The 1,153,433-nt window shown below is 34.6% G+C and overlaps 3 protein-coding genes, 1 long non-coding RNA gene and 3 pseudogenes across 9 annotated transcripts; 5 read left to right on the top strand and 2 right to left on the bottom strand.

Moving 5' to 3' along the window:
• Nucleotides 1-80,378: 80,378 nt before the first annotated feature.
• Nucleotides 80,379-110,943, bottom strand: RASSF9 (Ras association domain family member 9). The gene is made up of 2 exons (XM_019434720.2): nucleotides 110,593-110,943; nucleotides 80,379-83,840 (listed from the first exon to the last, which is right to left on the bottom strand). The coding sequence occupies exons 1-2, from the start codon at nucleotides 110,637-110,639 to the stop codon at nucleotides 82,580-82,582; spliced, it is 1,308 nt and encodes a 435-aa protein (XP_019290265.1). The 5' UTR covers nucleotides 110,640-110,943; the 3' UTR covers nucleotides 80,379-82,579.
• Nucleotides 110,944-138,399: 27,456 nt separating this feature from the next.
• Nucleotides 138,400-150,208, top strand: NTS (neurotensin). Its single transcript, XM_019434732.2, has 4 exons — nucleotides 138,400-138,578; nucleotides 140,836-140,897; nucleotides 147,029-147,253; nucleotides 149,858-150,208. The coding sequence occupies exons 1-4, from the start codon at nucleotides 138,497-138,499 to the stop codon at nucleotides 150,008-150,010; spliced, it is 522 nt and encodes a 173-aa protein (XP_019290277.1). The 5' UTR covers nucleotides 138,400-138,496; the 3' UTR covers nucleotides 150,011-150,208.
• Nucleotides 150,209-205,656: 55,448 nt separating this feature from the next.
• On the top strand, nucleotides 205,657-206,035 carry LOC109258124 (protein cornichon homolog 1-like; annotated as a pseudogene).
• A 29,599-nt stretch (nucleotides 206,036-235,634) lies between these two features.
• MGAT4C (MGAT4 family member C) lies at nucleotides 235,635-964,965 on the bottom strand. Of its 5 annotated transcripts, XM_053894595.1 has the most exons (10): nucleotides 964,656-964,965; nucleotides 878,954-878,999; nucleotides 877,056-877,088; nucleotides 629,945-630,055; nucleotides 553,984-554,044; nucleotides 283,637-283,686; nucleotides 266,897-266,982; nucleotides 247,522-247,674; nucleotides 242,129-242,276; nucleotides 235,635-238,900 (listed from the first exon to the last, which is right to left on the bottom strand). In XM_053894595.1, exons 8-10 carry the CDS (start codon nucleotides 247,666-247,668, stop codon nucleotides 237,759-237,761), a joined length of 1,437 nt encoding a protein of 478 aa, XP_053750570.1. In that variant the 5' UTR covers nucleotides 247,669-247,674; nucleotides 266,897-266,982; nucleotides 283,637-283,686; nucleotides 553,984-554,044; nucleotides 629,945-630,055; nucleotides 877,056-877,088; nucleotides 878,954-878,999; nucleotides 964,656-964,965; the 3' UTR covers nucleotides 235,635-237,758. The 5 variants fall into 5 exon arrangements, with proteins under 5 accessions (XP_053750570.1, XP_053750571.1, XP_053750572.1 ...); XM_053894596.1 differs by lacking the exon at nucleotides 878,954-878,999; XM_053894597.1 differs by lacking the exons at nucleotides 266,897-266,982; nucleotides 283,637-283,686.
• LOC109259531 (uncharacterized) lies at nucleotides 898,583-931,650 on the top strand. 2 transcript variants are annotated; one of them, XR_002076690.2, is made up of 4 exons: nucleotides 898,583-898,746; nucleotides 903,087-903,141; nucleotides 927,850-927,951; nucleotides 931,433-931,650. It is a non-coding gene; the product is annotated as an uncharacterized LOC109259531 (long non-coding RNA). The 2 variants fall into 2 exon arrangements; XR_008419400.1 differs by lacking the exon at nucleotides 898,583-898,746 and adding an exon at nucleotides 902,133-902,196.
• A 42,603-nt stretch (nucleotides 964,966-1,007,568) lies between the features above and the next one.
• LOC128775232 (U2 spliceosomal RNA) lies at nucleotides 1,007,569-1,007,781 on the top strand (annotated as a pseudogene).
• A 26,865-nt stretch (nucleotides 1,007,782-1,034,646) lies between these two features.
• LOC128775116 (U4 spliceosomal RNA) lies at nucleotides 1,034,647-1,034,711 on the top strand (annotated as a pseudogene).
• Nucleotides 1,034,712-1,153,433: the final 118,722 nt, after the last annotated feature.

Raw genomic sequence — 1,153,433 nt, 5'->3', positions numbered from 1 at the left:
TTCCTTCTTAAAGAGTTTTAACTAACTTAGGTTAAAATTGAAAAAAAAATAAATTAATTAATTAAAAGAAAGAACTGTGTATTATTTTAGACGTGGTCTTATAAGTACAAGGTAAAGCAAAACTCTTGCCTGTATTTCTGGACTCTGTATCCATGTTAGTGAGGAATTTTTGTTGGCATCTTCAGTATATCATTGACACTGTATTTGCAGTTGATCAAAACACTTTGTCTTTCCTATATTTACTCTTATTTAGTTGCATGATTACAATATTGGTCTTGTAAAGTTTTTGTTTCATTTTTTAATAACTTGTTCTTTTACTTTACCTTTCAACTTTATTTTTATATTACATTTCACCTTTTCAGATTTTTCCTTTAAAGTTTTAACCACCTAGGATTGTCTTGCGATCTTTCCAATTTTGTATGTCATCATTATTCCTAGTGTTTTCTCATCAATAAATTTTAATGGTCATGTTATCTGTATCCAACTCTACTTGTGGCTATGTATCTGGGAGGTGAAACAGAACTTTCTCATAGATTTAACACTGTTGGGATCTGGCCATCAAGTTCACCTGAGTATTTTATTGTCAAAAATAGCTTGAACTCACTATGTGTTGAAGACAGCTGCAAGAACTCTGTGTTGCTTTACTTAATCATCATAACAACCTCAGATAAATAATGTTATCATCCCTATTTTGCAGATTAGAAAACTGAGTCACAGAGTTTATGGAACTCTCCCAAAGTCATACCGTAGTGAGTAGCTGAACCAAGATTTTAACCAAAGCAGATTGCCTCCAGAGCCTGTGAACCTTACTTCTCATCATTTTCTCTTACCAGTCATGCCTGCAAGAATATGAGACAGTCTCTCAAAAGGCCATATTGACACTGAAGTGTCATTGGAATTGTGGAACCCGAGTCTGAATCACTAGCATTGTCACTATTTTCCCAATTGATTATAGTTAGCCATGACTGCAAAGAAATGAGTAGAGATGTATCAATATTCACTAAACCATGTGCTGTTGCTTTAAGCCTGAAAGGGACCCATAGGACATTCCAGTTACAGACTTACCTTTTATCATCACCTAACTTTTAGCTGCACTGCTCATACAAGAACCTCCATTCTATTGTAATCTGGATAATCCAAATTTATTATATAAAATCTTAAGCCAAGTCTATGATCTTGTTTTGGTTACAACTCTGATACAAATATTTGCTTCACCATTTCAGGTCCAAGGTTTCCTTGCCCTCTTTCCTACTATTTCTGCTCCCTGGAGATCTGCCTCACAATTCTGCTCATATATTTCTTAAATTAAGAACTCCCACTAGTCAAGGGGGTTCTTCCTTTCATGTCACGTTTGTCCCAGCTGGTGAAATTCCCTTCACCTTCCACTTCCACAAGTAAAAGAAATTTTAACTAGGGCTGTTATGCTTAGCAGTAATTACCAATACTGTGTTTTCAAGGACCCAGAAAGAATATGTACTCAGGCTTCTCAAAATCTGATTTTATCAAGGCGTTGACAATGAAATAAAGAGAAAAATAAATTGGGGTCATCAAAACTGAATGGCAACACATCTGAAGACCTGTATATTGAAATACTGCCTATTATGAGCTGTCTTCATCTATTTTGATATGTGTTCTGTTCTCTTCTTCTATCTCCAAATACAATCATATAGTTAGAGCTTGTGTTGGTTAAAATTCAGTTGGTAAAAGCATCAGAAACTCAACTGAAATCAGCTCAGAAAAAAAGGAAAGATTACTACCCTGCTTAAGAAACCCAGAACGACAAGAAAGCCAGAGACTGTGCTAAAACTAAAACAATTAGAGAACCCAATGCCACCATAACCCAGTGTTTCTCTTTCTCACATTTCCTCCTTCTCTCTTTTTCTTTTTTCTTTTTTACTGTGGGTTGGCTTTATCCTATCAAAGCTTTAAGGTATTGGAGGCTTGAACTTGGCAGCTCTAAGATCTCATTCATTTCACCGTCAGAGATTAACTGCCCCTTTTTTCTTTAATTATAAAAATCCTTGGGGAGGGGGGCGGTGGGGAAATGCTGATTGACCTAACCTAAGACTATGTCCATTCTTGTGGATAATGGGTTGGGTTTGCATGATGAAAATTTCCCAACACTACCTCAGAATGGAGTCGAGAAAGAGCTATTCCCACCATAAAGGGGGGAGAGTTGTTTCCTGGGATAAAGGAGAGTTTTTCAACAGACATTTGTTGACCAATGCCTGCACTCTTGCCTCTATTGCTTTGTTTTCTTCTCCTAGTCCACAGTTATGCAGAGGTTCCTCCTTTATGCTATATTCTCTATACGGACATGAGAAGAAACAATGCTTTCCAACTCTCGACTTTATCTGCAAAATAGTCATCTTACAACCATAAAGATCTTTGCACTAACTATCTTTTGCTCAAGTCCCAAAGAACTCATTCTTTCCATTTTTCACCGAGCTCATAATGTTCATAGGCAAATAAAATCCCTGCCAGGAAACCATCCATGGCTACTTATAACCTACCCAGATACACCTAAATATTCAAAATAGATATATCTTAGGCTCTGGCTTTGGAATTTTTACTATGTAAAATTAAAAGATTATGTAGCATTCCCATACATTAAAATTTCAGTTTGAAGAATGTGAAAAGGATTAGGTATAAATCACATAATCAGTCAAGTATATGAATCACCTGTGTTGCTTAGTTAGTTCAAATGAAATTAAGATTGAAGTTATTTCAAAAAGTTAATTACTTTTAAGTAAACCCAAGACCATGGGTTACACCCCTAACTCTTACAGCTGGTCAAAATATCACGGATGGAAAATAGATACGATTCAAGTTCTTCAACTCCACAAAAAGGAAAGCAATAGAAAGCTTTCTTTGATATATTAAAATCCCTGTTCTCAACGTCATTTTCTCTACACATTGTAACTTACTGTGAGTTATGATGCATGTCATAAATGTTTCATACTAACAAGAACTACAGTATCAAAATTTGTAATTCCCTTTTCAGTAACTTTAGGTGGATCTAAGTTTATCCCATACTATTATACATTATTCTCATTTATGTCTTTCCAATATTCATCCTTGAATGGGACAGAAGCTAGTGACCTTGCAGTGAACACGTAGAATTAAAACCACTGAAGTATGGGGCGCCTGGGTGATCTCAGTTGGTTGAGCTTCCGACTTTGGCTCAGGTCATGATCCCGAGGTTTATGAGTTTGAGCCCCGTGTCCGGCTTTGTGCTGACAGCTCAGAGCCTGGAGCCTGCTTCAGATTCTGAGTGTGTGTGTGTGTCTCTTTCTCTCTACCCCTCCTCTGCTCACACTCTGTGTGTGTCTCTCTCAAAAACAAATAAACATTAAAAATATTTTTAAAAAACACTGAAATATATTTAGTAGGGACGGGCATGACCATTGCATCTGAGAAAGCACATTGTGAAAAGTAGCAAAATGTGAAGCAGGGAGACAGTTTGTAGGATGCTGTAGTAATTCTGCAAACAGATGATGAAGGTAAGACCAGAGACAGCAGAAAGTTAATTAAAAAATAATTAAAAGGTAATACAAGTTCAAAAGTAGATTGAGTAGATACAACACAAGGCACATAGCCAGGCCACTTTAAAAATCACTCAGAGAAGTTCACTTCAGATTAATAAGAAATTAATTGTTAACCATACAGTTACCCCATGCAGGACGCTTTTGCGAACACTGCTGATATTGTTACAAACAAAACATTAAAATTTCCTGCTTTATTGAAGTTTACATTCCAGGTGGGACTGTAAAGAAAACAGACAATAGTAATAAAATGCAACATGTACTACATTTGCTACTGATAAATACTACAGGAAGTAATATCAAAGGAAAGCGGTAGAGGTATCTGAGAGCTGAAAATGTGGATATTACCAAAAAAAAGACCTCACTGAGAAAGTGGTTTTGAAATTAAAGTCCTGAAGGAAGCAAAGGAACCAAGCAAGAACACAGGAAAGAGAATTTCTGGCAAAGGAAATATCTCTGTGCAAGACAGTGGTGTTTCCTGGGCAGTGTGACTGGAGTGAAGGAGATGAAAACAGAAGACGAGGTCAAAGATACATGGGAGTTTCCGGGTCCAGGCCACACAGGGCCTTGTAAATAAATCCTGGTACAACTTGGGTTTTTATTCACAATAAAAGGGTAAGGCATTGTAATTATTTGAACACAGAGGTAGCATGATCTGACTTACTATTAATGGGATTACTCTGGCTGTTGTATTGACTTATAGGAGGAAAGAAAGACAAGGGTGGAAGAAGGCTCATCAAATAGGAAGCCATTGGAATAATCCAGGTGAGGGATGATGGTGGATTAGATCAGGCAGACAGCACTGGGATGATAAGAAGTGGGTAGATTCTGAATAATCTTTGAAGGTAAACTTAATAGGATTTGCTGATGGACCAAATAAAGGGACAAGGTAAAGAGATGGATAAAGAACTCTACCAAGGATTTTGGATTTAGCAATTGGAAAACAGAAGTAGGGGGCATCATTCAGCCCACTATAAATAAGCATCATCTGTAATGTGAAAGTCAAACAAATCATTTCTGAAAAATATACTGGAATTATTAAACTACACGTATCAGACAGTATTATTCAGAATCTATGAAGAATATGATTAACAAAGAAAAGTTAATGAGATCTGGATGTAGAATATGATACTTATAACACTAACTGATTTTTTTCCTCTTAACTGTGACATAATCAGCAGATCATTTACCTTGCCTTTGCTGTTTAGGCTATGGATAGAAATGTGACTGAAAGGAATTATTATTATTTTCTCAGGAGGCTACATTAATTTATGTACAGGTAAAAATGTTATAAAATTTACAGAGAAAAATAAAATATTTTATTAATATTGTATATTACATAATATTATAGAATATTCATCTGCTTTGCAACCCAGCAATTGCACTATTATATATTTACCCAGAGGATCCAAAAATACAGATTCAAAGGGGTAATGCACCCCAATGTTTATAGCAGCACTATCGACAATAGCCAAACTGTGGAGAGAGCCCAAATGTCCATCAACTGATGAATGGATAAAGAAAATGTGGTATACATATACAATGGAATATTAATTAACCATCAAAAAGAATGATCTTGCCATTTTCAACGACATGGATGGAACAAGAATGTATTTCACTTAGCATACTAAGTGAAATAAGTCAGATAAAGACAAATACCATATGATTTCACTCTTATGTGGAATTTAAGAAACAAAATGGTGAACATATGGGAAGGGGGCAAAAGACAGAAAGGGAAACAAACCATGAGAGACTCTTAGAGAACAAAGTGAGGGATGATGGAGGGAGGTGGGTGGAGATGGGCTAGATGGGTGATGGGGATTAAGGAGGGCACTTGTTGGGATGAGCACGAGATGTTGGATGTAAGTGATGAATCACTGAATTCTACTCCATTTAGCAATATTGCACTGTATGTTAACTAGCTACAAATTAAATTAAAAAAAAAAAAAACTTTTTTTCAGGGCACCTGGGTGGTTCAGTCTGTTGAGCATCTTACTTTGACTCAGGTCTTGATCTCACAGTTCATGGGTTTGAGCCCCATGTCGGGCTCTGTGCCTAACAGCTCAGAGCCTGGAGCCTGCTTCAGATTCTGTGTCTCTCTCTCTCTCTGCCCCTTCCCCACTCACGCTCTGTCTGTCTCTCTAAAAACTAAATAAACATTAAAATTAAAGAAAAAAACAACAACAAACTTTTTTTCTTAGCACAGTCTTTTTTTAATCTCTCATATAACCACAATTTTTAAACACCATTTTCTACAGTGTCAATATAATTTAGTCTTCCTTCTAGTTAGCTCATCAAATTTTGTGTTTTATAGATTGAGAATTTAGAAAAATTTCTTTGTGATTTTAACCACCAGAGGTTTTTTTTTTTTTTTAATTTTTTTTAACGTTTATTTATTTTTGAGACAGAGAGAGACAGAGCATGAACGGGGGAGGGGCACAGAGAGAGAGAGACCCAGAATCGGAAGCAGGCTCCAGGCTCCAAGCCATCAACCCAGAGACCAACGTGGGGCTCGAACTCATGGACCGCAAGATCGTGACCTGAGCCGAAGTCGGACGCTCAACCGACTGAGCCACCCAGGCGCCCCACACCAGAGGTTTTAAATTCCACTATGATATAATAAAATAGTTTTCACATTTTGAAACTCTGCTGATATTTTTTATTTTGTTTTTCAGTGTCTGACTTTCCACTATAATACTTCCTCTTTGTTATAGTTAAATTTCAGCAAGATCAATAATTCTGAAAACAAAGATTGCAAAAATTTAATCTGAAATTAGGGCCTGTCCACGAGCACTTCAAACGCACACTTAAATCATCTTGTGTTGCATTGACCTACTCAATTTTGTAAACAAATTACTCACATACTATGTATTCTGAATTATTGACAAATGTGTGGGAGTTTTAATCACTGAAATACTTGTTTCTTCAGGCTGTTTGCTACATTGGTGTCAGTTTTACACATCATTTTGTCTGAAACTGCTAGATAAAATGTGTTAGATGCTCCCTGTACATAAAACTTGAGGCTACACATATGGATGTATTCAGGATTTGTAGTGCTGCTGTGAATCTGTACCTACCCTACAAACAGAGTCATTCTGATAAGTCCCACTTTGTACAAATCCCTTTAAAAAATAGGGTGCTCATATAATTGTGTTTGCTGCTTACGTGCATATATTCCTGACAAGAGAGAATTTCTATTTTTGCAAGGCTTTGGGACACTTAAAATCTGCCGCTTAATATTTTGTACATATAATGACAAGAAGAGTTTTTCACAGACTGGTTCTGATTCTGGTTCTTTATATTCCAAAGCTGTTTCTTCTTCCACTACCCACATAAACCTGGTAGTAGAATATATAAAGCATACTCATATTGCAATATTACCTCTGGCTTACACCTTTGTGAGTCAATGTGATGAGTGAGAGAAGTCTTTCTGAAGGCCATTCTAACTGTAGCTAGCAATAACTTAATTATACACAGAAGCGACTATAAATCAAATAATAGTATACTACTGAACCAATTAACTAACAATTCAACTCAATTTCCCTTTATCCAGATCCAAAAAACTGCCTGTGACCGCTCCAAAGCCAACTATCAAAAGGGAGGTGTGTCAAAGACAAGGTCAAAATAATATTATGCAGGAAACTGTAAGTATATTATGCATCAGATACACTAAAATATAATTGTAATACATAAAAAAATGTGAGTTTACACGCAGGTGAACTCACCATTTGTAGCACTACTATGGGTTTATGCCCTATAAATTAGAAATTGTGAAATAATTCCGTAAAAAATGGGGAAAATTTGGTATACTTATAATTGTAGTACTTAGCATATAAAAAGTATTAAATTATGATTAAGTTTGGCCCTACATCTCATGATGCCAGGTGAATTTTACATGCCCAATTTGTATTCAGATAAAGTATAAAACTATAAATGTTACAACATGACATCTTTTCACAACATGTGGCATCCTCGATATTAAACTCAAATGTCATTCTCTTCTTATTCCTAAATAGCATCAGAATCTAAATGAAATCCTTGTACCAGAACATATTTCAACCTATTTTTAGTAATTTGGTGAAAATGAATTTAAATATTTATGAAGGTAGAATTTATTTTTAAGTATGTTTTTCACAGGCCTCTTTTATAAAACCAGAGTTTATAGGAAGATGTCAATCAAGGATCGTAATTTTATTCACTGCTATTTATTAAACCTTAAGCAGAACTATTTTCTATAAAAGGATGTTTTGTATTACGGTCAATTGCCAAGTGAGATAAACTGACTTAAAAATTCCCAGTCATTTCTGTTTCTTGTTGTGGGTATAATATCAGAATTCAATCAAGGAACTCCCCTTTACTCAAAGCAAGCAGTCTGGAGCTTGACCCCTTTCCTTTTGAAGTTCAACATTATTATAATATCTATGATGAGATTAGAAGTCTTGACAGAGGTCAGCTTGCAAATATGGACAGCAGGTACTCATGAAGGGGAATTCACTGAAAAGGTGGAAACATATGGATTGTTGACCTAGGCTCAAAATCAATTCATAGAACACTGTGTGGTTGAGACCAGATCCCCCTTCTGACCTAGCCATGCTGGCACTATATTTTCGTCAGGTGAATGGCTATGTATGTATTTAAACATGTAAAGTTTTTGAAATTGAAATGTTGTTTTAGACGCTTAGTTCTTCTTTATCCTGGAGTAACCATTGCCAATCATAGAATGGGGCATAGGAGGAGGGAGAACTTTTCTAACCTACTATGACCCAGTCTTAGAGATTACAGACCAGCAAATAGAAAGATTATCTAGTTCTCTATAGGTTTACTTGTTCTAAGTGTGTAGTTCTCACTGTATAGCTATAATCACAGGACAATAGGATTCTCTGACAACTTATGAGGGCTTTATGGCTTTCTATCTTCCAGAAACAACAATCAATTGTTGTCTCAAAGCAAGAAAAAAGAATACAGGTGAGGAAATAAAGCCATTCTCTCCTCCTGGGAATTGGAGTTGGTATGATTTAATTTGAATGATCTCATATTGTTTTATTCTAAGCTGAAGAAGTATAGAACCTGATAAGTAGCCAGATGGGTATCTGAAGGTTGGTATATTTAACTGTTGTATTTAAATGATTTCTACATCATTGTTCATTAATTAATGAATACTAATATGAATTAAATTTATAAGCCATCATGAAATGACATAGACTGTGGATGAGATTATCCAGAGAGTGCGTGACATGAGAAGAGTCAAAGATGATCACCTCGTGAACACCAAATTTCAAGAGCCTGCTAATTAAACTGAGAAGGGGTAGATAGAGAAAGAGATCAAACTGTAAGAGAAATTCTGACAATAGAGTGATGGAATTTTGAGAAGGAGAAAGTAGCCCCATTGGCTGGATTTGACACCTAGAAACCCAAAGCCACTGGGGATTTGTGAAGAGAGTATGATGAAGTGTTAAGGATTGACATCCAGAATAGAGTGAATGTGGGATGGAAGTTAGAGATGAGGGAAAGTGGCAGTAATTTGGTCCCTGAAATGAAAGAGAGATGCATACTGATATATATAATGTATAATATGTATGTATGTATATAGAATAGTTATATTAAAAAAAATCTTTAGAGTTGAAAAGATCTGAGATTGACACTTGGACCTGATACTTATTTTGCTGGATGACTTTGGGTTGCTTCAGTGTTATGATTTCTTAAATAGAGACATTAATGCTTTTTTTTGCAAAGTGCTTTAGGGAATAAATTGAATGCCATGTATATATACTTTAGCCAATTATAAGTACTTAATAAATGGTAGCTATTGATACTATTAAAAAGTATCAATTGATACTATTGATACTAGCTTAGATCATCCTTCTTTCTAATGAATTTAATTATTATTAATAATTATATTACTCAAGATTATGATAATGATACTAATAATAAGGGCTAGGAGAGGCTATCTCTACTAATTAGGTGGCTAACTGATGGGTAACTTGATGGCAAACATGAAAATTAGTTAACTTGAACATTAAGGAATTTATTGGAAGAGTGTGTTGTGTAACTTGCAAAATTAAATTTCAAAACTAGATGCTGGGGCACCTGGGTGACTCAGTCAGTGAAGCGTCCAACTCTTGATTTTGGCTCAGGTCATGATCTCAACAGTCGCGAGATCAAGCCATGCATCAGGCTCTGAGCTTGGTGTGGAGCCTGCTTAAGATTATCTCTCTCCCTCTCCCTCTGACCCTGCTCTGTCTCTAAAACAAACAAACAAACACATGCACACAAACTGGGTGCTGAGATCAAGCAGGAGTTCCAGGAAGCAAGACATAGTCAAGATGCCAAAGAGTTGTCACAGAAGCCGTCTGCTCAGGACATTGCAGATTGGTCAGACTGCTAGAAATTCCCTGACACCTCCCCACACCCGCTGCTATAGTTCTGCATTGCCAATGCTGCCACTACTGCTACTCTAGGGCTGTTCAACCTCAGTACTATAGACATTCTGGACCAAACTTTGATCCGGAGGCTTTATGGTAAATTGAATGATGCTCAGCGGCATCTCTGATTGTTACTCATTAAGTGTTGATATCACTTCTTGAGCCTTGACATCAAAAATTTCTCCAGATTTTATGGAAGGACCCCAGTTGAAAACCGCTGTGCTTTGCAAATATCTCTAAAAGTAACTTTACTCTTTCAAAATTCAAACATGGAACAAGGCATTCACTTCATTATACTTGGGTCATTACCCCCAGAAGCTGAAAGGAAAAATAATATTGCTTCAATTTAATTTTCCATATATGGGATACCTGACTCCCACTTTAGATTCCCCTGTTACATATGAATTGTGCTAAAATATTGCTCCACAAAAACAGCAAATATCCATAGAGTCTCCTATGTGCCAGATATTATGCTAGGCCCATTTACTGTGATTTATAATCTTTACAACAACACTTTAAGGCAAATACTGTTAGAATTATTTTATTGAGGCACAAAATGATGTTTTAAAGACTTTACATCAAGTGTGACATCGCTCAGCTGAAAATCGAGTTTGTCTGATGCAGATGTTCATTATCTTCTATCATATCAAATTCAACTGCAGTTTATAACAATCCCACCTCAAGTTGCTATCTTTCTTTAAATTTTTCTTACTACTTAGAGCACATGGTTTTTAATTATATTAAAACTGTAACATCTCCATTATGGAGATGCTTCCATATGGTGTTTACTGTAGCACATAATCACAGGATTATTTTGACTTATTACCTCTATTTAATAAACCAAAGACACTGCCTGTATTTCTCATTCCAAATTTCCTTTCTACTGTCTCTCAAGTTAAAGTTGTTTTAGTGTCATGAATTAAAAAAAAAAAAAATCAGGTCTGAAAAATCCTTGGAAATGTTTTTTAAGATAGCATCTAGGTAAAAAAAATTAATTCTAAGTTTTCTTTTTATGTTAGAGAGTTCATTTTTACTTCCTAATTATGCATAACCTTGCCAACTCAGAATTTCTCTTTCAAACCAGTAACCTAGAATCAGTCAAGTTGAATAAATCCCAATATAGAAGCATGCAGCCTACACAATTAGAATATCTTGAGGACACTGCCCAATTGGTCCATGTGTTTTTGTCTATGATGACCCTTAGTCCGGCAGGATTTATCTGTATAAACATAGTTGAATGAGGGGTGCCTGTGTGGCTCAGTTGGTTGAGCGTCTGACTTCAGCTCAGATCATGATCTTGCGGCCCGTGGGTTTGAGCCCCACATGGGCCTCTGTGCTGACAGCTCGGAGCCTGGAGCCTGCTTCAGCTTCTGTCTCTCTCTCTGCCCCTTGACTGCGTGCCCTCTGGTCTCTCTCTCTCTCTCTCTCTCTCTCTCTGTCTCAAAAATAAATAAACACTAAAAAATGTTTAAATAAAAAAATAATAAACATAGTTGAATGGTCCTTTTTTGACCACTTATTTTTCTCCTACTGGGTAATCTCTGTGGATACGTTACTGTCTTAGTCCATATGACAAGATATCACAGGCAGTGTGTAATAAACAAGCATGTATTTCTCACAGTTCTGGAAGGTAGGAGTTCCAAGATCAAGGAAACAACAGACTCAGTGTCTGGGGAAAGCTTGCCACCTGGTTTATAAATAGCCTTCTTTTGCACGTGCCTTAACATAGCAGAAGGAGGAAGGGATCTCTCTGGGGTCTCTTTTGTAAGGGTACTAAAACCATTCAGGAAGGCTCACCCTTATGACCTAATCACTTCCCACCTTCTAATACTATCACGGTGGGGCTTAGGATTTTAACATATGAACATTCAATATAAACATTCAGGGCGTTGCATTTACTTTCCTTTGTATTTAATCCTCTCCACATATATATATTCATTAATTGAATCTTATTTTTTCCTTAAATTTTTGAGTCACTTATAGGTGTTTGGCTTCCACAAATATAAACTGCCCCACACAAACATGCAAAAATTGCCAAATATTTAATACAGTTTTGTTTTCAATAAATGTTTTTGACTGCACACCCATGTACTTGCCAGAAACGTTACAGGATCCATCATGGATAATGATCATTTTTGGACTTACAAGTCTGTTGCTGTTATTATGACCCAAATCTTTCCATTCTCTGGTGAATATCATGTTTTTGGAGTTTTATCTTTCAGCATGAAATGTAGATAAGAAGAATGGGAGAGGCCGGCAACAGAAAGAGGCTTAATCTCAATGGATTTCGCTCTCTTTCCCACAACATATCCATATCAGCCAAGGTGCCAGAAACTAAGGGTAGCATAACAATATTAATAGCCATCTTTAACTGAGTGTATACCAGGTTACAGGTACTGAGCAACATGCTATATATAGGCCTTATTCATTTATTACTCAAAACTGTTAGGATACCAATTTACTTTATTCCCTTTCTGTAGCTGAGGAATTTGAGTTATGATAAAATTGAATATTAGTAGTAGATCAGTACCAGGGCTACATTCTCACTGTTCCTTTCTAGTTCATGCATTTAGTTTACATTCTTGTTACAGCAGTGTTGTGTAGGAGACAGTTAACAAGTGGTTGGTAGTATGATTCGGACTAAAGGAACAAAAGGAGTTCAGATAAGTGACATCTCAGTAAGAATTCATTTATGAATATAATGTATGTACATGTATATGTATTTGACAAACGTGAATAACACTTGTTCTTCTAAGCCTTTTACAAGCATGAACTCATTTAGTGCTTATATTAGTGTTCTGAAGAAGGTTCAATTATTCTCATCATTTGAGAGGTGAGGAAAGTGAGACAGAGAACATAATAGCTTTCCTAAGTCACATTGCTAGTAAGTGGCAGAACTGGAGTTCCAAACTAGGTGATCTGGCTTCTATGGTCTTGCCCTTAATTCATTAATATTCTGTGCTGGTAGGAATAGGAGCCCCATATATTTTCACATCCTCACCTCTTTCTATACCCAGTCCCTTGCCTATCAGTTTTTCCTTCTCTACTTGATGTTCTCCATCAACTTACAAATGCTATATATCTTTAGAAAAATTTTAAAAAATCACATTACGCCCATTCCCTTCTTTTTATTTTTTGCAAATGCTGCCCTATTTCCCTATAGTAAAGCTCCTATAAAGCATTTATCTATAACTAATTAGTGTCAGTCTGTCTTCTTCCATTTCTTTCTGAACCCATTTCAGATCTTCAACCCCAGTACTCCATCAGAACTGCAGTTACCAGCATCACCATTGACTTTTGTATTAGTCAATCTAGAGATGAATTTAGTCCTCTTCTTTTTTGACTCATTAACAGTTTTTATTACTTAAAAAACATTATTTTTCACATTTTCTTTCAGGGAACTACTGTTACTTGTTTTTCCACTTAACTTTCTGGCAGCTATATCTTAGTCCATTTTTCTGATCCCTCCATATTCCCCCCAACCTCTAGGCAGTAGGATGTCCCAGGGCTCAGTCTTTGGACCTCTTCTCCTTATATTTATCTTCTTTTGCTTATATTTACTCCCCATGTTGTCTGATCTAGTCCCATAGTCTACTAAGGTCTATATACAGATTACTCCCACCTTTTATTTCCCACCCATACTTCTTCCTTGAATTGCAAACATAGGCATTCAACTGTTTATTTTACATCTGCACTTGAATGTCTAATGAGCATCTCAAATATAACAGGTTCAAAACTGAGTTTCTGTTCCTTCCCCGACCCCCAAAACCCTATTCCTACTTCCACTCTCTCACAGACAACATTCTCCCTCCACCTCAATTCCCAAATCTCCAGTGGTTACCTGCTCTACTGGCAGTTGTCATTTCAGCATGTGGAAACGTCATCATTCTTTGTCTGATTACTTTATCGCCTATCCCACAGAATATCTTCTTTGCCTCAAAATATAGCCATAAATTCATTGCTCTTTCTGGCCTCCCACTTCCACACTGATCCATATGGGTTTTGCAAACTTCCTGATTGTGTCTCTACTTCTTGCCACTCTAGTCTGTTTTCCACACAGAAATTGGAGTTATCCTTTCAAAACATAGTTAGATCCTCTGCCACAATTCTTCCATTGGTATTTGCACTCGTTACAAATAAAAGTCTAAACTCCTATAGGTTTCTAGGTCCTACTTGCCTTCTTTGACCACTTCTCCTATGACTCTCCATCTGGTTCTCTCTCTTCTTCCCACACTGACTTCCCTTGCTCTTCCTCGAACACTTCAGACATTCTCCGACAGCAGAGCCCATGTACCTGCTGTTTCTTCAAGTGAAACAACTATATCTGCCCATGTCACTTACTCTCTCACCTCCTTCACGTCTTTACTCAACTACTGTGTCTTCAGTGACACCTTTCATAACAACCCAGTCAAACATTCCAATCCTTCCTTACCTCTGGGTCCTATTGTGTCCTTTGCCTGCATTATTTTTCTCCTTAAGGATTATTACCAGTGAACATATTATATTTTTACTTTCTTTTTAAATCATCATATGGAATACTAAAAGGACATCAAGGATTAATCTTTAATTAAATTCATCATTGTGCTTCAATCAAGGATATTTGTAAGAGACATTGGCCACCCTATGGATGTTTGGCATTGAAAAATACAGTAGCTGCCAATATAATTTCAGGCCACTGTCTTCATTCATGCTTAAGTATCAGCCTACCATTGCGTTTGTACTATCAGTGCAAATGTCAATACAAAGAAAAAGGCAAAAGTGTGTATGCATGTATTTTTATTCATCTTACATTATATCTTTCCTCACAGTCAAATAATTAAGGTAATTTTTTATAAGAATGTTTGGCAAGAACTCTGCCATTCAAATCTTTTTCAGTACTAACTGTTGCTTTGTTGGTCTCTTCAGTGTATAGTCCTTTTAAAGCCTGCATATCATTCTGGAAATATAAATATAAAATAATGCCATAGGCAAGATCATGAGGCAAATGAGATATTCCTCTAAGTGAATGCAAATGTATTCATGAAGAAAGTAACATCTGTACCAGGAAATCATAGCTGAGGTCAGAACTTTCAGTGGGAAATTTCTTAATGGCTCTTTCACTATTCAGAGAATAATCTTTTCAAAGTCTGATCATATTTGCAAGTATAGAGGCCTTCTGCCTGAGAAAAAATTTAATAAGAATTTATTTATTTATTTTATTTATTTTTTTTTTTAATTTTTTTTTTTTAACGTTTATTTATTTTTGAGACAGAGAGAGACAGAGCATGAACAGGGGAGGAGCAGAGAGAAAGGGAGACACAGAATCTGAAACAGGCTCCAGGCTCTGAGCTGTCAGCACAGAGCCCGATGCGGGGCTCGAACCCACGGACCATGAGATCATGACCTGAGCCGAAGTCGGACACTCAACCGACCAAGCCACCCAGGCGCCTCTTTTTTTTTTTTTTTAAATTTTTTTTTTTAACGTTTATTTATTTTTGAGACAGAGAGAGACAGAGCAATAAGAATTTAAAAAAGAAAAATGTGTTTCTTTCCTGTGGAAATAAAATTACTTAAATTGTCATTTAAATTAGGAGTCTCAACAGTAGCACTATTTGGACTCCACATTGGTGGAGGGAGGAGGCCTGCCTATACCTTGCAAGATGTTTACCAGGTACCTTTGGTCTCTACCCACTAGGTGCCAGTAGCAAATCCCCTTAGTAGCGACAATCTGTTTATTTTAAACTTGTTCAGTCATTTTAATATTCTATCTGCAAATTCGAAGGGGCTTTTAATGACAGGCTAGTGAATCTTGAACAAGGAGGGAAAATAATGTAACTGAATTGTTAGATATGCCAGTGAACTAATTAAAGTTCACTGAGTGCCTACAGCATGCCTGACAATGCTACAATTTGGTGGTTTACAGGTTGTGTCATAAATGACCTTCTTTAATATGCCATCACCATTAACAGCATCATTATGCTTGGCTAATACATGAGGAAATGGAAGCCCACAAAATGTTATGGCTTGATCGACGATACACGGTTGGTAAGTAGTGGGGAGAAATTTAGACTAGTTTTGTTTGACCTAAAGCCCATGCTATTTCTTTTACAGCAAGATTCTACAAGCACTAGAGAGTCTCTTGAACTTTTGAGTGAAAATGACATGATCAGAACCACACCTTAAGAAAATAAATTTAACAGTGGCTGACATGGGAAGTTTTTTCGTTTTTGTTTTGTTTTGTTTTGTTTGTTTTGTTTTGTTTTGTTTTGTTTTGTTTTGTTTTAAAGGAGAGTCTGGAGGTGTTAAGGTAGGCCAAATCAAGAATGATGAAATCCTTGTATCTGAATGAAAATAGTAGCTGGAAGTTGAAAAGGAAGAAATAGAGAAGAGATATTATGGAGAGAGAATTGACAGGACAGGGTAATTGAATATTGGGGAAAGACAATAGATGAGTTCAAGATGATTAGGGATTTTCTGACAATTTGACTTGAAAGAATATATGTGTAGTTTTTCAAATATGAACTATTTCTAAGGAAGATGTTAAAGTCAGTTTTGGACATCCTGAAGTGCCAAATGAAGAAAGAGGGCTCTGGGTGATGGTTTAAAGTGTAATACTGGGAAAGGGAAAAAAAATTGAATTTGAGTTATAAATGTGAGAATAGTCTGCAATCGTTCTGCAATAGAACCATGAGATTCTGAAGGGTAGGAGTTGAAGTGAAGTGAGAAGAATTATGAACAGATTCTTGGGAAATGTTTACATTTAAGTGGAAAGAATTTTAAAAAAAGAATATGGATGCAAAAATAAAGAGCGAGTAGAAAAGTAGAAAGGGAAACAGGTTTTTATGAAATGAAAATCATCAGTTGCAAACATGGTAAATATTTTTAAGTAGCATATGACATACAATGTGAGTGCTATACCCATATCCCCTCACGTTAACCGGATTAGTACATGGCTGTTCAAATTCCAGCTCTCAGCACCTGTGTTACTTTGCCTGAGAACTTAAACTGGCTTGCTCACACTGGAGGTTAATCAGAGAATTTTCTGTCAACCCCAGCAGGCCTCAACCAATGAATGAGACTTAGTGAGTAAGTACTCCACTCCCTTGTGCCCTGAAGAGGATAACTGAGTCACACCTTCTACACTGATGATGGCAGTTTCCCAGCATGGGTACATTTAAGTTATTCCCAGGAGAAACTTGCCTGATAACAAAGCTTTATTGCCTGTCTTCTCTTACCATTGTCCTGGTCGTGTTTCCTGGAATCATTTACGAAACAAACCTCTTGTGTCCTTAAACTCAAATCTGCCTCAGGATATTCTTCTGGAAGAATTCAAATGAAAGCAGAACATGACAAATGATAAAGGACACTGGTCTCAGGGACAGAACAGTCATTGCTGACTTTAGGAGCAGCCTTAACAGGTGAGTGGCAGATAAATTTGGTATAAGAAAACTCTGAATGAAAGAATGCTTGGACATACCAGGTAAGTGGAGGTGATGTAGAGGGAAGTTGAGAGAAGGATTTGATCTTGGTCTGAGTCTGGAGTGAGTTTGATCCTTCTTCCTCTGACTAGAGTGTGGTGAAGGGGTTGTTGAGGATCTGGAAGAATCATGAACTCTGGAGTGAAATTCAGTCAATTCTTATTGCTGCCAAGGATAACATGATAAACCATCGATCAAGGTTAAAAATACCTTAAGACAGTATCAAGCAACCAAGAGAGCATTTTTGTTTGTTTTGTTTTGTTTTTCACTCAGAGAGACAAACCTGCATTGGAATCCTGGCCTTACCTCACTGGGTGGCCATGTACATGATATTTAACGTCTCTCGCCATATTTTCTACATCTGTGAAATGGAGATAATAAGATTCATTAATCAAGGATCCATAGATGAAATGCACATGTAGAACTGCCTGGCACATAGTAAATAGTAAATATGAGCTGTTACCCCATCTGAGGGACACAATCCAGTTAAAAGTTGACGCATGAGCTCAGAGTGGCAATATTCAGCTTGGTGTTATGTACCTTAAAAAAAATTAGAATGTTAGTCTCTATTACAGACATCTTGAGATAAAAATATACCAATTTGTTCCAAGTTTTTCCTTTCCCAGGGGTTTTAACAGACTCACAGGTCCTATTTTGATAACCTACTGCATTTGTCTCGGCATGCACTTAAAAAAGTAACAAAAATAAGGGTTCTTCAGCCTCAGCTTTGTAGATGTTTTACATGGGTATTATTTTTCAGACAATGAATGGTATCTGATTATTCTGGGAAAATCAGATTTGACTTGGGGTTTCCTCTTTGGCTTTTATTTACAAATCAAAACAATGTGCTAAATAGCAAGTTGAAAAGAATTTTTCAAGCACATTGTTACGTCTCCAGAGGAAGAAGCTATAACCTCAAATAAACTTCCTGTTCTTAATACATATTCTAATTTCTAAAAAAAATTTCTCTCTTAAAAGTAGATTTGACTTTATATGCTTTAACATTATTTTTGTTATTAGAATTCATTAGTTGTGGATTACAGCAAAAATTATTTTACTATTATGTCTGTAGCTATGAATCCTGTGAGTGTTCTGGCTACTCTATCTCCTAAACAGCAAGGAAGAGAAATAGTCACATGATCATTACACTTCAGACTTTACAGAGGTCAGTCACTCTTAGTCAACACTAACAGGGAGGAAGCAAAATGTATGACTGTCAGCTATGATGCATCTGGCCTCTGAATAGAAATATCTGGTATTCTTACAGACTGCAAGTTTCTTATCTTGATAAATCCAAATTAAGGTAAATTTCAATGCAGAAAAAAATTGAAAGGTTATCAGAAAGCATTTTGACTGCATGGAATTGCACATGGAATTTTATAAAAATATGCAAAGAAAGCTTTTGTTTTGGCAATCATAATAAATAGGAATTTATACCCTTCTGTTCATTTCAGTTATTCAACAATTACTTATTGAAACTTACTATGTCATATGTTCTATATTGGGTACAAAAGACAAAAAATGAATACCTCACAGTGCCTTTCTCTCAAGGATTTAACTATCCAAAGAGACAATTAACCAGTCTATTTCCCCCTTATGAATGTAAATTATAAAAATGGATTTTCATTAGCCAGGAATTTACTCAGCATTAAAAATATATATATTTTTCTTTCTCTGTTTATGTGACTTCAGAATTTTGGCACCAATCTAGGTTCTGGATTTAGCCATCATCATGTGTAGCCCAGACAATAATTACTAAAATAACCTCCTGGTGGATATCTCCACCAGAATAATTCTAGACATTGTAAACTTAATGTTCTCTCCAAAGCTCTAACCTCAAGTTTTCTACTCAATTCATCAGTGTTCTCAGGTCCTAAACATATGAATCATTATCCTTTTTTTAACCTCCCTAATCTAACACATCAGCCAATATGCCAGTTCTGACTACTTCTCATTTCTGCCATTTAACTAGTCCAAACACTATAATTTCTCACCTTGGTTTCTACATAGCCTCACAACTGATCTCTTAGTTTCCACTCCCACACCTATGTCTGCTGAGGAACTGGAGTAACTTCTAGATCATGTAAATTGGTCATATCCCACAAAACATGATTTATATAATTTGCCTTAACTTCTTCCACCTCTAACCTGCTTTAAACACTTCAGTGGCTTCTATCACAATTAGAATAAAATGTAAACTCCTTACAACATCCCATCCCAATATCTATGACCTCACTCATTTCTTAATTTTATACTCTTTCAGTTGTTTACTGTGCCCCCCAACCTTACTCTTAACAATGACACTGATTTTTTTCTTTTCAAAATACAAGTCTTTTTAGCTACAATTTTTTCTCGAAGTACTGCTTTAGCTGCACTCCATCTATTTTTGTATGTTTTATTTTCATTTTCAATCATCTTAAAGTATCTTCTAATTTCCCTTGTGATTTCTTCTTTGACCCATTGGTTATTTGGGAGTGGGTTGGTCTAATTTCCACATATTTGTGACCTTGCCAAATTTCCTTCTTTGACTGATTTCTAACATCATTTTATTATGCTTAAATAACATGCTTTGTAAAATTTCTACCCATTTAAATTGATGGAGACTTGTTTTACATAATCTGGAGAATGTCCCCTGTTCAATTGCAAAGAAATTATGCCTTTTGTTGAATGGAATGTTCTATAGATGTCTACCAAGTCTAGTAGTTTATGGTGCTGTTCAAGTCCTATTTTTCCTTGTGGATCTTCTTTCTGATTATTTTCACTACTGAAAGTGGGGTATTGAAAATTCAAGCTATTATTAAATTTTCTATTTGTTCTTTTAATTCTGTAAGTTCTAGTTTCATGTATTTTAGGGGTCTTTGGTTAATAATTGTTAGTAATAATTTTTGTCTTAAAATATAGATTCCCAGAAATACATTTTTCACTTTTCAACCCCCCTGTGGACATCTATTCTGTCAGCTTTTCCTTTTAAGTTTACTGGTCAACTTGTTTGCCCCAATTTTCATTGCTGCCCCAGGCAGCTACAATGGTAAAGAATTGCCCCTAATTGTTTTCCTAAATGCCCAAAGGGAAAGCTGTTCATCCTAGGTGAGGTCTGAATTAAGTCAAATGGACACATGTCCTATTATTGAAATTTTCCAGGCAACTTCAGACAGGTCAATAGTGACAATTCTCTGGAAATGAGACTTTGGAGGGATTCCAATCCTATTCTTTCCTCTCTACTTGATGCTAGTTTGCTTCTGTTTACTATGATTGTGCACCTGTGGTTTCCAAGGCTACTAGAGAGCTAGGGAAAGGGGATGGGAATAGGGCAAGTTACAAGCACCACACGATTTGTTGAACTTACCTAGATTTAGCCATTTATCCTGAATAAATAAATGTCCTTAGATTGTTGCAGGCTTTTGGTTAGCTTCCAGAGCTCCAAAAATGTTGACTTTGACAGTTTTTACAAGTGCTTTCATTACATGAGTAGACTAATTCTGTGTCCCATCTTAACACAAATAGAAGTTCAGCTTTCATCTCCTCTTGCTTGTTGAACAGAAAGAACTGTACCATGATCTAAGCAGTTTTCATATATGGTCCATCTCAGAAACATGAAGCCATCGTTAATGTTTGACCAAAAAAGGAAAAAATTATCAAGCCTATGAAAAGGTTCAAAGCAGAGGAATTTATCTCTCTAGTCAGGGTAAGATTGACCCCAGTGAAAGAGAGAACATACATTAATTGAAAGCCATTTTTATTTTTTAAATTTTTTTACATTTATTTTTTCATTTTATTAAAATTTTGTAATGTTTATTTTTTAATTTATTTTTTAATACGAAATTTATTGGCAAATTCGTTTCCATACAACACCCAGTGCTCATCCCAACAGGTGCCCTCCTCAATGCCCATCACCCACCCTGCCCTCCCTCCAACCCCCCATCAACCCTCAGTTTATTCTCAGTTTTTAAGAGTCTCTTATGGTTTGGCTCTCTCCCTCTCTAACTTTTTTTCTTTTTTCCATCCCATTTTTAAAAAGAAAAGTGTAATTTGAAAAGACAACAACATGTTCCGTCAAGGAACAGTTGATAAATGGCATCAGGATACTGCTGAGAGGCACAATTGGAGTTCATGATTGTCCAAGTACAGACCGTTACATGAGATCCTTTAACTGTTCAACTTTCTCTGGACATAGATGGGTTATCCTTATTTATAGCTTTTTAAATTAATTTGTACAATAATGAAATCCACAGGCACCTGGGTGGCTCGGTCGGGTAAGTGCTTGACTTCAGCTCAGGTCATGATCTCATGGTTTGTGAATTCGAGCCCCGCATCAGGCTCTGTGCTAACAGCTCAGAGCCTGGAGCCTGCTTCAGATTCTGTGTCTCCCTCTCTCTCTGCCCCTCCCCCACTCATGCTCTCTGTCTCTCTCTCTCTCTCTCTCTCTCTCTCTCTCTCTCACAAAACTGAATAAATAGTAAAAAAACGAAAAAAAAAAAAAAGAAAGAAAACCAGGAGGCACAAGGATAAAGAATGGAATAGACACTATTTACGTTCAAACTTCATCTCTTGGGTCAACACTCTAAATGCCCATACTGAAGAGGACAGACTTTAGAAAGATACAAATCCCCACGATCTCACGGTCTGTGAGTTCGAGCCCCGCGTTGGGCTCTGGGCTGATGGCTCAGAGCCTGGAGCCTGTTTCCGATTTTCTGTGTCTCCCTCTCTCTCTGCCCCTCCCCCGTTCATGCTCTGTCTCTCTCTGTCTCAAAAATAAATAAATGTTAAAAAAAAAATAAAAAAGAAAGATACAAATCCTAATTCAAATTCTACCTCCTTTACTTAATAGTTATGTGATATTAACCAAGTTACTTACTATTTGGAAACCTCACTTTTCCCTTTTGTAAAATGTAGAGTTTATGAGACATAAACAAAATAATCTGTGTAAAGTTCTTAGCTCACTTCCTAATTCATAATGAGTACTACATGAATGGCAGCTGTAATTAGTGTATTGTCTATAGTAAGTGTCTGTGCACATAAATTAGGAGTTCTTCTAATTCAATAGTTTTCATGATAATATAATTTAAAATAAGATCTAGTCCACATGTGAATGAATCATATACAACTTGATAATAGTTAATGTATATGATACAATTACTAAGTGAGCATTATGAAACCACAGTTCTATCATTCCCACTTTTCTGTGTTATTGGAGAAAACAATCCAGTTTTTTTAAAACGAGAGACTGATAATTTTGTTCATTATCTTGCTGCTTTATTACTCTTGTCTCATGTCCCCATGATAAGTCTGAATTGTTTTCTAACACAGCATAATGTTTTTCCTCCTTTTTTATATTATGCTTGTTTTTGTTTGTTATTAGATCAAGTATACTACCCCGGGAGAGTCTTGCCATCATTCACTTTGACTTCTGTATCATTCTTCATTCAAACTCAAATATGTAGTTTACATCTGCAGCATTGTTATTGCTGTAGTTCTTTCTTTCCTAACAGCAACAATGATAACATCACTACCGTTCATGGAAGATTCACTATGACCTAAGTACAGTCTCAGGGATAGTAATAGCAATATACAATATTTATTTAGAAAGATCCAATCTCTGGGGCGCCTGGGTGGCTCAGTCTGTTGAGCTTCCAACTTTGGCTCAGGTCATGATCTCACAGTCTGTGAGTTCAAGCCCCATGTCGGGCTCTGTGCTGACAGCTCAGAGCCTGGAGACTGCTTCAGATTCTGTGTCTGCCTCTCTCTCTGACCCTCCCCCCGTTCATGCTCTGTCTCTCTCTGTCTCAAAAATAAATAAACATTGAAAAAAATTAAAAAAAAAGAAAGATCCTATCTCACTGATTTTGGAAACAAATATATTAAGGGATTATTATTCTTATTTTATGAATGAGAATACTGATATTCAGAAAAATATAGAGGTCAATGATTGGACAGCTTCAATTTGAATTTTTCCTTTTAGTTCCAAATACAAGTTCTTTCAACTTACCGTATAGCTACTTCCCATAAACACATCCAAAAAGATTCTTCTTGCAATCATAACTGTTACAAAGATCTTCAGTGATGTTGAAGTGACATTATAATTTACTCTTAAATGTAAAAAAATAAATAGTTTTAAAATAAGTGTTATCTCTAGGATTGTCCTGCATTACTCAGAACTCCGTTCTCGTTGATTAATTCTTCCTTTCTCCCCTCAAGCATATCTTGCCTTTCCTACCTTGTTCCTTTACCCACCGCATCTGATGTTAAATATACTTAATGATTTTATGGTCGTTATCATATAAATTATGCTATATTTCCCTCTCATGTTTTTTGTTGTTTTATAAGTTCTCAAATCACCCTGTGTCAGTTAATATGGTCACACACACAATACACACACACACACACACACACACACACACACACACACGAGAAACACTACTGAACAAACCACCTGTAAACTGAATGAGTTAAAAAATATTTTATTTTCCCACAGTATGGGGGTTAACTGAAGGTAAGCAGACTTGGCTACATTTTGTGGCACTAATCTGTCTTCCTTCTACTGCAATAGTTGATTTGCTGGGCATGTTTTTGTTGTGATAATAATTCACAAGAGAGGGACCTCAATGCTGTCAGCACTTTTTAAACCTTTGCTTCTATCATTTCTACTAAAATTCTGTTAGCTAAAGCAAGTCACATGGCTGAGTCCATGAGAATAAGAGTGAGGCAAGAAAATAATTTTAGACAGGATTTAATATACCACCAGCCAGAAAGGTATTATATATTTCTATAAGGTACCCTAAATGGTCTGAGTCTTGGACAAATATGTAGACTGTATAGTTGGCATTTCATTTCCATATATGAATGATACCTGACATACAAGTCAGGGCCAATTCATCTCTGTCATAGTCCAGGAAGAGGCATCACCACAAAACTTACCATCAGCCTCACCTATCGAGAGCGAAATAATGTTAATTAAAAAAAAATTTTAAAAGAGACATAATTTTCAGATAATTTAGTCTTCCTCCCTACAATTAATGATGAAAGAAGATAGATATAACTCATTAACATAGTATTCTTCTTTCTTGTTTACCACACAAATAAATCAATCATCTTCCTCCAGTCCACACTTCTTGGGTGGGTCTGATATAAAGAGTGGTTAGTTTATTGGAAATGCATAGATGGGGTAAGATAATATAATTTAGTTGAAGATAATTTAATTTAACTTATCAGTCATCGGGGCACCTGGGTGGCTCAGTCAGCTTGGCCTCTGACTTCGGCTCAGGTCATGATCTCACAGCTTGTTAGTAGGAGCCCCACTTCGGGCTCTGTGCCGACAGCTCAGGGCCTGGAGCCTGCTTCAGATTCTATGTTTCCCTCTCTCTCTCCGCCCCTCCCCTATTTGCAATCTGTCTCTCTCTCTCAAATAAATAAACATTAAAAAAATTTTTTAATAAAAAAATAAATTGTCAGTCATCAAATTTCTCATGTTATTTCCAAAGTACCTCTTTAATAGTGCTCTACGTGTTTCCTAACTATATTACATTTTCTGTCCCCAAATAATTCTCACTTCCATATGTTCTGCCCATAAGGAACTGCAAAAAAGTAGCAAAATAAGGCAAGGTGATAAATTGTGACTAATAGAAACTTTATGGTGATAATTTGACTTAAGATAAAGTTTAAATTGTGTTTACAAAACCGATAAAGCCAAAGCTTTTTCTTTTGAGATACATATATTTTTTTCTAAATTTATTTGGCCTAGAATAAATTTAGGGGACTGTGCTTTTACAAGACAACAGTTATTTATAGTTTATTCTTAGGGACATATAAGACTACAATCATCCAATTATTTATATATTCCTAGATACATATACATTCATCTTGAAAACATATATGTACAGATTTTATGACTCAGTAGTTTTACATGTCCTTCATATGCTAAATATGCCAATAACACATACACCAAAAGCATAACCATTAATAACCTTATGAATGTATAATTTATTTATTTATTTATTTTTTAATTTTTTTTTAAACGTTTATTTATTTTTGAGACAGAGAGAGACAGAGCATGAACGGGGGAGGGGCAGAGAGAGAGGGAGACACAGAATCGGAAGTAGGCTCCAGGCTCTGAGCCATCAACCCAGAGCTCGACACGGGGCTCGAACTCATGGACCGCGAGATCGTGACCTGAGCTGAAGTCAGACGCTTAACCGACTGAGCCACCCAGGCGCCCCTGAAAGTATAATTTAAATAACTTTATAAATAGTCACTCTTCCACTTGCCAGTATCTCTTAAAAATACGTAATTATCAGATTGATGCTATAGTAACTGTCATTGTTACTAGTGGCAACCAAGGAAAATAATCTTGCAGTTCAGCAATTAAAAAAGGCTCATAATAAAAATTGGAAAAAAATCTTCTAAGATTACTTCTAACAATATTATGAAAGACAGCAGAGAGGACATTTTGGAAATGTACAAATCTTGTGTCAGTTTGTTAACATGGTTCTAAGGCTAGTTTTAATTTTCCCAAAGAAGCTGAGCCAGAATAATTAATAGGTTCTAATTATTATCTAGATGTAGTTGTTGATTCATTATTTACATTATTTACATCATTTGAAGCAAGGTTGTATAACTTCTGATGATTTATTTAATTTTTAAAGGATGTGTGCTTCTCTTACAGTAGGAATACTTATAATTTGGGAATATTTTTAATGCTGAACACAAATTATATCTTTGATTTAAAGCTGCAGTTTATTTTGAAGAACATATAAGAAACTAACGAACAAAATTTTGTTTTTTAAATTATCTTAATTTAATGAAAACATAAAGAAACTTACTTGTTCAATTTCTAGATTCACTATTTTAAATTTTTAAATACTTTCAAAAATACAACAAGAGTCTGACACTTGCCTATCTATAGGCTAAAAAATCAATAGTGACTCATTGTTGTCATAGTCACTGTGTGTGTGTGTATGTGTATGTGTCTGTGTGTTCATAGATGAATTAGAAGAGGGCAATATTGAAGACATATATTCATCCAATTGTCCTTAGTTGAGTTATTTGCAAAGGTGGCAAAATTTAATTTAAATTAAGTTTGAATTCTTGACTGTCCCTGTAAATGTAGCCCAAAGATTGTATTATGATGCATTCTTAAAACAAAAATTATTGTGTGTACCAGTAATTCTCTGTCACAAGCCCAGCAAATCAGTTTGGGGACTAGAAATAGCCAATCCCTTTCAGACCATCAAAGAATTTACAAAGGTTGAAAAGACTGAAGATTCATCAGTGTGTCACAAATAGCTATCATTCAGGCATTGAAGGAGTATCTGTCAAAAGCTTTCAGATGATTTTTTAAAAGAAACTAGTTAATTTCCAGCACTGAAAGAAAATGAAAAGGGGAGGGGCTTCCAAAAGAGAAAGTACACATAAAATCCTGGAATTAAAAAAAAAAAAACTTTTATTTTTTTAAGTCATCTCTACACTCAAACTCACAACCTAGAGATCGAGAGTCACATGCGCCAGCCAGGTGTTCCTGGAATTTTTTTGATATGCTGGAAGATGATAGTCAATTTTCAACATGCAGATAATTTCAAGATCATGAACAAAGACTATGAGCGGCAGTCATCTGATGTTGTGCATACGTGTAGCAGTGACTCAGAAGATGATTTAGACTGAATAAGGAAGAGATTTAAATTTATGATATTAAAAATGAAAATGGTCTGTGGTTATATGGAAACAAATACTCTGCTGTAGTTGTTGTTTTAAATGTTTATATTTAATGTAGTGCTTTTTTTTTTTTCCACTGAGCTTCCAGGAAATAGCTGATGTCTTAAAATTGATAGCGTTTGCAAATTGAGGAAACATGGTACTTATACTTCACAAAGCAAAATACCAGCAAAATCACATCATATTTGTAAATGCTCTTTCTAAAAGGATTGAAATCACATTTGTTATCTTGCAAAGGCAGAAATTTTTCATATGATTCTGTTTGATCCATTCATTTGTATAGAAAAATTTGTATCACAGATAAAGCATATGTGAACTTCATCTTCATCTAATTATGACAACATCAGTAACATATTTTCTTTTCCTATTTCTTCCTATACACCCCTCGGGTTATAAGGTTTATAGTAATCTCTTTTACTTTATATTTCTTATTGTACTAACAGGGCAACATACAGCTATTCCCGGGCTTCTCAACCTCAGCACTAACAAATATGGGTCCCATAATTGTGGAAGGCTCTCCTGTGCATTGTAACATAGTTAGCAACATCTCTGGCCTCTACCCACTAGATGTCAGTAGCAAACTCCCCTTTTCCCAGTTGTGATAACCCAGAGTACCTCTAGATACTGCCAAATGTTCTCTGAAGAGTAAAGTCACTTTAGCTGAGAACCATGAATCTATTTTAGTACTTAAGTGACTTAAAAGTTAACATATAGACCTATGACTCAAACCCTTATAGCTGATGTGATCTTGGGCCTCGTTTGTTAACCTCTGAAATGTAAATAATACATTTCTTGGACAATCGTTTAGAATTACATGGAATAATACATGTTTTAGAGTAAACAATTTATACTTTTTACTGTAAAGATTTGAAAGTAGTATCTAGAGACAAAAGGAAAAGAGATTATATTACAATGTGTTTATGTATTATGATTTCAGCTCAAAAGTTTTGAAAATAATTTGTTATATCTTATAGAACCATTATCAGCATATTTTCTTCCTGCACCTCCTGTTCTTTTCATACATTTCCTTAGACCTAATACTTTGTAGGTATACAGAACATGTGACCACCTTCTTTGTTATAGTTCCTCATGTAATTAAGTAGAACTCAAGTCATACTTCACACTTACTATAATTATACTCAATTATGTGTGTTATTTTATGCTTTTATTATACACCCCACTACTCTTTTAACCTGATTTATTTCTCTTCATGCCTTGGCCTCCAAATTTTTTGCCGTTTGTTTACTTTAATAGAGAACTAGGCACTGGGAGTGATATCCATTTGGCTGTATCTTAGCTTTTATTGATCGATATACCTTAAGCCTATCCAAGTTCCTAGTCTCCTCTGTCCTAATTATTAGCCAACTTTTGGTGGTCTGGTTTGACTCAGGTGGTCTGGAAAGAATGGAAGCAGGAACAACTATTCAGAGATGGTTTCAGTAATCTATAAGAATAATGACAGTGTGGGGCTCCTGGGTGTCTCAGTTGGTTGAGTGTTTGACTTCGGTTCAGGTCATCATCTCACTGCTCATGAGTTCAAGCCTTGCGTTGGGCTCTGGGCCATCGCTCAGAGCCTGGAGCCTGCTTCGGATTCCGTGTCTCCTTCTTTCTCTGCCCCTCTCCTGCGCGCTCTCTCTCTCTCTCAAAAAAATAAACATTTAAAAAATTAAAAAAAAAAGAACGATAGTGCAATAAAGAAGAGATCACATGGATGCAAATCTGATTGGATGCTCGTGAGGAACAAGATGGTGGCACCAGAGGTAATTGATGGTTTGTAGGACATCTATAACTTGTTAAATTAGGAAATAATGGGGGGAAAGAATAGCCAGAAATGATGAGGTGTTGAGTTTTGAGCAAGCTAAGTTTGAGGATTAAGTAGAAATTCCAGGCCCAAATATGTAGTACACACTTGGAATAGACATACATACCATCTAGAACTTAGAGAGTTTTTACCCAAAGCTAAACATTTAACATATATATATATATATATATATATATATATATATATATATATTTGCGTATATATATATTTGCGTATATATATATTTGTGTATATATATATTTGCGTATATATATTTGCGTGTATATATATATATTTGCGTATATATATACATCTACATATGTATATACACAGTATATATACACACACGCACACACATATATGTGTGTATATATTTATATATGCACATATGTAAATATCTAAATACATGTTGTGTGCATACACATATGTATGTATGCATATACACATGTGTTAATGCTTTAAGATGGATTCAAAAGATCAAATCCTCAGGCACTGAAATTATTAGTATCATATAAGTCTTCTCAGCCCTATGAATTTTAACGTCTTGAATAAATGAATGTTACTTGTGAAAAAAATCAGCCATTATATGATTGCTAATGGCAAGAAGATGACAATACACTCTTAGCACATATTACTACGGTTCACAGACCATGACTTTGTGACAGCTGTATAATTTTAGTGAAATTATGAAGTAGAACAAAGCCTTTAATGTTGGAAGAAAATGCTTCAAAATCTTTGTCTTCAAAAGTCTTTGAACTAAAAGACTTTCTGTAATAACACAGTTGCTACTGGTGAACACCTTTTTTCAGATGTGTGTGTGTGTGTGTGTGTGTGTGTGTGTGTGTGTGTGTGTGTGTGTAGTAGGAGGAGCTGCCATATATTTCCTCACTCACATTAATTTCTAACTTCATTTATACTAGCATAGCTAGTTAGATCTAAATGGATGACCAGAACTTGCTTCTTCTTTCATACCTCCCAAAAGTTAATTCTAAGAATTTAACTAAAATTTCTGATCTTTCTACAAAAGTTAAAATCAATCCTTTACATAGTTTTCCTTCCATTGGTCTCTTTCGCTAATTTGATTAGAGATTATGAAAAAGACCAACACAAATGTTTGAACCAATACTTATATTTGATGATCTAACACAATGAAGCTTCTAACTTCATAAGGATAATGAGCTAGCTGTCAATCAAGAGCAAAGAAGATGATACTTTGAATTATTTTAAATTAAAAGACATTTGTTAGTACCATACGTATAGCTTCTTTTTACATAATGTAATTGTACAGTTTGTGAATTAATACTATGGAAAATCTACTAATGTAATATAAAATTACTGTATATAGTTGTAATAGACAGACGTGCATGTATACACACATGAAAAACTCAGAGTACTCGTTGGGTAATAATAAAAATGTTTATAAACCTCATAGTCCCTTTGAGTCGGTCTATCAGGGAGGTTTTTTTCCCTTGCTCTGGATATAAAGTAGGACATTTCCATGATTTTTGGTTTAATCTTAAATAAGGAAAAGTTCTGCTATTACTTTAACTCATAATCTTGGCCTCAGTTCAAGTGTTAAAAGTGTCCAGTCTTATGTCACAATGCAAACTTTGAACATGCTTAAAGTTAAAACCACTCTCACCCAGAAGCAGTTTCTGCTAATGGAAACAAAAGAAGGGAGATAAGGTACTTCTTTTATTTTTTTCTTAGTTTAAGCTTCCATTGTTCTTCTGCCTGATTTACTTCAATTTCTGACTTTTCTGGAGACAAACCAAGAGAACAGCTAAAAAGCATGAGGATAAAAGTTCTTACTGTACTCACAGTGTTTGTAAAATGGCTTCATGCTCTCTGAGTCAGGTAAATGTTCTAAACTGAAAGGTTTCATCGATCATCTTCCCTCCCCCCCCCCACCCCGGCCTCACTTTTTATTTTATTTAAAATGGCAAGTTAATGTAATTGTATATATACTTATAGATATTCCAACTATCTTTTCTTTACCAATAGTACTTTTTTCTACCTCTTACTTTTTTGTACAAGCACATTCACCTTCTACCAAATTGGAAGCGCTTGAAATTCATCCTTATTTTTTTCATCCTTCTTCCTATGCATAGCAAATGTGTCTGTAAATTAAATAACAACAAAATTTAACTGTTGCATTGTTATCCCTAAGTACTCTCTATAAGTTCTAGGCTACGATTGTTCTAGGTTGTGATTCATTTTCTTGAATACTTTATTGTTCCTATCACTAGATAGAAACTAGAAACATTTTAGTGGATTTTCTGTAAAATGATGAATTTTCTTTCTAATGGATGTCCCCTATCAACATCACAGAGTATAATTGCCAGGATCTCATCACTCTTCCAAATGGTTGTTTTGAGCAAAATTGAAAATGATTAGGAGCCAGCTCTCTCATATAACTCATATCTAGTCAGTGGAAAACACCCATTTCCCCCACTATTCTGGGAATGAGCTCTACCAAAATGGGTCAGTACATTTCTGCCTTCCAGATGTTTCTACGCATAAGCAAGTCACTAGTTCACTGTGTCCTTATAATTGCAGCAGATCTGTATCAAGTGTTGTAACACTGAAGCTCTGCTGCCTTGACCTGCTGCAAAGAGGTCAGAATTTCCACCACTAGATTCTCTGCAAGGAGAGAGTCATCATAGCCCAGACATCTCCAAAGAATTCCTCCTCACATATCCTCTCTCCATTTCCACTGTATTGGTTCTGTGACTGGTACCTTTGATGTGGATGACAGATGGAGAGTGGTGAAGCAAGCCCTTTGCCTTCCTTCTGGAAATGTGTTTCATGTTCTGACTTGTAATATGATATATGAAATCTCTTATAACTTAGTGTGTCACTCAATATTTCTAACCCAACATCCTGCTTCACTGAAGCAATGACTAATTGACACCAAGGCAAGACATGTACCTTATAATAGAGGAGATTATCTCTGCAGAATCTAAGAAAAAAGTTCCTACAAATACCTCACTCTCTGAACTTAAGAAAATATCTGAACTTCTCTCATGAGTAGTTTATGGCAGTAAAAATATCTGTTAAAATATGAACACAGAAATTATCTGCAATAATAATATAAAGAGTAATTGTTATCCACAAAATCTTGCGTTAGATTTCTTTTGCATATTATTCATCAGTAATTGAAAGAACAATGTTTTGGGGCACCTGGGTGGCTCAGTCGGTTAAGCGAATAAGCGTCTGACGTCAGCTCAGGTCATGATCATGATCTTGTGGTTCACGAGTTTGAGCCTCGCATCGGGTTCTGGGCTGACAGCTCGGAACCTGGAGCCTGCTTCGGATTCTGTGTGTCCCTCTCTCTCTGCCCCTTTCCTACTTGTGCTCCGTCTCTGTCTCTCAAAAATGAATAAACATTAAAAAGAAAACAAAAAGAAAACACATTGTTTTAAAATGGTTAAAATGGGATCCTAGGTGGCTCAGTCAGTTAAAGCATCTGACTCTTGATTTTGGCTCAGGTGATGATCTCACATTTCATGGGATTGAGCCATGTACTGGGCTCCATGCTCACAGTATGGAGCCTTCTTGGAATCCTCTCTTTCCCTCTCTCTCTGCCCTCGCCTGCTTTTGTGCTCTCTCTCTCTCGTTCTCTCTCTTTTGCTCAAAACTAAATAAGCTTTAAAAAAATAAAGTAATAAAATAAAATAGTTAAAACAGTTAAAACACTCAGTTTAGATTGGGGCAAGAGAATCCTAGAATATTCAAAGTTGAGAGCAATGTCTCTGTCACTACCATAAGGTAGGATATCTCTCTAAAAAGCTCAGAATTAACCATCTGCAGCATGAGAGCACTCTTAGGAGGGCATGAAAGCAGAAAGAACAATAGAAAATATGATGGACACAGTAAATTTCACTGAGGTTAATCTCTTCTGTTTTAATGAAAGACAAGATTATAAGCAAAGTTTTCTTATAAAACACTTTTTATCATAAAATTATTTCTAACATGGACAACTCCATTATATTCAAGATATTCTCTATTAAATAACAGTATGAGAATTATTTTAGGGTATCCACCAGATATATATCCACTAGAAAACTATATTAATATACAACTTATATATAATCTCTATATCTATCTGTAATATGTGTTTCCCAAATCCCCAAAGTGAACTCATTAGGTAATTTAGCCTAACATTTATAATAACAATTAAAAGTCCTAATGTCTTAACAAAGCACAGTTTATAGCTCACTCATGTAGATTATTATGGCTTTACTTCACACAGCTATTCAGGGACCCCAGCTTCTTTCTTCTAATGACTCCACCATTCCATAGGGTTATTAAATCTTGCATTGAATTAGATTGGGATCTTCTGTATCTTGCTGGCAGAAGAGGGAAGAGAGAGAGTAAAGATGGAAAGAAATATTTAAGGAACTATGTCTAGATGGTGTACATGAATTCTATCCACATCCGATTAGCCATCGCTTGGTCACATGAATGTAGCCTTCTTCTGTTCCCAAGAAGAACATGATATTAGGTTTAGTAAACACATACTATTATACCTGCCATATTGAACATTGACCTCATTCTTTGCAAAAACAGTAAATTAATCATTAGAAAATAATTATTTAGAAACTGTTTCATAACTATGTCCTGGTTGTCACAGGCTGCAGTCAAGTTGTCAGTTGAGCTGCATTCTCATCTTGTGGCTCAACTGGGGAAGAATCTACCTCCAAGCTCTTTCATGGTGATGACAGAATTTATTTCCTTGCTTCTGTATGGTTAAGGGCCCTGCTGTTTTTGGCTATTGGTTGGACAGTGCTCTCAGATTCTGGAGGCTGCCCATAGTTCCTGGAAAACACTCCTAGTTCCTTGCCTGTGAGCTTCTCCAACATGGCTGCAAGAAGAGTCTCCAGCTCCAGTCTGCTAACCTGGAATGTTATACACATAATGTAATCACAACAGTAACATCTTTACACACTTCCTATGTAACATAATGGAGTCATGGGAATGGCATATTCTCACTTTTGCTACATTCTATTGTGATAAGAATGTCACTAGCCCTGCCCACTTTCAAGATGAGGGAATTACATAAAGATATGAACTCCAGGAGGGGAAAATCACTGGGAGATCACATTAGGTTCTGCTGCCACAATATGACTTGAATGATTAAAAGGTTATAAGATCTGAAAGAATCAAATAAATGGAGCCAGAAAAAAAATGTGTGTATATGTACTTAGCAGTTTTTGAGTTATGGGATTAAATATTTTTCCATTTTCCTGCATTCCATAGTTTCTGTTATGTGATTACATTATTTTTTAATAAAAAGTAACTACATTTAAAAACTTTACCAAAAGCAGAGCACTGGGGTGACTCAGTCGGTAAGCATCAGACTCTTGGTTTCGGCTTAAGTCATGATCTTGTGGTTTGTGGATTGGAGCCCTGTACCAGGCTCTGTGCTGACAGTGCAGAACCTGCTTGAGATTCTCTCTCTCTCTCTCTCTCTCTCTCTCCCTCTCTCCCTCTCTCTCTCTCTCTCTCTCTGCCCCTCTTCCCAGCTCCATCTTTCTCTCACAAAATAAATGAATAGACCTTCAAAATTTTTTTTCACCAAAGAGAAAGTATAATATTGTCACTCTACCAAAAAACCCGGTTCTTTCAAAGGTTACCACTGATCTTTAAATTATAAATACAGAGTGCTTCGTTGTTGTTGTTGTTGTTTTTCAGTTAAATCTGCAATATTAATATTTTTAACTGCTCTCCCAAGTCTCTGAAATACTTTTCCTCTAAACTTCCTTGGTGTTGTTTGATTCTGATTATCCAGTCATTCTCCAAACTTTCTTATCATAACTAGCACATTTTTATCTCTGACACTCTCAGTGAGGTACTGATTAAGGCTATATCTCTGATCACCTACCCTTGTCTCTCATTTATCTGTAGTAATCATATTCTCTCATCTGTTTCAATCATCAGTTCAATACAAATGACTCTTAAAACACTGTTTCCAGTAACTATATCCATCTGAAATTCCATACCTTTTTTAACTTCTATGTGAAAGTGTTTTTCTTTTAATTTAATGTTATGACTAGATATTTGTACCACATATCTTGCCACTGTGTCAAACTCTACAAAATAAAAGTCAGAATTTCTATCATACTAGCTCTTACTACCAAATTACTTATGTTTAATGGTGCCATCATTCTCTCATGCATTCAATAATTTGCATATATCAGTCTGTCTTCTTTTATTCTTTTATTATTTTATGTCTGGAGCCTAGTTACTACGCAGGATACAAAAACCACATGAACTTTGAGCCTTACTGTAAGGGAAGAATTTGGCAATTAACCAGACATGGAAGAACAAATGATAAGTTCCCTGGAATGGAATGAAAAGCATCCTAAGGATGTACATATATATCTAATAGGACACTAATAGGAAGGATCAGAAGATGCCTCTGAAGTCAATCTGGATATCTTAGGAGAAAGGACCACTGAATTTGGTTTTGAACTTTGTTAGTCTATCAGAAAAAAAGAAAAGGTGTGGGAAAAGAAAGAGCTTCCCTGATGGAAGGAATAATATTTATATAGAGACATGAAATCACTTGAGCAGAAAACATTCTTGACTTAATTACTACTCCTCTGTTTCTTCCCAAAGTCAATTGTCATAGAGTCCTTCACTCCACCTTCAGAATGTTCCTCCCACTTTTCATTTCCTTTGCCACCATTTGGTTTATACTTTCATTACCTTAATTACCTTCTAAAATTACTTTAATTACCTCCTAAAAGCCCTATCTCCAAATACAGTCACATTGGGGATTAAGACTTCAACATATAGGGCACCTGGGTGGCTCAGTTGGTTAAGCGTCTGACTTCAGCTCAGGCCATGATTTCATGGTTCATGAGTTCAAGCCCCACGTCAGTCTCTGTGCTGACAGCTCAGAGCCCGGAGCCTGCTTCAGATTCTGTGTCTCCCTCTCTCTCTGCCCCTCCTCTGCTCATACTCTGTCTCTCAAAAAATGAATAAATGTTAGAAAAAACAACAATAAATAAAATGAAATGACTCCTGAATACTTCTGTTGTTTATTACCTGCCCAGTCAATGGTATTCTGTTACAGCAACCTAAACAGTCTAAGAATGATTCTGAAGCTTAGTTGGAAGAGTAAAGGGTAAAATATCCAAGGACATTTTGAAATGAAAAATATAAGAATTATTTGTCCTAACATGTTAAATCATAAAATATTATTTTAAAAATATTACCAGATTAAGAATAGACACAAGGACCAAGCATTACCATATTCCAGTACTCACCAGGTCTCCTATGTCTAGTTCTTCCCCTTTTAATTAGTTAATATCTCTGGTTACTGCTTTACTAAAAAGTATAAATTCCTGGCTTAAATAAGATATAACTTGATTTCCTAATTTAGGTAAAAAAATTGGATGGGAAATTCAGGGCTCTTATGGCACCTCCACATTCATTAGGATTTGAATAGCTTCTTTCTAGGCCTCAACAAGCAGTTGAGTGCCTGCCAGCCTCAACTGGCAGTTCCCTTCTAACATTCCAGGCTGGCTATTCTAGCCGTTTCCTTCACATCCTCATTTCAACCGTGGAGGAGGGGAAAAAGTGATGAGGGTACTTATACATATTATTTATGCTCATATCCCATTGATTCAAAAATAAACACATGGTTAAGTTCAGCTGAAGAATTAGTCTTTAATTAGGCAGACAGCAATGTGCACAACTGAAAATTTATTTGTTGCAACAGAAGAAAAGATCAGCTGTTAGTGGTTGCAAACAGTTTTTGCTGAACTCTGCCCATTTAACCATTCAAATATATATGTGCACCTTCTTCCTACCTAAGAACAATTTTAAACTCTCCCCATAGGAAAATAATCCCAAAGCCCTACCCAGTCCTTTTATTAAGTTAAAAGTTTATTTTAAACTTCTCAAGTGGGTAAAAATGCTTACATATTTTACTCTAAATATTAGTGAACTTATAGGGAAACACATTCTCAAACTTGAAGAAAGAAAATTAGGATAGTTGAGTATTTTGAGAAAATCATTTGATATATGTATTATGAATCCCCAAACTTCAGATACTTTTACCTAATATAATCAATGATCTAGTTGCAGATTGTTTTATTAAAAAAAAATGTTTAATGATAATTTGGGATTAATATAAATACCCAAGAAAAGATAAATGATTACATAAACTATGAAACATCTACTCAGTGGAGCATTATACAGTCTTAGAAATCATACTTAAAGACAGTTTTTAATAAACATACCATATTAATTAATAGAGGAAAATATTAGGATGAAAAATTGCACATCTATTAATTTCTCTATAACTAATAGGTAGAAATCTATACATACAAAATTTTATGTTCTATGTGATAATCTCATTGGACCCATTGAGTTTTATTTCAGAACTTTTTCATCTTCCCCAAGTGATTGTTAATATTTTTCTGAGGGTTTCTGAAGGTGTAGAATGCTTAGAACAGGTCCCTCACATTTTCCCTCCAAACCCCCTTGGTGGGTGTCATGCTGACTTTGTTGGAAATGATGCTTATAAAATCATCTCTCTCCTGGACCCAGCTAAACAGCTGGGCCTTAAAGGGGACAATAGTCACTTTTTTTTTTTTTTCCATTCTGTTCCAAGAAGAGAAGACAGGACCTTCCTTTGAACTGAATGACTTACATCTGCTTCTCATCATAAAGTTAAGATGGTCTGCCTTTCCCAGCAGGAATATTTACATCTCCATACTACATATTATAGAGACCAGAATAAACTTTCACCTGCTGTTAAAGATGGAAAGATAGTAGATTGTTTTTTTATTAATTTCAGATGAATATTTATCACCTACTAATTAGTAAATACTACTTTAACTGAATGTGCTCAGCTAATTCTCTGCAAAGCACTCTGAGGGATAGAAAAATAAAAGTTAGGATCCTGTCTTTAAATAATTAAACGGATGAGACTGACATATAATTATGCCTAGTGAAAAATGCAAACAATATGTAATTAGTTGCTAAATTGCATGGTATAGAATATAACTGTAATAAAAGAAGAGGTTAGACAGGATAATTTCTAAGGACCTTGACAGCCCTTAATGTTGGGCTCTTGCCATTGGTATACAGATACTTCAAGGGATTGAAATGACTTAAATAGTTTGAGCATCCCATGCTAATAGAACCATAATTTTCTAAATTTTATGTTTCAAAATGGAATTTCCTTCCAGACTTTTTCCTTTAAAGTGACATTTATGGAAATCCAATTGATTATCCTTATCTTTTGATGTACAGTGTGCAGAATCCATGGTGATTTTGATCATATGTTAATGCAACAAGGCCCATCATCTCATATACCAACCACTGCCTACCATTTGTAAGTTGAGAATTACTATCCATATTTCACAATTGTTGAAAATAAATCCAGGGAGTTAAGATAGTTTGCCTGATCATACCATTGGTGATGTAAGAAACTGACAGAAGTTCCCAGAGCACTCAGGAAATGTCAGAGAATAGAAACTGGGTTGAGTGGGGACAGGGAGTGTGAAAGTTTGTTTTCAAATAGAAAACATTACTTTGAAGAGTAGCATAAGTATACCAGAAATAAATCTAAGTTTGGAGAAGCAGGAAAAAAATGTCTCATATTGAACTTAAGAATGGAAAACCAACAAGGAGGAGAAATTTATGTTAAAGAACCAAAGCACAATAAAAGATAAGTCTACTAAGAAGCCATAAACGACTGTAGCAGGGCTCATTGAATTTCTGCCCATGTATTTTCTCTCTATCCCCATTTATCACCACTTCTATTCCCATATACTCTGGTCAAAAATGAGCATTTTTACATGTTATGCGAATTACAAATTCTTTTCATGCTGAGTCATTGTACCTGATCTTTTTTGTCCAATTACTATCCTAGTTATAACTATGCACAGTGTATTCCTATCATAGAAGGATGATGTCATGAAAAGGCAATGTCAGGTTAAAAGAAAGAATTCTTACAAATTAAGAATATAATTACAGGGCACGTGGGTGGCTTAGTCAGATGAGTGTCCAACTCTTGATTTCAGCCCCAGGGTCATAGGATCGGGCCCCACATTAGATTCTGTGCTGAGCATGGAGCCTGCTTAGGATTCTTCCTCTCTCTCTTCCTCTCTCTCTCTCTCTCTCTCTCTCTCAATTCCTCTGCCCCTCTCCCCTACTTGCACTCTTTCTCTCTCTCTCTCTCTAAAAACAAAAGAATGCAATTACATAAAATTTTTTAAAATAAAGCGAATCTTAATTCTTACCCATATAACTGCTATTGCATTCTGCCTCAAAGGAACAAAGGGACATTGTCCAGAAAAACCTGAATTTCTAAGCGAAAAGATCTCCTGAGTACCCAGTAGATTCTGAAATCTAACCCTGGGGAAAATGAAAAGACTAAAAGCTCCAGAGAGAGAAAGAGCAATTCAAAAAGTGATAATCAAGGTTTTGTGAATGGGAAAGATATAAGGTTTCTGATCTACTAGAAATCAGTGAAATGATGCCTTTAGAGTAGTGAAAGAAAATGACTTGCAACCTAAAATTCTCTACCCAGTCTAGCTATCAATTTAGGAGGAGACTATAACAAAAGCAGTTTCAAATGTATAAATTATTTTAAGATAAAATATGACTTGTATAAACAGATGAAATCAAAGATTTCATTTCACCCATTAATGATGTTAAAACCAGGTCAAAGGAGAACATGAATATATATGTAATAGGAATGCTAAAATTAATTTTCAATTATGAAAAATGTTAATGCTTATAGCAATATTAAGTTATGTTTGAGATTATCTTTTCTCCAAGGCAAATCAATTGTATCTCTACCCGGTACATGGAAACTCATTTGCATTACCGTGGAGATGATCATTTGAATGACTATCGGGTTTGTACACCTTGGCTTGTACCTCTACACAATTACAGAACAGTTTAGTCAATGGGAAGATTATCAGAGGAACATACTCCTCTAGATCAGGCAATCCCTGAAGGGTTTGCTGGATAATGTCCAGAACTCCACGTATCAAGGACACTTGGTAATTTTTTGGTCCATTTCCATGTCTGTGACATTTTTTCTGACATGAGAGAGAGCTCTCATTTTAAATTCTCAAGCAGTTAGGAAGCTATTTGAAATAGGATATTTAACAAAACAAGGAGTAACCCAAAAAAGAATAATATGATGTTTCTAGAAAATAGGTGATCTGTCCAGATCTGTTGTTCCATTGCTACAGAAGAGCAGAAAAGCTCCAGGATAACATCTAAGAATCAATCACAGGAGGTAATTTTTCAGAAAGAGCAACATGAAAAATTTTACAGTGAAATTATATATTATCTATATGTAATATAATTTGAGATCAGTATTCCCATGCTTTGACAGATCTGTTAGTGCATTTAGAAGAAAAATAGCACTAAATACGTAGAAAATTAGACAAATGAAAAATGCAATTGTTAATGCCAGGAAAAACTATTTAGTCATAATGTCAGAAACTATTTAGTCAAAGCTATTTTATATGAAAATAAAAATAAATATAATACAATGCTTGGGTGGATAATAAACCACATTTATATATCATAATAAAATAAGTAATGTCTATTAATTTAATGCATACTTATGATACTACTACATTGGGTTAATGGATGGTAGAGGAAGGTGCTTGAAATAAGAAGTCTAAATCATCACTTACTATAACAGGAAATGAATAGGCGATGTCTAAATTAAGTAGATCAGGAAATAAAACTTTAAGAATATTACTTTCAAAATAATGTTATTTTAAAATACTTGAAAAAAGTGAATGAAATGTTTGAAAATAATTGTCTGTGGAAAGAAGGTCTAGGTTGAACTGAGAATTGAAAAGTGTGCTCTTAGTTTTCATTAAAAGTCTTAATTTTATTTTATTTTTCAATTATATGCATTTATATTGGCTTTTTTTTTATGTTTGCTTATTTATTTTGAGAGAGTGAGCATGAACAGGGGTGGGGCAGAGACAGAATCCTAATCAGGCTCCATGCTGTCAGCGCAGAGCCCCATGCAGGGCTCCAATTCACGAACCATGAGATCATGACCTGAGCTGACATGCAGTCAGATGCTTAACTGACTGAGCCACCCAGGCACCCTATATTGACAAAAATTTTTTAAAATAGTTCCAAGAAAAATGAATACAAATGTAACTAACTACATAGTGTGTGTGTAGTAGAAGCAGGATTTGATATATGTGGATGAAGCTGGGAAATTATTCTTGGTTGAGGTAATATTTGGTTTGGTACCTACAGTGAGATTCAGCATTTCCGTGATAGAAAAGAGAAACAACGGCTTTTTAGTAGAGAAAATATTATGTGAACTGATCTCTACCATTCAAATAAGTAATTATATTGAGTTATGAAGATAACTGTGAATATAATTTCATATTCAATTATCTCTGACATTTCCAGACTACTTACATAAAATTTAAATCTATATGCAATAAAATGCATAAAGGCTATATACTTTAAATTGTATCCTTGTTTATGTCGATTAGATTTGTCCATGTCTTTGCTTTTCTGATGTTCTAATATTTTAACTTGCATTGTTCAGGAGAGAACACAAAGAATGAAGAATGAATTACATGTGGATTGACATAAAGAACTTTCACATTCTAGTATGGAAAACAAGTCTTTAATATATGCAAGCATATATTTTCTTATAAGCAGATGTTGACATTAGAAAATAACAAGTAATTGAGCACAGATGGTGTGCTTGGCAAAGTAAAAATGTTTAAAGGAGTGTTAGCACTTAGCAGAAAGAACAGATTTCCTTTTCAGTTAGGATTCTTTCAGCATTAAGTATTCCAGATTTCTTTCTCACTAATGGCTCTTTGCAAAGGGAATGTTAGAGCTAGTATGAGAATAATATTATACTAAACATTAATGATAGTTATAAAAGTGATTTTTATTCCAAAACAACCTTAAAAGAACAATGCTATATAGCTTAAGTGCACATGCTAATTAACATTATATTACATATGACTTGCATTTATATTTTCTATATCTTTTGTCTGCAATTTTTATTTTAGTGATATGAATAACATTCATTTCTCTTAGTCATTGAGTAAATTCAGTCTAAGCTTGCTATGGTGATAGCTTAAAATTTCTGATAATTGCAGGGAATTAACCAGCAGCAGAACAAAATAGTGTCTTCTTTCTCTTATTAATATTTCCTGTTGAAAGTATGTCTAACTACCTAACCAAAATATTAATGGTGATAATTGAGGGAGAAAATGATGGAAAAAGTAGTCTTAGTTTGACCTACGAGACAGATAATGGTTTCAAATTAGCATTCTGTATTGCAAAATAATGTTAATTATCATTTTTAAACATAATACCAAGACATCCACACCATGTTCAAAGCATTGACTAAAAGTGTTAAAAGTTACATTTGAAGTTTTTTTTCTCTTTACAATGGAAGAGAAAAGGCAGACTATATTTCAAATTTCTGAGCTGTACCCAATTTTTCTATGTTCAGTTGAGAAAGAACTTGAATTATTTTGTCCCCCAAAGGCATGTCTTCCACACAAAGATTTTCCCATTGACTTCAAAGTAGGAGCCACAGGAGTGCATATTAACATTGAAACAGATGAAAAACAGATTCAAGTTTTGAATGAGCATGGCAAATTGAAAGGCAGCTAGTAGAAATAATCAGCAGATCAGTCAGGCTGACAGACCATTTGAATCTCTATTATATTAAAGTCAAATGAAGAGGATGAACATAATTTTTGCTATGAATGTGGAAAATTTCAGACAGTGGAAATGCACATCCATAAGACAGGGCAAAGAAGGAAGCATTTAACTCCTTAGATGCAATAAAATTTTACTATGATTAATGAAACAAGCAGGATAGTTCTCACATTTCATGCTAAATCTCAGAATACAAAGGATTTTGGTGCCCTAACAGTTCTTAATCATTCCCAGAGAACTTTGTAAATAATAATGAGCCTAGAAAAGTTAGATAACCCAGGTACTCCCCTCCTGAGTAGAAGTTACTTTTTTAGAGAAGGATGTGTCTCCTATAAATCTCTTAAGAAGCAAGAGGATAGCATGGAAGATTTATTTTGGGGAGCGTTGATTCAAATTCTTTCTACATATTTCAAAATTTTCTTTTAACTCTAGGGTAAAGGATTACTGATTAACTTGATTCATCAAATATTTATTGAACATGTTAAAAGAGTAATCTAGTTGCTGCAGAATAATCAGTGGGAAAGTCCCATGCAAAAGTTTCGAAGCCATTATAATGCAGGCGAACAGAAAGTGTGCCATTGGCAAAACAAAAATTTTGAAAAATTCCAAAAAATAAAATAAAATAAAAGCTAATGGAATTAAACAAATTCTTAAATCAGAACAGAGGAATCTACATTTGGAGGCCCCCAGGAGTAAACAAGGGATTTCCCACAAGGGAGGTTTAGATAAGCTCCACATTCAATACCAACAAAAAACAGTTGCAGAAATAGCAATCATTAAAGTGTTCATTAAAGAACTCCATTCTAAATGCTTGTAGTCCTTCTTTTCCACAATGCCATGCAAACAGAAAAGTTATTTATGCGATATAGATGATAGAGCAATGTGGCTCAATCCCCTCTGGCAGTACTCAACCATGGTGGCACATTAAGCTAAGAGAGGGAGCCTTCACAAAGTACTAGTTCTTAGGGTGGACTCCTCAGACATTCTGATTCAATTAGTCTCCACAGGACTCGGTGTCAGTATTTTTAATCAAACTTCCCAGGTAGAAATTGTTTACAGTTTGGTGACTGGTGAATCCCCAGCATCTAAAACAATTCCTCATACACAGTAGGAACTCAGCAAATGTTTGCAGAGTGAATGAACAAATGAATGAAAATCAGATTGCTTTTGGAAGGAAATACCAACAACTCGATAGTTGTATATAATTGAAAGATAAGGTCACAGTTCTAAAGGAAAAAAAGAAGTAACCCTAGAATTTTATACACAATTGAATTATCAATAAAATGTGAAAAAAAAGTAAACGCTCTGAAATCTGCATACACAATTTACTACCAAAGCAAACTAAATGAAAATATGGCTCAGGGCCATGCTCTGGGCAAATAAAAAAGAAATCCAAGTAGAGCACAGGATTTAAGAAGTAGCATTTGAGTACACCACAGATGTAACAAATAAAATCTGAAATAATTAAAAAGAGAACCCAGTAGACTGTGCCTCTTGGAAGATTCTCATTACTGCAGGAAATTTCTTTAAGATCACATTTCCTTTATTTGATCTGCAATCACACGATTGGTTTTATAACACATAATTTTATAAATAAAATTTAAATGCCAGTTATTACATTTGAGTTTTCTAATCAAGCCACAAATACTTAAGAAAATTACCAAAATAAAATGTAATTGTTAATAACTGTGGCATAATAAGAAATATATTTGATTTTGGTCCCTGGTTCTTGGCGTAGAGCTCCTTAAACCATTGGAATTTTCTGAGTAATGGAAAGATTTTGTAAATCATAAGAAGCCTTATTTGATCACGTTTGAGGTGACTTAGGATGGGGTCCTTCAACAGCCTCAGGATAGTACTGGTCACCAGAAATACCAAGTGATAGGTGGAGTGGGACTTTCAGCCCCACCCACGACGTCCAGAAAGAGGGGCTGGAGATTAAACTCTATAAAAACTGTTGAAGAGTGAGATTTGATGGGCTTCCAAATTGGTGAACACATTCACAGGCCGGCAGGCCAAAGCACCCAACTCCACGTGGGGAGAAGCTCTTGTCTTGGGACCCTTGATGACCTCCCGCATGTGCCTCTTCATGTGGCTATTCATTTGTATCCTTTATAAGAAACCAGGAAGTGGAGTGCGGTGTCATTCTGAGTTCTGTGAGCCATTCCAGCATATCAAACCATGGGATAAATTGTGGGAACCCCTGATTTGGAGTGAATTTCTAGCAGCACTTCAGTCAGAAGGACAGGGACCAGGAATGGACAAAGGCATCGGAAGTGGGGAGCAGAATGTGTGACTGAGTCTTTATTGTGGTGTCTGCACCGACTCTCGGTGGTGTCAGAATTGAATGGAACACTCGGTTGCCATCAGAAGAATCAGAGAATTGGTTGTTGGTTTTAGAACAATAACTTTATAAATTTTAAGGTAAGAAAAAGTGGAATATTAAAAAAAACAGAGTGGAGGTGTTAGAAAAGATAAATGTAGTAATAACACTATATTTTACATTAGGGAGTTAACACATAGTTAAAATTGACTTATCGTAGAATATGGGTGTAAATACAGTATTTAAAATCATGGGATGCCTGGGTGGCTCAAACGGTTAAGTGTATGACTTCGGCTCAGGTCATAATCTCATGCATAATCTCACAGTTCGTGAGTTCAAGTCCCATATTGGGCTCTGGACTGACATTGTGGAGGCTGCTTGGGATTTTCTCTGTCCCTCTTTCTCTGCCCCTCACCCACTTGTGCTTTTTCTCTCTCTGTCAAAATAAATAAACTTTAAAAAAAAAAACCATCATGGACACTGCCACAGAAAACCAAATATAAAAATAACTGTACCCTGAGTTTGTGGCGGGAAGGACAGTGAAAGTGTGCCAGTTGCTGGCAGCCAGTAGACAGACATAAAGTGTTGAAACATAGGTGTATAATATAGAAATATAAATATAACATTTAAGGTTATATGGGCAATTATAAAAATAACAAAAGTGGAAACATTTCTTGTTAAAAGTAATAACCTCGGGGCACCCAAGTGGCTCAGTCCAAGTGTCGGGACTCTTGATTTCAGCTCAGGTCATGATCTCACAGTTAGTGGGTTCAAGCCCCATGTCAGCATGACCCTGCTTGGGATTTTCGCTCTCTCTCCCTCTCTGCCCCTCTCCCATTCTCGTCTCTCTTTTTCTCTCTCTCTCTCTCTCAAAATAAATAAACTTTTTTTAAAAAAGTAATATCCTCTACCAAGTTGCAAGATCAGAGAGATTATTTTTGTTAAATATTCCTATGTCTTATTTTTACTTTTTACATGTATCACTTTTATAATTCAAATGATTAATTTGAAGTACTCTATGAATTGCAAAAGAAAGCACCGATATCTATAATAACAGACAGTCCAGAAAAATATCTAATTCTTACTATTTTATGATTATGCTTTGTAAAATGCACATACTTGAAAATATGTGCACCAAGCTATGTGTGTGTGTGTGTTCAAATTTCATTACATTATAAATGCTTTGCATTTTACACTTATTATTTATTAAAGAACTCTCTGTTTACTCCTCGTTAAGGTAGTGCCTACCTATTCAATTTTACAGGTAGATACTTTGATCTGCTTTTTTTCAAATATGTTGGAGAAGATAAAATGTATTAAAACCTTTTGGATTCTGTTCTAATTCTTCCACACAAATGCTTTCTTTGGATTATAGAATTATTCATAGAACATTGTGTAGTATAATGTTACAGATTCTGGAACTATTTCTCATTTAGAATTTATTTCTCTGCATTTAATGTTTTTTTTTTTCTATTTTGTGACTGTCTTAAAATTATAGTTTTAAGAAAGTTACATAGTGTATCATTAAATTAATCAAGGGCCATCAGTGTGGTACAGTGAGTTACTAAGAGGGCTTTAAAAGCTACTTAAAACTTGATTAATTTTGATTTATAATGCATCTCAATCAAATAGAGTAGCTGAAGCACTAACTGTCATGACTAAAGTATGAAAAACTAAGGGGGAATAAGTTTGGAAAGTTCTTTGGAAAATACAATGTGTTCCCATATGCACATCCACATGAGCCCTTGTCTCTGTGAAAGTGTATGTGAGCTCTAATGGGTAATTAGTGGGGTATCAGGAAACTCACTCCAATATGAGTTTATGAGGATGGTCTCGGATTCAGAAGTTGCTCTTCAACAAAAGGATCTTTGCTTCTAAAACAGACTTTTTAAGAATAAAAAATAAAGGACTAAAAATTTTTTAAAACAAAGGGGGTGCCTGGGTGGCTCAGTCGGTTGGACGTCTGACCTTGGCTCAGGTCATGATCTCACCATTTGTGGGTTTGAGTCCCACATCAGGCTCTGTGCTGACAGCTCAGAGCCTGGAGACTGCTTCAGATTCTGTCTGCCCCTCTCTCTGCCCCTCCCCTGCTCGCACTGTCTCTCTCTCTCTCTCTCTGTCAAAAATAAATAAACATTAAAAAAAAATTAAAAAGAAAAGAATATGAGAAAAATGTGTTGAGAAAAAACAAGGTAAATTTATAAATAAATTAAAACAGAACTAATTATGCACAAAAATGATATGAATGAGTTTACTTAGGCTGTTTGGTTATCTCTCAGTGGTAATAGTTCTTTAATCTGGGAAGTCGATGTGTTTATCAACTATGTTTTTTTAAGCTATAGCTTTCTTAGGTAAATTGCAGAAGTCTTATAGATTCCCTTTGCAGCTTAATCTCTATCCATTTATCCTATAACTTGAACTTGCTGCTGACTTCCTCAGTCCTACTTTTAAATGCATTTCTGCACACTTTTTTTTTCCTTTTTCCCATAATTTCATGTTTACCGAGCCCTCCATGAACTGTTATTTTCATTACTGTAGCTCTTTTTTTCCCCTCCAAATAGCTTTTGATTTTTCTGTTCAGGCATGTTCGTGCTACCATTATTTCCTAGGGCTATGTGATCACTTCAAATCTGCTTTTTAAATTTTGTTTCTGACTTCTGACTATATTCTTGGGAAGTTTCATTTACTTCCTCTAGGAAACCCTGTAGATAAAGGGTTGTACAGTCAACAGATTGTCACAACATCACATTGCCATCCCAGAACACAATATAAACATTCTCTTGATAATTCCTGGCTTTCTTTAAAGCATCCACTGAAAAAAAAAACCTGAAAAATTGTCAAGCATCTGACCCTCCCTAGAGCAATAAAACCTTTGGACTCTCTTTGTCTAGTGTATATAAGCATCTCCATTTAACACATTTTTTCTATTTTTTATTAATATGAAATTTATTGTCAAATTGGTTTCCATACAATACCCAGTGCTCATCCCAACAGGTGTCCTCCTCAATACCCATCACCCACCCTCCCCTTCCTCCCACCCCACCATCAACCCTCAGATTGTTCTCAATTTTTAAGAGTCTCTTATGGTTTGGCTCCCTCAACACATGTTAAAACCTCATAGCACAAGGTCTGATGTAGAAGAGGTTCCTTTGGGGATCTTGAAAACTATCTTGCTTAATAACTATTTATCAAAAGCTTTTTGTTCTGTTATTTTCATTATGAAAAAAAGATATTCATGAGTTGCTAAACAATCTTTGGATGCTTTCTCAGCTCATGTTAACTGAAGCTATGAAATAGTGTTAGGTGCACCTGCCATATTATATTTAGTGATTTAGAAAAATAAACAAAACAATAAAATTAAAAACAATTCCAAGGATCTTATCAATGACCTTGGTTGACCAAATATGACCAAAATGATGTGATCTAAATACAATAGTTGTTTCTATTGGGTTTTCAGGGGGACCCACCACCAGCTACACACACACACACACACACACACACACACACACACACACACACAACATATACACACACACACACAACACACACACACACACAATACACACACACACACAACACACACACAGGCTTGCAAACTTCTCCTTTTGAGTTGCAACTCTTACATGACTCAGTTTGGAGAGTATAGTTATAGCAAATTTAACAAAAATATATTCAGTCAGAGTTCTAAGTTATGCCTATGGTCAAATCAATAAAGTAACTTTTAAATTCAACTGCTTGAATTTCACTACAGTGCAGTGTGGGCTTTTAATACCACATGTGAAAAAATAGACAAAACCCAGGAGATGAAAAAAAAAAGTACACTATTTGAAGATTCTTATACTGTGTGTAAAATGGAATGTCTTGTAAAGTTAAGTGTGCCTCTAACCGTACACAGACAGATGAAAGTGTTTGTCCCTACAAAACTTATACACAAATGCTCATAGCAAGTTTATCTGTAAAAGTCAAAACCTGAAAACCACCAAATGTCCTTTAGCAAGTGAAGTAATCAGTAGACTGCGCTATATTCATACAGTGAATACTACTTAGGAGAAAAATAGGGGGCTCCGGGGTAGCTTAGTTGGTTAACTGTCTGACTCTTGATTTCAGCTCAGGTCTATATATCAGGGTCATGAGTTTAAGACTCTGAAGCTCAAGAGTCAGAAACTCAAGAGTCCAAAGCTCAACTGACTGAGGCACCCAGACACCCTTAAAATTTTTCTTTCTTTCTTTCTTTCTTTCTTTCTTTCTTTCTTTCTTTCTTTCTTTCTTTCTTTCTTTCTTTCTTTTCTTCTTTCTCTTTCTTTCCTTCCTTCCTTCCTTCCTCCCTTCCTTCCTTCCTTCCTTCCTCCCTCTCTTTCTTTCCTTCTCTCCCTTCCTTCCTTCCTTCTTTCCTCCCTCCCTGCCTCCCTCTTCTTTCTTTCTTTCTTTCTTTCTTTCTTTCTTTCTTTCTTTCTTTCTTTCCTTTCTTTCCTTCTTGTAGGCTTCACGCCCAGCAGGGAGCTCAGTGTGGGGCTTTAAGTCAAGACCCTGAGATCAAGACCTGGGCTGAGATCAAGAGTTTCATGCTTAACCAACTAAGCCACCCAGGGACCCTGATTTGAATATTTTAATATCACTGATATTAAATGGATCCATTTGATGGATGTTGAGGTAAAGGAAGGAGAAGTGAGAGATGAATAAGTTAGTAGCAAACTTATCTCTTTATTATACCAAAATGTGAACATTCAAGCAAGATGTGTATCAGTGAAATTAAAGTTGTAAAAAAGATAACAACAAAACCACAACTTTTCTTCCTTTTTTTTAAGGTGAGTGAACCATAGGCCAATAAAAATAATCATTGTATATATAAAAGATAAACGGGGGAAAAATCTTTTGGTTTTTCATTCAATAATAAATTCTTCCAACAATAATTCCATAAGAATAACAACAAGTTGTTTGTAATATCTTAGTTAGTGGTTAGATACAATGTTTGATCTTCCTGGATATGAAGAAATTCATAAGGAAAGTACATGCTCCATATCTCATTTTCTTGAAGATAATTTCAGAAAATGGTAGTAACACATAGTGAATAAATAATTAAATTATATTTCTCTCAAGCATTCACAAAATGCTAATTTCAAAATGACAAGTGTATTATGAAGTATGTATTAGAAATGTTTTAATTAGTATAGTACATTTATCTTGTGGAGAATGAAATTTAATTTTATCTTATTGTTCTGTTTTGAAGAGCACTTAAAATTCTAAATTTGCTAAATTACCTAAATCATTTTCTTAATAAAAATGAATCACCTCCTATTACCAAGATAATAAAAGAGCTATCATTCATTATTACATATGATAATGAGGCCGTCTGAAATGTTTGACTGATATAAATTGGTACTTTCATCCTTTATAAAATTAGTACAAAATCCAAAAAATTTATACACCATCTCAAAAGTTACAGCTCTTAATACCCACCTTTATTAAGTTAGAGCATTTTTTATGTTTGATAATTTTGTTAGGTGTATCCTAATTCTTTAAACAGGTAATTAGGCCTAAGAATGATTTAGTAAAAGCATCTTAATTACATATTAGAATATTAAATTTAAAAAGTCCACTTTTGCTTTTGGAAATTTTTTAAAAGACACAAAATCATTATTGTAATATTCATATGTTTATTTCACTAAAACTCCTATTGTGTACAAATAATCAGCAAAACAGCTTTTTTGCCATTATTTAATATTTCCATTTATCATGATGGCAGCAAAATATCTTCTCTCAATTTTCAACTTCTTTCTTCTTTAGTAATATTCTCCTTACTTCCTGACTCTTGTTACTTGAAAAAAAAAATCTATTTGTTTTAGCTACTGTGTATAGGTCTGACAAACAAAATCCCCATACAGGCACTATTGTAACACCAAAACAATAGAGACAATCATAGCAAAGGATTGAATTTAGTGAAAAGTAATAAACATTACTTAGTGTCAACATATGTATGTCGAATGGAAGTGTCAAGATAACCCAATTTTGTTTACTTGACTCTTTAGAAGTTAGCCTATTGGTGTTTATTTTGTTTTTATTGTCTTCTTCATAGAACTTACATTCCAGAGTGCAAAAATGCTAAATGTCTGATAATATTTTCCATTTACCTATGAACCTTTCCAACAGCTTACAGTAAAATGTATGTAACTTTTACCTTCTTGTCTAAATATGATATTCTTGTTTGGCATAGAGTCATTCTAAAACCCCAAAGGCCAAGTATAGACTTTAAAATGAAGAGAAAAATCTAGCTTTGCAAAAAAGGAAACCGACTTTCTAAAGGGAAATTTTAAAAGACTGTGAAAAAAATAATAGTCATAAATTATGAGGCTGAGGATAAACTAATCGTAGCAAAATGTGGCAGGAGAAAATGTCTCAGGTTCCTGACATGATCTCTTAAAATAGTAAGTCTACGTAACTTACCTTATCAAACACGTTGAATACAATGCTACACATGGAAACTAAAAAATAATCAGTGTGAAATATTGGTTTGGAATCTGATAAACTTATTTTTCAAAATCTCCTCAAAATGTCCTTGTATTTAAAAGATACTCTTTTGGGGCGCCCGGGTGGCTCAGTCGGTTAGGTGTCCGACTTCGGCTCAAGTCATGATCTCATGGTTTGTGGGTTCGAGCCCCACGTTGGGCTCTGTGCTGACAACTCAGAGCCTGCAGCCTGCTTCAGATTCTATGTCTCCCTCTCTCTCTGCCCCTCCCCTGCTTGTGCTCTGACTCTTTCTCTCTCTCAAAAATAAATAAACATTAAAAAAAAGATAAAAGGTACCCTCTTTAGTTTTTCTGATACAACTTGAAATGAACACAACTGCAGAGAGGGCAGCTGAAGGAACTCAGAGAAATTGATGAGATAAATACTTCCAACATGGTGGCATGGACCTACCCAAACCTTTATTTGGGAAAAGGCTTATGCCAGCACAAAGGCTAAATGGTGTGTCAGACACAGGTTCAGGGGAAAAAAAAAAAAAAAAAAAAAAAAAAATATATATATATATATATATATATTTATATTTATATATATAATATAAACATATTATATTATATATTATATATATAATATAGAAAAATTTATATATATATATATATATATTTTTGTTGTTGTTGTTGTTGTTGTTGTTCCTAAAGGAGGGAACAAAATAAGTTTAATCCATGAATTTTAAAAAGTGGTATATAAACATGATTTATAATTTGGAAACAGAATCTGAGACTCAAGTTTTCTGCCTAAGAATATATGAGAATCAATTCACAGAAGTCCTGATGGATTGCTAGAACCATCAAACTTATCTTCAGTAATTGCTAATTACTGAATTAGTAATTACTGAAGCAGAGAGCCCAATGTGGAGCTTGAACTCACTAACTGTGAGATCGTGCTCTCAGCCAACGCTGGAATCTTAACCAACTGAACCACCCAGCCACCCAAGAGGAGAGTTCTTTAAAGCAGAGGTGAATACAGGCAAGTTGTTTCAGCTAACAGTTCTATGAAAGTGGGAAACCAGACTTTCCCACTCAAACATAGTACTTCCAAAAAAGGCAAAGAATAAGCCAGGCAGACATACCCAAAGATCGGGTGTAGGGCCTCAGGCTCATATCCTTTTAGTCTCTTCAATCAGATTAGTACCTCTTCTCCTCTGAGTAGGACTGAAAGGCAAAAGAACCATCCAGGAAAATCTCTCCACATTGAAACGAGAGGCTTGAGCATGAAGCATTCTCCCCTAACAGAACACTTAAGGTGTGTAGTCTGTCTGTTCTTCCAGAAGGAGCTACTGCTAAAGATAACGAGAAAGCTCTATTATTTTTCCTTGTCCAACCTTTAAATACGTCTCTCTCTCTCTCTCTCTCTCTCTCTGTGTGTGTGTGTGTGTGTTTGAAAGAGCAACTCTGTGTGATAGAACAAAGATTCCTTCCTTTTTGGCAGTGTTCTGGAGTGGAATACTTCCTGTTTTCCACACTAGAGCTAAGAACAGACCAAAGAAGTTAAGATTTTGATGAGAATAGGCTAAATCTTGCTGCTCGAATAAATCAGTAGAGTATGGCAAAGAAAGAATTAATGTTAGCAAGAGAATTGTTCATCCTAGAGTTGTTTCATTCTGATGGTAGAACAGGATTTTTTCCTTGACTTCAGCACTACCTTCTGAGCATAAAATATGAAGAAACTGATATTTTTTTCTCAGCTTGATAGTAGAGGGAGTGGGGGTATAAGCAGAAGACTGAGAGTCTGCCTCAGAGGATGATTGGGCTGGGGATATCCTCTCTTTCCGAACTTCCAAGGTATAGTTAGGTGGTTTGTATTTACGTCTGCAAAATACCCTCTCATCTTAAAAAAAAAAAAAAAGTCAAGTCCACTCCGTCTTATTTCATATATATATATATGAAATATTCATGAATATTCATATTTCATGAATATTCATGAATATTCCATATTTCATGAATATTCATATTTCACGAATATTCATGAAATATACATGAATATATATATATATAATTTTTTTTTCCCTGAACCTGTGTTTGACACACCATTTAGCCTTTGTGCTGGCATAAGCCTTTTCCCAAATAAAGGTTTGGGTAGGTCCATGCCACCATGTTGGAAGTATTTATCTCATCAATTTCTTTGAGTTCCTTCAGCTGCCCTCTCTGCAGTTGTGTTCATTTCAAGTTGTATCAGAAAAACTAAAGAGGGTACCTTTTATCTTTTTTTTAATGTTTATTTATTTTTGAGAGAGAGAGAGAGAGAGTCAGAGCACAAGCAGGGGAGGGGCAGAGAGAGAGGGAGACATAGAATCTGAAGCAGGCTGCAGGCTCTGAGTTGTCAGCACAGAGCCCAACGTGGGGCTCGAACCCACAAACCATGAGATCATGACTTGAGCCGAAGTCGGACACCTAACCGACTGAGCCACCCGGGCGCCCCAAAAGAGTATCTTTTAAATACAAGGACATTTTGAGGAGATTTTGAAAAATAAGTTTATCAGATTCCAAACCAATATTTCACACTGATTATTTTTTAGTTTCCATGTGTAGCATTGTATTCAACGTGTTTGATAAGGTAAGTTACGTAGACTGTTACTATTTTAAGAGATCATGTCAGGAACCTGAGACATTTTCTCCTGCCACATTTTGCTACGATTAGTTTATCCTCAGCCTCATAATTTATGACTATTATTTTTTTCACAGTCTTTTAAAATTTCCCTTTAGAAAGTCGGTTTCCTTTTTTGTAAAGCAAGATTTTTCTCTTCATTTTAAAATCTATACTTGGCCTTTGGGGTTTTAGAATGACTCTATGTCAAACAAGAATATCATATTTAGACAAGAAAGTAAAAGTTACATACATTTTACTGTAAGCTGTTGGAAAGGTTCATAGGTAAATGGAAAATATTATCAGACATTTAGCATTTTTGCACTCTGGAATGTAAGTTCTATGAAGAAGACAATAAAAACAAAATAAACCCAATAGGCTAACTTCTAAAGAGTCAAGTAAACAAAATTGGGTTATCTTGACACTTCCATTCGACATACATATGTCGACACTAAGTAATGTTTATTACTTTTCACTAAATTCAATCCTTTGCTATGATTGTCTCTATTGTTTTGGTGTTACAATAGTGCCTGTATGGGGATTTTGTTTGTCAGACCTATACACAGTAGCTAAAACAAATAGAATTTTTTTTTTTCAAGTAACAAGAGTCAGGAAGTAGGGAGTTGAGGTCGTGCAACGGCTTAAGGAAATCATCAAAGACAAGACTCACACTGGCTTCCTGACCTGCCATCCTTAGTATGTAATTTTGGACATTGCTCCTCTTCTGGAAACATTTTACGCGGAAAAAAGAGCAAAAGATAAGGCAGTTCATTCTTTCCTACCAAGGGACTTTACTTATAACTTTGGCTAGAACACAGCAACCCCCAGTGAAACTATTTTTAGCTGTGTGCTTTCACCAAATAAAAGCAGGGCTCTCTTAGTAAGAATATAACATAGCCACCATCATATTGCTTCTTGACAAAAATAAGTTACAACAGGGGCACCTGGGTGGCTCCATTGGTTAGGTGTCCAGCTTTGGCTCTAGTGATGATCTCGTGGTTCATGGGTTTGAACCCAGTGTTGGGCTGTGTTCTGACAGCCAGGAGCCTGGAGCCTGCCTCAGATTCTGTGCTTCCCTCTCTCTCTCTCTCGGCCCCTTCCCCAGTTATGCACTCTCTCTCTCTCTCTCTCTCAAAAATAAATAAATAAACATTAAAAAAAATAGGTTAGAACACATTATAATGTTGTAAGGGTTTTCAAAATTCAGAATGCTCAAGATTTATCTAGAAAGTTTATTGAAGATGTAGCAGTCAAGTTCTCAAAAAGAGAGACTCTTATTCAGTAAGATAGAGCAGGGTCCAGAATTTTATATTTTAAATTATCTTCACAATCCATTCTGATACAGATCGTTCATGGATTATTCTTTGAGAAATACAGATAAACTGTAGTAAAGTTCTTTGCAGATCGTGTCCATTATCATTAGCAGAGTTCAAAGATCATTGATGGTTTACTTTATTTGAACTTTGTTTCTACTTCCCATAATTGTATTCTTTTACTCCCTCCCAATATGTTCTGTCTTGTCTCTTTCTCTTTTTTTTACATTTGAGACTATCTGATTCTTGCCTTTGTAATCCTTGCCATTTCTAAAAAATAACAATAATGATTAAGTGAACTTAATAATTATTTTTCTAAGTCACAGTCAGTCTAGAAACTATTACATACTTTTGGGAATACACTTGGTATCTATTACTTAAGGTAATTTTTCAGACTTTGAATATAAATTCAAAGATGGTAATGTTTTGAGTATTTTTTAAGTTAGATATTATATAAGCATCAAGTCCTCAGAATTCCTGGTGAAACAAGTGTCCTTTACTGTCTATCTCCTGTCTTAGGTTTTGGTACTAATTTCAGAAAATATCTTGGCCTTTCATTGAATAAATGCGGTCCACATTAAAGGAAGCAAAGGGGTTTAGAAGTTGTAAATTACTAAGCAGTTCCTCCCTCCTTGCTTACATTCAGTGATATGCTATAGAAGGCTCTTGTCAGGTAGTGAAGCCAATTGTTAGTGTCTATTTCTAGTTCCATGTTCAGTGACATCAAGTTGGTTGTTCGAAATTGGCCTTGGTAGGTATGTTTTATACCAGAGAAATCAGCAAATGCTACAAATTAGGCTTATGTTTTGCTTTGCTTTTACTAGAACATTACTGTCAATAAAATTACTCATCTTTCCTCACCTTCAACCCCTTAGGAGTTTGAGTCTTGCTTCACACAACTAAGAAGGCAAGCAGAAGGAAGGGAGGAAGAGAAAAGGGGAAGGAAGGGAAGAGAATAAAGGAGAAGGGAAAGATAAGGAAAGAAGAGGAGGAAAAGAAGGGGAGGAAAGGAAAGGAAGGTGAGAGGAAGGTGGGAACAAGGAAAGGGTAAGACTTTAGTGAAATCGGCAAAAATGTGGACCTGTCTTGTTTTCAATTTCATTCAAAATTTAAAAACAAACAACCAGAAAAGCAAACCAATTGGAGTATGAAGATCTCAAATACAATCTTTCTTAATAAAATAAATATTTTAAATATTATTTTCAGTGGAATAACAAGTTTCTACAAAAAGTTCTTGGTTACATTAAAATTGTTTTACTCATCCTTCTCCAAATAAAGAATCTAGGCATTTTTGAAGGATGGGATGAGCCATAGGAAAGGCTGGCATCGAATTTCTCTAGAACAAAGTGAGTCATATAAATGATTTACTATGTTCTGTAAGATACAGATCATAGGTTGCTGAGATCATCACAGTGGAAAATATTGATTTGCTTATAAGAAAGTAGAAAGTCAGAACTGAGTCAACCCTCAAAGAACACTAGAGCATGATGCCCTATAAAATCCTACAAAGACAAGCTGCATTGTTATGCAGCCTCCACACAGTCTGGTTTTGCAAGATGCCCTGGACTGATGCATAGAGTCAGTCATCCTCAAATCAACACTGTATATTAATAGTGAAGAAATAATTTTGTAATTACTTTTGTTTGTGTCGGTTCCATGGAATCCTCAAGGCAAATTGCATAGTGCAATTTGATGAACTACTAAAGTAGGATGAACTACTAAATTAGCACCTCAAAGATAACAGTCCATAAGCTATTGATAAGTGGCATGCAATACATGCACTGTGGTTAAAATTTTGTATTCTGTAAGTCAATCTAAATAAATATGGCACACACTACGCAACAGACTTGAAAAAAAGGATTTCAACAAGGATATGAATTTGGGGAAGACAGATATACCAAAGAGACATTGTAAAAAATAGAGTCACCATTCCTTCCAAAATAATACTATGGTATTGATTATTAAAGTGTATTCTCCTTAGGATGTCCAAATGGATTAATTGCAATATTAGTCAATAATTTAAAAATAACAGAAGGATTGAAGTAGATATTTCATAAAAAGATAAGGCAGTCATAAGAATCTATTAGCTGTGCATACATACACATTAAATGATCTTATTTAATTCTAGTTGTTGTTTTTTTTTTATGTAAATCTGTCTCAGTGTATGTCTGGTTCCATCTACTTTCATCTGAACACCACACCTATACCTCTGTCAGCTTTGTACCTGTCCTTGGTTAGTGTGAAATCAGCCCTTTTTTTAAAATTTCTCTACTTCAGGTTAGGTTTCTGACAAGTGAATATTTGATACAAATGAGATTAGGTGTGGACCTAAGACTCACATATTATCCCTAGAACTCTTTCTACCTACTCACCCTATTTCTCTCTGTTTTGGTCATATTCTCTTGCTCCATTTGGTAGGGAAAATGGACACTGCCAGCACTTAGCATATTTCCTGCACTGGGAATTCAAAAGCAAAGGAGTAATATTTAGCCATCCTAGCAAAGAAAGAATGTCCCCGCCTACTTTAAATCATGTGCCCATCTTTGAAAACAATCACTGTGAACAGGACTAGAGTTAGTCTAAAGGCCTAAATGAGGGCCTAAATCAGGCTCCTCTTACATCTAGGAGTGGTTTGGATGATATGATTGACAGCCTCACATTATCATGAGAAATGGAAATTTAAATATTCCCCAAAGAGGGATGTGTAGGGGGTGGACCAAATCAGGAAATGTTCACTATTGCATGTAGCAAAATAGGCAGATTTGATTTCTGGTAATTTTTGCCTTCCCCACAAAAGTAAGGAGAATTTTAAAAGTTTTCTCCTATTCACACAGGAATAGCTGAACGTATATAGCATTTCCAGCTTGCAAAGTGTTCAAAGATATCATCATATTTGCTTCAGGCAGTTTAAGGTTTTTGTCACTTATAGTGGAGAGACAGAATTCACAAGGGTGTAGTGGACATAATTTTTCACATTTAATTTAATTAAGTGTAATTATAATTATTCCAAATGAAATATCTGGGATTTAGAGATGTTTGCCCAGTACTCAAGGTGAATAAGAATTCTCTTTCAGAATTTGAGATCAAAATTTATGTTTTTCTTTTCTTTGTTTTTAAATCTTGATGTAAATCTTTTAAATCTTTGAAGCATGTCCAATTGTGATTTCACTGCCCTATTTATTAATTTATATTTATTTTAATCCCTATATTATCATTAGCCTGTCTTTTGAGAGCAATCATGCCCCAAGGCAGGTAAGAATCCAAGTGTTGTATTTATTTCAAGGAATAGTTATAAACTACCTTTTGAGGAATTAGAGACAGTGACTCCATTTGCACTATAAGACTTCCTTGTTCTTTTTTTTTTTTTTTCTCTTTCTTTTTTGAGAAAGAGAAAGAGAGGGAAGGAGAGGCAGAGAGAGAGGGTGAGAGTGAATCCAAGTAAGCTCCGTGCTGTCAGCGCAGAGCCTGGCATGGGGATTGATCTCACAAAACCTGAGATCATGACCTGAGTCAAAATCAAAAGTCCAAGGCTTACCCGACTGAGCCACCCAGGCATCCAGCCCTGCAACTTACTTGTTCTTGATTAATTTTCTAATTTGATTCAAAAGAAATAGAAAGTCACAACACTGTTAGGTGAACATATTGCTCAATTTTCTGTTCATTTTTTGGAAGAAAATCAGAATGCCATTAGCCCAAGACTTTATTCAACAAAGCTAGGAATAAGAATGCTCAGTAGGAGCATAGAGTCCTGAAGAAGGAAAGAGGAATTTTACAGAACTTTAGTAAGAAGGGTTATACAAAATTGAGCTGATCTGGGGAATAGTTGATCAAAATCAGTTCTGGAATAGGGCAAAACTTTTCTGCAGATTAGCAGTTATTTGTTGGTCAGTTAAAATTTATCAAGTATGATGACGAGGCAGATTAGGGGCTAAGGCCATGCATAAATAGGTTGAGAGGAAACAGCTTTGGCAGCAAGGACAAATGCCACAGTGGAAACGTATCAGTCTTTCAAGGTCCTTTACAATTCTTTTCTAGTTTATGGAAGTATGGACTCCTCTCCACATACTTGTGTTTGGGTAACATTGTCTAGATTGCATATGAATAAAATTCTATTAATGCAGATCCTTATTTATTAACAAGGAGCTCTAGCTTTTAGGATTCTTTTTAAAAAACTAAGTTATTGCACTTAATCTGATCAAAGTCTAAAACCTAACCAAACCAAAGCAAAGAATTAAAAACCTTTTTTTTTAAATTCTTTGTCACTTAAAAATAATTAAATATGCACTTGATAACTTTGATCTGTGTTCTAATGTAACCTACAACTGGATAATAAATGAGTGTGTACAGCTTGCTTAATATATGAATGTAATATAATATATAATGTAATTTGATAGTTAAAAGGATGAATTAATATCATAATTTGTTGCTAATTCATCTGAAACCTATGTTACCTTTCAAATACATTATTTGGAAACTAGTATCAATAATTCCATTCAGTGGACATGGTATAATAGGGATCCAGAAAATATATGATAGTTGAATAACGTTCGTTTTGGAAATTCATTTTCTAATAATATATCACTGCAGTCCTGTCCATAGTACAATATGCTCAACTGATTTATAGTGTGCTTTCTTGTATAATAGGATCAGGGTAATACACAGATGATATTTCATTACATGAGCCTAATTTGAAACTACTGATTGCTTTATTTAACAATTTAATGAAAATATGCCCAATCTGTTAGATATTTAAGTGTATTAACATGGTGACAAAACAGGTTTAACCAATATTTAAAGGTTCTCAGTCATCACCACGAAACAACATGGAAGGAAAAGCAAAGAAACCAAGAGATATCCATCTATGCAGTGTATACATTAGACCAACTTATCTTTGGGTCAGACTGGTTTTGAAAGCAGAGTGTTTGTATGAATAATAAATACAGTCACCACAACAGAGAACCTCTCTGTTATGAGAATAACAAAAAATTAAAATATTTCAGTTATCTCATTTTTCCCACATTGGACTGAGAAGCATAAATATTTTACGTTGTTAATATTTCATTGTAATGCATACTTTAAACACCTTTTTTAGACAAACATTAATATAATACTTAGTACCATTGCACCTATAATGCATAGAAAACCATTTCTGTAATTCCAGTAATTAAGGTTTACTCAAACACAACTGTCTGCCATTGGATTAGATTTAAAAATCTACAGTAAAATTATCTGAAGTAGTAAGTTTGGGACCAAATAGTCAATTCCTCCTATGAGTGAACTTAAATGTTTCTTCTTTTCTGGCTGAGAGTCTCCCAGGAATAAATGCAGCAGATGAGTAACATTAATTGCTTCATCCAAAAAATAAAAATTTAATATGTGTCAAAGCCACAGGATACCCTAGCACACAGCCTTTCCTGTCCTGCAGAAACCCAGTGGCATTAACCTCTTGCCTGTCCATGGGTAGAATTCCACAGTGGTTATCCATACAGATTCTAGAAATAGCTACCTGGATTCAAACACCGACTCTGACACTCCCTGCCTTGAAGACTTTAGACAAATCTCTTGAAGTATCTACCTTAGTGTACTTACCTCCCAAAAGACAGAAATGAGAGGGGAAAAAAACCTACCTCATAGCATTACAGAAATGGTTAAATAGTGGCATATATGCAAAACTTTCTAAAACAGTACCTGGTTCATATTATGAACTGTGTTGTGTTCATATTGCTTATCCCCATCCTAGGTGCCCAGAGCATCTTTCTTTGAAGGGAGTCTTTTAAATAAAGTTTAAGGCATCAGCCTAAATCAGAGACAAAAAATGTGGGTGACTAATGACTAACTTGACAATCTCAAAGAAGTAGACTTAGCAAGTGTAGTGATTCCCATCAAAACCCAACCTTCCAGGAGCTCGCAAGGAGACAACAATTAAGGACCAGATTTTTATTTTCTTGCTCTTTTTCCTCTTTCCCAACTATTTTTAGAGTATTCTATGGGTCCACTTTCAATGTCTAGTATCAGACCTTAGTCTTCTCCAAGCAAACACAGCTGACTCTTGACCAATGCGGGGATTATGTGTTCTGACCCCCCTTGCAGTTGAAAATCCACATACAACTTTTCACTCCCTCTGAAGCTAAACTACTAGTAGCCTATGGTTGGCCAGAAGCTTTAGTGATAACATAAACAGCCAACTAACACATATTTTATTTGTTATATGTATTATATACTGTATTCTTACAATAAAGTAAACTAAACAAAATGGTATTAAGAAAATCATAAGAGAAAATACATTTACAGCACAGTGCTATGTTTTTTTTTTTTTTTAAATCATGTGTAAGTGCCCTATGCAGTCCAAACCTGTGTTGTTTAAGGGTCAACTGTACTCAGAAAGTATTTAAATCTTGAAAGTAATTTTAGTTATCACTCTACAGATAAAATAACTCAATTTAAAATGATTAATTGGTTTTGAGTCATACAATTAATCATAATAGTTAATCCCATATTAGAATCAACTAGTCTTCTGATACCATTTCATACCCTCTTCCCTGTTCTAAGGTTTTGAATAGTAAAACTCAGAGATTCAAATATTTCCATTTGGAATCCTACTATATCAAACCAGTCAAGGATACATTCAGTAAAAAAAAGTGAAATGTGTGAGCTATGGAATATGAAAGAAATTACTACTAGAAACTACCATACTTTCCAAGTTGAAAGCAGAGGGTAAGACTTCTAATCCAAATGCCTAAGAATAATTCATATTCTGAAGTCATCAGAACATGTTTTCCTAAGTAAATTATGTTTGCTCCTTTGATGTTCTCTCAGTGTCAATGGTACCATCCTCTCAATGTGAATGGCGATCTGGGGCTTTATTCTAGATTTTACCTTCTCTCTTGTCCCTATAACTTTGCAAGAATCCCAATGGTTATACTTCAGACTCCCTCTCCATCTCCTCCTTACCCCCTTCCTTCCAAAATCTCTGCATTACCTCAAGCTGTCACCAGCTTTGTGTGGATTGTCTCCTGGCCTCTCTTCTCAATCATCTTGTATCAAAGGCAGGGAATTCCAAATAGAATGAAATATAAAGGTCTTATATATGTGACCCAATACACATATCCACCCGTATTTCTTTCTTTTTTTTTTTTTTAGTGTATGTGTTTATTTTGAGAGAGAAAGAGAGAGAGCATATGTGCATGAGAAGGGGAGGAGCAGAGAGAAAGGGACAGAAAGAGAAACCCAAGCAGGCTCCACACTGTCAGCATGGAGCCCGCTGTGAGACTCAAACTCACGAACCATGAGATCAGGACCTGAGCCAAAACCAAGAGCTGGACACAACTGACTGAGCCACCCAGGCCGCCCTCTTTTTTTTTTTTTTTTTTTTTTTTTCATTTTATTTATTTGAGAGAGAGAAAGAGTGTGTAGGGGAGAGGAGTAGAGGGAGAGAGAGAGAGAATCTTAGTCTCCACATTCAGTATGGAGCTCAGCACAGGGCTGGATCCCATGACCCTGGGTTCATGACCTGAGCCAAAATTGAGTCAGATGCTCAACCAACTGAGCCACCCAGGTGTCCCTCCACCCCTATTTCTTACTATTTGTCACCAGCACCCTGCCTTCTTCACTGTAGCCCTTTACAACTTCTTGTTGTACTCTGGCAGTGCTAAAATTCTCTCATGTTTCCATGCCCTTTTCTTTCTCTTCCTCTTCATTCCTTAAGATTCAAATATTTTCTCCTCTGAAATTGCATATTCTGCATTAGCCACTGGGATAATTATTGTTTTATTCTTGTTTTCTGCTCAGATCCCTTTCTTTACTTCTCACAAGAAAGAGAAAGACGGATGGCCCCAAGTTGGCCAGTCACAATATCCCACTTGACCAACAATGGTTATTGGTCTAGAATGAATTTAGCTTGTCCAATCAGAGTCCCTTTCTGCTGACATTTTTCTTTTGTATTAACAAGGAAACTATTTTTTCTGGCACATATGACAGGAACCATGTGAACCTAGGTCAGACAGCGCCCATATTCTTCATCACATGAAAAAGCCTGTCCATAGGGTATAGAATGATGTCAAGTAGAAAGAAAACACAGATGGAAAGATAGTATTGGCAGAGTTGAATTCCTCTCTAAACCCTGAGGTGCCCAGAGATACCAGGGTTGCTATAGAACTTCCACTGTGAGAGCTTCTCCTTTAACTTCCCAACATAGTTACTTTTTTTTTTTTCTACAAGCGAGTTGCATTTCTGTCCTTGCAACCAGAGTCCTAATAACACTGCCCACCTTGGACCACATGCTATCAGAGCACTTTTGTTTTCTGTTTTATTGTATTTGCTTATTTTATTCCCCAAAAAAAGACTGAAAACTGTGGGGGAGGAGGAAGGGAGACGATGGTGCCTCATATCTGATTCTACAAAATATTAACACAATAAGTAATACATAATAATTAAATAAATATTTCAACAGATGACTTAGAAAAGCTTTTAAAAGAAAGCAATTTAAACATTACATATAATTATAAATTTTGAAATAATAATTTTTTGTAAATATTTAACTTTTTCCTCATAATAATATTATGAATTATAGTATTTGATTACAGTGCATAAAGCCCAATGTAATCATTTTGCAAATGGAGTATATAGGTCCCAAATGATGAAATTTTACCCAGATCACATGGTATCTGACCATCTTCTCAACCTTACACTGGCAAAAGAACCAAAAAAAAAAAAAAAGAAAAGGAATATCCAAGTAAAAGTAATTCAGTAAATTGCATAAAATTACTTCATCATCTTTATTAATGTCATTGCTTCCATTTATTTATAGATTCTATTATTTATATTTATTGTTTCTGCTTTTAACAATGCTTCTGCTTTTAGCAATGATCCCAGGAATTAAAATTCTAACCACTATAAAAAAATAGATATCTTTCTCTTTTATACACTTACGTTTGTCCCACATAAAGTAAATCAAGTGATGAAGAGAGTGAGTCTTTCAATATGACACTCCAGGATACATAAATGATTCTTTAGTTTTTGACATTTACCCTAGTTATATACTATGAGCACCATCCATTGAAACATTTTAAAGATTTTTTTTCCTTTATTAGAAATAAACAGTGAACACTGATGTGAATCAGCCTTACAATAGTTTCTATGGGCAGTTCAGAGTACTTAGTGAAAAATGAAATCGTTCAAAAATACGTGTAAATACTTTAAAGTTATAAAGAATTCTAAATCATATGAAGAGTATGTGAAATTTAAAAAGGTAACATTCAGGGGTTTTTTGAGTAAAAATATTTTTTATTAAAAAACATCTAGTTTAAGCTGTTTTTATGAAAATTCCATCGGCAAAATTAAGGATTAATTTCATCTACTATATTTAGCATCTGCAAAAAACAATAGCAACAACAACAAAAAAATCCCCTCTTTATTTAACTCATATACCACGTATAATTTTTCAATAAAAAGTTCACGATAACATCAAAGCATATCCTGTTTGATTAGTCCTTATTTCCTCCATTTCTATCACCTACAGTTAACCATCATTTCTCAGCTGAATTATTTCTTAACTAGTCACTGTGTTTTACTGTCTGATATACCCCACATCCAGCTTTCTGTTATACATACAGTATCATAGGGATCCTATAAAAAGTAGCTTAGATTTCGTCCCTCCTATGTCTTCTTGGCTTAAAGAAACTGTAGCCTGTATGATGACCTATCATGGCTGCACAATCTAGCAGTTACCTCTCAGATTCCCATGACGCTCTTCACCATCTTCCAACTACCCACTCTTCCTGACTGTTCTGTGAACACATCCGGCATCCCATAATTCAGGGGATGTACTCTCTCTTCTCTCCAAAATGCTCTGCGACCTGTAATATATCCACCTTGCTTATTTACTTCCGTCAAGTCCTTACGCAAATGTCACATGTTCAAAGACCTTGACTGACCATCATATATATTAGCCACACTCTTGTAACGTGCTCTACTAGCTCATGGCAAGTATCACCAGCTAATATGTTGAAAGTTCATTTGTTTATTTTCCATCTCCATTTGCTACAATATAAACTGCATGAGGGCAGGGACATTGTTTCGTTCACTGCCATATCCCCAGAAACAAATGAGGGCTCAAAACTATCTACTGAATGAGATAATAAATAAATGAAATAATAAATGAATGGAATAGTAACATCTATACTCTATACTGAAACATTTAAGAATATCTGTAAGTGCTTCTATTGCCATTACTTCAATCATTCTCATTTCAAAGTTTGCTGTTTTTATTCTAAATAATTTCGACAAATTGTACCATTGGAGTCAGATGTGTGACTTTAAAGTAAATATGACACATATTTGTATTTTTTCCATTACCAAGTAATAGAAAGTGTGTCCTTTCCAATTTGAACTATCAGCCGAGACCACTTTATTTATAGCCTTGTGAGAGCTTCTGAGGGAGGGGATCTAGCTCACCAGGTTGATGACCCACAGAAACGGTGAAGTAATAAACTTGTATTGTTTTTAGGCTGTTAAGTTTTGAGACAATTTGTTCTCCTGCAATCAATAACTAATAAGATGAAGTAAATTTTGCATGAATTTATTTGTGCACAGAACTTGAAAGATACATTTTTTCCTAGTGTTTCCTAAACACTATTTATTTATTTATTTACTTACTTATTTACTTATTTATTTATTAAATTTTTCATTGCAGGAATTTATCATTAGCAAAGGACAGTTTCTTCCAAAATAAATTTTTCTTAACCCTCACAGCCATCATCACTCAGATCTAAGAATAATCAAAGCTTTTTGAAAACATTTTTCTTTTTTTCAGTAGAGGAGATGTTAGATAAATCATTCCATCACATATTACATGTAAAGGTTACATATTCCTTTGAGTTATTTTCTGTGGTCAGTTGGTTTTCCACATAATCTATTTCATTGTTTCTAAAAGAAATTGCTTATCTGTGGAACTTTCCATTTCCTATTTCTTCTAGAGCATTTTTGATTGTTTATTTTGTTTTTGGGCTTGCCATATCATTGGGATTAGGCTTTGCCTACAGGATCTCTCACCTAAGTTTATGTTCACTTTTTTTTTCTTTCTGACTCACCATTGTTTTCCTTTGATTTACCGGAATTTTTTTTTCTCAGAGTGATATATTAACTTTTTTGTTTTACTTGATGTAATTAAGACCTTATATTCCAAACAACAAAAACAACAACATCAACAAAAACAAGCCACTAGACCACTAAGACTTTACATAATGTGATACTTCCATGAAGTCACCTTAGCATATTCATATTAAAACACAATCTGGGGCGCCTGGGTGGCACAGTCGGTTAAGCGTCCGACTTCTGCCAGGTCACGATCTCGCACTCCGTGAGTTCGAGCCCCGCGTCAGGCTCTGGGCTGATGGCTCGGAGCCTGGAGCCTGTTTCCGATTCTGTGTCTCCCTCTCTCTCTGCCCCTCCCCCGTTCATGATCTGTCTCTCTCTGTCCCAAAAATAAATTAAAAAACGTTGAAAAAAAAAAAAATTAAAAAAAAAAATAGAAAAAAAAATAAATAAATAAAACACAATAGTAGGTCATTTGTAAAAACATGAAACTCAAGAGGAGCTTTTCTATGGAGAAAAAGAACAGACTGGAATTGAAGCTAATAGAATTTAGAAGTCACAAAATAAGCATCATTGACCCAGAACTTCTGTATCTAAACCTCCATGAAAGAAGTGGGTGGTCAATATTTTGACTAGAAAGAGCTCATGGGATCAAGTAAAATACACTCAGTTTTCAACAGATGAGGTTTGAAAACGGAGTCCTCAGATTTTAAGATAGTCTCATGCTAGAAATAAAGCAATTATTGTGCCTCTTCTTCCTACTGGTGTGTTACATTTCTATATAATTAAAGTTTTGCTGTTACCTGGAGGAATACCCTTCATCTCATTAAATTCCTGAAAGAAAACTACCATATTTCTTTCCTCCCATGACTTAGTGATATGTCTCCATGTATAACTATACCCTGGAGCGTAATTATGTGTCTTCAATATAATGCAAGTCAAACTATTAATTATTTGTCCTTGGAAGTCCTTACTTTCAGGTATAAGAAAATAAGAGAGAAAAAAACAACAGAATGAATTTTCAATCCTGAACAACAAAATAACAAGTTATTTTCTACACAGGAACTAGCCCCCAATTTAGCAGATATGTTCTATTTAAATGATTAACATCCTGATTTCATGCATGTTCAAGTATTAGTTTGAGCCAAGTGAGACTGCAAAGTTCTTAAGTAAAAAATGGTTTAATAGCAGTAATTTTATATTGCTGAACCTAGCAGAATACTTGATTTCCAATTATTCTTTTAAGAAACATTAGCCTACATTTGGGTTATCATTCACTTGAAAGGAATATTTGTTTCCCACATTGTTTTTAAAACACCTTGAACACGTTTGTGTAAGAAGAGATTTCATCTTTTCCAAGCTTAATTATAATCATATTTTTCAGCATATGTCTAGACTTGAGGCAACATAATATTATATATAACACCAACTAGACTGCCTCTTGACCGAGGGGTGCGCCTGCAGCTGACACAGGCCCATATTTGTGTTCAGCTGTCTATGATTTTCTATAAGAACATGATTCAGCCTTTTACCAGGACTGAGCTTCTCTTGTGATCAGTGGAACATTTGGCCAACTTGATTTTTTATTTCATTTTTTTTATTACAGATATAGCATATTCTCACTGTGGAGAACTGGAATATATAATTGGATCAAATGAAAAAATTAAAACAAGTTTTTACCTAGAACACCTCTGTTACTATTCTGATGTATGTTCTTCTAGTTTTTCCCCTATATTTACATAAATCAATATAGGTGAATGCATTATTTATTTGTGTGTGTGTGTATGTGTGTGTGTAGTTGCATAGAAAAAAATGGATGGTTGATGGACATACCTTATGTTAACATGCTCTTTTATGAATTCTTAGTACTGTAATATCTATCTTTTGCTCCTCTGCATCTATGAACATTTTGGGGCAAACACTAACCTATTAACAATTGCCCCCTTATTTTAGAAATATGAACATCTGTATATCCCTTTGAATCTAGTATGCAAATGTGTTCTTCAACTCATGTAAAATCAAATGTAATGGAAACAAAGCTTTATCTACTGAGTTCAAGGCAAAATAAAATTAGCTGACTACTTAATAAAGTAAAATTAGAAAAAATTAAAGATTCTGGGCTAAATTACTTCTCAATGACTATGAGAAAATAATTGCTAAAACTACATTTTAATTTGGATTAGAGAAGACGCTGTTACCTAAAATGTTTCATAAAATGCTATGTCAGTTGGTCTTTTTAGGTGTAACCGAGAAGAAAGGAGTTTAGTAACTAGGTAAGTTTGGACATAGGTATCTTAAGTAAAGGAGTTTATTTGTCATGGTTGTTTCTTAGTGTGTATTTCTTTTGTTCTTAATACAGACTCTCTAGCTCATTTTCTTCTTTTTTTAAGTTTATTTATTTAGTTTTGAGAGAGAGAATGAGAATAAGCGGGGGAGGAGCAGAGAGAGACGGAGAGAGACAGAATCCCAAGCAGGCTCCACACTGTCAGCGTGGAGCCCAATGCAGGGCTCAAACTAACACACCACAAGATCATGTCCTGAGCTGAAATTGAGAGTTGGACGCTCTCCCAACTGAGCCACCCAGACACCCCAGACTCTCTAGATCCTTTAATATGCAAATGCATACTGCAAATGTCCAGTAATGGAAAGTAGGATGCAATAATTCCCCCAAACTTTTGGCCAAGGAACTTCTCCACTCCCTATATTTAGAAAATCTGACTAGTCCTTCAGTGAAAAATTCTTAACATTCTTTTTGTATGCTTGGCACATTCTTTTTTGTAGCTTCTATTTAGTTGTCTGTCTAAGTTGTACTGTTAACCTTATGCAAATTTTCTAACATGATAACCTCATATGACTAAACTCTTAAATTCAGTAACCTTTACTCATTAGTCCCCAAGGTATTTCAACATCAATTTCTACTGCTCAATCTTCAACTCTGAGATTTTCTTTTATCACCTCTTCTGTCCCACCTCTCTCACTTCTCTCCTTGATTTGAACAAATTTCCAATCACTAAACATCACAGTCCATATTTCAATGTACTTCTTTCTTCTTTCTTCCACCTTGGGTTTGTTTATCAATATAATCAATTGGAACTCTTTAAAAAATGTGTATTTATTTTGAGAGAAAGAGCATACGGTATGTGGGGGAGGGGGGGCAGGGAGACAAAGAGGGAGAGAGAGACAATCCCAAGCAGGCTCCATGCTGTTAGCACAAAGCCAGACAAGGAGCTGGATCTCATGGACTGTGAGATATTGACCTGAGCCAAATCAAGATTGGCTTAGCCAACTGAGCCATCCAAGTGCCCCTGGAACTCTTTTAAAAGTCATTGTAATGAACAGCCTAGATTTAAGGCCACTGGTTTGTGTATTTTCTCCTAGTTACAGCAACAAGTTTTTCAATTCTAACAATGCCTTAAAATCAGCAAGTCAGAATATTGTATCTTTTTTTTTTAATATTTATTTTTGAGAGAGAGTGTGTGCATGTGAGCAGAGGAGAGACAGAGAGAGAGGAGAGACAGGATCTGAAGCAGGCTCTGCATGCTGTCAGTGCAGAGCCTAATGAGGGGTTCAAACTCACCAACTCCAAGATCATGACCTGAGCAGAAGTGACTGAGAACACTGAAATGACTGAGAATCTTTTATCTTTTACCTGTTCTTGATTGTACTGGATCTCAATTGATCTACAATTTTGTATAGCTTTTGTTTCCTTCCTCAACCATGACTCAAGTTTTCAAACACTTTCTTACACATAATATTGGTGAACATCTCTCATATCTTTTCCTGTATATTCCCAACTGCAGCCACCCTTAAGCGCCTCATCGCCTCCTGCCTACGCTTTTGCAATAGCGTCTATGCAGTATACCCTTCACAGTAATAATCTCAAAAATTTTTTGGTCATGTTATTGCCAATTTATTGCCTATTCAAATCAAATATAAACAAATGAGATACTTTTTAAAATCGCTTTTCCCAAGTGCGTTTCCTTTAGCCAGACTAGACTCCACCGATCTCTTGCTTAGTCATTAATCTTCTTATTCCTTTGCTTATGCCTTTTCTCTCTAGTTATAACTTTCCAAGTCTTTCAGGATCCAGAATGAGATTTTTGACTCATGCATTTAGTTTCAAATCTGACATTTTTGTTGTTGTTGTTATCTGTAAGGTTGAGATAATATCTCTCAGGGCTGTGAAACTGAAATGAGACAATGATTGTAAAGTCTCTTGCTAAATCTAGATCCTCAAAATGTTAGCTTCCTTTCCTAACTGATTTTCCTTCCCATATCGGCCTTCTTTAAATTTCTGTTATGTTTCCATTAAAATCATCATTTGATTCCTCAGTAAGCTCTTAGGAGGCTGCACCCCTGCCTTGAGTACTTCTTTTGTATCCACCAAAGTACTTAACATGTATTACATTCATTGTTAGGATCATCTAATATTTGTTGAATGGATTTTGCTAAAGAAATTATGAAATCTTCTACTGAAGTACAAATCAAAATCTTGCAAGTTTCAATTGTGAAGAATCTCATGGGAACTCTTAATATGTACGTTAAAAAAAAGCCACCTAACTTTTAGTATTTAAAAAGAAAACACAAAAGGAAGGAAGAAGGAAGGAAGGAAGGAAGGAAGGAAGGAAAGAGAGAGGGAGGGAAGGAAGGATTAAAATCTTATTTTTGAAAAGCAAAATATGTATACAGTTTAATACAAGATACTGACATGAGAAAGTCAAAACTCTGGTTTTATTCTCTGCCTACATTAACCATATGGTAATATTGGGAGGAAAATACTCTGGTGTGCCCTAGTTTTAATATCTCTAAAATGTAGGTAAATTCTCTTTTAACTGTCTTTCATGTGAGTTATGGTGATAGGACAATATCAAATACAGAGAAATCTTAAGGCTTTTGTAAAATTTCAAAGAACTACTATACATAAAATGAGATCATCATTGTATATACCATAAATATTGTATAGATGTGTTTCTTCCCAGATTTCTAATATTTGCTTGATTCTTATGATTTCTTATTAGTCATAGTTTTATGTTTACATATCATTCATGACACATGATATGATCTACTTTCCTCACCTGCCTCCCTTGCTGAATGTGCTACCTCAAGTTGAGGCTCAGCCAAGTTCGGCTTCTTCACCCACCCCTAGGGTTGTATGCATTAAGTTTCAGACTGTGTCTTTATTATGATTAGAGTACAGTAAACTCTCAATTATCTGTGATAATGGGTTACTTGGAGAGCCTAAATAAACAAATTGCTTTGGGGATCTGTCACCTTGAGTAAACTCTCTGATCCCTTGGGAGTGGCAGAAAGGGTAGGGTAGGAGAGGCAGGCCACCTGAGTCCTCACAGGGACCAGAAGCTGCAGAGGGTAGCTTCACAGGTAACTTCTGCAATGTCCCTGGGTCATTCCTTCTCATGGATGAAAAACCTGACAAAAGTCAGAGCCTCCAGCAGCAAACATTTGTTCAGTGGATGAATAAATGAGATTTACTTGGTGAGGCTTCATGAACGTGAAATAAATAAATACATTTCACAGAAGAAATATGGTAGTAATTCATACTCTTCACTAAGGAGACATTTATCAGAGACATTTATCATTTATCATTTATCAGAGACAATTGTCTCTGAATTTGAGACATTTATCTCAGGCGGTCTATCAAATATAGTGACTGCAATAGGGCAACAAACAACAATGAAGCATTTTAAAACCAATGCTAGGGGGGCCTGGGTGGCTCAGTCAGTTAAGCATGGGACTTTGGCTCAGGTCATGATTTCACCATTCCCGAGTTTGAGCCCCCCCACCCCAAAAGAAAATGACACTAAAGTAAATATTCTTAGAAAATTAGAATTGGAACGCCAAGAGCTACATTAATGCAAAGACTGTGAGGAAGTCCCTTTCCTAGAGACAATATGTGGAAGAAAAGAAAAGGACACTTGTGAGTTCAGAGGCCCGAATCTCAGTCACAATTCCATTATTAACTATTTATAAACCTTCAATTGTCTGGGGCTCTGTTTACTCTTTTATAAGATAAGACATTTGGAGCATACGATCTCTTAAGTTTGTTTCAGACCCCAACTGTACTAAGACGATGATTAAAGAAAGATGGGATTTTTGAGAAATACGTGGATGCCAGAAGGCAGTGGTATTTGGAAACATTGAATATGAGGATTTAGTAGAGTGGGGAATCTAGGAGATCTTGAGGGTTCCAATTTGGATAGCAGATACCCAGGTAACAGTTTTAGAGACATTAGATCACTGTTACCTCCCTCAAAAAGCAGGCAAAATGAGGAGAAAGCAGCAACCAAGGTGATTCACATGTTTGACAATTAAGCACTGATTGCCTGGGAGAGCTATAAACATTTTTTTTTCTGTCTCTGACTTGTGTGTTCTTGTTCCACCATTCTAGAAATTCCCCTGGCATAATGCATAAAAACTCATTACTCACTTAGTATGGAGAAAGCATACACTCTTCAAGCCTCATTTAATCTGTATTTACAAGGAATGATGACTACTAAGCAGGGGCTTGAATTATGATTGTGAGATAGTGGGGTAAAGCATAAAGTAGTGACCACCCATGATCTCAGGTAATGGTGATAGTATGTGCACTAAGGTGCAGACAAAGGCTTACACAGCCAGTTTCAGCTGAGCTTCATGGTGACAAAGGCCCACCTGAAATGCTATAAAAGTCTACATGGAATGGCACGTGATGGCATGAAGGCTTTAATCTTATCACACACTCCGATTCCATTGTCTACAAAAAGCTCCTTGTTTATTTGTATGTATATGACAAGTGTGAAATATTTTAAGTTCAAAATAAGTAGATAATTTTAACTCTTAATAGCCATTTGATAATTTTTCATTCTCACTCATTGTAATTAATATTTGGTTTATATGTAATAGTCATGTGATTTTTCCCCTATGGTATTTTTTATCCCTTTTATCTCCATTACATCTAAAAAATTTTAAGATTTATTTATTTATTTATTTATTTATTTATTTATTGTTTTATTTATTTATTTTAAGAGAGAGAAAGAAAGAGAGCAAGGGGGGATCAGAGAGAGAGGAAGACAGAGAGAATTCCAAGCAGGCTCTGTACTGTCACTGCAGAGCCCCATTTGGGGCTCCATCTCACAAACTGTGAGATCATGACCTGAGCTGAGATCAAGAACTGGATACTTAATCAACTGAGACACCCAGGTGCCCCATCTCCAACATATGAACTGCTAAAACAATATTTTTAAAACTTTGACATCGAGAAGAAGGTCAGGTTTGGTCTCTATCCAATTATATCACACCCACTGTGTAATTCCTTCCAGGCCAAAGTTCACTCACAAATTGTCTTTTCTCTAGCTCAACTAAAGCAAAGTAAATTTAGAGGAAGATGCTTCATTTGGAAATTGGGATCTTGATAATGCCATTCTTGATGTTATCTGTTATAAAATATTTGTTATAAAATAAAATGTACTATACTTACAATAATGCATATTTGCTCAATATGTTTTTAAAAAATTTTTAATGTTTTATTATTTGTCTTTGAGAGACAGAGAGAAAGAGAGTGAGAGAGAGAGAACAGGGGAGGTACAGAAAGAGAGAGAGACAGAATCCAAAGCAGGATCCAGGCTCTGAGCTGTCAGCACAGAGCCTGATGCGGGGCTCGAACTCACAAGCTGTGCCTGAGCCGAAGTCAGACGCTTAACTGACTGGGTCACCCAGGCACCCCAGAAGTGTATCATTTTTTTTTAATTTTTTTTTAACGTTTATTGATTTTTGAGACAGAGAGAGACAGAGCATGAACGGGGGAGGGGCAGAGAGAGGGAGACACAGAGTCTGAAACAGGCTCCAGGCTCCGAGTTGTCAGCACAGGGCCCGACACGGGGCTCGAACTCACGGACTGCGAGATCATGACCTGAGCGAAGTCGGACGCTTAACCGACTGAGCCACCCAGGCGCCCCAGAAGTGTATCATTTTTAATACACAATCCATCTTCTTGGCATTTTGGAGGAAAAGAGTATAAGTCACATCAAAAATAGTTGCCATACTCTTATGACAATAGTAGTCCCACAATAGCCTAATTTCTTCTATCATTTTCACCTCCGATTAAGAACTATCTAGAAATGAAACAATAACCCTCTGTCCTTGGGCACCCACAGTCTCTAGAGCTGACTTTTAATAAGTTTCCAATTTCAGATTGCCTTTGGCTTGGGACCCTAGAACCTTTTACATCTTTTTCAAAGCCAATGACCTCTCTTGGTCATCTTGAGAATGCTTGCTCTTCACATCCTTTTATTTTAGCTTGATGAAATCTTTAGTCACCAGGTCTACTAGAATCCATAAACCACACTCAAATGGCGTTGCTTTAGAATGATTTGGGTAGCTATTTGAAAACACAAAAGATGGGGCCACATTCCTGACCTCCTTGATCACATTCTCCAGGGTGAAATTCAGGAATCTGTCTTTTAAATAGCACTCTTTGTGATTCTGTTGTGGAGACAGGTTTGGGAACTACCACAGAAAGACTCATGGCTCAGGATGGCCTCACATGTAAATATCCAGCCCAAGGACATTTTCCTTTGTGATCTGTCCTCTTTTTAGCTGACAACTGTACATTTCACTGGATGGACTCAGGAGTGGGTAGTGTTGTTGGATGCTGATATAGCCTACTTGTTCATTTTTGTGCCCTTTGTCCTTAAGGTAATTTAGTTTTTGGTCAATGATCTATACTTGAAAAGCAGAAAAATCATTAGCAATGGCTATACCAAATATCTGCACATAACCAGGGGAGAGTGACTCATGAAAATTTCACATACATAAAAGGTAATGTTGAGAAGCATTTTAAAATCTTAGTTTCAATTCTAAAAAGGTATAAAACTTTTTCCACTCTCTTGTCTGAAGTATGACAAACGCTACTTAGAGTGGGGGGAAAAACCTTTAAAAATAGGACTTGGAATGGAAAAACCTTACTTTGAATATGTACCTGTATGAATGCCAGTGTATTTGTGCTGAATGATAGACACTATAATATGTACTTTCCAAGATACTTAAATTATAATAAGGAAAGAATGGATTTGCAGGAAGGGAAAGAGGTATGTTCATTTTGAATCTAGTTTGTAAGCATATTTTTCTCAAGAATAGAAGTTTCACTGTTATTTCATTACTTACAATAATAATAGTTAACATTTATAGAACAACTCTTACGTTCCAAAATCTGTGCTAGCCCTCTTGGCAAATACTACGTGCTAATCTCTGTTAGACACTTGGGCAATATAAAAATAAAACAGGTTATTTTCCTCTCCACCTCTATTTCCAGCATAGGGTTTCTGTTGTGGAAACACAAATGGTGTTCTCTTTTTCCTGGCCGTATATTGTTTAGCTAACATAAATGTGACTTTTTTTGTCTATCAAGGTCTGTGCTAATAATGCTATAGTCCCACCCTAAGTAATTTGGAAATAAATGAGATAAGAGTGAAAATGTTGGCAGAGACAGAGTTTTGAGTTTTAACTCCCTCTTTTGTTAGTGGGCTATTTCAATTTAACCATGTGTAAGCTTTACCAGAGATAAAGAGAATAAGACCAAGAACAATAAGCAAATATCTAGTATTTGTTACGTATGTACTAAACCATTGAATGCATTACCTTATATAATTCAAGCTGAGAAAAACTGTAAGGGTTATCTAATTTGATTTTTTAACTTTTTCTTGTCTCAAAAAACATATATAGTTGGGAATCTGACATTCTGGGATTCAAATGGTTTGCTTACAGCATTTAGGCTTCTAGTTCCCAGTTAGATCTTCTCATTACACATCACTCTCTAGCTGTTTGATGTTGTAAAAGGCTCTAAAGAGCCTTAGCAAAGACAGAAGAGGGATATCATAACACAGGAAATTTTTTTAATGTGTTTAAATTATAAAAGCTCTATGTAGGTTTTAAATTTTAATTCCAGTATACTTAACATACAGTGTTATATTAGTGTATAGTGTATTAGTGTATTAGTGTATAACATACAGTGTTATATAGTATAGTGATTCAACACCTTCTATATATTACTCAGTGCTCATCATGATCCCCTCTACCTGCTTCACCCATTCCCCCAACCCCGTCCCATCTGCACCTCCCTTCTGGTAACCATCACTTCACTTAACCTCTATAATTAAGAGTCTAAATATTCTATATTTTAAAATATATTTATAAATTTTTTTAACATTTATTTATTTTTGAGAAGAGAAAGAGAGAGGTAGGGGGAGGGGCAGAGAGAGGGAGACAGAGGATCTGAAGCAGGCTCCGTGATGTGAATGCAGACCCCGATGTGGGGCTCGAGCTTGCAAACTGAGATCATGACCTGGGCAGAAATCAAGAGTTGGCTGCTTAACTGACTGAGCCACCCAGATGTCCCTAAAATATACTTATAGTGAAAAGAAATATACTAAGCCCAAATTATCACTTTAATTAAAAACTCTCAGCAAAAATTATGCATTTCCATTTTCATATGTGTTTGCTCTTTGGTATGCATGGGTTTTTTAAAACATAGTTGAAGGGCATCTGGGTGGTTAAGTTTGTTAAGCATCTGACTCTTGGTTTCGGCTTAGGTCATAATCTCAAGATTCGTGAGTTTGAGCCCTGCATTGAGCTCTGTGCTGACAGTGTGGAGCCTGGTTGGGATTCTCTGTCCCTCTACCACTCACATATGCTCTCTCTCTCAAAATAAATAAATAAACTTAAAAAAAAAGTGCTCTGTATACATTTTAATTACTCTCTTTTAAACTGGATTACATTATGGTATAGTCTCATCAACATCAATATTTACAAATCTCTCGCCCAAATAATACCTCAGAACTTAACTAAATTCATGATCGTGCTTTTAATTTGCTGTTATACATAAAGCTAGATGAATACCTAAATGCATTTGTTTTCACAAATTCTGAAAGATTTTCTTTCATTTATGATGAATGATAAGAATACTAATTGAAAACTATAATAAGTGTGGATTGTTGATAGATGCCAATATTTCCAAATTACTTTCTAATGATTTATAGCCATCATCATAAGCAAATTTAGGTGACTATTTCATTTATTTTATGTTCCAAGTGGAAAATTCTTCAGTAATCTGAATGGTGGAACTGGTGCCTGGTATCAGCTTGAATCCTAATGATGTCAAGAAGCATAAGAAATAAATACCAGGAACCCTGATAGAAATCAGAGTCACTATGGGTAAATTTAGTAACTGTTGGTTCTTTAATCCTCTACCTTTTTGTTTTTCTTTCTGGCCATTGTCTGGAATCTCAAATAATAACTTCTGTAAGCAACATTCTCTTATCTCGGAAGAATAACTAGTGTTTGAATCTATTGTCAAACATCCCTATAGATAAGGATTAAACAATACTGAAGGGAAATATGCTTCCCTCCACTGACAATTTTTTTTGAACTTTGATTTAGTTGTAGCAGAAACTACAGAATAGTCATAATGAGACAGTGGTTTCAAACACTGATAACTTGATTAGTGCTTTCTCAAGCATCAGTACCTATGGAAGCATAATAACAAAGTTTTAAAATTCTTGAAATCAACTTGGGCTGGCTGAATTCCTGGCAAATGCAGATGGTGTCAATTATTACAAAAACAATCCTAAATTGGACTCCACCCTCATGTTTACCTCCTTTTTTTAGTGGAATGTTCTATGCATTTGTAGTCAATATGGTTCTTCTTTTATTTTTAAAATATAAAGGCTGTTTTATTTTAATAATCATCAAACTCCAATATTATTACCTTGTTTGTAACTAAGGACAATATCACCCTCTCCCAGAGGGGTTAATAAGGGTATTTTTGTTTGTTTGTCCCTATGTAGGGTTGGAGGCATGCTACTGACATCCAGCAGAAGGACACAGGGGTGCTAAATGTTCTGCAATTAATGAGTTGCATGCCAAAAACTCTGCTGCCAAAATGCCAAGAGAGCTAATGTTGAGGAACATTAACAGGTTAAGCATTTTTGAGAGCGTGCACAAGCAGGGGAGAGGCAGAGGGAGAGAGAGAGATAATCTTTTATTTTAATTTTTTATTTCTTTTTGAGAGAGAGAGAGGGAGAGAGACAGAGCATAAGCAGGGGAAGGGCAGAGACAGAGGGACACACAGAATCCAAAGCAGGCTCCAGGCTCTGAGCTGTCAACACAGAGCCTGACGTGGGGCTTGAACCCATGAACCATAAGATCATGACCTGAGAGGTAGTCATACACCAATGGAACCACCAGGCGCCCAAGAGAGGGAGAATCTTAAGCAGGCTCCATGCTTGGCATAGAACCTGATGCGCAGTAAATAATAGCAGGGAAGATTTACAATCAAATATTATTACATTAAAGTGGATTTCATTCTAGAAAGCAAGATATCAGGCCATAAAACCAGCCATCCAATATATAAATGAGGACACTTTTCATGACAAATTGAAACAGAGATGTATGAAACCTAATAAAAAGTTTTATTAGGTCTCATTTGCTAGGTATTCTTATGAAATAATACCTGATCTTAACTTGTGTAAGTTAGGTCAGTAATTATAACTCCAAATAATAGAAAATTTATTTTTAATATGTCATATAACATACTCAGAAAAAACAAACAATATCACATGAAAGGGTATAACTATTTCTTTTATTATTCTGGATTAGTTACATTTGAAGAAATTATATATACTTTATATTTGTCACATCAGATTTTTAAACCAATCAGGTAGTATAAAAAGAAATAGCCTAATATTTTAAAAAATCTATATCTAGATTAAAAGGTATTCCTTTTGTCACTAGAAAAATACATTCTAAACAAAATGATAATTCTACTTTGAAAAACTATAAAATGCAGCCACAGAAATATATTTTGTCATGCACAGTAGATATTTAAATAATATAAAAATAAAATTTTAATGCATTAGAATAGCTTCTACACACTGAATGGCCATTTATTTTTTATTTTTTGAATTAGAAAGAGAAAATAAAATAGATATTTCATCTAGGATATTTCAGGGTTTTTTGGTCTACTACTATATTCAGTTCTACAGAATATATTTTTGCCCTACATGCATACAATGCAGAGGAAAATACCATAATTTAACAATTTAAGGTCTTTTAAAAAGACAATAATTGCATTCCCTTAAATCAGTAACTGTGAATTAAAAATAAAGTTAAAAAAAACCCTGCCAATTTATTTTTTTTCATAATAACACAAAGACTTAGTGTCTCCCCTAAAGAATCTATAAGTCGGATTACTATTAATGCTTTGTCTGCTAAAATGCATATTTATATATAAAATGCATGACCATTATTTACCATGTTTTAGAAACAATTTTTAAAATGGTTGCAGCCTTCAAAATTTAGCATTTCAATGCAAAAATTCAGTATGGGCAAGGAGGTAAAGAGGTTGATTGGAGGGAGTATGGTTAACAAGATAGAAGATAAGGTGATAAAATGATAAAAAATACATTGGTAGGGGGAAGTCCATAAATAAATATAAGCTAAGCCATAATATATGTGCTCCTCTATGAAAAGTACATCTAAAATAGTTCTGGGCTCAGAAATCTCACAACTGATTGAACAGAATAAATGTTTCATAGAAGAAATAACATGTTAAAAAGACAAAATGGGTACAAAATGACAGATGGAGGGGAAAAGAGGCATTCCGAGGGGAAGGATGAACAAGGTACAGTCTATGAAAATCAAAGTTGTTCCATGAAGGAAGAATAGTCAGCTTTGGTTTGCTACTTCTTAGCTGCATACACCAATTTCATAGTTAACCTGTCAGGTTACTCAATAATTTATAAACACTTTGTTTTAAAGATTCTCTACATGATTAAAACATTAACGTTTCTATCAAGTTCTGTACTTATAATTCAGATTCTCAATTTAATAAAGAATAGTTCCGTCTCCAGAGATGAGGGCATTATAGTTTAGTATATTTATTTGTATTATTATTCTAAATTAGAGGTGCACCATGGTGAATCAGAAGCTCAGACACATTTGTATAACAAAAGAACAACTAGAAATTCTAAAGTGAATTTAAGTCAATGCTTCTGCTTTCTGACAAGAGTTTTTAACATAAATTATTGTAGAAATATAGAAGTGTAATTCTTAGACTGTATCACTGTGCTTAACTGTATATAAAAGCAGAATTCAAAGATTCTAAAATCTAGTCTAATACTATTTCTTATCAGAACTTCTTTTGAATTCAGACAATTAATTATATTATATAGCAGATAAGTAATGTTCTTTTTATTATTTTCTCACTGAACAGTAATCCAAAGAAGTGGCTTTCACTTTTGGAGAACAACATTGCAATTGGTTTATCATTGATAATGATCTTCTGAATTTAATCCCCAGTAGTGAACAATGAATATATCAGTAATTTGCCTCATTGCTGAATGATTTAATGGGATTTTTGGAAATTTCTCTTTCTCAGATGACTATTCAATGACCTGCTTTTTTTTTCCCTATTAAACCCGTATTAGCCTTATTACTTACTCTATTATCACTATATTTTCCCTGGAATGGAAATTCGTACTTTCTTTACCAGCCAACTTCAACTAAGGCCTTTAGCATTATCTTGGTGCAAGAAATGATAACACAGATGCTCCCCAAAAGTGAAATACTAAAATATTATATGTATCTTCCCAAAGATTGGTGAAAAGCCTGGAGGATGGAGTAATAAAAAAGTAGGCTAAGAAACTGAGTTAAACATGCACTACAGTAAGCTTGGGAATAAAAGGGAAGAAAAAAGAAATACTGGATCTTCACCAATATCCATATATTCAAACTAAGTAAGATAATGTTCTTACTTACATGTGCACTGACATATAGGAAAAGTGTCAGGTAAAGAAAAAATAAACTGCAATAGTATTTAACAGTACAATAAAACAGTAAACTAATTGTTTCAATATGATTACATCATGTGTTTACTAGCAAGAAGCAAAGAAGGGAGAGAGAGAGAAAAAAAAAAATCTTCCCACCTAAAAACCAGGTGAAACCAAACCTAGTCTCGTACTATAATGAGTGTCACTGAAGGAAGGATCTAAACAAGCCATTCAATTTGTTGGACATTTACCAGCAAACTTGGGGGAGGAGTGGGGTTAGAACTAGTCCTTTTTTTGTTTGTTTGCACCTTAGATGAAGTTCTACAAACAAAATCTGAATTCTAGTGTACTAGAATAAAAGATTTTTGTCCATGTGAGCTCCTCTCTGTAGGTTCAGAGACAAAATGCTAATACTTATGGCATATAGACCTCTATTTTACCCACACAAAGGACCCCAAGTTGCCTCTCTTCGACTTTTGCAGACAGGGCATAAAGAAACAGTACTGTGACCCTATGATTTTCTCGGTAACCCACATCATACCTCACTCACAAAACAAACCTGCACAGGTTATTTGTTTGATCAGATTTGCTTTGTCAGAGAAAGGCCATGCATATTTCAATTTTATTAATTTTAGGCTTTAGAAAAACTGCTATTGTAATGCAGCACTTGGCCCTCTCTCATCCAATCCATCCATCCACTGCCAGAATTTGCACATATCCCAAAGGCAGCCCTTCCCACCTCCTGTCCTCTAGGTCTAAACAAGTAGAGAGGTTCAGAAAGTGAACAGAGATGATGTACATTCTAAGCATCAATGAGAAAAACCAAGACTTGAATCAATACACTTACTATACAATAGCTTTCATGTACTTTACAGATTTAAAAATTCCGATGATAGCGCTTTGAAAAAATATAGTACAGCACATTTTAATTTTACTTGTTCACGTGTCCAGTTTCAATATACTGACTGCACTATTAAGAATTAATTTTGTTTGTATAAATCATTTCCTGCAGAAGCTATAAAATATTATAATTCCCATCAAATCATTTCTGTTATACACCTGCAAGCTATTTGTGTTGCATTCCTAATAAACAGCTCATCGTCTAAACTTGTAATCATGAGGTCACTTTGGAAATCTTAAGTCAAAAATAAACTTACAAATTTCTCTAGCTTTTATTAACTTCCGAATACTTAACATGAATTACATCATTTTTCGGAACGTGATGTTTAAAATAAGGTTTCCTATTAAACAACCGTGAACAACGTTGCAGTAGCTCAGAAAGAAGCCATTCAAATTACGTTGACAGAAGCAGCACGTCTCCTACAGCTGTTTCTGAGTCCTGACTATGGTTAGAGCTGATACCAGTGTCTGAGTCTGTGTCATTTGTATACAAGTTAAGTGCTCTCGGAGTAAGGGAAGGACCGTCCCCACCGCTGTTGGGGACCTCAGATTCCTTCCCTCTGTTTTCCTTCAGTTGGCATCCATCTTTGTTGTTAAGATGAAGTGAACTGAACTCCTTGGCCAGGAATTCATATTCTTTTGCTTTCATCTGAAGCAATGAGTCAGTGTATTTAATCTCCTTCTGGATGCCACTCAAGTGAGAGTGGATTTTCAAACCGGCTTTCATGCTTTTCTCCAAATCACACTTAACATTTTCTAAATTAGAGCTTTCAAGTTCACTCGCAGCTGCCCCTTCTGCATCTTCATTTATCTCTGTGCAAACACTTTTTGCCTCTTTTTCTATTTCAGCGGAAAGCTTATCAATGAGCATTCTGTAATATGCTAATTGCTCCTCCAGGTGTACAATTCCATCGCTTTCGGTCAGGTCGTCCGGAATCTGGTTTTCATCCGAATGCAAGTCCAGTTTTTGCTTGACTTCGCTGAAACTGGGCATTAAATATGCATCCTGGACATAATTTTCTCCATCATTTTCTACCCTATCGAGATGGAACTTCGCTTCACACTTCTCAATTTCCAGATCCAGCTCTTTCATTCTCTTGACTTGCTGATGAATAGTATGGTCCTGGGAAATAATCAGATGAACTAATGTCTCCATACTATCTCGATCATGGGACACAGTGTCCTGCTTAATTTTAGCCAGTTTCCGGAAAGTTTTTCTGACTATTCTCTTTTGTTTATCTGGCGGTAACGTCTTCATGTAATTTGCTGGACTGAGTTCCCACACTTTTTCTGTGTTTTGCACTAATTTGGCTTCTGCTGTTCGCCACAGTGGAACTGGAAGGAAAGCATCTGCTTTAACCAAAACAAATTGCATATTGGGCTGCTCCTCTCCCCAAGCTTTCCAAAGCTTCAGGATTCTAGTGAGTGGAGGAAGAGCCCGTTCTGAGCCTCTCCACTTTTCTATGATGCAGTAATCACTGGGCTTCCCCAGCAGAAATCGTTTCTCTCCCAATGTAGTCTCATGTTCCTCAAGCAAAGCCTGGATGACATCAGCAGAGGTGGTGCGTTTAGTTAGCCCACAGACAATCTTCTCTTCTTGGCAAACCCAAACCACAATTTCCTTCTCTTCTGAATCCATGTCTTTAGTGGGAGATCTGAAAGAAAAACAAAGTACATTATATTTCTGTCATCACCTGTGTAAACTCAGAAAGATGGTTTAACTTTAATACCCTTTCTAGATTTTATCCTTAATGAGAGATGCATTTGAGGCTGAGACTACATAAGAATCAGAAGTTTTACTGCAAGAAAAAAAATCAAGGAAAATATCGTAACTTCCTTTTATTTCTTAGTGGGCTCTGGAAAGAGCAGTTGTCGTCAAAGACAACTGAGGCCATTTTATCTATAGAAGCCAGAGGTGATATAACTATAATTAGAACTGCTAGAGTTAAAACAATAATCAAAGTATAAATGAATAAGGGAAGATAAAATAAGATAAGTTTTGTTGGAGCCTTGGGACTAAAGACCATGGAAACATAGCATAGGAAGGAATGGTGGGATGATGCTGAGGATCACAGAGTTAAAAACAGTCCATTATTGAAGCACGTGAGTGGCTCATTCAGTTAAGCATCTGACTTTTGATATCGACTCAGGTCATGATCCCGCAGCTCATGGGTTTGAGCCCCAGGTTGGGGTCTGCTCTGACAATGCAGAGCCTACTCTCTCCCTCTCTCTCTTCCCCTCCCCTGCTCTCTCCCTCTCTCTCTCTCTCAAAAATAAATAAACATTTTTTAAAAAGCCCATTATTGAAAATAGTCATTTTTTCATTCAACAAATGCTTATTATGTGCCAACCGTGTGCCAGACGTGTCTGAAAATACTAAAGCAGTACACAAAGGTGAGAACGGGTATAAATGTGTGATCAGTATAATAACAGGTAGTGGTAAATACTAGAAAGAAAATCAAACAGGATGAAGATATAGGGAATCATTTGGAAGAAAGAGAAGTCAATTTTATCCAGAGTATTAGGGAGATACTTCTCTAAGAAGATGACACTCGAACAAGGGCATACATTTTGAGAAGGCAATCAGAGACCTAAGGGAAGAATTCTAGAGTGAACAGAAGTGCAAATGCCACAAGGTACATTCTAGGGACAGAAAGAACAGGAAGGTAGTTGGAGGCTGAGGGTAGTAGAGTCAGGGGTTGTTGCTGGAGGGAAGGAAAGGTCAAGTGATAGGTGATGGGATCTAGCAGAAAGGCATACCCATTATGAGGAATTTGGGTTTTGTTCCAGTTTTAGTGAGAAGCCATGGGAAAATTTTAAGTGTAGGAGGGATATGATCAAATTTATGTTTTAAGTATATCTGGATTGTTTTTGGAATGGACTGTAAAGAAAAAAAGGAGCAAAAGCAGAGGCAGGAAGACTTAGTTGAAAGCCTAGTGCTGACATATAAGAAAGAGAGAAGAATTGCCTGGACTAGGGTTTTAGCTGCAGAGGTATTAGGATGTGGTCAGAGTTGGGACATACATACAAGTAAAGACTTGCTAATAATTTCTTTTGTAGCAAAGAGGGATGGGGAAAAATCAGTTTTCTGAAGAAAAAAAAAACACACAGTAAAAGAAGCAAGAAAGTTCCGTGCTTTGTAGGCTACACCTAGTAGAAAATTTCTGCGATGATATTTGCATCATGAGTGTAAATCAAATTGACCGTGTCTTTCATTATATCTATTTAAAAGAACGTTAAGAAAAGATGGTATAAAGTGAGTTATCATCCAAAATGATTTATGGAGACAAGATTTTTGAATAGAATTGGCTTGTTGTGAGTTATGTTACTTTATTTATGTAGCACCCTCAAAGCATATGACTCATGAGGCATGTATGGAAGAAATTTTCCCTGACTTCTAGAATCTTTTAACATTTAGAATTTACAGTATTTATGTTTTAATACCAATAGTAACTAATCCTACATTATTATCTTTATTGACTGTCCTGAGGTCATAAGATGAAGGAACAAATCACTGACACCAAATGACAAAGAGTCCCCAGTACAATTTAAATATCCAACTGTATCCAAATTATATAAACAAATATTCAAAAAATCATACTGGGCTATGATTGTTCTCTTATAAAGTATTTCACATTTAATGACCCAGCTTTGAATAATGTGATATTTGATAATATCTACAACTCATTTAATAATTTGAAGCAGTCAAAAAGTAGGTAGAATTTAGGATAACAGAATTGCTTTCATATTAAAATTAGTATAAAAACAGCACACAAATGCATTCTAAGCAAAAACAAATAATTACTCAAAGTAACTTGATACTAACTACTATCTGGGTCATGGGTCTACAGCACAAATTGCCTCTACATTAATCATTACCTTCATCTGTTTTGATCGTGTATATATAATACCCAAAATTAACAAACTTTGTTTTTTTTTACTTTATGAAGCTAGAAGTTCACTTACTAAAATGCATGATTTGAAAAGAAGTAAGGCACACTCCATGCACTTACTGTATGTTAAATTATAACTATTTCAGTATGTATTTTTTGTAAGTAATGGTAAAAATAACAAAATTGAGTAATTGTAATTATCTACCTTGTCAGATGACGTCAATAGCTATTACATTAAAACTAAGACTGTAGGGCATCTTTATTTTATTTTTTAGTGTTCATGGTTAAACTCTAAAAACAATCTTACTAAAAATAAGTAGCACTAATTATAACCATCAGTCAGAAAACATTTAATAAATAAAACTGTTCTAAACTCTTTGCATTTATCGAGTTATTTAATCCTTACAAATCTGTAGGTAGGTAATAATATTGTCACCATTTTACAGATAAAGAAACTGAAGCATAGGGGTTTTTAATGACTTATTTAGTCAGTTAGTGGTGCATTGAGAATTTAAACCCAAGCAAGAAAACAAGCTCTAGAGTACAGGTCTAACCTTGATATTATAAAAACAAGTTTATTGGTTTGATGGTTTTCTTTCTAAGATTTTTTTTAAGTAATCTCTACACCCAACATGGGGATCAAATTTACAACCCTAAGATAAAGAGTCACATGCTCTACTGACTAAGCCATCCAGGCACGTCTAGTTTGGTGATTTAGATATGTGGATTAAATTGGAAAAAAAAAATCATAAAATAAACTATTTTTTAAAGAAATGTATTATATAAATTTTCCAGAATGGAATGGAACAATGGAACTCTAATTTGCCGTTAGAACACTCAGTTGATCAAGGGAGGGCTTTTCCCAATGGCCAGCTATGGAGAAAAGTATGTAAGACTATGTTACCTTCTGCACTTTTTCCTTATTAAGCATGTCCCTACTCTGATGCAGTACTAAAGGATTTCTGACAGGTCTGGCCATCTCTGTTGGCTGACAAAACTCATATATATAAGTCCTTACTGTTGTCTTTGAATAGTCCCCATGTCCTGTTCCAGTTTTTGGATGGGAAGCATAAGTTCTGGGTCTCTAAGAAAGGATGACACATGACCTGTAAACTCTTCAGCCCTACACTACAGCTGTGAAGAAGACTGGGAAGCAGAGGTCAGGAAATCCTTTGGTATCCTACCAAGAATAAGAATGACGATGTACATGACAATTCCCCAATACAGCCACATCCACATCTACTCCGCATCCACATCTACTCCACATCCACATCTACTCCAGTTGGGATCTTTTTTTTCTTTTGGAAGGATGGAGTGTTTCTCTATTGTGGCCTCCCCTAGATATCCGCTAATTTTCAGCTCATGTGGATAACGTAACCCTTATGGTCATTTTGCACAATCAAAAAAGATCACATTATTTCCACATTATTAATTCCATATTATTAATTCCGCATTATTTCCACATATGAGAAAATTAGTGCCTTTGTGATAAGCTCACATTCTGACTGGTTCCAAACCTTGCTTTTTTGTCGTTTAATATTTATTTCTTTATTTGAGAGAGAGAGCAAGCAGGGTAGGGGCAAAGAGAGAGGAAGAGAGAGAATCTCAAGCAGGCTCTGTGCTGTCAGCACAGAGCCCAATGTGGGGCTCACTCTTATGACCATGAGCTCATGACCTGAGCTGAGATTAAAAGTCAGACACTTAACCAGTTGGGCTACCCACATAGTTATCTCTAAATATTTAGGGCCAGTTATCTCTAAATATTTTGAGGAATTTTTACAACCATTATTCAAACTTGATAATATTAAAAATTCTGCCTCTTGATTGAACACGTTTAAAAGTAATGACCAGTGAATTTCAGTAATAAACCTTCCATACCTAGCAGAAGATTCATCATGTTTAAATTCTACTTTTTAGCAGGCTTAAAGTATTTAAAATTACTGTATTTATTTTATAGTAGAGCTCCAATTGAATTTCTATCCATTTATTTGGCAAATATTAGCTGACACCTCCTCTGTGGTTAACACAATCATGGAAATGCAGATGACAAAAAGACATGTATAATTTCAAAGGCAGTATTCCTGGCTTATTGCGAGAAACAATGCTAGGGTTGGGAAGGGAATACTTGCCAGTTGTAGTTTTAAGATTATTATTTCATCAGTGGTTTCTAAATGCTAGCCTGATGGCACCCAGCATCAGGCCAATGTAATTTGCCAAAATATTTATAAAATAGATATTAATCAAAATTACACCAATTTAGGAGTCTTAAATAATCACTACCTTGTAGAAATAATTGTTTTCATTTGATCACATACTCAACAGACATAATCATGTGATATAAAGAACTTAATACTAGGACTAGAACTCTTAAAATATTCCCTTCCCAACTTTTGTGATTTCACCATCTAGTATAAGTAATGACAACTGCAAATACATATGCAACAAAAGGTTAAAAATACAAACTTAGACTAGAAAAACTGGTTTGTTAGCAATATAATGTCACAAACAGTTCTCACCTAGTGATTCAAATCTAGTAGTTGAGACATAATCTCCAATTTTAATGCAAAAGAAATACACAAGTAGCATGCCTAAGAGTGTTGTTTATTTGGTTTTACTTTGTTTCGTTTTAAAAAAAAAAAATTTTAACATTTATTTATTACTGAGAGACAGAGACAGAGCATGAGCATGGGAGGGGCAGAGAGAGGCGGAGACACAGAATCCAAAGCAGGCTCCAGGCTCTGAGCTGTCAAACAGAGCCCGACGCAGGGCTCGAACCCACAAACCACGAGATCATGACCTGAGCTGAAGTCGGACACTCAACTGACTGAGCCACCCAGGTGCCCCTGTATTGCTTTTGTATGTGTTTATTGGGGAAATAAGGGATAAAAATTTTACTGGACCTGAAACTTTACAGAGAACATACTATAACCACACAAAAAGTGAAAGGTAATAGAGCTTTAATTTATAAATGCCTTATCTCAATAATTCATTTCTATTTTCTATTTTTATCGCAGTGCTTTAGTTTCACTTATAAATAAACACATTGTCAATCTGATTAACAATATTTTTTTTCTTTTTCTTCTCAGCTCTCTATACTTTGCCCTTGCTCACTCAAAATTACTTAAGAGCACAAATTATTTTTTTTCATGTATATTGGAAATGTGTTTGTTAATATTTGGTATTTTTAAACCAACAAAGTTACTTTTACTTTAGGCATTTCTTGACTTGCAGCACCCTTGATTTTTAAGAACTCATGTGTACTGTAGACAGTAACATCATCCCAATCCTACAGATGAGGGAACTGAAACAAAGAGAAGTTAAGTTACTTGCCAAAACTCACAAAACTAGAAGGTAGAAGTGTTCTTTCCAACTCTGGCTTTTGATATTAACTTACGACTAATCCCTGAAAATAAATTATAATAGCCATTATGAATACCTACTCACAAATATTTTCCTATTTATGAACTGCTTACACTCTTAAAATTATTTTTAAATTAATTGCTTACAGCTCAATGCATTTTTCATATAAAATTAATTTTCCACCTAGTATAATCAAACTCCTGGCTTTATTATAAATATACATTTATAAATATAAATTTGCCTGCCTTCAAATCTGTAATTATTTCATTGACTTTCTAGGATAAAAGCAAGTATTGAGAGAGTCTTATGTATCTAAGTGTATAATATGAAAGGAGTAGTGACAAAGGGATTAATGGCAGATGGTAAGGTTAACATGGATGGAGGCTGCAGGAATGATTCTCTCTAGATAGTCTAGGAGGGAGTAACCAACAGGTGGACATCCAGATAAGAGGTTATATAAAAATACCATAACTGCAAGTGTATATTATTCATGTAGTTCAAATGGTTATAAACTGGGGTTTGCTTGGGTTATAGGATTTAAAATTTATAACTTTTAGATTACGTTGTAAAGTAAAAACATTTACTCAAAAATTGTACATGTATAAGAATAAAATAACTACTATGCTCACATTTAATAGACATCAATCTAAATTCTCCATTATTTTGATAAATGTTCACTCATACAAACTGTAAGAAGATATGAAATTCTATAAACCAGAATTTAGTCAGATCATGGCTTCAAAGTACAGTACTCAGTGGGGCATCTGGCTGGCCCAGTCAGAAGAGCATGTGACTCTTGACTCTTGATCTTGGGGTCATGAGTTCGAACCCCATGTTGGATGTAGAGATTACTAAAAAATATATAAATAAACTTCAAAGTATGGTGCTAAACATTCCTCATATCTTATTTTCAATGAAATTTCCTGAATAAATAATATAACCAGGAAGATGTAAATCAGTTATCATATTGTCACATGTATCAAGGTTATTTACATTATGGTATCCACTTTAAGGAAGCAAAACCAATGAATAAAAAAAAAAATTAAATGCCTTACATAAAGTAGTGAACCTCAAATTTTGCTTCTAATTAAAAACAGAAAGATCAATAAAAATTAAGGAATTGTACAATGAAATATATTTGAAAAATTGAATAAGATTATATTGTGTTTTGACTTGAACTCGTTGGTCTATTTCAAGAATGATTAATGAGAAATAGAGGAAAATGCTATTAATATCTAAATATCTAAGTGTCTGTGACTCCCATCAATACAGAACTGTTTCATGCAATCATCTTTTACTATGTTTTACTCACTGGAAACTGAATTAAAACTAAACTGAAATATCCAACAGATTGTACTACATATTCTAAATATATATTACACTATGTCTATAACTATGTAGTATACGTGACATTTCTTACTCGCATACTGTTTTTAATTATGTATTTTAATACTTTATTAAATATGATAATATTGCATATACCCCAAGATTCTCATGAAAATATTCTGTTTTCTCACTTATCACACCTCTGGTTAATTTATTTTAAACTAGGTAGAAAATTAGTTATTTATACAGAAGAAAATAACATTTACAGCATTTTATCACATGCTTCAAATTTTTTCCCTCTGAAACATTAATAACATTTATTTGTGAAGATGTGCAAAAAAGTGTAGTGGGAACAAATGGACCTGAAATTTTCAACTTATGATTTCATCTTAGCTATCACTAAGTCATTGTGAATTCCGAGAAATCATTTTTTTCTAATCCTCTGTACCCTTCACTGTAATACTGTAATATCCGACTCACATTTTTCACAAGGTTGCTACAAATATCACATAAGAGAATGAGTAAAAGAGCTTAGAGAATTGTGAAAAATGTACTGGGTAAATACAGGTTATTAAGCTAATAACAAAATTACTGTTATTATTTAATGCAGAGAGGGGCGTAGTGTTTTTAGTATGCTTATTCAACAATCTTACTGACCTTGCTATAGTAGTTAACAATATTATTTTACAAATACTTTCCAACCTGTCTAACAATATTTTTCCACCTGGTTCCACTTGTCAATTTTTTTTTGCATGTGTACTTCCAATATAACTGGCGAATAAGAAACATTTAAAAACATCATTAATATAATCTATAGCTCACAGATGATCCAAGAATGCTTTTAATCTTTCTCTCATTTTATAACTCTCTGATTTTGATTAAAATTGTGCTAATGAGTTGCACTACACTAAAATATATATATTATTCTGCAAGAATTTCATTATTCAGTATGTGCCTTTTTTGGGATATCACCAAAAAATTAAGATTTCTATGCTAAGTAAAATTCTTCAACAGCATGTATTAACTTCACTTACAGGTACTTTTCCATATTCACGCTGAAATAATAATTAAAATTAAATACTGGAATTCTGAATTCACTCTACTGTCAAACTGGAAATTAAAAATATTTCTCCATTGATAATTAATATTAACATCACAAAAATAATCATACAGAATTAAGATGAGTTGGCTTGTAATTACAAATGCAATATTCACACACTCAAGTGTTTCTTCAATATACTTCTATTGAGTAATTATGCACAAAGCATCAGAAAATAAATTGTCTAAATCAGGAAGTTTTAAGATAAAGAATTTACTAAGATATTACAATGCCAACTTGAAGATCTCAGAAAATATATATTTACTGACAAAAAATTCAGTATGAAAGCAGAGAAAAATGAAGATAAATGGATAAACTTTGGCCATTTTTTTAAGTTTATTTATTTTGAGAGAGAGAGAGAGAGAGAGAGAGAACGAGACGGGGAGGAGCAGAGAAACATGAAGAGAAATAGTCCCAAGGAGACACTGTGCTGTCAGCACAAAGCCCGATGCAGGGCTCGAGCTAACCAACTGTGAGATCATGACCTGAACTGAAACCTAGAGTCAGACACTTAAAAAACTCAGCCACCCAGGTGCCCCAAACTTTGGCCATCTTTATTCAGCTATCCAGAGGAAAAGGGCACTGAAGTTGAGGCACAGGAGAATAAATCAAAGAGTAACATTTATTCCTAGTACATAGTAGACATTAAACTTTAATTGAAATTTGACATCTAAAACTAATTAGGACTTGGGGCACCTGGGTGGCTCAGTTAGTGAACCTGTGCACTCTCTCTCTCTCAAAAATAAACATTTTTTAAAAATCAAAATAAACAAACAAAGAAATAAATAAATAGATACATAGATAGATATCTGGTCATTTGTGCCGATTGCTGAATACAAAGCAAACATTATGAATATTCCCTTCAAATTATCTCTTAAACCTCAAAACACATTTCTAATCCTCTATCAGAAGATAGAGGAGTTAATTTTATTATGATATCACTGTGAAGTTCCATGCCATATCAAGGAACACAACTGGAACTGATACAGTATGAATACATATGTCATTCATTTTTGTGTCCTCTATTCTGATAAATGAAATACAAATAGCAATACAGAAAGAAAAAAAAAGTTCCTGCAAGGAGATTCTGATCCAGGAGAAAGAAGATTTTAATGCCTCATAATAGATTTTTTTTATAGGTACTATGGATGAGTATGAAGTTATAAAAACCATTCTTAGGCAGTTCTTTTGCAAAACACCGTACCCAAATAAATTATAACTCTCACAGGGTATCAAGTCCCGTCCATTTAACTCTTCAACATGTAGCTCACTGTATGTGGCACTCATATTAAAAACACATCAGTAAATAACACATAGAGATAGAATAACCCAACAATGAAAGTTTCAGAAATGATGAATAGAAAAGAGAGCTACAAAACAATAATAAGAAAAGAAATTTGATTTCAGTATATTTATCTCAGGCTCAAGTCTGATAATACCTTGTAGGAATTCACATTTCTTTGAATTAAAGCATATAATTCATTAAAGAATAAAAATGGATGATGATAAAAAGCAAGTTTACCAAATTAAGTTCCATACCAAAGGTTATAAACTAATACTTGTGTTTACAAGCTTAACTCCATACCAATGATAAAATTTAAAATGCTGAGGATGCCATAAATAATCAATTTGGTTGCTGAATGTTTAAATTATAAGTCACAGGCTATTTTCAAAATAAAATATCATACTTTCAAATTTAATAGCATCTTTTCCCGATAATCAAAGTTATCACAGTACAACTATAACTAGTTTAGCTAATAAGTTACTTAGTTTTATCATTATTATGTTACAGAAAATTTTTATTTTGTATATGATTGGGCAGCTTTGTAATAAGAGTAAAGGAATGACCCAAACACAAACAGAAATCTAGAAACAAAATTGGGTAAAGATAAAGGCTTAAATGTATTTTTAAAAAGGGATGCTTGGGTGACTTTTGGCTCAGGTGATGGCTCCATGCTGGGTGTGGAACCTGCTTAAGATTTCCTCCCCCTCTCCCCCTCCTCCTCTCCCCCTCTCCCTCTCCCCCTCCTCCTCCCTCTTCATCTCCCCCTCCCTCTCCCTCTCCTTCTCCTTCTCCCTCTCTCCTTCTTCCTGTCCCCTGCATCCCTTCTTGCACAGGCTCCTGAGTACAAAATCTCTCTCAAAAGAAAAAAAGGTATTAAAAATAAAAAAGTTCTATATAAATTAACTGAATCCATACCAAGTTAGCTATCCTCCAAATAAGCTGTCCATTCTGAATTATGGTGTATGAGTTTTTATAACTTGCTTCAACATTCATTTGTCAATGAAACAGTAGTTTTAGCTAATGTGAATAAATGGGGAGGATAAAATGCAAGATAAGACGATCCTTATGTTCAGGAATTTGTCATATAGCTCAGAAGCAGCAAAGATATGCTTACAAAGAGAGATTTTGAAAATTCAAGATCATCTTAAACAATATTGAAAATCATGAGATACACTCTGAACAAATATGCTATGGAATTCCAAAACCTAAAAAAAAAAAAATAACAAAACTTAAATCCTATTTAATAAATAATAATAAAAACAGTAATTGACCTCAATGTTTTCAATATATTCTCCACTTCTATAACTCTTTGTAGAAAGTCCGAGTAAATAAAAGAGGTTCAAGAGATTTAATTTGAGCAATATGTTAATTTAGATCTTGTCCATAGGGGTGCTTGGCTGGCTCAGTTGGTGGAGCTTGCAGCTCTTGATCTTGGGGTCATGAGTTCAAGCCCTATTTTAGGGGTAGAGTTTACTTAAAAATAAATAAATAAAAATATTTAAGATTTATCTGTAAAGTAGACCTCACACTTTTTTTTTTAAGTATGTACCCAGTGTGGAGCCCAACAGGGGACGTGAAATCACAACACTGAGATCAAGAACTGAGCTGTGATCAAGAGTCAGATGTTCAACCCACTGAGCTACCTAGGTGCACCAAGAAGATCCTTTCAAATAGTAATTTCACATGATTTATGTGTGGACTTGGTAATTGAAGGACTTAAAAAAATAGTAGAGTGACTGGGGAGAGGTGGGTGTGTGTGAGAGGATACACTGGATAATAGCTCACTTTGTTGAATGCTTAGTACATGTCAGGCATTGCTGTAAGGGCTTTATATATATTAACTCAGTTAATTTTAATAACAACCCTACCATATGGGTGGTATTGTTAAATCTATTTTACAGATTAGGAAACTGAGGCACAGGAGGTTAAGGATACACGCAAACACACACACACACACACACACACACACACACACACACACACAGAAAAAAATCACTAGGTTTATGTTCTAATGCTAGTTTAGTTTTCTAGGAAGTAAGCCAAGCATACGGAGTAAGAAAAGCCCTCTACATAAAATAATTGCAGGGTAGCTATAATACATAATTCCCATAAACAGACAAAAGGGAAAGGAATGTGTAAAGAATGTGTATTGGAGACAATGGGGGTTAAGTAAACCAGGTTCATGGTTCGGATTCCGGAAATTGATTTAATCAAACTATAAATATTTAACATGTAGTATTTACCAGAAGAAATGTTGAGCAAATATCTAATCTCATTGGAAATTCTTATGCTTATTTCCCAGTGTTACCTGTGCCTGGCAAATAAGTTTCCTTGCTGATTTGTACTTTTCAGAGAAATATTTTATAACAAGAAAGCATATTCATTAAAGGAACATTGCTTAGCCTGAATATTTAGTTTAATGATAGTTGTGGTTCTGTCAACTTTTAACATGAGTTTTCCTGTGGGCAGCTAAGTCCATAATTGGTTTTGCCTACTTGGTGGAAGATATTTCCTGATGATCGTGACTCTTTTAGCTCGTATCTGCCGGCAGCCACTTACTCTTCCCTCTCTAAACGTATTCTGAAATGTGTTGGCATGGCACTAGAGACATGTAAGAATTTGAATTACCCAATAGGATAGCTGAAAACACAAGATGAGACCCTTTATCCCTGATTTCCACTTTCTGAACATAGTCTATAATAAAAGGTAATAGCACACAGCTTCCAAATAGAAGCTTCATCTGAAATAATCAGCCCTTCAGATTAGTTGCAAATAAATTACCTAAAGGGCAATAACAACTTTACAACGTGTAGAAATATGAACATACCAGGGCCGGTGATGCCATTTTGTTTTTAAAAAGGAGATACTTGAAAATATCGCTGATAAGAGAATTGTTCATCCATATCAAAAGCATCCTGAATCCGTTTACCTTCCCCAAACCTTAAATTTTAAATATGCTCCGAATTTCGCTGCCTCCACCTCCTCTAGAACTTTACTTCAGAATTTATCCCTTCTTATTTTTTTTTTTTTTTATCTTCTACCTTTTCCTCTGGCCCTTCTGACTATCCTGTCATGTTGTAACCACCCTCATTTTGGCCACATATTCCCACCACCTATCTTTTGTTCACAAACTCAAACAGGAATCCACAGTCACTTTCTCTAGCTCTTCACTTTTCAGTAATAGCAACCCACCATAAAGTGACTTCCGCCCCACCCACCCCCAACAGACACATTTCTTCTTAGGCTTATCGGAGATCTCCTAACTGTCAAACCCAGCAGCCATTTCCGGAACTGATCTGACTTGACCTCTTTGTAACATTATGCACCGTGACCTTTCCTTCCCCTTCTTGCAGCAATCCATCTATTGACTTCTGGATTCTACTCTCCAAGCTTCTTGCTTTTCCTTTCTAGCTTCTTCTTCTCAGATCCTGCATGGACTTTGCTTCCTCTTCATATTCAATAAATGTAGGTATCATGCAGGGGTGGCCACAGAGTCTTTGCAGCTCCTGCCATCAAGAGATGGAATCTATTTCTTCCTCCCCAAATGGACCTTGGGACTTGCTGTGGCCAAGTAGCATGTAGTAAAAACCATGCAGGCAAGTGCTGGATTCCTGGTCTCAGGAAGTCTTGGCGCTTCTGCTTTCTTCCTCCTGGAATACCAACTGCTGCTTGTTGAAAAAGCTTGAGATGAAAGACCATATGGAGAGAGAGAGCCAGTTGTCTCATCTGAACTTAGCCCTGGGCCAACCTGCTGCTCATTGAGAAAGCCCAGGTGAAACCCGCAGAAGAACCACCCCCAGTTCACCCACAGAATCAAGACATATAAATAAATAAATAAATAAATAAGTAAAAATTTAAAAATAACAAAAATAAAAATAAAAAATAATCCAGACAGTGGAAAAAAGGAGAGACGGAAACAAACCGCAAGAGACTCTTGATGATGCAGAACAAACTCTGGGTTGACAGAGGGAGGTGGCAGGGGAGGATGGGCTAGATGGGTGATGGGTATTAGAAAGGCACTAGCGACGAGCACTGGATACTGCATGTTAGTGATGAATCACTGAGTTCTACTCCTGAAACCAATATTGCATGATATGTTAACCAAAATTTAAATTAAAAAATATCTCCAAAGAAAAAAAGAATCAAGACAAATAGCAAGTTGTTTTCAGCCACTGATTTTTAGGATGTTTTATTATGCAATAGGTAATAGCTGATACAAATAAAATCCCCCAGGTTCCTGTGACTCATTTTTTGTCTCACTGTACACATTTTGTGGGTAGGTCTAATATTGTCCACAACCTTATCAGTCAATTGTATGCTAATAATCCCAAATCTAAATATTTTGCCCTTGAGCTGTGGATCCATATTCTCAACCTCCATTTTTCACGCTTACTTCATATTTATAGTGTATAATCCATAGGAAACTCGAATTTTACTGGTCAAAACTAATTCATCATCCTCTCCACTCATATTACAAACTATTATTCACCTTCTGATTCCCCACCCTACTGACTGTAATCACCATCCCACCACCTTTTCTCTCAAGCTTAAAAACTTGGATCTTTCTAGATTCTTTTCTTTTTTTTAATTTTCTTTTTTTATTTTTAAAAATTTACATCCAAATTAGTTAGCATATAGTGCAACAATGATTTCAGGAGGAGATTCCTTAGTGCCCCTTACCCATTTAGACCATCCCCCCTCCCACAACCCTCAGTTTGTTCTCCATATTTATGAGTCTCTTCTGTTCTGTCCCCCTCCCTGTTTTTATATTATTTTTGTTTCCCTTCCCTCAGATTCTTTTCTCTATCTCATCCCCCTTTAACAACCAGTCACTAAGTCTGTCTTATTCATTCTCCCAAATGTCTCACATATGCATATTTATGTCAATCACCACTGCTATGATTCAGATAACTCTGTTTCACAACGGATTACTATAGTAAGTTATTACATATTGTCTTACTACAAACTTTTGCCCACTTCACATTTGTGCTTCACAATATTGCCAGGCTGCCCTTTTTAAACTGTAAGTCTACCAGTATACCTTCCTTCATTAAAATCTTTAAATGGTTTCTAAGTCCTTTTTCAATTTCTCTATCTTCCTCTCCTTCTCCCCGTCTCTCCTGTCTCTGCCCTTCCCCCTCTCTCTCCTGCTCTCTCTCTCTCCTGCCTACTCCTAGGATTCCTTGCGTGATCAGATTCCCCCATATCATAGGCAAGCACTCTTTGATATGCATATTAATATGCACATAACTAGCTACCCCTAACTTCTCCCTGATCTCTCATAGTTGCAAGGGATGCCATATGTATCACCCTATGGATTTCTAGACTGGACTACATCTGCCATGGTTTTGTTTTCATTCTGAGATTTTCTATAACCTGTTTCCTTGCCTGAAGCTAACTCTTACTCTTCTTAAATGTCACTTTCACTAGGAAAATTCCCTTACCTTCTCTGAATAACCCCATTCCTGCCACCCCAGATGGAAATGGGTGCTCCTTCTTGATGTGTTCAGTAATAGCATTTTCTACCTTTCTTTTTTCTAGTTTGCCAGGTAGGTCCTGGACTGAATCATTCATCTTTGAAGCCTAAGTGCCTAACACAGTCGATGTTAAATGTTCTTTCTTTTGTTTTGGTTTGGTTTTATTTATTTATTTATTTATTTATTTATTTATTTATTTTTTATTATTTTGCAGCAGGGAAGTAGAAGTGTGTTTGGGGGAAGTAAACAAAAAGAAATTTTCAGTCAACTAGGGCCTGGTAGTTACAGTCGTCCCACCACCTATTTTTGTAAATAAAGTTTTGTTGGTATATAGTCATGCCCATTTAATTATATATTGTCCGTGGTTGTTTTCATACTACACTGATGGAGTTGAGTAGTTGGGATGGTGACATTATGGCCCCCAAAACCTAAAACATTGGTTATGTGGCCTTTACACAAAATGTTTTCCAACTCCTGACCTAGATGATTTACCTGCACCCAAAATCTAGATTTTATTTATCTAAATACTAAGACATTATTTAAACTCCCATATCTACATAATTCTACATATGACTCTCTAGGGGATATAAAGGTCAAAATAACCAAATCTTTAAACAGAAGAAATCTGTAATCCCTTAGAAGTGATGGCCATGCTTGGAAGTAATTTCAACTAAGGTGATAATTAAAGGATCACTAAAAGGATGGGCACTAAATGCTTCCTGGAGATTGAGTAGGTTTGACATAGGATTAGTCAGCTTGAAGGCCCTGACTGGGAAACCAATGTTTTGCCTTTCAAGCCCTGTTCCAGGTGCAGTATGCTCCATATTAATCAGTCCCATATAGATGTCAAGAGGCAGCAGAGTAGGCTGGATGAAAGGCTGCTTTCACAGTCCCAACTCAGGTGTGTTGTGTCCAAACACCAGGTGTTTGGAGGTGGAACATTTGCAAACACACAAATTACACCTTGAATTTTTTGCTCTTCATCCTGATGTTCTTCCCTTCCTAAAATTACGTTTGCCATTTTTTTCTGTTCTTTATGATCATACCACTATGTTCCCAGTTACCCAAGCCCAAATTTATAGTTATCATTGATTCTTTGTTTTTCACCCTGATATTGTCTACTGCCCTATCCACTCAGTGTTGAATTCGGAAAAATTCTGCCTCCAGGGGTGCCTGGGTGGCTCATTCGGTTAAGCATCCAGCTCTTGGTCTCAGCTCAGGTCCTGATCTAGCGGTTTGTGGGATTGAGCCCCACGTCGGGCTCTGCATTGACAACGTGGAGCCTGCTTGGGATTCTCTCTCTCCCCCTCACTCTCTGCCCCTCCCCTGCTCACTCTCTGTCTCTCAAAATAAATAAACTAATAAAAATAGTTAAAAAATTCTGCCTCCGTAGTGACTCTTTTAACAATAATCACTATCTGACATGTCTTGTTCATTGATTGTTTGTTTATTGCCTGCCTGTCCACCACTACACCATCAGTTCAAGAGCTGAGATCTTGATTATCTTTCTCACTATTTCATCCCTAACATCTAAAATAACATGTGGCACATATTATAAGGTAAATAAATATTTATCATTGAATATACTTTAAAACGCCTGCCTTGTACTTTAATAATTTATGTATGTCTGTGTACCTGCTAACCAGCAAATTCCTTAAAAGCATGATCCATATCTGATTCTTCTTTGTTCTTTCATCATGCCCCCCAAAACGTGTGGTTAATTTAATATTTATGAATTTTTAAAAATCATCAAATAACCATCATCTTGAGTCATCACAAAGCAAATATATGTAAGTAGTTGCCAAATCTGACAAAGCAGGATAGTTGATGAATGTTTTGTTTTTAGAAGCTAAGGCAGATAAGTAAGTAGTCTGGTAGTATGCTCAGACTTTGTAAGGTATCATATAACACACACTGTCATTTCACTTAATCCTGGAAACTATAATCACGTTAAGTTCTCCTAACTAAACGTAGAACCAGTAAAGATGATCAACATTTTGGGGCGCCTGGGTGGCTCAGTCGGTTAAGCGGCCGACTTTGGCTCAGGTCATGATCTCTCGGTCCGTGAGTTCGAGCCCCGCGTCGGGCTCTGTGCTGACAGCTCAGAGCCTGGAGCCTGTTTCAGATTCTGTGTCTCTCTCTGTCTGACTCTCCCCTGTTCATGCTCTGTCTCTCCTTGTCTCAAAAATAAATAAAACGTTAAAAGAAATTAAAAAAAAAAAAGATGATCAACATTTTTTTTAAAAAGTAACTTAGTCTAAATCTCATGCCTATTATTAATAGCTCTGGGAAGAAATTCTTTGACTTTCACTACTAGAATAGCCCAGGCAGTCAAGAAACCAAGGCTAATACATTGTGGCCCACTGCTAAAAAGTGCCTAACTTCCCACACTATTAAAAAGGATGGAACCTCAAACATCCACTATAGCCTCATAAGTACTTTTCCTAATTGTATACAACTATTTTCTTCATATGAGATTGTGGTTATTGTATGTCTACCCATGGATTTTCAATATCATCTTTCATGGCTTCTAGGCAAATGTAAGATCCTTACGTGCAGATCTGAGGGTGGGTATCCTCAGACTCTACTATGAAAGACCATGGTCTCCCCAAACTAATGCTCTGCTATTGGATCTTAAGTACCCTCAGTTAACCAATAGCTGCAGGGAATTTTTGGAAAGAAAAAAATCAGAGTAAATGAAGAGTAGAGTAACTAGAAGTATTTGAGGTGGCTGTAAAAAATCCTAGTCATTGGTTGAGAACAAGCATGTACTGTGCAGTGTATCAGGAAGGCGTGGCCACAAAACTCCTGTCAATTGTATACCATAATTAGTGAGCATAAAAACTTGCTAAAGTTGGACCACTATCGCATTAACAAAAATTTAAAATATTTACAAAGCAGAATAACTCAGTTTTATGAACTGATAAACTGACCAATGTAATATAATTATTAGATTGTAAATCTAATACTGCTATATAGACACATCCTTAATTTTTTTCTGTGCACTTCCTCAATTGTAAATGCTTTCTTTTTACCAATCCCACCAAGATTATGGATTCTTGCCAAACTGACCATATTTCTGTCTGCTTCTCGATCCTTATCTCTTGATTATCCTATCTTAGTCAGTCTTACCATTGTGTGATTCAGCCCCCTCCTACATCTTTTTACACATCTTACTGTGTTCCCTACTGTTGTCCAAGCCTGTCACCTAACTGTGGGAGTTTAATAAATGCTATCTAATTATGATGATGCTCCTTTTATTATTATTTTTTTTCCTCCATGCACTCCTCTTTTACTTACTTCTACTTAGAGGCAATCAAAAACATTTACTGAGCACCTAATGTACCAAGGAACAGCCTTCTTCCACTGCAAGCAAGTATACTCTCATCTTCTTAATTGCATCATAAAGATTGTGATTTTACCTACCCTGTCAAGGACAGTTTCCCATGGAAGGGTGATTTAAAAGAAAGTTCATGCTTGAGATATTTAACTACAGTACTGTTCTCTCAATTAGTTTAATCTCTTAGGAATTAGGTTGTGTCTTTGCATGTCTGGTACAATACCAAATGCAGAGTTTACCAATCCTAAAGAGCTAAAATAAAAAGATAGCTACTCTTAACATTCATATATTTGTTTTATTAAACTAAAACTTGTGCATATCAAATAGCAAACACTCAATAATTCTTAGATAGTATAATTTATAAAGTAATCCCATTTTTTTATAAGTGGAAATAAACACTTTTGAGCTTTACCATAAGGCAACATTTTGTGGTAGAGGTTATGTGGCAGTGCATCATGTTTTAGGTAAAATAAAATTATACACGCACAAAAAAAATCCTTCTTTTAATGCTGTTATTAAAAGTTATCTTTAAAAGGTAAAAGCAAGGCAAGAGAATTAAATTCTACTCTTCAGAGGACATTTTAGAATCATAGAAGTTTAGAAATTAAAAGGATTTAAAAATCTAACTCAATCTTTCATTTTATTAGACAAAGATAAGACAGAAATATTTAAATTATGTATCCTTTCTTTTTATGAAAACTTCTCAAAGACACATAAGGAAACATCCCTTAAACTATGGTATGTTACACATTGCAAAATCATTAATGGTATCACAATTTGGCTCTAAAGAAGTGTGAGGATTGAACCTAAAAGCTGTTCAAATTCAAATATTACATCAAGCTCTAAAAATAGTTTTCTTTTCTTTTTTTTTTTTTTTTTTTAAGCAGGTTTCATGCCCAGCATGGGGCCCAAACTCAGGACCCTGAGATCAAGAGTCAGACTAAACATCTGACTGAGTCATCAACTGAGCTACCCAGGTGCCCCGGCAAAGATAGTTTTGTACAACTTTAGTAAACTCATTTCTAATCATATTCAGTAATTTATAATATACTTATTTGTATCTAAGGAGGAAAAGACATCAGTGGTAATACAGAAGTTCTGAGTTGAGATTTCAAGGCCCAAAATATCATACCATGTGTAAATATTAAAAACTTAGAGATATAGTTCATAGCATTTCAATCCTACCGGCCTGAACAGGAGTGAATATTTACTGAGATTTCATTACTATCTTAGTACTGTGCTGTCTTTTAAATATAATCAGATTTAGTCTCACACTAGGTGGTTTAGGATTAACACTATTTTATTTATTTATCTATCTATTTATTTATTTATTTTTTTTTTAATTTTTTAATTTTCAATTTATTTTTCAATTGTTTTCAATTCAGATTGATTACTTTCTCACTTTTCAGATCTAGATTTTCTTTTTTTTTTAATATGAAATTTATTGTCAAATTGGTTTCCATACAACACCCACTGCTCATCCCAACAGGTGTCCTCTTCAGTGCCCATCACCCACCCTTTCCTCCCTCCTACTCCCCATCAACACTCAGTTTATTCTCAGCTTTTAAGAGTCTCTTATGGTTTGGCTCCCTCCCCTAAATTTTTTTTTCCTTCCCCTCCCCCATGGTCTTCTGTTAAGTTTCTCAGGATCCACATAAGAGTGAAAACATATGGTATCTGTCTTTCTCTGCCTGACTTATTTCACTTAGCATCACACTCTCCAGTTCCATCCACGTTGGTACAAAAGGCCATATTTCATTCTTTCTCATTGCCATGTAGTATTCCATTGTGTATATAAACCACAATTTCTTTATCCATTCATCAGTTGATGGACATTTAGGCTCTTTCCATAATTTGGCTATTGTTGAAAGTGCTGCTATAAACATTGGGGCACAAGTGCCCCTATGCATCAGTACTCCTGTATCCCTTGGGTAAATTCCTAGCAGTGCTATTACTGGGTCATAGGGTAGGTCTATTTTTAATTTTTTGAAGAACCTCTACACTGTTTTCCAGAGTGGCTGTACCAGTTTGCATTCCCACCAACAGTGCAAGAGGGTTCCCATTTCTCCACATCCTCTCCAGCATCTATAGTCTCCTGATTTGTTCATTTTGGCCACTCTGACTGGCGTGAGGTGGTATCTCAGTGTGGTTTTCATTTGTATTTCCCTGATAAGGAGCGACGTTGAGCATCTTTTCATGTGCCTGTTGGCCATCTGGATGTCTTCTTTAGAGAAGTGTCTATTCATGTTTTCTGCCCATTTCTTCACTGGATTATTTGTTTTTCAGGTGTGGAGTTTGGTGAGTTCTTTATAGTTTTTGGATACTAGCCCTTTGTCTGATAATGTCATTTGCAAAAATCTTTTCCCATTCTGTCAGTTGCCTTTGAGTTTTGTTGATTATTTTCTTTGCAGTGCAGAAGCTTTTTATCTTCATGAGGCCCCAATAGTTCATTTTTGCTTTTAATTCCCTTGCCCTTAGAGATATGTCAAGTAAGAAAATGCTGTGGCTGAGGTCAGAGAGGTTTTTTTCCTACTTTCTCCTCTAGGGTTTTGATGGTTTCCTGTCTCATATTCAGGTCCTTTGTCCATTTTGCGTTTATTTTTATGAATGGTGTAAGAAAGTGGTCTAGTTTCATTCTTATGCACGTTGCTGTCCAGTTCTCCCAGTACTATTTATTGAAGATGCTGTCTTTTTTCCATTGGATATTCTTTCCTGCTTTGTCAAAGATTAGTTGGCCATACTTTTGTGGGTCCAATTCTGGAGTCTCTATTCTATTCCATTTGTCTATGAATTAACACTGTTTTAGAGATGAGAAAACTAAGTCCTAAATGGGCCATACAGAATAATGGTTAGGTGCATGGATTCGAATCCTGTTTCTGCCACTTATTATTTGTTGCACTGCTCTGTGTCTTAATTGCCTCAAATGGAAAATAGGAAAAATAATAGTACCTTCTTCACAGCATTATTTTAAGTATTATGTAAACTACTCAGAACAGTGGCACATAGTGTTATAAGAAGAGCTAGCAAAGGTGGATTTACCCTGAAGCTAGCTAATGAAGCTTAAACATAAGTGCTGCCTCATTTGCATAGCTGTTTTCCCCAGAATAATCTTAGTAATACTTTACTTATAATTGTGTATTCTATTAAAGAGCAATCCTCCTCCAATTGCCAAACCTGGATTTTCCTTTGCATGCTATCATTATTGTTGTTCTTGCATTAAAAAGATTAAATATTTGCCCTAGGGCACACAATTAGTAATGGCAAATGGGAGATATAACCCAATGCCTACTGGAATCCTTCCTTCCTTCCTTTCTTCCCTTTTTCCCTCCCTCCCTTCCTTCCTTCCCTCCTTCCTTCTTCCCTCCCTTCCCTCCTTTCTTCCTTCTTCCCTTCCCTCCCTTCCCTCCTTCCTTCCTTCTTTTCTTCCCTTCCTCCCTCCCTTCTTTCTTTCTTTTGAGAAAGCACAAGCAGGAGGAAGGGCAGAGATTCAGGGAGAGAAAATCCCAAGCAGGTTCTAGGAGCCTGATTAGGGCTTGATCTCATGAAACCGAGAAATCATGACCTGAGTCCAAATCAAGAGTCAGATATTTAACCAACTGGGCCACTCAGGTGCCCCTGCTGGAATTCTTATTTTTCTGCCTAGTTCTAGAATTTTCCGTTTGTGTCATGAACTACAGTTTTCTCACACAAAGAGAATAAATCCTCATATCATGTAAGAAAACAAATAGTTCCCAATCATATTTTCCTGTTATCTCAAAAAGAGGAGGCAATGTTCCACACTTTGCAGTGATATCTATAATAGCCATTCACCATCATCTGCCAAACCTTACCCATATACATACATGGTTGCACTCAAGGAACATGAAGGGAAATAAGAGCGTTTCTTGAGAAGAATGACTTACCCTGCCACTTGGTTTGTTTTCTATCAGAAGCCTGGTAAAGTCTATTTGTCAAATAGGGCCATTCACCATTTGAAAGAGAGGAGCTGAGCCTAGGAGCAGGTATAATGAGAGGGCAACCTTGAATTTAAGGATTCATTCTTTAAGTTATCTATGCGTCCACTCAGTGAAAATGTACCGATGTACTCTGATCCAAGTACTGTATGGGGACCAGCTGTATTTGAAGAGTATATGTTGAATTCATTTATTCAATCAACAGATATTTGAGAACCTATTCACTGATTATCTAGGTCCCTGTTCTTACTGAGTATACTCAACAAGAATTTTTTATAGATCTCTTAAGTCACTTTATTCATAAAAACAGAGGGCATTCTAGCCTGCAGATATAAACCATTGAGGATAATTTCCCTTGTTTGTCAGAATATTTTATCCTCATTGATCATTCTTATTCTTAAAATATGTTGCTTATCACTGCTGAACATGTACCCAAGATTCTATTCTATCTACACGAAGTAATTACTTTGCCCTTGGGTGACCATTCACATTAATAATTTTTCTTAAATGATAATAAACAAATATGCAAATGTTGTCTAGAAGGTGTATTATTATAACAGGTTACACAGGAATGACAATCACAACCTATTTTTTTAAAAAAGGAAATGTTATATGTGTGTGTGTCTTTTGCCAAAAACATGTCTTTAAAAACTCCTAAGAAAACATACATTAAAGAATATTAGAGCACAGAAGCATGTTGAACAGTACAGGTAACATATTGCCTTGTTTCAGAAACCCAATATGCTAGAGACAAAGAAATTCCCTATCAAGGACTGGTATCGGCATACACCCGGAAGAGGTAAATATATGCCCCTCCTCAACTTTATTCTATTTTCAGAACTAAAATGAAAATAAGAGAGACACACTCTTGTGAATTTTTAGAACTATTATCAGATCTCCTGGAACTGCATACCAATCAAATAACAGCAAAACTTTCTGTAATGTGGTCCAGCTAATAAAGATGTTCTTTAAATCAAAATGTTAACCAGCTATAATTTTAAACATTTTTCTCAAAAAGTCCATTTAAGAACATTTCACCTTGACATGTTTCATGAATTGATGCAGTACATAATACAAGATCTTATCGAGGATTTTTAAGTTGGCTGATAGTTGTCTGAGCAACGATTCAAGATTTAACCTAGAGCTCAATTTCACTGCCTTCCCTGCTCTCGGTATATTTTTGCCAGGGATAAAGCATTCCAGTCATTGTTCCTAATGGGCTGTCTGTTGCCAACCAAGAACTACTTAAGTTACCAGGTATCATCAGGGGAAATCTCTTTCAGAAACTCCTGGGAACTAAAAAGGTGCACATACTCAAATACGTGGCATTTCTTAATCCAATTTCAGGAACATTTTAAGTGTTTATTTGAGGTTAGACAAAATAGTACGTGATAGCTTTCCATTCTGCTGAATTCACAAATAACCATACTTCTAATTTCAGAGAAAACATCCATCTTGCCAGCAACTTTTATCCTAACCACAAAACTTATTTCTTCCTTCTAATGAAACATCTGTGGCATTGTTACTACAATTAGAAAATTTAAAAGGTTAATTCTGATCATGAACAGCAAGATTTTCGACTGGCTCCATTTCTTTTATTTATATGAAAGGTAGAAATGAAAAGCATACAAAGTTTGTGTGCCAAAATATAATCATTTGTGATCATACATTATTCTCAAATTCCCAAGAGACTGTTGCCTCATTTTTTAAAAAATTTAAATGCTTCTTAAAATTTAGAAGAGATTATCTGGTGGGGTAGGATTAACTTGGTGTCCAAATCTATAAAATTATTTGTGTATTTATTTGGGTTTTAGATTTTACCCTTTATGAAGTATTCACTTTTATACAATACCTGCTGACCTCAGATGATGAGCACAGAACAAAACAGTAACAAGGTTTTTATAAGGTAATTTATAAAATTATATAAATAACTGTATTACCGATCCATAATAGGCCAGGCACTGTCCTATGCACAACACACAATGGTGATTACACAGATACGGCACTGCCCTCTCTAAGCTTTACAGTTTATATTTTCTATAAGATTTTCTGCCTCATGCTTTGAAAAGACAGAAAGAGAACAGATCCGGAAAAGTTCGATACAAAACTTTGCCAAAATTTCATGATCTCAAATTCCTGATATTTCTTCTAGTAATCTGTATTTTTTCCCTGCTGACAAAGATGCATTTATGGTCAAATTGTAGAAATTTTACTTGGAGAAATTTACTTGTAGAAATTATGTATCAGGAGATACACAAACACTGGAATTCTTCCTCTGCATTCTACAAGGAATTCTATACTATATATTTGAGGAATGGCTTATCAGATGAATGTTTTATCACCAATCACATTTGCTATCAAAGGATGAGTCACCTGTCATATAAGGAAAGATATTTAGTTCCTATATGTCCAAGTAAGATTATTTAAGCCATTATGGAATGCAGTAAACAAAATGATAGACTTAATCATGTAACTAAGTTTCACCTGTAGTTTCACCTTTGAAAAGGTTAAAAAAAAACAGAACAAAAAAACACAAAAATATCTCATCTATAGCAATACTGGACACTGAAAAAAAATATATATTTATTCTATCTCAAAACACCACATGGTTTATGTGCTGCTTAGTTTGAGATATCCATATTTTATCTTTCTGACCACTGCTGTGGCTTAAATTTCTCTTAAGGCTTGGAAAAATACAAATTCGTAACAGGAAACACTCAATTATTAGAGCAACTTACACATATCCTCACTATTACCGCTTTCATCAAAACATGTTCACAATAAAGCATCACCACTGGGAACACCATTCCATTTTCTCAGAGAAACCTGAAATGCTATTAAACTCCGCATTTTTTATTGTTCTCTCCATTTTTCTCACAGTTTTGTATAGAAAATATCATATTAAAAACTGTTACACACACCTCCCTGAATGAAAGCTAGTTTAATGGTAGAGGGTACAGTGGCAAAATTGAGATAGCGAAAGTGGACACACTTCCCTGGGCAAACTCTCAGGGGTGCACACAAGGTGATATTGAACTGTTATTTGGCTTACCATTGACAGAATTCTAGAATTAATAGTAATCAAAAGCAAAAACAAAAACACACACATGCAACAACCCTGAACTACACAGGTAGTTAGTATTCAGAAAGCATGCCAAAAACACAACTTGTTTTATAAAACCACGAACTTTTCCCCAAGTGATTTTTTATATATTTTGATCGCATTTAAACAAACATACTTCAAAAACAGTGCTACTGAATAATCACTTAAAAAGCAGGAAGACTTTCCGTTGGCAAGAGAAGCCTGGAATATTTTTTAATGCATTGACAGTGGGAAAATACAAACTTATTTTTAATAGCCATTACTAATATATATTTTTTAAATAATCAGACATATGTCTTTATTGTAACCTATAGTTTCACTAATTACCAGAAATGCCATATTTGTGACACATTACCAAATCATTAGCAACTAAAACTGGTTTAGAAAGTTTTGTAGTACTAATTATTGTTGCTTTAGTTTCTTCAGAAAACTTAATCAACTAAATCATCGATACATTTGGAATAAAAACAGGTAGATATTTAAGCTCAAAGTATGGAACTTTACTTTAAAACTGTATCACTATATATTACCATGCAGACACCTTAAAATAATTGTATCATTTCCTACCATGTAATTGTATGCTTTTAAGTTTACCCTAAGTAAATTATGACAAGTACAAACAGGCATGATGGAAAGAAGAGTTATCGAAAAGCCTTTATTCCAAAATAAATACATTTTAAAAGAGTAAAGCCCATGTCTAAAATGATCCTCAAATTGTTTTGGCATAAAAATGTAACATTTGAAGTGTTAATAAAATACTTAATAGGGCTGAAACACACATACTAACTCAGTGAAAATCTGTGTGTGTGTGTGTGTGTGAGAGAGAGAGAGACAGAGACAGAGACAGAGAAAAACAAAGAGAGAAATACATTTTTTTTACACATTTACACTATGGGCATTGCAGGCTTGAAATAGCAAAAAAAAATCAAACCAAAGTAAAATTCTAATAATGCAGACAAAGGAGGACAGCTGACTGAATCCTCCTTTGGTGCCTACAACCACCTAAAGTTCCCAAACATACTGGAAAGAATCAGTTCACAAAAAGTTTCTCTACAAAGTATTTTCACTTTGGGAACTTTCCAGGTTTCAGGAATGCCCCACTCAAAGGGGAGCCAAAGCATTGTTTCCGGATTGTATCTACAGCTGTGTTTTTCCTTCTACTTAGTGGCCAATAAATTCTAGTTCTATCTTCATCAAAAATTTAACCCTTCCTATAATATGCTAAAACTGTGTCTGAACCAAAATGAAACGTGCCTTCCCACTTCTCTCAAATATGCCCCGCAACACAAAGAGAGATTCTGATGATGCTAGTTGTGGAACCAGGACTGGTCAAAAGGGGAACAAAAAGAATATATATGTTTTTGTTTTTTGTTTTTTGTTTTTTTATTTTCAGTGATCCTTGAGGCCACTGAGATCCCCGTTACTGGAATAATAACCTCACCAGTTGAGTATAAATACAAAACCTTATTCCCTAGAGCTTTTCCCCCTAACAGTTTTCATCATAATCTAATTGCAACAAAACATAACACTTTCACACAGAAGCCCCCGAGGACACACACGCTGAACTTTACCTGTTTTTATGCCGAGTCTTCAGCAAATTTCTTCCAAAGGGAGCCATGGTCCCCCAGGCAAGCGAATAGCAAGGACCGTATCTCAGAGTTATCTGGGGTGGGGGGTGGAGATATCTGGATTTCGAATTGGAGGGAGGAGGGCTGGAAGCTTCCTCTTCACCTCCTCAGACGGTCCTGGCTTTCAGCTCATTAGCAGCAGGCTCAGAGAGTTGCTGGTAGTTGTGCAATTGCTGCCTGACTTTGAACTGCTGGATTGTTGTGGCTGCTGCACCTTTGGAGACCTGCCCAGCTTCAGCTTCGAAGAAGGCGTTTGGAAGCAGGAAAAGAAAGAGAGAGAGGAGAGAGAGAGAGAGGAAGGGAGGGGGGCTCTATTGTGTTCTGTAGTTATTTGCAGACTTGTTAAACTTTAAGAACTGCCAACCCCATGGGCATGGTAATACCCATGGAATGGGAATTTCACTCCCTTTGGAAACCCCCCTCCCCCGCTTTCCACACCCAACCACACAAGGTGAACTGAACACATATAAAAGGATTAAAAGTAAATACCCCCACCTCCCAACCAGCTCCAGTCTGTGAGAAGTAATCTGATCGTAGCAAGCAAGAGTGGGGGCCAAGAACTTTCTGTCTACCGATTCGACACAAAATTCCCCTGCCCAGAGGAGGGGGGGAGGGGGTTCAGGGCTCTAAAATGCGTGGAGGAGGAGCGAAGCCGGAGACTGGATCAAGGTGGACTCAGAGGAGCCCCCGAGTTCAAGATTCTAAGAGTTTCCCCCAACCCCACGCATCCACACTTTTCAAGTTCATTTTCCGAAAGTTGAAGGACCTAAAAGACCAAAGCGCTCCAGGGCTGATCACAGCACGGGCAGTCAGAACCAGACGGGATTTGGGGTGTTTACACCGACCCCTGCCGCATCTTTAACATTACTGAGATTTGGGGGCTGTGTGAGTTTGAAGGAAGAGCCAGCCAACTGTGTGCTCCTGCCTCTCAAGTAGTGAACTTGGAGGATTTCGTGGAACTTGAAGCGCGCAGTGAAGGTCTAGCGGTGAGAGGAGGCATCACCTGTTCCCACGCGAAATCGAACCCACGACCCGCGCAACCTGGCAGAGCTGGGCGAGTAGACGCGGGTGCGGGAGGCCAAGGTGCAGTGACCACCGAACTCCCTTGCGCCCGCCACGCCGCCGTGGGAAAGCGCCGTCCAAGGGCCAGGGCCCGCATAATTTCCCCAAGGACATCAACGCTAGGATTTCGGGCCCCCCACCAACTCCTTTCCTGCTGACCCTGGTCCGGCCCCATCACTTCCCCTCCTCCCACCAACGCCAGCTTGGCTTCCCAGGCTAGGGGAGGGAGCCAGGGAAAGGAAGTCTAAGGACTGTGGGTTCCGTCTGGCTCACACTTCAAGCTAGCGGATCTCTGGACCTTGGCAAAGAAGCAGGCATACACTTTCTTTGAATCCTCCTCACCCCCAACAACAGCAACCAAAAGTGATCTTAAATGTTTCTATAAGTTTTATATGCATTGATTTAGACAAGATGTCACAGAGCTCAAAAAAATCATTTCCCCCCCAATAGTTACTATCATAATTGCTCTCCAGTTCTCCATATTTTATATATTATATTTCTACATGTATACAAACACATATACATTTTATATGATGTTATTTTATTTTAAATTTGTTATGTATTTTTTATAATCGAACTTAAATATTATATATAAATTCCAATTGTTATAAATTAGAAAACATTACAACAGCTAATCCCTCAATTCAATGACTTTCTCTTCTATTACTGGAAGAATGGATAATTTTAAGAAAATATACTCATCTTTTATTTTATTTTTTGAAGTTTATTCATTTTTGAGAGAGAGAGACAGAGCATGAGCAGGGGAGGGGCAGAAAGAGAGAGAGACACAGACACACACAGAATCCAAAGCAGGCTCCAGGCTCTGAGCTATCAGGACAGAGCCCCAACTCACGAACCATGACATCATGACCAGAGCTGAAGTTGGAGGCTTAACTGACTGAGCCACCCAGGCACCCCAAAAATATACTCACCTTTTAAATGGATCTATGGTAGTGTTACCAGAGAAAGCCTTTAAACTACTAAAAGGAGAAGTGATATATTTTGTTTTATACATATATGTTACATACACACACACAAACACACACACTTTGTATACAACATAATCGAGTATGCATTAGTTTCAGTTTTTTATTTTATTTTACAAACACATCACAAAAACAATGATTTTAACTATTATGGATGATTGTCCAGTTGTTCTAAATTGTTCAAAATATAATCCCCTAAAGCTATACTGTTTACTTATTAATATAATGATTAATATAGTTACTGATTAATATAATGATTGCAGTCAATTTACAAAGAATTTTGCATTTACAAATATCTCTGTGTTTCCTGTAGTTTCGGTTCTCCACCCTTATTAACATTACTTGTATATACAGTTTTCATTTTTCATTAAGAGAGTTTTAATGGAACAAGAGGAAACAACATTACATCTTTATTAGCATAATCTTATGTTGAGTTTCAAGTTAGCACAGATGAATCTCATTTAGGATGTTATTATTCCTCACATAAAATATTCTATTAATACTATTATGACAAACCCTTTGATGGGTAAGAATTAAACACAAAGTCTTAATGTCCTTTAGATATTAGAAGCTGAAAGGAATAGAAAACATGGGCACTAATACTTAGATCGAAAAATAAGCAAGTAACAAATTAGAAAAAATAATAAAATCATGTTCTAAAATATGAACTTTACGGGCACTTGGGTGGCTCAGTCAGTTGAGTGTCCTGCTTCAGCTCAGGTCATGATCTCATGATCTCGTGGTTCATGGTTCGTGGGTTCAAACCCACACATTCACACATGGGCTAGATGCTGTCATCCTGTCAGTGCCCAGCCTGCTTCCGATCCTCTGTCTCCCTCTCTCTGCCCCTCCCCCACTTGTGCTCTCCCCAAAATAAATACATATTAAAAAATAAGGTAAAATAAAATAAAATATCAACTTTATAAGTAATCAGATATTATGTGGATAGATTGAAATGAGGTCTTATTTTGTACCCACCAAATTGCATGATTTTTAAAATGATGAGGCCCAACTCTGTCAGTATGATGGTCAGAGTGGACTACTCCTCATGAGTAGTGCAGATAGCCCTATTCCTTGTAGAAATGAATTTGGCTATATGTATCAATAACCTTCAAAATATTCGAAGTCCTCTATCCAAGTTTAATATCATATGAATTTTTCCCAAGGAAATAATCATTTTCATAAAAAACCTTATGCTTATTGACATTCATTTGACAACTAAATGATATATTGTTTACAAAATGTTGACACATAGTATTAGACAAAGTACTATTTTTTGTACATGGTAGAGAATAGTGTGAAAAATTATCTCAACTTGAAAATAAGGCAAACTAATGAAAGTGTATCCTTTCAGTGATATAGTGGAGCATTGTCTAAGAGTTCCTCCCAAAGATTCTGCAATTCTCTGGAATAACACATTTTTTTAAACTCACTATTTACTATTGATTGGGCCCAGACTCTGTGAGATTAGGTGTTAAATTGCTTTGTTTTGTTTTTAAAGGTATATTGCAAATGAATTTCGTTCAGGTTATGGTTTTATTGCCCTATAGGATATCAACCAATTTAATTTTTTTTTAATGTTTATTTTTGAAACAGAGACAAAGACAGAGCACTATCGGGGGGAGGGGCAAAGAGAGAGGGAGACAGAATCTGAAGCAGGCTCCAGGCTGTGAGCTGTCAGCACAGAGCCTGATATGGGGCTCGAACTTGTGAACTGGGAGATTACAACCTGAGGCAAAGTCAGCCCAACCTATTTTAATTTCAGCATATTTTTATTTTTATTCTTTAAATTTATTTATTTATTGTTGAGAGCAAGAGACCATGTGTGGAGGAGATGGGAAGAGGGAGAAAGAGAGAATCCCAAGTAGGCTCCATGCCCAGCAAGGACTCTTAGGCAGGACTTGATCCCATGACCCTGGGATCATGACCTAAGTGAGCTAAAACCAAGAGTCAAATGCTCAATTGACTGAGCCACCCAGGCACCCCATACATTTCAGGTTTTTTTGAAACTTATACTTTTAATAACTCTAAGCTTGCATAAGTTTTTTTTTCTGAACCAATATTAGTTTTCATAGAAGAAAGATGGTTACTTATCTCTGCAATCCCTACTTTTCTTAAAAGGTGTAATGTGTAAAAATGAGTTTTGATGGTAGAGAATAGAATAGTTAGAATGTCCTTGCACTCATCTATGAATATGAAGCTCAGGCAAAATAAAGAGCTATTACCTTACATATTTAGATTAACATATGAAAAATCAACAATGGAAGATGGTACATTATGTGTAACGAAAGAATGAATACTCTCCAATCAAAGGAAGATTATGTACTCTGTGGCTGAGTTGCTATCAATAGCTAAACAGTATGAGAATATGTATTCTGATGGAAAACGTGTTTTGAAAGAGCAAAGAAAGAAAGAAACGAAGAAACAGAAATTAAGTATGTCAACTCTTCGTCTAGTAAACCCAGCCTCTCTTTGTATTAGAAAGTTTTTTTAATTGAATTTTTCCCCAGTTGTATAGAGATAAAATTGGCATGCATCACTGTTTAAGTTTAAGGCATACAGCGGGATGGTTGGACTTATAGATATTGTGAAATAATTACCACAATAAGTCTAGTTACCATCCATCAACTCAATAGGTACAATAAGAAGAGAAAGCAAAAAAGAAAAATAAATATTTTTCCTTGTGATGAGAAGTTTGAGGAGTTACTCCCATAACAACTTTCATGTATATCATGCGGCAATGTTAACTAAAATCATCATGCTCTATTTTATATCCCTGATACCTATTTATCTTGTAACTGGAATTTTGTACCTCTTGACCACCTTTTTCCAATTCCCCCTTCCTCCACTGCCCCCCACCTCATTTCTCATAACCACATTCAAGGCTTTCTGTTATTATGTGAACTTGTCTGCCTTTTAGCTCTAGCACATATGATTTCATTTAAAGAGTAGTAGATATAGGGATTTAAAGGTCATAAGTTTTGAAGCTACGTCGACAGGGATCCAACTCATAGCTCTGCCACTTTCTGGTAAAGATCATGGATAAATTAATTAACTTAAGCCTCAATTTTCTGATCTCCAAAATGAAAAAAAAAATGATAATAATGCATTCTCATTTTCCATTAGATGCAAATTTAAAAGAATTTTTTTTCGAAAATACTGTTTTGTGCCAATGTGTTGTATTCTTATTACCAGAAATTTACTCTTCACATTTTAATGATTACTTTGGCTTACTGGTATAGTTATCATACACATCGGTGCTGGTAAGAGCCAGTTTTCCCCAGGGCCTGTATAAAAAAACAAAAACACAGTAAAGCTGAGATGCTAGATCTTGGCTTATACACAGATACTTAACTCTGAGCTCATTTGTCACCACTTACATGGTAATCTGTGAGGAAATAACACACTACATGGCTTGCTATAATCAGTTTATCTGATTTACTCAAAAGCCCATTCTCAACGGAAAAATAGATATGGAGCCTGTTTTGTTTTTGTTTTTGTTTTTGTTTTTGACAACTGAAGACTCAGAAATAACTAAAACTGACCAGAAGAGTAAAATCAGACCTGGAATGAGAATCTCTGGACTATCGAGACATGGCAAAGGGCACTCTACTCATTAGAGCATTGTTTATAGTGGAAGGTAGAAAACCACCCCCAAAAGTTAGTAGAGAATAAGTAGCTAAACTGAACTCCAGAGCCATTATTATTAATATAATTGTGATGGCTCCAATGAGTATCCATCTTCTGAATTTCCCTCCTGTCTTAGTTGTTCCTGATAATAGAAATCATGTTTAAAAATTGGAATGGATGTGACTTTTCTCACAAAATGTTTTGATTAATGGAGTTGGTGTTATGGGTTGTGAAATAACCTATCTAAAAGATTAGAAATAAGTATCTTGTGTAGTTTAGGAAAAGCCCAGAAGCAGAGATTCCATTTCATCCCTTGAGTTCTATATTCCTTTGCTTCTCCAGAAAAATTTAGAATGGCACTTCTAAGCTTTTGTAGGACTTATATAATAATGCGTCTAATTAGTCATCCAGCTTCAATAGGCAGCTCCAAGCTTTTAATTAATTAAACAGTATTTGAATAGCTGACTAGTTGGGTGTTGTCCAGATACCTGTGTCCTAAATAAAAGGCCAAATTTCTTCACTTACTAGCCTTGGCTTTTATTAACTCTAATGAGATAAAGTGACAAATCTGTATAAGGGTGGTTGCTACTGGAAACTGCTCAACTTCAAAGTGTTCAAAGTGTTGTGAAACACAGATACTTTAATAACATTAGATAGGTGCATGTCAACGTATGAACACCCTCAAATACACATTCACTTACTACACAAAATAATAGAATCATTATATCCTGTTGTAGTGCTTTGCACAAATCACTTTTATGCCTGACATCTCATAATTATAATCTGCTCAGTAAGAAGAACATACTATTTCAATTTTATAAATAAGTAAACCAAGGTTTGAGCCATGGGATAAACTGATTTCACTATTGCTCAAAACAAAGAACAGTTAAACTGGAATCAAAGATGATTTTAGAGTAGGTAAGAAACAGATCAACTCTGTTTCAAAGCTCTCATTATATAAATGAAGAATTTGAACCTCAGAAAAAAATGCTCTTGCTCATGAACATGTGTTAGCATAGAGTAGAACCAAGAATAGAACTTGTGGACTATGTTAGTAACTCAGATACAGGTTTTCAGTTAACATATAAAACAGAACAAGATAAAAATCTAGGGATTTTTGTAAGCAGACCTTACAATTCATCCATGCCAGGACTCATTTTTCTACTAAGGGAAAGGTTTTTGAGTTCAGAAGAGAATAAATGAATATCCAAATTTCACACTTCACACAGTAGTAGGCTTGAAAGACAATTCTCAGTGTTCTTTTTAAATTATATAACTGTATATACTCAGTCTCTTTGCAAGTATTTAAATAACATGGGTGTGAATTTCACAGGGCTAAATATCCTCTATTTCCAGTTTTACAAAGAAAGGAAATAGTTGTAATCCATTGATAAGAATTTTCATGAATTCATGAAACATTAGTACAATTAAAAAAAACAGTAAGTCTTATAAAGATATATGATGTGCAAACAAACTAGATATTTGTTCGTTAAATTTTAATGTGTCAAAGACTAATGATTTTAAAATTCATAACTCTCCTTTAACAAATATGGGATAGATAGGGAAAGAAAAGGTATTATCATGTTTCCAGTTGAGATATTAAGTTAAAATATTAGTTAAGATATTAAACCACTAGTTTAAGATATTAAACTACTTTAAGTATTAAGGCCAAGCAAAGGTTGATTCAGAGAATTGGTTACGAAGGTGTTGTAAAGAATGGAGAAACAGAAGCAGAATACCAAGAAGCTGCTGGCATATTTGTGCTGGAACCCATGAGCCAGCAATGACTTCTTAGGCACTAGAGAAACTTCTTTGACCTTCCACTCCTGTTAGAAATTCTGCTCTTTTCAAAAGCCCTGAAGTAGGTACTCCAACAGAGAAGGGCCAATATTTGCATGGTTCTTGGCTCCTCCTGCTTTTCGAACCTCTGCTAATATTTCTCAATGTTAGAATTTAAGGGTAAGTTGTCACTTAATCCTTTAGTTTGGCAAAGTGTCTCTGAAATACAGTTTGTGGACTTCTAACCCTGTTGACACAGGAGGAAACACAGAAGGATATGGAGCTGAGAATAATTAAATCATGCACAATTTGACATTTGGTAGTTTTGCAATATATTGTTATCTGGAAGATTACAATGACAAAAGACACACCTTGTATGTATGAACTAAGTGAGGATAAAACAATTCAGGACCGTGGTACATACTTCCAAAGGAGAGAGGCTGAATAAAGGCAAAGCTATTGGATATGTCTGATTATATGATTGATGTAAATTTAAAAATATAACAATGGGTGCTCAGAACTTGATAGTAGAAAACTTCTAGTTAATATTCCCTTCCCTCAGGAAAGGAATAAATGTACTAAGAGAATGAACTACTGCCATATGAGGTCATTCCTACTGATTTAGATCATGAGTCCTGGAATCAGACATATCTGAATTTGAATTTGGCCTCTGTTATTTAGTGGCTCTGTGATATTGGGGCATTGAGTTATTTCAACTCTCTGAACCTTATTTTCCTAACTAACCTCAAATGGATAGAATCCACACCTAATATTATTGTTGTGAAAATTGCAATAGGTTGCATACATAGTACACTTAATACTTGACCAAGTACATAGTACTTGACCAATAAAGGTTAGCTCGATCTCCTGCAGTTCCTGCCACCTTGAGTTTGTATGATTCAGTTTAAGATTATTATGTTAGAATGGATTGTTCCTATACAGAATTAAGATCACTAATTTTCTTTTCTTACCTCTTCAACTATTCACACACGAAAATGCTAGAATTATTACTTGTAAGGAATTAAAGTTGGTGATCAGTCTTCAGGTCTGACTAGGTTATAGATAGCATCAGTAAATATTAAAGATGAGTAAGCATTTTTACAGGGGAAATAATTTAAATATTCTTCAATATAGAGCACTTAAATATGTTACGAAGAATAATCATTTGTTGGTTTAAGACCATGGGGTTTACTTCAAATATTATTAATTCCAAAATAAAAATCTTATATCTGGTTTTCCCCTTTGATATGCATCATGTGAGAGATTAAAATTAATTTGTGGTAATTTGAAGTGAATATTGTGTAATAACAGATGCTAATGATTTTTTAAATGTTTGTTTATTTTGAGAGAGAGAGAGAGAGAGCACACACGCTAGTGGGAGAGGGGCAGAGAGAGAGGGAGAGAGAGAGAGAGAGTGCACACTAGTGGGAGAGGGGCAGAGAGAGAGGGAGAGAGAGAATCCCAGCAGGCTTCATACTGTCAGCTCTGAGCAAGCCCGATGTGGGGGTCCATCTCAGAAACCCTGAGATCACGACCTGAGCTGAAATCAAGGGCCAACACTCAACCGACTGAGCCACCCAGTCACCCTTAGATGTTAATGGTTTTTAACAAAGGTTAAAAATAGTTAAATTATTACTGTTGAAAAGATCCAAACATAATCTTAAATTTACCACTCATTACTTCTTACCATGTATTGTTCATGTTTTAAAAAACACATTGACTTGAAGCTAATTAATTATTTGATATAATAAATATGTATTGGATGACTAGAGTATTGGAAGCAACTGATATAAAACCTACTATTCAAAGATGGGAAGGCGCAGTTCCGGCTTTTAAAAAGCTTGACTAGAACAGGAAAAACAATTACAATATAAAGGATCATTGCTTGAATTGAGCTATTCAGAAAGTACAGTGGTGACATGGGAGGGAAGCAATTAAATCTATTAAGGATAGTTGAGAGAAATTTTAGTAAGTCTGAGAAGGAAGTATTAGTATTGCTATTTTATAGATTTGACAACAATAATGGTTTAAAATTATAATACAATTACTCTCCTCACCTTCGGATTTTTTTTCTTAATTGATACTTAATAAAATATGTATTAATTAGATTTAGGAATGTTTTATTTTTAAACTTATTAAAGGTTGTGTGAGTGCAAGTTTAATTCACTATACCAGCAGCCGCCTTTCCTCTGATATGGAGAGCATATTAGCTTCATATGTGTCAAAACACTAATACCAATTGTACCGTGTCCCCCCAAAATTAATATGTTGAAGCTCTGATCCCCAATGTGACTTAATCAAACATAGGGCATTAAGGAATTATCTAAATGAGGTTACATGAAGTCATAAGGGTGGGGCCTTAATCCCATAGGGCTAGTATCCTTATAAGAAGAGAAAGGGACACAGAGCTCTCTCTCACTGCAAGCACACACAGGAAAGTGTTATATGGACACAGAGAGAAGGTGGGAGTTTACAAGCCAGGATGAGAGTCCTCACCAGAACTGAATTTTCTGTAACATTGATTATGGACTTCTAGCCTCCAGAACCTTGAGAAAATGAATTTCTGTTGCTTGAACCACCCAGTCTGTGATATTTTGTTATGACAGTTCAACCAGACTAATATAACAATAACATGAAGCATATGAACTTGGACTAAGTTTCCTTTAGGAAGAACATCACAGTATCTTTTCCCCTTTGGGAAAAAGAAAGAAAAGCTACTTCCTGTTACTTCCTGTAATGTCAAATAGTATTCTGGGAGAAGAGGTGGATGAGTTGGCATCTGGATCTGGGAGCCTCCTGGGCTGTTCAGGGTTCTTGGTTCACACCTTCTTTTTGAGACTCAATGTTATAGACTTTCTCAGTGAATAAAAGTGCCATTCTGGACTGAAAGGGTACGAGAGTTGCTAAGAGTGATTCAAATTCAACTGTCAGGAAGTTTGCAGGTTGTATCCTCCTCACTAGAGTACTCTATGCAGCCTTGTAAGGGAAGACTCCTTGTGGAAAAGTTAGACACAGCTGCCATAGCTTTTCGAATTCTAGCTAAGTTTTTTAGTGTAGGTTAGGAAGAAATGTGTGATTCTCAAAGTTGCCTTTTCTACATTTTCAGGGATCTGAGCTTGTTTGCAGTGGGCATAGATCTGACTTTGTGGATCCAGTCTTTGAGGCCAAAACTTTGTGAGAGCAAGAGCAACACGGGCAGGTAAAAAGAGCTGCAAGTAAGCTATTCACGTTTTCAAAATTCCCTTCCCAGTATTCTATTAGCAGGTCTGCTTTGTTTTTATAGATGAAGAGGAGGGAAGTGAAGGAAAAGTAGCTGTATTAGATTTCATGATGAATATAGGCATTTACTCAAATGATTAATAGGAGATATATTGAGATGTCGTTCCACTGCTACCCCAATCTAGTGACTTAGATCTTATAGATTTTCATGTAAGTGTAGGAGAATGTTTAAATAAATGTCACCCCAATTACAGATAACTCCGTGAATATTAAAAATAAAAAGTTATATATATATATACAATTTGAAGAAATGATAGCAGTAATCACTTTCCTTCCAGTTACCCTATATATCAAGGATTGCTAAGGACAATGCCTGAGGTTGTTAAGCACGTGATACTAATGAATATAGTGGCCTGGATAGCTCTAGTGGATCATCACTATGCAGAATGTGGGTCCATTATTTCTATATTTTTTTATTTTTTTCAAGAGAATTCATGAAAATCTCGATTTTTAAAAAAGTTTTTATTTAAATTCCAGTTAGTTAAAATACATGTAATATTCATTTTGGTGTATAATATGGTGATTCAACACTTCCATACAACAACCGGTGCTCACCACAAGTGCACTCCTTAACCCCCATCACCCATTTAACCCACCCCCCTACTCACCTCCCCTCTGGTAACCATCAGTTTGTTCTCTACAGTTAAGAGTCTGTTTCTTGGGGGGCGCCTGGGTGGCTCAGTCGGTTAAGCATCTGACTTCGGCTCAGGTCATGATCTCACGGTCCGTGAGTTCGAGCCCCGCATCGGGCTTTGTGCTGACCTCTCAGAGCCTGGAGCCTGTTTCAGATCTGTGTCTCCCTCTCTCTCTACCCTTCCCCTGTTCATTCTCTGTCTCTCTCTGTCTCAAAAATAAATAAACGTTAAAAAAATTTAAAAAATAAAAAAAAGAAGATAACACAAAGAATGGGAAAACATTCCATGCTCACGGACTGGAAGAACAAATATTGGTAAAATGTCGATACTACCCAAAGCAATCTACACATTTAATTCAATCCTTATCAAAGTACCACCAGCATTTTTCACAGAGCTAGAACAAACAATCCTAAAATTTGTATGGAAACACAAAAGACTTCAAATAGCCGAAACAACCTTGGAAAAGCAAAGCAAAGCTGGAGGCATCATAATTCTGGACTTCAAGTTATATTACAAAGTAGTAGTGATCAAAAGAATATGGTACTAGCACAAGAATAGATACTTAGATCAATAGAATAGAAAACCCAGAAATGAAACCACAACTATACGGTCAATTAATCTTCAACAAAGCAGGAAAGAATATCCAATGAAATTTTAAAAAATAAGACATCTTACGGGGCGCCTGGATGGCTCAGTCAGTTAAGCATCCAGCTCCCGTTCTGGTCATGATCTTACGGTTCGTAGGTTTGAGCCCTGTGTCAGTCTCTGTGCTGACAGCTCAGAGCCTGGAGCCTGCTTTGGATTCTGTATCTCCCTCTCTCTCTGCCTCTTCCCAGCTCGTGCTCTGTCTCTCTGTCTCACGCTCAAAAATAAACATTAAATTTTTTTTTAATATGCCATGTTACCATATTAAATGCATGGCCAAAATTATTATTTTAAAGATTCTAAAGCCAAATACAATATTACTGAATGCAGAGACCAACCGGAGTGTTCCAGGTTGAGATCTTACTATAAATTAACAATAATCGATTAAGGAGAGCTATTCAAGGCCACCTGACAAACTTCACTGAAAGAAAATTAAATTCATTATTATATATAAAGAAATAAGGACTTAATCAAAGAGACATTAGCCAGCTACTGAAATGTAGAAAAGTAGAAAGAAATGACTTGCCCAAGCAATGTCAATACAAGTACCGCCCATCCCCAAAATCAATACATCAGATCTTGCTATAGTAGACTCTGTATAAAAATATAGCTGAGAGACTGAGCGTTTGGGTTTTTGAGCCAGACTCCATATATTTGCATCCTGCTACCATTTACTAGTTATTAAAGCTCTCTGTGCCTCAGTGTCTCTGTGTGAAAAACGAGGATTATTGTGATATGTATACATCAAAATGCTGTGAGAAAGTAACGACTTCATAAATATTGGCTATTATTCCTTTAAGGATGAAATATTAGATTACCAGAGCCTGGTGCCAGAAACCATTCTTATCATTGAATGGTCTTTGTGCTGATTTCATTCTCACAGAACAGTTCCTGATTATAATAGACGTGGTGTGCAGTGAAAGAATCCTTGGCTTGAGCATGTGAGAGCAAACACTATGGTAGTTAGAGACCTTAGAATAATTTAAGAATTGCTATTCTAATTAAAGTACTTTATTATCTGGTGAGTTCAGTTATTATGAATTAGTTGCCTAGAATTTTATTATATCTGGAACTAAGACATGATCCAGTTCTCTGGACCCTAAACCATGGCAAACTCACCAAGATAGATGCCAACCAAACCGAACTATTGGCATCTAGGGCTGTTAGAATATTCTTTTTTTTCATCAGTAGATTTTTATTTCAGATTTTGTCTTTGCAAACAGTGTAAAAGAACCTTCGCTCTTTTATTCACTGTTTAATCTCCAATCTTTAGCTCAGTGCTTGACAAAAAGTAAATTGTCAATAAACATAAATTGAATGTATTAACTAAAACTGAATGATTACTTGAAAAACAGATTCTTTATATCAGTTTGTTTGCTGTTTACATTTATCTAGTTTTGGTCAACATGTTACTTAGCGAGGTATTTCATTGATGGTCCCATTTAACTGAGTTCCAAATATTAAGTATTTTGCTGTGTTTTGTAATTGGAGCAGGCACTGAAGAGTGGAAGATGAGAACAGGAGAAAGGAAAAGGAACTAGCTTTTTGAGGTAATATCTTTCACTGGGTTGAGGATGAAGAATTGCAATAATGATGTGTGTGTGTGTGTGTGTGTGTGTGTGTGTGTGTGTGTACGCACACACACTGCCAGTTCTGGCCACAGCAGAGTCATGGACATCAGGTTTACTGTCCTGACATAAAAAATCAGCAAAATAGGATTAAATATAGAAAAGAACTCTAAGGAGGCTTTAGGAAAAGCACAGCATCTGACTATACTTCCTGAAGGATGGATAACTGGTGAGCTGAGTCCCTTGTTCGCCCTGGTTTTTCCTCTGAGCACTTCTCAAACCACAGCACCAGGAAGAAGGGCCCAAAAGGAAGACAGTAGCCTCGCTGGACAAAGCAAACAGTGGTCCCATTTTGGAACTGCTGAGGCTTCTGGGACTCTGTGGCACACGTTAGCAGAAGTGAGAGAGTTGCATAGAGAAAGAGTTTCAGAAATCTGCATATTTCAGACATTTGGCTAAACACAAAACAATGGTACAAGGCTTGACTCCACAGGCCCACCACAGAATAATTGTTGGAAGGATGAGGAAAGAACAGAGATTCTAGAATTAGCCAGGTGTTGGGAGAAATTTGATTTCCAAATCACTGGAGGTCACACTTTAAGAATAAGAATGGTGCCTGAAAGCAGTGGTGTCTCAAGTCTGGTCCTCAGAACAGCAGTGTCAGCATCATATGAAAACGTGTTAGAAATGCTCAATCTCTGCTCCAGCCCTATCTACTGAATCAGAAGCTCTGCAGATGGGATCCATCACTCTATATCAAATTAAAGTTCACAAGAAAACTAGAAAATATTTTTAAATGAATGGTAGGATACAAATTATCAAAATTAGTGGAAAAATAACTAAAACCATGATTTGATGGAAATTTATAGATTTAAGTGTTTATATTATAAAAGAAAAAAGTCTTGAACTCAATATTCTAAGCCTAACATTAAAGAAAAAAAAAAAGAAACAGAAAAGGAATAATCCAAGCCAAAAGTAAATAAAAGAAAATAATAATAAGACTGAAAATCAGTAAAATAAAGAACAAATAATGGAAAAAAATAACATAGCCAAAAGTTGGCCATTGAAAAGATAAATAACACTAAAAATTTTCTAACAAAATTGATCAAAAAAATAAAGAAAAGAAAAACACAAACAATGTCAGCAATGAAGAAGAGAATGTTGCTATACATCCTCCAGTCAATAGGAGATAATAAAGAAATACGAGCAGATATCTATGAATGCTTGATAATTTAGATAATACAGTAAAATTCATTGAAAGACATTAATCACCAGAACCAGAATAATCCAGCTGGGTTCTATATATGCATTTAAAAACAGAGATATACTTACTGAAGCAACATCTTAAACTAGTATTGTCATCAAACTAATATTGACAAATATTGTCAGAATTTGCAGACAATTTCTTAGCATGATCATGATGGAAGACAATTATTGAGATGTGTTAGTCTTAATATTTATGTTCATTTAAACTGTTGATTATCCATGTCTTAAATAATCTGTGGTACTCCTTCAGCCTCTTGCAAACTCACATGAAAGGACTTAAAATAAGCACCAGATGACCTTTCTGTTATCTCCCATGATTAGTTTTAGCTAAAGGATAGATTAGATAAGATAAATAGAACATATGAATAAGACTAGATTTGTTTTTTAAAAATTCAAAATTCCACCAGGCCAAAGTATTTTTACTGGTAGAGTCTAACGAATGATAAAACAAGAACACAACCTTATACAAACTTATTAGAATATAGAAGAACAAAAATAATTTCCCACCTCATTTTATAAGGCCTGAAAAACCTTAATACTAAAATTAGTCAAATATATTCCAAGAAAACAAACAAACTACAGACCACTATCTCTCATGAAAAGACATGGAAAAATCCTTTAAAAAGTACAAGGAAATTATATTCAATAATATATAAAAATATAATGAGAAGACATAGGAAGGTTTATCTCAGTAACAAAATGTTGATCTATTATTTTTAAAAAATCAGTACATATAATTCATTACATTAACAGAATGAACAAAATCCATATGATCTCTTAATAGATGTGAAAAAAGTGCTTGACAAAATTAAATACCCATTAATGATAAAAACTCTCAGCAAATTAGAAGAATAAGGAAAAACCTGCAATTAGCATAAAAGTTAATTGTGAAATATTGAACTCCTCTCACTTGATATCAAGAATAGGTTAAGTAATTCTGCTCTTGCCACTGTTGCTCAACATTGTACTAGAGATTCTAGCAAATTCAATTTGGGAGAAAAAGAACACAAAGAAGCAAATGACTTAAAGTTTAGAAGGAACACATAAAAATTACTTTAATGATAGATACTATGATTGTTTAAGAAAAACTAAAGAAATATACAAAAAAGCTAGTAGATCTAATAAGTGAATTTAGCATGATTGCGGGACACAATGACAAAATACAAATATCTATCTGGAGTCTATATGCTAACAATTAACAATTAGAAGATAAAATTTAACAAAACAGGCCACTAGTCTGAAAACTGCAAAACATTACTGAGAGAAGTTAAATTTAAAAAGACCCCCCCAAATAAATAAAAAGACCCAAATAAATGGAGAATATGCCATGTGGAAGACTCAATATTTCAAACATATCTATCATCCTCAATTTGGTCTCTAGATTTGCATCAAACCTGATCAAAACAAGGTTTTAAGATTTAAACAAAACCCAATTTTAAAATTGATGGGAAAGCACAGAACCTAAAGTAGCAAAAATGATTTGGCAGAAGACAAAGTTGAGGAATTCATACTTGTTGATTTCAAAGCTACTGTAAAGCCACAGTAATCAATAGAGTATGGCATTAGATTTCATCAAACCTTCACACTTTTGTTTATTGAAAGACATTCTTATAAAAATAACCAAGTTGCAAACCAGAATAAAGTATTTGCAATACCTATATATGCTCAAAAAAAAACAACAACCATATAACGTAGCAATAAAAAAGACAAGCAATCCAGTTAAACAATGGGTAAAGACCTGAAAAAATACTTCCCAAAGGAAAATATAAAAATGTTTACTATGCACATAAAAGAGTTCCACATCATTAGTCATCAAGGAAAAGCAAATTAAAATCAGACACCAATTTATACCCAACATAATGGCTAAAATTAAAAAAAAAAAAAGGCAACACCATATATTAGCAAGGATATTATTGGTGGAATTTTAAAATGGTACAACCACATGGGAAACTGGCAATTTATTTTTAAGTTAAGCACACGCCTACTCTATAACTCAGAACATCCATTCCAAGTATTTTATACAACAGCAATGAAAATATATGTCCAGGAAAATACTTAAACGTGAGTGTTCATAAGAGTTTTATTTCTAATGACTCCAAACTGGAAAAACGCAATATTCCTCTCATAGAGAATGTATAAACAAATTATAGTATATGTCTACAATAGAATAATAGCAATAAAGAGGTACAAACTGTTCATATGTGCAATAACATAGTTTGAAAAACATTACACTGAGAAATAGTAGACGCTCACAAAAAAGTACACAATGTTTGATTGCATTTACATGAAAATCAATAATAAGCAAAACTAAGTGTTTGCTTTTGGTATCAGAGGAATTCACTGAGAAAATTTTCAGGTGTGACAGAGATGATCTTCATCTTTAATAAGTTGTGAATTGCATAAATTCATTAACCTTTACACTTAAGATCTATGCCTTTCACTGTGTGTACATTATACCTCAATTAAAAAACAAGCCACAGAGGAACAAAAGTTATATATCGAATTACCATTAAAAGATCTGGCGAGGGTGGGTGATGGGTATTGAGGAGGGCACCTTTTGGGATGAGCACTGGGTGTTGTATGGAAACCAATTTGACAATAAATTTCATATATTAAAAAAAAAAAAAAAACACTAGGGGATTTTACATTAAAAATAAATAAATAAATACATAAAATTAAAAAAAAAAAGAATCTCTGAGATGGAGTCTAATGTAAGATCTCGTGAACAGATAATAGAATGATCTGAAAAGATTAACATATGTAAATGTCAAGTAGGAAGTTAGAGGACAGGGGAAATTATAAATGAGAGGAGTGTTTTTAGCTTAGAGTCAGATGCATAAGCTAACGTATTGAATGCTCGGTCCATACACACTTTGTGATATATGGTAACCGTATGTAATTACATTGCCATGTTTTAGACAGTAATTATTATTTTTATATTTACTGATGATGGAAAAGTTTCAGACAGTTAAAATTTAAAGACACTGCTCAACAGTTATTGGCATAAGACGTAAACCAAGACTAGCAAAATGGTGGATCTTGAGGTTGAATTCAGACATAGACATTTCAACTTGTCCTGTCAGGGAGCAAGATTTCTTGTCTCCTTCAAGGGTCCTTGTAGCTGGGGTAAGACTCAGATGGACATGAGACAGACTAACAGGAGAAAATCAAATTTAATAACGTACATACAGGGAATTCATACAGTATAGAAATCCCAAAGACAATCAGGCAAAATGAGGTATAGATGTCGTCTTGAACTAAGGAGAATGGGAGGGGGTCGGGAAAGGAATGTAATGCATAGGGCAATGAGAAGAACAGATGTTTGGTAATTAGATGTTTGCCTTGCCATACGGTTGTGTCACTCAGACAAAGTTTATTTCTGCTAATAACTCTTGTTCTGGGAAAGACCCCCAATTTAGATTCTTTTACATGGTTAAGGGAGGGGCAAAAGTTTCTGCTGAGCTCATAGTGTCTCAATTGCCTTCCGCTCAGAATACTATTCAGGCCAGAGTGGCCCACCTTGGCCCCTAGAGTTTGCTGAGTGTTGTGGAAAAGAAAATTGAACTAAATATTTTCATGTAAAGATTGTGACATTTCCATAAAAGTCTGAATTTCTGTGAAATGTTGAAAAATTGGAAGATTTGCCACTTGCGTCTATGTTTACATGTATATATGAAGAAAAATAATTTAAGCTCAGTTGCAAGTAGCTAACTCCCTTAAATAAGATTTTTTTTTAAATTTTTTAATGTTTATTTATTATTGAGAGAGAGAGAGAGACAGAGCATGAGCAGGAGAGGGGCAGAGAGAGGGGGAGACACAGAATCTGAAGCAGGCTCCAGGCTCTGAGCTGTCAGCACAGAGCCCAACGCGGGGCTTGAACTCACAGACCCCGAGATTATGACCTGAGCCAAAGTTGGTCGCTCAACCAACTGAGCCACCCAGGCGCCCCTCCCTTAAACAAGATTTAAGTGGGACATATTACCTGCCTGGTCCCTGTAGGCATTTGAGTGTGGGTCCTTGATTTATAACCATGGTTATCTGACATTAAGGCCAGAGAGGACATAGAAAACAAGGTGATGATATTATAACATAAGGGGGAGACAAAAGATCATATGAAGAGAGAATACATGATTTAGAAGCTAACAGATTTGTGTTTTCTGAAAGTTAGCAACAGAAACTGATAATGCCAAAAGCAAGACATTTCATACAGAAAAGGACAACAGGAGAGGACTTTCCAAAAGGAAAGCACGTGTTATAGTGACTAATACCCTTTGGATGTTTCTCAACTCGTTGTGGAAATGCTGTACTAATAATAGAGAAATTCACAGAAGATTAATTAATTTCTCAAAATAGCTTGACTGATGTTGGAGAATAACCTTTCTCTTAGCATAAGAAGTGAGGTTAGACTGAGCAGTCGTGACCAATGTGATGAAAGGTTGGAAGGTGGAGGGAATGTGTAACCCACTTAGAGTATCTAGGTCTGTATTTCCTTCCCTGTAAAATTAAAGTAGAATATAGCTGTTCCAAACAGCCCTTTTTCATTTCCTACATTCTTTGATTTAATGAGTGTGGATGGCATTCAAATATGCTCTAGTACCCCAAAGAGTGCTTTTCTGGTGTTTTTATTCTATACATACCAGTGCTTCCACCTAGAGTACAAAGTGGGAAATGTTCTCCTTCCCAGGCCCACTTGGACTCCCCTTGGGCTGTAAGTAACTTTGCTTTCTCCCTCATTCTTTGTTCATATTTTCTCATTCTCCACCCCAGTTTAAACAAGTCAATGCATGTAGAGCCCACTTAAGTTCTACATAGTCCTTATAACAGGAAAAAGGACGCTGACATAAAAAGTTTCTTTATTTGTTTAATATGCATAAAACACATCTAAGCCCAGAAAGGGAGAGAAAAAAGGCTAAACTGATGAATTACAATCAATTTGAAAATACAATACAATCTGACATTTTTAGTAAAATTTAGTAATGTACTTTTAAAGTTTAAAGTGTTAGCCTGTCTTTTACTTGGCATATTATTTTCTCCAACATGTTAATACCAGATATTCTTTAACTTGTACCTGGATCCAGTATTAATATTAGAAAGATTAGCTGTTGTAATAGAAAGCATTGTTTAGTCTCATCCAGGGTCTACTTAATAAATCCCCTTATCCTTATTTAAATTCTCTACCGCCTTTTCTATTGTTTTTTAACCTACACAATGGCAAAAAAAAAAAAAAAAAAAAATCACTCTGTGCATCTTCTTTCACAGTATGCTCTGTTACATGAAATCAGATTAACCTGATGACAGTGACTGTCATAGAGTAGGTTCTCAATAAATAAATTTCAGGTTTAATCATTAGATTACTCTGAAGCCTGGGGTATTGGTTATGGTGGCTATTTCTAGGCTCAGAAGGCTATCTTGTTCCCTCGAGACCTCTGCCTCTAACTACTTGACCTTACCTGCACTTTCTGCACAAATTGGCTCACCACACTGGAAAGAACAATATGTGCCTTTAGGACTACCATACTCTCAATTTTTTTAATTGTAATTTACAAAATGTCAATTATACTTTAAAATAATATTCAAGACTCCCTTGAAGAAAAGCATTCTCTCATACCACGTGGCTAGGAGTCTCTCCAAAAGCAATTTGCTTCCTGGGTTTCATTCTTTATAGATTGGAGAATGAATATGTCCTTGTGAGAGGTAAGGGAGAGATCACTACCCTAAAACCATCAGGGAGAGGTACTTAGAGTTGCATTAGTTTATTCATTCATTTAACAAACTAATTGCATTAGTTTAATTCATTCAATTAACAATATTTAATGAGTTACTACTAGGGAAAATCATTATTTTGTGTTGTGAAAATATAAGAAATAACACACACACACACAAAGATTATTATTGTTACTTACAAAAGACAAAATATTTTTTTTATTTTTTTTTTAACGTTTATTTATTTTTGAGACAGAGAGAGATAGAGCGTGAACGGGGGAGGGTCAGAGAGAGAGGGAGACACAGAATCTGAAACAGGCTCCAGGCTCTGAGCAGTCAGCACAGAGCCCGACGCGGGGCTCGAACCCACATACCGCGAGATCGTGACCTGAGCCGAAGTTGGCGATTAACCGACTGAGCCGCCCAGGCGCCACAAAAGACAAAATATTAATGGACAAATAAAGACTATAGAGATTGAATGGGGTAGCACTGGGATGGGTTTTAAAATGGAAGGTTGTATCATTAGCCAATTAACACCACAAAAAGGCTGCATTGCAAACCACCCTAAAACTCAGTTACTTAAAACAAATTGTTTAATCCCATTTTTATGTGAGTTAGATAAGGCGACTCAGCTTTAAGCTCAGGAAGCTCAGTTTAACTGCAGGTTTGCAGGACAGCTAGTTCAGCTTTGATTCATTTTTCTCCTCATTTGGGGACCATCCAAGAAAAGTTCTTCTTGTGGCAGTGGCAAAAGAGCAACGAGGCAAGCCCTATGCTGCAAACACGTTTCAAGTCTTTGTTTTCCTTTTGTCTGCTAACACGCCATTGACTAAAGAAAGCCTCATGGCCAAAGTCATGGTCAGAGAGTGGGAAAGAATATTCGACTCACTCTAGGAGGAAGCAGGGAATGAATATTTGCTAAACATTACAGTGTTCATTGAAAATCTTTGAGGAGAATGGTTGGTATGCTTGAGAAGGAGCCAGAGGCCAGTGTGCTTGACATGGACAGACAGAAGGGAAGAATGTTAGGGTATGACAGTAGAGAGGGAAACAGAGGCCCACTCGAGATGATCCAGACCACAGACAGAAATTTATTCTAAGCATAGTAGGAAACATTTACAGGATTTTAAGCAGAGGGTAACGAGAATATGTTTACATTAAGAAAAGAGAGAGAGAGAGAGAAAACACATTTCTGGCTACTGTGTGGTTACTTCATTGAAATAGATCAAGGCTGTCGGTGAGAACACTATCCTAGTGGCTCTTTTGGCAACTCAGGGGAGCACTGACGGCTTACACCTGCATGTGATAATGGAGTGAGGAAAAGCACTTGGATTCGGAATACATACTGGTGGTGGACCTACACCTCAGGAGGGTTTGATAGCTTGGAAATGATAGGGAGTGAGAAAAAATTATAAATAGCTTCTAGTTTTTGATGTGTGCAACCTAGTGAATAATGCTTCCAACAACTGAAATGGAGAACACTAGAGAAGAAGGATATTTTTAGAAAGGTGTTCGGAGGAATCAAAACTTGTTTTTGGAGGTAGGTTTGCTTAATAGTCTTCTAAGTAGGGCTGCTGAGGATGTGACAGAGTATATGATTTGGGTTGTCAGGGATGCAATTTGGGAGGTTGTTAGGGAATAGATAGAGTTCAAAGCAGTGAGACTCCTATCAGGATCACTCGGGAAAGAATCTAATTTGAAAAAATAGGACCAAGGAGTACTAATAACATAAACCATCATGTTCCAAATTCAGCACCTATTACCTTCTTAAGGTAAAGAAAGAAAAAGTGTTTCAGTAAATCTGCTCTTAGCAAATGGTAGCTCTAGTGCATCTGTTCTGTTTTGGGTATTACAGGTGCTACAGAAATTTTCTCAGACTTTGTAACATTTCAAAAAAAAGGTAAAATTTTTCTTTGAATAAAAATCCGTCCTAGTTTTTACTCTAGATTACATTCTAGTTTGTAAAACTAAGAAAAACAAAAGAAGAAAGTTGCTAGGGACATTTTTTTTTCTGTAATGTTTTCATTTTGATCTTACTCTAAATGGAAATTTATAAGACAATTATTTGAGCATTACACATGGGCTGTAGTGATTTTGTAAGCATCTCAATATTTTCTTTGATATGAGAAGATTATAAGTATGATCAATAGTAACTAGAATGTGGAGCATCCTTAGTTAAATATGGCAGCTCATTAACGTGTGGATTGTAGTCAAAGCTTGTGTTATAATTGGAGTTAAAGTTGCAAAATACGCTTGACTCCAAAATCCATCATCAGTTTTTCCAAGTTAATTACCTATAAAGATGCAAGAGTGGAGATAGGAAGAGCCAAAGGGAAATGAGCTTGGAATTTACAGAGATTATGGGCAAGGCATGGTTACACATAGATGAAGAAACTGGGCATTTGGTTTACATTTACCTAAGTCTCCAATGTCTGGGTTACATGCATTTCATGTGTAAGATAGTATATGTGGGTGTGGGTGTGTGCGTGCACATAACTGGATGTCTGGAAAATGGATTTTAATTGAATGGAAAAATCAATTGAGTTTACAAAGAGATTGACATCATTGTTTGTTCAGATGAATCAGAGTTACAGTTCCAACCAGAGGCTCATTTAGAGGAATGGAGTAAGCCCACAACTTATCGTAAGTAGTCAGCTGATGAGTGCACATGATCCCAGGGTGTTCTTCATAAATAATTTTTGAAAGTTGACTTTCCCATCTGGAGGGTGGGGGGGGGGGGGAGAATGACTAGAGAAAAAGTTGAGAAAACTGACTTAGTTGAAGGCTCACATCAAATATTAAGACTAGTGACAATAAAGGAGTTTTAAATTGAAATTAAAGTAGAGATGTGGCTGAAAGAGATGGTACAAATGGAAACATGGAAAAATATGTGAGAAATTTAAAATAATTACTATTTCAGTTCAATTTAGTAAATATATGTTGAATAGACTGTAAGCCTTGCAAGAATACAATGATGAATACTATCCTATCCTTCTAGAAGTTTATAGTCATAGAGGAGGAAAAATAATTTTCCCTCTACACTTCTAAGTTCTTGGCTAAGAAACCCTGTAATAAAAGACGGATTAACAGGAGAAAAACAAACAGAAGTTTAATAACATGCCTACCTCCTGTATACATGTGAGATATCCATGGGAGATAACTCACCCAAATGGCCAACCTACCACCTTAAATGCCATCTCCAGCTAAAGATATAAGACAATGTTGAGGCAGATGAGGGAGTCAGTTATGGAAGACTACCAAGAAAAGCACCATAAACAAGTGTAAGGCAGCTGTGCAGATTTAAGTCCTTCTCCACTGATAAGAGTTTCTAGAGAGTTTATCATCTTTATCTCTCTGGTACAGAGAGGGAGGCACCCTTACCAATGGAGATTTTCCTTATTAACACAAATATCTCTTACAAAAAGGTAACTTCTACATGTTTTCCAGAGCTTCTGTGTCTGCTGTTTCTTAAAAATAACCATTTCAAGAGACTCAATATGCCAAAGGGACATATTTTGGGGTGGCAAATTCTCTTCTCCTTCATGGTTTGTCACAAAGAGATGGGCATTTAGTAGAAACTGGGGAGAGTAGTAGATGAAACTAGTGTCAGAATTCAAACTCGGAAAAGTTTACTTTTATAAGGCTATAAAATACAGTCTTTTAAAAAATGAGAGATAGTGTCAGAAATGACAACACGGAGGTCAAAGGCAAGATGGGAGGCAGATTCCAGATGGTAGAAACACCACAGGGAAAGTTTTAGGTATTAAGGTATTAAAATCCTAGCGAGCTCAGGAAGCTGTTGATGAGGATAACAAAGCCTCCACAATTACAGGAAGAAATCATCTGGAACAGAAGAACTCATCAAGTTGTTTCTGAGCCTTCCCATCTCCAAATAAAATAAGTCTGTTCCAGACCACTCTTTCCAAATGCCAATGTTTCAGCCATTTCTGTGGACGGTTTTAAGTAATTACCTAATAACAATCTGACTTAATTCGCACTAGAAGCTCTGAAATCTACACAGGTAGGGATGTTGTGATCTACAGGTACCCAGAGAAACTTATTTAGTTGTGTAAATATACAAACCCCTTTAGAGTTAGCTACTTGTGGTGACCTCAAACTGGAAGGCCAATGCATCAAGACTATCAAAGGGTGATGTTCAAACTCCGTAAGTTATTTTAAGAGCTAAATAAATGTTAGCGGGATTTTGGGCAGAAAGCCTTTGAGTTAGAAACAATTAGGGCACCTAGGTGGCTCAGTCAGTTAAGTGTCCGTCTCTTGATATTGGCCTAGTTCATGAACTCACCATGAGATCATGGTGAGATGGAACCCTGTGTTGGGGTCTGTGCTGACAGTGCAGAGCCTGCTTGGGACTCACTCTCCGTGCCCTTCCCCTGCTCTCTCTCTCTCACTCTCTCTCAAAATAAATAAATAAACTTTAAAAAATAAAGTAAAAATAGTTTACCCATTTTTATAGGAAAACACCTCAAATCTTGCTTTAAAAGCATCTCTTGGGTACTTTCTATAATATTTTTTAAAGGCAAATATCTACACATAGCCTACTCTCTTAAATCATTTAATTGGCTTTTCTATTGCTTGAAGTCACCAGAGCTAAAAAAAAAAAAAAAAAAAAAAAAAAAAAAAAAAAAGGAAGGGGGTAATTAACAGATTTTTTAAAATATACAAATTAGAGATCAGATAAAGTTTATCTATATCATAATTTTACCACAAAAATTTACGTATCTTTTTTTCCTTTAGAAGAAAAATAGTTTCTAGCGTCTTATTTGATTTTGGATCATTTGACGTTAGTTAACACATTTTCCCTCAATTCTTTCAGATTTATTATATATTTAAAACAATTCTCACATTTACAGCTATATTCAAGTGATATTTTGTCAACATTCACTTGAGCTTTATTTATTAATCACATGAGGACAATAGGAATCGCACTTCCTTTTTACGAGTAGGCTGCTATCACACATTTTTTAAAGATTATTCTTTGTATTGGCAATCCAAAAGCAGATAAAACAACTAATTTAACTATCACGCAAAGAATAACAATATAAAGTTCCTTTATTTTTTTTAATCAAAGTGGCTTTAAGGGATTCTATCACTAAGATAATGAGAAGAAAGTAAATATAATCTTCAGAATTCTAATTAAGTGTAAATAAAAAAACCTTTTAAATTTCTGTTGCGCCCTCTTGTGGTAGGAAAGCAAATGTTTAGAAGTATACATTTCACATTTCTTTGCCAATTAATTACCCTTCATTGAAATTTTTTCAAGTGAGTCATGTTCAATATTGTGTTTTATGTTAAGTTCATAAAACAAACTAAAAGTAATAGAAATATCACCTATTGTTAAATTCCTGAACATTAAATTATATGAATGATTCCCTGCTATTTTAAATAATTACTAAATGTTTGGAATTTACCCTTTTTCTTAAGTTTAAAGTAAAATAGAGAAGTTACTATCATAGAATATACCGTAAAATATAAATCAACTCTCTATAGAGAATAATCCAGATTATTTTGTCTATCATTATTACATGATTGATATATTTAAAAAGTGAACAAGTCTCAGACACTTTTACCTTCAAATATTCACATTCCTAACAGCGTGCCATTTTCAGATCATTCCATGTATCTTGAAATACTTAATGCAAGAATAAAGCTTCACTTCAAAAGAGCAATTATTTTCCTGAGAACCTAGGAAATGAGCATCATTGTGGCTTACAAAGTAAGATGTGAAGACACTGTCTCAGAAATCTGACTTTGGTAGATGGTGGTTATTTAGGATTGTTTCCTTTCCAAAAGTACAATTTCACTTTTATAACAGGGAAAAAAAATATGCAATGGTGAAAAACAGTGAGAAGGGGTTATAAGAAGATTAGGATATAGCATCCAATGAATCCAAAAGGGGCAGAGCAATGCAGACAGAAAAATGAGTAAAGTATCAGAAAACATCAATCAGTGATATAATAATATGCATTTCCACCTATTAACGGACAAATAATTTACAGTTGGATTTCATAGACATGACATTGTTTTTCTAAGACGTTTAACCAAAATTCAACATACACAATTCAGTCATTCTCCCAGTTACTTAAAATAAAAACTTACAATGTGTTAGGAAATAATGTCCTATTCCTTAGAGCTACTAGTTTTTTTTTAATGTTTATTTTTATTTTTGACACAGAGAGAGACAGAGCATGAGCCAGAGAGGGGCAGAGAGAGGGGGAGACACAGGAGGCTCCCAGCTGTCAGCACAGAGCCGGACGCGGGGCTTGAACTCACGAGCCGTGAGATCATGACCTGAGCCAGAGCTGGACACTCAACCAACTGAGCTACCCAGGCGCCCCTAGTTTTTCTTTTTTAATTGTATTTTTTCTTAATCCCTATATCTTAACTGATTCTCTGATCATCTTCCAGTTTCTCCCTTTTTCTAGCATTCATTATCTAAAACCTATATTAGTCCCTAAATCACAAAACATTTGCTCACAAGTGTGGGTTATCAGAAAAGAACCCCAGGGGCGCCTGGGTGGCTCAGTCGGTTGAGCTTCCGACTTCGGCTCAGGTCATGACCTCACAGTTTGTGAGTTGGAGCCCCGCATCAGGCTCTGTGCTAACCGCTTGCTCAGAGCCTGGAGCCTGCTTCAGATTCTGTGTCTCCTTCTCTCTCTGCCCCTCCCCTGCTCACGCTTTGTCTCACTCTGTTTCTCAAAAATAAATCAATGTAAAAAAATTAAAAAAAAATCTTTTAAGAAAAGAACCCCAACTCCTTAAGCACTTCCAAGCCTTAAAAATAACTGATTTCATGTATTTATCCTGGAGATTGTATTTATATTAGAAATATCAGATCCCTTGCCTCACAAAATCAAGATAACAACTTCTTGGAGTCAGGAATGAGAGGAAATGGGGCAAAAGAGATCCTGTAAGTTTTTTTCCAGTATGCTCTATATGGAATTGCTTTAGAATGACTCCTGTGCGTCAGAATTCCGGAGCAATTAGGGAAGATGTCACTTTCATTTGAAGTTCAGAAGTGGGGGAGGAGAGTGGGGGGGACAAAGGAAAAGGGGAGGAGGAAGTGGAGAGAGGAGAGGAGGGGTAGAGACGAAGGAGGGCACATCCTGAAAAGATAATCCCTGTACTATCATGACATCATCCTTCTACATGTATATATAGGGAATGGCCAAAGCATCTCTCATAGTTCACTTTCAAAGTCAGCTGAAGGCAGAGGAAGAGCTAGAGAAAGCCCCTTTCAGAGCATCTGTGACGTTTATGGACTTGGCTTGCTAGAATGCTCAAGATGATGGCAGCAATGAAAATCCAGCTGGTATGCATGATACTTCTGGCTCTCAGCTCCTGGAGTCTGTGCTCAGGTAAGCGCAGCTGCATTTCACAATTCCCTGAAGTGATTTCTTTTTTCTTTTTTTTTACACTGTGCTGCTACTTATGTTAATGCAGCCGGGAAGAAGAGCTTCTCCTTTATTCTGTATTTGCTTTTTAGTGATAGAAACTGAATATATTCATTCTCTGTCTTTATGATTACAAAAACTGAAAGATTTCATTTCTCTTTTTAAATCTGCAAGGTAATAAAAAGATTTCAATGAAATCTTCATGCTCTCCCTTTGGAATGTGACCACCAGAGTAGGGAAAAAAAAATATGTAGAACTTAAATTAGGCTGGTCACTATCTGATGAGAAGTACAGAGGCAGTGCCTGTCAAAGTGCAAAACCATAGTTAGAATCCATTCCATTCAAAATGCTTTTTTCTCATCCTCAGTCATTCTCTTAGGAAGCAGTGGCTTCTCCCTCCCCAAAATTATTTTCTGAATGGTGTGTATATGTTAAGATACAAACAAAGTGAAAACTGATGTTTAATGAGTAAATGAATGAACCATTATTTATAGAAAATTATTTCTAAAAAACATATAAGTATTCCAAGTACTTTTTGAAAATACACTTTATATAGTCTATGTGACAAATAAACATCTTATTAATTTAATTTTCTGCATGCTGTTTAAGTTGATATAAAATGTAATTGGAAAATTGGCATGTTTACATTAATAAAAATTCTTTACCTATAGATTGTTTTGCATGTGATAATTGAGAGACCATGTACTGCTCAATATCTATCAATAACTTACCTTGAAAATAAGATTTAAATTTAAAACAGTAACATGAAATGTTGCAATATGTTCCAATTAATGTTTGAAAAATAATTGAATGATCACACCAAAGTGGAAAAAAAAGCATAGGGAATAAATGCAGTAAGATCATTTAACCTGTTTTATACTTTCATATTTTATAAATATGACATGAAATGTTTAATTCAAACTCCTGCTGATTTTATTTAAATTATGAAATTACATCTAGCAGAAGATATAAATGTTATTTCGAAAAATCTTTAATTTCTTTTGATCGCTAGAAAAGATCTTGAACTGACTTTGCAAAACATTTCCATGATATAAATAGCAAATTTTCTACAATTATGATTTTAGCTATTACAGGAGGTTAAAGGTATAGTGAGAGTGTATGAGGAAAACTGGGTTATTGATTAAACACTGTGTTCATTCAGTCTTAGAACTTCTTGATGTAATAAGCCAAAATTTGTAGGGAATTTGGTGTACATTTCTCATAAATGGCTAAAGGGATTTGTCATTCCTTTGAAAAACAGATTTGGCCTTGAACAAAGAGGAGAAAAAGATCTCTGGTGTAATTTAATTCCTAGATGCAATGTAAGAAGTGGTTCCTCTAAGTGTGACACTTCTTTTTAATAAAAGTGTGTAGTGCAAGGAAGATAGTCATTGTAGCCCCTGCTTTGTTTTATGACAGATCAGTGAGTATGAATTAAGTCATCTTGCGATGGTGTTCTATAACTTTATTTCTATTGCTTATATATAGTACTCTCTAAAGTTTTCCTCTCTGCAATATATTCATCAGTGGAAACTGGAATGGATATCCTAAAAAACGTCAGAAGTCCATTTTCAGCACAACTACACATGTACTGAAGGACAGCTCCACTTTTGCTTAACCAATTTGCTTAATAGCCTGTGATTAAATAGCTAAGTACATATTTCTGAATTCTTATTTAAAGTAGAAAAACGTATCTTTCAAAGTATGTTTTGTAAAACAGCATCTCATGTTGACTAAATCTCAGTATCTTTCTTATTCTAAAATTATCAGTAAACAATTCCTTTTGGTTTGTCTTGAAAAAGTCTGTTGCACACACCTTTTCATTATAGTGTGTTTAAAATATCAATATGCATATAGTCTATATATGTTAACTATTGCTGGCAAAAATTAACCAGCATTTTTGATGAAATCTCTATTATATGATATAATCAGCTTTTTTTTTAAATACTGAGATTCAGTGATTAAACAACTTCAATACATCAATAGTTCTCTTGGCATAAAATCATGTGTTTATTTTCTTATAAGTGCTTCTAATATTCTAGCTGCCGGTTAGCCCAGAATAAAACCATAATTATTTTTTGAATATTATTTTAAGGATAATAAATACATAGGAAAACAATAAGCCTCTAAGACTAGTTTTTTGGGATTAATCTAAAGTCTGTAGGTTACAATATAATTATCTATGATTATATAGTAAACATGTGGTTTTGATTTTACTCAGATTCAGAAGAGGAAATGAAAGCATTAGAAGCAGATTTATTGACCAATATGCATACATCAAAGGTAACTTTTTTTCTTTAACCAAGGATTGAAAAACCTGTAAGGTCTTATTATAAACACGGTGTCCTTTTCCTATAGTTAATAACTTCCCATCAAGACTGAAAAGTTCATAGAGAGGCATTTACTTTTTCAGAAAATTTTCCTTGAGTTCAAAAGAGCTAAGGGTGTTGATGTGACAGGGACAGAAATTATAGTGACTATCAATCAGTACATTGCAACTTTAATTAAGTAGTCACATATTGTTTATGTGGAGATGAAAATGTATTTAAAGGAATCCTGTTTCCATTCCTATCACATCGTGTATGGCAAAGGGTATGCCTCAAGTTAAGTGTATACATGAAAGCTAAGTGACATTTTAGCCTTTTTTGTTATATTGGCAAGAGTAAAATGGAGTTCTAAATTAAAATGAAAGTTCATGACAATTCATGAAAGAAATGTGGTAGAGCCTAAAGATCAATAGACTGGCAAACAGAAGCTTGGAGATCTGATCCTGCATCTGTGACTTATGAACCATCTGATCTTAAATAAGGGGGTTAGTTAACATCGCTTGCCTTTGCTTCCTTACTTTTAAGGGTTGGAGTTTATGATCTCACATTTACATCAAATCCATGCCTAGATTTACATTGTCCCTATAACAGAAGTGTCATCTACACCTGCTCATTGCTGTTACTGAACCAACTGAGACTTTGTATACCGGACCCTTTTATTCCTCTCTTGGGGTCTTGAAAACAAGGTGCCTAGATCCCAATCTGTACTTAGGAATAAAAAACAATTACAATATATGTGATTACCATGCTACCACACAGTGCTGATTTCCCCAGAGTGAGTCAATTAGTGGGTATCTAAAGGCAGAAATAGAGAACCGGGTTCTCAACCAAAAGATGTTTCTCAAAGAAAAATAAATTTTGAATTGAGGCAGACCCCTGGTTCAATTACTATTATAGCCCTAGGATATTAAGGCAGAGGATTCAACAGATGTTATAGTAAGAAAGTAAAAGCTCAGACGTTCTGTCTAATTTCTGAAGCAATACCCCAACTCAGGTCTTGTACTTCAGATTTCTCTTCCTTAACTGAGTGAGCACATTCCAGGTACAACAATCCCTATTATATTTGTAGAATTATGTGGTTATAAGGGGAAATAGTATTTGGGAGCGTGGGGGTATTATTATCGGAAATCTAACAAAGATACATTGTCAGCTATGATCCTTAAAAGACATTTGGGGAAAATTTAAGTGCATATATTTTCACCATTGCCCTGATCTACAAAAGCTGAATGGACTGAGACCAAATATTTTCTTAATTTTATAGCTTTCATATCAGGAATGATCAGATTTAGTTTAGTCATTAAACCTCAATAACCAAATAATAACCTTAAGACAATGGATCCTTTGTTGAATACTCAGTCAGAAGAACAATGGTGACAGTGATATCACCCCAAAAATAGGAAGACAGGTGAAGTCAATCGTCTATGTTTAAAAATGGGGAAGGTTAGGAAACAACTTAATTTCACAGTAGAGATGTTACCTCCATAATTCTAAATTTACACAGACACATCAAAGTCCTAAATAATCCCCGAAAGCTAGTATAGTTTCGAGAGTGCTAGCTACCTTGTGAAAATGTGAAAGTAGAGTTGTGATTCCTTCCCTAGAGTTGCAAGGGAAAAACAATCCCAATTTATGGAGTGGGTTAGTTTTTCTTTTAAAAAGAAATACATAAATGGGACGCCTGGGTGGCTCAGTCGGTTGAGCATCCTACTTCGGCTCAGGTCATGATCTCGCGGTTTGTGAGTTCGAGCCGAGCCCGCCTTGAGTTCTGTGTCTCCCTCTCTCTCTGCTCCTCCCCTGCTCATGCTCTGTCTCTCTCTCTCCTTCAAAAATAAAAATAATAATGATAATAATTAAAAAATAAATACATAAAAATACAGGCATAATAATTTTTTTCTCTTTTATTTAATCTTGGAATATGTCTCTAAACAGATCATGGAATGAAAATTGAATCCCATTGCCTCCTTTCAATTGAAATAAGCAAAATACAGTCTATAATGAGAAAGCACCAAGAAGCATAATTATTTCAATTTTGCTGTTAGGATGGGAACAAAAGCTCATTCCTTATGTTTTACAGAACTATTATCATCTCTTTCTCCTTGACTCAATTGATTTTTGGTGTGTGTAGCGTTCTATGCAAATGAAACCCCCAACTTACGAGCATTTTAACTAAACTACTCCATTTAAAAATTTAAGAGAATAATAATTGATATTGGTAGAACTAACTCCATTATGAACAGCTTCAGAAAGCTTCAGGTTTCTTCTTTCCATTTTAAAAATAAAGTATGTGAAGAATTTCATTTGTGAAGTAAAGCTATTTAGACATTAAAATATTAATGTGAAAATTTGCTTAAGCAACAGAAGGTTGAGAGAAGAGTCCAAAGCTTGAAAAGTGGAAGATATTTTTTTTTTTCTCACAATACGGTTCTCTTTATTACCAGTGCTAGTACTTTCCTATTGTTCTATTCAGAAAGAGAACCTGGTATAGGATGTTTTCTTCAGGATCTCAAAAAGCTGCTATAATGTTGTAATTTTCTATGATCAAATTTAATGCCTTGTATACAGTAGGAGTTTAATAAATATTTTTGAACTAACAGTGAGAATCTAGGATCCATTATTAACCGTCACATTTTGTATTCAACTATAAAACTTCAGAGCTTCACCACAGATGACTTTAATTATTTTCTGTTCTGTGAAATGCTTGAATTCACAATTTGCTGGACTTATCTGAGTTCAGTGTATTACAGGGGATAAGTCTTCGTCTTATGGATTAGCTCCTATTTAATTAGGTAACAAAAATTTGACCAGAATCTTATTTAGTATTAAAAAGTTAAAATCAAGTAATGGTAAGTAAGAACCACAAATATTCTCATTTTCCTTATCTTGAAAAGAAGAGATGATATTCTAAATTTCTTATCTACAGGCTTAGGTCTATTATAAACATTTGTATAAAATAATGTAATAAGTAGAATGTTTATTGTTAAAGAAAAATTATTCATGACACTAGCTAAACATAATAGGGAAGACTTTATTCAAGAGGAATTACTGAAATGGGAGTTTTGCAGAGACTGGGCTCAATTCCAAATACAACAATGGCAAGTGTGCCTTTATAGCCAAGAAGCAGAGTGGGGGTCAGTGGATGGAATAAGAGGAAACATTAAGGCTAGAAGGAGTCTTGCTAGAAGACACAAGATTGTGATATTAGGGCCAGAAATTTCATCAAGTATCTGATATTTGATCAGATATCTAGGGTGATCAGATACCATGGGTGAGGCATTTGCAGTAAACAGGCTCAGCAAGATTCTTGCTAAAACTGGGCTAAGTGGATTAAGGACTGAGCCTGAGGTTGGGACCTAGTCAAGAAGTGGACTTAGAAGAGCCTGATTCTAGGAAAGAGAGTCTTTACCATTTTTCTGAATGAAATGGTTGAGACCTTACACAAAATGTTCTCAAATACATGATGTCTATCTACTTACACATTCTTCAGTCAGTCATACTTTCTCAGCTGTGCTTTTAATGTGACTTTAAATAATCGTATTATTGAGTCATGTAGTGACTATTTTAACTAGCAGAAAGAAATGAGATGATTAATTCAGTTTCCTCAGAAAGAAAGAAAGAAAGAAAGAAGGAAAAGAAAGAATCAGATAACATTAGTCCTGACTGGACTTTATGAATAAAGCTTTCTGTGGTCAAATTAGTTTGGGAAACTCTTGACACTGCATTGACTCCATTAGAAAGTTACAATGAATATTTGCAAGTAAAAGGCTCTGAGGATACCTACGTTCAAGAAATCTTTACATTTCCTTTAAATTCAAGTTTTCCAATTTACTTGACAGTGGAACTCTTTTAAAAACAGTGAGTGCAGAACTAGTGTTCTAAGAAGTACACTTTAGAAAGCCCTCCATTAGGGGCTCAGTCAGTTAAGCATGGGACTCAGGCTCAGGTCATGATCTCATGGTTTCTCGCTGTCAGCTCAGAGCCTGGAGCCTGCTGCAGATTCTGTGTCTCCCTCTCTGTCTGCCCCTCCCCTGTGCTCACTCTGTCTCTCTCAAAAATAAATAAATATTTAAAAAATAAAAAGAAGAAGAAAATGTAAAATTAAGGTATTCCATTAATTGGTATAATATAAGGCATTGCTGCCAGGTAATGGAATGGAGCATGTTGTCTCTAAGTTTCCCATAGCAGAAAAGTTTAAGCAATGTCTGGAAAATCTTATTCAAGGAGCATAGTTGAAAGTATTTCCAAGCTGGTTAAAACCACTGTATATTACATTATTATATATCATAATAATATTTGTAAGTAAATATCTTTATACTCATATATTTGCATGTTCTTAGGATAAAAGCTTAATCAAAGGGTGTGCACATTTTCAATTTTAATGCAGTACATCCTTCAAAAAGTTATAACAATCTACACCCAGATGAACAAATATTTAGAAAAGGAAGTGTCTGTTTCTCCATGTCCCTATAACTACACCAACAAATGTACCTAGCCTTTGAAAGTCTTCTGAGCTGATGGTGGCCAAATTCTTTCCACATATTTCTTCTTTGATGAGTGATCTGTGACTTGTTTACTTATATCATTTATCCAAGGCTTAAAATTTTTATTTTTATTATTTTTTTAAATTTGTGGATTCAACAGTTTCTTTTTGAAGAGCTCTACCTGTGTTAAAGATATTAATATTTGTGGCAGCTTTTACCATATAGCTTGCTTCTGGTGTTAGTTCAGGCTGTTAATTTTCCAGAGATGTTTTACACATTTATGTGTTTAAAGTTATCCTTTACTTTGTGGATCATGGTTTGGATAGTTGCTTAATAATCTAGGTTTATAGAGTAAATTCTGTATAATTTACACATTATTTTATTTTTACTTATATTTAACCCATCTGCATATTGTTAGACTACTATATGTCAATAGAGTTATAAGTAGATGTAAGTCCAGGTTTCCTGATAGCCTACTGTCCCAAGGATTTCAAATGCAAACTTTGCTGTATGCTATAAACTCATTTGTACTTGGACTAATTTGGGGGATATTATATTTTCTTCTGTTGGGTTTAATGTTTACTCTTGTTTTATTAATTCTCTCCTTTGATTACTGAGTCTTTAAAATAAATTTCAATAACTGGTAGAGTAAGTTCCTCCTTATTACATTTTTAGTCTTCCAAATCTTCTTGCTTATGCTCACACATTCATACTTCCAAATTAACATTATAATTACTTTGCCAAATCCCCACCGCCAAATTCCAGTCTTCCCATATATTCCAAATTGGAACTTTGATTTGCAATTGCATTACAGTTGGGGAATAATTCAGAGAGAGTTGACATATGATAGTATTTTTATTGAATCTTCCCATCGTGGTTGTGTGGTCATTCACGTGTGTGTGTGTGTGTGTGTGTGTGTGTGTGTGTCTTTAAGAAAAATGTATGCTTTCCTTCATCTACGCCCTTTGCAATTTTTGTTATTTTTTCTTATTTCACATTTAGTTTCTCCTAAGTCCTTATGTTTCCTTGTTTATTACTATTGGCACACAGGAAAATTATTGATGAAAATAGTGGTTTCAGACCCTATCTTATTAGAAAAAAATAGTAATTCTAGAAAATATTATTATTTGCGAATAAATTGACCAGCTGTGTTGCTGTTTATGAGAATTATCAATGTATGGAATAGATTAGTGACCCTACATTATTGTAATTGTGCAAATCTATTAATATCATCATAGTCCATGCTCCATTAGACACTAAACTCTGGTAGAGATGGTGTTTTTAAAATCTTATCTGTGATGTATACATATATATTTACACATTTACACTCACTATTATTTCAAAATTTTTGCTTTGCTTATGTATGTGTGCCTGTGTATAACTGTATTACATTTTTAAAAAATAGCATGTATGAGGAATTGGCACTAATCAATTCTGTGATATAAAGTTACTAAACTAATAACAGTGTGTTTATTAGGCTGGAGTAACAATGAGGCCCTAAAATGTAATGGCTTCGCGCAATGGAAATTCATTTCTTATCCATATGATACAAGATTTAATTACCTACTTTTTAAAATTTTAAGTACCTGTTTTTTTTTCTATATTTCAGACCAATAAAGCAGGTGTTTCTTCTTGGAAAATGACCCTTCTAAATGTTTGCAGTTTTGTAAATAACCTGAACAGCCAAGCTGAGGAAACAGGGGAGCTTCAAGAAGACGAGCTTATTACAAGAAGGAAATTTCCCACTGCCTTAGACGGCTTTAGCTTGGAAGCGATGTTGACAATATACCAGCTCCAAAAAATCTGCCACAGCAGGGCCTTTCAACACTGGGAGGTAAAGCAAAAACAAAATATGAATATAATTATCGTTATACTAGTTAGCTCTCATTTGTACTGATTTTTTTTTTCACTGCGATCATTATCATAACAGGAAGACTTACAAATTTTAAAGAAGAATAAACCATGTGTTGAGGTTAACATTCCTTCAGATCTTCAAAGTGTCCTTCAAATATTTGGAGTTTGGCAAAATATTATTACTTCAGTCTTAAAAGGGGGGGGAGTAATATCCTAAGGCAGATTTGATCCACATGCTTTTATTGTGCTTAAATGAATGGCATACTCAGGCAATTTGTGGCGGTGGTGTGCCTACAAAATTTAAGGACTCAAAATGTGTTCTTAGAAACACAAAGTCATGTGTATTATCTATAAACAAACACAAAACATAAAACACAAAGTTTCGATTTGTATTTGAATATATTAAGCAGATAAAACTGGAAAAAATCCATATATGTATATATTCCTATTTCAGTTGAATACGTGGATTTCAGGCATCTTTAGCATCTAAATTAGGTCCACTAACAGCCAAGACAGCCAAATCCATTATACGCAACTACACTTAAGTAGTGGATGAGTCGGTTGTATTTAAGGCCATGCTAGTGATTTATTGCCTTTGGTTTTAGAATATTTGTTAGTTTGAAGGAGGGAAAGAGAAATGAAATGCTTTATTGTTTTATTTATTTTTAAATGTTTATTTATTTTTGAGAGAGAGAGACACAGAGTGAGTGGGAGACAGAATCTTTAAGGGGGCTCCAGGCTCTGAGCTGTCAGGACAGAGCCCTACGCCGGATTCAACCTCATGAAGGGTGAGATCAGACGTGAGTCAAAGTTGGATGTCCAACCAACTGAGCCACCCAGGTGCCGCAGAAATGAAAATGCTTTAAAGAAAAAAAAAAATTCCCAACAAAGGTGGGGAGGCACCTGGGTGGCTCAGGTGCTTGAGCCTCCGACTCTTGATTTTGGTTCATGTTTTGTGAGTTCTGAGTTTGAGCCCCATATTGGGCTCTGTGCTGATAACTCAGAGCCTGCTTGAGATTCTCTCTCTCTGCCTCTTCTTTTATCCTCGCTCTCTCTCTTGAATAAACATTTAAATAGGTAAGTAAATAAATAAATTTCCCAACAAGGAAACCATTTCTCTCATATTAATCTCTAAGAGAGATTTGCTTCATCTTTTATATTTTGGGTTAACACCAACATTGGGACAGTGAGGGTGTCTTTGCTGCTAATATAACAATCCCTATACACGACTATCACAAAAATACCTTGTGGAAAAGAAATGCAAGACAGAACTTCTAGAGTTTATTCTAACTTGCAGACAAAAAGATGTTTTCTAGATGAAAGACCAAAAAAGCTAGGTTTAATTTACTACTCATCTCTTAATTCTAATTCCAGCTAAATAACTTAGTCTTCAAAATATTGTTTAAGTCAATAAAACTTGGAAAATGCTAATTTTAACATAGGGAAATGTCAATTGTGTGCTATTTATCCAGGGATTAAAAACAACAACTCAATAAACTATTATACACACAAATCAGGTGCTCATAAGATTAGAACTTTTGCTATTTTAAATATCATTGAGTGATTTAAAACAAAAACTATAATATCATTCAGAACATACTACAAATTATAGATTATGTTCACAGACAAACATGCAATTAAGAAATTAGGTTGTCTAACGGTAGTTCGTTTTCCTTCTCTGAAACTGAATAGCTGTGGGTTGAAATAAAGTACTTGGTGATAGGATTCAGTTCATATGCATTAAAATTAAAAACTTAACCTCCTGTTAGTTTTTCTTATAATGACCCTAAAGTTTAGAGGATAATCACAAGTACAAATACAATTTTTATCTTGAACATTTTTTAAAATTTCATATAAATTATGTGCAAAATTCTGGGAAGATTTCTAAATATTTTCTGCTAGCTGAAATTTGTGAATCGCAACTCTACCAGAAAGAAGTGTTCAGAACTAATGTTAGAATGTGGCATATTTAATGAAATTTGGTAAGATTCTACATGGAGATGAACTCCCTAACGTTACTGAATCTGAATTTGCTTCTAATTATTAGGCACCACAATCTAAAGAGACCTTTACTGTTTCACATGTGTTAATTTCTACAACTAAGCTAAGCAGAGCAAACAATCCTCTCTCTGAGACTGAGAAATGGATCTTTGGAATGGCTTTCAAGACAAGTCAGTAATTAACTTCAAGAAATATAAAATCCTATTGCCTTTTAAGGCCAAACATGACTTACTGAATTCAAAACTCTATGTGTGTTGTGATTTATGATATATTTTCTTAACATTTTAGTCTCTCTATCATAAATTAAAGCCTGAAACATACTCAAAGATGTACTAGGTATGTTGCTTCAGTTGGAGGTATCAGTGTATGGCCTTGAACAGAGAATCGGAAAAACCACGTTCTCATCCCGTCTCAGTCAGTTGACAGTCATCTGTCCTTGGACAAAACATTTAATTGTTTTAAACCTCATATATCTTATCCATGTATGTCTTACTGTCTGAATAGCAAATGAGATGAAATGTAGCAAAATACCCTGAAAGACATGCCACATGTACGTTTGATTCATATTCTGCCTCTCTTGCAGTTAATTCAGGAGGATGTTCTTGATGCTGGAAATGACAAAAATGAAAAGGAAGAAGTTATAAAGAGAAAAATCCCTTACATTCTGAAACGTCAGCTATATGAGAATAAACCTAGAAGACCCTACATACTCAAAAGAGGTTCTTACTACTACTGAGACGATAAATATTTTATTTATATGTGATTGTGATTCATAATCCTTCACTTAAATATCAAGTTATACTTGTGTGGTAATGTGACAGTACACAACTATTGTGTCTCTTCTTACAATCGTGGTTTATTGGATGTGATTTTTCTGCATTAATATAAATTGGACTAAATGTTTTAAAATAAATCTAGATCTTGAGCATGATAATGTGTTGTGTATAATTGGAGTAGATATTAATTAAGTCACATAAAGAATGTGTTGTAATTTTGCAAAGCACTTAGTGGTTTGTTTAAACAGTCAAAATGTTGGACATTTAAAAAAAAAATTAACATTTATTCATTATTTTGGTAGAGACAGAGGGTGAGCGGGGGAGGGGTAGAGACAGAGGGAGACACAGAACCTGAAGCAGGCTCCAGGCTCTGGACTGACAGCACAGAGCCCGATGCGGGGCTCAAACTCACGCACCGTCAGATCATGACCTGAGCCGAAGTCGGACACTTAACTGACTGAACCACCCAGTCACCCCAAAATGTTCGACATTTTAAACCAAATTATGAAGGATTATAATGGAGTTCTATGGCAAAGTCTAACCTATACAGCATAAACCCAAAACAAAGTAATAGTACTTCTTTTATTATTTGTTATATATATATATATATATATATATATATATATATATATATATTTAATTGAGAGAACTACATGTTCTTTTCAAGACTCACATAACTCTCTCAGATATGGGGAAGGTAATAGTGATAAAATAGGATCATCTTAAAAGGATGATTAATGAACTATTGTTAATTATGCCTATCTTAATGAATGATCTTCAGCTGAATTTGTCTGTTAACTAAACTTAATGGCTAGTAAAAAGCAGTGATCCATCAGAACCATGTTTCTCTGAAAATGCACTTCCATTTAGAAGAGTTACCTTTACTGACTTCCGCCACACACACTTTGATACAGTAAATCATAACTTTAGTTTTAAATTCATTGAGGAATTTGTGTGACTATTGTTTTTTTCCAAGTAGAAAACATGTTTGAGCCAGAAGGAATACTTGAAATAATTCCTCATAAATTTCGTTTAAGACCATACTTATGGACTCATAAGCCCTCACGGTCTATACATTCTGCCAATAGCTGTGGGTTTTTAGGTTCTCACTCTTGTAAGTGTCTTGAAAGTCCTCTCCTCACAGGGCTGCAACCTAGTTCATAGTCATCCAAGAGGAAAAATATCAGGATTTAAGTTGTGGAATGAAGGAGGCTTCAGAACTTCATGTACCTTTGATAAGATTGCCTAGGCTAAACCCTCACTCAGTAGGATACAGCAACAGCCCGAGTCTCTGAGTTTTTCTGGTAAAACCATGACTTCTAATGACTGCTAGCCAACCATCTTTCACCATCTTATCAGCTTCAACATTAAAAAGTACCAAAGACACTGATCCTAAGATAAAATTTACTTCCCAGTAATTAAGAGTACTACTCTGGGGGAGCCTGGGTGGCTCAGTGTGTTAAGCATCTGACTTTGGTTCTGGTCATGATCTCACTGTTCAGTTTGTGAGGTTCAAGGCCCAAATCTGGCTCCCTGCTTTCAGCACAGAGCCTTCTTTAGATCCTCTGCCTCCCTCTCTCTTTGCCCTTCCCTGGTGCGAGTTCTCTCTCTCAAAAATAAATAAAGATTAAAAAAAAAAAAGAGTGCATACTCTTGAGTCAGGATGTCAGATTCAGCCCCACTATTCACTAATAACCTTGGACAACTTTAACCTCTGTTTCTTCAACTATAAAATATGAATAATAATTGGGTTTGGAGGGGGACAAAATGGTCTCATACACATAAAATGCTTAGAATGGAGCTTGGAATATATTTATAACACCCTATATTTAGCAGTTCTTCTGGCCACTTTCATATCATTTTTTTTCTTTCTCTTTCAAAAACTACAGAGCATAACACAATTTCATGTGAATCCTCTGTTTTCAGCAACTACTGATGTCTTAATTACTCGCTTCATCCAATATCCTTGAAGATTTCCACATACATGCACAAAAGCCATCCAATAATCTCCCTTCTTAGCTCCTGACATCTATACTTTCAGTAATAAACATTTTATCCGGAGATGCCTAGGAAGCTCAATCGGTTAAGTGTTGGACTCCTGATTTTGGCTCAGATCATGATCTCATAGCCTTGAGTTTGAGCCCCACACTGGGCTCCACGATGGGCTTCAAGCCTACTTAAGATTCTCTCTCTCTCCCTTTGTCCCTTCCCTGCTTTCTCTCTCTCTCTCTGTTTCTCTCTCTCTCTCTCAAATTAAAAAAAAATTAAAAAAAATTCTATCCTGTTCATCATCAATCACTTTATGGTCATGCCATAGAACTTTTACTACCAATACCTTCAACCTCTCCAAAATCTCAATTATAAGCATTCTACACTCTACACATCATCTTTTCACTCTAGTTCGTATAACCTAACACTCTCACTCTGACAAATCCATTATTTCAACTTCCTTCACTCTTAATACCTTTTGCTTATGGCCTTACTTTGCAATTTACTTGGCTTAGATTTTGTGAGCCAAAACTAAAATCACTGTCTTGAAACCCTCAACATCCTGATCTTCTATCCTATATGAGCCTTTGAAAACACCCAGCTAGAGACTACATGTAGATAGGAATGGTTAAGTTGAAGCCAATGGGATATTGAGTGGAAAAAAAGTGTGTTCAACTGGTGGGTCTTTTATAACTTAAACAGAAACTTCATTCCCTAAACTTTTTTCCTCATGTTTTATGTCTTGAATATGAATTGATTTTAGCCTCACAAATGAATATCATTTTCTTGAGGATGGCATTGATTGATAGAGCTTAATCCTTAAACAACTTTGTGTGGAAAAGCTGCCTCACCATCCGGGGCCAGCCATACTATTACTTGACAGAGAAATGCATTCTAACTTACTTAGGGCACTGTATTTTTTAACCTCGTTGATACAACATCTCAACCATTATTTTAATTTTTACGGCCGTTTCCAGGCCTTCTCATGGTTTATTTCTTCACAGCAATCAGATCTCTGCACTTATGTATATCCTGTCTTAAATAACCTTCATTCATGAGTCAATATCTCCACTTGCTCTATTTTTTTTTGAATATTTGAAAAAGAAAAAATAAAGTCAATGACAGCCATCACCTGGGACCTGGCCTTAGGTTTCTCCTGTTAAACACTAACAATTTCACTGAACTAAAACTTAAGACTGGGTCACTCTAACTGTGATGGCAAAAGACAATCAACAAGCTTACTCTGAGGAAATCATGTCAGAGCAAAACAAAAACAAGAGCACTATAAACCACAAAAATGATCAAACATCCTCCTTTACCACATAATTTGAGTGATCGCTGCTTCTTTAGCAACTATTGCATTAATTTTGCTCTGTTCTTCCACTTCCTGGATAAAAAGTATTATAATACCTAAGCAGAATTGCCCTTGCTTTTTGATAACACCCAAACCAGAGAAAACTATACTTCTGGAATATTCCCCAAAGCACTCAGCACAAGCCTAAGTCTTAAACCCTCTTATTGAGAGGCCACATGATTTCCCAAAGAATGAGATCTCCAGTATCAATAAACCTAACTTCATGTGAGTGTATTTCCAGTGGTCTTTGACTGGTGGACATCAGTACAACACATAACATAACTTGGAATTATATAGTCATTTATTTATTTACTTATTTATAGTATATCACTCTTACTAGAATGTGTAAGGCTCTGTGAGGACAAGGATTTTGTCTTCCTTATTCATCATTGAATTCCCAAGTTTGAGCACTAGACCTGGTAAGTATCAGCAAGGACTGGTTTCATGACTGAATAAATTAGCAACCAAAGGACTCTTTCTGTTATAACAATAGGGTTTAGACATAGTTTCTACAGATTTTGAAGTCCTAAATTAGAGATTACATTTCAGAAGGATGAGTTTGAGCTCAGGTATCTACAAGAGGTCCCTGGTCTTACATGAAGCAACAGTGAATCTGAGATGTTGAGGCTCACATTCACTTACAGTGGCAGTCTGGGGGGTATGTCTCTCATTTTTTTCCAATGCTGGTTTTCATAGAAATAGAAAAAAAAAATCACAGAAAACCACCCCCTTCCCTGCAATACCCAAAGAAATCCTAAGAAAGAACAAAGCTGAAGGCATCACACTTCCTGATTTCAAATTATGTTACAAATCTATAGTGATCAAAACACTATGGAACTGGCATAAAAACAGACACAGACCAACTGAACAAAATCAAGAGCTCAGAAATAAACCACGTGTAAAGGCAGAATAAGACCTATAAATACAGACAACAAACTGATGGTTGCCAGAAGAAAGGGCAGAGAAGGGATGGGCAAAATGGGTGAAGGGGAGTGGGAGATACAGGCTTCCAGTTATGGAATGAATAAATCATGTGAATAAAATGTACATCATAGAGAATATAGTTAATGATGTTGTAATAACATTGTATGGTAACAGATGGTAGCTACACTTGTGGGGAGCATAGCATAATGTATAGAGAAGTTGAATTCCTTTGTTGGACACCTGAAACTATGTAACATTGTGTGTCAACTATATTCAAATAAAAAATAAGTTAATAATAAATTAATTAATTTAAAAAACACAAATAAACCATGTGTATGCAATCAATTAATATTTGATAGGAAAGTCAAAACTACTCAATGGGAAAAGGATAGTCTCTTTAATAAATGGCACTGGGAAAATTAGATATTCACATGCAGAAGAATGAAAATGGATCCCTACCTTACACCACCCACCAAAAATTAACTCAAAATGGATTAAGACTTAAACATAAGACCTAAAACCATAGGTCTCTGAGAGAAAAACATAGGGAAAAATTTCCTTGACATTGGTCTTGGCAATGATATTTTGAATATGACACCAGAAGCATAAGAAACAAAAGCCAAAGCACAATAGTGAAATGTACCCAACTAAAAATCTTCTGCACAACAAAATAATAATCAAATGAAAGGTAACCTATTGAATGAGAGAACATATTTGTAAACCATATATCCAAAATATGAGAAACTCATTTAACAGAGTAGCCAAAATAACAAACAAAAACAAAACAAAACAAAACAGAACAAAACAAAACAAAAAAACAAACAAACAAAAAATCCCAAACCAAATAACCCAGTTAAAAATGGGACCTGAATAAATTTTGTTTTGCAAAGAAGGTATACAAATGGCCAACAGGTATGAATAAGTGCTCAACAACACTAATCATCAAGGGAATGCAAATCAAAACAATCGTGAGATATCACATCACGCATGTTAGGAGAGCTATTATCACAAACCCAAGAGATAAATGTTGCCAAGTGTGGAGAGAAAAGAATAACTTTATTCACTGATGATGGGAATGTAAACTGGTGCATCACTACAGAAAACAGTATATACCCAAATGAAACAAAACCGTTATCTTGAAAATATTCCTATGTTCACTGTGGCATTATTTTCAAAAGCCCAGGAATGGAAATAACATTAGTGTCTGCCAACAGATAAATAAAGAAAGAAAGAAAATGTGATGTGTGTGTGTGTGTGTGTCTGTATGTAATTTACTTTACTGTATATGTATTTTGTGTGTGTATATATATATGTGTGTGATTATATATATATATATATACACATGTATGTATATATATATGTGTATATATGTGTGTGTGTGTATACATATATATATATATAAAGAAATCTTGCTATGTGCAATAATATAAGTGTACCTTTTGTAAGACATTATGCTAAGTGAGATAAACCAGACAGAGGAAGACAAAACTGCATGGTATCACTTATATTTGGACTCTAAACAAAAACTGAACTCCTAGAAACAGAGTAGAAGAGTAGTTGCCAGAGGCTGGGCTGAAGGGGTGAAGGAAACAGGGAAAAGTTGGTAAAGGGTAAAAGCTTTCAGATGAATGAAGTCTGAGCATCTAATGTATAATATACGTAACAATGATAGTTGCTAACACAGCATTGTACCATTGAAATTCACTAAGAGAGCAGAACGTAAATGGTCTCATCAAAAAAAATTTTTTTAAGTAAATATGTGAAGTAATGGATGTGCCAACTAGCTTATCGGGGGAAATCCATTCACTATCTCAAATCACCATGTACAGTTTAATTATCTTTCAATTTTGTCAGTTTTATCTAAACACAGCTGAAGAAAGTAAATTCAGTCCTTGCCCCTCATGCCTTCGGAGTCTGAATGCTTTGAATCAAGCATAGATTTTAATGCAAATTATACTAAGAATTGCTATAATATATGAAATATCTGTTTCAAATATCTACTTTAGAAGTCATAATAATATTTATAAAATAAGTTACAAAATTAGAAGTCTTATTATGTTTCTGGGATTTCATTTGCATGTTCTCTTAGTGTAAATATATATTTAAAATATTATATAAATGGTACAATATTATATAAAAATATAAAAATACAATATTATTTAAAGGAAGATATTATTAACCCTATTTTACAAATGACAAAACTGATTCTGAGGGGACATTAAATGACCTGTCCAATTTTGAACTGAGGGTAAGTGACAGAATCAGGATTTAAACTCAAGTGTGCTTAACTCAAAGGCCCATAATCCTGTTGCTATACTCTTTTTTTTTTTTTTTAATTTTTTAATTTTTTTTTTTTCCAACATTTTTTATTTATTTTTGGGACAGAGAGAGACAGAGCATGAACGGGGGAGGGGCAGAGAGAGAGGGAGACACAGAATCGGAAACAGGCTCCAGGCTCCGAGCCATCAGCCCAGAGCCTGACGCGGGGCTCGAACTCACGGACCGCGAGATCGTGACCTGGCTGAAGTCGGACGCTTAACCGACTGCGCCACCCAGGCGCCCCCTGTTGCTATACTCTTGTTTACCCCAGCAAGAACCCACTATTGACAACATCCTTGGGTTTTAGATAGTGAGTTTCCACATTTGAAGTTTTATGTGAATATTGGCTAAAAAACAGTTAAAAACATTCTTCTGGTAGATGAAGAAAATGAACGCAATATTTCTGAAAAATTAGTTTCCAATTTTGTATTAATGTGCTAATTATGTACATTCTCAAATAAAACATTTCCGTTCATTCTAATTATTTTATTATATAATTATCAGTAATTGACAGATGAATCGTTTGAAAACTTAAATATTTTTTAATGTTTATTTATTTTTGAGAGAGACAGAATGGAGTGGATTAGGGGCAGAGAAAGAGGGAGACACAGAATCCGAAGCAGGCTCCAGGCTCTGAGCTGCCAGCACAGAACCTGACATGGGGCTCGAACTCAGGAGCTCTGAGATCCTGACATGAACCGAAGTCGAACGCTCAACCGACTGAGCCACCCAGGTGCCCCTGAAAACTTTTTAGAACATTACTCTTTCAAATACATTTGTTATATTATGCATAAATATTTCTTTCGCTGTTTTGCCTGCTGAATAAATGTTTTCTGTGCAAAATATAATCATTAAATGGCCATAGAGAAATGTCAACAAAATTCTAATCTGCATTTTAATACATGTACTATGAAAAGAATGGAAACCTTTTTGCCTTTCTAACGACTGGAAAGGTTAGCTATTATTCATTCCCACTTATTTGCCTATGAAAACAAAATTCAGCTTTTTACTTAGGGCCAGAAAATAAAGATCTTGAAAAGAAAAGCCATTTATTTTCCCCAAATGGAAGAACTTTTGTTGTACCAAAAATAACTTAAAAATTAAACTGTTTGATCCTTTACAAATTTTTTATTGCTTGTAAAACACAACAATTAGTATTATAAAAACATATCTCGGGGTTCCTGGGTGGCTCAGTGGGTTAAATATTCAACTTAAGCTCAGATCATGATCTCCTGGTTTGTGAGTTCAAGCCCCACACCAGGCTCTGTGATGACAGCATGGAGCCTGAAGCCTGCTTCAGATTCTGTGTCTCCCTCTCTGCCCCTCCCTGCTCTCTCTCTCTCTGTCTCTCCCTCTCTATCTCTTTCTCCCAAAAATGAAAAAAAAAAAAAAAAAAACATTAAATAAAAACCATGTCTCTTTCAGAATCTTGACATTTAAAAATGTACTAATGTTTTCAAAAACTTTATACCCTTACTTGATTTTATCTCCTGTTGAGATGTGCACTGCAAATAAGCCAACTTGATCCTTCTTAGAAACCAGATCGCTGGAGAATACATAAAGAAGAGGATTACCACTGGGTCCAATTAGCAAAGGGTGCCCTTCCTCACAGTGGGCACAGCTCTGTGCTCAGGTACATGGCTAGGTTAGCAGAATATCGTCAACTCTGTGGCCACCCATCCTCTCTTCCAGATCCTTGTGCAGGGCACATCTTGCTCAAATGTAGACACTGGCCATCCTGAAGGACTTGCTTGCCAATTCAAATATCAACTGGATATTAATTTGAGTCTTATTTTACACTAAAGGAGGAAAAAAATCCTGTACTGGAAGTCCAGCATTTACTGATTAATAAATATTAACTTACTGATTCATGATTGAAGTGACAAATTAGATTTTAAGAAAGAAAGTTAATTCCAAGTCTGTCTTTATGGTATAATTATTTGGGGAAGTCAGAATTAATTCTGGACAAAATTGCAATTGAACAATTTTCTTCTCTTTATCTTCTGCCACCATCTTTCATCATTTTTTCCTCCTCTGGGTAGCAATTTAAAATGAGTCACTCAGACCTGTTCATTGCCCCTTAGTAAATTTATTAGCAGGATTTCAATTAGTTTCTCTTGGAATCAAAGCTTACAGGGAAAAATATCATATTTTGAAATCATTCGTAGCAGCTATGGAAATATTAAAACACATTAGCCTCATTCATTCATTTAGTCTGCAAATGTTTCCTGAGCCTATGCCAGGTATTGGGGTGGGCACTGTGGATAAAATCTACGAATGGGCAGACTGAGTTTTCTCCACCAGGAGCTTACAAGCTCTTCTGCAAAGTCCCTCACCCTTCAGGTTCTGCTCTCTGTCCTTTCACTGATCCTGCATCATAAAAGCCCCAAATGAACTGTTCCCTCTGAAACAGCTTCTCCTCCTGTTGCAGAGGGGTTATGGGTACTGGTGATTACCATGTTCTCCTTGATTGGCTAGAGAGGCAGGTGATCTGTGACCACACCTGCCACACTTAGCTTCCCAGATATAATGAGGTATGAAATAGTGAAGTGACATGTTTTAGCACCCTCGTGTTAATTTATTACAAAAACTGGGATTAGAAACAAGGTCTCTTTGTTCCTCAGGTAGGCTCTTGACTAAGAAAGAACTTGCAAATAAAGCCAGTTCATTACAAACTTTCAAACTAGTCTGCTAGGTTGAGGTTACTTTGCAAGGAGAGCAGAAGCCCCAGTCTGGAGCAGGGAACTTGAGTGGATCTTCTCATTCCTGTGGATCACTGACACCAGATCGGTATTTCACAAATGAGAATTGGATTCTTCACCCAAGGTTCTATGACTCTACTGCAGATTTAGTAATTCAGAATTTTTGAGGGTGTTGATATATAATTTTTTTTAACTGAAGCATGATTGACACATAAGGTTCTATGGTTTCGGGTATATATCATAGCGATTCAATGCTTTTATATGTTACCAAATGATCTCCATGATAAGTGTACCAACCATCTGTCAGCATACAAAATTATTACAATATTATTGACTATATTCCTCATGTTCTACCTTACATCCCATGACTTATTTATTTTATAACTGGAAGTTTGTACTGGAAGTAGTTTCATTTTTAATAAGCTATCCAGATGATTTGGATACATAGTTAAATTTGAGAAACACCGCTGTTAGCCATTTTTAGAGATTTATTTCCACCTGATAATTTATTTGGTTTAATAGATTTTCTTTGTATCACGTTCCAGGCTAAATAATAATAAAAAAGAAATCAGTATTAACTCAGATAAGGAAACAGATGTAGAAAATTCTAGTTGTATTAAAATTTCCTTTCACGGTTAAAAAAAGATATGTGTCAAAGTACTAAAAATCTTTTTTTTTTTCTTTTCTTTTTTAAAAAATTTTAAGTTTATTTATTTATTTTGAGAGAGAGAGAGAAAGAGCAAGCATGAGTGGGGTAGAGGCAGAGAGAGAGGGAAAGAGAATTCCAAGCAGGCTTTGCACTATCAGTGCAGAGCCTGATGCAGGGCTTGAACTTATGAACTGTGAGATCATGACATGACCTGAGCCGTGATTGAGAGTCAGACGCTTAACCTACTGAGCCACCCAAGCACCCCCAAAATACCAAAAATCTTAAAATCACTAAATAAAGCTTTATTGTTACCCTCCATTAACATTCATAAATGAAATATGAAGAAGGAATGTTAACAGGAGACTTGTGTATTTTAACTCATCTCCCTTGATTTATTACTCCACAAAACTTTCATGCCACACTGAGATCGGAAATCTGCTTGGTGTCACATGTGGGGAAACTTTTCATTTAGTTATCAATTTTTCAGTTTTCCCCTGGAATGATTGTTGATGGCACAGAAATACTCCTGAAGCCAGTGGAACTTGATATAATGAAGCATTCAGACACTTCAGTTGACAGGATCAAAATAATACAAGGCTTTAAATTTTCACACACTGATAAAACTTAAAACTATAATGAAAATGAGCCTGAACTTGCCTTCTGCCCCAAATGTGTTTGAGTGTAAGAGCACATCTGAATAAACCACAGAGTCTATATATAGCATGACGCATGTTACACACTAGGATATAATCTGTTTCTCTCTAGCGTCATCTTCCCTCATTTTCTTTTTAATTTTATTTATTTATTTTTGAAAGAGACAGAGACAGTACAAGTGAGAGAGGGGCAGAGAAAGAGGGAGAGAGAGAATCTCTGACAGCGCAGAGCTTGATGCAGAGCTAGAATTCACAAAGCTGTGAAATCATGGTTTCAACTGAGCTGAAACCAAGAGTCAGATGCTTAATACACGGAGCCACCCAGGTGCCCCTATCTTCCCTCATTTTCACATTCTGTGCATTTACAGTGATTTTTTTTTCTCGTGTTCTTTGTTCCACACCTTTTCTTAGGCCATTTTTCTACCTACAGTTTACATCTACCCTTATCCAATTGATCATGCCCCATTCTTTTTTTTTTTTTTTTTTTAACTTTTATTTATTTTTGAGACAGAGAGAGACAGAGCATGAACGGGGGAGGGTCACAGAGAGAAGGAGACACAGAATCTGAAACAGGCTCCAGGCTCTGAGCTGTCAGCACAGAGCCCGACGCGGGGCTCGAACCCACGGACCGTGAGATATGACCTGAGCCGAGGTCGGACGCTTAACCGACTGAGCCACCCAGGCGCCCCTGCCCCATTCTTTTGAAACTAAGATGCTTTTTTCTTTCTTCCTGGAAGCTTTTTCTTTTTCCTTTCCTTTCCTTTCCTTTCCTTTCCTTTCCTTTCCTTTCCTTTCCTTTCCTTTCCCTGTCTTTTCTTTTCCTTTCTTCCCTTCTCTTCCCTTCCCTTCCCTTCCTTTCCCTTCCCCTCCCCTCCCCTCCTCTCCTCTCCTTTCCTTCCTTTCCTTTTTCTGAAGCGTTTTCTAACCTACCAGTTCACCACCCAGAGGTCAGTCAGGTCTTCTCCTGAACTGCTCTAATACTCCTTTATGTCCCTGTTGGCACATTCACCACTTATTATATAGCAATAGGCTGTATGTTTCTCTGAAAATTGTCCAAATGTCTTTAAGTTACATATTATGCCTTGCTCATCTCTCTGTCCCTTCACAGTTCCTCACACAGTTCTCGGCACACTAATGAAGATGTTTGTTGAGTGAGTAAATCACTGTCTAGCTAAGATAGATGACTGTCAATCATGGCAATCTCTAACCCTCAACCTACTTCTTTGTGGATAATCCTCTAGAAAGATGCCCTCTAGGGAAAACCAGATCTACCTCTTTCTAGACTCAACTGCAGGATTCGCTTTGGAGGGAAGGATTTTACCTATAGTAGCTCTCCAGTTCTTACTTCAGAATGGCCATGGAGCCCACCCGAAATCTGGAGTGCCATCAGCACCTTAAAGAACTAGTGGCTTTAGGGATTCGCCTGTAGCACTCAGTGTGGAGTGAGTAGCATATAAAGCAAAGTCCTTCTTGAAAGAGAGCAATCCTAGTTGTCGGAGATCCATCCAGGAAACATCTTAAGTTTAATATCTTCTTACAGAGTCCAGCTACCTTGGTCAACAAATTGATTGCCTCCACCTGTATCGTTACCCTGACAGGGACCAACACAAACCAGTTTTTCCCTATTTAAGTGCAGACTGTCTGTTCAGAAAATCTTGCAGTGCTTTGAAGCCTTTTGCAAATGATGCCATCTGATTTTTATCTTGTTTCAATTTAAATCACTTCAGACTTTTACAGGGCATTCAATATATGGATTTTCACTTTAAGAGAATTAAAACAAATACTGAAATACTATCAGTGGGAAATATAAGCTCAATGAACCTAAATAAGCGTTTTGGTGTTATTAGCAAGGTCCTGGGGAAAAATAAAGGGAGATAATTTAAGCCATTTCTTGCAATATTATTATTGGAACCTCTTGAAAGGAGGTGTAAAGCAACCTAATGGGCAGCTTCATTTACCCAGGCACCGCCTCATGAAAGACAAAGCATCTGACATTTACAAGAAGAGGCTTCATATCCCTCAGATTGCAATTCAGTGAGTGTAAAAATACCCTCAAAGTTGTGCTTGTGAAGCTAATTCCTGTTCGCTTAAGAACTTACCACTTCTCTAGTAGATAGACGCCTGCTGTTTAACTGTCTTCAAGGAAGCAATCTGACTCATTTGCCGTTCCTAACCAATTTTTAATCAAGAGAAAGCTGCCTACAGACAGAACAACTTAGAGATGTTCACTTTATTTCTTCCTGAAATGGCTTCCTGCTGCCTAAAATGTGCCAAAATGAAACTGATAAAGGGCTGACAAAATATTTTCATGAAATCTCTGGGAAACACTCACAGAGACACCAGAGCAGCATGGGTATCCAGAGAAACTGCACCATATTCAGCATAGTGATGTTAATAAAGGACTCTTGGGGATGGTAGCACCTAACCTGAGTCACTAAGAAGTTAAGAGCAGTGATGAAGGAAATGTTTAATGGAATCGGAGGCATAGAGAATATGGCCTCAAAAAGCCAAAAGTTTTCTAATTTGATCTACCATTTAGATTCCTGGTCATTAACCAAGATGGGACAGTGTTTCCCAGTGTGTGTGTGACTAGAACTTTTAATCCCCCAACAAAAAAGTTAGAAGATGTTGCATCATTCATTCCTGTCTTGGAAAGTTACAAAGCATACCAGAGTATTCAAGGCTCTGAGAAGTTCTGCAGCAGAGAAATTTGTTTAATTTTATTTGCCTACTGTTTCCCAAACTTCTTAGCAATAGAACCCTACTTTAACACTAATAGCCAAAACAACGTGAAGAGCATGCTGAGAAAGGGAATAAAATCTACATTTTCTTATATGGCTCATGCCTTGGGAGGACCAGTTTAATTTTATCTAGGTATATATAATGCTGCTTTCCTAAAAGCCTTTTAAAATGTTGAGGGATTTGGCAACAAGAAAGAGAATGGACTAGAACCACATTTATTAATACTATTGTTATTCAAGTATCCATAAGGGCATTTGGAAAGTACTGTATCCAAGACAGAATATGAAACTCATTAATTAGAGGAAACACTAAAACATTGTCAACTTTCAAAACGAAATAGGAAGGTAATAAAGGCTGAACTTCACCCTATTTTATTATCATAGGCACTCTCTCTCATTCCAATAGAAATCAGCTTAAAAGCCTAATTCCTCCATAATACTGTGTGCATTTGTCTGCATCAGATGGCAAGAGTGTTAGAGGTGAAGATTTGGAATGAACATATTTTAAATAGAAACTTTAAAAAACAAAACAAAATGGAACAAAACTTAGCTTGGAAAATTGTTAGAGTTATTCCAAACTAATTTTGTTTTCCACCAGCCACCGATGACCTTTTCATTTTAGTTCGGTGTTTTTTTTTTTTTTTTTTTTTCAGTCCTACTTTGAGAAATAACATAATATGTAAACATGCTGAGACCAGAGTCAGAATTTCTATGTATTCATGGACAAAGAACCAACATGTGTTTTGGACATTTATATGAACTACAAAGGAGCACAGCACCTTCAAAAACATCTATGATTGATGCTAGGAGACTATGGTGAATTTTATTTTGCCCCGTTCCCAGGACCAAAACAGTCTTTGAAATAAGTATGTATATAGTTCTATTTGGATCCTTCAGCCAGATGCCAAGATGAAAAGTATCCAGTAGATAGTTGTCTACTTCTTTGAAAAGAATCTCTTCATCTCTTTGTAATGGACCATACATCAACCAGGTCACCTCTATGCTTTTGACAATAGGTGATTTCTGAGAAACATTCTCACTGTACCTCTTATTGAAGCAATCAGCATGCTGCATCAATCCAGAGTTCTCAGTAATGATGCAGAGCCTGTGTTGCTCCATTATTTGTGACTAAAAGCTAAGGGAAAACAGTTCCCAGAAGCCCTCTGTCTCTGCAACAAGGTCACATTCATTAACTGGGGAAGGGGTAGAATTCTACATTCAGCTGAATGTTCTGGCCCATAAGTCAGAAAGTTTTCCATAAATATGTAAAAGAAAATAGCTTCTGTGATTTTATAAAGGAGTGGGAAAATTTATACCAATATGAGAATTGAGAAAAAAACCTTTTCTTCTTTCCAGAGCTCAATGACAGCAAGTGATGAAAGAATTCAATATTATAAAATAACCAAAGGAAATATCAACTTAATAGCAAAAGGAGAATTGAACGAAATATAAAGTTCAGTATACTTTGAAGTTTTGCTCTAAAATAAGGAAGGGTGATCCAAGTTTTACCTTTAGGTTGGGATGGCCTGAAAAATATTGTTAGTTGACACTGACTTTATTTATTTGATAGAAAAATACTTATGTGAAAACTGAAACATTATGAAAGTATTTTCATCCAAAGTTTAAACAGAATAAATTTTCAGTAAAAAAAAAAACCAACTGTTCAATTAATGTATAGATATTTATTGTATTTGCTCACTGAATTTTTCCAAAATATTTACATATAATACTATTTCCATAGGATATTAATTTTTTTTTTAAGTTTACTTGATAGAGGAAGCCCCATCAGGCCTAGTGTGGTCATTCCCTTCAAGACATTGCTAAAAACTTGTATGTGTCCTAGGACTATTCATCACATTGTAGGTTCAGTGAAACTCTACAGTTTTGATGCCTGGTCATAATTAAAAGTCACTTCCAATAAGCAATTATATCTCAAACCCAGATGTGAGCTCCAAAGAGATATACCTTGCAAAAGGTAGTTTTATAACCATCTAAGGTAATTAGGGTAAGGTTTCATAGAGACATGTTTAAGATATAAGAGATATAGAAAAACCCATTATGAATTTCCATTGACATGAAGGACCTCTCCTGGGGCAGGAAGAATATCATTATCAGCTACTAAATTTTGTCTACTATGAGGAATTAGAAACTTGGGAAACCACACCAAACACCAAACTGGTAACTCTTGTATGCTCTTCTGAGTCGGCCATAACTTCTTTAGGATTTGACTCCTCATTTTTTTTTTTTAACAATTTGTTTAATATTTATTTCATTTTTGATGAGAAAGAGAGACAGAGAGAGAGAGGGGTGGGGGTGCAGGGGGAGGTCTGAGAGAGACACACACAGAGAATCTGAAGCAGGCTCCAGGCTCTGAGCTTTTAGCACAGAGCCTGACATGGGGCTTGAACTCACAAACTGCAAGATCATGACCCGAGCCAAAGTTGGATGCTTAACCAACTGAGCCACACAGGCTCCTCTGACTCTTCATTTTTGACAAGCCTCTGGCCTGCTACTCTGAGAAAGTATTTAATTTTTTTTCACATTTATTCATTTTTTTAAACATAATTTATCATTTATTCATTTTTGAGAGACAGAGTGCTAGTGGGGGAGGGGTAGAGAAAGAGGGAGACACAGAATTCAAAGCAGGTTCCAGGCTCTGAGCTACTGAACCCATGAGCTGTGAGATCATGACTGAGCTGAGTCAGATGCCAACCAACTAAGCCAGCCAGGTGCCCCTGAAAAAATATCTTACACGAAGTTTAGAAAATGCTCTGACAAGTTAATTCACTATAGGATTCAGCACCACCCATGATATGCTGCTGTACAATGCCTTTCACCATGTGGAAAATATAAAATATAGAATTTCCTAAACATATTGAACCAGAGAACTCTCTTTATTGGGACATTTCTTGACAATGTCCATGCATACACATTTTGAAAAATATCCCCTGCACCTACACTAACCTAATTACTCCCTGAATCCATTGTATATACCAGGCATGGTTGCGGTACTAGGAATACAAGGAGAACAAGTTATCCAAGGTCACTACTTCGTGAAGTTTCTTTTCTAGACACAGGAACAAAGATAATGATAAATAAGAAAGCAAATAAACAGCAATAAAATTTAACTTAGTAAACTGGCTTACGAAGAAAAATAAAACAAAATGGCATGAAAATTATGGGGGCTACGTTAGGTTGGGTGATCAGATCCTCCAAAAGTATATGAAATGGTCACTTCCTGAGTTAAAATTTCAGATTTAAAACCCCCCATATACTTAGGTTGAATTTACAAATCTTTGTAAATCTTTCATAGAGATTTTGATGAATTTCTAAATGATAATACTTTTATTTTTTATGTGTAAACTCTTTACTGGGAAATATAATGCATAAACATGCATAAAATCCAAAGTACAGCTTCATAAATTATTAGAACACAAAATCTCATGTAATCATAACCTAGCAGAAGAAAGAGAACACTGCCAGAACCCCAGAATCGTGAGCAATGATCTACCCTTCTCTGAGGCAATCGCTGTCCCGACCCTTCTGGTAATCACCCTCACTTTTTGTTATATTTTTTTATCATCAAAGGATGTTTTGCTAACCCCTCTTTGTATCTTAGCTGTGCCTATCTTATATATGAAATCATGCACCACGTACTCATTCATGCTTTGCTTCTTTTACTCAACATTGATTTGCAAGAGGCATCTATGTTGTTGTACATGATTGTAGTTCATTTCCTTTTTTTGCTAAATGGAACTCACCACATACTATCCATTTTCCTCTTGATGGACTTTTGGATAGTTTTAATCTTTTGTTACTACAAGTAATGTGGCTATGAACATTTTTAAATGTGTTTCTTGATGTGCATAGTTACATATTCATCTAGACTGAAACATGTATCTAGGAGTGGGGTTGCTGGCTCTTAGATTATGCATTTCTTATATTTTCTAAAGAAAGTCACCTGCTTTCTAAAGGTGTCATACTAGGGCTCCTGAGTGGTTCTTAAGGCTCTGACTCTCAATTTCAGCTCAAGTCATGATCTCATGGTTTGTGAGATCAAGCCCCATATTGGGACCTGCACTGAAAAAGTGGAGCCTGCTTGAGATAGTCTCTCTCTCTCTCCCTCCCTCCCTCCCCCACTCACACTTTGGCTCTCTTTCAAACTAATTAAATAAACATTAAAAAAAAATAAAGATGTTGTAAGAATTTATAATCCCACCAGTGATATATGAAAATTCTTCTACATTTTTTTAAAGTTTATTTACTTATTTTGAGAGGGGGGAGGGAAGGGCAGAGAGAGAGGGGAGGGAAAGAGAATCCCAAGCAGGTTCTGTGCTGTCAGCACAGAGCCTGACTGGGGCTCAATCTCAGAAACCATGAGAACATGAACTGAGCTGAAATCGAGAGTTGGATGTTTAACCAACTAAGCCACCCAGGCAACCCTGAATATTCTACATTTTTACCAACACTTACTAATTGTCAGTCTACAATCTTAGTCATTCTCACTCATATACAGTTATATTGAATTTTAAAAAAATTTAATGTTTATGTATTTTTGAGATAGACAGAGACAGAGCTTGAGCAGGGGAGGGGCAGAGAGAGAGGGAGACACAGAATCTGAAACAGGCTCCAGGCTCTGAGCTGTCAGCACAGAGCCTGACATGGGGCGGGAACTTACCCACTGTGAGATCATGACCTGAGATGAAGTCGGACGCCCAACAAACTGAGCCACCCAGGCGCCCCTTGAAATTTGTTTTTAATTCACATTTCCCTAATGACTAACAAAATTGAATGCTTTTTCATATCTTTACTGGCTATTTAAATATCCTCATTTTGACACTTATCACCTAGAAATCAATAATATTTAAAAAAATCTCTTTTTACACTATTGCATGGTACTGTAAATATCTTTTAAGTAGAATTGCTGTGTCTTTCATTCTCATGATGGTATTTATAAAGAAATAGTTATTTTTAATTCTATTGTAGTCACATTTGTAAATATTTCCTTTATGATTAATCTTTCTAGTGTTTAAAAAATCATCTACTATCTTGTAAATTTTTCTGTAATTTTCTAAAATCTTTATTATTTTACCTTTTCTGGTTGGATCCCAAATCCATCTTGAGATGATTTTTGTGTAAATATGGAGAAAAGATAAATTTTCTTTTTTTTCCATTGGATACTCATTTTTCCAGCGTCACTTATTAAGGATAAGTCTTTACTCCCACCACTATTCCAAAGTGTCAAATTTATCAAGAATTGTGTTCCTTTATGCTTGGATAATAGTCTGGATTCTTTATTCATTTCCATTGGATAATTTTCTGTCCTTGAAGCAATAAATATACTTTCATAAGTAACTTTGTAATAGCTCATTAAACAAGTTTTCCTGCTTTTTATTTTCTTTCTAAAGACTGTTATTCTTAGAACTGTACATTCCATTGAAAATGTGGAATACGTATGTCAAGTACCACACACACACACACACACACACAAAACCTGTAAGAAGTTTTATAAAAATTGCATTAAATCTATAGATTACTTTGGGAAAAAGTAGCAACTTTATACTATTGAGTCTTCCAATCCATATACATGACTGGTCTTCCAATTCTTTTATCTAATTCTCCTTTAATCCTTTTCAATAATTTATTTTTAGAAATTTTTACATAGAGGGTGCACCTGGGTGCCTTAGTTGGTTAAACGGCTGACTTTGGCTCAGGCCATGATCTCAGAATTTGTGGATTCAAGCCCCTACATCAAGCTCTCTGCTGTCCTCACAGAGCGCGCTTCAGATCCTCTGTCCCACTCTCTCTCTGCCTCTCTCTCATTCATGCTCTCTCTTTCTCTCTCTCTTTCAAAAATAATAAAATTTAAAAAAAAGTTTTACATAGATGTCTTACAAAGTTTTGTTTAATTTATTCGTAAATACTTGATTGTAATTGCTCTCGTAAATAATAACTTATTGTTTTTCTACTTCATAGAAATATAATTTCTTTTGTAGCCTAATCTATTCAGGCCCTTTGTCCGTTTTTTTTTTTTTTTTTTTTTTTTTTTGTGTGTGTGTGTGTGTGTGTGTTTTTTTTTATTAGATGGTTTGCCTTTTGTGAGTTTAAATAGTTCAATATATATTCTGGATGTTATTGCCTTAGTAGATAGGTGATTTGCTAATATTTTTTCCTGCTCTGTGAGAAGCCTTTCTAATTTTAATGATGTCCTTTTATGCATAAAAAAATTTAATTTGACCAAGTCAATTTGTCTACTTTTATCTATACTTTTGGTATCACATTCAAGAAATCTTTGCCAAATCCAATGTCATGAAGACTTTCCATTGTTTTTCTTTCTTTTTTTTAAAGAATTTTATAGTTGCAGCTTTTATCTTTACATCTTTGATCCATTTTAAGCGAATTTTTGTATTTGGCATTAGGTAAGTGTCCAGCTTCATTTTTTTTTCATGTAGATATCCAGTTTTTCCTGTATGTATTTATTGAAAAGACTGTCCTCCCATTGAATGGTCTTGGCACGACTGTTAAAAATCATTTGGTTATCTATGTGATCATTCTTTTTTGGACTGTCTGTCCTATTACAATGGTCCATATGTCCCTCTTTATGCCAGTACCACACTAGTTTGAGTCCTATAGCCTTGAAGCAAGTTTTGAAATCAAGAAGCGTGCTTCCTCCAACTCTATTCTTTTTTATCAGGATTGTTTTGGCTATTCGGGATTCCTTTAAGTTCCATATGAATTTTAGTTTGGGATTTTATATTTCTGCCAAAAACTGTGTTGAGATTTCAGTAGGGTTTGCTTTGAATATGTAGGGTTGAACTTTGAACAATGTGGGGTTAGGGCACTGACTCTGCACATTTGAAAATCTTATTTTGTATGCTATATACTGTATTGTATACCATATTCTTACAATAAAGTAGGCTAGAGAAAAGAAAATGTTATTAACAAAACCATAAGGAAGATAAAATATATTTACAGTACTGTATTATATTCATAAAAATAAAACGGTGTATAAGTAGACCTGTACAGTTCAAACCCATATTGTTCAAAGGTCAACTGTAGATCATTTTGGGTAGCATTGATATCTTAGTAATATTAAGTCTTCCAGCCATGAAAACAGAAATATTTTCATTTATTTATGTCTTTAATTTCTTTCTGCAATGGTTTGTATTTTTTATCGTACAAGACTTCACCTCCTTGATTAAATTAATTCATATGTATCTAATAATATTTAATGCTATTGTATATAGAATTGTTTTTCTTAATTTCCTTCTTGGATGGTTCATTGTTAGTTTCTAAAAATGCAGGTGATTTTTGTGTGTTGATTTTGTACCCTGATATTTTGCTAAATTTGTTTACTAGTTCCAACAGTTTGTTTGTCTTGTGGAATCTTTAGAGTTTTATACATATTAGATCAAATTACTTGTAAAAGGATTGTGGACCCACAACCATTTACCCTGATTGTGTCTCCATTTTTCTTTAATACTTTTTATCACAGTTAGACTGGGTTAATATAAATATTTGCAGACAGTTTTAAAGGGATAATAAACAATTGAAAAGTAGTTGGAAGAATGTTGATAGAAGTGTGACCAAGCATCTAAATACATCTACTTTGTAGTTTAAGGGACTTATTATAGGTCAGATTCAAATCTTTGAACTCTCTGACCATGGAGTTCATCTGTGCTCCTCAGTTGACTATTGCTCTGAGTAATTGTGAATATTGGGGCTTACTTCATATGTATTCTGGTTGGTCTCCAAGACGCTCCTTTGTAATAATCCAAGATGAGTGAGGGGTGCCTCAATGATGCAATCAGTTGAGCATCCAACTCTTGATTTCAGCTCAGGTCATGATTTTATGGTTGTGGGATCAAGACCTATGTGGGGCTCCATGCTAACAGCACAGAGCCTACTTGAGATTCTCTCCCTCCCTCCTTCTGCCTCTCCCTGCTCGCACACACATGCATTCTCTCTCAAATAAATGAATTAGCTTAAAAAAATTAAAAAGATGAGTCAAAGGATAGGATATACTTCTAGATTTTTAGTTATTTTGGAAAATAGTCTTTCCTGATCTTACCAGAGTAGAGAAACTGTAAGTTATTCTAGTATTCTTGGTTATATCATTATATGTTCCATTTATTTTAAAATCATCATTGGTATAATTTTCTGTTGTGATTATGTATCTAGAAATAATTTCATAGTCAGGGGTATAAGGCAGATGGTTTTCTTACACATTTTATAATTTAAGGATGTGGAAGGAGGAAATATGAAACAAAAATAAATAAATAAATTACATGATCTTATTCTTGAATTAAAAGTAAATTTCAGAGAAGCACAGAAAATATGCATGACTATTTGCGAACAAAAGAAAATTTAGAGATTAATTTTTAACTATTTTTATTTTTTGCATTATATTGCCATCTAATGGTTATAAGTGGAATGAAAAGCAAAGCTTTTATTACACCTTGATGTCAGAAAGCTTTATCATAGTCAAGAAATACTGAACAGAGTCAAGAGATAAATATAATATCCACATTCTTTTTGGTAGATTATCTTAAAATTAATCAAAAAGTGGTTACATACTTGTATTTTGGTTTGAGAATGAATCAAGTTTAGTCCACACACATGTATATTTATGGATATGTTACTATATGATTAACCTTTAACTATTTATCATAAAACTGGATTTTTAGAATCTTGGCCAGATTCAGGACAGGGATAGATAAATAGATTAGAAGAGCTTGCAAATATTTCCTTCTTTAATACTACCATAATCATTTTGAGCGTACCATCATTTTTCAGAATAAAATGGAAACCCAGTTTCTTCTCCCTTCTTGTTTCTTGCATATATTTTAACGTTCTTTTCTTTTTTCTCTGTCCATCTGCTCACAGAGGTGGGCACTAGTTTGCTGCAAAGTAGGAGAGGAAATGGCTCAGAACCAGCAATGAATGTCACTCAGTTTCTGTTGAACTACTTACCTAAAGAGAAGTATACACTATTGTCATGAATGTTGATTTCTTTATCAAAACTATACTGTCTGGTACTTAAAAAGTGTATATGCCTCCTGTTCAATAATCCTACCTTTTGATGTTAAAAGAGTATTTTTCTCGTTGGTTATAAGGAGCCCCACCAGTTGAGAATCTCCCTGCTGGGCCACCAGAAATATGGTGCTAATACCAAACAGTGTCCCCTGTCCTGGAGTTTGTAAGCTCACGCAAACAGAAGGGTGTCATTTAATCTTGTCACATTGTGAACCAGCATTTCTTGTAACATTATAGGTAATACAATTTGAGTTGAATGTGTACTGAGCATAAATCACATGATATAACATGCATTTTAAAATAAAAGTATTGCTGTTTGCATCTTTATTTGCATGTTTTTCTCACATTTGAAATAAAAGTGAAGAGTTCCATTTAATGGGGTTTAATTGTACAAATTGCATTATAAAACCACAATCCTGGAGTTGCTCACTCCTTACTTAATAGTATGTCAGATTTGTATGTTATATGTACAATTCTCTGATGCTTGGAGCAGGTGGAAATTGTGGGAATTATGATATATTTAGAAACCTTGATAGATGTCCAGAGAATAATAGTTTGGTCTAACGTAAAAAGTCACTATTAAATAATCAAATAAGTATGGTTCAAAGAACAAATGAACTGATAAGGCTGTAGTGGCGAATGTCTATAAAAAGTTTCTTTCCCTCTATGAACACAAATAGGCAACCTAAGAAATTATCTTACTTTGTCCATTAGTGGAACATTTTTTTCTTTGGCACTTCAAGTGGCAGCATCCCTAATAGTCTACCCTGATTAATTCTCTACATATAACAACTAGTTACCAAAATTAGCTAAATAAATAAATAAGAGAGAGAGAGAGAGATTGATAAGTGTCCTGCTAAGAAGCATACAAAGAGAAAATTGTTAAAAGACCTTTAGGCTCTAAAGCTGTAATAGAAATAGATGTAGTGAGGCTTCTCATGTCTTTCTTAAAATCATATTGCAGGACCTTCCCCATTTACTGTATTCTGAACGCTGTTTAACAAGACAGACTACAGTATGCAATAAAGGAAGAAAAAAATTCGTATCTTTGACATGCAAGCTAGGCCCAGGGTCAGTGAGTTATTGCCAACGGAAACATGTAAGAGAGCATTTTGAGGCACATATTAGTGAAAGCCTTCTAAATTGAATGTGTAAGGACTACTGACACTAAGATAAAGTCTGATGGAAAATTCTATCAATACTTCTTCTAATAAGCTATACTAATAGAAAACTAGAATTTCAAGATGAAAACACTTTTAAGTAAAATACTAAATAAACATTTATGTTTATACTTATGGAACACTAATGACTACACATCAAAAACAATTCAGAACTAAATATTTCAGTGAAATAATAGGGTTTTTCTGGCTCTAAAGAAAGCTGACATTGCTCTACAAACAGCAAACTCATGATCTGTAGCAAAGTACAGTTAACTCTTGAACACTTGCAGGGGTTAAAGGCATTGGTTCCTCACACAGTCAAAAATTCACATGAGAATTTGACTCCCCCAAAACTTAGCAACTAATAGCACACTGTCAACCAGAAGCCTTATGTATACAGCATACCTTGTATCCTATATGTATTATATATACTGTGTTCTTACAATAAAGCATGCTAGTGAAAAGAAAATGTTAAGAAAATTGCAAGGAAGTGAAAATATATTTACAGTATGGTACCGGGTTTATTAAAGAAAATCTGTCTGTAAATGGACCTGTCCAGTTCCAGCCAGTGTTGTTTAAGGGTACTGCATTTGCATAAATTTTCTATTGCTGCTATAGCAAATTGCCACAAATTTAGAGGCTGCAAACAACATAAATTTATTCTCTTGTTGTTCTGAAGGCCAGAAGTCTGAAATCAGTTTTGCTAGCTGCTAAGTCAAGGCATCTGCAGGCTGGTTCCTTCTGGAAGCTCTGAGGTGAGAATCTCTTTCTTTGGCTCAGCTTCTAGTGGTTGCCTATATTCTTTGCTTGTAGCCCTGTAGCCCTTCCCTACATCTTCAAAGCTCATCACTCCAAACTCTGCACCCATCATCACATTGCCTTCTCCTCTGCTTTTTACTCATCCTGCCACCATCTTATGAGGATTATAATCACATTGGGTCTAGCCAGATAATACAGAATAGTCTCTCTATCACAAATCTTAATTTATTCCCATCTGCCTAGTCCCTCTTGCTATATAACATAACATACACAGGTTTTAGGGAATAGAATGTGGATATATTTGAGAACCATTAATCATCCAGCTACAGTCCATATGCAGCAGAAGTAGATAAATATGAATATTTATTTAGAGGGCAATGATTTGGGGGTCAGGTAGCAAATCAAATTCTGATAGAGGTATTTATGAAGATTGGTAATTATAAATATCAGTCTCCTATTCAAATATTCCAAATATCGAGTAATACATTATAAGCACTTACATTTTAGTAAATTTTTGTTCAGTTCTTACTCTATCTTATATTTCATATTTTATTATATCAAAATTAATTTAAAGCAGAAGTAAGAATTAAAATATATAGTTTTTCTATATTCTCACATATTTCTGCCATTTTCCTTTCAGGTAAATATGTTTTAATGGGTTTAGCATACTTTTCCTTTACTTTTATTGAAAATTCAAAACTCTAAATTATAAAGAAAGTAAGAATATGCTAGAGGGGAATAAAATTAGCAAGGAATGTAGGTAGATAGCTGTCTACATTGAAGGCAGTTATGGAAGCGTGTTTTTCACCACTAGGTGGTAATGTTAATCCACAGAATTGTAAAAAAATAGCTGTCCAAAGATTTCATTTCTTTTGGAAGTTTAGTGAACGTTTATTATTTTTGGATTAAATTTTTTAAAGTTTGTTTGTTTGCTTGTTTGTTTATTTTGAGAGGGAGAGAGAGAGAGAGAGAGAGAGAGATTGAAAGGAGAGGGGCAGAGGGAGAGAGAATCCCAAGCAGGCTCTATGTTGTCAGCAGAGGGCTTGATCCCAGGAACTGTGAGATCATGACCTGGGCTGAAACCAAGATTCAGACATACTGACTGAGTCACCCAGGTGCCACTGGACCAATTTTTACTGTAATGTTTAATTTTGTCAATCAGTGGTTTCTCACATAAACACTTTGCCAGTGCATTTCAATATCACATACACATATTTTACTTTATGTAGCCATGTTTTTAAAGTGCAAAAATACAGCAGTTTTAGGTAATATTTCTACAGGTTTTTTTTAAATTCTAACTTTTTGTTTTGAAGTATCATAAAGTTAGTGCAACCAAACTGCAATTATCCAGGCTCTTTCCCGTTGAAGATAGAGACAAGTATCAATACAAAAAAAATCAGTTTCAAAGAATAGTATTTTTATGCATAGATTTTTATGATGTTAAATCTTCATAATGTTAAACAACACCTATTTTGTTGTTCCAAATGGATATTTTTAAAATCATATAGTCAACCATATAACACATTTCTGTCATATTTTCATGACTTAAAAAAATTACAAGACCATTATCTACAATAAATCTTTCTGCTGCTGTTAGAATACAAATTCTCATACTTTCAAAGGATAAATTTTGACAAAAATGTCAGCAGAGCTGCATTTTCTAGGCCATAGTGAGTGTTACCATCTTTGCCAGAGGTAAATCTTATGCAAATACAATTAAAGGTACTTTTTCCTAATTAATTAAAATCTTTTTTTTTTTTTTTTTTACAAAGAGAATCCGAATATCCCTGATGGTAAAGGGTTGAACACCTGATCTGTAGTTCTAAAGGATTGTATTCATAGTGCCTTTATTTGTGTGCTAGAAGCAAATATAATTCCTTTCTGTGGGCGGGGGGTGGGGGGATAACATCATTGCAGGCCTCGAAACATATCTGAAAATTTCATATTCAATGCCTAACGTAGGCAGATCCTTGTAATGAAACCATCATAGATAGTTTAAAATAAATGTCCGGTATATGTTCAAGGAAATAATAAACAAGAGTGAGAAATGCAGCAGAGGTCTGTAAAAATAACCCACCGCAACAAACAAACAAACAAACGACTAGAATTCAAAGTACAATCCGTAAAATAAAGAACACAATGAGTGGTTTAGATAGATTAGAAAGAGCTTTAGAAAATATCAGCAACATTAAAGATAAGTCAGAAAAAATATGTAAAATGAAGTACTGGGAAACAAGAGCTTGAAAATTATAGAAAAGGGTAAAAAGAGACAGAGGGGATAAAGATGATGTGTCTAGATGTGTGCTTTAAGGGTTTTAGGAAGAAGGTCTTAGGAAAAGAGCAGAGTGAAAGGCACATGGTAGTGGTCAATATTGTTTCATGAGACTTGTATTTTCTTTGTGTATTTGAGACAATGTATAGTATTCTGGATCTTTACTTAAAGACAAAACAAAACTGAGAACTACTCTGTTAGATTAAGCCATTCACAGTAGCAGAGCTTAGCTCTTTCCTAAAGATATTAAGCTTTCATTCCCCTTGGCAGCAATTGCGCAGGAAGCATTTGTCAGTGGACCAAAGAGACTTCTAAAATTCTCTGACCATAATAAGGAAGTGGGTTATAACATCAAGAAGGCCCTTTGAATATCCCGAAAGTTTAAAATGGAATAAAATTTAAATGTTTCCTAGATTAGTTACTGCATGTGTAACAACTTCATCTTAATTACAATAATTTGTAATGTTGCTAAAGAGATCAGTTGTTATTTTAGCAGCAGAGTAGTTACCTTCAGATACTTCCATTGCACAGAGTTGTCATGTGATCTGGGTTGGGAGCTCCTGATAATCAGGAGGCTCAGTAAATAACAAAATCCAGCTTTTCAATGGTATCAGCTACTGGACTCCAAGTCAACCACTCCATCTAGAGTAAGTCATAAAATTATAGGTGTGGGTGATGAGGGAGCACAAGGCAAGCTGAGGGCAAAGCTAGCAACCCTCCTCCCCACCCCCTCACCTTCCCACCGCCTGCAGGTGTGATATTCCTCAGGCACTCCTGGCTGCCCAAGAACAAAGGAAAAGGAAGACAAATGGTTAGCTGATAGAGATCACAGTCATGCAGGACCTGAGTCTCCATCAGTTTATAAGTATCTTAGTAAATTACAAGACAAAAGGCAATTTTATCAATAACCTAATCTCCAGAAACCGATAGACTCAGCTTCCTGGAGCCCCAACATCTCCCTTCCATAGTGACATGGGGAACAAAGGCAATAAGGAAATGGCAGGTAAAATTACATTTTCTTTTAACCTGCAGCCCATTGACAAATACTTGAGGCAAATACAGAGTATAACACTTCTCCAGGAACCCCTTATTTTCTAACGTCTTACTAGAGGGAAACGACCTTAGCTTGACAATAGCAAGGCCTCAGGTATCCTAGGAAGTCTCTTAAGCATATCAAATTCCTTCTGGAGGCCTCCCTTTTGCCTTCCCCTCCCCCAACTTCACAGTGTATAACCAGTCACTCTTCACAACCCCAGTGCATCTCTTTCTGCCCATGGGTCCTGTCCCGTGCTTTAATAAAATCACTCTTTTTTGCACCAAAGACATCGTCAAGAATTCTTTCTTGGCCATCAGCTCTGAACCCTTAACACTCCAAAACCCCATCATGGGTTTTTCTCTGCATTGTGTGTTGCAGAGCTATGGGCATCCAATATTATCAAAGAGATAGAAGAGGTAAAAATTAAACTGTTCTTCAACAGAATTCCTTGACTTAGGCTAACCAACATCTCTTGCTGGTGGATCTACTTCCAGAAGTCACTCCTTGATATGTTCACACTGTTTAACATCCAGCCCCACTGTACCCACTTATCACACTTGGCAAAGGCACTAATGCCCCAGGTGTTTCTCCCTCCCTGATGCTTCCTTCAGCCAGAGACATTGCTGGCCCTACTTCTCCACATAAGATTCCATGCTCTACCCACTTCCTTTGTTTCTCCGGATGTCTGTCTATTTGTAACCGATCATTTTTGCTGCTACTTTCAGTCATTAGCCAAGTTCCTGAAGTCATTTCTAGACTTCTAGTTTGTTTTAATTTTTCATGGTTTTCTGAATTTTTCTATTTTTTATATATTCAATTTTGGGGTGAAGGTTTGATGTTTTCTTCTAGATTTATTCTGCTTAAATGTAAGCAAAATACCATATATTTTGCAATTTTATGATATTCTTTTTATATAAAGTATTGTCACTGCCCTCACTGGATAATGTGATTTTTGGATGTATGACTGCTTATGAATTGAAATTAATTTCTAAAAATGGCTGAGGAAACAAATGTCTCAGTCTTATATAAAATGAAGACAACAGTGTCCAGATTCAGGACAATTGTAAAATAGTGTATAAGGGCTTTGCCAACCACAATTCTATAAAACTATAGAATTTTTATGATTATAGTAACTATAAAAGTACTATTAGTATAAGTGTTGATTTGAGACTGGAATTAATAAAAAATAGCTTGTTGATTCAACACACATAGTTTATCTTCTTTGAAACTCTATGCTTTTTTTAGCTAGTCTCCAGTAGGATGACACAATGATATAGTAGCTGGAACATGTTACTTTACAGATGGAAAGTGAACTCAAGGAAATAATATGACTTGCCCATAAGTGGTAAGGACAGAATTGAATTCAGATCATTAAGCATTGGAACGGGGAGGGGCACTGAGGGACGACATAGTTCAGAAATCTAAGTAAGAATCCCAGATCTGCTATTTAGTAGTGTGACACTGAACTATTTTTCTCATTTGTAAAATTAAGATACCAATATTTCACATTCTTGTGTTGAGAATTTAACAACAGATGTAAGTTCAAAAACAGAAAGACAAACATACAGAAACCTAAAATATCGCAGTACATTGGGCCTTCAGTAAATTCTCTTCTCTTCTTTCCTCTCTCCCTCCTTTCTCCTTACTATTTAACTTATCTTGCATAGTATTACTATCCTGTTTGATGCACCACTATAATGGTAGAATATGTTAATTTTCTATGCTGAAACATTTTCTTTAGTGGTAAGGAATTTATTCTGAAGACTTTCATAAAAGAATTTGGACCAGGGGCACCTGGGTAGCTCAGTCAGTTAAGCCTCCAACTCTTGGTTTTGGCTTAGTTTATGATCTCAAGGGTTCATGGGTTAAGTCCCATATCGGGTTCTGCACTGACAGTGCAGAGCCTGCTTGGGATTCTGTCTCTCTCCCTCTCTCTCTGTTCCTCCCTTGCTTTCTCTCTCTCTCTCTCTCTCTCTCTCTCTCAAAACAAATAAGTAAACTTAAAAATTTTTATAAATTTTTAAAAACCTTGAATCAAACATTCTTAACTTAGATGGGTTTCCTTTTGCTGTGATCTGAATATGACCAAGCATTAAATTTTCTCAAGCGAAGGGAGCAAAATAATAACAACAATAATAATTTGAAGCAAAATCATGTAGTGAAGTAATTCTCTCACTGGCTTGACTGGTAGTGAACCTGTCAATTTTATGTTCTAGAAAGTTGTAGTAGTCCTTTTTGTGATGCTACATTTTATTTTAACAGCAAAATATGTTAAGTAAACACACTTTGTAAACTTATGTAAAAATGCATAAACATAGTATCTATTTATACAGAAATCAGTTCAGAGTTACTCCATTGTAACTCCAATGAGTTTATTATAAATTGGAACACTATTTTTATAGTTTAATACATCCCATGAGTCTTAGAATTAAAATCTGTGAGCAGAGAGGAACCCTATTGTTGATTTTCATTAGCATTCTAGTCATGTTAAAGCCAGATTTTAAAAATGTGCTGTGCAATATCCAACTCCATTATTTTACAGTCATTTTTGAGACCAAAAACGGTGTGGACACTATATAGCAGCCTCGTCTATTTTTTTTTTTAAACAGTCTTATTTTAGAAATAAACAATCGTAAATGAGAAAATTCTCATTTAAGCATTTGCACAAAGGCATAAAACAGATATTCAGGCCTGTGCTTCTTTGTTACTTCCATTTATCGTGACTATTGAAGAATTAAATATCTAAGGGTTCAAGATTGTGGCTAGTGCTGGCAGATACTGGGCACAGTGGTCATTAATGAGGTTTGACCGGGTAGCTCATCTCCTCACTGCTACCGGAGTATTGGCAGATACTGACTCACACCTGCCCCTCCCATAAAGACTTGTCTTTGGCCAAATAAGAGCTTCTTCACATGAGAGCACCATCATACCCAGGCGCCTGCAAACAATGACTAGTTGGCATGGGAGATATAAAGGGATCCAGAAAGACAGAGGCCAGGTGGCCACACTTGTCTCAAGGTGGGTCCAGTGCCCCGGTATAAGTTTTACTCCATATCTCCCAATGGAATCAAGCTGAAGCTAGTCTCCACTTGAAACCGTATCTTTGCTTAGCATTCTTTACGTGGCCTGGCCTGCTTTTCTCATTTTTTTCATGAGAACACTTTCCCGATCAATCACTTTCTCAAGGATTCTTGTCTTTGTGTCTAGGAAACCTAACCTAAAACAGTGAGTACCAGGAATCATTCCAAGAAGCAGTGTCTAAAGATGGTATTCTGGAAGTGAATCATAGGCTGGCCAGATGGTAATGAGAACTCTCTCACTGATGGTAGGTGGAATATCCTTAATGCCAAACATGCTATAATGATACAACTGATGAGACTTTCATTTGTGGTGATTTGGAGAAGATACAAAGTAAAAAAGATACACCAACTAGTGTAATATGTTTGATAATTTAATAGGTATGAAAGAAATAATAACTACAAGGATTATGTTCTTGGGTGGGTTTTGATAAATAGAAATGAAATGACAGATCAGATTTATCAATTAATTATTTAAATCAAATTTTGAGAGTCAAAGAACTTCCTTCAGTTCATTGAGGGAAATCTCCTGAAGTCAAAGAGGCCTCAAAAGTAACATGCATTTCATAAGCCACGGCTTGCCTATAGGATCTTTCCTAAGCTCTCTTCTGAATATCAAGTCCATAAATAAGCTAAAAACTTAGCAAGGTCTAACTGGGAAAATGCTCCTGAAGGAGGATAGGGATAAGGAGCTGCAGGATCTGGCTTAGAGTGAATAGGCCAGAACTGGAGGATATGCCTAGAAATGGCTCCTGAAGGTGCTGGAACAAAGGAGGGTGGACAAAATATAAAGCTGGATAAGAGCATTTATAATTATGTGGGACACTCTTGTGACTGAGAGTTGACATCCTGGCAAGGCCCCAGGTGTTGCTTCTAATCCGCTGCTCAAAAGGTTCTTGCAAGCACAGAAAAAGTGATGGCTCACAGCACAGTGGTCAGAACTGCCAGGGCAAATTAGGCAGTAAAAATGAAAAGGCTCAGAGCAGGGAACATGCTCGGATGAATGTTCCTCATCATGGTTCAGAGGAAGACATATATTTATTAAAGGAGTAAGGAATATTCTGGTGAGGGGGCAGAACATTCTAGAAGAATCCTTGAGAAGCTCAGGTTCAGTCGTTACCTATAATCTGAGGCTAATGGTAGAAGATGCTGTTACCATATCTAGGCTTGTGCATAGCAATTAAGATGAGAGGATTCAAGAAAAATAGAGGTCAGGTGGAATCTCTTAAATATCAGGGGAAAAAACTGGATGAAATTCTCATAATAATCAGCAGGTTTGGAGTGATTGTTAGAGGGGCACCTATGATGTCCTTATATGGCATATATATAGACTACATACACAATGTGTTCCTAAGGGAAGAATAATGCACAGCCAAAAAGATGTTACTTAAACTATATAATCAAAGGACATTCAAAAATGGATGAGCAAAACCTGAGGTAGGATTCTATAATAAAAACATTGTGATCCCATGCCTGGTTTCCAGACCTGAGTCAGTTATCAGACACAGTTACCAGAATCTGTCAATGGAACAAGAACCCTATAACAAATGGCAAGTGTATAGAGACCTTCCCATCCTTCCCCAGAGGGCCTCCAACCATTTACTCAGATCACTATATACCAGGAAAAGAGAAATGCCTGTCTTCTGAGGACGATTTGGCACAAGTTCTGATGTGATTATGTACTGACAGTATCCAAGGAACTATTATACTCTCCTTTGTTAGATAAGAGATGTATAGATATAGATGTATAGATAAGATGTATAGATAAGGGATGTATATAGAAGATATCTATAGATATCTATAGATATCTATATCTATATCATCTATATTTGTATATCTATATCTATATCTATATCTATATCTATAGGTATAGGTAGATAGATATAGACATAGATATATAATTGGCATCCTGGCCCAATACCATGTCACAGTGGGTCCAATAATTCCATAGAACTGCCTAGTAGTAATTTCCCAAATTGCCAAATGATAATTACAATGGATATACTTTATAGTTGGTATAATTATTACATTGGTTTCTTGCTCTATAGAGTACCAGTAAAGGTCAAGTGCAAACTCCTGAATGTGCAAACTCAGGCCAAAATGGCAAATCAAAAACAATATTGCATCCCAACAGGAATGGCACAGATTGGTACTACTCTCAGAATTATAAAGAATGCAAAGGTTATGGTTCTCATCATAACTCTCATTTAATTCACCAGTTAGGTATATGGGAGAACTGCATGGATTGTGACAGATAACAGTGAACAATCACAAACTCAACCAAGGAGTAGCCTCAGTTGCAACTACAGTGCTGGATGTGCTATCTTTATAGAACAGTCTCTGGCATATGTTATAAGGTTATTGATCTGGCAAATGTGTTCTTTTCAATACTCATCAGGAAGGACAATTAGAAATAGTTCACGTTCACTTGGAATGGGCAAAGTACTTATTCATGGTCTTGCTTTTGCGCTATGTAAATTCACCTAATTTCTGCCACAAAACAATCTAAAGGGTTACTAGCAATCTGTATAGTCCCTCAAATGTTAGATTTATTGAACTTGATGAGCAAAAAGTCACAAGTATTCCGTATGCCTTGGAAACACATGCATTTGAGAGAGTGGGAGATAAACTTATGAGAGACTTGAATCCACTACATCGGTAGAATTCTTAGGGTTCAGTGATCTGAACATTCTAGGACCTATTTTCTAAATGAAAAGGTGAATTATGGAGCCTTGGATCCTCTGCTTATAAGAGAGATGTGGAGTTACTGGTAGGACTATTCAGCTTTGGAGTAAGCATACTGCTTTGACCTACTTATCAGGTGTTGAGGAAAGCTAATAGATGTGAGTGGGGCCCTGAACAACAGAGGGGTTTGGTAGGAGGCTCAGAATGTTGTAAAGCAGCCTCACTACATCCACCATACAATAAGGCAGATCTCATGATGCTTAAAGTATCTGTGTTACAGAAAGTTGCCCCTGAAACCTCTGGCAAACTCCACTAGGAAAATGCATTGTGCACCCCTAGGTTGTTGGAGAAAGGCAGTTGAAGAAGGTCATTGAAAAGACATGGTCACCAGTAGACCTGTGAGCTGGCCCTGAGCAATCAAAGGCTCCTCACCTTTCCCTTGTCCTTGCAATGTGGGTTCTGCTTGCCTTTCCTGCCCCCAGAGGCTACTCCAAGGATAGAGCCTTGACATAGCGATGTAGTATTGAGAACACCTGCATGGTATATGTGACAGAACCCAGTTAAGACCTCTGTATAACCTTTGAAAATTTGGTTGGGTGGGAGAAAGAGTTCACTCATCTTGCTGCTGTCCAAGACAAGCCTTGTATGTAACTTCGCCTTGCTTAGTAAGACTGCCACCTACCAACCTGGACTGGCCTGCTTTGTTCTTTGGTTTCTCCCTGCCCTCTGAATATGGGGGTGGGTTTCGGATTATACTTGGGAAGCTCCCAAAGAGGTTACAAACCAACCGTTGATGAGCCAGTCAGGAGATTGAAGAAATGGGTCTTGGAAATGAGTCATCTGTGGATGAAATTGCCATCGATGTCTCTAGGTGGAGGGGCAGCCCATACAAGTCCCTTGCATGAGTTTCCTAGCCTTGGGAAAGGGGTATCCACAGGGCATATCCTGGGTTGCCAGCTACCTATATATGAGTAGGGGTGGTTCATACGTCAGATGTCTGTGGATTGCCACATGAGTATGCAGACATCCTGAAAAAGCTACTTTAAGTGATTTGTTTGAGAAACTGTGGCAAGGAAGAGAAACATGTGGCAGCTGTCGTGGTCTGGCCTCTACTCTGGGCAGTTCTGCTGGCCACCAGTGTCCAATTAGAAGTTGAGGCTCCAGTTAGAAAGTTAGAAGATTTGAAGCTAGAGAAGCACATGGGAGTGTCCACTACTCTGCCATTTTGGGAACTGGCAGACAAGGTGGGAGAACAGGATAATAAGTTAGAGACCTTAGTGTGCTGTTTACTAGGAGGGCAGAAGCTGCCTTCGATTAAGTTTCTGACACTTGTGAGAAAGCCTGATTAGGATGCTAGGGGGTGGAATCCCTAGGAAATTGATGAGAATAAAGAAGACTTATGGTACTTGGTGAAATAATGGACCAAATGCTTTATGCAAAGAAAAATTTTAAATAGGAATGACTCCAAACTTCTGGTAGAAAACTTGCATTTTTTCTCTGTCCTTTCAAGTTGTAGATCTTATTATTATTATTTTTTTTGAAATGTAAACACCCCAAGAGATAATCAAAACATTGGCCACAGAGACTTAAGAAAAAAGGTGTGTGTGTGTGTGTGTGTGTGGAGAGGCTTTTTAAAATATGGACTGCTGTAGATGTTCCCCTGTCTACTGAATTATAATGAACTCTTATCAGATCTTTAAACGTGGCCATTTTGTAGTCTTTTGTCATTTGCAGATAGTTATTGTCTCTGATGATTTGGCAAAAATACATTCCTTTGAAAGTCCTTCCTCTTTAAGGAGATTCATGAATTTGACAAGTATAGGTTTCTGATAACTAAGATCAGTTTGCTTTCATGTGGGAGAGACAATAGTGAACTTTTCAAGTGTTCCCCAAGGCTACCTGCAGAGCCCTACAGTATGTCTGGGATGGTAGCTGGGGACCTGTCATCGTTCACCTTCCCCACATCAATGATTACATTGATGATATAATATTAACATGTGAGGATTTGCCTCTGCACTGGGACACCCTGCAAGTTTTCTGGAGCATCTGTGAGGGAAAGGATGGGCAATGAACCCACGGAAAACTTAAGTCTCAGGCCTACCACAAGATTTTGGGTGTTTGGGAGTTGTCTGGACTCATGTTGTCCCCAAAGCTGTGATTGATAAGGTGCAAGACTCTCCTACCCCTGAGAATGTGAACGAGGTGAAAGGTTTTATAGGGACTTTAAAGTTTTGGAGGACTTTTATTCCCCAAATGGAATAGTGTTTCTGTCCCTTATGCTGTGTGATAAAGAAAGGGAACTTGTGGGACTGGGGATCAGAGCACCGAACTGCCTGCCTTTAAGAAGCAAAAATATTAGTGATGCTCTGGGCATCTCCTAAACAGGGCTACCATTTGAGGTGGAGTTGTCTGTGATTCTGGAAGGTGTGGGCCAAGCATCATGACAGAGACAACCAAAGGGACAAATGCCCTCAGGATTCTGAACCCAGCTCTGCAAGGTGGCAGAAATGCAACATACCCCCACAGAGCAACAGCTCCTAGAAGTGTACACAGAGATCCCCCAGGTAAAGGTTCTCATACAGCAGCCAGCGCAGCAGCCAGTGGGACAAACTGAGAGTGAACTGGCTTGTGATTACTCTTGAACCCTGGCCATTAACCATTTGCACAAACAGGCTGTTCTAAAGAGATTAACCAGATGGCTTGTACAATGGGAAGCCAAGGGGTGGATGATCATAAACGTCACCGTTAGTGGATTAGAGAAATGAGTGCTATGTGTGGACACTTTCATTGAATAGATAGTGATCAGGGGTCACATTTAAAAGGTCGTGATGTGGGCTGGGCAAAAGAACAGGACAATGAATGAAGGTTCCATCCCCTCTATAACCCATAAGCAGCAGGTTTAAAGAAATAAAAAAATGGACTATTAAAGCAGCAGATTAAATTATTAGCAGGTAAAACCACTTTGGCTTAGTAAACCAAAGTACTATCCCCAGCTTTAATATATAGTTTTTTTTTTTTTAAGTGTGATTATTTTTCCTTTTTAAAAATTTATTTTTAAAATTCCAGTATAATTCATATACAGTGTTATATTAATTTCAGGTATACAATATGATGTTTCAACAATTCTATACATTACTCAGTGCTCATTACAAGTGTACTCTTAATCCCCTTCACCTATCTCACACAGGCTTTAATATATTTAAATGACCAGCCAGTGGTGCCCCATATGCCAGATGGGCAACCCCTATTGATGCGCCCAACACCATAAACGTATGTAAGTTGTGGGAAACAGCCACTGTGCCAACTCTCACCATGGATCAACATGCTATGCTGCTGAGAACGCCAAGCCCCATCACACCGAGGAAGAGTTATTTACTGCAATTTTCAACGGGATGTCCCATTGAGTTGGAGGTTACTTTACACTGCTTGGTAAGGAGAAGCTACTCAATCTCCATTGGGATCCCATCATCCTAGTGCAAGTTGGACCTGCTAAAATATACTATACCTGGAATGGGACACACACCATTGAAAGAGGGAGAAGGTAGGGGTCTTGGTCAGATATACCTTGCCCCTGGTTCATCCCCTTGCATCTGAAAGTCAGCCAACATGTATGGTATGTATAACCAGGTTACGTTTCTAAAGCTGCATCCTCTTTTTCCTCAAGGCCACATAGGCACATTCTGCTTCTCCATTGGTATGATCATTTGGCTGCTATCTTTGTTCCTTCCACTGGCTTGAAGGATGTTATAACACATGCAAAGCTCATACTGAATTTACTCAACAAGCCTTCAATGATAGCCGACAAGGCCTGTCCTTACTAAACACTGAAATGTCTCTAATGAGAATAGCTATCTTCCAAAATAGGATGGCCTTAGACATTATTACTGTCTCACAAGGAGGCACCTATACTGTTATCCAAACAGAATGTTGTGTGTTCATACCTGATGAGCCAGCTGATGCATCATCTTTATTAAGTCACATAGGGATACAAGTCAACACTCTGAATGATCCCACCCCCAGCTTAAGGGACTTGATAAATCAGTGATTTAGATCATGGGCTCTTGAATAAAAAGTTGTCACTGATTTTGGAGTGACTGTCTCAATCTGTTTGTTTTTTTTTTTATCACATGTGTCTGTATTGTTGCTGTGGCATCTGTCTCTGATGTAGCTTGACACCTGAGAAAGGAGCTACCTCCATGCTAGTGAAATTATCAGGGCCCACTGCAGAAGAGAGGGGAGTGTGAGATCGCAAGAGCCAGTCACAAGTGGAAGAATATTGGGGAAGTCATTGAAAAGACATGTCAACCAGTGGACCTGGGAGCTGGGCCTGTGCAATCAGAGGCTCATCAACCCCTCCCCTGCTCCCCTGTCCTTGCAATGTGGGTTCTGCTTGCCTTTCTGGCTCCCAAATCTCCTCCCAGGATATAGACTTGAGAAAGTGATGTGGTATTGAGAATACCTGCACAGTATATGTGACTTGGCCCAGATAAAGCCTCCCTATAAACTCTTAAGATTTGGTGGACCTGTGCAGGGATCCATGTGTCTTGCCACTGCCCAAGGCAAGCTTTATATGTAAGTTCCCCTTGTTTATCGAAACTGCCAACTGCCATTGGAGCGGGCTGTCTCTATCTCTGCTCTCCCAGCCTTCTGAGTACAGGGACTAGTTTTAGATTACACCTGGGATGCTCCCAAGAGGGTTGCAAACCAGCAAAGCCCCAGGCCAAGTGCAGAAGGGAAATGTGCATCGCACAAATATCAGCCCCTTACGTGCTACTAGGTCCTGAGAGAGACAGAGCATCTAACCATGAGTTATCAACAGCCTATATGGCTATTGCTGCTCATTGTAAGCTGGACATTTTAAGACCCTCCAAATCAAAAGACACAAGTATCAACAAACTGCCATAAGCATTGTAAAGTAGATGTGATGTATCTGGGATCAGCTTTAAAAGATCTAGAGACATGGGGTGCCTAGAGGGCTCAGTCGGTTAAGACTCTGACTTCAGCTCAGGTCACGATCTCACAGTCTGTGAGTTCGAGCCCCACACTGAGCTCTCTGCTGTCAGCACAGAGCCTGCTTCAGATCCTCTGTCCCCCTCTCACTGCCCCCAACCCCCCTGCCCCCACTGGCACTCTCTTTCTCTCTCTCTCAAAAATAAGTAAACACTTAAAAATAAAAAAAAATAAATAAAATACAAGGTCTAGAGGGAATAAAACTTTACAAGGAAGTAGCCCAGACTCTCATATTGCCTACCACTCATGGCTATCATATGGTGTCGTGTCCCTGACAGGCATACGTTGATCCAAGAATCAAGGGTTGGTGTTCCTGCTCACGATTACATACAGTTGCCCATTCCTAATTTGTGGAATTTATGCTTTCCATTCCTGCTTAGGTATTTTTGGGTCAAGAAGTTCTGTTTCCAGAGGAAAGAATTCTTTCAACATGCAACCTAGTTAAGATTGGTACTAAATTTAAAGTTCTCTGTAACACTGGTAACTCTGGGTTCTTTGTGCCAGTACATCAGCAGGCAAACTTATGATACTGCCAGAGATAACTGAATCCATTTTATCAGGCAGTAGGGATGCATTTACTTAATAAATGTGCTCCATTGATATCCTGGGGCATCTCCTGATACTCACTTGTCCAGCATATTTTCAGTCACCATGAACTGAGAAGAATATCGTGATCACCTAGTCTGGTAGATGTGGTGGCCCAAAGGGGAAGGGGTATTTATTTATTTATTTTTAATTTTTATTTTAGAGAGGAAGAGAGAGAGAGTATGTGAGTGGGAGAGAGGGGCAGAGGGAGAGAGAATCTCAAGCAGGCTCCATGCTCGGCACAGAGCCCAACACAGGGCTAATCCCGTCAATCATGGATCATAATGGGATCATGACATGAGCCTAAAAGTAGCTGGATGCTCAACCAACTGAGCCACCCAGGCCCTTTGGGAAGGGGAATTTATAATAGAGGGTGGAAGAACTGGATAAAAATCAGTAACTAGTCTTGGGGCTGTGGATGACAATAAAATGGATAATTAATTCATACATTTAACATTTGGATACCCAATCTCATTTATTGGGCATTGAAAAGAAATTTAAAATATGGAGGTATGTTCACATGCAGCAGAAATGGATGGTGTATTTCAAATATCTCTTTGTCATTTCTCACCTGAGTTTATATAGATATATTACATGGTTCTTATCCAGATTATTGCTTCTGCTGTGATTTAATTGTCGCAGTGTAAAACTGAGTCTCTTCAGGTAATTAGTCATAACGATCATTTGTTTGTTTAGTTACTAAGGTAAACACTGCAGCTGCATATGTTGAAATTATAAAGTAAAATTCTGGATTTTATTTATTCACTATCATTTTGCACCACTAAACTCTAGTAATTATAATTTGCAGTTTTTAAATATAATGAGAATATGTTTTGTGGAAATTATAATTTAACAGAAAAAATACTGAGAACCTCATTGCTACAGTAAGCGTCTAAAAAAATAAAGTAAGGGCCTAGTTACATAAACAGTAATAACTAGAACAAATTTATTATTTTTTCTTTCCTGGGTGAGACATGGACATTTGAGCACTTCCTTTTCTTGATATGAACATAATTTAATGTGCATTTATAGTTTAAATGTCATTTCTTCATGTAATGAATTTCTATTGTTTAAAATTTCAAAGGGAGTTTATAGAGAGAATATAATGAAAATAGTGGCAATCATTCCAATTCAGAAGTATGCTGGCTTCAATTATCTACATTTTCAGAATAAATATATGGTAAAGGGACTCCGTTCCCTAATTTTATGTGAAACACAATGGTAAATTCTCTCAGAAAATTTAGGGAACAATGAGGTAGAATGCCACGATGCTATTTATTTCAAGAGTGCCCATCTTCCCTATCCATAACCCAGAACTACATCCCCTAGCCTCCCTTTGTTGACTGGATTCCTGTTGGACTTAGGTGATTAAAGCTACAAATAGCAATAATATTTTAACCCTCCGAAGGAGCGTTATAACCCTCCGAAGGGCTATTGGGAGCAGTATTTTGAGTTTTTGTCTGTATTTCTACTTGCACATTAACAAGTTGGAAAATATGCAGGAAAGGAGGTATGAAAATCTCTACAAAACTCTGTACTTTCTCTTCTATACATATATCATGACATTTAAGTGTCTGTTTCACTTATATGATTTTTATTGTCTTTTATATTTGTGAATAATATAATTATGTAGCTCTTTTGAAGATTTCACAAATACCATTGGCTTAAACAGAATGACACAGTATTATACATGTGGATACATTTTTACTTTCTAAAAAACATATACTTCGGAAATTATAAATTCCAAAAAATCTGCATTACCATCTTTTTATTTTTTTGTTCTTTATTTTTGACAGAGGGGTTGAGAGAGAGAAAGAGAGAGAGGAAGATGGGGAGGGGCAGAGAGAGAGGGAGACAGAAGATCCGAAGCAGGCTCTACACTGAAAGCAGAGAGCTTGATGTGGGGCTCAAACTCACAAACCGTGAGATCCTGACCTGACCTGAAGTCAGACTGAGCCACCCAGGTGCCTTTGCATTACCATTTTAAAAATTCATATCTACCCAGTCATTTCAACTAAAAATGAATACTGTATCATATTTTTAAATCTTTTTTTAAAAATGTTTATTTATTTTGAGGGAAAGAGAGACAAGAGGGTGAGAGGGGAGGGGCAGAGAGAGAGGGAGACACAGAATCCGAAGCAGGTTCTGGGCTCGGAGCTGTCAGCATAAAGCTCAATTCGGGGCTCAAACTCACAAACTGTGAGATCATGACCTGAGCTGAAACCAGACGCTTAACTGTCTGAGCCACCCAGGTGCCTCTCATATTTTTATATTTTTCTTTGATTTAAACATGATTGCTGAGACTCACTGTTTAAAGGAGTAACTTTAAACATGAGTTATTTTTGTCAGTGCTAAATTATGAAAAGTTGAGATTATCTTAAAATTGAAATCTGAACATGAACACCTTCATTTTTTTATATTTTTTAATGTCTATTTATTTTTCAGAGAGAGAGAGAGATAGAACGTGAATGGGGAAGGAGCAGATAGAGAGGCAGACACAGAATCTGAGGCAGGCTCCAGGCTCTGAGTTTCAGCACAGAGTCTGACTGGGGCTCGAACTTATTAAGTGCGAGATCATGACTTGAGCGGAAGTCGGAGAATTAACCGACTGAGCCACCCAGGCACCCCAACACATATACCTTTAAAGTAGGAGGGCACCTTTTGGGATGAGCACTGGGTGTTGTATGGAAACCAATTTGACAATAAATTTCATATTTGAAAAAAAAAAAAAAGTAGATGAAAGCCTTCATGCATGGAGTGCAGTTCTAAAGTCCTTTTAAATTGCTATTAAAATTTTTAAATATTATGAAAGAAAATGAGAAAACAATAGAGATTGCAGTATTCTTTATTAACATGGAGAGGGGCCCTCAGCCAAATAAATCTCTTTTGCTACATAGATCAAAAGTCAGATGCCTGGGTTTGAAATTCAGGTATTTAAAACAGAGTAAATATTAGTTTATGTCAAATTCACAACATTTAATCTAATTTTGTTCTTCTCATAAAGGAAATCCTTAATGATTAGGTATTTCAATTTACCGAGTTAAGAGAATCAACTTAAAGAAAAAACAACATAGAAATAAGCTTAGGTACTTTTGTTTTTAATCCATCTATCAAAAACAAGCTTCATTGAAATGAAGGAATCAAATTTATAAAGAAATATGTTCTGGGGGCGCCTGGGTGGCTTAGTTGGTTAAGCATCTGACTTCTGCTCAGTTATGACTTTGAGCCCCCTGTCAGGCTCTGTGCTGACTGCTCAGAGCCTGGAGCCTGCTTCAAATTCTGTGTCTCCCTCTCTCTGCCCCTCCCACCCTGCTGGTTCTCTCTCTCTCTCTCTCTCTCTCTCTCTCTCTCTCTCTCTCTCACTCTCTCCCTCTCTCTCTCTTTCAAAAATTAATAAAAACATTAAAAAGCATTTATGAAGAAATATGTTCTATATGGAAAACAAGTGTTACAGTGCAAATATTCAGCTTTCTGTTGATATACATTCAGAGTACAGATTTTCTTCTGGCATCATTTTGATACAAATTATGTAGGATTTACTAGATGCAGTAACAGTTGTTTCAAATTATATGCAAAGACATCCATAAAATCTTGAAGTCTGTATTATGACAAGGATTCATGTCTTTAGATGGTTAATAGGATATGAAAATTTATTGATAGCACAAACTTACATGTGCCATTTCAGTTACTTGTTTAGAACATTTAAAAAAAAGATTATTAATGGGGCACCTGAATGGCTCAGTCAGTTAAGCGGTGGACTCTTGATCTTGGCTCTCAGCTCATGATCTCGCAGTTCTTGAGATCAAGTCCCATGTTGAGCTCCACACCAACAGTGCTCGCAGCCTGCTTCAGATTTGGTGTCTCCCTCTCTCTCTGTCCCTCCCCTGCTCGCACTTACTCTCTTTCAAATAAATAAACTTGAAAAAAAAATTTAAAAACAAATAATTAAGAGGTAAGAGATAAGGTAGGAGATTAAAAAAAAAAGACGTTTTTAAAGGTGTAAAGATCTGAAAGTTCAGGTATAAAGGGAAATATTAAGTCAGTAGTAATTTTGATAGCAACATATGCCCACTATTAATATTTAGAGTCTCGAAGCAAAGCCCCCACTGTGTTTTCTTAACAACAAAGCAGCTGGTTCCAGGGCGGTAGTCATATCTTTGTTATGAAAATAAAACACCAAGATATTTGAATGATTTCTCATTAGAGATGCCCAATAAACATCTCACTGCTTTGCCTTGTTGTATTTTGAGTATTACTATTTTAAAATCTGATTTTGGATTGTAAAAAAAAAAAAATCTGTGGACATAAAATTATTGGGAGTGTGAGAGAGACAAGCAGACGCGGAACTCTGTCACAATACATTATGAGCCTGGTCTCTGTCAATAAATACTATGTGCACCTTTACTTATGCACCGGAACATATGTTTAAATTTGTGAGTGAAAAATTCTATCCATCACACCTATTTTCGACATTATCTTCTCACAACAATTGGGATGGATGTGACACAATTAGGACATTGTGAAGCCACAGTTGTCGTGATATATACTAAGTCTCTTGAAATATATTCTGGAAAATAATATGGTTGATATAACTTTAGACCCTGAAAATTCATTTAGTTAGGCTTGCCTTTTTATCTGACTTATGTATGTCACAGTGCATCATTTAGAATGTTTTAGGATTAAAACTTAACACTACAATTCAATGAAGATTTATACTCCTGCTTCCTGAAACTCTAACTTATTGCCTGAGACTAATGCAGTGAATAAAGAACAGAAATCATTCACATTTATGGGAAGCCATCAAAATACAAAGAAAAGACTACTGGCCTGGGAATTCCAAATATATCTCAAGTTTGGCCCTAAAAAAATTTTTTTTTCAGTCTACACAAATGCAAACTTCCTAATCCTTGCTTTTTTTTTTTTTTTTTTTTTTTTACTTTTTTAAAGGGTTAAGGAACATAAGCAATGAATTAATGTCACTTTACCTTCAACAAAATACATGTTATCTCAGGATAATTTTAGTCATGTAATCATATTAATATGAATACACAATTTATTAAATTATTTCCAAAAATTGAATATGGTCATTATGAAAATTATAAGAATTTTCTGTAAGAATTAGGTGTGTACAGTCTTCTTCAGCTTCCCTTTATCTAATGCAGGGAGCTAATTCAACTTTATATTACGTTCTTAACAAAAGCTAAACCAGTAAAGTAGAGACCATTTAAATGTTATTAAAACCTCACACAATATCCACTTTTATAAACATAATGAGAGCAGAGTTGTATTTTGAAATCATTTTTTCTTTATACTTCTGTGTGTATAGTTAATTGAAAAGCTAAGTAATATGGCTTCTCTAACTGTGTTTATTATTCCTTTACAAAATTGTTTTAGAAATTGTAGTTTCTTTGCTTTTCCATAAAAAATTTTCAAATCGGCTTGTCCATATCAGTAATAAAGTCCTACGGTATTTTCTTTTAAGATTTATATCTAAGTAGTTCATTTTTGGAGCTATTTTAAATTATATATACATATATATATATATACACACACACACATATATATATATATATGTATCCAGCTGTATGCTGCAAATATACATAGTTAATTTTGTGTATTAGTCTTGTATGATCTTTCATAAAATCATTTCCTTGTTTTAGGAGGTTTTGCTTTGTTTTTCAGAATCCTTAAAAATTTCACATAGACACTTATGTCCTCTGTGAACAGACAAGTAGTTTTAACTCTGCCTTTCCAACTATAGGTCTTTTATTTCCTTTTTTTGATTTATTGCAGTGATTAGAACCTCCAATAAAGGTTAAATGAAAGTTGTAAGAGGAATTCTTGTCTTATCCTTCACCATAAGAAGAAAGCTTTCAGATTTTTACTATAATTATGAGGTTTCCCGTATGTTTTCTTTAGATTTCCTTAATCAGGTTGAGGAAGTTCTTTCTCATCTATTCCTGGCTTAATGAAGTGTTTTTGTTTGTGTTTTTGTTTTTGTTTTAGCATGAAAGGATATTTATTTAAATATGTTTTCTGCAAGAATTGGTATAATCTCTTTTTTCCTTTCTCTTCACAACTAATAAGGTGATTACATTGACTAATTTTCAGATATTGGACCAGCTTTTCATTTCTGGAATAAATATTACTTGGTTGTAGTGACTTATTCATTTTAATATGCTTGATTTGATTTGCTAATATTTTGTTATGGGTGTTCATGAAGGATATTGTTCTCTAGTTTCCCTTGTATATGCTCTGTAAATGTCTCATTGTGTTATCAGGATCATAACGGCCTTGTTAAATGAGTTGGAAAATGTTCTCTCCTCTTCTATTTCCTTGAAGAGATTGTATAGAATCAATGTTGTTTCTTTCTCAATGGTTTAAAATAATTTGCCAGTGAAACCACTGGGGCCTAGAGATTTTTTTATTCCAGAAGATTTCAAACTATAAATTGAGCTACATTAAAATAATTGAATGTTATAGAATATTCAACTTATCTATTTTATTAGGGTAAATTTTGGTAACCTGTAGCTTTCAAAAATTGGCCCATATTCTCTAAATTGGTGAATTCCTTTGCAAGAAGTTGTTCATAATATTCTCTTGTTATCTTTTAACATCTGTGGGGTCTGCGCTGATAACCAGTCTTCCATTGTTGTTATTAGTGATTTGCTTGTGTGTGCATGTGTTTGTGTGTGTGTGTGTGTGTCTGTGTGTGTGTGCGTGCCTTTCTCTCTGTTATTCTTTTGGTTCGTTTGTTTGCTTGCTTCATTTCATTTTTGTCTTAGAAACTTAAAAAGATAAACAGAAAGTGTGTGTGATAGGAAAGGGCTCGTTCACACTTCCCCCATCTCTCCTTCCCCAGAGGTAGGTGTCCTGACCAGCTCACCTCCCATCCATTTTCAAATTTATATGTAAATAAAAGGTCAGGTTCGGGTTTGTTTCTTTTCATAACTGGAATCACGTAGGTATGATTCTTTGATGTGTTTGTGGGAGATGTTCCTAGCCCGGCACACTCCTTTTATCCATTATGTATTCCACAGAATTGGTGTCATTTGGATTGCTTCCTTCTGCTGTTATAAACATGGTCACTTTTGTGAATAAATTTGAGTACAAAGGCTGGAATTTGAGGGGGAGAGTCTGAGTTTGAGCTCCTGTTGATCTAGGTGAAGGTGTGTTGATTTGGCATCGAAGAGATGGCAGGCAGTATACAATGCCCTGGGCAGGAGAACCACTGGGCTGTGGATTTGGACTGAACAGGCCAGGGGCACTGTGTATAACACAGAAGCGGCTGCTTTCGCTCCTGGTTTAGTGGTCATGAGTTCCTTTAACTTTTGTTCTTGAAGGAAAAGAATTAACTTTTGGTTTCATGGATAATCTGTAATCTGTATTGTTACACGTCTTTGGGGGACCAAATTTAATTGAAGGTTAATATATGGCTTGCATCAACGAGATTAGAAAATTCATAGAAATTATTTAGGACAATGGTTCACATGTTATGAATGAATGCTAGCTTTAACTATTAACATACATTATTTATTTTATCCTGTAACAAGTCAGAAGTAAGTCACATGAAAAAAATATTACCATCCATATTTTATAAATGATAAATTTTGATTGCAGCGAAGTTAGAGAATGTGCTCAAGTTTAATTAACTTAGCTACTGAATGGTGGGAATAGGATTCAGAGGCAAGTAATATAACTCAAAATTCATGCTCTTTCAACTAAAGTAAATCTTTTAAAAAATTTAGAAATAAAGTACCTTTTCATTTCTTGATCTTAAAAGAACTGGAAATGTTCTATTGAGAAAATATAACAGTATTTTAATGTGTTCAGCTTGGTCTTTGACAATTCTATAAACTAATATGGTTCCATTGAAAACATGATACAGAGATTTTCCATTGCTCCCAGAAGTGTCCTCAAGTCCTTTCTAATCACTATCTCCTTCTCAAAAGCATTCATTTAATGGCTACTAACATCACATATTAGTTTTGCCTATTTTTGTACCTAATCTTCATGGAATCATACAGTATTCTTTGTTGTTGTTGTTGATTGGAATGTGGTGAAATCTGGCTTCTTTTATTCGCAGTAATATTTTCAGGTTCAATCCATATTATGTTTATCAGTAGTCCATTACTTTTAAAACTGCTGAGTAATATTGTATGGAATGTATATATGACTGTTTATTTATTGTGCTTTTGGTGTACATTTGGGTTGTTTCCAGTTTTTACCTATTTTGATTAGTATGCCAAGGATATTCTTGTATAAGTATTTTTGAGGACAGTTGTTTTCAATCTTACTGGTTGTATCTAGGAATAGAACCACCTATCATATGATAGATGTTTTTTTGATTGCATTTGCAGTGAGTAATCAAAAGATAAAATAATGTCTCTTTTTGGGACAAAAAGCAGGTGTGTCTACCACTTTCTAGAAAAGCAGTGGATTCCCTGGGCTTAGAGTTCGTCAGCTACTATACAAATCTACAACATGTATAGCTTCTATTTGGGTCCTTCTGTCATCCCTTGGGCTGTGGGAGACGGGAGAAACCAATGTGTACATGCTGATATTCATGCTATTTGTTGTTCTTTGGTCATACGACCCTTTATCTCTGAACCTGGAATCTCGGTCTTTCTGGCAGCATCTGTGAAACAGTAATTAGCAAAAGTCAGCTAAGTTATTTAGTTTGTAAGGAAGAGGAAATCAACTCTGAGCCTGGACAACATAAAATTTCAGAATTTAAACTTTTAAAATAGAAATAAATAATGTAGTTATTTCCAAATGTATATAATCTAATATACAATGTAACTATATATGTTACTTATATAATGTATAAATATAGATATAATGTATATAATCTAAAGGTATATAATGTAGTCATTTCTAAAGATGTTTACCTGAACAACAAGAATTCCCTGGATTCTTCCCTTCTGTCTCAGCAATCTAGGAAAACATTATGATAACTACTTTCTGGATAGGATAGTGGTTCAATGGACCACCTATTGCCTAAATATATACCCTAGAGAGTACTTTGAAGTTGAAAGGAAGTTGATAAGGCATTGGGTATCTCTACTACATACTTTGGCATGAAATATTTCTTATCTGTTTTAGTGGCTTCGGTTTCTTTTTCAAAGAGGCACGTAAGCAACTACTATGTAAGCAAATCCACTGACTTTATTAATATGGCCATAATTACAGCCTCATGTAGGTTTTACTCATGCTCAATAAGTCTAGTTTATTTTGTGATGGTAAGTTTAGCTAATCATAATCCTGAAACACAGACTATGGTTGCAGGTGGAAATCTTAAATGGTGCTTAAATTATTTCTATGAATTTTAAGTATGATTTGACAGAAAAATAAAAGGACAAAGTTTTTTCTCTGGTTCTTAAAATATGGTATGACCAGTAGCATTCTGAATGCAGACAGAATTTAGTTAAAAATATAAACCATAGGGGCGCCTGGATGGCTCAGTCGGTCGGGCGTCCGACTTCAGTTCAGGTCATGATCTCACAGTCCATGAGTTCGAGCCCCACGTCGGGCTCTGTGCTGACAGCTCAGAGCCTGGAGCCTACTTCAGATTCTGTGTCTCCCTCTTTCTCGGCCCCTCCCCTGCTCATGCTCTGTCTCCCTCTGTCTCAAAAATAAATAAAAACATTGAAAAAATTAAAAATATAAAACTATAAACCATAAAACTATTACAGAAAAGAGAGTTAATGGAGAGGATTCTATAAAAAGCATTGCATTAAATGATATAAGGCAGCCATTTTTTTATTGTGAAAATTAAATACTTAATATATTAGTTAAGATAATTCTTAAAACATGCTACTAAAATATTTTATAACATATTGATTAAATATTATGTATAAATTATTGAGGATGGATTTTAACGCTGAATGAAATTGCTTTGGTCAGAGAAATATTATTATTTTGAATATAGAATAAAATAAAGAGCAGTTTTTCATTTAATTCCAAAAAAGTTGACCCCTTTTAAAAAGTCTTCTTTTATATTATTTTTCAACTTAGTAGAAGTTTACCAGATGGAGTTCATTTTGTTAAAGACCAGCAGTAAACTTTAATTTGTGTTTGAGTAGGCTGCTTTATCTGCTAATTTACAGATATGATGGTATGAATGTCCACTATAGTCAGGGATTTATCATACAGAAGGAACTCCAAAAGAATAAGAGCTATACTACTAAAGATCACTTTCTGTCTGGGTATAGGCTGGTTCTTATACACGATCCTTTGAAACAAAATAAAGGATAATAGCATTTACTTTTCTCATGGATAGTTTCTCCACTATGTTTTATATACTTAGTTCACAGTGATTTTGAAGTCCTAAGTATTCCAGAAAGAAATCATTGCAGAGATTTTTCTGTAAATAAAGGTTCTTTGTGACTTGAAACTGTCTCATAAAACAAAATTCGTAAGCATCCTGTCTGTCCCATGAGCTTTTGTTCAGTTTAGATACCGAATGTGAGTATCGTTTTTATCTATATGCATAGCTTGCAATAATTTTTTTTTTAAAATAAGATTTTTAAAAATCAAGTTTGCCTCTAGATCATGTATCGTACTTCATATCTATCAGCCAAAGATACAGGCATACGATTGACAATATTTGTCTCGCTAATTTACTTAGTGGGCTTTCCATAATACCCGCCTGGGTTAGAAAACTATGGGAAAACAATTGAAATGGTCAGTTGCTCTAATGTGCTATCAGTGTCAATAAATCATAGCTAGTAATACTATTTCAATCTGTGTTAATTTCAGAAGCCATGAATTAACTGACTTTTGGTGATAGAATACAGAAGTTTTAAGATTAGTTACCAACACATGGGAGTTATGGGTACTACGCAAACAATACTCAATAGAAAGGTCTGGGTTTCAAGATTCAGAAATCTTAGAATTTATATTAGTGAAGTGTATAGCTTCAAGCAAACTTTCAGCCAACAACAGCGCTAGCAGGAATTTTATAGCAGAAGGAATAACAGGACCAATTCAGATTTATATTGTTGACTCACGGTTAAACTCAGTCTTTTCAAAGAAATTTTAAAATTGTGACCATCAAAATATAGTTACTTAATAAATATGGTTAGGGGCACCTGGGTGGCTCTGTCGGTTGAGCGTCCGAGTTTGGCTCAGGTGATGATCTCGTGGTCTGTGAGTTCGAGCCCCGCGTCTGGCTCTGTGCTGACAGCTCAGAGCCTGGAGCCTGTTGCAGATTCTGTGTCTCCGTCTCTCTATGACCCTCCCCGGTTCATGCTCTGTCTCTCTCTGTCTCAAAAATAAATAAATTTTAAGAGAAAAAAAATGTGTTTAATCATAAGTAAAACATTACATTAGGAAAACCACATATTACCTACCATTGCCCCACCATTACCACCTCCATAGCCCATTGATTTGGAACAAACTCTGATTTCTCAAACAGCTCTGGTGAAATCAGGGCATTGAAGAAATCCAACTCTTATCAGAAGTCAAGGAAAACAGGAAAGTAGCATCCTCTTTCATTGGTTTTCCTACGTTTTCATGCAAGGGTTCATAAATTATAATCTAAAGAATGTCTCTTCTAATGTTGTCCTCAAGGGGCAATGAGTGAAACTTTTACCCAAGAATTATTTGGTGAGGGAGAAATAACTATCGGTTTTTATTTAATAGCTTTATATAGCTTTCCAACAAGAATTATCACAGTCTCATGAATTCACCTATAAGGGAATAAAAAGGCAAGCTCAGGGAGGAGGAATATTTACCAAGTAAAAGTGGAAAATTCTGGCATGCAGAAAATATCTTGAACAATAAACTTATAAGAAAAAGTAGGCAGAACCATATAAAAATGGACGAGAGCCTTGTTTAACCATTTCAAAAACGAAGACACCTGAATGTGGAATATGTATCTATCTATCTATCTATCTATATCATCTGCAAGCTCATTAGTAGTCAGGGAAAATGAATCAAAACTATAGTGGGATTCTAATACACACTCACCAGAGTGGCAAGAGTTAGCAAGACTAACAATACCAAATGTTAGTAAGGATGAAGAATTTTTTTACATTGCTGGTGGTATGATAAATTTTGACAAACTGTGATAGTATCAACTAAATTTAATATATTCATAACCTATAATACAGTGATTCCAATCACAAGGGTATAATTAATAGAAATACCTACAAATGTGCACTGAAATACATCTTTACAAGATGTTAATATTAGCATTATTTATAGTAGCCCCAAACTGTAAACAATCTGAATGTTAGTTAAAGGTAGAATGGTAAGTAGTTTTTGGTATATTTCTTACAATGGAATACCATTTGACAATGAAACAAATACACTAATAAAGCACACAGCAACATGAAAGAATCTCCAACGTAATATTCCGTGAAAGACGCCAAACACATAAGATTATGTACTTGATTATTTTCATTTAGATAAAGATTATTTTCATTTAGATAAAGTTTAAAACCTAGCAAAGTTAATCCATGGGCTGTTAAACACGAAGACAGCAGTGATCTTTTAGGAAGAGGGTGAGGGTGTGATTAGAAGCTGTTACCAATTTGTCAAATTAACACTTGTTAAGGGGAGCACAGGGTGCCAGATGGTGACTTCAGACCACAAGAGAAATTGAAATAGAGAAGCTTATTTTTCACAGGCTCTGGAGGAATTTAAGGGGCCACAAAGAAGGGTTAAAGCAGAGTTGGGAACCTGGGACACATGCCTTTTTTAGGGTCCATGAATGGAGTTCTTTGGGGTTCCTGAGACAAGGCCAGATGGGTCAATCAGTTCAACTCATAAGAGTGGGTTTGGTAAGCCCTATTAGAGGTTCCTCTAATGGGCACCGAAAGGGAAGGCATTGGGAGGCAGATGCCACTGCTCATAACAAGGCTGTTGGGGTTATACGAGGAGCTTATGTTCACCTGTGACTCTGCAGGCTGCTATCTAGGGCATGCACTTGCATGAGGGGCTAGGGTCAGTTCAAGGTCCCCACAGGCTGCAGGGCCCCCCTAAATAGATGCAGAGCTATGCTGCCATACCATGAAACAGCTTACCTACACTCTTCATGGAGGGATATAGGACAGACTTCTGGGGCTTTGGTAAGGAGTGCTGTTCTTGGTTGGGAGGAATGATATTACGTGACTATGTTCACTTGGACAAAACTTATCCAACCATACACTTATGCTTTGTGCACCTTTCTGTACATATGTTCCACTTTGATTTTGTTAAAAAGTCACGTGAATTTATGAAGTATCGTAAGCCTATAGGTTTTTCAAAGTACAAAAAACACAATGCATTTTAAGTGGACCTAGTTAGGAGGTTGTTACAAACTGGATACTTTTTCCCCAGCTTTTATTTTTCATCAGTGAATGACTCATTCCTATTTTAACTAAAGCCTCCTTAACCTTGGTTTACTGAATAATTTAAATGAGTAAACGTGCTGAGGTTAGAGGCAGAATCTTTTTTTTTTCCTATAGAAAAGGAATTGACAAGTTTTCTGAATATTTCTAATGATCTACAAGAAAGCATAACTTCAAAAAACCTATGAGACTTGATGCAAGTGGGGTTTTCTAAGTCTTTTTTTTTTTTTTTTTTTTTTGCCTTCTTCAAAGTAGCCTCAGTCTTTGAAATAAGAATGAAGCTTTGTTTGGATCAGTCAGCAAGACACAAAGATGAACAATGCCTGGAACACCATTGTCCGGTCGATTTGAAATGAATCCCTTCAAGTTTGCTTGGTGTATCGTCCAGTGAGCTGGGTCATTGCAACACCTCTTTTTAAGCAGGATAAAGTGAAGAGTTGTATGAATAACTCCTAAACTCTTTCTAGCTCTGCTTCTATGTCAGATGAACCAGAATGAACATTCAGTTGGATGCCATGTCCTTAAAACCAGAAAGGCAGAAGTCTCAATCTAGAGAGAGAAATGGACTTTTTTTTTTTTTTTTTTTTTTTTTTTTTTTTTTTGCTAAGGAGGTGGAGGAATTTATCCCAGTACAGAAATGGTGAAGAAAGGTCACCCTACCTCCTCGTCTGGGTTTCAATGAGAGGAGACTTATGTGACAATTTTGTTATCAAGAGGAGACTTAAATAAAAACAGTTGGAAATATTTTGAATATTTGAATATTAGGAATTCAAATTAAAAATTCAAATATTTGAGTGTTTGAATATTAAAAAAGAGTACCTCAAATTTTGCCTCTAGGTTGATGTGGACTGATAAATGATTTGCTGGAATTGACTATGGTCGAAAGATGACCAAATAATTATGTGAGGAGGAGAGCATTTGATCAAACTCAGCTATACTTTTTCAATTTTGCCAACAGCTTTATTAAATTGAGTAAATTCAGTCCCAAACAGAGAAGGTCACATATACTTGGATCATATAACCTACTTTAGAGTCCCCACGGTATTTTTCATGAAGTTCTAATTCTTTGAAATATTATTGTGATCTCCCTGTCTCTCTCACACATACATCCAGACACAGTTTTACACATACTCTCACACACAAATTTACAAACACATAATTATGTTTTAATGCATTTGCATCTAATTTTCGTAATGGAGTAGGCCCAGGGCAGGCCTGCTCTACTCTTTCCTTTTGAAACAGTGTACGTTACTGATTGTACATATCCATATACTGATGGCAGTTACATTAAGCCCTATATAGCTACAATGTGATTAAACAGGTGTTGTGTTCACTCATCAGTATATATTGTGAGTAGCATAGTTTGTGCCATTGAAGAAGTAACTTGTAACTCCTTTTAGACTCAAGTAATGTCAGTTGCTAAAGGCAATTTTAGAAACCATAGAAAGTAGTTAAACTGGAGTTTTGGGTGATATGGTAAGGTATAATAAAATCTGTAAGGCCCTGATGATTTAACTTAACCTGCAAAGGCAGTGGCTCTGCAAAGCCACTCACCTGGCTTGACGAATAAACTTCAGAGAATATCTTCAAGGCCTGGGAACTCCTGCTATGCTTTGCTGGACATATATAAATTTATGCTTTTTTTCATAGTAAATTCTGCTGTAAAATTTATAAGTTGGAAATTCCTTTCTCAAGCTTCCAACTCAGTCCCTTGCCTACTTTATGTGATAAAATAAATTGAAAAATCCTGGGCTAAGCAAAGTCTAGCAAGCCTCTTTACTGCAGCACTTCTTAGAGCCGTCAATATACTAACAGGCATTATGAACTTCCGGGCAGAGTATATAGCATATAGCATTAGCTGAACTCACTTGACCACATAACTCTTCTGCAATGGGCTTCTTCCAACACTAGCGTGTGGTTGAACACATTTGGAAATTCAAGAGTCTATACAGTAATTAATTCAACAAAGATGTATTATACCCTACTATATATCAGGAGCTACTTGAGGTATTAGGGATATAGAAATGAGCAAGCTTTAAGTTAACGACTGGCTTGGAGATCACATTCTATGAGATGGGAGACAGAATAAAGAACTAAACAATAAATAATGATGGTAATGTTAGAAATCTATGGGACAGATACTATTTGCTGTGCCAAGAATAAGAAAGGTCTTTGGTCTGACACAGGGATCTCACAGCTTCTGCCAGCATCTGGGAAAGTGTAGCAGGTTAACATGTTTACTTGCTGGTGGAGTGAATCTCGGATCCTTTATAGTTCTTTACACTCTTCCACTGCTCCCTGGAGTGGACTGCTGTTGTTTGATAGTAGGGGCTAAGCCATTCCAATGGTAGAGGAGGGGGTTCTTGTGTCAAAACCTAGCCGTAGCATCCCTCCCCTCAACCCACCCCTTCCCCACTTTGGAAGACAAACTCTACATTGTATTTCTGGTCGGTTTTAGTCAGGAGAATTTCCTATCTCCCTCCTTCCCTAGGGGCAGTAGGTCACTGCTTGTTATTCCTGTTTTATCCTTGTTGGCCTTTCAGCCAGTGGAGTGAGATATATATATATATATATATGTATATATATACATATATATATATATATATCTCCTAACATAGAGGCAGCTTTGCTTCTACTCTTCTATGGAAAAAGTAGCTCTTTAACTAAGGCCTGAGGACAAGAGAGTTTGTGGCTTTCTTCCCAGGGTTAAGATTTTTGCATTTGAAAGAAGGTTCCTGGGAAGTGGGGAGGTTTTCTTTTCTGGAAACCCAGCAGCAATCACATCAGCAACACTAAACGGGCTCCCTCCCTTCCCTTACTCTACCCTTAATCTTTCTAGTGTACACTAATAAATGCTCAGGGAAAAGAGCTTGCAAGGTAGTGTAAACTTCTCTTAGATCTAGGTATCCTAGCTATTGAAAATTTTCTGTTTAGCGCAAAATTTATTAATTTTTTTAGCTGATTTCTTTCATGTACAATGTAGTCATCTCTTCCTCCCATGTTCTGCAGAAGGTTCAAGTGTCCATTTTTCATTTGGGAACCCCCTTTTCTTGGTTGCCTAACAATCTCTTCTTCCTGAAGTATTCATTAAAAGAGTGTGGTTTTTGTACATGATCCAGAGTCATCTCATTTTTCACACCTGAACTCGTTGCATACTTGGGTTGGTGCTCAGGCATGTTGGCAGGGCAGGATCAGAGGTGGTTTGGCAGTCATGGCTGTGGCCTGGGAGAAGTGAATGATTTAACCCAGAAGGCTTGGCACTGTCCTTCTGTGCTGCCACCAGCATTGTTCACTGCTCCTTCTCCAGGGCCATGCTACATGCTGGTGACACTGCTCACCACTGCTCTCATTTGCCAGCTTGCACATTACAGTATTTGATGAGTTGAAGACTCATTATGAGAACACCTTAGACCAATGTAATACCCTAAATGCTCTTGTTTTTCCAGAATACCTCATCCTTGCTTTCTTCTGTGTCAGCAGAATGGCTTATACTGGATCTTACCCCCTTCAGTATAGTGTATTTGGAGGTATATGAATTGGCCAATCATGAGTAGACCAGGACTCTATGGTCCCAGAACCATCATGAATGCAGATATTCTAGCATACTGTCCCAAAGAAGGATGGTGAGAATTACCCTTTTATCTTCTACCCTTTTCACTACCTCAGTAGAATGATTCATGTTTTGGTGAACTCATAGAACAACACACAGAAGAACTGGCTCAACTAATGGCTTGCAAAAAGCGTGTAAAGGAAGGGATTCTATCCAACAAGATCCTGTTTCAAAAAGCAGCCTTGGATATTTGATCAGAGTTACCTTAAAGAATGATTCAGGTTTAAATGTTCCCACATTTTTGCTTATGGAAAGACTACTTTCCTATGTTATACTGGGATAAAGAATTTAAATGGAATTATTTATGAAGTAATAAGAAAATGATTACCCCTGGGGTTGACAGGTTTGAACTTGCACTCCTTAGGGAACAATCATAATCCTCTGAATGATTGCATTCATTATTGGCTATCCTTAGTCCACTGGAAGTTTTTGTTTATAAGAACTTGTCAGGATCATTTTGATTTTATTGAAATGCCATCTAATTGTAAGTTAGCGGTAGACATGGGGTGATTCAAATACTGAGAATATGTAACTAACCTGTGGGAAACTTCATGGTTTTCCTCATCTAATATGTAGATGATTATATATGGATAACATTTACAAAAGTAAGAAAAGTGTGATTTTTTTCTATCTGATTTGAATATTATTCCTGTGTATGGCAGGAATGAGATTTCCCATATTTCTATCAGAGTTAATACTTGCTTTAATCCTTAAGCATAAGTGAATGTGACATAAAAATATGTGATGAACTACTTAATAATACATTTAAAGCCATTTTAAATGTGTTCATATATGCAAGACATTACTTACTAAGAAATTGATTATTATACTTAGCGTTCTAATCTGATGGTAAAGATATTCTCAGGAACTCACAGGTACTTTAGATTTTCAAAACTGAATGAGAGAACATTGCATAAGCATCCTGCTGTTCCTTTAGTGCAATACAATAAAAGTATGAAATTAAAAAAAAAATGAGAGCAACATTGTTTTGCAGTGTTCTACACAACATATAGTGTTTTAAATTCTGAGTGAATACATTTTATAATATTCATAAAGTAGGTACCTGTCTACAGAAACTTACATCTTTGTGATCAGAAATAGTGGCTTGAGATTCCAATTTATACCTCACTTCCCAAGGTATATACAGATCAGTTCCAACAAAATTAAAGCTATTTCCAAACATTTTAATGTAGAACTTAATTTTAAAAATATTTTAAGTGTTTAGTGAAGTAATACCTCTTTCAAGATAAGTATCTATCCGAGAAATAACAAGTGTTACTAAGGATGTGGAGAAAAAAGAACCTTTGTGCACTATTGGTGAGAATGCAACCTCACCAATGGTGGTGCACTGCAACCACTGTGGAAAATAGTATAGGTTCCTTAAAAATAGATATACCACATGATCCAGCAACTCCACTGCTGGGTATTTACCCAAAGAAAACAAAAACTAATTTGAAAAGATATATAAATCCCTATGTTTAATGCAGCATTATTTTATAATAGCTAAAATATAAAAGCAACCTAAATGTTGCTAAATTCAGCAGATGAATGGGCAAAGAAAATGTATACACACACCCACATGCCCACACACAATGAAATATTACTCAGGCATAAAAAGAATGAAATATTGCCATTTGTGACAACATGGATGGACTTAGGGGGTATCATGCTAAGTGAAATAAGTCAAAGAAATATCCCTTAAATGTAGAATCTAAAAAACAAAACAAATGAGCAAACCAAAAAACAGACAAAAAACTGGATACAATCTTATAAAAACACAGAACAAACTGGTGTTTGCCAAAGGAGAGGGGGGTGGAGAGTAGGTGAAAGAGGTGAAGGGGATTAAGAGATACAAACTTCCAGTTATAAAACAAAGTCACTGATGAGAAGTACAGCGTAAGAAATATAGTCAATAATAATGTAATAGCGTTGTAAGGTGACAGATGAAAACTATACTCTTCGTGGGAAACATGTAATGTATAGAATTGCTGATTCACTATGTTGTTCCCCTGGAAGAAACATAACTTTGTATGTCAACTATATTTAAATAAAAAAGTTGTGTCCATCAAGCCTAAAAAGATAATGGAAATTTATGTATAGAATATAATACTTTGTCTTTTGTGTATTAAATGAATTGCCTGAATAATATTGTAAATCAGGTGCTGTTATACTGAGATTGAACTGCAGCATATATTAACATTTTGTTTTTAGCATAACGTGGAAGTAATGTTTACTGGTTATACACTCTTTTTCCATCTACATATTTAATATCTACTATGTGGCAAGCACTGCAAAAAAAAATATAGATTAGCTAGAGCCTCTGCCCTGAAAGAGTGTATGCTGAGGAGACAGACAATGAAACTTTGTTGTAAAATCTAGGATAGAAATAAGTACAGGTACAGATGGCTATAAAGGAAGAAAGACAGAGGAAAGGAAAATTCAACTTTTTATTAACTAAGCTTTACACTAATTCATTGAATCCTTACATTGTCCAATTAACAAATTATTATATCAATTTTTACAAATGGGAAAAATGGAGTTCTTTAGTCTTAAAAAGAATAAAAAAAACTTACTCCAAGTCTGATGTCTAGTATGTTTTAATTTGGGTGAAATAAATCTACAAAAGGAGACTAAAAATTCTACAAAATCATCCAGATAGTATGCAATTTGATTAACTTTATAATGCATTGGTATTGTTGCTCTCTGAATAAACAACTTAAGGTCATTTGCAAAAGTGATATTCAATTTGTTTAAGCATTGGAATACATTATGTGTGCATTGTAGTTTTATTGACAAAACATTCTTTCCAAGCACTGGAAAGCTATTAACTTAAAGTCAATAAATGGAAGAGAGTTATAAGGTCATATAGGACCCACAAAAAATATGAATGTATGTATCATTTATCCTATCAAACATGAGGCTCTCTTACTGCTTATGCTTTATCTACCTCTGTTGTTTAAAATTAGTTATGTTTACCAGGATGATTTTGAGAAGGACCTTTGAAGAATGTGAGGCCCCTGATAATTTACCCTGAATGGGTCCCCTCTATTTTCTTGAAAACCCTTAAAGCAGTGAAATAAGGTTAAGATAAATATTCAGTGAGTAATTTTAAGAGAAAAAGTAAAGAACATACTTTTAAGAATGTGTATGGAAAACTGGGAAGGTCGGGGGATGAGTATCCATGGAAGTAGGAACTCCATTAACTCTGGAGACTTTCTTCTCACTTGGCTATAGTCTGTCATTGTCCATTCTGAGATCCAAACCCACAATTCTCAGAACAGTTGTGTAATACCAAGTGCCTTTGAAATTAGCAAAGACGAGATTATATTTAGCAGGTTTTAAAGAAAGGATAGTCTCACGGCTTTTTAATTATTTTGAAAATAGACTATACATGTTAACTCAATTTAAAAAAAAGCATTTCCTGAGGCACCTGGGTGACTCAGTCAGCTGAGCATCTGACTCTTGATTTTGGCTCAGGTCATGATCCCAGGGTTGTGGGATCTAGACCTACATTGGGCTCCACGCTGAGCATAGAGCCTATTCGGGATTCTCTGTCCCTCTCTCTTTGCCCCTCCCCCACTTGTTTCTCTCTCTCTCTCTCTCTCTCTCTCTCTCTCTCAAAATAAATAAATAAGCATTTTAAAAAATGCATTTCCTAATTCTAGAAAAGATAATATATACATTTTTCTAGAATTCCAATATGAAAGAATTTCTACTATTATTTGGATTAGAACACTTGACATTAAAATTAAAAATTACGACTAATAGAATCCTTTTGCTATCAAGTAGCTAAAAAGTAATTTTTATGTATACATTTTTTTCTATAACCTAATAACATAAAAATCTTGATAGGAGGATAATAAATAGGAAAATGGTGTCCCAGTTATGAGTCAAACACATAGAATTAAAAAAAAATTATTTGCAAGGAAATGAAAGCTAGAGAACACTGCACTAAAAACATAGTCCTTTCACTTTTGCCTGGTTTATAATCTGCATTACATTGTCATCTAGTGGTTAAAATGGGTATTAAAAATGAAAGTATAACACCTTGGTATCAGAGGCCAAGTATATAATTAAACACATAGGTTTACTAGAAGAGATAGGAATATAATGTGTGATGTTATTGTAAAGATTTTTTATTTATTTTGAGACAGAGAGAGGGGTGGAAGGGCAGAGAGAGGGAGAGAGAGAATCCTAGGCAGGCTCTGCAGCAACACAGAGCTCGATCGCACAAACCATGAGATCATGACCTGAACCGAAATTGAGTCAGACGCTTAACTGACTGAGCCATCCAGGTGCCCTGTGTGATGTTATTTTAAACCCAGGACCATAAATCATATTTTAAGGTTGGAGGGAGAAAGAAACCCTTGGAGACAAACTCAGTAGAGCTACAAGCAAGGACTCCAATCAGCCTATCGAGTGTTTCATAGTTAGTGATTCTTTCTTGGTGCTCAGTGCTTAGAGTCTATTCACAAGCTGCCTTCCCTTGTCTGGAAACATAGCTAGCTCCAGGCCAGGCCTACCCAGACTGAATAGAACTTTTAAAGGTGGTGATTCCACCTTAGGGCTTCATAGATTAGCTAACTCCATGAAAGCCTTACTTCTGGCAAAACAAAACACAACTGCTTACATTGGACTTTCCCAAGTTACTATGAAGTTGTACAGTACCACAGACCTCATCAAATATGTTAACAAGAGATATTCTTATTATAGTTAAACTTTGAATGATCTCCTTTCTAGGGAAAATTAGGAGGAAATAAGGAATTCTGGTGATCAAATTTCATTTTATTCGCCTTAAATTCATTTTTAAAGTGAAATCTTGTTTTATTTATATATATATATATATATATTTATTATTTTAATGTTTATTTCTTTGTTTTGAGAGAGAGTTCATGGAGGCAAGAAGGGGAGGGGCAGAGAAAGAGTGAGAGAAAGAATCCCAAGCCGGCTCTGCACTGTTAGCTCAGAGCCCGAGGCAGGGCTTAACCTCACCAACTGTGAGACCATGACCTGAGCCAAAATCAAGAGTCAGACGCTTAATTGTCTGAACCACCCAGCACCCCAAAGTTAAATCTTCTTTTAAAGAATAAAATTTTATATCAAGTATGTGAGAGGTCAAACATTGCTGAGCACAGTAATTTGTCAAATTTTGGTTGGATGTGGACCAACCAAAAAGCATATAATAAAAGTTAAATTCATAAAGAAATTCTTATTAGAAACACACTTGTATTTTCTTTCTGAAATTTGAAGTGAAATATGGCAGCTTAAATCGGATTAGTATTTTATTTCATTACTAATGGAAGTATCACTCTATCACATCTCTTTATTTATGAAATAAATATGAGGACTCAGGGCCAGAGGAAGGAAAGATGATACATATAATAAATTGAGAAATTCAGGACTATTCTGGGAAAACCAGGATGTATGGTAACGCTAAGAAGGGGTCACGCTGACACTTTCCTGAATATCCTTTTGGTCTTATATACAAGTTAGTTTTTTGAGACTGTGTTAACTATTACCAAGTGTTATATTGAACTAAACACTATGGTTTATTGTTTTCTGTACAGTAGTGTAATTTCCCCTTGTGTAAATGTATTTTTGGCTTTGTTGATAAATGGTTCATTTACTGGCCTCAACCATTAGTTAATAATCATTCTCAGCGCTGTAAAATCATTGAGAATAGACCATTTTACTCTGGAATATTAAAGCTGTTTTTTGGTTGTTTGTTTGTTTACCAAGGATCAGCACATTTAGGCCATCAATAACGAGACATGTGTACTTGAATACGGTGAATATTGGATGGTGAATGGTGAATCTTCCACATTTTCATGCTTCGTTGTTGTAATTTACTTGTTTTTCTTTGTTTAAACTTGTGTAGTTAAACCTCCTTGTGGTCTGGAATAGTAAGAAGAAAGCATTAAATCTGAGGATAATTGCAGGGAGATGCCAGGGAATGAGACTTTTAAGAGTGTGTGTGTGTGTGTGTGCACATACACACATTTCCTTTTGTCTTTCTCAGAATCAGGTGGCTTTTATCCCGTTTGCTAATTCTACCAAAGCATTTGCAGCCTCTTGGTCACCTCAGAGGTGCAGGGGTCCTAAATTCTTCCCTAATTTCTCTGATTGACCTCATTTGTTGGAGCAGGAAGACTCTAGGCTCTATTTTTTTTTTTTTTAATGTTTATTTATTTTTGAGAGAGAGATACAGAGACAGAGTGCAAACACGGGAGGGTAGAGAGAGAGGGAGACACAGAATCTGAAGCAGGCTTCAGGATCTGAGCCATCAGCACAGAGCCCAATGTGGGGCTTGAACTCATGAACCATGAGATCATGGCCTGAGCTGAAGTCAGACGTTTAACGGACTGAGCCACCCACGCACCCCTGGGCTCTATTTAATGAGTGGAGCTCTGAGGGCAATATGAGAGGAACAGGAGAAGATAAGTCTAATGTTTAAGTTAGTAGGATCTGAATCATCGGGCCATTTCTTTTCGACACGTGTTAAGAAAGTTTTAAAAAAATTTAGTTATGAAGACAGAATTAAGCTAGTCGTTCTGTTATTTCATGTAAGAATACGTAATTGGAATTTCTTAATAGAAATCTTAATAGAAAATCCATGTAGATATTTACTTTTTCTTCTGAAATACTAGTGATGCAATTTAACCTTCAATTTAAACTTTAAAATGATGCTAAAAATTCAGATTCAAGTTTGTCTGCCTCCATATCTCCTCAGGTCTGTTTCACTTCCAACAAAAACATCCATAGTTTCGCAAATGGTTAGTCCATGACTTGCAAGAAAAGTCACTAGCATTTTATGTAGGATTATTTAATAGTATTATCTAGACAAAAATGGTTTCGAGCTGGTTTACTCTTCATTAAGCACAATTACCTTTGTGAAGTCCGGTAAATAGTACTATTGATGTCAAACTACATCAGTGTTCTCACAGAAATTCTGAGTGGCATTGACCAAATGTTGCATGCTTTCACATTTTATTCTTTTATTTTCAAAATTTTAAAGGTTTACTTATTTTTCAGAGGGAGAGTGCAAGCGGGGGGTATGGGTAGAGAGAAGGGTGTACAGAGGATCCAAAACAGGTTCTTTGCTGACAGCAGTGAGCCTGATGGGGAGCTCAAACTCAGGAACCACGGGATCATGACCTGAGCTGAAGTCGGATGCTCAACCACCTGAGCCACCCAGGGACCCGCTTTTACATTTTGGTATGCTGTTTTTTTTGTTTGTTTTTTTTTTTTTTCAGGTTTCTGTTCTTTTTCTTTATTAATACTAAAATGGTTAAACTGGGAATGAAACAACTTTGTTTTACGTGATGCAATTGTTAATACTTATGCTTTTACTGTCTTAGGTAAATATGTCGTCACAGGATTAGAAAAGTTTCAGATACTTTTGTAAAAAATTCAGAACATCTGAACTGATAAAGGAAAAGTATATTCAAATGAAAATACTGGGAATAGGGGTCTTCAGGTCACTCATAGTAGGAGGTGTGAAATTTGACCACTAGATGGGGCACCTATTCCAAGTAATCTGTAATTGAACAGTCCTCAGGAGAGCTTCCTGTATCTTCTGGAAGTTCAGTCATTTTATTATTTTGAGTCAACTTTTACTTGTTTATTTCATAAAACATTTAATTAAGCATATTAGCTATTTCTTGTTATATTTTCCATCAATTTTACTCTCATATAGGAATGTTTTGATTTATATGCCCACATGATTTAAAGTAAAAGAATAGAAAGAACAGAATATTTTCTTCCCATTTCCGTTCATTACATTCTCTCACTTATCACCTTTAAAGTTATGCTTAAGACAAATGACAGTTTTTCTTTTTCTTTTTTTCTTTTGGGACAAATACAAGATACAGATGGTGAAAACAAATATTTATAAAAAGTATACACAATGCTTTTATGTTTCTTAGTCTTCACAATTTTGAAGGATTCTCAATTTGTTCCTTCAAATAAATGATAAACGGCAAGCACAAGTATAAAAACAGCAAGCAAGTAACAAACTATTTCACCATGTTACAGACTTCAAAAAATACAGGACCAAGATTTACAATAACTATTTGTGCTATCTAATGAAGAAACATCTAGAGCGTTAGTTTTTATGCATTTTATATATGTACACATTTCAATCAGTAAATGTGGACCACACAATCAGTATAATGACACTCTTTAGGGCACAATTATTAATATTTTTGATGAAATTAATTCCATGAACACATCTAGTAAAAAGTAGAGTTTTTCATCTAGTGTAACGGAAGTCTGATTTTTAGAAACCAGAGTCATAAAAAACAAACAAAAAACCAAATCTCTCTTCTGGAGGTCAAACAAGAGATCTAACTGGTAGGTAGTTCCGATGGGTTGTAATTTTTTAAAACTTGGACATAAGATTTAACTTTGTGTGAACAGTGGGGATTGCAATAATATTCTCTGAAAATTCTCTTTGGCTATGCAAACAAACAAGCATCAAATTTTCAATCAAACCAACCGGCAGAGAACTGAAAATATAGATTGTTCTCTTATTCGGTTTCATAGAAGAAACTAGATGAGCCATTTACACTAATATGGGAATTCCTTCTCAATAGCTTTAGTATTTTGTGCTGAAGCAATAGAACTAATATATGCATTATTTTTGCATTTTAGATCCTCAAGGTAAACTTTTAAAAAATTACTGAAGCAATTTGATACACTTACCAAAATATGATTTCAAGATTTGAGAAAATTCACAGAAGGCTGTTTGGATTATGTTTCGGCTTTTAAAAAGATCTAGTTCAATCAAGTGAAATCCTTGATATAATGTAGAGGAAACAGAAATGACACAAAAATGTTCATTTTTCAGTTTTTTTGTGTGTATAAGATATAACCCAAACCACAGGGAGCAAACTACATAAATAGACAATAAATGATGAGGCCCAATTCTCTCCTCAGCTAATGCTAATCATGCAAATATGAAACACAGTTGAAGATTAGGGACACACATCATTTATGATGTAAGATTGAAAAAGATTCTGAATCCACAGAAATTTTTTTTTCTTTTACTATTGCCCACATTATATTTGGAATAACCTCACTTGGAGAGGCTTTGTTGAGATGACAAAAAAAGCACAGAAATAGACCCATACGAAAATACCAAAGTCAATCTAAAAATCAGTTACACAAGTTCTCAAGGAGATCTTCCTGTTGCAAAATCTGATTTCGTGCTTACAGACCTTTCAAGCAGGTGTGGAATCATTGGTAGGTCAGACAAAATGATGATAGAATATAGGCGAAAGCACTTTGCCAGTGTCAAACCTTAAAAAATAGAAGCTATTATTTTGCTGTCATCTGTATTTCCTCATAGCAGTTCTCTTAAAGACCGCTATTCAGCATTCAGTTATTTACCAAAGAAATGATGTTAATCAACATCCTACCTGGCTGGAGGCAGGGAGCTGTGCTATGTTTACACATAATTGTTACTGTTTTTTTGAAATACATTTATGCCTAGTCTTTAATCTTTTTGTTTTCATCCGTGAGTGAAGCATATTATTTGTGAAGGACCAAGGTCAAGGATCTTGCAGTCATTCTATGATGAGGCCATGTCATTTATTCATTGCAAAAATTCAAGAAACTAGTTCTATTTCAGTCTATTTGAAGGGCATCTGGCTAGAGGTATATGTATAGAAATTGTTCTTCCAGCCTTCCAGTGGTTCTCTGACCACACACATGAATTCCAGGAGCAGCCAGAAAGGAATTAACAGTTTTGGAAGTTGAACAACAGCCCTTAAGAGATACTTTTAAGTATCCTGCAAATGTCAGTTTGCTACAAAGGATGAAGAAAATGGACCTTTATCCCAGTATCCTTCTTCTAAATTTAGCTAGAGATAGCTTTGTTGTGTCAAAGAAAACCATGAATTTTCCTTTTATTGCAGAGTTGAACGAGAAAGCAAAAAACCTATCAGTCACAAAAAGAATGAGTCCAGGCAGCTCACATGGCAACGATATAAACTGAAATCCTTCAGCTAAAGATTTCATCTGTTCAGGGGAGTGCAGATGGAACAAGGATTTTCAAGATAGTTTAAGATATTAGAGTGTGATAGGTGCCATCATTGTTTATTGCTTCTGTTGGTTTGTTTCCATGAAAATTTGGAAGCGCTTCATTTGGCTCAAATTATTTCCCTTGGATTATGTTTATCCAGTAAGAGATTCACTAACTACAGCAAAATTCACAATTCACCATTATGCCAAATTTATATAAGACTTAATTAAATTTTCAACTTTTTTGGATGTTTCATATCATGTAAGCTTCAGCAGTCAAATATACTCATGTCTCAAATTCATTTAACTTTGTTATGCATCAATCTTCTTTCTTCCAAGATAGAAATTATCATATATCATAATAATTCACATTGAGTACCTACAATTGGCTATACACTGTGAAGAGCTGAAATGTATATAAAAACAGAGTTCATTGATATTTTAAAACTTACTGGAAAACACCAAGTTATTTGACAGTTAAATAAGCAAAGATAATTCTATTTACTTGTCCAGTGAGTGTTGGCACTTACCAATTCATCTTCGAAAAATTTATCAGAACTAGTGCTTTTAAAGGCATATATGACTAAATTGAAACTTCTTTGAAAACTGATATGTATTCATTAAGGTTAAACACAAGTGGCAGTGGCATGAATATTTAATTTCACTAAGCTTAATTAACACCCAAACTAATTATTAGATGGTTCAATTGTATATAATCTTACAAAATCTTTACTTTGGCATACACCTATCCTCACATTTTGAAATAAGAAAGATACAAGTGAATGGGGCAGAGGACAGGGTTCAGTTACATTTGCTATGTCATTAAATCTCTGCTAACCATTGATTACAATATATGTAGACTCCATATCCAAACTATAGCCTTACTCTTCAAGTTCTACTTATAATATGGTAGAATAAAAACAAATTGCTCTATAATTTTGTTTAATTATAACCACTGATTCATAACCAAGTAATGAAAATTCTTAAGCAACCTGAAGAAATGAAAAGGGTAGAAAAATTTGGAAAATCTAGTGAAGACTAGAAGATGCACATTTTTTTTAAATTAATGTTCACTTATTTTTGAGACAGAGAGACTGAGAGAGAGTTGTGGAGGGGCAGAGAGAGAGGGAGACACAGAATCCGAAGTAGGCTCCAGGCTCTGAGCTGTCAGCACAGAATCCGATGTGGGGCTCAAACCCATGACTATGCGATCATGACCTGAGGGGAAGTCAGACGTTTAACTGACTGAGCCACCCACGCGCCCTGAAAATGTACACTTCTAAACAATTCTTTCAATTTCTTTAGATACACTAATGAAAGAAAGAAAAAAAAAGGAATCAAAAGTTTGGCAAGTTATTAAAGTTTTTGCTTTTCAGGCTTCAGGTTAGGTTTTTCTTCCCTTCCTTTACTGTCTCTGTTCCTCCTCCTTCTTCCTCTTTATTTTTGACATTTCTTCTCAGGAGATCCTGTAACTTTAAACCTTGGACATTAGATTGAATTTGAGGAGGAAAATCTATATACAACTTTAGTCTCAATTTATTTTACCAGTTTAGACAAATGGAGGAAACTTTATTCAAAAATTGCATTGAAACCATGATTTTAAACCTGACAGTGATCTTTGAATGAGTATTTTAAGTTGTACTATAGTTTCCCAGAGCAACTTCAGCTTGTCCCTCAATCCCCTTAAACATTTTGTCTGGTTTACTGCATTTTTCTATTTTTTGCTTTCTGAATTTGAATCAATATTTATTCTCTTTTAAGTTAACTCTCTTTAAAGTTAGCTGAAACAGTTTTGGCTTTGTTATTTTATGAAATTACTTTTATGTAGAATGTTGATGTTGATATATTAATTTTTAAATAAATCTTGTGCTTATTAAAGAATGAAAATTCATGGGGCACCTGGATGGCTCAGTCGGTTGAGTGACCTACTCTTGATGTTGGCTCAAGTCATGATCCCAGGTCGTGGGTTAGATTCCCACATTGGACTCTGTGCTGAGTGTGGAACCTTCTTAAGATTCTCTCTCTCTCTCTCTCTCTCTTTCTCTCTCTCTCTCCCTCTCTCTCTCTCTCTCTCTCTCTTTCTTGCCCTCTGCCTCTCTCCTCTGCTCATGCGTTCTTTCTCTAAAATAAAAAAAGAACAAAAGAAAGAAAGAAAGAAAGATCACTTCTAAACCTCTTGAAGTAAGAGCCAATATTTCACTCTTCTGTAAAACTGTAAAAATAGAATATCCTGATCTCCTTATTTTGTAGTTTTATTTTGATGATCGGGGAAAAATTGCTTAAAAACTGCAATTCAATATCAAAGTAGTGTTGCATTCAGTACCTTGATTAGGGTCTTATTTGGCTTGTTGTTTCTGTTATTTTATTTTGCTGACCATAGTGTATCACTCGCTAATCTCAGACTATTAATTCAGAATGAAAGCATAATATAACTGGAAAATATTTTCATCAGACATCTTTGCCCTATCCCCTCCTTTTACAGATTAAAGATAGTGAGAACCAAAGAAGAAATGACTTAGAACAAACATCCAGGACATCTCACTTTCGGAGAGAATTTGACAGAGGGAGGGGGGGCAGAATCTTAAGTCTGAATCTAACTTCACTACTAAGTACTGTGTCTTCCCTGGTAGAATAAGGATAACAATACTTCCCACGCAAAATTGTGGTTTGAATCGGCTGAGAGAAATAGATGAAAAGTCTAGAAAAAGGTTAGCGTAAGGCAAGCTCTCAGCAAATTAATCCTTCACCCCCATCTCCCTTCTTCTTTAAACTTCAAGGTAATTAGGATAATGATGATTGCTCTCTGTGCAGCCTAGAATCACATGGAGAATGAGGCACATTGTTCTATGTATGGGAATACTTTGCAAAGTGAGTCACAGGGAAAGTACTTTGAAGCCCATCCTGAATGAACTAGATGGACAACTTTTGGCAGTTGGAGCCCTTACGACATGAAGGGGCTCGTACTATAAACTCCTACTAAATTGAATTGCCAAAAAGGAATCATTTGATGTGAAAATAGGGTGTTGAAAGAATTCTCTCCTACCACTAGTTTGATCTATACTGAACCTCTAAGTATTTATTTATATAAGATATGACACTTTATTTTATAAAACTACACTTAGCTTAAAAGAAATCATTTTATTCACAAACCTTTCCGGGGTGGTATGCATTTTTTAATAAGGCAATACACTTGCCATCTATTTAAAGAACGGGGTCATAGTCACTTCAATGACTTTCTGACTATAAATTAGAAAACAATATTCTTTCTGTAATATATGTGCCACCAGGGCTAGAATTACAAATTGGGAGCAAGTAAGGAAATGGTTGTTGCTTCTCATTAGTATTCTAGTTCGGCTTCAGTCAGATTTACAAAGTGTGACCTATAGCATCTGGGTCCATCATTTCACAATCATTCTTGAGACTGTCAGCTGGATGGGCATTGTTTAGCAGCCTCAAAACACGGAGATCTTTATTGTCCTATTACAGAGAAGAGACAATTAAATGACAAAATAAATTCTTAAGAGCTCAGAAGAAATGTCTAACAGGAACATTAAACATCTTTGTTTTGTTGTTGTTATTCCCAGAGAGTGAGAAAAGTTAAGAAACTTTAACTGGGGAATGACCCTAGTGAACAGTGGGATTATATGATTAAGATTATATTCAGGAGAAATTTATACACATATAGTTTCATTCCTAATTTACAGTCATCATTCACCAAATAATTCCTCCAATATCTTCTTTTCTATGTCTTAATACCTCTGGAATATTTCATGTGCTTGTCTCTATACAAATTTCACTCTAAGGAGATTTCTATGCCAGATATAACAAAAATAGTTAAAGAAAACGGCAAAACACAGTCTCTTACTTCCTTGATTTTTTGTTAGCCCGACCTTGCTTACATGAACGTTCCTACTTCATACTATATATAGACAAATTGATATACACTTTTCATTGACCCTAAAATAATGGATTAACACAGGAGGTTTGGAGTTGGTAGCATTAAATGCAATTTTCAGCCCCAGTAGTCCATTAAAATCCTAACATTATTTTGTGATCATGGAGCTCGTGAAGTAAGAATTGATTACTCATTGTCAGAAATGATTCCCCATCATCAAACAGAGTAGTAAGACTGTGAGTTATGTCCAGTTTTATTCATTCTTTTTGTATACCTGACTGAGACATGTGGAAAACACAGCAGTAGGATATAGTTACAGCATGCCTAGAAACTTTTAAAACTGCAATTTATAAAAACCATCCAAAGACATTAAAAGATTTGTATAGGAAAAGAAGTTCTCGAGTCATTGAGCTTGATAAGCCCCAGATGGTATGTATCGGAAAAAAATGTGGAAGGTTTTCTAGAGTTAGTACAGTCCTGTGTAGCCTGTCACCTCATGACAAGTGTCAAATACTTTCCTTATGGTACTATCATACATTTTCTGTTCTAAATATCCCACCATATCTTTTGTTTCTGATACTTTCAGAATAAACTCAATATCTGAAATCAGATGTGACTGCTTTGACCATTTTAATGCAAATGTGTAATTGCTAAACCAACAGTTTAAATAACAAAAATAATTTACAAGGTTGAATAAAGTAAAATTGCATTGGGGGCCTGGGTGTCTCAGTTGGTTAAGTATCCGACTTCGGCTCAGATTTGTGAGTTTGAGCCCCCGCATCCAGCTCTGTGCTTTGTGCTGACAGCTCGGAGCCTGGAGCCTGCTTCATAGTCTGTGTCTCCCTCTCTCTCTCTGCCCCTCCCCTGCTCATGCTCTGTCTCTCTCTGTCTCAAAAATAAATAAAACATTAAAAAATTTTTTATAAGTAAAATTGCATTATGTAATTGCTTCGGTAATAAAGTATTAACAATAATTGAATATTGACTGTTTACTTTTTGGTCCTCACAAAAATTCAACACTATATTATTACTATTATTATATCTATTTTACAAATCATGTTGTCAAATAAGTAATAACTGTATTACAGGACTGAGTGGAGGAAGAAGTGAAAGATGACAGATTGTGTAAGTATATTCAACTAGGAATAAACTGCAAATTGCATTCATACATGATTTGTATGTCTTTGTCTTCAACTACATTTTATATAGGATGAAAATAAAGTGTTATTAATTTGATTAATCCCAATATATTTTATTTTTAAGGGAAATGAAATAACTTATCCATTAAAAAAAACCTTTATTTTTACTCAATTCACTAAAAACAAGCTATCATGTAATTAACTGAAAAATTGAATCAAAACACTTAGTTGTTTATATTAATATTGTGAGGTATTTACTTCTTAAGCTTTTATTCTTACCTCACAGAAAGACTGCACAAAAAACAAATATTTACTAGAGTTAAAACATTGGTCCTTTCCAATAGTAAAGTGTCTTATAAAAATACAATTAATATACAATTAACAAATTCTTTAAAACAGTTGTCCATATGTTAATAGTAATACTGATTTTGTATTGCCATTGGAAAAAAAGGGTTTTTTTTTGTTTCATGGGCTATCAACATCTTTCATTGATATATTTTTGTGTAATTCCAAATGGTTTCTGGAGGTTGTTACAAAATAAAAACCTAAATGTTTAAAGTGGAAGAATTGGATTTTGATATCTTGTGATTATTTGAAAAGCACAGATTGTTCCATGGCTTTTTTTCTTGTGGAATAAATACAACATTTTTGTATAGAAAAATATTCTTGTAGGATGACTCATGTATACTTAGTGGTTCTTAACCATTTGAGGGTCATGAAACTTGACAATATGATGAAAATAGAGACATTCTGTCCAGAAAACTTGCGCGTGCACACACACACACACACACACACACACTTTATTAGAAATTCTAGAAGTTTAAAGATCCATTAATAACTATACTTGGGTTTACCTTGATTCATAAACACCAAGTCAAAGACCATTGGATTTGATTCTCAACAAACCCTTGTGGTTGACAGACCAAGAGAGTATTGCCTATTAGCCCTGATATGCTCCCAGAATGTAACTATCAATGAAACATGTCCATCAAAATGATTTGAATAGGTATTACCAAAGTTCAAAGATTTGTAATGGTATAGATGATGCAGTATAGATCATGATCATTGAAATGGCAGAGAAGATCTTGCTTTACTGTGTAAGTGGGCTCTGGGACAGAAAATATGAAATTAAAATGTATGTTAAATCATGTAAGCTGTCAAACAAGCAATAAGTAAAACAAAAGGAAGTGGAATGGTAGGAGGGAATTGGCTTAAAATAAACGATGTATATTAAAAAAAAAGAATTGAAACTCATTGGAAAACTGCAGTTATGGATGAGAAAAATGGAAGCTTTTCTTTCCCACATTTGTAAGGAGGTGAATGATTAAGGAGGAAATAAGAATGGTTCTGCCTCCAAGCAAACTGAGTGGTTTTATTTACTGAACAGGTATGTGATTGTTCTGTAGTTCCAAATGCTAGTGATTGTGGGGATAGGAACTATTTGGAACATTATCCTTACTGACAAGATGCTTCCTGATTTTTGGATGGCATGTGTACAGGAGTGTTAAAGCAAGTAGATTTTGCCTAGTGTTAAAATGAAGAAATTAGAGTGAACCATGGGAAAACAAAAGAAAGTGCTTGGATATAACAAAGAAAAATTGAAAAAAAAAGCGTACTAGATGCATAATATTCATAATAATTGCCCCAATGTGATACTCCTAAAGTGCCAGTGTTTTCTGTAGTTCTCAGGTTATAACTGAGATTATAGTTTAGAAAAACCAAATAATCAGAAAAATAAAATCAGGCAGAGTAACATAAAAGAACGTCTGGTATTAATAATAGAAAAGCAGTATCACTATCATATGATGAAAATTGAGGAAAAGATAATAAAACTACAATGATTAGGTTGCATAATTATAAAAATGCCACACATAGATACAATTTACCCTTCTCTGTTGTACCTCTGACAAAATTCCTCATGGACATTTACTAATTTAACTCTCAAATATTTTATTTTGTGAAAATGTAAGACATAAGTATAATATATTTTCTGTATGGGTATGTAAAGTTTTAATGGTTACATTGGCCTTAGAATTATAAAATGCTGGTTATGGAGAGAATTTTCAAGATTTTTATACTGGGCATCATTCTATTTCAGGACCTTAGGCAACATCCTTCAAACTAGATTGTTATCTTGAATAAACTATGCTTTAACCATAAGGAAATCCAGGTGAAAGAAATTGATTAGATTAGGGCAAATATATTTACTGATAAAGACATCATTAACCATTTATGGAAGGTGATATACTGTTATCTGATATACATGCCAAAAATCTGCAGCTCCTAGGAAAACTATAATTATTTTTTCCCAACATTGTAGCTTGATCTTAAACTTTCACCTATTTTTTTCTTCTGACATTTGTAAGGTAAAGGAGAAACTATTATCAGCACCCATATATATTTTTTTCCTACAGAGTCATTCGTATGGATAAGTAGAATTACTTGCCACTTAGATAATGCAATTTGTTAAAAAAAAAACTCCACCCTGAGAAAGGTATCCCATCTGTGGCTTGATGCCTAAAATTCCTATTATTAGGCCCTTTTTTCAGGTAAAATAGTAAGACTGCAGGAAGCCCTTGAGAAATGCTAATAAACTATCACTGATCTTCCTCAGATTATTATGTAGAGCTTGGAGCCTTTTATTCTCTGTCAAATGTGGAGGTCACAAATTCTTCCTGGTATGTCAGATGAAAGCTCATGAAATGTGCATTAACCTCTGAAGACATATTTTTCACTCAATTAGAAAGAGTTGTTCAATGTTGCAAGAGAATTCTTCATAACATCTATTGCCTTTAACATTTCTTGTTGCTTTGTGCCATTATAAAAATCATAAACTTGGCAAAAGGTCACTGAACAAGTGAACAACAACCATTCTAAGATCTAGGGAAGGAGTAATTATGAATAAGTGTGATTTCTTGAAGTGAAAACTTGAATCTGAAACTGAACTTCTCCTATATTCTGAATGATTAGAACCTTCATCTATGTATTAAGTGAAACTCATTTAAAATTGACTAATTTTGTTCAATTGTTTGAGTCGTGGTTCATACCAAACCCACAGTTCTAAAATCATCAAATTAATCATGTTTTCACTTATGTGAATTGTTTCTGCGTTTAAAAGTAGACTTTCATAGAATATATCTATTTAATAAAGTTGCACAAGACTGTCTTATAAGTCTATGATAGAAAAGGGGGCACACCTAGACCACAGAGGACATTCACTAAATAGCTGATAAATAAATGATATTTAGTTGTGTGGAACAATTGAAAGGGTCAGTGTGGTGCCTGGTTTTCCTATTAGTCCCAAATTTTACATTATGGTTATATTACCTGAGATTGCATCCAATAGTTATAAAACATTCACTTTTATATTATCAGAAAACTAAATAACAATAATATTAAGATTAAAAAAGGGATATTCTATCATAGGCCATTCTCTTAACTATTCACTCATATTGACTCCTATCTGATTTGACCATCTTCTCTCACTTTCTCTTGTTTTTACTAGGCTTCTGTATGATGCTGCAGGTTTCTTTTCTTAAAACTGACATAACTTTTTCTATCACCCATCACCCATCGTTTACTACTATGGAACTTCTGGGTTGCATAAGGCTTCAGGGTATTTAATCAAGGTAGTCTTTTTCTTTGTTTATTAGTGAATTTATTTATTAGTCTTGGTAGACAGAGCATTAGATGCTGATGAAATAATTTTTGATTTGTGTTTCTTCTTTTATAATAACTAGGAATAAATCCTCAGACATTTTTGTTAAAACTTCTGGCATTTCAGATTCATAATCTATCAATCGAAGGTATTTAATTATAAATCCTTTGGTTTACGTGGTGTTTGACAAAAAACAGGTTTTGATTCATCTTAGAGGAAAATGTTTTTTCTCTTAAGTTAATAGGAAGCTTAAAGATTACATTGGCTGTCTTGAGACTATCAAATAACTATACAATATCTCCACACATTATGTTTTAAGTATATAAAATCCATAAACTTAAGCTTAATAACTGATATTTCTGGTAATACTTGCTAAGAGCAACTAAGTGACACGAATGTTCCTGAAACTCTAATTTTATGTAGATCAAATCTGAAAATCACGTGAGTCCAACATAAAAAATGAGCTCAGAGTGTTATTTAAGAAGCCTTTCCATTGAGAGAAAAAGCCAGTTCTTTTTACCTGGAGATTCTGTTCAGAAAAATTACATTTGAGAATAAGACAAAACATGAAAATGTGGTCTCAAAAACAAATGACTAGATTTGTTTTTACAAGTAAGTTTACTTAGATAGACATGTTTTCTCTTTAGCCAGACGGTATTGAGAATTTGTAAGCTGAGATTGACATAGGGAATTCCTGGGAACTATGTGTGAATGGATGTGTGAATGGGTGTGTGTGTGCATATAATTTATTTTAGTTATTACCTTTGCTCTTTTTGACTCAAACAGCCACCACAAAGGTATTTCACACTTTACAGGTATTTAAGTAAACACCTTATATCAAGTAACCTCAAGGTCTCTAAATATGTAGGGCAAGCCAGTGTGTTTTCTGTGTGTTGTCTAAAATTTGAAAATTTGACAAATACATTTTTAAGCACCCAGTTGCTGGAAAAAGAAGCACAAATACATTAGAGATTTAGATAGTATGGGCTGTGACTGCATGAGGAAAAAACATGTGTTGACATTTAAAAGATTTATGAAAAAATGTCTACTAGAAAAGTTGAAACAAAGCTTAACTAAGTGGTAGTTTTTCTCCCTCTTTGTTAAATAAATTTACTGAAGAAAGGAAAGTACTTCAGCTTACAAACAGCAGTGAATTGAAAAGCATTGCTATTTATGTTCTTGTATTTTAATAAGTTAAGATGATGGCACCATTAGATTTTATGTATTAGAATTAAGATCCTTACTTTCTAGGGGCGCCTGGGTGGCTCAGTCGGTTGGGCGGCCGACTTCAGCTCAGGTCATGATCTCACGGTCCGTGAGGGCTGTGAGTTCGAGCCCCGCGTTGGGCTCTCTGCTGACAGCTCAGAGCCTGGAGCCTGTTTCTGATTCTGTGTCTCCCTCTCTCTGACCCTCCCCTGTTCATGCTCTGTCTCTCTCTGTCTCAAAAATAAATAAATGTTAAAAAAAAAAAAGATCCTTACTTTCTAATTTATAAGATGTATATGTCCAGACCCATATTAAAAAAAAAAAGATTACTAATGCAGTTTTCCAGAATTTTTCTATAAAACTTCTAGTTTTCTGGAATTCCAGATTCCATAAGGCATGTATGGTCACTTCTATAAACTTGACAAAAGAATAGGAAGTTGGCTGGAGCTTCTATTTTTTCAATCCAACTATAAGAGTATTGAAATAATCTAAGGGGAGCCTGGGTGACTCAGTTCAGCCTCAGACTCTTGGTTTCGGATTCAGGTCATGATCTTCTGGTTCATAGGATCAAGCCTCACCTTGGGCTCCATACTGACACAGCATGGAGCCTGCTTGGGATTCTCTCTCTCTTTGTCTCTCTCTCTCTCTCTCTCTCTGCCCCTTTCCAGCTTGCACATGTTTTCTCTCTCTCTGTGTCTCTATCTCTCTCAAAATAAATAAATAAACTTGAAATAACCTAATAACCTAACAGGACCAGGAGTGACAAAGGAAAATCTACACTATCCACCTTGTCTCCTAATCTATGACCTTTCCAACTTGGGTAAATGATAAACTTTGGAATTTACCATTGCTCAATGATTCTTAATTGTACAGTTTTCCTAATTATGGATTCACATTAGAATCATTTAGGAAGAATTTCCTTTTTAAAATACTGATTCTTAGAAACTCTAAAAAAATTATGATACACTCTCTGAGAGTAGAGCTCAGGAATGGGTAAAATGTTTCCCTGGTGATGGTAACAAGCAGTCAGACTTAACTTTAGGGTTTCCTGCGTGGCTCAGTTGGTTAAGTGTCCAACTTCAGCTCAGGTCATGATCTCACAGTCTGTGAGTTCGAGCCCTGCCTTGGGCTTTCTGCTGATGGTTCGGAGTCTGGAGCCTGCTTCGGATTCTGTGTCTCTCTCTCTCTCTGCCCCTCCCCTGCTCATGCTCTGTCTCTCTCTGTCTAAAAAATAAATTAAAAAATTTTTAAAAAAGCCACAAAACTACTACTTTAGGGATGCCTGGGTGGCTCAGTCGGTTAAGTGTCCCAAGTTCAGCTCAGGTCATGATCTAACAGTTTGTGAGTTCCAGCCCCGCACTGGGCTCTGGGCTGATAGCCTAGAGCCTGGAGCCTGCTTTGGACTCTGTGTCTCCCTCTCTCTCTGCCCCTCCCCCCCTCATGCTCTGTCTCTCTGTCTCTCTCAAAAATAAACATTAAATTTTTTTAAAAAACCTACTTTAGATAAATATGAATAGAGAATAACAGAGTTTAAAGAGTTGGGTTTAGGATTTCACTTACCAGGTCAGAAGTTTGATTCATCTCTACTGTGTGAACTTGAAAAAATTACTTAACTCTAACCCTGAAATATCTCATCTGTGAAGTAAGAATTATAGTCATTGACAGAGTTTTAAGGGTTCAATACAGTGTTTCTAAAAAAAGTTCAGGCACCACCTGCATGAGTGTTAACTGAAATACATTAAAAATGCCAATTCGTAGACCCATCTCAGGTCTACTGTTAAGAATCTAGTAGCCTGGCATATGCATTTTGAATAAACTATCTAGGTGATTCTTTTACATAATGATTTGCGATAACCATCATTTTAATGTACCCATTAGAAGAATACCCATTACATATTAAGCACTTAATACATGTAAGTGCTAAGCTAATAAATGAAGCTTTAGAGTTTGTCAGTGTCTTATACTCTTTCTAATATATTAGCCGAGAAGTTAAAAATTCATTTAATCAACCAAAAATGTTATACACATATTGCCAAACCACCAATTTGCAGATTTAAGGTCTGATTTTAGTCTGGTGTTACAAAAGACCATCGTTTAATGCATTCATTCAAATTTACAACTTTTGGAGCCCTTTAATCTACCCGGAATCCATGAGTTTCATTTCTCTCTTAAATAACTAAAATTAGGAAAAAAAAAAAGAGTTACACTTCCAGGCTGTAAATGGTGTTCAGTGAAATACATTATAGAAGCAAGTATCTTAGATACTCAAGTTTTAAAAATTGAGAACAAATATTTCCCTTGAAGGGCTTATAATTATCTAAATTCATTTTAAAACGTTACATTATTTTTAATATAGTCATGTTTTCTAGATAGTCGTTTTATAGCCATATGCATTGTCAATATACTTTTATCATAACTAGGAGGTATTTAGAAACATAGACTTTTGAATTAGACCCAAAATAGGATCCCCTGTCTGCCACTTACTAGTTATATGACTTTGGACAGGTTTGTAAAACACAATTTCCCCATATGTTCTTAGGTTTAATAATAGTTCCTATCTCATATGACTGTTTTACATATTAAATAAAATAATGAAATGAACATGAAGTCTCATTGTGTCTCATAGTTGCGTAAAACATGTTGCTTACATGTGAGAGTTATTCTGGGTGCTGAACCTACGTTAAATAATCTGTAAATTGGAGAAGATTCATTTTTGTTTCCTCTTCTTATTAGCACAGATGTCTTTTCTTTGGAACTAAAACTAACTAAATAAACTAACTAAATCTCTTAATCTCACTCTGTGGCCTCCTCTTTTACCCTCCACTAAATATGAATTATTAACATCATGATTTCATCACTCAATTTTAAAGAAATATTATTAATTTACTAAAATTAATTAAGAGTTAATAGAGGGAACTGAATGTCTTTCCTAGGTCACTCTTTAATTAAATGGGATAAAATCCAATAATTCTTCTAGTGGTTTAGTTTGCATAATGACCAACATCTGATTTTTTATATTTTTATATCTCTCCAATAGATTAATAGGCAATTTCATTAAGGATGGAAGCAACTGGTGAATTCTGAATTATCTGGTAGACGCGAGTAATATAATAAATTCTATTAAATAATAAACTTGAATGTATTATGAAATTGACAAAATTTGTTTTTTTTTCTTGTGATCTGGAAATATAACCTAAATTATTGGGTCAAGTCACTGAAAGCCATTGAAGTGATTATGAATTAGGCACATTACTTAAAAATCCTCCTACACTACTTTAAAACCTGTGAATGCTTAGTGAGGATAATCTCACTATAACCCTACAATATATTTCTTGTTACTTTTATGTCTACATGGACATAACTGCCTTCATTCATTTCAATAAACTGTGCATTCATTTCAATAAACTATCTCTCCTGAATACACTATGAAGAAAATTAATGATTTAACTACTTGAACTTACCATACTTCGATTATTTCAAATTTGCAGTGCTTTTAAGATTCAGATATTAATTTTCTGTGAAATCAAATGGAGGAATTTTAAGAAATTTAAATAAAAATGATCAATGTTTTGCATTATATTCTATGTGGCAAGACCAATAAATTGACTAATTTAGAATGTTGACATGTTACATAAAGTTGATATTTAACTTACTAAAAATGTGTTTTTGAATCTAAACAGTGTCTACCTCTATGACTTCTAAAACCTGTGACTAAAAACGCAAAACCGATTGCATACTTATGAGATTAAAATATAATGAAGCAGTAGCCTGTTGTGTTAAGTAAAATTGTGCTTTTCAAAATCTAATATTGTGAGAGCAATTACAACAGTTGTTATTAAATTTACTAATGAAAATCAGAAAATGGTGAAAATTTTATATATTTATAATAAATTTAGTTATTCATAATGATAAAATTTACATTGACAGTAATATTTTAAGTATATTCATAAAAATACAGTAAATATTATCAAAATAACTTCGCAAATGTTACTTTCTTCTTCTAAAACAAAATATTACATGTTAGGGTCACACCGTATGAAGGGTATTTATGATTGCTATTTTCAGTCGTGCATCAGATCATTATTTATTAAGCACCTTTTTACCTGGTGGTATGCTGATTAATAATGTGTAGCTCCAGCTACATTAAATTGGTTTAGTCAACTGAGATGTTTACCAGAAAGAAATACTGCAAAACATCTTTTCACTTCTCAAAGATGGTCAGCTCAGTTTGCTTTATCTAGAAGGCACTTACATTTTTTTATCAGTTTTATAAAAAACACATGACTCAGATTCTTCATTACCCAACTTACTTTAGACATCTTGCTGTAACATCCCATGGAAGAGAAGAGTTTATCCATGTAGTAAAGTGGCAAACAAAATAGACCTTCGAGTCTAATCTGGAATTCTGATTTATTTGGTCAAGTAAGTAAAAACACTAAATTTGCACTTAGTCTTTTGACACTCTCATAAATTGCATTTTGATGTGCTTGAGTAAAATCTGAGGGATAGTACAGACTAAAAAGTTGAGTCATGATCATTTGTATCTCTGAGAGGAAAGGTAAGAACTTACTTAAGGCGAAATCATGAAGAAAACCTTTCCTTCTGAATCCTTCCAGCTTAGGTATGTAACACCACCTCTGCTGTGATTTTTACCTTCCCAGGGTGCTCAGCAAGTTCTCCTTAGAGAACTTATTTGAAAGGAGTACCTCATCACCAGTTGGAATTAAATTAGTGAGAGGCTGTTATCGTGGCTCATTTGATTATGACGTGATAGGATGGAGTATTTTGAGTGGATGTTTCTTGCCTGCTTTGACTGTGTTCAAGACTGGTTACAGTAAGTCAGCAGAAAGAGGGTAGAAATATACACTTGGGCTTATGGATTTAAGTGACTGTGTCTCCAACCTTTAAATTATAGATATTTCAAATACACACTTAAATCTTAGAAAACTTCTTCACTATTACTGACAAATTTCTCAAATGATTTTCCAATATAATTACTTCTCTTAATTGATTTTCAAGGACATTAATGAGGTCATGATTGATTACTAAATTATGGTGGATAAAGATTCCATATACAATAAACAAAGTTTTTGTGCCCAATTACATATGACTTAGAGCTTAAGAAATGGTGAACATTTGAGGTGAAAATTGCATTAATGGGACTTTTATATTTTTAATTTGGATATTTACTTCATATGAGAAAGTTTCTTTATTGTAATTCTATACAAAGCTAAGGTTATAGATATTTTCATTTAGGGAAAAAAAAAACATCATTCTTCCTATTAGCAGAAATCCATTGCCCTTTTGAAAATAACTGTCTTAGGTTGATTTATAAATCAAGGAAATGAGTTTTTGGGGAATCATCCTTCTTATGTTTATTCCTTAATTAAATAAATAGCAAAATTATTTGAATTATAATTCAAAAATATGTCCAATGTGGTATAAAAACATATAAAGGTGTAAACTCCCAATACCTTTTGTAATATTAATTGTTAAAGTGTAAAATGTAGTTTAAGTCCTTGTATTTATTTTGTAATAGGAGGGAATAACATTTAAAAAGATAGACAATGGTAAAGGAATCAAGATCACTATTTTAACTTTTTAGAAATGTACTCCACTTATGGATAAAGTAAACAGTGTGAAATAACAATGCTTAAGTGTGGCAGACTATCAGTATGTTTAAAACTAGGAGGGAAGGATAGATTATTTAAAGATAGGAAAATAGGATACGCCAAAGAGTGAAGCCAGTGTGAAGCATTTCATGGGGAAAAGTATGCATTTAATGTTTTAAGAACTGTTTTCAAAAAAGTTGGGGACATATTGCAGAGTAAGTTGAATAAGAAAATTGACTTAGATGAAATTACAATAAAAGCATTTTGTAAATGTTTGCTTTGTAATAGAATTTAAAACCTTGGGTATTGAAAGCGGGATTGCCATATATGTCTGTGCAGTACTTCAGATATTCTATATCCTTGGTAATAGATGGTGAAGTGAACAAGAAGGGAGAAGAGAAAAGTTCTTTACATTTCATCCAAAGCTTTGAGTACACATTAAATTAAATATTTTTTCAATAGTTAGCTTTCAATTATGAGTGCAAACTTTTTTTATGCATTGAGTTTTGATTATTTATGCATTAAAGTTGTATTTATCTGCAGCTAGGCAGAATGACTGTAAGTTACATTGGCTATGGTAGTTAAAGCTGTAATAACACATAGTATGTTGAAAGTATAGGCTAAGGTTTCGAATGCTGTTTATTCGTTGTCATTGTTCACCCTTAAACAATCATTAAATAAAATTATAATTTCCTACATATTAAATTTAATGAGTATATACCTTATAAAATTTTCATTTTAAAAGGAAAAAATATTGAGAATCTTATTAATGTATCTTTAATTCAGCCATTTAAAGAGATGGCTATTTAGTGTATTACTTTTCTTCCAAGAAGACATGAAATTTGAACATACTATATTTTTAATATGATTATATTTTTCTAGGAGCATAAAAATTTGACTCATTTTATCACTCTTATAATAAAATGAATTTTGGGGAAAATTTTTGAAGAGACTACCTAGGCAGTAAAATGGGAAGCTGGAACAATAGTTCAAATAAGAAACTACTTTGGTCTCAAAAATGTATGTTTTTCAGAATAGATGTTCATATCCAATTATCTAGAAAATGGCCTCAAATCTACATTTCAATTTCAATGTTAAAAATAGAACATTAATACATCTCAGAAGATTTTGGAATTAATGAAGGGAGTACTACTGTGGAGTTAAAACACAGTAACCAGGATGAGTAGATTAATGAGGTGGAAGAGACAAGAATTTGGGGAAAGTATGACCTTGTTTTCATCGTATTTATAGTTTAGAAAGAGAATGCTTTGCAACTTATATTTTAGACTTCAAATGTTAAGAAATTAAAATAAAATAAATTTAAACCCTAAATTCTAAAAGTGAAATCCTGTTTGGAGAGACATGGGATCCTCTAATAAACAAATAAACTTTTAAGAAATTTAGAGACTCTAAGAGGTTGTAAAAAAATTCGTAATGAATTATGATTTTTGAAGAATGTGATGTATAAAGTATTAAGGACATGTAACCAAAAGCCAGTTCAGAAGGGGGACAAAACCAGGAAGACAGTGTGTTAGGAAAACTAAAGCCAAGAATAAGCAGAGGTGTGGAAGTCACAAATAATACTAAGGATACACACACCTCTCAATCCTTTTCTCTGTCCTCTTACTCTCACAAGCATACAAATGCACTCAAATGGACATATATTCAAATATATACACACACAGTGATATCTACGGGTATACACACATACATATATGTATACATATAGGTGTACTCACACACACACAGACACACACACACCGATAGAGATCTATCTAGATGGAGATCCACATAACCATCTATGCAATGATGTGATAATTTTCAAACATTTTTTAAAAAGAGTTAAAAGCAAACAAAAAACAAAGAACAAGAACTAATCAAATTATGTTTCGTTATGACCTTCTTCCTTCTAACAAGAATAATCCTGAAATGAACAGAGAAGAAATTCAAAGCAGTAGAATTCTAAGCAATGTCATGGTAGACAAGGACGTATACTGCCTGTTTTCAAGTTTGAACATCTTAGCCCGGATAATTTATAAGCCAGTGCACTTAAAACTTTTACCAGTAATGGAAAAAATACCAAAGAACAGAAACTTGATATTAAAAAAAAAAAGATTCTGATAACTTCACCTCGAGTAAAATTTTAGAAATTACAAAAAGCCTTTTTTACTTAAATTTTCAAAATAAATGTCTCGATTTCTTAAAAATTAATGATCATTAATACAATGAGAATATTAAGAACAAAAGATACACATTTTGGATGAGGTTTCTAGAGTAATATAATAGAATGACAGGACTATCTTGATTTTAAGAAGGCATTTACATGATTGTACATGACATTTTTTGGACCATATACATATAAAAAGGTGGTCAGAATGAGATTTCAAGAAGATAATGGAATTTATGATATTGATCAGGACGATGGCCTCTGGTCGTGTTTTGAAGGGCCATATCTTTGCTTACATATATAATATGGCTAAAAAGAGAGGAAACATGTTTCTTGATTGATTAGTTTGTTATCTCATTTTCAGTTCTAACAGCCTACAAGGTAAAATTATTTCAGTTTTATAGATGTAGGTACTAAGATTCAAAAGGGTTAAATAACTTTCCTCATATCTGGAGGAAATCAGTAATTGCAAAACTGGATTTCAAACTCAGGTCTATGTGACCCTTCCATTGTATCTCCTGAGAGGAAAAAAAGGCACACATATCAAATTTGTGGTAACATAAAGCTGGGGAGCTATGTTAAAACCCTGAATGATGGAGTCAAGAGCAGGAAAGTATGAGACCATGGATCAGAAGAAACACTGAAATTTTCTTGAAATTAACATTAAAATTTAAAAGAAACATTCAAAGAATTGATTGAACATATACAAAATGGCAAATCATGTTTTTTCAGTAATAAATGTCATGAAGTTTGAAGGTGAGCTCTATTAGTCGATAGTATGGTGATAAAAATGAATGTAATCTTAAACTCTATTATGGAAATACTGAAAAGGCAAAGGAAGAGAATCACGCTCTTATCTTCATATGTTAAAGGGCACTGAGAGTAGTGTTTTCCATATTAATCCAGGGCACCACATTCTAAAGAACATGTTGACAAACTGGCAAATATTGTGCCATATGGACATTTAGAAGACCAAGTGCTTTCCCTTTCTTATAATTTGTAAATATTTGTTTTGTTTGTATGCCATTATTGTACATTATAGTCTTTCTATGATAGCTTTATGAAAAGTCCCAAAAACAATAGTTCAGTAAGAAATGGAATGTTCTAGTCTAATAAGTGTAGCTATATGAGAAAAGTAACTTTAAATGACACTTGGTTTCTAAATTATATTTTTATATCTGGAAAATATCTATGTTATAAAAGCTGATAGGTTTTTAGTGATACTTCAAAAGTGCTTCTATTAACACTTTCTATGTATTTTTATATCTAGACATGTTATTGCTGCTATAATGTGTATTTTCCAAAAATGTGTAATTTCCATATTTTTATTGTGCTTTTACAAATGCTTTTCTTTGATGTTCATAAATGCTGAAAAGGCTCCCTTAAGGAGAAGAATCTTAAATGTAAATAAACTTTTTAGTCAGTTCACAATAAACAAACTGAGACATTATTTAAGGTACATATTTTGTGCTTGAACCCTGTCAGCATCTTATTTACATAGCAAATAAATACCTCAACTGTCATGTTACATTCCAGTGTTTTTTCAATAGATATTTGTAACAAAGAAAATTATATATATATATATGTATGTGTGTATATATATATATATATATATGTATGTGTGTATATATATGTATATATATGTATATGTGCATATATATATACATGCATATATATACATATTTAAAAAACTGCCAAGAGAGACATTGATGAAACATTATGCTTAATAACAGATTGAATATGATTAAACCTAATAAGTGTCTTTTTGCTCTATGTCTCGGAGACAAGATTATAGGAGCCTTACTCAGAACTTTTAAATATAGGAAATGCAACATTGATTCAAGTGAAGAATGCTTGGTCAGATTATCTTTTTGAAAAAGAAAGGTTATTTGTCCCAGTATCCCTAATAGAGAATCTTTGTTTGTCCAAGTCTTTCCTTAAAAAGGTTGACCTCCACTTAATCTATAAAAAAACATAGACACATCCTTAGGTGATTGACCAGCTTATTAAAACCTGGGTTCTATAATGAAAAGATCAAGCTTAAGATAAAATGTAACCACTTTAAATCACATTTACATTTATAATTTTCTAGCAAATGTTCAATTTCACCCTCAGCAATATTTCTTGAAGCATTTTCCAGAAGTTGATATCAATGGCTGGTCTTTGGAAACACTCTCAGAACCTAGGCAGACTCCATGAAGTTTACAATCACTCCAAGGAGTCTGCCTAAGCTTTGATATTACATGTCTTTGTTGTGTACCTTTTATCATTAAAAGTAGAGAAAGTGATTATCTGTAATTTCTGAGATATATGTAGAATATTATACAACTAGCCAGTTAATGAACGAGGATGATAAAAGCCAATAAAACAGAATGTCTTTAAGTGTCTGGCAAATATCCTCCAAATCAAGGCAAAGATTATAGTTTAGTGGCAGTGTTCATTTTTTCGTATGACCTTAAGACTCAGTTGTGCAAGGAAATATTAATATTTATAGATTCACATTTTCTCTTTATTATACTATAGCTACTGGATGCAAAAAATACACAGTAGCTATTGTATCAATAAAAGAAAAAAAAATTCCCAATTTTTTATGAGTTTCTAATTTAATCAATTTGGATAGATTGAATAAAATGCTTTCTAATCTATAAAAACATATATATTTGGGTCTCTCCATAAATTTACCTGAAGTACTTTTCATATATTCACAGTAAACACCTTCATCTTTGCTGTTTGTCAAAAAATAGAGAGGATCCGACAAGCTCAGGGTATTCTGAACAACCAATGTCTTTACGATGCACTAAGGTGTCCTGAAATGCTTTGATAGGACACATGGTTTTAGCATAACTGTCCAGTCCCTTATAGTAATAGTTAGCAAAGTTTGTTCTCCATTTGCATATACAAGTGCATATACAAGAGCATCCTTTCGGGCACTTTTAGGTTTATTCCACAGAATGAAAATGTGACTTATGAAAGAATTATACTAGCTGTTTCAAGATAGCATAACTTATTATCTCAGACTCATGTAGAGGCGAACAGAAAGCATAATTTATGTGAGGAGCAATCTCTACATAAGGGAAAGAGCACTGTGGATATCAGAACATCCGATCTCTCGCTTTGGCTTTACTATGAACTAGCTGTGAATACAGAAAAGTTAACTGATTTCTTGGTTTCCTACTTTTCTCTTTTATAAGATGCCCATTTAAACTCTAAAAAAAGTATATGATAGATTACAACGATTTCAATTGTATGAATTTTAATACAAAACATATAAAATCAATTTCAAAAATTTTCTGCATACACTGAAAATGTAAGAATGAACTAACTATAGGCCTTCTCTAATTTCTTCTATTAAATGTAGGTACCCAATATAACTTGAAAATATCGAGCATAACTACTCTTTTTTGCAAAAGGGAAACTAGAAAAGACTGCTTCCCACAGAAAATTTATTAACAATAGGTGCTCAATTGTTTTTATACAATGAACAATGCCCCTTTTTATATAAATAATCATGGGAGAAATATTTTTAAGCCATTTTTTTTCTTTCCATAACCTCACCTACACATAAAATGTTGCTGTAAAGCCATCACTTCTATGAGGAGGTATTCATTGTAGATGCCTGGAAGTCTATGAAAATCTATGTTTACAAGAAAAAAAATTATCATTCTAACCAACTGCATATTCACACAGATGCTTAATAAGAGCTATCTGATGACATAATGAATTATCAATTCTTGAGGAAGTGCATACAGTTGGCAACTATTTTTTAAGACTCACCATCCAGCAAACTAAATTTTCTCATTTTGAATCCTTCATGTCACCTTTTTGACATTTAGTTGAAAATTTGGAACAAACACGATAACATTAAAAATATAAATGAAATTCACAACGCACTGATACCCAACTTCAGAAGTTAAAATAAACTCAAGTGTGTATTAGAGTAAAATTATGTTGACAATATGCAAATCAAAACTGCAAAAATGCTTAGGCTTTTCTTTTAAAATGTCTCATCCATTGCTTTCCCTCCAAAGGACAAAAGTAGCAAAAGAGGAAGGTAGCAAAAAAGGAAACAGGAAAGCCTGTTTTAGGAACTGGACATCTCGGTTTAATTGGCTAAAAAGTCCAAATGCTAATACTCCTAATAATCAGCCATTCCTTTTGTGTCTTGGTAACGTATATCCTTATACAATGTATATCAAATGGAATTTTTTGATTCACCTCTGACATTTCAAAGTTTCCATTTTTGAATTCCCCTAGTCTTAAGTAAGTAACACATTGTCTACTTTGTTTGAAATCTATAACATTTTCCCCAACATCTAGGGCTCCATGATGCAAAATGTCATTTTGCCGATCTTCTGTTCCAGTACTCACTTTAATTTTTTTAATTAAAATTGGATTTTCAAATATAATCACAAAGACGTCTCCTGCTGAAGGTGGTTTTCCCCAAAAGTACTCATCGACACTACTATAAGCCTTGCTTGCTTCATAATTTTCAAAAACATTCATGTTGGTATACAGATTTGCAGGAGGGTTATCGGGGATGTCAAATGACTCTTCTTCAAAATCATCATCCTTCAGCTTATTCTCAGTCCCTTTATATGATGAATAATAACCCATGTGCTGAAAGAGAGATGGTTTAAAACGGATCACATTTTTCTGAGCTAAAAGACCCCGAAAATGAGTCAGTAGCCAATCACAAGGCATTTCTTGATAAAACATTAATAAAAAGTGTGCCAAACGTGGGAGATCATGAGAATGATAAAGTTTTCCAATGTAGCCAAGCTTAGAGAACTCAAGAGTTACCCAGTAGGTTCCTTCAAGGGATGTAATGACTTTCTTGATGGCAGTTAAGAAATTTTTTGAACATCGAACATCATCTTCAAGCATTACATAATAGTCTGAAGTATTGGCACAAAAATTAAGCAGAAAAGCATAATCTACATTTTGCTTGGAACGAAATCTGACTCTGTCTTCTGGATCATTGTAATTTCTTTTAAGGCCATCCAGGATTGGGTAGTATTCCTCTGGAGCATGTATAACTACTAATCTTCCTGCAATAATATGGTGGGCAAATTTCTGTGTAATATCCTGGACTATGACCTCACGCCAGGATGAATTAAAGTCTGCTAGATGAACCACCACTGAAATTTCCTTCAGCTCTTCGTAGCTGGACTGCTCAAAAATTGACTTGATTGTCTCAAGTAAATAGTTTCCTTTTTTTCGTTTCACTGACGACAGTCCAATGGTAAGAAACCCTGAACAAAAGAATTCAGAAGGAAGACAAATTAAATGTGAAATAGGTTTTGAATAACAGAGACAAAACTCTTTTCCCCTTAGGCCTGCTACTGTATTAGGTAAATCTAGTAAATGATATGTATAGCATATTTTGTGATTAAAGTATTATGCTAAACATATAAAGCCTATGGTACTTAATACATAATTGATTTTTCTATGAAAAAAAATGTCTCTTAAGCACAATGACATGTGAGTGTTATTGCTGTAAACATTTGTTTATGAAATAAAAAATATGATTTAAGGTGTTTTACAGCTTAATGCTCTCATATATGCCCACTAAAGAAGATAGATGTTTGGATAATATCCACACTATTAAAAAATGCAAAAGGAGAAGGGAATTCACACTTAAGGATGACAAACTAGTCTCAAATGATAAAAAAGAAAATTAAGCCTAACTTATTCTTTTACACATCTTTACATTTTTCATAGAAAACATGGAACATTTTCATTTGTCTTTGATCACTGTCAGTATTTTGCACCAGAAAAATTAATAATTGGACTTCACAAGTTTATTTTGAAATTTACCTAGTATTTTAATTAGAATGCCAACAAAATTATAACTACTTTTTAAAAACTGAATTATTACTTAAATGTGTTGTACATTGTTCCAACACATGAATATCCCCGTTTTCCTTATTTTGAAACACAGTTTTACAGCAATTTTGTCTGGGGAAATTTTTATTCAGACACCTAAAATCTAAAATTAGAAACTGGATATTTGTAGAAAATAAAGTAAAAGCTGGTGAAATGGCAGTTTAGTTCTAATAAGTATGCATGTCTTTTTATTGAAATATTTTCACTTTTTAAACCTCTGATTCTCACCATGATTCAGAACTGAATAAAATTTCATAACCACTCTTTGGAAAATAGGAAAATGTTTATATTCACCAAAATCACTGTTTTTTTTTTTTAAGTTTATTTTAAGTTTTTGAGAGAGAGAGAGAGAGAGAGAGAGAGAGAGAATGGGGGAGGGGAAGACAGAAAAAGAGAGAACAAATCCCAAGCAGTCTCCTAGCTCTGTGCCAAGTCTGATGTAGGACTCAATCTACTAACCTGAGCTAAAATCAGGAGTCCAACGCTTAGCTGACAAGCCACGCAGGTGCCCTGAGATCACTGTTTTAATACAGACACCTGCTTCTTGTGACTTATACAATACTGAAAGAACCCTGTCCAAGAAAACTCTTTCTCACTAGTCTGTCAGAGAGGTAGACATGGACACATTTTGTTTAAATACCTGGATTTACCACACTAACTTCTTTTGAAAAATGAGTACATTCTCTGGTACCATTAAACTCAAGATACCAGCCTTTACTAATAGCTTTTACAGTAGTCAATGGTATCAGGTTACTTTCCATATAAAAGGCAGGAGTCTACGAACTGTACCCTTGAAATTATCTTGAAAATTTACCCTATGCAATTATCTTGAAAATTCCTAATAGTCTTTTGGGATAGCTTTGCACCTATCATCATTCCTACTTTATAGATGAGGAAACTAAATCACAGGGAGATGTGTTAACTGTGCAAAGTGTTAACACTTCGTGAGACGTAGGGTGCCAAGATCCCAAATGTGCTGCTTGTACCCTCTGTTTGTATCACCTCTTTGTATAAAGCAGCAGCATATGTGCCAACACACATTAGTAAACTGAGGATGGAGAGGGAGAATTAGTAATGTTTGCACAAAGGTAGTGTAACAGATGGAGATAAAAATAAACAGTGGCAAACTTACGCAATTAGAAGAAAGCTTAAGAGCAATCAACATTTGAAATGAAGGAATGAACGGAAGATCGTCCTAAAGAAACCTGCATTAAGTTACAAATTTTCTCAACCTGGTTATCACAGACTCACATGTACAAACATTTCTTAATGGGGAACTCAATTTCTGTGGTCTCCACAAGATCTGTTAAGAAATTCATGATATCACTTGTTTCCTTGATTCCACGAGTCATGTTTTTCAGAGACATTTTTAAAGCAGTTTGAATCCTACAATTGATGGCATCTTACAATTAAAATGATAATGTGTATTTTCTTGGTGGCACATTAATTAGATCATTATACTCTGTAGAGTCTATAGCGTCTTGAAATCCATGAAGTGTGTGTAGTATGTTACTTCTCAGATCCAAACTGCCTGTAGTGAGTTGAATAGTTTTTCTATTCAACCTCAGAATGTGACCTTACTTAAAAATTGAGGTTTTGCCGATGTAATTAGTGAAAGATCTTAAGATAAATCATATCAGATTGACAGTGGGTTCTAAATTCAATGACAGGTGTCCTTGAAGAAGAAGAGAGGACACAGACACAGAGCAAGAGAAGTTCATGTGGAGATGGGGGCTGGGATTACAGTTATGTCCCTACACGCCAAAGAACACCAAGAGTGACCAGAAGCTGAAAGAGGCAAGAAAAGATTTTCCCCTTAACTTTCAGAGGGAGAGTGACTCTGCCAGCACCTTGATTTTGAACATTTGGTCTCCAGAAACAGGAGAGAATAAATTTTTGTCATTTTAAACTACCTCGCTTGTGGTAATTTGGTATAGCACCTTGGGAAACTAAAACAATGACTTTCACTTTTTCAAAAGTGGTGGCAAGTCATAAAAACCAAAGCATTAGAGTTGCAAAATATATCAATATTGGGAATAGTTGTTTTTAAACTATACCTTTACAATTTTAAATAAAATTATTTTTCTCAGTCTTTCTACATGGTTCTACAATAAATTGTTTGAAAGTTTATATTATAATTAGTCATGTTAAAAAGTTTCTTTTTTTTATTATTATTCATGGATGGGATCAGTGAGTAACTGCAATTTGTGAAGAAACATTGAAATGTTTCCCAAAGAATATATTATATTAGTAAATAAAGCCCATAAAATTTTATTGCTCTACAAATGAAGCCGGTTGTCATTATTTTAAAACAAAAATATTTTATGTTCTATATTCTTGATTTAAAAGTGTAGGGATCATGGGCACCTACGTGGCTCAGTCGGCTAAGCCTCCGATCTCAGCTCAGGTCATGATCTCCTGGTTGGTGGGTTCGAGCCCCGCTTTGGGCTCTGCGCTGACAACTCAGAGCCTGAAGCCTGCTTCGGATTCTGTATCTCCCTCTTTCTCTGCTCCTCCCCCGCTCACTCTCTGTCTCTTTTTCCTTCAAAAATAGATAAACATTAAAAAAAAATTAAAAGTGTAGGGATACTTACGCTTTCTTTGTAAAGGTGTGGCAGCTAAGTAGCGATATGTGACATTGATGGCTCCTGAGAAATTGGATAAATCTTTGAAAGTATGCACATAGCGTTCTGAATTCAGCTGATGTGTGGATGTTTCCCTTATAAGCTGTTTATCTCCTTCCTGAATGCCAAGAAGGAGGAAGAGAAAATAAATATAATAGATGGTCATGGATTGAAGTTTCTCCTTAGGCAATGAATATATGGGGCTGATATATAACATGGTTATTATATAAATCTCAACTACTGGTACCACAAGCTGTAGATCATTATCTCTTACCTGAATTCTTACCCAAAGTCTCTGTTCCAGGCTCTCCTACTCTATTGCACTCTTTATATTCCTCTTCCATTTGCTTTTCTACAGCATACATTAATAATGGCATTTACTTGGCCAAAAAAAAAAAAATCTCCACATGAAAATTACCACTGCCTTTATGTTAAAATTCAAATTCATCACAATAATTCAATGGTCTTAAAAATTCATAATCATCGACTTTATAGTTCCATGTAAAACTAATTCTTACTAACCTTCCCATATTTGAGTCATATTAAGCTGTTTCTTCTTCTTCAAGCGTTGCTAAATAATATTACACAATATTTCTGTGTAATTCTTTCTGGATAATTTATTAATCAAGAAGTTTTAGTCAGTTACTTATATGGCCACTATAATCAGACTGTTAAGAATAGATAGCCATGGTCCTTGTGACATTGTGGTGTTTTTTTCAAATGTCTTCAAGATATCTTAATTAAGGTAACTTTGTACCAAGTCAAGGAAATCTCTTCAGACCTTGCATTAGTTTCTCTCACGATACATTTGCTCATTACGTGTGTGTGTGTGTGTGTGTGTGTGTGTGTGTGTGTGTCTGATATTCTGTTGCAGGTGAAGTCTAATCCTTTTATATTTAAGATGCCGATTATGTAATTGGTAATGGACTTATGTCATTCAATCTCTGGGCAAGTTTATTTAAAAATATATATTCATATTTAGTTTAAAATATACCCCATTAACCATTAATTGGTCCTCTTTTCTCCCTTCTTCAGTATAAGTTCAATAGTAGATTTTGATCAGCTAGTCACCAGTTGATCAAGTCTTTACTGATTATACATTATTAGCAAAATATCGACTTTTTTGACCTTTGTACATGGCTTACTACCATGGGTAGAATATATTTAAAGATAACCTATTTAGAAAGAATTTTGTTGTTTCTGGCAAGTTCCTACTGTACTGTGTGGTGTTATATAGATCTATTTCTACTATTCCATATAGAATGGCAAGTCAAGCCTGAGAAAGCCATTAAGAAAATAGAGAAAGTGAATGCATTAAAAACAAATTTGGTGCTCATATTATCTGCCTGTGCTCAATAAAACTTTAATTAAACCCTTGCTATAAAAAATTAGAAAGGATTCTAATATAGTTTTTACCTCATTTGGAACATTCACCAGTTTACATCAAGTCAAATGTGAATGGAGAAAGTGACTGACTCAAAATTTAAAATCAATGGCCAGACTGGAATTGTCTTAGAATAAACATTGAGAATGGCAGGCCATGACAGGGAAGAGCTTTCAATCTGATCGTTGCCAATTCAAGATCTATTCTAAATATCCTTCTGTATGTTCAATTATATTTATAAACCTATACTTGGTCTTTAATACTGTATTTTTATATTTTATATTGCCTTGATAATTGCAAAAAAATATTAATAATATATTTATAATATTTAAAATATTTATAATATATTTGCCATCTATAAGTTACAGGCTTTCAAAATATATGAAGTTATACCTTGAATTCTATATTGCTTATAAATATACTAATTGAATATCTACTTAATCCTGATTATTTCAATTTCATTATGAATAAATATGTTTATGTTTGTCTTTCTGAAAACCTATATAACATTATTAAAGTTTTAAAATCCACAAATTTAGGATTGCCAAAATGTAACTAAGGACTCAGTTCAGCATCAGCTACATTAATAGTAATGTAATAGTGCCCATTATCAATAGAGTCTAGAAGAAATGTCTATAAAAATCACAGCTATCACAACACTGAATTCATTTTACCATTCTGTTCTTATGTGATGTTACATTCTAAAGGCAGTGCAGGATATTGAATATTTCTTTAAGAATTCTATCTTGAATGTGTAAAAATCCAGACCTTTTCTGTGTTAAGATAGAGTACATTCATCCTGATTGAAGGACATAACAGAATATAAAATGAAATGGAACTTATATGAAAGCACTTTATTAAATTCTCAGGAACAAGCTTCTTTACACTTTTCAGCATAAATAAATAATGCAACTTTCACCTGAGTCAGCCTTGTTGGCTGCTTTCCAGAGGCATCTACCTGAACAGCTAGGCTCTCCCTGGATACCTTCTTTCTGTAGATACTATACTGTGGTGTATTTCTCAGTAATAAGACAAAGCTTTATGACAATCATTTTCTGGATAGGAATGCAATTCAATGGACTAGCTACAGACTAAGTATATACCCTAGTGGCTACTTTGAAGATGCTCACAGCCCAGAGGCTAAGTTGATTGGGCATGCAGTGTCTCTTCTACTTAGTTTGCCTTGGAATAGCATTTGTCTCTTACACTGAGCTTGGCTTCCTTTCCCAATGAAAGGCACATATGTCCCGAATATGTAAGCAATACATTAAACTGTTATATGCCCAGTATTTCAGGATACAAATGGATTTTCTAGCAAAAACACAGCAGAATACAATGTACTAAGTAACTCCAGAGATCTTTTACTTGCAATTGTTTATCTGTTTTCTCTGAATTGTGACTATTATTTCCCCCTGAAATGAGGCAGGAAAAAAAGATCTACTACTGTCTATGTTTAGAAAATTGTACACATTGTGGCATTCTAAAATAAAAAAATAAATAAATCAGATGATTTTATGAAAACTGAAATAAACACAGATAAAAGGGTCAAAGGGAGAAGTGTTAAGAAGAAACTACGTGTATACTAGTAGGTGGCTGGCTTTCCATGGATATTAAACACTTTTAGAAAAACAATATTAATGTAATTTTATATTAATTATTTAAAGAATGTTTAAATCTTTATGCATATTAGCTTTGGGATAAAAATTAGCTCCAAATGCAGTTTAGGTAAAAAATCATCTAGTAAATAGTGAGAAATTAAACTAATAAAAATACTGTCATTAAATTTTCAGTAAGGTTATGCTTATATTTAACCATCATTTTAATTCACTCTTTCCACTTTAATATAAGTATTTAAAAACAATATTTTTTTTTTAATTTGAGAGAGAGAGAGAGGGAGAGCATGAGCAGGGGAGAGGGGCAGAGGGAGAGAGAATCTTAAACAAGCTGCATGCTTAGCATGGAGCCGGACTCAGGGCTGTATCCCTTGACCCTGGGATCGTGACCTGAGCTAAAGAAAAGAGTTGGATGCTCAACTGACTGAGCTACCCAGACACCTTCAAATAATTTCAATTTTAAACTAAGGAGCAATCCCTTCTCTATACTTGGGCTGATTTGTGAATTTGACTAGATATATGCCTAATATAGCCAGAGAAAATTTCATCAAGAAAGTACTCTTTAGTAAGAGCTGCTTCATTAAATCATACCTTTTTACATTAGATGGCTGGGACTGAAGTGTAGATAGAAATGTGTAAAAGAGCATTAGTATTTGATCTTCTTATAGATATATACTCTACTAGTTCTTACACATTTTATAATGAATTTGAAGAGCTTTTAAATCAACAAAATAGAAGGATGCTTGCTGCATACAATGGTCTTTTTCTGTTTAAAATGAGACACTGCAATTGAGTTTGAAAGTGTCTCATAAATGCAGCAAATCATTAAATGCAATAGGTATCCTGTTAATACCATGTGTTTCATTTACAAGATGTGATTTACTGCTACCAGTAGACACAGATGTAAGAAATATTTTTTTATTACAAAATTAAATCACTTATCAAAAGCTCTTCTAATTAATTTATGATCTTTAATTTTATCCAGAAAAAAAATAGCTGGATCACATGGGTCTTGCTATATTGTCTTTAAGTCTTATAAAACTAATAATTAGGTTTAAAGAAAAATCAAAGTGCATATCATTAGTAAGTTTCTCCAATTTGCTATGGTTACCTAAATCATCCCTAGTCAAATTCTATGAACCTGTGGTGATTTCAGCCATTGTGAATTGTCTGTGGATAATAGAATGAAAGGTCCACAAGATCAAGACCTATACATGAATGTAAAAGGCATAGGCAGAACCAAAATCTAGGAATCTGGCAGAATTTCATCATCAAACAATGCTAAAGGAAGTAAAATGCTTTACACAAAACTTCCAAAGAATATCTGTACCAACTAAGATCAAATGATTAGGTTATAGGACATAGAATAGTATATGGCAAATCATGGGTAGTTAAAAAATCATGTTCAATTAATAAAACATTTTACTGGGAAATGCTTTTTGTTGTTATTGTCAGATTTTCTCTTGATAAGATATTAACTGAAACTTTCAGCATGCTTGCATAATGGAAAGTACTTTTTAGTCCTCTGTATGTCCAAAGATTTTGATTTTCTGAAATATGTGAACAGGAATAATAGTGTAAAGATTAGGACTTTTCCAGATAACTTAAGCTCAATTCAGAATGAAAGTGAATAAGCAATAATTACCTTCTTATTCTCATCAGACATGAAATGATGTGATACTTATAACAATAACAACTAATAGAACAAATTGAGTTCTCAGAATTAACCAGAGTAAGTCCTTTGTCCGTTTCTAGAATTTAATTAAAAGTTAATTTATATGCTATATTCTAATTTATCTTTTTTTAAACTACTGAATACTTTTCACATCATTGTTTCTAGTTCTTAAAGTTGTATGTTATTTTTCAGTGAATTTAAATATACAACATGGTGGCCATTTATGGCTATTCAAAATCAAATGAAGTGTCATATATGATAACAAAATAGCATAATTAGTATCATTAGTTAAAATGTAGAATTTTGAAAATTTTGAGAAGAAAATTGATAAAGGACTCATATCTTTAAGCAATTTTTAAAAATCTATATTTTTAAACTAAATCTCAAAATGGTTATATATACTATTAATTCAGCATGGTGATGATAGCTAATTTATTTATACAATATACATATTTGAACTACTATATACAGAATTAAAGAAAACATTGTGACATAAATCAAAATAATTATAATGCTGGTAATATATAATTAATACAAAAAGTAGCTTGATAGAAAACATAAATGTCATAGTTTTGCTCAAACTAAGGTTATGCCAGCAGCCTAGGATTGAAGTTATGTTACAATTGGACTAAGTCTAGTTTGACTTCAGCTTTATGTGTAACAACAAAAATAAAAAACCTCCAAAACTTACCAGAACATAGCTGTCTTCAATGTACAAGTTCATAAAGAGAAGGAAAATGACAAGAACTCCCAAAAATGACACTGTGGAACGTTTTCGCAGGCATCTCATTTTATCCAGTATTTCAAAAATATGCTTCATTTGATAAAATTTAAGCATTCTATACTGTGGAAAAGAGGCACAGAATTATTGACAATGAAATTTGGATGTAAATATTTCTTCATCATAGATATCAAAAACCAGGCCTTAATAAAATGTCAGCCTTCAAATGTTTGCACTGAAATTTTCCCATTTTCACACATACGACATTCACAGATTGTTAATATCTTAGCATGAGGTTAACGCACTAGCTTATATTGTGGAGTGGTTTGCTTGTTTGTTTTTCATGGATAGATTTTTAATATACCTAGAATTTATCTTTGTGTCTTTTATCATGTAATATAATAATTTCATTTCTTTATTTTTCATATGGAGAGCCAATGGTCTTCCACTTTCTGTGCACTGGTTGTAACTACTAGTTACATTACCAATCCTGACTTCAAGGGTGTGGGGAAGTGTAATCCCCCATGAACTGCGAAGTAAAGAAGAACGTTACTATTGTATACCATATTTATATCGAATCATCCATTCTTTTGATTTGTGATGCCACTTCTAGAATAAGGTCACTTTCTAATTTGCATTTCTAATTTGCATAGGTTGAAAATGTATTTACAGATCCATCATTTATAATTTTTTTTCCAATAAGGAAATACATAGCAATTTTGACCAAAACCTTCTAAGTGAAATTCTGTTATTCTGTAGATAAAACAGCATTATGTTTGTAAAAGACTTTTTTAAACTGTTTTTTAATGTTTTTTTTAAATTATTATTATTTTTGAGAGAGAGAGAGAGAGGATGAGAGAGGGAGGGAGGGGCAGAGAGTGAGCTAGACACAGAATCTGAAGCAAGCTCCAGGCTCTGAGCTGTCAGCACAGAGCCTGGCAGGGGGCTCAAACCCACAAACTGTGAGATCATGACCTGAGTCAAAGTCAGACTCCCAACTGACTGGGCCACCCAGGTGCCCCTGTAAAAGATTTTTATCTGGATTTTGAAAATCGGTGAAAATAAAAGAGATTGCAATCTAATCATACACCAAGAGACAAAATATTTTTAAATGTCAGACAAAATATTTTTAAATATGAAGACTTATCTATAGCATGAAATGTATGTATTCCCTCTAACTTAGCAGTTATACCTCTAAAAATCTTTTCAAAGACAATTGTATTTGTGAGTAAATGTTTAGCTGGTATTACAATGGTATTACAAGACAGTGATGTTTATAAAATGAGTTGGAAATGATCTGTAAGATGTTAACAACTGTTACCTTGGTATAGAAGAATTATCAAAAATTTTCAATCGTGTTTTTACTTTTTTCAATTTCTATACTTTCAAAGGTACATATATTCAGTGATATTTAAAAACTTACTTTTAATTTTCAAAATTCTCTATTGTCCGAAGGAAAAAAAAAAACCCTGCATTTTATTTTGGAGGCACAGCATAAACACACCAATTTTTTTTCAAGAAAAAAATTTAGAATGTTACACTTTATGGTGTGTTTTGGATGTTCTGAATTTGAAGGTTATAACTTATGTAAATGCTAAGTCAAGAGGAAGTATATTCTAATTCTATTCCTTTGAGACAAAGGCAAAATGTAAACAATGTGACCACAAATTGAATCTGTAAAGTTCAAATGTAAACAATTATATATAAAAAAATAAGAATATTTATTAAAATTTATTAAATACTAAATGCTGGGAATTACAGTTTGCATGGGTAACTCACTGATCTTTCATAACAATGCTAAGATTTTAATATTGCCATTAGTTTACAAATGAAAAAAAAAAGAAAAACCCCGGAGTTTTCTTGAGTGTCTCCATAAGGGATGAGTCCATTTTTTAAAACTTAAAATTGACCAGAGTCTGCTCTATGAACCACTAATGGTGTATCATTTAGTAATTAGGTTTCATATGATATATATATTTTTTATTTTTTTAATTAATTGATTAATTAATTTAGTTAGAGTACATACATGAGCAGGAAAGGGGCAGAGAGAGAGGGAGAGAGAGAAAACCCAAGCGCTCTCCATGCTGTCATACAAATGGCCAAATAGTACAGGAAAAGACACTCAACATTACTTACTGTAATGGAAATGTAAATAACAATCACAATGAGATATCACATCACATCTCTTTAAATGGTTATTATCAAAAGGCTAGATATAAGTACTGGTGAGGCTGTGGAGGAAAGAATCTTGTGCACTGTTGGTTGGATGTAAATTGTTGCTGCCACTATAGAAAAGAATGACATTTCCTCAAAAAGTTTAAAATAAAACTACCATATGATCCAGCAATTCCACTTCTGTGTATATATACGAAGGAAAGAAAATTACTATCTTGAAGAGATATCTGCACCTCCATGTGGACTGCAATATTATTCACAATAGCCAAGATATGAAAAAAAAAAACTAAATGTCTGTCAACAGATCAGTGAATAAAGGGAATGTGACATATACATATAGGTATGTGCATATATATACACATATACATATACATATATATGTATATGTATGTATATATATGTATATATATATATGTATATATATGTATATATATATATATATGTTGGTATATTATTCAGCCATAAAAAAGAAAGAAATCTTGCCATTTGTTACAACATGATTAGACCTTGAGGACATTATGCTAGGTGAAATGAGTCAGAGAAACAAAAATACTGTGTGATTTCACACACAGAATGTGAAAAGGCAAATACACAGAAACAGGGGTTTAGAATAGTGGTTGCCAGGGCCCGGGTGGGTGGGAGAAACAGGGAGATGTCAGTTGAAGGGTATAGACTCCAGTTATGAGTAAGTTCTGAGTATCTAATGTATTACATAGTGCCTGATAGTTAACAGTATGGTATGATATATTTGAAAGTTGCTAAGAAAGTAGGTCTTACATATTCTCACCACAGAAAACAAAAAGGTAATTATGTGAGGTGATGGAGGTGTTAACCTTATTATGGTAATCATTTTGTGATATATACATGTATCAAATCATCACATTGTATATTTTATACTTACAAATTATCTTATGTCAATTATATTTTAGTAAACCCAGGAGAAAATATAGAAAAGAAACCTCATGTTCATATGGCTTACTGGTGAATTTTACCAAATATTTTTCAGGAAAAAATAATACTAACTCTACACAAGCTCTTTCAGACAATAGATTTAAGAAAAATTGGTAGTGAAGGGGCGCCTAGGTGGCTCCATTGGTTAAGCGACCGACTTTGGCTCAGGTCATGATCTCGCAGTTTGTGAGATCTCGCAGTCAAGCCCTGCATTGGGCTCTCTGCTGACAGATCAGAGCCTGGAGACTACTTCAGATTCTATGTCTCCTCCTCTCTCTACCCCTCCTCTGCTCACACTCTGTGTTTCTCTGTCTCTCAATAATAAATAAACGTTAAAATATTTTTAAAAAATTATTAGTGAAGTATTCTTGACGCACAATGCTACATTAGTTTCAAGTGTACGACATAGTGATTTGAAAATTCTGTACATTACTCAGTCCTCCCTATGGTCAATGTAGTTGCCATCTGTTATTATAGTATTACTGACTATATTCCATATGCTGTACTTTCATATTTGTGACTTATTTATTACATGAATGGAAGTTTGTACATCTTAACCCCCTTCATTTGTAACCATCTTGTTCTCCGTTTTTAAGAATTTATTTGTTTTATTTTTTAGGTTCCACATAGAAGGATATCATATGGTATCCTTCTTTCTCTGACTTATTTTACATAGCATAACTCTTAATCCATCCATGTTGCTGCAAATGGCAAGATCTCATTTTTTTAAGCACAAGTAGTATTTCATTGCATGTGTGCATGTGTGCATGCATGTGTGTGTGTATAAATATATGCATATAGATAGAAGATACAGATATAGGTACAGATGATATAGATATAGATGATGGTATATAGATATAATATAGGTGATATAGATATAGATGATGATATATAGATATAATATAGATGATATAGATATAGATATAGATGTAGATGTAGATGTAGATGTAGATGTACCTTCTTTATTCGTTCATCTATTGTGGGACACTTGTGTTGCTTCCATATCTTGGCTATTGTAGCTAATGCTGCCACAAACATGGGGAAGCGTCTGTCTTTTCAAATTATTGTTTTATTTTATTTGAAAGTAATTTCAGTAGTGAAATTACTAGATCAAATGGTATTTCTATATTTAATTTTTTGAGAGAACTCCACACTATTTTCCATAGCGGTTGCACCAATTTACTTTCCCACCAGTGGTGCATGAGGGTTCCCTTTTCTCCACATCCTCACCAACACTTACTATTTGTTGTTTATGTTATGTTATGTTATGTTATGTTATGTTATGTTATGTTATTGTATTTATTTTAGTTTTTTTTTTTTTTTTTGAGAGAGACAGCATGAACACTGTAGAGGCAGAGAGAGAGGGAGAGAGAGGATTTCAAGCAGTACAGAGCCTGACATGGGGTCGAACTCATGAAACTATGAGATCATGACCTGAGCCAAAATCAAGAGTCAGACAATCAACCAACTGAGCCACCAAGTTGCCCCATCTATTTCTTGTCTTTTTTGATAGTAGCCATTTTGATTGGTGTGAAGTGATATCTCAGTGTGGTTTTGATTTGCATTTCCTTGATGATTAGTGATGTTGAGTATCTTTTCCAATTTAGACAATAGATTTGTGTCTGTTATTATTTTAACTCATTTTACAAATAATTTTATAAGAGCAAAAAATGATTATGAAAACAACTTCATTATAAATATAAGAATTTAAACATAGGTAACTCAAATGTTATTCTTAATTTTTTACAATTTGAAAGTGTATGTCCCCCAAGTATATGATCCTTCAAAAACTGCTCAACCATCATTCCTGAAGGAAGAACATATCCATCTTGTAAGCTCTGATTCCAAATTTCTAGTACATCTCAGATAGATATTGTTACTTCAGGTACCCTGCAACATCAATACTCAAGACTCTTGGAAAATTTGATGGTTCATAAGTTTGTTAAAGCAAGAACAACCTTCTTATTTGATTCATAATAACTGTAGAAACACTAATCTCATGTCTACATCATCTATATCTTTACAATTATTTTTGTTTACACACCTGCATTTGTGTGATGATAATCTTATCAAGTAAATTTTGTTGCAAACATCATAAGAAATGAATGAATACTGTTCCATACCTGTTTAGCAAAATAGAATCATTAGGCTTTTGTTGCATCATGTTGTGAGATGAAATCCTCTCTGTCTGAGGATGTTCTGAATGAAAATACCACATTTTCTTTATTCTTTATACATCTATCCTTTACTCAGCAATTCATATGAGTTTTTATACTATCAATTTTACCATTATCGTGTTGTCAAGAGTACCACTCATTTTGCATTCATCATCTGATTCATCTAATAATTATGAAGCAAATCTTTCTGTTTACATTTTTCTCCTTGTCATTATCAGAAAATGAAATGAAAATGAAAAACTCTGAATATTCAGCTGTGTTCAATGAAAGGTTAAATCCCCTGCAAAGATAGTGTCTTTAGATTTCATTTTTACCTACTTGAAAGATCATGCAACACTGCACAGCACAATAACAAGAGATTTAATGCACAGTATAGTGACTAGAGACACAATATGGTATTAAAATCATCAAACATGTTAAGAAACCAGGTTTTAATTATTCCCATCAGAACAAAGAAATGATCATTACATGGTATGATGGAGGTGTTATTACTATAATGACAATTATGTTACAATATATAAAGCTAGCAAATATACATGCTTATGGTTACACAGTATTATACATCAAATATATTTCAATAAAAATAAAGGTATACCAGAAAAAAAAAGCTAACAGTGCCTTTTGATGAGGAATAGTTTTTTTAATGTTGGTAAAGTTGAATTTATCATTTTTTTTATTGTAGTGCTTTTTTGTGTTCTAACAAACTATCACCTAATTCACATCATACACATATTTTCCTGTTTTCTTGTAGGAGCTTTATAGTTTTTGCTTTTAGGTTTAAGTCTACAAATGATCTCAAATGAATTTTGGCTCATGGTGTGGGGAAGAGGATGAGGTTCCTTTTTTATCCTATAGACTTCATTAGTTGCTCAAGTACCACTTGTAGAAAGAAAGACTATATTTGGTGCCTTTGCTGAAAATCAATTTGATATATGTGTGGTTATATATATTTGGTATATATATACATATATATGTATATATATATATATAAATCTATCTTTGGTATATTAATCTATTTGTCTATCTTTTTAAAAATTTTTTATGTTTATTTATTCATTTTGCAATAGACTGAGGGAGCAAGGTAGGGGGGCAGAGAAAGAGGGAGAAGGAGAATCCCAGGCAGGCTCTGCACTGTCAGTATGGTGCCCAAAGTGGGACTCGGAGTCATTAAATGTGAGATCATGACCTGAGCTGAAACCAAGAGTCAGATACTTAACGTGCTGAGCCACCCAGGTGCCCATCTATTTTTCTATCTTAATGCCAATACTAAATTATCCTAATTGGAACCTCATTAGTATGTCTTGAAATAACATAAGGTGAGTCCTTTATGTCACTCTTCTTTTCCACGATGTTTTTGGCTATTTCAGGTCCCTTGTATTTCTATGGAAATTTTATCATAATTGTCTATTTTGACAGAAAAAAACTAGTTAGAATTTATTAGGACCTAATGGGTCTGCAAATAAATAATCTTATAATCAATAAAAATTTCTACAAAAAGCAAGATGCATAAGATTTAAGAATTTGTTGGATGTACAGCTAAGTTATTGGGATCTAGAAATATACAACTGATATTTTAATATTGACACCTTGAGTCATGTGACCTTCTTAAACAGTCATAGCATCTGTAAGCAAAGGCAGTTTTAATGCTTATTTTTGAATCTATAAGCTATTACAATTTGTTGCTGCTGCTGCCTTATATATTTACTGGCAACAGCCTCCAGTATATTAAATAGAAGCAATGAAGTAGTGACAGTAAATTTGTTCTGATATTATAGGGATGCATGTTATCTCACTTAGGATGTTTCCCTCTATCCTTAAATTGTTGATATTTTTTACCATTAATAAATATTGGATTTTGCCAAATACTGCTCATCTGCTAAGTTGATCATATGGAAGTTTTTGTCTCCATTATTCTTTCAATATGATGGATTATATTGATTGATTAGAATTTAAACCAAATATAACCAAATATTAAATAATCATATATATATATGTGTGTGTGTGCGTGTGTGTGTGTGTGTGTGTGTAATTCCCTTTCTAATCATTATCCTCTTTGTTGACTTCTGCTATCAGAGTGCTTGTTTCAGAGAAGTCTCCAGTCTATGGCTAATTTTACCCCACTGCTAAGGCAATACTCTTCTGAGTACTCTATCTGACGCTCAATGTATTAATTTTTTTTCTATTCTAGATGAAGAAAACATGATTATTTCTGCCTTTGCATTCCAGAAACCATTCCAATTGTTTTTTTTTTCAGCGATTCCTTACCAGTGTTGGATAGTGTTCTCACACATATGCAGTAGGTGCTCAGCTACAGACATAAGGAAAACCCTTTGTAGATTTCTCAATCTCTCTCTCTCTCTCTCTCTCTCTCTCTCTCTCTCTCTCTCTCCAATTGTAGTCTCCATGCAGCTTTCTCCTCTCTGGTACTCTGCCTAGAAATTGTAGCCGTTTCAGAATCTCAAAATTCTCAACTACATCTCGTCACCTCAGGGAGACCACCTGTCTCATTGGGTTCTCTCCCCTGGTACTATAGTCTAGAAACTCTGAACAGTAAGCTGTGGCAATCACCTCAATTGTTTCCTTTGTATCATGAATCATACCCTTTTCTGCTTATTGTTCATGTGTATAAATTTGTTTCACACATTTAGTCTGGTTTTTCAGTTGTTTAAGGAGAGAAGGTAAATCTGCTCCCTATTTCTGCATTGTGGTCAGAAACATCTTGCTGGTTATAAAATTCCTTGCCTGTGCTTTCTTCCCTTTTTCTTGAGAAATATTATTGCATTATTGTCTTGCTTTTAATGTTACTTGGGACATCTAACGCCACCTGTTTTTCTTTCCATTATAAATGATTTGGCAAATGTAAAATGAGTTGGTTGTGTTGCCTACAGTTGTTAAATATTCTTTTTTATATTTAAGATGGAATCAGTTATGTCTTGAAGTTAACCATTCTTGAATAGCTTGAGGAAACTTTGACAAAAGGCAACACTGCACAGAACGATATCAGTATATCAATATATCTAATTTATTTAATACATTTAATTGTACATCTATTTTTTAAACACATGGAGAGAATATGGTGGAGGAATAGTGTGTAAATGCTATATATTCTGACAGTACAAGAAACTAACCAACTAAAAATGTGGGGAAAGAGAGGAAGGGGAAGTAGAATAAGCTCATCGATATCTACACTGTCTAGATAACAGGTGTGAGTCAAAGGCTATGATTTAAAACAGACAAAACAAGTATCAGAAGCTAAACTAAGGAAATGGGACTAACAGCATAATTAAAGGTATTAATAAAAGATAACCACAACAGAAAAATTTAAAAACTCCAAATAGCAAGTACCAAAAGAAATTAAAGAAAAATATATAAAAAATCTACCACATGGAGAAATATACTAAATATTCCATCATACAGAGAGGAAGTATACCATAAGACAACAGAGTTGAGACCAAACACATTAGTAGTATCAATAAATGCAAATGGGCTTAGCTCATTTATTTATTTATTTATTCATTATTTTTTTGAAGTTTATTTGAGAAAGAGAGAGAGAGAGAGAGCACGAGCAGGGGAGGGGCAGAGACAGAGGGAGAGAGAGAAAATCCCAAGCAGGCTCTGCACTGTCAGTGTGGAGCCCAATGTGGGGCTTGAACCCACAAACTATGAGAACATGACCTGAGCCGAAACCAAGAGTAGGATGCTTAACCAACTGAGCCACCCTGGGGCCCTAATTCATTTTTTAAAAGAAAAAGATTTTCAAACTGTTTTGCATGTGTGGATGCACACACATGTACAAATACACACAAACCTGAACTTTAAATTGTATAAAAGAAACATATTTAAAACAGTAATTCAAGAAGGCTAATGATCAAGGGATGAGCAAAGTATTTTAAGCAAGTTTAAATAATGAGAGCACAGTTTGACACCCTGTTATACAATGTGAGTGAATATAGGCCATAAAAGCATAAAACTACTATATTTGAGCCACGTTGTGATGCTAGATGACACAATTCTCTACAAAACATGAGCAAATAACACAACGAGCTACTTTGTAAATCTGAAACAAGAGAAGATTCTTAAGTCAAAACGTCTGATGTGAGGAGCCCATAAACATTCACAGAGCAAGACAGGTCAAGAGTCCAAAAACTGTCAAGCATGAGAGCAGACGTTTGTATAAATCAAGAACTCTCAGAAACATAAGCATATGTATATAGATCCACAAACACAGTGAGAGATAGCAATATTCTTCTCTCAGAATCTGACAGTTTAAATAGTCAAAAAAAATAGCAAAGACAGAGACTCTAAATAATCCAATGTTATCTCTTAATATTTAAATTTTGTGTGTGTGTTTTGGCCAACAAAGTATACATGGTATGTAGGGATTTTAAAGAATGTTTCCTGTCTGACCATAAATCAATGTAATACCAAATAATCCAACAAAGGAGGAGAAAGCATCTATGAAAGAGATGCTGCTGATGGCTTGGGTGGAAATGTGATGGCGGGAAGTAGAGAGATTTAAAAGCAAGGTAACTCCCAGATATCATAATAGCATTACTGGGTAGCCATTTTTAAGCCACAGATGCTCAACAACAGCATTAGTCTCTCAGGGTCCCAGTGTGAAAAAAAAAGGATGTTGGTACAAGTAACTAATAAAACTGAGTATCTATTGAAAATCACTAAATTGAACATGGCAAACCCAAGCTCACCATTGTTTACAAACAAAGTATTAAAAGAAAGTAAAAGGGCACCTGGGTGGCTCAGTCGGTTAAGTGTCCAACTTTGGTTCAGGTCATGATATTCTGGTTCATAGGTTTGAGCCCCGCATTGGGCTCTGTGCTGACAGCTGTCTGGAACCTGCTTCGGATTGTGTGTGTGTGTGTGTGTGTGTCTGCCCTTCCTCTGCTCCTGCTCTGCCTCTCTCTCTCTCAAACAAACAAACAAACAAAAAACAAAACAAAACAAAAACAACAAAAAAACAAAACAAACTCGGGGGGCGCCTGTGTGGCTCCGTCGGTTAAGCGGCCGACTTCAGCTCAGGTCATGATCTCGCGGTCCGTGAGTTCGAGCCCCGCGTCGGGCTCTGTGCTGACAGCTCAGAGCCTGGAGCCTGTTTCGGATTCTGTGTCTCCCTCTCTCTGACCCTCCCCTGTTCATGCTCTGTCTCTCTCTGTCTCAAAAATAAATAAACGTTAAAAAAAATTAAAAAAAAAAGAATATAAAAACTTGGTTTTGAAATTATTACACAGGTGAGCACATCCTGATAACATAGACTACACTAGCATGCTCCTGCTTAAAAACATCAGTCACACAAATGAAGACAGGTTATTTGAGCCGTATTTTGGTTCCATGTTCAAACATTGTTTTATTTGTGAGAAATTTTCCACATAGTCTTGGAATAATTTTAGAGAGGTAGAAAGTGTTTTTCAGAGGTCATGGTTGATTATTACAGATTAGGTTCATTTAGAAAAATGATAACTCCTATTATCATGGTTTGAGTGAATTATTTTTTCAGGATGATATATCATCATCTTTATATACCCTAAATGTCACAAGAGATTTATTTGCTGACAACATATGTTACAATATACTTTCTCTCTTGCATGTGTAATGGGACATGTTTAGTAGTTTTACTGCAAATGTTTCAAAACCAGCTTCTTTGTCAGAAATCTGTAATACAACACTGTTAATTGTGAATATAGTTATGGAAATAGGGATATATAAAATCCCTACTCCCCTGCTCCAAATGCAAGCAAAGTTGGCACATCTGGTTCAATAAGATTTCATTTTTTTTTTTTATTTAACGCAGAATCACAGCCTCTTTGGAAGACCCAGTGCTGAATGTTCACATATATGAAACTACTTCAAAGACATAACTATTTAAGAATCATTTTGATGTGACACTATACCAAATAATTCATTTTTTAATGGAAATAAATTATTTCACTCTTTCCTTTCATAAAGATTTTTATACATGGATATGTGGATAAATATATCACATATAAATTGTATATTATATATTCATGTATTTATATATAATTTTGAAATTATATAGTGTAGCATATATTCGTATACACTGATATACACATAATTATACACAAATAGAGCAATATTCACCAACAATGTAACTAATAAATCAGTGAGAAGGTACTATTTTTTTTCACTATTTAATACTAATCCTATCTGAATTTTGTCTTCTTAACTTTACAAACCATTCCCAAAGAGGATATAAGACATTACTAGTAATCTTTCCCTCCTATAATATTGTTCTTTCCCACCGTTCTGTCCAATCTTCTTTTCTTTACAACCTTTGGCATTATGTAACCTCTCTTACAACCACTTTCGGAGCAAAATTCAAACTTTAGATCATCAGCTAGGATTTCTACCTGAGTCTATTTCCAATTTTTGAATAATGATTTCCTGCTGATCACACAAACACAATGAATCTAAAACTACAAGATGATTTTCCATTCCAGCTTGCTCGTCCTTTTCATAGGGCTAGATTTCTAATCACCTACTCAAATCACCTCAAAAGTTTTTTGCCTCCGCTCTCCCAAACTCAGAAATATTCCCAGTTCAGTCTTGAGCCTTCAATCTCTCACCTGCCACAATTTCTCCCTGACATTCTCACAGCCATTATCAAAGTTCAGGTTAATACTTCCTTTAACTTTGGCAACAGAAATTGCTTATGCTAATGGTTTTTCCTACCAGCATGCCATTTGTCATTTGTTTATTAATTATCAGCCACTAAACAGGAAGCAGGACCTAGTTTTGGAAGTTTGGCTCCTCAGCTCCAAGTGAGAAGACCTAAGCTAGATGTCAGGATGTGTTTCCAGGTTGGGGGGGGCTTTCAAAAGATGACTGATGGGTGAGGTTAGGAGGAAAAACTAACAACAGGGCTCAGGTGTGCCGCAGGGCAGAAATCAAGAAAGCGGCCTGCAAATGATCTCAGTCATCTTAATGATAAAACAATGCGCTGAGGTAAACTGTGTCTGTAAGTAAAAGGACTGTGCTGCCCTCCCACTCTGCCCCCACTTCTCCTCCGTCTCCCCTCCCCTAACCCCCCTCCCCTCCGCCCTGCACAGATCTCAAAGAGTAGGTCCATTCGGATCCCAACATTCCCTGCCATCCTGGACCCCAAGTTTTATGTAGTGAAAAGTGTTTAGATGCCAATTTAGCCAGTCTGTTTCAGTTCTACTCTTTGCAAAAATGGGGGAAGGGGAACCTAATGGCTCTTAAAAAGTATTTTGATTTTCAAGTTCTGGAATTAGCTGCACTTTTATTTGTATTTTCATTTCCCGAGAAACGATACTTGGAAGACAGCCAAGGAACCCTTGGCAGGTAGAGGAGACAGAGAATCTGAACAATTCTTTTGGATCAAAACTACAATCTCTTCATCCAGTGTCCTATTTCCCCTCCCTACTCCTGAGGTAAAATAACCAAAGCTTGTTCTGTTTTGGAATAATGAAAGTAGTTTTATATTAAACGGAAACAAACTACTTTTCCTACAGGGAATAAAAAAATAGCTTGCATCTACTATGGTGGGAGTCTCATTGCTTTGGGTACTCTCTCCCGTTTCTGCCTCCGTACAAGCTGTGTGTTCTGCAGTCAGCAGAGAATCCATTGCAGGCCAACACCACCCTTCTTGACTATGTGAAAGATATCTCCTCTTTGAGGACACTGAAGTTTATATAAGTTGTGACTGTGTCCCAAATCACCTAACTGGAAGAAACACATTGCAAAGTTGCAACCACGGTGAAACTTAGATTGCTGGAGGAGCCTTAGCAATTGCTGCAGTAACTGGAGGAAGAAATATAAAACTTAAGCAGCTTCATGCAGATCATTTCAAGATGGCACCTCAGTGATCTGAGCTGCCAACTCCTGATGGCCTCCCTCTGACCTTTAGTGCAGTTAAAGTACTTTCTCCTAATGTTTTGCTTGTATACAGTTAAAATGCAAAGAAAGTAATCATAATTAAACACTACTGTTCCACTAGCTTTGAAGTTCTACAAGACTGACATTCTCTGGATTTTGTGTACATCACAGTGTGTGTGGTTGTAGGGAGACAACTCCACAGAAATGGCCTACATCCTTTCTCAGAGATGCAGCCCTGAAACGACTGTAACTACATTGAGTGCACGTGGAAGGATTGACAGTCTTCCAGACAGTCCAGAAAAAATGGCTAAAAAAACTGGATTTGCTTAGAAGTTAGGCAGATGAAAAACAAAAACACAACAAAACAAGGATCAAGCAAAACTGAATAATAACCCCTTCTTGAATGGGCTCCAGAATCTTTGATGAGCTGCAATCTGTGAATCAACTCAAATAGGACAATACCTTTTTAGACACAAATGTTCATACAGTGTATTGGAACTCTTCATTCTACCAATCTGGTGCTAACAAAGTTTTGTCACAGTGTTGAAGTCTTGTATCACCCAGCAATTTTAAAACTAGGATGATTGTTTTAATATCCTGGTTGAAACACAGGAAGATGGCTTGGTATTGCCAGGACTTCAACTTGCTTTGGCCTCAGGTTGTGGCTAGACCCAAGCTATGGAAACTAAAATTGTGTGCAAATGGGATAGTTCCAGCAGTAATATGAAATTTCCCTATACCAACATCAGCATCCCCGTGCCTAATGATAGCTCAAATGCAACAGATCTCTAAGAAAGCTTTGTTGGACCCTCCTTTAGAATCCAACATTGAGCAGAATCAGGCTTGTATTAGAGGTAAAGTTAAATGACATAGAAGTGAAAAGCAATCTGCATGTTAGTTTTGAAATCCCTACCATGGTGAGAGAAATTTCAGGATTGAACTGTTTACAAGCACAAAATGCCAAGAGGTGTGCCAAACTACTTTTTATTTCTCAAAGGCTTAACAATAAGTTGTTTTATCTGTGGGCATGATTTCCTACATAATTCCTTTCCTCCTTAAGCTTGGTATTTTCTGTGTATCAGTTTAAAAAAAGTAGTGTTGTTCACATTTTACTCTTCATGGATTTGCTCTCTTTTGTTACAAATTCCCACTTGGAATTTAATTTTAGGTCACCCAAAAGTTCCCTTCTGGCTGCAGATTTCCCTGAACCCCATTTTCAGTCAAAAATTGTTTTTTACTTTTTTGAACTCTTACCATTCTATCTATACATCTCTTAATTTACTTAAAATTTTCTGCTTCTTGATACTGTTTTTAGATGTCTTATTTCCCTTTGGATTCTGAGATTTTTATGTATAGATTTTTTTTGTAAAACCTTCTTATCATATCATGTTAGTACTTACAGAAGTGTTTTTTTTTTGTTATTGTTGTTTTGTTTTAAGAGAGCAAACAACTGCTATTGTGTGTGTGTGTGTGTGTGTGTGTGTGTGTGTGTGCGCGCGGGTGCATGGGAGTCGTGTTGTAGAAATCTTAAACTTGGAGCTATGGGAAAGCTACTGGCCCATGAATATTTGTATTTCTTTCCAACACCACCCTTAAACCTTGTCTAAGATCTCCCCTGCCATGACCCAGGCCTATAATGTAGACTGTAGGGTTTTTGTTTGTAAAAAATGCAAAACTTAACTTTATCCATTATCAAAGTACCATAGACTCTTTTTTGTTTGTTTTATAATTTAAGGAAAAAGTGAGGATAATACCAGTTGTTTGTGTTAGCATTTAGTGGGTTGAAATATTTTATAACTGAGATAAGTCAAAATCTATTACAATATTTAAGAAATGCAGCAGAAAAAGAATTAATGTTGACACTGTGAACATTTAGAAGACCACTAGAAAAACAGAGTAATTAGCTTGTGCCTGGAGAGCCTGAGACAGATGTAATCTGATCTAATATCAGAATTCAGATATAGTGCACAGTTTTAAAGGCCATATAATTTTGGGACTGATATTATTTGGATCTGTGGACCATCTGCTTATCTTTACTACATCATACATATGCATATATAGAGAGATAAAGATTATGTCATTATAACAAAATAAATATTATTTATTTCAAATCATTGCTCATGGACACAGATAAAGTATTAGATGCAGAAACACTTCATTATTTTTCTTCTTGGGAAGACACTGTGGAAATTTGTGTGCTAGTTTTCATCAACTCAGGAAAAATTGTCATTTATTAAAGAATTGATGCTGATGTGAAGTGACAAGTGAATTATTACACCACAGAGCTGTTTGCTTCAAGTGCATATGCTTGTGCATGTTATCACGAATTCTTCATGTTTCTAGAATGTTACTCAGACTATATACAACAAACCACAAAATGTTAATGAGTGTGGTTCTCTCTACAGCTCTTTAGGGTAAAACCAAACTTCCCCAGTGCAAATTATTCCATGACTGTAGAAGAGACTGAAAAAAAAAAAAAAAAGGAAGCCAAGGGGCACCTGAGTGGCTCAGTTGGTTAAGCATCTGACTTTTGGTTTCAGCTCAGGTCATGATCTCACAGTTTGTGAGTTCAAGCACTGCATGGGGCTCTGTGCTGACTATGTGCAGCCTGCTTGGGATTCTCTGTCTCCCTGTCTCTGTCTCTACCCCTCCCCCACTTGCACTTGCGCGCTCTCTCTCTCTCTCTCTCTCAAAATAAACATTATTAAAACAAAAGAAAAGAAAACAAACAAACAAACAAGGGAACTCATATCCCTACCCATCTAAATGAATGTGGCTACATCAATCTACTCCAAAGCACTAAGCTTTAATTTATATTTTATTTGATAGTCTATTTTTAAATCAACAAAATGAAAAAGTAAAATTATATTCTCCAAATCATATGGGCTTGTATCCAGCACTTAACCCCACATCAGGGAAAATCACAAAGTGAGTCTTGCCATCAACTGTTCATCTGTCTGACATGTGGCACTATATGTATCTGACTTGCTTGGCTTGCCTTTTTTAATGCTTGCCCAATTTGCTTTTCTACTTTGTGGAAGGCAGCACACACCCTCAGGGCAGTATTCGATACTTTCTGATGAAAAAAAAAGAATGTTGCTGACATAGCAAAAGCTTCAGGAAGTCACAAAAACGGGAAAGGTTTTATAAAACATGATTACCATTCCATTTTTTACAAAAAGCTCAGATATTGATGGAACAAATGTAATTGTATTTTAATTCAAGGTTGTTTTTTTTTTTTTTTTTTACAGTCCCAAGTTGTATGGTTCACTTGTAACTGTAGGTGGTAGCAAAGTGGAAAATTATAGAGGCTAGATTATTCCTTAGGGTTCACAGTGATAACCAGCAAGATTATTTTCTGGTTTACTTGAAGCAGATAGAAACACAGATAGAAAATGTATGGCATTGACAAGCAGGTTTCCTGTCATGGACTGTTAAAATAGTAAAACTTGAGATGAGGATTGGGAAGAAAGCATAGTCAGTTTTTTCAACACGGAAGCTAAGACAAGAAATGTTCTTTATTTACCAACTTCTCTTTTAGAATATCATTCTCTTACAGATCTCGAGTTTCCTTCCATTGAGCTAAAAAGGGCTAGCTGGTGTGGAATCAATAATAGCCAACACTGAGTACTTTAAAGTACTTGCAGGGTGCCTGGGTGGCTCAGTCGGTTAGGTGTCTGACTTCGTCTCAGGTCATGTTCTCAGGGTTTGTGGTTCAAGTCCCGCATCAGGCTCCGTGCTGACCGCTCAGAGCCTGGAGCCTGCTTCAGATTCTGTGTCTCCCTCTCTCTGGCCCTCCCCTGCTCACGCTCTGTCTCACTCTCTCTCCCAAAAATAAACATTAGTATGTGTGCTGCTGAAACGAGCACAAAAATAAATAACCATTAAAAAAAATTAAAGTACTTACTAAGTACTTTAGCAAGAATATAGGAGTTAGTGCTTAGGCAGATCATGATTATGAAAGCTGTTTTGAGTTGTGGTGGGGAAGAAAAAATGATGATGATGATGATGATGATAACCGACTCAGAGGGCTGTAAAATTTTGTTAAATCTTCCACAAAACTCATGGGGTAGATAAGAACATATTTCGTGATTATTCTCACATTACAAATAAAAAACCTAAAGATCGGATAGATTAAGTGATGTGCCCAGGGACCATATATAGCAAGGTGTGATACATAGGTGTGATAAAGGACGGGTCTTTCTGATTCTCTGACTTTTTATGCATTCCAGTCTACTCAGTTTATCAGAAAGCTCTACAAATGAGGTGCTTCTTGGGGAGCCTGGCTGGCTCAGTTGGTAGAACATGTGATTCTTGATCTCGGGTTTGCAAGTTGGAGCCCCACGTTGCATGTAGAGATTACTTAAACATAAAATCTTAAAAAAAAAATCTTAACCTTTTGATCATGACCTGAGCCAAAGTCAGATGCTTAACTGACTGAGCCACCCAGGTGCCCCAGGACTGTAGCATTTCCTTAGTTCTGATTCTGAATTTAAGAAACCAATAGGACTTAGGCATCCTCGTGTTGATTTTGAATCTGAGCGGTGAAACAGGACTTTGTATTAAATACTACAAAGCTTTTGCTATTTCATACCTTTGAATTTTCTGGAATCAAGAAATATGTTAATAAAACTACACCCAATGAATGCTCAAGTAGAATATATGATTCATTGTAGCCACTTAAAGCAGTAACTGAATTTTTCCATTCACAAACTGTGTATGCTTACGGATGGCCATAACATTTACATTGTTTGGTGTTTACAAGCATAATTGCCAGCAAATTTTGGCTTTTGGAGAGGTAGAGTTGAGTTGGGTAACTTACAGATTACTTCTGTGTCAACAATCTTGAAAAATGAAATTTTTTCTCTATCTTTAAAACTCTTCCTGAATGAAAATGTCCATTATAATTTGTCAATAAATCACCTCCACATATTCCGTTTTATCTAAGACCTATAAATGTTCTTATATGTTTACTATTCTAAAATACATCTAAAATTTTAACTTTGTAAAAATGCATATAGAAAACAGATTAAAGAGTTACAATGACATATTAATATTGGTTGTAGGTGTTTCATACAAGTATGAGTGATTGTTACTTCTTTATACTCCTCTGTATTTCCTAGTTTTCTGTAATAAACATAGAGAGCCTTTAAAACAACATATTTGTTTTAAAAAGCACCTCAAATTCTACATATAAAAATTTTTAAAAATTTTTAACGTTTATTCACACTTGAGAGAAAAGAGACAGAGCATGAGAGGGGGAGGGGCAGAGAGAGAGGGAGACACAAAATTCAAAGCAGACTCTAGGTCTCAGCTGTCATCACAGAGCCCCAGACGGGGCTCAAACTCACACACCATGAGATCATGACCTGAGCCAAAGTTGGATAATTAACTGACTGAGCCACCCAGGTGCTGCTATGTATAATATATGTTTAAAGTTATGCAAAAAAAAGTGAAGCAAAAATATGAGAAGGTATTATTTAGTCCTAAAGGTAAAAAATGTTTTCTGAGCTGAAGAATATTTAAATTCTTCTTTCTCTTTTTATGTTTTGTAAAATAACTGCTCATATATTAATTTTATGGAAGATAGTTTTCCTTTCTATAAACACTCTTCTAACTGTACTTCAATATCTAAATGGACAACTTAGGCCATAAAATTCTAATTCATAGAGCTAGATTGATACAAAATTTCAAGTTGACTAGCGGTGCTAATTCAGATACAGGAAAACAAATATCATCAACTATCCTACAGCCTGCTCTTGGTGAAATTGAAGCAGTCATTTCTGTAGTTAAATGTTCAAATGGAAAGCTGCAATGTCTGTGGCCTAGGGATACTGACAGCAATGGTATAATTGACATTTTTTAATGGATTTTAAAGTCTCAATTCTGTTCCTTCACTTTGTTATCAGAAATCTTAAAAAATTCTAATATATCAGTTTAATTTTTTTCAATTCCTAGACTCACAAGGCTATAATTAAATCTAGTAATATTAACAGTTGTATAACAATAGTAGTTCATTTGGGTTACCCTCAAATGGAAACAGAATCAAAACTTTGTCTTTTCCCTATGGTTACTGATTTCTTAAAAACAGTCAAGGGGTTTTAAAAAGAAATAAGTAAATTTAAATCTAGATTCATTACCAGTTCCTTAAATATAATTTTTATACCAACCTTTCAGTCTCTCTTCCTTTTCATTCTCCCATGGTAGGAATTACTTTATTGATTAGGAAGCTATGGCCTGAGTGCATAATGAAAATCTGTAATGAAAAACTCATTTGAGAAAGAAATTAATAATTTCAACAGTGAAATCCAATTTTCCTATGTTCATTCTTGTAATCTATTTTGCATTATTTCCCACATGTACTCCAAACATCACTGACTCATGGCATTGTGCAGATAATCGATTAAAATGAAAGAATTACATAAAATATGTTTCTTCAAGGCTAACCTCTGGCTCTTTTATATTAAAATAGTTATATTTCTATATTCAATAGCTAAAAATGTTATTAGAGAATTAAATACTTTTGCAAATACAATTATTGAATAATATTTATATATGTTGTTTTAGGAATTCTATAATTTATTGAGGAAAATAGACTATCAACTATGAACAAACACTAAAAAATCTACATTTTAGGGAAATGTATTTTATGATAGGCACCGTGCTATAGGACTTTCTACATTCACTGTCTATTTTCTTCCTGCAAGAACTTCAATAGGCAGAGACTATGATATCCATTTTTTAATCAAGAAAAAAGAGGCTTTAGGGAATGTTTAGCAAACTTGTCCAGGGTTGCATACTGGTTGAGATTCAAACCAAATGGCCATACTGACCCATAGTAGTGAAAGTATCATGATAAATTAGGAGAAATACTGCTTATAGTATCATAGATATGTCTGTAGTTGTGATAGCATGTATATGTCCTTAACTCTCATGGTTTTGCTAATATAAAATAAAAACTAATGCTACAATAAACAAAGTATCTAAGTCCTGTTCATAATGAGTGAGACAGAGAAACTATATTGCATTCATTTTCTTTAAATACACAATAATGAAAGAATGTATAAAAAATAGAAGCAGTAAACCACCATACCCCAAAGTTCCTACTAGAAATAACCATTCCTTCCATAACTTAATTTCCCAGGGCCTTTTCTACACATACACAGACATAGCACACACAGCTCTACTTAAAATAGCACAAATACACTGAACCATATTATGTGTACTGCTTTGTGTCTTTTTGTTTCTTAACATACGTTAGAAATCTTTTCTCATCAGTACAAATAGGGTTCTTTATTTTTTAAAATTATTGAACTGTAGGTCTAGCTGAAACACTTACTTATTGGGCCCTCTCCTAATAAATGTATCTGTAAGTCATTTCCAAATATTCCTTATTACAAAAAATTCAACAGCGATATAACAAAAATCTTGTAACATACCATTGCGCATAATTTTTGATATAATCCTATAAGTGAAATTGCTGGGTCAAAGGGTAGCTACATTTATGATATATACTGCCAACTCTCTTTAACCTTATAATATACCCCTGTGTATTAAACGTAACACTGTTAGAACTGGTTCTGTGTTTCTTGTCGGCATTTCAAATAGATCTTCCTGCCTCCCAATAAATTTAAGCAGATTTGAGAGATTGCTGTTGACAGCTTAGTTAAATAAGCTTTCTTAGCTCTTCCAATTTGTGTGTTTATAATTCTTCCAGAGCCAGAGACATTACTAAAAGGGGTCCTTTCCAATTAAAGTAACAACAATGCATTTATGTATGGTGCCATTTACTGAATAGGAGGTGATCTCCATAGAAAATACTCATGTTTCAATCTGCATTGAATTTGATTTCTTAAAATCATTATTAACCAGTTCTAAGTATATTACAAATAAATATGTCCATCTTCTTAAAAATAGTAATAAAACAGAGCTATAATAAACCGTTATTAGGAAACCCTCAGGAAATGAAGAATTTTTAACTTTGAAACTACCACACCTCGTAAGCAAACTGAACAGCAACATAACAGACAGTGAAAGAGGCTGCAAAAGGCATTTCCATAGATATTTTTCTATTGGCTCTTCCAATAACCAAGCATTAAAAGACTTTTCCTGTCTTCCATGTATCCTCAAATACAATGGCTAGTGACTAACTTAAAATATCCTGGCAAGAAGCATTATTTAAAGATAATTAGACATTTGTGTATTTTTTAATAATTTTATTATGAAAATTATACTTTAAAAATCACTAGTTTCTCATTTGTACTCCATTGGCTACTCTAATATTTAATTAATTACTTAGATCACATCATATAGTATAATATACTCTATTTCTTGTCAAGAATTTTTGGATGTTTTTTATATGAACTTCATATAATGAAAAACATTAATTGAGAACACAGGTCATTACAGACTGCACATTTTAACTGCTTTCTATCGGTTAAGAATGCTAGCCCAGTAATAAAATATTCTAGTCAATGGGAAATTATCCATTTCAGTGATTAGACAAAAACTTGAAATTTATGTGAATACATGTAACACTGAAACTATGTTAAACATAACAATATTTTATAATTCATAAAACAGTTTAGAATCTTTCAGATGCTCCAAAGCCATCAGTATAGCTCTTACTATAATTTTCCAGAGAATTTACCAATGATAAAATTTACTTCACTTTGCTAAGCTCATCTCTGAAATAACAATTTTACACTTTAATGTGCATATTCATCTTTTCCTAGAAAAATATTGTATATGTGCAGTAATATTTCATCAACATAAAATATATATAGTTAGTAATGGTCGGTAATCAGTATAACTTTTGATTTTACATATTCTCCATTGACCTGAGATATTTAGGTTTTCCAGTCTTTAAAAGCAAGGGTATCTAGTTCAGAAAATATCAAACACATGCCATTAAAAATGCTCCATCAACTGTTGTCTCTAAAGAATATCTTACATTCTTCAGATCCCTCTGTCACACTCCTCTGCAGTATTTTCTTAAAACAAATATGACCATGTCATTCTCAAGCATGAGACATTTCATAATTCCATTTGCTGGTGGTTCAAATTCTTTTGCATGTCATTAAGAACTCCTGTCACCTTCTTTTGCCTTAGTAGTTGACAGTATTCCACCTCTAACATCGTGGTTTTTTTTTAAGTTTATTTTATTTTGAGAAAGAGAGAGACTCCTAAGCAGGCTTTGTGCTATCAGCACGGAGCCTGACGTAGAGGCTGGATCTCACCACTGTGAGATCATGACCTGAACTGAAATCAAGAGTTGGACACTCAACCCAATGAGCCACCCAGGCACCCTCTTAACACCGTGTTCTATGTCTGCTCAAATGGTCCATGCTTCACACCACAGTAGCTCAAATTATGCTCCTTCTTTTAATTTTTTTTAATATTTATTTTTGAGAGAGAGACAGAGACAGAGTGTGTGGGGGAGATGGGGAGAGATAGAGGGAGACACAGAATCTGAAGCAGGCTCCAGGCTCTGAGCTGTCAGTACCGAGCCCGACATGGGGCTTGAACTCACAAACCATGAGATCATGATCTGAGCTGAAGTAGGACACTTAACCAACTGAGATACCCAGGCACCCCTATGCTCCTTTTTGAAGCATTGCCTGATTTCCCCCTAATAAACTATGGGCTCATTGGAGGCAAAGTATTTACTTTACTTAGGAAAATATATACCTCAGAGATGTTCCCCAAAATTTTTGAGTGGATTTTTAATTGATGAATTTATCATTCGAGAACACAGATAAAAGCATCTCTTCAATTAAAATCTAAGAAACCTTTAGTGGAACTTCAAAGAAAATGTTTCTAATTATAACACAGTATTTTACTAATTTGATTGCTATGTTGTATGCAAAAGTTTGATCCTGAGGGGAGATTCTAGGGATTGGGAGGAGGATTATTACATTAAGACAAAAAGCTTTAGTGAAGGAAATAAGAGGAAAAAAATGTCATATTATAGCTAAGATATGACCCAAGATCTCTCATTACACACCCTAATTTATCTATATATTAACTCTACATGTAATTATTGCAAACTTTTACCAGTGTAATTTTGATCATTCAAACTGGAGTACCAAGCACTGTGTTTTCAATTTTCTAATTATTGTCTGCAGCATTAAACATGGTAATAATCATCTGATTGGCACTTTAAAAGACTGAACTAATTAAAGACAAGAAGTAGTAAAATACCTGATGTTTTTTAAAGGACAATGGTACAAACATAAAAAGCAGACAATCTCCAAATTTACATATAACCAGCATATTGAGCTTTTAGTAGTGCTGGCTCTGTGTTAAGAATTTTATGTGCTATAATTCATCTAATTGTCACAGAAAACTTGTGAGATAGGCACCATTAATATCTTTGTCATTTTATACATGTGCGAACAAGTTTATTGAGGTTAAATAGCCGTCTTAAAGATATACAATCTGGAAGTGATGCAGATAGGGAACTCAAAGGCAGCTGATTTCAGAACCCAGGATCTTTTTTTTTTTTAATGTTTAGTTATTTGTTTTTGAGAGACACAGAGAGAGAAACAATAGGGGAAGGGTAGAGAGAGAAGGAGAGAGAGAATCCCAAGCAGGCTCCATGTTGTCAGTGCAGAGCCTGACACAGGGCTCAATCTCAGGACAGGAAGAGATCCTGACCTGAGCCAAAATCAAGAGTCAGACACTTAGCTGACTGAGCCACCCAGGGTGCCCCTGAGAACCCAGGATCTTAATCACAATATATTCCTCCTTCTTTGAATTTAGGATGAATGGAGTTTCCTGGTTATTTCAACATAGAATGGCATATCACAAAAATTTTATTTTGTACATTTTTGAGATTGGAGATTAATTTGGAAAAGGAAAAATGACTTAGAATGAGAAAATAGGCTTAATAAATTAGTCTCTAAATCCAGAGACATGGGGAAATTACTCTAAGTGGAATATTGACAATGGGTTGGTAATGGAGCAACCATTTTACTTGAGGGTATGCCTTTTGAAACCAAAGGAGCAGGAATGGGAAAATAAAGGAAATAAGGTCTATTAGTTATTGAAGATTATCTCTATTTTTATTGGAATAAGTAGATGTTTGAATATGAAGATTGTAAATACACAGGGAGATGGATCAATTGGATAAAAATCAAAGTTCCAGTGCAAATTGGATATTTTTCATTTTCTGAGAATTCTAAAAACATTGTAAAACCAGTCTGAGTAATCCAAAGCTTTTGTTCTGCATTAATAGGTCTTTCTATGAAGTAGTCTCTATTGTATGGTATAATTACTTTAAAATCATTGTGTTTTTTTGGTGATTTAATTTGAAAATGTTCATTGTTGGGGGCACCTGGGTGGCTCAGTCAGTTAAATGTCTGACTTCAGCTCAGGTCGTGATCTCACAGTTCGTGAGTTTAAGCCCCACATCGGGCTCTGTGCTGACACCTCAGAGTCTGGAGCCTGCTTTGGATTCTCTGACACCTCCCTGCTTGCACTCTGTCTCTTCTCAAAAATAAACATTAAAATATTAAAAAAAAAAGAAAATGTTGTTGTTATATCCAAAAAGTAATCTCTTCATATGATATACTTACTTATTTTCAGTACAGTCAAATTTTAGTAGCAGAATTACATTTTTAGAAGAAATCTTCAAAATCAGTTGAGTATTTTTATTCAGATAGTGGTATGTGAAGAATTACAACAATTTGGTTTTGGGGTATCCATTTCCTTGTGTTATATAACATTTGTTTGTTTTTTTAATTCTTCATTTATTAATTTGCCACGTTTTTTGTCCCTACTATGTATCTGGATAAAGCATGACGATGCAAATATGAATATAATATTTCCCACCAAGAAGCTTAGAGCCTCTTAATGGAGAATCTTAAATTCTGATTAAATATGAACTTACACTCTGCTTAATAGTATTTCTGCTTAGCAAAGCTATGGTTAGAAAAGAACAATACTGCTCTTACCCAAGGGAAACTGTAACCTCAACAAGTTAGACAACCAGTCAAGGTTTGCCTCTTGCATCTAAATGAGAGGTGATGTAGTCAAATATCAGCAAAGATGGAAAGCAGAAGGGAACTTCTTATCACAATCGTCACTGAAGTTACTCATGGAGTTACAGAGAGTCTTTTCTTCAAAATGTACATTTATTATTTTTCACAGCAAAATTGTTTTTTTTTAATTTTTTTTGTTTAGTTATTTCTGAGACAGAGAGAGACAGAGCATGAGTGGGGGAGGGGCAGAGAGAGAGGGAGACACAGAATCAGAAGCAGGCTCCGGGCTCTGAGCTGTCAGCACAGAGACCTACGCAGGGCTCGAGGTCACAAACTGGGAGATCGTGACCTGAGCCAAAGTCAGTCACTCAACTGACTGAGCCACCCAGGCGCCCCTCCACAGCAAAATTGTTAAGCCCATGTTCAGTATGCACCACCGTTCTGCTGGGGGTTAGAGAGACAGATGTATCACCAAGACAAAATTGTTTCTGCTCCACTACAGTATAGCATCTACAGAAACCAATTTCCAGAGCCCATCATCTCTGCCTGGTTGTACAGACATCTGTAATTTGGCATGTTCTAAATCAAATTCATTTCCGGTTCCTCTCCTCAACTCTGCCCACACGTGTTCTTGGGTCTATTTTCTTATTTTGTCTAATGACAAGACAATGCCTCTGCGCCGTTGCCTGAAGTAAAAATCTCAGCATCTTTCCTGACTCTTCCTCTGTTGTCCTCACTGATGACACACACCATCCCACATGCAGTATGTAATCAAGTTCAGTCAATTCCATCTCAGAAATGTCTCTGACATTTTCCTGTTTTTTCTTTTTTCTTTTTTTTTCTGACTCACTTCCTCCCTCTAGAGAAGATAAGCCCTGCAGAGTAAGAACTTGATCTGTTTTGTTCACTGCAGTATCCCTTGCTCCTAGAAGAGCTCCTGGCACATAGTAAGACTTCAACAAATGTTTGTTAAATGAGTATCTATTTCCAAAATAACATAACAACAATTAATATTTTTGGAGGATCATTATTCGCCAGGCACAGAGATATGTCCTTTGTAAATTTATGTATTTAATTTTTAAACTTACTCTAGAATAGATTGGCACAAAGAATTGATCGGTCTTAGGAGCCCTTGTTTGTAGCTACAGGGTTTTACTTAATTGCCCTGCCACAACCACTCATTCCTACAGTTCATCTTCCATACTGTTATTAGCATTATTTTTCTAAAGATTTATTACAATTCTATTTACCCACTTGAAACCTTTCAATGACTTATAACTTCTTGTCATTCCATGTTGGGTGTATTACAACTTGGCTACAGCCTACATTTCCACTCTATTTTTCAGGGTTCCATTCCAGGAACCAATATCATAGCTGAAGAGCCTACTTGCTTCCCAAATTATGCCACTCACTTTATCACGTGTGCCTTTGTTACTATTGTGGACTGTGCCCGCAATTACTTTCTCCCTGCCTGCTTAATTAACTTCTATTCATCTTTCAAACTCAATTCCAAATCTCCTCCTGCATCTAGTTGAAAGAGAGAATTTGGAAGCCAGATACATCTGAATTTTCATTCTGGACTGTCTACTTATGACTGTAATTTCAGGCAAGGTCTTAATCCTCAAGGTCTTTGCTGTAAAGTTAGCACATTAACACTTGATTTCAAGGGTTAGTTCTTTGATGAAATGAGATAACAAAGCAATTAGAACTTGGTACACACTCACAAAAAGTATATCAGATCAATGCCTTCTCCTGACATCATCAGTTGAATAGACTGCTCACATTAATTCCCATATCTATTTCAAAACTTACGGAAATTGTGTATTTTTAAATGTACAAATCTGTGTGCCAGGTACCAGGTGCCAGGGACCAAGTAGACTCTAAATAAGTAAATGCTGAATTTATTGATGATTCTAAGATAGAATCATATGTAATAAAAGTACTCTATACTTTCTTTAGCCAAATGTAATTTTTATGGATTATTTTTATTATTCTTCACTGGTAGTAATAAAGAGTTGATTCTGTGCTTACATAAGCTCTGTACGCCTTTTACATCAATAACAGCACATATTTTTATTTGTCCAGCCTTGGAGTCAAACATTGAATTAAATAGAATGACTCAATAGATTAGAAAAGGTCTCCAGCTCTATCAAGACTTGTCATAGTTTAAGGCAAATGTAAATGTCAATGTCAGGTCAAAAAAGACAGAATCAAAAAGTAGTGTGAGTCTTGGGGAAGAAAGGAGTACTACAAACGGGGCATAGCCAATTCAAAGTGTGGGGCTGACTCTGCCATCACAAATGAGAATTAGATGGAAATGTTGCTGTTACAATATGATTTTGGTTTGCTTTGTAAATAGTCTATTTAGGAACATACAAACTGCTATTCAACTACTTGGGGAGAGATCTGGACTGGTAAAACCATCAATCTTGTACTGTGTGAGCACACAATTGCTTTTCTGCAACTTGTGGCAATCACAATTTCCTGCTTTACAAAATGTCAGGAGGCTGGGTCCCAGGAAAAAAGAGGAAGTCAGAACTTGCTGAATATTTCTTGAAGATTATTAATTAATTTATTGTTTCTTTGGAATAATTTTCTTCAGGGAGGAGGGAACCACTTATCTAATTTAAAACTATTGTTCATGATATTAGTGATAACACTTTATTTACAGGTAATATGGAACCTTAAAAAAACAGCTGTATTGAAATTCAATCCTGGCTTAGAGTTTTCCTTTTATTCATTGCTGAATGAGTGTAAGTCTCATTAACATTAAAAAGAACTGTGAATGCCTAATGATTATGACATAGAACATGTCTAGGGGTTAATTTTAATTGCGTATAATTGTATTTGGATGAACAGTTTAGAAACAATCATTCAACAATAGTAACCACATTTCTTAATTACAAGTAGCAATTGACTTGGACAGACATTTGTTGTGCCTCTGACCCTATAAAAAGAGCACTCTGGAAATCTGAGTTTATGTCTTCCTATGTTGGAAATATCATCTTTCATGACCACAACTTGCAAAGGGAAAAAAGAAAGAGATGACAATAGCTTTAAGTCATTTGCTACTTTACAGAAAAGACAAAGGAGACTCAGATACTTAAACAATTTGCCCACATTCACTCAACTATTAAGTTATAGAGTAAAAATTGATATTTACGTTTGTACATTTTGAAATCCAGTGCTAAGTAATGAAAAGAAAAAATTTTGTGTGAACCATTTGTATCATATTTGTGTGTTGTGGTCTGAATGATGTGTCTACTCCAGATTCATATATTGAAAATCTAATGCCCAAATTGATGGTATTAAAAGGTAGGGCTTTTGGAAGGTGATTAGGTAAGAAAAGTGGAGCTCTCATGAATGGGATTAAGAGCCCTTATAAAAGAGGCCCAGAGAGCTAACTTGTTCCTTCCACCATGTAAGGATATGACTTGAAGTTTGCAACCCTGAAAAGGATCCTCACTTGCCCATACTGGCACTGTGATCGTGGACTTCTAGCCTCCAGAACTGCAAGAAATAAATGTCTGTTATTTATCAACTTTCCCATCTGTGGTATTTTGTTATAGCAGCCAGAATGGTCTAAGACATTGTGTCTGTAGATAGATACTGAAGTTGAAATCTCTTTGATTGTGGAATAAAAAGGATGTCAGTCTATGGCACAGATCTTCATTGGCTATTTGAGCTGAGGTTTATAACGTGTCTTAATACTTGTAAGTATTACTATCTGTACAGGTGGTCCTACACAGATAAAGCTTATTAAATGGAAAAGTTTTCTGGTATCGATGACCAAGAAACACTTGCTGAGAAATCTACGATGAACAAAGTTTTGGGTTGCTTATTTTCAAAATAAGGTTGAAGAGGTAAAACCAAAAATTGATTAGGTGTAATATATATCTATGCATTGTTTTCTAATAGAATACTAATTACATTATAATCTGGAAAAAAAAAAAACATTTGTCATTTACTAGGGTTCAAAGCATACTTTATTGAATGAGAATATTCAAGCTATGAAGAAGTGTGAAGATTATTAGCCCAACCATAACTTTATGCAGAAGAAAAAAAAATCAATACTAGAGAGTCCAAGTGACTGATTTATTTTTTTAAGTTTATTTATTTTGAGAGAGACATAGAGAGCATGAGTCGGGTATGGGAAGAGAGAGAGGTAGACAGAGAATCCCAAGCAGGCTTGACCCTATCAGCACAGAGCCCCATGCGGGGCTCAAACTCGCGAAATCCTGAGATTACGACCTGGAGCAGAAACCAAGAATTGAACGCTTAACTGACTGAGCTTCCCAGGCGTCCCCAAGTGACTGATTTAACTTGTTACTGATAGGACCGAGACTAGACTGAGGTTTCCTGATTGTCAATGTTATACAATTTGAAAGGGTTCGAATGACCTTAGAGTCTAAAATCATGGTGTTTCATGTTAGCCATTAAATTCAAAGTCACCAACTAAGGCATAAAACATGGATAATCAAATATGGGAGAAGTAGGACTTTCATGATACACTTAAGATTGATACCCTGTCTAAAATAGGTTTCACCATAATCAGTGGTTTTCCCCATGCTATAAACAATTGTGCTTTTTCTATTGAGTACCAAAAGTAATCCTTTGGGGTTTAGGCCTCAGTCATGAAATAACATACATTTTATACTCTAGAATCACACTCCTTTGGTGAGTAAGATGTTCATATGTAGGAGCTAAAAATAACTGAGGGAATAGTGACTTAAATCTCCCATTTCATTTTCAGGTTCACAGTGGGGTAGACCAAATGAAATGGTGAGCAAAACTGCCAGCATGCAAATGTATGTTAAAAGTTATTTCTGTTTCTCTCTTATTTCTCTCTCTCTCTCTGTTTTTTGCTGACTTTTTACGGTTTTATTTATTTTGAGTTAAATCTGCTTAAGATGTTCCTACACTTTAATGCATGAGAGCAAAATACTGCATAAATTTTTAAAGAGAGAGCAAGACTAGATTATGAATATGTATGAATATCAATATTCATACATTAATATCAATATGTATGAACATCAATAACAAAGCAACTTATCAATAGAAACAAGCTCACAACCCAGGAACTTCATGGCGACATCTGCAATAGTCAGTTAATGTAGGTTTCACAACAATAGCCATTGAAGGAAGAATCTAGGTTCTAACAGGATTGGCTTGGTCCATGCAATAAGTAAAATAATATATACATATATAATAGAGAGATAAATATCTAGATTTATTTTTAAATTAGAGTAGTAATAATGGGCTTTCATTATCACATGGCAACAATCCACTAGACCTGAATAATTGCTAATTCCATTTAGATAAGAAAGGTTCTTTCCAGTTTCCTGCAATCTCCTGTCTCCCTGATTTCTTAATATTTCATTTTATTTATTTAATTTTTTCCAATTTCTTAATATTTTAATATCGAACTGCATCACTCATTTATATTACCTATATGATTCTAGATATATGAGTATGCAACAGCTGATTCAGAAAGGGAGCTCAAGCTGAAAAAAATTTTTGGTATTTTTATCCTTAATAGTATGGTTATCTCTGAGATAGAGAGAGATGCAGTATACACACTTTAGCATTTTCCATCCTGTTAGAAAAGAGAAATAAAAATATCAGATGTGCCTTTCCTGGCTTAGTGTCATTAGATCTTTACTCAGCCAATCTTCTATTGAGTATTTTGATAATCAGAGAAAAGCATTCAGATTTCATTTTTTTTTAAATAATTTTTACAGTTTATTTTTGAGGGGAAGGGGAAGGGGGTGGGCAGACAGAGAGGAACCAGAGAATCCAAAGGAGGCTCTATGCTGTCAGCACAAAGCCTGATGTGGGGATTGAACCCATGAACCGGTGAGATCATGACCTGAGCTGAAGTTGGATGCTCAGCGGACTGAGTCACCCAGGCACCTCTACCATTCTGATTTCTATATTTGTCTGCCTATAAGGAAGAAATGTGCTCAAGTGATGCATTTTGGCTATTTCTGGTCTCTGTGAAAGTGAATTTTGATGGCATATCTGTGGTATGCTTAGTATTACTTGGCTATAGTGAGAGATTTTGCTGATTATGCATATGTGTGTGTGTGTGTGTGTGTGTGTGTATCTTGAATAATACTTATACTTCTTATTATAAATTAAGAAATGAGCAAAATTGTCCTTAATTTCAATGTCTTAGGTATTTTTTTTTAGTATGAACCTATCTCTTAGGTCTGTTATATCTAAGACACTGGTTACACCTAAGCATTTACAGGGTAAAGCCAATGTTACTAATGAATTTTAGAGGGCAGCGCTATTATTTCTAAATATGTCCTTCCAGATTTCTGGAGTATGTAGAACAAAGTTAAATTAATTGAAAGTGAGGCAATGAATTACTTTTACCTTATGTTTTTTGTGAATCTAGGTTGATTGGCTGACAAAATGTGACGAATTCTTTACCCGTCCTTGTACGTATTCCCTCTTCAGCATGACTTTGCAACGTCTCCCATCAAGAGGTGTAGTCTCTTTCCCACACATGAATGCCAGCTGAATTTTTAATATATTTTGGCTAAAAGAATGCTATAGAATTAATAGTGTGCAATTTTAAGCTTAGAACTCAGTAGGCCCTTCATGCTCCAACTCTCCCTCCTAGAACTCTTACTACCACAGAACAAGCCTGCCCTAGTTTTGCTTGAGGTGCAGAGACCACTCAGAAAAGGTTACTTTTTTTTGTTTCTGTGGCATTTTTCCATTATGAGAATAGAAGTTGTTCTTCAAGTAAGTCACTGTTCTTTTCCCTCATGACATAATTCCTCTAGTATATTGTGTATTTATAAAGCTTGAAATCCATAGACCATGGACACGCTTTCATTATTGTCAGTAACAGAGTCATTCTCAGCCTGATTATTTTATAATTACAAAATGGGCTTCCTCCTTTTCCAATACACATGCAAAAATATTGATCAATATTGAGGTATTTAATCTGTAAGGAAATATTTACTTCCTGGTTTTACGCAAAGCAGTAATTTCTATGGAATGTGGAAACATAGAAGCTGAGAATTTTAACTAAGAGACTGTTCATAAAGGTTTTCTCATTTTGGTTTGAGGTTGAAGGTTGAAGACTCTCGATGGTGTTGTGATAATGCTGCCCTTGGAAAGGGGAAGTTGCTCATAAATTTTATCATATTAAGATCAAAATTAAGACATTTTGAACTGAGAATGTTTCACTACTCTAACATTACATGAAGAAATAAAATCAAAAGTAACAAGATGACTGATCAGTTCCTGAGGAGTCCATATTTATTGGAAAGAACAGACAGTAATGTGGGATCACATATCTACTGTGATGAAAGAATTATGAAGGGCTAACTTTTTCTGTAGGCTGATAGTTCATACTGCAACGCACGACCGTGCACTAAAATATCTCACTGGAGACTGGCTAATCCCACTGTATTTGAATAGCATACCTTCTCCTGCTTCATACGTTGTTATTAACTCTTTGGCTGAGCCATAGGAAGTGGAGTAGTGGCAATAAACAGAAAGTGTTCTAAAAGGGCTCTACCTCTCAATTTAATTAAAAGGAAAAATGGGAACACTTGGATGGCTCAGTCGGTTAAGCATCACACTCTTGATTTCAGTTCAGGTCATGATCTCACTGTTCGTGAGATGGAGCCCTGTGTCAGCTCTGCACGGAGAGCCCAGATCTTCTTGGGTTTCTCTCTCTCTCTCTCTCTCTCTTTCACTCTTGCTCTCGCTCTTGCTCTCTGCCCCTACCCTTCTCTCTCAAATAAATAAACATTTTAAAAAAGGAAAAAGGAACCATATGCACTACAAATATTTGGGAAGACACAAATTACTGCTAATTCTAATTGTTCCTACATACTGTTGTAAAAATAAAAATTGAGAAAATAAAATAGCTTATGAAAATGAACTCAGTACTGATGGATTGGAATTTAGTTTGAAAATCTCCTCCTTCTTCCCTCAAAGGACAGCCTGTTATAAATAGAATTTTTTTGCAGTGATATTTTCACATCTTTTTTGAAAATACAGACAAGAAAATAACCATGTGGTACAGTTTAAGGTAAAATAAAAAGGATTTTATTGAAAAAAACACATAACACATAAACATAATGCTATTTTCTACAAGTAAATCTGGCTGATTTAAACCAGTGTGAAAGTGCCAGCCTCAAAAGGTAGTAAACAGAAATTTTTGAAATGTTTACACCAGAAAGTGCCACCAACAGTGACTTTATATATACATCTTTCACATGAATAAAGAAAAGAAAACACTTGTGTATGTGCATTGCCATTTTTAGCTCCCTTTTCCAGCTACCATATGGGTAACTTCATTAGAGAGCCTGAATGTGTATTTTATGAATTGCCCACTTGGTTAAACAGTAAGCATTAATGATAATTACAAGAATCTCAAAGGCTATAAAATTAATATCGTGCATTTGAAGAGTCTAAGAGATTAGAAGAGGAACACAAATTATGCTTCTTTTATTTTCTTCAAAGGCAGATTCAAACAAAAACTGTACTCTCTTTCTCTTGACAGGGTTTAATAATTTAGCAAGATTAATGTGATAAAGTCCTTGCTTCAGGAAAGAGAAAGAAGTAAAAGAAGCATATCAGAATGATGGAAGGGAAAGGTCAAAGTCTAGGAAGGAAAATAGCTTGAATTAAAGTTTTAACAGGTTTTTCTGCTAAATATTACCATTTACACTCTACCAAGTGTAAAGAATTAAGTATTAGCATCTTTATAGACCCACAACACTTGATTTTCTGCTTCAAGCCAGTATATTGAATCTTACAGCCAGAGTAAGCTTGTGATGAAAAGATAAATACAATTAAAATAAAATTATGTACAAACACATCTGTATATATATTTTTAAGTATCCTTGATCTGATATGAATAAAAAGGAAATCTGTAGAGACTCATATAAAAGTAAAAGCAGAAACCCTGAGAGGTAAGTCATCTCCAAAGCCAGCTTTCTAGGTGAGAACTTCTAGCAATTCTTAGAAAGCTTGAGCTTCCCTTTTGACTGTTTCATGAGGAACAGAGTGAAAAGCATAAAAGTCCCTTCTCCAGATAAAATGAGAAATAAACCTCATGGGGAAAATAATTCTGAAATGAAATCTTGTCCTAAGTGCTGGCTGGAGAGAAAAAACAAAGAATTAACAAGTTAGTCCTCATCACAGATCTGAAGTATGAACCCATGCTGTTTGTTGAGTTAAAAACCTAAAACAGAGCATTTAGCTGCCTCCTTGCCCCTGTCGGGGACTGGTAAAAGCAAGTACTGTACTTTAAGAATAGAACTCCAAATCTAGCCTTAAAGAATTCCCATCAATAATATTCCGCATACCTGAGATTGTATTCAAAAACAAAAACACACAAACAAAATAGGATTTTATAAGTGAAAACAACCAGGAACAACAGAGAGTACAATCAAAACCACAGATTAGAGGTTTGGCTTGAACATGAGAAAAAGAAAGAAGAGAATATTAAATCTGTAAAACCCTCTAATGGAATTTGTTAACACAAGGGTATAAAAAAAGAATAAAATGAGATTAATTACAAGTCACTAATGTAGATTAACACAGTGAATTGGTTATGGATTCAAAGAACGTGGCATTAAGAAATTTATGTGATGGGGGTACCTTGGTGGCTAGTCGGTCAAGCATCCAGCTCCAGATTTCAGGTCAGGTCATGATCTCATCGTTTAAGTTTGAGCCCCATCCCATGTCTGGCTTTGCACTTAGAGCACGAAGCCTGCTTGGGATTCTCTCTCTCTCCTTGTCTTTATGCCCTTCCCTGCCCTACCTTTCTTTTTCTTTCTTTCCTTCTTTCTTTCTTTTTTTCTTTCTTTCTTTCTTTCTCTCAAAATAAATAAACTTAAAAATAAAAAAAAACTATGAAATGATTTGGAAAAAAATTAAGAGACATAAAGAATAGAGAAAAATGGAAGCGGCCACATTAAAAGAGATAATGACTGAGTAATTCCAGAATTGCTGAAAAAAAAATCTCTGCTCGGATACTGTAGGGCTAATAAATTTGAAGTGTGATATATAAAAACTGTACCTAGATTCATCATAACTAGCTTCAGAACACCAAAGATCAAGAGATTTTAAAAGCAACCAGAGAAAAATAGCAAATTTCAGACACAGGTATAGCAATTAGGCAGAGAGTTGACTTTCCAATAATAAATAGACTCCAGAAAACAGTGGAATAAAACCTTAAATGGTGTCAGAAAAATTATTGACAATCTAGACTCACATTCCAGGGATATTAATTTACTATAATGAGAGCAAAATACAGGTACTTTCAGACAAAATAAAAAAAAACCTGAATCATGTTCACTAAGAGAAAATTGAAAGAACATATTTCACAAAGGGAGATAAAGTGGAAGTTCTGATAAGAAAGAATGGAGCGAAAAGAAAGTGAGAAATATGTGAGTAAATCCTCCATAATATTAATTTACAAAACTATAATAATAATTTCAACTTTTGGAATAATAGAGCAAAAATACATATAACATTAACACAAAAATCTGGATGGCTCATGAGAATTAAGATATTCTAAGATACTTGTATTTTAGGAAGGATTTAAAGATATTAATACACTCTGGAACATACCTTAATTGTGTTAGTTGTATACTGTAATTTTGTTCTATGACCTTTTTTTTTCTTCTAGTGTCAATATGTTTCCAAGTTTAATTCAAAATATCAAAATACATGCTTTGATAAACTCGTAAATTTCCAATAAACATCCTCTAGAGTTTTTACTGTGAAAGTAGTAGTATTGAAAGAATAAAATCTGCTTACATAAAATTAATGAGCAAATAGCTCCAATTTAGGCATGAGTTTGACTTTATGAAATAGCTTTGATAATATACAAAAAAAATGTAGCTCCTCAGATTTTTACTGTGAGTGACAGATAACCAATCTCACCTTAAGAGAGAAGCTGTCATAATCTGTCCTGTACAGAAAATGATGATACACTATAAAAAAGAAAGTCCAGTATTACTAATATATTCCTCTGGTTTATTATTAATAAAAGTAAAATAAACATATTCTAGATAATTTGTTATTTCCCATGCAGTTGCATTATGTTCATATTTATTAATATTTTCTAAATTGACAGAATATATACATATTTTAACTTTGTTGTATATCATAGCCTATCCCTTTACATTAAGTAAAATTATTTAAAAGTAGTTAAATGCTTGAAATATATATTATACAATATAAAGATATATATATATATACATATATATATATATATATATATCTTTTAACATTACAATTGCTTTTTTCAGGGTAGTAAATAAATTAGGTATATTTTATAGTATTTCATTTAAGCACAGGATTATTTGCCTTTTGAAAATAACTTCAGTCCATATTACCTAGCTTCACTTCACCTAAAAAGTGCACAGGGTACTTTGTTACGAATGTCTACATTACTGATTTTTCCATCATGTATAAAGGCTTACAATATTCAAGAGAATGTTTTTGCTATAACATTAGAAATTCATTGCCTGGAACACAGTTTGCTACTGCAGTTCGCCATACCATGTAACAAGGTTATTCAGAAGAAAACTGTGCAGCTATAAGAAAATGAGAACATGAAGAGAAGTCTCTAAAGATAATGTCTTTAAAAGTCATGTGGGCATTCTTTGAGCAAAGATATTTTGAGTAACAAATATGTTGTTATTTTGCATTACTTTTCTTGACTACACTTAAAAGTACTATTTATATACATTTTTTAAAAATTCAGTGCTTCTCTGGGCTATGTAGTTACTTCCAAGGAGACAATAATGTTATTTTCTGGAGTTTGAAAATTCATATGCTCTTAAAGCACAAATTCCTCTGTCTCGCCTGGTATCTCCATTAGTTTTTTGGGTTTTTCTTTTTTCATCTCTGTTTAGATGTTCTGTGCTCAATTACATACTCACCTTCACTGGGATATCTGTAGTTTTCCTCCATTTTTAATACTGTAGCTCTCACATATGGCAAGAATAGTTGCAATTCTAGATTGATCTTTTAAAGTTTATTTATCCATTTTGTGAGAGAGAGAGCATGTGCACCTGCCCGAGCGGGGGAGGGGCACAGAGAGAGGGAGATCTTATAGTCATGAGATCATGACCTGAGCCAAAATCAAGAGTTGGTCACTCTATGGACTGTGACATTCAGGTGTCCCACAGATTGATCTTTAAAATGGTAGTAGTCATTCTGATAATCTTATTTCAAATAAACTTATTTGTCAATATGGAGGTATTACCACTCAATCATTAGGGTCAGGCAGAAAGGAGGTGGCATTTAAAGAGGTCTCACTATAGGGGAGACTGTGTGGTTTAGTTGGTTAAGCGTCTGACTTCTGCTCAGGTCATGATCTCACGGTTAGTTCCAGCCCTAAATGGGGCTCTGTGCTGACAGCTCAGAGCCTGGAGCCTGTTTTGGATTCTGTGTCTCCCTCTGTCCCTCCTCTGCTCTTGCTTTCTCTCTTTCTCAAAAATAAATACACATTAACAAAAATTAAAAAAAAAAAGAGGCCTCACTACAGATTCCAAGAAATTTGCTCTGCAGAACACTGTAACAGTAAGTCAAGTTTTAACAAGCTTTTGGTATTTGGCCACAACACGGCATTTGGACTATGGACTTTATGTTTTTAAATTTATGGATGGAACACATTGATGATAGGAGTCCAGACACTAGAAGTGGTAATCAGATGATCAGGCAATTATGAAAGAACTGTATGTGTTTTGAAAATTGTATAACATCCTTCAAGACCTGGATGTCTTATAATGTCTTGTAATGATCTATGCCTTCTGACTGTTTCCACTTACTAGTGATCTGACCTTATATTTCAAGATAGATTTTAACAGATCTGATTTTTTCTACAGTAAGAACTGATGAATTTTCTGAAAGGCTGATTAACAAATGGAATCTGATGATGTAACCTTGTATGCAGATCACCAAATGGAAACTGAAACATACACTGAAAACACAAGACCTGGGCTTATTAGTGGTTTATAAGGATTATATTTGGCTGATAATTGCTCATATATTCTAAGGAAAAATATCCAGAGGTGTACCTGAGAAGAGATATACATGAAAAAAAATACTCAATTAAGTAAAGGGTAATTAAATAAAGATAATTTCTCTGAGTGTATTAAGTCATATGTTTTCTTTTTATAAATATTATTTTGATATAAAAATAATGTTATTACTATGAGAATTTATCCTATTTGATATTTAACATACTAGATGGCATTATTGATGTAACTTAAATTATAATATATATGAGTGATTTTCTTCTTTCTGAGGCATTATTATGAACAATAGTTAATTTTATATACTTCTGTTCTTTATTGTGATTAAATATTTTGAATCATGTTACAAATAATTTTGTTAGCACAGAAATTTCAAAGAATTAAAAAAAATTAGTTGATGGAATTATTTTATTATTCTTGACCATTTCCAATATTCAAGCTTCAAATATTTAATATAGATATTTAAATATTTAACATATAAATATACATTTTTAAATATATAATGTAATTATTCAGCCTGTCATAATAGCAAACTTCATTTCTGTGTAAAGTGAAAGCATATATTGGAAAAAATCTCAAGGTGAGGCTAATCAACTAAGCATTCTACAGGGAGATAGTAACCCTAAAAACAACTATAAACTTGTAATGGTTATGGAAGGATTTTCAAGACAACAAAATGTCATCAGATTAAAAATATCTGTATGTTGATTTTCTGAAAAAATTCAGAGTTCCTTGTTACTGATAAATATTTGAATACACACGCAACACATCCTAAATTTTTGGATAAATAAATTGCTTCAGTTACACAAATGTCAGCTATTACTATACTGCATGTTAAATAATAATAAATGTGTACTTTCTGTACTATTCCCAAGCAGTTTTCTTCATGGGCACAGGAGCAGCTCCAAGAGTCAAATCAACCACACAACATCACTCAGTGAAATTTACGGCAGATAAGGAACACAAAACATGAGGGAAAATGAAAGGCGGAAAAATTACCTTTCTCAAAAAAAAATCTATGCTCATCTGAATCTTAAATCATATATTCTTTTCCCTTCATATCATTCTTGATAGGAATCTTACAGAAAAAAAAAATTCGTTAAAAGTGACTGTGCTTCACTGTCAAGAAAAACCTATGGTCAGGGATATACTGAATTCCCAAAGCTTTCATCATTAATATTTTATGAGTCTCACTGATCTGTCCTATATAGAAGAAACATTTATCTTTCATTTGTGCAAGCATTGCCTGCTGAGGAATAGATTTCATCTGTAAGCTGGGTGGTGAAATGAAAACGGCAGCAAAAGTAAGAGGAAGCAAAGTGTTCACTTGATTTCTTTTACTAGAGTCTGGCTGCACTTTACTGGAGTTGCAGAGTCAGCCAAGCAAAGTGAAAGATCTTTGGGGAACTATGAAGAGTGTCAGTTCTGGGCCAGTATACTTTGTTCTGCCCATGTGAATGCCCATGTGTTAGTTGACTTCTAAAGGAAATGATTAGCCACGGTGACTTTTGTTGTTGTTATTATTGTAACTTAAACCTTTACAACAAAGTCTGGTGCCTACAGCATTTGGGAAATCATTTGCTCAGTCTTGAAAATTGTGTTCCTTATAGATGAGATGACTAAAAGGCAAATTGGTGATCTTCCAACCTTCAAAGTGAAAAAGCTAGATGTTTTCCCTCTCAGTAGTGTGTGGCTTGCCATGTAGGCTCACCTAGGACACTGGAGCTGAGAATTCCCTGTGGACATCCACAGAAAACATCGACAGAAAAGTCAAACAGAGAAGAGGGCCCAGAACACTCTGTCACAGTCAAAAAGCACATTGGACGTCGTCTATTAGGTTCACTTAGAGCACAGGTCCATCTAGAGTTACAGGAAGTGGAGTATGGTTCCCTCATGTGATTGAAAAGATAATCTCTGGAGAAATGTATGTAGTGTAAAATGTATGTAGGGAAAACAAGCAAACAAAAAAACCTCTGGTTTTGAATGAAACCAGGTTTCTCTGGTAGAAAATACACAATTCAAAGCTATATGAAACAACTGTGCTTCTTTTCTTCAGAGCTCTTACCTCAATTTTTAACTACATATTACCTAGTATGATTATTTAACATCTTTCTGATCTCTTAGAATAAAAATTAGACCCTGTTTATTTTGGTTCACAATTGTATCCCCAGAGTCTTATACACTGTTGGCAGGTAATAGGTGTTCAGTAAGTTTTTGTTAAAATATTTGCACATTTTTCATTTTCATCAGTGCCTGCTAGCATGTTTTACATCATAATCCTTAATAATGTTTTTGGTGAGAGTAATGATTTATTCAAACTGCAGCTACAAATTATAAATCTACATAAAGAACAATGTTAGAAATAAGTTGATAGTAATTAGCCTAAGATTAGTTTCTGGGGCACAAAGAGTTAACCATTTAGTTGAGGAATAAAGTATATGCGAACAATTATACATAATTTGAATTATTAGTGACAAGATATTAGCTCTAATTGTAAATAGGTACCAGACACATAGAAATGAAAATACATTCCTGATAAAGAGAACTCTATGAGTAAATACATTGGAGTGAAAAGGATATAAACCACAAATTTTAAAAGGCGTTGATAAGAATGAGAGTTTAGAATGTCCAAGAGAACACCACCTTATCTATAAGTGCCATCTAAACTTATTTCTCCCATTGGTTCGTCTGTTTAGATTCTGTAGCAGGAACACACATGATTCCCATGACCTGAAAGGATCAATGTTCAGCAGTCGTGATGATGTAATATTGCCAGAACTGTATGCAAGAGTTTCTTTTCTCAAACTCCAGCTGGTATATTGTTTTCATTCAAGCTTTCCCTGTGACTTAAGCATCTTTCTTTTTTTTATTCTCTTTTCTCTAAACTTCAGTTCTTCTCTCATTGCCCCTTTCCCCAGTCTGTTTGCCAAACTCCTTGGCATACTCATTCAGACTCTACAAATGGGAATGAAATAGATAGTCATTTGTAGAGAAAAGTAGCCATTTGTAGATACTCTCGAGTTGAGTAAAATTGTTGCTTAATAGTTATCCATCAAAGGATTTGCTATCCCAATGGTTTCAACAAATACTTTTTTTTTTCCATTAAAATTAATTCAAGCATTCTTCTGAATAATTTAAACTAATTCAGTACTCACTTAAGCCTTTGTTTGGCCAATAACTCACTAACTCTATTAAGCTACATCCATTTTAGTTAAATTTTGTGTAAATTTAAAAAAACAATATTATTCTAACCAAAAATATGCTGTATGTGAAATGGATAATCTATTTAAACCAGTAATATAACAACTAAAAGTTAAGAAAGCAAATACAACATGTCGATTGGGAAAATTTTCTGGATTTCCTAGATTTTAAAATCAAAGTAGCTTTCTTTAAAACTAATATCAAACTAATTAAATTTATATAATTATATAAAATATAAGTAATTATGTAATTATAATTATTCAACTCTAACAAAACATGTCTGAGTATCCAACTTAATATTTTGCTTATCTTTTAGATGTAAAAAAAACATATTCTGTTTTCATTTTCCCTCAAATTCTTTTTTTTTTTTTTTTTTTTTTTTTTTTCAACGTTTTTTATTTATTTTTGGGACAGAGAGAGACAGAGCATGAACGGGGGAGGGGCAGAGAGAGAGGGAGACACAGAATCGGAAACAGGCTCCAGGCTCCGAGCCATCAGCCCAGAGCCTGACGCGGGGCTCGAACTCACGGACCGCAAGATCGTGACCTGGCTGAAGTCGGACGCTTAACCGACTGCGCCACCCAGGCGCCCCACCTCAAATTCTTTCTAATTTCAATTTTATGAATGAACAGTGTTAAGTTTATACAAAGCATTTTCAAATGTATCCACATTTCCTAGGAATACGACTTGATTTAGAAAAATATAACACTGTACACAAACATTTTATTCATAACATATGCTGCTGCATTCCGTTTTCCTCAAAGATTGAGCATCCCCTATGTTCACACCATTCCTTTCTTTGTGGTCTACTCATCTCTCTGTTCACATGTTTGTTCAACCTTTTGTTGATTTCTCCTCCCTTCAGAAGGAACCATCATTTTCTTGAGGAGCTGGGTTGAGACAGTGTTTCCAATTTCCATTCTGCTGGTTGGAAACACGTCTGCTATGTTCTCTTGTGAGAGATAGATAGTCCATGCCATCTCATCCCTCCCTCCTAAAAGTTACATGCATGCTCTAAGGAGTAGACATAGGAAATTTAACCTCAGTCTGATGTGGTCTGTATAGTTGACAAAGGATACTCTACTTAGTCTTTGGTAGCCATAAATATTTACTTTCTTTTTTTTTTTGACACAAAACCACAGTATGAAACTTCAGTTTGAGCTACTTATAATGAACTAAAATGAGAAGGGTCTTTCTTCTTGCTCTTCCCTCTCTCATTTGTCCATCTCTGTGTGTTAAGAGCACTATCCTAGCAGCCCCTGACAGGACTATAACACTTGTAAAGTTATCACCTCACACTGTTTACCTTAAAATTCAAATCAACACATTGAAATTGCCCAAAGAAGTGGGAGCCATAAGTCTTACACAGAATGAAAACAGAAATAAAAGTGAAAAACAAGAGAATGGATACATGTCCTCTTTGTTCTCAAACAAGGTGGAGAGGGAAGCGTGCAAATAGGTTGCCCACTGTAATCATTTAATTAAGTATAAAATGAAATGAGGCCTACAGTTTCAGTTTTTATAAAGAAAATAGAAACTTCTGGATGTGACAGACCTATTTGTGGCACAAGGCCTCTCCATCAGGTTTTTGATACACAGAGGGAAACCTCTAGATAGATTGACCTCTTTTAAGTCATTTCAATAATAAAGAATTGCTTTTCCTTTATAGCATTTTTCAAGAGGCTCCATGTCTTTTCATTTATTTCATTAAACAAATAAAAAAAAAACTACTTAGGTAAAGTTCAAGCAACTTTCACAATTATAAATTATAAAGAAGCAGAAATGGTCTGTAAAGTCTAAAATCCATTCTGTTGCTCAACTACTCATGCAAAATGCCCATTATAAACTTGTGGCATTGTTGGAAATTTAATAACATCATAATACCATACTTATACAACCTCAAGAGTCCAATAAAATGGAAATAGTTCACTCATATAATTGTAACAAATCACGTAATGATAAAGTTCTATCCTAAAATTTAATTCTATCAAGTCTTGAATTGGGAAAATGTATAATCACCTAATTCATAGCTGTTAAAGTGAAAGAAAGATAATGCAAAATGATTTAAGAAAAGAGATGTGACAGGCCTACTTATTCCTGGAGGCTTTTCCATCAGATTTTTTGATACATAGAGGGAAGCCTTTAGGCAGAATGACCTCTTATAAGTTAAGACAGAAACATTTCTTGCTCAGATTCTGGATCTTCAGAATACTTATCTGAAGATTTCAGCCCAACAGAGGATTCATTTCTTGTTCCAGAAAGTGGTTTTGGGAGTGAAATCTTGGGTTTTGAAGGATGACAAGAAAATCCTTTGGTGGGTAGACATTTCTCAATGCTACTGGAGACTGAGGCTGGCCAAGAAAATCCCTCTGTAGAAAGTCATGACACAGGGAGAAAAGTACTTCATAAGCTTCCTGGAAGAAGGTTGGGGTAGGAAGGACGTTCTCCAGTCATCAATTCTCCCCACCGTACCATCTCTATATGGGCCTCCAGCTTGGTAATGGGGGACAGGTAGAAAGCCTGGGTCCGCTGTTTTAATTTCAAGTAAAGAGACGCATAGTGAAAATGCAAATTTCCAAAAGCATCTTATTAAGTGTTTAGCTAAGCCATTACATAATATCGTTGTCTGCACCTTAATTTTGTGTGACAAACAGCCTTCAGATACCTTGATCTGACACTAGCCCCTCCAGTAAGTACATGCCCTAGATGACAGCTCACAGAGCCACAGCAAATGTAAGTTCATAATGTGATACCCCAATGGTCCTGCACTTTCCAAGGCCTTCCCCAAGTGCCTTCCTTTGATAAACCCCTGCAAAACTTACCAAAACTCCAGTATTTTTTGCTTGAATTGACAAATCCAGCCTTTGCCTGGGAACCCCAAAGTACACTACCCACAAATCCTACCAAAGGAATATTCTCCCAATCCTGATGCACCCTCTGCCTGTACCGTTTCTTAACCTCCCTGGTAGCCCCTAGAAGTGTACCATGTATCTTCTCTAGGACCTCTGAGTAATAAACTTCTTTACTTCAATTCCCTTTTGTTTGTTTTGTTGTTGTTGTTGTTGTTGAGCCCTAGTTTACCATTTGATACCCCAGAGATCTACCTAACACATGAAAATTGAAAAAGGGCACAACACATCTTTAGTATTTTTTCCGCTAGATTTCATTTTTTTAATGCTTTTATTTATTTTTGAAAGAGAGAGTGGAAGTGGGGGAGGGTCAGAGAGAAAGGGTGACAGAGGATCTGAAGCAGTCTCTGTGCTAACAGCTTCGGAGATGACAGCAGCTAGCCAGATGCTGAGCTCGAACACACAAACTGTGAGATCATGACCAAAGCTGAAATCAAGAGCAGGACGCTCAACTGACTGAGCCACTCAGGTGCCCTGACTAGATTCCATTTTAAAGGATACTGGGCCATCTGTTCTATTGACTGAAGGCATGTAATATTATGAATCCTGCTGGTCCAGGTTCATGATCAAAAAAAAAAGGAGCGAACTTTCTTGCCATGCAGAGCAAGAGCAGGAGCAGAAGTAGAAAGGCCAGCTGGTCAACATAGATCCTGGATCTACGAGTCCTCTCAGCTGGACATGTTATTACTAATAACCCAGAGGACTCCCTGCCTTTTGCCAATGCCAAAATTGCATTACCTCTCTAAAATTTCAAATTTCACATCCACTTCTTCACATGGCCTCCTTCCTGCATGGCAATGCCTCGCTGCTCTTCAGACGGACCAAGGCCCCTGTCCTGGGGCCTGAGGGGGGCGGCTCCCTGCACCCCAACCCCATCGACAAGGCCAGCAGCATCCAGTCCCGGCCCCTGCCCTCACCTCCTAAGTTCACCTCCCAGGACTCGCCAGATGGGCAGTATGAGAACAGTGAGGGGGGCTGGATGGAGGATTATGACAGTTGATTTCGGTCTGCTGTGTGTGATCATTTCTCTTAAGTCATTGAAATTTCTCAGACCAACCTGTGCTGAGGCCACTAATGGCCAACTCATTATTTCTTTGTTGGCCAATTTTTTAAAATTATTAATTGACTTTATTATTAGAACTCAGCACAGAAATATACTCATGAATCAGATTGTTTATGGACCTTGTAGGAGATGACCCTCTAAGTGTGTTCTGACACGTATACCTTTGTGTGTTGTAATCATATTTTATTATTTTTCTAAAAACATCTTATGGAGAGATACACTTGGAAATCCCAGCTTATGTAAAAATATACAGAGAGAGAGTAACTCTTAACAACGATTTCCATCTATACAAATAAATATTATTAAGGGAAATTTCACCACAGACCATCAACTTGTACTAAAGTTGAAATTTAGGGAAAAAATATCCATTGGCAAATATCTTGATGTTTTCAAAAGAAAAGTTTGGTTGACTAGCTTTTTCCTCATGTTGATTCATTCTTTCAAACAAATATTTACTATATTTATTATTTACCAGGTACTTGCAAAGCATCAGAGAGAAAGAAAAAAATCCTATTCTTATAAAATTTACAATCTAGTCTAAGAAGACAAATAAAAATAGTCTCTCTGCCCCTCCCACACTTGTGCTCCCTCTCTCTCTCTCTCTAAAAATAAACTTTAAAAAAGAAAAAAGAAGTTATAACTTATTTCAAAACTGCAAAATAAGAACAAATCTTTGAAGTCAGAAAATGCAGAGATTAAAATTGAGGTTCCGAAGCTTCCTCAAAATCTTAATGACTGAACTGTATTAAGAAATGAAAAAGCAAACTAATTAACAACAACAACAACTCCTCTCCCAGGAGACTAATTGTAGAAGAAAAAAATAGTTTTGAGAGAGGAATAATAATGTTGCAAAACAGAGACATGAACCATAACTCTGAAGAGTAGAATACCTACAAAAAAAAAAAATCAAACCAAAGCTTAAAAAAAAAAAAAAGAATAATTTGGTCCTTAAAAATCTGCATCATTGTCCCTGATAAGAAAATATATAATATTTGGTCGATAATACAGGTTGGTCTGAGAAATTTCAATGACTTAAGAGAAATGATCACACACAGCAGACCAAAATTAACTGAAGTGGATGTGAAATTTGAAATTTTAGAGAGGTAATACAATTTTGGCATTTGGCAAAAGGCAGGGAATCCTCTGGGTTATTAGTAATAACATGTCCAGCTGGGCCGTTAATGGCCATTATTTTGCCAAAACTCATAGGAAAACATGTACCTAATTTGCTAATTCAAGAGAATGCTGGTGTTTCTAGACAAGGATGAAATCTAGACTGCCATGTATAATTTTACCATTTACTCTAAATTGTGCCTAAAGAGAGAGTTTACACCTTGTGTAATAATACAGATAGGCCCAAGGTAAAATTATAACATGATATTACTTTGTATACAGCGGTAGGCAATGAAGGGTGGCATGACAAGGCACTAAGACAGTAGGAAAGTGCACTCATATTAAATGCATTGTGAAAATATCACACAAGAAGCTTTTCAACTTTTGTAGGTTTGGGAAGTATCAAGGCATCATGGGAATATGTAGACATGGAAAAAATATAGCTCCAAAGGAAAGTCAAAGCTAAAAAAAGGCAATCTCTTTTAGGGGGAAAAATCAATAGTCACTATAAAGCAAAATCCAAAGGATCAAACAAGGCAGGAAAAATTAATAGAGATAGCCCCAACTGTGTTTTAAAGAATAATATAGCTACGTAAGCAGTTTGTAAGACATGCTTTACAATTGGCTTATAACAGTATCATTTAGGCCATAAAATATTTACTAACTTTACTTCTGGTTACCAACAGTAGTATTGGTAATTGTTAACAATTATATAGCTCTTGTGAGGGCTGCTGGGTTGTGCAACTCCAGGGAGCACATCCTATTTACATGTGAATGATTTTTCTTAGCATCAGGTGAGGTATTAGTTTTACTCTGAGCCCAAAGGCCCAAGAACCAGGAGAGCCAATAGTGTAAATCCTGGTCTGAGTACAAGAGAAGACCAATGTTCCAGCTCAAACTATCAGGCACAACAAATTCTCCCTTCCTCTGATTTTGTTTTATCCAGGCCATCAGCTGATTGGATGAGGCCCGCTGCATTGGAAAGAGCAATCTGCTTTACTCACTCTACCTATTCAAATGTTAATCTCATCTGGAAACATTCTCAAAGACACATCTAAAAATAATGTTTAGCCAAACATTTGGGCAACCTGTGATTCTATCAAGCTGACACAAAAAGTTAGCAATTACATCTTCATGTTACAGATCTAGTGACTAAAGAACAGAGTTAACTACATTGCATAAGTGAAACAGCTAATAATTATTGTAACCTGGATTTTAAAGCAGGGAGTCTGTCTTCATGATCATTACTTTTAACTAGGACACTATACTGTGTCTTCAAAATAAGACTTGTTGAATACCTTCAGTGTTTGGGGTACTATTCTTGGTTCTTGGAAATAGCAATTAACATAAAAACAAATCTCTTTTCTCATGTGCTTTCATTCCTATAAGGGTATTTAGACAATAAGTAACAGCTAATGCATAGGGTATCTATTCCGTGCCAACTGCTGTTCAAAAACCCTTTATAAATATTAGTGCATTCAGTCCTCACAACAGCCCCGTAAAAGATTTGCCATTATTATCCCTCATTTATAGACAATAGAACTGAGGACAAAAGAATTAAGTGACTTGCCCAAGGTACAGAGCTAGTAAACGGTGTTTCCCCTATGCTTAAATACTTTGTTACACTCTCTTATTTCTACTGCAACAGCACAAGCACTCATGTTACTAAACCAATTTTTATTTGTTAATTTTTAAAATAATTTTGTTAAGTTTATTTTGAGAGAGACAGAGAGAGCATGAGCTGGGGAGGGTCAGAGAGAAAGAGAGAGAGAGAGAATCCCAAGCTGGCTCTGCAGAGTCAGCACAGAGCCTGATGTGGGGCTTGAAATCACAAAACCATGAGATTTTGACCTAAGCAGATATCAAGGGTCAGGTGCTTAACTGACTGAGCCACTCAGGTGCCCCACTGAAGCAATTTTTAAGAAAAGACTTTATGAAGCAAAGACATTCAGAACTTTTCTACAAAATCCCATACTTCTCTTATTATGTTTTTTCTCCCTCCCCTACTTTTAAATGCACTAGGTCAGAGTAACACGTTTGTTCTCGTGGCTGTCCACAGAAAAGAGGAAGAGAAATGATATAAATAATAAAAATTAAAATAGTCAAATATGTTTGTGAGTGTACATAATGTGTCTCTACATATATTTATTTCTATGGGTCTTATGACTGATGGATAGACAGATACACACAGACTGCTACACGTATGTATACACATGAATGATGTCTTCTTTCTTACCTCATGTATTTTGAGCAACAAAGCAAAGGGTGGATGTTTGGATAGGTCAACAATTAGTTAGATGGGTTGATCAGATGGATTCATAGGTAGGAGGTAGGTAGATAAGTAGTGAGACTGAGAGAGGGAGAGAATTGCATATATTAATTAGTTGAATAAAGGAAATATACAACCAAGAGAACTGAAATTGAATTAGAAAAGAGAATATGGTGCCAGTATCTTATTTACTCTCTTTTTTTCTCATGGTAATGGATGCAGGAGAATTATCTACTTTCTTAGGTACTTACCCAGGTAGTTTTATTCTTTGGAGAAGGAAAATATCTGAGACTCCTTAACTTTGAGCTAAAGTTTCACATCATTAATAACATCACATTGAAACATCTGAGAAGAGTAGGAGTTATATTTCCATTCCTTTGTGCCATGTACACTTGAAAACAAGTGCATATGAAAGCATAAAAAAAATCAGTCAATTATTCAGTTTTTGAGGGCTCTGAAGGATCTCAAGAGATCCACATAGAGTACTCATCTTCTCAAACTACAACGCTGACATATTTAAAAGAATATGGATTATTCCACAAAGGACAGACTCCGAGTGCTTGTTGATTATTACATACCATTCAGTAACAGACACGGATAAACAAGTATTTTCAATAGGTACTTCTGCTAATGAAGTTCTTAGGATTTATGTAAGTCTAGTTGATTAGAAAATATTATTTTCAGAAGCAAGTTTTTAGTGCATTGAGATGTGTGCATTCAATCATCTGAATAAAACATTTACTTAAATAAAAATTTAACAGATACTCCAGAGCTCCTATTCCTTTTACTGCTTCAATCTAAAACCATGAAGGTGAGAGATACCTTCGTGGTTTTTGCGGTTTCTGAAAATAAGAATGTATATGTCTGTTCAATTCAAACTTCCAAATTATATTCCATAGTGGAGGTCTGTGTAAATCTATATCTTCTTTCTGGAAACTATTATATGATTCAGTAGAAGACAAAAGGTGATATTCTTGGTAATGAACATTAGTTCTTTAATTTTAAGGCTTAATTTAACATTTGTCTTTTTAAAATATAAATCCTCTTACCTGTTAATTTAATGACAAAGCACTTTAGATGAAATATCAGTGCTATTTATTGATTTATTTATTTGCAGACTGAAGAGTACCCAAAGGAAGTTGGGTGCGGTCTTATCAATTTGCCTGGTCTTAACCTGATTGTCTTACTGTCCTTAGTTTTTTACCCCGATTCTACCAATCTTTCTTCTGGCAAAATAGAAAGTCATGATTTTTAACATTTCTCCCAAAGGTTGCCTGCCTGAAAATGAGTTCAACTGACATGGAGATTTCACACTTAACTACTTAGGGGACTAGTTCTCAAACTTTTTTCTACCTCAACATATCTGAAAGATAGTACATAATTCTCTCAGTAATAGTGGCAAAGCAAGAGTTTCTTAAAAGGGTAAGCAGCACATCTCTGCAGGATGAGGTTAGTAAAACCCTGAGAAAAATATAACCTATACGTTGTCTTTATTCCCAATTTTTAAGTATAGAAGCTGTTTTTGAAATTTAAGCAAACACTTTAACTCATTAATATTTTAATAAATTATTCCTTTTCTTTTTTGATTTTTTTTTTTTAATTTTCCCAACAGGGCTCAAACTCACTATCTGAGATCAAGACCTGAGGTGATATCAAGAGATGGATGCCTAACCACCTGGGCTACCCAGGTGTCCCAAATCATTCATTTTCTTAGTCTGCTGGAAGCCAGAACTCAGAAGGTAAACCCCAATAAATAGAAGGGGTTTAATAAGGAAAATAAGAGGGGAAAAGCACTGATTTGTGCTAAGAAGGGGAGATTCATGTCAATACAGTGTATGAACAGGTAGAAAACCCTGGTAGACAGGAGTGGCTGTATATTAGGGATCTAGTCAAATCATGGCATAGAGATGGCACAAATATATATATAGATATATTTTACAATAAATAGGATTAGAATGAATTTACTCAAGGGAATAAAAGGACACAAAAAATAACGTTAGTATCTCTTATAAATGTAAAGGACTTGAGAGACTATCTCTCCTACTGTTCCATTTAAGAATTTTTCCTAATTATCACCACTAACAAGGCAAAGGTGAGGAAATCATAGTGGACTTGCTGAGAGTTCAGGTAGCAGTTTGAAATGATGAAGTATGAAAGTCAAAGGCAAAGGTCAAACTGTGACTAAAGAAAGGCACATTCAGCAGTCTCTTTAAACTCTCCAAGAATATCCAATGGTCATTAAATATTACTCTGTAGTTTTGTCTTGTCTGATGGGAAGCTGCAGATTAGAATGAAGTTTAGAATAAAAAGGCAGCAAGAAAAATGGTTCTTTTCTTGGAAATTTACCTGAAAACTATAGTATGAGTGAGATAGATGCTAGATAGATGGATAGATAGATAGATACACATACTTATATACACACACACATTATCCATCTCCCATACATGTTATTATATATATATATATATACTCATCAGCTTGCCTTCTCTCTCTCTCTCTCTCCACCACTTTTCTTGCTCTTCATTTTACTTTTTAGTTTTCTAGTTGATTTCCTACCTTATTCCCATCTAGCAGGCTCTGAAGCTCTTCCTGCTATGTTCTGTGACACTGGGTGGACACAGCTAAGACTTCACATGCTAGAGTCCTGGATTAGACTATTCCTCCAACCTTCCAGATGCTTCTTTACCAGGAGTGACTCACAGTGCCTGTGCCATATTGCCATGCCATGGTTTGAGCCCTGTTTTGGCAGGTGCTGTGCTGACTAGGCGTCTCTTCCTTACCTTAATGTGGGTTACAGCTCTTCACCTTCCTTTCTCTAATCCTCCAGTCTGCATGTTTTTTTTTTATTTTTTTTTATCTTTTTGCCACCTGCTGTATCTAAATATTCTGTAGCTAAAACTAAAGTTACTACTTTGCCTTGCTCAACCCAACTCCTTTCCTTTCACTCAGAGAGCAGTTATACTTGCTGTTACGGGTGAGTTATTTGGGTTAGTTTACCCCCCAGCAAATGACTCAGGTTTTTATCACACACTTATGTTTTTGTTTTTGTTTTTTATTTCCCTTTATGTTTTTGACTTCTCTATTTTATTTCGATTACCATGAAAAAGAAGCAACATATTTTCATGTTGTAAATGATCGAAAACAACATTTAAATGTTTGGAAATACATGAAGTGCTATTAAAACAGCAGCAGAAAAAGCTTGAAGGATTATCCCAATGTCTATGCCTCAGTCTGGTTGTAAAATCTTGTCAGGACACACACACACACACACACTTCAAATGTACTGTGAATTCAAATGGAGTCAAGATATTGTAACCAGAGTTTCATATCTATTTCTGTAATAGTGGTAGGGGGTTGGAGCTACATTTTTACTCAAAATTAGTAAGTATGAAGAAAAAGAAAGAGGTTTATTAACTAGAAGGAGAACATATTCAAATAAATATGTTGCCCCGTAAAGCTAGTTTCCCAGTGTGAGTGTGATTAAAAACACAATTATGGTTTTCCATTACTGTAAAGATGTTTGGGTAACAAAATTAAAGTCTTTAATTTTTAAAATAGGCCTATATTCTCAACATGGAGATATCTGGGTTTTCTTGAAAAAATTATATATATATATATATATATATATATATATATATATATATATATATCAAGGCTATAGTGTAGATATTTTCTAGGCATTCAACTTGAGATAAAGAAAAAATTAAAGGTGAATGATATTTAGTTGATGCAAATGGAAATCACCATTTTTTCTCTGCTATTCAAGGAAATATGGACAGAGGGGGTGTGTGCTATAATATAGCATAATTTCAGTACTCCATGTTGGAGAAAATATGTGTAGTTATTGTGGGTAAGAAAGCAGGGATAATGAAATATAAATAAAAAAAACATTTGAAATGTTTCTAGATGATGGATTATGTTCTAAAACCACATTCTAGTAACCTATAGACATTAAAGAACAACAATGAATCGGTTTTCATTGTTATTGATTTGTTGCCATGGTGACTTTTTTGATGATAGGAAGGCAGCAGAGTTAACATGATTTAAATTTTAGAGTCTGTGATCCAAACCAGGGATGAATTTTTATAGCACAGAAATTACAGACCTGATTTTAATCTCCTATACATACTACTTATTATATTTTTACATTTATTTTGATAGTTGGTTTTGTTCCCACAAAGTTACAAATTCACCGTAAATCCAGCTATCTGCAATATTCAGAAGATAGTGTTCATCTAGCACAACGGACAGCACAGGCGAATGATGACTAATACAGCCCCTGGAACCCAGTATGGAGAATATTTGTTATAGGAATTAAATAAAGTCTTGGGGTGACATCTCAGTGACACTGTGCACTATTGCCATGGATGCAACTTTTCAGCATTGAGACCTTGCTCAGTCGCTCAGTTACTGACAGGGCCAGAGAGACCATGCCGGTTTATAAAAGGAACGATTTAAAAAAATGGGGTTGGGACAAACAAGGCCAACTATGTTGAAATATCCCTGTGTTGTTCTAAAACATAACACACTGAGTGTGACTGGCTCTAGGCTCTGTCTCTTGGGACATGTGATACAGAGAGTTAGACAATTGAGATGCTTGCTTAAAATCTTTATTTAAAAAAAAAAGTCTACTTTGTGAAGCCTCCGTGTCACTGGAGAATAGAGACATTATATAGCTCATTACAGTTTGCAGAGTCTGTCTAGGGACCCCCTTGCCTAGTGGGAGCCCTTAGTAGCAGAATCCTTGGCAGGCATTTTTCAGCAGGGAAAGTATTTCTGTTAGAACCACTGTGAGTCATGCGTAGAAGCTTTATAAGAACCTTTTTTAGAGGTGTCACGGAGAGGACCACAGCACAGTATAATAAAAAAAGCACTGGACTGAGAACCAGACGGTTCTGCTTAATTCTAGCCAGGCCATTAAACTGTCCGTGTAACTGCAGGTTGACCTCAATTTCCTCATTTGCAGAATGAGGGCTTTGGACTAAACCATTTCTAAGGTCTTTTCCGAGACCCTCCAATTCTTTTCAGCATTACTTTACGTCTTTATTTTTCAAGAGGGATGATTCCTGTGACTAACTGGAAGGAAAGTAAAAGTTCTTACGAAAAAAGGAACTGGTAGGCAACAATTCACTTATCTTAAGATATTTCTTCAGAGACACTCTGGAGCATATCTTTTTGTCAAATATGAGATTTTCTTAAAAGAGATTTAGTAATAACACATATCAACCATAGTTTAGGAACCTTCCAAGAAAAGAAAAAAAAAAGCAGCACAGGCATAAATGGTAAGTGGTAAATTGTAAGTTTCAGTACAATATTACCAAAAGAAAAGTTTATTATAAGTACTATACTATTACACATGTTATAAAATATATATAAAACTTCTCCCTTCATAAGATACTTTTTTGGGGGGGCTTTGTTCATCACGAAAAACTAATGGTGTGGGAAAAATGAGGGCATTTACAAACCCAAAATGAATTTGAATCTTTCAGTGGCAAAATAATTTTAACATATTTTATCAATTTTACTCTCCAGGTTTTTACATTGTAGAGTACCATAGATTAAATGTTTGTGTCCCCTTAAAATTTTTGTCTTGAAACTTATCCCCTAATGTGATGATATTTGGAGGTGCGGGCTTTGGGAGATGATTGCATGATCAGAATCGAGCCATCGTGGATGGGATTAGTGCCCCTAAAAAAGACACCCCTAGAGAGCTTCTTTGCCCTTTCTACCACATGAGAACAATAAGATGGCCTTCTATCAACCAGGAAGTCAATGAATGAATTGAAGCTTCATGAAGGTCAATGAATCTGTTGGCAACTTGATCTTGGATCCCCAACCTCCAGAGAAATAAATGTTTGTTGCTTAAACCACTTAGTCTATATTTTGTTATGGCAGCCTGAGCTGACTGAGACAAAATTGGTACCAAGAAGTCGAGTAACAAATGCCTACAAGTGTGAGGGGTGCCTGGGTGGCTCAGTCAGTTAAGCGACTGGTGGTTTGGGCTCAGGTCATGGTTTTAACTCAGGATATGATCTCAAGATTTGGTGGGTTCAAGTCCTGTGTCCGGCTCTGCGTGGACAGTGTGGAGACTGGTTGGGTTTCTCTCTCCCTCTCTCTCTGCTCCTCCTGTACCCATACTGTCCTTGTCTCTCTCAAAAAACAAATATATTTTAACAACTTAAAAAAATTACCAATATCTAAAAGTGTGGAAGGGGCTTTGGTATTGTATAATAAGTAGAGTCAGAAAGAGTTTGAGGTGCCTGTTAGAAAAAGCCACTGCTGTAATGGTCCTTTAAAGGCGATGTTGGTGAGAGCTCAGGAAGAGAAGGGGAGAGCAGAAGAAAAAACCTTCATCTTCTTAGACTAAGAACAGTGAAATAGTTGTGAACAGAACTTTGAAGTCTCAGATGGAAATGAGGAACACGTTATTGGTACATGCACGGTGGCAGGGGCATGCATGGTGGTATGTGCTGGGGCCAAATGTGAGTGCATGAACAGTTGCAGGTGCCTGAGCTGTCTGCCAGGTGTGCACCTGTGTGGCTGCAGGGGCTGCAGGCTCAAGCGCAGTAGTGCAAGCCAGTGACAGGAGTCACATATGCTTATTTTCCATACGCATAACATGCAGACACAGCAGTAGGTTTAAACTGTGTGTGGGAATCACTCAAACATGATATGCACACGTGTCTGTGTTACACTAGGGTTCTTGGATTTTTTTTTAATTAAATTTTTGTTGTTCTTCCTCTCCCTGACCTGCCATTGGATTGTTAATTCTCAGGAAAATGTTTTTAAAACCCTATTTCTATGCGGCCCCTGGGTGGCTCAGTGGGTTTAACCACTAACTTCCACTCAGGTCATGATTTGGGGTTTGTGGGTTCAAACCTCCCATCAGGCTTGCTGCTGTCTATCGAGAGCCTGCTTCGGATCCTCTGTCCCTCCCTCTGTCTGGCCCTCCCCTGCTTGAGCTTTCTCTCTCAAAAATAAATAAAGTTTTATTTTTTTGTTCTTTTTGTTTATTTATTTTGAGAGAGAGAGAGAGAGCATGCAAGCCAGGGATGGGCAGAGAGAGAGCCAGAGAGAGAGAGAGAGAGAGAAAGAGAGAGAGAGAATCCCAAGCAGGTTCCGCACCATCAGCACAGAGCCTGTCAGGGGGCTCAAACCCATGAACCACGGGATCATGATCTGAGCTGAAGTCAGAGTTGGACACTTAACTAACTGAGCCACCCAGAATAAATAAACGTTTAAAAAAAAAGAAAAAGAAAATATTCTTATTGACCAAGTTTTCTACAGTTTTCTTTATTTTTACAAATATTTCTTCTCACAATCACAATATTATCATCTATTTAGGGTTAACCAAAATTTTGAATATATTCCCTGACCATTACCATTTCTCATACACACCATCTTCTGTCATAGGTGAAATTCTCTTATTCAATTTTCACCTGACTGGAGCAGATGTTCATGTAATTACCACATGGGAAACTTGTGAGTGATGTGCTTTCTAAATTCTTGAATATCATATTGTACTTACTTGTAGCCCAAAATATAAATGATGTATTGGCTGTGAGTAGATTCTAGTTTTGTAGTACTTTCTTCTCAATTGTCTGTAAATATTCTTCACTCTTTTCTAGATTCCAATATCCTGATAATTCTATCACCAGTCCATTTTTTTTTTTTTCTCCAGAGGAAAGGTTTATTTTATAGTTAAGTCCTTGGTGAACTCTTTGACCTTTAAACAATGATAATTTAGAGTATTCCTTAAAAACCCAAAGCCACAAATGTTTTCAGACTCTTCTTCCAGATCCATTAGTTAAATCACACTTTACTTTTTAAGAAAGTGGGCAGGAGAAGGCATAATTGGCATAGATTCCTGCTGCCTGTCTAGACTATTCCTAACATATATTTTTCTAATCTTAGTAGCCACAAGTGATTGTTTCATTTACCTTTGGAGAACAGAGATTCAGAGGAAAGCACAATTCAATGTGTTTACTTGTTGCAATAATTTATATAAGAAGTTAAACATATACATCCCTTTCTCTTTCCTGTAAAGTGTCACATAAAGTGCCAAGCCAAACAAGCAAACAATAAAAATATCAAATACAAAAAGGAAAGAACTTAAAATAAGCTCAAGTGCCCAGATCAGGGACCATTCTAATTCTCAGTCCTTAAATTGGAATATTTTATAAGAAAAAAAAATGTTGCCACAGATGTTTTTTAAAAAAGAGATTTAGTAGGAAGAAAAGAACAAAAGCAGTAGCCTTGAATAACAGCTACTTCCTAAGAACTGAGTAAATGAGGCAGAAACATAAAAACCATGTGTAATTGTAGAAATTTCTTAACATGAATATAGTGATGGGCTGTTAACCATTTTCCCCCCACTGGCTCCAGATATTAACATTGCTATGAGAATCCTCAGGATATTTTGTTTTATATGAAGCATTAATGCATTTCGAGATCACTAATCAAATGCAAAAGAAAGCAGAGCATAAAATGGCTAATCAGGCAGGAGGAACTTAAATATAAATGACAGTATCTAGAGACTAGCAGACCTTGTCCAGAAATGGCTGAAAGTCTTAGGCAAAAAATAAACAGCAAACTCAAAGAAATAATGAGAGCTCGAAACTCATAGCTTTACAATTGCTCTTTTTATGTGATTCCACTGCAAAGTGATTTAAATATAGAATTCGGGGAAAAAAATAAAGTAATATTCCTTGACACAAAGGTATATTTCTGTGTATCTCTTAACTGGTTGGAGAGCCCTTGAAGCGTATCATGATATTTCTAAGCTACCACAGAAATCTCACACAACCTGCAAAGTACCTGCCTCTGGCATTCACCAGACACACAAAGGCATTATGAGAGGGAAGCTAGACTTCCCTTTATCTAATAACAGCTCCCCAGAGAGGATCCCAAAGGCATGAAGGCAAACTCACTAGTATCACAGGAACAAGTAGAAATTGTCTTTCCTTTTCTCTTTTAACTCCATCCACTATAGCAAGAAGTAAGTACAGTTATCTTTGGCTCCACAAAAAAACCCTTGGCCCTCTAATTGCCTCTGATATATGACCAGATGAAAATACCTACACAATGAAAAGGGACCTTTGGTAGTTTCACTGCAGACCGTAATTCTCTCAAATAACTACACAACCACCTCACTCTCTTATATGTATATATATATATATATATATATATATATATATATATATATATATATATAAAAGTCGTGATTGTAGGCTACAAAAAAGAATTTAAAAACTGCTTTTTGTTTAAACTGACTTTTGATGTGTAAGAGCAAACATCACAGTATTGTATACGCCAGTATCAGCAAGTTTGAATAGGTAACAAAACACAGACAGCTTGGAAGTGGCTGGAGGAAGGATGGAAGTAAGTTATCATTATGCTATTCTTTTATTTACAGTAAGACCGAGGCCAAGAAAAGACGTGATTTAATTTCCCAGGAACATTATAATCGGTGGTCAAAAATACTGTAAAGGATGTGAAAATATATTGTTAACACTGAGGATTTGTATAACATGTATGCTCTTGAGAAATTTTTAGCACTAATTCATATAGATCCATTTCAACTAAGGTGTTGGTTAATTTTGCTTTTCATTTCATTTCATTTCCAAGTACACTCTCCATCTTAACCATTCTTCTCAAGGATCTGGCTGCATCTTCTTTGTACTACTTCTTCTTTGTATTTATCTTAACTGAATCTTTAATCCAAAGAATGATGGTAAGAACACATTTCCCAAGAGATATATGGTTGCTCCTTTAGCTCAACACATGAAGCTATGCTTCCTATCCTGTCTAAACCTCACGGAACCTTTGTACTAATGCTCTCATCTACCATATAATGTCAGAAGAAAATGTAGATGTCCTTCTTAGAAAGCTAACCCTGAGCTCTTTTGTACTTTTTCAAAACCTCACTTTTCCTATTATTAAATCTCTTCTGTTAAGTCTTATCAGTATGCCCCTTTCTACTGACTCTTTACACTCCATCATAGCACAACTAAAGTTCTCATACTTTTCAAATCTTCCTTTGGCTTTATGATTCTGCACAGGCAACATTTTCTTTCATTCAGCCTTCTATTTAACCCTTTCACAGTGTTTCCACAATCTCCTTTTCCTCTGTGACCGATTCCTGCAGTTTCTAATAAACATACTTTCTCAATGCCCATTCTTCTGTATTTCTCTAATTCATTTGATAGAATTGGCTGTATGGAAAACACAGAGATCTATTTAAAATTTTCTTTGCTTCTCAGAATTATTTACTTGGAGTTTACTACATGAAATCACATTGCTATGTCCTATAGATTATGCACAGCCTTTAATTGCAAGAAAACTGCAGTGTGTTGGTAATACACGATAAAGGGTATTTCATGTAGTACAGTGTAAGTAATTCTTGATTTATTAACAGTCTGGATTCAGCATCTCTCGTAGCAATGGATGCCGTTGAATACCTTCTGCTTCTTAAGTTTACTCTTGTCACAATTTCCAGAGTACTACTCTCTTAATACTCCTAATATATTATTAACCCCTCCCCTTTTAAGTTTATTTATTTTGAGAGAGAGAGAGAGAGAAGCAGGGAGGGGCAGAGAGAGAGAGGGAGAGAGAGAATCCCAAGCAGCTTTCATGCTTTGAGCATGCAGCCCTTTACTCAAACTGTGAATCATGACCTGTGACACTGAGTTGGGCACTTAACCTGCTGAACCACCCAGGGACACTTATCATCCCTTTTTAATCAATTTCACTAGTTTCTCTCCATCTTCTGCCACTTCATTTTGGCTGGTTAATGGTTCTAGATCTTTTCCTTTCCCGGCTCTCCTTAAGCAGGCTAGGTCACTATGATTACTTCAACTAGCATCTTGATCCTGATGACTTCTGTATCTCTCTATATCTCTCTCATCATCTCACACGCAGTGTTTTTCTACTCTATTAAGGTATCCTAGAATATATCCCAAACTGGACTTGTTCCTATCTGAAAATCAAAAAGGAGACCTATTTTTTTCCAAGTTCATTACTACTAACTTCTTAAGGCTCCTATAATTCATTTTCTGAAATAATATGATATTTATTTTTAAATTTAACTTTAAATATTTTGATAGGTAGTACATTCACATGATTCAAATTTAAAAAAGCACAAAATGGTATACCAGGAAAATTCCCCTTCATTATTTGTCTCCTAGCTACCCAATTTCTCTCCAAGGCAATAGCACTGTTGTTTCTAAAATTGTTACATGCTTATAGCAGCAAATAAGTATATACTCATGATTTTTTCTTTGCTTTTATTTTAACAAAATGGGAGCATGCTATACATATTTTTGTGCCATTTTTCTTTCACTCAGTGCACCCTGGAGATTGTTTTATATCACTCCACAAAGGGGTTTGTTTGTATTTTTTAAATGCATATAATTCTTTTATATAAATGTACCACATTTTATTCAACCAGTAACCCACTGAAAGACACTTAAGTGAGGTAAAATCTTTTATCATGTTGCGACAAATAATATTTCATATGTGATTTCTGTAAATACATTTAATAGGTAAATTTTTAGGGTTAGAATTGCTGAATATATCCAGGTGCAATTTGGGTAGAAGATGCTAAGTTGTCCTCCTAGAGAATCTTCCAATCTAAAATCACATCAGCAATGATTGAGAATACGTTTCCCCAGCAGCCTAACTGATAGAGCAAGAGAGCAAGTTTTTCAATCTCTGACAGTGTGTTTTGCAGAGTGTTTTTTTTTTTTTTATATAGTTTATTTATTTTGAGAGAGAGAGAAAGCACAAATGGAGAAGGGGCAGAGAAAGAGAGACAGAGAGAGATAGAGCAAAAGAATCCCAAGCAGGGCCCACACCACCAGAGCAGAGCCCAGTGCAGGGCTTGAAATCAGGAATCCCCAGATCATGACCTGAGCCGAAGTTGGATACTTAATGACTGAGTCATCCAGGCGCCCCCCCTTTTGTAATGTTTATTTATTTATTTTGAGACAGAGACAGAGAGAGAGCACAAGTGGGGAAGGGGCAGAGAGAGGGAAAGAGTGGTTTTTAATTTCATTTTTAGTTCCTTTCTAATTGATTTCTTATCACTTTCTCTTGTAATTCTTAAACAGATCTTATTCTACTCTATTGCATACAAATTTATGAACATCCAAACTGGCATATGGCCTCATATTTATTCCTTTCTAGTATCATCACCTGTGATTACCCTCCATAGGCCTTCCAGCCCTAGGCTTCTCCAAGGTATCACATCTTGTCATGAAATTTTCTATTTTCATGAAATTCCCTATTTGTGTTTTTGTTTCTCTCTCTATGAAATGACCTTATTAATTCCTCTTATTTACCTGGGAAGTATTTACTTATGCTGTCTGAATCTACTGCATAACCTCCTTAAATAAAGTCTTCTTGAATTCCTTTGACAAACTTAGTCACTGGTATTTCCTTACTTCCTTAATATACTGTGAATTTTATATTTCTTGCATACTCTTGAAATTATCCATCAATCTGACACCTCACTTTTAAACCTTGATGTTTCATATGATTTCAACATACTTATTAATTTCAAATTGTAAGGTACATAGGGTAGTGTCTACTTAAAGGTAATATAAAAAATGTTCAGTGAGGGGAATGAGGAAGAATAAAACAGGTAATTCATTGGTGTAGATTTGAGTTCAGTTAAATGCATGAATGGTGGAGGAACAAATGAATTGTGCAGTGTGATATGAACACAATCAAGAGAGAAGAAATGAAGTTGTAAAAATATACTAAGATAAACCTGAATACCAGCAAGCAAAAAGAATGGTAACATCAGCAAGACATGCTTTTCGTTCCAGGCAGTTGATGAGAAGATCAGTACATAAATTATTTTTAAATGCTTTCAAATAGGTGGAAGGGAAGCTTTTATGCAGAACAACTTTCCTCAGTTGAAAGTAAATAAGCTTGACAATGACTGTGTTTATCACAGCAAATACGAAATATGTGTTATATTAATATTGGTAGATGTGAATGTGTGCACAAACACATACATACAGGTATGGCTGTGTTATACACTGCCAAATAGTTTAAATACCAATGTAAAATACATATTTTTTTTGAAACTATTCACTCTGTGCATTGGCAGTTATTCCAATCCTTTTCATTCATTTTACTGTAAAAATAGGACTGTTACAAAGCTGCCTGTTCTACTGGATTTTTTAAAGAGAACATTTTCTTGAATATGATTTCTATAATTATCTTTCTTCCACCTTTCTTTTCTCCCCTTTGAGTAGGAAACCCTTGAAATTTGTTGTTGTTCAGTAAAATACACTATGCTTTTTGTCCCTATGGAAAACAGGGATTTGCTCATCTTATCAAGGCTCAATTCCTTCAGGTCTCTGAATCCCTTTATGTTTCCTTGTAAATTAAGCTGTAGATTAAAGGATTAGAGAACCAAGCATTTCCTTAGACAGAAGAGGAGAAGCCCAAGTCACCTGCTCACTGCCACAGCACTTAGCAAAAACTGTGATGGAAGAAAATGTTAGCTACATCCCCAGTATCATTTCCCCCTTCATCCTTAGTTTCAGAATTTCAAATTTGGTGGAGACAGGGAGGTGTAGTAGAAGTATGTCTAGATTTAAGAACAATGTGTTTCCTAGATTTGTATACGGATAGAAATAACACATTTTGAAGTTCTGACCAATGAGGTATAAGTGGAAGTTGCTAGGTGCAACTTTGGGGAAAGTTCTTTGAAGAGACTTAACAGCTAGCACATACTTTTTAAATAATAGAATAATGCCTGGAGTTCCAAGAGAAAACTTGAGACCATGAGGACAAATGTTCTCCTTCAAACAGGTTGGAGGGACATGCCATCCCTCTGTGTATATGCTCCCAGGGATGTTTAAAATCATTTGAAATTGTTTCCTGTGGTGTGGTTCTGAATATATATTTAATTTTTTCTGTCTTACTTTTGATTTTGAAAGAGTGATTTCTCTTTTTTAAGGTTCCTTATTGAAGCATATTTGACATACAATGTTACATTCATTTCAGGTGTACAACGTAGTGATTCAACAATTCTATATATAATGCAATGCTCACCACAACAAATGTAGTCACCATACGCTGTTATTATGATATTATTGACTATATTTCTACATTGTACTTTTCATCTCCCTGACTTACTTATTTTATGACTGGAAGTCTGTACCTGTTAATCACCTTCACCTATTTTGCCCATCCCTCCACATACCTCCCCTCTGGCAACCACGTTTCCTCTCTGTTTTTATGTGTTTGTGTTCATTTCTGTTGTTTGTTTTGTTTTGTTTTTTAGAGTCCACATACACGTGAAATCATATGGTATTTTTCTTTCTCTGATTGACTTATTTCACTTAGCATAGTAGCTTCCAGGTTCATCTATGTTGTCACAAATGGCAAGATATCATTCCTTTTTTTTATGGGTGAATGACATTCCATTGTATATACCACATCTTCTTTACCTATACATCTATCAAGGACACTTGTGTTGCTTCCATATCTTGGCTACTGTAAATAATATTCAAGAAATATAGAATCCTATATATCTTTTCTAATTAGTGTTTTTGTTATCTTTGGATAAATACCCAACAATGGAATTACTGGATCATAGGGTATATCTATTTTTAATTTTTTGAAGAACCTCTGTACTGTTTTCCATAGTGATTGATGCTTTACTCTACATTCTCACCAACACTTGTTATTTTTTGTCTTTTTGATACTAAGCATTGTGACTGGTGTGAGATGACATCTTATTGTATTTAGATTTGCATTTTCCTGATGATGAATGATGTGAATCTTTCGATGTGTCTGTTGGCCATCTGTATGTCTTTGGAAAAATGTATACTCAGGTCCTCTGTCCCTTTTTTAATTGGATTGTTTGGTTTTTGGTGTTGAATTAAGTTCTGTATATATATTTGGATATAACCCTGTATCAGATATATATTTGCAAAATATCTTCTCCTATTCAGTAGGTTGCCTTTTTGTTTTGATGTTGATTTCCTTTGCTGTGCAAAAGATTTTTAATTTGGTATAGTCCCAATAGTTTATTTTTGCTTTTGTTTCCCTTGCCAGAGGAGACATGTCTAGAAAAATGTTATTGAAGCAGATGTCAAAGACATTACTGCCTGTGTTTTCTTTTAGGAATTTTATGGTTTCAGGCCTTATATTTGAGTCTTTAATCCATTTTGGGTTTATTATTATGTATGGTATAAGAAAATGATTCAGTTTCATTCTTTTGCATGTAGCTGTCTAGTTTTCCCAACACCATTAATTGAAAAGAATACTTTTTAAGTGCTTATTGTAAAAATTTCCTTGGTCTCAAAGTCTTACCTGCAATTCTAATCCTTTAAACCAATTTTCTCTTATTGGCAACAATTTTTAGAGTTGTATATATAAGCACATGCATTATTTAGTAATGGTTCTAGATATGACCTATATAGCAATGTTTTATAAATATTTTCAGTTTCTTCTTTTTTTTTTTTTTTTTAGGAGGGAGAGGATAGGAAAGACCCTTTTCTATTTTTTCCAACCTATGAGCAATATTGAAATTAGCTAGTAATTTTTTTCCTCTTCTCTCCCTCTCTATACCATCTAATCTGAAGTGATGTCTTACTCCTTGTTAATTCCTGTAAGTCAATCATTAAGCTTATTCTGCTTTTCTTACATTATCTCCTTTGATTTTTGATAGTTGAATAAATATCTTGTTGAATAAATACTTCAATATATAAATATTGATAGTTGATAGTTGTATAAATACTTAAATATATGATTCCATTGTCTCTGGCCAAAAAAAAAAAAAAAAAAAAAAAAAAAAGTTGCTGTTAAATAGCTAATCACAAACTGTTTCCCTGATAATTAACATGATTATTTTGCCTGGATACCTTTAAAAAAATTTTTTTTTTCTTTAAAGCTCAGCAGTTTCTCTAGAACAAATCTCATTTCCAGCCATAATGGGTTGATTTTTCCAAGTACATGGCATGACCTGTCAATATATAGTTTTTTATATAAAACATTTTAAAAGTTGTATCTTTTGTATTTGTTCTACTCCATTACTTCCCACCACTCTGGATCTCTTATTCTTTGCTTATCTTTTATATATGTTCCTTCCTTCCTTCTTCCCCTTAGTTAACACAAAATAATCACCTTCCATTTTCTACCTCAATTGTTTACTGTTTGAATTCACTCTTGTGTTTCATCCGGTTTTATCTTCATTTGTGGCACTTTTTCTTCTATGGATAACTTTTTCCTTCCCAAATCTACTTTTTCTCCAATCAATTTGTCAGTTTTTCTAATTCTGATTTATGTTGTTCTTTTATATCCTATGTAATTTTCTTTAATATTGAGCCATTTGAAAAAATATGATTTTCTCTGCTCTGGAGTGATATTTTATTCTTTATTCCATTTTCACAAAACATCATAAAAATTTGACTAAGAATTCAGCACACTAGTTACTCTACAGTGTAGATTCTTCTACTTAAAGTCCAAATAATAGCTTTATGGTTCGTTCTCAGTGCCCACAAACAGCCTTCTGGAATATTAGTTTCTCTGTCTTCCTAGGTTCTTTGTCTTTGTAGTATCTTGGGCTTGTCTTAGTTCATCTTTTTCTATTCTTCTCATTTTATGCTCATCTTCAGGATTAGTATATATATATTAGTATATATATATATAGATAGATAGATAGATATATTAGTATATATATATTAGTATATATATATTAGTATATATATATAGATTAGTATATATATATTAGTACTAATATATTAGTGTGTGTGTATATATATATATATATATATACTACACCAGCCCTTATAAAACCAAACAAACCTTGGGCTTCCTTCCAAGTTCGAGTATATTACATTAACCACAGTTGATATCTTGTGCTTAGAATTTCATACTGTTGCAGCTTATTATGTGGATATTTAATTTAAAGGTTGTATTAAAGTAGCCATAGATAGAGGAAATTGTAAGAAAAAGTAGAATATATGTAAATTTTATAGAAAATAATTTGATTTGAATAAGTCATTTGTCAGAAAATCTCCATACTGATTTTAGAATAACAATGAAATTGTCATCATTATTGCAATACTGAATGCTATTATAATATATGCATTGTTTAATGTTTTCCACATACCTTCTAGATCTTACTCTTTTTAATACCACAGTGCACAAAATTTTATTATATTTTTAGTTTGTTTGATAGCAATTGTGTGCCATGAAGATAGTGCATTTTGGGAAGATGTCCATAAAAATGCATACTGAAAATCACAATAGGAATAAAGGGCATATGCCCTTGACACTTTACTTGCAATGGATCTAGACATTTCATTACATTTCTGTATTCAATTTATCAGAGACATGTAGTATTTAATAAGGAAAGAAACTAGATAGGTGTATTTAAGTACCTTTAATTCATTTAAAATTAGCTATTATTTTCATTATTAAGAGTAATTCATGTGAAGTAATTCAAACTATTTTCTACGACAATGGAAAACTCCAGGTACCTATTAAGTGAGAAATATTCTCTATTTTGAGCTGCGTGTACTATGTGTCATTACCACATCTAGCTTGAAAAGACCTTTCGCTTTTCAGCCAGCTAATGTTTCATTTCCAAGCTAATTCCAATTCGAATTTTAGTAAAATAGAGGGCAGCAACCTGTCATTTGACACCTATATCTGAATGGAAGAAACACCTGCCTGAGTTACATTTAGTATCAGTTAATAGACTCTTTTTCTACACTTCTCAAATGACTCTGTGTTTAGAAAACCATTTCTTAGGAGAAGCAGTTCCTGATTTAAGTCGTATTGTATGTAATATGTAAACTGTAATTTACAATGTCTACTAAGATATGAAAACATTCTCATGAAAAAGTTAAAAGGATTTCACTGTTTTGATCTCCATTCTCCTTTTACATGGGCTTCATCGTCTTTTTCTTTTCTAAATTTTAATACGAGGACATGAATATCATGGTTCTGTAGTTTCAAAGTAATGTGTTATTTTGTTCTTTCCTTGCTCTCAGTTATGAATCTGTCCAAAATGATTTGACCACATGCTATGAGAAAAGTTTTGATGCAACTACCTGGAAGTTTACATTAAGTTGGAATCATTGAAGCGTGTTTGATTGAGTGCCAGTGGGACAGGTTCTGGCACAGTCCTATATTGTCTCCATTTTGCACATTGTTTCATTTAGGTCTGCCTTGCCCTCACAGTCTGTGAATGGCCAGAAGGCAGAGACTATATATTAGATGATTTTGTGATTTCACTGTTTCTACTATGGTTTAAGGTGACAAATAAAGTGTTCAATCCTTCTTCACTTTCTCTCCTCTATAACTAATACCTCCACAGCTAATCCTTCTGATAGTTTTCTTATACATGTGCAAACATATGCAAACAAATATCTTATAAAACAATAAATGGGATATATATATATATATATTTTATATATTATACACACATATATGTCCGTTTGCAGATTTCTATCATTTTTTGCTTTTTTTAACCTTATGTATCTTATTTATTCTTTTGAACAGCTGCAAATTATTTCACATTTGCATGTATTCCATATATATATATATATTTATCATAAATACATATATGGACTAACTTTGTTTTTCCATATAAATAGCAATTTTCAGTAAATTACCTATCCTTTTATTAACCAAAATAATGCATACCTATGCTATGAAAAGTCAAATACTAAAATTTTGTATTCAGTAGCAGAAAACTTTCTCATTTAAAATGATTTATAGAATAGGGGTGCCTGGGTGGCTCAGTCGGTTAAGCATCCGACTTCGGCTTAGGTCATGAACTCAGCGTTCATGAGTTCTAGCCCCGCGTCTGGCTCTGTGCTGACAGCTCAGAGCCTGGAGCCTGTTTAGGATTCTGTATCTCCCTCTGTCTCCCTGCCCCTCCCCTGCTTGCACTCTGTCTCTGCCTCTCTCAAAAATAAATAAACATTAAAAAAATAATAAAATAAAATGATTTATAGAATAATCCAGCACTTACTGAAATTTTATCCCTTATAATAAATTATATTGTAGTTCATATGAGGGTTTATGTCTGAATTCTTTAATCACTTAAAAATGTTTCTATACTTGTGTCAATAATGAATTATTATATGGTATAAAAATATTTTTATGTTCTATACTTAGAGAAAATGTATAGAACTTTCCAACTTCCACAAGAAAGTGATGCCTTATCATTTTAAGACCTTTTCGTATCTGTCAGTAAAGATTGACATTTAAATTTTTATTTTATTTTTTTCATACAGGACTTGCATCTTTCTTTTGGGGCTTATTCTTAATGATCATGGTTTGGCTGAATCCCATAGGACTTTCTATTTGAAGGTTTTGTCATTCATTTCTAAAGAGTTTGCTATTTTGACTTTTCCATTCTCCTATTCAAACTAAGATTTTATTTAGAAGAGAATTTACCTTTGATTTTTTTTACTCTATAGATTTTTTTTTTAATGCCATCAAGTTCTAATTTTTGTAACTGGGTGTTTTTTCCAGAAAGTTTGAAGGTATGGTTTCTGCATTTCAAGATGAGTTGTGGCTTGATACATGGTTAATTTTCACAAATATTCCATGATATATTTTTTAATGTTCATTTTTTTTTGTTAAAGTTTTCTCTTTTTTGCCTTTTTGTTCTGCTGATTTATGAGGTCTGTTAAGTTTTTCTTCTAAACATGCTTTATCATTTACCAATTTCCCCTATCATTTCTATTAGTGCTTTCTCTCTACATTTTGAAGCTACATTTTTAAACACATAAAGCTGTTTATAACTGTAGCTTCTTGTACCTTTTATTCTATCAGATTTTATTGTTATGTCTTTTCTTTTCCAGTAATTTTCAATCTTTGGGTCATTTTATTTTATTAATTTCTCCAGAAAAATAGTGTAAGCCAGAACTTTTTTTTCTTCTTAGTTTATTTATTTATTTTGAAAGAGAGAGAGAGAGAGAGAGAGCACATGGGAGAGCTGAGAGACAGGGAGACCCAAGCAAACTCTGCACCATCAGCGCACAGCCTGACTTGGTACTAGAACTCACAAATCTTTGATAACATGAGCTAAACCTAAATCAAGAGCAAGACGCTCAACTTTAAACTTTAACTTTAAAATAGATCTTTCATGAAAATTCAAGGTTAATCAGTATCTATAGACCATTTCCCCCCAAAAATAAGAACTTACCCTGTTTCCTGCTCTCTACTGCTTACCACTCATTCCATGTTAAGATCATCCGTAACTTTTGTTAATTTAAAAAATATAATGTCACAACAATTATTTTGACATATACTGATCATTTTCTACTTTTGTTGCACCCCACTATTCCTTATGTGGAGTGTATATATATATTTTTAATAATTGGTAAACTCAAATGTGCATACATTTAAAGTTTTCTTATCACTAGGCTTATTTTTTATCCCAAGGCACCAGTTTAAGTAAGGCAAGAAACAATCGAGTTGCTTCCAGGAATACTTGGCCAAATAAAACTTTGGAGTTATTTCCACTTCTTTCTTTCCTGAGTTAAATATTAATAGGTGGGCGAGCAGAATAGTTGAATGTAAGTGGAGAATAGGTGGTGGGGAAGATAGACTATATACTTTTAAATATTTTTGACATATAGAAATCTAAGGTCATCCCCAAGATTTCTGCATCAAACTGTAAACTACTCAAGAAAAAAGAAGCTATGATTGTTGCTAATATAATGATAACTCTAACCTGGAAATACATTACTATTATTGTTAATTTTGTTCCATTAACTTGTCAACTGTGAAACAAAAATATTTTATATTCATTTTTATTTTTTATCAAGACACCTATTTCTTTTTTTCCTGTACCAGTTCATTAAAAATAATATTAACTGGGTATCTGCGGTAAATATTAACAATAATTGCATTCATTATAAATAATAAATATATAAATAAAATATATAATAAAATAATCGATACATAAATAAGACGTTTGCTACTACTCTGTCAGGCATGGTTGCTACCTAGTGAGGTAAGTGATGAGACTTTAAAAAGTTAATAAAGCCAGGCTTGAGTCATAGTTGAGAACATCACTGAAAAAAGCCCCATGAACATAGATCACTTACTATCACACTATTGGTTACACAGATGATGAATATTAATGGAGTTCAAAAGAGGGCAAGACCCTTTCCTTCCAGAGGGAAATCTAAACGGTACCTTAAAATACAACAATGAAGAGCAGGATGTCTTTCTATGTGGATGAACTGACATAGCAAAAGTAAAGAGATAGAAAATAGTTCAGAGATAGAAGGTAAATCCCAGTAATTCTGGTATAAAATTATGTTTTAACGTGATACCTTTCTAAATTTAGAGACAGCTAATTATGCATAGGTCTCCTTTGAGACACATAGTGTCACCTTGACTGCTCCAGTCAGGCTAAATCACAGTGGGTACTTCAAAACCATCTATTTAGGTAGTGAAAATTGCAGCACAGAAAAAGCTGCAGTTAGTCTATGGTGGTGCTGGTGTGAGAGAGGTGTAAGAGAGATGTGATTTAGTCTAAATCCTAGGAAAATAAATGGACCCCTGCTACTCTACCAACTGACTATGAATTTAATGAGAACATGTATGCACACAGCTTCAAAGACTGCATGCACATTATGAGTTTTAATCTCTTTGCACTAAAATTAATGAAATCACTGCCTTAAATCCCCAAGTTGAAGACCTCCTACTGAATTTCATATATCAAACAATCCTTTTCCAAAAACCTTTTCCTGATGAACACTTATCTTTCGAAAGAATGATGTTTCTTACTCAAAATATGTGTTGTCAAGCAGCCTAATTAATCATAAAATAACAGAGAAAAGAAACACAGGAATTAAAAAAATATTTAATGCCTTTTATTTCTCATTAAAATATTTAACCGTCACACTTCACTGGTGTAAAAACGATCAGTGGGAAAGGAGACAAATACTGATGCAAACTTGAATACTACAGTACAGAAAATAAAAGGCCATGCTTTTTGATGAGGAAATGGAATGGAGTATATATTTTTACTGTAACAACAAATTAAAACTTCCTTAAAGTTTAAGGGAGATGAAAGAGCCAAAGTTATGCAAGGAAGGTAGCATTAACTATTTTCCTAGTTGTCCCAAGTACTTGTATTTACCTTAAAAACATTACATTAACTTATTTAATATATGTTATTAAAGCCAAATTATTGATCTGGTTAAAAAAAACAGAAAATAGATTTACTTTTGTGAATTATTTTAAAAGCAATTTAAAAGTAACCATATTAAATTAAAAATTAATCTATGAAAATTTTCAATAGGCTAATGAGTTCGTATTAGGCCATCAAAGTGGTTTGGAAATGTATCTTCATTTCTCTGAATCCATTTATTTGACAAATAACTTAATAGGTGAAAATAGAACTCTCTAAGACAACATCATCTAACATAAAAAAAAAAAAAAAATGTAAGGTCTCCACAATGGAAAACAAAGTGAGAGATATCCAGATCCTTAACTATAGAGGACAAATTGATGGGTACCAGTGGAGGGGTGGCAGGGGAGGTGGGTTAAATAGGTAATGGGGATTAAGGCGGGCACGTGTGATGAGCATTCATTGTTGTATGGAAGTGTTGTACACCTGAAACTAATATTACACTATATGTTAGCTAACTGGAATTTAAATAAAAACTTTTAAAAAATGAGAGATATCATCTTAATATAGTTATTCTTAATTGTCTTACCCAACACTAATCTATTTTAAAGCAAAATGGCATTTTTTTTTCAATTTGAGGACTGCATTGTATTTCTTATGGATTTATTTTTTACCAATTTTTTCCCTTAAATTAGCTCTTTAAATTTAGTAATAGTATTTTTTTCATAATATGCAATAGTAAATAAGAAAGTTAGTACAAATGTGTGAGATTTTTGCATTTGCTTATCCTGGCTAAGAAGGGTAAATCTCTAAGTTGGAACTAATACAATGTTGTTTAATTTTTTTTTAATGTTTATTTATTTTTGAAAGACACAGAGAGACAGAGCATGAGTGAGGGAGGGGCAGAGAAAGAGAGGGAGACACAGAATCTGAAGCAAGCTCCAGGCTCTGAGCTGTCAGCAGAGCCTGATGTGGGGCTCGAACCCACAGACTGTGAGATCATGACCTGAGCTGAAGTCAGACACCCAACTGACCGAGCCACCTGGGCACCCCTAAAATGTGTTCTTTGAACTGAAAATATTCTGGCCATTAATGCAGATTTTTGTTTTATAAATATGGACATTGGATACCAAAACACTCAGATAATGTGTTAAGTTCAAAATTACATGGACAACCTGATATTTTTAAAGATCTTAAATGCTTCTGGACTGATTCAGACTTAATAAATGTTAGTTCTAACAGGACTCAAAGTTAGTGATATATGCTATCATCTCATCCAATTTTGCTACTAATATACCATGGAGAGAAGTAAACAATACAAATAGAATTAATTACCAAGGTCTTGATATGCTATTTTAATTTATATTCCCTTCTCATGAAAAAAACATCTGTGTAAATGTAGATGAAATGTGCTGTACTAAATAAATCACATTAAGGCAAATGATTCAGTCACATCAGTGTTGAAGGATGATGGATTTACACCGACTTGATATTTTATTTCTAATATCTGTGTTTTTTCCAAGTAGTCTCTCTTTGACCTAGAGAGATTGTTTTATATATTTGATTAATAATTTTGGATTTAGGGAATATTTTTCCCTCCTTCAATAAGATTTAAATTTATAGACTCTGGCAGGATCTTACTGAATTGCAAAGAATGTCTTAAAAAAAAAGTAATCTCAACACCAAAACCAAAACCAATAACAAAAAGCTTCCAAAATCACATTTGGCATATTATGGTATAGGAAAGGCATTATACATATGATTTCTCAACTTCTTAATAGACCTAATTAGCATGGATATTATTGGAAACAATATACCTGGGCTCCTGGGTGGCTCAGTCATTTAAGGGTCAACTCGTGATGCTCAGGTTATGATCTCACAGTTCATGGGATTGAGCCCTGCATTGGGCTTTGTGCTGTGTGGAGCCTGCTTGAGATTCTTTCTCTTCCTCTCTCTCTGCTCCTCCCCTGCTCTCTCTCTCTCTCTCTCAAAATAAATAAATAAACTTGAAATATTAAGAAGAGTAACATTTTGTCTTTCAAATAGCATATAATGATTAGGTAATATATTATGAAGCATTTACCTTGCATTTGCTGAAGAAGAGAATCATGGGAAAAAGTAGCAAGAAATAAATTTTTAAAAATTCCTCATTGTGTTTTCTTTCTTTTTTTTTTTTAATTTTTTACCATTTATTTATTTTTGAGACAGAGAGAGACAGAGCATGAACGGGGGAGGGTCAGAGAGAGGGAGACGCAGAATCTGAAACAGGCTCCAGGCTCTGAGCTATCAGCACACAGCCCGACGGGGGCTCGAACTCACGGACCGTGAGATCATGACCTGAGCCAAAGTCGGCCGCTTAACCGACTGAGCCACCCAAGTGCCCCCTCATTGTATTTTCTATATGCAAATAAAAAGGGAGGAACGATTGTTGTCCACTTACAACTCATGCCTTTACTTATTAATTATTATTTAATTATTTAATTCAATATTAAATTTATTTATCATTTAATTCAATGAGCTAAACTGAATATTTACTGTATATAGTAATATACTACTTCTGTGCCGAGGGAATGGTTGGCAGATAAAATTAAAATGGTAGAACATTCTTTCAAAATAAGTATCCTGTCCCAAACAGGTCATTGAAATATTTAATTTGTAAAAATACACACACAAATAATAATTAATTTATGCATTTAGTTTACAAATATATTTTGCCACTATTTTTACAAATATTTATTGAGTGTTTATATTGCAGCAGGTTTGGGGACTGATAGGCAAACAAACAAAATACAAAAGACCAAATAAACAAAAATCTAATATTGAATCTAAGTGGGAAATGATAGCTGTAGTCTCTAGCATCATCTTCAGAAAAGATTTTTAGCATTACATTCTTTCTGGTTTTATTTTTATTGTTTATTTCTTTTTATTTTTTAAAAGTGTATTTGTTTTTTTGAGACAGAGAGAGCAAAGGCACCCAAGTAGGGAGAACAGAGAAAGAGAGAATCTCAGGCAGGATACTCTATCAGTGCAGAGCCAAATGCTAGGCTCCAACTCACAAACCAACACCATGCACTTATCATGTATATCATACCTTCGAAATAGTTTTAAATTTCATGGATATTTATTTTTCTCAGTTTTGCAAAGTCTGTGTTGTGCTAGTTGTAAGTTTAGGCTTCACTGTTTTTTTGTTTTGTTTTGTTTGTTTTGTTTTGTTTTGACTGATTAGTCCTCTAATCTGGTATCTGATATCAATTCATTTCTCTTTGCTTTTTTTTTTTTAAGGAGCATTTTATCTCTTATGTTAAACTAGCATTCATTTGCTTTGAATGTGTTAATGGTAACCTTTTTTTCCCCTCTGAGTGACTTAAATGCTTGTGTAATTATTTCTACAGTGTGTTTAGCTATGTATTTATTTCTTTCAATGTTTGAAGAGGGTATCTCAGGAAAATTTGGTGTCATTTCAATATCTATTGTTGAGTTCAATTTCTTCCATTGCTCATGAAAAATAAACCTTTTCCTAAGTAAGATCATGCCCGATTTTGCACTGGAAGAAAATGTAGCGTTTACCATAGTGAAAATGCAGTGAAAATCAATACTCTTCAGAGATTGCGGAAGTAGAGGCAGCCCTTGACTTCTCCAGACGGCGGGCTGAGTCGTCATGAAAAATGAACGCTCTTCTTGTCACGTGTAAGGGCTCCAGATTTGCCTGTGTGAAGGTTTAACCGGAAACTTGAGCATTTTGCTTTGGTAACCAAAAAACGTTTTAAAAATGCTCATATCCTTAAAGATTTCACTTAATAAATAAGTGCGTCGTGGAATTGAGGAATTTACAGGACTTGATAGTCTAGCCCACATATTCCCATTAATTGAAAATTTAAAGTTCTAATTACATGACCCTTGTATTTCGAATATTCTAGTTGCAAGTATATTTACAAATCATATATACTGATGAATGCGGGAAATATTGAATAATTGGAGTTTAAGAATTCAATCCAGGATTTTTTTCTGAAGTAGACTCTTTGAACATCATTCCATGAAATTTTTATTTCTTTTTCTTATGTTTAAGGAAAAATAATTCAGATGATAATACAGATGTGATGATGGCATACAATTAGCACTATAGAAGAGTATAAATCTATGTTATTCTAAGCCAAATATGATGGAACAAAATGTAAAATTTATATTCTTAGTTTTTCGGTATGTATATTTTTAGCATAGATGATACAAAAGATGTAAATTTAAAAAAAGTTCTTTTTTAGGGGCCTAGATGGCTCAGTCAGTTAAATATCTGACTTCAGCTCAGGTCGTGATTTCACAGTTTGTGGGTTCAAACCTTGCATTGGGCTCTGTGCTGACAGCTCAGAGCCTGGAGCCTGCTTTAGATTCTGTGTCTCCCTCTCTCTCTGTCCCTCCCCTGCTCATGCTGATTCTCTCTCTCTTTTTCTCAAAAATAAATAAGCATTAAAAAAATCATTTTTTTTTCTTTTTTAGATTTTGTAATCTGTCTCTCCTCTTCTTAGATAACAAATATTGAATCACATTGCATTTATTTCTAGTTGTATTTATTATTGTTACTGATATTGCTAAATTACCTAAATTTTACCAAAAATTGCTGTTTAGTGACTCTATCACTATTTGTTATTCCTGGCAAAACCAACTGAAGTTGACAGATTTTTTTAATGAACTCATTAATGCAAATTGCATACTAGGGGATTTCCAATAAATTTATTAATAGAGAAACTACTTATTTTAAGTGACTAAAAATATTACACATCATTAAAATTACCTTATGTACCTTTGGATTTGGGAATTCTCTCAGATGTAATTGAGGAAATGCTGTTATGATTGGCTTATATTCAATAACTCTATTCTACACCAACCGAAATATAAAACGGTAAAAGTGGGAAGGAAATTAGCTGCTGATAGTTTATCTCTGTGTGCAAACTTTAAAATGTTTAACCCTCTGCAGTCGCTTGAACATCTCAGGTGGATAGTCTGCAACCACACAGATGACTGTACAGTGTTGTCTGACTCCTAAAGGAGGAGCTGAGAGCCGGTAGGGCCGCAAATCCACAGCAAGGGGCTCGGAGCAAAGTGTTGATTAATTTTACATCATCCAGAGCTTAAACTAGTCAAATACTCTTCCTATCTAATATCCTTCAAAAACACTAGTCATTAGACACTAGCACCTAATTTTTCTTATATGTATCTTCTTTTATTTTGTCTTGCAAGATAATTTTTAACAGAAAAATTTAACTCCTTTGTGGTATTTAGAGACATAGTGGTAAATGATATTGTATATTAATGTAATCTTTTCACAAAGAAATTTGTGACAATATAAAAATAATCATACTCTTATACTAGCTCTTATTTCTGAGAAATTTTCTTTAAAAGTCAAATGGAACAAAACAGCAATATACATGAAGATATTTATATCAATGTTATCTATAAGTTTAAAAAATTTAATTAACCTGAATTGTCTATTTTAAAGCAGATGGACTTTGTAAATAATGACACATCAGTATCATCATCATCATCATCATCATTATCCTTATTGTTTTCCATCTATTTTAAAGTGATGATAAAAACTATTTAGAAATAATGAAAAGTGCTTTTGGTATAATTTTAATTAGAACAAAGCATACTGCAAATGATATTCATTTATTTATTTATTTTTATTTCCACAAGCATTTATTACGTGGAATACATACTGAGCTGAGCTGTGTGCTGTGAACTGTGTGCTGAGCTGTCAGCACAGAGCCTGATGCGGGGCTCGAACTCAGGGACCGTGAGACCATTACCTGAGCCAAAGTCGGTCGCTCAACTGACTGAGCCACCCAGGCACCCCAACTTTATGGAGCTTTTAGATTTCATACTTTAATAGAATGCATATGAGAAACAAGTGGTCACTCTATGACTTAATTACAACAGTACTGAGCAAGCAGTACTGGGCACAGTGACAAGGTGATCTGAGCAATGTTGCAGGAGGTTCTTACTGGACCTAGGAGTAAACAGGGCGTTTGTACGATAAGTGTTAAACTGGAGAATGAATAAGAGGTAGCCAGATGAAGGAGTATGGAGAGACTGTTCCAGACAGAAGAAGAGTCATGGACAAAAGCCCAGTAACAGCAATAATTGCAAGAATTCGGAGAGCAGAAAGAAGTTTAGAGTAACTGCATGATAGAGAGCAAGGCAAGAGTGTGCTGCCTGACGCTGGAGTTAGATCAAGAAAGGTCTTTTAGACAAAGTGTAAGGAGTTTCAGATATAACTAATAGGAAGCAAAGTATCCTAAGTAACTATGTGCATTATGATTGCACTAATGCAATCTTATATCTACATTTGCATGAGAAAACCCAGTCTTTCGAACACATATTAAGTAATTTTTTAAAGTTTGTTCACTCCATGGTTTTAGGACATTAAACATTGAAAGAAATTCCAACAAATACCATTTTTTTTACAATGCAATCCCTAAACCTTATAGTCTATTTCTTCAGTTTTAATGAAACTTTTATCTAAAAATTATATATTTTATTACTATGTTATATTTATAAGAAAAGGTATGCTCATGGAAAATTTGAAAACTCGCAAGAAACCTTGAAATCAAACCTTTGTTTATAGAATTTTCAGGACTCATTCTAGGAGGTAAGAGTCATTGGTACACTGGTCTACTAAGAAATTGAGATATGTAGCCTTTCTGCATTGAGACTATTGTTCTTTTTCTAAGTGTACATCCTCTTTAAAATTTGAAGATGTTAGGGCACCTGGGTGGCTCAGTCATCTGAGCATGTGACTCTTGATTTTGGCTCAAGTCATGATCTCAGGTTCGTGAGTTTGAGTCTGTCTTCAGGCTCTCTGCTGTCAGCACTGAGCCTGCTTTGGATCCTCTGTTCCCCTCTCTGTGTGACCCTCCCTCATTCACACTCTCTCTCTCTCTCAAAAATAAATAAACATTATAAAAATTTGATGATGTTAAAGATACTTACCATTGAGGGATTTCAAACGAATTTTTTTAATTTATTGAGAATGTGCATACATATGCATGCATGCATGTGGGTGCAATGGGGGGGTCAGAAGGAGGAGAGAGAATTCCAAGCAGGCTCGACACTCAGCACAGAGCCTGATGTGGGGCTCGATCTCATAACTGTAAGATCATGACCTGAGCCGAAATCAGGAATCAGATGCTCAACTGACTCACTCAAGAGTCCCTAAATGTATTTTTTACTTGATTTAAAAATATAAGCAATACAACACTTTGCTTAAAGAAATACCAATTTTCTCCATAAATTTGATACAATGTCAAAGTAACTGTTATACTTTTTAAACCATAAAAAGTTTCTGATATTTATGGAGACTAATTTTATCTATTTTTATTTGAAAAGCAGTAATGTTGCCAAATTGCATTAAAAACTTTATTACACAGGTATAAAAATATAAACGTATCAGTAAACTAACTAGAAGTTAATGGCATTAGGACTGAAGAAAATGAAACAGAAATTTTTATAGTGTATCAAACATTTGTCTGGATTCTGTAATCGTATAAAAGAAAGGTTGCTATTTGTGGCTCTGTAAGTAAAATCAAATCTCATTCTCCTCATGTATTTGCAAAATGATTAACTGTTAATTTGTATAGGCAACACAAGACCATATAACAAGAATTTGGCTCTTTACATTTAAGGTTTATAAAGTCATATTTAAGTACTAGATTTTCACAAAGATGACAAAGACTTCTAACAGTCTCCTATATAATTATTTTTGAAAAAGAGATTTTAGAAATTCTTTAAAACAAAAGAACTAGAGATTAGTCTTCCTTAAATGTATGTGTTTCATTCCCTTTAAGATTAGTGGGAGTTATATGTGCACATTAAGGAAAGACTATAACCTAAGCCTCAATTTCAAACATTTTCTAAAAGCACATTTTGAAAGCTTAACTAGAGTGGCTACATGTTTTTCACCCACGCTTATGCTCAAACACTTCCAAGGGGACTGCACTTACGTTAAAAACCTAAAATCACAGAAGCATGTTATGTTAACCAAGTTCAATAAAAGACAACCACAAATGGAATGCAAAATATCTTTTCAATCTTTCTGTAATCACTTCTGAATGGGAAAGAGAGCCACCCGGGGCTGAAAGTATATTACCAGTCATTTCAGTAATGCAATTATTTCAAAAATATAACTACTGGAAAATGCTACTGACACAAAATATAAAATATATATGCACATACTGTACACACAGTATATACATACTGTGAATTTTATACTATAGAATTCACACTTTCAAGCATATGCATGGGTAAATATTGTTAAATATGATGGAAGAGTTAAGGTCTGCTGTGCATAACATCTACAGATTATTTACGCATGGGAAATCTCATGATCAAGGGTAGTAGTGAAGTGAGCTTCAGGATTATGGCAACATTCAGTTCTCTAGCTAAAATCTCTATCACCTTGAAAATATAAAAGACATTTTAAGATTCCCTAAGCAGTGCTATGCAATCTTTTCTCTTTCCTCTTTCTTTGTAACTTCCAGCATTTGTTGTTATTGTTACATTTAATGCTACAGATGTACTGAATGTCCTTGCAGAGGCCATCTTTCTAAAGAAAGAGTTGAAAATACCATGGACATCTTGGGAATGATCACCAGTGACAGCACTATCCCTTTCCTTATATACATTTGCAGGGAAGACTGTAATTGATTAGTTAGCCAATGTTATTTGTCTAACATCTATTAATTAAACTCTTACTATTAAATGCCTATTAATTAAATTCCTACTGTGCTAATCACTGAAGGCAATACAAAAAATTAGCTTTCATTACATGGTTTCTGCAATATACTATTTATTTGTAGCAAATAATATACATGAAACAAATACCAATTAGGGGTAAAGCTAGATCTTAAAGATGGTAAAGGCAACAAAAGTTTGAGAACTAGGAAAATGATTGTGTCCTGTAAATAGCCATAAAAGAATTCATGTACTTGATGGGTGTCCCCAAATAGGAGGAAACAAAATGAGCAATGATCTGAGAAAGGAATGAACATAGGATTTTTGAGTGACAATTGATCTGAGAAGGGAATGAACACAGGATTTTTGAGTGACAATTGATCTGAGAAAGGAATGAACATAGGATTTGTGAGTGACAATAGAGAGATCAGCCTTTTTAAAGCAAAGCATATGTTGGGGAGCATCCCATGGTGGGATGTAAGGAAAAGGGAAAGAATAAAAATGATTATGAAGGGACTTAAAATGTAGAGGTATCTGAGAGCAAGTAGGCAGCCATGGCATTGTGTGTTATAATCATCTAGAAATATAATAACAAATATAATTGAGTAGGGTGAGGTTACTCAAGAAAATCAAGAAGAAAGAAAATCAAGACCATGCATGATGCTGTAAGATCCTGACCCTGGTGGAATTAATGGTAATTTCCAAAGTATGGAAAATTTACACCCTTGATTGGCTGCTAACCAAATGATCTATCCATTTAGGTATCATTGAGCAAAATAAACTACTTTTTAAATTTTAATTTAGATCCACAAACATGATGAAATAAATCTATAAGAGTTTTCAGAAGAAATTTCAGGAAAGAACTTTTAAGGATTAGCAATTATTCTAGAGTGACTTAAGCAATATTGGTGTAGAAGTAATGTTGCCACAAACACTGGCAATTGTGTGGTACTTGTTTTGCTACCTGAGTGAATTATTACTCACAGGTACTCAAAAGAAAGTTGTTCTTTAGGCTAGGGGAGATTTGTAAAAAAAAAAAAAAAAAATTCTATGCTAAAATTTACACTTGAGGTTGAGAACTCTTTAGATAACATGGAAGAAATATTGCAGAATAAAAACACAAAAGTGGAAAAGGAAGTCAAGAATAAAACAAGGAGCAGAGCATGAAAGCCAAGAAAGCAATGAGGATTTTACTTAAGTTTGGAGACTCTGGGTATTGTGAAGATGTAAAGGAAGCAATAGAAAAGAGCTGCAAAGTATTGAACTAGAAGGGAAACCAGATTTAACCTGGTCTGTACCCAACTAATTGGGTGAGAGGGATAAAAGCAACTGCTCACCAGTAAACTTAGAAACCTCAACTACTTGTTTTCTAATTGCCCTATTTTCATTAAGATCTATCTACCACGCCACAAGATACAGAAATACATCTATGTTAGTTCAGATAATATATTAAAACAAACAAACAGGGAAGTAGGAGAGACATGAAAACTTCAGCGAACTCATCACTGAATCTCATGGAAAATGACATATCACTCCCTCACCATTCAAAACACAACAGGAACTTTAGTAGTTCAAGCACACTGTTGACTTTCAAACATGCTAGTTGGTTGGGAAGCATATGAGTTAGATTCTCACTATCTGCTTTGTGCCTGCCTGTTTTTCCTTTGAAGCCAATTAACAACAAAATTATCCAAGTTTTCTTTTTCTTTTTACTTGACAAACTCTTCTAATTATGTCTTCTACTCTTTTTATGTTTCAGTCTCCTCATTTTTTACTTATTCTATCTTTTAGTAATATTTCCTACTGTACCTCCCCCTTTTCTAGTCTCTCATATTGCCTCCGTTTCTTTTGATCTTCCTTGTTTTCAAAATTCAAAGAAGAGCTGACTGGTTGGGTCCGACACGGTGGCTCACTATAAAGTATGCCTGTTGGATTCTGATATCCCTCACAGATCAGTTAGTCATCTTATTGGTGTCAATTCTTCTTACTGTGGCCAGGGTGGAGAGGCCATATGTTATAGAACATGTCAAAAAAAATGTGTAAACTCTTCAACAGAGATCTTTGATCATGCCATGCAATGTGAGATTTATAAGAAAAATGCAGTTATAACAAGAACATCATATGACCCATCCAATACAGGCCCCTTTGATTTTATTCGAAATGAAACTACCATGTATTAGGCATTAATTATTTTTTTAGACAATGTTTCCTTTTAATTTATTTATCCTGCAAGAGTGCAAATGGGGCAGGGGCAGAGAGAGAGGGGGGAGAGAGACAATCCCAAGCAGACTCTGTGCCATTAACACAGACCTCGATGCAGGGCTCAAACTCATGAACCATGAGATCATGATCTGAGCCAAAATCAAGATTTGGAGGCTTAACTGACTGAGCCACCCAGAGCCCCCTAGACATTATGTTAAATGTTCAAATACATTATCTGTAATTTTTACGGCAATTCCTATGTCAGTTTATTTTATTTATCCCATATTAGAAATACAGAGATAGTTTTAGGATGGTTCCCTTATGTCCCCAAGGCAAAGCTAAGATTAGAAACCCCTATCTCTGACCCGAGAGGCCTACTTGTCCACTTTTCTCTCATTCCCCCCAGCCTCCACCTTCCCCTTCCTTTATCATGGTTTTAAAGACACTAGTAGAAGTTATGAAGCCTACTATCTACCCTAAGGAAATACTGTGATATTTGATGACAAGAAAACTACTGAGATTGATGAAGGTAGTTGGGAATAAGCAGACTTTATAAATCATCTTTGAGCCCACTCCAGAAGATAGCAGATAACCTCCCAGCATTCATTCATTTTACTGTTTGCTAACATTCTTGTTTAATGGAGAAAATGATACAACCAGAAAAAATCAGAAATGCCCACGGTAGCAATCTTAAAGATTTGGGGAATAGGTGACATTTCAGTAACATTTTGTAGATACCAATAGACAATGGGAGGGTGAGATATAAGTTTAGCATGTGTATGCCAAATTTCGAAGACAGTTGAAGACAAGCAAGTTAATAAATTAACCCAAAAAATATAAAAGGAGAGAAGGCTGCGTATGGCAACCTGGAGATAACTGTATTCAATGGATAAGAAAGAGGTGCCATAGATTAAGAATAAGGTGATTCAGGAGTGGGAGAAATGAGAATAGAAAATTTTAGGAACAACTGTAAATCATTTAGGTCAATACTTCAGATTTGGGGTAAAGCTAAGTTTGGTGTAATGATACAAATGTCTTGCATTTAAATATTTGTAAAAAAACAATAGTTACATAGCCTAGAAGAATGTTTATTTTTCAGTTTGTGTGAAAATAAAATGCTTGAATTTCAACTGATCATAAAAAGCATTAATAGTTGTTTTAAAAAAGGTAAATAAAACTTTAAGTAGTGTTAATTAATAGAGGTCACTATAATTATAGTCCTGATATTCTCAGTCATGATCACAGTCAATTTAGAATAATTAACGTGAGGTCCATTATTTCAAGAGGGGATGTAAATGAGATGTCATAATTTTTGGAAAGAGTAATGTTAGAAAGAGAATTAAAGAAATTGAAGATGTTTACTGGGGGAAAGAAGGCATAACAAGTGATATGATGACAGAATGGAGCAATGGTTTTCTAACATGGCATTTATTCAGTGCTTATTTACTGAGTACCTACCGTGTGAACCAAAGCTTGACCCTCAAGGATTCTAGAGTGATTCGTAAAATAAACATATTAACAACAGCACACACACAAAAGTAATATATTAATACATGTTATCAAAGAAAACAAGATAATGAGAAAATGAGTGACTAGAGCATAAGCCTACATTGACTATTGTGCTTAAAGCAAATGTTTCTGAGTAGGTGACATTTTGGATGACACTGAAACAATGAGAAGATACTGTTTTACTTTTCTAGGGATGTCATAACAAAATATCTAAGACTGGGTGGCTTAAAAAACATAATTCGGTTTCCTCACAGTTCTGGATGCTAGAAGTCCAAGATTAAGGTGTGGGCAATGTTGGTTTCCTCTGAGGCCTCTCTATTTGTCTTGTAGATGGCCATCTTCTCCCCATATTCCCACATGGTCTTCCCTCCATATGTGTTTGTGTCAGATTTTCTCTTCTTATAAGGACACCAATTATATTGGATAGAAGCTACCCTATAGGTCTCATATAACCTTAATTACCCCTTTAAAGGCTTTATCTCCCAATACAGTTACCTTCTCTGGTACTGGGATTAAAACATAGGAATTTTAGAGGGATACACTTCAACCCATAACAAGAGACATATGAACAATTGGGAAATAATATTCCAAGAAGTAAGAACATCTCTGAGAAAAGAATACATTTACCACATCAAAAGAATAGAAGAATGTTCTTGTGACCAAAGCATAGCAGGAAGAATGCCAGATAATGAGATTGAATTGGTAGCCAGTGATCAAATCACATAGGTCTTGAGAGGGCACAGTAAGGAGCTCACATTTCACTTTATTTATAGTGAAAAGCAAGTGTAGGAGTTAGAAGCCAAACATAATTTGAATTATGCATTAATGGTCCCTTTGGCTTCTCTGTTGACAGTAGAGTGTGGGGCAACAAAAAGAGCAAGGAGATTGTTGAGAAGCTGCTACCCTAAATAGCCCAGATAAAAGAAGATGCTGTCATAGACCAAGAAGCTGTAAACTTCCTGAGAACTGGCCATATTATGATTTTTTTTTTTTTAATTTTGGAAGTGTGGCCAGTGGGGCAGAAGATAGATTAGATGTTGGATAGGAAGGAAGTGGAGGAATTAAAAGTTGTCATTCAGTTTTGCCTCAGCTTTTAAATTGGAAACAGAAGAGGCATCCTGGATCACTGTAGAAAACTTAATAAGGACTAATGTGTAGACTATAGAAATTGACTTAATAAGAGTTTAAGAAAAATTTTCAGCTAAAATTGTGTAACACTACAGTGGGGTGTCTTATGAAAAAACAAGTATCTGTCACTTGAATTGAATAAATTAGCAAGGTGGGAAATTAGAAGAAAGCTAATCCTTTCTGATTTTAAGACTTTATGAGTGAAAGAAATCTTTCTAGGAATAATATTAGCAATGACCTACAGACTTATGGATATAAACATTTGTTGTGATTTAACCATCATAAGCTATTGATACCAGTGCTTTGGGGAACATCTCCAATGGATACATATCATCAATGCAATTGACTTTAAGAAGCTAGAAAATTTAATTTCTAAAATATATCATGGAAATAGTTTCAATTAAATCATTATAAAATCAATTTGTATTTTCTATTAGTGTAAGAAAAGTAAGCTTATTTATCCAAGTAATATTAATGGTATATTATTGAGAACTCAGAGACTCTATATATCATAATCTTATTTGAATCACTATTAAGAACTTGCACTATGTTGTGCCTCTGGCACCTTTAATTAATGAAGTTGGCTGAGAGAATCAAGCTTCATTGTGGCCCCAGAATGGAATGTTAGAGTTCCATCAGTACTTGAAGCTCAAGACTGCTTAGTGCAACTGTCATAAAATCTTGTATTATGACCACAGAGGAGTCTCTTTATCAAGCAGAATAGAAATACAGGATGTACTATAAACAACATCAGGGAATAAACAGTTTATTTTTATCTGGGGCATAAAAACAGAAACCAAAAATGCAATTTTTGACTGTCTTTTCAACTTGCACTCTATCTGGCTTATCAGAAGGTCCCTGTAGAACCAAACCCTAGCTACCTAGTGTGTCAAAAAAATATAATAATAATGCACATTTGTATTGGGGTCTTATCCTCTGTTTTGTTCTTTCTAGTTTTTCTCTCATGTTCTTTTGGATCGATTTTTTTTAATGTTTATTTATTTTTGAGAGAGAGAGAGATAGCATGAGTGGGAAAGGGGCAGAGAGAGAGAGGAAAACACAAATCTGAAGCAGGCTCCAGACTCTGAACTGTTCAGCACAGAGCCCCACACAGGTCTCGAACCCATGAACCATAAGATCATGACCTGAGCCAACGTGGGATGCTTAACTGACTGAGCCACACAGTGCTTCTGGATCAATTCTTAACTTAATGGCTGACAAACACTTGCTTTTCAATGGTGGTGGGTGGAGAGATGAGAAATTCAAGATAAAAGATATTGTACTGGAAGTGACCATAGAAAACAAACCTTCAGAATGGGATTCTAGAAATGAACTATGCACCAGCCAGGCAGCAATGTGGATCCCATTGGTGACAGTAAGTGAGCTGGAATTAACTCCTTCAGCAATAGCATCACATTTACTAAAATAACCTGAAGGTTAGATAGGGGTACAGTATGGGTACATCATGACACACAGATGTAGACAAGTTAGGTTGGATTTATTATATGAAATTGGAGAACTACACTTGACTGTGTTCCCCAAGGGATCTATAAAAAACTACTTTCAGCATAATAAGGAAATTATACGCGATGTGAATCAGTATTGTTGAGAAGCTCAGGATGTCTGATTTCTAAAAAACCAGGGCTAAGAGTATATTTCCCTAGTATCAGTGGGATTGATAGGATACCAGAATGGAAATGATCATATGGTGCTACTTATCCTTCAAAGATAGGGTGGACTTAACCACCATAATGGATATCATGGTCAGAATGGCAATCAAAGTACCTTGAACTACAGGAATCTGTGGTGATGTTTAATCAGCCATAATGACCATATAGTAGTGAGAGGGTTGAACAGATGTCTAGAGTAAGTTTGAATGATATAATTAGTAAAAATCACAAACTGACAAGTAGAGGGCAAACTTCAGCCACCAAAATGGAAATTTTGTAATTCTTTACCAATTTCTAGATCTAACAAGTTCGGGTAAGCAGGACCTATTGATTAAAGTAAAGGCTGCAAAGTTATCAGCAGTATACATGATCAATATTTTCACAATCACTTCCCAATGATTTCTAAATGTAGCTGTGCCAAGGAAAATACATAAATCTTTAAGGGATTTAAAAGTCATGTTTGTGTATACATGATTTCTGAGAAGTTTTCAATGGCCTGTCTTATTGTTCAAGATCCAGTAAGGAAGGAGACTAGACTATAATAGGTGAAAAGGCCTGGGAAAGTGATATGGGAGTGGGCACAGAGACTATGGATCTTCATGTGTGTCTTATGTTAGTGCCCATCAGAGAGAATCTACCTCAGAAGAGTTGCTTAGGAGGTATATGGACAAGGTAAACACATCTTGTGACTATCAGCCAACATTTTCCTTGACTACACAATGCTTTTACAATAGGCCCATGAAAAGCTTAGCCATAGAAACAGGGATGTGTGTGAGAGAGAAACACCAATATCATAGGCTGTTCAACAAGATGTGCCTTGTCACCAAGACACCGTTCATGTTGAATGCCAACACTGAGCTTCTTTTTAATCATGGTTAAAAAAAATGACATTTAGGGGCGCCTGGGTGGCTCAGTCGGTTAAACGTCCGACTTCGGCTCAGGTCACGATCTCGCGGTGCGTGAGTTCCAGCCCCGCGTCGGGCTCTGTGCTAATGGCTCAGAGCCTGGAGCCTGTTTCAGATTCTGTGTCTCCCTCTCTCTCTGCCCCTCCCCCGTTCATGCTCTGTCTCTCTCTGTCTCTAAAATAAATAAACGTTAAAAAAAAAATTTAAAAAAATGACATTTATAGACCAGGGGATCATGACATTAAAGTTAGATATAATTCTATAACAGATTGTTTAAAAGATGGTTAGTATAGACTTTGAAAAGAAGTACGGATCACTATAAACCTTCTTGGGCCATAAAAATGAAATCATACCAAATAAAACACAGTCCTTTATTTTGGTAAAATTATTAAAACAATATGTGACTGGAAGGCAATATAATTGTGTTACATGCCTCTGGGAGGAATATTTCTACCTGTTTTCCCCTATATCTTATGTAGATCCTAAATGACAATTTAGGAGTCAAAAAAGGGTGTATGATTTCAATAGATGAGTCATTTTTAGTAACAAAACTGGACTCATAATATCCTGAGAAATGTCTCTGAAAAATGTGGTGATTATGAAATAAGAAGTTCACACTAATCATAGGACCCAAAAAAGTCCAATTTACATGATGAAAAAGGAGTTGTATACTTTTGCTTTCTTCGAGTGATATAGACAAAACTAGAAATGAAATTTAATAGGGTAAATAAAAATGAACTTTAAAATTATAATTTTTCTTGAGAAAATAAAGAAACTTACTAAAATAAAAAAATCTTCATTTTATTTTGCCCTTATGTTAGTGATGCTTAATAGGAATGGGAGATAGGAATGGTCTAGGCACCCAGAGGAAAAGATCCACTTTCCAGAACAAAACTATCAAAGGATATTTTAGCCATACTGTATTTATTAACATATATTACTAAAATGTATTGAACAGGATTTACTCTACATCACCTTCCAAGAGCATTAACAAACCGATTTTTATGAAGCATTCCTATAAAAATGCGCTAGGACGGGAAAAATTATGTCCTAGAGAAATGTCAAAAAGCAATGTCATTTGAATAATACCACTATTAGTAGTATTATTTTTATTTGTATCTAATGATTCTGAGTGCTCACATTTTTTCAAATGCACGAGGATTTTGAGTGTGTTTGTTTGCATTTTATTTTATCAACAAAGAATCAATAAACTCTAATCCATGAACTCAGACTTACAACTAACTATATGTTATCTTTATAGAAAAAAAAGCAGATAAGAGACAATTGACTACATATTTATAAAAAAGTGAAATTATTTGTTAAAAGTAGGTTACATTTTAACCTATGTATACATAAACAATTGATCCTACTTAATTAATGGAGCCATCTACAACTTTGGGACAGAATTTCCCTCAAGGGTTATACAAATAATTAATTTTCACAATATTTTACAATTGTGATTGTAAACACCATGTTCAGAAATAAATGAATAATGCATTGGAGCATGCAAGACACTAATATAAATATGTTCTTTTTAAATTCTTTGTTGGCTAATTTTATTGAAGCTGCTCTGAAGTAATTTAAAAACAGGCAAAATAGCTACAATTTTAAAACTATGGTTGCTATTATAATTATGGAATGTTGAGATACCATGTCATTATTCATAGCTATTAGCAAATCAATACACATTTCCCCAAAGACAATATAATTGCAATAATTTGAAAACTGAAGTTTGTAAGTTATAAATTACGAAGACTTAATTAAATGCATTTATCTTTTTAAATGAATGCTTTTTATTAGCAAAAATACACATTTTACTATTTTTTTCATGAAAAAAATAATGAAAAATTCAGGGATTTAATCAGGGTCCTTTATAGGAACATGATCACTGTTTTTTTCATTTTTGCCATTTTTTTCTTTCAATATCCTAAGATGTAAAGTTTAATAAATTTTGTCATTGTTATTATCTTCATTTTTTATATTTTTATGGGACATCTTTATATTTTCTTTATGCTTTTTTTTATACTATTACAACTGTGCAAGAAGTTATACTTGAAGGGTTTAAAATTTATATGGCACTTTTTGTCTCATTTGAGTTATAACTAATTAAATAAGTAATTAATCCATAACATCTCTAAAGTAATGTGCAAGCATTTCATCTGAGTTAATTACATAAATTAAGAAAGTAAACATTATACTACAGAAATATAAACCGTGCAAGATGATCTAGTCAGATGGAAGTGGTTCCATTAACTTTGCAATTAATTTACTAGTAAATGCTATAAATAAAGTGTGTAAAAGATAAATAAACAAAACAATAAACAGGAAAAATGAAATAGTTGAAAGGTCTTTTGTGTGTGTGTGTATGTGTGTGTGTGTGTGTATAAATTTGCACAAAATGATAACACTGTTATTTAGAAACAGTTTCTTCATCATAGCTGTAACCTGAGAAAAGTTAGTATGTGTCTGATTTTTTAAAAAGTAATTGGCCAACCAGTATGTCAGTCTCCAGCCCCTTCAGGGACATAAGGAATTCTACTCTGAAAAGAAAGTCAATCTTTAACTTACCTCTCTCATACAGTAATATACACCTAAAGATATCCATCGTCCTTAGCATTCTCTTAACATCACTCTATGTAAATGAATTTTGGTAATATTCTATAATGAGAAATTCCTGATCTTCCAGCACCGCTGAAGTAACTGAAGCAGTGGAAAATACCCTGACATGATTTTAAAATATTCAAAAAGAAATGAAAAAAATGATTTCAACTAGACTATATTTTATGTTATCACTTTGTCGAGCGGGGACATGATGACTAGCTGTGAAAGTTTCAGATAAAACCAGCATAAGGTGGTATTCAGAGATGATACAGCATCAAAAGTTGTATAATTTGTGTCAACACAAACACATTTTAATTTTTTACATATTTCAAGTTAATTGCACAAAGAAAATGAGATTCATAATGACTTGAAAGCTTAATGAAAATATATTTGGGGGAAAGATGCCCCAGAAAGATTTCACTGTTGTTGGTTCAATCTAGGTAAGTCAGTGTTGTGGAATTATTAGGTCATTCATTCTACAAATATTATATTTTAATGTTTTTATTTATTTTTTCAGGAGAGAGAAACAGAGTATGAGGGCAGGAGGAGCAGAGAGAGAGACAGAATCTGAAATGGTCTCCAGGCTCTGAGCTGTCAGCACAGAACTGGATGTGGGGCTCCAACTCAAGAACTGTGAGATTGTGACCTGAGCCAAAGTCGGATGTAAAACCGACTGAGCCACCCACACACCCCTCATCCTACAAATATTTGATGACAACATCTCTCTATGTTAGGTTTATTATACGTGCTGAATAAAAGCAAAGAATTTTCCCTCATAGTAATTCCTTATTAAATTAGTATATTGTGTTTATTATCTTATTGAATGTTTGAAGCATACGATTTTATGAAATTTCTTGGTTAGTTTATTTAAAAACTGCAGAGGAAAGATAGTTGAACTACTTAATACAAAATTATTAGAAAGTCCCTTCATAGGTGCATTTTACATTTTTTAATATCATAATGAACAGAATGGAGTGAAAGAAGAGTTCCATTAATTATCCTTAAATTCCACATTGAGTCCCTCCCAAACTTATTTTCTATAACCCCACAGATAGAATGGCCAGAGCCACAGTAAAAATGAATCAAAAGAAACTGACTAGAAATCTTTTTCCAGGTCTCAGAGATCTAAAAGTGATTAAAGGATTAATCAAGAATCACTTTGACTATACATTCAATCACGAAATGTAAAAATATCAATAGTATATACTAGCATTTTCACTGATAAAATTTCAAATGCTGTGCTAGGGGCAGCAAAGATCAAGAAAATACAGAATCGGGGGGGGCACCTGGGTGGGTCAGTTGGTTAAATGTCCAACTTTGGCTCAGGTCATGATCTCACAGTTCATGAGTTCGAGCCCCACACTGAGGTCTGTGCTGACAGCTCAGAGCCTGGAGCCTGCTTTAGATTTCATGTTTCCCTCTCTCTGCCCCTCCCCCACTCATGCTCTGTCTCTCTTTCTCTCAAAAATAAATAAGCATTATTTTTTTTAATAAGAAAATACAGAATGAAAAAGCTATAGGAACATTGTAATTTAATGAATGGTGTAGTTCACATCCTAGAAGTTTTGGTAGAAGTAGAAATAATAAAATAAGTTTGGAGTATAATGAGTTTTTAAAATAATTTCCTATCTCAAGAAGCAACAGTATCAGTAAGAAATAGGTCTTAATCTGTCAAAGCACACAAAACAGTCCTAATTTGTAGAGGAAATGGTAATGACCAGTGGAACAGATGTGGCTCATAAACTTTGGGCTGCGTAACACTTTGTTCATTAGTTTTTGGGAAGAGTAGCCTCTGTGGTCTTATAGCAGATACACTATTCAAAAAGCTGAAAGATGTTGCTTTAGGCATAGATAGAATTTTGGAAGACTTACAGTTTCTACCTGGCATAGAGACAGGGTCATAAAAAATGTGGTATATTCCCCTTAGTGCAAAGTCTTTACCAGACATGAAGAAGACATAATACCAAGAGAAAATTACCTTTAAAAATGAAAGCATGTCTCTGGGACCATTCCTATTCTCCTTTAGGTTTTGAGGAAAAAATATGTATTCATTCTAAAAACTGGGAAAAGATGATATCCATAATTTCTACAAAAGAGAATGCAGATGTGACCAGAATGACGAATGGACTTAGCACAACCCACAACTCTCTGTTTCTATATGACAATTGTTCTTACTGGGAATATGGGCTGATTTCCAACTAAAACTCATGAACTACCTTACTTGGAATATTGAAGCCTGAGTATGTGTCTATGAAAGGGGTTGTGAGAACAAGATATCTGATGCAAATCTCACCAGAATCTCTGGAACACACATCAGATGTTAGAAATCATGCCAAGCAGGATGACTCCTATATCCACTAGAGGTAGACAACAACACCTACCAAGAATAAGTAGCATTTTGTTTGTGGCAGTTCTGGCTGCCAGAGAAGATGTCATAGCAAAAAATAAAACCTTCCTGTTTGAAGTGCTTTTGGTTCTTATCCATTCTTGCTGCATCTATGAATTGATGAGTTTTAACCAATAAAGTAACGATTCTCACTTTTCCTTTCTTAACCCATACAATGTGTTATAGAACAGCTCAATACATTAGATTACTTAGTAAGCAAAGATAAAGATAAATGACAGAAAAGAATAAGCAAACACGGTAAATTTACTAGATATATAATAATAAACAAACTACCCTGTTGGAAAAAAGATTCTTTCCGATGGAATAGAATTATTTCAGGGAAGAAATAGTCATTTTAGAAAACAACTAATTGTTTTCAAAAATATGATTAGAGGAGTGTTGGGGAAGATGGTGGCATAGGAGGACGCTGGGCTCACCACATCCTGCTGATCACTTAGATTCCAACCACACCTGCCTAAATAACCCAGAAAACCACCAGAAGACTAGCAGAAGGGATTCTCTGGAGCCAAGCATATATGAGAGGCCCACGAAAGAGGGTAGGAAGGGAGGAGAAGCAGCTACACGGACTGGCGGGAGGGAGCCGGGGCGGAGGGGCAGCCCGCCAGAAAAGAGGAGCCCCCGAGTCTGGCTTGCAAAAGCTGAGGGGCTATACGGAGTGTGTTTGGACAGCAAGCAGGACTTAACATCTGGAAGGTTATAAGTTAACAGCTTTGCTCAGAGAGCAGGAGGGCTGGAGGACAACGGGAGGGAGAGTTGTTGAGCCCCGGACAACAAGCGCAGCTTGGTGGGGAATAAAGGCGCTCACCAGCGCCATCTCCCTCACCCATCCCCCAGCCAAAATCCCAAAGGGAACCAGTTCCCATCAGGGAACTTGTTTGCACCGCGCAAACACCCAACGCTGTGCTTCTGTGGATCCATCCCTCCGGTGGGTCTGACTCCCTCCCGGTGCGTAGGACCCCCCTGAAGCAGATCTCTGAAGGAAAGTGACCTGAGCCTGCCCCTCCCGCCACTGTGCACCTTGCCTATTCACCCCAGCTAATATGCCAGATCCCCAGCACCACAAGCCTGGCAGTGTGCAAATAGCCCAGATGGGCCATGCCATCCCACAGTGAATCCCGCCCCAGGAGAGGGGAAGAGAAGGTACACACCAGTCTGACTGTGGCCCCAGTGGTGGGCTGGGGGCAGACATCAGGTCTGACTTCGGCCCCGCCCACCAATGCAAGTTATTCAAGACAGCGCAGGGGAAGTGCCCTGCAGTTCTGCACCACTCCAAGGACTATCCAAAATGATGAAACAGAAGAATTCCCCTCAAAAAAAGTCCAGGAAATAACGACAGCTAACGAATTGATCAAAAAGGATTTAAAGAATATAACAGAAAGTGAGTTTAGAATAATAGTCATAAAATTAATCGCTGGACTTGAAAACAGTATAAAGGACAGCAGAGAATCTATTGCGACAGAGATCAAGGGACTAAGGAACAGTCAGGAGGAGCTAAAAAATGCTATTAATGAGCTGCAAAATAAAATGGAGACGACCACAGCTCAGATTGAAGAGGCAGAGGAGAGAATAGGTGAACTAGAAGATAAAATTATGGAAAAAGAAGAAGCTGAGATAAAGAGAGATAAAAAAAAAATCCAGGGGTATGAGGGGAAAATTAGAGAACTAAGTGATGCACTGAAGAGAAATAATCTACGCATTCTTGGTATTCCAGAGGAGGAAGAGAGAGGGAAAGGTGCTGAAGGTGTACTTGAAGAAATAATAGCTGAGAACTTCCCTGATCTGGGGAAGGAAACAGGCACTGAAATCCAAGAGGCACAGAGAACTCCCTTCAGATGTAACTTGAATCGATCTTCTGCATGACATATCATAGTGAAACTGGCAAAATACAAGGATAAAGGGAAAATTCTGAAAGCAGCTAGGGATAAACGTGCTCTAACATATAAAGGGAGACTGATAAGACTAGTGACGGATCTCTCTACTGAAATTTGGCAGGCCAGAAAGGAATGGCAGGAAATCTTCAATGTGATGAAAAGAAAAAACATGCAGCTGAGAATACTCTTTCCAGAAAATCTGTCATTTAGAATAGACGGAGAGATAAAGGTCTTCCCAAACAAACAAAAACTGAAGGAATTCATCACCACTAAACCAGCCCTACAAGAGATCCTCAGGGGGATCCTGTGAGATAAAGTAGCAAAGACATCGCTACAAGCATGAAACCTACGGACATCACAATGACTCTAAACTCATATCTTTCTATAATAACACTGAATGTAAATGGACTAAATGCGCCAACCAAAAGACAGGGTATCAGAATGGATAAAAAACAAGACCCATCTATTTGCTGTCTACAAGAGATTCATTTTAGACCTGAGGACACTTTCAGATTGAAAGTGAGGGGATCGAGAACTATTTATCATGTTACTGGAAGTCAAAAGAAAGCTGGAGTAGCCGTACTTATATCAGACAAACTAGACTTTAAATTAAAGGCTGCAACGAGAGATGAAGAAGGGCATTATATAATAATCACAGGGTCTATCCATCAGGAAGAGCTAACAATTATAAATGTCTATGTGCCGAATATAGGAGCCCCAAATATATAAAACAATTACTCACAAACATAAGCATAAGCAAATGATAAGAATGTAATTGCAGGGGACTTGTACACTCCACTTACAGAAATGGATAGATCATCTAGACACACGGTCAATAAAGAAACAAGGGCTCTGAATGATACATTGGATCAGATGGACTTGACAGATATATTTAGAACTCTGCATCCCAAAGCAACAGAATATACTTTCTTCTCGAGTGCACATGGAACATTCTCCAAGATAGATCACATACTGGGTCACAGAACAGCCCTTCATAAGTATACAAGAATTGAAATCATACCATGCATACTTTCAGACCACAATACTATGAAGCTTGAAATCAACCATAGGAAAAATCTGGGAGACCTCCAAAAGCATGGAGGTTAAAGAACACCCTACTAAAGAATGAGTGGGTCAACCAGGCAATTAGAGAAGAAATTAAAAAATATATGGAAACAAACGAAAATGAAAATACAACAATCCAAATGCTTTGGGATGCAGCAAAGGCAGTCCTGAGAGGAAAATACATTGCAATCCAGGCCTATCTCAAGAAACAAGAAAAATCCCAAATACAAAATCTAACAGCACACCTAAAGGAAATAGAAGCAGAACAGCAAAGACAGCCTAAACCCAGAAAAAGAAGAGAAATAATAAATATCAGAGCAGAAATAAACCATATAGAATCTAAAAAAACTGTAGAGCAGATCAATGAAACCAAGAGTTGGTTTTTTGAAAAAATAAACAAAATTGATAAACCTCTAGCCAGGCTTCTCAAAAAGAAAAGGAAGATGACCCAAATAGATAAAATCATGAATGAAAATGGAATTATTACAACCAATCCCTCAGAGTTATAAGCAATTATCAGGGAATACTATGGAAAATTATATGCCAACAAACTGGACAACCTGGAAGAAATGGACAAATTCCTAAACACCCACACTCTTCCAAAACTCAATCAGGAGGAAATAGAAAGCTTGAACAGACCCATAACCAGCGAAGAAATGGAATCGGAAATCAAAAATCTCCCAACAAATAAGAGTCCAGGACCAGATGGCTGCCTAGGGGAGTTCTACCAGACGTTTAAAGCAGAGATAATACCTATCCTTCTCAAGCTGTTCCAAAAAATAGAAAGGGAAGGAAAACTTCCAGACTGATTCTATGAAGCCAGTATTACTTTGATTCCTAAACCAGACAGAGATCGAGTAATAAAGAGAACTACAGGCCAATATCCCTGATGAATATGGATGCAAAAATTCTCAATAAGATACTAGCAAATCAAATTCAACAGCATATAAAAAGAATTTTTCACCATGATCAAGTGGGATTTATTCCTGGGATGCAGGACTGGTTCAACATTTGCAAATCAATCAACGTGATACATCGCATTAATAAAAGAAAAGATAAGAACCATATGATCCTGTCAATTGATGCAGAAAAGGCATTTGACAAAATTCAGCATGCTTTCTTAATAAAAACCCTCGAGAAAGTCAGGATAGAAAGAACATACTTAAAGATCATAAAAGCCATTTATGAAAAGCCCACAGCTAACATCATCCTCAATGGGGAACAACTGAGAGCTTTTCCCCTGAGATCAGGAACACGACAGGGATGTCCACTCTCACTGCTGTTGTTTAACATAGTGTTGGAAGTTCTAGCATCAGCAATCAGACAACAAAAGGAAATCAAAGGCATTCAAATTGGCAAAGATGAAGTTAGGCTTTCACTTTTTGCAGATGGCATGATATTATACATGGAAAATCTGATAGACTCCACCAAAAGTCTGCTAGAACTGATACATGAATTTAGGAAAGTTGCAGGATACAAAATCAATGTACACAAATCAGTTGCATTTTTATACACTAATAATGAAGCAACAGAAAGACAAATAAAGAAACTGATCCCATTCACAATTGCACCAAGAAGCATAAAATACCTAGGGATAAATCTAACCAAAGATGTAAAAGATCTGTATGCTGAAAACTATAGAAAGCTTATGAAGGAAATTGAAGAAGATATAAAGAAATGGAAAGACATTCCGTACTCATGGGTTGGAAGAATAAATATTGTTAAAATGTCAATACTACCCAAAGGTATCTACACATTCAATGCAATCCCAATCAAAATTGCACCAACATTCTTCTCAAAGCTAGAACAAGCAATCCTAAAATTCATATGGAACCACAAAAGGCCCCGAATAGCCAAAGTAATTTTGAAGAAGAAGACCAAAGCAGGAGGCCTCACAATCCCAGACTTTAGCCTCTACTACAAAGCTGTCATCATCAAGACAGCATGGTATTGGCACAAAAACAGACACATAGACCAGTGGAATAGAATAGAAACCCCAGAACTGGACCCACAAATGTATGGCCAACTAATCTTTGACAAAGCAGGAAAGAACATCCAATGGAAAAAAGACAGTCTCTTTAACAAATGGTGCTGGGAGAACTGGACAGCAACATGCAGAAGATTGAAACTAGACCACTTTCTCACACCATTCACAAAAATAAACTCAAAATGGATAAAGGACCTGAATGTGAGACAGGAAACCATCAAAACCCTAGAGGAGAAAGCAGAAAAAGACCTCTCTGACCTCAGCCGTAGCAATTTCTTACTTGACACATCTCCAAAGGCAAGGGAATTAAAAGCAAAAATGAACTACTGGGACCTTATGAAGATAAAAAGCTTCTGCACAGTGAAGGAAACAACCAACAAAACTAAAAGGCAACCAATGGAATGGGAAAAGATATTTGCAAATGACATATCGGACAAAGGGCTAGTATCCAAAATCTATAAAGAGCTCACCAAACTCCACACCCAAAAAAAAAAAATAATAATAATAATCCAGTGAAGAAATGGGTGGAAAACATGAATAGACACTTCTCTAAAGAAGACACCTGGATGGCCAACAGGCACATGAAAAGATGCTCAACGTCGCTCCTTATCAGGGAAATACAAATCAAAACCACACTCAGATATCACCTCACACCAGTCAGAGTGGCTAAAATGAACAAATCAGGAGACTATAGATGCTGGAGAGGACGTGGGGGAACGGGAACCCTCTTGTACTGTTGGTGGGAATGCAAATTGGTGCAGCCAATCTGGAAACAGTGTGGAGGTTCCTCAAAAAATTAAAAATAGACCTACCCTATGACCCAGCAATAGCACTGCTAGAAATTTACCCAAGGGATACAGGAGTACTGATGCATAGGGGCACTTGTGCCCCAATGTTTATAGCAGCACTCTCAACAATAGCCAAATTATGTAAAGAGCCTAAATGTCCATCAACTGATGAATGGATAAAGAAATTGTGGTTTATATACACAATGGAGTACCACGTGGCAATGAGAAAGAATGAAATCTGGCCCTTTGTAGCAACGTGGATGGAACTGGAGAGTGTGATGCTAAGTGAAATAAGCCATACAGAGAAAGTCAGATACCATATGTTTTCATTCTTATGTGGATCCTGAGAAACTTAACAGAAAGCCATGGGGGGGGGGGGGTGGGAAGGAAAAAAAAAGAGGTTAGAGTGGGAGAGAGCCAAAGCATAAGAGACTCTTAAAAACTGAGAACAAACTGAGGGTTGACGGGGGGTGGGAGGGAGGGGAGGGTAGGTGATGGGTATTGAAGAGAGCATCTTTTGGGATGAGCACTGGGTGTTGTATGGAAACTAATTTGACAATAAGTTTCATATATTAAAAAAATATATGATTAGAGAGTACAATTACACCAAGAAACTTAGAGCTCATTTCAAGTTACAAACTAGAATCTTGAAATAGGAAAGAGTTTATACAGACAGAAAAAATAATGCCAAATTACAATAATAACAATTCAAAATAAAGACAATGAATGACAGTTGCATAAATTAAAAAAGAAGTTGAATATGTGCCTCAAAATTTCTATTGGAATTCAGAGAAAAGGTATTTAGTTATTCATTCAAAGAGAATAAATTCTATATAACAATAATTGGAAATAGAGAATGAGAAAATAAAGCTAAAAAATAGAAAGTTTTAGAAGACAGAAGATTAGAACGCAGAAGATTAAATCTATTAGTTATGACGGAACGGGAATCAGGTAAAATTATATATGAAAAGACAAAGATTTCCAGATTGGATTACAAAGTAAAATTTAACTATTACATTTATTAGACACAAATGGAATGATCAGTTTAAAAATTAAACAAATCTCTCTAAAAAATCCCCTTTGTAACTCAATATTAATATGTAATATTGAATAAAGAATAATTTAGGAAAGAGTAAATAAAATGAGGTGTCTTACAATTTAATAAAGAAAAAATGCATGAGAGCTATAACAAATTATAAAGCAGTAAGGTGAAATAGATAATAGAAGTAGAAAAAAATAGCAAAAGCAAGTATAATGGAGAACTCTAGTTTGCAATTTATCAATCCTTGACAGATTAAAAAGAAAGTAGAGAATTTGAATTATATAATTACTAAAGGCCATTTAATATATGTACTAAATTTGCTGTGCTGCACCCATAAAAGAAACATTTTCTTTTCAGAAGCCACAAAACATCTTCAAAAATTGATCATACCAATTCAAATGTAGAAATAATATATCACAGTTTATGACATTGTGATAAAACTGGATAATAACACAGTTTTAAACAAAACAGCAAATGCAAATACTGGTAAAATACTGTGTATATGTATAAATACATATCAGTTCATATATATTTATATATAAAATCACTATCTGAAATAACTCAGGTCAAAGTGAATCTTAAAACTACAATTACAGATTACAGATGGTCCTCAATTTACAATGGTTCACCTTACAATTTTCAATATTTTGATGGTGCAAAAGCAATTTGCATTGAATATAAACTGTACTGTGAATTTGGAATTTGGTCTTTTCCCAGGGTAGTGATATGTGGTATGATACTCTCTTACGACGCTGGACAGTGGCACGAGCCACAGCTTCCAGTCAGCTACGGTGTCGTGAGGGTCAACAACCTATGCACTTATACCCACTCTGTACCCATAAACCCATTCTGTTTTTCACTTTCAATATGGTATTCAATAAATTACATGAGATAGTCAACACTCCATTATGAAACAGACTTTGTGCTAGGTGATTTTGTCCAGCTTAGGTAAGGCAAATGTACTGAGCATGTTTAAGGAAGGTTAAGCTAAGCTGTGATATTTGGTAGGTTAGGTGTCTTAAATGCATTTTTGGCTTAAGATGTTTTCAATTTTTGATGACTTTATTGGGCCTCAGCCACATTGTAAGTTGAGGAAGATATGTACCTTAGAAATAATAGCAAAGACAAACATATCAAAACCTATAGAGCTATATTGAAAGAATAAGAATGAAAGTCCAACTTAGTAAGCTTCCAAAGTCCAAACCAGCATAACATTTTATTTAAAATATGAACCAGAGTTTATTTAATGCCACTGCTGCATTTTACAAAGGAGTGTAAGAAAGGAATGCAAAGAACATTGAATGTGGTTGATCACATATTAAACCAATCAAAATCAAGTGGGTCACAAGTCTACTCATTTTTTTAAATGTTTCACTCGGGGCACGTGGGTGGCTAGTCAGTTAAGCGTCCGACTCTTGATTTGAGCTCAGGTCATGATCTCACGGGTTGTGAGATGGAGCCTGGTGTCAGCACAGAGCCTGCCTTGGATTCTCTCTCTCTTGCCCTCTCTCTCCACCCCTTTCCCACTTTCTGTCTTTCTCTCAAAATAAATAAACATTAAAAAAATAAAAAATAAAATGTTTTAATTACTAAGATAACCAGGAGAATAACCTAAAATTTCTTTTACTTCTGAACATTAAAATGATACAGTATTTTTCTCATACCATCTTGCTATTAGGTACGGCCATTTGAGTTCTACCTATTGCAATGGGAGCAGAAGTGATAGGTGCTAATTCTAGTCTTGGCCCATAGAACTGTCTATGGGCTTCCCCAATTTGCTTTTTCCTCTCCTCATCTGGATGTGAAATTTGATAAGGACTGGAATAATGACTTGTGTAGCCACACAATAGAAGGAACTTGGGACCCTGCATAAACTCGTAAGTCTGCCACTCCGCAGACTTCAATACCCAGTTAGACTCCAAAAACTTTCCGTAATGTTGGGCTAGTACATACTTAGAAGTATATTTGTCACAGGTCCTTGGTATACCCTAAATAATGAACAAGAGACAAAATACTATATTAACCAATAAAATACAGGTAAAATAATTTCTGTGTTTAGGAATACAAAATTCAATATTCTAGAGGTATTTTTCTAATATAAATGTAAATGTTTAATTGACAGTTCCTTTTATATTTGTAACAGGAGTCTTAATTTAATCATGTCCATAACTAAACTTTTTTTTCTCTCAATATCTGCTCCTCCTTCAAGTTTCCTCTTCTCTGTAGGTTTACTTACATTCTATCAATTACTCAAGGAAAAATGTTTTCATCCTTGACTCCTATAGTTCTCTCACATCTTACATCTGTCAATAGGTAATGTCCTACATGCAAAACGCATCCGGATTCTGACATTTCTTATAACTCCTCAATCACCATTCTATTCCAAGATACTCCCATATCTCATCTGTATTACTTTGTGTTAACCAGCCCTCATGTTTCATTTCTTGCCTCCTAGAGCATGTACAGTAGTCAGAAGAATCTTCTACATACTGGTTAGACTGTCATTCATCAGGTCAATTGTTGCTCATCTTAGACAGAATAAAAGTAAAAATCCTCCAGTGCTTGCATGGACATATAGGATCTGGACTCTTCCATTCTGTCTCTCAGACCTGATCTGCTTCTCTCCCTTGGCAAGTAGGCTACAGTAACTCTGCTCTCACGGCTGTTTCACTAATAAGCCAATGATGCTCCTTGTTTAGGACATTTGAATTTGCTTCCCTATTTTGAATGTTCTTGTACCGTATAGCCACATTTTCTTACTCCTTCCCTTTATTCATATTTCCAGTCACCCCAAATAAAATAGCTACTTTTTTCTTTATATTCCTCCCTTTATACCTTGTTTATCTCTGCAGGAATTACCAGTATCTGACATACTTCCTACTTAGATATCTTCTATATCATAACTCCCAGGAGGCAAAGGACGTTAGTTTCTTTACTTGAGTACATGAATGAGGAGAAAGATAGTTTAACATTAGATATTTATTAAAATAATGTGCAACAACAATAGGTAAAAGATCAAGGTATAAAAACCTTATGGGAAGTTACAAAGCTGAAAAGATATTATAATTCATTTCAATATTAACAACAAAGACTCTATAAGACATCAGAATTATTCTTTAATATGATAAAGAACATCAATCTTAAAATAAAAACTAATAAACCAAGAAATACTGAAACAGAAGAGAAGTCCACTTTGATTTTAGGAACTAGCTAAACATGTCCCGTTTTACACTAAGTTTAACATTTGTTGGAAAGTTATAACCAATGTAATATGGATCAAGAAACAAATAAGAGAAGACACGGCTCACTATTTTTACATGGTATGCTAATCTAGAAAATCCAAAAGTATTAACTGAAAATATATTAGATATTTGGGGAAGACAATTGGAAAGATCTTTACTTTCTTCCTTCTTTCCATTGACCAGGATTTTGTCACCATAACTCTGTTTAAACTGCTATCAGAGTCATCGATAGCATCCACAATTCCAGTTAAATGGCTATGACAATTTCAGACCTCACAACTACATTTCATACCATGTAAAGTCAGAAAGTGTCTATCCAGGTAGATTCCAGAAGTATCATATTGTTTCATCAGCATTTAGTAGGTCAGGAAAGGGTTTCTGGAAAAATCCTGATATCATAGTGAATGGGATGTGCTCATTGAATTAAAGTTGGATTCCACTAATTGTGAAATCACATTTGTTGTGATTTGGGCACTCCAAAATCAAAGTAATTTTTTTTTTTACAAAAGGGGGATATTCATCTGTGGGTTATGAAAATTGGTGACGTGTGCTATATATTTAATAATTGCCTTTAAGGATAACATTATAGTCCCCCCACCCCTCTACATACACACACAAACCTGAGCAGAGGGATCATTCAGTTTTATTCCTACAGTCCAGGGGATAGCAGGTTTCTGTGCTTGTATGTTTCCTTAGTGAGTAGTTTTCATCAAACATGTCAAACACTTAAAATTAATCTTCAATAAGATAATTAGCTTGACAATGATAGTTCTGGTGAATAAATATTAGAGATCATTAGAACAAAAATAGAGAAAAAGCCTTACATAAATCCATATTAATATGAAGTATAAGAAATATGATAGGCCAAATATGACAAAATGGTTTACAATCAAATTTTATAAGAACAAAACAATATTCTATATCCAAAGATCTGTCTTCGAAATTTGCACTTTTGGCGTGTCTCTGTGACTCAATCGGTTGAGCATCTGACTCTTGATTTCAGCTCAGGCCATGATCCCAGGGTTGTGGGATCCACAATCACAACAGGTTCAGTGCTGGACATGGAACCTGCTTGAGAGTCTCTCCTCCCTCTCTGTGTGTCTCTGCCTCTCACCTCTGCTCATGCTTTCTCTAAACTTTCAAAAAACAAACAAACAAACAAACAAACCCACAAAAGAACTCTGTATTTCTTCGGTTAATATCAAAGAAAAATAATATCCTTATAGTATACAAATGGGAAACACAAGGCAACGCATTCCGCATTCCTCATTCAATACCAGTGGCTTACTCACACATGGTATCCGGATAAGGAAATTCTCCAGGGTTGCCCTCTTTATTAAGAAAGCTAATAGAAATTCATATATGAAAAAAGTAAATACAAGGCTATCATATTAATTTAGACTCTACCAGAAATAATGTTCTTAATTATTTTTTCTTTGAATTAGATATTGAGTCCATAATAACATATTCATTATTTAGTATTAAAATTTGTATGAATATTTGGATATAGTGTTCATTTTAAATTTATAAAACTACAGTAAACTGGTCAAACTATCCCCCATCTAAATTAAACTTCCTACTGAACTAAAACTGTATTTTGTTTTATTTTTAATTTTTTTTAACTTTCATTCATTTTTGAGAGAGAGAGAGAGAGTGTGAGCGGGGAAAGGGCAGAGAAAGACGGAGACACAGGATCCGAAGCAGGCTCCAGGCTCTGAGCTGTCAGCACAGAGCCCAAGGCAGCGCTGGAACGCGCCCACTGTGAGATCATGACCTGAGCCAAGTCGGATGCTTAACTCACTGAGCCACCGGGGCGCCTCAGAACTAAAACTGTATTTTAATTTGAATATATGTTGATTCACTCAGTACTGCCTAACTATTACGATTACTTTTACTACCACCAGCACAAACATCACATCTTTGCTATTATTACTATTACCAGTACTACTATTACTATAGTATTTGCTTTTTTAAAAAACTTTGTAAATGTTTATTTTTGAGAGAGAGACAGAGTGCAGGGTGGGAGAGGGGGGGCTGGCAGAGAGAGAGAGGGAGATACAGACTCCGAAGCAGGCTCCAGGCTCTGAGCTGTCAGCACAGAGCCGGACGTGGGGCGCAAACTCATGAGCTGGGAGATCAAAACAGGCACTTAACCAACTGAGCCACTCAGACGCCCCAGTATTTGCTGCTTTTGATGCAACTATAAAACTGCGGTTGTTCACTAAACAATTCATACTTTTTCTTAGTTCTGTATTATTGATTTCTCTCAAGCTTCTTACATTCTATCATTCATCCTTTTATGTGGTAGAGGGTGCAGAGGAAAAAGCAGTGGTAGGAACACACAGATCTTGGCCAATTACTAGCTAGATAGAATTGTTTTAGTAATAAATTGTCTCTAAGCATCAGTTTATTCTTTGATAAAATGTGATAACTATGCATCTTTTAACTTGGTGAAAGAATAGTAGGATTACATTCATGGAATATCTATATCTAAGAAATAGTAATGTATATATTATGCTTGAGGGTAAGTAAATACTAACTCATTTTTTTTTTTCTTACTCAAGCAGTGACCCTTATCTTAATGTGCCTTTCTAAAGATATTCTTGATATGGTGAGTTTTCCAGTTCTTTCAAAATTTTCTATACCCCCATTTGGGCATTTCTATATCACATTTGGGTCCATTATATTTTTCTTGAAGCAAATAATCTGAATAATAGCTGATGTAATATATATTCTTTAATGGCAAGACATTTTGCAACAACTTGAAGTTATGATGAATTTAGCAATTGTTCTCTTGTTAGATAGAAAATCTTTCTTTCAATAAAAATCAATTTTTTATTCTCCAGAAATATATGCTGAAATATTTTTATGAATTATCATTGGCCTCAAGACACTAGCCAGCTTTTGAAGTTTATCTTCCCAGGTTCCTAATTCTTTACTGATAATTTACTAAGCAAGGTAGTAGTACCAAAATAAAGAGGTGATATATATAACAATTTTCTTTTTTCGTCTTCATACCACAACCATTAAGAAAATCATTTAATTTGAAAAAATAAGCAACATGGGCTGTATATTACACATAGCTGAAGTTTTGGATACATTAATATCATAGCTATATTTGTAGTATTCTTCAAATAAAAATTATCATGTGGCCTATTTAATTCAATTGTAAGACTCAAGCCATCTAGTACAATTTCAAGTCAGGACAATACTAAAAAGGCAATAAAATTATATGTGGTACAAATGCTTAAAATGAATCATTCCATTATTTCCTTTTCGTTATAATAAGTTGATCTCTCTCTGGACAGCTTTTCACACCAGGTTATTTCAAGAACTGCTAGCCTGTGTAGGTTCATAAATTTTTATCGTAATGCTTAATTTTTTTTTTTTTAAATCTCAGTATCCTGAAACTAGTGTCAATGTATTAAATGAATACTCCACAAATACTTTCTGATTGACCTGCTGGAACATCTGAAATAGTTGCTTTACTTGTAGGCAAATATAATAAGTAACTCTCAATGGAAAGGAATAAGTAGCTTCATGCTAAGTAGAACTTTCTTTTTGTCAATATAAATTGATTCTGAAATTCAATAATATTTAGATTTTTTTTGCCTGAAGTTTGTTATTGAACTTTTGTTCTAGAATAACTCTCTTTCTTACCAGTTTTTCCACAATGTAATGAAATATATAAAACAATTTTAGTATTTGTAGAAACTTTCTTGTAAGTAAAACACAAATGAAAAATACACTGTGTTAAATGCTATTATTTCCCCTCTCAAAAGGATTCCAAATCAATATGTCAGATTAAGTCAAATTTCACATTTACCTGTAAGTATGGCACTGTCCACTTTTTTATTGTCTTGATATTAATATTAACATCAATGTTAACAATATTAATAGTGATAAATTGGGAGAAGCTATTTGACACAACATGGATTAACACTAGAATATATATTAGGTCCTCTAGCAAAATATCAGATATGCAATAACATTTAGGAATAAGAAATACAACAGCAAAATAGGAGAGTATTAATATGAAAATCAACTGAAGGACAAGCCTGAATGGCTAACATGTGTATAAAGGGATATTCCATTTACTATTAATGAAACAATTAAAAATTAAAACAATAATAACATTATACTGATAAAATCACAAGTTTTTAAAAAATGTTTACTTATTTATTTTGAGAAGGAGAGGGAGTAGGGCAAAGGGAGAGAGAGAAGGAGAAGGAGAATCTCAGGTAAGCTCCATACTCAGCATGGAGCCCAGTGTAGGGCTTGATCTCACAACTGTGAGCTCATGACCTGAGCCAAAATCAAGAGTCAATGGTCAACTGACTGAGCCACCCAGATGCCCCCATATCACCAATTTTTTTTAATTAATACTACCAAAGTTTGGGGATATTTAGAATCAATTAGCCTCATAAACTGCTGGCAGATATGTACACTGATGTAGTTTTCCGTTTTGCCTTTTTAAAGAACATTTCGCGATTTTTATTTAAAAAAATATGTATGTACCCAATGACAAGATGCCTTCTGTGTGTTCTTCAGAAATGCTCGAGCTCAGGTCCTTGAAAAAGTGTTTATGCAGCATACTTTTGGTAGGAAGGCACTAGATTAGATGTGGTGTAGGTGTCCATATGTGAGAGAATTGATAAATGTTGCAAATTTAGGCTTTCTATTTAGCAAAATTATTCCTTAAAATCATATTATAGAATTTATTTATGTAAAATTCCCCCAAAATGCAAATTTATAGAAACAGAAATTAGATTAGCAGTTGCTTAGGTCTGGGAAGAGAATAGTTAGTGACTGTAAATGGCCACAAATTTCTTTTAGGGTTGATAGAAATGTTCTAAAATTAAATTGTAATGATCATTGCACAACTGTATAAATATACTAAATTTCATTAAACTGCACAGTGAACATAGATAAATTTTATTGCATATAAATTATATCCCAATACTACTGGTAAAATGTGAAATAAAAAAGACAATGAAATTATAACACAATATTATTTATCTCTGCAAATATATACAAGAGCCAAACAAACCAACAACTCTTAAGTGGATTTTAATAAAGAGAATGAAAATAGAGAATTGGGATATGACCCCATAGAACAGTACACGTATGACAGTAAGGAAACCTTGCATGCACAAATGAGTGCCTTAACTTGACAATGATTAAGTCAAATATTATCTCTGGGGAAAGAAATAAAATAGATAAACCAACTATCAACAACAGTATTTGATGAAGACCCAGGAGAGGGTAACATATTATTAAAATAAGGTTTTGAGAATTCAAAGTGCTGTACTGTTGTACAATTCCCAGGAAGATTTGGAAGTATTCACTGTAGATCAGCACAAGGAACAAGAAAACCAAGTCAGGGGAGGAGTGGGAGACAAATCATTATGTATGAAAACTATACATTCTTTATTGTTGTCATCATAGTTATGTTCTCTTTTATAGTTATGAAAAAGCCAGAAAGATACAGAAGTATTCATCTATTTAAATGACATGTCTTTCTTTTTTTTTCAATATCTCAGAACATAGCCTTTAACATTGAAGCTTATAGAGATCACTGCTTTTTAAAAATACATTATGATAGGAAATTGATTTTATTGATTTTATTTTTTAATGTTTATTTATTTGTTTTGAGAGAGAAAAAGCAAGCAGAGGAGGGGCAGAAAGAGAGAGAATTCCAAGCAGGTTCTGTGCTGTCAGCACAGAGCCCCATGTGGGGCGTGATCTCACAAACCTTGAGATCATGACCTGAACCAAAATCAACAGTCAGATGCTTAACTGACTGAGCCATCCAGGCACTTCAGGACATTGATTTTCAAACTTACTCTATATGCTTGGCATAAAAAATTATTTTTTTTACATTATGTATAAATAAACTCATAGGTTCATAGGTGTTATGATAATTATTCTATATTCTATAAAGAAAATCCACAGTTCAATTGTTAGCTACTACTCTATACTGTATATATTCTCTTCCTTTTTTCTTTCTTCCTTCTTTTTTTCTTCACATATAATGCACCTGAATCTTTGGCTTAGCATCTCTGTGTAATTCTGCTAGTGATAAAATAAATACACCTCCAACAGATTCTCATCAAACATATAAAAGTCTCTTTCTTCTATACTTACCATCTATTAGAAAAAAAAAATTGGCAGTCAATATATACTTATGAAGTGCAGATTAATTGATGTGCTTATTTTTATTAGATTAGCTTACCTTCTAATTGTATCTGAAAGAATTTCCAGCAGAGAAATTGGGAATAAATACTTAAACATTGCAGTGGTCTGGCACTCATCCTTACTTGTAAATGAGGACATTACTACCTGTGCTGCCTTCTAAACTTTTGGAAGAATTTAGAAACAAATGAGTTTATGTGAAAGAGCATTTGAAGATCTTCCCCTAAATGAAAAAGTACAATAGTCTAAATGGACAAATCGTTTTCCTTATATGCTCTTGCACAATCTGTAAGCATAACCAGGGTTACTCTAATAGAGTCATAAATAGAATAAATCCGTGCTTATTACACTAAATTGTTATGCATATTATAATGCAGGTTATTCTGTAACTACTTATGTTGCCTTCTCCCTTTATACATGGATTCAAAAACTTTTAATGTGAAGATCCAAAAAGAAGTTGGAATTCACAAAAATAAAGTTTGGGTCTTAATAAATCTTCATTAATAAACATTCAGATAAGTAAGAAAGATGAAGTCTACTTAAGTAGAAATAATATGAAAGCAGTTTATTAATGATATTGCCCTGGCTCTTTTGGAAGGTACGTATTCAATTAGGAAAAAGACAAAACAAAGTACAACTTTTCAGAGAACTTAATGATATGCAATTTAGCTCCTAAGTCTAGATTTTATTCCAGGCCAAAACTATTTTGTTCCCAATTTTATTTTGCTATATAATATTTATGGGTAACTCAAAAAGTTTAAGCACTGTGTTTGAATTTTCCATTTTTCTTGAATTCAAGAAGAGTAAGTAATATGTAATAGACAAAATAATCCTTGATTATGTTATATATAACTATGTAACTAAAATGATTGTGACCATTTCTGTTTTCAATTATGATAGCCTCTGCTTAGAGTCAACAGTATTTTACTTCTTAACATTCTTTCTGAAATGATTCATAAATATAGTTACAAAAAGTAATATTTCGTTTGGTTAACCAATAGTTTTTATTCTATATTTTTGTTTGGATAGAGCTTTTTCAAAAATATTATGGAAGTATATAATTTTGTTAAAACCTACATTAACTTCAAAATTTTAGCTAACATAAATTTAAAGTTTTTAATTTTTTGCAATACCCAAAATATTTATATAGAAAAATAAATCCTTTAGGGGCGTCTGGGTGGCTCAGTTGGTTACGTGTCCAACTCTTGACTTCAGCTCACATTTTGTGAGATCAAACCCTGTGTCAAGCTCCACGCTGACAGCACGGAGCATTCTTGGGATTAATTCTCTCTTCTCTCTGCCCCTCCCCTGCTTGTGCTCTCTCTCAAAATAACTAAATAAATGTTTTTAAAAAGGAGAGAAAAGAAAAATCTTTTGATATTGTCTGGGTTTTTTTTGTAATTAATGTTTATAAATTCATTGGCCCCTCACCCCCCAAAAGTTGTCATATATATATATATATATGTGTGTGTGTGTGTGTGTGTGTGTGTACGTATATATATATATATATGTGTGTACATATATATGTATATATATGTATATATATATTTTTTTAATCAAAGGTTTTTTTGTGTCTGATGGTAGTATAGCTCATTTTTCTATTTCTTTTCCGTTTTTATCCTTATTAATGAAACTGGTAATAGTTTTGGACCCCATGCTATTTTTTCATGTAATTACAGCATGTCCTTTTATAAAAGAAAATTAAAACCGCTGAGTGTTATAGATATTAATGGTTGTTAGAAAAGTACAATGAAAGGCTCTCTTTCTAGAGCATTGGTAAGCTTTTATGTCATTATTCATGAATGACTAATGCATTCAAAGGAGAAGAGTGCTGATCTCCAAGGCTAGGATGATGGACAGTGGAGAAGGAAAGAGTGGCTGACAGAAAACCATTTGTCATATGTAAAGTTCTAATAATAGGCTTGTCTACATTGAGATGTTTCAGCTGAACTTAGAAAAAGAAACTTTTATTACATGTGAGGTTATCATTCATGGCATCTCAAATCACCAAGGACAAATCTACTGGACACCTTTGGATAACTGAGTATTTTTTAAGTGCATTAACAATCTGAAACTTCAAAAAGTAATAAATAGTGATACTTTGAAACTACTTTTTGTTTTTCTTTGTTGGGCAAAAAAGTCTGTTTCTTGGGCTAAAAACATGCATCCTTCCCCACATTGGGCCAGTGTCCCTTCCCAGACCTACAGCACTGAACTTGGGAGTCCCAGGACCTCCATCCCTGAATTGTATATGTGTATGTGTATGGAGGGACACCTAGGTAATTTCTGGAGGCAGCCCAGGGGTGTATGTGTGAGCTTCTCACAAGTGCTCTGCCACAACCTCCAGAGATGGGCAGTCCAGGCAGGCTGGTAGCATGGTCAGAGTTTGGTAATCAAAATGGGGCCGACAAGGTACACTGTGGGTGTTGGAGGGCAAAGAGGAGAGACTCATGAACAAAGGCAGAGATGCTGCTTACTGATGGATACGTCGAACCAGTGCCCAGCCTCAAGCTGGGCGACTATAGGGGTGTGGCAAGTGGCCATGTCCACCTCCACCTCGTCCTCCCAGAAGTCACAGAAAACATATTCAGGCCCTTAAAGCACACAGTGTCCATGAAGGAGGGTACCCAGGTGCAGGACAAGGCTATGGAAGTCCAGCCATGGTTGGCCCAGGGCCATCAGTATGGACTGAATTAAGTAATGCCACGAAACTACACTTATTATTTCCTTTCTCCTACCAGCTTACATATATATTACTCAAGTTGTGGGCAGTAAAAAATCATAAATAAGGCCTCTGCATGTGTTATCCTTTGATTATAAGCAATGAAAACAGTTCTAGGTTAATAAAACATAACATGAGCTTATTAGAAGGATATGGAGAAGCTTTCAGAATCCTAGAAAAGACTAGAGATCAAAGACAGGGCCCAAAGAAGTTTCTGGGATCATGGTAAGAGGAACTAAGGGGGAAGGCTTATTAGAATAACAGCATTAGTAAAAATCAGCTTCCAATATTTTTTTGTTTTAAATGTTTTTCAGTTTAAAATTCAAGTCGGGAGAGAGACAACCATGTGACCCTCAGGAGAGAGAATATACATAACCTTACTTGTAAGGTTTCATGCAAAGGCTAACATGTAATTTATCAAGGAAATGTTGAAATAGTATTATAAAAGGGAGAAGGAGATGAATGGTGGAAAGATAAAAAGAAAGTTATGAACTATGCTTGGACTCTGAAGATCCTTCAGATTTATTTGTGTGCAATAGTTATGAAAGTATACTATTTATATTGTGCCCTCAGCTTTGTGCCTCATGGTGAGACTGATTAGAATCTTGCCCTCATAGAAGGTCTATCCTGTCTTTAGCCTAGCAGCACCTTAATATCATGTGGAAATATACTAATTTGCTAGGAGACAATGTGTACTTTTCAGATTCAGGTGATCTATCAATACACTAGGCCCAGATACATCATTGCTAAACTAAGATGAGTGGAGAATCTGGACACAAGTTACTTACCAAGTAAATGCTTGATTAATTTTCGCTGTGACTAGCTTGGCTTAGGGATACAGTTTAAGTATAGAAAAATTATAAAAGAAAGCAATTTTGTTCATTGAGACTAAAATCGTAGTTCTGTATTTTTTTAAAATAAATTAAGAATTTGTTTCATAATTGGAGAATCAATTTTGGCTTAATTTTTTCATAGATTTGTAACATACATATGGAATTTGATTCTGCAAGTAGTATTGTTTCAAATGCCAATAAACAGAGTCCATAAAATAGCCACTCTGTAAGGCTGTTGCATGTGTCAGTCATTCATCCATTTATTTACAAATTATTGATTTGAGAAGCCAAGAATAGAGAATATTTGTAAGCAGAGTGTAAACTGAGGAGGCACAGAAGCTCCTGACAGGCTGGTGGCACAGCCATCATAAAGAAGAAGGGGCAGAGGGGCAAGTGTATGTACTAAAGGAGCCCAGTCGGGCCCCTGCATCTTCATGGTTCCTAGACTGTCAGGTAAGAGCATCCAAAAGCCCCCCAGTGCCCACATAGTGCTCAGAAGTAAGCTGAGAGAAGATAATCCTTCATGGCAGACAAGAATTCTCTACAAAGGAGGGATGTGGCATGGACTTGCTAAACTGGGCAAGTGTTGAGAATGAGTTACCATCCCCTGAGAATTCCAGCATCAGGAAACCAGGCAGAGCCAAGTCAGGGCATTTCGACCACCAAGTGGGCAGACACACATCTGATGCAGGATGTGGTAAGCAAAATGAAAAAAATCTGCACCCTTTTCCCACTGCTGCCCAAATGGCATTTACATAAGCTCCTGTTAAATTAACTTAACAAGAAGGCCCTGAGATTGACATAGCTCTAATGCCCTGTCAGCGTCCATGACATGACAAGTCATGTCAGCGTCCATGACATGACAAATCTAAGGTTACACAATCAAAATGCTAAAGACAACCAATCACAAATAATCGTCTAGGCTTTGAGCTGTAGCAAATATGCTATCTATCTATCTATCTATCTATCATCTAATAATCTATTATTAATGTGTTTATTTGCTTCTCTCTCTAAATATTTTAACTCATGTTCCCACAGTACTTCTAACCACTTTTGGTTTGGTTCTGCACCATTCCAGTCAACTTTTGGTCAAATAAACCCTTAAAATGTTAAAAAGGTATATTGAGTCAGTATCATGTTCCAAGAAGCATTCTGAAAATGGGGAACATATTTGGTGGTGTATGTGTGAGGGGAGAGATTCTATCTTCATGGAGAAAACACAAAGTATATATTTAGAAAGTAAATATACCCATCAGTACATGGTGTAATGCCAGCTAGTTGTATGTACTATGAGGAAAAAAGGAAAGTAAGGAGATAGAGAAAAATGGGATTGGAGGTGTGACAGATATTTTGAATGAAGTGATCAGGAAGAATATCAGTAATTGTCATCTGAATAGAGGTTACAATAAAGAGACCAGAAAAGCAGTAAAATTACAAAGATATTACCTAACCTGAAAAAGTTGATCAATTAATATCTGATATGTTTTTTTTTTTTTTAATTTTTTAAACCTTCTATAACCGAGGATTTCTTTGGTTTATTTATTTTCTTACCCTGGGGTTTCTTATCTGCTCATATATTTAACTCTGATAAGTATGATCAGATAATGATGAGCAAATTTCTGTCTGGTATCCTGATCACCCTTCCATACTTCAGACTATTATGTTCAACTGCCTGATAGCTAGCTTAACAGGAATGTTTCAGATACACCCATTACACATCCTGTTGAAGTTGAAATAGATTATTGCCAGGATCCTTCTCATATTCCTCTATTAACTAAGTAGCCAAATATAGAAAGCTGGAGCCATCCTTGACTACTTTTTTTTTCATGGAGTCATAATGTTTTTTTTTGTCTCTTAATACAAAAGGCAACCTCTAACCATTCTTACTACTCTAAAACTTAAAATCTCCTGCTTGAACTTTTGTAACAGTTTCTGGAATGTTTTCCTGGGCTTCCATCAAACATCCTCAAGTACTTCCCTCACTGAAGATAATTATTGATATGATTTTGTTTTGTTCTCTCTTAAAACCATATAATGGCTTATTGCCTAAAGAATAAAGTGAAAGCTCCTTATATGACAATACTTATCATGTAATCAAGCCTAAGTTTAAGCTTGCTCTTGCAACTAAGTCTAATAGATACTTAGTTTTTCAGAGTTCACCTTAATTTCTCAAGAAGAGCTTTTAATGAAAGCTACCATGCCTTAAAACTTTCTCTTTGGATTCTGTGATGCCATATTTAGCATAAACTTATAGGCACTATAACCAGATTCCCTCTGATGGCTTTAATGATTTCTGTGCACCATTCCTTCCGTCCTGTTATCCTTGCTTCTTACTTCCTGCATCTTAATTGTATGTTAAGGACTGTCCACATGCAACTGCAGCCCATCTGCAGAAAAGAGGATTATACTACGGGGGTCAATAACTTCATGGAGCAGACTTTGGCAAATACCCTATGGGACTATGAAAGTCCAGCTCATTTGCACTGAGTAGGAAAGAATTCATCCTTCAGCTCTTTCCTAAGGAATCAGGTGAGACTTGGCTTGAAATCATACACGTGCTTGGTTTCTTTCCTACTCCCTCACAAGTGTCTTCGGGATCACTTTTCCAATAAATCACTAGAATGTGAATCACCTTATCAAGGTCTGCTTCTGAAGATGTGACATGAGATACCCCCGTCCTATTTTCCCCCACACCTTCTGGTTCCTCTTCATCACTCTACTGCTAGTTTTCCCTTCTCCATCCAACATATAAATGCTTGAGTTCCTCAGCACTCAATCTCAGATGCTTTTCTCATTGCACCCTATACCTCATCTCAAAGCAATTTCATCTATCCCTATGGCTAATGTTATAATCAATTTTTTCTCCACTCACCTAGACTTTCCTCTGAGTTTTAGGCAATATATTTACCACTCTCCTCAACATTCCCACTTGGATGTCTCACAAATAACTCAAACTCAATACATCTCAGAATGAAATCATAATCTATCTCAACTCCTATTCTACATATCAGGTGATTGATTACATTATTGAAGAAAATCTACCAGAGCATTGTTAGCATAAGAATCTATTAAAAAGTCATAGGTATGAGAAGGCTCCAAAGGAATATTCACACTTGAGGGAGTAGGGTAGACAGTTTTATTGGACTACTTTCAATAAACTTGTCATGTATCTTAGCAGCCATTGGACAATCTGATTTGTATCAATAGGAACGGAGAGGATCAGAGAAGATAATGTTACATCTAAGAAGACGTGGGGAGGAGTAACTGACTGATCAGGAATATACAAAGGCCACATGGAAAGTTCTCAATTCTTCAGAGTCTTTCACATAATCCTCCTAGGTCCACATGACTTACCTCCATCTCATTTGCCTCACCTGAGAAATATTTACTATATTTCTCCTGGATTATTCTAACAATCTTAAAAATGCTTTCTCTACACTGACTTTTCTACCATTTAGAATGATTTATCTATAATGTTAAATATTTAGCTATTATATTCAGCCCTTGAAAAGAATGACATCTTTATCTATATGATTTATCTATAATTGTTAAATATTTAGCAATTATATTCAGCCCTTGAAAAGAATGAAATCTTTCCATTTGCAATAGCATGGGTGGAGCTAGAGTGTATTATGCTAAGTGAAATAAGTCAGTCAGAGAAAGACAAATACCATATGATTTCACTCATATGTGGAATAAGAAACAAAACAGATGAACATAAGGGATGCAAAGAAAATAAAGAGGGAGGTAAACTATAAGAGACACTTAAGTATAGAGAACAAACAGAGCTGATAGAGGGGAGGCGGGAGGTGGGTAGGGGATGGGTTAAATGGGTGATGAGTATTAAGGAGGGCACTTGTTGTGATGAGCACTGGGTGTGTTATGTAAGTGATGAATCACTAAAGTCTACTCCTGAATTAGTGGTACACTATATATGTTAGCTAACTAGAATGTAAATAAAAATTGATACAATAATTAAATAAATATTTGACATTATGAAATAGTTAGTAATTATAAGAGATTTTAAATGGCTATAAAATTTATAAAGCTAAAATATTAAAATACTCATCAGTCAGTTTGCAAAGACCCTTATGTACCTTTACTTTACCCTATTCAATTTTGTCTTCACTTAGTACCAGTATCATGATATCATGACTTTAAGTTGCATTACTGTCCTTAAAACTTCATTATTTATGCATTTCTAAAAAAAATATTATTGATTTTTCCTGTGCTTCAAGTGTTTAATTATAAGATAATACTGTAAGCATCCTTCTGTGAATTGCTTTTTTCACTCAAAATTATATTCCTGATTATGCATATCATGTAAACCTGTTGTTTTTAAATTTTTCACTGTTGTGTAATATTCCATTGTATATGAATATAATACAACTTATTTATCCAGTCTAATGTTGGCAGATTGGAGAGTGTTATTGCTTTATAAAAATCAATTAGTTACAACTATAAAGGTCATTTTATGAAACATTTCTATGTATGTCTTTTGATGTATATATGCAAGGGTTTCTTCAAAAACTTGAGTAGAAATATGAGATCTTTGGGGATGTAAATCTTCCACTTTACTAGAGAATGTCAAATAATTTTACAAAACATTTGTACCAATTTCATATTCATAATCTCACCACTAGTATATGAGAAATCCAGCTGCTCTACATTTTCTTCAAGACTTGATAGTGTGGTCTAATCCATTCCTCATCCTGCAGCTACTGTGACCTTTTACAAATGTAAATCTGATTAAGTCACTCAAACCCTGCCTAAAATCCTTTAATGGTTTCTCATTGATCCCAGAATAAATTCCAAAGGTTTACCATTGTCAAAGGATTCTTTCTGCTCTGACCTCTCCATCATTTATATTTTATAACACTCCTTACCTCTATCTCCATACTGACATTCAGTTTCTCTTTTCTGCCTGAAGGCCTTTATGTGCGATAAACTTTTCCCTGGAACTCTTTTTTTCTCTTCCTATTCATTGATTAACTTTGCTTCTGTAGTCTCATGTTAAATGTCATTGCCTCAGGAAGCTTTTCCTGACTTCTTAGATTTATTAGGCACCCTTCTCATTGACTGCCAGAATTGTACATTGTGTTTTCTAAATATATTATATATCACAGAAATAATTAAGAAATGAATAGTGTATTTTTTTAATAGGTCTACTTGTAACCTTTAAGTTTAAATCCAGTCAATCTTTGGTTCTGTGCTGTTCACAAATTTATTTTGAGCAATTAGCAAGTACTTGACTAATAGCTATTGTTCACTATATGTGTGTTGAATGGGAATGACTAATCTCTACACACACACACACACACACACACACACACCTTATATTTGTTTTTATTCAAGAAGTAGTAGACTATTATTCAGCAAATATTCATGTCTTCCCTACACTCTCAATTCCCCCAACTTCTAGTGAGGGGTATATTTTTCTGTGCCATTGATATTGATGTTCGCCATGACCTGCTTTGATGAGTGGGAGTTATGAGGAAAGCATAACTTTGGAATGTGCTTGTCTTTTTAGGCATGGTGTCTTGCCTTCCACCATCACGATGAGAAGGATATGCTCTAGTTAACTTGCTGTTCCCTTAAGAATAAGGGAGTCACATGAGATTGAACTAGGGCCGCTATGGATCAAATACGATCTAATCCACAGATTAAGATAGAAATGATTCTTTTTGTAAGCCACTTAAATTTGTTGGCTAATTGTAGACAGCAAAAGGTAACAGACACACTAGATAAATTTTAAAAAGAGATGAAATTCTTGAAAGACACAACATTGACAGATTTAAGTTTTGTCAAGTAATTAGCAATAAAATAAAAGGAATCTAATTTAAGTTGAAATATAAATAGCTGCTCAAATCCATTTTTTTCTTCAAAGTAACTTGGATGAGAATAAAATATAAATTGAAATATTGGAAAATTTGAGTGGAAGACTTCTTTATTTTAAACTCTGATTATGAGCCTTTTGCCACATAAATCCTTTCATGTGTCTGGGCATGAAACAATAAGGACCATAGCAATTATGAGCTATAACTGACAATTTCTCTGAACATTTTAAGGGCTAGCTTTAAACTGAACATTTTCCATTAGCTGTACAGAAAGGGTTTTATAATCCTTTTCTGTGATGACCCCTACTTTTCAAAGCTGAAATATAAAGTACTCTTAACCAATTATCAGCTATACCTAATGTTCAAGTTTAGCTTTTTAGTCATAAAGAAAAAGAGCCATTTAAGTTCCAGAGGTAGTGAGTATATCATAACTAAGAGCATATAATTTAAGTCATGCAGATACTACAATTTAAATGCAAAGTATACCTGTTAAGACTATTCCTGGTTAAAGTAGCTTCTACAATATGGAAGTTTCTCTAAATTCCTAGGCTTAAGAGAGTGAGACTAGAAAAATCTACTTTACCACAATATAAGCTTGATGCTACGACAGTATAAGCTTGATGACAGAATTTACCTCCTTTACTACGAGAGTCAGCATCCCCTTCTTATTGGGTGGTGGTCCTATGTTAGGTTCCAAACAGTACTCACACAGAAAGAGGGATTCTATGGAAGCCTCATAAATATTATGGCCTGTTGCCCTAGCTATAGTCCATCCTACTAGGAACAATCTTCTCACCCAAGCCAGGCTGGTTCTCACTCTGAAAAATGTGAATTGAAATTCAGGGTTAGATAATTAGATCCACTGTGATACACCTGGAAGTAGAGTGATATAGATATGAACATCTTGAATGGTTCTGTGAATGCTAAAGTCGGAAAGTGAGACAATGCACAGAAAAGCATATCGAGCCAACATAGCAGATATACACAGATTGAAGATGGAGTTTCCTGTCTGGTTTCCACTTCTTTTACTCCTTTGACAAGAGGCCTATGTACACATATATCTTTTCATGAAATGGAGGAAAGACTCAGATACTAGGTTGCCTGTTCGCCTATCAAACTCACCTGTGACCAAATGAGATATTTCTCATCAAACCTGACATTGGAAATGTCAACAGCAGGCTGCTAGGACACGTCTCTGTATATTCCAATTCTTATTTCTCTTTTTTCCTTTTAGCTGAACTTCTCTGTACAAAATCCAAACTTTCTCAGCTAAATGTACAGAGGAGATTGTATATATATTGATGGTTATAACTGTGTTGGTAGAGATGCTAAACTCCTAACACCCAATAGGACAGTCTCTGGAGATAGGGCTTATCAGAAAGTAATTAAGGAGATAGGGCCTACAAGAAGGTCAAGGGCAGGGCACCGATCCCACAGGATTAGTGTCCTTATAAAAAAATACCAGAGAGCTCTCTCTCTCTCTCTTCATGCAGAGACAGAAGAAAAGCCATGTGATGACACAAGCAAGAAGCCAACCCTCTATGAGTTGGGAAGAGAGCTCTCTCACCAGAAACCAAATTTGCCATCACCTTGATCATGGACTTTCTAACCTCCTGGATTGTGCAAAAATAAATTTCTGTTATTTAAGCCATCCACCCTATGGTAGTTTGCTATGGCAACTCAATCTAATACAAATGTTTACTAAAAATCCATGCTTGAAGGGGACCTATTTGTACCTGAGAGTCCCCAAATTTATAGTGATGCTAATAACAGAGCAACATGTAAGCTGCCATAGCTTATGAAACATTTCCACTGGTATATATATCTTTCATTAAAAAAAAAAGGAAAATGTACACACACACACACACACACACACACACTACTTCCATGGCATGCTTAAAGGATGACATTTTTCTTGAACAACATCAATTTAAATTTAACATATTACTACCAGAATTATGTATGCCTTTCTGACCTGGGAGATATTTCCATGCAGGAAGAGAGGGAAACTTGTAAACAACAGCTAATAAAAAAAATGAGTACTCTACTAGAGGCATGTATAACTTCTATGGGAGAACAGAAGAGCAATTAATCAGAAGTAAAGGAGAATTTATATTTAGAAGTTTTTTTTTCAAGTCTATTTATTTATTCTGAGAGAGAGAGAGAGACAGACAGCAAGAGCACAGGGCAGGGGTAGAGAGAGGGGGAGAGAATCCTAAGCAGGTTCTACACTGACACCACAGAGCCTGTTGCAGGGCTCCACAGGGAGCTCAACCTCACAAATTGTGAGATCATGACTTGAGCCGAAATCAAATGTCCAACATTTAACCAACTGAGCTACCCAGGTGCCCCTAGAGGGTTTTTTTTTTTTTTTTAGCTTAACTTCTCTCTCCTGAAAAATAGGACTTGATGACATTTAAAGTCCTTTGCTGTTATGAGATTTAAAAATATATATATGGTATCAGTATTAATTTGTTAGAGGGACGAGCCAAAGACAAATCTAGATAATCCAATAAAAAACAGACGTTTGAAAATCTGGGTAGAAGCAAATAGAAGCAAGAAGCAAAAGAAGAAGTAGCAAGTGTCATTATCAGAAAATTTAATTACTAATCATACTGTTATAGCAGATTATATGTATTGCTAAGCCCAGACCATGAAGGCAGCAGGAACTAGTGTGAAGAGGGTGAAGAAATCAAAAAGATCACAGACTAGGGATATCATTGGGATAGCAAATAATTTATGTAGCTTGCTCCCATGGTGGCCTATTCCAAGATGTGAGCCATGTTGACTTCTCTTCTGTGACCTCTAACCCTGACGATAGTAACTGAACCATTAATACATATTCAATAAATTCCAGTGACAAGACTAATGAGGATAATAAAGTTCAATTATGAGGTTTGTTGAAGAGAGAGGGAGCCACTAAGATACACTGAGTATCCAGGTAAGACCATGAAGGAAAAATGTAAATAAAAAAGATCCTGCATGTACTTAAGACTTTTTACATAATGTTTAAAGTACATGCAGGTCTTGCTCCATATGATGCCCTAGAAATCAGCTTCATTTCATCTTTCATATATAGTCACTGTAGGTCATGTGAGTGAAGGTTCTTCAACTTCAGCAAGTGAAATATTTCATTTACCAAAAAGCTATATGCAGTGAAAATTCTGATAGCTTTCTCTAATTGAAACTACATTGCTGGTTATACCCTCAAGTACAGGTCTTATATCTACTCATTCTATGATTCTAAGAATCATGACACTATTATTAAAATAGAGACAAAATATTCTTCAGGTCAGGAAAAAATTGGTGTCTGTGACCAAGGGGATTATGTATTACATTTCATCACAGAGTTGTCACTCTTGTGATATACTGTACAGCACTAAAAGCTATTGTTCCCATGAATTACAAGCCCAAATACCTTCACTCTGAGGATTCATTTTATCAGGGATCTCAGTATATTATACATTACCACTATAATGTGTAACATATTTTCAGTGACATATCTTTATGGAATGCTATAGGCAAAAGTAGAGTAATTATCATTATAGGAAAGTTTTACCAGAGATTTTATGCTTTAATTCCTATGTTTAAAGTTATTTAAGTTGTCTCTGTAACAAGAATGTTAAAAATATTCATAGGTGGTATTGTAAAATCAGTCCTTAGGGATTTTAAGTTATTATCAATTTTAAGAGGTCTTTTATGAGAGAAAAAAAAATCATTGATAAGACAGTAAAAATTTTCAATGTGTGATCTTCATTTTACATTGCTTCATCTTTTGCCAAGTGGCTGTTTTGCAGGAGAGCAAAATGAAGAAAGAAAAATATTAAAGACTCAATTTTGCTACACTAAAGTAAAACATAAGTAATTGCAGAAACAGAAATTTAAGTGCAAAAATTTTGCTAAATTATCTGTCAGGCCATAAAACATGTAAATGGGGTATACATATTTTAAACATAAGAAATAGATCTCTATAACTTACATGGCCATCTACCTCTAGCTCCTGAGTTAAATTCTGGCCTGGCTAGCCATTAGTAGATAATTTGAAGTGACCCGAGAGATAGTACATTCAACACAGACTTGTTTTTTCAGGCTAAGAACCTAGTTACTTTATGCAAATTGGTAGGAGACCATTATCATGCAGCCCTGGTAATCAGTGTTTAAATTGTTGATAGCCTTGACAGTTGTGGCCAGATTATAATTGACATGGGCCCTGGGGCAAAAAATAAATAAATAAAATAAATTGGGTTGTGCCCAAAACTAAACAACATAATTACCAACAATTAGACATTAATTACAAGATAGCAGATTCTCAAACCCTTCTGAATTTGGCCAAAGTTAGACCTAATTACATTTTAATGTTGTGAAAACATCTATGTTCGTGAAATAATCAGGTATTCAGAGGGCTCTTCTTGTAGATTTTGTGTTTTGTAAGGAATTATTTCAGGAAATTAAATGTGTTTATATTTGTGGATGATCTAATCACAGAAAAATTAGTGAGGTGGGATTTGTGCTGATCTGGTTGTAATTTATCTACTTTACCTATTTTATTTGATCACTTACTAAAATACTGATAAACAAAGATATGAAAATTTTAGAAGTATATAAAACAAAGTATTTTGACAATTATGGTAAGGAGGAGGACCAGGAAGAGATTCTGAAGGCAAAAACATAGCTTCACTAATTACTTTCCACCAAAATGAAGAAACCCTGTCCAATATTAGAACCCATAGGAGCATAGCCATAACACATTCCCAGCCACAGCCTTGATAATAAGTTTGTACTATCAGGTGGGACATGAAAAAAATATTTATATGAAAAACATTTTAGCACATTAAACATTTCATTAAAATTATTAATGAAAAAAAATCCACAGCATCCTTTTGGGACAAGAGACCTCATTTCTGATCAGAATGTAAATAAAGAATATTATCAAATTTTAACAGCTTAGCAATATACGAATAAACATTTCTTTATTCTATTTCTTGTGATCTGAAAACTTGAGGCTGTGATCTACAAGTTTTCCTACCAGTCAGTTAAGGAACAATCTACCTACTTTATTAGGTGTATATTCTAACTACTTGTGACTGACAGGTTATTCTGTGCAGAAAAATACAGGTAAAATGAACATCCATACTTGCTTGTTCTGTCTTATTTTTCACTTCAGTGCATATTAATTTGTTCAACTGGCTAGGGGTTGTATATTTTATTCTTCGAGTGAAATTATACATATATATTTTTTATATTAGTTTTCTTGATTTCTACATCTCACATTCAGTCTTCTGGATTGATAATTAGAAGTTTGTCTATGTATCTATCTATTTATCTATCTATCTATCTACTTTGAAGCTATTTTTAAAGTATTTTAAGTAGAATGTTATTTTTTTTTAAGTTTACTTATTTTGAGAGACAGAGAAAGAAAGGAGAGAGAGAGAGAAACAGAGAGAGAGACAATGAGTGAGGGAGGGACAGAGACATAGTGGACAGAGGATCCAAAGGGGGCTCTGTGCTGACAGCAGAGAGCCCAATGTGGGGCTTGAACTCACAAACTGTGAGATCATGCCGTGAGCTGAAATCGCACGCTTAACCAACTGAACCACGCAGGTGCCCCAGTAGAATGTTATTTTCTGACCTCTGCTTATGTTCTCTTGTGCCATTTAAATCTCTCATAGAATCTGCAAGTTATCCAACCCTATGTCCTTTCTAAGTCCTCATTCAAGACAATGTAGCACTGGGTATTTCTGAGCATTTCCTATTTCCTAAAAGCTTCCCTTCTCATAAATTCTATGATGTTATTTTATTAAATGGTTAAAAATTTGGTGGCTTCTGAGTAGTTTTCAGAACAGTTTAAAAGACATTATCATTGAGATTCAAGGCTTTTAAATTTGACAGCCATCCACCTGACTGGACACTTTCTTTGTAGATTCTAAACTTCATTCAAGATTATAATAAGCACTTTTATATCCATTTGCCTTTAATCTTTTTGTTTCCACATCTTGAAATATCTTAGTTATCTTAAACTTGACCTACTCTGTAATATTATAAACTCTTGCTTACTACACACAACAGAAAGACTAAACCATTGACCCATCTAAACAATAGTAGATGGATTTTTTCTTATCTGTATAATGCCTAGCAAAAAAGGCTTAGCATATTGGAAATTATGAAATGTATTTGCATGATTTTTATTTATTTTTGTTCATCTTGAAGTTCACATGTGTCTTGGACCTAGAAAAAGGTTGGTCTAAATGAAGTGTCTGAGATTGGGTGAGGTGAGGGTAGAAAAGAAGCCGGAGAGCAGAAATATATAAATGGCAAAAATTTTATACTACAACTTTTCCTTTTACTTAGGATAGTTCCCCCCCGCCCCCTCCTAACCAGCATATTCCTGGACCAAGTATAAGCCTGGAAGGGACACCAGAAATATTTATAGAAGAAAACTCGGCTTTCCTCCTTCCAAGTTGGAGAAATTGCTAAAGCATGGTGAATTACTAGAGAATGGGAAACATGAAGATCATATTGAGTAAAAGTTTTCATATTTAAGCTCTTAAACCACCAGTATAATTACTTTTGATTACACCAAAATTAGTGATTTAGGGAGATTATAATATATAGGATTATCGTATATAGGTAGGGTACCTGTTATTTGGACAGTGTAGAAGCACTTACAGAAAAATAAAACGCTTTCCTTAATACAACATTGGAGAGACAAAATTAAAGCTCAATCTCAAGTCTCTGGATTTCAGAGCTTTGTTTCAAAGATAACATTTACTGGGTTCCAGTGAGAGCAAACAAAGGAGAGAGAGATATTTGAAGGCCCAAAACAAAAGAATATAAACAACGACAACAAAATCCATTTTGAACCATTTCACATGGAACTACCAATTTTGAAGAGTATAATAAAGTGAATGACTAATGAATGTGTCCAATTTTAAAAGACTTCTGGCAAACACTCCATTTTTTGATAATTAAAAATTATATTCTTACCATAATTGCTTGAAACAAATTGTATATGCAAATCAGCATCTCTATAACCGGTTAAAATCAGCAGACTGACCACTTGCATTCCCAGAGAGAAGGGCATGGAGCTAATTGACCCTGCCAGAGATTAAGTTTACCTACTGTGTTTCAATTTGGAGGGCAATTATATGTCTATGTAAGTTTTCACATGCCAATTATTGCATTTCAAAAAATCTGCATGGTACTAATATCTCTGCAACTGAAGAGGAAGAAGAGAGAGTGTTCTCCAAACAATGCAATTAGAACAGTATAGGCAATTAACTTTGCTATTTAGTATAACGTTGAGAGCACTAAAGACTGAAGTAATAAATATTCACAAGCGCTTCATCATTACACAGAATCGCAGAACAGCCACACATTTTTAATACACAATGCAGGCAGTCATATTATTAAACTTAATGGCATCTGAGAAATGATGAAATGCTCACAGCCTTAAGCTTGTAATGAGATAAGCTTGTAGCCTGATCAGCTTGCATACAAATCATCTCATCTGAATAAAATTAATGTTTGATTTTTATATCTCTCCTCAAGCACTGCTGAGCCCCCCTTTTTGTTTTGTGAACAATTATAGAAAGGAAAATAAAATTTTTTCAATGATATGATAGCATCAGTGGGAGGGTCTACAACACATGACATTTTAGCTTCTCATTTCTAGTGCTGAATGTAATATTTCTTATATATTTTAAAAATAAAGAATGGATGCTGGATGCTAAATACAATGTGAGAAATCTTTTAAAGATTTTACGTTAACATAAAAATGTTTATATTTTAAGTGCATTTTCACATTCAAAATAATAATAGCATGCTAGCATTTAATGTTGAAAGGATTGACTTTCACAGCTTTAATTGAATTTTCTTCTGAAAATTTGACCCCTCCTCAAATTCTTATTGTAACATTATAATACTAAAGGAGATAAATGTATCTTAGATATGTCCTTTTAACATCAGTAAGACTAGGAAAATTATACGTGACTAAAGTATACATTCAATATTTTGAGCTCCAATGTAAATCATTTCCTTAAACGCTTTTTGAAGTGAATTAATTGTTACAGATTTTACTTAAAACGGATTTCAAGTATCTCACATAGGTCATCGCCCTCTTCCCTGAACATCTTATTTGATGTCTAGTAACATTTAGCATGACATAGCTGTGAAAGAGTAAAAAGCACACAATCTTGATTTCCATTTCCAACCTGTATTGGGAAAGAAAACTACAAAGAAACTATCTCAAGGAGAAACTCTTTGTAGGGTGATATCTTAGACTATAATTCTTGAACAGAGCTCTCATTATATTGCGTTCCCTCAATGAGTGATTCGCAATTTAGAACACCAGTATCAAATTTTATCTCCAAAAATAAAATTATGAAGGACAACCATGGTTCTCATTAAACTGGCTATTAAGCCACCCGTAAAATAAAGAGAGTAATTAGCAAAATATTTCATAAATAAGCTAAGTTAAAGACTCACACTCTCTTTCTTGAATCACCCTAACTTACTAATAGCTATTCATCCTTATGTATCCACGTCAATAGCTCCTAAGTGACATCACTGAGGATTGTGTTTGAACCTAAACTACATACAATAAAAACTTGCAATAATACATGCTCAATAATTGCTCATTATTATTCAAGGAGAAGTATCCCTGCACTTTAACTTCCTCTTGTTCTTCCGTATGCCCATCAAGAGTCAATTCTGTTACTTCTCACACATGTTTTTGCAAGTTGAACTTTTCCTTTAACTCAAAAATCATAAAATGTGGGAAGAATCTGCATTCAGATTCCAAGTGCTATTACGTTTTCCTTCTTCCAAGAAACCAACCCCAGAAATCATAGATAATGCATTAGAGGTATAGCTTATATGGGAAATTGTGTCAGAGGTTCCCAAGACAACCCTCAGGTTCAATAATTCTCTAGAAGAACTCACAGGACTCTTAAAACTATTATACTCATAGTTATGGTTTATTACAGAGAAATGATGCATTTTAAAATCAACAAAGCGGAGAAAGGGGAATGCGGTGAAGTCCAGGAGAAACTAGACAGAAACTTCAGGTGTCCCCTCCCAGTGAAGTCACATGGGGGCACACTTAATTCTGCTACAATGATATTTAACAACCCATGCAAAATGCTTCGAATCAAGGAAGTTCACTTTAGTGTTGGTATCCCAAAATTTTATTGGATGTCAGTAAAACAATCATATAGTGCCAACAGGAATAACTACTACAACTGAGATTCCAGCCTTCCTTAGAGCAAAAACAGTCACTCACCATACGTAACATTATTAGCTTAAACTTCTGTGGTAGAACTGATACAGCATGGCCCAAGACTTCAGGCATAAAAAAACCCAAACAGGTGTTTACCTTAAGTACAGAGTGGCTGAAAGCCTCAGGCATATAAAAATATTCTTACCACATACTGTATTCCAAGGGTTCAGAGTTATCTAACAAAAAGTCAATCAAAGACTGGTACTGAAGATAAAATTTTCTTTGAAATGTACAGAGTTTGAACAACACAAGTCTGTTGAGTTAATCCTTTCCTGCCCTTCCATATAAAGTGGAATATAAATCAATGGACCAAAACACACAGAAAAAATATTGGCACTAGATGAACACACTGGTGAATGTACACATCCACATATTTTATTAAAATAAAATCTAAAGTTACAGGATTATAACTTTTTAATAATAACCTGTTTTAAATTACTTTTCTGATTAACCGACCAATTTCTATAATTTGAGTGCTTCATTCAATACCAGGCATAACTGATAGTTGTAGTTTATATTCTGGTTAATGTTTTTATGCCCTAGTTCCTTAAATGAGGCCTCGCCTTGTTCTTGCCACTAAGGCTATTCTATAACCTTGTTTTCCCGCGTAGAAATTCTGGGCTCAGAATTTCCCAGCTCTGTCCCGTGTCTAGCCTTGTCCAAACTGCTTTCCTAAGCTCACACTTATCACTGGGTTCACAATCAAGTGCTGCAATCCTGCTAACACACTGATGTCCTGCTTGAATTTTCAGAGACCCAGTGGGCCTGACCCACAACTCTCACTTCAGCTTCTGGATCTCCTGCCGTGTCAGATGGGGCTTTCTTTCAATTTCCTGTAGTTCTCTCTGGAGCATTTGCCCTACAATGGTGAGTAAGCTTATTCTGTTTCTAGGTCTTTACATGGATTCTTCTGTGGCATGGAGATCTCACAGAGCTACTCTACTTAGAAAGAAATACATCTCTTATTCACACAACATGCACTTAGCAAGTATTTAGGGCTTTAGTTAGTGGCCATTAAATACCAGGCACTGTGGGCACCTGGGTGGCTCAGTCGTTTAAGCACCCAACTTCGGCTCAGGTCATGATTCCCAGTTCATGGGTTTAAGCCCTGCATCGAGCTCTGTGCTGACAGCTCGGAGCCTAGAGCTTGCTTTGGATTCTGTGTCTCCCTCTCTCTCTGCCCCTCCACCACTCACACTCTGTGTCTCTCTCTTAAAAATAAATAAACATTAAAAAATTAAATACCAGGCACTGTTCTAGTAACTAAAATATGTAGTCAAATGATTCACACACACACACACACACTGATCCCGGTCTTTTCCTTAATAAACAAGCAAAAAAGATCAGTATGTAGAACTGACTTTTAAATTAGCCGCTCGTTATCATTCTTCTTTCCTTTCATAGTCTCCCATGGATCTTTCAGTGATTTGTTAGTGCATCTAATCTAGGTCAGCTCACTTTTCAATCCTGCTGAAGATAATGTATCCTGAGCCTCATAGTGCATACTGTTACATTTGCCACTCCACAGATTCTAATCTGCACTACTAATTGTAAAACTAATATTCTTTTCCCCCTGCATGCCCCTAAAGGTGGTGAAGAATGCCATAGGGTCATAGGTGCTCTGACATTAAAAACAAAGAATAAAAAAACATATTTGCCTCTCTCAGTACAAACAGCTGTAAATCCAACAAGTACATGACCTTTAGTTTCCCTCCTTCTGGAGGGAATGTGTTGAATTCACTGATGTTCAGACAACTGGGAAAAAAGTCTATCATCAAATTAGTATATCATTACACGGTGGACAAATATAACAAAATAAAATATCGAATACAGTGTCTATGAGATAAATCATGGAAATATAACTCTAAAAAGCAGAAAGCATACATACTATTGAATTCTCTAAGGCAGCCTCAGTTTAGATTCCATTTCACATGCTCAGTGTCAAGTCATAAGAGTAGGTATCTATAAAATTGTTGCTAAAGACTCAAAACACTGTATGTGCTCTGTTCTCATTGTGAGCGTTCTCCTTTTTTCTGAGCATAGACTTGGTAGTAAAGAAGAGATTCTGATGTTGGAAATAACATCATCTTAGTGATGTGAAGACATTTAGTGATGTGAAAACATTTTAGTGATGTGAAAAATATTATCAAAGCATGTTGAAAAGAAAAGGTAAGTTATTGGAATCACATTTATACAAAATATGTTACATTTACCACCAGAAAGCAGTACCTATTTGATATAGACTATTTCTTGAGTAAATTCCAAACTCCATCATTGCAAATAGTAACTGACAAAATGATCTATTTGTTCTGACAATATATTTGAATTTAATTACAATTTTAACCATAGCTAGAACTAGGAAAAATAAACAAGTGAATTTAGACAACATTTTCTGTAAGAAACTCGCTTTTGTGGTGAGCTTAGCTTATCTAGCACTTCATCTGTGTCACTTGTTCATTTTTTTTTTTTTTTTTTTTTTTTTTTTTTCACAATACTGTGTTGAGTGCTTATCCTGTGTCTGGGCCTTTTCTGGATACTAAGGACACTGTGATGAATCAGATGGATAAAACAACTGTCTCATGGAGCTGATATTCCAGTCGAAAAAGAATCAACTAGTAAAAATTCGTGTTGTGTTATGTTGTGAAGGAAATACATTGGGATGACATGACAAAGAGTAATGTGGAAGTACTAATATAAATTTAGAGGTCAAAGAAGTCTCTAGTAAGGGGTGATATTTAAGCAAAGATCCAAATAAAAGAAGATAATCCTAGGATGGGCATTATGGGAAGATGGATAAACTGTTGCCAAAGGGGACAAGAGCTTAGAGAATTTGGGGGACAAGAAGTGCAATGTGGCTGCAGGGCACTGAGTATGTAGCAGAGAAGTACAGAAGGTGAAACTGGCAAGTTAGTTCAGGGTCAGATCACAGAACCTTGGAGACAGAAGTAATAATTTTGTATCTAAGTGTAATGGGTAGCCACTGGATGGTTTAGTGGCATGTGTGTGGAAAATGGACGGTAAGGGGTTACATTGACCTGTTAGGCAGCCACAGCAGGGATATAGGTGGGAGATGATGTTATCATGCAATAGAAGATGTAGTCATGGAAATTAGTACAACATGGATACATTTATAATACAGTTTAAGTACTGAAAGCAAGACATGACGGTGGCAGTATATACATACAAAGGAAAAGGAATAATCGAAGTATTGACAATGCTTAGAGTTGAGGCTTTAATATATGGAGAGATGATAGCATGATTTCCCATTATAAAAAAAACAGAAAGGAACTGGTTGAATGGATGTGTGTGTTTTTCAGATAGATTCACTATGATAATATTAGTAGACAGCCAACTGGAAATGTCAACTTGGTAAAAAAAAAAAGTGTTTACATATATATTATTGTTATATAATACAAAATTATATTATATATAATAATTATATATGACAATATATATATCCATGAATTATCCCAAACTTGGAAACAGACAAAAGAGATGACTTTGTGCTCCTTTACAAGACTTTCTATTAACTAGGCCACTTCTCGTCTCTACTATAGGGGTAGAGGCTAAATTATAGATGTATTACTGTTGAGTATATATAATTTCTGTCTGGTGGAATAGAAAAAAAGGTTATAGTTTCCTGCCCTATGAGACATTAACCACTTTTGGTTCTAACTCAGAAATATTATCCTAACATTCTTTTATTAAAAAAAAAAAAATATATATATATATATATATATATACATACACACACATATATATATACATTTGCATTTATATATATACATTTGTATTTATTAATTGCATTTGTTAATTGTATATATATATATATACACAATTTAATAAAGGAATATATATATGCATGTACATGTATTTAAACACATTTCTAGAGCTATTTTTACACATGCTCTTGGACCAATTTTAACATCCTGTCATTAATTAGTGAGTTAAATAGAATCTTTGGTATGTGTTTATTTTATATTTATATGAAGTTATTGAATTTATCTTTCAGAAAATTATAATGTAATAAATGCAACAGTTAAAACCATATATCTGGGAGTCACTGGCGTGTAGATGAAAGCTATGAAATGGGTGAGACTATTTAAAGAGATAATGCAGAAAAATCTGTGTGAATGGCTCTGACTCCAGAGTGCAGAGGAAATATGTATCAATTTCATTACATGCTCAGGAAATCTCTCTAAGGTTTTGATATCTTCATTTTTATATTAAGTAAATTATGGTTCAGAAAGCTTGAGTAGCTCTCCCAGAGTTTCACAACTAAAAATGTTAGAAAGAAAATGTGGCCCTGGTCATTCTGACCCAAAATTGTGTGTATGTGTATTTTTTTTTTCCACAAGAGCAAGATAATTCTCCAGATGAAAATAGCTTAATTTTTTTTATAGAGTTAATGGGCAATTTAGGCAATCTCCCTTCTCTTTATTCCCATCCCCCTCCTGATGTGTGTGATTGCTGTAATTTAGGCCCTGGATACTGCAAAACTACCTCTTAACCTATACTATCTTACCCAAAGGAGTTACTTCAAAATTGGTAAGTATAGATCATGTAGGACATGCAAATACTATCACAGTAAGAACCATTTTAGTATAGGCGAATATAAAAAGGAAGCTTAAATATATGGCACGATTTTAACAAGTATAACTGTAAATTTTTTAACTGAAATAGGATTCATGAACTAAGTAGATGATTAAATTTCCCTATTTTTAACTTATGACTTTCTATTGTATAATTATATGAATATGCATAATGACCATTGGTTAATCCGGAATCTAAAATTATAATCAATTATATCCATATGAAATTTAAAACATTTAGCTCACAATGAGATTAAAGACAATGCATAAAGAATATACTACATAATGCAAATTAACTAGCTCACAATGAGATTAAACATTTAGCTCACAATGAGATTAAAGACAATGCATAAAGAATATACTACATAATGCAAATTAACTAAATTGCCATTATTGATTTCTTATTCGCCACACTTTTTAATATGTATGTTTTTGTTATGCAGGTCAACAAATATAGATTTAAAAAGCTTATGAAAATGATAAATCCACTTATACAACTTCAAAAATTCAGTGATAAAGAATATTAAGAAATCAGAAAAAAAAATTGAAGGGGCATCAACAGTTATGGGTGATTGAAATAATAATGACTATATCATATTGCCCAAATGAAAGTTTATAATATGATACCAATTTCATTGACAATGATACATTTGTGGTAGACACTAGATCTTTAATGTTACATATATATCTTTCTGATAAACCACAACTGCTTGAGGGCAGGGATCAAAATGATATTCAACTGTGTATTTCCAGAGCACCTGGTGACTCCCCCATACATAAACATTAGCATATCCATTTAGTGTCTATGTCTTACACATCATGACCCCCATCTTTCAAATCTTATTAGAACCCTGAAAATATAAAATTTGTAGCAGGGTAAAATTAGAATTTTGACCATTTTTACCTGTTAGAGAAGTCTCCTAATTGAGTTTTGAAATAATTCTCTTTCTTTTAAAGCTTATTTTGAGAGCCAGTGTGCCAGTGGGAGAGGGGCAAAGAGAGAGAGAGAGAAAGAAAGAGAGAGAGAGACAGAGAGAGAGAGAGAGAGAATCGCGAGCAGGCTCTGTGCTGTGGGTGCAGAGCCCAATGCGGGGCTCCATGTCACGAACAGTGAGATCATGACCTGAACCAAAATCAAGAGGCAGACACTCAACAGACTGAGTCACCCAGGCACCCCAGAAACAATTCTTTATTAGAAAAATAAACCAAGTTAATGTTGGAGTTTGGCTGCTTTAAACTATGAATAAAATATTGAAATGCAATTGTTAACAGTTTTTAAAAGTAAATGTTCATAACGATAAAGAAGTAAAATAGAAAAAAATATATATATATATAACTTTATCTCTTAGTACAAATATTTTATTTTGAAAGAATCAACAGCATAGAACCAGATGCCGAAGGTCTGCATACTTCATGCCCATTTAAGAGAACTATAAACAATTACATAAAATACGAAAAATAAAAATTAGAAAATTTGATGAAAATAATGAATGCAGTAGGTAAACTGTGTCATTAAAGAATATTAAATATTGAAAATTTGTTACAATCATTCACAAAAATATAATTGAGGCTTATAAGGCCTTTAACGTAAGATGCTAGGTCAATGAACATTCACAGACAGCCAATCATGTATGAGATAAATGTTAGGAACTGGGAAAGTAATTATTGTAAAATATTAATTCAATTTGCATAGAGGCTAAATTATTTGTTTAAATGGTTTTCTCACTTTCCTCAAAATTGTCTGCCTTACATCTCTAATTATTTATGGGATATTCTAGATTTCCCACAAATGTGGAAACCAAACTTCCTATCTTGTCTTTAAGTACTAGGTTTTCAATCCCCAGGTTAAATATTTTATAGCTACCTTAAATGGCTTGATGTCTGCCATCCACCCACAGAGATTTTGATTCAGTAAGGCTGAGATAGACCCTAGAAATCTGCATTTCAATAAGCATCTCCAGCAAATTTGATTCAGATACTGTATAGAGCCCTCTGTTAATAAAATCTCTACAATCAGTGTCTGATTCTTGCCAATCTCCATTTGCAATACTCTTTCATCTCTAGCCCATAGTCAACATATTCACAGTATAACAGTATAATTCCATCTCCGTGCGATAATTACCGACTCTTATCAGAATTTCTTCAGCCTTTCCCCATGGCATTTTAGACTTAAAGTTAATATGAATCATGTTTAATTCTGAAAATTCTTAGATTCCCAGACCCTGTCCATCTCACAAACTTTCACATCCTCATCACTGATCCTTTGCATGGAACATAACAGATTTATTTGTTGAATTACTGAATAAATCCATGTTGTTGCTAGATCAATCCTGGAAAAATCACGGTTTTAATCAGATCACTCCCTGTATAAGAATGCTTCATAGCTGTCAATCAGAAAACTTCTTGGTCATCACATGAAATCATTGAACTTACATTCGTACCAAGGCTGTTTTTCATAATTTCTTAATCCCATTCTTAATTTCAAAAGCTTAATCCATCCATCAATCTTTATTAACAATATGATTTCATGTGAAATACAACTCTTGTTCACATACGTGATAATTTAAAATCTAATTGCAAATGACATTCATACATGAAGATAGGAAAGTATGCATGATGGTAAACAGCAAATTCTCAATTATATATAGTTATATATATAATTATATATATATACATATATATATACTGTATAGTATATATATATGTATATATATATATATAACTATATATAATTACACAGTTACATATTTTATATGTACACACACACAGTAAAAGACCATTAACATTCCCTTAGGTAAGGCTTTGCAGAGCTGAAGGGATCTGATGCATAGACATGCTGAAATAGAATAAGGGACACTTTGGGAGATAAAGAATAAATCAAGTTGGCAAAAAGAGAGGGTTACGCAGAGTTAAAGTATGAAATAAGTTTTAAAAGGTAGCTGTGTTTTATGAGACTTTTGTTGCGAGATCAAAGGATTTGTAAGTTTATCCTCTGTGTTAACTTGATGATTCTGGTGAAGGTATGCGGCCATCAGAGTGCTATGAATTAGATAATATTCAGCATCTTTAAAATTGAAAATAAAATACTTTGAAAAACCAAAATATCTCTTTCTTCCTATTTAATCATATATTCAATTAGTGAGCACTGACTCTATTCCAGGCACTCTGTTAGATGATGAGAATAAAATGTTCAGCAAAAACACACATATAAAGTGGCTTAAATTTCAATGGAGGAGATAGACACTAATTGAATTATCACACAACAAATTTATAACCCAACACTGTGACCATTTCAATAGGAAAGTGCATGATGTTGTATGAGTATATATAAGATTATAGGATGATTTTGCCAAATAAGTGACTTTGAGCTGACTTCTAAGAGGTAATTCGTGGGAAGGGGGAGTATAAGACAGGGGAGAAAGCATTATAGGCAAAAGAAAGAACATGTGCAGGGGTTCTGATGTGGCAAGGAGCAGGGTACATGTGGGAATTTGAAAGAATGCTAGTGTAGCAAAGATGGAGGAAGTAATACAAGGAAGCCATGTAGCTGCATAAGGAGACGAAAGCTGGATTAAGCGGGGCTGTTCAGAATGTTTTAGTGGCATTGCATTGTCTACAAAAGAGCAACGGCGGTGAGTCATTAAAGAATGTTAGAAGATTGAACATGAACTTAAAACAATTCACTGAGGCTAGTATATGGGAAGGGCATATTGGATGTCTGGAACTTGTGACCTCTGAAATGAGTAATTCATCCAAGTAAGAAACAATATTGAATTTGGAATTATGATAATTTGGGGGATAAGAGTAAAAAGGCAGATATAAAGGATATTTATTTAGACTAAAACTTAGCCAGACTGGCTACTGGAAGTAAGAGAAAAGGAGATTTTAGTTATGACAACTAAGTTTTTAGAGTAATGATCTGGATGACGGGCTCATGTGGCTATACATATGTATAAATACATATATTTTTCAATGTACATAAGTTCACAAAATAAATTGTTTAATTAAAGCCTCACACTGTTTTTAAGTATGTGGTAGGGAAATTCTTTATTCTTTTTCCTCCTTTTTAAAATATTTTGTTTTCTTAACCTGGTCCATTATTTGAATCACTAGTTAGCATTTCAGAATTATGTTGTTAGTACTATGAAATTCTCTATGGGATTTTGATTAAAATTAAATTAAAACTATGATACAAATCAGAGTAAGTTAATATCTTTTTAAAGATATTCCATTTTCTAAACTCATTTTGATACAATACTATAATTACCAAATGTAATGATAAACAAATTATATCCATTACTTAACTAATACAATAGATAGCTGTTTCACCTATTTTTCAAAGTTTCTGAATGGGCCATAGTAGAGTTGATTCTGGCCTCATCAATATCAGGGTTTATAAAATTTAAGCTAAGTGCTTATAGATCATTATATGTCTCAAAAATTAGTAAGCTTAAAAATTCAGTAGTATCTAAATTATACACTTAAATTTAAATGTGCACTATGCATGCTGGGAAAAATAGTATGCTTAAAGAACCTGTATGCTGCTTTGTTGTTTGCAATTTCCTTATTTTTATTACCTTTGTACCTCAGCCAAAATTATCTAAATGTATTGGAGGTTGAGAAGGAAGGGCACATAGACATAGAATTACAGTCAACTATAATGGATTAGGTGCTCAGCTGAGGATAAGTATGTCTTTTGACAGGCTGCAAACCATTTACAAAATTATTAAAGTAATAAAATGCAACTTAAATCCCGAACTGTTACTGATTCCAAACATGATATGGTATTTTCAAGGATGAATTTTACTTTTGAAGGAAAAAAAAAACCAACTCTGTACTTGAAACAAAATTAGACTATTAAATAGCCTTAAACTACCAGTGGGGCCTTAATAAACATGATACAACAATATTAGGAAATCTAAGTAACCCTTACCTTCCCCCCATTCTTCCAGAGTATAAAAGTGATATTATTTATATTATACAAGAAGAATTATTTAAAATAATAAATAAATCAAAATGACTCAACCATTTAAAAGAATGATTGCAGAATTCTCATATTAATTCAGAATACAAAATAAAAACCAGGTATCTTGAAATATTAAGCTCATCTTTGGCAAATGCATATAACTATTAAATAATTGATTTAATTTCATTTGCCTAGTTTGAATTAAAATTATACACCTCACAGTTTGATACATTCTCTCATTTATGTTAGTTGTCACAACAATCCTGCTTATGAAAAAACAAAAGCTTACTGAGTTTATGTGAAGTACTCAATGTGACATTTCTAGAAAGGCATAATTCTATAAACTGAAACTAGACGTTTTACTCTAACACCAAAGCCCATAGTCTTCATAATTATCCTATGATTCAAAAAGAATGAAATCTCACCATTTGCAATGACATGGATGGAGCTAGAGGGTATTGTGCTAAATGAAATAAGTCAGTCAGTGAAAGACAAATACCATATGATTTCACTCATATGTACAATTTAAGAAACAAAACAGAAAAAAGAGAGGGGGAAACAAATTATAAGAAACTCTTAATGATAGAGAACAAACTGAGCTTTGTTGTAGGGAAATGCATGGAGGGTTGGGCTAAATGGGTGATGGGTTTTAGGAGGGCACTTGTTGTGATGAGCACTGGGTGTTGTATGTAAATGATGAATCACTGAATTCTACTCCTGAAAACAATGTTGCACTGTATGTTAACTAGCAAGAATTTAAATAAAAATTTGAAAAGAAAAATAATTAATCTATGGTAACTTTGGTATTGAAAATGCATTTCCACTAGGTATATTCAAACTGGAATTCTAAAATATGACAACCAGTACATTAATACAATAATCATGATGGTTACCATACAAAATTGTACATTTTTAAGGTATGGGATCCTGTGGTATTTTTCAATTCACAGTGTTCATCAAGAGGATTTTGAGAGCAGTTAATAATTATATACTGAATTAGTCAACACAATAAAAACTCATTACTCTAACTGGAAAAAGCTTAATGTGAATTAGTGAACATTTAGAATTCAAGGATATCTTTTTAAAGTATAACTAAATTCTAGTAACATTTATTTAGAAATATATATGAACTAGCCTTTGAGCCCACTGAATAAATTATGTTGTCTGCCCTCAATGGACTATGATAAGTGAAAATGACATATCTAATAAAAGGTTAGTATCCAAAATATATAAAGAACTTATAAAACTCAACATCCAAGAAATGAATAATCCAATTCAAAAGTGGGCAGAAGACATGAATAGACATTTTCCAAAGGAGACATACGGATGAGCAACGGACCTATGAAAAGATGCTCAACATCACTCATCATCAGGAAATACAAATGAAAACTACAATGAGATGTCACCTTACACCTGTCAGAATGGCTAGTATCAAAAGACAAGAAATAACAAGTATTAGCATGTTAGCGAGCAGGCAGAGAAGGGGGAACCCTCTTGCACTGTTGGTGGGAATGCAATCTGGTACTGCCCCTCTGAAAAGCAGTATGGAGGTTTCTCAAAAAGTTAAAATAGAACTACCCTACAATGTAGCAAGTGCACTAGTAAGAATTTACCCAAAGGATACAAAAACACTAATTCTAAGGGATACATGTACCCCAATGTTTATAGCAGCATTATCTACAATAGCCAAATTATGGAAACAGCCCAAGTGTCTATCAACTGATGAATATTTAGAGGTGGCATATATACACAATGGAATATTACTCAGCCAAAAAAATAATAATATAATGAAGTCTTGCCCTGTGCAATGACATGGGTGTAACTAGAGAGTATTATGCCAAGCGAAATGTCAGTCAGAGAAAGACAAATAAGACGATTCGCCTCATATGTGGAATTTAAGAAACCAAACAAAGGGGAAAAAAAAGAGAGAGTGAGGCATACCAAAAAACAGATTCCACCATAGAGAACAAACTGATGGTTACCAAAGGAGAGGGAAGGGTGGAGGAATGGGTTAAATAGGTGATGGGGATTAAGGAGACTACTTGTGCTGTATACAAGTGTTGAGTCACTATATTATACACCTGAAACTAACATTACACTCACTATATGTTAACTAACTGCAACTTAAATAAAAACCTTAAAAAAATGCACAAGCAGCTGTCAGAACTAGAATGGCTTCTCATGATAAAATTGTAATTGGATTTAAATATTCAAAAGTCAAAAAAAACAAAAAAAAATAAATATTCAAAAGTCAGGAGCGCCTGAGTGGCTCAGCCCATTAGGCTTCTGACTTCAGCTCAGGTCATAATCTCACAGTTTGTGAGTTCGAGCCTGGCGTCGGGCTCTGTGCTGACAGCTCAGAACCTGCAGCCTCCTTCAGATTCTGTGTCTCCCTCTCTCTTTGCCCCTCCCCCATTTGCACTCTGTCTCTCTTTGTCTCTCAAAAATGAATAAATGTTAAAAAAATTGAAAAATATTCAAAACTCATTGGTTATTTTATCAAATATCATTTGTGGTAATAAATTTGGAAGTTATTCAAGAAATATTCAATATTATTCTAGTGCTTACTCATGGTTCTAAACATATTTTGTTTAAGTACAAATCCCTATAAGTACTCTCATTTTCAACATGTGTACACAGGATGCCACAAATTAGTCTAAGTTTAGTCTGATTAACTGGAAACTTAAACTTTAAGTCACAGCCTTATCATGTTATTTTGGTGATTTATTAAATTCTTTTTTGAACATTATCATCAGTAATTAAAACAATCATAGGATGTGCCTTCCTATATTATGTAAAACATCGTTATAAAGTATTTCTGCCAAAAGGCTATTAAACTAAAACTCATGTGGTAACATCGTACCCTCCCCCGAAATTGATTCGTATTTAACAAAATAACTAAAAACTTCAAAAATGTCAGCACCAAGATAAACCAAGATGAAGGAAAATGAGAGGAAAGAAAAAAAGACAGGCTTAGGAAGGATACCGGACCGAAGGATCAAAAACTATGACAACTGAAAGCAATTCATGATTCTGGATTTTTGTTTGCAACAAGGAACATTATTGAGACAATTGAAGACATTAACAAAACCTGTAGATTAGATAACAGTATTGTAATAGTGTTAATTTCCTGAATTTTGTAGCTGTTCTGTAATTATGTGCTTTCCACTGTTTCTGCTACTTGGATCTAGGGAAGGAAGTCACGTGTGTTGATGGTAAGGAGAGACAACCTGAAATGAAAAGTCTGGTGTCATGTCTTCTTCATGTAAGCCTTTTCTTTTTGCTACTGCCTGGGCCCTATGTCACTATGGTTTCATTCTCTATGCTGTCATTCTTTGCTGAGTGCAATCGTATATAATATAAGCAACATCAAGGCTCTTTGGCGGCACTTTTAATTTGTTTTCCTTTGTTTTTAAATGAATTTTATGATGGAGATAAGATTATGAAAATATTAAGAAATACATTAGTCAAAAGATAAATAGAGCTGTCAGCAGTTTTTACTACTTTTTACTGAGTGTCATACTCACTGATTTTTAGTAATGATAGAAAAGGGAATGCATCATTTTTCTTCTGTTATTTCCACTCAATTTGTTAAACTGAATACCATAAATGGATAAGCAGATTGATATGCACAGTAAAGCTAAAGACAAAGAAAAAAGTAATATTCACCATGTGTTGGGTTTTGATAGTCTTGCCCTAATTTCTAGCCTCATTTCTGGTAAATGCTTACCTTTCCCTTTAGGATTCCTATTCTCTATTGGTTCTGAATCACTTGGACTTATCGGAATATACCGAAATGTTTTATAACCTCCATATGGTTCTCTCTGACTAGGGATAATTTCTACTCCCCAAGCCTCTCCTAATTGAATAAAAGTTATTCATGTTTCAACTCAAGCTCAAGCTTTGCTCCATGTGAAACTTTTTTTATTCTTTTCCTTGACAGCCACACTCAACCCTAACAATGTATTCCACTTTTTTTGTTGTTTGTTTACCTATTGTTAACCTCATTGGTAAGTTAATTCATCTCTATACCTGTGCCTAATAAAAAGCCAAGCACATATCAGATGTTCAATGAATAGTTAAACAAATGAGGCTGAGAGGCATGGATCATATAGAGAAGTAGAGATAAAATACACATAAACAATACAGATCCATCTTTTCCGATCTACTCTTACTTTTGAGTGGAGAGAGATTAGAGTGGATTTCATACTCAAAAAACACCAAAGCTAAGAAACAAAAAAGATACAGAGTAAGAAACATGGAAAAATTCACAGAGTGAAAATATATTAAAAAGAGAAATGAGTCATCTATCTAATGTTCTCCCCATTTTGCAAGATTTTCTCATATTAGAAGTAGCACGGGAGACAGAGACAGCAAAAACATGTGCAATTGTTTACCAGGCCAGAAGTGTTACATGAGAATTAAGTTGTTCCAACAACCAACATGTGATTTAGAAGTGAAGAAGAAATGTGGGATTCTATCCTATCTGGAGATAGGATCAGTTACTTGGCTAGCAGATTCCTGTGTGACTAGAGTTTTTTGAACATTGGGGTTGACTGTCTTATTTTGCCTAGGTTTTAGGGGTTCCCTCAAATGAGGAATTTCAATTCTTGAAACTGAAACAGTCCTGAGAAAACCAGATGTCTGGGCATACAACAAGAATCCTCATGACAGAAGCTAGACTACAAACTCAGTGTTTTATAGGGGTCATTAAAAATGGTCTTTTAACCCCCAAGTTATGCCATTTAAACCTAGACCATTATATGGGGCGCCTGGTGGCTCAGTTGGTTGGGCGTCCGACTTCAGCTCAGGTCATGATCTCGCGGTCTGTGAGTTCGAGCCCGCGTCAGGCTCTGTGCTGACAGCTCAGAGCCTGGAGCCTGTTTCAGATTCTGTGTCTCCCTCTTTCTCTGACCTTACCCCGTTCATGCTCTGTCTCTCTCTGTCTCAAAAATGAATAAATGTTAAAAAAAATTTTAAACCTAGACCATTAAAGAAAATTTTCAGTTTGAGATTCTGTCCTAGGTTAAAGTGCAGATTTCCTTGGAAAGCCATTGTTTAATGTCATTAATATTGTTAACTTTTAATGAATATGTGCTTCACTATCTGTAACATTTATTATGCATTTACTATGTGTCACTGGCTTGCAAACATTGTTTCAATGTATGATTTTTTTAAAATTATGTTTATTTATTTTGAGAGAGACAGAGACAGAGGACTAGTGGGGGAGGGGCAAAGAAAGAGGGAGACACAGAATCCAAAGCAGGCTCCAGGCTTTTAACTATCAGGACAGAACCCGATTCAGGGCTCTAAAATCACAAGTGTGAGAGAGAGCCGAAGTCGGATACTCAACCGACTGAGCCACCCAAGTGTCCCTCAATGTCTGATTTAAAAACCTGGTGAAGTAGTCACCAATCTTACTACATATATTCTTAGATGAGAAGTGGTAAGTCAAAGAAATATAAGTCATTTTCTCAAGCTGGCAAAGCTAATGAATAAATTATTTCAGTGGGATGTTTACCTCTATCAGAGCTTGAACACTTGGTCATTCTGTTCTTTGGAGGAAAATCTAAGTATGAGATATTTTGCCGGATATGCTGAGACTTTCCAAGATGTGTGATGTACTGTTCTTAAGAAGTTTACTATCTTACATGGAAATTAAATGTAAACAGATCATTAGGATATTACTGAATATTTGCATAGCACTTCCTGTACACAGACTTTTCACATAAACATTAAGTCAACAATTATTCTAATAGCTCATTAAAGCAATCATGTCAGGAGTTGATAATCCCCATTTAGCAGATCAAGAATCTGGGAGTCAGAAAAACTAAATGACTGTTCAATGGCTATTGATTTTGTAGCTGGTGATTAGAATCCAAGATTTTTCTTTCTTTTTTTTTTTTTTCTGATAGGCTGGATCTTATTTTACTTAATTATGCTGCTTGAAATGCACATTACCAAGTAAAAATTACATCATAGAAATTTTTCTTAAGATTATGAATTTCAGTAATCTTTATGATTTGTATACCTCAATCTTCTCATGTTGTTGGAATTTCACAATGTTTGCTGAATGAGTGAATCTGCGTCTTTTTTTTTTAAATAAATGTTTTTATTCTTTCTTTCTTTCCTTTTATTTGACAGAGAGAGAGAGTGAGTGGGGGAGAGGGGCAAAGGGAGAGAGAGAGTTTCTTAAGCAGGTTCCAAGCTCACTGCAAAGCCTGAGGTGAGGCTCCATCTCACGACCTTGGGATCATGACCTGAGCCGAAATCAAGAGCGAGACGCTCAACCAACTGAACCATTCCAGTGCCCTGTGAAACTTCATCTCTAGAGTTTTTGTCACCCCTAGAATGTATTTATGTACTCCACCTCCAGTAATTATTTAGAGTCGATTCTAAAGGAGTTTAGGGACCAAACTGCTTCATAAACAGAAATGGCCATTCTGAAAAGCGATAATGCTTACTGTCCAAAAGAAAACTCTTGAACCAGACCATTTCTATAATCCCAGCTCTTCAACTATCTACCTGTGTAACTATATGGAGGCTATTTATCATAGTCGCTCTGTGCCACGTTTTCCCCTTTGGTAAAATAAGTGTAATATCTTACCTATTTCAGAGGTGGTTATACACATTAAATGAGTTGATGTAAGAACTTAGAAAATGCCTTAGTTATGATTATTATCATGGTGTTAATTATTATTATTGTAGTCAGAAATCTTTAACTGAATACAGGCTCAGCCACTTGTTTTATCTTGGAAACATTATTTTATATCATTCAGCTCAATTTCTTCACATGTAATATTTGACAATATTTTCAAATTAACATACTGAAAATACTTAGTGTTTAATGTAACATTATTGCCCAATAAAGTTTGTATGTTTTTCATTTTACTTAATAAACATCAAGTAACTACAGAGTATCAGGCCCTTTATTAGTTTCTGAGGATGAAAGTGTTTTTAAAACAGCTAAGAGTCTTGTCTTCTGATGTTTTGATGTGGGATATAAATGTAATAAATTATTTTCATAAATATGTAATTACATGAAAAGAATCCATGCTCAGCCAGAACACTCAATTAGAGCTAACATATGCAACATATAATTTATCACTTACTTGGCTTTTGATTTATGCAATTTATTTAGTTGTCTGTACATTCCTTACAATTGCTAAGGGCACACTTCAGATTTTCAACTCAGAGCAAAATGGCCATCCCCATGTATACCATAGATCATGTATCTATTTTTAATGATTAGAGTTTAAATGATTTTTTTCTTAGATTCGTGGTGAGAAAGCAAATGAAAGATCACATCTAATGAGGCTGACGAAGTCCCAAACCCAGGTGTTCTGACTCAATGTATTCTACATGTCTTTAAAATAATTAATATGAATGATCCAATTTGTTAAAGTTATTACAACCATTGATGACTTTTCCAGGTATAAAATTATGGAGTCATTACATTTTAAAATATAATCATAAAATTATATGCATACAGGGCCATGCATATATAATTTTGAACATGAAACTGTCACAGAGAAAAATGTTAGCTAGCAAAATCGACATTAATGCAAGCATTAATGTTCTGTGGGAGATTTCCAGTTTAGGCTGGGATAAATTGTGATCATGGGGTAAATTGCTTAGTATAAGAGAGAGAATAACCTAAACATGAATTCATATATTTCTTAGAAGAGCTCCCTGTTTCCCCTCACCTAATAGTGATTTTTATTACTATGAACACTCAGTTAAACTCTGTATCAGCAATTTTCATATTGGGCAACTAAATTTATTATATACGAACATTTATATATTCTGAAGATTGCTAAAACAATATGAATCACTCATCAATTTACTACACTCGGAGGATATATTTTTAGAAATGCTGATGTTAGTTTTGTAATTATTATCATACCTCAAGCGTATTACCCACAATAGAGCAATTATTTAAGGCTATTCCAATTAGCTACTTTATTTTTATTCAAAATGTTATTGTTTCTTCTTTAAAAGAATATGCAACAGATCAGCAGAAATTGGTCACAACGAGCTATAATATTTTATATAATTATGAATATATCACATGTATTTGCATCTCCAAAAATACATTTTTGCTCACAGTAGCAATCCAGTATTTTGTTTCATCTTCCATGGAGTTATTGCTAAACAGCAGAATATCTTGCTAGTCATTTGATAGGGAAATGTTAAAATATAACTTAGTAATATTTTATTCAAATGTGGGGGATATGGATACTGGGATAAACTTTAGTCATCTTGAGGAAAAGCAAAAATAGCAAAAAATAATTTCATTGACATTTCTATCATTGTGACTTTTTCCTATTTATGACTTTTCTACATTTGAGTTTTGAAGGCTAAGCTATGTTTTATGATCTACCATATTGCATTGATCTTTCTCCTTCTTCCTCCCTTCTTTGTGTTTATGCTTGCTTGTACTGTGATATCATTTACTTATCTCTAATAAACAATGTCTTCATTGTGTAGCTAGAGCAATGTTGTCATATTCATATACAGAAAGGAAAATACCAGTATTACAGTATTTAATAGATACCCCAAATGTCATGATCTATGTTTTTTAAATAAAATTCAAAGGTGGTTATTCTCACCAAACAGACAGACACACACACACACACACGCACACACACACACACACACTCACAAGCAACTAATGATAAGTTCATCTTCATTTTGGATATTTTTATTTTCTTTGCTTTATTACACTAGAATTACCATCACATCTATGTACTTCCTTAGCCACTTCTTTTCCACTTATTTTCTACAAGATTGTAAACAACATTTAAGAACCCAGAAGCAGACATGTCTGGATATAAATTCTCTTGTTTTTATCTTGCTAGTTTTGTAAATTGAGTAAGTTACCTAAGTCTTAATTTTGTCATTTGAGAAAATGTAGATAATAAATACGGTCTCCTAATTTATAGTTCAATAGAAGGTTAAATGAGATAATGCATATGACACTCTTATAGTACGTAATGACAAGATGTCACTGGATATATGTGTTATCACTGACTTATGTTCCTCTTTCCATTGTTAAAAAATAATTTTTTCTAAAGATTCTGCCCCTCATTACACTCTTCAATTTCCATGGATCAAGTTTGTTGGCTCTACTTTATAGTGAATGTGTTAGTAATTCCCAGAACCTAAACATTCTTTTTTAAAATTTATTTATTTAAGTAATCTCTACACCCAACATGGGGCTCAAAACCATGACACTGAGCTCAAGAGTCACACACTCTTCTGACTGAGCCAGTCAGGTACATCTAGCATAAATGTTCTTGGTGAAGTGATATTAAAATAATATTTATAAAGCTCAACCTTAGGATAAAACCTTAGGATAAAAATGTTATCAATCTTAAAAGGTTGAGAAGTGAGAATAAATTTGTTATTTTGGAAATAAAAAAAAGAAGAAAAAATGTATTGTCTGGTTCTCACTCTTATTTACATTTTTTGTAATAAGCTTAGAAGTCATATCAACACACTTGATTTACTTTTTAAATTTTTTTTTGATGTTTATTCATTTTTGAGAGAGAGAGCACAAGTGGGGGAGGGGCACAGAGAGGGAGAGGGACAGAGAGGGAGACACAGAATCCAAAGCAGGCTTCAGGCTCTGAACTGTCAGCACAGAGCCTGATGTGAGGCTTGAACTTGCAAACCATGAGATCATGACCTGAGCCAAAGTCGGACATTTAACGTGCTGAGACACCCAGGCGCCCCTCAATACACTTACTTTAAAAGGATATTAACATTTAGCTATTTGGCAAATGGAAATAGTAGTATATTAATTATCACTTTCATATTTCCATAAAAATTATTCCAAGGTGTTTAGAGGTAATAAGTATAATTTACCATAAATAAGTTCCTATAAATAAGAAACTCAGTTGTCATTTTAATTATCATAGATACTTACATCATTATAGATATTTGGCTTAAACTACATAAAGGATGTACAAAAATTTAGATAGAGTATAATCAAGTTTTTAAATAAAGATTTCCCAAAAAAGAAAAATGTAAGGTAATAATATATGCTAATAGCAACTGCATGCATAATATAATTGTTTTACACAGTTCACAAAAACAGAAAACTCAAACTCAATAAAAACTCATCCCTTTCTTTTGTTTCTATATCCTTTTGTTCATATTTCAATTTAACACCCCACCTTTCTCCTATATCTGCTCCATCCTCTTGGTCACCACACTTACTATGATATTTCAGAACATTGTCTATTCTTCCCTGAACTGTCAAAATGTTATTGAACCCATCTTCTTGCTTTCATTCTTATCTCCTCCAATGGATTGGCCAGGGGATTATTCCCAAATACTTATCTATGCTTCTCTCTCAGCTATGTAAGTTCATGGCTTGGTAGTGCCAGACAAATGCCAATATTTTAGTGCAGTGGTTCTTAAACTGTAATATACATCAAGACCATCTGAAAGTCTTGTTAAAAAAAAAAAAGTTTCCCAGGACCCTCTCTCAGAGTTTCTGATTCAGTAGTTTTGAGGATGCCTTGACAGTTGGAATTTTTCCATGTGATGGTGGTCTCAGGATCATATTTTGAGACTACTGATTTAATGTGACCTAAAATGCTGTGACCTCATGTGCTTCATTCTCAAACTTAATCTCTCACCATATTCTCAAATGTATTCATATTCCATATAGGCTTAAGTAGTATGAGCTGTTTCCATATGGGATATGTCCATTCTTTCTGAAACATCCTTTATTTCACTACTCCATTGTTTTGTAACCTGTATACTTGGTTTGTTGGTGATCACATTCAAAATCCAGCTCAAACACAGTTTTGGCTTGGAAACATTCCCAGATTCTCTTCTTGTATAATCTTCTTGCAGCTCAGACATTACCTGTGCATGATACTTACCAAAATGTAATTAGCAATTATTTTTTCATTTTGTGTAACTCATTCTTGTGAGTTCCTCACCTTATTTCTCTATATATGCTCTGAATATTCAGAAATGTGTCTGGCATTTCAGTTCTATTAATATTTATCATAAAGTGAAAAATTCACATGCCATTCATTGAAAAAGACCATCAAACATTAAAAAAAAAATCTATTAGATTAATAATATTCTTGGTGTTTTCTCTTTTAAAGCTCTGTTAAGGCTATTATTTTTAAAAAATGTTTTTATGTTTATTATTTATTATTGAGAGAGACAGAGTGCAAGCAGGGGACAGTTAGAGAGAGAGGGAGACACAGAATCCGAAGCAGGCTCCAGGCTCTGAGCTGTCAGCCCAGAGCCCGACACAGGGCTCAAACTCACAAACTGTGAGATCATGACCTGAGCCGAAGTCGGACGCTCAACTGACTGAGACACCCAGGCGCTCCTTTAAGGCTATTCTTCTTCTTATTTTTTTATTTTATAAATAAGGATAGTTTCTTGTGTGTTGTAACTTTTAACTATTTCATAAAATATTGGTAAAATTGTATATTATATCCTGTGTAATTATTTTTAGGATGAAACAATACATTTTTGCTGTTTTCATTTTTCTTAACTAATATGCACTAAAGTGTAAAGGGAGATAATGTCTGTAATATATTAAGTGACTGTTCATTATTACATTATGTCAAAAAATATATAATGTCAGATTACTTTGTGGCAGGTACTATTCTAATTTATGTAATTTCCTAGAACTCAGAGATAACAGTAAACAGAGAAGCAGTAGAGAGCATATCCGACCCTTTACTATTTCATCATATCATCTTCATCCTGTATAGTGTGGTTTGTCAAATTTGTGTCAGAATGCCAGCTATCTACGCAATAGAAGTGACCTATAGTTCTCCCAAGATGTATTTGCATCAAGTATAGGCAATAGCAAGGGGACGCAGCTACTGAGGAATTCTCATCAACACAGAAGTTGGAGGCAGGACGGAAGACATAATTGAACAGCGTAATTAGCAAAAGCAACCATGATACACAGTGTGATGATAGACCTGGTGGGATTACCTTTCCCAGGATATTTTCTGGAACTAACTCACAATATTTCTCCCCCCTCCCCATTTTATTGAGGTATAATTGTCAAGTAAAAAAATTGTGCATATTGTACATGCGCACAATATGACGATTTGATTTATGTATAAATTGTGAAATGATTGCCAATAAGTAGGCTAATTAACACATCCATCACTTCCACAGTTACCTTGTTGTGTGTGTGTGGTGGCAACACTAAGATCTACTCTGTTAGCAAATTTCAAGTATAAAATACAATATTATTGACTATAGTCACTATGCTGTAGGTTAGATCCCCAGAACTCATCATCTTATAATTGAAAGTTTGTACCCTTTGACGTTTCTCCATTTCCTCCACTCAGTAGCCTCTGACAGCCACCATTCCGCTCTCAATTTCTGCGTTCAATTTTTTAAAACTCGACATATCAGTGAGATCAGACAGTATATTTGTCTAATTTCACTTAGCATAATGCCCTCCAGGTTCATCCATGTTTTCGTAAATGGCAGGGTTTCCTTCTTTTTATCTTTGCAAAATATTCCATTGCATATATCTAGTATACCTTAATATTCAACCATTTATGGGCACTTAGGTTGTTTCCATATTGTGTCTATAACGAATAATTCTGTCAATGAATCAGACTGCATATCCTTTAGATACATACCTAGAAGTTGGGAATGCTGGATCATATGGTAGTTATATTGTTAATTTTTTGAAGAAATTCTATACTGTTTTCCATAATGGCTACCAATACAGACTCCCCAAAACAGTGTACAAGTAATTCAGCTATTTCTAAAGATGACTAGGTTTTTCTTTTAACTTTCTTTAACCTGAATTAATGCACAAAATCTTTTACAAAATAACAAGATGACAATTTTTGATATGTACGTACATTAAAAAACATGTTGAGAAAGGCACTATCTTAAATATGCAGAAAAAGTCTTTCAAGTATACTGGAAACTAGAACAGAATTCTCTTAATGAATATTAGATTTCCCCCAATATCTTAAAATAAATGTGGTGGGGTACAAACTCCTCATGCATTTAGATTCACAAAAATAAAAGATATCTGCACCAAATCACGAACACCCTAATATTTAATATAACATATATGGAAAAGATTTCTTTGAGAAAAAAAAGGTACTATTCATGAAATAATTAAAACACTGTAAAAGGATTTGCAAAAACATATTCTGTGATTACATTGGATATAATACATTTTGGTGTATGTCTCTTTCTACTGAGAATTTACATCTAAATCTTAGCCTTCTCTTTTCACATTCATATAGACAGCTGCTTATTATATTGTGATTTCCCTGGATTGATATTTATAATTTAATATTAAATAAGAATTCTAGCCGATTAGGAACAGTCATTTAAAAATATATTTAGCTGCTACTAATAATATAGAAGGCAGTTGCTTATATTTATTTTTTTTAATTTTTTTTTAACATTTATTTTTGAGAAACAGAGAGAGACAGAGCAGGAGCAGGGGAGGGGCAGAAAGAGGGAGAGGCAGAATCCAAAATAGGCTCCAGGCTCTGAGCCATCAGCACAGAACCCGATGTGGGCCTGGAACTCACAAACCATGAGATCATGACCTGAGTCAAAGTCCTATGCTCAACTGACTGAGCCACCCAGGCGCCCCTGTTTGCTTATATTTAAATCATTGAAGGGGCGCCTGGGTGGCTCAGTCGGTTGAGCGTCCGACTTTGACTCAGGTCATGATCTCACAGTCCGTGAATTTGAGCCTCTGTGCTGACAGCTCGGAGCCTAGAGCCTGCTTCCGATTCTGTCTCCCTCTCTCTCTGCCCCTTCCCCGCTCATGCTCTCTCTCTCTCTCTCTGTCTCTCTCTTTCTGTGAAAAATAAACAACAAAAAATTTAAATCACTGAATAAATCTTGTCATTGAATAAGAATTTCATATTTAAGATGAGTAGAAATTATGAAGATAAAATGTAAGTACAGTGAATATACTAATGGAAAGAAAATTAACTTGACAATTTTCAGAGCATATTGGTTGAGGGGAGCGTTTGTAATCTCTGTACTCCTTAGTTGAGGAAATGGATGTTCACAGTTATGCTGAGAATTTAATTAAGAGCAGAAAGTTGACTTTTTCTCCTTGCTTTTACTATTCTCAGAAGATTAAATTGACATTTCTTGCCCTACCACAATTTGTTTATTCATCACATTTTTTATTGTTACTGTTTTTGTTTTATAGTTAAGCAGCTTTAGCAGAAATTTCTCTCCAACACTGTTCCCCCTTAAACAGAAATGCCTGCTCACTCCCATTGATTAGTTAAGCCATGGCTGCCTGTTACTAGATTTGGGCCCAGAGAGAAACATATGTAAGACTCTTGTTTTAAACACAGTATATCAGGGGTGCCCAATTGGCTCAGTCAGTGGAACATTCAACTCTTGATCTTGCATTTGTGGGTTCCAGCCACATGCTGGGTGTAGAGATTACTTAAGAATAAAATCTTGGGGCACCTGGGTTGCTCAGTCAGTTGAGCATCCAACTCTTGATCTTGGCTCAAGTCATGATCTCCCAGTACCTGGGATCAAGCCCCAAGTCAGGCTCTGTACTGAGGGCATGGAACCTGATTGGGATTCTCTCTTTCCCTCCTTGTCTGCCCCTCCCCCGCTCTCATGGTATCTCTCTCTAAAAAAACAACAAAAAAGAAAAAAAAAACTTTAAAAAAATAAAATCTTTAAAAAATAAATAAACCTAGTATTAATATCAGGATACTTACATTAATATTAAGGCTACTTTGTTGGGGTGCCTTTGTGGCTCAGTCAGTCAAGCATCCATCTTTGGCTCAAGTCATGATCTCATGGTCCATGAGTTCGAGGTCCTTGAGTTTGAGCCCCACATTGGGCTCTGTGCTGACAGCTCAGAGCCTGGAGTTGCTTCAGATTCAGTGTCTCCCTCTCTCTCTGCCCCTCCCCAACCCCTCTCTCTCTCAAAAATAAATAAACGTTAAAAAAAATTTTAAGACTAGTTTGTCATTTCATTGTTAGTCTTGTTTTTTTGTTTTTGTTTTTTGTTTTTTGTTTGTTTGTTTTGGCTGGGGTGTCCCACATCCCTCAAGAATGCCTCGCTTATCTGACTCAGCTCTATTCCTACCTGCTTGACCAACATCCCTGAGTTCTGTCTGGCCTTAATATCCTGCCTCTGTTATGAACGTGCTCTCTGATTTTATTCCAGATCTTTAGATTCAACCTATTTCTCTGCTACTTATTTTTTCCAAGTCTATAGTCTTCACAGCCTAAGGGTTATATTTATTTCCAGATTGAAGTTTATTTTGACAGTAATTTAAAACTTACACTGCCTCATCAGAAGTAGCTACCTGATCCTGGTATTCACAGTGATATCAATATAAGGTTTGGAGGAAACAAAGTTACAGTAATATGTAGAGACGAAAAATGGCAACACTTGCACAAAACTCAACCAATTAGCACAAACTCTATATAGGTACAATTATTAGTGACATTAATATGTATTATAAACAATATTTCAATTAGCACAATATAACAATATTAGCACAATATAACAATACTCAATTAGCACAAACTCTATATAGGTACAATTATTAGTGATATTAACATATATTATAAGCAATATTTCCATGGAATCTTTCAGATAATGAATGTTCATGAATTATAAATATATTAACTTATATAATATAAATTTTAACAACTGATCTGACCAACTCTACCTCTACCATCAAGAACTTCTATCATGACAAATATTACTTCTATTTGAACAATTAGCGTTAGTTAAATTATGACTAAGTGAAGAATAGATTATGGAAGAAATCTTCATAACAAAAGCAGATTTTTAGAATTTTGCTCTTACTGTGTTCTTTGTAGCAAATATGAGCAAAGTGACTTCTTTTTAATTTTCAGTGTTCAATATTTTTAACTGACTTTGAATTATTTTTCGAATAAAAGTACCTTTTTTAAACCATTGTCAACATTCCAAGTATACTTCTAAATATTTTCTATCAATTATATTATTCATTAGTTTAGATCACCCACTTCTAAAATTTAACTAACCACTGTTTGAACATCTTTAAAAATGAGAATGGCTTTCTTCCGACTTCATTGTACAGCAGACTTTCCTGTCAAACATTTTTGATCCATAGGCCAATCTAATTTATGCACTTGAATTCTAAAGATTCTCTCTGATATGGCTGCAGTTTAATTCCATACAGCTAGAGCCCTCCATTGATAGTTTGTAAATCTTGTATTTTTTGCTTATTAAAATAAATATCCTTTGGGTGTACTTAGTGCATTTCTACACACCTCTTCAGTGGTATAACCATCAATACAATCAAAATAAAGCATATTTCCATTGTCCAAAAATATGTTTTCATTACCCTTTACAGTCTTTCTCCATTCCTTCCTTCCTTCCTTCCTTCCTTCCTTCCTTCCTTCCTTCCTTCCTTCTTTGCTTTTCCTTTCTTTCTTTCTTTCTTTCTTTCTTTCTTTCTTTCTTTCTTTTTTCTATAGAGTATGAGAGAGAATGAGCAAGTGAGAAAGGGAGGGGCAGAAAAAGAATTTTAAGCAGGATCCATGCCCAGGAGCCTGACAGGGGACTCAACATGGGGCCTGACGAAAGGCTCCATGTCACAACCGTGAGATCATGACTTGAGCTGAAATAGATGCTTAACTCACTGAGCCACCCAGGTGCCCCTGTAGTATTTCTTTTTGCTCTACTCCCCAAGTCCTGGCAACCACTGATATGAATATAATTCTTATAGATTTGCCTTTCTTAGAATGTCATAAAATGTTTCCTTTTTTACATGATCTACTTCCTTGTTATTTCAAGAGAACCTATAATGGTCAAAAAACAAAAACAAAACCAAAAACAAACAAAAAAAACTCACAAAAAACTTGTTGTAATGAGACAGTATTATTGGTTTGACCTTAGACATTGTGTCCTCCTGTCTTCCAACTGCAAAGAAAATGGTATTTTTCAGGGCTCAAGGCTTGAAAATATTAAAAGAGAGCTATTTATCTAAGTTGCACCTCATTAAGAATATTTCATACATTTTGAGTTTGGGGGATCTCCAGAAATCTAAAGGTATTCTTGAATTAGGAGAAAGTTGGGTTGACAAGTAAAATGATAATTTTACTGATGGTTTCCAAATGAGACAACCAAGCATTGACATGCAAAGTGTAACGTGATGGAAGATGAGGCATTGTGTCCTGCTGTGAGAAGAATGTGTCTTAAAGTACATTCTTTGAGATAACAGGGATTGGATTTCTCTTGTCGGTGCAACTTTTTTCTCAAGTTATGCTGGAATATTTTTGAAAGAGGATCATAAAACAACTAAATGGAAGACAATGAGAAATGATTGAACATTCCAGTGATTTTAGGGGAATGTTATCCATTCAAGTATAGTGATGATTTTCTAGTGGGAAAAAAATGGAACTGAAAATTGCATACTTTGTGATAGTTTAGTGGCAGAATGCAAAAGAAATTCTTTGAAACGGCATTTAAAATTTCCTCAGGAGTATAAACATTTTATCTTCATTGCCTATGGGTAGCAGGGTATAGCATATGGAGCATACACACACTATGAGGGAAAACTGTCAAACAGGCAGGACACAATCATTCCTCCTCTGTGATCCCAATTTGGTCTACAGATTCTTAGGCACTATCTACTCTAGACATGCTGGAGATAGACTGAGGATGCATAAACATATGCATTAGAGAAATACCCCCAGAGAATCCAAAAATTCAAAAGAAATAAGAAATTATATAACCTCTAATTCTACTGAGAAGGAATACTTCACTCTCAATTTGTTGTAGTTATGACATTTGGGAAGTTTGAAACAATTGGTTTGTGCATTGTAGTGTATAATTATGGCCCCATGGGGAATTAATTGATGCAATTTTAAAATCCCACAGGCAGCGTAAAAGAAAAAGGGACACTGGACTTTCTCTTCACTTCAATTTACTGGCAGGACAAAAAAAGGCACTAAAACTTTATGATAATGAAATTTTTTATTGAGTATTGAATATCATAATAATAAATTATATTTTTTAAGTTTTATATTAAAATGTAAGTAAATTTATAAATAAATAATAAATTTAAATAAATTTTATTATTTTTTAATGTTTATTTTGAGAGAGAGAGAGAAGGGGAGGGACAGAGAGAGAGGGAGAGAGAGAGAATCAAAAGCAGGCTCTGCACTGTCAGTACAGAGCCCAACATGCGGCTTGGTCCCATGAACCTTGAGATCATGACCTGAGCAAACTGACAGCTGGATGGTCAAAAAAATGAGCCATCCCAGTGTCCCTTAGTAGATTTTAAAGAATATCACTGAAAGGAAGTCAGTTTATGGTGACTGGACAGAAATTGATGGGTTTTATATGGAGATAGAGGAACATATTTTAGAAACCAATGACTTATTCCTTAAACTTGAATCCAGTAATGATTTTTATTTTTTCCCTTTTTTTTTAAGACTCATAGTCTTCTATTGTTCGATTAGGGGTGGTTTTAATTTGTTTTTCATTTGAAACATAACACTCCAAAGAAAATACTGTACTTCTCATATCATTATTCAACATCCCAACCCATTTCAGAGAAAATTGGTATGGTAAAATTATTTTAGTTTCTCATTAAATTATTTTTTACATTTTGTTACAGTTGGAATATCAACAAAAATATTTTTAATATAAATAATTTATTAAGGTAACTGAAATTTTAAAGAGTGTAATATATTCATTTCCAATCTGCAGCCCTTTGTATGCAGTAACAACATAGTACAGTAGCTGCACCTGAAAAAAAATAACACAATAAGCTGTGTTCAAAAAATGAACATTTTGTTCACAAAATGAACAAAAAGAAGGTAGTATTTTGAAAGTGATAATAAACTATAGTTGGAAAAACAAGAAACCAAACAATACTGAAAAATATTGCATTAGAAGATTTTCCTCTTCCAACCCTTCTTAACATATGTAGAAATTAAAGTCACTGGATTCTTATTAAAATGGAAAATGATGCTTTCTAAGAACTCCTGCCAACTAAAAAATCTTTTATTTCTTGAAAACTCCTCACTCTTGGAAAACACTTTCACATGCAAATGTATAAATCCCACATTTCAAATCATAAATCCAGTTTCTTCCAAAGGAAAAATAAATAAATAAAAAGAACAAAACAGAGTAGTCAGGTTGTGGAAAACCCTTGTAGTTCATCTTCTAAGCTCTTTTGAAATCTCTCCAAAATCATTCTTTGTGTTTGTGGAATCTGTGCTTCTTCTGATGGCACAAAGTAGTGATCCTCAAAAACAAAAACAAAAATAAAAACAAAACAAAAAAAACCCCTTCAGCTCCCCCTTACTCATACTTGGCATTTATGCATTTACCTAGTACTTTGAATGTTTACCACAATTCAAAAGAAAGTCTAAATATTTAATTTCATAGGATTTCATTTGACTGTAATTCTGATTTAGAAGGACATTTGATGACATCTTTTCTTTCCATGTCCAAATTGTACCATTATCCATTGGTGAATTCTATTTAACTCTCATTGTATTTGGGGGGAAATGCACAAATGGTAACAAAATTAAAGGAAATCAAAAATCCTAAAATATTAAAAGATTGATATTCACTTGATTGTTACCCCAGGGATTATTGAAAGGCAAGGCACTTTTCTTTCTCTATTTTTTAAGTCTTTAATTTGCTGCTGTTCACTCTTAAAAGAGTGAAGTTTAAGACAGGTCACTCTTAGCTTTAAAAATATGACATACTTCCTAGACTTAATGTATTTAGTATAAATCAATTCTTCTTTCATCTGAAACAACATAAGGCTCTTAGAACCCCTATCTCTACCTACTCCTTACCCTTCCATTTCCTCCTACCTTTCAAGTGGCGGTAATACAGTATCATACATTTTCATTCTTTATGTATTTATTTACTCTTTTCATTGATATTTGTTCCTCCCTGTATTTCTGTGCTTCTGTTTTATTTTCCTTGGTTTGAGAAACTCCTTTTAGTTGGACCAGCTGATAATAAATTCTTTTTTTTTTTTTTATAAAAATCTTTATTATACCTTTGTTTTTGAAGATATTTCCACTGGCTATAGAATTCTAGGTTGGCAGCCATTTTTCCCAGGCTTTGAATAACACACTCTTATCTTTTCTAATTTCAATGTTTATTATAAAGCCTACTGTAAGTGATATTGACGGTCCTTTGAAAGAAAGCATCTTTTGAAATTTGAGATAAGCTTTCAGTTTTTGTCTTTTTTTTTTTTTTTAGCTATTTGAGGTTTTATTTTTATATATTATAAAGTACATAGCTTTCATTAACTCTGGAGATTCTTGTCTTTTCATTCATTTGGGGAAATTCTTGGACACTATTTAACTGTTTAATTGCTTTTCTTCTCTCTTCTCTTCTCTTCTCTTCACTTCTCTTCACTTCACTTCTCTTCCCTTCTCTCTTCCCTTCCCATCTGCTCCCTTCCCTTCCTTTCTCTTTTATTCCTTCATATTGCCTCTCTCATCCCATTTCACTTCACCCTTTCTTACCTCCTCTCTCTCTCTCTCCTTTCACTCAGGGGATCTAGAAGATATGCTAGGACTCTTCATCATGGATGTATCTTATGTCTTACTGCTCCTTACTGCATTTTCAATACACCTTTCTCTCTGTGGTTTAGGCTACTTCTTAATGGACTGCTCCCTTTTCGCTAACCCTTACTCTAGCTATATCTTAAACTATGTTCTTAATGCTAATTCTAGAATTATTACATGATTTATTTTATAGCTTCTGATTTTTTGCTGACATTATCTATCTTAATATATATTCTTGTACATATTTATTATTTTGTTTAAATATCTATATCTGCATCTGATAATTCCAATAAGAATTGTCTTTTAATCCTTTGGTTTTCAAGGATTTAGTCCTACTTCTTATAAATCTGCTTATTTTTTATTGGAAGTTGAACACTCTGTGTGCAAAATTATAAAGATAATTTGTGGTTTTGAATGTGATTACTTTCAGCCAGAGAGGATTTTTTTTTTCTTAAATTTCTGGCAGGCAGTAGAGTAGGGGCAGATCAATTTAATCAGTCTAGGATAGAACTGATTCAAAGCTGTTTTTCAGCCTTTATGAGAGGATTTATTTGGGTTTGCTCTCATCCCAGTTGAAGCCTGAAGTATTTACCAGAGCCTAACTTCTTTGGCAGGACCTGAACTAAGTGTTTGTCTCCCCTACCCATAAAATTGGCAAAAACTCCCTTCAGCTTCCTAGCATTTTGGCTAAAGTTTAAAAATCAGCAAATGTTTACAAAGGTGCCAAGTATTAGTCTCCTCTCTCTTCATTCCTCTTTTCTTCTGTGATCCTGGCGTCTCTAGTTCTGGCTCCCCTAGTTGACATCAATCCTGATTTTCACTTTTCTAGTACCAAAAGACTACTCAAACCTCTGATCAATTTCTCAGCACCTAACTCCTGTGCAGAAATCAGTAAGGAAAAAGTGGCACAGAAATTTGCTTTCTGCTCAGAATAGTTCCCTTCTCTGGAGGATCTTGGTTTAAGTGCTGGCTACTGAAGTAGTTTTCTTCAACATTTTAAAATAGATTTAAGCTTTTTTAAAAAATTAGCTTTCATAATTGTTTTCATGATGTTTCCTACCCTACAATTTTTCCTTATTAGATTTATGATGAGTGTATTAGGATATGAATAAAACAAAGTATTTTATGAAGGGGATAGTGGGTACTTTATGAAATATTAAAGAAACTGTTTTTGATTAACTTCTTAAGAGTTTGTATCTTTCAGTTCTTAGCACAATAATCAACTTTGAATTAATAGGTATTTGAAAAAATAAACAGACTAAAATATTAAAGAATTCATTGGTTCTATCTTCTGAGAGAACATCATTATATCATACATAGATATAAGTATCTACCCTCATCATTATATAAGAAAGTTGAGGGCATCTGGGTGACTCAGTCGATTAAGCATCTGACTTCAACTCAGGTCATGATCTCACCAATGGTGAGTTTGAGCCTCCCGTCCAGGTCCATGCTGACAGCTGAGAGCCTGGAGCCTGCTTCAGAGTCTGTGTCTCCCTCCTTCTCTGCCCCTTCCCCACTTGCATTCAGTGTGTCTCTCTCTCAAAAATAAATAAACATTAAAAAAATAAGAAATAAAAAATTGTTGATAATTATGACAAAAAACAAATGTCTGAAACTGCTCTCACTTTTGAACCATGCATTTACTACAGCCAGATGTAAATTTTTTTCATTTTGTCTCCCACCTTGCGCTCTCTCTCTCTGTCTATATATATATATATATATATATATATATATATATATATATAAACACATATACAAACATCCATATATAACAAGAATTATAAGTGTTTATATACCAACTATACACACACACACACAAATACACATACATACACACACACCAACAAGAAGCATATAAAGGATAAAAAGGCAGTTGCTTACAACACGATTTTTCATCTGAGTAAACAACATTTTTGTAATGGCTCCTAAAACTAATACTACCTGCTCTTTTTTAGTCTCTTCATTGTAGACTACTGCTTGATTTGAGGAATTTTTCTTTCAGTGTCTGATGTCAAGTTCCTATATTTTGTGTACTACTATTGTATATTGTTTTAGCCTGTATCATCAAGCACTCTAAATTCATGTGGCTTAAATATCTCCATTGTTAACTCTATTTCTATGCGCTAAAACATTCCATTAAGCTTGGGGAAGCCAAAAGATAAAAACAGAATTCTGAGAAAAAAAATTGGAAATAAATAACATTTTCAAATATTCAAGCTTTAGGAAAGAAAGATATCATAATAGCGTTAGAAGTTTAAATAAATAATTTTTGGCATGCAAATCTGATCGTATATCTTCATTAACCATAATGTGAATAATGCTTATAGGAATTGGAAGAAATCTGAAGATAACGTATTGACTAAGTTATATAATTCAGTGAAAACTGCAGTGACAATGTCTACTAATTATTTTATTAGGTAAGCTGTCTGACAGATTGTGGACAGTTTCTGATAAGTTAATAGTTCTATCCATGTAATTGCTTCTAATTATTTCAATTATTGAGTATTTTGTTTCATCTTTCAACAAAATGATTCAAGATGTCCAAACTTCAGCATTTTGTGCACATCTATGTTTAGTAAAAAGCAAAATAATAAAATAATGACTTGATTAAACTATCCAAATGAAACATTCAATAGAGTAGCTTTAATAAATTTTGTTAAATATAAAACTATTATTTGAATTAAGAAAGTTGTTAATTATGCAGGCTGTCATCATTCAAGCAGTTCTGAACTGATATATGGTAGATTGAAAAAAATCTATTATGTAAATTTTTGAAATCAATGTGTTTAACTCAGTTATTAATATGATCCAGGACCAAAGAGTGTGAGACTTATGTTTTGTGGGATTTTTCTCTAACTTTTAAATCTGTGATTAATACCTTTCACTAATATCGACAATAATCTTTTATTTTTAACTGGAAGTTTTTAATTTTTTTTTTAATGTTTATTTATTTTTGAGAGAGACAGAGACAGAATGTGAGTGGGTTAAGGGCAGAGAGAGAGGGAGAGACAGAATCAGAAGCAGGCTCTAGGCTCTGAGCTATCCCCACAGATCCTGATGTGGGGCTCGAGCTCACAAGCTGTGAGATCATGACCTGAGCTGAAGTTGGATACTCAACCGACTGAGCCACTCAGGTGCCCCAGACTTTTAACTGGAAGTTTTACATGCAACCAGCCTAATTATTCTAAATATAACTTTCCACATATCACACACAAATACACACACACTCACTAAAAAACCCATATTTGTAATAGATTGTACAAATATCTGTATACTACATAGGGGAGGTTATAACCTATATCTATCTGTATCTATATCTATATCCTCTATAGTATATGTGTTATCAATTTACAACTCTTAACTTTGCAAAGGACAAAGTGGTTTGCTTTGCCAATTTTATATATTCACATTACCTATCTAAATAGGAAATATAATTTGGATAACAGTTTTGGTTCTTATCTTTTTTTAAAGCAGAGATGATGGATGGATGATAGATGATAGATAGATAGATAGATAGATAGATAGAAAATAGACAAATAGAAGATACTGATGTAACAGATGGTAATCTGTTTTGACTGAAAAAAAAATAGATGAATTCTTAATAGAATTACTGTGAAGCACAGACAGGACACATTGGTGTATCAACTGAAATGTGAAATGTGTAACTTTAAGAGTAAAACCTGGTAAACATTAAAAATAATTTATTGTTTGAAAAATATATCTCGGGGCGCCTGGGTGGCTCAGTCGGTTAAGCGTCTGACTTCGGCTCAGGTCATGATCTCGCGGCCCGTGAGTTCAAGCCCCGCATCGGGCTCTGTGCTGACAGCTCAGAGCCTGGAGCCTGTTTCGGATTCTGTGTCTCCCTCTCTCTGACCCTCCCCCGTTCATGCTCTGTCTCTCCCTGTCTCAAAGATAAATAAACGTTAAAAAAATTTTTTTTTTTTAAAAAGAAAAATATATCTCTCTTATTGATTGAAAATTGGATGCGGGCAGATGCGTGGCTCAGTTGGTTAAGCGTCTGACTCTTGATTTTGGCTCAGGTCATAATCTCAGGGTCATGGGACTGAGCCCCACATTGGGCTCAACAATGAGCATGGATCTTGCTTGAGATTCTCTCTCCCTCTCTCTCTACCCCTCAACCAAACTCATTCTCTCTCTTTCTCTCAAAATAAATAAATATTAAAAAAAAGAAAATTGGATGGAACAAAACCTTAAAATAGATAAACTAATATATTGTTAGAATAAATAGCTCAGTAGGGACACCCAGGTGGCTCAGTCTGTTGAGTGTCTGACTCTTGATTTCTCAGGTCACGATCTCAGGGTCATGGCATCAAGCCCCACATTGGTGTCTGTGCTGACAGTGCTTGGGATTCTGTGTCTTCCTCTCTCTCTGCCACTCCCCCAGTTGCACTGTCTCTCTCTCTTTCAAAATAAATAAATAAACTTAAAAAAAAAAAAGAAGAAATATCTCAGTAAATGGGAATTGTACAGCTCAGAGCATGGTTACATACATTTCATTTAAATAGAATCTAAATTTTATGGGAAACTTTAAGTGATGCATATTCAAAACATTAATGCAATTAGGTTTGGTAAAGTATTTTTAATTTTTTTTTTTAGATTTATTTATTTTGAAAGAGACAAAGAGTGAGCAGGGGAGGGGCAGAGAGAGAGGGAGTCACAGAATCCGAAGCAGACTCCAGGCTCCGAGCTGTCAGTAGAGAGCCTGATGCTGGGCTTGAACTCAGGAACCATGAGATCATGATATGAGCCGAAGTCAGATGCTGAACTGACTGAGCCACCCGATCACTCTGGTAAAGTATTTTTAAACATGAAGTCCCCAATATGTTTTCACTGTGATACATTCAAAACCAAACAAGCCTTTAACTGAATTATATATTCTAATTGGATATATAATAAATACACAAGCAATCATAAAATCCTGCAACCAAAATGGCTTTCTTTTGTCAGAAGGGTCCAAAGACCATTGAGACACTTTTTGTTTTTTCTTTTTATTTCTTTCTTTTTCCCCCCTTTTTGGCAATATCACCTCTATTACAAAATCCAAAATGCATATTTTCCATCATGTAATTTTCCGTTTGAATGGTGTTTGAATTTCTAATTTGTCTTTTCCTTTTTTTTGTTTGTTTGGTTATAAGCTTCTCCACCACTATAAAGCATCATGTCTTTTTAAAAATGTTTTACTATTATTTATTTTTTGAGAGAGAGAGAGAAAGCATGCATGTAAGCAGGGGAGGGGCAGAGAGAGAGAGAGGATCACAATGTGATCATGACCTGAGCCAAAGTTGGATATGTAACTGATTGAGCCACCCAGATGTCCTGAAGTGCATTGTCTTTTCAGATGGATTATAAAAATTTTAATGAATATACGTGATGCTTCTTTCTCACCTTTTCATTGTTCATGTACACAAAAATTTCTTCCTATCTCATCAATTCTTCTTATTGTACCAGGTATTTTCAAGTCAGTTTGAGTGGAAGTTTATAAACTTTTATTTTTATCAATTACTGCACTCTTATGGGTAGAATTTACACTTTGATTAGGAATGGAAGTTCACAATGGAACTGATGCTTTTATAACACAGTTATGATTTGAGAGCATTTCCCTGTGTATTAGCTTTAACTCCACCCAATTTGTCCCCTTTTTATGCCAATGAAGCAGCTCCCCTTCATTCTTAGGCTGAAATTTCGTGTTTCCAAGGCACCATGGGTGTACTACAGAGTACAACACAAAGAAATTGGACTTCTGTAAGTGTGAACATCACGTATGGCTCAAAACTAGACAAAGACGGTTATACAAAGCAAATGATCAATTCTCTGCCAGAATCTTTTCATTTTACTTGGCTGGGACTTTCAAAGAACAAATGCCATCTGTGTGAAATAAAATGCTGTTGAAAGATTTAAAAGCATTACTCATCATTGTTATATCTTAATGGTCATGCCAAACTGATCTGTTCCAAAACTTATTCAGGATTAAAACATCCTGATAGACTGAGTCTGCTGCTGTGTCTCTGGAGTTTTCCTCATGTAGATAGTACTTTTGATATGCCAATAAGAACATGTCATTACCAGAAGAGCGAGAATATTTGTGAGAACCTCAGGGATAAAAGGAGCAGTGAGTAGCAGTTGGAGTATCAAGACTAATGACAGAGGCAGCATGGAGTGGAAGTGACGAGAAAAAGGAAGCAGCCAGGAGAGTGACAGATCAGTGGTAGAGAAGATAATGTTAAGGAACAGTTTAGGAGAGGAAGGTGGAATTTTGTTCTGAATAAGCTACATGTTCTGAATTCAGTCCTGAGGCCACCATAATTTGTAAAAAGGTTATTTTTTTTAAATTTTTCAAGTCATATTTCTTTTTTTTAATGTTTATTTAGAAAACAAGAGAAAGAGAGAGACAGAGAGAGAATAAGTGGGGGAGGGACAGAGAAAGACAGAGGGTAGAGAGAGAATCCCAAGCAGGCTCCTTGCTCTCAGTGCAGAGCCTGATGTAGGGCTCAATCCCAGCAACGATGAGATCATGACCTGAACTGAAATCAAGAGTCTGATGCTTAATCGGCTGAGCCAACCAGGCACCCCTCAAGTCATATTTCATTTCATCATTCTGTCATTCATTCAGCATATATTTAATATGTTTTTATTATATCATCTGGGTATGTTGCAGACATTAAAGATACATTGGTAAAAGCAAAAAGTTTTTAAAAATATCTTCCTTCATGAAGTTTACATTCTGTGAAATTGGTATGTGATAGAAAAGGTATTATATTTGTCATAATCACTATGATCCAGAAAAAATACTTACTAAAGTGCAAAATATGTCAATAGTAATTTCTAAATAAATGGAACTTGTTCTTTTTGGAGAATGTATGCTGTTAGTGCTCTGTGATGAAGCTACAAATTCAAACACAAAACGACCTGCTAGAAGTTACCAATTAATAATTTAAAAAAATGATTTTAAATTGAAGTTAAATTTTATATACAGTAAAATGCATAACTTATGAATTTTTGTTAAGTTGAATATTGGTACATGTAAACACCATACAACTAATCACCAAATCAGGATATAGAAATTTTCCATCACCAAAGAGTTTTGTTATGACCTCTCCCTATCAAATTCTTCTCTGTATAGGTGATATGTTTTTATTTCTATCCTCTGTATTAATCTGGCCTGTGTTTTATGTATTTTTATTTTATTACTTTTATTAAAAATTTTTAAATGTTTATTCAGTTTTGAGGGGGAGAGAGAGAGAGAGAGAGAGAGAGAGAGAGAATCTGAAGCAGCCTCAAAGCTCTGAGCTGTCAGCACAGAGCCTGACACAGGGCTCGAACCCACAAACTATGAGATCGTGACCTAAGCCGAAGTCAGATGCTTAACCAACTGAGCCACCCAGGGGCCCCTGGCCTGTGTTTTAACCTCATAAAAATGGCATCATATAATATGTACTCTTTGGTGTCTGGCTTCCTGTGTTCACTATATTATTAAGATCCACCCATGCTGTTAATGTATCCATAGTTCATTGATGTATGTACTATTATAATTTATCCATTTATCCTGTCATTAACAGTATATTTGGTTATTAATGATAAAGTTCTCTACACATCCTTCTATTTTATGGACTTTTTTCATTTCTCTTTGGTAAATAGCTACATCATTACATCATTGTGTAGGTGTATGGTTTACTTTATTAAAAAAATTACTTTTCCAAAATGGTTGAGAATTTTATACACCACCAGTATATTATGAGAGTTTATGCTTATAATTTTGTCTGTTATCACTCATTTTAATTTAAGACATTCTGGTAGACCTACACTCATATCTCATTTTAGTTTCAATTTGTATTTCCTTAGTGAATGATAAAGTTGAGCACATTTTCATGTTTTTATTGGACAAGTGAGCAGATTTTGCCATTTTCACCATGTTTGACATTTCTTTAAGCATTTTAAATACAATTCTTTTGTTAGAGAGATGCATATCAAATGTTTTCTCCCAGGATATGGCTTGTTTTAAGTAGGAGGTAAAGTTATTTTTTCCTGTTTTCTTCTCAAACTTTATAATTTTAGAAGCTCTATATTTACATAAAATTCAACTCAGAATAATTTTTATATATGATGTAAGATTTTTATATTTCCTATTGAAATGTCTTGGCACCTTCATTGAAAACCATTTGGTTATATATGTGTGTATCTCTCATAGTCAACTATGTGTAGATTCTCCTCTGTTCCATTGTTCTATTTGTCCATAACACATTGTCTTAATGAAGCTATATAATAGGTATTGACATTGGGTAGTGTAAGTCATCCAAATTTATGTTTGCTTTTAGTGTTGTTCTGACAGTTCTAGGTCTTTTCTATTCTAGAGTAATGTGACAATAGGTTAGTTAATTAGTAACAACTGGCTGTTGGGGTTTTTATAGGGGTTCTTTGAATGTGTAGAATACCTTGAGGAAAACAAACACTTTAACAATATTGAAACTTTCAAACCGTGAACATGATTTATCTTGGCATAGATTTTCTTTCTCTCAGAAAAGTTTTAGTTTTAAGTGCAAAAATATTGCACATTTTCCACTAAAGTTACTAAGATTTATGATTTTAATGCTATTGAAAATGGTATTGTTTTAAGTTTCCAATTGCTTGTTTCTATTACATATAACTGCTTTTTAAATATACTGACCATGTATCCGATTAATTTTTAACACAGTATTTATCATATTTTTTGTATATTTCAGGATTTTTCAAATACTCAGTCATGGAACATGTGAATAAAAAATATCTTACACCTTCCTTTTCAGTCATTTTTTTGCTCATTTTCTTGCTTGATGGTGCTAGCAAAACATCCAGTACGATGTTCAAGAAAGTAATCAGAGGTCACATCCATGTCTTCTTCCAAATCTTAGGAGGTTAATATTTTGTCACTAAGGATGATGTTACCTATAAGTTTTTAAAAAATATGCTTTGTCAAACTGAGGAATTTTTCATCCATTCTCATTTCATTGTGAGTTATTAACATGACTGGGTGTTAAAGATTGTTGAATGATGTACTCATATGATATTTCTCTTTTATTAATGTTGTTATTTAGATTAATTGCTCTTTAAATGTTAAACCAACCCTACATTCCATGATAAGATCCAATTGGTCATGGTGAATGACACTTTTATTTATTACTAGATTCCATTTGCTAACATTTTCTTTAGGATTTTTTCATCTTTTCTTTTGCTTCACTGAATTTCTAGATATATAGGTTGATATATTTCTCAAAACTCAACATATTTTAAGCCATTATTTCTTTGAAAATGTTTTGCCCTATTTTTCTTCTTCTCTCCTGGTACAACCACACTTAGTTTTGTTACTTGATATTTTCCCAAATGTCACTGAATCTCCATTTAACATATATATACTTTTTTTCTGAATCTTCGATTTAGAAAATTTCTATTAAGAGCTCTGGTCTCTCTTCCTTTTACTGTAAGGACACTAATCCTCTCATCTATACTTATTACTTCCCAGAGGCTCTACCCTCAAATACTATCACACAGGTGTTGGGACTTCAGAATATAAATTGGAGTATTGGGGAAGACACAGAAAAATTCAGCACATAAAAGTCCTTATGTGTAAATATTCAGTTTTTAAATTATCTACAAAATAGTCTTATTTGAATAATATAGACACAAACTTTGATTTCTCTCAGTCAGGAAGATTATTAACTACTATTCTCACAATGGTCATTGTGTAATAGTTTTTAATTCAAGCTATATGAGTGACAATATTGAAACAAACAAAGGTTTAGCAGATTTAGAAATATTCTAAATGAATTTTAATATTGGAAGCAGAATTTGTCAGTGAGAAGTTCTTCGGTTTATATGCACCTGTGTGTCGTTCTTGTATATAAAATACACAGTGCATATAAAAAATATACATGCCAAATCATGATTGTTTGCATGTAATATTGTGTATTAATTAATTAGTTAAAATTCTAGGATGTGGCCATACATACTGGTATCAATATTATGACTATTTAGCTATTTGTATCCTCAATTTATATTTTCAGTATTTGTTACAAATTTTTGAAATAATGACAGGGTAGGAGATAGACAGTGAAAAGGCACAATGTGTTTAAGAGATTCATAAAACTCTATTTGTATTAAAAAAAGGCTTTACAATATACTGAGACATTATTGAACAAATATTGGACTGAAAGAATGGATTAATAAATAAACATAAAATTGGAAAACTCAAAGAAGAGAAAACTAAATTAGACAAGTAAGGAAAATAATAACTACCAAATGGGTGCTCTATCTTGATGTGTAATGCTACACTGGACCACAGTCATAAGCAAGTTGAAATATGACTCATCTAAGAAGGTGATAGAGGGCATCAGGCTTTGAGGTCAGAAATGTTGGCAAGATGCACTGAGTTTTTATCATAGGGGAAGGTGATATTCAAGTCCAAACCTCTTGATGTTTCCTTCCTCCCTTTCTTTCTTCATTCCTTCTTTCCTTCCTTCCTTCCTTCCTTCTTTCCTTCCTTCCTTCCTTCCTTTCTTCCTTCCTTCTTGCCTTCCTGCCCTACTTCTTCCCTCTCTCTTTTCCTCTACTCTCCTCTCCTGTCCTTTCCTCTACTCTCCTCTCCTGCCCTCTCCTCTCCTCTCCTCTCCTTCTCTCCTTCTCTCCTTGTCCCCTTCCGTCCCCTCCATTCTTCTTCCCCTTCCCCTTCCCCTTCCTTCACACCCTTCATCTCCTCTTCAGACATTTTTTGTTACTTTTATTCCTTGGTCTCTCTTTTCCCTCTCCCCTCTCTCCCTTCTCTACCTCAACCCACTCTCTTCTCCTCCTCTCCCCTCTTCCTCTCTCCATTCTACACTCCCTCCTTCCTTCTCTCTTACTCCACCTCCTTCAGAAATCTTTACTAACCATATATTATATGAAAGACATAAAGAGTTTACAAATATTGTATCTAAAGTTTTATATTGACATTGCCAATATTCATATAAAAATCTGGCAAAATGCTCCAAAAAATATATGGTCAAAGAATAAACTAAAAAATAAATGTTCCCTTCATCTCCCTTCCTCCCTCCTTCCCTTCCTTCCTTCCTTTGATCCTTGTTCTCTTCTCTTCTTTTTTTTCTTAATTTTTTTTTTTACATTTATTTATTTTTGAGAGACAGAGCACAGGTGGGGGTGGGGCAGAGAGAGAAGGAGACACAGAATCTGAAGCAGGCTCCAGGCTCTGAGCTGTCAGCACAGACCCCAATGTGGGGCTCAAACTTGAACTTCAAGATCATGACTTGAGCCGAAATCGGACACTCAGCTGACTGAGCCACCCAGGTGTCCCGTCTTCTTCTTCTTCTTTTTTTTTTCAACACTTACCAAATGTCTTTCCTGTGTCAGAGACTTTTCTGTGGCACTGATATCCTAATCAAAGGGAAAAGGCAAGGGTAGTCTACGGCTATACCACCCTGAATGTGCCCGATCTCTTCTGAAAAGGCAAGGGTATAAAGATAATTAAAAATTAAATTGTGATAATTTACTAAGAGAATTAAATTGCAATGTATAATCTAGACAAGTACAGAAAAAAAGAGGGAAGGAGGGAACCAAGATTCATATATAAACTCTGTATAAATTATTTTAATTATGAGCACTATTTGAAAGATTTCTTTAGTTCATTTAATCCTCACCAGTCCCTGAAGTAATACTATTACAAGTATTACTATTACCCTTACTTTATTTTTTAATCTATTTTAATTAATTTATTTTTTTAAGTAAGCTCCAGGCCCAACATGGGGCTTGAACTCACTACCCAAGATCAAGAGTTGCATACTCCACCAAATGAGCCAGCCAGATGCTTGGTACCCTCCCTTTAGATGCGGTAAGTGAAGAGATTCAGAGATTAAATTACCCTTTTCAATGATAACTCAAATTCATTGAATGCCAAAAGCTATTTCCTTATACTACTTTGTGTTTAGGAGTTTCAGTACAGATTTCAGAAGATAATTATAATGTTATCTACAGCAATTATAATAATAGGAATAATGAGGAAGGAGGAGGAGAATCAGAATTACACGTACAGGAAGAACAAGAAGATTTGCTAACACTTATTATAGCATATGCCAGATGCCAGTTCTAAGTAATCTAAATACAGTAAATCATTTATCAGAATCCTACAGTAATCTCATGTAGCATGTCAGATAAAAGGTGATAAAATTAGTGTATGTCCAGCTTTAAAAAAAAAGGCAATGATAAAAACTTCACTTTTCATTCTTCCCCAGGAATGAAAAATCAAAAACATTTACAAGTCATCAAACTCACCAGCAGATGTTTAAAAATAACATGTATACAAAATACAAGAAAGCATATAAGGTTTGGACTTACATTTTTCAGGTTAATAAATTATATTCTCAATATAGTTTAAAAAAAATGAACTACCTAAAATCAAATCAAGTCCAATGGACTTCAAATCCATTCTGGGTTTTTCCTACAAATCTTATAATTGACCTAGATGACATGTTTCCCTCAGCTTGACTAAACTTTTAGAAAGACTTCTTTCTGCCTCTAGGCCCCTGACCTCCCTCTCAATCCCACCCTTAGAGAAACCAGATGGCCTAATTCCAGATATATAATTCTTAGAGAATTTACATCAGAAAAATTGTAATTGTGAATCCTTTCTCTTTCCCTTTGAGGTGTAAATTTTTTAAAAGAGATTCTTGCCAAGTTTATACCCCAGGATTGTCTTGCTCAGGGACTGGGAAGCATCCCTTTGAAATGGAAACATCAAGGAGACAGTCTTGCATCTCCCAGTCTCCAGGAAGGTAATTGCCTAATGAACTTCATTGGGCCAGTGTCTGACTCCTATGTAAAATTAACTTCAGTAATGAAGATATGAGGACGTTTACCTTTTTTCTTGGATAGGGCCAATTAACAGACACAGATGGTCTTTACCCCCTGCACCACAGCTCTTAAAAAACTCTCTGGACTTTGTTTCAGCAAAGTTGAGTTCAGACTGGGTTCTGAACTCTATTCTCCATTGTAACAGCCTAGAATGCAATCTTCCTTACCTATTTAACTTTGCCCTGTGAAATTTTTGCTTTAACATAGTTATAACCCCTCAAACTCTAAGATAGTAACAGTTTAGAGATGAAACTTCTGGATTCAATTTAACTCCCAAATTCCAAATTCAACTATGTATTTCATGCTCTTGAAAGAGGACTTCAGCTGCCTCCATTTTGACTTCAAATTTTCTAGGTGGGTTTCTCTTGCCAGCTTGTCTCTTGGCTCAAATGGAAAACCCAGAGGGCAATGCATCTCATAATGGAAAAAGAAACTATTCTTTCAGGCAATAAGGGCTTTCCTGAGCCTGCAAGATCTAGCCCACCATCACTTCAAGACAATGATCAATTTAACCTTCACTACCTACCTGCACATTCCCACCCACCTTTGCCCCACATTTTTCTTTAATAAACTTGGGAGTTTTTTCCCAGCATTTTGGAGACAGGCTTTGAAATGTTAACCATTGTTTTCCAGGTGTTGGCCTCACTGAAATAAATTCCTTTCTTGTTCCACCACCACTTGTCACTCTGGATTTTGTTAAGTGGCAAGTGCCTGAACCTAGTTTGTTTGGGACCCCAAATCCAGGTGCTCTGGAACCTCTGCACCGTAGCTACACTCTTAAGTAGTAGATTTATTATCTGAAAACTAGATCTATTCACAGAGCTAATAAGAGACTATGTAAGTACAAAATAAACTTGATAAGGACCTATGAATTCACTATTTGCTCCTTTAACAAATTTATGTATTACTTTCAAGAATGACTTTCAGGGGCGCCTGGGTGGCTCAGTAGGTTGAGCATCTGACTTCGGCTCAGGTCGTGATCTCGCGGTCTGTGAGTTTGAGCACCGCGACGGGCTCTGTGCTGACAGGGCAGAGCCTGGAGCCTGTTTCAGATTCTGTGTCTCCCTCTCTCTCTCTGACCCTCCCCCATTCATGCTCTGTCTCTGTCTCAAAAATAAATAAACGTTAAAAAAAATTTAAAAAACGAATGACTTTCAATTTTTCATTGGCATAGACCTTTATTATCTGAATCTTGCATTAGAATATGACATTGCATTTCTCCAAATGGTATTATTACTATTAGTATGCAATGTTCATAAGAACTCTGCATTAATAGATTTTTATTAGATTCTATATAATTGAAGAAAATATAGCTAATGAAAGCCAATGACATTCAGTGCATGTAATTCTTAGATGAACTCATATTTCATATTCACCAATAATGTACAATATTAATAGCATATACATTATTTTTCCATGAATGTAGATAATATTTAATGAACGTTGCAAGAAGAATATAGTTAAAATTACATTGTGTTCAAGTCAGATACATTTCAAAAAAATTGTAAAAAGTATAATATTGTTCTACACTATGATTTATCATTAGTAATAACTTGAAAGCCATTATCTTATCAGTATTCTTTAGACTTTGGAATTATTCTCTTCTAAGAAAACTATGAGTAGAAGGATATCACAAATTTTGACACAGTTACTTTCATATGATTCTTAAACTTAGTTTCAAATTGCAACAATAGAAACTTTCAACATTTATAATACCCTTAGCATCAGCATCAGGCTTTAGGACACATGAAATTCTTCCTCACCTTATGTTTAACTAATTTAACCACTTTTAAGCAAATCAACCTTTATTTTTCAACTTGATTTTTTAAATGTTTTTAATGTTTATTTATTTTTGAGAAAGAGGGAGAGACAGAGCATGAACAGGGGAGGAGCAGAAAGAGAGGGAGACATAGGATATAAAGCAGGCTCCAGGCTCTTAGCTGTCAGCACAGAGCCCAATGTGGGGCTTGAACCCACAAACTGTGAGATCATGACCTGAGCCAGTCAGACGCTTAACTAACTAGCCACCCAGGTGCCTCTGGAATATTATTTCTGTACTTAAGATAGAAATGCTAATACTCTCACTCACCTGCCTTCTATCTTGCCTTTTAATAAGTATACAGGTTATGACTCTGTTATTCTCTCAAAGATGAAGCCTGAAAGCTTATGCTCACTTTCTCACTCTCCTTTATTTTAATACCCATTTTGCTCCCCACTTTATCTACCTAGCCCATTCGTTACCATATCCTATCAATTTCAGAATATTTTATTTAAGTCAAGGATTTATATACAGGTAAATACACAGAAAGCAAGCATAGCAGGCAATTCATTTAACAAGGTGTCTACTTTTCTTCAGTGGTATTTTCTGGTCAAGTTGTGGTGTTATTCTTCACTTTCAAGATATTTTTTTTTTTAAATGTCTGGATCCACCTTGGAGCAAACACTGCTTGGAGATACAATGTTCATCAACTCTCCTTAGCACTTTCTCTGACAGCAATGTGCAGAACTGCAAAAACAGAACTATGAGTAACAAACCACTTAACTAGAAAGAACTGTGTTTTGTGATGTCAGCCTGTCTTGGTTCCTAATGTTGGCAGCTTTCCAATCCTGAGACTGGTGTCATCTAATGTTCACCCATAAGCTCAACTTTAGTCCAAGTTTGAGAATACTCTAGACCTTGGCTTTCATGGATTTCTTAAGGTCTAGCCTACCAGTTAAGAATCACTAAGAGTATCTAGAAACATTAATGAACTATTTTCAATATTTCAAAATACCTAACGCACAATTATAATTTATCTATAAACCAATATTTACCTATAGGCTAAATAATCTCAAATGCCTTTGTATTTAATTGCAATTATATCAGTTGTTTGTACTTCCATATTGCCTCAGTTTTTACTCGAGTAGTATTTATTTTGGTTTTGATGTTTACTTGATTACTTGGTTTACTTGATTAATAATCTTAAACCTGGCTCATTGATTTGACAGTTTTCCATATTTTGTGCTAGGCACTAGGGATAAAGAAATAACAGATTTCATGTTGCTTTCAGTCTTCTCCTAGTCTGATTGGAGAGGGAGGTAAGCCAGCAATATATGCATGTGCTAAGTGTAACAACACAGTTCTCTGTGAACATAGAGAATGGAGACCTAACTCAGAATGATCAGAGAGACTGGCAGTAACATGGCAATATGCCTCTTTGTTTCCATTTGTCTTTGAAAGAAAATGTCTTATAGCTATTTCTGATCTCGAGGTCTTACTACCTTTAATTGCTTGTGTCTTTAGTGCCTTTCCAACTCCTTATACTACTTTTTCTTTTTGTTTTCTTTTCTTTTTTTTTTTTTTTTAACTATTATGTCCTTCCTCCACAGGAGTTGGCTCAGAAAGGGGTTTCCTTTCTCCTTACATGACTTTATCCTATTTTGGCATCTGTGGGAAAATATGTTCTGTTGATGTGATCTCAGCCATTTTCTTTGTCTACCACAGTAGAATCCTTTCAAAGACTATTCCCAGATCCATGTTTAGTCTCTGAGCTTTTGAGCTGCTGTGTGCCTTAGTAGTTAATAGTCCAGGTATCTTTTTAGAGTTTTGATCTTCTCAGAAAAGGAAAAAAAATTGCAAGCTACCTCCTAACATTTTCATCAAAGAAAGACACTTACTACCTTTCTAAATTTAAAAATTGTAACCCTAGAATTCTTTTTTTTTTTTTTTTTAATTTTTTTTTTTTTATTTATTTTTGGGACAGAGAGAGAGACAGAGCATGAACGGGGGAGGGGCAGAGAGAGAGGGAGACACAGAATCGGTAACAGGCTCCAGGCTCCGAGCCATCAGCCCAGAGCCTGACGCGGGGCTCGAACTCACGGACCGCGAGATCGTGACCTGGCTGAAGTCGGACGCTTAACCGACTGCGCCACCCAGGCGCCCCTAGAATTCTCATTTCTCTATGGCTAGTATGGATGTGAGAAAAATAAATGGAAGAACAGCTATTCATTTGCATATTCGCTAAACCATCCTTTTCAAGTAAGTATAAGTTTTCCTCAAACTCAGTGACGTTTCATCACACTGCCAATGAAACAACCTTATGAGCATTCTTTTTTTTTTTTTTTTACATTTTACTTATTTTTGAGAGAGAGAGAGAGAGAGAGAGAAGAGTGACAGAGCACAAGCGGGGGAGGGGCAGAGAGAGGAGGAGACACAGAATCCGGAGTGGGCTCCAGGCTCTAGCCTGGCAGCACAGAGCCTGACGTGGGGCTTGAACTCACAAACTGGAAGATGATGACCTGAGCCAAGGTCAGACGCTTAACCTACTGAGCCACCCAGGTGCCCCTAACCTTATGAACATTCTAATGTACTCCACCCAAGGGTAGTGGTCGTTATATTCAATTTCTTATAAAATATTTCTGTTATCACAGTTTTTAGATACAGAAGATATGTATCTTGGAACAAAGAATCATTGAAAAGCAAGAATATTCATTCTCCCACAGAAGAAAATAAAATCACTATGACCTTATTATGCAAGAACTGAAATTAAAAAAAAAAAAAGAAAGAAACGATGGGTACAGCAGAAATTTTAATTTGCATTTGTTTATTGTATTTTACTTTCACCACCTAGCTGATATTTCAATATCAATTTATATTGAAGTTAGCTGTATGAAAGATTTAAATAGCTACACAAAAAGAATGGTAAAGAAAGGGACTCACCACTTAGTAGAGTGAGTCCTTACTTAGTCCTTACTTAGTGAGATTATTGTTTTTCTAAGTTGCAGCAAAAGTTCCTTTCATGGACTGTGTTTTTAAAAGCAAGCATTAAAGAGTGTGTTCTGTGGATTCAGCCTGACATAGTCCCCATGGACTTCAGGGTGTGACATTGCCTTTACCAGCTCAATAGCTAACCTCCTGGAACATTAGCTTTGTCTGCTGAAGGATAAGAGAATTTGTGGCTGGAGGACATCTTTCTAATTTACTCGAGATTTCCTGATAACTTTGCCTTTCTGGTTTTGGCATCAGTGATCTAAATTGACAGATCAATTGGGGACAGAAACATGCACTTGTCAAGTTCTTTCCAAAAGTGAGTCTGAGACCTGATGCTGCTTCCCAAGAACTGCTGCTGCTCATCCTACTCAAGGCTGCTCCTACTGGGAATCACTGCAATAGATTGATTGATTCACAGATATGGGGCAAAATGACTGCACAGTGGCAAAGTCATGGTGGTACCATATGGTAAGTCAAGGAAATAAATAGCTCTTCTTGCATTTAATATAATAGTTTGAAACTTCACAGTGAATAAAATTGCGGATAATACCACACTGTGTTCTTCCATTGCTATATGTAACAGTTACATAATTAATCTCCAAACTTAAAAAACAGCAACCATTAAAAGAGTTTATATTTAATAATTCTCTAGCACAGATTAATTGAAAGAAACTAAGAAATCAATCTGAGAGTGAATGGAGACGCTAGCCATTTTTGTTGAATATGTCCCAATATTCACACTTTCCATACCACGTTGGATTGTATGGTATGTGCTTGACAGGGTTTTGTCCATCCGACCTGAAGTCCAAAGTGAAGGCGATAGCTCCATCAGAGAAATTTGCGAATGACAACAATAAGACTATATGGAGATATAGAAAGAAAACTTTTAAGGCAGATTGCAATTTTCTCCATTTCCATGTGACTGTCCAACGTCAAATCCCCATCACCCCTTTACTAGACTACTGTAAGTATTCTTTCCACTTCCATTAGGTGCTTATGTAATCTATTCCCCACCTGGGGGTCAAAGTGATCTTGGTAAAACAGGATCAGGTTATGTTGCATCTTAAGTTGCCATGGCATTCCATAGAGTATCCCATTCTTTCGTGGGCTCCCAGTCTCTACAGCCACTTTTCTTGGTCCCACCTCTGTGATTTTTGTCTCTGACTACTTTTCCAGTTACTTACTATCATCCAGATATCCCGACTTTTTTGTTTGCTGTCACTCCCCCAGCTTGCTCTTCATTTCTGAGCCTTTACATCTCTTGTATGTTCTGCAGAGACTCTTTTTCTTCTGGATCATGTTTATCATTCTCTGTTCAACCCTCACTTAGGTCACCTATGCTATTCAGTTTCTAACACATTATCCTGTTGTATTTTCTTCAGCATGTATGTCAGCATCTGATTTTTATTTATAGTCCATCTCCACCTGCCTTTTGAGTTTTGTGAAAAGAGGGGTCTTATCTGTTTCGCCCATTGCTTTATTCCTTATGTCTAGAAAAATACTTGTAACAGAGTATATGCACACTGAATATTTGCTGAATTATAAATTTGACCCCAGTGGTCTGCTTCTAAAGTTAGGTCAAACTGCATCATCTCAGTTTCTTATAGATTCTATTCTCAGATTCTATGACATAGAAGTATCTTCATGACTTACCTCTATTTCTGAATCCTGGAAGAACTCTACACTAGATTTTGAGTTATGGGGTAGGGATTGTTTTCATTAAAAATGCTACAATTTATAAGGTTCCCCACAATGCATATATATTTTATATATTTCAAATTAAAAACAATCCATAGATAAATGGATATCATCCCTGTAATTCCTTTTCCTACATGCTGTGCATTTTGTATGTGTTTATATGACTTAATTCTTAGGTTCTGTTTTAAATCAGTTTTTGGAACTTACTCTGGTTGTATTATAATGAAAAAAAACACCAGATTCTGTTATTACAAATGGGGTATCTTTGCCTCCTCCATCTTGTCAACAGTATATACAAACACACACATACACACCTGAGAGCAGTATTTGAAGTAAACTCGTTTCATTAGAAATTGTTATATGTAGCTTTGTGATAAACAATGCATAAATCAGAAATAGGAATTCTCAAAGAAGCTCTATTCCAGTACATATCATCCAGGCATAATCCCCAGTATAAACCCAGAAATATAAGCTCTCTGAGAAAGGAAAATAAGAAATCAGAAATACATTTCTCCTTTTTAAAATAGAATCAGCTCTAATTTAAGGAGAACTATAATGCAGATCATATAAAACTGAAAGTATATTTTAAAAATCAGGTGTGGTACTTAAAAAGTATCCCTTTGTGAAGAGAAGAAAACAAAATTTACAAGCTTTTAAACTAAACAGTGGTCTTTGGTTAAATGAAAATCAAATGGAAACAAAGGTCTCAAGTAAGATTAAATTTAATTACACTCTGTTCTCCATCAAAAGTGACAGATTTTTCTATTAAATATTCCTGACATTGAATGAAATAAAAAAGTCTTTTATTGTCACATTGTTTTATTGCAAACCTGTTTCTATTCATCTAAATTATACCTTTATATTTGTATGAAAGTCAAGGTCTGAATAGCATGTTTGAGTTAATTATGGAGCACTATAAAAAAAAAATCTCTGCTAACTAGGAGATGAATTATACTTAATTTTAATCTCTTCAGAAATAATTGAACTCACAATGAACTTTTAAGATTTTGAAATTTTGTTATCATTATTTTTCCTTTCTTACCTCTCAGTTGTTTTGGTTTATTTGTTTGTTTTTGTTTCTGTCATATTTTTTTAAATCTATATGTAATTCAGTGGAGATTTGCATTTTGGACTGGTACTCCCCTTTGTGCAGATATTAACATGAAGCTTAAATAAAATGAAAGTGCTTAATAATTTCTGATTAAATACAACATATAATTCTAAATATACATTTATTATGCAAATTTGTACATACTCATTGAGTTAAATTTTTGTGGGAGGGAGAAAACAAAACAAAATCACCTGTGTGTAATAATGAATTTATGATATTTTACAATATGCAATATTTTCCCCATAGCTGCTGGAGATATGAAACCATCATGTGAGGAATACAGACTGATGACAGAAAGGAAAACAGTAGATACAGTATAATATCATAAATGCTATGATAGGAGCATAAATGCTATGATTTGTACAAGAAAGACTTTCTGGAATTTAAATTGAGGTTTAAAGATTAAAAGTTACATAATTCTTATACCAGAACAACAGAATTTTCAAAGACTTTGGGCATGAGACATATTTGAATAATAAGAAAAAATTCTGTATGATCGGAATAAAGTATATGAAGAAGGTTCCTGGAAATCTATATTTACTGGTGAGGAACCCTGTGTCAACTCCTTCCCTTTCTTCCTAACATCTGTAAATAATTCAGTTCTGGTAAAAGCTATATCTACGTCTCCTTAAGCCTCCAACATTTCCTTTCTCTTATCAATCTCATGTGATATTCTTTTTCTTTATTTCAGTAAAAAAACTGAGAAATCAGATGAAAATTTTTACATTCCTGCCATTCATCTCAACCCAAATCACCAAATCTACAATCTACCTACATATTCAACCACGTATCTGTCTTTCCTCCTATCAAAGTGTAGGGATCATGTGTCTCAGACCAACTCCTCTATGTAATGATCTGGGTTTCATCCCCTTACACATATTCCCGGGCATCTATTTTGCAATTGGCTTCACCCCTTTTCTCAAGTGTTATTGGTGATTGTTTTCCCTTCTACTGTAACGTTCACTCAATATATATATTAGGTAATGTCTCCTACCTCTAAATGAACCTCTTCCCACTCCACAGTCCACTCCTCACTCTCACACACACACACACACACACACACACACTCTCTCTCTCTCACTCTCTCTCTCTCTCTCTCTTTCTCTCTCTCTCTCTCTCAAGACTGGTCTATATTCATTATTTCACTTTGTCTTTTCCCACTCTTAAACTCCCTCTAAATAAGCTTTGTTCCCATTTATCCAGTGAAAATTCTCTTGTCCAGGCCATTAATTGCCTCCAGGTTGCCAAGTCCAATAACCCTTTTTTTTCCTCCCCGTCCTTGATAAACTCCTCAACTTTTGATACATTTGATCACTACCGCCTTGTTTTCTTTTTTTTCCTTCTTCTTTCTCTTCCTCTCTCAATGAATTCTCCTTTTTAGTCTCCTTTTATGGCTCTTCCTCATTTTACAACCTGCAAATAATGGAGTAGCCCAGTACTGAGTCTTTAACTAGAACTTGTATCCACGTATTACATCTCAGATTCGAATACTTCAAGTCACCCACGTTTCTACAATAGCCCTCATGTCTATCACCTCTTAACTGATTTACTGACTTTGCCCTTGCTCTTTTCACTACAATCCTAATGGCCTTCTTCTATTTCAGCATGTGCTTACTTCTAGGCATTTGCTATTTGTGCCTGGAATACTATTATCTAAATATTTGGATCACTTCTTTCACATCTCTGATCAAAAGTCATCAAATCAGAGAGATCTTGACTTAACATACTATCTAAAATAGCCATTGTCTCCCCTAATCCTGCTTTATTTTCTTTCTAGTACTTGTCATGTGATGTTTGTTTGATGTCATGTGTGATTCATTTGTTATTTTCCACCTATAGTCTCTAGAATGCAAAATACCAGAAGAGCAGGTTTTGTTTTGTTCACTGCTGGAGTCCCAGAGCTTACAACTCTGCCTATAGCAAAGTTGGCACTGAAAAAATTCTTATTAAATTACCATTTAATTGGATCAGAAGCAGGGAAGATGATTGGTTCTCCAAAAGAGGTGGGGGGTGGGGATAAAACTAAGAATAAAACAACCTTTTGCATATAGTTCAGTGTGTCAGGATTCTAATGAAGTATTCAAAAATTCATAGTCCTTTCTTAGGAACTGTGTTGGATTTACCTTTTTTTTCTTTTGCTAAACTGAGTTTGCCTTCAACTGTGGCAAGGATGGCAAAGAACTTTCTGTTTCTGAAAGTAAACACAACCCTGATAGGACAGTGTTTTAGGCACAAAATGTAACCACTTTAATACCCATTTCCCTAAATCCCCATCCTCCCCCTCCTCCCTACACACTTCATCCAAACCCTCTGATATGCATACAACATAAATGTCTGAAAATGTTCTGAATCACTTGAGGACAAGGTTCAAGCTCTCATACCAAGCCTCCTGCAACATTACCTCTCCCAGATAGACATTGCTGAGCAATGTCAGTTGCTTAACTTCATGGATTTTAGAGCAAGTCAAATTATTTCAGAACTTACATTTAAAAATTAAAATAGGAGTGGGGGTGCCTGGGTGGCTCAGTCAGTTAAGCGTCTGACTTCAGCCCAGGTCATGATCTCTCGGATGGTGGGTTTGAGCCTTGCATCAGGCTCTGTGCTGACAGCATAGAGCCTGAAGTCTGCTTCGGAGTCTGTGTCCCCTGTCTCTCTGCCCTTACACCACTCATGGTCTGTCTGTCTGTCTATCTCTCTCTCTCAAAAATAAACATTAAAAATTGTTTTTAATTAAAAAAAATTTTTTGCAATGTTTATTCATTTTTGAGAGAGAGAAAGAGAGAGAGAGAGCATGAGCACGGGAGGGGCAGAGAGAGAGGGAGACAAAGAATCTGAAGCAGGCTCCAGGCCCTGAGCTGTCTGCACAGAGCCCGAAGTGGGCCGAACCCACGAGTCACAAGAACAGGAGCTGAACTGAAGTCCGATGCCCAACTGACTGAGCCACCCAGGCGCTCCCCTCCCCCCATTTTTTAAATTAAAATAAGAGTGATCAAATTCAGTAAAAATATTAAAGCAAAATCCATATTTTAGGACCAAATAGAGTTGTCAATAATATGGAAATGTGGTAACGAGTTCAAAGAAGGGATCTAAGAGACAATCTATGTTTTTACTGGAGTCCATGGCATATTTAGTTTATGGATAGAAATTTGGTTGCCTGAGAGTAGTCATTTCCTTACCATCAGTCAAAAAATGAATTTGTACTATGAGTCTTGGATCTGCTCCAAACGTTCACACTTAAACTTTCAAAGTCATCCTGTACTCAAAATTCATTCTTTAAGACTGGGGATAATGGGATAGAGAGACAGTAGAAATGAGGTGCAGATGTGGTCAGAGCATATATTATCAAGACCAGGGTAGTTTTGAGTACCTTCACGATTTCTTTGAAAAATGTAATAAAAGCAGATGCATGCACCTTCTTTTTAAATGAGAAAACCAATTTAACCACAGAACAAAAACTTCACAGAATAGAAAAAAAATGTAAATTAGGCTCTACAATATAAACATTGTTATTGTTTTGAGGTTATTAACTCAAATTTCCTTGTTTTCTCATGCATTTAAATACATATGTTTAAATATAAATATAATTCATGTTTCTTCTTATGTGCTAGTGTCAATAATATATCAAAATGCCTTTCTCTGGATCACCCTCTACTCACTTTAGGATGTCTAGTCTCCTCAAATTCCTTCCCATCTTGTTTTGTTTTCCCCAGAAAATATCTCAAGTATATTTATAAAATAGTCTTCTTGCTCCAGTTGGCTTCTACCATTTTCTTCCTGACCAGTATTGGCTTATAATTGTGATCCCTTCTGAGACTGCCTATGCCAATGTTCTTTCTATTCTCACAGCTTCTGAAGCCTGCCTCAGGCATTAATAAAGCTGAGATGCTGCTGTGATGTCCTTTAAATACACCTCTCCTAGGAATAATTCCCTCTAACAGCTCAGAGAGTGTCTATTTCATATTCCAATGAGCACCAATAGTAACTGTAGGTAGAGATGTAATGTCCTGGTCACCATGACGGTGCTACACTCTTCTAAATGTCAGCGTGTCCTGCCAATGCGTCAGTAGAGGATTTCATAAATACTCCTGCTTTATAATAGCATCTTTCCATTTGGACTCAGGCACAAGTTTCTTCAGGATAAGGTAGTTGATATTTCAACTTAGCCCATCATGCATAGGAATTCTTGGTAGGTTAAGTAGGCAGTTCTATTATCATGTACCAGATTTCAGTATTTTAACGTGTATAGAATAAATTTTCAAATTTAGGCCCTTGTTAAATATAGCTATACTCAGTATATAGACGTGAGAGGATTCAGTGCAAAGATAGGGGTTCCTGATCCAAAGAACTCTCTGTCCTTATGTAGAGACATTGTTTTGTGTGTAAGGTGGGGAAAGGGGTAATATAATAAATATTTAAGTTACTATTCCACAAGTGAATGAAATGTAGTAATATAGGTAGAAACATGTGCCCGAATCTTTCCCCATTTTAATAGTAGACTAAAACTTTATGTTCCAAATTTTTGACTCATGACTCTAACATTCCCCATGTGCTTCTCTCTTTAAGTACAAAAACATATTTTAGTAGATCTTGCCCAAAACCTCTCTTGCCCACTTCAACAAATATTCTTTGAACTACACTATGCATTGAGCACTGTGTTGGATGTTAGGGGTGTAAAGGATGAATAAGACATGGTATTTGATCTTAGTCACATGGCTTTAGTTTTTTTTTTTTTTTGTTTTTGTTTTTTTTTTTTTTGGAAACTGCACATCCACTTCTGTTTACTGACTTTCTTACAGACAAGGAAAAAGAATCTAATAGAAAAGGAGGATACAACCAAAGGGAATCAATTAAATTATTCCTAAGGGAAGCTCATGTGAATAGAAACAACAGGAAGGTTAAAAAAAAAAATCAGTAGACCAAAATTTTATCTGAGTGCACTGCCATTCTATGTATAGATGATTTTAAGATGCCTTTTTTATATTTATTTTATACCAAATTTAAAATGCATACAATAAATGCTTTCTGTAAAAATATTCCTTTAAAGCAGTGGAATAAAAATCTTTGGCTTGAACTAAGAAGAGCTTTTTGAATGCTCAAAGGGAGTTTCTAGAGCTTTCAATTAATCAGAGGAAACATTTAAAGTCAATTGTGGTGAAAGGGTTTGAAATAAGACTAATCTCACATTCACAGGATTTGTCTGCAGTAATAGAGTGAATGCTGTATTATTCCTCAGATTTTCCCTATGAAACAGAAGGAATAAGGATTTGTATTTTTAAACAGATTTCTTATATCAGTAAATCATACACATACACATACACACACATATGTATTTTTAGTTTATGTAGGTAAGACAAACAAAACAAATTAGCAAGGAACAGTTAGGTGAATGCCATTACAACACTTATATATTCACCACAGCAAACAATTAATTCTTGTTAAGATCAGCAAAGTCAAACTAAGCAAACAGAGCCTGTCAACTAACTAAATCCTCAGGGAACCAATCTCTACCAGCTAGTGAATGTTATCAGGGATTATCAAAGCCATTGTTGAGAAAGTGTGAACTCTGGCTTCTTATGTCTAGAGGGATCATGAAATATATGCAGATTGGAAAGAGAAAATAATTAGCTTGATGCTTTTCCTAATTTTGCTTCATATAATATAAATGGTATTATCTATAAATTAGTGAGCAACCTGAGCATTTATCACCCTAGGAGATCAAACATATTGGATAGCAAATGGATAATATTAATAATAATAATAATTAATTATAGTTGTACCCTCTTATATAATAATAGGTACATGTCTTCAGAAAATATAATATAGATGACTTCAGAAATATATATTTCTTAAAAGATGAATTGCCATAATGTTTTAAAACATTATAGCAATACAATAAATAACATTTTAATCTATTTTTTCTCTTTTCTCTTGTGGAAAATAGTTCAGTTATAGAAATTAGAAACTACAGCTTTGTATCTAATATATTGGGAGAATATGTGGGTTATTAAGATTTTTATGTGGACACAAACACATGTGATTAAAAATAACACTGAAAAGGGGTGACTGGGTGGCTCAGAAGGTTAAGATCTGACTTCGGCTCAGGTCTCGATCTCGCAGTTAGTGAGTTTGAGCCCTATATTGTCAGCTGTGCTGACAGCTCAGAGCCTGGAGCCTGTTCAAATTCTGTGTCTCCGTCTCTCTCTCTGTCCCTCCCCCACTCACACTTTGTCTCTCTCTGTCTCTCTATCTCTCTGTCTCAAAAATAAATAAACATTAAAAAATATTTCAAAATGACACTGAAATTCAAATTGGGAATTAGAGACAAAGAATGGAGAATATTGTGTGTGAATTGTCTGTGTTTTTTTGTTCCAGTGCTTAGTTTAGATAGGTTGTATCTCAACTTGATACAACAAATATTTATTCAGTATGAGCCATGACCTGTGTTGGGCTCCAGAGATAATGAAATGATGACTACTGGTCATATCATAGTCATAGTTTTTCCCTGCAGGTAGCTTGAAATTTAACAATGGTATAAAGAAGTACATGATGAAACACAAAATGGGCATTGTAAAAAAAGCTTTTCAAAGGATTAAATGTTCAAGAGTGAACAGACTTCTATCAGGAACAGTCAGGAGGAGCTTCATAGTAGAAGTGATGAAGGAGAATTCGGTTTATACAATAGAAAACAGTATTATACTTAACTAGTGTAATCACAATATATAATTTGTGTATATTGTATCAATATATAGTACGTATGTATATATAATTTGTAGCCAAGCACAGTATTAAAAAAAAAGCATAATATGATTGTATAGAAGTCTTCAATGTAAGCAACACAAAATGTTGTCCTTATGGCAGAGAGGAGAGAATATTTCTGTTCTACCTCCATTTCTGCCCACACATACCCTGGCAAATTCCAGTGGGTATTTTATTGATCAGAATCTAAAACAGTGTAATTGCTCTGCATTAGGATGAAATCCACCCAGGAGGGGAGGGATTTTTGTATGTTTTATTTATTGATGTGTGTCCAGATCCTGGAACAGTACTTAATATTTAATATGTCCCTTATAAATGTGTGGTGATTTACTTAAGGCACTAAAAATGGTGGCTGATCCATGTTTTTATATGATTATTCCCATCCACCAGACTATGTGCTATTTGAAGGTAGGAACTACCTCTTGATTTTTATGTACACATAGATATACTGGGTACCGCTTAATGTGTGAGAATGAATAATGTCAGAAAAAAATATTAATGAAGAGCCCTACAATCTACATGAAAAGGGCAAATGGCTTGGCATTTCAAGTAGAATAAATGTAAGTAAACAAGCTATCAAACACTTAAAAGAAGTCAAATAGGTCTTGACCTTTTCAATTTCATTCATCCTTCACCTCAAAGGTATTATTAGCACTTAATTTACAATGCATGTGTACACGAATTTCAGTTCAACTAGTTATCTTTGGAAAAAACACAATGCATTCAATGTAAGTTATCCAATTGTATAGTAGAAAATCAGAATTTGTCACAAAGAAGAAGCTGGTAACTCCAGCATATTGTTATTCTAATCAGGAAAAGGAATTGAAAACACAACAATAAATTGCACTTTCACGTGTTTATGTAGGAACACTCCAAAAGAAAAAAAAAAAGGAATTTTACCTCTGCCATCTGCAGGACGAAGAAAAGGATTTTGAATAATATCTTTCCCCAGAGTTGTACCAAAGATGTGTCTGGAAATATGACCTTTAACAGATGACTATCTACTTCAAATACTTCACGTTTTTTTTTTTTTTTTTTTTTTTACTTTCTTCCTAATTTATGTGCCAAGCGGGAAAAGTAATTTCCATTACATTATGAACAGGTTATCCCCTCCCTTACTGCGTTTTCTCAGGGTCAACACAATCATGAACACTAATGGATGTCTACTGCAGTTGAGTGGTAGAAAAGCCTGCTCAAATTAAAATAAAATCCTGTCCAAAAATGTATGCCTGAAGTTTTAATATCATCAATAGTTCTGGTCATCAGATATAATGTGTTAGAAATCTATAAAGATTATAAATCAGATTTTTCCCACTGATAGAAACTCTCTAAAAATCCCCTTTAGCAAATTATTTGCTTAAGTGGCCAAAATGATATTTTCCACATAGTTTAAAAGAGAAGGTTTCAGGCACCAAGCAATTTTTAAGCTAAAAGATAACTTATCCTTAGGCAAGACCCATTAAAAATATTTTGATGTGTGTGTGTGTGTGTGTGTGTGTGTGTGTGTGTGTGTTTGTATTCTCACATACTTGGGGATATATGTGAAAGTCTTGCTTCATTATATATGAGTACCTAACTGCTGGGTTATTTCCTGCCTTTCTAATCTTCTGCCTATCTAATTACCTATGTAACATTTAGAAGGGAACTGGGTCATTGTGAAGCAGAATGTTTAATTAACAACAAAAAAAAATCTAGTTCTCAAATCAAATATGTATAAGAATCATAATAATTTATATGCTCATTAATAAATAACACCTTTATGTTACTAAGTAGAACTGAAAAAAACCTCACAACCTATGTATTTGACTTTTGAACATGTGGGAAGTGATTTTTAAAGGATATTTATATATATCTTATTTGAAATTCTATTAGGTTTGCCTAACTCATATAGACTATAGAATTCTCATTTTTATTTTGGTAACATTATAATAGTGCTATTTTGCATTCGCATTTTGCATTTATTAGGAATATAGTTGACAATGAATGTGCATATCAACTGCATTATTTAATCCCAAACAACAACCTTTTAACAAAGGCAAATATTAGAAGTTAGGAAACTGAAGTTTAAAGAGTTAAAATGAATTGCTGAAGTTTGCCAAGTTTAGCAAGATGGCCCCACTTCTCTATTTCTCTTTGAGGAATTTTTGTAAAGTTTATTTATTTTGAGAGACACAAAGAGAGGTGGGGGGAGAGTTAGAAAGAGAGGGAGAGAGAGAATCCCAAGCAGGTTCCACACTGGCAACACAAAGCCCGACTTGGGGCTTGAACTCAAGAACTGTGAGATCATGACCTAAGTCGAGATCAAGTGCATGATGTGTAACTGACTGACCCAGGTGCCTGTCTATGTGGAAAAATTTTAAAGTCAAAATTCTACATGTTTATTTTGTAAGTTTATTTAGTAAGTATTAGCTCAATATCCTTTGTGTGTGTGTGCTTGACTAAGACAAAATTCACAAAGGGTTCAAGAAATTTCCTCTTAAATAAATTAACCTAAGATTTATCACCAAGTACTTCAATTGGGCTGAGATTTGGAAAGAAGAACAGTAAAACCGAGCATTTAGCACCCAGTTCTGACTCCAGTGTGTCTTAGTTTGAACTCTGATGAGGCTACCAACCTTGGACTATTTATTTACCTCTCTATTTTTCAGTAGTTTTATATGAACATTGTGGAAATTACACCAACCTCAGAAGACTGTGGTATGGATGAATGAAGTGAAATATGCACAAAGTTTAGAAAAGTGCCTACCTATTTGGTATTTTAATGTAGTGAAAAGAAACACCAAGTAAGCAATGGTCCCCTGCCCATCTAATATTAAGTTGGTGAATATGTAGGTACATATTTATGTGTATCAAGGAGGAAAGCAAAATAAATCATTGACAACTGGATAAGACAAGACAATGAATTCTACAAAGGAGACATGAGAATTTTGAAGAGGGATGTCACCATTCACTAGCATAGAACATCTATGACTGGCCCCTAAGGGATGTGATTTAATGTTATGTAGAGAAATCCACCCTAATCCCATACAGCAATCAATATGTGGTCTTACCTGTAATATTAAATGATGAATATGGCTCTAATATACTATAGAAAAGACAATTGTAATGTGGTAGCTGTGGGGAAGGGACTCAATAATAAAGGCAGTAACTAAGAAATGTAGGTTTTTCTGTTACAGGTTTTTAGATCTAGATTCACTCTGTTGTAACATACATGGTGTAATCTTGGGATTTTTACATGACTAATGCTCTTGCTGCTCAATGTGAACTAAACATATTTTAGAAAAGAAAGTAATATTTTGTAGGGAACAATTTCCTCTATAAGTTGCTTATATGCAAGTCTATTTTCAAAAAGCTAAGTTTCTATGATAAAATTTCAGTGCTCCGTCATAAGCAACTAAGAATCTGGAAGCAAACCAGGTGCTTAGTCCTCAACACATTTAAAGCAAAACCAATATCGTGGGCTGGCAGACACTTGGATGTGAATGGCACATTAGATTTCTCCTCAGACCTTTATTACAAGGACTCCAAGAGTGCAGCCTTTGATAGGTGACAGTCTTGCTGTATTTCAAAAAGCGGAACTTTTAATCTCCTTTTGACTTGGTAGGTTTCACCATTATATCAGCAAGTCCTGGGTGGTTTGCTGGTAAAGTCCAGGACAATTTCTTTCTGCTAGGACTAGCAAGAAAGGTGAATTAAGTGTTCTTTATAGGAGCAAAGCAGAAGAATACAATTTCATTTATTTTATAGTTTGCTCTGTTTATTATCATTGGGAATGCCCTTTCTAAATACATATGGTATGAATGTCTAACGATGTTCATAAATTTTGTTTAAATCACTCATGAAAAGTACTGTTTTTCTTGCTTTTATATTATGTAAGCTTTCATAAGCTTTCTTTATGAAACAAAGTTCTGGTAAGTATATGTGTAACTTACAATTGTAGCATTTCTACTTTCAAAGTCAGTTAAACACAGCACAGCTATGTTCCATATGTATTTTAATTGATTAATTAAGTGCTCTTATCTGAAGCTGGACATACTACTTTCATTTGATATGTGATAATGATTTTTTTCAGTATTCAAAATAATTTATGTTATTATCATAGCAGTAGTAGTAACAATAAAAAGGCATAAGGTGGGCTAAGATAAAAGTTTCTTATTTAATATGTACCATTCACTTTGGAAACCCATCTGGTTTAGTTTTTTCATTAAAAATACATATATGTGTTTCTCGAAAGATGTATTCTAAAGAACATCTGAAAATAATATATTTAAATTGAATTATTTCAAGTAGAAATTGATACAACCTCATCTTACATTCATATAGGACCAGTATTTTGGTAACAAAACTATAAGCAAAGAAAACAAAGGATTTGAATTGATTTTCACAAAGTGATAGGCAACCAAAGATTGATACAACCAGTCCTTTAACCACATCAGTGGATGTTTACTGAAGAATGATTATATACCTAGCACTGTACTTTGCATGCACACTTGAGAGAGACTCTCCATCAAGTATGAATCACTCTGCTGAGTCAGCACGCTGTTGTGGTTTAAGTATCATTCTAAATGCAAAATAGGTACCAATCTGTTTCTGGTAAACAGTATATGCAAGCATAAGTCCCAGTTTGCACTGACAGTTCTTGGGTACACAGTCAGAGTTCTTGACAACTCATACATCAGCAGAGTTCTTGGCCGACACTGGTTGTCTTCTTTACTTAATGCCCTCCCTTTCTCCCTTCACATTAGTTGCTTCAGTTTTGTCTCCCCTAATTTACCTCTAATTCACTCCTAAACCCAAGCTAATTTGTATTCTTCCCACACTGCTCCGCTGCAACTGCTATTCCCAAGGTCACCAATGACCTCATTTTTGCTCAAACCGATGGACACTTTCCACTGTGATGCTATTGCTTCCTTCCACTTTCATGATTTCTTTTCCTCTCAGCTCCGATTATATTACTTTTCTCTTATTCTTTTTCTTATTTGGGTGATCTTTTTTGTTTCCCTCTGCCCTTCCTAAAGGTTGACATTTGTCAAAGATCTGCCCTTAGTTATTTTCTACTTTGAAAACAAAATTTCTCCTCTTACATTGCTGAGATATTTTGTGTATTTCCATTTGTTTATTCATATCTTTAGGATTCCAAGGGCAGCTCTTTCAGATGAACTCAGGCCCATATATGCAGGTGAATAATACATATTTGTTTCCCTCTGCTTGCTCAAATCCATCTACTTCTCTTCTTTCCCCTGCCACCATCTCTGTTCAGGACACATCATCTCTTTCTTCAGTAGCTCAACATACACCTGACTGACACCTCTGTCTAAAGGTGTCTACTTCCATTCCATCAGCAGAAAGTCAAAAGACAATTTTTCCCCTAAATTATAAATATATTCATGTCACTCTTTTATGAAATTAAAACTCTACAGTGGCTTCCTCGCTCTACTGGTGACAACACAAACTTCATACTAAGGCTTTACAATGCCCATTTTGTGATAGTTCTTCTCCTTCCTGCCAACTTCTACAGTTTCATCCTTCCCCCATCCCCTTACTCCCAGCCTCTGTCACCTAACTATGCTTTTGTCATAGTGACATTTCTACAGATTGATCATCATGGATTGTTCCCTCTTATTTCTGAGTGTTTCCATATACTATATGAAATGACACATATTTTTACTTGGCTATTTTTTTTTTAATCTAAGCCTAAAAAACCACTTCTTTAGGAAACCTTCCCTTAATGCTATAGACTAGGTTAAGCACTCTTACTATGAATTTCACAGCACCTTACACCTACTCCTAAGTAAGTATTTGCCTCTTTCGCTGAAGAGTGAAGGCTGCTGCTGGGTCTTACTAATTATTATTTTCTTACACTTTAGCATTGTGCCTGGAATAAAGTTGCCGTTCAATAAATGCTTGTGACGTGAATTAAAGACGAGCAACCACTACAAAAACTTGAGTCAAGACTATGTAAAAGAAAGCCAGCGTATATTAAGATGCACTCCTGGATTTACATAACACTACATCAAGTTCTAGATAAAAATTTAACCTGTCTTTGCAGCAGATTGAAAGATCTAATTTATGGTCACTCAAAATGTGAACGTAAGATGTGGTACTGATATCACAGAAACATATGCATCCTAGTCACTCAAAGTAAATAAGCTTCTGATGCAAATACAAGAAAATAATGAAAGGTGAATTCTCACCTAACAGTCTGGATGGAGGGAGTTTTCAGGGCTGGTTGAAAGACCTGGATTTAGAGCTTTGAATTCTTTCCAGCACTCAGCCCTCCTATGCTAACTGGCTTGGCTCTCTGACTATTTAAAGTTGGCAAGACACTGGTAGATTTCCACAAAAGGGATTTCATCATCTCTGTGTCTCTATTTTCGGAAAAAGAAATCTCAACCACTCTGCTCTCATCCCAGCAGGTTTCCACTCATACTTTATAGGGCCGGGTTTCATTTGTAAATCTTTGGCAAGGGAGATGTGATTACAAAGACAGTGGAAATTAATCATGAGGAAAGTGGGAATGCATATCAAAGAGTCAACTGCCATGACCAATACAAAACCAAGATCAAGAAATTTATCACTGTTCAGGTTCTGAAATCAATGGCACATATAAGATGCTTCTTTACTGCATGAATGTATGAGTATTGTGGATAGGAACAGGGGGCTAAGAGCTCTTATATTGTCACTTAAAATGGTGTGGTTGCAAGTAGGTTTACTGCCTAAATGAATCAAGGACCATCTCAAGTTCAACTTGAAAGAACATAAAAGTTGGTGGCTGGAGGCAGTAGAAGTGGACAGTTTAATATAAACAAAAATATTCTGCAGCCATGAGTCTAAGAAGCAGAGTTATTCACTGTGATTATCTTAGTAAATAATTGCTAGAGACATTTTCAAAAAAATCTCAGCTAAATTTATCTGCCTAGAAAAGGCTATTATCTTGAACAAGTTAAGTAAGTATATTACATGTCCCAATAGCTTAATCTTTTGAAAAACAATAAAACATTATATATATATATATATATATATATATATATATATATATATATATGTATTTAGAGAGAAAATAGAGTATGGGTATGTAGTTTAATGTAAATATGATAGGAATGTAGAAAACACCATACATATACATAAACACATACAAATGAACAAAATGGCAATTTATTTAATAAACAGTGTGGATACAAGTTCTGGAGATATGTAAACAACTTTTAGTTTGTTTTCTATTTCTGACACTCTCTAGCAATGTTACCCTCCTAACTAATCCTAGGTTTGCTTATCAATAAAATTGTGATAATAAATCATTTTCAACACTAAGGATTGTTGAGCAGTTAAGGAAAAAGTACCTGTGAAGTGCTTAACACAGTGCCTGGCACAGGGTAAACATTATATAAATCTTAGTTATAATCTTAACATTAAAATCATTATTTACAATATTTTAATCTAGTAAGATAAGCAAAATCATTTATGTGTACAACTTGAAAAATATCAAAATCTTTTATTTTAGGGACACCTGGGAGGCTCAGTCGGTTAAGTGGCCGACTCTTGATTTCAGCTCAGGTCAGGATCTCACTCAAGGCAGTGGGATCAAGGCCTGCATCATGTTGGGCTCCATGCTGGTTGTGAAGTCTGCTTAAAATTCTCTCTCTCTCTCTCTCTCTCTCTCTCTCTCATTCTCTCTGTCCCTTTGCCCCTCCCCTAAACCTTTTCTTTTAATCAGACATTACAAGCAAATGAAAACCACTGCTACAGTAGGTTTAACTTTTCTTTATTCATGTCTCTGTGAAAATGAAGTAGGAGAGATAACATTGTGCAGAGGTTATATATTAGGAGAAAAAGCCAATTTTCTTTAAGTGTTTTTGAGGCTCAAAGTTCCTTGACAATAAAATAAGTTTTCATGAAGACATGAATCAGGATATGTGACATTAAGGAAGATAGAAAACAAGACATCTATCTATTGAAAAGGAGGTTGTCAAATGAACTATAACAATTATTCATAAATAATTTTATGCTGCAATCCTGAAGGACAAGGAATTTGTTTCTTCCATATTTTATAAGGCCAGCCTAATTTACGATATCACATGATTATAATACATAAGCGGTTCTTAGCAATGTTTTATCTGATGACCATGTGTAATACTTTTATAATTTTCATTTCTTGTGAATCAAAGTGTGTTTCATAGCTCACTGTTCTCTTCTTCTGTACCCCATCGGCTTGGCATTTTGTGCAAGTGAGCTTAAAATAGGGATGCTTTGTTGCAGAGCCATTTAAATATATAGAATTATTTTGCAAAATTTTTGGTCACTCTTAGTTATCATTTCTAATAAAATCAATACTTAGGCAATAATAATATGACTGAGTTGCAGTTTAGTTATTTCCCTCTACTTTTTAAAAGCCATGTGAATGCATTATAAAATTAGAAGGTCATTACCAAAATGTATTAATGATTTTTCTTCTCCAGTAGAGAGTTCCCATTCAGAGGTTTGCAAGTCCTAAATATTAGAGTTAGCGAAGCTCATCACGTGCTAGTACACTGGAAAGTCAAGTAATACAAAAGTCTGAACACACAGAGGATGCTGTGAACTATTTGTAAAGAATCCATGATTGAAAGAATTCAACTGAGGTGCACCTGTGTGGCTCAGTCAGTTAAGCATTTGACTTCGGCTCAGGTCATGATCTCACCAAATGTGAGTTCCAGCCCTGCATCGGGCTCTGTGCTGACAGCTTGGAGCCTGCTTCAGATTCTATGTCTCATTCTCTGCCCCATTCCCCCCCGCCTCTCAAAAATAAATAAACATTAAAAAATTTAAAAAAAGAAAGAACTCAATGGAATTGAGTTTTACCTTGTCCTGTTTTATACATTTGCATAGTTGTCTTGTTAATTTTACTACAACATTTACTACAGCATCATAATCTTCAAGTTTACCAAAATATGCAAAATAGGTATCAGCATGCAAATGTGGGCCACGTGCACTCTACACCATTAAGAAGTTTGTTTGAATTGAGCTTATATGGTCTCAGGGGCAGCAGTGACAAGGCTCTTGCAGAAGAGACACAGCTGCAATGTGGTAGAAAACCTGGGCAGCACAGACAGAGCTTTGTAGCAGGTCTAAATTTGTATTGTATACCATCTTCAAAGTGTTAAGCCTTTATACTCAATAATCAATATTCCATCCAGCACAATAATAAAACAGAGAATTATTTATGGTTACAATTACGGTGTACTTTTCAGTCACAGGATGAATGAAAGAGTTACTGGAGAGGTGAAGTGATTTAAGGGAAAGGCCATTGAACCAGCAGCAAAGGCTTTCAAATGAGATAATAAATGTGAAAACCTTCAGGAAAAAGAAAAAGAGATAAAGTGTTATGCAAACATAGTGTTAATTTTAAAAATCTAAACTGTTCATTTCTGGCAGACCTGGTATTCTGAGATTCTGAGGCTATAGAATAACATGTAAAAAATGTTCAGTACAAACAGTAATATATGATGCCATGGGAAACTCTAAGACTCATGTTTCAACTTCAAACCTAGAATTTATTGCTTTTGAAATCTTATAGTTTGACCCTGAACTTCCTTTCTGCACACAATCTTTTAACTTTGTTTTTATATAGTGGTATTCTGCTGATGTTCTTGTCTTTTTCCTTTAGGAAATGTTCTACAGCAATTGCATTATTAAAACTGGACATGTTCCAAAAGAGTTGTCAGAGACCATAGAAAACTTTGATTCAATCTCAGTGGAATAACTGCAAGGTAATTGTCCCAAAGTTATCCCCTTCTGGATGTCTCAATAAATCTGGCTTTGATAACATGAAAATTTGCTTTAATGGAAGCCTGTGGAGGAGAGAACATGACTACATTTGCTGTAAAAGGCCAAATTACACAGAAATTTCAGAGAGCTGGTAAAAATCTTAAGAATGTAAGAAAGCTTATCCTTTTTTCCTTTCTATTTCTTCCTCCCTCCCTCTGTCCCTCCCTCCTTCCTTCCCTCCCTCCCTTCCTCCTTTCCTTCTTTCCTGGTCCTACAGCACTTGACCGTGTTTCAAAGAAACATGTTTTACAAAGGACAATTAATATTATATGTTTGTACTAATTTTCTATTCTCTCCAAATGAAGTTCAGGAATCTCTGTAAAAATGATCTCAATCCTTGGGGCGCCTGGGTGGCTCAGATGGTTCAGCATCCATCTCCTGGTTTCAGCTCAGGTCATGATCTCATGGCTCGTGGGTTCAAGCCCCATGTTCCAGCACTGTCAGTGAGGAGGCTGCTTGGGATTCTCTCTATCCCTCTCTCTCTGCCCCTCCCCTACTCAAGTGCTCATGTGCTCTCTCTCTCTCTCAAGAATAAATAAGAATAAATTAATTAATTTTAAAACATTTTTAAATGATCTTGTTAATTCTTAGAATGTCCTTATGTTGGAAAGTAGTGGGAAAATGTTACTCAACCTCTTAAATAGTGAGAAAAATAAGGTAGAAAGGCTTCAGCTGAGGTGCAGTTACATCTGTGGGAGATTCAGATATACTACCAAAGTTTCACATTTTCCCCCTTTTATCATTTTAATAATAACATCTTAGTTCTCTTACCTTTCTTCATTGATTAAAAGATCTTATCCCTCTCTCTCCAAGTAGAACATGAGCTATTCTAAGGCATGTGATTCAAAATACAACTTTTCATTATATTTCTAGAACCTAGACCATTGTACAGAAACCAATTATGTATTAGGGCTGAATTAAATCAAACAATCTTTTTTTTTTTTTTTTCCATTTTAAAAGTGCATGTGAGGGCTTTTTGTTTTTGTTTTTTTCTTTTCTTTTTTTTTTTTTTAAAGTAGGCTCCATGCTCAACATGGGGTTTAAACTCATGACCCTGAGATCAGGAGTCATATGCTCTACCAGTTAAGCCAGTCAGGCACCCCACTTTTTTTTTAATTCAAACCCTGCAAAAGGATTATATGTTGAAAAGTAGGTCTCTCTCCCATCCAGATATATAGTTGCTGACCCAGAGGCAAATCCAATAACATTTTCTTGTTACATGTAACTTTCCAGTCACTTTCATGCATATTAATGAGTGTGTGTCTTAGTGTTTGTATTCTTTTTTGAACAAGTGGGAGAGCAAAATAAATATACTGTACTACTTATTTTAAAACTTAACAATATGTACTCGATAATTTTTCTGTAAACTTTTCATTTGAAAGTAACTTCAAATTTACACAAAAGTAGCAAGAATAAAAATAGTATAAAGAACAGTCATACATTCTTAACCTATATTTAGCTATTACTAACACTTTGCCCTATTTATCATCTGTTTAATTTCTCTCCCTTTCTCTTTCTGTCTCTCCCTCATTTTCCCTCTCTCTATCATTATTTGAAGGAAGATGCACACATCATGACTTTTTACTCCTAAATATTTTTATTTTTCATTTCTAAGAATGATATTCTCTTCTATGGCCACAGTAACATTCTAAACTTCAGTAAATTTAATATTGGCATAATACTTCAAAATAACACATGTCCATATTCCAACTTCGTCTATTGACCAAAAATATTCTTTAGAGCATTTTTATCTCTCCCAGTATCAGACCATATCAGAGCCTTTCTTTGCTTTTCCATGCCACTGATAATTTTTGAAGAACACAATTTTCCTTGCCCTCTTTTTAATGGAATATTCCTCATTTTAGAATTGTCTAATATTTTCTGATTAGTTTTAGATTATGCATTCCTGCAGAAATAATACATAAGAGAGTCTGTTCTCCGTGAATCAAATCTGAGGGCACATCATACCCATCTGTCTCTCATTGGTATTGTTTATTTTAAAAATTAAAATAACAGTCAAGGTGTTGCCGATTTTCTACTGTTATAATTATTTTTGTTTTCCCCTGCAACTAAGAGGCAGTCTCTGAGGGAGTCACATTACAACCATGCAAATATCTGGCTCCACATTTAAAATCTACCCCTCCGATTAGCATCTATGAGTGATTCTTGTTTGATCTGATCTTTACTATTATGCAAACAAAGTGACTATTTGCCAACTCCCAGTCTGTCTCTCTATCTCTTAGTTGGTTCTCTACACTCTCATGCAAAAAGGGACCATAACTTCTCCCCCATTTATTTCTCTATGTATTAATGACACGGACTTGTGAATGGTTATTTTGTTCACTGGCTTATAATTCATTACTGTGATTATTTTTTTGGTCCTCACATTTTCCCCAGAGTGGGTCACAAGGAAAAGGCGGTTGGAATCAGTGTGAGTGTTTCAGTGGCAGTTGATCCAGGCTGTCCCCAGAACCTAGATGTGCTTGACTACTAGATGTGGGAAAGCACTGTATAAACAGTCACCCAAATGCCACCAAGTAAGGCTCCCTCAGCTGTAACTGCACGTAGTTAACCACATGTCAGCTTCACCTGACAGTGCTGACAAGCCCTTTGCTTCGGTCTGAGCAGTTATTTGGTTTGGTCGCACCAAAACCCATCTTCCTGAGCCTCACCTGAATCTGCTTGGCCAGCCCTGTCCTCACATCATCCCTCACAGACTGAGGGAGGGGAGGAAATGGAGAAGCCATCCATGTGACCGACTACAGCGTCACAGTCATGTGTCTCAGAGGTTATCCCTGCTCCACTGCCTACCTCATTTTTTTTACTCTCCCATCAAATTGCCCTAGTGTCTCCCTTTAGCTGGGCCTCATACACAGTTTCCTAAGACCTCAGGAAGAACATTTAAGGGCCACTGAGTGAAATTTGAGTTTTCTCCAGGGTCTCAGTCTTAAGTAGGGCAACTTTCCCTTTCAGAAGCGATCAGGGCATGGTGGTCGTAACTGCACCCATCCAGTCCAGCTCCAGAGAGCATGCGATAAAAACTTTCCAGTTGCAGGAACCTTCAGGAGAAATGCAAAGAAACACAGCACTGCCTTTCAGCTCACCAGCCAGAAAGTTGTTTTTTGCCACCTGCTGATGCTGTTTCAGGTTCAGTCTCTCTTCTGTGTGAAACAGCCTCATTTCTCTTGTTTAAAAGACTCAGTGAAGCCTCAATAGTCCTCTCAGAGTGCCCAGTTTTGATACTTTGTTCCCATGTGGATAGGCATGGGACCTTACAATAGTATTTTTTTCACTATTTCTCCTAATGCACATTCCACATGTACTGACTTCTTTTTTTAATCCTACAGTTTCTGGATATCAGGTTATGTGATACAGGGCTAGGAGTTTCCAGAACCTTTACTGATTTGGTTTGTCTGGGAAAGTACTTTAGAATAAATATTGGAGTCTTTTGAGGTTATTGAAAGGCTAAAAGAAGAGGAAAAGTGGGGACATGGGGACTCCTGAAAGATTAGCTATGCTTCCAACCCCATCTGTACAAAGCCCCCCAACAATGGCTTCTGAAAGACAGTAATCACACCCCCCGCCCCCCGCCGAGTCACCACCTCCACACATGCACACACCTTCCAGCTCCTTATGGGTTCTGCTGGTGCCTCAGAGCTGTCAGAAATGCAGAGGGAGGGGTACTCATTCCAGCTGCTAAAGGAATCCAGATGTGCAATCTATGGTACACACAACTTAAGGTAGTCCCTAATGAGTCACGTCCTTGCATAATTCCTTCCCCTTGAGTATGGGTAGAACCTGTGACTTATGTGTAGCCAGTAGAATATAGCAAAAGTGATGGGATGTTACGCCCGTGGTTATACTGTTATATAAGACTCCACCTTAGCACACTCAAGAGACTCTTCTGGTTTTGAAGGAGTAAGCTGCTCTGTGGGGAGAGCCTCCTGGCAAGGAACTGAGACAACCTGTAGGGACTTAGAGGAGACTCCAGCTGATGGCCAGGAAGAAAATAGGGACCTCAGTTTCACAGTCACAAGGAACAGAATTCTGCCAACCATCACTCGGGCCTGAAAGAGAACTCCAGAAAGGGACACGGCTTGATAAACACCTTTATTGCAACCTCTTGAAACTCTGAGCAGAAGATCTATCTAAGCTGTGTCTGTATCACTGACCTATTGGAGACTGTGAGATAATGTCTACTGTTTTAGGCATTTACATTTGTGGTAATTCACACAGCAACAGAAGACAACTACATGCCCCATGCAGTGAGAATTTCCCAGGAGAAGAAAAGAGGCACCATAGTCTAGCATAGCCCCTCTGACTTCTAAGTCTCGATTTCAGGCTCTAGCAGTCTTTAAGCTCCCAACCTGGTTTCAGCACGTAGCACCACTGGTGGAGTTTGTTCATCATTTTTTATTCCAAAGAAAACTTAATTAATTATTATTTTTTTATTTATATCCAAGTTAGCACATGGTGTACGAATGATTTCAGGAGTAGATTCCTTAGTGCCCCTTACCCATTTAGCCCATCGCCCCTCCCACAACCCCTCCAGTAACCGTCTGTTTGTTCTCCACATTTAAGAGTCTCTTACATTTTGTCCCCCTTCTTGTTTTTATATTATTTTTGTTTCCCCTTTCCTGTGTTCATCTGTTCTGTGTCTTAAAGTCTTCATATGAATGAAGTCATATGATATTTGTCTTTCTCTGACTAATTTCGCTTAGCATAATACCCTCTAGTTCCATCCATGTAGTTGCAAATGGCAAGATTTCATTCTTTTTGATTGCCGAGTAATACTCCATTGTGTGTGTGTGTGTGTGTGTGTGTGTGTGTGTGTGTGTATATATATATATACCACATCTTTATCCATTCATCCATCGATGGACATTTGGGCTCTTTCCATCCTTTGGGTATTGTTGATAATGCTGCTATAAACATTGGGGTGCATGGGCCCCTTCAAAACAGCACACCCATATCCCTTGGATAAATATCTAGTAGTGCAATTGCTGGGAAGAATTTCTGAATACTCAGAAGAGCAATGTCTTGCATACCCATGCCTATTTGAGCACAGGCAGAAGCACATGTACTATACTTCCAGTTTGATGGTGCTGGGATGTTGTTCAGTGGTCTAGACTCCAGGCTAGCTTACATCAACTAGGTTGGGAACAATGGTGACTGCCACAGCAGCTTGGGATCTACATGAGATACCCCCAATGACACTAACAGCATTGTGGCAGGAGGCAGACAGGGATTAACAGAAGAGTGACTTTCACTCTCACTTTTTTTTTAAGGTTTATTTATTTACTTATTTATTTAGGGGAGAGAAAGAGCACATGTACAGGAGGTAGGGGGGTGCAGAGAGAGAATCCCAAGCTGGCTCTGCACTGTCAGCAAGGAGCCTGATGTAGGGCTCAAGCCCATGAATTGTGAGATCATGACCTGAGCATAAATCCATGACCTGAGCCTAAATAAAGAGTCAGGTGCTTAGCTGACTGAGCCACCCAGGTGCCTCTCACTGCCACTTTCTGAAAGGGACCTCAGATCCTCTAATTCTGGCTCTCCAATTACCAGTTCTCAAATTAAGCTGTAACAGAGAAATCCTTTCAGATTATGGCTCTCCAAAGGGATCTAAGTCTGGGGCTTCTCACCATATATTCATTTAATCAATATTTAATGAGTTTCTATTTTATGCCAGCACTGCTGATATAGCAGTAGGTAAAATGCATGAAATCCCCAAACATATGGAGCTGAGGGTCTAATGGGAGATACAAAGAAATGGCAATTAAAACAAGGAAAATAAGGAATGTGCAGGAGCCATTTGAGCACAAAAGAGGGACACCTCACCCATGCCATGATGTTCTAGGAAGGAGCCCCCATACCCCACCAGTGATGATATCTGCACTGAGACATACAGAATGAAAAGGTTGGACACTGCAGATGCTCCAGGCAAAGGGAACATGTATCTGCTCTCAGAGATGAGTTTGAGGAGCAGTGGTACCGAAGCATGGCGTTTGCCTGTTAGTCATGGTACTAAGGTACAGCAGTTATCCAGCATGTACTGAGTGCCAGTGTCGTGTCAAATGGATGCCATAAATCAACTTGTGTGATCCTCACAGCATCCCTCAGGTGAGGCAACTGAGACGTGGACAGGTGAAGTGCTTTGCCCATGCCCATACCACTGGTAAGTGAGGAAGCCAGAAACTCATATGCAGCTAGCTGGCTTCAGAACCCACTCTCCTAGCCCCTCCTCTCATACCCTAGCCTACAATCAGATGACTAAACCAAATAGTGAGCTTCAGGTCAGGCCTTGATTCTTCATCAATAGAGCTATGAACCCAACCTATAGGTCCAAATCCACCCCAGATTCTGGTACTTCTCTGACCTCGAATCTCTGTCTATTGCTTGAGGTCTTGCTGATAAGGGGAGCCCAGTTTGCCAGGTCCCCTGTTAGCAAGGCAGATTTCCCCACTGAGGCTCTGCCTCCTTGGACTTTTTGAAAACTAGAATCTTGTCTCTGAATCCAGTCTGCTTGCCTAGATCCCTCTTCTCAGACCTCAGATATGCTTTGATATCTTTTTTGGACCTCCTCATATTTTGGTTTCACGAGCGTCCTTGGATTACTTTTGGGTCCCTGTGCCTGTGCTTGTTTTGCAGGTACAGCCATCTTCAGTAGAGCCTCAGTATAAAATCTTGCTAACTGAGCATCTCTATCACATGGAGGCAGCCATGGTATTCCCTAGGCCTAGTGCAGTGGCCAGCTTTTCTGATTTCTAATCCCCTTTGACCTCACTTTTCTCTGAATCCATGGTACATCACAGTCCTTCTGTGTTAGCTGCTAGACTTAGCAGGCAAAGTCTGTTGCTTTTTTTTTTCTCATACTATTTTGGAAACAGGAATATCATTTCTCTCCTGACGAGAATATCTAAAGATGTCTTGCCCTTCCTAACAACAACAAGAACAAATAAATTAATCAAAGTGTTTTTTTCCTATGTGGATCAGAAATGTCTTAAGAAGAATTCTATAATCATTGTAGAATCATGGTAGCTCTGGTAAGCTACCAGAATATGTAGTTCAATGTATAGCCAACTTTCAAAACAGATGTTTCCTCTATATTTATATAGGTAATGATATGTAATGTATATACACATATTTTGTATTCATATTTATATATTTTAGGATAGTATTCTCTTGAATCATACAGATTTTTAATCCATATCCACTGGATATCTTTCTCTTTTGGGGTTTTGGTTAATTTTTCCAATGTTTTCAGGTAAGAGAGCTTTTCTATTTAGCAGGCCATGAATATTTCCTGGCACAACACTGCTTCTTTAGATTGTTTTGTGGCTTTCTGGAGGGCCCAAGTCTTAATGTTGGAAGGTTTATTTGTTTCTTTGCTTGCAAAGCAAGAGCTGCTTATTGTCTATAAAGATGCTTATAAACGGCTTCCATTGAAACAGAATCATTTTTATGAGAATAAATTAACTCCTGAGTAAATAACACCACAATTTTCTACATTTTTGGCTATATCGCTCTTCTTAAAAAAAAAACAAAAAAACAACAAAGAACAAAAAACAAGACAAAACAAAAAAAAACCCATGATGTCTTAAACATAATAACTAGATATTTAGTATCCAGCTATTTATTATAAATGTGTTTGCTACAAGTTATGAAAACCAATTTAAAAGGGTAAATGTTACCTAATATTTCATCCATCCATCCATCAAGAAAAGTTTTTCCAGTTATGAAGGAGTTATTGCTTGACAGTTATATCCAGAAGGTCTTTATTCCTTTTCAGTTCTAAATTGCTTGAACATGGTTTCAATTCCTAAAAATCAATTTTCTGCTGGACTCCTCGCTGTCTAGCATCTCAAACTACTTTCTTTAAGGCCACCAGTGACCTTCCCTTCAATTTAAAGTTCAGTTTTCTTTGTTCCTATATTTTGAGCCTTTCTGCTGCCTTTCATATGGTTGACCACCACATTCTCAATTACATTCTTTCCAGTTTCAGTAACATCAGTTATACCTGGTACAAGTTTTACATATGGTCACTCGGTTTCTATACCTTTTACAAAGTCTACACCTCTTTGTATCCTTCAATACTCGGTATGTTCCAACTATCTGTATGCTATATTTATACCAAGATTTACAAGTAAATATTGATAGTATTTTTGTAGTTTGGCACATATCTCAAAAGTGCACAATCTATAATTTTGTTATCTACTTAACGTATTATAATTAGCTATGGAGTCACCCATATATTAGTAACAAGGAGGCTGCAGAAACAGACAAGTATTTTAATACTCTCAGAAAGCCCATTCAGTTTTTCATTCTGTAACAGTCACTAGCATCAGGACACCTGGGTGGCTCAGTTGGTGAAGCATCTGACTCTTTATTTCAGCTCAGGTCAAGATCTCATGGTTTGTGAGCTGATGCCCTGCATGGAGCTCTGTGCTGTCAGTGTGGAGCCTGCTTGGGATTCTCCCTCTCTGCTCTCCCCCACTCATGCTCTTTCTCTCTCTCTCTCAAAATAAATAGAATAAACTTCAAAAAAAAAAAAAGATTCACTAGCAATCATGTGCTTTTGATTTGCCCTGATGCTAATACATTTTTTTCCCAGCTTCTGTTTGCCTACACCATTTACTGAGCTGCTCTCCTTACTCTAGAGATTATTCTTGATGCTGGAGATTCACTAGTGATTCAAAACAGACTCTGTAACTACTTTCGTGAAGATTAAGGTCTAGTGAGGAGGAATGGAACTAATCATTTAATCAACCAAGAAATCCTCCAACTGTAACTCTTACAAGTGTTAAATATTGTTTTAAGAGCCTGTAATAGGAAGATTTGACCTGGTCAAGGAGGTGAAGGAGAACCTCTGCAAGGATGCACTTCTTTAACTGAGATTTGAATGATGATGAGTAGGAGGTAAGTGTGTGAAGGAGGTTCAGAGGAACCCACTAACCAGAAGGAATGGCATGAGTAAGTCTTAAGAATGGGACAGAGAAGATTGTAAGAGAGATGAAAATAAGTCATATAATGGTGAAATATACAGACCAAAGATGTTGGCCTTTATAAACTGTATTAATATTGTCATTACCCTACAAGTAATAGAAAGATATTGAAGAGTTTTAGGTGAAAAGAGAAAGAAAAGAGGTTATGGGGAAAGTAGAAAAAGGAATGTATTCTTCCCACATACAGATTTATATGGATTTCCCACCCTTAGGACCATCTTTTGCCTTCCTGATCTGAAGTCAGGAGGCAGGTCTAATAGTATAGATTTAATTTTCTGAATCAAAGGCATCTCATTCTGAATGTCCTTTGTTTAGTTCAGCTTTCTCTTCACAAGCTCTAAATAGAATTTCCTAAAGCTCCTTCTTCAGTCGATGTCCTTTAGTCATATTGCTTTTGAATGGGAACAATTTGAAGATGGTTACTAAATATCTCAACTCCAGTCTTATATATCCAATAGCTACCAAGTATATCTTCTTTGTTTCTTAATGGGCATCTCAAACATAGCATATCCAAAGTATAGAAGGAGGAAGAAAAGCAGCGTCTATGATTCCTTCTTTCACTCCAGCATTCATTTAACAAACATCTGCTGAATGCTTTTCTTTGAATGGGTATGAATTAGGCAGAATCCTTGACTTCAAGGGAATACAATATTCCCTATAGTTATTTTTCATACTCTATCATTAACTATAGCAATCTTGTATGCTAATGGATTTTTATTATACTTTTTTTTTCTGCCTACTTTCTCTAAAATGTTTACTTTCTTGGATCTTCACCTCTTTAATGCCTCATAGTTCCTGTCTATTTTTTTTTATCTTCAACACCATTCCTCCTTGTTAATCTAAAGTTATAACTTGCGTTTCATTACGAGCTATTGCTCTGAGAGTTAACATTGAAGATCCAAGCAAGCTGGAAGGAGTTCTCCCAGAAGCAGGCAGACACCTGTCTTACCTTTCCTGGGGTGACTTATAGTATTGTGTCTTGTGTCTCACCATGGCACCTGTATTCCAGATTGAACATCAACACCACACTTATCTCTGTTATCTCCACCACCTACCAGAGTTCCTATAGTATTGTAGATGTGGGAGGCTGTAGATAAAGCCTAACGGATTATGCTTCTCTTGGATGCCATCTCTTTTTCCAGATTGGAGACTCACCATTATTGTATACATGAATAAACTTAGATTAACAGTTTTTGGGACGGTCTAATGGGGCAATTGTGAAACTAGTGTATGCTCTTTTCTAATGCTCAATACTTCTTTCTTTCCCTCTTCTCCCCATAACTATTTTGTGTTTTTCATAAATCATATGCCACCTAAATCACAGCAAGAAGGGAATGGAATGATGCTTTGTTTTTCTTTTAAAATAATTTTTAAATAAATAGCTTGTATGTAATGTGGTTCAAACGATTAAAGAAAATGACCATAATGAATTGAGTCATCTTATAAGGAAGGAGTTCAATCTTCTAGATCTTCCTGCTGACCCTAGCCCAACACTGAAACATTGGGTCACTCGGGAATATATAGTTCCTATTCCTTAGATGAAGTCTGGTCAGGATCATCAAAAGTGAATGATTACTGACTCAAGGACTCTTTCCCAAACCCTGATATTCTGTTCAATTCTGTCATGTGTGACCCTCCTCTGTATTCCCGAGTAATTAGTCACCCCATTGGATATTACCCATCATTTAAAATAAATGAATAGAATGGGAAATTTAATAACGCTATTTGAAATTTAATGAAGTGAATTTTCCTGGCCTTCTTCCTCCTTTGATGGGTCAAACGGCCTTAAATAGTCTTTGGTAATCTTGTTTACTTTTTCTTTCAAAAAACATTTCACATTTACTCAAAATCACAATGATGTATCTTATCACACATCTTCCACAGCATTTAAATTTAGAAAACACTCAATTTAAGCAGCCAAGGCTTACAGTTATGCAGTTACGACCAGGTTGTCCCTACAGGTTATTTTTACAGCATCTGTACTGATACTTTGGTGCTCATTTTTAGTTCCCCTTCATCCCTGCCTCCAGTCATACTAAACATTGGTCCTTACATAAACACACTATGCTTTCTCCTCCCATTTTGGCTTTATATTTCCTGGAGGCACCTCTGCCTAAAATATCCTCTACTATTCTAGACCTGGGAAATTCCCTACTCATTTTTAAAAACTCAGACAAATGACAGCTTCTTTTGGATAACTTTTCTGATTTTTACAGGTAAAATAAGTCATTCCTTGTCCGTGTTAACCTCAGGACTCTGTGCTACTGCTAGTATAAAACTTATCACAATGTGTTCTAATTATTTATGTTCAAGTTTGTGTTGGCCTCTAGACCATGAGCCCTTTAAGACTAGCATTGGTGCTTGTGTTCATTGTTGGCATGTCTTAATGCTTAATAACTATGTGCCCATGCTCTAAGTAATTTGTGGAATGAGGCAGTCCATTTAGAAGTGAAAAAATATAGTAAAATGATTGTTCTTTTAGGTTTTTCACATACATTAGCACATTGATTCTACAAGATTATAAACTGTGGAGAAGAGAATAATTTATCCTTTCTTCTTGGATCTCTCTTGGACACTTGGTAGATGCTCCATCAAAACAAAACAAAACAAAACAAAACAAAACAAAACAAAACACACAGACACACGCATACAGATTTTAAAATCAAAACACTCTTAATTTACCTTTCAGAGGATGTTAGGGCCAGAGAACAGCACGAGCTAGAGAAGGACTTTAGCCTAATTATATCACCACATCATCACCCATGTGAGACAATGAACTACTGGAAAGCATGAGAGTGCTGATCTCTACATACATGAGAACAAATAAAACCTTTTATAACTACAAGTTTCAAAGTCCCATCAACTCATGAAAACTAATGGAATAAAAGGTAATGACAGAGTAAACTAGGATAAAATGCAAAAGTAAAGTTATTGAACTTTTCATTTGGATTATACACATATTTGTGTATATATGTATTGTAAATATACATGTATATTTATATATATGATATCCCATATCATATAATTTTAAAGCTGGAAAAAGCTCTTAAAAGTGGTTTAATCCATTTTAAATTTAATTCATTTTTCATGTTAAAACTGTGATTTCCATGACATATCAGACATCTTACATGCAGTAAGTGATAAGGCTATATCTAGTACTAAAATCTCCTGAAGTCAGTGTCAAGTTTTAAAGAGGAATTAATATGACTATGTCCCAAAGGTTTTGTGTTTGTAAATGTTGGATTCAATGAAACTCCCGAGTCAATTAAAACACACACATGCATAAAATACTAAGCAAGTGTCAATGAGAGTACTAAAAGAAGACAACAGTGATTGAGCACAAACCCTATGACAGACGCTGACCTCATTACTTAAAAGATTAGCTCATGAAATTCTCACAAAAATCTTATGAAGTGGCTACTTTTCTTTCTCTCAGTTTTTAAATGAAGAAATTAAGGCCTGAAAAGGATGGGGCAAGAAATTGTACTCGGGTAGTCTGGTCCCAGAAACCATATTCTTACCATAGTGCAGGTAAATACAGAATCTAACAAAAGAGTGTCTTTGAAGGCTTATGATATTTATTGCTCTACTGAGTAGAAGTGTTTGTTCATCTGATCATTGTCTTACACATTTATAATTTTTTTAACGTTTATTTATTTTTGAGACAGAGAGAGAGCATGAACGGGGGAGGGTCAGAGAGAGGGAGACACAGAATCCGAAACAGGCTCCAGGCTCTGAGCTGTCAGCACAGAGCCCGACGCGGGGCTCAAACTCACAGACTGCGAGATCATGACCTGAGCCGAAGTCGGCCGCTTAACTGACTGAGCCACCCAGGCGCCCCAAATCATTGTCTGACACATTTAAATTGAGAAAAGTTGTTGGAACTCACCAGCCTACCAATGACAGCAGATTGTATCATGCTTCACCCCACATTATAAATTTCACCCAGCTCAGTATTTCATCTGAGTTCGCGGTACCAATATGCATTCTCTGTTTTAGCAAAACTATATTTTTCACATTGATTCAAATGCTATGGTACACCTCTGAGAGTTTTACAGCAGGTCATGGCATATTGGTAGAGAGTCACTTCTGAACGGAGACTTTGACCAAGCTATCTTTATACCATGCTCTGTTCCTGGCTGTGAAATCAGTATCTCAGAACAAACAACCAATCTTCTGCTTTTGGTAGAATTTTGTATTTAAAAAATGCAGTCTTATGTCAATTCATAATTTATCATAAACATTACAAAATTAATTCTGGAATATTGTTACATAGAATTAGTTAAATTCAAGACCTGGTACCTTGTAACACTTGTTGGTAAAACATTCACAGTTTAATATCCCTTGACATATTGCTAATTCATACTCTTAATTATTGCATTCTAATTTTGCACTTTCATTTTGCACATTTCAATGTGCACATTGCACACTGCACATTAGTAAAGGGACTAAGTCCAGGGATATAACTTTATTATTATGCAATATTACAAAAGTAAAATATTTTGTGGTAAATCAGGTGTGTGCAGGCAATTTTGAATTGTTTCACGATTTATATGTATGTCACTAGATAGACTCCTCAGTGGCTAATTAAATGATACCATCTGAAAATGGTTTATCTTCAACTGATAGGTTCTATGTACAGATTGATTTTCTCTGAGGAGGTTCGATTTCAGGCCTTTTTTTTTTTCTTTTAAATCACTGGGCATCTGCAAATAAATTCAATGGGTAGTAAATATCACTTTTAGTTCAACTATCCTGGGAACCACTATTAATGTATTCCAAACTACTGAAAAAAATGATGTTAAACTTCAGGTTATCTTGTTTGCTTTATTCAAACACAAACTGCTGTCATTTGGAAAATACTGTTATTTTTTAATTAAAAGAAAATAAAATTCATCCATTTCTCACTCTCCTACTTATACTCTTATCTAAACCCTATCTAAAACCAAAGAACTGTATACTCAATGTATTACGATAATCAAGGACTTTATTATAAAATAGAGGATAAATATAAAGCTATATTGCCTGAATGTAAACTACAGATACAAGGTAAATTTGTCCCAAATGATTTTTGTAATCCATTGCAAGGTAGTCATTTTATTTTTGTAAAGTTGCAGAGATCACATTCCAAGTCAAGTATGAGTTATAAAATAATTGATAGAAATTTCTGTAATGCCCAAGTGTGAAGTATTTACGAGTTCATTTTATGTTAGAATATACCTGAGAACTTAAAGATACATGGAAACACAAGAAATGAAAATAAATCCATCATTTACAACTCATGTTTCTTATTTACTAGTAAGTTGTTATATCTGCCATACCTTGAAATACATGAAATATTTTTAGTAAATTTATAGATGAGAGTCTGACAGACTTAAAAAATAATATAACATGAAAAAAAACAAGGACTTTTATATAGCTCAGTTATAAATAAATCCCAAGCCCCTAGATGACTGCTTGGCACAGAGTAGCCAAAAACAACAACAACAACAACAACAACAACAACAACAATAACAACAACTACAGCAACACACAAGCCACATAAATAGTCAGATATTTGGAAGGCTGGAGGAAGGAAGGGAGGAAGATTGATTGATTGATTGACTGGGGACATTTAAATTTGAAAATTCTTTTCTGAGTCCTGATTTTTCCATTTACTGATTTACTGGCTAGGTAATCTTTGGCAACAAGTTAAAAACTATTAGTCTCGAGGCACCTGAGTGGCTCAGTTGGTTAAGCTTCCGACGTAGGCTCAGGTCATAATCTCACTGTTCATGAGTTTGAGTCCCACATCGGGCTCTGTGCTGATAGCTCAGAGCCTAGAGCCTGCTTCAGCTTCTGTGTCTCCCTCTCTCTCTGCTCCCTCCCCTACTTATGCTCTGTGTCTCTGTCTCTCAAAAATGAAGAAATATTAAAAAAAAAAAAAAAACAACTATTAGTCTCTATTTCTTTGAACCATAATATAAATTACTTTATCACAGAACAATTTTTGAAAATGAATATTATGTCCATGAAAACACTTTAAACATTTAAAGTGTATATAAACCTGTTCATGTACATAAAATCTACATGGAAATATCCATGCATTTGCATACTAATACAGATCCAAGTTAAGATGACATCATGGTTACTATATTTTTTGTATTAACTAAAAAGTTGGCCATGGAGGTCCAGAGCTTCTAAGACAAGCAAAGAATTCATGATATATCCAAGTACTTGAATTAAGAAAGCAGAAAACTAAATGGTATCCATGTATTCAATAATTAAAAGAAGCTAATGAAGGTACTTAAATAAACTAATTTCCAGGAGAGGATTAAGGCATATAAGAGGAAAAAAAGAATATTACTTTGGAATAGGTAATAATATAATTTGAAGAACCACTTTCAAAAGAAAACAATACATATAACACCTTCAGCCTCTGGGAAATGCAGAGAACTTCAGAAAAGGTAATAGAAACCTTTTATCCCTGTGCACTGTTTCCACCTCTTAAGACCTGCAAAACCTGTCACTTAATTAACATGTAACTTGGTACACCACAAAGAACTGGATAAGATAATATAGAGAAGAAAAATGCAAAAGAAACAAAAAGATGATTACTTAACTTGGACAAAGGACATATATGTTAAAAAGGAGACAAGGAACACAGCAATATGTGCACCATCATACATTTTCCACCCGTGGCTTCCTATACTAAGAGTTCTTCCCAGGGAGTTTGTGGCATGGGAAATGGCCATGATCCCATTGATGCCCTCTCTTTAAAAAAATAAAATAAAATAAAAAACGAAACCTTTCTGTCAAAAAGTTAACCAACGAGGTAGATCATATCATGCACATCCATGTTGTACAAAGTCATTCAGAGGAAAACAAGTAAATGAGTAATTCTAACTACCAAAGCAGTGTATTTGTCATTACAGACAGTAATACCAAGAGAAGCATTCAGCAGAAAGTACAATTCTAAATGTCTAGACTGTTCATTGGCTGAGTAAGATTTTTCTTCATTGCTGACAGAATGATATAAATAGATTTTTAGAGAATTAATTATTAGGAAACAACTGTTTTCCTCTAGTCAAGATTGATCACCTGTGAAAATGACAGTCAGGACCTTTGGGTTATTCAACTCTACTTTAAAGTACTTAAGGGAAAAAATTCATTTCAAAGTGGTGAATCGTTATGCTTTCACATTCACATTATCAAAACTTTTGGATTCCCACTTTTAGATTTTGAAATTCACAGAATACGCAACCTAAACCTCCCTGTGAAAAATTTAAGCTTGTGAGATTTTGTGGATAACACGCTGTTTTGCATGAGACAATAGGCTCAGTGCTTTTGATTCCATTAATACACATCTGACATTTTCTATAAAGTCAGTTTTGTTCAGACCTGATTGACTGAAAGAGACAATTCGAGCAACAGTAATGCCAAGCACTGCCAAACAGGACCGGGCTAGTAGGAGAGACAGAAGTGTGACACAGCTGAGAAATCCCTGCTGTCTTGAAGTACAACTTGAGCACCTCCAAATCCTGATTCCGAGTTATCCAAATTACTGGCTTGCACAGGCAGACATATTCTATGTTAAAGTAGAGTAAAAATAAATCTGCAAAGCACGAGTATACTGGAGCCTGATGGATAAGTCATTAGTCAAAAGTTTTATTACCCTAGAAGAGATGGTGACAGTATTAAAATAAAAGAATGTGTTAAATTAAGTGCCAGCTATTTACACGTTTCTGTGTCTTTGATAAATAACTTCATTCCACTCTAAAATGACAAAGGTCTGCTACTTTACACTGTGATCACAGACAATATTTGAGGAGTTAAAAGTGTTTTTGAATTCTTCATTTCGTAGCATATGCACATTTCCAGTCAATTAAAAGCTTTTATTGTATCTAATGTTTCAGGATCTCTGTCAGATTCAGTCTCCTAGATCTACAGCAAGTCAACAGCTCTACATAAATTTGTTTTGCTATAATAGCGTAAGGATCCTCAGGTGTAAATATCACTACTAATAGATTATTGAATAATTGAAAGCTTTATTGTCAGAGTTTAAATATTCCACAAATCCGTAAAACAGTATTTTGCTATTACATGCAAAAGCACTTAATGCAATCAATGATTTTAACATCTCTTAATTCCAGAAAAATAATTCCCACACTGTTCCTTAAAAGTATTTGCTATCATCATTTTCTTAGATGAAAAATGGCAAATGTAAATACAAAGTAGTACAACTTCATTCCAGAAGCTAAAGACTTGGCTCACTTGGTAAATTTTGTTTTTCTGGATAGATACAACTTGGAAAACTGTCCCAAAGAACTATCATTTAACAATTAGAAACTTTGACTCATTTTAAATTTATAGCAATACTACTTGGGTTGACCACTCTTACTCTTTGCTACTAATAGCAAAGTATAAAGAAATGGAGCAGAGTGGTTTACATATCCACATGTCTCTTCTAAAAAACATATTCAAAATAATGATCCTATAATAGTAGTTCTTTTCCTTTTCTAAAGAAAAGCTGAATTTACCTGCCATTCATTTTCTACTGCAAATTACTTTGCCAGGTAAACGTTAGCATGCTCTTTTTCAATTCATTTTGCTAAATCCACCTTTCCTTTTAATAATGCTAAACACTGTTCTGATTAAAAGCTTACCGGATAGTAATCCTGTTCGACCCTGACACCAGTTTCTTACACTGTTTCCTCTGTTAGACACATCTACCTTTATTTTGAAAGAGAAGGTAAAACAGAAGAGGCTCTTACCAGAGACAGGGAAAACAATTCGTTCAGCTAGATCCAACAGTGCTCTGTGCAGCCTGGCAGCATGAGTGATCCTTGGGCCTCACACAAAAGCGAGATAATTGGCTCTCAATGAAGAGATGTAAACATCCATCATAATGGCACTGGGGCTGAAACTGAACGCTACCTCAGCTGTTCTATGTACTCCGACTGGAAGATGATGTCACAAACATCAACTGGGTGTACTCTCATTGGCTTCTGTTACCTGGAATCATATCTTAACCCTAAACTGTCAGCTGCAAATTGAAATGCTCATCTCTGGCTATAATTTTGGCTGAAAGGGGAATGAAAGTGATGTTGAGCTCCTGGAGGTGAGCAAACTGAAAATACTGCCCCTCAAATATGCTAGGACCATTTTACATAATTAATTAATTGGGATCTGTGAGAATTTTATTTTTTAAAATATTTATGAAGTGGCAATATTTATGAAAGGTATTTCCCAGAATGGATATTAAAGGGAAATATTAATGCAATAATAACATCTGGAATTGTAAATTTTGTAATTGCTTTGCATTGATTTTACAGAACTACCCTGTGAGATTAAGAAAGTCAAGGTGAGAAAAATTACAGTGTAGACAACTATACAGTGGAGCTTTCAATCAATTTGCTCACAGTAGCCATCTATACTTTTAAATCTTCTAATAAAATAAAATAGAGGTGCATTTTACTCCCTGAATGTTAAACAGTATCTCCAAAGTTTTGTATAATGAAGCTTAAAATGCGAGACATTAAAAGTGTAACATCACCAAAATAGTAATGTTAAATATTGGTTTTTACAAAGGGTAATTTATAAGTCACTAGAACCATAGACAAACCCATTTCAGTAATTGAAGGCTACTTTAGAATATAGTGCTGTTCTCTTTGAGCACGAACAGGGAATAATTACCCATCCCTTACTCTCTATCCTGACAAAAGCCCCGGACTTCTCCCCAGGCTTAAATCCAGTGGGAGAAGGGGATAATGGGCTAAGCCGGTCGCAGCAGCTTGCTGCCAGAGGGACAAAACTACCATCACCTTGAAATATATCTATGCTTTCTCCACCAAAGGAGCTGTCAGCCGCATAACTGTGAGATGCAAGAATTACCAGAGCTATTCAATGACCGGCTCCTTCTAAATCCAGCCCAGTCATATCCCAGGGCAAGCCCTTTAAAAGCTGTGCAGCTCAGCATGCAAACAGTACAACCACCTGGAGAGACAGTGAGAGAAATTCTTTTCATCCATCCTCACCTTTAGGGAAAGGAAGGTCACCCACAGTGCCCTGATATGCCTTTATGTTGATACGTGTCTTTGTGAATAACAGATTCAGGGCGAATAGTTGTTAAGACTATTTCACATTTTCAATGACAGACAATTATTTTTATTGTATGGTTCAATCGGAGTTCTAAAAGTTGAAAATCTATGAAATATGCTTTCATCAACCATACATTCAAAATTTCCTCTCAAGTTCTGACTCTCATGACCATTGTTTTAACCGTTTGAATAATCTTAGTAGCAGGTTTGTATGTGAGATACAGGGGCAAGAATTCTAGATTTGGGCTGCAAAGATCCAGCCTCCAACTCTTGCTCCATCACCTACTATTTGTGAGAACTTTGGAAAATTAATAACTTTCATGTATAGAATAAGAATGATAATGCTACATACAGCAAAACAGAAAAAAAAAAAGTTGTAGGGATTAAGTGAGGCAATGTATGAAACACTATGTAAATTCAAAAGTCTTAAATAGAAGAGGAAATTAATGTTATTGTTATGTAAAATATATTCATTTTAAAGGCATTTGTGTATTTAAAGTGAGGAGTCAATTTAGTGTCTTCAAAATAATGAAGTTAGAAATATTACCCAGGGGCGCCTGGGTGGCTCAGTCGGTTAATCGTCTGACTTCAGCTTAGGTCATGATCTTGCTGTTCATGGGTTGGAGCCCTCATTGGGCTCTGTGATGACAGCTCAGAGCCTGGAGCCTGCTTTGGATTCAGTGCCTCCCTCTTTCTCTGCTCCTCCCCCACTTGTTCTCTCTCTCAAAAATAAGTTTTAAAAAATTTAAAAAATACTAAAAAATAAGAAACATTATTACCCAAAACTCTTAAAATTTCGAGTAGAAAATAATGTTGTAAATTAACTTGGTTTATAATAGTGTCTCATTCAGTGGTCCTTCTTCTCCTTCCTCTTGTTTTATGTTTGTAGATTATTTATTTATTTTTATTATTAAAAAAAATTAAATGTTTATTTATTTTTGAGAGACAGACAGAGCTCAAGCAGGGGAAGGGCAGAGAGAGAGGGAGACAGAATCTGAAGCAGGGATCCAGGCTCTGAGCTGTCAGCACAGAGTTCATTACAGGGTTCGAACCCACGAACCCTGACCTGAGCTGAAGTTGGATGCTTAACCAACTGAGCCACCCAGGCACCTCTTATTAATTTATTTTTATGTAAGGTCTACACCTAACATGGGGCCTGAGCTCATGACCCCAAAATCAAGAATTGTGTGTCCTACCTCCTGAGCCAGCCAGGTGCCACTCAGTGGTCTTTTCTTACAGTTATTGCCCCTCCCAGTATTATTTGGAATTTAATCATCTTAGTCAAGTGCAAGAATCTAGATTCAAGAAGGCTATTTGTCAGGATGTACTTTGGGCCAACATGAAAGATGCTGTTCATTTATTTCTGCCTAACAACATAGGAGTTTAGACGGAAATGTGTGTAAAAAAAGATTCATTGCCATCAAAGTGACATAAAATTGAATGATAGATCAGAAAGATGAATTTGGACAATGGGAATGTCAACTGTATGTCTGGTAGACAAATGATACAGCTAAGTCATTGTAATTGCTAAGGAGACATTTCATGGAGAAAATAATTATTTATAAAATAAAGTATGCTCCTCCATTTCATACATCACATAAAATTTTAATAATATAAACATTTAATAGCAGGGATAGATAAATAGCCAATTTAGATTATATCCTGTTGCACATAGAAAGCATACAGATAGATATATACCATTTTAAGATAAATGTATATTCTGGTTCTTTTAATAAACACAGATTGTAACTTCTTATTTTGTTTTGGATTTGTTTGTGTGCTGCTATTCCACATAGGTATAGGACACCCTGAAGATTGGGAAGTAAAAATACTCCTGGTATTGTGCAGGGCCCTTGTGTCAAATATCCACATCCTTCACGATTCATTAATAACTGAATACATTTGTAAAGGGACCTAAGTTTGTAGTATTAAAATAAGCAAATAAGATTTTTTAAGAATACAGAATTCTCTGCTTAAATATTACACATGATCAAGATTATTCATTGCATCAGTAAAATTTTTAGGGAGTTTACTTATAAAATATGAAAGAATAAATGTTTGAATTGTGTACAATATAGGGACATTAATGGAATATAATATAATTCTTAGGAGAATGAATAGCAGAGATGGAAAATCTAGTAGAAATATTTTAAATTAATGCTGATTTATAATAATAATCTTTACTCTATGCGTTAATTTAATTTCAAATTTCATTGTAATTAATTAAGACAGAATTTATATTTTGGTTTCAAACAATTACATCTATTCACTCAAGAAAGTTTCAGATAAATATAGCATATATCACATCTGGAAATCAGTGTGTTCACTCCAGTGTAGTTGATTATACATAAGAACAGAAAAATTATATTTCTTGATGATGGATGGTAATCATCTGAAATTAATGATGAGTGGAAGTTATGAAGTTTTAGTAATAGTTTGGTAGTGTTTCTTTAGGATGAGTGGAGATATTAATGGTCAAGGCCTTTCATTGATTTACTTGCAGTATGCCCTCTTGTAAAGTCTTGATACTTAAACATTGGTTTACATATGCATATGATTTAAAGCCAAAAATAAGACGGCAATTAAGTAGTATGAACATTGATAATAAGACATAAAATCCTTATTACTATCATAAATAGTATCAGTAAGAAATCTAACATATAATGTAAAAAAATAAACATTCTAAGTATAAAAGTGTTGGAACATAAAGCTACAGAAAGAAAAATGAAAAGATGGTATCACTTTTTTGAGTATACTATTTATTATACACATGTGGAAAAGTAAAATACATTTTTTTTCAGGATTAAAAAAATCAACTTCATAGAAAGGGAAAATAACAAAAACAACATTTTATCATGAATTCATCTACATCTCTCATTATTTTATTACATTCTTCCAACTACCATGGCCAGCTAACACTTATGGGTTCCAGAGAACAGAAAAATATTTTAACTTTAAAGCCATGTAAAAGCTTAATATAAGGGAAAGATAACTACAGGAATTAATTTAGGCTTTATTCTGAGTACACTTTTATTAGTGTATGTTTTCCGATATGAAGAAAATGGAATCCATAAAAATATTTTTGACAAATCAAGTAGAAGATGTTTTGTAGCTCAAGCCAAGTACATCTCAGTTTTATTACTCTACTTACATACTATATATTTCCCAGGAGCTGAAATCATTGCAGTATTTAATTGCCTGACAATTTTTTCTGTTACATCAATTTTGTGGTTAAACTAATTATTTATATTATCAAAACAAATCAGCACTAGAGGCTAATTAAACTGGAGAGACCATCCTCCAATGTTCCCCAACTTACATATTAATAAGGTTTAGGTTAATACTAACTTCAGAAGAAATGAATATGTCCTTCAGGTGATAATTTCATAGGCAGGGCTTAGGAATTTAAACGGGTTTTAAACTCTTGTGAACATTATTACTTTCTCTGAGCAGTTAGGAAAATTAGAATATAGAATTTTATAAGTCTTATAGCATCAATAACTGGCCTATGGTTGCGTTATCCACAAGATGGCACCTCTGTGTATTCCACAAACACTCTTAATACACTAGTTTATCCTTATTATGATTATTATTTAAAGAAATATAATATGTAAAGTATATCAGGAACTTACATGTGTGAATGCTTTTATTAGGTAACTTTTCAGTTTAAGAAGAACAAGTGATTAAGTTAAATTATTAAAACCTACTGAAAAACAGGAATTATTTAAATTATCTTAAAATGTGTGGCTTTAAAACATTACTTTTTGCTAACACACTACCAAATGTTTCATTGTAAACTTATTTCAGAGGTTAATCTATTTAGAAGAAACATTTTTTTTCTGTTTCATGAAGACTTTTATATTGCTTTTGAAAAAGTGCAAACTGTTCAAAATAACTGAGATGATAAATCAATGATAACTTCCTGGTATAGTAAGGGATACCTAAAAATTATATTTTCAATCTACTAAATTCTAGGCATAACCAAATCTGATAAGAATGTTTATTTGTTGATCTTGCTTTTATTCTTTTATTTTTATGCTTCGTGTTCTCCACTGTCACCTGTTTTTTTTTTCTTTATGCTTGCTTTAAATCTATTGTGTGGCAGCTTCAGTGTATTATCTTTATTTCTGTTTCTTGTGCAGATAAAATTTTGAAAATGCTTAGAATTATTAGGCCATGTCACCTTTATTTTCTGAGAATAAATATCTTCAAGATGTTTAACTATGTTTATGTGTCAGTAAATTTTACCCTAGAGAAGAGGAAAATGACTAAGGGTAGAGAAAGTTCTCCCATCTTATATGTTAAAGAAATAAGAATTCTCAGACTGAAGGTAAGAAACTCATGCTGTTTTAGTGATTCAGCACACTGTTTTTAGACACAAACTGCAAACATTAACTTATCATGGATGATATCTCAATTTAATATATACTCTAATTTATTTTACTAGATTTATTTTACTAGATTCCCTTGGAATATCATCACTAATGTCTGAAAGAGACCTAAAGATCAGTGGGAAAAAGGATTTGTTTCTCACCGTGTTCTCTGAACAACTGTATTTTCTGTGGTTTCACATTACTCCTTAATTAAGGATACCTCACTTGATTTCTTATATATTTTTTGTCCCTGATGTAAATTTCACAACTTCAACTCATGAGTTTTTTTTTCTTTCACTTCAGTTTTTTTGTCTTTTTTCTCATGTTGCCCAAATTATATCAAATCAAGGCTACTACCTCCTTCTTGACAAATAATGGACAACAGTAATCTCATAGAAACTGAAAATTAAATTTAGATTTTGATGAGGAACAATTTAACACAACTACCTTATATTTGACAAGAGAAAGGGTTTATTCATGTAAAACTCATCTGCTCCAAACGTATGGATGTTCACACACAAAGATAGTGAAAGATTACTAATCATTTTACAGTGTTTTGCCATGTTACAAATTTGTAGTTGAAGACTTCAAATCAAACAGAGAAATCCACATTACCACAAGGAGAATTAGGATTATTATATCAGTAAAAGAAAGAAAAATATCACCACCATCATCATCACTAACTGGAGCATTTACTTCGCTCTAAGCACTATGCTAATCTAATTTACATTACCTAATTTGGGGGGGGGTTGTTTTTGCTTTTTTGCAACAGGTCTACAAGACAGGTCAATGCTAAGACTTTCTAAAGGATTCCTAGATTTGCACTATAAGCCAGTATTTCTCAATCATAGCAGCTCATTTAAATCTCAACTGAGAAATGCCATAATATAGGACCCTCCTATGGATCGAATATCTGTGCTTCCCCCATACTCCAAACCCCAGACACCAATTTCTGTGTCGCAACTTCATAACCAATATGATGATTTTAGAAGGTAAAGCCTTTGGGCGGGGGTTAGATCTTAAAGGTGGGGCCCTTATGATTGGGAGTTGTGCCCTTCCAATAAGAGAGACCCCAGAGAGGTACCTAAATCCTTCTGCATGTAGGGTTAGAGTAAAAAAAAAATGGTCATCTATGAACCAAGAAGTTTGCTCTCAACAGGAAGTTTGATCTTGGGCTTCCTGGCCCCCAGAACTGTTAGAAATTGATTTCTATTGTTTATAAACTGCCTACTTTGTGGTATTAACTGTTACAGAAGCCCAAACAGATTAAGATAAGCCTCAATCCAACTACTTGTGTAAGAACCTCTGAGTATAGGGAGGGGGACAGGTGGTTGGCCCTGGTGTATGTTCCTCCTTTAAATGATGGTCTCTGTAACCAGGCTTAAAAATCATTGCCAAAATGATTTTTCCAAAAATCATTGCCAAAATGAATATGCAAGCCAAAGGTTTCAGGGTGCGACCTCAGATTTCATTGAAATAAGTAGAAAGTGTCCTAAAAATCTGAGGTTAAGTCTGTGAAGAAAGTAGGGCACAGTTCATATGTCAAACAACACTTCTGAAAGTGAAGAAAGGAAAATCCATATTGCTCTGCATCCCCAAGGTAAAGAGACTTCCTGCCTGGGAATTCTGAGGAGAAAAGTGTGATGGAGCATGATGAGTAGAGACTGGGGAAGACAGAAGAACAACAAGTAGGGGAATGAGGTGAAAAGCAGCCAGTCCAGCATGCAGAGACTTCCCAGCAGCACTGAGCGCTAGTGCTGGAGGACTCTCGTCTGCCCAGACAACATTTCCAGATCACTCCACTTGTGGGACAAGATTTCTCCTGCACAAAGGATGCCCTCTCTTGACACATGACAACACTGAGCCTCACTCTACGTGTGGTATACTGATGCCATCCTTTTCAAAGATCCAGGACGTGCACAAATCCACTGACACAGAAGATGGTATCTAAATGAACAGTGGTTGTTTGGAATGGACTAGAACCTGTAAAAACCAACCTTATGACAGAAATAGTCAACTAATTTTTCTCTAGTCTTCTATGATTCCATAGAATTATATTCATACACCAAGACTTGTGCCTGAGATATGCATTATTTTAATTTTACTTGTCCAAATGTATAGCAGAACTCATATCTTTAGAATTAATCGTTAAGAATTATCTGTAATAAAGCTGGATTGTAATGCATTCCTGAGGGTTACAGGTGAGAATACTGCCATCTTTTGTTATTGTCTCTATAATGAAGTACATATATTTAGCTCTCTGTGTATGTAATTAAATAAATGTAATAACAAGTTTTAAATAATTGACAAGAAATGGGAAGCTATTTATAGACTTTTTAAAGAATTCGAAGAATTGTTTTAAATGTCTAATTTAGTGCTATGTCCATAACATTTGTAATCTGTTTCTTTCTCTGTACATTTGAAGTTATTACAATGTGTATACTTTGAAACCAATTGTCTTATCTTTGTCTCATGATGATCTGTCAGCAGCAGTTGTTTTTCACCTATTCATTAAGATCTGACATTATTTCAGCATTATTTTCAGGGCTTTCTTGTCTGTGGCAGTATAGAACTAGAATAACCTTCCTTAAATTTGTTATTTTGCCAAGCTTTGTTAAATAACCTCCTTTGTATTCATGTACTTTTTTACTCTTTTGCTATTAGCTGATATTAGTAAATGTACTTTATCAGAATTGATTGAGTAGCAGTGCATTCCTCCATTACAGTCATGTAAGAAAATGCCCTGGTGTCCTTCTGACCATTTTTTTTTTTAAATGGTCAAATCACAACCATTGTTTCAGGACACTGTGGACACATAATGTGAATTAATGACCTTCGACTGGACCTCGGTAGATCATTGTGCAGAAGCTCATCACTCAACTTAATCCACGAACTCGCCAAAGGTCAATGGTGACTACAAAGTCTATGGGAACCTTCTGCTTTGTCATGATGAGTGACAGGTGGGTGTGGCTTAAGGTTCTGAGTTATAAGTGACATCTTTATCTATCATCTCTGTCAATACATCTTCAAAATTGTAGACCTGGAAAATATTCTAGCTCTTTCCAGGGTAAATCAGAAAAGAATCACTAAGTGAACAGTGTGAAAATGTAGGAGATAACAAGAAATTGTTTTGTGTGTTTTGTTTTGTTTCCTGCTGGAAGCTATCTGCTCCTGGCATGTGTGTTTTTGTCTGTGACTAATAGAGGATCAAAACAGCCTGTAGGTTAGATGGGAGATATTCCTACCCCTCTACCATCCTGAATTCAGAATCAATAAGGAAGAATCTGGAAATAGACAGGGGACTATACGTATGTTGCACTGTTTTTTATTGCATGCCTCATGAGAGCATATATTATGAAGTGGCCAGGCTCCTAAGCGTTCCCCGAATTTTTTATCTTAGAATGAGCCAACCAATGGCTACTCCTGTGGATCACCATCATGGCCCATAGTTATGCCCTTTTACAGAGGGAAGAAATTGGCTTAAAGTCATTCTTTCCATCGCCTAATAAGGTTATTTCATGCTCAAATAACTCACTACCCTCCAGCCCTGCTGCCATTGTTGTCTCTGATACAGAGTTAGTCTTTCATTGATTGCTAAATTACTCTAATTAAAACCTTATCTCATTCTCTGTATAGTCTTACTCATAATGTTTATAAAAAAAAAATGTGCCTTGGGCACCTGGGTGGCCCAGACAGTTAAGCATCCGACTCTTGATTTCCACTCAGGTCATGAGGTCACATTTGTGAGACTGAGCCCCTTGTGCTGACAGCATGGAGCCTGCTTGGGATTCTCTGTCTCCCTCTCTATCTGCCCCCTCCCCCACTCACATGTGCTGGTGTGTGTACTCTATATACATACATAAATAAATAAACTTAAAAAATATGCCTCATATTTCACGTAGGAGAAGTTATGCCTAAGGACCTTAAAAGTAAAATCATGGTATTGGCAATAAGTCTTTTGCGACCCCAGGCCTCTCAACATTGATTTTTCCCAAAATAGAGACAGAATCATTCCTCTGCCTTATGCAATTTATAGGGTGAAAGTCCTGGAAAGACACATATATTTCTATGTTGAAGGGATCTAGGAAAGCCCCAACAAAATTAATGGAAGAAACTTACATAAAGCATATTGTCATGAAATGTAAAATCACCAGGGATAAAGGTCCTGCAAGTCTGAAGAGAGAAAAAAAATAGAATAAAAAAAAATCAGGAATCACAGTAGCATCAGACTTTTTAATAGCAAAACTGAGAAAGGAAACAATGGAACAGTGATACTTACAAAGTTAGTTTCAAAACAGAAATTTATACCCATCGACATTGCTAATTAAGTTTGAAGCAGTAAGTCATGGCATCTTCAGACAAGCAAACTCATGAAAATGCTACCTTCCACACCCTCTTTTGGAAGCTGCTGTAGGATGTACCCCATCAGAGCAACGGTCAAAGCAAGAAAAAAGAAAATGTGAGTTTGGAAAATAGGCAATCTAACACTTGGGAGAGGCCATGGGAATTTTCCGGAGGATGATGATGATGAAAGGGAATCTTGGGATGATGGCGAGGTAGCAGACCTATCATGTTAGAACAGAAGACAGCATTCTCCAGTAAGGATAACTGAATAACCAGTAACTACAAAGATATGAAACTAAAAGATTATTTGATGTGTTTGAATGTATTGAAGAAAGATATATTTTTTTGGAGAGAATTTAAGTCCAAATTAGAGAAAGGTAGCAGAAACTGAGGAAATCAATAAAAATCAATAAAAATGCTTATGAAAGCAAAGGAAACTAAAAACTATTTAAAGGAAGAGAATTTACTGTTATTACTACACTACTACCCCGACACTAATAAAGACTTATGTAAGTTTTATTTTTTTAATTTTTAAAGTTTATTTATTTTTTGACAAAGAGAGAGAGAAGGGGAGGGGCAGAGACAGAGGGAGAGAGAGAATCCCAAGCATACTGTCGGCTCAAAATCCGATGTGGGGGTCAATATCACAACCCATGAGATCAGGACTGGAGCCGAAATCAAGAGTCAGAGGCTTTACCAACTGAGCCACCCAAGCGCCCCACTTATTTAAGCTTTAAAATATGATATTACTATATTGTAATGGTAGGAGACACTAAAGCAAAAATACAACATGGAAGTTTTCTTTTTTTTAATAATTAATCAGACTTCTAGTTTCCAGTCCAGCCAGTCAGAGCCTAGAAGTGCCCCCTCTATCCTAACAAGTGAAAAGCCGAACAAACGGAAAAATCAGCAACTCTTCTTACATCCATTAGGGAAGTGAGATCTAAGGGAAAACTGCTGCCTCCAAAACTGGAGTGGCCAACATTCAGATACAATGAATTACACCTTCCAGAGCAGAAATCCGCAAACTGAAACATCCTCAGGAGCCTTTCAGGGTAATAAAACCCGAACTTTAGTTGAGGAATTGATAGAGGCCCCACATGGACAAGTTTGAGTGACAAACACTAGATAGTAGAACCCGGCCACTAGGGGAGGGGGGAGAGGGCACATTTTGTGCATTTTATGTCCCAGAATTCTATCAGGTTCTCACAGTGAATTATCAGGGGAAAAAATGTGCTTCTGACAGAAGGAAGGAAAAAGAAACCATTTAGAAACACATCAGACCATTCTGTTCTTCTAAACAAGGTATGCTCTCTGGAGAAAATAGTTAACCAGAACCTAACCTGTGATAATTTTATCACAGTCTAATGATCTGGGGAAAGGCAACCAACTCCAAACCTGAGAAGCACCTGTGAAGTTGATAGTCAAGAGGCACAGGTGCACTAAAATTCTGAGCCCTAATCCATTATTAGACAATAGAATGGTCCCCTTGCCCCCACATCACACCTTACAGCCACATTACTAAAAGATTACTTATAGCAGTTTCTTTTACTCAGTATACCAAGTCTGGTTATCAAGAAAAATTACAAGGCATAAAAAAGGGAAAAAAAAAAAAAAACCAAAACAACACAGATTGAAGAGATGTAGCAAGCATAAAAATCGACTCAGATACAGCAGGGATGTTGGAATTATCAGCCCTGGGATTTAAAACAACTGTGGTTAATACATGAAGAATTCTACTGGATAAGTAGACAGCATGCAAGAATAGTTGACAATGTAAGCAGAGAGTTGGAAAGTCTAAGAAAGAATGAAAAATAAATTAAAAAAAAAAAACTGTAACAGAAACGGAGAATGTCTTTGCCGGGCTTATAAGGAGGCTGGGTGTGACTAAGAAAAGAATCTCTGAACTTGAGGCTATCTCAATAGAAATCTCCTAAGCCAAAAAGTAAACACAAAAATGACAAAAAAGAAATAAAAAATAGACAACAATATTTATCTAAGAGCTGTAGGAAAACTACATAAGCCTGTGCATAATGTAACATATGATAAATAGGAACATCAGAAGGAGAGAAAGAGAAGAAATGTTTCAAACAATAATAACTGAGAATTTCCCCCAATACATGTTACATATCACACCACAGATGCAGGAAACTCAGAGAATACCAAGCAAGATAAATATAAAACAAATGAAAACTACACATAGGCATCATTTTAAACTACAGAAAATCAAAGGTAAAGAAAAATTCCTGTAAAAAGCTGGGGGTGGGGAATCCCACCTACGTAGGCATAAAGATAAGAATTATGTCCAATTTATCCTCAGAAACCATGCAAGCAAGAGCAGAGTGAAATATTTAAAATGCGTAGAGAAAAATAAAACAAAACAAACAAATAAAACACCAACCTAGAATTCTGTTCCTTCAAAAAGATATACACAAACAAAAATTGAAGAAATTTGTTACTAATAGATTTGCTTTTCAAGAAATGTTAAAATCAATACTTTAGAAAGAAGCAAAATGATATAGAGTTCATGAACACAGATGTACATAAAGAAGGGAAAGCATCAGAGAGGAAATAAGTAAAGGCAAAATACAAATTTGTCTTATTTTTAATTGATCTAAGAGATAAGTTTGTTCAAAATACTAAAAGCAATAACACATCTGTTATGTATGTATGTACATATGCATATGTATATATATACACAGAAGAGATGGATACATAGTTGAATCTGCACACTTATAGGTAAGTTAAATAAATGATTGCAGGAACACAGGAAATAGGAGGGAGGTTTTAGGGCCATTTTGTTATAGAGCACTTACACAATCTATGAAGTGGTATAATGTTATTTGAAAGTGAACTTGAATTAATTGTAAATGTATATTGTAAACTCAAGGACAGTGGCTAAAAAGAGTTTGGAAAAAATATAACATGCTAAGAGAGAAAAGTGAATAAAAAATGCTTAATGAACCACAACAGGCAGAAAAAGAGTAAAAGACAAAAGTAGGAACAAAGAACAAAAGCAACACATGCAAATGAGCAACAGATATGGTCGATATTAAGCCAATTATATCAATAATCACTTTGAATGTCAATGGCCTCAATGCACCAATTAAAAGACAGAGGTTGTCAGAGCGGATTGAAAACCATCCACCAACTATATGTTGCCTACAGGAAACGCACTTTAAAAATAAAGACACATCCAGATTAAAAGTGAAGAGATAAAGACATAACATGCTAATGCGGATCAAAAGAAAGCTGGAGTAGCTATACTAGTTTTGGCCAGAGCAGACCTCAGAGCAAGAAAAGTTATCAGGAATGAAGGAGGATGTTACAGAATGATAGAAGGGAGAATACTCCAAGAAGATGTAACAGTCCTTAGTGGCATGTGCCTAACATCAGAGCATAAAATGCATGAGGCAAAAACTGAAAGAACTACAAGAAGATATAGATGAGTCCACTATTACAGTTGGAGACATCGACACCCCTCTCTCATAAATGGGTCCAAAGTGCAGAAACGCAGAAAGACAGGTGAACTTAAATGTTATTAATCAACTGGATATAAGTGGTATGTGCAAACTACTGCTTCCAAGAACAGCAGAATACACATTCTACTCATGCTCACATGAAAAAGTCACAAAGATAGACCACTTCTGGGTCCATAAAACACACCTTAACAAATTTAAAATAATAGAAATCATACGATGTCTGCTCTTGGGCCACAGTGGTGGAATTAAGTTAGAAACCAATAGCAGAAAGATAGTTGTAAAATCCTCAAATACGTGGAAATTAAAAAACACACTGCTAAATAACACAAGGGTCAGAGAAGAAATCTCAAGAAAAGTAAAATAACATTTTGAACCAAATCAAAATGAGAACACAATTTATCAAAATTTTTGGGATGCAATTAAAGCAGTACTTAGAGGAAAAGGTATAGTCTTTTTTGGGTTTTGATATTTGGTATTGGGTCAGGGGAGGGAGAGATGAATAGAGCATGGAGGGTTTGGGGGACAGTGGAAATACTCTGTATGTTACTATAATGATGGATACATGCCATTATGTACTTGTCCAAACCCATAGAATGTGTAAGACCAAGAGTGAACTTTAAGGTAAGCCGTGGACTTTGGGTAATCATGTGTGCCAATGTAGGTTAATTCTTGGCAAAAAAAAAAAAAAAAAGGTACCGTTTTAGTGAATAATGTCAGTGTTATAATGGGGAAGGCTATGTATGTGTAGGGCAGGGGCCTATGGAAAATCTGTATCTTCTTAATTTTGTTGTTAACCTAAAACTTGTTCTAAAAAAAGAACTTTATTAAGATAAGTTAAATATAAAATTGAAATTTATATGTAAAATCTCATAAATTTGTGTTGGGAGGGTGGTAAGACAATTAAAAGGGCACAGAAAAAAACAGAAACAATTTGTGAGAAGATATGCCCATTCTCCACAGCTGGCTCCCATCTCATCTTTTATTGGTTCAAGCTCTTGGTCCCATTGTCCCAGGTGCTAAACCGTCCACTGAAATTAGACTATCCTGATCTCTTACAATACTGTCTTAATTCTAGCTAGCTTCTCAGCTTATCCCTCCACAATCACCATGTGGTTAATTAGGGCGTTCACTACTTGGATAATTTAAAACAGGCATGGACATACTCTGACAGCAGGGCACCTACCACCCTTTAAAAAAAACTGTATCAAAGTTAACATGAAATAACCCGCTAAATGACAGTTTCCTGTTAGAAATGTCTGACTCACAAATAATTTTTATAGCCAAGTGTTTCTATAGGAAATGATAGAGTAGACTTATATAAAATCTACACTCACTTTCCTTGGTTCCCATCCAACAATAGAATCAAATTAGGACACCGAATGTAAATCAGAGACTCCTGGGTTCAATTACTGAGTTTATACTTATACTGATTTTATACTTAACTATTATGTCATCTTGGAGAGCAGTACATTATTTGCCTAGTTTGAACAGTATTTCTAACTTACTCTAAGAGAAAGTCATAATTGTAATTCATCTCAAAAGGTTCTTAAACTTACTAAAAGGAGAAATATAGTATATAAATTATTTAGATTGTTATTTAGCACTTGCTAATTGCTCATAAAAGGGATGGGTTTTTACTCTGAATCACATTATATTTTTATGTAATAATCTTTGAAATAAAAATAGTATAGACTGTATGTGTGTGTGTGTGTGTGTGTGTGTGTGTGTGTGTGTGGTTTTAGTTAAAGAGGACAGCTGTTCATCAAATAGCATTTATAACTAATCTAAGTATTCAACAAAACTTTGAAGGGTCAGTGTGCCATGTGGTAAAACAAAAGTTCTCAACAAAAGTCTATCTTTAGAAGTAAGTTCTGAAAACAGTTATGAGGTACTTTTAAATACTTGCCTAGCACCTTCTTGTGCAGAGTACACACTCATTAAATATTTATTGAATTGACTTGACATTTTAAGAATTAGTGACATATTATAGCAGAACATAGGTGAAACGCATTGTGTCCATTCATTCAATCAACAACTTTTTATGGCCTGACATTGTATTAATTGCTATGATACAAACATGAAGTGCCTTTTACTTTGGTTTCAAGGAACTCTCAGTCAAGAGAGAACTGGAAACATTAAATAAAATATTGCAGAGCAATTTTTATTCGTCAGTTAAGATAAACATAAGTTTACCTAGAAGGCTGAAACATCAAATGCTTGTTTCATGCTTATGTTAATAGGAAAAAAAAACCCACAAATCAGCAAGCTATTAGAAGCAATTTCCTGAGAAAAGCAACTTTTAAGATTTATAATAATGTTGTGACTGATTCAGACCAATATTTTGTAACCTGTGTATCTACAATACTGTATCGATTTTCAATACATACAACGAAGACCAAGAAGCATATCAAGACACTCAAGTACCTTCTGAATCATCTTGGATTGATTACATGTAATAGAGTTCATGATTAATTGAGAGAAACACCAGAAGCTGTTGTACTTTAGCATTGGATCTGCACTGGAGAGGAGTTAAGAATTGTAGTGAATGGGGCACCTGGGTAGCTCAGTTAGTTAGGTGTCCAACTTTGGCTCAGGGCATGATCTCACAGTGCGTGAGCTGGAGCCTCGCACCTGGCTCTGTGCTGTCACTCAGAGCCTGGAACCTACTTCAAATTCTGTCTCCCTCTCTCTCTGCCCCTCCTCCACTTGTCTCTCTGTGTCTTAAATATAAACATTACAAAAAAAAAAAAAAAAGAATCACAGTGAATGGGACCTGTAACGTAAATGTTTCAAACCCTTAACATCTCACCCCACCACCTCCATGTCTTGCTTAAAATCCTTCAGGGATTCTTGTTCTTAAAATAAAAGGAGGATTCTTCTTTGTGTGATTTACAGTATTCTGTCTGATCTGGCCCCAATTACTCTAGCCTCACCTTCTACCACCGTTCTTAACCTCACTCTTGCTCTTTCTCTTCTCTTCTCAAATGACAGATTGTAGTCCCGTTTCTTGCCATAATACTTTTTGCTACAGGGACTATGTGTATACCAAGACTGTTTTTTTTTTTGTTTTGTTTTGTTTTGTTTTGTTTTCTGACTGGAATGACCTTTACTCATTCTTTGCTTCATTATTATTCCTTGTTATCACACCTAAAGCCACTGAGCCCTCTGTTATTCACTTATAATCATTCTGCATCTTTGGCCACAAGACTTTTGCGCATGCTTTCTATTCTGTCTAAATATTTTTCTACCCATTCCATCTCCCTCTTCATCTAGGTATGTCTGCTCCTCCCACATCAGCCAAGAGAAATTCACCCCTGACCTCCCTAATTAAGTAAAATCTTTATTATATTCTTTCATAGTCCAAGTGCCTTTCTTTTGTTGTGTTTATCATTATAATAGATTTATTTATTACGTTTAAAATGTTTGTATCTTCCTCTAGAATATAATGTCTTTGAAAGCAGACCTTCTGTCTGTTTTTGTTTATTATGTTAGGCGTTTGATATGTTTTGTAGACTAAATGAAAGTCTAGATGCTTTAGTATACTATACCAAACATGCACATAAGATTAAAGTTTTTGGCATGATATGGCTATTTATTTTTAATTTTTAAATTTTTCAAATTATTTGTAGTTTCAACCCTTTTGGAAATTAATTTCTACCCAATATAAGAATTATAGGAAAATATTTTTAATATATTTGTAACATTTTCTAAAATGTTTTACTTCTTAAATTTTGAAATTTCACCCATTATCTCTATATGGGATAATTCTCAACTTTATTCCCAAATGGCTATGCTGCTTGTAAAATGGCTTAGAAAAAAATTTTTACACAATATGTTAAAATAATTAATACAATTTAAAATATTAGATTTTACCTTTACAGTACAGGTGAATTTTATTTTTCCATAAGTGGCTTGAGGTTGTGAAGTAACCCATGAATTGGCAAGTAAAACCAAAAATCAGAAATGTTAGAATGGATATATATTTTGAGAAAGCTGAATAAATGTTATTCTGCATTTTAAATAAAATTTTATATTTATTATTTTTTTTAATTTTTGAGCTGTCTTCTCAAAATTTTATGTATGCATTAGGGTATAATAATTAAATGAAAGGGGAGTAAATAAATTATAAAGTTGGATCAAAAGATATAAAGACATCCAGAGACATCACAGACCATTATTAGGCTTTGGCTGGGGAAAAAAAAAAAAAAAAAGAACTTTTCTTTATCTTGGAAGAGAAATTGGTGAGATTAGAACTGGGTTTTTACACAAATATATCTTCTGAAAATAGGCAATAAAATTCTGAATATCTCTGGAGTGATTATTCTCACCAAAATATGAGTCAGATAGATACAATTTTTGGTGGGATTAGACTATGTTGAAACTCAGTGACATTCCCAGATTATTCTGGAGAGGTTGGTTCTGAAATATCAAGAGGTCCTTAAAGAAAATGCTTAGAAATTTGACTACATATGTCAGGCTTGAATTACAAGTACTTTTCATCATAGGTAGAATGTTGATGCTAGTCATGTAGACATAGGACTGGTAGAGGTTCAGTGGCCTTAGCAATGATTACTTTCACCATTTCATTCAGACTATATATATTATATATGTGAAAAATAGATCTTATTCAAACTACATATATGACATATGTGAAAAATGAAATAAAAGACCTCTAGTCAACAAACTCAAGATCTTATAGCTAAAGACATCCTTGTTACAAAGCTGTGCTTCTTGATTGGTTCTCCAATCCTTGTTCCGTTTTTTACTTTTCATAACCTTTGTTTCTTTACAGCACAAGTTTTCTTACCTTAGATTCAATGGGCCCATCACCAAAGAACTGCATACTGTGTCAAAACTTGGCCCATGTAGACAGGCAAATTGTATATGGAAAGGGCTTGATATATACAAAGCAAAAGGGGGGTGAGGGGGAGAGAGACTTTTTTTCCCTTTTTAAACCTGGTATCCACCATATATTTTAGTTAAGAACATAAATATTTTTGAGGTGTATATTAAAAACATTAGTAAAAAACAAGGTATAATCTTACTAAAATATTTTGTTCTACTTATTGAATTGGTATTGTTCAAACAAATAAAGGGATTTTAACTATACATATGTGTCCTTGTGGTCTGCCGTCAATAAATTTATTTTTAATGTTTAGTTCAGTCCTTATATATATGTGTGACATTTCTGAAAAAAAATTTGAAGAAAAAGTGACAAACTTTCTTCTTAAAAGCATATACATATATACTTAAAACAAAAAGCAAGTTCTGTGTGTGTTTGTTATGCCTATAAGTGGAGAAAACATCATAGTTCACCCAACCATTCCTCCCATCCACATACACAACACGCACACTTGCCTTTTATATATATCTGTCATATATATGTTAATTCATATTAACATATGATATCAGTATATATTTTTTTATTCTCACATTACATTTTTGCTCACTCCATGCCATTTTATATAATTGTTGTGAGCCCTTAGCAGATAATCACGAGCTCTTCAAAAGAAGAGTAAAAATAGAGCACAAAGTCCTTATATTGTATCTGTTTGTAAAGGACATGCTTAAAATTTTTATATCATTAAATTACTTAAAATATCTTTTAACAGCTCTTATCTTATCTGTATATTTGTCTTTAATTTTGAGATATAACGTTTATTTCTATCCATTTCCAAGAAATATTTAAATAAAATGTTTCTTAATTTTTTTTTTCCTGATGGCCACTTAGCTAAATATAGCTCTCTTCCCTAAAATCTACTGACATTTCTTGACAGCAATCAAAAAAAAAAAAAAATCCTGGTTAACTACTACCATAAAATGTAATTGTTAGTACATTCTAGTCAGGGTCACTTAGGACAAAGGCAGTTTCTAAGTGTTGACTCAATTACAAATTTACAGTTCAGTTTTTATCCTGGTGGCCAATTATATTAGAGATCTCCATTATTATTACTTTTTTTGCTTACCCCCAAATTTATTTCTTAGAGGAACTATCTTGCAAAGGGCTCTACCTCTTTCATGGTAAATGACTCCACCATCTTGAAGATGCATAGTCCCCAGGGTGGATATTTGAATATTTGAACTAAGAGATGGTAGGATCTGGGCTATTGTAGTTAGTGAAGGAATGCATGGAAGATTAATAATGTTTGGTTATTTACATTTTGGGGGCTGCTCTAGGTTCTAGCCTTTATGAAAGCACTATGTAACGATACTTACATTTCCATAAGGTTTGTATTTTTTTAAATTGTCATACACATGCCATACAATTTACTATTTTAATCATTTTTAGTTTTATGGTTCAGTGGCATTACTTGTTGTAAAATCATCACCACCATCCCTATTCAGAATTTATCTTCCCAAACTAAAACCCTGTACCTACTTAAGAATAACTCTACACACTCTTCTCCCCACAGCCCCTGATAACCACCATTCTATTCTCTGTCTCTATGAACTTGACTACTCCGTGTACTTCGTGTAAGTGGAAAGATACAGTATTTTTTCTTTTTGTGTCTGGTTTATTTCATCTTCAACTTTTATTCATGCTGTAACATGTATCAGAATTTCCTTCATTTTTAAGGTTGAATATCCTATTGTATGTAGAGATCAGATTTTGTTTATCCATTTGTCCTTCAATGGACATTTGGGTTGTTTCCATCTTTGGTCTATTGTGGTTAATGCTTTTATCAACATTGGTATACAGATTTCTGTATTGGTTGCTGTTTTTAATCCTTTTTAAAGTGAAATTGCTAAATCAAATGGTAATTATATGTTTAATATTTCTGAGGAACCACCATATTATTAAGACATATTATTTTTTTGAAAGTGTTCCTTTGTCCATGGTATTTAAGAGTTTATTTATCTCTCTGAAACTAAACAATCCCCAAGTAAGAAATTAATGCAATGATGATACCAGAAATAAACCCATACATTCACTGCATGGAATGGAAGTCAGAATCTGACTTCACATTAGCCTGATAATGACTCTCTCCTGCATATACAATAGCAAAGCTCTCCTTAAATACATACTGTCAATTAATCACTATTTCTCTACAAAAGGAAGGATGAGTTAGGAGGTTTTTTGTAGTTGTTCAAACTGTTATATATATTAGTGGAATAGATATGCTGGCGGTTAAGATGGAGAAATATTTGAAAATAGACTTGGCAAGATTCATTTTCTGGATATAGCATATAATGCTGGTTGAAGGCTCAGATTCTTGAACTAGACTGTCTGAGTTCAAATTCTGATTTGAAATTGTGACCTTGGGCAAATTACTTAAATTATATATATATATATATATATATATATATATATATATATATACACACATATATATATATATATATATATATATATATATATTTATAAAGCATGTTGAATTTAGGTGAAGATGTGAGATAAATAGTTACAAATTTTGAGGGACACCTGCGTGGCTCAGTTGGTTAAGCGTCCAACTTCGGCACAGGTCATGATCTTGCAGTTTGTGAGTTCAAGCCCTGCATTGGGCTCTGTGCTGACAGCTTAGAGCCTGGAGCCTGCTTCAGAGTGTGTCTCCCTCTCTCTCTGCCCTACCCTGCTTTCACTCTATCTCACTCAAAAATAAATAAACATTAAAAAAATAGAAATTTTGAGTACAAAATGGAATGTACAAATATGAAGCTTGAGAAGAGAGATTAGAGTTGAAGTCCAAATTTGAACAATCATCAGCATATAAATTGCATATTATGATCTAAAGCAAATACACAATGAGAAAAGGGCCTAGTAGTGAATTCTGAGTAATTCCAAAATATGGTAACCACCAATAGTTTTAATTTAACAAAAAGTTCACGTACCTCCAAAGCTCAAAGGCATCAATGGTTTTGGCATCAAAGGTACCCTAATCTTAAAAGTGGTTTTCATCAAAATGACTATATATATATATATATATATATATATATATATATAGTTTCATTAATAAAACTGGCATTATACTAAAAGTTAACAGTAAATATGAATATGAGTCAACATAATGTAGAGCAACGTGGGCAGTTCCCAAACCACATTGATGTCATAGAACAAATCCTTGAAAGTGATGTGGCAACTGAGGTTTTGTACAAAATAATGATGTAAAACATCTAGCTAGTCATAAGGAGGAATTCCTTAGTAGATTTACAATTAGAATATTCCAAACGTGAGTTTTCGGGGACTGAACAAGAAGTAAAACCTGCATTTGCTTCTGGCAAATTGTCAACTACCATCCAGTGTCCGTATTATATACTCAGACTTGCTAGAATCATCCTATTACATTAAGGTGAAAAATAACTTTGGGGTCAGTTGTCTGCCTCCAAACTTGCCAGGGCAGAATATATGAGTGGGCTTGAAAATTAATTTCTGCCTAAGAGTTAACACCATTCTGTGAAATAAAGAAAGTGAGAAAAGTGAACAGTTACAGAATTACAAAACCTGCTCTTTGCAGAAAAGTCTTGGATCATTAGATAGCAAAGATTGGCTGAAGCGTATAGACTAATGTGGTAAGGGGGTTCACAGATATTTTTATATGGCCCCTTGGATCTTGGGAAACAGAAGTTATTTCAAGGAGTTGATAAGGTTGGTCAAGAAAAACAGAGCTAACCTACAGTCAATAGTTTATCCATCTTGATTTAACTTAATATGATGCCATGTGTCCTATTTAAAATATGTAATGTGTCACTTGCAAATTACAATAAAAAGTAATATGTAACATCACAAACTACCTATGCCGAAAAGCAATATGATAATGAAGGTATATAGTATAATGGTTAGGAGGAAAGGTTCTGGAGTCACTTGGATGAAGTTCCCATTTCCCAGTTTCTTAACTCCATCTGTGACTCCATGAAAGCTCCTCAACATGTTTCCTCTGTAGAAAAGAGCTCATAAAGATTTTATGAGAATTAAGTGAAATAAATGAATGAAAAGCAATAAGCACAATGCCTACCAGTGGATATCAGAAAATGCCCCCCAAAGATATCCTTGTCTTAATCTCTGGAATGCATGGATGTTACCTTACTTGGTAAGAGGAACTTCGTAAATGTGATTAAGTCAAGGTTTTTGAATGGACAGGTCATTCCAGAATTATCTGGATTATTTTGGATAATAATTATATTATCTTGGTGGGTGCAATGTAATAACAAAGGTGCTGAGTAGAGGGATGCAGAAGAGTTAGGGTCAGGGAAAGAAGAATCAGAATGGAAGCAGAGTTTGGAATAATGCAGGGTGACGAGTGATGCAGACAATCTCTAGAAGCTGGGAGAAGCAAGGATTCTCCCCTAGAATTTTTGGAACGAACAAAGTTGTGCTGATCCATTTTCCACTTCTGACATCCAGAACTATAAAATAAGAAATCTGTGTTGTTTTAAGCCACCAAATTTGTGGTAATTTGTTACAATGGCAATAGGAAACTAATACAGTAACACAAAATAATTCCATAATAAATGTTAGCTGATATTATTGAAAAATGAAAAAAAAAATCATGGTGGGGATAAAAAGATGAGGAATATATTCTTTTTAGGGGAAGGAACTATTATTATTTTTACTTACATGTATATAATGAAATGAGACCTATACATTGTAAAATATTTAAAAATATAAACCAAGGAAAATATATACAAGAAAAATTACAACTATCTTTTCCATTCAGGATCCATAACCTGTCATTTCAGAAATAAAGGTTTGTTAACAGATTCTCGTGTATCCCTTCAAAAATGTTCCTTAATAAAAGATATTTATAACTATATTTTTCCTGATTTATGGCTTTTAGATGTTGTATAGATTTTCCTACTTATCTCTTGTTATTTTGCCCATTAGTGCTAAATTGACCTTTTATCATTGTGAAAGGACATTTAAAAATCTTTGTTAATATTCTGGGGTGCTTGGGTAGCTCAGTCTGTTCATGATCTCATGGTTCATGGGTTTGAGCCCTGCGTCTGGCTCCACGCTGACAGTACAGAGCCTGCTTGGGATTCTCTCTCTCTCTTTCTCTCTCCCTCTCTCTCTCTAACCCTGACCCACTCACACATGTGCTTGCACTTTTTCTCTCTGTTTCTCGAAATAAATAAATAAACTTAAAAAAAAATCTTTGTTAATATTCTTTATGCTGGAGTTAATCTTATCTGACATTATTAAGCCACTGACTTCATTATGATTTGTGTTTACAAAACATATCTTTTTGCATATTGCTTTTAAAATTTTTTTTTAGTTTTTATTTATTTTTGAGAAAGAGAGAGAGACAGAGACAGAGACAGAGACAGAGACAGAATGCGAGCAGGGGAGAGGCAGAGAGAGAGGAGACACAGAATCCGAAGCAGGCTCCAGGCTCTGAGCTGTCAGCACAGAGCCTGACATGGGGCTTGAACTCATAGACCAAGAGATCATGACCTGAGTAGAAGTCGGATGCTTAATTGACTGAGCCACCCAGGCACCCCTGCATATTACTTTTAAATTTTCTATGCCTTTATACTTAGTGTATACAGCATATGGCTTGGTCATTCTTTGTGTAACCATTATGGCAGTCTTTGTTTTTTAATTAGATTATTTGGTCCATTTAAATTTAACATAATTATGGACATGGTTTTATAGCCACTATCTTACTATTTATTTTTGTCAACCATTTCTTTTTTTCCCTTCCTTTCTTGCCTTCTTTTGAGCTGAGTACATTTTATTATTCCATTTTATCTCATCTATTGCTTTTTTCACTCTGCTTCTCCCTGCTTTTCATGGTTTCTATGTGAATTACAGTATGTGTGAGAGTAGTCTATTTTGCAGATTATTTCATGCATGATTTAAGGAACTTACATTGGTTTACTTTCATTTCCTTCTAGTCCTTTATAGTTGTTATACATTTCATTTCCCCCTCCCTCTCTTTGAGAATATATTATTTTGTATAATCAATTGTCTTTTGAAGAAATTCAAAAATTGATTTTTGAAAAAAGACTTCTGTATGTGGCACATATTTACCATACTCAGCCCTCTTTATTTGTTGGTATGGATGCTAATTTCCACCTAGTATCAATATCATCTAGCCTAACTAACCTGCTTCAACATTCATAAAGTGCAGAACTGCTTGTGGTAGATTCTCTGAGTTTTTGTTCATGAAAAAATATCTCTATGTTGTCTCTGTTTTTGAATGGCATTTGGAGAACACTTATTTCTGGGCTTTAAATTCCATTTCAACATTTCAATTTTTTTCTTTTGTCTTTAATGATTTATTTCATTTTTTTAATAAAAAGTATGAGGCCATAGTTATCATAGTCACTCATGTAAGTAGTATGGTATCCCCTTCTGTCTGCTTTTAAAATGTTCTTTATATTTTGCTTTCAGTAGATTGACTATGTTGTGTTTATGTGTGGCTTTTTTTTTTTTTTTTTTTCATCTGGCTTGGGGTTTGTTTTGATTCTTTAATCTGTAGGTTATTTTTTTTTTCAAATTAAAAAGTGCTAAGCCACTATTTATTTATTTATCCCATACACTTTATTTTCCCTTCTGGAATTCTAATCATATATATATATGTGTGTATATATATATACGTATATATATATACGTATATATATATATACGTATATATGTGTATATATATACACGTATATATACATATATATATATACGTATATATACGTACATATATATATACATACATATATATATATATATACATATACAAACTGATATTGTCCCACATGTTTCTGAGTCTTTTATTTTTTTTCTTTAATTTGTTGTCCATGCTCCTCAGTTTCAATGATTTCTATTTTCCTATTTTCAGAAGATTGATAATCTTTATTACAATGGCCTATCTTCTATTAAACCAATCCAGTATCTTTTTCTTATTTTTTTTTAAATTTTGTATATATTGTAATTTTAAATGCTAGAATTTTCATTTAGTCGTTTTTATAGTCACTATTTCTCTATTGAGATTTCCCTTCTACTCATTCATTACGTTTAGATTTCTCTTTATACTTTCATTTATTATAGCAAAATAAACTATTGAGGCAGTTAATTCTCACATGTTATATCGGTGTTTGTTTCTAACGGTTGTTTCTTTTGTTTGGTTTTAAATCTCTTTTTCCTATTTCTTCAGATATGTAGTAAATATTTATTGTATATTCTGTATGGTCAATATTGGTGACGATCTGATTTTTGTGTTTCCTTAAAGTATTGAGTTTGTTTGTTTTTTTGATTTTTTTTTTCTTTCTGGCAAGCCATTAATCTATGGATGCATCACCTTGATTATCTTCAGTCTTGTTTTTCAGTTTGTTTTTTATTGTAGTTCTAGAGTAACCTTAATTCAAGGACTATAGACACCCTCCTGCAAAGATTTTTCTGGATTGTGTTTTTTTTTCTGATATCACAGTGAAATGACTAGGGTGTTCAGATGAAATCTGGCTTATTATACCTGGTGTGTTCTCTAGCTGTTCGCTATTTTTTCTAAGCAAATCATTGCAGAATATTACCTATGGCATATGCAGCTCAGTCTTCAGCAGAAGACATAAAAGCACCCTTGTGCAAAGCCCTGGAGCTTTTTCTTTATGTACTCTGCAGGACCACTCCCAACCACCTTATCATTGTCAAACTCATCTCTGATTCTTCAGCATCGTGAGGCCACCATGCTTTATTTGGAATCTACCTTTCTGTCCCATAGTCAAGAAAGTTTCTCCAGGAAGAAAACAGACACAATTGTGAGGTTCATCTCTTTTGTTTCTTGAAGTCCTGTGTTCTCTCTTTTTCAAATTCCAAACACTGTTGCTTCACCGTTTTGCCTGATCTTATAGTGGTTGACAGCGGGAGAGCTATCCCGTAAGTTGTCTGTCATGGACAGAAGTGGAAATTACATGTATAATCAATTTACATTATCCTCTTTATAAATTGTTTTTCCTTTTTTGAAATGCTATATGAATCTGGGTTTTAAAATCATTATATTTTCTATAAGAGTGAGATGGAAAATAGGAAAATGAAAATATGGTCTAAGTGCCCTTCACAATGGAACAAACTTAGATTTTTCTTAATGGCTCTAGCTTTTATTAATAATGATTAAATGTGAAATCAAAGAATAATAAGAAGTATCAGTATTTCACATGCTTATGCTAATCCCGATACACTGACCATTGACAAAGCACTGTTTGTTGGTTGTTTTTACATTTTTGAAACTCTGAGCTACAAATGTATTCTGTTTTCAGCTATCTGCCAAGAGCATAAATAGTTGAGCTTTAAAATGACACCCAGCTACATCTCTATTTGTCTGAATAAATGTCTGTATGTGATATGTTTATAACTGTTGCAACACTTCTTTTCTTCACCCTGACAGTTCTGTAGAGATACAGTATATCACTATATGGAATTCAAAGCATGTTCAACACTTTGTGCTAAGGCATTGCTGCTTCAAAATGTTTACAATTTGATCCTGTCTGAACCCATTGAATCTACTGCAACCAAAACTACATTTGCACTAAACTCTATGGCTGAATCAAAGGTAAACACAAAGTTTTCAAAACACTTCAAAGGGCTCAAACATAAATGTATTTGTATCATCTAAGCAAAGTGCAATGACTAAAAGTTCTCTCAATTGTTTACGTGAAAAAAAGTAAAGTAAAACGCAACGTAGATATACATACAAATATATTATCCAGGGCTGGAAAGCATAACCTTATAATTTTACAGTAGATTTTTCTTTCTAAAAACAATTTTTAAATTATATAGAGACACATATAACGATATTTAAAAATTAAAATGTCCATTAGTGTCCTTTGCTTAAGAAGACAAAAAATAATTAATGTTGTCTTACCAAAACTTCCCTAGAAGCACTTCTTTCAGTAGTGGTGATTTCACTTGTTTCTAAGATCTAGCCCAAGATCTTCCAAATTATGAGACTGAAATCTAAGTTAGTCTGAGGAAATCTATCAAAAATTGTACCGAAAAACAAGTCATATTTTGGAGAGCCATTATTTCTTAAGTCTTTCTTTTTTTCTCATGCTTATCATCATTTAATTATAATAAAAACCCTCTCATTATCTCTTTGGTTAATTGAAAATAAACAGTGGAATAAAACAGAAAGCCGTGAACAACCATATAATAAAACAGAAAGCCATTAACTACCATATATATATATATATATATATATATATATATATATATATATATATATATTAGGCATTTGTTTTGACATGGACCATATAAGTGCATATGTATTTTTTGTTTTGTTTTTGTTTTGTTTTAATTTTTTTAATCTTTATTTTAGAGAGAGAGAGACAGAGTGTGAGCAGGGGAGGAACAGAGAGAGAAGAAGACACAGAATTCAAAGCAACTCCAGTCTCCAGGCTGTCAGCACAGAGCCCAACGCAGGGCTGGAGCTCAGAAACGGCAAGGTCATGACCTGAGTCAAAGTCTGATGCTCAACTGACTGAGCCACCCAGGCGTCCCTTCTTCTATTTTTGGCTAAGTTGTTTTGTTTTTTTGTTTGTTTGTTTGTTTTTTGGCAACCATCTGCTGATCAGAGTTCCATGCAGTCTTTAAAGCTAAAAACATCCATTGTGAATGTACTCTATTCCAGGATTTTTTTTTTATTCTTTGGTGGAAGAAAAATTGAAATCCGAAAATCTTGGATGCATATACTTTTCATTCACTATTTTTCAATCATTTTTACATAATGTAATAGTAATACATTTAGCAACTAAATTTTAAGTCTTTCTCAATATTAAATTAAAATTTCATAGAAACAAAGCCATATTTTTTGTGTATACATATTTACTTAGTCTATATGATATTCAGGAAAATATAGAATTATAATAAGAAGAACATCTTGAACAAACAAATTTGTGATCACACTCATCTGAGCCTTGGTAGGCATATAACCCAAGTAAAGGAGCAGTTACTAACCTCCTAACCGCAAGTGTTAAGATGCCTACAGATAAAAGTTGCTGTTTTGTTGTGGGAATGGAGGGTGTTGAAACTGAAGAGGCACTTATGTAGAGGTCATGAAAGAGAGTTTCTATCATGCATATTTAATGTCATTTATTCTGTGAATTCTAAGCTTTTTCCTGCCTGTCTTGTTCACCACTATTATCTTCAGTGTATGGCATTGTGCCTTGTAACTAGTAAAGAATCGATATTTAGTGAAGAAAAACCATGATCGAGCTATTTATACAGCACACATACATATACCAGAATGCAGACAGCATACAAAAATATTCAACCTCACAGGAAATCAAATGAGCACCTTAAGAACTGTCCAACTATTAAACTGACAAAGTTTAGGTAACAATAATTATTGAAATGGGAATGATGGAATAGTCCCCCCTGTACATTGTTAGAAGAAATATAAATCCATACATTTTTCAGAAGGACACAATTTTATAATATTTGTTCAAAAATGTCAACAACATTAATATGTCCTAAATTCTTCAGAGATGTATATAGAGATCTATGCATAAGATAATTTTACAGATAATTCATGTCAGTGAAAAGTGCAAATTGCCTAAGTATTTAATAGAAGATTGATTAAATAAATAATGTGACATCTATATGTGGGAATGTTATGCAGGCATTTAAATAATGTATTCATACACTATTTAATGATTTAGAAATACTTAATGGAAATTAAAAACTAAACTGTATATTTAGAAAATCACATTTTTATAAAACATGCACACACAAAAGGAAGACAATAAAATAGAATGTATTTGGGAAGTGTTAATGTCTTTGAAGATTTTATTTCTTCTTTATTCTTCCTTTTGTTTCTTATTTTTTTCTATTGTGAGCATACTCTTTACAAATCAGAACAAAAATTTTCTTAAAAGCCTGTTCATTTTAATTTCTCTATCAGTTTTTTGTTCTTTCAAAATATCATCAGAAACTAATTTTGATTGTTATGTTGAGTGAATGAAGACAGGGTCTGAAATTTTGTGCACATTAAAATACTATCCTAACATGACTTGCCTAAATTTAAGGGTGTCACATTTGATAAAACGTTAGCTGTAAAAAGAACATTAGAGATGCCCTAATTAAACCTCCGTCTTTAGCAGTAAGTGGCCATGCACTATTTCCACATTAAGCTTTCCATGAAAATGAGTTTCAAAATTGGCACATACTTGAACTTGTTTGGGAAACAAGAACTGGGGTGTAGAAAATAATACAATTAATGGGCCAATATTCTCTACTCTAATAAGCATTTACATTTTAAAATGTGTCAGTAAACTGAATATTTATTAGATATGAAAACCTTACAAATTGACTATTCATGACAGTTTGACAATAGTTTCCATGAGGAAAGTGATTTTTTTACAAGAAAGTTAAATTACAGAAAGATAAAATAAAATAAATAGCATTTTTCCACTGGGTTTTTGAAGTTTAATTTTGCATTATTATGCTTTCCTTTTTCAGTTATTTACTGTTAAGACACTCTTTTTCCTAGGTTCATAGCTAACCCATATTTCATAGCCTCTGAATTTCCATTGGAAACATGTGACTGAAAAATGAAATGTAGGCTTCCCGGCCCACCTATAAACACACTAGAGCAATTCTTCTATTCTTTTTCCTCCTTGAAAAGAGTCATTGTAGATCATATTTAAAGAAGATGAGGTTACTAGGTACAAGGATGCTGAATCCCTAAATCACTCTTTGTATGAGAACTTCTCAGGAAAGTTATACAATTATGAACATCCACACTGACTTCGTATGAGTGAGTATGGCACAGAACTTTTCCAGATTACTTATTGTAGCAGTTAGCATTAACTACACTGACTAATAAAAATCCCAGCACCTCAAAGTTTGATGCTGACAAAACAAAAACTAAAATATGGCACATTAGCTTAGTTATTGGTCAGCAGATGTTAACAATATGGATAAATCAGTTTTGTCACTTGGTGATTGCAATGAAACGACATTTAAACACTGTCACCTGTGGTAGCTTGGAAAACACTCCAATGCTTACCTAACTATTCAGTTACAGAGATGTTTGGAAAATACATGTTAGCAGAGTCTGTTATTGCTATTGATGGTTTCAGTAAAGTAGTACAAGAGATGAGCTCAGAAAATACTTGGCAGACTTAAAGTATACATGAAAAAGAATAGAGAAGTTCAGAAAAAAGAGGTAAGAAATACTATTTGAAAGACTGAACAACCAAGACCCAGTGAGGTTTCTCAGGTGTGCAGAGTGACTCATATTTGTGCCAAAGATCCAATAAAAGGCATGCTCTATCCACTCAAGCTTGACAGCCTCAAGATGATCTGAGTCAAAGCTGAATAGGGAGATATGGCAGCAAGGTAGCAAGGAAATGAAACATATCTGAGCACAAAGTCTGATAGTTTTAGCTCCTTGTATCTGAAATTGAGTAGAAGCAAATAGTTTGCCAAGTTTTTAATATAATTGTATTGCCAAATAGCCAGAGTCCTTGACTCTGTAATTCTTAAATCTTTAGTTTTTTTTTTGTTTTTTTATCTTGGAGAGAGAGAGAGAGAATGAGAGAGAGAGAGAGAGAGAGAGAGAGAGAGAGAGAGAAAACGAGTGGGGGAGAGGGGCAGAGGGAAAGAGAATCTTAGGCTCCACGCTCAGCATGGAGCCCAATGCAAGGCTCTATCCCACAACCCTAGGATCTTGACCTGAACCAAAAGTGAGAGTCAAACATTTAACTGACTGAGCCACCCAGGAACTCCTGTAGTCTGTAATTTTTAAAGCAATTTTTGGACACCATATTTCCATGAACATGAAATAGGTTCTATAAGTTGAATAGCCAAAAAAGACATATTCTTCAATACTCACTTTACATATGGCCATGGAGAATAAGAACAACCTTCACTGAATTTGATTTTCTTAACAGCAGAGCTCTACCCAGTAAAGAAAATCAAACCTAACTGAAGATCTTTCTTTTTTCTCCAGGAATTAGGACTTTACAATATCTGCATAGCTGGATTCCATAAAGGCCATGAGTCAAAGATTTCTATATGCCTTTTTTTCTCCCATTTTCCAAACAGGAGTTATTAACATTACTTTGTCTCTGTCTGTAAGTTTGTGTACTGGGAGGATCAGGGGACAGAAAGCATGATTTTTTTTTTTGTTTTTTAATTTTCAGATTTCAGAACCATGGATATGGTTGTATACATGGATCTGATAAGGAAAACTGTCACCACCAAAGGTCCCAGAACATAAACCAGGTGCTGTGACCGGTCGAGACTGGGGGTTGTTCATTTGGGAAGTTGAGAATATAGGAGATAATGTGAAAGGAGTATTTAATGACCAGAAGAGTAGTCTGTAAAGAAGATACTGATATATTCTTATTAAACCATTTCCATTTCCTCCTAGATGCATAGCTACAGTTACATTTTTTAGTCCCCATTTTCATAGCTTGAGGTGATATGACTAATTTTTGTCTATAAAACCTCCTGCCTGATCCTTCACCCTTACTCACTTCTTTAAGGTTAAGATGGAAGCATTAGAGGATGGTAGGAGCTTGGTGAACAGCAGATCAACTTGTATTCAGTCACTGAAACTTCTGGATTTTTGGTGGTATTGTTGATACAGGAGTTAGCACGAATGACCCTGACTATAGAGTTACTAACTCTTTAGCAAAAATAATTCCATTTTATAACCCAAAATTAAAATATCATTTAAAAATGCATGTTATATTTTAGATATACAATTATAATGATTATTTCAACTTCTTATAAAGAGGTTGAAATTGGTACTTTTTTTCAAAGACCTAGCATTCATAATTTTTCAGTCTGTTATTTATAAATAAAGAAAACAACTCCTACTACTCATTTTTCAGCAAAGATGTCAGGAGAGTTATTCCATTTGACAAACACTGATTTTCACTGAGGCCTATTTTCCCCCACGAGTCAAAGAACAAAAATAACATGTGGATTTTGGAGATGTTATTATAGGTGACTATCTAGAAATAATGATAGCTTATGATGAAGCTGTCATAGGGGTATATGATGTCTTTAAATTAATAACAGCTTATATTGCCTGTATTGTTTTCCACAAAGATGGCTCTTCTATTCTTTTTGAACTTAATTGGGATAATAGATAACAGTTAGAGCTTGGCATGCCATTTTAATCATGTAGGAACAGATTTCCTGACAGAAGACAACACAATAGTTGCTGTATGTTATCTAGTGTTAGAGTGGTGACAGAAAGGTAGAAGAAATAAATGTTTGTTATTTAACCTGAGACTTGGGGACTTGTAGATCATCACAAGCAATATACTAATAGTTTCAAAGAGTTTATGCTAATCTCTAAACAATTAATGAAAGCTACCTGGTGTGTAATTTAACATAAAGGAAAAGGGAGAAAATTATTGGGATATGTTAGAAATACACACAAGTGAACCAAAAAGAACAGCATATTTGAAAATGTTCTAAAAACAGTACAACCCATGGTAAATAAGATTTTTATGACAGATAAGCTACTGATCTCTTATCATTTGAACACTTGATTTTTAGTTTGAAGTAAAGACTGAAAATGATCTTAGTTATAAATGTGATTACAGATCTTCCTTGATTTACAATGGGGTTACATACTGATAAACCCATTATAATGTAGAGTATAAATTGAAAATGCTTTTACTACACCGAGCCTACTGCACATTATAGCTCAGCCTAGCCTACTTAAACATGCTCAGAACTCTTACATAAGACTCCAGTTGGGGAAAGTCATCTAACACAAAGCCAATTTTAGAATAAAGTGTTGAATATCTCATGCAATTTATTAAATACTGTACTGAAAGTGAAAAATAGAATGTGTGTAGATACACAATGATTTTAAATGTTTTCGTTGTTTACCCTTGAATTGTCATCATGGCTGACCCAGAGCTGTGGCTCACTGCCACTGCCCAGTGTCATCAGAGAGTGTCAGACTGCATATTGCTTTCTAGGAAAAGGTCAAAACTCAAAATTCAAAGGACAGTTTCTACTGAATGTGTATCAATTTCACAACATTATAAAGGCAAATAATTGTTATGTTGAACTACAAGTCAGGAAACATCTGTACTTCAATTCTCACTAATTAGAATGAGTTGTTCAGTGTGTGTCTATGGGGGGAGGGATTGCATGCTGAAAACAAAACAGATATATCTAACTTAATATTTAATATGTAATTATTTTGAGATAATGAGCTGGTTATACCAAAAAAGAAAAAAAAAAGTATTGTGACTTTCACTTTTATTGTTGAGTATGTTCCTTTTTCCTCTTTTCTTAAATAATAGGAAGGCAAAATTCATTTCAAGAATAAATATTCTAGGAACTCAAGGTTGTTACTTTCTTAGGTAATTGAATAATGTTTATTGTATCTTCCCATTAAGGAACTGTATCCTGCAGCATTTCCTATTCATTATTTTTGTTTTGTTTTGTTTTGTTTTGTTTTAATTTGGGGAACAGTTTTACTGTCTAAACCTAGTTTTTAACAACTGGACCAGTTTCCATTAAGATATGCGTGCAGTTCAGTGTATGAAACGGTCAGCAATCCATGCTGCAAAAGTGTCTAATGCTTTTTCTTTAATTCTTCTACTGTAACCCCTGGTAATGACATCTCCCACCATGTAGTGCTAACTCAGCCAGGGTAGACGGAGACCATGACAAATGTTGTGGGACCCTAGGAGTATGCCTGCCATGCAGCAATTCAGGAATTAAAAAAAAAAAAAATGTTATGCTGCCCAACTAGATCTAAGACTTCCCTGGAAGCTCTTTCACTTAGTCAATCATTAACTTGTCATATCATTACAAGAGCTTATATTTGCCTTCAGTCTCCTGTCCTACCCCTCCCCTAGCTTATGTCTAATTCAAATCTCATGTAGCTTTATCTGTTCTTTCCTTCCTACATTTTCCTCTTTTATCTTTAAGACAAAAAATATTCACATTCATTAAACCTACTTTTTCTACCTAAATCCTAATTTTTATCACTTTTTCCCTCTAGAACTTTGTTTCCAAATTTATCCTCTTTCTGTCTAACATAATGTGCCTCCTCAACTGCACTCATTCTCCTCTGCCTGCAAATACACCCAGGGCTTGGCTATTCTGGAAAAACAAAAGAGGTAAAAAGTTCTTCATACATCCTCCCAGACAATCTGTTTTTCTGCTTTCTGCAATGTTACAAAATGTTTACAATTTATTAGCAACCATGGCCACCACATTATTTCTACCCCTTTCTTGTTTAACCATATATAGACTTTTAAGGCAATCAGTGTAATGAAATTGCCTGCTCAAAGTTTCTGGTGATTTCCTAATTATAAAATCTCATAGTTATTTCTGTATTCTCATTTTTAAGGCCTCCTATTACATTATATATGTATATATATACACACACACACACACACACACACACACACACACATATATATATATATATATATAATTTCACCTACTTATTGAAATCCACTCTTTCATCCCATACTTCTGCCTTATCTTTTTCTTTACTGCTCTCTTAATTCCCGCCCCCCCCCCCCCCCCCCCGCACATTGTCCTCTTTGCTAGCTGGCTCCTCTTTCCTCCTTTTCACTTTGATCTCAGAAAACACCGTGTTTTGGTCTTTTGCTGTTACCCTTGTCATTTTACATTCTTGCTCCCAAAAGCTCATGGATTATTTTGGTTTTAAGTAAATATATTCCAAAACACATATCATTCTTCCCATTCTTTCTTTAGAACTCTACAGACATGTTCCTAATTTCTTTTTTTTTAAATATTTTAATGTTTATTTATTCTTGACAGAGAGACAGAGAGACAGAATGTGAGTAGGGGAGGGGCAGAGAGAGAGGGAGACACAGAAGCTGGAGTAGGCTCCAGGCTCTGAGCTGTCAGCACAGAGCCTGTTGTGGGGCTTGAACTCACCAACCGTGAGATCATGACCTAAACTGCAGTCAGATGCTTAACCGACTGAGCCACCCAGGTGCCCCCCTAATTTCTAATTGAACTGTCCTTTCCATAGATGACATAACTTTCCCTGCATACCATCATGCTAATCATTACCTAGTCTCAAAAGTGTCTTAACTCATCCCTACCTTTACTATATTGGGCAAGATGGCAAATTCTCAAATGTTTACTTAAAATATTTCTATTGGTTAGGGATAGGTGATGAATAGTCTTGGTATGGGGCTGAATGGAAAACCTGAAAACTTTCTCCACCCCTAAAAAAATAGATAGAAATATCTTTGTGTGCCATAATGGCTCCAGAAGAACTATTGTGATGATCTGAATGCACTGCTCTTTGTAAAGCAATGGGAAGTATTTCAGTTTCATTGTGGCTGAGACATTGTTATTCATGGTTCTCCCACAGGCCCTCTTCTTTCCTCTCTCAACACTTCTTGGTTAATCTTGTCCATTCCTACATCCAAATGTAGATTCTGTCATTCAACAAATGTTTATTGAGTCCAGGGACTACTGTAACCACTAGTGATAGAAGATAAACAGACTGTAGGAAATATAGGTGGTGAAATGCATAAGATGGGAGACAAAAATTATTTTCTATAAGGAATAACTATGTTTTAGGGGCAGCTAAGGCAAAAACCCTAAAACAGATAAACTTTGGTATATTCTAAGTATAAAATCTAGAGTAGTTGGGCCCTAATGACAGAAATTAATAACATGTGAGATGACACTGGAGATCTACACTGCTGTCAGATCATGGAGTTTTACACATAATTCTATGTAAGAAACAATGGTGATTTCATTTCCAAATATATCTAGCTTTATGTCAGAATTACTGTCTGGCTTATGTTTCTAACTGCTTAGTGGCTATCTCCTTTGGTTAGTATTTAGATAAACTCAATCTATTGGAGACTGAACCCATCATCTTAACCCCTAAACATGCTGCTTTCCCTCATTCCTTCCTTAGAACATGAAACCCTGAAACACTTTGCTGCCTCAGCCACACACCTATGAGTCTTCCATCATTTACTCTTGTTTCTTTCCCACCCATCCTTCCCAACACTAATCAGCCAATAGTGCTATTAATGATACTTCCTAGATATCTTTGTCCAGGTCTCCCTTTCATTTTTACTGCAACACCTGTCACAAAATCTCTTTCTTCAATCATTTCAAAATTTCTCAATTCGCCTATCTCACTTTCCAGCCAAGTTACCACACTGCTAGGAGAATGATCCTTTTATTTATAAGTTTTAATTTTTTTTTTTTTTTGAGAGAGGGAGAGTGAAAGAACACACATGTGTACAAACGAAGGAGGGACAGAGAGACAGGGAGAGAGAGAATCCCACACTGTCAGTGCAGAGCCCAACATGGGGCTCAATCCCACGAATGGAACTGTGAGATCATGACCTGAGCCAAAATCAAGAGACAGCGCTTAGCCAACTGAGCCACCCAGGTGCCCTGAAAATGATCCTTTTAAAACACAATATGATCCTATAATAACAACCTTGTTTAAAATCTGTTAGCTACTCACTACCCACCCATGCTTTTATGCTGCTTATCCCTCTATTCCTTGATTTCAAGTATCTAGCCATCCTCAACATATTACAGTTTCCTGAAAAATAATTGTCAGTAATTTATTTTCATGAAATAATTTACATAAATTTCATTAATGTATATGGATCTTTTGTTCTAACTCAGTATTCTTTTAAAACTCTATTTCTAAAATTATAAAGACATTTTTGATAACTTATTTTGTGGCATTTTATAAATGTAACAGTTGAGGATTAAAATATTTTTTGGTACAAAGTGAAATGAAGACAAATTGAAATCGTTGATTTCCATTTTCTCAGGAAAAGGAAATATTTCCCAAGTGAAGAAAAGAAAGGTTAAATCTGCAGTGAAAAACTTGACAGAAGATATAACCCCAATAAAATTAATAGAAAAGATATCCACAGGGAGGCAAAGTAATACTCTATTTTCAACATTGACAAGGTGACCTGGGCTTTTAAATACCTTGCAAAAACTTTGCATTAACAGCATGTAAGAATGAAGATATTAGCTTGTGAACATTTAACAATTGTGATGATTATGTCCTGGAGAGTTTATTCTTGTAAAAAATGGGAGGCAGGCATATATGGTACCTCAATCTCTGAAGCACAGTAATATTATAATTTTCCATTTGATGTAAAATATATGTATATATGTATGTGTGTATATATATATATCAGCTTTTTATTGAAAGTAACTTTTAAAAATACATTTTTATGTAGAATTTTATCCCATTTACATGCTGACATTTTATTTAACCTATATTTGAGCCTATACCTATTAGTTAATCGGACAATTCTGGGGTCAAGTTAATTGCAAAAGGATTAAGAACCATAATGAGTGTAGATTCTTCCTAAATCCAAGCTGACTAATAATGCTGCACACATGTGAAAGACTAAAGATATCTCCATAGAAAAGTACTCAGAAACCAGAGGGTCTATTTGTAAAAGACAGAATTGATCCTTTGATCAATTGAGAGTTGTTTGTTGCACATTTGACTATATCCTACAACTCAAGAGATTTATGAAAATTGCATTCAACTTTGAGAAAAGAAGAATAAAGAGATTGGATCACTCATCCTATGTATTTAGATGTACTATAGTGTCATATTGACACTAACAGAATAGAGAAGGTTATGTAAATATAAGAACTTGATATATGATAAATGTACCAAAATTCAATGGAAAATAATAATACAATTTAAAGCAAATTATGTTGGAAAACAATGGTTTACTATATGGAGAAAAAGTATAAATGTAAAATAGATAAATGATGCAATAAAAGAGAGATAGATATATACATGCATAAATACATATTCATATAGCTGATAGAAGAGAATGTAGAGCAGTATATTTATGGTCATGATTGGGAGCAAAAAAAGATTCATAAAGTCCAAAGGAGGAAAAAAAAAAAAAAACATTAAAGAGAAAACCAGACAGGCTTCACTACATAAAAACAATGATTTTTATTCATTGAGAGACAAAATTATGTGAAGACTTATTTGCAAACCAAAAATTGGCAAGAGCTTAATATTTAGAACCTTAGCGTATCTCCAGCAAATGAAAGAGAAAAAAAGAAAGAAATTAATAAACAGGGACAAAGTCTGAAAAAAGAAATTCACAGAAGTGTCTTAGAAGGCAAAATCAGTGGTAATTAGAAAAATTAGAAAGTTCAATAAAATCGAATATCGTGAGGATATGAAGAAATGGGAATTTTCATGTATTGTTAGTAGGTGTGTAGCTGGTGTGAGTTGGTTTGAAAGTGCAAAGTTTAAAATCACTGTGTTGTAGCTGACTTTCAGTGAGAGGTTACTCATAAAAGTGGAAATCCAAATGCTTAATAACCATAAAATATTTCATTTAATTAGTCATAATAAACAAAAGTATAACAAAGAGATATGTTAGACACATCAAATCATTAAATATCATAAAGCAGAATAATACTGATCATCTGTAAATATTTGATGAGATGCTAACTTGTATATGGCATTAGAAGTCATATAATTTTATTGAAATCTTTCTGAAAGTCAATTTGACATTGCAGATCAGGAGCTTTAAAATGTTTATAAGTATAGTGGTTTAATTTTATGTGTCAATTTTACTGGCCAGAGGTTACCCAGATTAAAGATTATTTCTGGGCGTGCCTGCTAGGGTGTTTACAGATGAGATTAATATTTGAATTAATGAATTCTGTAAAGTAGATTGCTCTCCCCCCATTGTCCATTGAGGGCCTGAATAAAAGAAAAGGCTGAGAAAGAGGGAATTTGCCCCATTTTCTCTGCCTCATGAGTGAGCTAATAAGACATCTCATCTCTCCTGCTCTCAGAATAGGAGTTAAATCCTTGATTTTCATCCTTTGGATTTGGACTGAATTACACTAATGCTTTCCTGGTCTCCAGCTTGTAGATTGCAGACTGTGGGACTTCTCAACCTCCCTAATTATGTGAGACAATTTCCTATTACCTCAAACATATATAAATATCTAAAACATATATATTTTCTGGTTCTTCAGAGGAACAGAAATAGATATCTTACTATTCTGTGTCGCTGGAGAACTCTGACTGATACAGTAACTTATGCCTCCGGAATTCTACTTCTAGAATTTTATGATAAAGGGACAATCAAAACATGTATCAATACATAAATATATTTTTCATCGTATTATTTGTTATAGTGAAACTGGGACAAATCTGAAACATCAACTTCATGGCAAAGGTTTTGGAAAGCATAATTTATGATGCAGCCATGAAAAATTATGTTTGGGGAAAATTTTAATGAATTAATGAAAATTAAGTGGGGAAAAACACAATGAGAAATTCTATTGTATTGAAATAAGATAAAATATTAAAAAGAGCTATCCATATGCTCTGGTAATTAACCATTAGACCACAAGCAAGAACCAAGGGTATTGTACTTTACTTACATCTAGACGCTCAACACTTACTTCAGTACTTGGTATATATCAGCTATCCAAAAATCAGTTGTTAAGAGAATAAACTTGAATTTTAATTTATTGCTTTGTTTTTCTTACACTCTTACGCAATTTAGAAATTCTCACCGATGAGTGTATATTATTTTTATAATCATGTGTAAATATTATTTAAAACCATATCTATCATAACCTTCTGTAAGGTTTAGAAATAAATGTACTTTTCTTTGCTCTGCTGGGGTGTGGGTGAAGAATCAGAAAATTTATGGAGTACGCTGAGCTTTGCCAATAAAGGTCTACCTAAAAAAATCTCTTGAATGTTGGTAAATAATACTGTAGATCAAAATTTGGAAGTGGCAAGAACTCTATTTGTGCTTCAATTAGATCACAAGGGACAAATAATTTTTATATGTTATTAATTCCAGTTTTTCTTTTGGTTTTGTCAATAAATTTTATCCCACCTCCTATATCAAATCTAATTTTTGGATTATAAAATACTTTCACATTCATGAGCTTGATACTCAAATTTCAAATAATGAAATCACAAAGTACTTACAATAAACATTTTCCAATTTATACCTAAGCTGTTTTTTTATCAAACATATTATGCAATGATTTAAAAGGTATTTGCTTTGAGCCAATAACACCAAATTCTATTTTCCATATTGAACTATAATTACACAGAAGAGTATATTTTACTTCTTCCTTGTGAAAGCTCAGATGAAATTGTTCAAATATTTAGCATTATGCTTTTATTACCATTTACCTGAGTGATAATTACTATGTCAGAAGCTTAAGTGGAAGGAGATTGGAAATATGCGAAGAATCTGTAGCAAAATTCAATATTTAATAAACTTTGTATTTTAGGGAAAAATGAGCAAAGGATGAAATATGCCCTTTGCAGTAGATTTAACTCAAACTTTTCAATTTCAGGCTTGAATTTCAATTTGCAGAGCAAACTTTCTCTATTTGGACATGTTTTCTTCACTTCTGGCTCAGCTCCATGTCTACTGATGCCCTAAAGGATTTGTGTGAGTTGGCTCACATTTACAAAGCACCCAGTGTGAAATGGCATTTTACTCCCCATGCATTCATTTTTTTTTTTCTATTCTTTTCCTTTGTTGTCAGTTAAGAATTGACAGGGGCTTCACACTGAGATACAAGTCATCGAGAACAACTATCATGGAAGAAAAACAGACTTTATTCTATTAAAAAGTAAATTACAGCAGAAACTAGTTGTCTGCTCCTGACCATGAAGACGTGGTCCTGAAATTTTAAAAACATATATATTACAGAAACCCCATCATCTCTTAAATTAGAACAGTGGAACTAAACATGGTTTTTCAAACCAGTTAACCAAAAATTGATCAAAACGCTTCTACGTATATAGAGTGCATATTTAGAAATGGCTGGGGAAGACACAGAAGAGTGGTTCTTCTATGTCAAAGATAGATATGAGGTGATTGTTTTATCCAAGAGATAATAGCACTACTAAGCAACTTCAAATTCCATATACACTCAGCTTGTCAACCTTCTGTCACTGGAAAGCATTAGCTTGCATGTTACAATTTTATTTAGTAAAACCTGCCATGTAACAACAGCCCTATATTTTCTTCTCTCTCTGCTTGTCTCTGTCTCTCTTTCTCTCTCTCTCTCTCTGAATTTCTGTGAAAACTCAGCTTCACTTGCATTTTATGGACTGAGTCTAAAATAAAGTTGCATTGCATAACACTGTCAAATCTGGCGGGAGATTCTACATCCCCATCCATAACATTGATATCTCGGTAAAACTCTGAAACAAATAATGTCTGAGGTCCCTCTAGGCAAAAGTTGGCAATCTCAGCCAGAGGAATATATATGCAAGATGCAGAAGAACTTCTCTTCCATGTTCAGGATGGAACAGAACGGTTATCTGCTTCCATGTGAGAAAGACACTGTTACTAGATAAATCTTTGGAATCATATATGTATATGCTTTTAATGGCATAAAATTGAATATATTTTTTTAATATTTAACGTTTATTTATTATTGACAGACAGAGAGACACAGAGCATGAGCAGGGGAGGGGTAGAGAGGCGGGGGAGATACAGAATCCGAAGCAGGCTCCAGGCTCTGAGCTGTCAGCACAGAGCTTAACACAGGGCTTGGACTCACAAACTGCGAGATCATGACCTGAGCCAAATTTGGTCGCCTAACCAACTGAGCTACCCAGGAGCCCCTGAATGTATTCTTCCTAATCGAGAAAAAAACAAAACAAAACAAAAAAAAAACAACAAACCTTAACATTTAACAATAATACCATTTTTGTAAATTGTATTTCATAATTTCAACTTATTTTAATACCAAGATTTACTAGCATGATCACTAACTACAGGTGAAAGTTACTCTTTTTTTCTTGCCACAATCCACCCAAAACGTACCTCAAGCATTCATCCTTCATAAGTAACTCAAAATAACACTTACTGAAGTTATTTCAACACTTTTTAAGCACCTGTAATATTCTAGGCAGTCTCTAGCCCCAGAGATATAAAAGTTATGCTAGGTATAATCCTAAAATAGAGATGTTTACTGTCTAAGGAGGACAATCTAAGAACAATCAAATCAATTCAAAAAAAGTGGGCCAATTGCTCTAAATGAAATATTTGCTGTGTGCTATCAGGACTCAGAGGAGAGATACCAAATCTAATCTGGGGAGGACAAGAGGGAACATTCAGAGACATTAACTCTTCAATTTTACTGCTCAGCCGTTTACATTTTATGAAGTGGGAGGGCAATGCTAGGTCCTCATTAACTCATCCATACTCAGGGGCTCACCAACAGTAGTAAGTCTGACACACAGACCATCTCAAAGCATTACTGAAGGAAACGGATAATGTTAAGCTGGGCTTGGTAGCTCAGGGAGTCTTGTTAGTAGTTTTAAAGATAAGGATCATTTATCATGAGCTCATTTATTTTTTAACAGTACTGTTTCCAAGCCTTGGCAAGTTTGCTGACCTCACTCTTAAGTAGGATAAATGATTGCCTTGTTTACGTTATCAACTTGCTTGAAAACCATTTTTTATTTTGTAGAATGCAGAAAGTAAATTCCAGTCCAGCATACTGTGATTATTATGAATCACAAATTAGTACCATTTTGGAATACATTGTACTTAGTGAGTGGTATGGTTCTAGCTACAGACATTTTTCTGTTTTTGCATCTATGGGCACTCTCACCAAATGCATGCCACAGCTTTTTCCTTCCTTCCTTCCTTCCTTCCTTCCTTCCTTCCTTCCTTCCTTCCTTCCTTTTTCTTTCTTTCTTTCTTTCTTTCTTTCTTTCTTTCTTTCTTTCTTTCTTTCTTTCTTTCTTTGTCTTTCTTTCTTTTTGAAAGACATATTATCTTCTAATTTCATCTACTGTGACTATGCTAATGGATAGTGTGCTATACCTCAAGAGGTCTGTATCATCTTGTTGTAAAGTATTTCCACTTTAACGAATAAAAAGAAACATACTCTTAAAGTAACACATTCTTTTCTCCTCAAAATAATTTCTCTCATTTTAATATATCTCAACTCAATATTCATTCTTAATTCATATGTGTGTTGATGTAATTTTCCACCAGAAAGGTATAATCAAGGTTTACGGTACACCTTATTATTGATGGAATAATAGACTTGACAAAATAAAGTATTCATAAGAATGTTTACCTATTTACAAATAGGTCAAAAGTCATCGTATCTCCTGTCACCTCCAAAAGAAAAAATGATTTATACTGTATTACTATAATATTTCATTAATCTATTTTATTCAGTTATGAGACTTTAGAATAAATCTATATCTAAATAAAATCTATTTTGTGTCTCAATTCCAGTACACTATTAATATTCATTCATTGAAATTATTCTTTCCTGAATCAATGTTTTGTTCCAAAGTGTAAACACACAGGGATTCAAATGGACTTTCTGGTATGTAAATAAGTTTGTATATGCAGATTTTCTAAAATGTTTCAAAGAAATATAAACTTCGATACATCTGATTTAATAAACAGTGCAACATGGAAAAAAAAAGTCAAGTTATAAATAAACCTTAGGAGAATTTGATTGCCTTTGCTGTACAAAGATCGATATTTTGCATGAAATTGCCCATAACACAGAGGCAATAGCTGTAATCTCTTTTGTTCATTTATTTATTTCACTATTTATTTATTTTTCTAACCTGATCCATTTTCTGCCTCCAAGATGAGGGAATCTGAGACTCTAAGCCAACAAGTGACTTCAAAAGTGGACAGACTTTGGGGCGCCTGGGTGGCTCAGTCGGTTGAGCGGCCGGCTTCGGCTCAGGTCATGATCTCACAGTCCGTGAGTTCGAGCCCTGCATCGGGCTCTGTGCTGACAGCTTAGAGCCTGGAGCCTGTTTCAGATTCTGTGTCTCCCTCTCTCTGACCCTCTCCCATTCATGCTCTGTCTCTCTCTGTCTCAAAAATAAATAAATGTTAAAAAAAAAATTTAAAAGTGGACAGACTTTTACTGCCTCTGTTTGAATGGAGAGATGGTTGGTATGGAGGATGGTGCTAAAGGACCAAGAGTCCAAGAAACGATGACAAGTTTTATCCTGAGGAAAGGAAGTAACTCTTCCCTCACTCTGTGAAGATACAGGCTTTTGTCACCTCACAAAGCAGAGCCTCAAACATTTTTCCCCTTAGTTTTCAGATATTAATTTTACTTCTACTTTTTCCTCACATCTTCTTCCAGAACTCTCATTGTAACTCCTAACATTTTAATTCCCTTATTTTGTGGAACAAATTTCAGTTATATTGCTCTAATAAAAAAGTAAATAAAAGCAGGAGAACTTACAATTTGATTTAGACCTATGTATCTATTCGTTTAAGGCTAATGTTCCAAGTTGTTATTATTTATTGATTGTGTTCATATTCCTCCCTTTCAGGCTGCAAGCCATGCTGGCTTCTCTAAATTTCTAATTGAAATACAAGGCTTAGAATCCAATAGAATTACTTACACACACTTATAAACCTTTAAATCTTTAAAAGAGACCATTAGCTGCATTGTGCCCATAGGAATAGATGAAATCAGAATCTTATGATAGAATAGCATTTAAGATAGTATTAATATCTCTCTCTACATGACTCAGTCCTTTATACAGCTGGGATTTAAAGCAAGCTTTTGTAGATAAACCTTGGTGCATGGTTAAAGTAAGATCATTTTAAAAGACAAGTAAAATGATTAAACTCCAGGGTTTTAAATAAATGAATCAAATTCTAGTCTCTGACTTCATCTAGCTGTGTAACCTTAGATAACTCTGACCCTTAGTTTCCACATATTGTGAGGGAGTGTATTACATGTTTACTTCTCTATATGGAACATTTCTTTTTTTAAAGAATACTGTCTTGAATTTGAATTTTCCCTCAAGATTTGTAGCTAACAGATACCTTTTCTTTTACTTTGGCTAGAATATGTTTGTTTTCAAGGGATTAAAAAAACCTAAGAATTTTGTAGTTTTCATGCTATTATATTGCTTGAACTCAATCCCTTTATCTCTCTTTTGATTTCTGTATCTCTCAAGCTCTCTCTATCTACTAGAATAGATGTTGGGCACTGCAAATAAAACTTGAATTGATAATAGGTAACTGTTTCAAAATAACACAAAGTGTGGAAGTTCTACTTTCCTATGGAATTTAAACACTCCTAACAGCTTTTAGACTTTCTTTTTTTAATTTTTTTAAATGTTTATTTATTTTTAAAAGAGGGGGGAAGGGCAGAGAGAGAGGGAGACACAGAATCCAAAGCAGGCTGCAGGCTCTGAGCTGTCAGCACAGAGCCCAATGCAGGGCTTGAACTCACTAGCCATGAGATCATGATCTGAGCCAAAGTTGGATGCTTAACCAACTGAGCCACCCAGGCACCCCATTTTTAGGCTTTCTTGATGTAAAGGTTGTTAGCCTGAAGCAAGAGAAAAAGTGAGTGGTTTTGCTAGAACTAACATTAATAAACACAATCTTTGAGTGTATTATATATAAATATAAATATAAATATAAATATACACATTTTTTTAACAGAAGTTGTTTTCAGCTATCCCAAAGGACTTTTGGTGGTGGATAGGCTTTCTTGAGGCAGAATTGTACAAGCTCCCTGATTATTTTCAGTCAGGATTGGTTTGCTGATTTTGTGAAACAAGTTATTGGTTTTGTGTTTTCATGCAAGAGTTTGAAGGAAATGGTCGGTTATTTACATACTCTACTTTCTATATAATTGTTTCTAAAGCTATTAAACTGATGAGGTGAAAGATTTCTAGCAAAACTAAAAAAAAAAAACACTTATGTCAACAGTCAAATCATTTTGACCTCATCTAACATCCCAATATATTTAAGGAAGAAATGACTAAAATTTTAATCTTGTCGCCATCTCACACCTACTCATAATGGGAAGTAAACCGAATATCATATAGATTGAATTGTGACCCCCTGGGTAAATATGTTGAAGTCCAAACCATTAATACCTGTGACAGGGACCTTGTTTGGAAATAGGGTCTTCGCAGATGTAATTAAGATAGGTCGTTAAAGTAAGCTGTAACGCCATATGACTGGTGTCCTTGTGAGAAAAGATAGATACACCAGAGGAAAATAGTCTGTGACACTGGAGGCAGAGACAGAAGTACTAAAGCTGCAAGCCAAGGGATGCTGAGGATTGCCAGCAAACCACCAGAGAGTAGGGGAGAGGCTAAACGGAATTTCATACGATGTTTCAGAAGGAGCATCATACTGTCGCACATGATTTCAGATTTCTAGCCTTCAGAAGTGTGAGACAATAAATTTCTGCTGTTTTACGTTGCCTAGTTCCTAGTGGTTTGGTGGGGCAGCCAAACTGACGTATTCCTTCAGGTCTACATTAAAAATACATGTGTTTGGGGCACCTAGGTGGCTTAGTTGGCTACATGTCTGGCTTTGGCTCAGGTCATAATGTCACAGTTAGTGAGTTCAAGTCCTGCACTGGCTTCTCTGGTGTCAGCACAGAGCCTGCTTTGGATCCTTTGTCCCCATCTGACTCTGTCCCTTCCTGCTCACACACTCCCTCTCTCTCACCTCTCTATATATATCAAAATAGGTAAATATTTAAAAAAAAAAATTTAAAAATATATTTGTTTTAATTATGGTTTAAATTAGGTTTGGTTCAAAGTAGTATATAGTGATCTTCAACACTTAACTTTAGCTGAAAAAATACTATTATGTTTTGATTGCTTATTTTTATAGGAATACTTTTATTTTAACGAAATTCTTCAATTTCCTATAAACTGATTTTAAAGTAAATAACTCTTAAAAATAATATCTACTTACTCTCTATAAAGTTGTTCACTTTCAGCCATTTAAAGTACCTTTAAAAGTACTTGCTTTACTTCTGGACTCAACCAGCCATGTAATCCATTACACTTTTAATATGAAGGTCTCCCTTACTAGGGAATGAAGTACGAAAGTCTAATTTCTAAATTAGAACTTAACAAGAGAATAAAACTAGGGGTTACACTCATTTTGGGAAAAAGATCTGACAGTATCTTACAAACCTAAATATCCCCTGTCATATGACCTCACAATTGCACTCCTAGGAATTTCCCTAAGAGAAATAAAAATATGTCTACGGGGGCACCTGGGTGGTGGGTGGCTCAGTCAGTTAAGTGTCTGACTCTTGATTTTGGCTCAGGTCATGATCTCACAGTTCCTGGGATCGAGCCGCACATCAAGCTCTGTGCTGACAGCATGGAGCCTGCTTTGGATTCTCTCTCTTCCTTTTTCTCTGCCCCCCACTCCATGCACACATGCTCTCTCTGTCTCTCTCAAAAATAAACATTTAAACAATAATAAAAATATGTCTACGGAGACTTGTCAAGAAAGCACATAGCAAATTTAAGCAAAATAAATAAAAACTGAAAACTTCTCAAGTTGCCATCAACAGAATGGATAAAAAAGAGAGGTATATTTGTATATGAAAGACTGTTCAGCATTAACAATGAAATATCAGCTAAACACAATAACATGTATAAATCTAAAAAAAAATGCTAAATGAGGGACAACTACACAACAGAATACATGCAGTATGTCGTCATTTATATGGGTTTCTACAAGAGGTGAAATTACTCAGGATGGTGATTGCCTCTGGGGTTGGGTGGGGAAGAGATTGACTATCAAAAAACCTGGCTGGGGCGTCTGGATGGCTCAGTCTGTGAAGCATCCGACTTCAGCTCCGGTCATGATCTTTCAGTTCCAGAGTTTGAGCCGTGTGTCGTGCTTTCTGCTGTCAGGGCAGAGCCTGCTTCAGATCCTCTGTCCCCTCTATCTCTGCCCCACCCCTGCTTGTTCTCCCTCTCTCAAAAATAAGTAAACATTAAAAAAAAAATTTTTAAAGCACGCTTTTTTTATGTGAGGTTAATGTTAAAGTGATTGAATTGCTCAGGTTTATATACAGAATTCATGAAGTGATATACTTAAGACATGGGCATTTTATTATATGAATATTTTATTTTAAGATAAATTATAAACTAATATATGCACCCCTATGTTTACAACAGCATTATTTACACTACCCAAGATATTGAAGCAGCCCAAGGGTGCATTGATATAGATGAACAGAGAAGAGGTGGAATATTATTCAGCCATAAAAAGGAATGAAGTCTTGCCATTTGCAGTGACATGGATGGAGCTAGAGTATAATGCTAAGTGGAATAAGTCAGCCAGAGAAAGCTATCTTTCTCTGTGATTTCATTCATGTGTGGAATTTAAGAAACAATACAAATGAGCAAAGGGAGGAAGGAAGAGGGGTGAGAGAGAGAGAAACCAAGAAATAAACTCTTAACTATAAAGAACAAATTAATGGTTACCAGAGGGGAGTTGGGTGCAAGGACGGGTAAAATAGGAGATGGGGATTAAGGAGTTCACTTGTGATAAGCACTAGGTGATGTATGGAAGTATTGAATCACTATATTGTACACCTAAAACTAATATAACATTGTATGTTAACTATAAGGGAATTAATACTAAAACTTAATAAAAATTTTGAAACAATAAATTATAAATGAATATTGACCTTTAGATGATTACATATATGTGAGGATATTTAGGGAAAGTGTACTGAGCCTACAAATATTTTTTAAATATATAAAATAATTGATTATTATATATTATATAATATAATTATATATTATATAATATAATTGATTGAATTATAGATGAAAAGATAAATAAGAAAGCAGATGTATTAAAATGTTAAGAGTGGAATATGTTAATGTAGTTGGTGGGGTACTATAAAATTCTTTCCATTTTCACCATGTTTGAAAATTCTCATAATAAAATTATGTATGTGAGGAAAAAACTCATATACATAAATGCATAGTTTCCAGAGAATTTTTTTGTAATCAAATAAAAAATGTTACTTCTATATTTGGCATTTTTCAATCATACCGCTTCCTGAGCCACTCATCATAATTGGTTAACATATAAAATATTCATTGAAGTCAAAACAGAAGACTATCACTTAAGATAAAATATTGTCCTTAATAGATTCTACTAGAATGTCTGGATTTATCATAAGTACTGTATATCACATACTAATGAATACAATGCTTTATATTTACAGTTGTCTCATACTGATCATAAGAATTTAATACTATGTTGTAGTAAATTTATAGTTATTATCTAGAGGCTTTGGGCGTATTGCATAAGATATATTGCATATTTCTACATTGCTACATTGCTTATAATTTTACTGTAATCTTATTGAACATACTAGTTACTGCACAGTGGATTTTAAATAAATATTTGTGGAAGGATAGGATGGATAAATGAATTCCATTCTAAATGATAATAAGAATTATCGCCATCTAGCCATCAGCTAGAAATAGTGAAAAAGTTCCACCCATATGCAAACAGGGCTGGGGAGGAAAGTCTATGGCTGGGGAGCTACCCTATACAACAGTTTTACGTTAAATAAAGGGAGAACACAATTTGCTTTTTTTCTGCAGGAAAATTTTGCCTACACTTATTTTGTTGTGGGATATTTTGAAGGCAATATTTTCAGCTACTTTTTTGTGCATTATTTAATTTTTTTAATGTGAGAAACCTTAAAAACAGTATTTAAAAATAAATTATCTGTATGTACACATACAAATACACACACACATACACATTGATAATGCATATACAGAACCTTTGAACACTTTTTCTACCTGGATAATATCTTATTTTTTTAAAAACTGTGCTCCTTTTATTAATTGTTTATTTTATTCATTTAAAAAAAATTCTAAATGCCTATTTTGTGCCAGACATATATTAGAGAGAAAAATACAAATAAAATACTAACCCTACTCTTAGTGTGGGTTACATATCTAATTTCTCTCCAGGTATAGTTGCTGAAAACTTTGAATTTATATAAATCTCTAGAAGCTTATGAGACTAACGGCAATCTCACTTTCAGTTAAAAGACACTGGGATAGAGGGACAATTTTTGGCCAAACAAACAAACAAAAAAACAAAACAAAACCACACACACACACACACACACACACACAGGGACACAAGGATTTAGGCAAGTATTTATTTATTGTTTCAAGAAAAGCTTGATTGCCTGCTTGGTCATGTAACAGCCTAACATTGATGGTAGTGATTTCAGTAAATAGCCCATTAAAAAGAAGGAAGGAGGATAGAGGAGGAGGAGGAGTTGGAGGAGAAAAAAGAGAGGCAGAAGATGAGAATGGAAAAAAATACAAAAACTCTGAGAAGTAAACCAGAGAAAAGGATTTTTTTTTCTCTGCCTCCATCAAAAACAGAAATCCTCAATGGATAATGATATATATATTTTTTGTACCAGTGTTTAGTATGAACTTAACAACCTGCTACTTAATACCTCTGGTAATTATTTTTCTAGTCACTGTCTTATGTTTAAAAGAAAACCGCAGGCTCAAGATGGTGGCACATAAGCCAGGTTACCAAATTTGTACTTAATATCTAAACTACTGGGCGGTTTCAAGTCCCTCAGAAATGTAGTCTTAAGAAGTCAGTCAGAAATTTCTCATCAGCATCACATGGGCCTTCTCCATCCCCCAGAGGAAGAGAAGACCTGTATAACAAGACCTCCTGCCTTCACCCCATAAGGGAAGGTGATCTTGACTGAAACAATTCTTTCCTTTCTTTCACTAATAACTTTCCTACACCACCCTCCTTCCTATATAAATCTTCCATTTTGTGCAACTCCTGAGAACTATAGTCTACTTGTTAGATGGGAGGCTGCCCAATCCATGAATAGGTTGGTAAAGCTAATTAGATCTTCATTTACTTGACTGATTTTTTTTTTCTTTTTTAGCATTTACCGATGTTTATAATAACTTTGTGGTGTTAGATTGTTATCTTTATTTTATAGTATTTTTAAAGAGACCTTCGAGGAGAAAAGGCTTATCTAAAGTCATAAGTGGATTTCTGAACATGTAACTAGAATACTATATCCTTTTGAAGAAACTGTTTTAGTGTTAGTATTTGATTTAATAATAAAAACGTGGAATCTATTCTTTATTGATATCCATTGTGTTTCCACAATACTGTTTGATCCAGTCCTATTAAAGAGGTCTCATTTAGTCAGGTGCGAGCATAGTATTCAGACAACTACCACATTATCCCAATTCTCTAATCTTTAAATTGCCTGCTTATTCAAAATCAAATCAAATAAGTATTTTGACCTTCATTTATAAAGCCCTAATGGTGTGGATCTGCTAATGTGTGCAGAATTGAACAACAACCTGAATCCAATCAAGTGTACTCAGCCAGCTCACTGACAATCAGTAACTCAATCTCTAGATAGAAGTTAGCTAAAGAAATGAGATCGTTTTCTAAATCAGTAGCTATAAGTATTTGAAGTTTCCTCTGAAACAATAAAACCTAGAGACAAATAAATTAAGAAATGGCTGTGCTGCTTATCTTTTTCTTGATGATTTTATTGCTCTTCAGTAAACTGCCCAGATTCCAGTAGGTTCCAATAAAAGAGTCCAAAATTTTAAGAACAGTTTTGTCTTCCTTATGCTTTCTTTTACACAGCTTGCATTAAAAAAAAAAAAAAAAAGTAGTATAAAAATGAGGTAGTAGAAGATCCTCAATGAAAAGGAACTGGGGGGGAAATGGGGAGAAGGAGAAAAGGGATGTAGGATAAAGTAACAGGAAGAGGAAGGTAAAGGCTCGATTAGAAAAATAACTACAATAAAAAAGGAGCAGAAAAAAGCAAGAGGACCATATGAAGCAGAAACATGTATGAGCTAAAGGTAAAAGTCAAGTGCAAAGGCAGGGTCTCAAACTCACTTTTCTGTTTGAAGTAATGCAAATGAGTACATTGGAGTGGATGTACTTTTTGTGGCTTTCCTCATCCCACAACTGAGAAATAAGCACAAATAAATCTTTGTCCTAAAAAAAGGTGAAAGTTGATTTAAGAGTGTCATCTTCAGAGGCGCCTGGGTGGCTCAGTCGGTTAAGTGTCCGACTTCGGCTCAGGTCATGATCTCGCGGTCTGTGAGTTCGAGCCCCGCATCAGGCTCTGTGCTGACAGCTCAGAGCCTGGAGCCTGCTTCAATTCTTTGTCTCCCCCTCTCTCTCTCTGCCCCTCCCCCACTCATGCTCTGTCTCTCTCTCTCTCTCTCTCTCTCTGTCAAAAATAAATAAATATTAAAAAAATTAAAAAATAAAAGAGTGCCATCTTCCCTATGGAGACAAAGAGAATGGTGTGGCAAACCAGCATTCCTGTTGGCACCAGCAGAAAACAAGAAATAGGCACCCTTCAGCTCTGGCCAATATTAACAAAACTTCTGATTTTATGGAGAAACTGAAGCACAAATTTTATGACAAATCTGATATTGACAAGTCATTCAATGAATATTTAAATCTATGTGAATACTCTCATCACCCTGTACTGACTTCCCTGCTACACGTTGGGGGATTTGGTGCAGGGGACTACCTGACTGCAGTCTTACTATTGAAAAGATAAGAGACAGGGTAGAAACTAGTGTTCCTAACTTTACCTCTACCTATCTACAAGGCCTGACTGATCCTGCTGTTTACTGTGTTCTTGTCTGGATCCCCTTCCTTTCTATGAGATAGGGCATAATTAATTCTCTATAAATGGTCTCTGAAGGGTAGCTCTATGGTGTCATCTATTCTCTGTTTCCATCAATGGTTTGGTTTATAAAGAGGTTTAGCATTTTGCTTCGGTCTAAATTCATTTTTAATGGGAGCCTCACAGGGTCCAATTCTGGCTTCTTTGTTGTCACCTGTTATCTAGGACCCCTAGTAAATTGAAGGAACCAAGGCAACTGTAGCCTGTTTCTAAGAACATGTCCTGTAAGCAGGGCTAGCTTTACCACTCTGAGATCATCAGAGTTGCAAAGGGTTCCCACACTCAGGAGGGGTCTTGATGCTTAAAACATACTCTATGGCTGCTGTCTTGAATTTATTAACAACTTTATGTTTTGTAAGTGAAGTTTAATTGGACAGTGAATCCTGAGTCGGGGCTTCCAGCCCCTGCTCACACATCATCCCGTCTTCTTCTGTCTCCTTCTAGCTCCTCATCTCCCAGAACGAGTTCGTGGCCAGAAGCCCCCCTGCTCCAGTGCAGGTACCTCACATCTCTCCACCCCAGCAGGGGTCTGGGCACAGGCAAGGTGAGAATTAAAGTTAGGCGCATGAACCCTGGGAACCGAGTTAGGGAGCTGGCCTCAGGGAACTAACTCTGAGGCACTATACTCACCCTCAGAGTATCCTGATGCTTGAATGGTAGGACGTTAATAGAAAATAAAAAATGACAATTCAAGAAGGATCACAGAAGACAAGACTTTCTTCTGCCTTTTGAATGTGTCCCATATTTTCATTTATACTGAGCCCTGAAAATGACTTAGCCCAACTTGCTTACCAGGGTACTTTATTACCACCAGCGTACTCTTTCTCTGGTACCCATAAGTTTCTCTTTTTATGCCTAAAAAACATGGAATATCAAGCTGAAAAGTAAAATAAAACATAAGAGTTTTAAAAAGTTTTGTTAAAAGAAATGGGAGATGGGACACCTGGGTGGCTCAGTTGGTTAAGTGTCTGACTCTTGATTTTGACTCATGTCGTGATCCGAGGGTCATGAGATCAAGCTCTACATAGGGCTCTATGGGGTGCACAGAGTCTGCTTAAGATTTTCTCTCTCCTTCTCCCTCTTCTCCTCCCCTGGTTTTGCTCTCTTGTGCATGGGCACTCTCTTCTCAAAAAATATAAACAAACAAACAAACAAATAAATAAATAAATGGAGGTGATTCTTTTTAGGAGCAGGCATTACTCTTTACCCCAAATCTGGACAGTGTGAAAAGCAAGTGCCATGTAATAAGCATCACTTTTTCTTTTTCTTTTTCTTTTTCTTTTTCTTTTTCTTTTTCTTTTTCTTTTTCTTTTTTTTCTTTTTCTTTTTTAAATACAACACACTTTTATTATCTCACAGTTTCTATGGGCCAGGATCTAGGTATAGCTTAGTTGGTTCTCTACTGTCAAATCTCCCAGGCTGTAATCACGGTGTCAGCTGAGGTCTCATTTGAGCCTCAACTGAGCAGACTTCTATTCCCTGTGGCTCTAAGACTGAAAGCCTCAATTCTGGACTGGTGTTTCTTACACTCCAACGCGTCTGCTAGCTTTCTCAGAGCCAGCGAGGGTGAGAGTCTCCAGTAAGGTGAATGTTGTGATCTTCATGTAACATAATAATCTTTGTCATATTTTATTTATTTATTTTATTTTTTACTTTTTTAATGTTTATTTTATTTTTTAATATAATTTACTGTCAAATTGGCTAACATACAGTGTGTAAAGTGTGCTCTTGGTTTTTGGGGTAGATTCCTGTGGTTCATCGCTTACATACAACACCCAGTGCTCATCCCAACAAGTGCCCCCCTCAATACCATCACCCATTTTCCTTTCTCCCCCAACCCCATCAACCCTCAATTTGTTCTCTGTATTTATGAGTCTCTTATGGTTTGCCTCCCTCCTTCTCTGTAGCTATTTTTTCCCCTTACCTTCCCCCATGGTCTTCTGTTAAGTTTCAAGATCCACATATGAGTGAAAACATATATCTGTCCTTTCCTGACTGACTTAATTCACTCAGCATAATACCTTCCAGTTTCATCCACATTGCTGCAAATGGCATGATTTCATTCTTTCTCATTGCCAAGTAGTATTCCATTGTATATGTAAACCACATCTTCTTTGTCCATTCATCAGTTGATGAACATTTAGGCTCTTTCCATAATTTGGCTATTGTTGAAAGTGCTGCTATAAACATTGGGTACATGTACTCCTATGCATCAGCACTCCTGTATCCTTTGGATAAATTCCTAGCAGTGATATTGCTGGGTCATAGGGTAGATCTATGTAGGGTAGTTTTAATTTTTTGAGGAGCCACCACACTGTTTTCCAGAGCGGTTGCACCAGTTTGCATTCCCACCAACAGTGCAAGAGAGCAACACCTTTTTGTTAACCCACCTGGTTGCTCACTTTTGTTTCTTCACACAGATAGTATGTATAAGGCAGGGCTTTTTGAATTCAGACAAACCTCAGTCAAATTCCAATTCTGCTACTTGCTAAGTATAAGTTTTATATTTTTAATATATCAATGTAGGGTACTTATTTTGTGTCAAATACAAAGAACCTATAATTTTAGTTGACATGATCAGAAGTCATTGTATAGTGTTTCTATGGGGTGTCCACTGACTCTGGGTAGGCCCATCAACTGTCATTGTGTGGAAGAGTTGAGATGGCAGGAGTGTCTTTCAATGGCAAGCTTGAAGTGAATTTAAAGGCTTTGGAACTCCTGAACAGTGTTTAAAATCTTTCATGTGCCATTTTTTTTCTAGAGTTAGAGAATTTCCTTGATTATTTTTGTATGTAAGAGGGTGGGTCTACGTTAACCCATTCTATGTGCTTTAATAGGATTAGAGCAGTGGATAATGTCTGTGATAATCCACAATTACCAAAAGCATCAATCTGGATATCTTTTTCACTTCCATTATGCAGTAAGCAACATTTGTGGCATTACAACAGTTACAAGTAAATTCCAGATAAGCCACAGTTTCTTACTGGGGTTACTTTAAATAGTCTCTGAGAAATCATGGAGAGTATTCACAGATGCAGTACCTAATTCGTTCGCAGTCTTATAACAGAAACTCACGACACAGGTCAGAGCTGTGGAAAAACAATTTGTTCAGGAACAAATACTAGTTGTATTAAAATTTCATGATCCTCCCTCAAAGATCATGAAATCAGTGTCCTTAGCCTTAAGTAGCATGTATCCTGCTTCCTAAAAGACACTGTGTAAGTCAGTTAATGGTAAGTGTAGTACATACACCTACTAAAAGTATAGGCAAGTAACACCTAATAGAAGCAGCAAAAGTCCTCTAATGCAGTAAGCTAAAAGTAGAATAAATCCCATTCTTACAAACAAGAAAAGCCAAGTGGAAAATTTTAAATATTCTTTCATGGACTTGTGAAAAACTACATAATCAACAGAAAACAGTTTATTTGTAAAGATGGGTAAAATGGTTTCATCAATATTTATTCAAGATTTGCATGTGACTTGGTTAACTAAATTGCAAGTCAGCAAAGAAACAAATATGACAAAGATAGCTAGATTCTAATTGCCAAGATTATCAGAAATAATCATTTGGTTGTTTATAAATAGTAAAAATACGTGTTAAAAGTTTATGAATTTCTAAAAACAATTTCCAAATGATCTACCTTGTATATGGAGGGAGAACTAGTACCATGAAATGGAATGCACAAATGTGAAACAAGCTTAAGTCTTTATTGAAATTATAGGGACCACAGTGGGAATTAATTTCCATTGAAGTTACAGAACAAATTGCTTCTGCTTCAATGAATTAAACTAAACCATATTTGCTCTAATTTGGGTCTATGATCTTTTATTCTCTATCCAATAGAAATGGATAAATGTTCCCTTTATTTATTATTTCAAGAGAGTAATAACGGCCACCTTCCCACCCCCTACTTTTTCACATATCTTTTTTTTTATATTTTTTGGCCCCATTCACTTTCCACTTTCTTGTAGAGGTCATTACAAGCTTAGCACAATAGAATAAAGTTTGTAGGATGTTTTAACAGCATGGAATGCAGTAGATAAAAATAGGAAGATAGAGAAAGAGATAAGAAACAGTAAGAAATGCTATTGAAAATTGCAAGTAGAATCAATGAAAAATATTGAATCCAAATCCATTTGATCTCTACTATGTGACAACCATTGCGTTTGAATTCACAAAATCTTCTAAAACCTGCTTGATTCAAAAAATAAGGAAAAAATATAGGTATTTTACTTCCTTTTCAGGACTTTGGTTTATAAAGAATATTAATGAATACCTTCATAAAATGTTTTTCTCTTCACTCCCTCTTCCTCCATTACCAACATAGGCTATTCAATTTGGCAATTAGAGAGCAACCATTTTATAGAGATATGGTGAGATTTAATACTCTGGAAAAGTTTGGGAAAGATACTTTTTTTTTTCTGGAATCTGTTATAGTCAAGAAGAGGCAGCTTAAATTACATCAAACTTCTGTTTTTATGAAGGCAATTTTTAAATGTCTCAATAGAAATATAAGCATGATATCATTGAGTAAAAATTTTAAAAAATGATAAACAAAAATGATTGGAAAACTCTCAAGAAAAAATTTTCAGTTGACATCAAAAAATAAATTTAAAAAATTATGACACAATTTAGCAGACTATATTTACAACAACAGCAAAAAAACTATAATCCATGAATTAATTAACAAAAGAGTGTAACACTTGTGTGCAGACAGTTATAAAATATGGCAGAAAAAATTATGGAAGATCTAAATACAATTTTTAAAAATCCCACTTTAATGGGATTGGAATGACAATATAAAGATGTCTATCCACCTAAATTTGATCTACAGACTCCATTGAGTCAAATTCCAATCAAGTACAAACATACTTTCATAAACATGAAAATCTGATTTAAAAAAAATTAAAAAATACAAATTGAAACCAAAAAGGTATCATTACTATATTAGTCTGCTCAGGCTTCCAAAACTAGATGTCATAGACTAAGTGGCTTAATCAGCAGAAATTTATTTTCTCACATTTTTGGAGGCTAGAAGTTCAAGATCAAGGTGCCAGCCTGGTTAGCTTCTGATGAGAACTCTTTCTAGCTTGTAGATGGCTGCCTTTTCTTTATGTCCTCACACAGCAAAGAGAGAGAGAGAAAACTCTTTAATGTCTATTCTATAAAGATACTAATGCCATTATGAAGGTCTCATGGCCCTTCATGGCCTCACCTAAACCTAATTATCTCCCCAAAATCCCATTTCCAAATGCCATCATATTGGGGAGTAGGTCTTCAACATATGAATTTTGAGGAGACACAATTTGACCTAGAGCAATTGCACAGCTATTTTTTAATTAAAAAAAAAAAAAGACCATCTTGCAGGATTGAAATTTTATGCCCATTGTTTCAGTCATGCAAGAAGAGAAAGTGCTATACAACACACTTCATACAGTTAACAATACCATACTGTGTAGTTCCTACAAAAGAAACAAGAAAAAAAGGAATGAAAGAAAAGAAATGAAAGAACATACCACAATGCTTGTGAAGATGTGGAGAAACTGGAACCCTTATAGTTTGTACAACTACCTTGGAAGACATATTCTTGTGTTCTAAGAATTTTTTTTTAAGTTTATTTGTTTATTTTTGAGAGAGAGAGAGAAAGGGCGAGAGAGAGAATCTCAAGCAGGCTCTGAGCCGTCAGCACAGAGCCTAATTTGGGGCTCGAACCCACAAACCACGAGATCATGACCTGAGCTGAAATCAACAGATGCTTAACCAACTGAACCACCCAGGCACCCCAATGTTTTCCTGTCTTTTAATCAGGCCATTCTATTCCTAGGTATTTACCTGAAGAGAAATGAAAGTATATGTCCATACAAAGACTTATACGTGAATTTTCATTAATATTTATTTGAAATAGTCAGTAACTAGAAGTAACCCAAATGTCTACCACGGGTGAATAAACAAATTGCATTACATCAATGCAATTAAATACTATTCGTCAATTAAAAGACTTATTGATACATAGAACAAGGATGAACATCATAATTATGCTGTGTGAAAGAAGTCAGACAAAAAAGAGTTCACACTGTGTGAGTCAATTTATTTAAAATCACAGAACATGCAAATTAATCTATAGAAACAGACAGTAGGCCAGTCATTGCCTGTTGATAAGAGGAGGGTGTGGAGAGGGACAAGAGGGGGAGAGGAACATGGGGTAATGGATATATTCATTATCTTGACGGTGGTGATGATTTCATAAGTGTGTACACATATCAATAATTATCAAATTGTACAAATCAAATATATGTAGTTTATTATAAGTGCATCTTCCTTCAATAAAGCTCTTTTCTTTATTTTTCTTAAGTTTGTTTTTAATGTTTATTGATTTTTGAGAGAGCGAGAAAGAGAAAGAGAGAGCAAGCATGAGAAAAGGAGAGTCAGGGAGACAGGGAGACACAATCCGAAGCAGGCTCCAGGCTCCCAGCCATCAGCACGGAGCCCGACATGGAGATTGAACTCATGAACTGTAAGATATGACCTGAGCCAAAGTCAGATGCTTAGCTGACTGAGCTACCCAGGCACCCCAATAAAGCTCTTTTTTAAAAATGCATAAAGATTCTCATTTCCAGGCCAGATTCCAGCTACTGAACTAGCCCTTCTCTGTAAAAAGCTATAAAACAGCACATACTATTTAGTAACAAAGGGAGCTGGGGACTATGATACCTGTGGAATGAGAAAGAAATGAGCTGACCCCTATGTCTGTTGAAGTTTTCCGTCTGGAAATCCAACCAAAGATTGTAGCACAAAGGGGGTCAAAGCAGAGGACAGCAGCTTTGCTAAGCCAAGAAAACTGAAATCAAAATTCAGGAAGGCTAAAGATAGATTATCATGTAAAAAAGATTTACACAGTCAAGGATATCTAAGAAATCTGCACTTGAGTGTGGTTAAATACTGATTAGCAGATACTCAGGGTGAGACTCCACAAGGAGAGGCAAAGAAGAACTATTGTAGAAAAAAACCATGGGGATCAATAAACTGAACAACTCTCTTTGGTGACACAAGACTGGGAGATGTCTAGGATCCAATCAACCATGGTAGAAAGATTTCTCATGAGAGCACTCAATGAAAGTACCAGACAGACTAAATTTTAAGAAAAGAGTTATGCCAGCCTCAAAATAAAGGATGCCATATAATCACACTAGCAAACTAGCAAACTGTAAAAAGAAGCCTTGAATCAAGTGATTAGAAAATAAATTAACTGCCTGCGAGAACAAAATTCAACAACCTTTAAAAAGGAAGACAGAAAAATGCAGAGATTCACAATGTATGTCATGCAGACCTCAAATTACTAGAAGAATCAGGAATATGACTCGTAACAGAAAAAAAATCAGCTACTACAAACAATCTTCAAAATGATAGGAATAATATATTTAACATTCTTTTATACATATACTGGATAAATTTAACAATAGATTAGACTCTATATAGGAGAAAAATCATTGCACACAAATACCTAGAAATGGAATCTATCCCAATGGAAAACCAGTCCTAAAATAAACCAGTATGCATTGATTTATGAGATAATATTCAGCCATCTAACATCAATATAATTGGAGTCTTAGAAGGGGAGGGAGAAATGGAAGAAATAATGCTTTCCCAGATATTAATAAAAAATAAATCCACAGATTGAAAAACTTGGAGCACTCTCACATAATACACAAAGGACATACTTAAATTAAAAAAAAAAAACATACTTAGATGGATATTTAGAATAAACACAACATACTTAGACAAAGCACAATAATTAGTATGTTAAAGGTTCTAGTGGCAAAAGAGAACAATGTGGACAAATAGATGAAGGAACCCATCAGAGACATGAAGAAAACAGGAAAGGCCCCAAAGGAAGTAGAGTGTGGGGGTATAAAATCTGAAGGAGACATGTTTCTGCCAGGAGACCCAGTCACAGTCTCATTACAGGATAAGCTACAGCTGCTGTCTGGGCCTATCTTGCGGGATAATTGACCTGATCTTCCCAAAGCAGAGATGCTCTTACACAGTACCGGTGAGGAAGAACATATTTGGGTGGTGGGCACCACTTACTAGTCCTTTGCTTCAAATTGACAATGAACAGACAAGTACAGCAATTATAGATGAGAAAAGTATGATGTCTGAGGACTCAGACCTTAAGGATAAGGGTCTGGGTCAAGTGACTAAGCTCAGTGAGGCCAGGAGAGGTGCCAGCTGATAAGGAGGGAATTGAGAGTGGGTAGGTGTTATTGGAAGATTAAAATAAATAACAGTTGCAACCTGAGACCAGCCTCAGTGATGAGGGCTTCCTCTCCCAATTTCCCCTCAGGAAAAGAGGGCATTCAAAATTCTAGAGGATCCTAGCTGGCATGGTAGGGGTTATACTGGATACTATATCATGCTGCCCAGGACCCTCTTGGGAACAAAGGATTTAGATTCTTCAGCTGTTGGTAGAAAGCCCTTGTACTTCAGGCATAGAAACAATGCATTATGGATTGCAGCAAGAAGATGAGAAGCCCTAAAGAAAAGAAGATGCAATTAAATGCAAAAAAAAAAAAAAAAGAAGAAGTTTGAACTAAAAGGCTGAACAAATTAAGACAAAACACAAAAAGCAAAACACACACAAAAAAACAAAAAACCATAGCTGAGCAAGATGAAAACTGAAATGATTACTGAATACAGTGAATAAATTTACATAAAGTTAATTTGTATATTTATTTTCAAGTGTTCTAAACCATCTATTTGCAGAGGATAGAAGACAGAGATGGTTTCAGAACAGTATTTGGATGGTACTAACTTAATAAAGCAAAACTGCAACTACACATGGCAGACATTGTAAGTCAGAGAGAAGGGTGAGGTGATGGAAGATAGGAGTTATCATTTTAAAGAGACAGATAAAAAATCACTAATTGAAGAAACAAGAAATGCAAGTTTGGGGCTAAAAATAGGGATATTCGTTTCTGGGATGGATATAAATCCATGGTAGAGGAAAGGCAGGTGTCTTCTACAAAATCATAGATAAAGACGCAATAGAAGTATTTTATTAAGGGATTTGAACATGTCAGAAACACACACACACACACACACGCACACAAATGTAGTACAGAGTGTTTTTTTCAGGTGAAAGGGGTTGAGAGTGGGAAGAAAGGGTGTCTGGGATGGTAGTTATGATGTTGGACAGAGTAAGTAGACAGCAATACAACTTTTTTTTTCTTTTTTTGATAATTAGGATACTTAATTATCCTTGGAGTGTGGGATGTGAGACAATTTTAGCTGAAAATACAGAAATGTTTTCTAGAAACAACATTAGAATAAACCACCTTGGGGGCACGTGCGTGGCTCAGTCAGTTAAGCATAGGACTCTTGATTTCAGCTCAGATCATGATCTCATGGTTTGTGAGATCTCCCTCTTGGGTTCTGCACTGAGAGCATGGAGCCTGCTTGGGATTTTCTCTCTCCTTCTCTCTATGCCCCTCCCCTACTCACGTGTGCTCTCTCTCTCTCTCTCTCTCTCTCAAAATAAATAAACGTTTAAAAAAAGAGGATAAACTACCTGTGGAGAAATGAATTTTGAAGAAGATAATTGAGGGATGTTTCACACATATAGGAGATATTCCAATCTCACATTCTATGGTTTGATGTGTTTTTAGCAGAAAGATTTTCAAAGAACTGCTACTAGATACGAAAATCAATATTTTTAATACAATATTTAATTGCATTTTTGTAATAAGAAATCCTACAATTGTACTTTTGCTTCTCCCTATATATCTTGTGCTGAAATGACTTCAACTTTTAGAAATAAAACAACAAATTTAACTGAACTCAAGGCAAAATCAACCCTAATATTAAATTCCACAGAAGGTAATTTTACAGAAAACCTTCTAGAGAAATCAGAGGAAAAAAGAAGCTATAAGTACATAAACAAGTTACGTAGGAGAAATTGGTTCTATGAGGATAGATTTATTTGGTTTAGTTTTCTCTGGGTAATATAAAATAGATCATGTATTTTATGAAGATTTTCTTATTGTCCATATTCAGTTTGAATTCACAGCACAGAGAAAAAGATAATGCTGATTCTCCCAAGTTAGCCTAAACTTTCTTAATCAACACTTTTCATAAAATTGAAACATTAGTGCTAAACAACCCAATCTATGCTTGAAGGAGTAACTATAACACAGCTGAGTGACCCATCACTGCCCCTGACTTTTGACAACATCTAGGATGCAAGCTGGCTCTCTAGGAGGGATGGTGCTGGCACCAGCCAAACCACTTCCTTCTTGGACCACTGTAATTGTTGAAACATCCTTCCTCATATTAAGGCTAATTTCTAGACCATAGAAATCAAGAATATGACTTTTCTTTTAAATACTGTGGTATTCTATGTACTATGAACTTATTATATAGGCGGATTAAGTGAGAACTTCCAGACCTAAGACCCCAACAATTGACTGTATTATATTGTATTATAGTGTAGTAGAGTATAATATATTAGATTATTTTATATGAATATGTAAATATATAGAGACGTTATCTTACACAAATGTAAAATGGAATACATTCCCTTCCAGGAGCCACCCACAGCATTATAATAGCACATCTTCCTTATAAGTGGCTGAAACTTCCACTGGTACATTCATTATTCAGAATTGTTCTGGATTCCTTTGTTATTGATTTTTAGGCTTCTGTTCATTATCACTCTCAAGAGATGAGACTGCTAGTTTCATCTCTGATCCTTATGGTCTTACACATTAGTCAGAGTGTTACATAGTGATCAAGACGCTTTCCATGTCTCTGCTTTTTCCTACTCTTCCCCTGTTGCCTGTGATTTCAATTCCTATCACGCGACTCCTATTTTCCAAGATGCCACAAACAGCCACTCCTCTAACAAAACTAAAGTTAAATGTTGTCTGCAAGGAAGCACTTTTGGATCCACCACAGATATGATTCATAACTCCTTTGTGTTCTCAATGAAGCCCGTACATATATCTAACAAGGAAGAACTTAGTATCCCAGATGCCAATCTGATCTCTGTCTCCTCCACACACCAAATCATTCTCCACAATGCCAGACCTATCTTGCCACAATGCAATTCTGGTTGTATAATTTCCCTTCATAATTCCTTTTAGGATAAAATCAAAGGGTTTAGCATGTTTACCATGGAATATAAGGCTGTTCATGATCTGATCCCAGAATGTTTCTTTTGCTTTGTTTCCTGCCCTCACTTTCCCACTAGCTCTATATTTAACTGTTTGTAAACTTGTTGCTATCACACGTATAACCTACACACTCTCTCCCATTGTCCCAACAAGCCAACAAAATTTTCCACTTAGTCTCTCAGAGAGGCAGTCGATGATTCTTTCATATCATTCATATCTAACTTCAAATATCCTTTCTTCAAAGAGATGTTTATCGACTCCTATATAAAATGCTTTCCCCATCAGTCAATTCCCTGCTCTGTATTCACATAGCATTTATTGCTGTAAAGAATGGTAAAGTTTGGTTGTTGTTTTTTTTTTTTTTTCTGGCTTCTTCTATTATAAAGTAAGTTATAATGATAGTAGGGATTTTTTTCTTGTTGTCTGCTCTATTCCTAAAACAATGTCTGTTTTTTAAATGAGTAAATAAATGAATGTTTATTTAGAGTGAATGAATGTTTCTGTTTGTTAGCAAAGAAACTCGTTACTGTATCAGCATCTTGCATTCCCCTTCTTTCCATCAAGCATCTGAAAACTGTAAAGAACTCAATGATTATCTCTCTCAAAATGCTGAATATCTTAAGATTCAATCAGTAATACATTTTAAAACAAAACTACCCACCCTAATTTCAAGAAGAAATAAAATACCAATTCCCATAAAGTAGTAATGACATAACTTCAGAATATATTGAGTGAATTCAGCTTTATGGAAAGCCTGATGCATCATTCTTATTGTTTCTCTTTTGGCCATGAAGCTCCATCTTGGGAAACTCTGGACCAGCCCATCTTCCTGTCATTAAAGGCCTCCTTTAGGGTGCCTGGGTGGCTCAGTTGGTTGAGTTGGCTCAGTTGGTTGAGTGTCTGACTCCAGATTTCAGTTCAGGTCCTGATCTCACAGTTTGTGAGCTTGAGCCCCATGCTGGGCTTGCTGCTGTCAGACTGTCAGCACAAAGCTAGCTTCAAGCTTCACATCCTCCCCTCCCAACTCATGCTCTCTCTCAAAAAAAAAAAAAAAAACAAAACAAAACAAAAAAAAAACAAATGAAACATTAAAAGAAAGAAAGAAAGAAAGAAAGAAAGACCTCCTTCATCACACTTTCCATGAAATCCACTTATGCTTCCCTTTCCCTCATTCCCTACTTGGTGAAAGAAACTAGTGTTATAATCTTATTTGACCAAAAATGCTGATGTCTGACAATGGCTTGATTCACCTTTTTCAGAGGTTTGTATTTGTTTTAAACAATAAGCATTAACGCAAATAAATGAATAAATAGCACTCAGGATTTGGTTTGGAATTCTTAGTAAGGAGAGGTTATTTTTCTTTCAGCTTCTCAAATTATGCCACATAAAAAGTTTCTTTGCATAAAGATGATGGAGATTGACAAATCTGAGGAGAAAAAATTACTAAAACACATTTCCTTTTAGTGCTATTTATTAATAGTACTACGTTTTCAGGTAACAAAAATAACTGAAATTTATTGAGAACTTAATATGTACCAAACACTGTGCTTTTCAAATATTTCATTCTGCCTGCACAGCGGTACTACAAAAAATCACTTTTATCCCAAATGTAGAGGTAGAAAAATGTTTAAAAAGAGTTTAGTTACCATGCTTAATGTCTCACTGCTGTTGGTGATGGGGCTGGGACTAACATTTTGATCTTTATGATTCCAAACCTTTAATGCCTCTCACAAAAATAGAAAGTGTTAGAATAGGATTTAATCTTTTCCATTAAAGCTGATGTACAAATTCCCTACTAACAGTCCTCAAAGGTGATAAAGTTCCTTCTTTGTGGAAAATGGAAAGCTCATGACATCATAAAGTACAACTTATATTTTTATTTAGCTCTATTATCACATCATTTTCCTCCCTGGATCAAAATCTACCACTATGTATAATAGGTGCCATTTAATCTCATTCTTATTTGTTAACAAATAAGATTAGTAAAATCAAGTAGAGGAATCTCCAAGACCATTTAAAAATCTTCAATTTGATTCTAGAGGTTGGTTTAAATCTTTGAATTAATATTTTAAAAATCTAGATAAATTTAAAGATTAACTCCATATTTTTAAATCCACCAAAATGTATCATTGTTAACCTTTTTGAGTTTATCCTCTTTATTTTGAAAGAGAGTGAGAGGGAGCTAGTGAGAGAGGGCAGAGAGAGAGAGAGAGGGAGAGAGAGAATCCCAACCAGGGTCTGTGCAGTCAGTGCACAGCCCAACGCAGGGCTCGAACTCACAAACCTCTGAGTCGAATCCAAGAGTCAGATGCTTACCCGACTGAGCCCCATGTATTTCTCTATTCTAAACCACTGTTGTAGACATTGAACTAATATTGGTTACTATTCCTTTTTTAGAGCCATTATCTTACCAACAGCTATTTTCTTTTTCTTGTTTTTTTTTAAGAGATGGAAGCTATATCCATATTATATTGAATTTGAAGCTACATCAGTATTATATTGAATTTGTTTAGAAAAAAGAAATTTAGTGATTCCTTTAATATTTGTTTTAAATTTTATTATTACTTTAATTTTTAAGAGAGAGAGAGAGACAGAGACAGAGACAGAGTATGAGTAAGGGAGGGACAAAGAGAGAGGGATACACAGAATACAAAGCAGGCTCCAGGCTCTGAGCTGTCAGCACAGAGCCCCATGCAGGGCTTGAACTCATGAACTATGGATGAGATCATGACCTGAGCCCAAGTAGGATGCTCAACCGACTGAGCCACCCAGGTGTCCCTCCTTTTAATATTTTTTAAAGCTCCTGCTGGGTAGAACTGTCTCTGCTACTTTTTTTGAAATTCAGTGTAAGAGATCAATGAGAAGGTCAATTCAGTTGCTTTGACTGAAAACACAAAACATGTTCCTCAGACACTACCTCCCATCATTTTTGGTAGCTCAGGAATATGTTCACATAAGAGATTTTAAGACACCACATAAGACTAAGATTGCAAAATTGTAGTAGTACGAGATAAGGTACTTTAGATTTAGATTGAAAACATATAAGTTTCAGATTTATAATAATGTCTGCTTCAGTTTCTGTGTACAGAATCAAGTTAACTGCTAGGAAAGGGGGAGAGGCATTAACTCCAGATTTGATTCATTATTCAAGCAATCATTAGAAAAGATTATAAACTCATCACAAACATTGCTCATTTTATTGGCTTTGCATCAGAGCTTAAAATGCTATTGTAAAATTTAGCAATAAGTGAGGTTATTGAGTAGTATAATTTTAGAGGGATCCAAAAGACACTAATAGATGTAGAAATATTCACATGGAAGTTGTCTTTTGTGTTAACTATTCATACAATACTATTTAGTCATATAAATGTGCTAGTAAGAAAATTAAACTAATAAAAGGTAGAATTTTTACATGTCTTAATGGAATCCTAAATAAAATGTATGTGATCCTGAAGTTCTTTATAAAAAAAATGTGCATAGAAAAATAATTAAACTAATGGGAACTACACTCTTTTCACTACCTAACAAATGTGCAAAATATTCATGTGTTCGTTTCAGAAAACTCAATGGTAGGTAGATAGATGATAGATAGATACATAGATACATAGATACATAGATAGATGATAGATAGATAATAGATATAGAGAGGAAGATTGTAGTTTACAGAATGTATTCATTAAATACAATTATTTCAGAAAAAGTGTCTGAAAAAAGTTTTTGCTGAATACCCCTTCCTCATATCTATCCCCTTCATTCCTTCTATCCTCAGTGTCTCCATCCCATTTTCCCCCACGTGATTAGAGAGAAAAAAACACATAAAAAAAAATACATGGTATTCAGTCCTTTTCACACCCATACTCATCATTCATTTAAATCCCTAGTACATTTATTTAATCCCTACTAATCTGTTTTTTTAATGTTTATTCATTTATTTTGAGAGAGAGAGAGAGAGAGAGATGGGGCGGGGGGTGGGGGGGGGGAGAAAAGGAAAGATAGAATCCCACGCAGATTCTGTGCTGTCAGTGCAGAGCCCAAAGTGAGGTAGATCCCATGACCATGAGTTCATGACCTGAGCCAAGATCAGGAGTTGGATGCTTAAGCGACTGAGCTATTCAGGTGTCCCTCTAGTAAACCGTTTTTAACCTCAGATTATTGATTAATTAATCCATACAGCTAAAATGTGGTTTTCAGATACAACTCTAAGAGCTTTTTTCAGATTTTTTTTCAGATACAACTCTAAGAGCTTGTAATATCTGTCAAAAAATCAAATCAAATAAAAATTCCAGCTATTAGGGATTTATATTCTAACAAAGGAGACAAATAAAAAAACAAATATAAGTAAATAAATCATATAATAAAATAATAGAAAATGTTATATATATGAAAATTGAAAAATTAAGAGGATTAAAACTGAAAAAACATAAAATGTTTATTTTACTATATTTTTAATGTTTAAGATGGAAATGAGAAATGAATAATTAGAAATGTGTTCAATTGCAAGCATAGACAATTTCACTATAGTGTCTAGAAAAAAAAAGAACTTTAATCTTCTCCTCTAACAATAATCTGAAGGTGAGTGGCTGTTAGCATTTGTAAATAATCCCACTGGGAACATATCCAAACCTGTCTAATTTTAGTGAGCTTTTTTTTTTAAGTTTTTATTTAATTCCAGTATATTAACATTCAACATTATATTAGTTTCAGGTGTACAATATAGTGATTCAACAATTCTATAAATTACTCAGTGTTCATCATGATAAGTGTACTCTTTAATCCCCACACCTATTTCACCCATCCCCCTACTCACCTTCCCTCTGATAACCATCAGTTTCTTGGTTTCTCTCCCCCTCTCTCTCTCTCTCTAACTTTGCTTGTTTGTTTTGTTTCTTAAATTCCACATATGAGTGAAATCATATGGTATTTGTCTTTCTCTGACTTATATCACTTTATCATTATACTCTCTAGCTCCTTCCATGTCATTGCAAATAACAAGACTTTACCCCTTTTTTTTATGTTCCACTGTATATATATACCACTTATGTATCCATTCATCATTTGATGGACCCTTGGGCTGCTTCCATAATTTGGTTATTGTAAACAGTGTGTAATAAATACAGGCATACACGTATCCCTTTGAATTAGTATTTTTGTATTTTTGGGGTAAATACCCAATAGCAACTACTGGATTAGACAGTAGTTCTATCTTTAACTTTTTGAGGAACCTCAATACTGTTCTCCACAAAGGCTGCAACACTTTGCATTCCCACCAACAGTGCACAAAGGTTCCTTTTTCTCCACATCTTCACCAACACTTGTTTCATGTGTTTTTGACTTCAGCAATTCTGACAGGTGTGAGGTGATATCTCATTATAGTTTTGATTCACATTTCCCTGATGATGAGTGATGATGAGCATCTTTTCATGTGTCAGATGGCCATCTGTCTTCTTTGGAAAAATTTCTATTCATGTCTTCAGCCAATTTTTAAATTGGATTATTCATTTTTTGGGGGAAATGAGTTTGATAAGTTCTTTACATATTTTGGATAGTAACCATTTATTGGATATGTCATTTGTAAATATCTTCTCCCATTCAGTAGGTTGTCTTTTAGTTTTGTCATTTCCTTTATTGTGTAGAAGCTTTTGGTTTTGATGTAGTCCCAATAGTTTATTTTGGCTTTTATTTCCCTTGCCTCAAGAGATCTAACTAGAAAAACATTGCTATGGCCAATATCAGAGAAATTACTGCCTGTGCTCTCTTCTAGAATTTTTATAGTTTTAGGTCCCACATTTATGTCTTCATTTTGAATCTATTTTTTTGTATGGTGTAAGAAAGTAGTCCAATTTCATTCTTTTTTATGAAGCTGTCTAGTTTTCCTAGCACCATTTGCTGAAGAGATTTTTTTCAATTGCATATTTTTCCTCGTTTATTGGATTAATTGACCATAAAATTGTGGATTCATTTCTGGGTATTCTATTCTATTATTCTATTCTATTCTATTCTATTCTATTCTATTCTATTGATCTTTGTGTCTATTTTTGTTCCAATTATCATACTGTTTTGACCATAACAGGTTTGCAATATAACTTGAGGTCTGGATTATGATACCTCCAGTTTTTTCTTTTTCAGTATTGTTTTGGTTATTTGTAGTCTTTTATGGTCGATACAAATTTTAGGATTATTTGTTCTAATTCTGTGAAAAATGCTGTTGGTATTTTGATAGGGACTGCATTAAATGTGTAGACTGCTTTGTGTGGTATAAACATTGTAACACTATTTGTTCTTTCAATCAATGAGCATGAAATGTCTTTTCAGTTGTCTTCAATTTTTTTCATCATTGTTTTCAGAGTACAGGTCTTTCACCTCTTTGGCTAAGTTTATTCCGAGGTCTTTTATTATTTTTGGTGAAGTTGTAAATGGGATTGTTTCTTAATTTCTCTTTCCGCAGCTTAATTATTGGTGTACAGGATTGCAACAGATTTTTGTACATTGATTTTGAATGATGCAACTTTACTGAATTAATTTATCAGTTCTAATAGTTCCTTGGTGGTGTTTAGGCTTTTCTATATATAGTATCATGTCATCTGCAAATAGCAGGAGCTTTATTTCTTCCTTACCATTTGGATGCCTTTTATTTCTTTTTGTTGTCTAATTGTTGTGGCTATGACTTCCAGTACTATGTTGAATAAAAGTGGTGAGAGTGGACATGAGTGTGTTGTTACTGACTTTAGGAAAAAAGCTCTCAGTTTGTCTCCATTGAGTATGACGTTTGCTGTGGGTTTTTTATATGCGGCCTTTATTATGTTGAGGTATGTTCCTCTAAATCTACTTTGTTGAGGGTTTTTATCATGAATGGGTGTTGTACTTTGTCTAATGCTTTCTCAGAATCTATTAAAATGTTATATAGTTTTTATCCTTTCTCTTATTGATGTGATGTATCATGTTGATTGATTTGTATTGAACCAGCCTTGCAGCCTGTCAACAAATCCCACTTGATCACGATTAAAATTTTTTTAATGTATTGTTGGATTTGGTTTGCTAGTATTTTACTGAGGATTTCTGCATCTATATTTTATCAGATATTTGGCCTGTTCTCCTTTTTGTTGTGTCTTTATCTGGTTTTGGTATCAGGGTAATGCTGGCCTCATAGAATGAATCTGAAAGTTTTCATTCTTCTTCTAATTTTTTGGAATAGTTTGAGAAGAATAGGTATTAACTCGTCTTTAAATAACTGGGAAATTTATCTGTGAAGTCATGTGGTCCTGGACCTTGATTTCTGGGAGTTCTTTGATTACTGATTCAGTTTTCTTGCTGATAATTGGTCTGTTCAAATTTTCCTATTACTTCTTGCTTCCATTTTGGTAGTTTATATGTTTCTAGAAATGTATCTGTTTTTGTCTAGGTTGTCCAATTTATTGGCATATAATTTTTCATAATATTTTCTTATAATTATTGTATTGCTGTGGTGCTGGTTATTCCTCCTCTTTCATTAGTGGTTTTGTTCATTTGAGTTCTCTCCTTCCTCCCTTTTTTAAATGATTCTTGGTGGAGATTTATTAATATTGTTAATCTTTTCGAAGAACCAACTCCTGGATTCACTGATCTGTTATATCGTGTTTTAGTTTCCATATAATTTATTTCTGCTGTAATCTTTATTATTTCCTCCTTTCTGCTGTTTTGGGGTTTTGATAGTTCTTCTGCTAGCTCCTTGAGGTGTAAGATTAGGTTGTTTATTTGAGACTTTTCTCGTTCTTGACATAGGCTTATATTGGTGTATACTTCCCTCTTAGAACCACTTTTGTGGCTCCACAAAGATTTTGGAAACTTATATTTTCATTTTCGTTTTCATTATCATTTATTTCCATGTATTTTTAAAATTTTTCTTTGATTTCTTGGTTGACCTATTCATTGTTTAGTAGCAAGTTATTTATCCTCCGTACATTTGTGTTCTTTCCAGGTTTTTTCTTGTGATCGATTTCTAGTTTCATAGTGTTGTAGGTAGAAAAGATGCATGCTATGACTACAACCTTTTTGAATTCACTGAGGCTTTTTATGCAGCCTAATATGTGACCTATTCTGGAGAATGTTCCATGTGCACTTGAAAAGAATGGGTACACTGATGTTTTAGAATGGAATGTTCTGAATACATCTGGTAAATGTATCTAGTCCAGTGTGTCATTCAAAGTCACAGTTGTTGATTTTCTGTTTGGATGACCTATCCATTGATGTAAGTGGAGTGTTAAAGTCCCCTACAATTATTGTATTATTATCAATTAGTTCCTTTATGTTAGTTGTTAACTGCTTTGTGTATTTCAGCGCTGCCATGCATGCCATAAATATTTACAATTTTATGTCTTCTTCTTGGATTTTCTTCTTTATTATTATATAGTGCCCTTCTTTGTCTTTTCTTATAGTCTTTGCTATAAAGTATATTTTGTCTTGATATACATATTGCGACCTCAGCCAAAATTTTTAATAAGATGATTAGAATAGTCTCATTGTCATTTAAGCAAACATTTTAAATCTGTAAGGAAATTTGCTATGCAGACGTCTAAGTAATCTGCATCTGGACCTGTATACAGTATGTCTATTTGTTTCCCATGGCTGCTTTAACAAATTACTACAGATTTCATCTATTACAACACGTATATATTATCTGACACTTTTGGAGGCCAAAAGTACAAATAAGTTTCACTGGGTTGAAATCATTGTGTCAGCAGGGCTGTGTTCCCACTGATGGTTCTAGGGGAGACATTGTTTTCATGGTTTTTCCAGCTTTTAGAGTTGCATTTCTTATATTCCTGGGCTTATGGCCTCTGCCAAGTCAACAGGCTAGCATGTCACTCCAGGCTTCACATCACCTTATTCTCTTGTACAAATTCCTTCATATAAGAACATTTGTGATTACATTTCGGGCTCACTCATATAGTTCAGGATAACCTTCCATCTCAAGATGCTTAGCTGAATCTCATCTACATAATTCATTTTGTCATGTATAGTAACACAGCTTCCAGAAATAAGACCTGGATGAGGTCATTATTCAAACTACCATAGCAGTCATGAGGCTCTGGAATGCTAATGAACAATGATAATCAAAATCAACCAAACGTGAGCATGGAAAAAAAGTAGTCTATGATCCTAAGTAATAGACCTGACATCATTTTTATGCCAAAGTTCCTAGGCAATAAAATTTTAGATCTATTTCTGAAAGATTCTCTCTCTCTCTCTCTCTCTCTCTCTCTCTCTCTATATATATATATATGTATACATATATGTACATATGTATTTATATAATTTATGTAAAGTCATATAAAAATATATACATTACTATAATAAATTTAAATTCTATGCGTATATTATAAAAACAATAAATCTACTACCATGTATTAAAAATCTATATCTATGTGTGTATATATATATGTATATATATATATATATATATATAACCTTGAGTACCTATAATGTGTTTTCTTTAAACATGTCCTATAAGGGAAAACAAAGAGAAAAGAAATAACAAGACCTATTAACAAAGGCTTTCTTGGTCTCTCCTTTTACATTATCTAGCTGTGATTTTCCTACTTTGTAGTAAATGATGTAGGTACTAATAAAATTTTTTTAACTTATGTCAAGAATTGTTATAAGCTAAAGATACAGCATTTCAAAAGGACTTTACACATTTTTACATGCTTAATAGAAATATGGATATCAATTTAACTTGCTAAAGTTCAGCAAAATATATAGAATTGCATGTTATCGGTATTTCTCTTTTGATGCACAGATATCTTAGACATTCATGTCCATATACTTGGAGATGATGTATACAAATACAGATTTTCCTAGTACTTTCAGGGAACAAATGCTTTACGTTAAAATGATCACATTGAATTGGCTGCTGTTATGGCCTTTGAGTATTCTCACACATGAGTATTGTCTCTTGTTTCTGAGTTGCCCTGGTGCAAGATTTTCTATACAGAGAGGAAAAGCCTGTGGGGCCTGGGTGGTTTGGTCAGTTAATCATCCCACTCTTGATTTTGGCTCAGGTCATGACCTCACGGTTCATGGGATTGAGCCCTGTGTCAGGATCTGCACTGTCAGCTATGGGATTTTTCTCTCTCCCTCTCTCCACCTCTCCCCTGCTCATGCTCTCCCTCTCTCAAAATAAATAAACATCTAACAAAAGAGACAGAGAGAGGACAAGCCCTTTAGATCACTGCCATCTTTCTTACTATTCCATATTGCCTTTAGATTCAGAGGAGTCTTTTCCTAAGCCATGTAATCATCTTGTTTCTGGTTATAAAAAATCCTGAGGTCAGAAGTTTCATTATCTCTTATAATATGACTATGTTTTCATTATTTATTGTATATATTTCCAACTTTTAGAAAGCTGCACCTGACATGTGAAAATAGAACTGTAGATGAACATATAATCTTATCTAAAAGACAATTTTAAATATTTCTTTTTCTAGTTAGTATTTATTGAGGGAAAATAAAAGAGGAGAAAATAATGGTAAATGAGAAAAGTATAGAAGTTGAACAGTTGAACAAAATATTAGTATTGCCTATCAATTTTTGCATGATGAATTGAGAAACAGTATGGATGGTCATGATAAAAGATTAATAGAAAGAAGTACATGGCCCAATATCAATATTATTAGGGACATTAAAGTCCTGAATTAACAGAGGTGAAACTTATTACTCTCCGTCTTTATGTTTCTATGGAAGTTTTCAGCTACAAAAGCTTTTATGTAGAGAGAATAGTGTTGTTATTGGACCACAATTTCCGTTTGCTTCAATAATGTGATGCAGGCTCCAACCTGATGTAAGTCCAGGTTAATGCAGATTCTTTTCTCTATAAATCCTTCACTTCCTTCTTTCTTCATGGGATGGGTTTATCCTTACACTGGCCTTCTTGAGTAGCAAACCACTGCAGGGGTCTACATGTTTTATTATCACTATCAAGTGAGGGCAAGAGTGTATATTTTCCTCCAACCATAAAAATAAGGGCAGGTACTCACTTTTATTAAAAATCCCTGAAAAAAAATCATACATTTGTTTAAACCACCGGTTTTAAAGCCTTCAGGCAAGATTATTGATTCAGATGGCAGACGCACATTATCTATCAGTACAGAGAAGTGAATTAGAATTCAGATTTTAGAGTCAGACCATTCCAGACCAAATTATGACTCTGTCTCTTAGTAGCTCTGTGACCGTGTGCAAGATACTTTACATCATATTTCAATGCCCTCATCTGTATAAGGATAGTAGTAACTACCCCAAAGATTGTATTATGCAAACCTTATGTCCCTAATATAAAATATATAAAATTCCTAATAGCGTATCTAGCCATCGAATCTTGATTTGTTATGTTTATTCATGTTAATTTGCATACATGAAGAGATAAATACCAATTATGCTAATACATCTATAGGTATGTGTATATATATATATATATAGTCATGATATATATGTGTATATAGTGTACACAAATATATGATATATCTATATGTGCATATAGTCATGATTTTCTAGATTGTAGATGATTTGACTTTTTATTGGTTAAATAAATGCTCTTTTTTATAAAACATATTTTGTTTTAGTTAGTTTCTTCTATTCAAATAAAAGGAAGTGATTCTAAGATAATCATAATTAAAGGATATGAGAGATTTAAAAAGTAAAGTAGTTATAGATACTATTTATGAATATCAGAGTTGTGAATATATTTGAAAAAATATACTTTTTATTTCAAGTTTTCTGATACCTATTTTAAAATTCCAATTGTTTATTTAATTTTAACAATGTTATTTCTAGCTACGGTGGCTGAAGAATTATGTAAAGTAACTGTAAAGAAATATATCTTACTGTCATATTGCTTTTTTCTTTTGCATCAGGGAATGGTAAAGCACATGACTGATAAGATAATATAACTTGCCTTTTTCTCTAAAGTTTCTTGAATTCAGGGAAAATTATCATACTCTTCTGTATTTTAATACGCTACTTGATTTTTCTTATTTTTTTTAATCCAATTTTGTTTTGTTTACTGGTTACTATGGTGGTTGATATGGCATAAGTTTAGTATATTCCATCTTTATTTTCTAAAATAGATTAAAGAAATGGTAAAATGAAAAGAACCAATAACTTTTTAGGACTATAAAATTATTAGGATAATTTTCAATAGGCAAAAAGCAAAGAAAAAGAAGTATGTGAAACTATAATAATATACTTAATATAGTTTAAGAAACTCATAATATTGTTCTTATACATGCTATGTTTTAAGTCATTACTCAAAGGAATTTCACAGTGATGAAAAAAATAACTATGATAGTTTTAAAAAACACAATTGAATTTACAATATATTTTCTTTTCCTATGTTTACTTATTAAAATTATTCAAAAATAAATTTTTAGCTTCATGCTTTATGTTTTCTGACTGAAACATGTCCTAATAAACTTGTTAATACTTCCTACAATCCCTTTCATACCAATCTGATATATGAAATCAAAGACTACTGACAGTGCTCAATCTTACTGATTAGCCTAAACGAGTCAACAGTTTTATGCCCAGTGTATATATTTCTGTATGTAAAATAGAGAAATCAGTAGAAGACAAAATACCATATTTGAATGCAGACAATGTTAACTTTCTTGTATAAACTTACTAATCAAGAAAAAAAACTGGTGAAAAGTATTGACTTCAATTAGTTTAATTCTTTAGTTGATTTATCACTGGAAACCATTTATTTCCTTTTAATTGAATACAGTAATTTAAATCAAGTATATTGTCACAAACTCATTGATGTCTTAACTAGCAAGATAAATTTCTATAGTTAAAAACAAAATACAGTTTTTTTCCTGTAAGGTTGGTTACGTACTACTCCTTGATTTCAGCTATCCATCTCACAAATCTCTGCAGGTTCTCATGGGTGCTAAAAGAATGGTTGATGCCTCTGTGTGATCCACCTACATAGAAAGTAAATACTTCTTATGTTGTAGTAGGAGCCACAAGCATATTTGGTTTCATCATGATATGGTTTCTGAAATATATTTTCATACTCTTAACATTCCCCCACTCTTTTTGTGCGTCTTAGTTACTAATTATAATGTATTTTGCATTCATTTTATCTTATTATGTTTGATTTTGATATATTTCTTTATTTCCCTTTTCCTTTTAATCACTTTTAGCTGTACATTTTATTGCTAAACATGAAATTTAAACCCAGAAGTAATTAGATCATATTTCAAATATGCCACTTTATTAAGTGTGAATTCTAAAGGGAGGATTATATGAGCAACATAGTAATTGTACCATTTAGAATATTCTAATTTTATATTAGAAGGTAAAATGGTAAGAGTATAAATACCTTGGTAACTAATCCATAAGGAAACAGAGGGTTTTTTTTTTTTCTGCCTGTACAAAGCAAAATAGGAAAATAGTCAATAATTCTTTTCCAGAATCATTTGCTCTCCGCACCAGATTTATGTCTGGATGTTTACTTGCTTTGTATTATTCTCAAGAGATATGGCTTATTAGAGCCACTCAATGGAAGTCTTACAAATCTAATGACAATTGTTTGTTTCTCCCAAAGAACTACTTCTTGATGATTATTATTCAGGCCTGCAGTATTAAAATGATATCTTCAGTTCTAGATGAGAGTTTTTTAAAAATTATTCCAGCTATGTTGATACCTGTTATAGAATAAATGTCAAATTTTCTGACCTATAGTAGATGTTTGGATGCAGATCAATTGTTTTAATATAAATGTTGCCTACTTTACTGATGCTTCACACAAGAATGAATAACAATTTGTGCTACCAGATCAATACCATGCATGTTTATTTGTTGTAGGCAGACATTCAAACACAGACATTTATTTTGTTGATACTTTAAATTTGATTATCTCTAATATAATTTAGTTCATAGTAGCTGCTAATACTGGGGATTAGAAAAGGTTGTTTTCCCTCCCTGTAGCCATGTATTGGATCCCTTCCTTGCCTTTCCATGTGAAGTTCTCATTAATCATGACATTCTTCAGTGACACATAAAACAAGTATTTATTTAGAAATTACTATAGCTTTGTGAAGAAATCCTTAACCAAATTCACAAATAAACCTACAGTGGAATACTGGCAAAAGTGTCCAGTTCTAACCGTGCAATTAAAGAAGTTTGCAATTCAGCAGCACCTGGGTGGCTCAATCGATTGAGCATCCGATTTCAGCTTAGGTCATGATCCCCAGTTTGTGGGTTCGAGCCCTGTGTTGGGCTCTGTGCTGAACACTTGCTCAGAGCCTGGAGTCTGCTTTGGATTCTGTGTCTCCTTCTCTCTCTGCCCCTCCTCTGCTCTCACTCTGTCTCACTCTGTCTCTCAAAAATAAAAAAAAAAAATGTAAAAAAAATTTTTTTAAGATAAAAATGCTTGTAATTTCACCTGACTTTTACTTCTTTGTCTCTATGCATGGGCAAATCCAAGCCTCTTGAGTGCTCAGTTTATTTATCTGCAAAGTGGGCAAAGTGAAAGGACCTAAAGGAGGTACTGTATTCAAAGCAATAAAATTCATGCCCAACACAGGACTTCTATGCAGTTCTTTAATTCTATTATCACCAAGGGGATTACATTCTTAATGTCAGTGGTGTGGTAAGCATCACATAGGCTCTGGCATTGGTAAGACCATTTTGACTCTGCTAAATTGGTTATGTGACTTTGAGCAAATTAGATTTCTAACATGAATCTCCTTGTTATTTATAAAGATGAGGACTATATTTTCATTTATAGAATATTTTTGGAGGGTTAAATTAGATAAGCCATCTCTTTTCATAGTAAGTAGCCAATAAGTTTTATTTCCTACCCAGCCACTTAGCTGAAGAAAAGAATCATAAAGATTTAAATCCATCAGACTTTGTAATAAAATAGTAAACTTTGTATTACAGAAACGGCAGATGAAATTACTTATAAATTACTTATTTGTAAATAAACATAGGTCATATTTTATGTCACAGAATAAAATTGTTTTTATAGAACAATTTATCGAATCATTTATTTAAAAAATTATGAAAACCATTTGAACTTTTATGTCTCTGGAAGTGGGCAAATATTGTACCCATTTTGATTCTCCAAACAACAACAAAATTCAACAGAATATGAAAATTGTGAAAGTTAACAATTAAAGTCAAAATATTTTAACTAACTCCAAAATATTTTAACTTACTCCCCCTTAAGCAACAATAATAAAAATTAGGTAATAAGGTAGTTAAGGAGAATTATTTAGACAAGTTATACTTTAATGTCAGGAAGCTTTGTTATATGATTTCCTCAAATATCAGAATACTTTTTAGTCAGCTCAGTCTCCCTTTCTTAATTTTTTTCTTAAAATAACTAGAACCATATCATTAAACTGATTATAATCAGTTATGTAAGTACAGTAGGATACAAACCTATAAGTACTAATGCAAAGAGACTGCAAAAATTTATTTCACCATGGCTTTCCTACAATAAAGCATAATATTTCACTATCACTAGGATATGTATTTCACTAGGATGCCCCATACTGTAGACTGCCCACAAAATGTTATCTCTACAGATGTGCAAGGATTGGAAGATGTGTATCAGGTGAAGGAAAGGTTCTTTTTCAGCAAGTTCTCCATTTGTTACTTGCTTCAACTAGCTTGTTAAAATTAAAGATACTTTTGATTTTGTCATCTCTTAATTTAGGGCTCAGTGTTATGGTAGGGAGAAGTATGAAGGACTAAGGAAAATTACCACAAGACAATAATGTCTTTGGAAAGGTCCTGTAGGTGGGAATTGTGGCTAATGTTTGAAACTTTTCCTTAATTTCTATTACTTCCTACATCACGATCCATTTAATAGGGGCTGACCGAAATAGGAAGGCCTTTCTGGAAGGCTGTTTATATTTGTGCTACAGACTAACCTAGTAGGTTCCTCAACTTTCTTTTGAATTCTTGATCATCTTAGTAACTCATGTAGCTCTTTTGAAATTTACAGACCAACAACATCTGCTGAAATTCCATAAGACACTCATGTTCATCACTTCAAGTAATGAATTTGGCATGAACAGTAAATGCCAAGATTCAGAAAAGTGACGTTGAATTTAGAGCCTTCATCATCAGAGAAGTCATGAAAGGTCTTGGCTTTCTCTGGAGATATTTTTGGAAATTTTTACTGAGAAAATTCTAGGTACAATTTAATGGTATAACAGTTTTGCTGTTATTTCTGTGGAACTTAGTAGAAAATGTATATATGAGTTTGTTGCACATTTACTATTTTATTTTATTTTTTATTTTGTTTCATTCGTTTTGAGAGAGAGTGAGAGAAAGCATGAGCAGGGGAGTGGCAGAGAGAGAGGGAGACAGAGAAACTTAAGCAGGCTCTATGCTCGGTGTGGAGACTGACATAGGGGCTCAATCTTACATTGGTGAGATCATGACCTGAGCCAAAATCAAGAGTTGGACACTTAACAGACTGAGCCAACAGGCGCCCCAATTTACATTTATTTTAAATGAACAGTCACACCTGCATATTATAATACTCTAAATGATGCACTTTTAAATACATCACCAGATTAAAAAAAAAGCTACACATGCCATAAGAAAGCCTAAAAACACAGTTATGTAATAACATATTGCACACAGTGAATTATACATTTAGAAAGATCTATTTATTTGAAAGCCTTTTAAGTCAGTTTCTATTTAACCGCACTGTGAAATATGGTCATGTAAGCCATTTGCTTAGCTGTTGTATTATTTCTAAGACAGATTTCACATCTTCCATGCTGTTATTAGAAACTGTGTAGGATGAAATAGGAAATAAGCAGATAGTATTTATAAAAAATGCTTACATTTGTGCAGACGGAATACCACATATGAACGTATTTAAGTTTACCTTCAAATAAGGAAAACTCATCATTCATACTCAGAATTACTTTGAGGATTAAATGAGGTATTGTACATAGGAAGAATAACTGGCATATGAAAATGCTCAATAAAAACTAGCCTGATTTATCATTATTAATTCCATCCAATGGTATCTAAAACATGCTGATATTTAACAATAAAATGTTTTAGGGGCTCCTGGGTGGCTCAGTTGGTTGAGTATCGAACTTCGGCTCAGGTCATGGTCTCATGGTTTGTGGGTTCAAGCCTTGAGTCGGGCTCTGTGCCAAAAGCTCTGAGCCTGGAACCTGCTTCAGATTCTGTGTCTCCCTCTCTCTCTGCCCTCCCCCCCCCCTCTTTCTCTCAAAAATAAAAACATTAAAAAAATTTTAAAATAATAAAATGTTAAATGTTTTGTTGCTTTTAATACTGGCCATATTATATTTATCTGTATGGCATTCTCCATGTTTATCACTATGACTACACATATGTGTGTATGTCTGTATATATATACATTATTCTTGGTATGTTCCCTTGTTTTTGTGGAGGACAGCCTTTAGTAGACTCCTGAGAAATCATGCGTGAAAACTAATGCTTTGACACTTTGAATGACTAATGAGGTATTTAATCTATCTCCACATTTCATAGATACTTTGGACACAGAATTCTAGACTGGAAATTATTTCTTTCCAGAGAATTTTCACCAATCACATTTAGTTACATTAATTTTTTTTTCTTTATTTATTCTTGAGAGAGAGAGAGGGTGTAAGCAGGGGAGGAGCATAGAGAGAGGGAGACACAGAATCTGAAACAGGTTCCAGGCTCTGAGCTGTCAGCACAGAGCCTGATGTGGGGCTCGAACTCACAAACCACGAGATCATGACCTGAGCCAAAGTCAGACGTTCAACCGACTGAGCCACCCAGGTGCCCCTAGTTAAAATTTTTAACACAGAACAAATTAATCTTTGGTGTCATGCAGGATCTTCATATTTGTACATCTGAGCCTCCTTGATCTTATTCATCAACTTGTTCTATTCTTTCCTTCAAGAAACATTTACCAACTAAACTTCTATAGATATCTTTTCCTTTCAAGACTGTAGTTCGTGAAAGCATCTGAATTTGGGAGAAAACGAGTGCCACTCAAAAATCTGAATCCATTCTGATTTTCTGGTGTTTTGCATCTAATCTATTTATTGTCCTGACCCAGCTCTGAAAGTCTGAAGAAACTTCCATATTCCTGAAATTTTAATACAACAAGAGTCCCTTACTCTTATTTTCATCCACTGTGTGAGGTACTTAGTGGCACTTGCAATCTGGAAAGTTTTTCAGTTTTTGAAATTTGTATTAAATTATTTTATTGATGATTTCCCATCTATTTTATTTCTCCCTCTATCTCTGTCTCTCTCTCTCTCTCTGTCTCTCTTTTGAAATTCTATACTTCAGATGTTGGGACCCCTAGATGAATACACTGATTTGCTTATTTTTCTTTCCTATTTTTCATCTCTTTGTCTTTTTGTTTACTTCCCGGGAATTCTTCTTGTTTACGTTACAACCTAGGTTGCAATCCCCCATGCCAAGCAATATCAGAGTGAGGCAAAGGGAAAAATCAGTAATATTGGTCTTGTCTTTATTTTAAAAAAATATTATTTTGCTCATTTTAGGATTATGCATTAATTTTTATTTTTAAAAATATTTTATTAAAATAATTTTGGAATTACTGAGGTTATTGGTGTACGCTTAAATTTTGTACTCGAAGAGAGTGCCTCATCTGATTTGTCTTTGTCTCAGCCTTGGTTTATGTGCCCTGATATGTAGCCTTTCTCAAAGCTAAATTAACCTTGTGTTGGTTGAATCTTTGTGTGTTTCAGATGTTTGGTTTTTAATCGAAGCTAAGAACACTATGACTAGTATAGTAGAATTAGAATTACAGAAATCAAACTTTTGAAAACATGGAAACAAAAATTGGAGGAAATGAAGATAATAAACAAAATAAAATATTAAAATAAATGAACAAAACTTCTGATTTAACATGCTTAGAGATATATGAAGATATTGATTGCCACCAAGACTTGGATGCTATTTTTAAAACATGAAATAATCCAGAGAACTAACAGTTCTTTGTTTTCAACCAATCTCTCTATTTTTTTTTTTTTTTTTTTGCCTCCACCTTACCCCATCATTTATCCTCCAAGCCAGAGATATCTTGTACTGCAAATAACTAAGACTTTGGGGAATTGTGCAGTGCGATGTCAATTATATCATTTCTTGTCTTTTCCCACTGACAACTTAGGTTTATTTTTCTCATGTGTTTGTTGTTTACTGCTAGTCCAGAGACTTAGCTTGCAAAATGTTGTCGCATTGTTCTCAACCCCCAATCTCCCCTAACTTGAAAGTTTGTGTCATGAAAGGAAAACAAAATAGACTTTAGTGTCATTTTAGCAGAATTCAAGCATGGAGAGAAAGCAGAAAAGTGGTCAGTCTCCCACCTTTGTCTGAAATTTGACTTCTTAAATGGTCATTGTGTTTATTGGATACTGTAACTTTTATTAACACAAAAATAGAATGAGTCCAAATTTCTGCAATAAGATTAAAAATGTGCAAAATACGTTAATTTTTTTAGCAGAGGGCTTTAAGTATCTTTTATATACCAGGTGCTATATGCTTTATTGAGCATACAATCTTTCAGGGAAAATAACATAACAATGGGCACTGTCTATAATCTAAAATGTGTTATATTGGAAAAAATCTCAAGTATATTTAGGTACAAACAGGAGGAAGTTTGTTCAGGGAAGTCTACCAGAAAAGATAACTTCTAAGCTCAGTCATTAAGACTAATTAGTAAAGAATGACAGAAAATGGAGAGGAACTAGCTAAATGTAACAGTAATGCATGTAAAATTCTATGGTAAGAGAACACAGCCATAGGGGAAGCCTCAAATAATTCATTCAGCACATTTACAGAATACATGAAGACCAGAAGGAAAGAGAATTGTCAAGATACTTCCTCAAAACGTTAAGCCACCTACGCTTAACATTATTGAGTTAGCAGTGTATTTATGGAATTAGAACACTGACATACTGATATACAGAAGTATAAACAAAATTTAAGTGGATAAATTTACTACTTGACCTGCTAAGCCCTGTTTGATTTTCAATTTTATTTGGGAGAGAACAATATTTATAATATATACACTGTAAATGAAAGAAGTTCATGAATACAACTCATGAAGCAAACGTGACAAATGACAAAGGAAACTATTTTACTTTCTGTGGAAGTATCCTAAGATACATTACAAAGTTAGAAAAAAAACCCTGAGAGCATGAGTTGATTCTTGACATTCCATTAAGGTACTAAGGATAGAGTCTTGGCAAAGTTTCTTTAACAGATTGATTATGACCTTTATTCCAGTGAGCATCTCCCATCATCATGAAAAATACAGTCAACAAAAGAAATTAGCAGCAAATAGAATTTTTAAAAATGTCTTGGTGTTCGTGAAGTTGAAAATCATATTCACACTCGGGTACTAAGTATTTTATGTCGGCTACTTATTGTTAGAGAAAAAAATGACTAAAAGCACATGTTTCTAAAGAGCTTAACTATACCTTAATTGCCACATTCCTAATACACTGCTAAAAAGGGCATTTCAACCTAATTATTTTCTGCCAAGAAACTGTCCATGGCATGTCTTTGTCTCTGCATTCATGATTGATTAACCCTTCACTGGATCATTAAAACAAGTAATATAGTAATATAATAGACATTTAAAAATATTTACTTTAAAAATAATTAAAGGGCATCGGAGTCATACTTTAAGGTACTCAAGATAAGTATAATCCCATTGGGAGTACGTATGCAAGAAGAGAAACGTGGACTAAACAGTTATTTTTCTTTCCATATATATAATGATAGAAATAAGATTATTCTCTCCAAAGAATATTTTGGCATTTATTTTAGCATGGATGGTATTTACTCAGATAATTCTCTTCTCACCTTTCCATTATACAGGTAAACACACTCATTTACTCTTGAGAATATTTTATTCATAGGGCATTGACACTCAAATTGAAACCACAGTCTTTTTTCCCCAAGCTATAAGGAAACACAAAGATATATTTTTACCATTATAAATTATAATCATTTTTATAACTGAGAAAAATGATGGATAAAGATTGATGATGGATAAAGGAACTTGGTTAAGAATATTATGACATTGATTTTTTCATGTTCCTATTATCATTAAATTTTTGATAACTTTTTAAAAAAATTTTTAATGTTTATTTATTTTTAAGAAAGAGAGAGAGCGAGCACAAGTGGGACAGGGACAGAGAAAAAGGGGGACAGAAGTTCCAAAGCAGGCTCCACATGCTGACAGCAGAAAGCCAGATGCAGGGCTCGAACTCAGTAACTGCGGGATCATGACCTGAGATGAAGTCAGATGTTTAACTGACTGAGCCACCCAGGTGCCCCTTGATAACTTTATTTCTTGCTTAAAGTTTTGGATATCTCCACAAGGACCTTATCCCATAGTATCAGTAATTTGCAGAACAAAGAACATGGATATACTAGACCTTAGCAGTCTAGAATGTTTTGATTTTTTTAGTGCTTTTTTTAAATGTTTATTTATTTTGAGGGGGGGAGAACAAGGGGGGAATGGGCATAGAGAGAGAAGGAGACACAATCTGAAGCAGGCTCCAGGCTCAGAGCTGTAGCACAGAGCCTCACGTGGGACTTGAACTCACCAGCCATGAGACATGACTTGAGCCAAAGTCGGACCTCAATCGACTGAGCCATCCAGGCGCCCTATAGGCCACAAATCACAGATCACAAATATTTGTGACTTGGGACCAGTTTTTAGCTTCTCACAGTATTAATCTCTCCATGTGTAAAGTGGAACATAGACCACTAACGTCTTTATTAACTTCAAATTACCATACTGAGGTTTTAATTATTTACCCAGATCTTAAAGTCTCTCATTTAAAAATATGTGCATATAATGATTTAATTTTCATCTTGTAAGTTTTCAAATGCCTTTTCACATAAAATAAATGTGTGAACAGTATTCTATATTCAATTAGTATGGGTGAGTATTAAAAATTATAGATAGGGGTGCCTGGGTGGCTCAGTCGGTTAAACGTCCGACTTCGGCTCAGGTCATGATCTCACAGTTAGTGAGTTCGAGCCCCGCATCTGGCTCTGTGCTGACAGCTCAGAGCCTGGAGCCTGCTTCAGATTCTGTGTCTCCCTCTCTCTCTGCCCCTCCCCTGCTCATGCTCTGTCTCTCTCTGTCTCAAAAATAAATAAACATTAAAAAGAAATTTTCAAAAAAAAATTATTGATTTACACATTGGGGAACATTTTAATAAAGATATTAATTTATATTTAATATTTATTATAGTAATAATTTGTCAGTTAATGCCATGATATGTAATATTTACTATTTTAATAGGTTAAAAAAAATTATAGGCAAACAAAGTATATATTAAGACCAAGAGTATTACCAAACATCAAGAATATTATTTCACAATAATTAAAGGGGTCAATCCATCAAGAAGACATAACAAACCTAATTATATATGCACTTAGGAGAAGAATTTAGAAGTACATGAGACAAAAATTGACAGACTTGAAGAAATAAATCTCAAATCCACGCTTTGTATGGGGATTTTAGTACTGCTGTGGTAATTGAGAGCAAACAGACAAAAAAAAATCAATGAACAAAATTATCAAACTATCTGAAATCTATAAAGCACTACTCTCCAAGTTTTAAGATATATTCCTTTTAGATGTACATAGAGCATTCAATATACCATAGGCTACAGGATAACTCTCAGGAAATTTCAAACAATGAAATAATGTACAGTATACCATTTTGCCTCAAGGCTATTTATTAAAAACTGATTTTAAAAAGATAGAAAATATCCAAATAATGAGAAATTACACATTACATTTGTAAATAATCCATGTTTCAAAGAAGAAACCACAAAATAATTTAGATATCATTTCAGAATGTATGGTAATGTGAATGCCAAAACCTAAGAAACACAGTTTGAATGGTGCATAGAGGAAAGCTGGTAATTTAAAATTACTGTATTAGTAAAGAAGTGAAGTATAAAAATAATGACCTAATTTTCTATGGTAGAAGTTGGAAAACAAAAATCAATTTAAAATTCAAAAAGAGTAGAAGAAAGGAAAATTATTACTGGGAACAGCTATCAATAAATTTGAAAATGAAGAAAAATATTTTGTAGATCAACAAAAACAAAACTGTTTTCTTTGACAAGATTAATAAAACTGATATACATAGCCAGCTTTAGGTCAAAGAAGACAAATTCAAAATACCATTACTAGAAATGAACTATAATACTACAGATCCATCCCTCAGCAAAATTTCATGATAGTACTTTATGAATAGTTTTATGTAAATAGATACAGTAATTTAGAAGCAGTAGACTAATTTTCTTTTCTTTTCTTTTTTAATGTTTTATTTATTTTTGAGACAGAGAGAGACAGCGCATGAGTGGGGTTGGGGCAGAGAGAGAGGGAGACACAGAATCTGAAGCAGGCTCCAGGCTCTGAGCTGTCAGCACAGAGCCCGACGCGGGGCTGGAACTCACAAACCGTGAGATCATGACCTGAGCCGAAGTCCGTCACTCAACCGACTGAGCCACCCAGGCGCCCCTAGACTAATTTTCTAAAAGACAGAAATGGCCATAACTGAAATAGGGCAATAAAGAAAATCTGAACGGGATGCCTGCGTGGGTCAGTAGGTTGAGCATCTGACTTAGCCTCAGGTCATGATCTCACAGTTCCTGAGTTCAAGCCCCGCATCAGGCTCTGTGCTGACAGCTCAGAGCCTGAAGCCTGATTTGGATTCTGTGTCTCCCTCTCTCTCTGTCCCTTCCCTGCTCTCTCTCTCTCTCTCTCTCAAAAATAAATAAATGTTAAAAACATTAAACAAAAAGAAAATCTGAACATCCCTTTATCCATTTAGAAAATTATTATATTTCTAGTTCAAAACTTTCCCACAAAGAAAATTCCAGGCTATATAAAGAGCTAATAAAACAGCTCTTTAAGTAACTATTCCAGTGAATCCTATCAATTATTAGAAGAAGAAATAATATATGAACTTAGAAAATAGAGGAAAAAGCACTTCCAAACTCATTTTATGTCTTTATTACCAAATAATATAAAGACCTAAATGGAAAGAAAAATACAGCATAATATTTCTCATAAACATAAACACAAAAATCTTTAACATAATATTAGCAAAGCAAGTCAAGTTATGTATATGGAAGATGCTGCATGATGACCAATTAGAATATACTCCAGCAATGCAAGTTTACTTTGGAATTCAGAAATTAACCAATGCAATTTGACATATATAAAAAGTGTAGAGAAGAGAAATAATAAGGTCATCTCAAAAGATGCAGAAAAATATTTGAAATCTAGCACTCATTTATGATAAAAACTCTTAAAAGCCTAGGAATAGAGTAGAACTTGCTTAATCCCATTAAGAGAATACATGAAAACTAAAATACTTAGGAGAGAAACACTGAATGTGCATCTCCTAACATTGACAATGGCAGAATCAGTTCTTACCTTCTCTATTCAACATTGTAATGGAAGTTCCAGCTAATGAAATTGGACAAGAGGAATGAAAATGTAAACGTTGGCATGAAAATTTTAATGTCAGACAATATGTATACACACACATGTATATATGTATATATATCAGGCCATATGTATATCAGACAATATGAAAGCCTATGGAATATATACAAAAATACATGGAGTAAAAAGTGCACTTAGCAAGCCCACCGGATAAAAGATTGGTATAAAAATTGATTGTATTTCTATACACTAAAATGGAAAATGAAAAATTTTAAATGTTAACATTAATAGTAGCATCGATAAATATTTAATAGGAATAAATCCAACAAAATATGTGTGGGATCTCTATTATGAAAACTACAAATTGCCTCAGAGAGAAGTCCTAAATAAAAAGAGCTATGCTATCTTCATGCATGAGAAGACTCAATATTTTTAGGATGTTAATTCTTCCTGATTGGTTAGCTTTAATACAATTTCAATCAAAATATCATAAGAATATTAGCTGATTCTAAGCTGAAATGGAAAAGGATCTAGAATAGTCAAAATCATCTTGAATACATTTGGTAGAGTTACACTAACCTATTTAAAAACTTGCTCTTAATCTTCAGTAATAATAGACAAATAATAGACAAATATATCAATAGCATACTTTAATAATTTAATAATACACAGATAGATGAATAGAAGGGTAAAAATCTCACACAAACACTTTCAATTAATTTTGAGCAAGGTCTGAGCTAAAAATGATTCTTGACCCCTGATTTCTTCAATCACAAAAATTAATTTAGCTGGCTCATAGAATTAAATGTAAGGCTAGAAGCAAAAAGATTCTAGATGTAAATATAGGAAAATGACTTTGAAATCTTGTAATATGCCAAGATTCTTAAACAGTACATAAAATACAAAACAACAACAGTGTGCATTCCAGTAAAGGCTTTCAGACAATGATAGTCGATATGTAGATGTAGGCAATGTGGAGTCACAGAAAGAGCATGACTGTAGAAATAGGGGTAACCTGGTTAAATTAGTTTGGTAAATACTACGTGAAACAACAACTGAACGGTTGGTGTAAGAATTCTTTGTACTTTTAATACACTAATGTGCTTTTCCATTCTCTACAAAAAGGCATTTGGTATAATTTTGGTATAATATTGGCATTTGGTATAATTTCAAAGAAATTATTACCTGTTGTCCAAAAGAAAATGATCACAAAATTTCTGTTTACATGCTTCATTGTCTATAGTATCAAGAATTTGTTTCAGGAAGTTAATAGTTACAGGTATCTTGGATTTTTTGTTCATCAAAGTCTAATTAAATATGCAACCTCTACTTTTTTGCATTTTACAAGTCATTATCCTTATGAGTTTTTCCTTAAGTGTCTCTCAGAGATAAGCCCTCTGTTACTGATATTTTATTTCAGGCTTCCTGCTTTATTAGTTTATTGAGCATTTGTCAAAGTCATTAGCAGTTTCTATATATTTTGATAATGATTCCTCCTGTAATTTATTTATGTATTTATTCATTTATTTATTTGTTTGTTTTTAATTTTTTTAAATGTTTATTCATTTTTTGAAAGAGGGAGACAGAGCGTGAGTGGGGGAGGGGCAGAGATAGAAGGAAACCCAGAATCTAAAGCAGGCTCCAGGCTCTGAGCTGTCAGTACAAAGCCTGCCATGGGGCTTGAACTCACGAACCATGAGATCATGACCTGACCCAAAGTCAGACACCTAACCAACTGAGCTACCCAGGCACCCCATCTCTAATTTATTTTGTAAAGTGAAGCCATATTAAGTGGAGTACATACACCTACATATATGCATACCATACACACATATGTGGAGGTGCATGTGTATGTATGTGTATAGCACATTCAAAAGGAAAATTCTGTAGTACCTAGTACCAGATTTTTCGGTATGGACTGTCTTTCAAAATAACCACATTCTTATTTTCTGTGCTTCTAAAAGAAGAAGAGGTTGGACATACTCAGAGGCCATAGCTACATGTCAACAGATCCTAAATTCTTTAAATTAGTGCCAAATCTTCCATAATCTTGTTCTAACCTACTTTCAAATAAAACTTCTGTTCATAGGAGCTGCCAAACATAACCCATCCACCTATATTTAGGATGATAAGCGATAAGCAAGTAATTCTTACTAATGTCTTCTTCATACTTTTCCTTATGCCATTCCCTGTGCAAAGAATTCCTCAGCTTTCTTTACAGCTTGTGTCAGCTCAGCAATGTGCTGTTCCTTTGTCCCAGCTGAAAACAAACTCTAGTTCTGCTAGATACTATTAACATTTCGACTTCTGCTTTATAGTTAAAGCTCTATTATATTTTTAAAAGTATATATTGAATTTTCTTACTATCTATTGAATTCATAAAATGAGAATTAACAGTTTATAGTAGTAAATTTCCTATAGTCTTTTCAGTTTCATACATACACACACACACACACACACACACACACTCTCTCATCTCTCAATAAATGCTTGTAAAATAAACTGATGTTTTTATTTATTTATTTTAAATGTTTATTCATTTTAAGAGAGAGAAAGCATGCGTGAGCAGGGGAGTGGCAGAGAGAGAGGGACAGAGAGAATCCCAAGCAGGCTCCCTGCTGTCAGTGCAGAACCTCACGCAGGGGAGCCCACAAACTGAGAAATCAGGGCCTGAACTGAAATCAAGAGTCTGATGCTTAACCGACTGAGCCACCCAGGTGCCCCAAATAGATGTTTTTAATAATCATAGATTTTTTTTTGTTTTTCTTTAAACTATTTAAAGAGACATCCACAGAATATTTCATATCTTGTCTTAGACAAGACTAGTTACATATGCCGTGGGAGTTAGGACTTAATAAAATTCGGTAGGCTTTATTTGCATAGCAAAACTACTGAAGCGTGAAGCTTGTGGACCTCTCTATTTGTGTACAATGTGTATTTGTAATTATTTTGTTAAATAAACTGGTGAGTATATGATGGCTGGTACTATGTATTTAATATAGACATTACGTTTCTTATATTCCTATTTATGGAACTATTTGGTTTTCATTATCTACTGTCACTCACTCACAAATTTTACAGACTATTATATTCCAGGCACTATGCTGGGCACTAAATATTGTGCTTAAGTTTTGTAAGCGACACAAGTAAATAATTCTTTCTCCTCACTCTATATTCATTTTTATTTTTTAATAAAATATAAATAAAATGCTTAAAATTATGGTAAATGCTATGAAGTCAAAACAGTCTGTAAGAAGCTAGATTGGATACTTAAAAAAGAACTTGTCAAAAAATGACACTTAAGCCAGTTAAGCAGAGTCTGAAAGGTGGGGAGGTATTCTTGGAAAGAACAGAGGAAACTGTGATACAGAGAACTATTTAAAAATACCATTATAATCTTAGTAACAAAATACTTGTTAAATCCAATGAATGCCTCTAACAAAACAGTTCTTTCTTTGAATTACTCTAAAAATAATATGAATTTAGACTGTGTTTTTAAATAGTTTTCCTTAAAAAAGAAAGAAAATACCTCCTAGTAAGGTGTAAAGATATTGAAAATTCAAAATTTAGACATTTTTTTCATTCTCAATACAAAAAAATTTAATAGAAAGAAGAGAGCAGAAATATGCTTAATTATATGTACTTTGCATACAGTATACTGGTATTTTTTTCTAGTTTTGTGAACTGTTTTTCTTTCTTCTTTCCCCCCCCAGAGTTAACAGAACATGTTAAAATCCTAAAATAACGTTATTAAATATATTTATTTCATACTCCTATTTATTAGGAGGCCTTATAAGGGTTTAAGGTCACTGTAATTTAGACTGGGAAATGTGATGAATATCTTATTAAATACTGTAAATTATGCATAAATGATCAAATAGGCTCCCACAGTAATGGCCTACTTATGCTTTAATTCATTAATAAGAAAATTCTGGTTTATGTTAAATGTTCCACATTTTTACAACTAGGACAAATATCAAAAGACTTATACCATATAAATGCAGTATAAAGTCACCATTTTTATCCAGTTGAAAGAGTTTTCTTTTTGCTACTTCTTGAAATGATAATCCGTTTTGGATTGCAATAGAGAGTTTAAGAAACAATGTTAAATTTAAAAAAATAGAGAAAACACATCAGTTTATATAGTTAATTTACCCACTGTTAAGACTGCTGTCATGCATGCTAAAAACACTTTAAGATTTCAGTGATTGCTTTCATTTAACTACCTCTTTGCCATTTATCGGCTTAATTTTACACAAAATGGAGCACTCTTAAAACCCAAGGGAAAATACTAGGCTTTAGTTTTACATACCACATAATGGAAATAACAAATGAAAAAAAAAAGTTTTTTTTCATCTGCTAAATATCCCACATCTAAAAAGATAGATCAGTACTAAAGTCTCTCAACACAATTTTAATGCATAAAAATAAGCATCTTTTTTCATGTCCTTTTCAGATTTGAACTAGTATCTGCCTCATTTTCCAAGGTATGCCATTTTCTCTCAAAATATATAGGATAATAAAGTGGAATTTTCACAGCCGAACTATATTGTAAATGAGAAAAATCTTTATTTTCCAAAGCTTTGTCTTTGGTGAGACCAGTTTCAAATCACCTCTACTTTTTTTTTTCCAGTAAAATTAATGCAGTTAAGTACATATCCCTTTGTTTAAATAAATAAAGAAGCCATGGAAATGTATTCATCAAGAGCTAGGCCATTACTGGGAAACATTTTTGAACTACTTAATCATCAGAATAAATGACTATGCTAACAGCAGAAGGGTTGATTAATTTTTTGTTACAAACACTTGCATATTAATAGATAGTTAAATTTTTGTCAGTCCCTTTGCTGTTGAAACGTTCCAAGAGATCATCTAACATATGTTCAAATTACCAGCTTTCTAATAGATAAAAATTCAGTAGCAAGAAGCTATATGAATCAAGAATGCACCATCCCACAGCATAGGTCTGATGACCCCTGAATGTGACCTGCTCCCAGAGGAAAGCAATTTAATGCTCCATTGCACACCGAACAGTATGTATGAATCACAAAACCTCCAGATAAATTAGTGACAGCTACATCTGAATAGGATTCCCTCTAAGTCGCTTATCTGCAGCCAGGCAAGCTTGTTTCACCCTCACTTTCAAAGATAAAAGCCTCATGGCATGTGGCCTTGGCAGATTCTCACAAAGCAAACAGCCCCCATCGTCCATTATTGGGGGAAAAAAAATGTCCTTATTATTTCAGGTACTGTGTACTATGACAGCAAATGGGATAAAGTGAAAACTATCTGCAGTGAGAAATTCATCAATCAATACCGGGCCTTATGTCTTCTCTAACTTTCATAAGCTCAGTGCCTCTTGCTCTTTCACTTTTATTTTTGACAGTTCTGATACCCCAGAGTTGCAACCATGGCAAAGTTCAAGAATGGAACAACAGGTTATTAAAGACAACTTATCAGAGGCCAAACAGGGAGAAGAGATGCCAACAATTAGCAAGCAGCTGAAAGACAGATCTGTGACAGAACAAGAAGAAAGGCACAACAAAGCCTTTACCTTTAGCTAACTATGGATTCTATTGAAAAAAAAGAAAAACAGAAAAACTGAGATGCTAAATATATGTTGTAATTACTTAGGGATATTGATCGTAGAAGAGATAAAAAATAATTATGCTCAAAATAACATGAAAATATGTATTTGTAAGAGATCATATTTACATTTCTTATCAACCAGAGATAAATTGGGATATCAAAACTATATAAAAGTATATGCTTTAAACTGAACATGAATGAATAGCACAAATGTAGTTTCTTCTTCAAAGTAAAGTATTTACTACTAAAATTCTTTTAAACTGAATAATAAAACAGACATATCAGTTTCCACTTTCTGCACTTCTTATAGCCTACAATTACATTTAATCGTCTTCCATTACATATCTTAATGAAAGCCATGCCATATCATGGGATCAGTTATATAGCATAGAATTCAATAGCACAAATAAACAGTACTCACGTTTCAGGTTCTGTTGGTAGTCGTTCTCAGGCAAAATCAGGGTTGTGTTTTCTGGATGAGTCTGTGTTAAACCAAAATGACAAAAAAAAATCTCAGTTTCCCATGGCACTGCCACTTAGAATGCATACAAATAACCCCCCAGTTAGTCAAGGAGAAAAAAAATTGCATTAGAGAGTACTGATTTGTAAATTTGGTCTTTTCAAATGTAGATAATGTTTACCCCTCCACCTCCCCCCATATCTTTGCAAAATTTCTGCCCAATGAACTCATTAGTGTAGAAACTCAACTATGGCATGGTCAGTGAATGAATTTCAGGCCTAGGATTAACCTCCAATAAGCATGCACAATAATTGGACATCTGAATTTGAGAGACATAAGAACGATGCTGAAAAGGAAAAATAAAAGCAACAACAACAACAACAACAACAAAACATAGTTTAGAGAATGAACAGTATGATAGATCTAGCTAAATTAATGGCTGTTCTATGTATAAAGTGATTAATAGGATCCTAAATGTATAAAAATGAAAGCAAACATACCTTGAAAACATTATCAATACCATACCCAATGACACTTTGGAGAATATAAATATAGTTACTAAATTTACCTTCTTTGAAATTACACAGGTTTAATTAAATTGGATATATGTCCTTTGCAGCAATAACAATTTAAGCAACATTAAACATCATTTAAAATATGCAAGAACTTCAGTTAGGCAATAAAATTATTATTTCTGTTCTGTCTAGCTACTGTGTTTATATTGAGCTATTTATTTACAATGTACTTTATTTAATGTTATCAGTAATTTCTTAGAAGCTTCAGTAAATGGAGAACTAAGATGTTCAATTAAAACATTAAACTTAACTTGTGAAGCACCACATTATAATAATGTTTGTTTCTTTGTGAATTAGAAAAAAAAGTATGGAAAAGTAATTAGAACAATTAGTTTAAATATTTAAAAATCCCAATGTCATGTGTGCATTGTTCGACACTTTATTTAAATAATATAAACACAAAGTCACGTAATAGTCCTTAATCACTACATGTCAAGAGTGTTTTACTGTCTCTTGGAGTGTTCTATTTTCTGGTTCAACAAATAGATCTTGACTAAGATGGCCTTCTAATTCCTCTCAGCTTGACTAAATATTAGAAAGGGTTCTTTCCCTCACTCTAGGCCCTTGACTTCTCTTTTCTTAGACCACTTTAAACTTGTAAATTATTTTTTCTGTCCCTTTGAGGTACAAATCTTCTCCCAAACTCTTGTCAGTTTCTGATCCAGATTTTTTTCTCTAGGACTTTGGGAGCTATCCCTTTGGGATGTAAACATTAAGAAATATAGTGCCTCTGTCTCAAAGTCTCTATTTGAGGGTAGGAGTTTTACCTCAATAAGCACTATTAACAAACAGATAGCCTAATCACATTAATCAACTTCTCCCATAACATCTTCTAGTATTTTTTTCCTCTAGCTCATCTCAGCTCTTAAAAATCTCCCATCTTGTATTTTAATACAAGTAAGTTCAATACCCCTCCTTCACCTTTGCACTAGTCTTGAATAAAGTATCCCTTGACATCATCTGGTACAAATTTTCTTTCACAATCTCAAGTGGCTTTATGGGCTGAGACACTAAGTAATTCAGCTGTGGAGAAGATAGACCTTGTACTTGCCTTCATAGCACCTACAATCTAGTGCGAGACTGAGACATGCAAACTGACACATAAAATAGGATGTGATCAATACCATGACCGCAAGAAGTGAATGGGGCACCTAACAAAAGTGGAGCAAATGATGAAAAGAACTCTTTGAATCGATCACTTCACAGGTGATGAGGTATCCAGACAAATTTGAACAGGAACAATGGTCCAGGAAAAGGGCCCGGCATGTACGAAAGCCCAGAGTCAAAATAGGCAGTCCATTCAAAGAAAAGTAAGAACTGGGGTGCCTGGGTGACTCAGTTGGTTAAGAGTCTGACTTTCGTTCAGGTCATGATCTCATGGTTCGTGGGTTCGATCCCCATGTTGTGTTTTGCGCTGACAGTGTAGAGCCTGTTTGGGATTCTGTATCTCCTCTTCTCTCTGCCCCTCCCCCACTTGTGCTCTCTCTCAGAGTGAAAAAATAGACTTCAGAAAATTTAAAAAAATAAAAAGAAAAGGAAAGTAAGAACAGAATGGCTAGATTGTTTACTGTGATGTAGGGGAGTAGCAGGAAATGAGTCTGAGATGTAACAAGAAGAAGACAGAAAAAGACACTTACGGAGTCATACAATTGCTTTTCTTTTAATCAACACATTAAGGGAGGCAATCTAATTTAAGGTTTAATGTCAAGGCCTCTAGTATCAGAACCAGGCTTTGAAATCTAACTGTCTCTCACAAGTTATATATTAGGCAAATAGTCTAACCTCTTTTAATCTCAGAGTCTCCATTTCATAAAGGGGGAGAATAAAAATACCTCATGAGATTTTGTCAGGATTAAAAGGGAAATCCCACGTAAAACAGTCAGTACAAGTCTTGGAACATAGAAAATGATCAATGATGATGACAACAATGATAGAAAGCAATCTATGATGATATTGATCATGAACCATGCACTGGATACCAGGCCATAAGGGTCATAGTCAAGAGTTTGAATAAAAGAGAAACTACTGAAGCATTTCAAACTGGGAGAAATATTATCAAGTTTACATTTTTGAAACAGCATTCTGATTACAATTAAAAGAATGTTTTGAAAGTTATGAAGTGAATGTTATAATCCAAGCCTGTAGAATGGATAGTAGTAGCTAAAACTGTGAGTAAATATTTGTAGGTATATTAATTAAATGTTAATGTGTGCAGTGATAGGTTTTTAATAGAATGTCCTAATAATAGGGAAATATACATGTGTTTATTAACTGTTGTCTGGTTATAATTATCAAGAGCACAGCCTTTCACTCATGGAAGTATCCTGTGTTGGGTGATAAACTACATAGTGAATGTCTTTGTGAGCATCAATTAGTATATTCTGTAAGGGGAGCTTTGTTTAATCAAGCAAATCAATTGAATGGATGTCATCTTCAATGTATAATACATCAGTAATCAGAAGATAAACAACTATTCTTTATTTTTGTCATATTTATTTGTCAGACAGTGCTTTATGCTATTACATATATTACCTCATTTAGTCCTAACAATCCTATGGTTGATATTGTTGTTCCCACATGAGAAAATTAGAGCATGTAGAAGTAATTCACTCAATTTGCATAGCATACGGAAGAGCATAGGTTCAAACCAGACAGTCTGGATCCAGAGTCTGTGCTCTGAAGCCCTATGTGAAAAGTGGTATTATAGAGTAGTTTTTAGAGTATCTGAAGCTCAGAGAGGGTACTATAAGCTAAGAGGATACTAAAGAATCAAACAAAGAATGCTGGGGCATTGGGAGAAGAAACTATTTCACCAAGGTAGAAAACACAAAAAGGATAAAATAAAAGTAGTTTTAAAAAGGAAAAGATATTTCAGGTAGATTTTAAAGAATGAATAGGACATCTGTCTCCTTGAAAACCAAACATAATCTACTTTAAAGAAGAATTTGTAATGGCAATATGTTTTCCCTTCCCAAATAGATCTGATCATTCCATCTTTTAAATGTCCTTGCATTTACCAAACATATATAAAAATGTTTATCATCCAAATTAAATCTGTAATCAACAACATTCTGACAGATTTTTATTATACTTAAATGAAAATCTAAAATTCAAACTCCTTGACATTGCCTCTCTGATTATATTATTTCCTATGGTGTGCACACACACACACACACACACACACACACAAACACACTCACATATATAACACATACCAATATCCAAGATAGTCCTGCCACAATAATTTTCTCTTTCTCAAAAACACCAGGCATCTGCTATTTTGCTAGTATAAACTTCAACCAAATCTTACATTACCAGATCTATCTCATATATTTCTTTTTCTACTTCCTACCCTATTTTATATCATCTTTTTTTAAGACATACATGGCATCATTTTTATGAAAAATGTTTATTCTTTGCTAAGATACTTCTCTGTGTTGATAGAACTCTACCTGCTGTGCAACTCCTGGCTTATTCCAAAGTATTCTCCACCTCCTTTAATAATTTCACATAGTAAAGAGTCTGTCTCCTGCCTAGCAAATGTCACAGTTACCATTTTTCATGTATTTCTGTGGTTATTGACAAAATTATTACTAGCTTTAAGTCCCACAAGGACAGAGGCTGTATTAGTTTTTAAACTGTAATATATCCTGAAGGAGATCAGAATACACCCCTCCAACACAGGCCACTTTTTACTATGGGTTAGTTGAGCTGAAGGTAATTGAGAATCAACAGCTACAGAAAGAAGGCTTCTCAGAGTTCCCCTTACATGATTAAAAGCAGAAACTTCAGAGAAATGAAGACTGCAAAAAATCCCTTTTCTGATAAGTATTATGGCCATGAAGAAGATGGAGAGTCAGCACCAAGATGAGTCTTCACACACACAAAACAATGATAACAACAAAACTCTTACTAAAATCGCTAGTTTCATTAGTTTCCCCACATTTTTGACATTCCCACAATGTATCCCTCCTAGAAGCCCAAATTCCCCTTTCCTCGTCTAGCCCATGATTTATTGCCCTTTGTCATTAATATTATGTAAGCTTCCAAGTCTAACCACTTCTTGGAGGGTTCACTTCTTTTCTGTGGAGACTCCATGAATGTAAAATTAAAATAAAGAAACATATGCCTTTTTTTTCTGTCAATCTGTCTTTTGTCAGTTTGATTCATGAAGATAAGGGAAAAGGTTTTTTCTTCTGCTATTCTCCCCAGCACCTAAACCAATGCCAGGCTCAATAAATATTTGATGAATACATGATGTGTGACTTGGCAGGAAACATGCACTTGGAGTGACTGATTTATAAGAGAATATGAAAACTATCGGTTGAAATTACCAAAAAAAGGGTTTTGCAGAGTGCACTATGTTGTATGTTGTCCTCCTCACAATTATTTCTAGAAGTTAGATAAGGTCTAAATGTAAACAACACAAAATAATGCCAATAACAGATAAAAGTAAACAAACAAATAATTAATAAATACATTGTTCAAATGAGATTGAGATAGGAAGTCCAGGGCCGGGGCGCCTGGGTGGCGCAGTCGGTTAAGCGTCCGACTTCAGCCAGGTCACGATCTCACGGTCCGTGAGTTCGAGCCCCGCGTCAGGCTCTGGGCTGATGGCTCGGAGCCTGGAGCCTGTTTCCGATTCTGTGTCTCCCTCTCTCTCTGCCCCTCCCCCGTTCATGCTCTGTCTCTCTCTGTCCCAAAAATAAATAAAAAACGTTGAAAAAAAAAAAAATTAAAAAAAAAAAAAAAAAAAAAAAAAGAAAATACTTAAAAAAAAAAAAAAAAAAAAAAAGGAAGTCCAGGGCCATTTTGACATTTTTGTGGTCATCAAAGACCCAGCTTTCCTGATTTTCTCCCCTTAGCCAGTGGCTCCTATCTTCAAGGTATCTGAAGTATTTCTACTTCAGTTCCAGCCTTTATGATTTCAGGAAGTAAGAAATAGGAAGGGAAGAGGGCAAAAACAAAAACAAAAATGAAACTTGTGGGCCCCCTAAAAAGAGATTATTCTACGCACTAACCTATAGCTTCAGTTTATGCCTTACTGAAAACCTCTTCAGAACTGAAACATAGATATTTAGATATTCTATCATCATATTACCCAATATAGTGATCTATTAGCAAGGTAAATGAGAAAAATAAAAACCGGTTTTCTTTTCTCTTATGAAAAGTATCCATTTTTAATTTTTGAGCATTTTACCTCATAAAACTGTGTTTTCTTTTTTACTAAACCTTTAGGAAATAAATCTTGGCAAACTTTTACTACGTTTTCCTTTACATTTACATCCCCAATAGGCTAGACAAAGGAAGCCTAGGATTAAAACAGGATTCATAGTCTGAAATATCAACAACTGTGAAATACATTATGGGAAGTACAGAGACAAATCTCAAGTGCATCCCAGATATACACGTGAAGATGTGAGGCCACCTCGTATACTCTGTCCACATTCAATTATACCCCTGTAACCAACCTGATGAGATTTCAACATCTTACCTACCCCCCAGTCCCTGACGCCTCTCTTCTCAGCTCTTAAGAAGTTTCATTAAGTCAACCCTTGATGTTAAAAACTACAGAAATTAAGCCACAGCAACTGGAAGGCATTCTTCTTTGGCTTTTTAATGTGTGTTTTTATGTGACTGAGTGCTTAGGTAGGAGTGAATGCTTGCCGTTTTGGCTATTATTTTCACACCAGACAATAAACCCATATAGTGATGGCATGAATTGGGAGCAGGTTTGGCAACTCTACCGTTTCTTCATTCTGCCTCTTGGCTAAATTGTCCTGTTACTTGTTCTAAGCTGAAAACCGAATTATCTACCAGAATGAAATGAGAATAGCAGATTTTCAAACTTATCCCCCTCTTCCCTCTCAAATATAGCCTGATATTTGAATTTCAAAGACATGCTCCTTGTGTCAATAAATGGAATAGAAAAGTTGAGAAAATAACCACTTAAGAAAAATACTGGTGCTCTTAATAAGCTCGAGAGGAAAATGTCTATCCAAAGAACCAGGAGTGAATATAATTCAAAATGAAAGCATATTTGTGTTAATATTTTTAAACTAATTTTAGGGATTCTTCTGTCAAAAGAGAGTTTTCTGATTGGTTAGGTAAGCCTTTGAAGAACTAAATAGACTACTTTTTTATTTCATGACGAGTTTGCTATTCTAAAGAAAAAAAGCTTACCCATGCAAAAAAAACATAAAACAAACAAACAAAAAAAACAAAAAAACAAAAAAACAAAAAAACCTGACTTCTGACAAATAGCACTTGAAAAATTTTTGCCAAACATTGTTAAGCAATACAGTTAAACAACATTATATTCTCTTTGCCTACTATTTCTTTTAGGTACTTTAGAAGTATCAGTCAGATTCCAATTGATTGTACCTAACACAAATCCAATGGAGACCTAAAGATGTGTTTAAAAATCTCTAAAAAACAAAGACAAAGTTGAGAAAAAAAATTATTTCTTTTAAGCTTTAAATAGCCAGCAATACAGTTCTCTTTCTGCTCAGTGTGCGTGTCTATGTATGAATGATGGTGGGACGACACCTAAAGGACCAAACGTAAGACTTCCCAAGAGAAGGCTGATGCCCACTTAATTAATTATGTGACATCTTTAGCCAGCAAATAACAGCTTACTTCTACCTAGTTTGTGACTCCTGGGACAATTATTTATAGGCACATACATTTCTTAAAGCTCATGTATGTCCTATAAAGATTCCTAAGGAGAATGCTAATAAAATCATTAAAGAAATATTCCGTTTGTATACATTACAGTCTCAGGTATTCATTTTTTCATTTGAAAATTTTAACACAAAATATTTCAGACCTGTCAATGTAATACCTACTTAATACATTCAAGACAATGCAATATACTCATTTTTTAAATAAAAACATCCTACACAAAATTTCTTTTTTCCTCCAGTATTGAGGTGTAATTGACAAATGAAACTAACATATATTTAAGATCCACAATGTGACGTTTTGTTATATGAATGCATTGTGAAATGATTGCCACAATAAAGCTAATTAACAGATCCACAACTCACATACTTTTTCTTTCTGTGATAAGAACATTTAAGATCTACTCCCTTCATGGGGCACCTGGGTGGCTCAGTCAGTTGAGCATCTGACTTCAGCTCAGGTCACGATCTCATGTTTGGTGGGTTCAAGCCCCATGTCGGGCTCTGTGCTGACAGCTCAGGGCCTGGAGACTGCTTCTAATTCTGTGTCTCCCTCCCTCGCTCTCTACCCCTCTCCCAGTCATGCTCTGTCTCTCGCTCTCTCTCTCAAAATAAACATAAAAAAAAAAAGATCTACTCCCTTCGTGAATTTTAGCTATACAATAGAGTATTATTATTTTATTTTTATATTTTAAGCACCAAATATTTTTAAATGTTTATTTTTTTTTAATTTTATTTGTTTTTTGACAGAGAGAGAGCAGCAGAGCAGGAGAGGGACACAGAAAGAGGGATAGAGAGAATCCCAAGCAGGCTTTGTGCTATCAGCACAGAGAACCCAACAAGGGGGTTGAACTTGTGAATCATGAGATCATGACCTGAGCCAAAATCAAGAGTCAGACACTTAACCAACTAAGCCTACAATAGAGTATTATTAACTATGGTCACCATGAAATACATTACACCTCCAGAACATATTCATGCTGCATAACAAAAAATTTGTACCACTTGATTAATATAGCCCTATTTCCCCACCCTCTAGTAACCCTCAGTCTACTTTGTACTTCTATGAGGTTGACTATTTTAGATTCTGCATGTAAGTGGGATCATGCAGTATTTGTCTTTCTTTGCCTAGCCTATTTCACTTAGTAAAATGTCCTTGAGGTTCATCTGTTGTCAAAAGTAACAGAATATCCTTCTTTTTACATGTTGAACAATATTCCATTGTAAATAATGTCCCATTCTATTGTATGTGTGTATGTGTGCACACATTACATTTTGTTTATCCATTCATTTGTCAATAAACACTTAGGTTGTTTCCATTTATTAACTATTGTGAGTAATGCTGCAAAAAATGTGGAAGTACAGATATCTTTCTGAGATAATGGTTTTGTATCTTTTGAATATATACTCAGAAGCAGTATTTTCTGGACCATATGGTAGCTCCATTTTTAATTTCTTAAGGAAACTCCATACTGTTTTCAATAATGGCTATACCAATTTACATGCCCACCAACAGTGCACAAAGTTTGTTTTTTTTTTGCTCCTCATCTTGCCAACACTTGTTACATTTTAACTTTTTAAGCAAAATTCAAGTATAATCAAATAAAGTTATATCAGTTTTGCATAAATATAATGATTAGAAATTCTATAAATTACTCAGTGCTCATCATGATAAGTATATTCTTAATCCCCTTTAACTATTTCACCCATTCATCCCCACCCACTTCCCCTCTGGCAACCATCAGTTTGATCTCTATATTTAAGAGCCCATTTTGGGGCACCTGGGTGGCTCAGTCGGCTGAGCGTCTGACTTCAGTTCAGGTCATGATCTCGCGGTCTGTGAGTTCGAGCCCCACATCGGGCTCTGTGCTGACAGCTCAGAGCCTGGAGCCTGCTTTGGATTCTGTGTCTCCCTCTCTCTCTGCCCCTCCCCTGCTCATGCTTTGTCTCTCTCTGTCAAAAATAAAACATTAAAAAATTGTTTGAGTCTGTTTTCTGTTTGTTTGTTTGTATGTTTGTCTCTTTTTTCTTTGTTTGTTTCCTATATCTCACATATGAATGAAATGATACAGTATTTGTAGTTCTCTGACTTATTTCACTTAGCATAATACCCTCTGGATCCATCCATGTTGTTGAAAATGGCAAGATTTCATTTTTAATGGCATTTTAACATTATTTATAATGTTCCACTATAGATAGACACACCCCCGCCAGCATCTTCTTTATCTATTCATCTATAGATAGACACTTGGGTTGCTTCCATATCTTGGCTATGGTAAATAATGCTGAAATAAACATAGGGGTGCAGATATCTTTTCAAATTAGTGTTCTCGTTTTCTTGTGGAATTACTGAATTGTATGGTAATTATATTTTTAAGTTTGGGGGGGACACTTAACCAACTATTAAATGGGAGAAGATATTTGCAAATGATGTATCCAATAAGAGGTTAATATCCAAATATATAAAGAACTTGTATAATTCAATACCAAAAAAAAAAATTCATTCAATCAAAAAATGCACAGAGGACATGAATAGATATTTTCCCAAAAAAGACATACAGGTGGCCAAACACATGAAAAGATGCTAATCACTAGTCATAGGAAAATGCAAATCAAAATAACAATAAGATGTCATTTCACACCTATCAGAATGATTAAAATAAAAAACACAAGAAATAACAAGTGATGTTGCAGATGTGGAGAAAAAGGAACCCACATGCACTATTAGTGGGAATGCAAGCTAGTCATTTAATGTTTTGAAAGTAGTCATCTTAACAGGCTTGGCATGGTATTTCATTGTGGTTTTGGTTTACATTTCCCTAATGATTAGCAGTATTGAGGATCTTTTCATATTCCTGTCAGACATTTGTATATTTTCTTTGAAAAAAAATTGAAAATTTTATTTTTTCTTAATGCAGTCATCTATCACTATAAACTTTCCTCTCAGAATTGCTGTTACTGCATCTATAAATTTTGGTAACTTGCATTTGCATTCTTAAGATATATATTTTTATTTTATTTTCGATTTTTTCTTTGACTCATTGGTTGTTCAGGAGTCTTTTGTTTAATTCTACATATTTGTGAATTTTCCAGTTATCTGTTATTAATTTCTAGTTTCATACTGCTGTGACCAGAAAAGATACTTGGTATGTATTCAGTCTTTTAAAATTTGTTAATGTCTGTTTTGTGGCCTAGCATATGCTCTATCCTGGAAAACGCTCCATGTGTGCTTGAGAAGATTGTCTATTCTGCTGCTATTGAATAACATGTTCTGTATATATCTCTTAGGTCCATTTAGTATAGAATTTTGTTCAAGTCCTCTGCTTCCATATTGATGTTCTGTGTGGATGATCCTTCCTTTGTTAAAAGTGAAATATTGAATATTGAGATTCCTACTACTGTTGTACTGCTTCTGTTTCTGTCTTCTGTTAATACTTGCTTTACATATTTAGGTGTCATAATGTTGTGTGCATGTATGTTTACAACCATTATATTCACTTGATGAATTGGTGTGTTTATCATTATATAATTATCTGTTTTGTCTTTGGTGACAATTTTGATGTAAAGTTTATTTTGTCAGATGTGGGTATAATCATCCCTGCTCTTTACTGGTTACCCTTTTTTGGAATATCTTTTTCCATTCCCTCACTTGCTCCCTATATGTGTTCTTAATTCTAAAGTGAGTCTCTTGTGGGGCAACCACTGTGGAAAACAGTTTACAGGTTCCTCAAAAACTTAAAAATAGAAATACCATATGATCCAGCAATTCCACTACTGGATAGTTACACACAAAAAAAATTCAAAAAGAAATATGAAGCCCAATATTTATAGCAACATCATCTACAATAGTCTAATTTTAGAAACAGCCCAAATGTCCATCTACTCATGAACAGATAAAGAATATGTGGTATATATATATATATAATGGAATACTACTCAGTCACAAAAAGGAGTGAAATCTTGTCCTTTGCAATGACATGGAAAAAGCTAGAGAATTATGCAAGTAAAATAAGTCAGTCAGAGAAAGATTTAATATGATACCATATGATTTCACTCATATATAGAATTTAAGATATAAAACAAATGAGCGAAGGGAAAAAAAAGAGAGAGAGAGGCAAACCAAGCAACAGACGCTTAAGTAAAAAAACCAAACTGATGGCTACCAGAGAGGAGGTGGGTAGGGGATGGGTTAAATAGGTGATGGGAGGGGTGCCTGGGTGGTTCAGTCAGTTGAGCATCCAACTTAGACTCAGGTCGTGATCTCGCGGCTCGTGAGTTTGAGCCCTGCGTCGGGCTCTGTGCTGACAGTTCAGAGCCTGGAGGCTGCTTCTGCTTCTGTGTCTCCCTCTCTCTCTGCCCCTAACCCACTCGCATTCTGTCTCTGTCTCTCTCAAAAGCAAACAAACATTAAAAGGGGGGGGGCGCCTGGGTGGCTCAGTCGGTTAAGCTCAGGTCATGATCTCAGGTTTGAGCCCAGCGTCAGGCTCTGTGCTGACAGCTCAGAGCCTGGAGCCTGCTTCAGATTCTGTGTATCCCCCTCTGTCTGCCCCTCCCCTGCTCATGCTCTGTCTCTCTCTGTCTCAAAAATAAATAAAAACATTAAAAAACATTAAAAAATAGGTGATGGGAATTAAGGAGTGCATTTGTTGGGATGAACACTGGGTGAAGTATGGAAGCCTTTAATCACTATTTGTACCCCTGAAACTAGTATGACACCATATATTAACTAACTGGAATTTAAATAAAAACCTAAAAAAAAAAAAAAAGACATATGCACTCCTATGTTTATTGAAGTATTATTTACAATAACCAAGACTGAATCAACCTCAGTGTCCATCAACAGATAAATAAATAAAGAAGAAGTGGTGAATATATATACCATGGAATGTTATTCAGCCATAGAAAAGAATGTGATCTTGCCATGTGGCAACCTGGATAGATCTAAAGGGTATTATGCTAAGTGAAATAAATCTAAAAGAAAAAGACAAATACCATATGATTTCACTTATATGTGAAATCTAAAAACAAAACAATACCAACAACAAAAAAGAAGCAGATGCATAAAAAGAGGGAATGAACTAATGGTTGTCAGAGGAGAGAGTGGGTGCTGGGCAAAATGGGTGAAAGGTAGAGGAAGGAACAGGCTTCTAGTTATGGAATGAATAAGTTATGGGGATGTAAGGTACAGCATAAGGAATATAGTTAATGGGATTATAATAGCATCGTATGGTGACAGATAGTCGTTACACTTGTGACTATTGCATAAGGTATAGAGTTGTCAAATAACTATGCTGTAGACCTGAAACTAATGTAATATTGTGTAAATACACTTCTATTTTTAAAAAGTAAAAAATAAAGTGAGTTACTTGTAGCATATACTTGAATTTTGTTTTCTATCCATTAAGCCAGTTTGTGTCTTTTGTTTAAAGAATTTAATGTATTTACATTTAATTATTGATAAGGGTTTACCATTGTCATTTGCTAGTTGTTTTATGGCTATTTTGTAGTTACTTTGTTCTTTTCATTCTCTCTCTCTTCCTTTGTGGTATAAATTTTTTTAGAGGTAAGCTTTGATTTCTCCATTTTTTGTTTACTAGAGATTTTTTTCTCTGTGGTTACCATGAAGTATACTTAAAACATCTTAGTTTATATTAAGCTGATAATAACTTAACTTTGCATGTAAGAATTTTACACTTTAAGTTCTCCCACATATTATGTCATTGATGATAAAATCACATCTTTTATATAATGTACATTCAATAATAAATTATAGCTATAATTATTTTTAACACTTTTGTCTTTTAATGTTCATACTTGAGTTGAAAGTGGATTACATATTACTATTATATTAGTCTTCTGAATTTTACTATATTCTTTATCTTTATGAAATGTCATATTTGCATTTATGTATTTATTTATTTATTTAAATGTTTATTTTTTTTTGAGAGACAGAGCGTGAGCGGGGGAGGGGCAGAGAGAGAGGGAGACACAGAATCCGAAGCAGGCTCCAGGCTCCAAGCTGTCAGCACAGAGCACTATGTGGGGCTTGAACTCATGAGCAGTGAGATAATGACCTGAGCCAAAATTGGACGCTCAACTGACTGAGTCACCCAGGAGCCCAATACTTTCATATATTTAAAGTTTATGCTATATCATCCTTTCATTTCAACTCGAAGAACTCCTTTCAGGATTTCTTGTGATGTAGGTCTAGTGGTGATACATTTCCTAAGCTTTTGTTTTTCTGGGAAAGTCTTGATCTCTCCTTCATTTCTAAAGGGAAGCTTTGCTGGATATGGTATTCTTTTTGACAGTTTGGGATTTGAACTTGATTCCTTGGGGTCCAGCATGGCACTGAGGCAGGCTTAATGCCTTAGCCCATTGTCCACTCAGCCTGGTTCTGAGTTTTTGGGGGCCAGACTGGCAATAGGGTCCTGTGGGTTGGACCTGGATCATGGGTCCAATAGAACCTGATTTAATTTAAACTACTTATTTTCTAAGTCTGCTACATAGCTTGGATATTTTTCACTTAAATCTTTAGAAAGTTTCATTATTTTTTGTAGTTCTGTATTTTTCTTCCTTGGATCTTACACTAATTTTGTTAGGTAATATATTTAAGTAATTTCCTCAGAAAAGGTTTTTTTGACAAGTAAATTTTTGCATTTTTATTACCTAACGCTATATTCATGTGGCCCTGGTGCTTGAATAGATTGTCTGTTAATCGAATTTCAGAGTTTTGAAAGCCTTGCATTACTGTCTGTACCTGGGTTGCAGTTGTCTGTGTGATTCTAATTCTTTAGTAGATGGCATTTTTTTGTTTTTTCTCCTTGAAAACTTCTGGATTTTCTATTTATTAGGATTCAGAGACATCACAATTATGTCTACTTATATAGGTCTTTTATCTTTTTTTTTCTTTTTACTATTTGGCAACTTTTAAAAATCTTGGCACAACTGTCTCTATTCAACTCAGGGAAATTAAAATTGATCTCCATTAATAAATTTCCTTTTAAATAGTGAAGATCAACTCCTTGGATTTTTATACTGTATAATTTTTTATTATCAAATTGCTCATTTAAATAAGATGAACTAAATGTACTAAGATGAGGTATTTGTTAAAATTATTTGGTTAGAAACCAATAGCAATTCCTTCAAACTAACTGTATTATCACTTGCATTTATTTCCATTATATATTATAGATATGTGGTCAACATGTCCTCAGAATCTTATGGTGAATTAACACACAAGATCTGGGATATATTTTCACACATAATTGTCAGCTATTGTGTAGGGAAAATTAAAAAGACTCTACATGATTTTCTCTTCCTAAAGAAATTCATCTTACCCTTTGGTGGGATTTTAAGTAGGGAAGATCATCTTAATTCATTAAGGGGCTCAGGTAATTTGATGCAGGGTTTCAGTCTTTGCAAGTCTCACTATATCTGATTTCTACTCAACTATCACTTTTTAATACATTTTTATAATGGAGTGAAATATTTGATATTTAATATTCATAAGGTTATGGTGGAATTTGCATAATCATATGTTTCTGGTGTTAATTTAAATTGACATAATCTCTTTTTAGGGAGCCTGTTATTATTTTACTTACTTTTATTGTTTATGTCCATGTTTCTTTGTTTTTATTTCTATTGGAGGCCATCTGGGTTTGTTTTCAGAAGGTCTTTTTTGATAATTTTCTTTTGTTGAATATTCATGCATATCAAGAAGAATTTGGGGGCAAGGAGTTCTCTGCCCAAATCCACAAATCCTCTGATTTTATGACTGTACTTTTTGGACTTGTTTTTCTAAGCTCTTACTCTAATTTCACAAAAAGTAAAAGCTTGGATGCTTCTGGTAGAAAACGTTTGGTTGTTTTTGGGTAACCAACTTAATTTATATGGTTAAGTGAAGTATTCACATTCTATCAAGGTGATTTCTAAAACCCTTCTCTAAGATACAGCAGTAAATGGCATTTATTTCAAGTACAATACATTCAAGCATAAGCAGATCTGCCTGGAATTGTTGATGGGGGAAGAGGGTGGGAAGGAAGGGCTCTTCTAGATACTGCAAGTTGTTTAGTTGCAAACCTAAGCCGAGTTTGTCTCATATTCTTCTCTTTCTCTTGTACATGTAATATAAGATATTTTATTTAACCATGATATTTAATAATGTCTATATTCTTCTCATTTGTCAGTTTCTAACTTATCTAAATAACCCTAAGGGATGACTATGATATGTATGTATGCAATAAAAAAAAACTTCTGTGATGCAGAAATTATGTACAGAATCATCAAGAACAATAAAATCTTGCCTAAAGTCGAATCAAAGTAGAGGAGAGATTATTGAATACATCTGAATCATAACAAAATAAATGAAAATTTAAAATGAAAATGAAATGACACATAATCCTATCATCCTAATATAATTATTGCCAGTAAGATAATTTAGAAAAGCAGTTTATGAAAAATTATCAGGAACTATAAATATGCATATATTTGTACTCAATAATTTCATTTCTTGTAATCAATTCTGAAGATATAAATCAAAAGAAAATGCAGCTTTGTACACTGAAATGCTCATTTTAACATTAATTTTTGTCTTTTAAAAACACATTTTTCTAATTTTTTTTTTTTTTTGAGAGAGAGAGAGAGAGAGAGAGAGAAATGGGCAAGAGCAGAGGGACAGAGATTTTCAAGTAGGTTCCATGCTTAGCATAGAGTCTGACATGGATTCAACCCCATGACCCTGGGATCTTGACCTGAGCTGAAATTAAGAGTCAGAAGCTCAACCAACTGAGCCACCCAGGCACCCCAATAACTAATGTTTTAAACAACTTAAATAACTGACTATTGTAAAATTATTGCACACCAACTTAATCAGTCCTTAAGATTAAAGTTGTGATGACATTAGATGTCCATTTAATTTAACATACAAAAATTATGTCAAGACCATTATAGTGAAAAATGAAATTCTTTTTCATTTATATGGTCAAATAATAAAAGGGACCTAACACAATATATATTGGGATAACTAGATTGCTGTAAGTTGCCTGTTATTTTTCATTAATATTTTTATCATTAATATGTAAAAGTCACGAGAAAAATAAAAACGTAAAAAATTGGAAATAAATAGCAAGTGAGGTTAATTATATAATACTTATGGAATAAATAGCTATGAGCACTTATTAATTGCTACTGATTTGAAATCATGCTTAGTCTGGCAATTAATTACTTTTTTTTTTTACATTTATTTATTTTTGAGAGACAGAGAGACAGCACGAACAGGGGAGGGGCAGAGAGAGGGAGACACAGAATCAGAGGCAGGCTTCAGGCTCCTAGCTGTCAGCACAGAGTCCGATGTGGGGCTGGAACCCACAAACCTTGAGATCATGACCTGAGCCGAAGCCGGACGCCCAACCGACTGAGCCACACAAGTGCCCCAATTAATTACTTTTATTAAGACTTTGTTATATGCAGTTTTATTTTAGTATGCTTTTATAAAATGATACAGTTTTTTTCAAATATTCCACAACTTAATTTTTAAAGGTAAGTTCTATGTCTTACTCAAATTTGTATGCACGAATGTCTAAAACAGTGGCTTGAACATGGTGTGTTCTTGAGGAATATCTGTTGACTAAACTTGATACTTGAAAACTTTGACATCTTTTACAAGTTAACTTAATTTTCAGTAAATAATAAACCACATGGATCAAACAATGGCAAAAGAATACACGGTGAAAAAAATTCTCCCTTCTGTCATCATCTGCCAGCCACTCTTCCCACGTATACAAAAACCTATGTGTAACAGTTCCCTCTTTTTAACACGATGATAGTGTACTATACATAATTTACTGCAGATTTATTTTTCTCCAATTAACAATATATCTTGGAAATCTTTCCATATCAGTACACATTTGACCTTCTTCATTCCGTTTTATGATTATATAACATCCCATTACATGGATACATCATACCTTGCCCTCATTCATAAACATCTTTCTTTCTGTTTTTATTTTACCCAGCATTTCCCAAGGTTTTTTAGTTGTATTTGTTAGTCTGCTACAAGGCACCAAAGACAAAGGTGAACTTCCTCATATGTATTTTTTAAAGCTTACTCTCACACAGTATACCCAGTTGTTAGGAAAATCTGCTGGTTTTACCTTAGAAGTATATCCAGAGTTGAACTGCTTTCCACTATTTCCACTGAGCTATCCTCTCTCACCTGGATTAATACAATTGCCTCTTAAATGGTCTTCTACTTTCAATGTTCATCTCCTTTGCAATCTACTCTGCAAACAATAGATAGTAGGAATTATCTTTATAAAATACAAGGTGGAACTTCTAGAATTGACTAAGAGTAAATACATATCACTCTATCCCTCCCATTGAATAAAATTAAAGCCCTGGGCAGAATACATAAACAAATATCTTCATCATCTGAAAAATAAATAATAAGAATAGAATAAGAATAGTCCCAGTCATGAAGCTACATTCCTATGGAGGTAACAGTGGATAGGGGCAGCAGTGGTGGGGGCATCAGTGGACTTGCAGGCACCTAAAACTCTCAAGAAAAAATCCTCTTTTAACCGAGATACAGGAAAGAGGCCTTTGTCATATGAAAGGTATGTGAGGAAGCCCCTTTCTTTTCTCTCTTTTTTCCTCTTTTGCCCCAAGTTGGTTCCAATTACGTAAGTTATGAAATTAGTGACACTAACACCTTGACATAATAATCAGAATGTCAAAACTGAGGTACTCATTATGGGGTCATCACGAAGAGAATGAAGCTGTAGAAAGCAATTTTTAAATTTATACATGAACTCTATGGCTCCTTCCACATTGTACGTATATGACACTGGCCTGAGTCAACACACTAAAAACTTTGAGGACTTGTCACATAAAGCCAATAGCTTTCCAGGTGACAAATTAGCACCTGATTGGTTGATATATTGGGTGAACCAGAATATGACTGCTAAGGCTTTGTCAACTGTAATGATATTGGAACTATAGTGAAATTAAAGTTGGGTCATAGCATTCAGGCTGAATTTAACCAAGCTAATTGCAAGCTAAAACAGACAAAACAAAACAAAACAAAATTTTCCAGAGGATTTTAATATGATCCAGAGTTTCATACATAATATTTAAAATATCCAGAATATAAGCATTGATTTATCAACATACTAAAGAACCAGGTGTACCTCAAAAAGTCAAAAAGAAAAAATCCATTTAAAGCCAAATACATCAGAGACAAGATAACCTATTTGGGGAATGTCAATACAGATTTTAAAGAAATTTTTATAACTTTGTTTACATGAAAGGAAGAAAAAAAAAACCCTCTTGAAATGAGTGGAAAAGTATAAGTCTTCAAGTAAGAAATTGAAGTTATAGAAAGGGCACCATTGAAAGTTTTGTATCTAAAAATTATAATATCATTAAAAATTCACTGGAAATGAAACTACTTAACAGAAGATCAGAGAATTTGAAGGTAGACTAATAGAAAAAAATTAGATAATAATGTTTGAATATGTACAAATATCCAATGGACCTGTGACACAATATCACAATGGAGTTCCAGAAAGTGAGGAAACGATTAATGAATAAAAGAAGAAATAGAGGCTGAATACTTTCCAGATTGGGTAAAGAACATTCATTTACAGATTAAGAAATTCAGAAAATCTCAAGCAGGATACAGTCAAAGAAAACCACATACAGACATACCTTAAACAAACTGCTGAAAACCAAAGATGAAAATAAAAACATGTAGGCAGATGGAGAAAAGTTATATATTACACAAAATGAGAAAAGAGATTAACATTTTTTAAAGTACCAAAAGAAAATAATTGATAACGCATGTTTCTATATATAGTAAAAATATTCTTTAAGAATGAAGGCATAATAAAGACATTCTCAGGTTAGAGAAAAACAGCAGAATATTTTGCTATTAGATTTGATCTCAAAAAAATGGTAAAGAAATTCCTTAAGCAGAGGAAAATGGTAACAAAAAATCTAGAAATCTGAGGATGATAAAAGAGCAATAAAAATGGTAAATAAGTAGAAAATGAAATAACATGTTTGCCACTAAGTTCTTTAAAATGTATATATGTTGAAAGCAAAAAAAAAAAAAAAAAGGGCAAAAAAGAAAAGAAAAGAAAAAGTCTGAGGGTAATTTTAAAGTAAATAAATATAATACATATTACATATTACATAAAAGGATCTATCTGGTGTTGAGGTACATACTTTGCATTTGAATTAATTAGATATTAATTATATGTAGACTGTGAAAAGCTATGTTTATATATTGTAATTCCTAGAGCAACCTCACTCAAACATACCAAGATATGTAGTTGAAAACAGAAAAATAAAGTGTATTACTACAAGTATTCGTATAATCCAGAAAAGGGGGATGAAATTGATAATAGGACAAAACCAAAGAAAGAAAGAAAAAAAAAATGGAGATGGTAAGCAGAAATCTAATAAGATATACCTAAATCCCACCATATCAATAATTACATTAAATGTAAATGGCTTAACCACCCCCCCCCCCCCCGCCCAATTAAGAAAGACTTAATTCTTTGTCAGATTGGATTAAAACAAGAACAACAAAACAAGACCCTGCAAAGTAGTTTTCAGGAAACACACTTTAAATATAATTATATAAACAAGTTTTCAAGACTTGATAAAAGTGATCAAAAGAAAGCTGCAGTAATCAAAAGAAAACTAATGTCAGACTAAGTAGATTTCAGAGTTTACTGATGACAAAAACCAATTACATAAAAATCAAAATGTGATTCTTCAAGAAGGTATAGCAATACTAAAGTAAATAAATCTAAAACAGATTGCATTCATGAGGAGGAAAAAAAACTGATAGAACTGAGAGAAAAATAGAAAAGTTCATAATTTATAAGTTAATAAATTAATAAAGTAATAAACATTACAAACAATAATAAATGTAGAAGAATTAAAATTGTACAAATTATGTTCTCATATCATAGAGGTAATCTTGAAAATGAATAACAGAAATGTGTCTGTAAAAATTGTATAATATTTAGAAATTAAACAACATACTTGGAAATAATCTGTAGGTCAAGAAGATGTCTCAAGATGAATTGATAAGTATTTTAAATGACATTAAAAGGAAAATACAACATATCAAAATTTGTAAGATGCAGTAAAGAAGAATTTAGAGGGACATTTATAGCACTTGATGCTTATATTAGAAAAGAAGATACAACAAATCAATAATCTAAGCTTCCACATTAAGAAACTAGAAAACAAAGAGAAAAATGAAACTCAATGCAAACAGAAGATAAAATAATAAAGATAAGTTTCAAGTTTCAATAAAGATAAATTTTAATCAACTGATAATAAATGAAATTCAACACTGATAAGTGGTTTCAAAATCACTAAAATTAAGAACAGATAAACAATATACATAGTCAATGGAACCACACATTGGTTCTTTGAAAGTTTGATATTTTGATAATATTGATTAACCTTTTCTCGATCACACAAAAGAGAGGGAGAAACAAAGAGCAAAAATTAGCAATATCAGTTAAAAACAGAGATATCCCTATAGAACTCATGGCCATTAAATATGTAATAAAAAGATAAAAAAGAAACAATATTAACAAATTTATGCCTATAAATTTAACAATTCAGATAGATGGACAAATTCCTTGAAAAAAAAAAAAAACCTACCAAATTTAACACAAAAAGAAATAGATACCCTCAGTAGTCATGTGTCTATAAAATCAACTGAATTTATAGTTAAACATCTTTGAAGAAAATTACAGGGCCAGATCATTTTGTTAGCCTATTTTAACAAATATTTAAGGAAGTAATTATTCTAACCTTACCAAATCCCTCCCAGAATATTAAATAAGGGGGAATACTTCTCAGTGTGTTCTTTAAGGCCAGCATTCCTTGTATAGTAAAACCAAAAAGACATTACAACAAATGAAAACAACATACCTCATCAATATAGATACAGAATTTAGCACATTAGATCCAGCAATAATCCAGGAAAGCAAAAATGATTCAACAATTGAAAAGCAATTCATTAAGCCTTCCTAAAGGCTAAAGAAGGAAACTAAAGGAGGAAAATCACACATGATCCTTTTAATAGATACAGAAAAGTATTTCAGACAACTTATTCATGAAAAAAATAACCTCTTAGAAACTTAGAAACAGAAGTGAACTTCAATTATTTTTTAACTTTTTAAAAATTTATTTCTGAGACAGAGACAGAGAGTGAGCAGGGGCGGGGCAGAGAGAGAGGAGACACAGAACTCAAAGCAGGCTCCAGGCTCTGAGCTGTCAGCACAGAGCCCAACGCAGGGCTGGAACTGACACCATGAGATCATGACCTGAGCTGAAGTCAAAGTCATAACCGACTGAGCCACCCAGGTGCCCTGAAACAGAAGTGAACTTTAAAATGATAAAGAGCAAGTATGAAAATCCTACAGCTAACATCGTATTTAAAGGTGTTTTCAGGATTTTCACAGCAGATTTGTTTTTCCTCTAAAGAGTCCCGGGAAGAGTTAAACTTTCTTGATTATTTCCTATAGTATATCTTCAAGGTCCTCTCCATCATAAGCCTATTTCTCCATTCTCTTGTGGACTTTAAAAGCCCATCTAATTCTAGTATCAAATCTGGCTACCCGCTGCAACTATGACAGCTCAAAAGGTTACTGCTTTAGCCCCGAGTTCCTTCTCTGTGCCTCCTGAGGATTTCCTTTGCATTACTTTTTTGCACTTAATTATGTATTTATTATTTAGTTTATGATAGCTTATCCAATATTTTCAAGTGTTTGTGACAGCACTGGAAAGTCCACATTGAATCAGAGCATCATATTGCTAGGACAAGAATCACATAGTTTCTAAGACCAAACCATTCCTCTCCCTTCTCTACTACAATTATAAACTGATTATTTCTATGTTTCTTTGCCATTCACCTTACATAAGAAAAGTTACATTTTACCCTTTTCCAGCAATGTTGCAAAATATAAAATAGAACGTTTTATGCATTTCTGTAGTTCTACCTTCCATAATGTATTGTTTTTGCTTTGCTGGTTTCAAGTATAAATACAAAGCATCTGCTGTTAAATTTAATGAACTACTTCTACTTTGTCTTCAATAGACTTTTTGTTAGATATTTTTATGGTGTTTAATTAACTTTGCAAACATAGATTTAGTACAATTTGCTCTTAGCTGAACTAGATTGCTAATAAGTATCATTTAGGACCCTACTTTATAACTTTTTCTTCTTTTTCTATTTTTTTAATCCTAACTCAATTTTTTTTCTGTACTATTCTTTTGTATTTCCTAATTCTGTTTCAGAAAACAGGATTGGTGTACATAATGCACAAATGACTGCTTTATTAGAAAGCAGAATTGTGGCATCGACAAAAAACTTAATTTCCTGTTCATTCAAAAATGATTATTGAGTACCAACTACTAACATTTACTGAGCTAGGAATGAGGAACACTTCACAGTCAAAAGTGAGGAGGTAATGACACAGTGTACTAGATGGTAGAATAAAGATACGTTATGGGAAGGAAAGGTAGAATGTCTTATTTACACAGAGAGTGACAGGGAAGTCTTCCACTAGGGGATGATACTTGCACTGAAACTTGACAGATAAATAGAAATTTTCAGCTCGAGGAAGCAACATGTATAAAATATCAAGGAGTGAGTAAACATGATGTGTAAGAAAATTCAAGCATTTTGGTATAATTGAACCATATGCTGTATGTGGAAACTTGTCTGGTGATGAGTTTCAATGAGCTTCCAGATGTAAGCAGTTACCAGATCTTGAATGACTTTGTTTCTTTACTAGGGAGTTGAATCTCCTTTGGAAAGTAATGGAGGGGTATAAATGGGTACTAATAAAAGAAATAACCTAACTAGATTCACAGAGTTGAAAGACAACTGTGGGAGCAGCATAGAGTACTAAGGGCAAAATGTGTGTGAACGACTCTCATCACTCAATAAAGTAGCTTTACCATTCCTTGGTATTTGTTTTTGTTTGGTTTTGTTTTTATTTTGTGTGTGTGTGTGTGTGTGTGTGTGTGTGTGTGTGTGTGTGTGTGCGTTTGCCTATTTTATCTCTCAAAGTTCTCTGAGTTAATATGCATGCCTAATTCTCCAGGTATATTTATTTCAATAACATTGACAATGCCCTGTGATATGCATTATGCTAAGTCCTAAGGGATGCCAACCCTCACTCAGTTGAAAATCTGTGTATAACTTTTGACTCCCCAAACACTTAACTACTGATAGCCTACTGTTGACCAGAAGTCTTACCAATTGTAAAGAGCTAGTTAACATATATTTTGGATATGTATTATATATTGTATTCCTACAATAAAGTAAGCTAGAGAAAATAAAATGTTATTAAGAAAATCATAAGGAAGAGAAAATACATTTACAGTACTGCACTGCATTTGTCGATAGTATAAATATACATTTTTAAAAGATGAATTATCTGTTAGTACCTACACCAATATTGTCTTCTGTGATATAAAACCCTATGGATTTTATATGTATTATGAACACTACACATCAAAGTGAAAAGAAAACGTGGAAAAGAAATTCACATTTATTCACAAAATAAGTAAAATTTTTCCAATATATTTATTGAAGATATGCATATAAGAGGACCTGTGCAGTTCAAACCCATGTTGTTCAACAGTCAGCTGTATATATATCTAAAGAGAGAGACAGAGAGACAGAGGTTGGGATCTTAGACCAGCTGACTTGGGACATATTTCCTGCAGGGAATAAAATTTACACTGAGACTTGTAAGATTAATAAAATTGCAAAAGATGCCTACTCCCCTTGAGCTAGTATTAGTTATTGCTCCAGGTATAGAAGACTACATATTCCAAAAGCCTTCTTTCTTTTCTTCATGCCCTTCACTCCCAATATTCCGAGATCTTATTAGTCACTTAGGATGTGCTGTCTGTAGCCGTGCATTGAGAGGGGAAAAGCTTTAACTCAGACATTTCCCTTAAATCCTGCTCTTCATTTCTGTCCCTTTCTTTCTAGTCTCTCACTATCTCTCACTTAAACCTTGGTAATTACCTCACTCCAGGACAATCAATCTTCCATACTGCTGCTAGAGGGATCTTTCCAAAAGATAAATTTGCTTTTAGGATTCCCTTGAAAAAAAATAAAATAAAACAAATAAATAAAACAACAAAAGCATTTGATGGTCTTCTACTGCCTTCAGGGAGAAGTCTGAAACCGCACAGCGTCACAGAGCACCCCTCACTATGTGACGGTGATTCACCTCATTGGCTCTCCCACTGCCTCTCACCTTACTCTCAAATACTTTATTTATCTTTTTAATGTGTCTTTGTTTGTAAAGCTTCCCTCTGTATCCCAAAGGCAGAAGTAGACAGAACTCTGAGTTACAGCACGTTTCTTTTTGTATGAAATTACTTGTATGCTGTTTTCACTTCTAGACTGAATATTTAAAGGTGGGGAATGCACTTTATTCATCTTTGAATCCTCAATACTTGGCACAGTTCCTGGCCCCGTTCTTGTCATGTTGGAAGTATACAATACATTTGAAAGTGAATTAAATAAAAATAAATTAACCCTGAGTTGAGAACAACCTAGAAGCTAAATAATATAATAAATCATGAAAGAAATGTTATTTTTGAAAGCAGAGATATTAAGAATGTTCCTGTAGAATACCTCTGCATTTAAATATTTAGAATTTGCCTTTAGGTCCTTCAAAGTTAATCAAGACATTTTAAAAGTCCATTAAATAATTTTTAGAAAACAAATTTAACAATATATAGTGAGTAGAATAAAATTTTGTGTATAGTAACTTTATTATTAGGCTTTTACAAAGTATCAATTTAATTCAATTCAGAGTACTGAATGTTTGCATAGCTAACCTTTTCTTTATTTGAATTCAGAATATATCAGTTCATGTGTTTTATTATTTTTAATATGACATCAAGACACTCCAGGGTACATTTTATTATTCCATTTATTCATGCCTAGCGTATATTATGAGCTACAAACCTAAAGGCTAAGTGCTTTAACCACCCAAATCATGTATTAGTGGATCAATAAAACATACCCTGGAGTATCCTAATCCTATAATGTGTCTCCTACTTCTTATTAAAGGGACAAAAAGCAATTAATCTTGAACAAAACTAATACTTTAAAATCATATCATTCCACTGTTACATATTTCATACAGGATACAAATGAAAAACAATGGCACTTTCTTGTTAGAACATTACTAGAGAAATGATAAATTATGCAGTTCATCTATTGAAAGAATAAGAAGTATTTCTGTTCTAAAAGCTTCTGTGGACTGAAAACCCAAGTTCATGAGAAGTATTATATATTTAGGTTAGGCAATTCCTTATATAGTGTCAATCCAAGACAAAGGATTTAGACAACGGAGTGCTTCATTTAATGAAATATACCTGATAAACTGGACTTGTATCAACCGCAATTTCTTAGGACTGCTTTTCTCTCGGCCCTGTGTTTAGTAGAGTTTCTTTTGTCACTAGATTTATCACAACCAACGTACCAATTTGCGTATTGTGGATTCTCAACAAATAGGCTGTTTGAGTGATGGAATAGTTATATTACTAAACAACCTCGAATTCCATTTTATAAGTTATTGAATTACAAATAAAATCAAATAGACTCATATAATATATGGTAAATATATATTATATATATATGATATATATGTATCATATATTATATAATATGGACAGCTAATTATCATAATAAAACTACCATAAAAGGCAAGGTAAGGCAATTACAATACTTGTGTGTGGGTGTGTCTAGACACACACATAAAGAGAGGTAGATAGACAGAGTCAGAAAAATTGGAGGGAGGAATATAACCCTAAGGTGTTGACACTGATAGAATTTATTTATTTTATCTGTTCTTTGACCTGCATTTTCAGATTTTTCTATAATGAATGTATAATTCCTTTTGTTAAAAGAAACAATAAAAACAATGCTCTGTTTTTAGATATGTACATTCTTTTTCTAAGTTATTTTTTAAAGTTTATTTATTTTGAGAGAGAGATTGGGGGAGGGTCAAAGAGAGAAAATCTTAAGCAGTCTTGGTGTTGTCAGCTCAGAGCCTAATGTGGGCTCGAACCGACAAACTGGGAGGTCATGACCTGAGCCAAAATCAAGAATTGGGTGCTTAACCAACTGAGCACTCAGGTGCCCCTAGATATGTACATTCCTACCCCAAGAAATTTACTGCACTCCCAACATTCTAAGTTGAAATGACAATAAATGCCAGCAGTTATTCTGTGACTCAAATACATGATTACTTAGAATGATACGTGGTACCTGCTAACATTTGATAAATATTTGCTGAATGAATGAGGAAATTAAAAAAACTGCTTTATTTAAGCATTCTAAAGATTCTCTATATAAGATAATGGAATTCATTTGGCTTAAAACAGGTGAAAAATAATTAAAAATGTACTTTCAATGATCATGATTTAAAGCTTGCTCAATCCTACTTCAATTTTCAAGAATCTAATCTCTGATACTGTATCTTTTCCTATTCTGCCATTCTCCAATCCATAACTCAATTTTGTCCTGACTTACATATGGGGTTCTTGTTAAATATACCCATTTAACATCCTGAGGTAAATTTATAAGCAATTGAGTGAGTCATTGCATGGAAAAATTTGTGGGGATTTATAGTAAGCATTGTATAAGAGAAAAATTTGTGGGGATTCATAAGGGCATTGTAAATTTACAGGGGGTAGTACAGTCAAGTATTATTCTAAGCTTTTACTCAATGACTTCTAAATTTGCTGGTGTCCTAGATATTATTGAATGGGACAAAGACTAGAAATGGGTAGACCTAATACAATTATTTCTTACATGATTCATTTTTCCCCCTTTTTTTTTTGTGATAACACTGCCTAATGTGCTGTAACACTGGAATACATTAAGTCTGTTCTGCTTAATAATTCTTGATCTACATCACAATGTACATTCTTCCTGTAAAGTAGAAAACACTAAGAAATAGAGCTTCTATAAAGGTTTCACTGATTGGAAATTACAATTGAAAAGAAATTGAAGAGATTCACTTATTTTCTGGAATGCTTTTAAATCTAGCTTCCCTTTCTCTTAATTAAAAAGACTTGCCTTCTTAATAATGCTTAACAGAAAGAACAGACCTTTGCTGTTTTGAGGCATTACTACCTAAGTAATCATTTTATATACATCAGAATACTGCTAACATGTCAGAGATTATATCTATATCAATATTGATATTGATATTGATATTGATATGTATGCTAAAATCAGGTAACGGCTTTGATGGTTTCATTGAAAGAAGGTAAGTTCCCTCAGAGCATGGATTTTGTGTTTTAATCTGGGCTGTCTCTTCAGTACCTGAAATGATAAATGGATAAAAAATCATGATGAGACTAAACCTAAACATGATACTGGATACTGTGCTAAGCCAATTATATGCATTATTTTATTTAATCTTCATAGGAACAAAATGAGGTAGACCTTATTATTATTATTTTATGAAGAAGCTTAAAGGAGATCAAATATCTTTCCCAAATTTACAAACATGTATGTGACAGAGCAAGAAGTTAAATATAAATCGTGAAAATATTCTGCCTTTGAAAGAATAAGAATTACTTGTTCTCCTTTATATGATTTATATTGAAGTATAACCTAATATCCACATATTCTCATTTCCTTTCTGTATCAGCAAAACCAAGATGTGAGCCACGTTAACCAGATTAGCATAGAACTAGGCTTCCTGTTTAATGTCCTGTGCTCTGGGTGGGAAAGAACCTTAACCCTTCTGTAAATTTACAGCTGCTATTTCCTTTTCATATGGCCTATTCCTTGAAGTTTCTCATAACCTGCTCCACTGCTTCTGTGTCCAGATATACACCTGTCAATGGCGCCACTCAGGAACCTTCCTGTCTTTTAAATGGTTGATTTAAAGAGTCAATTCTACCAATTTCTGATCCACTTAATTTCTCCTAAGCCCGTGTCTGTTGCTTAACTACTCCCACACTAGTCATTTCCCATGCCTGGTAAGAAAAAATATTTTGAAAACTGTACTTTACTATTTAAAATACAAAGTCAGTGCTCAATAAACACTTGCAGCAGTTATGGATCTGGCAGAGAGTTGCATAATTATTAATTGGTTACTGGTGTGATGGCATAAAACAATTAAAACAAGGATGAGATGTAATAATAATAAACAAAATAATGTATGTATTTCAGTTCGTTTTAGGCTTCTTTCATGCTAAAGTGCTTTCTTGAGAGTAGATTCTATTCCTTCCACCTCTTAAATTACACCTTTCAAATCTATCTGCATACTCTTATCTCTTATTGCAAGCCCTGTTCCTGTCACACCACAATTAATGCAATAGACTTCTAATTAGTTGCCTGTCTCAACCTCTCCTCTCCAATATGATAGCAGATTGATTTTATAAAAAGAGAATATTAGCCCGAAACTCTCTTTCTTAAAGTCTTTGAATGACTTCTCATTGTCTGTATGATAAAATGCAATGGCTCACGCCTAGCATGTGTGGACTTTCATGGCTGGAGCTCTCAAATCTCACCAGTCTCATCTCACTACTCACTGCTAGGCTAGTCCACTCAAGTCACATGACATTACTGCAAATGCACCATGAACTTTATCGGATTGGACTTGCTCACCTACACGTTCCTCTTCCTGCCTGTGCATCATGTCCTCCTTACTGACACAGGTCCCACTCAGGTCCTTTCATTCATTTGGCTAATTCTTCGCATTGTTGCAAATTAAATCCACATGGGACCTCTTCACACTATCTTTTTCTGTCTTCCAGTTGTGGCCTGGATGTGCACCTGTGTTCCCTCTCAATCTTGCACTGATGACAACATCACTTTCATCCATCAATATTATATTGGAGAATCAACTATGTACAGGTGCTGTGCCAGTTCTAGAGCGTGCAGGGGATGCTCTGGCAAACACACCAGAGTCTAGCTAGAAGGAGTCCTGCATTTGCCTACACTTTCCACTATGCAGGAAACTCCCGAAGAAATGGGGCCTGCCTTTCATCCCCATGTTCCTAGTCTTGGCACCTAATTGCTAGCACTCACTGATGAATGAGCTTCCCTGACCCTGTGTGGTTAACTCTTTTTCATTCTCAGGACTTCACCATCAGTTCAACATATTTGATTTTGAAAGATTACCTCGGGTACACATTGCATAACAGAATTGTATGCATAGATTCTTGTCTCCTTTGCAATTGCATTGTTTTTGCTTATTTCTAAGTTTGTTCCATGTGGTGAACAGAGGCAAAAAATGATAAGAAATTGCTTAAACTGAAATAATTTAATATTTTGGACTATTATTCTCCATGGAAAAAGGATCACTAGAGGATAAAGCTGATAACGATTAAAAGATTTCAGTGAACCTCAATGAAATCTACTAAAAATTCAATGACATTGTATGTCCAATGATAGAAATCATTTCTTTTTCTTTTTGGCCTGTTAACTACATAGCACAAATGTATTCATACAACGTTCAATTTACCTAATGTGCTTGCACAGCTGACTAACAAAACAAACCACTTTAAATAACTTGCCTTTGAGAAGTTGAAGCTACCAAACGAGTAAAATGTTAAGCAAGTTGCCTGGGTATATTTTGCATTTTTATTCCTCATTTTATATAAATTGACTTAAATATTGATATAATTTTATGAATATTATATATCTAAGGTCAATATTTCAGGCACTGTAATGAGTTTCTCTTCTAACAGACTGCAAATACAAAATGTAAATAGTTGTCTGAAATAATCCTTTTAACTCTTGGTGAATTTCCAAATGATCTTGTGCCTATAGCAATAAAAATTTTACTGCCTACTTACTGACTAGTCCTAATCACCCCAGAGATAATGATTATGTGCCTTCTGACTTCAAGATTCACATAAGTTAATATTCAGGGCCCATTCCTTTTTCTTACCATTATTGCAATCCAAATGTGTATCCACATGGACACACACACACACACTCACATGTGTGTAATATCTACACATTATTATCCATTTAGAATTAAATATATAATTTTTATAAACATGTTCACTTTTTTAGTGCAAGAAATTGGGGAAATATCTATGTTTAGATTATTTATTTATTTATATATCTATAGTATGCATTTACAATTACTTACGTTCATAAATAAATCCATGAGCCACACATAAAGAACTACTGAGGGAGGAAGCATAGTAAAAATCTATTTAACGAATATTCAATGACATTATTTATAAATGTTGTCAATTGGTTATTTTATCTAGAATGTGCAATAAAATGGGAAAATATTAAGTTAATGGATTCAATAACAAGCCCATTATTACTGGAGCTGTAGCATGACTTCTGCAGCCCTAAAGATTATAGCCGAGCAACAGAAGGGAAAAAAAGGAGATCATCCATTACATTGAGCAGTTAATGATATTTTATTGCATTATTTATCAAATACTGTGGATGTTATTTGTAGCTGCAAGTTTGACCTTAGCTAATCATAATTTGATGAATGTGTATATCGTAAAGGCACTATGACAAAATGCCCTATTGTTTTATGAAGCAGGAACATGAACTAGTATTATGAAATTCAGTAAGAGTGTAGTTTCAAGATATTAATGTTCAGACACTTATGTGCAAGACAGAATAGATGCTTATAATTCAGACACGGCTGCTGAGATTTCTTTCTCCTTCAGTAATATAAATATTCAAGTCATCTATCTTGAATGATTCCTGCAAAGCATTTTTATAAATGCACAAGGAAAATGGTAATGATAATATATTATTAAAATACCAGAGTTCTCATTCAATCAGGAAGAAAAAAATCAGAAGCTTTTCACAAAGCTTTATGAGTTTGTATTTAATTAGATTTGAATATATATTTTCAAGAGAAAATAGAAATGTGACAAAAAACCAATACCTGCTGTATAATTTTTAATTTTATCATCCTCCTAGGAAACGAAATGCACTATGATTTCTAAGATGAGAGCAATTACTTCATTTTGTATATATTTTTGTAAAGATTTGGAATGAGAAGTTAGCTCATTAGGACTCTTTCATTTCATATGAAAAGTAATATAGGTGGCAATAAAACAATATTTTAAGGCAAGAATATAATTTTTAAAGCAGTTCTTAGATATCAAATCATAAAAGTTACTTTACAATGGGCCACCTAGAAAGGGGTGATAGAAATTAAATAAGAAGTGCCTCCCAATTAAGAGATCTTTCCATTAAACCACACTGCCTATCAGTGCAACTTGATTAATAAACTCCTTGGCTTAATTCCTAAACACAGATTTATGCCCCCCCCCCCCCCCCCCCCCCGCTGCAGTATATAGAAAGAAGTTATAATTTATAAGGTCAACCTCTGTGAAGCTACTAAGTATCAAATTATGTTTCAAAACTTGTTATGTCTAATGCTGAGGAGTTATTTTCTCCTAAAATACAGCTGTCAAAACTTTATATAGTTTCCAAATGAATGTTTTGTGTGATACATTGAATTATCGCTTAACAAATGTTTACTTTTTCTCTTCTGTCTCAGTGTATTTCCCCTATAAAGGTGACTTTAGGTATGGTCACGAGACTTGCCTTAGCCATAAGAAAAAACTTGAAAGTATAGAAGCCTTGAATGTGCTTGTGTGGTTTGATTTGGTTTATGTCTTCCTATGATCTTCTGTGAGAGCATTCTGTCCATGAACAGCTTTATTCAGCCTGGCTCAGATTGAGACTCCTGAAGCCGACTTGGACACAATTGAGATTTCAAAACCATGCTCAGTTGAACTACAGCCAAAAATGGACTCACTAAACTGATTCCAGCAGAATCCAGCAGAACCACTCATAGATTTGTGAGTTTTATAATCGGCCAGAATTTGCAAGTTATTTTCTTTAATGCAGCATTACTCTATAGCTCACAAATACACGTATGGCTTTATGGAATATTATCATTAACAAACTATTATGTTTTTGAAGTTGTATAGTTAAGAAAAAAAATATTTTTAAGTTAGATTAAATTCATATGTCTAGGTCTGCTATTTTATATTTTAACATTGGGTAGTGAGTTAGCAATTGTAGTCTAATCTGGGCAAATATTTACAGGAAATAAAAACAATAGCAGAAATACTTCATATTATGTTGTATTATGATATATTCATTTAACATTTATAAATAAAATAAGAAGTTATGCTTACTTTATCAATTAGGTCTGCAAAGGATAATGCATTTTAGGGCATGCTTAGAATTACATGTATACAGAAACAACAGACATTTTTGGAATGTCAGTTTCTAACCCAAAATTTGAATCATAGTCTAAAAACATGTCTAAAATGAATTTGGGACCAATATTAACAACCTGTTTTAATATGTGTTTTTTTTTAAATTGATAAACAGGTATATGAACCAGTTCTGCACCTTTAAAATCTTAGTTATAAGTAACAAAAACTGGTTCTAGAACAAAGGATTAGAGCTTCATATGAGAAACTGAGACACAGGAAGACTAACATCAGACCCAGAACACAGAACTTTCATGAGTTAGAACTAAGACTTGATCCCAATTCTTCAGGTTTTGTGACCCCCCCCATACTCTCCATGTATTAACAACATGGAACTACTTTTTCCTTTTTTTTAAGTAAACATCCTATTTTCCAGAGAGGATCTAAAAAGCTACAGAATATGTTGTTAGTGAATCACTTACTTTTTTCTTCTTTCTCATTTTATGGGAGAGGATATTCAAAATTTGATTTTTGCCACAAAATCTTTTTCCATCGGGTGACTGTCAGCAAAGGTAGTCCTTCCTTAGTTTTTAGCAGGTTTATTTAAGAGCCTTTGCCTTTTTGGATACTATGAAAGACAGTTGAAGAGAGTGAAATATCTACAGTCTGAAAATACCTCAATCTGGAGAAAGAAATTCAAATATATGAGAAACCACAAGTAAACTTCACTTTTTAGACTAAAACATTGTTACTTATTAGTACTGAGCATGGAACTCAGGACAACAATTGTACCAAGGGTTTCTTGTTGCCATAATAGTAAGAGGATAATCAGATGTAAAAAAATAGTGAATGCACAGAGCAATAATGGGAAAATACATATATAAATATGCTAGTCTTTTTCTTTTCTTTTCTCTCTTTTTTTTTTTTTTTTTTTTTTTGAGAGAGAGAGAGAGGGCACAAGTGATTGAGGGTCAGAGAGAGACAGAGAAACCCAGGAAGGGCAGGGGCAGGGGAAGGAGAAAGAGAAAGAGAGAGAGAGAGATAGAGAGAGAGATGTGGGGTTCACCCAAAGCAGGGCTCATGTTCACCGGACGAGGGGCTTGAACTCACTTGAAGCAGAGCTCAAGCTCACCAGATGTGGGATTAAAACTCACCAACCATGAAATCATGACGTGAACCAAAGTCAGATGTTTAGTGACTCAGCCACCCAGGAACCTGCTAGTCATTTTTAAGAGGAGAAAATATCCTTGGTTTCTCAATGAGGGGAAGTTGTGTGTGTGGCTGATAAGGTCCAGTGGTAATATTTATTGAGCAAGTTCACAGCTTATTTTATTCAATCAAAAAGTTGGTATCTATCCAAGGAGATGAAAGACCTATACTCTGCAAACTATAAAACACTGATGACAGAAATTGAAGACGACACAAACAAATAAAAAGATATTCCATGTTCATGGATTGGAAGAACAAATATTGCTAAAATGTCAATACTACTGAAAGCAATCTACAGATTTAATGTAACCCTTACAAAAATAGCAACACAATTTTTCACAGAACTAGAACAAATAATCCTAAAATTTATATAGAATCACAAAAGATCCCAGGGGCACCTAGGTGGCTCAGTGAGTTATGCATCCGAATCTTGATTTTGGCTCAGGTGATGATCATAGGTTTGTGGGATGTCCTGCGCCAGGCTCTGCACTGAGCATATAGCCTGCTTAAGATATTCTCTCCCTCTCTCTCTCTCTCTCTCTTCCCTTCTCCCCTGCTAACACACTCTCTCTCTCTCTTTCTCTCTAAATTTATAAAAAAAAATCACAAAATACCCCAAATAGCCAAAGCAATCTTGAAAACAAAACAAAACAAAAACCTGGAGATATCACAATCACAGATTTCAAGATATACTACATAGTTATAGTTATCAAAACAGTAAGGTACTGGCACAAAAATAGACATAGATAAATAGAACAGAATAGAGAGTTCAGAAACTCTCAATTATATGGTTAATTAATCTTCAACAAAGGAGGCAAGAATATGCAATGGGAAAAGACTGTCTTCAACAAATGCTGTTGGGAAAACTGGACAGTTCCATGCAAAAGAATGAAATGAAACCACTTTCTTATATTGTACACAAAAACAAACTTAAAATGGATTAAGGGCATAAATGTGAGACTCGAAACCATAAAAATTCTAGAAGAGAGGACAGGCAGTAATTTCTCTCACAATGGCTGTGGCAACATTTTTCTCGATATGTCTCTGAGGCAAGAAAAACAAAGGCAAAAATAAGCTTTTGGGACTACATCAAAATAAAAATTTCTGCACAGCAAAGGAAATAATCAATAAAACTAAAAGACAACCTACTGAATGGAAGAAAGTATGTGCAAATGACTTATCCAATAAAGGTTTAGTATTCAAAATATATAAAGAACTTATACAACTCATCACCAAAAAGACCCCACAAATAATACAACAAAAAGTGTGCAGAAATAAGGAACAGACATTTCTCCAAAGACATACAGATGGGCAACAAATACATTAAAAGATGCACAACATCACTTATCATCAGAAAAATGCAAATCAAAACCACAATGAGATATCACCTCATACCTGTCAAAATGGCTAAAATAAAAAACACAAGGAACAATAAGTGTTGGTGAGGATGCAAAGATAAAAGAACCTTCACGGATTGTTGGTGGGAATACAAACTGATGCAGTCACTGTGGAAGACAGTAGGGAAGTTCCTCAAAAAATTAAAAAAATAGAATTTCCATATAATTCAGTAAAACCACTACTGGGTATTTACCCGTAAAATACAAAAACGCTAATTCCAAAAGACATATGTACTCCTGTGTTTATTTACAATAGCCATAATTTGGCTACTATATATATATAATATATTTATATATAATATATTATATATTATATATTATATATTATATATTATATATTATATATTATATATTATATATTATATATATATCCTGTAATGCAGGGTATTATATATATATATTATATATATATATATAAAAAAGACATGGATGAACCTAGAGAGTATAATGCCAAGGGAAATACGTCAGTCAGAAAAAGACAAAAAACATATGATTTCACTTATATGTGAACTTTAAGAGACAAACAAAGGGAAAAAAAAACAGACAAATAAAAAAAAAAGACTCCTAACAATTGAAAACAAACAGATGTTTACCAAAGGGCTAGCCAAGGGGGGTGTAATAGGTGAAGGGGATTAAAATTACACTTTTCATGATGAGTACTGAGTAATATATAGAATTGTTGAATCACTATATTGAACACCTGAAACATAATACTGTATGTTAAAAGTTAAAATTAAAATAAAAGTTAGCATGTATAAATATCTGTGGATCAAAATTGATTTGGACTCTAACTTCTGATACATAATGGCCACATGTAATGAGTACATTGTTTATCCTTTTTATATGCAGATTTTCTTCCAATAAAATTCAGATAATATTACCCTGCCTTATGGGATTGTGGTAACAATGAAATAATATCTACCTAAATGATAAGCTTATTTTTATGACTACTGAGAAACTTTTACGATGTAACAGGCACACTGCTGGTGCTGGCAATACCAAAAACAAAAGTTATGGTCTTGTGGATGAAGGCCAAATAATTAGCAGTAAGTGGTAAGTACCCTAAAATTCTGAGAAGGACAGAGTGAAATAGAAATCACAAAGAAAAATATTTGATCAATACAAAAGGCTTTTAAAGCAAGTGATACTTCACCTGAGTTTTGAAGGATGTATAGGAGTTAGACATGCAAAACAGTGGATGTTGGGAAATCAAATTGTTCACAGTCTTTGACATCAGCATTAATATTAAGTAAATGTTTGTCTCAAAAATAAACATTAAAAAATTTAAAAAAACCTCTTACTTAACTTTGTTTTTCTTATAATTACAATTATGTAGTAGGTGTTTTCTAAATTAGTTTGGTACAAATAGATAAATAAATGTTTACTCTTTAGATTGCATTACCAAGTGTCCTTTGGTGGAAAACTACAGAATCTCATAGGTAAACTCTAAAGTAATATATGCATCATCTCTCATTTTTCTCATATATCCAATTTGCAATGCCTACAGTTAAACAAAAAACAAAATAAAACAACAGAAACCTTATACACCTTTGGTTTTTTAGGATAGAAAGCAATGCAAGAGATCACGTAGTCCACAATGATCATTTCAGAGATGAGAAAATTGAAGTTTGGAGAGATGAAACAATTTTTCCAATAAAACACAATTAATAAACAGAAGTTAGGTTTATAGCACTTCTCCTATATTATCAGTAAAAGTGGGAATATATGAGTAAACACGATATAATCAAATCATTAACTTTTTCCTTCCAGTAGTGGGGGCAGACACTGTTGGTCATCTACCCACGACCAATCGTCCCTTTTCCTATGCTAAACAAAAACCTGAATTTATTCTCTTGGCAACAGACGCAGCCTGTGAGGATGAATTGTAGATGTTCTAATTACCAGTTCTCAACAGATGGCAGTGCTATTCCTCCAGGAAATATGAAGAGTGATGTTGTCTGTCATGATGATTAGCCACAGGCATTTAGTGCTTAGGGATCATGGGACAGTCCTACACTATAAAGATCTGCCTCATCCAAACCACCAATGTTGCCAACTGGAAACACTGGTTTAACTAATCATGGTGATCTTGTCTCACTCTGCCAGGAATGAGTGTAAGGATGGTTATGTTACCCAGTTCAGGCCAAATAACACATAAAATGAAGTCTGTTGTAGTGATTTTCCTCTCTAAAATAAAGAGGTATTCCTGTGAAGAGAGTTCATCTCTCCTCCAGTACTCCTCCTCATCGTTTTAAACACTCTCCTTATAGAATATGGTAGTTAGAGCTGAGCAGCCACCATGTGATGATCAGGTACCAACAGGATGAAGAAAGCAACAAGATGGCAGAGAAGAAGGGCAAGTTACTGAATAACTCTGGGAATGCATACCATTATATTTTTCAATTAACAAACAATACAGAGCTACAAAGGTTAAATACAACCTACCAGGATCTCTGTCATTTGTTCTTCAAGGCATGCTGATACAATATCTTGGGTAAATTTGGTGGTTGGAAATAAAATATGTGATTGTTGTTTAGCTATTGTTAAGCCATTCTAAAGTTAATGCTGATTTCAAAGAAGGTACATACACTATTGGTATTAGGCCACTGAATATTTTCATTGACCTTGAATATTAGTGGGAATCTGATTATAGAATTTGTGTTTTGAGGAATACTGTATGTGAAGACAAAAATTACCATATCACTAATTAAAGTATATTGTGGGAGTAAATACATGAGTCTTTTTGTCCTCACTTTTTTTTTAAGTTTATTTATTTTGACAGAGAGAATGAGAGAGAGAGAGAGAGAGAGAGAGAGAGAGAGAGAGCTTGAGCAGGGAAGAGGCAAAGAGGAGGGAGAGGGATAGAGAATCTCAAGCAGGCTTCACACTGTCAGCACAGAGCCCAACATGGAGCTCGAGCTCACAAACCCAGGAGATCATGACCTGAGCCAAAACCAAGAGTCTGACACTTTACCAACTGAGCCACTCAGATGCCTTTCCTCCTAACTTTTGTTAAAGTTCTCTTTCCAGGAAAAAAAAAAAAAAAAAAAAAAAAAAAATATATATATATATATATATATATATATATATATATATATATATATAACAGGTTTTAAAAAACAAAAAGGAAAAATATATTCTTTGAATGATAAATAGGTAAATAGAACATTAAATAATTTGGTAAAAGAATGTAAGATTTAAAAAAATGTAACATAATAAATGGCTTCCAGAAAACAAATAACCCAATTAAGTGAGATAACAAAGATTTGCAGGTTGAGTTCCAACCAGTTTCTTTTCCATATATTGAAAAAATTTGTTAAATTTTAGACCTAGGAAAAAGGAGATCTTCCTTTGTATTGTACAGAAGTTTTGACTTATCTTTAACAATTTTTTATTACTATAATACTGTCTGTGGTTTATTTATCTTTCCAATTTATTTAAGAATTCATAAATGTTGGGGGATGTCATTGAGAGTATGTGACACCCCTCAACACCTGACCTATGAGCTGTACCCCAGACAATCAGAAGCTCCTTACTCTCTCCCTGTCCTTAGACTGTATACTCCGCTTGTCTTACCCACTTCCAGAAGTTGACCCCAAAGAGTTAGTCTGAAGATAATGATGTGGTGTTGAGAATATCTGGAGGTTACACATGACTGAACCCAGTTAAGGTCTCTAAATAAACTCCTAAAATTTGGGAGTTGGACACAGAGATGTACTCACCTTGCAGCCACCAAATAAGCCTTATATATAAGTTCCCTTGCTCGTTAAATTTGCCACTTACTAATCTGGAGTAGTTGTCTCTTTTTTCAGCGTCTCCCTGCTCTGTGTGCACAGGGGCCAATTTCCCAACCAACAACTGGCCGGCCAGCCAGGAGACCAAAGAAATGGGCTTTGGAAAAGGGGCATCCTTGAAAGAAATCGCAAGTTGTCCATCTACTTCTGTCTAAGGAGGGATTGCCACTATAAGCCTTGGAAGTTCTCTAGCCTTGGGAAAGAGGCACACTCAGAGGAAATCTCAAGTTTCCATCAATCTCTGTGTGGGGAGGGGTGGCTTATAAGTCTGATTCTTGTGGACCATCATGTGAGTTTTTGGGATGCCTTGAAAACACTGGCTGCTCTAATGTGCCTGTTTGAGGAACTGAGCATAACACGCTGCAACAGAGAAAGAAAACAAGTAGTTCGTGTCGTGGGCTGGTGTCTACTGTGGACAGTTCAACTGGTCATTGATGCCCAACTAGAGGCTGGAACTCAAGTGAAAAAGTTGGAAAAAGAGCTGAAGTTAGCAAAGGGCATGCATTTGTCCACTCTTTTGCTAGATTCAGGGCTAGCAGACAAGGTGGGAGAGTTACAAAATAAATTGGAGACTTAGTGTGCCATTTTGCGAAGCTAGGAGAACACAGCCACCCACCTCAGATTAAGATCTGAGCAGTTATGACAGAGCTTAATTAGGATGCTAGGAGATAAAATCCCTGAAAAAGTGAGGAGAATGAAGGAAGATGTTATGATCTATAATGAAATGGATGAAATGCCCCATGCTGTCTAACCCCCAGTACTAAAGAAACTTAAAAAAAAAAAAAAAAGAAAAGAAAAGAAAAAAAAAGTTAAAGTTCATTTATTTTGAAAGAGATAGAGACAGAGCAGGTAGGGGAGGGTCAGAGAGAGGAGACAGAGAATTCCAAGCAGAGCTAGCAGCACAGAGCGCAACATGGAGCTTGAACTCAGGAAACCATGAGGTCATTTCCTGAGCTGAAACCAAGAGTTAGATGCTTAACCAACTGAGTCACCCAAACACCCTGGAAAATTTTAAATAGCAATTATCTTAGATTTCTGATAATAGAGAAATACACCCCAAAACTTCTAGGAGAAGACTTGCATTGTTTCCCTTGAAGTTGCAAATCTTATGTCTTTGAAATGTAAATCCCCCAGGAGATAATAAAGCACTGTCCACAGAGACTAGAAGCACAGAGGGAAAGGCAGGCTTTTCAAAATATAGATTGCTATGGACGCTCCCTTGCACCAGAAAACTCCAATCTTGTGAGTGGTATCTAATTCACGGCTAAAGTTTTGGAATAGAAACTATGAGGTCTCTGTTTATGTCTGTCTGTATGTTTCTGTATGTTTATGGATGCATAAACATATATGGGAAGTATTGCCAAAATTATTTTGTAAACAGCTCTGTTTAACTGGCCTAAACAAATAAGTATTAATATCAAAATGTGCTTACATAAAATTGAAACTTATTTTTCTTTCATCTGCTAAAAGGGCAAAATTTTCCTCACTGTTGGTCTGTTCCTGATGGGGTTATGAAAGAAATGTCTTTATCTTTTATGTAATCTGCCTAGGAAACAAAGATTTTGTGTTTTATCAAAACAATTTCCTGTTCTTCATGTTGTCTTTAGCAGGACTTTTGTTGCATATGGAAACTTAGGCTTCTCTATTAACAAAGCTAAGTTTTTTACAACTATGTAACTTTCTTCATTTGCCTTTGAAGTCTTTAATTGTCACTTTCGTTGATTGGATAACTAAATATTGTCTCATAGTGACCCATGACCCTATTTAATCAAGTGTTTTAAACTTTTTAATATGTTTGACAAACTTCCCAAATATCAAATTCTAATGAAGTCTTGTTGATTTTGAACTAACTTTAAGATTTTCCAGAAGGGTCCTGGAACACTTTAAAACATGTATTCTCTGTCCTTGTGAAAAAAAGATGTTGAACTAATCAGGCTTGTTTGGAATGGGAAGCATACAATTAGCTAAATGCTAAATATTCTGTAGGGCATGTTTGTATGAAATTCCAAAAAATCTAATAAGCCCTTGTATAGTATTATCCGTCATAGTTTTAAAATGTATGCCACGGAAATAACCAAGTTTTCTTGTCAGTTATGTTATAATGAGCTCTCCTCAAATTTTTAACCATGGTCATTTTAAAATCTTTCGTCATTTATAGATAATCATTCTTTTACTCTGATACTTTTTCAAAAAGTTTTCCTGTGAAAGTCCGTACTCTTTGTGGAGATTCATGTGAGAGACTCTGGCAAGCATAGTTTCTGATAACTAAGATCAATTTGTTCCTATGTGGGAGGGGCAAAATGTCCTTAGATGCATCCCCAAGGTTACCTGCAAAGTCCCACCATATGTCATGGGATGGTAATCCAAGACTGTCCCTGTCCTTCCTTACATCTGTAAAATGGGCCCATAACATTGATGATAATAATGGTAACAAGTAAAGGCTTGCCTCTGATGCTGAACACTGCAGGCTTTGCAGGAACATTTGCAAGGGAGGGGAGAGAACTACGCCCATAGAAAATTCAAGGCTCATACACTACTGCAGAGTTTTGGGGAATCATTTGATCAGGTAAGACACGCTTTGTCCCAGGAGCTATGATTATTAAGATGTAAGCTTTATCAATCCCTAAAAGCATGAAAGACATTCAAGTCTTTGTAGAGATTTAGGGGTTTTCCCATCGAGCACAGGGTGTTCATCCTTCATACCGTCTGGTAAAGAGAAGGTATTATGAAACTGAGGATCAAAACAGCGAGCTATCTTTGGGAAAACAAAAATACTGTTGAAGCAAATTAAAGCTCTGAGCATCTTCCAAACATCCGAGTTATATTTATCTGGAAGATAAGGGCCAGGCATTGTGGCAGAGACAATAAAAAGAGAGAGTACCCCTAATATGGTCCCAGCTGAAGAAGGGGACAGAAACCTGATATATCCCTTAGAGTAACAGCTGCTAGCAGTGTATGCAGCTCTTCTCCAGGGAGAGCTTCTCACACAGCAGCCAGTGCAGCAGCCAGTGGGTTAAACTCAGAATAGTTTGGCTGATGATCACTCATGAGCCCTGGCCATTAACCCTTCTCACTGACTGTTGGGTGGTGTTACAGGGATTAACCTATGGCTTGGATGATGGGAAGCCAAAGGGTGGAGGATTATGAATGGACCCTTGTGGGGTCAGGATATGTTGGGAGTGACATTTGGGTTCACCTACAAGAAGTCAAGGCTGTTCTGTCTTCCATGTCCAGCTCATAGACACTGACAATCCCTGGCAATCACAAAGCTGATGTCCTAACTCAATACAAGCCCTAGAAACTTATCCTTCAGTAGATATAGCACACTGGGTACAGAGTGGCCTCCACTGTGCCCAGGGAGGATGGCATGTTGCCAAAGTTGCCAGATTACCCTTAAAATATAGTGACTTGGTTAATGCAGTAGTAGTAAATACTGTGTGTTCTAAACAATGCCCAACGCAACTGCCAAAGAAGTCTGGGGTCATCCACCAGAATTCCAAACTGGTGAGGGATTGGCACACATTAGCCCTCTACCTCTGAGTGAAGATTCTAAATTATCCTGGTTTGTGTGGACATTGTAGCTGGCCTAAATGCAGATTTCCCCTGTCACCATGCAAAGCAGGCTACTACCATTAGGAGATTAGAGAAGCTGAATACCATATATAGATAGCCTTATTGGCCAGATAATAATCAGAAGTCACATTCCAAAGGTCACAATATTCAAGACTGGGAAAAAGGACATGACATTGAGTAAAGGTTCCATCTTTCCTATAACCTGCTAACAGCTGGGTTAATAGAAAGGAAAAAAAAATATTAAAGCAGCAGATATTACTAACAGCTAAAACTACCCTGTCCATGTGAGCTAAAGTACTGATCCAGGCTTTAGGACATCTGAGTGATCAACCAGTAGGGCCCACTGCCCCATGAGTCAGACTGTAGACTCTTGTCAAGGCACCCAGTACTGTAAAGATATAGAAATCATAGAAAACAGCCATTGCCCTGACTCTCACCATAGATCAATGGGCTATGCAGCTGAGAATACCAAGTCCCATCTGCACCTGGGAAAGAAATTATCTACCAAAATTTTCAATGGAACGTCCTGCCAGGATGGATGAGTTACTTTGCACCTCAATCTCCCCTGGGATCCCATTATCCTGCTGCAAGCTGGACTTGTTCAAATGCACTATACCTGGGTTTGAACACGCACCGTTAAAAGAGGGAGAAAGGTGGAGTCCTGGTCTAGTGTATCCTGCCCCCAGTCCATCTCACACTTGACAGTGCGGCCTTCCCTAGCCAACATGTATGCTTTGTACAAACAGGTCAAGCTCCTAAAGCTGCCAACCTCCTTCTCCTCAAGCCTAGGTGAGAATGCTCTGTTTCACATGGTCTGATCATTTGGCCACCATATTTGTTCTTTCCATTGGTCTAGAGGACAATAGCACACATAGAAGCACTTATTAAATTCACCTAGCAAGCCTTAAACAAAACCTGTCCCTTACTGAACACTGGAATATCTCTAATGAGAAAAAACTATCCTCCAAAGTAGGATGGCCTAGGATATTATTACTGTTTTACAAGGAAGCATGTATGCCATCATCTAAACAGAATGTTGTGAGTTTATACCTAATGAGTCTATTAATGTGTCGTTTCCATCAAATCACATAAAGATACAAATGGGTGCCCTAAATGATCTGTCACTCAGCCTAGGGGACTTAACTAATCAATTATAAGGATCATGAGAATCTTGCTGGAAAAATTTGAGCCAATTTTGAATATCATTGTCTTATCTGTGTTTTCTCTTCCACTTACCTATATTGTTGCTGGCATCTGCCTCCAATGGAGCCAGACAGCCACCAAAGGAGTCACATCCATGCTAGCGAAACCCTTTACTGCCACTCAGGGCACATTGTGGAAGAGCAGGTGCAGCATGTGAGATTGTAAGAGCCAGTCACAAGGGGTGAGATGTTGGGGGAAGTTACTGAGAGCTATGAGCTGGACCCAGGCAACCAGAGGCTTTTCACCCCCTCCCCTTTCTAGGTTGTGTGTTCTGCTTGTCTCCCCTACTCTGAGAAGCTTTCTCAAGGACATAGTCTTGAAATAATGATGTGGTGTTCAGAATATCTGGACTGTACACATAAGTGAACCACGTTAAGATCTTGATATACACTTTTAAGATCTGGCAGGTCGATACAGACATCCACTCATCTTTTGGCCACCCAAGATGAGCCTCATATATAAGTTACCTTAGTTATTAAAACTGCAATGCACCAATCTGAAGTGGCCTGTCTCTTCAGTCTCTCTCTGCCCTACATATACAGAGGCCAGTTTATAAAGCAACAGTGAGGAAAATGTTTTAATACATAAACCAGTGCACATTCAGCACATTTTAAAATCATGCTTTTAAATAAGCACAGCAAAATGGAAACTACTCTATGCACCTATGAATTGTATACTGTCCAATAAGTAAAAGAAAATTGAGCTGAATTATTAAGCTTAGGTTACATTTCCAAAACTACATTCAAGGGAAACTCCTCCAGTAAAATTTGTGCTTTGTTATGCATAGTCAACTAAAGTGGATTTTTGATGTGTAGCACTGAGCTCTTATATTTTAAAAGTGCAGTGGGCTTTCACATTTGCAATTCAGTGCACAGTAACTATAATACCACAATAAGTCCTTGATTTTCTTTCCCTTGAAATGCACAGCATAGTTTAAAATGAGTGCCTTCATAACACAGACCCATCTGTTTTGTGTGTGTGTGCTTGGTGGTAGCGATCTGTATCACATGCTTGTGGATATGTTAATATGTCTCAGAGTCACATCAAAATAATTATATTAGTATTATGAGTATATAGATAAAAATGCTATAGAAAAATATTACGTTGAAATATGGTCTAATCATAATTTTACATTTTCTAGGCTGGAAATTTTTTTTACTTAGTATAATCTCTTCTCCACCAATTTTCTTAGCCCACATTTAAATATAAAGTGAGTATTATTGGCTTGTGTGTATTTGTTTTGTTTGCTATTTTGTTTCCTGTAGAACATTTCCTCCAGATGACAACTAGTATTAAAGACTAATACTGTGGATTCTATGAAGATCTTATAAAGTAAAATGGAGAGTAAAATGTAAAATGAATTCAAAAGTAATACTGAAATTTAAACTTTTATATTCAGCTCATGGACCTAAAATGTGGATGCATGTTATAATCATTTCAGACATAAGTTAATATTCTGATTCCTAGGTCACATTTTAAAAATTTAGCTTATTGTTTTGGAGAGAAGTATGTCTATCATTACTTTTTAGAAGCATTACAAAAGATTCTTATGCATTGGCAAACTGAGAAACTTGACATAAGAGACTCAAAGATGATTAAGTTCCACACATTCTTTTTTTGATGTTTATTTACTTTTGAGAGATGAGAGAGAGAGAGAGAGAGAGAGAGAGAGAGAGAACAGAGAGAGGAGAGGCAGAGAGAAAGATGGAGACAGAGAATATGAAGCAGGCTCTAGGCTCTGCACTGTCAGCACAGAGTCCTGATGCAGGACTTGAGCTCATGAACGGTGAGTCAGATGCTCAACTGACTGAGCCACCCAGGTGCCCCAAGTTCCACACATTCTTAAAAGACTTTTGTTCCCATCACATCTTTAGGTTAAAGGGAAATATTGCATTTGACCACCAGCAGGAAATTAACTCTATTGGCAATTATCTGGATGCCCACTGATCATTTGGCTACTCACATTTCCACTGGAATAATTTAAGTACTGTATATGTTTTACCTGCACCTTGTCTTTAGCAATAACAACAAAAAAGAAAAAAACAACAACAAAGGTGTGTGTTTCAGAGCAGTGAGGTAGAATGTAGAAAAGCAGGAGGTGACAGATGGGGCAGAGAGACCAAGTTTACTGTCTATAATGTAGTGCTACATATTTTATATAATTCATTATCCTTTTAGAGTAAATGAAACTAGAATTAATTGGCCCCATTCATGAAAAAGATTAAAATACATCTGTAGTGATTTCTACCAGCCTAAACTGTTAAAATAAAAATAGCTCTGTGACACTTCATTCTGTACGTTTCCAGCAATATCTTTGCCTACTAATTTGGTGTTGTTTCTGGCTAGTTTTCCTTTCCCTCCTTTTTTCTTTAATGCAGATGTTCCTTAGCATATACTCATCAACCTGTTCTACAGAAGCATTTTTCAAAGTGCCATTTGAAAACTACTTGTATTAAAACCACCAAAATCTATGCATTTCAGAGCCTCATTCAAAAATAGTGAATGATCCTCAAGAATTGATAGCTATATTTTTATTATTGCATTTATTATTGCATGCATTAATCTTTTAATACACTATTTGCCTCAATAGTGTCAAAACTTCCTCCACTTTTGTTTTACTCCTTATAGCATATGCCATATTCTATTGAAATATTTAAAAATACAGAGGAATTTCATGAAGAGCAAGGAATGAGTCCTTCTCTCTACAACCCCAGCTACTGGCACAGTACTTAACACATTTCATATATTGATATCTATGTGTGGAATAAAGAAATGGCTCAATAAAATGAAAAGATAACTCAATGACTTTACCCCCAAAGTTCTGGTTTAAACCATCTTGATCTTCACTGCTTTCTGCAATTGTTGTTGCCTCATAACCACATCCCACTAGGGTTTTTTTTTTTTTCCCTTAATGATGAGTCACTGATTAAAAGCTCATAAAACAGCACATGGACCAAGTTCAACCCATCCCTATATCTGATTTCTACCTTATTTTTATTAGCAAGAAAATAAAAGATGATATAAATCTATCCTTATTTGCAGATGATGTTATTATCTATATAGAAAATCCTAAGAATATATAAAATCTTAGAACTAAAGGTAAGTTCAAAATAGTCACATGATACATAATAAGCACACAGAAATCACTTGTATTTTTATGTACTAGCAATGAACATACAGAAACTAAAATTAAAGATATAATGCCATTGATCACAGAGGAGGCTATGCATGTGTGAAGGCAGTACATTTATAGAAAGTCTTCGTACCTGACACCTAATTCTGTTGTGAACTTTAAACTTCTCTAAAATAACAGCAAAATAAGTCTTTAGTAAAAAGAGTAATATCCCTTATAATTGTTCAAAAAAGAGAAATATTTAGGCATTAGTGTAGAAAAGTATGCACAGAACTTATACAATGAAAAATATATGACACTATTTAAATAAATAAAAGCATATGTAAAAAATGGAGAGACCTGTGGTTTCATTGGCTCAAAATAGTAAAGATGTTGCTTCTCCCACATAGATGAACAGATTTAACTGAATTTTTATCGAGATCTCAGAAATATTTACATATATATGTTGACAACATTATTCTAAAATTTATATGGAAAAGCAAGAGCCAGAATGCCTAAAACAGTTTTGAAAAAGAAAAATTAGGTGGGCAAAATCAGTTCACTGATTTCAAGTTTTAACACATAGCTACAGTAATCAAAGCTGTGGTATTGGCAGAGGGGTAGATACATAAATTGATGGAACAGAACACAGATCCCAGAAATAATCCATATAAATGTATCCAACTGGGTTTTGACGAGGTTGCATAAACAATTCAATGGAGGAATAGTTTGTTTTCAACAAATGGTGCTGGAACAATTGTACATATGTGGGCCAAAAGAGAGAGAGAGAGAGAGAGATTATGGACTTAAATATGAAATAGAAAACTAAAACCTTTATTTTTTTATTTTAATTTTTTAATGTTTTTATTTTTTATTTTTGAGAGAGAGACAGAGCATCAGAAGGAGAGGGCAGAGAGAGGAAGACACAGAATCTGAAGCTGGCTCCAGGCTCTGAGCTGTCAGCATAGAGCCTGACACCAGGCTCAAACCCACAAACCATGAGATCATGACCTGAGCTAAAGTGAGACACTCAAATGACTGACCCACCCAGGTGCCCCTGAAACTAAAACTTTTAGAAAAATAAAATATAGGTGACAATATTTGGGATCTAGGGCCAGGTAGAAAGTTTTGATATAAAAAGAATAATCCATAAAATAAATTATTGATAAATTGGACTTCACTCAAATTAAAATTTTTTCTCTATGATATTACCTATTAAGAGGAGAAGGCAAATCTGAAAGTGAGAGAAAACACTTGTAAACCACATATCTGTCATAGAAATTGTATCTAAAATATATAAAGAACTTTGAAAACTCAGTAAAAAACAAACAAAACAATCACATTAGAACGTGAGTCAAAGACAGGAAGAGACATTTTACTGAGGATAATATACATACAAATGGTAAATAAACACATGAAAAGATGTTCAACATCATCAGTAATTAGAGAAATGCAAATTAAATTACTACACACCTATCCAAATGGCTAAAATAGAAATTAGTGACAGAATCAAATGTTAGTGAGAATACCAAAAAAACTGGTCATTCATACGTTGTTGGTGGGAATATAAAAAGATACAGTTACTCTAGACATCAGTTGGGCAATTTCTTTAGAAACTAAAGATGCAACTACTATACAACAACCCAGCAAGAAAATTCTTAGGCTCAGGGAAATACATTTCTAGGTTTACAAAAAAAACAAACAAAAAGAAAGAAAGAAAGAAAGAAAGAAAGAAAGAAAGAAAGAAAGAAAGAAAGAAAGAAAGAAAGACAAAAAACTGTACATGAATGTTTATATCAACTTTATTCATAACATTTTAACCAGATATCTATAAATGAGCAAATAAACTGTGGAATATTACTCAGCAGTTAAAAGGAATGAATACTGACACATGAATAACCTTGCTGAATCTTGAGGGAGTTAAATACTAAGTGAAAAAAAGAATCCAAAGCCAAATGGATACATTCTGTATTATTCAATTTATATAACATTCTTGAGATGACAAAATTATAGGAAAGAGAAGAGATGAATGGTGGTCAGACATAGAGGGAGAGTAAGGCTAGGAAGGATGTGGATTTGGCTCTAAGGGGCAACATGAAGGACTCTCGAGGTGATGGACATGGTCAGTATCTTCACTCTATCAATGTCAATATTCTGGTTGTGATATTGTACCATTATTTCACTAGATATTACCACTTGGTAAATAGTACATAGTATCTCAATTACTGTGTAACTCCATGTGAATCTACAATTTTCTCAAAATAAAATGTTTAATGTTAAAAAAGGTGCATCAGAGTCTTAGAAAATAGAACTTTAGAGTCTTTGAAAAAGTAGTTCACTATAAAGGCTGACACAGTTGAAGGGACCCCAGCTGAACTTAGACTTTGACAAAACTTTCAGCAGAGACTGGTCAGAATTTCTTAATATGAGGTAACTTTTAGAAAGAACAACCAACATCCTATCCAGAAGAGTAGAAACTGAAAAATAAAATCAGAGAGCTTTTAGCACAAGTTTGTTTTTTGGTTTTGGGTTTTTGTGTGTGTGTTTTGTTTTGTTTTGCTTTGTTCTCCACAAAAAGACCAGTGTAGCCCAGGCCAATTTCAGAGGCTTTTAAAAACCCACCATGCTGTGTTTACATATCTCTGTGATTCATTAATCAAATACCATTCCTCTATCTCTAAGATGAGTTAATGTTGTCAGCTACTTAGCATCAGCAAAATATTAAATGCTTTGGTGCATTTCAAAGGCCCAATATGGCATCATATTCACAATAGTCATTTAATAAATGCTGGTTCTCAATCATCTCCACTTTGCCAAACTCCAAACAGTAATATCAAGAATGTCACAGAACGAACCAAAGTAGTGAAACATTTCTTGCACTTATAGTTTAGGTGAATAGAATTAAGGATTATGTCAGTTAAAACATTAACAAGACTCTACCTACTCTAACATCTCAGGAATTCATACACTCCCATGCAACTGCATGAAATCTCAAGGTTTTCTAGGCTTCACAAATTATCTCACTTTAATTATAATACAAAGGAAATATGTTTTCCACACATAAATGTCTAATTTTAGGCTGCATGTTTAAATCACAGTGGAAAATGACTAAAAACTCTACTACTATATTTCTTGGTAAAAATATTGCCTTCCCTTATATAACAAAACATGTTCCTTATGAAAAAGCAGTAACTGATATTTAATGGACAGCAAAATAAATATCTTATTTACTGTTATTATCTGAGAAGAGGCAAGAAAATGTATATGTCAGCACATGCTCTTATTTCTCCTTCTTAATTAAAAACTCAGACAAAAAACAATCTACATCATATCTTTTGTGAGAAAAATATTCCTGGAAGCATTTTTATAAAATTTAATGGGGCTTATTCCAAAGCAGAATAAGTTTTCCAATTTATTATCATTATTGTGTAAAAGTCACTTACCATAACATACTTTTGACATTTTATAATTCAGTGTTGACCAGTGACATCAGTATTTAAATCTCCAGATGAATGCTATGTATTTTCATTGAGTGTAAAACAAAAATTATATCCATTATTATGCAAAATCAGGAAAGTGTTTAAGTAAAAATAATTGCCTTTGTCTTTGTTTGATACATTCAACTTACAAACATTGTTAAAAATAAGATTTGCATGGGGGTTCCTGGGTGGCTCAGTCGTTTGAGTGTCCGACTTCAGCTCAGGTCATGATCTCCCAGTTGGTGAGTTCAAACCCCGCATGGGGCTCTACGCTGACAGCTCAGAGCCTGGAGCCTGCTTCAGATTCTGTTTGTCCCTCTCTCTGCCCCATCCCCACTCATGCTCTGTCTCTCTCTCTCTGTCTCTCAAAAATGAATAAATATTGGGGCGCCTGGGTGGCTCAGTCGGTTGAGCGTCCGACTTCGGCTCATGTCACGATCTCGCAGTCCGCGGGTTCGAGCCCCACGTCCGGCTCTGGGCTGATGGCTCAGAGCCTGGAGCCTACTTCCGATTCTGTGTTTCCCTCTCCCTCTGCCCCTCCCCCGTTCATGCTGTGCCTCTCTCTGTCTGAAAAATAAATAAATGTTAAAAAAAATGAATAAATATTTAAAAAATAAGATTTGCATTTTATTTGCCATTTTATTCATATATTTCATAATTATTATATTGTTTTTAAGAACATGTGATATATAAAGAACAAATCTAGTTCTCACTCAATATTCTTTTTAAAACTACATGGCAAAAGTTGATATCTTCATTGAAAATATTCTCGTAGGGTATATAATAAAATAGTTTTCCTTAGTATTATAATATTTGGTATTGTATATCAAATTATAATGGAAGATGCTATTTAATATCCTACATGCTCTCAGGATGTAACCATAGGGTACAAAGAGGAAATAATTATAGCATATTTGACCATTCTCATCTATTCTGAGACCACTTTTATGAGAATATTGGACATGGAGAGTTCAGTATTTATGAGAAAGAAAAGAAAGTTTAGGTGAAGTTAGTATTTGCTTAAAAATGTATACTTCACTGTGGTTCAGTAGGATTAATGTCATTTTAAAGTGGAGGTTACTAGAGTTGGATATTGCTTTTTTTTTTTTTTTTTTTAAGTTTAATCAGTTTGCTGTTTGGTTCAACAATCCCCTTAGGTGCAATTTGATTCAGTGTCATAAAACTGTTTATCCCGTATGAATCCGTGAATAAATCATATCCCTCACTACTCTGTAAGGTCCATTTAGTACACACTTGGTAGAAAGACAATGTTTTTCCAAGAAGATGAAGACATATTGTAGCCTTATGTCTGCCATAAGGTTTAAACCCATCACAGAAATTTATAGCTGCTTTTTTTCTTTTTGGAAGCTCGGTCTAGTCAAGCATTAAATGTATAGTTAACAGATATCCAATAGTCACAAGAGAGTTGACAACTTAAATTACTTAGTTATAATGAAGATAAATAGCAATCTAAACATGGGCATATATTGCACCCTGAAATACAATTGACTCTAATGCTGTTGCCAGGCAACTTCCCAGGACAGATTAAAAATATTTCTGGTTATTTGATGCCATCAGAACACACACACACACACACACACACACACACACACACACACACTCTTACTTGCAGGAATGACCAAAGCTCTTGCGGTTTAGAAAATAGTGTGACCATAAAATGTATTTGAATGCACACGTGGGAGATATCAAAATGAAATTTTGTTTTATAAAATGTATGCCTCCTGGTGTGAGCCTTTAATAACAATATGACCTATCATACACTTTCCATCACTCACAATATATTTAAGGAGTGAACCCATTTATTTTCTGAGATAAATTGAGGGTTCCCAGGGTATTTTTACTACTGTTTGAGGAGACTTTTGTGAAACAAAATTAATTGGAACAGAATGAAACAACTTCTTTTTCCTTGTCATTCATATAACTGGAATAAATATGGTATTATTCAGTAAATGGTATGCATGTGTCTTCTTGGATACTGAAGATTTTTAACTTTTTCTTGTTTTATTTTATATATTTTTATTTATTGTTTGCTTTCCTAATTGGTCTATCACAGCTAGATTCTCTCTCTGAAATTCACATACATAGTCTATTATCAAAGGAAGAATTATAGAAGTGTTTGTTAGTCAGGAATGTATTAAAAATAAATTCTGTAATATTTGTCACTCAGCTAATCAAGCATGCTAAACATTTTTTTTCTTCCGTCCTCTTTGAAGAAGCAACTGGGTTGAACTCACTACTTAATTTCGTATTCAAATTGAAAGAACTCCAGTTCCCATCTTTCCAGAACAAAATATCCATGTATTTCCTTGGTCCTGTTTACTGTCCTCTAAATAGTATCTAGCTAATTTTTTCCCCCAAAGTTTCAGAAATTTCTTCCAGAATGGTTTGTAGCTCTCTAGTTTCAGTCAATGATTTTTGGTTAAAACAAACAAAAAAAAAGATTTCAGACATTTCCATTCTGACTTATTTCCTGTGATGCCCACAGGTTATATGCTGGTGGGTTATAGCAGCTCAGCAGGGAAAGAAGAACTAAGCCTATGACTAGATACACTAAACATCTAAGAAAGCAAGTGATTTTAGGGAGAGCAAAGGGTTCCACTTCATTACACTGCTCTGCAATAAACTCTAAATTCTGAAGTAGTCATTGCATTTAGTGACTCTATTTCTAGAAATTGGTGAATGGAAATATTAACAAAAGGTAAGTACAAGTTTATCCATTGGGCCAACTAAGTTTTATCCAAGAAACAGGATGTTCTCAGCATTGTGCTAATGATACAACAATAACAACAATAGCAATAACAACAAGAAGAATATGCCATGACTGAAGTGCCTAAAGAATTAAAAGTAAATAGAGTAATAATGATAATGCAAATTGGCATTTATAAAATAGTGATGTGTTCTGAGCACTTAAGATCTTTACATGCATATCATTTTATCATTAAAATAAAGCTTTAAAGGTTACCATTGTTATTCCGAATTTACAGGCAAGGAAACTAGGGCATAAAAACTTACAGAATTAAGCAAAACCCCAGAATGGCAGAGCTGTCACTTAAATGCAAGTTATTTTACTTCAGAGTATTTCCTGTTAACCAATAAATTATTACAATGCACTGGTATAATGCATTTTAGCCATGAAATGTGCATATTTACATTTGTATTTAGGTTGATTACTGTTTGTAATAATGTGCAAGATATATTGAAGATTTAGATTCAAGGCAAAGAGATAAGCTATAAAGGAATTCTAATAGCCCAGATACAACTTTGAGAATATACACATACAAAATACTTGAAACGAGAAAGGAGGGATTGTGGACCAGCTATACACATAAAACTGAAATTCATGTGGGTGGTGCTGTTGAGGAAGAGGAAAGAATGAAAGATCACTTCACTAGTCTAGGTTTTGGCTAAAACACCAAATGAGAAAGCACTAAGATGCAAAGAAAAATTTTCAGAAGAAAATTAATGAAATGAAATGTTGAGCCTGAAAGTAAGATGACGAATAAACTAAACACAGGACTTTGGAACTCCAGAGAGTATACATAGCCAAAACATGTTTGCATGTGACCTATTAATGGGATTATGATCTGAACTAGGTGGTAAGGTATAAGACCAATCTATTGACCTGGAGGTGTGGATGGTAAATCGCAAGGGTGTGGAAATTCTCTTCTGAGAGCTTTTGTCAGTAAAATTGAGAAGAGGCAGCTGAAAGGAGACAGAGGAGGTGTAAGACAGTTGAGCAGAGCAGAGATGTTATAAAATAGGATTCATGACAGTAATATTTCAAAGGAAATGCAGTAGGGCTGTGATGTCACCACGAGGGGTTCACCTAAATTAGTATTTATGACTTTCTATGAAACTGTTCAGCAAAGGTATATTGTCTTCTTCCACCATCTTCAGCTTCCTAGGAACAGACAGGAGGGTTGGATCTAATCTGCTTGTAGTTTGGCCAAGTTAATATAATGGAAGGGGTTGGGAGAGGAAGGGAAAAATGGAAGAGGAAGAGCAGGAGGAAAAGAGGGAGGGAAAGTAGGATAAAGAGAGAGTGAGAGGCATGAGAGTCATGAAGGGAGGGAGGGAAAGAGGTAGGTAGAGAAACAAACTGCTTTGTTTAGTAGCTATTTTGCTGCTAACCACAACTGTCTGTGCACAATATATAATTAATAGCAAGCTTTGAATGTCTAGAACAAGGAAACATTTCAAAAAAGAAAATGATCAAGTAAACTCACAAAAGTTTTTCATTTGTTAATTTGTTTAATTTCCTTTACAAGTATTTAAGTAATGATGTGAATAAACTGTTGAGAGGAGAGATAGAAAAAGATAAAATGAATAATTTGATAGTTTCTATGCATCTAAATTAATTAAGAATCAAGACCTTGTACTAAATTGACGATTGTAAAAAAAAAACTAACATGAAGATTCTAAGAATGGATTTTAATTAGTGTTGAACAAATTCTCAGACCAGGAAATCATATGCATTAATCGATATACTGTACAGAAAAATAGATTCTTGCTTTTTTATTATTCCCCTCACGAATATAGTGTTTACAATATCATACTTGTTCAGCAAAATGTAGCAAGTTAATCCTATTCTCATAAGAATAATTTCAAACCCAAGAGCCTCTTTTATAAAATGCTGAGCACATATTAGCTACTTTTATTGATTCAGACAATATAGGAGTTGTCAGAAAGTCCCCAATTTTTTAGAGCTATAACAAGATTTTCTTGACTACAGATACTTCAGAACAATCATTAGTTACTCTCCGCCCCCCCCCCCCCCGCAATGAAAATACATTTAGTTCATGTTGAAGATCTATAATACTAATCATTGTGTCTTTTCTGTTTGTGTTTTTTATTTTTTCTATTTCTTGGGTTTTGTTTTTAACTATGTAACTTAATGGCTGACTGCTCAATAGGAGATTGGATGTTCTGTTACAAGTGTAGTTGTTACAGGGCTCTTTCACTTTGAACCAGATGGAGAGAACTACTTACTAATTCAAGCCACTTTTCCCAAACTGACATTTCCCTAATTTCATCAGAAGTAGTAGCTATTTGAAGCTGCTGGATCCATTTTTTAAATGATTGTTCATTTTATAGGCCAAATGCCCCTTCTCCCAAAAAGCAAATTTAACCCATAATGAGACTGAGCCCTATTTAGACTGCAACACATAAGAATTTATAACAATGATCAATGCAAGGTGCACCCTGAGTTTCAGTTGGTGATGCTCGACAAAGCTCTCCTTTCTTTACTTTCCACCCATCCTAGCAGCACTAATGGACTGGTAATCTATGGGAAAACTGTGGGGAGAGAAAGGAATGGATGAGAGGTAAGAAGACACCTGGGCCCCAATGACTTATTCTTTATAACTAGCAAAAGAGAATTATAGCACTACATCAGCAACCTGAAATACAGAAGAGAGTTTAGTTACTGTTAGGTTCTCTAATTGGTGCATCAATGGAATAGCTTCTTGAATGACATGGATATCAGACTCCCTTTCCTCACTATCATTCATTCCACATTCATCAACATCCATGGTATACTAGACATTATGCTAACAATTACACATACAAAGGTGACCACAGCACTGTGCCTTGTGAATGGAAGAGGTAAGAATGGAGACAGGTGATGACCCGGTAGAGGGAATGTGAACACATAGGAATATAGTGTTATTTCTCAAGAAGTAATGAAACATGAGTTGGGAGGCATAGACTATGCCCATAATATGAAGGACCTTGTGGCAATCTAAGTTTGGATTTTTCCCCCAATAGACTATGGAGACCATGAATGAATGAAGATTCTTAAGGTCAGGGAATAATACCCTAACATTTGAGTGTTATAAATATCATTCTGGCAAGGCTGTGGATAGGATTTAGTGATATATATATATATATATATATATATATATATATATATATATATATTTGAATCAGGGGACCTTTTATAATAGTTAATGAAGAATTAAAGGAAAGAAGAGAGGGAGGGATGAAGACTGGATCTAATTTTGAGGATAGAGAAAAGAGTATGAATTTAAGAGATAGTTGGAAGAATAAAAATGTGTAAGAGGGACTGAAACAAAGAATATGATGTTAGGAGGACTGTTTGGGGCTGGAGAAGACTCTTGAGATTGGATATGATTATTTAAGCAAAATATATAGAACAATGTAGAAGAGGAATAATGATTATAACTTCAATGTACCCTAACATTTAAACAGAATTCAGAGGAATTTCATAGGATTCTTGGAAAGAAAAACAAAAGGGAATCAAAGAATGGAGGTGTCAGCATGATGAATGACCAAAATCCTATTCAAATGTGTCTTGAAATGTAGCAAATAATAATCATTAGTGTTCTTTGTCATACTAATTTCAGTGAGGTACTGGAGATGAAACCACAATTGCACAAATAGAATTTGAGGAAATACAGTCAGGCGAGGATCCTCCTTAAAAAAATAAAATAATATTAATACAAGGCCTACGGAGAGAATGAGATGGAACTCCATTTATAGGGTGAAAAATAGGCTCATGATTTTTGCTTTTTCACTGGTTTTGTTGTTTGATTTATATTTATATTGAGGTATGCTAAGTGCAAAGACTCCAATGCAACAGATATTTAAAAAGAACTAAAAGGGGAAATATTAACCAAATCAAGATTTGTAGTCAAGTATAGACAGCATGTAAGACCAGCTGTAAGTATATCTTATTTAGGAGAAGGAAACTGAGGTGGAAAGGGAGGTGGTATAATTTTCAAGATAAATTACTTATAAGGTGGAAAATTTTTCTTCTAAGAGTCAAAAATTTTCCCCTTGTGAATCTGAAGTTAATTTAATTATGCAATTAATTTAGTTAATTTAAATCTGTAATTTATGTTGAGGTGGTAGAGAACTTGGAAGGCTGAAGGTTTTTAAATAACTGGCATAGAGAGCAGAAGACGGGCTAGCTAAGACATCCAGTGGCACTGATTTCCCAGTGTATTTAGCAGCACTCTTATCAGTTTCAAAATTGCTTCAGAACTATATGGTCACCTTTGTGCAGATGAAGAGAAAGTATTTTTCCCAGGTCTGGGGGTAGGAAGGTTTTCAGGCTGGACCTTGTAGAATAGCAAGAACAAAGTATATGGGTGTTATAAATATGGTGCTTGATGAATAGACAAAAAAGTGCAGACAGGAGGAGGCTATGAAAGACTGGGGAAAGAAAAGAATAAAAGACATGTTAAATGTTATGGGGTGAATTGTGCCATCCAGAAATATGCATTGAAAGCCCAACCTCTAGTATGTATGAATGTGACCTTAGTTGGAATTAGGGTTTTGTAGATGGAATCACATTAAGATAAAGAATGCTAGGGTGGGCTCTAATTCAATATGACCAGTGTCATTATAGGAAGGGGAAATTTGGCCACAGACACAAACATTCACACTGGGAAGACCATGTGTAGGTGGAGACACCTGTGGAAAAGATGGCTATGTGACAAGGGAGGCAGAAATTGGACCAATATATCTACAAGCCAAGGACTGCCAAGAATGGCTGGCAAACATCAGAAACCAGAAGAGGCAAGGAAGGATTCTCCTGTATAGGTTTCAGAGAAGGTGTGGCCTTAGCCAACATCTTGATTTCAGACTTTCTAGCCCTCAGAACTGTGAGACAATAATTTCTCATTATTTTGAGCTACCTGATTTGTGGTATTTTGTTATGGCAGCCTTATGAAACGAATACACCAAATAAGAGTTATCATCAATGATCTGCACAGATTAATCAGTTTTTAGAATGTGGAGAAAACTGGGGCACCTGGATGGTTCAGTTGGTTAAGCGTCTAACTCTTGATTTTGGCTCAGGTAATGAACTCACAGTCCTGGGCTCAAGCCCCACATAAGCTCTGTGCTACAGCATAGAGCCTGCTTGGGACTCTCTCTCCTTCTCTCTCTACCTGTCCCCTTCTCATGTGTGCTTGCTCTCTTTCTCTCTCTCAAAATAAATAAATAAACTTAAGAGCTTTTAAAAAATAAGACTTTGGAGAAGACTAATTAGTTATATATCCATAAAATGCGTTTCATTTTGTTTTTCAAAAGTGATTAGTTTATGAAATATATGTCAAAAATATGCATAAGTAAATTGGAAAACCATTTAAACAGCTCAATCTTGAAGAAAAAACACAAATCTTGGGGTGCCTGGGTGGCTCAACTGGTTAAGCACCCGACTCTTGATTTCAGCTCAGGTCCTGATTTCATGGTTTGTGAGATGGATCCCTGTGTCAGGCTCTGTGCTGATAGCATGGAGGCTGCTTGAGATTCTCTCTCTTCCTCTCTCTCTCTGCAACCCCCACTCTCTCTTTCTCAAAATAAACTTTAAAAAACAAACACCCACAAATCTTTTAACATGTTTTATTAAACTATTCAATGACCATAGTGTTTCTCAGTGTTGAAAGAACCTGATTTTTTCATGTTCTTTCAGGTTAAAATATGCTTTGTTAAATAAGATGTAGGAGTGCTGGGTGCCCTAGTTGGTTAAGCATCCAACTCTTGGTTTTGGCTCAGGTCATGATATCATGGTTCATGAGATTGAGCCCCATGTCAGGCTCTGTGCTGACACTGTGGAGCCTGTTTGGGATTCTCTCTCTCCCTCTCTTTCTGCCCCTCCCCTGCTTATACATGTACCCTCTCTCAAAGTAAATAGAATAAACTTAAAAAAATAAAGTAAAACATTAATGTAAACATGTTATATATTTAAATGTTGTAAAATCTATTGATGGACCTCCCTTACTTGCATTTTCTATCCCACACAAAGTACATATAGTGATTCTGTTTACCTGCTTGTATATAACACTTATTTAGTTTAATTAAGTTGTAATTTATATAAATTAAACAAAAAAAATCATTGTAATTAAGCATTGGCCCTAACTGTAAATGTGGGTGCCTGTATATATTTTTAAACTAATAAATGTTTGTGAAAAATATTTATTTGTACATATAAATTATTTGAATGGGAAAGTATAGGCAGTATTTACAATTGAGAATTTCATTGCCACTTTAGATATGTATAATGCAGGGAAGAAAAAAGATTTTTTTTTTTTTCTGTAACACTAACAATGGTGATGATGATGATAATAATGATAGTTAGGCTTTAAGGCATGCTTACTGTATCACAGACTTTACAGAGGCTATCCCATTTGTTTCTCAAGAACAAAAACAAACAAAGCAATGAAGTAGCTACAATTATGCCGAGAAAACTGATGCTTAATGAGCGTGAGTATCATGTCCAAGATCACACAACTAAGAAATAGTTGGGGACAGGGCTGGAGCCCAGTCACATCCCAGAATCTTTATGGTTAATCGCTATCATCTTGAGTACATTTCATAACTATGTATTTAAGGAACATCCAATCATTTCATTTTCTTTTCTTATTTTTAATAGTACAAACAATATCAAAATACTACTGATAAAATATTCTGATATTAATATGCTCATTTCAACCCTACTTATAAAATAATTGGAGATACAGTGAATCTCCATTATAGAGCATATAATTTGTAAATAACACATATTTAAATATAAGTCTAGGTTATGCCAGAGTGGTTGATGGATTACTGAGTATTTCTCATAAAACAGGCAATGAATAATTACTCTTGTACAAAAAAATTCAGAGTTAATTATGAATTAGTGTTAGAGAATACTGAATAAAACTGAGCTCATCAGCAATAGGTTATAGAAAGAAGAGCTAGTAAGAGGAAACAAAGTTTAAAAAAAACAGTAAAGTTTCAGGTAAGATAAAGTAGAAAACAATATTAGAAACATTGTAAATACAACTGGGAAAAGGAAGAAAATTGAAGAAGTTGATTGGATTTTGCCAAGAAACCATTTATGACTCTGTAAAATAACGCTGGTAGAAGGTTGAGGTCAAATATTCTGCTGAAATAACTTCCTAGAAAAATCCTGTTCTTGTTTTTTTTCACCCAGAACAACTTTAAGAACTTTCTCTAGTTTGGGGAGTTATTATGGTTATTGAAAAAATGGTTTATATTAGAGAACTGTAAAACAAAGCATTTTCAAAATATTTCACCTACTATAGTAGGTTTCAATCAAATAGATTCATAGGAATTACTAGGAAAACAAAATAACATTATTTTTCTCTCCATACCTCATGACTTCATGATTAGATAATTATTTTCTAAATATGGAGGAATAAATGTAAGATTTATTGTACCTAAATTAAGAGGATTTCTTAAACTTCACAGGTCTAGTAAAAAATTCCTGCTGAAAGTCCTACCTTTCAAATCTTAAACTCCAAGATCTTGAACCCAGTAATATTAAAAAGGAACAAAAGAAATCTGATTTTCTTCCAGCTTCTGCATAATATATAGAGAGATGCAAAATATATAAATATATTATATAAATATGTAACTGTAAAATTATAAATATAAATTCATATCAATACTTTCTCAGCTTAGCCAGTTTTCCTCAAGCCATCAGCATGGTTGTGATAGTGTGCGGGGTGTTTGTGGTGGTATTGAGAGAAGGAGGGTGAATTTTGACTTACTGAGTTCTATGGTAGCACAGAAAAAAAGAGAGTGGAGACCATTTTGTGTGTACTTGTTGGGTAGAGAGGTGAATGTGAGGAGAAAAAGGATAGAAAAGAAGCTATCTACACTGAGGATAAATATGACTGTGTTCAATGCTCCCTTTAGTGAAGGACTTGCCAATAAACTTCCCTTCCCCACTTTTTAAAAAGTTAACTATTTTAAGTCTGGTTACAAAACTCTGTATTATTCAAGTAGATTTTGACAAACATATCTTTTATAAGGATTTACTGTTTAAGCTAATTCATAGGTAGCAAGCCTATTCATAAATCCTCTAAATCTGAGCAAAATTTATACTACTACAAAATAGGCTGAGCCACATTTTAGCAGGTTATAATATAAAGTCACTATCTAGGTAAATTCCATACATGACCAGTCTCTATGCTTAGAAATAAATCATGTAAAAATGGGCAATATTCTACAAACCACATTGTGCTTTAGGGTGTATAACAACTTGCATTTTAAATCCCTCTAGTTTAGGAATATGATCTAATCCCATATGGCCTACCACTTGAATAATTTGACTATAAAAAAGCCCATGTATAGATCTTTACTTGGTAATTTTTTTCTGGTAAAATCGGAATGACAGCCAACTCATATTTAGGTTGAAGCTCTGAATATCCTTTCAAATTGGAACACATTTCAAAAATTTTTTTCACAGTGAGAAAACCAAACAGAATGTAATTTGGGTCAGAACCTAAAGAGCTCTTTTGGATACAACATATCTTAAACTTGGGTCTTCTTTACCCTTCTTTTGAGAGTATCTACATGGTAGAAGTAAAAGAAAGCATTTTTATGTGTTGGTATTAATGACCAGATGCTCAATTATATTAAAAAGAAATGAAAACATGTCTATGTTTAAAATAATTACTCTAAACATGGCTGGTATAGTGACTTCAACATTTAGATTTCCAGAAATTAGGCCCTCAATACATTTATCATACCTATCATTAATCTTTAAGTACGGACTTCAACTGAGGCTCATTTATTTGGTTCTCAAAATCTATCCACTATAGATAGCAATTTATCCTGAATAACCTTCCAGAAAGATATTTCCACAAATCCATATTTTACAATTCACCAAGAAAACTTGTATTTTTTTCAAATCCTTTAGGATCAAGACCAAATCTAAAATGTAAGGAGAAAAATACAAATCCCATATAACATCTGTAAGTATATCTGGCATAGATTCAAGAAAATATAAAATGTATAAATATGAAACATGAGGAGTCACAAATCTTAATGTGTAAATCATTCATGAGTCGCTATTAATAATTAAGCGCAGAAAAAGAAACCGAGTTACTTACTAATGGCTAGTATAAAATATGATTTTGATTTTTCTTGAATCGAGGCTTAGAATCAGGATTTGTTTCAAAGAGGTAGTATGGTACAAAATGACAGAAAGCCAGAAGTCAAGGACCCACAAACAACACTTGGATAAATGGAGATAGAGTTTATATTAAACACTTTACCACCCAAACACACTTCTACACAAATGTGCATTTCCACCATCTCTATCCCTCTTTTATTCCACTCTCATGCTGGCTTAAACACAGTTAACCGAAGCACAACAATTCTATCAGCAGATATACAGCTAATGTTCAGCCCCTTGGAATTGTAAGGATCCCTAGCTAGCTGCTTTAACCATTAAAAATGGAACTTAAGAGAAACCAATTTCTTTTCAAAACTTATAGCTCAGTTAAAAGAATATCAACACACATTTGGAAAAATATTTTTCAACTCTAGACAATCTTAAAAATTGCTATAGCATATGAAAACACAAACATACCAATAGCTCTGGTCATAAGGCTGCAATGAAGTTTAAATCTCCTGGCCAACAAGCAACTTATGTGTCAAAGAGGTAGTATTTTAAAATCAATATTTATGCCCATAGTAATTCTCAATTGAAATGAAACATAAAATCCGTACTTTCTCTTTATAAAGTGATATGGGTCAATGTTTTGGCTAATGTTACAAAACTAAATGAGGTATTGCAAAATAATTTAAAATTTAGATGTGCAGGCAATTAGGTTCCATTTTAATACACTATTATGAAAAGTGTTTATTTGTTTTTGGAAAAAAAATAAACAGCATCTTGGCTATAATGACAAACCAGCTTTTCTGCAGTAGGTCCCTCCAGCAAAGGCTTAATATATCTGATTTGTCAAAGTCAACATTCCTGCTAATCTTTCCCACCAGTGTCAAATGCTGAGAGCTATCACCTATTCATTTTGTTGGGCAGTGTAGGGAGAAAAATGGACAACAGGCAGAAAGTAATCTGCAAAAACATCAGAATAAAGTGGTCTCTTTGCACACAGCTGTAAGAAAGATGCAGGAAGAATTAGAAAATCTTTGAGATTTCCTTTGCAATTCTTTGCCTATACAAAGTTTGTTTGAATGTAAATTATTCCTACCTTTACTACATTGGTTAATAAATGTTTTAAGACCATAAAACATTTTCTATTAGTGCCAAAATATTATGTTTTACTGCATTGTATAGGCAGGGTGAAGCAAATAAAATAATATTAAATTTGAAATGCTTTAAAAGCTTTAAAGAAATATTATTACTGGAATTTAACCTGAAATAAAAAAAAATATATAAGTGAGAATTTTAATATTATATCTGCCTGTAAATATTCTGTTTAAATTTAAAAAAAAAGTCTTTTGGAAGTTTCAGAAAACATATGGCTACCATATTTTTTCTTTCAGTTCTACCGACATGAATGGAATTTTCTGTAATGGAACAACTAAGAATTTGGCTATCAATTATATGACATCTTCCACTACTGAGTACATGTGTGCATATGTGTGTGCATGTATGTATACTTGCATGCATGGATTGGGAATGGCATGCTGTAATTGAATTGCATTATAATAGAAATACAAGTTTAATGAGTCTGAAAATGCCTCAAATTAGAAAGGATTGAGAGTAAAAAGTAGGGAAATGCAAGTCATTATGTATTAAAATATACATCCCTAAATGTATTGAAACTTATCAGCATGATTCTTCACCTTACGATTAGCACTCTCTCCCTCCTCAATATTGGGAGAGTCAATATGAGGACCTTCATCGTAAGTATGTGTCCACGTAGAATCATTCATTAAGCAAGACAGATGGTTGCAAGACAGATACTTAGAAAAATGTCAAAGATTTAGAGCAAAAGGAAAATAAGTAGACCTATGCTTTCTGGAAATAAACCTTTTACTTCCACTCAAATTATATCAAAATCAAAATTCAAGGCATCTGGGTGGCTCAGTTGGTGAAGTGTCCAGTTTTGGCTCAGGTCATGATCTCATGGTTTGGGAGTTTGAGCCCGGCATTGGGCTCTGTGCTGACAACTCAGAGCCTGGAGCCTGCTTAGGATTCTGTGTCTCCCTCTCTCTCTGCCCCTCCCCCTCTCATGCTCTGTCTCTGTCTCTCTCTGTCTCAAAAAATAAACATTAAAAATTTAAAAAAATAAAATTATTAGTATAGATTAGCAAATTATGAAAAATTGATCTGAATATTTGTGTTAGCATGTAAGACATGACAAGTAAAGGTTTTCTTATCACAGCTCAGATATTTTGGTTAATTGACATATATAATAAAACACAGAAGTAAATAAGTGTTAGGACACTGGATTTAAGTCAGAAAAACGTGGGTTCCAGACCATCTCTATTACGTTAACATCCTTAAAATCTTTATTTTCTCATCTGTAAAAGGGGAATAAAAATAGTGCTTCTTATAGTAACCCTTATCATTAGCTTCTGCCCACATTTTCCTGAGGCAATCACAGAAGGTATACTATTCTTTCTCCGGTTGGTTAGAACTTCTCTTAGGTTGTGCATAGCATTCTGTTTTACTTTGGGGTAAAATTCAGTACATACTTTTCCTTTATATGTGAAGAGAGTTTGGGACTATAGTGTTGTATATAGTATTGTTGCTGCTGCTGTTGTTGTTATATTAAATGGTTAGTTTTTCAGCATACCTCTTCTCTGATTGATTTACCAAAGTAATTTGACCACGCTGAGAAATGGGTGAGTGTTCTAGGCAATATCTGCTCAGTCTCTGAAGCCTTGATGAGTGAGGATTGGCTGGGCATGAATATTATCATCATCATCATTAAAAACACCTATAGAGAGCTTAATGTCTTTATGCCAGGCACTAAGAACACGTTTCTTAATCTTTTCATTATTATAACAACTCAGTGAAGTAGGTACTATTATAATATCTTTTTTATAGATGAAAAGTCTGAGGCACAGAGAACTAAAGCAACTTGTTCAAAGATACATAAATCATTAGTGATAGAACCTGAATTTAAGCCAAGGCAGCAAAGTAGTGGCTCCAAATCTTTTGGTGTACACATTATGCATATTTTCATCATAATTTAAGATGAATGAGAAATACATATACTGGCTTGATATTTTCAAATCTAAGATTTACATATTACACTTGCGTTTGACAATGTGCATACTGACAGTGACAAGTGTTAGTACTGGGTCCATTCTCTCACCTTTCTGCTTCAAGGTGTAGAGTGTCTTGCATCAACCCACAAACAAATTACATAATGATTCCTTTTCCAATGAAAATATTGAGTATCACATACATATAGTTTCACTAATAAATTGGGTTTTTTTCCAAATGGATCAGTATCCAACTTGCTTTTGTGTAACAAAGCTTCCTTCTGATTATAGGGAGAACTTACAAAATGCCTTTCTGTCTCTGCTTAAAGAGTGTTGATTAGGGGTGACTGGATGGCTCAGTCGGTTAAGCGTCCAACTTCAGCTCAGGTCATGATCTCACAGTTTGTGAGTTCAAGCCCCGCGTTGGGCTCTGTGCTGACAGTTCTGAGCCTGGAGCTTGCACAGATTCTGTGTCTCCCCCTTTCTCTGCCCCTCCCCACTCATGAGTTCTCTCTCTTTCTCAAAAGTAAATAAACATTAAAAATAATTTTTAAAAGTGTTGATTAAGTTAATAATAGCAATAATAATAATCAACACTTATATCAATAACTATATACTTTTTTCCATGGTATACTCAGAACATATTTTATCTTAAAGAAATAAAAATGTAAAATTTTTCCTCTTTCCATAATAGAATCTATGTAAATACAATATAAATATTTAAATATCTTGAGGACATTTCATTTTAAAACTATTTAATCAGTATTAGAGAGACACCACCTATTATTAGATAGTCACCTAGATAAGCAATACCTTATGGCATCTGCCCCTGACAATTCTAAATATGTAGTCCATCACAGTCAATGACTTTCTGGGTATTTTCTATTTCAGCACTGTCCTCAGATCATTAGTGAATGTTTTTATTTAAAAAAAGGAAAATCTTATGTTGCCCTTCCTTCACCCACTGGCTCATAAGCCTGCTGCTTTATTGTTAGATAGAACATTAGGAGAAGAAATACATCATCATAATAACATTCTAATAATTATCATGTATTGATCATTTGTAAGGTATAAGACACTATACTAAATAAATATGCCATCTCAGTTAAATTTCACATATAAAGTATAAAATCTTATGTAGAATTAATAAGTATTACTGACCTTGTACAGATAAGGAAACAAAGTCCTAGGAATGTTAGGCAACTTTCCAAGGGTTATATGGCTAACCTATGGCAGAAATGGTTCTGGAACCAAGCCCCTGCTCCTAATTAACCCCTGTAGTACTATATGGAGGCATGCCTACTTCTCAAAGCTATAATGAGAAACCACATGTAAGTATGTTTCTCTGACTTTCCTACATTGTACTTCTATTCAAGTGTCCACACTTTATTTTTAAAAATAGCTTTATTGAGGTATAATTGACATACAAAGAACTGTCCATATGTAATGAGTCTATGCCTTGCTAATTAATGTCAGCTAACAGGTGCAAGAGCACTGAAGAAAGGCATTCACAGGTTTAGGATACTATTCTTATAGCTTTATTCTATAAACTTTTGGAAAAAAGAGGGTTGTATTTTGTAAAGAGAGGCCACCCTCTTCCTTTAGAGTGCAATTCTTATGTTCCCATTCTTCATTTCTTTGTGGTAGGATATAGACCATTAATGGATATATTTAATACAGAAAGTCCTAACTTTGACTATCTAGTTACTAGAGAGGTATGGAGTACTCTCTACACTATCATTATAATGCTACATTAATACAGTTATAAATGTTTTAACATTTTAAAACATATATTGTCTGCTTTTCACTTTCTGTCCCCTCAAAAATAAAGTTTTTAGTATCACAGAACCTGTATTTGACTGACTCAAGCATTCTTTTCAATTATGGAAATATTTTTGTTGTTTTCCTAACCCCTTGCACACACACATACACGCATGCCCTTGTACATTTTCAGACCCTCCTATACATTCAGGAAGGGAAGTTTTCATATCCTTACTAGTCATATTTGTAGTTGTCCAATAATAGATAATTCTGTTCCATTTATATTAGTGGAAGTAAAATATCTGATCATCATATGTTTTCTGAAATGTCACAAAAGGTGAGCCTTTTCATTCACATAGAATATTTAAAAGCTAATATAGTATAAAATCTCTGTGACAAATTACTTTATATCCGGTTATAGAAATGTGAAATGCATGTATTATATATAATTCAAGACTGAATTCTTTATCTAGATTATCTCATTTAATACTATAAAATAGATGTTATTATCTCCATCTTAGACATAAGGAAATGAAGGTGTATAGAGGTTAGATTAATTGCTCAAGTTTTTATAACTGGTGGTGATGGAACTTGCTTTTGAACTATGGTTGTCTCATTCTAATGTCCTTGTTCTTAGACATGCATCTGCAGAGAGTAGGCCCAGGGTACATAACAGAAAATAATCTCTGAAGGTTAGGGCTCACTTTCATTGCTGGGTTATTCACAAAAGTGCTGTGAAGTCCCATTAGCTTGGTGAAGTAAAGAACTAGGCATCAAGATCCTGATACTACAAAATTCTGAATCTTTTCATGTATCAGCAAATCTAATCTGAGGAACAATAAAGGAGGTGATATTCTTCATGTAGTCATTTACTTTTCAGGGTATAAAATCAGTGACATTTTATCAAAAGTATATCTAATGTAAAATATCTTTATCTATCTATCATTTGTCTATTTAATATATCCATCCATCATCTACCTATCATCTATTTACCTATCAATCTGTATTTTTATTATATATGTATGTGTGTAAGTATTATTTCAAGTTGACAGCAATCTTAAATTCTGTTGTATACTAAGTGCATCAAATTATTTATTTTTCTACCAAGTATGACCTGAAAAACCACTCATAAATATATGAATTAGAGTTTGAGGTAACCAAGATAAATTGGTCCAAATGCTTTACACTTAAAAGAGATATAAACATAGATCGTTGCATTAGATTACCATTAGAGTCAACAAAAACCGACCATCAACAAGGCATATCATAGTCAAATTCGCAAAATACTCAGGCAAGGAGAGAATCATGAAAACAGGAAGAGAAAAAAAGTCCCTAACCTAAAAGGGAGGACAGATCAGGTTTGCAGCAGACCTATCCACAGAAATTTGGCAGGCCAGAAAGGAGTGGCAGGATATATTCAGTGTTCTGAATCAGAAAAATATGCAGTCAATAATTCTTTATCCAGCAAGGCTGTCATTTAAAATAGAAGGAGAGATAAAAAGTTTCCCAGACAAACAAAAATTAAAGGAGTTTGTGACCACTAAACAAGCCCTGCAAGAAATATTAAGGGGGACTCTCTGAGAGGAGAAAAGATGGGGGAAATATATATCTATATCTGTATATCTATATCTATATCTATCTATCTATAGATATATCTATATCTATATATCTATATATATCTATATCTATATCTATAGATAGATAGATATTATAGATATAGGTATATCTATAGATAGATAGATAGATAGATAGATATAGATATAGATATCTCAAAAGCAACAAAGATTAGGAAGGACCAGAGAATACCACCAGAAACTCCAGCTCTATAAGTATCATAATGGCAATAAATTCATATCTTTCAGTACTCACTCTAAATGTCAATGGACTCAATGCTCCAATCAAAAGACATAGGGTAGCAGAATGGATAAGAAAATAAGATCCATCTATATGATGTTTACAAGAGACGCACTTTAGACCGAAAGACACCTTCAGATTGAAAATAAGGGGATGGAGAACCATCATGCTAATGGTCAACAAAAGAAATCCAGAGTAGCCATACTTATATCAGACAATCTAGACTTTACAATAAAGACTGTACCAAGAAATGCAGAAGGCATTATATCATTTATTTTTCAATAATATGTTTTTCAAATTCTAAATCTAGCTTGGTCATGAATTGAATTATATATTCCATGAATTGGAGCAAAATACACGTTATGTGATATTTCAGTTTTTTTTTAATTTTATTATTTGCTATTACTTTTTAAAATTTGAAATAAAATGCGCCAGTATTAAAACATATATGCTTAGAAAAACATAAATAAATTAATTACAAATCATAGTAAATATTACTTTGTCAGTAGGAAAAGTCATAGGTTAACTTTGTGATAAAGTTAAAAATTTTGTATACCCAGGTATGCAACTCCCTGCATACATGAATCATTTTACAAATTGTGCTGTCTATCTTTTCTAAAGGATTGTTTCTCAATTAATTATATTATGTGCTTAATATCTGGGAAGTGAAATATTCACAGAAGATATATGTTTAAACTATGAGGAAAAATTAAGTCTTTGGAAAATGAATTACTCTTCACTTCAAAAAGTTCAGCAAAATAATTGAAAGTAACTTAACGTGTTACAGGAAAATCACAAAATGATGCAAACACCCTGAAGGAACTGACTGGAGTTAAGAAAGTCCTTTCCAATGAGGTCCGGTAGGAAAAAAAAAAAAAAAGAGGTTAGAGTGGGAGAGAGCCAAAGCATAAGAGACTTTTAAAAACTGAGAACAAACTGAGGGTTGATGGGGGGGTGGGAAGGAGGGGAGGGTGGGTGATGGGCATTGAGGACGGCACCTTTTGGGATGAGCACTGGGTGATGTATGGTAACCAATTTGACAATAAATTTAATATACTGAAAAAAATAATAATAAAAAATAAATAAAAAAAACAAAAAACTCAAAACAAAAAATTGATTTTAAGATATAATTATATTACTATAATTGGAGAAAACATTTAATTTTCTATACTTCAAAACGAACTTCATGTGAATTAAAAGTATACTGAAAATATATGTGTAACATTTATTGACAACATATTTTCACTGAATATGTGATTATTACTGTAATATATAACTTGAAAATTTCAGTCTAGCTAATGTATGAATAGTGGCTCTTTTAATTTTTTCACATAAGATTTTCAGATTGTTATATATTTGCTATCATTGATATGCAATCTCTTTTATAACAATAAAATAATAATAATAGAATCTCTGAGCATTTCTTTAGATCGCAGGCATAAATTAGATTATTATTTGAAAACACAGATCTTCTCCTTCTCTCATATCCACAGACGGAAGATACTTTCACTCCTCTTGACTTTAGGCTTAGTCACGTGACTTGCTTTGGCCAATGCAACGCTAGTGGCTATTGTTGCAGCTTGAGAAGGCTAGAGAAGCTCTTGGGCTTACTCACTCACACTTCTACCATAAGAAGAAAAGGGTAGATTCTGGCTAGCTTGCTGGTACTGAAAGTAGGTTGAGATGTGGAGCAGAGATGACAAATTCTAACATGACACTGACTGTAGGAATCAATTACAAATAATTTGATAGAAACCAGAGATATTAAAATTAGGATTTTCACCCACCTACTGAATTTAAATTACTGCAAAATGGAGGTTTAGTGAAATTCCTTTGAGGAAGTGCATGTGGTCGGATAGTGCTTAAGTTGAATGACTTGATAGGGGCAAACACGTAAAAATAGATTAGTGACTTTTCAACAATTTAGATGAGAAATATTTGCAAAATTACTTATCAGGGTAAATCAATGTACATGGAAAAGATGAATCAGGAGATACTTTGAGAACAAGAAATTCTAGAACTCAGTATTGATTATATAGCATGGTGTCAGTCATATGTGACAGAGAAAAGGAATATATCAATATTTAGGGACAGATTGAAGAGGGAATGATGCCTGTTAAAATCAGAATGCAAAACTGTTAGTGCAATGGTGACCTAACAGAAGTACCAGAAGTGGAAGAAAGTGTGGCTGACTTCTGAGCATTTTCATATAAAGATAATTGTCAGGGGATACCTGAAGTCTAAAAATATCTCAAAATAATAATGACATGGGGTGCCTGGGTTGCTCATTCAGTTAAACATCTGACTCTAATTTTGGCTCAGGTCATGATCTCACGGTTTTTGAGATTGAACCCCACATGGGCTCTGCACTGACAGTGCAGATCCTGCTTGAAATTCTCTCTGCCCCTCCCTTGCTTATATGTACACGTGCATGTTCTCTCTCTCTCTCTCTCTCTCTCTCTCTGTCTGTCTGTCAGAATAAATAAATAAACATTAAAAAAAAGTAACAACTAACCTGTTCATAATAATGTGTGCTAGGCATTCTATAAGTGTTACATATATTTTTTCATATTTAATCTGAATCATTTTATAGTGATAGAAATGTTATTTTTATTATCTTGATGGAAAGCTTATATTTTTTGTCTAAATTCACAAACAATAAGGAGGAGTGGTGGCAGAATTAAAACAACAATTGTCAAACATAAGACCTCATGGCCTTATTCACTAGCTTTGTTTGAGTAATAGAAAGGAACGAATGAGAACAGATTCCCTAAGGAAATTTCATAGGGATCAAGTTTAATCATTCTTGTCATGTACAGAGTATTTTCTCACAAAAAGGCATGTGAATTGGTGAAGAAAAAACAAATCTCAATTTTTGTACCTTTATAAGTAAATGTCATATTGTGTGTGTGTGTGTGTGTGTGTGTGTGTGTGTGTGTGCGCGCGCGCGCGCATGTGCTGGCCATACGGTGTTATGGTTAAGTAAGTAATGTTACATGCTCCTCACATTGCAATAATTACATAACAGACAATTCCAAAAATGAATAGCGAGGGTAATCAAGCTAGTATAATCATAATGGTTTTCTTGAAGATACCACGCACTTCCCACACAGTGTTAAACTTAGTCTCTCTTAGTCTAGGAGAGAAAAATAAAGCAAGTAAGTAAATAAAATATCAAGTAGTTGTATACTATATGAAGGAAAAGGGGAGTCTCAGTATACAGAGTGTCCACAGGAGGGGAAAGATGCACCAGGCTTTCTGAGGAGGTGATATTTGAACTGAATATATACAATGGGAGAGTAATCCATGAGGATATCTGGAGGAATGATGTTCCTGGTAGAGGAAATAGCAAAGTAAATATCCTATGGCAAGCTCATTCTTGGTGTACTCTAGGATTAGCAAAGATACCCATGTGGCTGGAGCACAGCAAGCATGAAGAAATGCTGTAGATGGGATGGCAGAGATGACCATAGCAAGATCAAGCAGAATTGAGAATTTATAGTAAGAAATTTTGATTTCATTCCAAGAGTGATGAGAAATAATTTGTGTTTTTAAACAAGGAAATGACATGATCAGATATATTAATTATATGTAATCTTACTATCTTTTGAGTTAGGGTAAATATTCACATATGTACATTTTCAGAAGTTAATGCCATTAAATCATAGACTTAAGCCTATTTTCCAAAGTCTAAGTGATTGATATATGCTTATTTCCCAAAGTGTGTTACCTAGAGTACTGTTCTTATGATATACTCTGGAATAAAGCAGGGTGGGGTGAATGGACTAAGTAAGTTTAGAAAGAAATGGTGGGAAGCCAAGATGAGAACTGAAAAGTGTCCAGTGGATTTATTAACAAGAGAGTCAAGGGGATACCTGAGAAAGTTTGGAAGACACATGAATATGGAGGAACATTGGAGAGAACTGAAGATAAAGTCATGAAAATGGTGCCTGGGGGGAGAAAAGTCTTTGGGCAGAAACAAGGACGACCTTTAGAGGGGAATGTGGTATCTCAGACATAAAGGGTAAATATGTGTAGTGAACACAAGAGAATTCCAATGGGACAGAGTTTACAAAGAAAACAGAATGGAAGATCATAAATGAAAATTTTATAGACTGAAGTAGATACCTGAGAAGTCAGAAGTAAAGAAAAGACTGAAGGGGCACCTGGGTGGCTCAGTGGGTTGAGTGTCCAACTTCGGCTCAGGTCATGATCTCACGGTTCATGTGTTCGAGCCCCGCGTTGGGCTCTGTGCTGACAGCTCAGAGCCTGGAGCCTGCTTCAGATTCTGTATCCCCCTCTCTCTCCGCCCCACCCCTGCTTGTGCTCTGTCTCTGTCTTTCAAAAGCGAATAAACATAAAAAAAATTTAAAAATTTTAAAAAAATAAAAAATAAAAGTCTGAACATTGTAAAAGTTCAGGTGTTTCCTCCCACTACCAAAGGTGGAAAGAAGAGAGAAATGGATACAGATTGAGGTAAGCTTTTTAGATTTAGAAGCAAAAGAATGTGGGAGAACCTGCCAGACGATTCTATTTTCTCAATGAAATGAAGTACAAGATTATCAGCTGTAAAAAAAAAAAAAAAAAAAAAAAAAAAAAACAAAAAAAAAAAACAGGAGAGCAAAGAAAGCAAAGAAAATTTAAAAAGCAATAAAATATAGTCTTCTAAAAATATAACTTTCTAAAAAGCAGACTTCTCAAACAGTGTGGGGACGGAGAGAATATGTAACAAAGGTGTCTCATAGTCTTTGAGATTATGAAGCACTGAATTTGCATGCTATTCATACACTTCGGTCTTTCCCGCAATGATAAAGATAAGAATGTTCCAGGATGGAATAATTTCACCTGGAGTGTGCACGAGGCTTGTTGGGCAGATATGGTGATGTAAAGTGGCCTTTTCTCTGAGCCATGAAGGGCACATGGAACCTACATAGGAGACAATAGAAACAGCGGTGTTCTTGGGCATGAACACTAAAAGGAAAGGCTTCAAAGAAGAAAATTCTAGGAGATCCTACTGTGCCATACTCATCAGAGGGTGGAGGTGCTATCTATACTTCCCTCTCTTTCCTGTCTTCTGAATAGGGTGTGTGTACGTTTGTGTGTGTGTAAGTGTGATAACAATTGCAGTGTCTAACAGCAAAGGTAGTAATGAAAATGGTTATATGTGCCATTAAATGTGGTTGTTGTCTTAGAAGGATTTTGTACATCTGCAATTTACTTCAAGATTGGGAAAGATACAAAGTAAGAGAATTGGGGAATTTTGCTGTTTTGCTGGCTGCATGCACCTACAGGCGAAAGACACTCTTTAAGAGGGCAGAAACCATGGAATACTGACTGACCTTTTCTTTTCTTTTCTTTTCTTTTCTTTTCTTTTCTTTTCTTTTCTTTTCTCTTTTCTTTTCTTTTCTTTTCTCTTCTTTTCTTTTCTTTTCTTTTTATTTTACTCTATGGACTCTTGGGGATATAATTGTTCTTTATTTATCACTATTATTATTTTCTTTCCTCAGTCCCCCTTAAACGAGATTATCTTTCAGGGGCAGGGCTGTCTACATTGCTTTCAGTATAATGTACATAGCTCAAGTACTTGAAATGAGTTGTATTAAATGCACACATAGTTTAAAAGAAGGTAAAAGGGAAAAATGGCATTGCGACAGTTGTTTAGGATCATACATTAAAAGTTGAACTATTTTTAAATCTGAAAAAAACTAATTCTCATCGCATTTATTGTTGTCCCTGGTTGTTCCTGACTATATAAAGTACTCACCTATTTGTCCTTAGCCAAAAGTATAATATAAATTAGTTATTTTCAAGCACATTTACTGAATCATCATTAAATCTTCACAGATATCCTATGTTCCATTTCTTTTATAAATTATTGTTTTCCTCTCACTGAAACATTTAACAAGATAGATTGTCAACAAATACTTATTAAAATGATCAAACGAGAATGAATATTTATTAGTGACCCATTTGACTGACGTTGCCAGCTGCTTGTATCTTTGAATCTGGGAATACTACTCGGAGGTAAATCCCTAAAAATGTTTAGATTAAAATCTCATGGTTATATATTAAATTGCAAATGTAATTGAATTACTCAAAAAAAGAAGAAACTACAGACAAGTACACTTAAAAAACAGATTTAGCTTTAAATGTGGCTGATTAGTTGTAGTCCTTTCAATATTTATATCATTGTTTTCTGAACAAATGCTTACCAAGAGGATGAGGAGTTATACAAATGCAACTTCCAGTTAGAAACTGCTATAATGTATAAATCTGCTATTATCTAAAATGAATGGTGTACATGGGAAATATTTGTGTATAGTTATGTGTGTGTATGTATCTATTAATATCTATATATCTACACAACTATTTCTTGCTATTTTAGACAGATATGAATTCAGATGGAGTTTGTAACATGTAGAGATTTTTGTGGAAATATTGAGGCACATTACAGGTCAAAGAAATTTATGTGACAAACAAAATCGTGTATTTTGTATATATGTGTACAGTTACATTGTTGAGAGCTAAAGTGACAAAAGCAGTGTGCAGACAAACTCACCCAGAATACTATCTCCAGATTTTCCAGTTTTTAAAATGAAAGATTAGGGTGAACAGAAATATCTGCAAGTAAACCCAAAAGCCAGATCTTGTTGGGCTCTTGAAGCTTTATGGTGGTGAGCTGCTGGACACTAACAATATCATTGGTCAGGGGAAACTTAAAAACATGGATTCACTCTCAGCCGTGGTATCAGAAAAATCCTGATACTTTTACCCCTTTGTCCCGACCAGCGGCATAAAACATGAAATAACACCACATTTCACTCAGCAGAAGAATACCTTAAGACTCTTCTACCTCAAATACAAACTTAACATGTACAATATGACTCAGTGTTTGTTTTATTTTGCTATAACATACAGACAAAAAGCATTCTGAAAAAGTAGTTCAAAAGAAAACATTTTATGACTTGTAACATAGAACAGCGTCTCTTCTCCGTGACCACATTATGATGTAAAAGGATTTCTTATCAAACTTTCACCATAGCAAAGAAAAAGAAAGCTTCTCTTACCAGAGTGGAATAAAGCGTCAACCTTGCTCTAACGTTTTCTGCAGCTCTTGTTTGAAAAGACAGATCCAAAGCGGCTTTGTGCATATAACTGATCTGGCTGATCTCCAGTCTCTGCACAAAAAAAAAAAAAAAACAGTATAATTGGCTCTCAAAAAAGTGTTGTAAACATTCATCATGATGGCACTTGCATGTTGAATCTAGTCACTGTAACCCTGGTGGACTTTATCCAAACAGACCAATTATGTTTCTACTTTCAATATTTGCTACTTGGTTTTCTCTATTCAATGCTGAGATTAATATCCTTAAAGAAACTATGAATTTGTGAGTGTCAACTTGATGACTATGTCAAGACCCTTGGGTCTGAAGGTACAGCTCAGACTTAAAAATCTAAATCAATCAAGATGACATTGTCTGATAAATAAATTGACTTGGCATCTGTATGTCTTTATTTCTAAATTTGACAATATTCAGCTCATTATTTACATGTGAATGAGATATCAGTGTTCCTAAGTGTCTTCCATTCACTATTTGATAAAAGTCAAGTGAATATTCCACACCTCTACTTTGCACAAAAGCCACATCAATAATGCCTACAAAATACCCTCGAGTCTGAGACCAACTGTGCTGCATTTCTAAATCACGTTAAATATTCCACTGTTCCTTTGCCCAAACCTTCAAAGGGGTCCAGATTCAGTCACATCCTTTAATTTTTATGGGACCAATGAAGGCATCACACAACCTGGCCTTTTTTCTTATTTTTAATTTTTTTAATGTTTATTTATTTTTTGAGAGAGAGACTGACAGAGTATGAGCAGGGGAGGGACAGAGAGAGAGAGAGAGGAAGACACAGAATCTGAAGCAGTCTCCATCCAGGCTCTGAGCTGTCAGCACATAGCCTGACGCGGGGCTTGAACCCACAAACGGTGAGATCATGACCTGAGCTGAAGACAGGTGCTCAACCGACTGAGCCACCGAGGCGCCCCTTTCTTATTTGTAAACATTCAATTTAATGGGAGCATTGAATGATTATAACTATGAGTGGCATATTCCTATTACCAAGAAAAATGTGAACACTAGATCAAAATGATAAGCCTCAATGAAAAATGCAGCCTCAAATTGTACTACTTACAACAATCTCAGCAATATTTTCTTACAATTACATGAAAATGTAATCTTTGTCTTGCTTCCCATGTGCGTAAAGCCTGGCTAACAGTTATCGGCAATGCCACCATTTAAAAAAATATGATATGATTGCATCAGAGGTTTTTTTTTTCTTTTTTATATTTGATAGTTTATTTTTCATCATACAAATTACACAACTACCACAAAACAGTTTATGAATGTACAAATTATGATTTTATCAATTTCTAAAAGTGACAAATTATGATAATTTATAACTGTTTCCAGAAGCAAGTAAAATTTTAGATACACTACAAGGATAAAATTCTAGGCATTCCTGAGTCTTATTAAGTAACATCTTTAAATTAAAAGAAACTAAAAGTTTGGATGCTGAACACTTCTTATTCATATTTGTAAATTTCAGAGCCATTTAAAGACTTTTATTATAATTCAGATTACTACAGATATGTGTATATATATACACGTATATATATATGTATATATACATGTGTATATATATATGTATATATACGTGTATATATATGTATATATATATTATTCTTCTATGAACACAGATGACTAATCTCATCATGCTACTTATAGAGGTAGGGTGTGGGGGAAGAAGCCCCCACATACTGTTTTTTTTAAGGTTTTTATCCCTGAACTATTAGCTTGCTTATTATATAACATTTGCTTTCATAAAATTTTCCACTAACATTTCTTTATTCAATTCTTTCATCAGAATAGTGAAGAGGGCATTACTATTCTCCATTTTACACATGAGAAAAATAAGGCTCAGAAAGGAGTAATTTGAAAATTCAGTAATACTGAAAACAGTAAATTCTTAAGGTAGTACCCACTGATGCAGTTCAACTATGTCCTAAAACCATTGCTTCCAAAACAGTATATCTAAGATTTAAAAAAAAAAAAAAAGAAAAGAAAAGAAAAAGAAAAACATTTGTGTGATTTAGCTTGCTGATTGGAAATTGGAACAAACATTTAGAGAATTATTATCATATATTTGCAGCTGTGATACATTGAGGAACTTAAAATCATTATGGGCATGATGACTTTAGAAATGATTTGCAAATGAACTTCAAAAAGATAATTTTTTATGATTTTCTTTTAAACATTTTTTTGTTAATTTAGGAATTACCTATTAAGTATCTTTAGATGATACACCCTTTGTTAAGGTCTTAGGATACAGTAGTGAACCAGATAAATATCTTCTCTTTCTTCATGTTATATTCAGTCTTCCTAATTACAATAGATAGAATAGCCTTACATTTTCTTCACTGAGAAAATAGTAATTACCATAGGGGTCTTCAACTCACCCAACCTGCCCCAGCTATCTACCAAACTCCTTTGAACTTTACCGCTGAACTTTTCAGATGGTCAAGGAACTTTCTTATGCTGATTCCTCTCATTTACATCAGATGACTCTGCACTGAATCATTCTCAACAGTTTAAAATCCTGCTTTAATATTTCCCTGCATTTAAGACCTTCCCACCACCCCCACTTCTCCCTCTTACCGCTGTGCTTCTGTATTGAAAACTATTTCAAAAGTTCTACTTTTGAATTCCTTTCCAATTCCTTCCCAACTGAGTCTCACAGAGGGTCCATCAAGCCATTAAAATAGATCCCATCTTACCTGATCTCATGTGAACTCATTTAACTAATTCCTTCTTGAAACATTTTCTTCTCTTGGCTAGTGATGCCACCTTATGATGTTTCTCCTAACCTGCAGATCTTTCAGTCCCAGGTTCATTTGATAGCTTCTCCTCCTCCGCCCAAATGATGATTGGACAACTCCTTGATTGTTCCTGGACTCCTTTCTATTCTCAAATTCACACTTTCCCCATAGATGTTCTCATTCAGGTCTTTGGCTTTAAATAATATCTATCCTTTTCACTACCAAATATACATCTGCAGCCTGACCTCTCCTCTGTTCTCCAAGTGGGATACTCCATCTGCTTACTGATCTCAATTCTTGGCTCTATAACAGGCATTTTAAAATTCAAACATGACAAAAGCAGAGCAATTGATTCTGCCGTGTCTTTGTAAATTTCATCTTTTTTTCCATTCTTCCTTATTTTAGTAAAAATTCACCAAACGTTTAAGCTAAAAAACAAAGATTTTTTAATGTTTTATTGTGTTAAAAATATAACATAAAATTTACCATCTTAACTATTTATAAGTGTACAGTTATGCAATGTTAAGTTTATTCACACTATTCTGTACCCATCTTCAAAACGTTTTCATCTTGCAAACCTTAAACTATATACCTATGAAACAACTCCCCAATACCAATGATCTATTGATACATACAATGATACAGATGAATCTCTAAGTAATTATGCTTAGTGAAAGAAACTAAACAACATGAGTACATACTGTATGACCTCATTCATATCTAAAATTCCAAAAATGCAAACTAATTTATAGTGACAGAAAGCAGATCACTTGTTGCCTGGAGATAGAAAAGAGGGTGGTGGAACTGGTGTGAGGGACAGCCAAGGATAATGAGGAAAGTTTTGTGGGTAACAGATGAATTCATTATCCTGATTGTCTTGATCATTTCATGAATGTATGTATATGTCAAAACTAATCAAACTGCATACTTTAAATATGTACAGTTCAATTCATGTCAATTATCCTGAGATAATAACATTTTTAATAAACATAAATAAAACTCTTTAATAAGCACATGAAAATCTATCTAATGTTTAAAGGAAAAATATTTGTAAACACTTCACAAAAGAGGATATCCAAATTGTCAATACCATATGAGAGAGTCCTCAACATTATTTCTTACCAGAGAAATGCATGCTCATCATATAGAGTAGAATATCTAAAACGTTATTTCAATATTTGGGGAGAATGGAAAGCAAGTGGAACTCTTACACACTGCTTAAAGTTTAGCAAATTGGCACCCACCAGCACTTTGAAAAACTGGTAGTATATACTGAAGCCGAAAATACTCTTACCCTGTGATCCAACAACTACACTTCCGGTGCTAGTTTACTGATTAATTATTATTATTGGAGTAAACTGAGGAGAGTGACTAGGAAGAGGTACAAAATAAAATCCTGAGATTTGGGTAATATTTTACTTCCTGTTAAGATTATACTTACATATGGAGGTATGTTCACTGTGAAAATTCACTAAGTTCTTCACATAAGAGTTTGCACTTTTTTGGATATGTTTCAATAGAACTTGTTATGTATATATGTATGTATGTATTTATAGTCATATACATACATATGTACATACATGCCATATATGCATATATATATATGTATATATATAAAGACATAATAATTACAGTATATGTTCTAAAGAACAGATTTGAAATGTTTGTGGAAACACATTGCTAGGGCAATATTACATTTTGTCCTGACAATGAAAATAAATCACACAGAAGATAAGGTTAAAATGTTCCAGTAGGAAAATAGCCATTTGTATAATTACTTATCCCAGGAAGGCTGCTTCAGATTATATTGCCAAGAAAAATATTTAGTATTTTATTAGTATACTAAATACTAATAAATACTAAAATACTAGTATTTTAGTATTTATTTCCTAAAAATAATATATCATTATAGTACAGATATTACTCAGTATTTATTTTTCATCTTTTTTTAAAGTTTATTTATTTTTGAGAGAGACAAGAGACAGAGAGAGTGAGCAGGGGAGGGGCAGAGAGAGAGGGAGAGAATGTCCGCACTATCCAAATGGAGCCCAACATGGGGCTTGAACTCACAAACTATGAGATCATGACCTAAGCCAAAACCAACAGTTGGTCGCTTAACCGACTGAGCCACCCAGGCGCCCCTTATTTTACATTTTTATTTATGAAATTTCTTGAGGTTCTGATTTAGAAATATAAACTTGTTTTTTTTCTAATAGATTTACAAAATCAGTGTCTTAACAGAGAAAAGGTGAAACAAAAAATAGTATCTTATTTATATTATCTCATTGCTTGGGGCACCTGGGAGTCTGACTTCAGCTCAGGAGTCATGATCTCACAGTTTGTGCGTTCGAGCCCCGCGTTGGACTCTGTGCTACCAGCTCAGAACCCGAAACCTGCTTCAGATTCTGTGTCTCCCTTTCTCTGCCCCTCCCCTGTTCATGCTCTGTCACTCTCTCTCTCAAAAATAAATAATAAACATTAAAAAAGAGTGTATGTTTTCTCATTGTTTTTTTTTCTCATACTAATATGAGTCCTATGTATTGCTATATTATCTACAGTTCACATAATAAGATGAAAATTGCAATCAGGGCTTAGAGCTAATCATATAACCCATTCTTCTGATATTTATGGATATGATTAGTCATGGCTGGGTAAAGTGTGGGTATCACAGTGATAGAGAAACAGGCTTCAATATGTGTCAATTTTTTCAGGTTGTGTTTTAGCGTCATGCCTCCTTTTCCTCATCTATGAAAGGGGATGGTAATACTCAACTTCCTAACTGTAAGGAGGCAATAAGATACTGAAGGTGAAGTGCCTAGAATGGACCTTTACACATTGTAAATGGAAGCATTATATGTGAACATATAAAATATGGTATAATCTATATACTTATTATCACATGAAGCACTAATAATAACAAGATGACTTCTTTGCCCATACATAACTAGTGTTTTACACAATAGATAATTTGGGAACATAATGATATAAAATGAATAACAGGTGAATAATACCAAGGAGAAAAGGTATTGTACAATACTGGTCCTATAGCAAAAACAGTATTCCAAAGGGTGCCCTTTTCCTGAATGAACACAATTCTGTTTATATAACTGTGATGAACACCTTGGTCTCAGGGAAAAAGAATGATTGGAAACACCTTGGCTAAGTAAAGTAACCAGAAGTATGTCAATAAACTTATAAAAGTTCAAAGATTATTATTTACTTCTAAATAAAATTATTACATCGCATAAACACCATTTATATTAAAAAAAAAAAAGAAACAAGTTTAACAGAATTGCTTTCAATAAGAAGCATGTGGATTGACCAGAGTCTGAGCTCATTGTAACTTTTACTGCTTTTAAGTAGACTTCGTTTATAGTCTCCCTCAATGTTTCTTTAGGGAAAAAAAAAAGAAAGAGAGAGAGAGAGAGAGAGACACCTCTAAATAGTCAGGACAGCAAACATAAACCCAAGAGAGTGAGGACATAAGAAAAATAAAAGCAATGAAGAGCAAGTAAGATAATACAAAAATAAACAAAATCCCATTGAGGGTCCTATCTTTACTCATGTTTTCTGCCATTACAAGCATATGCCATGACATTTTGTCAACTAACCTAGTATTTCAGAGTATGATTCCATGTGTATGATTAATTTTTTTCAAATGTAAGAGCCATTAACATTTTTGCCTCTTCCTAAGAGCAAAATGACTTCTGTGATTTTTCTTTGAGTATTTTTAAATGGTTGGATTCTGTCAGAAAGTAGGTCAATGACTTGCTGGAGGTGGAGGCAGGGAGTGAGTTGAGAGATGCTGACTAAAAAGAACACTGTTTAAGAGGAGGAAACTCTCCCATATGATGATGTGGTAGTACTTACATGGTTGCATACGTTTCTCAAAATGTATGGCATGTATTGAAATATATTTTTGAAATGGATGTATTTTATTGCTTGTAAAGTATATCTCAACAAAACATTAATACTAAGAAAAAATGAAAAGGGCCCATCTCCCCAAACAGTAAGAGAAGTCGAACTTTAGATAGGCTACAGCAGCGCACAACTCCAAGAGATTACTATTCACAAACGTAATGGTTAGGCAGCGGAGAGGGTCTTTCGTGCCACGTCTTAGTCTTCCATATATCATCTAGAGCTTCACCTTCTCTGTGAGATGTTTATCAAATGCACACTCTCTCCTCTTTTTCTCATCTGCATAGATTTTACAACTTAATAAAATTAAACATGCACAAAACTGTACTTATATAAAAAGCTTATGATAATGATCTTTTAATAGAGTATAATAAACTTCTCCATAGTAAATAAGCTGGTCTTCATATTCGTTTTTAAACATTTTAAACAAACACATAAAAATAGGATATAACAACATTGACTATCGCTATAAAACATTCAACATAAAACATTAAAAAGTGGCATGCAACATAATAAATGATGGTTAGATGAAAATTGAATGTAAATGGCAAGACTCACAGTTAATACAATTTTTTGCTTTTTCTTGTCCTTTTTTATCTTCTCATGTTTTCCTTTCTCAATCCTGCCCCTCCTCACCTCACTTTCTTCTTTCTTATGTTTAATTTTCTCATTATTACAGCAGCTAGTATTTATTGAATACTTTCTATATGCCAGGTGCTAGTTTGAATGGTTCATATACTGCATAAGTTACTTCTTTCTTTTATCTGCCACATCTTTCTCTTTATTAGGTCCTTCAGCTTCCACTTTCAAAGTAATTTGTCTCCTTTATTTTTAGTCCCAGCTTGAGGTACCAACTGCTATTCACAATATTCACTTTTTTTCATTTACAAATAAACTCTTTAGAGGATTATCAGGCATTGTTGTTTTCTTCTTTCCTATTAACTAATCGACATATCTTAGCACATGGATTCTGTCTTCACCATTTCTATTAAAAATTTCTATTTTATATTCTATAAAAATAAATCTCCTGTTTAGGCTGTATTGCAGTATTATTTATTCTCAAACTCTGAGTCATTTGACATTTAAAAAATAATTTCCATTTAAACTTATGACAGTTCTCCAAATTAAGCACTTATTGAAGTATTTCTTCCTTGTTGAATCCTAGCTTCCTTACTCAAATCTCAAATTGTTGATATAACCACTCTGTGACTCAGACTCTGATTTAGAGTCTTCCCTTCCGGTGTTAACAGTTTTCAAATTAATCACCCACCATCTTAAGCCACTCTGTTTAATGCTGTGGTATTCTTAACTAATATTTTGGAGATATTGTGCTATCTGAAGAAAGGTAAACCCCGAAAAGCTAACCCAATATTGAGAAGAACAAAGTTGAAAGCCAGATACTATCTGAAATCAAGACTACTATAAATCTATGGTAATTAAGACAGTGCGGTATTGGTGAAAGAGTAGACAAATAGACCAATGGAACAGAATAGCAATCTCAGAAATAAATGAACTTAATGTAGTCAAGTGATCTTTGATGAAGGATAAAAGGCAATCCAATGAATCAAGGATAATCTCTTAAGCAAATGGTCCTAGAACAACTGGACACCCACATTCAAAAAATGAATCTAGATACAGACTTTACACTTTTCTCAAATTTTAACTGAAAATGGATGACAGACAATGTAAAACACAAAATTATAAAAGTCCCAAAAAATAATTTAGGAGAAAACCTGGATGATATTGGGTATAGTGATGACTTTTTATATACAGCACCAAGGTAGGATCCATGAAAGAAATAATTGACAAGATGGATTTCATTAAAGTTAAAATTTCTCCTCTGTAAAAGAAAATGGCAGGACAATGAGAAGACAAGCCACAGATTAAGATTTTTAAATTAAATATTTGCAAAAGACACATCTGATACAGGACCGTTATCCAAAATATGTGCAGAACTCTTACAATGCAACAATAAGAAAGGACCAATCCAACTAAAAAATGGGCTTATTGTTGTTTCTTCTAAGTTTTTATTTAAATTGCAGTTAGTAGAATTTAGTGATTCATCAATTATACACAATACCCCGTGCTCATCACAACATGGGGAAAATGGGCCAAAGACCTTAATAGACACTTCATCAGAGAAGATAGACAGATGGCAAATCAACAAAGGAAAAGATATTCCATATCATATGTCATCAAGAAAATGCCAACTAAAACAATGAGACCCCATACACACTTGTTAGAGGGGCCGAAATCCAGAATACTGACACCACCAAATGCTGGCAAGGATGTGGAGCAGCAGGAACTCACAATTGCTGAGGGGAATACAAAATGACACAGCCACTTTGGAAGAAGGTGTTTTTTTTTTTTGTTTTGTTTTTTGTTTTTTGTTTTTTTTTTTACAAAACTAAATATACACTGACAATATGATCCAGCCATTATGTTTTCTGGTATTTATCTAGAGGAGTTGAAAACTTATGTCCACACAAAAACCTGCACACAAATATTTATATCAGCTTTATTTACAGTGCTAAACCTTAGAAACAAACAAGATATCCTTCAGGAGATAAATGGGAAAATAAAGTGTGGCACATCTAAACAATGGAATAGAATTCAGTTAGGAAGAAATGAACTATCAAGCCATGAAAAGATACAGAGAAACTTTGTATGTTACTAAGTGAAAAAAAGTCATTCTGAAAGGACTATGTACTGTGGGACTCCAACTATACGACATTCTGGAAAATTCATGGAGATAGCCAACTTATAGATAGTAAAAAGAAAAGTGGATGGGGGAAGGGAGGAAGGATGAATAGGCAACACACAGAATTTTTAGGGCAGTGAAAATATTCTGTACAATACTATAATGATAGCTACATGCCATTATATGTTTGTCCAAACCCATCAAATGAACAACATCAAGAGTGCACCATAATATGAACTATAGACTTTGGGTGATAATATGTCGATGTAGTTTTAGCAATTGTAACAGATGTCTGACTCTCCTGGGGGAGTTGATAATAGAAGAGGCTATGCATGTGTGGGGACACAGAGTATATGGGAAATCTCAGTATCTTCACCCCAATTTTGCTGTGAACATAAAACTTCTGTTAAAAAAAACCTTAATTTATAAACCTAATAAAACAACAGCAGAATATACCCACATAATATAATACGCACAACTCTAAAGAGCTTGATGAATTTTTACCAAGTTAACACATTAATTGAGCCAGTCTTTTAATAAATTGAATTATAGAATATTTCTAGGAGCATGGAAGCCTTCCTAATGGTCCCTACAGCCATCACTCTGCCCCACCATCCTGTAGTAACCACTCTTCACTTCTGTCACCATGAGACTAATTTGGGTGGCTATTTAAATTTTTAATAATGGAACAACACTGCATATTATTTTAGACCTGACTTCTTTTGCAGAACATTTTAAATAGAATATTTAGTACTATTGTTCTACACAGCATCTGTAGCAGTGCTTAACCATTACATTTTTGTATATTATTGTACTGAATGATTAAGAAATATCGAATTTATCCATTCCAAATTTGATGGAAATTTGAGACATTTTGACTATTAATAATTATTTTTCTTTGATTGCTTAAAGGGTATGTGGGTAATGAAAATGATTTGGAGCTATATGAAAATGGTGTTTGTACAACTTTTTGAATGTGTGAAGTATCACTGAATTGTACATTTTAAAATAGTTAATTGATGTTATGTGAATTTTGCCTCAATAAAAAGCACTGGGCTGCTTTGGCCTTCTATCACATTTTTAACCGACATGTATTATAGGGTATTCATATGTTCAGCTTTAATAGACATTGCCAAGTTTTCAAGGTGGCAATGCTAATTTACTACATTCACTGCAAGTGAGTTGCTAGTTCTACATCCTTGCCAACATTTTTTTTTTCCTCCCCCTGAACTTACTGTGGTTTTAATCTACTCTCCTTGAACCTGAATGATGCTGGGCACCTGTACATAAGCATACAGGCTATTTGGATATTTGAGTGGGGCACCTAATTTTTCATTAGACAGCCTTATTTTATTAAGTTGCCTTTTCTTGCTGATTTGTAGGAATTCCTTATTCTTTTTGGACAAAAATTCTTCATCATATAAAAATGTTTCTTGCCATTTATTCAAATTTTCAAAATATCCTCTCATTCTATGACTTGTTTTTTACTCTCCTAATAGTGAACAGTCCTGTTAATGTAGTTTAATTTCTCATTTTTCCCTAACTATAAGTTAGTGCTTTTGAGTCTTGCTAAAATTTATTTGCCTACCAGCAAGTCATGAATATCTTTTATCTTATCTTCTAGAAGTTTCATTGTATTACCTTTTACATTTGGGTCTAAGATCCCTTTCATTAATTATTCTGCACTATGTGAGATATTTATCATGCTTGTTTTTCTATCTTTTTCTTTCCAGTTTTGGTGTGTATTGTATATACACACATTTACTAATGTATAAATATATATGTATAAACATGTATATACATGCATTTATATCCATATTCACACACATACATATATATTGGCAAATATTGAAAATACTGTCTTTTTTTTACTACACTTAGTGTTATATTTGATATGTATATATAATGTGTACCTGATGATCATCTAATGAAGAAGGGTCATCTATCAGTCTCATTTAGTTCCTTTGAAGTCAGTAAGGCTTTCCGTTGGCCTCCTTTTAAAGATCTTCTCTTACGTTTGGTTTTCAGGAATTTTACTATGAAGTACCTAGATTTTTATTGCATTTGATATTCTTACAGTCTCTTCAATCTTTGGTATCATATCTTTTGTCAGATTAGAAAATTTATCGGTCAGTACCTCTTTGGATCTTGCTTCTGCCTCTCCTTTTCTCTTGTTCTAGGGCTTTAATTAAATGTACCTCTCATCTTCTTCTTTTTTTTTTTTTCTATTGAAGATATTACTTGCTTAATTCGATAGATTTGTTTTAAAAGAAGATTAGACAGTAATCTTCTCTTCTGCAATGTCAATCTTCTTTTATACCTACCTATTGAATTCCTTATTCAGTTATCAAAAATTTTCAGCTCTAGGAATTTTTTCACATTACACACACACACACACACACACACACACACACACACACTTAGCTCCAGTTCTCTGTTGAGTTTCTATATCCTATTAATTTCTGGATATAGTATATGATCATTTTAAAGTCTGTGTCTGGGGGTACCTGGATGGCTCAGTCAGTTAAGCGTCTGACTCTGGATTTCAGCTCAGGTCATGATCTCACAGTTCATGAGTTTGAGGGCTGAATTGGGCTCCACGCTGATGGTGCAGAGCCTGCTTGGGTTTCTCTCTCTCTCACTCTCTCTCTCTCTCTCTCTTTCTCTTTCTCTCTCACTCTCACTCTTTCTCTGCCCTCCCCTTGCAGTCTCTCTCAAAATAAATAAATAAACAAAGATTATAAAGTCTGTGTCTGAAAATTCTAATATCTACATAACATGTGGGTCTAGTCTGCTTAATTTTCTCTTGGTTTTCAATAATTTGGGTCCTATTTTCTAATGGGATCAATTATTTTTCATTGATAGCAGACAGAAATTCATGGATACATTCTCTAATTCACTCGAGGCTGATTTATTTCTTGTTTGCTTTTATGCTAGATGGAGCTCTCTCTGTGGGTCTCCACTGAAGGTTTAGGGGTACTAACCAGTCACTCTTCTTACTGGTTCCTGAATGCCAGTTGTTGCTTCCTAATGCTTGTGTCACTGCCAGGTTCTTGGTTTTGTTTGTAAGCCCTGAGCAGCTGTTTTCTACTTGTTTTCTCTTAATTCAGCTCAAGTTCTTATTGTGATTATGTGAGAAATTAAGAAGACTGATATCTGTATATTTTTCTGGCCTGAAATCAAAGTTTGGACAAGTTATTTCAACTCTTTAAATGTTGGCTTCCTAGGGTGCCTGGGAGGCTCAGTTGGTTAAGCGTCCAACTCTTGGTTTCAGCTCAGGTCATGATCTCACGGTTTGTGAGTTTGAGTTTGAGCCCTATTGAGCTCTGTGCTGACAGTGCAGAGACTGCTTGAGATTCTCTCTCCCTCTCTCTCTCTGCCCCTCCCTCGCTCACTCTCTCTCTCAAAAATAAATAAATAAACTTAAAAAGTTTTATTTTGTTTTTAATGTTGGCTTCCTATTCTTTACATGGGAATAAAAACAAAAGAAGGTAGTAAATGTGCTTGAATGAAAAGTGATTAATTTCCGCTATATTCCAGTATCAAAGAAACCAGCCATATAAAGAGGACTTCCTTCAAAGTCATGCCCCAACTATTCAACACAATTCCCTGTCTATCCAAAAGCCCAGTGGTATATATACTAATATAGTAATTGAATCACTCTTTGTGTGAGGAATGTCTATTTGAGGAAAGTTTTTGTTCCTCTGGATTGAGGTTGACCTTCGTTCAATTCCTATTACCAAATATGACTCCTTGTTAAATAACTGAAAGTTTTATATCTTTCATGTTATTTTACTGGGAAAATGGGATTTTTTAAACCTCTTACTCTTTCTGAAAATACAAAATGAAAAATAATACACAAAAGAAGGATCTTCCTTCATAGAGACAATGAAGTATTTCTAAACATAATTCTCTGAAAATCATATTTTAGGAAAAGAACTTAATGACAAGCATCACACAGAGGTTCTCACTCATACCTCTGAAAGGACTCTGAATGTGCTTCCAAATAAAATTGCAGAAACACTATAATTTTAAAATTGGAAAATATGCAACTAAAGTCACATATCCATGCTTACAGGCAAAAATAGAGGGCAACTTTACAAATTCCAATTAGTTTGTTAGTGGTGTTTTAATTCCTAAAATTAAATATATCTAATTTTCAAATATCCAGGTATGCTCCTATTCTTATGGGTTAGGTCTGATATTGTTCATTTATTCAGCATTCTACCAGAAAGGACATTTTTTTAGACATGAATAAATTATAATAATTTGAGTTCTAGATGTTAGGAAAGGCTTTGATTATTCAATATATCCTGATAAATTAGGAGATTCACAAAACAAGGGTAAAGTTTAATCTGTTGTAAAAATTTCAGGATATGTCCATCTTAGTCAACTTCTCTTCAATCCTTTTAATAAGGAAAGTCTGAGGATGAGGAAAATGTCATATACTGGTATGACATAAGGAAAGTTAGGGGGACCAAGCTAAACATGCACATTTTTAAAAATTCATAATATAAAATCTTATAGGAATTTGTATTGTCTTAGCTCTTCTGTCCATCAGGAACATCCATTAGAAACTTCACCACCGTCTGGTAGAGTAGTAGTTTCTGAATCAGCTATGTATACATTAGATATATATCTAGAATATGTCTGTCTAGTGATATATACTGAACCATCTTCATGGAAACACCTGGGGAGAAGTTTCGAAATCTAGATTCCTGGATACCATTGCAGAGTGATTGAGCTGGACTCTCGGGTAGGCAAAATGTCCAGGAAGTGCCTATTTCAATCAACTGAGGTGATTATGATTCACAACTGAAGTGAGTCAACAATTTTAGAATCTGCTTCTCTGGGATACATATAATGGATAAACTATGACAAGATTATTATTTTAAAAGATATTCAATTCTTTCATTTTTTTCCTTGAATTATTGAGTTTAATACATCATCATTTCATTTGAATAGAATTAAACAATTTCATAACTGGTATGGAGTTATAAGGCGGTGGTACTTTTTGCCCAATTCAGACATGTCAATTTTCATTACTTAACTTTCATCACTTTCTTTTGCAAAGCACATAACACAGAGAATTAATGGAAGGCAACATGCAAATTAATCCTATTGACCTGTCAGGAAAAAAAATGCATAAAAGCCAGGATTAAAATAATTTAAAATAATAGATTTTTCTCATTGTCTCAATAAGAGTGCTTGATTTTACTTATGAATAGATACATTTCAGCTAAGCCATGCCATAACCTGGTGGAAAAATAATGTTGTTTCTGGTTTATTGCTATTTGCTCTTAGCTCATAATGGAAAGAATATATATGCTGGAGATTTTTGATTTGGGAAATTATATTCAATATAGTTTAGCTGAAATACCATCTTTTTCAAGGAAAAGAAAATAGCATGTTAATTTATTCAGCAAAAGAGACTTCTGGTCACAGATTTTAGACTCTAGAGGCTATGACTGATGATGAAGCTGTCAGCAATTGCTGCTATTTTCATCCACTAAAAGAATAATGGTATCTCTAGGAAAATCAAAATATATTGCTTTAGCAGCACCTTGCTAAAAACCAAAAATGCAATAATAATAAATAAAATCACAGATTTTTCTCTTTCCTCCTCATATCATGTACGTTAAGTGTGCAATAACCCATGCAAATATCTATTGTCATAGAATACAAATAATGTTTTAAAGTGAAATATTGTTAAATATCAGTATTTAAAGTCAGAAAATCGTAGACTAGAATTTTAATTGTCAACGTAAAACAAAAAATAATTAAAAGAAAAACCTACTACCAACAGCTAAAACAGAAAGTAACTCATAAATTGAATATTATCTTTAGAGGTGAATAATGTGTGATTAGCTACCCGAAATATTTTAGCAGCCTCCTTAAGTTCATTTTAGAAGAACAGGTATGAATACCTTTACAAATACTTAAAATAATTACAGATTGTAAAACTAATATATCCGTAATTGTAAGTGTTTATTTTACTCCATATCCTCTCCAGAGTTTTACAGCCTTCAATAACTCCACTGCCAAGTGGTCCTTGTAATCCTGTCTATCCCTTCTCTGAAAACTGTCGGAAGTGCAACTGACCATCAGGAATGTCCTTGGTAGTTTCTGACTCCCAGTCCCCCATTTCACAATAAAGTATCATACTGAGACTCTCTTAACCATTCTATGAGGCTGTATTTGTATTTAATGTTTATATACACAGGAACAGTCATAAATCTCCATTTGGAAGTAAGAAACAGGAAGAAAGAAAACAGTTATCCATTGAGTACACAATGTGTGTTCATTACTACATGATATGATGACACACACATTTACTCTACTCCTCACAATTATAGAAAGCCATACTTAAGAGTGTGGAAAAGCCATAAATAGGCATGATCTACACAAGGAATGAATATCACAAAGTCCTTTCTGATAGGGTAAAACGCAAACAGTGGTAAATTTATGATAATGTCACAATATTGTTAATTCCAACAGGCAATTTTTTCTTCTCTTTTTTTGTAACAAGTCATTTACAAAAACATTTAACATAATGTGTAGAATACTTTTGGAATGTATGCACACCAAAGTCAGGCTATTTGACTTTGACTCCAGTTTTAGAGATAGTAATGCAGGGAGTGAGCTAAGTTGTCAGATGTTATTTCCAATGACTTTATTTTTGTTTTTTTTTTTAAATAATATTTTCATATGCCACCACAACCACTGCACTACATTCACTTCTTAGAAAAGAGGCCTCATATGAAGACATGTTGAAAACCTATCCCAAAATATTCATATATTTATGAATCATAAAAATATTACTAAATTTTTGTAACTGCAAGGTGATGGATGTTATTTTGTTATGTTATGTTATGTTATGTTATGTTATGTTATGTTATGTTATGTTAAAACTAAGTTAGTTATGATGATCATTTTGCAATATATACATATATTAAGTCATTATGTGCACACTTTAAATTAAAAACAATGTTATATGTCAATTATATCTCAACTGAACTGGAAAAAATAAAGTAGAATCCAACCCTGATTACCTTAAAAAAAAGTGTTACTAAGTTAATAGAATATGTATATTATAATATATACCTATAATAGAACTTTTCAAAGGAGAGATAAAGATTTAAGAAAAAACATTGAGTGATGTCTTTATCCTATCATTAGTATGATAGGCAAGTTTTTAAAATAGCTCCTAAGACTCCTGTACCTGATGTGACATACTATATAATTGCCTTCCCTTGAGTGTGGGCAGAATCTATGACTATGTTGGGAATATCACTCCTGTTTCAGGTTACAAATCAGTTGATCTTGACTGAGTCAAAAGGGAGGCTATACTAGGTGAGCCTGGCTTAATCAGATGATCTTTTAAAGAAGTAAAGTGTCAGAGAGACTCCCTCTTGGTTTTCTGGAGAAAGCAAACAACCATGTTGTAAACTGCCCTAAAGAGGAACCAAAAGCAACCTCTAGAAGCTGAAAGAATATCTGGGAAACAGCTGGCAAGAAAATGAGGACCTCACTCACATAGTCACAGAAAGTGAAATCTGCCAACAACCAGTTATGTTTAAAGAAAACACCAAGCCTCCACATGAAAATTGTACCTGTACACTTCAATGTCAACCTGAGCAAATGAGCCAGTGTGTGTGTGTGTGTGTGTGTGTGTGGATGTGGGTGGGTGTGGGTGGGTGTGTGTGTGTTTCCACATGGATCCTGGGTCTGAGTAAATCTAACCAGAGTTAAGAAGTATCCACAAGCTCACCCACAGAAATAAATCTCCTTTCCTTCTCTTCCTTCCTTTACACTCACCCCAGGAAAAAAAGGAAACCGAGACTTAGATTAACAATTTATCTGAATAAAGAATACATTATACCCATTACTGTATTACTTGAAGAACCTATTCTTCAGGAGCTTTCTATTTTAAAATGTATATTCCCCGTATTTATTGGTATTCAGACATCTTTCTTTAGTGAGATATTGAGTCTATGCTGCCTAATCCAAAACATCATCATTTTTAGGGTCATGATAATGGAAACTGGAAAGAGCAAAAACACACTGACACTGTAGTAGGTAAGGAAATTGTCCTACTTAAAACCTAAATAGAGGATAATATCTTGTGAATACACATTTAGACTTAATATTCTGCAGTTCTTCAGTAGAATTTCTCTGGCTTTTTTCTGAACTACTTCTGTGGTCTTATATTTTTATCACATTGCAACATTGTGTGTGTGTGTGTGAACACATGGTTGTATGAACAGGCTTTTTTTTTAATAATAGATAAAAGCATGTTAAAGATAGTCTAGAAATCTGACACTAACTCAAGAGTAAGTAAAAATATAGCCTGTAGGTTTTACTTTCCTGAGAAATGTATTTTGTAGAAAGAGAGTTCAAGAGTCACTTGTCTAATTCACAGCAGTTAAACTGTTAAAATTTTCAAAAAAATTACTAAATATCAATATGAAACCAGGCCGGGGCAGCAATAACATACATTCTTAATTATACCCCAATGAAAATTATGCCTTATTGAGTTTTAAAGTCTTGGCACATTTTCCCTGTTAATTCTCACTTTTTACAGACCTTAAAATGTAAAATATAAATATTTATTATGCTTCAAATTCTTTCCAGGAATAAAGCTCTCTGGAAAATAGTAGGTCTGAAAGCCATTCACATGTTTATCTTGATGAATGGATGTAGATATGACAAACAGTACTAAAATACACATTTTATTTTTCTTTTTGATTACTTTTGTAGTAAGTTCCACAATGTAGGTAGGCCAAATTAAGCATGTTTGTTAAATTTTAAAATGTCCTCTTGCCAGTGATTATATGGATGACTATACTTTAATTGCTCTTAGTAAACCATTATTTTGGTGGACCTTTATGTCTCAATGCAAAGAATCCACAGCAAAATCAATAAAGCCTCATGAGGCACACTCAAAATTACAATAGGGACACCCATGTTCATTATTTCAGGACTTCACAGAATTTTGTAAATTTCTTAGAGAAATTAAAATGCACTCATGAGCAGATGGTTTAACAAAATAGGGATGGGAGGAATTATAATTTATAAATGAAATCCATTACTGAGAAAATCAATTTTGGGCTATGGTAAAGACTTGACCTTACAGTGAGTGCCATTATAAAAAGTCATACAGCATGAAACTCCATATCAGGGATAAGCAAGCATTCTCCTTTAGTGTTTCTGTTTGTAACATAAGGGAGCCCCACACCAGCTGCATGAAGCATTACTTCATGAGTATATAACTGTATTTAAATCATTTATATATTACATTTTACAAATGTAATAAGGAAATGTGTTCTTTTGCATTCACAGTTAAGAGTTGGAACAGATGGGGAAAGGCTCAGTTTAAACTAATATGGGCATTAAAATAACTGATATTGCATGCATTCCTTGATATAACAGAAGTTTAGTTCACTATAAAATGGGCTTGTGACTTTCTGGAATATATTAAACATAATGTGTCTTTAGCAATAGTTTTTCTACATGAGGAAATTTGCTGGTAGAATTTACTCATAAGAATTTTTCAAACTTAAAAAATGAAGTCATTCATTCAACAAATATTTACTGAGCACCTGTTATTTCAGACAATGTGCTTAGTATAGAGTTGCTTATGAAGATGAATGAGACATGGTCCCTGCCTTCAAGAAAAGATCATGATTTGGTAGAGAAAATGGAGATGATAGAAAACAGTAACATATGGAACATTTGGAGCACCTCTATTTGCAGTGACTGGGTCTGTGGTATTTTCATACATTCTAGGATCTAAGTCTGCAATGCTGGTATTTGCAAAAAGTTAGCAACAGAGCTCAGGTCTAGAGTCCAGCTGAGACACTCTGCCCTTTTTGTAGGCATGAACAACTAAGAGGAATTAACTTGTTATTCATACATTCACTATATATTTTCCATCAAAATAGCTAAAAAAAGAAGTCAATTAATTAAAAAATTACAATAGTGAGCGATCATTTGTAAAAATAAGAAGACCTTTTCACATAATGAAATTCTACATTAGTCTTAGTATTTTGCTTGGGATCTTATCTTGCACGTTATCTTGCCAGGTGTTGATAATTTCCACAATATTTTTGAATAATTTTGCATGAAGTCCAAGTTCTATTCAATTTTCTATGGTTCCTGGCATGCATCTGAAATTTCCTTTGCCTCAAGGCTTTTATATATACTATTTCTCTTACTATGAACACTCCATCTTTTTTGGCCTTTCTCTTTGCAAGTTCCTGTTCATCAGCACCTGACTTAAAGATCAATTTTTAAGAATATCTTCCCTGAAATATAAATTATGTTGGATTAACCTGAAATATCTTCATTAGAACTTCTAATTTTTTAAGAACATTCATCTTACTTTGTTTTAATTTCTTGCTTAATATTAACCATGTGCTGCAAGAATACAAACAATAATTAGGTGCTTAATGAATATAGTAAAAAATAAAACTATCCTATACTTTCTCTCTGTGTGAAGTAAAATCCTCCTTAATTGGCTAAATTTTTTCTGTACTGATTATCTACTGGGAATAAGGTCTGTAGACAGGGATAGGTAGAAAAGAATGGGAACTTCAAGTTTTAAAATGCATACTAAAAATGTTTTATTTAAATCAATACATTATAATCTTTCTTGTGATTTACTAGTTATATCCAGTTCTTTATGCTATTTCCGAAATGTTGTTGTTACTTAAGAAAGCAGCACCACAGAGTTAATGAGTTTTTAATTTAGCCAGCCTTCTCTCTGGGCACTTTTTAAGTATGTTCATCATCTCATTTCTTCACAGGTGTTGCCATACTGTTAGGCAGCACGACTTGGGAAGTAGCTTTACATATATTTTGCCTTGACACCTCATTGATGATTTCAGGCAAAGTTTACTAGGTGATTTGGAGAATATGGGGCAGTTTAACCACATAGAATATTATATAGGTCTGCCATTCAGTCTTCTGCTAATCTAATGAAACTCTCTAAAGTTACAGGAAAATTGTTTACTTAAAACATTAAAGGATCATTTTGCAGTATTTAAGTGAGAAAGAATAAGCAATGGGAATAGAGAAAACTGCATCTGTACTTCTTAAAATGATTTTATATCAAAATCACTGAATATGGAAGTCATGATCATTCAGACATGTGCACCTGCTTATATTTGATTGTAACATCAGTCTTTCAAGTAACCATCTATACTCTCAATATATACCTAATTCATCTGCACTAAAATTTTACTTTGATGATTGTACATTCAAATTTCTGCAGATGTTCTTGGAGAAAATGTTTATGAAAATAAGCTCCTCAAGATCTGATCTTTCAAAATTTATAAGAGCGAAATAACCCTATCCATCTAAATATATTCAGCTTTTTTTCCAAATAAGTACTTACTTGTTTATTCAATTCTCTACAAAAAAGTGTATCTATAAAAATATTAAAACTAAACTAACATTCGCATAAATATCATTCCTCTGTTATCTAAAGTAAATATTATTAATCAATTATTTATTGAATACTAATATTTCACTTACTTTTGGCAAACAAATTTATGACTGATGTAAGACTCAGCTTACTAGTCAGATATGAATGATACATTTTATTTATATGATTCATTGCACTATACAGAATGCTTTCATATTCACAATATTTTGTTGGATCACCTAGCAGTTTGTTGAGAGCCTCAGTAGAATTACCATCAACTCTATATGGCAGGTGAGAAATTGGGCTAACAACAGTTAAGTAATCTACCATAAATCAAATAGATAGTAAATGATGAAGATGAGGACTATTAACTCTGGGTTTTCTGCTCCTTCTACTGAAAAATAATTTTATTTCTGCATGATGCTAAATATTTTGAAACTCACATAATTTCTGTTTATTTCTATATATTTCCAAGTTGTGCAATTTTCACTAACCTGCAGATATTTATATTAATTTGCTACATGACATATATCAATATATTTAATATATTTTATTTACATTAAAAAATACCCAACAAGGCTTTGCTATGGCTAGTGCTTTTCAAGCTGATATAGAAGCATAGTAATTCTCTCTAAATTTGTTCATGAAATTACAGATGATATTTCCCATCATTCTTTGAAGTCCCATGTGACCTAGCTATGCTAACTTCTATATTCTAGCTATATCAAATGCATATGCACAGTTAAAAATTATTTCCTCAACCTGAAATTCATAGATCCTACTGTCTACCTGGCATTTCCACTATATGCGTACATGAAACTAAATCCTGAATCCCTCCACCCCAAAATAAAACCTACTAGAAACACAACTTTCTTCATGACAACTGATGATTAATGCATCTGGGTAATTTTTCTGTCCAAGAATCTTCCAGGCCAAAAACTTTGAAATCATCTTTGATCCTCTCTTTTCCTCATACTTCACATTTTACCTATCATAAAATCCTCTTGACTACATTTAAAAAGGTTTTCCAGAATACAGCCAGACTTAGCCTTTTCATTGCTATCATTGTGCCCAATAAACAATCATACCTGCCTAGAATTCTACAGACTCTTAATTTATCTCCTTGCTCCAACCATTTCCACCTTAATAATATATATAAATTCAGGTGTCTTAGGGGTCTTTTAAAAATATTAGTTGTATCATATTAATCCTCTGTTCAAAACCCTATGATTGCTTCCCCTTTCGTTTAAAACAAAAGTCCAAGTCCTTTGAATTGCCTACAATGTCTTATACAAACATACCTTTGTTATTTCTCCAATTTCCTCAAACTTTCCCCCTTCTTCAGTTCTGCAACACTGGTTTTCTTGATGTTTCATAGACCCGATACATTCCTATCTTAGTGCCTTTACCCCAGCTTTCTCTCTGTCTGGTGTACTTTCCTCCCAGACATTCATTTTATTAGCTGCTTCCTCTCCCTCAAGTCTTTGCTTGAATCTTACACTCTCAATAAATAACATTTTTAATATCATGACTTATCTCTAGCTCCCCATCTGCCCTTCAGACTCCTCAATCTTCTTTAGTTTCTTCTAGTATTCTTGTTTCCATAACATATACCATCTTCTTATATATTATATGATTTAATTATTTATTTTGTCATTCATTATCTCTCTCCTTTCTCTTCCTTGTGGGTGGGGAATTTGTTTAGTTTTTTCCCTGATGCATCCCAAGTGCCTAGAACATATGGTATTTGCCAAAAATATACTTACTGAAATACTACATACCTGATGTTTTTCAGTCATAGTACTATACATTTTAAGTATATATAAGTATATAGTATCAGCTAATCCTGTGGAAAGCACCTTCTGAGATGGGGTCCAATGATACTTGTTTTCTGACTTTCAGACACCTGTGTAATCCTTCTTCTTGGGTGTAGGCTGGACCTAGAGATTTGTTTCTAATGAATAGAATATAGTCAAACTGATGGGCTGGCACATCTATGATTAAGTTACATAAGATGGTGCCTCATGGTCCTGCAACCATTCTCTATCTTGTTGGCACTCTCTCCTGTTCTCTAGCTTACTTTCTCTGATATATTAAGCTGCCATGTTATGTAATGCTCCATGGAGAGGCACACATGGCAGGCAACTGAAAGGGTCCCCTAGATAACAATCAGCACCTGAAGCCTCAGGACAGCTGGAAAGGAACTGAATCCTGCCAATAACCATGTGAATGATCTAAGAAGCTATTTTCGCCAGTTGAGACTTGAAATGACTGCAACGTTATGAGAGCTTGAAGACTAGTTAAGAAGCATTCATGACTCACAGAAACTGGAAAATAATAAATGTGACTGTTTTGAATCACTAATCTTTGAGGTTGTTACACAGGAGTAGATTGCTAAAATATATCTCAACATGAAACCATCTGTATACCTGATAACCAAATTCCATAGGAAGGGTGGAACCAAGAATATTTAGTTTTTTCTAGTGTAAAGTTTATATTTCATAAAGACATAACTGGGCTTTTATCCCACAAGGTATAATGCCAGCTTACATCCACCATCTTATGTTATAGTTTTTTACTAGTCAGTCCTAAGCAGAAATCTTAAGTTAAACATAGGATTTTAGTTTTTAGTGTTCTATTAATTTGTTTATACATGACCACATGTATAAAATACAAAAGAAACATAAAATATTACTTAAAACATAAATGTGAAGTTATCTTATTTCCCCCATTTTCATAGCCCTTTAAAAATTCTAATGATGCCTTCCATTAGTGACAAAATATCTAAGATATATAACCATATGATATACAAGCATGCCCCACAGTCCCGCCTTTGAAATTAAATTATCTGTTTATATATGCCATTCAGACCAATTAATCAACTTTTAGTGTTCCTTTATTATATAACAAAAAGAAATAAAGTAAGACTTCAGGAAAAACTGGACAATGTAATAAGAACAACACTATCTAAATTACCCCTTACCTCAAAAAGCATATTTGTATTCTAAGACAGGAAAGGCACTGATTGTTCAATTAAAGTATGATCTCTGGAAATACCACTAGACTTGGATAAGGAGATGATATTCTTTTTCCACCTCTGACTCTGAGAGGTTGGCTGATGCAAAGTCTTTGTGGGCCTCCATTCCTACATCTAGTCAATGAGCATTTGGTTTTCATATCTCTGAAGTCCTTTCCAATACCAGTCCTAGGATTTATGAAAACATGACACTAGGTTTAGAAGTAACATTTCTACAAGTTGTGAAATTCTGGAGCACGTGGATTATTTCTCACTGCCTTTTTGATACTTAACATATCTAAATTATTTTTAAAAAAAGGCTAGTTGAAAATGAATACCAGTTACTTTCCCCATATCCATTTTGCTCTTTCTTACTAACCAAACTCCAATTGTATTTCTCCAAAAATTTTATATTTATGTTTACTTTTACAATCATGATTGTATTATTCTTAACTTCCCAGGAAGGAAAAAAATTATTTCATTGACCATAGATTTCTTACCAGACACTAATGACAGTGGGAAGACAATGGAACAGTATCTTTAAAACACTGAAGGCAAATAACCATCAGACCAGAATTCTATATCCACAAAAATATTTTTCAGAAACAAGGGAAAAATAAAAACATTGTTAGATGAAGGAAAACCAAACGTATTTATTTTAAGTCAACCTAATTTAGAAAAGATGCCAAGGAAATTTCCCAGGCTAAAGGGAAATAATACCAGAGGGAAATTTTAATACTTAAGGATGAAGGAAGAGCAACAAAAATAATAAATCATCTGGAGAGACATAAAAAATATTTTTCTATTTTTAAGTGCTTTAAAATATGTATAACTATTGAAAGAAAAAATTCTTATCTGGCCTATTCACTGTACATACACAAAATATACATGACTACTATAACATGGAAGTCAATAAAGGAGGTTAAGTGGCCAATATTTGTGCAGGTCTTCTACGCTTTACTTGAAAGAGTAACTTATTAACTCTAAGTAACCTGTGATAATTTAAGCAAGTGTATTGTAACCCCTAGAGGAAACACTGAAAAAAAAAAAAAAAAAAAAACAAAGATCCACACCTAGAAAGGCAATAAACTAATTAAAATAGTAGAGGGAGGAGCCAAAATGGCAGAACAGCATGGAAGTTTTTTGTGTGTCTCCCATCCATGAAATAACTGCCAGACCAACACTAAACCATCCTACACACCTAGAAAACTGATTGGAGGATTAACAGAACAATCTGTACAACCTGAATCACAGAATTCAGCAGGTATGCGGCACAGAGAGGTAAATTTGGAGAGCGAGAAAGCCGTGGACAGTAGGGAACCACTTTTGCAGGTGCAGAGAGGAAGGAGACTGGAGAGGGGGGAAGAATATGGGAAAAGCACCCCTCCCCAAAAGCAGCTGGAGAGAAAGCGAAAAATTGGAAACAGCCACAGGAACTAAACTAAAAAGGGAGAAAGGAGATGGTTTAAACTCCATTAAAACTGTAAACAAGGGGAGCACAAAGGCTGCAAATGCAGCTCGATACCTGTCAGTCCTCTGATGGGAAGGGTGAATCCCCAGGAACAGAGTGGGGTCCGGAACGTTCTCAGGCCACACGGAGAAAAGCGGTTTCACTCCTGGAAGGACATTTGATAGACTGTTGAAGCCACCTGGTCCCAGCAGACCCCAGAAAACAGCCACATTCTCTGGTGATGGACCAAGGTCGTTAAGGATGAAGCCTGGTGCCAGATGTGTGTTATGATTTTCCATAATCCCTGAAATGCTGCTGCTACACTATCTTGCAAATTTTTTCTGGGGTGGGCTGGCTCCCGGCCGCAGTCTCATGGCACCGGCAGCGGCAGGGTCCAGCAAGCGTTCCTGGGTGCAGCTGACATTTGGCCATTGCTCATTCGGCCATAGCTTGGTGAGACCCTCCCGCAGAGGGGCGGAATGGGTCAAAGCTGCAGTCCTTCAGAAGTAAGGGGCCGGGGAAAACAGCCGTATCTGAGACAAAATTCAGGAGAGAGGTACTGCCTGGGGCCTGGTCACGGAGAGTGAAAAAACGGGAAGTGGATGAGAGCTGAAGACAGAGGACGGGTGCAAGATTGCTGATCCTGGAGAACAGACTGGGTAACTCTGTGACGCCATTTTCACACCTCCCGCGCATGTGCATACACATCTACCGGTGCCACAACGCTCCACCTCAGTAGGCTAGCAGCGTCATCCAGTGGAGAGCGGAGCTGTTACACCGAGCCCTGCCCAACTGGGCCAACTTCACTCTTCAAGAACACAAGTTTCACCGCCGGCTTAGTTTATGGACTATAAAACGCTACATAGACTGACGTCTAGGGGAAAACAAAGTAATTTCAGTCCTACTTCAATCTGTTAGCAGGTTCATCTATTTAATTTTCTTTCTTTTTTTTTCTTTTTGTCTTTTACACTTCTTTTATTTTTCTTGAACACAAAAAAAGAAAAAAAATATTTTTATTTTCAATTTTTAATAAAAACATTTTCTTTAATTTTTATTTACTATATTTTTTACTTTTGTGTAAATTTTTTCAAATTCTATTTTACTTCCATCATTTTATTAGTCTACTTCAGTGTATTCACCTTTTCAAATCATTTCCTTTTTTCTCCTTTCTTTTTCTTTTTTTCCCTTTTTCGTTTCTTTTCTTTCTCTTGAATGCAGAAGGAGAAAAACCTCATTTTTACTTTCAATTTCTATTAAAAATATCTTTATTTAAGTTTTTACTATATTTTTACTTTTATGTAATTTTTTTTTCAAATTCTAATTTACTTCCATCATTTTATTTTAGTCTACTACAGTGTATTCACTTTTTCAAATTTTCAAACGATTTTTTTCTTAAAATTTTTTTTCTCTTTTTCGTTTCTTTTCTTTTTTCTTGAATACAGAAAAAGAAAAAAATCACATTTATTTTTAATTTTCATTAAAAATGTTTTCCTTTAATTTTTTCACTATATTCTTTACTTTTGTGTATTTTTTTTCAATTCTATTTTACCCTCATCATCTCATTTTAGTCTACTTCAGTGTATTTATTTTTTCAAATTCTCAAACATTTTCTTTTTTTCTCCCCCCCCTACTTATTTTTCTCTAATTTGTCAAACTACTTTCAACACCCAGACCAAAACACACCTAGGATCTAGCATCATCTATTCAATTTCTGTATGTGTATGTGTTTTTAATTTTTAATTTTAATTTTTTTAATTTTAATTTTTTTAATTTTAATTTTTCTACCTCATTAATTCTTTTTCTCCCTTTAAAATGACAAAATGAAGGAATTAACCCCAAAACAAAAAGCACAAAGAAATGACAGCCTGGGATTTAACCAACACAAATACAAGCAAGATGTCTGAAACAGAATTTAGAATCACAATAATAAGAATACAAGCTGGAGTCAAAAATAGATTCGAATCCCTTTCTGCAGAGATAAAAGAAATAAAAACTAGTTATAATGAAATTAAAAATGGTATAACTGAGTTGCAATCATGGAATGATGCCACAGTGGCAAGGATGGATAAGGCAGAACAGAGATTTTGTGATATAGAGGACAAACTTATAGAGAATAATGAAGCAGAAAAAATGAGGGAGATTAAGACAAAAGAGCATGATTTAAGAATTAGAGAAATCAGTGACTCATTAAAAAGGAACAACATCAGAATCATAGGGGTCCCAGAAGAGGAAGAGAGAGAAATAGGAGTAGAAGGGGTATGTGAACAAATCATAGCAGAAAACTTTCCTAACTCGGGGAAAGACACAGACATCAAAATCCAGGAAAAACAGAGAACCCCCATTAGATTCAACAAAAACTGACCATCTACAAGGCATATCATAGTCAAATTCACAAAATATTCAGGCAAGGAGAGAATCATGAAAGCAGCAAGGGAAAAAAAAAAGTCCCTAACCTACAAGGGAAGACAGATTAGGCTTGCAGAAGACCTATCCACAGAAACTTGGCAGACCAGAAAGGAGTGGCAGAATATATTCAGTGTGCTGAATCAGAAAAATATACAGCCAAGAATTCTTTATCCAGCAAGGCTGTCATTCAAAATAGAAGGAGAGATAAAAAATTTCCCAGACAAACAAAAATTAAAGAAGTTTGTAATCACTAAACCAGCCCTGCAAGAAATTTTAAGAGAGACTCTCTGAGGGGAGAAAAGATGAACAAATACATACATATATATATATATATATATATATATATATATATATATATCAAAAACAACAAAGATTAGAAAGGTCCAGAGAACATCACCAGAAACTCCAATTATACAAGCATCGTAATGGCAATAAATTCACATCTTTCAGTACTCACCCTAAATGTCAATGGACTCAATGCTCCAATCAAGGACATAGGGTAACAGAATGGATAAGAAAACAAGATCCATCTTTATAGTGCTTACAAGAGACCCACTTTAGATCTAAAGACACCTTCAGATTGAAAATAAGGGGATGGAGAACCATCTATTATGCTAATAGTCAAGAAAAGAAAGCCAGAGTAGCCATACTTATATCAGACAATCTAGACTTTAAAATAAAGACTGTATCAAGCGATGCAGAAGGGCATTATATCATAATCAAGGGGTCAATCCACCAAGAAGATCTAACAATTGTAAACATTTATGTGCCAAATGTGGCAACATCCAAATATATAAATTAATACAAACATAAGGAAACTCATTGATAGTAATACCATAATAGTAGGAGACTTCAACACCCCACTCACAACAATGAACAGATTACCTAATCAAAAAATCAACAAGGAAACAATGGCTTTGAATGACACACTGGACCAGATGGACTTAACAGATACATTCAGAACATTTCATCCTAAAGCAGCAGAATACATATTCTTCTCCAGTGCACATGGAATGTTCTTCAGAATAGACCATATACTGAGACACAAATCAGCCCTAAGTAAGCATAAAAAGATCGAGATCATATCGTGCATAATTTCAGAACACAATTCTATGAAACTCGAAATCAACCACAAGAAAAAATTTGGAAAGGTAACAAATACTTGGAGACTGAAGAACATCCTACTAAAGAATGAATGGGCTAATCAAGAAGTTAAAGAGGAACATAAAAAGTACATGGAAGTCAATGAAAATGATAACGCCATAACCCAAAACCTCTGGGACGCAGCAAAGGCAGTCATAAAAGGAAAGTACATAGCAATCCAGGCCTTCCTAAAGAAGGAAGAAAGATCTCAGATACACAACCTAACCTTACGCGTTAAGAAGCTGGAAAAAGAATAGCAAATAAAACCCAAAAACAGTAGAAGACAGGAAATAATAAAGATTAGAGCAGAAATTAATGCTATTGAAACCAAAAAAAAAAAAAACCAGTAGAACAGATCAATGAAATCAGAAGCTGGTTCTTTGAAAGAATTAACAAATTTTCATAAACCACTAGCCAGTTTGATCAAAAAGAAAAAGGAAAGGACCCAAATAAATAAAATCAAGAATGAAAGAGGAGAGATCACAACCAACACACCAGAAATAAAAACAATAGTAAGAGAATATTATGAGCAATTATATGCCAATAAAATGGGTAATCTGGAAGAAATGGACAAATTCCTAGAAACATATATGCTACCAAAACTGAAACAGGAAGAAATAGAAAATTTGAACAGACCCATAACCAGTAAGAAAATCGAATTAGTAATCAAAACTCTGCCAGAAAACAAGAGTCCAGGGCCAGATGGCATTCCAGGGGAATTCTACCAAACATTTAAGGAAGAGTTAATACCTATTCTCTTGAAAATATTCCAAAAAAAAGAAATGGAAGGAAAACTTCCAAACTCTTTCTATGAAGCCAGCATTACCTTGATTCCAAAACCTGACAGAGACCCCACTAAAAAGGAGAACTATAGACCAATTTCCCTGATGAACATGGATACAAAAATTCTCAACAAGATATTAACCAACCAGATCCAACAATACATTAAAAAGAATTATCCACCACAACCAAGTGGGATTTATACCCGGGATGCAGGGCTGGTTCAGTATCCACAAAACAATTAACGTGATAAATCACATCAATAAAAGAAAGGACAAGAACCATATGATCCTCTCAATAGATGCAGACAAAGAAGTTGACAAAACACAGCATGCTTTCTTGATAAAAACCCTCAAGAAAGTAGGCATAGAAGGAGCATACCTCGAGATCATAAAAAGTCATATATGAATGACCCAACGCTAATATCATCCTCAATGGGGAAAAACTGAGAGCTTTCCCCCTAAGGTCAGGGACACAACAAGGATGTCTATTCTCACCACTGTTGTTCAACATAGTACTGGAAGTGCTAGCCTTAACAATCAGACAACAAAAAGAAATAAAAGGCATCCAAATTGGCAAGGAAGAAATCAAACTTTCACTCTCCACAGATGACATGATACTCTATGTGGAAAATTCGAAATACTCTACCAAAAGACTGCTAAAACTGATACATGATTTCAGAAAAGTTGCAGGATACAAAATCAATGTACAGAAATCAGTTGCATTTCTATACACCAATGATAAAGCAGCAGAAAGAGAAATCAAGAAATAGATCCCATTTACAAATGCACCAAAACCATAAGACCTAGGAAAAAAACCTAACCATAGAGGTAAAAGATCACCCTGAAACTATAGAAAGCCTATGAAAGAAATTGAAGAAGACACAAAGAAATGAGAAAAACATTCCATGATCATGGATCAGAAGAACAAATATTGTTAAAATGTCTACACTACCCAAAGCAATCTACACATTCAATGAAATCCCTATCCAAATAACATCAGCATTCTTCACAGAGCTAGAACAAACAATTCTAAAGTTTGTAGGGAACCAGAAAAGAACCCAATTATACAAAGTAATGTTGAAAAAGAAAACCAAAGCTGGGGGCATCAGAAATCTGGACTTCAAGCTGTATTATGAAGCTGTAATCCTCAACACAGTATGGTACTGGCACAAACAGACACATACATCAATAGAACAGAATAGAGAACCCACAAAGGGACCCACAAATGTATGGCCACCTAATCTTAGACATTGGAAGGAATATCTGATGGAAAAGGCACTCTCTTCAGCAAATGGTGCTGGGAAAACTGGACAGCGGCATACAGAAGAATGAACCTGGACCATTTTCATACACCATACACAAAAATAAATTCAAAGTGGATGAAAGATCTAAATGTAAGACAGGAAATCATCAGAATCCTAGAGGAGAAAACAGGCAACAGCCTCTTTGACCTCGGCTGCAGCAAGTTCTTACTAGACATAGGAGGACATGGACCTTGAAATAAATAATGTTAGTATAAATATTAAGATTTTTTTTATAATTTTAAGTTCTTTATTAGAAGTAATTTGGAGTACAGCCTTGTAAAATAATTATTGCCCAAAGGACCAATATATCTAAACTTTCAGTCACAAAATACTTACTTTAAGTCCTAATTAAAAAAAAAAAAAGTGGGGAGAGAAAGAAAGAAACAACTGGAGAGATATTTTTCAAATGAAACAAACCCTATTGTTGGGTATAAATACGTATATATAACAAGGACAAAAGGAGAAAGGAGGAAGATAATGATAAAATTTTCATTTAAGTGAGAATGGAAGACATCAAAAAATCTGATATGACACTTAGGTAAGAGGCAGAGACAAAGTAAGAGTAAACCAATGTTGTGATCTCAATCCTGACTGCTCCTTAACATATTGTCAGGAAAGAGGCAAAGGGTTAAGACTAAAAGAGAGCTGGACCCTTCATTTAACAACAGTGTCCTAGAAAATTTTTCTTTCCCAGATAGAGCTTAAAAGGCTGCAACTGTAATGAACTTGGGTCAGAAAATCAAACTCTCTAAGACCTAAAGTTCCACCTGCAAACGATCTTCCCTCAGTAGAGGACTGGTCACATACACTAAGAAATATCCATAAAATAAAATGCTGTCTATTTCTTACAAAAGAAGGATTGCTTCTGATGTATTTTCACAGAAAGATTTCTGGTAGTGTAAAATGACTGATGTAGGTTTCTGAGAAGTGCTTTACTTTATATCCACCTTTAAAAAAAAGTATTTGCACACATCTAAAAAAATTCTGGAAAAAGACAAAACAAACAAACAAACAAACAAAAAACCTCTTAAGATTTCATATATAAATCCTTTGCTTCATGAGTGTTGAAAATGATGTAAGCAGTGCCAGGAAGATTAAGTAAAATAACACAATAATGCTTAATAATATTATTTTTAAAAGATTATAAATTCTGCTCACTATATCACTTATTACTAAACTATATTAAAACTTTCTAAATTTGTTTCCCTAAGATAGAGCAATACTCAACCCTTTCTGGTTTAATGGATAAAGTCTACTTTTACAAGTAATTACAAGTGGAAACAAACGAATGCGAGATATTTCAGATGTGACAATAGGCCCTTTCACACCAATATACTTGAAGTATAATAGTTAACAAAATCTATTTCAGACTATGGAGAATTTGTATAATAGGATCTACCCTGCAACAGAAACCAGAGATTTCTATCAATGGATAAATTGAAAAATAAAACTGTGTCATAGATTCTCCCCCCTTTGCTGCTATGCAATCCCATACTCCCTTCTGATTCTCTCCTCAGGTCTCTCTAGGATAGATTACAATAATGAGATCTCTTTCTTTAGCAAACAAAGTCAGGGACAGAAATGTTTAAGCCTCCCTCTTGACTAGAAGTAATTAAGTATCTAAATTATAAATACACACTCATGTCTGGGGAGGTTAACTGATTTTATGAACTGCATAAATGACAAAGGCTCACCATTTTACTGAAGACGATTCATACCCTGGCTATTCATACTTTTTTTTTTTCCTTATAAGAAGGCCCATTGTTTAAAAGTAATTAGAGTTTTTCCACTGAGGCATATAGGTCACATTAATGTTGAATTCAAAATCACATACATTTTTTTAGTCTGTATCTTTGCACTTTTCTAAGATATAGACAACTTCATAAATATATTTATTCCTATACAACACAAAGTAAATAAAAAGTACATTCTTTTATTTCTAACCAATAATTGAAATATATGCATGAAAATTTCTACACACGTAAACTAATCAATTGTCCTAAAAGAACAAAAATATAAATTCCAAATCATAAATTTAGTTTTTATGGCATAAAGGTTACTGTGCGTTTTGAAAACAATAAGCCATATGACAGGAACAGTATAACTTGAAAATTAAGGCCTCACTTAAAGTCAGAGTGCTCATTTTCAACTCCCTAATACTCCTAATTACTTGGTATATAACTTTGATAAACTTCTTGAAATTGTTAAAATTTAGCTTCCTTAACTAAAAAATGAGAATAAAATATTCACTAACTGAGGAGTGCCTGAGCACTCAGTCAGTTAAGCGTCGGCCTCTTGATTTTGGCTCAGGCCCTGATCTCATGGTTTTGAGATTGAGCCCCGTGTCAGGCTCTGTGCTGGTGTGGAGTCTACTTAAGATTTTCTCTCTTCCACCCCCTCTGCACCTCCCCAAACCTCTCTCAGGAAAAAAAAAAAAAATCACTAATTTAAAAGTTTGCTTCAATGATTAAATAGGATAAAATCTTTAAGAAAAAGTGCTTAGCATAATCTCCAGGACATGGTATGAATTCCAAAAATCATTAAGTGGAATTTGGATATAGGATAATCTATTAAACACAGCTGTACAGAGTATTAGAAACATTATAATTGCAAGACATCTATTTATTCCTTGAAAGCAGATTCAGGTATAAAAAATACCAAGGATGGTGGTGCCTGGGTAGCTCAGTCGGTGGTGTGTCCGACTTTGGCTCAGGTCATGATCTTGAGGTTTGTGAGTTCGAGCCCCACGTCAGGATCTGTGCTGAGAGCTCAGAGCCTGGAGCCTGCTTCGCATTCTGTGTCTCCTCCTCTCTCTGCCCTTTCCATGCTTGTGTTCTGTCTCTGTCTCTCAATAATGAATTAATGTTAAAAAATTTGTTTTAAATACCAAGGATAATTGAACATTATAAAATTGATGTCTAATATCATTACTCCTAGAATATTTGGAATAACTATAATTTCAAATATATGTGTATAATAAAAGTATACAATGTATTTATTAATATATACTATTTCATAATATATGCCATATGATAACATATAGTGTATAATAATAAATTGCTAGTTATTAATTTGAAAAGATTTTAGAGAAAAGGGACAAGATGGTGTGAGACAGAGCCTTTATATTATATATAAAAGTATGCATTTACTTCAATTTGTTTCTGGTCACACATCTCCTGAGATACTTATCATTATAAAATATGTTTTCTATGGTATATAATTCAATGGATGACCTAGAAATATTGTATTTCAATAAGAAAGCAGCTAATAAGAAATAGGAAACTGATATTTTGGAAAATAACTATCATGAAATCTCTCTTGAATAGGTATTTTGTAAATATAAATTGATATAAATAAATATGGTAAAGTGAAGAGGCATGAGTTTTTTTTTTTCATTACTGAATCATCATCCTCATTATTATCATCATCCTTCATAATCATTGGAGAGTGACTATGTACCAGACATTTTAAATTATTTTTAATGCATCAACTAATTAAATCCTGACAAAAATATTATGTAATTATTACATTCATTAGAAAGAAATTGAGGGACAGAGATTAAGGTAGCTTCCTAAAGTTATTCAGTTAAAAAAAACAGGAAAAAGAATTAAAGGCAGGGGACTTAACTAGTTTAATTAACTTTAATTTTCAAATAAAATGCTGAATTATTGCACAATAAATTACTAATTCATATTGCCCTAAAATTAAAATTGTAAAGGTTTGAAATCTCATATATATGAAGGGCATATTTTTATTATACACAATACCTCTATAGTTACCTAATTTGAAAAGTAGACTTTTGTCTCAGTAAATGGGCAAAGGTATTACAAACAAATAAATAGTGTAATGAATTATTCAATATATTTTTATACCTCAAAAAATCTAATTGTGCAAGCCCACTAAACTCTCAAAACTTTAACATTCATCATTCAACAAACTTACTCTGTCACTACCTATTCCAAGCACTTAGATACATCAGTAGATGAAAAAACAAATAAACAAAACCCCGATTTTTAAGAACTTACACAGAGATAGAGAGTCAGCCAACAAAACATAAATATATGCAAATAAGTGAATTTGGTGATATTTCAGAAATGAATAAATGCCATAAAGAAAGCAAGGCATTTTTAATACTACCTAATATTTTTAAGTCTTTTTATGATTTGAAATACATTAATGATACTCTAATGAAGAAATAGAGTAGGGCTGTTTTATTTATGTGCGTGTACATGTGGAGTTATGTGTTTGTGCATAACTATGCAGTTCTATTTAGAAGAGTTACAGTGGCCAAATTCTAAGCAGATCTACAATGATATGGTTATATTCTAAAAGGCCACAACTAGATTCTCTTAAGTATTTTTTTCTATACTTGAAATGCCTCAGCAAGAACAACTTTTCCCAAATCTGATTTTTTTGAGTTTTTATTTAAATTCCACTTTTTAAAATATATTATTACATTAGCTTCAGGAATAGAATTTAGTGATTCATCACTTACCTACAACACCCAGTGCTCATCATTACTAGTACCCTCCTTAATACTCATCACACATTTACTCCATCCCCCTGCTCACTTCGATCCAGCAACCCTCAGTTTGTTCTCTATAGTTAAAAGTCTGTTTTCTGGTTTTTATCATTCTCTTTTTCCCCCACTATGTTCATCAGTTTAATTTCTTAAATTCCACATATGAGCAAAATTATAGTATCTGTCTTTCTCTGAGTGACTTTTGCTTAGCACAATACACTCTAGCTCCATCCATGTCACTGCAAATGACAAGATTTCATTAATATTCCACTGTGTATATATATATATATATATATATATATATATATATATATATATATATATACCACTTCTTCTTTATCCATTCATCAGTAATGAACTCTTTAGTATGCATGCATCAGTAATGCACTCTATCAGTAATGAATAATTTGGACTCTTTCTATACACTGGGTCTTGTTGATAATATGCTATAAACATCAGGGTGCATGTCTCTCTTTGAATAAGTATTTTTGTACCTCTTGGGTAAATACTTAGTAGTGCAGATGATGGATTGTAAGGTAGTTCTTTTTTTTACCTTTTTGACAAAACTCCATACTGTTTTCCAGAGTGGCTTCACGTTTGCATTTCCACCAAAAGTGTAGGAGGATTCCCCTTTCTCTTCATCCTCACCAATACCTGCTGTTTCCTATGTTGTTAATTTTAGATATTCTGACAGGTATAAGGTGGTATCTCATAGTTTTTATTTGTATTTGCCTTATGATGAGTTATATTGAGCATCTTTTCACATGTCTGTTAGCCATCTGGATGTCTTTTTTGGAAAAATGTCTATTCATGTGTTTTTCCCATTTCTTACCTGGATTATTTGTGTTTTGGGTGTTGAGTTTGATGTTTTTTATAGATTTTTGATACTAACCTTTTATTAGATATATCATTTGAAAATATCTTCTCCAATTCCAAAGCCTTCCTTTTAGTATTGTTGACTGTTTCCTTCACTGTGCAGAAGCTCAGTGTCCCAAATGTTCATTTTTGCTTCTGTTTCACATGCCTCTGGAGCCATGTATAATAAGAAGTTGCTAAGACTGATGTCAAAGAGGTTACTGCCTGTATTCTCCTCTAGGATTTTGACTGTTTCATGTTTCATATTTGTGTCTTTTATCCATTTTGAATTTATTTTTTGTGTATGGTGTAAAAAAGAGATCCAGTTTCATTCTTCTGCATATTGCTGTCCAGTTTTCCAAACACCATTTGTTGAAGAAACTGTCTCCCCTCCCCCATTGGGTATTCTTTCCTGCTCTGTTGAATCTTAGTTTATTATTTAGTTGTGGGCCCATTTCTGGGATTTCTATTCTGTTCCATTGATCTATGTGTCTGTTTTTGTGCCAGTATCATATCGTGTTGATCACTACAGCTTTGAAATGTAGAGTCCAAAATTGTGATGCCTTCAGTTTTTCTTTTTCAAGATTGCTTTGACTCTTTGGGACGTTTTATGGTTCCATACAAATTATAGCATTGCTTGTTCTAGCCCTGTGAAAATTCTCGTGGTATTTTGGTAGGGATTGCATGAAATGTGTAGTTTACTTTGGGTAGTAGAGTATATTTTACATATTTTTTTCTTCCAATCCATGAGCATCGATGTTTTTCCATTTCCTTATGTCCTCTTCAATTTCTTTCACAAGTATTCTATAGTTTTCAGATTACATATCTTTTGTCTCTTTGGTTAAATTTATCTTAGGTATTTTATGGATTTTGGTGCATTGTAAATGGGATTGATTACTTGATTTCTATTTTTACTGCTTCAGGATTGGTGTATAGATTTCTGTACATTGATCTTGCATCCTTCAAATTTAATGAATTTATATATTAGTTCTATCACTCTTTGGTGGAGTCTTTTGAGTTTTCTACATAGAGTATCATATTTTCTGCAAATAGTGAAAATTTGATTCTTCCTTGCCAATTTAGAAGCATTTTATTTCTTTTTGTTATCTGGTTGCTGAGGTTAGGAATTCCAGTACCATGTTGAATAAAAGTAGTGAGACTGGACATCTCTCTCTTGTTCCTAACCTAGAAGAAAAGCTCTTTGTTTTCCCCATTGAGGATTATATTAGCTGTATATCTTTTTTTAATATTTTTATTTTATTAATATTTAATATTTTTGAGAGAAAGAGAGAGAGAGATAGAGCATGAGTGGGGGGAGGGGAATAGAGAGCGGGAGATACAGGATCCAAAGCAGGCTTCAGGCTCTGAGCTGTCAACACAGAGCCCAATGCGGGGCTTGAACTCGGGAACCTCGAGATCATGACCTGAACCAATGTAGGATTCCCAACCCAACTAAGCCACCCAGGTGCCCCCGCTGTATGTCTTCTGTAGATAGTCTTTATGATGTTGAGATATGTTCTCTCTATCTCAACTTTGTTGACGGTTTCTATCAAGAATGGATGCTGCACTTTGTCAAATGTTTTTTCTGCATCTATTGAGTAGATCAAATGGTTCGTATTCTTTCTTTCATTAATGTAGTGTATCACATTGATTTGCAAATATTGAAACACGCTTGTATCCCAGGAATAAATCCCACTGGATTGTGGTGAATGATTCTTTTGATGTATTGTTGGATTTGATTTGCTTTTTTTTGTTTTTGTTTTTGTTTTTGTGTTTTTGAGAATTTTTGCATCCATATACACCAGGGATTTTGCCCTATAGTTCTCTTTTTTAGTGGAGTCTTTATCAGGTTCTGGAGTCAAGGTAATACTGGACTCATAGAGTAAGTTTTAAAGTTTTCCTTCCACTTTTTATTTTTTGAAATGGTTTGAGAAGAATAGGTATTAACTCTTCTTTAAATGTTTGGTAGAATTCCCCTGTGAAGCCACCTGGCCCTGGACTTTTATTTTTTGGGAAAGTTTTGATTACTGATTCAATATCTTTTCTGGTTATCAGTCTGTTCAAGTTTCCTATTTCTTCTTATTTCAGTTGTGGTAGATTATATGACCTCAGAGACTCCATAAGCATAATAAGATCTTTCACTTGTCATCCATTTGCTTGGTAAATGTTTCTCACCCCCTCACTTTCAATCTGCAGGTGTCTTTAGGACTAAGATGAGTCTGTTGTAGGCAGCATTTAGATGGGTCTTGTTTTGTTTCTAAGAATTTAACCAGATTGCCCAATTTGTTGGCATATAATTTTTCATAATATTATCTGATAATGGTTTGTATTTCTGTGGTGTTGATTTTTATTCCTCCTCTCTAATTTGTGGTTTTATTTATCTGGATCCTTTCTCTCTTCTTTTTAATGTCTGACTAGGGGTTTATCAATCTTATTATTATTTTTTTTCAAAGAACCCGCTCCTGATTTCATTGAATTGTTCTAGCTTTTTTTTTTTTTTTTTTTTTTTTTGTAATCCATTCTGACACCCTATGTCTTTTGATTGGACTATTTAGTCCATTTACATAAGAGTGATTGTTGATAAATAGGGAAATCAGTGACATTTTATTGCTTATTAAGTCATTGTTTTTAGAGATTTTCTCAGTTCCTTTCTATTCTTTGTTCTTTTGGGCTTTTTCTCTCACTCAAAGTGTCCCCTTTAATTTTTTCTTGCAGGGCTGGTTTAGTGGTCACAAACTCCCTTAGGTTTTGTTCATTTGGGAAACTCTTTACCCCTCCTATTCTGAATGACAGCCTTACTGGATAGAATATTCTTGGCGGCAGATCTTTCCCATTGAGCACATTGAATATATCATGCCACTCCCTTCTGGCTTGTCAAGTTTCTGTGAAGAGATCTGCTGCTAACCTTATTTGTCTTCCTTTATAAGTTATGGACTTTTTTCATCTTTGTGCTTTTAGGATTTTTCTTCATATTTTTTCAGATTTAACTATAATATGTCTTAGTGTTCAGCTTTTTTTGTTGATTTGAAGGGAGTTTTTCTGGGCCTCCTGGATCTGGATGTCTGTTTCCTTCCCCATGTTAGGAAAGTTTTCAACTATAATTTCCTGAAATAAAACTTTTTTCCCCTTTCCCTCTGTTATTCATCTGGGACTCCTATAGTATGGATCTTATTATGCTTTAGGAGTCTCTGAACTCCCTAAGTCCACATTCATAATCCAATATTTTTCTTTCCCTCTTCTTTTTAGTTTCATTATTTTCCATAATTTTATCTTCTATATCACTTATACATTACTCTGTGTCTTTCATGCTTGTGGTCATTACATCCAGTCAGTTTTACATCTCAGTTATAGCATTTTCTATTTTGGCATGACTTATTTTTAGGTCTTTAACCCCTGAGGTAAGAGACCTCTTGATGTTTTCTGTGCTTTTCCCAAGCCCAGCTAGCATCCTTATAAATGTTGTTTTAAATTCTGGATCAATCATATCATTTATATCTGTTTCAATTAGATACCTGCCCCTGAACTTTTCTTGTTCTATCTTTTGGGATGAATTCCTCTGTCTTGGCATTTTGTGTAGGTCTCTGTATTCTTCTTTTTGTTAGGATAGACTGTTATGTTTCCTGGTTTTGAGAGCAATGGCTGTATGAAGAGGAATTCATATACCATCCAGGGTTAGGGCTTCAGAGTCTGTATCTGATGTGTGCTATAGGCACTCCACTGCCATATTTTGGCAGCTGGTTCCTCAGGGCAGTTCTCTGTGAAGTTTCTCCTTGCTGCCATGGGAAGTGTTTGGACTTTGGCAAGACCTCAGTTACTTTTTTTTTTTTAATGTTTATTTATTGTTGAGAAAGAGACAGAACATGAGTGGGGGAGGGGCAGGGAGAGGGAGAGGGAGACACAGAATCTGAAGCAGCCTCCAGGCTCTGAGCTGTCAGCACAAAGCCCAACATAGATCTCAAACCCACAAACTACAAGATCATGACCTGAGCTAAAGTTGGATACTTAGCCAACTGAGCCACCCAGGTGTCCTAAGAGTATAATGAGTTTTAACTATGTTTGCTCTGATTTGCTTGTTAAAAGAGATATGATGCTATTTCCACTGGAGTTGAAGCTTTGCAGAACTGTATGATCAGCAAATATGATGCTTGCAGGGGGTTTGTGTTGGTCTTCTGGGTGTGGGTCCGGCTGCTCTGGTTCTCAGTCACACTTGCCAGAGAAGAGCAGCACCAGCAGAGTGCAGGGTGGGAGGGCTTGGTGTAAGCAGTTTAGGCCACCACTGTTGGTGTTGCACTGCTTTGGGAAGTTAGTATATGCTGAAGGGCTGAGGGAAAAAAATGGTGCTTCTGGCGATTTTGTCCCTGCAGAGGCAATTATGCCTCTTCTGGATGTGCTCCAAGAAGGGGGAATAGTCCCTCTCAGTGTGTCTCAGGGTGTCTTCAGATCAAACCTTCTACCTCCGGGCTATCTTCCCTCCTTTGCTACAGAAGCACTACACTCCACTAGTTATAAAATCTCATACAAATCACCCCTATCATTTTCCCAGTCAGTGGTTTTGGGGAAGAGTTTTCCTTGTGCAATCCCCTGTTTTCTCCTCTCTCTTTCTCCTCTGTCTCTTACCAAACCTCCCTCCCCTTCAAAGCACTCACTATCCATCTCCCTCCCCCCAAGTCAGGTCTCTGCACCTCCTACATTCCATGATGTGACCTCTTCTCTCTTCCTATTTGGCAGTTTGTTGTTAGTCCTTGGATCAATTTCTTGGGTATTCTGTATGATTTGATATTTATCTAGCTGAATTCGAGGGGTCAGGCAAGCCTAGGGTTCTCCTACTACCTCCCTGACAATGATTTAAATCATCAAAGAAAATATTAGTGAATAAGCACAGTGATACAGACCATCTATAGCACCTGTCATCATTAATCTCTGAGCAATTCATATACCTTAGTAAGTGAGATGACTTTATGATAGAGTAACAGTAGTTTCTTTTTACTTTCAAAGTTATCTGGAAGTGATGTCACCAAGATAATGACATAAATTGTTCTTAACTTCACTCCCCTCACAAGAAGAACAAATAATAACTATTTGAGAACAATACACCACTGAGTGAATCCTAGCACATGGGGATGAGGTTGAAGCACCTTCTGCACCACAGAGAACAAGACAGACAAATTGAAAGGTGAAAGTTATTCATGGACTACATTGCTCTTTTCCCAGGGCAGCCCAGCATGACATGAAGAGGTCTCCCTTGAACCTCCAATTCCTCCAGTGGGAAAAGAAACCAAGGAGGGAAAATGCCCCCCATCATCATCATTACATGTTACTTTGTAGGAGCCCCAACTCTAATTTCACACAATGGGAACTACAGGGTAATCTGCAGGGCCTAACCACTGGACATATTACTGTGATGAAATGGGAGGAGGGGCTTACAACAACCAGCAGAGAAACCTTGGCAGACTGAGTTCATAACTGCAGTGCCCAAGTAGTGATTGCAACCAGTGGCTTTGCTCATCTGCAGAACCAAGTTGGGGATCCACTCTGGCCAGAAAATTTTTTGGGGTACAGATATGCCTGATTCATTTCCTTAAATGAGGAGTTTGTTGGCTCTAGAGCCCAGTTTTCCCACACCCAGGCAAGGAGCTGAATCACATTCCTACCAACTGTGGAACTTGTGCAGCCTAGCAGCACTTGAGCTGAGAGGTGGAGGGAAGAGTCAATAGTTTGCAGAGCAAAGCCAGTGGACTTGTTCACTCAAGTAACTTGGGGTTTAGGTCAGCTTGAGTAAAGACAACTAAGAGTTTTACAACCTTTAGAGGTACTTCCCCATTGAGCCCAGGAAGGAAATCTAATTCATAACCCCAATCATTGATGAATATGTCCTTTAGCCTTACAAAACAAGGGACTTAACCAGAGCATGTGGGAAACGGGATCACCCAATTAACAACACTATATACAGTGACAATTGAACACAGTGCACATTCAATGACTCACCTGACTAGAGAATTCAGTGCACAATCTGGCCTCATTCAGATTCCCAAATAATGAGTGGTACAGGCCCTAAGTCCGGCCCTATTGGAAAGTCTAATTCATAGACCCATCTACTACTGAATATAATGACTGTTCCTAACCATCTAGTAAACCTGACTAGAGAATCCAGGCAAATGAACAGCCTACCTTGAATCCTCACTTGGGTAGAAAAACAAGTCAGCAGTTCTCTGACTGTTCTCAGTATCCAGTTGTTCTAAGATGGTGGCACCACCCCATCCCCATCCTTAGACCTCAAAGAGTTACCTCACCCCAAAATAGACCATAATAGCAGGCCATGCTTAGTGATGGGTATTACTAGCAAACATACCCAGAAACCTAAACTGAACTGATTGGTGAAGAATGGTCTGCCAAACAAGCCTGTAAAATCTGAAAGAGGAACCCCATTACATAAATGCACACTAATGTTAAGAAATCAAGGATTTCTTGTGGCTCAGTCAGTTAAGCATCTGACTCTTGATTTGGGCTCACATAAAAAGAGACAAAATCTTTATATTATGATATAGTGGTTAATATATCAAGAAGAAATCACAACTGTAATTATTTGTGACCAACATTAAAGCACCTAAATATATAAAGCAAAAAACTAACAGAGCTACAAGGAAGAATAAACATTATGACAATAATAGTTAGAGACAATAATAACCCCACTCTTCACAATGGACAGATCATCCAAACAGAGAATAAGAAAACAGTGGATTTGAACAACACTACAAAACAAATGAAATTAACTGACATATAGAGAACACTGTATCTAACAACAGCAGAATACACATTCTTCTCAAGTGTATGTGAAACATTTTCTAGGATAGACCACGTGTTAGGGCACAAGACAAGTTTTAGGAAATTCAGGAAAATTGAAATAATACCAAGTTCTCTTACAACAGTGGCATGAAACTAAAAATCAAATAACAAGAGGAAAACTGGAAAATTCACAAACACATGGAAATTAAATAACGGTCTATTAAACAATGGATCATAGAAGGAATTAATGGGGAAATAAAAAACTTTCTTGGAACAAACAAAAGTGGAAATACAACATATCAGAACTTGTGGAATGCAGCAAAAGCATGTCTAAGAGGGAAATTAACAATAATAAACATCTACATTAAAAGCAAGAAAGATCCCAAATAAATATCTTAACTTAAATAACGAGGAATAGAACAAACTATGCCAATGTTAGCAGAAGAAAGGAAATAACAAAGGTTAGAGCAGAAATCAATGAAATAGAAAACAGAAATCAATAAAAAAGATCAACCAAACTAAGAGTTGGTTTCTTTGAAATGATAAATAAAATTTGGCTATAGTAGACAAAGGAGAAACAAACAAACATATTAATATAATTCATTATATCCATTCACCTCCATACAACAATAAACACTACAGGTGTTTTTTGCTGTTTTTGTTGTTAGTTTTTGTTTTTTTGTTTTTTGTTTTTGTTGTTGTTGTTGCTATTGATGCTCTCTTCTTTGCCATACTAGAAATTAAGAACTGGGGTGCCTGGATGCCTGAGTCAGTTGAGTGTCTGACTCTTGATTTTGGCTCAGGTCATGATCTCATCATTCATGAGATCAAGCCCTGTATTGGGCTCTGTGCTGACAGTGAAGAACCTGCTTGGGATTCTCTCTCTCTCTCTCTCTCTCTCTCTCTCTCTCTTTCTTCCCCTCCCCTGCTCACACTCTGTCTCTCTCTCTCAAAAATAAATGAAAAAAAATTTTTTAATTAAAAATAAAAAAAACAAAGTAAAAAAGAACTTGTTTTGTTTTGCTTTTTTACTCTTTCTAAATTGAAAAGATGCTCTTTGTTCTTCCTTAATTCCATTCAGACTCTTTCACACACCCCAACATACCCAGCCACCTGAAGTAAAACCTGCCAAATATTATTATGAGAATGGTAGATTGTGAGAAACAAAATCCCTCATTGGAAAACATTAAAAAATAAAACATAATCACAGATAATATAATAGATCACAAAGAGACCATATATAAGATATCTGGGTCTCAAAATAAATGTTAAACCTAATAATCATCTGTTGTTTAAAAAAATTATAAATTTGATGTTTTATATGGGAAGTTTTTACATTTAGTTTCCTTTTTAAAAATATCTTGGTGAAAAGCTCACAACCTTCTCTTTTTATAGCTTGGATAATCGAGTCATAGGGGAGTCAGGAATAATTGTGTTTTGGACTTATTAATACCCAATACCAACTAAATAGGCAAAGATTGTTTAAAAACTACAAACTTAGTGGTGATGTGAAGGAAATTAATGCTCTCATCCTCTGTTGGTGAGATTATACACTGGTACAACCTTTCTAGAGTTCAGTTAAACAAAATATATTGATAGAAATATATGTGTGCACATTTACTTTGAAGAAGTATTTCTATTTCTAGAATTCATATTAAAAATGCCAAAAAGATACACAATCTGTAGAATCAAAATCTGCAAAGCAGTAGCACCTACATAAACACAGATACACACAAAGAATTGGAAGCAACCTACATGTCCAGCAATGGATAAAATCAAGTGTGTTATGGTACACATATGGAATAGTAAACTAGTTAGCCATTTCAAATGAATTTGAAGAAGAATATTTAATCATTTTAAAAACATTAGTTTAATTTTAACTGAAAATGTTTACAACATGTTATGTATATAATTCATTTTTAAAATACATTAAAATATGATATATTAACAGAGCATATATTAAAATATCCTTAACAATGATAGTCTCTAGATTATGGAGAAAATTCCTCCTTTTTATTATTTATATTTTTTAACTATTTTCACTATATGCACACATACAAGCATGTGTGCATGCACACACACACACACACACACACACACACACACATCTTTCATTTTAGAAAGAAGGATAAATCAATGTAAGTTGTACTTTCCCTTTGAAGGTTTTTCTAGGGCATTACCAGATTTAACCAGGATATTTCTACTTTATATAAGCATTAGAGCAACACTATTCTGATTTTATATAAAAATTTAATTGGCTATATGAAAATAACCATCAATAAATATACTTGAATGATATAATTTATAGATGTTATCACATTCTAGTAAAGTTACCCTTCAAAAGAGAATCCAAATGCTGCTATCATTTTAATCTTAAATTCTCAGCACATAGTCATAGTTACAATGTTTTCTATAATAATCAAGTTGTCAAACTGGATGCATCTTTATTTATTATTTTTATTTATTTTTTACATTTTATTTAATTTTGAGAGAGAGAGAGACAGAGCACAAGTGAGGGATGAGCAGAGAGAGAGGAAGAAACAGAATCTGAAGCAGGCTCCAGGCTCTGAGCTGTTGGCACAGAGCCCTACACGGGGCTCTAACTCACAAACCATGAGATCATGACCAAAGCCAAAGTCGGATGCTTAACCAACTGAGCCACCCAGTCACCTCTTCTTTTTTTATTTCTTTTTACATTTTATTTACTTTTGAGAGAGAGAGAGAGAGAGAGAGAGAGAGATCCATCTTAATTTTACCACAAATAAATTCTTGGGATAAGCATAAGTTCATAAAAACTGATAAAATAGTCAAAGGATTGGAATTTACATGGCTATGATAGCAATTTCCATTTTCTACTTTCATGATTTTCTTTGTTCAAAAGAATTCCAAACTTATTTATTTTCAAGAAACTATTAAGAAAGAAATACACTATTTGCAACTATAGAATTTTCAGTGTTTTCTTATTTACAAGGGGTCAGATTTTCAGAAGTATTTTTCCCCATTCTTAAAGTCAATTTCTTTCTACTGATGAATTTGCTGAGACAGGAGAGATTCATGAAGACATCTGGTGAAATCATAATCACATATGATAAAATTCATTATTTTGATTATCCCACAGAATTTATAAATTTAGTTTATGTTTATTAAACACAGAATGTACATTTTTGATGGTTCCTTCAATTTTTCAAATTACGTTTGTTTATGAAGAAAAAAACTAGGTCAAATACTAATATTTCATTTATGCATTTATTCACACATATGGTGATACAGAAAATTTTAGACATTCTGTTTACTATGAGCGAGTAGAAACAAAAATATAGGATTTTATTTCTCCTTAATAGAGGCTATCATTTAATAAAGAAGATTTTATTCAAAAAAGCAATTACTGGTAAAAGTGACATTTGATGGATGTGTGGTGTCCATATTCTAAAGAGAAAAAAATCAAGATTCCTGAGGGAAAACATCAAGTGGTTTTATGGAGTACAAGTGTTATTAGAAGTATAGTTTAGTTAGAAAGATACATTGAAAGAAAAAAAAATGAAAGATTTTTGTGTTTAAAGGTAAGGACAAATATACTTTATTCGTTAGATAACAGGGACTCATTTGCAGTTTCCAGAGTGATTCTATCTGTTAGTTTCTGAATCAATCCACTCCTCCAATTTTAGGGACTCAGTCTTTGGCAGAGACTCTGAGTCTTTTATTTGGTTTCATCCTTGCTCACACATGCCTCTCCAGCCATTCCCCATGGAATCAGAAGAGTGATCTTTATAAGATGTAAATTAAACCAATTTATTTTTCTACTTAAGATTCTGAATAACATTTTCCTGCATACAGAATAAAATTCACTATCTGCATGTGGTCCTGTCTGTTCTCAATTCACTCTCACTGCCATGCACTCTGTGCTTATAAACACACCAACTACCACAGCCTCATAAACACAACACATCAGTATTCCTTAAACAGGCTGTTTACAGCACTTGAAGAGCCTTTTCACTCCACTTCCTCATTTGCCTCTTGTACCCATTCTTCTTTCAAGATTTGGCTAGAAAACTATTACTTCTGAAAAACCCTTCCTAAATTTTCTCCTCATTTAAGAATAATTAGCAACTCATTTGCACCTATCCCCAGAGCACTTTCTTTTTCTTTTCATTTTTTTAAATTTTTTTCATGTTTATTTATTTTTGAGAGAGAGAGAGACAGAGAGGATGCAGGGGAGGAGCAGGGGGGAGGGTGGGAAACACAGAAGCTGAAGCTGGCTCCAGGCTTTGAGCTGTCACCACAGAGCCTGACATGGGGCTTGAACTCACAAACCGTGAGATCATGACCTGAGCCGAAGTCAGGCACTCAACTGATTGAGCCACCCAGGAGTCCTGACACAGCATTTTTTTTTTTTCCGCATTAAAGGTAATTGTTTTCATTTTAATTGGCTATTTACTTTTGCTTTCCTTGTAAGACTGAGGATTGTTGTCAACTGTCATTGTACTCCACAGTAATTTATATAGTGTCTAGATGAAAGATGCTCACTATATTTTGAATGAATGAATGAACAGATTAATGATGGAATAAAATATAACTATCAGAAGCTTTTTGTGGTAGCACTTAATATGGAATTGATGTGACAGTGAGATTACTTATGAAATGGTAGCCACAATGACTTAACTTTCAATTTCCTACCCTGATTTTTTTTTTCCAAGGGACCTTTGCTCACACTGCTCTCTTGCTTACAACATTGTCCTAATTTCTCTTGTTCAATTAACTGCAGACATTACTTCTTAAAACCATCCTATCTAATCTTATCTTTTCATTTTGTCCTCCAGCGTTACATTTAAACACATTAAGTGGCATTGCCATTGTTGCCCCACCATAAAGCCCTGCGTTTTTGGGAATCTCACTCTTCCCCAAAGGCTCCTTCCTCTTGTGCTTTGCATCTGAGGAAATTTCTCTTTATCTTTTTTTTTTTTTTAGAAAAAGCAAGGATAGGACCAAGATTGAATAAAATTTATTAAAGAACAAATGACCTAATTTAAATCTGTGTCATGGCACTCTGCAATCTATGCATAAGCCATAAGCACAAAATATTCCATCCATTCACTCAGCAAATGCTTACAGTAAGGGTCTTAGATGTGGCAGCCAGTGTGCTATCTACCAGAAATTTACCATTTAATAAGATACCGTACATGTCTATAAATGTATATGTCAACTAGTTTACAGTACATTTGAAGAAAAAAAGGCAAATGATTAACATAATAACTGAAGACCCATTGCTTGGAATTTTCTTCATACATAATACATACATAATTTCTTCAAACATTAAATATAAGGTTAAATATTGAATGCTGCTAAGATAGTATGTGAAACTAAGAAGATTCTTCCTATTCTCATTTGGCAAATAGATTTCTCTTAAATAGCTTCATATGTTAACAATGAAAGCTCTGTTATCACACACTCATACCAGAATTTTGAAAACGTTTTAATAGATTGAAGAAATTGAAATGTTTTCATTTTGAAAAATTAAAAGAAAAATACATAGCCAACTATTGCTTTACATTTTAAATGAAATAATGTTTATGGATTTCAGATACTGCATTTATTTGCTAATGCAGATGATTAGTTCTAATAGTCATCATATTATTTGATCTTTTTTTTTTCATTTGGCTTTTTAAAGAGGTCAAAATTAAAAGAACATAGATCTAAAGTAGTACTACTAGAGGGAGAAGTTAGGATGGCAGAGGAGTAAGAGAATCCTAAGATTGCCTTGTTCCTCAAACACAGCTAGAGAAACATCAAGTCATTCTGAAAAGCTGAGAAATCTGAGGACTGACAGAACAAACTGCACAACTAGACTGAGAGAAGGAGCCAGCCACATCATGGAAGGTAGGAGGTGCAGAGATGTAGTTTGGAGGAGAAATGGATCACAGGTGCTGTGGAGAGGAGGGAGAGAGAGGAGTGCACAGGGAATTGTACAAGGAGAACACTTCCCCAATGTCAATGACTGGGAAAATGAGAGGGGCTGATTTTCATGAGTTTTTGCAAGCAGCAGGACTCAAAGATAAGTTTTAGAGTTTCATGTTGTGGCTGGTTTAGAGCCGTGAGGGCTCTGCAGTGCTCCTGTGGAGAAGACAGGCAGGTAACCCAGGGGTAAATGGCACTGAGGGTCACCTAAGACGCAATGGAAGAGACTGTTTGCTCTTCTTGGAGCACATCTGAGGCAGGTGGTATTGGCTCTCTGGGGACAAAGGAGCTGGGGGGCATGATTTCCCCCCTCCACATAGGTGTAGCGACACCTGCTGAGGGAAGCTAACCCTGACACTGGCTGTTTAATGTGCTTCACTCCAAATTCCACACACCTGTGCTCTGGTGCAACTGCCCTTCTTGGTCAAACCTGCATCAATTCTACTGTGGTGAGAAGACCAGCAAAAGAAGCTGATACAACAGGTCCCTAAAGTTTGTGGTTTTAAAACTCACCAGGGCTGTTTGGGATAGACCCTAAAGTACACTGTGCTGCTGCAGGAATGCAAGCAACCTGAACAAAGTGTGAAATCAGTGATCTAAAAAATGCCTAGGAAACACAAGGGGAGATTATTTGCACTTCTGTGAGGACTTCTCTGACAGTAGCAAATGTGAGCTCCTTTCTCCACAAAGGAGTTGACTGGTGCCATTTCCTTTGACTGCCCCTCAGCATGAATTCACTTCAGTAAATAGCACAGCATCAACACTGGCTACCTAAGCTGTTTACACTAAATCCCAACCCGTACATTCTGATTGTGTTGCTTTCCTCAGGCAAGTGTTTATAAGACCTAGAGTAGGCCCCTCCTCCAGAAGATCAGTGCAAATTCCTTCATGTATCACATCTGGACCATAGAGTTCTACAAAGCTCCAGTTCTAGTGGATCAGGTCTCTTTTAACAAGCAGAAAGAGCACACCTAATTAAAACTCACCACACTATGGCCAAGGTCCAAACACTCCCCCCCCCCCCAACACTGTAGGCAAGGAAAAACTCCACAGAGGATTTCCCTGAGGAAGAGCAGCCAAAACAAGGCATCAGAGTGCACATAAACACATCAGATACACATCCTGAATCACCAGACCCTGGAGTGACTTCTTCTTCATAAAACCATTATGACTTTTTCTTCATAAAACCATTACTTTCAGAAACAGGAAACATAACAGGTTATCCTAACATGAAAGAGACAGAGACCTACACAAAATGCCAAGACAGAGGAATTATCTCAATAGAAAGAACAGGAAAAGATCATGGCCAGGGAAGTAACTGAAACAGATATAAGTAATACATCTGACCCAGAATTTAAAGCAACAATGATATGGACACTCACTAGGCTTGAGAAAAGTATAGAAGACATCAGGGATACCTTTACCACAGAGAAAAGAGAGCTTAAAACCAATCAGGCCAAAATTTAAAAAATGCAATAAAACTGAGATTCAAAACTGGTTGGTTGTAATGACCACAAGCATGCAAGAAGTGGAGGAAGGAATAAGTGATATAGACGCTAGAACTATAGAAAATAATGAAGCTGAACGAAAGAAGTAAAGAAAGATATCAGAACATTGCAGTAGACTTAGGAAAATCAGTGAATCCATAAAACATAATAACATTGGTATCATAAGACTTCCAGAAGAGCAAGAGAGAGAAAAGGGGTCAGACAGGGTGCAGACAGTTTATTTGAGGAAATAATAGCTGGAAACTTCCCTAATCTGGAGAAGGAAACAGATATCCAGATCCAGGAGACACAGAGAACTTGCTTCAAAATTAACAAAAACAGCCCAACACCAAGATGTATTGTAGATAAATTTGCAAAATATAGAGATAAAGAAAAAACTCCTAAAAGCAGCAACACAAAAGAAGTCCTTAACTTACAAGGGAAGATCTGTAAGGTTAGCCTCAGATCTCTCCACAGAAATTTGGCAGGCCAGAAGGGAATGGCATGATGCCTTTGATGTGCTGAATGGGAAAAATCTGAAGCCAAAAATACTCTATCCAGGAAGGCTCTAATTTGGAATAAGAGGGATAAAGAGTTTTCCAGACAAACAGAAACTAAAGGAGTTTGTGACCTCTTAACCAGCCCTGCAAGAAATATTAAAGGAAATTTAAAGAAATATTAAATAATATTAATATTAAATATTAAAGTGACAAAGACAAGAACAAAACACAAAATCTCCAGAAGCACCAAATTTACAGGTAACACAATGACATTTAATTTGTATCTATCAATAATCACTCTGAATGTAAGTGGACTAAATGCTCCAATCAAAAGACATAAGGTGTCTGAACGGATTAAAAAAAACCCAAAACAACACAAGACCCATCTGTATGCTGCCTATAAGAGACTCATTTTAGGCCTAAAACCACCTGTAGATTGAAAGTGAGGGGATGGAGAAACATTTACCAAGCAAATGAATTTCCAATGAAAGCCAGGGGAGCATACACTTATATCAGACAAACTAGGTTTTAAATCAAAGACTAACAAGATGAAGAAGGGCACTATATCATAATAAAGGGGACTATCCAACAAGATGATCTAACAATTGTAAATATTTATGCTCCCAATGTGGAAGAACCCAGATATGTAAACCAATTCATAGCAAACATAAGGGAACTCATTGATTATAATACGATCATACTAGGGCACTTTCACACCCCACTTACAACAATGGACAACAGAAAATCAACAAGGAAACAATGATTTTAATGACATACTAGACCAGATGGACTTAACAGATGTGTTCAGAACTTTTCATTCTAAAGCAGCAGAATACACATTCTTTTTGAGTGCACATGAAAGATTCTTTAGAATAGACCACATGTTGCATCACAAATCAGGACTCAACAAGTAAAAAAAGATTGATTGAGATCATACTGTGCATATTTTCTGACCACAACACTAGTAAGTTTGAAGTCAACCACAAGACAAATTTGGAAAGACCACAAATACATGGAGGTTAAAAAATATCATACTAAAGAATTTGTAAAGATCAACCAGGAAATTAAAGAAGAAATTTAAAAATGCATGAGAACAAATGAACATGATAACATGATATTCCAATACCTTGGGATGCAGCAAATGTGGTCATAATGGGGAAGTATTTAGCAAAACAGGCCTATGTCATGAAGCAAGAATAAACTCATATACACAATTTGACCTTAGACCTAAAGGAGCTAGTGAAAGAACAACAAATGAAACATAAAGTCAGCAGAAGAAGGGAAATAATAAAGATTGGAGCAGAAATAAATGATATAGGGAAAAAACCCACATAGATCAATAAAATTAGTAGCTGGTTATTTGAAAAAATTAATAAAATTGATAAACCATGCTAAGCTCATCAAAAAGAAGAGAAAGGACCCAAATAAATGAAATCACAAATAAGAGAGGAGAAATAACAACAAACATCAGATAAATTAAACATTTATAAGAGACTATTATGAAATATTATATACCAAAAAATTGTGCAATCAGAAGAAATTTAAAAATTCCTAAAAACATATAAACAATTAAAACTGAAACAGAAATAAATAGAAAGCTTGAACAGACATATAACCAGTAATGAGATGGAATTTGAAGAAGAGTTAATACCTATTCTTCTAAGACTAGTCCAGAAAATAGAAATGGAAGGAGAATTTCCAAACTCGTTCTGTGAGGTCAGCATTTCCTGATTCCAAAACCAGACAAAAATTCCACTAGAAAAGAGAACTGTAGGCCACTATCTCTTATGAACATGGATGTAAAATTTTCAAATAAATACTAGTACAATGAATCCAACAGTACATTAATAGAATTGTTCATGAGTAAGTGTGATTTTACTCCTAGGCTACAAGGTTGTTTCAATATTTGCAAATCAATCAATGTGATACACCACATTAATAAAAGAAAGGATAAGAACCATATGATCCTCTCAATAGATGCAGAAAAAGCATTTGACAAAGTACAGCATCCATTCTCAATAGAAACACTCAACAAAGTGGGGGTAGAGGGAACATACCTCAACATCATAAAGGCATTTATGAAAGACCCACAACTCAGATCATCTTCAATAGGGAAAAACTGAGACCTTTTCCTCTACAGTCAGGAACAAGACAGGAATGTTCACTCTCACCACTGTTATTTAACATAATACTGGAAGTCTTATGCCTCAGAAATAAGAGGCATCCAAATCAGCAAGGAAGAAGTCAAACTTTCACTATTTACAGTTAACATGATACTCTAAATAAAAAAAAAAAACAAAGGACAATATCAAAAAATTGCTAGAACTGATACATGAATTCAGTAAAGTCACAAGATGGCAACTCAATGTACATAAATCTGTTGGATTTCTATACAATAATGAAGCAGCAGAAAAAGAAATTAAGGAGTCAATCCCATTTGCAATTGCACCATAAACCATAAGATACCTAAGAATAAACCTAACCCAGAGGTAAAAGATCTCTACTCTGAAAACTATAGAACGTTTATGAAAGAAATGGAAAATAACACCAAGAAATGGAAAAACACCCCATGATCATGGACTGGAAGAACAAATATTGTTAAAATGTCTGTGCTACCCAAAGAAATCTACACATTTAATGCAATCTCCACCAAAATACCACGAGCATTTTTTCACAGAGCTGGAACAAACAATCCTAAAATTTGTGTGGAGCCACAAAAGATCCCAAATAGTCAAAGCAATCTTGAAAAGGAGAAGCAAAGCTGGAGGCATCACAATCCTGGACTTCAAATTATATTATAAAGCTGTAGTGATCAAGACAGTATGATACTGGCACAAAAACAAACACGTAGATCAATGGAACAGAATAGAAAGCCCAGATAGGGACCTACAACTAAATGGTCAACTGATTTCAACAAAGCAGGAAAGACTATCCAATGAAAAAAACACATTCTCTTCAATAAATGGCATTAGGAAAACTGCAACATTATTTGCAAAATGCAAATAATGAACCTTATTTCTAACACCATACAAAAATAAATTCTAAATGGATAAAAACTTCATCAAAATCCTAGAGGAGAACATAGGCAGACACCTCTCTGCACTTGGCTGTAGCAATTTCTTACTAGATATTTTGCCAGAGGCAAGGGAATCAAAACCAAAGATAAACCATTGGGACTTCATCAAGATAAAAAGTTTCTACACAGCTAAGGAAACAATCAACAAAACTAAAAGACAACCTTCATAATGCAAGAAGATATTTGCAAATGACATATCTGGTAAAGGTTTACTATCCAAAATTTATAAAGACCTTTCAAACTGAATACCTAAAAAAATAATAATAATTCAGTTAAGAAATGGGCAAAAGATATGAAGAGACATTTTTTTAAAGAAGACATGAAGATGGCTAACAATTACATATAAAGATGCTCAATATCACTCATCATCAGAGAAATAAAACCCAAAACTAAATGAGATATCACCTCACACCAGAATGGATAAAATGAATAACACATGAAGCAACAGGTGTTGGCAAGGATGCGGATAAAGGCGACCCCTCTTACACTGTGGGTGGGAATATAAGCTGGTGCAGCATTCTGGAAAACAGTATGGAGGTTCTTCAAAAACTTAAAAATAGAATGACCCTACTATGCAGCATCTTCACTACCAGGTATTTACCCAAAGGATAAAAAAAGATATTGTTTTGAAGGTATACCTGCACTCCTATGTTTATAGCAGCATTGTCAACAAATTATGGAAAGAGTTCAAATGTCCACCAACTAATGAATGGTTAAAGAAGATGTGGTGTATATATACAATTGAATATTACTCAGTCATAAAAAGGAATTTAATTTTGTCATGTGCAATGATGTGGATGGAGTTAGAGAGTATTAAGGTAAGCAAAAGAAGTCAGAGAAAGACAAATGCCATATAATTTTATTCATAAGAGGAATTTAAGAAAACAAAATAGATGAACACATGAAAGCAAAAAATAGAGGCAAACCAGGAAGCAGACTTAACTATAGAAAACAAACTGAGGGTTACAGGAGGCAAGGTGGTAGGGGGATGGGTTAAGTGGGTGATGGGGATTAAGAAGGACATTAATAGAGATTAACACTGGATACTGGATATCCAGTACTGGATATGTAAGTGATGAATTACTAAATGTTATCCAATTCACTGTATGCTAACCGACTAGAATGTAAATAAAAACTAGAACAAATAAATGAATATGTATTTGAATGTATTTACCTAGGATGGCAAAGCTTACTAACTCTTCACCAACATAGATCCCTTCTTTGTTCTAAGCATACAAATAAATAGGCTGTTTCCTAACCTTGCATGCATGTAGATGTGGCTACACAACAGGGTTTTGGAAAATGAGTAAAAATTATGTGAGCCACTTCCAAACTGAGTCTTTGAAAACTTCCTAATTGTTCTCTCCTCTGGCTTGGTGCATCTGATAAAGAGATCCTATACAGTGGTGAAAGTAAAAGTGGGTGCCTGGATCCTGAATGGCTTTTCTGCTAAGTACCACATGAACAAGAAGAAAATTTTGATTGGCTTGATCCCTCAGATATTCAGGCGCAATTGTTATGCTACTTTTCTTACCTAACACAGAGATCTAGCCTAGTAATTATCTTGTAGAAGCCGTTCAATAAATGATACATACAATAGAAAATTAGACTGATTACTGGTATTATATCTGAAAGAAATACATGAACTCTGGGGAAAATATTGAGATTCATTTTCTCAAGTTTTGTTAGAGAAAGTTACATGATACAGATACATGAGTGTCAATACCTGAAATTATGTGGTAATAAATTTAATAAGATTGTTTTCAGATTTTAAAAAATACCTCTGAAAATGTGATCCATTTGTTTTTGTTTTTCAAGTTCTATTTTTAGGTTTGAAAAATTATTGAAACCTGATTGTACAGAAAAACAGACAATAAATATTTGTATATACATGAAATCCTATTTAAAGATAAACATTGATTATGGAAAAACACGTCTTTAGCTAAATGGTTCAGTGTAATTGAGGTCACCATTTAGTCATTTAGAAACTGTCATCACTAAATGCTTTTAAATATTTTATGAATCATGCAATTGCTTTGAGTATTTGTGTAAGCACTGTAGTTCATGGAAGAAAATGTACCTGCTACCATAGGGGTCTCTTATAAAGTCATATTGATGAAGCTTTTAAAACAACGCTGAAGCTAGATCCAATCTGAGACTAGATGTCAGTAGGTTTGTTCTCAAAAGGAAAAAAAATAATCAAACTTTATTTCTTCCATTTACAGCCTCAAATCAAAGGTGAAGAGGCATTAACAGTTTAAACACATATTGCATAGTTTTTTAAATATCAAGCATACCAAAATTCAAGTATTTCTGATAAATCCAGATGGCTATAATTGCTGAGGATTTAGTTAATTAGAATTATTTTTAATTCAAAATGTGTGCTTCCTTATAATTGATTTTAAATTACCTGATTTATTTCTGCATTATTGATGTCATTAGCAAAACCAAGATGCTACTAAGAAAATAATCTGAAGAATTAAGCATTAATAAATTAGCCTCTTAGGAGTATATACCTATGGACCATGTCATTTAAAACTTAATGCAGCATTTTTGATGCTTTGACCAGGAGAGGAGAGAATATAAAAATTGTCTGTATCAATGTTTTACACAAAAGTAATTGAATAATCATGTTTAAAAGAAGAAAATGGTTAACTATTTTAATTGATAAATTGATTTACAATATTTAGTGCAGGTGCACAGAAACCTAATCAAATATTTCATACAAGAAATGAGATTGTGATCTCCTACTTTCAACCATATTGAATACTTACATTTCTAAGCAGTAACACTTGAAGTCATAAGACATATCAAAGTTTTAGGATACTCCCAGAGTATGGGGTCTCTCATCATTGCCAGGTTTTTTTTAAAGTTTTCTCATTAAATCCTCTATGATGTAAGAGCAAATCTTTTTCTGGTTTTGAATAATCTGTACTCCAGACTCTGCTTATGAACATTTTATTCATGATTACAATAGAATTTCCCTCTGCATTTTATTTGTAAGTATTTGTTCCTTTTTCTCAGTACGATACCACCATAACTTTCTTTGGGACTTATCTTTCCATTTGCTCTTATTGTGTGCATACTGGTTGAGATTAAAAGCCATCCTGATTATGGTGACTGCCTTGGGATAGGCAGTCAATCTAATTGTGTGTGTGTGTGTGTGTGTGTGTGTGTGCGTGCATGTGTGTATTTCAATATAGGAAGTATAGAAATTTAAATTGCAACAGCCATATCACCTCTATGATGGGAGAACCTAACTCAGTTTAAGCCGAAGTGAGAATGAAATAATTTCTCTTGTTCTTAAGGCAAAAGTACCTGGATCCATCATTCTCAATTCTCTCTACCCTCTCCTCTCCTGTCCCTTCTCTTCTAATACCATGGAAAATACTCTCAGGTTTATTTTAAAAGATACAACAAAACTAACCATTTGTCACCATTCTACCCAAAGGACCTGTGAATGCTAACTTCATGTTTTTGTCTAGACTAGTATAACAATCTTCTATTAATTATCATTTTTCTATTCCTAACATTTTCACAAAATATCCAGAAACAGTATTTATATTTGAATTATAATATAATAGCTTAGATTAAAATAATCTTCACCCAGATATTTGCAAATGATATCACCAATAAAGGGTTAATACACAAAATCTACAAAAATCTTACAAAATTCAACACCTAAGAAACAAACAATCCAAGTAAAAAATGAGCAGAAAATATGAATAGACATTTTTCCAAAGAAGACATACAGATGGCCAACAGATACATGAAAAGGTGCTCAACATCCACTTATCACCAGGAAAATGTAAATCAAAACTACGTTGTTTATCACCTCACACATGTCAGAATGGCTAAAATGAACAACATAAGAAACAACAGGTGTTGGTGAGGATGTGGAGAAATGGGAACCTTTGTAGTGTTGGTGGGAATGCCAACTGGCACAGAAACTCTGAAAAAACAGTATGGAGTTTCCTCAAAAACTTAAATATAGAACTACCGTACAATCCAGCAATTGCACTACTAGATATTTACCCAAATAATATAAAAATACTAATTCAGAGTGATACATGCATCCTGATGTTTATAGCAGCATTATCTGTAGTAGCCACATTATTGAAACTGCCCAAGTATCCATCAACTGATAAATGGTTAAAGAAGATGTGGTATACACACACACACACACACACACACACACACACACACACACACACAAACACACACACACACACACACAATGGACTATTACTCAGCTGTAAAAAAGAATGAAATTTTGCCAATTGCAACAACATGGATGGAGCTATAGAGTATTATGCTAAACAAAGTAAGTTAGTCAGAAAAAGACAAATACCATATGTTTACACTCATATGTGGACTTTAAGAAATAAAACAAATGAACACAGAAAAAGAGAGAATGAGAGAGAGGCAAACCAAGAAACAGACTCTTAAGTATAGAGAATGAACAAATGGTTACCAGAAGGGAAGTGGTTGCAGTGATTGGGTTAAATACATTTTGGAGATTAAGGAGAGAACTTGTTGTGAAGAGCAGCTCGTATTTTATGAAAGTGTTGAATCACTATATATACACCTGTATTACACTGTAATATTATGCTGTATGTTAACTAACTGGAATTTAAATAAAAACTTAAACAAAAAAAGCCACTTTCATGAGCAACTAGAGAAGTGAAATAAAAATACTTTTAATTTTGTTTGAATTCACCAAAGCAAATTTCAGCCAGGAAAAAAGATCCCAGGATCACAAGGAGAAAAGAAATACACAGAAGTGAGTTGAGCACTTTCTTTTTCTTTTTCCCTTAAAGACTTGCCAATTTCTATAAGGTGGGACTAGAGATCAAGTAGAAAGCACTATGCTTTTTATCAACATATCAAAACTTGCAGAGTGTATCTAAAGGCAAATTATAGCCTTTAATGTCTTTGTGTGTGTGTGTGTGTGTGTGTGTGTGTGTGTGTGTGTGTGTGCGTGCATGTGTGAGTGCATTCTAAGAAGAATAAACAGAGCAAATGAAATTTAAAGAATGTAGAAGGAACTAATGAAGATCTTATCAAATTTATTTATATAATTAATAAGCTCCTAGCAAGATGGATCAAGGAGAAAAATAAAGAGAGCAGATTGTCAAAACTAGTAATGACGAGAACACATAAATAACACATAAATTACTAATGAAAAATTAGTAATGAAGAGAACACATAAACAAATATTCCTCACCATGAATGGATAAGAGATTATCCACAAAGTAAACTCCAAATCTAGATTACTTTACAGTTAATCTTCTCAAATATTTGAAGAAGAAATAACCCATGAGTTTCATATAAATACTTCAGTATATGAGAAAGAAAGGATGAGCTGTTTATTTTTTTCAATGATGTTAATATAAACTATTTATCAAAACTGGATACAGTCATTACAAAAAATGAAAATATTAGGCTAATATCTCTCATGTATATAAACATAAAAACCTCAAACAAATATTTACAAAGTTCATCAGCAAAATATAAACATAATAATAGGTCACACTCAAATTCAAATTTATTCCTGGAATGCAAATTTAGTTTATCCTTTGAAAAGACAGCCATAGTAATACATCAAATTGAAAGAAAAAAGAGAAACATAATAGAATAATATGATAGATGAAGAAAAGTCTTTTGATAAAGTTCAAATCTCTGTTATGACAAACTACTTAAAAAACGAGATTAGAAACAGAAGGTATTTTCTTAATATGAAAAATCTATTTAGTGGGGCATCTGCATGGTTTAGTTAGTTAAGATCAGACTCTTGTGTTGGCTCAGGTCATGATCTCGTGGTTCATGGGTTCAAGTCCCATGTCAGGCATAGCACTCTCAGCACAGAGCCTGCTTGAGATTTTCTCTCTCCCTTTCTCTCTTCCCCTCCCTCTGTCTCTCTTTCTCTGTCTCTCTGTCAAAATAAATAAATAAACTTAAAAAAAAAAGAAAAAGTCTCTTTAGAAACAAAAAAAAAAACCCTTTTGGCAAACATCATACTTTATGTGAGCTATTCACTATTTTCCCTATAACATCAGGAATAAGTCAATGGTGTCTAAGTTGAGAGACAATTCTCAATAGAGGTTTTCAGGACTACTTTGTGATGGATATTTGTATTGCACACTACCTTGAAAAAGTTCCGAAACAGGCACATACATTCAGCAGATTTATGAAAAAGTTTCAAAACAGTGGGAAAGTACAGTGGGAAGAGTGGTCTATTTAATTAATGGAGCTTATTTAACTGTGTATTCACATGGAAAAAATAAATCATGATTTCTACATCATTCAATATACAAAAATAAATTTCAGGTATATTATGTATGAAATATTTAAAAAGAGAGAGAGAAAACTTCTAGAATATAATGCAGGAAAATATCTTCATGACATGGGGATGAGGGGGAAAATCATAATTAGAAATCAAAACATGATAATTATATAGGAAAAGACTGGCAAATTGGAGATCTTTAAAGTTAAGATTGGGGGGATCCTGGGAAGATGGTGGTGTAGGAGGACGCGGGGCTCACCGTGCGTCCTGCTGATCACTTAGATTCCATCTACACCTGCCTAAATAACCCAGAAAACCACCAGAAGACTAGCAGAATGGAGTCTCCAGAGCCAAGTGCAGACGAGAGGCTCACGGAAGAGGGTAGGAAAGGCAGAGAGGCGGTGCGCGCTCCACAGACTGGCGGGAGGGAGCCGGGGCAGAGGGGTGGCCTGCCGGCCAAGAAGAGCCCCGAGTCTGGCTTGCAAAAGCAGAGGGGCCAGACGGAGAGTGTTCCGACAGCAAGCGGGACTTGACATCTGGAAGGTTATAAGCTATCAGCTCTGCTTGGAGAACAGGAGGGCTGGAGGACAACGGGAGGGAGAGTTGTTGAGCCCTGGATGACAGAGCTCAGCTTGGCAGGAACAAAGGCGCTTGCCAGCACCATCTCCCTCGCCCATCCCCCAGCCAAAATCCCAAAGTGAACCAGTTCCTGCCAGGGAACTTGCTTGCACCACTCAAACACCAAAAGGTGTGCTTCTGCGGATGCATCCCTCCGGGGGGTCTGACTCCCTCCCGGTGCCACAGGGCCCCTCCCAAAGCAGATCTCTGAAGGAAAAGCTAGCTGAGCCTGACCCTCCCGCCCCTGTGCACCTTGCCTATCCACCCCAGCTAATACACCAGATCCCCAGCACCACAAGTCTGGCAGTGTGCAAGTAGCCGAGAGGGGCCACGCCTCCCCACAGTGAATCCCGCCCCTAGGAGAGGGGAAGAGAAGGCACACACCAGTCTGACTGTGGCCCCAGCGGTGGGCTGGGGGCAGACATCAGGTCTGGCTGTGGCCCCGCCCACCAATGCAAGTTATTCAAGACAGCACATGGGAAGTGCCCCGCAGTCCCCCACCACTCCAGGGACTATCCAAAATGATGAAACGGAAGTATTCCCCTCAGAAAAACGTCCAGGAAATAACAACAGCTAACAAACTGATCAAAAAGGATTTAAACAATATAACAGAAAGTGAATTTAGAATAATAGTCATAAAATTAATCGCTGGGCTTGAAAACAGTATAAAGGACAGCAGAGAATCTCTTGCTACAGAGATCAAGGGACTAAGGAACAGCCAGGAGGGCTAAAAAATGCTATCAACGAGCTGCAAAATAAAATGGAGACAACTACGGCTTGGATTGAAGAGGCAGAGGAGAGAATAGGTGAACTAGAAGATAAAATTATGGAAAAAGAAGAAGCTGTGAAAAGAGAGATAAAAAAATCCAGGAATATGAGGGGAAAATTAGAGAACTAAGTGATGCACTAAAGAGAAATAATCTATGCATAATTGGTATTCCAGAGGAGGAAGAGAGAGGGAAAGGTGCTGAAGGTGTACTTGAAGAAATAATAGCTGAGAACTTCCCTGATCTGGGGAAAGAAACAGGCATTGGAATCCAAGAGGCACAGAGAACTCCCTTCAGATGTAACTTGAATCGATCTTCTGCACGACATATCATAGTGAAACTGGCAAAATACAAGGATAAAGAGAAAATTCTGAAAGCAGCTAGGGATAAACGTGCTCTAACATATAAAGGGAGACCGATAAGACTAGTGACAGATATCTCTACTGAAACTTGGCAGGCCAGAAAGGAATGGCAGGAGATCTTCAATTGGATGAACAGAAAAAATATGCAGCCAAGAATCCTTTATCCAGCAAGTCTGTCATTTAGAATAGAAGGAGAGATAAAGGTCTTCCCAAACAAACAAAAACTGAAGGAATTCGTCACCACTAAACCAGCCTTACAAGAGATCCTAAGGGGGATCCTGTGAGACAAAGTACCAGAGACATCGCTACAAGCATGAAACCTACGGACATCACAATGACTCTAAACCCATATCTTTCTATAATAACCCTGAATGTAAATGGACTAAATGTGCCAACCAAAAGACACAGGGTATCAGAATGGATAAAAAAACAAGACCCATCTATTTGCTGTCTACAAGAGACTCATTTTAGACCTGAGGACACCTTCAGATTGAGAGTGAGGGGATGGAGAACTATTTATCATGCTACTGGAAGTCAAAAGAAAGCTGAAGTAGCCATACTTATATCAGACAAACTAGACTTTAAAGGCTGTAATAAGAGATGAAGAAGGACATTATATAATAATCACAGGGTCTATCCATCAGGAAGAGCTAACAATTATAAATGTCTATGCGCCGAATACAGGAGCCCCCAAATATATAAAACAATTACTCACAAACATAAGCAACCTTATTGATATGAATGTGGTAATTGCAGGGGACTTTAACACTCCACTTACAACAATGGATAGATCATCTAGACACACGGTCAATAAAGAAACAAGGGCCCTGAATGACACATTGGATCAGATGGACTTGACAGATATATTTAGAACTCTGCATCTCAAAGCAACAGAATATACTTTCTTCTCAAGTGCACATGGAACATTCTCCAAGATAGATCATATACTGGGTCACAAAACAGCTCTTCCTAAGTATACAAGAATTGAGATCATACCATGCATACTTTCAGACCACAATGCCATGAAGCTTGAAATCAACCACAGGAAAAAGTCTGGAAAACCTCCAAACGCATGGAGGTTAAAGAACACCCTACTAACGAATGAGTGGGTCAACCAGGCAATTAGAGAAGAAATTTAAAAATATATGGAAACAAACGAAAATGAAAATACAACAATCCAAATGCTTTAGGATGCAGTGAAGGCAGTCCTGAGAAGAAAATACATCGCAATCCAGGCCTATCTCAAGAAACAAGAAAAATCCCAAATACAAAATCTAACAGCACACCTAAAGGAAATAGAAGCAGAACAGCAAAGACAGCCTAAATCCAGCAGAAGAGAAATAATAAAGATCAGAGCAGAAATAAACCATATAGAATCTAAAAAAACTGTAGAGCAGATCAATGAAACCAAGAGTTGGTTTTTTGAAAAAATAAACAAAATTGATAAACCTCTATCCAGGCTTCTCAAAAAGAAAAGGGAGATGACCCAAATAGATAAAATCATGAATGAAAATGGAATTATTACAACCAATCCCTCAGAAATACAAGCAATTATCAGGGAATACTATGAAAAATTATATGCCAAGAAACTGAACAACCTGGAAGAAATGGACAAATTCCTAAACACCCACACTCTTCCAAAACTCAATCAGGAGGAAATAGAAAGCTTGAACAGACCCATAACCAGCAAAGAAATTGAATCAGTCATCAAAAATCTCCCAACAAATAAGAGTCCAGGACCAGATGGCTTCCCAGGGGAGTTCTACCAGACATTTAAAGCAGAGATAATACCTATCCTTCTCAAGCTATTCCAAAAAAATAGAAAGGGAAGGAAAACTTCCAGGCTTATTCTATGAAACCAGTATAACTTTGATTCCTAAACCAGACAGAGACTGAGTAAAAAAAGAGAACTATAGGCCAATATCCCTGATGAATATGGACGCAAAAATTCTCAATAAGAAACTAGCAAATCAAATTCAACAGCATATAAAAAGAATTTTTCACCATGATCAAGTGGGATTCATTCCTGGGATGCAGGGCTGGTTCAACATTTGCAAATCAATCAACGTGATACATCACATAAATAAAAGAAAAGATAAGAACCATATGATCCTGTCAATCTATGCAGAAAAGGCCTTTGACAAAATTCAGCAACCTTTCTTAATAAAAATTCTCGAGAAAGTCGGGATAGAAGGAACATACTTAAAGATCATAAAAGCCATTTATGAAAAGCCCACAGCTAACATCATCCTCAATGGGGAAAAACTGAGACCTTTTCCCCTGAGATCAGGAACACGACAGGGATGCCCACCCTTACTGCTGCTGTTTAACATAGTGTTGGAAGTTCTAGCATCAGCAATCAGACAACAAAAGGAAATCAAAGGCATCCAAATTGGCAAAGAGGAAGTTAAGCTTTCACTTGTTGCAGATGGCATGATATTATACATGGAAAATCTGATAGACTCCACCAAAAGTCTGCTAGAACGGATACATGAATTCAGCAAAGTTGCAGGATACAAAATCAATGTACAGAAATCAGTTGCGTTCTTATAAATTAATAATGAAGCAACAGAAAGACAAATAAAGAAACTGATCCCATTCACAATTGCACCAAGAAGCATAAAATACCTAGGAATAAATCTAACCAAAGATGTAAAAGATCTGTATGCTGAAAACTATAGAAAGCTTATGAAGGAATTGAAGAAGATATAAAGAAATGGAAAGACATTCCCTGCTCATGGATTGGAAGAATAAATATTGTCAAAATGTCAATACTACCCAAAGCTATCTACACATTCAATGCAATCCCAATCAAAATTGCACCGGCATTCTTCTCAAAGCTAGAACAAACAATCCTAAAATTTGTATGGAACCACAAAAGGCCCCGAATAGCCAAAGTAATATTGAAGAAGAAGACCAAAGCAGGAGGCCTCACAATCCCAGACTTTAGCCTCTACTACAAAGCTGTCATCATCAAGACAGCATGGTATTGGCACAAAAACAGACACATAGACCAATGGAATAGAATAGAAACCCCAGAACTGGACCCACAAATGTATTGCCAACTCATCTTTGACAAAGCAGGAAAGAATATCCAATGGAAAAAAGTCTCTTTAACAAATGGTGCTGGGAGAACTGGACAGCAACATGCAGAAGATTGAAACTAGAACACTTTCTTACACCATTCACAAAAAAAAGAAAAAAAACTCAAAATGGATAAAGGACCTGAATGTGAGACAGGAAACCATCAAAACCCTAGAGGACAAAGCAGGAAAAGACCTCTCTAACCTCAGCCGTAGCAATTTCTTACTTGACATGTCCCTAAAGGCAAGGGAATTAAAAGCAAAAATGAACTACTGGGACCTTATGAAGATAAAAAGCTTCTGCAGAGCAAAGGGAACAACCAACAAAACTAAAAGGCAACCAACGGAATGGGAAAATATATTTGCAAATGACATATTGGACAAAGGGCCAGTATCCAAAATCTATAAAGAGCTCACCAAACTCCACACCTGAAAAACTAATAACCCAGTGAAGAAATGGGCTGAAAACATGAATAGACACTTCTCTAAAGAAGACATCCCGATGGCCAACAGGCACATGAAAAGATGCTCAACGTCGCTCCTTATCAGGGAAATACAAATCAAAACCACACTCAGATATCACCTCACACCAGTCAGAGTGGCCAAAATGAACAAATCAGGAGACTATAGATGCTGGAGAGGATGTGGAGAAATGCAAACCCTCTTGTACTGTTGGTGGGAATGCAAATTGGTGCAGCCAATCTGGAAACAGTGTGGAGGTTCCTCAAAAAAATAAAAAATAGACCTACTCTTTGACCCAGCAATAGCACTGCTAGGAATTACCCAAGGGATACAGGAGTACTGATGCATAGGGGCACTTGTACCACAATGTTTATAGCAGCACTCTCAACAATAGCCAAATTATGGAAAGAGCCTAAATGTCCATCAACTGATGAATGGATAAAAAACTTGTGGTTTATATACACAATGGAGTACTATGTGGCACTGAGAAAGAATGAAATATGGCCCTTTGTAGCAACATGGATGTAACTGGAGAGTGTTATGCTAAGTGAAATAAGCCATACAGATAAAGACAGATACCATATGGTTTCACTCTTATGTGGATCCTAAGAAACTTCACAGAAACCCATGGGGGAGGGGAAGGAAAAAAAAAGTGGTTAGAGTGGAAGAGAGCCAAAGCATAGGAGAGTCTTAAAAACTGAGAACAAACTGAGGGTTGATGGAGGGTGGGAAGGAGGGGAGAGTGGGTGATGGGTATTGAGGAGGGCACCTTTTGGGATGAGCACTGGGTGTTGTATGGGAACCAATTTGACAATAAACTTCACATATTGAAAAAAAATAAAGTTAAGATTGATCAAGACACCATTAAAAGGTTGAAAATAATCCACAGAGGGTATCCTTCTATAAATGAATGGATACACAAACTATTTATCATTTGATGAATGCAGAATATGATTGGGATGGAATATTATTCCGCAATAAAAGAAAATGAGCTACTAAGCCACAAACAGATGAAGAGGAATCTTAAGTGCTTATTACTAAGTGAAAAAAGGCAGTATTAAAAGGCTACATACTGTATGTATAATTCCTACTCTATGACCTCCTAGGAAAGACCAAACTATGGAGACAATAAAATACCAAGGGTTGCCAAGAGCTTGGGAGACAAAAGAAAAGATCAATAGGTGGAACACAGGGGATTTTTGGTGCAGTGAAATTACCGTATGAAATTATAATGATGGAGACATGACATCATGCATTTGGCAAAATCCATAGAATGTACTATATAAAGAGTGAACCCTGATGTAAGCTAGTGACTTTAGTTAATAGTGTATCAATATTTGTTAATCAATTGTGACACATATATAACACAAATACAAGATTAGGCGATAGGGACAAGTTTGTGTTTAGTACAGGGTTAGATATAATGGGAATTCTACTCAATTTTCCAGTAAACATAAAACTGCTCTAAAAAATGAAATTTATTATTTAAAAAAATCTGTAGAGAAGGAAAAGGTATTTGCAATGTATATATTCAACAAAGAACTCATATCTAAAAAACTCTCAAATATTAAAAAAGCATAAAAATCCAATTCAAAATCGGGAAGAAATGTGAAAAGGTACTTTAAATCTAGACTATCCAAGTGGTCAATAAATATGAAAAAGGTGCTCAAATCTAAGCTATTGGGTCAGTCAAATTTAAGTCACAAAGAAATGCCACTAACATATCTTCAGAGTGGCTAAAATTAAAAATAATACCTAGTGAGGATATAGAATAATTGTCACTCTTACAAAAGGAGTGGGAATATTCTTTCTACAAATACCTCCATACCTTGTTCTCTTGTTTCTTTCAAATTCCCGCTTCCATATTAGCAACTCATAGTGGACTTTCTTAACCATCCTATTTAAAATAGTCTCCCATTCTCAGGATAGCTGGGTGGCTCAGGTAAGTGTCTGACTTCAACCCAGGTCTTGATCTTAGTGTTCATGAGTTCGAGCCCTGCATTGGGCTCTCTCTGTCAGCATAGAGTCAGATCCTCTGTTCCCCTCTCTCTCTACCCCTCGACCACTCATACTCACACTCTTTGTCAAAAATAGACATTTACTAAAAAAATAAAATAGTCTTCCATTCTCCATTTATATCTCCTTATTTGTTTCATTTTTCATAGTTGTTACTGCTTCTTGTCATATTTTATGATTTTGTTCACTGTTCTACTCCCAGCTTCTGAATAGTACACAGCATGTGTTTGGCTTTCAATAAATAAAAATTTAATGAATGAATCAATCAATTAATTCATCAATGAAGGCGAATTGAATTTTCTGTTACTTTCAAACTATATGTTGATAAAATGATAATAAAATATAAAATAATGATGATAATAATTGTGATAATAGCTGATATATTTGTAGTATGTACTGTAACAAATATATACACAACTCTAATTTAATCCTCACAACAATCCTAAGAGGGATGCAAATATTTTCTTGTTTTATCAGTAAAAGAAAAACTGAGGACTAAGGAGAGTGGACTCTTTTCACAAGGCTAATAAGTGGGGAAGCCTGTATAAAAATATAATCTAGGGGTGCCTGGATGGCTCTGTCAGTTAATTGTCTAATTCTTGATTTCAGCTCAGATCATGATCCCAGGGTCATGGGACTGAATCCCATATCGGGTTTTGCACTGAATGTGGAACCTATTTAAGATTCTCTCTTTCTCTCTCTCTCTCTCTCTCTCTCTCTCTCTCTCTTCATCTGCCACTCCCTTTCTTGTGCTCATGCTCTCTCTCTCTCTCTCTCTCTCTAAAACAAAAAAGTACAATGTAAGTTCAGAATAAACCTCTTAATTTTTAGGATAGATCAATTTTCCCTTCACTAGGGGTGTTAATTAATAGAAAGACAATGCATACACAGGGGAATAATCTAATTTTATTAATTAAAGAACATCATGTCTTATCTGTATATAGACACAAAGAGTAGACAAATCCTTAGAAAAACTAATTCTGAGTCCTTCTCAAAGAATATTGATTGCCCTATAGCTACCCTCAGTTGTTTACAGGAACAAAATTCTGGCTGGATATTTGCCTTATGGCTTGATGCAAGCAAATACAAGTCATAATAAATTATGTAAAATAACTTGAAGGTATTAGAGCTTTCACATCATTACCTTTGTCAATGTAGAAGATGGTAAATAAAGCCCCAACACATTACCAAGAAAACTCCAGAGACCAGGTTGAACTTAACATCCAATTTCCAAAGGTGATTAGGAAATGCTAAGTTAAGTAAGTTAAGACCTCAGGTCTGCCCAAAATTCTGTTCTTATGTAAACCAGAGCTAACACCAATGCCATCTTTCCAGAGGCACCACTGTTCTTTCCCTGAATAATTCATTTTATTTTATTTCCCATGGAATATCTATAACAGCAATCATAGAGCACAGAATAGAGGATGTTAAATGATTAAACAGACCTCATACGTTTTGTAGCTATGAAAGTTATTTAGTGTATTGAATAATGTTAAAGAAGATCACTAAAGGTCTTTGCCTTTTAGCATAGCATAGGTTCATTTGAATGTGCTAGAGATAACCTTTGATTCTGCAAGAAAGAAATGTATTTCTCTATCATGTAAATTTCACATATATGTAATTCAGGGCTAGTAAGGCAGCCTGACGTCTTCTCAGACTCAGTCCTCTTCCAGCTTTCTCTTTCATTATCCTTAGGGTGAAAGTCTTATATAAATGATCCAAGGTGGGGCTGTGCTCATAAAAATACAGATTTCAAGCAAAAATAAGAAAGAAAGAAAAATCAAAGTGCCGTGTCACTTCTTGTCAATGAAATATCTGGAACTTTTTTGTTTTGGTGTTTTGTGTTATTTTGTTTTGTTTTGTTTTACATAGGCTTCACACTCAACGTGGGGCTTGAACTCATAACCCTGACGTCAAGGTCATGTGTTCTACCAACTGAGTCAACCAAGTGCCCTAATATACCCAGGATGCTTGAAATAACACTTGCCCCTAAAAGCTGACCAGATATAAGTCACATAGTGACATCTAATTTCAAGAAAATTTGGTAAATATAATCTTCATCGTGGATGACTATGTAGCTAACAAAGGGTCAGGACTTTTACTATTCTAGAAAGAAATTTCTGTGGGATGACTAGCAGCCTCTATTACAATTGTCATGATGCAAGTCAATGGGAATTCACGTTCAAGTCACACCTCAACAGGAGTCACTTTTCCTGTCAAGAGAAATGTACTATCACATGCTAGAGGCAAATAGAAAGATACTCCTACAGGAAATTATAGGTAAATTGCAGTTTTGCTATGTTTTGTTCTGGTGAGCATACCATAATGTATAAAGAAGTTGAATCACTATGTTGTCCACCTGAAACTAACATAACATCATGTGTCAACTATAGTCAAAGTAGAAAACAGTTTTTTTAAAGATTTACTGTAAGCCAGGCACTGCTGAAGAGCCTCTGAAGCTCTTCTTTAAGTTCTGTACGATGTCTGTGTTCCGTGTACTTCTAGAGAACTCATGAGGATATCATATGTTGATGCCATTTGGAGTTAGGAAAAATGTGTATACAAATACTAGTTTTAAAGAATTGGAACTGAAAAAAAGACAAACAATTATTGCCAAGGATTGAGAATATCTTAAAGGAGACCTGATTGAAGTACAGAATGTACTGTGACTCTTAGACCAGAATCAGCTGAAACTGAAGAATTCAAATGTTAGAGCATTTTACAACAATCTCTTAGGAAAGAGAAGTAGATATTAGTACGAACACCCTCACACCAATTATTTATTGAAAATAATTTGACATTTATAATAAAAACACTATTTTACTTGTAGTTTAATACATACAAATAAATATATCAGGCTTCAAGTAATAGAAAGCCCAAATTGCAGGGGCGCCTGGGTGGTGCAGTCGGTTAAGCGTCCGACTTCAGCCAGGTCACGATCTCGCGGTCCGTGAGTTCGAGCCCCGCGTCAGGCTCTGGGCTGATGGCTCAGAGCCTGGAGCCTGTTTCCGGTTCTGTGTCTCCCTCTCTCTCTGACCCTCCCCCGTTCATGCTCTGTCTCTCTCTGTCCCAAAAATAAATAAAAAAAAAAAAGTTGAAAAAAAAAATTAAAAAAAAAAAAAAGAAAGCCCAAATTGCAATAGTTTAACCCACATAGAAATATACATTTCTCATGTAACAGGAAGTCCAGAATTATAGTCCAGTAGCTCCAATACCAATGAGTCATTTTATTTTAGCTCAGTTATCTTTTTCATTCAGTTTTCAACTTGCTGGTTGAAAAATGGTTATTTATTCCTCAAGTATGATATTTGAATTAGATGAAGGGAGATGGAAGAGGTAGCGCTAAGGAAAAAGGGTAAAGCTCTCCTTCTTAAGGGTTTAACAGCTATTATTCCAGAATGGGTCAGTATTGTATAATATAAACATCCTTAACAAAAGGAAGCTTGAGAGATATGAAATTAGAGGAATACACAGAAAGTGAATCTGTCTTGGTTGTTGGGTGGCCAATGCACAATGACTGCTATGTTACAGTTCTCTTTTTAAAGTTACTATTATAGCAAACTACATGTTTACACTTATTTTCAAAAAAAAACCTTTTTGGTTTTTATGAAATACCAAGATTAAAGAATGTCTCTGAGATTTGGCAGGAATACTACCTGATCCAGTAAACTTATACAGATACAAATACAGTAAAGATTTTGCTACTGAGATTGGGTGTGGCCTATTATTGTTCATTTAATATCCACTTCTTAGCTCCATGCCACACACACACACACACACACACACACACACACACACACACTTCCATGGCAAGAACATATTTCCAGACCATAAACATTGAGCTGTGTTATGCGACCTCTCTTCGACTTCATATTAGCTAATGTGTATTTTTAAGTGCTTTGATGAGGCTTGGACATTTGACTTGCTTTACCTAATGGGATTTTAGTGGATGAGAGACAACCCAGGGCTTAAGGGAGATGAGTGGTTGTTTTAGTTCTATAGTTTCCTGTAATTTACCATTTGAAGGATATTCTTTGGCTTGTTACTTGTTTAAAGAAGATAAGCAATATAGGAAGCAAACCTGTACCCACTGTTTGGTAACAAGCCCATCTAAACCCTTAGGTGAGCCAGATCCCAGCACACTTACAAATGAGTAAGCAATAAATAAATGTTTATTTTTGAAAGTCATAGACAGTTTTAGGTTGTTTCTTATGCAGCATTATTATGGCAATCGATACTAATTCTTTGGGCAAAACAACTAAAACAATCTTCCTTAAAATTGAGTTAGCTGTTGGGATGTTAACCTTGAGTCATTTGTAATATAATGCTCTTGATGTTAGTTAGTCATGTTTATTCTTATTTCTCTTAACAGAATACCAACTTACATAGGTCAACTAAAGTGATATTATACATATCTGTATCTTCATAGTCCTGAATAACTCATTAAAATTATAATACTTATGAAATAAGATTAATTATAAAAACGAGAAATAAAATAGCAACAATTTTATATAAAAATCATGAGATTTGGAAATATTTGGATTTCAAATATGGCAAGTAGCAAGAAGTACTTACTACTTATTCATACCATATGATTCAAAATCATTTCAAATAGAAGAGTAAAAGTAAATTTTATACAAAGGAGACACCCTGGTGATGTGCTCATAATGACTTGTTTATGCCATGAACTGTAAATGATCTGAAATTTTTCCCTACTTGCAAGTTCATAGTTATGGGAGGCTGGCAGAAAACATGAGACTCCTGGGTCAGTGTGGTATTGGCATTAGGATACAGATTTATGGAACAGAATAGAGAGCCCAGACATAAAATCACACATATATGAACTCAGATTTTAAACTAATGTGCTCGGTAGTGGAAAAAGAATAGTTTTTGAACAAATTATGCCAGAACAACCGAATATCTTTATGGATAAAGAAAAACAATGAACCTAGAGTGGTGTTAGTGACACTGGTAGAGCAAGGAACTCCAAATATTTGCTCCTTTATAGCAGTAATGAGAATCCTGGGAAAAATAGGTAAGAATCAACTTTTTCAGAACCCTGAAAATGAATCGTATTTTTGGAGTGTTTACTCAAGAAAAATAACAGAATATTGGTAAGACAGGTGAGCTCTAAGGCATTTTAACTTGTCCTATTTCCATTTCCCTCTCTCCAGCTTCATAGTAGTTTTGCAAACCAACAGTCTCATAATTAATGGTAGCTGTGAAATGCAACAGCCTAGCAGTCACTGGAGAGAGCATAAAGGGTTTGAAGTCTCCTAAAACCAAATCCCTGAAGAGCTGTTATTACCTGACAACTAGGAAATGCAAGCAAAAGTGAAGACCTAAGCAGAGTAGTCAATTGCCTAAGGTGTGTGTCAACACATAGACACAGAGCACTGTAGTAAAGATTAGGAGAATTGCTAATTCAAGGCATTTAAGGGAATCCTGTCTAATTATTAGCTGACCACTATGATAACTGAGCAGAGACTACTGTGGGCACATAGGACAAAAGAATACAGACTTAACAAAATTAGTTCAATAAAGTCAGTAAGTAAATAAACAGCAACAACCACCACATAACAACAACAACATCAACAAAAACAAACAGTAACAACAATAAAACCTGGGGAGGAGGAAGTCTACTTGAGACTTGCTACATTATATTATTTTAAAATTCCAGCTCTGAGGCACCTGGGTGGCATACAACTTTTGATTTTGACTTAAGTTATGATGATCTCACAGTGGTGGGATTGAGTCCTGCGTCGGGCTCCACACTGGGCGTGGAACCTGCTTAAAGTTCTCTCTCTCCTTCTCCATCTGCTCCTTCCCTGCCACTCTCTCAAGAAAAATAAAATAAAATAAAATAAAAGTCCAGCTTTAAATTAAATATATATATATGAAAATATGCACAGAAATAAGACAATATATCACATATACATAAAAAAGCAGTCAATAGAAACTAATCCTGAGAAAACCAGACTTTAGACTTACTAGAAAAGATTTGACATAAGGTATTTAAACTATCTCCAAATAACAAAAGGAAACTAAGTTTAACTACTAAAAGAAAATATGATAATAATATCTCACTAAATTGAAGAATATCAATGAGATAAAATAATTTTTTATAAATAAAAATTTTCATTTTTCAAATAAAAAAGAACCAAATAGAAGTTATTATATAAAAGGACAATAACAACAGAGATGGGAAAATAAATCATTCAATGAGCTCAAGATCATATTTGAAGTGGTGTAAAAAAATCCTTGAGATTATCCAACTGAGTAATTGAAAGCTCAAGAAAAAAAAAAAGGGAATGAAAGAAAAGAAAAAGAAAAAAAATTGAACAGTCTTGGCAACCTATAGGACACTAATAAATGTAAGATATAGTGGGAGTCCCAGAAGAAGACAGAAAGGGGAAGAAATAATAATTGAAGATATAATGGCTGAAATCTTCCCAAATTGTATTTAAGTCATTAATCTACACATTAAAGAAAAGAAGTTCAAAAAACTCTAAGTGAATAAACTCAAAGAAATCCAGAACTAGACTAATTGCATTTAAACTGTCTCAAGACAAGGGCATCTGGGTGGCTCAGTAGGTTAAGCATCCAACTTTGGCTCAGGTCATGAGCTCACAGTTTGCTGAGTTCAAGCTCCGAGTCAGGCTATGTGCTGACAGCTCAGAGTCTGGAGCCTGCTTCAGATTCTGTGCCTCCCTCTCTCTCTGCCCCTGCCCTGCTCATGGTCTATCTCTCTCCTTCAAAAATAAATAAACATTAATTTTTTTTTAACTTTCTCAAGAAAAAGACTGAGAGACATGACCCTGCATAAAGGGATCTACACTATATTATTTTCCTATTGTTACTACTGAAAAATGGGCATACACCAATGGTTTAAAATAACACAAATCTATTATCTTATATTTTTAGAAGTCAGAAATCTTGGATTAATCTCACTTGCTAAAATCAAGGTGTCAACAGGCCTGAATATCTTCTAAGGATTCACTCTAAGGGAGAAGGTGTTTTCTTGCCTTTTTCAATTTTTAAAGGCTACCTGCATTCTTTGGGTCATGGCACCATAGCTCCATCTTCAAAGCCAGCAAAGTAACCCGGAACTTTCTCATGTTCTTACATCTCTCTGAATCTCTGTTTTCTGCCTCCCTCTTCTACTTATAAGGACCTTTATGAGCATATTAGGCCCACCCTGATAATTCTGGATAATCTCCCAAACTCAATGTTAGCTGATAAACAATCTTGATTTCATCTGCATTTTTAGTTACCCTTTCCTATAAAATCTAACTTATTCATGAATTCCAGATATTAGGATATGAACATCTTTGGAGGTCTATTATTCTACCTATCCATTTTATAAGATTAAAAGTTGATAGCTCATCATAAGGCATAAGCAGCCAGAAAGCAGTTAGATAATATATTCAGAGCACTGAAAGATTCAGCTATCAAACAAGAATTCCACAAAACTATCTTTGAAACATGACAGAATAATTAAGACAGTCATTGTTATGCAAGAACATAGACTATATTGCCAGCAGACCTGCAATACAAGACATATAAAGGACCTCCTTCTGGCAGATATGAAAGGAAATAAAGCATATTCACATATTCAAAAATGTGGCCATCTTTGGGCACAATTCCTCTGCCTTCCACAGAAAGAAATTTCTTCAACCTCATGAGTGCTGTATACAAAGAACCACAGATAACATCATATTTAATTTTAAAAGACTGAAAGCTTTGCCTCTACTATCAGGGTCAAGACAAGGATATCATCTCTCACCCTATTTATTAAATATTGTACTGGAAATTCTAGCTAGGTCCATTAAGCTAAAAAAGTAAATAGAAGACATCAAGAATGAACAAGGAGAAGTTAAACTATCTCTATTTCCAGAAGACATGATCATGTATATATATAAAATTCTATGAAATGCACAAAAAACTATAAGAACCCCAAATAAGTTAACAAGACACAATATCAATTTATAGGAATAAAATATATTTTATATCCTAGCAAAGAAGAATTCAAAAAATGAAATTAAGAAAGCAATTCCATCTAAATAGCATCAAAAAGGATAAAATACTTAAAAATAAAATTTGAATTATTGCAAGATTACTACACTAAAAACTACAAGATATCATGGGAGGAAGATAAAGAATATCCAAGTAGAGTGGAAAGGCATCTCACAATCATGGATCAGAAGACTTAATATTGTGAAGATGGTAATACCCTCCAAATTGATTTGAAGATTTAAAGAAATCCCTGTCTATGGCTATACCACCCTGAACATGTCTGATCACGTCTGAAGATTTAAAGAAATTCCTATCAAAATCCTAGCCACCTTATTTTTTTACCCTGTAAACTGACAAGCAGATCCTAAAATTCACATAGAAATGCAAAAAGGGACTGAAAACAATATTGTAAAAGAACAATGTTGGAAGACTTACACAACATAATTTCAAAACTTACTGGAGAAATACAATAATCAGAATGTTATAATATTTGCATTGAAATAGACATATGGGTCAATGGAATATAATTGAGATTCCAAATATAAACCCTTAAACATACAATGAATTGACTCTTTCTATGATGGTGCCATGATAATTCAATAGGGAAAAGAATAATCTTTTCAACAAATAGCACTGGGACAATTAGATATCCACATGCAGAAAAATATAGCTGGACCTACTGAAGGATTCCAACTTATATCAAATTTTAGAAAGGACAAATCTAATCTAGTATGACAGTAAAGAGAAAGTTCCCTGGTCTAAATGTAGAAGAGAAGACAGCGACTGTAAGAGGATACAGGAAACATTTTGGAGAGATGAAAAGTTTTATAACTAGAACATGGTGGTTGCTCCAGTTCACAAGCTGTTTAAACTTCATCAAAATGTTTACATAAATGTGTATATTTGATCATATATATATTAGACCTCATTAAAGTTAATAAAGGTAACATGTCGCTGTATAATATAGTTTTGTATTCTACAAAATATTAACTTTATTTATGGAAGAATAATGCTATAGAAAAACATTTGAAAATATTTTAAAATAAAATAGTCTATATGAGGCACCTGGGTGGCTCAGTCAGTTAAGTGTCCGACTTCATCTCAGGTCACGATCTCATGGACTATGAGTTGGAGCCCCGTGTCAGGTTCTGTGCCTACATCCCAGAGCTTAGAGCCTGCTTCGGATTCTGTGTCTCTCTGCCTCTCCCTGCCCCTCTCCCACTTGCATTCTGTCTCTCTCTCTCAAAAATAAAATAAAAACATTAAAAATTAAAAAAAATAAAATAAAAGTTTATATATTTTTATAAGATCAAAAGTAAAGCAAGGTCACTATTGTGAATGCGGCAGAGTGTCAGCCTAAAAAATCCAGGCCAAAAAATGATCATTAATTTAAAATAGAGGTGGCTTCATTGTATTTACAATTTCATGCAGTTTCTCAAAAATAGGATATTTTATATCTTTAAGTATTTAATAATCCTTTTATATGTAATATTTGCCTTTCTAGAAAATATAAGTGTTCATAGATAGATTTAAACATATCTTCTGTTTCTTTCTAGGTATTTATGCCAAATAAGAATATACAATATTAAAATATAATTTCGCAGACCACCAGGTGGCTCAGTCGGTTGAGCATCTGACTCTTGATTTCAGTTCAGTACATGATCCCAGGGTCATGGGATTGAGCCTCACATTCACTGGGCTCTGCACTGAGCATGAAGCCTGCTTAAGATTCTCTCTCTCTCTCTCTCTCACTCTCTCACTCTCTCTCCCTCTGCTTCTTTCCTCCAGTCTCTCTCTAAAATTTAATTTTAAATTAAAAAAAAAAGTAATCTTGGGGCACCTGGGTGGCTCAGTTGGTTAAGTGTTTGGTTTGGGCTCGGGTCATGATTGCATGCCTTGTAAGTTCGAACACAGCTTTGGGCTCTGTGCTGACAGCTTATAACCTGTAACCTGTTTCAGATTCTGTCTCCCTCTCTCTCTGCCCCTCCCCATCTCGTACTCTGTCTCTGTCTCTTTCTCTCAAAAATAAAATAAAATAAATTAATAAAGTAATCTCTTATTAATATAGGAAGTTTGCTGGAAATAAAATGATTTTTTAGTGTATTCTGTTGGTATTAAATATTTTTTCATTTGCTAATGACTGTTAGATAATTAATTTCACCAACATTTAGACTTATACAAAGACTAAACAAAACACAAGTATTGTGTAAATTAAAAGTTTGTCATTCTTAGACAAATATAATCATAAATAATTCACCCCTGGTCTCTGAAATACTCCCAGTGATTTAAGACCTTGGCACATGCTTCAGTCTTTTGTTTTTGTTTTTGTTTTTTTTTAATGTTTATTTATTTTTGAGAGAGAGACAGAGACAGAGCACGAGCAGGGGAAGCATAGACGGAGAGGGAGACACAGAATCTGAAGCAGGCTCCAAGCTCTGAGCTGTCAGCACAGAGCCCTACTCAGGTCTCAAATTCACGAGCTGTGAGATCACGACCTGAGCCAAAGTCAGAAGCTGACTGAGCCACCCAGGCTCTCCCATGCTTCAGTCTTTTTATCCATATATTTATTTTCCTTATCATACTCATTTAACTAATTACTGACTTATGACTCTGTTTTTCAGCTTTTGACAGTTGATAACGGAAGCTATCACATCAAAGCAGTGTGAGCAACATTAATTAATACTAAAAGCAAGTTCAAAATAAAAGACATAAAACTCTCTTCCAGTTTGATAGAGACAAAGAGATAGGTGTTAGGGTAGCATACAAATGTTTTCCTTCTTCTTTGGTTATCTAGCCTCAATTGTGATCCAAAGGGACAAGTGTAGTAAACATATCAACTTGCATTTGGCTCCATAGAATACCTTTTTCAATTTTAGATTATGTGTTTGGTGAGAAATGTCTCCCCTCGTGAATTTTCTGTGCAGTTGAAGAAAGTCTACCTTGTGTATAAATGCCATTTTTTATTTTTGGATAGAAAGAAATTTTCTGTATCTGAAGACCATACCAATATTAAAGAATGAGTGAGCACCAGTGTAGACAGTCAACCTTCTCCTTTCCTTCCAGGACGCTGCAGGTAATGTAATACGCCATTTGGAAACTGGTCTCTTGCCTATTTCATCCATAATTCCATACACTCAGACTTGTTCTAGTACCTAGTAAAAATCATTTTTCCTTAAGAAAAGACTTTAAGCCCATGTTTTACCATTTCAGCATCAAGTCAACGGCACTGCCAATTTTTGCTTTCAATGACACCTCAGCCCTAATTCCCATCATTTATTTCACTGTCCACAATCACTCTACCACCTTGCCTCCTAAATCCATTAACTTGGTTCTTTTCGTGTGCTTCTATGGCATATTCTTCTAAACTAAAGGTCATATATATTTGTTTTAATCTTTCTTTTTATACACAATGCCTACATTGTTTTTGGAATACATGTTGAGACACAGCTGCTATTGAAATAGTCCTTCCCTTTAGAATTAGTCATTGCTGGAGCACCAGGGTGGTTCAGTTGGTTAAACATCTGACTCTTGATTTCAGCTCAGGTCATGATCTCACGGTTTGTGAGACTGTGCCCCATGTTGCCTCCACACTGAGCACAGAGCCTGCTTGGGATGCTCTCCCTCTCTCTCTGCCCCTCCCCCACTCACACAGTGTTCTTTCTCTCTAAGTAAACAAATAAATTAAAAAAAAAAAGAATTAGTCATTGTGGTGCTAGATCCATTATTTTTATGACTAAAGACCTTCCCCAAAAACTTAATTCTTTTATTCCCTAGTATTACTAACCAACACTCACTTCTACTTAATAATTTAGATTTCCCCATATTGTCCTATTTTGATAGCCCCTCACAAACCTCAATATCTACACAGTCTCCTGTTTCAAGCCCACCTCTGTTCCAGTAAATGCGCATTACCCCAGTTCTTACATCACAATGATGAACTAATATTTTTTTAGTAATGAATATTTATATGCCCTAGGCATAAATAGTATGCTTTTTGAAAGAATATGGACTCAGGAAGCTGAATGAACTAAATGATACCTTATTTGTTGTCCTTTAATTTCCTAAATTCTACTTATCTAGAAGGTTAAATATTTAAATTTATGTGGTAGTCTTCATTCCAAAGTGTTTTGGGGGGCATGTATTTGTTCAACAAAGTGCTCATGTTTCAATAGGCAATTTAGTAACCTGAGTAGGTTTACACGACATAAACATTTTGCTTACTTTTCTCCTTTCAAGGTATTCTCTGAAAGAAGAAACATTGCTCTATTAAAGATTTCAACATTACCTTCTTTTCAATCTTTTTGAGGAAGATAATATACACTCTACTAAGGATAAGACCTTAATAGGTCTTTAGGGAAGAGTGGCACCTAATATGTGTTCCTTAAATGTTTCTTACACAGATAGAAACAGCCAACTCCTATACATAATTAATACATGAAAATTTATAAGTTATCAGTCTTTTAATTTCTGAAATCAGTTTAATCGTGATTAAGGATAACAATAGCAGCCTCCTCCATTATTTCAAAAGAAAAGATGACCTTTAAAATATTCAGGACAGAAGTAAACTCATCTTCAGGAAAAAGAGCAGAGCATTGAAAATGAATATTGTATTTGTGCTATAACAAATCCTTATTCAACACTGGTTTTATTTTAAAAATGCATTATAAATGCATTTCAGATGTAGGAGTCCTTCTATTGTGACTTAAGGAATGGTGCCAGTTAGTATGTGATCTGTCCATCATTTTCCTCACTTTTAAATCTCCAAATTAGATTATTCAAATGTGTTCTCAAAGAGGTTACCCCTGGAAACCACTCTGAAGCTTCACAGGGTATAGAATAGCCTGGCTGCTGATTGGTTTTAGCCTCAGGGAATATCACACCAAAGCACAGCAGTCTCCAATGACTACCAATTTGCTTCCCAGTGTGATGCTAGGTATTGCCTGTGGTCATTAATGCCATATTTGGTAAAGGGCTTCACTGTTTACTGATTGCCCTTTCCTTCATTCACAGTCAAGGCAATAAAGACAACCAACTGCAGGTTTAAAATTCAACCCTCAAACTTCTCAAGTTCAAGGTTTTGCAGCATAGACTCTTTTGTTTCAGACTTTTTACTCATTTAGTTATGGATTTGTAGAACTTAGAACAGAAGTGTTTTTTTTTGTTTTTTGTTTTTGCTTTTGTTTTTTTTTTAAGATTTCTCCCTTTAGGTAGCACAATAGGGAAAATGCTATTTTATTTGCATCATTTCATTTGTTTAACTTTAATTATTTCTGAAATTGAATGTTTAAGTTAATATTTTATTATGAGTTTTATTCTTATGGTTTTTTTGTCTAGCTCAAACTTTAAAATTAAGAAAAATAACAAATTTTCTGATAAAACCGAAAATTCATTGTACCTGGGCATTCTTGAACGTCTGGCTTTACAGATTGATTAATGGATTATCTGATCCTATGGAATTATCTAATTGGTGAATGGCAAATTCAAATTAATTTTTTTATTACTTGATCGTCTATTCAAAAATAATGTCAGTCAATATACCACCATTATTTTTATGGGTTCCTTAACTTAGAAATAAGATCATTTTTAGCCATTAGAATAAGTGATAAATTCCTATATTTTATTTTGTTGTTTATTTTTTATTTTATTTTAGAAAGAGAGAGCACAAGAGGGGGAGGGGGCAGAAGGAGAAAGAGAGAGAAAGAATCCCAAGTAGGCTCCAAGTGTGGATCCCAACGTGGGGCTCATTCCCACATCTCTGGGATCACGACCCAAGCCGAAATCAAGATTTGGATGCTCAACTAACTGAGATACCTGGGTATCCCACAAATTCCTATATTTTAGATAAGGCTAAGAGAGAAAAGAAGCCACCAACTATAGGAAATTGGAGCTGCAAAAACTAGCATTAACAATTACAGATTTATTAGACAACCTTAATAAATTATAGATCATCTGTCCACAAAATGCTTAAATATTTGGAATATTTAAGTGTTTGTGAATTCAGGCAATGGTGTGGATTTGGTAACTAGACATTGAACATGTTCCTAATAAGCTTGTATCATAAAGGTTATCTATCTCTGGACAACTATCTGGCATTTAATATGAATGACATTTTACATATTAAATTTTTATAAACAATTTATTGCTTGATCTTATCTCATTGTTAAATAGTCATATATTTATATGCATTGCTTTTTCATATTTCCTCACATAGAGATTTAGATAGAATTAGTTTTGGCCTATCAGTTCTTCCAAGTTGATAGATTATTAATGATAAAACACTTATAATTATAGAGATCATTTACTATAGTCTGGGTATTCTGTTAGGCCTTTAATATGGACTATTTTATTTTAGTTTCATATCAACCATTTGAAATAGTAATTATTATCACCATGTATGGGATAAGAAAGAAACACCTTGGCTTGTCATGGAAGTTTCATACAATTGATTACAAATTCATTTATATTCATTACAATAAATATAAATTTATACAATCATGAAGAGACTGTGTCAGAATATGAACACAGTCAGTATGGATTCCAGAGCCTCAAAATTTACACATTGAGCTCCATTGCTCCTTTCTGATAGGATGAAATGTTTATCTGACTGAAAATTAAAATAACATTTTCATAAACTATTGAATCTCAGGATTGGAGCAGACCTTGATGATTCTCCAGTCTAATGTCGATAAATTCTACAAGGTTGTCACCCAACTCTGCTTCAAATAACTTTCCAGTGATGGCCTCACTAATTCAAAATGTAGCCCATTCTATGAAGGAATAGTCACTTGGACTATTCTGAAGTTATTTCTCGTAATGTATTTTTTTGGCTTACTTGTTCCTCTGTCCAGGGAATTCTAGTTTCCCTCCTTCAACTCTAAAGTTGTTTTGTTTTGTTTTGTTTTTTAATTCTCAGAGTCTCTTAATATTCATTGAATATCTATAATAAACTAGATGGATATTTTATTAAGTATATGTTATCTCATTTAACCCTTACCATATTTGCATGAAGTAGATTTTATTATTTCCTTTAAAATGGCTGCAAAGTTGAATGATTTGCCAATGGTTATATAAAAAATAAATAGCAGAACTCAGAAAGTACCTATGTCTTCTGATGCTAAATCCCTTTTGCTCTAATGAATCCTTCTTTTTTTAAATTTTTTTAAATATTTATTTATTTCTGAGACAGAGAGAGACAGAGCATGAGTGGGGGAGGGGCAGAGAGAGAGGGGGACACAGAATCTGAAGAAGGCTCCAGGCCCTGAGCTGTCAGCACAGAGCCCGTCGTGGGGCTCGAACTCACAGACTGCAAGATCATGACCTGAGCTGAAGCCCGACGCTCAGCCGACTGAGCCACCCAGGTGCCCCCCTAATGAATCCTTCTTACAAATTTACAGCTCAATGAATTTTTGTTTATAATAGTCATTATAATTTCCATTTATTTTCCATTTCTACTTACTCTGCTCATGTTTTACTATTAGTTTTAAAAACTCACCCACATGGCTTTCTATTCTGCTTTGTGTTTAGAAATAATGTAAGCTAGGCCTCCCTGACTCCTACCCTGAAATATGACCATTCATAATTTCTCAAGCCCAATTGATTTCCTTCCTTCTTATCTTCAGAAGTAAAAGCCATACTAAGTAAATAACTCAAAAAAAAAGATTTATGGTAAATCTAATATGATATTTTCACACTGAATTAGAAGGACATTTATGAAGACAAAGCAAACATCCAGTGAGGAAATATTTTGAACACACAATTTACAGGGAAATATATTCAGTCTAATCATTACATTATAGTAATTATATTGTCTTGGAAACATCTTTAACATGTTTATTTAAACTAATATCACTTGCCAATGACCCATGTATTTTATGCATAAAATGGAATGACCTATTTTAACTCAATAAAAGCAATATGCAACATTATGAAAGTTTAACCAATATTAATTTCTATACAACATAATTATTATTTGTAATTCTTAATTATGAATTAATTTAGATAAAGGGACTCTTTTTGTTCATAATTCATCAAAATCTTCCTTCAGAAAAGGGTAGTACAATTTTATGTTTGACTTTTAGCATAAACATCAACACATTACATGCTGAAATTTTTGAAATCCTTTGTTCACTGTTTGTGGGCATATGTCTCATGCAATAAGATGAAACAGCTGATTCTCTCAGCTTTGCCATCCTCATATCTTGTGTATCTTGTGACCAACAAATTAGAAATAATTGTTAGATTGAAGACATGTAATTAGACGGCATAACATCTAAGATACTTTTTTGTCAGCTTGCCAAAATGAGAATTTTAGTAAGTGATACATTATATCATAAAAATCATCCTTCAACAGGACTTTTAATGATGACAAATAAAGAACTCGTGCAAACCAAAGCAATTAATCCTTTTCAAGCATTCCTCTAAAATCACTAATAAGACACCCAGAAATGCAAATATATACATAAATTATTCCTTTGTGAATTCAGGTTTGGAATTATCACATTTTTCTCTCTATGCTTGAGAACAGTTACTTTCATTGGTAATTACCTTCCTTTAAACCTTTATTTAAATGAAAGTTTGGATTAAAAAGAAATGTGTAAAATATAATCATATTACATATGTTAACAAAATAGATATAAAGTTATTTTAAATATTTTTATTGAGTGGTTATTTTTAGTGTTTCCTTAATCTTCTTCTTGGGACTTTTATTTGGTGAAGCACCTATGAAATCGTATTTTTAATAAGATTATACTTTTTAAATATACGACTACAAATAAATATTTGCACCCTAAAAAACAATGATTACAACACACATGAAATGCAAGAGTTCTATCACTACGTTAAAAGGACCGTTCAGTGATGCCTGGGTGGCTCAGTCGGTTAAGCATCCGACTTCGGCTCAGGTCACACAGTTCGTGGGTTTGAATAAAAGCCGGGAGCCTGCTTGAGATTCTGTGTCTCCCTCTCTCTCTGCCCCTCCCCAACTTGTACTCTGCCTCTCAAAAATAAATAAACGTTAAAAAAAATTTAAAAAAAAGAATATGTTTATTTTTCCAAGAAATAAGCAATAATCATTATGCAAACATCTAAATTGAATTTGGAATTTATACTTTTATTCTGTATTCAATTGGAAATGTTATATCATCAATATCTAAAAAAACAAAAAGAATGGAGAAAGATGTGAAGTACTGCTTTCCTCATATTATCAAACACATGTAAATAAAAATAGTAATAAACAAGTGGACTAACCTATTTAGCAGCAAATAGCATACAAAACAACAAAAGTAAGGATTAAGACTACAAAGTTATCAGAGAACCAAACTTTTATAACTGATGTATTTACAAAAATCCACATATCACTTGATGGCACCTGTAAATTATGATTAATGTTGTTTTATAGTGTACTTAGGGTTTCAGTTTAATTGTGGATATTATGTTGAAAATATAGACTTGTATTAAATGATATTGATTTTCCAATCCAAAATATTACAGATACTTTTGTTCAATGAACATTTATTGATTGCCTTCCATGTAGAAGATTCTGTGCTAGATGCTTATGTACATTAAGGTTTCCTAAATTGGGCACTATACACTGGAGCCAGATAATAATTCTTTGTTGTGTCTATTAGTCAGGATTCTCCAGAGAAACAGAACCAAGAGGATTTGTGTATCTATCTATCTATCTATCTATCTACCTATGTGTATATATATATATACACACATACATATATATATCATACATATATATCATCATATATATCATATACATATATATATCATTTATACATATATGTATACATATAGACAGAGAGTAAGGGGAATTTATTATAAGTAATTGGATCATCAGGGTGCCTGAGTGGCTCAGTTGGTTGAGCATTTGACTGTTGATCTCGGCTCAGGTCCATGATCTCACAGTTCATAAGTTTGAACCCCACATTGGGTTCTGCGATGATGGTGAGGAGCCTGCTTGGGATTCTGTCTCTCCTTCTCTCTGCTCCTCCCCCACTTGTGTTCTCTTTCTCTCTCTCTATCCCTCTAAATAAATAAATAAATAGATAGATAGATAAATAGAACTTTAAAAAAATAAGTATGTGAATATGGAGAATGACTCATCCTCATATCTGCAGGGTACATCAGCATGCTGGAGATTCTCCAGAGAGCTGATCATGTAGTTTCAGCTCAAAGGTAGATAGGATGAGACCCAGGAAGAGCCAATGTTTTAGCTTGAGTCCAAGGGCAGGGAAAAGCTGGTGTTCTAGTTTGAAGGCAGTCCGACAGGCAAAATTCTCTCTTATTCAAGGAGGTCACCCTTTTTGTCCTATTCAAGCCTTCACCTGAATAGAAGCTCACCCACTATAAGAAGGGTGATCTGCTTTACTCAGTTTATCAATTTAAATGTTGATCTCATCCCAAACACCTTCACAGAAATACAAGAATAAAGTTTTACCAAATATCCAGGCTCCCCATGGCTCAGTCAAAGTTGACACATAATATTAACCATCACACTGTAAAAAGTGATCTTGTGTGTTAGAGGATATTAACAATACCCCTTATCTCCAAACACCAGACACTAATAGTACCCTTCAACTGGAGCAACAAAACAATGATAAAAAAAAAAAAATGTTTCCAGACATTGCAAGTGTCCTCTAGGTGAAAATTCATCCCTCTTTGATAACCATTGTCACACATCTTTAATCCTCACAGAAGATTTGTAAGGAGAATAATATTATTATCTTTATATGAATAGGAAAGTGAGATTCAGAATTATTAGGTAATGTGCCTAATGCCACAAATACTGTTTTGGAGCCAGTATTTAAGTCCATGTCTGTCTGACTCCAAACTGCCTTCTATTTTCAGTACATCATGCTATCCAATTGGCAGGTGAAAATTGGATTGGAAACTCAAGAGATAGTTATGGCCAAAAAAATATAGATTTGAATCCTTATAGCATACAGAAGGTAGTTGAATCCAGAATGTGGATAAAATTTACTTAGAAGAAGCAATATAATTATTAGTCTCAAGAGAAAGGGACACTCTCCAATGGGAAATATGGAAACTTGGAGTTCCCCAGGAATTTGATGGCTCATATAAACCCAACCAGTTGAACTGAATCAAACATCATTGTGGTAATATTTATGGGTCATTGAATCTCTAGATCCCCACAAGTCTCCCTTCTCCTTCCTTCATAAATCTGAAAGAGCTACAATAAAATTATTTCCTCCAAATGGCTTGTGTATTGGTGTGCATTAGAATCTACTAACATGTGACCACAATTAATGTATTGGCCTAATAAAATATTGCCTGACCAATGACAAAAAAGCCTGAAGAGGAAAAGGACAGGAAATAAGTAAATTTTAGATGTGTATAATAGCCATTAAATAAGTTGTTGTGGTGAAAGAAGGTAAGCATAAAAAAACTTATTCCCATTCTAAACAGAAACAATTAAAATCAACGGGATTATACGATTTTGTAATATCCTAGCCTTTGCCCATAAAATTAAAATAAGTAATAGAATTGTCTAGAGTTTTGCTTTTAATCTATGGTAACTACCTTCCCAAATGGTCTTCTGTTATTTTTGCCTCCTGGTATCATTTCCTTGTGTAGTCTTCTACACAATATCCATTTTGGATATCCTAGAAATAACAGAATGTGATTCTTTAAAGTAATTGTGTCTTCTTCTGTGGCTTCTGTAGGATGAGTCACTCAGGAAAGCCAGCTGCCCTAAGGAAATATCAACTTGGTGAGAAACTGAGGTTTCCCGCCAGCCACTAGCACTAACTTGACAGACAAGGAAGTGAACCATGTTGGAAACAGAAACACTAGCCCAAGTTAAGACTTCATATGAATCCGATCACAGCCAACATTTTGACTCAACTCTCATGAGAAATACTGGGCTAGAACTACCTAGCTAAACTATGCCTGAATGCATGACCCTGAGAAACTGTGAAATGATAAATGTTTGTTGTTGTTGTTTTTTAACCCATTAAATTTTAAGGTAATTTGTTAGGTAGCAATAGATAAATAATAAAACATCCATTTAGAATTTGACTATGGTAGGGAGAGGCATCTAAAATATGTAAGTAGTCATATTTTTAATTGGTCTATCTTCATCATAACTACTCAAGCTAAGATTTCCAGATTGATACACAAAGGCTACCATGAAGCTGATTTCTAAGGCATTTTTCATTGAAGTTATCCATGATTCCTCTAAAGGTATGAATTAAAGGAGCCCAAATATAAGAAAAGGTTGACATAAGATTTTTGAAAACAAAACATACCAAACTCTCCCAATCCTTTATGTTGTTCTCATTAGAGACACAAACCAACATAGTATGGGAAAAATATTTCCAAAAAGTCTCTAACTTGAACATTCTAAAATGAATTTTAGCTAGTGTAAATATTCGTTGAACATCAGAATTAGTTCATATAAAACTAGACTACATCTTATGAAAGTCAGCCAGAATTTAGAGCATCATATAATTTGTGTACTGCAATCAATTGAAGAAATTGATGACTGGTAAATACTAGACAGTGGATTATGCAAGAGTTCAAAACTGATTTTAAAAAGTTCAAAACGACACCCCCCCAAAAAAAAGGCATTGATGTATTGCTGTTGATTTAACGTGAAACAGTCCATATGTAAACACTACTGTATCTGAAATTTATAAAATAAGCAGCTAAAAATGAAAAATTAAAGTTCACTGATTAATTGCTCAAGTCTAAGTTTTACAAACTGGAGAGTTACAATACACCCAGTGAAACATACACCCAGTGTATAATACACCCAGTGAAACATTACATTTATGTAATCTTAGTATTTAAATTATATATTTAAGCTCTATGTCACTTTGTAGCTATTATAAGTGATACCAACTTAATGATAACTTTTGAAACGCACTTATTTTCAATCCCACCTTAAGCTACATGCCATCGTTAGGTCTATATGGACAAATCAATATGGTCTTTCAGGCAAATATTATCTCTATACTCACTTCTAATTTAAGTTTGTGCCAGCTGACATTACCTTGTAGTTCATCCTAATTTTTATTTAAATGTTCCCAATGATGTTACGAGGAAAAACAAAATCAACAGTCTTGAATCAAAGCATGACATTTAAACCTTTGCAAGCATCTGAGAGGAATTTTCACTAACTAGGAGAGTGTTCCCTAACTGTGATCTTTGGCCCAGCATCACCAAGGCACCCATTATGGACATAAACTGTTGGACCACATCTTAGACACACAAAATCCAAATCTCTGGGTGGGTCTCTGCAATATTTTTTTTTAATAAGCCTTCCGTGTGATTCAAATGCACACTAAAGACTGAGGAGCAATGAGAATGTAGAAGAAACTGGACTGATAAACAATCGGAACTGCATGTTTATTGGCAAAACAACAGGAAGAGGTTTTGGCTCAGCTCCACTAATCACACCTAATTCAGAAATCCACAATCTACTACCCCAACCAAAATCAAAAGAAAAATGAAGAAGGTATCCATTCTTCTATTATGTAGATACTGCCTTCTGAGGCAGCCAAAATGCTGTCCTTATATCTCTCTTAAAATTACCTTTCTTTCTGTAAGCATTGAGAGAATAAATTATCAAGGCACAGCACTGCTGCAATGCTTTATCGGCTGGGAAGTGATGCCAATAGCTGTGAGTAATAGATCCTAATGACAGTAGTTTTTGTTTGTGTTGACTTAGGAACAAGAATAATTACTACTGAATTAATGCTATGACTTTCTCACAGTCCGAGAATATGGTAGTTAAGAGTAGAGGCGGATCTAATTTCCATTCCAGGGATTCACACAAGCTGAAGCAATTTTTCTTAGAATAATGACAAACTCTCTGTGTACAATGAGACAATCTAACAATATTAACCACCTTTGAGTTTTTCAACATTAATTTGAGTTTTCCTGTAGGCATTGGTTTTATATACCTGCTAAATTAGTGGCATAGTAAATTTTACAATTTTTATGTTAATAGTACAATAAATATATAGTTTTAGTTTTATGTTGGTGGGGGGGGGCACAGGATAAGTTTCACATTTCTGCCCTTTTGTAAGCTTTGAAGCATCCCTGATTAACTGCCAGAGCAGTCTCTGACTGCAAACATAGATAAAAGCGAAATTACCAAAAAATTTAAAAAGTTTCCTTATTTGTTTCTCTTTCTTATTTTCAAAGACATGTTATTCAATTTATAGGATTTTCAAAATAAAAGTAATGGAATTATATAATGTACATATATTTTCTGGCATAGTACTAAGTACTTTATCCACATTATAGAAATTAATTTATATACAAAACTTTAAAGATAATTTTTAGCCTCTTTATTTCATAGATTAGTAAACTACCAGAAAATGTCAGTAATGTGTCTAAGGTGACATTGCCAGTATGTATTACATCTAAGAATTATACTATAGATTCCAATAACATATCACTTACCTCTTGTGTATCTCCAAATCTAGTGGCTTAAAACAACAAATCTTCATTATTTTCCACAGTACTATATGTTGCTGATGCTTCTTTGGGTCTTATCTGATTTCTATCATTCATGGTGGCTTGACTGAATGTAGGTTGTCTAAGACAGCCTCACTCACTGATCAGCAGTTGGCCAATTCTCACACACAGTGTCTTGTTTCCTCTTTACCTGGACTTTTCCATCAGGCTGGCTCAGGTCTGTTCATATGATATCGGAATTCCAAATTCAGCAAGAGAGCAAGCCCCATCATATAATCACTTTTTGAACTCTACTGGCATCATTACTTGCTATTATCTCATTTGCCAAACCAATCAAATGGCCAACCCTAGACTCAAAGCAGAAACTTTCTACTATCCAGTTTTAGAACAAGTTCTGAATTGTGTTTTTTATCCAAATAATCTCGATTTCACATACTCTAGATACAATAATATTCCTCGTTGTGTAGTTGACAAGACACCCAATATCCCCACAGCAAGTGACCAAAAGTTTGGTCATTAGTTTGGAGACATATACAATTACTCAAGAATATGTTTAATCTATTTATTTATATGTTAATAAAATTTATGAAACTTATTTATCTGATATATGTTCTTGGTGGAATTACTTGGACCCTTAATTTACTTTCCTTTAACATTGGGTAGTTTATTTTCATAAAAACTATTTTATGTTTCTGAAAGTTTATTTTAGTTGGATAGTGATTGAGAAGTAGAAACCATTCTATAGTCAAAGGAGTTTGTTAATTACAATATATCCCCTACGCAAACATTTTGGTTTGTGGTCAGTTAGTATGTTTGAGCGCAGGATATAAGTAAAATCTGCTTTGTCTGTGATGTGCACAATGTGTTTTAGCTACAACTAGGTACAGTATACATATAGTTAGAACATTGTCTATTAAACAGAGTATTACTTCATTAGTCCAATCAATGTACTTTGAACAGGGCACAGCTTGCTTTGAATAAGAAATAAAAGGCATATACTTAAACATCATAAAAGCCATTTATGAAAAGCCCACAGCTAACATCATCCTCAACGGGGAAAAACTGAGAGCTTTTTCCCTGAGATCAGGAACACGACAGGGATGCCCACTCTCACTGCTGCTGTTTAACATAGTGTTGGAAGTTCTAGCATCAGCAATCAGACAACAAAAGGAAATCAAAGGCATCCAAATTGGCAAAGACGAAGTCAAGCTTTCGCTTTTTGCAGATGACATGATATTATACATGGAAAATCCGATAGACTCCACCAAAAGTCTGCTAGAACTGATACATGAATTCAGCAAAGTTGCAGGATACAAAATCAATGTACAGAAATCAGTTGCATTTTTATACACTAATAATGAAGCAACAGAAAGACAAATAAAGAAACTGATCCCATTCACAATTGCACCAAGAAGCATAAAATACCTAGGAATAAATCTAACCAAAGATGTAAAAGATCTGTATGCTGAAAACTATAGAAAGCTTTTGAAGGTAATTGAAGAAGATATAAAGAAATGGAAAGACATTCCCTGCTCATGGATTGGAAGAATAAATATTGTCAAAATGTCAATACCACCCAAAGCTATCTACACATTCAATGCAATCCCAATCAAAATTGCACCAGCATTCTTCTCGAAACTAGAACAAGCAATCCTAAAATTCATATGGAACCACAAAAGGCCCCGAATAGCCAAAGTAATTTTGAAGAAGAAGACCAAAGCAGGAGGCATCACAATCCCAGAGTTTAGCCTCTACTACAAAGCTGTCATCATCAAGACAGCATGGTATTGGCACAAAAACAGACACATAGACCAATGGAATAGAATAGAAACCCCAGAACTAGACCCACAAACGTATGGCCAACTCATCTTTGACAAAGCAGGAAAGAACATCCAATGGAAAAAAGACAGTCTCTTTAACAAATGGTGCTGGCAGAACTGGACAGCAACATGCAGAAGGTTGAAACTAGAACACTTTCTCACACCATTCACAAAAATAAACCCAAAATGGATAAAGGACCTGAATGTGAGACAGGAAACCATCAAAACCCTGGAGGAGAAAGCAGGAAAAGACCTCTCTGACCTCAGCCGTAGCAATCTCTTACTCGACACATCCCCAAAGGCAAGGGAATTAAAAGCAAAAATGAACTACTGGGACCTTATGAAGATAAAAAGCTTCTGCACTGCAAAGGAAACAACCAACAAAACTAAAAGGCAACCAACGGAATGGGAAAAGATATTTGCAAATGACATATCGGACAAAGGGCTAGTATCCAAAATCTATAAAGAACTTACCAAACTCCACACCCGAAAAACAAATAACCCAGTGAAGAAATGGGCTGAAAACATGAATAGACACTTCTCTAAAGAAGACATCCCGATGGCCAACAGGCACATGAAAAGATGCTCAACGTCGCTCCTTATCAGGGAAATACAAATCAAAACCACACTCAGATATCACCTCACACCAGTCAGAGTGGCCAAAATGAACAAATCAGGAGACTATAGATGCTGGAGAGGATGTGGAGAAACAGGAACGCTCTTGCACTGTTGGTGGGAATGCAAATTGGTGCAGCCACTCTGGAAAGCAGTGTGGAGATTCCTCAGAAAATTAAAAATGGACCTACCCTATGACCCAGCAATAGCACTGCTAGGAATTTACCCAAGGGATACAGGAGCACTGATGCATAGGGGCACTTGTACCCCAATGTTTATAGCAGCACTCTTAACAATAGCCAAATTATGGAAAGAGCCTAAATGTCCATCAACTGATGAGTGGATAAAGAAATTGTGGTTTATATACACAATGGAGTACTACATGGCAATGAGAAAGAACGAAATATGGCCCTTTGTAGCAACGTGGATGGAACTGGAGAGTGTGATGATAAGTGAAATAAGCCATACAGAGAAAGACAGATACCATATGTTTTCACTCTTATGTGGATCCTGAGAAACTTAACAGAAACCCATGGAGGAGGGGAAGGAAAAAAAAGAAAAAAGAGGTTAGAGTGGGAGAGAGCCAAAGCATAGGAGACTCTTAAAAACTGAGAACAAACTGAGGGTTGATGGGGGGGTGGGAGGGAGGGGGGGGTGGGTGAGGGTATCGAGGAGGGCACCTTTTGGGATGAGCACTGGGTGTTGTATGGAAACCAATTTGACAATAAATTTCATATATTGAAAAAAAAGAAATAAAAGGCATAGCACAGCATCAAAAAGAGACAAAGACAAATGCTTATTTCTGTAAACTTGTAAATGTTTTGCCTTATTAATGAATGATAGCTGTGGTCAGGTAACCAACTATTATATTCACATAGATCTATTATCAGTTTCTGCTTGTATGTTCACCATGCAATCTTTTTTTTTTTTTTTTTTTTAATTTCATAGTGGTTGTTTTATAATCACTTTTAACTTGTTTAATCTCATTTTTGGTCTTTTAATTCTTTCAAGTGAGCTTCCCCGCCCCCCCCCCCCAAAAAAAAATTCTAGATGTAGAGTGCGCTTTCAACTCAGAAACATTAACAAACAATTCTCTATCTGGATTCAAAAGGATAAATTAGGTAATGATCGTTTAATTTACAAATTGATTTGTCACAGTATTCCTTTCAATCGTTACCCTCTGGCATATTAAAATATAAATTGATTTATAAATGATGATTTATACACTTGCCCAGAGAGTGATACAGCTTATTGACGTGAATACTGCATTGGAAAACTCATTAAATAGAAATCTATTTTTCTAAAATAGATGCTGTAGCAATAGGATAATACATTATAATTTTTAATGGTTAATAGGAAATGGTAATTTGCATAACCTCAAGTAGAAGTTCTATCACAAAATATTTATTTCCACTAGAACCTACTCTATAGTTCTATGTAGGTTGAATAATTTTACATAACCACAGGCTGTGTCTCCTCTAAATAAAGCACATATTTGATATTGTATCTTCTTGCCAGATTAGATGACAAGCAATATTCAAATCACAAAATCCTCTTGTATAAACAGGCTGTTACTATAGTGCCAGATTATGACTTTTTCAATTACCATATGTTTCTAAATGTTTATTCAGGATTTTATAAACAGTGTGGCTTTTTTCCTGCAAGCAATCAAATAAAATAAACCTTTATTTTGATAATATTTGAAAGCATAAAAGCTAGAAAGTAGAATAAAAATGATCTTTAAATCTCAGCTTGATAGAATAGAATTATAGTATTTTGACCTAGAAAAAATGAAATTAACTGAAAACATCACTCAGGCTCACAATTAACACCAAAAAAATAAAGGTAGTAAGGACATTGTCACAGAAGCAAATTTCTGCTTCTTTTATGAAAGTGTCAGTGAATAGCAACAATACTTCAAGCTTTAAACTGCGTTTATAAAAAAGGAATAATTTTTAGAAGGCTCTCTTTTTTTCTCAAAGCATAATGTAAAATTGTCAGAAACACCTTTTTTAAGTTACATGCCATGTTATCTACAATGAAATTAAAGAAATAGATCCCAATGCTCATGGCATTGACCTCTTTGAATCAGGGTTATATTCTTATTTTGCTCACATTTGAAGTACACAGTTCTGGAACAGTATAAATCTGTAAAACTGAATTTCAGTTTGGACTTTGTCTATGTACTTTGTTCTCTTCTTTGACACTGCTGTATCTAACATTCAACAAAAAAAATCCATCATTCATGTTAAAGAACTCTATATTTTTTCTTCTCTATGTTTGTACAATAGCTGTATCATTGTTTATAAATGCATACCAAAATGGAAAAGAACAAATGGTAAAATATTTTTACATAATTTCATGTACCTAATAGTCATAGATACAGGATCTGGGGGGCAGGGAAGCTCAGTGTTCTTATTGATTTCTACGTGAGCACTTCTGAAACTTGGTAGAATAATTTTCTAGTGGTTGCTGAAGAAAAGAAATGAGACCACATTTCTCAAAACATTTGTGAATATACAAAAGGCTTCTTTTATGAAACTAATGCAAAAGTATGTCAACTATACTTCAATAAAGAAAAAAAAACTAAGAAAAATGTAATAAGGTATAAGGCTGCTAAAAAATTTAAAGGCTTTTTAAAAATAAGCTTTGAGTTAAACTAGCTTTTGACTTAAAGGCCAGAAAATTAAGCAGAGACAAATTTTAAAAATACCTTTTTAAAAACAATGTATATGATTAGATTCTACATGCTGTGAAAACAATATTTGCCTGAAAACTTTAAAGTTGTTTGTTTCTAAGCTTTAAGTACATGGATACATATACAAGTATGTTTATCTGAAAAAATACACTGGATTTGAAGGTGAAATGTCATGGAAAACTTTCAAAATAATGCATGGAGATAGTCACAAAAATGTATCCCCCAAAGCCAGTATCTAGATGCCAAAGTGATATGGTAAGGGCAGAAATGCTGGGGAAAAGGTATGAGGAAACAGGGTAGATTGAGCCCAGTAGATTGAGCCCGTGACATTATTTCTCCAATTTTAACTTCAAGGACAATATGAGTATATTTTAATAAACACAAGGTATTTAGTTACTGTTAAGTCAGAAATTGATTTCTTTTGTGAAAAATTAATTTTCCCAGGGAATAGCAAATAAGAGAATGTAATTTCTTGACTTGTTTTCCATAAACCACAGTTTTCTATTATTTCCCATTTTTAATTTTAGTTTACCATAATTATTTTAATTAGGGTTGACTTTTTTCTCTGGCAATACTAGAATAAAGTTTGACATATCATGCTTTTTCTTTTTTTTTGCTTATGTAAAATTTTAGTAATTGTAGCCTTTGCCAAAGTGCAGTTGTTTTCTCTTCTACTTTCTCTTCCTCCTCTCCTGATTTTTCTCTCCTCTTGTTCTTTTATTCTCATAAAGTCCAATATGCCTTAGTCATTTCTAAAAAACTTAAGTGTCCCAAGAAAGTATAATCTCCACGATGGCAGGGATTTCTTATTTTTTAGGTCACTAATATATTGCCCATGCTTCTAACAATGTCTGAGTCTTAGAAACCATTAAAGATTATAAGGAAAATATTAGTTAAATGACACATATTGACAATGTGCAGTTAAATTGTTGTCAGTTGCATGCTATTTCCTCACAAATTAAATATTTGATAACTTTTGTTTATTCCTGTATTACAGCAGAGCTAAAGGGTATGAGTATGTGACACAGTCAAAACACCATAATCAAAGCAGTAGAATCAAATCACTGTGGTCAAAACATCCTGATTTTTGCCAAGTCTTGCCTGGTTAGACCAATCTAACCAGAAAAAAAGATGGCTGCATGATGTTCCTTGTTTGCTAGCGGGGAGCATGTACTTTTCAAATATTTCAGAATACATTAACGTATTTCACAGGCTGAATTCTCTACTGGAAATGGTCTCTATTCAACACTTTGATTAGCTTCTTCTTGCATTTCATCTCAGTTCAAATGTCAGTTTTGAGAGAATGCTATTCCCATTACCCCATCTAAAGAAGTTTCCTCACCTCCCTGTCATCCTCTGTCTCTTAATATCTCATACTGTTATATATACAGGTGGACATACTTAAACATGCATGAATATGTATGTTGAGTTCATGGTTGTCTATCTCCTATATTAAAAATTAAACTTACAGAGGGCTAGGTTACAGGATCATTTTCTATTTCAACTGTATCCTCAGATTCTGAAGCCATATTGAGTTTAATTCAAAGTCTGACTTTCACATCAGTAGGTGTGTGATTTGAGTAAATTAAGTTAATCACTAGCTTGCAATAGTCTCCTCCTCTGTAAAATATTATAGAAGCTACTCATCCATTTTTTGTGAAGATGGAAAACACAATACATGTAAAGTATTTATAACTGTGTATAGCATATTACAAACAATATATGTATTATCCAGTATTTTTAAAAATATATACTACAAGAAGTAAATGTCTAGAAAAAACTGGGGGAGACTAAATCCAAAGGAGGAGTCTCACCATGTTATAGCATGGCTTTACCATGTGTAATATTTTCATTACTTAGCTTCTCTGTGTCTTAATTAGGCCATCTATGAAATTTACATTATAATCTTATAGGAATTTTATGAATTGCAGTATAAAAAGTGCTTACAACAGAGCCTGGTACATAGTAACACTCTAAAAAGTGAGCTATTTTGGTAATAGTGATGTTGATGGTGAGGATCCTTTAAAGGTATCCAGGATATATAGCAAAATTTTAAGGGTAATATGGTGAGATCACTAGTGACTTATTTTCTATTTTATATGCACTTAACATGCATTGTTTATAAAACGTTTTCTGGGTAAATAAGGAAATAGTAGTATTTTTGGAACAGCTATTTGTCAATGTTTCATCAGAAAAGATCATACAAAGTTACTCATAAGCTCATGTTATTAGAGTCCTGTTAAATGCATTTAATTGTTAAGTCATCTGACAAGTTTAATTACCAGTTACACCCATTGGCATATGTCTAGAAATATTATGTAATTTTCATTTTAATTCAAAGATGTTAATTTACAGTGCATTAGATACAGTTTTAGATTTAACAATGCTTTATTTTTTTATTAGAAAAACTCATGTGTTTATCACCCCCTCCAAATTTTAGTATTGCTTCCAGTTAGAGCCTGGAATGATGAATGATAATTTCGAGCTAAAATAGAGTAGGTAGAAGAATGAAAAAAAAAAATAGAGAGGGAGTTAAAAAGTCTTTGTAAAATAAGCTATTGATTTCCTAAAGGTTGCTAGGTAACTATTGTAAAGTAAATTGCATAAACAATTCTCTTGATTTTAATGAGTTGCATCAAATATATGTACACATATGATGCATATTTTAGTTTGATATTAGCCACAATCTTTGTTTTCTTAGTGGTAAAGAATACTTAAATAATAAACACTTGTTTTTTTAAGACATCAGCATGTTATCTAGGTAAGTATTTCTGTAAAGTAATTTAAAAGCTTGTGTACCAGCACATAATTATCAGGAAAATTACTTAAGGTCATTTTTATATCTAATCCATGGCAATAAAGTTGCAGCTCAGTCAGCAAAACCTTGGCATAACCTTTATTTCGTTCAGAAAATTCTATTAATTCTAATTGTTGCAGGCTTAATGAAAGTGTGATTCAATATTCTCTAACTGACCTTGGGCCATTTCCTTTAAGGGGTGGCCATGTGACCAATAAAGGTGAATAAGTCATTTTGACTTTATTAAACTCATACATACCCTAAACTCCAAGCAAAAGAAAACGTAAAACGATCCCGTATGAATAAAGTTTTATGCCAACTTTAACATAGACTTCAAAAGCATAGAACTAAATACCTAAATCTGATCCTGTTAGTAAGTAGTCTGTGCCCACCCTCCTCACTTTCTTTGTTTATTTCCACTGAACCACCTTCACACTCCCATAGAAAGTTGTTCTTATTATCCTTATCTATTTTTTAAATGTTTATTTTTGAGAGAGAGAGAGAGAGCAGGGGAGGGGTAGAGAGAGGAGAAGACAGAAAATCCAAAGCAGGCTTTTTGCTGAAAACACAGAGCCCAATGGGGGATCTAACTCATGAACTGAACCCCAAGATTTTGACCTGGGCCAAAGTTGGATGCTTAACCGAGTGAGCCACCCTGGTGCCCCATTATCCTCTATATTTTTAAAACTGTCTCCTCCAGTTTATTTCACCCAAAAACTTGGTTCTTCCTGATGATACCAGTTTGTCTGTAGCTCGCTTGAACAAATGACCATGTATTTTCACCAAAACGACTTTGAGAGTAGGGTTGCCTAAGGTCATTTTACTAAACTCTCTAAAACTCTGAAATATTACTACTTGACAAGTTCATTTTTAGAAAAGCCAATTTGAAGCTTGTCTTCCAGTGGTGCCACTCTTTATCACTTCACTCAACTTAGCATAACCTTATCTAAGAACACCTGAACCCAATTTTATAAGAAAATGTAGACATCCAGTCAGAAATTTCCAGAACGTCTTGGTCCTTTACCCGTTTATAAAACACTTTCAACTTACACTTTCATCATTTCTTTACAGTTCAGCATAGAGCACTCCTTCCACTCAATGTAATTCACATCTGCGGGACTATTTGTTTCTTCCTCTTTTTCATATTTTTTAACTTCTTGCTGTTTACCCTCAACATGTCTAAAGTTTTCTTATCTCAAAAACTCATGGCACTTAAACACACACACACACACACACACACACACACACACACGCGTGCACGCGTGCACAGGCACACATACACATGTTCAGGCAACCTCATGCCCCTCTCTATCAAGTATTTCTGTTCTCATATTTCTTAAAAAGTAAAACAGTCTTTGCCTCTACTGTTGATCTTTAGTTGATCTATCAGACCACAGTTGCATGTTCTCTCTCCTTGATTTGCCACTGAAATTGCTTTGAACAAGGACACAAGTGAAATTCAACAAGACTTTTTCAATCCTCATTTTTTACTTTTAGGCATAGTTGCCATTATTTGTTACTGCTTCCTATTCGGAATTCTGTCCTCCTTTACTGCCATAATGCCTCTCTCTCTAATCTCTCACCACCATATCTGTCTCTCTGTCCAGACTTTTTCCACAACATCCTCCTCTATTACCAACCGTTAATTGTGGATATTGCCAGGACTTCTACTTTATCCTATTTTCTTTTCAGTTGGCACATTTTTCATGGGGAAGATCTTATGAATCTGTGTACTTTCATCACTATGTATCGGGACTTCCAAATAAAACTGCTAGCCAAGTTCTCCCTTTCTCACCACTAGATATCTCTACTTAGTGTCCAATATAAACTCAACATTTCTATATTAGTATCCTACTGCTGCTGTAACAAGAGGTCATAAACTTAGTGCTTAAAACTATATATATATATGTATTTGTGTGTTTGTGCATACACAATTACAATTCTAGATATCAGAAGGCTGAAACGGATCTTCTTGAGCACAAAATCAAGGTGCCAGCATGTCTGCTTTGTTTGTGGAGGTTCTGGGGAGAAACTATTCTGTTTTGTGTGTGTGTGTGTGTGTGTGTGTGTGTGTGTGTGTGTTTTGTTTTGTTCTGTTTTGTTTTTGCTTCTAGAAGCTGACTATGTTTCTTGGCTTATGGCCCCTTCTTTTATTTTCAAAGCCAGCAGTAAAATATCTTTACTTCTCTCTCTCCTTCCCTGATCCCTGCTTCTGTTGTCATATTTTCTTCTTTGAAAAGAAGGGTCTTTGTGAATACATAGGATTCACCTAGGTAATCCTACCTCTATACTCTCTTTCTATTCCTCTTGCCACTGAGATTTATGGCTCTTTTCCTCCCTATCCTGGATTATTTCAGTAGTCTTCCAAGCACTGTTCCTAACTTCACTACACTCTGTTTGATTCCTATTTTTGAATTGTCCTCAAGGTCTTACTTAGCTGCTGCTTTCCCTAAGCTTTCTTTGGTACCAATTCAAGTCCATTAGGGTTACAAAGCTTTAGAAATTTTGCCATGCACATTTCTCTGCGCACTTAGAAAAAGGAGAGATTCTGAGACCAAAGAGAAAAAACATTTTACTGTTGATTTTATTTTTGAGAGAGAGAGAGACAGAGTACAAGCAGGGGAGGGGCAGAGAGAGAGAGGGAAACACAGAATCAGAAGCAGGGTCCAGGTTCTGAGTTGTCAGTACAGAGCTGGATGTGGCACGTGAACCCTCAAGCCATGAGATCATGACCTGAGCCAAAGTCAGATGCTTAACATACTGAGCCACCCAGGCGCCCCCAAAGGGAAAGTTTTAAATCCAACCACACTCCCTGATTTTAGCATCTAATTGGTTCATGCTATCCATGCTGACTGAATTGGATACAGACCTTCTCTTTATTATGTTACTGTCAAATGGAAAAAGTTGCCACCATTAACTCTGTTTTTTCAGAAAGACTATTGTTTTTTTCCTCTTGAATATTGGTACTGCTTAAAAAAATAGTTTCCAACTTATAAATAATATGTTAATTTTAAAGTTGAAATACAATTGGGTTAATTTTAGTCCGTATATAATTGCTTTAATTTTAGACATATTCATATGTTAGATCAATACTATTTACTTAATATTTTCCTTTACCTTGAATCACTCTTTCCTCACTTTATTTTAATAATAATATTCATTAATTTATCAGTTTTATATACTAGTTATATTTTTCAATGTGTTTTAAATAAGAACAATTTTTAACCTTAAAATACATTTTATATTTGCAATATTTTCTACAGTGGTATATTTAGGAAACCAGTTTTGGTGAAAAACAATTAAATTAGTCTAACAAGTACAGAGCTAAAATCGAAGGTGAATTTGACACACAGTCCTTTTATTACCAATATACTGTACACAAAAAGAAAGATATGTATACTAAATCATGTAGTAAAGAAAAACGTGAATAGATGCCAAAATTGGAATTAAAAATAATAAAAGCGGCACAGTGGTATAGCTTATATATTTTCTGAAGAAGTCTCTAATAGATTAAGAATGTGAGATAAATTCTTCCTGAATAGAATATGAGTGTGTGTGTGTGTGTGTGTGTGTGCACATGCATCATTTATATTATCCTTTGTATTTAATCTTACATTAGCATGGATAATGGGGAGTTAACCATAAAAGATTTTAAATTTATCTGAATAAAAAAATTCAAAGAAAATCTCCACATTGCTGTTAGAAGGTTAAATGTTCTTCTGTAAATTTAAGGTCAAAGAGATGAAATATAGATTAAGCACTTACATTTCCACCTAGACTTTCAGAAGCCCTTTTAAAAAGACAGTTCACATTAAATGCATGGTTATAAATCCTATTTAAAATAACTCACTTTGAATTTTATTTTATCCGTAGATTTTTTTCACTTTTGAAAATAAAACTATGCCCTTTTCAAAAACTTAGTGATAATCTGTGTGTTTTATGATGTCATTTCAACCATATTTCACCTTTTCTTGTTGGAACCTAGATATGCACAAGACAAGAATGGTTATTTTTCCAAGTTTCTCATACCAAATTAGTAGAGAGACTTTCCGAACTTGAAGGATATTTTTACTTTAAAGATTACAAATTAAACAAAGTGTGGAACTAAAATAAAGACAGAGAGATTATTTAAAAATAAATTATCTTAGTAAGTCCATGTTTATCCAGAAAATACATTTTAAAATTCTGGAAATGACCTTGATCTCCTTTCTCTTCCTCACTTCCTATCCCTTTTGTATTGAACTGGTCATACAATTCTGTGGTTTTTATAATCAATCTATTCCTGAAATTATTTTTTATTTCCTTATAATTTTTCTTATTAATATGTAATCTTGATTATGTCACTCCGTTGCTCAAAATGCCTTTGAATACCATTGAAGGACACACTTTTTACTATCATGTCTGCTGACCTTCATATCTACATCTCCTCCAATTTGCTCATATGAATCCTATGGTTATGCAGACATATTGAACGACTTATCCTTATCCAAATGTGCCCTGCTCACTTATGCAGTCCTTGTCTTTTATAGGCTGTCTTCTTGATTTATATTGTTTTTCCTTAGCTTGTTTTGTTTGCTTTAAATAAACTTCTAGTTATTGTACAAACAAGCTCAAAATTCAACTCTTCTGGCTCTCCCACACTTAGCTGGTTTTATGTGTTCTTCCTCCTGGAGCTTGAATGAAGAAGTATATTAACAAACTATATATCTTATCTCAATTTCTCCCTCCCTCCTTCCTAAGCATAATGGATACCTTGAAGGCAAGCATCTTATGTATTTCCAATGTAACCATCAAAAACATGAGAGATATAGATAAATTGATACTTATAAAAACATCCAAACTAGAATGTTAGTTTTAGTACAGACAGAATGTTTGTCTTTCACCTCAGTCCGCTCTTTGACCCAAGAGCAGAGGCATTTACTTATTACTTACCTTACACACCTCTTTTTCTTTATTAGTACCTAATAGTATTTAACTCATCAGATTGTTTCAGTAAATAAATAAAATATCACACAGTCTGGCACATGGTATGTGTGAAATAAATCCTAGCAATCTCATTATTTTCTTATAATTATTGAGGTTTTTACATGTGGTCATAATACTATGTGTATTTTTTATACACAATTAAAAATATAAAAGACAAAAGGTTGTTGTCTGACAGTTGTGTATTTCTTTTATGAAATGCTGAGAACTATATGAAACTATAAGAACTATATGAAAGCTGAGGCACACAGAAATAAGTTGTCTATGATCTTACAGTTTAAGGTTATGAAAGAGTAAAAACTAGAGTCCATTTTATCTAGGAATCTTTTGACTTTATGCACTCTCACACATTTAAAATATACTTATTGAACGAATTTGATGCTGACATATAAGCCCACTTTTATTTATTTATTTATTTTAACGTTTATTTATTTTTGAGACAGGGAGAGACAGAGCATGAACGGGGGAGGGTCAGAGAGAGGGAGACACAGAATCTGAAACAGGCTCCAGGCTCTGAGCTGTCAGCACAGAGCCCGACGCGGGCTCGAACTCACAGACCGCGAGATCATGACCTGGGCGGAAGTCGGATGCTTAACCGGCTGAGCCACCCAGGCGCCCCATAAGCCCACTTTTAATATATACTTGTAGGTCTTCCTTACCACCCTAGAATCTGAACTTCATAAGGATAAAAATGATGTGAGCTTCCCAGCCACTCTGTAAAGTGTTCTTTGGCAATTCCTATGTGTCCACTAAATATGTTAGAAGCAATAGCTATATTTGTTTTAGTGTTCTGGAAAAGAGTTCCGCATATACACATCTAAATCAGCTTCTTAGGATTTATTATTTAATTTTCTAAAAGCTTTACTTTAACATAATTTTTCTCTTAGAATGTTGGCCATCATCTTCAATATCCAGAACTCATGTATTGCATGTTACTGTAAAGTTAAATATATTTCACAAGATACATTTTCCACATACCATTATTTCTCACATATGTTCTTCAGAAAGATACCTTAAATTCCTGTAAATGTTACCACATCTGTGAGGAACCAAGAAATTGCTCTTACATGATACTCTTTTAAAAAACAGAGACTAGACCCTATACAGACTGTCACTGGATACCTTGAACTAACTATTCCTAGAGACTCTACAAGTACTTCTTTCTTTTTTCATTTTCTAAAAAAAAAAATAACAATTATATTGAAATTAGAATATGTCCTTATCCTCTACCCTCAAGTTTTTTTTTTTTCTTTATCTCACTTCCTAGCTATAATTAGGATATGGATATCTATGTATTCGAATGTTGATAGATGGCACATAGATAATAGATAGATAGATAGATAGATAGATAGATAGATAGACAGATAGATAGAAAATAGGAAGGAGGGAGGGAGGGAGGAAGCTAGGTAGTTAGGTTCCACCTCCTCAGAAAACCTCAATTCATAAGACTTCAGTCCAGATAAAGCTAGGAAAGATGTTTTCTTCTGTTCTCAAGTACCCAAAGAGAACTTCAAGTTTATCACCTACCATACTAACAAGTTTTTATTGATTAATTATATTTATTTATTAACATATGTGCTCAGTTATTTTTGCTGTGCCAGCACCTGGCACAGAGCCTCAGACATCACACATAGTCGTTAGTTAATGTTTGATTTGAAGTTCAGAATACATTTTCTAATCCCAAATATCAATTTCCTATTTTATTTGCAACTAAATCCTCTTCTCAATCTTATAATATCTTCAGCCATTATATTTGGAACCAAGTGGGTTACTCTATTGTGCATATTAAAATGTTTAAGGCTAGAAAAGTACATATATGGATGCATGATTAAATCTTGCATGAGATTTAACAATTCTGTTATTTGGTTCATAAACAGCAAAGTGAATGCAATTAGAAATATATGCTGCTTCTTTGATTAAAATTGTTCCTCATTTAAGCTAATAACAACTGACTTCATTGAACACTTATCAAGTTATTTATAATTGTATTGAAACTTTGCCACATTTTTATTATTCTATCTTTATTGGTGAGGGGTTTGAGGATTAAATAAGATAATATGCATAACAGTGCCCATTTGTTTTCTAAAGCTTATCTTTGAATAATACCTCTAACCAAGGTGATAAATTGGCTATATCTATAGTTGGCTGGAATATACAAGTATATTAAATTGGCAAACTGGCTTCCTATCTCACTTCAAAGCTAAATCCTTAGGTTGTCCAGGCTGTTTCTTCCCCTTGGCAACACACACACACACACACACACACACACACACACACACAATCTGAGTCTTCATCTCCTACTCATGCCCTCATTCATCAATGGCACCTAAACTGGTCTCTTGTTTTTTCAACTCTCTGAACTCACTTTTGCCAGTGGTTTACATTTTCCATTTTTTAGCCTTAGATGTTCTTACATATATATATCTTCATGATAATTTAACCTATTTTATGTATCTAATAAAACCATATTTTATGAGTGACCATCCAAATCTAAATAGCAACCCCACCTCCCCACTGGGCTTCCCTATCATGGTTGTCTGATGTATTTTCCTCTATGACACTATTTATCATTTGACACATTTAGTCTCTCTCTATATCTATATCTATATCTATATCTATATCTATATCTATAGAGATCTATATCTATATCTATATCTATATCTATAGATTTATATATATATAGATCTCTATAGATATAGATCTATATATAGATATAGATCTGTATATATATATATATATATATATATATATATATATATATATATCCATCCTCTCTCCATTATAAGCTTTACATGGGTAAGGATTTTTATCTGGTCTAATAATTTATTTTAGGGCACAGATCAATGTTTTTTTTCATATGAGTTGCTCAAATAATACTTGTGGAATGAATTAATAAATAAATGAATAATGTGTGAAAATAAAATGCTTAAAGTCCATAATAACTTTGACAAAAACAACAGAACAGAACCAATTATAGTTAAGAGCTACATGATTAACCAAAAATCACATCCTTGGAAGTCGGACAGGTTTAAATTTAAATTCATCCCTGTTCCCTTAGTTATTGCGTGACCATGGCAGGCTAGTTAGTACATTTTTCAGGCCTTATATCCACTAAGGTAAAATGCTAATAATTCCTCACAGCCTTATTTTGAGTGCTGAATAAGAAGACATGGACCAGTTAGTGGCATTCTTGCCTTTCTTCCTTATACCCTGTAGGGTATGATACACATACCTAAAGTGAATATGGAATTTATCTTCCAAACCAGAACTCAATATAAATAAAAAGGAGGCACTATTTATAATTAGAGGTGGATAACTGACACCTGTCAGGACTGCCCCAAGCAAACCAGAACATATAATTAGCCTACCTAATAGGTACCCATAAATTCAGATATCAAAAGGAATTAAAGGCACACCAAGTGTACTGAGCAGAGCAGAGCAACACTGAGCATCATTTACATTGTTTCCAGAGTCTGGAAAACTAAAAACATTTCCCAAGATTCTCTTTCATTTAGGGTTTTGAGTATGCATTAAAGTTTGCCAGTTAAACGCACAGTATGATATCTAGAAGGTAGAATTATAGGAAAGATTGTTCCTCTTGTGTTTGGCTTTTGCTGCAGATAAGCACAGTAGTATCGAGATTTTTTGCAACAGACACCTGTGTCATCTCACAGTGTGCTTTTGAGAGGAAGCTGCTGCATGGGTGGCTTTCTGGTCCCTGGATCTCAGGCACAGTGGTATTTTCTTGAAATCAGACAGATGTAGAAGCTCTCTGGCAAACTATTTCTGCATAGAGTGTTTCTGACTCTTAGGCCTAGGGGTCCTTTAAGTGATGGGTAAGCATCTAAGTTTTTATATAAAATCTCTTTTTGTTAGTAATTGCCTAGACAGCTTTCTGTTTCCTGCAACAAATGAAAGCTAACATACCAAGATGTAGCACTGAGCCTCCTGATTCACAGTTCTGCTTCTCCACTTAAGACTAATATAATCTTTTCATAAGTGGTTGTGGCTGATCTGCTTCAATAGTGTGCTAATGAAAGCTGAAATATGTCTGCACTTCAGTCAGGTCTCAAGAAGAATTATCACTCTCTCTAATTGGTTGTTCCTCAGGAGGTTTTACTTCAAATACATATGTTAAAAATAAATATTTTTTGGAAAAAAATATATTACCTGTTGATTTACATGAAAAAGCAACACAGGGACATTAACATTCTTATTTAATCTTTAATAGTTTTTCTAATGTTGAAAATACATAACTACAAATGAAGCCAATTTGTTTACAATTAATGTGGATATGCTGTGTAGTCTAGATAAAACTATGCTCACCTTCTGCAAGGTCAGTGTTATATGTCCAAAAGAACAATCTTTAATTAGTAGTTAACTCAGGCTGATATCTTCTGACCTCCTCTTTCATTAATAGGAAAAGATATGGTCAGTGTCTGAATAGACTTTCCAGGATAGGTCTCTATAAGTAGGAATTTTTGCTTACTTCCTCAAGTTCTTAGATCACCAGAATACATGGAAATTAAGGTACTTTCATAAGCCAGTATATATGTATTAGATTTTGTTTATCTGACAGGTTGTCGTATTATAAGATTAAAATGTACATACAAAGGTCATATACAATATTTTCACATTTTCATGATTGAGAAATGTTGCATCCGCTGATAGAAACAACAGAGTTTTCATGAAATGGTTTATATTTTTTTATATTTTTCTAACTCAAAATGTGAAATGATAAGCAGTACTTTTTAATAATTCAATATTTCAATAAAATATTTTAGCCTTAGGTGAAGCTGAGTCGATGAGAACTTCCTATGGCCTATATTAAGACCCCAGAGTCAGGAGAACAAAGCTGTTTAGGGCCAATTTGTTTGCTTCAATATTGAATGAAATCCAATTGTGCCTACACTATGATTACAAATATGTAAAATTCATGAATGCAAATGGACAGCAGCTGGAAGGAAACAAACAAACATGTCACTGTCGCTGATTTGACAGAATGGTAGGATTTGGAATATTTTGTTTTCAAGTCTGTTATTGGTACAATAAACACTAATAAAATGTATACTGAATTAAACTTTCTAGCATTTCATTCCAGAAGGTGATTGCTGACATTTGAAAATTTACTATGTAGTAGAGCAACTATCTGAGGTATACAGTCTGGTCAAGTAGCCTTATGATTTCTAAATAGCCGATGCGATTATACTTCACTTATGAATGGAATAATGAAATCCCAAGGACATTGGGGCTTAAATAGACCAAACAGCTCCCTGACTGTATCCTGACATGCCAGAATTAGCAAATGTAACCCCAATGGCAGTCAAACTCTTTCAGGTTTACCAAGCAAAACTATTAAAAGAAGGTTTTTCAAGCTTATAACTTTTTTTTTTTTACAGTTAAAAACTCTCTAAATAATAGTATACTGCTCCTCCTGGCATATAAACAGATAAGAAAATGGCACAAACTGGACAGGAATATAAAAGGGAAAATAAGGACATTAAAATTTCATTATATTGCCTCCGGCTTACACAAACTATTTCAAAGATGCAATGACCTCTTTCATATAAAATTTTAGAAAATCAAAATCAGAATATTTCCTCTCTAAGAAGTTTCTAGAAAGTTTGTGTTTTAAATAGTATTATGCCTTCAGGACTACATATTTCACATAAAATACTAAGAAACTAGAGAACAAAGTAAAAGACCCCTGGGGACTTCAAATCTCTTAGATTTACTTTAAAATGTATTTTTGAGGAAATGAGTTTCCCATAAAGGGACACTCTGCTTATCAAAATATCTACTGAAAAGAAAGTGAATGAAATATTCAATGACTTTTCTTTCAATAACAAAAGTAATAAAGAAAACTATTGGCAACAGTAACCTATTTGAGAGGAAAAACTCCTTTCAGGCTGAGCTAGCTCTTTATTTTTCTTCTCGCTTCATTTCAGTGGTGCTATATGCCATTGAATAACCGAGCTCTATTTACCAGGATCAACACATCTGCTAATAAATACCAACATCAGATCTCAATCAAGCTTTACATTTTCAAATTTTATACTGTATTTAAACAGGACTAAAAAGTTTATCTCTTCCTTTATTTCATTCTTAAAGCAAATTTAGCTTACTTAAGCAGCATCTCTATGAAAATATATTCTGTACACAATATGAGTTCAGTAAACCTTCATGAATAGTTCAAAATCTCAAGAATGAAAATTAAAATAATTACTGCTGTCTGGTGCGGACAACACATTTTAAAACATATTATTATATTCCTAGGAAAATTCTCAAAGTTGCTTAATGCTATCCAAACTTCAATGTTCAGAAATCATTAAAAATTTTTTTAGCATATGGGGCACCTGGGTGGCTCAGGCGGTTAGGCATCTGACTTCAGCTCAGGTCATGATCTCGTGGTCTGTGAGTTCGAGCCCGGCATCAGGTTCTGTGCTGACAGTTCAGAGCCTGGAGCCTGTTTCAGATTCTGTGTCTCCCTCTCTCTCTCTGACCCTCCCCCATTCATGCTCGGTCTCTTTCTGTTTCAAAATAAATAAACATTATAAAAAAATTAAAAACAATTTTTTTAGCATATAGATTTCAGGCAGTCTCTCCCTTTACCTTATCCTATTGTACAAGACAGAAGTATGGTTTTAATCCATGTTCACCTGACATGCCAAAGATAGGCAAACACAAGGAAGAAATATACAACTCAAAATGTTGCACAATACTTTAATAATTCAGTGTATATTCATGGATTGAGTACTTTGTATATGTCAATCACATGAACACAAAAAAGGCATAGAAGAATAAAGTGTTGCCTATTGGATTGGAAACCATCATTTTTTAAACAAAACATTGTAATAGTGAGTTTATAAATTTGGAAATCCAAAATAATACCAGTTATACTGTAAAATGGTGAAATATATTTAACATAACCTGGCCATATGATTAAACATGTTGTGTCCTCTTTGACGCAGCTTTCACAATCTTAGGAATTTTTCTATGAAGATAAATTACATAATTTTGTAAGGCCAAGTAAAACAAGGGAGTTCTTTGCAATTCTCCTTTGATGTTATTAAACTGATGAATCTGTGCCTTTGTTTTCAGCAATATTTTCATATTTTACTAATGTTAACAATATAGAAGTGTTAAGTATACCACAATTCTCATCTTCTACTGGAACCCCATTTCCTACTATAGGCAGAGTAACAATTTGGAAACTGTTGTTCACAATTTTTAAATAAGCTTATAGACATTTTTTCAAGAAAACATTATTATAGGAAAATATTCTGTACTTTGCTTTTTTCACTTAATAATGCATTTTCCTCAAAATAAATATATAAAAATTGACTCCAGAGATTGATCCACCATAATATATTTAGTATCCCACATGTGATAGACATTCAAATCACTTTTGTTTTCAGTTTTTCTATTTTAAGCAGAGTAGAAAAATAAAAGATAATAAAAAATAAAAAGTATCATAAAAATAAGCACATTATTTCTATGTGATGATACTTCAGTTTCTGTTATATCAGGCCCAGATAAGATTACTGGCTCAATGGGCATGTGCACTTTAATGTTTAAAAATGCTGCCAAATTCCACAAACTTCAGAGTGGCCTCCAATTTTATTGGTCAAAGGATATGGTTGTGTTACATCCCTGGCAGCAATGAATATGATCAGTCTTTCAGATTTCTGTCAAAAAGGTATCGTTGTTTCAATCATCTTGTCCTTGATAACTAGTGAAGAGGAATCTGTTTTCATTAGAAGGTCATTTGCATTTTCTCTTCTGTGAATTTCATGATTATATTCCTTGCTCATTTTTCTTGAGGCTGTTATTTTCATTTCATTAACATGTAAAATTTTTGGTGTACACTAGAAACATTAATTCCTTAGGTGTTAAATGTCACAAGTGCTGGTCAAACCATATACATTTGTCAACTTGTGACAATTTTTGATCTACCAATGGATGGCGATTAAGTATAGCTCACACAAACATTTTATTTCAGTCTATCATTTATCTTTTGAACTTATTTATAGTTTTTTATCAAATAAAAAATTTAATTTCATGTAACTGTAGTATACACATATTTTCTTATGCTTTGTTTTAATATTATATTTTTTATTATAAGCTTCATACATGATAGTATACTTTTTTCATTCAAAGAGTTGTTTTTACTTCTTCCTAATTAATTCATTTCATTTCATTTGTGAAATGAGCTTTCATTTATGTGCAGAACTGGAAAAATGATTCTAAACTGAAATTCTTTAATGATTCTAGAGTGAATTTAACATTTAAAAAAATTACTTAAATATGTACATTTCATGAACTAGGTAATCTACTTTTCTTACGATTATGGCTCCCATATAGTGTGAAATGCAAAATGATCACTGGTTAAATTTAAGCTTTACACAATAATATTAACACAAATCACTTTAATTAAATGTGACAAATGATGGTTTAGCTGAAAGCTAAAGTGTCATTTGCAGGGGGACAATGGTACTGATGGCTATGGTTCCTTTTCTTATGGCACTGACCTCTTCATACTTCAGTGGAGCCTATGATGGCTCAATATTCTAAGCCTGTTTGACTTATAAAACATTTACTCAATCTACAGCATATTGTGATATTACTGCCACTTGTCCCTAAAACATCATGAAGACCACCTCTGTAACTTTCCAATGAACTTGCAAGTTTAAAATTTAAAATAATAATACTTGGAAGTAATTTGTTTCCAAACACAAACAAAAGTCCAGGCCATAAAATCAGATAGTCATTCAACGACTCGGAATACACTTCTATATTTTATTATTCATATTTAAACAAAAAATACAAAATGCAAAAATTGTGGAGAACTTTTAGAAGATGAGTATAAGCCCAGGATACACTTTCTAGAATATGGGTGTGTAGGGCCCTCTCCTGTTCCCTCTTAACAAACTTCTACAGAACAAATGTGCAGAAAAAAGCCAGAGTAAAACCAGACTGTGTACATTTTACACCAAGAGTATGCAGACACTTCACTAGGTGCTCTCTGGCTATGATCGTCCCATAAACCCTACAGGTGCACATTCATCATGACCGTTTTCAAAGATAAAACTGAAGCTTAAAGGAATTTTAAGAATTCCCCATAACCACACAATTATTAGTCAGAGGACTTAGGTTTCCTATTGAAGTGTATCTTTTCCAAAACCCCTGTCTGTCTGCTCCCACCCCCGGAGCAATGACTCAGTGGGGTGTTTGCTATTTAACTGGTTCCTGTTCACCACATATGGCTTTGTTCCACTGTTCTCATATCTGCTGAAAAATGTTAGAAGAGGCAAACACCTTATTGAAGAAATGAGCCTATGGCAGTGAATTTAATTCCAAAGTTCTTTCAAAACCCTGCCAATAATTTTAGCTGTTTTTATTTTCTTTTTCCATGCATGCATGGCATCATATTTGTGAAAAATATTAAAAATAAAATACTGTCATAATTAACAGCAATATGATTATGCAGATGCCCTAAACATACACAGGCACACAACAAAATGACACAAATGCAGAAACAAACAAACAGAAAATTGGGGGAATCAGGTTGGCATGTTTAATTCCCTGAATTTTAACCTAAATTGGATTCAGTGGTACTTTCAGCAAAACTCCCTCCTGCTTTACACCTGAAAGCAGATGGAGGCAGATTGTATCATGACTTCAGTCCTTTCAAATTACAATAGTTTATGATGCTCATCTGCATTTTAATCAGATACAGAGGATTTATTCCTGAAATGTATCAAGAAAGCCTATTTTCAGCACCTGGATGCATCAGAGGGTTTATGGCCAAGCTAGTAAAATATGTTGCACACTTTTACTTCGTGTCTCTTTCTCTTGAGTATATAATATGACATGGATAGAGGTGTCAGCAGTTTTATGAAAAGCTGTCTATAATCCTTTCAAAATAGAGATGGAGAGATGATTTCACACTCCAAAATCATTTTTATTAGGATTTGACTCCTATTTTAAAGGGGGTTCAATTTGTCATCCAATTTAATAAAACAATTTAAAGTATGTTTTGCTTTAATAACAAAGAGCATATTCAGCAAATTGGAGCTTACATCTACGACAACCTTCTTTAGATCAAATAGGAATTGGTCAGCATGCATCCAGCCACTGGAAATTAAATGAGGCACCAGAACAGCAGGTTTGTGGTAGTGCCTTTGCGGCATAGCATTTTGTGTCACCCTGTGACAGAAGCTATTCATTTTCAGAGGACACTATCTATTCACTCATAATTTATGGCTATTATTAATAAGATCAAATCATAATCTTCAATATAGTATATCCGCCTTGCTGAATAAAACATATCTAAGTTTCTCCCCTAGCATTCTATTAAAAGTTACTCCATGCATTGATGTTTTATATCACTAGGTTTTTACATCTAACTAGAAGATAAAGGAAAGAAAAGGCATATAAAGGTAATAAAATTACTAAGGTTCCAAAACAAATGTTTAAAAAGGAGAATACTAATGAACTTACTGTATTAGAAAGCATGCTTTTATGAAACTTATATGGTTCAATACAATACACATTAACTTAGATATTTATGGCTTTAGCTTAAATACATTTTAAGAAGGAGATATTCAAATGTTCTAGAATTTAAAGAATCACAGATATACAATAATATATAACCCTTTGACTAATTTGATCATATAAAGAAATTCATTATCAGTATGAATTTCAAACAAACTTCTCAATTTCTTTTTTTGGAATCCACCTTTTTTACTTATCTACACTTTGTTAAATGAGAAATTACTATATTACCTTTTAACTTTTTTAGATGTTTACCATCTAATTGTTCAAAAAAAACAGCAAAGAGAATATTGTCAGCAAGTTACTAATACCTTATTTCTGGACTAAATCAAATAGCCTTCCAATATAAATATATAAATTTACTTACTTTTTAAAATAAACTTGTATTTATCTTCTGATAGCAATATGGTAAACACATAGTGGCTATATAGAGAGGAAAGCATATGCTAGAGAAAGCAGATTAATGCAAATAGAGCTTTGTAACTATAGGTATAACATTTATTTTACTAGAAGTTGATTGAAGCAAGTCTGAAATCATATATAGGCACAGTCTTTGTGAAAAAAAGCACATAGGGGCTTTTGTTAGAAGGAGCTGTGAAGGAACACAATCCAAAGCCTTTCATTAAGAGACTTAAATTTCCTTTTTTGGCTTAAACATTAATCATTGTGTAATTTTGAACATGTCATTTAGCCCCATTGAGACTCAGTATTCAAGGCTGTAAAATGACTATTATGTTTACATCCCAAAATATTTGTGAAAGTTTTATTGCATATATATGTGTATATATATATGTATATATGTGTGTATATATGTATATATACATTATTATATATTATATTACATGTATATAATTACATGTGTAATTATACACAATATAATTATATATATATAATATATTTACGTATATAATATATATACAGTATTTATATTTTATATAATTATATATACAGTATTTAAAGTATACTTTAAAAATGTTCATTTGGATAGAAATGTTAAGCATTCCATCATTTTTTTCTATTTTGGGGGCAGAGGGGAATTCATGGACACCACAAAGTCTCCTATACATTTCTCAGAATCCATTTCCTATAGGTTTCTAGTCAGATTTGTCAATGAGAGATCCATGTCCAAGATTTGGAAGTGGGAGGAACACATGCCATTAAGTCTTTAGCCAGAGACAGCTGTAGTCAGATGTAGAGCAAGGGCAGGATCCATACCACATTCCTGGGAACTACCTGTCTTGTTTCCTCCCTGAGATATTTGTTATTGATTCCCCCAAACTTCATTGACTCCTTCACCATTTTTACTCCCCCAGTTCTAAAGATTGAGAATTGTGTTTTATACTCCAATATTAAGTACTTTGCACCTAAAATATATTGAATTACTTCACTTGGTGAAACCATGAATGACATATCAATTCCTACTTTTCTATCTGTATCAAATGTTGGTTATTTCAGGGAATGTATAGACAGTTATTCATGACCACAAATCGATCAGTGATAGCAGAAGGATGTTATTTATATAACACCATAATTAAGCAAATTTTGGCACTATTTTTAAGCTTTTTACTGTGAAGTTAAGTTCCTACTGTCTTCTTTTAATTCCCAACATGTGTGTGTGTGTGTGTGTGTGTGTGTGTGTGTGTGTGTGTGTGATTCCCTTGATTTTCTAGCACTTTTCCATTCCATGTAAGTTATCCAATTGACAAACAATTATTCATAGTATTTTTTTATAACCTCTTTATTTTGGCAAGGTCAGGGTTTTGTTTTCTTTCCCTTCTGATTCTAGGAATTTTACTTTGTCCCTTTGTTTCTTGGTCAATCTGGCTACAAGTTTGTCAACTTTTTTTTTTTTTAATCTTTTCAAGGAACCAGCTTTTGGTTTCACTGATTTTTCTTGTTTTTCTACTTTGTATTTCATTAAAGTATTTTTTCCTTCTTTCTTCTAGCTTTAGATTGATTTTGATATACTTTTTCTAGAGTCATAGGTTGAAGTTTAGGGTTTTGATCTGATACCTTCCTTCTTTTTCAAGCTAGGCATTTCAGAGCTAAAAACTTCCTTATAAGCACTGCTTTAGCTGTATCCCATAAATTTTGGATGTACTGTGAATTCATTTTAATCCTTCTCAAAGTATTTTCTAATTGCCCTTGTGATTTTTTTCCTTTCATCTATCTGTTATTTGGGAGTATGTTGTTTATTTTTCACCTATTTGTGAGTTTCCCAAATTCTTTCTAATAATCAATTTTTCATTCCATTCCATTGTTGTCAGACAACATACACTTTTATTATTTCTATCTTTTTGAATATATTGAGGTGTATTATTTGGCTTAATGAATGTTCCATGTGCTCTTGAGAAGAGAGTACATTTTTCTCTTGGTAGATGGAGTCATCTATACATTTTCATTAGGTCTTCTTAACAGGGATTCAGTCCCTCTTCTACATCCTGCTGATCTCCCTAGGACAAAATCTCCAAACCATACCTCTGATGTTGAGGAAGGTGAATGTAAGAACAATTGCCTGCTTCTCTCTGCACAACACTTTCACTTTTGGTGTGTGGGAAGGTAGCCGCCACAGGTCTCCTTGGTTTGTCTCCCTCAGTATGAAATCTCCACCACAAAATCTGGGCCAGGGTGGTCAGGACCCCACTTTATTTAGCAGTACCATACCCAATGTACAGTTTCTATCCCATGAGTAAGGACTGGGAAGAAAAATGGAGCTCCTACCTCTTAGCAGTTCTCACCTGGAATTTAGCCTCAGCAATAGGTAGCTAGGGGAGGGATGAGAAATCATGATGTCCTGCCTTCCTGGGAAAATAGCCCTCTGACTGGGAGCTGTGGGGAGAGGGAGATTGTGTTTTTACTGTTTAAATTGGGCATGGAGCTTATATTTCACTAAACAGGGAGAAATAGAAACGACACAAGTCTTGGTTCAAATACCATAGAATCACACATCTTATCACTAATTTAGAGTTCATTAAGTCTTTTCATCAGCTATATGCTTATGGTGCCACTGTCAGAGAAGATAATACATTTTAAAGTTGTATTTTGCACATTCTCATCAGTCCTTTTCCAATAGAGCTTGCACTATTTTTGGAAAAATATTATCTTTTAATTCTATTTTGGATTTTTATATTGTGAGCTGCGATAAAAATTATTATCAATAATAATGACAATATTATTGAGGGATTAAAAATATCTGTTTTTAAACACTTCTCAAATTCAAACAAGCCAATAAAAAAAGTACTTTGGGATACTATTAACTGTTTCATGGTTCTTCCTACTACCAATTCACAGACTCTATTAGGAAGTCTGTCCCTAGTCACTAGGGAAACTTCATCTGTGAACTCACAACTGATTGGCATCCCTAACACTCCACATGTCTCACCCTCCTCTCTTCATGGCTGACTCCCAAGACATGCTCCTTCCTGTACACAGAATAAGTCTTTGCAGGTAGCCAGCATGCAAATGCAGAGAGCCAGTCCAACTCTGTGCGACTGGGCAAAAACACACAAACAAGCATGAGCATTTCAGGACATTGTGTAGGAGAAATAAACAGAAGACTTACAACACAACAATTGGCCTGGATCTGCAAGATTGAAAGAAGGGACACAATCCTAGGAAATCACCCCCCCCCCCCACACCCTGTTCCACCACCAAGAGAGAACAGGAGTGTGAAGCAGGTATATCTCTTAAAAGGTCTGAGAAAGCCTCAAAATCCCTTCACCTTGGAATAAGAGGTGTGGGTAACTCTCTTCTACACCTAGTCAGTAAAGACTAGAAAAAATAACTGCTTATTCAAATGTGAAAACAGCAATGCAAGACTTTAAGGAACACAAACAATCATGGAAAGATGACACTACCAAAGGACCACAATAAATTTCCAGTATCTGGGGTGCCTGGACCGCTCAATCAGTTGAGTGTCTGACTCTTGATATTGGCTCAGGTCATGATCTCTTAGTTCATGGGTTCAAGCCCAGTGTTGAGCTTTGTGTTGACAATGCAGAGCCTGCTTGGGATTCTGTCTCTCTTCCTCTCTGCCCCTCCCCTACCCATGTGCACCTTCTCTCTCAAAATAAAAAGAAAAAAACATTAAAAAATTCAGTATCTGACAGCAAAGAAATGAAAATTTGTAAATTGTTTGGCAGTGATTAAAATAATTGTTTTAAGGAAATTCAACAAGCTACCATGGAACAAATAGACAACTCAACAAAAACAAGAAAATAATGCCTGAACAATACAAGAGATGCAACAGAGACAGAAATTTTAAAAAACACAAGCAAAATCTGTATCTAAAGAAAATAATTTATGAAATAAAAAATGCAGTAGAAAGCATCAACATCAGACTTGAACAAGCAGTACAGATAGTCTATGAACTTAAAAACAGGACATTTGAAATTATCCATTCAGAGAAGAAAAGAGTAAAAGAGAATGAAAATGATAGAAAAAAAGCTTTGTTGAATTTTGAGACAACATCACAGGAAACAAAATTATCATTTTAGGGTCCCAGAAGGAGAAAACACAGAAAATGACAGAAAACTTATTTAAAAAAAATCATGGCCAAATATTTCCCAAAGTGGGGAGAGGTACAGACATCCAGGTTCATGAAAGCATAGCACCCCATACGAATTTGACAAAAAAATTTATTTCCATACAATGCAATCACCGTATGGCTATCAGTAGATTTCTCAGGCAAAACTTTGCAGGCTGTAGAGAGTGGCATGATATATTCAAAGTTCTAAAAATAAAAGAAAAAAAAACCTGCCAATCAAGAATATCTGGCAAAAGTGCTCTACAAAGTTGAAGGAAAAAGAATTTTCCCAGACAAAGCTGAGAGAGTTTATCTGCCTTACAAGAAATGCTAAATGGAGTTCTTCAAGCTGATATTAAATGGTGCCAATTAGTAACATGAAAACATATAAAAGTATAAACCCACTGGCAAAGGTATACATATGGTCAAATTCAGAATATTCTAATTTTGTAATTATATGGTAGTATATAAATCACTTAACTGTAGTATAAATGTTAAAAAACAAAACTATTAAACAATTATAGCTATAAAAATTTGTTAATGAATATACAATGTAAAAATATATAAATTATTACATTAAAACACAAAAACAGAGGAGTAATGGGGAAGAGTTTTTGTAGGTGACTAAAGTTAAATTGCTATCAGTATAAAATAGACTGTTATGAGTATAAAATATTCTGTGCAAGCCTCATGTTAACCACAAGCCAAAAACCTGTATTATACGCAAAAGATAAAGAGAAAGGAATGGAAGTATACAAGTATGGAAAATTATCAAATCACAAAGGAAGACAGCAAGAAGAAGGAAGGAATAAAAGAACTAAAATATAGCCAGCAAATAGTAAGATGGCAATAATATATTCTTACTTATCAATAATTATTTTAAATGTAATGTATTAAATTCTCCAATCAAAAGACAGAGTGACAGAATGGATATATAGAAATAGTGACTTAATGGATAAAAATATATGCTGCTTATAAGACACTAATTTCAACTCTAAGGATACATATAGGCTGAAAGTAAAGGGAAGGAAAAAGGTATTTCATACAAATGGAAACTCAAAAGAACAGTAATAGCTATACTTATATCAGACAAAAGAGACCTTAAGTAAAAAACCTAAAAGAAAAAAAAGTCATTACATAATGATAAAGGGGTCAATTCATCAAGAGGAAATAACAGTTCATAAATATCTATGCACTCAAAACTGGAGCAACTAAATATATTAAACAATATATTAGCAGGTCTGAAGGAAAAATAGACTTTGTTGCAATAATAGTAGTGGACTTCAATACTCACAAAAATAGATAGATCATCCAGACAGAAAATCAATAAGGAAATAACAGACTTGAACTACACTTGAGCTCAAATGAACCTAATAGACATATAGAGAATATTCCATCCCACAAGAACAGAAAATACATTCTTCTTGAGCATAAACATAACATTCTCTAGGATGGATCATATGTTAGGTCACAAAATAAGTCTAACATATTTAAGAAGACTTAAATACACTTGGTAGTATACACTGACTACAATAACATGAAATTAGAAATCCATAATAGGAAAAGAAAATGAGGAAAATTCACAAATACATGGAAATTAAACAACACACTGAAAACAACCACTGGATCAAAGAAGTAGCAAAAGGGAAATAAATAAATATCTTGATACACATGAAAATGGAAACACAGCCTACCAAAATTTATGGAATGTAGTACAAGCAGTTCTAAAAGGGAAGTTTACACTTATAGTACCTACTTAAGAAAAAAGAAATATCTCAAAAACATAACTTAATTTTATACCTCATGGAACAGAGAATAAATTAAGCCCAAATTTAGTTGAAGGAAGGAAATAACAAAAATCAGAGCAGATATACAAAATAAGTCAGTCAGAAAAAGACAAATACCATATGATTTCACTCATCAGTGGAATTTAAGAAACAAATGAGGGGTGCCTGGGTCACTTATTTGGTTAAGTGTCTGACTTTGACTCAGGTCATGATCTCATGGTTCATGGGTTTGAGCCCCACATCCAGCTCTGCCCTGACAGCTCAGAACTTGGAGTCTGCTTCAGATTCTGTGTCTCCCTCTCTCTCTGCCCTTACCTCACTTGCACTCTGTCTCAGTCTCTCAAAAATAAACATTAAATGTTTTTTTAAAGAAACAAATGACCAAAGGAAAACAGAGAAAGAGAGTGAGCAAGTGAGCAAGAGAGAGAAACAGACTCTTAACTGCAGAGAACAAACTGATGGTTACCAGAGGGAAGTGGGTGAGGGTGATGGGTGAAACAGCTGATGGGAATTAAGAAGTACACTTGTCATGATTAGCACTGAATGATGTATGGAATTGATGAAGCACCATATTGTACATATGAAACTAATATAACACTGTATGTTAACTATATTAGAGTTAAAATAAAAATGTAATAAATAAAAACAAAACGAAATAATCCTCCTCCAAAAACATCAGAGGAGAAATAAATGAGATAGAAATTAGAATAAATAGAAAAAAAACAAAAAACTAAGAGATAGTTTTTTGGAAGATAAACAAAATTGACAAACCATTACCTCAAAGAAAAAAAAATAGAAGATTTAAATCAATAAAATCACAAATAAAAAGATCAATGTAACTGATGCACAAAAATTAAAATATTCATAAGACACTACTATGAACACTTGTATGTCAACAAATTGGACATCTTAAAAGAAATGAGTGAGTTTCTAGAAACATACAACTCATCAAAACTGAATCATAAAGACAAAAAAATCTAAATAAACCAGTAACTGGTAAGGTGATTGAATCAATAACTAAATTTCCCTATAGAGAAAAGCCCCAGACCAGATGGCTTCCCTGGTGAATTCTCCCAAGCATTTTAAGAAGAGTCAATGCCAGTCTTTCCTAAAGGCTACCAAAAAATTGCAAGGAGTGGATACTTCTAGATTATTTTAGGAGATCAGCATTACAAAAATAACAAAATCAGACAAGAAACTATAAGATATTATAAGAAGCCACAATATACCTATAAGAAAAGAAAGTTACAGGGGCGCCTGGGTGGCTCAGTCAGTTAAGCATCTGACTTTGGCTCAGGTCATGATCTCATGGTCTGTGAGTTCAAGCCCTGCGTCAGGCTCTGTGCTGACAGCTCAGAGCCTGGAGCCTGCTTTGGATTCTCTGTGTCGTTCTCTCTCTGACCCTCCCCAATTCATGCTCTGTCTCTCTCTGTCTCAAAAATAAATAAATGTTAAAAAAAATGTTTTTTTTAAAGAAAAGAAAGTTACAGGCCAATATCCCTGATGAACAGAGATGTGAAAATCCTCAACAAAATACTTTAAACCAAATTCAACAGTGCATTGAAGACTTATACACCATGATAAAGTGAGATTTACCCATGGGATACAAAAATGGTTCCTCGCATACAAGTCAATTACACATTACCAGAGTGAAGGATAAAAATCATATGGCCATCTCAACAGTTACAGACAAAGCATTTGACAAAATTCAACATCTTTTCATAAAAAAAAACACTCTCAACAAATTAGATATAGAAAGAATATGTCTCAGCATAATAAATATCATATGGCAAGACACAGCTAACATCATACTAAATGGTGAAAAGGAAAAAACTTTTCCTCTAATATCAGGAAGAAAACCAAGATGCACACTCTAGCCACTTCTATTCAACATAGTAATGGAAGTCTTTATCACAACAAGTAGATAAGAAAAAATAATAATAAAAGGCCTTCAAATTGGAAAATCAGAAGTTACCAAAAAAATATTTAAAAAATTAAAAGAAAGGAAAATAAGAAGTTAAATTGTCTCTGTTGACAGATAACTTGATCTTACATATAGAAAACTCTTAAAATTTCACATACTGGTAGAACTAATCAAGCAATTCGGCAAAGGTACAGGATACAGAGGTAACTTACAAAAATCAATTGCATTTCTATACACTAACAATGAACTGTCTGAAAGAGAAATTGAGAGAGCAATACTATTTACAATACTATCAAAAAGAATAAAACTCTTTCAGATTCATGGGCTACAAAAGAACTGAGTATTTCTTTTCCTATCTGAACGTTCTGCAGTATGCATTTTAAAGGCATATGCAATCTAAATGGTTATGGACCTCCAAAGGGACTTAATATTTTAAAGGAATTTCTCTCCATAATTATATGATATACAATTCAAATAACTATAATCATTCTGCAGGTCATTATGATAATTATCTATTTGTACATGTTATGGATAATTATTTTTCTTAAAATTATTTACTTATTTCTATGCAAGTTATTTTAAAATTATTCCATATGATCTTTAATAAATTCAAGGTATGTTTATTCATTTAATTGTGAAAAATATTTAGTATACTTCATACATATGTATATGTGTAAGTATACATATGTAGATATATATCACATTAAATATATAATTATAGTTCTTCCACAGAAACACAATATAAATACAAGGTATATTTGTTAAAAATTTAGCCATGAATTCTGGTTCCATATAAGACCAGAAAGGTTCCATATAAGACCAGAAAGATGTAGCCTTTAAAACTTAAAAAAATGGAAACTTGGGTGGCTCAGTTGGTTAAGTGTCCAAGTCTTGATACCTGCTCAGATCATAAATTCATAGTTGGTGAGATTGAGCCCCTAATCAGGCTCTAGGCAGACAGTGCGGAACCTGCTTGGGATTCTCTCTCCTTCTTTCTCTGCCCCTCCCCTGCTCATGCTCATGCTCTCCCTCAAAATAAATAAATAAACATTTTTTTAAAAGCTTAAAAAACAAACAGAAAAAGTTACTCCTGTTTCTAACTGTGCAGGTAAATATTGCCAAAAACATTCCTTTTAATCCCAAAACTGAAATAGAGTGTATTGTAAGTATTTACATATATGTTGCCAGGATTATCTATCATATAGGCTTATCAAGAAAAGTCATTTTCTTTACCTTTTTATGATTTTACTATAGTGATTCTTCCAATATACAAATATAACCGTGTTACTTAACAGACTAAAACTCGTGTTTAGTGCTTTGTTTAGTTCAATGCCTCCACAGTGTGTAGTAGATAAAGCTTAAACTCCCCGTAGGCAAAAGTCTCTTGATTACCTCTTTTGTTTTTTGTAGCACTGTTCGTATATATTCATACAATAAATTGTATTCTATGTATTTTATATACAGCAGTTTTTTAGTCGGGGAATACTTGACACTCTGAAGTAAGTAAATAATACTTGCTGACAGAATGAAAGAATCTATGAATAAAGGAGATAGCTGATATGTGTCCTTTGAGGAATATACAATATATAAAAATAATATAAATATATCTTCCCTTCTTCACTGCTAAAACTATCAAGGGGAGTATGTTATCTCTCGATTTCTGTCCATATACCAAGTCTTGATATACAGTTCTTACATTTAGCGACCTTAGAAATTTAGGCAAAATGCATAGATCCTGTAAGCCTACTTCCTTACCATAAAATACAGATAGTAAAAGAGAATATTTCACAGGATGGTTGATTAGAGGAAGTAAGATATGTAAATTTATTCACATAGTGTCCGCCACATTATGTACACTCCAGAATGCCAACTATTATTATGATTTTCATTATGCTATCTGTGAACATTATAATTTAAATTCTAGCTCTTCAAGGGAAATCTAACCCATTTGCAGAAATGAATACCTGTCTACAAATATATGATAAACCAATCTAAATGAGATCAAAGTTTTGAACATTTTAAACCATTAGGAATGTTGTACTTAATTTTATTTAACCTGAAAACAAATTAATAATGCTAAGTGAGAAATAATGGTGATTGCTAATTACTGCTCTTTGCCAAACAATGGGATGATGCATCGTTATAGTGCTATAAGTTTGCCAGTAGTGTCTCATTTCTGAGCTCAAGACAGGGTAGATGGGGTGGATATTTTCTTATTTTTAAACCGAGGCAACTGGGCCATAAAGAAGTTAAATTACTTTCTAAGTTCACAGAGATAAAAAGAGGTTCTTTGCATTTCAGAACATCGTTGAACAGTCTTAGAAAAATAGAATTAAAAATATCAGGAGGTAATTGTGAGGAGAAATAAAGAAAAATGTATAGTTTTATATAATGTCTACTAAATATATTCATTCATTCAAAAATATTTATCAAAGACTAGACACTGTTCTATTGGCTCAGCTCCCTCTGTGAACAACACAGACAGGGGTTCTTCCCTCTCTGAGCTTACAGCAGTACAAGAGATTGAAAATCAAACAAAAAATTAAATTTTTCCTGCATGTGTTTAAGTTCAAAGAAAGCAGCAAACGGGTTGCTAACAGAAAAGAAACACAGTTGGGCTGAGTGGAACTAATACTAGGAAGGATGATCAGGGAATGTTACCTGCTAGAGGTAAAATTTAAGCTAAGATACAAAGGAAGACAAGCAGAGAACATATCAAACAAAGAAAGACAGTTATGACAAGTGCTTTGTTGTGGGATATACTGAAAACCTATTATCGTGACTGAACACAATGAGACAGGAGGGGCCTAGGCTGAGTCTGAGCAGTAGGTAGGAGGTTTAGCAGCAGATAGATCACAGTAAGAAGTTTAAATTTTTTTCCCATTTGATGGAGGCAGTTAATGGTTTTAAACAGAGCAATGGTATGATCTCCTTTACATTATAAAAGGTCATTTTGAAGATCTATTTGAGTCAGGGAAGAATGTTAGGGAAATCAATTAGGAGGCTTTTGTTGTTATTTGAGTGTTAGATTATTTTTAATTGTGTTTTTAACGTTTTTATTTATTTTGAGAGAGAGAGACAGAGACAGAGCACAAGCAGGGGAGGGCAGAGAGAAGGGAGAGGGAGACACAGAATCCAAAGCAGGCTCTAGGCTCTGAGGTGTCAGCACAGAGCCTGATAGGGGCTTGAATTCACGAATCTCGAGATCATGACCTGAGCTGAAGTCAAGACACTTAACGGACTGAGCCACCTAGGGACACTTAGTGTAGGATTATTATCTGGTCCGGACTAGGATTGGAGGTAGGAGGGGGGAAGATATCAATGGAGAAAGGTAGACACAAGAGAGATGTATTTAGGAGTTAAAACTGACAGACTATCTTGATGGATTTGAGGTATAGGATGAAGAAAAGGGGGAAATAAATGATGACTTCCATTTTCTCTTTTTTTTAATTTGAGGATAATGTCATTTATTGATTAGGGCAGATGGTAAGGAACAAATTCATGTCATGAAGAGAACTTAAATTGAGACGGCAAAGACAGTATATAATTTATCATCAAACAGACATACTTTTGAGCCTGATAGAAGAGATTTTCAGTAAGCATTGGAGGACAATTGGCATAAACTAGTATTTTCACCCTAAAGATAAGTAATGTAAATAGGTTAAAAGAAAGAATAATAGCTAATATTTAGGAAGGATTATGTGCCAAACTCATACTTTACTTATTTAAATATTCATTAATATACTTTTCCCCAAACTTCATTGTTACCATAGACATTTTGCAGATGGAAACACTAAGGGAGAAAATGAAGTGATTTTCACAGGTCACTAACCTAGAACAGGATGGCCCTGGGATGCCATCTCCAGCAGCCACGATGCTCAAGCCTGTACTCATAAACAATAAATATTATGACCCTCACAGGAAGCATTTTCATCACAAAGCAGTGTCTTTTGTTCAAGAATGAAAATTGTCTTGGGGCGCCTGGGTGGCTCAGTCTGTTAAGCATCCAGCTCTTGGTTTCGGCTCAGGTCATGATCTCACAGTCTGTGGGTTTGAGAGCCGCATCAGGCTGTGTCCTGACACTAGGGAGCCTGCTTGGGATTCTCTGTCTCCCTTTATCTCTGCCCCTCCCCTGCGCCCTCTCTATCTCTCTCTCAAAATAAATAAATAAACATTTACAAAAATTAAAACTGTCTTTCTAAAGTGCTAGAGCACATACACCAAGAATATGATCTGTACATGTTGAAGGAGTGATTCTGAACACTGTATATTGTATCAAAGAGCACACTGTCATCCTTACAAAATGTCTATGTTTTACATCTTGGGTTAGAAATCTGACTTAGACAAACCAAATGTCTGACACAAGCAAATCGGTAACAGGTTAGTAAATACTATTATTTTGGGGGAAAAATAAATTTCAATGGTAACTGCCAGTCCCCAAACTTACTGAAATTCTATTAGAATTCTTACTCCTTTATGTCTTCTGAACTCCTAATCACATCTCCCTTAAAATCCTCCTACTCATTTTTTGTAGGCAGCAAATGAAATTTGCAGTACCCGAAAAAAAAAAAAGAAAACTCTTTAAATTCTTAATCAAGAGAAATAGTTCCTTGGTATTATTTTACTACTTGCAATGAGTTGATTTAATTAAGATTGCTGTAGTTGTAAACAACAGGAACTGACTCTGTCTAACTTAATGAAAAAGGGACTTTATTGGACAGATAGCTTGGCTGTTCATGGAATCCCAGGAACAGCTAAGAAAATATGCTCCAGTGAGAAAAGCTAAGATGATAACACCTGAAGGAAATAAGGAAGCTGGGACAAACAGAACTTCTCCCTTCAGTGCTGCATTTACCAAGGCTCACTCTAATGGTTTCCAGTTTCTAGATCTTTCCATTCAAGGTTTAATATTCCCAGAAGAGATGATTAGACAGCTTGGCTTTGATCTACTCCTGGATCAATCAGCTTAGGTCTTTGAACTGAAGTTCTTTTAGGGTAAGGGAAATTCCAGAAATTCAACCTAATTGGAATCTTCCAGCATTCTACTTTATGGATGTTGTTCACACATACACACACATGCATAGACATAGACATACACACACACACACACACACACACACACAGCATGTTATCTCCTTCTATCCAAAAGGTACCTGCTTAACAAAATGCAACCCTACTTCTCACGGACTCTTCTTCACCAGAGGAGATAGAGATAACTGGAATTCACATGAAGCTACGGTAGTCAGAGATGATATAATGGATATTATATATATGGATATTATATATGTCAATATTCAAAAACCTTAGGAACAAATGAAAATGTAACACGTTTCCTATATAACATAGTAAAAAAAGGAAGAAATACATGAAAATATATATTTTCTATTCCAAATAGAATGAAATGGAAAAATGATTCCAGTCAGTAAATAAGAAAAATTTCAGTCCTCATATTTGCAAGTGTGACAAAACCCTAGGGAGCATATATCACATTTCTTCTCAGTTTTGCTTTGCCTTCAGCTCTTATTCTAGCTGACTGGGATAGAAGTATTTCCCCTTTGGGAATTTCTTTCTAAGACCACTAGCTAAGTGTGTAGTCATACTACAGGAAGTTAAAGTTTATGGACTATTAAGTGTGAAGCTAAGAAATGGTACTACATGGATTTTGGTCCATTTATTTTGATTAAGGGACACTGTTTCACAGAATATTCTGAATTCTGACAAACACCTGCCAACCCTCACAAGTTGTGGTCTGCTTATAACTGACGTTATAGCTGAATTTTCAATAAGGAATTCAATTGTTACATAAAGTTAGATGTTTCTAGATTAAGAGTGCCTGGTGAGAATGGTGAATACCTTTACAGCTGTCTCCTTAATTTTTGCTAGATACAGATTTTGGTCAGTTTTATGGAAATCTGCTTCATGCTGTTAAAATTACAAATTCCACCTCTGCATTTATGACCAATTTTTCACCCATTTAATAGGTACTTAATTTTTTTGGTGAGTGTACATGATCAGTAGCATTTACTAAATAGGGCATCATGTCTGTAAGATGTGATAGTAATGATAATCTTCCGGTATCAATTAGCAATATTTATAGTCTTTGGGTTTTTCTGAGAAGTCCATTTCCAGAGTGGACTCTCAATTTTTCATTTCAATTATCTCACTACCCAAGTCATTTATATCTAACAATTGTTACCCTCAGCATGACATAGATCTTGCATTAGGGCTACCCATCCAGGAAAACTAGACAATGAAAAGTACATGTGGAAATTCTGACTACTTGGAGAAATCCTTTTTTGAGAGAAATTCCAGAACATTCCATCCCCAGCAAGTGCTGGCATATTTAAGAATCACTGTCAACCTTGATCATGTTATTTTTCCACTTTGATTAGCTAGATGGAATCCCCTGAGATCACAGTTGTGGACTAAGAGAGGGTGCATATTTGGCAAGCATATGCAAGTATATACTAACTATAGACAGTAGTGAAATATGAACTCTGAATATTACTAGACTCCTAATCTCCTACATTTCTGCACCACTGGAAATTGGCGTGATGTGGGCATAGAATGTATTCTCATTTCCTGAACCTTAAGTCATTATTTTTCTTTTACATTATATTAAATTCCATCTGGTATGTAAATATGTAATAAGAAAAATATAGATTCCCATACTTTTCTATAATTTCTTTGTAATTAGCTATGAACACACAAGCTAGCTGATATTTGGGACCTCATTTGGCTTGTGGAGCTCCCTTCTTGAGCTCGAGCAAAGCATAAGAAGCTTACCCTGCTGGTTGAGAAATTCATAGCTCCGGTGCCTGTTAACACACTCAGAAAACACAGCTGTGCACACTACCTCTGAATGCCCACCTCCAAAAGATGCATTTTTTTAACATCTACTGTTTTCATTGGAATTCAGTGTTACATGTTGAAAGCAAACAACTACCAGGATTACTGGAAAGAAGATCACATTACTTTACATAAAGCAATTCTTTTGACATTGAATCTCTATCTACTTGGAGATCACTCTGACACATGGTTTCCATACAAATTTCTTTTACATAAAATAGCAGGTTATGCACACACAGATTTTGTATATTGGCTAATTTCAAAATGTATGTATTAACATTATAATTCTTAAATCATTCATATCATGTTTCAATTGTAAATACAATGAATTTTTAAAACACCTTTCCTGGGTAATTATGTTGGTCATCTATATTTTGAAAAGCATATGATGCATTACACCTAAAATGATACTGAATATTTTTAAGTGGCTAATTTATAAAGAGGAAGTAATAATTGAGGAAAAGGGAAATTCTTGTGTTTTTTCTCTTTTCATTAGAAATACATACCATCTACCTCTTTTGAAAGGTATCAAGCTCTGAATTTAAAATCTTACCACTCATGATGTACATAGGGTTATGTATAACAACAGTATTTTATACATAAAACATGATGTTTTATTTAATTATTTTAAATAATAAAGGAAATATCTTCAGGGAAAAACTCACTTTGGTAACACTATAACAAAAACAAAGAAATTCAGGATTATAGCTGTCTTTGTAGTGGAGGAAAGTGGATAGGTTGCAGTGGGATATACAGGAAATTTAAAAATCTTAGGATTTATTCCATAAAGTAAATTGTGGAAACATAGGGGTCTATTTTTTTAATTAATATTTGTGATTATTTTTTAGAATGTACTTTAAATTTATGTATAACATTTATATGTGTAATAGTATTTACTTTCTTTCAATTTTATTTTGTCATTATAGATTTTGCATTATAGAAGTTTGTATATTTTATGTAGTCAAGTCTATTGGTTTTTCATTTCTGGTTGTCAGTATACTTGGTTAGGATGATCTTCGGCACTACAAAGTTATAAAAATATTCTCCTACATTTTCTTCTACTAGCTATACATTGTTTTATTGTTGTTTTAAATATTTTTATTTATTTAATATTCTATTTTATTTTATTATTATTATTATTATTATTATTATTTAATGTTTATTTATTTTTGAGAGAGAGGGAGAAAGAGACAGAGTGTGAGCAGGGGAGGGGCAGAGAGGGAGGGAGACACAGAATCCGAATCAGGCTCCAGGCTCTGAGCTGTCAGCTCAGAGGCTGATGCGGGGCTTGAACTCATAACCATGAGATTGTGACCTCAGCTGAAGTCAGACGCTTAACTGACTGAGCCACCCAGGTACCCTATATTCTATTTTAAAGTAATCTCTACACCCAACGTGGTGCTCAAACTCACAACCCTGAGGTCGCATGCTCTGCCATCAGAGCCAGGCAGACACCCCTTAAAGCATTTTTTTAGAGCAGATGAAAAATTTCTTAACAAAATTGAGAGAAAGGTACAGAGATTTCTCATATATCACTTTCCCCCCACATGCATAACCTTTTTCACTTTTTTCTTTTCAAATGTTTAAATTCTAGTGACTTAACATACAATACAATATTGGTTTCAGGAATAGAATTTGGTGATGCATCACTTACACACAACACTCAGTGCTTAACATAATGAGTGCCCTCCTCAATACCCATCACCCATCTAGCCCATCCCTACCTCCCTCACTCCAACAACCCTCAGTTTGTTCTCTATGGGTAAGAGTCTTTCATGGTTTGTTTACCCCTCACTCTCTTTTTCCCATCCCATATATTCATCTGTTATTTCTTAAATTCCACATATGAGTAAAATCATATGGTATTTGTCTTTCTTTGACTTATTTTGCTTAGCCTAATACACTCTAGCTCTATCACATCATTGCATGTGATATACATACATGCATATATACATACATACACCATATCTTCTTTATCCATTCATCAATCAATGGATATTTGGGCTCTTTCCATAGTTTGACCATTGTTGATAATGCTACTACAAACATTAGGGTACGTGTACCCCTTCAAATCAGTATTTTTGTATCCTTTGGGTAAATACCAGTGATGCAATTGCTGGATCATACGGTAGTTCTATTTCTAACTTTCTGAGGATCCTCTATACTGTTTTCCAGAGTAGCTGACCCAGTTTGCATTCCCACCAACTGTGCAAAAGGGTTTCCTTTTCTCTGCATCCTCACCAATACCTGTTGTTACTTATGCTGTTAATTTTAGCCGTTCATAACAGGTGTGAGATGGTATCTCATTGTGGTTTTGATTTGCTTCATTATTAACATCACTTGTCTGAATGGTACATTTTTATCAATTATTAACTTACATTGACACATCATAATCATCCAAAGTCCAAAATTTATATTAGAGTTCACTCTTGGGTTGTATATTTTATGAATTTGGGCAAATGTATAGTGACATATGCTTATCATTATAATATCATACAGACTATATTTTCAGTGTTTTGGGCTCTATCTATTCATCCTCTTCTCCACTCTCTTACCTGTATTTTTGAACTACATTTATCATTATTTTTCTGAAATAATCTTTGGCCCAATATATATTAGGCAATGATTATGAAAATAAGTTTTGAAAATACTGATGTTACAACTTGTAATCTCTCTCCTCACTAAAAGTTTATTGTAAATATATATGACATACTTAATTAAATCCAGCTTTGTAAAAAACAAAATAACTCAAAACTTATAGAAAATATATCTTATGTCTCTTTGATCTCTTTTTGATATCTTACATCTCTTGGCATCTCTGTGTGTCATGTCTGTAACAACATTGACACTAGCATGTGACATTACTCTTGACCACACAGGACTTCTTTCTACAATTTTATTTCATATTCACAGAAAACAATTTGAATGGTGGTGCTTTGAGTTATGCTAAATGAAAGTTACTAATATCTGTATATTCTATTATGAAAACTACCTTAGGTAAACAATAAATATAATGGTGAAACTAGAGGTAGGGATAGCCTTTGAAAATTTATTTAAATATGAGGAGTTTCTTTTGACCCACCATCCATACTTCTCTTTGAATATTCTTTCTCAGGCTTTCAATTCTGTCTGATATCAAAGCTTACTAAAGTAGAATAAGAGTCATAACACCTGCTCCATATCCTTAAACTATCAATATTTTATGATGCATCTTATTTTCAGTTCAAGAAACTTTAAGGTTGTATCTTTCATGATTCATTATATTGCAGGAAAAAATACAATAGTGAATAGGATTTGACTTTATAACACATTAGGAGATACTTGTATTTTACAGATATACATATCTCTCAAAGCTCTTGACCAAACTTTATATAGGAAAATACTATATTTACTTTTCTAATACACATGCATTATTTTAAATTTTTATATGTTTATTTATTTTTTGAGAGAGAGAGAGAGAGAGAGAGAGAGCAGGGTAAGGGCAGAGAGAGGGGGAGACACAGAATCCAAAGCAGGCACCAGGCTCTGAGCTGTTACCACAGAGCCCTATTGGGCTATGGGGCTTGAACTCACAAACTGTGAGATCATGGCCTGAGACAAAGTTAGATGCTCAACTGAGTCACCCAGGTGCCCCTCAATGCATTATTTTTAATAAATGAAATTGTGGGACAAGAAGACCAACTTGAGCTATATCCCCAAGTACAATTGGAAGAATTTGAGAATTATACGAAGACTTTTTGAAATGTGCTTTCATTGGTGTGATGGTGATAGGAATAAGAAAGACATCACAATGTCACACTTGGTGTGAAACTTTCTTGGCTTTTTTGTACCTGTCTCAAATGCTTTTCCACAGTATCTGTTATAGTTAGTTTTTGTTTTTGTCTAATGTTCTACAATGAATCACAAAATAGTTGAAAATGTTATAAATAAAAATGTGGAAATCAAAGCAAAGCAAGTGAGAAAGTTTTATTTCAATGAAATAAAACTAAAATGTTTTGACAACTCTTTACTCTTCTGAGCATGGTAAAGAAATTGAATAAGTGCTGAAGAACAAATTATCAGGGTGTACACCATAATGATAATAATGAAATAATAGTTAAAAGAGTTGTGAATTAGCATCCACATGCATGATGTGACAAGAATAACATTCTTTGTTGGAAAAGCAAGCAAAATGATTGGCAAAATGGAGAGACAGATTACTCAAGGACACAAAGGTTTTACCATTGTTAATTCAAAAGAAGACAGTAATGTCTGAGAAGTTAAAGGACAAGGCAATGGCAGAGGAAAATTAGTTGGCAAAGGAGTTGTCTTTCTAAATAAGCCTGAGAAGTTCAATAGTATCAAGAGTCAAGCTACGCTCATGTTACGAACACAATATCTGCATCCCCTCAAAATTCATATGTTGAAGTCCTAACCCCTAATGTTATAGTTTGAGGAGGTGGGGCCTTTGGAAGGTAATTAGGTTTAGATGAAAACATGATGGGGACTTCATGCTGGGATTACTGTCCTTATCAGAAGAAGATGAAAGACCAGAGCTCTCTCTCCCTCTCCTTGAACACAAAGAAGAGGTAATATGAATACACAGCAAGATGTTGGCTGTCTGCAATCCAAGAAGAGGGCCATCATCAAAACACAAATTTGCTGACACCTTGATCTTGGACTTGGACTTGGACTTCTCAGCCTCCAGAACTGTGAGAAAAAAATGTCTCGTTTAAGCCACCCAATCTATGGTATTATGTTATAGCAGCCAAAGCAGACTGACAGCTCGTACCATCAAAATAATAGTGAAAGCTATCTTAACTCTCTATGAAGAAACTGTTATTTTCCTGTACTAACTATATATTAAAAAGGAAGTTATACTGCTAAGCAAATTTTGTTGTAGATGAAATAGGATTGTTTTGAAAGCAATAATGTCCTGTATGTTTATCCTTCAGAAGAAGAAAATTTATGATTACAAAGGCTTCTAGAGCTGGCTGTATCTATTTATCCAGGCATTTGTGCTAATAATATGTGAAACCCAAACTAGCCTAATATGTTCTGAAAAACACATTTACTCAAAAATAAGTCCAAAGGAAAATGCAAGTTCCCTGGAAATCTTCAAAGCCTACTTAACAAAGTAGAATTTTTGAGAATTGCATACAATCTTATCTCTGACCCTTAATAAACAAAAATCTTGCTAAAAAAAGTTCTAAACATTTTTGACCCCTAACATTCAGCCAAGAATCTAGAATATAGTGCTAACATCCAAGTGATTTTCTTCTGTTCAAATATTACACTACACGTGTAACCCATGGATCATGACTTTAGTCCATAACATTGTGGCATTGACCTAGACTCGTTTTCAATTCCTTATGCAAAACCTGGTCCAGGATACAGATGTCAAACAAGAAGATTTACTAAAATATTTTTTTGAAATCTTTGACATAAAAAAGGATGGCTTTAGAATTTACCAGACAGGCATGGTAAAAGATTTCTATACATCAACACCAAGACATACAAGAAACCAACTTCACAACTGTGGTTTATTTATTTGAAAGGTTTTGTAAGGATGGTTAAAGAAGAATGAAAATTTATGTTCCTTTTTTTCCATTTAACTTTAGTTAATATACAGTGTAATATCGGTTTCAAGAGTAGAATTCCGTGATTCATCACTTACATACAAAACCCGGTGCTCATCACAACAAATGCTCTCCTTAATATCCATCACCCATCTAGCCCATCTCCCACACACCTCCCTCAATCAGCCTTCAGTTTGTTCTCTATTGTTAAGAGTCTCTTGCAGTTTGTTTCCTTCTCTTCTTTCCCCTCCCTTCCCATATGTTCATCTGTTTTGTTTCTTATTCCACATGAGTGAAATCATACAGTATTTGTCTTTCTGTGATCAACTTATTTCACTTAGCATGATACATTCTAGCTTCATCCTCATTGTTGCAAATGGCAAGATTTCATTGTTTTGATGGCTGAGTAATATTTCATTGTGTGATATATATATATACACCACATTGTCTTTATCTATTCATTAGTCATTGGATATTTCGGTTCTTTCCATAGTTTGGCTAGTGTTGATAGTGCTTTTATAAACATTAGGGTGCATATATTCCCTTGAATCTATACTTTTGTATACCTTGGGTGAAAATTGATGTTCCTGAAGAAGGATATTAATTCTGATGAAGTTGATGAAAAAGATTCTGGAGAGCTCTTAAAATCGCATGCAGAAAAATTAAAAGCCATACTTGTTCAGAAGGATATGTAACTCTGGTTTGAAGAAAATAGGAATGACGACAACTTTAAGAGGCACACCATCAATCCACAGGTGCCGTATAGTTTTAAGGAATGTATAGGCCATGCAAATATAATGCTAAACATTATCTTTAAATGTGTCAGCTAAATGAAAATTCCTCTTTTGATTATTGATTAATGTCTCTTACTGTGATAGTTCAGATTCTCCAGAAGCACATACCAAGGCAGAAGTGAAAGGGCAACAGATTTCTTGAGAGAAATACTTAGGAAGATAAAGGAGTGAGGGATCAGAAGTAGGTGGGTATTATCTTTAGCCCACAGTGCAGGTCTGACTTCTTTGATGAAGAAGAGGAAAGGAAGAAATACTTTCTAGAAAGAGCCTCAGACTCTGAGAAAGTCTTGGGCAGCTGATGGGGAGACACAGGGCACAGATTTTCCATTGGAAGCATCATACATGGGACAGAAATGGCTAAATCTGGTAAGTACCCTTGCTGTGCTTGCTTATATGTGAAGAGCAGCCTGAAGCTTGCTGTCATGGACTGTCTACAGCAGTAACAAAATGATAGGAAAATTATGTCATTTCTTCTGGATATGACAGTTTGATGGAAATTTCTTCTTCCTCACCTAACTCCTCTGTATGCCACCCTGAACAATCATTCCATTTGATTGCTTCAAAAATCCTTGCCTCTTCACAACTCAACTTTCTTCAATATCAATCTCAGTGAATAATGACTCAATATAGGAATTTTATTTTTATTAACATTTTTTCTATATCCTCTCAAAATAAATTTATTATTATATTTTATTTATGGTTCTTATTACAAGTGTAGATTTTATCTTATAGCATCGATGTGTAAATTGTACTATTTTGAATGCAATTTTTGTGAACAAGTATATTAATTGTTCAGTCATCAAGAAGCAATGTTTTAAATGCTTTATGCCTTATGATAGTTTGATATAGATACAGATATTTTCAATATTTTAATTACATTTAATGTAATTCATATTAGAAACTAATCTGAAATTTTGGATTTATGTAGGAAGTCAGACAAAAAATGGCATTATTTGCTTTAGTGTTTGTCAACTTGGAGGATTTCTAAGTTATAGGGACTTTTGGCCTCAGGGTATATTTCAAACTCGACATCTTATTCTGGGGCCTCTATCCAGTTCTCCAACCAACCTCATCTCCACTACTTCACATCACGCATTTTATTCTATCATAGTAATGAAGAGTTTGTAGTTACTTGAATGCTTTATTCTACTTCAGATTTGCATTCCCTTAGTTAATCTATTCTCCATGATTAGAATGTTCCCATTTACTTTCATCTTCCACAACCTAGTTAAAAAACACACACCCGTAAACCCTTGGCTTAATTGTCATTTCTCTAGTTGGCTGCACACTCTCTTCTGTTCACGTTCCATAGATGCCTGCTGTGTATTTATCTTCTTATTTTTTGAGGTCAAGAATAAATGCTTATTGGGGCGCCTGGGTGGCTCAGTCGGTTAGGCGTCTGACTTCAACTCAGGTCACCATCTCACGGTCTGTGAGTTCGAGCCCCGCGTCGGGCTCTGGGCTGATGGCTCAGAGCCTGGAGCCTGCTTCCGATTCTGTGTCTCCCTCTCTCTCTGCCCCTCCCCCGTTCATGCTCTTTCTCTCTCTGTCTCAAAAATAAATAAACGTTAAAAAAATTTTTAAAAAAAGAATAAATGCTTACTTTTATGTTCTATTGAAACAAAGAGTAAATCAAACTGGTAGATGTTTCACATCTTTTGCTATTTGTCTGTCTGTCTCTATCTCAAGCCTTTTTTCTGCTTTAAAAAAATTAATTCCAGTATACTTAACATACAATATTATATTAGTTTCAGGTGCACACTACAGTGATTCAACAATTCTATACATTACCCAGTGTTTATTGTGACAAGTGTACTCTTAATTCCTTTCACCTATTTCACCCATCCCCTCAGTTGCCTCCCCTCTGGTAATCATCATATCGAGCAATTTTTTTAAAGAAAAAAGCATAATTATAACAAAAATTCTCTTCACAGGGTCTCCTGGGTGGCTCTGTTGGTTGAGCGTCTGACTTGATTTTGGCTCAAGCCATGATCTCACAATCATGGGATCAAGCCCCATGCTGGGCTATGCACCAGGCATGGAGACTGCTTGGGATTCTCTCTCTCTCCCTCTTTGACTCTCTCCCATTCATGATCACTCTCTCTCTCTCTCTCTCTCTCAAAATAAATAAATAGGCATTTAAAAATTCTGATCACAAAAATCACTATCTCTTATTGTGCTTGTTATAATTCTGAAAATCTCTTATGTAACTACAAAACTTGCTGCAGCTAGTGTTTTTTTCTTTCCAACCTAATGTGCTTATCATAAGAATTAGAAAAATATGAATCAATGCATTTTCATGTCTTTCATGATAACATGAGCAGACATTACTTTATGATTTGTATCTAAAGTTAATTTTTCTCATGGGGTGCCTGAGTGGCTCAGTTGGTTAAGCGTCCAATTCTTGGTTTCAGGTCAGGTCGTGATCTCATGGTTTGTGGGTTTGAGCCTCACTTTGGGCTCTGTGCTGACAGTGCAGAGCTTGGTTAGGTTTCTCTCTCTCTCCTGCTCTCTTGGCCTCTCCCCTCACTCTCTCTCTCTCTCTCAAAATAAATAGACAAAAAGATATAATCCTTTCTCTTAAAGGATTAATTGCATAATCTTTTCCCCTATAAATGATAAATAAATTAATAATTTCAACTTCCACAGTAATACATCTAAATTAAAAGTTACTTGGGGATAACTGAAAACTTTTTCATTAATATTTGAGGATCATCATACCAAGTCATATGAAATCTCTACTGTCTATGAAAACTGTTGACAAAAAAAGAAAAAAATTAGTTCCAAAATGGCTTATTTTAAAATTACTTATAAATTTTTCTACATATAGTGTACTTTTACATACAATTGCAAAAGAAAGTACTCTTTTATTTTTCAAACTACCTCCTGTTATTTTATATGTTTAATCTGCTTATCTCAACTTTTGAGTAACGTGGCAATGAATCTGACAAGGTGGATAGCAGGCTTAATTAATCAGGAAATATCGATGCCCTGAAACTGTTGTATACATGTCATGATTGGCAAAATATCCACTTTCTACAAGCAAGAAAAAGTCATATTTCACAGTTATGATGCAATTACATTGTTATTTCACAGCTGTCAAAAAGCATAGTCTTGAAATATGACTTTTTAAAGTATGTACTTAAAAACTTTTCAATGTTTTAACTAATGATATTTTAGAGACCCTATGAATATTGTAACTAGAAGCACCTTAAAGAAAGGATATTAGCCAATAAAATATTTTATGTAATTTTCAATAGAAAAAAAAACCCTCTATATTATAGATTCAGTGGGTATCATGTAGCCTTAAGCATATATATATCAAACAGAACGGGTAAAGTGAGCTTACAAAATTATAGATACTTAGTCTAACAAAGACAAACTTAAGAGTCACTCAAAACAAGAAAAATATTTGAAACATAGTAAGGAATGTTTATTTTTTTAACTTTCTTTTATAACTCTTACCCATAGTTTAGACATAAAGTGAAAGGCATATAGAAATACAACATAAAAAGATACTTAAGGAGATTGGAATAAATGGATGTGAGTACAGTAATAAATAGATATCAAGCTGGTTTTAGCACACAAAATGTATACCATATCATTCCCTACAATTGCTAAAAGTCAACTAAAATTAAGCTTTGAACTTCCTAATAGACAACAGACAGAAGCATAATTAGATAAAATGTTTACAGTGCTCTTGGTGTAAAATATAGACCAGATTGTTAGAAGCCAGACAATATTTCCTGGTTCTGCAATCTGACAGAAATAATTCCAGTGGGTTATTTGACAGGCCACTCTGTAATATCACATCTTCCATGGCACACCTAAAATAATGCCATTGTAGTAAGCAGCCTCTAAAATGGAATTAAAGTAAAAAGGGAGTAATAATTTAAAAAAAAATGGAGTCTAAAATTATTACTGCTTTACCACCTTAAAATTAATCAATTTGTATCCACAGACATAGCATTTATAAAAAGCTGAAGCAGTGTACCTCACAACTAATTCCTTTTTGCTAAGTCTAGTACTCAACAAACATCATTGAAAACTGTGGTCTCACTTGCAACATTTCCTTGAAATGATAAAAAGAACTAATAGTACCAAAGCTCAATTATTTGTCTTCTGACATGTTTTACCATGAAGCCAAACTTTGCATTTTATTAAGAGGAAATTAGTGAAAATTTTGAGTGTTGGAACAGGGTTCCATAAACTAACACTATGACTTGGAAGAAATAAAGTTGACTGTATTTTAAACAGAGATGGAGCATGATGGATCAAAACATGTTTCAAACAACATTAATCCTGTGAGATATTATGCAATTTTGAGAAACGAAAAACTAAAGAATCACAAGTCACATTACCAAATCCATGGCTCAGTGAAATACCGGAAAAATTAGTTTAGCATTTTCCTGACTTTATATAATCTTCACATTTCTTTTTTTAATTTATGCAAAACACTGTAATCAAAAGTGGAACAGATCAGGCTTAGCCTGGGTAGATAGAAACACAGCTAGAAAATTAATAAACATAAAAAAAAATCAGTGAATGCTGAAATCCACAACTGAGACAGATTCTTGAACAATTCAAGAAATATAAAATACCTCTGAAATGCTTACTGGACTTTTTAAGCCAGTGTCTAGTAAGAAAGTTATTAAATGTCTACAGAACTCTGGTTAGTTGTGTTAAGTTCACAGTTCTTATTTACTTCACGAATAAAGATATGCACAGAATACCTTAAATGGTAATAATTTAGATCTGAAACTGGTATTCACAGAGAATTAGAGTAATGATTTGAATCAATTAGGATACAGTGTTAGTGTTTGTTACTGCCAGTTTGGGAAACTTCAGTGCCTGATTTATCATTTTTAAATCTAGTCTCAAGCACCTCTACTGCACTTGAAACAGATTGCTTCCTTTCCTTTATACTTGGAATTGTTGAATTCTACCCTGCCCAAAATGAATGATTCTGAATTAGAAAAACTTATAATTTATTAAAACATTTCTTCTAACGAAACTTTTGTTAAAAGACAAACAACATATGGGGTGCCGGGGTGGCTAAGTCGGTTAAGCATCCAATGTTAAGTGTCTGATTTTGGTTCAAGTCATGATCTCATGGTTTTGTGAGTATGAGCTTCACATCCAGCTCTGCTCACTGAGCACTGAGCCTACTTGTGTTCTCTCTGTCTCTCTCAAAATAAATAAATTTAAAAAAGTAAAAGCAACGTAAATATAATTAAGCTTTAACAAACACAAGTAGTCATTGAATTAAAAAACTTGTAGCAATGAGAACAAGAACGGGGAAGAGTGAATTTTGACATTTGTGTAGACATTTCAAAAAATTTAGTTCATGAGTTATAGTTTGATGACCAGAAAATTTATCATTTCATTTTTTATTTTATTAGAATACTAAAAACAATAAAAACTTCTTTTAAAGAAGATTGCACGCACAGAACATGCAACTCATTTATTTCTGTTTGCTGTTTGTGTGAACTGACTTTTATTAGAGTTGACAGGACTTCCTTTGTCTCCCTTAAGTTCAAAGAAAACATCTTTCTCTAAAAATGTTTGTCACAACCTTTGGATATACAAAATCCCAGGGAGAGAAAAGTAAACATAGGTATACACACATTTATCAATATTTTGATATAACAAACCATTCAGGCAGGGGAATAAACATTTAGAAGACTAGCAGAGGGACATCAGTCTTTCACTCCTAGGTCACCTGCATAAAACCTAATTCTCCACAAATATAACTTGTGCTCAACTATCAGTGACATATTACCTGAAAAATCCAGCAAGAAGTAATAATTTTAGCAATTAACAAAATAAAATTCATTAACTAAACAACTATACTAATAGAAAAAATTTTAAAATATTTAATAATCTCTCCATTTAGAGCACCTGCTTCCCCTTGTGGAATGAAACAGGTTGGTTTATTTGGTTAGCATCTGGTAATAAATTTGAGGTCCAAGCAAACTCTGAAAATGAGTTAGTATTAGCTTAGTATTAGTATTTTTTTATAATTGTCTGGATATGTTTAGCACTCACACAATTATTTTATCCACCTAACATAATCTTCTGAATAGTTGCATATTATCCCTATCTATATATGTATTGTTTTCATTGTAATTGAACCCTTGATTTTTCCCTTTTAAACTTTCCTCATGTCCTGATTCCTTTATTTATTAATAATGCCATTGCTACTACAGTAACTCCACAGTGATATCCTTAAGAAACCCTAATTTCACTGTTTCTCAGTTGTTCTTTCTATCATGGGAATACCCCATATTACACAAGTAAGACAAAGTATTTGCAACTAACTTTTATTCTGATGATCTCCCAATCTCCATGGTCCTCACTGTTGACAAATGCAGTGTCAACACTCAAGTGACATTCATATCTTCCCATATTATTTTACTCCTTTATAAAGACTTGTCTTTTTATATTTTCCTTTATGTGTTCTTTACAACCATGACAACAGGTTATTTTTCATACTGCCCCTCTCTACTTCCCATTCAAGTTCACAATCTTTCCCATCTTAACTTTTTTTGCACAACTTCTTTTTTTTCTGTCAAAACTCTTCATATTTTTCATCTTTAAAAATCCTACCAGTCAGGGAAAGGGAAAATAAAATAGCATCTTTATAACATAGACCTACTCTGTCTCTGCTGGCAGAAGCAACCTAAAGACATTTGCTTGGATCCTTGTCTGATTTTGACCACTAGTCTGCAAACTAAATAAGGGGAAAAAAACCCCAAACTTCTAAGAATCTTTTGGTAGGTATTTAAGCTTAAATTTAGAAAATTATATATATTTATGAATTGATAAGTTAATTAAATACATAATTTTCTATAGTACCCAGTAATTTTCTATATGAAATAAATTATTAGATACATAGTAGATATTCAAAAATAGTTTTAAAGGAAAAGAAATTAGGTAAATATGTAACTGTAAGAAAGAGATGTTTGTTTCTGGTCAAACTGATATAACATAAACTAGATTTATCCTTCTACTTGAATAAATAATAATCTGGATAAATATTTGAAACAATGATTATCAGATATGGGGACGGTATGCTGCACAGGAAACTGATCTCTAAATAAGGAGAAATAAAAGAGGTAAACCCTGTGAATGCCCATAGCTTACTACACTGAGAGTGTACCTACACCCTACTGCAGAGAAAAGGAAATGAGGCCAACCTGGGGACTGTCCTTAAGATGAGGATATCAAGGTAGGAATCCAGAAAGTGAAAGTAGCAAGGGTTTTCTAGGAAGAGTAATGGAGGTAAGAAATCTATACAGCCAGTGCTCTGGAGTTCTGCAGAGGGTTCCCTTGAGCCTCTCCTAATTTGTAATCAATGCATCCATTTAAAAAACAAACAAACAAACAAACAACAACAACAACAATAATAAAACTACATTAGGTCATGAAAAGAACCAACTTAAAGAATTAGAACAAAACTCAGAGCTCACACAAGGATGGAAATAATTCCTATCCTCCATAAAAACAATGAAAACATTGGTAAAAATGATGAAGACCAGGTTTTACAGAAATCTGAAAATTAACATCAGACTTGCTACAATCTGAGAGCACTTGTTCCAACAATATTAGATTAATCTTGGTAGGGAAAGGGCATTTGGTGTTTTAATTTAGCCTACCCTCAACCATCTCTCTTCAGTTCTATGAAACCTTGAAAACCAGCAGCCTTGCAATAATGGTAACTGAATGCAAGCAACCTAGCAGCTAATAGAGGCAACAAAATGGATTTAGATCTCTCCCCCATATAGTACCACCAAAGAATTTTAACTGACATTTTACTTCAGCCAAAGTATTCAAATATGGAAGTTGGAAGGTTGGAAGGGAGGTTGGAAGATGGTGGTAGAGTAGGTGGACCCTAGTCTTCCCACGTTCCACAAATACAACTAGATAATTATCAAATAATCGCAATATCTTACAAATTGACCTAAAGACTGGCAGAACAAACTCCACAACTAAAGGTAGAGAATAGGCCACATCAAAGAAAGTAGGAAGTCCTGGACATGACTTATGAGAGAAAAAGATCATGGCCACTGTGGTGGGGAGAGAGTTACAGTCTCAGAGACAAATTAGTACACAGGGGAGCACAACAGGAAAACGAATTCTCTTGGCTAGCTGTTGGCTTGTAAAATGAGAGGGGCCAAATTTTGTGAATTCCTACAAGTGTGGCTTAAAGCTTGGTGTTTAAAAGTCTGTGGGCTTGACTGGGGTACAGTCTGGAAGGCACTGCACTTCTCCAGGAGAGAAGACAGTTAAACAACCCAGGGGCAGACAGGGTGGAAACAGTGATCTGAAGAATTCCTGGGGCACACAGTAGGGATATTATTTGCCCTTCTCAGAACTTCTCCCTGAAAGGCAGTATTTAGAGCAACACCTCATCAGAAACAAAGGAGTTGACCAGCACCTTCTATATTCTCCACCCCTCAGCATAAACACAAACCCACCTGCAGGAACCATCCCAGTGCTCACACCCAGTACCTAACTTGCTTACACCAACCCCTGCCGCCCTGCAGTCTGCAGAAATTCCCCTCCAAGTCATGTTTGCCTTAGTCCCAGCACAGCAGGCTCCCTTGCACAGAAGGTTGCTCTAAAACCTGCTAACACCCTATGTCCTAACTTGATAGTTTTGTGAGGCTCTGGTTCCAGTAGTAGTGACAAGTCTCATTTCACAGACCAGAGCACACCTAGTTAAAACATGCCACATTCAGGCCTGGGACCAAACACTGCCTGCAACAGGCAAAGAGAGCCTCTGCCAATGACTGGCCTGTAGGCTAAAGTGGCCAGGACAAAACAGCAGAGAACACATAACACACATTGGAGCCACTCCCAGAAGAGCCATCCCTCAGGAACAGAGGACACCACATGGCAGAACACTACAGGATCTCTTCTTCATAAGGCAATTAACCTCAAGAATAGGAGACATAGTTGAATTTCCCAACATAGAGAACAGGCACAGAGACTTAGACAAAATGAAAAGACAGAGAAATGTATCCCAAATGAAAGAACAGGATAAGGCCACAGACAGAGATCTAAGTGAAACGGATATAAGTAACATGTCTGATAGAAAATTTAAAATAATGATCATGAGGATACTCACTGAACTTAAGAGTGGAAGACAAGAATGAGACCCTAAACACAGAGATAAGGAATAACAGCAGAGATAAAGGCTCAATAAATGAAATGAGAAACATACTTGATGGGATGAACAACAAGGTGGAAGAAGCAGAGGCATGAATTTGTGACCTAGAAGACAGAGTAATAGAAAGTAATCAAGCTGAACAAAAGAGAAAAAATAATTATGTAAAATAAGAATATTTTTAGGGAACTCAGCGACTCCATCAAACATAATAACATTTGTATTATAGGAGTACCAGAAGAAGAAGATAAACAAGGGGGCAGAAAACCTATTTGAAGAAATAACAGCTGAAAACTTTCTTAGTCTGGGGAAGGAACAGATACCCAGGTCCAGGAGGCACAGAGAGCCCCCATCAAAATCAACAAAAGCACATCCACACCTAGACAGATTGTGTTTAAATTGGTAAAATATAGTGATAAAAAATTTTATAAGCAGCAAGACAAAAGAAGACAGTAACTTCCAAGGGAAAACCCATAAGACTAGCAGGAAATTTCTCAAGAAACTTGGCAAGCAAGAAGGGAGTGGCATGATATATTCAGTGCTGAATGGGAAAAATCTGCAGCCAAGAATTCAGCAAGGCTTTCATCCAGAATAGAAGGAGAGATAGTTTTTGACAAAAAAAAAAAAAAAAAAAAAAAAAAACTAAAAGAATTCATAACTACTAAACCAGCTCTACCAGAAATGTTAAGGGGAATCTTTGGGTGAAAAGGAGAGACCAAAAGTGACAGTATAAATTAAATCATATTGCGTTATTTAGCTGCAATACTAGGTGTATATCTTAGAAGCTCTGGGATGAAAGGAAATGCTTAGATCATGAAGAGGCCCCTTCTAAATTCCATATATAATATGTGAATGATTTCATTTTGTCCAAGGTGCTTCTTATGGTACTAATGGGCAATAGGTATACACACATTTACTTTCCCATAGATGTCCCTAACTCACTAAGGTGTTTTAAGAACAGAGGAAGAAACATATTTTGTGGGTAACCTAATTAAAAGGAACTTATTGTAAATATGTACAGGGATATAAAAATAAGGAAATAGGCATGTTGAGAATTAGAAAATAATTCATAGTCCTTTTAGAGGATGCAACAGATTTGTAGTCTGCCAGAAGTTTTGGGTATTTAACAGTGAATTATCTTGTTTTTCATACACAAAGTTAAGATTATAGACATCCATTCTCCTCTTTGTACTACCTGTTTTCAAGATTCTAGTTCTGCCATTTACTAGCTGTGTAAACTGGAAGTTATTTAATCAATTCATACTTTAATTATCATTTTAGAAATAATAAACAAATAGTACTGAATTCATGGATTTTTATGTAATGTTGACATACATTACATTAGTGTCAGGTGTACAACATAGTGATTTGACAAATTTATACTTTATGTTATGTTCACCACAAGTCTAGTCTCCATCTGTCCTGATATATCACTATTTCAGTATCATTGAATATTCCTTATGCTGGGCCTTTTATTCCCATGACTTACTTATTCCATAACTGGAAGCCTGTATTTCCCACTTCCTTTTACCCATCCTCCCCCCTGGCAACCATCAGTGGGGTTGTTTTAAAAATGTATTAATTATCTATTTTTTGTAACAAATTATCACAGATTTAGCAGATGCAAACAACATACATTTAATGCCTTTAGGTTTCTGTGAGTTGAAAGTCTGGACATAGGCCCTCAGTTTAGGTTCCCATAAGGCTGTAATCAAGAATTTGGCCAGGCTGCATTCCTTTTAGAAATTTGACCTCCTCTTCAAAGTTACATTAGGCAAATTCAGTGCCTTGTGTTTATGAGACTAAAATTCTTGTTTTCCTGCTGGTTGTCATCCTGGAATGGCTCTCAGCTATAGGAGGCCTCCTGCAATCTATGCCAGGGAGAACTCTCCCAGGTTCTCTGATAATATTACAACTTACTTCTTAAAGGTAAGCTGGAGAAGCTCTTATTCCTGTCTGCTGAGATGGGATCTTATTTAAGCTAAAGTAATCACAGGAGTAATGATCTCATCACCTTTGCCATATTCTATTGGTTAGCAACAAGGCACTGATTCTGCTCACCATAAAGGAAATAAGATTATATAAGCATGTGACTTACTGAGACGTCACCTTTGTGTGTCTGACACATGAGGATTAAATGAACCAATATAGGCAAAATATTTATATTCTTGTTTGGCAATAACACATTATCAATAATTTAGGCTCTTAGCTGCTAATGTTGTTACCTAGTAAAAATTTCTACTTTCTATCATATGCTTCTGATTGCTTTATGAATTCAGTTGCTTCAACTGACAAGCTTAGCATGCCTGACAAGCTTCCTGAAGGTCTTCTCCCTAAGTGACTCTCTTTCTGGGCCACGAATCACTTGTTCTCTATGCATCTAAACTGTTAGCACAAAGATGATGAGGACCGATGAAAGACACCAACTGAGAGATAAATTAAACAAGTGTCTTTCATAAGAGTAAAAGGTAAACCAATTTGTTCTTATTTATCATTGTGAATAGGAGACTGTAAAGCACAATGGACACAATAGCATGCTACCAGGTAGTGATATCATTCTCTGGTTTTTGCATCTCCTGAAAGTCAAAAGCAGAGTTTACAAGTCCATGAAGGTGAAGGCCCAGTCGGTTCCTCTGACTGGTAGAATGGAAAGAGAGAGTCAAACGGTTGTGGCCACTCCCAAATAACTGAGAGCATAAGCAGTTCCAGCCAATGTCAGCCTGATCCAGTTAGTGAGGCCATGTGTCAATTATAATAGTATATCTTTCTCTAGGAATATTCACATCCCTCCTCCTTATAAGCAAGGCAACTTGTCTGTATGAATACTAGCACCATTCACAGCAGGTATTTTAGACTAGATTAGATTATAGGTGGGTGCCTTGTAGGTTTTCCCTGAGGTTCCTTTATAAGTAGGTAAGATGTCTCTTGGTCTGTAATTTCTTATAGTCACCTTATTAACTCATCATGTTTCCTCTATAAACCTTCTACAATCATAAGATCCTTGATAGCATCTCAAATGTTTTTCTTATTACTATGTCAATATCTACATGAAATATCCAAAGAGATAATTAGATGAAGAAAAACAGGTTTAGATAAATAAACTCTAGTTTTCCATTTTCTTTGAGGGAGAGTTTCATATTATTTAATCAACAGACAAACTTATACTTCACCTTTTTGTATGAACATATCTGCTCTTAGCAGGTAGATTGAGTTGCGATTTGTGACTCTATCTTCAATCATATATAACTTGGACAATTGTTTTCCATATTTTGGAGAGTTTGATAACTTTTTCAAGTTATCAATGTAAATCAGTTACACAATGTTATCAAAATATTTATTCCCCATACATTCATTATGTCCCATAATATATTCATAATTATACCCTTATAAGTATAATTTAATATATAAATACTTTGTTGATACCAAGTGTTGGTATTATTAAAGGTATTCCTTTTACAGAAGTATCCTTTTTTTTTGACACCTTACCAGATAGCGGATTATACAAGTTTCAGTAATTACATTCCAAAATATTTCTGGGGTCATGACCACTGACTGGTTTATAAAAGGACAGTTCTGTAAAGAAATGAGTTGCAAAGTAGCATTCACTAATTACAGACCATTGATTGCCCCTGGGCATTAGCCTCTGATCTGGATCATCCCTGCTAATTGTATATTGAACATAAATATTTATTCAGGTTACTTAAACTGCTAGGAAACTGAACTGTAGGCTATACTTTCATTTTATATTTTCAAGTACTCTGAGTTCTATATACCCTTTTCATAATTTTTTTTTCTTTTAGTTTGGTATTCTAGGATTTCAGACTATACAAGTCTGATTCCATTTCTGCTAACATACTAAAAATTTAGTCTACAGTGAACAACCAGAATTATTTTAATATTTGAGTTCTAGCTAAGTAGTCCTGAGTTTTGAGGTTACAAAAGGCCAGATTTATAAATCTTCCTCTCCTCATTGTGGAATTCCTATTTCCAACTTGATTTTTGGAACAGAAAATCTTCTGGAGCCTCTCTTTGCCTTATGACAATTTATCCTTCTCACTATTTTATTTTTAAATATATTAGATATAACTTGTTGAGGTTCCCCAGACCAATTAAAATGAGACTCAAATTTTATTCCCTATGATACCTGAACAATGATCTTTAAATCTTCATGATCGTATTGTATCTCCCCTAAATCATATTAATGCTGAACCTCCCAAAACTATTTCAGTCACTAACACTTCTTTCTTTAGGGGCACACAGATTTCATTCACATTGTCTACGTAACCAATGTCTGACAGGACTATAAAAACTTTCACAATTATCACAGGACTTTAGATAATCCCTCTGTCTGTGCTCAGGTTTCCCCCCCCACCACCCGGCCGACCAAATGACTAAGGTGTTACATACAATTTGTGGAATAATATTTTCAATGAATACAGCATACGTAGCCAGAGACCAGGTAGATTGACCTTTTTAAGCAGATGTACTTTCTCCTTGTTTAAATTTTTTTCCTATTCCTTTATTTCATTAATCATTTTCTTACTTTCATTTATAAACTATTTACCTTTTGATTTGAATCTGACAATATATAAAATGCTGGGAATCACTGTATCTACTAGGCAGGAATTAAATCTCAGAAGGATATTGAACTGTGCTCTTGGAGCATGTAGGAGCCTCTTGTTTCATGACCCAGTATCTTCCTGAAAATAAATCAGCTCAATTTAATTAGAGAGCTTTGTCGATCGCTGACTTCCTCATGAGAAAGCCTTTCTACTATAATCCAGGACATTTGCTCAGATCCTTCAAAGTAATAGCATGTCTGGAGTACCTGTTATAGACTTAACGTTATGTTTCCTCATAATTCATATGTTAAGGCACTAACCCTTGATGTGATGATATTTAGACATGGGGTAACTAGGAGGAAATTGGGGTTAGATGAAGTCATGAGGGTGGAGATTAATTCCCTTATAAAAAAAGACACCAGAAACTTGTTCTTTTTCTCTCACAGTGAGGAAAGGCCACGCGAGAACACAGAGAGAAGTCAACCACCTGCAAGCAAGAAAGAGAGCACTCAGCAGGAAGCAAATTCGCCAGCACATTGATCTTGGACTTCCCAGACTCTAGAACTGTGAGAAATAGCTTTCTGTTGTTTGACCTACCCAGTCTATGATATTTTTGTTATGGCAACCTGAGAGAACTAATAGAGTTCCTCCAAATTGTCATAAATATATGTAAGGATTCTCTAAAACCTAAACATACCCAGTTTAGATTTTCTCATTTTGAAGTAGTTCAGAAATAAAAATAAATTACTAGATAATGCTTCTAACAACTCCAATCTAAGTAATCTTTTTTTCTTTTGTTATTTAAGTCCTTGAATCTGTAGATGATTATAGCCAATTTACTCTTTTTTTTGATCTATCATTGGATACATATATATTTTTTTCAAATTTAGGAGCTATTATATCATCAGAGTAGTTGAGTATATTGTGATAATATCATTGAATCCAAGTCTTCTGGCACTGATTGAATATAATAGGTATCCTTGAAGCAAGATTATGAAAAATTACTGCATGCCTAACCATGTAAAGGCAAGATGAGCTTTGATATTCTTTTAAAATACAACTCAAAAAGAAAATATAGTTTGTTTCTTTTTTTTCCAGATCAATGAGAGTCTAATATTGTACAGCAGCCTCCTTAATTTCCTGGATCCATAATTGTGCTTTCTACTAAACTATATAATCCTTATCATATAGAAAAGAAGTTCTCAGTGAGGGGGTGATTTTGCCCCCATGGGACATTTGGCAATGTCTGGGGATATCTTTGGTTGTCACAATTAGGGTGTATGTATATGAGGACGGTGCTACTGGTATTTAGTGTTTAGAGGCCCAGGATGTTGCTAAATGCCCTATATTGCCTGAGATAGCATCCTACAACAAACAATGATCCAATCCAAAGTGTCAATACTTCCAAGGTTTAGAACTCAGATTCTTAACCTGTTTGGACAAGTCAAAGGTAGGTAATCGTTGACCAAAAAACTCATGTAATAAAATGCATCATAAAAGAAACAATGTTAACTAAAATATTAGTTTCCATAAAATAGTCAATTAAAGTATAAATTTTTGTCATTGCCATGACTCCTACTCTTATTTATATTTTCCATAGTAGTTTTGGTATAATAGAACATTTCCCACTTAGTGTGCCTTATGATTCTATTTAAAAAAAAGATACCTTCTCCAGATTCATTCTCCTTTTGAAATTCAAATTTTTATTTAAATAATACATTAATAAAAATATCACCTCTTAGAAGATAGAAAATGACAATGTACACATGTATGGTGTGTCTTACTTCATAAGAAATGGAAATGGACTTTTCTTGGAATATCTCATCTGTATAATCTCTCAGATTAGCCACATGTCCTTTAATATGATATAATAGTGGGTTTTTATTTTTTTGTACCATTGTTTTTTTTCTATCGTTGCTATAACAAAATACTACAAATTTAACAGCTTAAAATAACACACATGTGTTATCTCACAGTGCATAGAATAGAACTCAACATGTATCTCACTGGGCAAAAATCAAGGTGCTGTCAGGGCTTCTTTCCTTTCTGGAAGCTGTATCAAAGGTAATCCAAGTTCTTGCCAGAATTCAGAATTGTAAAGAGGTTTCTATTTCCAGAAAATGTCCCTTAGCTTTGAGAGGCTGCCCGTATTCTTTGGCATTTGTCCCCTTACTGTCATTTTCAAAGAAAGAACAGGTGGGTAGAATTCTTCCTATGCTTTGAATCTCTCTGACATCACCGTCTGCCTCATCTCTCCTCTCCTTTTGTCTTCTGCGTTTAAAAACTCTCACATGATTACATGAGGGCCACTTAGGTAATTCAGGATAATCTCCCTGTTTTAAGATTGGGTGATTAGTTGGGGCACCTGAGTGGCTCATTCCTTTAAGCAACTGACTTCAGCTCAGATCATGATCTCACAGTTCGTGAGTTGTAGCCCAGCATAAGGCACTGTGCTGACAGCTCAGAGCCTGGAGCCTGCTTCAGATTCTGTATCTCCCTCTCTTTTTGCCCCTCCCTTGCTCACACTCTGTCCCTCTCAAAAAATAAATAAAATTAACAAATTAAAAAAAAAAAGATTGGCTGATTAGTGACCTTAATACAACTGCAAAATGCCCTTCAAATCAGAACCTAAATTAGTGTTTGACTGCAGAATAAAGGATGGGAATCTTTGGGAATATCTTTAGAATTCTGTCTATCATAGCATTATTATTTGAATATTAAACATATTGCTGCCTGCAAAGAACCATATCACATAATGGCTTAGATTCTCAATTAGGGGTGTTGAAAAAAATATCACGTTATTCCCAAAGACAGAGGGAACTCTAGAGTCTTAATCTTAACAGAATGCATTCATTTTGATCCTATCAGTTTAAAAAAGGAAGAGGTTATTTCAATTCTCTTCTCAACAGGGTTTTCTCACTCTCGTTTCTTTCCTCTGGATATTATTTATTGTCTTCTTTAATTCTTGTAATTCAAGATAATATCTTGCAAATTTACTTGAGTAGGACTACTGGGATTTCTGTGTTTTTATCTCTGTGTGCTTTTGTTCAGGTTTTACTTGTATTTGTTTGTGAGGCCTTAGAACAGTAATTGTCCATGGCAATTGTCTACAAATATACAAATGAAATACTGAATAAGCTTAAAATTTCATGTATTTTATAATTGAATTACATTTAGGAGACACTCATTTTTTAAATCTGTCCAGAATATATTCTTCCTTCCAAACTTCTAATAAGATTATTTCTACTCCCTTGCTGTCAGAAAGTAATTCCTTTACCTACTACAATCATAAATCTAGTAGGTAGTCACCAATTATAATACCTTCTCACCTTCCTCACAGTTGAATTTTTTCAAGTTTAACCATCATGTAAGACACTTTTGATCGACATATCCAATAATTTTCAGTTTCTTCTATGTTACCTGCCTCCACTTTAGGAGTTGAAAAAGTTATATAACTCTTTTTAAATGTGAAACTCCTATGAAGGTTAAAATGTTTAGGTACATTTTTAACTATCAGGTAAAATTTTAGTAACTATTATGTTAGAGCCAGTTAGGATAGGTATAGCATATGGATGAAGTCTCTGAATTTGGTGGTTATAAGAGTCCCTGGGCAGATGTGGCCAGAGGCTGAGAGTGTCAGAATTTTTAAAGTGATTCTAAAATGGATGATTTGGTTTAATTAGAGTCAAATAATATTAAGCTTTCTCTACTTTAAAATTTTATTTTTTGCCATTCATTAATTTTATGTACTCTGTTAGCAGATATTAATCAAACATTACTTTATGAAAGATACTACTTTAAGAACTGGGAATACATAAGTAGGACAAATATCCAACATTTATCAAGTGCTTATTAGGTACCAGGCTATTCTGAGTGTTTATGATATGTCAATAAAATCATCCCTCACACAATTCTATGAGTTAGATAAAATTTTTGTCCACATTTTACATATTAAGAAATTAATAAAGAGTTTAGCTATTTGCATCAAGTAACAGCTCCATAAGTGAAGGAACCATGATCAATGTCCAAGAAATCTGACCGCAGAAACTAAACATGAACATGAAAATGTTTTATAGGGGGAAGGGCAAAGATGGCAAAGCAGCATGGAATTTCTCTGCTTCTCTCTTCCTTGAAATGCAACTAGATCAGCACCAAACCATTTTTCAGACCTAAAAAACTGATCTGAGGATTAACTCAACAATCTGCATAACTTGGGCCACAGAACTCGGCAGGTGCATGTTGTGGAAAGATGAACTGGGGGAGAGAGAAGCTGTGGCAGGTAGGGAGTTGTTTTTGCAAAAGGACATAGAAATGGGGGAAGAGTACAGGAAAAGCACTCGCCCCAAAAGTAGCTGCAGGGAAAGAGAAAGAGTGGAAACACCTACATGTGACTGAACAAGAAAGGGAGAAAGGAGAAAGGAGAAAGGAGAGGGTTTCAATACCATTATGACTCTATAAATAGAGGAGAGCAGTTGGAAATTCCACAGCTCAATATCTTATGGTGCTCTGGTGGGAAGGGTGAATCCCCAGGAGCAGGCAAGGTCCAAGGTTCATGGGGTCTGTGGGTCACATGGGGAGAAGTGGTTCCCCAGAGGGTCAGAACAGGTCCAAGCCACAGGGCCCTCAGAAGTGAGGGGTTTGGAAACACATGTGAGATAAAATTCAGGAGGGAAGTGCCACCTGGCAGGCTGATGGCTTGGACATGGACAGTATAGAGATGGCCAATGGACAGAATCCAGAGACAAAGGAGGGGAGCTTGATCGCTGGTCACTGAGAGTGCAGTGTTCCTGTGCCAGAGACTGGGAAGGTGGGTGAAGCCATTTTCACCTCCCCATGCATGCACATACACACACACATGCATGCATGCCACACCTATTCACCCCAGTAAGCTAAGCAGCACCACTTAGTCAAGAAGGGAGCTGTTAAAACCCTCATCCAACTGTACCAAGCAAGTTTTAGAGGATCACCACAAGTCTCTCTCTACCAGTTTACTATATGAATTATAAGGTACTTCATATTTTGACTTCTAGGGGAAGCTGAATGTAATTTCATTCATAATTCATTCTATTCACTGGTCCACCTATTCATTTATTTTTATTTTTCTTTTCTTAATCTTGGATACAAAAAGAAAAAAATTATTTTTATTTTCTGTTTTATAGAAAAATGAAGTTTGTTAATATATTTTTTATTTTTCTGTAATTTTTATTATAATTTACTTTCTTCATTTTATTTGATTCTATATTATTGTGTGCATTTTTTTCATACTTTTTTTCTTTCCTTATTTTTTATTCCCGTTTTTTCTCTGTTCATTCAAGCTTCTTTCAACAACCAGACCAAAACACACTTAGGATCTAGCTTCCTTTATTTGAGTTTTTGTGTTGTTCTTAATTTTTTTTAATTTTTAGTCTTTACTTTATTAGTCCTTTTTCTTCCTCCAAAATGACAAAACAAAGGAATTCACCCCACAAGCACGAACAGACAACCAGGGACTTCATCAACATAGATATAAGCAAGATGTCTGAACTAGAGTTTAAAATCACACTAATAAGAATACTAGCTGGGGTTAAAAAAAGCATAGAATCCCTTTCTTCAGAGATAAAAGAAGTAACATCAAGTCAGGATGAAATTAGAAATACTATAAACGTGGTGCAATCTTGTATGGATGCCATGGCAGCAAGGATGAATGAAGCAGAACAGCAAATCAGTGATTTGGAAGAAAAAAAATTATGGAGAATATTGAAGCAGAAAAAAAGAGGAAAATTAAGGCAGAAGAACACAATATAAATATTAGAGAACCCAGTGACTCATTTAAAGGGAATAACATCAGAATCACAGAAGTCCCAGAAGATGAATAGAGAGAAAAAGTGGTAGAAGTTTTATGTAAGCAAATCATAGAAGAAAACTTTCCTGACTTGGGGAGAGACACAGAAATCAAAATCCAGGAAGCACAGAGAACTCCCATTAGATTCAACAAATAACCCAAGTATACAAATCAATTAATCACAAACATAAAGAAACTCATTGATAATAATACCACAATATTGGGAACTTCAATATCCCACTGACAGCATGGACAGATCATCTAAGCAGAAAATCAATAAGGAAATAATGGCTTTGAATGACACACTGGACTGGATGGACCTAACAGATATATTTAGAACAGTTCATCCTAAAGCAGAAGAATACCACATTGTACTTGAGTGCACATGGGACATTCTCCAGAATAGAACATACTAGGACACAAATCAGCCCCCAAAAAGTACAAAAAATTGAGATCATACCACACATATTTTCAAACCATAACGCTATGAAACTGGAAATCAACCCACAAGAAAATCTTGGAAAGACAAGGAATACTTGGAAATTAAAGAACATAAAACTAAGAATAAATGGGTTAACCAAGAAGTTAAAGAGGAAATTAAAAGGTTCATGGAAGCCAATGAAAATAATATCACTACAACCCCAAACCTCTGGGGTGCAGAAAAGGCAGCCATAAGAGGGAAGTATATAGCAATTCAGGCCTTCCTAAAGAAGGAAGCAAGGTCTCAGATACACAACTTAAACTTACGCCTAAAGAGCTTGAAGAAGAACAGCAAATAAAACACAAAAATATCAGAAGATGGGAAATAATAAAGATTAGAGAAGTCAATGCTATCAAAACGAAAAAACCAAAACCAAAACAAAACAAACAAAACAAAACAAACAAACAAAAAAAGCAGTAGGACAGATCAATGAAACCAGGAGCTGGGTCTTTAAAAGAATTAACAAAATTGATAAGCCCCTAGCCAGTTTGATCAAACAGAAAAAAGAAAGGGCCCAAATAAATAAAATCAAGAATGAAAAAGGAGAGATCACAACCAATACTGCAGAAATACAAACAATAAGAGAATATGAACATTATACGCCACTGAATTGGGCAATCTGGCAGAAATGGAAAAATTCCTAGAATCATATAAAGTACCAAAACTGAAACAAAAAGAATAGAAAATTTGAACAGACCCATAACCAGTAAAGAAATCTAATTAGTAATCAAAAAACTCCCAAAAAACAAGAGTTCAGGGCTGGATGGCTTTTCAAGGGAATTCTACCAAACATTTAAAGAAGAGTTAACACCTATTCTTTTGAAGCTATTCCAAAACAGAGAAATGGAAGGAAAACTTCAAAACTCATTTTATGAGGCCAGAATTACCTTGATTCCAAAACCAAAGATCCCACTAAAAAGGCAAACTATACACCATTTCCCTGATGAACAAGGATGCAAAAATTCTCAAGAAGATACTAGCCAACAGTATCCAACAATACATTAAAAGAATTATTCACTACAGTCAAGTGGGATTTATACCTGGGAATGCAGGCCTCATTCAATATCCACAAATCAATCAATGTGATACATCAAATTAATAAAAGAAAGGAGAAAAACCACATGATCTTTTCAATAGATGCAGAAAAAGCATTTGACAAAACACAGCATCTTTTCTTTATATAAACCTTCAAGAGTGTAGGCAAGAAGGATCATACCTCAAAATCATAAAAGCCATATACAAAAAACCCACCGCTAATATCATCCTCAATGGAGAAAATATGAGAGCTTTCTCCCTAAGATCAGGAACACAAAAGGGATGTCCACTCTCACCACTGTTACTCAACATAGTATTGGGAGTCCTAGTTTCACCAATCAGACAACACAATGGAATAAAAGGCATCCAGACCAGCAAGGAGGAAGTCAAACTTTCACTCTTTGCAGATGGCATGATTCTTTACATGGAAAACCCAAAATATTCCACCAAAAACCTTCTAGAACTGATCCATGATTTCAGCAAAGTCACAAGACATAAAATCAATGCACAGAAATTGGTTGCATTTCTATACAGCAATAATGAAGAAACAGAAAGAGAAATCAAGGGATCAATCCCATTTACAATTGGATCAACATCTATAAAATATTAAGAATAACCCTAACCAAAGAGATGAAAAATCTATATGCTGAAAACTGTAGCAAGTTTATGAAAGTAATTGAAGAAGAGAAAAAACATGGAAAAATATTCCATGCTCACGGATTGGAAGAACAAATATTGCTAAAATATTCAAAGCAATCTACATAGTCAATGGAATCCCTATCAAAATAACATCAGCATTCTTCACAGAGCTAGAACAAACAATCCTAATTTGTATGGAACCAGAAAATACCCGGAATAGCCAAAGCAATCCTGAAAAAGAAAACCAAAGCTGGAAGCATCACAGTTCCAAACTTCAAGATGTATTTCAAAGTTGTAATCATCAAGACAGTATGGCACTGACACAAAAACAGGCACCTAGATCAATGGAATATAATAGAGAACCCAGAAATGGACCCAGAAACATATGGCCAGCTAATCTTTGATAAAGCAGGAAAGAATATCCAATGGAATAAAGACAGTCACTTCAGCACATGATGTTGGGAAAATTGGACAGCAACATGCAGAAGAATGAACATGGGGCACTTTCTTATACCATATACGAGAGTAAACTCAAAATGGATGAAAGACCTAAACATAAGACAAGACGCTTCACAAGACGCTTTGACAAGACGTCAAATCCTAGAGGAGAAAGCAGGCAGCACTTCTTTGACCTCAGCCATAGCAACTTCTTACTGAAAATGTCTCCTGAGGCAAGGGAAATAAAAGCAAAAATGAACTATTGGGACCTTGTCAAGATAAAAAGTTTCTGCCCGGCAAAGGAAACAATCAGCAGAACTAAAAAGCAACCAACATAATGAGAGAAGATATTTACAAATGATGTATCAGATAAAGGGTTAGTATCCAAAAATCTAGAAAGAGCTTAATAAACTCAACACCCAAAAAACAAATAATCCAGTGAAGAAATGAGCAAAAGACATGAATAGACACTTTTTCAAAGAAGACATACAGATGGCTAATAGGCACATGAAATCATGCTCGACGTCACCAGCATCGGGGAAATATAAATCAAAACCACAATGAGATACCACCTCACGCCCATCAGAATGGCTAAAATTAACAACTCAGGCAACGAAAGATTTTGGTGAGGATATGGAGAAAGAGGACAGCTTTTGCACTGCTGATGGGAATGCAAACTGGTGCAGCCACTCTGGAAAATAGTGTGGATATCTCCAATAAAATCAAAAGTAGAACTCCCCTATGACCCAGCAATTGCACTACTAGGTATTTATCCAAAGGATCCAAGTGTGCTGTTTCAAAGGGGCACATGCACCCCCAATGTTTACAGCAGTGCTAGCAACAAAAGCCAAAGTATGGAAAGAGCCCAAATGTCCATCGACAGATGAATGGATAAACAAGAGTGGTATAAACACACAATTAAGTATTACTTGGCAATCAAAAAGAATGAAATCTTGCCATTTGCAACTATATAGGTGGAACTAGAGTGTATTACTCTAAGCAAAATTAGTCAGAGAAAGACAAATATCATTTGACTTTACTCATATATGGAATCAAAATACAAAACAGATGGACATAAGGGAAAGGTGGCAAAAATAATATAAAAACAGGGAGGGCACAAAACATAAGAAACTTTTAAATATAAAGAACAAACTGAGGGTTGGTGGAGGGTTGGGGAGTGGGGGGGGGGATGGGCTAAATGGGCAAGGGGAATTAAGCAAGACACTTGTTGGGATGAGCACTGTGTGTTATATATAGGGGATGAATCACTGGATTATAGTCCTAAAATCATATTGCACTCTATGCTAACTAACTTGGATGTAAACTAAATATGAATAAAAAAACAAGACTAATTTAAAATTAAGGAAAATGTTTCATAATGAACACAATGACCATATTAAAGAACTTTTTCTTTGGGCATATTGTGTATAATGAAAATGTGTTTTTCTCTAGGACCTGAAGCCCATATTCCAATTTATTTCTGTGATAGAGCCAAACTTCTATTATAACATTCATCAGTGACATTCAATTATCGAGTCTCTTTTTCCAAATCTTCATGGTAAACTCTTTGAGAGCCATAAAAAATATTGTCCCATTATGTTGCAATATGATGTAAGAGAATGGAGAAGATTATTTGTTTGGAAAATAGAAATATTATTTTGAAATATTAATTTGAGGGGCGCCTGGGTGGCTCAGTTGGTTAAGCACCGACTCTGGCTCATGTCATGATCTCGAGGTTCATGATTTTGAGCCCCATGTTGGGCTCTGTGCTGACAGCTCAGAGCCTGCAGCCTGCTTTGAATTCTGTGTCTCCCTCTCTCCCTGCCCCTCCCCTGTTCGCACTGTCTCTCTCCCTCATAAATAAAATAAACATAAAAAAAGAGATGAATTTTAGTATCTTAAAATAATCACTTTGGCCATTTTTGTCTTAGATTGAGTTCTAGTCTCTTCACCCTTGGTTTACTATGTTCCCTTATTGCGTAATGTCATCCACCAAAATTATTTTGCATTACTCAATATACAATAATATTTTGGCTTCTTACAACAAATCATTGGATAATAACAGATAAATTTCAAAATAATTAAAGTAGATTTACTTTATTGTTTTTATGCATCAATTTACATATCTCTCCAAGCAATATATTCTCTTATTATTATTATTATTATTATTATTATTATTCTCAAGTTAGTTAATATTCAGTGTAGTCTTGGTGTAGGACCCCAGCGGTTCATCACTTACATATAACATCCAGTGCTCATACTGACAAGTGCCCATCACCCATTTACCCCACCCCCATCAACCCTCAGTTTGTTCTCTTGTTTAAGAATCTCTTATGGTTTGCCTTCCTCTCTGTTTTTATCTTATTTTTCCTTCCCTTCCCCTATAATCATCTGGTAAGTTTCTCAAATTCCACATGAGTGAAATCCTGTGATATCTCTCTTTCTCTGACTGAATTATTTTGCTTAGCATAATACCCTCCAGTTCCATCCACGTTGTTGTAAATGGTAAGATTTCATTCTTTTTGATATATCAATTATCTATTGATAATGCTGCAATAAACACTGGGCTGCATGTAACCTTTCTAATTTATATATTTGTATCCTTTGGGTAAATACCTAGTAGTACAATTTCTGGATCTTAGGGTAGGTTTTATTCTTAGTTTCTTTTTTTTTTTATTTTTATTTTTAACATTTATTTATTTTTGAGACAGAGAGAGACACAGCATGAACAGGGGAGGGGCAGAGAGAGAGGGGAACACAGAATCGGAAGCAGGCTCCAGGCTCTGAGCCATCAGCCCAGAGCCCGACGCGGGGCTCGAACTCGCGGACCGTGAGATCGTGATCTGAGCCGAAGTCGGACGCTTAACCGACTGAGCCACCCAGGCGCCCCTATTCTTAGTTTCTTGACGAAACACCATACTAGTTCCTGAAGTGACTGCACCAATTTGCATTCCCAAGAAAAGTACAATAGGGTTCCCATTTCTCCACATCCTTGCCAACATCTGTTGTGTCCTGGTTTGTTAATTTCAGCCATTCTGACAGGTGTGAGGTGGTATCGCATTGTGGTTTTAATTTGTATTTCCTTGATGATGGGCAATGTTGAGTATCTTTAGATGTGTCTGTTAGCCATTTGGATGTCTTCTTTGGAAAAGTGTCTATTCATGTCTTTTGCCCATTTCTTACCTGGATTATTTGTTTTTTGAGTGTTGAGTTTGGTATGTTCTTTATAGATTTTTTTATCTTTACCTGATATGTCATTTGCAAATGTCTTCTCTCATTCCATCAGTTGCCTTTTAGATTTGCTGATTGTTTCCTATACTGCACAGAGGCTTTTTATCTTGATGAGGTCCCAATGGTTCATTTTTGCTTTTATTTCTCTTGCATCTGGAGACATAGTGAGTAAGAAGTTGCTGTGGTCAAGGTCAAAGAGGTTTTTGCCTGTTTTCTCCTCCAGGATTTTGATAGTTTCCTGCCTCACATTTAGGTCTTTCATACATAATGAATTCATTTTTGTGTATGGTGTGAGAAAGTGGTCCAGTTTTATTCTTCTGCATATTGCTGTGATAGCACCATTCTCCCAACACTATTTGCTAAAAGGACTCTTTTTTCCATTAGATACTCTTTCTTACTTTGGTCAAAAATTAGGTGGCCATATATTTGTAGGTCCATTTCTGGTTTCTCTATTCTATTGCATTGATCTATGTGTCTTTGTGTGTGTGTGTGTGTGTGTGTGTGTGTGTGTGTGTGTGTGTGTGCCAGTACCATACTGTCTTGATTACAGCTTCATAATACAGGTTAAAGTCTGAGATTGTGATGCCTCCAGCTTTGGTTTCCTTTTTTAACATTACTTTGGCTATTCGGGATCCTTTGTGGTTCAACACAAATTTTAGGATTGTTTGTTCTAGCTCTGTGAAGAATTCTGGTGCTGTTTTAATGGAGATTACATTGAATGTGTAGATTGTTTTGGGTTGTGTTGACATTTTAACAATATTTATTATTCCAATCCATGAGCATGGGATTTTTTTCCATTTCTTTGTGTCTTCTTCAGTTTCTTTCATAAACTTACTACAGTTTTCAGTGTACAGACCTTTTACCTTTGATAAGGTTTATACTCAGGTATTTTATGGTTTTTGATACAATTGTAAATGGAATCAATTCCCTGATATCTCTTTCTGTTGCTTAATTATTGATGTATAGAACTGCAGCTGATTTTTGTACATTGATTTTATATCCTGCGAATTTGCTGAATTCATGCATTAACTCTAGCAGTTTTTTCATGTGGTCTTTTGGGTTTTCCACATAGAGTATCATGTCATCTGTGAAGAGTGAAAGTTTGACTTCCTTGTCAATTTGAATGCCTTTTATTTTGTTTTGTTATCTGATTGTTGAGGCTAGGAATTCCAGTACTATGTTGAACAGCAGTGGTGAGAATGGACATCTCTGTCATGCTCCTGATCTCAGGGGGAAAGCTCTCAGTTTTTCTCTATTCAGGATGATATTAGCTGTGAGCCTTTCATATATGGCTTTTATGATATTAAGATATATTCCTTCTATTTTGACTTTCTGAGGGTTTTTACTAAGAAAGGATGTTGTATTATGTCAAATGCTTTTTCTGCATCTATTGACAGGATCATATGGTTCTTATCATTTCTTCTATTAATGTGATGTATCATGTTGATTGATTTGAGAATACTGAACCAACCCTGCAGCCCAGGAATGAATTCCACTTGATCATGGTGAATAATTCTTTTAATGTACAGCTAAACTTGATTTCCTAGTATCTTGATGAGAATTTTTGCATCCAGGTTCATCAGAGATATGGTTCTCCTATTTTTGTTTATCCCTGTTAGATTTTGTCTCATTTTTATTTTTATTTTCTTAATTTTTTTAACATTTATTTATTATTGAGAGATAGGGAAAGACAGAGTGTGAGCATGAGAGGAGCAGAGAGAGGAAGAGACACAGAATCCGAAGCAGGCTCCAGGCTAGGAACCGACAGCATGGAGCTCAACGCAGGGCTCAAACTCACAAACTATGAGATTATGACCTGAGCCTTAGTTGGATGCTAAACCGAATGAGCCACCCAGGTGCCCCTCATTTTTAATTATTCAAAAGACACCTTTACTTACCACATGCAAGTATTTTATATTCCCATAAGACTGGTTTGAATATTCATCATTAATTCTCAAATTAAACCCACTGAGTATAACTAACTATGTAAATAAACACTGGAGTTATTTTGATTGAATAAAGATTAAATAGAAACATATAAAACTTTTAAAAGTAAAAGTTCTAAAGTAAATGGAGAGTTATTTCAGACTGCCTATATCACTAAGTTTCAAGAATCCTAAGGTGAAGCTCTGATCTCTGATAGGAATATATGAGGAGAGAGTGTGGCAGCACTGATTTTGATTGTTTTCCTCTAGCTAACTGAAGAAACAAAATGAAGTATTGCAAAAACTCTATAGGCAACCATGCTTAGCTGGGAACAGGATTGCTAAGAGCAAGTCAGAAAGACAGGCAGGTAATTAGCAAATCAGCAAAGCATGTCTGGTGAAAGCAAATGGAAACATATAACCCCCACAAAAAAAGAAAAGATAACTTGTAATTAAAAGATATCCCTGATTGGTGAGTGAGGGTAACATTTAAATAAGGAGAAATTATTAGGTTAAATAATATATGAGTAAAGAAACTTGCCAGTGGTTCTAAATATGGTCACATTTGTTTCATATTTCAGTGAAAAACAATTTTAATAAAATATATGTTAGTAAAAGATTCAACAAGAACTCATTTTGGTCAGGAAGAAAATATTTTATAAGCTATTTAGAAATACAAGAATAAAATGGGAACAACAAACAAAGCAATTGTATACACCGTGATTATTGTGACTACAAAAGAGGAAAGATTGATGTGAAGATAAGGAGAAATTCATGCTGTAGACAAAGTACTGTGAGATTATGTGGATACGAATTTGAGACATGGATTAAAAAAAATGTGTCCAACCTAAAAGCTGAAGGACATCTTGGGCATATGTCTCTCATGCCATTTTTCTTGCTGGTATTTTATCCACAACTAACCAAATGTACATGAATATACATGGCCTTTTCATTCCTGCCTACTGACAATACTGCATGGAAAGAAACTCTAAAGGGAGATAGTCAGAGAGCTGTGAACAAGTTAGGAGAATACCTGATTCATCAATAGTGAAATGCTTTGGGTTGGAGTATAACATGATAAAATACTATTGTGGGTACTGATGAATTAAGGGTTGCAAGCTCTAGCATTTGCCTAAAGTCAGATAGGATTTTCACAATAAATTGTGATTAACAGAGTTGTTTTAGGACACCTGTAAAGGAGTCAGAAGACCTAATTACACCAGTAACTAAAAATTTGATATTAGGGATTTTACTCAACCTCATTAGACATTCAACTTCATGGTTTCATCTTTCTTTTCCTTTCCATCTTAGATTACATTGCTAATCACATCATTGTCCTCTTGGCAACACTTAGGTAGTCTTCAAAAAGTTAAGCATAGAGTTATTCTATACCCGGAAATTCTAGGTATATACTCAAGAAAATTGAAAACATATGTAAACACAAAACACAGAAATGTCCGTAGCTGTATTATTCATGACAGCTGAAAGCAGAAACAGCAATGTCCACTAACTGATGAATGGATAAACAACATGTGGTATGCCCATGCAATGGAATAATATTGAACCACAGTTGGAATGGACTATTAAGACATACCACAGCATGGATGAATTTTGAAGTTATGATACTAAATGGAAGAATTCAGATGCAAAATATGAATTATTATATGATTCTATTTATAAGAAATGTCCAGAATAGACAGATCTACAGAGACAAATAGTAATTTAGTGGTGCAAGGCGTTGTGATGGAGTAGAAAATGAGGAGTGACTGCTAATGGGTACCTGTTTTTGTTTTTGGTTGATGGAAATATTCTGGAATTACAATTTGCGAATATAGTAAAAGCCACTGAATTGTATACTTTCATAGATATTTTGTTAGGTGAAGTTTATCTCAATAAAAATAAAAGTCAATACATTCTATGTGGATTTTGAAGTTAAGTGTAAATGATAATTAAGATTGTAGATTCCTTTAAAAAGTCATGTTTATGTACTTGGATTAGTAAGCGGTGACTGGGTGGCTCAGTTGGTTGAGCGACTTACTCTTGAGTTTGGCTCAGTTGATGATCTCATGGTTCATAGGATTGAGCCCCATGTCAGGCTCCAGACTGAGCATAAAGCCTGCTAAGGATTCTGTCTCTCTCTTTCCCTTTCTCTCTCTCTCTCACTTCTCTTTGTCCCTTTCCCCCACTCATGCTCTCTGTGCCTAAAAGAAAAAAAAGAAAAAAATAACAAAAGGAAAACAACAATTACTTTGACTACATTAGAGTTATGATATCTGCTTATCAAAAGAAATCATAATGGACATAATGCCCCAAATGGAAGAAGATATTCACAGCTAACAAAAAGTTCATATTCAGAATGCAAGAAAGTTTTCACAAGTCAATAATAATAAATAACCTTATTAAAATTGGAAAATAGGCAAAAACAGGAATTCAAAAAAGAATATACAGATGATCAATAAATATATTTAAAAACAATCTTATTTTAAAAATGCTCATTAGTTCTTCCTGTAAGCGGCCCCAGGTGGTTTCTGAAAATAGTTTGTTATTCACTTGACCCAGAAAACTCAACAAAATCATGCAAGTAGGAGTTTCAAATCTTCAATTTTCACTTTAAGAACACATGTGAAACTGCCCAGGTGCTCTGAAAAGCCACCAAGTATCTGAAAGATGTTGCTTTGCAGAAGCCATGTGTGCCATTCTGTTGCTACAATGGTAGAGTTGTAGGGATTCCCAGGCCAAACAGTGGGGCTGGATATGGGGTCAGTGGCCCAAAAAGAGTGCTGAATTTTTACTTCACATGCTTATACATGCAGAGAGTAATGCTGGACTTAAGAGTTTAGATGCAGATTCTCTGCTTATTGAGCATATCCAGGTGAACAAACTCCCAGGATGCATTATAGAATTTACATGGCTCATGGTTGGCCTAACCCCTACATGAGCTTTCCCTCCCACGTTGAGATGATTCTTACTGAATAAGAGCAGATTGTTCCTGAACCAGAAGAGGAAGTTGTACAGCTCTGAATGTACAACTGTACATTCAGATTGTTCCTGAATAAGAGCAGGTTGTTCCTGAACCAGAAGAGGAAGTTGTACAGCAGTAAAAGATATTCAGAAGAAACTGAAGAAACAAAAACTATGGCCTGGAGTAAATTCTAAATAAAATAAATGCAAATAAAAGTTTCAAAAAATGCTCATTATTCATTAGAAAAGTAAAATGAAAACTAAACTTATGTACTACTGTATAAGATCAGAATGAATAAAATTTTCAAAAATGACAACATTACATGCTGGCAACAATATAAATTAGCATATCTTCTTTGTTGCTGTTGGAAATTCAAATTGATACTACTGTTTTGGAAAACTCTTGGGTCTTAGCTACTAGAATGGACATATGCATATGGTATGACCCAGTGATTCTACTCTTAAGTATCAGTTAACAAAGTGTCAGTCTGTGTGTACCAGAAAACATATACAAGAATGTTCATAGCATTGTTCTTTGAAACCAAATTTCAACAGTAAAGTGGATGATGTTATACTTTTATCGTCATTGAAAATTAATGAATGGTATACAAAAAATGAGATTTAACCTCACCTATATCATGGGTATGAATGCAACCACACATGAAATTATCCATTTAATTAAAAATACATGCAAATATAATCTATGTTATTAGAAGTCATGATCTTGATTTAAGAGTAAGGGGGCATGGATTCACTGGAAGAAGGAATGGATAGTAATTTCCACACATGCTACTAATGTTCTATATCTTGAACTGGGTGGAAGCTATGCAATCACTGAGTAACCAATTATAATTTCTGCATTCTTCTGGGTGTTGTAACTTAAGATACATTATTAATGCAAGTTACTGAATAATATTATACATACAATCTTACATGTACTTCTGAACAAAACCATACCCATAAATTGATATATAACATTAAAATATCTAATGTATTCACAGTTTTTAAATGTATTCCATATATATTACATAGAAAATATAGATGTTTAATGTTTACAAATACAAATGAAAAGTCTAACTGGATAAAACATAATATTTAGCAGTGCTTACTTCTGAGTATTAGCCTAGGAAGGGGGTTACAAAGAGGGACTCGCTATTTTCTTCCAAAATATTAAAATTTTATTTCACTGAGGTAATTCATGTGCAACTTATATAATGTTTAAATGCAAAATCACAAGCAACATTAAATAAATTTTTTCTCATTAATGTTTTCAGAGTTATCAGTTTTAAATCACTGCAATGTAGTATGGGATCATTATTGAGGAAATACTCTGTGGTAAAAATCATCACTTGTGTCAAGGCATTTTCAGATAGTGAACAATATTCAGCAAGCAATAAAGTGAAATATTGGTAATAATTTCTATTCCTATCTTCTATACTTTCTTAAATCTGCAAACTTTAAAATCTCAGCAAGTTTTTCAGGTATTCAGGACTGTGGAATTACATGGAAGCATTTCTCTCATAAATCTGTTTTAAAATTTTACAATTCAATATTTTATGATCCTGCTTCAAATCTATATGGCAGACACTTTCTACATTTCATTCTTGACAGCAGTGGCCCTTTACACTTGTTTTCAAAAGAAAAATCTAACCACATGAGGAAGTTCAAAACAACATTGTCCATGAAATTCTAGTTATTTTTTTCTACTCAAAATAGATAATGCTTATACTTAACATGTTCCCTGACACTATTCTGCAATTATCAAATTTCCCAAAAGAAAAGGATTTCTGTTTTTCCATCTATTTATTTAGTGATGTCCCAATTAGTTTTATTTAAAACTACATGGATAACATACTTTTTGGGGTCTCATGAGTTTAGAAGCACGATGGAAGAGAAAATATATATATATTTCTTTTCATTGAGTACAGCACTATTTCTAAGGTTTCCATACAAAGGAATAAGGATGACAGAAAAATTCCATTAAGGCCATTAAAATCAATCAATGTGATACATCATATTAATAAAAGAAAAGAAAAGAACCATACTATAATTTCATTGATGCAGGAAAAGCATTTGACAAAGTACAACACCCCTTCATGATAAAAGCCCTCAACAAAGTAGGCTTAGAGGCAACATAGCTCAACATAATAAAGACCACATATGAAAAACCCACAGCTAATATCATCCTCAATGGGGAAAAACTGAGAGCTTTTCCTCTATAGTCAGGAACACAACAGGGATGTCCACTCTCACCACTTTTATTCAACATAGTAGTGGACATCCTAGCCTCAGCAATGAGACAACAAAAAGAAATAAAAGGCATCCAAATTGGCAAGGAAGAAATCAAACTTATTATTTGCAGATATGATACTATATATAGAAAACCCAAAAGATTCTGTCAAAAAAAATTGCTATAGCTAACTAAGGAATTCTGTAAAGTCACAGGATACAAAATCGATGTACAGAAATCTGTTGCATTTCTATACAACAATAATGAGCAGCATAAAGAGAAATTAAGGAATGAATCCCATTTACAATTGCACCAAAAACAAGATACCTAGGAAAAAACCTAGCCAACAAGGTAAAAGATCTGTTATCTGAAAACTATAAAACACTGATGAAAGAAATTGAAGATGACTAAGAAATGGAAATATATTCCATGCTCATAGTTTGGAAGAACAGATATTGCTAAAATGTCTATACCACCCAAAGCAATCTAGAGATTTAATGCAATCCTTATCAAAATACCAACAGCATGTTTCACAGAGCTAGAACAAACAACCCTAAAATTTGTATCGAACCACAAAAACCTCAAATAGCCAAAGCAACGTTGAAAAAGAAAAACAAAGATGGAGATATTACAATTCCAGACTTCAAATTATATTACAAAGCTGTGGTAATCAAAACAGTATATTACTGGCACAAAAATAGACATATCGATCAAAAGAACAGAGTAGAAAACCCAGAAGTGAACTCACAATTATATGGCTAATTAAGTATCCAATAAGAAAAAGAAGGTCTCTTCAACAAATGGTGTTGGGAGAACTGGACAGCAACATGCAAAAGAATAAAACTGGACCACTTTCTTATACCATAGACAAAAATAAATCCAAAATGCATTAAACACCTAAATGTGAGACCTGAAGCCATAAAAATCCTAGAACAGAACACAAGCAGTAACTTCTTTGACATCAGCTGTAGCCGTTTTTTTTTTCTAGATATGCCTCCTGAGGCAAGGGAAACACAAGCAAAAATAAACTACTGGGATTACATCAAAATAAAAAGCTTCTGCACAGTGAAGGAAACAATAAAACTAAAAGGCAACCTACTGAATGGGAGAAGATATTTACAAATGACATATCCAATAAAGGGTTAGTATCCAAAATATATAAAGAATCTATTGAAACCAACACCCCAAACATGAATAATCCAGTTTTTAAATGGGCAGAAGACGTGAATAGACATTTCTCCAAAGAAGACATACAGATGGACAGCAGAAACATGAAAAGATGCTCAACATCACCCAGCATCAGGGAAAGGCAAATCAAAACTACAATGAGGTATCACCTCACACCAATAAGAATGGCTAAAATAATAATAATAATAATAATAATAATAATAATAATAATAGCAACAACGACAACAACAAAGCATAGGAAACAAGTGTTGGCAAGGATAGATAGAAATAGGAACCCTCTTGCAGTGTTGGTGGGAACACAAATTAGTGCAGCCACTGTGGTAAACAGTATGGAGTTTCATCAGAAAGTTAAAAATAGAACTACCCTACAATCCAACAATTGCACTAGTATGTATTTAACCAAAGAATACAAAAATAGAAATTTAAAGGAATAAACCCAACCCAATGTTTATTGTAGCATTATCTCCAATAGCTAAATTATGGAAATAGCCAAAGTGTCCATGGATTGATGAATGGATAAAGATACGGTATATAATGTAATATTATTCAGCCACAGAAAGAATAAAATCCTGCCCTCTGCAGTGACATGGATGGAGCTAAGAGTATAATGTTAAGCAAAGTAAGTCAGTCAGATATGTAGAATTTAAGAAAGAAAACAAATGAGCAAAGTAAAAAGAGAGAGAAAGAGGCAAACCAAGAAAAAGACTTAATTACTGAGAACAGTAATTGCCGGTTACCAGAAGGGAGGTAGGTGGGGGAATGGGTTATTAATCGGTGATGGAGATTAAGGAGTGCACTTCTTGTGATGAGCACCAGTTGATGTATAGAAGTGTTGAATCACTGTATTGTATACCTGCACCTAATATGACACTGTATGTTAACTACCTAGAATTGAAATGAAAAATAAAAAAAATAAAAAAAAAACATTGCTGCTAATTTAAAAAAGGAAGAGGTGAGAGTGGGCAATAGTTAACCAAGAAGGATTAGCCATGCAGCAATGGCAAACAAAATGGTAAATCGCTATGGTTAGACACTAAGTTAAGTGGGTTTTTATCTGCATAAACCACTATTTTGGTTTTCTTGCATATTGGCTGACATAAAATTTCACCTAGTTTATTCAATAAATATTCATTGGCATGCACTATATTCCATATGTATAATAAGTGGGTAATATTTGATATCTACTTATACTATGAGGACATGGCTGTGAAAGCTACTTTCTAGGAGATTTCAAAAATCCAGAAACAACTATTATTATTCAATCTGATTATTGAGTCAATCATTCAAGGTAGTATAAATAGACCAAATACTCTTGAGAAAAAAATGAAATATAAAATGCCAACAAAGTCATCTCTTTTCTATTTAATTTTGTGAGTCTAGCAAATTAGACACTTCATGCAGCTCTGGCCAATGGCAAAAATGGTTATATATTTCTTCCATTCTTGCATGTACACTCTTCACAATATGACTTTGTAACACCTGCAGTCAAAAGGTGAGGTTTGTATTTTACATGACAAAAATTTATACTTAACCACGTGAGTTCATTTAACCAGTGGGATTTAGCTAAGGTAACACAACAAAGGCTTTCAAAGCAATTGTTCATGGAGGCTTGCCCTCGTTTCCTGTTGACAACTGTGGGACTATATTGTGATGAAGCATGAACTGGCTTCATGAAAGATGAGACACCTGTTGGAAAACATGGGACTCAAGCATCCCAACCATTCCAGCTGATGCCATTCTCCCGCTGACCCACCAGCTGACTTAATTAAGCCCTCTGAGTAAGCCCAGGGGAGAAGAAAGAATTGTTTGTTCACCCAAAGAACCATGGGGAATAACAACTTGTTCTCATTTTAAGTCACTAAATTTTGGAGTAATTTTGTACAGAAAAAATGATTTGATACAACTACTTTGATAATTCCATGTATACCAATTAGGATTTTTTAAAAAAATATTAAAACCATGTCAAACCTAAATCAAATAAGGAACTGATGAAGTTTTTTGCTTCACAAATTCATAAATCCAGAGACAAAAAATTTTATATAAATTAGTCAAGGTTTCAAGTGGTATTCATTAATAAAACCTGATTTTTCTTTTATTCTACACCATTTCATATATGTTCAATTTTCAATTAGGTCCATGCCTACCTTTAAGAGAGTGTATTTTCTACAATTCCTAGAAAATTCTACTTGGGTTTAAGTGCAATATGGGATAACTGATTACGTTCAGTGTAGGGCACATGTCAAAATATTAGCTGAGTTACTACCCTCACATTATATATATAGTTATCCAGAATGATAAAAGATATTTTTCTGAATGAAGGGCAAAGAAATTCTAGGCTGCAAGAATGCCAGATATTCACTAAAGGAAAAATTAGCTGACCCCTTAATGAACTTTTATCAGCAATATCTATTCTGATATTAATAGTGATGTAATGTGAATGAGATCTTGAAAATGTATGGTAGTCACCAGCTGTTTTCTGTAATATTATATATATTATTACTTACCTGTACAATGTAAATACTCTATATCCTTAAATTTTTACCTGCTTTAACTCCCTGTTATCTGGAGAATTTTTAAATTTTTATTGCAATAATGGATTTGTCAATTTCTCTTTTTTTCTATCAATTTTTACTTCTTTAAAATAATGTCAGCTGTGCATTAGAGATAAAAATGTCTCAGTCTTTCAGATGAAAATTTTATCTATATATAATGATATTTGTTCTAAAATCTATTTCATTCAAAATTATCTTTTTCTCCAATAGAAAGAGAATATACAATTTTCAATAAGAGAAGAATCCATGGGTATAGCAAGAGCAGGGGGAAATTGAGGGTTTAGCAATATGACCAGGACCTGTGAGATAGCACTGCCATGTAAAAGACATTATTTATTTGAGATATATTGAGTACTCACTGTTGGGAACTTTTTTGTGTGTGAATTGGGGATAATGAACCAAACAAAGGGATAAACGCACCCCCATATTTATAGTAGCATTACTTACAATAGCCAAATTGTGGTAACAACCTAAGTTTCCATGGATTGATGAATGGATAAAGATGTGGTATATAATGGAATATTATTCAGCCACAAAAAGAATAAAGTCTTGTCATTTGCAATGACATGGATGGAGCCAATAGTAAGTATGAGGCTAAGCAAATAAGTCGATCAGATAAGACGAATACCATATGATTTCACTCATGTGGAATTTAAGAAACAAAACAAATGAACACAGACAAAAGACAGAGAGAGAGGCAAACCAAGAAAAAGACTTACTTACTGAGAACAATAACTACCTGCCAGTTACCAGAAGGGAGGTAGTGTTTTAATTCAATTATGAATCTGTAGTGTTTTAATTCAATCATGAGTCCTATTGTGAAGTCAAAGTAAATTATTCTAATAATCTTTTACATTAATTTTGTAATTTTAATATTCAAACTCAAAAATTTGATGTAAATGCTACCAATTCAAACCTCCATACTTCAAACTGCTTTAAGGGTCCTTCTTCTGAGACTATAATTAAAAAAAAAAAAGCAAAAACTTTATGGTCTCCTGGGTGGCTGTCCGTTGAGCGACCTACTTCAGCTCAGGTCATGATCTCGTGGTCAGTTAGTTCCAACCCCTCATCAGGCTCTGTGCTGACAGCTCAGAGCCTGGAGCCTGCTTTGGATTCTGTGTTTCCCTCTCTCTGCCCCACCTCTGCTCATGCTCTGTCTCTCTCTGTCTCTCAAAAATGAATAAACAAAATTTTTAATAAAAAATACCTTTATTATAATAGATTTATTTATAGATTCTTTTCACTAGTTGGCTCTAAGCTCCTTGATAGGAGAGGTAAAATACCTTTGGACATTTCATTTCTTATTATTAAGAGAACATCTTTTATGTAATGGGTGTTTACAAAACATTTTGAACTCAGTTTATTTGGATATTAGACAATGATTTCTGATTCATGTAATGTAGGACAGAAATTTAAAATCTCAATGAATGTATGAGGGTGTGTGTGTGTTTAAACTTTTTCATCAGAAGAGAGCAAAGCACATTGATGTTAGTGTAAGTCCACTTAACAAAATGCACTCTCTGTATAAATTTAGATTGGATATCTTTAAGCTTTTCCTTGACCAAGAATCAGATCAAAGGAAGTAGTAATATGTAACTGAAGACCTGATCTCATTTAAATCTTTGGGCCACTATTTTATAGATTATTTTCCTTTTTGTAATGTTTATTTATTTATTTTTAGAGAGGGAGAAAGAGTGCATGCAAGCACGGGAGGGGCAGAGAGAGAATCCCAAGCTGGCTCCTCCTTGTCCCAACCATGAGATCATGACCTCAGCGGAAATCAATGGTTAACCAACTGAGCCACCCGGGTGGCCCCTTTATGGATTCTTTTAAAACACTGAGTAAATGTCTTATAATATTAGAAAAGTATTTGTAATACATATGTAGGTTGTTGATAATTTACACACATCAAAACTTTGGCCTAGTATATTTTGGATCAGATTTTAAATCCCTATACTATTTTTTTAATTGGGGATATTTAAAATGTTTTAAAAATATTAACAATGCTATAGGAATTTCAAAGTCAGTAGGACAACCTTTGCCAGACTTTCCCTACTGCAATGCACCATCAGTCTGGAAAATTGAAAAAAGGCAAGGTTTGCTAAATAAGTGCTATAGACTACAATTCTTAATTAAGGCATGCTTTTGGGAGTTATAAACTTTAATATACTTTTCATGTCATCCTATATTTTACAGTTGCTGCTTGCCTTAGAATATATTTCTCTGACCATATTGGGTATATTTAGTCACTAACAAATGGTTTTGTGTTTAGAAAAAAAAAAATTGAAGTAAATTATCCACTTACTCCACAACAAGGAATTACGTCAGGCAGTAGGTTAATACTCATACTAAGCTTATCCTTTTACCACGTATGTCCTTTCTGGGTGTCCAAATATAATTGTGCTTCTGCTTCAGTAAAATTCTATGCTAAAGACTCTGCTACAGATGTAAAAATCAACTTCCTTATTACAAAGGAGCTTTACTGATAAAGCAAAAATATTACAGTATATCCCTTTCCACAACACAATAAATGTGTCTTGAGTGCTCTATTATGTGTACAGAAATGAAGCAGTGACACATTTAAATTACAAAATGCTGCAGAAAAAGCACCACTAGCATTTCTAAGGGACTGAAATTAGGTGCCTCAGATTTAAACTGTTTGTTTCACGTGAATTATGATTCCCTTGCCCTCAAGTGGCTCCAGACATTGAAAATGATGTCTGTATTATTATACATTTTCCAAGATTCTTCTGGAGCCTGAACTGAAGAAAAAAAAAAAAATCTTCAGTCTTCAGTCCCAGCAAAGCCCTCATTGACTTAAGAGAAATTTATCAATGTAAAGGGATTGGTTTATTACCACTTTAAACCCCTCATGCATCACAAAAGGATTTGCTAAATACTTTCATGGGGACTGCCCCTGCTGCCAAGAGGCTTCCAAAAGGCACTGAACCTTTTGGTGATTGAAATGTACAGTCTCGCTGCAATGAATTAACGTAATTGGAATCAGGACTAGATGTTTTTATAGGAGCTGATTACGTGCAGTTCCAGTAGTATCATTACTTTAGCCTCTCTTATCCTTGAGGGCATACGAAGACTTGGAAATGGGCTTTAAATATGATGGTTGCTCTGCAGGTGAGCAACTCTTTGGTGAGAAGTACATTAGCTGTAATTTATAAAGTGTAGTTGGTGGCATTTAACATTCTAATTATATGTAATATTAAAATGTGTTAAGAGGTAATATATCGTGTGTGCTCTCTACCTTAGAGAAAAGTTCTAACCCATCTATATTACTATGATCTATTAGAGAAGTACAAGATTCTTCATGGTATATTAAGCAAAAGGAGTGCTAGAGTAATGGAGACCAGAATCCATGTAATTGTAGATCTGTTTATCTAAAATATATACATCTATATTTTTTATGTATTTATATGTGTGTGTGTGTGTGTGTGTGTATATATAGATAGATAGATAGATAGATAGATAGATAGATAGATACATATAAAATTAGTACATCCACTTTCAACAAAGAGCAGGTACCTGCATATTTGGCAAGTCAGATAAAAGGATCCAACCATTTAAGCTTCATATATATAGTATCATCGTTGAGTCAGTAATGTCCTCATGGAACTGTTTAATTTCAAAATTGTTTAATTCCAAAAATCCATATAATGCCTTACCCCATTACAATTTAAAATGCATTTTTTAAATAGACAACCTAAAATTCATCTCAAGTATGGGCTTGGTTATTACTTATAAGTAGATACAATAACTCTGAAAAGAAAAAAAATCCTGATATTACATAATGATTTCTTTCCATCCACACAGAATGCATACTAGTGTAAACACAGAACCACAAATATATCTCTCTAACCCAACTAGCAACTTTATTTTTTTTTTAACAATCCCACTTTTTCTTAGGTGGTAAATAATGCAAAAAATACATGAATTCACTGGATTTTATTAACAATCAAATTCATAGAAGAACTATATGAATTACAGAAAATATGTTAAGGCTACTTCTTTTTATAAAAGGAGATACAGTAAATAAAGGAAAAACTCTAAAAAATCGATTTGAGACTATGACTTGATTGGGTGAAATGGCTAGAGAAGGGTTGATCAAAGAGGTCAAATCAAGGTGGTCTGTTTGAAGACACACAGTATTGTTATGGAAATTTTTTAAATAATTGAAACTCCTAAGGAAATACTTTTCATGCAAATTAATTACAGTATTCACCTTTATAGTAACCATTACTTCTTCCTCCAGACATTGTTTTGCAAACTTCAGTTGGTCATCATTAGTACAATGGCCATCAATATAGAAGACACACAAACCTAATTTTCATTTTAAATGATGATTCTGTATAGAAATAATCAACCCATGTATGTGCTCCTTTCCTCATAGACATGTTTTATGCTTTAGAGCACCTAAGACTTATCTAAAACATAATTCCCTCCAGCCTATATAATTTCTGTTTTTTAAATTCTGTTGCTGGAGATCCCAGTTATTGTCTCTTCAGATAATGTACCCATACCCAACCTCCCTTTAGATAAAGGAGAGGACTGAGGAGCTTGGGAATGAACACCTGATCCTATATGGGCAAATCATTTTGTTTTTCTTCTCGGAATTTGGAATGTTGATAGAAGTGTGAATTAGTTAGATGTAAATATTAGTGTTAAGAGTGTTCATATTATTGGCATTATTGTTGGTGCCGATGATGGCTAAAGCAATGAATGGTCAAGTCAAAATTAAGGAAAACAAAAATGAAACAACCTGCCTGAGGAGCTAGTCTTCAAGAGGAAAATTGAACAAATGTATATAAATAAATGATATGAAAAGATTCACAGCTACACAAAGCAATGGAGAAACTGCAAACTTACACTTATATTGTGGCCACATTGTATTTCTTGCAATTAATTTCTTCATATTTTCCATATTATAATACATTTCTATTTTACTTAAACTCATTTGAATGGATATCCATTATTCTATAATAAAACTATCCATGATTATAATACTATGTTAACAAAGATAATCATATCTAAGTTTATTTCATTTTTGAGCACTAATTACTCTTTTCCAGAGAGATAAAAGGTTATATGAACTTTTGAAATTTTGAATTAGAAGCTTGTTGATATTTTGGTTATAGAGTATACATGTACAGTGGAATTATTTTAGAGACAAAGAATATTGTAGTGCTTCACTTTTTCTTTTGCAATATAATCATATTCATCCACACTGCTGTGTTTGCAGTGGATGCAGCTTAAGTAATACAGACGATTATTTCTCTTTCGCACAATTTCCAGGTAGGCAACTTATTAAGAACAGCGTTACTTCATGTCTTCATATAGACACCCAGGTTAATAGTAACTTCTACTCTCCTCAAAAGGTGGTTTCCCACTCCTGGTCTAAGGTGGCAGTGATGGGAGTCTCCAGCTTACAGCCAGCGGAAGGGAATGAAGGGTAACATAAATGATGAGCAGTTTCCTTTTATGGAAATGACATGAGAGTTTCACACAACACATGTGCTTACATTCCCATAGCAGGGGTTTCTTTACACGGCCGTACCTAACGGTGCGAAAGGTTTTTTATAGCTTTATCCATAGAACTTGATAGAGGTTGGGCATGGAAGGTTCCATTACTAACAGGGAGAAAGCGATAACAATTGGTGAGAAATTAAAATCTCTGCCAAGAAATAATCTTCTGTTGTAATTGTTTTGTACATATCTTTTCTATATAAAAACTACTTATAAATCATAGATTGGCAGGAACAGTTATACCAGAAATTTTTATCAACTGCCAATTGAATATTTTTCACTCATTTAAGGATTTTATTCAGGATATAGGTATTAATACGCATAAGGCTTATTTAGAAATATATTTAAATATATTTTAATATGGTAAAATATGAAATGAAGTTTCATTAATTTTAAAGGCCAACCTAATTCATTACATATTTTTTTTAATTGGAACACTATTGTAATTTGCTGTTTAAATAAGGAATGCAGGTTTTTTTTAAATGAAAAATAAAATCAACCTAGTCTTACAAATTAGAGTGAGCTGCTCTTTTGCTATAATGTTCCAAGAAAAACTTTGATGTTACAGAGCATTAAACAGAAAAAAAAAAGTCTATACTTTTAAAATCACAATGGTTCCAAAATTTTAATCACTGATGAACAAAGACTTATGGCTTAGGAGAAATTGGAGAAAGTAAAAATGAGATGGTGTTTCCTGGATTAGAAAGGTATTGACCTTTCGATTCTCCATTTCATTTACACTGATTGCATCAGACAAGGAGAGTAAAGTCTACAAATTGTGGCTGAAGTAAGGAAGATAGAAAAACTCCTAATGTAGAAGTTAGAAACTAATGAAAAATAAGTTAAGGTATTTTTTAAAGCAATAGAAATCAGATTTCTTTTCAAGGTGATAGAGAACAGAATGATATAAAAATGATTAAAATAGGAAAATAAACATGATCTATGTACCAGCAACCACATGTCTTATTTCAGTCCAAGAGAATATTTTAGTTCTAAACTTCAGAGGTTTAAAAAAAATAAAATTCTCCATTTGGATTTTGGGCTCAATATCAAGCAGATTAGCTTTTCAAATAGTGTAGTTATATATGCTTCTAACCTGAACTTTTTGTGGGATCTTTATTTTATCTATAAGAACAAGGGTTTAGAATCCTGGATTCTCAACCAGAAATGTCATTATAATTACACAATTTTGGGCAAGGCCTTATTTCCCCGTATCTCTCTTTTTTTTTTTTTTTTTACCCTCAAAATGATATATTTATATGTTCTCTTTCTCTCTGGGATGTTTATTGAAGAAGCTACGTTGTATTGTAGATAAGTTTTGTAGTGAAGATAGGAAAACCTTCATGATAAACAGGGAACACCTTTTAGGATCATCAATTTTGAAGCTTTTTGTAGGAGCCAGGACCATTATTGATACATGAAAGCATACAAGGTATGGACAGCAAACTTTTGCATTAAGTATTAGGAAAGATAATAAGTATGTAGCTGTGCCTATTTTAGCAGATTTTGGTCTTGACCTGAACACAACTTACTACACTACTCTGTTCTTAACCACTTTTCTCCCTTATCCCCCTCCAGCCCCATTCAACTCCAAAGCTCTGGTGAATATGGTACATTTCATGTGTAGACCAAAGACATTACATACTATAAATCCATTGCTATCTCTCTTTCCCTCCCACATCTTTCATATTTCCAACTATCTCCCTAGAACTCAGTACCTAGACTTTCTTCTTGGTTCTGTCTTCATTCAGCTATTATGCACCACAATTTATCTGCATGCCTACAACCCCAATGCCACATTTTATGATACAAAACTTTATTCAACCAAACTTATTTTACCTAATATTCCTCAAGCATGTTTTTAAAGATGTGGAAGGATGTGTATCCTAGTCCAATGTACCGTAGGTAAAACATCAAATAACCTGCATTCATTGGGAGGTGCATGCTCATATTCTCCCCCTGAATTTAAGAAGAATGCTTGGGAGAACAAATTCTAAAGCTATACTGCATGGTTTCAAATCCTATGTATTTGATTTTTAATACTGTACATTTAATAATGTATTTGCTGTTTAAATACAGTATTTAAACTCTGTATTTAAATACTCTGCCCCTCAGTATTACACAGAGAAGTAATATAAATATCCTGTTATTACTGGCACTGCAGATAAAAAGTTTTAGAAGCAGAAAACAATGGAAACACCCAGGCAGAGCTGAGATTTAATTCTGGCTCTGATTCTCATTAGTTGCATGACTTTAGAAAAACCACTTGCATTCACTGATAGTTTCTTTATATAAAATTTTGGGGAAATATGAACCTAACAAACTTGTCTCAGTAATCTCTCTCTCTCTCTCTCTCTCTCTCTCTCTCTCACACACACACACACACAAACACACAACCACTAAATAAATGTTATCTATCGCTAGCTTCAGTATTAACTGAGAATGAAAATAAGGGAATAAAAATATGTAAAAAAGTTTTAAATAACATTTAATACAAAAGAACTACAAGGAGGTTTATAGTCAACATTCATTTAACAAATATATTTGTTTGCTTACTATGGCCCAGACATGGAGCTTAGCATCAGACAGTAGGCAACATCATACATTGCCTTTTATTCAGCTTATTCTGCATGTTCTCTGGAGCACTCTTAAAAGTAAAATAAAAAGCATGAAATTTCATCACTTACAGAAGCAATCTGGAAGAGAGATAAAGGGAGGTAGTATAGTCCCATCAATATGGATTCTAGATAAATCTATTAGACAAATCATTGGGACTCTCTAATAGTTTAATAAAAGATAATAAGTGGCATGTCTATGGTCAATCATTAATATATTACTGATGAGTTTATTGGCATATAAAATAATGTACTTTTGAAAATAAGAAGAGAATTCCAACATGAAAAAAATAGTATATCTCATTATGAAAGCAACAAACTAATACTTAATGTGCATATTGGGGGGGGGGTTGGATCAATGTTAAAAAAAGGAAAATCAGCTGTCAACAAATGAGACATGAGATGCTAACAAATCTATGACTGTGTTTCTTCCTAAACACCTATGCTGTATTTCTGAATCAATATTAACTGACTCAGAAAAAGTATTAACACAAGCATCATCAGGATGATGTTCTTAAACTGGAATATTTCAGACATGTGTACTAAAACTTTTCAAATATTTTATCATTCCTAATTTAATATTCAAACTGAAATAACAGTTTCAAAAAACATTTTAGGATTACACCTGAGTGTGAAAAATGCTTCACAAATTGCAAATACTTTGAAACCGTGTATTTTTGTGGAGTAATAGAGCAGACACATCTTCTGATTTACTCAGGTAAATATGCTATTAGCCAAGGGTGTCTTTGCTTTTCAAATTCAATACGTGAGAGTTTAATTAACACCTTCCTAATGAACTAACTTCCACATAAATAGAGCTTTAATAAAGACTTAGGATAACATTTGAAATTATGTGGTTTTTCTCTTCAATTTCAGTATCTGAATATATTTTCAAGCATTTGTATTTTAACCAATTAGGAATAACATAACACTGGAATTCCCCAATGATCTTACTATCCTGAAATTATTATATATAACATAAAATGTAAACTGACTTCAAAGAAAAATGTCATTTACCAATTTTGAGGCATGGAAAGTGAGGAGAAATAAACTAGAGCACTTCCTTTATCTTCTAATATATACTCTTTTATGATTTTTTTCACATTTTTTAAAGTTTACTTATTTATTTTGAGAGAGAGAGAGAGATAGGCAGAAAGAGAAGGAGAGAATCCCAAGCAGGCTCTGCACTGTCAGCATGGAGCCCAATGTGGGGCTCAATCACATGAACCATGTGAGATCATGACCTGAGCCGAAACCAAGAGTTGGATGCTTAACCAACTCAGTCGCCCAGGTGTCCCCAGTAGATTTTCACTTTAAGAATGTATGAACAAAAGTGGGGAGGCAAAGATTAAATAAAAGTGGAATCTGGGCATAAAAGTTAGTAAGTTGGAAAAGATTAGAAGGGATCTGTGTGAAACAAAGAGATAAAAGTTTGAATTAAAACAATACATCATGTGGAGGTTCTTCGTTGTAGAACTCTTGTATTGCTATCCTGTGCTTAAATCCTTGGTAATGAAAAGGAATGGCTCCATGACCACATTGGGGGAGGGGGGTAAAATGGTGTCCTCAACAGGACATATACAAAGAGAGAAAATAGTGAAGGAAATGGAGAGGTAATGAAAAGGCCTTGGGAGCTTCTGGTGGCACTTCTGAGCCTTTAACTTGGGGATACAGAAAATAAATAAATGAAAGAAACAGAAAATTAGGAAAAAATTCAAAGTGCTAAGAAAACTGGATAACTATACAACTGATAGAGCTAAGGTTTAGTTCTTTAAATTATAGTATATTGACAAGGCTCTGACAACTCTAATCAAGAGAGGAAACAAAGTTACGGAGTCTGGAATAAAAGCAATTATAAATAGAATGAGAGCAACTAAAAAATATGAGAATGTTATGGACAATGCCATGCTAGTAAATTTACTGGATAATCTTATAGAAACATGTTGCTGAAAAGCATTAGTTTTAGAAGAGTTCTCATATTTAAGCCAACAAAGAATATTCAAACGTAGTGAAATATTTTCGCTAAAAGAGCTCCATGCTCAAAATTTCATGAAGATAAGAGCCACACAGTAACCTATAAACAGTGGTTAGCCAGGCTTATATATCACTATGACTGCAATAGTTTATAAATTATTCATTACATTAAACATTAGAAATAAAACATTAAAAATAAGTTTTGCCATAGAAAAGCTCAGAAGTTAGCATATAATTAGTAAAAGCTCACATTTATTCATATAACCAAAGCGGAATATTAATATGGCAAATATGAGATAAAGTGGTTATGTTACGTATACATAGATTATAAATATAGATGAATGAGTTTCATTAAATTATTTATACAACGTTAAATATTTGTATAAGATACCAAATCAAATTCAATTTGTATTGATTCATAAATTCTGCCTCTATATAAACACAAAGACTCATTTTAGAAAAAGATCAGTTGACTAACAAAGGTTTTAATAAGAATTTCTCAGTGCAAAAGCTGAGGTATATCTGATAAACTGTTTTACAAAAACATACTTTTAGGATATTATGTTTAAAACACAAGACTTACATTAAGTTTCAAGACAGATAAGCACTTAAGGAAGCTCCTATCCTCTTGTCTATTTGAATCACCATTCACCAGAATAATTATTATTAGGAAATGTGCCTGATTCATTTTCTTCACATGCTAACTATACATGACATGACATATCACAGCAATTACTGTCAAGAGAATTACTATTAAAAGAATCATTTTCTCTGCAGCTAAAGTGTTTTCACTTAAAACAAAAAGAATAAAAGTGGTCTTTTTGTGCCTATTACGGAGGGATCTGCCCCTGGATCTCCTCATAGCTCCTTATTTTCCTTCTTTCAGGTCTTGCTGATCCAATATAACATTTTCATAAAGTTTTTTTTTTTTTTTAAGTTTACTTACTTATTTTGAAAGAGAGAGGAAGAGAGAAAGAGATAGAGAGAGAGAGAGAGAGAACAGGGGCAGAAAGAGAAAATCCCAAGCAGGCTCTGCACTTGCAGTGCTGGGCTACAGGTGGGGCTCCACGCAGGGCTCAAACTCGAGAACTGTGAGATAATGACCTGGGCCAAAATCAAGAGTCGCACACTTAACTGACTGAGCCACCCGGGCTCCCAAATTTCTCATAAAAGATTTCATCACCTATGTTAGATTGTATTCTTGTACACAATATATTCACTCTCCCCAGAGGAGATTTGACTTTATGTTTGGCCATATGACTTGTTTTGTCCAATAATGTGTGAAGATAAGCGACATGTGTTCTTCCAAGCAGAAGCTTTACAAACCTTTACAAACCTTTACATTGTTACCGCTATCTCATTTCCCACTGCCCAGATCTGCATAGAAGCTATTCTGTCAACCTGAGCCCTTGGGCTAGAACAACATGGTTTGGAATGACATGTAATGTTGGCCATAGTAAATCTGAGATCTGGGGTCTGATTGTTATCACAGTATAACCAGCCTATTCTCAGGAATACAGTACCTCATACGAGCAACAGGCATACATCCTCTAACTTGCAATATTTTTTTTCTCAAAGCATTTATTTTGCCCTTAAACACAGATACCTATATTTGTTTGTCGGTTTCCATACCTAACAATATAGGCTCCATGAAGGCAGATACTATTATTTTCATTGCTGAGTCCCCAGTGCCTAGTTTAGTGATTGTGGTAATTATTAGCCAAATGGAACGTGCAAGAGAGGAAGAAGGGCATTTCAAGCTGGGATGGAAATCTCTCCAAGCCCAGAGGAGAGATACAAGCTACTGAACTGTGTCCATTTCACTTTTTCTGGATCAAAGGAGAAAATGAATCAAAGTGTTGGAAAGATAGGAAATTGGAGGACTGGTATGATAGTTATCTATGAAGTCTGGACAAATCAAGAGAGAGAAACAACATAGCAATTTGAACAGGGGAACTTTAATATACACAAGTATTAACTACAACAAAGGATGGAGTAACAGGGAATAGGCTTTTAAAAGATAAAGAAAACTTTAAAAAATACATATAGGAATAGCAAATGGAAGGAGCAGACACAAATACCAAAGGGCGAAGTACATCTCTCTCTCTCTCTCTCTCTCTCTTTGTATACATACACACACACAGTAAAACCTTGGTTTGAGAGCATAATTCATTCGGAAGCATGCTTATAATCAAAAGCACTTGTATATCAAAGCGTATTTCCCCAGAAGAAATAATGGAAACTCAGATGATTTGTTCCACAGACCAAAAATATTCATATAAAAATGATTACAATACTGTAATATACTATAAAAAATAAAGAAAATACAAAATGAGAAGAAAAATAAACAAATTAACCTGCACTTACCTTAGGAAAACCTTTGTGACTGGTGTGAGGGAGACAAGACAGAGGAGGGTTATTGTTTAGGATGACGTTCACTATCACTAACAGAATCACTGGTGTCTATTGGTTCAGTGGAATCTTTTTCTTTTCCTGTAACAAGGAACCTATCCAATGGTGCTTGCTTTTGCTTCCTTTTGTGAATTTCGTGGAAATGGGACATTGCACTGTCGTTAAACAGATTAATCACTTGCAATGTTACAACCTTATTCGGATGGTGTTTTCTCCAAATTTTGCACTGTTTCCCATATTTTAACACATCTCCCTAAACTCATTTGAAGTGAGAGATTCCTCCATCTTTTTCTCCTCCTCCTCTGCAGTTGAGATGCAGACATAGATTTCTTATAAAATCTTGCAATTTCGGCAACTCGCATACCTCGTTCATACTTCTCAATGATTTCCTTTTTAACTTTCACTGTATTCATCTCCTTCTTCTTACTGCCTTTCTTTTCAGCCTTTTTCTTCATGGGGGCCATTTTATAGACTCACATGGATATTGACTACAGAACAGTATTAATAAACTCTTCTTATGTAACTGGCAATAAACAGAGGAAACAGAGGAAAGGGTCTATATCTGCAGGCAGCCTGACCTAGGATGAAGCAAAGCATTCCTAAGCTTACTCTTGTATGGAAAAGCAAAGGACTGTCCACAGGTGCTTTGAAGTAGCAAACAATAAAGTAGTGCCAGTTGTTGGCACCTTCCAAGATTCTGAAAAATCATTGATTTCTGCCAAACACCACAGCCTGAGACTGAGCATTTGAACATGGGAGGTGATCACCCACAATCCCACAGTGAGCGAGAGAGAAGAACCATTGGTTCAGTTGTGATCATGTGATGCTCGGAGCCATGTACTACTCATATTGCAAGACATCGTTCATTTATCAAGTTAAAATTTATTAGAAATGTTTGCTAGTCTTGTGGAACATTCACAGAACAAGTTACTTGCAATCCAAGGTTTTACTGTATACATTTATCACTAAGGCTGGGATAAAAAGCCCAAGGAAGAGATCCAGGTCCTTCTTCCACCCCTCAATTTTCCATCCAGAACTGACACAGACTATATTGGAGGGAATGGTTCTGCAACATTGCATGTCAAAGAAGTTACTATGGTGTTGTACCTGTGGAACTTGCTGGAAATATGTCCTTTATGGTGCTGAGAAAGCTGTTGATTTGGAAATATCTTACTGAAGCACTCTGCTACAAAACCACTTAAGGAAGTGTGCCACAGAAAAAACTGGTCACTATGAACTACAGGACTGGGTCATAAAGAAGCCACCTATGCTAACACACCAAAACAAGGAAGTAAAAACTTGTTCTTCTTACAATGTCCAAAATCTTCACTGGAAAAGCTTAAAATTGGTCCAACTGCCAAATAATAATAATAATAATAATAATAATAATAATAATTTAAAGATGCAAGATACACTTTTGCAGAGAAGGCAATGCAGAGTGAATTTGGAACTGAGAGACAATACATTGATAACTGATATTCCAGGTAAGACACTTTGGTGATCATTCCAACAAAATGGAAAGGGAGATGGACTAGATTTGTGAGATGTAGAGCAATTAGCAAAGTAGGCTTGATAGAATTGGAAAACAGATTGTGGGATGGAAGAAAGAGGAGGAGTCAAGAACCCTTGGATTCTACCATGGAAAATTGATTCCCTGAGACATGAAATTCAAGAAGAAATGATTCTTGGGAAGACTGGTGGAAAACAAAGTTAGTAAGTAAAGTTGTAAACACACTGAATTAAAGATACATATTAAATATATAGGTGGATGTGTCCTCTGGATAATTGAATACAAAGATCTGTAGTTCAGGAGAGGGACACAAATTGGGACGTGGGTTTTATACTATCCATATAAAATAATAATTAAATACTTGATACTAGTAGAGAGTTGCTAGATAATAGAAAGTGGATTATATCAATAAAAAATGAAGACAGTAAAAAGAGAAAGCCACCAAAGACAAGTATCCTGATAACACTAGTATTTAATGGTACACTTTTATTCCCTTGACTTTTATCAGGATGTTCAGTACAACGTATTCCCTTTCACAAGGTCAGGTCAGCACATGGAGGGTTTATCTGCATTGGAACACTCCACATGACATCTTTTTTCTGAATGATGGCAAACTATACTATGTGTGCCTCTTGCACCTACAATACAGTAGTTATTCCAGTGAAGATTTTGGACATTGTAAGAAGCTTAAAATTGGTCCAACTGCCAAATAATAATAATAATAATAATAATAATAATAATAATTTAAAGATGCAAGATACACTTTTGCAGAGAAGGCAATGCAGAGTGAATTTGGAACTGAGAGACAATACATTGATAACTGATATTCCAGGTAAGACACTTTGGTGATCATTCCAACAAAATGGAAAGGGAGATGGACTAGATTTGTGAGATGTAGAGCAATTAGCAAAGTAGGCTTGATAGAATTGGAAAACAGATTGTGGGATGGTGTTTTAAAACAATCTCTCATGCTATGACTGAATGATATGAGCTATCAGGGAGCAACATCATCCTAATAAATCAAGAGTGACATCTGCATGGTGATTTATAGCCTGGGGTAGAATTAACTAGCTTTCCCAGGGTGAGTTTCTTGGGGAACCATTCTTTAATGAGTTACCAGATCCCCTTGGTAAGTCAGAGGGTTGCATTAGGAAAGTTTGTGGGTAAGAATGCCCTAGCCTCCCCTTGATGGTTTGGACTTTTTCCATATTACCATCATTATAGTCATAATCCTGACAGCAATTATAAAAGCAAAAATTATGCAGTAAATGAAAACAGCAGAGGAAAAGGAGAAAATCCAGATGAAAATTAGCATAAGAAAAAAAAGATAAGATAAAATTAAAATTTCAGAGTAAAATAACAAAAAATATTAAAATAAATAATTTTAAACAGGTAAACATAACTAGGAAAAAATATAAAATAAAAGTTAAAGGCTAAAGCAACAAGATTTAAAGGAAGGATTTTAATAAACAGATGTACATTTAAACATGTGAAAGAAATTAATAATCTTAAAACCTTCAGACAAAATATTCATATGAACCCATGAAATTAATGCAAACAACCATAATTTACAAAAAGCAATATTTCTTTAAATTAAAAAATATATAAAACTTACTTTAAAGAAAGTATAAAAATGCTAGTTGATGCAGTAAATATTAAAGATACAGTGGATAGGCCGAGGTGAGTTTATGAAGTATATTTGAATAAGAGGTGACAGGGTAGAGATGAAAAAAATCAAACATAGGCAGATCAGAGATTAAGATTCTTATTAATATCTTCTATGTATCTGATTTCTGTTGCACAGTCTACGACCTTGGACTGACCTGGCTGAATTGCCCTGAAGAATGGCCTGCCAGTGTACGATCTTTTTTTACTTTAGCTTTCATTTCAAGTCAGAGAAAAATGAAGATCCCCTGTGACCTACTAAGACACCTACATTAATGTGCACCATGGTCTCAGAAACCCCAGCAGTCCAGAAGAATCAGAGAAACAGATTTACTCATGCATACCAGAAGCCATTGGTGTATATTAAACATAATTATAAAATTATGTTTGTGGGAAAGAAACTAACAAAGAATAAAAAAATAAAAACTTGGCAAATAGTCTTGATATAGCTTATGGTGCAGAATTTCAAATTTGTATATTATATGTTTATCTCAGAATGACTTCAAGAATAATAGCTCTATAAAAATTATAGGTGGAGAAGTTTAGGCAATGACCTATGCATAACTTCAATTTTTGCTCATCATTCTGCCATGACTTAATAAATTATAGAAGCACTTGTAATGTATAATAAAACATAAAGTTGTAGGTTTGAATCTTAAGTGTATTCCTTACTCTGTGAGTTTTTTCCCTAAAATCTCAGATTCCTCGGGCTTTTAATGGGTCTAACTTATAGAGCTATTTTCAAGATTAAAAATAATGCATACAAAACATCTGGTACAATGTATTCCAGAGAGTGAATAGTAACTCTCATTTTTGTTGTTACACTTACAGCTACTGAGTTGGCACTGTTCTGGGATTAGCATCAATCTTCAATCATAAACCAACTTGATTACTAGTAAGGTTTTAAAAAGCCACAAGCAACCCAATTAACTCCATTAATTGGTGTCAAAAAATGAGCCGCTGCTACTCTTTTCAGAAATTTCAGTGACTTTCCTTTCAGATTATGTTGTAGTCATTGTACAATAAAATACATTATCTGATAATTGCAGTTAAAATAATTTCCATGCTAATTCATTTATCCATGTGTCTTTCACATCAGTGTATTCTTATTCAGTAGCTAATGTTGTCAGGATTTATTGGTCAGACGATCATTCATATAAATATAAAAGGACATGAGAAGTCAGACATGACATGGTCACAGCACATGTAGAATTTTAGTTATTTACCACAATAGGATTTGCCTCTAAGGTAAGAAAAGTTGTTTTAAGTATTATTGATTTTTACTTGGAAAATGTGTCCTATTGATTTTTCCATCTAGACCTTTAACTGTGGTTTTTAATACACTATTCTTGCCTATAATGACAACCAATAGAAAATCAAGAACAGAAATGGGATGGCCACAGGTGGGGAAGGGGTAAAATCGGGCTTTAAGAAAATGATATATACACCCATTCCCCCCCCCCCCCCCAAAGTGCTACTCACTTCTGAAAAGGAAAACAAGCTGCTTAGCTTTTCGAGTGAAACCACGTGGCAAGTTGAAAAAGTAAGCAACTGAATTTGCTGTTTCAAGGCTTCTGTGCTTTTGGGCAAAGATTTCCCATGTTTCTGCCAAAAATGAAGTGCAAATTACATGAAGGGGTTGATTATTTGAGTTTCGGTATTTCTTTTAATCTGGCTTTGTTTTTCACAGCTGTCATTAGTTGGTTCTATTTTACTACCTTTTGGGACTTGGCATTCAAGCATTTGGAAATGTATTTATTCAGGCAAAGGAAAAAATTACAACACAACTGCTGGAATTCTGAAGAACTTTGTCTCTCATCTGTTACTGCACAGTCAATATTCCTTGTTCTTCAAAGAACCTCCTTCTACACAGTTATCCAGGAGCAGCTGCTCTGGCTAACACTTTTATTTTCCTCTTTATTTTTGCCTGCCTGCATCTTTCTACTTTCCTCTCTTCTCTCTCTCTCCCCCCTTTCTTTTCTTCCTTCTCCTGTTTCCTTTTCTTTCTTCCTCTTTTCCAAGTTTCATCTTTTTTTTTCATTTAAATTTGAAAGCCCGCAAGAAATAATATAACTTAAGATGACAATATTTGCGCAAAAAATATTCGTACAATTTTTTTCAGGAAACAGACTTTATTATTTTAGTTGTACTGGATTCAGGGCAGAATAAATGAAGTTGCAAAGAAGACAATTAGGTTGCCATGCTAATAGATATTACCCTTTAACTCGACAGTTTATGATTTTAGCTTATGTGCCTTGGAGCAGTCAATTGTTAAGTGGTCTGGGAATTTTCAAACTTACTTAGAATTTTGTAGTTAAGAGTGCTACCTTGATGATTTGTTTTGTTTTGTTTTGTTTGTTTGTTTGTTTGTTTGTTTCTGGCTCTATAGAGCAATTTGATTTCCGACATTAATTACTGCCTAAAGAAGAAAACATTAAAAGATCAACAACCGGACAAGTTATTATGCTTTAGATTACTATATTATCATTCAAAATATTAAAAGTCTTTAACTCTATAAGGGATCCCATAAAATAAACTCATATAGAAAAAAAAATCCAAGTTTCTACAAATTTTTTGTGGATAAAATCAGACACCTACTATTCAAATATTGATGGTCACTTAATTAGTTGCATCCTATCATCTTTTATCAGGTTTTGTTACATCCTTTTTGTATATTAGTACCCCTCATTTTATGCTGGATGATCATTGAGACAATATAAGTTGCATGTGGTCACACAGAGTAGAATTATCTACAGTCTAGCTCCCTTGTTCTATCCAGTCCATGTTGCAGTTTTATTTATTTATTTATTTTTTTACTTAGATAAACTGCCTTTAAGATGATGGCATGGAGAATTGGTTTATTTTAATTAAGAGTCAAGTAGCTAAGTTAGGCAATGGGATCAACCCCCAGTACAGGCAGCAGTGACTATGGAATACCCCCCATGGGAGGCCAGCCTCATGTAAGACAACTAAACTTTAATGGATTTACTTTTTTTTTAAATGTTTAATGTTTATTTATTTTTGAGAAAGAGAGAGACAGAGCATGAGCGGGGGAGGGGAAGAAAGAGGGAGACACAGAATCTGAAGCAGGCTCCAGGCTCTGAGCTGTCAGCACATAGCCCTAAGCAAGGCTCCAAACCAAGAACAGTGAGAACATGACCTGAGCTGAAGTCAGACGCTTAAACTGAGCCACGCAGGCGCCCCTTTTAATGGACTTAAAAAGCAGTTCTCTGCTGCTTTATGGTTTTCTCTTACTAACTCTGGGGAAATGGTGAGATGACCTGAATCCCAGTATAGAGAAGTGATTATGTTAGAAACTTTTTACAAGTGTGATTTTTCTGTTTAGAACCATAGCGGGGAGAGGATAAGAGTGTAAAAAAAAATTATGTTCAAGAAAGGGATCATTTTCCCCAGGCAAAACTGAACATAATTGATTATAATGCCTCGGGTTGAATTTATTTGTGCTTACATCTTTACTTAAAAAAGAGCTATTGGAAATAGTCCCCATACCAAATAAAATAAGAAAGCAGTAATTCTTTATATCTCTGGTCGTTTCCTTTGGCCTTCTGCAGTCTTCCAATTCAAGGAAACAAATACATTTTTAAAGGCATGTTGTGTAAAGCTGCCTTCTGTTTTTTGTTTTTGTTTTTTGTTGTTGTTTTTGTTTCTTATTTAACTGATGAAACTGGAAAAGTGACATTCAAAACTGCAGCTCCTCAGACAAGCTTGAGGCAATTTTAGATTCAAGCATTAAGGGAAAAGAAAAGAAAAGAAAAACCCAGACTTTCTTCTTCACACTTGTGCTTCTGTTTTTGCTGACAATGCCACAAAGGTACTGCACATCAAAGAAGCCTTCTAAAGCAGACTGTTAGATCACTGCCAGTTACACACCTCTAATTTTTAGCTATTCTCCTGAAGACCTGAACTCTGACACCATTACTCTAATTCTCTTTTTTACAGCTCGGAGATCAACCTTGTCATTTAAATTAAAATAACACACTTAAATATAATATAATGCTATTTATTCTCACAAAACCTCATAACGAAAACTGGGCCTTTGTTAAATCCGCAAATCTTCAGCCATATAAATCCTTTTGGAAAGCAAACTGGTACTATTTAAGCAAGCCTTAAATATTGTTGATGTGGCATGTCATACTTACAAAAGCATTCTATTTTTCCACAATATTGTTTCCTTAACACCTTCTGGCATTTCATTCCTTGCTCTTTTTTGGAAGAAAATTTGCAGAAATGCAGGGTCTAAGTTTACTGAGAATTAGTACTTTGTTAGCCTTCATTTTCCATTGACTCATCTTCTCTGACAGGATTCACAAACAAAATTGTTATTTTATGAAGAACTACAAGAATCATAAGAAGGAACCCCTTTGTTTCTCCACAAGTGTTTTGGTAATTAGAAACATGAAGACAGTACTGTGCTCTAATACCTCTGAGCAAAAAGTTTCAAGCATTTTCTCTGAGCTGTCATGAGTTTAGCACACCGGCCAGTCTTTCTGACACACTTTGAATCAGATGTCCCTAAGCAATGAAACAGCAGTTTTTCCCCCCAAGTGACATTTGGTGAGCAATTATCAATCTAATAAACATTAACTAAATCATGTGAATTAAAACAAAACAAAACAAAACAAAACAAAACCAACAGCTCTTAAAAGTATGTTATCTCCATTCAAATTCACTTTTATAGAGCTGAAGCCCACCAAAACTTCTGTCATCAGAATCAACAGTAGCTTGTAATGAGTAACTGGTTACCTAATGGTAGAGGGATATGTGATGTATACATTTAGGAAGCCATTGTGATCATGGAATATATGGAAATTGCTCTATGTTCCTGCATGATGTCTATTTCTTATATTTTATCAAATAAACTTCCATAGTACAAGAGAAATCAAGTCATTAATGTAGTCTATTAAATGCACATGGTGGAAATTTTGTTGCAAGATATAAAGTAGAATTTTAAGGGGAAAGGAGTGTATGAATTAAGAGTAAAATCATGAGTGAAAGCTAAGAGCAAAATCACTGTGAAGCCACAGGAGAGGCTTGTACCAGGAGAAGGGGATACTAGAATGCACCTGTTACAAAGCAGATGCATGCTACATTTGGCAGAATCAACACAGTAATCAAGGGAAAATCCAGGCCGATGTGTAAACCTTGAGTTTTAATTTTGATCCAGTAGGACAAATGGCCAGAAATACAAAGACCTAGATTGAAAAATCTGCAAATCATTAGAATTTGTTCCCTTATTCTCTCAACATGCAACAAATTGGATCACAACTTAACTGAAGAAAGATTTCAGTGTCTAAAGCAGTAGATATTTTCCATAAGGACTCAGATAATAAATATTTTAGGCTTTGCAGGCCATTCGGTGTCTGTTATTACTATTCAAATGTATCCTTGCAGTGAGGATGCAATCACAGACAGTATATAAATAAATGAATGTGGCTATGTTCCAGTAAAATTTAATTTACAGGCACTACAATTCAAGTTTCCACCTGATACAAAACATTCTTCTTTTTATTGTTTTCCAACCATTTAAAATCATGTAAAAATATTTCTTAGGTATCAGGACACACACAAACAGGTGCTGGCCCGCTTTGACCTGTGGGTTATAGTTTGCTGGCTCATGATCTACAGAAATAAAACCTTTGTAATAAGTGAGTATGGTGGATGCTGGAAATATGCAAAATCTGACTTTTTTTTTTAGCAGGAATTTTCTAGTCTCAAATTCATTTTCAAAAATCAATAGCATCAGCAACTCGCAGTATTCTAATTCAGTTTCTCTGACATAAAAGCCTGTGGCTTAATTTAGTGACAAATATAAGAACTTAAATAGATTTGGCAGATTGTGCCTAGGACTATTTCTACTTCTTTGTATATTTCTACAACTATTTTAAAGCTATCTTAGAGACTTGAAAGATATTTTAAAACAATTAGCCATATTTTTCTATGAAATACATATAGTTCTAATATATGACTAAATATATAGCAAAATGTGTACCTTATCATATGATAGTTAGCTGAATTTTAGGCTTTGGTGCCTAAAATGAAAGTAGCATATCTAATTTTAAAAAGGACAATCACGTTTTCAAGGTTGTATGTACAGTGATTAAGGGAATGGTCTACAGAAACAGACTGTCTGGACACAAATCAGAGTTCAGTCACTTCTTACTGTAAGACTTTGGTCAGGTTACCTAAACTGCGTGCCTCAGTTTATTCATCTGCAAAATGGAGATATTCTATATGGTTCTTTTGAGATAACCTACGTGAAATATTTAGACTAGAGAATGACACTAAGTAATGACACAAAGTAAAATTGTTTGATTTGTTATCATTATCAGAAAGCATCTTATCACATATTATTTCCTCACTGTCAGAAACTCCCTTCAAAAAGGAAAATATCACACACACACACACACACACACACACACACTCACATGCACATGTACACACACCATTTTAGTTATCATGATAATTAGGTGATCCAGACGAATGTCCTTTGCATGAACTGTAACACAGGTATTGGTCAACTTTTAACATGACAGTAATTTCCTACTCATAATTCCTCATTTCAATCTGAAAAAACAGACCTTATTTTCAAATATAAAGGAATATTTAATCTTTAGAGGGTACAAGGAGAGATAAAAGTATATATTACACTAAATGCATACTCAAATAGTTATTTCAAGTATATGGATTTGAGCAAAAAGAACATTATCAATTAGTTACTGTAATTACACTGAAAATTTTGCCTGAAAGGATTAGGGTAATTTATTCCATTGACAGTTTACTCTTCCTCTTAGTTAAATGACTCTGTATTCTAATTGAACATTACATGTACATTTCTACTTTGAACAAAATATTTGTATTCACTGGACATGGAAATTCAATGAGAGGTTAAGAACACAAGAAACTGTTCCCAAACTCCATATTTATGAATTAGGTTTATAGTAACATATTTCAAAAATCTGGTTGTAGTTTGAAATTAAAATATTTATATATGATAATGGACAGCATTGCCCATAAGGTATAAAACACTTTCACCTTGTCTTTCTAACCTTTGTAAAAATAAACTGTAAAATGAATGTTATAAGTTTAACATCATACAAAACCCAATTTTTGAGGTACAAACAATTAACCACAAAAACAAAGTATAGTAAAAACTCCAGATGGATTAAATAAATATAATATATATTATATAATATATATTATATAATATATATTATATAATATGTGTGTGTGTGTGTGTGTGTGTGTGTGTGTATATATATATATATATATATATATATATACACACATATTTTTTTTGCCACCTAATTCCATGCAAATATATATATGACACATTCTTTTATCCAGCCTCTTTATATCCTTTTCAGGATAGAACAGGTATAAATATTTACCAAGATACATTTAGCCTCATTTTGACTTCATTGTAACCTATTAGGTATTTTGTTTGTTTGTTTGTTTGTTTGTTTGTTTACTTTTCTTGTCCTTAAGTGAGAGAACTTAAAAGAATTTAAAAGAAAACTTATGACATGTCTTCAGGATTATGCTGCAAATACAGGCCACAGTAAAAATCTGAATGCAGATTTTTAGTCTAGTCCAAGTCTCTTCCCACTACACGAAAGGTGACCTGAAATCAATTACACTGTGGCATAATCTGGTGATGTTATTTTAGTCGGGCACCACTGGGGAATACACCTACTGAATTTTCCAAAAGTGGAAATTACCTTTTAGGTCCTAAGGAAACATTTATTTTAAACCTTTTTTGATAGAAATCTTCTAGAAGACTATTAACACTTCCCTGTCTTCTTAAAAATAGATCACTGAAGGGAATTTACTTTTCTCTTGATGAGTCACAGCCTCCATCTTGAACATCCATTACCATACCCTGTGGTAATGCTATGCCTGTCAAGCTGTCAGCTGTCACGGTCTGTCATAGTTCTGCTTGCATCTAACAGCCTTCTGCTCTGATTCCTCCTAATGACTCTGGGTCAGGGAACCAGATGACCAAGGCTTTTAAACTTTATATGTAAAGATTCTCAGTTTTCTCAACCGTAAAATGAGGTTGCTATACCAGACCAGTGGTTCTAAACCCAGGCTGCATATTTAATCATTTGTGGACTTTTTTTTTTTTTTTACACAAATATAGGTGCTCAGGTTCCACTATGGAAGATTCTGATTTAGTTATTCTAAAATAGAGCTTCATCATTGGTATTTTTAAAATGAACCTAAAGGGTTTTGATTTGTTTTTCAGCCAGGTTTGCAAAATATAATATTTGATGATCTTTAAAGTATATTTAAGTCTGAAATATTGCTGTCACAAGTTGAAGAATCAGTAAATCTCTAAATGAAGAGTTTGCACCACACTCTATTCAGTTTCTAGCTTAGTAGTTTTTCTTCATCGTCATATATACACATGCCTCCTTATTTCACCATCCGAGGCTGGTGTACAGTTTTGCATAGTATGCAGACTCCCTATTCATCACCAAATCTACTCAATATCTCCTGTTTATTTTTGTTTCTCAATTCCCCTCTGTCTTTCTCCAGCTAAATTCTTAGAATAGGTTGCAAAAGCCTAAATAATGAATGTAACAACCTACCATTTTGAAAGTGTCCCGTGTATATATATGTTTATATCTTCAATATTGCAATAGATTTTTGTGGCTATTATGTTTCCTTACTTTCCTCCTTCTGCAACATGTTTTTCTATTGCTGTGTTTAATATTTATAGAGATTTTAAAAACTCTACTCCAATGGAGTTCACAGGTGAATATGAGAAACCAACAAGTAAATAGACAGTTGTAATCAATGTGATAGAGATATTGTGGATTCTTATAACAGTGAAGATTGGATGAAACCAAATCAACCTGGAGGAGGAGGTTATATAAGAATTTCTAGAGAAAGCAAAGGTTGAGTTTAATCTTGAAAAACTCATCTAGATGACCAAGAAAAGGGTTCAGAAGAAAGATAGTCCTAATCAAGAGGAAAACATATGCAGAGTTAAAAAGATGTAACCATGTAGAATATTTGGAGGAAATTAAAGTCCGCAGTTCAATATGAGGGTCGGATAGAAAAAATGGAGTAAAGCATAGAGACATGAGTCTTCAATAGTCATCTTGCAGCTAGTTAACGAGGAACTTAAATGTCCTGCCAAAATGTGACATTTTTACCATGGAGACAACAGGAAAACATTGAAGAATCTTAATGTGCAAACTAAACACATAAATAATTCACATTTCATATGCATGACTGAAGTATTAGAACATGATTATTCTATAGAAATATTGCCATTTACAAATTTTAAAGAAATAATGATGATATATCCTGACTGGAGATTGACAGATGAAAAGGCATTGTAATAAGCAAGAATAAGCAATGATCTTTTATCTTTTTAAAGAATCTACGTGGATGGGTTTGCCATTTATAATCACTGAGGCATAGAATGTAACAGCACAAGTTAAGAGGATGAAAAAGGTAACTTCCATTTTATCTTGTCGATGCTGACCATGAGACAGTCAACTGAATACATTCCATATGTATTTGTAAAGGGCCTGAAGCCAAAAGAGAACAAGATAAAGCATATAAATATGAAGAAACAAGTCTATAAGATATTTGAAACTATAGTTCCATAAAATGCTTGAGGTTAAAGAACAGAACTCTCAGAAGCATTAATACTTAATACACAGGTAGAGGAATAGGGCCTATAAGGAGATGAAGAAGAAATAACAAGAAGGTTAAGAGAAAAACCAAGAGAAACTGATGTTAGGTAATCTCCAATAGGATATGTTTCCAGATTGTATGTAGTCAGGAATCACAAATGCAGAACAATGAAAAATGAAAACAAAACAAAACAAAACAAAAAACTGTTCATAGTGATGTGGCAGAGGTTACCTGCCAGGTTGCTGAAAGTTAAGGAATAAAAAGCTGTGAGGGAGTATTTTTCTTAAAAACAAAAACAAAAATAAACTCTACATATAACTCTACATATACTTAGTTACATGGTTTTTTTTGTTTTGTTTTGTTTGTTTGTTTGTTTTTAGTTACACCTTTTACAACCCAGAGTTAATTATACAATTCCTTATGTGAAAAAATTATGTGGTCACTCATAATGATCTTCCTAAATTAAATTAAAACAGCTTCTGTGTCCAACAATTTTTATATTAATTTAATCCCACCTATCTCCAGCTACATAAATGCCAATCATGCCCCCTGATCTATCACAAATCTCCTGTTGGGTATTGGATTGCAAAACTTTAAGTTGGGAGTTAGTACTAACTGCATCCTTCATTTTCTTTATAAAATCCCAGATGACAGCTGTAGAGCTTTATACACAATGGCTACTCAAAAATATACTTGTTAGATTTACTCTTTGGTTTAGTTAAGGAATAAGGAGTATGGCCAAATCCTCCTAATTCCATGCCACCTGGAATAAGTTTTAAAAAATCATTGATAATAGGAGTACCTGGTCCGGTTAAGCGTCCGACTTTGGCTCAGGTCATGATCTCACAGTTCATGAGTTCAAGCCCCATGTTGGGCAGCTCAGAGCCTGGAACCTGCTTAGCATTCTCTCTCTCTCTCTCTCTCTCTCTCTCTCTCTCTCTGCTCCTCCCTGGCTTGTGCTCTGTCCCTCTGTCTCTCAAAAATAAATAAACATTATCTGTGTCTCCCTCTCTCTCTGCCCCCCCCCCCGTTCATGCTCTGTCTCTCTCTGTCCCAAAAATAAAATAAAAAACGTTGAAAAAAATTTAAAAAAAAATAAATAAACATTAAAATAAACATTAAAAAATCATTGATAATATAAGTCTTTGAAAACATTGTGCAATTTCCTAAAGATATGAATATATTTTGTTTATAACAAAGATACTAAGGACTGTTAAAAGTTTAATATACTTTTTGCCAGGAATAAAAGGGATAAAAGATAAGAATTCTTAAGTATTATTAATCTGCTATAAATATATTATAGTAGGACAAATTAATGGATTTCAAATAAATTTAATTTTCATGTTCTTAAGTAGCTGATGTATATGTTGGTCAATAGTCAAATAATACTAAATATGATAGGTACAACACCAATACAGCTATTAATTTATCCAGTTAACTTTCCATAAACCTTTTCTCCTGCTTTAGGAAATAAGTGGTTAGAACTGTTAAACAGAAGACTGTTCATCCTCTTTTCCTTAATGTCTAGATATTTAAGTTCTCCAGTGTTCACCTCTTGGACTTATTTCTTCTGTATTTACATTCTCTTCCCCCAAAATGTAACCTTGTCCCAGGCTTTATTTACTGAATGTACAGTGATGACTCACAAATTTACATCACCAGTCCTGAGTTCACCCTGAGTTTCAGATTTGCTTATACTTCACCAACTTGATTCTTTCATTTAGATATCTGATGACAACCTCAAATATCCCTTGCTTTGCACTCCACACAAAAGGGATAACAAAGCCAAACAAACAACACATTCCTCCATTTAGTTTACCTGTTTCTGTAAATGGCACCACCATCCCCCCAAAGCTTGGCCAAAACCATTAGACTTATGCTTTATTCCTCAGCTTACCTCACCCCCAACCCCTCCTACACATGATCATTCAGTGGGCCTGTGGGTTCATCACTTCTATCACCACTGCCTAGTTCAGGAGGCATCATCTATTATCTACCTAATTCAACAACCTCCAAGCCACCCCATTTCCTCTTTTGTTCCCATAAGGCTTCTTTAAACTCAGTAGCCACCATGATCTTTATAACACAAAACATACTATGTTGTCTTCTTATTCAAAATTCTCCAATTGCTTCCTATAGCATTTAGCATAAAATCTAAACACTCTGATCTACAAGGCCCCTCTTTATGGCCTTTTCATGGTTCTTAAAATGTGCCAAATTATCCTCTCTTAGGGGCTTAGAGATTAATGTTCCTTTTGCATAGAATATACTCATCTCATTCAGGGCTTTGATACAATGTTATAGAATCAAACATATCTTCCTTCTTGCTATCTCTTATTATACCATGACTCTGACGTTATTTGGTTATTTGTGTGTGCGTGAATGCATGTGTGCTTTGTCTGTCTGTCTCCCTTCTTAAACAAAGCCTCCACAAAGGCGAATAATTTGACCAAATGCTTAGTGTGCTCAAGATTATTTGACACTCTGTAGGTGATGTATAAATACTGTTGGATGAATGAATACATGCAGGAACACTGAATTTGATGATTGCTAATCTACTTTTAATAACATCTAGGTGTTTGGGTTATAGTATTTAAAATTAACAACTGGCAATTTTATAATGTGTTGCATTTTACAAACTAAGTTCACAGGCTATCTCATATGAAAATCACAGTTTAAAGAGATTTAAGTATCCTCACTTTACAAATGAGAAGAATGGGGCTATGAAGTTAAAGATTAACTTTTCCTAGGACCTACACCTACTCAGTTGTTGAGACCAGGGAGGACTCCCAGCTGTGATGGACTTCTTGACTTTATACCACCTCCTATCTGACAGAGCTTCAGGACTAATGTGCAATTGTTTAGTGTTTAGTGCAATATAAAAGATACATGGAAGGTAATTCTTAGCCATATGGTTATATAGTTTCATAGGCAACACTGCATTTTTTAAAAGCAAGCTCTTCAAATAACTTATCCTCTAAGTAAACAATGACTTCAAGACAAAATAACAATTAGTTTACCTAATTTTCCTGGTGTAGAAGTTACATTCATAGCTAGAATGCACTGGAGGTAAATTAATAACCTTTCACTTGAGCTAGAAGAAGATTATTACTGAATGTGATAGGAGAATCATTATGTCTAATTGATGGATTTTAAGATTCTATATTATGTTTCTTTTCATCTCTTCTTTCTGTTGCTATGAATTTAGAGATGCTTCATGCCAATATTTCAGGAAGAAACAGGAAAAGAAAGAAACCTTCTTTGTTATATATCCACAAGCACTGTTTTCCTGGTGTGTGATACATTATGCTCATGGGAGTATTTGTGCATTCCATTTCCAAATGGTGTTAATTTATTTCAAGACCTCCTTAGCACATTTATTTAAATACAAATTATGAGAAAGGGTCTATTTCTTCTCAGGAAGAAAATAGACGCTACTTAGAAAGTCCTGTGATATGTGTAGTTCTATATACAGATACTGTACTTATTATCCATGCAATATTCCAGCAAATCTTTTAGAATTTAGATTTCATTGTGAATTTGGCAGTAATATCTTTTATGGCCACCATGTCAGGAATATCTAGATTGTAGTTGATGTGATTAAGGATATACACTATATGGGGCACCCAGGTGGCTCAGTCAAACATCTGACTTGTGGTCTCCCCTTAGGTCATGATCCCACAGTTCCTGAGACTGAGCCCTGCATCTGGCTCTGTCTATGCTGACAGCAGGGAGCTTTCTTGGGATTCTCTCTCTCCTTCTCTCTCTCTGCCTGTCCTCCACTCATTCGTGCTCTCTCTCTCTCAACATAAACTCAAGAAAAAAGAATATACACTATATACACAAAGGTGCAAAATATAGAGCTTAATTCAAAGGAGAAGGTCTTTATGACAAGTACTTTGCAGGCTATGACACTTATAATTTTGGTGTAATGTGAAATTTTCCTTTCTGCATACTATGTATACATTAAAAGCTTACATGAATTGTGCTCTGATAATTCTGTTTTCTTTTCAATGATGGTTTAAGATAATATCATCTAAAGTCACTCATTCATCAAACACTTGTATGTTTACTGAGTACTATGCTTGTTACTGAGAGTAAAAAGTTTAATAGTAAATAATAAATGCCTAGTAGAACAAGCGAAGAAAACAATTATCACATGGCTTTCCAAACACCTAATGACTGCTGAGAAAACAGGTAGATTTTGGTCTATTTAACAATTATAGATTTTATTATAAGTTAATACATTAGAATTCAAATGCATAAAATTTTTATGAGATTAACATGTGCTCAAGCATGAAAGATTGATTCCCTCTTGGTTTGATGGCACAATTCAAGTTTTTGAGTTTTTACAGCTGAGTTCTAGAACCTGGAAAGTAGAAATTTGCTGAAGAAAGAGACATTTAATTAAAATCCAGGCAATTTTACCTAGTAATGCTGTTATTCTACCTCATCTTCTTTAAAACACAATGTATATGATATTGTTTTTAAGGTAAGAAGGCACAAATGACAGTGGGAATACCCCAAAATATTCCTCAATGGATTGGAAACACAGACCTTTGACTTTTAAATTTAAGTCTGAATGTAAGTACATGCTTGCATACATCCAACAGAATCAAAAATATTAGTTGCTGGAAGTATGCTTCTAATGATTCACAAAAATCCTTTCATATGTACAAGTAATATACAAATTCAATTGTTAGTTCTAAATTTCACTGGGAGTAAAAACTGGTAACAGATAGGAACTAGCATTTATTAAATGGTATGAAATCTGATTTTTCTTTTAAATGCACTATTTCGTTTAATTTTTAAAAATCTTGGTTGAAGCTCAGAGTAAAGAGTTAACTTATTTAGGAATGAAGCTAAGAGATTCACCTCTTATTTACAGATATGATAAATTCAACAAGAGAAAGGCCTTGTTTATTTTTTTGTAGCCTCCAAGTTAATAGAATATCTTGAATATAAATATTTGAATGATAAATTTCTGAGGTTACCAAGATCATTAACTCACAACAATGAAATCTTTCCAACGTCAACATTTTTGCACAGATATTCACCATTCTCATATAGAAGTAGGAAGAGGAAGGCTTAAAGCACATTTATGAAAATTGTCACAACAAGACAAAACAACTTGCTCAATGCTTTCTATGAGTCAAAACCTTATTTTAGGAAGATTTTCAAAAGTTTTCAGGGCAGTTCAAGAAAATGTATTTGTTTTAACCATAACATAAACCTTAGATAATTAATAGGTATTTTTGTTTATGTTTCTATAACAAATTATCATAGCCTGGATTGCTTATAAACCACAAAAGTTTATTTCTTACAGCTATGGCGGCTGAGAAGTCAAAGATCAAGACTGTGTTAAATTTGTGACTGGTGAGAACCAGTTTCCTGATTCATTTTTACCCTGTGTTTTCAGATGACTGAAGAGTCAAGAGAGCTCTCTAGAGTCTCTTTTATATGGCCACTAATCCCACTCATAAGTGTTTCATATTCATGAACTGCTCATCATCCAAAGCTCCCACTTCCTAATACCATCTCATTGGGTGTTAGTACTTCAACATGTGAATTTTGGGTAAAACACATTCAGGCCATAACAGTAACAAAGCTATAAAGCTATTTTTTTCTTCTCTCAACCGTTAAATAAGATCTGTATTTAAAAGCAATTTTGAACCTTTTCACTGGTAGGTGGTATATTTGGGTTTAGTTATGTTTTTCATAATTAAGCATTTGTAATTTAAGCTCTTGTCATCAACAACCACTATGACAACTAGATGTGGAAAGCCAAACTTGAAAAAAAAAAGTTGCTGGTCACATTACAATGTGAAGTGCTATACTTTCATTTCCATGTCAACAAATTTAAAATCTCTGAGCTCAATATGAAACACATTAGTATAAAATGTACTTACATCACAGAGAATGAGTATACTATAGTCCACGAATGATAAGGAGAAAGATTTAACAAATAATTTTTATTTTATTTTTTGATTATTTATTTTGAGAGAGAGAGCATGTGTGAGCACAGGCACAGGAGGGGCAGAGGGAGAGGGAGGGAGGAGGGAGAGAGAGAGAGAGAGCAAATCCCAAGCAGCATCCACACAGACAGTGCAGAGCACCATGTGGGGCTCAGCCTCAGTAACTGTGAAATCATGAACTGAGCTGAAAGCAAGAGTTGGATGCTTAACCCACTGAGCCACCAGGCACTTCTAGCAACTATGTTTTAGAGTAGAGTAATTTCAATTAAAAAGTTGTACTTGGATCCACTTTTCTCTCAGTTACAGTTTTAGGAGGTATCAAGGAAAGTGAGCTCATCTGAACACTATTGCCTTCCTCCAACATCTACCCAATGCCCCTTATTATATAGGTTTGGTAACTCAAAGAATTTGCTCCGATTTCCCCCATTTTGCTGTGTTGGAAGAACAGTGTGACATTTAAGAAAGTAGGCTCCAGAATCTTGACAGTCTGAGACTTGACTCTGGAACTCCTGGCTGTGTGACTTAGGTTAATATCCTAATATCCTGGATAATATCCTTATGTCTCATTGTCTATCTAAGAAATGGACATAAGAATACCTCATAGGGTTATTATGAGTTTAAATGAATTAAAGATATGAAAAAAAAACAGCTTTATTCTAGCAAAGAGTAAAGATTCAATAAAAACAATTATTTATTTGCTTATCTCTCTTTCCTTCTTCTCCTTCCTGCCTTCCTTCTTTCCTTCCTTCCTTCTGTCCTTCCTTCCTTCCTTCCTTCATTCCTTCCTTCCTCTTTCCTTCCCTCTTTCTTTCTTTCCTTATTTTCCCCTCCTTCATTTCCTGCTTCTCCCTCTCCTTCTCTCTCTTTCTCTGTCTCTCAAATTTTCCAAATCATAAAATGGGTCTCAGGAAATTTCTCAGGGAATATGAACTTTATATAGTCAATCAGTATCCCATGTCTTCAACTCTGTACTTTCTTTAAATATCATTGTCTATCCTTTTAAGTACATCTTCCCATCTCCACTAAATAGACCTGCTGTGCCTACTCTTCTTTCAAGATCTCAACACTTGATAAATCCAAGATGAATTATGTACTTTAGGGAAGATGAATGGAGCTGAAGAAATATTCAACATGAGGCTTACTTGTCTCATGTTAGATCTATGATCACAGATGTGGAGTAAACCCCCAGCACTGACGTGATTTTCTTATAACATTTCTCTAGTTACACCACTCTCCCATTCACTTGAGTGTTTTTTCACACATTCTCTTTGCTTCAAAGTTGTAATCCTTCTACCTTTTTTTCATGCTCTGAAAACTTTGCTTCCTTGGTGATTAGGGAGAAAACAAACAGTAATAAACTTTTGTGTTTTTAAAATCTCCATAGCACCAGTAACTTCTACATCTGCACCCACATGTTCCCCTTCTTTCTGGTGCAGCTGGGGACCTATTCACTGTCTTATCTAATGTCAGTTTCCACTCGTACCCTGCACTTGATATCCTGATTTAATCATGGAAATTCCATCTTTAAAATGTTCCCTTTTCTTTTTCTTTTTTTTTTAATTTTTTAAAATGTTTTTATTTATTTTTGAGACAGAGAGAGACAGAGCATGAGCGGGGAAGGGGCAGAAAGAGGTAGACACAGAATCCGAAACAGGCTCCAGGCTCTGCGCTGTTAGCATAGAGTCCAATGTGGGGCTTGAACTCACAGACTGAGAGATCATGACCTGAGCTGAAGTCAGACGCTTAAGCGACTGAGCCACCCAGGTGTCCCAAATGTTCCCTTTTCTTTTTATGACATCATCACATTTTCCCTCTGAGTGGAATTACTTCTAAAAAACTTCCCAACTTAATTAAAAGAACACTCTATATAGAGTTCCAGCTACTCCCCAGTTGTTTGATCCATTATAGAAAACTGCTCAAAAATACTGTCTGCATGTGCTGTCTGGATTTCTTCTCTTCCCTTCTTTCTTGAAAATACTTTACTCATGATATCCTTCCCATTCCTCATCTGGAAATACTTTTACAAGGTCTTCTATGATTGACACATTACCAAATCTAATAACATTTCTCAGTCTCTGTACTTTAGGACTTAAAACAGATCATTATATGATATGTCCACATTAATTCCACACATCTACTCATCCACTCACATTTCTGGAAACTGCTTGTCATTTTCTTTGCTTGTTCGTAATTTTGCTCCCAACCTCGAAGTATTGGAATTCCTAGAAGTCAATCTTTTAATCACATCATTTTTCCGTCTATAAAAGTCCTTAGTCTCATCTAATTTACTGGCTTTATATGACCAATTATAGTAATGATTATAAAATGTATATATGATATCTGAAAGGTATTTCAATCTATTGTCTCATAATTTCTAGACTTGTATATTAAACTACCTACATTGTGTTTCAAATTTAATGTTTGACTATAAACTTTGAACTTCATCAACTCCCAAACCTGATTTTTATTCAGTATTTTCACTGTAATAAATGGCAAAATTTCTTCCTCAGTTACTCAAGCCTTAAACCCTAAAGGCCTCCTAGATACTTTTATTTCTATTACACTCCATATTCAGTTCACTTATAGGTAATTACTAGTTCTTCTTACTGGTGAAAAGGTACAAAACATGCCACAACAAAATATGCCATTTTGGCTTACTGATTATATTGAATTAAAATTACTTAAGAAACAAGTCAATGCAAGAAGGAAACTCTGACCCTCCTTTGTCTCCCTGAAAGCAGGAAATAAATCATTTGGAAGGTACCCTGCCTGTAAGAGCAGGGTAGAAGACATCCTTATCACCAGAAATAGGAAAGTTAGGGCTGAGAAGGCTATGTAAATAAACCTTGTTACTTCTTTACCAATTTAGTACCCTAAACCCCATTTGTCTTGTCAATTCTTTACAAATTTTGTTTCCTTGTGTAAAAGGTACAAACACTGCCTGCTTTTGTCATTTCTTTGAGTCTCATATTTTTTATGGGGCTCCCATACATAAGAGATTTTATTCTCTTGCTAATCTGTCTTATTTAAATTTAATTATTAGACTAACCAAAGAACCTAGAAGGGAAGAAGGAAAAGTTTTCTGCCCCTACACTGGCAATAAAGGACTAGCATGTTTTGGAACAATCCTCTTGATGAGAGTAATTAGAGTAGTTGATAAAACAATTATGTTTTAAAGCATAGGGGAGCTACTGTGGCAGTGAGAATTAGCAGGGTCAAGATCAGAGAGAGGGAAAAAAACAAAGGGAAGTAAGCCCAGAATTTAAAATGGATTTTGGTTTCCAAAATCAGTGCATAAGATGGTGATACACAGGAGCAGACTGCACAGACATTACTGTACTGAAACATAAAAATTGTCAATGAGGTAGAAACAAGTAAGAGACAACCTAGTAAGCTTTGTATTGGAACACCAAGTGTCTACACCCTAGAAATATGAATAAACGGGACCAACCAACACGTAGTAGGACTGAAACCCAGTTACCAATGAGTTCAATCTGTAATTGGATTAAGGGGATCTTTCTATATTAAAGCTGTCTTCTACAAGCAAAATAAATCAAATGTAACATTACCTAAAGACTCAAATTATCGCCACAACTTTTCATATATTATCTCTGACATTTAGTTCAAAATTATTCAGCATAAGACACACAACATATCCAAAATTTAAAAAAAAATACAAATTAAAAATAAAAAGATAAAATGCATACAATAGAAACATAATTTATAGCAAGTTGAGATAATAGTTATAAATGTAGGCTTTAAAATATTTATCTTAAGCAAAGACAAAACAATTTCAATAAGAGAATTCTATTTCTGCATAAATGTAATTAAATAACAACTGAAAATTTAATAATTTAAGATGTCAGTGGGTTGGCTTACTATGATATTGGTCATAACTGAGGTAAGAGTTTTTATATTTAAATAGTGGTCAGAAAGAAAGATCCCAACAGAAGCATGAAGAGATTTTTTTAAATAGAAAATACATAAAAGAGTATAAAAGATATGTGGGCCACAGTGGAAAAGTCCAAAATACTCATAACTAAAGTCCTAGTAAAAAGAGAAAAAAAGAAATTGGGGCAGAAGTAATATTTAAGGAAAGGATGCTTGAAAGTTTTAAATATGAAAAATACACATGAGGTCATGATGCAAATAGTATAACTACAAAGGAAACCACACCAGGTACATTATTCAAAGTATATAAAGTATATTCAGTATACATTTAACTATGCATAATATATATAAATATAAAAAGCATATCAATTACTAAGAAATAAGCCTAATAAAAATGTATAAGGCTGCTACAAAAATGAAATCATTGATACAAGATGTTAAAGACATAAATAAATGGAAAGATACGTTATAGGTTGGAAGACAATATTGTAAATACTTTATTTCTTACCAATTTCTTTTTTTTATTTTTTTAATGTTTATTTATTTTTGAGAGAGAGAGAGAGACAGAGCATGAGTGCAGGAGGGGCAGAGAGAGAGGGAGAAACAGAATTTGAAGCTGGAGCCAGGTTCTGAGCTGTCAGCACAGCTGACCTGGAAGAGCCCTACCTACTGCTTGAATTCACAAACCTTAATATCATGACCTGAGCCAAAGTTGGACACTTAACAGACTGAGTGAGACACGCAGGCACACCTCTTACCAATTTCTTTTAAATTTAATGCGCTCCTAATAAAATCCCAGCATGATTTGTGGGAAATTAAGTACTTATGGAAATGACACAAATAACTAAGACCATCTTGACCATACTTGGTCTAAAGATTATAAATAATGAGAAAAATTCTAGATTTTAGTTTATTTCAGTGACAAAATATATGTATTCCCATCTTATCCATGAATGTTATGTCTGATAAGAAGCTCTGTGCATTTTGTTTTGAAAACTCTTCAGTTTGTTTCTTTTGCTTGTTTGTTTTTCTTTTCTTTCTTTCCTTTTCTTTTTTCTTTTTTCTTTTTTTTTTTTGCCAACAAATGTAATGTCTGAGACATTTAGTCAGTAATGCATCCATTACTCTTTGGCTTCTTTTCTGGAACATGGACTTTAAAAAGAAATGCTCTGCACAGAGAAGTTGAATCACTATGTTGTATACCTGAAACTAACGTAACATTGGATGTCAACAATACTCAAATAAAATGTAAAAAAGGGTAAGGATTTACATTGCAAAAAGTGTCCCCAGTATATTACTGACATTTTTTCATTGACAGCTGATATAAATTTATTTAGAGTGAAATATTTTAATCCAAAAAAAATCTCTTTTATAAAAAAAAAAGGGTTTCAATATTGTTGGCATTCTTACCATTTCCTTAAAGCCTTGTCTATTCCCAGAGGTTTTCTTTTCTTTTCTTTTTTTCCTTTTTTTCTTTATTCTCATTTGAGTCTTAGCACCCATTTAAGTTATGATGCTTCCAACCTTGTATTATTTGTAAGCTGCTCCACAAATAAGACCTCTGTTGAATTATCACAAAAGTATAAATGAATATTTTAATGCCACAATCTTTCCTGTTGCCTGTGGAATCTTTGCTGAAATGAATCATGATTTGAGCTCTGGGATGAGACACAAAATGAAAGCATGTTGTTTGCCAGGGCACTGTGGGTTTAAATGATGTGTAATAAGTCAATATGGAATGCTGGAATTTCATCCTATTGTGGTGTTTTTGCTTTTCGTTTGTTTTGTTTTTGTAAAGGCAATTAACTAGTCCCAGAAGGATCCTTCAGTTACATAAAAGTTTGTTTTATGAAATGGCATTGCTCCATTCATAATTTTGTCTTGTTCTTCCCACTGATATATACAACTTTCAGAATTCTCTCATATTTGGGAGGATGGAGGGACCCAGACATTGAAATAGTGTCATGTTGGAGAAGGGGCCAAGATGGTACAGAAGTATGGATGTTCTCTGCTTCTCTCATCCCTGAAATGGAGATAGAGGATACCAAACCATTTTTCACACCTAGAAAATTGATCTGAGTATTAACACAACAATCTGCATAACTTGAGCCAGAGAACTCAGCAGGTACATGGCAGAGAGGTGAACTGGGGGAGGGAGAAACCACAGAGGGTAGGGAGCTGTGTTTGCAGAGAGAAGACAGAAAAAGCGAGGAGAGTACAGGAAAAGCACTCCCCCTGAAAGTAGCTGGAGAGAAAGAGAAAGAGTGGAAACACCCACAAGTGACTGAACAAGAAAGGGAGAAAGGAGAAAGGAGAGGGTTTCAATACCATAATGACTCTATAAACAGGGTAGATCAGAGTTGGAAATTCTGCAGCTCAATACCTGGTGGTGATCTTGTGGGAAAGGCAAATCCCCAGGAGCAGGCAGCGAGGTCCAAGGGGTCCACAGGCCACATGAGTAGAAGCAGTTTCCCTGCTATGAGGGCATTTGGTAGAGACCATACAGCCTCCCTACAGGCAAAGGTCCCAGCTGACCCTGGAGAACAGAGGATTGCTGGCAGTGGAACAAAGACTCCAGGGTGCAGTGAAACCTGGTGCCAATTGTTTGATTTACCATAATCCCTTACCCACTGCCACCATGCTAATGAACAGTCTTTCTGGGGCAAGCCAGCACCTGGCCCACAATCTCTGAGCCTCTGCAGCAGCTTCATCATAGGAATGTTCTGAGAAGCAAGCAGCATCTGGCCATTGCTCCACTAGACACTCCCCAGAGGGTCCAAATGAGTCGAAGCTGCAGGGCCCTCAGAAGTAAGGGGTTTGGATAAAATACGGAGGGAGATACAGCTTGGCAAGCTAAATGCTTGGACATGGATGGTGTAGAAGCAGGGGAGTGGATGGAAGCTGGAGACGAAGGAATGGTGCTTGATTGCCATCAGAAGACAGTGTTCCTGTAACAATAACTGGGAAGCTGTACACCATTTTCACCTCTCTCATGCATGCCCATACACACACACACATACACACACACACACACACACCAAACCAATCTACCCAAGTAAGCAAAGCAGTGCCAGCCATTACACCAAGCTCCATCAAACTACACTAACCAAACCCTAGAAGACCACCAGAAGTCTCTCACCACCTGCTTAGTGTATGGACTATAAAATGCTTCATAATTTGATTTCTAGGGGAAACTGGATTTAATTTCATTCATATTTCATTCTGTTTGCTGGTCCATCTATTTTTTTTTCTTTTTTTCTTATTCTTGGATACAGAAAGAAAACATTTATTGTTGTTTTCTATTTTTATAAAATATTTTTTAAAATGTTTTACAATTTTTCTTTTTTTGGAATTTATTTATTCTATTTTAATTTCTTCATTTCACTTTATTCTGTTTTATAGTACACATTTTTTAAAATATTTAAATGTTCTCTTATTTTTTTTCTTTCCCTTTTTTTCACTATTCTATCGAGCTTCTTTCAACAACCACCAAAACACACCTAGGATATAGCTTCATTTATTTTAATTTTTGTGTTGTTTTTAATTTTTTGATAATTAATTTTTTATTTTTTTAATTCTTTTTCTTCCTCTGAAATGAAAAAAAAAAAAAAATAAAAAGGAATTCACACCAAAAGAAAGAACAGAAAGAAATGACAGGGACTTAATCAACACAGATTTAGGCAAGATGTATGAACTGGAATTCAAAATCACACTAATAAGAATATTAGCTGGGGTTGAAAAAGTCATAGAATCTCTTTCTGCATAGATAAAAGAAGTAAAATCAATTCGGACAAAATTAAAAATGTTATAACTGAGCTGTAGTCTTGAAAGGATGTCATGGTGGCAAGGATGGATGAAGCAGAGCGACAATTCAGTGATATAGAAGACAAAATAATGGAGAATAATGAAGCAGAAAAAAAGAGGGAATTTAACGCAGAAGAGCACAATATAAGAATTAGAGAACCTAATGACTTATTAAAAAGAATAACATCTGAATTATAGGGGGTCCCAGAAGATGAAGAAAAAGAAAAGGGGGTAGAAGCTTTATGTGAGCAAATCATAGTGGAAAACATTCCTAAACTGGAAAAGACACAGACATCAAAATCTAGGAAGCACAGAGAACTCCCTTTAGATTGAACAAAAATTGGCCAGCAACAAGGCATATCATAGTCAAAATCACAAAATACATGGTCAAGGAAAGAATTATGAAAGCAGCTACAGAATTAAAGTCCTATCTTCCCTATCAGGGAAGAATGATCAGGTTCACAGCAGATCTGTCCACAGAAACTTGGCAGGACAGAAAGGAGTGGCAGGGTATATTCAACATGCTGAATCTAAAAAATATGCAGCAAAGAATCCTTTATCCAACAAGGCTGTCATTCACAATAGAAGGAGACATGAAGAGTTTCCCAGGCAAACAAAAACTAAGGGAGTTTGTGACCACTAAACCAGACCTGCAAGAAATTTTAAGGGGGACTCTCTGAGGGGAGAAAAGGCAAAACAAAAGAAAACAAACAAACAAACAAAAAAAGACAAAAAGCAACAAAGACTAGAAAGGACCAGATAACACCACCAGAAACTCCAACTTTACAGGCAACACAGTGACATCAAATTCATACCTTTCAGTACTCACTCTAAATGTCAGTGGACTAAAATGATCCAATCGAAAGACCTAGGGTAACAGAATGGATAAGAAAACAAGATCCATCTATATGATGTTTACAAGAGACCCATTTTAGACCTAAAGGCACCTTCAGATTGAAAGAGGATGGAGAACCACATAGCATGCTAAAGGTCACCAAAAAAACCCACAAAAACTGGAGTAGCCACATTTGTAACAGACAAGCTAGATTTTAAATTAAAGACTCTAACAAGAGATGAAGAAGGACCTTATATCATAATTAAGGGGTCTATCCACCAAGAAGATCTAACAAATGTAGATATTTCATTTATGCCCACAATGTGAGAGCACCCAAATATATAAATCAATTAATCACAAACATAAAGAAACTCACTGATAATAATACCACAATATTGGGGACTTCAACACCCCACTTACAACAATGGACAGGTCATCTAAGCAGAAAATCAACAGGGAAACAATGATTTGAATGACACATATGACTGGATGGATTTAACAGATATATTCAGAATATTTCACACTAAGGCAGTGGAATACACACTCTTCACGAGTGCCCATGGAACATTCTCCGGAATAGATCACGTACTGGGACACAAATTAGCCCTCAACAAGTACAAAAAGATCAAGATCATACTTTGCATATTTTCAGACCACAGTACTATGAACTCAAAATCAACTACAAGAAAAAATTTGGAAATACGATGAATACTTGGAGTTTAAATATCATCCTACTAAAGAATGAATGGGTTCACCAAGAAGTTAAAAAAGAAAGTAAAAACTACATGGAGGCCAATGAAAATGATAACATCCCAGCCCAAAACCTCTGGGGTGCATCAAAGGCAGCATAAGAGGGAAGTATATAGCAATCCAGGCCTTCAAAAGAAGGAAGAAAGGTCTCAAATATACAACCTAACCTTACACCTTAAAGAGTTAGATAAAGAACAGCAAATAAAACCCAAAACCAGCAGCAGATGGGAATAATAAAGATTAAAGCACAAATCAATGTTATCAAAAAAACAAAAACAAAAACAAAAACAAATGGTAGAACAGATCAATGAAACCAGGAGCTGATTCTTTGAAAGAATTAACAAAATTGATAAACCTCTAGCCAGTTTGATCAAACAGAAAAAGGAAAGGACCAAATAAATAAAATCAAGAATGAAAGAGGAGAGGTCACAACCAACACTGCAGAAATACAAACAATAATAAGAGAATATTATGAGCAGTTATATGCCAATAAATTGGGCCATTTGGGAAGAAATGGACAAATTCCTAGAAACATATACACTACTAAAACTGAAACAGGAAGAAATAGAACATTTTAACAGACCCATAATCAGTAAAGAAATTGAATTAGTAATCAAAAATCTCCCAAAAAACAAGAGTCCAGGGTTGGATAGCTTTCCAGAGGAATTCTATCAAACATTTAAAGAAGAGTTAACACCTATTCTTTTGAAGCTGTTCCAAAAAAACAGAATTGGAAGGAAAACTTCCAAACTCTTTCTATGAAGCCAGCATTACCTTGATCCCAAAACCAAAGACCCCACTTAAAAGGAGAACTACAGGCCAATTTCCCTGATGAATAAAGATGCAAAAATTCTCAAGAAGATACTATCCAACCAGATGCAACAATATATTAAAAGAATTCTCACCTCAATCAAGTGGGATTTATACCTGGGATGCAGGGCTGGTTCAATATCCACAAATCAATCAATGTGATACATTAATAAAAGAAAAGACAAGAACCACATGATCCTCTCAATAGATGGAGAAAAAGCATTTGACAAAATATAGCATCCTTTCTTGATAAAAAAAACCTTCAAGAAAATAGGGATAAAGGATCATACCTCAAGATCATATATGCCATATACGAAAGAAAAGTGGTGCAGCTAACAGCCCCACTAGGAATTTATCCAATGGATACAGGAGTGCTGATTTGTAGGGGCATATGTATCCCAATGTTTATAGCAATGGTGTCAACAATAGCTGAAGTATGGAAAGAGCCAAAATGTCTATAGATAAATGAATAGATAAAGAAGATATGGTATATATATATTTATATATATACAATGGAGTATTACTCGGCAATCAAAAAGAATGAAATCTTGTCATTTGCAACAACATGGATGGAACTAGAGTAAGAACAATTAGTCAGAGAAAGACAAATATCATATGACTTCACTCATGTGTGGAATTTAAGATACAAAACAGGTGAATAGAAGGGAAGGGAAGCAAAAATAATATAAAGACAGGGAGGGGGACAAATCATAAGAGACTTTTAAATATACAGAATAAACTGAGGGTTGCTGGAGGGATGGGCTAAATGGGCAAGGGGAGTTAAGCAAGACGCTTGTTGGGATAAGTACTGGGTGTTATATGTAGGGGATGAATCACTGGATCCTACTCCTGAAATCATTACTGCACTATATGCTAACTTGGATGTCAAATAAAAAAATTAAAATAAAATAAAGTAATAGTGTCTTATTTTCACTGGTTTTGTTTTTGTTTTGTTTTGTTAACTAAGGTTACATAAAACTTGTGGATTTAACAGAATAAATACCTAAATTTAAAAAGAAATTAATTAAAATAAAGAAATTCCCTTTTATGCAGGTGCAAAACCATGAGACAGAACATTTGTAACATGTAGCTTCTAAATTCTCCTGCCATAGTATTTCTGAATTTCCGAACAAATTGACCAAAGATCTCCGTGTGTTATTTTTCCACCCTTTCTTTTGTTCCTTGGTGAATGTCAAATCAGATATTTTCAAACCTCCTTTATCCTTGATCTTAGGTACCACCTCGTCTTTAATTATTCTTAGCAAGCTAGTCTTTTATTCTTCTCCTATTGTACTTTTTATAAATGCTTTTTCCTATATGTTTGAAATAGAGTTTGAACACAACAAGACATGAAAGGCCATCATTAAAGCGTACATTCCTTCATATAGCTTGTTTTTAAATTTTCAAATAATTATGCTTGTCTTGACATGAAGCCATCAGAGCTACAAAAAATATTTAGAATTAGTTATTAGGAAATGGGAATTGCATCTTATTTTTGTAACACCTGCATAAATAGCACATTGCCAGTATTTGAATGGTTTGATGATTTTTTCTCTTGATTGATGATAAGTCAAATGAGTTACCTCTTTCAAAATTGTACACCAACTATGAAAATATGTAAAGGAAGGTTTACTGTCAGCAGTGATTGCAATGTTCCCAACCCAGGAGGATTTTAATTTTTAAGTTTTTTACCAAAAAAGAAATTATTAATCACAATATGATTTAATCATAATTCTGTAATATAATTAGAATGATCAGGTAAAATCCAGAACAGTCCTCTCATGTGCACTCCTTCATAAATTAGCTTTAAGCAAAACCATTTGAGAAACCCATTTAAGAAACCCATTTAAGAAACCCATTGAGAAACATGGTCCTGGTGGCAAGTCTTTTCCCTTTTAGAAGTAGATACAAAAGATTCAGTGAAAATACTTTGCAAATGCCAGTGGAATTTACATGAGAATCCATTTGCAAGAAAGGAACACAACAGGATATTTTAGTTAATTCATTAAACTTATATTCATCTTCTATAGTCCAAAGCCGTGGTCTCTATACAACTTTTCGATTTTTATTTATATTCCCCTGTGGGTCTACTGCAATCAAAATAACACCGGCCATGTGATGTTCTGATTAACACCATTCGGATGAGTTTGGTTTATACAAGTCTACCATACAGAAATAAATCTGTTTTTATTGTACAGAAGAAAAACAGATTTTGACACTACAGGGAGAAGACTATTTTCCAAAATGTGGTATATTCACCAAATAAATGTTAGGATTCAACCTTGTGACTACCCTTTCTCTCAACTGTGACTCATTTGATTACCTCAGATTTTACATGAGTTGGTTGATAAATTTTTATTGTACTGAATTAAAATAGTACAGGGATTACTGTAGTAATTCCTATGTACAAGAGAGAATATCTCCCTTGTTTGGCAAATCAGCCAGTCCTCTGGCAAATTCCATGTGCTCTACATTGCTGATTGGAAATATAAAGATCATGACCTGATGTGCAATATAGGTTAGAATTTCCCACATGTATTAACTAGAAATTATCTGCAACCTTCTCCCTATTTAAAGCCTCATGAACTTTTCGTGCAGTTTGCCTTTGTAATCGTGGCATTTTACCATTCATGTACACTGAGTGTTTCTACAATTTCAACCATATAATGATATTAAAATATAACAGCCAGGGAATCATGCATAGTTGGAAAAAATCGTAACTTAAGGGGTACCTGGGTGGCTCCGTCAGTTAAGCATCTGACTTTGGCTTAGGTCATGATCTCACAGTTTGTGGGGTTTGAGCCCCATGTCGGGCTCTGTGCTGACAGCTCAGAACCTGGAGCCTGGAGCCTGCTTTGGATTCTGTGTCTCCCTCTCTATTTGCCCCTCTCCTGGTTACTCTCTGTCTCTCTCAAAAATAAATAAACATTTAAAAATGGTAACTTAAACGTTATTTTCTCCAAACTTCTGATTTTATAGCTGCAGTATGATTGGGAGGGACTCTTGGGAAAAGAAATGAAATATCCTGATTCTCATGGCATGAGACAAAATCACACCTAGAAAAATGAGAACTTATCCTCCAAGGAGCTGTGCAAATGAGAAGTCATTACCCAGTGTCTCCCACTCATCCATTCTTTTCAGTACCTATGACCATTGCTGATTTTCTCCTTTGAAAAAACAAAAAACACACCAACTAAAACCAGAAAGCAAACAGAAAAACTGGAAAATTCACAATAAATTTCATTTAAATATAAACTTGTTACGAAAAGCTAAACAAGAATGATTCTAAACTTGAACAATTATGATGATAATGGCAACTACAAAATCTGCAACATATGTTGCAAAAGAGTCTCTGTTCAATGGGAATGAGCTTTTACAAAGAAAAAAAGGAAAAACAAACTGCTTGAACAATGTGAAACAAGTTTAAATAGGTTAAAAAATTCATAAGTAAATAGCCAATAAACATGTGAAAATTATGTAACCTCACTCATCCTGAAATAGATGCAGATTTTCCAAAACAGGTTTTATTGTTGCGGTTGTTGTTTTACCTAACAGATTGGCAAAGACAAAAATATTTGTCACCACCGACCATTGGTGAAGGTGTGTGGCCACGGTAACTCTCCGATACTGTTGGAGGGCAGGAAATATCATGCAACCTCTTTGTAGTTCGATGTGACAATACCTATACATAATTACACTCACTACATTCAGGGTGAGCTTTATTGGGACTTTAAAAAATGTTCTCTGGAATACTAAAAAAAAAAAACAAACTGAAAATAAAACAAAAAGAACTTTAAAAACTTGCTAGAATATGAAGCACATGCCATAAATATGTACAGTTGGGATATGTGCTGGGGTAGTCTGTTGATTTATGTATGAGTGCCACCTAAGTTCATTTCAATCACATTTAGTTTATTCACTTGGTTTCATTCTGAAGGAATGAATTCATTCTGATCATTTTGTCTGTGGTTGAGAAAATTGAACTCTAACAGATTGCAGTCCCAAAAGAAATTGCCTAGTGTTAGAGCTGCAAGTAATTGCTAAACTCCCACGTGCCTCAGGGGAGAAAGTATGTCCTTGATTAGAAAAACATGCAAGGAAAAAGAGGCAGTAAGCTCGTAGTTAATGGGCAAGATAGCATTCTCTGTTAAGAGCAACAAGGCACATTCTTCTCCATTTTTACTAACTAGAGAATTAATTTATATCCCAAAAGAAATGTTAAAATTCTAATCATTCTTCATCATTAAGTAGGGATCCTGTATCTTCTCATTACCATACAGAAGGACAGTTTAATTCAAATGAGGTAGATAAATAAATCCAAGGGCCTTATTTAAATTTATTTAATATATAATTCCACATTATATACCTTTGACAATACTATCACAAATTAAATAGGATAGTTTAATGTTCAATTATGATGGATCCTACAGTCAGAAAATCAATATGCTGTTGTAATATAAGCACTTATATTGTTTCTAGTGTACAAGACAGTATAATTTCCATGACTTTCATGAGAGAAAAAAATATGTATTTTTCCATCTATTCACTTTATTTCTGATTATATTTCATCATAAATCTATATATAACTTATATATTGACTTGGGTCATCAGTGTGTGTGTGTGTGTGTGTGTGTGTGTGTGTGTGTAGATTTAAAGTCTTTTAATATATTGCCCAACACAGTTCATTTTAGAATGTACATTATATACATATATATAATATATATGTATATAATGTATATGTGCTGTTATTTATGATCAAAACATTTTTAATGTCTACTAATGACTGCAAGGAAACATTGAAGAGAGCCAAATGGCAGGTAATAAACACAAAATGTAAAATTAAAGTGCATCTGCATAAATTTGTCCATATTGGTACCAGATGAGTAGTAGCTGACAAGTATATAGTTATATAAGTCAATTTAATATTTAGAAACCTGCATCCACTAAGCATACATATGCATATACATTTCATACACACGCACACACACACACACACACACACACACACACATAGTGTATATATATATAAATAGTTAAAGTGTATCAAAAATTCCCTGAGGGAGGGTTCTGGATGGCTCACTCAGAGAGAGCAGTGTGCTATTCTTGATCTCAGGGTCATGAATTTGAATTTCATGTTGGGTATATAGATTACTTAAATAAATAAAAATTAAAAAACAACAAAAAGAACAATTGTAACAACATCAACAAACAAACCTAAACGTAAAGAAGTTAAATTATTAACAAATATTATCATTTCCTTATTAGGCCACTAAAATGTAAAGTAAATACATTTGTTGAGAATTCAGGAAAAATAGAATGAAACTTTTCAGAGACATGCCATTAATACCTAATACCTTAACCTAATACCTCTCAAAGCAAATAATGGACATCATTTAAATGAAATGGCATCCCAACAGTATTGTTTCTAGGTAAGGTCAAGAAAATGTGACATAAATACAGTATTATAATAAGTTCATATGGACAGAGTTACAACTATATTCATTGAGACAGAAACGAAAGATGGGATGTTTTGATTAAACTAGAAACTATATGACTATAAATTTAGTTCAGCCTGATTCAATAAATAAAATAAAGCTAAGATTTTCTTGTTATTATAAATACTGATATTGCAGCTTATTTAAAAAAAAAAAAACTAACACTACTTAGTACATTGTTTATAGTATCCAAAAAACATTTTATTAAGAAAATAATATTATTTCCACTTTTTACAAGTGAGAAAATCTAGCTTTATTGATATTAAGAAACTCCCTCAATAATATACAACTAGCAAATGATCGAACTAAATTTATTAAAATATAACAGAAAGTCTTTTAGGCATGTCATATAATTTAAGTAAAATTTGAAACTGTTAACAGAGAGGTTAGGAAGATGGCAGTGTAGGAGGATCCTGAGCTTACCTCATGCCAAGGACACCCCAAGATAATAGCTATGGCCCTGTATCCAATTCTGAAAATGACACACAGACTTTCCACAGTTAATAGTAGACAGAAGACCACATCAAAAAGGGTAAGAAGGCCAGACACATGATTGAGAACCAAATCCCAGGTCAGACTAAGCACAAATGGGAAGGACACCACAAGCATGGAAGAAGTAAGATCAGACCACATATAAGGCAGCCCAGGCATGGAGTACCTGAACTGGGAAGATGAGTGCCCATCACATTTAGCTTTGAAAACCATTAAGGCTTAACTTCACACGTTTTTAAAATCAGCAAGGCTTAACTGTGGGTACTTTAAAAATCAGCAAGCTTAGCTATGGGAGAGTCAGAGGGCAATAGAACACTGAGTTCCTGTCCCCTTAAGAGGCAGCATAACAAAACAAATAACCCAGCTGAGACACAACATAGAAGCCAAAGTTTGAAAAGTGCCTGGGGTATATGTGAAGGAGATTTATTTACTAATCTCAGAATGTGCTCTGGAGGGGCAGGGAATTTAGGAGACTTTTCCAGGAACAAAAGAGCTGGCAGGTGCCATTTCTTTTCCCTTCCCCAACCTAGATAGCTGGACACTTGCAAAAATCAGCAGGAAAACTCTCCATGGGACACAACTTGCTAGCACTGAGTGTCCTGACCCATGTTCTCTGTGGACCTTCTCCATCCAACCTGCTTCACTGAGTGGGCTTATCTCCAAAGTGCTCCTGTCCAGGCACACCCTGTAAGCAACCCAGGCAGGGGCTGGTGCCACTCTAAAATCACTCTTGCCCTGGAGACAGAGGAAGATGACCATATACCCCCATGTGCCTGAGCCTTTTAGCTGGCAGTCCAGGGAGAGCACCCTGCAGTTCAGTGCAACTGCAGCCTGGAAGATGGACTCAGGACAGATATCTAATCTGGCTGCTGGCCCCAGCCATCAGAGAAAATCTCTCAAGGGGCAGCAATGAAGAGTGCCCTGCAGTTTGGTTGGCACAGAACTCCAACACACAGACTGTGTGCATGTGCAGACAGCTAGCCTGGCTGCTGATACCACCTAACTACAAGCCCATGATTACCTCAGACAACTGTCTCAATACAACCAGACCAAACCCTGCCTGGTGGGCCCATAGCAGGCAAAGTGGGCCATTGCAGCTGACTGGAGTGAAGGAAAACATGCCTCAACCACAACAGTAGCACACATGCAGCCCACACAGAAAATATCAGTGGAACACCTAGTTTTGGTGACCAGGGGGCATTATGCTTCAGGGCCTCTTCTTCATAAGCCCACTACTTTCAAGATCAGGAGACATAACTCACCTTCCCAATACAAAGAAACAAACACAGAGAGTTACACAAAATGAGGAGGCAGAGGAATGTGTCCCAAAGAAAAGAATAAGACAAAATCACAGCAAAAGAACTAAATGAAATGAAGACAAACAATATGGCTGATAAAGAATTCAAAGTAATGGCCATGAAGATACTCAATGGACTTGACAAAAGAAAGCAGGATCTCAGTGAGACCTTCAATAAATGTATATACACATAAAGTCAGAGGTAAAGAACTCTATAATTTAAATAAAAAATACACTAGAGGGAATCAATAGTAGATTAGAAATGCAGAAAATGGCTCAATGATCTGGAAGACAGGGCAATGGAAAGAATCAAGATGAACAGCAAAAAGGGAAAAGAATGATAAAAAATGAGACTAGATTAAGGGAACTGATTGACATTATCAAGCATGAAAACACTCACATCATAGGGATCACAGAAAAAGAGCGAGAAAAATGTACTTGCAGAAATAATAGCTAAAAACTTCCCCCAATTTGGGGAAGGAACTAGACATCCAAATTAAGAAAGGACAGAGAGGCCCTCATAAAATTAAACCAATGAGGTCCATTTGAAGACACATAATAACTAAAATGGCAAAAATATAGTGATAAAGAGAGGATTTTAAAAGTAGCAAGAGAAAACAGAGACAAGGGAAAACTTATAAGGCTATTAGCTGATTTTCAGTAAAAATTTTGCAAGGTCAAAAGGGAGTGGTATGATATAGTCAAAGTACTAGAAGATAAAACAAAACAAACAAACAAAAAAAACCTTTAACCAAGAATATTCTATCCAGCAAAATGATCATTCAGAATAGAAGGAGAGATAGTTTCCAAGGCAAACAAAAGTTAAAGTTCATCACCACTAAACTAGCCTATAAGAAATGTTAAAGGAGATTCTTAAAGTGGTAAGAAAAGAAGTAAGAGAATTATAAAAGGGAAAAAAATTATACATAAATGCAAACATACACTAAACATAGTAGTTTAATCACTTATAAAGCCAGTACAGAAGTGAAAACACAAAAGCAATAAAGTCAAATATGTCTACAAAACTCAAGGGATTCAAAAAATAAAATGATATAAAATATGACATCATATACTTAAAATGTCTGGGTGGGGTAAAAATTTAGTGCCTTTCAAATGTACTCAAACTTAAGCAACCATCGACTTGATATAGACTGCTATAGTCTTAAGAGGTTATATATAAACCTAATGGTAACCACAAATTAAAAACCTATAGTAAACAAGTTTCAAGAAATTCAAGACTTAAATTATATCATACATCTTTTCTGAACACATTGGTATGAAACTAGAACAAATTATAAGAAAAAAATCTGGAAAGTACTCAAATACATGTAGGCTAAATAAGATGCTACCAAACAATAAATGGGTCAACTAAGAAATTGAGGGGAAATTCAAAAAAACAAGTGTATGGAGACAAATGAACATAAAAACACAACAGTCCAGTCTGTGGGATGTGGCAAAAGCAGTTCTAAGAGGGAAGTTTACAGCAACATGGGTCTACCTCAAGGAAAAAGAAAAGTCTCAAATAAACTACCTACACTTACATATAAAGGAGCTAGAAAAAAAAAATGAAACCCAAAGCCAGTTGAAAACTGGAAATAATAAAAATTAGGGGAGAAAAGGACCCCCTCCCCCCAAAAAAAGAAAAAAGGATAGTGAAACTAGAGGCTGGTTCTTTGAAAAGATTAACAAAATTGATAAACTGTTAGCCAGACTCATCAAGGAAAAAAGAGGACCCAAATAAATAAAATCAGAAATTAAAGAGAAATAACAACCAGCACCACAGAAATACAAAGGATTATAAGAGAATATTCTTAAAAAAATAAAAAAATCAAATGTCAACAAATTATATAACCTTGTAGAAATGGATAAAGTCCTAGAAATATATAACCTTCAAAACTAAATCAGGCAGTAATTAAAACAAAATTGAACAGATGGATTACTTGCAATGAAACTGAATCAGTAATCCAAAAATTCCCAGCAAATAAAGTCCCAAAGAAAATGAAAACACTAATTTGAAAAGATACATGCACTCCTATGTTTATTACAGAATTATTTACCATAACCAAGATATAGAAGCAACCCAAGTGTCCAACAACAAAAAACCAGACTCTTAAATATAGAGAACTGACAGGTGGTTGCCAGAGGGAGATAGTTGGGTGGATGGGTGAAATAGATAAGGGGTATTAACAGGTACAAATTTCCAGTTTCAAATTAAGTAAATCATAGAGATTGAAAGTAACAAAGGGAATATTGTCAATAATACGGTTAACATTATTTCATGATAGATGGTGACTACACTTATGGTGAGCACTGAATAATATGCAGAATTGTTGAATTACATTGTATACCTGAAACTAATATAACACTATGCTAATTATATTTCAATACTAAGAAATTATTATTATTTTTAAAATTTTTTTTACATTCATTTATTTTTGAGACAGAGAGAGACAGAGCATGAACAGGGGAGGGGCAGAGAGAGAGGGAGACACAGAATCTGAAACAGGCTCCAGGCTCTGAGCAGTCAGCACAGAGCCCAATGCGGGGCTCAAACTCACAGACAGAGAGATCATGACCTGAGCCGAAGTCGGCCGCTTAACCGACCAAGCCACCCAGGCGCTCCAATAATAAGAAATTATTAACAGGACATATGAACATCTACTGTTTCAGTCTTTTAAATAGAAGTCAAATTCTGCTATTGTATGTTTCGGTCATAGACAGATTAACTGTTTACAAATACACAATCCATATAATTCAACTAATGATTAATTAAACAAACCAAGGCTCTCTACTACTAAAATTTCAAAGGCAAATTTCTTTGGTATATTTATCAGTTATGGTTCTTGGTTTGTAAGCAACAGAATCTAAATCTAACTTAAGACAAAGGATAAGTATTGTAAAGATGCCAAGTTCTCAAAATTTATGGCAGACTTAGAAAACAAAAAAGCAAACAAAAAAACAAAAACAAGTACCAAGGAAGTCCCAGAAGCAAGTGTTGTAGAAAACAGTTTGGTCAAAGAACCTTAAGGAAATATGACTTTTACAGTGAATATGAACTTCCATAATAATAACATTTAAGTAAAGACAATATCATGAATTATATTTTATTGATGTATAATTGTATTCAAGGATCTGCTAAAAGTGTTCTGCTTAGATTACTATTTTCTTTTTTTAAAGGAAACTTAAAAAAGTTATTAGTATTCTCTCATTGAATAACATCTTTGTGATATTGGAGAACAAGTGTCATTCTGTTGAGAAAGAACATCTTTCCAACAAGTTATCGGTCAGGACTCTGGCTACACCAGGTTAAAATGGTAGGAAAGGCCCTGATTTATTATTATGTAGGACAGATCTACCATAACACAAAATAGGAAGACTGAATACTATTAGAAATGAGTTTTTGTATCATGGACAGTAAAACATATTTCTACTACAACTAATTTCCAAATTCTTCTACAAGTTTTATTAATGATTCTATACAGCAGAAAATAGAGCAATAGAAAAACTTTACGTACTCATTATTATAGTAATAAATATTATAGAAAATACATAAGGGAGAGAGAAAGACAGGAAACCCAGGTTGCAAGGTACCTAATAGTTGTACTGTGTACTTAGGCTATTTCCTTTAGTTCTAACGATCACCCTATAAGACAGATTTTATTACCTAACATTTGCTGATAAGCAAACTTGATTAGTGATAGGGAAATTAATTTTCTTCCCCAAAGTCACACAAATGGAACAGAGTTTTGAATACAGATGAATAGGACTTTAGGTCTGTATGAGAAAGCATAGCACATGATTTATTATATCTAAAACTTAAATGCTTTTAGGATAAAAGACCATTATATAACAACCATATTACTGGAGACATTTTTTTAATGTTTTGTGTACACTCATTTACACTGAGCAGGCTCCTGTTTCCTGTATTTTCACCCCACCTTCTCAAATTATAAGCAGAATTAGTATTTAAAACTTTTCTTGTAGAAAGGCATAGGCATGTCCTCCAGACCCACCAATCAGATTCAAACACAAGCAATCTTTTTTTCCAGTTTGAAACCATACTTTATTTTTGACATAGCTAGAAACCCAATAACTATATATTTTTAAGCAGACAAAACACTCCATTACTTTTCTTTCTTATAGCATAAGAAAAAAATTTCTGGTTTAGAAATGATATAGAGTTTCTATGAAAATGAATGTACTTTGTATTTGTGGAATTTAAGGCACAGGACACATTTTCACAAGCCAAATTTACTTTTACCCATTTATGGTAATAATAGAATGTATTTAAGTAATGTCTAATTAAGTAAATCAAATAAGGAATCCTGAAGGAGGTCTTCTCTTTTCTGTTTGTTTGTTTTTTTGTTTTTTTTTTTTTTTTTTTTTGCTTTTGAACTGGTTTACTTAAGTTATTCACAGTGCACATTGGAAATTTTGAGATAGAACACACAGTAACAAAATGAACACCAGAAACCTCACACAGGTTTATATGCTGAGTATTTTTATATTTATTTATTTATTTTTATTTTTTATTTTTTTATTTTTTTAATGTTTATTTATTTTTGAGAGAGAGACAGAGCACGAGTGAGGGAAGGGCAGAGAGAGAGGGAGACACAGAATCCGAAGCGGCTCTGGGCTCTGAGCTGTCAGCACAGAGCCCAACGTGGGGCTCCAACTCACAGACTGCGAGATCATGACCTGAGCCGAAGTCAGACACTCAACCGGCTGAGCCACCCAGGTGCCCCAATGCTGAGTATTTTTAAAGGGTTTAAAAAACCTGCTCAATTAGCATACAATTCTTTCTCACTTATATAACAGATGAATTTCTATCTGCTTGTATACAGCAAAGGTTAAGAACCTGAATCAACTTACTTGTAACTTGAGAAATGTGCAATTCCAGTAATGTATTTCATGAAATTTTCTTCACTGCTCCTACCACTGATTCTTTAAATACACAAAATACTGAGCATCTCACCCCTTGAAACTTCTTTTAAAACAGTAACACTTTAAATTGAAAGACAGGTAGAAACCTAGCATTTCTGGTACAGTGCCTGGACGAAGTCTATCTTAATATAAGAGTTAAATGTAGAACACAAAATTTTATCATTTCTTTACCATTTCCTATCCTTGGAGGAGATGGAAGCAGAGAAAGAAGAGGAGCGGATATGATGCAATATCTAAGAGCTGAATAAGAGAATAATGACTCTTCCATAATGCCAACAACTCCAATTGAAGAACAACCATGGATCTCACCAATTTTATAATTCATTCTGAATCAAGAAGCCCAATTCCCCTCTATGTATACCAATTAATTCTAACCTTAAAATTACCTTTTCTGGTCAGAAAATACCCAACTCTTTGATAAGAATCAGGTCACTTCGTACCTACACAGGAAGAGTTATTAAAAAAAAAAAAAAAAAAAAACAACCTCAATGTTTATAAACACTAAGAAATGCTTTTATCACAAGCGGCTATTGAAGATTTATGAATAACTATGCTGTGAACATTTTTAAGAAATGTTCATAATTGTAGGTGCTGAATCTATAAAGGGACTTGAGAGTTTCGTAGATGTACTTACAATCACGGTCAACAGACAAGTATATGTATATATGTGTATGTGTGTGTGTATATATACTATATATATATATACACACACACATACACATATAGTATCAATATATATTTATATATAAAATATATACATATCAGCAGAGAAGGACATGCCAGAATTTATCTTTCCTGTTTCTGTCTTACTACTCCTGTTTGGTATAAAGCTCTTATATGTGCACATACACAAAAGTACTAGATCTACCAGTTGAGTCCAATTATTTTTTTATGATCTTAGTGACAACTTAGAAGTACTAATCAGTGACCTTGGTAAGACTTTTCTTCAAATAAGGGTGGTTATGAGATTATTATTTTTATAGGACAAACAATACTAATTCCTACTTATAATAGAAACAGCAAAAAAATATAAGAACGGCCAAAAGATATAATAAAAATCTTTCAGCTTCATGAATCATTACAGTAAGTAAAATTAGTTTTCGTTTTACACAAATTGGACAACCCTGATAAGATCTCCTTTTTCACATTAACACACGTCACTTTTGTGCCGATATAGTTCAGAAGGAAGGAAGAAACTATGGAAACTAGGTAGGTTTTTGCCTCACAGACTCAGTAGTTTAAGTTAGTATTTTTATATTGAAATTGCTAGCATATCAAATCATACAGATATCTCCTGAACATCTAATATAGACATCTAATGTGGACAGTATGACATTTTGTAATCTTTCTAGATAGCACTTTCTCAAAACTTATTCATAATCATTATCTATTTAGTTCCATTTCCAGGAATCCATTCTTTCCTAAATTAGCTTCCTTAAGACTTTAACTGTTTTAAGTTCACTTCTGACTTAAATCAGAAGTCAGTCCTGAGAAGGGATTTAGGCACAAGTAATTTGTTGACTCTCAAGGCAGGAAGTGAAGCAGGTAAAGAAGGAGACGGAGTCAAGAACAGGTAAAGATGTGTCTAAGGTAAAGTCTATCCCTGGATCTTCCTATAGAGTTGCCTTCCTACCAGTTGGCGGTGGGTGGACTAAGCTTGAATGTTAGCATTGAACACTTATAGAAACTGAGAGATGGGAATATTGGCTTAATACAGAGCTTATGCAAAGGGTAACAAAGCAGGTCTACCACATAGTTTGGAAACAGTCACAAATGTGAACTCAAAATTTTGTGGGAAGATGGTTATTGCACTGTTCTAGTCAGTAAGTTTTGATTCTTATTAGTTTTCATTTTATTCATACATGCTTTTTGTTCAATAGTAGAAGAGCTCTACTAATTTGGAAAAAAAGGACAGAAGAAAGAAAGAAACTATGGAAATGAGGTAGGTTTTCACCTCACAGTCTCAGTTGTTTTAATATTTTTATATTAAAATTGCTAACATATCAAATCATACAAACTCATATAGTTTGATATTTTCCATATTTTTATACTTTGTATCTTTATGCCAGATACACACCTGGAATGTCCCGGTGCAAAATGCAAAATTAAAATGTGGTGCTCATTATTAAAAATTATTAAGAATTTCAAGACAGACAATGCAGAGTTATAAACCAAAAAGGGTCCTGTTTGACCCTATAGGTCACATGTCCATGAAAGCTGTCCTGCCCTGGGAATAGACACTATAGTTTTAAGTGAAGTTTTCTAGCTTGATACATTGTCATATGCTAGAGATAGGTACTTATACAATATGAGAAACAATTTATGTGATAAAGTCCTTTAGATTACAAATTTGTGGTAGTTCCCTATTTCATCCATTTATAAAATGAGAAAATAAATCATATTTAAGAATGTAGTTGAAGAGGGGCGCCTGGGTGGCTCAGCCATAAGTGTCCGACTCTTGGTTTTGGTAATGATCTAGTGATTCCTGACTTCCAGCCCCGCATTGGGCTCTGCACTATTACAATGAGGCCTGCTTGGGATTCTCTCTTTCTCCCTCTCTCTGCCTCTCCTTGGCTCATGCACTCTCTCTCTCTCTCTCTCCCTCTCAAAATAAATAAATTAATAAAAAAAAAAGATTGTAGTTGAAAAGACATTTAGAGGATTAAAAGATAACCTAAAAATGCACGATGTGTTGAAAACGTATCCGAGTTTTTTAGTATTTAAATATTTTTGATATGTATTAAATATAAAGCTGATTCTTCTTCACTTGAATCAATAAAATAGCCTATGTCAAGGAAAAATAAAATGATGGTATAGGAAATTAAAAAAAAAAAAAAAGTGTTTCTCAAAATTAAGATGTTTACCAGGTCTCAATCCATGAAAGAAAACAATCAATACCTGACCATTTAAAAAAGAAAAAGAGGACTTGTGGGAAGATGGTGGCTTAGGAGGATGCTGGGCTCACCGTGCATCCTGCTGATCACTTAGATTCCACCTACACCTGCCTAACTAACTCAGAAAACCACCAGAAACTAGCAGAACGGAGTCTCCGGAGCCAAGCACAGACGAGAGGCCCACGGAAGAGGGTAGGAAGGGCGGAGAGGCAGTGCGCGCTCCACGGACTGGCGGGAGGGAGCCGGGGTGGAGGGGCGGCCCTCCGGCCAGGCAGAGACCCCAAGTCTGGCTCACAAAAGCGGAGGGGCCGGACAAAGTGTGTTCCGACAGCAAGTGGGACTTGCTTAGCATCTGGGAGGTCATAAGTTAACAGCTCTGCTCGGAAAGCGGGAAGCCTGGAGGACAAAGGGAGGGAGAGCTGCTGAGCCCCGGGCCACAGAGCTCGGTTTGGGGGGGAACAAAGGCGCTCACCAGCGCCATCTCCCTTGCCCATCCCCCAGCCAAAATCCCAAAGGGAACCAGTCCCTGCCAGGGAACTTGCTTGCTCCGCGCAAACACCCAACGTGGTGCTTCTGCAGAGCCACCCCTCCGGGAGCGGGTAGGACTCCCTCCCGCTGCTGCCACAGGGCCCCTCCTGAAGTGGATCACCTAAGGAGAAGTGAGCTAAGCCTGCCCCTCCTGCCCCCGTGCACCTTGCCTACCCACCCCAGCTAATACGCCAGATCCCCAGCACCACAAGCCTGGCAGTGTGCAAGTAGCCCAGACGGGCCACGCCAACCCACAGGGAATCCCGCCCCTAGGAGAGGGGAAGAGAAGGCACACACCAGTCTGACTGTGGCACCAGCAGTGGGCTGGGGGCAGACATCAGGTCTGACTGCGGCCCCACCCACCAACTCCAGTTATACACCACAGCACAGGGGAAGTGCCCTGCAGGTCCCCATCACTCCAGGGACTATCCAAAATGACCAAACGGAAGAATTCCCCTCAGAAGAATCTCCAGGAAATAACAACAGCTAATGAACTGATCAAAAAGGATTTAAATAATATAACAGAAAGTGAATTTAGAATACTAGTCATAAAATTAATCGCTGGGCTTGAAAACAGTACAGAAGACAGCAGAGAATCTCTTGCTACAGAGATCAAGGGACTAAGGAACAGTCAGGAGGAGCTGAAAAACGCTTTAAACAAAATGCAAAACAAAATGGAAACAACGACGGCTCGGATTGAAGAGGCAGAGGAGAGAATAGGTGAACTAGAAGATAAAGTTATGGAAAAAGAGGAAGCTGAGAAAAAGAGAGATAAAAAAATCCAGGAGTATGAGGGGAAAATTAGAGAACTAAGTGACACACTAAAAAGAAATAATATACGCATAATTGGTATCCCAGAGGAGGAAGAGAGAGGGAAAGGTGCTGAAGGGGTACTTGAAGAAATTATAGCTGAGAACTTCCCTGAACTGGGGAAGGAAAAAGGCATTGAAATCCAAGAGGCACAGAGAACTCCCTTCAGACGTAACTTGAATCGATCTTCTGCATGACATATCATAGTGAAACTGGCAAAATACAAGGATAAAGAGAAAATTCTGAAAGCAGCAAGGGATAAACGTCCCTAACTTATAAAGGGAGACCTATAAGACTTGTGCCTGATCTCTCTTTTGAAACTTGGCAGGCCAGAAAGGATTGGCACGAGATTTTCAATGTACTGAACAGAAAAAAATATGCAGCCGAGAATCCTTTATCCAGCAAATCTGTCATTTAGAATAGAAGGAGAGATAAAGGTCTTCCCAAACAAACAAAAACTGAAGGAATTAGTCACCACTAAACCAGCCCTACAAGAGATCCTAAGGGGGATCCTGTGAGACAAAGTACCAGAGACATCACTACAAGCATAAAACATACAGACACCACAATGACTCTAAACCTGTATCTTTCTATAATAACACTGAATGTAATTGGATTAAATGCGCCAATCAAAAGACATAGGGTATCAGAATGGATAAAAAAAAAACAAGACCCATCTATTTGCTGTCTACAAGAGACTCATTTTAGATCTGAGGACACCTTTAGATTGAGAGTGAGGGGATGGAGAACTATTTATCATGCTACTGGAAGCCAAAAGAAAGCTGGAGCAGCCATACTTATATCAGACAAACTAGACTTTAAATTAAAGGCTGTAACAAGAGATGAAGAAGGGCATTATATAATAATTACAGGGTCTATCCATCAGGAAGAGCTAACAATTATAAATGTCTATGCGCCGAATACCGGAACCCCCAAATATATAAAATAATTACTCACAAACATAAGTAACCTTATTGATAAGAATGTGGTAATTGCAGGGGACTTTAACACTCCACTTACAGAAATGGATAGATCATCTAGACACATGGTCAATAAAGAAACAAGGGCCCTGAATGACACATTGGATCAGATGGACTTGACAGATATATTTAGAACTCTGCATCCCAAAGCAACAGAATGTACTTTCTTCTCGAGTGCACATGGAACATTCTCCAAGATAGATCACATGCTGGGTCACAAAACAGCCCTTCATAAGTATACAAATATTGAAATCATACCATGCATACTTTCAGACCACAATGCCATGAAGCTTGAAATCAACCACAGGAAAATGTCTGGAAAACCTCCAAAAGCATGGAGGTTAAAGAACACCCTACTAACAAATGAGTGGGTCAACCAGGCAATTAGAGAAGAAATTAAAAAATATATGGAAACAAATGAAAATGAAAATACAACAATCCAAACGCTTTGGGACGAGCGAAGGCAGTCCTGAGAGGAAAATACATTGCAATCCAGGCCTATCTCAAGAAACAAGAAAAATCCCAAATACAAAATCTAACAGCACACCTAAAGGAAATAGAAGCAGAACAGCAAAGGCAGCCTAAACCCAGTAGAAGAAGAGAAATAATAAAGATCAGAGCAGAAATAAACAATATAGAATCTAAAAAAACGGTAGAGCAGATCAATGAAACCAAGAGTTGTTTTTTTTTGAAAAAATAAACAAAATTGACAAACCTCTAGCCAGGCTTCTCAAAAAGAAAAGGGAGATGACCCAAATAGATAAAATCATAAATGAAAATGGAATTATTACAATCAATCCCTCAGAGATACAAACAATTATCAGGGAATACTATGAAAAATTATATGCCAACAAATTGGACGACCTGGAAGAAATGGACAAATTCCTAAACACCCACACTCTTCCAAAACTCAATCAGGAGGAAATAGAAAGCTTGAACAGACCCATAACCAGCGAAGAAATTGAATCAGTCATCAAAAATCTCCCAACAAATAAGAGTCCAGGACCAGATGGCTTCCCAGGGGAGTTCTACCAGACGTTTAAAGCAGAGATAATACCTATCCTTCTCAAGCTATTCCAAGAAATAGAAAGGGAAGGAAAACTTCCAGACTCATTCTATGAAGCCAGTATTACTTTGATTCCTAAACCAGATAGAGACCCAGTAAAAAAAGAGAACTACAGGCCAATATCCCTGATGAATATGGATGCAAAACTTCTCAATAAGATACTAGCAAATCGAATTCAACAGCATATAAAAAGAATTTTTCACCATGATCAAGTGGGATTCATTCCTGGGATGCAGGGCTGGTTCAACATTCGCAAATCATTCAATGTGATACATCACATTAATAAAAGAAAAGATAAGAACCATATGATCCTGTCAATCTATGCAGAAAAGGCCTTTGACAAAATACAGCACCCTTTCTTAATAAAAACCCTTGAGAAAGTCGGGATAGAAGGAACATACTTAAAGATCATAAAAGCCATTTATGAAAAGCCCATAGCTAACATCATCCTCAATGGGGAAAAACTGAGACCTTTTTCCCTGAGATCAGGAACACGACAGGGATGCCCACTCTTACCGCTGTTGTTTACCATAGTGTTGGAAGTTCTAGCATCAGCAATGGGACAACAAAAGGAAATCAAAGGCATCCAAATTGGCAAAGAGGAAGTCAAGCTTTCGCTTTTTGCAGATGACATGATATTATACGTGGAAAATCCGATAGACTCCACCAAAAGTCTGCTAGAACTGATACATGAATTCAGCAAAGTTGCAGGATACAAAATCAATGTACACAAATCAGTTGCATTCTTATACACTAACAATGAAGCAACAGAAAGACAAATAAAGAAATGGATCCCATTCACAATTGTACCAAGAAGCATAAAATACCTAGGAATAAATCTAACCAAAGATGTAAAAGATCTGTATGCTGAAAACTATAAAAAGCTTATGAAGGTAATTGAAGAAGATATAAAGAAATGGAAAGACATTCCCTGCTAATGGATTGGAAGAATAACTATTGTCAAAATGTCAATACTACCCAAAGCTATCTACACATTCAATGCAATCCCAATCAAAATTGCACCAGCATTCTTCTTGGAGCTAGAACAAGCAATTCTAAAATTCATATGGAAACACAAAAGGCCCCGAATAGCCAAAGTAATTTTGAAGAAGACCAAAGCAGGGGGACTCACAATCCCAGACTTTAGCCTCTACTACAAAGCTGTAATCATCAAGACAGCATGGTATTGGCACAAAAACAGACACATAGACCAATGGAATAGAATAGAAACCCCAGAACTAGACCCACAAATGTATGGCCAACTCATCTTTGACAAAGCAGGAAAGAACATCCAATGGAAAAAAGACAGTCTCTTTCACAAATGGTGCTGGGAGAACTGGACAGCAACATGCAGAAGACTGAAACTAGACCACTTTCTGACACCATTCACAAAAATAAACTCAAAATGGATAAAGGACCTGAATGTGAGACAGGAAACCATCAAAACCCTAGAGGAGAAAGCAGGAAAAGACCTCTCTGACCTCAGTCGTAGCAATCTCTTACTCGACACATCCCCAAAGGCAAGGGAATTAAAAGCAAAAGTGAATTACTGGGACCTTATGAAGCTAAAAAGCTTCTGCACAGCAAAGGAAACAACCAACAAAACTAAAAGGTAACCAACGGAATGGGAAAAGATATTTGCAAATGACATATCGGACAAAAGGCTAGTATCCAAAATCTATAAAGAGCTCATCAAACTCCACACCCGAAAAACAAATAACCCAGTGAAGAAATGGGCAGAAAACATGAATAGACACTTCTCTAAAGAAGACATCCGGATGGCCAATAGGCACATGAAAAGATGCTCAACGTCTCTCCTCATCAGGGAAATACAAATCAAAACCACACTCAGATATCACCTCACGCCAGTCAGAGTGGCCAAAATGAACAAATCAGGAGACTATAGATGCTGGAGAGGATGTGGAGAAACGGGAACCCTCTTGCACTGTTGTGGGAATGCAAACTGGTGCAGCCACTCTGGAAAACAGTGTGGAGGTTCCTCAGAAAATTAAAAATAGACCTACCCTATGACCCAGCAATAGCACTGCTAGGAATTTACCCAAGGGAAACAGGAGTACTGATGCATAGGGGCACTTGTACCCCAATGTTTATAGCAGCACTCTCAACAATAGCCAAATTGTGGAAAGAGCCTAAATGTCCATCAACTGATGAATGGATAAAGAAATTGTGGTTTATATACACAATGGAGTACTATGTGGCAATGAGAAAGAACGAAATATGGCCCTTTGTAGCAACGTGGATGGAACTGGAGAGTGTGATGGTAAGTGAAATAAGCCCTACAGAGAAAAACAGATACCATATGGTTTCACTCTTATGTGGATCCTGAGAAACTTAACAGAAACCCATGGGGGAGCGGAAGGAAAAAAAAAAAAAGGTTAGAGTGGGAGAGAGCCAAAGCACAAGAGACTCTTAAAAACTGAGAACAAACTGAGGGTTGATGGAGGGTGGGAGTGAGGGGAGGGTGGGTGATGGGTATTGAGGTGGACACCTTTTGGGATGAGCACTGGGTGTTGTATGGAAACCAATTTGACAATAAATTTCATATATTGAAAATAAAATAAAATAAAATAAAATTCCAGAAGAGTTCCTCATGTTGATAAAAAAAAAAATAATAAAATAAAATAAATAAAGAAAAAAGAAGAAAGAAAAAGGAAGAAAGAAAGAAAGAAAGAAAGAAAGAAAGAAAGAAAGAGAAAAAGAAAAAGAAAAAGAAAAAGAAAAAGAAAAAGAAAAAGTAAACTTTAGAATGCATCTAAGTCAAAAGTCAAAACTCATTAAACCTGAGTGATTTCAATACTCTAGGCTATATACTATTATTACAGGATAAATGAGTCATTTGGGGGTATGCAGGAATCACCTGAGTTATGTCCAACATTTCATGAGTTAATGCCCACTTGACAAAATTTTTTGTGTCATCTGATGTCACTGTGAGTCATGACAAAATTTTTGTTTTTGAAAATTGGATTTTTTTCTTGAGCATTAAAACTGGGCATAGAGTCTGTTTTTTTTTAATTTTTATTTATTTTTAATCAGATTTTCACCTTCTAGTCACAATATAAACAAAAATATTTTTGAAGAAAAAAAAAAGAGAATGGAGTGTCCAGATTCTTTTATCCAGGTATCAAGAAGGAAAAACTCCATTAAGTTTAAACAGAAAAATTATATGCCAAGTGTAGACAATGTTTTCTTCCTTTGATTCCCTTCCCTAACAGAATCTGCATTTTTCTACAACCCAATACCTATTGACCTACCGCCATAAGTCAGAAAGTGAAAAGGTACCATCTTACCATCAGAGTAATAATGAGCACTGATAAAATTGTTTTGAGGAAAGAGATTTTGTCAAAAGGTTAACAGTGCCACAGTTTAGTCATTCTGTAATTGCCAACTATTCATTTTGAAAATCTCTGTAAACCAGCTTTTTATTTAATTAATATGAAATTGTTTTGCTCAAATACATACATCTACAAAACACAAACACAGACAATTGCATCCATGGTGTTATGTTCAGCAGTTCTGCTTCTGTTGACAATAAGTGTTGCTATTAACTAGTGTCTTCTTATGTACAACAGATGGTTTAAATGATGGGTTTTTTAAACTGGATTTACTATAAAGGTAGCTAGGAGACTGTACAATTCCCTCTGTGAGTATTGTTGATTTTGATGAATTGGTCCTTTTTTCACTTCCAAATGACAGTATGTTCAAACAGCTGTTGAACATTTCCACCAACAAGTATTAGGTTAACCCCATCCTCTGAGTATCATCTTATTCTGAAAATTTTAATTCATCTTCTTGGGTTATCACATCATAATAAATGCACTGGTTATAGCCAAAGGCTTATAACGTCTATTAAATCTATTCATATTTATGGGATTGTAAGGGCTTGTATCTCCATTTGTAAAGGTGGGATTGTAAAGGTGTATGTCTATACACAAACACACATATACACACACACTGTATGTATGAATTTTTGGAAGACTCTACACTTTAGGAAAGAATAATTTCATCAAAATATTGATTACAGATATGCAATAAATAATTCTAAAAAAACAAAAACTAATATGGAAATATATATATTACAGTATTTTTCTTTAATTTTCTTTCTTAACGTATTATGGATTCTTTTTAGTCTGTACATACGAATCTAGTTCATTCTTTTTATAGGCACAGGTATTAAATGTGTGTATATGCACACACACACACACACACACACAGGTAAATATATATATATCCCCCTTCTAAAATTTGATAATATAATCAATATTTTCTACCATTTGATTTTATAAGTAGAATATTGTTCCATATACATGGCTCATCTTTAAATGACTATGTATTATTTCATTAAATCAACATGACTGAATCAGTATTCTATTGTCTTATTCATGTACATTTAGATTTCTAATTTTGTGTTACAGAATATATCTAATGATCAGCTATATAAAAACAGATTTATCAAATTACGTCACTTTCTTATTGACCGTTGTTAAAATTATTTTTCTCAAATTATTCATGATTTTTTAAATGATGAAAATTGGTGGTATCTTTGTTCAGGTTTCATTTCAGTGGTGATGCCTCTAGTTTTCAGCATTAAATAATAATGCTTGTTTTTTAGAGATTTTCCTTACAAGTTTAAGAAAATACATTTCTTGTACTAATGTATTCAGATGTTTTTATTTGAAAATGCGCATTAAATTTGATAAATATCTTTTGGCATCTATAAAAGTGATTTTTAATCCTTTAATTGGTCAATGTATAAATTAATAAATAATAAATGAATAAATAAATAAATATTCCTGATGTACATTCTACTTGGAAATTATACATTATTTTTATAATTTTCTGAACATGTAGTAATCTGAGAAGGCATAGAAATGATACATATAAAACACTGTCATAAACTATGTCAAAAAATATTTCATTGAAGAATGTTTATCATGAAGAATAGCTATTAGGATAAAGATATCAAATGAGTTTACCAAGGAAGGATAAAATGGAAAGCTGAAGCCTGGAAAACATACATAGATAATGGATGAAGGGGAAAAGATTTTCTGACTAGAGAGAACATCAGGAAAAAAGTGTCATATGGTACTCATTCGCTCACCAATCATTCAGTTCACCCGTCATCTATTTCTGCATTAATTTTTTCATTTATGGATTCATTCACTAAGTTACTGAGTCCTACTTTGCAAAAACTACTGTGATCTACTGTGTTCTATGATGGGAGGAGAGAATAAAAGGTAATCCCAACAAAAATACATAAAAATAAGTATCTTTTTGGCATACCAAATAATTTTAGTTATGGTAGAAGCAAACTATAGAAAGTACACATAGTGAGTACACATGGTGAACAAAATAATAATTAGAATTAAGACTGTCTCATCTTTTGATATATTTGAGGAATGACTATAAAGTTGTAAGAACTCAACTATAAGTCACAGGACAGTTAAACACATATTAGTGTCAAATCTTGTATAATTATACATAACAATTTTTTAAATTGATTTTTAATATTTATTCATCTTTGAGAGACAGAGAGACAGAGCATGAGCGGGGGAGGGGAGAAGGAGACACAGAATCTGAAGCAGGCTCCAGGCTCTGAGCTGTCAGCACAGAGCCCGACACGGGGCTCAAACTCACAAACTGCGAGATCATGACCTGAGCCAAAGTCCGACACTCAACTGACTGAGCCACCCAGGCGCCCCTTTACATAACAATTTCTAAGTAGCTCCTCAAATTAAAGAAAATACAAAAATAGTACTAAAATAATACGTTTTAATTGATTTAGAGATATATCACTCACATATAAAATATTTTACAGAATTGACCTTATTCCTTTTTGGTATGTGTGTCAATATAAAGGCATGAGAGTAGTAAATGAGTATCACAGAACCACATTTCAAAATTTAGGCTCTTAGGTATTATTCCTGTGTTTATTTATTTTCCTCAATATTTACTGCACATATATCCAAAAACATCTCTTCTCTTTACTTCCCTTTACTACCTTTTAACATGAAAATAACATGATGAGGCACTAGGTTACCTAGACTACCAGTAGAAACACCATTATGTTAGCATAACTTTGCCCATAAACTTTGGTAATACTTTAGATTTATTTGACGTCATAAATCGATATCAGCTTTAGGCTATTATTCTGGTTTATGAATGCTTAAAGTTTACTAGTAATGACATCTGAATTTCAAGAGAGAAAATACTGACCTTTATAAAAAACATACTTTCAAATCACATGGTTTTAATGTGTTTCTGACAGAGAAACAAGTGAATAAAACTGGATTCTGTATTTTTATTTCTTTGTTTCAATTTATCCAACTGAAGGTAATTGATTCATTTATAACCTAACTATTGTTTTGGGCAGATAACAACATAACATGTTAGTATGCTGAATTCTGTTTGTTGCCATTATAAAAAAAATTCTAGTGGTTTTCTAAAACATGTGACATAAACTGCCTCCTAATTACCAATAACATTTGTAAACCAACATTAATCTGGTAGAGGAGGTACTCATAGACATAAAACAGGACAACATTTGCCAAATTAAATTAAATAAATGTGAAAATTGAGAAGCTATTTTGATAAACAGGATGCAGTCTAATTTTGTTTTTAGAGAGTAACTTCCTCTCTGCTTCAAAGTTGGGTCTGCCTGATATTATCTTTTTGATTCTTCTTGTTGGTGTACATTAATCCTTCAAAGCAAATGTGACAAAATATAAATTATCTCATCTTGTTTGGCAACTTGCCCTTGCAAAAAAGAGAGTAATGTTAAAATAAAAATCAATTATAGAAGGGCAAATATACCAGCATGCCAGATCTATCCAGCTTTAACAATTCCTCTACTTCCTGAAAAATGAAAGAGGTAAACTCATCTAGAAGTTATGAATAGCTTACAAATCAATTTATATGTCATTGTACTATGTAAAGTTTGTAAAAAAAAAAAAAAAAAAGAAAAAGAAAAGAAAGAAAAATGGATTTAATCTACTTGAATGCTATGTGCAATGGATGTCCTATTCCTCTGATAAGGGGTAGCTGTCAACTGATGACAGATATATGCCTTGTAATAGTGACATACCAATTACCATGAAAAAGATAATGTCTGGTATATTTGAAAGTTAAGTCCAGAATATGATGAGGCACTCGGTTACCTAGACTTCCAGTAGAAACACCATTATGTTAGCATTGGGAATGTGGACAAGTCTCTTGTCCATTAAATGTGCAGATAATGCGTCTCATTTCTTAGCAGTATATAGTATATTCTGAGCTGTTTTCATTGTTATGGTGATAGAATTATATTGTCCAATACCTAAGATGGATTTGCACTAATCTTTTCATGGTTTTTCACCATTTGTGACAAACAGCATTTGCAGCAGAATTGTTAGGAAATAATAGCACTATCATTGTCTCCAAGATGCAAACAAAATCAACTCATTTGCTCTCTTTTTGGTCAACCAACCTCCTCTGGAGGATTAAACAATTTACAAAAGTAAACAAACTAGTAATTACAATTTTCACAATAATCCTTGCTCAGAAAGAAAAGTTTGAAACAAATCTAATAAATTACAATGAAGCACCCAGAGCCCATCCTTAAATGGCTTATATAAGAGTACTAAAAATGAAAATTCAGGACTATAATGCCAGTAGTTTAAAATATTCACACTGGAGAAAAAACAAGGATTCTTATTAAAATCTAATGTCCCCTCACTCTAAACCCTAGCCCTTTTGTTCCTTTTCCATGACTAAAAATTCTGATAATGTTCTGAATTGTAAGTTGCCAGGCAATTATTATCATCAAAATTTGAAGAGGTAGATTATACTGTCAGAAATGTACAGCATATCCCATTAGTCTCAATTAGTAATTGTGTCCTGATAAGCATTTTTAAAAGCCCCAAATGCTAAATTATGGGGTTATCTGAGGGACAAAACTCATCTCTTGGAAAGCCATTCATTTATAAAAATGTTTTTATTGAAATGATACAAAATAACATGAAAAATCAGCTGAAGCATGAAATAAGAGAAACAAAAGTACCAGAAATTTAAAAAAAAATCGTGAAGGTGAACTTCAGTAACTGTACAACTTAATGGAGCTTTAATCCTATGGATTTACAAAAGTATGAGTAGCATGAACATTCTGATGATTTTGCAAACACTACATCAAATTCTGGAATATGCTTGTTTCAGTAATATCTTTACTTCCTGGCTTACTATTAGGGGGCTTGATATAAATTCTTGCTATTTAGATTATAACATTTTATATTCTTTTCTCTCACAACATTTTTTTCTCCTTCCATTCTTTCTTAAGTTTATTTAAACCAGTGGTTCTCAACCAGGAGTGATTTGGCTTCCAGAGGAAAATTTGGAAATGTCCAGAAACAGTTTTGGTAGTCACAAGTGGGCGGATTATGTACCATTGACATCTAGTAGAACAGGGCAGGGATGCCGGTAAACTATTAACAATACACAGAGAAACTCCCCACAACAAAAAATTATCTGGCCCCAAATGTCAGTAGGGCTGCTCTGAGGAATCTTGACCTAAACCATAATGGTAAAACAAACTCTGTAACCAGTTCATTTTTCATCCATTTTCTCAAGGAAAAAACGCTCTCAATATTTCATACTTCTTGCTCTGGTTATCTACTACTGTGTAGCAGTTTAAAATCATGACCTAAAATAATGGCATCACTTATTTTCTTCATGAATCCAATTTTGAATGCTCTCAGCTAGTTGGTCTCACCTGACTTAATATTTTCTCTAAATTTGACTTAAAGTTAAATATTTCCTTTTTTAAGTCTCTTGCTTTGTCTCTCTACACGGTATACTTAAGATAGCTAGATAGCAACAACATGGAGGAATATGGAGGTTATATATACACTGCTAAGCTAAATAAGTCGGTCAGAGAAAGACATATACCATATGATTTCACTCATGTGTGAAATTTAAGAAATAAAACAAAGAAAAAAAAAAAGAGACAAACCAAAACACAGATTCTTCCCTATAGAAACCAACTGATAGTTACCACAGGGAAGGTGGGTAGGGAGAAGGATGAATTAGATGATGGAGATAAACAGTACACTTATCATGATGAACACTGAGTAATGTATAGAATTGTTGAACCACTATATTGTATACCTGAAACTAATATAACACTGTATGTTAACTATACTGAAATTAAAAATAAAAGATAGCTAGATTTCCTGCTTGCTGAAGTCTCCCAAAGCAAATGTCCCTAGAGAGATTTACAAAAGCCACATGACCTTTTTAAATATAGCCTTAGAGCAATGCAATATCACTTCTTCTTTAAGAAGTTTATTCATTAAGGCAGTCACAAAGGCCACCAAGGTCCAAGGAAAGTGAACACAGACTTGACCTGATAGAAGTGTCAAAGAAATCTGTGACATGTTTTAAACTACGGAGTGCTTTATATGTTATATTTCCTTTGAAGTACTACTCTAATTAGGTCCTATTAATATCAACATTTATATTTTCTAAGATTTAGTTTTTTCCTGTCATGATCTAGCTCCCTACTCTCTTTTGTCTCATTTCAAAGTATGACTCAATCATCTGTCCAAAAAGAATTCATGATGACTTTTCTGTATCAGGAGCAAAAGGAAAAACAAAAGGAATAAAAGACATGGCTATGACCTTAAAGCACTCATTAGTTAGTGAAGGAAATTCTAAACTATGAAACACAATTCTGTTTTTGCTTAGTCACCAATACAAAATAAATGAATCATTTATAAAGAAATTCAACTTGACAATTAAAATGAAACCCCTCAGTCACATCAAGGACACAGATGGTTGGGACTTGGAAAATAAAGCCAGAATATTTAAAGACTTCTTTGGAGAAAGTTGAACAGTAAGTTGTATGCTTTGTCCACCCCCATAATCCCTCCTACATTCACACTTCAAAAAGTAGAGGGTAAAACTAATACAAAGTCAGGAAAAGAAGTTTTAACAGGCCAATAAAGGGATCGGGTATATTTCACTGAAGCGGGAGTGACGTTGACATGGTTCTTGACTCATGCTTGAAAAAGCTAAAATGGAATAGTGCAAAGTTGCAGGGGCACAATCACACCACTTGCCCTAAAAATAGGTTAAAGAATTCGAGAACCTAAAGTACCAGGGATGCGTCTAGCAATAGGCACTGGCCTGTCATTTAAAATGGCATCTTGTCCAAAACGATGACCTTCCAAGCCTTAGCCAAGGCTGCTGGTATGTGCTACATTGGTGTGTGAGGGTTACCTTGACAAAGCATAATGGAGGGAGACCTTGCTCATACCAAGGAACAGAGCTAGCAACAAAAGAGCCACAGGAATGATCCATAAGAACAAAAAAAAAAATTTGACAGAATCAATGCATCTGGCCCAGAAGGCATGAATTCATTTTTAAAATGCTCTTATCTGTTTTCTTCTCCTCCCTCTTTTTTGATCATGGAGACTTAAGAGTCCTTAGCTAAATAGCTGAGTTGGTTGAGGAAATGCTAGCCAGTAAAGAATGAAGAATCATTGCTCTGTTTTATATTACAGGGTCCCTAAGGAGAAAGGGAAAATATCTGACTTTAAATTAGGTTCAGCATTTGATTATTATGTGGGGTTAGTCAATTCAATTTTACCTAATTGGAATTGTGTTTTTGTCTTAAAGTGACCACAAGGTATTTGATAACATAAGACTGATCAAAATTTTAATAGTAAAAATAAAAGCAAAACAAACAGAAACCATGGGGCCTGCCAGAGGATTCTAAATATATTCTCTCAATTGTGCAAGTCCATTCTACTGAAAACATACAGCATGCCATGCTTTATTGGCATCTTCCATTGTATATTTTAAAAGAGTAGATATAAAGATGTTATGACGTTTAGTGTGGGTAGAATCATTAGCATAGATATTATTAATCTAATATAATTCAGTGAAAGAAAGAACCATGGATAATATTTATTTCCATGGTCTTTCTAAATCACCCCATATATTAACTGTGTACATCTTAAATTAAGCAAATATCAACATAAATAACAAGGACAGTAAATAGAAGAATCTTATGGATGGGTGAGCACGTTAGCACATTGCAGTCATTGTTTAGTAATAGTTCTCTTCTCCCACCAGCTATCTCAAGAGCTAGAGAAATAAGGACAACAGCGGGAGGGAGGGTGATGTGAACTGTGCATACCAGGAAACAAGCAGGGTGTAAACTGGAAGAGAGGGAACACTAGCACTGCTGTAGATCATATAAGATTCTATGCAAGCAGCTTCTCCGAAGATCCTAAAAGACACTGAAGAACAGAGCCAGTGTCCTTAGAACAGTTAAACATCTGACACTGAGGTCAAGTCTTTAGATGACAACAGAAGACTGAATACTTGTAATTCTGCTATTGGATCTTTTCTTGTAATTAACTTACTTCCTGAAAATTAAACACACGGGCACACATGCACACACACATTCACATTGTAAAAAATATGTATCTAAATGCTTCATTTTCCCATCTTTGACAAATACTGTGCAAAGTCTAGATCTTTGTCACACAAAAAAAATTGGATTCAGTTAACATACTATTATTAAGACCACCTCAGAGAATGATCTGCGAGTCCCAAAGTATCATATACCACCAAGTCAATATGTTTAGGGGATTAATCGAGAATCAATCTCAAAACAATGTATTTTTTAAAAAGTGGATATATTAACAAATGTTATTGAAGAAAATCTAAGTCTCAAACCATGACATAGGGATTCTGTTTCCCATTCCTGTCTCCGTTTGCTTTATTCTGTTCCCTTAGAATAGCAAATAAGGACAAAAGCAGTAACCTAACTTGGATTACTCACACAGCCCTATATCAATCTGTCTGACTAATCATATAAGGGACTCAGATTTTATAGACCTGAGTCATATGTCTGTCACTCCTTCTGGTATTGGGGGTTATGAAGGGATGGGAGCTGGGTCCCCACTAATTGATACACATGTAATGAATTGAGTTATTTTAGTGAGAGAAAAATGGCATGCATATGAAAAACATAGGTCTACCATATTCCTGTATATGCTAAACTCAGGGGTCTTCCTGCTTATTATTCCTCCTTCTTGAGGAGAATATGAAGACCATAGGTACTACACTGAGGTTGAAGTAATGTTGTACACTGATACCCCAACATAGTGTTCATTCAGTAATTTATATAACAATTGGCCAAGAGAGTTGATTCTTACTACTCTTTGAATTTTGTAATACAAAAATATTAATGTTGCCAGGTTCATCACTTCTCCTTTTATATTCATAATTACACATTTATCAAATTATTATTTTAATTTTTTTAATTCTTGGAATTTGATAAAAATAAAATGTAACAACTACAGTAAAGTTCACTGGTAAATATGCAAGAAGCATGTCATTAAATTTCTTACCTCTGAAAATATTTCTGACATTGCATGTTTGCAAGTTGAGTATGTGTATGTCTTAACTTACTTAGGTAACAATTAAAAGAGGAAAGCAAAAGAGAGTCAAGGCAGTTTCTTTGGGTTTTTAGAGAAATAAGGCTTCTGTATAAGCACGTGTAAGTTTTTCCTTTATCCGGATATGTTCTACAGAATACCCACGAATTGTAAACTGTACTTTTTAAGGTGCTGAAAAATCCAAACCTGAATAAAAATGCATTTTCATAGATTTTTACTACATGTAATTTTTTAACAATAGGAAATACTTTCATTGTCATTAATAATGATTCAAATGTTAATGGGAAATTAGCTCCCAAACAATGAATCATTCTTTGTAAATCTTTATTTTGTGATATGTAAAGTGCAAGATGCAAGATGCAACAATCTTTAATGACCTCTTTGACACTACTGCTCCTACCCAAATTGTGAAGTTCCATGTAGCTAAATATTGACAGAATTATAGCATCCTAATAACTTTCTTTAAAATGAATCTTTATTCATTAATAAGTGTTTCAAAAACTGGCTTTAATGCTTTAAATTCATTACTATCACTTCCAGAACTATCTTATGGAGCATCCACTTTCTCTGATCTAAAACTTTATAAGGAATATTTAAGCATTAGTTGTATACATGCACTGATTATAATACATATAATATGTCTTACAAATATCATAATCAATGTATTTATATGTATATAAAACAATGTAAGATATTACAATGTAATAAACATGTATATATGGCATATATATGTGTGTGTATGTGTATATATATATATATATATATATATATATATATATATATATCCATAATGGCTCAAAATTCCCCACCATATATGTAATATCAACAATCACAAATTAATTTGTTTATGTGACTTCAGAAAGAAAATAAGTTGTGCTAATTTTGGGAAATAGAGTTTGCTTCGGTGAAATGTCATTTTAACAATATTAACATAAGTTATTTGTCAAATTATTAAAAGTTTAAAAATCAACACTGACTTTTAAAAGATCTTGATAGCATTATTGTGTTAATGAAGACAAGTGACTTCAAATTCAAGTTTTATGGGGCACCTGAGTGGCTCAGTGAGTTGAGCATCTGACTTTGGCTGGGGCATTATCTCACAGCTGGTGAGTTTGACCCCCATATTACGCTCACTGCTGTCAGCTCAGAGCCCTCTTTGGATCTTCTGTCCCTGTTTCTGCTGCTTCCACACTTGTATTCTCTCTCTCAAGAATAAATAAATCTTAAAAAAAATGAAAATAATTCAAGTTTTCTGGATGTTGTGACCATTATCTCCCACTCTATAGTATTATATACTATAAAAGATGAGATTGAGGGTATGCAAGATTTTCTTTTTTCCCCCCATTTTCTAAGATGAGAAGCTATCTGAAAATTGATAATTGCCTAATTGGTTTTCCATTGGTTGTTTACTAGTTCTCAGGGAACTTAAATTGGGTATAAGTAGTAATGATTTTGAGTTAGACTAGAGCAGACAAAAGACTTCACAAGAAATTGGATAGACACAGAGACTAAAATCCTCAACACTCCATTCTTATTCTGTGTACTCACTTGCAAACAGCTGTGTTTAAAATACTTTAGAAAATAGTATAGCTTTCTTTTTAACTAATTAATTAATTATTTTTTTGAGAGACAGAGAAGAGAGCAGAGTAAGGGCAGAGAGAGGGACAGAGAGAGAATCCCAAGCAGGCTCTGCACTGTCAGCACAGAGCCTGATGTGGGGCTAGAACTCACAAATCGCAAGATCATGACGCAAGCTGAAATAAAGAGTTGAACGCTTAACTGACTGAGCCACCCAGGTACCCCTGACTTTCTAATACAATGACGAAGAACTCTGGAATCTCAAAACAAGCTATCTACCAAAGTTAAAACAGATGGTAAGTTGCATCATGGTTGTATTTTTTCCTACATGTTTAGGAATTAACCATTTGTTTTATTTCTATGAAGAAATATGATAGAAAACATCTGAATAGTTGAGAAAACACAATCACACTCCAAAACTTTCACAGAAGAATGTTAATGACTAAAGATTACAGATCTTTCTCTAATCAACACTAGAGAATATACTCCTATAGATGTTCATCTCAAAATTCCATGACAAAACCTAATTTATCACTGGACAATATCCAGTTTAAAGCACCTGAATTTTGAGTGAGATCATCTCATGATAAACTATACCTTCCTCTCACAATTTTAAACTCAATGTACCAAATTAGATCATAAGGAAGTAACATGAACACACATGATCTTCATTTTCCATAGCAAAACTTTCACTAACTTAAGACACGACACTATAGATAAAGGATCTCAATATCCAGACAGCAGATCAGATAGAAACCCAAAACTATAAGTTACTCATCTAAAAAAATGTCTGTGTAAATTTATAGTAGACAATATGATAGTTCATAATATATTTTATATGTCTGAATTGCTTCTGGATTCACCAGCATGAAAAAAAATGTGTCAGTCTGCATTAAACAAAAATACTTCATTTCTTTTATTAGACAAAGGGAACTATGGAATTATATCTTTTCTTTTTTTGGCTATAAATTCTAGCAAAACAATCATTTTTAGAGCTTAGCTTAGTAAATCATTGGTGTATGTGTGTACATATGCAATATATAAATAAGAAGTAAATATATACATATTTTATATACATATATATATATATATATATATATATATATATACATATTTTTCTTAGAAAGGAAGTTAAGATTGCCTGTAATTCTATCTCCTGGAGTTTGTCATTCTTTCCCCATATCTTATTACAAAAAACAAACCAAAACCAACTGTGTGTGTGTGTGCACATTCTCCCTTCCAATAGCTTTCTAAATTGCATTGATATGTTATGATATGTAACAATCAATCTAATTTTATTATAATTAAATGAAACATAATGGATAAGTAAGTACCATCTTGAATTGTAGTTATAGCTAATTACTGGTGATTTTAAATTAACTTGAAAATGTAAAAGTACGGTTAAAAGGTATAAAATTCTAAATAATTCTGACAAAAGTAATCCTGAATCAAAATATTTTAATATTCATAAAAGATTGCCAAGGTCACAAAGTATATTTTTTATTTGGAGTAAAATGCTGTGGCCTACCTGTAAAAACTGTAATATAAGTTATATTTTAACCTACTCAATTAAAATTATTGAAAATTTCCATTGCAATTACATCTCCAAACTTATTTTTCTTTATTTTTATGTCTCTCAAATGATTGAACCCTGTTTTCATCTTTGATGGCATTAAATTCAAGTTCTTCCACTTTAGTAGCCTAAGTGCCTAAAACAAATGAAGTCTCAACACATAAAATTTGACTCACAGTTTCAAAATAGTATGTAGAACTTACCCATCCAAGAAGGATGCAACAGCAGCTGAGAAGCTGTCAAGGAGAAAAATGCCAGAAGGATTAATAAATCATATTGCTATAACATGACGATGAGAATTATAAACAGCTATGTAAAAATTAGGTTGCTAGCAGTCAGATGGCTTGGCTTCTTTTAGCCTTGCTAGTAGAGTGGCATACATTTATCTTCTGCTATGCACTGGTAAGTAGTTGGCAACCTTGGGATATATAAACACTACTTAAAGACATTATGATTGGCTTGCATCCAGAAATGTCCTCTGACATTACCATTAGCTATCAAAGATCTCAAATATTACTGGAGATGTTTGAAGAGGCAAAGGAAAGCCAGAAGTCAAAGAAAGACAAAAATAGTAAGAAAAATAGAGTGGATAACTAGGAATAAAATAGGCACATTTACTGATATAAGGTAAACAAATTTATAAATGATATATTTAAAACAAATGTATTTAAATGATATATTTAAGACGAATTAATGACACCCGAATGTGTATACTGTTGGTAAGAAACAGTGATTTAGCACATTAAAACAGAAGAGAAAGAAATATATAAAACCAAGGCTTACTGAGTACTCTTTTTTATTTTTTATTGTTTTAATGTTTCTTACAAATAGAAACTAATCTTCCTGATGTGTTTTCCCTGTTATACATGAAAGAAGGTATGGAGTTATTCTACTGTCATTATCTGTGACCCTATTAAAAAAGCCAACAAACAAAAACTGACACAACCACCAGGAAAAGAAAGAAAGAAAGAAAGAAAGAAAGAAAGAAAGAAAGAAAGAAAGAAAGAAAGAAAGAAAGAAAGAAAGAAAGAAAGAAAAGAAAACTAAGAAAAAATAAAGTTAAAAAAAAACACTTGTCAATCCACTCACAATTAACTAAAGCTTATGAGAAAGTCAAACAATAACTTAGCTATGATGTCACATTTGGTTTGCTGATTTAACAATGCTCACACAATTAAGGCAGTTTATTGATAAATACATTTCATCAAAACAAGAGTTAACCATATTAATAAAATATTTCCAAAAAAAGTGTATGAGGAATGAGATGTTTTTACAAGTGTCATAAATGAGGGAGTTTTGGATTTTAGTCCATTAACATGATTCTACCTTGCATTCCTAAATTGATAATTCTTTTACATGAACACATATTTTAAATATAGTCAAGAAGCAAGGAAATTAAGATTGCATATAATTCTACCTCCTGGAATTAGTCATTATTAATATGTGGTTCTACATGCTTCTGGTCTTTTCCCCGTGTTTTATTACCAAAACCAAAACCAAAACAAACCAACTTCTCTTTCCACACTAAACTTTCAGTTATGTTAAAATAAATGTAACATTTTAATTTTTAAACCAAGCCAAACCAAAACAAAACCTCTCTTGCCAAATATAACACATAAGGATATAAGGAATGAATGTTCAGTATAATCTCACTCAATAAATTAGCTGCATGTTATACCAGATTTTTATGCACGTACCAATGTGTTTTAACATTGTTATCTAATAAACAAATATATTTGTACAGATGGCTGTAGTTATAAAGCACACTATATTCAAACTCACTTTTTTTGTCTTAACACTATATCTTAGATACTTCAATATCTATTCAAACACATCAAATTATGTACTGTTTACATACTTGTAATAAAAGGACAAGGATGATTAAATGTAATTTTTGGCAATAGAACAATTGGTAATAGAATAATGCACTTTAGCAAGAATTTTCAATTATTAGTTTTTATAGTTAAAACAAGACTAAATTGGTTTTGCAAGAAAACAAGGAGAAAGACCTTAAGGAAAATTTATGTCAGGAGCAATTTGCAATGATAGATGTTATCATTAAGAAAATAAAATTGTGTAAGTAAGGAAGCCAAGCACTTACTCAGCAGAAGGCAGGTCTATCAGGTTTGATCCTGAATAGAATACAGCTGAAAGTGAATATTAGGAGATTAATTCTAAAGTAGATTTTCCTAAGTTGATGTTAAGAAGTACAAGAAGTCATTTGCCAAAATCAAGAGTCACAGCATTTGAAACATAGGAGCTATTCCAATGTTTCCGTTGTTGAATTTTCATCTCAACCAATTTATTTTTGTCAATTTTATTAACCAAAATTTGTATTAAAATTACCATGTTAGAAGGATTCAAGAAGATAACATGCACTTGAAAAATAAAAGTTTAACCTCATATGAAAAGCCCTGAAAAGATGCTACACATCACTTCAGCTATCCAGTATCCATGAAAGAATTCCCCAAAATGACAGTGGAGTTTCTGTATTAGTTTTTCCTCAGGTGTTGCCTTTGGTTTTCTTTGTAATTTAAAATATTCGGGCTATACATACTTCAATAGCTGGCATGCTATTGTTGTTCCTAATAGCACCTTTAGAAATGACATGCTTTTGCTGTCCAACCAGAATTTGTAAAAATAAATTACCTCTCAATTTTTTGAGATTAATCATGATATAGTTTCTTTGTTAAATCTTAGGTGATTGAAAAATAAATCACATGTGCCATAAATATCCTTTGAACCACAAGGATTGCAAATTGACATTACAGTGTGGATTTTTCATCTTGACAGCTTATCGTAGGGGCCAACTTGCCCCAGATTTTCTTTAGAGGAGAACAAGATAAATCTGATCAAACACAAAGAATAAAACAAGTACTTGTTTATTATTGCAAGGAAACCCACTGTGAATCAGTTTCTTATGAGATATATTCCAATTCTACTGGATGGGTGGAAAATTTCAACCATAAAAATTAGTAAGAATTTTGCTCTTTTCAAAGGGTCAGAATGAAGGAACTTGGCTTAATGAAACAATTGTAACTAATCTGTTCTAAGAGTAGGATAACAAATAAACCAAGAAGAAAATTATAAGTAATCTTTTCCAGGGCACAGATTTAAAAAAACAAATTTTTCAATGTTAATTTGATTAATAGTGAATGCTTCTGCTAGTAAAAATCTCAATGCTATATAATCTACGCTTGTTTTGTCAGGATAGTAGCAAGAGAAAACAAATCACTCTATTCTCAAATGCTTAGCCCAAGAAATAGTATCACTGTTCAAATATGTGATATGCTGCCACAACAAAGGTAAGATGGGCAACTTCAATCTCTGTAAAAGTACAGAAAAAGTCAGAGAAAGAGTCCTGTTGAGTTTGCAGAATATCTACATCCCAATAAAGGTAAACTTCAGCAAAATATTATTTTGCTTTTGGAGTGGGAATTAGGTTTCTGCATTTGCTATGGTCAGAAAATGTCTTAGGGACAGGGAATTAAAATAGCATATCAAAGGAAACATAGAAAAGGTGAAACAGATGGTAAGTTAGGAATTATGCTTATGTTCCTCCTCTCCCTTTTTAAAAGTACTTTTATTGTACCAGATAATATTTAATAAGCTATTATTGTATAGTATTATGCTTATTCTTGTTATGTTCCTCTCCTCCACAGCAGTCCTACAAAGTTGTTTTTATCCATTTCACTTTAGATATGGGAAAACTGAGGAAAAGAGAAATATAGTAATTTTCTTTCAGTCCAGTAACTAGTGAGTATTAGAGTCAGAAATGAATTGATATTATCTGACTCTAGTGAGGCTGTACTTTTGATTTCTGGATAGGTAATCATGATAACTATGTGCATAGAACTTTTCGAGTTCCTAAGAAATTTTCATACCTGTGATCTCATTTTCCCCTTATAACCTTATATTCTATCTGTTGGATGGCTGCTATTCTGTATAATAGAGACACTAAAAATGTGTCTGGCTTTGAGTAGTAATTTTAGGAGTAGGTCCAGGGTTCATGGTAAGATCATCTGAAGCTCCTGTTGCAATTGTATCACCTAATCAGGCTTCTCTTACTGCCCTGTGGAATTTTTTTTTTCCCCCCAAGAACACACTCAAATTTCCTGCATGGAAATGTGTATCTCAGAGTCTGTTTCCAGGCACCCTAGCCTAAAACAAGAGTTACAATATTGAACCAATCTTTTGAGTCTTTAGCTAAATCTTTCCAATTTCTAATATTCTCTATTTTCTTTTTCTCAGTACTTTTTTTCCATTTATTTATGCAACCCATGAAGCATATTTATTTTATATATTCAGTTTTGACATTCTGTCACATTTCTGGAGACTCTAGCTTGTGTGGCACCTTATTTCTTTGGAAGTTTTGTGATATTTTATTATACATTTGCATTTCTTAAATTTTTACTTGTGGGAATTATTTGCGGCTTGGACTAAAGACAGTGTTTTGTTTTGTTTTGTTTTCAGAGAAGGTTTGCACTTATTTCTGCCTGGCGATTGGGGGCCATTCCAGTGCAGGACCGTTTTAAAGTATAGTGTTGCATTAAAGTCTTTCACATCACATAATTAGGTAAATTCAGGCTCTAATACAATATAAGGGTTGGTTTTTGAGCTAGAAGGATTTTCTGTCCCTCTTATCCATCACTAGGATTTAAGATAGGAATGTCTTCTTGTAAAACCCTCAGTGAATGTACATTTATATATTTTTTACACTTACATCAAGGAACTGGCCAATTTGGTGGACCCAGCTTCATGATGAGATTATAATCTTTTAGCCTTCCTAACTTAAGAAAGTACTTGACTTATCTCTCTATTTTCTTTTTTTTTTTTTTTTTTTTAAATTTTTTTTTCAACGTTTTTTATTTATTTTTGGGACAGAGAGAGACAGAGCATGAACGGGGGAGGGGCAGAGAGAGAGGGAGACACAGAATCGGAAACAGGCTCCAGGCTCCGAGCCATCAGCCCAGAGCCTGACGCGGGGCTCGAACTCACGGACTGCGAGATCGTGACCTGGCTGAAGTCGGACGCTTAACCGACTGCGCCACCCAGGCGCCCCTATTTTCTATGCTCTGTAAATCTATGAAAAGTGAAACCCAAGTTCACCGGGATCTGCAACTGCTTTCAACATGGAAGCTAGTACCAGCTATTACTTATTACTTCCCGTTTTCTCCTTTCATTTGGTTTTGCCCCAGAGTATTCCTTACTTTCTATCCAGCTCCTCAATATACATTTAAATGTGTTAATCTATTCAGCATTTATAATTTTCCCCCAAAGAGAGGGGCAGAAAACCCATTCTGCTGTGAGCAGAAATGTAAATCTTTCCCTCTAATCTTCATCAAGTATTTTAACCTTTAACATGTGGTCCTTTTTTTTGCCCCGAGGCCAGCCAGCTGAGATGAGTGAAAACAGAGACCTAAAAGCAGAGATCGTAAATCTTTGGTTTTTCGTTTAATAAGAGCTAGGTTACTGATGTAACAGACAAGGCATTGGAAGAATAGAAACATTAAATCACTCTTCCCCCTCATTAGAATAATAAGAATAATTACTCCCTTTGGTAAAGAAAAATGTTGAACAATGTGTTGGAGAGAATCCTTTACACCTTGGTAGGACCTAAGGAGAAGTTTTATGCACTGTCTTTTCTACTCTTAAATCACTAAAAATTAAAGGGGGTATTTACAGAAACTACTAAACAGGTTGGAGATCCATGAATAAAGGATTTATTTACCCTAATCCTTTCCAGGACAATGGAAAATATCCTTTTAGGATTCCCTAGTAAGCCAGGTAAAACTGGAGCAAGAGGGCTGAGATGTCTCTTTGCTGTTGAAGAGGGAGAAGATTCAAGAAAGCCACAGCAAGTCTCATGTGGTCCCTGGGTAACAGGAGAAAGCACAACATGAATTCCTTTTTGCCTCTGATAACAAGACACTTGGCTGAGAGAGAGAAAGCAAGCAGATGTTGAAGGGATCCGTGGTCATGATGAGAGGAAATTATAACAAAGAGCAGCGTAAGGATGTGTGTCAAGAAACCAGGTGGGAATACAAAAACTTCAGCAGATGCCAATGTGGTGGGGACATGGGGCATGATTGTACATTGCAACAGATGTCGGTCTAGGACAAAGGAAGGATGAAATCCAGATGCCTTACCATCTGATATTATTGAATTGTATAAACATTTCAGAAATTAAACCAATCCAGGAAGAACAGAAGGAGGAGGGGGAAAGGCAATTTTGATTTCCCTGAATTAAAACCTAAGCCTGAAAATACATTCAAGCAAATGAATTTACTTAGAATTGATTCAGTTACTTTTTTTTTTTTTTTTTTTTTTTTTTTGCTACCAAGCAGAATGGGAACTCAAAATCTAACTGTGGTTATAAGGTAAAAATAATAATAAAAGTTAAAATAATTACATACTGTCATCACTTGAATTTTAGAGCCTGAGAATATATAACCATAAAACATTCTCTTGATCTCCACAGGAAGAAAGTAGTGCTCAATTGTGTAAAATATTTGACAACTAAATTACGACAGAAACATGTTACTAATTGATAACCCTGCAAGTGCAGCCCAAGAGTGGCAAGAATGGAAAATCAAATGGAAGGTGAGAAAGTTGAAATCGTATAAATGAAAGAAACAAAAACATACAAAAATTCCTTGAAAAGCTGGTTATGAAAGAATAGCAGGAAACAAAAGACAGTTAAAAGTCATAGCTAAAGTGATACATGAGGTCAGGTCAAGGCTTTCTTGCTTTATTTAAGTTTATAGGCACTAAAACACGTTTGACTGATCACAGAGAATATGTGGTAGAAATGAAGATGCTGAGATGCAGGAGACAGAGAGCTGGAAATACACTGGGGACAAAGAAGCACACATGGAAGAGATTGGATTTGGATTGGAGTAGCACTGTCTTCATGGTCATGAGAAGGCTGGCGGACAGCAGGTTAACTTTTATTTTATTATTTTTTTAATGTTTATTTTTGAGACAGAGAGAGACAGAGCATGAATGGGGGAGGGTCAGAGAGAGGGAGACACAGAATCTGAAACAGGTTCCAGGCTCTGAGCTGTCAGCACAGAGCCCGACGCGGGGCTCGAACCCACGGACCGCGAGATCATGACTTGAGACGAAGTCGGCCGCTTAACCGACTGAGCCACCCAGGCGCCCCGCAGGTTAACTTGTAGATCTGGTAGCCAATGATTAAGTAGTTACTGTATGATGTATTCTCTCTGGTAGGAAGTGAAGCCATGCACTGAGATTAGTAGAGAGGAGAAAGAAGTAATAAAATATTTAATTAGAGCGGCTAAAATGTCATTTTATCGTGGGAATAAGCAGAGTTAACTTTCTGGGGAAACAGTTTCTTGAATGCATTATGGAAAGCCCACTTGAGTTTGGTGAATGTGAAACTATAATACCTCCAATTTACTGTTTGATGCTTATTTGTTGGAATACAGGCATAGAGAGGGATTCGTCCATAGTTGCAGTCTTGACAGGTGTGTATGAGATTAGAACAAGGGAGTCAAGAATAGTTTTTAAAAGAGTTAGAGTAAATATGACATGACCAGAAAGAAGCTGGATGTGGAGGGAAAATGTGAAAGTAGAAGGCAACTCATCAGCAGTAAGACAACTGGAACTCACTGAAGTTGCTTGAAATGACGGTAGCTGTTAGGATGGTCAGCTGATGAAATTAAGTAATTTGAAACAAGTAACTAGGAGATGTACAACTGTCCAGCCTCAGAACCTGAAGAGGGAAGACAGCAAGCAAACCAGAGAGTTTGAATCAAACGATCAAAAGAGGGAGTAGAGACAGGAAGCAAGGGAGAGTTCTAATCATAAGGAACCTGTGTCGGATAGATTTTATTTAATTTTCAGGCAAATGGAAGTATCTTTGAACATAGAAAAATATCTCTTTTTTGAAATGGGCTTCTCTGTACAAAACCAATCACAGGAAATAGTCAAATAGAGACTGGATAAGTATTAGTTATATTGTGAAGAGACTTCAAGTTATAAAAGATTAGATTATATCATCTTTGATCTCTTCCCAGTCCAAGATATCTTCTGAATCTTCATTATCCATCCCCTATCCATATTTTTTTCTCTCAAGTTTAATCATTAGAAAAATTGACCTCAACCTCTTCCTTGAATGTCTCTCCCACTGTCTTGTTCTCACTTAAATCTGGCTCTTTCCTGAAGATACTGCTTCTTCTGCAGACTTAATAAGCCTGGGACTCAAAGTAGGATAAGTGCCTTTTCTGTATTCATTATCCTATTCCAGATGATTGAGTCTCCTTTCTCTATAAAACACCCCCTTGGGGCACCTGGGTGCCTCAATTGGTTGAGCATTCGACTTTTGATTTTGGCTCAGGTCAGGATCCCGGGGTTATGGGATTGAACCCCACGTTGGGTTCCATGCTAATCATAGAGCCTGCTTAAAATTCTCTCTCTCTCTCCCTCCACCCCTCTCTCCCTCTCATGCTCTCTCTCTGTAAAATAAAAAACAAACAAACGTGCCTCTGGCTGCTCTCCCTGTCCCCCCTCCCCAGTCATCTCCCTTTGTTTTTTGAATGTTAGCTCTTGGCTCACTGCAACTCTCTCCAACACTACTTTTTCAGCAGTGAATTCAAAGTCCAAAGTCTAAGACCGAGACCTTTCCATTCTTCTTCTCAACCATCTTTTTGATGGTTAACTTCAGAATTCACTTCAGTGATCATACCCATGACTTTGTTACTAATCACTATTACTCTCCCCAAACCTCAATTTCAAGCATGCCATACTACAGTGTTCTATCTTTACAGCTCAATCCTTCTGAAAGCCCAACTCGAACGATGGCTTGAAACCAGTGAGATCTTACCATTTTTCCTTATCTCTCACCCCTCATCCAACACTCACACTTCTCTTACTATCAAGCTTAAATTTAATTGCTGTTACAAAATCTCTCACTTAAATGCAACATCAACTCCTTTGTTTTCTGTCATATTTGCTTTCTCTCTTAGCTAACCCATAATTATGGCTAAATTCAAATCTCCAAGAGCTGTACATCTAAGCCTGCACTGCTGTACCAGCCTGGAGGGAACTCCCAACCATCTGGACTAGCTATAAACTCAAGAGCACTAACTCATACTGTATTTCTATAGTCCATTCACTCTTTTACTGTTCTATTAGATGTTGTTGTACTAGGTCCTTTTTTGCCTCAAACTTCTCAGTTCCCACTGTCAGCTTGTGACCATTCTTCCTATTTCATTAAAGAAAATAAAGCAGTCAGAAGAGAAATTCCACCCACCATCTTCCCCTCGCATCTATTTTCCTGCATTTCTATTTGAATACTCTAACTTCTCTTCCATCATCAGGATGGACTGCACTCCAACTAAATACAGGTTTTCCATGTGTACACGCTCTTATCTCCCTTTTCTTTCTCAAGGATATTGCTGCAGCAATTCCTTTTTTATTCCTTTAATTATCAAATATTCCCCATCAACTGGAACATAACCCATCAGCATCAAAATAACATGAAGTTATGTTGTTCATCTTATAAAGAGAAATGATATTGATACCACTTCTTATAGCTATCACCTCATTCTTCTGTTACTTTAAATTATAAAGCAAAACTCCTTGAAATAGCTGTCTATTTTTTTATTCTTTGAATGTCTTTCTTCCTATTTTCTCTGAAGCCCACGATCATCAAATATTTATTGCCACAACTCCAACAAAACTGCTCATTTTGTGATCACTATTAATTGCCACACTGCTAAGTCCAATGCTAAATTCAGTCCTTACATTTTTTGCTGTATCAGAACCAGGTGGAATCATAGACTATTCTCTCTAACTTAAAATACTTTCTTCACTTGGCCTCTTTTCTTAAAAAACAAACAAACAAAACAACAAAAAACAAAAACAAAACACAAGCCTGGTTTTCCTTCCACTTTGCTGGATATCTTTCCTCAGTTGGTTTTTTGTTTGTTTTTTTTTTGTTTGTTTTGCTTTTAAAATTATCTAACACCTAAATATTAAGGAACCCTGAGGTTCAATCTTTGAACCATATGCTTGTATTGATTCCCCTAAGTGACTTTACTGAAAAGTCAACTGATACTTATTTTCTTTCTCAACATGAATGTTAATATCTTCAACTCGATCTGTAAAACCATTTATAATCTGATTTCCTGTTCCATCAAGAGCTCATCTACCTCAACACTTCCTATTCCTCCTCCATAATTTTCAAACCTGCCAGCTACACACCCACATTAAAGTCTCTGCCCTTTCTGTTCCCTTTGCCTTGGATGCTCTTCCCACACACATCTGCATTTCCTTCAGATCTTTATTTTTAAAAATCACATTTTCAGGGAGACATTGTGGCCTACCATAACTAGAATTTTTTCCCCTCTCCCGCACTTAGTATCTCCCTACCTTGTCACTTTTTTTTTTCTTTAGCACTTACCACTGCTTAATATAAGGGATACTTTTCACTGATTCTTTATTTTTTGTTTCCCCACTAGAATAAATGTCTTCATGAAGGCAGGTGTTTATTGTCTGTTTTGTTTACTAATGGATCACAGAGACTGTACACTTAGAAGATGCTCAATAAATATTTGTTGAATAAATAAATGAATAATATCACTCATTCTATTTTATAATCAGCGTCAAGTATGAATTTCAATATATATTAATAAACTTTTACAAGGAGTGTGTTATATTTTTAAATTCTGTTACTGCTTTTAGAAGTCAGTTTCTATAGCCATAAAATTGCAGGCTAGATTACTAATAGAATTAGTGTTAAGAATATGATACCTACCTTTGTGGATCTCAATTGTAAAAAAAATAATAATAAGATGAAACTTATTCATTAGGACTTTCAAGCAGATGGCAGGTGACTTCCAATGTGCCACAAAACTAGCTGATCTTTAGAGTTCTTACCTCCAAAAATGAAGAGGTTAAGATAAAGGATTGTGGAAGCTCTTTCATTATAAAATTTTATCAAATGTCTATCCAATCTAACACAGAAGGGGAGAAGATAAAATTAAGAAATTATGCTCAATTTTGTATTAAACAAAGGTTTCTATGTATAAGGTAGCAAGAGAGATACTTGGTGTCTAGTAAACATTCAACAAGCGTCAGTTATTATTGTCATCATGGTAGCTCTATTAATCTCCTTCAGATGGATTAGGGGGAAAAAGCAACAAACGCTTTTAATTCAGCTATGTTCCCTGTGTAAGCATACACAAAATAAATCTTATGTTTGAGGCAAAAAGCTTTTGGAAAATAACCTATGAAAGGTATAAACCTAAGTACAAAGCAAACATTTGCAAACGATTGTACTCTTTTTTAATATGCTAGTATAATCACAAGTCTATACTTTATCATGGTTAAAGAGTAAACTTCCAAATTTAAATACATATTTTTTAATCCAACTTTTAATTTAGTCAGTAGTATTATAATAGCATTGTATGGTGATCATGATAGTAGCTACACTTGTGATGAGTAGAGAGCATAACATACACACTTGATAAAGCACTATGCTGTACAGCTAAGACCAAGGTAATACTGTGTGTCAACTATTCTTCAATATAAATAAATAAAAGTAAAAATACAATCATTAAAAGTATGTATTTTCAGATACAAACATTTAAAACATTTGTTCTTTTAATAACATTCAAATTTATAGTCTATATTCTGATTTTTCCATAAACTTAAATATAGATATTTCTCTAAATTGAAGGAGTCCATTCATGATATAATATTCCTTATGAATTATCCATAGCTAAAAAGCTCTAAGGACAATAATAAGCACCGATTTTCCTTCCTCTTTTTTTAATGTTTATTACTTTTTGAAAGGGTGAATGTGAGTAGGGGAGGGGCAGAGAGAGGGAGACAAAGTATCTGAAGCTGGCTACACACTAACTTGAGAGAGTCCGATGTGGGGCTTGAACTCACAAACCATAAGATCATGACCTGAGCTGAAGTACAACCCATAACCAACTGAGCCACTCAGGTGCCCCAAGAAGCACCAATTTTTACCCCAAATTCCAAAATTGTTAACTGATACACAATAATTATTTTGAAGGTATTTGAAGCAAAATGTTCAATCTCATTTTAGTAAGAGCCCTTTATTATTTCAATCCCTTTCCAAATTATTTCAGATAATTTTGAAAACTGTGTTCCAACTCATATAAAGGTCCAACTCATAGAAACAGAGAATGGCTGGTTACCAGGGGCCGGGGAGCAGGAAAATGGGATTGGTAAAAGGATACAGACTTCTAGTACAAAATTTTAAAGTAAAATTAAAGAAAAGGTTTCTGCAAAAATGAATTTTTATCTGAAAAAAAACTGAAAGACCAAATATAAGCTTCTATTAACCAGAAATAAATTAGATGATGTATTTATTACAATAGAATTAAATTTAAAAAATGTGTATTTTGAAATTTTAATACTCCCCCCACCTGGTTTCCTAGTTTATGTGCATGAGTATATCTGCACAGTGGATCTTCCAGAGTATTTTGCCTATATAGTGGAAAGCCAATGCACGTTTTATTAACATTCCTGTATTAGGCTTCTAAGCTTTTAGAAGTTTTCAGAAAAACCTCAGTCTTGATGGTCTTCCATAGAACAATGTTCCTGCAAAAAGATACATCAGTCTGGTTTTATTCTTGATTGCCTTAAGGCAAAACAAGTAATTTTAACAATATGTTTGGAATTTATTATTTGGATCCACACAGTTCTTGAGTGATGCTATTTAAAATATTTTCATAATATATTTTAACGTTTGATTTTATTTTAGGTTGTTTTAAGTTACCATGTAGAGAACTTTCATAAAAATGTATGATCTCTTTTTGTCTTCTGAAATTCTAAAACATATTTCTCTTCATAATAAAAACACTTTGCTTACTTTTTGCCTAACAGTAACTAAACAAACAAAACAAAAAAATTGAATAAATAAAAAAATAAAACAAAACTACTGCATTGAGTTTCCCTAAAATGTGACCGTCAATTTTCTGTCTTGTTATTGGGTTATGTTTTAGAAATATTAAGTTAAAAACTAGAAAGCCAATGTGCTTTATTGGTACTATTTAAAATACCCAAAAAGTAAACAATGTTTGAACATTGTGCTGCATAATTGGCAAGATTCAAAATAAAACTTTCTTTTAAGTCAGGGTACAAAATGAGAATCTAGGAACAGTCCTTGAACCTATGCACAGAAAGTATGCAGGAAATTTTCAGAAATTTACTAGATACAAAAGTGGCTTTGCCTGTGTACAATGATTCATCTTAATTTTATTCCTACACAACTGCCTGAGGTTCTCATGTCATTTAAGGACTCTTCCAATCCAGAGATTCTGTTTTTCAATAAAATGTCCCTTCAGATCACTAAATATAATAGGGAACCAACCATGAACAAGAGGATTGACTGAATGCTTTCATAGTTTCTCAACTATATATTTAAAAGTAAGCCAGTATAATGGCTTCAATTAAAATTTTTCCTATATCCAATTTTAACAAGATGATCTTCACATATTTGAATATATACATTTATTTAATTTTGTGAGGTATATTCATTTACTTAGGCATTGATAATTAACACATGCAGTTAATCTCTTCTTCTCCTTAGTCATCTCATGTACTTATCCTGAGTTTATTCTTATCCATGTTTATTCATATTCATGTCTAGGCTTAAGGTTATTCAGGATTCACATATTATGTATCTCAAACTGTACACTCTCTTGTATGAATTTTCTGAATCCTACAAAAGCATAATAAATACAGGTTGGCTAAACCCAACTGAGAACACATGTCTCTTGGCAAGCCTTACCAGCAGATTATAGCATTTATCAATAAATTCTTCCTTTCCTCCAAGTTCCTGCCAAGGCATAGTATTTATAGAGTTTACTTCCATAAGGAATTGATATTAAACACAGATATTTGACTTCATTTAACCAATGGAAAAGCGACGGGATGCCATTTCTGAATTGAAGCCTTAAAGAGTGGCATTATGAGTTTCTGATTCCAACTCGTTCCTTAAAAATGCCATACCATAGTTAGCCATTGTTGCTTCAGCCAAACTACCAGAATGAAAACACATGGATCAAAAGTCTCTCATCCAGTTTAGTTCAGAATATCCTAGCTGAGAGTAGCTGACCTACATGTAGACCACTAAGGCTTAAATAAATAATTATTTTAAGCCATTGAGGTTCTGGGAAGGTTGTTTATTATGTAACATTACCCTAGAAGAAAACTAATATTCCCTAATAGCATAGAAAATGAGCATTTATTCAGAGGCTTTAATGAGATTATAAGAAGTACAGATAGTAACCACTTCAGGAGGATATTAATAGTAAAAACAGCATTATATCTTAAATCTTCCAATCTAAGTAAATAATGATATAAACAGTAAACAGGTGATGAATTATTCTCAAAATCAAGGCTGTGAAACATTAAAGATATTTTAAAATGTCTCAAAGACTGAAAGGTGTAACATTTTATAGATATATCGTTTAACATATAAGGGAAGAGCTCAATTATAGCCAATATAAACATTTTATATCAATTTTAGAATTATATATAATTATAATTAATACATAAAATTATTTGTATAATTGATATCATTGTATTAATAATATGTAATATTTTATATAAACCGATGTCATTCTCAGATCACTTTCTGGCTTCCATTTAGATTCCATGAGTACTATATAGAGTTAATACAAGAAATAATTCATCATGAAGAAATAGAAAAATAGCCATGTAGCATAACTTTTAAAATTTTAATAGTAGAAGTGTGCTATATACAAAGAAAACATATTATTCAAATATATATTGCCTAAATAGTAACACATATATCAGTGATTTAATAATTTATGTTGTGAATGCGTTCTATGTTTGAAGAGCAAATATGTCTCAGAAGATGAGCTTTCCCTTGAAGAGATTATTTCACATTTGATGTAATGGTTGGGAATTGTTGCCACAAAATAAGATACTGCAGTGTTCACATAAGTTTTCTGGCTACGATAGATTTCTGGGTCCCTTAAGTTCCTGCTTTTCTAATCAGCTCTCTACATAAAATAAAGACTCACAGGGATGGAAGCACAGAGAAAATAACCTATGTATTTCTTTAATTTTATAGACTGGTAAATGAAGCCCAGATTTTCTCAAATTCATAAATTTCATTAGATTTCCAAATTAAATATCCATCCCAGATACCTCTTTTTACTTCCATCTCTCTGGAATATTAGTCAGACATCTGAAATTTGACAGGTCTAAAATTAGATTCACTTCTACTTTTCCTCGCCAAGGATGGGCCTTCCTCCCCCACCCCCCACTCTATTAGTGGCCTAGTAGTATGAACATTAGTATCAGGGAAGATCACAATAGGAAAAAAAAAAGTCACACTTAAATGCAGTAATTTAAAAGACTTTAATGCAGGGACAGTTAATAAATACGAGAGCAGGTTTAAAGTAAGCTATGAAGGCACGCTCAATTACCCTGACTTTAGCAACCACAGGGAATCATCAACATCATTTGCCCTAAAGAGATGAGGGTGGGAGCATCTGAAATGCAGAGAGGGCTGAAGCTGGTGCTGTAGCTACAAGGTAGTGCTGTTCATTAGGATTCTATTTGTGAAAACTATCTTCTGCATATGTTACTGAGAACAAAGTAGCTATGTCAGGGCACCATGAGATGGTCCTTCCACCAGAATATATATAACTGCATGACAGAGACTTGAATCCTTCAATTAAGGGGGAGAAAAAAGTAAAACGTAATCAGCCACACATGTGTATAAGGTCTGAGGAAGAGGGTGAAGTGACCCGTAGAAGAATCAGGATGCAAGCCCATTCTGTACGCATCAGCCTGCACTTCCCTTAAGAACTCCTGAGCAGTGAAGAGAATGTTCCTGCAGGTAATTACTGAGCTGGAGAAATAGTAAGGCTGTTCACCCAACCTTCTCTTCCCTAGAGGGTAGTTAGAGCTACACCCTATGGGGCAGAGAGGAAAGGGCGTACCACCTGTGTTACACCTGTGTAAAATAAAAATGTTTTTAAACTCTCTTCACCACCTACTGAAGACATCCCATCTTTTAAATTTTTTTAAATGACTAAATTGTACAAAGAAAGGCATATATATTCAGATTCTGAATGGGCATGTAAATAAAGCAGTTTGCATCTGGAGAATGAAGAAATTTCCTTTTTGTGTCTAATCAAAGTAATTTGGAGAACTAGAGATATTTGGTATAAAGTACCAGTTTCAGAAGATAGTCACATACTACTATGAACATAATTTGTGCTTTGTATTTCCATTTCTGATTTTGAAGTCCAAACTTCATAACACAATAGGCATAGGTCCTTAACAATACTGAGGAGTTTCAAAAAAAAAGTATTAACAACATGATACAACAATTCCTGGAAGTATAGAGAAAAAATAGGTGAATTCCAGAGATAACTGTCTATAAGGCCCAACTCTGAGCAGCACTTTTTTCTTTCCAGTGTTTAATCAATACCTGCAATACATATTTTTTTGATGACCAAATGGATGGTTGGATGCATGCATGCATAGATGAATTAATGAATGAAAAAATATGGCTCCATGAAAGCATCCTCTTTTTCATAAAACTACTAACACATAAACCCAGCCTCTGTCTCTGGTAATGTGTCAGAATCAAGATATGTCATGACTGAATACCCCCATTGAATCAATGAGTATTTCTTCCAGTTGCAGAAACAGAAATCCAACTTCAGGAATTTAAACTATTATAATAAGGATTTGATTGATGTATCTATAAAAGAAATTATTTTGACCATGGCAGAATTGTAGAGCTGTCTATTCCTAGCAAGGAGAGTGTCACTGTTCTTTGGAATGAATGGCTTTTGCTCTCGCCCCCTATAGGGGCTATTATTGGGGTTTGTTCTTCTTGCACACTTCACCTTCTCTCATTCAGTCAGCTCAAGGGAGCTAACATCCACATTTTCCAGTAGAAAGAATCAGTGCACTGAAATTCTCTCAGGACTGACCAAATTGCCCCTGCTCTCTTGGACTTGCCTATGCAAAGCAGAGCATGAACTTGTGGGGTTAGTGTCTAATTGCATACCCTCTAACCCACTTTCCAGATGGCAACTGAAGAGATCTTCCAACGAAGAAATCTTACCAAAGTGTTAGTGGCCCAGAACATTGCCTCTGAAGAGAGCCCAAAAGTCTCAGTATATCCTATGAGGCTGTTGATGATCTGTTGTTTGCATTTCTCAGGAGACCACAATTATCATTTTAGCACGAGAAAATTACCCACTGTGCAGGAAGCGCCTACAATGAAATCTTGTCCCATATCTACCAGAACTTGGTAATACTCCTCCTCAGCAGCTCTGACATACAAAAACATTTCCAGAGATTTCCAAATGTTCATAGGAGGCTAGAGAAACTCTTCAGTTTAGACTTTTTCTCAATGAAATACTAAACTTCAATCAACAGTGAATTATTCACAGTTCACTTAGTAAGCAATGCTTTCTCTTACCTTAGAAACGCCTACATGCTCCTCTTCTGGAATAGTCCTTCACCTCCGTAGATGTAACTAATTACAGAAGGACCAGCAAATATCACTTCAGATATCTTCTCTGTGCCCATCCAAAATAGAAATTACATCTCCTTCCTAGGTCCTATCTTACACTTACTCTGGATATAATACTTTAACTCATTTCTTGTTTGTCTCATCTGCTACATTCAAAACTACCTGAAAGCAAAAATATCGACCTACTCAGAATTGTGCCTTCTGTTCCCAACCTATGATATTCTTACCAGGTACTGACACATATGGGGTACTTACACATAAAAGAGTAGATGAGGGTGACAGTAACCTTGGGAGTAGAAACCCTGGCTTGGAATTTACACTCCAGTACCATTTGTGTGCTCATAGTCAAGCTGCTAATAAATTCTCAGCCTCCTTTGATGTTCCCTATCGTGCAGGATTTCGGTGAGGATTAAATGAGGTAATGTATGTAAAATCTCTTTAAATACTGATTTACAGCTATAATCATTTTGAATTCAAACTGTAATTTTCTAAATACCAGTAGAAATGCTGTTGAGCCATAAGGTTCATTTTCCTAAGTGGTTTAAAAACTTTCTGAACTGTGTGGCTTGTTAGAGAATATAAATGGCTGTCCAACTAGGCATATATTTAAAGACAATTAGTCAATTCAGCTAATCACCTGTACTTGTGTGGAGGTTGTTTTAATTTGCATCAAAATAGCTACTCATGATGTTCACAGGTACCAATTTCACAATTATTTCTCCTTAAAACTACATTTTTTTCTAAGTCCTCTATTTTTTTTTAAAAAAACTGGACAAATCATGGGTAAACTCTGAGAAACATAATAGCTTGTGGACATCCACGCGTTAATAAAGCTTTCAGAGACATATTTTTTTCCTCCCTCAGAGCAAATTTTGCTACAATTTTCCCTTAATTAATATAATTGATAACAGTTATATAGATATGTGGCATGCTAATCATGCAGATATGTCTTTTGCTGTCTAAAGTGAAATTAAAAACTGCCAGCAGTCTTGTACTTCCAGTGGTAGCTGGAAAGGAAATTAAAATAGAGCTGGTAATAAACGGTTGATATGTTCAATGTGAAAGATCACAGACCTGGGTCATACACATGGGGAAGGGATGGCAGAAAATACAATGACAAATGCAGAAGAAAAGCTCTTATCCACATGATGAATTGGGAATGTTGAAGTCTTTAATAACAAGCTCAGGTAACACATAAGTTTTGCAGCATAATTAAGGCCAAAACTTTCAATTTGGTTATCATTAATTTTTGTGAAGATTTAAGAACAAACAGGACTGAAAAACCCTGTATTACTCACTGCCATTTCATTTATCAATATGTTGGTGGATATTTGGTTAAAGAGATCTAAATATATTCAAAATTCTTTTGACCAAGCATTTTGAAGCTCATAAGAGAGGGTTTAACTTTGATCTATTAATATACTAAACTAATACTGAATGGATGACTATCAGGCAGACTCTTCTAGACACTGTCAGCAGCTCACTTTCAGATAATATAGGCAGTCAGAAATGTTACAAACATTAGACATGGGCTACCGCCTCTGGATAATATCAGGAATTTATCATTATAGAAATTGGGAGGATGACAAAGAGCCAGGAATTTAACATTTTATTTCCAGGTCTGTATTCCTCAGTGAAAGTTGAATCAGTGGGGATTTGGATTCATGTTCCTAACATGCCAATCTCTTCAAGGATAATTGGCTTTCACCTTTGGGGATGATATGAATGAAGACACTAGATGAGGCTATGACTGAATGAATATACAAGGGGTAATGTATAGAAGGAAGAGAAGAAGTCCAGAGAACAGAACTAAAGGAATGTCTATCTTTGGAATTCAGGAAGAGAAGGAATAGTCAGGGTCGCAAATACATTGTATAATTTCGTGTAAACCAGAGGAGAATATCAAAGGCAATGGTAATCAACCAAAGAGTATTTATAGAGACTTCCAGGGGTATAAGATATGAATTTTAATGTGTTACTTGAGTCAGAATATTTTTCTTAGCGTTTACAAAGCCAGATCTTAGAAAATGATGGGGAAATGGAGAAAATTAAAACTTTTTTAGGATCTCAATAGGAAATTCACCCAAAGCAATTGCTCAATTGTTCACAGTAACATTTATTAATAATTAAAAGTGTTGAGCATTTTCTTATAAATTTTAAATTGAAGGAAATACATTTTTCTTCAACTTTTTCTTCTTTGATTACATCCAAATTTCTTTAAAAAGTAGCTGACACTTACTGCTTTCTTTTCTTTCCACCCACTCATTCTGGTATTCAATCTGGCTTACATATCCGACACCTGCCCCAACTCTCCTCTCTCAATTTAGATGATCTAGTCAGCAACAGTAGCTGAAAACATACTTAGAGTAATGCTAAGAGCAACCAGATATCATTGAATAGCAGATTTTCTCAATACTCAGATACTTCTTATATTCCATTCTTCTAAGTAATAGACTTATCCTTTTTATATTTTATTCTATTTTAATTTTATATAGAAATAACCTACGACTATGCAAGCTCTGGAGTACTTAACCAAATGATCAATTTTTGTCATATTAATTTTTAAATCGTATTAGTTTGCATAAATATATATAGAAATCTACACTTTGGTAATGTGAAACCTACATCTTCATTCAATTATTTTATACAGAAATAGTAGCTGTCACTGAATGCAAAGTCTGATGTGATTTTCCCTTTTTAGAGACAAACCATCATCTTTTAAAGGATCTTAAAAACTGGTAACACAAGAAAAAATAGTGCAATGTATAAAATTTTAAAAACGTTTCCTGATTTTTTAAAAATGGCAGCTTTAAATCTTTTTATATTAAACAATGCAAAACAAACATGGCTTCTATATCAAATATCTTGATTGAGTAGGCTAGGAAAACACTGTTGCATGGCAAAAAAAAAAAAATCATGTCACTTTTGGATTGTACACAGTATGAAACTCAAAACCCATGTCTCTCCCTGCATAAGAATAAAGACACCTACTTTTTTGAGGAAATATTTCCTTTCAGTAAGTGGAGTCACACTTAGGTAGAGCAGAGATTCTAATTGAAGTTAGTACTACTGTATCACAAATATGTTAAGATCCACTAAGAATATTACCCAGGTTGAATGGTAGTAAGCAAAGTTTATTCAGTTCAGTTATAGGAACAACTTTGGTCATCTTTAACCTCATAGAATACCTAGCATACAGTTAGAGCACAGTAGGAATCAACATATTTTTTGGATTGTTGATTTTATTTCCCTGGTTCCCAGGTGAGTAAATTGAGATGGAGTGTATATTGTAAAAAAAATGACAAATGAGAAGTAGCTTCCTGGAGAAAGGTTTATTAAGAGATAGAATAATTTGGTTTATGTAGGGTTCTAGTAACGCTACACAAATGAAGTCAGTCCTTACACAAGAGTTGAATTACAGCCTCACAGGATAGGAACATATTTCCCAAGAAGGTAGTAGCTCAGTTGAAGAAGCTATAACTATGAATCACTTTTATCATAGAGGTTCCATTCTCTGGGAGGCTGATTCAGCCCAAAGACATGTTTTTGTTTCTACTTTACAGTGTTTTAGAAGTGAGTCTGAATATCATTAGTCAGAGTCTATGCTCTCTACCTACTATCCTCAGTCATTTCAAATTAGACCTAATTCACTTTTTTACATTTTTGGCTGAATCCCAAAGTCATTTGAATGAGAGATGCTTGATAATTGGAAGACCATTATGGAAATTTGGTTATTATAATATTCCATTTCCAGCACATCAAATCAAACCAAATACCACAAAACCTACAAACTGCATGGTGATAGAACTTTTTCTGTAATCTACTATTTTTTGTAAATTTGTTGTGGCTAGACACTTGTGGGGATACTCTACTACTTTTAAGAAAGATTAATGAGTTAAGTGTAGAGGTCATTGTGAGAGAGAGCCAATATTATAAGGAAATGTAAAACTAGATCAGAATCAAAGAGGACTAAGAAAAGCTGGAAACTACTGAACAGTTGGGCCTTCCTGCCTACTTCATCAACCTTACCCCAGCCTCAGCTAGAGTAGTTTTGAGCATCTCAAGAGAGAATAGTTTTGAATTCCAAAATGACTATCAACAGGGCAATGGATAGAGATTGTGGTATTTTCTCATAATGGAATGTGACTCAAAAATAAATGGATTGTTACATGTAACAACATGGATACATCTCAAAGTAACTGCTGAGTAAAAGAAGATAGACTAAAACAGAATATACTGTATAATTTCTATAAAACTAGAAAAGGCAAACATCTTCAGACAAATAATGCATCCCTGATTGCCAGGGACAGGAGAGATGGGAGGAAAGAACTATAAAATTACCAAGGAAACTTTTGAGGGTGAGATACATATTCATTACCTTGATTTTTAATGTTAGTTTCAGTATATGCTGTATACATATGGCAAAGTTATCAAATTATAGACTTTAACACGTGTAGTTTATGTCAATTATACTTTTTTTTTACAAATTATTTATGTTTTTTTAATTTTTTTGATGTTTATTTATTTTTGAGAGAGAGACAGAGCACGAGCAGGGGAGGGGCAGAGAGAGAAGGAGACACAGAATCTGAAGCAGGCTCCTGATGTGGGGCTCTAACCCACGAAAGCAAGATCGTGACCTGAGCTGACACTTAACCAACTAAGCCACTTCAATAAAACAATTTAAAAGATGAATACAGGGGCACCTGGGTGGCTCAGTCGGTTAAGCGGCCGACTTCGGCTCAGGTCATGATCTCACGGTCCGTGAGTTCGAGCCCCGCATCGGGCTCTGTGCTGACAGCTCAGAGCCTGGAGCCTGTTTCAGATTCTGTGTCTCCCTCTCTCTGACCCTCCCCCATTCATGCTCTGTCTCTCCCTGTCTCAAAAATAAATAAAAAACGTTAAAAAAATTAAAAAAAAATAAAAGATGAATACATACAATGAGAATGGAAATGGCAGGCACATGAAATATAAATCTGTCACATAAATTAGGGACTGAGAAGCAAATATCTTCTCTCTGAAACAATCAATTTAGCCAAATTATCTATTCGTGAGTAAGAACTTAGAACAAGGAGAGATAGGCAAATTATTTCATGTAATGGAACTGAGCCATAGGAGCCTGATGTATCCATTTCTACTTTAGGGTGAATTTTTATAAGGAGGCTTTAAAAATTAGTGCTCTTTTGTTCAAACTCCTCTCCCCTAGACACAGTGCTAAAAAGAATATTGTCAACATTTTCTTCCTTCCACATTAGTCTGAACAGCAACTGGCATATTTTTTTTCTTTAGCTATGTTAATATATCCAATCAGACTTTAGTCTAGTCCTTCACTTATGGTATGTCTCCTTAAAGAGATCTTCAACACTATGATGGCTAGTTATATGACTCAACTTGGTCAGGCTAGAGTACACAGTTACTTAATCAAAAAAGTAACCCACATGTTGCTGTGAAGGTATTTTGCAGATGTATTTTTTTTTAATTTTTTTTAACGTTTATTTATTTTTGAGAGAGAGAGAGAGAGACAGAGCGTGAACAAGGGAGGGGCAGAGAGAGAGGGAGACACAGAATCTGAAACAGGCTCCAGGCTCTGAGCTGTCAGCACAGAGCCCGACGCAGGGCTCAAACTCACAGACCGTGAGATCATGACCTGAGCCGAAGTCAGATGCTTAACCGACCGAGCCACCCAGGCGCCCCAATGCAGATGTATTTAACAACAAGCAGTTGGCTTTAAGTTGGATTAAATAAAGTTTACCCTTGTTAATGTGGATGGGCCTTTTCCAACTAGTGGAAGACCTTATAAGAGAAAACTGGGGTTTCCCAAACAAGTAATTCTGCCTCAAGACTGCAACATCATCTCTTGCTTGAGTTTCTGGTCAGCTGGCCTACACTACTAATTTAAGAGTTGCTAACCCCCACAACCACTTGAGATAATCCTTTAAAACAAACATCTTAATAACTACATCTTGTATATCATACTGGTCTGGTTTCTTGGGAGAATGTAGACTGGTATGATTACTGATATAACGTGTGCTGATTTTTTAGTTTTTCTATGAGGAGAAATACCATTTCATATTTTAAGACTTTGTGGAACTCACCAAAAAGTTTATAACACATATTTTAACACTTCGTGAACTATTTGTGAGATGATATTTAAGATATCACTAATGCTTAAAGTCTGGTTTACAGTTTGCAATTTTTTGTTTGTTTTTTCATCTAATCTTAAGATATATGTATTAGTTAACTCGTGTTAGCATATTAAAATACCATAGACTGGGTGTCTTATTAAAATTATCTCCTATTAATTTTTTTTTTCCCTAGGGCGCCTGGGTGGCTCAGTCAGTTAAGCGTCAGACTTTGGCTCAGGTCATGATCTCAGTTGGTGGGTTCGTGTCCCATGTTGGGCTCTGTGCTGACACCTCAGAGCCTGGAGCCTGCTTCAGATTATGTGTCTTCCTCTCTCTCTGCACCTTCCCCACTCTCTCCCTCTGTCTTTCTCAAAACCAAAACAAAACAAAATATTAAAAAACTTTTTTTTAACGTTTTTTCTCATTATCCTGGTGGCTAGGACATCTAAGATCAAGGTTCTGGCTGACTAAATTCCTGGTAAGGACTGTGTTCCTGGCTTGCAGAAGGCCACTTTCTTGCTCTGTGCTCACATGGCCTCTCCTTGACACATGCCCCTAGGTAGAGAATGAGCAAGCTTTTTGATGCCTCTTCTTTAAGGGCACTAATCCCATCATGAGGGCCACACCCTCACGATCTCATCTAAATCAAATTACCTTCCAAATTGTCCATCCCTAAAAACCACCCCTTTGGGGGTTAGAATGTCAACATTTGAATTTTGAGGAGGACACAATTCAGGTCATCAGGATATATAAATATTCTCTGCCAAATCACACTAATGACTTATTTTCTTTGCAGTTTTATATTCATTCAAATATTATCACGTATTTTATTTCAATTGATTTTATCAGCCACTATATCAAGTAGACAAATGAGCATATCATCACTATTTTTCACAGAAAGAAAGAAAAAAAAAACATAAAAATTAAAAAAGCCTAGTGACTTGCTCTATATCAAATACTGTAAGCAGAAACAAAAACTATTTCCTTATAATTTAGAACAATATTATTATTTTGTCACACCATAATGTCACAAAATATCCTCATATCCATAGAAGAAAGAGCTATATATTGGTATGGAATACAGAGTTTAGGGGCAGCTGCAATAAAAAGTCTTTGGTTCTGGCATTTCTACTGACTTACCCTCAAAGGCCTGAAAGATCACTGTTCTAGAAACTTAAGTAGTAATTAGATTTCCAGCAAACCAAAGTGTTGGCTTCACTTCAATTTTATAGTAATCCGAATAGGCCTTTGGTAAGCTGAATTAAATTATTTTAGAAGTGCTCTTGATTGATTTACCTAAGTTATGATCAGGATAGTTCTCTGAAACTCTGTGTGAAAAATAGGCATTAGTCGCCTAAAATGTTCTTTGTGTATTGTAGTGATAGATACTTCCCCCAACTGAGGGGGGGGGGGGGGAAGTGCTGCAAAACAGAGGCTTTGTAACATATTTTAAACAAGATAATTATTTCTTATATAAATACTTGCGATGAAATACTGTAGATTAAACATATTGGAGGGGTGTCTCTAAGTGGTGTGTGTGTGTGTGTGTGTGTGTGTGTGTGTGTGTGTGTGTGTAAATGCAGAGAGCTAGATTTGACTCTACTCTGTCCCCTTCTCTCCAAGGCATACCATTGGAACCCTTTGTTCCTTCATGCTACTGGAACGATTTGAAAATGCCAGTTCCAGGTGATACCTGCATACAGTTTAACATTTTTATATCTGGATTATTGTTCTTCTTAGAATATATATTTTTGCTTAAAATAGGAAGGATAGTCATAAATGGAACTGTACACCTGCTACAATAGAGACAGCTCCCTACAATGTAATATAACCCCTATTCTTGCCTTCCCACTGACTTTAACCTCAAGGCACTAAAAATAACCATTCTGTCTAACAGTAAGTAGTAATTCAGTTTCCAATTCAGCTAAAACCGTAGCTTCACCTCAATTTTAACAGCGGAAATTCTTATGTCCTCTATGGGTCATATCTGGTCACTTTTAAAACCTCTTAAATTCAGTTACTATGGAACTAATGGATATCACATATAGTATCCCCAGGGTGAACTGAAAAGTAAGTGAGAAATGCCTTTCTCTAACAGCTTCTTTTCAAAAGTGTCCAAAGAACATTTTATATTGAGCACAATTTGTGGGACACTTTACATTTTTCTTATGATAGGTGGAAGAACTGTTGATTGAGATCTTACATCATGAGCTTCTACTGAAATTCAACAAACTGCATTTCAATTACCCAAGGTTCCTTTGGTTCTTACATGGGTGTCACAAAAATAAATTGCTATAAAGCTTTGCAATCATATACCGCTAAAGGTTTTGCTAGACCAAGTTGGCAGGTTATCACAGAAACATATATTTGGATAAAGATGAATCAAGGAATTTTGATAAGCCACAAAACATAGAAAACGATGGTAGTACACTTTTTTATTTCTAAGTGCTTTAAAAAAATAACTTTTACTTAGCACAATTCTTTGATACATTTACTATTACTCTTTTATTACCTCATCAAATCATTGACAGCTTTTTGAGATAACTATATTTATTAACTTTCCTTCCCCTTTGTAGATAAGAAAACTGAGACACAGAGAGACTTAGTAAATTTCCTCAATTCATTCAGATGGTAAGTGACAAACTCAAAATTCAAACAGAGGCACTCTGGTTCTGGAGATTTCTGTATATAACCCTATTTAAATAGTACTAAAATTTTCAAATTCAAATAAATGCAATGAGTCAAGTACAAAGAAGTTGAATGGTAGATATTTTACTGGGCAAAATTGGTAACTGAGAATCACATTATAAATTTCCACAATAGCTCACTTTCCTTGCACTGATTTTATGTTTCTAATACCATGGCCCAACATTTATGAACATAAAAATGAGCAGAGGACTATGCTTCTGAAAATTTGGAATGAAGTATAAGAACCTATTTATATTTTTAACTTGTAGATAAAAAGGTAAGCAACTTTTCAAAAGAACAAATGACAATTGTAAAATGAGTGATTTGGATAATAAATTCAATGAGAATTCAGAGTTGTTTGACACTTCCCCTTCTATCCAAGATGGAGTAATAAGGATTCTCTTGCCTGAAACAACCAAAAGAAAAAAATAGGGAGAGAAAAAAATATATTTGCACACAGTTTTGAAGATACTAGGTCAGGCAAGAGAGTGATTCCTGAGAAATAATAAACTACACATGAAACTAATACAAGATTGTATCAACTATACATAATAATAATACTAATAATAAATATAATAATAATAAGAAGAAGAAGAAGAAGAAGAAGAAGAAGAAGAAGAAGACGACGACGACAAAAGGCTGAGTCTAATGGTGCCTATGCTTACGGAGAGTATGTTCAAGCTGTAGCAAAGGGGAATACAGATGGAGTCTCAAAGTTCCCTAAATTGCGGACATTTTGCTGGAAGTATTCTTAGCTTAGGGAGAAAATTGCAATATAGCATGAATGAATGTCAAAATAATTATGTGGAGCAAAAGAAGCCAGACCAAAAAAAAAATGTATATAATTCCACTTATATAAGAATCTAAAAAATACAAACTTCTATTGACAGGAGACAAGTGATTATCTGGGGAAATTCAGGGCAGAGAAGAGTTGTAGGGAAGGATCACACAAGAGCATGAAGTAACTTTTGGGCATGATAATTATATTCAATACCTTAATTTTGATGGTATTTTCATAGGTGTATAAATATGTCATAGCATATCAAACTATACACTTGAAATATGTGTAATTTTATCATATTCAATTACACTTGAAATTATAAAAATGCCTGGCTTGGGCATAATGTTTTAGGCAAGTTGGGCTTTAGAACTGTTCTTTGATATGGATATTATGTATGTGTCCCTTCAAACAGCATAGGTCACTAACTTCTAATAGGCTGATATTAAGAGGTAGGTACTTTGTGCAGTAATTAGGTCATGAGGATGAAATTCCACGATGGGATTCTGTCCTTACATGAAGAGGAAGAGCCCTTTCTCTCCTCCAGGTGAAGACTGAACCAGAATGTGGACGTTTATAAACCAGGAAGAGGGCCTTCACGGGAATCCAACCATGCTGTCATTGTGATCTTGGATCTCCAGCTTCCAGAATTATAAGAAATAAATATCTGTTATTTAATCCACCCAGTTGATGGGAATTTGTTGTTAACAGTCTGAACTTATTAAGACAGTCTGTATGGAATGATAACATTTAATACAAGAAAATAAAAGGAAAGACTGTGCTCTGCGTGATGAATGGTGCAAACAGAGCAGCATGATATTATGTTTAGAGGTCCATAACTTGATTAGTTTGGCTTGAATATTAGTTAATTTGGGTCTTAGGAGAGAGTACAGAGGTAGTTTAGGATTAAATACTGTTGTGGGATAGCTGCAATTATCTACAAAGAGATTGTATTTATTTTCTATTGCTGCATAACGATTACTACAAATGTAGTAGCTTAAAATAATGCAAACTTATCATTTCACAGTTTCCATGGATCAAGGGTCAGCATGAGAGTATTACTTTTCTATTACTGCTATAATAAATTACCACAAATGTAATCACTTAACATAACACAAATTTATTCTGCTCTGTTTCTGGAGGTTAGAAATCTGAAATCAATTTCACTAAACTAAAACTGAGTTGTAAGGCGTTGGCAAGGCTGTTTCCTTCTGGATGCTGTCAGGGGAGATTCAGTTACCTTGTCCTTTTTCAGCATTCAGTGGCCACCTGTATTTCTTGGCTCGTGAACAATTTCTCCACTTCAAAGTGAATCACTCCAGTCTCTGCTTCCATTTTAACATTGCCTTCTTCTCTCTTGACTTTCTTGCCTCTCTCTTGTGAGGACCTTTGTGGTTGCATCTAGTGTCCCTCCCAGATAAGGCAGGCTAATCTCCCCTCTTAAGATCCTTAACTGAATCACATCTGCAAAGACTCTCTGCCCTTTCAGGTCACATTTGTAGGTTCCCACGATTAGGAGGTGGGATTTGGAGGAGCTGTTATTCTGCCTACCATCATGGATTAGCGGGGTCCTGTGCTCAGGTCTCAACAGGCTGAAATCACAGTAATGGCCAGGGCTGTACAGTCCAAGAGGTTCTCTTCCATCCTCATTCAGGTCGTCGTCAGACTTGAGGTTGTAGAGTTTCTTACTGGCTGCCTGATGAGGGAATCACTATCAGCAGCTAGAGGCCAAACTCTGGATCTAGTCACATGGCACTCACATCATGCAGCACTTTTTCAAAATAACACAAATTTATCTTGTTATTATGATGATTGGTGTCTTATCGAACTTTAGTTCTGTGCTATTCAGCATCTCTCCCATTTAAGGAAGTTATGAGAAACCGTTGAGTATTTATATTACATATTTAAGGATAAAGCAGAAGTGTTTTGTGAGTACTTTTGACATTTCAATATATTTTATCCTTTTTTGAAGGCACCGCCTACCATGTACTAATAAACAATGAACATATTTCCAGAGTAGAAAAACATGTCATCATAAAGCAGTAGCAGGTTCAGAGCAGACAAATAAAAGAGTCACATTGATGATGCTCAGTGCTCTCTTTTGCCATTTTTCAAATGGAAAGCAAATAGAAAAAAATTCAGTCTGCAGGTGTTCAGTATAAATCAGATACTGAGTTGCGACATATGTTTTCACTCTCTACGGAATTTATGCTTCTTTAAGACATTTTGTTACAAAACATACCTTACTGAATTTCTGATATGTTAAGAAGAAGGAAATAAAATAAGCATATTTTAGGGCTTTGCCGTTGGTTTAAAAAGAACATAATGAAGTACATCTCTGTGTACATGTTTTATTTTAGTGAAATCACAAAAGGAAATTATCAAGAGAAAAACATTAAATCTGATTCAAAACATAAATTTTTATATAAATGACAAGGGAGAAAAAAATGAGATCTACCAGGCTTCTAAACAAAATTATAAATCTATTCTACCATTCTTAATTAACTTTTGCCTTCACAAAATTTTAGTGGAAGCTACAGAGTAATAACCCTATAGTCTACTCCTTCTAGACTTGTGTTGATATGTAGTCATTTTTTTTTCATTTTATCACAACCATTCCTAAATCTGTACTGATTGAATATGGTATTTATTTGATATCCCATTAATACACCCTACTGTATTTTTTATTAATATTTTGCATATCCATTACATGCCAGAGTATACTATGAACTAACAAGCAGGAATTATTTCATTTTTTTCACTAGTATCCACATCTATGCTTTGAATATTACCAAAAAATTATAATAAGTCTATAGATATTTTCAATAAAACTGATGACAGTATTTCACAGAAATTTTAAGCATTTTGTGATTCAGGCATTAATTTTGATTGACAGAGGGACAGACATACCAATTTGCATTCAATTAATACCCATAAATGTGTGTGTGTGTGTGTGTGTGTGTGTGTGTGTTGTATATGGTGTATTTGCAAATGTCTGATCCATAGTAGTCGTTCTGTAACTAGTTAACTGTAATTACACTTAAAAATCAACTCACCTAGGATTTAGTTAAGGTTTCTATATCTAGGACATAGTTAATAATAATGACATTGTAGGCTCCATCCTATTAGAGATTCTGTGACTTAAAGTTTAGCATTTGGTGTTAATGTTTATGATCCAGTGAGAATGATTTAACCTATATTCAAGAACACAGCAAGTTTTTCATGAAGCATTGGTCTTTCATAAGTATTGAAAAAAGCCAAGTTTTGTTATAAATATCAATTTATAGTGACAACAATAGTGTGGAAATTAAGCATTAACTGCCCTTATGTGCCTATTATATCACATGTTTATCATTATAGACTTTGAACTCTGAGGAAGTATGTATAGTTTATAATAATCCTTTTATTTCCCAATATTAATACAATTATGTAAAATAATGTCTTATATATTTATATCTAATTAATGTCATTTTTGTTATTTTGTTGGCTAATTGAAGTTTTTGAAGGAACATCCTATAATGGTACTATGATTTTTTATTTATATATATTTTGAGGCCTCTCAAAAACTATGTTAAAATTTGCATATAATGCATATAAATGGGATTGAAGTAGACTGTTAAGAAACATCTTAGAAGTAACTGTCTCATTTTTTACATAGACAATGTATTTGTCATAGAATATGGACATAAATTTCAGGTAACTCAGTAATATATGTTTAACAATGGTGGAACCAACTTATGTATGAATACTTTCAACATTAAAACCATAGATTCAGTCTTGGAAATAGTTAATAATTTTAATCTATACTATTAGAAATTTATGTCTTAAATCAAGAAAAAAATAATTTTGGAATTAAATAAAAATTTTGAGCGGTTTCTCTAGAAATAGTTGGGAGATATAGTATTATATAAATTTTTTTAATGCTTATTTATTTTTGAGAGAGAGACAGAGCATGAGCAGGGGAGGGGAAGAGAGAGAAGGAGACACAGAATCCAAAGCAGACTCCAGGCTCTGAGCTGCCAGCACAGAGCCCGATGCGGGGCTCGAACCCACAAACCGTGAGCTCATGACCTGAGCTGAAGTCAGATGCTTAACTGACAGAGCCACCCAGGTACCCCTGGAAGATATAGTATTATAAATATGACATTAATTTGAAGTATTATAGACTGAATTGTATACCTTCTCAAATTTGTATGTTGAAATCCTAACTCCAGTACACCAGAATGTGACCATATGTGAAACTGGGTTTTTTTGTTTGTTTTTTGTTCTGTTTTGTTTTGTTTTAATGTTTATTTATTTTGAGAGAGAGAGAGAGAGAGAGAGAGAGAGAGAGAGAGAGAGAACCAGCACAAGCAGGGGGAGGGTCAAGAAAGAGAGGAGAGAGAATCCCTAGCAGGCTCCAAGTTGTCAGCATGGAGCCTGACACAGGGCTCGATCTCAGGAATCATGAGTTCATAACCTGAGCTGCAATCAAGGTTCAACACAAATGACTGAGTCACCCAGATCCCCTGAAGATAGGGTTGTTTCAGGGGCAATTAAAATTAAGTCATTAGGGTGTGCCCTAAACCAGTATGACTGGTATTCTTATCAGAAGAGGAAGTTTGGACATAGGTGTATACAGAGGGGAAATGATGTGAAGATACATGGAGAAGACCGCCATCTACAAGCCAAGGAGAAAGATCAGGAACACACCTATTCTGGCACTCTGAAGGCACTATCCTGCCAAAAACTTGATACTAGACTTCTACCACCCAAAACTATAAAGAAAGGGGCACCTAGGTGGCTCAATTGGTGGAGCCTCTGACTCTTGGTTTCAGCTCAGGTCACGACTCACGATTTTGTGGATTTGAGTCCCACATGGAGCTCTGTGATGGCAGTGTGGAGCCTCCTTGGGATTCCCTCTCTCTCTCTCTCTCTCTCTCTCTCTCTCTCTGTCTCTGCCCCACTCCCACCCACACTGTCTCTGTCTCAAATAAATAATAAATAAACTTTATATTAAAAAACTATAAAGAAAGAAATTTCTGTTACATAAACCACCTAGTCTGTGGTAACTTGTTATTAACAGCCTTAGAAAAGGGCTGGAAAGAAAATTTCCCTTAGGATGAATTGTACCTCAATTCTCACCCATACCTGATGTAGGTAATATTTATAGGTGAATTGAACTTAAATTTGCTTCTGTAATAGGTTAAGACTCTGGGTCTGGAAGAATCAGGTAAATAGGTTTTGCATATGAAAAGGATATGGCTTTTTAGGGGACTAAGGGTAGATTATTTGCAGACTTAATTATGTCCCTTCAAAATTCATATATTGAGGTCTTCAGCCCTAGTACCTAAGAATATCAGTACATTTGGGGATTACATTACAGAGGTAATAAAGTTAAAATAAGGTCATTGTGGTGGGCCCTGTCCAGTATGACTGGTGGCTTTGAATGAAGTGGAAATTGGGACACAGACATGAGCAGAGGCAAGACAACATGAAGACACGGGGAGAAGACAACAAGCTACAAAGCCAAAGAGAGAGGTCTAGAATAGCACCTTCCCTTAGGCCCCTCAGAAGCAACCAACCCAGTTTACAATTTGATCTTGGACTTAAAACTTGCAGAACTATGAGGAAGTAAGTTTCTGTCATGTAATCCACTCAGTCTGTGGTTCTTTGTTGTGGCAGCACAAGATAACTAAGACAACTGACGAACACACTTAACAATTTTTCTATTATTGAATAGGAAATAAATGTAAAATGTGATAACTTAAGTAATTACAAGTCTTATGATGATACTGTATAATAAATATAATAATTTTATTCATATCTTTAAAGACTTTATATAAAGCAAATGGTATATATACATGTATATACACATATATATACATATATGTCCATATCCATATGGTTACCTACAAACTGATTTTAAGCTCCTTCAGGGAAAAGACATTATAAACAATTAGAATCTTTTATTTGTATTTATTATAACATATAATCTAGTGCATCTGTGGTATTTAACAAATTTGAATAAAATAATTAATTAAATATAGATTATTTTAATTACCTTAGATGATTAATTCTACTTAGCCCAAATATACCAGTTTACCATGGCTAAGTTAAATAAAAGTAATTTTTAAAGTCCTCCTTTTTATTCCTATCCATGCAACTAAACACAAGTGAAAGGAAATGGGTTAAATGTGTAAGGATGTCTTTGATGTGTATGTGTGTGTGTGTGTGTGTGTGTATATATACATATATATATACATATATAAATATATATTTTTTGATGTGTATGTGTATATATATATGTATATATATGTGTGTGTGTATATATATTTGTGTATATATATATACATATATATATTTTTTTGAAAGGTGATTTGCCTCAGTTGGGAGTGGCTATATTGTCAAGTGATTATAGTTATGCTATTCTCCTATTTTTCTCCTTTTGAAAAGAAGTCATGTTTGCATCAATTCAGTTTGTATATAAATAATTCACTACATTTATCAATTTAATTCCAATTAAAGTTCTTAACCAAAAATATCATTCTTTATTATGACAAAAATTTCCTTCTCTATTCTAAAGGATTTTAAGTATTTTAAGCAGCATTTTCAAGAAAGCAACTATTTAAACAGCTCACACTTTATCTTAATAAGAACATTAATTTAATGATTGAAAATAGAGTTGGTTCTATAATGAGGTCTCATGAGTACTTTATTATGTAACATCCCCAAAGACAACCAATTCTGGGAAATATGAGAGAACTATTGATGAAAACAGAATCAATATAATGGATTATTTGTGTGTCACGAATACTCAGGTAAAAACAATTGTTTGGTGGTTAATTTTATAAATTACAAAAACTTAACCTTTTAAAAATCCATACATTTTATTATAAAAAGTAGCAGGTCTTTAGTAAATGGATGTTTCTATTCAGTGGAAAGAGTCATGAAATAGGTGTTGCAAAAGACCTTCTGAAATGCTTTGCATATAGGCACAGATACAAACCCTCTTCCTGTGGATTAGAAAACTGGCCAGTCACCTGTTTTTTTAATTGGGAAATGCAAACTTACCATCCTACTGAACATAGTATAAACTCTATAGCTTAACACAAAGCCATGTGAATAAAGTATATCCATTCATTTTTTAATTTTTATGTATAATTAAAATATAAAATAATGTACCTATTATTTTATATAAGTAATGCATGTATTACTTATATAACATATAGCAACATGTAATAATATAAATAATGAAATTGATTTAATATATATTCATAATTAGTATATATATTTAACAATTAAAAATATTTGTTGAGTGGCCATTACAAATACCAGTGAGAAAAGGCATCATTCTAGCTCCTAAGGAGGTAAAAGTATTACGGAGATGTCACAGATACTCAAATAAACCCAAATTGGACAAGCTCTATCACAGACGTGTATGAAAGTGCCATAGGAAGGATTAAGAAGAAACCAACCTTTTTGAAGGGGGTTAGAAAGGATTTCAGAGTCAGTGATAACATGTGGGCAATAACCTTTGAAAGAAAAAAGGACAGAATGACATCTGAGTTATACAAACATACAGTCTTATTTGTTAGACCATGTGATTTACTATTTTTAAATAATCAATTATTCCTATTTAATGTTTACTTATTTATTTTTGAGAATGTATGAGTGGGGGAGGGTCAAAGAGCGAGGGAGAGAAAGAATCCCAGGCAGGCTCCATGCTGTCAGCACAGAGCCCGACATGGGGTTCCATCTCACAATCCATGAGCTCACCATCTGAGCTGAAATCAAGAGCCCAGACACTTAACCAACTGAGCCACCAAGGCATCCCTAAATCATCAACTATTCTTATTTTTCAGCTTTCTCGAGTTGTGTTTTTTGTTTGTTTTTGACCCTGAACTTTATATAAAATTGCTTTTACCTGAGTCACTGTCTTACTAATCTTATCAAGCATGATATATTCACCTCTTATACTGAACAATAGATTCCTCTATACAAAACAAGTCAAGAGAAGAATACATAAAAATTTGACTGAATATATTGTTAACTTTGCTTAAAATTTAGAATTTGGCCTTTAAAAACAAATTCTGTATATTGTATATTGATAAAACTTGACCTAAGGTGATGAGAGTGAGAATGAAACAGATTTGGAGGACTTTAACAGAATAGAATTTTTACAATTTATACTAATTTCATATTACTACAAGTTATGGATGTGTAAGAACACTTTTAATAATTTATTTTTATTTTTAACCTAAATTCACATATTTCTAGGTATAAGATCCTTGATTAGTCAATATAAATAATATATTTATTTAAGATACCATCTTATCCTCAAGAGCTTAACATAAAATGTAAAACTCATTAAAAAATAACAAATACTTTTTGTTAATAGTCATTTAAACTGGTATTATTAGGGACACCTGGGTGGCTCAGTTGGTTAAGCATCTGACTTCAGAAGTTCAGGTCATGATCTAACCATTTGTGAGTTAGAGCCCCCCATTAGGCTCTGTGCTGACATTGCAAACCTGGAGCTTGCTGGATGTTCTGTGTCTCCCTCTCTCTCTGCCCCTCTGCCCCCTCTCTCTGTAAAAAAATAAATAAACATTAAAAAAAGTTTAAAAAACCTGGTGTTACTAATAAAGCTTTATATGAGCTGGTAGAGAATTCAAACTACTGAGGAGAAAAATATTCATTTACTAATTTGTGATCTTATATATTTATAAGTCCCAGTTTTGTCATCTATAAAATATGGATAATAATTATATTCCAGAGTTGTTTTAAGGAATATTAGTGAAAATATATGGAACTACCTCATACAGCCTTTTACACTTCTTTTATTTCTTCCTTCCCATTTCTTTTATGTGTTTAAATCAAGTAAGACCAATGAATACCATATTTTAATAGGATGATTATTAAGACACATCCATCAGTTATGAAAAGATTCAGTTTCTTTCTGACTTGCCATTATACATGTAACTCAAAGTTATATTGAAAAAAATGCCTACTTGACGTTCACTCTCACCACTTTTATTTTACTGGAAATGCTACCATGGCAATTAGATAACAAAAGAAACAGAAGACATCCAAATTTGTAGGGAAGAAGTAAAACTTTCACTATTTGCAGATGACATAATACTCTATAGAGAAAACTCAAAAGACCACATCAAAAAACTACTAGAACTGATAAATGAATTCAGTAAAGTTGTAGGATACAAAATGAACATACAGAAATCTGTATACACTACAGATCTGTATACACTAATAATGAAGCAGTAGAAAGCAAAATCAAAGCAATCCCATTTACAATTGTACTAAAAATAATAAAATATGTAGGAATAAACCTAACCAAAAAGCTAAAAGACCCATACTATGAAAACTATAAAACACTGATGACAAAAATTGAAGAAGACCCAAAGAAATAGAGACATCTCATGTTCATGGATTGGAAGAACAAATATTATTAAAACGTCTAAACTACCCAAAGCAATCTACACATTAACGTAATCCCTATCAAAATACCAATAGAATTTTTCACAGAGATAGAACAAACAATTCTAAAATTTGTATGGAACCACAAAAGACCCTGAATAGCCAAAGCAATCTTGGAAAAGGAAAACAATATTGGAGGTATCATAATTTCAGGCTTCAAGTTATATTACAAAACAGTACTAATCAAAAGAGTATGACACAGAAATAGACAAATCAATGGAACAGAATAGAAAACTCAGAAATAAACTCACAATTACATGAACATCTAATCTTCAACAAAGGAGGAAAGAATATGTAATGGGAAAAAGATAGTATTTTCAACAAAGGGTGTTGGGAAAACTTGACAACTCTCTGCAAAAGAATGAAACTGGACCACTTATGCCATACACAAAAATAAACTCAAAATGGATTAAAGACTTAAATGTGAAACCTAAAACCATAAAAATCCTACAAGAGAGCACAGGCAGTAATTCTCTGACATTGCCCATAGCAGTGATTTTCTAAATATGTCTTCTGAGGCAGAGGAAATAAAAGCAAATTTCAACTATTGGGACCACATTAAAATAAAAATCTTCTGCATAGTGAAGGAAACAATCAACAAAACAGAAAACAAAACAAAACAAAAAACCCATTGATTGGGAGAAGATATTTTCAAATGACATATCCGATAAAGGGATAGTATCCAAAATAAATAAAGACCTGATACCACTCAACACCGCCCCCCCCCCAGAAATAATCCAATTAAAATGGGAAGAAGACATGAACAGATCTTTCTTGAAAGAAGATATCCAGTTGACTGACAGACTCATGGAAAGATGCTCAACATAACTCATCATCAGGGGAATACAAATCAAAACTGCAATGTGAGATCACCTGACACCTGTCAGAATGGCTAAAATAAAGAACACAGTAAACATGAAGTCTTGGTGAGTATATGGAGAAAAAAGAACCCTCATGCATTGTTAGCGGGAATGCAAACTGGTACAGTCATTGTGGAAAATAATGTGCAGTTTCCTCAAAATTAAAAATAGAACTGCTTTGGGATTCAGCAATCACAATACTGGGTGTTTACCCCCAGTTTATCTATTGACTGTCCATCAATAGATAAATGGACAAAGAAGATGTCTCACGTGTGTATATAAATATGTATACACACACACACACACACACACATATATATATATATATATATATATATATATATATATATATAAATGGAATATTATTCAGTGATAAAAAGAATGCAATCTTGCCTTTTACGACAACATGGGTGAGCTAGAAAGTATAATGCTAAGTAAAATGAGTCAGAGAGTGACAAATACCATATTATTTCACTCATATGTGGAATTTAAGAAACAAAACAAATAAACAAAGTTATAAAAGGGAGAGACAGAGAGAGAGAGAGAGAGAGACAGAGAGAGAGAGAGAGAGACAAACCAAAAAAAAAAAAAAAAACTATTAACTATAGAGAATAAACTGATGGTTATCAGAGGGGAGGTGGGTAGGGGGGATGGGTGAAATAGGTGATGGTGATTAAAGAGTATACTTATCATGATTAGCATTGAGTAATATGTACAGTTTTTGAATTACTATATTGTACACCTAAAACTAATAGAACACTGTATGTTAATGATACTGTAACTAAAATTAAAAACTAAACTAAAATAAGATAAAAATAAATTTAAAATTGCCTAGTTGATGAAGAAATAGAGCCAATTAAAATTGAACCTAGAATCTATCTAAGCCTTCATAAACAATTTTGCAGACTAACTTATCAAGTTCAGTAAGATTAATATATGAAATCCAATGGCAATTTGCCAAATCACAGTGTTATATTGTGCTTAGTGATGTAGCCCAGTCATTCTTATTAAATCTAAGCTTAATATAATGCTGTCAAGATGGTTTAGTACATTTACTATGTTTACAAAAATATTCTTTCTGATACAGTTCAATGATGAAACAGCTTGTGAATTCTGTCTTCTCTGCTTGGTCACAGTACTGACACTTGCTTGCAAGAAGACTATCTAATTTCCTCATAGATCAATTATCAGAATTGGACTGGTTTACCTCTTTCACAAGTTGCTTTGGCAGATCAAAAGGTGTCCTGGCCTGGTTGGTATTTGGCTTGAGTCATTGTTGGATATGTAGAAGATAATGAATTAGAGGCAGCCAGAGACTGTGAATCTTGTGGTTGGAAAAATTCCGAGTAGTCATTGGCACAGATTTCTTCTTATTCAAGAATGTTAGTTTTGGAAGCTTGAGAGCTGGAATTGAGGAACATGAGAAATGAAATATATAACAAAGGAAGCTTGTGCCTTTCAGTGTAGGAAGAAATATAAGAATCTGAGTTGACTCCTTACTAGTACTCCACTCTAGAGGTCCTTTGAAATATGTTTTCAAGTGCTTTGTGTATATTTGGAATAGGAAGACTACTTAAGTCATAAAAGAAAAACCGATAAATTTAAGAAAAATAGCTAGCTATAAGAGAGATGCTAGTCTTCTATATATTTTTAAATCAGTTCTCTATGTGGAACTCAAATTTTGAATTTTGAAGACTTATCAAGTAGCCTCTTTAATAATAATTTATTTTAAAAGAAATCATCTCATTCCTTTTTTTTTTTTCTTTCTCTTTTGCCTCTAGAGGGAGGGAAGTGAGTTGATTGCAGTCTATTGATCCAGATGAACTGATTCAAATTCCAGCTCCAAAGCTTACTAATTGTGGGTCCTACATCAAGCCCTTTTCTCCCTCCAAGCATCTATCACATGAAAACGGAAATAATACTAGCCTGAAGAGGAGAGTAGAAGGGTAAAGATAATGTATATAAAGCATCAAGCTCATTGTCAAAGGTCCTAATGTTGAAGAGAGTTTGAAATTTCCTATCTTCACCAAAATATGTCTGTGTGTGTGAGAGAAAGAGACAGAGACAGAGACAGAGAGAGAGACTTAGTAAGACAGAGAGAGTATAAGCTGGATAGACAGAGAAGATGCATGATTTTAGAAAACCTATTTACATGTATTTTACAAAAGACACCAAGAAACATAAGTACACTCTTTTTTGAGAAATTTATCCTTTCTGAAATTTAATTGAAGAATGAAAGCTGGTAGAAGAGAGACTTGACAGCATTTAAGAAAAAAGCTTGTTCTAGTCTTGCACTAAATTTGGTAGCATCAAAATAAAGCCAAAATACCCGAAAAATATCCCCGGGGTTAATTTGACAACCACGTAAGAAAAGAAGTACCTACTATATCCAAAATGAGCAATGATGACCTATTTTCTTACATTTGTCACTAACATCCTCACTGCTGTCAAGCTTGTTAGTGACAAATAACAAGGGAAAGGTCACAGCCTTATGTGATTTGAGTCAGCCCTGTTTTGAAACATTTACCAATGTTGAGGACAGAATCTCTAGGAGTTGGCTTTCCTCCCAAAGATATAATCTTATTTGTGTGTTTTTAAAACTTCTAAAATTCTCCTTCATGGTATGAAATAAGTTCTAATTGTATAACTTATAACACAGACTTACAATAAACGTTCTGGTTTTCCTATGAAGAAAATCTAAATTGATTTAACATAATACAAATATTTTATTTATAAAAGAATAGAATCATAGCCATTTTTATTATGCCTGATATTTCATTTAAAAATTGGTCAAATTCTGGAAGAAGAAACAAAAGATATATAAATTTCCATAGAACACACAGCTAGTAAGCAGTTTAACCATCAGGGATTATGTTATGATTGATTCTAAAACCAGAGTTCTTTCCCTGACATTTTTCTACATTCTAATTTCAATGCTTGAAAGGCAAATTATAAAATGACAAAAGGCAAAGTGAAAAAGAAAAAAATTAAGTAGTCCTCAATTCCCTTGGGTATCTAGTGAAAACTAATAGTAATTAATATCTGTCAATATACATCATCAAAATAAAAATATATATATACCTTTGGTAAAAGGTAATGTCTCTTTGTTTGCCCAAAATTAATGCAATAGAACTTTCTTACAAAGCAAATAAATACCAATTCCCTATTTGTTTTGTGATTTTATATAGTTATAAATGCCATCAGAATTTTAAATGAATATTTATAAAACCATAATTTATTCATTTTTGTTTTCTAAAACTCAATGTTAAGTTTAAAGTTAAAATAGGATGCATTAATCATAATTTTATAAACAAGAAGGTATGGATTTTGGATCTTGGGACAACATTAAAAATTTTGTAAAGTAGCTAGGTATAGAGTATTGAGATGATAAATGCAGCACTTTTAAATTAGAGAGAACAACAACAAGACAGTATAAAAGCTTCTGCCCAGCAAATGTATGGGTTTTTAAAACCACAGCTTTCTTTAACGATCTCATGTCATTATGAGAAGGATTCAGGAGAACTGTAAAATGTTATAGGATATTAAGTCAGGTTGCCCAAATGATGTGCTAATTATCTACCTGACCAACATTTTTAGAACACTTATTTTGAGCAAGATACTATTTTAGGCTCTGAGGTTATGGTGGCAAAGAAAAAAGCAGACAACATCCCTGTCCTCATGAAAATTCCACTCTCATGATATCATTTTGTGCAGTAATCTTCACAATGTTCAATATTTCCCATCTAGATTTCTTTCTTCCTATGAGATAACAAATCTAAAGTTGGACACAAAATATTTCAAGATTATTTTTTAAAGCTTGTCACCATATAATTATACATATATAGTAATGATTTAATGTAAAATTGTTTATATTTACATAGAATCATTTGATTGCTATACTAGCATTCATTAAAATTTTGTATGCAAAAATTAAACCAGATTTTTTTCTATTTATGTTACTTAAAATAAAAGAACTTCTTTTTTTATTAAAGTTCAGTGACAGATGCTAATTTTCAAATTAGGATTTGTTTGGAATAGGATTAATAAAAAGACCATATATTATTGGTGGTATAAATGTACTTTATTTTTCAAAATAATGCAAGGTTTACGTTATGGACTGAATTGTATATCCCCAAATTCATATGTTGAAGCCCTAACCTTCAATATGATTATATTTTGGTACACTGCACTTAGGGAGGTAAATAATGCCATCACGAAGGTGGGACCCTAATCTTCTGGGACTGGTGCCATTATTAGAAGAGGAAGAGATACCAGAGATATCACTTTCTTCCTGTGAACACAAAGGAAAGGCCCTGTGAGAACACAGAGGGAAGGTGGCTGTCTGAAAGCCAGAAAAGTGGAGTCTCACTGGAAAAAAAGTCCCTTGATCTTAGATTTCCAGCTCCCAGAACTGTGGGAAGATACATTTTTGTTGTTTATGTAACCCAGTTTCTAGCCTAAGGAGATTAATACAATTTAAAACAGACTAGCTAAGGACTGTGCTTTTATGTTATATCCTTCTAAATCATTTCATGGCTTAATATTATCTATTTTAGATGTGAAATAGGAAGAAATTCAATGCATCTTGTTAAGATATCAATTGTAATTTTGAGAATAATATATCAATAATTTAGAATGTACTGTATTAACCTGAGAAGTCTGTGATTTCATAATCATCTTTGTTTTTCCCACAAAACTGAGGATGCCAGTCTTTTGTAAAATCATCGTCACAATATTTAGATTAAATGTGTAATAAAAGGCTATAATAATTTAATAAACAACTAGTTAAATTTAAATAGTTAAATATTTCAATATAAATCCAGAAGTAGGCATACAAAGTTTGACTCACAAAAGGAAAATAGTTATTATTATAAATTTCATACACATACACACTTTAATGTAATTTTAAAAAAAACTTATTTCACATGAATTATCTCAATTATCCCTTCCAACACGGAGGAAGTCATAAAAATATTAACAAAAGTGTCCTATACTGTAAACCTAGAGTTTCTTATATATCTTCCCTTCAAGAAAATTACTAGAGTTACAATTTTATCATTATTCATATGATTCTTTATTGTCTATATCTCCCATTAGACTGTAAGATCCAGATCTCTTTTTCCTTTCTTCTACATTATGAAAGAATGTTTTTTTAACTCTATAAAATTTAAATTAAATAGAACATCTTCTAAATGCTTGACTTCTCTTTTTAACTTGTTCCTAATAAGTTTTGCATTATGGAGAACCACTTGAGAAGGTTTATTCATTTTCTGGTTTTAATGAGAATAGGATCAAATTTTATCATTCCTAATCATTTCATGAAAAACATTGATATGCTTATTAAACTCAAATACTATGTTAATGTAAAGACAATCAATTTAGTCTTCAAACTGGGTAGGACTAAATTAGTAATACTGATAGACAAATCATGTTGGGTATTGGGTTCTTTTGGATAACCTAAGAGTGAAAACCTTTATCAACCTTCCTTGTAATATAGGAGGGGAGATTCCAATACCCTAAAATACTCCTGGAGATGATTCTATAGCTTATCAAATTTGAGGGCAATACATTGATGTGACAGGCAATAAGTATGCATAAGGTCTTCAACTTTTGTCCCTACTTTTACCTACTTTCTCATATTCATGTGTAAGATTCCTGATAACGCCTAACTGCCAAATGTTTATTGTAGTTAAATGATGCTATAGTCCACCTGGCAGGACATTAGGAAGAGAGTTAGGCCATAGAAATTCTTCCTACCAACTAAAGACCACAACACTGTTCTCTAGTTGGGAGAGGTAGTAGCAAGACAAAATCTCTGTGACTATATTAGAAAACATGCTCTCATAAGTAGTAAATGGAATACATGGATCTCAAAGGATTGATTTATTCATTATTTTTTTACATTTATTTTTTTAAGTTTTTATATAAATTCCAGGTAGTTAATGTACAGTTGAATATTAGTTTCACATCTACAATATACTGATTCAATACATCTATAAAACAACCAGTGATCATCACAAGTGCACTCCTCAATCCCCATCACCTATTTAATCCATCCCCACCCACGTCCCTTCTGGTAATCATCAGTTTGTCCTCTATAGTGAAGAGTTGATGTCATGGTTTGACTCTCTTTTTTTTTCTTCCCTTTGCTTGTTTCATTTCTTAAATTCCACATATGAGTGAAATCATATGGTATTTGTCTTTCTCTGACTTATTTTGTTTAACATAATACTGTGTAGCTCCATCCATGTCATTGCAAATGGCAAGATTTCATTCATTTTATGTCTGAATAATATTCCATTGTGTACACACACACATATATATATATGTACATATATATTATGTATATATACACACACACACACACACACACACACATATATATATATATATATATATATATATATATACACACACACATATATATATACGTCAAGTTCTTTATCCATTCATCAGTTGATGAACACTTGGGCTGCTTCCATAATTTGGCTATTGTAGATAATGTTGGTATAAACATAGGGATGCATGTATCCCCTTGACTTGCTATTTTTGCATTCTTTGGGTAAATACCTTCTAGTACAATTTCTGGATCATAGGGTAGTTCTATTTTTATGTTTTTTAGGAATCTCCATACTGTTTACCACAGTGGCTACCCCAGTTTGCATTTCCATCAACAATGCAAGAGGGTTCCCCTTTTTCCACATCCTCACCAACACATGTTGTTTCTTGTGCTGCTTATTTTAGCCATTCCTGACAGGTGGGAGGTGACATCTCACTGTAGTTTTAATATGTATTTCCCTGATGATGAGTGATGTTGAGCATCTTTTCATGTCTGCTAGCCAACTATATGTCTTCTTTGGAAAAATGTCTATTCATGTCTTCTGCCCATTTTAAATTGGATTATTTATTTTGAGTATTGAATTTTATAAGTTCTTTGTAGAATTTGAATACAAATGCTTTATTAGATATGTCATTTGAAAATATTTTCTCCCATTCCAAATGTTGCCTTTTAGTTAATTGTTTCCTTCACTGTGCAGAAGCTTTTTATCTTGATGAAGTCCCAACAGTTTATATTTGCTTTCATTTCCCTTGCCTCAGTAGACATATCTAGAAAGAAGTTGCTACTGCCGATGTCAAAGTGGTTACTGCCTATGCTCTCTTCTAGGACTCTGATGGTAACAGGTAACATTTAGGCCTTTAATCCATTTTGAATTTACTTTTATGTATGGTATAAGAGAGTCGTCAGTTCCATTCTTTTGCATGTTGCTGTCCAGTTTTCCCAACACCATCTGTTGAAGAAACAGTCTTTTTCTTATTGAATAGTCTTTCCTGATTCATCAAAGATTAATTGATCATATAGTTATGGGTTCATTTCTGGATTTTCTATTTTGTCCTATTGATCTATGTGTCTACGTTTGTGCCACTACTGTACTCTTTTGATTACCACCACTATGTAATATAACTTGAAGTCCAGAATTGTGATGCCTCTAGCTTTTTTTTCCCCCTTCAAGATTGCTATGGCTATTCAGGGTCTTTTGTGGTTCCATAGAAATTTTAATATTGTTTGCTCCAGTTCTGTGAAAAATGCTGTTGGTATTTTGATAGGGATTGCATTAAATGTGTAGACTGCTTTGGGTAGTATAGACATTTTAATATTTGTTCTTCCAATCCGTGAACATGGAATATCTTTCAATTTCTTTGTGTCATCTTCAGCTTTTTTCATCAGTGTTTTAGAGTTTTCAGAGTACAGGTCTTTCAAATTGGTTAGGTTTATCCCTAGATATTTTGTGGGTTTTGGTGCAATTATAAATGGGAATGATTCTTTATTTTCTCTTTCTGCTGCTTCATTATTAGTGTACAGAAATGCAAGAGATTTCTATATGTTGATTTTGTATCCTGTGACTTTACTGAATTAGTTTATCAGTTCTAGCAGTTTTATGGTGGAGTCTTTGGGGTGTTCTATATAGAGTATGGTTACATAGGCAAATAGTGGAAATTTGACTTCTTCCTTGCTGATTCAGATGCTTTTTATTTCTTTTGATTGATTCCTTAGGCTAGGACTTCTAGTACTATGTTGAATAAAAGTGGTGAAAGTGAACATCCCTGTCTTGTTACTGACCTTAGAGGAAAATCTCTAAGTTCTCCCCCATTGAGGATGATATTAGCTGTTGGTTTCTCAGAGGTGGTCTTTATGATGTTGAGATATGTTCTCTCTAAACCTACTTTTCTGAGGGTTTTTATCATGAATGGATGTTGTTCTTTGTTCAATGCTTATTCTTCATCTATTGAAATGATCATATAGTTCTTATCATTTCTTTTATTAATGTTGTGTATCATGTTGATTGATTTGTAAAGATTGAAACACCTTTGCAATGCAGGAATAAATCACACCTGATCATGGTGAATGTTTTTTTAATGTATTATTGAATTTGGTATGCTTTTATTGAGAATGTTTGCATCCATGTTCATCAGGGATATTAGCTGGTAGTTTTCTTTTTTAGTGGAGTTTTTATCTTGTTTTGGTATCAGGGTAATGCTGGCCTCATAGAATGAATTTGGAAATGTTCCTCCCTTTTTTATTTTTATTTTTTGGAGTAGTTTGAGATTAATAGGTATTAACTCTTCTTTAAATGTTTTGCAGAATTACCCTGGGAAGCCATCTGGCCCTGGACTTTTGTTTGTTGGGAGTTTTTTGATTACTGATTAAGTTTCTATGCTGGTTATCAGTCTGTTCAAGTTTTCTATTTCTTCCTGTTTCAGTTTTGGTAGTTTATATGTTTCTAGGAACTTATCCATTCTTCTACATTGTCCAATTTGTTGGCATATGGTTTTTCATAATATTTTGTTATAATTGTTTATATTTCTGTGGTGTTGGTTGTTATTTCTCCTTTCTCATTTCTGAATTTATTTATTTGGGTTATTTCTCTTTTCTTTTTGATATGTCTGGTGAAAAGTTTATCAATTTTGTTGATGTTTTCAAAAAACCATCTGCTGTTTTCATTGATCTGTTTTGGGTTTTTTGTTTGTTTGTTTGTTTTTTGGAGTTCCTGTTCATTTATTTCTACTCTAATCTTTATTATTTTCTTTCTTCTGCTAGTTTTAGGTTTCAATTGTTGTTGTTGTTTTCTAGCTCCTTTAGGTGTAAGGTGAGGTTGTTTATCTCAGATTTTTCTTGCTTCTTGAAGTAGGCCTGTATTGCTATATTCTTCCCCTATAAGACCACTTTTGTTGCATCCCCAAAGTTTTCAGCCATTGTGTTTTCATTTTCATTTGTTTCATGTTGTTTTGTTTTATTTTGTTTTGTTTTGTTTTGTTTTGATTTCCTGGTGTACCTATTCATTTTAGTAGCATTTTAACTTCCATGTATTTGTGTTCTTTCCAAATATTTGCTGTGGTTGAATTCTAGTTTTATAGTGTTGTGGTCAGAAAAGGTGTATGGTACAATGTCAATTTGTTTGTATTTGTTGAGGCCTGTTTTGTGACCTATTATTTGATCCATTCTGGAGAATGTTCCATGTGCACTTGTAAAGAATGTGTATTCTGTTGTTTTAGGATTGAATACTGTGAATATATCTGTTAAATCCATCTGGTCTAGTGTGTCATTCAAAACCATTGTTTCCTTGTTTATTTTTTGTTTAGATGATCTGTACATTGATGTAAGTGGAGTGTTAAAGTCCCATACTATTAGTGTGTGTGTTATTATCAATTAGTTTCTTTATTTTTGTTATTAATTGTTTTATATATTTGGGTGCCCCTATGTTGGGTATATAAATATTTATAATATTTGTTAAATCTGTCCCTTTATGATTATATAATGTCTTTGTCTTTTAACAATTTTTGTTTTGAAGTCTAGTTTGTGCAATATAAGTATTACAACCCTGGCTTTCTTTTGACAGCCATTTATATGATAAATGTTTCTCCAGTCCCTCACATTAATCTGCAGGTGCCTTTAGGTTTAAAATGAGTCTCTTGTAGGAAGCATATAGATGGGTCTTTTTTTTTTTTTATCCATTCTGATACCCTAGGTCTTTTGATTTAGTTCATTTACATTCAGAGTAATTATTGATGGATATGTATTTATTGCCATTTTACTTATTTGATGATTGTTTCTGGAGATTTTCTCTGATTTTTTCTTGTCTTTGTCACTTTTGACCTCTCCTTTGCACTCAAAGAGTCTCTAACATTTCTTTAACTTTTTTTTTAAAATGTGTACTTGTTTTTGAGAGGGAGAGAGAGGAAGACTAAGTAGGGAAGGAGCAGAGAGAGATAGAGGCACAGAATCCAAAGCATGCTCAAGGCTCTGAACTGTCAGCACAGAGCATGACATGGGGCTTGAACCCTTGAGCCATGGAATCATGACCTGAGTCAAAGTCGGATGCTTAACCTACTGAGCCACCCAGGCACCAGTTCCTTTAATATTTCTTGCAGGACTGGTTTACTCGTCAAAAACTTCTCTAGTTTTTTCTGGGAAACTCTTCATATCTCCTTCTATTCTGAAAGAAAACCTTGCTTGATAGAATATTCTTGGCTGCAGATTTCTCCCATTCAGCATTTTGACTACATCCTGCCACTCCATCCTGGCATGCCAAGTTTCTGTTGAGAAATCTCCAGCTAGCATATGTGTTTTCCCTTGTACGTTAAGGACTTCTGTTTTCTTGCTCCTTTTAAGATTTATCACTATATTTTGCAAATCTAATTGCAATATGTCTTTGTGTTGGCCTGCTTTTGTTGATCTCAATGGGAGTTGTCTGTGCCTCCTACATCTAGATGTCTGTTACCTCCCCCAGATTAGGGAAGTTTTCTGCTATTAATTCTTGAAATAAATTTTATACCCCCTTTTCTCTCTTCTTCTTCTGGGCCTCCCATAACATGAATATCATTATGTTTGATGGAGTAACTGAATTTTCTAGGTCTATTTTTGTGTTGTATAATTCTTCTTTGTCTCTTTTGTTCAGCTTCATTATTTTCTATTATTTTGTTTTGTAGGTCACTAATTTATTCCTCTGCTTCTTCTAGCATGTTATTCACTGCATCAAGCCTGTTTACAATCTTGTTTATTGCATTCTTCATCTCTGGTTCTTTTTTAATACTTTTATCTCTGGGGTAAGGGTCTCACTGATGTCTCTATTTTTTTCTCAAGCCCTTATGATTGCTGCTTTAAATTCGCCATCAGGCATGTTATTTATATACATTTCACTTAGATCTCTTGCCATGGCCTCATCTTGTTCTTTCATTTGCAATTAGTTCCTCCATCTTGGCATTTTGTCTAAGTCTCTGCCTTCTTCTCTGTGTTAGAAGAACCAGTTGTATCTTTTCCTCCTGAAAGTAATGGCCTTATTAAACTGAGGTCATATAGTGCCCAGGTCTTGCACTTAAGGAATGTCATCATTGTGTGCTGTGTATACTATGCTGTTGTGTTTGGCTGCTCTATCCTTCAGGCCAGTCATCTGCAGAGGCTTTCCTTGTCTGCTGTGGGCAATGTTTGGTCCCTAGCCAGAGTGTGGCAAGCTTTAGCAAGGTGTGCTCCAATCTGCATGTGAAAAGAGACCTGGCAGCAACTCCACCAGAACTGAGGACCTCCAAAACTCTCTGATCAGGAGATACTGTGTGGGCAAGGCATTTGCACTGGTCTTCTGGGGGAAGTTCTCCATTCTGGTACTGAAGCAAGCTTGACTGAGAAAAGCAATCCTGCAGAGCACAGGGTGGTAGAGCTCAGTGTAAGAAAGTTAGGCAGCCAATGTCAGCATTGTGCTGCTTTTTGCTGGTTCTGTGTTGATGCTGAAAGGCAGGGAGAAAAATGGCACCTGACAGCTCCTCTGTTTTCAGAGAGGCATCTCTGTGAATGCTTCCACATAGGGAAGTATTCTGAGAAGAGTGAATAATCTCCCCACTGTGCCCCATGCACTCTTCAGATCACTGTTTCCATGCTCTCTGCTCCCAGGTTTTTGGCCTGCCTTCCCTCCAGGAGCAATGTAGTGCCCTCCAGACTCTATCCCAGCCAAGCCTGCTGGCCTTTCAACTTGCAGGCTTTAAGTCCCACTGGTTGCAAGAGCTCATAAAATTCAGCCCCCCTCATTTTCCAAGCCAATGGCTTTGAGAAAATGTTCTCTTTGTGCATCTTTCTGTGTGTTCCTCTCTCTCACTCTTCTCTGCAACCACAGCTCCCTCCCCTCCACAATACCCACAACCCATTTGTTCTCTAAACCATGTCTCTGAACTTTCTACCATCTTCAATGTGACCTCGTCTCTTCCCTCAGTTGTGGAGTTTTTTTCTGCTAGTCTGTAGGTCAATTTCTGGGGGTATTGAGGATGATTTGATATTTATCTAGTTGTGCTCATAGGGTGAGATAAACCTAGTGTCCTACTACTTCATCACCATCTTCCCATTCGTTATTCTTGAAAACATATTTTAAGTGTTTTCTGTGGATTGATAACTGGGCTCAGCACAGAGAATACAAAATTGTCAAGCAGAAGAGAGGCCATGCACAATATCGTGAGTTCAGTCTAACCAGTAAGTTGAAAACTTATCACATACTTCTAAATGTAAGAGAATTTGCAAGCATGGCAGTATGTATGAGAGAGGCAACAATAGGAGCAAAAACCTTCACTACATAAGTGAATGAGTAAAATGAGTGAATGAATGAATGTCTCAGTGGCTAAAAGAAACTCACAGGAGACTAGTCTAGTTAGAGCAGAGAGTGCCCCTGCAGCATACTGCATGGGGAAGTAGAGACCGATTTTATCACATAGATTTTAACCTTAGACAAAAGGAAAGACATTGGGAGGCAGTGTCTGTGCCCATACACTTAAAGTGCAAGAACTAAAGAAAGAGAAATACAAAATTTGTGTTTTGAAAAGAAACTCATGCAGCTTTGTTGAGAGAAATAAATGATTATAGGGAGCCTTAGGTGGATATGAGAAAACAGTTATTAAGCTCTTAGAATTAGACAGATCTGGGTCTTCTACTCAATGCATGATACAAATTTGGAAGAATGGATGTTTGTTAACTGCTAAAATAATTCATCTTTATACCTTTCTTCTTTACATAGAAAGCAGAATTAGCTGCCAAGAATAACTTTATGAATACAGTGGCTAAATTATACAGCTATTTCATGCACTATTTATCATTCAAATATGAGAAAACTAAGCTATCATAAATGTCTGTCTCTATTTGCTGGAAAAATAAATGCAGTATATTGATTACAAAATAATGAACAGCAATATTCCTTTGCTCTGATACTCAAATAGCTATTCCTTATTTTTGTGTATTTTCTCTATTACTAAAAAACTACTAAATTGAAGGAGAAACATTGCAGTATTTCAAAAAGTCAAATCTATGGAAAATATTAATACAATTATTATAAACTGTATCTCCCTAAAATTCATATGTTGAAACCCTATCCTTAATGTGATGATATTTAGAGATGGAACCTTTGGGAGATAATTAAGTCATAAGGTAGGATCCCTCATGATGGAATTAGTGCCCTTGTAACAAGAGGCAGAAAAGAACTTGCTTCCTGTCTCTTTTACTGCCAGGTGAGGACACAATGAGATGTCCTTCTGCAAACCAGAAGAGGGCCCTCACTAGACACTGGATCTACCAGCACCTTGATCCTGTACGTCCCAGATTTTAGAATTGTGAGAAACAAACATTTATTGTTTAAGCCACCCAGTCTGTGGGTATTTTAACTGTTATAACAGCCCGCGCTGATTGGCATAACATTTAAAGTATATGCAACAAGTGTTTGGAAAATTCATAGGTGAAAATTAGATAAATACTTTTAAGAACTGATTGCTAATCTTGAGGAAAAAATCAAATTCCATGAAGATTTGTGTAGATGTCATAAAAATTAGGTGTATGTTAGATGAGTCACACAAACACAGTTTTATGGAATACGGAATATTAAATGAAAAAATCCATTAAGATGTATTTTTATGCTTTAGTGGAAATAAAATCTGATATTCAATAAAAAGTGCCAGAGGTAACATGAAATAAAACATAATTTAACTATCACAATATTAACAAAAAATATTATCATGCTAGTTTTTCAAACCTAAAGTCATATACTAATGCAAGAAAATTATAATTTAATTTTATATAACCACGATATAATATGGCACTGAAAAATGCTTACAATATTTGAAGTACTCCACATTTCTCTTGTCTCTTTTCTCTTGTAATGTACATTACAAAATGATTGAGTAGTACAAACCCCTAAGTAAAGAACAAGAATGCAACTTAAATGCTTATTTTTTTCAGCCTTCTCAAAGCATTTACGCAAAGATCTCCAACATGTCAAACAACTTTGTTCCTCTGCTTGCTCTGTCTGCAGCACTGTAATTCCACCCTAGAGCCATTTAAGATTTATAACCACTCAACTTTCACACCTGCTATGTGACAGTCAAATGCTACATGTTACGGGGAACAAAAATGAATAGAATATTATCTTGCATTCCACAAATTCAGAAAAGCAGCAGGTGAAGGCTGGCAGTCAAACAGCTGACTAAATTCAATGTGGTAAATACTATGAACATTTATGTACAAAGTGCTATGAGACCACAGATAAGGGAGTAACTACATTTGTAGGGAATATACTATAGAGTTAGGAATGGCTTCTAATGAAAGAAGTACTTAAGAATTGGACTTTGATATTAAACATTTATTTGTTTGTTTTTTTTTTTTAAAAAAGGAAGAACAAGGCAAAGATGCTAAGGAACTAAATATGTTGATGTGATTGTAATAAATGTCCCAATTGGTGAGGGCTTCATTTCTCAAAGAATATACTAGGTTTCCTTTTACCTCCAATCCTGTTTATTCTTTTGTGAAACACTACTTATTATCCTTAAAAGAAATCTGGATCAGATGCAGACCACAATGGCTGAAACCATGTGTTGGTCTGGTGCCCCTCTGAAGACATTTTCCTTTGGTTTGAGTTCTATTGTCCTCTCCAATCTCTGAATTTCTAAGAAATAGTCCTCTGGATTACTTATATACTGAATTACTCTGGTATTTATATACTTATATAATTACTCTGATTATTTATATACTTATATACTCTGGATTACTTATATACTGAATTTCTAAGAAATAGTCCTCTGGATTACTCACATACTGCTGAGCTTGTTCTTTGTCTGATCTCCCTAATTAGTCAGAGCATATTTTAAAGGGAAATTTTCTCTGAATATTAAAAAACGATATTGTTTATAGGGACACTTGGGTGGCTCAGTTGGTTAAGCGTCCAACTTCTGCTCAGGTCATGATCTCATGGTTCATGAGCTGGAGCCCTGCATCAGGTTCCATGCTGACAGCTCAGAGCCTGGAGCCTGCTTCAGATTCTGTGTCTCCCTCTCTCTCTGCCCCTCCCCCATTCATGCTCTGTATCTCTCTTTCTCAAAAATAAATAAACATTAAAAAATAAAAAAAAAATTGTCTATAATGCTATGCACAGAGAAGTTATAAATATTTGTGCATTTCATTGAATTAAGTCATTTCTCTTTTCATAAGCAGTAAGTTCACCTTAAACTTCAGACCTAAACTGGGAAGTTATACATTCTTGCATCTTTAAATGTTAGTTTGTAGTGATGCCTTGACTCTGACTTTAAAAATGAATTAGGGGCGCCTGGGTGGCTCAGTCGGTTGAGCACCCGACTTCAGCTCAGGTCACGATCTCACTGTCCGTGAGTTCAAGCCCCACGTCGGGCTCTGGGCTGATGGCTCAGAGCCTGGAGCCCGCTTCCGATTCTGTGTCTCCCTCTCTCTCTGCCCCTCCCCCATTCATGCTCTGTCTCTCTCTGTCTCAAAAATAAATAAACGTTAAAAAAAAATTTTTTAAATAAAAAAAAATAAAATAAAAATGAATAAGTTATAATTTCATGGAAGACCTTGAAATACATGGGTATGATTTGAACATGCCAATTCAAAAGCTATTCCAGATACAGGAAACAAAATATGGTTGGAAATGTAGGTGAACATGATTTATAATAGGAGAGAAAAAGTAGTTCTACTATGGGGAATGTAAACTTAATAAAATAAAATAGGTTAAGTAATGAGTAAAATAATGTATAAATGAATACTTTCTTAAATTAGTAATGGGTAGGTGGCTCAGTCGGTTAGGGATCCAACTCTTGATTTCAGCTAAAGTCATGATCTCACAGTCCCTGAGTTTGAGACCCACGTCGGGCTCTGCACTAAAAGTGCTTGGGATTCTTTCTCCCTCTCTTTCTGCCCCTCCCCCACTTGCACACACGCACACTCATGTTCTCTCAAAATAAATAAATAAACTTAAATAAATAAATTAATAAAAATAAATAAATTCATCAATAGGTAAAAGGACCAGAAATTCAGGTTGTAATTAGAGCAGGGGACTTTAGAAATTTGTGTTATTAAAATCAATTCCACAATCAATAAGCAAGAGTAAGACAAAAAAAAAATTACAAGTATTGGTGTGTTTAGTATAGGCTGGAATGGAGAGAATTTATGAGCATGGAGACCAAGATGAAATCATTCATTAACAGAAATAATAACAGAGCCTGACCTGATAACATAGGACAGAGAAATCAGAGGAGACAGATGTAGGAGGGGTCATAAAGGAGGATTTGCCAGGATTTGGCAAAAATGTACTATTCATTCAATACTATATTTGTTCTAGGCCACGGCATTACTTGCTATGAAAAATTTCATGTGGACATGGATCCTGTCCTCAAGGAGTTTATGTTTTAGTAAGGATGGAGAAAGAATTTTGAAGAAGAAAGAATTAGAAGTAGAACTTGCTAGGAAGAATTTCAGGGGTTCAAGTAGCTCATTAAATAGACAGGAAAATTCTATAAAAGCCACTGAAGTTAGGAAGGTGGGGGGCTGTGTTTGGAATAAAGAAAGGTCTGCAGTTTGGCTAGGGAATATTTCATGGATAGATAAACGAGAAAAGGCTTAAAAGAGAAACTGGGGTTATGAAGGAGAGTGACTTGAATATCCAGCTAAAATATTTGGGTTACGTGTTAGAATGGGTACCTTGGGTTTGATTACCCTGCAGCTCTTACCTACTTTTATTTTATTCTTGTTTATTTATTTTGTGTAAACATGTCCTGAATCATCTTTTGGAAGTGTTCTTTTTCACTACAGGCCACTCAGACCTTGTCTCCCAGGAATTTGAATCCCAGCCACTGACACAGGAGGGAAAATGGGAGGAGATGAAGCACACCAATTGCAGGGTCACGGACAGATTTCCCTCCTTTTCCTGCCAACTTTCCTGGGTCCTGTCCTTTGCAAAAGCTGGTTGTTTTGTTCTCTTTTTGGTTTATGAATTGCCATGAATCCTTTCAATAAAATCCTTTTGTTTCCCTAAAGTAGGCTAGAGTTGTTTACTATCGCTTAAGACCCAAAGCACTCGTATTCAGAACCAACAGAATTACATTATATGACATTTCACATAGACAGTGGGAGTCAGAAGAAAACAGTATTTGGCTTCATATATGTAGTTTTCAAAGCAAGAATGAAAAATCAAAAGATCCATCCAGTGAAAGAGTTACTGTAGTACAGATGTTAGTGCAAGACAGCATTATGTAGAAAATGCTTTGTTACCTTGTGAAGGAAATCATAAATCAATGCACACAAAGTAACTGTGACTTAGAAAGGGTTTTTGAAAAGAATAAGCTTCTCATGCTTTTGTAGCAAGCCCATAAAATCAATCATTTATATTGAGAAAACAATGATTAGATTATTCTTGGAGAGCTTAAAGAAGATATTTTCAATTACTTGAAAAAGTATAGCTGGTAAGAAATGTATTTATGTTTGAGTAATTTCTGTGTAAAAAAAAATAAAAGCTTAAGAGTAAACAAAGCAGGGCAGACTCAGAATAAAAACAATGTAGAGCAAGAAATTTATTTTCATAATTTAAAATGCCATCTGGTGTCAGGTATTCATCAAACCTTTTGCTAACATTAAATAATTTTGCTATTAATAACAGCTAAAAAGTACTCAGAATTATTAAATGGCAGAGTCTATCCTGAATACTATGAAAACTATCTCATAAGCTTCACAAGATGGTTATAGGACAGGCTTTGTAAATCTTAAGTCTCTTTGGTTACAATGAAACAGAAAACCTGATTCAAATTTGTTTAAGCAAATAAGACATTTATTGGCTTACACAAATAAAATTTTCTGGAACAGAGTTGTCTTAACGGGCTTAAAACCTATAAACAAAATTTATAGTTCTAGCCTCTCACTTTGAATCTCCCCTTTTTCATTAATTGTCATTATTTAACCCCTCATGATCACAGGATGGCTATGTAAGTCCAACTGGACACTACTAACTCAAAATCTAGAGGAAAGAGAAATTTCTTCTCCCTCAACATGTTGAAGTCATCCATCCGATCAATATTTTGGCTTGATTCTCACTGTCTAAGTTGAAAGGCACTCATTTCTGACACAATCAGTTTGGCACGTGCCGGCTGACTTGCACTAGTTGTAACAAAAAACTGTGTGAAAAGTAATAATAAAGATCACAATCATAATAGTAGCAATGACCATTTATAGTACTTACTTTCAAATTCTGATGACTTGGGCTACATTAATTTATAGATTTCCACAATAACCATAATATATAATGCACTATTACTATTCACATTATATTGGTGAGAAAATTGAGGCATAGAGTGGCTAATTTACCGGCAACATTCACACAGATGTCAAGTGGAAGAGCTGGAATCTGATCAGAAATTTGTCTGGCTCTAAAGTCTACAAAGTAACCATTATACTGTAGTGTCATTCATTCTTTGAGAAGATAATGAGGACATTCCTTTACAAAGCACATGTGCTGAAAATAGTAGAATGGTGCAGCAGAAAATGTGAGGTGTTATTTCCCAGAAGATAAGGAAAGGAGGCACAAAGAAATTAAAGAGCTACTCTGAAGCAATTAACCAGTGAATGGTTGAGCTAGAATTCAAACTAGGTTTGGGTAAGGGCAGAGCTCAAAGTCCTAATTACTAGAATATGTGAATACATGTGATGGCTGTTATTGAATATATCTGTGAACAGATAATGTAGCCAGAATTAACATTTAAAGTGTACTACCTTAATGAATTTTCATTTCTCCCACTAATTATGTTCCTGACAGTCTAAGACCTATTATAATTCTCTCAGTCCAGGGAGAAGAAAGAGGGCCAGTGCTGGCTGGAACAAAGCATCCATGGCTAGATTTAAGTTTCAAGGGTAGTTTTCATTTTGATTTTGCTTCTTGTTTACATGTATACCAAAGCAATGATCTTGAAATACACTTTGCCAAAAAAAGTTACAGAGTTTTATGTTTCATTATATCCCATTAATACATTAAAAGCCAATTGTTATAGGCTAAATCATAGATTTTGTCCCATAATTTTGAAGGGGGATATCCCTGACACCATTAATACTGACTCACAATAGGAAAGACATCACATATGACATACAGAAACCTTTTCCATAGAGAAAGGGGTAATGGCAAACCCAAGACTTTATCAATACCAAGGCCCTACTACAGACCTATAAATTCAATCTCTGGTAATGAAGACTGCTTGCCCATATTTTTTAAAGAGTTACCAAGCATTTTTGAATGCTCAGTTAGTGTTAAGAAACACTACTCTAGGGGAAAAAAAAGACACCGGAAAACCAATCTCCACATCATGTAGACAATAGCATCTGTGGGCTATTGGGAATTTGCCATGGAGATGAGCCTGTGGAAGCTCTTCTAACTCTCTCTAGTCTAAATACAGCATATATGGATGCAGAAGTTCCTGTGTGCTTTGGAACCAGTACGTGCTGAGAAGGGCTAGGGTTAGGACCAAGATGGGGTGTTATCTGTGGGTATTATAAATGAGGAAAATGATCAGGACCTTAGACATAAGCAACAGGTATCAAACAATGTTTCTGAAAGCCAGAGAATACAGGTCTCTTCCCAGTATCAAAAGCAGATGAGGCTCTCCACAGCAATTATCCAGAACGTCACATGCATCTGAGATCTAACACCATCTTGAAAGGAACAGAGACTCATAGAAGTTGAATATTGCACATTTTCCAGAAAGATATTTATTTAACTTAAAGAAACAATGGTAGTTTATATTCATAGTTGTTTGTTTGGTTTTCTCTTACATATCAGGTGAATATAAAGGTTAAAGTCAGGTGTGGGGCTTGAGAAGGAAAAAAATATATATTACAGATAATAATTTAAAAAGCTTTATTTCTTATGCACAATTAAATGGCAGTATGCTCATACTTTGAGCATGAGAGATTCTTTTTATTCTCTATGCACTGTTCGTTTTTTATGCTCCCATTCAAGAGTCAATGTCTAGGCTTCCTTATCTATAGATAGGTTTGTGACCAGCAGGAAAGCAAAGTTGCCAACCAAACCACCTTGTCTTAGCTATTTCCATAAGTCTAAAGAATTTTTACAAAGAATTTTTACAAAGTGCTTCTGAGAAGCCATAAAGACGGAGAAAGACCTTTGAAGGAAACATCAAGAGGGAGAGAATTACCTAATTCATGGAGAGGAGCCCAATCCCCTGGCTGGGGAAAAGAGCATGGACTGAGATCCCAGAAGCAAGGGAAACACAGGTTTCAAAGGTCCTGAATGGCACAGTGGAGAGCAGTCAAAATACCCAAATGGAATCGGTGCATGGTGCTTACAAAGAAACTGGGACATAGCAATTTGGGTTTACCAGTGTTGACAAAAATTCTTATGTCCACAGTAGACAAGAAAAATAGCATAACGCCTCCATACCTAATGAAGGTCTCACAAACAACCAAGGCAATATTTTCTTCCAGTCTGGTAGGATCATGAGCCCATTCAAAATGAGGTCAATTTAAAGAAAATAAAGTCATATTTATTGAACATCTAGGTACTATTCATCCCTACTACATAAAACATAACTTTAAGTTGATGGACTAAGTTTTTAAACATTCACTAAGATCTTTAATAATGATTCATTGTTTAAAAATAAGTATATACATAATAAAATGTATCCTTGAGCAAAATTTTGAGAGAGAAGAATGACACTCCTGCACAGAAAGATAAGCCCACACAGACTAGACTTTGCTAAGTGATCGGCTGCTCTTGGAGATTTCACCAGAAAAGAGTAAGCCACAAACATATATTGTCCCTGATACATCTACATCTAGAATTCAAGTCATTGACAGAATATAAAGCCCCTAATACAAAGAAAGAGAGAAAGAGAAAGAAAGAAAGAAAGAAAGAAAGAAAGAAAGAAAGAAAGAAAGAAAGGAAGGAAGGAAGAAAGAAAGAAAGAAAAGAAAGAAAGAAGGAAAGAACGAACAAGGCACTTGGGTGGCTCAAACAGTTCAGCCTTGGCTTCTGGATTTCGGCTCAGGTCATGATCTCACAGTTTGTAGACTGTGTAGGGCTCTGCACTGACACTGTAGGGCCTGCTTAGGATTCTCTGTCTCCCTCTCCCTCTGCCCCTTCCTCTCTAAATAAATAAATAAATACATAAATACATAAATACATAAATAAATATTTTTTAAAGTAAAAGAGAAAAGAAAAAAATATCTCGAGCAAATGTATGGACTCAGACAAATACTGCAAGTTTCTGCATTTTAGAAAAATGAATAAAATAAATACTTTTCTCCGGGTAAAATTTAATTGCCTCAAAAATCTAATTAATGAGAGCATTCCATTTCTCCAATTTTGAAGGCTCACAACAGCCTATCATTTACCTGATAGAAAATAACAACTTGCCCCATATTTGTCTTCTAACTTTGGAATCTGACCTGTTTAAGTAGCTAGTGAATTTTGAATTTTATTAACACTTGTTTTAAAGATAATTATGCAGGGTTCAGTTTTTAGTTTAATCTTTCTCAGTGTTACCTAAAGATGCTACTGCTGTTCAGAGGAGTGTATCATTACTCAGAGGGGCAGTGATTTATTGAGTAATTAAGGCAATCTAAATCTTCACCAACTCAGTGCAAATTACAAATAAATGATCTAAGCTAGGTACTCTTTTCCAAATGTAAAATACTATTTATATTGTTGCTATTAGCACTTTTAATAATGTTGGGTCTTACTAGCATTTTCTACTTAGTTTTAATTTTATGTAAGTTTTCTACTAAAGGTGAAAGATATCTAAAATGAATATGGGCATTTTTACTTAAATTAGGCATTGTGCCAGGAAAAAAAAGCTTGGATGACATCAAAACTATGAATAAAATAATGATTTAAAATTACACATACACTCATTTACTTTCAATTAACAAACATTTTGAGTACACATTTACACACCTGTCAATGTTTCTTACATATGTGTAATAATAAATCTGTTTTGTTTTGGCACATAAAAATTCTCACTATTTTATTAATTCAATTTATTTACTAATTGAGTTGTGGATAATGTAAATAATCATTGAATCTTCTTCTATTTGTGACTTTATTTTTTTATAGATTTAGTTGAATTGAAAACTAAAACATGAATATGGGCAAATCTTGAAAAAAAGTTGGAAAATTCTTCCACATATCATTAATAAAAAAAACAATGTGAAAATTAAATCAATAGGCCATGAATTTGGGAAATGAGTAAGAGGTGTAGGAATGTTTGTGTTTATGTTTCCATGTATATACTACATTCTAAATTCAAAACCATATTAAAGAAATAATATACATTTACACAGATAAGTAAAGAAGCTATGCTATTATGGTGCCATAGTAAAAATTAAGTATATTTGCAAGAGAATAGATTTGTGTTTGATTACTTAGAGTTATAATACATTTTTAATATTAATATCAGAATTACTTTCAGTGTGACTGTCTGAATATTTTTTGACGTTTTATGTAGAACTTGATACTGCTTTAAATATACTTTAAAATCTCCCATAAATAAACTAGGAATTATTTTATATATTCATTTATATTATCAGAAATTTTAATAAAATTAGGTTTTAGAAATATTTTATTTGTTTATTTTCTAAAGAAGTAAAAGGGCTTAATTTTTTTCTACCACTTAGTTTCATCATTCATTCAGTTATAGTCTGTTTTCCAAAAATTGGGACTTAACCCAATGTTAATATTTAGTAAGAAGTTAAAATCTAGAACACATTACTACAATACGGATAATTTTGATTCTTCTTTAAAATACTACTTTTTAAAATCATGACAGAAGATTTTTCTTAATAGAAAGCGCCAAAAATACCATGCATATTCTTAAATAAAAGATTCCTCTTGGGGCACCTGGGTGGCTTAGTTGGTTAAGGGTAAGACTTCGATTCAGGTCATGATCTCATGGTTTGTGAATTTGAGTCCCACGTTGGTCTTTGTGTTGACAGCTCAGAGCCTGGAGCCTGCTTTGGATTCTTTGTCTCAACCTTTCTCTCTGCCCCTCCCCCCACTCTCTCTATCAAAAATAAATAAATGCAAAAAAAAATTTTAAAAAAAGATTCCTCTTAAATGTGTGCTTAAAAGAATCCTCCGAGGGAATTCTGAAATCTTCTTTAATTGCCCTGAAGTCTAATAAGTTAAGTTTAGTAAATTAAGACAAGCTGATAAATTAGGGTAAAATTTACTAAGTACCAAAATCAAAGATTCTCTTTGGTTTGATATGATAAAATATAGTATCAGATTCATAAAGTTTCATTGTTGTGACTATAGCTATATTTTGGTGATATAAAAGCCAATACCATTGTGAAAATTATAAATCTTAAAAAAAAAATAGAATCACTGCACCCAATGTTGTTGTGAACCTTGCTTCAAGAATATACATGACCCAATATTCATTGTACAGTATTTGCTTCTCTTTGAATATTTCTTACCTTTAATTTACAAAGCATATAAATAAATACATCCTCCAGCCCTCTTCTCACTCTTTTGATAATTTAAGCTGTTGTCTAGCTTTCAATTAATGAAAACATACTGTATACACTATATGTTAGCTAACGACAATACATTATATTAAAAATACATTCACCTTTTACATTTATTCATAATTCTCAATTTATTCCAGCCTTTCTCTAGTTTGTCTTGTTTTCTCTATCAGCAATGTTCTTCCCAACTTGATAAGCACACTTGATAAGCATACTTCCCACTTAATGTTCTAGATTAGTATCTGGGTAGGTGTCTTTGCCTGAGGAACAATTCTATCCTCCAACTTTCTCACGCATAGAACAAGTAAATAAACCTAGATGTTCCCTAGGCTTAATTCTGAGCATTTTTTAATTCAATTCTAAATTTATAACTCAATTTTAAATGACAGTCTTTCGTAATATATTCTGAACTCCTTTGGGGGTTAATGGTTTATCCTTTCTCTGCAAAGCATTTTACAGTTGTGTGATACACACAGGGATCTTAAATCTTAGCAATATGTGTAGAAAAGTAGACAAACTTTGATTTGCTTTTCTTGAGAGAAAGTGAAAAAAAATGAAGTATACCATTGTAATAAAGGCTGAGGAGTGGAACTTCCAACACTGGCTCTTCTTCTGCCTTTAAAAAATACATCCAAAAAAATAAAAAAATAAAAATAAATTAAGAATGTATCCATTATTTCTACTTTAACTAGTCATCATGTTGTGAGTTGCTGTCAGATATGCAAAGTCTTGAAGAAATACAAAGGTGAATTAAATGAAATATTCTATAAAAAACAAGTTATTTTATTGATTTAAATACGGCAATGTTTGGTTTTGTTTGGTTTTTTAATGTATATGAACCGAGTTCCAAGTGTTGCTACCTCTCGAAAAACAAGTTTCATTTGGGAATAGCACAAGCCACTAAACCAGAGTCACCTTATAGGATGGATCTTTGCTTCAATAATACAATTTGCCTCGCAGACTTTGCCCAATTAAAATAACCAGTGACAAAATTAATGAGCAAAATCTGAATTATAGTAAGGTGAAGTTCAGAATGTGAAAATCAATAGGGATAAAAGGATTTAGTTTTTGTAATTGTAGACTAGATATTTGAGATAATTATCTATTTATCACTCTTGACACTTCCTCACTTTCTTTTGCCCTCACCAGCACAATCACCATGGCTCTTCTCTTTTACATGTTTTTCTAGTGATTTCTGCTTGTTATACTTTGCATATAATCATTCCCTGTTGTAAGTTATCTGAATTCAAATTTGAATATAACATTAACAACAGTTTGGAAAATGTCTGTTACTTTGTTCGATACAAACTTTATAAAGATTGCTTTGGGGTGCCTGGGTGGCCAAGTCAATTAAGCATCCGACTCTTGATTTCAGCTCCGGTCATGATCTCATGGTTTGTCGGATTCAGTCCTGTGTTGGGCTCTGCACTGACAGGGTGGAGTCTGCTTGGGATTCTCTCTCTCTGTCTCTGTCTGCCCCTCTGCTGCTCACACACACTTTCTTTCTCTCTTTCAAAGAGTAGAAATTAAAAAAAAATAAAAAATATTTCTCTGTTGAGTCTCCACAATAAGAAATAATCTAAATCAAAAGATATAGAGGTAATTTAAATATACTAGTTTTTGTAACACCTGGAACACATGTTTCCCTGTTATGGGCAAACATGAAAAGCCTTAGGTAAGAGGACCTAGGACAAATATAATACATGCTTTACTTTTAAGTAGCTTCTAGTATTGTTCTCTCATCTGAGATACTCTTCTTGTAATTATTAAAACTATATCTGCATCATAATAATGGTGTAAAATAAAACTGAGAGAATGACAGATTAAAGAACAGCTCTGAGATGCAAGCATGTTTAGGTATAACCTCTTCAATATGCACATAGAAAATGAATTTTAGAGAATATTCTAAAACTGAGGTTTTAAAGACTATTTAGATCTGAAGAATTTTTTTTTTATGATTGTTCAAAGCGGTTTTCAGTATGAGAACCTGGAAAAATGAGAGCACTCCCATCTTTAGCCATCCTTATTTACTGATCAGGTTTTGTTACATTTCATTTATATTTGGTGCATGTGTTCATATTATGTTGGAACTAAATATATCCCATAAGGTTCAATTGCACAAAGTTTCTTTTTTCTCGTATATTACTATATTTGAATTACCAGCACAATCTCTTCCATTTTAGATATCTCATATTATAGAGAGTCAACAAAGCAATTTTTTTTATGTATATTTATTTTTGAGAGACAGAGAGTGATAGAGAGTGAGCAAGGGAGAGGCAGAGAGAGAGGAAGACACAGAATCTGAAGCAGAATGCAATTTCTGAGCTGTCAGCACAGAGCCCTATGCAGGGCTCAAATTCGTGAACTGCAAGATCATGACCTGAGCTGATGTCAGACTATTAACCGACTGAGCTACCCAGTTGTCCCAACAAAGGAATCTTTTAAAAAGATTTTATCAAACATAACAGACCTTTCCCAAATTATGTCTAATATTATATTCAAATTAAGTCAGATAACTTACATGATGTAATAATTATATACAGATAATTACTATTCTTTCTATGGCATATGAAGAGGGGAAACTCAGATAGTCAATATTAGAAGTAAGATTAGAAAGGAAAGCGAACCATTTACTAAGAGAATATTTACTGAACAACTAGTACAGGATATTTCCCTAGGATACATCAATGGCAAAATAAGCAAAGAAAGAAATCCAAAAACAAAAACATAACAAACAAACAACAACAAAAAAAAACTGTAAGCTCCCTAGTAAAGGTAATGAGAGACATGGATAATGAAAATAAATTAACAGGTAAAATATATAATATTAGAAGTAGTAAATGCTGTGGGAAAAAAGAAAACAAAGGGGTATGAATTATGGAAGTGGGTGGGTATTGCTATTTTAAGTAGGTGGCCAGGAAAGGCATCACTGAGAAGGCATTGTGGGAGCAGAGATGCCAACGATGTGTCAGTGACTACCCAATCGGAGAAGTTTGTCATATATCAGGTATAATATGATCCACTAAACCATAAGGTTCACATAAGCATCAGTAATCTATTATTAAATGGAAATGGTATATGTCAGGAAAATGGCCTCTGTTGCCTATCGGCTGCCTATCACTGAGAGTAGAAACCCAAATACTTCTTCCCACTGCATCTTGGTATCTGATTCACCAAAGAAAGCATAGCACAGTCAAGTGCTAGATGGAACAACACTTTACTCACACAGAGAAGAAACAGAGCAGAATCAACTCCAGGAGAAGGTATAGGTCCCCTATAGCCAGGGGGTCCCTCCTGATACAGGGCTTGCACACACCCATTTTGTGCCACAGAATAAAGAATCCCATCTTCTTCCTATGGAGTACAGATACAACAGAAGGGTTGGCAAGGGGCCAACTTTGTTTTACACACTTGAGTAAAATGAAGGAGTATGTACTGAACCTAAAACAGGAATAAGTATTTCCACATAAGTCTTCATAAGCTCATCCTAGGCAATGAAGACTCTTTGTGGTGGTAAGGAAGTGCTCAAAGTCCAAGGCCCTTATTCTTATGTGGCCAAAGGGCTAAAAGACTATATGCATAGCACTGCCTATCCCAATAGTATATTATAAAATCTGGTTAATATCAAGTGAAAAGACATACCCTGATAAATGGATGCTATTACACCATTTTTTGTTTTCTTCCCATCTTTTCCTAACTTGTATCCATGGCCTTATGGGGTAATAGCACTTTTGATAGAAAGAGGAATTCATGGTGGCATTAGCAAAAAGTATACTGCCCTGTTTTGCATTCTTTCAAATTGTGTCTGTTAAGAATTATACTAAAAAGAAATACTCCTGCTTGGCATACACCAGGTACTGTATCTTATTTTCCTCCTGGGTGGAAGGAGAAATGGCCTGAGATGTAGATCTATGCTCATTCAAGGTTAACAGTTTGACCAAGAGTTCAGAAAGATAGAAAGATCAAAACCAGAAATTGGTTTTGAGGAAGTCTGAGGAACAGGTAAGGGCCCTGATTCTGAGTATATTCTGTTCTTGTGAACTAAACCACATGGAATTGCCTTCAAAGCTCATTTGACTAGATTGTGCAGTGCCTTATTTATTCAATATGTTCCAGTTTTACTTGCTTATACTTGTGTTTGTATATTTTGTTTTATAAAATTTTGTCACAAGGGTAGGTTCTTGTATGCATCACCATAGTCAAAATCCTGACCAGTAACCATCAAAACAGTCTTTTCTGTCGCCTTTATATAACAGTACTAATATCCATCCTGCCATTCTACCTTCACCTCACCCATCGACTCCACTTCCAACTGTTATATCTGGCAAGCACTAATCTCTTCTTAATTTCTAAAATTTTGTCATTTCTAAATGTTTAGATGAAATTCTACAGTTGGCCATCTTTTGGAGTTGGCTTTGTCATATAGCATGATTCCTTGGAGATTCATCCAAGTTATTCCATGTATAGACTATTTGCTCCCTTTTATTCTAAGTGGTATTCCATGACATTTATGCTTTGCCATCCATCTGTTGGATGATTTGAAGGTCTATTACCAGAACTGAGACTAAATGAAATTTACACAGGAGAAAACTGTACCACTGAAGATACATACTTTATCCAAAATTGCACAACACCTACACACACACACACACACAAAAACTTCTATCATAAATAACATTCGATGGCAAGAAAGAAGAGAATTAGAATTCCCACGACTAATAACAGAACCATAATCATCAAGACAATACAAAATGTTTTGTAAATAAAGTTGTAAAATAATGAATTAAAACAAACATAACAAATGTTTAAGTATTAGAGAAAAATTAAAAAGGCCTATTTAAAACATTAATGAACAGGTAAAGCCAAAGTTTAGGACAACTTGAAATAATAATTAAATTTTAAAAATATGAAAGAAACAGAGGAATAAAAAATGAAAACTCTAAATGAGAGGTCAAGAGGCATGGAAAGTAGAATGAGCAGCCTTAATAAGTGAATTAGAAAAAAAAATGGAGCAAGGTAATTTTAGTATGGGTAATGATGGCGGATATGCCAGAATTGATAAAATTCTTGCCTATTCAAATTCAAGAAACACAACTGCTCCTAAGTACAATAAATCTACCTCTAGACATAGGATACAACAACAAACAAATGAACAAACAAACTACAACAACAGCAACAACCCAAAAAAATCTGTGCTGGGAAAGGAGGATACTGTGATCAAATATATTTGGGAAAAGCCACAGTAAACAACACAAAATGTATTTCTTCACTGAAAGACTTCCAAAACTTTCTTGTGCCAGTTAATGTCCCTTACTAAATCAACACATAATAGGCAGCAACTCTCATTTGTATTTTACTGAAAGCATACATTTTTTGTGAACCACCCTGCAGGACTTAGAGCTAATTTAGAATATGTTTGATGCTTTTGTGTAATGAAAATGTGACCATAATGAAAGTTTAATTTGCACTGTGAAAGCTTTAGATTTTAAAAGTTATTTAATAAAAAACAAAAATGTTTCCAATTCTCCAGGATGAAAAATTGTGCTTAGTAACAGTGATTGTTTAACAAATATTAAAGCTTTCTACAAAGTTTTGTTTTAAAAACATACACAAAACAACAAAAAGCATTGTTTGAGCATCACCTTTGTACTATGAAGATTAGATTGTACCGGGATATTTTGGCATAAGCTATCAGATCCACCTGAGGAAAGATTTCTTTAAAATTCCTTCCTTTTCATTTTTTGTTTACTATTTGTAAAAGCAATTACTAGAAAATATGAAGAGAATTTTAATCAGAGCTTCATCTAGAAAGATTTTACGAATACATCTAAACCATAAGAAAGAAACTTTGATTTATTTATGATGTTTCTAATTCAATATAAAAAAATATTGAACTAAATGGGTGATGGGTATTAAGGAGGGCAATTATAGTGATGAGCATTGTGTATTTTGTGTAACTGATGAATCACTAAATTCTACTCCTAAAACCAATATTACACTACATGTTAACTAACTAGAATTTAAAGAAAACTTGAATAAATAAATAACATAAAATGAAAACTTGAAACATAATTATATATATAAATAAAATATATAATAATACAAATATATATACATAATTATGTCTCAAGTTTTATTAATATAATAATATAAATATATATACATGATATATAATTATGTTTCAAGTTTTATGTATATGTGTGTATGTGTGTATATATATATATTTATATACATATAAATATAATTTCTTCTTCTGTATTATAAATGGCCAAGGATATGGTTCCATAACAAAAAGCACAACATGTGGCTCCATATTTCAAGGGTTATATTTCTTGCTCATGATCAGTCCAATGGGGGTTGGCCAGAGGGTCTCATTTATAATGGATTTTCAAGGACTAAGGATAACAAAGGTTTAATCTCCACACATACAGAATTTTCTTCATCAAGGAAAGAAAAGGAAATGCTGAAATCTGACACCATCAATAATCCCTCCCACCTTCAGTTGACATAGGACACTATGTCTGATTCAATTGATGGAAGCAAATCTAGGAATCATGGCTGTTTTCAAGTAGTAGAAAATTGAAATCATTTGCCTAGAAGAAGGAGAACCACAATGTATTTGAACAGCCCTAATGACCATAATCAACAGCTTTTCAAACTAAATAAGAATTTTAAAATGTAACTTCCAATTTAATATTTCAAAGAATTTAATAATAAAATGATGTAAACGCAGGGTGCCTGGGTGGCTCAGTCGGTTAAGCATCTGACTTTGGCTCAGGTCATGATCTCATAGTCCGTGAGTTCGAGCCCCTGTGCTGACAGCTCAGAGCCTGGAGCCTGCTTTGGATTCTGTGTCTCCCTTTCTCTAACCCTCCTCCGTTCATGCTCTTTCTCTGTCTCAAAAATAAATAAACATTAAAAAAAAATTAAATGATGTAAATGCTTTCAAGAAGTTCCACCAGAGACTGGTTTATGAAGGGACACAACAGAGATAGAGGAAATTTAATAAGGTTTGTTTCTGAATATGAAAATGGGAGATATATCTAAGAAAATAGATACACAGTGTTGAAAACTTTAATATTAGGTCATGCTGAAATTCTTTTGGTGACTGCTTTTAAATAATTATTATAAATAATTCACCATTTCCTACGTATGGAACATTAAATAGAGCTCTGCCAAGTTTGGCTTAATGAATAAAAATGCTGAAAATATCCAATGGTGGGATATCCTCAATAATATTAGACAAGAAACAACAACAACAAAAAAATTATCAGCCCAAAGGTGAAATCTTTATTTAAGCCATATATTCACTTTGGCAAATCTTAAAATGACAAAATAAGACATTCAAGAAAAGTATTATCATTTAACTGAGTCATTAAAAATGAGTATGTATGTAACACATGAAGAGAAACTTCAAGTTGTAGGAAGAATCTTAACAGGATATCAGCTCTCAGAAATTTTGAAATTTATTCTTATGCAGTGATGGACCTTCAGCAAGTACAAAATGGTTGGGCCAGGCTCTTTGTAAATATATCTAGGCTGCACTGATGAATGAATGAAAGAATTGGGTAAATCACTGAAAACAAAATAAACTATATATCTGTTTGTTTGTTTTAGAGAGAGTGTGTGTGAGCAAAAGAGTGGGCAGAGGTGGGGGAGGGAGGGAGGGGGAGAGAGAGACAGAGAGAGAGAGAGAGAGAGAGAGAGAGAGAGAGAGAATCTTAAGCAGGTTCCACATGGGGTTCTAACCTACGGCCCTAGGATCTTGACCTGAGCCAAAATTAAGAGTTGGATGCCCAACTAACTAAGCCACCCAGGCGCTCCTAAAGTAAACTTTTTAAATGCAGCAGGGAGGATGTCATATAGGCTAGTGGTGTCTCCCTGCTTGCAGCAGTTGTGAAAAGCAGCTATGTTAGCGAGTATTTAGAGTTATAGGACGTTTAGTCTAGTGGTGCATAATCAATATTTTAAGAAACATTACAAAGCATGAAAAAAGTTTTGCATTGCTTCTTTTGATTTTAAAATATAACGAAGACAACCCACACTTGCAATTATATTATCTACTCATTGCTCACTCAGTTCAGCTGTCATTTATAAACATAAAGAGCAGAAACAGTATAGACTATACATAGATAAGAGAGGCAAACAGAATTACTATAAACGCTACTGAGAAAGGTCTCATTATTTTTGATAGTGCACGCAGAGGAAAGCAATAAAAAAAATGAAAATGGCTTCGAAATTCATAAAACTGACTGAATTATCTATCTGTTGTTTTTTACCAGGAAGTCTCTGGCTGAGTCAATGCTGTTTAAAGCTTAACAGATTTTAGTCAGGATGCTAAAAGGCCTAAGAAGACATGTGTAGTAGGATCAAACCGAGCTGCCAAGAGAGGGCAAGGTGTTGGCCCAGATACGTGGTACTACAAGAGGAGACAGACCTCTGCCGAGGTACCAGTTATTTAGGGCTGGTAACAGAATTAGTTGTAAGATAGTGTAAGCTCCAGACAATCAAAATCTATCTCCTTCCTCCATCCCATACCTTGCCTGTTCCTTCCTACTCACATAGCCCAACACTTTGTTTATAGTAGACATGAAAAGGTATTTGTTGAATAAGTATTTATTAAAATAATGGGTGGAGTAGTATATCTTTAAACTCATGTTTTGCCAAAAAGAGTCTATACTTCCTGCAATTTTTCTACATATTCTAAACCCTCTGGTATTTCCCTTCCTATAAAGCCTTTCAAATAAGGTCTTATTTAATCTTTCTTAAACTACAGAGCACTACAATTTGGTAGAAACCACTTTATAGGGGAAAAAAACCCAAACTTTCAGCTATAGTTTATAAATTATTTTAGGAGGTAAAGAGAAAAAAAAATGTTTTAAAAGAGCTGAATAGATCAAGCCCTGAGTGGGAATATAAACTGCTACAATTTTGGAGTAAACAGTAAATTGAAAAAGCATATTTCCTATGTTCACTGTTGTAATTCCAAGTATCCCGCTCAGAAAAACATTTCTGAAAGTTGAGACATGTCAAAATGTTAAAAGGAGCTTTACTAGGGCACCTGGGTGGTTCAGTTGGTTGAGTGTCTAACTGTTGATTTCAGTTCAGGTCATGATCCCAGGGTCATGGGATTGAGTTCTGTGTCGGGCTCATGCTGAGCATGGAGACTGCTTAAAGATTCTCTCACTCGCTGCCCCCTCCCCAACTTGTGCTCTCTCTCTCTAAAATAAGACAAAATAAAATAATAAAATAAAATAAAATAAAATAAGGAACATTACTAAAGCATTGTTTATAATAGTGAAAAACAGGACATACACTATGCATAAATAGAGCTAGGGATAATGAATATACGGAACATTTATTGATTGAAATACTGTACAGCAATTAGATAAACTAAATATATATGTAGTAATATTGAAGAATCTGGGAAATTACTAAGTGAAACAAAACAAAATGTAATATAGTTCATGTTGTATAATACTGTTTAAGTAAAACTAAAAAAAAATTAAAAAAAAACAAAAAAAAATCCACAAAGCAATAAGATCTAATAAAGTAAACAAGATCTATTGTCACTGCTATATAAGTAATTAAAATGGACTACAAGTCTGCACATCAAACCCATAAAAGTCATCATATCTGGACTTGAGGGAGGGAATCTGACTGCGATTTATGTACATGGGATAGTTCATCTTATCTTTTAATAGTGTATAATTTAAAGGAAAATAACATTCATATTCTATTGATGCAATATAAATGCAAACAATAAAAAGACAGGAAACAAATATGTCACCTTATTAACTAACTGGATAATTCTGGGAAATTGGAATGTGACTGCTTGCTTTTTATTTTTACCGTCTTTGTATCTTTCAAAATTCCCAAAATAAAACAGAAGGGAGAAAAAAAAAAAAAGGATAGCTACTGAAATAACTTGACAACTTCCCTCATCCATTCAAGGATTCAATGAAGAATTTGACTTGTGAAAGATTGGCTTCCATCTTAAGTAAAGAGGACTGCAAAACAGGAATAACTGGAAGTTAGAGAATTAAAAAGGCACCACAAGTAGAAACGCATGCCCTTAGAATTTGTAAATTCATAAATATTTATAGATAACCAATGTATGCTAGATAGTATAGGAGTTAAAGAGGTATCTATAAAAGATACCCCCCCTAACATAAAGAGATTTGAATACAATAAGTTAATTTGATATATTTCTTTTATTCTACCAATAAAAATGTTTACCTTTTAATTATGTATAGGCCCTATACTCAACACACTTCCCAGCCAATTAGACCTTGTAATTTAATAGGAAGACATAATTACAAAACAATGCATAATTATAAATTATAAAAAAATGTGATGAAGAAAGTCTAACAGAGAGATTGGATCTAACATAAATTCATAAATCAAAGGAGATATATCTGATGGAGATAAGAATAAAACGAATAGCATTACTACAAAACAAAACAAAATAACATAAATAACAGAGGAAGAGTGCAAAAAGATGTAATACTATTTTAAAAGAGGGACATATCAGACTTACTAAGGTTTCATTCAGTAAAGAAATATTTGTGTAATTCTGATGAAAACAGTCACATTTGGCAAGAATCTTGAAGTATGCATATAATTTTGGAAAGATGGATAGAAGAACATCTAAGAGAATGAGTCTACCTAGACAAACCAACTTAATTGGAAAAATGTGGGATAAATTTTGAAAACATCAAGCATTTGAAATGTCATTTTATGTAGAGAAGTAATAGAATCTTGGACAGGTCTAAAGCAGATTGCTAAAAACCCAGGACATCATGATATATCTTTTGTAATACAGTTTGGAAGAAGATCAGTCAAAATAAAGAAAGAAAAGAAGCATTGTTGGCATCAGAAGAAAAGAGAATTTTGTTATAGAGAAGAACCTGACATGACTTATTGAAAAGGTATCAATGACTTGCATTTTAACATAGTAGGATCTTTGCAGAAATTTGATAAAAAATAAAATAAAATAACTTCCATAATAGGTGTATCTAACAGGGTCAGCAAAGTGGTAAAAGTTTATTTTATATATATATATATATATATGGGAGAGATAGTTATATATCAAACTGGCTAAGAGTCACAGCACTGAATTAAATACTTCTGCATCACTTATAAGCAGTACTTAACCTCTGTGTCCACAATTTCTTCACCTGTAAAATAAACATAATTATAGTATTTAACCCATAGGGTTGTTTGAAAATTAAATAAATACCCTTAACATTCTTGGAAGAGTACCTAGCAAATAGTATAAATTGCTAGTTATTTATAATGTCAGAAGGAATTCCACTTAATCAACAAAAAATATTATGGGAAAGTTCAGCAATATTTCTTAATTTCATCATATATATAGTGTATCTATATGTCAGACATTGTTCTAGATGTGAAGATCAAACAGTAACAAGAATAAAAATAATTACTGTCCTCATTGTGCTTATATTGGAGTAAGAGGGACAGTAAAATGCAATATGAAAACAAGTATTATAGCATCAGAGAGTTGTAAATAATATGAAAAATGCAATATAATAATGAAAGAATACTAACAACAAAGTCTATGAATGAAACTCTGAGGAAGAAATATTTAAGCAGGGCCCTAAATGAAATGAGAACACAGAGCACCTGGGTGCTCAGTTGGTTGAGTGTCTGACTTCAGCTCAGGTCATGATCTCGGTTTGTGAGTTCAAGCCCTGCACTGTACTTGCTGCTGTCAGCATAGAGCCCACTTTGGATCCTCTGTCCCCTCTGCCACCCCTCTGCCACGTGCACACTCTCTGTCTAAAAAATAAATAAGCATTTAAAATATTAGAAAAAAAAAAGAAATGAGAACACTGTCTATGTAAATATTTTGATATAAATTATTGCAGAGACAAGGAACAGAAAGAGCAAATGTCTGGAATGAGAAAAGCAAAAAAGTGAGATTGGCATAATTAGGTGATGGCAAGAAGGCCAGCATGGTAGGGAAGGAAGAAAGGAAAACAGAAGGTGAAATTAGAGATGTGGCCTGGGCCCACTATATTATGTGATTTTGTGGACCATTTTAAGGACTTGCCATTTTTGATGAAGAAAAATTTGAGGCATGGATCATGATCTGATATAATTCTAAAATATGATTTAAGAGGATTTCAATTTGGATAGAGAAGAATAGAATTGGAGTATTTTTCCCTTATTCTTTTCCCATAAAAAGTGTCCAAAAGCTACAAAGAAGGCAAGAAGGCAAGACGAACATTTCCAGTTTTAGTTAAAACCTCAAACTGCAAAATAGTAGAAATGCTTCTGAAATATAGTGAATGTAAAATCTAGTGCCTGAAGCAGAAGGCAAAAAGAAAACTACAAGGCTAGAAATTTTGTAAAGAGCCAGTAAAGTCACTTCTCAAACATGAGTAAAAACATTCAGATGTTAAAACCTATCTCATATTTGTGAAAGCAGGAATGGGGGGGCTGGTGTCAGAGGTAGGTGATATTCTGGAATTGGCTTAATTCTAAGAAGCAAAAGAGGTTTTTCTAGATAAAAAATCATATTGAAAAAACATATTTTCAAAGAGCAGTCTTCATGACTGTTTGAAAGGAAAAACTTTTCTTCTATACTTAATGACTGAGAAGTAAATATACTCATGTTCAAAATCTTGGGTTATAAGTAAATTTCCACCTAGCCTGAAATACAGCCCTGGCCACTCAGCTACATGATTTTCTTGAAAATTAATGGTTCCAGGTAATTAAACTTTTATAAAAATAAGTAAACAAAAATCAACAAACACATAACCTACAGACCATGAGCTTTAAAAAGGGAAATCAAAGGAAGAGAACAAGAAAAAATGACAAACCACCCTATGAAATTACTGGATCAGAGCAGATAATCAAACATTTTCCATGAATTGTAAAAATTAACAGGCAAATATATCAATGGAGTACAAACACAAACAAGAATTTCACCATTGCAAGGAGGAAATAGTAAGATAACTGAAGGAGTTGTCATGTGATACATTAAGGCTTAGAAATGGAGAATAAAATGATAAACCTATCAAAAAGATACACAGGAAGAAAAATGGGCAAAAATAAATACAAGTTTTGAAAAAGAGAGCTAAAAAAGGATTATGAAGAAAGTGATAGACATGAAAGATAAGGAGGAAATAATCAAAAGGAATATATAGAATAGGAAATGAGCAGAAGAAATGTACAAAATTTGAAAGCTGAAAAAGGAGTATGGAGAAAATAGTACATGTGAAAGACAGGTAAGGAGAACCAATATTTGTATAAATGCATCTGCACTGAACAAAAATGTTGGAGCAAAGCTAATATTTCATAATGCAAAAGGGGGCTTGACTCTGCATATTGAAAAAGGGGCATCATGTTCCAGGGAAAAATCACCCCAAACTGTCAACACTGAAGTATACTCGGGAAAATTTACTTGACATCAAACATAACAAAAGATGTTGTATGCAGAGGCGGGGGGGGGGGGGAACAAAGAAAAATGAAAGAAAAAAATTATTTACAATGAGATTAAGAGGAAAAAGGGCTAATCCTCAAATTCTTTTGAAGAATTTTTATTATGAAAATAAAATGGACAAATAAAAATGCTCAACAGAAGCTATGATCCAAGAACTTTAAATTGAGACAAATAATCTTTCAAGAATAAAAGTAATAAAATATTTTGAATATACAAAAAATATTTTATGAACTGTTCCCAATGTAGGTGCTAAATAGTGAACCCCAGCTGCCCAAAAGACTATTATAAAAACTCCAGGATGGGAGTGTAGTGAGGTTCTTTGGAAACATTTTATACATTTATCTGTACATGTAAGAGTAAAACAAATGTGAGGTTTGGAGGGGTAAGGAATAGATGGTATGTGTTATATGCTTTAATGTAGAAATGCCATTAGTGCCAAAGTTAGAGGAAAGGGTAATGGATGCAAGAGGTATACTTATTCCTCACCTGTCTGATAATAGCTAACGTCAACAAGATAGTGCTTATAAACATTTCTCAAATTAGTACATTTAAATTAATTAAACCAAAATTTTAAAAGAGAAAGATTTCCATAATGGGTTTCGTAAGGATCCTAATTCTTTGTTGTATATAAGAGGTAACCCTGAAGCAAAATGAGATAAAGATTTTCAAAAATGTTCAGAGACATAGGCAATTCAAACATAAAAAAGTAGAATTCACTATATCAACAACAAACAAGGGTAAATTCAGGCCAAAGTGCATTCAGAGTTACAAATCAGGGCTCTTTATAATATTAAATGGTACAAATAATGCAGTAGCTATAAATATCAACATATCAAATAAGAATTTCAACATGCATTCACTATAGGAAAAATCTATAGGAAACAGGAGAAAAAGAAACACATTAGTAGAGGAAATTTAATTTCACCTCACTGGACTCTTAACAATTCAAGGAGACACACAACACTTAAAGGTATGAAATATATACAGTTATAATAAATGGTAGATCTGAGTCTCAAACTCATCATCACTGGCTCCAGAGACTAATCTCCTGACCAGCATCCTGTATTGTGATTCTAGACTGCCTCTTGGGTCAGGTAGATAAATATATATTTATATATTTGAAGAGGAGATAGAAAATTTTTCTTCTGGTTAACACAAGAAACAAGTGAAGATGAAGGCTATTAAAGGTTTAAAGGAAAGAAAAAAACAACTACTGAAATAATTTTCTGAAAGAGCAATAGACTGCAGTACTGAGCAGGTTAGTGATTAACAATAGTACTAAGAGCCTATTTTAGGTCAATTTAGAATGATACTGGATGTTTCCCAGAATCCAAGAGCAGAAACTGATGGCATTCAGGACCCAGAAAAGCTACTCAGGCTGTTACTATGTCTGACTCCCAGCTCTATAACTGTGGAGTGTCTCACCAGCCCCCTTCCCTGAGCTTCATTCTACCCTATTGTATTGTTCTCTGAAAACTGCCTTGCTCTGTCCCATTTGCACATAGCCCAGTAATGGCTGCCAAATTCCTGCTCTACTTGACTACCCAGTTTCGGCACCAAATTAAGACTGATTAGAGTTTCTATAACCCTATTCTAAATTCCAGGGAAAGAGAATCTAATTTCTGTAGTTTAGGCCGTGAGTTCATAGTTATCCCACACTAATCTGGGTGGAATACAGTGCAGGTTTGGGCAATTAAAAAAAAAAAAATTGGCTGAAATTGAGGAACTCCAGAAGTCTACTGTAAGTATCAGTCCCATTTTGCACTCAGTAACTTAAGATGTTTACTCAAGTTCAATTTAAAAATTATATGCAAAGTTTTCTTGATATGTCTATGCCCTCAATGATGCCATCACAATCTGGTTAAATGTTGCCTATGTAGCAAAAGCTAAGAGAAAATATTTTTTTTTTTACCCAAAACAGTTCATCACATTTTCACATTTTTAATCCATGGAATGTAAGAATCATAATCAAGAGAATCCAACAGTGTTTTGTGGGTGGTGGGCATGTGTCAAAATGGGATAGTTCATGAGAGTATGTGTGGTTTTCCTTAGGCTGATGTATTACAACATTTCTAGATTGCTTCTGAGAATTGGCGACTGACTTAAATTGAAACAGAGTGGGAATAGTGGATGTTCTGCCAAATCTCAAGTAAAATGTTAACTTTGTGGTTTTATAATTTTAGCCAATGTCTATTTTTTTTCTAAAATATAAAGCACAATAAAATTATTATTTTTATTTCAAAAAAGAAAGATTCTAAAGCCAAATAAAGAAACTCTTTAATTATGTTACTAATCATCTATATTTCTAAAATAACAAAATGTGGTACTTAATTTTTTTTAGAAAATAAGTTCACATTATAATACACAGTAAATTTTAATATCATTATAGAATTAAAATACTTCACTGTAATAAATGAGAAGATACAAGATATTTATTTTCTTTACAGGAAAACAAAGGTCACTTTAGTATGGCACCCTTTCCCAAAATAATTTCAATTGAGCCAAGTAAAAATTGGGCCACATTTGCAACAAAAAAGGGGTAGATTGGCTTTATAGCACCTGTTAAGAATAATGACAGAAAACAGCATTTAATTAGATCCAAATTCTCTGTATTCCTGGTACAACAGTGTGCCTTATAAAATGGGAAAACATCTGAATTCTCTTTAAAAATATAGGCAATGTTTTTTCCTTTGTATTTTCTTCAATAATTGTTTAAGTATTTTTAGAGTGATTGTGTGTGTGTGTGTGTGTGTGTGTGTGTGTGTGTGTTTAATAAACTGAAGTTTCTATTGGATATTGAACTTGAAACCACAAGGTCCAGATCAAAGGAAAGAAGTCATGACTAGAATTGTCGACCTAGATGGAGCTGAAGATCTAGCAGTGGTTGAGACTGCCCAGGTTGAGTAAAACTAAGGGAAAAAAAACAGCAAATAAAACTCAGAGGAATGTATACTGAAGAGATGCACAGAAGAAAAGTATCTTGGAAAGATATGCATTTCTCACACCTAAACTAAGAGAAAGAAAGTGTTGCAGTAAATTCTATGTTTGATTTTCTGATACACTGTGTGTGGCAGAAAAAAAATCCATTGGAAAGTCAAATTGTGCTTCATATCCAAGTTACCTATTTCAAAATAAGAATATGAATAAAGTCAGGGTTCCATGTCAGTAAATCGCAAATAAATGAAGCAGAAAGATCATCATCAAGTATAAACCTCATAAAAAGGTTTACAAGCTGTCTGGGATAGCAGTCAATTTAGAAAATGATAGGAACTATAGAGATAAAAAGGCTAACTCATAGGTGGCCCCAGTCATCCATATGATTTGAAAATTAATGCCTACACTGTTTTCATTAAGTTAGCTAACTCTAAATAGCAAAGTTTAAACAGGTCTCATGTAGTAATTCATGGAAGGTGAGATTAAGTATAGAAAATGTCTAGAAATAGAAAAAAAAGAAGCATTTTAAGTGGAAAATATGTTACAAAAAAAAGTGCAAAATAAAGCTAATTATCTGCAGATTTTATATTTCCATGGTAGTTGATTCAATCAGAAAACATCAAAACTTTTCAATAACTTTTCTATTTTAAACAAGAATAAAAAAATTAACTAGTTTATGTATTTGTCATTTTTATTTCTAATTAGAGATATATTTTATATGTAAGATTATTTATATTTAAGCTTATTTATATTTATATTTAGCATATTTGTATTGTATTATGTATAAGTCACCTTAAGTTTATCAGGTTAGAATACATCATTATGCATCATCTTAATATACTTTCATGCAAATTTTGTTTTTGATTAATTAGCTTTGCTTCCTTCTTAGCTTTTAAAAAAGCAGTCTTGCAAACCTCAATATAGAGTAAATTAATCTGAACATTAGTTTCCAAGTATATATTCATTCTGTGAATAGAGAGAACCTAGGAAAAATAAACAAAATCTTCACTCTTTAAGACTGAGCAACTATAAAAATTAAACTCAGAAACAATCTGTATGTATAATAATTAGTTAATGGATAAATAAAATTTGGTAGGTCCAAAGAATGAGACACTATGTGGCAATGAAAGGGTCCTACAACATGGGTAAACCTTGGAAACAGTGTACTAAGTGAAAGAAGACAGACATAGAAGACTATGTATTGCTTGATTCCATTTATATGAAATATCCAGAGAAGGCAAATATAGAGAGACAGAAAGTAGATTAGTGGTTGACTTGAGTCAGAATGAGAAATGAGAGTGACTTTAAATAGACACACTATTTCTCTTTGTGGTGATGGAAAAGCTCTAAAATTCAATTGTGGGGACAGTTACACAAACAGTAAATATGCTAAAAGTCATTGAACTATATACACTTAAAACTGATGAAGGTTGTGACATATAAATTATACCTCAACGAAGCTGGTTAAAAGGGGGGTTAATGATATAACCATGTATGCATTCCAGAGATCAAAATAAAAAGGAAAATACCCTTCTCTGAAAAAAGTAACCTCATAGGAAAACACAAAGCTCAGTTTTCAGTTGGTGTTAACTTCTAAAAGTACCAAATATGATGCACAGTAGTAGTTTTAAAATAATATGAAAGATTTTTATTTAAAGTTCAGAGCTGGCTGAGTATTCCCACCTACCAGTGAAAATAAAGGATGGTTACAAATACTAGCAAGATACGACATGCAAAATATTTATCTAATGATAATAATTTAGCATGCATATAATTATATAGTCTGTATACCTTCTATAAGCAGCTCCTAAATAACTACTAAACTTTGCCGTCCTTTAAACATTATTACAATTAAAAACCATTTTGAAGGACTATTTCAAATCAACAGTTGAATATAATGCAATATTCAAAACTTTCTATGACTTTAATATACATATACATTCAAGTCATTTAAATTCCATCCAATCAAAAGACCATTATACTTTCCCTCTGTTATTCTCATTTTATTCGAGCAAAAATTATCAAGTGCATTTATAACTTAGAAATGGTTTCAGTGACCCACAGCAAAAGACTAAGGCTGCAATAATTGTTTTGACATTAATAATGTTTTGAGGCACAAGTGTTTCGTTTTTTGTTTGTTTTATAATTGTTGTTTCTCCAGGGGAAAAAAAAACTGATCATTTTCTTGTTTGAATTCTGACTTGTCTTTTACATTACAGAGCTTGAAAAAAACCTTAAGGTAACATTTCAGCAGCCTCCTCACAATAACTTCACTCTGTTTGTTTCTCTTATCCAAAGACAGAAGTACTAGATAAAAGTAAAAAGAATGACAAAGCACATTTTTCATAGTTATCTATGATTCTTTGTACTGCATCTATGTGGTGAAAAACAAAAATGCATAGATAAACACGCCTTGGAAATGATTGTTTAATAAGCAATGAAAATGGTGTATTGCTGGATTTTGCATCATGAATGCATAAGGTGAAATTCTAGTATATAGTGTATGTACACATACGTATCTATGTTTACATCTATGCCGGCTGCCAATCTGTGGCCAGATCTGCCTGTCCATGTTAGAGCATGGGTCTGAGTTTCACTGTCTTCCCTTGCCTCTTCATCAATTTCCCTGTGGTCTGTATCTACTTGCCTATGCTTGCTTATCTGACTGCCTATTCATCCACATCTCTCTGTAGTATGTTTCTGGCTGGCTGTCAGTTTTCCTGTCCCATAGATTGGTCTGACAATCCCTACCCTATTATCTGTTCCTATCTGTCAATATTTCTCCACAGTTACTTGTCAGCCTGTCCTGTTTGCATAATGTGTCTATGATTCTATGTGTACATAGGTGCAGATTAAAATTTTCCTTTAGTCTAGATTTAGTCTATAATCGACCCTATGATCTATGTGGGTGTTGACCAAAGATTTGGGCATAGCTAGAAGGGGTTTCCAAATAAAAATAAGACTTGAAACTAATGCCAAATAAATTGTTCTCAGAGTCAAAAAAGAATACATAATAACTTAAACCCCTCAGAGAATTATTTTTATGGGAATATCCCATTCCCAGCATTATCCTCAAGATCAAACCTATTCCTACCCCTGTTGACAACCTAAAACTGTTCTTCTTCTTTTGCAGTGCAAACCTTCATCCCCTCATGTAAATTCTGCCCATTCTCATAAAGATTTTCCCCTTCCTAAAATATTCCCATTTTTTTTTACCCCACAAGAATAATCCAAGTGAGTAAAAAAAATCCTAGTAGAACATTTTCTAAAGCTTAAGTTTTGTGAAAAATAGCGTTGAGTAAAAGAAGGGTGGGAGAGAACTGCAAAATAACCTAGGGTGGTATTTAATGCTCTAATTCCTATGTATTTCGAGGTCCACTTGCTGGTAAGATGAGAAGATGAATCTCAATATTGTGTCTGTGAACTAAAGATCTGCTTTTTAACTCACCCATGGGTAATCCTTGGAAGAACACAAACACACATGACACTCAGAGACATGCACACAAATGCCTTCACACAGACATTCACATGGCCACTTCATAAAGTACTTTATGTACTTCATAAAGACAAAAATAGTTTTAGAGAGAGTAAATACAAATACACATTAAAGAAAAACAATTCCTGAGCAACAGAATGCTCATAGTTATCCACCTATCCCAAAGAATATAACCAAAGAGAGTTTACTTTGGTTTTGCTCTACAGCGTCCAGGGACCTAATAAAGCCTAAAATAACAGGACCCATTGTAATAATCTTCTAAATAAGGCTAGTGCTTTATTTGAGGTTCTACGTATACATATGCATACATTTTAATAACTGGACAATATAACTAAAAGCTGAAACTCTTAACACTGCTTATGTACTTTGTCGATTTTGGCAGGTGATAGACAACCTTCCACTTTATGATGATTACATTTCTTATATTCGATGTGGACATCTGACAATATCACAAGGATTTCTTCTGCTAATGAAGTAACAGAAGAATAATTTATGAAGTAGGTCAACTGTACTCACATTGCATAGTAGTACTGGCCTATTTTTTTTCTTTTCAAAGGTGTTCTACCAAATTCAGATATGGCTAGGAAATATGATTCAGTTCTACAGAAGTACTGAAGGCATATCAGATGTATTGATGAAATTAAAAAGGACAATCCAGGAATTCACACAACACACAACATATGCTTCTTAGATTTAAAGCAGAATTGCCACCTGGCAAAGTTTTCATTTGAACAGGTCCTGCTTTGAGCAGATTCAAACCTACTACCTGTTGATTCCATTAAAATAACTAGAAGTAATACAGTATTTACACCCAGTAGTCAGTTTGTTTATTAATTACTTTCCATACAATATGAATTACTAAAGTATTAACTTACTTATATGCAAAATTAATATGAAATTCCTGTGAGTTTTAAAATTATACCATTTTGCTCTTTAGGCCTTCTGTGATGAGCCTAACCTCTTTATCCATACTCATTTGCTATATGATATTTTGAAGACAAAAAAAGTCCTAGAAAGACAATTCATGCTCTCCATAAAAAAGGCAAACAGAAATTACATAATTAACTAGAAAACTATCATACTTACTACATTCACATAAAAATGTGGGATTGAAATAAGCACCACATCATTTCCCTCTCTTTCACCTGAATTGTGTTTGGTATGTATTTTTCCACATTTTCACAGCTGTTCTTACAGTTAACATAAAATGCTGCCATGATCTGAGAGCCATTAGAGTATAGTAGTTAAATGCCAGACTCTGAGCCTAAGATTCTCTATCCAAACCTTGGGTAGCCACTAAGCTACTTATGTTAAATAACCACAGGCAACTGCTTCATGTCTCCCCGTCTCGATTTCCATATCAGGAAAATGATTATAGCAACAGCTACCAGGCTGTTGGTAGGATTAACATGAGAAAATATATGTTGTGTTTAGAATAGTCTTTGGCCCACAGAATGTACTCAGCAAATACAAAATGCTATTATTAATATTTTCATATGCCATTTAACTTATGGCTTTAAAGGGTCAATTAAGAGTGGAAATATTATGCTCTATAGATATCCACATCAAATTGAGGTATATGAAGGGATTTGGGAAGACTAAAAGGATAAAGTTATATTTTTAGGCTAAAAATCAGTGGTACCATCTGCAAAGTAGACTATCCTATGCAAAAACATGGAAGCTTAGGGCTATCTTTTGCCCAAACCTTGGAAGATCTTTCTATTCTAGGACGAGGTTTGGCAAACTATGCTCATGGCCAAATATGACCCCTGAAAGGATTTGTTTTCTTGTTTTTGTTTGTTGTTTTTATTTTTTTTGTTTGTTTTACATCTTTAAAGGGGTGATAAGGAAAGAGAAGAAGGAGGAGGAATATGTGGAAAAGAGCTTAGTGGTTCCAAAAAATCTAAAATGTTTACTGTATTTGTTTTCTAGGGCTGTTGGAATAAAGTGCCACAGACTGGGTGGCTTAAACAACAGAAATTTTTTTTTCCCTCACAATTCTGGAGGCTAGAAGTTGAGATCAAAGTGTCAGGAGAGCTGTTTTTTTCTGAGTCCTCTGTCTCAGCTAATAAACAGCTACCTTTTCCTGGTGTCTTTACATGGTCTTTCCTCTATACGCATCTGTGTCTACATTTCCTCTTCTGATAAAGACACCAGTCATACTGGGTTAGGGTTTACCTTGATGACCTCACTGTAACTTAAGCGCTTCTTTAAAAACCCTGTCTCCAAATACACTCACATTATGAGGTACCAAGAATTAGAACTTTAGCATATGAATTTTAGGGAGAAACAATTCAGCCTACAATTTTTGTTGGTTGGCCTAACCCATGTTCTAGAAGCCTGAGGAAGTTACATCTGTCATGTGAATCAGTGTCTTCTTTGTGTCTCCTTTACTATACATTTGTCAATACAAATGGAGACACAAGGAGAGAATCACTAAGCTCAAAGATATCTGCTTTCCCATTAAGAGTCTGCTGAGGGAAAAACATCTCAAGGAATTGGTAGTTAAGCTGTTTAAGTCAAGGAGCAGGGCTGACTTAATGAAAATAGTTACTTCCTGGAAGCCATAGGCAAAAGAAAAATGTAGGTGAACACATACCTGGGTCCCTCAAAAGAGATCTGATAATCACATTGAATAACAGGAAACCCAATATCAGGGATGGGCCTGAAGATGGTAATGTTATGATTGCAACAAAACTCATTACCGTTTTTTAGTACTTATATCAACAAGCCCCTGTAACACTACTTTATTATATTTTGTCATTCAGTCCACACAACCACATGAATATTATTATTACCCTTCACACACATTTACAAATTAGACAACTGAGTTGGAATTAGAACATAGGTTCTAGTCACCTTGAGTACTAAATGAAAATACCCAAAGTTTGGAATTAAACAACAGAACAAGAAATTCAAGGTCTTGTGGAAAATGAAGTCAGATGCCTAAACCTTCACCTTATTGGTGAGTAGGTTGATTCACTGATTTTAAGACAGGATTGACACCGACAACAGATATTGATTCAAAACAACAAAAACAATAAAAAGTATAGCTTTTCAGCAGGTACTTGCTTTTATGTCCACATCTTGATCCAGTCATAATGTGCTAGATAATTTCCAGTAACACACTTTCAAAATACTTACTTGGTGGTTCCCCTTTATAAAAAGGGGCATTTGTAAATCTATTTCCAAATTCCAAAACAAAGCTATATGAGAGAGTTGTATGATGCTTAATTTACCTCCCCACAGGACTCAGAATATTAAAGTAGGTATATGCTTAACTCAATATGAAATGCATCTGAGAAATTCAGACTCAGAATTTTTCAGCAGTCTTATGACCTAAAGAAAGCAGCTTCTAGCTTGGATTTGCATACTATTTTTGTAAAGATTCAAACTCACAGTTAAGGTCAACATCTGGCTGGATTGAACATTCACATTTAACAGTTCCACTCTCATTAAAAACTGGTTAGCTTTTTTCAAAGCAAAAGCTGTCTTTTGTTTTAAGAAAAGTATTCATATATTTTCTTTGTTCCTTGCAGGGGTGGATTTGTATGCTTAAACTACTCTGCGCCGTTAGGATTTGAGGCCATCTCACTAGACAAGCCACTGTAGCAAAATAAAACGCAAACTAAAGGAGCAAAGGGCACAGCATAATGAGCAAGAGGATTTACTGGCTTCTCTTCTATTTCCATATCTTTTGGGAGAAGAGAAAAGTGGGAAAATGAGATACAGTTCTATCTGCTTTCCCTGGAAAGGTATGGTGGAAAATTTAGCTGTTTGATAGCCATAGAGAATATGCCAACCTATCTCTCAAGCTAATCTTAATTTCTAATTTTATCTGTGTATGACTCATGCAGAGTACTTTAGTGCTGAGCAATAACTACATGCTCAATACATTATTTCCATTACTAAAACTGTTAAACAATGGATCTATGATAATACACATGTACACACACACACACATGCATATCGAAGAAAGATGAGTCAAGGTAGTTTCAATTGGTACATTCTATATGTAAAACTCTGATGAAATGCATTCAGAAATAAGTACTGTTCATTGAATGTATGCTGTGCACACACTATGTGTTTGTTAATTAAATTGCGTGATCTTTACTACCCACAAGAATCTAAAGAGTAGATTCCATTATCTCTATCATACAGCTAATGGGAGATAGGTATGTAGAAGACTAATTAACTTACACAGACTTGTTTCACACAGTTAAATCTAGTTTTTCTTATCCTCAATCCAATGTTCTGCCTATAATGACATTTTGACATATGGAACACAGTAAAGGGGGTATTTGAATACAACTGGATGATAAGTCCGGGTTCCTCAGTACAGTTGAATGCAAATCATTGACTGAATATAGGATATTTCATGTCTTCCATGCACATAAGCAGCCACTAAAGAGCCAGCTTTAATTGCCTTCCTCTTTGGGCACCAATTAGAAGTCCTGAAATATTAATAAACTGGCTGATTTAGGAAAAAATACCATTACATACTTCCTTCCTATATACTGCTTTGAAACACCAGATCATGGGCACTCAATAAATATTAAATATTTAACAGCAACTAATAAAATGAAATTATAGTAATATATTTTGCAACAAACTCACCATTAGATGAAGTAAAACAAGTTTTAGCACTAGACCTGGAAGCTGAGCAGATTTAGAGAGCTGGGTAAAAATGAACCCTATAGGGAGGCAAGAGACACTAGCATGATATGATAGAAAGGTTAATAAGAGGTCAGAGCAATAAAAATTTTTATTGCAATTTGACAACTAAAACTACCCCTCCTGATTTGCATATTTGTTCTATTCATCTAACATCAAAAATACCGATGAAAGGATGTATTATTAAGCTGCTGCCATATCTTCCCTATGCTTAAATAAATAAATAAATAAATAAATAAATAAATAAATAAATAAAGTGGAATCACTTTAGCTTTGGCATTCATAAGTCAACGAATTGTAAACGTCTGAGACACTCAGGAGTGTATGCAGTTTCAGGGAGCGTGCTCCTGTAGATTTGTATTAGAGCTGCAAGTTACTGGGGAAGAAACCAGGCTGGAAAAAAGCTCACTTTTTTTTTTTTCCTTAAGTGAGTGGAGGGAAAATGTTTCATAAAGAAAGCTTGCCAAATGGAGGAATCCATAGGGAAACCTTAATTTAAACCCCCGTTCCTCAATTCTTGTAAGATTCATGAAAAAAGAAGCACTTAAAAGTACACTTTGAGGACTCTCTTCTCCTTCCTCTTTTCCATTTTTTGCCTTTTACAGTCCCTCTGAGGATAAGAGAGAATAAACTCCAAGTTACTGTCTGGGTGACTCAATCCTTCTTCTCCATCTCCTTTATTCTTCTAATAGTCTCTCAAATGCTCCAAAGAAATGAGAACACATTGAACAAGTGCTCTCGTGAAGCTGAGCCACCATTTCTTCTCCCAAGCCTGTGATTAACCCACTGATGGCTCCACAAACTCTGTGTTCCAGTCCAAATACAGTAGCAGGTATACCACACTCCAGGTTAAATACACCTGCTCTTCTGCCCATTCTAATAGTCATTTTTACCATGGAAGACTATGTGCACCATGGTAGGTTTCACTGAGCCTACTCACACAACAGCATGACACTTGAAGACATCAAAAGCCCTGATATCATATTTTTAATTTTCATAAACTTACTGTGATTACTACGTGTGTGCTTTCTTTCCTACACTCCCACTCACATTCTGACACAGAACACCCTCTTACACATATACCTTTAACTTTTAGGAAACAGGCATGGAAGTCACCCCTCTTCCTGTTCTAATGTGTCATAGATATAATAAGCTAAATTTCAGTGCAGGATAAGCTTTGCCCATTTTTTTGGTTCAGCTAATACTCAGAAGTTTTCCAGCTTTTAACATTTTACTCTGCTAAACAGTTTTGTGTACTTCATAGATGTATAGAGGTTTTTTCACTTCATCAAAGTTGAATAATAAATTTTTATGATTTGCATATTTTCCTAAAATGTAACATTAATTTGAGGAAGAGTCTTTCAAACTTAAAAACAAAGATCTTTAAAGCCAGCAAAGTTCACTAATATAACATTCTCATGAAGACTCCCAATAGAATCTCTTTAAATTAAATACTTTTATCATTCATATATTTAAATACCATAAATATCAATGGCACCAAAATTAATAACAGCATTTGAGACAAAGTTTGTATTTGAGAATACATGGAGGAAACATCACGATTATGTAAAAATATTTTTAAACTGTATAAGGTTAGCTGAGTTTCCAAAGTATGTATTTCCCTTCATTATACGCTGCAGCTATGGAAAATCCTCAAGAGAATTAATATGAACTTATGATAATGCAGCCTGCAGCACGGTTTTGTTTTGGTTTCGCCTGTTTTTGCTGACAATGCAATTCAAACTAGCCTCTACTAATCTTTACTGTAGGAGTCAGATTATTCACCTATAAACATGCAGCAATAAAGTGTCATTCTTTAGTCAATACCGACTACTTAACATCTTTCTCTTTTTTCCCCGGTTTGGATCTCTAGCTCATTAGATCGTTACCTGATAAATAGGAGAGGGTAATGAATTGAGAAAATAACTACGTACCTTCAGAGAAAACCTGCCCGATAACAATAATCCATTAGAAAACTGGCAATATCCTCTGATCTATTGCCCGCAAAGCTATGACTTGATGGAGAGTTTCATTCCCTGGGCTCAGTTCTCCAGAAGAAAATCAGCACAATTTAAATATTTCTTGGAATGTGACAGCTCTCCAGATCCCTGGTTGCATTCTGTTCCCCAGGGACGGCAATCTGGTGTTCCTGTGTGCATAGAGCAGTGAAGATGAATTGAAAATGCTTGAGATAAATTAGGAATGGCTAAGTTAAAATTGTCTCTGCTCCAGACTCTCTCATCTGCAGTCTGTAAGCCTGTTTTTCTGTGAAAAAGCTAGATGGCAGGCTGCCTCAGTAAGTTCTTCTTAAGCGACACAGAGCATTTTCAATGAAGAAAAATTCTCCCATTATCTAAGCTAATGTGACTGCTGCTAAATCTAGTTTCTAAAGTGTCTACTGGCATGAAATTCATTTTCACTATTGCTTTCTTTCAAACTACAGTCTAGAATCCATACTATCATGCTACATACATTTCTATCTGAGAGAAACATTTAAACTTTTCAGCTAACATATTAAATCATATCCCTTTTGCAGTTTTAAAGATCATTTGTGTACAGAACATGCCTTCTTTAGGTCCTAAAGCCATTTTGCGTTATTGTATAATATGTAGAAGGTTTTGTTTTAAATTGTATGTTAATATGAATAATTGTATTTTTTATTAACAATCACTTCTTTTAATTCAATTCCACAAAGAAGTGCATCATTTTCAACACTAGTTATAATTCAAAACTTATATACAAATAGAAAAGGGGATGTGGAATCCTAATAAGTGACCACAGAAGTAAATATTGACTCTTTGAATATCATCGTAAAGAAAATAAGATGTTCCAAATTAAACCATGCTTCATAAATTATTCTCCTTCTAAATTAAAGCAAGCCATTTTTGAATTCTGTTTATTTCAGTTGAATGATTTGTTGTGATATATTTTTTCTGCTGAATTAGACAATTCTTTTAGAATTTTAATAATATTCTGGATTTGAGACTCAGTACACTTTACTTGGTGTGTTGGAAATACACAAAACACAGAAGGGTTATCAAAATTTTCAGCTCGATTTCTCTACTTGCATTTTCTATATGAAACACTTTTTACTTTATCAGAAAGGACAGTTAAGACTATCATCACCCATGAGCTCATGTACATGTTTTTAAATGCTGCTAAAAACAAAACAAAACAATACTATCTTTCTATAACTCTCTTCATGGCATTCTGTAATGCTCTATGTCTGGTTACTTCTCCTGTAAATAAAGGGTTCCTTCCAAGACAAAAATGAGGTGTATACATTGTGAGGGAAGCAAAGACGATATAGTGACCTGAGAGCCAAAAGATAAAGCAAATCGAATTTTTCCTTTTTTCTCCACCCACCCTGTAGCTGTGGCTGATCACTTTACTCAGGAAGGTGGAGGGAAGAAGAAATAGGAGATGTGAAAGGAAACACCCTAGCAAATGCCCCTGCCTTTCTCCCTCTTCAGAAGTGGCAACTCTATAGCTATCACTGGGGAAAAAACACAAGAAAGTCCAAAAGAATTAGCTTCAGTATCCCAGTTGGGAATTATAGTTATCCAGTAGATTTTCAAAGACCACAAAAGGAAAGGAAAGGAAAGGAAGAAATAAAGGGAAGGAGGAAAGCTACTTATCATTCTCAAATGCTGTTTTTATAATGACCATGGTGTTTAGGACTCAAGATACATAAAGCAAATGAAAAATGATAGAAGTTAATATATCTAATAGCTGACCATTGAGTGCTATCCAACTGCATTGTACACATGTGTATTGAGCATCTCAGTTAAAATAACAATTACAGTAGTGAACAAGGCACATACTTTTAAGAGTTTCAGATGTATATCTCCACTTATAAATTATCAATTTTACTAACACTATGTCACAGCAATAAATTCAGGAACTCATGCAATTATATGTGAGTGATACCTGAACTATTCCTGGGGTATTAGGTCTTCTTTATTATAGGAAGTAACATTTAGGAAAAGACTAAGTAAATCCTGATTAAAAGGATAAGGATTATTTCCAGGCACTGGGAACAAAACCCAGGGGAAATATGTATATTACATTTGGATAACTGAGGATAATTCAGTATTGCTCAAGTGTAGAGTGAGGTATGAAGGGCATATAAAGAGATGTGTCTAGAGAGATAATGAGTCATTTATGCTATATAAAGGAGTTCGGACTTTATTTTTGAATGAAGAGTCATCGAGGGCTGTTAAATAGAGGTGAAAAATAATCATATTTGCATTTTAGGAAGATCACTCTTCACATCATGCTAGTCAGGTAAAAAGCATCGCCACATGCCTAGTTTGCCAAGACAAAAACTTAGCAGTCATACTATTTACACTTTCTTCCTTCACTTCTAATATCCAGATTATTATCAATTGATTCTACCTTCTTTAAAACCTTTTGTTATTTCTAGCTTTCATGGCATTATTTCTAGCTTTCACCATCTCTTATCTGTATAAAGACAAGAACCTTTTATTTCATTTCCGTTTCAAGTACTTTCCTACTTCAACACCTTTTACCTAGCTGTCAATTCTTTCTAGAGTATACATGTTATATTATTCTCCTGCTTACAACAATTTATTTACTCATCATCACCTGAAGAATAACGCCGAAGTCTTTAAGATGATCTGCAAGTGTTGGCTCGAAACTGTGGGAGCATCCGGGATGCAGTCTGAAACTGGCCCCCATATGCAAAGGACAGGGAGAGACAGAAGAAGAAGGGCACTCCAATGGGTAGATGGCAAGTTTAATAAGCAAGAGAACTTATGTAGGAGGCTTGTCTTGAGTGGCTGCAATGAGGAGCTCTCCATACCTGCCCTAAGCTTAAAGGTTTCCATAGAGGCTTTAACTGGACTCTGTTACAGTTACTCTCCCAAGGCTGCATCCCACAGCAGTACATTCACTCCAAGGACAGAAGAGGGTGCGAAGAGCCTCGGACTGCTCAGGTCCACTCAGGGTCAGAGGTCATATCCTCTTGATGACCCCCTCTAACAACAAGATTTGACTGTGTTGCTTTCTCAATTGACACCTACCCTGACAGGATTGCAACCTTATGGGGAAAAACAATGATGAACCACATCGTTGGGTTTTACCTCTAAGACCTCTACACATGCTGCCGCTTGTACCTAGAGTATTTCACTAGAACTGTGGAGCTAGAGATTTCCTTTATATGGAATTCCTACATATGGAATGTTTTGGTTAAATATTACTTTGTCTTTGAAACCATCCTGATTCCCTCAAATAGAGTTAATTTTATGCTCTGAGCTAATGCTTGTCTTGTGATGGTTTGGTGACCATCTCAGTAAAGTCAATTTTCACGTAAAATATATATCCCTTTTTGGAAATCATTCTCCCCTCCCCTCTCTTCTCTTTAGATTTCTCTTTTTCTTTCTTTCTCCCTCCCTTTCCTCCTTCCTTAGCAATTTATGCCTGCTTTTCACTTTCATATATCTGTGTTGATTTATACATTTTGAGTTTGTGGTGAATATGGCACACCTCAGTTCTCTTGTCATCTATTTTTTCCTTATACTTTCATTTATATTTTTCCACTTCTCTCTTTTACTACTTTTCCCACCTTTTTTTTCTCCTTTTCATTTTGTCTTCTATATTTTTCTATACCTCTTGTGTCTTTCTTTTCTGCAGGTTTGCTCCATTTCTCCCCTATCCTCCTCTTTTTTGATCCCTTCCTATTTTTTTTTAGGTTTTTATTTAAATTCAAGTTAGTTACCATACAGTATAATATTAGTTTCAAGTGTACAATATAGTGGTTCAACACTTCCATACAATACCTGGGGCTCATCACAGCAAGTGATCCCCATCACCTATTTCACCCAACCCCCCACCCACCTCCCCTCTGGTAATCCTCCATTTGTTCTCTATAGTTAAGAGTCCCTTGCTTAGAAGGGACTTTTTCTTAGAAGAAAAAACAAGACCTTGAAACCATCTTACTAAGTTTTGGAGAAATATACTAAAAAATTCTCCAGATGATGAACATTCTCATTTTCATATTATCTTCAATTAACATGATGCAAAGCTAAGTTGTGGTAAGGGTTGCATTTCATTTCCATTACATAGTTGTGTTACAGGCCTACAGAAATTCGCTTTTTAGTTATTTTGTTATTAAACACCTGGTTCTCTGCAAGCTCTTTGTAAAATACTACTTTCCCACTTGCAATTTCAATTAATATATAAAGAGACTGAATGTATACTAAAATTAATTTTATTATTAATAAATGATAAAGCAGAAAGAGAGGGAGAGGGAGAATCTCAAGCTGGCTCTGCTCTGTCAGTGTAGAGCCCGACATAGGGCTCAATATCACAAACCATAAGATCATGACCTCACCCAAAATCAAGAGTCAGACACATAATTGACTGAGTCACCCAGATGACCTCCCACAAATTATTTTTATTAGCAATAATCAGAATGAAGATTTATTTCCTTTGTCACTATATATGATTATTAAAATAACTCATTTTCTCTTAGTTTTATTTTAGCTGTAGCAGTCTAAAAATGTGGCTTATTTTATTTAAAAAAATCAATCAACATTTAGACCTTTTTAAATTACATTTTTAAATTTTCATAACTGATTTATCCTGAAAAAGTTATTAGAGTGACTGACTTTATAACATGGAGATGATTGCAACATGATGAAGTTAAAAATAAAATAAACATAGAAATAGCATCTTGCTTATAAATAAATGCATTTATAAATAAAAGAGACATAAGTTATGTAGATAAGAAATATATATATGTGAGGTTTAATAAAAGACAACTTATATATAACATCTTTCTAAACTGACAGCATTGAACAGAAAAAGAGACTTGCATTAAAACATATAATAAATATTGAACTTAGGAATAAACTTAACAAGTGAGGTAAAAGCCTTGCACACCAAAAACTATAAACATTACCATAAATAAATAAATAAATAAATAAATAAATAAATAAATAAATAGAATAAAGAGGACAGAAATCAATGGAATCTTGTGTCCATGAATTGGAAATTTTAATATTGTTAAGATGTCAATGCTACCAATGTTATCTACAGATTGAATGCAATCCCTACCAAAATCCCAATGGTATTTTTGGCAAAAACAGAAAAATCTCTTCTAAAATGCATATTGAAACTCAAAGGTTCTCAAATATCCAAAACAATCTAGAAAACAGAAATCAAAATGGGAGATCTTACCTTCCTGATTTCAAAATTGACCACACAGCCACAGTCATTAGATGGAGTGTGGTGTTGACATAAAGACAGACATATAGGACAGAAGAGCAGAGAGTACAGAAATAAAAATTTGCATATATGGTCAAATGAGTTGACAATGGTACTAAGATCATTCAAGAGAAAGGGCCATCTTTTTAACAGATGGTGCTGGGAGAACTACATGTCCACATGTGAAAGAATGAAGTTGAACACTTCTATCATATACAGAAATTCACTCAAAATAGATCAAAGACTTAAATGTAAAACATACAATTATAAAACTGTAAGGACATAGAAGGAAGCTTTGTGACACTGGATTCGGCAATGATTTTTGGATATGACATCTGGAGCTACTGGACTACATCAAATTTAAAACTTCTGAGCAAGCAACACAACCCAAAGAATAAGAAAGCAATTCACAGAATAGTAGAAAATATTTGAAAATCATATATCTTATAAGGGGTTAATATTTAAAACATTTAAGTAATTCATACAAATCATCACCAAAAAAACCAAACAACACAATTAAAAAAATAGGTAAAGGCCTTGAATAAACATTTCTCTAAAGAAGATATACAAGATCAATAAGTATATGAAAAGATATTCAATATCACTAATCATTAGAGAAATGCAAATCAAAACCACAATGATATGACATCTCACCCTCATTAAGATGGCTACCATCAGAAACAGAAAATAAAAAAGGTTGGTGAGGATGTGGGGAAATTCAAATGCTAGTGTATTAGTAGGAACGTAAAATACTGAAGCTGCTATGTAAACAAAAGGCAGATCCTCAAATGTTAAAAATAAAATTACTCTATGATCTATCAATTTCATTTCTAAGTACATACCTAAAAGAACTGAAAGGGACTCAAGCAGATATGCATGGACCCATGTTCATAGCAATATTTTTTACAATAGCTCAAAGATGAAATCAACCCAAGTACCTAACTAAGAATTACTGTATAAACAAAACGGGGCACCTAGGTGGCTCAGTTGGTTAAGCATCTGACTTCAGTTCAGGTCAGGGTCTTGAGGTGAGCTTGAACCCCACATCAGGCTCCCTGCTGTCAGCCCAGAGCCCATTTCAGATCCTCTGTTCTCCTCTCTCTCTCTGCCCTCCCCTGCTCATGCGCTCGCTCTCTTCCTCTCTCTCTCTCTCTCTCTCTCTCTCTCAAAAATAAATAAACACTAAAAAAAAATGTGGAATACATATGCAAAGGGATATTATTTGATTTTACAGGGAAGGAAATTCTGACCCATATAACAACATGGATGAATTTTGAAGACATTATGCTAAGTAAAATAAGTCAGGCACAAAAAAGATAAATTTTAAATGATTGTACTTACATGAGGTACTTAAACTAGTCAAATTCATAGAAACCGAAAATAGAGTGGTGATTGTCAGGGATCAGGGAAAGAAAGACCAAGGAGCTCTTTTTTAATGGGTATAGAGTTTCAGGGTGCGAAGATGAATAAAGTTGTAGACGTGAATAGGGGTGATGATTGTACCATGCTGCTGAACTATTACACGTAGAAATGGTTACAGTGATAAATTTTATGTTATATATTTTACCATAATAAAAAAGTGCAAAAGTAAATATTAAATCTTTACTGATATGATGAGAAAAATCAAAGGTGAAAAATTCTAAATATTTTTCCAAGTGTAAGGTATTTTTAAAATCAAAGCATCAAACATATATGCTGTTTTCTGTATGACATAGTAATGGTCTGAAAAACCATGATTCTTGTTTTTGATTTTTTAATTTAATTTTTAATTAAGTTTAATTTTGTTTTTTTAATTTATTACCATTTCATCATAAAATAATGGAATAAAAATATTGCTTCTTTAGGAATGTAAATGTCTAAATACAAACCTAAGTTTTATTACTTCTTTTAACAAAAAAGTTTATACTTTGGGGCGCCTGGGTGGCTCAGTCAGTTGAGCGTCCAACTTTGGCTCAGGTCATGATCTCATGGTTGGTGAGTTCGAGCCCCACGTCGGGCTCTGTGCTGATGGCTCAGAGTCTAGAGCCTGCTTCGGATTCTGTGTCTCCCTCTCTCTCTGCCTCTCCCCAACTTGTGCTCTGTCTCTCTGTCTCTCAAAAATAAATAAATGTAAAAAAAAAATTTTAAGTTTATATATTCATTGTCGAAAAATATGAATATATGAATAAAAAGAATAAAATGTATAAATTCCACCACTGTTAACACCTTAAGGGTATATCCTTTCCTCCAATCTTCTTTTCATATATATGTGTGTGGTGTGTTGTGTGTGTGTATACACATATACACACATATATACAAAATAAAATATTACTCTCTCTCTAAATATAAATACAATTTCCTGCATGTATATGAAGATTACATGTGTATATGCATATGTACAATATATGTACTGTATATGTGTACACACACACACATATACAAAAGAGAGAAAGAGAATATTTAGTTTTGCAAGATGAGAAAGTTCTGGAGATAAACTGAACAATATAAATGTATTTAACACTAGTTGTACACTAACAATGATTAAGTTGACAAATTTGTTCATGTGTATTTTTATTACACATTTATTCAGTTTAAATTCTGAAAATCATATAATAAATATATTTTTAAAATGCTTTCAATGGAAGATGAGTTTCAAATATCATTGAAGTAATCATTTATTAAAAGAATATATCTTCACAAAGAGTCCATGATAAGCTTTGGAATTCATATTAATATTATAAATCAAAGTCTATATGAAAGAAATTTCATTTTGTTTTTTCCTTAAACTTTTTTATTGTTTTTTGGTAAATTCAGAGTAATTTTGCCAAATAACAAACTTACTGTTTTTTGTTTGCTTTACAGAAGGTAAAATATTCTTGATAATTTCATTAAAAATTTGCAGCATTTCATGTTAGACATCATAACGTTGACTAAATAACAGTGTCTGTAATATTAAAAAAGGTGAAATATTAATACTTAAAAGCCTCCATCCTTAGATCCAGCAACAGACACCTCACTCACAAGCAGCTTCAGGGAAAATATATATGAGCTATCTTAAATTTCTTTAAATATGTGAACCCTGACATCAAAAAACAATTCAACAGGATTAGCAAACTATATTTTGATCTTCCAAATTTAAATGAGTTTCTTATTTATCTTTATATTCAAACACTAAAGATAAGAGCCTCAGCCCAGTTATCTATTAACGAATTGTTAGTGATTTCCATGAAAATAGAGTAAATGGCTTGAGAAAAATTTAATACTAATCCAATAGCACTGACATCTTTGATTCAAGAGAATTTGATTTTATTATAAACAATAAACTGTTCTACCAGAAAGTATTATTTAAAAAATTCTTAAACTACTCAGAAGTGTTTTCTAACTAATGTTAACAGTTTATGAATTAAATAAACATGACTTAAGAGATCACTTGAACTCCATTGCCAGAATAATACACCTTTTGCAGGTACACAAACTATTAAAGCACAACATAAAAAATAAACAATACACTTTCTAAATTAAAATAAATATATACATATATATAGAAAATAATGGCAACAAATTTCCAACCCAAATGCTTCAAATTGCTTCTGGCTTTCAGAATTGCTATCTGCTCTATATGTCATCTATGAATGTTTTGATACATTTCTGGATAGAAATAAGTAGTTTAAAGAGTTAATATATCAATAAGGCTTATATAAGATGTAAGCTTTTAAGTCAGATATGAAAGATATTAAAACAAATAGTATTTTAACCCTAAAGTGACAATTACATAAATTAATTCGTTGTCAAATATGTTGTCAACACACTAAACATTCTAGCGTAAACTTTAAAAACTTAATAATTTGTGATATATGTTCTTTCATGGATCAAAAAATACTTCAGTGAATTTTCAAATTTAAGAAAATACAAATGTGTAAGAAAAAACTATGCACCTCATGTGGGCAAATAATGTAATTTCACATAAAATGATGTCAAGGCCATGCTCAAGGCCAGAAACACCTTTGGAATAATTTCATGCTATTATGCAGGGCAGGAATTCTTTGCAATAGGCAGAGGTTTTATTTCATTATAGAGAGTGGAAAAAAAGTGTTAAAATTTATACACCAATAGCCAACTTTATTGGATCTTCTCTTAGACTGGTAAGAAAGCTGAATGTGATAATCATGAAAACAAAATATTCTTCCCTATTGCCAAATTACTGAGTGCAGAGTTTCTGGACAACCATTTCATAGTATTTTCTAAGCTTTTTGAATGTCTTTTGACACCAGTGAAATACAGGATGTGTGATATTTCTTTTGAGGTGAGGGAGTTTTAAAACCATGTACATTTAAATTTGTGAAAAACAAAAACAAAACAAAACAAAACAAAACTTCATAAATCATACACTTCAATCCTTTTTTTCTTTACTCCCTTGTTTGGTGTGTTTCCCAAAGTCACTGACAGAAAATCTGCAATCAACATTTTTAGTGTGTATTCATTTCACAAAACCAAACTATGCCTTCATCTATGGAAAAAGCCTAGAAATATGTATACTTTTACATCATGTTATCCAACCACACAAAAATTTTAATAACTATGGTAAATCATTGTGTGAGGTACTCCAAGTGAAAAGATAATTTAAAAAAATACTAACCATTCCTATAAGAACTTGTAAAATACAACAGGAAACTTAAAATCAATCAAATAGGTAAAAATTGCACATAAGGCAAACCATGCTATAACATAAAAGAGCTGTAAACAAAGTGCAATTAAGAATTCAGGGGCACCTGGGTGGCTCAGTCGATTACGCCTCTGACTTTGGCTCAGGTCATGATCTCCCGGTTTGTGGGTTCCAGCCCCACATCAATCTCTGTGCTGACAGCTCAAAGCCTGGAGCCTGCTTCAGATTCTGCCCCTCCCTACTTGCTCACTCTCTTCCTCTCTCAAAAATAAACTTAAAAAGAAAAGAAAAAAGAATTCAAACCAGGGAGGCAGCTGGTGACTCAGTCACTTCAGTGTCCTACTCTTGGTTTAGGCTCAGGTCATGATCCCAGGGTCATGGGATTGAACACTACATCGGGCTCCACACTCAGAACGCAGCCTACTTGGGATTCATTCTCTCTCTTTCCCTCTGTGTCTCTTTCTCTCTAGCTCTCTTCCTTTCTCAATAAGTAAATATTTAAAAAAAGAAGGAATTCAAACCAGGGATTTGGTAGTCACTAAATATATTGGGGAGCAGCAAACTTGAGAAGAAAATAAAATTACTTCAATAATGGTAGCAGGCTATATCCTACTTACAAGAGCAAGGTCAAACCTATTTTTCACCAGTGGAGTGAAGAACCATAGTATATTGGGGAAAGTCTCATTCAGTCTCTTGAAAATAGCCATGCAAAACACACAAGGGACTTAGAAACTATTAAAATGCTTCTAGTTCTCTAGAATATTTCCCAAATTCAACAGGCTATGAACAACATCAAAAGGCCTTTACAAAATCATGCAGAAGTTCTCAAATATGAAAAGTTAATCTCTAAGAAACTGTATAAGTAGATATGCCAGTAACCCTAGAGAACATTTTACAGTTTGCACAGTGAATCATGTAGTTGGTTTAATGAAATATACCAAATCTGAAATGACCAAGTCATTTTTATTTATTTTTAATTTTTTAAACTTTTATTTTAGAGAGAGTGAGTGGGGGAGAGGAGCAGAGGGAGAGAGAGAATCTTAAGCAGGCTCCACGCTAAGTGTGGAACCTGACATAGGGCTTGATCCCATGACCCTGGGATCATCATCTGAGCCAAAATCAAGAGTCAGATTTCCAACTGAATGCACCACACAGGCACCCCACCAAGTCAATTTTAAAATGTATTAAATAAATGGGGCACCTGGGTGGCTCAGTTGGTTCAGCATCCAACTCTTGTCATCAGCCTAGGTCGTGATCTCACAGTCATGGCACTGAGCCCCATGTCTGGCTCCACGCTGAGCAGAGCCTGCTTGGAATTCTCTCTCTACCCTCTCTCTCTGTCCCTCCCCCACTTGCTCTCTCTTTCTCCCTCTCTCTCTCACAATAAATAAATAAACTTAAAAATAAATAAATAAATAAATGAATAAAATAAGTAGTATGAAATTAAGAAAAAAGTGATTATCAAACAAGTTTATGCTCTCTAGTTAGGCTATAAGAACCATCAGTCCTTCTATAGAAGGCATTTGAACTATGAATACACTCCCAAGTCATCATTCTAAATATTTTAATATGCTTACAGGAAGTTTTAATTATTATCCAAGCCATTTCAAATTCAATTTTACTGGCCAACCAAATACACCTAACCTATCATTAGTGGAAAATTTCTCAAGCATTCTAATTAATAATGTACTCTCAAAGAATAAATATTTGATACAAAAATAATTAAATAAACAACTGATTATAACCATAATAAGAAAATTGGAAAGGTAGCCCACATTCAAAAAAACCACCTTTCAGAAATCTATAGCATCTGCATGTTGCTTAATTTGTCAATAAGGAGAGTAAAAGACCCCATAGTATTAAAACTACAAAATTGTTTTCATAATTTTATTAAGGAGATGGGATATTGTTTCTTTCCCAGATAAATTTTATATTTTAGACCAGTTTTAGGTTTATAAAAAACTAACAAGTTTACAGTTCCCATATACCACCTCAACTAATTTCTCTATTATTAAAATTTTACAGTAGTATAGCATACTCATTGTAATTAGGGAACTAATATTGACACATTATTAACTAACTTCTATAATTTATTCATATTGCTTTAGTTTTTATATAATGTCTTTTCTTGTTTTAAATTTTAAGAACTCATCTAGCATCCCACATTACATATATTATCTGTCCCTCCTTAGGCTCCCCTTGATTGTGACAGTTTCTTACAGTTTCATTGTTTGATGGCCTTGAGAGTTGTGAGCAGTACTAGCCAGGTGGTACAATGTCCTTTAATTGGTATTTGTGTAATGTTTTTCTCATGATTTAGTGTTGGCTTATGAGCTTTGCAAGATAGATGGCTTAGGTAATGTAGCATTTTTGTCTCATCATACCAAGAGTGCATAAAATAACATGACTTACCATCATTTACATTAACTTAATCACCTGGTAGAAGGACTGTTAAGTTTCTTTAAAGTTTTTTTTTTTTTTTTAATTCCTTGTTTTAGTGTACTCTTTGGAATGAATTCACCATGAACAGCTTATACTTATGGAGTCATTCTTCACCTCCTTGATGGTAGAGTATGAAATAAGTTATGTGGCAATTTCCCACAGCTTTTTCTCTTCTCAGTTTATATCTTCAGCTGATTATTTATGTTAGTATGGACTCATAAATATTTATTTTAAACTTCAAGTTGTCGTCTAGCATTTATTCATTTATTTTTAAAGAGGTATTTTTTTAAGTAATCTCTACCTCCAACATGGGGCTCGAACTCACAACCCCAAGATCAAGAGTCATATGCTCTACCAACTGAGCCAGCCAGGCATCCCTATAATCCAACAATTATTTTATTGTTTAAATTTCCCAGCTTTGGACAATGGGACCATTTTCAGTTGCCTCCTGTGTCCATTTTACATACCCTCATTGTTGTGGGATTTTTTAACACTTCCTTATTTTTTACAACTATCAGATGCCCCAGACTAATTTGTATGTTTCCTACTCTATCCTACAATCAGCCATTTTTTTCCAAGGATACCTGGTGAAGAACAATATTTAAAAATAATATCTGGGTGCTAAAGGTGCTCATCATTACTGAGATGTTCTTGCCTCTTAGCACTCTAAGCTAACTGAGCAAAGAAATATATATGTGCATTCTAACCCAGGTATATACACACATCTAGAACATATCTATACAAGAAATATAGTAATCTGTGTCCACAATAAGCTACAGATGAGTTTATACAGATTCCTTCTACTACACTCCATTACCAAATGGTTTATTCTATCACTCTCTCACCTGGTCCAGGTAAGCAGATCTTTGCTCATCTGTCAACTCAAACTCCAATCATGGTATTCTTGACACCAACCATTAGCCATTCATTCATTTAATTGTTTAAATCCATTATACATGGATAGTGGTATCAGAGTTGTTAGTAAGTACCCCAATGGAGACAAATTTATCATCTAAAGTACAGTGCTCACATACAGACTCTAATTATCTCCAGAATTAATTAGGTCAGCATGTTTTACCTCCACCCCTCTTTGAGTGAGACTGTTTCATAAATTTGCAATAGAGTTAGATTGTTTGTCCCTTCCACATTATATTCTGGGATGCCTGACTTCTAAAAAATAAAATTATGCTTGTATATATTAGGGTTCACTATGTAATGTAAATTTCTATTGTGTTAGCAAATGTATAGTGATATGCATTCACCATTAAAGAATTACAAATAATAGCTTCACTGTCCTAAAAACAAAACCCCACCTCTTCTCTTTCCCCCTGAAACCCAATAAACCAGTGATGTTTCTACAGTTTATAATTTTACCTTGCCAGAATCATACAGCATGTATTCTCTTCATACTGGCATCTCTCATGTAGCAATATGCATTTATGATTCACCCATGTCTTTTCATATTTTGACAGCTCATTGCATTCTATCACTGGGTATTATTCCACTGTATTGATGCATCCATAGTTTGTTTATTCATTCAATAGCAACTGAAGGACATATTGGTTGCTTCCATTTTGTACTAATTATAAAATTATAAAATTATAAAATAAAGCTTCTATAAAAATATAAAACTGTAAAGTAAAACTTCTATAAAGATTTACATGCTGGTTTTCACAGGGACATGATTTTTCAAACCAGTTGGGTAAATACCAACAAGTGCAATTTCTGGACCATTTTTAGCTTTGTAAATCCATGTACAATGGTCTGCCAATGTGTCTGCATCATTTGCATTCTCACCAATAATAAATGAGAGTTTCTAATGCTTATACCTTCACTAGTGATTTATATTGTAAAGTTTTTGGATTTTAGCCATTCTAATATGCGTGTTGTACTAGTTCATTGCTGTTTTAATTTACAATTCCCTAATAACAAATGATTTTAAGCATCTTCTCATGTGCTTGCTCACCACTTGTATATCTTTTTTTTGCTGAAATGGCTATTCAAATCTTGTGCCCTGTTAAAAATTGGGCTGTTTGGTTTTTTCTTGTAGATTTTAAAGGTTTTTTTGTTTGTTTGTTTGTTTACAACTTTTACATATAAAGTTTTATCACATATGTGCTTTAAAAGTATTTTTCCTGGGTGCCTGGGTGGTTTGGTCAGTTAAGCATCTGGCTTTGGATTGGGGTCATGATCTCATAGCTCGTGAATTCGAGCTCCTCTGTGTTGACAGCTCAGAGCCTGGAGCCTGCTTCAGATTCTGTGTCTCCTTCTCTCTCCCTTCCCGACTCACACTCTGTCCCTGTCTCTCTCTCTCTCTCTCAAAAATAAATAAACATTAAAAACATATTTTTTTCAAAGTATTTATCCCAGTGCATGGCTTATATTTTTATTCTCTTAAAAGTGTCTTACTTATTTAATATTAATAAAGAACAACTTGGGGGACCAAGATGGTGGAACAGCATGGAAGTTTTTCGTGTGTCTTGGATCCATGAAATACAGCCAGACCAACACTAAATCATCCTGCACACCTAGAAAACTGATCTGAGGATTAACACAACAATCTGCACAAGCTGAACCACAGAATTCAGCAGGTACACAGTGCGGAGAGGTGACCTGGGGGAGAGAGAAGCCGCAGAGGTCAGGGCGATGCTTTTGCGTGCAGAGAGGATGGAGACAGCGGGGGAAGGGGAGAATATGGGAAAAGCATCCCCCCAAAAGCAGCTGGAGAGAAAGTGAAAAAGTGGAAACAGCCTCAGGGACTGAACTAAAAAGGGAGAAAGGAGAAAGAAGAGGATTTAAATTCCATTAAGACTATAAACAGGGGGAACACAGAGTCAGAAACTCCACAGCTCGATACCTGTCAGTGCTCTGGTGGGAAGGGTGAATCCCCAGGAGCAGAGTGGAGTCGGGGGTTCTTCAGGCCAAACAGGGAGAGGTGATTCCCCTGCTGAGAAGACACCTGGTAGAGACTGTGTGGGTCCCCCAAAGGCAAGGCCCCAGTGGATCCAGGAGAACAACCACATTCACTGGTGCTGGAACAGGGTCATTAAGGGTGAAGCCTGGTGCCAGATGTGTATTGTGATTTTCCATAATCCCTGAGACACTGCTGCTACACTATCTCACAAACTTTTTCTGGGGTGGGCTGGCATCTGGCAGCAGTCTCTGGGCATTGGAAGCAGCACAGTCTCACAAACATTCCTGGGTGTGGCTGGCACCAACTCATTGCTTGGTGAGAACCTTCTGCAGATGGGCAGAATGAGTCGAAGCCGCAGTCCCTCAGAAGTAAGGGGTTGAGAAAAACAGACACATCAGAGACAAAACTCAGGAAGGAGTTGCTGCCTGGGGCGTGGTCACTGACTGTGTAAAAGCAGGAAGTGGACGGAAGCCAATGACAAAGGACGGGTATGGGATTGCTGATCAGGGAGAACAGAGTCCCGATACTACAGACGGGGTACCTGGGTGATGCCATTTTCACAGTTCCCATGCATGCGAATGCGCACTTACAAGCACCACAACAATCCACCCCAGTAAGCTAAGCAGCGCCATCTAGTGGAAAAGGGGCCATTACACTATGCCCAGTAACTCGGCCAATCTCGCTTTTCAGGAACACAAGTCTCTCTGCCTGCTTAGTTTATGGACTATAAAGCACTTCATAGTTTTACTTCTAGGGGAAAATGAAGTAATTTCAGTCATATTTCAGTCTGTTCGCCGTTCCATCTATTCAATTTTCTTTATTTTTTTTTCTTTTTTCTTTTTTCTCTTTTTCATTTTTCTTTTTCTTAAATACAGAAAAAGATTCATTTTTATTTTTAATTTTTATTAAAATGCTTTCTTTAATTTTTTCTACTGTATTTTTTACTTTTGTGTACTTTTTTTTCAAATTCTATTTTACTTCAATCATTTCATTTTAGTCTACTTCAGTATGTTCATTTATTCAAATTTTCTAATGATTTTCCTTTTTCTTTTTCTTTTCTTTCCCCTTTTTTCTCTAATCTGTTAAGTCCCTTCCAACACCCAGACCAAAACACACCCAGGATCTAGCATCATTTTTTCGATTTGGTGTGTGTGTGTATTTTTTAATTTTAATTTTTTAATTTTAATTTTTCATAATTTTATTTTCTTTTACGTCATTAATTCCTTTTCCCCCTTCAAAATGACAAAATGAAGGATTCACCACAAAAGAAAAAGCAGGAAGAAACAACAGTCAGGGACTTAACCAACACAGATACAAGCAAGATGTCTGAACCAGAATTTAGAAACACGATAATAACATGAGCTGAAGTTGAAAATAGATTATAATCCCTTTTTGTGGAGATAAAAGAAGTAAAAGCTAGTCAGAATGAAATAAAAAATGGTATAACTCAGGTGCAATCTCGAATGGATGCCACAGCAGCCAGGATGGATGAGGCAGAACAGAGAATCAGTGATAAGAGGACAAATTTATGCAGATAAGAAAGCATAAAAAAAAAGAGGGAGATTAAGGCAAAAGAGCACAATTTAAGAATTAGAGAAATCATGGGGCACCTGGGTGGCTCAGTTGGTTAAGCAGCTGACTTCGGCTCAGGTCATGATCTCGCAGTCCGTGAGTTCGAGCACCACATCAGGCTCTGTGCTGACAGCTCAGAGCCTGGAGCCTGTTTCAGATTCTGTGTCTCCCTCTCTCTGACCCTCCCCCGTTCATGTTCTGTCTCTCTCTGTCTCAAAAGTGAATGAACGTTAAAAAAAAATTAAAAAAAAAAAGAATTAGAGAAATCAGTGACTCATTAAAAGGAACATCAGAATCATAGGGGTACCAGAAGAGGAAGAGAGAGAAATAGGGGTAGAAGGTTTATGTGAGCAAATCACAGTGGAAAACTTTCCTAACCTGGGGAAAGACAGATATCAAAATCCAGGAAGCACAGAGGACTCCCATTTGATTCAACAAAATCCGACCATCAACAAAGCATATCATACTCAAATTCACAATTACTCAGGCAAGGAGAGAATCATGAATGCAGCAAGGGGAAAAAAAAGTCCCTAACTTACAAGGGAAGACAGATCAGGCTTGCAGAAGACCTATCCACAGAAACTTGGCAGGCTAGAAAGGAGTGGCAGAATATATTCAATATGCTGAATCAGAAAAATATGCAGCTAAGAATTCTTTATCCAGCAAGGCTGTCATTCAAAAGAGAAGGAGACATTAAAATTTCCCAGACAAACGAAAATTGAAGGTGTTTGTGACCACTAAACCAGCCCTGCAAGAAATTTTAAGGGGGACTCTCTGAGGGGAGAAAAGATGAAAAGAATAAATAAATAAAGACCAAAAGCAACAAAGACTAGAAGGGACCAGAGAACACCACCAGAAACTCCAACTCCACAAGCAACATAATAGCAATAAATTCATATTTTCCAGTACTCACTCTAAAGGTCCATGGACTAAATGCTTCAATCAATAGACATAGGGTAACAGAATGGATAAGAAAACAAGATCCATATATATGCTGTTTACATGAGACCCAGTTAAGATTTAAAGATACCTTCAGACTGAAAGTAAGGGGATAGAGAACCATCTGTCACGCTAATGGTCAACAAAAGAAAGCAGAAGTAGCCATACTTATATCAGACAATCTAGACTTTAAAATAAAGTCTGTACCAGTGATGAAAAGGGGCATTATATCATAATTAAGAGGTCTATCCACAGTAAGACCTAACAATTATAAACATTTATGTGCTAAATGTGGCAGCACCCAAATATATAAATCAATTAATCAGAAACACAAAGAAACTAATTGATAGTAATACCACATTAGTAGGGGACTTCAACATCTCACTCATAGCAATGGACAGATCATCTAATCAAAAAATCAACAAGGAAACAATGACTTTGAATGACACACTGGGCCAGATAGATTAACAGATATATTCAAAACATTTCATCCTAAAGCAGCGGAATATACATTCTTCTCCAATGCACATGGAACATTCTCCAGAATAGACCACATACTGGGACACAAACCAGCCCTCAACAAGTACAAAAAGATCGAGATCATACTGTGCATATTTTCAGACCACAATGATATGAACCTCAAAATCAACCACAAGAAAAAAACTGGAAAGGTAACAAATACTTGGAGACTTAAGAACATCCTACTAAAGAATGAATGGGCTAACCAAGAAAGTAAAGAGGAAATAAAAAAGTTCATGGAAGCCCATGAAAATGATAACACCACAACCCAAAACCTCTAGGACGCAGGAAAGGTGGTCATAAGAGGAAAGTATATAGCAATCCAGGCATTCCTTAAAGAAGGAAGAAAGATCTCAGATACACAACCTAACCTTATGCCTTAAGGAGCTGCAAAAATAACAGCAAATACAACCTAAAAACATCAGAAGACAGGATTACAGCAGAAATTAATGCTATTGAAACTAATGCTATTGAAATTAATGCTATTGGTTCTTTGAGAGAATTAACAAAATTGATAAACCCCTAGCCAGTTTAATCAAAAAGAAAAAGGAAAGGACCCAAATAAATAAAATCAAGAATGAGAGGAGAGGTCACAACCAACATTGCAGAAATACATACAATAATGAGAATATTATGAGCAGTTATGCCAATAAATTGGGCAATTTGGGAAGAAATGGACAAATTCCTAGAAACATATACACTACCAAAACTGAAACAGGAAGAAATAGAAAATTTGAAGAGACCCACAACCAGTAAAGAGATCGAATTAGTAATCAAAAATTTCCCAAAAAACAGGAGTCCAGGGACAGATGGCTTTCCAGGGGAATTCTACCAAGCATTTAAGGAAGAGTTAACACCTATTCTCTTGAATCTGTTCCAAAAAATATAAATGGAGGAAAACTCCCAAAATCCTTCTATGAAGCCAGCATTACCTTGATTCCAAAACTAGGCAAAGACCCCACTAAAAAGAACTATAGACCAATTTCCCTAATGAACATGGTCACAAAAAACCTCAATGAGATACTAGCCAACCAGATCCAACAATACGTTAAAAAAATTATTCACCAGACCAAGTGGGATTTACACCTGAGATGCAGGGCTAGTACAATATCCACAAAACAATCAATGTGATATATGACATCAATAAAAAAAGGACAAGAATCACATGATCCTCTCAATAGATGCAGAGAAAGAATTTGACCAAAGTAAGCATCATTTCTTGATAAAAACCCCCAAGAAAGTAGGGATAGAAGGATCATACCTCGAGATCATAAAAGCCATATATGAGAGAACCACCACTAATATCATCCTCAATGGGGAAAAACTGAGAGCTTTCCCCCTAAGGTCAGGAACAAGACAGGTACGTACACTCTCACCACTGTTATTCAACATAGTATTAGAAGTATTAGCCTCTGCAATCAGACAACACAAAGAAATAAAAGGTATCCAAATCGACTAGGAAGAGGTCAAACTTTCACTCTTCACAGATGACATGATATTCTATATGGAAAAGGGAAAAGATTCCACCAAAAGACTTCTAGAACTGATTCATGAATTCAGAAAAGTTGTAGGATATAAAATCAATGCACAGAAATCAGTTGCATTCCTATACACCAACAATGAAGCAATAGAAAAAGAAATCAAGGAATTGATCCCATTTACAGTTGCACCAAAAACCATAAAATACCTAGGAATAAATCTAACCAAAGAGGTGAAAAATCTATACACTGAAAACTACAGAAAGCTCATGAAAGAAATTGAAGACATACACACACAAAAAAGGAAAAATATTCCATGCACCTGGGCAGGAAGAACAAATATTGTTAAAATGTCAATATAACCCAAAGCAATCTACACATTCAATGCAATCCCTATCAAAATAACACCAGCATTCTTTACAGAGCTAGAAAAAATAATCCTAAAATGTGTATGGAACCAGAAAAGACCAGGAATAGCCAAAGCAATCTGGAAAAAGAAAACCAAAGCAGGAGGCATCACAATCCCAGACTTGAAGCTATCCTACAAAGCTGTAATCATCAAGACAGTATGGTACTGGCACAAGAACAGACACTCAGATCAATGGAACAGAATACAGAACCCAGAAATGGACCCACAAATGTATGGCCAACTAATCTTTGACAAAACAGGAAAGAATATCCAATGGAATAAAGACAGTCTCTTCAGCAAGTGGTGCTGGGAAAACTGGACAGCGACATGCAGAAGAATGAACCTGGACCACATTCTTACACCATACACAAAAATAAACTCAAAATGAATGAAAGACCTAAATGTAAGACAGGAAGCCATCAAAATCCTCGAGAAGAAAGCAGGCAAAAAACTCTTTGATATCGGCCACAGCAACTTCTTACTCAACACGTCTCTGGAAGCAAGGGAAACAAAAGCAAAAATGAACTATTGGGACCTCATCAAAATAAAAAGCTTCTGCACAGCAAAGGAGACAATCAGCAAAACTAAAAGGCAACTGACAGAATGGGAGAAGATATTTGCGAATGACATGTCAGATAAAGGGTTAGTATCCAAAATGTATAAAGAACTTATGAAACAACACCCAAAAACCAAATAATCCTTTGAGAAAATGAGCCATAGACATGAATAGACACTTCTCCAAAGAAGACATCCAGATGGCCAACCAACACATGAAAAAATGCTCCACATCACTCACCATCAGGGAAATACAAATCAAAACCACAATGAGATACCACCTTACACCTGTCAAAATGGCTAACATTAACAACTCAGTCAACAACAGATGTTGGCAAGGATGCAGAGAAAGAGGAGCTCTTCTGCAATGCTGGTGGGAATGCAAACTGGTGCAGCCACTCTGGAAAACAGTATGGAGGTTCCTCAAAAAATTAAAAATAGAACTACCCTACGACCCAGCAATTGCACTACTAGGTATTTATCCAAGGGACACAGGTATGCTGTTTCGAAGGGACACATACACCCCAGTTTTTATAGCAGCACTATCCACAATAGCCAAAGTATGGAAAGAGCCCAAATGTCCATTGATGGGTGAATGGATAAAGAAGATGCATGTGTGTATACACACACACAAAGGAGTATTACTCAGCAATCAAAAAGAATGAAATCTTTCCATTTGCAACTACATGGATGGGACTAGAGGGTATTATGCTAAGTGAAATTAGTCAGAGAAAGACTTAAGACACAGAACAGATGAACATAAGGGAAAGGAAGCAAAAACATGGAGGGGGACAAAACATAAGAGACTCTTAAATATGGAGAACAAACAGATGGTTACTGGAGAGGTTGTGGGAGGGGAAATGGGCTAAATGGGTAAGGGGCATTAAGGAATCTACTGCTGAAATCATCATTGCAGTATATGCTAATTTTGGATGTAAACTAAAAAGTAAAATTGAAAAAAAATAAAAAAGTGAACACAAATTCCATATATATATACATATATATATATGTATATATATACATATATATATGTATATATATACATATATATATATATATATATGTATATATATACATATATATATGTATATATATACATATATATATATATATATATATATATATATACATATGAACAACTTGTCAAATTTTCTTCCATAGATTTTGCTTTGGTGTTATAGCTAAAAACTCATTAATAAACTCCAGTTCATATAGACTTTCTTCTATATATCTCTTGTCTCTTCAGACTATGTCTTTTCTTGACTTTTAGCATACCTCGTAATATTTTGGTAAAAGCCAGATATAGTGAGTGATAGGAACTAAGGCAATTAGACTCATCATATGAAGGTTTATGGGGGTCTGGGTGGTTCAGTCAGTTGAATGTCTGACTCTTGATTTCACCTCAGCTCATGATTCCCAGTCCTAGGATTGAGCCTTACGTTGCAGCAGGATTCTTGCACAGAGTCGTTACTCTAAGGGTTCTCTTTCTGGGAAGCAACTTTATTCCTGCCAGCATGGCTCAGTTGGGTTTGTACCTGAAGAGTTGAGCCCCAAACGCCATGTGGCATAGTTTTTTACATATTTTCTACTTCTTTGTCTCCCATATATGGTAACACACAAACGTGTAGTCTGATTAAATGGTCTCATGTTGCAAATTCATGAGAGATGTTGTCATGTATGTGTATAACCAGGTTGCTTGAGGGTTTTTTTTTCCTTTACTTAGTGAGGGGACCCTACCACAGTGTCAGGCTTTCTGCTGAGTGTGGAGCCTGCCTGGGATTCTCTCTATCTCTCTCTCTCTGTCACTCTCTCTCTCTCTCTCTCCCTCCCTCTGCCCCTCTCCCCTACTCACTTTCTGTCTCTCTCTCTGTCAAAGACAAAGAAGTTGTTTTGTTTTTCTACCCCTGCCAAAGCCACAAGAGGATCTTTCTTGACCCTGTACCTTGAGAACTTGGTGGGATTCCTGAAGATAAAACCCACAAAAGCTGTCTCCTAAGACTGTAGTTCCAGAAGTTTCCCAGTCTCAAGCTAGTTGGTCTACTTTTGGCCTTCAACAGTTCATCCAAAAACCAATTAAGTGTTCCTGACCCTTGTAGTTCCAATGTGACTTCTGTTCCAGGTAAACAGATCTTGGCTGTGAGTCTAAGCATTCATTCTCTCTCCGGATTTCAGGGTGATAGTTTGCCCCACAATCTCATATATCTGATGGATTCCACACAATTCCTTCCTTCATTTTCATTTTGTTCAGTTGTGTTGTTGTTGTTGTTGTTTTATAACAACAGGAGCTGGCAACTTTCAAGCTTTTTACAAGCTAGAGCTGAAACCAGAAATCCTTTCTGTTTGTTTTTTATAACTCCAATCATTAAATATGTGTTTCATATTTCATATTTTAAAATGTTTGCTAGAATGCAACATTGCAATAACAACTCCTTTTATAAGATTTTTAAAAGTATGAAAATATAAATCAAGTGGATCATAAGGGGTGAAATAATAATAAAGGAGAAGAGATGGTTTCACTTTCTATGAATGTGATTTAAATTTACGATGAAATTATATTTGATTTTTTTGTATTCAATGTAACATACTTTTAATTGTAAATCATTATTTCTGTTCTATTTTCCCATGCTAACGTAATAGCATATAAAGTAAAATGGATATTAGCCTGTCAAAAAAAGTGTTTTCACAGAGAAGAGTTTTCAAAAATAAGTTCACTCATTTTTTAAATAGTGGTCTGTGTAGAAATCTTCATTCATAAGCAATTTGACATACCTACTTTAAAGATCTGCTAGGGCGCCTGGGTGGCGCAGTCGGTTAAGCGTCCGACTTCAGCCAGGTCACGATCTCGCGGTCTGTGAGTTCGAGCCCCGCGTCAGGCTCTGGGCTGATGGCTCGGAGCCTGGAGCCTGTTTCCAATTCTGTGTCTCCCTCTCTCTCTGCCCCTCCCCCGTTCATGCTCTGTCTCTCTCTGTCCCAAAAATAAATAAAAAACGTTGAAAAAAAAAATTAAAGATCTGCTAAAGGAATTAAATAAGATGCAAAAATTCATGGTCATTTTAAGGAAATACAGATGGAATTTTCAGACATGCATATTTTCGCACACTTCAAACCAAAGTCTTTGCAAAGGAATATCCAGAATCAGTCTTCAACAGCTGACACTAGCACAGTACACAGTCAGTGCATACTATTTGTTAAACTACTATAAGATATCAGTAATATTTGCTACCATCATCACCAATAATGAGAATGGCACACCAAAAGTTTCTCTAGAAATAAGATATTATCACTAAAGTTCCTATCTTGTATCATCTTCTATCACTTAATATGACAGATATCCATTGAGTGACAACTATATTCTAGGTAGTAGGTCATGCAGAGAAGTTACAGCATTATATATGACAGAAATATGACTGAAAGGGCTCTTTCTCATCCAAAGCTTATAGTTCAGTGTACACAAATGCTCTTCTCATCAAATATTGCCCTTCTTACACTGCAGAAGTTCTTTGTTTACAATTAATAGTTGGCATTTAGTCATTCTGGAGGAGGAAATCAAAGATGATGTGAACCTTCTATGCAGTCCACCTTTCCATGAATGTGAATAGAATTTGGGGAACAAAAATATTCAATCCTAGAATGGCTAAGGCAGAATGTAACCAATATTTTCATAACTGCATATAACACAGAAATTCTGCTTTGTATTTAAAAAGATAATATTTTAGGGAGACTGGGTGGCTCAGTCGGTTAAGCATCTGACTTTGGCTCAGGTCATGATCTCTCAGTCTGTGAGTCTGAGCCCCACGTCATACTCTGTGCTGACAGCTCAGAGCCTGGAGCTTGCTTTAGATTCTGTGTCTCCCCCTCTCTCTCTTCCCCACTCACTCTCTGTCTCTGTCTCTCTCTCTCAAAAATAAACAAACATTAAAAACATTAAAAAATAAAAATAAAAAGATAATATTTTAATAAGGATCACTACATCCCAAATAAAAAAGAAAAATTCACTATAACATTTAAAGCAAGTGGAAAGAGATGATTTCACTAAAACAGTATCCCATGCACTTTGCTTTTATCTTGTGTTGTATATATGTAAAGGAATATTGTGCTGAGGGTATACTGGTGGGCTTCAAGTAGGACATAGAGCCTACTGCCTTGAAATAGCCATATTTTTGGAGTTGCAAACTAAGAAGTATTGCCAATGACAAAATTTGGTGAAATATGGATTTGCACTAAAAAACAGAAAAAATTAGACTGAAATGAGAAGACTGACTTAAGGTGGAGAGAGGAGTTTGTAAGATAGCTAGCCTACAGTAATTTCTTCTTATGTTCTTGTTTGCCACCTCCAGCTTGAATATATGTAAGGTTTAAAGGAGTTAAAAAGGAGTAAACAGTAACTAATCCTCACTCATTTTCCACACTTACTCTGAAGCAGCTGTATAATAATCTTTAAATCCTTGACATTACTTGATTATGCAGTTTAATTAGCACACTACACATGGCTGAATATTAAAGATTTTTTTAATCTCCTATCTCAGACCACTTTTCAAATCACATTTCTGAATGCCCTAATTTTTAATAACAATACAATAAACATAATCTTTACATAAAAATATTTTAAAAGTATGTTTTTTCACAATTTCACCAGAATTCTCATTCAAAATTTGATATTGTGTTGCTCCTAAAAAGATTTTTCTCATTAAAAAATCAATTTATTGTATGTGATATTTTTGATAAAACACATGTGAATATGTCATTTGTTTTTATATGAGTATAATCTTAAGTATATAAAGGAATTTTCACAGGTCACAAGATTATGAAACTTCTTGAAACATTTTAAGAATACATTCCAGAAATAATTATGTGTCTGATAAGCACTGGAGTTTACTTAGAAAGAGCTTGTATTATATAGAATTTTATGTTTTTTGCATCAGAGAGAGTAACATATCATATGTGCACATGTGGGGATTGCATTCTTATACACGCACACACCTGTATAACTATGTGATATATTGAGTTTGTCTTATGACTTCAGTGTTTATCTCTAGTATATGAAAAAAGGAATTCTAATATGATAATATTTCCTTATGTGGGTAAAAAAACCTCTCACACATACCAAATTAATACCAATTTTGTGTTCATCATTATATTCCAAGTTACTGAAAGGAAATTTTCATCAGCTATAACATTAGTTTTTCATGGTAAACTTAAGTTATATTTTAAATCATTACTCTCATTTCAAACTATTACTGTTGTATGTTTGTGTGTTTTTTGTCATGCATTTTGCCACCTATACTTCTGCTGCTAAAAAATAAATATCGTTTCTTTTACAATCCGGTTCACTGATGTTTTTATTTTAAGGTGCATCAAATACTTACATCCCATATTGTCGTAGTTTATGAATTATAACTTTGTCCTTTGAGCTACACTTTAATTAAGACCGTTTAAGAAGTGTGCTGTTGCTAGAGAAGACCCCAATAAACACTGACATTGTACTTGATTCTGCCTTTCGGAAACATTTTTCTACCTCTTATGAGAAAAGTCTAGATTGCCCTTCCCCGCTTGGCCAGTATATACAGGGGGCAATGGTTTGCTTTCGTGAGCAGAACTTCTAACACCCTAGAGAAACATTGAGGAGCATGGGATGAAGAGTGCGGTGCTACAAAATAGGATCCATGGAGTAACACAGAGATGCTATATTTCAAAGCTTCTTTAAACAAGCTGCACCGAATAAGGAAGTAAGAAAATACTTCCTTATTAAATATCACTTACAGCTATTTGGTAAATTTTCACAACCAAAAAGCATTGGCAATGATACCAAAATACTGAATTCAATCCCCCAATCCTTTTACTATACAATGCATGCTGATTGGGGGCACATCCCTGCTACTGGTGTGTGAGGGGCTAGCCACACAGGAGGGACCTGGGATAAAGAGAGAGCCTTATTTTCTCCACTAAGGAAATGACACGTAGTTCTACATTTTGAAAGTGTTCTCATATGGCACTGCAGACGTATAGCCTATATGTTTTGTAACAATTATTATCCATGTATCAGTTTAAGGAAATAACACAGAAGGACTGTGTGGGTATTTGTATGCATTTATTCTTATGCTCAATAATTTTTTATAGTCAAGTCCCATTACCATATCCAGAAGGATTCCTTAGCACTTGTAGAATAATTTTATTGGTAGAACATGTAATATTTTGAAAATTGTTTCCTCTATCCACTCCCACAGCTGTCACCCACAAAACCCAGATTATTTCTTTCATGAAAGTCAGTGTGACATGTTTTTTGTGGGAGTTCACATAGCAGTTTCCTCAAACTCTGGCCTCGTCCATCTGATTTATCCTGCTTCCATTTCTAGTAATACCTTTACAACCCATGTCAGATTTCTAGCCCCAAATCTATTCATTTTATAAAGAATTTTTAGCTAACCTTACATCTTTCAGACTATTTCACTAAAGAAAAAATATATGAATGTGCTAGAGGATTCTATATGAGATATCCATGACAAATAATGTCTGAATAATCATCACACATTTTGAAAGCTACAAGGAATAAATGTATATAATTAAAACTCTAAGACCTTTTAAAGTAAAATGACATCTTTCTATGTCATTATCAGATGACATACCTACACCTATGTCAAATAACAGATATATGAATCTCTTTATTATCACTATAATAACTAGTGTTAAAAGTGTCTTTTGTTCAGCTGCTGTTAAATATATCTAATCCTTTTAGTTTTTAAATTTTGAATTGTATTTTACACTGAATTCTATGGGCCTATATACCAATATATGCCAATAATCCTTGCACTTAGTACACAATTCAATATAAATTGTAGAGGTATAGGGGTCCCCTGGGCCAGATATCTAGAAATGGAATCCTTAGGTTTCAAGGAAAGTATGTACAGTTTTCCAAAGTAGTTGTACCAACTAACACTCCACCTGCAGTCACTGAATGCTTGCTAATCCACATGTAATCATTATCAACATCAGTTTTCTAAAGAATGCTCATTTAGTGAGTACAAAATAATGGCTTCTGTTACATTACTCTGATTCTTGATATATCTATCTCCATCCATCCATCCATCCATCCATCCACCCATCCGTCTGTCCGTCCATCCATCTCGATCTCCACCTATATGTCAAAGTTTATAGGCAATGTGCACTTTCTCTTCAAAATTATTTTTATTTTACTATTTTTCTAGTGTTTTTTTTCTTTTCATGTTGATTATAAATGTTCATTTTATTTTCTATAAAGTAACTAATCCTTCAATAATTAATGTGTCCCAAGAGAGTTTGTGGCATTTCTTTTCACTTTCCTGAGAGATTTGTTTAATAATAGAAGTTTTGTAATGTTAATGTTGGATAATTTATGAATATTTTCTTCTGCTTATTTTTTTATCCGGTATAAGCAATCCTTATAAATATCACAAATATGCTTTCTTTTATTTTATTTAAAACATTTAACATACTTATATATTTACATATTTTCTTTGAATTTTAAATGTATATTTTGTGATGTAAGGATTCAATTCCATATTTTCTCATGCTATCACCAGACACTTAGAATAAAAACAAGAAATAAAGAGATGGCCTTTGTTTCTCTGTCCAACTCCATCTTTGTCTTATCAAGTACCGTTAAAAGTACTCTTTTAAGTGTCACTTGGCTATTTGTGGACATTTGTATTTGCATTAAAATTTTAGAAATATGTCATCAAAATAAATAAACATTAAAAAATATGTCAAATACTGCAAAATATATTTGTAATTTTAAAGTGATTTCATTGAATCTATAGATCAATTTGGGGAGAATTAAAATATGTTCTATGATTAAGCTTTTTGGTTTAAGTGAATGGTATATTTCTATATTTAAGATTTTTTTATAGTCTTAAAATTTTATCCATAAGGTTTTGCACATTTTTATTCTTATCACCATGTACTACTATTCTAATGTATCATATAAGATAAATAGCATTTATGCTTTAAAATGGTCATTCCTTTTTTTTAATTTTCTTTTTAAAAATTTTTGATGTTTATTTTTTGAGAGAGAGAGAGAGAGAGAGAGAGAGAGCGAGAGTGTGAGTGGGGGAAGGGCAGAGAGAGAGGGAGACACTCTGTGCTGAGGAGCATAGACCCCCACTCTGGGCTCAAACTCAAGAACAGAACCTCGAGATCATGACCTGAGCCGAACTCAGATGTTTAACTGATTGAGTCACCCAGGCATCCCATGCCTCTTTTTCTTGTGGGAACTTCTTATGAGTGTTGAGTCAATACATGAGTTGGATTTGGGTTTTTTGGTTGATTTAGGCTCTTACGTGCACATCTGACTTCAAATTCCTACGGCATTCCTTTGAATTCCTTTATGTTTTATGTTGGGATTGGATTGGTAGCTTTTTTTCATGTTTCTGCCCTATTTTCAGCAGTCCCTGCATGGTATGGAGGGACCCCCTCCATGCTCTTGCCTTATCCCTAGTATTTGACTACTGTTGAGGACAGAGAGGGATTCTTGATTCTCCTATTCTCTCTTCAGTCTTATGTAGGCCATGTACACTTGGAGCTAGATGATTTAATGTAGATGTAATGATATTCAGTCTCATTCTCTTAATCTTTTTTAGGCTGTTCATAGTAGAAATCCAGTAATTTTTTGCTAACAAGTATGAAACTATTAATACCAGTTTTTATAAAGTAAAAGGTTTCAGGGACAAAACCCTTTCCTAGAAGAATTTTTATTTAACGAATTACATTACCTCCTTGCCCTTATTTGTAAACAAAGAAATCTCAAATTTTAATTAAAAAATCCAAACTAGGGGCGCCTGGGTGGCTCAGTCGGTTAAGCGTCCGACTTCAGCTCAGGTCACGATCTCGCGGTCCGCGAGTTCGAGCCCCGCGTCGGGCTCTGGGCTGATGGCTCAGAGCCTGGAGCCTGCTTCCGATTCTGTGTCTCCCTCTCTCTCTGCCCCTCCCCCGTTCATGTTGTGTCTCTCTCTGTCTCAAAAATAAATAAACGTTAAAAAAAAAATTAAAAAAAAATCCAAACTACAATTTATATAAGAGTGTAGCATTTTCAACTCTCTTGTCTAATACCATCTTTGCTAGCATAGGAAATAAATGTATAGGACTTTCCACAGAGAAAAAAAATGACATTCAAAACACATTCCTTTTAGAAAAGTTATATATTCTCATTTCAAGAAAGCAGTCTCAAGAACAATAAACATCACCTGGGAAAGACATAACATTTAGATGAAAAAGTGTTATGTCTAATTTATTTATAAATGACTTTTCTACATATAATACAATTTGATTTGGATACTTAAGAGTTGGACTCAAATATTCATATTCTGTATTCATATAAGCTTTTAAGGGGTAATTATCTGTACTATTGTCTAATTGGAAATTTAAAGATATTCTACTGTATAATATGGTTGAATGTAGTACAGCAAAATGAGCCCTCATTAAATCCAAGAATGATCAAAGTATTTTAAGTTCTGGACATAGTTAAGTGAATATTGAATTAATTATTTCTTCAAATAAAATCCCCAAGGATCTATAAAACATTCTAAATATCTTCTCTTTCTTCATTATCCACTTGAAATTTGGAAAATGTTTCACATTTAGTTGTAGAGTACCAAGTTATAAGCTATTCTTTGGAATTCAATGAGATAAGCAGTTGTTACTTGAAAGAATTTAATTAATTTTAATGTGATTTATTAATTGATAAGCTGTAGAAGATATATGATTTCCTAAATTTCCAAGGAAGGTCATTTTCAAATCTAGATTTTTTTTGTCCCTGAAAAACTTTAATAATAATGACATCAACAACAAAAAACAATACTAACAGTGTTGACTCTTACCCTATGACAGATACTGCTTAAACTCTAAATATATTATCAAACATATCAAACATATTTTATAGATTATGCTCTGAGATATGCAGTAATTTGACTAAGGTTACAAAGTTCATTAGTGGTAAAGTAGCATTGATACTCAGCTTGATTCTGGGGAGTCTGAGCCATTAACCGTTATATCCTATGGACTCTGAACCAATTACCAGGTTTTCAATAGGACCTAATATATACTATATTCTCCATGTTCAAAATAAATACTTTAATGGAGGTCATGAGGGCCATCACTATGGCAATAACAGTGACTCTAAATTATTCCCAAGTGAGAAAAAAAATGTTTTCTGGGGAACTTTCATGTGGGTATTTTAATAAAGAAATCACTTTTCCATTTTTATAACCTTTAAAATGTAAAATACTTTATGCATCACTAAAACTTGGATTATCATATTTTCTTCACCATAATACTGTGAAGATCAATATACACTGTGACTTGTTCAAGGCCATAAAGGTAGTAAGTAAAAAATCAGAAACAAATATGTGATGAATCCCATGGTTTCTCTACTCCACCACATGGCTTCTTCCATGTGTGCAAATTTGCAGCAGTGTTCTTCACTTCATATTCAATTTATCATTCATGTCAGGCCAGAAATACAGAAATTTTTATTTATTTATTTATTTATTTATTTAATTTTTTAAATTATTTTTTTAATATTTTTTTAACATTTATTTATTTTTGAGACAGAGAGAGATAAAGCATGAACGGGGGAGGGTCAGAGAGAGAGGGAGACACAGAATCTGAAACAGGCTCCAGGCTCTGAGCTGTCAGCACAGAGCCCGATGCGGGGCTCGAACTCACGGACCACGAGATCATGACCTGAGCCGAAGTCGGACGCTCAACTGAGCCACCCAGGTGCCCCTATTTTTTTTTTTTAAAAGAAAGAGCACAAGTGTGGGAGAGGCGGACAGAGAGGGAGACACAAATCTGAAGCAGGCTTCAGGCTCTGAGCTGTCAGCACAGCAATGGCCAGAAACTTAAGTGATCAATTAAAAATAAAAGGTGGGAAAATATTTTTAAAAAAATGACGTGAAATTAATATCTATCACATACCCAAGTTAAAAACTATTTAAATCAGAGATTGAGATAGAAGGCCTTGGCTTGGAAGATAGTGACATTATGATGACAATGATGAAACTAGTAAGAAAATTCAAACTGGTGATTCTAACCACAAATTCATAAATAATCCAAAAAGAGTCCCAAATAATGTCATCTGAGTTAGAAACCATTTGAGAGAGAGAGGTATGTGTGTGGGCATGTGTAATTATAATCTATCTATATATTAATTATTATATATATATTAATTATATTATATATATTATATATTAATATATAATTATAATATAATGTAATTAATATAATATATATATATTAAAGAAAAAAATATCCAGTTACCAAAATGTCTACCACATAGTGAAGAACTTCTTTTTAAAACACACATAAAAATTACACCCTTCTGGACAGTCCTGCTGCATCTAGGAATTTAACTCACAATAGTTTTAATTTGTCAAATTTAGAAAGGCTTTCTGAAACTATTTAGGTCAAGATCTAACATATGTTATATTATGAATAATTTTTTTGGTACATTAAACTCTGACACAAATTCCTAGAGATTTTAGCAAAACAGACATATTTGTCTTTACTATAAAAGGGGATATGACCACAGGGCAATAAAAGTTCTATCTAATAAGAGGAGGTCGGAGTTCAAATAACTTTAAATCCAACGCCTTATTTATTTGGGTACCACTTTCTTTTAAATGTTAAAAAAATCCAATACGAATATAGAATTAAATATAGTTTTTCCCAATTTTCCTCTCAGGAAAATGTTCTTCCACTTGCTGGACCTATTTTTCTTTTCTGCTCTACTTCACTTTAAACTTTGATATATCTACATAATTAACAAGAGCTATAGATTCTATCTCCCCTTTCCACCTTGCTATTTTAAATTCCATTTCCCTCTGGTATTCTTTATGGGATAGCTCTTATTAAAAATTCAGTTGCTACATATAATTATTTATTTGATATGTTTCCATATCTAGGAAAGAGCAAAGTAGTTCTCATTAATACTTCAATATGCATGATGTGGAGTAGATATTCACAAATGTATTTTGAAAGAATAAATTCAGTTTAATATTTCCATTCACTTGTAGAAGATGATGTAAAAGAGCGGTGGACTAGATAATCAAGCCAGAAGTATGATGTTTCAGAGAAATGTGAGTGACAAAGGGAACCAAACCACCAGCAGAATTCTCACCTCACCTTCACCATAGACAGGACATCATGGATAACCGAGCATTTTCTCCACACTAATTTAGGTCACCATTTCTTCCTACATTAGTGGGGATGTAGTTAAGACACATAGGACACACACTACTTTTGCAGACTTGAGTCCCCTGGGGTTCTAGTAACAAACCATTCAAGTCTTAGAAACATATACAATTCATGCCTTTAATTTGTTCCAATGGCTAAGGTAAATTTAAAAAACAGAAGACTAATTTTTTCCGAAAAATAACATTTCCAAAAATTAACTTGTAATTTAATATTGTTAGTGTGCTTTCATTATTAAAGTCAAGTTTCCTGGTTTTTCTTTAGAAAATTTAATGATTCAATAATCTAATCACTATCAAAATTAATTTAAATAAAAATATATATAGTGTTCAGTTACAATTTAATTATTTTTGTCGTTGTTACCGGTCTGAGTCCATCTCATTCTTTCAAATAAAGTAGAGCTATCTATATAAGTATTGAGGAACAAACATTTTTCTACAAACTCTGAGGAAATTGTGCCACTGCCTTTTATTAAAATAGTTTCAGGGAAAAAAAGCATGAAATTAAGCTAATATTGGATCCTTTACAAATAACATCTGTTTTCTGCCTAGATACCCTTAACAAAATATTCTGTATTTTTAATAAAATAATAAAGGAAAAATATTTACATATTAATCTTGTTTTCATTATTTTGTCTGGAAAATGAAACCTATAAAATTTATAGTAATCAAATAAACATAACTTAGCTATCTAATCAAATATTTTTAATAAAATAAAAAAGGAAAATATTTAGATATTAATCTTGTTTTCATTATTTTGTCTGGAAAATGAAACTTATAAAATTCACAGTAATCAAATGAACATAACTTAGCTATCTAATCAAATGAGTGATAGGGAAATTTAAGTGGTACAGAGGAGTACCACATTGGGATTTTTTTTTTATATTCTAATAATATAAAATAACATGTGCTACCTACAAAATAAATTTCAACTAGAGGATAATAATAAAAAAATATAATTGTCTGTTAGTGATCCTTTCTGAAATAAGTATCTTTAAAATGTGCTAGCCTTTAAGAAGAATATTTATGAAATTCTTTTACATATTTCCTTGCAAGGAGAGGAAAAAAAATAAGAAATACCCTTTCTGACCTTTTTCTCTTGACTTACAGTATTTTTATTTTCTCGTTATGAGAGAAGTTGTATATTTAAAGGAAGCACTTATTAGCTAGTATAAGTGTCCCAACTTAAGAGAGTATGCTTCCCTTTCTTTCTCTTTGGTGGGATGCTGCATTATTTCTCTACTGCTCTTACACCCATACTGTCTCTCTTCCATAACATTGCGTTATTCTACTCTAGTCCTCAGAAATTTTCTGGAAGCATAGTCAGAGAATGACATCAAAATAGGATCTTTAAAATCTGGGTGTTTTTCCTTCTATAAAGCAGGCTATCTACCATTGCTATTTTTCTATTTTAATACCTCATGAAGGAATACTTTTGTAGTCTGTTGATGAACTTTTTATTGAAGTCCAAGATCACTTACAAAATTCATTAAGGCTTAATTTAACAGAGAAAAAATACTGTGGCCATAGCACACAAATAAAAATATTGATTTATTTATAGCACTATATATATCTGCTTAGCAATAAAAGTACAGCTGTTGTGATTCACTATTCATTGATAGAATTCTTTCTCTTTAGAGATGTAAATGAGAAAAAAATAAGTAACAAATTCTAGAGCAAGTTTAATGCACTTGAATTACTAAAGTCAGTAAAAATGAATATGGATATTAACCCCAAAATGGATTTTAGAAAAATGGCTTATTAAAACCACTTTTTCTTTTTCTTTCTCAGTTTTTGATAACTTACATACTCAGAGGATCATGATTAATTAGGTCAATGTACTGCGACAGAATAGGAATTGTACTAAAAATAAGAAAACTTGGTTTTTATCAGTGATTGCCACTCTAAGTTGTGTGAACCCTCAATATGTGTTTTCCATTGTTATTCATTCATTTAAATACCTGTTCAAGAGCTATCACCACTTATTATCATCAGAGGTAAGATCTCAGCCTTCACATTGCTTACAGGTTCTCAGATGTGAAACAGACACTTAAAAAAAAAAAAAACAAACATTTGAACAATAGAGAAAAGTATGGGGTAAGACAGAAGCACAAAATAAGGGGATATAATAGTATAAGAGCTCTGGAAGACATTCAGGAGAAAGCAAATTTCTAATATATTTTTAAATCAAAAGTGGGGAAGAAGGGTCTACAGAATTGAAGAGACCACAATGTTGAAGTCTGGAAGTGAGAAAAGAGCATGGTCCATGTATGGAACTAAAATAAGCTTCATTAAGTCTACAGTGTAGAAAACCTCAACTGTGAGCTTATCTCAATTTAACTTTTTCTCTTGTATTCCAGGCTACTAGAGACCTTACAATACTCTTCTAGGTATATGCAATTAAAGAGTATGCTAGAACTGAAGAAGTTTATCATGGACTATTTCAGATATTTTCACCTTCTTAGCTTAGGATTCAGAAGTAAGTCCTAAAAAGAAAGAAAGAGTGAAGAATAAGTGAAATGTAGCAAATGAAGAAATTCCTTGGCTTATTAACACATAATTATCACCAACAATTATGAAATAATAGGTATTCATTTATCCTTAAATATTTTGATCTCTAAATACCATCTATTTGGGAGCTATAATCTGTATCAAGTATAAAAATATACCATTTTCATAGCATTCCTTCCTAGCTTCCTAGCAATGGCTCTTTGAAGTCTTTCTCTGTTCCTCATAAGGATGGCAAACTCCCAAATTCATAGCTCAACTTTCATTTTTGATGGCAGTGACACATAGATTGTAAGAAGGCTTTGAAGCAGTACAGTAGTTAAGAAGAGAAGAGAATCAACAATAAAAAAAAAAAAAAAAAACGCAACCCAATTTCAGGGAGAGCTGTTTAAGCTCAGTGAACAGAGTCAAAAATGTGCAAGCTCCACTTAGGCGTATATCAAGCATGCCTCACTGCATTTAAATGAAGACTGAACGTATGAAAAAGGTGAAATAGAAAAAGATCTGATGAGATACTTCTGTTCAGTTAATCAACACACTTGAAAATGAGAAATAGGGGCACCTGGGTGGCTCAGTCTGTTAAGCGGCCGACTTCGGCTCAGGTCATGATCTCACGGTCCGTGAGTTCGAGCCCCGCATCGGGCTCTGTGCTGACAGCTCAGAGCCTGGAGCCTGCTTCGGATTCTGTGTCTCCCTCTCTCTGACCCTCCCCCGTTCATGCTCTGTCTCTCTCTGTCTCAAAAATAAAAAACGTTAAAAAAAAAAAAAAAAAAAAAAAAAAGAAAATGAGAAATACAGCTAAGAATGAGTTGTTTGTAAAAATGATTATGATGTATATGGCATCAGTTTAAGCTGATTACCTCATATCGAACATCTTAATACAATATAGAATCTGTTGAAAGTTATAATCATAATTATTATTATCAGACCATGGATGGATACCATTTTAGAATACTTATGAGGTGCTAGGCATTCCACTTGGTAAACATCATTTGAAGTACTTAAGTCACAAGAGAAAAAACAAAATTGTCTACTCAATGGAAGGCAAAATGGGGACTGCCACCATTATATGTTATCATGGAATTTCTTAGGCTTAAGAAGCCAACTTTCCTAAACAAACAAACATCTTCCAAATGTTTTTTTTTTCGTTTCTTTGCCTTTTCCTGATTCTATGAGAAAGGATGCGCTAATTTCACAAAACTCAAACATGCTTCTCAAATTAGTCTACTTGAATTGCTCCTTAAATTGGTCATGTTAACAAGTTCTGAATACTATCTTTCTTGTTTCTTTCTTATTACTTTCTGACTCAGATACTTCTTTTTTCTAACTTTCTCTAAAGTCAGTCTTATAGGCTTCCTACAGTGAGAAATAAGTCAATGAGTATTAGGTTTGCCAAATCATTGATTATTACAGAAAATCCTATTCAGTGTCACTTTTCCATTATATCACCTTACGGGCAGTAAAGAGGTAGCATTCTGCCTAGGAGCAGGCAGTAAGGGGGTACATGACTTTACATATTTTATAAAAATAATAAAATATCAAAATAAAAGTTGTTCTATATTTTTATTATCACCATGATTCAGCAATTTTAAATAATGTCAGTAATAAACTATTCTTTCCTCGGAGAATAATTTGTTAAAGTTCAAAAAATGTCATGGTTACAGTCAAGTTAAAAAAAAACATACATGTGCTTCCAATTCACATATTTTATTGTGTCCTCTATTAAATATTGTACACTATATGGAAGTTAATTCAGAGAACTCTCAGTTGTACAGTAAGCCCCCAACATGTGGACCCAGTTATAGTCATTGTTTTCTAAATAGTCTTATCTCTAAATATCATCAGGTACAGTGTGTCTCCAACCAATGTGGTACTACATATTAATTTTCCTCTCCTTACAAGGAAATATGTAAAAGAATTTCATAAATATTCTTCTTAAAGGCTAGCTCATTTTAAAGATACTCATTTCAGAAAGGATCACTAACATACAGCTATATTTTTCTATTATCCTCTAGTTGAAATTTATTTTATAGGTAGCACATGTTATTTTATATTATTAGAATATTTTTAAAAATCCAATATGGTAATCCTCTGTACCACTCAAATTTCCCTACCAGTCATTCAATTAGATAGCTAAGTTATGTTCATTTGATTACTATAAATCTTATATGTTTCATTTTTCAGACAAAATAATGATAATAAGATTAATATCTATATATTTTTCCTTTTTTATTTTATTAAAAATACAGAATATTTTATTAAGGGTATCTAGGCAGAAAAAAGCTCAAGCTTTTTTTTTTTCCAAAGGTGGACACAGAATAAACAGTGTCAGCACAATGAATGTACAGAGAAAGAAATGGAATTTGAATTAGGTCAATTTTGTCATTCCATGTGACTGCTGGAATTTTTATTTTAAGACCTGAGTGAAATAATATATGAACTCTGAAGTGCATAATTTTTGTTTGAAAAGTTCATATTAAGCCACATATATAATATTTTATTGATTTTAATAACATACTTAAAATTGGATTTTATTATTCTATTTTAATTAATTTTTGTTTTAAAACAGAAAACAAGTCATAAAAATAAAATGTGCACCAGTGGAGCAATTGAGTTGTTACTCAAAATAAACATTTTATGTTTGGTTGTGAGAAAAAAACTTATTAACATATAAAAAGTAATTTAAATAATTATATCAAACTAATGAAAGTTTGACATTCACTTGTTATAAAACTTTATCTACATAGTTTTTTGTGTTTTGAGGTTTTTTCCCTCTCCAGGAATTTGGAGTAGCCTAAAGTCATTTTCTATATTATTGTGAAACCATAATAATTCTACGTTCTGTAAAGTTCTGTAAAGAACTTTAATGTGAGGTACCTTGTCAACATGAAGTGATAACATTCTAGTGGAGTAAAACAGGAAATAGAAGTCAATACAGGAGGTAATTGAATCATTGAACATACTCTAAAAAGTGTAATATATAAAATATTACATATAGTTCTTCAATTATAGGAAAATCAGGATTGCACATACAATCCTAAGAATGCATACAAGAAAGAATAATGCTTAAGTGATACAGGTAAAGGATGAATTTGAATATTTTTCTCTCAAGTTTGATAATTTTGAACAGAAAGTAAGTATCATCAAAAGTCAACACTAATAGTGATGATGATAATGATGATGATAAGGAGATGCTTGGCTAAGCCTTTGAAGGAAAAGATATGATAAAAGAAATTTTAATGTATTATGATTTCACTACTTAGTCAATATTTGTTCTAGGTGATTGGTATTAAACCCGTTTAAAAGAAGTGAACCATATTATAATAAATGTTGTTATACAATTGAATGAGAATGAGAAAAGAACAAAGGAGGGAAGTCAACTCTTGTCAACTTGATGGTTTTTAGACTCTTTAAATATTTTCCATATAGTGGAAAATTGAGAGTTTATGTGAGTTGTTTAGAAACTGAAAAAATTATATATTTTATTAGTTTACTGGTAATGAAACAAAACCTGGCATGTCCAGCTTAATAAATCATTTTAAAACCTGCTGGAAAGTATATTCTAAAGTCCCTGATATTAAGACATCTGAACAATATTTATCTTCTTACAAAATGGAAGATTTTTACACCACATACGAAAACATATATATGCATATATGCACACATATATACATACATATGCACACATGTAGATATATGTTTGTGTGTATGTGTATGAATAAAAAATGACTTTTTAGATCCTATTTAGAGTTAATAATGCTTTCAGCCAAATAAAATATCCTTTCCCTGATCATAAAAACCATATGTCATTAGCAAATAAAGAACACTGTTTTGAAGTTGAAGAAATTACTCTCAAATTATGACCCAAAGTCAAAGGAACATTTTGTAATGTTTTACTATGCAGTAATGTATTACCATGCTAGTTTTTTTTTCTATGGTCTAAATAATTATATTCATCTTCTGGAAAATTACCTCAAAGAACAGATAGTTGCATTAAAAATGCAAAGTAGTTTGAAATTCTTAACATTCCCAAAGCTTTATACTCTGTTCATTTATACAAGTTGATCAAATATATCAATCTTGAAGGTGGTCAAGATAAAGAAATTAATTTTGAGCTTTTTCTCTCCTTTCCAGGAAATTCCCTGAAACGACTGTCCAATGGTCAAGAATATGACAACAGTATAACTGTGGCCAAAACAAATGATGGAAAAATGTGAAATAAATTAATCCTTAATTCTCATTTGCTCCTTGAGCAATTTTTTTTCCCCCAAAGCTTAAGAGAATTCACTCTTTTAGAAGATTTCCTCAGGAAAATGTATTTTGGAATTTGTGAAAAATAAACCTATCCTTTCAGGTTCACCTGATCAATAGCAAAGGCTGCAGAATGTAGATATTATCACTAAGGACTTTCTTAAAATATGTAGTGCTCATTATGAAGCTGAGTGCACAGGAAAGACACATTTTGAAAGTTAATTCAATCCATGAAGTACTGGTTGATTCAAAGGAAAAAGGGACACACAAACATCAGCTCAGATATTATCTTCTGCTGTCTATGTCTTTTCTGAGTTACCTCATTTGAAAGTGAAATTTGAAATGTAAATATTAAAGTGACACAAATATTGCAAACAACCAGAGTAAGATTTGAATTATTTAGAGTGAAACATCAAGTTTTAAATTAACACTTGAAGATTGATTCAGAAAACAATGGAGGTTAGTAACTCTGCAACAATAAAATGTAAGGAAATGAATATTTGCAGAAGATAAATGCCAAAAGAAATGATAAAGGATAATGGTGTTAGGTCATCAGAAAAAAGTCAAAGATACAGTATTTGAATGTCTCAATTATTTTCATTAACAACTGGGCAATTATTCTAAATTAGTAGATCAAATAAAGTCAATGTACACTTATATGTAGAGAGTTTTCTCTGAAGAAGAAAACTTCAAATATATTTTTATCAAATGTAACAGAAATGTATGATGAATTATTTGGTGAAAATATTTTTGAACTATAGAAATACTGAAAATCTGCCAGAATCAACCTGAAGAAATAAATACATAGACATTATGGGAATGTCTGTATTTTATTCCAAAATTTACTTTTTATGAATCTCCAACAAACTATTATATTTAAGAATTTCTTTTGTAGGGGCACCTGCATGCTCAGTCGATTAAGCATCTGACCTCGGCTCAGGTCATGATCTCATGGTTCGTGAGACTGAGCCCCACATTGGGATCTGCACTGAGAGTGCAGGGATTCTCTGCATTTGGGATTCTCTCTCTGCCCCTCCCCACTCATGGTTTCTCTCTCTAAATAAAAAAAAAATTTAAAGAATTTATTTTGTATAATTGCCACATCAAGTGAAACAACCTTTTGAAATTAAAAAAAAAACATTAAAAATACTTTATCAATCATGAATGAAAAATGGAACTTGGCTATGCTATTTATTAAACATCAATATATGAAGAATATAGATTTTGACAAACCCTTTGATAAGTTTTCAGAACTTAAGGCTCAAAACTAAAATGTAATGTTATCATTCATTTCTGTGATAGACCAGTATATAGATATAAAACTATGGGTTTTAAATATTTTATAAATATTTTATAAAAACACAGATTTTTAAAATTAAAGTGTCTTAAATTTTGTCTATTATTTACATTATTTTATATTATTAATATTTATATTATTTTACTTGTATTATTAGAAGTACAGAATTCAACAAAAGAAAAAAAATCACTGTAGGCTTTATTTGACCATTACTATTACTTATTTAAATTCATAATTATTTCTGAAAATAACTTCATCATATAAAGGAAAAAAGTAATAAAAAGGGATTAGTTCTGGGAATCAAATGCACTAGTAGGGCACACTGACTTTTGTAACATTAGAATCATTAAATCTCTGACCAAATTGTCTTTCATCAGACTAATCCCATCCCAGACTCAATTTAGTATTATCGTTCTGACTATCCTTTACATTGGACACAACTTGTACACTATTTGAAAATCCTCTGGTCACAGCAGTCAGCATCACGCAAACTTTAGAGAGCTTTTTCAGGTGCAACCTCCAAAAGCATTGCCTCAAGCTGAGGATCTTGCAATGTGAGTCTTGCCCTGGAGTTCCTGTAAGACCCATGTGGGGAATGTCATCTAGTCAGACTGCCTCATGATCTGGAAGTATAAACAATTAACGCCAACAGGGCCACCCTGGACCAACAGGGCCAAAAAGTATTGGACACATATCTCCCTGTTTCATCTTTGGGTAGATAATTCTGTGGTCCATTTTATAAGGTCCTCAGAAGGTCTCAATGGGAATGGGTAACAGTTGCCTGGACAACATCCAACTCCATGACATCCTTGCATTGGCGGTTCCTCCTTCCCTATTCTATTCTCACTGCCCTGCATTCCATCTCCTACCTGGGATCACATGCTAAAATAAACTAGCCTTGGGCTGCCTGGGTGGCTCAGTTGGTTAAGGTCATGATCTCACGGTTCATGGTTTCGAGCCCACATTGGGCTCTATGCTGACAGTGCGGAGCCTATTTGGGATTCTCTTTCTCTATCTCTCTGCCCCTCCCCTGCTTTCTTTCTCTCTCTCAAAAAATAAACTAAAAATAATAGTAATAGTAATAATAATAATAATAATAATAAACTAGCCTCACACAAGCTTTGAGTTGAGTTTGAGTTGAGTCTGTTTTCTGAGTAGACCTTGAGCTAAAGAACATTTAATATGTCATCCTGTCTGTGTCTTCTCTTAGAAGCAAATTGTATTAATTTATCAGGCATTTTTCATGAAAACACAGGAAATACCAGTGTCTCTACCTAGGAAAAGTATTTACCTTGAAACTCAAATGTAATGTTTCAAGTTTTTACATTGATCTGTCCAGTCATCCGCCATGAAGTCTGTCCAACTTTTCTTTGACGGCTGAATACAGCTGTCACGATACTTAAATGGTTGTTCCTCAATGTCTACTGGCTCTCAATCTGCTGCGTTAAGGGGCCACATGCCAATTTTGCAGCAAATCTCAGCTCCCTCCGAAGGAGTCATTCCAGTTTGCTCTTTCTTCTCCTGTGTCCTCCTTCAATATATGTTATTGCATTCTTTTTCCATATCAAATAAGCTCGATGAACAAAAAAGGCAGAATGATGGAGGTGAAATGTCATCTTTACTATGGATACAGGTGAATTTGGAGTATGCATCTTTGGTGAATTTTAATAATAGGTTTCCTATTAATGCATCAGAGCAAATCTTTCTAGAGAGAAACTGAAGTATAAACCAGAATGTAATAAAAAAAAAAAAAAGCAGCCCACCAAACTGTCTGAACAGATGTCAATTCTCTGTTTAGGAAGAACTAAACGTTTTAAATTTACCTCTAGTATTACTGCCTCATTTTCTCATATTTTAATAATTGTCTGGAATCGCTTCTCGGTCTTTTGGCTAAGATCAAGTATAGTATCTGTCCTAATCAGTTTAATAATTATCCCTGGAAAATGGAAGCCCATTGGTCAGAAAGCTCTAACTTTATCATTTGCACCAAAAAATATTTTTCAAACCTGAAAGTTTATTTTTAAGAAAAGGTTTTATTTTCTGGACAGCCTGCTTTGAGAATGATAGGCTTGGGGAATTCTTATTGGAACATAAAATGACTTCTGTTTTCTCAAGTGGTTTCTCTCTTATTGCTTCTTTTGAACTCCATCCTAATCTTGATGACCCTCTTTGCTTATAAATCACCCCTTGTCTACAGGGACTTATGTAACTTTTGACTTTGGAAATATCAAATCTAGACCAAAACAGAAAAGAAAGAAAGAACAAATAAGAACACCTGGAAAAACTTTTGGCTGGCTACAAGTTGTGAGTCATTTTAATCATCTTAAAAATATAGCTCAATCAAGTATTTTCTATAATACGATTCATATGTATATACACTTAGATCATATATTCTGATTGGACTCATTTTTCTCTATTGTCCTAAATGCAAAGAAGATATCTTTTTTATAATAATGTGACTCTAATCTTATATTCATTCTTAGGGCAGATGCTAGTGTACTGTTAGAATTCTTCTGTGTGTTAAACATTTCTTCCCTGTTTGTTTCCTGTATATTAAAAAAATTTTTTTAAGGTTTATTTATTTTTGAGAAAGAGAGCACGAGTCGGGGAAGGGATGGAGACGGGGAGACACAGAATCTAAAGTAAGCTCCAGGCTCTGAGCTGTCAGCACAGCGGCTGACACGGGACTTGAACCCACAAACCATGAGATCATGACCTGAGCCAAAGTCAGACACTTAACTGACTGAACCACCCAAGTGCCCCTCTCTCTCTCTCTCCATATATATATATTTCTTTTTTTTAATTTTAATGTTTATTTATTTTTGAGAGAGAGTGACAGAACATTAGTGGGGGAGGGGCAGAAAGGGAGACACAGAATCCAAATCAGGCGCCAGGCTCAGAGCTGTCAGCGCAGACCTGGATGTGGGGCTCAAACTTGTGAATGGTGAGGGGCGCCTGGGTGGCTTGGTCGATTAAGCGGCCGACTTCGGCCCAGGTCATGATCTCACAGTTCCTGAGTTCGAGCCCCGCGTCGGGCTCCGTGCTGATGGCTCAGAGCCTGGAGCCTGTTTCAGATTCTGTGTCTCCCTGTCTCTCTGCCCCTCCCCTGTTCATGCTCTGTCTCTCTCTGTCTGAAAAATAAATAAACGTTAAAAAAAAATTAAAAAAAAAAACACTCGCAAATGGTGAGATCAAGACCTGAGCTGCAGTCAGACACTTAACCCACTGAGCCACCCAGGTGCCCTCTCTACAGTTTTGTTTTTTTTTTTTTTTAACCTTAAATTGGTCATTTTCCCACACCATGGTCATTTTTTTTAATTTCTCCTTTTGGTATATTTTGTTTTCTACCCTTTTCCCCATATTGTCTTCAAGATACAAAACCTATTAAATGTGAGTAGATGTCTCTATGCCACAAATCTGGATTCATATACAAATAATGACAGGCTTTGGATAAATGTCATTTGGCTTTGAAGAAGCAAAATCATCTATATCACACTGCTTAATCTCTGTATTATCAAGACTTCACTAATGTTACACTTATTCTTGCTCTTCCAGAAAACCCAATCCAAAAAGATAAAAGATACAAGTAACATTATTGTTCCTTTCAAGCACTTTTGAAAAACTCATTAATATGAACATCCGTCTGCTAACTTTCAATACATAACACTCACTTCGGAACTGTTTTCTCAAAACCTTAGCTTTGCCTGGTCCACTCATCGTCCACTACTACATCATGAACCAGTCCTAATTAAGACCTCACATTGAAATACATGCTTTCAACTGTATCCAAAAACCTCATAAATATCCCAATTTTTCTTTTCCCCTCTCTAAAACACTATTAAGACATTCACAAGTAACTGATCTCCTCTACCACACCTGTCAACAAATGGTTTGGATAGAATTCAGCACTTTGAATGACTATGAATTAAAATTATGTTCATAAAATTTTCTCCTGATTTTTAGAATAGAAGGTCCATAGTTTCCATTATCCCACTGTGGGGATCAATTCTCCATGTACTTCTGTCTTCTGAGCAGGGGCATTAACAGTTTTTGTTCTATATCATCTTTCAAGATTGTTCATAAAGCAAATAGCTTTGGAAGTTAGAGAGTGTCTTCCAGAACAGAAGGGATATTGGTTTGCTGTTCACATTAATAATTACAATGTCTCTTTCCAGGGCAAAGGTTGGGTAGATTTGCTCACAGTCTCCTTATAAAAAATTAGGGTTTTTAAACTCAGGTTTTTTTTTTCTCCTTTAACATAACCCACAGTGTGTACAGGCATCACCCAGACCTTGTCATGTCACCAGGTGGCATGTGGGAATTAGGGCTTGGAGAACTAGTGTAAACAATATAATGCTGACCACTGCTGTTGCTGTGAGTCATAAACTGTCCTTTGTCTCATGCAGGCATCTTTTGTCTTTATCGATGTAGGTGAACTTTCGACAGGATAACTTATTAGCTAACACAGAGGGCAAAAATCTCAGATCTCAGATCTCAGTCCCTTCACAGCTCTTGACATCTGTATGAAACATGGCAGATTTTAAATTAAATTCTTTGCCCTAGTGAGTTTAAAAGTAAAATCTATTTTCAAAGCTACATTTAATATCAGTAATGAACCACTCCACCTAGCATATATAAGATTATTTTGATAGATTAACTAATTGCAACTATAATTTAATAAGTGTTACCTAGGTGTCAGGCATGTTAAAATGTACTTTAGAGGTGTGATTTTATTTTCACAATAAATTGGTGTGGTTTGTTTAGTTACCCCAGATATAATGATATGGAAACTGACATTAAAAATTAAGTAACATGTTCAACATCATACAGATGATGATTGGTAAAGTCAGATTAGTACCCATGTCTAATCACTAAAACCCAAGTTCTTTCCACACTAGTCTACGTTGTAACTTTAGGGTCCCAGCTGAAATTAGACATTGATATTGCCTAAAGTATCAATGACTAGCTGACATTTGCCCTTTCTACATGAATAGGAATGTTAAATTTGCCATTCTCCAATAAAATAAGGAACTAAAAGCCAATTTAATAAATACATGAAGACAGAAAAAATAATCTGTAATTGAGGAGAAAAGAAACAAATACCTCTTCCCTTTTCTGCTATTCATAATTTTCCCTCTCTTTTGTTTCCAAAATGTCATTAGCCTAACGTCAGAATTATAGCTTCAGAAGACAAAGATAAGTGAATTTTGAAACCCAATAGATGGCATTTAAAAATTTTAGAATTACAGCAGTGCTGAATTGTAACAGGAGAAGATCATGGGAAGAAATAGATTTCAATTAGGTAGTAAATTAAAGGGAGTAGGAAATTCCATCAACCAAATCAGACAGCTTTAAAAATGGTCCCACCTGTCTAATCAGCATCCTGGGAGGAATCCAGGGCACACATATAGTTCTCATAAAGTGATTCCAAGTTTGTGAATGATAAACAAATATACCAATAATTACAGCAAACCTGGCATAGCAAACAGTACAATGATTTTTAATTTTCCACCAAGTAACCTCAGCATGCCCATTAGAGAGTAAGTTAAAAGGTAATTAAGTTAAGATATAATGAAGGGAGCCAAGTCTAAATCACTAACACTTCATTATTAAGTTTACAATATCAGTGTCTTTTTTTTTTTAATGAAAGTGCATATGATATTTAGGGGAACATGGTATATTTGATACTTATAGCTAAAATGTCTAGGATGACTTTATTTTCTGTTAACAGTGTTAGAGTTGTTAAGGGAATTTAACTTACAAATTTATAAGTTTGAATTTATGAAAATTCTTTAAGCAGTTTTGGGAGAGATTTCCCTACTATAGTGTGAGTTTTCTCTGTCCTGCTTGTGTGATTCCTAAAAACTAAATATATCTAATTTATAAATTCAGGTAAAAAATATTTAAAGCTTTGTTAGTTAAACTTATAAGTAGATACACTCAGTTACTATATATCCTTCATTTCTATGTGTTTGAAGCAGACCGTGTCAAGTGCCTATAAAACATCAGAAATGGATGTTCCAAGATGATGCCTATACACACATTAAATAAATGGCTGGTAATACAACCAATGCTTTCTTTTCTCATGCTGAAAAAATTGACAGTGATACAGCCACTATGCCATCACATGGACTGAAATAATCACGGTGGATCTTGTGGAATGTGAAGTGAATAGACCAACATATCTCAAGTCAGATTACCCCCCTAGTGGCCTGAAAACTCTCCATCTGTGCATTTAAAGTGATACATGCTGGGTAAAATCAAGTTATAAATTGTAGTTTATCTCTTATAAAATTTACTTTCTGTAGCAGTCAGAAACCTCCTCGCTGTTCTATGTAGAATTAAATATCTAGTTCATATTAAACAAGTGAAATGAGTCAAAATATTAAAAAGAGAACCATTAGGATTGCAAGTACAATTTCAGAAGAAAGTCAAGCATCAGAAGAGAGAGTTTTCAAATGGAATCCTGTAGTGCACACGAGTTCTTTCTGAAGCAGAGTAGAGTCAGCAAGGCTGCCCATAACGGCACTTTATCACGAAACACAGACTTGCATGGCTGAAAAAGATAGCGCTTCAATGCCAGATAGAAACTGCGTGGTGAGCTTGGCAGCCCAGGCAAGCACTTTTAGCAAAAAAGCAGACAAGGAGTGTGGAAGCCCATTCACTTCCGTAGGGAATGGATAAATAGCTAGGAGACTAAAAATAGACAATGCCATGTTTTCTATTAATTGAAAATAAAATGATGCTTCTCTTCCCACTTCCTTTTGATGAATATTAATCACTTCATGCTATTTTAAAATTGGAAGCTGCACTAAAATATCTATGGTACATTAGAAGGGAAGGTCATAATTTTCTACATTTGCATTATTTAAAACACGAGTTGCAAAACAATTTCATATTTTTACCCACTTGTGTTATTCTAAATCAATTAGTCTAAGTACATACATACTTATGTACCCATGAAATAAATATTTTGTGTCTCTTTTCCTTGTACAGATTATTATCTGCTTTAAAATCTATAATTTAAAATACAATGTGGGGTGCCTGGGTGGCTCAGTCAGTTGAGCATCTGACTTCGGCTCAGGTCATGATCTCGCAGTCTGTGAGTTCAAGCCCGCATCGGGCTGTGTGCTGACAGCTCAGAGCCTGGGCCTGCTTTGGTTTCTGTGTCTCCCTCTCTCTCTGCCCCTCCCACACTCACGCTGTGTCTCTCTCCATCTCTCAAAAATGAATAAACATTTAAAAAATTAAAAAAATACAATGTTATTAGGATAAATATTTAGGTGCATAAGCCACTGAGAAAATTCTAAATCATAATAATGTCTTCTCAAATGAGACATGCATTTTTAAAAAGAGACATATTATATTTCAAATACTGTCAAATGTTTGCTTTTCACTGTTAATTTGTTCACATCTAGCGTGTGTATTTAGTAAAATGTAAAATGTATTTAGTATTAATACTAAATGTATTTAGTATTAGTGAAAATATTAAGCAGATACAACTTATTTCAGTTTTATATTAAAGTTATTAAATGAGAAGGATGGATTTCATTAGAACATTTTAATGAAAGTGGTTTTAAAAAGAATCATTTTTGTATCTTTCACATGTTTACGATTATTTCAATAGTATTTTCATATCTGGAAAGTATAGAGTGAAAGAATAGTGACTGAAATAAATTTGAAAAGATCAAATCATGATGTTAGAAATTTTAAGTACATCAGTAAAAGATGATATGAAATGAAAAGATTATCTTTTCACAGTACAAGTCTTCCCAATGAATATCCAAAACACTCTAATTTATAAGTACTATAAAACAAAACCCCAGGACAGAGAATATGAGATTTTGTCTTATTATTATTGAAAAATGAATTGTAACACTTAGCTCAGTGTGTTTCAATATTAAATTTTCTACTCTGTGGCACGTGACTATAGGCTAAAAATGAAAAATATGAGCTTGAATTATGAAATGTTATGACTGTCCTTGCAGAAAAATAATAAACATGTAGAATCTGATTTATATTAAAAAATAAAAAGACCAATCATAATTAAGACATAGATTTTCTATTCCCAAAGGCCTTACGCATTTCCTTAAACTACATTCTCTGGAATGATGTACTCTCCTGTCTAGCCAGAGACTGCCCAAATAGAATAACTGAGTGCCAGTGTACCTGATTTTCATTCCTTTGAATCCTCTGATCATGTGTACTTATATCCATAACTGAGAACTTTCCTGAGTTGGTGCTGCATGGGATCAAGGGGCCACATCCTTGGGGGGAGGATATAGAGAAAGCAAAGAAGCAAATACATCTTTATAACTGATAATCAATTTCATTACTATCTAACCTGCCTTTCAGGCCAAAGAAACATTTTCTCCCCTTCCAATGAATACATTTATCTAGGGTAGATTTTGAGGTGTCACATCACTATGGTTGTTTTCAATTATTGGCATGTTTTTGTCAGGTTGATGGTAACAATAATAGACATGAAAAATTGATTGAGAAACTAAGTATAGAAGACCAAAGCCAATAATACAAATATAAACTAACATGAATTAAAGCATGGTCTAGTTACATTATCTCACTGCACCTTTAAACAGTATTACTACTACTCCCATTTTACAGGTAAAGATATTGAGGATTAGAGTTGTTAAGTATACCTCCCAATGTCATATAGATGCTAAATGGTAGACCTACAATTCAAACTCAGACATCCTGAGGTAGTCTGCAATTCTCCCCCTTATGCCATACTGGTAATTGGAATGGTTCACTATTTACTGAAGTTTTGAAAAAACAGATGATTTAACAAAGGGCAGGTCGTGCTGCTCAGAGGTGATGAAATGCTCGTGACAGATGGAAGTAATATAACTGACAGGTTGTGAAAAATAAGGGTTCCTACTAAAGAAGCGGCAAAACTCAAGGCAATTAAAACAGTAGTGACTCAGCTTTATGAAGTTTGAGGGTTTAGGTTGAGATCTTTGAAAGTGATATAAAGAGTTATAAAACAAATCAACAAGTTGGAGAGTATACCAGAAGCACTGGTATGAATAAAAACAGGCACAAGTGAAATATTCTCATGAGTGACACCAAAAAGACAACTCCAAAAGAAGGCTCCTTAAGCACAGAAGACCATCCTCCTGAATCATCCTTCTGAATTAAAAACCAAAAGCACCAACCTGGTAGTCATTAGTTTATAATAAATTTTTATATTCATAGTTTAAGTTGTCCATTTGTTTTAGTTGTGTTCAACTCATAATATTAAATAATAAAACTACAAATTTATTTACAGAGTGGCAAAATTATCCATCTGTATTTATATGAAAAAAAAGTTGATGGAGAAGCAATTTTATTGTCTTATAAATACTGCAATTAACCTTTAAATCACAGTATTTTTAAAAAAATAATGCAAATAAGCAAAAATTGCCAATAGTTCAATTTAATTAACCCTAATTAAATTGCAGAATGTCACTAAATGTAATTACACTGCATTTTTCATAGGGTTACATTTCATAAAGCATTAAATGCTATTATTGGTCATGGTGTTTTATCCTCAACAAGGAAGCTGATACTTATTTATGGGTTTTTTTATGAGTTAAATTAAACAACTACTAAATATTTTCTAACGTAATATATTTGGATGGGTTTGCAAAAGAATTTTTATGGTGATATAATATCTCCAATGGCAGAAACATCATATAAAGAATCCTCTATGTTATCAGGTACAATCAAGTTTGTTTCTACAATAATTACATCATTTAAACACTTGAGAATCCTGTAGCTTTCCCAAATCTAATTTAACCTTTCAGATATTAGACTTTTTATAGCTTCTCAGCACTACTCCTCCCTAAGGAGTAGGTATGTGTGTATCATAGGCCAGCAGAGATTGAACAGTTCTTAAAAAAATTAAAACTCCCTGAATTAAATTAATCTTGTATTTTTAGACAAAGCAATATTTCATTTTTATCACTTTATTGTAATTGTACAGTTATCAATTCTCTATGAAGCTGACAATAAGCTTAGCTGCCAATGTTTACTCTCTGTGTGACGGTAAGTGTTGTCTCATATCTAGGAAAATCAGTAATATTTAAATTTTAATATTGGAGAGGGGAGGAGATTTATGACTGAAAGTAAGGTACCAAATGAACAATCATGGTGCTTAATATGATAATTCATTTGAGTTAAGCCATTGAAAATCATAGTTAAAATGCAAATGTGTTGGGGCACCTGGGTCACTCAGTCAGTTAAGCATCAGACCTCAGCTCAGGTCAGGATCTCAGGGTTCCTGTCAGCTGTGCTGACAGTTCTGCACCCAGAACCTGCTTCAGATTCTGTCTCCCTCTCTCTCTACCCCTCCACCACTCACACTCTGTGTCTCTCAAAAATAAATAAACATGGAAAAAAATTTTAATAAAAAAATGCAAATGTCTTGGGTGAAAGGACACTTTAGACTTAATAATAGTAGGAACAACAACACCCTTTTGACTAACTCTATACTAGTATCTTGAATAGGAAAATACCTACGTACATTTAACAGACTAGAAAACAAAGGCCAATGTTTATAGAACACTTAAACAAAGCTTCATTCAACGTGGCCACGTCTGCACGCGGAGGCTATCTGTATATTATGCTGCCTCTTACTACTTAGTGGCATCAATTAGGTCTTTCCATAAGTAGGAAATACTTATGGATGGAAGAGAATCTTATTTTAAAATGTCTATAGGAACTAATAAGTAAATTTAAAAAGTTCATAAGGCTATACATTAATATACAAAAATTATTTTTTTCCAGGGGCGCCTGGGTGGCTCAGCTGGTTAAGCGTCCAACTTCGGCTCAGGTCACGATCTCCCACTCCGTGGGTTCGAGCCCCGCGTCGGGCTCTGTGCTGACAGCTCAGAGCCTGGAGCCTGTTTCAGATTCTGTGTCTCCCTCTCTCTCTGACCCTCCCCTGTTCATGCTCTGTCTCTCCCTGTCTCAAAAATAAATAAACGTTAAAAAAAAATTTTTTTTTAAAAATTAAAAAAAAATTATTTTTTCCAAATAATAGAAATGAAATTTTAGAAAAGAAAATAAGCAAACAATGAACCCACTTAGAATAAAAAATGAAATGCTTAGAAATAAACTTAATAAAATGTTCAGGACTAGAAATCATGATAGTCCTAGATAGCAGCATAGAGAGACCTGAACTGACCTTCTTCCACAGATATGCCAAATCTACTATATATGGAATAATAGCCATTTAAAAATAATAAAAACTAGCTGAACAGCTCCATCCACAACAAGGGATAAAATGGCCAAATGCAGATAGGTAGGAGAGGCAGAGATGTGGTCTCATCAAAATACTTACCGCCCCTATAAACAGTAATCCTCAATAAGGAAGAACCTCATGGGTCTCAAAACTCTCCCTGAAGAGTGAGGGGTTTGCATCCCACATTAGCCACCCTAACCCTAGGGATCTGCACCAGAGAGACAAGACCCCAAAAGACCCTGGCTTTGGAAACCAGTGGGGCTTATGTACAGAAGATCTGGGGGAACTGTAGGAATATGACATATTCCTTTTATGGGGTTCATGTGCAGAGTCATTCACCCAGCAGTTTGAGAATTATGGGATTATATATGAAGAAGATTCATTGGCTAAATCTTAAAGCATCTGCTGGAGGGGCATGGACTAGTGGGACTTTGGGGGATGGGGGCACTGCCAAGTGCCATTTTTGCATTTGTATTGGAAGTCATAGTCACAGCAAATGGAAAAAATAAATAAATAAATAAAAGATATCAGCGTTGAAAAGGAAAAAGTAAAATTGTCTCTACTTGCAGATGACACAATACTATATATTAGAAAATCCTAAAAACTCCACTAAAAATTGTTAGAATGAGTTCAGTAAAGATGAAGGATATAAAATTGACATAGAGAAATATATTGCATTTCTATACCATAATAATGAACTAGCAGAAAGAGAAATTAAGAAAACAATCCCATTTATAATTGCAGTGAAAAGAATAAAATACTTGGAATAAATTTAACCAAGGAGGTGAAAGACCTAAACAATAAAATCTAGAAGATGTTGATGAAAGAAATTGAAGAAGATACAAATACATGGAAAGATACCCTGTGTTTGTGGATTGGAATAATTGACATTTTATTCATATATATAATTATTTATTTGTTTTGATAGAAAAAGAGAGAGAGTGTGCAAGCGGGGGAGAGGCGGAGAGAAAGGGAGAGAGAGAATCTGAAGCAGGCTCCCGACTGTCAGCACAGAGCCCAATGTAGGCTCAATCTCAAGACCATGAGATCATGACTTGCGCCTAAATCAAGACTCAGACGCTTAACCAACTGAGCCACCCAGGTGCCCCTGGAAGAATTGATATTATTAAAATGTCCATACTACCCAAAGCAATCTACACAGTCAATGCAATCCTTATTGAAATTCCTACTGTATCTTTCACAAAACTAAAACAAATACTTCTAATTTGGATGGAACCACAAAAGACACTGAATAGCCAAAACAATCTTAAGACAGAAAAACAAACCTGGAGGCATTATACCTTCTGATCTCAAGCAATACTACAAATCTATAGTAATTAAAACAGTGTAGTACTGGCATAAAAATAGATGCATATATCAATGGAACAGAATAGAAAGCCCAAGAATAAATAGAGAGCCACACATATATAGTCAATTAATTTAATGGAGCCAAAATTATACAGTGGAGAAAGGACAGTCTCTTCAATTAAATGGCATTGGGAAATCTGGACAGCCACATACAAAAGAATGAAACTAGACCACTATTTTATGCCATTCACAAAAATTAATGCAAAATGAATTAAAGACTTGAATTTAAGACCTGAATATATAAAACTCTTAGTAAAACATATGTAGTAATCTCCTTGATAGAGGCCTTGATGTTGAATTTTTAGACCTTACTTGTTGCCTTGCAATGGCAACAAAAGGAAAAATAAACACATAGGACTATGTTAAACTAAGAAGATTCTCCACAGTGAAGGAAATCATCAGTTATGTGAACAGACAACCTACTGAATGGGAGAAAATGTTTGCAAACCATGTATCTGATAAAGGGTTAATAGCTAAAATATATAAGGAACTCAAAAAACTCAACAACAGAAATGAAACAATAATATTTAAAAATGGGCAGAGGACCTAAAAAAATTTTTTTCCAAAGAAGACATACAGATGACCAACAGACACATAAAAGATGCTCATAGTCACTAATTATCAGGGAAATGCAAATCAAAACCACAGTGAGATATCACCTCCCACAGGTAAGGCTATTATCACAAAGACAAGAAATAATAAGTATTGGGGTGGATACGGAGAAAAGGGAACTCTTGCATACTGTTGGTAAAAATGTAAATTGGTAAAGCCAGCATAGAAAACATTATGGAAGTTCCTCAAAAAATTAAAAAAAGAACTACCATATGATCCATCTATCCCACTTCTGGCTCTTTATCCAAAGAAAATAAAACACTAATTCAAATATATATGCACACCTATGTTCATTGCAGCATTATTTGCAATAGTCAAAATATGGAAACAACCTAAGTATTCATTGATAGATCAATGGATAGAGAATATATGGGGTGTATATATGTATATACACACATATATTTATATATATACACACACACACACATACATACATACACACATACAATGGAATACTACTTAGCCACCAAAAAAGGAAATCTTGCCATTTGCAACCACCTGATTGGACCTTGAAGGCATTATGTCAAGTGAAATAACTCAGACAAGGAAAAATATCATATCATTTCACTTATATGAGGATTCAAACACACACACACACACACACACACACATAAATACACATAACAGATTGGTCATTATTAGAGGGGTTTATCAGAGGTAAAAGGAGTAAGGATTGGAGAAATAGGTGAGATCAATTATATGGTGACAGCATCTAAACTTATGGGATCATAATTTAATATGTACAAGAATCAAATTATTGCATTGTGTACCTGAAAATAATATAATGTTAGATACTTATTTTACCTCAATAAAAAAAACTAAATTAAAAAAAAAGAAAAGAAAGTGGTACAGACCTGCATGCTTAAAACTAAAAAATATCACAAAGACATTTCTATGAAAGCCTCAATCAAGGGATACACTGAATTCATTAAATGGAAAATTCACTAGTATTAAGATTATAATTTTCCTCTAGTTTTTCTGGATTCAATGCAATTCCAATCAAAATATTAGCAGATTTTTTTTCCTTAGTAAATTGAAAAGCTGATTTAAAGTCTATATGCAAAGGCAAAAGACCAAGAAAAAAATCTTGAAAAAGAAGAAAAATTATAGAAAACTAATATTTCTAATTTTAAGACTTATATTAAAGCAACATTGTCGTATTAGAATAAGGTTGGATGAATGGAACACAATAGCTCAGATAAATCCACACTTCTTTGCTTAATTGACCTGACAAAAGTGCCAAAGTTATTCAACTGGAATATAATTGTGTTTGTGTTTGTGTTTGTGTGTGTGTGTGTGTGTGTGTGTGTACAAAAATTAATTGACACTGGAGGAGCCAAGATGGTGGAATAGCATGGAAGTTATTTGTGTGTCTTGCATCCATGAAATACAGCCAGACGAACACTAAACCATCCTGCACACCTAGAAAACTGATTGGAGGATTAAGACAACAATCTGCACAACCTGAACCACAGAATTCAGCAGGTACTCAGCGAGGAGAGGTAAAATTGGGGAGCGAGAAGCCATGGGAAGGGAGATGCTTTTGTGGGTGAGAAAGGACAGAGACAGGGGTGGGGGAAGAATACGGGAAAAGCACCCCTCCCCAAAAGCAGCTGGAGAGAAAGTAGAAAATTGGAAACAGCCACAGGGACTAAACTAAAAATGGAGAAAGGAGAAAGGAGAGGGTTTAAATTCCATTAAGACTGTCAAAAGGGGGAGCACAAAGTCTGCAACTCCGCAGCTCAATAACTGGAGGCACTCTGGTGGGAAGGGCAAATCTCCAGGAACAGAGTGGGAGCCGGGAGGTTTTCAGGCCACATGGGGAAAAGCAGTTCCACTGCTGGAAGGACATTTGGTAGAGACTGTTGAAGCCACCTGGTCCCAGCAGACCCCAGAAAATGGCCACATTCGCTGATGCTGGAACAAGGTCATTAAGGGTGAAGCCTGGTGCCAGATGTGTGTTGTGATTTTCCATAATCCCTGAAAAGCTGCTGCTACACTATCTTGCGAACTTTTTCTGGGGTGGGCTGGCACCTAGCCTCAGTCTCGGGGCACCGGCAGCAGCAGGGTCCAGCAAGCGTTCCTGGGTGCAGCCAACATTCAGCCATTGCTCATTCGGCCATTGCTCCGTGAGAACCTCCTGCAGAGGGGCAGAACGGGTCAAAGCCGCAGTCCTTCGGAAGTAAGGGGCCGGGGAAAACAGCCGTATGTGAGACAAAACTCGGGAGAGAGGTACTGCCTGGGGCTTGGTCACAGACAGTGAAGAAGCAGGGATTGGATGAAAGCTGAAGACATGACAGGTGCACGATTGCTGATTGGGAAGAACAGAGTTCTCATACTAGAGACTCGGTAGCTGGGTGACGCCATTTTCACTGCTCCCACACGCGTGCATATTCACCTAGGAGCTCCAAACACTCCAACCCAGTAGGCTAGCAGCACCATCTAGTGGAGAACGGAGCCGTTACACCGAGCCCCGCCCAAGTGGGACAACCTCGCTTTTCAAGAACAAAAGTCTCACCACCTACTTAGTTTATGGACTATAAAGTCCTTCATAGTCTGACTTCTAGGGGAAAACGCAATAATTTCAGTCCTATTTCCATTTGTTAACAGGTCTATCCAATTTTCTTTCTTTCTTTTCTCTTTTTCACTTTCTTTTTCTTGAATACAGAAAGAGAAAAAATTCATTTTTATTTGCAACTTCTATTAAAAATAATTTTCTGTAATTTTTTCACTATATTTTTTATGTTTGTGTAATTTTTTTCAAACTTCATTTTACTTCCATCATTTTATTTTAGTCTGCTTCAGTGTATTCACTTTTCCAAATTTTCAAATGATTTCCTTTTTTTTCTTTTTCTTTTTTCTCTTTTCCGTTTCTTTTTCATGAATGCAGAAAGAGAAAAACTTCATTTTTACTTTCAATTTCCATTAATATATTTTCTTTAATTTTTACTATATTTTTTAATTTTCTTTTTACTATATTTTTAAATTTTTTACTATATTTTTACTATATTTTTTAAATTTTCACTATATATTTTAATTTTTTACTATATTTTCAAATTCGATTTTTCTTCCATCATTTTATTTGAGTCTACTAGTGTTTTCACTTTTTCAAATTTCCAAATGATTTCCTTTTATTTTTTCCTTGTCTTTTTCGTTTGTTTTCTTGTTCTTGAATACCAAAGGGGAACAATTAATTGTTATTTTCAATTTTTATTAAAAATATTTTTCTTTAGCTTATTTCTACTATACTCTTTAATTTTGTGTATATTTCCTCAAATTCTGTTTTACTCCCATCATCTCATTTTAGTCTACATTAGTGTATTCATTTTTTTCAAATTTTCAAACAATTGCCTTTTTTTTTCTTTTATTCCACATTTTCTTTTCTCTAATCTGTCAAACCACTTTCAACACCCAGACCAAAATACACCTAGGGTCTAGCATCATTTATTCGATTTTTGTGTGTGTGTTTTTTTAATTTTTTAATTTTAATATTTTTTTAACTTTAATATTTCTACCTCATTAATTCCTTTTCTCCCTTCAAAATGACAAAACGAAGAAATTCACCCCAAAAGAAAGAGCACGAAGAAATGACAGCCAGGGATTTAACCAACACAGATACAAGCAAGATGTCTGAACCATAATTTAAAATCACAATAATAAGAATATGAGCTGGAGTCGAAAATAGATTTGAATCCCGTTCTGCAGAGATAAAAGAAGTAAAAACTAGTCAGAATGAAATTAAAAATGCTATAACTGAGTTGCAATCATGGAAGGATGCTGCGGTGGCAAGGATGGATGAGGCAGAACAGAGAATCAGTGATATAGAGGACAAACTTATAGAGAATAATGAAGCAGAAAAAATGAGATGAAGGCAATAGAGCACAATTTAAGAATTAGAGAAGTCAGTGACACATTAAAAAGGAACAACATCAGAATCATAGGAGTCCCAGAAGAGGAAGAGAGAGAAATAGCAGAAAACTTTCCTAACTTGGGGAAAGACACAGACATCAAAATCCAGGAAGCACAGAGAACCCCCATTAGATTCAATAAAAACAGACCATCAACAAGGCATATCATAGTCAAATTCACAAAATATTCAGGCAAGGAGAGAATCATGAAAGCAGCAAGGGAAAAACATTCCTAACCTACAAGGGAAAACAGATTAGGCTTGCAAAAGACCTATCCACAGAAACTTGGCAGGCCAGAAGGGAGTGGCAGGATATATTCAATGTGCTGAATCAGAAAAATATACAGCCAAAAATTCTTTATACAGCAAGACTGTCATTCAAAATAGAAGGAGAGATTAAAAGTTTCCCAGACAAACAAAAATTGAAAGTGTTTGTGACCACTAACCCAGGCCTGCAAGAAATTTTAAGGAGGACTGTCTGAGGGGAGAAAAGATGAATATATATACCAAAAGCAACAAAGACTAGAAAGGACGAGACAACACCACCAGAAACTCCAACTCTACAAGCATCATGACAATAAATTCATATCTTTCAGTACTCACTCTAAATGTCAATGGACTCAATGCTCCAATCAAAGGACATAGGGTAACAGAATGGATAAGAAAACAAGACACATCTATATGCTGTTTACAAGAGACCCACTTAAGACCTAAAGACACCTTCATATTAAATATAAGGGGATGGAGAACAATCTATCATGCTAATAGTCAAGAAAAGAAAGCCGGAGTAGCCATACTTATATCAGACAATCTAGAATTTAAAATAAAGACTGTACCAGTGATGAAAAAGGGCATTATATCATAATTGTAAACATTTTTGCATCAAATGTGGCAAAACCCAAATATATAAATCAAATAATCACAAATATAAAGAAACTCATCGATAGTATTACCATAATAGTAGGAGACTTCAACACCCCACTCAGCAATGGACACATCATCTAATCAAAAAATCAACAAGGAAACAATGGCTTTGAATGACACACTGGACCAGATGGACTTAACAGATATATTCAGAACATTTCATGCTAAAGCAACAGAATATACATTCTTCTCCAGCGCACATGGAATGTTCTCCAGAATAGACCATATACTAGGACACAAATCAGCCCTCAACAAATACAAAAAGATCAAGATCATACCAAACATATTTTCAGACCACAACGCTATGAAACTCAAAATCAACCACAAGAAAAAATTTGAAAAGGTAACAAATACCTGGAAACTGAAGAACATCCTACTAAAAAATTAATGGGCTAACCAAGAAGTTAAAGATGAAATTAAAAAGTATATGGAAGTCAATGAAAATGATAACACCACAACCCAAAACCTCTGGGACAAAGGAAAGGTGTTCATAAGAGGAAAGTATATAGCAATCTAGGCCTTCCTAAAGAAGGAAGAAAGGTCTCAGATACACAACCTAACCTTAAGTCTTAAGGAGCTGGAAAAAGAACAGCAAGTAAAACCCAATACCAGCAGAAGACAGGAAATAATAAAGATTAGAGCAGAAATCAATGCTATGGAAACAAAACAAAACAAAAAACCAGTAGAACAGAATAATGAAACCAGAAGCTTGTTCTTTGAAAGAATTAACAAAACTGATAAACCACTACTCAGTTTGACCAAAAAGAAAAAGGAAAAGACCCAAATAAATAAAATCAAGAATGAAAGAGGAGAGATCACAACCAACACAGCCAAAATACAAACAATAATAAGAGAATATTATGAGCAATTATAAGCCAATAAAATGGACAATATGGAAGAAATGGACAAATTCCTAGAAACATACACTACCAAAACTGAAACAGGAAGAAATAGAAAATTTGAACAGACCCATACCCAGTAAGGAAATCGAATTAGTAATCAAAAATCTGCCAGAAAACAAGAGTCCAGGGCCAGATGGCTTTCCAGGGGAATTCTAACAAACATTTAAGGAAGAGTTAACACCTATTCTCTTGAAGGTGTTCCAATAAATAGAAATGGAAGGAAAACTTCCAAACTCTATGAAGCCAGCATGAAGCCAGCATTATCTTGATTCCAAAACCAGACAGAGATACCACTAAAAAGGAGAACTATAGACCAATTACCCTGATGAACATGGATGCAAAATTCCTCAACAAGATATTAGCCAACTGGATCCTACAATACATTAAAAAATTTTATTCACCACAACCAAGTGAGTTTTTTTCCTGGGTTGCAGGGCTGGTTCAATATCTGCAAAACAATTAACGTGATTCATCACATCAATAAAAGAAAGGACACAACCATATGATCCTCTCAATAGATGCAGAGAAAGCATTAGACAAAATAAAGCATCCTTTCTTAATAAAAACCCTCAAGAAAGTAGGGATAGAAGGAGCATACCTTGAGATCATAAAAGCCATATACGAATGAGCTGATGCTAATATCATTTTCCCACTGAGGAAAAACTGAGAGCTTTCCCCATAAGGTCAGGAACAAGACAGGGATGTCCACTTTCACCACTGTTACTCAACATAGTATTGGATGTCTTAGCCTCAGCAATCAGACAACAAAAGAAATAAAATGCATCCGAATAAGCCAGGACGAGGTCAAACTTTCACTCTGCACAGAAGACATGATACTCTATATGGAAAACCCAAAAGATTCCACCAAAAAACTGCTAGAATTGATGCATGAATTCAGCAAAGTTGCAGGATATAAAATCAACACACAGAAATCAGTTGCATTCCTACACACCAACAATGAGGTGACAGAAAGAGAAATAAAGGAATTGATCCCATTTACAGTTGCACCAAAAACCATAAAATATCCAGGAATAAATCTAACCAAAGAGGTGAAAAATCTATACACTGAAAACTACAGAAAGTTTATGAAAGAAATTGAAAAAGACACAAAAAATTGAAAAAGATTCCATGTACCTGGAAAGGAAGAACAAATATTGTTAAAATGTCAATACTACCTAAAGCAATCCACATATTCAATGCAATCCCTATCAAAACAACACCAGCATTCTACACAGAGCTAGAAAAAATAATCCTAAAATTTGTATGGAACCAAATAAGACCCTGAATAGCCAGAGCAATCTTAAAAAAGAAAACCAAAGCAGGAGGCATCACAATCCCAGACTTCAAGCTATACTACAAAGCTCTAATCATCAAGACAGTATGGTACTGGCACAAGAACAGACACTCAGATCAATGGAACAGAATAGAGAACCCAGAAATGGACCCACAAACGTATGGCCAACTAATCTTTGACAAAGCAGGAAAGAATATCCAATGGAATAAAGACAGTCTCTTTAGCAAGTGGTGCTGGGAAAACTGGACAGCGACATGCAGAATAATGAACCTGGACCACTTTCTTGCACCATACACAAAAATAAACTCAAAATGGATCAAAGACCTAAATGTAAGACAGGAAGCCATCAAAATCCCCGAGGAGAAAGCAGGCAAAAAACTCTTTGACTTTGGCCACAGCAACTTCTCACTCAACACGTCCAGAGTCAAGAGAAAGAAAAGCAAAAATGAACTATTGGGACCTCATCAAAATAAAAAGCTTCTGCACAGCAAAGGAAACAATCAGCAAAATTAAAAGGCAACCAACAGAATGGGAGAAGATATTTGCCAATGACTTATCAGATAAGGGTTAGTATCCAAATCTACAAAGAAGTTATCAAACTCAACACCCAGAAAACAAATAATCCAGTGAAGAAAAGGAAAAAAGACATGAATAGACACTTCTCCAAAGAAGACATCCAGATGGCTAGCCGACACATGAAAAAATGCTCCACATCACTCATCATCAGGGAAACACAAATCAAAACCACAATGAGATACCACCTTACACTTGTCAGAATAGCTAACATTAACAACTCAGGCAACAACAGATGTTGGCAGGGATGTGGAGAAAGAGGAGCTCTTTTGCATTGTTGGTGGGAATGCAAGCTGGTGCAGCCACTCTGGAAAACAGTATGGAGGTTCCTCAAAAAATTAAAAATAGAACTACCCTACGACCCAGGAATTACACTACTATGCATTTATCCAAGGGATGTAGGTGTGCTGTTTTGAAGGGACACATGCACCCCTATGTTTATAGCAGCACTATCAACAATAGCCAAAGTATGGAAATGGCCCAAATGTCCATTAATGGATGAGTGGATAAAGAAGATGTGGTATACATATAAAAAGGAGTATTACTCGGCAATCATAAAGAATGAAATCTTGCCATTTGCAACTATGTGGATGGAACTGGAGTGTATTATGCTAAGTGAATTTAGTCAGTCATAGAAAGACAAAAATCATATGTCTTCACTCATATGAGGATTTTAAAAGACAAAACAGATGAACATAAAGGAAGGAAAACAAAAATATATAAACATATATTACATATTACAAAAATATAAAACATAAAAACCGGGAGGGGGACAAAACAGAAGAGACTCATAAATATGGAGAAGAAACTGAGGATTACTGGAGGGGTTGTGGTAGGGGGGATGGGCTAAATGGGTAAGGGGCAGTAAGTAATCTACTTCTGAAATCATTGTTGCACTATATGCTAATTAATTTGGATGTAATTTTTTTTTTAAAAATTAAAAATAAAATTAAAAAAATTAATTGACATATATGTTATATCATTAAAACAAAAATCAAAATGATCATATTATGAAAATGTCAGAAATAAAATTGTTAACCTTCTAAAAGAGAACAGAACAAAATCTTTGTGACTTTGATTTAGAAAAAAATTATCCAATAAGATATAAAAAAGTCAGCCTGGAAATAAAAATAATAATGATAATAATAGGTTTTAACCAAGATTTAAAACCTTCAGCCTTTCAGTAAAATAAAAGACAAACTACAGACTCTGTGAAAATATTCAAATGTTTTTTTAAAAATACATCCCAGATAAAGGACTTGTATACAGAATACATAAAGAAGTTTCAAAACTCATCAATAAGAAAACAAGAAACTCGATTTAAAATGGCCAATTTGGGGCGCCTGGGTGGCTCAGTCGGTTAAGCGTCCGACTTCAGCTCAGGTCATGATCTCGCGGTCCGTGAGTTCAAGCCCCGCGTCGGGCTCTGTGCTGACGGCTCAGAGCCCGGAGCCTGTTTCAGATTCTGTGTCTCCCTCTTTCTCTGACCCTCCCCTGTTCATGCTCTCTCTCTCTCTCTGTCTCAAAAATAAATAAACATTAAAAAAAAATTAAAATGGCCAATTTGAATATTCACTTCATAATAAAAGATATAAGGCTGGCAAATATGCACATAAAATGATGGCAAATATCACTAGTCATCAGAGAAGTTCAAATTAAAGTTGCAATAACATATCCCAACACATCTCTAGAATAGTTAAGACCAAATGAGCAATACAACCACGTGCTTACAAGAACGGTGAGTAACAGTAATTCCTGTCTTGCTGTCGATATGCAAAATGATACAGATACCAACTTCTGAGCACAGAGGGTCAGTACATTATAAGTCTAGTTATTATAGAATCTAGCCATCCCACTTCTAGGTACTTTTCTATGCCTGTACCTGAACATATATCAGTGTTTACAGGGGCATTATTTTATAACACCACATCCACTAGAGGAAGAAATTGCATTCTATTCATTCTATGGAAAACTCCTTAGTCATAAAAAAGGAACAAAATGTAAATACAGCAACAACATGGATAAATCTCAAAAATATTATGGTAAGTAAAAAAAAAATTCAAATGCTTAATTAAATGTTATACATTGGATCATTCCATTTATATGAAATTTGAGAAAGGTCAAAATTATACCATGTAGATTATTCATTGAGCTTTCAGGCGAAAGTGGATAGTTTAGGTTGCTGGGATTGCCATAATGAGGTACCACAGAATGGGACTCTTAAGCAACAGCAATGTATTTTCTAACAGGTTTGGAAGGTAGGACAGTGGTGAGATCAAGGCATTGTCACTAGAATCAATTTCTGAGTCCTCTCTTCTTGGCTTGTTAGATATCTGCCTTCTCCCTTTTCATCACATGGTCTTTCCTCTCTCTGTGCTCATCCCATCTGGCATCCTCCTTAACGACACCAGACATATCTGATTAGGGCCTATAAAATAGGGTGCATTTTAACCTAATTACCCCTTCAAAGGTTTTTATCTCCAATACTATCACATTCTGAGGTATTGGGATTTAAGACTTCATCATTCAATGCATGAATTGGGGGGGAGGTACAATTCAGCTCATCAGAGTGGGGTATCAATTTCAAAGGGATTGGGGAAGACTTTTTAGGGAGATAATACCTCTCAAGCATTTTTCTATGGAGAGGATTTAATTGGATACAATGATCAGAATCAAACTTTACAATTAAAAAAGTGAATTTTGGGGCACCTGGGTGGCTCAGTCAGTTAAGAAAATGTATTCAGCTCAGGTCATGATCTCATGGTTCCTGGGTTTGAGCCCCCTCTTGGGCTCTGAGCTGACAGCTCAGAGCATGGAGCTTGCTTCAGATTCTGTGTCTCCCTCTCTGCCCCTCCCCAGTATGTGCGCTCTCGCTCTCTCTCACTCTTGCTCTTGCTCTCTCTCTGTCTCTCAAAAACAAATAAGTAAATATTTAAAAGTTAATATTTATTTATGTATGTACCTCTGAAAGCTAAAAAAATCTAGATATCAAACTCTAAAGTTGCACCACTTTGGGTTAAACTGTTTTATCTATCAAGATAAAGATATTTCTGAGAAAAAAATTTAAATTAAATTATGGTATATTGTTTTGGTGTGAATCCCAGCTCTTCTCCCTATGTAGTCTTAGACAAGTTACTTAATCTCTCAATTCCCCGTTTTCCTGCCTATGAAATGGGGACAATAATAGCATCTATCCAATTGGGCTGGAACTTAATATGAACTAAAAATAAATAGTCATCATTTAAAAAATTAAAATAAATGGGGTACCTGGGTGGTTCAGTCTGTTAAGTGTCCAACTCTTGGTTTCAGCCCAGGTCATGATCTCTCAGATTTGTGAGATCGAGCCCAATGTTGAGCTTTATGCTGACAACACGGAGCCTGCTTGGGATTATCTCTCCCTTCCTCTCTTTCTGTTCCTCCCCTGCTTGCTCTCTCTCTCAAAATAAACTTTTTTTTAATGTTTATTTATTTTTGAGACAGAGAGAGACAGAGGGTCAGAGAGAGAGAGGGAGACACAGAATCTGAAACAGTTTCCAGGCTTTGAGCTGTCAGCCAAGAGCCCGATGCAGGGCTTGAACTCACGGACTGCAAGATCATGACCTGAGCCAAAGTCGGACGCTTAACCAACTGAGCCACCCAGGCGCCCCAAAATAAATAAACTTTTAAAATTATGGTGTTTACACTAACATGCTTTTAAAATTATGGTGTTTACACTAACATGCCATGCTTACTGTGTATATACTTTTTTCCTCCTCTCTCTCCAAAGTTTACTATAGCACCAATCATTCTAATTTTATCGGCTCACTCTATGAAAATTTATCGGTGTTCATTGACAGTGAATAGGATCCTCTTGGTCAACCCAGCACTTCAACATACAGCTACCTGGCAATATACATGGCAGTTCATTGGCTTGGAAGAATCTTGGGTATGTTTAGGTAAGACTGATATTTCTCTCATTTACCCCCCAATTTTCTGACACTTAAAAAATGTGTAATGTAGAACACTTCCTCTTAAGACAAAATAGTTGTAACTTCATTAAAATGAAAATAGCACGTAACTCAAGCAAGTCAAGGGAGAGGATTCTGAATCTCAGCACATCTGGTCAAAGAATTAAAATAAAAATTATTTAAAACTTCAATTAGAGCTGCTCTTTTTTTTTTGGTGGAGAGGCTACTTACTTTTTGTTTTCTAGCAAGTATATAACAATATTTAAAAAGATGTTATATTTTGTTCTAAGACCAATGCCTATATATATGTTCTCTTTCAAATATATCACATTATCCTCTCTTTTGACAAGAAAAAAGGAAAGAAAGGGAAGGGAGGATGAAAGTCACAAAGGAAAAAGCCAGTTGAATTTTAGTAAATATTAATCCTGTTTTAATATTCCAAAAGGAAATGCTACTTTTAATATGGATGAGACCTTCTTAAGTCTTTTATATTTTTCTAGTGTATAGATCTTTTGGGCAAAGATTCTATATTGAACGAGAGAAATCAATTAAAAGCAAATCAAACTTACATTTATCAGAAAGCATTAGACTTCTTCCATTTTGGGTTACCACCAAGTCATTTTTGTATTTAGTTCCTATCACAACACATAAAAGTGAGGCACTTAGAAAGTAAATAACTCAACTTCTTAACTCTAAATAACTTAATCCAACTGAGACTCCTAAGTTACATACCCTACATCTTTCCCTCAAAAGTTTTAAAATATGGAAAGATGACTACTTTAGGGTGTTCATATACATATACATATGTGTCTATGATTCATATCAGAATATATTTTTCTATGAATAGATAACTTTAAGATGTACCAAGTTGGTCTTCTAACAACTTGTTTTTCTCATCTAAATGTTTTACCCAAGATAAAAGCTATTACTCATAACAGAAATATAGAAAGTTAATATTCATGTGCAAATATTATATATTTCTTAGTCACTGAAAAGTGCAATTAAGGCAAAGGTTTATCTTTGTGTGTATTACGTTGTTGTTTGTGTGACTATTTCCTGCACAATTTGTGTGTGTATATATGTTACACTCTAACTCACCACACTTTCTAGGGATGCTCTTTCAAATAACACAATATCAAAAGTTTCTAATTTTAGTTCTTGTATCTAAAAGGGAAGGAGCATTCAAATTACCCAGCAGTATAAAATCTTGACTCCATAATACTTTTAAATTATAGGTCAAACATGTTTAAAGGTGAGTTATTATTTATGTATTTTTAAATATGACTATGAAATATAAAGGCTACTTAGAATTTTACATAATTATAATCTATTTGTCAAATACATTGTTTTCTCAAATACAGTTTCAATTAGAATTTTAAGGCCCAAAATGTCATATGTTGATTATAGAATATCATTTATATGATCTTTGTACTAGATATAATTTACATTGCTTTTAATTTGTTTTAAATATTTTTATTACTAATGTATTTATTTTATTTTTACTATTTGTAACCACTTCAGGTCATCTGAAACTTTAGATGGTGTGACTTTATATAAGTTTGTTCACACAGTTGTTGTTTTTTTAAGTTTATTTACTTATTTTGAGAGAGAGAACAAGCAAGTGGGAGAGGGACAGGGAGAGGGAGAGAAAATCCCAAGCTGTCTCTGCATTGTCAGCTGAGCCTGATAACAGGCTCCAACTGTGAGATCATGACCTGAGGCAAAATCAAGAGTCAGTTGCTTTAACCAATCTTGCCACCCAGCTTCCCCTGTTCATACAGTTTCATGTGGCTAAAGAAACAGAGGTCCTCAGAGAATAAGAATCTACTAGTGTGTGTGCCAACTGTTCCACCATTTTGTTAGCTAGGTCACAAGGGGAAGTTTACACAACTTCTAAGGGGTCTGAAAGCTCTCAGCAGGAGGGAGGAAAGGAAGGGACAAAAGCAGGGAAAGAATGTGTTTCATTTTGCACAACCAGAAGTTCCAACCAGTCTGAGGTGGTTTGGTGCTGAGGACCTACGCAGAACCCCCTTCACAGTTGTCCTAAAGTTACTTGTAGCTCATTATAATATTATGATCTCCTCCTATGGGCAGAGTTTTCTGCCATTTTTTGAACAGAAGATGTATGTCCCAGCATGTTGTCATGCTAAGCATGCACAATTGAACCAAGATGCCTGTGCAAGCCTCCTGCCCCTGCCCTCTAGTATAACTCTGAATAAAAGCTTCCTATACTAACCCTACAGGGAGACAGTACTTTGAGAGATATCTCCTGATCTCCTCACTTGTAACAAGTAATAAAAAGTTATTTGCTTTCAAAACTTCCATGAAAAAATTGATGTATCCCAAGTTGTGAGCCCCTTGAGTTTGGCTACAATTTCTGTGAGAATCTTTGTTGGGGTAATACAATTTCTCTATATATGTCTCATGAAAAAAAGTAACAGGTACAAATATTTATGTATAAGTATCTGTGAACAATTGCTGATAATAACAGAGGAATTGGAAACAATTTAAATGTTTATTAAAACAAATTGCTAATTAAATTCTGGTATATTATGCATTCACCACCTTTGCTAAAGATATGTGTTTACAAATATCACTATGTGTATGCAGAGAGAGAGAGATTAGAAAACAATATTTTGATAAACAATATAAATATGTTGTTTTTATATACTGTTTACCAATAAGTGGTTAAATTATGTATGTATAATGTAAAAAACTGGGCCATCTCGGGAGATTATCTCTAGAGATGAAAGCTGATATTAAGAAAACATCATGGTAAACACACACACACACACACACACACACACACACACACACACACACACACACAGAGCTTCTCCTTGGTAACACACCCTGAGTCTCCAGACAGTGATTATTGTTCTTTGTTATTCTGAATACAATGACAACTCCTGTATCCCAAAAGGAAATCAAGCATTCAAGACTTTAAAGAAATCTGTTGCTACTTATTCTATCTAGACACAGAGCCATTCCACAGTTTTCACATATGTTAAATCCTATTACCAATTCTATCTTCCTACCATACAGATTGTGCTTACTAAAAACTGCAATTTTTGACTTCTGCACCTATGACTCTCTTAGCACCACACCGCCTCTTTTGTTTAAATTCCTCCAGAGGTAATATCTGATGGGGTTAAAAATCGCCATTGAATACATTGTTTTCACAAGATACCTTATCACGATATAATAAGCAGACCAGAAATGCCTGACTTCATTCAAGTTTTGATCTCTGTCTCTAAGATTTGTGTACAAAAAATGAGGACCCATGGGATGTAATCATAGCAGAACCTTTATTTTCATTCTGTCACATTCTTTAAAAATATTCTGTAGATATCTCCTTTGCCCCTAGATAAAAACTTGAGCAAATCTCATGATTTTCCAGTATCCTCTTAAGGAATTTAGAATTTTCTATCACTTTATGTCAGAAAACACAGCCTTGATTTAGAAATAATCTTATATACACTTTGATATTATTACTCAGCTCTTCAATCCGAATTGAACAAGTTAGACTTATTTTTTTGTCCTTCTCCTAACTAGTGCAGGTAAGAAAAGGCAGGTTTTCTGCCCTTTAAAAGGAGCAAATACTTGGAGCCTTCATTCTTTCTTGCTTTCTTTGTTTGCCACTCATTAGCTGCTATTTCTGACCCTCCAGGATCAGAGCAAAAATGAGAAAGAAAGGTAAAGGGACATAGGGAAATTTCTACTTGGTAGCTCCTCTTGTGAAAGAGCTTAGCACATTGTGTGCTTGGCAAAGTTCACTCCTTCTCTCACATATCCACTCTGGGCCTATCGACTAAAACTCCATCGACCTGATGTTGACCATGATGGTCCTTCAGCTGGCAATTCTTTTCCCAAGTGTGGCTTTCCAGCAATCCACTCCACACAATTTCTATGTCTTCCCTGAAGACAATATTTTTGGCTTGGGTAGGACTTAATTCCATCCTGGCTATCTCCCAAATGGACTACATGTGGTCCATAGGAAACATTTATACAATTTTTGGCCTGATAAAATAAGAGAGCACAGGCTAAATGCAACACAGAAGCATCTTGTCCCTTACTCCAGTCATTGGAAAAGCTAGTCGAAATATTTCATTCTCTATTTTCCTTTTTGAAAGTCACAATCGTGGTTAATGAAAACATCTGTATTAGTTTCCTAGTGTTAGCTTTGCGCAGTGGCAGTATCGTAGCCAGTGAGGTTTATCCAAGGCGCGATTATTGCTAATAGTTTCCTAGTGTTAGTGAACACTGCACCACAAATTGGGTGGCTTAGAACCATAGAAATTTATTGTCTCACTACCCTGGAGGATAGAATTCTGAAACTGAGGTGTTGGAAGGGTCATGTTCCCTCTGAAACATTTAGGGACAATCCATCCTTGCCTTTTCCTACCTTCTGGTAGTTTGCCAGCAATCCTTGGCATCCCCAGATTTACAGCTTCAGCACATCAATCTCCGCCTGTGTTATCACGTGACAGTCTTCCATCCTGTGGCCATATGTCCCTCTTCTCTTCATATAGAGGTAACACTCATAGTGAATTAGAACCCACCTTCATGACCCCATCTTAATGTGACTACATCTGCAAAAGACCCTATTTCAAACAAAGTCACACCCATAAGTACCTGTGGTTAGGATTTCAACATAACTTTTTGGAGACTCAATTCAACCCATAACAACATCTAACTAAGCTCTTCAAATGGTCTCCTTCCCTCCACATTTACAAACACTCACACCACCTATTTTATCCTTAGTGTGTGGATGTGGTGGTAGGAGAGGGGCTTACAATACAGGAATAATTTCCTTTAAATAATTTCAAGGGGAGCAGACTATGCCACCCCAGAATGTGCCACTTTGGTATGTGCATTATTTCAAGCTGAAGATAATCAAGGCCCAACAGACTCAAGAAGTGCTTTTACCCTCCCTTTAATTGCCTAAAATAACTTAGAAAGGGGGATTGTCCCAGGAAGACAACTATTATCAGGGATAACTCTTTATATCAGACAGACTTATCTGCAGGGCATGACAACCATTTGTTTGCCAAACATTTGCTCTTCTCATCTTCCTATGAATTTTCTTCCTGCCTTTTGAGACCTAGGTCCCTTAGGTCAGGATGGTATTTAAGTCTCCATTACTTTAGTGTTAAAAAGCTTCATAATTTTATAGGGCTCCTGTATGTACAAAACTTGTTTTTCTCCTATTAATCTGTTATGTGAATTTAGTTATCAGACATGTCAAAGAACCTAGAACGAAAGAAAGAGAAAGTTTTCTTCTCCTACACTTCCCAATAAAATCATCTCTTACTCGATATTCTTTATTCCTTTCTGGTGTGTGTAAATTTTACTTTTTAAAAGTTGTGAAACTGGTTTCATTGAAAATCATCTTTGAAGTCTGGTCTCACTTTGGTATTTCATACATATATAATATATTGGCTGAGACAAATGAACACATTTGCATATACATTTAGTTGTGACAAATTTACATATCCAAGCAAGCATCACCAAAATCAACATATAAAGAATTCCATCAACTCAAATAATTTATTCCCTCTTGTCCATTTTAAGACTAGTCACCCCACTCCCTACCACCCTGCCTTGCTACTCATCAACCCCTTGGCCAATAAACCAGTGATTTCATTTCAATTACTATAGATTAGTTTTTCCAGTTCTAAAACTTACATTAATGGAGTCGTCTAGTATGTGTTCATTTTTTATGGATATACATTTTCATCTCTGCTGAATAAATATCTAGCAGAATTACTAGGTTGTATATTTAATATTAAGTGTATATTCGATATTAAAAGAACCTTCCAAATGGTTTCAAAGGTTGTAGTTACTTCATAACCTTATCAACCCTTGATATTGCCCATCTTTTTAATTTTTGCTATTCTAATAGGTTTATAGTTTTATGTCATTATAATTTTATTCTGCATTTACCTATGACTAAAACTATTGAGTTTTTTCTTAAGCATTAGCTAATAATGTATCTATTTTTATCAAGTATCTATTCAAAGCATTTGTCTATTTATAACTTAGTTGTGCTGTTAAGTTGTAAGATTTTAAATAAATGATACAAGTATACATATACTTTAAAAGGTATAAAATTAAATGTGTATGTGTATAATTTCTTTCAACAGTATTTTGTAGTTTCCAGTTTCCAGAACTATATATACATACACACACACACACACACATATACACATTTAGGAATATATATATATACATACATATATATATATATATATATGTATGTATATATATATATATATATATACAGACACACACACACATATATAAATGTGTGTATATATATGTGTATATATATACATACATATATATATATATACCTAAATATATGTGTGTGTATATATATATATTCCTAAATATATCATGTCATTAAAATCTACATGATATTTTTAAATTCAATTTTCAATTGTTTATATACATAAAAATTCCTTTTGATATGCTGAACTAACATTTTATGACTTGGTAAACTCATATTAGAGTTTATTAAATCTAGCAACAATTTTGTATATTCCTTAGAATTTCTTACATACTTGATCATATCCCCTGTAAATAAATTTACTGCTTTGTTACAAACTGCATGCTCTGTCTCCTTTCTCTCTCTCTCTCTCTCTCTCTCTTTTCCCATTCTCTCTCCCTCAGTCTGCCATCTTCTTTGATGTCCCTGTCTCCTCCATCCCTTTCTTTTTCCACCTCTCCCTCTCCCTGGTCTATTGTATTGTCTATGACCATGGTGCAAATTTATTAGAAATGGTGTGAAGACATTCATCCTTGACTTGCTCCTGATCATCAGGGGAGAGAATTTCATATTTATCACTGAGTATATGTTAGCTTCATTTTTTAGGCTACATTTTCTCAAGTTGAAGGAGTTCCTTTCTTATCTGAGAATTCTTATGAATATTGATGAATTCTGTCAGATAATTTATCTGTTTTTAGTGAAATTATGACTTTTTTTGGATTTTATCAATATGACAGATTGCATTGATTGTTATCAAAGTTAAAGTAATCTTGAATTCCAGGGATAAACTCTATTTAATCATGATGTAATACCATTTTTGTACATTGGTAGATTCTAAATGCTAATACTTTTATAAAATCTTCATAGATATTCATACACACACTTACACAATCAGGCTGTAGTTTCCTTGTAATGTTATTGTCTTGTTTTGTTCTATGACTTAATAAAGAATATTACATCTCCAACTGTGATTTTAGACTTTTCTACTTTTTCTTTTGGTGTTTTCAGTGTTTACTTCATTTATTTTTAAACTCTTTCTCAAAACACTACTTAGATAAGGCATTTATATGTTTATTTTATAATAATATCACACATATTGCCAACTAGCCTAAACAGTTTTTAGAGTTTAATATTTATCATTAGGAGGTTTTCAGTTAAATATTTGTCAATGAGAAACAAGAATAATGCTTTCATAATATGCTTACATCAAACATAAAATGTGTTTATTAAAGTTATACAGAATTATGAGATAGAGTTCATCACTACAAGTCTTTAGAGTATTGTCTATAATAATAAGTAAGCCATTTGGTAGGCAAAAGTCACATATATCCTGGTATGGGAATAATGGGAAAACAGCATGAGGTTGAGCTTAGGTGAAATTGAAATTAATTTTCACAGTTTAGTTGCCGGGTGGTCTCAGATGACATGGCTGTTTAATCTTAGCTAGTACAGGTGTGAAAGTCATAATATGAAAACTGACACATTCAAATAGAAAAAGAGACAATATTATAATTAGACTTCATACTCATGGTAAAGTGTGAAAGAAAAAGCTTTTTTACACAGTGTCTCTGCCTTGTGAAAAAAACTACGTAACTTTTTGGAAAATAAATATGGACATGACATAGCTTTCAGTGTCTGTATTATTTGTAACTAAAGGGTTTTTTAGCTGATGTTATGTGGAAGAATTTTCATTTACCAGTACCCCAGATCAATTTTTAGAGCCATTCCAATGATGGAAATATGCCTAATTGCCTGGTGCAAGATCCTTTTTTTATTCCATAGAGAATGTTGTTTTTAAATCAGAGCACATCCTGTCCCTTCTTCTATCTAATTAAGACAGAAATATGATTTGGCCTGCTCAGCACAAAATTGGCTGTAGAAATATACCCATTTGTTAATTTTGGTAAGCCTTACTAACAAGATATTATGTATGTATTTATAATTGATAATATATTGAGCAGTATCATATATATATTGGACCTACAATATGTGGCTGAGCAGCTTACACTGCATAATGAACATTCACAGCGTTATGGCCTAAACAGACATACAACTAACTTGTATTGGTATTTTCTCTATAAACAAAACATTATAAAATTGAAAATGTATTTTATTACCTTGATTTTTACATTTATTTTATTGAAAATATATTTTATTACATTGATGATTACATTTATTACCTATGCAGAACTATTGAGACTAAAATTCACATTTACTGGTAAGAAAATCCCTACTGAAATAGCTAGACCTTTTACTGCCATTGAAACTTACCTATCTCTGATTTATTTCTACAATATATGGTAAATTTATTATTTCTCATATGAAATGCCCATATTATATAATTCCCTAAGCCTTATATTAAATTTATTAAATTGAGGACCTATCAATGGTATCTCAAACATAAATACATTTGATTTGTTAGTAACACTTATCTATGTAAATAAATTGGTAAGCTAAAGACAGCATTCAAGTATACAAAATAACTCTAATTCTTCATTATTGAGGACGTTAAGCTTTGAAAATGAAAAAATGTTTCCAAGGTTGTATATTAGGATTTAATCCATTTATTAAAATTATAGGAATAAGATGTAGTTTTATATTTAACTATTTTATAATCCTTAAAAGGACCTCTCCTTTAGTTAAAATATAAGCAGACCAGCAAATTTAATCTGTGTTTATCTTTGAGTTACACACACGGAGAATTTTTGGTCATAGTACAGTGTTTGCATAGCTTCACTATATAACAGATACATGTAATACTATAATTATAGGATAACATGTATTTTGTGTTATAGTAGTAAATAAAAATGTACTAACCAAAAACTAGGTGTTTTTACACTTAACTAAACTTTCCTTACAACACATAATTTTAAAGTTCAATTTAAAGTACGTCTCCTAAACATACTGAATGCATTACATCCTATTATATTGAATATAAAATGTTATATAAATTAATGAGGTTTATAGGATTTGTGTACATAATGCAAACTTTTATATCAGAAAAAAAATCTCAGTGAATTAACATTAAGAGTTGGTTACTCAACTTTCAATATGTCTCAAAATCCAATATGGTTGCCATTAAGAAATCATACCTTGTCTCTTTATCTTGTGAAGGTGACCTCCTTAACATATGCCCACAAGGTATTAGCAGAGAGTGGGTGACAGAAAACAAAAAGATCACAATCCAAATTTCATTGTGTTACACATCCCTTTTCCCCACATTCTGTTAAGTGACATTGGTCACATACTGCCTAACTCCATGAAAAGAAAGGGTAGAGACTGGGAAATATAATGTTCCTGTTTGCCCAGGAGAAACACAAAATATGTTTGGAGAAAACATGGTTTTTCTTTTGTCACAAACACCAAACAAAAGGAGCAGAAAAATCAAAACCATATGCATAAGGTGTGACTTACATTTTCTGAGATTTCCAAGGCAGTAATGCTGCTGAAAATACTGGATATGTTTGGCAAGAACAAGGATAATGTAACCGATAAACCACAAGTGCTCTATCCACTAAAACTTTCAGGAAAGCAAAATTAGCTCTGAAAGAGTAGACTGGAGAATTTCCTCTTCTACATTTCAAAATGGTGTTAAATATTCATGAATTATAAAATACTTTTCTTCTGTACTAAATTAGTTTGGTATTTCTTCAATGACCAGATTATCTTTTTATATTGAAAATATAATTTTCTTTTACTATGGATAAAAATCTGGGAAAAAACATATTTCAATGAAAAGCTGAAGTGTTCTAATAAAGTATCACTAAACAATTGTAGTTACAGAATATGAATGTGGACATTACTGTGTTAAGCATTTTCCTATATCTTATTTAATTTACATGAGATATTATTCTAAATGGATTTTTGTTATTAAAGAAACAAAAACATTATTTTACACTCAATAGAGCTCCACTTTATGAGCTAATATTGAGTCATGGACCAGAGGAATAAAACAATAATTATTCTTTATTGTAAAGTTATAATCTACTATGTAATTAATTTGCCATAATTCTCCCTGGTGACATATTATGTTCTTGGCTCACAGTAGTTGGGTCTTGCATCATAGTTTGTTAAATAATCACCACAGTATTCAAAAGTATGACAAAACTTGTTGCCATTATTTTATTTACTGCTTTTATAAAATCTGGAAACCAAAAGACATGCTAAAACATACATCTAAAGCTACCATTAGGGTTAATTATACAAAATTATTTATGAGATATTTACCTGGATAATAAATATTTGTGCAGTGACCTAACACTGAAATAGAAGTACCATCCCTATAAACCAAATGAAAGCTAGAACTTAAAAGAGAAAGACTTAATGATTTCTGAAATGGTTTCTCAGCTAGGGAAGCCAGGTGAAAATTAAAAATAAACAGTTGGAAGGCACCTGGGTGGCTCAGTCTGTTGAGCATCTGACTCAATCTTGGCTCAGGTCATCATCTCAGGGTTTGTGAGTTTGAGCCCCTCTGCTGTCAATACAGAGTCTGCTTAGTATTCTGTGTCTCCCTCTCTGCCCTTCCCCTGCTCTCCCACTCAAAATAAATCAACTTAAAAAAAATGGCTGTTACAAAACATTTTTTGTAGTCTAATATTTGGTTGCCAAAAACTTTAACTCTTTTGCATATTTTCTGGGTAAGATTGCACTGCATTTCACTTGAATCAGAATGTGAAAAGCATACATATTTTTTTTAAAAAAAGTTTCTTTGGAAATTATCTGTCTACATCTGGGATTCTAAGGTTTATATACAAACCAAAAAAAAAAGTTTTCTAATCATCTGTAAGAAAAATATCTCAGAAAAAACCTATCAAGGGCTAATAAAATATAAATAGATACTGAAATGATTATTTGATAGAGTAAGGGATTCTATGAACAGTTCCTAACTTGTGACCATTTTCTGGGTTTCATTTTCTCGATTATCTTGATTGATATGTTCATACTATGACCATAAAAACAAACAAAAAAAAGTAGGTTATCACAAAGATGCCTGAGAATCACACCTGACCTTAATTGCAAGTGCACTTCAAGCATCTGTTACCAAATTTTAAAACTAGTAACTAATTTCAAATTCACCACTCCATTACATATGACTGAAATCAGTACTATTAATACTCTTATCAGAAGTGTTATTGCTATTTTATGAAAAGTCATGTTTTGTTTTAAAAAGAAATAATCAAAGGGCACCTAGGTGGCTCAGTCAGTTAAGCGCCTGACTTCAGCTCAGGTCATGATCTCACAGTCCATGAGTTTGAGCCCTGCATCAGACTCTGTGCTGACAGCTCAGAGCCTGGAGCCTGCTTTGGATCCTGTGTACCCCCTCTCTCTGACTCTCCCCCCACTCGTGCTCTGTCTTTCTCTATCTCTCAAAAATAAATGCTAAAAAAATTATTTTTAAAGAAAAAATCAAAAGTGATAATTTGAGGTACACAAAAAACCTTGTATGCTTTTTAATGCTCCTACAAATATCCTAAGAGAACAGGTGTGTTTTTTTTTTAATTTAAATCCTATTGATGATTTTTGATGCTTGATGTTGCTGAATAGAGTGATGACTATGATAAAAGTGTATATAAAAGTTTAATTTGTAGTAATAAATTTGTTTGCTAGACCAGATGTTAAGCTACTCAATTTCTTTGAGACTTCAAATGAGCTTTATATACCCAATACTCTTCTCACTCTTCATAACCATGATTGCTCAAAATAATCACAGCACTGATGTATTAGGTGATTACAGTTTATAGATTACGTGAAATGAATGACATCAATTTTAAGTGACTAGGAGGAGAAACTGAGGTAACAGTTATAAAGTAATTGCACTATCCATGAAATAGTATAGTAATATTCAAAAGTGGAATTGTTAGTTGTAAATGTATCTTTCACATACTAGGGCAACAAAAACCATAATTAAAGATGTATAACTGAGATGATAAGAAATGAGGAAAAAAAAGTGAAGTCATATAAAACACCAAATTAAAATTAGAGGAGACAGAAAATAGTGGGATAAAAAGAGCCAAGGATCAGAATACAGTTTAAAAATAGGTTAGAAACCTATTATATCAATAATCATTTAAATGCCAGTGATGTAAGTTCACCAATTAAAAGAGACAAGTCACAGTGGATTTAAAAAAAAGAAGAAGAAAACAGACCTAACTAGATGTTGTTTATAAGAAATCTACCTTCATGAAAGGAAAAAATAGATAAAAAATAAAGGAATAGAAAAAAAACATATACCATGCTATGACTAGTCAGAGGAAATCTGTAGAAAATATATTCATTTAAGACAAATCCAACTTCATGGCAAGGAAAATTTTCAGATATAGAAAGGGCTCTACATAACATAAAGGGGTTAAGTATCCAAAAAGACTTAAAGATTCACAATGTGCATGAACCTAAAAGCAGAGAGTAAAAATATGTGAGACCAAAATGTTAGAAGTGCAAGAAAAAATACGTGAAACCACTATTATATTTGGTGATTTCCATACCAATCTCTCAGTAATTCCAGATTCAGCAGGCAGTAAATCACCAAGGATATAGTTTGACTGGACAGTACCATCATCAGCTAAATCTAATTGGCATTTTTTATAAGATTTAAAAAAAAATAATGTTTTATTTATTTTTGAGACAGAGACAGAGCATGAGCAGGGGAGGGGCAGAGAGAGAGGGAGACACAGAATCTGAAGCAGGCTCCAGGCTCTGAGCTGTTAGCACAGAGCCTGACGCAGGGATCGAACTCATGGACTATGAGATCATGACCTGAGCTGAAGTCGGATGCTTAACCGACTGAGCCACCCAGGCACCTCTAATTGACATTTAAAGAATACTTCTTTTATTTCCCTTGGCTTTGGAGAGATGTCAAGTAAGAATTTGCTGCAGCTGAGGTCAGACATTGTTTCCTGTTTTCTCCTCTAGGATTTTGATGGTTTCCTGTCTCACATTTAGGTCTTTCATCCATTTTGAACTATTGGAACCCCATCAAGATAAAAAGCGTCTGCACAGCAAAGGAAACAATCAAGAAAACTAAAAGGCAAACAACATAATGGGAGAAGATATTTGCAAATGACATACCAGAAAAGGGTTAGTATCAAAAATCTATAAAGAACTTACCAAACTGAATCCCCCCCCCAAAATAATCTAGTGAAGAAAAGGGCAAAAGACATAAATAGACACTGTTCCAAAGAAGACATCCAGATGGCAAATAGACACATCGAAAGATGCTCAACATCACTCATCATCAGGGAAATACAAAAAAAAACACAGTGAGATATCACCTCATACCAGTCAGAGTGGCTAAAATAAGAACTCAGGAAACAAAAGATGTTGGTGAGGATATGGAGAAAAGGGAACACTCTTGCACTGTTGGTGGGAATGCAAACTTGTGTAGCCACTCTAGAAAACAGTGTGGAAATTCCTCCAAAAATTTAAAATAGAATTACCCTATGACCCAGCAATAGCACCACTAGGAATTTATCCAATGGATATAGGAGTGCTGATTTGTGGGACACATATACCCCAATGTTTATAGCAGAACTATCAACAATAGTCAAATTATGGAAAGAGCCCAAATGTCTACCAACTGATAAATGGATAAAGAAGATGTGATACATATACATAGAATGGAATACTACTCAGTGATGAAAAAGAATGAAATCTTGCCATTTGCAACAATGTGGATAGAACTGGAGGGTATTATGCTAAATTAAATAAGTCAGTCATGTATGTGTCATCATATGAAAAAGACAGATATCATATGTTTTCACTCATATGTGGAATTTGAGAAACTTAACAGAAGACCATAGGGGAAGAGAAAGAAAAATAAGTTACAAACAGAGAGAGAGGAAAGCCATAAGAGACTCTTAAATATAGAGAATTAACTGAGGGTTGATAAGGGTGGTGGGTTGAGGGGGCAGAGAAAATGGGAGATGGGTATTGAGGATGGCACTTGTTGGGATGAGCACTGGGTGTTGTATGTAAGTGATGAATCATGGGAATCTACTCCCAAAGCAAAGACTAAACTGTATACACTGTATGTTAGCTAACTTGAGAATAAATTATTAAAAACAAAAACACATAAAAATGAATCTAGAAGGGCTGTAATATTGTGGGAGTGTCAGGCACTGAAGACACAAAGATTTGGTCCCTGCCTGCCCTCAGGAGGAGATACCTGGGTCCAACATGTCTAAGGACCATAGGGAAGAACAAGAATGATTAAGAGCTTCAGGGGCATCTGGGTGAGAGGGGGAAAAGGCACTGAACTACAAAAGCCACAGTAGAGGCAAACCAGGCTCACAAGTCATTAATGTATATTCGGGGATTCTCCTTTTTAGGGATTTTATAAAACACATCCTGTTTCCCCTACTTTCTTGCTTGTGTCAAGATACTGGGATAACTGAGTAATTAAAATGTTGCTCTATTCACAATGAAATGAGAAAGAAGAGAAGTGAAAAGTTAGGAAAAAAAATAAAAATTAAACTACTTCTTTCAAAAACAGCATAATACACATTCTTCTCAAGCTCACGTGGACCATTCACCAATATAAACCAAATTTGGATCAACAACTCTTAATAAACTGAAAAGAACAGAAATCATAAAATTTGTTCTCAGATCATACTGGAATTAAGCTGGAAACCAGTAAGAGAAATACAACCGGAAAACACTGATGTATTTGTAGATTAAATAATACTTCTTCATAACACACGGGTTAAGGAAATTTAAAAATAGTTTGAACTAAATAAAAATGAAAATGAAAATAAATCTTACCAAAATTTGTGGCATGCAAAGAAAACAGTGCTTAGAAGAAAATTTATAAAATTGTATATTAGAAAAGTAATAATATCATTAATCTAAATTTCTATCTTAAAAATTAAAGTATGAAATTAAATTCAAGGTAAACCAGATATAAAGTAATAATAGAGACCAGAAATCAATAAAATTAAAAATGGGTAATCAATACAAGAAAAATCAATAAAACTTAAAGCTGGTTCTTTGTTAATAGAATTACTAACCTCTAATCAGGCTAACCAAGAAAAAAAGAGAGAGAAAAAACACATATTACCAGAGATTGAAGAGGGTCTATCACTACTGAACCCATGGATATAAAAGAATAATAAAAAAATATTATGGACCACTCTTTGCCCACAATCTTGATAATTTTTATGAAATAAATAATTCCTTGAAAGACACAATTTATAAAAACACACAAGAAGAAACAGTTCAGCTGAATAGGCCTACATCTATTAAAATAATAACCAAAACAGGAAGCACAAGGCTCTAAAGCCTTTGCTGGTGAATTCTAATGAAAAAATTTCTATAATCATTTACAGAAAATAGAAGCAGAAGGGACACTTTCTAACTCATACTATGAAGGTAGTGTTATTCTAACACCCTGCCAGCCAAAAGCATTACAAGAAAGGAATATTACAGACCGATGTTTTTCATAAACATAGATACAAAAATCCTTAATGAAATATTAGAAATAATTCCAACAGTGCATAAAAAGTATTATGCACTATAAGCAAATGAGGTTTATCTCAGGTATTCAATATTGTTTAAATCTTTGAAAATTAATTATTGAAATCCATCATATCGACAGGCTGAAGAAAAGGAATCTTGACAAACCCTGTTAAGTGAACAGTTACCTTCCTACCTAGTTACTTCTTCACCATTTACCACCCTCCAGCCCAAATTCCTTTGTCTTATCAATTCTTGACCAATTCATTTTATTTCTTTAATTTTTTTTTTTATCTAAAGGGTATAAAAACTTCCTGCTTTGGTCATTTCTTTAGGCCTTCATTGTCTTGTGAAGACAATGTGCATATGCATTATAAAAATTGAAGGGGTGCCTGGGTGGCTCAGTCGGTTAAGCGTCCGACTTCGGCTCAGGTCACGATCTCGCGGTATGTGAGTTCGAGCCCCGCGTCGGGCTCTGTGCTGACTGCTCACAGCCTGGAGCCTGTTTCAGATTCTGTGTCTCCCTCTCTCTCTGACCCTCCCCCGTTCATGCTCTGTCTCTCTCTGTCTCAAAAATAAATAAATGTTAAAAAAAAAAACCATTTTAAAAATTGAACAAACTCTGTACTTTTCTCCTTAAAAAAAAACAGGCTCAAGAAAAATCACATGTTCATACCAACAAATGGAGAAAAAGCATGTGACAAAGCCAACACTTATCCAGGATAAAATCTCACAGCAAACAAGAAATGAAGGAAAACTTTCTCAACTAATAAACAACATCTCCAAAACTCTTATAGCTAACATCATATCTAATGGTGAGAAACTGAATGCTTTCACACTGAGCTTGGGAGAAGGCATGGATATACCATCAACACTTCTATCAACGTTGAACTGGAAGTCCTAGCTAATGCAAAAAAAGAAAAAAGAAAAAGAAAAGAAAAAGGAAACACAAGGTTACAGATTGGGAAAGAAGAGGTAAAACTATATTTGTTCACAGACAATATGATTATTTATGTAGGAAATCCCAAAGAACTGGTACTAATAAGCAATGATAGCAAGTTTGCAGAATATGAGGTTAATTGACTTTCCATATAGCAGTTTGAAACTAAAAACATAATGCTGTTTATATTCACATCCAAAAATTCAAATGTTTAGGAATCCATCTCACAAAATATGTACCAGAACAATCTGAAAAAATTATCATTTGACCCAGTTCCAGTTGTTATAACAAAACATATCATAGACTGGGTAGCTTATAAACAACAGAAATATATTTATTATAATTCTAGAAGCTGGAAGTCTGAGATCAAGGTACCAGCATGGTCAGGTGAGGGCTTTCTTCCTGGTAACAGACTTCTCACTGTATCCTCACATGGTAAAAGCAGTAGCAAGGGAATTCTTCGGAGTTCCTTTTGTAAAACAATCCCATTTATAAGAACTCCACCTTGATGGCCTGATCACCTCCCAAAGAGCCTATCTACTAATACTATTACCTTTGGTAGTTAGAATTTCAACATCTGAATTGTGGGATCACCCAAACATTCAGAACACAGCAAATACAAAATTCTGATGAAAGAAATCAAAGAAGGTCTAAATAGAAATATTCCATGTTTATGGGTAGAAAGACTCAATATTGTTAAGACATCAGTTCTTCCTAACATGGTCTACAGATTCAATACAATTCAAATCAAGATATCAGGAAATCATTTTATGGCTACCAACAACCTGATCCTAAAGTTTATACAGAGAGGACAAAAACCCAGAATACCTTACACAATATTGAAGAAGAGTTAAATCAAAGGACTGACACTACCGAACTTTGAAACTTCCTATAAGGCTATAATAATGAAGGTACTGTTGTATGGTGAAAGATGGAACATAATAGGGAGACCAGGAACAGATCTAATAAATAGAGCCAAATTATTTTTGATGAAAGAGAAAGAACAACCCAGTGAAAAAGAGTCTAGAAAGAAAAATGAGGGGAGCCTATGTGGCTTAGCTGGTTAAGCATCTAACTCTGATTTCATCTCAAGTCATGATCCCAGACTCATGGGACTGAGCCCCATATCAGACTCTCTGCTAAGGTGAGGAGCCTGCTTATGATTCTCTCTCTCTTCCTCTGCCCCCCTCCCTCATTCATGCACCCTCTCACTCTCTCTCTCAAAAAAAAAAAAAAAAAAGAATTATGTTTAGTAAAAGAAAAGAAAGAAAAATGATAATAGAACTAGACATACACATAAAAAATCTAGACATAGACCTTATGCATTTTACAAAAGTTAATTCAAAATAGATCATAGACTTTAATGTAAAATTTTAAGATTCCAAGAACATAGAAAATCTAGGTGATCTTGATCTTGGAGATGACTTTTTCAATACAACACCAGAAACTCTGTACATGGAAGAAAAAAATAACAAGTAGGACTTTATTAAAAGTAAATACTCCTTCTCTGTAAATACACTGTTAAGATACTTCATAGGCAGGCCACAGACCAGGAGAAAATATTTGCAAAACATATCTGATAAAGTATTTGCATCCAAATATGCAAAGAACACTTAAAGCTCAACAATAAGAAAGCAAATAATAATGCGCAAAGATAAGAAGACACACCTCACCAAAGAATATATAGAGAGGTCAAATAAGCGTATTAAAAGAAATTTAGCATCATATGTCATTAGAATACTGCAAATTAAAACAGTAATTGGATACAACTGAACACTTGTTAGGATGGCTAAAATCCAAAATATATCGATTACTTTCAAGATGTGGAGTAACAGCAAATTTCATGCATAGCTGATAGGAATGCAGAAATGTACAGATGTTTTAGAAGGTAGTATGACAGTTTCTTACAAAGCTAAACAGTCATATCACACTCCATGATATTTACCCAAATGAGTTAAAAAATTGTGTCCAAACAAAAGCCTGCACCAATTGTTTAAAATATGTTTATTGATATTTGCCCAAACTTGGAAGCAACCAAGATATCTCTCAAATGGTGAATGGTCAAACTATGGTACATCAATACAATGGAATAATATTCAATGATAAAATGAAATAAACTATCAAACCATAAAAGACACAAAAGAAACTTTAAATGCATATTGCTAAATGAAAGAAGACAATCTGAAAAGGCTACATTCTGTATGATTCCAATTATGTGACCTTCTGGAAAAGGCAAAACTATAGAGACTATAAAAAGATCGGTGGTTTCCAAGAACTTGAATGGAGGGTAGGAAGATGAATAGGTGGAACACAGGGTTTTTAGGGCAGTGAAAATACTCTGTATGACACTGCAACAGAAGATATATGACATTATATATTTTTCAAGACCCAGAGAACTATACAAATTAAATTCTGGGGCACCTGGGTGGTTCAGTCAGTTAAGCATCCGACTTCGGCTCAGGTTGTGATCTCACCGTTTGTGGGTTCAAGCCCCGTGTCGGACTCTCTGCATAGAGCCTGGAGCCTGCTTCAGATTCTGTCTCCCTCTCTGTCTGCCCCTCCCCACTCGCACTCTGTCTCTCTCTCCCTCCCTCTCTCTCTCTCTTACAAATAAATAAACATTTCAAAAAATAAAAAAAAAAAATTAAAATCTGAATCCTAATGTGAATTGTAGATTTTAGTTAATAATGTATATAATATTTCATCAAAAATATTCAATTTAGTTAATATATCAAAAATATACAATTATAATAATGTATAACACTGAGGGAAGAGGTTAGTGATAAGGTAAATTCTGGGTGGGGGATGGACACATACAAGACCTTTCCATATATTCTGTTCCATTTTTCTGTAAATTTGAAAATCTTCTAAAAAGTAAAGTCTATTAATTTAAAGAAAATAGAGATTTTTGTGGTGTTTTTAAAACAACATAATTTGAACAATTCTGTTTGAAAATAAATTGATACCTATGAGTGGAGTGTTGCCTCAAAGATTATAATTTTGGATTTTAAAATCTAAAATTGTTTAAATTGAATCTAAAATTGTTTAGATTGAATCTAAAGTCTAAAATTGTGGCAAGGGGCCAAGATGGTGGAACAGCATGAAAATTTTTTTGTGTGTCTCTCATCCCTGAAATACAGCCAGATCAACACTAAACCATCCTACACACCTAGAAAACAGATTTGGGGATTAACACAACAATCTGCACAACCTGAACCAGAGAACTCAGCAGGTATGGAGCACGGAGAGGTGAACTGGGGGAGAGAGAAGTCACAGAGGGCAGGGGCTGTTGTTATTTGTGGAGAAAGGACAGAGAGCTGGGAGAGTACACAAGCATCCCCTGGCCCAAAAGCAGCTGGAGAGAAAAGAAAGAGTATGCAAGTGACAGAACAAAAAAGGGAGAAAGGAGGTTTAAATTCCATTAAGACTCTGTAAACAGGGGGAGTGCAGAGTATGAAACTACGCAACCCTATACCTGTTAGTGCTCTAGTGGGAAGAGAAAATCCCCAGGAACAGAAAGCAAGGTCCTCGGGGTCCTCAGGCCACACAGGGAGAGGCGGTTCCCCTGTTGGGAAGACATTTGGTAGAGACTGTGTGGCCACCCCACAGGCAAAGAACTCAGCAGACCCCAGAGAACATCCAGGGGCAGGCTGGCACCCAGCAGCAGTCTCTGGGCATCAGCAACACAACAGTCTGCTGAATGTCCCTGGGGGTGGGCTGGCACCTGGCCATTGCTTAGTGAGACCCCACCACAGAAGGTCTGAGCAGGACAAAGCACAGTTACTCAAAAGGGAGAGGCTGGGAAACACAGCCATATCTGAGATAAAACTCAGGAGGAGGGTGCTGCCTAGCAACCTGATGGCTTGTTCACAGACAGTGTAAAAGCGGGGAGTGTACGGAAGCCGGAGACAAAGGAGGGGTGAACAATTGTTGGTTGGGAGAGCACAGAGTTCTGATATTAGAGACTGGGTAGCTGGGTGATGCCATTTTCACCCCTCCTGCGCATGAGCATACACACCTACAGGTGCCACAAAAATTCACCCCCATAATCTAAGCAGCACCATCTAGTGGAGAACGGAGCTGTTACACTAAGCCTCGCCCAACTGGCCCAAACTCATTCTTCAGGAACAACACAAGTCTCTCCACCTGCTTAGTTTATGGACTATAAAGTGCTTCATAATTGGACTTGTAGGGGAAACTGATGTAATTTCAATTATACTTCAGACTGTTTACTGGTCCATCTATTCAATTTTTTTCTTTTCTTATTCTTGAATACAGAAAGAGCAAAAATTATTTTTATTTTCCCTTTCCATTAAAATATTTTTCTTTAATTTTTCTACTCATTCTTTTATTTTTGTGTAAATTTCTCAAATTCTATTTTTTTTTTATTTCCATCATTTCATTTTATTATATTTCATTGTATTTTTTCAAATTTTCAAACGTTACCTTTTTTTCATCCTTTCCTCATCATTGCCTTTTTTCACAATTCTATCAAGCTCTTTTCCATAACCAGACCAGAACACACCTAGTATCTAGCACCCTTTATTTGATTTTTGTGTGTTGCTTTTAGGTTTTTAATTATAATTTTCTTTTACCTTATTAATTCCTTATCTTCCTTCAAAATGACAAAACAAAGCAATTCACCCCAAAAGAAAGAACAGGAAGAAATGACAGCAAGGGACTTAATCAACACAGATACAAGCAAGATGTCTGAACCAGAATTTAGAATCACGATAATAAGAATACTAGCTGCGGTTGAAGATAGATTAGAAACCCTTCCTGTGGAGATAAAAGCTAGTCAGGATGAAAGAAAAAAAATGCTATAACTGAGTTGCAATCTCACATGGATGCCATGGTGGCAAGGATGGATGAGGCAGAGCAGTGAATCAGCGACATAGAAGACAAATTAATGGAGAATAATGAAGCAGAAAAAAGGGGGAGATTAAGGCAAAAGAGCATGATTTAAGAATTAGAGAAATCAGTGACTCAATAAAAAGGAATATCAGAATTATAGGAGTCCCAGAATAGGAAAAGAGAGAAATAGGGGTAGAAGGGTTATGTGAGCAAATCATAGCAGAAAACTTACCTAACCTGGGGAAAGACACAGACATCAAAATCCAGGAAGCACAGAGGACTCCCATTAGATTCAATAAAAACTGACCCTCAACAAGGCATATCATAGTCAAATTCACAAAATATTCAGGCAAGGAGGGAATCATGAAAGCAGCAAGGAAAAAAAGTCCCTACCCTAAAGGGAAGACAGATCAGGTTTACAGCAGACCTATCCACAGAAACTTGGCAGGCCAGAAAGGAGTGGCAGGATATTTCAATGTGCTGAATTGGAAAAATATGCAGCCAAGAATTCTTATCCAGCAAGGCTGGATTCAAAATATAAGGACAGATAAAAAGTTTCCCAGAAAACCAAAATTAAATGTGTTCATGACCACTAAACCAGCCATACAAGAAATTTTAAGGGGAACTCTCTGAGGTGAGAAAAGATGAAAAAAAAAAAAAAAAAAAAAGACGAAAAGCAACAAAGACTAGAAAGGACCAGAGGCCACCACCAGAAAATCCAACTCTACAGACAACATAATTGAAATAAACTCATACCTTTCAGTACTCACTCTAAACATCAATGGACTAAATGCTCCAACCAAAAGACCTAGGGCAACAGAATGGATAAGAAAACAAGATCCATCTATATGCTGTTTACAAATGACCCACTTTAGACTTAAGGACACCTTCAGATTGAAAGTAAGGGGATGGAGACCCATATAGCATGCTAATGGTCACCAAAGGAAATCCAGAGTAGCCACACTTATATCAGACAATCTAGACTTTAAAATAAAGACTGTCACAAGAGATGCAGAAGGGCATTATACCATAATAAAGGGATCTATACACCAAAAAGATCTAACAATTATAAACATTTATGCTCCAAATGTAGAAGAACCCAAATACATAAATCAAATAGTCACAAATATAAAGACACTCATGGATAATAATACCATAAGTAGGGGACTTCAGCACCCTACTCATAACAATGGACAGATCATCTAAACAGAAAATCAACAAGGAAACAATGGCTTTGAATGACACACTGGATGGGATGGACTTAACAGGTATATTCAGAACATTTCATCCTAAAGCAACAGAATATACATTCTTCTCCAGTGCATATGGAATGTTCTCCAGAATAGATCACATACTGGGACAAAAATAAGCCCTCAACAAGTACAAAAGATCAAATTCATACCATGCATAGTTTCATAAAACAATATTATTAAAGTCAAAATCAACCAAAATTTATTTTAAGTGTAGAAAGATAACAAATACTTGGAGACTAAAGACAATCCTACTACAGAATGAATGGACTAACCAAGAAGTTAAAGAGGAAATTAAAAAGTACATAGAAGCCAATGAAAATAAAACCATAGCCCAAAACCTCTGGGACACAACAAAGGTGGTTGTAAGAGGGTGGTATATAGCAATGCAGGCCTTCCTAAAGAAGAAAGAAAGATCACAAATACACAACCTAACCTTACACCTTAAAGAGCTGAAAAAAGAAAAGCAAATAAGACCAAAAACCAGCAAAGGCAGGAAATAATAAAGATTAGAGCAGAAATCAATGCTATCAAAATAACAACAACAAACAACAACAACAACAACAAAAAGTACAGCAGATCAATGAAACCAGAAATTGGTTCTTTGAAAGAATTAACAAAATGGATGAACCCCTAGCCAGTTTGATCAAAAAGAAAAAGGAAAGGACCCAAATAATAAAATCAAGAATGAAAAAGGAGAGATCACAACCAACACAGCAGAAATACAAACAATAAGAGAATATTATGAGCAAATATATGCCAATAAAATGGACAATATGGAAGAAATGGACAAATTCCTAGAAACATATATACTACCAAAACTAAAACAGGAAGAAATAGAAAATTTGAACAGACCCATAACCAGTAAGGAAATCAAATCAGTAATCAGAAATCTTCTAAAAAACAAGAGTCCAGGGCCAGATGGCTTTCCAGCGGAATTCTACCAAACATTTAAGAAAGAGTTAACACCTATTCTCTTGAAGGTGTTCCAAAAAGTAGAAATGGAAAGAAAACTTCCAAACTCTTTCTATGAAGCCAGCATTACCTTGATTCCAAAATTAGATATAGGCCCCACTAAAAAGGAGAACTATAGACCAATTTCCCTGATGAACATGGATGCAAAATCCTCAACAAGATATTAGCCAACTGGATCCAACAATACATTAAAAAAATTATTCACCACAACCAAGTGGGATTTATACCTGGGTTGCAGGGCTGGTTCAATAACCACAAAACAATCAATGTGACTCATCACGTCAAAAAAAGGACACAACCATATGATCCTCTCAATAGATGCAGAGAAAGCATTAGACAAAATACAGCATCCTTTCTTGATAAAAACCTTCAAGAAAGTAGGGATAGAAGGAGCAGCCATCAAGATCATAAAAGCCATATATGAATGACCCAATGCTAATATCATCCTCAATGGGGAAAATCTGGGAGCTTTCCCCCTAAGGTCAGGAACAAGACAGGGATGTCCACTTTCACCACTGTTATTCAACATAGTATTGGATGTCTTAGCCTCAGCAGACAACACAAAGAAATAAAAGGAATCCAAATTGGTCAGGAGGAGGACAAATGTTCACTCTGTGCAGATGACATGATACTCTATATGAAGACCCAAAGATTCCACCAAAAAACTGCTAGAACTGATCCATGAATTCAGGAAAGTCACAGGATATAAAATCAATGCATGGAAAACAGTGGCATTCCTATACACCAATAATGAAGCAACAGAAAGAGAAATCAAGGAATCAATTCCATTTACAATTGTACCAAAAACCATAAAATACCTAGGAATAAATCTAACCAAAGAGGTAAAAAAAAACTATACACTGAAAACTATAGAAAGCTTATGACAGAAATTGAAAAAGACACAAAAAAATTGAAAAAGATTCCATACTCCTGGATAGGAAGAACAAATATTGTTAAAATGTCAGGGTGCATGGGTGGCTCAGTCAGTTAAGCATCCGACTTCGGTTCAGGTCATGAGCTCACAGTCTGTGAATTCAAGCCCCATGTCGGGCTCTGTGCTGACAGCTCAGAGACTGGAGCCTGCTTCAGATTCTGTGTGTCCCTCTCTCTCTCTGCCCTTCCCCTGCTCATGCTCTGTCTCTTTCTGTCTCAAAAATAAATAAAAATATTTTTAAAAATTACAATGTCAATACTACCCAAATCAATCTACATATTCAATAGAATCCCTATCAAAATAACACCAGAATTCTTCACAGAGCTGGAACAAATTATACTAAAATTTGTAAGCAACCAGAAAAGACACTGAATAGCCAATGCAATTCTGATAAAGAAAACCAAAGCAGGAGGCATCACAATCCCAGACTTCAAGATGTATTACAAAGCTGTAATCATCAAGACAGTATGGTACTGGCACAAAAACAGAGACATAGATCAATGGAACAGAATACAGAACCCAGAAATGAACCCACAAACATATGGCCAACTAATCTTTGACAAAGCAGGAAAAAATATCTGATGGATAAAGACAGTTTCTTCAGCAAATCATGCTGGGAACACTGGACAGCGACATGCAGAAAAATGAACCTGGACCACTTTCTTACACCATACACAAAAATAAACTCAAAATGCATAAAAGACCTAAACGTAAGACCGGAAGCCATCAAAATCCTAGAGGAGAAAGCAGGCAAAAACCGTTTTGACCTCGGCCGCAGCAACTTTTTACTCAACACGTCTCTAGAGGGAAAGGAAACAAAAGCAAACATGAACTATTGGGACCTCATCAAAATAAAAATCTTCTGCACAGTGAAAAAACAATCAGCAAAACTAAAAGGTAACTGATGGAATGGAGGAGATATTTGCAAAATATCAGATAAAGGGTTATCAAATAAAGGTTTAGTATCCAAAATCTATAAAGAATTTATCAAACTCAATACCCAAAAAAACAAAGAATCCAGTGAGGGAATGGGCAAAAGATATGAATAGACACTTCTCCAAAGAAGACATCCAGATGGCCAACCAACACATGAAAAAATGCTCCACAGCATTCATCATCATGGAAATACAAATCAAAACCACATTGAGATACCTCCTCACACCTGTCAGAATGGCTAACATTAACAACTCAGTCAAAAACAGATGTTGGCAAGGATGTAGAGAAGGAAGATCTCTTTTGCATTGCTGGTAGGAATGCAAATTGGTGCAGCCACTCTTGAAAACAGTATGGAGGTTCCTCAAAAAATTAAAAATAGAAATACCCTACAACCCAGCAATTGCACTAATAGGTATTTATCCAAGGGATAGAGGTATGCTGTTTTGAGGGGGCACATGCACCCCCATGTTTATAGCAGCACTATCAGCAATAGCCACAGTATGGAAAGAGCCCAAACGTCCATCGATGGATGAATGGATAAAGAAGATGTGGTATATACATACAATAGAGTATTACTCAGCAATCAAAAAGAATGAAATCTTGCCATTTGCAGCTACGTGGATGGAACTAGAGGGTATTCTAAGCAAAATTAGTCAGTCAGAGAAATACAAATATCATATGACTTCACTCATATGAGGACTTAAAGATACAAAACAGATGAACATAAGGGAAGGGAAGCAAAAATAATATAAAAACAGGGAGTGGGACAAAACATAGGAGACTCTTAATTATAGAGAACAAACAGAGGGTTACAGGAGGGGTTGTGAGAGGAGGGATGAGCTAAATGGATAAGGGGCACTAAGAAATCTACTCCTGAAATCATTGGTGCACCATGTGTTAACTATCTTGGATGTAAATTATAAAAATAAATAAATAAATTATAGAAAGAATAGAAAAATAAATAAATAAAAACAAGTAAATATATAATGGGGATTAATGAGTGCCCTGGTGTGACAACACTGGGTGATGTGCATGACTGTTAATCACTATATTGCACACCTGAAATGGTTTATCAACTAATTGGAGTTAAAATAAAAAAAAAAAAAAAGCAGTGTCATGAAACTGGAAAAATAAATAAATAAAATTATGGCATTGTTTTAGGGTAGGCAGCTGGCAGTGAGAAAAAAAGTTATCAGAGTATGGGACAGTATCCATATTAAAAATATAGTAGAAAAATATTCAGTATAATACACCAGCAATTGGGGCGCCTGGGTGGCTCAGTTGGTTAAGCGTCCAACTTCGGCCCAGGTCATGATCTCACAGTTTGTGAGTTTGAGTCCCGCGTAGGGCTCTGTGCTGACAGCTCGGAACCTGGAGCCTGCTTCGGAATCTATGTCTTCCTCTCTCTCTGCCCCTCCCCAGCTCATGCTTGCACTCTGTCTCTGTCAAAAATAAATAAACTTAGAAAAAATAATAAAAAAATAATAAAAAAGATACACCAGCAATAAATTGGAAGACCTATAATACAACTAATTTACCTTGGGTTGGTGGGAGATAGGACTTTAAAAATAGCTTATTGGTGGCATGTGTTCTTTGCTTAGTTGTGTTTGACAAGGCTTTATAAGAAACTCAAAGAATTGATTTTTTGCAATGAAGAAAAAAAGGAATAGAGACAGTCAATAAATTTAGGCATTAAGATGAAAAAGACAACGGATACTTCAATTTTAAATGATAAAAACTAGAAATTCTTGTTAGTGAAGAAATCCATGAAATAAAAATCTGGCCTTGCTACAATGATTAAAACAAGGTCATACCATCGTATGATTCAATATTTCAAACAAAAATGGATTGACAGCGCCTGACATTTCCTTTCAATTATACTGTTACTTGGCTCTTATCTGCACAACGATCATATTAAGGAGGCATTGCTCCAAAGTGAATACACATTATAGGAAATGACTAAAGAACCGAATATTAGCAATGCATCCCTAGTTTAACGTAGTAACACCATATTACTGACATGAAGGAATATGCTGCATTTCATCTACTGTGCAAATCTACAAAGCTAATATCCTCAATATATTTTGACTTTGAAAAAGTCAAATAAATCATTTTGCTTTCCAGCTCAGTTTCTAATCTATATTTAAATTTATTATACACAACTCATGGCTTTATGCTAGAATTCTAAGCAAAATGAGAAGGTTAAAAATACTTTCAGCTTTTATCTGCTAAACCTTCCTACAGTAGAGAAATATAATGCAAAATATTTTCATCCTCAATCAAATTTTTAAATAAGTGTCTTCAAAAAAGAATCTCATGTTGATCTGAATTTTTCTCCATAGGTAATATTTTTGTATATACAAAGTAATTACAGTTGCAGAATATCATTCAAACCTATACTGGAAATGAATAAGAGATCTATAATAAAAGAAAATGTGCTTTGGGTCCTTTACATATTACCACTGAATTTAGAATAATGAGATCATATTTTCTCTTAGGAATATTACTATGATGCTGCCTCTATTAATTAGGTTACTTTAAGAATATGGTGGAAGAGGGGCGCCTGGGTGGCTCAGTCGGTTAAGCGTCTGACTTCAGCTCAGGTCACGATCTCACGGTCCGTGGGTTCGAGCCCCGCGTCGGGCTCTGGGCTGATGATGGCCCAGAGCCTGGAGCCTGCTTCCGATTCTGTGTCTCCCTCTCTCTCTCTGACCCTCCCCCGTTCATGCTCTGCCTCACTCTGTCTCAAAAATAAATAAACGTTAAAAAAATATTCAAAAAAAAAAAAAAAAGAATATGGTGGAAGAAATATAACACTATCAGTCTAAAATAGTATCATCCAATAGAGATAAAAATAACAATTTTGAGTGAAGAACTTGTATTAAAATTAAAATGATTTAATGTAAAGATCTTCAAAATCATACATATCGACTTCTTTTAATTTGGAAGAGAATTTTATTTTAAATATTAACATATTCATTCCATTACTGATAGTCTATTGTAGGAAAAACTAAATTCATTAAGGCCGAATTTAACTTTTTCTTCTCTGGGATCTTTCTTTTTTTCTTTCTTTTAATCTGATGACTTTGTTCTATGGTATCATAGGCTCACAACCTTATTCACTTCAGCAGGGAGTATTACATAAAAGAAATGTTTGAAAGGGTAATGGCATTCACTGCATTACTAATCTATTCTCTCAACTGTTGATTAGCATTGAAATTGATTTTGAACTTCTTGTGACTAAATGACATTAATCTAGCATTTGCTGTTACAAACATAACACCTATTTCATGTTAGCAGGTGATGACACATCATTAATTTGATAACTTGATGTTGCAACTCCTTACAGGCCATTGAATATATTAGCTCAAAAGAACTTCATAAGAAAAAGTAACTGTAAATATCAGTTGAGTATCTGAAGATGTCACCTTTTTTTTTGGAAAGTATTTGGACGAGGCAGTTTCAATGCATGATATGGAATTAATGATTCATGTTAGTATCTTCTTTTTTATTATAACTCAGAGCTTTTCAACCCTACCTGTATGTTAGATTCACCTAAAAAACTTTAAAAATATTAATATCTTGAGACTGCAACCCAAGAAACTCAAATTTATTTGGACAAGTAAATAATTTATTTGGCCATGCAAGGCATCAGTATCATTTAAGGCTCCCCTGGTTAATTCAACTTTCAAGCTAGTAATGAGAACCAGTTTTAAACCAATATTCAAATATCCACACTGATGTATGCCTATTATCATGGAATCACACATGTGTATTCCAAAACCTTCAACAAATAGTAAGTATAAATAATAAGTATTTTTGCTCTTGGCTCTTCTCAAGGAATTTTGTACAAGTGAATATTACAGTAATCTCTATATTTCCCCTCTAAATATATATATAACAAATCCTGCCTTATTTTAATGACGACAGTTCCCAACACTCTTCAGTGATTTTATTCATGTAGAAAAAAAAATATTGGCATAAGGGTATTTTGCAAATAGAATCACACTAACAAAACAAAACAAAAAAGCCAGAGTTTATGGTGTTAGAATGAAATATTCATTCCCTCTATTTCATCTACTGCTCTTTACCACTATTCATTTTTTTTTCAAAAATGATAAAATATTCAACAGAGATAAAGAAAAAACAACTAGGAATAATAACAACTATCTTTCTTTAAAAAACATTGGCCTATATATCAGAGGCCGGGATTCTAGGGATGACTCTGACACTTCCTTGTATGATCTAGGTAAACTTTTAACTCTACATCTCTCCACTTTTATACAACATGAGATTTGAATAAGGTTAATTTTGATATTCCTTTGAGGCATTTATCCCCCCACCTGAATCCATTCCTAACCCATAAAAAAATTAAACTTACTTTAGATTAATAACTGAGCCATATTTAGTTTGGCATTTCAAAGTGCTCAAAAACATTCATGAAATAAATGAATGAATGTTTTGCTCACTCTACTACTTTACCTTAATATCCACATTTTCTAAAAATTAGGGTTTTATCTTTATCTTCTTCTATTATCTAAAATATTGCTTTTGCAGTCTCCTTATTCAAACCTCATTCCATAAATGTTACCTCAATAATATCATTATTAGATTATTATGTTTAATTTTAATATTACTGCTAATAGCAATATCAACAATGCTGATTTCTTCATATATAACCACCCGATGCTTCTACATGCTTTCACATACATACCATGTCATACTTCTTACATGATACTGTTTTCAAGGAAAGTATCATGACCCCACTTAATAAATGAGAAAACAACCTTGCTATCTGAAAGTTGAAAAGTGATTGAACAGCTTTCCCTCTGCCTCTCATCTCTTGCTTGCTCTGACAAAGCAGCACATCATGTTGTGGGCTACCTTATGAAAAGGCCCACTTCACAGGGAATGAGAGGCAATCTCTGGCCAATACACAGCAAAGAATTGTGGCCTTTATTGTGATAGCACATGAACTGAGTCCTGTCAACAACCAGGTGAATAAGTTTGGAACTAGATCCTTCCCTAGCCAAGATTCAAGATAACTGTAGGCCCAATTACCCTTCAGTTGAAACCTCATGAAAGATCCTGAGTCATAGGACCTGGATAAATCATGCCTAGATTCCTGAAAGCAGAAACTGAAATAATAGATACTGTTGTTTTATGACCCTGTTTTGAGGTAATGGGCTATGCAGAAATAGATAACTAACATAACTGATCTTCTGCAATAGTTCATCTAAATCACACATAATTTTTATGTGCCATTCACCTGCTCACATGATTCTCAACTTTTTTTAATGCCCACTACATATTACACATTACATATATATGACACACAATCTCAAAGTGTAGATATAATGAATAAAAAATAGGAACATCACTCATAGACTATGTTTTGGTGCTATTAAGGGGAATCATTATTCCACCCTACCTCAAGTCACTATACCCTTGAAAGGAAGATTTATCAAAAGGCTAACTCTGAGTTGCTTTCTCTTTGCAACTGTCTTTTTAACTCTGTATTTCCTGTGAAGTGGAAATGTGGTCAATTTCTTCATGAAGGCTTAATATCATTGTATTACCTTACCAGTGCTCAGGGTCACTAACTGCTAACAGCAGCAGGAATCGGACTCTGACTCTCTGGATTGTGCCACGAATGGATGGATGGATGAGTTAGAAAAGAAGTCTCTTTCTAATCCCTGCTACCAGGTGATCTGTACTTTTGGGGAAGTCTCAGGTCTCAGAACCTTTTTTTTTCCTTGGGTATAGACAGGCCATTCTTTCTCACATACTCTTTTTGGAAACTATTGAGTTGGCAAAGCAACACTGAGATCCTACATGAAGGTATCTTGTTAAATAAACTCTGAGGCTACATACAGAAGTAAATTCCTCCCCCACCACCTCATGTCTCAATTTGAGGCCCCCTGTAGGAAAACCTCATTTGACACCAACTTAAATTTGTGTTCTAAATGCTCCATTTAATGAAAAGTAAGGATTCTTGAGTTACTGGGACACCATTAATAAAGCTAACTAATGATACCAATTTGGTTCTGCGAACATTGTTTCTAAATAGTATAAACCAGTGACAAAGAGAGTTAAGTGATTATACAAAGAATCTCCAACAAGTTCCAAATACAACACTTATCTGTTTATATCAGACAAGTCATAACTCCTTAGTTTCCTTACTTGTAAAAATCACTGACATACTTATCTTTGTAATCTCACAAATATTGTAATGACTAAATAAGATACTAATACATATTAATCGTTGTACTTAAATTATTACATGCTGCTCCAGGGAAAATGGTAAATAAGAATTAATACATAACATTTGTGTCATGTTTTCAAAGACAGACTCACATTTCCAAAATGGGAAAAAAATATATCTGGCTCATTTTGAGTTCCTTTCTGCTTGGCATTCCATAATTAATTCCTTCTTTCTATACTACAAACAACTGCCCTTATTCCCACCTCAGAGCTTTTGTTCTTACTCTCCCTTCTACCTCAATGCTCTTCAATCTAATTGGATACAGTTTTTTGCATAAATAGTTGCCCTTTGTCCATCTGGAGCAAGCTACCCTTTAGAGAGGAATCACTGACTATTCTTTATAGAAGATTAGCTTGTCCTCATTTCCATCATTCTCTATCCCTTTGTCCTGCCTTACTCCATAATATTGAGCTTATTACTATTGTATACTATATTGTTTTATCTTTAGTTTATTGCCATTGTTATCTCCCACAAAGGAGAGCTTACTCTTATGAGGGTCATGACCTTATTATGTTCAATGGTAATTCTACCAAAAAAAAAAAAAAATACAGAGCCGATATGTGCACAAAGTTGCTGAGTATATACGTAGTGAACAAATGAACAAACCATATTTGCTAGTAGATAAGGGATATCTAAAGTGTATCTTATCTCCAACTACCAAGTCACTCTAAATATCATGGCCAAACAAGGAGTTAGTATATCACTTAGTAAGTAAAGATATAGTTGTAAATTGGCACCAGAAAAAAAATAAGCAATGCAAGTGTAACTCAAGATAAACTGATAAGTTTTAAAGAAGATCAGAGGTTAAGTTAGTGTCATCAATCAACAAACTATTAGAAAGAATATGAAGATGTTAACATAAGACACAGTAATTTAAAACAGCATGATACATGTGATGTATGGCTGAAAAAGAGAGTACAGAAGGCAAGGGGACCACCCAATAGCCCTCTGCAGAAACAAAAGGGAGTTCATCAAGCATATGCCATAAGACAAACGCAAGCAAACCAAAAGTGAAGGGCAAAAGACAAGAGAAGGAAAGCCATTGCTGCCAATATATTTACCTTTGCCAGCTACTGAAAAAAGAAGTCCCTATCTCTTAGTAATTCACTACATCTGGTATATTTTGACACTCTAATACCAGTGTATTGCTTTTCATGCTGTTTTTTCCATCCAAAGTCAAACTGATCAAAGGCACTTTAACTCTTCAGTGGACATGTTGTCTGGCATATTGCAGATGCTCAAAAAATGTTAACTTAATAATGGACAAGACCCACTTCAATTCTGATGCTAGAGAAATTTTACTTTTTTTCCCCGAGATGATATTTAAGTATTGTTTAAAAAATAGAATGGAGGAATCCATAGTATGAAAATAAACTAAAGATTAAAATCCTTTTAGAAAAATGAATTCATGACAAATTGTTTTTTAATAAACTGTCAGAAAAGTTTAATAGTGTTTAAGTAGCACATTTTATGTTCTTTAATCTCCTTCTGCAATCCAGAAACTGCAGATCAATAGGTGTTCAACTTGAAAATAAATGACTGAAACACTACCTTACCATAAAAATAATTATTCTGACAATGTTTTTGCGACATTTGAGGTGAAAATAACAGCAAGGGTCAATGTTACTGCCATTTTAAAATAAGTAAACTAGTAAAAAATGAAAGAATCCCACAAAACAACTTGGGGACCATAAACATGAGAAAGCAACAATAAAAATTTCAGGAAGACAAACACATATGTTTCACTAAATTCAAAGAAAAATGGAATTCAAGAAAAATCTCAGAGGTATGGCCATGACCTTTAAAAGGAGATATAAAAGGAATAATGTAAATAAAAACAAATACATATGCCATCAAATATTTGATTCCCCTCCAGAGAGAGAGAGACAGAGACAAAGACAGAGAGAATGTGTGTATATAAATGCTTCCAGTCACCACTGTGTGCTGTAATACACCAGGTCATTGCAGCGGGAGTCTGGCATGACATTTATGGGGGGCTGTTTCCATTACCTTGTTGATGTGCCAGCCATTCTCTGTTTTCTTTGTTTGGGGTTTTCCTGAATAATCTCATTTATTTGTTCTCCCAAGTGAATTTTCTTTTTTTTTTTTTTTCTTTTCTTTTTTTTTTAATGAGACAGAGAGAGACAGCATGAACGGGGAAGGGTCAGAGAGAGAGGGAGACACAGAATCTGAAGCAGGCTCCAGGCTCTGAGCTGTCAGCACAGAGCCCGACGCGGGGCTCGAACTCACGGACCGTGAGATCATGACCTGAGCCAAAGTCGGACGCTCAACCGACTGAGCCACCCAGGCGCCCCTCCAAGTGAATTTTCTAAACAACACGTCTAGATCAGGGTTGGAGGCAGGGACTTGTTCCTATTTTAATTGAAATTTTAAAACATTCATAAATTAATTGGGGAATAATCTAATTTGGGCATTTTGGTTTTGAGTTGTCCAAGCCAAGTAAATGATGGTGGGTTTTTTTTCTATCTTTAAGTCTATTTTTATGTCTTTAAAAAATGTTTCAGTTATTCATATAGGTTCTCCAGTATTATTTAATTTTACACCTAAGAATAATTCATTTCTCCTATCAAAATAACTTCTCTCTCAGCATTTCCTCTTTTTCATTTTCTTCATTTTTTCTTATATCATTGAAGACTGTTTTTCAGTATGTTGGCTGTAAAACTAAGCATTTAATGCATTATTTTTAATAGAAGTATAATTGATATAACATTAGTTTTAGTATGCAACATAGTGAGCTAATATTTGTACATATTGTAAAATGATCACAATACATCTAGTTAATATCTATCTTTGTACAGTTACAATTTTTTTTCTTGTGATGAAAACTTTCAAGATCTAATCTCTTAGCAAGTTTCAAATATACAATACAGTATCACTTACTGTAAGTCACCATGCTATATATTACATCCTCATGATGTATCTGTTTTATAACAGTCTGTATCTCTTGACATCATTCACCCATTTCTCCCTCCACCCCCTGCCTCCAACAACCACCAATCTGTTCTCTGTATACTTGATCTTATTTCTTTCTTCCTTCCTTCCTTTCTTCCTTTCTTTCATTTTTTTAAATTTTCCATATATAAGTGAGATCATATTTATCTTTCTGTCTTATTATCTTAATATTTGTTTTCACTTTATAATTGATTTTGTGAAGATTCCAAGATATATATTCCAGTTATAAGCATATGAAAATAATGTATTTTTTTTCAATTCTGATCCTGCTCATTGCTTTGTATCACCTCATTGTAGTAACTAACATCTTCAAAACTGTGTCATGAGCTTTGAAGGATCTTATCTGTTACCTTACTTGCAAGCTTACAAACCAGATTGCCACAGTTCAAGGGATGCTGACAGAGACAGGAGACAAAGGATTTTATTACAACAAAGCAAGTAGAATAAATTTTATATTACGATTGGTTTTCCTCACCCTTCAAGTTCTATACAGGGGTGACATAGAGCAGCCAAGGTAGATATTGTTCACACAGTGGGTTTGTGTCACAACTGATGAACTCCCAACTTACGAAACCCCAAATCATGTAAAGAGGAAATAAGTAAATTCATTCAACCTTTGTCCCAAAGAAAGACATAGATTATCCTTACTATCCTGGTCATTAAACAAGTCTGTCCTGGCCCTGCAAGGAGCCATTAGGTTGTATTCTAAAACTGTTTACTTATATAAACACCATTGAGATACACATTCTGCAGCAAAAGTTGAGATCTCCAGAAAGACCATGGAGAATCTTCTCTCAACATAATGTTAAGTAGCAGTGAAGATAAAAAATATCATTTTTTTTATTTCTAAGTGGAAAACCACTAAGCCTTTTTTCTATTAAGTGTCTGGCTCTGGTGCTGAGGTATTTTAATTCTAACATGTTAAATCCATTGATCTCAAATTACTGATTGTCATTTTAAAAAGAAGAGTGACATATGTTGAATGACTTTTAAGAATCTACAAAGGTAATCATATGTTATTTTTCTGTATTTCTATTAAAATATCATGGTGGATAAATGAATGGTTCGATGTATATATTAATGGATTTTTATTTCTATTATATATTGTTATATTATATGTTGTTACGATACATAACATTACATTTTGGGAATAATTCTACAATCATCCACAATGACCCATGCCCTTATTCAATCCCCTCAACTTGAGTGTATGCAAGGTCCATAACTTCATTCTAACCAATGGAATATGGCAATGGTAATGGGATATCACTCTGGTGATTGCATTACATTACATGGAATTTTTAAAGAGATTTTGCATATATAACAAAAGCCCCTAATTTACTTTCAGTTAATAAAAAAAGGGGGGATTATATTGAGTGGGCCTGATCTATTCAGGTTAGCCACTTAAAAGCAGATTTAGAAGTTAGAAACAGAAGTTGTTAGGGACTAGAAGCAGCAGAGATGTGCTCTTTCTGGATGTGAAGAAGCTTGTGAACTGCAAATGGAGAGAAGTGGCCTTGTTAGACAGTGAACCTCAGTTCTACCAATGCAAGGAAGTGAATAATGCCAAGTGATCTTGAGAGAAAACCACAGACCTCAGAGGACACATTTTGCCTGCAGCCTGGAGAGACTCTGAGCATATGAAACAATTAAGCTGTGCTTGAACTTCTGAGCCATCAAAACTGGGAGATAGTATGTATATATCGTTTTAAGGTGCTAAGCTTGTTGAACATTTGTTAGGCAAGAATATAAATTATATATTATGTAGTAGATATAAAAATGGATTTTTAATATATATAATGGATTTCCATGAATTCTGAAATAAATCTCACTTTAAAATATTTGGGAGCGCCTGGTGGCTCAGTTGTTAAGTGTCTGACTCTTGGTATCAACTCACGTCATGATCTCATGGTTTGTGGGATCAAGCACCACGTCAGGTTCTGTACTGACAGTGTGGAGCTTGCTTGGGATTCTCTCTCCCCCTCTCTCTCTGCCCCTCTCCTGCTCAGACTCTCTCTCAAAATAAACTAAAAAATAAATATTTTTTAAGATATTGTCAGCTTTGGCTTGATAATATTTTATTTAAGTCTTCTACATAAATAATCATAAGTGAGTTTGGTCTGTAGTACTTTTTTATGGATACAGCATGGACTGGATTTTAGATGAATAGAGCTCTGGATAAATTTGATAAACTTCACATGTTTGCATTACTAACTGCCATGTTCATATTCCTTTGCAGCAAAAGTAACAGCTAGCTAACTCTCTTTTGTTCTTAAAATACATATAATATTATGTGTTGATTTGAAAAGATATTCTAAATGCTTTTTAATTTCTGACTCTTTCTTCCCCTCTTCTGTGGTTACCTTTTTATTTTCCCGAGTAATATTTTCTGATAATTCTTTCAACTTAGCCTGTGGTTTATAAATCGAATCTCTAAATATTAAAAAGGTATTTCTTTTATCCTGCCACTAGAATATTCATTTGACCATTGGCACTTAGATTCAAAATGACTGATGGTAGAGGGGAAGTAGGGACATTTTTATGTTTTCTTCATGAAAATATTTCTAGCAACTAGAACAATGATTGAAAAAGACACTAGTTGCTCCATTAAATTTGTTGATGGATGAATGAGTGATTATTTCATCATTCCTTCTATGATGCTTTCTGCAAGCATTGTACATGAGTTGGTTATGGATATTTTTATTCTTATACCTTTGTAAGTTCCCCATCTATCATGGAAGTATGTATACATATATGTATGTATGCACTTATTTGTTTTGTTGTGGGTTTTGTTTTTTTTTTACAAATATTTAGTATTGTGTGCTTAGGTTTTAATATTCTGTTCATCATTGGATGGTTTTTTAATCTAAAACATTTTTCTTCCTCTACAGTATACTTTTTCTATTGTTTCTTTGATAACATGCTATTTTTTCTTTTTATTTTCACTGTAGCTTATATTTCTATTTTTTTCTCTTTCATCTCTTTGTCCTGAATTGTATCAAATTTTTAGGAAAATAAATCTTTAGTTTGGTTTTCTAGATCATTTATTTCCAATGTATTCATTCTGCTATTAAGCCTATATTTTTATTACTATGATTGTTAGGTATATTTCAAGGAACTTTAGTAATCTCATCTTATATCTGACTTTTTTAAATTCAAAAACCAACTAAATTAATGTCTGATGGAAAGTGATGTGTATTTAATAAGGGGAAAATGGGAGTCACATGACTGCTGGTAAATTCATCCCAAAATATGCAACAAGGGTAGAAATAAGTATATTTCTCCCCTTACAAGAAGAAGCAGAAGCAGCAGCAGCAGCAGCAGAAAGAAAAGTAAAAAGAAGAAAAGAAAAATAAACAAGAATTCTACAGAGAAAAGAAAAAATAAATAAAATAAAGGTAGCAGCAAGAAAATACCCTTTCCCTTCACTTTAATTTTGTTTGGTGCTTAACCTCACCTGACTCTTAGGACCCAATTAAGTGAGAATTTAAAAGTACTTCTGGATTATAACATTCTGGCTAGGAAAAAAAATCTACTTTTGAATTTCATTTCACATGTTTTCAGAGTATTCATAAAGACTTTGGGTAATGCTGCTGTGTTATTTGTTAAAATGAATTCCCTGCAAATGGTGTTTAAGAATTCTGATAACAAGCAGTGACCTAATTCTGAATAGCTCCAAAGGAAGTGATGTCCCAGGTGTCATCTCAAAGGGACAGAAACTGAAGTAGTTTTTCCATTATCATCCACCTTTGAGGTAAACCAGTGACATTCCTTCACCGTTCAAAGGTCTAAGGTGGTAATTAGATGGGGCATTCTTCCTCCTTTATTATAGACCCTGCAGCCTATAGAGACGATTGATTCAAGCTTGTTGATTGTATTACTTCAAGCCATTAAAGTGGCAAAGTACTTATTTTCTGAAATAACTTATTACACATCTGTTTTTGGTAGATTAACTAAATTATAATCTCATTTGAATTTGTATGCATAAATTAGATCTATTGACAGATGAGACTGTTGTAGCCTTAAAAACATTTTACGGTTAATTTTTCATTGAACACTTTCTTTAAAAAAATCACATACTGTAAATGAAAGCCAATTTAAATTAGCATTAAAATCATTGCCATTTCAGTGTAATCGCTCTGAATATAATGATATTTAAATAAAAGTATCTGAGGTTTTATATTTTTAAAAATATAATCTTAGTGGATGTCTAGTAAGAAAGTAATGAAAAGAAAGTGAAATATTGCAGTGTAATCTGTATATTGTATTAAAAATTAAGAAAAGGAATTAAATCTCATATCTCACTTTTATATATAAAGAATATAAAAATTAACCTTTTCAAAAAGAACATTTGAAAAAGTTCTAAAATTCTCCTCTAAATATGACAATATTTTACATTTAAATATCTTGAACAATAAGGATTACTTTTTTGGGGTGTTTTGGTTGTACTGTGTTTGTGGGTATTATACTTTTTTTTAATTTTTTTTTCATTATTACTTTTCTGTGGGTATTATACTTTAATAGGCAACATATTTGCCCAATGATTAATAGAGAGATTATAATTACAAATGTCTGAATTTAAATAAAAGTATAAGTTTAAAACATGATTTTTCTAAAGATTCAATTCCCATGAAATAAGAAATAACCTCTTAAAATAAAAATTTGGCCATTTACGTCCTTAAAAAGTTGAAGGACATTTATATCAATTGGTGATGCTACTCTTCCTTTACTTGAAAAGATTTTTCACATATTTTTAAAAATAAATCTACACTTATAATTTTTTATTTGCAATAGAATTTAAGTTATATATGGCTATGGTATATATACTGTAACTCAAGCTTTCCAAGCACATTTTTTAAAGGAATAGTCTCATCTATCCACAGCTCTGATTTATAGGTAAAAATTCAGATCAGCTCCCATTTTAATTAATATTCAAGAAGCAGATGTGTTATTAATATTCAAGACCCAAATGTGTTCTAAGCCATTTTCAAACAAAGATATTGAAAGGAAATAAATAACTTCTTAGGACTGATCATCTTCTGGCTGGCCTGCTAGAAAAGGTATTTTCCATCTTTGAAATGTTATGGAAACTGGCTTAGGCTCATGGCTTAAGAAAATTCAATCTGGTCAACTGTAAGTCTTAGACAAAAGACTACACTGCCACTTCTGTTATCAAAGGGAAAGTGATTCTGTACCAAACAGGAAGGGTGATCTAGTAAAATCTGCCGCTCAAAGTCTCCATCATGCAGTTGCAGCCATAAGGATCAGACCCCAATTCCCCAATAATGCCAAAGAAAGGGCTTGTTCTTCCCACTAAGCACTGATGCTGACCTATCAGGATGAAGCTGGTGCTGATATTCAGACAAATCACATTACCGCTATATGCTCGCCACTGATCACATGAGAGAAGAAACCAGTACTTCCTTCATAAGATAGCTCAAAACTCCTTAGCAAACAGGTTGGATTCAGCACTTTAAGAATCTTAGAACGTAATGACTGGTTATTATTCTTTGGTTATTATTTTTGCTTTTCCAAGGTATACCACATACCTTGATATTAAAATGTATTAGAAGCTCCTTCTGTAAGTAGTTTTGCCAAAATAATATCTTGAACTCTGAAACTTGAAGGGATTCATTCAAGAAATAACAATGAGACTGGTTAATAACATACCAAATGGTAGATATATTAAATGCTGTTTAACAGTCTGCATTAATTATAGCCATGCAACTGGTTCCTACATGCTCTATTGTTCTGCCACGTCATGTTAAAAATATATATAATATATGCATATATATGTGTTTATATTTATACATAATATATAGTATTATTATTGACTCATCTTTGTCTTTACAAACAAAGTAGACTCACTTTCTCCTATTGAGCTAGGTCAGATATTTGCAGAACACCTAGCTAAGAGAAGAAAAATAAAATAGATTTTTCCAGCCAAGGGCTGCTTCATTATTCCAGACAACGCTTTGTATTGATCCTCCTCTATTTATTTCTAATTTTGTTGCCACTGATTGAGTTGAGCTCTAAATCTTGTGATGGCTTACATGCTGTTAGGATGCTGCATTGCTACCAGAAGAACAGGGTAGCAATGTTCTCATTTTAAACTCTAATTTAGTCTTATTTGCAGCAAATTAGGGTGCCTGATGCAGCATTTTAGCACTAAAAATGCTTTATTATATGTATTTCTTTACTCATCCTCATAGAAAACACAGTGTATGCAGTCAATACAAATTTATGCATTAGATATCCACCACAGGGATTGTGACCCAGATAAACACAGAATTTTCAATAACCTACCAATATACATGACAGATGATATGTGTCTATATAGTAATATTTCAAGTTTTCTATGTTGACACTTGCCAGAAGAGCAGAATGTGATACCAAAAGGGTTGAAAGGCACACCTATCTAAAAGATTTCCTTCTGTCCTAGACCCTGAACTCTCACAACTAGGTAAGGTTTTGTTTTGAAGTGTTCTCTCAGTGAAAGACTATATATGTAGTACATTTACTTGTGGACATACATTCAGAGATATTGATATCTCACATTAACAAATTTTGGAGTATAAAAATTGAGGTAGTGAAATTTATAAAAAGAATTATTTAATAAGAAAGAAAAGGAATCTAGAAAGAGGACAGAATGTAGGCTATTTCAATAAATACTCAGGTAAGACTTCATGCATAAAATGTGGTATAGGTGTGGGATGCCTGGGTGGCTCAGTCGGTTGGGCGTCCGACTTCAGCTCAGGTCATGAGTTCACCACTTGTGAGTTTGAGCCCCGCACCTGCACCCCCGCCAGGCTCTGTGCTGACAGCTCAGAGCCTGGAGCCTGCTTGGGATTCTGTGTCTCTCTCCCTCTGCCCTTCCCCCGCTCATGCTCTGTCTCTGTCTCTCAAAAATAAATAAACATTAATTTTTTTTTTTAAAATGTGGTATAGGTGTTTGCTAGGGAGTATACTCAATAGGAAAAGAAAAGAAAAAAGAAAACAAACCTGTGACTTTTAGAACCATGAAAAATATAATTAAATATGTATTATGAAAACTGGTTTTACATTTTGCCTTTTGTATGAATATAAATGTTGCATTCCTTCCTTTTTTTTCTTTTTTTTTTTAACCTCATTCCTCAGTTTTCCTTTTGGATGGCCTTATTTATCTTTTGAATACATTTAACAAACTGCATTTTTATTGAGGCTAGAGGTCATACTTTAAACATTTTGTATCCTTACAAGTAGCAAAATAATCATTAGCATGCACTCCAGTTGACAATATTGGGGAAAAAAAAAAACATGATTTAGCCTAGAGATCATTTTAAGTTTAAAAAAAACTTTAACATTGGTAAGTTTGCTAAAATTCTTCCAGTTACAATTAGTAAGGCTCTCAAGCAAACATAATTGGGCCACATTTATTACTCTAGAATACTGACGAGCAAATTATTTCTGCCACAAAAGATAACTCAAGACATACAATTTTCAGCACCAGACCCTTCCTAACATTCTTATGTGGCCCTTATCACAGTTTTAAACCATTATGTCATCTTTTAGTTTGTGGGAACTCCAGCTCAGAGAGAGCCAAACACAAAAACCAACCTTTATATCATCCTTATTTTTATCTCCAAATCTCACATCCTCTTCCACCACTGTATTATCTACAGTGTCCTCTTGGCCCATTCCAGTTAATCAAAACCTACAGTGAATTTGCATATCAATTATTAACCCCTGGGATGGGAGGTAGATAAAATATAGAAACTCAGACACACTGTATGATTACCTTAAGCCATTTTCTAAACACAATTAGAAACTCAACTATAGCTATTGTCAATAAAAGTGGCCGAAATATATGTGAAATTTCTAAGTGAAATGAGACCTTGTAAATTGACCAAGTCTATTTCTAGTCCATTTCCTGTGCAATAAAAAAAAATAATAATAATAAATTGGTTTTAAGTATATGATACAAAGAAGCATTATAACACCATTGACATGTTGCATGTATCTTATATTTTAAATGAAAAGAATACACAATAGTCTCATTTAACAACAAAATGTGTTCTTGGATGTAACCTTTCAACATTACTATGTTCTAAAAATTATATTTTCTGAAAAGACACTCTAAAGAGAAATGAACTTAGTATAGAAAATAAATGAATACTCAAGTTCAGCTATAAGCCTAATATCTCCTAATGAAATTGATGCATAATGTTATGTTCAGAACTGAGGAACATAATCATCCTTTGTTTAAGGATTTTTAATCTTTAAACGCATATGCATTTTAAAACAAAGCAAGTATTCATGCAATTTATTATTCCTACAATACATACATTCACTAACGTTAAAAAGTTCAATGCTAGTGCAGACATACTTCTGCCAGGAAAAGTAGAAACAAAAATCAGCAGAAAACTTTAGTTGTCTTTAGTGACCACTTTTTTTTCCTTTTGGCTTTTCTTGGTTTTAGAAATGTTTCTATTTCACATAAAAGTGATATTTTTCTGTCTATATGCATTGTAGATTTCAAAATAACCCACAATTTAATACAGTATATGTATATAATACAGTTATGATTTAACATAAAGTAGTCTGGTCTTCAAGTAAATTAAATTTTATGTCTTCAAAAAATCAGTAAAAAAGTAAGTTTATAAAGATCATGTAGCCATCTAGCTTTTCTTCATCACATGCCAACGTGGATGCAGAGTACTCTTAAGGGACATGACAGATTTAACACCACAATCTTTCCTGAGACATATCCAATAACCAAAGGGATATTCAAAATTCCTAAGCAGAAATAAAAAATATTTTAAAAGCATCTCTTCAATCAAAAACATTTAGATTTACTTGTATTTACAACTGGACAATTAAATATTAAATGATATGAATAGAGTTGCTAACCTAATCCAAATGTTCAACATTAAATATATCAATTTACATTAATCAGACCTATAAAAATTAAAAGAACTATAAGATCTATAGCTCTTGACAAGAATTTAGAGATCATTATCAGCTGGAATGTGAATTGATAAGGCTTGCTTGGAAAGCTATCTCTGACCCTCAATCATTTCTCTGTTCTATCCCATTGAAATAGAAGTAATAAAAATTGCCAGGTTGTGTACTGAAGAACTGATCGAAGGGCTAAGATATAAAAACAGAGCCTATGCCCACAAATAGAGAAAGTGCTCAAAAAAAGTAGGACATCTGTACCATATATTCTTATGTGACTATTAAGACTATTAAGACTGAGTTAGAACTATATCAATTAATTCTACAAGGTCTTACTGAGAAAACAAGTTTCAGCATAGATTATAATCCTATACATGTTTGATTATAATTACATAAACATGAATAAATATACTAAGAACACATTCCAGGAGTGAATAGGAGTAGAATGGTAAATATTGGCTAAAGGGAAAAGACAAGCAAAAAAGAAAAATGAACAAAGTATATTGTACATTAAAAATGGCATAACCTAATCACATTTATGGAATGTTAAAACATAAATATACAATAGACTGTCAACTTATAAATGACCACAAATTTTGAAATCTAATGCATTGCATTTTATAACAATATGGAATAAACAAATATAAATTTTCAAGTAAGCTACCTTCATACACATATGTCTTGGTGTGTGTGGAGAGGAGGTTGGTAAATGTGTGTGTATATGTAGCCAGTAAATAAGAAAATCTACAAATACAATTTTGTAAGAGAAGCAAAAATAGGAAAATAATCCATTAACTCATTTATTAATTATAAAATGAAGTCTAGCTCATGGAGAAAATTGGAAACTATAGTTATTTCAATGTTTATCTTTTCCGGATATTTTATTCAATAAATATTCTATGTGCTGTGTGACAAATTCAGTGTGAGACATGTGGTATACAGCAGCGAAGGGAACATGCATGATCCATATCTTTAAGGCAAGTGTAGGAGACAGGAAATAAATGAAACAAATGAACAAAAGTGTCACAAATATAAAATAAACATGGTTTCTGAGTCACATAATAAGTGAAGGTATATCATACAAGGCAGTCAAAAAAAAAAAAGACGAGGGGGGCGGGATATACCTAGGTCGGTAATCAGAGGGAACAAGAAGAGCAAGGGAAAGTGTTCCAGACATTGGACTAAGGAGCTGTGATCTGTTTTACATGTCAGTTTGGTTATGCTATTGTTCAATTAAACACTAGTCATTTGATCAATCACTATATAGGTCTTGCTGAAAAGTCATCTGGTAGATATGATTCCATCTATAGCCAGCTAACTTTAAATAAAGGAGAATATCTTCAATTACCTCTGTGGGCCTAATCCAAACAAATTAAAGAAACTCAAGAGCCGAACTGATTTTTTTTTCCCCACTAGGAAGAAGAAATTTCACCTGTAGATTATAGCTCCAACACATGTGCAAGAATTTCCAGCCTACCCTTCCTGATGATCTGTCCTAAATATTTTGGAGATTATATATATATATATATACACACACACACACACACACATACATATATCCTACTGATTCCTTTTTCAGATGAAACTTAGCTGACAGAGAAATGCAAAAGCTTTGAGGTTAAAAATGAATATGACATGTTCAAGGGTTAAAATTGATTGTGTGGCCAGAATACAGTGGGAAAAGAAAGAAGGTTAAGTAGAAGATGGGTCAATGCATCATTTTGTTGAATCCGTATGATGCTCTTGGAGATAGATAAGCTTTACAATTTCTGTTTCAAAAAGGAAGAAAGGAAACTTAGTGAAGTTATATAATGTTACCACAAATTAAATGCCTGGTAAATGCTACAGAACTGATATTTGAAGCCCAGATTTATCTAAGTCCATGCTTACAAACTTCCAATTTTATTTTGCTACCTTTTCATTCATATGTAGGAAAAATAACAATAATATGACAATGGTGTACTAAAATATAACCAGTATGGTTGGTTCATAAAGCTAATCTCAAGTTAGTTTCCAAACCCATATGTCTCTCCATCCCTATTTCTTTTTGCTTCATTTGTTACTTGGCTCTATCACTCCTATTATTCCCCATTTCTGTCATTTAACGAACCGTTTTCCTACCCGTGACAAACTTAAATCTTTATATGTGACTTCAGCATCTAAGTTGTGTTATCTGTCCAGCACCATATTTCCTGGCTCTCCCAGTGAATGAATCTACAAACCCATTCTACTTCCAGCACACCCTGAGCTTTGTCCTTACCAAGAATCTGCTACCTGTGAAATCTTAGAGTTACCTCCCTCTGATACAATCTTTCTGGGTCTTTCACTCTGAGACTCCTCCTCTTCAAATGCCGAAGTCCTGGACATCTCTAAGAGTAACTATGTATCAGCCCTTTCCTCTTCTTATCTTTTTATATCCAGATTGGTATTCACAAGCCACCATTTTGTTTTGTTTTAGCATCCATCTCCTGCTCTCTACAGAACGGGGACCATGTAAATGTATGTACTCTCAGCGGTTGCTCCTGGCTGCTGAACACTATTTACAAACAAATTACCCAACTTTCTAATATAGACTATTCAATAGAATTTTTCTACAGTGATGGAATCTCCTATATCTTGGTTGTCCAATTGAGTAGAAGAACTGTGACTAGTGCATCTAAGGAACTAAATTATGATTTTAATTGTTTTAACTTTTAATTAAATAGACATATATACCCACTGGTTACCATATTGGACAACACAGCTCTAGACTGATGTTATTATACCTTTGTGAGTCCAACCTAAGTGGGTTTTCAATGAAGCCCAGATATCTTGGTATTTCTCTTGTTATCTTTGTGCCCAAATCTTCACAACTCTGAGTTGGGCTTCCCCAAGTTCTTTAAAAACCTCCAATTTCTTTCTCACATATGGAAAAAAAATAATTATTCCATATGTGCCCTGGGGCTCTTTGAAGATTTCTTATGATAAATTAGCTCCCTTTTCCTTTATATATTTAACTTATTTCTTTACTCTGGACCCATTTCCTAATATTTTAATATACTCGATTTTTTAAAATATGCTAGAAAACAACTTTTCTCACTTCAACCCACAATCCACTCTAACATTCTTTTTCATTTTAAAATGAACAGCCAAAACTTGCAAAATAAATCATTTGCCAGAGAAATTCACATTTTTCAACCCTTAGCATGAATCCTTAGATTTTTGACAAAATTCCAAAACTTACTTCAGTTCCTAATGTTTTTCGCACTCTACTTTTTCAGACTTTCCTGCCTCTTGCTTGGGTTAAATGTTCCCCTGGGCTCCAAAGGAGCTCTCTCTTGTTCTCACTCAGCTTTCTCACTGAGCTTGAAATAACAGTTTCCAGCTGTGGTAGAGATGCACTGCTCAAATCCCCTCTCACAGACTGGTGGCCCAGCTGTAGGGAATGAAGCAGTGAGACAAGCTGTTGCTTTCAACACCTTCAGCTGCGGAGAACCATCTCCCCTGCCTTCCTATCAGAGGCGATCCTTGCTACAGAGCTCCCACCAGGTAGGATGAAGCTTTGTCATGCCTGCATCATACCACAGCTTCTTCTCCTGCCAAGCACTACTTTCTTCATATACACATCTAGTTACAAGATATAATGGAACAGAAACTCCATTTAAAGCAGCAGTAAAAATGGGGCACCAAAAGAGCAAGACTTTCACCACTAAGGTTTTGTGTAAAAGAAAAAGATATCTAGGGACGCCTGGGTGGCTCAGGCAGTTAAGCATAGAACTATTGATCTCACTGTGAGTTTGAGCCCCATCTCTGCCTCCACAGTGATAGCCAGTCTGCTTGGGATTCTCTCTCTCCCTCTCTCTCAATCTCTCTCAATCTCTCTCTCTCTCTCTCTCTCTAAAAATCAATAAAACAAATTTTTAAAAAGTAAATAAAATAAAAATATAAAAGAACAATAATAATATACACTGCCAGGGATTTTTTTTTTTTTCAGTGAGCGACATCTGTATGAGAAAAAACACACAACTATAATGCTTAGGAGTATATCTGAACAAATGGAAAGCCATTCTTTGTTCAAGATAAGTTTACTCAACATCATAAAGACGTAAAAATATATCTGGTTAATGTATTTCCTTAAGTACATCTATGCAAAAATCTTGTGATTCACTGATTAATGTATTTTTTTACATCATGCAACCCCAATACAATTGTCAACAAATTATTTTATGTATTTTTAGAACAACAAATATTAATAATAAAGTTCTACAGAAAAATAAATGCACAAGGGTTTTTTGCATTTATTTTTTAAGTTTATTTTTATTTTTTAATTTATATCCAAGTTAATTAGCATATAGTGCAATAATGATTGCAGGAGTAGAATCCAGTGATTCATCCCCTACGTATAACACCCAGTGCTCATCCCAACAAGTGTTTTCCTTAATGCTTCTTCCCCATTTAGTGATAACCCAACATACAGTCCTTCCAGCAACTCTCAGTTTGCCCTCTATATTTAAGAGTCTCTTATGTTTTGTCCCCATCCCTGTTTTTATATTATTTTTGCTTGCATTCCCCTATGTTCATCTGTTTTATATCTTAAATTCCATATATGACTGAAGTCATATGATATTTGTCTTTCCCTAATTTCGCTTAGCATTATACCCTCTAGTTCCATCCACATTGTTGCAAATGGCAAGATTTCACTGTTTTTGATTATTTTAATGTGTTGTTGAATCTAGTTGGCTAGTATCTTCTTGAGAATTTTTGAATCCATGTTCATCAGGGAAATTGGTCTGTAGTTCTTTTTTAGTGGGATCTTTGTCTGTTTGGGGGGATCAAGGAATGCTGGCCTCATAGAATGAGTTTGGAAGTTTTCCCTCCATTTCTATTTTTTGAAACAGTTTTTACAGAATAGGTTTCAACTCTTCTTTAAGTGTTTTGTAGAAGTCTGCTGGAAAGCCATCCAGGACTGGATTCTTGATTTTTGAGGGGATTTTTGATCAATTTCTTTACTGGTTATGGGTCTGTTCAAATTTTCTATTTCTTACTATTTCAGTTTTGGTAGTTTATATATTTCTAGGAATTTATCCATTTCTTCCAGAGGGCCCCATTTATTGGCATGTAATTGCTCACAATATTGTCTTATTGTTTGTATTCTGTGCTGTTGGTTGTGATCTCTCCTCTTTCATTCTTGATTTTATTTATTTGGGTCCTTTCCTTTTTCTGTTTGATCAAATTGACCAGGGGTTTAACAATTTTGTTAACTCTTTCAAAGGACGACCTTCTGGTTTCATTGATCTGTTCTACTGTTTTTTTCTTTTATTTTGATAGCATTGATTTCTACTCTAATCTTTATTATCTCCTGTCTTCTGCTGGTTTTGGATTTTATTTGTTTTTTTCCAGCTTTTTAAGGTGTAAGGTTAGGTTATGTATCTGAGTCCTTTCTTCTTCTTTAGGAAGACCTGGATTGCTATATACTTCCCTCTGATGATTGCCTTTGCTGCATCCCAGAGGTTTTGGTCTGTGGTGTTATCAATTTAATTTGTTTCCATGTACTTTTTAATTTCTTTAACTTCCTGGTTAACCCATTAATTCTTTGGTAGGATGCTTTTTAGTCTCCAAGTATTTGTTGTCTTTCCAATGTTTTTCTTGTGTTTTTTTTTTTTTTTTCGAGTTTCATGGTGTTGTATTCGGAGAATGTGCCCGGTATGATTTTCATCTTTTTGTACTTGTTTGAGGGCTGATTTGTGTCCTTGTATGTGATTTATCCTGGGAATGTTCCATGTGCACTCGAGAAGAATGTGTATTCTGCTGCTTTAGGAAAAAAATATTATGAATATATTTGTTAGGTCCATTTGGTTCTATGTGTCATTCAAAGCCATTGTTTCCTTGTTGATTTTCTGCTTAGAAGATCTGCCCATTGTTGTAAGTGGGAGGTTGAATTCCCTTACTATTATGGTATTAATGTCAATGACTTTCTTTATGTTTGTGATTAACTGATTTGTATATATGGGTTATTTCACATTGGGGGCATAAATGGTTACAATTGTTAGATCTTCTTGGTGGATAGACCCCTTAATCATGATATAATGCCCTTCTTCATTTCTTGTGACAGTCTTTATTTTAAATTCTAGCTTGTCTGATATAAGTATGGCTATTCTGGTTTTCTTTTGGCAACCATTAGCATGCTATATAGTTCTCCATCCCCTTACTTTCAATCCGTAGGTGTCTTTAGGTCTAAAATGGTTCTCTTCTAAACAGCATATATATACATATTGTTTTCTTATCCATTCTATTACCTTATGTTTTTTTAATAAAAATTTAATGTTTATTTTATTTTTGAGACAGAGAGAGAGACAGAGCACAAGCAGGAGAGGGACAGAGAGAGAGAGGGAGACAAAGAATGTGAAGTAGGCTCCAGGCTCTGAGCTGTCAGCACAGAATTCAACGCAGAGCTTAAACTCACAAACTGTGAGATCATGACCTGAGCTGAAGTTGGACGCTTAACCAACTGAGCCACCCAGGTGCCCCTGTTGCCCTGTCTTTTGATTGGAGCATTTAGTCCATTGACATTGAGAGTGAGTAGTGAAAGATGTGAACTTTGCCATTGTGTTGCCTGTAGAGTTGGAGTTTCTGGTGGTGTTCTCTGCTCTTTTCTAGTTTTTGGTCTTTTTGTTTGTTTGTTTGTTTCATCTTTTTCCCCACAGAGAGTCCCCCTTAAAATTTCTTGCAGGGCTGGTTTAGTGTTTACAAACTCCTTTAGCTTTTGTTTGTATGGGAAACTCTTTGTCTCTCCTTCTATTTTGAATGACAGCCTTGCTGGATAAAGAATTCTTGGCTACATATTTTTCTGATTCAGCACATTGAATATATCCTGCCACTCCTTTCTGGCCTGCCTCATTTCTGTGGATTGGTCTGCTGTGAACCTGATCTGTCTTCCCTTGTAGATTAAGGACTTTTTTTCCCTTGCTGCATTCATAATTCTTTCCTTGTCTGTGTATCTTATGAAATTGACTATGATATCCCTACTTGATGGTCAATTTTGTTGAATCTAATGGGAGTTCTCTGTGTTTCTTAGATTTTAATGTTGATGTCTTTTCCCAGGTTAGGAAAGTTTTCTACTATGATTTGCTCACATAAACCTTGTACCCCTTTTTTCTCTTTTCATCTTCTGGGACCCCTATGATTCGAATGTTATTCGTTTTTATTGAGTCACTGAGTTCTCTAATTCTTATATTGTGCCCTTTTGCCTTAGTTTTCCTTTTTTTTTCCTGCTTCACTATTCTCTGTAATTTTGTCTTCTATTTTGCTGATTCGCTGCTCTGCTTCATCCATTCTTGCCACCAGGACATTCATTAAACATTGCGTCTCAGTTATTGCATTTTTAATTTCGTCCTGACTAGATTTTACTTCTTTTATCTCCACAGAAAAGGATTCTTTGGTGTTTTCAACCCCAGATAGTGTTCGTATTATCGTGATTCTGAATTCTAGTTCAGACATCTTGTTTATATCTGTGTTGATTAAGTCTCTGGCTGTCATTTCTTCCTGTTCTTTGTTTTGGGATGAATTCCTTTGTTTCATCATTTTGGAGGAAGAAACAGAATTAATAAAATAAAATAATTAAATTTTAAAAATTAAAAACAACACAAAAAAATCAAATAAAGGAAGCCAGATCCTAGGTGTGTTTTGGTCTGGTTGTTGAAAGCAGCTTGATAAATAGAGAAGAGGAAAGAAAAGAAAAGACCAAAAAAAAAAAAAAAAAAAGAAAAAAAGTAAGAAAACTTTAAAAATTTTCCTAATGTATACAGAAATTAGAATAAAATTAAATTAAGAAAGTGAAATAGACTAAAAATATTACGAAAAAGTAATAAATATAGTAAAAAAAATTTTAAAAATCTTTTTTATAAAAATGGAAAGCACAAATATTTTTTTTCTCTTTTTGTATCCAAGAATAAGAAAAAAAAAATGAATAGATGGATCAACAAAAAGAATGAAATCAAATGAAATCACATCCAGTATCCCCTAGAAGTCAAGCTATGAAACACTTTATACTCCACAAGCTAAGTAGGCAGAGACACTTGTGGTGGTCCTGTAGGGCTTGTTTGGTGCAGTTGGATGGTGCTTGGTGTAACAGCTCTGTTCTCCACAATGTGGCAGTACTTAGCCTACTGGGGTGGAATGGTGTGGTGCCACAAGTGTTTATGCGATTGCATGGGAGAGGTGAAAATGGCATCACCCAGTTTCCCTGTCTCTAGCATCAGAACTCTGTGCTCCTACTAACCGATAATCAAGCACCCCTCCTTTGTCTCCAGCTTCTTTCCTCTCTCCACTTCTACACCGTCCATGACCAAGCTGTCAGTCTACCTAGAGCAACCTCCCTCCTGAGTTTTATGTCAGATGGGCCTGTGTTTCCAAACCCCTCACTTCTGAGGGCCTTGCAGCTGGAACCTTCTCTGACCCTTTGAGGAAGGATCTTGCCAAGCAATGGACTGGTTCTGGCCCACCCCTGGGAATGCTCACATGACTGTGCTGCTGCAGAAACCTGAAGACTGCAGCCAGGTACCAGCCCACCCCAGAAAAATTTCACACAACTGTGTAGCAGTGGTGGTTCAGGGACTATGGTAAATCACAACACACATCTGGTGCCTGGCTTCACCACTCCTTAGTGTCCTTGTTCCAACAACAGCTAATGTGGCTGTTGTCTGGGGTCCACTGGGGCCTTTGCCTGGGGGAAGGCTGCATGGCCTCTACCAAATGTCCTCCCGGTAGGGGAACTGCCTCTCCCCGTGTGGCCTGAGGACCCCTTGGATCTTGCTGTCTGCTCCTGAGGATTCACCCTTCCCACCAGAGCCCAGACCAGGTATTGAACTGCAGAGTTTCTAAGTTCTCCCATTTATAGAGTCCTAACAGTATTGGAACCATCTCCTTTCTCCTTTTCTTGTTCAGTTCCTTGCTAGTGTTTCCACTCTTTCTCTTTCTCTCTAGCTGCTTTCAGGGAGAGTGTTTTTCCTATAATCTCTACTCTATCTCCATCCTCTCTCCACAAACAAAAACAGCTCCCTACCCCCTGTGGCTTCTCTCTCCCCCAGTTCACCTCTCCATGCCGTGTACCTGCCAAGTTCTGTGTCTCAAGTTATGCATATTGTTGTGTTAGTCCTCAGATCAATTTTCTAGGTGTAAAAAATGGTTTGGTGCTGATCTAGCTGCATTTCAGGGACGAGAGAAGCAGAGAATTTCCATGCTGCTCCACCATCTTGGCTCCTCCCCTTGTATTTATTCTCATAAGTCACATTTGTCTAATGTTTCTTTTTCTTTAAGTGGTTCTGAATGGCATTTCTGAAAGGAAATGTTGACTTTTGAGTGAGTTGGAGATTGTTTATTGCCCTTCTATTTTTGGAAGATATTATTTAAAATGTTATAATTTCTTCCTTTCCATCAGCTGCAGTGAGTTTACACCAATACCTGAAACTATCAGTCTTCTCTTTGAAGACTAAATATTTTATTATGAATAGGAAATAGAGGATGTGGAATCCAGGCAAAATTTCAGGAATTGATGCTGGTCTACTTCCTCAACCAGTACCAGAAGAGATTTTTTGGATGCTGCCCGATTGTTTTTCTATAATACCCCAGGTTCATGGAGGGAAACTCTGAAAAAGTTTGAGAACTCCTCATATCTGTAGCCCACTGGGTGTCCACACTAGTCTAATTGATATCTGTCTTTAGAAATATGTTAAAATAACCTAATCTGTGTCTCTTATCCATTTCAAGTAAGCACATGACAGGGATCTGCTTTTTTTTTTTTTTTTTTTTTTTTTTTTTTTTGTCTTGTTTTGTTGCTGAAGGTGGCTCTCTTTCTCAAGGTTTCAGATTACTTCATTGCACTGCAAGCTAATTGTGATGGGTTCAAAAAAAGTAATTGATGTGCAATTTGTCCCAGGTTTAGCAATGTTGTATGGATGAGAGTGATCCTCCTTTCAGCACTCTATCTCTGAGCTAAAACCAAACAGAAGCTTTTTTAAAAATGAAATCTGGCCTTTAAATTTGTCTTGACAGTTTATTTAGGGAAATATGTTAAGATCATCAAAATAATCAACACAAATTCCGTGCAAAAATCTTTTTTGCTTCTCTAATTAATCCTTTACAAAATCACCAAAATATGCTTTCCTCAAACCCTGAGGCATTTTTTTTAACCTATTAAATTTCAAGTTCACTGAAAGAATAAAAGCTTAAGTTATTCTTAAAAATATTTTTGATTATATTTAATTTTTATATCTTAACAGTCCATAAGACACTATATAGGTACTGCATACAAATTCAAGGACCCTGGATGTTAAAACCTGATTATGGATGTTATACGAGTTTTAGTTCTTTAGAAACAGAAATCTTCCACTAAACATGTAAGTTTCTTCCATATGCACTCACTTTCTTAAATGTTCTTAAAATCTTATTATTTAAAAAAATTGAGAATAGCATATTACATGTCTTATTACATGTCTAAAGTATTTGCATTCAAATATCTTAGCCTAGTACAGACAATATTTTTCAACTAATCTATTCTATCTGTATCATATCATATTACATTATGGTATATTATATTGGCATTTTTCTCTTCCCAACTCAAAAATTTAGTTGATGAGATAGAAAGCAAAAAGAACTTGAGGCTCTCCCTTTTTTTCCTGAAAGCCAAAACTTGTATCTTGGAAGAGGCATTTGAGTAGGAAGGGATATCTATATCTATCTATCTATCTATCTATCTATCTATCATCTGTCATTGCCTCTCCTAATATAGATTGATATCCATGTTTTTATTAATTTAACTTTTAAAAAAATTTTTAATGTTTATTTTTCAGAGAGAGAGAGAGAGAGAGAAAGAGAGAGAGAGAGAGAGACAGAGCACGAGCGGGGGTGGGGGGGGGCAGAGAGAGAGGGAGACACAGAATCCAAAGCAGGCTCCAGGCTCTGAGCTGTCAGCACAGAGCCCGACTTGGGGCTTGAACTCACAAACCCTGAGATCATGACCTGAGCTGAAGTCAGACAGTCAACCGACTGAGCCACCCAGGCACAACTTACTAATTTAACTTTTAAATGAGCATTTTATTTTTATACTTTGCAAGCATGCATCTTAACTGGCAGTTTGAAAATATTAATGATAATAATTGGTGACTAATTTGCATTTTCTATGGCCCAATAGAGCATCAAAAATATTTCGAGAATGAAGTAACTTAAACATTTTATTTATTTATTTATTTATTTATTCATTCATTCATTCAAATTCTGGTTTCCAACAAAATAGGAATATAGATCCAGGCTATTGGTTGAAAAGCATTCACGTTTATGTGACATATTTCATTTCTTTTACATATTAAAAGTCTTAAGTCAAATAGGACAAATTGCTAATAGTTTTTTTATTATGTTGTTGGGAAAATAGGATTTTTGATATATTATTCAGTGAAATGTGATGTATTTTTCACAAATTTCTTTTGGGGTGCCTTGATGGATTCAGTCAGTTAAGCGTCTGACTTTGTCTTATGTCATGATCTCACGGTTAGTGAGTTCAAGCCCTGCATGTGTCTCTCGTTGTAAGAGTGGAGGCTGCTTCAGGTCCTCTCCCCCACTCTCTCTCAAAAATAAATAAGCATTTAAAAGTTTATTTTAAATGTAGAGGGCACCATGAACTAATGAGGAGATATCTAGAACTTTGGATGCTACATGCCATTTATTTTGCACAGTATTCCGGATTTTAACCAGTTGTTCTATTGTCTGATCATGCACCACACTCTTTTTCTCTGATTTTTTTATAACGGCTACATTGAACTATAATTGATATATTGTACAGTTCATCCTTTTAATGTGCACAATTCAGTGGTTTTCTAACATGTCCATAGCCATGCATGCATCACCTTTATCTAATTTCAGAACATATTCTCTCACTCTCTTTCTCCAGCAACCACTACTTTCAGTCTACATGCAATGTTTATCCTTCTGTGATGGGTGTCTTCAAATTAGCACCACGTGTTATGGGTTAAATCATGTTGTAGCAGGCATCAATACTTCACCCCCAACCCTGTTGATTTAGGAGTCATTACCTTACTATAGACACTCAAAGAAGGACATAGTCAAATGTGTGAGCAAGTTTATCTTCAGTATCTGAGGCACAGTGCAGCTAAAATGTAGTCATGTAGACCAGTCTTTATTAGGTGTTGTTGGTTAGTAATTCCTCGTACAGACTGATACACATCATTTGCTTTAGCTTCAGTGTGGGGACGGGGGGGGTCGTGGAGGGGCACCATTGTGTATTTTCACCATTTATATTATATTCTAATATAATATTGTATGTGTGTGTGTGTGTGTATATATATATATATATATATATATATATATATATATATATAATTTTAACAGAATGATACTTACCATAATAAACTACTGACTATACCATGATAGGAGATTATCGTCAAGGATAGTATTGAATCATGTCTTGAAACATATATAGAATTTTGCTAAATAAATGTGTACAACTGGAATAAAGGTGGTTTTAAAAGAAAGAACACTGTACCCAGATACAGTGAGATGAGAAAATGGATGTATTCTGAGAATTTGAAGTATCTATATCTGAATTATGCCCCAAGCTCCTAGGAGAGGGATACTATACTCAAGAGAGAAAGAGAAAGAAGATAAATCTATTAAACTTGTGCTAAAACATACCCAGGGCACATTCATTAAATTGGCTCTTTAACTCTCCAGGCCTGACCAAAATAAAAGGAACTATCTTTCTTGCCTTCTATTACCTCTGGCCCCCTAATATGGCCAGTCTGCAAACTTTCTCTTCAGAGCTCTTCTTGGTATTTTTTGAGTCTATTTTCCACAGTATAAACGTGCTTCTTGTTAAGTTTTGAACATTCATATTATGATAGGCTCCAGAATAAATATTTTACTGTTATCATTTCAGTGAACTGTTAGGCTAATGTTGGATTGGCTGCATCAGATCTCTATGAAGTTTTTCAGTAAAACAGAACTATAAGTACCACCTGGAATTTCTGATTCAGTAGTCCAAAATCGTTTTGGAGTTTGTGCCAGTATTTCTGATGTATAACCATATCACCAAGAAAGGTAACTCTCTACAAGGAAGACATAATTTTCTATATTTTAAAAATCTTTATGTTAAAGTAAAGTAAGGTTGTAAGTCTTCTCAATGCCACGTGATTATCTGGATCGGGGGTTGACAAATCCAGCTCCCCACCTGCTTTTATAAAATGGTTTTACACACATGTCCTCATTGGCCTATATATTGTCTATTGCTGCTTTTCTACTACAATGGCAGAACTGAGTAGTTGCAGCAGAGATCCTATTAACCATGAAGACTACAGTACTTAGAATCTGATCTTTACATGTCTATATATTGCCACAAATCAAAAATTGGAAGAAAAGGGTATATTTCTCCTTCCTTCTTAACCTAATTTCCTTATTTATTAACTTTGCCTAATTCATAAGACTTTATATTTGTGACTGACTCTAATTTCCAATAATTGCATTATCACTAATATTTGTGGAAATATTCATGCCACGTATTTTGAAATTTTTTTTAATGTTTACTTGTTTTTGAGAGAGAGAGAGAGAGAGCGAGCATGAGTGGGGAAGGCACAGAGAAGAGACACAGAATCTGAAGCAGGCTCCAGGCTCTGAGCTGTCAGCATAGAGCCCGATGTGGGGCTCGAACCCTTGAACAGTGAGATCATGACCTGAGCCGAAGTCAGATGCTTAACCAACTGAGCCTCCCAGGCACCCCGCATGCCACCCGTTTTGTAGCCACTGTTACGCACAAATAAGTACTTTCACTCATTTACTAAACTTTAATTTCCTTATGTTTCTAACACTAAAAAAAAAAAAACCTGGCTTAAGAATACCTGTTGAAATCATTAATTATTACTAACAAACATGTTGATCTTTCTTTTACTCAAAATCTTGATGATGACAATTTCCAACATTTAATAAATACTTACTATAAGGCAGCCACTTTATTTTATGTTAATATTATAAAGTTATTACATCAATAACCCTATAATATAGGCATACTTAATACACTCATTTTTTTAGTTTTAGATAAGAGAATAGATTAGTTTTAGAAGTAGGATTTGTACCCAGGCAGGATATCTCCCAAAGCCCCTTTTTCCATTCTTAATGATTTAATTATCTTTCCTTGTTTCCTTTAGGTCTTGTCTGAAGAAATAATCTTTTCTTCTTGGTTAAGTAGATTCCTTCACCTATGTTCTTGATCCCATGCCCTCTACTGGAACTTTGTCTAATTTGATGTGAGTAACCTAACAACTTGAATCATGCTTTTGATAATTCTTACCGACAGAATCGATTCCAATGACTGGTGTTAGGCTCACTGTTAAGAGTCGGTTAAATGAATGAATTGAGTTCAATGTGTTTTTATCTATCAAATATGCAGTTGCATGATGTGGTCCTATCCTATGGCTCCTGTGACACATGACTACAAACTGATGAGTTAAAACAGCAGAAACTTATTTTCTCACGCTTCTTGAGGCCATGAATCCAAAGTCAGTGTCACTGGGCTGAACTCAAGGCAGAAGTCAGTGAGGTCACCCTCTTTTTGGAGGATGCAGAGAAGAATTACTTACCTGATTCTTCCTGCTTCTGGTAGCTTTTGTCATTCCTTAAGCCGTGGCCATATCACTCTAACCTTCAAGGCCAGAATCATTAAAACCTTCTTTGCTTCATCTTAACATTGCTTTTTCCTCTGTGCATGTTAAATCTCCCTCTGACACACTTTTATAGGGATACTTGTGATTGCATTTATGGTACATTGGAATAATCCAGGATAAACTCTCCATCTCAAAATCCTTAATTATAACCATAAATAGATTTTTTATTTTATTATTATTGATTTTTTGCCATGTAAGTTAACATTCGTTGGTTCCAAAAATCAGATCATGGATATCTTTTGTGGGGACATTTTTCAGCATATTACATGTAACTTTTCTAATGATTCAGCCATTGATATATGTTAATTTAATGAAAAAAATAAAAGTGTAAATTATTTCTTTCTTCACGTTACATGCAACATTTCATTTATTAACCATGTTCAAGGAGCTATTCTTGAAAAAATTATGGGATTTTGTAATGAAGTATGTTTAAAGCTAAACATAATTTAGGAACTAATATAACATGACTTACTCTATGATAAATGCCTAATTGTTACATTTATGTCCCTGTTAAGTATAAACAATGGAGGGAAGGGCATAACCTAGCTGACTCAGTCAGTAGTAAACTCTTGATCTCAGGGTCATGAGTTCAAGCCTCATGTTAGGCATGGAGCCTACTAAATAAATAAATAAATAAAGTAAAAAAAAAAAAAAAAGAGTATAAACTATGGGATACTATTGTTCCTGAGAATGAGAAGACCTTAAGAGCCATTGGAATTGGCTTGCCAGTTAACCATACTTACATAAGAATTACTTTTTGCTGAGTGACGTCTGAATCACACCAGATGTCTGCCACCAGATGTCGCTGCTCTTTCCTTCCTTTTCCCCCCCTTTTCTTCCCTGAGAATAACCTGGGAGCCACATGTGGAGATACTGGGTTTAGAATGACTGAATCAATGTATCCCAGGCAATTATAACAGAATACCATATGTCAAATGTGGAAGTCAACATTTTTGCCTTTTTGAAAATTTTCTTGCTGCTATAGAATGATTCAGATTTTCATGGTAGAGCTTCCATGTATCCTCTTTACCTTCAGGATGTATTTGAAATAGACTCCTTATGTTTAAGAAAACAAAAAGTTTGGTTGTTTGGTTGACTCCTTGATTACCATTATCAATTTCATTTATTGTCTGAAAGTCTATAGAAAACAAACCAAAAAGTCTTTGTAGATAGATAAAGAAGAAATGGCAAAATAAGAGGGAAGCAATGTGTGATGGCTCATGGATGGGACTCTAGAATCTTGAGATTTAAGGCTAGCGGCGTTGCCAAAGGGCAGAGGAGTTACAGGACTTCCTAAATGGTGCTGGCTTCATAGACCAAAAGAAGCATCACTCTAAATGACTAAATATTTGAGTTCTCAGGACTTAAATTGGGTAGCAGTCCTCTCCAGTAAACATCCGATTAACAACTGTTCTCTCTCAATCCCACACCCTGGCTATCAGCCAGTTCATCACATCATCTGCTTCAAAGTGAGAAGTCCATTCCTTTGCCACAAAAGTCACACCTTTCACTTTCCAGCAAGAGTGATAACCATCAGTTCACCAGAACCTTGCCTAGTACCTATCTGATTACTATAGTTGTTGGCTTCCTATACCACTCAGGATATGTGCAAGCCCCAAGGCACCTCTGGACATCTAACAGAATGTTGGGGAGGAACTTTTGTCCCATTCTTAGAGGTGTACAATGGAACAAACTCAAGACTTTGAAGTCAGGATGAAATTTTTACCACTGTATTACTAGTGTCACTATCACAATGCTGGCACTGACTTTGGCCACCTTGAACAACATACACCAGAGAGGGTAGAAGGATTCTCATTTTATTTTCTGGGGTAACTGAGAAGGTTAGGATTCACAAAACACTAACATACAAAGAGACAGAAGTATGTTTTTCATTCATTCACAGGTACTGAAACCATCAGAAGTTCTAAACCAAATTAAAGTAGTTAATATTTCTTAAATTCCACATATGAGTTAAATCATACGGTATTTGTCTTTTTCTGACAGACTTCTTTAATTTAGCATGATACACTCTAGCTTCCTCCACGTCATTGCAAGTGGCAAGATTTCCTTCTTTTTGATGGCTGAGTAATACACTATTGAATTTATATGCCACATCTTCTTTATCCATTCATCAGACGATGGACATTGGGTACTTTCCATAAGTTGGCTATTGTTGCTAATGCTGCTATAAAATGGGGGAGCATGTGCCCCTTGGCACATTCTTCATCAGTATTCTTGTATCCTTTGGATAAAAATACTTAGTAGTGCAATTTCTGGGTCATAAGGTAGTTCTAATTTTAACTTTTTGAGGAACCTCTATACTGATTACCAGAGTAGTGGCACCAGTTTGCATCCAACAGTGTAAAAAGGTTCCCCTTTGTCTGCGTCCTCACCAGCATCTGTCATTTCCTGTGTTGTTAGTTTTAGACATTCTGACAGGTGTGAAGTGATGTCTCATTGTAGCTTAATTTGTATTTCCTTGATGATGAGTGATGTTGATCATCTTTCCATGTGTCTGTCAGCCAACTGGATGTTTTCATGTTTTCTGCCCATTTCTAACTGGATTTTTTTTTTTGGGGGGGGGTGTTGAGTTTGATAAGTTCTTTAGAGATTTTGGATACTAACCCTTTATCAGATATGTTGTTTGCAAATATCACTTCTCCCATTGTGTAGACTGCATTTTAGTTTTGTTGATTGTTTCCTTCGCCCTGCAGAAGACTTTTTCTCAATGAAGTCCCTATAGTTCATTTTTGCTTTTGTTTCCCTTGCCTTTAGTGATATGCTTAGTAAGAGGATGATATGGCTGAGGTTGACGAGGTTGCCGCCTTTGTTCCTCTCTAGGATTTTGATGGTTTCCTCTCTCACATTTAGGTCTTTCATCCAGTTTGAATTTATTTTTCTGTATGGTGTAAAAAAGTGGCCCAGTTTCATTCTTCAGTATGCTGCTGTCCAGTTTTCCCAACACTATTTGTTGAAGAGACTCTTTTCCCACTGGGTAGTCTTTCCTGCTTTGTCAAAGATTAGTTGACCATATAGCTGTGGGTCCATTTCTGGGTTTTCTCTTCTGTTACATTGATAAATATGTCTGCTTTTGTGCCTTGATGATGACAGCTTTGTAGTATAGCTTGAGGTAATATCAGCTTTGAGTTGATTTGTGATGCCTCCAGCTTTGTTTTTCTTTTTCAAGATTACTTTGGCTATTTGGCATCTTTTCTTGTTCCATATAAGTTTTAGAATTGTTTGTGCTACCTCTGTGAAAAATGCTGGTCGTGTTTTGATAGGGATTGCATTAAATGTGTAGGTTGCCTTGGGTAGTATAGACATTTTAACAATATTTGTTAAATCCATGAGCATGAAATATTTTTTCATTTCTTTGTGTCCTTTTCAATTACTTTCATAAGTGTTCTGTAGTTTTCAGAATATAGATCTTTTACCTCTTTTGTTAGGTTTATTCCTAGGTATCTTATGGTTTTTTGCTGCAATTGTAAATGGAATCAGTTCCTTGATCTTTCTTTCTGCTGCTTCATTATTGGTATATAGAAATGCAACAGATTTCTATACATTGCTCTTGTATCCTATGACTTTACTAAATTTGTGTTATCAGTTCTAGCAATTTTTGGTGGAGTCTTCAGGTTTTCTGCATAAAGTATTATGTCCTCTGTGAATAGTGAATGTTTTACTTCTTCCTTGACAATTTGGATACCATTTCTTTCTTTCTGTTATCTGATTGCTGAGCTAGGACTTCCAGTACTGTGTTAAATAACAATGGTGAGAGTGGACATCCCAATCATGTTCCTGCACTTAGAGGAAAAGCTCTCAGTTTTCCCTCATTGAGGATGATATTAGCTGTGGGTTTTCATCTATGGCCTTATTATGTTGAGGTATGTTCCCTCTATCCCTACTTTGTTGAACGTTTTATCAATAATGGATGCTGTACTTTGTCAAATAGTTTTTCTGCATCTATTGAGAGTATCATATGGTTCTTGTCCTTTATTAATGTGGTGTATCGTGTTGATTGATTTGCAAATATTGAACCACCCTTGCAATCCAGGGATAAATCCCACTTGATCATGGTGAATAATTACTTAAGTGTATTATTGGATTCAATTTGCTAGTACCTTGTTGGGTACTTTTGCATCCATTTTCATCAGGGATATTGGCCTGTAATATCCTTTTTAGTGGGGTCTTTGGTTTTGGAGTCAAGGTAATGCTGGCCTTCTATAATGAGTTTGGAATTTTTCTTTCCATTTCTATTTTTTTAAAGTTGAAAAGGTATTAATTCTTCTTTAAATGTTTGAGGGGTATCTGGCTGGATGGCTCAGTTGGTTAAGCGTCTGTCTTTAGCTCAGGTCATGATCTTGCAGTTCGTAGGTTTGAGCCCCAGGTCAGGCTCTGGGCTGACATCTCAGAGTCTGGAGCCTGCTTTGGATTCTGTGCCTCCCTCTCTCTCTGGCCCTCCCCCACTCTCTTTCTCTCTCTCTCAAAAAAAAATTAAATGTTTGGTAGAATTCCCCTGGGAAGCCATTTGGCCCTGGATTTTTGTTTGTTGGGAGGTTTTTGATTACTGATTCAATTTCTTTGCTGGTTATGGTCTGTTCAATTTTTCTATTTCTTCCTATTTCAGTTTCAGTTTGGGTAGTATATATGTTTCTAGGAATATATCTATTTCTTCCAGATTCCCCAATTTGTTGGCATATAATTTTTCATAATATTCTCTTATGATTGTATTTCTGTGGTATTGGTTGTGATCTCTCCTCTGGGTAAAGGAAACAAAGAGAGAGAGAGAGAGAGAGAGAGAGAGAGAGAGAGAGGCAAACCATAAGACAATCTTAACTATAGAGAATAAACTGAGGGTTGCTAGAAGGGAGGTGAGTTAGGGCTAAATGGGTGATGGGCATTAAGGAGGGCATTTGTGAGTAGCACTGGGTGTTATATATAAGTGATAAATCACTAAATTCTACTCCTGTAACTAATATTACTCTATGTGTTAACTAAAATTTAAATAAAAACTTGAAATATATTTTTTAAATAGCTAATATTTTTCTCTAGAACTTTTAATCTTAGCACTTTATCCTAGCTCTTTATTGAAAAAGTCCTTAAAATGTTAACTTACTGTGAAGATTAAATAATATAAAAAACATACCTAGTCCCTGGCATACCATTTCAAAGCTTGGTTGCTATTATTAAAAATTATATAATCATTATATAATTAATAGTATATAATAATATTTAGAATGGTATTCTCCAAGGGCATTCTCTTTTATTATTGTCATTTCTAAGCATGCCTATCAGTCTTTTACCCTGATAATTGATGAGGTAGGTGTCTAGATAGTAAAACTGGAAAACAAAGTTGAGACAAAATAATTTACAAGATCTGTACATATTCATACACTAGAGAAGAACTTTGTTGTCACGTTATTTGTGACTATGAACAGTTTGGAAGAAAATGTGTATGCTGTCACTTCTTACTGTTGGGGAAATGAGGACACTCTACTTCCTTCTTTCCCTTCCAAACCTTCAAAGACACAAACAATTCACATTGGAACCTACAGACTATGACATTGAGCTTGATCACCTTGATTCATTCATTTCTGTCAGTAGCTATAGATCTCTGTGACTCGATATAGTTATTGAAAACTCCACTGTGGAATATGTGAATCTAGATTAGGAAGATCTGTAACTATTAACTGTGTGTCTGTGTTATTGTTTTCAGGTTACATCTCTTCTGATCTACTTGCTTTTCAGGAGTCAGCATGGTTAAATATCAGTAAAACTAACCCCATGGCTATACCTCAAGCCAGAGGGCCTCATTCATTTGTCGTTCTCTAAATGTGAGAATACCTTTGGTGTATACTGAATAATGTTTAAAGTCCCAGTTGTTTCCCTGTTGCCTTTGTTGTTCTTTTCTTGTTGGTTGCCATTATGATTATTTTAGCCACTCTATCAGTCAGAAGTGGTTTTATATATTTATAATCAAGCCCTTTATGAGGAACTAGTTTTGTTGTGGCAACTTCTTATATTTAAGAAGTACAATGTCATATTTTGTAGGTGTCCATTAAATTATTTATCATGGTGGCATATCAATAAATAACCACGAAGGCAAGTAGAACTGTTTAGTTCAGAAAATCCTCTGGGGTGCCTCTAACTACATAAAAGTTAATGACATCTCTCCAACTCAATAAAAACAAAACTATTGAGAATCAAGCCTTTAGGAATGTGGTTTGAGTAACCCCACCAACTAAAGACCTCTGACAATAAAAAATTCAGGATGAAGAAAAAGGGATATAAAACGAGTAAAGGAACACTGCAGCAAGGATTTGAAGTACTCCCTTATGACCAATTGTATTAGCACATTATTCCTTTTTTACCTTTCACCATTGTCCTAGTATTTTATATAAGGGGTTGTGATGGCTATTTTTACAATTTACTTCAAGGTTACAGAATATCCATATGTGGATGTGAGCATAATAGATTAGGAGGCAAGATTTTGTGTGACCCGATGGATTAATCATTTCTAATTTCTGCAAACTTCATGTTTTAATACCTGCCTTACATGCATATGCCAGACAGTCCTTGTTTTGTACAGCCCCATAATATGCACCTATCATGGTGCCTTGGTTTCCTGACTCCCTTGTGCCAACCCACTTTCTCAAGAGGAGTCCTCCTCTTGGGGGTGCACTTTTCAAACACAAACCAAGCAATCCAGAATCCACACTCCCCCACATACTTCTTTATTGGACTTTCATACTTTCAGTGACTGAAACTTGCTCTAATCACCCCAAGACCAGGTTCCAGACGTTAGAGACAGATCTTATGCAGCAGGGCCTGAAAACAGCCAATTCTAAGTCTGGTTACCCTACCTTGCCCATTCCTTCCCACAGAAATCACAATAAAGCCTCTTTCCCCTAGTTTCCCCATTCTTCCTGCCTCTTGACAAACCTCAGGGCCTCCCCATGTGGCCTTACCCCTAAGGCATGTTGAGAACTTTGAATAATAAGTTTCATCTTGAGAACTGTGAATAATAAACTATCTTTGCAATGGCAATAATCTCCTGATGTATTGATCTTACCATACCTCAAATTTTCTACTGACACTCTGTATTTTAAAACATCCCTGAAGCTAATGAAGAAGTTACTGTTATTGTTTTAAGCTTGGGTAGAAGGGAAAGAAAGAATTCTGAGAATCCAGAGAAGTGGATGTCTTACCATTTGTCTGCTCTCAGACCACATTTCCACCATTCTATGCTAATAAATCACCAGGAAAATCTTGAAAATACACACACACACACACACACACACACACACACACACACACACAAACCAAACAAACAACCACCACCGCCATCATCACCAACAACAAAAATCTAGTTGTCTATTATCTGTCTGGCACTTTTTTTTAGCACTGGACATAACTGATGAATTAAAAGATAATTTATGTTTTGGGGCACCTGGGTAGCTCAGTTGGTTAAGCACCCAACTTCGGCTCAGGTCATGATCTCACGGTGCGTGGGTTCAAGCCCCGTGTCAGGATCTGTGCTCAGCGCTCAGAGCCTGGAGCCTGCTTTGGATTCTGTGTCTTCCTCTCTCCCCTTCCTCCACTCCCTCTCTCTCTCTCTCTCTCTCAAAAATAAATAAACATTTAAAAAATTTTAGAAAAAGATAATTTGTTTTGGTATATATTCTTTTTTAATCAACAGTTGAGACAGTAAAATTTAATCAAAGTGCCATAAAATGTGAATATTAAAATGTAGTTTTCATAACTGATAGTGAGCAACTGGCTTTATAAAATAAAAATCTTCAAAAAAAATTTTAGATAGTCAACATGCAAACAATACAGCTCATGAGTATTAACTCAGTAATTCTCATAATGATTATATTATTCTTGTATTGAGGACACTGAGGTAAAGAGATATTAAGTAATTTGCTCAAGATCACAAGCAGGTCCTTGAAAGTTAGGAATTTGAGCTGAGGCAGTCTGGCCTCAGATTTCATGCTCTTAGCAGGGTCGACAATATGCTGCATCTTACTTGTTTAAAAAAATTTATTTCTTAAAATATTTATAAACAATGTACAGCTGTATTATTTTTTATCATATCACATAACTCAATATTAATTTTAAAAACTGCAAACAAAAGTGCCAAAGGGACAGTATAAAGCACAGTTGGATATATTATAAAAACTACATTCACTTGTATTCTTTTAATAATTTACCTGGCACTATGAAGTGGTGTTTTCCCATAAAAATAACAAGATTTATTCTTTCATGGTCCCAGTGATTCTATTAATGATATTGTAACTATTTTTAAATATTTTGAGCCATTACTATAAAACAGTATTTGTACCATTTGTATAATGAAAAAACACACTGTATCTACTCATATACCTTCATTATATAATTTAAGTAATTTTCTTTCATTCATTTTCTCATTCCAATATGTATCTGATAGACTATTATACATCTTTGACACTAGGTCATTATATGTTATGCATGACATTTTACACCAGTACAAAAATATTCTTATAATTTTTTTACAATGGATCCTCCAAGGTTTAAAATAATACTTTTGAATCACCATGCTAATATGAAAGATACATATTTTTCTGAAACACAAAATAGACTACATTTTTGTATAAAGGTATTTTAAAGAAGAAATTATTGATTCATAACTGTTGATTTTTTAAATTCTCTGTTTTTATAAGAACTATGTGAGTATAGACATTTTTTTCTTTTCTGATTCTCATAGGAAAGATAATCCCAGAAAAATAAATTAATAGAAAAATAGTCCAATTTAGTGCAAAAGGGCCAGTCTCTGGAGCCAGATTATTCTCATTCCAAAGGAAAGTGGCAACATAATAACAAAGTGATGAAAAATATTTAAATGACTAACATATTTAACATAAACTGTTACCATATTTAATATAAGCTAAGTTCTCATTTTTAATTAGGTTAGGGCAGAAAAACATCTTTTTAAAAAAATGGCACTTGATGCTGATAAGGATTTTTTTAAAACTCTCCCATCATAATTTCTAAGTGTGAAATTAAAACCTCCATGAGGCTAGTTTATCAGTACCAAATTTTCATTTTTATATGCTTTGACATATACTTCTTTTGTTGTTACTTGTTTCCCTTTAGAAACAGAGATTCCCAGAAACACTTGAATTTAAATATCCTAATTTCAGTTTCATTTATAATACTGCAAATGTATAAATAAATTAAATAATCAAACTCTATCATAATTAATTATAGAAAATGGTATTTTTTATTAAATTTTATTTTTTAATGCTTATTTTTAGAGAGAGAAAGCATGAGCAGGAGAGGGGAGCAGAGGGAGAGAGAAAGAGAGAATCTCAAGCAGGCTCTATGCTTAGCAAGGAGCCCAATGTGGGGCTCCATCTCACCACCCTGAGATTATGACATGAGCCAAAATCAATAAATGGATGCTTAACCAATGGAGCCACCCAGGTACACCTTTTATTAAGTTTTAAATAAATTTTATTTATGTATGTATGTATGTATGTATTTATTTATTTAATTTTTTAATGTTTATTCATTTTTTAATGTTTATTTTTGAAGGAAAGAGAGACAGAGTGTGAACGGGGGAGGGACAGAGAGAGAGGGAGACACAGAATGAGAAGCAGGCTCCAGGCTCTGAGCTGTCAGCACAGAGGCCAAAGTGGGGCTGGAACTCACAAACCACGAGATCATGACCTGAGCCCAAGTGGGACATTCAACCGACTGAGCCACCCAGGCACCCCAATTTTTAAATACATTTTAAATAAGTAAAAGTTGGATTCTACATGTTCTATTAAAAGTTTCACCAAGTTGTGAGTCACAATATTTTTTATGTCAAAATCACATTGCCAAGTTTCCAAACTGCCTTTTTACAGAACTCCCTATTTTCCTGTAGGCTTTCTGTCAACAAATGTTTATGAGAATCCCAAGGGTGTGATTTAGTCTTGGTCATCCTCAGGCATGCCAGTAGTGAGGTCAAGAAAGACATATATCAACATGATTGTGATTATTTTCACTGGATTTTAGGGGTCTTCGTGATTATTATTGAGCATATATTCCTTTGTACATTTCTAATTCTTTTAAAACAAAATATAACTTTCTAATATTGAAAGACAAAACATGATTCTAAAAGTATTGTTAAATACACATAGCAGACAAACTACTGTTTTTGTATATGTATCCATTTTATAAACCTTGTTAAATTTGTATAATTTTAAGCCACAGGACCTTAATTTTTTGTACTACTTTTCCTTTAATATTCTCTTAGGTGACCTGAAATTAATGGCACAAGAAAGGACAATCACTGTGTGACAGATACTTGGGTTCTGCAAGAATCCTGTTTGAATGGTTCTGCCTTTATTATAAGGAAAAAGCTTAACTCTGACATTAATGAGAACTAATCATGTTAAATTTTTCAGCCTACTGAAGCTTAACACTGACCTGTTTTATCAAAGGGATAACTGTAAACAGACATCTAGTCATGAATAACACTCCTGGAATTCCTTGCACTGTTTTCTCCCACTTAGGATGAGAAAGTAGAAGTTAAAGAAAATATATAATTATGTAGGTTTTTAATCATAAAAATTACTTCAAATGTCATATAATGAATGTGTTTTCTATTTGATAAGACTACAAAAATACTGTTATGTTCAATAACCAGTTATTTTCAGAGAAAGGCCTATTTGTTTCTAGAATCATTATTTAACAGAGTATCATATTAAAAGTTGTGTGATATATTGTGCTTGTGAATATGCATTTTCTGCCACGGACAAAGTAATAAAACCTGTAACCTGGAGAAGTTCAAGAATCATCCCAGATGTATATGGCAAAAACAATGTGGAAATGGGCATAGGGGCTGTCACAGTACATATTTTACAATAATATTCATTGATGTATTCCATTTAATCCAATCAATATTTATTCAGTAACTATTATGTACATGACAAGTGTTAGGGGCTATGGACACATGCAAAGAAGAAAAACACAAAAATAGTCCCTACCTTCATGGAGGTAATTTTCTACAGAGGGAAATTGCAAGAGAAAAATAACCCAAGATACAGAAAATACATATCACCTGTAAATTGTTATAGGTGATTAGATAGAAATGAACAATGTGTATGAGGTGAAAATGAAGGGTTATATACCTTTGATAATCTGGTCAGTCACAGCCTCTTGGAGGAGGTGATGGGCAGACTAATATCTCAACAATGAGAACTGAGCCATATCCAGGTACGAGGACAAGTACTCTAGGCCAAGTGAACAGCAGGTATTGAGAACCTGATGGAATAAAGAGCCCTATTGTCACATAAAGCATAGATTTGTGTCTGTTTATGGCTCATGTGCATTTTGAATGGTCTCCAAGTTAAATGCAAGGTGACTACTTTATCAATATATGTGCTCCCTACACATCAGAGCTTCAGAATTAAATAATTCTGAAAGATGCAAAAAACATTCAAAGTCCACTTTCATTATCATTAGGAATATTAAAATTATATATTTGCCAATGAAAGAAAAGGGATAACACTGAGGTTTTTAAAAATAAAACCAAGTTCTGCCTTCAGAATTTCCCAGCCGAGCTTCATATTCTCTCTCTCAAAAAGGTTCAAAATCTGGGAAATATCTTGAAGGGATTCTGGCCATCCACTTGGGTCCTGCAGTTTCCCCCAGCAGGACTTCGTTTCTTAAACACTGCAGATTACAGGACCTTTCAGTCGAGTTTTCAGAAATTTTATCTTAACTCCCCAGACTCCCACCTAGTCCCAGAACTCAGAAAATGTCCTGTGGAGAGATTGGTCAAGCGTTTGAGGTGCCTCAGTTTTCTGCTTTGTTATTCTAGCACTGCATGTCAACTAAAAACTTACTGGTTTTCTCCTCCTTCCCCCAGCAGAGTCTGCTTGAGCTAAGCCTGATCTGAAGTCTGTGCCCAGAATCAGCAAATACACACAAGGGTCTAAAAAACACTGTAGTTTATCAGCTCACCAAGGAAAAGTTATGTCCTCAGTGCAATTTTTGCTTACCTAGATTTTATTTCCTTCATAGTTATCTCCTGCCTTTGAAAATGCACCTTTTGTAATTTATACAAATTTTCCCAGCTTTTGCAGCAGGAATAATGGCCAGCTGCTACTTATTAGAACCCACCTAGAAGCAGAAGTCTTCAGTACTGTTTTAATTTGAGGTTTTGATATTGGAGGGTGCATTTCCATAGTCTCACACTTGAGCACCCTTTAATAATAGCTCTCACAATGGAATTTGGTAGCCAATGTTGCTATTCTGTACTTGTCACATATTTCTATTCCAATTAATCTCTTAAGAACTGGGCACAGGACCAAGTTACATTTATGTTGACACAGTCTCCTACAATGAAATGGACTTGAAACAAAACTCCATTTATCATCTGATCCCCATAAAGCACTATTCTCCCTTTTGGAATTTTTATTCAACAAGGATTTGTGATAGTTCAGGACCAGTGTCCCATAATCTGAGAAATGACTGGGCATTTTACTTTCGCTGATGCACCATTACTCTGTTTAATGTCTATGAGTTCTTTTAGGGGAGATAAAGAGGAAAATATACACTATATACTTCATATGTTAGAATAGGTCTCCCTCAGTATATCAGCCTTAACCTCAATGAAGAGACTCTAGTTCTTTGAACTGAAAATTAGGGACGATAACTACAGGAGGCTCAGTACTGCCTCTGTTGGTCATATTAGATATGTTTTTGTTACTGTTATTGTTTTGTTACTATTGATGATTATGATGTTTCACTCACATAGTCCAAGAAAGGCCTTAGTTTATGGCCCATCCTTTTTGCTCTGGGAGACCGCATAATCAACTAACCACTCTTAAAACTAAGAGGTGTACTGGTCAAACCATTCAGATTGCCAAACTCAGTAGAAAGTTACTGCAAAAAAAAAAGGCTGTCAGCTTGTTTTCGCCATGGAAGATGAAAGGCAAGTGCCGTTTTTGTCATTAAACACAGTGCTATGCCAAGCTGTAGATGTTGGCGGGGGGGTGGGCGGCGGGCGGAGGGAGGATCGTGGAGCATGTAAATTTATACAGAGAAAAGAATCTCTGTTTTTCTCTAACTTGTGGTTGGGGAAATGACTAAACACTATATTTGTGCAAATTGGAATATCCAAACAGATAGTCAACTTCCATGACTACCCCTATGTTAGTTCTATCATCTGTCCCTGGGAAAGCAAGAGATTGTACCTGAACAGTAATGCAGAAGCCTGAGGTCACATCTCTGTCAGATTGTTGGTATCCTGTTGTCTAATTACAGGAACACCAGTCCTTCACCAAAAAGTTAGGGAGGGAGGCAGATAAAGATGCTACAAATTTGCCATGACTCTGCCTTCAAGGGAAAGTGGAAGGATTCTTTGTAGGTAAGTGGTAGAAGATAAATAGACAATTAAACGAGGGTAAGAGAATAATTATGAAAAATGTGAGTGAGAAAGAGACTATTAGCAAAAATAAGACAATGCATATCTTCACTGACCTTCCTCAAAAGAGTGCCCAAGGGGGAAACTGGTTCTGAGCTAAGGTTTATAACTGTGAGTAAATCTGTTTTAAAATCTGTGCTTTGTTTATCTCCTTGAAGTCAGGCAGCATTGACCCTGAGATTCTTCTATTTGTACATATGTATTAGGAACAAATTGAGTTAAAATTAGTGTTCAAATGGTAAAGAGTTTATGTGAGAACATAGTATTTCCACTGGTAAATTGGTAAATTATTTATGATGCTTCAGATTATAACAGGTTTGTGTGTTTGAGGTCTTGCTTACATTTTTTTAAAAAATTAAATTTTATTATTTCCAAGGCAGTCCATAATTTCTTAGTGAAATAAATTTAAATAGACATATATAAATTAAAGTAAACAATTACCATAAATTTAATGATATTATTGTTTCAGGTTACATTATGTTTCCCAATTACACATGCTTTCATGCATCCACACTCTTTACCTTATGAACTGTTTTCACCAAAGGGATATTGTCAGATGTGATGCAAGAGTTACTTTACTCAGGTGTGCCTGAGTAGATGGGCTTCAACCCTAGCATTGCTGCCAGTCACATGAAAAGAGCTTCTCTCAAGTAGCTAAGAATCCTTTAACTTCAGCCTCAGAATGAATACATGTGAGGTCTACCTGAATCCAGTCCATAGTGATGAGATAATTCCATCCAGACCCAGAGTTGAGAGATCTACTTTGCCAAGCCTAGCCTCAGTTAGCTGATGCACAATAGAACTGGGGATCTGCAAATATGGAAATACATTCTTATTGTTATTATATGTCACTGAGGTTTGGAGTGGATTGTTATTAAGCATTATTTACTCAATAGCTGGCAGGTAAGATATTGACATCCAGAATTTGAGTGCTGCCCAAACCAAAATCTAAAATTGTGGCATGGGCTTGTAGATTGGATAGAAGGAGTTGAGTAAACTATTACAGGGGCTTGAATCAAAAAGAATGATACTTTGCCATTTGCAACAACGTGGATGGAGCTAGAGTGTAATATACTAAGCAAAATAAGTCAGTCAGAGAAAGACAAATACCATAGGATTTCATTCATATGTGGACTTTAAGAAACAAAATAGATGAGGATAGAGGAAGAAAAAAGAGAGAGGGAGGCAAGCCATAAGAGACTCTTAACTACAGAAAATAAACTGAGGGTTGATGGAGGGAGATGGGTGCAGAATGGGTGAAATAGTGATGAATATTAAGGAGGACACTTGCTCAGATGAACACTGGGTGTTATATGTAAGTGACGAATACCTAAAATCTACTCCTAAAAGCACTGTGACACTATATGTTAACTAACTAGAATTTAATAAAAACTTGAAACAAAATTAATTATGTTAATTAATTAATTAAAAAGTATTAGAGGGGCTTGAAACAGAGAGCAGGAATGTTTACACGTAGAATTAAGAAGGAATGTGGAGAAACTAGAAATTTTGGAACATTCTGACTTTGAAAGTAAAACTTTCTCATCTTTGATTTCTCCAGACAGCAATAATTCAAAAGTTAACATATGGCCTTGAAGCAAAGCTCAAAAAACTATGTGGCCTTTAAAATACTTCTTGTACATCTAAATACACAAAACCAAGGGCTTGGCAGCTTGACCATTTATTAAGGTTTTTTTAAGACTTCTAAAATAAGGAGACACCTATTAGATCATTATTCTTGCATTAACAGACTCTTAATAAGGTAAAATACACGGCCCCACAAAAGTGTGATAAGAATAATGTCTTTAAGGTTTGTGAGGCTGTTGACACCTATAATTGACTGTAATTGACATTTAAAAGAAAAACACATTTTAAGACACTTATGTTTGCAAAAATGTTGCCAGTCTATTTAAGATGTTAAACAAACAGACAAAAACAAACAAAAAACTCCAATCCTCCACTCACTATAGGCAGAGAATAAATAGAAAATGCCAAAGGGTCAAATGGAAAGATCCATAGACCAGAGCTTCTGCCATTCACAATGTAAAACCAGGGTCTGATCAAGAAAATTGTCTATGTCAAGACTGGAAACACATGATAGTGTTTGCCTTGCAGGATTTCAGAATTCTAGGGGATCAGGGGCTCCATATGTCTTTCATTTCTCCTCTTTGCAAATGAGTGTTCTTTGCATTGACCTTGTTCTTGTTCCACGATCACACTGGGTATGTGGGTGGAGAAAAAACTTGTCTTTTAGTTAGTAGGTCTCCATATAAAAATAATTGATTCCAGATCTGAAGGAAATCATGAGATTTTCATCAACAATTAGTACAGCTTGGGAATTAAGTGAGTAAACTGTGTCTGTGGAAGGATCATAAATAACTCTGCCTAAGGGAGGATACAGTAGCAGATTTAATCACTTTTTGCAATTCTTTACCCCTCTCTGGATCACTGTCTCATGCCTACTTACGTTGGCCTACTCACTATTAATTATAGAGTAAGGGGATCAAATACGCTTACATGAATGGGCTTTCTTTCACATACTATTACTTCTCCTTCAGCTAATATTAATATATGTCAAGTGGACTTTAGATAAACTTTCAGGAAGAAGCCAAGTCCTACAGCCTGGTGGTCTCAAGAACTTCACAACTGAACCCAGCCTAAATGTGCTGACCTGCAGACGCGTTCAGAGCCATGAACATAGGAGCAGATGCTGATTGATATTTGCCTCTTTGCTTTGGAAAATATTTTATACACCATTATTGAAAAACAGCTAACTGATACTATTATGAGCTATAAAATTTATATTGCAGGCATAACTAGTTTAGAGGAAAATGAACTTTCTTCTCTTAAACTGATATAGAAAAAAAGAGGACATTTTAATTTATGTTAATAGGACCAAACATAACAATCAAAATGTTTTTCCCCCAGAACTGACCACTTGAAAAAGTTTCTTCCCTCTTGAGTTATTTCAGAAAATTAGCTTTAGGCCATGGATGGGAAGGAGAGCCCAGAAAATCCATATTTTCATAAATATAATTCACTTTTTGGTACTTTCAATATTAGACCTTTTTAAAGTAAAAGTTTAATAATGGAAGTATATAAAGTTTATAACATAAAATTTAGGAAATTAATTCATCTTAGTTTGTTGATTTCCTTAACTGATACTACAATTTGAAAGGATGAGAAATATTTTTTTTGGTGTAATAGATTATTGTGGGAAGTTTCAGTTTTTAAAATTGGCTTTGTATTCTATTCATGTTCTTGACATTACCTCAGAAAGTACATCCTCCTCCTCCTCCTCCCCTTCCTCCTATTCCTCATCATTATCAATTTCTCTTACAATTTTCTATAACTATATTACATGCTTTCTATATTCATGTACTCCGTACCAAAATGTGAGGGTGTTTACTTTTATGGTTTGGTAATTATCTAAACCTAATGCAGGTATGCAATTGAAAATGGTATAACCTATAATGTAATTGTACTTTTATAATTGTACCAAGGGGTTGCTCTTTTAAAGCAAACACTATCAATATTATATAATTTACATAGGATTTTAATTCTATAATACTCTCTTGGTATAATTTTTCAAATTATAGTATTTTACCTATTTCTCTCCTAATTTTAGGTATGATTTTAGTGTTATTTTAATGATAGTCCTAATTTTAGAGAATTACAATTGTACAACATAGACTTGAATAGGTATATTCATAAGGCCTCAAAACTGCCTAGAAAAATAAATAAATAATGACATTAAGAAAGATAAAATAAAAATAATAAAACATATTTTACTTTTTTGTTTTAAGAAGAAAAAACAGAACTGTGGGGTGCCTGGGGGGCCTAGTCATTTAAGCATTGGACTCTTGATTTTGGCTCAGGTCATGATCTCATGGTTCTTGAGTTCGAGCCCTGCATTGGGCTCTGAGCTGACAGTACAGAGCCTGCTTGGGATTCTCTCTCTCCCTTCCTACCCTTCCCCACTTGCTCTTTCTCCCTCTCAAAATAAATAAATAAACTTAAATAAAAACATAATGGAAAAATAATCTTTTAGCATACTCTCATTCTTTATTATGTTTTATTAAGTATATTAAGATTCCATTCATTGGATTTTAGTTGATGAAGCAACTGGGTTATTTAGCCTCTAGTGTTTTCCAGTCTGAAAATTGCTAATTCTATTCTCACAATGTACAGTAATATGTTCCTCTGTGTTCTGTATTTCCTATAACTTATAATAAGAACATTAGATCCACATTACATATTTTGTTAAGACTGCTTCATAGGGGAGTTTATGATCTTTCATTAGTAAGGAATCTGGATAGATGCCATTGCTTTTTTCTAGTGTTAGTAGCCACTAATGGCTGATGCCAAGATTCATTAAAATGTCAGTAGTTGAAAAATAGTGATATTTTAATCTTACTCTACTTTTTATAAAGTGAAATATTTCAAAAAATGTTTTAATTATTTCATACTTGGTAACAACAATTAGGAAACACAAGATAAATGATTCAGATTTTTATTTATTTTACCAGTTTAAAAAATGATGAGCTTACTATCATTAGGTTTGTATCTGTTATGAACTCATAGATTTAAATAAGTTTGAAGTGTATTCATTTATTTATTATTTATTTGAGAGGGAGACAGAGAGAACGAGTGGGGGAAGGGCAGAGAGAGAGAGAGAGAGAGAGAGAGAGAGAGAGAGAGAGAGAATCCCAAGCAGGATCCATACTATGAGCATAGAACCTGATTCAGGGCTCACACTCACAAATGGTGAGATCATGACCTGAGCCAACATCAAGAGTCGGATGCTCAACTGACTGAGCCACCCAGGTGCCCTGAGTTTGAAGTGTTTTAATCAATCGCGATAATTATCCTCATGGTGCTCATATTGTCCTATTTTTGGCCAGTGGTAGTCTCTTCAAGTTGGATTCTCAAGTGTTTGGCACAATCCTAGTAGAATTTGTAGTATTTCATTTACTTTCTATCTCACTTAAAATATATCACAAGTTCCTCTTGTGTGTTTCATAATTGTTGAAACTAAATGATGAATCCATGGAGTCACGGTACTATTCTATTTGTATATGTTTAATTTTTTCAGAACTGTTAAAAAAAAAGTGAACTAGAAGTAAAAACTGGACATAATATTTGGAAACAATTATTGAAGAAGTTTGGCTTTTAAAAGTAGAGAGGCAATTTTGGTTTAAGCTCTGACATATAAAGTGTTTACAAGTTTTTGCTCTCATTATTACAAGAAAAAGACAGACAAAGACAGACATTTGTCTGGATAGACAGACAAATGCAGAACATCACAACTAAGATCGTATCTGAACTGAAGCAGAACTCACTGGGGCCATAAACTGGTAGGTAAATTTAATAGTAATTTTGATGGAATATTGGGAAGTGGGTATAAACTAGCCTGAGAGTGAGAAACTGGAAGCTCCAGTTTTGTGGGGAGAGACAACTTTCATAGTTTTTTTCCTCCAGGAAATTCTCATGGTGAAGAGCCAAAAAAGATCCTCTCGTGATTTTGGCCAGGGGAGAGGACAGAAAAAATTGTGGAAAACACTCAGAGTATTCTCCATATCAAAGGCCTACTACACAGGGACAAGACCACCAGAACCCTACCCCACCAAACATGGCATTTCTCCCACTCCAGATCACTTCCTGTCTCACCTAAGGGAGAAAATTTCCAAGACACACTTGTGAAAGTCAAAGCCTCTGGACATAGGCTCACTAAAAGACAGAGATTTAATCACAGAATTGTGAAATGCTTCCATCCCCTACACCTAACAACTGTACCATAAGACTAGTACAACAGCAGAGAGATTAACATGAAACTTCACATTAAAGCCTATTCAAGTCAGGTGGTATTACCTGATAGATTATGTTAAGTTCTCAACAAAATTTCAAGTCATGGTAAAGGGCAAAAAAAAAAAAAAAAAAAAAAAAAAAAAAAAAAAAGTCTGAAAATACAAAGAAAGCATCAGAATCAGACACAAATGTGGGGATATGGGAATTATCTGCCCAGGAATTTAAAACAACTATGATTAATATGTTAAGAGCTTTAATGGAAAAAGTAGACAACATACAAGAATAGAGAAGTAATATAAACAGAGATATGAAAACTCTAAAGAATCAAAAAGAAAAGTTGGAAATTAAAAACACTGTAACAGAAATGAAGAATATCTTTGATGGGGTTATAAGATTACTGAAAATGGATAAGAAAATAATCAGTGAGTTTGAAGATGAATAAACTTCCCAAACTCAAACTGAAAGAAAATAATAATGATGATGATGGTAATAATAATAATAAATCATCTAAGATTTGTAAGATAATGTCAAAAGCTATAACATGCATAATAGGAATGCAAGAAGACACAGAGGAACAAATGGAAGAAATACTGGAAGTAATAACGGCTGAGAATTTTCCAAAATAATGACAGAAACCGAACCACAGATTTTAGAATCTCAGAGAACACTGGGTAGGATAAGTTATAAAAAAGTTTCCACCAAGGCATATTATATAAGAACTACAGAAAACCAAAGACAATGAGATAATCTTGAAATAATTTGGAGGGGGGGAAAACACAATTTATAATGGAACAAGGATAAGAATCTGAGAAAGCTGGTTGGCAGAAATTGTAAACACAGTGTGAAGTGAAATATTTAGTGTTAAAATTAAAAACAAAACAAAACCCTCACTAATCTAGAATTTCTTAACCAGGCAAAATATACTTCAAAAAAAAAGAGGGGTGACTTGGTGGCTCAGTCGGTTAACCAACTGACTCTTGGTTTCACCTCAGGTCATGATCTCATGGCTTTGTGGGTTCTAGCCCACATTGGGCTCTGTGCTGGCAACATGGAGCCTGCTTGGGATTCTCTCACTTCCTCTCTCTGCCTCTCCCCCACTTACACTGTCTCTGTCTTTCTCAAAATTAATAAGTAAACTTAAAAAAAAAAAACAAAAACAAAGGAGAAATACTCTTTCAGATGAACAAAAAATGAGGGAACTCATTGCCATCAGACATGCTCTGCAAGAAATGTCTTTAAATGTTCTTCAGTCAAGAAAGAAAATTATATTGGTTAGTGCCATAACATGAATACTCTCCTCCAAAATGGTATGTCTAAATCCTAACCCCCATTACATGTGAATGTGACCTTATTTGAAAATAGAATCTTGTTATTAAGGATGTTGAGATGAGATCACCCTGGATTAAGTGTGTGATCTATATCCAATGACTTGTGTCCTTATAAGCAAAATGAGACAGAGACTGAAATGATGCATCTATAAGCCAAAGAAAACCAATAATTGCTGGCTTCTACTACATCCCAGGAAAGAGGCATTGGGCAGACTGTTCCCCCAAGCCTCTGGAAGGAATCAGTCCTGTTGACACCTTGATTTTGAATTTATGACCTCCAAAACTGTGAGAGAATAGATTTCTGTGGTTTTTAAGCCACCAAGTTTGTGGTAATTTGTTATGGTTGTCCTAGGAAATTAATATACATTCTGGGACTGAAACGTAGATTGCTAGCATAGCAAATACCTACATATTTGGATATGGTTTTGAAATTGGACAAATAATTTAGATGGACATGAAAGAAAAAGCCTCAACTTTCCTGAAGAGGTGATGGAGAGAAATGTGACCGTTCAAGGTGATTGGCGAGAGTTCAGAAGGAAATGTGGAACATGTTATTAGAGAAGGGGGAATGGCAGCACTTGTTAGTGTCATTAAGCTTGGCTGAATTTATTCTACTGTTGAGTGGAAAGCAGAATTTGTAATAAATAGATGCAATTAGCTGAGGAGATTGCCAAGCAAAATGTTAAAGAGGCAGCGTGATTTCTCCTTGCTGCTTATAGTAAAATATGAGAGGAATGAGATAAATTGCTAAGTAAAAAGGAACAAGCATTTGATGATTTGGGAAATTCTTAGTCTAAGCAGATTGCAAAGGAAGCTTAATTTAGAAAATTAACCTTGGAAAACCATGCTCTGGAGGGAGGGCCACAGTTGTGGCTGGCAAATCTTTTACTGAAAAGATTTGATGTGTAATGCATGGATCTAGCCAACCAACTCAGTAGAAGCCAGGATTAGAGATGACTTTACCCAGGAAAGACATGTAGAAAATTCTTTTCTAATGTTGTAGGTCTTCATAAATTACATGGGAGACAAATGAGGTACTCTGAAAATGTTATACCATCAGAAACACTGCCAGAAAGTAACAGAGTCTTGACAAAGTGAAAGAAGGTTTTGGATTCCCAAATTTTGACACCTTCTCTGTGAAAGATACTGCTAAGAGAATGAAAATAACAAGCCACAGACTGATAGAAAATATTTTTTAAAACACGTGTTTGATAAAGGACTTATCACCAAAATGTACAAAAAAGTCTTAAAAGTCAAAAATAAGAAAACAAACAACCCATTATAATGGGAAAACTGTTAGGGGCACCTGGGTGGCTCAGTTGGTTGTCTGATTTCGGCTCAGGTCATGATCTCACAGTTCATGAGTTGGAGCCCTATATTGGGCTTTCTGCTGTCAGTGCAGAGCCTGCTTTGGATCCTCTGTCTCTGTGTCCCTCTCTTTCTTCCCCTCCCTCACACATTCTCTCTCTCTCTCTCTCTCTCTCTCTCTCTCTCTCTCTCAAAAATAAATAAATATTAACAAAAATAATAGGAAAAATGTTAGAACAGACACCTCACCAAAAAACATATACATATGTCAAATATATATGAAATAGTAGTAGTCAACGTCATTTTTCATTAGAGAATTTAAAATTAAAACAACAATAAAATACCACTAAATGTCCATAAAAAAGTCTAAGATAAAAACCAAACCAAACCAAATAAACAAAACAACCTGGTGTGCCTGGGTGGCTTAGTTGGTTAAGCGTCTGACTCTTGAGTTCGGCTTAGGTCATGATTTCATGGTTCGTGGGATTGAGCCCCTTAGCTCCCTCAGCATGGAGCTTGCTTGGGATTCTCTCTCCTTCTGCCCCTAACCTCCCCTCCACACCCAAATAAATAAATAAATAAATAAATAAATAAATAGATGGATGAATGAATGAATGAATGAATGAATAACCTGATAATACCAATTGCTGGGAAACATGCACAACAACAGAAATGATCATTCATTCCTGGTGGAAGTGCAAAAAGATACAAACACTTTGGGAGACATTGGAGTAGCTTCTTAGAGAGGTAAAAATAGTTTTGCCATATGGTCTAGCAATCAAGCTCCGAGCTATTTATCCAATTATTTTGGCAACCTTAATGTCCACACCAAAATCTGCACAGAAATGTTCATACCAACTTTATTCATAATTGGCCAAAACCAGAAGCAACCAACATGCCTTTCAGAAGGTGAATAAACTGCAGTACAGTGATACAATGGAATATTATTCAGTGATGAAAAGAAATGAGCTGTCAAGTCACATAATTACACATAAATGCACATTCTGAAGTGCAAAAAAGAAAACATGAAAATACTAAATATTGTATTGACCCAATTATATGACATGGTGGAAAGGGCAAAACTATAGACATGGTAAAAGGATCCATGGTTACCAAGGTTGTAGGTAGAAGAGAATGATGAGTAGGTGACGTATAGGGGATTTTTAGGGCATTGGAACTATTCTGAATGGTATAGATACATAACATTATGCATTTTTCAAAACCTATGTAACTTTATAGTACAAATAGCCAAAAGAACTGATTTTAGTTTTTTGCAAATAAATAAACAAACAAACAAACAAACAAACAACACATGTACATTAATACTACAAATCTGGTTGAAAAATTTGTTCCACACAAAGGTCTGGGGTAACAATGCTGAATTAATATACATATTAGAATTAAACAATGAATAAGTGGTGATGATAGGTGCTGAGTTTTTAATTTTTGGAGGAGGAGTTTGCAGATAAACAAGAGTGGGGGGCAAGAGTTACCCATCAGATAAAATTAAAATTAGCAACAATAGTATGAACTCATCTTTAGCACTAGGTACATACAAATGGTAATGCATGTTTATGCATGGGAATGCACACACTTACACAGGTTAGTATACATCCATATGCTTTCTTCCTCTTTCAGCTGAAGTTATCTAGCAGTAGTTTTCTAACAATAACCCAGTAACATGAAACATACCTACTACCCACCTCTTGGTTCCCAATAGAATTTTCCAATAAAATAAACCAGGGTTTTTAAGAAAATGGCTGATTCTAGCACTAAGGAAGGAAGTGCACAGTGAGTCCAGAGCATTCTGCAGTGCTTGAAAGTAAGGAAGTGTCCATGGAGGGAAAAAGGAACATAAAAGAGAAAAGAAGAAAAGTAAAGAAAAACACCAATATGGGGCTGTATCAAAGGGGTACAGGAGCCAACTGAAAGAACTGCTAATGGCCAAAGCTGCAAGCATTTGAACAATAAAATAAAGAAGCAGGACTGGATTACAACCTAATGTATAGATTAGATATCTCTGAGTACATACTGATCTCAGATACCTACCTAGAATTAAAAAAATCTGAATTATTTAGATATTTCAAAAAATGAAGTAATTTGAGAATAGTCATTTACAGAGTGATAAATACATTGTTTATATATCCTAACTAGACCTCTCCTTGAAACATCACTATCTCCACTACCAGACAACTCTGATCCACTTACCCAAACCCAAACGCTCTTTCTCACAAGCTCTCTCTTGCTCAGGCTAAAATACTTGAAAATATCCTTTATTTTTCACTTTTATTATATTGTACATTCAATATATCTGCATATTTTATTGTATATAGCTTCAATGATAGTCATAAAATGACCATTTTTATCAACTCCACTGATTTTACCATGCTAGAAATCAGCATCTTCTCAGATTATCCTAAAACCTCCTAACCAGTCTCCAAGAGTATTCCCCAGTCCTCATTCAGTTTGTTCTTAACAAGGAGCAGAATGATCTCTTTAGTTATGTGTAAGTTCAGACCATTTCCTCACTTAAAACCATCAAATGCCATAACTTTACAATAAAAATTGATACCCAATGGTGTAATTTCATGTTTGTTCTTCTTCAACATTTCCTTAACTATTTTTAGCCCTTTTGTATTTCAATACATATTTTAGAAAAACCTTGTCAATTTTCACTATATATCAAATTTTATATGATCATCATAAAGTGGAATTTTTAGCAATTTTCAACAGTTGTTTAAGATAATTTTACTGGAAATGGTAAGATTTTGTATTTTTCAGACACGGTTTTAAAGAACATCAATATGCAGTTCCATTCTCTATGACTGAAAAAAATGTGAATAATCTTTTATTTCTCTAGTATAGCTTTAATAAGTTTACTTGTTGCAAAAAGTAAGTAATATGACCTTTCCATATACTTCCTTTTCTCTGTAGCAGGTAATTTCTATCAAATAAAAATAAAAATAATCAGGATAAGTAAGTATTCACTATAGGCATCTGTTCATTTTTCATCATTACGGCACAAGTAAAGGATTTTATGAAGATTAGTCTTTGATTTTAATTTAAATGGATTTTACTGGTAAATTGGATTTTGCTATGCTTCATAAGGATATATTTCGTGTAGCAAACTGAATTGCCTACCTTTACAAATTGATATGAATCAAGAAAGAAACTTCATTTCATGCAAACTTTTTAATATCTAGGCAGAAATGTAAAATTTACTCTTGCAATCATCTGTGGTTCTACTGCATTAAGAATTCTATTTATCTAAGCAAGTGAAATAGCTTGCATTTAGACATGCCCCTCTGTGCTTCTCTACAGTATTATATGTTAATATATTTAATCTATTCAACATCTTTGGATGTTTTAAACATAATCACATGCATTTAGTCTAGGGCTCGGGCATACTTTTACTACCTGTAATGAATTTGACTTATAAGCAGAAATCTATAAGCTTTTACCTAGTAACATACATAGACTTAGCATCATAAACATTGTTTTCTTGGAAATTTGCATTTTTAACTCCAAAGGATTCATCTTTTTTTTTTCCCCCCCAAAGTAAATGTATACAGTACTCTAAACACTTATTTTTTTCTGGATTTTTAAGTCACCATTTTATTATAAAATCTCTAGCTGTTTCTCCACTTAAGTGGCAGTTAGTTATTAGAAATATTTCTACATTGGTTACAATTAATATAGTATTAAATTAATTAGACATAAAAGTACATAATCTTTTTTTTAAGTTTTTATTTAAATTTTTTTAAACTTAAAAATTTTGTTTTATTTAAATTCCAGTTAGTTAGCATAAAGTGTAATACTAGTTTCAGGTGTACAATTTAGTGATTCAACACTTCTATACAACACCCGGTGTTTATGACAAAAAGCGAACTCCATAATCTCTATTACCTAAAAGTATATAATCTTGATTTACAAATGAAAGTGACACAGAAATACTGTCAATATTACATGTATCAAATAATTATCATTCAACTCTCCTATACTATCTGCTCATTGTAAAATGATTCTAACTATTCCTCTCTCCACTCCCTGTCCAATAAGTGCCAGTGAAATCAGAGCAACCATTTACACATTGCTAGTGTCACATACTATTTGTTTGCCAACAATTTGTCTTTTTTTTAAATGTTTATTTATTTTTGAAGGAAAGAGAGACAGAGCATGAGCAGGGGAGGGGCAGAGAGAGAGGGAGACATAGAATCCAAAGCAGGTAGGTTCCAGGCTCGAGCTGTCAGTACAGAGTCTGAGGCAGGGCTCAAACTCACAAACCACGAGATCATGACCTGAGCCGAAGTCCATCGTCTAACCAACTGAGCCACCCAGGCGCCCCAACAAATTGTCTTTTTGATGCTTTAAACCAAATTTTGTTGAGCCACAATATGCTGAATTAACACAAGCCTCTTCACTAGTCTCAGGGATGGGTTACTATTTGTCTAAATCAAGTATGATAATTCTATGTCTTCTACTAGTTATGGATTAGGAAATTGTGACTTGATTCCGATCAATGATTTATAAGAAGTCTGATGATGAGTAGAATTCTGGCAAGTCTAATTCTTGATTCAAAAAAAAAAAAAAATACAAGACAGAATATGAGAATACTTTGCCTTTTCTTCTTCTTGCCTTAAATGTAATAAAGCTTTGGAAGCCATCTTTAGCCCATGAGGTTAAAAAAACTAAAGACAAAGGTTAACAAAATTTATTAAAAAGATATAGTAAGAGTCTTATTATTAACCAATGAATTATCAAATGCATCAAATGAATCAAAACTGAGATTATTTACATGTAGATTCCCTGTTAGGTGAAATAATGAATTGTCTGTATTGTTTAATGTTTTGTTCCAATAATGTACACTTATTCTAATTCATATAGTTTATTTTACTGTTTCAAAGTTTGGATTCCAAATAAGTAAACATAATTAACAATGACTACTATTGTGGGTAATAATAAAAATAATAGGTAACATTTATTATACAATTGTTATGGTTTTATGTCCTTTTGTATAAGTTATCATATCCTATAATTATCACAATAATCTTATAACATATATAACTTTATTATATCTACTTTATGGATGAGAAAAAGGAGGCACAGAGAAGTAGAGAAAGTTTCACTGGAAACTGAGGACTAGTTAGACTGGAAATTGTGAATTCACATCAACACTATCTTCCCTAATGCTCCAGCTCCTTGCTATTACTAATAAGATGCCATCAAAGAATGCTTAGGTAGGGACAGAGAGGCTTGCGATTACATCACATAATACACAATTTGTATCAAAACAAAAGACGAAAGGATCAAAAAACATTTTTAAAATAAAAAAATACAAAGTAAGGCTGGAAAGTTGCACTTTGTTACAAATTTTCTACTACTATTATCCCTTGCAACTTATATACTGGATACTCCACTTCAGTTATAGGATAAGCATAGATTTTTTTAATAAAATGATTTAACGTGGCTTTTTCTTTGTGTGTGTGTTTATGTAACGTTGTTGTTGTTGTTGTTTATGTAACTTATATTTTTATTCCCATACTACTTCCCTGAGAGAGTGATAAAATATGTGTATTTTTTATTCCACTCATGAAACATATTAGTAGGCGTTAGAAAATCTTAGAAATGTTACTTACTGCAATACTTAAATAAACTTGAATTTGTGATTCAACATAACTCTGGGACCCATTCTTTCAAGAAACATGCCACAATAATGACATATTATATTTAAATTTTTTAATTAGAAGAAATGTCTACCATTAGTTAAGGAACGTGTAAACCTAAAACACCAAGCCAGATTTTCTGACTTGAGCTTCACAAAAGGTGGGTAAAATAAGAATCTATTTATTTATTTATTTATTTACCCATAGGGTAAAGTATTATTTACCAAAATATCAAATTATAGGAAAGAAAACATGTGGGCCACTTTTATTATCCTTGAAAAAGTACAGAGTATCAAGTACAGTTCATCTATAAGAGCAAATTTATCTTTTATATAAATTTGCTATAATTTGTAACTTTGAGCTTTTGAGCTGGTGATCTCGCATCTTATCATGTAATAAATAACCTTCATTGCCTTTTCCCATTTCTCCTAGGAGAATTTGCACATCTTTCTCTTTATGATTCTGCCCCACCTAGGGTAATCACATGTTGGTATTATGACAATAAATATACACATATACACACACACATATACATATATAATGAGTATATGCACATGTATGTATGCATGTGTATATTTTCCCCGTATATATACATATATGTATTTATTCACAAATTAGAAGATACTACATACTATTAATATGTACTTACCTTGAAATATATGTTTTACATGTTTCATTATATATATATATATTATATATATTATATATATATAATATATATATATGGAATGTATTAGTCATAGTAAATCATGAAACATACAAAACATTTAAAACATATGAAACATTTCAAAGTAAGTACATATTAATAGTATGTAGTATCTTCTAATTTGTGAATAAATTGCACATTAATAAACAGTAATTCTTATCTTGATCATGAGATTGAGTTGTTTTAATTCATATTTGTTTCCACATATATTAAAAATACACTTTTTTTACTAACTCCATCCAAATTAATTATATATTTGATGTTTTTACCTTTATAATTACGCTGCCACAATAGTTATTCACTGGAAAGACATTACAAGGTATTTATCAAAGTGTTTGTATATCATACATAGCATTTTCTTTATATAGAACATTGTCATTTAAGGAGCTTGGCTTGATAATATGAGAGCTCAAACAAACAAACAAAAAGGTTGGGGAAGTGCCTAAGGTTTTTGGGACCACACAGAATTGCATTTATGGTTAACAAAAAATATTTTCAGGCTGTTGCTTAGCAACCTACACGCAAGGAAAAATTTGCATCAGTGCTTAAAGAATAAGGGCTTATGATATTAAATTCTTTAACTATTTGGTATTATTGCCCTTCAAAGTTCTCCAACAATATTAACTTGGTTCACTTTCTAATTTCATTTGTAGCTATCAGTTTACTTATTAACCTTTACATGAAAACACAATGAAAAAAAATAAAACCTTGGAGAAAAAAAGATGGAGGGGTGAGGTAGAGAGGGAGGGAGGGCACAGTCATTTCATTACCACTTAGGGAAAACAAACTCACCATAATCACTGTAAGGCACTATTCCCCCCTCTTTTTCCGGGACTATTTTATGGTAAACAATAATACATTCTTGTGAAAATACCACCTTAGTGAGTTTCATATAGGATAGTTCACAATGAAAAGTTAAAAACAGATACCTAAAACCAACACTTCTACTTGTATGCCATGAAGAACAGTGGTAGCATTTTTAGAGTCTAACAAGAAATCATTTTCATTTTCATTTTGCTTTTGAGGTTTAAAAAAAAATCACAGGATCCTAACCAAGTATAACAGACAATAATAATATTAGAAAATTATGATAGTTTATTCACTAAAACTAGCAGAAGCAGATGATTTCTTTACATAAAAATAAGATTAGTATATTCCACTTCCTCTCGTTATCCCTATTGCTGTTAGTGACACTGCTATGATGTTGGATGTCTAAATTAGAAATCAGTTCATTGTTAAATCCACACTATGTGCCCCTGCTGACCAAATGTCATGGGCATCTACATCTTGCTTAATTCTAGTATCTGTTTTTTTCTCAAATCTACATCATGCTTTTCCATATTCACTGTTCCTCTTTCAGTGTATTCATCCCTAATCCTTAGAATGAGTTCTAGTCTTTGTTTTAAAAGTGTAGACATTGCTGTGTGCTCTTCCTGCATCAGTCATCATATCACTACCTTTCTTAAAATCTAGTAAACACTTCCTATTCCTTGAAAAGTCAGAAACTTTCACATGACATAACACATGATCGCAAGAGTAACATCTGCTTACCTTAGCTGCATATTCATTCAGTAATTTCTTCCATGTTACATGCTATACTCAAACATGGAGTTATCCATTTCCAAATGCAGTGTTTTCTTTCCTTCCTTCCTTCCTTCCTTCCTTCCTCCCTCCCTCCCTCGCTCCCTCCCTTCTTTCCCCTCCATTACTTTAGACTTATATTCCCTATGCAAAGAATTCCTTTCTCTTCCTTATTTGGCAAACAATGAATTCTTGATTCTCAAATTAACCACTGTTCCTCTCAACAGCCTCTATTTAACTCTCCTTCCCAGTAGATTTGGATTATTTCCTCATTGGTGTTAGCACTCTAGCTGATACATACTTCTGATACTATACCATTTATTGTTGTTTCCAGGTCAGATCTCTTAAATCATTACCAAGCATTCTTTTTCTCCAACATTTTTTTTCCCACAGCAGGGCCACCTATACCAATATCTTTCAGGTTCTGGAGGCTGATGTGTAAACATTCAATTGCCCAATAATGCAATGTTGAAAAATGAATTAATTCATCTACTAAATTAATGATTAAATTGATAACAATTTAAAGAAAAAAACTCCTTAGGGGATATTTCATTTCTAAAACACTTGACATTTGTTTTTCAGTGAAAAAGATGAGTTGAATGAGATGCCTTGAATCAAAGCCATGATTTTCATTTACCTTCTTTACTCAACAAATATTTATTGGCTATAAATTATATACCCTACACATAACCAAAATGATTTCTATCATATTTACAATCCCATAGGCAATGGTTTATGATAGAGAAGAGATGGGTTATTATTAGCCATCATGAACTTGTTTATGAGAATGAAAAGAGAGCCACTTCCACTAGATTTACAGAGTTGAAGCATGCCGCAAGGAAAATTTGCAACCTAATATTTGCAACCTAAATGGTTAGAGAATGGGCAAGTCAGGGTAAAATGCAAAAAGGTATGGAAAATCTTTCAAGGAAAGGAAATGGTAGGGACAGAGCTTTGGAGGTGAAAGAGATAATGATACTTTGAGGAAAATTGAAGGTAACTAATAATATGTAGTTAGGTTTTTCTCATCACAAGAAGCCACAGATCCAGGTTAATTTAAAAATAAGAGTTTGTTGTAAGAATACATCCAGTAGCAAAGAAATAGTAATTCATTCATTATGTTTATTGACAACTAATAATGCAACAGGCACTGTGCTAAGATCCAGGGATATAATGTTAGCTACAACAGCAATTAAACTTAAGTTTATGGATTTCTATTCTAGTGTGAGAGAGTTATATATCTTATAGTCCCACACATAGTTAACAATGGTGTGACAGAAAAGGGCGTGGTATAATTAGCACATATAATGAAGGAAACTAAACATAAACTCATTTAGCAGTTGAAAATCCAGGCTTCATGGAGACCTGGAATTCATTTAGAATTCAAGAACAACCCTACCAGCCCAATGCTGTGCTGAAAATCTAGAATGTGAGGCATTGAGAGAATGAGTAACTGATCTCAGGGCCAGAGGTAATAAGTTTGAATTACTTGTGGGGACATACAACAATACACCACAATGAGATCTTACCTGAAATATTATTTTTCATCAATACTTAGGTGGCACGTAAGAATATGGGAATGGATGAAGATAGAGGCAAAATAAAACCTTAATATATGTGTGTATATATTATATATATATCAGTATATAATATTCACCGACTTCCATTGTTTTTGTTGAAAAATCATTTGTCACTATTTTTGTTATTATTTTGAAGAGACATTTTTCTCTTTCTCCCCCTGTTGCTACTTTTAAAATTGTTTAGTTTCTATGTTTTTCTTTATAGTTTTACTTAAGGTGCTGTAGTGTCCTCTTCTTCATATTTAATTACCTTGTTAAAGTCACAATCCTCTTTGAATCCACAAATTAGCATTTTAATTTTTTTAACAGAGCCATTAGCTTTTTAAATACTACTGCCACACTTTTGTGGAACTTCCCATCCTATGGGGCCTCAATGACATGGGTTAGATATATTCGTTTATATATTTTTCTATCGTTTTTTCCTCTACATGCTTTAATTTGGATATTTTCTATTAATATGACTTACACATTTCTATTCTTACCTGGGTTTTTTCTTCTGTTTAAAGCCATGTTAAGGTTTTGATTTCATTCATTGTGTTTTTCAGATCTCAAATATTCATTTGATCCCTTTTTTAAGATTCTAGTAAACTTTGGGTATCATCTATTTTACACATTTTCTTTCTATTTTCTTGGACAGTGAACCTCACTCTTTTTAAAAATTTCCTGGCAGGAAATGTCAATGTCTAAATACACTGTGTCTGTTTCCATGGTCTCTTTCTTCATATTGTGTCACGCTCAGTGATTTTCCCAAACTAGCTTATACTCACCCGGGAAAACAGATAGTGAGAATTTCTTCCTCACTCGGCATTTAGTAACTTTGCATTGATTGTATTAAATACTCACGGTAGGATGTTTAAACCACAGAAATCAGCAAAAGCTGCAGATTGAGACTCCTTCAATGCCTAAGGCCATTGCATATGGTCCCGTATTTTACTTTTCCTAGTAATTCTTTTATTGAATATCAAACATAGTCTGTAAAATATTTTCCTTTATATGTCCTCCTAGGCAGATATAATGATGGTAACTTTAGTCCTATCAGATTTCTAGCTAAGTAGATGGTGGATTGAAATTTTGGTAAGGTTCTGTCTACCTATGGTTACCCAGCTCGTCAAGTATAGCCCTCCAGAATCTTCAACTGAAAGATCTTTGCCTGAATTCTCAACTTTCTCATCTCAGCAAAACTTATACGGTGGAGAGCGTATTAACAATCAACAAATTTCTTTTCTAATATTTCCTGATACCTGCTTTTGTTTTATTTAAAAAAAGAAGCCTGGTTAGCTATATATAATTATTAAATAAAAATACTAATTTTCATTGCATGTAAAACTCATGGAGAAAAAAACACTGTAAAATGAAAAAGGATAGCTGAACTTAGGATAAGTGTTTCTTCTTAGCAATACATTGTAATGTTTGAATGTGTCCTCTAGTTTTAAGAAAACGTAAAACATTAATGATAGAAGTAATTTTTTTAAATGTTTATTTATTTTTGAGAGAGAGAGAGAGAAAGAAAGTGTGAGCAGGGGAGGGGCAGAGAGAGAGGGAGACACAGAATCCAAAGCAGGCTCCAGTCTCTGAGTTGTCAGCACAGAGCCCGATGCGGGGCTCGAACCCACGAGCTATGAGATCATGACCTGAGCTGAAGTCGGACACCCAACTGACTGAGCCACCAGGTGCCCATAGAAGTAATTTTTTTAATTGCATGCTTTAATTTTAGATGGAGCTTATTGGCTTTTTCCTACAATGCATTATCGCACTTAACACTTCTTTGTAATCGTTCTGATTCTCTCCCCATTCTTGTATACACACACACACACACACACACACACACACACACACATCTATAATAATTTTCATTTTTAAATTACTGTGTTTATAACAAAAGAGCTCATTTCTTTAGTAAGACTAAAATCATATCTCATTCATAGAAGACAATCTGTTCATTTATGCTCAAATAATATAAGCCAAAATGCAACTGATAATGTTTTTTCACTAAAAATTATTTTGGATAGATGTTAGGTAGAAGGAATCTAAATGTATGATGGCATTTATATAATAACTTTAATTGTTAAAGTCTTAAAATCTTTGGTGGAAAGGGTCGGCTTACATTTCAATCATTTATTATCCATTTTAGAGCAATTTCAAAGTAGTTTCAAAGAAGCATAAATTACATAAAGTTACTTCTTGAGAAAACTCTCAATCTCAAATTTTGTGTTTAGGATATTATACAGTAATTACTTAATAACATCATAAATATCAAATTTCTGAGTGATAGTATTAGAAATTCTACATTGTTGCTATATGATCAAAGATAAACAATCCATTATAAATATCATCATTAATCAACATTTGAATGTGCACAAAGTGCCCTTAAAATATTTTGATCTTACATACCTATGTAATTTTAATGAAATTGAATATTTAAAAAGAGCATTTAAAATGTTTTAGTCTGAGAGTAGCATGCTTTTTCTGTGATTATGTAGATTTTTTATAACAAAAAAATAGAAAAAAGTACTCCATGGAAGTAGCAATTGGGATATAAAATGACTCACTAAATAAAGAGTTGTTTTTCCCTAGAAGCACATAATGTCAACTTAATAATGTATCAAATAATTTTCTTCCCTTCAGTTGATAACAAAACAAAAATATATTTAGTTACAAAGAAGCAGAGCTGCATACTTCTAAACATATAATTTGCCTGTTGGACAAAACAAAAAAGAAAAGAAAAACAAAAACAAAATAATTAGTTTTAAATTTTCAACCAAAAATTGCAGGTATTGAAATAAATTCCCTCAGATATTGAATAATTCCCTCAGATATTGAAATAAAATAAGTTACTCATCCCCTCAGGAGCAAAGAGTAACTTACTCATCTGTATAACCTTTAAGTGACTACTAAGCAGTGTGTCTTACACACAGTTTCTTAGAAAAAAATTCCAACATCCGCTTCTGTATTTTGATATTTCTATTTCTCATAATGTTTTTTTTTCTTAAATGTGATCTCTTATTTTTATTTTTATGTAACAGTTGCAGCAAATATGCTTAATGTAATTTTAGTTAAATTATGTACTATAAATTAATAAATATAATTTTATTCTACTAGTCAGTCTTGAAAAATACTTTTGAATGAGTTATAATCTACCGTTATGGGCTATATAGAAAAAAAATAAGACATTTATAATTCAAAAAACACAAAAGTTTAGTAGAGAAATTGAGTCTATAAATTAATGTATTCTTCAATGTCTTTAAAAAGTTGTATTTCCACAGTTTTTCATGACTATATGTAACAAATGACTATGGTGTATGCCTGAATTAAAACCCCTTATAGTTTATGAAGTTATTATTCTCTAGAGAGTAGTCAGGCATTATACTTTTCCAAACATTTTTCAAAGTTTAGACCTTCACCCATTTAGCCCATCCCCCACCCTAAAAGGGTGATGGGCATTAAGGAGGGCACTTGTGATGAGCACTGGGTGTTATATGTAAATGATGAATCATTAAATTCTATACCTGAAACCAATTTTACCATATATATTAACTAACTAGAATTTGAATAAAATTCTGAAATAAAAGTAAATAAATAGGGGTACCTGGGTGGCTCAGTCAGTTAAGCATCAGACTTCGGCTCATCGTGCAGTTGGTAAGTTCAAGCCTCGCATCAGGCTCTGCACTGGGGATGTGGAACCTACTTGTGATTCTCCCTTTTCATCTCTCTCTCTGGTCCTTCCCCACTTATGTACTTTCTCTCTCTCAAAATAAACTTTTTTATGAATAAATGAATGAATGAATGAATAAATAAATAAAAGTGTAGACCTTCAAATTAGTTGAATGCTATACTAGTTCCTCTATGGACCTATTGATGCAGTGTCCATCATTACTTGCTTAAAGAAAAAATAAACAAAACAAAAACAAAAAAAGAGATCACACTAATGTCTTGGTGTAAATTATTTTTATCTCACTCCCTACAGGTTTTTTTTCCCATAGTCAGCATGCAACATTATAAAAAATACCAGAGAAGAAGGAAAAGAAGAAGAATCAGAACAATCAGAATCAGAATCAGAATTATGATTGGGATTAGAAAAAGAAGTTGAAGCAGATGCAGCAGCAACTCAGGAAATAAACAGCTAATGGAAGCAAAGCCTGGAATGATAATGATACCGGAACTAACAATTCAAAATTAAAATAACTAATAAATAACATCTTAAAAGATCTAGGAAACAGGTAAAGACCATGCCTTGAAAAATGATAAATTTAGTAGGCATTTAAACCTAAAGAGTATAAAGAAAATGCTACAAGTGAAACAAGAAATTAGTGATGAGAATTTCCTTTGAAAGTTTTATCACAATAATAGTATGTCCTTAACATACTCCCTGTAGAGTATTTCCATAGCACAGAGCAAGAAGGTGAAACCAAGGTAGAGTTGAGTGGTTTCTATGAGTGGAGGAGACAGAGTTGAGATTCCTGGGAGGCCAAAGTAGCTAGAGCATGCAGGACAACATACCAGAGAGAAGAGTACCACAAAGAGAGAGAGAGAGTTCTGGAGATCTTTGCAAGGTCAATCTTATACTCACAGGTAAGTAAAGAACAGCAACATGTATGAAAAAACTACACAAGGCTTGGGGGGAATGTGAACATAAGTAACAGTCAATGGATTTTCCAAAGGGTCATGAATAGCTTATTTCCATACTGAAAAAGCCATAACAAAAAAGTCCCTTAATTTATAGGATCAGGGATATTATACTCCGGAGGTACTCAACAATAGGACAAATTAGTCCTAAAATAAAGTTTCTCTGGTCAAACACAAATAAAAGCATAGATCCACACCATATGCAAAAATTAATTCAAAATGGATCATAAACCTAAGTGTAACACAATGCGAGTTTATGAAAGCACAGATAATCTATATAAAGAGATAACAATTACTATTTGCCCTTGCCCCCACAGGGAATACATCCTGAGCAATATTTTCTTTAACCATATGCTTAAAATAACCCCAGAGAGTAAGGTGTTCATACTAAAGAACAATTTGGTAATAAATTGGGAATGAGGGACCTGGTATTTGATTCTAGAATAGCCTACCTTTATCCAAACAATACTTTGTATCATGCAAAGGAATGAATACGGTATATATCCATCTGATAATCCTTAAAAAGTAGGCTTTATCTCTGGGCATATTTTAGAGATACCAAATGTTTTGTCCTAAGACCTGATGATTTTGTTTTCTTTTTTCCTTTGAGGAATCTTCATTCTTCATATATTTTTGTTGTTGTTGTTTACAAAACGGTTAAGATGTTGAGGGCCAAACTGGAGTGAAAGCCTATAAGAAATGGGTCAAGATAGCTTCCCAACCTGATCCTACTTCCAGCCACAAATTAGCAATCCCTATCAGTCTCTGTGATTCGTATACAGTCACCATTTCAGGCAACCACAACGGAGTGTGAGACCAGGATTCAGTGTGATAAAGTTAATACATTGGTTTAGTCCTATGTTGGTACATTTGGCTCCTTCAGGGACCTAGCAGAGCACCTACACAAAGCAGATGAGTTTACTTCACATCATATCCATGATTCCTTTTTGACCAGATGTGGCTAAACAAAATTATTTTATATGCATTAAATCTTAGTTTAACTTCTAGCCAATAATTTGTTTTTCATGAAAATCAGTGACTTCATTTTCTTCCTCCCTTTACTAACAGTTTCACCCATGACCGTTTGCTACAGACATGGCATAGTTATTTTAGTGTAGTTAAAATTCAAGAGTTTTGCATAAAGCAAGAGTGAGTCTTTATAAAACATTTAGCTCATTTTTGAATATGCCAAATGAATATTATTTTTTTCTACGAAGACACTAAAATAAAGGATTAAAACTCAACTTTGACTTGACTGCATTTTCTAATCATTATTTCCTACACAATATTCTAAAGTGCTACCCTCCTCAGTGAAGATGTGATATAGCCAAGTCCAGAGTGGATAACTCTTTCAGAGCAATCGAATTCCTAACTGCATACCTTAACTGTGCTCTAATGGACCCAATAGTCTTGTCAGCATTTTAAAAATAAAGTTTTCCTACACCAGTTCTATTTTCATCGAAGTCCTTTAAAACAGAGTCAATGGCATGCTCTATGTTCTTTACAGTGAAAAGGAGGAGGTGACTTTTTATAAAAACAAAATAAGTTGCATACTCCTGTTTGATATGACATTTGCCCATGTACCATCTTAGAGTAGACAAATCTACTTTTTGCCTCCATTTTTACTTCAACCTAGAAGCCAATATTTCTAATTGAATTAACTTGCTTTTCAATAAGATTGTTCATGCAACTGAGTAATTATGGTAAGTTACTTCATTGCTATTCTTCTCAGCTCTGCACACAGAACACTGATTGAGTTAAAACCCCTATTTACATATTACAATCAGTGGTTAACTAAACTGTCATATTTTTAATTTGAGGGAACATTAAGAGACATAGAAAATTAATCTAAGTGATAAGCCTAGAGAAACAATACATTTCAGTATATTTATATGCAGATAGAGGATACACACACATACACACACACAGATATATCACAGATATGTATATATATATATACACACACACATACACACATATTTTTTTTTCTTCCTAGCAGTAGTTGAGTTGTTTAGGTAAGGAGGCAGAGTGTTTTCTATTTTTATGATGTCAACAGTATATTTGGAAGAGTTACTTCAATAGTGAATACTTATTATCAACAAATCTTACAAACCAAAATACAAGTTAGTTTTCCAAATTTTAATGTACTTACTCTTGCCTTCAAAACAATACATCACCCTCAGTGAAAAGTACTGTGGTTCTGATTATAACATTAATACAACTGATACAATAGTATCATTTGGCACTCATCTGTAACAAGTTCCTGAACGAGCTTTGATCCTATTATGATTCACAACCTTTGTTGGGTCTTTAATGCTCTTTTCTCATCAACCAACCATATATATTTCATTATTAAACACATGGCTCCCAGGATGCAATAAATAATTCAACCTGAATTGGAAATTTTCTATGTTCTATTCATTGTGACATACGCTGAAGACTCAGAGAGGAATAGGACATAGTCTCTACACTCAGAGAACATGTCATAAAGTCATGTTCACACAGATAAATAAACAAATGACAGTTATGTACAATAAATGTAAAGCAGGAAAAGCATACAGAGATTGCACAAAGAGTGAGTGATTATTGCTACGTGGGGGAGTCAGGGGAGACTTTGCGCAGGAAGTGATATGTGATTTGGGAGTAAAGAATAAATAAACTATTCATCAAGTAGATAAAAGGGCATTTTAAATAATGAAACTTAGATACTCAAAATAGGGATTTGCTATCCTTCTCTAAACAAAATTCAACTGTGTTTCTTAACAGAGTCCATGCTAATGTCACCAGTGGGTTATTTGAACATTCATTCAGGTTTATTTGATCCCTATTCAAAATGCCCTCGTGGGCTGTGTTTTGTGGTAACTGTCAGTAAGTTCATAAACATTCAGATTTTACATCTGAATACATGGTAGGATTGTTCTTTCTTGCCTCTTTACTTATTTTTATTATTGAAGTACATTTGACATATAGTGTTATATTAGCTTCAGGTATACAACATACTGATTTGACAATTCTATATATTACGCAATTCTCACCATGATAAGTATAGTTACCATATGTCACCATACAATGTTATTACATTATTGACTATACTCCCTATGCTGTACTTTTCATCACTGTGACTTATTTATTTTATAACTGAAATTTGTACCTCTTAATCCCCTTCACACATTTCATACATCCCCTTACCTCTTGCCTCATCTAAGGGTAGTTCTAAACAAGTAACTTTCTTTGATTAAGGAAAGTGGCATGTGTTATATCCAGGCAAATGCTTTTGAGATCTAATGTATTATTTGATTCATCTGTTTTATCTGTCATGGTGATTACGGATGCACATATTGAGAAGGAGTCTGTGTGAGCCTGGGTCTCTGAGTGGCAATTCTAAGACGATCCCAACCCACTCCTTGAAGGGCATTCAATGTGAGGGAATATTAAACAGTTAGTCTTAAATATCAGTAAGTTTGGGGGTTGTTCACAACTACAGCATATCCTAGCCCATCCTGCCTGATGATGCTTTCAAACACTTTAATATTAAGGCTGTGGTACCAAAATGAAGTGCTCAAATGAGAAAGAAATTGCTTCTAGATATAATATGCATGCTACTGTATAGTATATCACCATATTGTATATCTCACTGATTCTCCTCAGAGCAGATAATGATTCTCTTCATAGCTCATCTACCTATCCCTGAGTATGCATATACATTATTGATCTTCCTGCTTTTGCATGCTTTCTTGGCATTCTGCATTGTGTCCCCCATAGCATGTATTTTAATTTGTAACTGTGAAACTACTATTGGGATCATTTCATTACTATTTGCTTCCTACATATATTGTGATCCCAAATAGATAATGCCATGTCAGTACACTGTGGTGAATAGCAAAGACACTGGATCTGGGTGAGTATTTAAATATTTATTTATTTATTTATTTATTTATTTATTTATTTGAGAGAGAGACAGAGAGAGAGAGAGAGAGTGCCCAGAAGAGGGGCAGAGAGAGAGGGAATCTTAAACAGCCTCCATGCTCAGCAAGAGCCTGATGCAGGGCTTGATCCCACAACCCTGGGATCATGACCTGAGCCAAAGTCGAGAGTTGGATGTTCAACCAACTGAGCCATAAAGGTGCCACTAGGGTGAACATTTTAAAAATAAGTGAAAGTAGAGGTGCCTGGGTGGCTTAGTCTGTTAAGTGACTGACTCTTGGTTTTGGTTCAGGTCATGATCTCAAGGTCATGGGATTGAGCCCCGCATCAGGCTTTGTGCGGACAGCACCAGAGCCTCTTTCCCCCTCTCTCTGCCCCTCCCCGATGCGTGTTCTAAATAAACAAACAAACAAACAAACATTTTTAATAGTGACAGCTAAATAAATAAGTGAATGAATGCATAAATGACTGAGTATATTAAGTGTATCTTTGTTGTCTTTACTGCCCTCCTAAGGCCTTAGACAAGGGGAAAGAAAACTATACTAAACTGTTATGTTAGGTTTTACTAACAAGAATTTAAAATTATTACCAGTAATTATCAATTTATAATAAGTAAAGGGGGTATTTACAATGCTATAATGTAATTTTCTAATCTATAAGATTAGAAATCTGTATAGACTTGTGATTTATCAGTGGTGACAGAAAGTCAGTGACATTGATTTCAGTTTCATAATAATGAAGATTTTCTTTTTTAGAATGCAGTTTCCATAATTTTTGTAAAGACTCAAAATTAACTGTAGCCATTTGAGAGCTGCATTATTTTGAGCAAATATTTAACCCTTTGGGAACTCAGTGTCCTAATCTCTAAAAGGAGAACACCTATAGTATCTACCATACAGAGCTGTTATGAGAACTAAAGGAAGTACTATATGTAAGATAAGATGAATTCCTGCATATGGTATACCCACATACATGTGTACACATATTATACACGATGAACACTGTATCTGTACATACACACACATTTGATCTGATTTTGATTATGTTGACAATGATGGGACGTGCATACAGAATCAAGTCGCTAAATGTGGAATTTTTTACAAGTTTTAGAATTCTAATTATTCTTCTTCACACATATGTTAAATATTTGGGAATAGTTATGTATTTAGATGAAATGTCTACAACTGAAGAATTTTATGATATAGTGATGAAATTACAACCATTACAGTTAGCGTCTTAATTGTGGAACATTTTAACTTTTTTTATATTTATATATCTATGATATTATTTTTGAGTCATATTTTTAAAAATCTTCTAGGTTATGTAATTACTGTCATTAAGGCTACATTTTAAATAATTAATACAGGAAAAGAGAGAAAGATGAGATCATTTATTGTTTACTGATTTTTACCCTATTTTCAGAATTGTAAAGAGAGATAAAAACTAATATTTATAAAGAATCTGCTTTGTGTCAGAATTTTCAGGAACTTAATATATATGCATATACAATATGTAACAGGGGTGCCTGGGTGTCTCAGTGAGTTAAGTGTCAGACTTCAGCTCAGGTCATGATCTTACAGTTTGTGGGTTCAAGACCCACTTCAGGCTCTGTGCTTACAGCTCAGAGCCTGGAACCTGCTTTGGATTCTCTGTTTCCCTCTTTCTCTGGCCCTCCCCCACTCACATTCTGTCTCTCTCTCTGAAAAATAAACAGTAAAAAAATTTACATTTGTAACAAATAATTTATACATAGATAATTTGTAATGTACACATATAACTTCACTTCCATATGCTCCCTACTAATTTTTTAGAGAAAAGGAAAGTCAAGAACTTGAACAATTTGTCAAAATCATCAACTAGAAAAATTTTTTGAATTTTATAAAGGAAACAGATTTATAATACTAATATGGTAAAATCCAAACTTTAAGACTTCATGTAATTCAAATGCATTTTAATTCAATGTAATTCAAAATTCTAAGAGCAAATTAAGTACAATGTCTAGATGTATACAGATCCATTCTTAAACTTTAGCTCTTTTGTTTCACTGATGCAAAACTAAATCCCAAGGATGCTTTCCTAAATTTGCATAGCATCTCAGAGATGATAATAATTCTGATTCTATACTTTTCCAGTTGTGGTCTACTTCCCAGGACTTTACGTCAATGTACATTTTAAAATATTTAAAATATAGATATTAGCTCATATTTCTATCAGAAAAAAATGTGTGATATTCTTATACATGATCATATATCATTTCCAGGCATGAATGCTACTAGATCCTTCCTACTTATTTTAGAACCCATTTTTATTTCATATACTTACTTTTCCCAGACTAGTACTTATGCCACAATCAAAATAGGAGGTAATTAAAATCTATCATAAAATTCTAAAAATACTTTAACAATGCTGTTGGAAAACTTGAAGATAACTTGGATTACACGACTATTTAAAAGTAGGTATTTATACTCCAATTGAGACAAATCTTACATTCATGGAGATGAGTAATAATAATGTTAATTTCCGACCCACCTGAGTAGAAGAAACTTAGTCTAAATAGAAGCCTGTAAAGGAAACCCCTTTCTACTCATCCCCTTTAAAAATAAACGTGTAGCATTTTATGAAAGTCACCAAAGGGATTGTGCAGAATGACTGAATATATATTTAGTCATATATATATATATATATATATATATATATATTCAGTCATATATATATATATATATTCCATATATATTCTGGAATACAGTCATGTTTATATGCCTGCAGGTACATACACACAAACTTGAATATATGTACCTCTATGTATCTCTATGCATATGTTCTATATATGTATATATGCTATATATGTGTATAGTATACATATATATATTATATAACTGTCATTCTTATGTATGAAAATACACACACACACAGACACACACACACACAGTTGACCCTTGAGCTAGGGATGCTGACCCCTACAGAGTTGAAAATCTGCATTATTTTTACTATTTACCAGAAACCTTATCAACGACATAAACAGTCAATTAACACATACTTTGTATAAGTATTATATATTATATTCTTAAAATAAAGTATGCTAGAGGAAAGAAAATGTTCATAAATTTATAAGAAAGAATATTTACAGTACCATACTGTAAAAAATCGATATATAAGTGGACATGTCCAATTCAAACCTGTGTTGTTGAAGGGTCTATGTTAATTTCCAACCCATATATATATATATGCAGTTGACCCTTCAACAATATACGTATACATACGTATACATATACACGTATACGTACACGTATACGTATACATATGTATATGTATATGTATGTACATGTGTGTGTATATATATATATATATATATACACATACACACACCATGTAGCAAATTTAGACATGTATATAAAACAATAAAGTGACAAATATGAAAAGGCGGAATTCTAACATATAGTTTAATATTCTTTAATATTATTTCTTCTGTCTCTAATTACTGCTTATGCAGAAGAGCAGTTCTACCTGTATCTTGTTTCTAAAGAATTCTCAATGCCTTGAAAATTTTAGGACAAATATATATAACAGCTGCTCTTATACCTATACCCTCATAATATACACAAATTAGAAGTGAGATGTCAGCATTTCTTTTCACAGCTGGAAGTATAACATCAAGCAATGTTAACTTTACTTATAACTTTTCATATAATCTCTTTCCCATTTCTTAACTTTTGGACTGAAATTGTCAATGCTTGATAAAAACAGAAAATCAGTTTTCTGTTTAATTTTTTTTAATAGCAGAAGTTTTATTTCAAAACACATTCACAGGGGTGCCTAGGTGGCTCAGTTGGTTAGGCAACTGACTTCAGCTCAGGTCATGATCTCATGGTTCGTGGGTTCAAGCCCCACATCAGGCTCTGTGCTGACAGCTCAGAGCCTGCAGCCTGCTTCGGATTCTGTGTCTCCCCCTCTTTCTATCCCTCTCCTGCTCACACTCTGTGTCACTCTGTCTCTCAATAATAAATAAACGTTAAAAAATTTTTTAAAAAAACACATTCACAATGTCTTGACTTAAAGTTCTTGTTTGGGGTTCATATCTACAGATACAGCAATTTTTTTTTTTAAGCCTGGATCTTTAAGCATAACATTCCAGTATTCAACATTACATTCTAAAAAATAAATGGTAGAATACCTATCACATATTTTGAAATTTGCATAATTCCAGATTAATGTCCCTAAAGGAAAAAAGATAAATTTGTGGTAATGTATACCCTAGATATTATAAATCTATAATGAATGGAGTTTATTTTCTCCATAATGCTTCTCTTTATTTTCTCACCATGATCAGTATGTAATTTACTGAGAGATCCCCCTTAAATTATCAGTGTACCTTATCATTGTAGTTATAAGGCATTGTATAAATTTTGCCCACATTTTTATTTTGCCTCTTTGGTGTATTTTTTTTTTCTTTTTTTTTTAGGTCTACATGTAGAAGCACCACTATCACATGACAAGTACCTAGATAATATCCATTTACCTCTTTCTCACTTCCTTTGTGTTGCTGCTCTGTTTTCACATAGATAATAGACTCTGGTTAAACAATGAGATGAAAGCTCAACTAAAATGTATTAAGCTTACATCTGAAACTAATATAATGCTATACGTTAATTATACTTCAATAAAAGATGTATAAAGCAATATATATGTAAAATTTGAAAAAAAAATGTGCATTCCCATATACTGATATGCTCCACAGCTAGCCACAACCTTCTATTTACTTTGAATGGATAAAATTCATTGGAGCATGAAAGCAAAATGAAGAAGAATTAATAACAGCTTCTGACGTTCAAAAGAAGAGAAAGGTCACATACAGAAGAGAGAGAATCCATTGGTTCCACCAAAGTCCCCTTCCCCCACCTCCAACATGACAAGAGTCCTCTCCTTCCTCTATACCTTTTCTAAAGGAATTGGGGAAATAAAAAAACAAACCATTGCTTAAATAATTATACTTAAATGTATTGCTTGAATTATTTTAATAGATTAAACTTTCTGCATTGGATTAAAACTTTTCACACTGCTGGGCCATGGATGAGAGCCAATGAGAAAGAAAATGAAGGTATTATCTTTTTGTGCATATACTCTATTAAATAATAACTGTGAAACAATATATTGTAGAATGCTCAGAAAATATTACTATGTTTCTAAGTGTTTTCAAGTAAATAGGAGGTTAAAGTACTAGGTTTATGCTGTGACATTCTACATGACAGAACACTACAGAGATAGATGCACAAGGATATTTGTATATATGTGGCGGAAGACATGAGGAAATTATAATAGCCATCAACAAAGTTTTAGAAAATATTTTTACTGTAATAATCAATAATCAATTATAAAGATTGTTTCATTGTTAAGAATATCTCACAGCAAAGCATTTTATTCAAACATTAAAATGCTTTATATTTAATAAATGTACAGAATACAAAGATGAACATCATCATGACAATTCCCAAGACCCATGATGAATATGAGTTTCAATGACTCAGAGTTTACCATCATTAAAGTCTCAGCATATTTGCTTCCATTTAATTGCTTTTGTTGTTGTTATTGTAAAATTATTGTTTTTGTTTAAAAAATATGCACATTATATATGTCATTTAAACTTTAAATTTTTTTTTAATGTTTATTTATTTGAGAGAGAGAGACAGTGTGCGTGGGAGAGGGGCAAAGAGTGAGGGAGACAGCAAATCTGAAGCAGGCTCTGTGGGGTCAGCATAAAGCCTGACATGGGGCTCGAACCCATGATCTAATGTGAGATCAGGACCTGAGCCAAAGTCAGATGCTTAACCAACTGAAGCACCCAGGAGCCCACCATTCAAATTTAATAAAAATATAATTAAAATGAAAAAAAATTGTGATCTTTCTATGTCCTGGGCAGTGATATTAGGAGAACCCTCAGATTTATGCTGACATATTCTAAAACCTTGTGATTCATAGAGGTAGAATTAGAAAACTAAACCTGCTCAACCTGTTTGCTTGAGAATCTTCTGTTATTATCTTCTTTCCCATAGTGTCCATGTTTTTGAATTTTTGTATTTTGTAGTGCCCCATTCAGTGACAGATTCTGCTAGTGAATACTTTTGCTGACAATAAATATTTTCTGGCAAAAGTTGATGAAATTTTTAAAAAGACCATGAGAAATTGTGAAGCTTTTGTGATATCCATTTAATAAGCTTTTAATAAGAACTTCCTCTCAGAGGCTAGACAGATTTTCATTTGATTTTTTTTAACTTTTCAAATTTCTCAAAGGTCCAAGATTTTTATTTTTTATTTTGTTTTACTGACATGTATCACAAATAGGAAAAATAGCAAATTTTTCATAGATATGAAAAGCATAGCAGTGATACTACCTTTTTGTTCTATTTCAACTGATATTTTATTTTTTTTATTTATTTTTTAAATGTTTTAGTACTTATTTTTGAGAGTAAGAGAGACATCACAAGCCGAGGAGGAACAGAGAGAGAGAGATACACAGAATCTGAAGCAGGCTCCCAGCGCTGAGCTGTCTACACATAGCCCAACGCGAGGCTCGAACTCTTGAACCGTGAGATCATGACCTCAGGTGAAGTCGGCTGCTTAACCTACTGAGCCATGCAGGTGCCCCTCAATTGATATTAAAAGAAAGAGGACACGAGGTTTTCCAATATCCTTTTTCCTTCTCCCTCTTGTGTTGCCTTTTTACTTGTTTCTATTTCCTTTTCTTAGGGTCCTTTTGAAATAATATTTGGAAATGGTTTCTCATAGCCTGACTGACACTTCTCTAGGGGGTTATATAGTTCTTGGAATATAGCATGGATATTATTAAACTAACAAATAAACATTTTAAGATATTGCATAAAATTTTGGCCCAAGACCAGCAGCAGTGGTGGTATCTCTAAACAGACTGACATGCTAAAAGACAGGTATGAGAATTTCTCTGGGCAGAAGGAAACTGTGATGTGCAGTCAGTTCATTTTGCTTGTTTGGTTTTATTTTTCACTAAGTCATTAGTAGCATAAAATGTGGTCTTTTCAACACAACTGCCACATGAATACCTCTCAGCTACTACTAGTTCTTGACCTAGAGTCCTCGATTAAGCAATTCTTTTCTCTCATTTCACTTTGTGAAAGCTCCCATTATAGGCTCTCTGTAAACAGAATAGAAAATCCTGACACTGTATGTAGAGTATTTCAAAGTTCAAATTCTTGCATTCACATGTCAAGCATACCCATTATATCTTTTAATAAATATCTTTTAATAGGCAACTTAAGGATTTCATTTCATCATCAAATAGAGAATGGGGATTGTTTCTTCTCAATTATGTTCAGATTTTTCAGAAAATTGCACTTCTGCTTGAAACCAAAAGGGGAAAAAAATAGAAAACTTGACCTATTTTGTTTAAATACGTATTTTTAAAGTGGTAGCCCAAGTATCACAGGTTTTGTCTAGTTTCTCCTGATCCCTCCAAAAAAGTGAACTAGTCTTTCCCACAGCACCTGGCTAATATTCCATTTTAGCAATTGTTGCATTCAATTATAATAATCTGGGATATATTATCTTAAAATTGTCTAGAACACTGTGATTACGAATTTCATCCTCTCAAGAGTCCTAAAAAAACTGAAAAAGACTGATTAGGAAAGTGAGACAAAGGGCTACTATCATTACCGATGAGGAAAATAAAAATTACTTGATACTTACTATGTACTAGTTTTTTGTGGTTTTTTTGTACTAGTTTTATAAGGATTAATCATCACAACTATTCCCTTTCCAACCGACTCTTCCATGAGGTAGATACTATTATCATTCCATCTTGCTTATGAGAAACTGAGTTACAGAGAGGTTCAGTAACCTGCCCAAGGCCATGCACTTAGTAAATTGTGAAGCTAGAATCTAAGATAGACAAGCTTACCTCAAAAACAGGTTCTTTGTATTAAATGTCTCGCTTGAAAGTACTAGAGTTGATACTAAAAGCATGTTTAGTCAGTGAAAAAGCATACTATTGGCAATAAGAGTGTCTTTTGGCTGATTTGAATGCATAAAATGCACACACATAAACACACACACACAAAGAAAGAGAGAGGGAGACAGAGAGAGAGAAAGTAAGATTATTTTTTTTTTAAAGTGCTATTTTCATAGCTAAGAAAATTGAAAGTTAAGAAAGAGCTCATTGAAAATAACAACGTAAGGGGCTCCTGGGTGCCAAGTCAGTTGAGCGTCTGACTATTTTGGTTCAGGTCATGTTCCCAGGGTGGTGGGTTTGAGCCCCACATCAGGCTCTGCACTGGGTATGAGCCTAATTAAGCCTGCTTAACAAGGAGCCGCTCTCTCTCTCCCTCTGCCCCTCTCTTCCACTCATGTGCTCCCTCGCTTTCTCTTGCTCTCTTTCTCTCTCTCAAATAAAATAAATAACTTAAGAAGACAAATCTCTGAAAACAATGCACCAAGAAGTATACACCTTCTGCCCAGAGGAGCCAAGATAGCGGAACAGCATGGAAGTTTTTGTGTGTCTGGCATCCATGAAACACAGTCAGACCAACACTAAACTCTCCTGCACACCTAGAAAACCGATTGGAGATTAATACAACAATCTGCACAACCTGAACCACAGAATTCAGAAGATACGCGGCGAAGAGAGGTGAAATTAGGGAGCAAGAAGCCGCGGGAAGGGAGGTGCTTTTGCCGGTGGAGAGAGGATGGAGACGGGGGTGGGGGGTGTGAGGAGGAATATGGGAAGAGCACCCCTCCCCAAAAGCAGCTGGAGAGAAAATGGAAAATTGGAAACAGCTGCAGGGACTAAACTAAAAAGGGAGAAGGGAGAAAGGAGATGGTTTAAATTCCATTAAGACTGTAAACAAGGGGAGCACAAAGGCTGCAACTCTGCAGCTCCATACCTGTTGGTGCTCTGGTGAGAAGGGTGAATCCCCAGGAACAGAGTGGGGTTCGGGAGGTTCTTGGGCCACACGGGGAAAAGCGGTTCCACTGCTGAAAGGACATTTGGTAGAGAGTGTTGAAGCCACCTGGTCCCAACAGACCCCAGAAAACGGCTACATTTGCTGGTGCTGGAACAAGGTCGTTAAGGGTGAAGCCTGGTGCCAGATGTGTGTTGTGATTTTCCATAATCCCTGAAATACTGCTGCTACACTATCTCACGAACTTTTTCTGGGGCAGGCTGGCTCCTGGCCGCAGTCTCAGGCCACCGGCAGCAGCAGGGTCCAGCAAGCGTTCCTGGGTGCAGCCAACATTCGACCATTGCTCAGTGAGACCCTCCCGCAGAGGGGTGGAACGGGTCAAAGCCGCAGTCCTTTGGAAGTAAAGGGTCAGGAAAAACAGCCGCATCTGAGACAAAACTCAGGAGGGCGGTGCTGCCTGGGACCTGGTCACGGAGAGTGAAAAAGCGTGGAGTGCACAAAAGCTGAAGACAGAGGATGGTTGCATGATTGCTGATTCGGGAGAACAGACTGGTTAGCTGGGTGGCCCGAGTTTCACAGCTCCTGCGCATGCATGCGCATGCGCATACTCACCTGCAAGCGCAACAATCCACCCCAGTAGGCTAGCAGCGCCATCTAGTGGAAAGCAGAGCGGTTACACTGAGCCCCACCAACTGGACCAACTTTGCTCTTCAAGAACACAAGTCTCACCACCGGCTTAGTTTATTGACTATAAAGTACCCCATAGACCGAGTTCTAGGGGAAAACGAAGTAATTTCAGTCCTACTTCATCTGTTAGCAGTTCTATCTATTCAATTTTCATTCTTTTTTTTCTCTTTTACACTTCTTTTCCTTGAACACAGAAAGAGAATTCATTTTTATTTTCAATTTTTATTAAAAATATTTCTTTAATTTTTATTACTATATTTTTTACTTTTGTGTAAATTTTTTCAAATTCTATCTCACTTCCATCATTTTATTTTAGTCTACTGTATTCACCTTTTCAAATTTTCAATTTCCTATTTTTTCTTTTTTTCTCTTTTTCATTTCTTTTTCTTGAATGCAGAAAGAGAAAAACTTCTTTTTACTTTCAATTTCTATTAAAAATATTTTTATTTAATTTTTTGATTCTATTTTTTGCTTTTATGTAAATTGTTTCAAATTCTATTTTACTTCCATCATTTAATTTTAGTCTACTACAGTGTATTCACTTTTTCAAATTTTCAAACGATTTCCTTTTTTCTATTTTTAATCTTTTTTTCTCTTTTTCATTTCTTTTCTTTTTCTTGAATACAGAAAAATAAAAAATCATATTTATTTTTAATTTTTATTAAAAATATTTTTAATTTTTTTCTACTATATTCTTTACTTTTGTGTATATTTTTTTCAAATTCTATTTTACTCCTATCATCTCATTGTAGTCTACTTCAGTGTATTACTTTTTTCAAATTCTCAAATGATTTCTTTTTTTTCTCCCCCCCTTTTTTTCCTCGAATCTTTCAAGCCACTTTCAACACCCAGACAAAAACACACATAAGATTTAGCATCATTGATCCGATTTGTGTGTGTGTGTGTTTTTAATTTTTTAAGTTTACTGTTTTTTTAATTTTAATTTATTTATTTCAATTTTTATACCTCATTAATTCCTTTTCTCCCTTCAAAATGACAAAACGAAGGAATTCACCCCAAAGAGAGCATGAAGAAACAACAGCCAGGGATTTAACCAACACAGATACAAGCAAGATGTCTGAAACAGAATTTAGAATCACGATAATAAGAATACTAGCTGGAGTCGAAAATATATTAGAATCCCGTTCTGCAGAGATAAAAGAAGTAAAAAATAGCCAGAATGAAATTAAAAATGCTATAACTGAGTTCCAATCATGGATGGATGCCGCAGAGGAAAGGATGGATGAGGCAGAACAGAGAATCAGCGATATAGAGGACAAACTTATAGAGAATAATGAAGCAGAAAAAAAGAGGGAGATGAAGGCAAAAGAGCACGATTTAAGACTCATTAAAAAGGAACAACTTCATAATCATAGAGGTCCCAGAAGAGGAAGAGAGAGAAATAGGGGTAGAAGGGGTATGTGAACAAATCACAGCAGAAAACTTTCCTAACCTGGGGAAAGACATAGACATCAAAATCCAGGAAGCACAGATGAATCTCATTAGATTCAACAAAAACTGACCATCAACAAGGCATATCATAGTCAAATTCACAAAATACTCAGGCAAGGAGAGAATCATGAAAGTAGCAAGGGGAAAAAAGTCCCTAACCTACAAGGGAAGACAGATCAGGTTTGCAGCAGACCTTTCCACAGAAACTTGGCATGCCAGAAAGGAGTAGCAGGATATATTCAATGTGCTGAATCAGAAAAATTTGCAGTCAAGAATTCTTTATCCATCAAGGTTGTCATTCAAAATAGGAGAGATTAAAAGTTTCCCAAACAAAAATTGAAGGTGTTTGTGACCACTAAACCGGCCCTACAAGAAATTTTAAGGGGAACTCTCTGAGGGGAGAAAAGATGTAAATAAATAAATAAATGAGTGAAAGAATGAATAAATAAATAAATACCAAAAGCAACAAAGACTAGAAAGGACAAGAGAACACCACCAGAAACTCCAACACTACAAGAAACATAATGGCAATAAATTCATATCTTTCAGTACTCTAAAGGTCAATGAACTCAATGCTCCAATCAAAAGACAAAGGGTAACAGAATGGATAGGAAAACAAGATCCATCTATATGCTGTTTACAAGAGACCCACTTTTGACCTAAATACACCTTCAGATTGAAAGTAAAGGGATGGAAACCATCTATCATGATAATGGTCAATAAAAGAAAGCCAAAGTAGCCACACTTATATCAGACAATCTAGACTTTAAGATAAAGACTGTATCAAGAGATGCCAAAGGGCATTATATCATAATCAAGGGGTCTATCCACCAAGAAGATAACAATTGTAAATATTTATGCGCCAAATGTGGCAGCACCCAAATATATATTCAATTAATCACAAACATAAAGAAACTCATTGGTAGTAATACCATAATAGTAGGGGACTTCAACACCCCACTCACAGCAATGGACACGTCATCTAATCAAAAAATCAACACGGAAACAATGGCTTTGAATGACACACTGGACCAGATGGACTTAACGGATATATTCAGAACATTTCATCCTAAAGCAGCAGAATATACATTCTTCTCCAGCACACATGGAATGTTGTCCAGAATAGATCACATACTGGGACACAAATCAGCCCTCACCAAATACAAAAAGATTGAGATCATACTGTGCATAGTTTCAGACCACAACACTATGAAATTTGAAATCAACCACAAGAAAAAATTTAGAAAGGTAACAAATACCTGGAAACTGAAGAACATCCTACTAAAGAATGAATGGGCTAACCAAGAAGTTAAAGAGGAAATTAAAAAGTATATGGAAGTCAATGAAAATGATAACACCACAACCCAAAACCTCTGGGATGCAGCAAAGGCGGTCATATGAGGAAAGCATATAGCAATCCAGGCCTGCCTAAAGAAGGAAGAAAGGTCTCAGATACACAACCTAACCTTATGCCTTAAGGGGCTGGAAAAAGAACAGCAAATAAATCTAAAACCAGGAGAATACAGAAAATAATAAAGATTGGAGCAGAAATTAATGCTATGGAAACAAAACAAAACAAAACAAAAACCAGTAGAACAGAATAATGAAACCAGAAGCTTGTTCTTTGAAAGAATTAACAGAATTGATAAACTACTAGCCAGTTTGACCAAAAAGAAAAAGGAAAGGAGACAAATAAATAAAATCAAGAATGAAAAAGGAGAGATCACAAACAACACAGCAGAAATACAAACAATAATAAGAGAATATTATGAGCAATTATATGCCAATAAAATGGGCAATATGGAAGAAATGGACAAATTCCTAGAAATATATACACTACCAAAACTGAAACAGGAAGAAATAGAAAATTTGAACAGACCCATACCCAGTAAGGAAATCAAATTCATAGTCAAAAATCTGCCAAAAAACAAGAGTCCAGGTCCAGATGGTTTTCCAGGGGAATTCTACCAAACATTTAAGAAAGAGTTAACACCTATTCTCTTGAAGGTGTTCCAAAAAATAGAAATGGAAGGAAAACTTCCAAACTCTTTCTATGAAGGCAGCATTACCTTGATTCCAAAACCAGAGACCCCACTTAAAAGGAGAACTATAGACTAATTTCCTCGGTGAAGATGGATACAAAAATCCTCAACAAGATATTAGCCAACTGGATCCTACAATACATTAAAAATTATTCACCACGACCAAGCGGGATTTATACCTGGGATGCAGGGATGGTTCAATATCCACAAAACAATTAACATGATTCATCACATCAATAAAAGAAATGAAAAGAACCATATGATCCTCTGTATAGATGCAGAGAAAGCATTTGACAAAATATAGCATCCTTTCATGATAAAAACCCTCAAGAAAGTAGGGATAGAAGGATCATACCTCAAGATCATAAAAGCCATATATGAATGACCCAACGCTAATATCATCCTCAATGGGGAAAAACTGAGGGCTTTCCCCCTAAGGTCAGGAACAAGACAGGGATGTCCACTCTCACCACTGTTATTCAACATATTATTGGAAGTCTTAGCCTCAGCAATCAGACAACACAAAGAAATAAAAGGCATTCAAATCAGCCAGGACAAGGTCAAACTTTCACTCTGTGGAGATGACATGTTACTCTATATGGAAAACCCTATAGATTCCACCCAAAAACTGTTAGAACTGATTCATGAATTCAGCAAAGTTGCAGGATATAAAATCAATGCACAGAAATTGGTTGCATTCCCATACACCAACGATGAAGTGACAGAAAGAGAAATCACGGGATCGATCCCATTTACGATTGCACCAAAAACCATAAAATACCTAGAAATAAATCTAACCAAAGAGGTGAAAAATCTATACACTGAAAACTATAGAAATCTTATGAAATAAATTGAAGAAGACAAAAAAAATGGAAAAGATTCCATGCTCCTGGATACGAAGAACAAGTATTGTTAAAATGTCGATACTACCCAAAGCAATCTACACATTCAATGCAATCCCTATCAAAATAACACCAGCATTCTTCACAGAGCTAGAAAAAATAATCCTAAAATTTGTATGGAACCAGAAAAGACCAATAGCCAAAGCAATCTGGAAAAAGAAAACCAAAGCAGGAGGCGTCACAATCCCAGACTTGAAGCTATACTACAAAGCTGTAATCATCAAGACAGTATGGTACTGGCACAAGAACAGACACTCAGATCAATGGAACAGAATACAGAACCTAGAAATGGACCCACAAACGTATGGCCAATTAATCTTTGACAAAGCAGGAAAGAATATCCAGTGAAATAAAGACAGTCTCTTCAGCAAGTGGTGCTGGGAAAACTGGACAGCGACATGCAGAAGAATGAACCTGGACCACTTTCTTACACCATACACACACACAAAAAAAAAAACTCAAAATGAATGAAAGACCTAAATGTAAGACAGGAAGCCATCAAAATCCTCGAGGAGAAAGCAGGCAAAAAACTCTTTGATATTGGCCACAGCAACTTCTTACTCAACACGTCTCTGGAAGCAAAGGAAACAAAAGAAAAAATGAACAATTGGGACCTCATCAAAATAAAAAGCTTCTGCACAGCAAAGGAAACAATCAGCAAAACTAAAAGGCAACTGACAGAATGGGAGAAGATATTTGCGAATGACATGTCAGATAAAGGGTTAGTATCTAAAATCTAGAAAGAACCTATCACCCTACACCCAAAAAAAAACAAATAATCCAGTGAAGAAATGGGCAAAAGACATGAATAGACACTTCTCCAAAGAAGACATCCAGATGGCCAACTGACACATGAAAAAATGCTCAATATCACTCATCATCAGGGAAATACAAATCAAAACCACAATGAGATACCACCTTACACCTGTCAGAATGGCTAACATTAACAACTCAGGCAACAACAGATGTTGGCGAGGATGCGGAGAAAGAGGATCTCTTTTGCATTGTTGGTGGGAATGCAAGCTGGTGCAGCCACTCTGGAAAACAGTATGGAGGTTCCTCAAAAAACTAAAAATAGAACTACCCTACGATCCAGTAATTGCACTACCAGGCATTTATCCAAGGGATACAGGTATGCTGTTTCGAAAGGACACATGCACCCCCATGTTTTTAGCAGCACTATCAACAATAGCCAAAGTATGGAAAGAGCCCAAATGTCCATTGATAGATTAATGGATAAAAAAGATGTGGTGTGTGTGTATGTATATATATATATATATATATATATATATATATATATATATATATATATATATAAAGGAGTATTACTTGGCAATCATAAAGAATGAAATCTTACCATTTGCAACCATATGGATGGAACTGTAGGGTATTATGCTAAGTGAAATTAGTCAGAGAAAGACAAAAAATCATATGATTTCACTCATATGAGGACTTTAAGAGACTAAACAGATCAACATAAGGGAAGGGAAACAAAAATAATATAAAATCAGGGAGGGGGACAAAACAGAAGAAACTCATAAGTATGGAGAACAAACTGAGGGTTACTGGAGGGGGTTGTGGGAGGGGGGATGGGCTAAATGGGTAAGGGGCACTAAGGAATCTACTCCTGAAATCATTTCTGAACTATATGCTAATTTGGATGTAAATTTAAACAAATAAAAAATAAAAATATAAAATAAAATAAAATAAAATAAAATAAAATAAAATAAAATAAAATAAAATAAAATAAAATAAAAAGTATATACCTTCCTGGGGCGCCTGGGTGGCTCAGTCGGTTAAGCGTCCGACTTCAGCTCAGGTCATGATCTCGCGGTCCGTGAGCTCAAGCCCCGCGACGGGCTCTGTGCTGACCACTCAGAGCCTGGAGCCTGTTTCGGATTCTGTGTCTCCCTCTCTCTCTGACCTTCCCCCATTCATGCTCTGTCTCTCTCTGTCTCAAAAATAAATAAACGTTAAAAAAAATTTTAAAAAATGTATATACCTTCTATATGTGGAAAACAAACAAAAGAACCTCTAGGTGTCCATATAAGTATTTAAATAAGTGGAATGCTATATGTTGGTTTTAGATAGAAAATTTTGATAATTTAAATAGATCAAGTCTCCCCTAGGTTAAGTATGGATGATTCTGTTGTGTACCTACCCAACAACCTGTTCGCCTGTTCTTTGAAAACAGACACCCAAATAACAATATGAAAAGATGTTCTACATCGTATGTTATCAGGGAAATGCAAATTTCACTGACAATGAGCCATCAGTTCACAACTATTAGAATGGCCAAAATCCTGAGCACTGACAAGTGACAACACCAACTGCTGACAAGAGTGTGGGAAAACACTGCTGGTGGGAATGCAAGACAGCACATCTGCTTGGGAAGACAGTTTGGCAGTTTCTTACAACACTAAGTATACTCCTGGCATATAATGCAGCAATCACACTCCTTGTTATTTACCCAAAGGAGTTTAAGACTTAGGCTCACACAAAAGCCTATGTCAATGTAGGTTCATCAATTATAACAAATGTACCACTATTGTGGGGTGTTGATAATGAAGAGGTTATGCATATGTGGAGGCAGGAGTATATAGGAAATCTCAGAACCTTCCTCCAATTTGGGTGTGAATCTAAAACTGCTCACAAAAAATAAGGTGTCACAATCAAAAGCAAAAACCCTTCTTTCATCAAATATTGAGATGCCTGCACTTAATGAAACCTTCCTCATCCTGAGGTGAATTCTTATTAATTCACTTACCAGTGATCAGTTCTATAACAGGCATCAATGGAATTCTCACGAATAAGATGAGTTCTACAAAGAGCTCTGAATACAAAGAAGAAACATATTTTTCTTTGACCTTGGACTTTAGGTGTGCTTGAAGATGACATAGCTGCTATGTGACCATTAGAGACAAGCCTGACTTAGCTAACCCAACATCACTATGGCTTTGGATGTCTGTTCATATAAATTAATAAACCCCCTTTTTAACTTATAATGTTTTATATTGGATACTCAATCAATTCCTGCTAATGCAGAAAATATTCTGATATATCACTTTAGACATATATTCTTTTCCCCAAAGTATATCCACATTGTGAATTAACTACAGATGATTTCAACATTTGTATGGACATAAGCATGAAAAATAGTTGGGAAATTCTCAAAACTAAGCTTAATTAGATGATACTGAAAAATAACTTAAGGTAAAGAAAAACTACATAATGAAGCTAACAGAATTTTAAGTGTGAACTGATATAAGAGTATGCAAATCTTAGAACCAGGATAGACCAAAAATGAATCCAAATAAATAAGACATTTAGTATATTATAATATGGCATATCAAATTTTGAGGAAATACATAAAATTTAGTCACTGATGCTGAGACAACATAATATATAAAAATAGAACTGGACTCCTCATATTTCATACCAAAATAAATTCTACACAGTCAATGATTAAAAGTAAAATAAACAAGTGAACATATAAAAGTAAACATACAAGAAAAAACGTGATGTTTTATTTTATTATTTTGAAGAGCTAAACTGGTAAAATAGTAAATGATTAAAAATAGCTAAGATCTCAAAATAGTATATGGAATGTTTTTTAAAAGAACATTTTGTAGTTAAATGGGGATGGATGTCTTGCACACACTGTTAGAGTGAATGTGATCAGTACAGTTTGGAATGCAACTTGACAACATCTATAAAAATTTTGTATATTTATACTATTTGAATCAAACTTTCTGCTTCTAGCAAATTTTCTTACAAATACATTTGGAAGTGTGCCCAATGACAAACTGAATAAACAATGATGTTTATTCAATCTGCATCCATTGATATGGCGCCACCTAGAACATAACCTAGAGGATGAATTGTTATATGAAAGAAACATGATACTGAAATATCTCATAGTATGGGGATATCATGGGAGACAGTCAAGCAGAAACCATAAAATTTAACTCAGGAAAAAAATTATTAAAAGGAATAGGAAGAACAAATAATAATAAAGTGTTATTAATAATTCCATCTTAAAAGACTATCACAAACACAGAAAGGAAAAAAGGAAGAGCTCTTTCCATCATTTCTGTATTTCTTTCTCTTTTATGATCTTTGCCTTTACATTACCTTTTGATTTTTATGCTGAAATCTGTAGCCAGAAAAGCTGCTGCAAGTGATTACTTATACTCTGGAAAGAAAACCTAGTTTTAACTTTGGTGTGTGTGTGTGTGTGTGTGTGTGTGTGTGTGTGTGTGTACAGTACTCTAGATTGAGGGTCTCCTGAGAAATTAGAAGTCTATCACCAATATAATGAAGAAATTGAATTGGACAAGGAACACTACTCACTACTTCTGTTTGCCAGGCTGAAGAGAAAAACTTTAGAAGAAAACATTTAAGTTCTTTCTGGTTCTAACATTCCATGTTCATTTTCCTTTGTTCCAAAAGGCCTACGGAGGTGGAATCTTTTAATATTCAGTTAGCTAGCCTCAGCCTCCACAGGAGTAGTTTTCACTCGATGCTGATTAAACTTTAGCACCACAATCTTGTTTGAAAACTTCAGATCAAGAGGCACTTTATTTCTCAGGTATCAAGAATAAACACTTTGAACTCTTTAGCACTGTAATAATTCTCCAAAAATGTCAAGTTCTGGTTTCCAAATTCTCTATGCTTCTAAAATGATGAGAATTTACAGCATACACAAATGACCTTCTCCCTGAGCCACATTAGCTGCCTATTCAGCACGGTGACCTTCCCCTCCAAAGACTTTACTGTAAATCAGTGATGAAGGTGTCAGGTCCAGGTTCAGGGTTCAGTGTCATCATTTTCTTTTCTTAATGGAAGAGCCTAAACACTGTGGTTGCAAAGCTTTCCATCAAACTGAATATCCCTGCTATCAAACCCAGTGTAACATGTTTTTACTCCTCTCTAAATTGCTATAGCTAATGCTTGCCCTCTCTTACACATTAAGAAATGACAGATTCTGTCTTTCTATCTCTCTCTCTCTCCTTCTCCCACTCCACATTAATATATGTTTCAAAACACAATACATTCAAGCGTTTGAATGGATAGGGAAGGAAGACGAGAAGTATGGCATTTCTAAATATGTTGAGCCATTTTAGATTAACGTAAATGTGTTATGTTGAATTTAATTTACCTTAATGTGGTCACTTTTTATCCATCACTGACTAATGAGTGCTGAGATTTAGGGGTGACCTCAGCCTTTACAAGGAAAGATTTTGACCCTGAAGACAAAGTAAAAGGTTGCAATGATTAACTAATAGATGAGGTAGAAGTTTCATGTTTGCATCCCATATTCTTATAATGATTATAAAGTAGAATCCAATAAATACTCCATTAAGGAGTTTCAAAATACTTCCAATCCTTGTAAAAAGAAATGTGTGCTAGTGTAATTCAGCAGCCCTAATTTGCATGAGGTTACTGCTTTGTATGCAGAATCAAACATGCATACGTTCTGCAAAATTATTTTTTAATTGTAGTTCTTTAATGATTTGAAGGCATTTTAGTGTCATAGTATAAATTTAAAATAATGTCAATGTTCATATACATTATGAAAGTCCCTAAATAGGTCTAAATTAATGAACATGAGGAAAACAAAAGGAAAGAGTTTACATAAACATTGTATTTACAGACACTGGGGTGTATAAAAATTATAACAATGAAGCACATGTTTTCTTTTTTTTTAAGTTTATTTATTTATTTTTGACAGAGAGAATGCAGGGGAGGGACAGAGAGAGAAAGAGAGAGAGAGAATCCCAAGCAGGCTCTGCACTGTCAGTACAGAGCCCCCCATGGGGCTTGAACTCATGAACTGTGAGATATGACCTGAGCTGAAATCAAGAGTTGAACGCTTAACTGACTGAGCCAACCAGGTGTCCTAAAGCACACATTTTCTAAATTATTTTCTCTAAACATCATTATCCTTATCAACTTTATTGCTATTCTTTATTCCTTAAAATTGTAAAAGGTATCTTTTTGTGCTATCATAATTTTCCTTTCATCTTTAATTACTTTATTGACTTTTTCATACTTAAAATATCATCCTTTTCTCTTTTGAAATTTTGAAAGTAATATGACATCATTGTCAATAATTAAAAATATAGGAAGATACATATGAAGAAAAAATACTTCTAACCCTAAAGTCTAACAGAGATCACTTTTTACCTAACTATTCTTTTCCAAGTATCAGTATACTTGGAAATATCAGTATACTTATCTTTTACAATTAAATGAGATCAGATTGTATATAAAATTAGTATTTGATTTTTAAAATTAACATTGTACTGGCCATTTTGCTATGACAGCAAAGAACCTGGAGAACATGATTGTTAATTGCCACATAATATACATCATATATATGGTTATACCTTAAATAATTTACCCATTTTCTTTTTTTTGTTATTTAGATTGTTTACCAAAAACTATCCCCATAAATATTTGAAAATCAGTATTTTTATTACTTTATATCTGTTTCTCTTTTTTATTAGTTTTTAAAAATTTTAATGTTTATTTATTTTTGAGAGAGAAAGAGAGAGAGACACTACAGAGGAAGGCAGAGAGAGAGGGGAGACACAGAATCTGAAGCAGGCTCCAGGCTCGCAGCTGTCAGCACAGAACCCGATGTGGGCCTCGAACTCATGAGAAATCACGACTAGAGCCGAAGTCAGATGCTTTAACCGACTGAGCCACCCAGGTGCCCCTCTTATTTTTTATTATTAATCTTAAAATGAATGCCTTTGAATGTAGATTACCAAATTAATCATCAATTAACCAAGAAATATTAACTGATTTTATGCTCACTAATTATGTGTTAAGATGCTTGTGTTTTATTTTTTTATTTTTATTTTTTTTCAATATATGAAATTTATTGTCAACCTGGTTTCCATACAACACCCAGTGCTCATCCCAAAAGGTGCCCTCCTCGATACCCTCACCCACCCCCCCCCTCCCTCCCACCCCCCCATCAACCCTCAGTTTGTTCTCAGTTTTTAAGAGTCTCTTATGCTTTGGCTCTCTCCCACTCTAACCTCTTTTTTTTTTTTTTTCCTTCCACTCCCCCATGGGTTTCTGTTAAGTTTCTCAGGATCCACATAAGAGCGAAAACATATAGTATCTGTCTTTCTCTGTATGGCTTATTTCACTTAGCATCACACTCTCCAGTTCCATCCACGTTGCTACCAAGGGCCATATTTCGTTCTTTCTCATTGCCATGTAGTACTCCATTGTGTATATAAACCACAATTTCTTTATCCACTCATCAGTTGATGGACATTTAGGCTCTTTCCATAATTTGGCTATTGTTGAGAGTGCTGCTATAAACATTGGGGTACAAGTGTCCCTATGCATCAGTGCTCCTGTATCCCTTGGGTAAATTCCTAGCAGTGCTATTGCTGGGTCATAGGGTAGGTCTATTTTTAATTTTCTGAGGAACCTCCACACTGTTTTCCAGAGTGGCTGCACCAATTTGCATTCCCACCAACAGTGCAAGAGGGTTCCCGTTTCTCCACATCCTCTCCAGCATCTATAGTCTCCTGATTTGTTCATTTTGGCCACTCTGACTGGCGTGAGGTGATATCTGAGGTGGTTTTGATTTGTATTTCCCGGATAAGGAGCGACGTTGAGCATCTTTTCATGTGCCTGTTGGCCATCTGGATGTCTTCTTTAGAGAAGTGTCTATTCATGTTTTCTGCCCATTTCTTCACTGGGTTATTTGTTTTTCAGGTGTGGAGTTTGGTGAGCTCTTTATAGATTTTGGATACTAGCCCTTTGTCCGATATGTCATTTGCAAATATCTTTTCCCATTCCGTTGGTTGCCTTTTAGTTTTGTTGGTTGTTTCCTTTGCTGTGCAGAAGCTTTTTATCTTCATAAGGTCTCAGTAGTTCATTTTTGCTTTTAATTCCCTTGCCTTTGGGGATGTGTCGAGTAAGAGATTGCTACGGCTGAGGTCAGAGAGGTCTTTTCCTGCTTTCTCCTCTAGGGTTTTGATGGTTTCCTGTCTCACATTCAGGTCCTTTATCCATTTTGAGTTTATTTTTGTGAATGGTGTCAGAAAGTGGTCTAGTTTCAACCTTCTGCATGTTGCTGTCCAGTTCTCCCAGCACCATTTGTTAAAGAGACTGTCTTTTCTCCATTGGATGTTCTTTCCTGCTTTGTCAAAGATGAGTTGGCCATACGTTTGTGGGTCTAGTTCTGGGGTTTCTATTCTATTCCATTGGTCTATGTGTCTGTTTTTGTGCCAATACCATGCTGTCTTGATGATGACAGCTTTGTAGTAGAGGCTAAACTCTGGGATTGTGAGGCCTCCTGCTTTGGTCTTCTTCTTCAAAATTACTTTGGCTATTCGGGGCCTTTTGTGGTTCCATATGAATTTTAGGATTGCTTGTTCTAGCTTCGAGAAGAATGCTGGTGCAATTTTGATTGGGATTGCATTGAATGTGTAGATAGCTTTGGGTAGAATTGACATTTTGACAATATTTATTCTTCCAATCCATGAGCAGGGAATGTCTTTCCATTTCTTTATATCTTCTTCAATTACCTTCATAAGCTTTCTATACTTTTCAGCATACAGATCTTTTACATCTTTGTTTAGATTTATTCCTAGGTATTTTATGCTTCTTGGTGCAATTGTGAATGGGATCAGTTTCTTTATTTGTCTTTCTGTTGCTTCATTGTTAGTGTATAAGAATGTAACTGATTTCTGTACATTGATTTTGTATCCTGCAACTTTGCTGAATTCATGTATCAGTTCTAGCAGGCTTTTGGTGGAGTCTATCGGATTTTCCATGTATAGTATCATGTCAACTGCAAAAAGTGAAAGCTTGACTTCATCTTTGTCAATGTTGATGCCTTTGATTTCCTTTTGTTGTCTGATTGCTGATGCTAGAACTTCCAACACTATGTTAAACAACAGCGGTGAGAGTGGACATCCCTGTCGTGTTCCTGATCTCAGGGAAAAAGGTCTCAGTTTTTCCCCATTGAGGATGATGTTAGCTGTGGGCTTTTCATAAATGGCTTTTATGATCTTTAACTATGTTCCTTCTACCCCGACTTTCTCGAGGGTTTTTATTAAGAAAGGTTGCTGAATTTTGTCAAAGGCCTTTTCTGCATCGATTGACAGGATCATATGGTTCTTTTCTTTTATTAATGTGATGTATCACACTGATTGATTTGCAAATGTTGAACCAGCCCTGCATCCCAGGAATGAATCCCACTTGATCATGGTGAAAAATTCTTTTTATATGATGTTGAATTCGATTTGCTAGTATCTTATTGAGAATTTTTGCATCCATATTCATCAGGGATATTGGCCTGTAGTTCTCTTTTTTTACTGGGTCTCTGTCTGGTTTAGGAATCAAAGTAATACTGGCTTCCTAGAATAAGTCCAGAAGTTTTCCTTCCCTTTCTATTTTTTGGAATAGCTTGAGAAGGATAGGTATTATCTCTGCTTTAAACGTCTGGTAGAACTCCCCTGGGAAGCCATCTGGTCCTGGACTCTTATTTGTTGGGAGATTTTTGATAACCGATTCAATTTCTTTGCTGGTTATGGGTCTGTTCAAGCTTTCTATTTCCTCCTGATTGAGTTTTGGAAGCATGTGGATGTTTAGGAATTTGTCCATTTCTTCCAGGTTGTCCAGTTTGTTGGCATATAATTTTTCATAGTATTCCCTAATTGTTTGTATCTCTGAGGGATTGGTTGTAATAATTCCATTTTCATTCATGATTTTATCTATTTGGGTCATCTCCCTTTTCTTTTTGAGAAGCCTGGCTAGAGGTTTATCAATTTTGTTTATTTTTTCAAACAACCAACTCTTGGTTTCGTTGATCTGCTCTACAGTTTTTTTAGATTCTATATTGTTTATTTCTGCTCTGATCTTTATTATTTCTCTTCTTCTGCTGGATTTAGGCTGTCTTTGCTGTTCTGCTTCTATTTCCTTTAGGTGTGCTGTTAGATTTTGTATTTGGGATTTTTCTTGTTTCTGGAGATAGGCCTGGATTGCAATGTATTTTCCTCTCAGGACTGGCTTCGCTGCATCCCAAAGCGTTTGAATTGTTGTATTTTCATTTTCGTTTGTTTCCATATATTTTTTGATTTCTTCTCTAATTGCCTGGTTGACCCACTCATTCTTTAGTAGGGTGTTCTTTAACCTCCATGCTTTTGGAGGTTTTCCAGACGTTTTCCTGTGGTTGATTTCAAGCTTCATGGCATTGTGGTCTGAAAGTATGCATGGTATAATTTCAAATTCTTGTATACTTATGAAGGGCTGTTTTGTGACCCAGTATATGATCTATCTTGGAGAATGTTCCATGTGCACTCGAGAAGAAAGTATATTCTGTTGCTTTGGGATGCAGAGTTCTAAATATATCTGTCAAATCCATCTGATCCAATGTATCATTCATGGCCCTTGTTTCTTTATTGACCATGTGTCTAGATGATCTAGCCATTTCTGTAAGTGGAGTGTTAAAGTCCCCTGC

Source organism: Panthera pardus, unplaced genomic scaffold (assembly GCF_024362965.1).
Source record: "Panthera pardus isolate Hobbes unplaced genomic scaffold, ASM2436296v1 HiC_scaffold_6, whole genome shotgun sequence".
In the NCBI taxonomy this organism is placed as follows: Eukaryota; Metazoa; Chordata; class Mammalia; order Carnivora; family Felidae; genus Panthera; species Panthera pardus.
Note: the sequence above shows the minus strand (reverse complement) of the source record. Positions and strands in the feature narration are given on the sequence as shown.

Coding starts and splice junctions, on each gene's coding strand:
- MGAT4C (XM_053894595.1), bottom strand. CDS start 247,668: ATGCTTAAATTTTATCAAATGAAGCATATTTTTGAAATACTGGATAAA. Junction 242,277..247,521: donor TTGAAGACAGCTATGTTCTG/GTAAGTTTTGGA, acceptor CTTGGCATTCAG/GAAGGAGATAAACAGCTTAT. Junction 238,901..242,128: donor CACACCTTTACAAAGAAAGC/GTAAGTATCCCT, acceptor TCTTTTGTTCAG/GGTTTCTTACCATTGGACTG.
- NTS (XM_019434732.2), top strand. CDS start 138,497: ATGCTCAAGATGATGGCAGCAATGAAAATCCAGCTGGTATGCATGATA. Junction 140,898..147,028: donor CCAATATGCATACATCAAAG/GTAACTTTTTTT, acceptor TCTATATTTCAG/ACCAATAAAGCAGGTGTTTC. Junction 147,254..149,857: donor GGGCCTTTCAACACTGGGAG/GTAAAGCAAAAA, acceptor CCTCTCTTGCAG/TTAATTCAGGAGGATGTTCT.
- RASSF9 (XM_019434720.2), bottom strand. CDS start 110,639: ATGGCTCCCTTTGGAAGAAATTTGCTGAAGACTCGGCATAAAAACAG. Junction 83,841..110,592: donor AAGACTCGGCATAAAAACAG/GTAAAGTTCAGC, acceptor TTTTTCTTTCAG/ATCTCCCACTAAAGACATGG.